The 928999-nt window shown below is 40.9% G+C and overlaps 352 non-coding genes across 352 annotated transcripts; 351 read left to right on the top strand and 1 right to left on the bottom strand.

Moving 5' to 3' along the window:
• The first annotated feature begins 888 nt into the window (after positions 1-888).
• On the top strand, positions 889-960 carry TRNAE-CUC (transfer RNA glutamic acid (anticodon CUC)). The gene has a single exon. It is a non-coding gene; the product is annotated as a tRNA-Glu (tRNA).
• A 527-nt stretch (positions 961-1487) lies between these two features.
• On the top strand, positions 1488-1559 carry TRNAE-CUC (transfer RNA glutamic acid (anticodon CUC)). The gene has a single exon. It is a non-coding gene; the product is annotated as a tRNA-Glu (tRNA).
• A 3277-nt stretch (positions 1560-4836) lies between these two features.
• TRNAE-CUC (transfer RNA glutamic acid (anticodon CUC)) lies at positions 4837-4909 on the top strand. The gene has a single exon. It is a non-coding gene; the product is annotated as a tRNA-Glu (tRNA).
• Positions 4910-5753: 844 nt separating this feature from the next.
• Positions 5754-5825, top strand: TRNAE-CUC (transfer RNA glutamic acid (anticodon CUC)). The gene has a single exon. It is a non-coding gene; the product is annotated as a tRNA-Glu (tRNA).
• Positions 5826-6352: 527 nt separating this feature from the next.
• TRNAE-CUC (transfer RNA glutamic acid (anticodon CUC)) lies at positions 6353-6424 on the top strand. The gene has a single exon. It is a non-coding gene; the product is annotated as a tRNA-Glu (tRNA).
• An 8138-nt stretch (positions 6425-14562) lies between these two features.
• On the top strand, positions 14563-14634 carry TRNAE-CUC (transfer RNA glutamic acid (anticodon CUC)). Its single transcript has one exon. It is a non-coding gene; the product is annotated as a tRNA-Glu (tRNA).
• Positions 14635-15159: 525 nt separating this feature from the next.
• Positions 15160-15231, top strand: TRNAE-CUC (transfer RNA glutamic acid (anticodon CUC)). Its single transcript has one exon. It is a non-coding gene; the product is annotated as a tRNA-Glu (tRNA).
• Positions 15232-16672: 1441 nt separating this feature from the next.
• TRNAE-CUC (transfer RNA glutamic acid (anticodon CUC)) lies at positions 16673-16744 on the top strand. Its single transcript has one exon. It is a non-coding gene; the product is annotated as a tRNA-Glu (tRNA).
• Positions 16745-18187: 1443 nt separating this feature from the next.
• TRNAE-CUC (transfer RNA glutamic acid (anticodon CUC)) lies at positions 18188-18259 on the top strand. Its single transcript has one exon. It is a non-coding gene; the product is annotated as a tRNA-Glu (tRNA).
• A 3592-nt stretch (positions 18260-21851) lies between these two features.
• TRNAE-CUC (transfer RNA glutamic acid (anticodon CUC)) lies at positions 21852-21923 on the top strand. Its single transcript has one exon. It is a non-coding gene; the product is annotated as a tRNA-Glu (tRNA).
• A 1443-nt stretch (positions 21924-23366) lies between these two features.
• On the top strand, positions 23367-23438 carry TRNAE-CUC (transfer RNA glutamic acid (anticodon CUC)). The gene has a single exon. It is a non-coding gene; the product is annotated as a tRNA-Glu (tRNA).
• Positions 23439-25479: 2041 nt separating this feature from the next.
• Positions 25480-25551, top strand: TRNAE-CUC (transfer RNA glutamic acid (anticodon CUC)). The gene has a single exon. It is a non-coding gene; the product is annotated as a tRNA-Glu (tRNA).
• A 2359-nt stretch (positions 25552-27910) lies between these two features.
• Positions 27911-27982, top strand: TRNAE-CUC (transfer RNA glutamic acid (anticodon CUC)). Its single transcript has one exon. It is a non-coding gene; the product is annotated as a tRNA-Glu (tRNA).
• A 3275-nt stretch (positions 27983-31257) lies between these two features.
• TRNAE-CUC (transfer RNA glutamic acid (anticodon CUC)) lies at positions 31258-31329 on the top strand. Its single transcript has one exon. It is a non-coding gene; the product is annotated as a tRNA-Glu (tRNA).
• Positions 31330-35795: 4466 nt separating this feature from the next.
• On the top strand, positions 35796-35867 carry TRNAE-CUC (transfer RNA glutamic acid (anticodon CUC)). Its single transcript has one exon. It is a non-coding gene; the product is annotated as a tRNA-Glu (tRNA).
• Positions 35868-39142: 3275 nt separating this feature from the next.
• TRNAE-CUC (transfer RNA glutamic acid (anticodon CUC)) lies at positions 39143-39214 on the top strand. The gene has a single exon. It is a non-coding gene; the product is annotated as a tRNA-Glu (tRNA).
• Positions 39215-41570: 2356 nt separating this feature from the next.
• Positions 41571-41642, top strand: TRNAE-CUC (transfer RNA glutamic acid (anticodon CUC)). Its single transcript has one exon. It is a non-coding gene; the product is annotated as a tRNA-Glu (tRNA).
• An 844-nt stretch (positions 41643-42486) lies between these two features.
• Positions 42487-42558, top strand: TRNAE-CUC (transfer RNA glutamic acid (anticodon CUC)). The gene has a single exon. It is a non-coding gene; the product is annotated as a tRNA-Glu (tRNA).
• A 2040-nt stretch (positions 42559-44598) lies between these two features.
• TRNAE-CUC (transfer RNA glutamic acid (anticodon CUC)) lies at positions 44599-44670 on the top strand. The gene has a single exon. It is a non-coding gene; the product is annotated as a tRNA-Glu (tRNA).
• A 5068-nt stretch (positions 44671-49738) lies between these two features.
• Positions 49739-49810, top strand: TRNAE-CUC (transfer RNA glutamic acid (anticodon CUC)). The gene has a single exon. It is a non-coding gene; the product is annotated as a tRNA-Glu (tRNA).
• A 2041-nt stretch (positions 49811-51851) lies between these two features.
• TRNAE-CUC (transfer RNA glutamic acid (anticodon CUC)) lies at positions 51852-51923 on the top strand. Its single transcript has one exon. It is a non-coding gene; the product is annotated as a tRNA-Glu (tRNA).
• Positions 51924-54281: 2358 nt separating this feature from the next.
• On the top strand, positions 54282-54353 carry TRNAE-CUC (transfer RNA glutamic acid (anticodon CUC)). Its single transcript has one exon. It is a non-coding gene; the product is annotated as a tRNA-Glu (tRNA).
• Positions 54354-55796: 1443 nt separating this feature from the next.
• Positions 55797-55868, top strand: TRNAE-CUC (transfer RNA glutamic acid (anticodon CUC)). The gene has a single exon. It is a non-coding gene; the product is annotated as a tRNA-Glu (tRNA).
• A 3908-nt stretch (positions 55869-59776) lies between these two features.
• Positions 59777-59848, top strand: TRNAE-CUC (transfer RNA glutamic acid (anticodon CUC)). The gene has a single exon. It is a non-coding gene; the product is annotated as a tRNA-Glu (tRNA).
• A 10884-nt stretch (positions 59849-70732) lies between these two features.
• TRNAE-CUC (transfer RNA glutamic acid (anticodon CUC)) lies at positions 70733-70804 on the top strand. Its single transcript has one exon. It is a non-coding gene; the product is annotated as a tRNA-Glu (tRNA).
• Positions 70805-86015: 15211 nt separating this feature from the next.
• On the top strand, positions 86016-86087 carry TRNAE-CUC (transfer RNA glutamic acid (anticodon CUC)). The gene has a single exon. It is a non-coding gene; the product is annotated as a tRNA-Glu (tRNA).
• Positions 86088-86614: 527 nt separating this feature from the next.
• Positions 86615-86686, top strand: TRNAE-CUC (transfer RNA glutamic acid (anticodon CUC)). The gene has a single exon. It is a non-coding gene; the product is annotated as a tRNA-Glu (tRNA).
• Positions 86687-92427: 5741 nt separating this feature from the next.
• Positions 92428-92499, top strand: TRNAE-UUC (transfer RNA glutamic acid (anticodon UUC)). The gene has a single exon. It is a non-coding gene; the product is annotated as a tRNA-Glu (tRNA).
• Positions 92500-107682: 15183 nt separating this feature from the next.
• Positions 107683-107754, top strand: TRNAE-CUC (transfer RNA glutamic acid (anticodon CUC)). Its single transcript has one exon. It is a non-coding gene; the product is annotated as a tRNA-Glu (tRNA).
• An 844-nt stretch (positions 107755-108598) lies between these two features.
• Positions 108599-108670, top strand: TRNAE-CUC (transfer RNA glutamic acid (anticodon CUC)). Its single transcript has one exon. It is a non-coding gene; the product is annotated as a tRNA-Glu (tRNA).
• Positions 108671-109830: 1160 nt separating this feature from the next.
• Positions 109831-109902, top strand: TRNAE-CUC (transfer RNA glutamic acid (anticodon CUC)). The gene has a single exon. It is a non-coding gene; the product is annotated as a tRNA-Glu (tRNA).
• Positions 109903-112260: 2358 nt separating this feature from the next.
• Positions 112261-112332, top strand: TRNAE-CUC (transfer RNA glutamic acid (anticodon CUC)). The gene has a single exon. It is a non-coding gene; the product is annotated as a tRNA-Glu (tRNA).
• A 1160-nt stretch (positions 112333-113492) lies between these two features.
• On the top strand, positions 113493-113564 carry TRNAE-CUC (transfer RNA glutamic acid (anticodon CUC)). Its single transcript has one exon. It is a non-coding gene; the product is annotated as a tRNA-Glu (tRNA).
• Positions 113565-114408: 844 nt separating this feature from the next.
• TRNAE-CUC (transfer RNA glutamic acid (anticodon CUC)) lies at positions 114409-114480 on the top strand. The gene has a single exon. It is a non-coding gene; the product is annotated as a tRNA-Glu (tRNA).
• An 844-nt stretch (positions 114481-115324) lies between these two features.
• On the top strand, positions 115325-115396 carry TRNAE-CUC (transfer RNA glutamic acid (anticodon CUC)). Its single transcript has one exon. It is a non-coding gene; the product is annotated as a tRNA-Glu (tRNA).
• A 1160-nt stretch (positions 115397-116556) lies between these two features.
• On the top strand, positions 116557-116628 carry TRNAE-CUC (transfer RNA glutamic acid (anticodon CUC)). Its single transcript has one exon. It is a non-coding gene; the product is annotated as a tRNA-Glu (tRNA).
• An 844-nt stretch (positions 116629-117472) lies between these two features.
• On the top strand, positions 117473-117544 carry TRNAE-CUC (transfer RNA glutamic acid (anticodon CUC)). The gene has a single exon. It is a non-coding gene; the product is annotated as a tRNA-Glu (tRNA).
• Positions 117545-118704: 1160 nt separating this feature from the next.
• Positions 118705-118776, top strand: TRNAE-CUC (transfer RNA glutamic acid (anticodon CUC)). Its single transcript has one exon. It is a non-coding gene; the product is annotated as a tRNA-Glu (tRNA).
• Positions 118777-121452: 2676 nt separating this feature from the next.
• TRNAE-CUC (transfer RNA glutamic acid (anticodon CUC)) lies at positions 121453-121524 on the top strand. Its single transcript has one exon. It is a non-coding gene; the product is annotated as a tRNA-Glu (tRNA).
• A 4542-nt stretch (positions 121525-126066) lies between these two features.
• Positions 126067-126138, top strand: TRNAE-CUC (transfer RNA glutamic acid (anticodon CUC)). The gene has a single exon. It is a non-coding gene; the product is annotated as a tRNA-Glu (tRNA).
• Positions 126139-133427: 7289 nt separating this feature from the next.
• Positions 133428-133499, top strand: TRNAE-CUC (transfer RNA glutamic acid (anticodon CUC)). Its single transcript has one exon. It is a non-coding gene; the product is annotated as a tRNA-Glu (tRNA).
• A 2676-nt stretch (positions 133500-136175) lies between these two features.
• TRNAE-CUC (transfer RNA glutamic acid (anticodon CUC)) lies at positions 136176-136247 on the top strand. The gene has a single exon. It is a non-coding gene; the product is annotated as a tRNA-Glu (tRNA).
• A 527-nt stretch (positions 136248-136774) lies between these two features.
• TRNAE-CUC (transfer RNA glutamic acid (anticodon CUC)) lies at positions 136775-136846 on the top strand. Its single transcript has one exon. It is a non-coding gene; the product is annotated as a tRNA-Glu (tRNA).
• Positions 136847-137690: 844 nt separating this feature from the next.
• Positions 137691-137762, top strand: TRNAE-CUC (transfer RNA glutamic acid (anticodon CUC)). The gene has a single exon. It is a non-coding gene; the product is annotated as a tRNA-Glu (tRNA).
• A 3909-nt stretch (positions 137763-141671) lies between these two features.
• TRNAE-CUC (transfer RNA glutamic acid (anticodon CUC)) lies at positions 141672-141743 on the top strand. Its single transcript has one exon. It is a non-coding gene; the product is annotated as a tRNA-Glu (tRNA).
• Positions 141744-142587: 844 nt separating this feature from the next.
• TRNAE-CUC (transfer RNA glutamic acid (anticodon CUC)) lies at positions 142588-142659 on the top strand. Its single transcript has one exon. It is a non-coding gene; the product is annotated as a tRNA-Glu (tRNA).
• A 6938-nt stretch (positions 142660-149597) lies between these two features.
• TRNAE-CUC (transfer RNA glutamic acid (anticodon CUC)) lies at positions 149598-149669 on the top strand. Its single transcript has one exon. It is a non-coding gene; the product is annotated as a tRNA-Glu (tRNA).
• Positions 149670-150196: 527 nt separating this feature from the next.
• On the top strand, positions 150197-150268 carry TRNAE-CUC (transfer RNA glutamic acid (anticodon CUC)). The gene has a single exon. It is a non-coding gene; the product is annotated as a tRNA-Glu (tRNA).
• Positions 150269-152945: 2677 nt separating this feature from the next.
• TRNAE-CUC (transfer RNA glutamic acid (anticodon CUC)) lies at positions 152946-153017 on the top strand. The gene has a single exon. It is a non-coding gene; the product is annotated as a tRNA-Glu (tRNA).
• Positions 153018-153544: 527 nt separating this feature from the next.
• Positions 153545-153616, top strand: TRNAE-CUC (transfer RNA glutamic acid (anticodon CUC)). Its single transcript has one exon. It is a non-coding gene; the product is annotated as a tRNA-Glu (tRNA).
• An 844-nt stretch (positions 153617-154460) lies between these two features.
• TRNAE-CUC (transfer RNA glutamic acid (anticodon CUC)) lies at positions 154461-154532 on the top strand. The gene has a single exon. It is a non-coding gene; the product is annotated as a tRNA-Glu (tRNA).
• A 5425-nt stretch (positions 154533-159957) lies between these two features.
• On the top strand, positions 159958-160029 carry TRNAE-CUC (transfer RNA glutamic acid (anticodon CUC)). Its single transcript has one exon. It is a non-coding gene; the product is annotated as a tRNA-Glu (tRNA).
• Positions 160030-160556: 527 nt separating this feature from the next.
• On the top strand, positions 160557-160628 carry TRNAE-CUC (transfer RNA glutamic acid (anticodon CUC)). Its single transcript has one exon. It is a non-coding gene; the product is annotated as a tRNA-Glu (tRNA).
• An 844-nt stretch (positions 160629-161472) lies between these two features.
• Positions 161473-161544, top strand: TRNAE-CUC (transfer RNA glutamic acid (anticodon CUC)). Its single transcript has one exon. It is a non-coding gene; the product is annotated as a tRNA-Glu (tRNA).
• An 8489-nt stretch (positions 161545-170033) lies between these two features.
• On the top strand, positions 170034-170105 carry TRNAE-CUC (transfer RNA glutamic acid (anticodon CUC)). Its single transcript has one exon. It is a non-coding gene; the product is annotated as a tRNA-Glu (tRNA).
• Positions 170106-174896: 4791 nt separating this feature from the next.
• On the top strand, positions 174897-174968 carry TRNAE-CUC (transfer RNA glutamic acid (anticodon CUC)). The gene has a single exon. It is a non-coding gene; the product is annotated as a tRNA-Glu (tRNA).
• Positions 174969-184021: 9053 nt separating this feature from the next.
• TRNAE-CUC (transfer RNA glutamic acid (anticodon CUC)) lies at positions 184022-184093 on the top strand. Its single transcript has one exon. It is a non-coding gene; the product is annotated as a tRNA-Glu (tRNA).
• Positions 184094-187403: 3310 nt separating this feature from the next.
• On the top strand, positions 187404-187475 carry TRNAE-CUC (transfer RNA glutamic acid (anticodon CUC)). Its single transcript has one exon. It is a non-coding gene; the product is annotated as a tRNA-Glu (tRNA).
• A 7291-nt stretch (positions 187476-194766) lies between these two features.
• TRNAE-CUC (transfer RNA glutamic acid (anticodon CUC)) lies at positions 194767-194838 on the top strand. Its single transcript has one exon. It is a non-coding gene; the product is annotated as a tRNA-Glu (tRNA).
• Positions 194839-195682: 844 nt separating this feature from the next.
• On the top strand, positions 195683-195754 carry TRNAE-CUC (transfer RNA glutamic acid (anticodon CUC)). Its single transcript has one exon. It is a non-coding gene; the product is annotated as a tRNA-Glu (tRNA).
• Positions 195755-196281: 527 nt separating this feature from the next.
• TRNAE-CUC (transfer RNA glutamic acid (anticodon CUC)) lies at positions 196282-196353 on the top strand. The gene has a single exon. It is a non-coding gene; the product is annotated as a tRNA-Glu (tRNA).
• A 2675-nt stretch (positions 196354-199028) lies between these two features.
• TRNAE-CUC (transfer RNA glutamic acid (anticodon CUC)) lies at positions 199029-199100 on the top strand. Its single transcript has one exon. It is a non-coding gene; the product is annotated as a tRNA-Glu (tRNA).
• A 6303-nt stretch (positions 199101-205403) lies between these two features.
• Positions 205404-205475, top strand: TRNAE-CUC (transfer RNA glutamic acid (anticodon CUC)). The gene has a single exon. It is a non-coding gene; the product is annotated as a tRNA-Glu (tRNA).
• A 10320-nt stretch (positions 205476-215795) lies between these two features.
• On the top strand, positions 215796-215867 carry TRNAE-CUC (transfer RNA glutamic acid (anticodon CUC)). The gene has a single exon. It is a non-coding gene; the product is annotated as a tRNA-Glu (tRNA).
• Positions 215868-216394: 527 nt separating this feature from the next.
• TRNAE-CUC (transfer RNA glutamic acid (anticodon CUC)) lies at positions 216395-216466 on the top strand. The gene has a single exon. It is a non-coding gene; the product is annotated as a tRNA-Glu (tRNA).
• A 6058-nt stretch (positions 216467-222524) lies between these two features.
• Positions 222525-222596, top strand: TRNAE-CUC (transfer RNA glutamic acid (anticodon CUC)). Its single transcript has one exon. It is a non-coding gene; the product is annotated as a tRNA-Glu (tRNA).
• A 2359-nt stretch (positions 222597-224955) lies between these two features.
• TRNAE-CUC (transfer RNA glutamic acid (anticodon CUC)) lies at positions 224956-225027 on the top strand. The gene has a single exon. It is a non-coding gene; the product is annotated as a tRNA-Glu (tRNA).
• Positions 225028-225871: 844 nt separating this feature from the next.
• On the top strand, positions 225872-225943 carry TRNAE-CUC (transfer RNA glutamic acid (anticodon CUC)). Its single transcript has one exon. It is a non-coding gene; the product is annotated as a tRNA-Glu (tRNA).
• Positions 225944-227103: 1160 nt separating this feature from the next.
• On the top strand, positions 227104-227175 carry TRNAE-CUC (transfer RNA glutamic acid (anticodon CUC)). Its single transcript has one exon. It is a non-coding gene; the product is annotated as a tRNA-Glu (tRNA).
• A 16481-nt stretch (positions 227176-243656) lies between these two features.
• TRNAE-CUC (transfer RNA glutamic acid (anticodon CUC)) lies at positions 243657-243728 on the top strand. Its single transcript has one exon. It is a non-coding gene; the product is annotated as a tRNA-Glu (tRNA).
• Positions 243729-244255: 527 nt separating this feature from the next.
• TRNAE-CUC (transfer RNA glutamic acid (anticodon CUC)) lies at positions 244256-244327 on the top strand. Its single transcript has one exon. It is a non-coding gene; the product is annotated as a tRNA-Glu (tRNA).
• A 2994-nt stretch (positions 244328-247321) lies between these two features.
• TRNAE-CUC (transfer RNA glutamic acid (anticodon CUC)) lies at positions 247322-247393 on the top strand. The gene has a single exon. It is a non-coding gene; the product is annotated as a tRNA-Glu (tRNA).
• A 527-nt stretch (positions 247394-247920) lies between these two features.
• Positions 247921-247992, top strand: TRNAE-CUC (transfer RNA glutamic acid (anticodon CUC)). Its single transcript has one exon. It is a non-coding gene; the product is annotated as a tRNA-Glu (tRNA).
• Positions 247993-248836: 844 nt separating this feature from the next.
• Positions 248837-248908, top strand: TRNAE-CUC (transfer RNA glutamic acid (anticodon CUC)). Its single transcript has one exon. It is a non-coding gene; the product is annotated as a tRNA-Glu (tRNA).
• A 6974-nt stretch (positions 248909-255882) lies between these two features.
• Positions 255883-255954, top strand: TRNAE-CUC (transfer RNA glutamic acid (anticodon CUC)). Its single transcript has one exon. It is a non-coding gene; the product is annotated as a tRNA-Glu (tRNA).
• A 527-nt stretch (positions 255955-256481) lies between these two features.
• On the top strand, positions 256482-256553 carry TRNAE-CUC (transfer RNA glutamic acid (anticodon CUC)). Its single transcript has one exon. It is a non-coding gene; the product is annotated as a tRNA-Glu (tRNA).
• Positions 256554-260744: 4191 nt separating this feature from the next.
• TRNAE-CUC (transfer RNA glutamic acid (anticodon CUC)) lies at positions 260745-260816 on the top strand. The gene has a single exon. It is a non-coding gene; the product is annotated as a tRNA-Glu (tRNA).
• A 3908-nt stretch (positions 260817-264724) lies between these two features.
• Positions 264725-264796, top strand: TRNAE-CUC (transfer RNA glutamic acid (anticodon CUC)). Its single transcript has one exon. It is a non-coding gene; the product is annotated as a tRNA-Glu (tRNA).
• A 2393-nt stretch (positions 264797-267189) lies between these two features.
• TRNAE-CUC (transfer RNA glutamic acid (anticodon CUC)) lies at positions 267190-267261 on the top strand. The gene has a single exon. It is a non-coding gene; the product is annotated as a tRNA-Glu (tRNA).
• Positions 267262-269936: 2675 nt separating this feature from the next.
• On the top strand, positions 269937-270008 carry TRNAE-CUC (transfer RNA glutamic acid (anticodon CUC)). The gene has a single exon. It is a non-coding gene; the product is annotated as a tRNA-Glu (tRNA).
• A 2394-nt stretch (positions 270009-272402) lies between these two features.
• TRNAE-CUC (transfer RNA glutamic acid (anticodon CUC)) lies at positions 272403-272474 on the top strand. The gene has a single exon. It is a non-coding gene; the product is annotated as a tRNA-Glu (tRNA).
• A 527-nt stretch (positions 272475-273001) lies between these two features.
• On the top strand, positions 273002-273073 carry TRNAE-CUC (transfer RNA glutamic acid (anticodon CUC)). The gene has a single exon. It is a non-coding gene; the product is annotated as a tRNA-Glu (tRNA).
• A 4202-nt stretch (positions 273074-277275) lies between these two features.
• On the top strand, positions 277276-277347 carry TRNAE-CUC (transfer RNA glutamic acid (anticodon CUC)). Its single transcript has one exon. It is a non-coding gene; the product is annotated as a tRNA-Glu (tRNA).
• A 527-nt stretch (positions 277348-277874) lies between these two features.
• On the top strand, positions 277875-277946 carry TRNAE-CUC (transfer RNA glutamic acid (anticodon CUC)). Its single transcript has one exon. It is a non-coding gene; the product is annotated as a tRNA-Glu (tRNA).
• A 2393-nt stretch (positions 277947-280339) lies between these two features.
• On the top strand, positions 280340-280411 carry TRNAE-CUC (transfer RNA glutamic acid (anticodon CUC)). The gene has a single exon. It is a non-coding gene; the product is annotated as a tRNA-Glu (tRNA).
• Positions 280412-280938: 527 nt separating this feature from the next.
• TRNAE-CUC (transfer RNA glutamic acid (anticodon CUC)) lies at positions 280939-281010 on the top strand. The gene has a single exon. It is a non-coding gene; the product is annotated as a tRNA-Glu (tRNA).
• A 2394-nt stretch (positions 281011-283404) lies between these two features.
• TRNAE-CUC (transfer RNA glutamic acid (anticodon CUC)) lies at positions 283405-283476 on the top strand. The gene has a single exon. It is a non-coding gene; the product is annotated as a tRNA-Glu (tRNA).
• Positions 283477-284003: 527 nt separating this feature from the next.
• TRNAE-CUC (transfer RNA glutamic acid (anticodon CUC)) lies at positions 284004-284075 on the top strand. Its single transcript has one exon. It is a non-coding gene; the product is annotated as a tRNA-Glu (tRNA).
• A 7481-nt stretch (positions 284076-291556) lies between these two features.
• TRNAE-CUC (transfer RNA glutamic acid (anticodon CUC)) lies at positions 291557-291628 on the top strand. Its single transcript has one exon. It is a non-coding gene; the product is annotated as a tRNA-Glu (tRNA).
• A 527-nt stretch (positions 291629-292155) lies between these two features.
• TRNAE-CUC (transfer RNA glutamic acid (anticodon CUC)) lies at positions 292156-292227 on the top strand. Its single transcript has one exon. It is a non-coding gene; the product is annotated as a tRNA-Glu (tRNA).
• Positions 292228-297886: 5659 nt separating this feature from the next.
• On the top strand, positions 297887-297958 carry TRNAE-CUC (transfer RNA glutamic acid (anticodon CUC)). The gene has a single exon. It is a non-coding gene; the product is annotated as a tRNA-Glu (tRNA).
• A 2922-nt stretch (positions 297959-300880) lies between these two features.
• TRNAE-CUC (transfer RNA glutamic acid (anticodon CUC)) lies at positions 300881-300952 on the top strand. Its single transcript has one exon. It is a non-coding gene; the product is annotated as a tRNA-Glu (tRNA).
• Positions 300953-305742: 4790 nt separating this feature from the next.
• On the top strand, positions 305743-305814 carry TRNAE-CUC (transfer RNA glutamic acid (anticodon CUC)). Its single transcript has one exon. It is a non-coding gene; the product is annotated as a tRNA-Glu (tRNA).
• A 3240-nt stretch (positions 305815-309054) lies between these two features.
• On the top strand, positions 309055-309126 carry TRNAE-CUC (transfer RNA glutamic acid (anticodon CUC)). The gene has a single exon. It is a non-coding gene; the product is annotated as a tRNA-Glu (tRNA).
• Positions 309127-309653: 527 nt separating this feature from the next.
• TRNAE-CUC (transfer RNA glutamic acid (anticodon CUC)) lies at positions 309654-309725 on the top strand. The gene has a single exon. It is a non-coding gene; the product is annotated as a tRNA-Glu (tRNA).
• A 1725-nt stretch (positions 309726-311450) lies between these two features.
• Positions 311451-311522, top strand: TRNAE-CUC (transfer RNA glutamic acid (anticodon CUC)). Its single transcript has one exon. It is a non-coding gene; the product is annotated as a tRNA-Glu (tRNA).
• A 3839-nt stretch (positions 311523-315361) lies between these two features.
• Positions 315362-315433, top strand: TRNAE-CUC (transfer RNA glutamic acid (anticodon CUC)). The gene has a single exon. It is a non-coding gene; the product is annotated as a tRNA-Glu (tRNA).
• A 13563-nt stretch (positions 315434-328996) lies between these two features.
• Positions 328997-329068, top strand: TRNAE-CUC (transfer RNA glutamic acid (anticodon CUC)). Its single transcript has one exon. It is a non-coding gene; the product is annotated as a tRNA-Glu (tRNA).
• Positions 329069-329595: 527 nt separating this feature from the next.
• Positions 329596-329667, top strand: TRNAE-CUC (transfer RNA glutamic acid (anticodon CUC)). The gene has a single exon. It is a non-coding gene; the product is annotated as a tRNA-Glu (tRNA).
• Positions 329668-332308: 2641 nt separating this feature from the next.
• TRNAE-CUC (transfer RNA glutamic acid (anticodon CUC)) lies at positions 332309-332380 on the top strand. The gene has a single exon. It is a non-coding gene; the product is annotated as a tRNA-Glu (tRNA).
• Positions 332381-339883: 7503 nt separating this feature from the next.
• TRNAE-CUC (transfer RNA glutamic acid (anticodon CUC)) lies at positions 339884-339955 on the top strand. The gene has a single exon. It is a non-coding gene; the product is annotated as a tRNA-Glu (tRNA).
• A 1443-nt stretch (positions 339956-341398) lies between these two features.
• On the top strand, positions 341399-341470 carry TRNAE-CUC (transfer RNA glutamic acid (anticodon CUC)). Its single transcript has one exon. It is a non-coding gene; the product is annotated as a tRNA-Glu (tRNA).
• Positions 341471-342596: 1126 nt separating this feature from the next.
• TRNAE-CUC (transfer RNA glutamic acid (anticodon CUC)) lies at positions 342597-342668 on the top strand. Its single transcript has one exon. It is a non-coding gene; the product is annotated as a tRNA-Glu (tRNA).
• Positions 342669-344393: 1725 nt separating this feature from the next.
• TRNAE-CUC (transfer RNA glutamic acid (anticodon CUC)) lies at positions 344394-344465 on the top strand. Its single transcript has one exon. It is a non-coding gene; the product is annotated as a tRNA-Glu (tRNA).
• Positions 344466-345908: 1443 nt separating this feature from the next.
• Positions 345909-345980, top strand: TRNAE-CUC (transfer RNA glutamic acid (anticodon CUC)). Its single transcript has one exon. It is a non-coding gene; the product is annotated as a tRNA-Glu (tRNA).
• Positions 345981-348022: 2042 nt separating this feature from the next.
• Positions 348023-348094, top strand: TRNAE-CUC (transfer RNA glutamic acid (anticodon CUC)). The gene has a single exon. It is a non-coding gene; the product is annotated as a tRNA-Glu (tRNA).
• A 2042-nt stretch (positions 348095-350136) lies between these two features.
• Positions 350137-350208, top strand: TRNAE-CUC (transfer RNA glutamic acid (anticodon CUC)). The gene has a single exon. It is a non-coding gene; the product is annotated as a tRNA-Glu (tRNA).
• Positions 350209-351651: 1443 nt separating this feature from the next.
• TRNAE-CUC (transfer RNA glutamic acid (anticodon CUC)) lies at positions 351652-351723 on the top strand. The gene has a single exon. It is a non-coding gene; the product is annotated as a tRNA-Glu (tRNA).
• Positions 351724-352849: 1126 nt separating this feature from the next.
• Positions 352850-352921, top strand: TRNAE-CUC (transfer RNA glutamic acid (anticodon CUC)). Its single transcript has one exon. It is a non-coding gene; the product is annotated as a tRNA-Glu (tRNA).
• Positions 352922-354047: 1126 nt separating this feature from the next.
• TRNAE-CUC (transfer RNA glutamic acid (anticodon CUC)) lies at positions 354048-354119 on the top strand. The gene has a single exon. It is a non-coding gene; the product is annotated as a tRNA-Glu (tRNA).
• Positions 354120-357042: 2923 nt separating this feature from the next.
• TRNAE-CUC (transfer RNA glutamic acid (anticodon CUC)) lies at positions 357043-357114 on the top strand. Its single transcript has one exon. It is a non-coding gene; the product is annotated as a tRNA-Glu (tRNA).
• Positions 357115-360988: 3874 nt separating this feature from the next.
• TRNAE-CUC (transfer RNA glutamic acid (anticodon CUC)) lies at positions 360989-361060 on the top strand. Its single transcript has one exon. It is a non-coding gene; the product is annotated as a tRNA-Glu (tRNA).
• Positions 361061-362785: 1725 nt separating this feature from the next.
• Positions 362786-362857, top strand: TRNAE-CUC (transfer RNA glutamic acid (anticodon CUC)). Its single transcript has one exon. It is a non-coding gene; the product is annotated as a tRNA-Glu (tRNA).
• Positions 362858-364582: 1725 nt separating this feature from the next.
• TRNAE-CUC (transfer RNA glutamic acid (anticodon CUC)) lies at positions 364583-364654 on the top strand. The gene has a single exon. It is a non-coding gene; the product is annotated as a tRNA-Glu (tRNA).
• A 4121-nt stretch (positions 364655-368775) lies between these two features.
• Positions 368776-368847, top strand: TRNAE-CUC (transfer RNA glutamic acid (anticodon CUC)). Its single transcript has one exon. It is a non-coding gene; the product is annotated as a tRNA-Glu (tRNA).
• Positions 368848-370572: 1725 nt separating this feature from the next.
• TRNAE-CUC (transfer RNA glutamic acid (anticodon CUC)) lies at positions 370573-370644 on the top strand. Its single transcript has one exon. It is a non-coding gene; the product is annotated as a tRNA-Glu (tRNA).
• Positions 370645-374765: 4121 nt separating this feature from the next.
• TRNAE-CUC (transfer RNA glutamic acid (anticodon CUC)) lies at positions 374766-374837 on the top strand. The gene has a single exon. It is a non-coding gene; the product is annotated as a tRNA-Glu (tRNA).
• A 2324-nt stretch (positions 374838-377161) lies between these two features.
• On the top strand, positions 377162-377233 carry TRNAE-CUC (transfer RNA glutamic acid (anticodon CUC)). Its single transcript has one exon. It is a non-coding gene; the product is annotated as a tRNA-Glu (tRNA).
• Positions 377234-377760: 527 nt separating this feature from the next.
• On the top strand, positions 377761-377832 carry TRNAE-CUC (transfer RNA glutamic acid (anticodon CUC)). The gene has a single exon. It is a non-coding gene; the product is annotated as a tRNA-Glu (tRNA).
• Positions 377833-379874: 2042 nt separating this feature from the next.
• On the top strand, positions 379875-379946 carry TRNAE-CUC (transfer RNA glutamic acid (anticodon CUC)). Its single transcript has one exon. It is a non-coding gene; the product is annotated as a tRNA-Glu (tRNA).
• A 2042-nt stretch (positions 379947-381988) lies between these two features.
• Positions 381989-382060, top strand: TRNAE-CUC (transfer RNA glutamic acid (anticodon CUC)). Its single transcript has one exon. It is a non-coding gene; the product is annotated as a tRNA-Glu (tRNA).
• Positions 382061-391958: 9898 nt separating this feature from the next.
• On the top strand, positions 391959-392030 carry TRNAE-CUC (transfer RNA glutamic acid (anticodon CUC)). Its single transcript has one exon. It is a non-coding gene; the product is annotated as a tRNA-Glu (tRNA).
• Positions 392031-398618: 6588 nt separating this feature from the next.
• TRNAE-CUC (transfer RNA glutamic acid (anticodon CUC)) lies at positions 398619-398690 on the top strand. The gene has a single exon. It is a non-coding gene; the product is annotated as a tRNA-Glu (tRNA).
• Positions 398691-400133: 1443 nt separating this feature from the next.
• TRNAE-CUC (transfer RNA glutamic acid (anticodon CUC)) lies at positions 400134-400205 on the top strand. Its single transcript has one exon. It is a non-coding gene; the product is annotated as a tRNA-Glu (tRNA).
• Positions 400206-403762: 3557 nt separating this feature from the next.
• TRNAE-CUC (transfer RNA glutamic acid (anticodon CUC)) lies at positions 403763-403834 on the top strand. The gene has a single exon. It is a non-coding gene; the product is annotated as a tRNA-Glu (tRNA).
• Positions 403835-408025: 4191 nt separating this feature from the next.
• Positions 408026-408097, top strand: TRNAE-CUC (transfer RNA glutamic acid (anticodon CUC)). Its single transcript has one exon. It is a non-coding gene; the product is annotated as a tRNA-Glu (tRNA).
• A 1760-nt stretch (positions 408098-409857) lies between these two features.
• TRNAE-CUC (transfer RNA glutamic acid (anticodon CUC)) lies at positions 409858-409929 on the top strand. Its single transcript has one exon. It is a non-coding gene; the product is annotated as a tRNA-Glu (tRNA).
• Positions 409930-410773: 844 nt separating this feature from the next.
• Positions 410774-410845, top strand: TRNAE-CUC (transfer RNA glutamic acid (anticodon CUC)). The gene has a single exon. It is a non-coding gene; the product is annotated as a tRNA-Glu (tRNA).
• Positions 410846-411971: 1126 nt separating this feature from the next.
• Positions 411972-412043, top strand: TRNAE-CUC (transfer RNA glutamic acid (anticodon CUC)). The gene has a single exon. It is a non-coding gene; the product is annotated as a tRNA-Glu (tRNA).
• Positions 412044-416833: 4790 nt separating this feature from the next.
• Positions 416834-416905, top strand: TRNAE-CUC (transfer RNA glutamic acid (anticodon CUC)). Its single transcript has one exon. It is a non-coding gene; the product is annotated as a tRNA-Glu (tRNA).
• A 527-nt stretch (positions 416906-417432) lies between these two features.
• Positions 417433-417504, top strand: TRNAE-CUC (transfer RNA glutamic acid (anticodon CUC)). Its single transcript has one exon. It is a non-coding gene; the product is annotated as a tRNA-Glu (tRNA).
• A 245-nt stretch (positions 417505-417749) lies between these two features.
• TRNAE-CUC (transfer RNA glutamic acid (anticodon CUC)) lies at positions 417750-417821 on the top strand. Its single transcript has one exon. It is a non-coding gene; the product is annotated as a tRNA-Glu (tRNA).
• A 527-nt stretch (positions 417822-418348) lies between these two features.
• TRNAE-CUC (transfer RNA glutamic acid (anticodon CUC)) lies at positions 418349-418420 on the top strand. Its single transcript has one exon. It is a non-coding gene; the product is annotated as a tRNA-Glu (tRNA).
• A 245-nt stretch (positions 418421-418665) lies between these two features.
• On the top strand, positions 418666-418737 carry TRNAE-CUC (transfer RNA glutamic acid (anticodon CUC)). Its single transcript has one exon. It is a non-coding gene; the product is annotated as a tRNA-Glu (tRNA).
• Positions 418738-420180: 1443 nt separating this feature from the next.
• TRNAE-CUC (transfer RNA glutamic acid (anticodon CUC)) lies at positions 420181-420252 on the top strand. The gene has a single exon. It is a non-coding gene; the product is annotated as a tRNA-Glu (tRNA).
• Positions 420253-423492: 3240 nt separating this feature from the next.
• TRNAE-CUC (transfer RNA glutamic acid (anticodon CUC)) lies at positions 423493-423564 on the top strand. The gene has a single exon. It is a non-coding gene; the product is annotated as a tRNA-Glu (tRNA).
• A 5359-nt stretch (positions 423565-428923) lies between these two features.
• TRNAE-CUC (transfer RNA glutamic acid (anticodon CUC)) lies at positions 428924-428995 on the top strand. Its single transcript has one exon. It is a non-coding gene; the product is annotated as a tRNA-Glu (tRNA).
• Positions 428996-431957: 2962 nt separating this feature from the next.
• On the top strand, positions 431958-432029 carry TRNAE-CUC (transfer RNA glutamic acid (anticodon CUC)). Its single transcript has one exon. It is a non-coding gene; the product is annotated as a tRNA-Glu (tRNA).
• A 2962-nt stretch (positions 432030-434991) lies between these two features.
• TRNAE-CUC (transfer RNA glutamic acid (anticodon CUC)) lies at positions 434992-435063 on the top strand. Its single transcript has one exon. It is a non-coding gene; the product is annotated as a tRNA-Glu (tRNA).
• Positions 435064-435907: 844 nt separating this feature from the next.
• On the top strand, positions 435908-435979 carry TRNAE-CUC (transfer RNA glutamic acid (anticodon CUC)). The gene has a single exon. It is a non-coding gene; the product is annotated as a tRNA-Glu (tRNA).
• Positions 435980-438942: 2963 nt separating this feature from the next.
• On the top strand, positions 438943-439014 carry TRNAE-CUC (transfer RNA glutamic acid (anticodon CUC)). Its single transcript has one exon. It is a non-coding gene; the product is annotated as a tRNA-Glu (tRNA).
• A 4478-nt stretch (positions 439015-443492) lies between these two features.
• TRNAE-CUC (transfer RNA glutamic acid (anticodon CUC)) lies at positions 443493-443564 on the top strand. The gene has a single exon. It is a non-coding gene; the product is annotated as a tRNA-Glu (tRNA).
• A 1162-nt stretch (positions 443565-444726) lies between these two features.
• Positions 444727-444798, top strand: TRNAE-CUC (transfer RNA glutamic acid (anticodon CUC)). Its single transcript has one exon. It is a non-coding gene; the product is annotated as a tRNA-Glu (tRNA).
• A 5072-nt stretch (positions 444799-449870) lies between these two features.
• TRNAE-CUC (transfer RNA glutamic acid (anticodon CUC)) lies at positions 449871-449942 on the top strand. Its single transcript has one exon. It is a non-coding gene; the product is annotated as a tRNA-Glu (tRNA).
• An 844-nt stretch (positions 449943-450786) lies between these two features.
• On the top strand, positions 450787-450858 carry TRNAE-CUC (transfer RNA glutamic acid (anticodon CUC)). Its single transcript has one exon. It is a non-coding gene; the product is annotated as a tRNA-Glu (tRNA).
• Positions 450859-451385: 527 nt separating this feature from the next.
• Positions 451386-451457, top strand: TRNAE-CUC (transfer RNA glutamic acid (anticodon CUC)). The gene has a single exon. It is a non-coding gene; the product is annotated as a tRNA-Glu (tRNA).
• Positions 451458-453422: 1965 nt separating this feature from the next.
• TRNAE-CUC (transfer RNA glutamic acid (anticodon CUC)) lies at positions 453423-453494 on the top strand. The gene has a single exon. It is a non-coding gene; the product is annotated as a tRNA-Glu (tRNA).
• Positions 453495-456573: 3079 nt separating this feature from the next.
• On the top strand, positions 456574-456645 carry TRNAE-CUC (transfer RNA glutamic acid (anticodon CUC)). The gene has a single exon. It is a non-coding gene; the product is annotated as a tRNA-Glu (tRNA).
• A 5475-nt stretch (positions 456646-462120) lies between these two features.
• On the top strand, positions 462121-462192 carry TRNAE-CUC (transfer RNA glutamic acid (anticodon CUC)). Its single transcript has one exon. It is a non-coding gene; the product is annotated as a tRNA-Glu (tRNA).
• Positions 462193-462719: 527 nt separating this feature from the next.
• TRNAE-CUC (transfer RNA glutamic acid (anticodon CUC)) lies at positions 462720-462791 on the top strand. Its single transcript has one exon. It is a non-coding gene; the product is annotated as a tRNA-Glu (tRNA).
• A 1049-nt stretch (positions 462792-463840) lies between these two features.
• Positions 463841-463912, top strand: TRNAE-CUC (transfer RNA glutamic acid (anticodon CUC)). The gene has a single exon. It is a non-coding gene; the product is annotated as a tRNA-Glu (tRNA).
• A 3685-nt stretch (positions 463913-467597) lies between these two features.
• TRNAE-CUC (transfer RNA glutamic acid (anticodon CUC)) lies at positions 467598-467669 on the top strand. The gene has a single exon. It is a non-coding gene; the product is annotated as a tRNA-Glu (tRNA).
• A 527-nt stretch (positions 467670-468196) lies between these two features.
• Positions 468197-468268, top strand: TRNAE-CUC (transfer RNA glutamic acid (anticodon CUC)). The gene has a single exon. It is a non-coding gene; the product is annotated as a tRNA-Glu (tRNA).
• Positions 468269-469394: 1126 nt separating this feature from the next.
• Positions 469395-469466, top strand: TRNAE-CUC (transfer RNA glutamic acid (anticodon CUC)). Its single transcript has one exon. It is a non-coding gene; the product is annotated as a tRNA-Glu (tRNA).
• Positions 469467-469993: 527 nt separating this feature from the next.
• TRNAE-CUC (transfer RNA glutamic acid (anticodon CUC)) lies at positions 469994-470065 on the top strand. The gene has a single exon. It is a non-coding gene; the product is annotated as a tRNA-Glu (tRNA).
• Positions 470066-473228: 3163 nt separating this feature from the next.
• On the top strand, positions 473229-473300 carry TRNAE-CUC (transfer RNA glutamic acid (anticodon CUC)). Its single transcript has one exon. It is a non-coding gene; the product is annotated as a tRNA-Glu (tRNA).
• Positions 473301-475659: 2359 nt separating this feature from the next.
• On the top strand, positions 475660-475731 carry TRNAE-CUC (transfer RNA glutamic acid (anticodon CUC)). The gene has a single exon. It is a non-coding gene; the product is annotated as a tRNA-Glu (tRNA).
• A 1126-nt stretch (positions 475732-476857) lies between these two features.
• Positions 476858-476929, top strand: TRNAE-CUC (transfer RNA glutamic acid (anticodon CUC)). The gene has a single exon. It is a non-coding gene; the product is annotated as a tRNA-Glu (tRNA).
• Positions 476930-477456: 527 nt separating this feature from the next.
• On the top strand, positions 477457-477528 carry TRNAE-CUC (transfer RNA glutamic acid (anticodon CUC)). The gene has a single exon. It is a non-coding gene; the product is annotated as a tRNA-Glu (tRNA).
• Positions 477529-478971: 1443 nt separating this feature from the next.
• Positions 478972-479043, top strand: TRNAE-CUC (transfer RNA glutamic acid (anticodon CUC)). The gene has a single exon. It is a non-coding gene; the product is annotated as a tRNA-Glu (tRNA).
• A 1126-nt stretch (positions 479044-480169) lies between these two features.
• On the top strand, positions 480170-480241 carry TRNAE-CUC (transfer RNA glutamic acid (anticodon CUC)). The gene has a single exon. It is a non-coding gene; the product is annotated as a tRNA-Glu (tRNA).
• Positions 480242-481966: 1725 nt separating this feature from the next.
• On the top strand, positions 481967-482038 carry TRNAE-CUC (transfer RNA glutamic acid (anticodon CUC)). The gene has a single exon. It is a non-coding gene; the product is annotated as a tRNA-Glu (tRNA).
• Positions 482039-485278: 3240 nt separating this feature from the next.
• TRNAE-CUC (transfer RNA glutamic acid (anticodon CUC)) lies at positions 485279-485350 on the top strand. The gene has a single exon. It is a non-coding gene; the product is annotated as a tRNA-Glu (tRNA).
• A 1126-nt stretch (positions 485351-486476) lies between these two features.
• Positions 486477-486548, top strand: TRNAE-CUC (transfer RNA glutamic acid (anticodon CUC)). The gene has a single exon. It is a non-coding gene; the product is annotated as a tRNA-Glu (tRNA).
• A 1124-nt stretch (positions 486549-487672) lies between these two features.
• On the top strand, positions 487673-487744 carry TRNAE-CUC (transfer RNA glutamic acid (anticodon CUC)). The gene has a single exon. It is a non-coding gene; the product is annotated as a tRNA-Glu (tRNA).
• A 1126-nt stretch (positions 487745-488870) lies between these two features.
• Positions 488871-488942, top strand: TRNAE-CUC (transfer RNA glutamic acid (anticodon CUC)). The gene has a single exon. It is a non-coding gene; the product is annotated as a tRNA-Glu (tRNA).
• Positions 488943-490068: 1126 nt separating this feature from the next.
• On the top strand, positions 490069-490140 carry TRNAE-CUC (transfer RNA glutamic acid (anticodon CUC)). The gene has a single exon. It is a non-coding gene; the product is annotated as a tRNA-Glu (tRNA).
• A 1725-nt stretch (positions 490141-491865) lies between these two features.
• On the top strand, positions 491866-491937 carry TRNAE-CUC (transfer RNA glutamic acid (anticodon CUC)). The gene has a single exon. It is a non-coding gene; the product is annotated as a tRNA-Glu (tRNA).
• A 1126-nt stretch (positions 491938-493063) lies between these two features.
• On the top strand, positions 493064-493135 carry TRNAE-CUC (transfer RNA glutamic acid (anticodon CUC)). The gene has a single exon. It is a non-coding gene; the product is annotated as a tRNA-Glu (tRNA).
• A 1126-nt stretch (positions 493136-494261) lies between these two features.
• On the top strand, positions 494262-494333 carry TRNAE-CUC (transfer RNA glutamic acid (anticodon CUC)). Its single transcript has one exon. It is a non-coding gene; the product is annotated as a tRNA-Glu (tRNA).
• A 1126-nt stretch (positions 494334-495459) lies between these two features.
• Positions 495460-495531, top strand: TRNAE-CUC (transfer RNA glutamic acid (anticodon CUC)). The gene has a single exon. It is a non-coding gene; the product is annotated as a tRNA-Glu (tRNA).
• Positions 495532-496657: 1126 nt separating this feature from the next.
• Positions 496658-496729, top strand: TRNAE-CUC (transfer RNA glutamic acid (anticodon CUC)). The gene has a single exon. It is a non-coding gene; the product is annotated as a tRNA-Glu (tRNA).
• Positions 496730-497256: 527 nt separating this feature from the next.
• Positions 497257-497328, top strand: TRNAE-CUC (transfer RNA glutamic acid (anticodon CUC)). The gene has a single exon. It is a non-coding gene; the product is annotated as a tRNA-Glu (tRNA).
• Positions 497329-501449: 4121 nt separating this feature from the next.
• Positions 501450-501521, top strand: TRNAE-CUC (transfer RNA glutamic acid (anticodon CUC)). The gene has a single exon. It is a non-coding gene; the product is annotated as a tRNA-Glu (tRNA).
• Positions 501522-502048: 527 nt separating this feature from the next.
• TRNAE-CUC (transfer RNA glutamic acid (anticodon CUC)) lies at positions 502049-502120 on the top strand. The gene has a single exon. It is a non-coding gene; the product is annotated as a tRNA-Glu (tRNA).
• Positions 502121-504444: 2324 nt separating this feature from the next.
• Positions 504445-504516, top strand: TRNAE-CUC (transfer RNA glutamic acid (anticodon CUC)). The gene has a single exon. It is a non-coding gene; the product is annotated as a tRNA-Glu (tRNA).
• Positions 504517-506241: 1725 nt separating this feature from the next.
• Positions 506242-506313, top strand: TRNAE-CUC (transfer RNA glutamic acid (anticodon CUC)). The gene has a single exon. It is a non-coding gene; the product is annotated as a tRNA-Glu (tRNA).
• Positions 506314-506840: 527 nt separating this feature from the next.
• TRNAE-CUC (transfer RNA glutamic acid (anticodon CUC)) lies at positions 506841-506912 on the top strand. The gene has a single exon. It is a non-coding gene; the product is annotated as a tRNA-Glu (tRNA).
• Positions 506913-508637: 1725 nt separating this feature from the next.
• Positions 508638-508709, top strand: TRNAE-CUC (transfer RNA glutamic acid (anticodon CUC)). The gene has a single exon. It is a non-coding gene; the product is annotated as a tRNA-Glu (tRNA).
• Positions 508710-509236: 527 nt separating this feature from the next.
• TRNAE-CUC (transfer RNA glutamic acid (anticodon CUC)) lies at positions 509237-509308 on the top strand. Its single transcript has one exon. It is a non-coding gene; the product is annotated as a tRNA-Glu (tRNA).
• A 527-nt stretch (positions 509309-509835) lies between these two features.
• On the top strand, positions 509836-509907 carry TRNAE-CUC (transfer RNA glutamic acid (anticodon CUC)). The gene has a single exon. It is a non-coding gene; the product is annotated as a tRNA-Glu (tRNA).
• A 3522-nt stretch (positions 509908-513429) lies between these two features.
• On the top strand, positions 513430-513501 carry TRNAE-CUC (transfer RNA glutamic acid (anticodon CUC)). The gene has a single exon. It is a non-coding gene; the product is annotated as a tRNA-Glu (tRNA).
• A 527-nt stretch (positions 513502-514028) lies between these two features.
• TRNAE-CUC (transfer RNA glutamic acid (anticodon CUC)) lies at positions 514029-514100 on the top strand. The gene has a single exon. It is a non-coding gene; the product is annotated as a tRNA-Glu (tRNA).
• A 1126-nt stretch (positions 514101-515226) lies between these two features.
• Positions 515227-515298, top strand: TRNAE-CUC (transfer RNA glutamic acid (anticodon CUC)). Its single transcript has one exon. It is a non-coding gene; the product is annotated as a tRNA-Glu (tRNA).
• Positions 515299-515825: 527 nt separating this feature from the next.
• On the top strand, positions 515826-515897 carry TRNAE-CUC (transfer RNA glutamic acid (anticodon CUC)). The gene has a single exon. It is a non-coding gene; the product is annotated as a tRNA-Glu (tRNA).
• Positions 515898-520617: 4720 nt separating this feature from the next.
• TRNAE-CUC (transfer RNA glutamic acid (anticodon CUC)) lies at positions 520618-520689 on the top strand. The gene has a single exon. It is a non-coding gene; the product is annotated as a tRNA-Glu (tRNA).
• Positions 520690-521216: 527 nt separating this feature from the next.
• TRNAE-CUC (transfer RNA glutamic acid (anticodon CUC)) lies at positions 521217-521288 on the top strand. The gene has a single exon. It is a non-coding gene; the product is annotated as a tRNA-Glu (tRNA).
• Positions 521289-522132: 844 nt separating this feature from the next.
• TRNAE-CUC (transfer RNA glutamic acid (anticodon CUC)) lies at positions 522133-522204 on the top strand. Its single transcript has one exon. It is a non-coding gene; the product is annotated as a tRNA-Glu (tRNA).
• Positions 522205-522448: 244 nt separating this feature from the next.
• TRNAE-CUC (transfer RNA glutamic acid (anticodon CUC)) lies at positions 522449-522520 on the top strand. Its single transcript has one exon. It is a non-coding gene; the product is annotated as a tRNA-Glu (tRNA).
• Positions 522521-525760: 3240 nt separating this feature from the next.
• Positions 525761-525832, top strand: TRNAE-CUC (transfer RNA glutamic acid (anticodon CUC)). The gene has a single exon. It is a non-coding gene; the product is annotated as a tRNA-Glu (tRNA).
• A 7794-nt stretch (positions 525833-533626) lies between these two features.
• TRNAE-CUC (transfer RNA glutamic acid (anticodon CUC)) lies at positions 533627-533698 on the top strand. The gene has a single exon. It is a non-coding gene; the product is annotated as a tRNA-Glu (tRNA).
• Positions 533699-536660: 2962 nt separating this feature from the next.
• Positions 536661-536732, top strand: TRNAE-CUC (transfer RNA glutamic acid (anticodon CUC)). The gene has a single exon. It is a non-coding gene; the product is annotated as a tRNA-Glu (tRNA).
• An 844-nt stretch (positions 536733-537576) lies between these two features.
• Positions 537577-537648, top strand: TRNAE-CUC (transfer RNA glutamic acid (anticodon CUC)). Its single transcript has one exon. It is a non-coding gene; the product is annotated as a tRNA-Glu (tRNA).
• A 2963-nt stretch (positions 537649-540611) lies between these two features.
• TRNAE-CUC (transfer RNA glutamic acid (anticodon CUC)) lies at positions 540612-540683 on the top strand. The gene has a single exon. It is a non-coding gene; the product is annotated as a tRNA-Glu (tRNA).
• Positions 540684-542126: 1443 nt separating this feature from the next.
• Positions 542127-542198, top strand: TRNAE-CUC (transfer RNA glutamic acid (anticodon CUC)). The gene has a single exon. It is a non-coding gene; the product is annotated as a tRNA-Glu (tRNA).
• A 2999-nt stretch (positions 542199-545197) lies between these two features.
• On the top strand, positions 545198-545269 carry TRNAE-CUC (transfer RNA glutamic acid (anticodon CUC)). Its single transcript has one exon. It is a non-coding gene; the product is annotated as a tRNA-Glu (tRNA).
• Positions 545270-551228: 5959 nt separating this feature from the next.
• Positions 551229-551300, top strand: TRNAE-CUC (transfer RNA glutamic acid (anticodon CUC)). Its single transcript has one exon. It is a non-coding gene; the product is annotated as a tRNA-Glu (tRNA).
• A 1161-nt stretch (positions 551301-552461) lies between these two features.
• TRNAE-CUC (transfer RNA glutamic acid (anticodon CUC)) lies at positions 552462-552533 on the top strand. The gene has a single exon. It is a non-coding gene; the product is annotated as a tRNA-Glu (tRNA).
• Positions 552534-561519: 8986 nt separating this feature from the next.
• TRNAE-CUC (transfer RNA glutamic acid (anticodon CUC)) lies at positions 561520-561591 on the top strand. Its single transcript has one exon. It is a non-coding gene; the product is annotated as a tRNA-Glu (tRNA).
• Positions 561592-564390: 2799 nt separating this feature from the next.
• On the top strand, positions 564391-564462 carry TRNAE-CUC (transfer RNA glutamic acid (anticodon CUC)). Its single transcript has one exon. It is a non-coding gene; the product is annotated as a tRNA-Glu (tRNA).
• Positions 564463-572567: 8105 nt separating this feature from the next.
• TRNAE-CUC (transfer RNA glutamic acid (anticodon CUC)) lies at positions 572568-572639 on the top strand. The gene has a single exon. It is a non-coding gene; the product is annotated as a tRNA-Glu (tRNA).
• A 527-nt stretch (positions 572640-573166) lies between these two features.
• Positions 573167-573238, top strand: TRNAE-CUC (transfer RNA glutamic acid (anticodon CUC)). Its single transcript has one exon. It is a non-coding gene; the product is annotated as a tRNA-Glu (tRNA).
• A 3556-nt stretch (positions 573239-576794) lies between these two features.
• TRNAE-CUC (transfer RNA glutamic acid (anticodon CUC)) lies at positions 576795-576866 on the top strand. Its single transcript has one exon. It is a non-coding gene; the product is annotated as a tRNA-Glu (tRNA).
• A 2958-nt stretch (positions 576867-579824) lies between these two features.
• Positions 579825-579896, top strand: TRNAE-CUC (transfer RNA glutamic acid (anticodon CUC)). The gene has a single exon. It is a non-coding gene; the product is annotated as a tRNA-Glu (tRNA).
• Positions 579897-581338: 1442 nt separating this feature from the next.
• Positions 581339-581410, top strand: TRNAE-CUC (transfer RNA glutamic acid (anticodon CUC)). The gene has a single exon. It is a non-coding gene; the product is annotated as a tRNA-Glu (tRNA).
• Positions 581411-583170: 1760 nt separating this feature from the next.
• Positions 583171-583242, top strand: TRNAE-CUC (transfer RNA glutamic acid (anticodon CUC)). The gene has a single exon. It is a non-coding gene; the product is annotated as a tRNA-Glu (tRNA).
• Positions 583243-583769: 527 nt separating this feature from the next.
• On the top strand, positions 583770-583841 carry TRNAE-CUC (transfer RNA glutamic acid (anticodon CUC)). Its single transcript has one exon. It is a non-coding gene; the product is annotated as a tRNA-Glu (tRNA).
• A 1725-nt stretch (positions 583842-585566) lies between these two features.
• TRNAE-CUC (transfer RNA glutamic acid (anticodon CUC)) lies at positions 585567-585638 on the top strand. Its single transcript has one exon. It is a non-coding gene; the product is annotated as a tRNA-Glu (tRNA).
• Positions 585639-586165: 527 nt separating this feature from the next.
• Positions 586166-586237, top strand: TRNAE-CUC (transfer RNA glutamic acid (anticodon CUC)). Its single transcript has one exon. It is a non-coding gene; the product is annotated as a tRNA-Glu (tRNA).
• Positions 586238-589477: 3240 nt separating this feature from the next.
• On the top strand, positions 589478-589549 carry TRNAE-CUC (transfer RNA glutamic acid (anticodon CUC)). The gene has a single exon. It is a non-coding gene; the product is annotated as a tRNA-Glu (tRNA).
• Positions 589550-590992: 1443 nt separating this feature from the next.
• Positions 590993-591064, top strand: TRNAE-CUC (transfer RNA glutamic acid (anticodon CUC)). The gene has a single exon. It is a non-coding gene; the product is annotated as a tRNA-Glu (tRNA).
• A 527-nt stretch (positions 591065-591591) lies between these two features.
• On the top strand, positions 591592-591663 carry TRNAE-CUC (transfer RNA glutamic acid (anticodon CUC)). The gene has a single exon. It is a non-coding gene; the product is annotated as a tRNA-Glu (tRNA).
• Positions 591664-592507: 844 nt separating this feature from the next.
• Positions 592508-592579, top strand: TRNAE-CUC (transfer RNA glutamic acid (anticodon CUC)). Its single transcript has one exon. It is a non-coding gene; the product is annotated as a tRNA-Glu (tRNA).
• Positions 592580-602522: 9943 nt separating this feature from the next.
• TRNAE-CUC (transfer RNA glutamic acid (anticodon CUC)) lies at positions 602523-602594 on the top strand. The gene has a single exon. It is a non-coding gene; the product is annotated as a tRNA-Glu (tRNA).
• A 3163-nt stretch (positions 602595-605757) lies between these two features.
• On the top strand, positions 605758-605829 carry TRNAE-CUC (transfer RNA glutamic acid (anticodon CUC)). The gene has a single exon. It is a non-coding gene; the product is annotated as a tRNA-Glu (tRNA).
• Positions 605830-608171: 2342 nt separating this feature from the next.
• On the top strand, positions 608172-608243 carry TRNAE-CUC (transfer RNA glutamic acid (anticodon CUC)). The gene has a single exon. It is a non-coding gene; the product is annotated as a tRNA-Glu (tRNA).
• Positions 608244-613443: 5200 nt separating this feature from the next.
• TRNAE-CUC (transfer RNA glutamic acid (anticodon CUC)) lies at positions 613444-613515 on the top strand. Its single transcript has one exon. It is a non-coding gene; the product is annotated as a tRNA-Glu (tRNA).
• Positions 613516-615874: 2359 nt separating this feature from the next.
• TRNAE-CUC (transfer RNA glutamic acid (anticodon CUC)) lies at positions 615875-615946 on the top strand. Its single transcript has one exon. It is a non-coding gene; the product is annotated as a tRNA-Glu (tRNA).
• Positions 615947-617985: 2039 nt separating this feature from the next.
• TRNAE-CUC (transfer RNA glutamic acid (anticodon CUC)) lies at positions 617986-618057 on the top strand. Its single transcript has one exon. It is a non-coding gene; the product is annotated as a tRNA-Glu (tRNA).
• A 527-nt stretch (positions 618058-618584) lies between these two features.
• TRNAE-CUC (transfer RNA glutamic acid (anticodon CUC)) lies at positions 618585-618656 on the top strand. Its single transcript has one exon. It is a non-coding gene; the product is annotated as a tRNA-Glu (tRNA).
• Positions 618657-619782: 1126 nt separating this feature from the next.
• Positions 619783-619854, top strand: TRNAE-CUC (transfer RNA glutamic acid (anticodon CUC)). The gene has a single exon. It is a non-coding gene; the product is annotated as a tRNA-Glu (tRNA).
• A 527-nt stretch (positions 619855-620381) lies between these two features.
• On the top strand, positions 620382-620453 carry TRNAE-CUC (transfer RNA glutamic acid (anticodon CUC)). The gene has a single exon. It is a non-coding gene; the product is annotated as a tRNA-Glu (tRNA).
• Positions 620454-621896: 1443 nt separating this feature from the next.
• Positions 621897-621968, top strand: TRNAE-CUC (transfer RNA glutamic acid (anticodon CUC)). The gene has a single exon. It is a non-coding gene; the product is annotated as a tRNA-Glu (tRNA).
• A 1126-nt stretch (positions 621969-623094) lies between these two features.
• Positions 623095-623166, top strand: TRNAE-CUC (transfer RNA glutamic acid (anticodon CUC)). Its single transcript has one exon. It is a non-coding gene; the product is annotated as a tRNA-Glu (tRNA).
• Positions 623167-625208: 2042 nt separating this feature from the next.
• Positions 625209-625280, top strand: TRNAE-CUC (transfer RNA glutamic acid (anticodon CUC)). Its single transcript has one exon. It is a non-coding gene; the product is annotated as a tRNA-Glu (tRNA).
• Positions 625281-626404: 1124 nt separating this feature from the next.
• Positions 626405-626476, top strand: TRNAE-CUC (transfer RNA glutamic acid (anticodon CUC)). The gene has a single exon. It is a non-coding gene; the product is annotated as a tRNA-Glu (tRNA).
• Positions 626477-627003: 527 nt separating this feature from the next.
• On the top strand, positions 627004-627075 carry TRNAE-CUC (transfer RNA glutamic acid (anticodon CUC)). The gene has a single exon. It is a non-coding gene; the product is annotated as a tRNA-Glu (tRNA).
• A 520-nt stretch (positions 627076-627595) lies between these two features.
• TRNAE-CUC (transfer RNA glutamic acid (anticodon CUC)) lies at positions 627596-627667 on the top strand. The gene has a single exon. It is a non-coding gene; the product is annotated as a tRNA-Glu (tRNA).
• A 520-nt stretch (positions 627668-628187) lies between these two features.
• TRNAE-CUC (transfer RNA glutamic acid (anticodon CUC)) lies at positions 628188-628259 on the top strand. Its single transcript has one exon. It is a non-coding gene; the product is annotated as a tRNA-Glu (tRNA).
• Positions 628260-629385: 1126 nt separating this feature from the next.
• On the top strand, positions 629386-629457 carry TRNAE-CUC (transfer RNA glutamic acid (anticodon CUC)). The gene has a single exon. It is a non-coding gene; the product is annotated as a tRNA-Glu (tRNA).
• A 1725-nt stretch (positions 629458-631182) lies between these two features.
• Positions 631183-631254, top strand: TRNAE-CUC (transfer RNA glutamic acid (anticodon CUC)). Its single transcript has one exon. It is a non-coding gene; the product is annotated as a tRNA-Glu (tRNA).
• A 1725-nt stretch (positions 631255-632979) lies between these two features.
• Positions 632980-633051, top strand: TRNAE-CUC (transfer RNA glutamic acid (anticodon CUC)). The gene has a single exon. It is a non-coding gene; the product is annotated as a tRNA-Glu (tRNA).
• Positions 633052-634776: 1725 nt separating this feature from the next.
• Positions 634777-634848, top strand: TRNAE-CUC (transfer RNA glutamic acid (anticodon CUC)). The gene has a single exon. It is a non-coding gene; the product is annotated as a tRNA-Glu (tRNA).
• Positions 634849-636573: 1725 nt separating this feature from the next.
• Positions 636574-636645, top strand: TRNAE-CUC (transfer RNA glutamic acid (anticodon CUC)). The gene has a single exon. It is a non-coding gene; the product is annotated as a tRNA-Glu (tRNA).
• A 2923-nt stretch (positions 636646-639568) lies between these two features.
• Positions 639569-639640, top strand: TRNAE-CUC (transfer RNA glutamic acid (anticodon CUC)). The gene has a single exon. It is a non-coding gene; the product is annotated as a tRNA-Glu (tRNA).
• Positions 639641-641964: 2324 nt separating this feature from the next.
• On the top strand, positions 641965-642036 carry TRNAE-CUC (transfer RNA glutamic acid (anticodon CUC)). Its single transcript has one exon. It is a non-coding gene; the product is annotated as a tRNA-Glu (tRNA).
• Positions 642037-642563: 527 nt separating this feature from the next.
• TRNAE-CUC (transfer RNA glutamic acid (anticodon CUC)) lies at positions 642564-642635 on the top strand. The gene has a single exon. It is a non-coding gene; the product is annotated as a tRNA-Glu (tRNA).
• Positions 642636-644360: 1725 nt separating this feature from the next.
• Positions 644361-644432, top strand: TRNAE-CUC (transfer RNA glutamic acid (anticodon CUC)). Its single transcript has one exon. It is a non-coding gene; the product is annotated as a tRNA-Glu (tRNA).
• Positions 644433-645558: 1126 nt separating this feature from the next.
• TRNAE-CUC (transfer RNA glutamic acid (anticodon CUC)) lies at positions 645559-645630 on the top strand. The gene has a single exon. It is a non-coding gene; the product is annotated as a tRNA-Glu (tRNA).
• Positions 645631-646157: 527 nt separating this feature from the next.
• Positions 646158-646229, top strand: TRNAE-CUC (transfer RNA glutamic acid (anticodon CUC)). Its single transcript has one exon. It is a non-coding gene; the product is annotated as a tRNA-Glu (tRNA).
• Positions 646230-646756: 527 nt separating this feature from the next.
• Positions 646757-646828, top strand: TRNAE-CUC (transfer RNA glutamic acid (anticodon CUC)). The gene has a single exon. It is a non-coding gene; the product is annotated as a tRNA-Glu (tRNA).
• Positions 646829-647355: 527 nt separating this feature from the next.
• TRNAE-CUC (transfer RNA glutamic acid (anticodon CUC)) lies at positions 647356-647427 on the top strand. Its single transcript has one exon. It is a non-coding gene; the product is annotated as a tRNA-Glu (tRNA).
• A 1126-nt stretch (positions 647428-648553) lies between these two features.
• TRNAE-CUC (transfer RNA glutamic acid (anticodon CUC)) lies at positions 648554-648625 on the top strand. The gene has a single exon. It is a non-coding gene; the product is annotated as a tRNA-Glu (tRNA).
• Positions 648626-649152: 527 nt separating this feature from the next.
• On the top strand, positions 649153-649224 carry TRNAE-CUC (transfer RNA glutamic acid (anticodon CUC)). The gene has a single exon. It is a non-coding gene; the product is annotated as a tRNA-Glu (tRNA).
• Positions 649225-650667: 1443 nt separating this feature from the next.
• Positions 650668-650739, top strand: TRNAE-CUC (transfer RNA glutamic acid (anticodon CUC)). Its single transcript has one exon. It is a non-coding gene; the product is annotated as a tRNA-Glu (tRNA).
• Positions 650740-652464: 1725 nt separating this feature from the next.
• Positions 652465-652536, top strand: TRNAE-CUC (transfer RNA glutamic acid (anticodon CUC)). Its single transcript has one exon. It is a non-coding gene; the product is annotated as a tRNA-Glu (tRNA).
• Positions 652537-653662: 1126 nt separating this feature from the next.
• On the top strand, positions 653663-653734 carry TRNAE-CUC (transfer RNA glutamic acid (anticodon CUC)). Its single transcript has one exon. It is a non-coding gene; the product is annotated as a tRNA-Glu (tRNA).
• A 527-nt stretch (positions 653735-654261) lies between these two features.
• Positions 654262-654333, top strand: TRNAE-CUC (transfer RNA glutamic acid (anticodon CUC)). Its single transcript has one exon. It is a non-coding gene; the product is annotated as a tRNA-Glu (tRNA).
• Positions 654334-654860: 527 nt separating this feature from the next.
• On the top strand, positions 654861-654932 carry TRNAE-CUC (transfer RNA glutamic acid (anticodon CUC)). The gene has a single exon. It is a non-coding gene; the product is annotated as a tRNA-Glu (tRNA).
• A 1126-nt stretch (positions 654933-656058) lies between these two features.
• On the top strand, positions 656059-656130 carry TRNAE-CUC (transfer RNA glutamic acid (anticodon CUC)). Its single transcript has one exon. It is a non-coding gene; the product is annotated as a tRNA-Glu (tRNA).
• A 1126-nt stretch (positions 656131-657256) lies between these two features.
• On the top strand, positions 657257-657328 carry TRNAE-CUC (transfer RNA glutamic acid (anticodon CUC)). Its single transcript has one exon. It is a non-coding gene; the product is annotated as a tRNA-Glu (tRNA).
• Positions 657329-659053: 1725 nt separating this feature from the next.
• On the top strand, positions 659054-659125 carry TRNAE-CUC (transfer RNA glutamic acid (anticodon CUC)). The gene has a single exon. It is a non-coding gene; the product is annotated as a tRNA-Glu (tRNA).
• Positions 659126-660251: 1126 nt separating this feature from the next.
• Positions 660252-660323, top strand: TRNAE-CUC (transfer RNA glutamic acid (anticodon CUC)). The gene has a single exon. It is a non-coding gene; the product is annotated as a tRNA-Glu (tRNA).
• Positions 660324-660850: 527 nt separating this feature from the next.
• TRNAE-CUC (transfer RNA glutamic acid (anticodon CUC)) lies at positions 660851-660922 on the top strand. The gene has a single exon. It is a non-coding gene; the product is annotated as a tRNA-Glu (tRNA).
• Positions 660923-661449: 527 nt separating this feature from the next.
• TRNAE-CUC (transfer RNA glutamic acid (anticodon CUC)) lies at positions 661450-661521 on the top strand. Its single transcript has one exon. It is a non-coding gene; the product is annotated as a tRNA-Glu (tRNA).
• A 3240-nt stretch (positions 661522-664761) lies between these two features.
• Positions 664762-664833, top strand: TRNAE-CUC (transfer RNA glutamic acid (anticodon CUC)). Its single transcript has one exon. It is a non-coding gene; the product is annotated as a tRNA-Glu (tRNA).
• A 527-nt stretch (positions 664834-665360) lies between these two features.
• Positions 665361-665432, top strand: TRNAE-CUC (transfer RNA glutamic acid (anticodon CUC)). The gene has a single exon. It is a non-coding gene; the product is annotated as a tRNA-Glu (tRNA).
• A 1125-nt stretch (positions 665433-666557) lies between these two features.
• TRNAE-CUC (transfer RNA glutamic acid (anticodon CUC)) lies at positions 666558-666629 on the top strand. Its single transcript has one exon. It is a non-coding gene; the product is annotated as a tRNA-Glu (tRNA).
• A 1125-nt stretch (positions 666630-667754) lies between these two features.
• Positions 667755-667826, top strand: TRNAE-CUC (transfer RNA glutamic acid (anticodon CUC)). Its single transcript has one exon. It is a non-coding gene; the product is annotated as a tRNA-Glu (tRNA).
• Positions 667827-668353: 527 nt separating this feature from the next.
• On the top strand, positions 668354-668425 carry TRNAE-CUC (transfer RNA glutamic acid (anticodon CUC)). The gene has a single exon. It is a non-coding gene; the product is annotated as a tRNA-Glu (tRNA).
• A 767-nt stretch (positions 668426-669192) lies between these two features.
• TRNAE-CUC (transfer RNA glutamic acid (anticodon CUC)) lies at positions 669193-669264 on the top strand. Its single transcript has one exon. It is a non-coding gene; the product is annotated as a tRNA-Glu (tRNA).
• Positions 669265-670630: 1366 nt separating this feature from the next.
• On the top strand, positions 670631-670702 carry TRNAE-CUC (transfer RNA glutamic acid (anticodon CUC)). Its single transcript has one exon. It is a non-coding gene; the product is annotated as a tRNA-Glu (tRNA).
• A 527-nt stretch (positions 670703-671229) lies between these two features.
• On the top strand, positions 671230-671301 carry TRNAE-CUC (transfer RNA glutamic acid (anticodon CUC)). Its single transcript has one exon. It is a non-coding gene; the product is annotated as a tRNA-Glu (tRNA).
• Positions 671302-671828: 527 nt separating this feature from the next.
• TRNAE-CUC (transfer RNA glutamic acid (anticodon CUC)) lies at positions 671829-671900 on the top strand. Its single transcript has one exon. It is a non-coding gene; the product is annotated as a tRNA-Glu (tRNA).
• Positions 671901-672667: 767 nt separating this feature from the next.
• Positions 672668-672739, top strand: TRNAE-CUC (transfer RNA glutamic acid (anticodon CUC)). Its single transcript has one exon. It is a non-coding gene; the product is annotated as a tRNA-Glu (tRNA).
• Positions 672740-674105: 1366 nt separating this feature from the next.
• TRNAE-CUC (transfer RNA glutamic acid (anticodon CUC)) lies at positions 674106-674177 on the top strand. The gene has a single exon. It is a non-coding gene; the product is annotated as a tRNA-Glu (tRNA).
• A 527-nt stretch (positions 674178-674704) lies between these two features.
• On the top strand, positions 674705-674776 carry TRNAE-CUC (transfer RNA glutamic acid (anticodon CUC)). Its single transcript has one exon. It is a non-coding gene; the product is annotated as a tRNA-Glu (tRNA).
• A 1366-nt stretch (positions 674777-676142) lies between these two features.
• TRNAE-CUC (transfer RNA glutamic acid (anticodon CUC)) lies at positions 676143-676214 on the top strand. Its single transcript has one exon. It is a non-coding gene; the product is annotated as a tRNA-Glu (tRNA).
• Positions 676215-676741: 527 nt separating this feature from the next.
• Positions 676742-676813, top strand: TRNAE-CUC (transfer RNA glutamic acid (anticodon CUC)). Its single transcript has one exon. It is a non-coding gene; the product is annotated as a tRNA-Glu (tRNA).
• A 1126-nt stretch (positions 676814-677939) lies between these two features.
• TRNAE-CUC (transfer RNA glutamic acid (anticodon CUC)) lies at positions 677940-678011 on the top strand. The gene has a single exon. It is a non-coding gene; the product is annotated as a tRNA-Glu (tRNA).
• A 1366-nt stretch (positions 678012-679377) lies between these two features.
• TRNAE-CUC (transfer RNA glutamic acid (anticodon CUC)) lies at positions 679378-679449 on the top strand. The gene has a single exon. It is a non-coding gene; the product is annotated as a tRNA-Glu (tRNA).
• A 1366-nt stretch (positions 679450-680815) lies between these two features.
• On the top strand, positions 680816-680887 carry TRNAE-CUC (transfer RNA glutamic acid (anticodon CUC)). Its single transcript has one exon. It is a non-coding gene; the product is annotated as a tRNA-Glu (tRNA).
• A 1366-nt stretch (positions 680888-682253) lies between these two features.
• On the top strand, positions 682254-682325 carry TRNAE-CUC (transfer RNA glutamic acid (anticodon CUC)). The gene has a single exon. It is a non-coding gene; the product is annotated as a tRNA-Glu (tRNA).
• A 527-nt stretch (positions 682326-682852) lies between these two features.
• TRNAE-CUC (transfer RNA glutamic acid (anticodon CUC)) lies at positions 682853-682924 on the top strand. The gene has a single exon. It is a non-coding gene; the product is annotated as a tRNA-Glu (tRNA).
• Positions 682925-684050: 1126 nt separating this feature from the next.
• On the top strand, positions 684051-684122 carry TRNAE-CUC (transfer RNA glutamic acid (anticodon CUC)). Its single transcript has one exon. It is a non-coding gene; the product is annotated as a tRNA-Glu (tRNA).
• Positions 684123-684649: 527 nt separating this feature from the next.
• TRNAE-CUC (transfer RNA glutamic acid (anticodon CUC)) lies at positions 684650-684721 on the top strand. Its single transcript has one exon. It is a non-coding gene; the product is annotated as a tRNA-Glu (tRNA).
• A 1366-nt stretch (positions 684722-686087) lies between these two features.
• On the top strand, positions 686088-686159 carry TRNAE-CUC (transfer RNA glutamic acid (anticodon CUC)). Its single transcript has one exon. It is a non-coding gene; the product is annotated as a tRNA-Glu (tRNA).
• A 527-nt stretch (positions 686160-686686) lies between these two features.
• TRNAE-CUC (transfer RNA glutamic acid (anticodon CUC)) lies at positions 686687-686758 on the top strand. Its single transcript has one exon. It is a non-coding gene; the product is annotated as a tRNA-Glu (tRNA).
• Positions 686759-688124: 1366 nt separating this feature from the next.
• On the top strand, positions 688125-688196 carry TRNAE-CUC (transfer RNA glutamic acid (anticodon CUC)). The gene has a single exon. It is a non-coding gene; the product is annotated as a tRNA-Glu (tRNA).
• A 527-nt stretch (positions 688197-688723) lies between these two features.
• Positions 688724-688795, top strand: TRNAE-CUC (transfer RNA glutamic acid (anticodon CUC)). Its single transcript has one exon. It is a non-coding gene; the product is annotated as a tRNA-Glu (tRNA).
• A 1725-nt stretch (positions 688796-690520) lies between these two features.
• TRNAE-CUC (transfer RNA glutamic acid (anticodon CUC)) lies at positions 690521-690592 on the top strand. The gene has a single exon. It is a non-coding gene; the product is annotated as a tRNA-Glu (tRNA).
• A 1126-nt stretch (positions 690593-691718) lies between these two features.
• TRNAE-CUC (transfer RNA glutamic acid (anticodon CUC)) lies at positions 691719-691790 on the top strand. The gene has a single exon. It is a non-coding gene; the product is annotated as a tRNA-Glu (tRNA).
• Positions 691791-694114: 2324 nt separating this feature from the next.
• On the top strand, positions 694115-694186 carry TRNAE-CUC (transfer RNA glutamic acid (anticodon CUC)). Its single transcript has one exon. It is a non-coding gene; the product is annotated as a tRNA-Glu (tRNA).
• Positions 694187-695911: 1725 nt separating this feature from the next.
• Positions 695912-695983, top strand: TRNAE-CUC (transfer RNA glutamic acid (anticodon CUC)). Its single transcript has one exon. It is a non-coding gene; the product is annotated as a tRNA-Glu (tRNA).
• Positions 695984-697109: 1126 nt separating this feature from the next.
• Positions 697110-697181, top strand: TRNAE-CUC (transfer RNA glutamic acid (anticodon CUC)). The gene has a single exon. It is a non-coding gene; the product is annotated as a tRNA-Glu (tRNA).
• A 1725-nt stretch (positions 697182-698906) lies between these two features.
• TRNAE-CUC (transfer RNA glutamic acid (anticodon CUC)) lies at positions 698907-698978 on the top strand. The gene has a single exon. It is a non-coding gene; the product is annotated as a tRNA-Glu (tRNA).
• Positions 698979-712683: 13705 nt separating this feature from the next.
• TRNAE-CUC (transfer RNA glutamic acid (anticodon CUC)) lies at positions 712684-712755 on the top strand. The gene has a single exon. It is a non-coding gene; the product is annotated as a tRNA-Glu (tRNA).
• A 527-nt stretch (positions 712756-713282) lies between these two features.
• On the top strand, positions 713283-713354 carry TRNAE-CUC (transfer RNA glutamic acid (anticodon CUC)). Its single transcript has one exon. It is a non-coding gene; the product is annotated as a tRNA-Glu (tRNA).
• A 527-nt stretch (positions 713355-713881) lies between these two features.
• On the top strand, positions 713882-713953 carry TRNAE-CUC (transfer RNA glutamic acid (anticodon CUC)). Its single transcript has one exon. It is a non-coding gene; the product is annotated as a tRNA-Glu (tRNA).
• Positions 713954-719023: 5070 nt separating this feature from the next.
• TRNAE-CUC (transfer RNA glutamic acid (anticodon CUC)) lies at positions 719024-719095 on the top strand. Its single transcript has one exon. It is a non-coding gene; the product is annotated as a tRNA-Glu (tRNA).
• Positions 719096-723568: 4473 nt separating this feature from the next.
• On the top strand, positions 723569-723640 carry TRNAE-CUC (transfer RNA glutamic acid (anticodon CUC)). Its single transcript has one exon. It is a non-coding gene; the product is annotated as a tRNA-Glu (tRNA).
• A 1161-nt stretch (positions 723641-724801) lies between these two features.
• TRNAE-CUC (transfer RNA glutamic acid (anticodon CUC)) lies at positions 724802-724873 on the top strand. Its single transcript has one exon. It is a non-coding gene; the product is annotated as a tRNA-Glu (tRNA).
• Positions 724874-725400: 527 nt separating this feature from the next.
• Positions 725401-725472, top strand: TRNAE-CUC (transfer RNA glutamic acid (anticodon CUC)). The gene has a single exon. It is a non-coding gene; the product is annotated as a tRNA-Glu (tRNA).
• Positions 725473-727796: 2324 nt separating this feature from the next.
• On the top strand, positions 727797-727868 carry TRNAE-CUC (transfer RNA glutamic acid (anticodon CUC)). The gene has a single exon. It is a non-coding gene; the product is annotated as a tRNA-Glu (tRNA).
• A 2324-nt stretch (positions 727869-730192) lies between these two features.
• On the top strand, positions 730193-730264 carry TRNAE-CUC (transfer RNA glutamic acid (anticodon CUC)). The gene has a single exon. It is a non-coding gene; the product is annotated as a tRNA-Glu (tRNA).
• Positions 730265-731379: 1115 nt separating this feature from the next.
• Positions 731380-731451, top strand: TRNAE-CUC (transfer RNA glutamic acid (anticodon CUC)). The gene has a single exon. It is a non-coding gene; the product is annotated as a tRNA-Glu (tRNA).
• Positions 731452-733211: 1760 nt separating this feature from the next.
• TRNAE-CUC (transfer RNA glutamic acid (anticodon CUC)) lies at positions 733212-733283 on the top strand. The gene has a single exon. It is a non-coding gene; the product is annotated as a tRNA-Glu (tRNA).
• A 1161-nt stretch (positions 733284-734444) lies between these two features.
• TRNAE-CUC (transfer RNA glutamic acid (anticodon CUC)) lies at positions 734445-734516 on the top strand. The gene has a single exon. It is a non-coding gene; the product is annotated as a tRNA-Glu (tRNA).
• A 527-nt stretch (positions 734517-735043) lies between these two features.
• Positions 735044-735115, top strand: TRNAE-CUC (transfer RNA glutamic acid (anticodon CUC)). The gene has a single exon. It is a non-coding gene; the product is annotated as a tRNA-Glu (tRNA).
• Positions 735116-735642: 527 nt separating this feature from the next.
• On the top strand, positions 735643-735714 carry TRNAE-CUC (transfer RNA glutamic acid (anticodon CUC)). The gene has a single exon. It is a non-coding gene; the product is annotated as a tRNA-Glu (tRNA).
• Positions 735715-736241: 527 nt separating this feature from the next.
• Positions 736242-736313, top strand: TRNAE-CUC (transfer RNA glutamic acid (anticodon CUC)). The gene has a single exon. It is a non-coding gene; the product is annotated as a tRNA-Glu (tRNA).
• Positions 736314-742829: 6516 nt separating this feature from the next.
• TRNAE-CUC (transfer RNA glutamic acid (anticodon CUC)) lies at positions 742830-742901 on the top strand. The gene has a single exon. It is a non-coding gene; the product is annotated as a tRNA-Glu (tRNA).
• A 6518-nt stretch (positions 742902-749419) lies between these two features.
• Positions 749420-749491, top strand: TRNAE-CUC (transfer RNA glutamic acid (anticodon CUC)). Its single transcript has one exon. It is a non-coding gene; the product is annotated as a tRNA-Glu (tRNA).
• Positions 749492-750018: 527 nt separating this feature from the next.
• Positions 750019-750090, top strand: TRNAE-CUC (transfer RNA glutamic acid (anticodon CUC)). The gene has a single exon. It is a non-coding gene; the product is annotated as a tRNA-Glu (tRNA).
• A 2173-nt stretch (positions 750091-752263) lies between these two features.
• TRNAE-CUC (transfer RNA glutamic acid (anticodon CUC)) lies at positions 752264-752335 on the top strand. The gene has a single exon. It is a non-coding gene; the product is annotated as a tRNA-Glu (tRNA).
• A 2173-nt stretch (positions 752336-754508) lies between these two features.
• TRNAE-CUC (transfer RNA glutamic acid (anticodon CUC)) lies at positions 754509-754580 on the top strand. The gene has a single exon. It is a non-coding gene; the product is annotated as a tRNA-Glu (tRNA).
• Positions 754581-756753: 2173 nt separating this feature from the next.
• Positions 756754-756825, top strand: TRNAE-CUC (transfer RNA glutamic acid (anticodon CUC)). Its single transcript has one exon. It is a non-coding gene; the product is annotated as a tRNA-Glu (tRNA).
• A 2324-nt stretch (positions 756826-759149) lies between these two features.
• On the top strand, positions 759150-759221 carry TRNAE-CUC (transfer RNA glutamic acid (anticodon CUC)). The gene has a single exon. It is a non-coding gene; the product is annotated as a tRNA-Glu (tRNA).
• Positions 759222-759748: 527 nt separating this feature from the next.
• On the top strand, positions 759749-759820 carry TRNAE-CUC (transfer RNA glutamic acid (anticodon CUC)). Its single transcript has one exon. It is a non-coding gene; the product is annotated as a tRNA-Glu (tRNA).
• A 1725-nt stretch (positions 759821-761545) lies between these two features.
• TRNAE-CUC (transfer RNA glutamic acid (anticodon CUC)) lies at positions 761546-761617 on the top strand. The gene has a single exon. It is a non-coding gene; the product is annotated as a tRNA-Glu (tRNA).
• A 975-nt stretch (positions 761618-762592) lies between these two features.
• Positions 762593-762664, top strand: TRNAE-CUC (transfer RNA glutamic acid (anticodon CUC)). Its single transcript has one exon. It is a non-coding gene; the product is annotated as a tRNA-Glu (tRNA).
• A 527-nt stretch (positions 762665-763191) lies between these two features.
• On the top strand, positions 763192-763263 carry TRNAE-CUC (transfer RNA glutamic acid (anticodon CUC)). The gene has a single exon. It is a non-coding gene; the product is annotated as a tRNA-Glu (tRNA).
• A 3431-nt stretch (positions 763264-766694) lies between these two features.
• TRNAE-CUC (transfer RNA glutamic acid (anticodon CUC)) lies at positions 766695-766766 on the top strand. The gene has a single exon. It is a non-coding gene; the product is annotated as a tRNA-Glu (tRNA).
• A 1156-nt stretch (positions 766767-767922) lies between these two features.
• Positions 767923-767994, top strand: TRNAE-CUC (transfer RNA glutamic acid (anticodon CUC)). The gene has a single exon. It is a non-coding gene; the product is annotated as a tRNA-Glu (tRNA).
• A 1126-nt stretch (positions 767995-769120) lies between these two features.
• On the top strand, positions 769121-769192 carry TRNAE-CUC (transfer RNA glutamic acid (anticodon CUC)). The gene has a single exon. It is a non-coding gene; the product is annotated as a tRNA-Glu (tRNA).
• A 527-nt stretch (positions 769193-769719) lies between these two features.
• On the top strand, positions 769720-769791 carry TRNAE-CUC (transfer RNA glutamic acid (anticodon CUC)). The gene has a single exon. It is a non-coding gene; the product is annotated as a tRNA-Glu (tRNA).
• A 1126-nt stretch (positions 769792-770917) lies between these two features.
• TRNAE-CUC (transfer RNA glutamic acid (anticodon CUC)) lies at positions 770918-770989 on the top strand. Its single transcript has one exon. It is a non-coding gene; the product is annotated as a tRNA-Glu (tRNA).
• A 4720-nt stretch (positions 770990-775709) lies between these two features.
• On the top strand, positions 775710-775781 carry TRNAE-CUC (transfer RNA glutamic acid (anticodon CUC)). Its single transcript has one exon. It is a non-coding gene; the product is annotated as a tRNA-Glu (tRNA).
• Positions 775782-778105: 2324 nt separating this feature from the next.
• Positions 778106-778177, top strand: TRNAE-CUC (transfer RNA glutamic acid (anticodon CUC)). Its single transcript has one exon. It is a non-coding gene; the product is annotated as a tRNA-Glu (tRNA).
• A 527-nt stretch (positions 778178-778704) lies between these two features.
• Positions 778705-778776, top strand: TRNAE-CUC (transfer RNA glutamic acid (anticodon CUC)). The gene has a single exon. It is a non-coding gene; the product is annotated as a tRNA-Glu (tRNA).
• Positions 778777-782297: 3521 nt separating this feature from the next.
• TRNAE-CUC (transfer RNA glutamic acid (anticodon CUC)) lies at positions 782298-782369 on the top strand. The gene has a single exon. It is a non-coding gene; the product is annotated as a tRNA-Glu (tRNA).
• Positions 782370-787080: 4711 nt separating this feature from the next.
• Positions 787081-787152, top strand: TRNAE-CUC (transfer RNA glutamic acid (anticodon CUC)). Its single transcript has one exon. It is a non-coding gene; the product is annotated as a tRNA-Glu (tRNA).
• Positions 787153-789511: 2359 nt separating this feature from the next.
• On the top strand, positions 789512-789583 carry TRNAE-CUC (transfer RNA glutamic acid (anticodon CUC)). Its single transcript has one exon. It is a non-coding gene; the product is annotated as a tRNA-Glu (tRNA).
• Positions 789584-793448: 3865 nt separating this feature from the next.
• TRNAE-CUC (transfer RNA glutamic acid (anticodon CUC)) lies at positions 793449-793520 on the top strand. The gene has a single exon. It is a non-coding gene; the product is annotated as a tRNA-Glu (tRNA).
• Positions 793521-797033: 3513 nt separating this feature from the next.
• TRNAE-CUC (transfer RNA glutamic acid (anticodon CUC)) lies at positions 797034-797105 on the top strand. Its single transcript has one exon. It is a non-coding gene; the product is annotated as a tRNA-Glu (tRNA).
• Positions 797106-800063: 2958 nt separating this feature from the next.
• TRNAE-CUC (transfer RNA glutamic acid (anticodon CUC)) lies at positions 800064-800135 on the top strand. Its single transcript has one exon. It is a non-coding gene; the product is annotated as a tRNA-Glu (tRNA).
• Positions 800136-802494: 2359 nt separating this feature from the next.
• On the top strand, positions 802495-802566 carry TRNAE-CUC (transfer RNA glutamic acid (anticodon CUC)). Its single transcript has one exon. It is a non-coding gene; the product is annotated as a tRNA-Glu (tRNA).
• A 2624-nt stretch (positions 802567-805190) lies between these two features.
• Positions 805191-805262, top strand: TRNAE-CUC (transfer RNA glutamic acid (anticodon CUC)). The gene has a single exon. It is a non-coding gene; the product is annotated as a tRNA-Glu (tRNA).
• Positions 805263-806106: 844 nt separating this feature from the next.
• TRNAE-CUC (transfer RNA glutamic acid (anticodon CUC)) lies at positions 806107-806178 on the top strand. The gene has a single exon. It is a non-coding gene; the product is annotated as a tRNA-Glu (tRNA).
• A 1760-nt stretch (positions 806179-807938) lies between these two features.
• On the top strand, positions 807939-808010 carry TRNAE-CUC (transfer RNA glutamic acid (anticodon CUC)). Its single transcript has one exon. It is a non-coding gene; the product is annotated as a tRNA-Glu (tRNA).
• A 527-nt stretch (positions 808011-808537) lies between these two features.
• TRNAE-CUC (transfer RNA glutamic acid (anticodon CUC)) lies at positions 808538-808609 on the top strand. The gene has a single exon. It is a non-coding gene; the product is annotated as a tRNA-Glu (tRNA).
• Positions 808610-809453: 844 nt separating this feature from the next.
• TRNAE-CUC (transfer RNA glutamic acid (anticodon CUC)) lies at positions 809454-809525 on the top strand. The gene has a single exon. It is a non-coding gene; the product is annotated as a tRNA-Glu (tRNA).
• Positions 809526-810968: 1443 nt separating this feature from the next.
• On the top strand, positions 810969-811040 carry TRNAE-CUC (transfer RNA glutamic acid (anticodon CUC)). Its single transcript has one exon. It is a non-coding gene; the product is annotated as a tRNA-Glu (tRNA).
• A 1439-nt stretch (positions 811041-812479) lies between these two features.
• TRNAE-CUC (transfer RNA glutamic acid (anticodon CUC)) lies at positions 812480-812555 on the top strand. The gene has a single exon. It is a non-coding gene; the product is annotated as a tRNA-Glu (tRNA).
• Positions 812556-813997: 1442 nt separating this feature from the next.
• TRNAE-CUC (transfer RNA glutamic acid (anticodon CUC)) lies at positions 813998-814069 on the top strand. The gene has a single exon. It is a non-coding gene; the product is annotated as a tRNA-Glu (tRNA).
• A 2042-nt stretch (positions 814070-816111) lies between these two features.
• TRNAE-CUC (transfer RNA glutamic acid (anticodon CUC)) lies at positions 816112-816183 on the top strand. The gene has a single exon. It is a non-coding gene; the product is annotated as a tRNA-Glu (tRNA).
• A 1478-nt stretch (positions 816184-817661) lies between these two features.
• Positions 817662-817733, top strand: TRNAE-CUC (transfer RNA glutamic acid (anticodon CUC)). Its single transcript has one exon. It is a non-coding gene; the product is annotated as a tRNA-Glu (tRNA).
• A 527-nt stretch (positions 817734-818260) lies between these two features.
• TRNAE-CUC (transfer RNA glutamic acid (anticodon CUC)) lies at positions 818261-818332 on the top strand. The gene has a single exon. It is a non-coding gene; the product is annotated as a tRNA-Glu (tRNA).
• An 844-nt stretch (positions 818333-819176) lies between these two features.
• TRNAE-CUC (transfer RNA glutamic acid (anticodon CUC)) lies at positions 819177-819248 on the top strand. The gene has a single exon. It is a non-coding gene; the product is annotated as a tRNA-Glu (tRNA).
• Positions 819249-820691: 1443 nt separating this feature from the next.
• TRNAE-CUC (transfer RNA glutamic acid (anticodon CUC)) lies at positions 820692-820763 on the top strand. Its single transcript has one exon. It is a non-coding gene; the product is annotated as a tRNA-Glu (tRNA).
• A 1439-nt stretch (positions 820764-822202) lies between these two features.
• TRNAE-CUC (transfer RNA glutamic acid (anticodon CUC)) lies at positions 822203-822278 on the top strand. Its single transcript has one exon. It is a non-coding gene; the product is annotated as a tRNA-Glu (tRNA).
• A 1442-nt stretch (positions 822279-823720) lies between these two features.
• Positions 823721-823792, top strand: TRNAE-CUC (transfer RNA glutamic acid (anticodon CUC)). Its single transcript has one exon. It is a non-coding gene; the product is annotated as a tRNA-Glu (tRNA).
• Positions 823793-824917: 1125 nt separating this feature from the next.
• TRNAE-CUC (transfer RNA glutamic acid (anticodon CUC)) lies at positions 824918-824989 on the top strand. The gene has a single exon. It is a non-coding gene; the product is annotated as a tRNA-Glu (tRNA).
• A 2042-nt stretch (positions 824990-827031) lies between these two features.
• On the top strand, positions 827032-827103 carry TRNAE-CUC (transfer RNA glutamic acid (anticodon CUC)). Its single transcript has one exon. It is a non-coding gene; the product is annotated as a tRNA-Glu (tRNA).
• Positions 827104-828862: 1759 nt separating this feature from the next.
• Positions 828863-828934, top strand: TRNAE-CUC (transfer RNA glutamic acid (anticodon CUC)). The gene has a single exon. It is a non-coding gene; the product is annotated as a tRNA-Glu (tRNA).
• Positions 828935-839147: 10213 nt separating this feature from the next.
• TRNAE-CUC (transfer RNA glutamic acid (anticodon CUC)) lies at positions 839148-839219 on the top strand. The gene has a single exon. It is a non-coding gene; the product is annotated as a tRNA-Glu (tRNA).
• Positions 839220-843409: 4190 nt separating this feature from the next.
• Positions 843410-843481, top strand: TRNAE-CUC (transfer RNA glutamic acid (anticodon CUC)). The gene has a single exon. It is a non-coding gene; the product is annotated as a tRNA-Glu (tRNA).
• Positions 843482-846157: 2676 nt separating this feature from the next.
• TRNAE-CUC (transfer RNA glutamic acid (anticodon CUC)) lies at positions 846158-846229 on the top strand. Its single transcript has one exon. It is a non-coding gene; the product is annotated as a tRNA-Glu (tRNA).
• Positions 846230-849601: 3372 nt separating this feature from the next.
• On the top strand, positions 849602-849673 carry TRNAE-CUC (transfer RNA glutamic acid (anticodon CUC)). Its single transcript has one exon. It is a non-coding gene; the product is annotated as a tRNA-Glu (tRNA).
• Positions 849674-876728: 27055 nt separating this feature from the next.
• On the top strand, positions 876729-876811 carry TRNAL-UAA (transfer RNA leucine (anticodon UAA)). The gene has a single exon. It is a non-coding gene; the product is annotated as a tRNA-Leu (tRNA).
• Positions 876812-905606: 28795 nt separating this feature from the next.
• On the top strand, positions 905607-905678 carry TRNAG-UCC (transfer RNA glycine (anticodon UCC)). The gene has a single exon. It is a non-coding gene; the product is annotated as a tRNA-Gly (tRNA).
• Positions 905679-906112: 434 nt separating this feature from the next.
• Positions 906113-906184, bottom strand: TRNAE-CUC (transfer RNA glutamic acid (anticodon CUC)). Its single transcript has one exon. It is a non-coding gene; the product is annotated as a tRNA-Glu (tRNA).
• Positions 906185-928999: the final 22815 nt, after the last annotated feature.

Here is a 928999-nt window from a genome sequence, read left to right as displayed (position 1 = left end):
CGGCGCTCTCACCGCCGCGGCCCGGGTTCGATTCCTGGTCAGGGAAAGTGAGGTCCTCGGAATATTTTTGCCAAAAACACCAACCTTTCAAAGAAATGATGCACTTCAGTTCAGCGCATCATTTCTAATACTTGAGCAACAGTGAGTTGTCAAAACAGACAATGGAAATTGATAACAAAGAGTCAGCTATCTTCCTTTCTTAGTGAATATTTTTCAGTTAGCTACTAAAAGACTTGTGCTCTTGTACAAAAGTATTTTTTTGACATGGAGTGTCAAACTAAACCATCCCTCCCTGGTGGTCTACTGGCTAGGATTCGGCGCTCTCACCGCCGCGGCCCGGGTTCGATTCCCGGGCTGGGAAAGTGAGGTCCTTGGAATATTTTTGCCAAAAACACCAACCTTTCAAAGAAATGATGCACTTTCAGTTCAGCGCATCATTTCTAATACTTGAGCAACAGTGAGATGTCAAAACAGACAATGGAAATTGATAACAGAGAGTCAGCTATCTTCCTTTCTTAGTGAATATTTTTCAGTTAGCTACTAAAAGACTTGTGCTCTTGTACAAAAGTATTTTTTTCATCAGAACCAATTAGACCATATTTGATATCTGAGTCATTAATGTCTTCTTTCTTTAGCACCAGAACAATTTATCATGGAGCCAGGGACTCTCAACGTCTAGCTCCTCAAAATTATTTTTTCGTGCCAGTACTATACATCCATCAGGTAAAGCTGCTGTGTGGTGTAATTTAAGACTGCTATGCACAACCATTTTTACTCTCCTTCCTTCTAAAACTGATTCCTAGTAGCCCACTCCCTCACATTCCATTGCTTTGGACTTCATTCAGGAAACTTCCTTTTCTTTCATGGAGTGTCAAACTAAACCATCCCTCCCTGGTGGTCTAGTGGCTAGGATTCGGCGCTCTCACCGCCGCGGCCCGGGTTCGATTCCCGGTCAGGGAAAGTGAGGTCCTCGGAATATTTTTGCCAAAAACACCAACCTTTCAAAGAAATGATGCACTTTCAGTTCAGCGCATCATTTCTAATACTTGAGCAACAGTGAGTTGTCAAAACAGACAATGGAAATTGATAACAAAGAGTCAGCTATCTTCCTTCTTAGTGAATATTTTTCAGTTAGCTACTAAAAGACTTGTGCTCTTGTACAAAAGTATTTTTTTCATCAGAACCAATTAGACCATATTTGATATCTGAGTCATTAATGTCTTCTTTCTTTAGCACCAGAACAATTTATCATGGAGCCAGGGACTCTCAACGTCTAGCTCCTCAAAATAATTTTTTCGTGCCAGTACTATACATCCATCAGGTAAAGCTGCTGTGTGGTGTAATTTAAGACTGCTATGCACAACCATTTTTACTCTCCTTCATTCTAAAACTGATTCCTAGTAGCCCACTCCCTCACATTCCATTGCTTTGGACTTCATTCAGGAAACTTCCTTTTTCTTTCATGGAGTGTCAAACAAAACCATCCCTCCCTGGTGGTCTAGTGGCTAGGATTCGGCGCTCTCACCGCCGCGGCCCGGGTTCGATTCCTGGTCAGGGAAAGTGAGGTCCTCGGAATATTTTTGCCAAAAACACCAACCTTTCAAAGAAATGATGCACTTTCAGTTCAGCGCATCATTTCTAATACTTGAGCAACAGTGAGTTGTCAAAACAGACAATGGAAATTGATAACAAAGAGTCAGCTATCTTCCTTTCTTAGTGAATATTTTTCAGTTAGCTACTAAAAGACTTGTGCTCTTGTACAAAAGTATTTTTTTTGACATGGAGTGTCAAACTAAACCATCCCTCCCTGGTGGTCTACTGGCTAGGATTCAGCGCTCTCACCGCCGCGGCCCGGGTTCGATTCCCGGTCAGGGAAAGTGAGGTCCTTGGAATATTTTTGCTAAAAACACCAACCTTTCAAAGAAATGATGCACTTTCAGTTCAGCGCATCATTCTAATACTTGAGCAACAGTGAGTTGTCAAAACAGACAATGGAAATTGATAACAAAGAGTCAGCTATCTTCCTTTCTTAGTGAATATTTTTCAGTTAGCTACTAAAAGACTTGTGCTCTTGTACAAAAGTATTTTTTTCATCAGAACCAATTAGACCTTATTTGATATCTGAATCATTAATGTCTTCTTTCTTTAGCACCAGAACAATTTATCATGGAGCCAGGGACTCTCAACGTCTAGCTCCTCAAAATAATTTTTTCGTGCCATTACTATACATCCATCAGGTAAAGCTGCTGTGTGGTGTAATTTAAGTCTGCTATGCACAACCATTTTTACTCTCCTTCCGTCTAAAACTGATTCCTAGTAGCCCACTCCCTCACATTCCATTGCTTTGGACTTCATTCAGGAAACTTCCTTTTCTTTCATGGAGTGTCAAACTAAACCATCCCTCCCTGGTGGTCTAGTGGCTAGGATTCGGCGCTCTCACCGCCGCGGCACAGGTTCGGTTCCCGGTCAGGGAAAGTGAGGTCCTCGGAATATTTTTGCCAAAAACACCAACCTTTCAAAGAAATAATGCGCTTTCAGTTCAGCGCATCATTTCTAATACTTGAGCAACAGTGAGTTGTCAAAACAGACAATGGAAATTGATACAAAGAGTCAGCTATCTTCCTTTCTTAGTGAATATTTTTTCAGTTAGCTACTAAAAGACTTGTGTTCTTGTACAAAAGTATTTGTTTTGACATGGAGTGTCAAGCTAAACCATCCCTCCCTGGTGGTCTACTGGCTAGGATTCAGCGCTCTCACCGCCGCGGCCCCGGGTTCGATTCCCGGTCAGGGAAAGTGAGGTCCTTGGAATATTTTTGCTAAAAACACCAACCTTTCAAAGAAATGATGCACTTTCAGTTCAGCGCATCATTTCTAATACTTGAGCAACAGTGAGTTGTCAAAACAGACAATGGAAATTGATAACAAAGAGTCAGCTATCTTCCTTTCTTAGTGAATATTTTTCAGTTAGCTACTAAAAGACTTGTGCTCTTGTACAAAAGTATTTTTTTCATCAGAACCAATTAAACCTTATTTGATATCTGAATCATTAATGTCTTCTTTCTTTAGCACCAGAACAATTTATCATGGAGCCAGGGACTCTCAACGTCTAGCTCCTCAAAATAATTTTTTCGTGCCATTACTATACATCCATCAGGTAAAGCTGCTGTGTGGTGTAATTTAAGACTGCTATGCACAACCATTTTACTCTCCTTCCTTCTAAAACTGATTCCTAGTAGCCCACTCCCTCACATTCCATTGCTTTGGACTTCATTCAGGAAACTTCCTTTTCTTTCATGGAGTGTCAAACTAAACCATCCATCCCTGGTGGTCTACTGGCTAGGATTCGGCGCTCTCACCGCCGCTGCCTGGGTTTCGATTCCCGGGGCTGGGAAAGTGAGGTCCTTGGAATATTTTTGCCAAAAACACCAACCTTTCAAAGTAAATGATAGCACTTTCAGTTCAGCGCATCATTTCTAATACTTGAGCAACAGTGAGTTGTCAAAACAGACAATGGAAATTGATAACAAAGAGTCAGCTATCTTCCTTTCTTAGTGAATATTTTTCAGTTAGCTACTAAAAGACTTGTGCTCTTGTACAAAAGTATTTTTTTCATCAGAACCAATTAGACCATATTTGATATCTGAATCATTAATGTCTTCTTTCTTTAGCACGAGAACAATTTATCATGGAGCCAGGGACTCTCAACGTCTAGCTCCTCAAAATAATTTTTCGTGCCAGTACTATACATCCATCAGGTAAAGCTGCTGTGTGGTGTAATTTAAGACTGCTATGCACAACCATTTTTACTCTCCTTCCTTCTAAAACTGATTCCTAGTAGCCCACTCCCTCACATTCCATTGCTTTGGAATTCATTCAGGAACTTCCTTTTCTTTCATGGAGTGTCAAAGTAAACCATCCCTCCCTGGTGGTCTAGTGGCTAGGGTTCGGCGCTCTCACCGCCGCGGCCCGGGTTCGATTCCCTGTCAGGGAAAGTGAGGTCCTCGGAATATTTTTGCCAAAACACCAACCTTTCAAAGAAATGATGCACTTTCAGTTCAGCGCATCATTTCTAATACTGAGCAACAGTGAGTTGTCAAAACAGACAATGGAAATTGATAACAAAGAGTCAGCTATCTTCCTTTCTTAGTGAATATTTTTCAGTTAGCTACTAAAAGACTTGTGTTCTGTACAAAAGTATTTTTTTTGACATGGAGTGTCAAACTAAACCATCCCTCCCTGGTGGTCTACTGGCTAGGATTCAGCGCTCTCACCGCCGCGGGCCGGGTTCGATTCCCGGTCAGGGAAAGTGAGGTCCTTGGAATATTTTTGCTAAAAACACCAACCTTTCAAAGAAATGATGCACTTTCAGGTCAGCGCATCATTTCTAATACTTGAGCAACAGTGAGTTGTCAAAACAGACAATGGAAATGATAACAAAGAGTCAGCTATCTTCCTTTCTTAGTGAATATTTTTCAGTTAGCTTACTAAAAGACTTGTGCTCTTGTACAAAAGTATTTTTTTCATCAGAACCAATTAAACCTTATTTGATATCTGAATCATTAATGTCTTCTTTCTTTAGCACCAGAACAATTTATCATGGAGCCAGGGACTCTCAACGTCTAGCTCCTCAAAATAATTTTTTCGTGCCATTACTATACATCCATCAGGTAAAGCTGCTGTGTGGTGTAATTTAAGACTGCTATGCACAACCCATTTTTACTCTCCTTCCTTCTAAAACTGATTTCCTAGTAGCCCACTCCCTCACATTCCATTGCTTTGGACTTCATCAGCAGGAAACTTCCTTTTCTTTCATGGAGTGTCAAACTAAACCATCCATCCCCTGGTGGTCTAGTGGCTAGGATTCGGCGCTCTCACCGCCGCGGCCCGGGTTCGATTCCCGGTCAGGGAAAGTGTGGTCCTCGGAATATTTTTGCCAAAAACACCAACCTTTCAAAGAAATGATGCACTTTCAGTTCAGCGCATCATTTCTAATACTTGAGCAACAGTGAGTTGTCAAAACAGACAATGGAAATTGATAACAAAGAGTCAGCTATCTTCCTTTCTTAGTGAATATTTTTCAGTTAGCTACTAAAAGACTTGTGCTCTTGTACAAAAGTATTTTTTTTGACATGGAGTGTCAAACTAAACCATCCCTCCCTGGTGGTCTACTGGCTAGGATTCGGCGCTCTCACCGCCGCGGCCCGGGTTCGATTCCCGGGCTGGGAAAGTGAGGTCCTTGGAATATTTTTGCCAAAAACACCAACCTTTCAAAGAAATGATGCACTTTCAGTTCAGCGCATCATTTCTAATACTTGAGCAACAGTGAGATGTCAAAACAGACAATGGAAATTGATAACAGAGAGTCAGCTATCTTCCTTTCTTAGTGAATATTTTTCAGTTAGCTACTAAAAGACTTGTGCTCTTGTACAAAAGTATTTTTTTCATCAGAACCAATTAGACCATATTTGATATCTGAGTCATTAATGTCTTCTTTCTTTAGCACCAGAACAATTTATCATGGAGCCAGGGACTCTCAACGTCTAGCTCCTCAAAATTATTTTTTCGTGCCAGTACTATACATCCATCAGGTAAAGCTGCTGTGTGGTGTAATTTAAGACTGCTATGCACAACCATTTTTACTCTCCTTCCTTCTAAAACTGATTCCTAGTAGCCCACTCCCTCACATTCCATTGCTTTGGACTTCATTCAGGAAACTTCCTTTTCTTTCATGGAGTGTCAAACTAAACCATCCCTCCCTGGTGGTCTAGTGGCTAGGATTCGGCGCTCTCACCGCCGCGGCCCGGGTTCGATTCCCGGTCAGGGAAAGTGAGGTCCTCGGAATATTTTTGCCAAAAACACCAACCTTTCAAAGAAATGATGCACTTTCAGTTCAGCGCATCATTTCTAATACTTGAGCAACAGTGAGTTGTCAAAACAGACAATGGAAATTGATAACAAAGAGTCAGCTATCTTCCTTTCTTAGTGAATATTTTTCAGTTAGCTACTAAAAGACTTGTGCTCTGGTACAAAAGTATTTTTTTCATCAGAACCAATTAGACCATATTTGATATCTGAGTCATTAATGTCTTCTTTCTTTAGCACCAGAACAATTTATCATGGAGCCAGGGACTCTCAACGTCTAGCTCCTCAAAATAATTTTTTCGTGCCAGTACTATACATCCATCAGGTAAAGCTGCTGTGTGGTGTAATTTAAGACTGCTATGCACAACCATTTTTACTCTCCTTCATTCTAAAACTGATTCCTAGTAGCCCACTCCCTCACATTCCATTGCTTTGGACTTCATTCAGGAAACTTCCTTTTCTTTCATGGAGTGTCAAACTAAACCATCCCTCCCTGGTGGTCTAGTGGCTAGGATTCGGCGCTCTCACCGCCGCGGCCCGGGTTCGATTCCTGGTCAGGGAAAGTGAGGTCCTCGGAATATTTTTGCCAAAAACACCAACCTTTCAAAGAAATGATGCACTTTCAGTTCAGCGCATCATTTCTAATACTTGAGCAACAGTGAGTTGTCAAAACAGACAATGGAAATTGATAACAAAGAGTCAGCTATCTTCCTTTCTTAGTGAATATTTTTCAGTTAGCTACTAAAAGACTTGTGCTCTTGTACAAAAGTATTTTTTTTGACATGGAGTGTCAAACTAAACCATCCCTCCCTGGTGGTCTACTGGCTAGGATTCAGCGCTCTCACCGCCGCGGCCCGGGTTCGATTCCCGGTCAGGGAAAGTGAGGTCCTTGGAATATTTTTGCTAAAAACACCAACCTTTCAAAGAAATGATGCACTTTCAGTTCAGCGCATCATTTCTAATACTTGAGCAACAGTGAGTTGTCAAAACAGACAATGGAAATTGATAACAAAGAGTCAGCTATCTTCCTTTCTTAGTGAATATTTTTCAGTTAGCTACTAAAAGACTTGTGCTCTTGTACAAAAGTATTTTTTTCATCAGAACCAATTAGACCTTATTTGATATCTGAATCATTAATGTCTTCTTTCTTTAGCACCAGAACAATTTATCATGGAGCCAGGGACTCTCAACGTCTAGCTCCTCAAAATAATTTTTTCGTGCCATTACTATACATCCATCAGGTAAAGCTGCTGTGTGGTGTAATTTAAGTCTGCTATGCACAACCATTTTTACTCTCCTTCCGTCTAAAACTGATTCCTAGTAGCCCACTCCCTCACATTCCTTTGCTTTGGACTTCATTCAGGAAACTTCCTTTTCTTTCATGGAGTGTCAAAGTAAACCATCCCTCCCTGGTGGTCTAGTGGCTAGGATTCGGTGCTCTCACCGCCGCGGTCCGGGTTCGATTCCCTGTCAGGGAAAGTGAGGTCCTCGGAATATTTTTGCCAAAAACACCAACCTTTCAAAGAAATGATGCACTTTCAGTTCAGCGCATCATTTCTAATACTTGAGCAACAGTGAGTTGTCAAAACAGACAATGGAAATTGATAACAAAGAGTCAGCTATCTTCCTTTCTTAGTGAATATTTTTCAGTTAGCTACTAAAAGACTTGTGCTCTTGTACAAAAGTATTTTTTTCATCAGAACCAATTAGACCATATTTGATATCTGAGTCATTAATGTCTTCTTTCTTTATCACCAGAACAGTTTATCATGGAGCCAGGGACTCTCAACGTCTAGCTCCTCAAAATAATTTTTTCGTGCCAGTACTATACATCCATCAGGTAAAGCTGCTGTGTGGTGTAATTTAAGACTGCTATGCACAACCATTTTTACTCTCCTTCCTTCTAAAACTGATTCCTTGTAGCCCACTCCCTCACATTCCATTGCTTTGGACTTCATTCAGGAAACTTCCTTTTCTTTCATGGAGTGTCAAAGTAAACCATCCCTCCCTGGTGGTCTAGTGGCTAGGATTCGGCGCTCTCACCGCCGCGGCCCGGGTTCGATTCCCTGTCAGGGAAAGTGAGGTCCTCGGAATATTTTTGCCAAAAACACCAACCTTTCAAAGAAATGATGCACTTTCAGTTCAGCGCATCATTTCTAATACTTGAGCAACAGTGAGTTGTCAAAACAGACAATGGAAATTGATAACAAAGAGTCAGCTATCTTCCTTTCTTAGTGAATATTTTTCAGTTAGCTACTAAAAGACTTGTGCTCTTGTACAAAAGTATTTTTTTCATCAGAACCAATTAGACCATATTTGATATCTGAGTCATTAATGTCTTCTTTCTTTAGCACCAGAACAATTTATCATGGAGCCAGGGACTCTCAACGTCTAGCTCCTCAAAATAATTTTTTCGTGCCAGTACTATACATCCATCAGGTAAAGCTGCTGTGTGGTGTAATTTAAGACTGCTATGCACAACCATTTTTACTCTCCTTCCTTCTAAAACTGATTCCTAGTAGCCCACTCCCTCACATTCCATTGCTTTGGACTTCATTCAGGAAACTTCCTTTTCTTTCATGGAGTGTCAAACTAAACCATCCCTCCCTGGTGGTCTAGTGGCTAGGATTCGGCGCTCTCACCGCCGCTGCACAGCTTCGATTCCCGGTCAGGGAAAGTGAGGTCCTCGGAATATTTTTGCCAAAAACACCAACCTTTCAAAGAAATAATGCGCTTTCAGTTCAGCGCATCATTTCTAATACTTGAGCAACAGTGAGTTGTCAAAACAGACAATGGAAATTGATAACAAAGAGTCAGCTATCTTCCTTTCTTAGTGAATATTTTTCAGTTAGCTACTAAAAGACTTGTGTTCTTGTACAAAAGTATTTTTTTTGACATGGAGTGTCAAACTAAACCATCCCTCCCTGGTGGTCTACTGGCTAGGATTCAGCGCTCTCACCGCCGCGGCCCGGGTTCGATTCCCGGTCAGGGAAAGTGAGGTCCTTGGAATATTTTTGCTAAAAACACCAACCTTTCAAAGAAATGATGCACTTTCAGTTCAGCGCATCATTTCTAATACTTGAGCAACAGTGAGTTGTCAAAACAGACTATGGAAATTGATAACAAAGAGTCAGCTATCTTCCTTTCTTAGTGAATATTTTTCAGTTAGCTACTAAAAGACTTGTGCTCTTGTACAAAAGTATTTTTTTCATCAGAACCAATTAAACCTTATTTGATATCTGAATCATTAATGTCTTCTTTCTTTAGCACCAGAACAATTTATCATGGAGCCAGGGACTCTCAACGTCTAGCTCCTCAAAATAATTTTTTCGTGCCATTACTATACATCCATCAGGTAAAGCTGCTGTGTGGTGTAATTTAAGACTGCTATGCACAACCATTTTTACTCTCCTTCCTTCTAAAACTGATTCCTAGTAGCCCACTCCCTCACATTCCATTGCTTTGGACTTCATTCAGGAAACTTCCTTTTCTTTCATGGAGTGTCAAACTAAACCATCCATCCCTGGTGGTCTAGTGGCTAGGATTCGGCGCTCTCACCGCCGCGGCCCGCGTTCGATTCCCGGTCAGGGAAAGTGTGGTCCTCGGAATATTTTTGCCAAAAACACCAACCTTTCAAAGAAATGATGCACTTTCAGTTCAGCGCATCATTTCTAATACTTGAGCAACAGTGAGTTGTCAAAACAGACAATGGAAATTGATAACAAAGAGTCAGCTATCTTCCTTTCTTAGTGAATATTTTTCAGTTAGCTACTAAAAGACTTGTGCTCTTGTACAAAAGTATTTTTTTTGACATGGAGTGTCAAACTAAACCATCCCTCCCTGGTGGTCTACTGGCTAGGATTCGGCGCTCTCACCGCCGCGGCCCGGGTTCGATTCCCGGGCTGGGAAAGTGAGGTCCTTGGAATATTTTTGCCAAAAACACCAACCTTTCAAAGAAATGATGCACTTTCAGTTCAGCGCATCATTTCTAATACTTGAGCAACAGTGAGATGTCAAAACAGACAATGGAAATTGATAACAGAGAGTCAGCTATCTTCCTTTCTTAGTGAATATTTTTCAGTTAGCTACTAAAAGACTTGTGCTCTTGTACAAAAGTATTTTTTTCATCAGAACCAATTAGACCATATTTGATATCTGAGTCATTAATGTCTTCTTTCTTTAGCACCAGAACAATTTATCATGGAGCCAGGGACTCTCAACGTCTAGCTCCTCAAAATTATTTTTTCGTGCCAGTACTATACATCCATCAGGTAAAGCTGCTGTGTGGTGTAATTTAAGACTGCTATGCACAACCATTTTTACTCTCCTTCCTTCTAAAACTGATTCCTAGTAGCCCACTCCCTCACATTCCATTGCTTTGGACTTCATTCAGGAAACTTCCTTTTCTTTCATGGAGTGTCAAACTAAACCATCCCTCCCTGGTGGTCTAGTGGCTAGGATTCGGCGCTCTCAGCGCCGCGGCCCGGGTTCGATTCCCGGTCAGCGAAAGTGAGGTCCTTGGAATATTTTTGCCAAAAACACCAACCTTTCAAAGAAATGATGCACTTTCAGTTCAGCGCATCATTTCTAATACTTGAGCAACAGTGAGTTGTCAAAACAGACAATGGAAATTGATAACAAAGAGTCAGCTATCTTCCTTTCTTAGTGAATATTTTTCAGTTAGCTACTAAAAGACTTGTGCTCTTGTACAAAAGTATTTTTTTCATCAGAACCAATTAGACCATATTTGATATCTGAGTCATTAATGTCTTCTTTCTTTAGCACCAGAACAATTTATCATGGAGCCAGGGACTCTCAACGTCTAGCTCCTCAAAATAATTTTTTCGTGCCAGTACTATACATCCATCAGGTAAAGCTCCTGTGTGGTGTAATTTAAGACTGCTATGCACAACCATTTTTACTCTCCTTCCTTCTAAATCTGATTCCTAGTAGCCCACTCCCTCACATTCCATTGCTTTGGACTTCATTCAGGAAACTTCCTTTTCTTTCATGGAGTGTCAAACTAAACCATCCCTCCCAGGTGGTCTAGTGGCTAGGATTCAGTGCTCTCATCGCCGCGGCCCGGGTTCGATTCCCGGTCAGGGAAAGTGAGGTCCTCTGAATATTTTTGCCAAAAACACCAACCTTTCAAAGAAATGATGCACTTTCAGTTCAGCGCATCATTTCTAATACTTGAGCAACAGTGAGTTGTTAAAACAGACAATGGAAATTGATAACAAAGAGTCAGCTATCTTCCTTTCTTAGTGAATATTTTTCAGTTAGCTACTAAAAGACTTGTGCTCTTGTACAAAAGTATTTTTTATTGACATGGAGTGTCAAACTAAACCATCCCTCCCTGGTGGTCTACTGGCTAGGATTCAGCGCTCTCACCGCCGCGGCCCGGGTTCGATTCCCGGTCAGGGAAAGTGAGGTCCTTGGAATATTTTTGCTAAAAACACCAACCTTTCAAAGAAATGATGCACTTTCAGTTCAGCGCATCATTTCTAATACTTGAGCAACAGTGAGTTGTCAAAACAGACAATGGAAATTGATAACAAAGAGTCAGCTATCTTCCTTTCTTAGTGAATATTTTTCAGTTAGCTACTAAAAGACTTGTGCTCTTGTACAAAAGTATTTTTTTCATCAGAACCAATTAGACCATATTTGATATCTGAGTCATTAATGTCTTCTTTCTTTAGCACCAGAACAGTTTATCATGGAGCCAGGGACTCTCAACGTCTAGCTCCTCAAAATAATTTTTTCGTGCCAGTACTATACATCCATCAGGTAAAGCTGCTGTGTGGTGTAATTTAAGACTGCTATGCACAACCATTTTTACTCTCCTTCCTTCTAAAACTGATTCCTAGTAGCCCACTCCCTCACATTCCATTGCTTTGGACTTCATTCAGGAAACTTCCTTTTCTTTCATGGAGTGTCAAACTAAACCGTCCCTCCCTGGTGGTCTACTGGCTAGGATTCAGCGCTCTCACCGCCGCGGCCCGGGTTCGATTCCCGGTCAGGGAAAGTGAGGTCCTTGGAATATTTTTGCTAAAAACACCAACCTTTCAAAGAAATGATGCACTTTCAGTTCAGCGCATCATTTCTAATACTTGAGCAACAGTGAGTTGTCAAAACAGACAATGGAAATTGATAACAAAGAGTCAGCTATCTTCCTTTCTTAGTGAATATTTTTCAGTTAGCTACTAAAAGACTTGTGCTCTTGTACAAAAGTATTTTTTTCATCAGAACCAATTAGACCATATTTGATATCTGAGTCATTAATGTCTTCTTTCTTTAGCACCAGAACAGTTTATCATGGAGCCAGGGACTCTCAACGTCTAGCTCCTCAAAATAATTTTTTCGTGCCAGTACTATACATCCATCAGGTAAAGCTGCTGTGTGGTGTAATTTAAGACTGCTATGCACAACCATTTTTACTCTCCTTCCTTCTAAAACTGATTCCTAGTAGCCCACTCCCTCACATTCCATTGCTTTGGACTTCATTCAGGAAACTTCCTTTTCTTTCATGGAGTGTCAAAGTAAACCATCCCTCCCTGGTGGTCTAGTGGCTAGGATTCGACGCTCTCACCGCCGCGGCCCGGGTTCGATTCCCTGTCAGGGAAAGTGAGGTCCTCGGAATATTTTTGCCAAAAACACCAACCTTTCAAAGAAATGATGCACTTTCAGTTCAGCGCATCATTTCTAATACTTGAGCAACAGTGAGTTGTCAAAACAGACAATGGAAATTGATAACAAAGAGTCAGCTATCTTCCTTTCTTAGTGAATATTTTTCAGTTAGCTACTAAAAGACTTGTGCTCTTGTACAAAAGTATTTTTTTCATCAGAACCAATTAGACCATATTTGATATCTGAGTCATTAATGTCTTCTTTCTTTAGCACCAGAACAATTTATCATGGAGCCAGGGACTCTCAACGTCTAGCTCCTCAAAATAATTTTTTCGTGCCAGTACTATACATCCATCAGGTAAAGCTGCTGTGTGGTGTAATTTAAGACTGCTATGCACAACCATTTTTACTCTCCTTCATTCTAAAACTGATTCCTAGTAGCTCACTCCCTCACATTCCATTGCTTTGGACTTCATTCAGGAAACTTCCTTTTCTTTCATGGAGTGTCAAACTAAACCATCCCTCCCTGGTGGTCTAGTGGCTAGGATTCGGCGCTCTCACCGCCGCGGCACGGGTTCGATTCCCGGTCAGGGAAAGTGAGGTCCTCGGAATATTTTTGCCAAAAACACCAACCTTTCAAAGAAATGATGCGCTTTCAGTTCAGCGCATCATTTCTAATACTTGAGCAACAGTGAGTTGTCAAAACAGACAATGGAAATTGATAACAAAGAGTCAGCTATCTTCCTTTCTTAGTGAATATTTTTCAGTTAGCTACTAAAAGACTTGTGCTCTTGTACAAAAGTATTTTTTTTGACATGTAGTGTCAAACTAAACCATCCCTCCCTGGTGGTCTACTGGCTAGGATTCAGCGCTCTCACCGCCGCGGCCCGGGTTCGATTCCCGGTCAGGGAAAGTGAGGTCCTTGGAATATTTTTGCTAAAAACACCAACCTTTCAAAGAAATGATGCACTTTCAGTTCAGCGCATCATTTCTAATACTTGAGCAACAGTGAGTTGTCAAAACAGACAATGGAAATTGATAACAAAGAGTCAGCTATCTTCCTTTCTTAGTGAATATTTTTCAGTTAGCTACTAAAAGACTTGTGCTCTTGTACAAAAGTATTTTTTTTGACATGGAGTGTCAAACTAAACCATCCCTCCCTGGTGGTCTACTGGCTAGGATTCAGCGCTCTCACGGCCGCGGCCCGGGTTCGATTCCTGGTCAGGGAAAGTGAGGTCCTTGGAATATTTTTGCTAAAAACACCAACCTTTCAAAGAAATGATGCACTTTCAGTTCAGCGCATCATTTCTAATACTTGAGCAACAGTGAGTTGTCAAACCAGACAATGGAAATTGATAACAAAGAGTCAGCTATCTTCCTTTCTTAGTGAATATTTTTAAGTTAGCTACTAAAAGACTTGTGCTCTTGTACAAAAGTATTTTTTTTGACATGGAGTGTCAAACTAAACCATCCCTCCCTGGTGGTCTACTGGCTAGGATTCAGCGCTCTCACGGCCGCTGCCCGGGTTCGATTCCCGGTCAGGGAAAGTGAGGTCCTTGGAATATTTTTGCTAAAAACACCAACCTTTCAAAGAAATGATGCACTTTCAGTTCAGCGCATCATTTCTAATACTTGAGCAACAGTGAGTTGTCAAAACAGACAATGGAAATTGATAACAAAGAGTCAGCTATCTTCCTTTCTTAGTGAATATTTTTCAGTTAGCTACTAAAAGACTTGTGCTCTTGTACAAAAGTATTTTTTTCATCAGAACCAATTAGACCATATTTGATATCTGAATCATTAATGTCTTCTTTCTTTAGCACCAGAACAATTTATCATGGAGCCAGGGACTCTCAACGTCTAGCTCCTCAAAATAATTTTTTCGTGCCAGTACTATACATCCATCAGGTAAAGCTGCTGTGTGGTGTAATTTAAGACTGCTATGCACAACCATTTTTACTCTCCTTCCTTCTAAAACTGATTCCTAGTAGCCCACTCCCTCACATTCCATTGCTTTGGACTTCATTCAGGAAACTTCCTTTTCTTTCATGGAGTGTCAAAATAAACCATCCCTCCCTGGTGGTCTAGTGGCTAGGATTCGGCGCTCTCACCGCCGCGGCCCGGGTTCGATTCCCGGTCAGGGAAAGAGGTCCTCAGAATATTTTTGCCAAAAACACCAACCTTTCAAAGAAATGATGCACTTTCAGTTCAGCGCATCATTTCTAATACTTGAGCAACAGTGAGATGTCAAAACAGACAATGGAAATTGATAACAAAGAGTCAGCTATCTTCCTTTCTTAGTGAATATTTTTCAGTTAGCTACTAAAAGACTTGTGCTCTTGTACAAAAGTATTTTTATCATCAGAACCAATTAGACCATATTTGATATCTGAATCATTAATGTCTTCTTTCTTTAGCACCAGAACAATTTATCATGGAGCCAGGGACTCTCAACGTCTAGCTCCTCAAAATAATTTTTTCGTGCCAGTACTATACATCCATCAGGTAAAGCTGCTGTGTGGTGTAATTTAAGACTGCTATGCACAACCATTTTTACTCTCCTTCCTTCTAAAACTGATTCCTAGTAGCCCACTCCCTCACATTCCATTGCTTTGGACTTCATTCAGGAATCTTCCTTTTCTTTCATGGAGTGTCAAAATAAACCATCCCTCCCTGGTGGTCTAGTGGCTAGGATTCGGCGCTCTCACCGCCGCGGCCCGGGTTCGATTCCCGGTCAGGGAAAGTGAGGTCCTTGGAATATTTTTGCTAAAAACACCAACCTTTCAAAGAAATGATGCACTTTCAGTTCAGCGCATCATTTCTAATACTTGAGCAACAGTGAGTTGTCAAACCAGACAATGGAAATTGATAACAAAGAGTCAGCTATCTTCCTTTCTTAGTGAATATTTTTAAGTTAGCTACTAAAAGACTTGTGCTCTTGTACAAAAGTATTTTTTTTGACATGGAGTGTCAAACTAAACCATCCCTCCCTGGTGGTCTACTGGCTAGGATTCAGCGCTCTCACGGCCGCTGCCCGGGTTCGATTCCCGGTCAGGGAAAGTGAGGTCCTTGGAATATTTTTGCTAAAAACACCAACCTTTCAAAGAAATGATGCACTTTCAGTTCAGCGCATCATTTCTAATACTTGAGCAACAGTGAGTTGTCAAAACAGACAATGGAAATTGATAACAAAGAGTCAGCTATCTTCCTTTCTTAGTGAATATTTTTCAGTTAGCTACTAAAAGACTTGTGCTCTTGTACAAAAGTATTTTTTTCATCAGAACCAATTAGACCATATTTGATATCTGAATCATTAATGTCTTCTTTCTTTAGCACCAGAACAATTTATCATGGAGCCAGGGACTCTCAACGTCTAGCTCCTCAAAATAATTTTTTCGTGCCAGTACTATACATCCATCAGGTAAAGCTGCTGTGTGGTGTAATTTAAGACTGCTATGCACAACCATTTTTACTCTCCTTCCTTCTAAAACTGATTCCTAGTAGCCCACTCCCTCACTTTCCATTGCTTTGGACTTCATTCAGGAAACTTCCTTTTCTTTCATGGAGTGTCAAAATAAACCATCCCTCCCTGGTGGTCTAGTGGCTAGGATTCGGCGCTCTCACCGCCGCGGCCCGGGTTCGATTCCCGGTAAGGGAAAGAGGTCCTCAGAATATTTTTGCCAAAAACACCAACCTTTCAAAGAAATGATGCACTTTCAGTTCAGCGCATCATTTCTAATACTTGAGCAACAGTGAGATGTCAAAACAGACAATGGAAATTGATAACAAAGAGTCAGCTATCTTCCTTTCTTAGTGAATATTTTTCAGTTAGCTACTAAAAGACTTGTGCTCTTGTACAAAAGTATTTTTATCATCAGAACCAATTAGACCATATTTGATATCTGAATCATTAATGTCTTCTTTCTTTAGCACCAGAACAATTTATCATGGAGCCAGGGACTCTCAACGTCTAGCTCCTCAAAATAATTTTTTCGTGCCAGTACTATACATCCATCAGGTAAAGCTGCTGTGTGGTGTAATTTAAGACTGCTATGCACAACCATTTTTACTCTCCTTCCTTCTAAAACTGATTCCTAGTAGCCCACTCCCTCACATTCCATTGCTTTGGACTTCATTCAGGAATCTTCCTTTTCTTTCATGGAGTGTCAAAATAAACCATCCCTCCCTGGTGGTCTAGTGGCTAGGATTCGGCGCTCTCACCGCCGCGGCCCGGGTTCGATTCCCGGTCAGGGAAAGTGAGGTCCTCAGAATATTTTTGCCAAAAACACCAACCTTTCAAAGAAATGATGCACTTTCAGTTCAGCGCATCATTTCTAATACTTGAGCAACAGTGAGATGTCAAAACAGACAATGGAAATTGATAACAAAGAGTCAGCTATCTTCCTTTCTTAGTGAATATTTTTCAGTTAGCTACTAAAAGACTTGTGCTCTTGTACAAAAGTATTTTTTTCATCAGAACCAATTAGACCATATTTGATATCTGAATCATTAATGTCTTCTTTCTATAGCACCAGAACAATTTATCATGGAGCCAGGGACTCTCAACGTCTAGCTCCTCAAAATAATTTTTTCGTGCCAGTACTATACATCCATCAGGTAAAGCTGCTGTGTGGTGTAATTTAAGACTGCTATGCACAACCATTTTTACTCCCCTTCCTTCTAAAACTGATTCCTAGTAGCCCACTCCCTCACATTCCATTGCTTTGGACTTCATTCAGGAAACTTCCTTTTCTTTCATGGAGTGTCAAAGTAAACCATCCCTCCCTGGTGGTCTACTGGCTAGGATTCAGCGCTTTCACCGCCGCGGCCCGGGTTCGATTCCCGGTCAGGGAAAGTAAGGTCCTTGGAATATTTTTGCTAAAAACACCAACCTTTCAAAGAAATGATGCACTTTCAGTTCAGCGCATCATTTCTAATACTTGAGCAACAGTGAGTTGTCAAAACAGACAATGGAAATTGATAACAAAGAGTCAGCTATCTTCCTTTCTTAGTGAATATTTTTCAGTTAGCTACTAAAAGACTTGTGCTCTTGTACAAAAGTATTTTTTTTGACATGGAGTGTCAAACTAAACCGTCCCTCCCTGGTGGTCTAGTGGCTAGGATTCGGCGCTCTCACCGCCGCTGCCCGGGTTCGATTCCCGGGCTGGGAAAGTGAGGTCCTTGGAATATTTTTGCCAAAAACACCAACCTTTCAAAGAAATGATGCACTTTCAGTTCAGCGCATCATTTCTAATACTTGAGCAACAGTGAGATGTCAAAACAGACAATGGAAATTGATAACAGAGAGTCAGCTATCTTCCTTTCTTAGTGAATATTTTTCAGTTAGCTACTAAAAGACTTGTGCTCTTGTACAAAAGTATTTTTTTCATCAGAACCAATTAGACCATATTTGATATCTGAGTCATTAATGTCTTCTTTCTTTAGCACCAGAACAATTTATCATGGAGCCAGGGACTCTCAACGTCTAGCTCCTCAAAATAATTTTTTCGTGCCAGTACTATACATCCATCAGGTAAAGCTGCTGTGTGGTGTAATTTAAGACTGCTATGCACAACCATTTTTACTCTCCTTCATTCTAAAACTGATTCCTAGTAGCCCACTCCCTCACATTCCATTGCTTTGGACTTCATTCAGGAAACTTCCTTTTCTTTCATGGAGTGTCAAACTAAACCATCCATCCCTGGTCGTCTAGTGGCTAGGATTCGGCGCTCTCACCGCCGCGGCCCGGGTTCGATTCCCGGTCAGGGAAAGTGTGGTCCTCGGAATATTTTTGCCAAAAACACCAACCTTTCAAAGAAATGATGCACTTTCAGTTCAGCGCATCATTTCTAATACTTGAGCAACAGTGAGTTGTCAAAACAGACAATGGAAATTGATAACAAAGAGTCAGCTATCTTCCTTTCTTAGTGAATATTTTTCAGTTAGCTACTAAAAGACTTGTGCTCTTGTACAAAAGTATTTTTTTTGACATGGAGTGTCAAACTAAACCATCCCTCCCTGGTGGTCTACTGGCTAGGATTCAGCGCTCTCACCGCCGCGGCCCGGGTTCGATTCCCAGTCAGGGAAAGTGAGGTCCTTGGAATATTTTTGCTAAAAACACCAACCTTTCAAAGAAATGATGCACTTTCAGTTCAGCGCATCATTTCTAATACTTGAGCAACAGTGAGTTGTCAAAACAGACAATGGAAATTGATAACAAAGAGTCAGCTATCTTCCTTTCTTAGTGAATATTTTTCAGTTAGCTACTAAAAGACTTGTGCTCTTGTACAAAAGTATTTTTTTCATCAGAACCAATTAGACCTTATTTGATATCTGAATCATTAATGTCTTCTTTCTTTAGCACCAGAACAATTTATCATGGAGCCAGGGACTCTCAACGTCTAGCTCCTCAAAATAATTTTTTCGTGCCCGTACTATACATCCATCAGGTAAAGCTGCTGTGTGGTGTAATTTAAGACTGCTATGCACAACCATTTTTACTCTCCTTCCTTCTAAAACTGATTCCTAGTAGCCCACTCCCTCACATTCCATTGCTTTGGACTTCATTCAGAAAACTTCCTTTTCTTTCATGGAGTGTCAAACTAAACCATCCCTCCCAGGTTGTCTAGTGGCTAGGATTCGGCGCTCTCACCGCTGCGGCCTGGGTTCGATTCCTGGACAGTCAAAGTGAGGTCCTCTGAATATTTTTGCCAAAAACACCAACCTTTCAAAGAAATGATGCACTTTCAGTTCAGCGCATCATTTCTAATACTTGAGCAACAGTGAGTTGTCAAAACAGACAATGGAAATTGATAACAAAGAGTCAGCTATCTTCCTTTCTTAGTGAATATTTTTCAGTTAGCTACTAAAAGACTTGTGCTCTTGTACAAAAGTATTTTTTTTGACATGGAGTGTCAAACTAAACCATCCCTCCCTGGTGGTCTACTGGCTAGGATTCGGCGCTCTCACCGCCGCTGCCCGGGTTCGATTCCCGGGCTGGGAAAGTGAAGTCCTTGGAATATTTTTGCCAAAAACACCAACCTTTCAAAGAAATGATGCACTTTCAGTTCAGCGCATCATTTCTAATACTTGAGCAACAGTGAGATGTCAAAACAGACAATGGAAATTGATAACAGAGAGTCAGCTATCTTCCTTTCTTAGTGAATATTTTTCAGTTAGCTACTAAAAGACTTGTGCTCTTGTACAAAAGTATTTTTTTCATCAGAACCAATTAGACCATATTTGATATCTGAGTCATTAATGTCTTCTTTCTTTAGCACCAGAACAATTTATCATGGAGCCAGGGACTCTCAACGTCTAGCTCCTCAAAATAATTTTTTCGTGCCAGTACTATACATCCATCAGGTAAAGCTGCTGTGTGGTGTAATTTAAGACTGCTATGCACAACCATTTTTACTCTCCTTCCTTCTAAAACTGATTCCTAGTAGCCCACTCCCTCACATTCCATTGCTTTGGACTTCATTCAGGAAACTTCCTTTTCTTTCATGGAGTGTCAAACTAAACCATCCCTTCCAGGTGGTCTAGTGGCTAGGATTCGGCGCTCTCACCGCTGCGGCCTGGGTTCGATTCCTGGTCAGGCAAAGTGAGGTCCTCGGAATATTTTTGCCAAAAACACCAACCTTTCAAAGAAATGATGCACTTTCAGTTCAGCGCATCATTTCTAATACTTGAGCAACAGTGAGTTGTCAAAACAGACAATGGAAATTGATAAGAAAGAGTCAGCTATCTTCCTTTCTTAGTGAATATTTTTCAGTTAGCTACTAAAAGACTTGTGCTCTTGTACAAAAGTATTTTTTTTGACATGGAGTGTCAAACTAAACCATCCCTCCCTGGTGGTCTACTGGCTAGGATTCGGCGCTCTCACCGCCGCTGCCCGGGTTCGATTCCCGGGCTGGGAAAGTGAGGTCCTTGGAATATTTTTGCCAAAAACACCAACCTTTCAAAGAAATGATGCACTTTCAGTTCAGCGCATCATTTCTAATACTTGAGCAACAGTGAGATGTCAAAACAGACAATGGAAATTGATAACAGAGAGTCAGCTATCTTCCTTTCTTAGTGAATATTTTTCAGTTAGCTACTAAAAGACTTGTGCTCTTGTACAAAAGTATTTTTTTCATCAGAACCAATTAGACCATATTTGATATCTGAGTCATTAATGTCTTCTTTCTTTAGCACCAGAACAATTTATCATGGAGCCAGGGACTCTCAACGTCTAGCTCCTCAAAATAATTTTTTCGTGCCAGTACTATACATCCATCAGGTAAAGCTGCTGTGTGGTGTAATTTAAGACTGCTATGCACAACCATTTTTACTCTCCTTCCTTCTAAAACTGATTCCTAGTAGCCCACCCCCTCACATTCCATTGCTTTGGACTTCATTCAGGAAACTTCCTTTTCTTTCATGGAGTGTCAAACTAAACCATCCATCCCTGGTGGTCTAGTGGCTAGGATTCGGCTCTCTCACCGCCACGGCCCGGGTTCGATTCCCTGTCAGGGAAAGTGAGGTCCTTGGAATATTTTTGCCAAAAACACCAACCTTTCAAAGAAATGATGCACTTTCAGTTCAGCGCATCATTTCTAATACTTGAGCAACAGTGAGATGTCAAAACAGACAATGGAAATTGATAACAGAGAGTCAGCTATCTTCCTTTCTTAGTGAATATTTTTCAGTTAGCTACTAAAAGACTTGTGCTCTTGTACAAAAGTATTTTTTTCATCAGAACCAATTAGACCATATTTGATATCTGAGTCATTAATGTCTTCTTTCTTTAGCACCAGAACAATTTATCATGGAGCCAGGGACTCTCAACGTCTAGCTCCTCAAAATAATTTTTTCGTGCCAGTACTATACATCCATCAGGTAAAGCTGCTGTGTGGTGTAATTTAAGACTGCTATGCACAACCATTTTTACTCTCCTTCATTCTAAAACTGATTCCTAGTAGCCCACTCCCTCACATTCCATTGCTTTGGACTTCATTCAGGAAACTTCCTTTTCTTTCATGGAGTGTCAAACTAAACCATCCATCCCTGGTCATCTAGTGGCTAGGATTCGGCGCTCTCACCGCCGCGGCCCGGGTTCGATTCCCGGTCAGGGAAAGTGTGGTCCTCGGAATATTTTTGCCAAAAACACCAACCTTTCAAAGAAATGATGCACTTTCAGTTCAGCGCATCATTTCTAATACTTGAGCAACAGTGAGTTGTCAAAACAGACAATGGAAATTGATAACAAAGAGTCAGCTATCTTCCTTTCTTAGTGAATATTTTTCAGTTAGCTACTAAAAGACTTGTGCTCTTGTACAAAAGTATTTTTTTTGACATGGAGTGTCAAACTAAACCATCCCTCCCTGGTGGTCTACTGGCTAGGATTCAGCGCTCTCACCGCTGAGGCCCGGGTTCGATTCCCGGTCAGGGAAAGTGAGGTCCTTGGAATATTTTTGCTAAAAACACCAACCTTTCAAAGAAATGATGCACTTTCAGTTCAGGGCATCATTTCTAATACTTGAGCAACAGTGAGTTGTCAAAACAGACAATGGAAATTGATAACAGAGAGTCAGCTATCTTCCTTTCTTAGTGAATATTTTTCAGTTAGCTACTATAAGACTTGTGCTCTTGTACAAAAGTATTTTTTTCATCAGAACCAATTAGACCATATTTGATATCTGAGTCATTAATGTCTTCTTTCTTTAGCACCAGAACAATTTATCATGGAGCCAGGGACTCTCAACGTCTAGCTCCTCAAAATAATTTTTTCGTGCCAGTACTATACATCCATCATTTAAAGCTGCTGTGTGGTGTAATTTAAGACTGCTATGCACAACCATTTTTACTCTCCTTCCTTCTAAAACTGATTCCTAGTAGCCCACTCCCTCACATTCCATTGCTTTGGACTTCATTCAGGAAACTTCCTTTTCTTTCATGGAGTGTCAAACTAAACCATCCCTCCCAGGTGGTCTAGTGGCTAGGATTCGGCGCTCTCACCGCTGCGGCCTGGGTTCGATTCCTGGTCAGGCAAAGTGAGGTCCTCGGAATATTTTTGCCAAAAACACCAACCTTTCAAAGAAATGATGCACTTTCAGTTCAGCGCATCATTTCTAATACTTGAGCAACAGTGAGTTGTCAAAACAGACAATGGAAATTGATAACAAAGAGTCAGCTATCTTCCTTTCTTAGTGAATATTTTTCAGTTAGCTACTAAAAGACTTGTGCTCTTGTACAAAAGTATTTTTTTTGACATGGAGTGTCAAACTAAACCATCCCTCCCTGGTGGTCTCCTGGCTAGGATTCGGTGCTCTCACCGCCGCTGCCCGGGTTCGATTCCCGGGCTGGGAAAGTGAGGTCCTTGGAATATTTTTGCCAAAAACACCAACCTTTCAAAGAAATGATGCACTTTCAGTTCAGCGCATCATTTCTAATACTTGAGCAACAGTGAGATGTCAAAACAGACAATGGAAATTGATAACAGAGAGTCAGCTATCTTCCTTTCTTAGTGAATATTTTTCAGTTAGCTACTAAAAGACTTGTGCTCTTGTACAAAAGTATTTTTTTCATCAGAACCAATTAGACCATATTTGATATCTGAGTCATTAATGTCTTCTTTCTTTAGCACCAGAACAATTTATCATGGAGCCAGGGACTCTCAACGTCTAGCTCCTCAAAATTATTTTTTCGTGCCAGTACTATACATCCATCAGGTAAAGCTGCTGTGTGGTGTAATTTAAGACTGCTATGCACAACCATTTTTACTCTCCTTCCTTCTAAAACTGATTCCTAGTAGCCCACTCCCTCACATTCCATTGCTTTGGACTTCATTCAGAAAACTTCCTTTTCTTTCATGGAGTGTCAAACTAAACCATTCCTCCCTGGTGGTCTAGTGGCTAGGATTCGGTGCTCTCACCGCCGCGGCCCGGGTTCGATTCCCGGTCAGGGAAAGTGAGGTCCTCGGAATATTTTTGCCAAAAACACCAACCTTTCAAAGAAATGATGCACTTTCAGTTCAGCGCATCATTTCTAATACTTGAGCAACAGTGAGTTGTCAAAACAGACAATGGAAATTGATAACAAAGAGTCAGCTATCTTCCTTTCTTAGTGAATATTTTTCAGTTAGCTACTAAAAGACTTGTGCTCTTGTACAAAAGTATTTTTTTCATCAGAACCAATTAGACCATATTTGATATCTGAGTCATTAATGTCTTCTTTCTTTAGCACCAGAACAATTTATCATGGAGCCAGGGACTCTCAACGTCTAGCTCCTCAAAATAATTTTTTCGTGCCAGTACTATACATCCATCAGGTAAAGCTGCTGTGTGGTGTAATTTAAGACTGCTATGCACAACCATTTTTACTCTCCTTCATTCTAAAACTGATTCCTAGTAGCCCACCCCCTCACATTCCATTGCTTTGGACTTCATTCAGGAAACTTCCTTTTCTTTCATGGAGTGTCAAACTAAACCATCCCTCCCTGGTGGTCTAGTGGCTAGGATTCGGCGCTCTCACTGCCGCGGCCCGGGTTCGATTCCCTGTCAGGGAAAGTGAGGTCCTCGGAATATTTTTGCCAAAAACACCAACCTTTCAAAGAAATGATGCACTTTCAGTTCAGCGCATCATTTCTAATACTTGAGCAACAGTGAGTTGTCAAAACAGACAATGGAAATTGATAACAAAGAGTCAGCTATCTTCCTTTCTTAGTGAATATTTTTCAGTTAGCTACTAAAAGACTTGTGCTCTTGTACAAAAGTATTTTTTTCATCAGAACCAATTAAACCTTATTTGATATCTGAATCATTAATGTCTTCTTTCTTTAGCACCAGAACAATTTATCATGGAGCCAGGGACTCTCAACGTCTAGCTCCTCAAAATAATTTTTTCGTGCCATTACTATACATCCATCAGGTAAAGCTGCTGTGTGATGTAATTTAAGACTGCTATGCACAACCATTTTTACTCTCCTTCCTTCTAAAACTGATTCCTAGTAGCCCACTCCCTCACATTCCATTGCTTTGGACTTCATTCAGGAAACTTCCTTTTCTTTCATGGAGTGTCAAACTAAACCATCCCTCCCAGGTGGTCTAGTGGCTAGGATTCGGCGCTCTCACCGCTGCGGCCTGGGTTCGATTCCTGGTCAGGCAAAGTGAGGTCCTCGGAATATTTTTGCCAAAAACACCAACCTTTCAAAGAAATGATGCACTTTCAGTTCAGCGCATCATTTCTAATACTTGAGCAACAGTGAGTTATCAAAACAGACAATGGAAATTGATAACAAAGAGTCAGCTATCTTCCTTTCTTAGTGAATATTTTTCAGTTAGCTACTAAAAGACTTGTGCTCTTGTACAAAAGTATTTTTTTGACATGGAGTGTCAACCTAAACCATCCCTCCCTGGTGGTCTACTGGCTAGGATTCGGCGCTCTCACCGCCGCTGCCTGGGTTCGATTCCCGGGCTGGGAAAGTGAGGTCCTTGGAATATTTTTGCCAAAAACACCAACCTTTCAAAGAAATGATGCACTTTCAGTTCAGCGCATCATTTCTAATACTTGAGCAACAGTGAGATGTCAAAACAGACAATGGAAATTGATAACAGAGAGTCAGCTATCTTCCTTTCTTAGTGAATATTTTTCAGTTAGCTACTAAAAGACTTGTGCTCTTGTACAAAAGTATTTTTTTCATCAGAACCAATTAGACCATATTTGATATCTGAGTCATTAATGTCTTCTTTCTTTAGCACCAGAACAATTTATCATGGAGCCAGGGACTCTCAACGTCTAGCTCCTCAAAATAATTTTTTCGTGCCAGTACTATACATCCATCAGGTAAAGCTGCTGTGTGGTGTAATTTAAGACTGCTATGCACAACCATTTTTACTCTCCTTCATTCTAAAACTGATTCCTAGTAGCCCACTCCCTCACATTCCATTGCTTTGGACTTCATTCAGGAAACTTCCTTTTCTTTCATGGAGTGTCAAACTAAACCATCCATCCCTGGTCGTCTAGTGGCTAGGATTCGGCGCTCTCACCGCCGCGGCCCGGGTTCGATTCCCGGTCAGGGAAAGTGTGGTCCTCGGAATATTTTTGCCAAAAACACCAACCTTTCAAAGAAATGATGCACTTTCAGTTCAGCGCATCATTTCTAATACTTGAGCAACAGTGAGTTGTCAAAACAGACAATGGAAATTGATAACAAAGAGTCAGCTATCTTCCTTTCTTAGTGAATATTTTTCAGTTAGCTACTAAAAGACTTGTGCTCTTGTACAAAAGTATTTTTTTTGACATGGGTGTCAAACTAAACCATCCCTCCCTGGTGGTCTACTGGCTAGGATTCAGCGCTCTCACCGCCGCGGCCCGGGTTCGATTCCCGGTCAGGGAAAGTGAGGTCCTTGGAATATTTTTGCCAAAAACACCAACCTTTCAAAGAAATGATGCACTTTCAGTTCAGCGCATCATTTCTAATACTTGAGCAACAGTGAGATGTCAAAACAGACAATGGAAATTGATAACAGAGAGTCAGCTATCTTCCTTTCTTAGTGAATATTTTTCAGTTAGCTACTAAAAGACTTGTGCTCTTGTACAAAAGTATTTTTTTCATCAGAACCAATTAGACCATATTTGATATCTGAGTCATTAATGTCTTCTTTCTTTAGCACCAGAACAATTTATCATGGAGCCAGGGACTCTCAACGTCTAGCTCCTCAAAATAATTTTTTCGTGCCAGTACTATACATCCATCATTTAAAGCTGCTGTGTGGTGTAATTTAAGACTGCTATGCACAACCATTTTTACTCTCCTTCCTTCTAAAACTGATTCCTAGTAGCCCACTCCCTCACATTCCATTGCTTTGGACTTCATTCAGGAAACTTCCTTTTCTTTCATGGAGTGTCAAACTAAACCATCCCTCCCAGGTGGTCTAGTGGCTAGGATTCGGCGCTCTCACCGCTGCGGCCTGGGTTCGATTCCTGGTCAGGCAAAGTGAGGTCCTCGGAATATTTTTGCCCAAAACACCAACCTTTCAAAGAAATGATGCACTTTCAGTTCAGCGCATCATTTCTAATACTTGAGCAACAGTGAGTTGTCAAAACAGACAATGGAAATTGATAACAAAGAGTCAGCTATCTTCCTTTCTTAGTGAATATTTTTCAGTTAGCTACTAAAAGACTTGTGCTCTTGTACAAAAGTATTTTTTTTGACATGGAGTGTCAAACTAAACCATCCCTCCCTGGTGGTCTACTGGCTAGGATTCGGTGCTCTCACCGCCGCTGCCCGGGTTCGATTCCCGGGCTGGGAAAGTGAGGTCCTTGGAATATTTTTTGCCAAAAACACCAACCTTTCAAAGAAATGATGCACTTTCAGTTCAGCGCATCATTTCTAATACTTGAGCAACAGTGAGATGTCAAAACAGACAATGGAAATTGATAACAGAGAGTCAGCTATCTTCCTTTCTTAGTGAATATTTTTCAGTTAGCTACTAAAAGACTTGTGCTCTTGTACAAAAGTATTTTTTTCATCAGAACCAATTAGACCATATTTGATATCTGAGTCATTAATGTCTTCTTTCTTTAGCACCAGAACAATTTATCATGGAGCCAGGGACTCTCAACGTCTAGCTCCTCAAAATTATTTTTTCGTGCCAGTACTATACATCCATCAGGTAAAGCTGCTGTGTGGTGTAATTTAAGACTGCTATGCACAACCATTTTTACTCTCCTTCCTTCTAAAACTGATTCCTAGTAGCCCACTCCCTCACATTCCATTGCTTTGGACTTCATTCAGAAAACTTCCTTTTCTTTCATGGAGTGTCAAACTAAACCATCCCTCCCTGGTGGTCTAGTGGCTAGGATTCGGCGCTCTCACCGCCGCGGCCCGGGCTCGATTCCCGGTCAGGGAAAGTGAGGTCCTCGGAATATTTTTGCCAAAAACACCAACCTTTCAAAGAAATGATGCACTTTCAGTTCAGCGCATCATTTCTAATACTTGAGCAACAGTGAGTTGTCAAAACAGACAATGGAAATTGATAACAAAGAGTCAGCTATCTTCCTTTCTTAGTGAATATTTTTCAGTTAGCTACTAAAAGACTTGTGCTCTTGTACAAAAGTATTTTTTTCATCAGAACCAATTAGACCATATTTGATATCTGAGTCATTAATGTCTTCTTTCTTTAGCACCAGAACAATTTATCATGGAGCCAGGGACTCTCAACGTCTAGCTCCTCAAAATAATTTTTTCGTGCCAGTACTATACATCCATCAGGTAAAGCTGCTGTGTGGTGTATTTTAAGACTGCTATGCACAACCATTTTTACTCTCCTTCATTCTAAAACTGATTCCTAGTAGCCCACTCCCTCACATTCCATTGCTTTGGACTTCATTCAGGAAACTTCCTTTTCTTTCATGGAGTGTCAAACTAAACCATCCATCCCTGGTGGTCTAGTGGCTAGGATTCGGCGCTCTCACCGCCGCGGCCCGGGTTCGATTCCCGGTCAGGGAAAGTGAGGTCCTCGGAATATTTTTGCCAAAAACACCAACCTTTCAAAGAAATGATGCACTTTCAGTTCAGCGCATCATTTCTAATACTTGAGCAACAGTGAGTTGTCAAAACAGACAATGGAAATTGATAACAAAGAATCAGCTATCTTCCATTCTTAGTGAATATTTTTCAGTTAGCTACTAAAAGACTTGTGCTCTTGTACAAAAGTATTTTTTTCATCAGAACCAATTAGACCATATTTGATATCTGAGTCATTAATGTCTTCTTTCTTTAGCACCAGAACAATTTATCATGGAGCCAGGGACTCTCAACGTCTAGCTCCTCAAAATAATTTTTTCGTGCCAGTACTATACATCCATCAGGTAAAGCTGCTGTGTGGTGTAATTTAAGACTGCTATGCACAACCATTTTTACTCTCCTTCATTCTAAAACTGATTCCTAGTAGCCCACTCCCTCACATTCCATTGCTTTGGACTTCATTCAGGAAACTTCCTTTTCTTTCATGGAGTGTCAAACTAAACCATCCATCCCTGGTCGTCTAGTGGCTAGGATTCAGCGCTCTCACCGCCGCGGCCCGGGTTCGATTCCCGGTCAGGGAAAGTGAGGTCCTCGGAATATTTTTGCCAAAAACACCAACCTTTCAAAGAAATGATGCACTTTCAGTTCAGCGCATCATTTCTAATACTTGAGCAACAGTGAGTTGTCAAAACAGACAATGGAAATTGATAACAAAGAATCAGCTATCTTCCTTTCTTAGTGAATATTTTTCAGTTAGCTACTAAAAGACTTGTGCTCTTGTACAAAAGTATTTTTTTTGACATGGAGTGTCAAACCAAACCATCCCTCCCTGGTGGTCTACTGGCTAGGATTCAGCGCTCTCACCGCCGCGGCCCGGGTTCGATTCCCGGTCAGGGAAAGTGAGGTCCTTGGAATATTTTTGCTAAAAACACCAACCTTTCAAAGAAATGATGCACTTTCAGTTCAGCGCATCATTTCTAATACTTGAGCAACAGTGAGTTGTCAAAACAGACAATGGAAATTGATAACAAAGAGTCAGCTATCTTCCTTTCTTAGTGAATATTTTTCAGTTAGCTACTAAAAGACTTGTGCTCTTGTACAAAAGTATTTTTTTCATCAGAACCAATTAGACCTTATTTGATATCTGAATCATTAATGTCTTCTTTCTTTAGCACCAGAACAATTTATCATGGAGCCAGGGACTCTCAACGTCTAGCTCCTCAAAATAATTTTTTCGTGCCCGTACTATACATCCATCAGGTAAAGCTGCTGTGTGGTGTAATTTAAGACTGCTATGCACAACCATTTTTACTCTCCTTCCTTCTAAAACTGATTCCTAGTAGCCCACTCCCTCACATTCCATTGCTTTGGACTTCATTCAGAAAACTTCCTTTTCTTTCATGGAGTGTCAAACTAAACCATCCCTCCCAGGTGGTCTAGTGGCTAGGATTCGGCGCTCTCACCGCTGTGGCCTGGGTTCGATTCCTGGACAGGCAAAGTGAGGTCCTCGGAATATTTTTGCCAAAAACACCAACCTTTCAAAGAAATGATGCACTTTCAGTTCAGCGCATCATTTCTAATACTTGAGCAACAGTGAGTTGTCAAAACAGACAATGGAAATTGATAACAAAGAGTCAGCTATCTTCCTTTCTTAGTGAATATTTTTCAGTTAGCTACTAAAAGACTTGTGCTCTTGTACAAAAGTATTTTTTTTGACATGGAGTGTCAAACTAAACCATCCCTCCCTGGTGGTCTACTGGCTAGGATTCGGCGCTCTCACCGCCGCTGCCCGGGTTCGATTCCCGGGCTGGGAAAGTGAGGTCCTTGGAATATTTTTGCCAAAAACACCAACCTTTCAAAGAAATGATGCACTTTCAGTTCAGCGCATCATTTCTAATACTTGAGCAACAGTGAGATGTCAAAACAGACAATGGAAATTGATAACAGAGAGTCAGCTATCTTCCTTTCTTAGTGAATATTTTTCAGTTAGCTACTAAAAGACTTGTGCTCTTGTACAAAAGTTTTTTTTTCATCAGAACCAATTAGACCATATTTGATATCTGAGTCATTAATGTCTTCTTTCTTTAGCACCAGAACAATTTATCATGGAGCCAGGGACTCTCAACGTCTAGCTCCTCAAAATAATTTTTTCGTGCCAGTACTATACATCCATCAGGTAAAGCTGCTGTGTGGTGTAATTTAAGACTGCTATGCACAACCATTTTTACTCTCCTTCCTTCTAAAACTGATTCCTAGTAGCCCACTCCCTCACATTCCATTGCTTTGGACTTCATTCAGGAAACTTCCTTTTCTTTCATGGAGTGTCAAACTAAACCATCCCTTCCAGGTGGTCTAGTGGCTAGGATTCGGCGCTCTCACCGCTGCGGCCTGGGTTCGATTCCTGGTCAGGCAAAGTGAGGTCCTCTGAATATTTTTGCCAAAAACACCAACCTTTCAAAGAAATGATGCACTTTCAGTTCAGCGCATCATTTCTAATACTTGAGCAACAGTGAGTTGTCAAAACAGACAATGGAAATTGATAACAAAGAGTCAGCTATCTTCCTTTCTTAGTGAATATTTTTCAGTTAGCTACTAAAAGACTTGTGCTCTTGTACAAAAGTATTTTTTTTGACATGGAGTGTCAAACTAAACCATCCCTCCCTGGTGGTCTACTGGCTAGGATTCGGCGCTCTCACCGCCGCTGCCCGGGTTCGATTCCCGGGCTGGGAAAGTGAGGTCCTTGGAATATTTTTGCCAAAAACACCAACCTTTCAAAGAAATGATGCACTTTCAGTTCAGCGCATCATTTCTAATACTTGAGCAACAGTGAGATGTCAAAACAGACAATGGAAATTGATAACAGAGAGTCAGCTATCTTCCTTTCTTAGTGAATATTTTTCAGTTAGCTACTAAAAGACTTGTGCTCTTGTACAAAAGTATTTTTTTCATCAGAACCAATTAGACCATATTTGATATCTGAGTCATTAATGTCTTCTTTCTTTAGCACCAGAACAATTTATCATGGAGCCAGGGACTCTCAACGTCTAGCTCCTCAAAATTATTTTTTCGTGCCAGTACTATACATCCATCAGGTAAAGCTGCTGTGTGGTGTAATTTAAGACTGCTATGCACAACCATTTTTACTCTCCTTCCTTCTAAAACTGATTCCTAGTAGCCCACTCCCTCACATTCCATTGCTTTGGACTTCATTCAGAAAACTTCCTTTTCTTTCATGGAGTGTCAAACTAAACCATCCCTCCCTGGTGGTCTAGTGGCTAGGATTCGGTGCTCTCACCGCCGCGGCCCGGGTTCGATTCCCGGTCAGGGAAAGTGAGGTCCTCGGAATATTTTTGCCAAAAACACCAACCTTTCAAAGAAATGATGCACTTTCAGTTCAGCGCATCATTTCTAATACTTGAGCAACAGTGAGTTGTCAAAACAGACAATGGAAATTGATAACAAAGAGTCAGCTATCTTCCTTTCTTAGTGAATATTTTTCAGTTAGCTACTAAAAGACTTGTGCTCTTGTACAAAAGTATTTTTTTCATCAGAACCAATTAGACCATATTTGATATCTGAGTCATTAATGTCTTCTTTCTTTAGCACCAGAACAATTTATCATGGAGCCAGGGACTCTCAACGTCTAGCTCCTCAATATAATTTTTTCGTGCCAGTACTATACATCCATCAGGTAAAGCTGCTGTGTGGTGTAATTTAAGACTGCTATGCACAACCATTTTTACTCTCCTTCATTCTAAAACTGATTCCTAGTAGCCCACTCCCTCACATTCCATTGCTTTGGACTTCATTCAGGAAACTTCCTTTTCTTTCATGGAGTGTCAAACTAAACCATCCATCCCTGGTGGTCTAGTGGCTAGGATTCGGCGCTCTCACCGCCGCGGCCCGGGTTCGATTCCCTGTCAGGGAAAGTGAGGTCCTCGGAATATTTTTGCCAAAAACACCAACCTTTCAAAGAAATGATGCACTTTCAGTTCAGCGCATCATTTCTAATACTTGAGCAACAGTGAGTTGTCAAAACAGACAATGGAAATTGATAACAAAGAGTCAGCTATCTTCCTTTCTTAGTGAATATTTTTCAGTTAGCTACTAAAAGACTTGTGCTCTTGTACAAAAGTTTTTTTTGACATGGAGTGTCAAACTAAACTATCCCTCCCTGGTGGTCTACTGGCTAGGATTCAGCGCTCTCACCGCCGCGGCCCGGGTTCGATTCCCGGTCAGGGAAAGTGAGGTCCTCGGAATATTTTTGCCAAAAACACCAACCTTTCAAAGAAATGATGCACTTTCAGTTCAGCGCATCATTTCTAATACTTGAGCAACAGTGAGTTGTCAAAACAGACAATGGAAATTGATAACAAAGAGTCAGCTATCTTCCTTTCTTAGTGAATATTTTTCAGTTAGCTACTAAAAGACTTGTGCTCTTGTACAAAAGTATTTTTTTCATCAGAACCAATTAGACCATATTTGATATCTGAGTCATTAATGTCTTCTTTCTTTAGCACCAGAACAATTTATCATGGAGCCAGGGACTCTCAACGTCTAGCTCCTCAAAATAATTTTTTCGTGCCAGTACTATACATCCATCAGGTAAAGCTGCTGTGTGGTGTAATTTAAGACTGCTATGCACAACCATTTTTACTCTCCTTCATTCTAAAACTGATTCCTAGTAGCCCACTCCCTCACATTCCATTGCTTTGGACTTCATTCAGGAAACTTCCTTTTCTTTCATGGAGTGTCAAACTAAACCATCCATCCCTGGTGGTCTAGTGGCTAGGATTCGGCGCTCTCACCGCCGCGGCCTGATTCGATTCCCGGTCAGGGAAAGTGAGGTCCTCGGAATATTTTTGCCAAAAACACCAACCTTTCAAAGAAATGATGCACTTTCAGTTCAGCGCATCATTTCTAATACTTGAGCAACAGTGAGTTGTCAAAACAGACAATGGAAATTGATAACAAAGAGTCAGCTATCTTCCTTTCTTAGTGAATATTTTTCAGTTAGCTACTAAAAGACTTGTGCTCTTGTACAAAAGTATTTTTTTCATCAGAACCAATTAAACCTTATTTGATATCTGAATCATTAATGTCTTCTTTCTTTAGCACCAGAACAATTTATCATGGAGCCAGGGACTCTCAACGTCTAGCTCCTCAAAATAATTTTTTCGTGCCATTACTATACATCCATCAGGTAAAGCTGCTGTGTGATGTAATTTAAGACTGCTATGCACAACCATTTTTACTCTCCTTCCTTCTAAAACTGATTCCTAGTAGCCCACTCCCTCACATTCCATTGCTTTGGACTTCATTCAGGAAACTTCCTTTTCTTTCATGGAGTGTCAAACTAAACCATCCCTCCCAGGTGGTCTAGTGGCTAGAATTCGGTGCTCTCACCGCTGCGGCCTGGGTTCGATTCCTGGTCAGGCAAAGTGAGGTTCTCGGAATATTTTTGCCAAAAACACCAACCTTTCAAAGAAATGATGCACTTTCAGTTCAGCGCATCATTTCTAATACTTGAGCAACAGTGAGTTGTCAAAACAGACAATGGAAATTGATAACAAAGAGTCAGCTATCTTCCTTTCTTAGTGAATATTTTTCAGTTAGCTACTAAAAGACTTGTGCTCTTGTACAAAAGTTTTTTTTGACATGGAGTGTCAAACTAAACTATCCCTCCCTGGTGGTCTACTGGCTAGGATTCAGCGCTCTCACCGCCGCGGCCCGGGTTCGATTCCCGGTCAGGGAAAGTGAGGTCCTCGGAATATTTTTGCCAAAAACACCAACCTTTCAAAGAAATGATGCACTTTCAGTTCAGCGCATCATTTCTAATACTTGAGCAACAGTGAGTTGTCAAAACAGACAATGGAAATTGATAACAAAGAGTCAGCTATCTTCCTTTCTTAGTGAATATTTTTCAGTTAGCTACTAAAAGACTTGTGCTCTTGTACAAAAGTATTTTTTTCATCAGAACCAATTAGACCATATTTGATATCTGAGTCATTAATGTCTTCTTTCTTTAGCACCAGAACAATTTATCATGGAGCCAGGGACTCTCAACGTCTAGCTCCTCAAAATAATTTTTTCGTGCCAGTACTATACATCCATCAGGTAAAGCTGCTGTGTGGTGTAATTTAAGACTGCTATGCACAACCATTTTTACTCTCCTTCATTCTAAAACTGATTCCTAGTAGCCCACTCCCTCACATTCCATTGCTTTGGACTTCATTCAGGAAACTTCCTTTTCTTTCATGGAGTGTCAAACTAAACCATCCATCCCTGGTGGTCTAGTGGCTAGGATTCGGCGCTCTCACCGCCGCGGCCTGATTCGATTCCCGGTCAGGGAAAGTGAGGTCCTCGGAATATTTTTGCCAAAAACACCAACCTTTCAAAGAAATGATGCACTTTCAGTTCAGCGCATCATTTCTAATACTTGAGCAACAGTGAGTTGTCAAAACAGACAATGGAAATTGATAACAAAGAGTCAGCTATCTTCCTTTCTTAGTGAATATTTTTCAGTTAGCTACTAAAAGACTTGTGCTCTTGTACAAAAGTATTTTTTTCATCAGAACCAATTAAACCTTATTTGATATCTGAATCATTAATGTCTTCTTTCTTTAGCACCAGAACAATTTATCATGGAGCCAGGGACTCTCAACGTCTAGCTCCTCAAAATAATTTTTTCGTGCCATTACTATACATCCATCAGGTAAAGCTGCTGTGTGATGTAATTTAAGACTGCTATGCACAACCATTTTTACTCTCCTTCCTTCTAAAACTGATTCCTAGTAGCCCACTCCCTCACATTCCATTGCTTTGGACTTCATTCAGGAAACTTCCTTTTCTTTCATGGAGTGTCAAACTAAACCATCCCTCCCAGGTGGTCTAGTGGCTAGAATTCGGTGCTCTCACCGCTGCGGCCTGGGTTCGATTCCTGGTCAGGCAAAGTGAGGTTCTCGGAATATTTTTGCCAAAAACACCAACCTTTCAAAGAAATGATGCACTTTCAGTTCAGCGCATCATTTCTAATACTTGAGCAACAGTGAGTTGTCAAAACAGACAATGGAAATTGATAACAAAGAGTCAGCTATCTTCCTTTCTTAGTGAATATTTTTCAGTTAGCTACTAAAAGACTTGTGCTCTTGTACAAAAGTATTTTTTTGACATGGAGTGTCAAACTAAACCATCCCTCCCTGGTGGTCTACTGGCTAGGATTCGGCGCTCTCACCGCCGCTGCCTGGGTTCGATTCCCGGGCTGGGAAAGTGAGGTCCTTGGAATATTTTTGCCAAAAACACCAACCTTTCAAAGAAATGATGCACTTTCAGTTCAGCGCATCATTTCTAATACTTGAGCAACAGTGAGATGTCAAAACAGACAATGGAAATTGATAACAGAGAGTCAGCTATCTTCCTTTCTTAGTGAATATTTTTCAGTTAGCTACTAAAAGACTTGTGCTCTTGTACAAAAGTATTTTTTTCATCAGAACCAATTAGACCATATTTGATATCTGAGTCATTAATGTCTTCTTTCTTTAGCACCAGAACAATTTATCATGGAGCCAGGGACTCTCAACGTCTAGCTCCTCAAAATAATTTTTTCGTGCCAGTACTATACATCCATCAGGTAAAGCTGCTGTGTGGTGTAATTTAAGACTGCTATGCACAACCATTTTTACTCTCCTTCATTCTAAAACTGATTCCTAGTAGCCCACTCCCTCACATTCCATTGCTTTGGACTTCATTCAGGAAACTTCCTTTTCTTTCATGGAGTGTCAAACTAAACCATCCATCCCTGGTCGTCTAGTGGCTAGGATTCGGCGCTCTCACCGCCGCGGCCCGGGTTCGATTCCCGGTCAGGGAAAGTGTGGTCCTCGGAATATTTTTGCCAAAAACACCAACCTTTCAAAGAAATGATGCACTTTCAGTTCAGCGCATCATTTCTAATACTTGAGCAACAGTGAGTTGTCAAAACAGACAATGGAAATTGATAACAAAGAGTCAGCTATCTTCCTTTCTTAGTGAATATTTTTCAGTTAGCTACTAAAAGACTTGTGCTCTTGTACAAAAGTATTTTTTTCATCAGAACCAATTAGACCATATTTGATATCTGAGTCATTAATGTCTTCTTTCTTTAGCACCAGAACAATTTATCATGGAGCCAGGGACTCTCAACGTCTAGCTCCTCAAAATAATTTTTTCGTGCCAGTACTATACATCCATCAGGTAAAGCTGCTGTGTGGTGTAATTTAAGACTGCTATGCACAACCATTTTTACTCTCCTTCATTCTAAAACTGATTCCTAGTAGCCCACTCCCTCACATTCCATTGCTTTGGACTTCATTCAGGAAACTTCCTTTTCTTTCATGGAGTGTCAAACTAAACCATCCATCCCTGGTCGTCTAGTGGCTAGGATTCAGCGCTCTCACCGCCGCGGCCCGGGTTCGATTCCCGGTCAGGGAAAGTGAGGTCCTCGGAATATTTTTGCCAAAAACACCAACCTTTCAAAGAAATGATGCACTTTCAGTTCAGCGCATCATTTCTAATACTTGAGCAACAGTGAGTTGTCAAAACAGACAATGGAAATTGATAACAAAGAATCAGCTATCTTCCTTTCTTAGTGAATATTTTTCAGTTAGCTACTAAAAGACTTGTGCTCTTGTACAAAAGTATTTTTTTTGACATGGAGTGTCAAACCAAACCATCCCTCCCTGGTGGTCTACTGGCTAGGATTCAGCGCTCTCACCGCCGCGGCCCGGGTTCGATTCCCGGTCAGGGAAAGTGAGGTCCTTGGAATATTTTTGCTAAAAACACCAACCTTTCAAAGAAATGATGCACTTTCAGTTCAGCGCATCATTTCTAATACTTGAGCAACAGTGAGTTGTCAAAACAGACAATGGAAATTGATAACAAAGAGTCAGCTATCTTCCTTTCTTAGTGAATATTTTTCAGTTAGCTACTAAAAGACTTGTGCTCTTGTACAAAAGTATTTTTTTCATCAGAACCAATTAGACCTTATTTGATATCTGAATCATTAATGTCTTCTTTCTTTAGCACCAGAACAATTTATCATGGAGCCAGGGACTCTCAACGTCTAGCTCCTCAAAATAATTTTTTCGTGCCCGTACTATACATCCATCAGGTAAAGCTGCTGTGTGGTGTAATTTAAGACTGCTATGCACAACCATTTTTACTCTCCTTCCTTCTAAAACTGATTCCTAGTAGCCCACTCCCTCACATTCCATTGCTTTGGACTTCATTCAGAAAACTTCCTTTTCTTTCATGGAGTGTCAAACTAAACCATCCCTCCCAGGTGGTCTAGTGGCTAGGATTCGGCGCTCTCACCGCTGCGGCCTGGGTTCGATTCCTGGACAGGCAAAGTGAGGTCCTCGGAATATTTTTGCCAAAAACACCAACCTTTCAAAGAAATGATGCACTTTCAGTTCAGCGCATCATTTCTAATACTTGAGCAACAGTGAGTTGTCAAAACAGACAATGGAAATTGATAACAAAGAGTCAGCTATCTTCCTTTCTTAGTGAATATTTTTCAGTTAGCTACTAAAAGACTTGTGCTCTTGTACAAAAGTATTTTTTTTGACATGGAGTGTCAAACTAAACCATCCCTCCCTGGTGGTCTACTGGCTAGGATTCGGCGCTCTCACCGCCGCTGCCCGGGTTCGATTCCCGGGCTGGGAAAGTGAGGTCCTTGGAATATTTTTGCCAAAAACACCAACCTTTCAAAGAAATGATGCACTTTCAGTTCAGCGCATCATTTCTAATACTTGAGCAACAGTGAGATGTCAAAACAGACAATGGAAATTGATAACAGAGAGTCAGCTATCTTCCTTTCTTAGTGAATATTTTTCAGTTAGCTACTAAAAGACTTGTGCTCTTGTACAAAAGTTTTTTTTTCATCAGAACCAATTAGACCATATTTGATATCTGAGTCATTAATGTCTTCTTTCTTTAGCACCAGAACAATTTATCATGGAGCCAGGGACTCTCAACGTCTAGCTCCTCAAAATAATTTTTTCGTGCCAGTACTATACATCCATCAGGTAAAGCTGCTGTGTGGTGTAATTTAAGACTGCTATGCACAACCATTTTTACTCTCCTTCCTTCTAAAACTGATTCCTAGTAGCCCACTCCCTCACATTCCATTGCTTTGGACTTCATTCAGGAAACTTCCTTTTCTTTCATGGAGTGTCAAACTAAACCATCCCTTCCAGGTGGTCTAGTGGCTAGGATTCGGCGCTCTCACCGCTGCGGCCTGGGTTCGATTCCTGGTCAGGCAAAGTGAGGTCCTCTGAATATTTTTGCCAAAAACACCAACCTTTCAAAGAAATGATGCACTTTCAGTTCAGCGCATCATTTCTAATACTTGAGCAACAGTGAGTTGTCAAAACAGACAATGGAAATTGATAACAAAGAGTCAGCTATCTTCCTTTCTTAGTGAATATTTTTCAGTTAGCTACTAAAAGACTTGTGCTCTTGTACAAAAGTATTTTTTTTGACATGGAGTGTCAAACTAAACCATCCCTCCCTGGTGGTCTACTGGCTAGGATTCGGCGCTCTCACCGCCGCTGCCCGGGTTCGATTCCCGGGCTGGGAAAGTGAGGTCCTTGGAATATTTTTGCCAAAAACACCAACCTTTCAAAGAAATGATGCACTTTCAGTTCAGCGCATCATTTCTAATACTTGAGCAACAGTGAGATGTCAAAACAGACAATGGAAATTGATAACAGAGAGTCAGCTATCTTCCTTTCTTAGTGAATATTTTTCAGTTAGCTACTAAAAGACTTGTGCTCTTGTACAAAAGTATTTTTTTCATCAGAACCAATTAGACCATATTTGATATCTGAGTCATTAATGTCTTCTTTCTTTAGCACCAGAACAATTTATCATGGAGCCAGGGACTCTCAACGTCTAGCTCCTCAAAATTATTTTTTCGTGCCAGTACTATACATCCATCAGGTAAAGCTGCTGTGTGGTGTAATTTAAGACTGCTATGCACAACCATTTTTACTCTCCTTCCTTCTAAAACTGATTCCTAGTAGCCCACTCCCTCACATTCCATTGCTTTGGACTTCATTCAGAAAACTTCCTTTTCTTTCATGGAGTGTCAAACTAAACCATCCCTCCCTGGTGGTCTAGTGGCTAGGATTCGGTGCTCTCACCGCCGCGGCCCGGGTTCGATTCCCGGTCAGGGAAAGTGAGGTCCTCGGAATATTTTTGCCAAAAACACCAACCTTTCAAAGAAATGATGCACTTTCAGTTCAGCGCATCATTTCTAATACTTGAGCAACAGTGAGTTGTCAAAACAGACAATGGAAATTGATAACAAAGAGTCAGCTATCTTCCTTTCTTAGTGAATATTTTTCAGTTAGCTACTAAAAGACTTGTGCTCTTGTACAAAAGTATTTTTTTCATCAGAACCAATTAGACCATATTTGATATCTGAGTCATTAATGTCTTCTTTCTTTAGCACCAGAACAATTTATCATGGAGCCAGGGACTCTCAACGTCTAGCTCCTCAATATAATTTTTTCGTGCCAGTACTATACATCCATCAGGTAAAGCTGCTGTGTGGTGTAATTTAAGACTGCTATGCACAACCATTTTTACTCTCCTTCATTCTAAAACTGATTCCTAGTAGCCCACTCCCTCACATTCCATTGCTTTGGACTTCATTCAGGAAACTTCCTTTTCTTTCATGGAGTGTCAAACTAAACCATCCATCCCTGGTGGTCTAGTGGCTAGGATTCGGCGCTCTCACCGCCGCGGCCCGGGTTCGATTCCCTGTCAGGGAAAGTGAGGTCCTCGGAATATTTTTGCCAAAAACACCAACCTTTCAAAGAAATGATGCACTTTCAGTTCAGCGCATCATTTCTAATACTTGAGCAACAGTGAGTTGTCAAAACAGACAATGGAAATTGATAACAAAGAGTCAGCTATCTTCCTTTCTTAGTGAATATTTTTCAGTTAGCTACTAAAAGACTTGTGCTCTTGTACAAAAGTTTTTTTTGACATGGAGTGTCAAACTAAACTATCCCTCCCTGGTGGTCTACTGGCTAGGATTCAGCGCTCTCACCGCCGCGGCCCGGGTTCGATTCCCGGTCAGGGAAAGTGAGGTCCTCGGAATATTTTTGCCAAAAACACCAACCTTTCAAAGAAATGATGCACTTTCAGTTCAGCGCATCATTTCTAATACTTGAGCAACAGTGAGTTGTCAAAACAGACAATGGAAATTGATAACAAAGAGTCAGCTATCTTCCTTTCTTAGTGAATATTTTTCAGTTAGCTACTAAAAGACTTGTGCTCTTGTACAAAAGTATTTTTTTCATCAGAACCAATTAGACCATATTTGATATCTGAGTCATTAATGTCTTCTTTCTTTAGCACCAGAACAATTTATCATGGAGCCAGGGACTCTCAACGTCTAGCTCCTCAAAATAATTTTTTCGTGCCAGTACTATACATCCATCAGGTAAAGCTGCTGTGTGGTGTAATTTAAGACTGCTATGCACAACCATTTTTACTCTCCTTCATTCTAAAACTGATTCCTAGTAGCCCACTCCCTCACATTCCATTGCTTTGGACTTCATTCAGGAAACTTCCTTTTCTTTCATGGAGTGTCAAACTAAACCATCCCTCCCAGGTGGTCTAGTGGCTAGAATTCGGTGCTCTCACCGCTGCGGCCTGGGTTCGATTCCTGGTCAGGCAAAGTGAGGTTCTCGGAATATTTTTGCCAAAAACACCAACCTTTCAAAGAAATGATGCACTTTCAGTTCAGCGCATCATTTCTAATACTTGAGCAACAGTGAGTTGTCAAAACAGACAATGGAAATTGATAACAAAGAGTCAGCTATCTTCCTTTCTTAGTGAATATTTTTCAGTTAGCTACTAAAAGACTTGTGCTCTTGTACAAAAGTATTTTTTTGACATGGAGTGTCAAACTAAACCATCCCTCCCTGGTGGTCTACTGGCTAGGATTCGGCGCTCTCACCGCCGCTGCCTGGGTTCGATTCCCGGGCTGGGAAAGTGAGGTCCTTGGAATATTTTTGCCAAAAACACCAACCTTTCAAAGAAATGATGCACTTTCAGTTCAGCGCATCATTTCTAATACTTGAGCAACAGTGAGATGTCAAAACAGACAATGGAAATTGATAACAGAGAGTCAGCTATCTTCCTTTCTTAGTGAATATTTTTCAGTTAGCTACTAAAAGACTTGTGCTCTTGTACAAAAGTATTTTTTTCATCAGAACCAATTAGACCATATTTGATATCTGAGTCATTAATGTCTTCTTTCTTTAGCACCAGAACAATTTATCATGGAGCCAGGGACTCTCAACGTCTAGCTCCTCAAAATAATTTTTTCGTGCCAGTACTATACATCCATCAGGTAAAGCTGCTGTGTGGTGTAATTTAAGACTGCTATGCACAACCATTTTTACTCTCCTTCATTCTAAAACTGATTCCTAGTAGCCCACTCCCTCACATTCCATTGCTTTGGACTTCATTCAGGAAACTTCCTTTTCTTTCATGGAGTGTCAAACTAAACCATCCATCCCTGGTCGTCTAGTGGCTATGATTCGGCGCTCTCACCGCCGCGGCCCGGGTTCGATTCCCGGTCAGGGAAAGTGTGGTCCTCGGAATATTTTTGCCAAAAACACCAACCTTTCAAAGAAATGATGCACTTTCAGTTCAGCGCATCATTTCTAATACTTGAGCAACAGTGAGTTGTCAAAACAGACAATGGAAATTGATAACAAAGAGTCAGCTATCTTCCTTTCTTAGTGAATATTTTTCAGTTAGCTACTAAAAGACTTGTGCTCTTGTACAAAAGTATTTTTTTTGACATGGAGTGTCAAACTAAACCATCCCTCCCTGGTGGTCTACTGGCTAGGATTCAGCGCTCTCACCGCCGCGGCCCGGGTTCGATTCCCGGTCAGGGAAAGTGAGGTCCTTGGAATATTTTTGCTAAAAACACCAACCTTTCAAAGAAATGATGCACTTTCAGTTCAGCGCATCATTTCTAATACTTGAGCAACAGTGAGTTGTCAAAACAGACAATGGAAATTGATAACAAAGAGTCAGCTATTTTCCTTTCTTAGTGAATATTTTTCAGTTAGCTACTAAAAGACTTGTGCTCTTGTACAAAAGTATTTTTTTCATCAGAACCAATTAGACCATATTTGATATCTGAGTCATTAATGTCTTCTTTCTTTAGCACCAGAACAATTTATCATGGAGCCAGGGACTCTCAACGTCTAGCTCCTCAAAATTATTTTTTCGTGCCAGTACTATACATCCATCAGGTAAAGCTGCTGTGTGGTGTAATTTAAGACTGCTATGCACAACCATTTTTACTCTCCTTCCTTCTAAAACTGATTCCTAGTAGCCCACTCCCTCACATTCCATTGCTTTGGACTTCATTCAGAAAACTTCCTTTTCTTTCATGGAGTGTCAAACTAAACCATCCCTCCCTGGTGGTCTAGTGGCTAGGATTCGGCGCTCTCACCGCCGCGGCCAGGGTTCGATTCCCGGTCAGGGAAAGTGAGGTCCTCAGAATATTTTTGCCAAAAACACCAACCTTTCAAAGAAATGATGCACTTTCAGTTCAGCGCATCATTTCTAATACTTGAGCAACAGTGAGTTGTCAAAACAGACAATGGAAATTGATAACAAAGAGTCAGCTATCTTCCTTTCTTAGTGAATATTTTTCAGTTAGCTACTAAAAGACTTGTGCTCTTGTACAAAAGTATTTTTTTCATCAGAACCAATTAGACCATATTTGATATCTGAGTCATTAATGTCTTCTTTCTTTAGCACCAGAACAATTTATCATGGAGCCAGGGACTCTCAACGTCTAGCTCCTCAAAATAATTTTTTCGTGCCAGTACTATACATCCATCAGGTAAAGCTGCTGTGTGGTGTAATTTAAGACTGCTATGCACAACCATTTTTACTCTCCTTCATTCTAAAACTGATTCCTAGTAGCCCACTCCCTCACATTCCATTGCTTTGGACTTCATTCAGGAAACTTCCTTTTCTTTCATGGAGTGTCAAACTAAACCATCCATCCCTGGTGGTCTAGTGGCTAGGATTCGGCGCTCTCACCGCCGCGGCCCGATTCGATTCCTGGTCAGGGAAAGTGAGGTCCTCGGAATATTTTTGCCAAAAACACCAACCTTTCAAAGAAATGATGCACTTTCAGTTCAGCGCATCATTTCTAATACTTGAGCAACAGTGAGTTGTCAAAACAGACAATGGAAATTGATAACAAAGAGTCAGCTATCTTCCTTTCTTAGTGAATATTTTTCAGTTAGCTACTAAAAGACTTGTGCTCTTGTACAAAAGTATTTTTTTCATCAGAACCAATTAAACCTTATTTTATATCTGAATCATTAATGTCTTCTTTCTTTAGCACCAGAACAATTTATCATGGAGCCAGGGACTCTCAACGTCTAGCTCCTCAAAATAATTTTTTCGTGCCATTACTATACATCCATCAGGTAAAGCTGCTGTGTGATGTAATTTAAGACTGCTATGCACAACCATTTTTACTCTCCTTCCTTCTAAAACTGATTCCTAGTAGCCCACTCCCTCACATTCCATTGCTTTGGACTTCATTCAGGAAACTTCCTTTTCTTTCATGGAGTGTCAAACTAAACCATCCCTCCCAGGTGGTCTAGTGGCTAGAATTCGGTGCTCTCACCGCTGCGGCCTGGGTTCGATTCCTGGTCAGGCAAAGTGAGGTCCTCGGAATATTTTTGCCAAAAACACCAACCTTTCAAAGAAATGATGCACTTTCAGTTCAGCGCATCATTTCTAATACTTGAGCAACAGTGAGTTGTCAAAACAGACAATGGAAATTGATAACAAAGAGTCAGCTATCTTCCTTTCTTAGTGAATATTTTTCAGTTAGCTACTAAAAGACTTGTGCTCTTGTACAAAAGTATTTTTTTGACATGGAGTGTCAAACTAAACCATCCCTCCCTGGTGGTCTACTGGCTAGGATTCGGCGCTCTCACCGCCGCTGCCTGGGTTCGATTCCCGGGCTGGGAAAGTGAGGTCCTTGGAATATTTTTGCCAAAAACACCAACCTTTCAAAGAAATGATGCACTTTCAGTTCAGCGCATCATTTCTAATACTTGAGCAACAGTGAGATGTCAAAACAGACAATGGAAATTGATAACAAAGAGTCAGCTATCTTCCTTTCTTAGTGAATATTTTTCAGTTAGCTACTAAAAGACTTGTGCTCTTGTACAAAAGTATTTTTTTCATCAGAACCAATTAGACCATATTTGATATCTGAGTCATTAATGTCTTCTTTCTTTAGCACCAGAACAATTTATCATGGAGCCAGGGACTCTCAACGTCTAGCTCCTCAAAATTATTTTTTCGTGCCAGTACTATACATCCATCAGGTAAAGCTGCTGTGTGGTGTAATTTAAGACTGCTATGCACAACCATTTTTACTCTCCTTCCTTCTAAAACTGATTCCTAGTAGCCCACTCCCTCACATTCCATTGCTTTGGACTTCATTCAGAAAACTTCCTTTTCTTTCATGGAGTGTCAAACTAAACCATCCCTCCCTGGTGGTCTAGTGGCTAGGATTCGGCGCTCTCACCGCCGCGGCCCGGGTTCGATTCCCGGTCAGGGAAAGTGAGGTCCCCAGAATATTTTTGCCAAAAACACCAACCTTTCAAAGAAATGATGCACTTTCAGTTCAGCGCATCATTTCTAATACTTGAGCAACAGTGAGTTGTCAAAACAGACAATGGAAATTGATAACAAAGAGTCAGCTATCTTCCTTTCTTAGTGAATATTTTTCAGTTAGCTACTAAAAGACTTGTGCTCTTGTACAAAAGTATTTTTTTCATCAGAACCAATTAGACCATATTTGATATCTGAGTCATTAATGTCTTCTTTCTTTAGCACCAGAACAATTTATCATGGAGCCAGGGACTCTCAACGTCTAGCTCCTCAAAATAATTTTTTCGTGCCAGTACTATACATCCATCAGGTAAAGCTGCTGTGTGGTGTAATTTAAGACTGCTATGCACAACCATTTTTACTCTCCTTCATTCTAAAACTGATTCCTAGTAGCCCACTCCCTCACATTCCATTGCTTTGGACTTCATTCAGGAAACTTCCTTTTCTTTCATGGAGTGTCAAACTAAACCATCCATCCCTGGTGGTCTAGTGGCTAGGATTCGGCGCTCTCACCGCCGCGGCCCGATTCGATTCCCGGTCAGGGAAAGTGAGGTCCTCGGAATATTTTTGCCAAAAACACCAACCTTTCAAAGAAATGATGCACTTTCAGTTCAGCGCATCATTTCTAATACTTGAGCAACAGTGAGTTGTCAAAACAGACAATGGAAATTGATAACAAAGAGTCAGCTATCTTCCTTTCTTAGTGAATATTTTTCAGTTAGCTACTAAAAGACTTGTGCTCTTGTACAAAAGTATTTTTTTCATCAGAACCAATTAAACCTTATTTGATATCTGAATCATTAATGTCTTCTTTCTTTAGCACCAGAACAATTTATCATGGAGCCAGGGACTCTCAACGTCTAGCTCCTCAAAATAATTTTTTCGTGCCATTACTATACATCCATCAGGTAAAGCTGCTGTGTGATGTAATTTAAGACTGCTATGCACAACCATTTTTACTCTCCTTCCTTCTAAAACTGATTCCTAGTAGCCCACTCCCTCACATTCCATTGCTTTGGACTTCATTCAGGAAACTTCCTTTTCTTTCATGGAGTGTCAAACTAAACCATCCCTCCCAGGTGGTCTAGTGGCTAGAATTCGGTGCTCTCACCGCTGCGGCCTGGGTTCGATTCCTGGTCAGGCAAAGTGAGGTCCTCGGAATATTTTTGCCAAAAACACCAACCTTTCAAAGAAATGATGCACTTTCAGTTCAGCGCATCATTTCTAATACTTGAGCAACAGTGAGTTGTCAAAACAGACAATGGAAATTGATAACAAAGAGTCAGCTATCTTCCTTTCTTAGTGAATATTTTTCAGTTAGCTACTAAAAGACTTGTGCTCTTGTACAAAAGTATTTTTTTGACATGGAGTGTCAAACTAAACCATCCCTCCCTGGTGGTCTACTGGCTAGGATTCGGCGCTCTCACCGCCGCTGCCTGGGTTCGATTCCCGGGCTGGGAAAGTGAGGTCCTTGGAATATTTTTGCCAAAAACACCAACCTTTCAAAGAAATGATGCACTTTCAGTTCAGCGCATCATTTCTAATACTTGAGCAACAGTGAGATGTCAAAACAGACAATGGAAATTGATAACAGAGAGTCAGCTATCATCCTTTCTTAGTGAATATTTTTCAGTTAGCTACTAAAAGACTTGTGCTCTTGTACAAAAGTATTTTTTTCATCAGAACCAATTAGACCATATTTGATATCTGAGTCATTAATGTCTTCTTTCTTTAGCACCAGAACAATTTATCATGGAGCCAGGGACTCTCAACGTCTAGCTCCTCAAAATAATTTTTTCGTGCCAGTACTATACATCCATCAGGTAAAGCTGCTGTGTGGTGTAATTTAAGACTGCTATGCACAACCATTTTTACTCTCCTTCCTTCTAAAACTGATTCCTAGTAGCCCACTCCCTCACATTCCATTGCTTTGGACTTCATTCAGGAAACTTCCTTTTCTTTCATGGAGTGTCAAACTAAACCATCCCTCCCAGGTGGTCTAGTGGCTAGGATTCGGCGCTCTCACCGCTGCGGCCTGGGTTCGATTCCTGGTCAGGCAAAGTGAGGTCCTCGGAATATTTTTGCCAAAAACACCAACCTTTCAAAGAAATGATGCACTTTCAGTTCAGCGCATCATTTCTAATACTTGAGCAACAGTGAGTTGTCAAAACAGACAATGGAAATTGATAACAAAGAGTCAGCTATCTTCCTTTCTTAGTGAATATTTTTCAGTTAGCTACTAAAAGACTTGTGCTCTTGTACAAAAGTATTTTTTTCATCAGAACCAATTAGACCATATTTGATATCTGAGTCATTAATGTCTTCTTTCTTTAGCACCAGAACAATTTATCATGGAGCCAGGGACTCTCAACGTCTAGCTCCTCAAAATAATTTTTTCGTGCCAGTACTATACATCCATCAGGTAAAGCTGCTGTGTGGTGTAATTTAAGACTGCTATGCACAACCATTTTTACTCTCCTTCATTCTAAAACTGATTCCTAGTAGCCCACTCCCTCACATTCCATTGCTTTGGACTTCATTCAGGAAACTTCCTTTTCTTTCATGGAGTGTCAAACTAAACCATCCATCCCTGGTGGTCTAGTGGCTAGGATTCGGCGCTCTCACCGCCGCGGCCCGATTCGATTCCCGGTCAGGGAAAGTGAGGTCCTCGGAATATTTTTGCCAAAAACACCAACCTTTCAAAGAAATGATGCACTTTCAGTTCAGCGCATCATTTCTAATACTTGAGCAACAGTGAGTTGTCAAAACAGACAATGGAAATTGATAACAAAGAGTCAGCTATCTTCCTTTCTTAGTGAATATTTTTCAGTTAGCTACTAAAAGACTTGTGCTCTTGTACAAAAGTATTTTTTTCATCAGAACCAATTAAACCTTATTTGATATCTGAATCATTAATGTCTTCTTTCTTTAGCACCAGAACAATTTATCATGGAGCCAGGGACTCTCAACGTCTAGCTCCTCAAAATAATTTTTTCGTGCCATTACTATACATCCATCAGGTAAAGCTGCTGTGTGATGTAATTTAAGACTGCTATGCACAACCATTTTTACTCTCCTTCCTTCTAAAACTGATTCCTAGTAGCCCACTCCCTCACATTCCATTGCTTTGGACTTCATTCAGGAAACTTCCTTTTCTTTCATGGAGTGTCAAACTAAACCATCCCTCCCAGGTGGTCTAGTGGCTAGAATTCGGTGCTCTCACCGCTGCGGCCTGGGTTCGATTCCTGGTCAGGCAAAGTGAGGTCCTCGGAATATTTTTGCCAAAAACACCAACCTTTCAAAGAAATGATGCACTTTCAGTTCAGCGCATCATTTCTAATACTTGAGCAACAGTGAGTTGTCAAAACAGACAATGGAAATTGATAACAAAGAGTCAGCTATCTTCCTTTCTTAGTGAATATTTTTCAGTTAGCTACTAAAAGACTTGTGCTCTTGTACAAAAGTATTTTTTTGACATGGAGTGTCAAACTAAACCATCCCTCCCTGGTGGTCTACTGGCTAGGATTCGGCGCTCTCACCGCCGCTGCCTGGGTTCGATTCCCGGGCTGGGAAAGTGAGGTCCTTGGAATATTTTTGCCAAAAACACCAACCTTTCAAAGAAATGATGCACTTTCAGTTCAGCGCATCATTTCTAATACTTGAGCAACAGTGAGATGTCAAAACAGACAATGGAAATTGATAACAGAGAGTCAGCTATCTTCCTTTCTTAGTGAATATTTTTCAGTTAGCTACTAAAAGACTTGTGCTCTTGTACAAAAGTATTTTTTTCATCAGAACCAATTAGACCATATTTGATATCTGAGTCATTAATGTCTTCTTTCTTTAGCACCAGAACAATTTATCATGGAGCCAGGGACTCTCAACGTCTAGCTCCTCAAAATAATTTTTTCGTGCCAGTACTATACATCCATCAGGTAAAGCTGCTGTGTGGTGTAATTTAAGACTGCTATGCACAACCATTTTTACTCTCCTTCCTTCTAAAACTGATTCCTATTAGCCCACTCCCTCACATTCCATTGCTTTGGACTTCATTCAGGAAACTTCCTTTTCTTTCATGGAGTGTCAAACTAAACCATCCCTCCCAGGTGGTCTAGTGGCTAGGATTCGGCGCTCTCACCGCTGCGGCCTGGGTTCGATTCCTGGTCAGGCAAAGTGAGGTCCTCGGAATATTTTTGCCAAAAACACCAACCTTTCAAAGAAATGATGCACTTTCAGTTCAGCGCATCATTTCTAATACTTGAGCAACAGTGAGTTGTCAAAACAGAAAATGGAAATTGATAACAAAGAGTCAGCTATCTTCCTTTCTTAGTGAATATTTTTCAGTTAGCTACTAAAAGACTTGTGCTCTTGTACAAAAGTATTTTTTTTGACATGGAGTGTCAAACTAAACCATCCCTCCCTGGTGGTCTACTGGCTAGGATTCGGCGCTCTCACCGCCGCTGCCCGGGTTCGATTCCCGGGCTGGGAAAGTGAGGTCCTTGGAATATTTTTGCCAAAAACTCCAACCTTTCAAAGAAATGATGCACTTTCAGTTCAGCGCATCATTTCTAATACTTGAGCAACAGTGAGATGTCAAAACAGACAATGGAAATTGATAACAAAGAGTCAGCTATCTTCCTTTCTTAGTGAATATTTTTCAGTTAGCTACTAAAAGACTTGTGCTCTTGTACAAAAGTATTTTTTTCATCAGAACCAATTAGACCATATTTGATATCTGAGTCATTAATGTCTTCTTTCTTTAGCACCAGAACAATTTATCATGGAGCCAGGGACTCTCAACGTCTAGCTCCTCAAAATAATTTTTTCGTGCCAGTACTATACATCCATCAGGTAAAGCTGCTGTGTGGTGTAATTTAAGACTGCTATGCACAACCATTTTTACTCTCCTTCATTCTAAAACTGATTCCTAGTAGCCCACTCCCTCACATTCCATTGCTTTGGACTTCATTCAGGAAACTTCCTTTTCTTTCATGGAGTGTCAAACTAAACCATCCATCCCTGGTGGTCTAGTGGCTAGGATTCGGCGCTCTCACCGCCGCGGCCCGGGTTCGATTCCCGGTCAGGGAAAGTGAGGTCCTCGGAATATTTTTGCCAAAAACACCAACCTTTCAAAGAAATGATGCACTTTCAGTTCAGCGCATCATTTCTAATACTTGAGCAACAGTGAGTTGTCAAAACAGACAATGGAAATTGATAACAAAGAGTCAGCTATCTTCCTTTCTTAGTGAATATTTTTCAGTTAGCTACTAAAAGACTTGTGCTCTTGTACAAAAGTATTTTTTTCATCAGAACCAATTAAACCTTATTTGATATCTGAATCATTAATGTCTTCTTTCTTTAGCACCAGAACAATTTATCATGGAGCCAGGGACTCTCAACGTCTAGCTCCTCAAAATAATTTTTTCGTGCCATTACTATACATCCATCAGGTAAAGCTGCTGTGTGATGTAATTTAAGACTGCTATGCACAACCATTTTTACTCTCCTTCCTTCTAAAACTGATTCATAGTAGCCCACTCCCTCACATTCCATTGCTTTGGACTTCATTCAGGAAACTTCCTTTTCTTTCATGGAGTGTCAAACTAAACCATCCCTCCCAGGTGGTCTAGTGGCTAGAATTCAGCGCTCTCACCGCTGCGGCCTGGGTTCGATTCCTCGTCAGGCAAAGTGAGGTCCTCGGAATATTTTTGCCAAAAACACCAACCTTTCAAAGAAATGATGCACTTTCAGTTCAGCGCATCATTTCTAATACTTGAGCAACAGTGAGTTGTCAAAACAGACAATGGAAATTGATAACAAAGAGTCAGCTATCTTCCTTTCTTAGTGAATATTTTTCAGTTAGCTACTAAAAGACTTGTGCTCTTGTACAAAAGTATTTTTTTGACATGGAGTGTCAAACTAAACCATCCCTCCCTGGTGGTCTACTGGTTAGGATTCGGCGCTCTCACCGCCGCTGCCTGGGTTCGATTCCCGGGCTGGGAAAGTGAGGTCCTTGGAATATTTTTGCCAAAAACACCAACCTTTCAAAGAAATGATGCACTTTCAGTTCAGCGCATCATTTCTAATACTTGAGCAACAGTGAGATGTCAAAACAGACAATGGAAATTGATAACAGAGAGTCAGCTATCTTCCTTTCTTAGTGAATATTTTTCAGTTAGCTACTAAAAGACTTGTGCTCTTGTACAAAAGTATTTTTTTCATCAGAACCAATTAGACCATATTTGATATCTGAGTCATTAATGTCTTCTTTCTTTAGCACCAGAACAATTTATCATGGAGCCAGGGACTCTCAACGTCTAGCTCCTCAAAATTATTTTTTCGTGCCAGTACTATACATCCATCAGGTAAAGCTGCTGTGTGGTGTAATTTAAGACTGCTATGCACAACCATTTTTACTCTCCTTCCTTCTAAAACTGATTCCTAGTAGCCCACTCCCTCACATTCCATTGCTTTGGACTTCATTCAGAAAACTTCCTTTTCTTTCATGGAGTGTCAAACTAAACCATCCCTCCCTGGTGGTCTAGTGGCTAGGATTCGGCGCTCTCACCGCCGCGGCCTGGGTTCGATTCCCTGTCAGGGAAAGTGAGGTCCTCGGAATATTTTTGCCAAAAACACCAACCTTTCAAAGAAATGATGCACTTTCAGTTCAGCGCATCATTTCTAATACTTGAGCAACAGTGAGTTGTCAAAACAGACAATGGAAATTGATAACAAAGAGTCAGCTATCTTCCTTTCTTAGTGAATATTTTTCAGTTAGCTACTAAAAGACTTGTGCTCTTGTACAAAAGTATTTTTTTCATCAGAACCAATTAGACCATATTTGATATCTGAGTCATTAATGTCTTCTTTCTTTAGCACCAGAACAATTTATCATGGAGCCAGGGACTCTCAACGTCTAGCTCCTCAAAATAATTTTTTCGTGCCAGTACTATACATCCATCAGGTAAAGCTGCTGTGTGGTGTAATTTAAGACTGCTATGCACAACCATTTTTACTCTCCTTCATTCTAAAACTGATTCCTAGTAGCCCACTCCCTCACATTCCATTGCTTTGGACTTCATTCAGGAAACTTCCTTTTCTTTCATGGTGTGTCAAACTAAACCATCCATCCCTGGTGGTCTAGTGGCTAGGATTCGGCGCTCTCACCGCCGCGGCCCGGGTTCGATTCCCGGTCAGGGAAAGTGTGGTCCTCGGAATATTTTTGCCAAAAACACCAACCTTTCAAAGAAATGATGCACTTTCAGTTCAGCGCATCATTTCTAATACTTGAGCAACAGTGAGTTGTCAAAACAGACAATGGAAATTGATAACAAAGAGTCAGCTATCTTCCTTTCTTAGTGAATATTTTTCAGTTAGCTACTAAAAGACTTGTGCTCTTGTACAAAAGTATTTTTTTGACATGGAGTGTCAAACTAAACCATCCCTCCCTGGTGGTCTACTGGCTAGGATTCGGCGCTCTCACCGCCGCTGCCTGGGTTCGATTCCCGGGCTGGGAAAGTGAGGTCCTTGGAATATTTTTGCCAAAAACACCAACCTTTCAAAGAAATGATGCACTTTCAGTTCAGCGCATCATTTCTAATACTTGAGCAACAGTGAGATGTCAAAACAGACAATGGAAATTGATAACAGAGAGTCAGCTATCTTCCTTTCTTAGTGAATATTTTTCAGTTAGCTACTAAAAGACTTGTGCTCTTGTACAAAAGTATTTTTTTCATCAGAACCAATTAGACCATATTTGATATCTGAGTCATTAATGTCTTCTTTCTTTAGCACCAGAACAATTTATCATGGAGCCAGGGACTCTCAACGTCTAGCTCCTCAAAATAATTTTTTCGTGCCAGTACTATACATCCATCAGGTAAAGCTGCTGTGTGGTGTAATTTAAGACTGCTATGCACAACCATTTTTACTCTCCTTCCTTCTAAAACTGATTCCTATTAGCCCACTCCCTCACATTCCATTGCTTTGGACTTCATTCAGGAAACTTCCTTTTCTTTCATGGAGTGTCAAACTAAACCATCCCTCCCAGGTGGTCTAGTGGCTAGGATTCGGCGCTCTCACCGCTGCGGCCTGGGTTCGATTCCTGGTCAGGCAAAGTGAGGTCCTCAGAATATTTTTGCCAAAAACACCAACCTTTCAAAGAAATGATGCACTTTCAGTTCAGCGCATCATTTCTAATACTTGAGCAACAGTGAGTTGTCAAAACAGACAATGGAAATTGATAACAAAGAGTCAGCTATCTTCCTTTCTTAGTGAATATTTTTCAGTTAGCTACTAAAAGACTTGTGCTCTTGTACAAAAGTATTTTTTTTGACATGGAGTGTCAAACTAAACCATCCCTCCCTGGTGGTCTACTGGCTAGGATTCGGCGCTCTCACCACCGCTGCCCGGGTTCGATTCCCGGGCTGGGAAAGTGAGGTCCTTGGAATATTTTTGCCAAAAACTCCAACCTTTCAAAGAAATGATGCACTTTCAGTTCAGCGCATCATTTCTAATACTTGAGCAACAGTGAGATGTCAAAACAGACAATGGAAATTGATAACAGAGAGTCAGCTATCTTCCTTTCTTAGTGAATATTTTTCAGTTAGCTACTAAAAGACTTGTGAACTTGTACAAAAGTATTTTTTTCATCAGAACCAATTAGACCATATTTGATATCTGAGTCATTAATGTCTTCTTTCTTTAGCACCAGAACAATTTATCATGGAGCCAGGGACTCTCAATGTCTAGCTCCTCAAAATTATTTTTTCGTGCCAGTACTATACATCCATCAGGTAAAGCTGCTGTGTGGTGTAATTTAAGACTGCTATGCACAACCATTTTTACTCTCCTTCCTTCTAAAACTGATTCCTAGTAGCCCACTCCCTCACATTCCATTGCTTTGGACTTCATTCAGAAAACTTCCTTTTCTTTCATGGAGTGTCAAACTAAACCATCCCTCCCTGGTGGTCTAGTGGCTAGGATTCGGCGCTCTCACCGCCGCGGCCTGGGTTCGATTCCCTGTCAGGGAAAGTGAGGTCCTCGGAATATTTTTGCCAAAAACACCAACCTTTCAAAGAAATGATGCACTTTCAGTTCAGCGCATCATTTCTAATACTTGAGCAACAGTGAGTTGTCAAAACAGACAATGGAAATTGATAACAAAGAGTCAGCTATCTTCCTTTCTTAGTGAATATTTTTCAGTTAGCTACTAAAAGACTTGTGCTCTTGTACAAAAGTATTTTTTTCATCAGAACCAATTAGACCATATTTGATATCTGAGTCATTAATGTCTTCTTTCTTTAGCACCAGAACAATTTATCATGGAGCCAGGGACTCTCAACGTCTAGCTCCTCAAAATAATTTTTTCGTGCCAGTACTATACATCCATCAGGTAAAGCTGCTGTGTGGTGTAATTTAAGACTGCTATGCACAACCATTTTTACTCTCCTTCATTCTAAAACTGATTCCTAGTAGCCCACTCCCTCACATTCCATTGCTTTGGACTTCATTCAGGAAACTTCCTTTTCTTTCATGGTGTGTCAAACTAAACCATCCATCCCTGGTGGTCTAGTGGCTAGGATTCGGCGCTCTCACCGCCGCGGCCCGGGTTCGATTCCCGGTCAGGGAAAGTGTGGTCCTCGGAATATTTTTGCCAAAAACACCAACCTTTCAAAGAAATGATGCACTTTCAGTTCAGCGCATCATTTCTAATACTTGAGCAACAGTGAGTTGTCAAAACAGACAATGGAAATTGATAACAAAGAGTCAGCTATCTTCCTTTCTTAGTGAATATTTTTCAGTTAGCTACTAAAAGACTTGTGCTCTTGTACAAAAGTATTTTTTTTGACATGGAGTGTCAAACTAAACCATCCCTCCCTGGTGGTCTACTGGCTAGGATTCAGCGCTCTCACCGCCGCGGCCCGGGTTCGATTCCCGGTCAGGGAAAGTGAGGTCCTTGGAATATTTTTGCAAAAAACACCAACCTTTCAAAGAAATGATGCACTTTCAGTTCAGCGCATCATTTCTAATACTTGAGCAACAGTGAGTTGTCAAAACAGACAATGGAAATTGATAACAAAGAGTCAGCTATCTTCCTTTCTTAGTGAATATTTTTCAGTTAGCTACTAAAAGACTTGTGCTCTTGTACAAAAGTATTTTTTTCATCAGAACCAATTAGACCTTATTTGATATCTGAATCATTAATGTCTTCTTTCTTTAGCACCAGAACAATTTATCATGGAGCCAGGGACTCTCAACGTCTAGCTCCTCAAAATAATTTTTTCGTGCCCGTACTATACATCCATCAGGTAAAGCTGCTGTGTGGTGTAATTTAAGACTGCTATGCACAACCATTTTTACTCTCCTTCCTTCTAAAACTGATTCCTAGTAGCCCACTCCCTCACATTCCATTGCTTTGGACTTCATTCAGGAAACTTCCTTTTCTTTCATGGAGTGTCAAACTAAACCATCCCTCCCAGGTGGTCTAGTGGCTAGGATTCGGCGCTCTCACCGCTGCGGCCTGGGTTCGATTCCTGGTCAGGGAAAGTGAGGTCCTCGGAATATTTTTGCCAAAAACACCAACCTTTCAAAGAAATGATGCACTTTCAGTTCAGCGCATCATTTCTAATACTTGAGCAAGAGTGAGTTGTCAAAACAGACAATGGAAATTGATAACAAAGAGTCAGCTATCTTCCTTTCTTAGTGAATATTTTTCAGTTAGCTACTAAAAGACTTGTGCTCTTGTACAAAAGTATTTTTTTCATCAGAACCAATTAGACCATATTTGATATCTGAGTCATTAATGTCTTCTTTCTTTAGCACCAGAACAATTTATCATGGAGCCAGGGACTCTCAACGTCTAGCTCCTCAAAATAATTTTTTCGTGCCAGTACTATACATCCATCAGGTAAAGCTGCTGTGTGGTGTAATTTAAGACTGCTATGCACAACCATTTTTACTCTCCTTCATTCTAAAACTGATTCCTAGTAGCCCACTCCCTCACATTCCATTGCTTTGGACTTCATTCAGGAAACTTCCTTTTCTTTCATGGAGTGTCAAACTAAACCATCCATCCCTGGTCGTCTAGTGGCTAGGATTCGGCGCTCTCACCGCCGCGGCCCGGGTTCGATTCCCGGTCAGGGAAAGTGTGGTCCTCGGAATATTTTTGCCAAAAACACCAACCTTTCAAAGAAATGATGCACTTTCAGTTCAGCGCATCATTTCTAATACTTGAGCAACAGTGAGTTGTCAAAACAGACAATGGAAATTGATAACAAAGAGTCAGCTATCTTCCTTTCTTAGTGAATATTTTTCAGTTAGCTACTAAAAGACTTGTGCTCTTGTACAAAAGTATTTTTTTTGACATGGAGTGTCAAACTAAACCATCCCTCCCTGGTGGTCTACTGGCTAGGATTCAGCGCTCTCACCGCCGCAGCCCGGGTTCGATTCCCGGTCAGGGAAAGTGAGGTCCTTGGAATATTTTTGCTAAAAACACCAACCTTTCAAAGAAATGATGCACTTTCAGTTCAGCGCATCATTTCTAATACTTGAGCAACAGTGAGTTGTCAAAACAGACAATGGAAATTGATAACAAAGAGTCAGCTATCTTCCTTTCTTAGTGAATATTTTTCAGTTAGCTACTAAAAGACTTGTGCTCTTGTACAAAAGTATTTTTTTCATCAGAACCAATTAGACCTTATTTGATATCTGAATCATTAATGTCTTCTTTCTTTAGCACCAGAACAATTTATCATGGAGCCAGGGACTCTCAACGTCTAGCTCCTCAAAATAATTTTTTCGTGCCCGTACTATACATCCATCAGGTAAAGCTGCTGTGTGGTGTAATTTAAGACTGCTATGCACAACCATTTTTACTCTCCTTCCTTCTAAAACTGATTCCTAGTAGCCCACTCCCTCACATTCCATTGCTTTGGACTTCATTCAGGAAACTTCCTTTTCTTTCATGGAATGTCAAACTAAACCATCCCTCCCAGGTGGTCTAGTGGCTAGGATTCGGCGCTCTCACCGCTGCGGCCTGGGTTCGATTCCTGGTCAGGGAAAGTGAGGTCCTCGGAATATTTTTGCCAAAAACACCAACCTTTCAAAGAAATGATGCACTTTCAGTTCAGCGCATCATTTCTAATACTTGAGCAAGAGTGAGTTGTCAAAACAGACAATGGAAATTGATAACAAAGAGTCAGCTATCTTCCTTTCTTAGTGAATATTTTTCAGTTAGCTACTAAAAGACTTGTGCTCTTGTACAAAAGTTTTTTTTTTGACATGGAGTGTCAAACTAAACCATCCCTCCCTGGTGGTCTACTGGCTAGGATTCGGCGCTCTCACCGCCGCGGCTCGGGTTCGATTCCCGGTCAGGGAAAGTGAGGTCCTCGGAATATTTTTGCCAAAAACACCAACCTTTCAAAGAAATGATGCACTTTCAGTTCAGCGCATCATTTCTAATACTTGAGCAACAGTGAGTTGTCAAAACAGACAATGGAAATTGATAACAAAGAGTCAGCTATCTTCCTTTCTTAGTGAATATTTTTCAGTTAGCTACTAAAAGACTTGTGCTCTTGTACAAAAGTATTTTTTTTTACATGGAGTGTCAAACTAAACCATCCCTCCCTGGTGATCTACTGGCTAGGATTCAGCGCTCTCACGGCCGCGGCCCGGGTTCGATTCCCGGTCAGGGAAAGTGAGGTCCTTGGAATATTTTTGCTAAAAACACCAACCTTTCAAAGAAATGATGCACTTTCAGTTCAGCGCATCATTTCTAATACTTGAGCAACAGTGAGTTGTCAAAACAGACAATGGAAATTGATAACAAAGAGTCAGCTATCTTCCTTTCTTAGTGAATATTTTTCAGTTAGCTACTAAAAGACTTGTGCTCTTGTACAAAAGTATTTTTTTGACATGGAGTGTCAAACTAAACCATCCCTCCCTGGTGGTCTACTGGCTAGGATTCGGCGCTCTCACCGCCGCTGCCTGGGTTCGATTCCCGGGCTGGGAAAGTGAGGTCCTTGGAATATTTTTGCCAAAAACACCAACCTTTCAAAGAAATGATGCACTTTCAGTTCAGCGCATCATTTCTAATACTTGAGCAACAGTGAGATGTCAAAACAGACAATGGAAATTGATAACAGAGAGTCAGCTATCTTCCTTTCTTAGTGAATATTTTTCAGTTAGCTACTAAAAGACTTGTGCTCTTGTACAAAAGTATTTTTTTCATCAGAACCAATTAGACCATATTTGATATCTGAGTCATTAATGTCTTCTTTCTTTAGCACCAGAACAATTTATCATGGAGCCAGGGACTCTCAACGTCTAGCTCCTCAAAATAATTTTTTCGTGCCAGTACTATACATCCATCAGGTAAAGCTGCTGTGTGGTGTAATTTAAGACTGCTATGCACAACCATTTTTACTCTCCTTCCTTCTAAAACTGATTCCTATTAGCCCACTCCCTCACATTCCATTGCTTTGGACTTCATTCAGGAAACTTCCTTTTCTTTCATGGAGTGTCAAACTAAACCATCCCTCCCAGGTGGTCTAGTGGCTAGGATTCGGCGCTCTCACCGCTGCGGCCTGGGTTCGATTCCGGGTCAGGCAAAGTGAGGTCCTCGGAATATTTTTGCCAAAAACACCAACCTTTCAAAGAAATGATGCACTTTCAGTTCAGCGCATCATTTCTAATACTTGAGCAACAGTGAGTTGTCAAAACAGACAATGGAAATTGATAACAAAGAGTCAGCTATCTTCCTTTCTTAGTGAATATTTTTCAGTTAGCTACTAAAAGACTTGTGCTCTTGTACAAAAGTATTTTTTTTGACATGGAGTGTCAAACTAAACCATCCCTCCCTGGTGGTCTACTGGCTAGGATTCGGCGCTCTCACCACCGCTGCCCGGGTTCGATTCCCGGGCTGGGAAAGTGAGGTCCTTGGAATATTTTTGCCAAAAACTCCAACCTTTCAAAGAAATGATGCACTTTCAGTTCAGCGCATCATTTCTAATACTTGAGCAACAGTGAGATGTCAAAACAGACAATGGAAATTGATAACAGAGAGTCAGCTATCTTCCTTTCTTAGTGAATATTTTTCAGTTAGCTACTAAAAGACTTGTGAACTTGTACAAAAGTATTTTTTTCATCAGAACCAATTAGACCATATTTGATATCTGAGTCATTAATGTCTTCTTTCTTTAGCACCAGAACAATTTATCATGGAGCCAGGGACTCTCAATGTCTAGCTCCTCAAAATTATTTTTTCGTGCCAGTACTATACATCCATCAGGTAAAGCTGCTGTGTGGTGTAATTTAAGACTGCTATGCACAACCATTTTTACTCTCCTTCCTTCTAAAACTGATTCCTAGTAGCCCACTCCCTCACATTCCATTGCTTTGGACTTCATTCAGAAAACTTCCTTTTCTTTCATGGAGTGTCAAACTAAACCATCCCTCCCTGGTGGTCTAGTGGCTAGGATTCGGCGCTCTCACCGCCGCGGCCTGGGTTCGATTCCCTGTCAGGGAAAGTGAGGTCCTCGGAATATTTTTGCCAAAAACACCAACCTTTCAAAGAAATGATGCACTTTCAGTTCAGCGCATCATTTCTAATACTTGAGCAACAGTGAGTTGTCAAAACAGACAATGGAAATTGATAACAAAGAGTCAGCTATCTTCCTTTCTTAGTGAATATTTTTCAGTTAGCTACTAAAAGACTTGTGCTCTTGTACAAAAGTATTTTTTTCATCAGAACCAATTAGACCATATTTGATATCTGAGTCATTAATGTCTTCTTTCTTTAGCACCAGAACAATTTATCATGGAGCCAGGGACTCTCAACGTCTAGCTCCTCAAAATAATTTTTTCGTGCCAGTACTATACATCCATCAGGTAAAGCTGCTGTGTGGTGTAATTTAAGACTGCTATGCACAACCATTTTTACTCTCCTTCATTCTAAAACTGATTCCTAGTAGCCCACTCCCTCACATTCCATTGCTTTGGACTTCATTCAGGAAACTTCCTTTTCTTTCATGGTGTGTCAAACTAAACCATCCATCCCTGGTGGTCTAGTGGCTAGGATTCGGCGCTCTCAACGCCGCGGCCCGGGTTCGATTCCCGGTCAGGGAAAGTGTGGTCCTCGGAATATTTTTGCCAAAAACACCAACCTTTCAAAGAAATGATGCACTTTCAGTTCAGCGCATCATTTCTAATACTTGAGCAACAGTGAGTTGTCAAAACAGACAATGGAAATTGATAACAAAGAGTCAGCTATCTTCCTTTCTTAGTGAATATTTTTCAGTTAGCTACTAAAAGACTTGTGCTCTTGTACAAAAGTATTTTTTTTGACATGGAGTGTCAAACTAAACCATCCCTCCCTGGTGGTCTACTGGCTAGGATTCAGCGCTCTCACCGCCGCGGCCCGGGTTCGATTCCCGGTCAGGGAAAGTGAGGTCCTTGGAATATTTTTGCTAAAAACACCAACCTTTCAAAGAAATGATGCACTTTCAGTTCAGCGCATCATTTCTAATACTTGAGCAACAGTGAGTTGTCAAAACAGACAATGGAAATTGATAACAAAGAGTCAGCTATCTTCCTTTCTTAGTGAATATTTTTCAGTTAGCTACTAAAAGACTTGTGCTCTTGTACAAAAGTATTTTTTTCATCAGAACCAATTAGACCTTATTTGATATCTGAATCATTAATGTCTTCTTTCTTTAGCACCAGAACAATTTATCATGGAGCCAGGGACTCTCAACGTCTAGCTCCTCAAAATAATTTTTTCGTGCCCGTACTATACATCCATCAGGTAAAGCTGCTGTGTGGTGTAATTTAAGACTGCTATGCACAACCATTTTTACTCTCCTTCCTTCTAAAACTGATTCCTAGTAGCCCACTCCCTCACATTCCATTGCTTTGGACTTCATTCAGGAAACTTCCTTTTCTTTCATGGAGTGTCAAACTAAACCATCCCTCCCAGGTGGTCTAGTGGCTAGGATTCGGCGCTCTCACCGCTGCGGCCTGGGTTCGATTCCTGGTCAGGGAAAGTGAGGTCCTCGGAATATTTTTGCCAAAAACACCAACCTTTCAAAGAAATGATGCACTTTCAGTTCAGCGCATCATTTCTAATACTTGAGCAAGAGTGAGTTGTCAAAACAGACAATGGAAATTGATAACAAAGAGTCAGCTATCTTCCTTTCTTAGTGAATATTTTTCAGTTAGCTACTAAAAGACTTGTGCTCTTGTACAAAAGTATTTTTTTCATCAGAACCAATTAGACCATATTTGATATCTGAGTCATTAATGTCTTCTTTCTTTAGCACCAGAACAATTTATCATGGAGCCAGGGACTCTCAACGTCTAGCTCCTCAAAATAATTTTTTCGTGCCAGTACTATACATCCATCAGGTAAAGCTGCTGTGTGGTGTAATTTAAGACTGCTATGCACAACCATTTTTACTCTCCTTCATTCTAAAACTGATTCCTAGTAGCCCACTCCCTCACATTCCATTGCTTTGGACTTCATTCAGGAAACTTCCTTTTCTTTCATGGAGTGTCAAACTAAACCATCCATCCCTGGTCGTCTAGTGGCTAGGATTCGGCGCTCTCACCGCCGCGGCCCGGGTTCGATTCCCGGTCAGGCAAAGTGTGGTCCTCGGAATATTTTTGCCAAAAACACCAACCTTTCAAAGAAATGATGCACTTTCAGTTCAGCGCATCATTTCTAATACTTGAGCAACAGTGAGTTGTCAAAACAGACAATGGAAATTGATAACAAAGAGTCAGCTATCTTCCTTTCTTAGTGAATATTTTTCAGTTAGCTACTAAAAGACTTGTGCTCTTGTACAAAAGTATTTTTTTTGACATGGAGTGTCAAACTAAACCATCCCTCCCTGGTGGTCTACTGGCTAGGATTCAGCGCTCTCACCGCCGCGGCCCGGGTTCGATTCCCGGTCAGGGAAAGTGAGGTCCTTGGAATATTTTTGCTAAAAACACCAACCTTTCAAAGAAATGATGCACTTTCAGTTCAGCGCATCATTTCTAATACTTGAGCAACAGTGAGTTGTCAAAACAGACAATGGAAATTGATAACAAAGAGTCAGCTATCTTCCTTTCTTAGTGAATATTTTTCAGTTAGCTACTAAAAGACTTGTGCTCTTGTACAAAAGTATTTTTTTCATCAGAACCAATTAGACCTTATTTGATATCTGAATCATTAATGTCTTCTTTCTTTAGCACCAGAACAATTTATCATGGAGCCAGGGACTCTCAACGTCTAGCTCCTCAAAATAATTTTTTCGTGCCCGTACTATACATCCATCAGGTAAAGCTGCTGTGTGGTGTAATTTAAGACTGCTATGCACAACCATTTTTACTCTCCTTCCTTCTAAAACTGATTCCTAGTAGCCCACTCCCTCACATTCCATTGCTTTGGACTTCATTCAGGAAACTTCCTTTTCTTTCATGGAGTGTCAAACTAAACCATCTCTCCCAGGTGGTCTAGTGGCTAGGATTCGGCGCTCTCACCGCTGCGGCCTGGGTTCGATTCCTGGTCAGGGAAAGTGAGGTCCTCGGAATATTTTTGCCAAAAACACCAACCTTTCAAAGAAATGATGCACTTTCAGTTCAGCGCATCATTTCTAATACTTGAGCAAGAGTGAGTTGTCAAAACAGACAATGGAAATTGATAACAAAGAGTCAGCTATCTTCCTTTCTTAGTGAATATTTTTCAGTTAGCTACTAAAAGACTTGTGCTCTTGTACAAAAGTTTTTTTTTTGACATGGAGTGTCAAACTAAACCATCCCTCCCTGGTGGTCTACTGGCTAGGATTCGGCGCTCTCACCGCCGCGGCTCGGGTTCGATTCCCGGTCAGGGAAAGTGAGGTCCTCGGAATATTTTTGCCAAAAACACCAACCTTTCAAAGAAATGATGCACTTTCAGTTCAGCGCATCATTTCTAATACTTGAGCAACAGTGAGTTGTCAAAACAGACAATGGAAATTGATAACAAAGAGTCAGCTATCTTCCTTTCTTAGTGAATATTTTTCAGTTAGCTACTAAAAGACTTGTGCTCTTGTACAAAAGTATTTTTTTTTACATGGAGTGTCAAACTAAACCATCCCTCCCTGGTGGTCTACTGGCTAGGATTCAGCGCTCTCACGGCCGCGGCCCGGGTTCGATTCCCGGTCAGGGAAAGTGAGGTCCTTGGAATATTTTTGCTAAAAACACCAACCTTTCAAAGAAATGATGCACTTTCAGTTCAGCGCATCATTTCTAATACTTGAGCAACAGTGAGTTGTCAAAACAGACAATGGAAATTGATAACAAAGAGTCAGCTATCTTCCTTTCTTAGTGAATATTTTTCAGTTAGCTACTAAAAGACTTGTGCTCTTGTACAAAAGTATTTTTTTCATCAGAACCAATTAGACCATATTTGATATCTGAATCATTAATGTCTTCTTTCTTTAGCACCAGAACAATTTATCATGGAGCCAGGGACTCTCAACGTCTAGCTCCTCAAAATAATTTTTTCGTGCCAGTACTATACATCCATCAGGTAAAGCTGCTGTGTGGTGTAATTTAAGACTGCTATGCACAACCATTTTTACTCTCCTTCCTTCTAAAACTGATTCCTAGTAGCCCACTCCCTCACATTCCATTGCTTTGGACTTCATTCAGGAAACTTCCTTTTCTTTCATGGAGTGTCAAACTAAACCATCCCTCCCTGGTGGTCTAGTGGCTAGGATTCGGCGCTCTCACCGCCGCGGCCCGGGTTCGATTCCCTGTCAGGGAAAGTGAGGTCCTCGGAATATTTTTGCCAAAAACACCAACCTTTCAAAGAAATGATGCGCTTTCAGTTCAGCGCATCATTTCTAATACTTGAGCAACAGTGAGTTGTCAAAACAGACAATGGAAATTGATAACAAAGAGTCAGCTATCTTCCTTTCTTAGTGAATATTTTTCAGTTAGCTACTAAAAGACTTGTGCTCTTGTACAAAAGTATTTTTTTCATCAGAACCAATTAGACCATATTTGATATCTGAATCATTAATGTCTTCTTTCTTTAGCACCAGAACAATTTATCATGGAGCCAGGGACTCTCAACGTCTAGCTCCTCAAAATAATTTTTTCGTGCCAGTACTATACATCCATCAGGTAAAGCTGCTGTGTGGTGTAATTTAAGACTGCTATGCACAACCATTTTTACTCTCCTTCCTTCTAAAACTGATTCCTAGTAGCCCACTCCCTCACATTCCATTGCTTTGGACTTCATTCAGGAAACTTCCTTTTCTTTCATGGAGTGTCAAAGTAAACCATCCCTCCCTGGTGGTCTAGTGGCTAGGATTCGGCGCTCTCACCACCGCGGCCTGGGTTCGATTCCCTGTCAGGGAAAGTTAGGTCATCGGAATATTTTTGCCAAAAACACCAACCTTTCAAAGAAATGATGCGCTTTCAGTTCAGCGCATCATTTCTAATACTTGAGCAACAGTGAGTTGTCAAAACAGACAATGGAAATTGATAACAAAGAGTCAGCTATCTTCCTTTCTTAGTGAATATTTTTCAGTTAGCTACTAAAAGACTTGTGCTCTTGTACAAAAGTATTTTTTTTGACATGGAGTGTCAAACTAAACCATCCCTCCCTGGTGGTCTACTGGCTAGGATTCAGCGCTCTCACCGCCGCGGCCCGGGTTCGATTCCCGGTCAGGGAAAGTGAGGTCCTTGGAATATTTTTGCTAAAAACACCAACCTTTCAAAGAAATGATGCACTTTCAGTTCAGCGCATCATTTCTAATACTTGAGCAACAGTGAGTTGTCAAAACAGACAATGGAAATTGATAACAAAGAGTCAGCTATCTTCCTTTCTTAGTGAATATTTTTCAGTTAGCTACTAAAAGACTTGTGCTCTTGTACAAAAGTATTTTTTTCATCAGAACCAATTAAACCTTATTTGATATCTGAATCATTAATGTCTTCTTTCTTTAGCACCAGAACAATTTATCATGGAGCCAGGGACTCTCAACGTCTAGCTCCTCAAAATAATTTTTTCGTGCCATTAGTATACATCCATCAGGTAAAGCTGCTGTGTGGTGTAATTTAAGACTGCTATGCACAACCGTTTTTACTCTCCTTCCTTCTAAAACTGATTCCTAGTAGCCCACTCCCTCACATTCCATTGCTTTGGACTTCATTCAGGAAACTTCCTTTTCTTTCATGGAGTGTCAAACTAAACCATCCCTCCCAGGTGGTCTAGTGGCTAGGATTCGGTGCTCTCACCGCTGCGACCTGGGTTCGATTCCTGGTCAGGCAAAGTGAGGTCCTCGGAATATTTTTGCCAAAAACACCAACCTTTCAAAGAAATGATGCACTTTCAGTTCAGCGCATCATTTCTAATACTTGAGCAACAGTGAGTTGTCAAAACAGACAATGGAAATTGATAACAAAGAGTCAGCTATCTTCCTTTCTTAGTGAATATTTTTCAGTTAGCTACTAAAAGACTTGTGCTCTTGTACAAAAGTATTTTTTTTGACATGGAGTGTCAAACTAAACCATCCCTCCCTGGTGGTCTACTGGCTAGGATTCGGCGCTCTCACCGCCACTGCCCGGGTTCGATTCCCGGGCTGGGAAAGTGAGGTCCTTGGAATATTTTTGCCAAAAACACCAACCTTTCAAAGAAATTATGCACTTTCAGTTCAGCGCATCATTTCTAATACTTGAGCAACAGTGAGATGTCAAAACAGACAATGGAAATTGATAACAGAGAGTCAGCTATCTTCCTTTCTTAGTGAATATTTTTCAGTTAGCTACTAAAAGACTTGTGCTCTTGTACAAAAGTATTTTTTTCATCAGAACCAATTAGACCATATTTGATATCTGAGTCATTAATGTCTTCTTTCTTTAGCACCAGAACAATTTATCATGGAGCCAGGGACTCTCAACGTCTAGCTCCTCAAAATAATTTTTTCGTGCCAGTACTATACATCCATCAGGTAAAGCTGCTGTGTGGTGTAATTTAAGACTGCTATGCACAACCATTTTTACTCTCCTTCCTTCTAAAACTGATTCCTAGTAGCCCACTCCCTCACATTCCATTGCTTTGGACTTCATTCAGGAAACTTCCTTTTCTTTCATGGAGTGTCAAACTAAACCATCCCTCCCAGGTGGTCTAGTGGCTAGGATTCGGCGCTCTCACTGCTGCGGCCTGGGTTCGATTCCTGGTCAGGCAAAGTGAGGTCCTCGGAATTTTTTTGCCAAAAACACCAACCTTTCAAAGAAATGATGCACTTTCAGTTCAGCGCATCATTTCTAATACTTGAGCAACAGTGAGTTGTCAAAACAGACAATGGAAATTGATAACAAAGAGTCAGCTATCTTCCTTTCTTAGTGAATATTTTTCAGTTAGCTACTAAAAGACTTGTGCTCTTGTACAAAAGTATTTTTTTTGACATGGAGTGTCAAACTAAACCATCCCTCCCTGGTGGTCTTCTGGCTAGGATTCGGCGCTCTCACCGCCGCTGCCCGGGTTCGATTCCCGGGCTGGGAAAGTGAGGTCCTTGGAATATTTTTGCCAAAAACACCAACCTTTCAAAGAAATGATGCACTTTCAGTTCAGCGCATCATTTCTAATACTTGAGCAACAGTGAGATGTCAAAACAGACAATGGAAATTGATAACAGAGAGTCAGCTATCTTCCTTTCTTAGTGAATATTTTTCAGTTAGCTACTAAAAGACTTGTGCTCTTGTACAAAAGTATTTTTTTCATCAGAACCAATTAGACCATATTTGATATCTGAGTCATTAATGTCTTCTTTCTTTAGCACCAGAACAATTTATCATGGAGCCAGGGACTCTCAACGTCTAGCTCCTCAAAATTATTTTTTCGTGCCAGTACTATACATCCATCAGGTAAAGCTGCTGTGTGGTGTAATTTAAGACTGCTATGCACAACCATTTTTACTCTCCTTCCTTCTAAAACTGATTCCTAGTAGCCCACTCCCTCACATTCCATTGCTTTGGACTTCATTCAGAAAACTTCCTTTTCTTTCATGGAGTGTCAAACTAAACCATCCCTCCTTGGTGGTCTAGTGGCTAGGATTCGGCGCTCTCACCACCGCGGCCCGTGTTCGATTCCCGGTCAGGGAAAGTGAGGTCCTCGGAATATTTTTGCCAAAAACACCAACCTTTCAAAGAAATGATGCACTTTCAGTTCAGCGCATCATTTCTAATACTTGAGCAACAGTGAGTTGTCAAAACAGACAATGGAAATTGATAACAAAGAGTCAGCTATCTTCCTTTCTTAGTGAATATTTTTCAGTTAGCTACTAAAAGACTTGTGCTCTTGTACAAAAGTATTTTTTTTTACATGGAGTGTCAAACTAAACCATCCCTCCCTGGTGGTCTACTGGCTAGGATTCGGCGCTCTCACCGCCACTGCCCGGGTTCGATTCCCGGGCTGGGAAAGTGAGGTCCTTGGAATATTTTTGCCAAAAACACCAACCTTTCAAAGAAATGATGCACTTTCAGTTCAGCGCATCATTTCTAATACTTGAGCAACAGTGAGATGTCAAAACAGACAATGGAAATTGATAACAGAGAGTCAGCTATCTTCCTTTCTTAGTGAATATTTTTCAGTTAGCTACTAAAAGACTTGTGCTCTTGTACAAAAGTATTTTTTTCATCAGAACCAATTAGACCATATTTGATATCTGAGTCATTAATGTCTTCTTTCTTTAGCACCAGAACAATTTATCATGGAGCCAGGGACTCTCAACGTCTAGCTCCTCAAAATAATTTTTTCGTGCCAGTACTATACATCCATCAGGTAAAGCTGCTGTGTGGTGTAATTTAAGACTGCTATGCACAACCATTTTTACTCTCCTTCCTTCTAAAACTGATTCCTAGTAGCCCACTCCCTCACATTCCATTGCTTTGGACTTCATTCAGGAAACTTCCTTTTCTTTCATGGAGTGTCAAACTAAACCATCCCTCCCAGGTGGTCTAGTGGCTAGGATTCGGCGCTCTCACCACTGCAGCCTGGGTTCGATTCCTGGTCAGGCAAAGTGAGGTCCTCGGAATATTTTTGCCAAAAACACCAACCTTTCAAAGAAATGATGCACTTTCAGTTCAGCGCATCATTTCTAATACTTGAGCAACAGTGAGTTGTCAAAACAGACAATGGAAATTGATAACAAAGAGTCAGCTATCTTCCTTTCTTAGTGAATATTTTTCAGTTAGCTACTAAAAGACTTGTGCTCTTGTACAAAAGTATTTTTTTTGACATGGAGTGTCAAACTAAACCATCCCTCCCTGGTGGTCTACTGGCTAGGATTCGGCGCTCTCACCGCCGCTGCCCGGGTTCGATTCCCGGGCTGGGAAAGTGAGGTCCTTGGAATATTTTTGCCAAAAACACCAACCTTTCAAAGAAATGATGCACTTTCAGTTCAGCGCATCATTTCTAATACTTGAGCAACAGTGAGATGTCAAAACAGACAATGGAAATTGATAACAGAGAGTCAGCTATCTTCCTTTCTTAGTGAATATTTTTCAGTTAGCTACTAAAAGACTTGTGCTCTTGTACAAAAGTATTTTTTTCATCAGAACCAATTAGACCATATTTGATATCTGAGTCATTAATGTCTTCTTTCTTTAGCACCAGAACAATTTATCATGGAGCCAGGGACTCTCAACGTCTAGCTCCTCAAAATTATTTTTTCGTGCCAGTACTATACATCCATCAGGTAAAGCTGCTGTGTGGTGTAATTTAAGACTGCTATGCACAACCATTTTTACTCTCCTTCCTTCTAAAACTGATTCCTAGTAGCCCACTCCCTCACATTCCATTGCTTTGGACTTCATTCAGAAAACTTCCTTTTCTTTCATGGAGTGTCAAACTAAACCATCCCTCCCTGGTGGTCTAGTGGCTAGGATTCGGCGCTCTCTCCGCCGCGGCCCAGGTTCGATTCCCGGTCAGGGAAAGTGAGGTCCTCGGAATATTTTTGCCAAAAACACCAACCTTTCAAAGAAATGATGCACTTTCAGTTCAGCGCATCATTTCTAATACTTGAGCAACAGTGAGTTGTCAAAACAGACAATGGAAATTGATAACAAAGAGTCAGCTATCTTCCTTTCTTAGTGAATATTTTTCAGTTAGCTACTAAAAGACTTGTGCTCTTGTACAAAAGTATTTTTTTCATCAGAACCAATTAGACCATATTTGATATCTGAGTCATTAATGTCTTCTTTCTTTAGCACCAGAACAATTTATCATGGAGCCAGGGACTCTCAACGTCTAGCTCCTCAAAATAATTTTTTCGTGCCAGTACTATACATCCATCAGGTAAAGCTGCTGTGTGGTGTAATTTAAGACTGCTATGCACAACCATTTTTACTCTCCTTCATTCTAAAACTGATTCCTAGTAGCCCACTCCCTCACTTTCCATTGCTTTGGACTTCATTCAGGAAACTTCCTTTTCTTTCATGGAGTGTCAAACTAAACCATTCATCCCTGGTGGTCTAGTGGCTAGGATTCGGCGCTCTCACCGCCGCGGCCCGGGTTCGATTCCCTGTCAGGGAAAGTGAGGTCCTCGGAATATTTTTGCCAAAAACACCAACCTTTCAAAGAAATGATGCACTTTCAGTTCAGCGCATCATTTCTAATACTTGAGCAACAGTGAGTTGTCAAAACAGACAATGGAAATTGATAACAAAGAGTCAGCTATCTTCCTTTCTTAGTGAATATTTTTCAGTTAGCTACTAAAAGACTTGTGCTCTTGTACAAAAGTATTTTTTTCATCAGAACCAATTAAACCTTATTTGATATCTGAATCATTAATGTCTTCTTTCTTTAGCACCAGAACAATTTATCATGGAGCCAGGGACTCTCAACGTCTAGCTCCTCAAAATAATTTTTTCGTGCCATTACTATACATCCATCAGGTAAAGCTGCTGTGTGATGTAATTTAAGACTGCTATGCACAACCATTTTTACTCTCCTTCCTTCTAAAACTGATTCCTAGTAGCCCACTCCCTCACATTCCATTGCTTTGGACTTCATTCAGGAAACTTCCTTTTCTTTCATGGCGTGTCAAACTAAACCATCCCTCCCAGGTGGTCTAGTGGCTAGGATTCGGCGCTCTCACCGCTGCGGCCTGGGTTCGATTCCTGGTCAGGCAAAGTGAGGTCCTCGGAATATTTTTGCCAAAAACACCAACCTTTCAAAGAAATGATGCACTTTCAGTTCAGCGCATCATTTCTAATACTTGAGCAACAGTGAGTTGTCAAAACAGACAATGGAAATTGATAACAAAGAGTCAGCTATCTTCCTTTCTTAGTGAATATTTTTCAGTTAGCTACTAAAAGACTTGTGCTCTTGTACAAAAGTATTTTTTTGACATGGAGTGTCAAACTAAACCATCCCTCCCTGGTGGTCTACTGGCTAGGATTCGGCGCTCTCACCGCCGCTGCCTCGGTTCGATTCCCGGGCTGGGAAAGTGAGGTCCTTGGAATATTTTTGCCAAAAACACCAACCTTTCAAAGAAATGATGCACTTTCAGTTCAGCGCATCATTTCTAATACTTGAGCAACAGTGAGATGTCAAAACAGACAATGGAAATTGATAACAGAGAGTCAGCTATCTTCCTTTCTTAGTGAATATTTTTCAGTTAGCTACTAAAAGACTTGTGCTCTTGTACAAAAGTATTTTTTTCATCAGAACCAATTAGACCATATTTGATATCTGAGTCATTAATGTCTTCTTTCTTTAGCACCAGAACAATTTATCATGGAGCCAGGGACTCTCAACGTCTAGCTCCTCAAAATAATTTTTTCGTGCCAGTACTATACATCCATCAGGTAAAGCTGCTGTGTGGTGTAATTTAAGACTGCTATGCACAACCATTTTTACTCTCCTTCATTCTAAAACTGATTCCTATTAGCCCACTCCCTCACATTCCATTGCTTTGGACTTCATTCAGGAAACTTCCTTTTCTTTCATGGAGTGTCAAACTAAACCATCCATCCCTGGTCGTCTAGTGGCTAGGATTCGGCGCTCTCACCGCCGCGGCCCGGGTTCGATTCCCGGTCAGGGAAAGTGTGGTCCTCGGAATATTTTTGCCAAAAACACCAACCTTTCAAAGAAATGATGCACTTTCAGTTCAGCGCATCATTTCTAATACTTGAGCAACAGTGAGTTGTCAAAACAGACAATGGAAATTGATAACAAAGAGTCAGCTATCTTCCTTTCTTAGTGAATATTTTTCGGTTAGCTACTAAAAGACTTGTGCTCTTGTACAAAAGTATTTTTTTTGACATGGAGTGTCAAACTAAACCATCCCTCCCTGGTGGTCTACTGGCTAGGATTCAGCGCTCTCACCGCCGCGGCCCGGGTTCAATTCCCGGTCAGGGAAAGTGAGGTCCTTGGAATATTTTTGCCAAAAACACCAACCTTTCAAAGAAATGATGCACTTTCAGTTCAGCGCATCATTTCTAATACTTGAGCAACAGTGAGATGTCAAAACAGACAATGGAAATTGATAACAGAGAGTCAGCTATCTTCCTTTCTTAGTGAATATTTTTCAGTTAGCTACTAAAAGACTTGTGCTCTTGTACAAAAGTATTTTTTTCATCAGAACCAATTAGACCATATTTGATATCTGAGTCATTAATGTCTTCTTTCTTTAGCACCAGAACAATTTATCATGGAGCCAGGGACTCTCAACGTCTAGCTCCTCAAAATAATTTTTTCGTGCCAGTACTATACATCCATCAGGTAAAGCTGCTGTGTGGTGTAATTTAAGACTGCTATGCACAACCATTTTTACTCTCCTTCCTTCTAAAACTGATTCCTAGTAGCCCACTCCCTCACATTCCATTGCTTTGGACTTCATTCAGGAAACTTCCTTTTCTTTCATGGAGTGTCAAACTAAACCAACCCTCCCAGGTGGTCTAGTGGCTAGGATTCGGCGCTCTCACCGCTGCGGCCTTGGTTCGATTCCTGGTCAGGCAAAGTGAGGTCCTCTGAATATTTTTGCCAAAAACACCAACCTTTCAAAGAAATGATGCACTTTCAGTTCAGCGCATCATTTCTAATACTTGAGCAACAGTGAGTTGTCAAAACAGACAATGGAAATTGATAACAAAGAGTCAGCTATCTTCCTTTCTTAGTGAATATTTTTCAGTTAGCTACTAAAAGACTTGTGCTCTTGTACAAAAGTATTTTTTTTGACATGGAGTGTCAAACTAAACCATCCCTCCCTGGTGGTCTACTGGCTAGGATTCGGCGCTCTCACCGCCGCTGCCCGGGTTCGATTCCCGGGCTGGGAAAGTGAGGTCCTTGGAATATTTTTGCCAAAAACACCAACCTTTCAAAGAAATGATGCACTTTCAGTTCAGCGCATCATTTCTAATACTTGAGCAACAGTGAGATGTCAAAACAGACAATGGAAATTGATAACAGAGAGTCAGCTATCTTCCTTTCTTAGTGAATATTTTTCAGTTAGCTACTAAAAGACTTGTGCTCTTGTACAAAAGTATTTTTTTCATCAGAACCAATTAGACCATATTTGATATCTGAGTCATTAATGTCTTCTTTCCTTAGCACCAGAACAATTTATCATGGAGCCAGGGACTCTCAACGTCTAGCTCCTCAAAATTATTTTTTCGTGCCAGTACTATACATCCATCAGGTAAAGCTGCTGTGTGGTGTAATTTAAGACTGCTATGCACAACCATTTTTACTCTCCTTCCTTCTAAAACTGATTCCTAGTAGCCCACTCCCTCACATTCCATTGCTTTGGACTTCATTCAGGAAACTTCCTTTTCTTTCATGGAGTGTCAAACTAAACCATCCCTCCCAGGTGGTCTAGTGGCTAGGATTCGGCGCTCTCACCGCTGCGGCCTGGGTTCGATTCCTGGTCAGGCAAAGTGAGGTCCTCGGAATATTTTTGCCAAAAACACCAACCTTTCAAAGAAATGATGCACTTTCAGTTCAGCGCATCATTTCTAATACTTGAGCAACAGTGAGTTGTCAAAACAGACAATGGAAATTGATAACAAAGAGTCAGCTATCTTCCTTTCTTAGTGAATATTTTTCAGTTAGCTACTAAAAGACTTGTGCTCTTGTACAAAAGTATTTTTTTGACATGGAGTGTCAAACTAAACCATCCCTCCCTGGTGGTCTACTGGCTAGGATTCGGCGCTCTCACCGCCGCTGCCTGGGTTCGATTCCCGGGCTGGGAAAGTGAGGTCCTTGGAATATTTTTGCCCAAAACACCAACCTTTCAAAGAAATGATGCACTTTCAGTTCAGCGCATCATTTCTAATACTTGAGCAACAGTGAGATGTCAAAACAGACAATGGAAATTGATAACAGAGAGTCAGCTATCTTCCTTTCTTAGTGAATATTTTTCAGTTAGCTACTAAAAGACTTGTGCTCTTGTACAAAAGTATTTTTTTCATCAGAACCAATTAGACCATATTTGATATCTGAGTCATTAATGTCTTCTTTCTTTAGCACCAGAACAATTTATCATGGAGCCAGGGACTCTCAACGTCTAGCTCCTCAAAATAATTTTTTCGTGCCAGTACTATACATCCATCAGGTAAAGCTGCTGTGTGGTGTAATTTAAGACTGCTATGCACAACCATTTTTACTCTCCTTCCTTCTAAAACTGATTCCTAGTAGCCCACTCCCTCACATTCCATTGCTTTGGACTTCATTCAGGAAACTTCCTTTTCTTTCATGGAGTGTCAAACTAAACCAACCCTCCCAGGTGGTCTAGTGGCTAGGATTCGGCGCTCTCACCGCTGCGGCCTTGGTTCGATTCCTGGTCAGGCAAAGTGAGGTCCTCTGAATATTTTTGCCAAAAACACCAACCTTTCAAAGAAATGATGCACTTTCAGTTCAGCGCATCATTTCTAATACTTGAGCAACAGTGAGTTGTCAAAACAGACAATGGAAATTGATAACAAAGAGTCAGCTATCTTCCTTTCTTAGTGAATATTTTTCAGTTAGCTACTAAAAGACTTGTGCTCTTGTACAAAAGTATTTTTTTTGACATGGAGTGTCAAACTAAACCATCCCTCCCTGGTGGTCTACTGGCTAGGATTCGGCGCTCTCACCGCCGCTGCCCGGGTTCGATTCCCGGGCTGGGAAAGTGAGGTCCTTGGAATATTTTTGCCAAAAACACCAACCTTTCAAAGAAATGATGCACTTTCAGTTCAGCGCATCATTTCTAATACTTGAGCAACAGTGAGATGTCAAAACAGACAATGGAAATTGATAACAGAGAGTCAGCTATCTTCCTTTCTTAGTGAATATTTTTCAGTTAGCTACTAAAAGACTTGTGCTCTTGTACAAAAGTATTTTTTTCATCAGAACCAATTAGACCATATTTGATATCTGAGTCATTAATGTCTTCTTTCCTTAGCACCAGAACAATTTATCATGGAGCCAGGGACTCTCAACGTCTAGCTCCTCAAAATTATTTTTTCGTGCCAGTACTATACATCCATCAGGTAAAGCTGCTGTGTGGTGTAATTTAAGACTGCTATGCACAACCATTTTTACTCTCCTTCCTTCTAAAACTGATTCCTAGTAGCCCACTCCCTCACATTCCATTGCTTTGGACTTCATTCAGGAAACTTCCTTTTCTTTCATGGAGTGTCAAACTAAACCATCCCTCCCAGGTGGTCTAGTGGCTAGGATTCGGCGCTCTCACCGCTGCGGCCTGGGTTCGATTCCTGGTCAGGCAAAGTGAGGTCCTCGGAATATTTTTGCCAAAAACACCAACCTTTCAAAGAAATGATGCACTTTCAGTTCAGCGCATCATTTCTAATACTTGAGCAACAGTGAGTTGTCAAAACAGACAATGGAAATTGATAACAAAGAGTCAGCTATCTTCCTTTCTTAGTGAATATTTTTCAGTTAGCTACTAAAAGACTTGTGCTCTTGTACAAAAGTATTTTTTTGACATGGAGTGTCAAACTAAACCATCCCTCCCTGGTGGTCTACTGGCTAGGATTCGGCGCTCTCACCGCCGCTGCCTGGGTTCGATTCCCGGGCTGGGAAAGTGAGGTCCTTGGAATATTTTTGCCCAAAACACCAACCTTTCAAAGAAATGATGCACTTTCAGTTCAGCGCATCATTTCTAATACTTGAGCAACAGTGAGATGTCAAAACAGACAATGGAAATTGATAACAAAGAGTCAGCTATCTTCCTTTCTTAGTGAATATTTTTCAGTTAGCTACTAAAAGACTTGTGCTCTTGTACAAAAGTATTTTTTTCATCAGAACCAATTAAACCTTATTTGATATCTGAATCATTAATGTCTTCTTTCTTTAGCACCAGAACAATTTATCATGGAGCCAGGGACTCTCAACGTCTAGCTCCTCAAAATAATTTTTTCGTGCCATTACTATACATCCATCAGGTAAAGCTGCTGTGTGATGTAATTTTAGACTGCTATGCACAACCATTTTTACTCTCCTTCCTTCTAAAACTGATTCCTAGTAGCCCACTCCCTCACATTCCATTGCTTTGGACTTCATTCAGGAAACTTCCTTTTCTTTCATGGAGTGTCAAACTAAACCATCCCTCCCAGGTGGTCTAGTGGCTAGGATTCGGCGCTCTCACCGCTGCGGCCTGGGTTCGATTCCTGGTCAGGCAAAGTGAGGTCCTCGGAATATTTTTGCCAAAAACACCAACCTTTCAAAGAAATGATGCACTTTCAGTTCAGCGCATCATTTCTAATACTTGAGCAACAGTGAGTTGTCAAAACAGACAATGGAAATTGATAACAAAGAGTCAGCTATCTTCCTTTCTTAGTGAATATTTTTCAGTTAGCTACTAAAAGACTTGTGCTCTTGTACAAAAGTATTTTTTTGACATGGAGTGTCAAACTAAACCATCCCTCCCTGGTGGTCTACTGGCTAGGATTCGGCGCTCTCACCGCCGCTGCCTGGGTTTGATTCCCGGGCTGGGAAAGTGAGGTCCTTGGAATATTTTTGCCAAAAACACCAACCTTTCAAAGAAATGATGCACTTTCAGTTCAGCGCATCATTTCTAATACTTGAGCAACAGTGAGTTGTCAAAACAGACAATGGAAATTGATAACAAAGAGTCAGCTATCTTCCTTTCTTAGTGAATATTTTTCAGTTAGCTACTAAAAGACTTGTGCTCTTGTACAAAAGTATTTTTTTGACATGGAGTGTCAAACTAAACCATCCCTCCCTGGTGGTCTACTGGCTAGGATTCGGCGCTCTCACCGCCGCTGCCTGGGTTCGATTCCCGGGCTGGGAAAGTGAGGTCCTTGGAATATTTTTGCCAAAAACACCAACCTTTCAAAGAAATGATGCACTTTCAGTTCAGCGCATCATTTCTAATACTTGAGCAACAGTGAGATGTCAAAACAGACAATGGAAATTGATAACAGAGAGTCAGCTATCTTCCTTTCTTAGTGAATATTTTTCAGTTAGCTACTAAAAGACTTGTGCTCTTGTACAAAAGTATTTTTTTCATCAGAACCAATTAGACCATATTTGATATCTGAGTCATTAATGTCTTCTTTCTTTAGCACCAGAACAATTTATCATGGAGCCAGGGACTCTCAACGTCTAGCTCCTCAAAATAATTTTTTCGTGCCAGTACTATACATCCATCAGGTAAAGCTGCTGTGTGGTGTAATTTAAGACTGCTATGCACAACCATTTTTACTCTCCTTCCTTCTAAAACTGATTCCTATTAGCCCACTCCCTCACATTCCATTGCTTTGGACTTCATTCAGGAAACTTCCTTTTCTTTCATGGAGTGTCAAACTAAACCATCCCTCCCAGGTGGTCTAGTGGCTAGGATTTGGCGCTCTCACCGCTGCGGCCTGGGTTCGATTCCTGGTCAGGCAAAGTGAGGTCCTCGGAATATTTTTGCCAAAAACACCAACCTTTCAAAGAAATGATGCACTTTCAGTTCAGCGCATCATTTCTAATACTTGAGCAACAGTGAGTTGTCAAAACAGACAATGGAAATTGATAACAAAGAGTCAGCTATCTTCCTTTCTTAGTGAATATTTTTCAGTTAGCTACTAAAAGACTTGTGCTCTTGTACAAAAGTATTTTTTTTGACATGGAGTGTCAAACTAAACCATCCCTCCCTGGTGGTCTACTGGCTAGGATTCGGCGCTCTCACCGCCGCTGCCCGGGTTCGATTCCCGGGCTAGGAAAGTGAGGTCCTTGGAATATTTTTGCCAAAAACTCCAACCTTTCAAAGAAATGATGCACTTTCAGTTCAGCGCATCATTTCTAATACTTGAGCAACAGTGAGATGTCAAAACAGACAATGGAAATTGATAACAGAGAGTCAGCTATCTTCCTTTCTTAGTGAATATTTTTCAGTTAGCTACTAAAAGACTTGTGCTCTTGTACAAAAGTATTTTTTTCATCAGAACCAATTAGACCATATTTGATATCTGAGTCATTAATGTCTTCTTTCTTTAGCACCAGAACAATTTATCATGGAGCCAGGGACTCTCAACGTCTAGCTCCTCAAAATAATTTTTTCGTGCCAGTACTATACATCCATCAGGTAAAGCTGCTGTGTGGTGTAATTTAAGACTGCTATGCACAACCATTTTTACTCTCCTTCCTTCTAAAACTGATTCCTATTAGCCCACTCCCTCACATTCCATTGCTTTGGACTTCATTCAGGAAACTTCCTTTTCTTTCATGGAGTGTCAAACTAAACCATCCCTCCCAGGTGGTCTAGTGGCTAGGATTCGGCGCTCTCACCGCTGCGGCCTGGGTTCGATTCCTGGTCAGGCAAAGTGAGGTCCTCGGAATATTTTTGCCAAAAACACCAACCTTTCAAAGAAATGATGCACTTTCAGTTCAGCGCATCATTTCTAATACTTGAGCAACAGTGAGTTGTCAAAACAGACAATGGAAATTGATAACAAAGAGTCAGCTATCTGCCTTTCTTAGTGAATATTTTTCAGTTAGCTACTAAAAGACTTGTGCTCTTGTACAAAAGTATTTTTTTTGACATGGAGTGTCAAACTAAACCATCCCTCCCTGGTGGTCTACTGGCTAGGATTCGGCGCTCTCACCGCCGCTGCCCGGGTTCGATTCCCGGGCTGGGAAAGTGAGGTCCTTGGAATATTTTTGCCAAAAACACCAACCTTTCAAAGAAATGATGCACTTTCAGTTCAGCGCATCATTTCTAATACTTGAGCAACAGTGAGATGTCAAAACAGACAATGGAAATTGATAACAGAGAGTCAGCTATCTTCCTTTCTTAGTGAATATTTTTCAGTTAGCTACTAAAAGACTTGTGCTCTTGTACAAAAGTATTTTTTTCATCAGAACCAATTAGACCATATTTGATATCTGAGTCATTAATGTCTTCTTTCCTTAGCACCAGAACAATTTATCATGGAGCCAGGGACTCTCAACGTCTAGCTCCTCAAAATTATTTTTTCGTGCCAGTACTATACATCCATCAGGTAAAGCTGCTGTGTGGTGTAATTTAAGACTGCTATGCACAACCATTTTTACTCTCCTTCCTTCTAAAACTGATTCCTAGTAGCCCACTCCCTCACATTCCATTGCTTTGGACTTCATTCAGGAAACTTCCTTTTCTTTCATGGAGTGTCAAACTAAACCATCCCTCCCAGGTGGTCTAGTGGCTAGGATTCGGCGCTCTCACCGCTGCGGCCTGGGTTCGATTCCTGGTCAGGCAAAGTGAGGTCCTCGGAATATTTTTGCCAAAAACACCAACCTTTCAAAGAAATGATGCACTTTCAGTTCAGCGCATCATTTCTAATACTTGAGCAACAGTGAGTTGTCAAAACAGACAATGGAAATTGATAACAAAGAGTCAGCTATCTTCCTTTCTTAGTGAATATTTTTCAGTTAGCTACTAAAAGACTTGTGCTCTTGTACAAAAGTATTTTTTTGACATGGAGTGTCAAACTAAACCATCCCTCCCTGGTGGTCTACTGGCTAGGATTCGGCGCTCTCACCGCCGCTGCCTGGGTTCGATTCCCGGGCTGGGAAAGTGAGGTCCTTGGAATATTTTTGCCCAAAACACCAACCTTTCAAAGAAATGATGCACTTTCAGTTCAGCGCATCATTTCTAATACTTGAGCAACAGTGAGATGTCAAAACAGACAATGGAAATTGATAACAGAGAGTCAGCTATCTTCCTTTCTTAGTGAATATTTTTCAGTTAGCTACTAAAAGACTTGTGCTCTTGTACAAAAGTATTTTTTTCATCAGAACCAATTAGACCATATTTGATATCTGAGTCATTAATGTCTTCTTTCTTTAGCACCAGAACAATTTATCATGGAGCCAGGGACTCTCAACGTCTAGCTCCTCAAAATAATTTTTTCGTGCCAGTACTATACATCCATCAGGTAAAGCTGCTGTGTGGTGTAATTTAAGACTGCTATGCACAACCATTTTTACTCTCCTTCCTTCTAAAACTGATTCCTAGTAGCCCACTCCCTCACATTCCATTGCTTTGGACTTCATTCAGGAAACTTCCTTTTCTTTCATGGAGTGTCAAACTAAACCAACCCTCCCAGGTGGTCTAGTGGCTAGGATTCGGCGCTCTCACCGCTGCGGCCTTGGTTCGATTCCTGGTCAGGCAAAGTGAGGTCCTCTGAATATTTTTGCCAAAAACACCAACCTTTCAAAGAAATGATGCACTTTCAGTTCAGCGCATCATTTCTAATACTTGAGCAACAGTGAGTTGTCAAAACAGACAATGGAAATTGATAACAAAGAGTCAGCTATCTTCCTTTCTTAGTGAATATTTTTCAGTTAGCTACTAAAAGACTTGTGCTCTTGTACAAAAGTATTTTTTTTGACATGGAGTGTCAAACTAAACCATCCCTCCCTGGTGGTCTACTGGCTAGGATTCGGCGCTCTCACCGCCGCTGCCCGGGTTCGATTCCCGGGCTGGGAAAGTGAGGTCCTTGGAATATTTTTGCCAAAAACACCAACCTTTCAAAGAAATGATGCACTTTCAGTTCAGCGCATCATTTCTAATACTTGAGCAACAGTGAGATGTCAAAACAGACAATGGAAATTGATAACAGAGAGTCAGCTATCTTCCTTTCTTAGTGAATATTTTTCAGTTAGCTACTAAAAGACTTGTGCTCTTGTACAAAAGTATTTTTTTCATCAGAACCAATTAGACCATATTTGATATCTGAGTCATTAATGTCTTCTTTCCTTAGCACCAGAACAATTTATCATGGAGCCAGGGACTCTCAACGTCTAGCTCCTCAAAATTATTTTTTCGTGCCAGTACTATACATCCATCAGGTAAAGCTGCTGTGTGGTGTAATTTAAGACTGCTATGCACAACCATTTTTACTCTCCTTCCTTCTAAAACTGATTCCTAGTAGCCCACTCCCTCACATTCCATTGCTTTGGACTTCATTCAGGAAACTTCCTTTTCTTTCATGGAGTGTCAAACTAAACCATCCCTCCCAGGTGGTCTAGTGGCTAGGATTCGGCGCTCTCACCGCTGCGGCCTGGGTTCGATTCCTGGTCAGGCAAAGTGAGGTCCTCGGAATATTTTTGCCAAAAACACCAACCTTTCAAAGAAATGATGCACTTTCAGTTCAGCGCATCATTTCTAATACTTGAGCAACAGTGAGTTGTCAAAACAGACAATGGAAATTGATAACAAAGAGTCAGCTATCTTCCTTTCTTAGTGAATATTTTTCAGTTAGCTACTAAAAGACTTGTGCTCTTGTACAAAAGTATTTTTTTGACATGGAGTGTCAAACTAAACCATCCCTCCCTGGTGGTCTACTGGCTAGGATTCGGCGCTCTCACCGCCGCTGCCTGGGTTCGATTCCCGGGCTGGGAAAGTGAGGTCCTTGGAATATTTTTGCCCAAAACACCAACCTTTCAAAGAAATGATGCACTTTCAGTTCAGCGCATCATTTCTAATACTTGAGCAACAGTGAGATGTCAAAACAGACAATGGAAATTGATAACAAAGAGTCAGCTATCTTCCTTTCTTAGTGAATATTTTTCAGTTAGCTACTAAAAGACTTGTGCTCTTGTACAAAAGTATTTTTTTCATCAGAACCAATTAAACCTTATTTGATATCTGAATCATTAATGTCTTCTTTCTTTAGCACCAGAACAATTTATCATGGAGCCAGGGACTCTCAACGTCTAGCTCCTCAAAATAATTTTTTCGTGCCATTACTATACATCCATCAGGTAAAGCTGCTGTGTGATGTAATTTTAGACTGCTATGCACAACCATTTTTACTCTCCTTCCTTCTAAAACTGATTCCTAGTAGCCCACTCCCTCACATTCCATTGCTTTGGACTTCATTCAGGAAACTTCCTTTTCTTTCATGGAGTGTCAAACTAAACCATCCCTCCCAGGTGGTCTAGTGGCTAGGATTCGGCGCTCTCACCGCTGCGGCCTGGGTTCGATTCCTGGTCAGGCAAAGTGAGGTCCTCGGAATATTTTTGCCAAAAACACCAACCTTTCAAAGAAATGATGCACTTTCAGTTCAGCGCATCATTTCTAATACTTGAGCAACAGTGAGTTGTCAAAACAGACAATGGAAATTGATAACAAAGAGTCAGCTATCTTCCTTTCTTAGTGAATATTTTTCAGTTAGCTACTAAAAGACTTGTGCTCTTGTACAAAAGTATTTTTTTGACATGGAGTGTCAAACTAAACCATCCCTCCCTGGTGGTCTACTGGCTAGGATTCGGCGCTCTCACCGCCGCTGCCTGGGTTTGATTCCCGGGCTGGGAAAGTGAGGTCCTTGGAATATTTTTGCCAAAAACACCAACCTTTCAAAGAAATGATGCACTTTCAGTTCAGCGCATCATTTCTAATACTTGAGCAACAGTGAGTTGTCAAAACAGACAATGGAAATTGATAACAAAGAGTCAGCTATCTTCCTTTCTTAGTGAATATTTTTCAGTTAGCTACTAAAAGACTTGTGCTCTTGTACAAAAGTATTTTTTTGACATGGAGTGTCAAACTAAACCATCCCTCCCTGGTGGTCTACTGGCTAGGATTCGGCGCTCTCACCGCCGCTGCCTGGGTTCGATTCCCGGGCTGGGAAAGTGAGGTCCTTGGAATATTTTTGCCAAAAACACCAACCTTTCAAAGAAATGATGCACTTTCAGTTCAGCGCATCATTTCTAATACTTGAGCAACAGTGAGATGTCAAAACAGACAATGGAAATTGATAACAGAGAGTCAGCTATCTTCCTTTCTTAGTGAATATTTTTCAGTTAGCTACTAAAAGACTTGTGCTCTTGTACAAAAGTATTTTTTTCATCAGAACCAATTAGACCATATTTGATATCTGAGTCATTAATGTCTTCTTTCTTTAGCACCAGAACAATTTATCATGGAGCCAGGGACTCTCAACGTCTAGCTCCTCAAAATAATTTTTTCGTGCCAGTACTATACATCCATCAGGTAAAGCTGCTGTGTGGTGTAATTTAAGACTGCTATGCACAACCATTTTTACTCTCCTTCCTTCTAAAACTGATTCCTATTAGCCCACTCCCTCACATTCCATTGCTTTGGACTTCATTCAGGAAACTTCCTTTTCTTTCATGGAGTGTCAAACTAAACCATCCCTCCCAGGTGGTCTAGTGGCTAGGATTTGGCGCTCTCACCGCTGCGGCCTGGGTTCGATTCCTGGTCAGGCAAAGTGAGGTCCTCGGAATATTTTTGCCAAAAACACCAACCTTTCAAAGAAATGATGCACTTTCAGTTCAGCGCATCATTTCTAATACTTGAGCAACAGTGAGTTGTCAAAACAGACAATGGAAATTGATAACAAAGAGTCAGCTATCTTCCTTTCTTAGTGAATATTTTTCAGTTAGCTACTAAAAGACTTGTGCTCTTGTACAAAAGTATTTTTTTTGACATGGAGTGTCAAACTAAACCATCCCTCCCTGGTGGTCTACTGGCTAGGATTCGGCGCTCTCACCGCCGCTGCCCGGGTTCGATTCCCGGGCTAGGAAAGTGAGGTCCTTGGAATATTTTTGCCAAAAACTCCAACCTTTCAAAGAAATGATGCACTTTCAGTTCAGCGCATCATTTCTAATACTTGAGCAACAGTGAGATGTCAAAACAGACAATGGAAATTGATAACAGAGAGTCAGCTATCTTCCTTTCTTAGTGAATATTTTTCAGTTAGCTACTAAAAGACTTGTGCTCTTGTACAAAAGTATTTTTTTCATCAGAACCAATTAGACCATATTTGATATCTGAGTCATTAATGTCTTCTTTCTTTAGCACCAGAACAATTTATCATGGAGCCAGGGACTCTCAACGTCTAGCTCCTCAAAATAATTTTTTCGTGCCAGTACTATACATCCATCAGGTAAAGCTGCTGTGTGGTGTAATTTAAGACTGCTATGCACAACCATTTTTACTCTCCTTCCTTCTAAAACTGATTCCTATTAGCCCACTCCCTCACATTCCATTGCTTTGGACTTCATTCAGGAAACTTCCTTTTCTTTCATGGAGTGTCAAACTAAACCATCCCTCCCAGGTGGTCTAGTGGCTAGGATTCGGCGCTCTCACCGCTGCGGCCTGGGTTCGATTCCTGGTCAGGCAAAGTGAGGTCCTCGGAATATTTTTGCCAAAAACACCAACCTTTCAAAGAAATGATGCACTTTCAGTTCAGCGCATCATTTCTAATACTTGAGCAACAGTGAGTTGTCAAAACAGACAATGGAAATTGATAACAAAGAGTCAGCTATCTGCCTTTCTTAGTGAATATTTTTCAGTTAGCTACTAAAAGACTTGTGCTCTTGTACAAAAGTATTTTTTTTGACATGGAGTGTCAAACTAAACCATCCCTCCCTGGTGGTCTACTGGCTAGGATTCGGCGCTCTCACCGCCGCTGCCCGGGTTCGATTCCCGGGCTGGGAAAGTGAGGTCCTTGGAATATTTTTGCCAAAAACTCCAACCTTTCAAAGAAATGATGCACTTTCAGTTCAGCGCATCATTTCTAATACTTGAGCAACAGTGAGATGTCAAAACAGACAATGGAAATTGATAACAGAGAGTCAGCTATCTTCCTTTCTTAGTGAATATTTTTCAGTTAGCTACTAAAAGACTTGTGCTCTTGTACAAAAGTATTTTTTTCATCAGAACCAATTAGACCATATTTGATATCTGAGTCATTAATGTCTTCTTTCTTTAGCACCAGAACAATTTATCATGGAGCCAGGGACTCTCAACGTCTAGCTCCTCAAAATAATTTTTTCGTGCCAGTACTATACATCCATCAGGTAAAGCTGCTGTGTGGTGTAATTTAAGACTGCTATGCACAACCATTTTTACTCTCCTTCCTTCTAAAACTGATTCCTATTAGCCCACTCCCTCACATTCCATTGCTTTGGACTTCATTCAGGAAACTTCCTTTTCTTTCATGGAGTGTCAAACTAAACCATCCCTCCCAGGTGGTCTAGTGGCTAGGATTCGGCGCTCTCACCGCTGCGGCCTGGGTTCGATTCCTGGTCAGGCAAAGTGAGGTCCTCGGAATATTTTTGCCAAAAACACCAACCTTTCAAAGAAATGATGCACTTTCAGTTCAGCGCATCATTTCTAATACTTGAGCAACAGTGAGTTGTCAAAACAGACAATGGAAATTGATAACAAAGAGTCAGCTATCTTCCTTTCTTAGTGAATATTTTTCAGTTAGCTACTAAAAGACTTGTGCTCTTGTACAAAAGTATTTTTTTTGACATGGAGTGTCAAACTAAACCATCCCTCCCTGGTGGTCTACTGGCTAGGATTCGGCGCTCTCACCGCCGCTGCCCGGGTTCGATTCCCGGTCAGGGAAAGTGAGGTCCTTGGAATATTTTTGCCAAAAACTCCAACCTTTCAAAGAAATGATGCACTTTCAGTTCAGCGCATCATTTCTAATACTTGAGCAACAGTGAGATGTCAAAACAGACAATGGAAATTGATAACAGAGAGTCAGCTATCTTCCTTTCTTAGTGAATATTTTTCAGTTAGCTACTAAAAGACTTGTGCTCTTGTACAAAAGTATTTTTTTCATCAGAACCAATTAGACCATATTTGATATCTGAGTCATTAATGTCTTCTTTCTTTAGCACCAGAACAATTTATCATGGAGCCAGGGACTCTCAACGTCTAGCTCCTCAAAATTATTTTTTCGTGCCAGTACTATACATCCATCAGGTAAAGCTGCTGTGTGGTGTAATTTAAGACTGCTATGCACAACCATTTTTACTCTCCTTCCTTCTAAAACTGATTCCTATTAGCCCACTCCCTCACATTCCATTGCTTTGGACTTCATTCAGGAAACTTCCTTTTCTTTCATGGAGTGTCAAACTAAACCATCCCTCCCAGGTGGTCTAGTGGCTAGGATTCGGCGCTCTCACCGCTGCGGCCTGGGTTCGATTCCTGGTCAGGCAAAGTGAGGTCCTCGGAATATTTTTGCCAAAAACACCAACCTTTCAAAGAAATGATGCACTTTCAGTTCAGCGCATCATTTCTAATACTTGAGCAACAGTGAGTTGTCAAAACAGACAATGGAAATTGATAACAAAGAGTCAGCTATCTTCCTTTCTTAGTGAATATTTTTCAGTTAGCTACTAAAAGACTTGTGCTCTTGTACAAAAGTATTTTTTTTGACATGGAGTGTCAAACTAAACCATCCCTCCCTGGTGGTCTACTGGCTAGGATTCGGCGCTCTCACCGCCGCTGCCCGGGTTCGATTCCCGGGCTGGGAAAGTGAGGTCCTTGGAATATTTTTGCCAAAAACTCCAACCTTTCAAAGAAATGATGCACTTTCAGTTCAGCGCATCATTTCTAATACTTGAGCAACAGTGAGATGTCAAAACAGACAATGGAAATTGATAACAGAGAGTCAGCTATCTTCCTTTCTTAGTGAATATTTTTCAGTTAGCTACTAAAAGACTTGTGCTCTTGTACAAAAGTATTTTTTTCATCAGAACCAATTAGACCATATTTGATATCTGAGTCATTAATGTCTTCTTTCTTTAGCACCAGAACAATTTATCATGGAGCCAGGGACTCTCAACGTCTAGCTCCTCAAAATTATTTTTTCGTGCCAGTACTATACATCCATCAGGTAAAGCTGCTGTGTGGTGTAATTTAAGACTGCTATGCACAACCATTTTTACTCTCCTTCCTTCTAAAACTGATTCCTAGTAGCAACACTCCCTCACATTCCATTGCTTTGGACTTCATTCAGAAAACTTCCTTTTCTTTCATGGAGTGTCAAACTAAACCATCCCTCCCTGGTGGTCTAGTGGCTAGGATTCGGCGCTCTCACCGCCGCGGCCCGGGTTCGATTCCCGGTCAGGGAAAGTGAGGTCCTCGGAATATTTTTGCCAAAAACACCAACCTTTCAAAGAAATGATGCACTTTCAGTTCAGCGCATCATTTCTAATACTTGAGCAACAGTGAGTTGTCAAAACAGACAATGGAAATTGATAACAAAGAGTCAGCTATCTTCCTTTCTTAGTGAATATTTTTCAGTTAGCTACTAAAAGACTTGTGCTCTTGTACAAAAGTATTTTTTTCATCAGAACCAATTAGACCATATTTGATATCTGAGTCATTAATGTCTTCTTTCTTTAGCACCAGAACAATTTATCATGGAGCCAGGGACTCTCAACGTCTAGCTCCTCAAAATAATTTTTTCGTGCCAGTACTATACATCCATCAGGTAAAGCTGCTGTGTGGTGTAATTTAAGACTGCTATGCACAACCATTTTTACTCTCCTTCATTCTAAAACTGATTCCTAGTAGCCCACTCCCTCACATTCCATTGCTTTGGACTTCATTCAGGAAACTTCCTTTTCTTTCATGGAGTGTCAAACTAAACCATCCATCCCTGGTGGTCTAGTGGCTAGGATTCGGCGCTCTCACCGCCACGGCCCGGGTTCGATTCCCGGTCAGGGAAAGTGTGGTCCTCGGAATATTTTTGCCAAAAACACCAACCTTTCAAAGAAATGATGCACTTTCAGTTCAGCGCATCATTTCTAATACTTGAGCAACAGTGAGTTGTCAAAACAGACAATGGAAATTGATAACAAAGAGTCAGCTATCTTCCTTTCTTAGTGAATATTTTTCAGTTAGCTACTAAAAGACTTGTGCTCTTGTACAAAAGTATTTTTTTTGACATGGAGTGTCAAACTAAACCATCCCTCCCTGGTGGTCTACTGGCTAGGATTCAGCGCTCTCACCGCCGCGGCCCGGGTTCGATTCCTGGTCAGGGAAAGTGAGGTCCTTGGAATATTTTTGCTAAAAACACCAACCTTTCAAAGAAATGATGCACTTTCAGTTCAGCGCATCATTTCTAATACTTGAGCAACAGTGAGTTGTCAAAACAGACAATGGAAATTGATAACAAAGAGTCAGCTATCTTCCTTTCTTAGTGAATATTTTTCAGTTAGCTACTAAAAGACTTGTGCTCTTGTACAAAAGTATTTTTTTCATCAGAACCAATTAGACCTTATTTGATATCTGAATCATTAATGTCTTCTTTCTTTAGCACCAGAACAATTTATCATGGAGCCAGGGACTCTCAACGTCTAGCTCCTCATAATAATTTTTTCGTGCCCGTACTATACATCCATCAGGTAAAGCTGCTGTGTGGTGTAATTTAAGACTGCTATGCACAACCATTTTTACTCTCCTTCCTTCTAAAACTGATTCCTAGTAGACCACTCCCTCACATTCCATTGCTTTGGACTTCATTCAGGAAACTTCCTTTTCTTTCATGGAGTGTCAAACTAAACCATCCCTCCCAGGTGGTCTAGTGGCTAGGATTCGGCGCTCTCACCGCTGCGGCCTGGGTTCGATTCCTGGTCAGGGAAAGTGAGGTCCTCTGAATATTTTTGCCAAAAACACCAACCTTTCAAAGAAATGATGCACTTTCAGTTCAGCGCATCATTTCTAATACTTGAGCAAGAGTGAGTTGTCAAAACAGACAATGGAAATTGATAACAAAGAGTCAGCTATCTTCCTTTCTTAGTGAATATTTTTCAGTTAGCTACTAAAAGACTTGTGCTCTTGTACAAAAGTATTTTTTTTGACATGGAGTGTCAAACTAAACCATCCCTCCCTGGTGGTCTACTGGCTAGGATTCAGCGCTCTCACCGCCGCGGCCCGGGTTCGATTCCCGGTCAGGGAAAGTGAGGTCCTTGGAATATTTTTGCTAAAAACACCAACCTTTCAAAGAAATGATGCACTTTCAGTTCAGCGCATCATTTCTAATACTTGAGCAACAGTGAGTTGTCAAAACAGACAATGGAAATTGATAACAAAGAGTCAGCTATCTTCCTTTCTTAGTGAATATTTTTCAGTTAGCTACTAAAAGACTTGTGCTCTTGTACAAAAGTATTTTTTTCATCAGAACCAATTAGACCTTATTTGATATCTGAATCATTAATGTCTTCTTTCTTTAGCACCAGAACAATTTATCATGGAGCCAGGGACTCTCAACGTCTAGCTCCTCATAATAATTTTTTCGTGCCCGTACTATACATCCATCAGGTAAAGCTGCTGTGTGGTGTAATTTAAGACTGCTATGCACAACCATTTTTACTCTCCTTCCTTCTAAAACTGATTCCTAGTAGACCACTCCCTCACATTCCATTGCTTTGGACTTCATTCAGGAAACTTCCTTTTCTTTCATGGAGTGTCAAACTAAACCATCCCTCCCAGGTGGTCTAGTGGCTAGGATTCGGCGCTCTCACCGCTGCGGCCTGGGTTCGATTCCTGGTCAGGGAAAGTGAGGTCCTCTGAATATTTTTGCCAAAAACACCAACCTTTCAAAGAAATGATGCACTTTCAGTTCAGCGCATCATTTCTAATACTTGAGCAAGAGTGAGTTGTCAAAACAGACAATGGAAATTGATAACAAAGAGTCAGCTATCTTCCTTTCTTAGTGAATATTTTTCAGTTAGCTACTAAAAGACTTGTGCTCTTGTACAAAAGTATTTTTTTTGACATGGAGTGTCAAACTAAACCATCCCTCCCTGGTGGTCTACTGGCTAGGATTCGGCGCTCTCACCGCCGCGGCTCGGGTTCGATTCCCGGTCAGGGAAAGTGAGGTCCTCGGAATATTTTTGCCAAAAACACCAACCTTTCAAAGAAATGATGCACTTTCAGTTCAGCGCATCATTTCTAATACTTGAGCAGCAGTGAGTTGTCAAAACAGACAATGGAAATTGATAACAAAGAGTCAGCTATCTTCCTTTCTTAGTGAATATTTTTCAGTTAGCTACTAAAAGACTTGTGCTCTTGTACAAAAGTATTTTTTTCATCAGAACCAATTAGACCATATTTGATATCTGAATCATTAATGTCTTCTTTCTTTAGCACCAGAACAATTTATCATGGAGCCAGGGACTCTCAACGTCTAGCTCCTCAAAATAATTTTTTCGTGCCAGTACTATACATCCATCAGGTAAAGCTGCTGTGTGGTGTAATTTAAGACTGCTATGCACAACCATTTTTACTCTCCTTCCTTCTAAAACTGATTCCTAGTAGCCCACTCCCTCACATTCCATTGCTTTGGACTTCATTCAGGAAACTTCCTTTTCTTTCATGGAGTGTCAAACTAAACCATCCCTCCCAGGTGGTCTAGTGGCTAGGATTCGGCGCTCTCACCGCTGCGGCCTGGGTTCGATTCCTGGTCAGGGAAAGTGAGGTCATCTGAATATTTTTGCCAAAAACACCAACCTTTCAAAGAAATGATGCACTTTCAGTTCAGCGCATCATTTCTAATACTTGAGCAGCAGTGAGTTGTCAAAACAGACAATGGAAATTGATAACAAAGAGTCAGCTATCTTCCTTTCTTAGTGAATATTTTTCAGTTAGCTACTAAAAGACTTGTGCTCTTGTACAAAAGTATTTTTTTCATCAGAACCAATTAGACCATATTTGATATCTGAATCATTAATGTCTTCTTTCTTTAGCACCAGAACAATTTATCATGGAGCCAGGGACTCTCAACGTCTAGCTCCTCAAAATAATTTTTTCGTGCCAGTACTATACATCCATCAGGTAAAGCTGCTGTGTGGTGTAATTTAAGACTGCTATGCACAACCATTTTTACTCTCCTTCCTTCTAAAACTGATTCCTAGTAGCCCACTCCCTCACATTCCATTGCTTTGGACTTCATTCAGGAAACTTCCTTTTCTTTCATGGAGTGTCAAACTAAACCATCCCTCCCAGGTGGTCTAGTGGCTAGGATTCGGCGCTCTCACCGCTGCGGCCTGGGTTCGATTCCTGGTCAGGGAAAGTGAGGTCATCTGAATATTTTTGCCAAAAACACCAACCTTTCAAAGAAATGATGCACTTTCAGTTCAGCGCATCATTTCTAATACTTGAGCAAGAGTGAGTTGTCAAAACAGACAATGGAAATTGATAACAAAGAGTCAGCTATCTTCCTTTCTTAGTGAATATTTTTCAGTTAGCTACTAAAAGACTTGTGCTCTTGTACAAAAGTATTTTTTTTGACATGGAGTGTCAAACTAAACCACCCCTCCCTGGTGGTCTACTGGCTAGGATTCGGCGCTCTCACCGCCGCGGCTCGGGTTCGATTCCCGGTCAGGGAAAGTGAGGTCCTCGGAATATTTTTGCCAAAAACACCAACCTTTCAAAGAAATGATGCACTTTCAGTTCAGCGCATCATTTCTAATACTTGAGCAACAGTGAGTTGTCAAAACAGACAATGGAAATTGATAACAAAGAGTCAGCTATCTTCCTTTCTTAGTGAATATTTTTCAGTTAGCTACTAAAAGACTTGTGCTCTTGTACAAAAGTATTTTTTTTGACATGGAGTGTCAAACTAAACCATCCCTCCCTGGTGGTCTACTGGCTAGGATTCAGCACTCTCACGGCCGCGGCCCGGGTTCGATTCCCGGTAAGGGAAAGTGAGGTCCTTGGAATATTTTTGCAAAAAACACCAACCTTTCAAAGAAATGATGCACTTTCAGTTCAGCGCATCATTTCTAATACTTGAGCAGCAGTGAGTTGTCAAAACAGACAATGGAAATTGATAACAAAGAGTCAGCTATCTTCCTTTCTTAGTGAATATTTTTCAGTTAGCTACTAAAAGACTTGTGCTCTTGTACAAAAGTATTTTTTTCATCAGAACCAATTAGACCATATTTGATATCTGAATCATTAATGTCTTCTTTCTTTAGCACCAGAACAATTTATCATGGAGCCGGGGACTCTCAACGTCTAGCTCCTCAAAATAATTTTTTCGTGCCAGTACTATACATCCATCAGGTAAAGCTGCTGTGTGGTGTAATTTAAGACTGCTATGCACAACCATTTTTACTCTCCTTCCTTCTAAAACTGATTCCTAGTAGCCCACTCCCTCACATTCCATTGCTTTGGACTTCATTCAGGAAACTTCCTTTTCTTTCATGGAGTGTCAAACTAAACCATCCCTCCCAGGTGGTCTAGTGGCTAGGATTCGGCGCTCTCACCGCTGCGGCCTGGGTTCGATTCCTGGTCAGGGAAAGTGAGGTCATCTGAATATTTTTGCCAAAAACACCAACCTTTCAAAGAAATGATGCACTTTCAGTTCAGCGCATCATTTCTAATACTTGAGCAAGAGTGAGTTGTCAAAACAGACAATGGAAATTGATAACAAAGAGTCAGCTATCTTCCTTTCTTAGTGAATATTTTTCAGTTAGCTACTAAAAGACTTGTGCTCTTGTACAAAAGTATTTTTTTTGACATGGAGTGTCAAACTAAACCATCCCTCCCTGGTGGTCTACTGGCTAGGATTCGGCGCTCTCACCGCCGCGGCTCGGGTTCGATTCCCGGTCAGGGAAAGTGAGGTCCTCGGAATATTTTTGCCAAAAACACCAACCTTTCAAAGAAATGATGCACTTTCAGTTCAGCGCATCATTTCTAATACTTGAGCAACAGTGAGTTGTCAAAACAGACAATGGAAATTGATAACAAAGAGTCAGCTATCTTCCTTTCTTAGTGAATATTTTTCAGTTAGCTACTAAAAGACTTGTGCTCTTGTACAAAAGTATTTTTTTTGACATGGAGTGTCAAACTAAACCATCCCTCCCTGGTGGTCTACTGGCTAGGATTCAGCACTCTCACGGCCGCGGCCCGGGTTCGATTCCCGGTAAGGGAAAGTGAGGTCCTTGGAATATTTTTGCAAAAAACACCAACCTTTCAAAGAAATGATGCACTTTCAGTTCAGCGCATCATTTCTAATACTTGAGCAGCAGTGAGTTGTCAAAACAGACAATGGAAATTGATAACAAAGAGTCAGCTATCTTCCTTTCTTAGTGAATATTTTTCAGTTAGCTACTAAAAGACTTGTGCTCTTGTACAAAAGTATTTTTTTCATCAGAACCAATTAGACCATATTTGATATCTGAATCATTAATGTCTTCTTTCTTTAGCACCAGAACAATTTATCATGGAGCCGGGGACTCTCAACGTCTAGCTCCTCAAAATAATTTTTTCGTGCCAGTACTATACATCCATCAGGTAAAGCTGCTGTGTGGTGTAATTTAAGACTGCTATGCACAACCATTTTTACTCTCCTTCCTTCTAAAACTGATTCCTAGTAGCCCACTCCCTCACATTCCATTGCTTTGGACTTCATTCAGGAAACTTCCTTTTCTTTCATGGAGTGTCAAAGTAAACCATCCCTCCCTGGTGGTCTAGTGGCTAGGATTCGGCGCTTTCACCGCCGCGGCCTGGGTTCGATTCCCTGTCAGGGAAAGTGAGGTCCTCGGAATATTTTTGCCAAAAACACCAACCTTTCAAAGAAATGATGCGCTTTCAGTTCAGCGCATCATTTCTAATACTTGAGCTACAGTGAGTTGTCAAAACAGACAATGGAAATTGATAACAAAGAGTCAGCTATCTTCCTTTCTTAGTGAATATTTTTCAGTTAGCTACTAAAAGACTTGTGCTCTTGTACAAAAGTATTTTTTTTGACATGGAGTGTCAAACTAAACCATCCCTCCCTGGTGGTCTACTGGCTAGGATTCAGCGCTCTCACCGCCGCGGCCCGGGTTCGATTCCCGGTCAGGGAAAGTGAGGTCCTTGGAATTTTTTTGCTAAAAACACCAACCTTTCAAAGAAATGATGCACTTTCAGTTCAGCGCATCATTTCTAATACTTGAGCAACAGTGAGTTGTCAAAACAGACAATGGAAATTGATAACAAAGAGTCAGCTATCTTCCTTTCTTAGTGAATATTTTTCAGTTAGCTACTAAAAGACTTGTGCTCTTGTACAAAAGTATTTTTTTCATCAGAACCAATTAAACCTTATTTGATATCTGAATCATTAATGTCTTCTTTCTTTAGCACCAGAACAATTTATCATGGAGCCAGGGACTCTCAACGTCTAGCTCCTCAAAATAATTTTTTCGTGCCATTAGTATACATCCATCAGGTAAAGCTGCTGTGTGGTGTAATTTAAGACTGCTATGCACAACCATTTTTACTCTCCTTCCTTCTAAAACTGATTCCTAGTAGCCCACTCCCTCACATTCCATTGCTTTGGACTTCATTCAGGAAACTTCCTTTTCTTTCATGGAGTGTCAAACTAAACCATCCCTCCCAGGTGGTCTAGTGGCTAGGATTCGGCGCTCTCACCGCTGCGACCTGGGTTCGATTCCTGGTCAGGCAAAGTGAGGTCCTCGGAATATTTTTGCCAAAAACACCAACCTTTCAAAGAAATGATGCACTTTCAGTTCAGCGCATCATTTCTAATACTTGAGCAACAGTGAGTTGTCAAAACAGACAATGGAAATTGATAACAAAGAGTCAGCTATCTTCCTTTCTTAGTGAATATTTTTCAGTTAGCTACTAAAAGACTTGTGCTCTTGTACAAAAGTATTTTTTTTGACATGGAGTGTCAAACTAAACCATCCCTCCCTGGTGGTCTACTGGCTAGGATTCAGCGCTCTCACCGCCACTGCCCGGGTTCGATTCCCGGGCTGGGAAAGTGAGGTCCTTGGAATATTTTTGCCAAAAACACCAACCTTTCAAAGAAATGATGCACTTTCAGTTCAGCGCATCATTTCTAATACTTGAGCAACAGTGAGATGTCAAAACAGACAATGGAAATTGATAACAGAGAGTCAGCTATCTTCCTTTCTTAGTGAATATTTTTCAGTTAGCTACTAAAAGACTTGTGCTCTTGTACAAAAGTATTTTTTTCATCAGAACCAATTAGACCATATTTGATATCTGAGTCATTAATGTCTTCTTTCTTTAGCACCAGAACAATTTATCATGGAGCCAGGGACTCTCAACGTCTAGCTCCTCAAAATAATTTTTTCGTGCCAGTACTATACATCCATCAGGTAAAGCTGCTGTGTGGTGTAATTTAAGACTGCTATGCACAACCATTTTTACTCTCCTTCCTTCTAAAACTGATTCCTAGTAGCCCACTCCCTCACATTCCATTGCTTTGGACTTCATTCAGGAAACTTCCTTTTCTTTCATGGAGTGTCAAACTAAACCATCCCTCCCAGGTGGTCTAGTGGCTAGGATTCGGCGCTCTCACTGCTGCGGCCTGGGTTCGATTCCTGGTCAGGCAAAGTGAGGTCCTCGGAATATTTTTGCCAAAAACACCAACCTTTCAAAGAAATGATGCACTTTCAGTTCAGCGCATCATTTCTAATACTTGAGCAACAGTGAGTTGTCAAAACAGACAATGGAAATTGATAACAAAGAGTCAGCTATCTTCCTTTCTTAGTGAATATTTTTCAGTTAGCTACTAAAAGACTTGTGCTCTTGTACAAAAGTATTTTTTTTGACATGGAGTGTCAAACTAAACCATCCCTCCCTGGTGGTCTACTGGCTAGGATTCAGCGCTCTCACCGCCGCGGCCCGGGTTCGATTCCCGGTCAGGGAAAGTGAGGTCCTTGGAATATTTTTGCTAAAAACACCAACCTTTCAAAGAAATGATGCACTTTCAGTTCAGCGCATCATTTCTAATACTTGAGCAACAGTGAGTTGTCAAAACAGACAATGGAAATTGATAACAAAGAGTCAGCTATCTTCCTTTCTTAGTGAATATTTTTCAGTTAGCTACTAAAAGACTTGTGCTCTTGTACAAAAGTATTTTTTTCATCAGAACCAATTAGACCTTATTTGATATCTGAATCATTAATGTCTTCTTTCTTTAGCACCAGAACAATTTATCATGGAGCCAGGGACTCTCAACGTCTAGCTCCTCATAATAATTTTTTCGTGCCCGTACTATACATCCATCAGGTAAAGCTGCTGTGTGGTGTAATTTAAGACTGCTATGCACAACCATTTTTACTCTCCTTCCTTCTAAAACTGATTCCTAGTAGACCACTCCCTCACATTCCATTGCTTTGGACTTCATTCAGGAAACTTCCTTTTCTTTCATGGAGTGTCAAACTAAACCATCCCTCCCAGGTGGTCTAGTGGCTAGGATTCGGCGCTCTCACCGCTGCGACCTGGGTTCGATTCCTGGTCAGGCAAAGTGAGGTCCTCGGAATATTTTTGCCAAAAACACCAACCTTTCAAAGAAATGATGCACTTTCAGTTCAGCGCATCATTTCTAATACTTGAGCAACAGTGAGTTGTCAAAACAGACAATGGAAATTGATAACAAAGAGTCAGCTATCTTCCTTTCTTAGTGAATATTTTTCAGTTAGCTACTAAAAGACTTGTGCTCTTGTACAAAAGTATTTTTTTTGACATGGAGTGTCAAACTAAACCATCCCTCCCAGGTGGTCTACTGGCTAGGATTCAGCGCTCTCACCGCCACTGCCCGGGTTCGATTCCCGGGCTGGGAAAGTGAGGTCCTTGGAATATTTTTGCCAAAAACACCAACCTTTCAAAGAAATGATGCACTTTCAGTTCAGCGCATCATTTCTAATACTTGAGCAACAGTGAGATGTCAAAACAGACAATGGAAATTGATAACAGAGAGTCAGCTATCTTCCTTTCTTAGTGAATATTTTTCAGTTAGCTACTAAAAGACTTGTGCTCTTGTACAAAAGTATTTTTTTCATCAGAACCAATTAGACCATATTTGATATCTGAGTCATTAATGTCTTCTTTCTTTAGCACCAGAACAATTTATCATGGAGCCAGGGACTCTCAACGTCTAGCTCCTCAAAATAATTTTTTCGTGCCAGTACTATACATCCATCAGGTAAAGCTGCTGTGTGGTGTAATTTAAGACTGCTATGCACAACCATTTTTACTCTCCTTCCTTCTAAAACTGATTCCTAGTAGCCCACTCCCTCACATTCCATTGCTTTGGACTTCATTCAGGAAACTTCCTTTTCTTTCATGGAGTGTCAAACTAAACCATCCCTCCCAGGTGGTCTAGTGGCTAGGATTCGGCGCTCTCACTGCTGCGGCCTGGGTTCGATTCCTGGTCAGGCAAAGTGAGGTCCTCGGAATATTTTTGCCAAAAACACCAACCTTTCAAAGAAATGATGCACTTTCAGTTCAGCGCATCATTTCTAATACTTGAGCAACAGTGAGTTGTCAAAACAGACAATGGAAATTGATAACAAAGAGTCAGCTATCTTCCTTTCTTAGTGAATATTTTTCAGTTAGCTACTAAAAGACTTGTGCTCTTGTACAAAAGTATTTTTTTTGACATGGAGTGTCAAACTAAACCATCCCTCCCTGGTGGTCTACTGGCTAGGATTCAGCGCTCTCACCGCCGCGGCCCGGGTTCGATTCCCGGTCAGGGAAAGTGAGGTCCTTGGAATATTTTTGCTAAAAACACCAACCTTTCAAAGAAATGATGCACTTTCAGTTCAGCGCATCATTTCTAATACTTGAGCAACAGTGAGTTGTCAAAACAGACAATGGAAATTGATAACAAAGAGTCAGCTATCTTCCTTTCTTAGTGAATATTTTTCAGTTAGCTACTAAAAGACTTGTGCTCTTGTACAAAAGTATTTTTTTCATCAGAACCAATTAGACCTTATTTGATATCTGAATCATTAATGTCTTCTTTCTTTAGCACCAGAACAATTTATCATGGAGCCAGGGACTCTCAACGTCTAGCTCCTCATAATAATTTTTTCGTGCCCGTACTATACATCCATCAGGTAAAGCTGCTGTGTGGTGTAATTTAAGACTGCTATGCACAACCATTTTTACTCTCCTTCCTTCTAAAACTGATTCCTAGTAGACCACTCCCTCACATTCCATTGCTTTGGACTTCATTCAGGAAACTTCCTTTTCTTTCATGGAGTGTCAAACTAAACCATCCCTCCCAGGTGGTCTAGTGGCTAGGATTCGGCGCTCTCACCGCTGCGGCCTGGGTTCGATTCCTGGTCAGGGAAAGTGAGGTCCTCTGAATATTTTTGCCAAAAACACCAACCTTTCAAAGAAATGATGCACTTTCAGTTCAGCGCATCATTTCTAATACTTGAGCAAGAGTGAGTTGTCAAAACAGACAATGGAAATTGATAACAAAGAGTCAGCTATCTTCCTTTCTTAGTGAATATTTTTCAGTTAGCTACTAAAAGACTTGTGCTCTTGTACAAAAGTATTTTTTTTGACATGGAGTGTCAAACTAAACCATCCCTCCCAGGTGGTCTAGTGGCTAGGATTCGGCGCTCTCACCGCTGCGACCTGGGTTCGATTCCTGGTCAGGCAAAGTGAGGTCCTCGGAATATTTTTGCCAAAAACACCAACCTTTCAAAGAAATGATGCACTTTCAGTTCAGCGCATCATTTCTAATACTTGAGCAACAGTGAGTTGTCAAAACAGACAATGGAAATTGATAACAAAGAGTCAGCTATCTTCCTTTCTTAGTGAATATTTTTCAGTTAGCTACTAAAAGACTTGTGCTCTTGTACAAAAGTATTTTTTTTGACATGGAGTGTCAAACTAAACCATCCCTCCCAGGTGGTCTACTGGCTAGGATTCAGCGCTCTCACCGCCACTGCCCGGGTTCGATTCCCGGGCTGGGAAAGTGAGGTCCTTGGAATATTTTTGCCAAAAACACCAACCTTTCAAAGAAATGATGCACTTTCAGTTCAGCGCATCATTTCTAATACTTGAGCAACAGTGAGATGTCAAAACAGACAATGGAAATTGATAACAGAGAGTCAGCTATCTTCCTTTCTTAGTGAATATTTTTCAGTTAGCTACTAAAAGACTTGTGCTCTTGTACAAAAGTATTTTTTTCATCAGAACCAATTAGACCATATTTGATATCTGAGTCATTAATGTCTTCTTTCTTTAGCACCAGAACAATTTATCATGGAGCCAGGGACTCTCAACGTCTAGCTCCTCAAAATAATTTTTTCGTGCCAGTACTATACATCCATCAGGTAAAGCTGCTGTGTGGTGTAATTTAAGACTGCTATGCACAACCATTTTTACTCTCCTTCCTTCTAAAACTGATTCCTAGTAGCCCACTCCCTCACATTCCATTGCTTTGGACTTCATTCAGGAAACTTCCTTTTCTTTCATGGAGTGTCAAACTAAACCATCCCTCCCAGGTGGTCTAGTGGCTAGGATTCGGCGCTCTCACTGCTGCGGCCTGGGTTCGATTCCTGGTCAGGCAAAGTGAGGTCCTCGGAATATTTTTGCCAAAAACACCAACCTTTCAAAGAAATGATGCACTTTCAGTTCAGCGCATCATTTCTAATACTTGAGCAACAGTGAGTTGTCAAAACAGACAATGGAAATTGATAACAAAGAGTCAGCTATCTTCCTTTCTTAGTGAATATTTTTCAGTTAGCTACTAAAAGACTTGTGCTCTTGTACAAAAGTATTTTTTTTGACATGGAGTGTCAAACTAAACCATCCCTCCCTGGTGGTCTACTGGCTAGGATTCAGCGCTCTCACCGCCGCGGCCCGGGTTCGATTCCCGGTCAGGGAAAGTGAGGTCCTTGGAATATTTTTGCTAAAAACACCAACCTTTCAAAGAAATGATGCACTTTCAGTTCAGCGCATCATTTCTAATACTTGAGCAACAGTGAGTTGTCAAAACAGACAATGGAAATTGATAACAAAGAGTCAGCTATCTTCCTTTCTTAGTGAATATTTTTCAGTTAGCTACTAAAAGACTTGTGCTCTTGTACAAAAGTATTTTTTTCATCAGAACCAATTAGACCTTATTTGATATCTGAATCATTAATGTCTTCTTTCTTTAGCACCAGAACAATTTATCATGGAGCCAGGGACTCTCAACGTCTAGCTCCTCATAATAATTTTTTCGTGCCCGTACTATACATCCATCAGGTAAAGCTGCTGTGTGGTGTAATTTAAGACTGCTATGCACAACCATTTTTACTCTCCTTCCTTCTAAAACTGATTCCTAGTAGACCACTCCCTCACATTCCATTGCTTTGGACTTCATTCAGGAAACTTCCTTTTCTTTCATGGAGTGTCAAACTAAACCATCCCTCCCAGGTGGTCTAGTGGCTAGGATTCGGCGCTCTCACCGCTGCGGCCTGGGTTCGATTCCTGGTCAGGGAAAGTGAGGTCCTCTGAATATTTTTGCCAAAAACACCAACCTTTCAAAGAAATGATGCACTTTCAGTTCAGCGCATCATTTCTAATACTTGAGCAAGAGTGAGTTGTCAAAACAGACAATGGAAATTGATAACAAAGAGTCAGCTATCTTCCTTTCTTAGTGAATATTTTTCAGTTAGCTACTAAAAGACTTGTGCTCTTGTACAAAAGTATTTTTTTTGACATGGAGTGTCAAACTAAACCATCCCTCCCTGGTGGTCTACTGGCTAGGATTCAGCGCTCTCACCGCCGCGGCCCGGGTTCGATTCCCGGTCAGGGAAAGTGAGGTCCTTGGAATATTTTTGCTAAAAACACCAACCTTTCAAAGAAATGATGCACTTTCAGTTCAGCGCATCATTTCTAATACTTGAGCAACAGTGAGTTGTCAAAACAGACAATGGAAATTGATAACAAAGAGTCAGCTATCTTCCTTTCTTAGTGAATATTTTTCAGTTAGCTACTAAAAGACTTGTGCTCTTGTACAAAAGTATTTTTTTCATCAGAACCAATTAGACCTTATTTGATATCTGAATCATTAATGTCTTCTTTCTTTAGCACCAGAACAATTTATCATGGAGCCAGGGACTCTCAACGTCTAGCTCCTCATAATAATTTTTTCGTGCCCGTACTATACATCCATCAGGTAAAGCTGCTGTGTGGTGTAATTTAAGACTGCTATGCACAACCATTTTTACTCTCCTTCCTTCTAAAACTGATTCCTAGTAGACCACTCCCTCACATTCCATTGCTTTGGACTTCATTCAGGAAACTTCCTTTTCTTTCATGGAGTGTCAAACTAAACCATCCCTCCCAGGTGGTCTAGTGGCTAGGATTCGGCGCTCTCACCGCTGCGGCCTGGGTTCGATTCCTGGTCAGGGAAAGTGAGGTCCTCTGAATATTTTTGCCAAAAAAACCAACCTTTCAAAGAAATGATGCACTTTCAGTTCAGCGCATCATTTCTAATACTTGAGCAAGAGTGAGTTGTCAAAACAGACAATGGAAATTGATAACAAAGAGTCAGCTATCTTCCTTTCTTAGTGAATATTTTTCAGTTAGCTACTAAAAGACTTGTGCTCTTGTACAAAAGTATTTTTTTTGACATGGAGTGTCAAACTAAACCATCCCTCCCTGGTGGTCTACTGGCTAGGATTCGGCGCTCTCACCGCCGCGGCTCGGGTTCGATTCCCGGTCAGGGAAAGTGAGGTCCTCGGAATATTTTTGCCAAAAACACCAACCTTTCAAAGAAATGATGCACTTTCAGTTCAGCGCATCATTTCTAATACTTGAGCAGCAGTGAGTTGTCAAAACAGACAATGGAAATTGATAACAAAGAGTCAGCTATCTTCCTTTCTTAGTGAATATTTTTCAGTTAGCTACTAAAAGACTTGTGCTCTTGTACAAAAGTATTTTTTTTGACATGGAGTGTCAAACTAAACCATCCCTCCCTGGTGGTCTACTGGCTAGGATTCAGCACTCTCACGGCCGCGGCCCGGGTTCGATTCCCGGTAAGGGAAAGTGAGGTCCTTGGAATATTTTTGCAAAAAACACCAACCTTTCAAAGAAATGATGCACTTTCAGTTCAGCGCATCATTTCTAATACTTGAGCAGCAGTGAGTTGTCAAAACAGACAATGGAAATTGATAACAAAGAGTCAGCTATCTTCCTTTCTTAGTGAATATTTTTCAGTTAGCTACTAAAAGACTTGTGCTCTTGTACAAAAGTATTTTTTTCATCAGAACCAATTAGACCATATTTGATATCTGAATCATTAATGTCTTCTTTCTTTAGCACCAGAACAATTTATCATGGAGCCGGGGACTCTCAACGTCTAGCTCCTCAAAATAATTTTTTCGTGCCAGTACTATACATCCATCAGGTAAAGCTGCTGTGTGGTGTAATTTAAGACTGCTATGCACAACCATTTTTACTCTCCTTCCTTCTAAAACTGATTCCTAGTAGCCCACTCCCTCACATTCCATTGCTTTGGACTTCATTCAGGAAACTTCCTTTTCTTTCATGGAGTGTCAAAGTAAACCATCCCTCCCTGGTGGTCTAGTGGCTAGGATTCGGCGCTCTCACCGCCGCGGCCTGGGTTCGATTCCCTGTCAGGGAAAGTGAGGTCCTCGGAATATTTTTGCCAAAAACACCAACCTTTCAAAGAAATGATGCGCTTTCAGTTCAGCGCATCATTTCTAATACTTGAGCTACAGTGAGTTGTCAAAACAGACAATGGAAATTGATAACAAAGAGTCAGCTATCTTCCTTTCTTAGTGAATATTTTTCAGTTAGCTACTAAAAGACTTGTGCTCTTGTACAAAAGTATTTTTTTCATCAGAACCAATTAGACCTTATTTGATATCTGAATCATTAATGTCTTCTTTCTTTAGCACCAGAACAATTTATCATGGAGCCAGGGACTCTCAACGTCTAGCTCCTCATAATAATTTTTTCGTGCCCGTACTATACATCCATCAGGTAAAGCTGCTGTGTGGTGTAATTTAAGACTGCTATGCACAACCATTTTTACTCTCCTTCCTTCTAAAACTGATTCCTAGTAGACCACTCCCTCACATTCCATTGCTTTGGACTTCATTCAGGAAACTTCCTTTTCTTTCATGGAGTGTCAAACTAAACCATCCCTCCCAGGTGGTCTAGTGGCTAGGATTCGGCGCTCTCACCGCTGCGGCCTGGGTTCGATTCCTGGTCAGGGAAAGTGAGGTCCTCTGAATATTTTTGCCAAAAACACCAACCTTTCAAAGAAATGATGCACTTTCAGTTCAGCGCATCATTTCTAATACTTGAGCAAGAGTGAGTTGTCAAAACAGACAATGGAAATTGATAACAAAGAGTCAGCTATCTTCCTTTCTTAGTGAATATTTTTCAGTTAGCTACTAAAAGACTTGTGCTCTTGTACAAAAGTATTTTTTTTGACATGGAGTGTCAAACTAAACCATCCCTCCCTGGTGGTCTACTGGCTAGGATTCGGCGCTCTCACCGCCGCGGCTCGGGTTCGATTCCCGGTCAGGGAAAGTGAGGTCCTCGGAATATTTTTGCCAAAAACACCAACCTTTCAAAGAAATGATGCACTTTCAGTTCAGCGCATCATTTCTAATACTTGAGCAGCAGTGAGTTGTCAAAACAGACAATGGAAATTGATAACAAAGAGTCAGCTATCTTCCTTTCTTAGTGAATATTTTTCAGTTAGCTACTAAAAGACTTGTGCTCTTGTACAAAAGTATTTTTTTCATCAGAACCAATTAGACCATATTTGATATCTGAATCATTAATGTCTTCTTTCTTTAGCACCAGAACAATTTATCATGGAGCCAGGGACTCTCAACGTCTAGCTCCTCAAAATAATTTTTTCGTGCCAGTACTATACATCCATCAGGTAAAGCTGCTGTGTGGTGTAATTTAAGACTGCTATGCACAACCATTTTTACTCTCCTTCCTTCTAAAACTGATTCCTAGTAGCCCACTCCCTCACATTCCATTGCTTTGGACTTCATTCAGGAAACTTCCTTTTCTTTCATGGAGTGTCAAACTAAACCATCCCTCCCAGGTGGTCTAGTGGCTAGGATTCGGCGCTCTCACCGCTGCGGCCTGGGTTCGATTCCTGGTCAGGGAAAGTGAGGTCATCTGAATATTTTTGCCAAAAACACCAACCTTTCAAAGAAATGATGCACTTTCAGTTCAGCGCATCATTTCTAATACTTGAGCAGCAGTGAGTTGTCAAAACAGACAATGGAAATTGATAACAAAGAGTCAGCTATCTTCCTTTCTTAGTGAATATTTTTCAGTTAGCTACTAAAAGACTTGTGCTCTTGTACAAAAGTATTTTTTTCATCAGAACCAATTAGACCATATTTGATATCTGAATCATTAATGTCTTCTTTCTTTAGCACCAGAACAATTTATCATGGAGCCAGGGACTCTCAACGTCTAGCTCCTCAAAATAATTTTTTCGTGCCAGTACTATACATCCATCAGGTAAAGCTGCTGTGTGGTGTAATTTAAGACTGCTATGCACAACCATTTTTACTCTCCTTCCTTCTAAAACTGATTCCTAGTAGCCCACTCCCTCACATTCCATTGCTTTGGACTTCATTCAGGAAACTTCCTTTTCTTTCATGGAGTGTCAAACTAAACCATCCCTCCCAGGTGGTCTAGTGGCTAGGATTCGGCGCTCTCACCGCTGCGGCCTGGGTTCGATTCCTGGTCAGGGAAAGTGAGGTCATCTGAATATTTTTGCCAAAAACACCAACCTTTCAAAGAAATGATGCACTTTCAGTTCAGCGCATCATTTCTAATACTTGAGCAAGAGTGAGTTGTCAAAACAGACAATGGAAATTGATAACAAAGAGTCAGCTATCTTCCTTTCTTAGTGAATATTTTTCAGTTAGCTACTAAAAGACTTGTGCTCTTGTACAAAAGTATTTTTTTTGACATGGAGTGTCAAACTAAACCATCCCTCCCTGGTGGTCTACTGGCTAGGATTCGGCGCTCTCACCGCCGCGGCTCGGGTTCGATTCCCGGTCAGGGAAAGTGAGGTCCTCGGAATATTTTTGCCAAAAACACCAACCTTTCAAAGAAATGATGCACTTTCAGTTCAGCGCATCATTTCTAATACTTGAGCAACAGTGAGTTGTCAAAACAGACAATGGAAATTGATAACAAAGAGTCAGCTATCTTCCTTTCTTAGTGAATATTTTTCAGTTAGCTACTAAAAGACTTGTGCTCTTGTACAAAAGTATTTTTTTTGACATGGAGTGTCAAACTAAACCATCCCTCCCTGGTGGTCTACTGGCTAGGATTCAGCACTCTCACGGCCGCGGCCCGTGTTCGATTCCCGGTAAGGGAAAGTGAGGTCCTTGGAATATTTTTGCAAAAAACACCAACCTTTCAAAGAAATGATGCACTTTCAGTTCAGCGCATCATTTCTAATACTTGAGCAGCAGTGAGTTGTCAAAACAGACAATGGAAATTGATAACAAAGAGTCAGCTATCTTCCTTTCTTAGTGAATATTTTTCAGTTAGCTACTAAAAGACTTGTGCTCTTGTACAAAAGTATTTTTTTCATCAGAAAAAATTAGACCATATTTGATATCTGAATCATTAATGTCTTCTTTCTTTAGCACCAGAACAATTTATCATGGAGCCGGGGACTCTCAACGTCTAGCTCCTCAAAATAATTTTTTCGTGCCAGTACTATACATCCATCAGGTAAAGCTGCTGTGTGGTGTAATTTAAGACTGCTATGCACAACCATTTTTACTCTCCTTCCTTCTAAAACTGATTCCTAGTAGCCCACTCCCTCACATTCCATTGCTTTGGACTTCATTCAGGAAACTTCCTTTTCTTTCATGGAGTGTCAAAGTAAACCATCCCTCCCTGGTGGTCTAGTGGCTAGGATTCGGCGCTCTCACCGCCGCGGCCTGGGTTCGATTCCCTGTCAGGGAAAGTGAGGTCCTCGGAATATTTTTGCCAAAAACACCAACCTTTCAAAGAAATGATGCGCTTTCAGTTCAGCGCATCATTTCTAATACTTGAGCTACAGTGAGTTGTCAAAACAGACAATGGAAATTGATAACAAAGAGTCAGCTATCTTCCTTTCTTAGTGAATATTTTTCAGTTAGCTACTAAAAGACTTGTGCTCTTGTACAAAAGTATTTTTTTTGACATGGAGTGTCAAACTAAAACATCCCTCCCTGGTGGTCTACTGGCTAGGATTCAGCGCTCTCACCGCCGCGGCCCGGGTTCGATTCCCGGTCAGGGAAAGTGAGGTCCTTGGAATTTTTTTGCTAAAAACACCAACCTTTCAAAGAAATGATGCACTTTCAGTTCAGCGCATCATTTCTAATACTTGAGCAACAGTGAGTTGTCAAAACAGACAATGGAAATTGATAACAAAGAGTCAGCTATCTTCCTTTCTTAGTGAATATTTTTCAGTTAGCTACTAAAAGACTTGTGCTCTTGTACAAAAGTATTTTTTTCATCAGAACCAATTAAACCTTATTTGATATCTGAATCATTAATGTCTTCTTTCTTTAGCACCAGAACAATTTATCATGGAGCCAGGGACTCTCAACGTCTAGCTCCTCAAAATAATTTTTTCGTGCCATTAGTATACATCCATCAGGTAAAGCTGCTGTGTGGTGTAATTTAAGACTGCTATGCACAACCATTTTTACTCTCCTTCCTTCTAAAACTGATTCCTAGTAGCCCACTCCCTCACATTCCATTGCTTTGGACTTCATTCAGGAAACTTCCTTTTCTTTCATGGAGTGTCAAACTAAACCATCCCTCCCAGGTGGTCTAGTGGCTAGGATTCGGCGCTCTCACCGCTGCGACCTGGGTTCGATTCCTGGTCAGGCAAAGTGAGGTCCTCGGAATATTTTTGCCAAAAACACCAACCTTTCAAAGAAATGATGCACTTTCAGTTCAGCGCATCATTTCTAATACTTGAGCAACAGTGAGTTGTCAAAACAGACAATGGAAATTGATAACAAAGAGTCAGCTATCTTCCTTTCTTAGTGAATATTTTTCAGTTAGCTACTAAAAGACTTGTGCTCTTGTACAAAAGTATTTTTTTTGACATGGAGTGTCAAACTAAACCATCCCTCCCTGGTGGTCTACTGGCTAGGATTCAGCGCTCTCACCGCCACTGCCCGGGTTCGATTCCCGGGCTGGGAAAGTGAGGTCCTTGGAATATTTTTGCCAAAAACACCAACCTTTCAAAGAAATGATGCACTTTCAGTTCAGCGCATCATTTCTAATACTTGAGCAACAGTGAGATGTCAAAACAGACAATGGAAATTGATAACAGAGAGTCAGCTATCTTCCTTTCTTAGTGAATATTTTTCAGTTAGCTACTAAAAGACTTGTGCTCTTGTACAAAAGTATTTTTTTCATCAGAACCAATTAGACCATATTTGATATCTGAGTCATTAATGTCTTCTTTCTTTAGCACCAGAACAATTTATCATGGAGCCAGGGACTCTCAACGTCTAGCTCCTCAAAATAATTTTTTCGTGCCAGTACTATACATCCATCAGGTAAAGCTGCTGTGTGGTGTAATTTAAGACTGCTATGCACAACCATTTTTACTCTCCTTCCTTCTAAAACTGATTCCTAGTAGCCCACTCCCTCACATTCCATTGCTTTGGACTTCATTCAGGAAACTTCCTTTTCTTTCATGGAGTGTCAAACTAAACCATCCCTCCCAGGTGGTCTAGTGGCTAGGATTCGGCGCTCTCACTGCTGCGGCCTGGGTTCGATTCCTGGTCAGGCAAAGTGAGGTCCTCGGAATATTTTTGCCAAAAACACCAACCTTTCAAAGAAATGATGCACTTTCAGTTCAGCGCATCATTTCTAATACTTGAGCAACAGTGAGTTGTCAAAACAGACAATGGAAATTGATAACAAAGAGTCAGCTATCTTCCTTTCTTAGTGAATATTTTTCAGTTAGCTACTAAAAGACTTGTGCTCTTGTACAAAAGTATTTTTTTCATCAGAACCAATTAGACCATATTTGATATCTGAGTCATTAATGTCTTCTTTCTTTAGCACCAGAACAATTTATCATGGAGCCAGGGACTCTCAACGTCTAGCTCCTCAAAATAATTTTTTCGTGCCAGTACTATACATCCATCAGGTAAAGCTGCTGTGTTGTGTAATTTAAGACTGCTATGCACAACCATTTTTACTCTCCTTCCTTCTAAAACTGATTCCTAGTAGCCCACTCCCTCACATTCCATTGCTTTGGACTTCATTCAGGAAACTTCCTTTTCTTTCATGGAGTGTCAAACTAAACCATCCCTACCAGGTGGTCTACTGGCTAGGATTCGGCGCTCTCACCGCCGCTGCCCGGGTTCGATTCCCGGGCTGGGAAAGTGAGGTCCTTGGAATATTTTTGCCAAAAACACCAACCTTTCAAAGAAATGATGCACTTTCAGTTCAGCGCATCATTTCTAATACTTGAGCAACAGTGAGATGTCAAAACATACAATGGAAATTGATAACAGAGAGTCAGCTATCTTCCTTTCTTAGTGAATATTTTTCAGTTAGCTACTAAAAGACTTGTGCTCTTGTACAAAAGTATTTTTTTCATCAGAACCAATTAGACCATATTTGATATCTGAGTCATTAATGTCTTCTTTCTTTAGCACCAGAACAATTTATCATGGAGCCAGGGACTCTCAACGTCTAGCTCCTCAAAATTATTTTTTCGTGCCAGTACTATACATCCATCAGGTAAAGCTGCTGTGTGGTGTAATTTAAGACTGCTATGCACAACCATTTTTACTCTCCTTCCTTCTAAAACTGATTCCTAGTAGCCCACTCCCTCACATTCCATTGCTTTGGACTTCATTCAGAAAACTTCCTTTTCTTTCATGGAGTGTCAAACTAAACCATCCCTCCCTGGTGGTCTAGTGGCTAGGATTCGGCGCTCTCACCACCGCGGCCCGGGTTCGATTCCCGGTCAGGGAAAGTGAGGTCCTCGGAATATTTTTGCCAAAAACACCAACCTTTCAAAGAAATGATGCACTTTCAGTTCAGCGCATCATTTCTAATACTTGAGCAACAGTGAGTTGTCAAAACAGACAATGGAAATTGATAACAAAGAGTCAGCTATCTTCCTTTCTTAGTGAATATTTTTCAGTTAGCTACTAAAAGACTTGTGCTCTTGTACAAAAGTATTTTTTTTGACATGGAGTGTCAAACTAAACCATCCCTCCCTGGTGGTCTACTGGCTAGGATTCGGCGCTCTCACCGCCGCTGCCCGGGTTCGATTCCCGGGCTGGGAAAGTGAGGTCCTTGGAATATTTTTGCCAAAAACACCAACCTTTCAAAGAAATGATGCACTTTCAGTTCAGCGCATCATTTCTAATACTTGAGCAACAGTGAGATGTCAAAACAGACAATGGAAATTGATAACAGAGAGTCAGCTATCTTCCTTTCTTAGTGAATATTTCTCAGTTAGCTACTAAAAGACTTGTGCTCTTGTACAAAAGTATTTTTTTCATCAGAACCAATTAGACCATATTTGATATCTGAGTCATTAATGTCTTCTTTCTTTAGCACCAGAACAATTTATCATGGAGCCAGGGACTCTCAACGTCTAGCTCCTCAAAATTATTTTTTCGTGCCAGTACTATACATCCATCAGGTAAAGCTGCTGTGTGGTGTAATTTAAGACTGCTATGCACAACCATTTTTACTCTCCTTCCTTCTAAAACTGATTCCTAGTAGCCCACTCCCTCACATTCCATTGCTTTAGACTTCATTCAGAAAACTTCCTTTTCTTTCATGGATTGTCAAACTAAACCATCCATCCCTGGTGGTCTAGTGGCTAGGATTCGGCGCTCTCACCACCGCGGCCCGGGTTCGATTCCCGGTCAGGGAAAGTGAGGTCCTCGGAATATTTTTGCCAAAAACACCAACCTTTCAAAGAAATGATGCACTTTCAGTTCAGCGCATCAATTCTAATACTTGAGCAACAGTGAGTTGTCAAAACAGACAATGGAAATTGATAACAAAGAGTCAGCTATCTTCCTTTCTTAGTGAATATTTTTCAGTTAGCTACTAAAAGACTTGTGCTCTTGTACAAAAGTATTTTTTTGACATGGAGTGTCAAACTAAACCATCCCTCCCTGGTGGTCTACTGGCTAGGATTCGGCGCTCTCACCGCCGCTGCCTGGGTTTGATTCCCGGGCTGGGAAAGTGAGGTCCTTGGAATATTTTTGCCAAAAACACCAACCTTTCAAAGAAATGATGCACTTTCAGTTCAGCGCATCATTTCTAATACTTGAGCAACAGTGAGTTGTCAAAACAGACAATGGAAATTGATAACAAAGAGTCAGCTATCTTCCTTTCTTAGTGAATATTTTTCAGTTAGCTACTAAAAGACTTGTGCTCTTGTACAAAAGTATTTTTTTTGACATGGAGTGTCAAACTAAACCATCCCTCCCTGGTGGTCTACTGGCTAGGATTCGGCGCTCTCACCGCCGCTGCCCGGGTTCGATTCCCGGGCTGGGAAAGTGAGGTCCTTGGAATATTTTTGCCAAAAACACCAACCTTTCAAAGAAATGATGCACTTTCAGTTCAGCGCATCATTTCTAATACTTGAGCAACAGTGAGATGTCAAAACAGACAATGGAAATTGATAACAGAGAGTCAGCTATCTTCCTTTCTTAGTGAATATTTCTCAGTTAGCTACTAAAAGACTTGTGCTCTTGTACAAAAGTATTTTTTTCATCAGAACCAATTAGACCATATTTGATATCTGAGTCATTAATGTCTTCTTTCTTTAGCACCAGAACAATTTATCATGGAGCCAGGGACTCTCAACGTCTAGCTCCTCAAAATTATTTTTTCGTGCCAGTACTATACATCCATCAGGTAAAGCTGCTGTGTGGTGTAATTTAAGACTGCTATGCACAACCATTTTTACTCTCCTTCCTTCTAAAACTGATTCCTAGTAGCCCACTCCCTCACATTCCATTGCTTTAGACTTCATTCAGAAAACTTCCTTTTCTTTCATGGATTGTCAAACTAAACCATCCATCCCTGGTGGTCTAGTGGCTAGGATTCGGCGCTCTCACCACCGCGGCCCGGGTTCGATTCCCGGTCAGGGAAAGTGAGGTCCTCGGAATATTTTTGCCAAAAACACCAACCTTTCAAAGAAATGATGCACTTTCAGTTCAGCGCATCATTTCTAATACTTGAGCAACAGTGAGTTGTCAAAACAGACAATGGAAATTGATAACAAAGAGTCAGCTATCTTCCTTTCTTAGTGAATATTTTTCAGTTAGCTACTAAAAGACTTGTGCTCTTGTACAAAAGTATTTTTTTTGACATGGAGTGTCAAACTAAACCATCCCTCCCTGGTGGTCTACTGGCTAGGATTCAGCGCTCTCACCGCCGCGGCCCGGGTTCGATTCCCGGTCAGGCAAAGTGAGGTCCTTAGAATATTTTTGCTAAAAACACCAACCTTTCAAAGAAATGATGCACTTTCAGTTCAGCGCATCATTTCTAATACTTGAGCAACAGTGAGTTGTCAAAACAGACAATGGAAATTGATAACAGAGAGTCAGCTATCTTCCTTTCTTAGTGAATATTTTTCAGTTAGCTACTAAAAGACTTGTGCTCTTGTACAAAAGTATTTTTTTCATCAGAACCAATTAGACCATATTTGATATCTGAGTCATTAATGTCTTCTTTCTTTAGCACCAGAACAATTTATCATGGAGCCAGGGACTCTCAACGTCTAGCTCCTCAAAATTATTTTTTCGTGCCAGTACTATACATCCATCAGGTAAAGCTGCTGTGTGGTGTAATTTAAGACTGCTATGCACAACCATTTTTACTCTCCTTCCTTCTAAAACTGATTCCTAGTAGCCCACTCCCTCACATTCCATTGCTTTGGACTTCATTCAGGAAACTTCCTTTTCTTTCATGGAGTGTCAAACTAAACCATCCCTACCAGGTGGTCTACTGGCTAGGATTCGGCGCTCTCACCGCCGCTGCCCGGGTTCGATTCCCGGGCTGGGAAAGTGAGGTCCTTGGAATATTTTTGCCAAAAACACCAACCTTTCAAAGAAATGATGCACTTTCAGTTCAGCGCATCATTTCTAATACTTGAGCAACAGTGAGATGTCAAAACAGACAATGGAAATTGATAACAGAGAGTCAGCTATCTTCCTTTCTTAGTGAATATTTTTCAGTTAGCTACTAAAAGACTTGTGCTCTTGTACAAAAGTATTTTTTTCATCAGAACCAATTAGACCATATTTGATATCTGAGTCATTAATGTCTTCTTTCTTTAGCACCAGAACAATTTATCATGGAGCCAGGGACTCTCAACGTCTAGCTCCTCAAAATTATTTTTTCGTGCCAGTACTATACATCCATCAGGTAAAGCTGCTGTGTGGTGTAATTTAAGACTGCTATGCACAACCATTTTTACTCTCCTTCCTTCTAAAACTGATTCCTAGTAGCCCACTCCCTCACATTCCATTGCTTTGGACTTCATTCAGAAAACTTCCTTTTCTTTCATGGAGTGTCAAACTAAACCATCCCTCCCTGGTGGTCTAGTGGCTAGGATTCGGCGCTCTCACCACCGCGGCCCGGGTTCGATTCCGGTCAGGGAAAGTGAGGTCCTCGGAATATTTTTGCCAAAAACACCAACCTTTCAAAGAAATGATGCACTTTCAGTTCAGCGCATCATTTCTAATACTTGAGCAACAGTGAGTTGTCAAAACAGACAATGGAAATTGATAACAAAGAGTCAGCTATCTTCCTTTCTTAGTGAATATTTTTCAGTTAGCTACTAAAAGACTTGTGCTCTTGTACAAAAGTATTTTTTTTGACATGGAGTGTCAAACTAAACCATCCCTCCCTGGTGGTCTACTGGCTAGGATTCGGCGCTCTCACCGCCGCTGCCCGGGTTCGATTCCCGGGCTGGGAAAGTGAGGTCCTTGGAATATTTTTGCCAAAAACACCAACCTTTCAAAGAAATGATGCACTTTCAGTTCAGCGCATCATTTCTAATACTTGAGCAACAGTGAGATGTCAAAACAGACAATGGAAATTGATAACAGAGAGTCAGCTATCTTCCTTTCTTAGTGAATATTTCTCAGTTAGCTACTAAAAGACTTGTGCTCTTGTACAAAAGTATTTTTTTCATCAGAACCAATTAGACCATATTTGATATCTGAGTCATTAATGTCTTCTTTCTTTAGCACCAGAACAATTTATCATGGAGCCAGGGACTCTCAACGTCTAGCTCCTCAAAATTATTTTTTCGTGCCAGTACTATACATCCATCAGGTAAAGCTGCTGTGTGGTGTAATTTAAGACTGCTATGCACAACCATTTTTACTCTCCTTCCTTCTAAAACTGATTCCTAGTAGCCCACTCCCTCACATTCCATTGCTTTAGACTTCATTCAGAAAACTTCCTTTTCTTTCATGGATTGTCAAACTAAACCATCCATCCCTGGTGGTCTAGTGGCTAGGATTCGGCGCTCTCACCACCGCGGCCCGGGTTCGATTCCCGGTCAGGGAAAGTGAGGTCCTCGGAATATTTTTGCCAAAAACACCAACCTTTCAAAGAAATGATGCACTTTCAGTTCAGCGCATCAATTCTAATACTTGAGCAACAGTGAGTTGTCAAAACAGACAATGGAAATTGATAACAAAGAGTCAGCTATCTTCCTTTCTTAGTGAATATTTTTCAGTTAGCTACTAAAAGACTTGTGCTCTTGTACAAAAGTATTTTTTTGACATGGAGTGTCAAACTAAACCATCCCTCCCTGGTGGTCTACTGGCTAGGATTCGGCGCTCTCACCGCCGCTGCCTGGGTTTGATTCCCGGGCTGGGAAAGTGAGGTCCTTGGAATATTTTTGCCAAAAACACCAACCTTTCAAAGAAATGATGCACTTTCAGTTCAGCGCATCATTTCTAATACTTGAGCAACAGTGAGTTGTCAAAACAGACAATGGAAATTGATAACAAAGAGTCAGCTATCTTCCTTTCTTAGTGAATATTTTTCAGTTAGCTACTAAAAGACTTGTGCTCTTGTACAAAAGTATTTTTTTTGACATGGAGTGTCAAACTAAACCATCCCTCCCTGGTGGTCTACTGGCTAGGATTCGGCGCTCTCACCGCCGCTGCCCGGGTTCGATTCCCGGGCTGGGAAAGTGAGGTCCTTGGAATATTTTTGCCAAAAACACCAACCTTTCAAAGAAATGATGCACTTTCAGTTCAGCGCATCATTTCTAATACTTGAGCAACAGTGAGATGTCAAAACAGACAATGGAAATTGATAACAGAGAGTCAGCTATCTTCCTTTCTTAGTGAATATTTCTCAGTTAGCTACTAAAAGACTTGTGCTCTTGTACAAAAGTATTTTTTTCATCAGAACCAATTAGACCATATTTGATATCTGAGTCATTAATGTCTTCTTTCTTTAGCACCAGAACAATTTATCATGGAGCCAGGGACTCTCAACGTCTAGCTCCTCAAAATTATTTTTTCGTGCCAGTACTATACATCCATCAGGTAAAGCTGCTGTGTGGTGTAATTTAAGACTGCTATGCACAACCATTTTTACTCTCCTTCCTTCTAAAACTGATTCCTAGTAGCCCACTCCCTCACATTCCATTGCTTTAGACTTCATTCAGAAAACTTCCTTTTCTTTCATGGATTGTCAAACTAAACCATCCATCCCTGGTGGTCTAGTGGCTAGGATTCGGCGCTCTCACCACCGCGGCCCGGGTTCGATTCCCGGTCAGGGAAAGTGAGGTCCTCGGAATATTTTTGCCAAAAACACCAACCTTTCAAAGAAATGATGCACTTTCAGTTCAGCGCATCATTTCTAATACTTGAGCAACAGTGAGTTGTCAAAACAGACAATGGAAATTGATAACAAAGAGTCAGCTATCTTCCTTTCTTAGTGAATATTTTTCAGTTAGCTACTAAAAGACTTGTGCTCTTGTACAAAAGTATTTTTTTTGACATGGAGTGTCAAACTAAACCATCCCTCCCTGGTGGTCTACTGGCTAGGATTCAGCGCTCTCACCGCCGCGGCCCGGGTTCGATTCCCGGTCAGGCAAAGTGAGGTCCTTAGAATATTTTTGCTAAAAACACCAACCTTTCAAAGAAATGATGCACTTTCAGTTCAGCGCATCATTTCTAATACTTGAGCAACAGTGAGTTGTCAAAACAGACAATGGAAATTGATAACAGAGAGTCAGCTATCTTCCTTTCTTAGTGAATATTTTTCAGTTAGCTACTAAAAGACTTGTGCTCTTGTACAAAAGTATTTTTTTCATCAGAACCAATTAGACCATATTTGATATCTGAGTCATTAATGTCTTCTTTCTTTAGCACCAGAACAATTTATCATGGAGCCAGGGACTCTCAACGTCTAGCTCCTCAAAATTATTTTTTCGTGCCAGTACTATACATCCATCAGGTAAAGCTGCTGTGTGGTGTAATTTAAGACTGCTATGCACAACCATTTTTACTCTCCTTCCTTCTAAAACTGATTCCTAGTAGCCCACTCCCTCACATTCCATTGCTTTGGACTTCATTCAGAAAACTTCCTTTTCTTTCATGGAGTGTCAAACTAAACCATCCCTCCCTGGTGGTCTAGTGGCTAGGATTCGGCGCTCTCACCACCGCGGCCCGGGTTCGATTCCCGGTCAGGGAAAGTGAGGTCCTCGGAATATTTTTGCCAAAAACACCAACCTTTCAAAGAAATGATGCACTTTCAGTTCAGCGCATCATTTCTAATACTTGAGCAACAGTGAGTTGTCAAAACAGACAATGGAAATTGATAACAAAGAGTCAGCTATCTTCCTTTCTTAGTGAATATTTTTCAGTTAGCTACTAAAAGACTTGTGCTCTTGTACAAAAGTATTTTTTTTGACATGGAGTGTCAAACTAAACCATCCCTCCCTGGTGGTCTACTGGCTAGGATTCGGCGCTCTCACCGCCGCTGCCCGGGTTCGATTCCCGGGCTGGGAAAGTGAGGTCCTTGGAATATTTTTGCCAAAAACACCAACCTTTCAAAGAAATGATGCACTTTCAGTTCAGCGCATCATTTCTAATACTTGAGCAACAGTGAGATGTCAAAACAGACAATGGAAATTGATAACAGAGAGTCAGCTATCTTCCTTTCTTAGTGAATATTTCTCAGTTAGCTACTAAAAGACTTGTGCTCTTGTACAAAAGTATTTTTTTCATCAGAACCAATTAGACCATATTTGATATCTGAGTCATTAATGTCTTCTTTCTTTAGCACCAGAACAATTTATCATGGAGCCAGGGACTCTCAACGTCTAGCTCCTCAAAATTATTTTTTCGTGCCAGTACTATACATCCATCAGGTAAAGCTGCTGTGTGGTGTAATTTAAGACTGCTATGCACAACCATTTTTACTCTCCTTCCTTCTAAAACTGATTCCTAGTAGCCCACTCCCTCACATTCCATTGCTTTAGACTTCATTCAGAAAACTTCCTTTTCTTTCATGGATTGTCAAACTAAACCATCCATCCCTGGTGGTCTAGTGGCTAGGATTCGGCGCTCTCACCACCGCGGCCCGGGTTCGATTCCCGGTCAGGGAAAGTGAGGTCCTCGGAATATTTTTGCCAAAAACACCAACCTTTCAAAGAAATGATGCACTTTCAGTTCAGCGCATCAATTCTAATACTTGAGCAACAGTGAGTTGTCAAAACAGACAATGGAAATTGATAACAAAGAGTCAGCTATCTTCCTTTCTTAGTGAATATTTTTCAGTTAGCTACTAAAAGACTTGTGCTCTTGTACAAAAGTATTTTTTTGACATGGAGTGTCAAACTAAACCATCCCTCCCTGGTGGTCTGCTGGCTAGGATTCGGCGCTCTCACCGCCGCTGCCTGGGTTTGATTCCCGGGCTGGGAAAGTGAGGTCCTTGGAATATTTTTGCCAAAAACACCAACCTTTCAAAGAAATGATGCACTTTCAGTTCAGCGCATCATTTCTAATACTTGAGCAACAGTGAGTTGTCAAAACAGACAATGGAAATTGATAACAAAGAGTCAGCTATCTTCCTTTCTTAGTGAATATTTTTCAGTTAGCTACTAAAAGACTTGTGCTCTTGTACAAAAGTATTTTTTTTGACATGGAGTGTCAAACTAAACCATCCCTCCCTGGTGGTCTACTGGCTAGGATTCGGCGCTCTCACCGCCGCTGCCCGGGTTCGATTCCCGTGCTGGGAAAGTGAGGTCCTTGGAATATTTTTGCCAAAAACACCAACCTTTCAAAGAAATGATGCACTTTCAGTTCAGCGCATCATTTCTAATACTTGAGCAACAGTGAGATGTCAAAACAGACAATGGAAATTGATAACAGAGAGTCAGCTATCTTCCTTTCTTAGTGAATATTTCTCAGTTAGCTACTAAAAGACTTGTGCTCTTGTACAAAAGTATTTTTTTCATCAGAACCAATTAGACCATATTTGATATCTGAGTCATTAATGTCTTCTTTCTTTAGCACCAGAACAATTTATCATGGAGCCAGGGACTCTCAACGTCTAGCTCCTCAAAATTATTTTTTCGTGCCAGTACTATACATCCATCAGGTAAAGCTGCTGTGTGGTGTAATTTAAGACTGCTATGCACAACCATTTTTACTCTCCTTCCTTCTAAAACTGATTCCTAGTAGCCCACTCCCTCACATTCCATTGCTTTAGACTTCATTCAGAAAACTTCCTTTTCTTTCATGGATTGTCAAACTAAACCATCCATCCCTGGTGGTCTAGTGGCTAGGATTCGGCGCTCTCACCACCGCGGCCCGGGTTCGATTCCCGGTCAGGGAAAGTGAGGTCCTCGGAATATTTTTGCCAAAAACACCAACCTTTCAAAGAAATGATGCACTTTCAGTTCAGCGCATCATTTCTAATACTTGAGCAACAGTGAGTTGTCAAAACAGACAATGGAAATTGATAACAAAGAGTCAGCTATCTTCCTTTCTTAGTGAATATTTTTCAGTTAGCTACTAAAAGACTTGTGCTCTTGTACAAAAGTATTTTTTTTGACATGGAGTGTCAAACTAAACCATCCCTCCCTGGTGGTCTACTGGCTAGGATTCGGCGCTCTCACCGCCGCTGCCCGGGTTCGATTCCCGGGCTGGGAAAGTGAGGTCCTTGGAATATTTTTGCCAAAAACACCAACCTTTCAAAGAAATGATGCACTTTCAGTTCAGCGCATCATTTCTAATACTTGAGCAACAGTGAGATGTCAAAACAGACAATGGAAATTGATAACAGAGAGTCAGCTATCTTCCTTTCTTAGTGAATATTTCTCAGTTAGCTACTAAAAGACTTGTGCTCTTGTACAAAAGTATTTTTTTCATCAGAACCAATTAGACCATATTTGATATCTGAGTCATTAATGTCTTCTTTCTTTAGCACCAGAACAATTTATCATGGAGCCAGGGACTCTCAACGTCTAGCTCCTCAAAATTATTTTTTCGTGCCAGTACTATACATCCATCAGGTAAAGCTGCTGTGTGGTGTAATTTAAGACTGCTATGCACAACCATTTTTACTCTCCTTCCTTCTAAAACTGATTCCTAGTAGCCCACTCCCTCACATTCCATTGCTTTAGACTTCATTCAGAAAACTTCCTTTTCTTTCATGGATTGTCAAACTAAACCATCCATCCCTGGTGGTCTAGTGGCTAGGATTCGGCGCTCTCACCACCGCGGCCCGGGTTCGATTCCCGGTCAGGGAAAGTGAGGTCCTCGGAATATTTTTGCCAAAAACACCAACCTTTCAAAGAAATGATGCACTTTCAGTTCAGCGCATCAATTCTAATACTTGAGCAACAGTGAGTTGTCAAAACAGACAATGGAAATTGATAACAAAGAGTCAGCTATCTTCCTTTCTTAGTGAATATTTTTCAGTTAGCTACTAAAAGACTTGTGCTCTTGTACAAAAGTATTTTTTTGACATGGAGTGTCAAACTAAACCATCCCTCCCTGGTGGTCTACTGGCTAGGATTCGGCGCTCTCACCGCCGCTGCCTGGGTTTGATTCCCGGGCTGGGAAAGTGAGGTCCTTGGAATATTTTTGCCAAAAACACCAACCTTTCAAAGAAATGATGCACTTTCAGTTCAGCGCATCATTTCTAATACTTGAGCAACAGTGAGTTGTCAAAACAGACAATGGAAATTGATAACAAAGAGTCAGCTATCTTCCTTTCTTAGTGAATATTTTTCAGTTAGCTACTAAAAGACTTGTGCTCTTGTACAAAAGTATTTTTTTTGACATGGAGTGTCAAACTAAACCATCCCTCCCTGGTGGTCTACTGGCTAGGATTCGGCGCTCTCACCGCCGCTGCCCGGGTTCGATTCCCGTGCTGGGAAAGTGAGGTCCTTGGAATATTTTTGCCAAAAACACCAACCTTTCAAAGAAATGATGCACTTTCAGTTCAGCGCATCATTTCTAATACTTGAGCAACAGTGAGATGTCAAAACAGACAATGGAAATTGATAACAGAGAGTCAGCTATCTTCCTTTCTTAGTGAATATTTCTCAGTTAGCTACTAAAAGACTTGTGCTCTTGTACAAAAGTATTTTTTTCATCAGAACCAATTAGACCATATTTGATATCTGAGTCATTAATGTCTTCTTTCTTTAGCACCAGAACAATTTATCATGGAGCCAGGGACTCTCAACGTCTAGCTCCTCAAAATTATTTTTTCGTGCCAGTACTATACATCCATCAGGTAAAGCTGCTGTGTGGTGTAATTTAAGACTGCTATGCACAACCATTTTTACTCTCCTTCCTTCTAAAACTGATTCCTAGTAGCCCACTCCCTCACATTCCATTGCTTTAGACTTCATTCAGAAAACTTCCTTTTCTTTCATGGATTGTCAAACTAAACCATCCATCCCTGGTGGTCTAGTGGCTAGGATTCGGCGCTCTCACCACCGCGGCCCGGGTTCGATTCCCGGTCAGGGAAAGTGAGGTCCTCGGAATATTTTTGCCAAAAACACCAACCTTTCAAAGAAATGATGCACTTTCAGTTCAGCGCATCATTTCTAATACTTGAGCAACAGTGAGTTGTCAAAACAGACAATGGAAATTGATAACAAAGAGTCAGCTATCTTCCTTTCTTAGTGAATATTTTTCAGTTAGCTACTAAAAGACTTGTGCTCTTGTACAAAAGTATTTTTTTTGACATGGAGTGTCAAACTAAACCATCCCTCCCTGGTGGTCTACTGGCTAGGATTCAGCGCTCTCACCGCCGCGGCCCGGGTTCGATTCCCGGTCAGGCAAAGTGAGGTCCTTAGAATATTTTTGCTAAAAACACCAACCTTTCAAAGAAATGATGCACTTTCAGTTCAGCGCATCATTTCTAATACTTGAGCAACAGTGAGTTGTCAAAACAGACAATGGAAATTGATAACAAAGAGTCAGCTATCTTCCTTTCTTAGTGAATATTTTTCAGTTAGCTACTAAAAGACTTGTGCTCTTGTACAAAAGTATTTTTTTCATCAGAACCAATTAAACCTTATTTGATATCTGAATCATTAATGTCTTCTTTCTTTAGCACCAGAACAATTTATCATGGAGCCAGGGACTCTCAACGTCTAGCTCCTCAAAATAATTTTTTCGTGCCATTACTATACATCCATCAGGTAAAGCTGCTGTGTGGTGTAATTTAAGACTGCTATGCACAACCATTTTTACTCTCCTTCCTTCTAAAACTGATTCCTAGTAGCCCACTCCCTCACATTCCATTGCTTTGGACTTCATTCAGGAAACTTCCTTTTCTTTCATGGAGTGTCAAACTAAACCATCCCTCCCAGGTGGTCTAGTGGCTAGGATTCGGCGCTCTCACCGCTGCGGCCTGGGTTCGATTCCTGGTCAGGCAAAGTGAGGTCCTCGGAATATTTTTGCCAAAAACACCAACCTTTCAAAGAAATGATGCACTTTCAGTTCAGCGCATCATTTCTAATACTTGAGCAACAGTGAGTTGTCAAAACAGACAATGGAAATTGATAACAAAGAGTCAGCTATCTTCCTTTCTTAGTGAATATTTTTCAGTTAGCTACTAAAAGACTTGTGCTCTTGTACAAAAGTATTTTTTTTGACATGGAGTGTCAAACTAAACCATCCCTCCCTGGTGGTCTACTGGCTAGGATTCGGCGCTCTCACCGCCGCTGCCCGGGTTCGATTCCCGGGCTGGGAAAGTGAGGTCCTTGGAATATTTTTGCCAAAAACACCAACCTTTCAAAGAAATGATGCACTTTCAGTTCAGCGCATCATTTCTAATACTTGAGCAACAGTGAGTTGTCAAAACAGACAATGGAAATTGATAACAAAGAGTCAGCTATCTTCCTTTCTTAGTGAATATTTTTCAGTTAGCTACTAAAAGACTTGTGCTCTTGTACAAAAGTATTTTTTTTGACATGGAGTGTCAAACTAAACCATCCCTACCAGGTGGTCTACTGGCTAGGATTCGGCGCTCTCACCGCCGCTGCCCGGGTTCGATTCCCGGGCTGGGAAAGTGAGGTCCTTGGAATATTTTTGCCAAAAACACCAACCTTTCAAAGAAATGATGCACTTTCAGTTCAGCGCATCATTTCTAATACTTGAGCAACAGTGAGATGTCAAAACAGACAATGGAAATTGATAACAGAGAGTCAGCTATCTTCCTTTCTTAGTGAATATTTTTCAGTTAGCTACTAAAAGACTTGTGCTCTTGTACAAAAGTATTTTTTTCATCAGAACCAATTAGACCATATTTGATATCTGAGTCATTAATGTCTTCTTTCTTTAGCACCAGAACAATTTATCATGGAGCCAGGGACTCTCAACGTCTAGCTCCTCAAAATTATTTTTTCGTGCCAGTACTATACATCCATCAGGTAAAGCTGCTGTGTGGTGTAATTTAAGACTGCTATGCACAACCATTTTTACTCTCCTTCCTTCTAAAACTGATTCCTAGTAGCCCACTCCCTCACATTCCATTGCTTTGGACTTCATTCAGAAAACTTCCTTTTCTTTCATGGAGTGTCAAACTAAACCATCCCTCCCTGGTGGTCTAGTGGCTAGGATTCGGCGCTCTCACCACCGCGGCCCAGGTTCAATTCCCGGTCAGGGAAAGTGAGGTCCTCGGAATATTTTTGCCAAAATCACCAACCTTTCAAAGAAATGATGCACTTTCAGTTCAGCGCATCATTTCTAATACTTGAGCAACAGTGAGTTGTCAAAACAGACAATGGAAATTGATAACAGAGAGTCAGCTATCTTCCTTTCTTAGTGAATATTTTTCAGTTAGCTACTAAAAGACTTGTGCTCTTGTACAAAAGTATTTTTTTCATCAGAACCAATTAGACCATATTTGATATCTGAGTCATTAATGTCTTCTTTCTTTAGCACCAGAACAATTTATCATGGAGCCAGGGTCTCTCAACGTCTAGCTCCTCAAAATTATTTTTTCGTGCCAGTACTATACATCCATCAGGTAAAGCTGCTGTGTGGTGTAATTTAAGACTGCTATGCACAACCATTTTTACTCTCCTTCCTTCTAAAACTGATTCCTAGTAGCCCACTCCCTCACATTCCATTGCTTTAGACTTCATTCAGAAAACTTCCTTTTCTTTCATGGAGTGTCAAACTAAACCATCCATCCCTGGTGGTCTAGTGGCTAGGATTCGGCGCTCTCACCACCGCGGCCCGGGTTCGATTCCCGGTCAGGGAAAGTGAGGTCCTCGGAATATTTTTGCCAAAAACACCAACCTTTCAAAGAAATGATGCACTTTCAGTTCAGCGCATCATTTCTAATACTTGAGCAACAGTGAGTTGTCAAAACAGACAATGGAAATTGATAACAAAGAGTCAGCTATCTTCCTTTCTTAGTGAATATTTTTCAGTTAGCTACTAAAAGACTTGTGCTCTTGTACAAAAGTATTTTTTTTGACATGGAGTGTCAAACTAAACCATCCCTCCCTGGTGGTCTACTGGCTAGGATTCAGCGCTCTCACCGCCGCGGCCCGGGTTCGATTCCCGGTCAGGCAAAGTGAGGTCCTTAGAATATTTTTGCTAAAAACACCAACCTTTCAAAGAAATGATGCACTTTCAGTTCAGCGCATCATTTCTAATACTTGAGCAACAGTGAGTTGTCAAAACAGACAATGGAAATTGATAACAAAGAGTCAGCTATCTTCCTTTCTTAGTGAATATTTTTCAGTTAGCTACTAAAAGACTTGTGCTCTTGTACAAAAGTATTTTTTTCATCAGAACCAATTAAACCTTATTTGATATCTGAATCATTAATGTCTTCTTTCTTTAGCACCAGAACAATTTATCATGGAGCCAGGGACTCTCAACGTCTAGCTCCTCAAAATAATTTTTTCGTGCCATTACTATACATCCATCAGGTAAAGCTGCTGTGTGGTGTAATTTAAGACTGCTATGCACAACCATTTTTACTCTCCTTCCTTCTAAAACTGATTCCTAGTAGCCCACTCCCTCACATTCCATTGCTTTGGACTTCATTCAGGAAACTTCCTTTTCTTTCATGGAGTGTCAAACTAAACCATCCCTCCCAGGTGGTCTAGTGGCTAGGATTCGGCGCTCTCACCGCTGCGGCCTGGGTTCGATTCCTGGTCAGGCAAAGTGAGGTCCTCGGAATATTTTTGCCAAAAACACCAACCTTTCAAAGAAATGATGCACTTTCAGTTCAGCGCATCATTTCTAATACTTGAGCAACAGTGAGTTGTCAAAACAGACAATGGAAATTGATAACAAAGAGTCAGCTATCTTCCTTTCTTAGTGAATATTTTTCAGTTAGCTACTAAAAGACTTGTGCTCTTGTACAAAAGTATTTTTTTTGACATGGAGTGTCAAACTAAACCATCCCTCCCTGGTGGTCTACTGGCTAGGATTCGGCGCTCTCACCGCCGCTGCCCGGGTTCGATTCCCGGGCTGGGAAAGTGAGGTCATTGGAATATTTTTGCCAAAAACACCAACCTTTCAAAGAAATGATGCACTTTCAGTTCAGCGCATCATTTCTAATACTTGAGCAACAGTGAGTTGTCAAAACAGACAATGGAAATTGATAACAAAGAGTCAGCTATCTTCCTTTCTTAGTGAATATTTTTCAGTTAGCTACTAAAAGACTTGTGCTCTTGTACAAAAGTATTTTTTTTGACATGGAGTGTCAAACTAAACCATCCCTACCAGGTGGTCTACTGGCTAGGATTCGGCGCTCTCACCGCCGCTGCCCGGGTTCGATTCCCGGGCTGGGAAAGTGAGGTCCTTGGAATATTTTTGCCAAAAACACCAACCTTTCAAAGAAATGATGCACTTTCAGTTCAGCGCATCATTTCTAATACTTGAGCAACAGTGAGATGTCAAAACAGACAATGGAAATTGATAACAGAGAGTCAGCTATCTTCCTTTCTTAGTGAATATTTTTCAGTTAGCTACTAAAAGACTTGTGCTCTTGTACAAAAGTATTTTTTTCATCAGAACCAATTAGACCATATTTGATATCTGAGTCATTAATGTCTTCTTTCTTTAGCACCAGAACAATTTATCATGGAGCCAGGGACTCTCAACGTCTAGCTCCTCAAAATTATTTTTTCGTGCCAGTACTATACATCCATCAGGTAAAGCTGCTGTGTGGTGTAATTTAAGACTGCTATGCACAACCATTTTTACTCTCCTTCCTTCTAAAACTGATTCCTAGTAGCCCACTCCCTCACATTCCATTGCTTTGGACTTCATTCAGAAAACTTCCTTTTCTTTCATGGAGTGTCAAACTAAACCATCCCTCCCTGGTGGTCTAGTGGCTAGGATTCGGCGCTCTCACCTCCGCGGCCCAGGTTCAATTCCCGGTCAGGGAAAGTGAGGTCCTCGGAATATTTTTGCCAAAAACACCAACCTTTCAAAGAAATGATGCACTTTCAGTTCAGCGCATCATTTCTAATACTTGAGCAACAGTGAGTTGTCAAAACAGACAATGGAAATTGATAACAAAGAGTCAGCTATCTTCCTTTCTTAGTGAATATTTTTCAGTTAGCTACTAAAAGACTTGTGCTCTTGTACAAAAGTATTTTTTTGACATGGAGTGTCAAACTAAACCATCCCTCCCTGGTGGTCTACTGGCTAGGATTCGGCGCTCTCACCGCCACTGCCCGGGTTCGATTCCTGGGCTGGGAAAGTTAGGTCCTTGGAATATTTTTGCCAAAAACACCAACCTTTCAAAGAAATGATGCACTTTCAGTTCAGCGCATCATTTCTAATACTTGAGCAACAGTGAGATGTCAAAACAGACAATGGAAATTGATAACAGAGAGTCAGCTATCTTCCTTTCTTAGTGAATATTTTTCAGTTAGCTACTAAAAGACTTGTGCTCTTGTACAAAAGTATTTTTTTCATCAGAACCAATTAGACCATATTTGATATCTGAGTCATTAATGTCTTCTTTCTTTAGCACCAGAACAATTTATCATGGAGCCAGGGACACTCAACGTCTAGCTCCTCAAAATAATTTTTTCGTGCCAGTACTATACATCCATCAGGTAAAGCTGCTGTGTGGTGTAATTTAAGACTGCTATGCACAACCATTTTTACTCTCCTTCCTTCTAAAACTGATTCCTAGTAGCCCACTCCCTCACATTCCATTGCTTTGGACTTCATTCAGGAAACTTCCTTTTCTTTCATGGAGTGTCAAACTAAACCATCCCTCCCAGGTGGTCTAGTGGCTAGGATTTGGCGCTCTCACTGCTGCGGCCTGGGTTCGATTCCTGGTCAGGCAAAGTGAGGTCCTCGGAATATTTTTGCCAAAAACACCAACCTTTCAAAGAAATGATGCACTTTCAGTTCAGCGCATCATTTCTAATACTTGAGCAACAGTGAGTTGTCAAAACAGACAATGGAAATTGATAACAAAGAGTCAGCTATCTTCCTTTCTTAGTGAATATTTTTCAGTTAGCTACTAAAAGACTTGTGCTCTTGTACAAAAGTATTTTTTTTGACATGGAGTGTCAAACTAAACCATCCCTCCCTGGTGGTCTACTGGCTAGGATTCGGCGCTCTCACCGCCGCTGCCCGGGTTCGATTCCCGGGCTGGGAAAGTGAGGTCCTTGGAATATTTTTGCCAAAAACACCAACCTTTCAAAGAAATGATGCACTTTCAGTTCAGCGCATCATTTCTAATACTTGAGCAACAGTGAGTTGTCAAAACAGACAATGGAAATTGATAACAAAGAGTCAGCTATCTTCCTTTCTTAGTGAATATTTTTCAGTTAGCTACTAAAAGACTTGTGCTCTTGTACAAAAGTATTTTTTTTGACATGGAGTGTCAAACTAAACCATCCCTCCCTGGTGGTCTACTGGCTAGGATTCGGCGCTCTCACCGCCGCTGCCCGGGTTCGATTCCCGGGCTGGGAAAGTGAGGTCCTTGGAATATTTTTGCCAAAAACACCAACCTTTCAAAGAAATGATGCACTTTCAGTTCAGCGCATCATTTCTAATACTTGAGCAACAGTGAGTTGTCAAAACAGACAATGGAAATTGATAACAAAGAGTCAGCTATCTTCCTTTCTTAGTGAATATTTTTCAGTTAGCTACTAAAAGACTTGTGCTCTTGTACAAAAGTATTTTTTTTGACATGGAGTGTCAAACTAAACCATCCCTACCAGGTGGTCTACTGGCTAGGATTCGGCGCTCTCACCGCCGCTGCCCGGGTTCGATTCCCGGGCTGGGAAAGTGAGGTCCTTGGAATATTTTTGCCAAAAACTCCAACCTTTCAAAGAAATGATGCACTTTCAGTTCAGCGCATCATTTCTAATACTTGAGCAACAGTGAGATGTCAAAACAGACAATGGAAATTGATAACAGAGAGTCAGCTATCTTCCTTTCTTAGTGAATATTTTTCAGTTAGCTACTAAAAGACTTGTGCTCTTGTACAAAAGTATTTTTTTCATCAGAACCAATTAGACCATATTTGATATCTGAGTCATTAATGTCTTCTTTCTTTAGCACCAGAACAATTTATCATGGAGCCAGGGACTCTCAACGTCTAGCTCCTCAAAATTATTTTTTCGTGCCAGTACTATACATCCATCAGGTAAAGCTGCTGTGTGGTGTAATTTAAGACTGCTATGCACAACCATTTTTACTCTCCTTCCTTCTAAAACTGATTCCTAGTAGCCCACTCCCTCACATTCCATTGCTTTAGACTTCATTCAGAAAACTTCCTTTTCTTTCATGGAGTGTCAAACTAAACCATCCATCCCTGGTGGTCTAGTGGCTAGGATTCGGCGCTCTCACCACCGCGGCCCGGGTTCGATTCCCGGTCAGGGAAAGTGAGGTCCTCGGAATATTTTTGCCAAAAACACCAACCTTTCAAAGAAATGATGCACTTTCAGTTCAGCGCATCATTTCTAATACTTGAGCAACAGTGAGTTGTCAAAACAGACAATGGAAATTGATAACAAAGAGTCAGCTATCTTCCTTTCTTAGTGAATATTTTTCAGTTAGCTACTAAAAGACTTGTGCTCTTGTACAAAAGTATTTTTTTTGACATGGAGTGTCAAACTAAACCATCCCTCCCTGGTGGTCTACTGGCTAGGATTCAGCGCTCTCACCGCCGCGGCCCGGGTTCGATTCCCGATCAGGCAAAGTGAGGTCCTTAGAATAATTTTGCTAAAAACACCAACCTTTCAAAGAAATGATGCACTTTCAGTTCAGCGCATCATTTCTAATACTTGAGCAACAGTGAGTTGTCAAAACAGACAATGGAAATTGATAACAAAGAGTCAGCTATCTTCCTTTCTTAGTGAATATTTTTCAGTTAGCTACTAAAAGACTTGTGCTCTTGTACAAAAGTATTTTTTTCATCAGAACCAATTAAACCTTATTTGATATCTGAATCATTAATGTCTTCTTTCTTTAGCACCAGAACAATTTATCATGGAGCCAGGGACTCTCAACGTCTAGCTCCTCAAAATAATTTTTTCGTGCCATTACTATACATCCATCAGGTAAAGCTGCTGTGTGGTGTAATTTAAGACTGCTATGCACAACCATTTTTACTCTCCTTCCTTCTAAAACTGATTCCTAGTAGCCCACTCCCTCACATTCCATTGCTTTGGACTTCATTCAGGAAACTTCCTTTTCTTTCATGGAGTGTCAAACTAAACCATCCCTCCCAGGTGGTCTAGTGGCTAGGATTCGGCGCTCTCACCGCTGCGGCCTGGGTTCGATTCCTGGTCAGGCAAAGTGAGGTCCTCGGAATATTTTTGCCAAAAACACCAACCTTTCAAAGAAATGATGCACTTTCAGTTCAGCGCATCATTTCTAATACTTGAGCAACAGTGAGTTGTCAAAACAGACAATGGAAATTGATAACAAAGAGTCAGCTATCTTCCTTTCTTAGTGAATATTTTTCAGTTAGCTACTAAAAGACTTGTGCTCTTGTACAAAAGTATTTTTTTGACATGGAGTGTCAAACTAAACCATCCCTCCCTGGTGGTCTACTGGCTAGGATTCGGCGCTCTCACCGCCGCTGCCCGGGTTCGATTCCCGGGCTGGGAAAGTGAGGTCCTTGGAATATTTTTGCCAAAAACACCAACCTTTCAAAGAAATGATGCACTTTCAGTTCAGCGCATCATTTCTAATACTTGAGCAACAGTGAGTTGTCAAAACAGACAATGGAAATTGATAACAAAGAGTCAGCTATCTTCCTTTCTTAGTGAATATTTTTCAGTTAGCTACTAAAAGACTTGTGCTCTTGTACAAAAGTATTTTTTTTGACATGGAGTGTCAAACTAAACCATCCCTACCAGGTGGTCTACTGGCTAGGATTCGGCGCTCTCACCGCCGCTGCCCGGGTTCGATTCCCGGGCTGGGAAAGTGAGGTCCTTGGAATATTTTTGCCAAAAACACCAACCTTTCAAAGAAATGATGCACTTTCAGTTCAGCGCATCATTTCTAATACTTGAGCAACAGTGAGATGTCAAAACAGACAATGGAAATTGATAACAGAGAGTCAGCTATCTTCCTTTCTTAGTGAATATTTTTCAGTTAGCTACTAAAAGACTTGTGCTCTTGTACAAAAGTATTTTTTTCATCAGAACCAATTAGACCATATTTGATATCTGAGTCATTAATGTCTTCTTTCTTTAGCACCAGAACAATTTATCATGGAGCCAGGGACTCTCAACGTCTAGCTCCTCAAAATTATTTTTTCGTGCCAGTACTATACATCCATCAGGTAAAGCTGCTGTGTGGTGTAATTTAAGACTGCTATGCACAACCATTTTTACTCTCCTTCCTTCTAAAACTGATTCCTAGTAGCCCACTCCCTCACATTCCATTGCTTTGGACTTCATTCAGAAAACTTCCTTTTCTTTCATGGAGTGTCAAACTAAACCATCCCTCCCTGGTGGTCTAGTGGCTAGGATTCGGCGCTCTCACCTCCGCGGCCCAGGTTCAATTCCCGGTCAGGGAAAGTGAGGTCCTCGGAATATTTTTGCCAAAAACACCAACCTTTCAAAGAAATGATGCACTTTCAGTTCAGCGCATCATTTCTAATACTTGAGCAACAGTGAGTTGTCAAAACAGACAATGGAAATTGATAACAAAGAGTCAGCTATCTTCCTTTCTTAGTGAATATTTTTCAGTTAGCTACTAAAAGACTTGTGCTCTTGTACAAAAGTATTTTTTTGACATGGAGTGTCAAACTAAACCATCCCTCCCTGGTGGTCTACTGGCTAGGATTCGGCGCTCTCACCGCCACTGCCCGGGTTCGATTCCTGGGCTGGGAAAGTGAGGTCCTTGGAATATTTTTGCCAAAAACACCAACCTTTCAAAGAAATGATGCACTTTCAGTTCAGCGCATCATTTCTAATACTTGAGCAACAGTGAGATGTCAAAACAGACAATGGAAATTGATAACAGAGAGTCAGCTATCTTCCTTTCTTAGTGAATATTTTTCAGTTAGCTACTAAAAGACTTGTGCTCTTGTACAAAAGTATTTTTTTCATCAGAACCAATTAGACCATATTTGATATCTGAGTCATTAATGTCTTCTTTCTTTAGCACCAGAACAATTTATCATGGAGCCAGGGACACTCAACGTCTAGCTCCTCAAAATAATTTTTTCGTGCCAGTACTATACATCCATCAGGTAAAGCTGCTGTGTGGTGTAATTTAAGACTGCTATGCACAACCATTTTTACTCTCCTTCCTTCTAAAACTGATTCCTAGTAGCCCACTCCCTCACATTCCATTGCTTTGGACTTCATTCAGGAAACTTCCTTTTCTTTCATGGAGTGTCAAACTAAACCATCCCTCCCAGGTGGTCTAGTGGCTAGGATTCGGCGCTCTCACTGCTGCGGCCTGGGTTCGATTCCTGGTCAGGCAAAGTGAGGTCCTCGGAATATTTTTGCCAAAAACACCAACCTTTCAAAGAAATGATGCACTTTCAGTTCAGCGCATCATTTCTAATACTTGAGCAACAGTGAGTTGTCAAAACAGACAATGGAAATTGATAACAAAGAGTCAGCTATCTTCCTTTCTTAGTGAATATTTTTCAGTTAGCTACTAAAAGACTTGTGCTCTTGTACAAAAGTATTTTTTTTGACATGGAGTGTCAAACTAAACCATCCCTCCCTGGTGGTCTACTGGCTAGGATTCGGCGCTCTCACCGCCGCTGCCCGGGTTCGATTCCCGGGCTGGGAAAGTGAGGTCCTTGGAATATTTTTGCCAAAAACACCAACCTTTCAAAGAAATGATGCACTTTCAGTTCAGCGCATCATTTCTAATACTTGAGCAACAGTGAGTTGTCAAAACAGACAATGGAAATTGATAACAAAGAGTCAGCTATCTTCCTTTCTTAGTGAATATTTTTCAGTTAGCTACTAAAAGACTTGTGCTCTTGTACAAAAGTATTTTTTTTGACATGGAGTGTCAAACTAAACCATCCCTACCAGGTGGTCTACTGGCTAGGATTCGGCGCTCTCACCGCCGCTGCCCGGGTTCGATTCCCGGGCTGGGAAAGTGAGGTCCTTGGAATATTTTTGCCAAAAACTCCAACCTTTCAAAGAAATGATGCACTTTCAGTTCAGCGCATCATTTCTAATACTTGAGCAACAGTGAGATGTCAAAACAGACAATGGAAATTGATAACAGAGAGTCAGCTATCTTCCTTTCTTAGTGAATATTTTTCAGTTAGCTACTAAAAGACTTGTGCTCTTGTACAAAAGTATTTTTTTCATCAGAACCAATTAGACCATATTTGATATCTGAGTCATTAATGTCTTCTTTCTTTAGCACCAGAACAATTTATCATGGAGCCAGGGACTCTCAACGTCTAGCTCCTCAAAATTATTTTTTCGTGCCAGTACTATACATCCATCAGGTAAAGCTGCTGTGTGGTGTAATTTAAGACTGCTATGCACAACCATTTTTACTCTCCTTCCTTCTAAAACTGATTCCTAGTAGCCCACTCCCTCACATTCCATTGCTTTGGACTTCATTCAGAAAACTTCCTTTTCTTTCATGGAGTGTCAAACTAAACCATCCCTCCCTGGTGGTCTAGTGGCTAGGATTCGGCGCTCTCACCACCGCGGCCCAGGTTCGATTCCCGGTCAGGGAAAGTGAGGTCCTCTGAATATTTTTGCCAAAAACACCAACCTTTCAAAGAAATGATGCACTTTCAGTTCAGCGCATCATTTCTAATACTTGAGCAACAGTGAGTTGTCAAAACAGACAATGGAAATTGATAACAAAGAGTCAGCTATCTTCCTTTCTTAGTGAATATTTTTCAGTTAGCTACTAAAAGACTTGTGCTCTTGTACAAAAGTATTTTTTTTGACATGGAGTGTCAAACTAAACCATCCCTCCCTGGTGGTCTACTGGCTAGGATTCGGCGCTCTCACCGCCACTGCCCGGGTTCGATTCCCGGGCTGGGAAAGTGAGGTCCTTGGAATATTTTTGCCAAAAACACCAACCTTTCAAAGAAATGATGCACTTTCAGTTCAGCGCATCATTTCTAATACTTGAGCAACAGTGAGATGTCAAAACAGACAATGGAAATTGATAACAGAGAGTCAGCTATCTTCCTTTCTTAGTGAATATTTTTCAGTTAGCTACTAAAAGACTTGTGCTCTTGTACAAAAGTATTTTTTTCATCAGAACCAATTAGACCATATTTGATATCTGAGTCATTAATGTCTTCTTTCTTTAGCACCAGAACAATTTATCATGGAGCCAGGGACACTCAACGTCTAGCTCCTCAAAATAATTTTTTCGTGCCAGTACTATACATCCATCAGGTAAAGCTGCTGTGTGGTGTAATTTAAGACTGCTATGCACAACCATTTTTACTCTCCTTCCTTCTAAAACTGATTCCTAGTAGCCCACTCCCTCACATTCCATTTTTTTGGACTTCATTCAGGAAACTTCCTTTTCTTTCATGGAGTGTCAAACTAAACCATCCCTCCCAGGTGGTCTAGTGGCTAGGATTCGGCGCTCTCACTGCTGCGGCCTGGGTTAGATTCCTGGTCAGGCAAAGTGAGGTCCTCGGAATATTTTTGCCAAAAACACCAACCTTTCAAAGAAATGATGCACTTTCAGTTCAGCGCATCATTTCTAATACTTGAGCAACAGTGAGTTGTCAAAACAGACAATGGAAATTGATAACAAAGAGTCAGCTATCTTCCTTTCTTAGTGAATATTTTTCAGTTAGCTACTAAAAGACTTGTGCTCTTGTACAAAAGTATTTTTTTTGACATGGAGTGTCAAACTAAACCATCCCTCCCTGGTGGTCTACTGGCTAGGATTCGGCGCTCTCACCGCCGCTGCCCGGGTTCGATTCCCGGGCTGGGAAAGTGAGGTCCTTGGAATATTTTTGCCAAAAACACCAACCTTTCAAAGAAATGATGCACTTTCAGTTCAGCGCATCATTTCTAATACTTGAGCAACAGTGAGTTGTCAAAACAGACAATGGAAATTGATAACAAAGAGTCAGCTATCTTCCTTTCTTAGTGAATATTTTTCAGTTAGCTACTAAAAGACTTGTGCTCTTGTACAAAAGTATTTTTTTGACATGGAGTGTCAAACTAAACCATCCCTCCCTGGTGGTCTACTGGCTAGGATTCGGCGCTCTCACCGCCGCTGCCTGGGTTCGATTCCCGGGCTGGGAAAGTGAGGTCCTTGGAATATTTTTGCCAAAAACACCAACCTTTCAAAGAAATGATGCACTTTCAGTTCAGCGCATCATTTCTAATACTTGAGCAACAGTGAGATGTCAAAACAGACAATGGAAATTGATAACAGAGAGTCAGCTATCTTCCTTTCTTAGTGAATATTTTTCAGTTAGCTACTAAAAGACTTTTGCTCTTGTACAAAAGTATTTTTTTCATCAGAACCAATTAGACCATATTTGATATCTGAGTCATTAATGTCTTCTTTCTTTAGCACCAGAACAATTTATCATGGAGCCAGGGACTCTCAACGTCTAGCTCCTCAAAATAATTTTTTCGTGCCAGTACTATACATCCATCAGGTAAAGCTGCTGTGCGGTGTAATTTAAGACTGCTATGCACAACCATTTTTACTCTCCTTCCTTCTAAAACTGATTCCTATTAGCCCACTCCCTCACATTCCATTGCTTTGGACTTCATTCAGGAAACTTCCTTTTCTTTCATGGAGTGTCAAACTAAACCATCCCTCCCAGGTGGTCTAGTGGCTAGGATTCGGCGCTCTCACCGCTGCGGCCTGGGTTCGATTCCTGGTCAGGCAAAGTGAGGTCCTCGGAATATTTTTGCCAAAAACACCAACCTTTCAAAGAAATGATGCACTTTCAGTTCAGCGCATCATTTCTAATACTTGAGCAACAGTGAGTTGTCAAAACAGACAATGGAAATTGATAACAAAGAGTCAGCTATCTTCCTTTCTTAGTGAATATTTTTCAGTTAGCTACTAAAAGACTTGTGCTCTTGTACAAAAGTATTTTTTTTGACATGGAGTGTCAAACTAAACCATCCCTCCCTGGTGGTCTACTGGCTAGGATTCGGCGCTCTCACCGCCGCTGCCCGGGTTCGATTCCCGGGCTGGGAAAGTGAGGTCCTTGGAATATTTTTGCCAAAAACTCCAACCTTTCAAAGAAATGATGCACTTTCAGTTCAGCGCATCATTTCTAATACTTGAGCAACAGTGAGATGTCAAAACAGACAATGGAAATTGATAACAGAGAGTCAGCTATCTTCCTTTCTTAGTGAATATTTTTCAGTTAGCTACTAAAAGACTTGTGCTCTTGTACAAAAGTATTTTTTTCATCAGAACCAATTAGACCATATTTGATATCTGAGTCATTAATGTCTTCTTTCTTTAGCACCAGAACAATTTATCATGGAGCCAGGGACTCTCAACGTCTAGCTCCTCAAAATTATTTTTTCGTGCCAGTACTATACATCCATCAGGTAAAGCTGCTGTGTGGTGTAATTTAAGACTGCTATGCACAACCATTTTTACTCTCCTTCCTTCTAAAACTGATTCCTAGTAGCAACACTCCCTCACATTCCATTGCTTTGGACTTCATTCAGAAAACTTCCTTTTCTTTCATGGAGTGTCAAACTAAACCATCCCTCCCTGGTGGTCTAGTGGCTAGGATTCGGCGCTCTCACCGCCGCGGCCCGGGTTCGATTCCCGGTCAGGGAAAGTGAGGTCCTCGGAATATTTTTGCCAAAAACACCAACCTTTCAAAGAAATGATGCACTTTCAGTTCAGCGCATCATTTCTAATACTTGAGCAACAGTGAGTTGTCAAAACAGACAATGGAAATTGATAACAAAGAGTCAGCTATCTTCCTTTCTTAGTGAATATTTTTCAGTTAGCTACTAAAAGACTTGTGCTCTTGTACAAAAGTATTTTTTTCATCAGAACCAATTAGACCATATTTGATATCTGAGTCATTAATGTCTTCTTTCTTTAGCACCAGAACAATTTATCATGGAGCCAGGGACTCTCAACGTCTAGCTCCTCAAAATAATTTTTTCGTGCCAGTACTATACATCCATCAGGTAAAGCTGCTGTGTGGTGTAATTTAAGACTGCTATGCACAACCATTTTTACTCTCCTTCATTCTAAAACTGATTCCTAGTAGCCCACTCCCTCACATTCCATTGCTTTGGACTTCATTCAGGAAACTTTCTTTTCTTTCATGGAGTGTCAAACTAAACCATCCCTCCCAGGTGGTCTAGTGGCTAGGATTCGGCGCTCTCACTGCTGCGGCCTGGGTTCGATTCCTGGTCAGGCAAAGTGAGGTCCTCGGAATATTTTTGCCCAAAACACCAACCTTTCAAAGAAATGATGCACTTTCAGTTCAGCGCATCATTTCTAATACTTGAGCAACAGTGAGTTGTCAAAACAGACAATGGAAATTGATAACAAAGAGTCAGCTATCTTCCTTTCTTAGTGAATATTTTTCAGTTAGCTACTAAAAGACTTGTGCTCTTGTACAAAAGTATTTTTTTTGACATGGAGTGTCAAACTAAACCATCCCTCCCTGGTGGTCTACTGGCTAGGATTCGGCGCTCTCACCGCCGCTGCCCGGGTTCGATTCCCGGGCTGGGAAAGTGAGGTCCTTGGAATATTTTTGCCAAAAACACCAACCTTTCAAAGAAATGATGCACTTTCAGTTCAGCGCATCATTTCTAATACTTGAGCAACAGTGAGTTGTCAAAACAGACAATGGAAATTGATAACAAAGAGTCAGCTATCTTCCTTTCTTAGTGAATATTTTTCAGTTAGCTACTAAAAGACTTGTGCTCTTGTACAAAAGTATTTTTTTGACATGGAGTGTCAAACTAAACCATCCCTCCCTGGTGGTCTACTGGCTAGGATTCGGCGCTCTCACCGCCGCTGCCTGGGTTCGATTCCCGGGCTGGGAAAGTGAGGTCCTTGGAATATTTTTGCCAAAAACACCAACCTTTCAAAGAAATGATGCACTTTCAGTTCAGCGCATCATTTCTAATACTTGAGCAACAGTGAGATGTCAAAACAGACAATGGAAATTGATAACAGAGAGTCAGCTATCTTCCTTTCTTAGTGAATATTTTTCAGTTAGCTACTAAAAGACTTTTGCTCTTGTACAAAAGTATTTTTTTCATCAGAACCAATTAGACCATATTTGATATCTGAGTCATTAATGTCTTCTTTCTTTAGCACCAGAACAATTTATCATGGAGCCAGGGACTCTCAACGTCTAGCTCCTCAAAATAATTTTTTCGTGCCAGTACTATACATCCATCAGGTAAAGCTGCTGTGCGGTGTAATTTAAGACTGCTATGCACAACCATTTTTACTCTCCTTCCTTCTAAAACTGATTCCTATTAGCCCACTCCCTCACATTCCATTGCTTTGGACTTCATTCAGGAAACTTCCTTTTCTTTCATGGAGTGTCAAACTAAACCATCCCTCCCAGGTGGTCTAGTGGCTAGGATTCGGCGCTCTCACCGCTGCGGCCTGGGTTCGATTCCTGGTCAGGCAAAGTGAGGTCCTCGGAATATTTTTGCCAAAAACACCAACCTTTCAAAGAAATGATGCACTTTCAGTTCAGCGCATCATTTCTAATACTTGAGCAACAGTGAGTTGTCAAAACAGACAATGGAAATTGATAACAAAGAGTCAGCTATCTTCCTTTCTTAGTGAATATTTTTCAGTTAGCTACTAAAAGACTTGTGCTCTTGTACAAAAGTATTTTTTTTGACATGGAGTGTCAAACTAAACCATCCCTCCCTGGTGGTCTACTGGCTAGGATTCGGCGCTCTCACCGCCGCTGCCCGGGTTCGATTCCCGGGCTGGGAAAGTGAGGTCCTTGGAATATTTTTGCCAAAAACTCCAACCTTTCAAAGAAATGATGCACTTTCAGTTCAGCGCATCATTTCTAATACTTGAGCAACAGTGAGATGTCAAAACAGACAATGGAAATTGATAACAGAGAGTCAGCTATCTTCCTTTCTTAGTGAATATTTTTCAGTTAGCTACTAAAAGACTTGTGCTCTTGTACAAAAGTATTTTTTTCATCAGAACCAATTAGACCATATTTGATATCTGAGTCATTAATGTCTTCTTTCTTTAGCACCAGAACAATTTATCATGGAGCCAGGGACTCTCAACGTCTAGCTCCTCAAAATTATTTTTTCGTGCCAGTACTATACATCCATCAGGTAAAGCTGCTGTGTGGTGTAATTTAAGACTGCTATGCACAACCATTTTTACTCTCCTTCCTTCTAAAACTGATTCCTAGTAGCAACACTCCCTCACATTCCATTGCTTTGGACTTCATTCAGAAAACTTCCTTTTCTTTCATGGAGTGTCAAACTAAACCATCCCTCCCTGGTGGTCTAGTGGCTAGGATTCGGCGCTCTCACCGCCGCGGCCCGGGTTCGATTCCCGGTCAGGGAAAGTGAGGTCCTCGGAATATTTTTGCCAAAAACACCAACCTTTCAAAGAAATGATGCACTTTCAGTTCAGCGCATCATTTCTAATACTTGAGCAACAGTGAGTTGTCAAAACAGACAATGGAAATTGATAACAAAGAGTCAGCTATCTTCCTTTCTTAGTGAATATTTTTCAGTTAGCTACTAAAAGACTTGTGCTCTTGTACAAAAGTATTTTTTTCATCAGAACCAATTAGACCATATTTGATATCTGAGTCATTAATGTCTTCTTTCTTTAGCACCAGAACAATTTATCATGGAGCCAGGGACTCTCAACGTCTAGCTCCTCAAAATAATTTTTTCGTGCCAGTACTATACATCCATCAGGTAAAGCTGCTGTGTGGTGTAATTTAAGACTGCTATGCACAACCATTTTTACTCTCCTTCATTCTAAAACTGATTCCTAGTAGCCCACTCCCTCACATTCCATTGCTTTGGACTTCATTCAGGAAACTTTCTTTTCTTTCATGGAGTGTCAAACTAAACCATCCATCCCTGGTGGTCTAGTGGCTAGGATTCGGCGCTCTCACCGCCGCGGCCCGGGTTCGATTCCCGGTCAGGGAAAGTGTGGTCCTCGGAATATTTTTGCCAAAAACACCAACCTTTCAAAGAAATGATGCACTTTCAGTTCAGCGCATCATTTCTAATACTTGAGCAACAGTGAGTTGTCAAAACAGACAATGGAAATTGATAACAAAGAGTCAGCTATCTTCCTTTCTTAGTGAATATTTTTCAGTTAGCTACTAAAAGACTTGTGCTCTTGTACAAAAGTATTTTTTTTTACATGGAGTGTCAAACTAAACCATCCCTCCCTGGTGGTCTACTGGCTAGGATTCAGCGCTCTCACCGCCGCGGCCCGGGTTCGATTCCCGGTCAGGGAAAGTGAGGTCCTTGGAATATTTTTGCTAAAAACACCAACCTTTCAAAGAAATGATGCACTTTCAGTTCAGCGCATCATTTCTAATACTTGAGCAACAGTGAGTTGTCAAAACAGACAATGGAAATTGATAACAAAGAGTCAGCTATCTTCCTTTCTTAGTGAATATTTTTCAGTTAGCTACTAAAAGACTTGTGCTCTTGTACAAAAGTATTTTTTTCATCAGAACCAATTAGACCTTATTTGATATCTGAATCATTAATGTCTTCTTTCTTTAGCACCAGAACAATTTATCATGGAGCCAGGGACTCTCAACGTCTAGCTCCTCAAAATAATTTTTTCGTGCCCGTACTATACATCCATCAGGTAAAGCTGCTGTGTGGTGTAATTTAAGACTGCTATGCACAACCATTTTTACTCTCCTTCCTTCTAAAACTGATTCCTAGTAGCCCACTCCCTCACATTCCATTGCTTTGGACTTCATTCAGGAAACTTCCTTTTCTTTCATGGAGTGTCAAACTAAACCATCCATCCCTGGTGGTCTAGTGGCTAGGATTCGGCGCTCTCACCGCCGTGGCCCGGGTTCGATTCCCGGTCAGGAAAAGTGTGGTCCTCGGAATATTTTTGCCAAAAACACCAACCTTTCAAAGAAATGATGCACTTTCAGTTCAGCGCATCATTTCTAATACTTGAGCAACAGTGAGTTGTCAAAACAGACAATGGAAATTGATAACAAAGAGTCAGCTATCTTCCTTTCTTAGTGAATATTTTTCAGTTAGCTACTAAAAGACTTGTGCTCTTGTACAAAAGTATTTTTTTTGACATGGAGTGTCAAACTAAACCATCCCTCCCTGGTGGTCTACTGGCTAGGATTCAGCGCTCTCACCGCCGCGGCCCGGGTTCGATTCCTGGTCAGGGAAAGTGAGGTCCTTGGAATATTTTTGCTAAAAACACCAACCTTTCAAAGAAATGATGCACTTTCAGTTCAGCGCATCATTTCTAATACTTGAGCAACAGTGAGTTGTCAAAACAGACAATGGAAATTGATAACAAAGAGTCAGCTATCTTCCTTTCTTAGTGAATATTTTTCAGTTAGCTACTAAAAGACTTGTGCTCTTGTACAAAAGTATTTTTTTCATCAGAACCAATTAGACCTTATTTGATATCTGAATCATTAATGTCTTCTTTCTTTAGCACCAGAACAATTTATCATGGAGCCAGGGACTCTCAACGTCTAGCTCCTCATAATAATTTTTTCGTGCCCGTACTATACATCCATCAGGTAAAGCTGCTGTGTGGTGTAATTTAAGACTGCTATGCACAACCATTTTTACTCTCCTTCCTTCTAAAACTGATTCCTAGTAGCCCACTCCCTCACATTCCATTGCTTTGGACTTCATTCAGGAAACTTCCTTTTCTTTCATGGAGTGTCAAACTAAACCATCCCTCCCAGGTGGTCTAGTGGCTAGGATTCGGCGCTCTCACCGCTGCGACCTGGGTTCGATTCCTGGTCAGGCAAAGTGAGGTCCTCGGAATATTTTTGCCAAAAACACCAACCTTTCAAAGAAATGATGCACTTTCAGTTCAGCGCATCATTTCTAATACTTGAGCAACAGTGAGTTGTCAAAACAGACAATGGAAATTGATAACAAAGAGTCAGCTATCTTCCTTTCTTAGTGAATATTTTTCAGTTAGCTACTAAAAGACTTGTGCTCTTGTACAAAAGTATTTTTTTTGACATGGAGTGTCAAACTAAACCATCCCTCCCTGGTGGTCTACTGGCTAGGATTCGGCGCTCTCACCGCCACTGCCCGGGTTCGATTCCCGGGCTGGGAAAGTGAGGTCCTTGGAATATTTTTGCCAAAAACACCAACCTTTCAAAGAAATGATGCACTTTCAGTTCAGCGCATCATTTCTAATACTTGAGCAACAGTGAGTTGTCAAAACAGACAATGGAAATTGATAACAAAGAGTCAGCTATCTTCCTTTCTTAGTGAATATTTTTCAGTTAGCTACTAAAAGACTTGTGCTCTTGTACAAAAGTATTTTTTTCATCAGAACCAATTAGACCATATTTGATATCTGAGTCATTAATGTCTTCTTTCTTTAGCACCAGAACAATTTATCATGGAGCCAGGGACTCTCAACGTCTAGCTCCTCAAAATAATTTTTTCGTGCCAGTACTATACATCCATCAGGTAAAGCTGCTGTGTGGTGTAATTTAAGACTGCTATGCACAACCATTTTTACTCTCCTTCATTCTAAAACTGATTCCTAGTAGCCCACTCCCTCACATTCCATTGCTTTGGACTTCATTCAGGAAACTTTCTTTTCTTTCATGGAGTGTCAAACTAAACCATCCCTCCCAGGTGGTCTAGTGGCTAGGATTCGGCGCTCTCACTGCTGCGGCCTGGGTTCGATTCCTGGTCAGGCAAAGTGAGGTCCTCGGAATATTTTTGCCCAAAACACCAACCTTTCAAAGAAATGATGCACTTTCAGTTCAGCGCATCATTTCTAATACTTGAGCAACAGTGAGTTGTCAAAACAGACAATGGAAATTGATAACAAAGAGTCAGCTATCTTCCTTTCTTAGTGAATATTTTTCAGTTAGCTACTAAAAGACTTGTGCTCTTGTACAAAAGTATTTTTTTTGACATGGAGTGTCAAACTAAACCATCCCTCCCTGGTGGTCTACTGGCTAGGATTCGGCGCTCTCACCGCCGCTGCCCGGGTTCGATTCCCGGGCTGGGAAAGTGAGGTCCTTGGAATATTTTTGCCAAAAACACCAACCTTTCAAAGAAATGATGCACTTTCAGTTCAGCGCATCATTTCTAATACTTGAGCAACAGTGAGTTGTCAAAACAGACAATGGAAATTGATAACAAAGAGTCAGCTATCTTCCTTTCTTAGTGAATATTTTTCAGTTAGCTACTAAAAGACTTGTGCTCTTGTACAAAAGTATTTTTTTGACATGGAGTGTCAAACTAAACCATCCCTCCCTGGTGGTCTACTGGCTAGGATTCGGCGCTCTCACCGCCGCTGCCTGGGTTCGATTCCCGGGCTGGGAAAGTGAGGTCCTTGGAATATTTTTGCCAAAAACACCAACCTTTCAAAGAAATGATGCACTTTCAGTTCAGCGCATCATTTCTAATACTTGAGCAACAGTGAGATGTCAAAACAGACAATGGAAATTGATAACAGAGAGTCAGCTATCTTCCTTTCTTAGTGAATATTTTTCAGTTAGCTACTAAAAGACTTTTGCTCTTGTACAAAAGTATTTTTTTCATCAGAACCAATTAGACCATATTTGATATCTGAGTCATTAATGTCTTCTTTCTTTAGCACCAGAACAATTTATCATGGAGCCAGGGACTCTCAACGTCTAGCTCCTCAAAATAATTTTTTCGTGCCAGTACTATACATCCATCAGGTAAAGCTGCTGTGCGGTGTAATTTAAGACTGCTATGCACAACCATTTTTACTCTCCTTCCTTCTAAAACTGATTCCTATTAGCCCACTCCCTCACATTCCATTGCTTTGGACTTCATTCAGGAAACTTCCTTTTCTTTCATGGAGTGTCAAACTAAACCATCCCTCCCAGGTGGTCTAGTGGCTAGGATTCGGCGCTCTCACCGCTGCGGCCTGGGTTCGATTCCTGGTCAGGCAAAGTGAGGTCCTCGGAATATTTTTGCCAAAAACACCAACCTTTCAAAGAAATGATGCACTTTCAGTTCAGCGCATCATTTCTAATACTTGAGCAACAGTGAGTTGTCAAAACAGACAATGGAAATTGATAACAAAGAGTCAGCTATCTTCCTTTCTTAGTGAATATTTTTCAGTTAGCTACTAAAAGACTTGTGCTCTTGTACAAAAGTATTTTTTTTGACATGGAGTGTCAAACTAAACCATCCCTCCCTGGTGGTCTACTGGCTAGGATTCGGCGCTCTCACCGCCGCTGCCCGGGTTCGATTCCCGGGCTGGGAAAGTGAGGTCCTTGGAATATTTTTGCCAAAAACTCCAACCTTTCAAAGAAATGATGCACTTTCAGTTCAGCGCATCATTTCTAATACTTGAGCAACAGTGAGATGTCAAAACAGACAATGGAAATTGATAACAGAGAGTCAGCTATCTTCCTTTCTTAGTGAATATTTTTCAGTTAGCTACTAAAAGACTTGTGCTCTTGTACAAAAGTATTTTTTTCATCAGAACCAATTAGACCATATTTGATATCTGAGTCATTAATGTCTTCTTTCTTTAGCACCAGAACAATTTATCATGGAGCCAGGGACTCTCAACGTCTAGCTCCTCAAAATTATTTTTTCGTGCCAGTACTATACATCCATCAGGTAAAGCTGCTGTGTGGTGTAATTTAAGACTGCTATGCACAACCATTTTTACTCTCCTTCCTTCTAAAACTGATTCCTAGTAGCAACACTCCCTCACATTCCATTGCTTTGGACTTCATTCAGAAAACTTCCTTTTCTTTCATGGAGTGTCAAACTAAACCATCCCTCCCTGGTGGTCTAGTGGCTAGGATTCGGCGCTCTCACCGCCGCGGCCCGGGTTCGATTCCCGGTCAGGGAAAGTGTGGTCCTCGGAATATTTTTGCCAAAAACACCAACCTTTCAAAGAAATGATGCACTTTCAGTTCAGCGCATCATTTCTAATACTTGAGCAACAGTGAGTTGTCAAAACAGACAATGGAAATTGATAACAAAGAGTCAGCTATCTTCCTTTCTTAGTGAATATTTTTCAGTTAGCTACTAAAAGACTTGTGCTCTTGTACAAAAGTATTTTTTTTTACATGGAGTGTCAAACTAAACCATCCCTCCCTGGTGGTCTACTGGCTAGGATTCAGCGCTCTCACCGCCGCGGCCCGGGTTCGATTCCCGGTCAGGGAAAGTGAGGTCCTTGGAATATTTTTGCTAAAAACACCAACCTTTCAAAGAAATGATGCACTTTCAGTTCAGCGCATCATTTCTAATACTTGAGCAACAGTGAGTTGTCAAAACAGACAATGGAAATTGATAACAAAGAGTCAGCTATCTTCCTTTCTTAGTGAATATTTTTCAGTTAGCTACTAAAAGACTTGTGCTCTTGTACAAAAGTATTTTTTTCATCAGAACCAATTAGACCTTATTTGATATCTGAATCATTAATGTCTTCTTTCTTTAGCACCAGAACAATTTATCATGGAGCCAGGGACTCTCAACGTCTAGCTCCTCAAAATAATTTTTTCGTGCCCGTACTATACATCCATCAGGTAAAGCTGCTGTGTGGTGTAATTTAAGACTGCTATGCACAACCATTTTTACTCTCCTTCCTTCTAAAACTGATTCCTAGTAGCCCACTCCCTCACATTCCATTGCTTTGGACTTCATTCAGGAAACTTCCTTTTCTTTCATGGAGTGTCAAACTAAACCATCCATCCCTGGTGGTCTAGTGGCTAGGATTCGGCGCTCTCACCGCCGTGGCCCGGGTTCGATTCCCGGTCAGGAAAAGTGTGGTCCTCGGAATATTTTTGCCAAAAACACCAACCTTTCAAAGAAATGATGCACTTTCAGTTCAGCGCATCATTTCTAATACTTGAGCAACAGTGAGTTGTCAAAACAGACAATGGAAATTGATAACAAAGAGTCAGCTATCTTCCTTTCTTAGTGAATATTTTTCAGTTAGCTACTAAAAGACTTGTGCTCTTGTACAAAAGTATTTTTTTTGACATGGAGTGTCAAACTAAACCATCCCTCCCTGGTGGTCTACTGGCTAGGATTCAGCGCTCTCACCGCCGCGGCCCGGGTTCGATTCCTGGTCAGGGAAAGTGAGGTCCTTGGAATATTTTTGCTAAAAACACCAACCTTTCAAAGAAATGATGCACTTTCAGTTCAGCGCATCATTTCTAATACTTGAGCAACAGTGAGTTGTCAAAACAGACAATGGAAATTGATAACAAAGAGTCAGCTATCTTCCTTTCTTAGTGAATATTTTTCAGTTAGCTACTAAAAGACTTGTGCTCTTGTACAAAAGTATTTTTTTCATCAGAACCAATTAGACCTTATTTGATATCTGAATCATTAATGTCTTCTTTCTTTAGCACCAGAACAATTTATCATGGAGCCAGGGACTCTCAACGTCTAGCTCCTCATAATAATTTTTTCGTGCCCGTACTATACATCCATCAGGTAAAGCTGCTGTGTGGTGTAATTTAAGACTGCTATGCACAACCATTTTTACTCTCCTTCCTTCTAAAACTGATTCCTAGTAGCCCACTCCCTCACATTCCATTGCTTTGGACTTCATTCAGGAAACTTCCTTTTCTTTCATGGAGTGTCAAACTAAACCATCCCTCCCAGGTGGTCTAGTGGCTAGGATTCGGCGCTCTCACCGCTGCGACCTGGGTTCGATTCCTGGTCAGGCAAAGTGAGGTCCTCGGAATATTTTTGCCAAAAACACCAACCTTTCAAAGAAATGATGCACTTTCAGTTCAGCGCATCATTTCTAATACTTGAGCAACAGTGAGTTGTCAAAACAGACAATGGAAATTGATAACAAAGAGTCAGCTATCTTCCTTTCTTAGTGAATATTTTTCAGTTAGCTACTAAAAGACTTGTGCTCTTGTACAAAAGTATTTTTTTTGACATGGAGTGTCAAACTAAACCATCCCTCCCTGGTGGTCTACTGGCTAGGATTCGGCGCTCTCACCGCCACTGCCCGGGTTCGATTCCCGGGCTGGGAAAGTGAGGTCCTTGGAATATTTTTGCCAAAAACACCAACCTTTCAAAGAAATGATGCACTTTCAGTTCAGCGCATCATTTCTAATACTTGAGCAACAGTGAGTTGTCAAAACAGACAATGGAAATTGATAACAAAGAGTCAGCTATCTTCCTTTCTTAGTGAATATTTTTCAGTTAGCTACTAAAAGACTTGTGCTCTTGTACAAAAGTATTTTTTTCATCAGAACCAATTAAACCTTATTTGATATCTGAATCATTAATGTCTTCTTTCTTTAGCACCAGAACAATTTATCATGGAGCCAGGGACTCTCAACGTCTAGCTCCTCAAAATAATTTTTTCGTGCCATTACTATACATCCATCAGGTAAAGCTGCTGTGTGGTGTAATTTAAGACTGCTATGCACAACCATTTTTACTCTCCTTCCTTCTAAAACTGATTCCTAGTAGCCCACTCCCTCACATTCCATTGCTTTGGACTTCATTCAGGAAACTTCCTTTTCTTTCATGGAGTGTCAAACTAAACCATCCCTCCCAGGTGGTCTAGTGGCTAGGATTCGGCGCTCTCACCGCTGCGGCCTGGGTTCGATTCCTGGTCAGGCAAAGTGAGGTCCTCGGAATATTTTTGCCAAAAACACCAACCTTTCAAAGAAATGATGCACTTTCAGTTCAGCGCATCATTTCTAATACTTGAGCAACAGTGAGTTGTCAAAACAGACAATGGAAATTGATAACAAAGAGTCAGCTATCTTCCTTTCTTAGTGAATATTTTTCAGTTAGCTACTAAAAGACTTGTGCTCTTGTACAAAAGTATTTTTTTTGACATGGAGTGTCAAACTAAACCATCCCTCCCTGGTGGTCTACTGGCTAGGATTCGGCGCTCTCACCGCCGCTGCCCGGGTTCGATTCCCGGGCTGGGAAAGTGAGGTCCTTGGAATATTTTTGCCAAAAACACTAACCTTTCAAAGAAATGATGCACTTTCAGTTCAGCGCATCATTTCTAATACTTGAGCAACAGTGAGATGTCAAAACAGACAATGGAAATTGATAACAGAGAGTCAGCTATCTTCCTTTCTTAGTGAATATTTTTCAGTTAGCTACTAAAAGACTTGTGCTCTTGTACAAAAGTATTTTTTTCATCAGAACCAATTAGACCATATTTGATATCTGAGTCATTAATGTCTTCTTTCTTTAGCACCAGAACAATTTATCATGGAGCCAGGGACTCTCAACGTCTAGCTCCTCAAAATTATTTTTTCGTGCCAGTACTATACATCCATCAGGTAAAGCTGCTGTGTGGTGTAATTTAAGACTGCTATGCACAACCATTTTTACTCTCCTTCCTTCTAAAACTGATTCCTAGTAGCCCACTCCCTCACATTCCATTGCTTTGGACTTCATTCAGAAAACTTCCTTTTCTTTCATGGAGTGTCAAACTAAACCATCCCTCCCTGGTGGTCTAGTGGCTAGGATTCGGCGCTCTCACCACCGCGGCCCAGGTTCAATTCCCGGTCAGGGAAAGTGAGGTCCTCGGAATATTTTTGCCAAAAACACCAACCTTTCAAAGAAATGATGCACTTTCAGTTCAGCGCATCATTTCTAATACTTGAGCAACAGTGAGTTGTCAAAACAGACAATGGAAATTGATAACAAAGAGTCAGCTATCTTCCTTTCTTAGTGAATATTTTTCAGTTAGCTACTAAAAGACTTGTGCTCTTGTACAAAAGTATTTTTTTTGACATGGAGTGTCAAACTAAACCATCCCTCCCTGGTGGTCTACTGGCTAGGATTCGGCGCTCTCACCGCCACTGCCCGGGTTCGATTCCCGGGCTGGGAAAGTGAGGTCCTTGGAATATTTTTGCCAAAAACACCAACCTTTCAAAGAAATGATGCACTTTCAGTTCAGCGCATCATTTCTAATACTTGAGCAACAGTGAGATGTCAAAACAGACAATGGAAATTGATAACAGAGAGTCAGCTATCTTCCTTTCTTAGTGAATATTTTTCAGTTAGCTACTAAAAGACTTGTGCTCTTGTACAAAAGTATTTTTTTCATCAGAACCAATTAGACCATATTTGATATCTGAGTCATTAATGTCTTCTTTCTTTAGCACCAGAACAATTTATCATGGAGCCAGGGACACTCAACGTCTAGCTCCTCAAAATAATTTTTTCGTGCCAGTACTATACATCCATCAGGTAAAGCTGCTGTGTGGTGTAATTTAAGACTGCTATGCACAACCATTTTTACTCTCCTTCCTTCTAAAACTGATTCCTAGTAGCCCACTCCCTCACATTCCATTGCTTTGGACTTCATTCAGGAAACTTCCTTTTCTTTCATGGAGTGTCAAACTAAACCATCCCTCCCAGGTGGTCTAGTGGCTAGGATTCGGCGCTCTCACTGCTGCGGCCTGGGTTCGATTCCTGGTCAGGCAAAGTGAGGTCCTCGGAATATTTTTGCCAAAAACACCAACCTTTCAAAGAAATGATGCACTTTCAGTTCAGCGCATCATTTCAAATACTTGAGCAACAGTGAGTTGTCAAAACAGACAATGGAAATTGATAACAAAGAGTCAGCTATCTTCCTTTCTTAGTGAATATTTTTCAGTTAGCTACTAAAAGACTTGTGCTCTTGTACAAAAGTATTTTTTTCATCAGAACCAATTAGACCATATTTGATATCTGAGTCATTAATGTCTTCTTTCTTTAGCACCAGAACAATTTATCATGGAGCCAGGGACACTCAACGTCTAGCTCCTCAAAATAATTTTTTCGTGCCAGTACTATACATCCATCAGGTAAAGCTGCTGTGTGGTGTAATTTAAGACTGCTATGCACAACCATTTTTACTCTCCTTCCTTCTAAAACTGATTCCTAGTAGCCCACTCCCTCACATTCCATTGCTTTGGACTTCATTCAGGAAACTTCCTTTTCTTTCATGGAGTGTCAAACTAAACCATCCCTCCCAGGTGGTCTAGTGGCTAGGATTCGGCGCTCTCACTGCTGCGGCCTGGGTTCGATTCCTGGTCAGGCAAAGTGAGGTCCTCGGAATATTTTTGCCAAAAACACCAACCTTTCAAAGAAATGATGCACTTTCAGTTCAGCGCATCATTTCTAATACTTGAGCAACAGTGAGTTGTCAAAACAGACAATGGAAATTGATAACAAAGAGTCAGCTATCTTCCTTTCTTAGTGAATATTTTTCAGTTAGCTACTAAAAGACTTGTGCTCTTGTACAAAAGTATTTTTTTGACATGGAGTGTCAAACTAAACCATCCCTCCCTGGTGGTCTACTGGCTAGGATTCGGCGCTCTCACCGCCGCTGCCTGGGTTCGATTCCCGGGCTGGGAAAGTGAGGTCCTTGGAATATTTTTGCCAAAAACACCAACCTTTCAAAGAAATGATGCACTTTCAGTTCAGCGCATCATTTCTAATACTTGAGCAACAGTGAGATGTCAAAACAGACAATGGAAATTGATAACAGAGAGTCAGCTATCTTCCTTTCTTAGTGAATATTTTTCAGTTAGCTACTAAAAGACTTTTGCTCTTGTACAAAAGTATTTTTTTCATCAGAACCAATTAGACCATATTTGATATCTGAGTCATTAATGTCTTCTTTCTTTAGCACCAGAACAATTTATCATGGAGCCAGGGACTCTCAACGTCTAGCTCCTCAAAATAATTTTTTCGTGCCAGTACTATACATCCATCAGGTAAAGCTGCTGTGTGGTGTAATTTAAGACTGCTATGCACAACCATTTTTACTCTCCTTCCTTCTAAAACTGATTCCTATTAGCCCACTCCCTCACATTCCATTGCTTTGGACTTCATTCAGGAAACTTCCTTTTCTTTCATGGAGTGTCAAACTAAACCATCCCTCCCAGGTGGTCTAGTGGCTAGGATTCGGCGCTCTCACCGCTGCGGCCTGGGTTCGATTCCTGGTCAGGCAAAGTGAGGTCCTCGGAATATTTTTGCCAAAAACACCAACCTTTCAAAGAAATGATGCACTTTCAGTTCAGCGCATCATTTCTAATACTTGAGCAACAGTGAGTTGTCAAAACAGACAATGGAAATTGATAACAAAGAGTCAGCTATCTTCCTTTCTTAGTGAATATTTTTCAGTTAGCTACTAAAAGACTTGTGCTCTTGTACAAAAGTATTTTTTTGACATGGAGTGTCAAACTAAACCATCCCTCCCTGGTGGTCTACTGGCTAGGATTCGGCGCTCTCACCGCCGCTGCCTGGGTTCGATTCCCGGGCTGGGAAAGTGAGGTCCTTGGAATATTTTTGCCAAAAACACCAACCTTTCAAAGAAATGATGCACTTTCAGTTCAGCGCATCATTTCTAATACTTGAGCAACAGTGAGATGTCAAAACAGACAATGGAAATTGATAACAGAGAGTCAGCTATCTTCCTTTCTTAGTGAATATTTTTCAGTTAGCTACTAAAAGACTTTTGCTCTTGTACAAAAGTATTTTTTTCATCAGAACCAATTAGACCATATTTGATATCTGAGTCATTAATGTCTTCTTTCTTTAGCACCAGAACAATTTATCATGGAGCCAGGGACTCTCAACGTCTAGCTCCTCAAAATAATTTTTTCGTGCCAGTACTATACATCCATCAGGTAAAGCTGCTGTGTGGTGTAATTTAAGACTGCTATGCACAACCATTTTTACTCTCCTTCCTTCTAAAACTGATTCCTATTAGCCCACTCCCTCACATTCCATTGCTTTGGACTTCATTCAGGAAACTTCCTTTTCTTTCATGGAGTGTCAAACTAAACCATCCCTCCCAGGTGGTCTAGTGGCTAGGATTCGGCGCTCTCACCGCTGCGGCCTGGGTTCGATTCCTGGTCAGGCAAAGTGAGGTCCTCGGAATATTTTTGCCAAAAACACCAACCTTTCAAAGAAATGATGCACTTTCAGTTCAGCGCATCATTTCTAATACTTGAGCAACAGTGAGTTGTCAAAACAGACAATGGAAATTGATAACAAAGAGTCAGCTATCTTCCTTTCTTAGTGAATATTTTTCAGTTAGCTACTAAAAGACTTGTGCTCTTGTACAAAAGTATTTTTTTTTACATGGAGTGTCAAACTAAACCATCCCTCCCTGGTGGTCTACTGGCTAGGATTCGGCGCTCTCACCGCCGCTGCCCGGGTTCGATTCCCGGGCTGGGAAAGTGAGGTCCTTGGAATATTTTTGCCAAAAACTCCAACCTTTCAAAGAAATGATGCACTTTCAGTTCAGCGCATCATTTCTAATACTTGAGCAACAGTGAGATGTCAAAACAGACAATGGAAATTGATAACAGAGAGTCAGCTATCTTCCTTTCTTAGTGAATATTTTTCAGTTAGCTACTAAAAGACTTGTGCTCTTGTACAAAAGTATTTTTTTCATCAGAACCAATTAGACCATATTTGATATCTGAGTCATTAATGTCTTCTTTCTTTAGCACCAGAACAATTTATCATGGAGCCAGGGACTCTCAATGTCTAGCTCCTCAAAATTATTTTTTCGTGCCAGTACTATACATCCATCAGGTAAAGCTGCTGTGTGGTGTAATTTAAGACTGCTATGCACAACCATTTTTACTCTCCTTCCTTCTAAAACTGATTCCTAGTAGCAACACTCCCTCACATTCCATTGCTTTGGACTTCATTCAGAAAACTTCCTTTTCTTTCATGGAGTGTCAAACTAAACCATCCCTCCCTGGTGGTCTAGTGGCTAGGATTCGGCACTCTCACCGCCGCGGCCCGGGTTCGATTCCCGGTCAGGGAAAGTGAGGTCCTCGGAATATTTTTGCCAAAAACACCAACCTTTCAAAGAAATGATGCACTTTCAGTTCAGCGCATCATTTCTAATACTTGAGCAACAGTGAGTTGTCAAAACAGACAATGGAAATTGATAACAAAGAGTCAGCTATCTTCCTTTCTTAGTGAATATTTTTCAGTTAGCTACTAAAAGACTTGTGCTCTTGTACAAAAGTATTTTTTTCATCAGAACCAATTAGACCATATTTGATATCTGAGTCATTAATGTCTTCTTTCTTTAGCACCAGAACAATTTATCATGGAGCCAGGGACTCTCAACGTCTAGCTCCTCAAAATAATTTTTTCGTGCCAGTACTATACATCCATCAGGTAAAGCTGCTGTGTGGTGTAATTTAAGACTGCTATGCACAACCATTTTTACTCTCCTTCATTCTAAAACTGATTCCTAGTAGCCCACTCCCTCACATTCCATTGCTTTGGACTTCATTCAGGAAACTTCCTTTTCTTTCATGGAGTGTCAAACTAAACCATCCATCCCTGGTGGTCTAGTGGCTAGGATTCGGCGCTCTCACCGCCGCGGCCCGGGTTCGATTCCCGGTCAGGGAAAGTGTGGTCCTCGGAATATTTTTGCCAAAAACACCAACCTTTCAAAGAAATGATGCACTTTCAGTTCAGCGCATCATTTCTAATACTTGAGCAACAGTGAGTTGTCAAAACAGACAATGGAAATTGATAACAAAGAGTCAGCTATCTTCCTTTCTTAGTGAATATTTTTCAGTTAGCTACTAAAAGACTTGTGCTCTTGTACAAAAGTATTTTTTTTTACATGGAGTGTCAAACTAAACCATCCCTCCCTGGTGGTCTACTGGCTAGGATTCAGCGCTCTCACCGCCGCGGCCCGGGTTCGATTCCCGGTCAGGGAAAGTGAGGTCCTTGGAATATTTTTGCTAAAAACACCAACCTTTCAAAGAAATGATGCACTTTCAGTTCAGCGCATCATTTCTAATACTTGAGCAACAGTGAGTTGTCAAAACAGACAATGGAAATTGATAACAAAGAGTCAGCTATCTTCCTTTCTTAGTGAATATTTTTCAGTTAGCTACTAAAAGACTTGTGCTCTTGTACAAAAGTATTTTTTTTGACATGGAGTGTCAAACTAAACCATCCCTCCCTGGTGGTCTACTGGCTAGGATTCGGCGCTCTCACCGCCACTGCCCGGGTTCGATTCCCGGGCTGGGAAAGTGAGGTCCTTGGAATATTTTTGCCAAAAACACCAACCTTTCAAAGAAATGATGCACTTTCAGTTCAGCGCATCATTTCTAATACTTGAGCAACAGTGAGATGTCAAAACAGACAATGGAAATTGATAACAGAGAGTCAGCTATCTTCCTTTCTTAGTGAATATTTTTCAGTTAGCTACTAAAAGACTTGTGCTCTTGTACAAAAGTATTTTTTTCATCAGAACCAATTAGACCATATTTGATATCTGAGTCATTAATGTCTTCTTTCTTTAGCACCAGAACAATTTATCATGGAGCCAGGGACTCTCAACGTCTAGCTCCTCAAAATAATTTTTTCGTGCCAGTACTATACATCCATCAGGTAAAGCTGCTGTGTGGTGTAATTTAAGACTGCTATGCACAACCATTTTTACTCTCCTTCCTTCTAAAACTGATTCCTAGTAGCCCACTCCCTCACATTCCATTGCTTTGGACTTCATTCAGGAAACTTCCTTTTCTTTCATGGAGTGTCAAACTAAACCATCCCTCCCAGGTGGTCTAGTGGCTAGGATTCGGCGCTCTCACTGCTGCGGCCTGGGTTCGATTCCTGGTCAGGCAAAGTGAGGTCCTCGGAATATTTTTGCCAAAAACACCAACCTTTCAAAGAAATGATGCACTTTCAGTTCAGCGCATCATTTCTAATACTTGAGCAACAGTGAGATGTCAAAACAGACAATGGAAATTGATAACAGAGAGTCAGCTATCTTCCTTTCTTAGTGAATATTTTTCAGTTAGCTACTAAAAGACTTTTGCTCTTGTACAAAAGTATTTTTTTCATCAGAACCAATTAGACCATATTTGATATCTGAGTCATTAATGTCTTCTTTCTTTAGCACCAGAACAATTTATCATGGAGCCAGGGACTCTCAACGTCTAGCTCCTCAAAATAATTTTTTCGTGCCAGTACTATACATCCATCAGGTAAAGCTGCTGTGCGGTGTAATTTAAGACTGCTATGCACAACCATTTTTACTCTCCTTCCTTCTAAAACTGATTCCTATTAGCCCACTCCCTCACATTCCATTGCTTTGGACTTCATTCAGGAAACTTCCTTTTCTTTCATGGAGTGTCAAACTAAACCATCCCTCCCAGGTGGTCTAGTGGCTAGGATTCGGCGCTCTCACCGCTGCGGCCTGGGTTCGATTCCTGGTCAGGCAAAGTGAGGTCCTCGGAATATTTTTGCCAAAAACACCAACCTTTCAAAGAAATGATGCACTTTCAGTTCAGCGCATCATTTCTAATACTTGAGCAACAGTGAGTTGTCAAAACAGACAATGGAAATTGATAACAAAGAGTCAGCTATCTTCCTTTCTTAGTGAATATTTTTCAGTTAGCTACTAAAAGACTTGTGCTCTTGTACAAAAGTATTTTTTTTGACATGGAGTGTCAAACTAAACCATCCCTCCCTGGTGGTTTACTGGCTAGGATTCGGCGCTCTCACCGCCGCTGCCCGGGTTCGATTCCCGGGCTGGGAAAGTGAGGTCCTTGGAATATTTTTGCCAAAAACTCCAACCTTTCAAAGAAATGATGCACTTTCAGTTCAGCGCATCATTTCTAATACTTGAGCAACAGTGAGATGTCAAAACAGACAATGGAAATTGATAACAGAGAGTCAGCTATCTTCCTTTCTTAGTGAATATTTTTCAGTTAGCTACTAAAAGACTTGTGCTCTTGTACAAAAGTATTTTTTTCATCAGAACCAATTAGACCATATTTGATATCTGAGTCATTAATGTCTTCTTTCTTTAGCACCAGAACAATTTATCATGGAGCCAGGGACTCTCAACGTCTAGCTCCTCAAAATTATTTTTTCGTGCCAGTACTATACATCCATCAGGTAAAGCTGCTGTGTGGTGTAATTTAAGACTGCTATGCACAACCATTTTTACTCTCCTTCCTTCTAAAACTGATTCCTAGTAGCAACACTCCCTCACATTCCATTGCTTTGGACTTCATTCAGAAAACTTCCTTTTCTTTCATGGAGTGTCAAACTAAACCATCCCTCCCTGGTGGTCTAGTGGCTAGGATTCGGCGCTCTCACCGCCGCGGCCCGGGTTCGATTCCCGGTCAGGGAAAGTGAGGTCCTCGGAATATTTTTGCCAAAAACACCAACCTTTCAAAGAAATGATGCACTTTCAGTTCAGCGCATCATTTCTAATACTTGAGCAACAGTGAGTTGTCAAAACAGACAATGGAAATTGATAACAAAGAGTCAGCTATCTTCCTTTCTTAGTGAATATTTTTCAGTTAGCTACTAAAAGACTTGTGCTCTTGTACAAAAGTATTTTTTTCATCAGAACCAATTAGACCATATTTGATATCTGAGTCATTAATGTCTTCTTTCTTTAGCACCAGAACAATTTATCATGGAGCCAGGGACTCTCAACGTCTAGCTCCTCAAAATAATTTTTTCGTGCCAGTACTATACATCCATCAGGTAAAGCTGCTGTGTGGTGTAATTTAAGACTGCTATGCACAACCATTTTTACTCTCCTTCATTCTAAAACTGATTCCTAGTAGCCCACTCCCTCACATTCCATTGCTTTGGACTTCATTCAGGAAACTTTCTTTTCTTTCATGGAGTGTCAAACTAAACCATCCATCCCTGGTGGTCTAGTGGCTAGGATTCGGCGCTCTCACCGCCGCGGCCCGGGTTCGATTCCCGGTCAGGGAAAGTGTGGTCCTCGGAATATTTTTGCCAAAAACACCAACCTTTCAAAGAAATGATGCACTTTCAGTTCAGCGCATCATTTCTAATACTTGAGCAACAGTGAGTTGTCAAAACAGACAATGGAAATTGATAACAAAGAGTCAGCTATCTTCCTTTCTTAGTGAATATTTTTCAGTTAGCTACTAAAAGACTTGTGCTCTTGTACAAAAGTATTTTTTTTTACATGGAGTGTCAAACTAAACCATCCCTCCCTGGTGGTCTACTGGCTAGGATTCAGCGCTCTCACCGCCGCGGCCCGGGTTCGATTCCCGGTCAGGGAAAGTGAGGTCCTTGGAATATTTTTGCTAAAAACACCAACCTTTCAAAGAAATGATGCACTTTCAGTTCAGCGCATCATTTCTAATACTTGAGCAACAGTGAGTTGTCAAAACAGACAATGGAAATTGATAACAAAGAGTCAGCTATCTTCCTTTCTTAGTGAATATTTTTCAGTTAGCTACTAAAAGACTTGTGCTCTTGTACAAAAGTATTTTTTTCATCAGAACCAATTAGACCTTATTTGATATCTGAATCATTAATGTCTTCTTTCTTTAGCACCAGAACAATTTATCATGGAGCCAGGGACTCTCAACGTCTAGCTCCTCAAAATAATTTTTTCGTGCCCGTACTATACATCCATCAGGTAAAGCTGCTGTGTGGTGTAATTTAAGACTGCTATGCACAACCATTTTTACTCTCCTTCCTTCTAAAACTGATTCCTAGTAGCCCACTCCCTCACATTCCATTGCTTTGGACTTCATTCAGGAAACTTCCTTTTCTTTCATGGAGTGTCAAACTAAACCATCCATCCCTGGTGGTCTAGTGGCTAGGATTCGGCGCTCTCACCGCCGTGGCCCGGGTTCGATTCCCGGTCAGGAAAAGTGTGGTCCTCGGAATATTTTTGCCAAAAACACCAACCTTTCAAAGAAATGATGCACTTTCAGTTCAGCGCATCATTTCTAATACTTGAGCAACAGTGAGTTGTCAAAACAGACAATGGAAATTGATAACAAAGAGTCAGCTATCTTCCTTTCTTAGTGAATATTTTTCAGTTAGCTACTAAAAGACTTGTGCTCTTGTACAAAAGTATTTTTTTTGACATGGAGTGTCAAACTAAACCATCCCTCCCTGGTGGTCTACTGGCTAGGATTCAGCGCTCTCACCGCCGCGGCCCGGGTTCGATTCCTGGTCAGGGAAAGTGAGGTCCTTGGAATATTTTTGCTAAAAACACCAACCTTTCAAAGAAATGATGCACTTTCAGTTCAGCGCATCATTTCTAATACTTGAGCAACAGTGAGTTGTCAAAACAGACAATGGAAATTGATAACAAAGAGTCAGCTATCTTCCTTTCTTAGTGAATATTTTTCAGTTAGCTACTAAAAGACTTGTGCTCTTGTACAAAAGTATTTTTTTCATCAGAACCAATTAGACCTTATTTGATATCTGAATCATTAATGTCTTCTTTCTTTAGCACCAGAACAATTTATCATGGAGCCAGGGACTCTCAACGTCTAGCTCCTCATAATAATTTTTTCGTGCCCGTACTATACATCCATCAGGTAAAGCTGCTGTGTGGTGTAATTTAAGACTGCTATGCACAACCATTTTTACTCTCCTTCCTTCTAAAACTGATTCCTAGTAGCCCACTCCCTCACATTCCATTGCTTTGGACTTCATTCAGGAAACTTCCTTTTCTTTCATGGAGTGTCAAACTAAACCATCCCTCCCAGGTGGTCTAGTGGCTAGGATTCGGCGCTCTCACCGCTGCGACCTGGGTTCGATTCCTGGTCAGGCAAAGTGAGGTCCTCGGAATATTTTTGCCAAAAACACCAACCTTTCAAAGAAATGATGCACTTTCAGTTCAGCGCATCATTTCTAATACTTGAGCAACAGTGAGTTGTCAAAACAGACAATGGAAATTGATAACAAAGAGTCAGCTATCTTCCTTTCTTAGTGAATATTTTTCAGTTAGCTACTAAAAGACTTGTGCTCTTGTACAAAAGTATTTTTTTTGACATGGAGTGTCAAACTAAACCATCCCTCCCTGGTGGTCTACTGGCTAGGATTCGGCGCTCTCACCGCCACTGCCCGGGTTCGATTCCCGGGCTGGGAAAGTGAGGTCCTTGGAATATTTTTGCCAAAAACACCAACCTTTCAAAGAAATGATGCACTTTCAGTTCAGCGCATCATTTCTAATACTTGAGCAACAGTGAGTTGTCAAAACAGACAATGGAAATTGATAACAAAGAGTCAGCTATCTTCCTTTCTTAGTGAATATTTTTCAGTTAGCTACTAAAAGACTTGTGCTCTTGTACAAAAGTATTTTTTTCATCAGAACCAATTAAACCTTATTTGATATCTGAATCATTAATGTCTTCTTTCTTTAGCACCAGAACAATTTATCATGGAGCCAGGGACTCTCAACGTCTAGCTCCTCAAAATAATTTTTTCGTGCCATTACTATACATCCATCAGGTAAAGCTGCTGTGTGGTGTAATTTAAGACTGCTATGCACAACCATTTTTACTCTCCTTCCTTCTAAAACTGATTCCTAGTAGCCCACTCCCTCACATTCCATTGCTTTGGACTTCATTCAGGAAACTTCCTTTTCTTTCATGGAGTGTCAAACTAAACCATCCCTCCCAGGTGGTCTAGTGGCTAGGATTCGGCGCTCTCACCGCTGCGGCCTCGGTTCGATTCCTGGTCAGGCAAAGTGAGGTCCTCGGAATATTTTTGCCAAAAACACCAACCTTTCAAAGAAATGATGCACTTTCAGTTCAGCGCATCATTTCTAATACTTGAGCAACAGTGAGTTGTCAAAACAGACAATGGAAATTGATAACAAAGAGTCAGCTATCTTCCTTTCTTAGTGAATATTTTTCAGTTAGCTACTAAAAGACTTGTGCTCTTGTACAAAAGTATTTTTTTTGACATGGAGTGTCAAACTAAACCATCCCTCCCTGGTGGTCTACTGGCTAGGATTCGGCGCTCTCACCGCCGCTGCCCGGGTTCGATTCCCGGGCTGGGAAAGTGAGGTCCTTGGAATATTTTTGCCAAAAACACCAACCTTTCAAAGAAATGATGCACTTTCAGTTCAGCGCATCATTTCTAATACTTGAGCAACAGTGAGATGTCAAAACAGACAATGGAAATTGATAACAGAGAGTCAGCTATCTTCCTTTCTTAGTGAATATTTTTCAGTTAGCTACTAAAAGACTTGTGCTCTTGTACAAAAGTATTTTTTTCATCAGAACCAATTAGACCATATTTGATATCTGAGTCATTAATGTCTTCTTTCTTTAGCACCAGAACAATTTATCATGGAGCCAGGGACTCTCAACGTCTAGCTCCTCAAAATTATTTTTTCGTGCCAGTACTATACATCCATCAGGTAAAGCTGCTGTGTGGTGTAATTTAAGACTGCTATGCACAACCATTTTTACTCTCCTTCCTTCTAAAACTGATTCCTAGTAGCCCACTCCCTCACATTCCATTGCTTTGGACTTCATTCAGAAAACTTCCTTTTCTTTCATGGAGTGTCAAACTAAACCATCCCTCCCTGGTGGTCTAGTGGCTAGGATTCGGCGCTCTCACCACCGCGGCCCAGGTTCAATTCCCGGTCAGGGAAAGTGAGGTCCTCGGAATATTTTTGCCAAAAACACCAACCTTTCAAAGAAATGATGCACTTTCAGTTCAGCGCATCATTTCTAATACTTGAGCAACAGTGAGTTGTCAAAACAGACAATGGAAATTGATAACAAAGAGTCAGCTATCTTCCTTTCTTAGTGAATATTTTTCAGTTAGCTACTAAAAGACTTGTGCTCTTGTACAAAAGTATTTTTTTTTACATGGAGTGTCAAACTAAACCATCCCTCCCTGGTGGTCTACTGGCTAGGATTCAGCGCTCTCACCGCCGCGGCCCGGGTTCGATTCCCGGTCAGGGAAAGTGAGGTCCTTGGAATATTTTTGCTAAAAACACCAACCTTTCAAAGAAATGATGCACTTTCAGTTCAGCGCATCATTTCTAATACTTGAGCAACAGTGAGTTGTCAAAACAGACAATGGAAATTGATAACAAAGAGTCAGCTATCTTCCTTTCTTAGTGAATATTTTTCAGTTAGCTACTAAAAGACTTGTGCTCTTGTACAAAAGTATTTTTTTTGACATGGAGTGTCAAACTAAACCATCCCTCCCTGGTGGTCTACTGGCTAGGATTCGGCGCTCTCACCGCCACTGCCCGGGTTCGATTCCCGGGCTGGGAAAGTGAGGTCCTTGGAATATTTTTGCCAAAAACACCAACCTTTCAAAGAAATGATGCACTTTCAGTTCAGCGCATCATTTCTAATACTTGAGCAACAGTGAGATGTCAAAACAGACAATGGAAATTGATAACAGAGAGTCAGCTATCTTCCTTTCTTAGTGAATATTTTTCAGTTAGCTACTAAAAGACTTGTGCTCTTGTACAAAAGTATTTTTTTCATCAGAACCAATTAGACCATATTTGATATCTGAGTCATTAATGTCTTCTTTCTTTAGCACCAGAACAATTTATCATGGAGCCAGGGACTCTCAACGTCTAGCTCCTCAAAATAATTTTTTCGTGCCAGTACTATACATCCATCAGGTAAAGCTGCTGTGTGGTGTAATTTAAGACTGCTATGCACAACCATTTTTACTCTCCTTCCTTCTAAAACTGATTCCTAGTAGCCCACTCCCTCACATTCCATTGCTTTGGACTTCATTCAGGAAACTTCCTTTTCTTTCATGGAGTGTCAAACTAAACCATCCCTCCCAGGTGGTCTAGTGGCTAGGATTCGGCGCTCTCACTGCTGCGGCCTGGGTTCGATTCCTGGTCAGGCAAAGTGAGGTCCTCGGAATATTTTTGCCAAAAACACCAACCTTTCAAAGAAATGATGCACTTTCAGTTCAGCGCATCATTTCTAATACTTGAGCAACAGTGAGATGTCAAAACAGACAATGGAAATTGATAACAGAGAGTCAGCTATCTTCCTTTCTTAGTGAATATTTTTCAGTTAGCTACTAAAAGACTTTTGCTCTTGTACAAAAGTATTTTTTTCATCAGAACCAATTAGACCATATTTGATATCTGAGTCATTAATGTCTTCTTTCTTTAGCACCAGAACAATTTATCATGGAGCCAGGGACTCTCAACGTCTAGCTCCTCAAAATAATTTTTTCGTGCCAGTACTATACATCCATCAGGTAAAGCTGCTGTGCGGTGTAATTTAAGACTGCTATGCACAACCATTTTTACTCTCCTTCCTTCTAAAACTGATTCCTATTAGCCCACTCCCTCACATTCCATTGCTTTGGACTTCATTCAGGAAACTTCCTTTTCTTTCATGGAGTGTCAAACTAAACCATCCCTCCCAGGTGGTCTAGTGGCTAGGATTCGGCGCTCTCACCGCTGCGGCCTGGGTTCGATTCCTGGTCAGGCAAAGTGAGGTCCTCGGAATATTTTTGCCAAAAACACCAACCTTTCAAAGAAATGATGCACTTTCAGTTCAGCGCATCATTTCTAATACTTGAGCAACAGTGAGTTGTCAAAACAGACAATGGAAATTGATAACAAAGAGTCAGCTATCTTCCTTTCTTAGTGAATATTTTTCAGTTAGCTACTAAAAGACTTGTGCTCTTGTACAAAAGTATTTTTTTTGACATGGAGTGTCAAACTAAACCATCCCTCCCTGGTGGTTTACTGGCTAGGATTCGGCGCTCTCACCGCCGCTGCCCGGGTTCGATTCCCGGGCTGGGAAAGTGAGGTCCTTGGAATATTTTTGCCAAAAACTCCAACCTTTCAAAGAAATGATGCACTTTCAGTTCAGCGCATCATTTCTAATACTTGAGCAACAGTGAGATGTCAAAACAGACAATGGAAATTGATAACAGAGAGTCAGCTATCTTCCTTTCTTAGTGAATATTTTTCAGTTAGCTACTAAAAGACTTGTGCTCTTGTACAAAAGTATTTTTTTCATCAGAACCAATTAGACCATATTTGATATCTGAGTCATTAATGTCTTCTTTCTTTAGCACCAGAACAATTTATCATGGAGCCAGGGACTCTCAACGTCTAGCTCCTCAAAATTATTTTTTCGTGCCAGTACTATACATCCATCAGGTAAAGCTGCTGTGTGGTGTAATTTAAGACTGCTATGCACAACCATTTTTACTCTCCTTCCTTCTAAAACTGATTCCTAGTAGCAACACTCCCTCACATTCCATTGCTTTGGACTTCATTCAGAAAACTTCCTTTTCTTTCATGGAGTGTCAAACTAAACCATCCCTCCCTGGTGGTCTAGTGGCTAGGATTCGGCGCTCTCACCGCCGCGGCCCGGGTTCGATTCCCGGTCAGGGAAAGTGAGGTCCTCGGAATATTTTTGCCAAAAACACCAACCTTTCAAAGAAATGATGCACTTTCAGTTCAGCGCATCATTTCTAATACTTGAGCAACAGTGAGTTGTCAAAACAGACAATGGAAATTGATAACAAAGAGTCAGCTATCTTCCTTTCTTAGTGAATATTTTTCAGTTAGCTACTAAAAGACTTGTGCTCTTGTACAAAAGTATTTTTTTCATCAGAACCAATTAGACCATATTTGATATCTGAGTCATTAATGTCTTCTTTCTTTAGCACCAGAACAATTTATCATGGAGCCAGGGACTCTCAACGTCTAGCTCCTCAAAATAATTTTTTCGTGCCAGTACTATACATCCATCAGGTAAAGCTGCTGTGTGGTGTAATTTAAGACTGCTATGCACAACCATTTTTACTCTCCTTCATTCTAAAACTGATTCCTAGTAGCCCACTCCCTCACATTCCATTGCTTTGGACTTCATTCAGGAAACTTTCTTTTCTTTCATGGAGTGTCAAACTAAACCATCCATCCCTGGTGGTCTAGTGGCTAGGATTCGGCGCTCTCACCGCCGCGGCCCGGGTTCGATTCCCGGTCAGGGAAAGTGTGGTCCTCGGAATATTTTTGCCAAAAACACCAACCTTTCAAAGAAATGATGCACTTTCAGTTCAGCGCATCATTTCTAATACTTGAGCAACAGTGAGTTGTCAAAACAGACAATGGAAATTGATAACAAAGAGTCAGCTATCTTCCTTTCTTAGTGAATATTTTTCAGTTAGCTACTAAAAGACTTGTGCTCTTGTACAAAAGTATTTTTTTTTACATGGAGTGTCAAACTAAACCATCCCTCCCTGGTGGTCTACTGGCTAGGATTCAGCGCTCTCACCGCCGCGGCCCGGGTTCGATTCCCGGTCAGGGAAAGTGAGGTCCTTGGAATATTTTTGCTAAAAACACCAACCTTTCAAAGAAATGATGCACTTTCAGTTCAGCGCATCATTTCTAATACTTGAGCAACAGTGAGTTGTCAAAACAGACAATGGAAATTGATAACAAAGAGTCAGCTATCTTCCTTTCTTAGTGAATATTTTTCAGTTAGCTACTAAAAGACTTGTGCTCTTGTACAAAAGTATTTTTTTCATCAGAACCAATTAGACCTTATTTGATATCTGAATCATTAATGTCTTCTTTCTTTAGCACCAGAACAATTTATCATGGAGCCAGGGACTCTCAACGTCTAGCTCCTCAAAATAATTTTTTCGTGCCCGTACTATACATCCATCAGGTAAAGCTGCTGTGTGGTGTAATTTAAGACTGCTATGCACAACCATTTTTACTCTCCTTCCTTCTAAAACTGATTCCTAGTAGCCCACTCCCTCACATTCCATTGCTTTGGACTTCATTCAGGAAACTTCCTTTTCTTTCATGGAGTGTCAAACTAAACCATCCATCCCTGGTGGTCTAGTGGCTAGGATTCGGCGCTCTCACCGCCGTGGCCCGGGTTCGATTCCCGGTCAGGAAAAGTGTGGTCCTCGGAATATTTTTGCCAAAAACACCAACCTTTCAAAGAAATGATGCACTTTCAGTTCAGCGCATCATTTCTAATACTTGAGCAACAGTGAGTTGTCAAAACAGACAATGGAAATTGATAACAAAGAGTCAGCTATCTTCCTTTCTTAGTGAATATTTTTCAGTTAGCTACTAAAAGACTTGTGCTCTTGTACAAAAGTATTTTTTTTGACATGGAGTGTCAAACTAAACCATCCCTCCCTGGTGGTCTACTGGCTAGGATTCAGCGCTCTCACCGCCGCGGCCCGGGTTCGATTCCTGGTCAGGGAAAGTGAGGTCCTTGGAATATTTTTGCTAAAAACACCAACCTTTCAAAGAAATGATGCACTTTCAGTTCAGCGCATCATTTCTAATACTTGAGCAACAGTGAGTTGTCAAAACAGACAATGGAAATTGATAACAAAGAGTCAGCTATCTTCCTTTCTTAGTGAATATTTTTCAGTTAGCTACTAAAAGACTTGTGCTCTTGTACAAAAGTATTTTTTTCATCAGAACCAATTAGACCTTATTTGATATCTGAATCATTAATGTCTTCTTTCTTTAGCACCAGAACAATTTATCATGGAGCCAGGGACTCTCAACGTCTAGCTCCTCATAATAATTTTTTCGTGCCCGTACTATACATCCATCAGGTAAAGCTGCTGTGTGGTGTAATTTAAGACTGCTATGCACAACCATTTTTACTCTCCTTCCTTCTAAAACTGATTCCTAGTAGCCCACTCCCTCACATTCCATTGCTTTGGACTTCATTCAGGAAACTTCCTTTTCTTTCATGGAGTGTCAAACTAAACCATCCCTCCCAGGTGGTCTAGTGGCTAGGATTCGGCGCTCTCACCGCTGCGACCTGGGTTCGATTCCTGGTCAGGCAAAGTGAGGTCCTCGGAATATTTTTGCCAAAAACACCAACCTTTCAAAGAAATGATGCACTTTCAGTTCAGCGCATCATTTCTAATACTTGAGCAACAGTGAGTTGTCAAAACAGACAATGGAAATTGATAACAAAGAGTCAGCTATCTTCCTTTCTTAGTGAATATTTTTCAGTTAGCTACTAAAAGACTTGTGCTCTTGTACAAAAGTATTTTTTTTGACATGGAGTGTCAAACTAAACCATCCCTCCCTGGTGGTCTACTGGCTAGGATTCGGCGCTCTCACCGCCACTGCCCGGGTTCGATTCCCGGGCTGGGAAAGTGAGGTCCTTGGAATATTTTTGCCAAAAACACCAACCTTTCAAAGAAATGATGCACTTTCAGTTCAGCGCATCATTTCTAATACTTGAGCAACAGTGAGTTGTCAAAACAGACAATGGAAATTGATAACAAAGAGTCAGCTATCTTCCTTTCTTAGTGAATATTTTTCAGTTAGCTACTAAAAGACTTGTGCTCTTGTACAAAAGTATTTTTTTCATCAGAACCAATTAAACCTTATTTGATATCTGAATCATTAATGTCTTCTTTCTTTAGCACCAGAACAATTTATCATGGAGCCAGGGACTCTCAACGTCTAGCTCCTCAAAATAATTTTTTCGTGCCATTACTATACATCCATCAGGTAAAGCTGCTGTGTGGTGTAATTTAAGACTGCTATGCACAACCATTTTTACTCTCCTTCCTTCTAAAACTGATTCCTAGTAGCCCACTCCCTCACATTCCATTGCTTTGGACTTCATTCAGGAAACTTCCTTTTCTTTCATGGAGTGTCAAACTAAACCATCCCTCCCAGGTGGTCTAGTGGCTAGGATTCGGCGCTCTCACCGCTGCGGCCTCGGTTCGATTCCTGGTCAGGCAAAGTGAGGTCCTCGGAATATTTTTGCCAAAAACACCAACCTTTCAAAGAAATGATGCACTTTCAGTTCAGCGCATCATTTCTAATACTTGAGCAACAGTGAGTTGTCAAAACAGACAATGGAAATTGATAACAAAGAGTCAGCTATCTTCCTTTCTTAGTGAATATTTTTCAGTTAGCTACTAAAAGACTTGTGCTCTTGTACAAAAGTATTTTTTTTGACATGGAGTGTCAAACTAAACCATCCCTCCCTGGTGGTCTACTGGCTAGGATTCGGCGCTCTCACCGCCGCTGCCCGGGTTCGATTCCCGGGCTGGGAAAGTGAGGTCCTTGGAATATTTTTGCCAAAAACACCAACCTTTCAAAGAAATGATGCACTTTCAGTTCAGCGCATCATTTCTAATACTTGAGCAACAGTGAGATGTCAAAACAGACAATGGAAATTGATAACAGAGAGTCAGCTATCTTCCTTTCTTAGTGAATATTTTTCAGTTAGCTACTAAAAGACTTGTGCTCTTGTACAAAAGTATTTTTTTCATCAGAACCAATTAGACCATATTTGATATCTGAGTCATTAATGTCTTCTTTCTTTAGCACCAGAACAATTTATCATGGAGCCAGGGACTCTCAACGTCTAGCTCCTCAAAATTATTTTTTCGTGCCAGTACTATACATCCATCAGGTAAAGCTGCTGTGTGGTGTAATTTAAGACTGCTATGCACAACCATTTTTACTCTCCTTCCTTCTAAAACTGATTCCTAGTAGCCCACTCCCTCACATTCCATTGCTTTGGACTTCATTCAGAAAACTTCCTTTTCTTTCATGGAGTGTCAAACTAAACCATCCCTCCCTGGTGGTCTAGTGGCTAGGATTCGGCGCTCTCACCACCGCGGCCCAGGTTCAATTCCCGGTCAGGGAAAGTGAGGTCCTCGGAATATTTTTGCCAAAAACACCAACCTTTCAAAGAAATGATGCACTTTCAGTTCAGCGCATCATTTCTAATACTTGAGCAACAGTGAGTTGTCAAAACAGACAATGGAAATTGATAACAAAGAGTCAGCTATCTTCCTTTCTTAGTGAATATTTTTCAGTTAGCTACTAAAAGACTTGTGCTCTTGTACAAAAGTATTTTTTTTGACATGGAGTGTCAAACTAAACCATCCCTCCCTGGTGGTCTACTGGCTAGGATTCGGCGCTCTCACCGCCACTGCCCGGGTTCGATTCCCGGGCTGGGAAAGTGAGGTCCTTGGAATATTTTTGCCAAAAACACCAACCTTTCAAAGAAATGATGCACTTTCAGTTCAGCGCATCATTTCTAATACTTGAGCAACAGTGAGATGTCAAAACAGACAATGGAAATTGATAACAGAGAGTCAGCTATCTTCCTTTCTTAGTGAATATTTTTCAGTTAGCTACTAAAAGACTTGTGCTCTTGTACAAAAGTATTTTTTTCATCAGAACCAATTAGACCATATTTGATATCTGAGTCATTAATGTCTTCTTTCTTTAGCACCAGAACAATTTATCATGGAGCCAGGGACACTCAACGTCTAGCTCCTCAAAATAATTTTTTCGTGCCAGTACTATACATCCATCAGGTAAAGCTGCTGTGTGGTGTAATTTAAGACTGCTATGCACAACCATTTTTACTCTCCTTCCTTCTAAAACTGATTCCTAGTAGCCCACTCCCTCACATTCCATTGCTTTGGACTTCATTCAGGAAACTTCCTTTTCTTTCATGGAGTGTCAAACTAAACCATCCCTCCCAGGTGGTCTAGTGGCTAGGATTCGGCGCTCTCACTGCTGCGGCCTGGGTTCGATTCCTGGTCAGGCAAAGTGAGGTCCTCGGAATATTTTTGCCAAAAACACCAACCTTTCAAAGAAATGATGCACTTTCAGTTCAGCGCATCATTTCTAATACTTGAGCAACAGTGAGTTGTCAAAACAGACAATGGAAATTGATAACAAAGAGTCAGCTATCTTCCTTTCTTAGTGAATATTTTTCAGTTAGCTACTAAAAGACTTGTGCTCTTGTACAAAAGTATTTTTTTTGACATGGAGTGTCAAACTAAACCATCCCTCCCTGGTGGTCTACTGGCTAGGATTCGGCGCTCTCACCGCCGCTGCCCGGGTTCGATTCCCGGGCTGGGAAAGTGAGGTCCTTGGAATATTTTTGCCAAAAACACCAACCTTTCAAAGAAATGATGCACTTTCAGTTCAGCGCATCATTTCTAATACTTGAGCAACAGTGAGTTGTCAAAACAGACAATGGAAATTGATAACAAAGAGTCAGCTATCTTCCTTTCTTAGTGAATATTTTTCAGTTAGCTACTAAAAGACTTGTGCTCTTGTACAAAAGTATTTTTTTTGACATGGAGTGTCAAACTAAACCATCCCTCCCTGGTGGTCTACTGGCTAGGATTCGGCGCTCTCACCGCCGCTGCCCGGGTTCGATTCCCGGGCTGGGAAAGTGAGGTCCTTGGAATATTTTTGCCAAAAACACCAACCTTTCAAAGAAATGATGCACTTTCAGTTCAGCGCATCATTTCTAATACTTGAGCAACAGTGAGTTGTCAAAACAGACAATGGAAATTGATAACAAAGAGTCAGCTATCTTCCTTTCTTAGTGAATATTTTTCAGTTAGCTACTAAAAGACTTGTGCTCTTGTACAAAAGTATTTTTTTTGACATGGAGTGTCAAACTAAACCATCCCTACCAGGTGGTCTACTGGCTAGGATTCGGCGCTCTCACCGCCGCTGCCCGGGTTCGATTCCCGGGCTGGGAAAGTGAGGTCCTTGGAATATTTTTGCCAAAAACACCAACCTTTCAAAGAAATGATGCACTTTCAGTTCAGCGCATCATTTCTAATACTTGAGCAACAGTGAGATGTCAAAACAGACAATGGAAATTGATAACAGAGAGTCAGCTATCTTCCTTTCTTAGTGAATATTTTTCAGTTAGCTACTAAAAGACTTGTGCTCTTGTACAAAAGTATTTTTTTCATCAGAACCAATTAGACCATATTTGATATCTGAGTCATTAATGTCTTCTTTCTTTAGCACCAGAACAATTTATCATGGAGCCAGGGACTCTCAACGTCTAGCTCCTCAAAATTATTTTTTCGTGCCAGTACTATACATCCATCAGGTAAAGCTGCTGTGTGGTGTAATTTAAGACTGCTATGCACAACCATTTTTACTCTCCTTCCTTCTAAAACTGATTCCTAGTAGCCCACTCCCTCACATTCCATTGCTTTGGACTTCATTCAGAAAACTTCCTTTTCTTTCATGGAGTGTCAAACTAAACCATCCCTCCCTGGTGGTCTAGTGGCTAGGATTCGGCGCTCTCACCACCGCGGCCCAGGTTCGATTCCCGGTCAGGGAAAGTGAGGTCCTCGGAATATTTTTGCCAAAAACACCAACCTTTCAAAGAAATGATGCACTTTCAGTTCAGCGCATCATTTCTAATACTTGAGCAACAGTGAGTTGTCAAAACAGACAATGGAAATTGATAACAAAGAGTCAGCTATCTTCCTTTCTTAGTGAATATTTTTCAGTTAGCTACTAAAAGACTTGTGCTCTTGTACAAAAGTATTTTTTTTGACATGGAGTGTCAAACTAAACCATCCCTCCCTGGTGGTCTACTGGCTAGGATTCGGCGCTCTCACCGCCACTGCCCGGGTTCGATTCCCGGGCTGGGAAAGTGAGGTCCTTGGAATATTTTTGCCAAAAACACCAACCTTTCAAAGAAATGATGCACTTTCAGTTCAGCGCATCATTTCTAATACTTGAGCAACAGTGAGATGTCAAAACAGACAATGGAAATTGATAACAGAGAGTCAGCTATCTTCCTTTCTTAGTGAATATTTTTCAGTTAGCTACTAAAAGACTTGTGCTCTTGTACAAAAGTATTTTTTTCATCAGAACCAATTAGACCATATTTGATATCTGAGTCATTAATGTCTTCTTTCTTTAGCACCAGAACAATTTATCATGGAGCCAGGGACACTCAACGTCTAGCTCCTCAAAATAATTTTTTCGTGCCAGTACTATACATCCATCAGGTAAAGCTGCTGTGTGGTGTAATTTAAGACTGCTATGCACAACCATTTTTACTCTCCTTCCTTCTAAAACTGATTCCTAGTAGCCCACTCCCTCACATTCCATTGCTTTGGACTTCATTCAGGAAACTTCCTTTTCTTTCATGGAGTGTCAAACTAAACCATCCCTCCCAGGTGGTCTAGTGGCTAGGATTCGGCGCTCTCACTGCTGCGGCCTGGGTTCGATTCCTGGTCAGGCAAAGTGAGGTCCTCGGAATATTTTTGCCAAAAACACCAACCTTTCAAAGAAATGATGCACTTTCAGTTCAGCGCATCATTTCTAATACTTGAGCAACAGTGAGTTGTCAAAACAGACAATGGAAATTGATAACAAAGAGTCAGCTATCTTCCTTTCTTAGTGAATATTTTTCAGTTAGCTACTAAAAGACTTGTGCTCTTGTACAAAAGTATTTTTTTGACATGGAGTGTCAAACTAAACCATCCCTCCCTGGTGGTCTACTGGCTAGGATTCGGCGCTCTCACCGCCGCTGCCTGGGTTCGATTCCCGGGCTGGGAAAGTGAGGTCCTTGGAATATTTTTGCCAAAAACACCAACCTTTCAAAGAAATGATGCACTTTCAGTTCAGCGCATCATTTCTAATACTTGAGCAACAGTGAGATGTCAAAACAGACAATGGAAATTGATAACAGAGAGTCAGCTATCTTCCTTTCTTAGTGAATATTTTTCAGTTAGCTACTAAAAGACTTTTGCTCTTGTACAAAAGTATTTTTTTCATCAGAACCAATTAGACCATATTTGATATCTGAGTCATTAATGTCTTCTTTCTTTAGCACCAGAACAATTTATCATGGAGCCAGGGACTCTCAACGTCTAGCTCCTCAAAATAATTTTTTCGTGCCAGTACTATACATCCATCAGGTAAAGCTGCTGTGTGGTGTAATTTAAGACTGCTATGCACAACCATTTTTACTCTCCTTCCTTCTAAAACTGATTCCTATTAGCCCACTCCCTCACATTCCATTGCTTTGGACTTCATTCAGGAAACTTCCTTTTCTTTCATGGAGTGTCAAACTAAACCATCCCTCCCAGGTGGTCTAGTGGCTAGGATTCGGCGCTCTCACCGCTGCGGCCTGGGTTCGATTCCTGGTCAGGCAAAGTGAGGTCCTCGGAATATTTTTGCCAAAAACACCAACCTTTCAAAGAAATGATGCACTTTCAGTTCAGCGCATCATTTCTAATACTTGAGCAACAGTGAGTTGTCAAAACAGACAATGGAAATTGATAACAAAGAGTCAGCTATCTTCCTTTCTTAGTGAATATTTTTCAGTTAGCTACTAAAAGACTTGTGCTCTTGTACAAAAGTATTTTTTTTGACATGGAGTGTCAAACTAAACCATCCCTCCCTGGTGGTCTACTGGCTAGGATTCGGCGCTCTCACCGCCGCTGCCCGGGTTCGATTCCCGGGCTGGGAAAGTGAGGTCCTTGGAATATTTTTGCCAAAAACTCCAACCTTTCAAAGAAATGATGCACTTTCAGTTCAGCGCATCATTTCTAATACTTGAGCAACAGTGAGATGTCAAAACAGACAATGGAAATTGATAACAGAGAGTCAGCTATCTTCCTTTCTTAGTGAATATTTTTCAGTTAGCTACTAAAAGACTTGTGCTCTTGTACAAAAGTATTTTTTTCATCAGAACCAATTAGACCATATTTGATATCTGAGTCATTAATGTCTTCTTTCTTTAGCACCAGAACAATTTATCATGGAGCCAGGGACTCTCAACGTCTAGCTCCTCAAAATTATTTTTTCGTGCCAGTACTATACATCCATCAGGTAAAGCTGCTGTGTGGTGTAATTTAAGACTGCTATGCACAACCATTTTTACTCTCCTTCCTTCTAAAACTGATTCCTAGTAGCAACACTCCCTCACATTCCATTGCTTTGGACTTCATTCAGAAAACTTCCTTTTCTTTCATGGAGTGTCAAACTAAACCATCCCTCCCTGGTGGTCTAGTGGCTAGGATTCGGCACTCTCACCGCCGCGGCCAGGGTTCGATTCCCGGTCAGGGAAAGTGAGGTCCTCGGAATATTTTTGCCAAAAACACCAACCTTTCAAAGAAATGATGCACTTTCAGTTCAGCGCATCATTTCTAATACTTGAGCAACAGTGAGTTGTCAAAACAGACAATGGAAATTGATAACAAAGAGTCAGCTATCTTCCTTTCTTAGTGAATATTTTTCAGTTAGCTACTAAAAGACTTGTGCTCTTGTACAAAAGTATTTTTTTCATCAGAACCAATTAGACCATATTTGATATCTGAGTCATTAATGTCTTCTTTCTTTAGCACCAGAACAATTTATCATGGAGCCAGGGACTCTCAACGTCTAGCTCCTCAAAATAATTTTTTCGTGCCAGTACTATACATCCATCAGGTAAAGCTGCTGTGTGGTGTAATTTAAGACTGCTATGCACAACCATTTTTACTCTCCTTCATTCTAAAACTGATTCCTAGTAGCCCACTCCCTCACATTCCATTGCTTTGGACTTCATTCAGGAAACTTTCTTTTCTTTCATGGAGTGTCAAACTAAACCATCCATCCCTGGTGGTCTAGTGGCTAGGATTCGGCGCTCTCACCGCCGCGGCCCGGGTTCGATTCCCGGTCAGGGAAAGTGTGGTCCTCGGAATATTTTTGCCAAAAACACCAACCTTTCAAAGAAATGATGCACTTTCAGTTCAGCGCATCATTTCTAATACTTGAGCAACAGTGAGTTGTCAAAACAGACAATGGAAATTGATAACAAAGAGTCAGCTATCTTCCTTTCTTAGTGAATATTTTTCAGTTAGCTACTAAAAGACTTGTGCTCTTGTACAAAAGTATTTTTTTTTACATGGAGTGTCAAACTAAACCATCCCTCCCTGGTGGTCTACTGGCTAGGATTCAGCGCTCTCACCGCCGCGGCCCGGGTTCGATTCCCGGTCAGGGAAAGTGAGGTCCTTGGAATATTTTTGCTAAAAACACCAACCTTTCAAAGAAATGATGCACTTTCAGTTCAGCGCATCATTTCTAATACTTGAGCAACAGTGAGTTGTCAAAACAGACAATGGAAATTGATAACAAAGAGTCAGCTATCTTCCTTTCTTAGTGAATATTTTTCAGTTAGCTACTAAAAGACTTGTGCTCTTGTACAAAAGTATTTTTTTTGACATGGAGTGTCAAACTAAACCATCCCTCCCTGGTGGTCTACTGGCTAGGATTCGGAGCTCTCACCGCCACTGCCCGGGTTCGATTCCCGGGCTGGGAAAGTGAGGTCCTTGGAATATTTTTGCCAAAAACACCAACCTTTCAAAGAAATGATGCACTTTCAGTTCAGCGCATCATTTCTAATACTTGAGCAACAGTGAGATGTCAAAACAGACAATGGAAATTGATAACAGAGAGTCAGCTATCTTCCTTTCTTAGTGAATATTTTTCAGTTAGCTACTAAAAGACTTGTGCTCTTGTACAAAAGTATTTTTTTCATCAGAACCAATTAGACCATATTTGATATCTGAGTCATTAATGTCTTCTTTCTTTAGCACCAGAACAATTTATCATGGAGCCAGGGACTCTCAACGTCTAGCTCCTCAAAATAATTTTTTCGTGCCAGTACTATACATCCATCAGGTAAAGCTGCTGTGTGGTGTAATTTAAGACTGCTATGCACAACCATTTTTACTCTCCTTCCTTCTAAAACTGATTCCTAGTAGCCCACTCCCTCACATTCCATTGCTTTGGACTTCATTCAGGAAACTTCCTTTTCTTTCATGGAGTGTCAAACTAAACCATCCCTCCCAGGTGGTCTAGTGGCTAGGATTCGGCGCTCTCACTGCTGCGGCCTGGGTTCGATTCCTGGTCAGGCAAAGTGAGGTCCTCGGAATATTTTTGCCAAAAACACCAACCTTTCAAAGAAATGATGCACTTTCAGTTCATCGCATCATTTCTAATACTTGAGCAACAGTGAGTTGTCAAAACAGACAATGGAAATTGATAACAAAGAGTCAGCTATCTTCCTTTCTTAGTGAATATTTTTCAGTTAGCTACTAAAAGACTTGTGCTCTTGTACAAAAGTATTTTTTTCATCAGAACCAATTAGACCATATTTGATATCTGAGTCATTAATGTCTTCTTTCTTTAGCACCAGAACAATTTATCATGGAGCCAGGGACTCTCAACGTCTAGCTCCTCAAAATAATTTTTTCGTGCCAGTATTATACATCCATCAGGTAAAGCTGCTGTGTGGTGTAATTTAAGACTGCTATGCACAACCATTTTTACTCTCCTTCCTTCTAAAACTGATTCCTAGTAGCCCACTCCCTCAGATTCCATTGCTTTGGACTTCATTCAGGAAACTTCCTTTTCTTTCATGGAGTGTCAAACTAAATCATCCCTCCCAGGTGGTCTAGTGGCTAGGATTCGGCGCTCTCACCGCTGCGGCCTGGGTTCGATTCCTGGTCAGGCAAAGTGAGGTCCTCGGAATATTTTTGCCAAAAACACCAACCTTTCAAAGAAATGATGCACTTTCAGTTCAGCGCATCATTTCTAATACTTGAGCAACAGTGAGTTGTCAAAACAGACAATGGAAATTGATAACAAAGAGTCAGCTATCTTCCTTTCTTAGTGAATATTTTTCAGTTAGCTACTAAAAGACTTGTGCTCTTGTACAAAAGTATTTTTTTTGACATGGAGTGTCAAACTAAACCATCCCTCCCTGGTGGTCTACTGGCTAGGATTCGGCGCTCTCACCGCCACTGCCAGGGTTCGATTCCCGGGCTGGGAAAGTGAGGTCCTTGGAATATTTTTGCCAAAAACACCAACCTTTCAAAGAAATGATGCACTTTCAGTTCAGCGCATCATTTCTAATACTTGAGCAACAGTGAGATGTCAAAACAGACAATGGAAATTGATAACAGAGAGTCAGCTATCTTCCTTTCTTAGTGAATATTTTTCAGTTAGCTACTAAAAGACTTGTGCTCTTGTACAAAAGTATTTTTTTCATCAGAACCAATTAGACCATATTTGATATCTGAGTCATTAATGTCTTCTTTCTTTAGCACCAGAACAATTTATCATGGAGCCAGGGACTCTCAACGTCTAGCTCCTCAAAATAATTTTTTCGTGCCAGTACTATACATCCATCAGGTAAAGCTGCTGTGTGGTGTAATTTAAGACTGCTATGCACAACCATTTTTACTCTCCTTCCTTCTAAAACTGATTCCTAGTAGCCCACTCCCTCACATTCCATTGCTTTGGACTTCATTCAGGAAACTTCCTTTTCTTTCATGGAGTGTCAAACTAAACCATCCCTCCCAGGTGGTCTAGTGGCTAGGATTCGGCGCTCTCACTGCTGCGGCCTGGGTTCGATTCCTGGTCAGGCAAAGTGAGGTCCTCGGAATATTTTTGCCAAAAACACCAACCTTTCAAAGAAATGATGCACTTTCAGTTCAGCGCATCATTTCTAATACTTGAGCAACAGTGAGTTGTCAAAACAGACAATGGAAATTGATAACAAAGAGTCAGCTATCTTCCTTTCTTAGTGAATATTTTTCAGTTAGCTACTAAAAGACTTGTGCTCTTGTACAAAAGTATTTTTTTCATCAGAACCAATTAGACCATATTTGATATCTGAGTCATTAATGTCTTCTTTCTTTAGCACCAGAACAATTTATCATGGAGCCAGGGACTCTCAACGTCTAGCTCCTCAAAATAATTTTTTCGTGCCAGTACTATACATCCATCAGGTAAAGCTGCTGTGTGGTGTAATTTAAGACTGCTATGCACAACCATTTTTACTCTCCTTCCTTCTAAAACTGATTCCTAGTAGCCCACTCCCTCAGATTCCATTGCTTTGGACTTCATTCAGGAAACTTCCTTTTCTTTCATGGAGTGTCAAACTAAACCATCCCTCCCAGGTGGTCTAGTGGCTAGGATTCGGCGCTCTCACCGCTGCGGCCTGGGTTCGATTCCTGGTCAGGCAAAGTGAGGTCCTCGGAATATTTTTGCCAAAAACACCAACCTTTCAAAGAAATGATGCACTTTCAGTTCAGCGCATCATTTCTAATACTTGAGCAACAGTGAGTTGTCAAAACAGACAATGGAAATTGATAACAAAGAGTCAGCTATCTTCCTTTCTTAGTGAATATTTTTCAGTTAGCTACTAAAAGACTTGTGCTCTTGTACAAAAGTATTTTTTTTGACATGGAGTGTCAAACTAAACCATCCCTACCAGGTGGTCTACTGGCTAGGATTCGGCGCTCTCACCGCCGCTGCCCGGGTTCGATTCCCGGGCTGGGAAAGTGAGGTCCTTGGAATATTTTTGCCAAAAACACCAACCTTTCAAAGAAATGATGCACTTTCAGTTCAGCGCATCATTTCTAATACTTGAGCAACAGTGAGATGTCAAAACAGACAATGGAAATTGATAACAGAGAGTCAGCTATCTTCCTTTCTTAGTGAATATTTTTCAGTTAGCTACTAAAAGACTTGTGCTCTTGTACAAAAGTATTTTTTTCATCAGAACCAATTAGACCATATTTGATATCTGAGTCATTAATGTCTTCTTTCTTTAGCACCAGAACAATTTATCATGGAGCCAGGGACTCTCAACGTCTAGCTCCTCAAAATTATTTTTTCGTGCCAGTACTATACATCCATCAGGTAAAGCTGCTGTGTGGTGTAATTTAAGACTGCTATGCACAACCATTTTTACTCTCCTTCCTTCTAAAACTGATTCCTAGTAGCAACACTCCCTCACATTCCATTGCTTTGGACTTCATTCAGAAAACTTCCTTTTCTTTCATGGAGTGTCAAACTAAACCATCCCTCCCTGGTGGTCTAGTGGCTAGGATTCGGCACTCTCACCGCCGCGGCCAGGGTTCGATTCCCGGTCAGGGAAAGTGAGGTCCTCGGAATATTTTTGCCAAAAACACCAACCTTTCAAAGAAATGATGCACTTTCAGTTCAGCGCATCATTTCTAATACTTGAGCAACAGTGAGTTGTCAAAACAGACAATGGAAATTGATAACAAAGAGTCAGCTATCTTCCTTTCTTAGTGAATATTTTTCAGTTAGCTACTAAAAGACTTGTGCTCTTGTACAAAAGTATTTTTTTCATCAGAACCAATTAGACCATATTTGATATCTGAGTCATTAATGTCTTCTTTCTTTAGCACCAGAACAATTTATCATGGAGCCAGGGACTCTCAACGTCTAGCTCCTCAAAATAATTTTTTCGTGCCAGTACTATACATCCATCAGGTAAAGCTGCTGTGTGGTGTAATTTAAGACTGCTATGCACAACCATTTTTACTCTCCTTCATTCTAAAACTGATTCCTAGTAGCCCACTCCCTCACATTCCATTGCTTTGGACTTCATTCAGGAAACTTTCTTTTCTTTCATGGAGTGTCAAACTAAACCATCCATCCCTGGTGGTCTAGTGGCTAGGATTCGGCGCTCTCACCGCCGCGGCCCGGGTTCGATTCCCGGTCAGGGAAAGTGTGGTCCTCGGAATATTTTTGCCAAAAACACCAACCTTTCAAAGAAATGATGCACTTTCAGTTCAGCGCATCATTTCTAATACTTGAGCAACAGTGAGTTGTCAAAACAGACAATGGAAATTGATAACAAAGAGTCAGCTATCTTCCTTTCTTAGTGAATATTTTTCAGTTAGCTACTAAAAGACTTGTGCTCTTGTACAAAAGTATTTTTTTTTACATGGAGTGTCAAACTAAACCATCCCTCCCTGGTGGTCTACTGGCTAGGATTCAGCGCTCTCACCGCCGCGGCCCGGGTTCGATTCCCGGTCAGGGAAAGTGAGGTCCTTGGAATATTTTTGCTAAAAACACCAACCTTTCAAAGAAATGATGCACTTTCAGTTCAGCGCATCATTTCTAATACTTGAGCAACAGTGAGTTGTCAAAACAGACAATGGAAATTGATAACAAAGAGTCAGCTATCTTCCTTTCTTAGTGAATATTTTTCAGTTAGCTACTAAAAGACTTGTGCTCTTGTACAAAAGTATTTTTTTTGACATGGAGTGTCAAACTAAACCATCCCTCCCTGGTGGTCTACTGGCTAGGATTCGGAGCTCTCACCGCCACTGCCCGGGTTCGATTCCCGGGCTGGGAAAGTGAGGTCCTTGGAATATTTTTGCCAAAAACACCAACCTTTCAAAGAAATGATGCACTTTCAGTTCAGCGCATCATTTCTAATACTTGAGCAACAGTGAGATGTCAAAACAGACAATGGAAATTGATAACAGAGAGTCAGCTATCTTCCTTTCTTAGTGAATATTTTTCAGTTAGCTACTAAAAGACTTGTGCTCTTGTACAAAAGTATTTTTTTCATCAGAACCAATTAGACCATATTTGATATCTGAGTCATTAATGTCTTCTTTCTTTAGCACCAGAACAATTTATCATGGAGCCAGGGACTCTCAACGTCTAGCTCCTCAAAATAATTTTTTCGTGCCAGTACTATACATCCATCAGGTAAAGCTGCTGTGTGGTGTAATTTAAGACTGCTATGCACAACCATTTTTACTCTCCTTCCTTCTAAAACTGATTCCTAGTAGCCCACTCCCTCACATTCCATTGCTTTGGACTTCATTCAGGAAACTTCCTTTTCTTTCATGGAGTGTCAAACTAAACCATCCCTCCCAGGTGGTCTAGTGGCTAGGATTCGGCGCTCTCACTGCTGCGGCCTGGGTTCGATTCCTGGTCAGGCAAAGTGAGGTCCTCGGAATATTTTTGCCAAAAACACCAACCTTTCAAAGAAATGATGCACTTTCAGTTCAGCGCATCATTTCTAATACTTGAGCAACAGTGAGTTGTCAAAACAGACAATGGAAATTGATAGCAAAGAGTCAGCTATCTTCCTTTCTTAGTGAATATTTTTCAGTTAGCTACTAAAAGACTTGTGCTCTTGTACAAAAGTATTTTTTTCATCAGAACCAATTAGACCATATTTGATATCTGAGTCATTAATGTCTTCTTTCTTTAGCACCAGAACAATTTATCATGGAGCCAGGGACTCTCAACGTCTAGCTCCTCAAAATAATTTTTTCGTGCCAGTATTATACATCCATCAGGTAAAGCTGCTGTGTGGTGTAATTTAAGACTGCTATGCACAACCATTTTTACTCTCCTTCCTTCTAAAACTGATTCCTAGTAGCCCACTCCCTCAGATTCCATTGCTTTGGACTTCATTCAGGAAACTTCCTTTTCTTTCATGGAGTGTCAAACTAAACCATCCCTCCCAGGTGGTCTAGTGGCTAGGATTCGGCGCTCTCACCGCTGCGGCCTGGGTTCGATTCCTGGTCAGGCAAAGTGAGGTCCTCGGAATATTTTTGCCAAAAACACCAACCTTTCAAAGAAATGATGCACTTTCAGTTCAGCGCATCATTTCTAATACTTGAGCAACAGTGAGTTGTCAAAACAGACAATGGAAATTGATAACAAAGAGTCAGCTATCTTCCTTTCTTAGTGAATATTTTTCAGTTAGCTACTAAAAGACTTGTGCTCTTGTACAAAAGTATTTTTTTTGACATGGAGTGTCAAACTAAACCATCCCTCCCTGGTGGTCTACTGGCTAGGATTCGGCGCTCTCACCGCCACTGCCCGGGTTCGATTCCCGGGCTGGGAAAGTGAGGTCCTTGGAATATTTTTGCCAAAAACACCAACCTTTCAAAGAAATGATGCACTTTCAGTTCAGCGCATCATTTCTAATACTTGAGCAACAGTGAGATGTCAAAACAGACAATGGAAATTGATAACAGAGAGTCAGCTATCTTCCTTTCTTAGTGAATATTTTTCAGTTAGCTACTAAAAGACTTGTGCTCTTGTACAAAAGTATTTTTTTCATCAGAACCAATTAGACCATATTTGATATCTGAGTCATTAATGTCTTCTTTCTTTAGCACCAGAACAATTTATCATGGAGCCAGGGACTCTCAACGTCTAGCTCCTCAAAATAATTTTTTCGTGCCAGTACTATACATCCATCAGGTAAAGCTGCTGTGTGGTGTAATTTAAGACTGCTATGCACAACCATTTTTACTCTCCTTCCTTCTAAAACTGATTCCTAGTAGCCCACTCCCTCACATTCCATTGCTTTGGACTTCATTCAGGAAACTTCCTTTTCTTTCATGGAGTGTCAAACTAAACCATCCCTCCCAGGTGGTCTAGTGGCTAGGATTCGGCGCTCTCACTGCTGCGGCCTGGGTTCGATTCCTGGTCAGGCAAAGTGAGGTCCTCGGAATATTTTTGCCAAAAACACCAACCTTTCAAAGAAATGATGCACTTTCAGTTCAGCGCATCATTTCTAATACTTGAGCAACAGTGAGTTGTCAAAACAGACAATGGAAATTGATAACAAAGAGTCAGCTATCTTCCTTTCTTAGTGAATATTTTTCAGTTAGCTACTAAAAGACTTGTGCTCTTGTACAAAAGTATTTTTTTCATCAAAACCAATTAGACCATATTTGATATCTGAGTCATTAATGTCTTCTTTCTTTAGCACCAGAACAATTTATCATGGAGCCAGGGACTCTCAACGTCTAGCTCCTCAAAATAATTTTTTCGTGCCAGTACTATACATCCATCAGGTAAAGCTGCTGTGTGGTGTAATTTAAGACTGCTATGCACAACCATTTTTACTCTCCTTCCTTCTAAAACTGATTCCTAGTAGCCCACTCCCTCAGATTCCATTGCTTTGGACTTCATTCAGGAAACTTCCTTTTCTTTCATGGAGTGTCAAACTAAACCATCCCTCCCAGGTGGTCTAGTGGCTAGGATTCGGCGCTCTCACCGCTGCGGCCTGGGTTCGATTCCTGGTCAGGCAAAGTGAGGTCCTCGGAATATTTTTGCCAAAAACACCAACCTTTCAAAGAAATGATGCACTTTCAGTTCAGCGCATCATTTCTAATACTTGAGCAACAGTGAGTTGTCAAAACAGACAATGGAAATTGATAACAAAGAGTCAGCTATCTTCCTTTCTTAGTGAATATTTTTCAGTTAGCTACTAAAAGACTTGTGCTCTTGTACAAAAGTATTTTTTTTGACATGGAGTGTCAAACTAAACCATCCCTACCAGGTGGTCTACTGGCTAGGATTCGGCGCTCTCACCGCCGCTGCCCGGGTTCGATTCCCGGGCTGGGAAAGTGAGGTCCTTGGAATATTTTTGCCAAAAACACCAACCTTTCAAAGAAATGATGCACTTTCAGTTCAGCGCATCATTTCTAATACTTGAGCAACAGTGAGTTGTCAAAACAGACAATGGAAATTGATAGCAAAGAGTCAGCTATCTTCCTTTCTTAGTGAATATTTTTCAGTTAGCTACTAAAAGACTTGTGCTCTTGTACAAAAGTATTTTTTTCATCAGAACCAATTAGACCATATTTGATATCTGAGTCATTAATGTCTTCTTTCTTTAGCACCAGAACAATTTATCATGGAGCCAGGGACTCTCAACGTCTAGCTCCTCAAAATAATTTTTTCGTGCCAGTATTATACATCCATCAGGTAAAGCTGCTGTGTGGTGTAATTTAAGACTGCTATGCACAACCATTTTTACTCTCCTTCCTTCTAAAACTGATTCCTAGTAGCCCACTCCCTCAGATTCCATTGCTTTGGACTTCATTCAGGAAACTTCCTTTTCTTTCATGGAGTGTCAAACTAAACCATCCCTCCCAGGTGGTCTAGTGGCTAGGATTCGGCGCTCTCACCGCTGCGGCCTGGGTTCGATTCCTGGTCAGGCAAAGTGAGGTCCTCGGAATATTTTTGCCAAAAACACCAACCTTTCAAAGAAATGATGCACTTTCAGTTCAGCGCATCATTTCTAATACTTGAGCAACAGTGAGTTGTCAAAACAGACAATGGAAATTGATAACAAAGAGTCAGCTATCTTCCTTTCTTAGTGAATATTTTTCAGTTAGCTACTAAAAGACTTGTGCTCTTGTACAAAAGTATTTTTTTTGACATGGAGTGTCAAACTAAACCATCCCTCCCTGGTGGTCTACTGGCTAGGATTCGGCGCTCTCACCGCCACTGCCCGGGTTCGATTCCCGGGCTGGGAAAGTGAGGTCCTTGGAATATTTTTGCCAAAAACACCAACCTTTCAAAGAAATGATGCACTTTCAGTTCAGCGCATCATTTCTAATACTTGAGCAACAGTGAGATGTCAAAACAGACAATGGAAATTGATAACAGAGAGTCAGCTATCTTCCTTTCTTAGTGAATATTTTTCAGTTAGCTACTAAAAGACTTGTGCTCTTGTACAAAAGTATTTTTTTCATCAGAACCAATTAGACCATATTTGATATCTGAGTCATTAATGTCTTCTTTCTTTAGCACCAGAACAATTTATCATGGAGCCAGGGACTCTCAACGTCTAGCTCCTCAAAATAATTTTTTCGTGCCAGTACTATACATCCATCAGGTAAAGCTGCTGTGTGGTGTAATTTAAGACTGCTATGCACAACCATTTTTACTCTCCTTCCTTCTAAAACTGATTCCTAGTAGCCCACTCCCTCACATTCCATTGCTTTGGACTTCATTCAGGAAACTTCCTTTTCTTTCATGGAGTGTCAAACTAAACCATCCCTCCCAGGTGGTCTAGTGGCTAGGATTCGGCGCTCTCACTGCTGCGGCCTGGGTTCGATTCCTGGTCAGGCAAAGTGAGGTCCTCGGAATATTTTTGCCAAAAACACCAACCTTTCAAAGAAATGATGCACTTTCAGTTCAGCGCATCATTTCTAATACTTGAGCAACAGTGAGTTGTCAAAACAGACAATGGAAATTGATAACAAAGAGTCAGCTATCTTCCTTTCTTAGTGAATATTTTTCAGTTAGCTACTAAAAGACTTGTGCTCTTGTACAAAAGTATTTTTTTCATCAAAACCAATTAGACCATATTTGATATCTGAGTCATTAATGTCTTCTTTCTTTAGCACCAGAACAATTTATCATGGAGCCAGGGACTCTCAACGTCTAGCTCCTCAAAATAATTTTTTCGTGCCAGTACTATACATCCATCAGGTAAAGCTGCTGTGTGGTGTAATTTAAGACTGCTATGCACAACCATTTTTACTCTCCTTCCTTCTAAAACTGATTCCTAGTAGCCCACTCCCTCAGATTCCATTGCTTTGGACTTCATTCAGGAAACTTCCTTTTCTTTCATGGAGTGTCAAACTAAACCATCCCTCCCAGGTGGTCTAGTGGCTAGGATTCGGCGCTCTCACCGCTGCGGCCTGGGTTCGATTCCTGGTCAGGCAAAGTGAGGTCCTCGGAATATTTTTGCCAAAAACACCAACCTTTCAAAGAAATGATGCACTTTCAGTTCAGCGCATCATTTCTAATACTTGAGCAACAGTGAGTTGTCAAAACAGACAATGGAAATTGATAACAAAGAGTCAGCTATCTTCCTTTCTTAGTGAATATTTTTCAGTTAGCTACTAAAAGACTTGTGCTCTTGTACAAAAGTATTTTTTTTGACATGGAGTGTCAAACTAAACCATCCCTACCAGGTGGTCTACTGGCTAGGATTCGGCGCTCTCACCGCCGCTGCCCGGGTTCGATTCCCGGGCTGGGAAAGTGAGGTCCTTGGAATATTTTTGCCAAAAACACCAACCTTTCAAAGAAATGATGCACTTTCAGTTCAGCGCATCATTTCTAATACTTGAGCAACAGTGAGTTGTCAAAACAGACAATGGAAATTGATAGCAAAGAGTCAGCTATCTTCCTTTCTTAGTGAATATTTTTCAGTTAGCTACTAAAAGACTTGTGCTCTTGTACAAAAGTATTTTTTTCATCAGAACCAATTAGACCATATTTGATATCTGAGTCATTAATGTCTTCTTTCTTTAGCACCAGAACAATTTATCATGGAGCCAGGGACTCTCAACGTCTAGCTCCTCAAAATAATTTTTTCGTGCCAGTATTATACATCCATCAGGTAAAGCTGCTGTGTGGTGTAATTTAAGACTGCTATGCACAACCATTTTTACTCTCCTTCCTTCTAAAACTGATTCCTAGTAGCCCACTCCCTCAGATTCCATTGCTTTGGACTTCATTCAGGAAACTTCCTTTTCTTTCATGGAGTGTCAAACTAAACCATCCCTCCCAGGTGGTCTAGTGGCTAGGATTCGGCGCTCTCACCGCTGCGGCCTGGGTTCGATTCCTGGTCAGGCAAAGTGAGGTCCTCGGAATATTTTTGCCAAAAACACCAACCTTTCAAAGAAATGATGCACTTTCAGTTCAGCGCATCATTTCTAATACTTGAGCAACAGTGAGTTGTCAAAACAGACAATGGAAATTGATAACAAAGAGTCAGCTATCTTCCTTTCTTAGTGAATATTTTTCAGTTAGCTACTAAAAGACTTGTGCTCTTGTACAAAAGTATTTTTTTTGACATGGAGTGTCAAACTAAACCATCCCTCCCTGGTGGTCTACTGGCTAGGATTCGGCGCTCTCACCGCCACTGCCCGGGTTCGATTCCCGGGCTGGGAAAGTGAGGTCCTTGGAATATTTTTGCCAAAAACACCAACCTTTCAAAGAAATGATGCACTTTCAGTTCAGCGCATCATTTCTAATACTTGAGCAACAGTGAGATGTCAAAACAGACAATGGAAATTGATAACAGAGAGTCAGCTATCTTCCTTTCTTAGTGAATATTTTTCAGTTAGCTACTAAAAGACTTGTGCTCTTGTACAAAAGTATTTTTTTCATCAGAACCAATTAGACCATATTTGATATCTGAGTCATTAATGTCTTCTTTCTTTAGCACCAGAACAATTTATCATGGAGCCAGGGACTCTCAACGTCTAGCTCCTCAAAATAATTTTTTCGTGCCAGTACTATACATCCATCAGGTAAAGCTGCTGTGTGGTGTAATTTAAGACTGCTATGCACAACCATTTTTACTCTCCTTCCTTCTAAAACTGATTCCTAGTAGCCCACTCCCTCACATTCCATTGCTTTGGACTTCATTCAGGAAACTTCCTTTTCTTTCATGGAGTGTCAAACTAAACCATCCCTCCCAGGTGGTCTAGTGGCTAGGATTCGGCGCTCTCACTGCTGCGGCCTGGGTTCGATTCCTGGTCAGGCAAAGTGAGGTCCTCGGAATATTTTTGCCAAAAACACCAACCTTTCAAAGAAATGATGCACTTTCAGTTCAGCGCATCATTTCTAATACTTGAGCAACAGTGAGTTGTCAAAACAGACAATGGAAATTGATAACAAAGAGTCAGCTATCTTCCTTTCTTAGTGAATATTTTTCAGTTAGCTACTAAAAGACTTGTGCTCTTGTACAAAAGTATTTTTTTCATCAAAACCAATTAGACCATATTTGATATCTGAGTCATTAATGTCTTCTTTCTTTAGCACCAGAACAATTTATCATGGAGCCAGGGACTCTCAACGTCTAGCTCCTCAAAATAATTTTTTCGTGCCAGTACTATACATCCATCAGGTAAAGCTGCTGTGTGGTGTAATTTAAGACTGCTATGCACAACCATTTTTACTCTCCTTCCTTCTAAAACTGATTCCTAGTAGCCCACTCCCTCAGATTCCATTGCTTTGGACTTCATTCAGGAAACTTCCTTTTCTTTCATGGAGTGTCAAACTAAACCATCCCTCCCAGGTGGTCTAGTGGCTAGGATTCGGCGCTCTCACCGCTGCGGCCTGGGTTCGATTCCTGGTCAGGCAAAGTGAGGTCCTCGGAATATTTTTGCCAAAAACACCAACCTTTCAAAGAAATGATGCACTTTCAGTTCAGCGCATCATTTCTAATACTTGAGCAACAGTGAGTTGTCAAAACAGACAATGGAAATTGATAACAAAGAGTCAGCTATCTTCCTTTCTTAGTGAATATTTTTCAGTTAGCTACTAAAAGACTTGTGCTCTTGTACAAAAGTATTTTTTTTGACATGGAGTGTCAAACTAAACCATCCCTACCAGGTGGTCTACTGGCTAGGATTCGGCGCTCTCACCGCCGCTGCCCGGGTTCGATTCCCGGGCTGGGAAAGTGAGGTCCTTGGAATATTTTTGCCAAAAACACCAACCTTTCAAAGAAATGATGCACTTTCAGTTCAGCGCATCATTTCTAATACTTGAGCAACAGTGAGATGTCAAAACAGACAATGGAAATTGATAACAGAGAGTCAGCTATCTTCCTTTCTTAGTGAATATTTTTCAGTTAGCTACTAAAAGACTTGTGCTCTTGTACAAAAGTATTTTTTTCATCAGAACCAATTAGACCATATTTGATATCTGAGTCATTAATGTCTTCTTTCTTTAGCACCAGAACAATTTATCATGGAGCCAGGGACTCTCAACGTCTAGCTCCTCAAAATTATTTTTTCGTGCCAGTACTATACATCCATCAGGTAAAGCTGCTGTGTGGTGTAATTTAAGACTGCTATGCACAACCATTTTTACTTTCCTTCCTTCTAAAACTGATTCCTAGTAGCCCACTCCCTCACATTCCATTGCTTTGGACTTCATTCAGAAAACTTCCTTTTCTTTCATGGAGTGTCAAACTAAACCATCCCTCCCTGGTGGTCTAGTGGCTAGGATTCGGCGCTCTCACCACCGCGGCCCGGGTTCGATTCCCGGTCAGGGAAAGTGAGGTCCTCGGAATATTTTTGCCAAAAACACCAACCTTTCAAAGAAATGATGCACTTTCAGTTCAGCGCATCATTTCTAATACTTGAGCAACAGTGAGTTGTCAAAACAGACAATGGAAATTGATAACAAAGAGTCAGCTATCTTCCTTTCTTAGTGAATATTTTTCAGTTAGCTACTAAAAGACTTGTGCTCTTGTACAAAAGTATTTTTTTTGACATGGAGTGTCAAACTAAACCATCCCTCCCTGGTGGTCTACTGGCTAGGATTCGGCGCTCTCACCGCCGCTGCCCGGGTTCGATTCCCGGGCTGGGAAAGTGAGGTCCTTGGAATATTTTTGCCAAAAACACCAACCTTTCAAAGAAATGATGCACTTTCAGTTCAGCGCATCATTTCTAATACTTGAGCAACAGTGAGATGTCAAAACAGACAATGGAAATTGATAACAAAGAGTCAGCTATCTTCCTTTCTTAGTGAATATTTTTCAGTTAGCTACTAAAAGACTTGTGCTCTTGTACAAAAGTATTTTTTTCATCAGAACCAATTAGACCATATTTGATATCTGAGTCATTAATGTCTTCTTTCTTTAGCACCAGAACAATTTATCATGGAGCCAGGGACTCTCAACGTCTAGCTCCTCAAAATAATTTTTTCGTGCCAGTACTATACATCCATCAGGTAAAGCTGCTGTGTGGTGTAATTTAAGACTGCTATGCACAACCATTTTTACTCTCCTTCATTCTAAAACTGATTCCTAGTAGCCCACTCCCTCACATTCCATTGCTTTGGACTTCATTCAGGAAACTTCCTTTTCTTTCATGGAGTGTCAAACTAAACCATCCATCCCTGTTGGTCTAGTGGCTAGGATTCGGTGCTCTCACCGCCGCGGCCCGGGTTCGATTCCCGGTCAGGGAAAGTGAGGTCCTCGGAATATTTTTGCCAAAAACACCAACCTTTCAAAGAAATGATGCACTTTCAGTTCAGCGCATCATTTCTAATACTTGAGCAACAGTGAGTTGTCAAAACAGACAATGGAAATTGATAACAAAGAGTCAGCTATCTTCCTTTCTTAGTGAATATTTTTCAGTTAGCTACTAAAAGACTTGTGCTCTTGTACAAAAGTATTTTTTTTGACATGGAGTGTCAAACTAAACCATCCCTCCCTGGTGGTCTACTGGCTAGGATTCAGCGCTCTCACCGCCGCGGCCCGGGTTCGATTCCCGGTCAGGGAAAGTGAGGTCCTTGGAATATTTTTGCTAAAAACACCAACCTTTCAAAGAAATGATGCACTTTCAGTTCAGCGCATCATTTCTAATACTTGAGCAACAGTGAGTTGTCAAAACAGACAATGGAAATTGATAACAAAGAGTCAGCTATCTTCCTTTCTTAGTGAATATTTTTCAGTTAGCTACTAAAAGACTTGTGCTCTTGTACAAAAGTATTTTTTTTGACATGGAGTGTCAAACTAAACCATCCCTCCCTGGTGGTCTACTGGCTAGGATTCGGCGCTCTCACCGCCGCGGCCCGGGTTCGATTCCCGGGCTGGGAAAGTGAGGTACTTGGAATATTTTTGCCAAAAACACCAACCTTTCAAAGAAATGATGCACTTTCAGTTCAGCGCATCATTTCTAATACTTGAGCAACAGTGAGTTGTCAAAACAGACAATGGAAATTGATAACAAAGAGTCAGCTATCTTCCTTTCTTAGTGAATATTTTTCAGTTAGCTACTAAAAGACTTGTGCTCTTGTACAAAAGTATTTTTTTTGACATGGAGTGTCAAACTAAACCATCCCTCCCTGGTGGTCTACTGGCTAGGATTCGGCGCTCTCACCGCCGCGGCCCGGGTTCGATTCCCGGGCTGGGAAAGTGAGGTCCTTGGAATATTTTTGCCAAAAACACCAACCTTTCAAAGAAATGATGCACTTTCAGTTCAGCGCATCATTTCTAATACTTGAGCAACAGTGAGATGTCAAAACAGACAATGGAAATTGATAACAGAGAGTCAGCTATCTTCCTTTCTTAGTGAATATTTTTCAGTTAGCTACTAAAAGACTTGTGCTCTTGTACAAAAGTATTTTTTTCATCAGAACCAATTAAACCTTATTTGATATCTGAATCATTAATGTCTTCTTTCTTTAGCACCAGAACAATTTATCATGGAGCCAGGGACTCTCAACGTCTAGCTCCTCAAAATAATTTTTTCGTGCCATTACTATACATCCATCAGGTAAAGCTGCTGTGTGGTGTAATTTAAGACTGCTATGCACAACCATTTTTACTCTCCTTCCTTCTAAAACTGATTCCTAGTAGCCCACTCCCTCACATTCCATTGCTTTGGACTTCATTCAGGAAACTTCCTTTTCTTTCATGGAGTGTCAAACTAAACCATCCCTCCCAGGTGGTCTAGTGGCTAGTATTCGGCGCTCTCACCGCTGCGGCCTGGGTTCGATTCCTGGTCAGGCAAAGTGAGGTCCTCGGAATATTTTTGCCAAAAACACCAACCTTTCAAAGAAATGATGCACTTTCAGTTCAGCGCATCATTTCTAATACTTGAGCAACAGTGAGTTGTCAAAACAGACAATGGAAATTGATAACAAAGAGTCAGCTATCTTCCTTTCTTAGTGAATATTTTTCAGTTAGCTACTAAAAGACTTGTGCTCTTGTACAAAAGTATTTTTTTTGACATGGAGTGTCAAACTAAACCATCCCTCCCTGGTGGTCTACTGGCTAGGATTCGGCGCTCTCATCGCCGCGGCCCGGGTTCGATTCCCGGGCTGGGAAAGTGAGGTCCTTGGAATATTTTTGCCAAAAACACCAACCTTTCAAAGAAATGATGCACTTTCAGTTCAGCGCATCATTTCTAATACTTGAGCAACAGTGAGATGTCAAAACAGACAATGGAAATTGATAACAGAGAGTCAGCTATCTTCCTTTCTTAGTGAATATTTTTCAGTTAGCTACTAAAAGACTTGTGCTCTTGTACAAAAGTATTTTTTTCATCAGAACCAATTAGACCATATTTGATATCTGAGTCATTAATGTCATCTTTCTTTAGCACCAGAACAATTTATCATGGAGCCAGGGACTCTCAACGTCTAGCTCCTCAAAATTATTTTTTCGTGCCAGTACTATACATCCATCAGGTAAAGCTGCTGTGTGGTGTAATTTAAGACTGCTATGCACAACCATTTTTACTCTCCTTCCTTCTAAAACTGATTCCTAGTAGCCCACTCCCTCACATTCCATTGCTTTGGACTTCATTCAGGAAACTTCCTTTTCTTTCATGGAGTGTCAAACTAAACCATCCCTCCCTGGTGGTCTAGTGGCTAGGATTCGGCGCTCTCACCGCTGCGGCCCGGGTTCGATTCCCGGTCAGGGAAAGTGAGGTCCTCGGAATATTTTTGCCAAAAACACCAACCTTTCAAAGAAATGATGCACTTTCAGTTCAGCGCATCATTTCTAATACTTGAGCAACAGTGAGTTGTCAAAACAGACAATGGAAATTGATAACAAAGAGTCAGCTATCTTCCTTTCTTAGTGAATATTTTTCAGTTAGCTACTAAAAGACTTGTGCTCTTGTACAAAAGTATTTTTTTCATCAGAACCAATTAGACCATATTTGATATCTGAGTCATTAATGTCTTCTTTCTTTAGCACCAGAACAATTTATCATGGAGCCAGGGACTCTCAACGTCTAGCTCCTCAAAATAATTTTTTCGTGCCAGTACTATACATCCATCAGGTAAAGCTGCTGTGTGGTGTAATTTAAGACTGCTATGCACAACCATTTTTACTCTCCTTCATTCTAAAACTGATTCCTAGTAGCCCACTCCCTCACATTCCATTGCTTTGGACTTCATTCAGGAAACTTCCTTTTCTTTCATGGAGTGTCAAACTAAACCATCCATCCCTGTTGGTCTAGTGGCTAGGATTCGGTGCTCTCACCGCCGCGGCCCGGGTTCGATTCCCGGTCAGGGAAAGTGAGGTCCTCGGAATATTTTTGCCAAAAACACCAACCTTTCAAAGAAATGATGCACTTTCAGTTCAGCGCATCATTTCTAATACTTGAGCAACAGTGAGTTGTCAAAACAGACAATGGAAATTGATAACAAAGAGTCAGCTATCTTCCTTTCTTAGTGAATATTTTTCAGTTAGCTACTAAAAGACTTGTGCTCTTGTACAAAAGTATTTTTTTTGACATGGAGTGTCAAACTAAACCATCCCTCCCTGGTGGTCTACTGGCTAGGATTCAGCGCTCTCACCGCCGTGGCCCGGGTTCGATTCCCGGTCAGGGAAAGTGAGGTCCTTGGAATATTTTTGCCAAAAACACCAACCTTTCAAAGAAATGATGCACTTTCAGTTCAGCGCATCATTTCTAATACTTGAGCAACAGTGAGTTGTCAAAACAGACAATGGAAATTGATAACAAAGAGTCAGCTATCTTCCTTTCTTAGTGAATATTTTTCAGTTAGCTACTAAAAGACTTGTGCTCTTGTACAAAAGTATTTTTTTCATCAGAACCAATTAAACCTTATTTGATATCTGAATCATTAATGTCTTCTTTCTTTAGCACCAGAACAATTTATCATGGAGCCAGGGACTCTCAACGTCTAGCTCCTCAAAATAATTTTTTCGTGCCATTACTATACATCCATCAGGTAAAGCTGCTGTGTGGTGTAATTTAAGACTGCTATGCACAACCATTTTTACTCTGCTTCCTTCTAAAACTGATTCCTAGTAGCCCACTCCCTCACATTCCATTGCTTTGGACTTCATTCAGGAAACTTCCTTTTCTTTCATGGAGTGTCAAACTAAACCATCCCTCCCAGGTGGTCTAGTGGCTAGGATTCGGCGCTCTCACCGCTGCGGCCTGGGTTCGATTCCTGGTCAGGCAAAGTGAGGTCCTCGGAATATTTTTGCCAAAAACTCCAACCTTTCAAAGAAATGATGCACTTTCAGTTCAGCGCATCATTTCTAATACTTGAGCAACAGTGAGTTGTCAAAACAGACAATGGAAATTGATAACAAAGAGTCAGCTATCTTCCTTTCTTAGTGAATATTTTTCAGTTAGCTACTAAAAGACTTGTGCTCTTGTACAAAAGTATTTTTTTTGACATGGAGTGTCAAACTAAACCATCCCTCCCTGGTGGTCTACTGGCTAGGATTCGGCGCTCTCACCGCCGCTGCCCGGGTTCGATTCCCGGGCTGGGAAAGTGAGGTCCTTGGAATATTTTTGCCAAAAACACCAACCTTTCAAAGAAATGATGCACTTTCAGTTCAGCGCATCATTTCTAATACTTGAGCAACAGTGAGTTGTCAAAACAGACAATGGAAATTGATAACAAAGAGTCAGCTATCTTCCTTTCTTAGTGAATATTTTTCAGTTAGCTACTAAAAGACTTGTGCTCTTGTACAAAAGTATTTTTTTTGACATGGAGTGTCAAACTAAACCATCCCTCCCTGGTGGTCTACTGGCTAGGATTCGGCGCTCTCACCGCCGCGGCCCGGGTTCGATTCCCGGGCTGGGAAAGTGAGGTCCTTGGAATATTTTTGCCAAAAACACCAACCTTTCAAAGAAATGATGCACTTTCAGTTCAGCGCATCATTTCTAATACTTGAGCAACAGTGAGATGTCAAAACAGACAATGGAAATTGATAACAGAGAGTCAGCTATCTTCCTTTCTTAGTGAATATTTTTCAGTTAGCTACTAAAAGACTTGTGCTCTTGTACAAAAGTATTTTTTTCATCAGAACCAATTAAACCTTATTTGATATCTGAATCATTAATGTCTTCTTTCTTTAGCACCAGAACAATTTATCATGGAGCCAGGGACTCTCAACGTCTAGCTCCTCAAAATAATTTTTTCGTGCCATTACTATACATCCATCAGGTAAAGCTGCTGTGTGGTGTAATTTAAGACTGCTATGCACAACCATTTTTACTCTCCTTCCTTCTAAAACTGATTCCTAGTAGCCCACTCCCTCACATTCCATTGCTTTGGACTTCATTCAGGAAACTTCCTTTTCTTTCATGGAGTGTCAAACTAAACCATCCCTCCCAGGTGGTCTAGTGGCTAGGATTCGGCGCTCTCACCGCTGCGGCCTGGGTTCGATTCCTGGTCAGGCAAAGTGAGGTCCTCGGAATATTTTTGCCAAAAACACCAACCTTTCAAAGAAATGATGCACTTTCAGTTCAGCGCATCATTTCTAATACTTGAGCAACAGTGAGTTGTCAAAACAGACAATGGAAATTGATAACAAAGAGTCAGCTATCTTCCTTTCTTAGTGAATATTTTTCAGTTAGCTACTAAAAGACTTGTGCTCTTGTACAAAAGTATTTTTTTTGACATGGAGTGTCAAACTAAACCATCCCTCCCTGGTGGTCTACTGGCTAGGATTCGGCGCTCTCACCGCCGCTGCCCGGGTTCGATTCCCGGGATGGGAAAGTGAGGTCCTTGGAATATTTTTGCCAAAAACACCAACCTTTCAAAGAAATGATGCACTTTCAGTTCAGCGCATCATTTCTAATACTTGAGCAACAGTGAGTTGTCAAAACAGACAATGGAAATTGATAACAAAGAGTCAGCTATCTTCCTTTCTTAGTGAATATTTTTCAGTTAGCTACTAAAAGACTTGTGCTCTTGTACAAAAGTATTTTTTTTGACATGGAGTGTCAAACTAAACCATCCCTCCCTGGTGGTCTACTGGCTAGGATTCGGCGCTCTCACCGCCGCGGCCCGGGTTCGATTCCCGGGCTGGGAAAGTGAGGTCCTTGGAATATTTTTGCCAAAAACACCAACCTTTCAAAGAAATGATGCACTTTCAGTTCAGCGCATCATTTCTAATACTTGAGCAACAGTGAGATGTCAAAACAGACAATGGAAATTGATAACAGAGAGTCAGCTATCTTCCTTTCTTAGTGAATATTTTTCAGTTAGCTACTAAAAGACTTGTGCTCTTGTACAAAAGTATTTTTTTCATCAGAACCAATTAGACCATATTTGATATCTGAGTCATTAATGTCTTCTTTCTTTAGCACCAGAACAATTTATCATGGAGCCAGGGACTCTCAACGTCTAGCTCCTCAAAATAATTTTTTCGTGCCAGTACTATACATCCATCAGGTAAAGCTGCTGTGTGGTGTAATTTAAGACTGCTATGCACAACCATTTTTACTCTCCTTCATTCTAAAACTGATTCCTAGTAGCCCACTCCCTCACATTCCATTGCTTTGGACTTCATTCAGGAAACTTCCTTTTCTTTCATGGAGTGTCAAACTAAACCATCCATCCCTGTTGGTCTAGTGGCTAGGATTCGGTGCTCTCACCGCCGCGGCCCGGGTTCGATTCCCGGTCAGGGAAAGTGAGGTCCTCGGAATATTTTTGCCAAAAACACCAACCTTTCAAAGAAATGATGCACTTTCAGTTCAGCGCATCATTTCTAATACTTGAGCAACAGTGAGTTGTCAAAACAGACAATGGAAATTGATAACAAAGAGTCAGCTATCTTCCTTTCTTAGTGAATATTTTTCAGTTAGCTACTAAAAGACTTGTGCTCTTGTACAAAAGTATTTTTTTTGACATGGAGTGTCAAACTAAACCATCCCTCCCTGGTGGTCTACTGGCTAGGATTCAGCGCTCTCACCGCCGTGGCCCGGGTTCGATTCCCGGTCAGGGAAAGTGAGGTCCTTGGAATATTTTTGCCAAAAACACCAACCTTTCAAAGAAATGATGCACTTTCAGTTCAGCGCATCATTTCTAATACTTGAGCAACAGTGAGTTGTCAAAACAGACAATGGAAATTGATAACAAAGAGTCAGCTATCTTCCTTTCTTAGTGAATATTTTTCAGTTAGCTACTAAAAGACTTGTGCTCTTGTACAAAAGTATTTTTTTCATCAGAACCAATTAAACCTTATTTGATATCTGAATCATTAATGTCTTCTTTCTTTAGCACCAGAACAATTTATCATGGAGCCAGGGACTCTCAACGTCTAGCTCCTCAAAATAATTTTTTCGTGCCATTACTATACATCCATCAGGTAAAGCTGCTGTGTGGTGTAATTTAAGACTGCTATGCACAACCATTTTTACTCTGCTTCCTTCTAAAACTGATTCCTAGTAGCCCACTCCCTCACATTCCATTGCTTTGGACTTCATTCAGGAAACTTCCTTTTCTTTCATGGAGTGTCAAACTAAACCATCCCTCCCAGGTGGTCTAGTGGCTAGGATTCGGCGCTCTCACCGCTGCGGCCTGGGTTCGATTCCTGGTCAGGCAAAGTGAGGTCCTCGGAATATTTTTGCCAAAAACTCCAACCTTTCAAAGAAATGATGCACTTTCAGTTCAGCGCATCATTTCTAATACTTGAGCAACAGTGAGTTGTCAAAACAGACAATGGAAATTGATAACAAAGAGTCAGCTATCTTCCTTTCTTAGTGAATATTTTTCAGTTAGCTACTAAAAGACTTGTGCTCTTGTACAAAAGTATTTTTTTTGACATGGAGTGTCAAACTAAACCATCCCTCCCTGGTGGTCTACTGGCTAGGATTCGGCGCTCTCACCGCCGCTGCCCGGGTTCGATTCCCGGGCTGGGAAAGTGAGGTCCTTGGAATATTTTTGCCAAAAACACCAACCTTTCAAAGAAATGATGCACTTTCAGTTCAGCGCATCATTTCTAATACTTGAGCAACAGTGAGTTGTCAAAACAGACAATGGAAATTGATAACAAAGAGTCAGCTATCTTCCTTTCTTAGTGAATATTTTTCAGTTAGCTACTAAAAGACTTGTGCTCTTGTACAAAAGTATTTTTTTTGACATGGAGTGTCAAACTAAACCATCCCTCCCTGGTGGTCTACTGGCTAGGATTCGGCGCTCTCACCGCCGCGGCCCGGGTTCGATTCCCGGGCTGGGAAAGTGAGGTCCTTGGAATATTTTTGCCAAAAACACCAACCTTTCAAAGAAATGATGCACTTTCAGTTCAGCGCATCATTTCTAATACTTGAGCAACAGTGAGATGTCAAAACAGACAATGGAAATTGATAACAGAGAGTCAGCTATCTTCCTTTCTTAGTGAATATTTTTCAGTTAGCTACTAAAAGACTTGTGCTCTTGTACAAAAGTATTTTTTTCATCAGAACCAATTAAACCTTATTTGATATCTGAATCATTAATGTCTTCTTTCTTTAGCACCAGAACAATTTATCATGGAGCCAGGGACTCTCAACGTCTAGCTCCTCAAAATAATTTTTTCGTGCCATTACTATACATCCATCAGGTAAAGCTGCTGTGTGGTGTAATTTAAGACTGCTATGCACAACCATTTTTACTCTCCTTCCTTCTAAAACTGATTCCTAGTAGCCCACTCCCTCACATTCCATTGCTTTGGACTTCATTCAGGAAACTTCCTTTTCTTTCATGGAGTGTCAAACTAAACCATCCCTCCCAGGTGGTCTAGTGGCTAGGATTCGGCGCTCTCACCGCTGCGGCCTGGGTTCGATTCCTGGTCAGGCAAAGTGAGGTCCTCGGAATATTTTTGCCAAAAACACCAACCTTTCAAAGAAATGATGCACTTTCAGTTCAGCGCATCATTTCTAATACTTGAGCAACAGTGAGTTGTCAAAACAGACAATGGAAATTGATAACAAAGAGTCAGCTATCTTCCTTTCTTAGTGAATATTTTTCAGTTAGCTACTAAAAGACTTGTGCTCTTGTACAAAAGTATTTTTTTTGACATGGAGTGTCAAACTAAACCATCCCTCCCTGGTGGTCTACTGGCTAGGATTCGGCGCTCTCACCGCCGCTGCCCGGGTTCGATTCCCGGGATGGGAAAGTGAGGTCCTTGGAATATTTTTGCCAAAAACACCAACCTTTCAAAGAAATGATGCACTTTCAGTTCAGCGCATCATTTCTAATACTTGAGCAACAGTGAGTTGTCAAAACAGACAATGGAAATTGATAACAAAGAGTCAGCTATCTTCCTTTCTTAGTGAATATTTTTCAGTTAGCTACTAAAAGACTTGTGCTCTTGTACAAAAGTATTTTTTTTGACATGGAGTGTCAAACTAAACCATCCCTCCCTGGTGGTCTACTGGCTAGGATTCGGCGCTCTCACCGCCGCGGCCCGGGTTCGATTCCCGGGCTGGGAAAGTGAGGTCCTTGGAATATTTTTGCCAAAAACACCAACCTTTCAAAGAAATGATGCACTTTCAGTTCAGCGCATCATTTCTAATACTTGAGCAACAGTGAGATGTCAAAACAGACAATGGAAATTGATAACAGAGAGTCAGCTATCTTCCTTTCTTAGTGAATATTTTTCAGTTAGCTACTAAAAGACTTGTGCTCTTGTACAAAAGTATTTTTTTCATCAGAACCAATTAGACCATATTTGATATCTGAGTCATTAATGTCTTCTTTCTTTAGCACCAGAACAATTTATCATGGAGCCAGGGACTCTCAACGTCTAGCTCCTCAAAATTATTTTTTCGTGCCAGTACTATACATCCATCAGGTAAAGCTGCTGTGTGGTGTAATTTAAGACTGCTATGCACAACCATTTTTACTCTCCTTCATTCTAAAACTGATTCCTAGTAGCCCACTCCCTCACATTCCATTGCTTTGGACTTCATTCAGGAAACTTCCTTTTCTTTCATGGAGTGTCAAACTAAACCATCCCTCCCTGGTCGTCTAGTGGCTAGGATTCGGCGCTCTCACCGCCGCGGCCTGGGTTCGATTCCCAGTCAGGGAAAGTGAGGTCCTCGGAATATTTTTGCCAAAAACACCAACCTTTCAAAGAAATGATGCACTTTCAGTTCAGCGCATCATTTCTAATACTTGAGCAACAGTGAGTTGTCAAAACAGACAATGGAAATTGATAACAAAGAGTCAGCTATCTTCCTTTCTTAGTGAATATTTTTCAGTTAGCTACTAAAAGACTTGTGCTCTTGTACAAAAGTATTTTTTTTGACATGGAGTGTCAAACTAAACCATCCCTCCCTGGTGGTCTACTGGCTAGGATTCGGCGCTCTCACCGCCGCGGCCCGGGTTCGATTCCCGGGCTGGGAAAGTGAGGTCCTTGGAATATTTTTGCCAAAAACACCAACCTTTCAAAGAAATGATGCACTTTCAGTTCAGCGCATCATTTCTAATACTTGAGCAACAGTGAGATGTCAAAACAGACAATGGAAATTGATAACAGAGAGTCAGCTATCTTCCTTTCTTAGTGAATATTTTTCAGTTAGCTACTAAAAGACTTGTGCTCTTGTACAAAAGTATTTTTTTCATCAGAACCAATTAGACCATATTTGATATCTGAGTCATTAATGTCATCTTTCTTTAGCACCAGAACAATTTATCATGGAGCCAGGGACTCTCAACGTCTAGCTCCTCAAAATTATTTTTTCGTGCCAGTACTATACATCCATCAGGTAAAGCTGCTGTGTGGTGTAATTTAAGACTGCTATGCACAACCATTTTTACTCTCCTTCCTTCTAAAACTGATTCCTAGTAGCCCACTCCCTCACATTCCATTGCTTTGGACTTCATTCAGGAAACTTCCTTTTCTTTCATGGAGTGTCAAACTAAACCATCCCTCCCTGGTGGTCTAGTGGCTAGGATTCGGCGCTCTCACCGCCGCCGCCCGGGTTCGATTCCCGGTCAGGGAAAGTGAGGTCCTCGGAATATTTTTGCCAAAAACACCAACCTTTCAAAGAAATGATGCACTTTCAGTTCAGCGCATCATTTCTAATACTTGAGCAACAGTGAGTTGTCAAAACAGACAATGGAAATTGATAACAAAGAGTCAGCTATCTTCCTTTCTTAGTGAATATTTTTCAGTTAGCTACTAAAAGACTTGTGCTCTTGTACAAAAGTATTTTTTTCATCAGAACCAATTAGACCATATTTGATATCTGAGTCATTAATGTCTTCTTTCTTTAGCACCAGAACAATTTATCATGGAGCCAGGGACTCTCAACGTCTAGCTCCTCAAAATAATTTTTTCGTGCCAGTACTATACATCCATCAGGTAAAGCTGCTGCGTGGTGTAATTTAAGACTGCTATGCACAACCATTTTTACTCTCCTTCATTCTAAAACTGATTCCTAGTAGCCCACTCCCTCACATTCCATTGCTTTGGACTTCATTCAGGAAACTTCCTTTTCTTTCATGGAGTGTCAAACTAAACCATCCATCCCTGGTGGTCTAGTGGCTAGGATTCGGTGCTCTCACCGCCGCGGCCCGGGTTCGATTCCCGGTCAGGGAAAGTGAGGTCCTCGGAATATTTTTGCCAAAAACACCAACCTTTCAAAGAAATGATGCACTTTCAGTTCAGCGCATCATTTCTAATACTTGAGCAACAGTGAGTTGTCAAAACAGACAATGGAAATTGATAACAAAGAGTCAGCTATCTTCCTTTCTTAGTGAATATTTTTCAGTTAGCTACTAAAAGACTTGTGCTCTTGTACAAAATAATTTTTTTTGACATGGAGTGTCAAACTAAACCATCCCTCCCTGGTGGTCTACTGGCTAGGATTCAGCGCTCTCACCGCCGCGGCCCGGGTTCGATTCCCGGTCAGGGAAAGTGAGGTCCTTGGAATATTTTTGCTAAAAACACCAACCTTTCAAAGAAATGATGCACTTTCAGTTCAGCGCATCATTTCTAATACTTGAGCAACAGTGAGTTGTCAAAACAGACAATGGAAATTGATAACAAAGAGTCAGCTATCTTCCTTTCTTAGTGAATATTTTTCAGTTAGCTACTAAAAGACTTGTGCTCTTGTACAAAAGTATTTTTTTCATCAGAACCAATTAAACCTTATTTGATATCTGAATCATTAATGTCTTCTTTCTTTAGCACGAGAACAATTTATCATGGAGCCAGGGACTCTCAACGTCTAGCTCCTCAAAATAATTTTTTCGTGCCATTACTATACATCCATCAGGTAAAGCTGCTGTGTGGTGTAATTTAAGACTGCTATGCACAACCATTTTTACTCTCCTTCCTTCTAAAACTGATTCCTAGTAGCGCACTCCCTCACATTCCATTGCTTTGGACTTCATTCAGGAAACTTCCTTTTCTTTCATGGAGTGTCAAACTAAACCATCCCTCCCAGGTGGTCTAGTGGCTAGGATTCAGCGCTCTCACCGCTGCGGCCTGGGTTCGATTCCTGGTCAGGCAAAGTGAGGTCCTTGGAATATTTTTGCCAAAAACACCAACCTTTCAAAGAAATGATGCACTTTCAGTTCAGCGCATCATTTCTAATACTTGAGCAACAGTGAGTTGTCAAAACAGACAATGGAAATTGATAACAAAGAGTCAGCTATCTTCCTTTCTTAGTGAATATTTTTCAGTTAGCTACTAAAAGACTTGTGCTCTTGTACAAAAGTATTTTTTTTGACATGGAGTGTCAAACTAAACCATCCCTCCCTGGTGGTCTACTGGCTAGGATTCGGCGCTCTCACCGCCGCGGCCCGGGTTCGATTCCCGGGCTGGGAAAGTGAGGTCCTTGGAATATTTTTGCCAAAAACACCAACCTTTCAAAGAAATGATGCACTTTCAGTTCAGCGCATCATTTCTAATACTTGAGCAACAGTGAGATGTCAAAACAGACAATGGAAATTGATAACAGAGAGTCAGCTATCTTCCTTTCTTAGTGAATATTTTTCAGTTAGCTACTAAAATACTTGTGCTCTTGTACAAAAGTATTTTTTTCATCAGAACCAATTAGACCATATTTGATATCTGAGTCATTAATGTCTTCTTTCTTTAGCACCAGAACAATTTATCATGGAGCCAGGGACTCTCAACGTCTAGCTCCTCAAAATAATTTTTTCGTGCCAGTACTATACATCCATCAGGTAAAGCTGCTGTGTGGTGTAATTTAAGACTGCTATGCACAACCATTTTTACTCTCCTTCATTCTAAAACTGATTCCTAGTAGCCCACTCCCTCACATTCCATTGCTTTGGACTTCATTCAGGAAACTTCCTTTTCTTTCATGGAGTGTCAAACTAAACCATCCCTCCCTGGTGGTCTAGTGGCTAGGATTCGGCGCTCTCACGCCGCGGCCCGGGTTCGATTCCCAGTCAGGGAAAGTGAGGTCCTCGGAATATTTTTGCCAAAAACACCAACCTTTCAAAGAAATGATGCACTTTCAGTTCAGCGCATCATTTCTAATACTTGAGCAACAGTGAGTTGTCAAAACAGACAATGGAAATTGATAACAAAGAGTCAGCTATCTTCCTTTCTTAGTGAATATTTTTCAGTTAGCTACTAAAAGACTTGTGCTCTTGTACAAAAGTATTTTTTTTGACATGGAGTGTCAAACTAAACCATCCCTCCCTGGTGGTCTACTGGCTAGGATTCGGCGCTCTCACCGCCGCGGCCCGGGTTCGATTCCCGGGCTGGGAAAGTGAGGTCCTTGGAATATTTTTGCCAAAAACACCAACCTTTCAAAGAAATGATGCACTTTCAGTTCAGCGCATCATTTCTAATACTTGAGCAACAGTGAGATGTCAAAACAGACAATGGAAATTGATAACAGAGAGTCAGCTATCTTCCTTTCTTAGTGAATATTTTTCAGTTAGCTACTAAAAGACTTGTGCTCTTGTACAAAAGTATTTTTTTCATCAGAACCAATTAGACCATATTTGATATCTGAGTCATTAATGTCATCTTTCTTTAGCACCAGAACAATTTATCATGGAGCCAGGGACTCTCAACGTCTAGCTCCTCAAAATTATTTTTTCGTGCCAGTACTATACATCCATCAGGTAAAGCTGCTGTGTGGTGTAATTTAAGACTGCTATGCACAACCATTTTTACTCTCCTTCCTTCTAAAACTGATTCCTAGTAGCCCACTCCCTCACATTCCATTGCTTTGGACTTCATTCAGGAAACTTCCTTTTCTTTCATGGAGTGTCAAACTAAACCATCCCTCCCTGGTGGTCTAGTGGCTAGGATTCGGCGCTCTCACCGCCGCGGCCCGGGTTCGATTCCCGGTCAGGGAAAGTGAGGTCCTCGGAATATTTTTGCCAAAAACACCAACCTTTCAAAGAAATGATGCACTTTCAGTTCAGCGCATCATTTCTAATACTTGAGCAACAGTGAGTTGTCAAAACAGACAATGGAAATTGATAACAAAGAGTCAGCTATCTTCCTTTCTTAGTGAATATTTTTCAGTTAGCTACTAAAAGACTTGTGCTCTTGTACAAAAGTATTTTTTTCATCAGAACCAATTAAACCTTATTTGATATCTGAATCATTAATGTCTTCTTTCTTTAGCACCAGAACAATTTATCATGGAGCCAGGGACTCTCAACGTCTAGCTCCTCAAAATAATTTTTTCGTGCCATTACTATACATCCATCAGGTAAAGCTGCTGTGTGGTGTAATTTAAGACTGCTATGCACAACCATTTTTACTCTCCTTCCTTCTAAAACTGATTCCTAGTAGCCCACTCCCTCACATTCCATTGCTTTGGACTTCATTCAGGAAACTTCCTTTTCTTTCATGGAGTGTCAAACTAAACCATCCCTCCCAGGTGGTCTAGTGGCTAGGATTCGGCGCTCTCACCGCTGCGGCCTGGGTTCGATTCCTGGTCAGGCAAAGTGAGGTCCTCGGAATATTTTTGCCAAAAACACCAACCTTTCAAAGAAATGATGCACTTTCAGTTCAGCGCATCATTTCTAATACTTGAGCAACAGTGAGTTGTCAAAACAGACAATGGAAATTGATAACAAAGAGTCAGCTATCTTCCTTTCTTAGTGAATATTTTTCAGTTAGCTACTAAAAGACTTGTGCTCTTGTACAAAAGTATTTTTTTTGACATGGAGTGTCAAACTAAACCATCCCTCCCTGGTGGTCTACTGGCTAGGATTCGGCGCTCTCACCGCCGCTGCCCGGGTTCGATTCCCGGGCTGGGAAAGTGAGGTCCTTGGAATATTTTTGCCAAAAACACCAACCTTTCAAAGAAATGATGCACTTTCAGTTCAGCGCATCATTTCTAATACTTGAGCAACAGTGAGTTGTCAAAACAGACAATGGAAATTGATAACAAAGAGTCAGCTATCTTCCTTTCTTAGTGAATATTTTTCAGTTAGCTACTAAAAGACTTGTGCTCTTGTACAAAAGTATTTTTTTTGACATGGAGTGTCAAACTAAACCATCCCTCCCTGGTGGTCTACTGGCTAGGATTCGGCGCTCTCACCGCCGCGGCCCGGGTTCGATTCCCGGGCTGGGAAAGTGAGGTCCTTGGAATATTTTTGCCAAAAACACCAACCTTTCAAAGAAATGATGCACTTTCAGTTCAGCGCATCATTTCTAATACTTGAGCAACAGTGAGATGTCAAAACAGACAATGGAAATTGATAACAGAGAGTCAGCTATCTTCCTTTCTTAGTGAATATTTTTCAGTTAGCTACTAAAATACTTGTGCTCTTGTACAAAAGTATTTTTTTCATCAGAACCAATTAGACCATATTTGATATCTGAGTCATTAATGTCTTCTTTCTTTAGCACCAGAACAATTTATCATGGAGCCAGGGACTCTCAACGTCTAGCTCCTCAAAATTATTTTTTCGTGCCAGTACTATACATCCATCAGGTAAAGCTGCTGTGTGGTGTAATTTAAGACTGCTATGCACAACCATTTTTACTCTCCTTCATTCTAAAACTGATTCCTAGTAGCCCACTCCCTCACATTCCATTGCTTTGGACTTCATTCAGGAAACTTCCTTTTCTTTCATGGAGTGTCAAACTAAACCATCCCTCCCTGGTGGTCTAGTGGCTAGGATTCGGCGCTCTCACGCCGCGGCCCGGGTTCGATTCCCAGTCAGGGAAAGTGAGGTCCTCGGAATATTTTTGCCAAAAACACCAACCTTTCAAAGAAATGATGCACTTTCAGTTCAGCGCATCATTTCTAATACTTGAGCAACAGTGAGTTGTCAAAACAGACAATGGAAATTGATAACAAAGAGTCAGCTATCTTCCTTTCTTAGTGAATATTTTTCAGTTAGCTACTAAAAGACTTGTGCTCTTGTACAAAAGTATTTTTTTTGACATGGAGTGTCAAACTAAACCATCCCTCCCTGGTGGTCTACTGGCTAGGATTCGGCGCTCTCACCGCCGCGGCCCGGGTTCGATTCCCGGGCTGGGAAAGTGAGGTCCTTGGAATATTTTTGCCAAAAACACCAACCTTTCAAAGAAATGATGCACTTTCAGTTCAGCGCATCATTTCTAATACTTGAGCAACAGTGAGATGTCAAAACAGACAATGGAAATTGATAACAGAGAGTCAGCTATCTTCCTTTCTTAGTGAATATTTTTCAGTTAGCTACTAAAAGACTTGTGCTCTTGTACAAAAGTATTTTTTTCATCAGAACCAATTAGACCATATTTGATATCTGAGTCATTAATGTCATCTTTCTTTAGCACCAGAACAATTTATCATGGAGCCAGGGACTCTCAACGTCTAGCTCCTCAAAATTATTTTTTCGTGCCAGTACTATACATCCATCAGGTAAAGCTGCTGTGTGGTGTAATTTAAGACTGCTATGCACAACCATTTTTACTCTCCTTCCTTCTAAAACTGATTCCTAGTAGCCCACTCCCTCACATTCCATTGCTTTGGACTTCATTCAGGAAACTTCCTTTTCTTTCATGGAGTGTCAAACTAAACCATCCCTCCCTGGTGGTCTAGTGGCTAGGATTCGGCGCTCTCACCGCCGCTGCCCGGGTTCGATTCCCGGGCTGGGAAAGTGAGGTCCTTGGAATATTTTTGCCAAAAACACCAACCTTTCAAAGAAATGATGCACTTTCAGTTCAGCGCATCATTTCTAATACTTGAGCAACAGTGAGATGTCAAAACAGACAATGGAAATTGATAACAGAGAGTCAGCTATCTTCCTTTCTTAGTGAATATTTTTCAGTTAGCTACTAAAAGACTTGTGCTCTTGTACAAAAGTATTTTTTTCATCAGAACCAATTAGACCATATTTGATATCTGAGTCATTAATGTCTTCTTTCTTTAGCACCAGAACAATTTATCATGGAGCCAGGGACTCTCAACGTCTAGCTCCTCAAAATAATTTTTTCGTGCCAGTACTATACATCCATCAGGTAAAGCTGCTGTGTGGTGTAATTTAAGACTGCTATGCACAACCATTTTTACTCTCCTTCCTTCTAAAACTGATTCCTAGTAGCCCACTCCCTCACATTCCATTGCTTTGGACTTCATTCAGGAAACTTCCTTTTCTTTCATGGAGTGTCAAACTAAACCATCCCTCCCAGGTGGTCTAGTGGCTAGGATTCGGTGCTCTCACCGCCGCGGCCTGGGTTCGATTCCTGGTCAGGCAAAGTGAGGTCCTCGGAATATTTTTGCCAAAAACACCAACCTTTCAAAGAAATGATGCACTTTCAGTTCAGCGCATCATTTCTAATACTTGAGCAACAGTGAGTTGTCAAAACAGACAATGGAAATTGATAACAAAGAGTCAGCTATCTTCCTTTCTTAGTGAATATTTTTCAGTTAGCTACTAAAAGACTTGTGCTCTTGTACAAAAGTATTTTTTTTGACATGGAGTGTCAAACTAAACCATCCCTCCCTGGTGGTCTACTGGCTAGGATTCGGCGCTCTCACCGCCGCTGCCCGGGTTCGATTCCCGGGCTGGGAAAGTGAGGTCCTTGGAATATTTTTGCCAAAAACACCAACCTTTCAAAGAAATGATGCACTTTCAGTTCAGCGCATCATTTCTAATACTTGAGCAACAGTGAGATGTCAAAACAGACAATGGAAATTGATAACAGAGAGTCAGCTATCTTCCTTTCTTAGTGAATATTTTTCAGTTAGCTACTAAAAGACTTGTGCTCTTGTACAAAAGTATTTCTTTCATCAGAACCAATTAGACCATATTTGATATCTGAGTCATTAATGTCTTCTTTCTTTAGCACCAGAACAATTTATCATGGAGCCAGGGACTCTCAACGTCTAGCTCCTCAAAATTATTTTTTCGTGCCAGTACTATACATCCATCAGGTAAAGCTGCTGTGTGGTGTAATTTAAGACTGCTATGCACAACCATTTTTACTCTCCTTCCTTCTAAAACTGATTCCTAGTAGCCCACTCCCTCACATTCCATTGCTTTGGACTTCATTCAGAAAACTTCCTTTTTTTTCATGGAGTGTCAAACTAAACCATCCCTCCCTGGTGGTCTAGTGGCTAGGATTCGGCGCTCTCTCCGCCGCGGCCCAGGTTCGATTCCCGGTCAGGGAAAGTGAGGTCCTCGGAATATTTTTGATAAAAACACCAACCTTTCAAAGAAATGATGCACTTTCAGTTCAGCGCATCATTTCTAATACTTGAGCAACAGTGAGTTGTCAAAACAGACAATGGAAATTGATAACAAAGAGTCAGCTATCTTCCTTTCTTAGTGAATATTTTTCAGTTAGCTACTAAAAGACTTGTGCTCTTGTACAAAAGTATTTTTTTCATCAGAACCAATTAGACCATATTTGATATCTGAGTCATTAATGTCTTCTTTCTTTAGCACCAGAACAATTTATCATGGAGCCAGGGACTCTCAACGTCTAGCTCCTCAAAATAATTTTTTCGTGCCAGTACTATACATCCATCAGGTAAAGCTGCTGTGTGGTGTAATTTAAGACTGCTATGCACAACCATTTTTACTCTCCTTCATTCTAAAACTGATTCCTAGTAGCCCACTCCCTCACTTTCCATTGCTTTGGACTTCATTCAGGAAACTTCCTTTTCTTTCATGGAGTGTCAAACTAAACCATCCATCCCTGGTGGTCTAGTGGCTAGGATTCGGCGCTCTCACCGCCGCGGCCCGGGTTCGATTCCCTGTCAGGGAAAGTGAGGTCCTCGGAATATTTTTGCCAAAAACACCAACCTTTCAAAGAAATGATGCACTTTCAGTTCAGCGCATCATTTCTAATACTTGAGCAACAGTGAGTTGTCAAAACAGACAATGGAAATTGATAACAAAGAGTCAGCTATCTTCCTTTCTTAGTGAATATTTTTCAGTTAGCTACTAAAAGACTTGTGCTCTTGTACAAAAGTATTTTTTTCATCAGAACCAATTAAACCTTATTTGATATCTGAATCATTAATGTCTTCTTTCTTTAGCACCAGAACAATTTATCATGGAGCCAGGGACTCTCAACGTCTAGCTCCTCAAAATAATTTTTTCGTGCCATTACTATACATCCATCAGGTAAAGCTGCTGTGTGATGTAATTTAAGACTGCTATGCACAACCATTTTTACTCTCCTTCCTTCTAAAACTGATTCCTAGTAGCCCACTCCCTCACATTCCATTGCTTTGGACTTCATTCAGGAAACTTCCTTTTCTTTCATGGCGTGTCAAACTAAACCATCCCTCCCAGGTGGTCTAGTGGCTAGGATTCGGCGCTCTCACCGCTGCGGCCTGGGTTCGATTCCTGGTCAGGCAAAGTGAGGTCCTCGGAATATTTTTGCCAAAAACACCAACCTTTCAAAGAAATGATGCACTTTCAGTTCAGCGCATCATTTCTAATACTTGAGCAACAGTGAGTTGTCAAAACAGACAATGGAAATTGATAACAAAGAGTCAGCTATCTTCCTTTCTTAGTGAATATTTTTCAGTTAGCTACTAAAAGACTTGTGCTCTTGTACAAAAGTATTTTTTTGACATGGAGTGTCAAACTAAACCATCCCTCCCTGGTGGTCTACTGGCTAGGATTCGGCGCTCTCACCGCCGCTGCCTCGGTTCGATTCCCGGGCTGGGAAAGTGAGGTCCTTGGAATATTTTTGCCAAAAACACCAACCTTTCAAAGAAATGATGCACTTTCAGTTCAGCGCATCATTTCTAATACTTGAGCAACAGTGAGATGTCAAAACAGACAATGGAAATTGATAACAGAGAGTCAGCTATCTTCCTTTCTTAGTGAATATTTTTCAGTTAGCTACTAAAAGACTTGTGCTCTTGTACAAAAGTATTTTTTTCATCAGAACCAATTAGACCATATTTGATATCTGAGTCATTAATGTCTTCTTTCTTTAGCACCAGAACAATTTATCATGGAGCCAGGGACTCTCAACGTCTAGCTCCTCAAAATAATTTTTTCGTGCCAGTACTATACATCCATCAGGTAAAGCTGCTGTGTGGTGTAATTTAAGACTGCTATGCACAACCATTTTTACTCTCCTTCATTCTAAAACTGATTCCTATTAGCCCACTCCCTCACATTCCATTGCTTTGGACTTCATTCAGGAAACTTCCTTTTCTTTCATGGAGTGTCAAACTAAACCATCCATCCCTGGTCGTCTAGTGGCTAGGATTCGGCGCTCTCACCGCCGCGGCCCGGGTTCGATTCCCGGTCAGGGAAAGTGTGGTCCTCGGAATATTTTTGCCAAAAACACCAACCTTTCAAAGAAATGATGCACTTTCAGTTCAGCGCATCATTTCTAATACTTGAGCAACAGTGAGTTGTCAAAACAGACAATGGAAATTGATAACAAAGAGTCAGCTATCTTCCTTTCTTAGTGAATATTTTTCGGTTAGCTACTAAAAGACTTGTGCTCTTGTACAAAAGTATTTTTTTTGACATGGAGTGTCAAACTAAACCATCCCTCCCTGGTGGTCTACTGGCTAGGATTCAGCGCTCTCACCGCCGCGGCCCGGGTTCAATTCCCGGTCAGGGAAAGCGAGGTCCTTGGAATATTTTTGCTAAAAACACCAACCTTTCAAAGAAATGATGCACTTTCAGTTCAGCGCATCATTTCTAATACTTGAGCAACAGTGAGTTGTCAAAACAGACAATGGAAATTGATAACAAAGAGTCAGCTATCTTCCTTTCTTAGTGAATATTTTTCAGTTAGCTACTAAAAGACTTGTGCTCTTGTACAAAAGTATTTTTTTCATCAGAACCAATTAGACCTTATTTGATATCTGAATCATTAATGTCTTCTTTCTTTAGCACCAGAACAATTTATCATGGAGCCAGGGACTCTCAACGTCTAGCTCCTCAAAATAATTTTTGCGTGCCCGTACTATACATCCATCAGGTAAAGCTGCTGTGTGGTGTAATTTAAGACTGCTATGCACAACCATTTTTACTCTCCTTCCTTCTAAAACTGATTCCTAGTAGCCCACTCCCTCACATTCCATTGCTTTGGACTTCATTCAGAAAACTTCCTTTTCTTTCATGGAGTGTCAAACTAAACCATCCCTCCCAGGTGGTCTAGTGGCTAGGATTCGGCGCTCTCACCGCTGCGGCCTGGGTTCGATTCCTGGTCAGGGAAAGTGAGGTCCTCGGAATATTTTTGCCAAAAACACCAACCTTTCAAAGAAATGATGCACTTTCAGTTCAGCGCATCATTTCTAATACTTGAGCAACAGTGAGTTGTCAAAACAGACAATGGAAATTGATAACAAAGAGTCAGCTATCTTCCTTTCTTAGTGAATATTTTTCAGTTAGCTACTAAAAGACTTGTGCTCTTGTACAAAAGTATTTTTTTTGACATGGAGTGTCAAACTAAACCATCCCTCCCTGGTGGTCTACTGGCTAGGATTCGGCGCTCTCACCGCCGCTGCCCGGGTTCGATTCCCGGGCTGGGAAAGTGAGGTCCTTGGAATATTTTTGCCAAAAACACCAACCTTTCAAAGAAATGATGCACTTTCAGTTCAGCGCATCATTTCTAATACTTGAGCAACAGTGAGATGTCAAAACAGACAATGGAAATTGATAACAGAGAGTCAGCTATCTTCCTTTCTTAGTGAATATTTTTCAGTTAGCTACTAAAAGACTTGTGCTCTTGTACAAAAGTATTTTTTTCATCAGAACCAATTAGACCATATTTGATATCTGAGTCATTAATGTCTTCTTTCTTTAGCACCAGAACAATTTATCATGGAGCCAGGGACTCTCAACGTCTAGCTCCTCAAAATAATTTTTTCGTGCCAGTACTATACATCCATCAGGTAAAGCTGCTGTGTGGTGTAATTTAAGACTGCTATGCACAACCATTTTTACTCTCCTTCCTTCTAAAACTGATTCCTAGTAGCCCACTCCCTCACATTCCATTGCTTTGGACTTCATTCAGGAAACTTCCTTTTCTTTCATGGAGTGTCAAACTAAACCAACCCTCCCAGGTGGTCTAGTGGCTAGGATTCGGCGCTCTCACCGCTGCGGCCTTGGTTCGATTCCTGGTCAGGCAAAGTGAGGTCCTCTGAATATTTTTGCCAAAAACACCAACCTTTCAAAGAAATGATGCACTTTCAGTTCAGCGCATCATTTCTAATACTTGAGCAACAGTGAGTTGTCAAAACAGACAATGGAAATTGATAACAAAGAGTCAGCTATCTTCCTTTCTTAGTGAATATTTTTCAGTTAGCTACTAAAAGACTTGTGCTCTTGTACAAAAGTATTTTTTTTGACATGGAGTGTCAAACTAAACCATCCCTCCCTGGTGGTCTACTGGCTAGGATTCGGCGCTCTCACCGCCGCTGCCCGGGTTCGATTCCCGGGCTGGGAAAGTGAGGTCCTTGGAATATTTTTGCCAAAAACACCAACCTTTCAAAGAAATGATGCACTTTCAGTTCAGCGCATCATTTCTAATACTTGAGCAACAGTGAGATGTCAAAACAGACAATGGAAATTGATAACAGAGAGTCAGCTATCTTCCTTTCTTAGTGAATATTTTTCAGTTAGCTACTAAAAGACTTGTGCTCTTGTACAAAAGTATTTTTTTCATCAGAACCAATTAGACCATATTTGATATCTGAGTCATTAATGTCTTCTTTCCTTAGCACCAGAACAATTTATCATGGAGCCAGGGACTCTCAACGTCTAGCTCCTCAAAATTATTTTTTCGTGCCAGTACTATACATCCATCAGGTAAAGCTGCTGTGTGGTGTAATTTAAGACTGCTATGCACAACCATTTTTACTCTCCTTCCTTCTAAAACTGATTCCTAGTAGCCCACTCCCTCACATTCCATTGCTTTGGACTTCATTCAGGAAACTTCCTTTTCTTTCATGGAGTGTCAAACTAAACCATCCCTCCCAGGTGGTCTAGTGGCTAGGATTCAGCGCTCTCACCGCTGCGGCCTGGGTTCGATTCCTGGTCAGGCAAAGTGAGGTCCTCGGAATATTTTTGCCAAAAACACCAACCTTTCAAAGAAATGATGCACTTTCAGTTCAGCGCATCATTTCTAATACTTGAGCAACAGTGAGTTGTCAAAACAGACAATGGAAATTGATAACAAAGAGTCAGCTATCTTCCTTTCTTAGTGAATATTTTTCAGTTAGCTACTAAAAGACTTGTGCTCTTGTACAAAAGTATTTTTTTGACATGGAGTGTCAAACTAAACCATCCCTCCCTGGTGGTCTACTGGCTAGGATTCGGCGCTCTCACCGCCGCTGCCTGGGTTCGATTCCCGGGCTGGGAAAGTGAGGTCCTTGGAATATTTTTGCCCAAAACACCAACCTTTCAAAGAAATGATGCACTTTCAGTTCAGCGCATCATTTCTAATACTTGAGCAACAGTGAGATGTCAAAACAGACAATGGAAATTGATAACAGAGAGTCAGCTATCTTCCTTTCTTAGTGAATATTTTTCAGTTAGCTACTAAAAGACTTGTGCTCTTGTACAAAAGTATTTTTTTCATCAGAACCAATTAGACCATATTTGATATCTGAGTCATTAATGTCTTCTTTCTTTAGCACCAGAACAATTTATCATGGAGCCAGGGACTCTCAACGTCTAGCTCCTCAAAATAATTTTTTCGTGCCAGTACTATACATCCATCAGGTAAAGCTGCTGTGTGGTGTAATTTAAGACTGCTATGCACAACCATTTTTACTCTCCTTCCTTCTAAAACTGATTCCTAGTAGCCCACTCCCTCACATTCCATTGCTTTGGACTTCATTCAGGAAACTTCCTTTTCTTTCATGGAGTGTCAAACTAAACCAACCCTCCCAGGTGGTCTAGTGGCTAGGATTCGGCGCTCTCACCGCTGCGGCCTTGGTTCGATTCCTGGTCAGGCAAAGTGAGGTCCTCTGAATATTTTTGCCAAAAACACCAACCTTTCAAAGAAATGATGCACTTTCAGTTCAGCGCATCATTTCTAATACTTGAGCAACAGTGAGTTGTCAAAACAGACAATGGAAATTGATAACAAAGAGTCAGCTATCTTCCTTTCTTAGTGAATATTTTTCAGTTAGCTACTAAAAGACTTGTGCTCTTGTACAAAAGTATTTTTTTTTGACATGGAGTGTCAAACTAAACCATCCCTCCCTGGTGGTCTACTGGCTAGGATTCGGCGCTCTCACCGCCGCTGCCCGGGTTCGATTCCCGGGCTGGGAAAGTGAGGTCCTTGGAATATTTTTGCCAAAAACACCAACCTTTCAAAGAAATGATGCACTTTCAGTTCAGCGCATCATTTCTAATACTTGAGCAACAGTGAGATGTCAAAACAGACAATGGAAATTGATAACAGAGAGTCAGCTATCTTCCTTTCTTAGTGAATATTTTTCAGTTAGCTACTAAAAGACTTGTGCTCTTGTACAAAAGTATTTTTTTCATCAGAACCAATTAGACCATATTTGATATCTGAGTCATTAATGTCTTCTTTCCTTAGCACCAGAACAATTTATCATGGAGCCAGGGACTCTCAACGTCTAGCTCCTCAAAATTATTTTTTCGTGCCAGTACTATACATCCATCAGGTAAAGCTGCTGTGTGGTGTAATTTAAGACTGCTATGCACAACCATTTTTACTCTCCTTCCTTCTAAAACTGATTCCTAGTAGCCCACTCCCTCACATTCCATTGCTTTTGGACTTCATTCAGGAAACTTCCTTTTCTTTCATGGAGTGTCAAACTAAACCATCCCTCCCAGGTGGTCTAGTGGCTAGGATTCGGCGCTCTCACCGCTGCGGCCTGGGTTCGATTCCTGGTCAGGCAAAGTGAGGTCCTCGGAATATTTTTGCCAAAAACACCAACCTTTCAAAGAAATGATGCACTTTCAGTTCAGCGCATCATTTCTAATACTTGAGCAACAGTGAGTTGTCAAAACAGACAATGGAAATTGATAACAAAGAGTCAGCTATCTTCCTTTCTTAGTGAATATTTTTCAGTTAGCTACTAAAAGACTTGTGCTCTTGTACAAAAGTATTTTTTTGACATGGAGTGTCAAACTAAACCATCCCTCCCTGGTGGTCTACTGGCTAGGATTCGGCGCTCTCACCGCCGCTGCCTGGGTTCGATTCCCGGGCTGGGAAAGTGAGGTCCTTGGAATATTTTTGCCCAAAACACCAACCTTTCAAAGAAATGATGCACTTTCAGTTCAGCGCATCATTTCTAATACTTGAGCAACAGTGAGATGTCAAAACAGACAATGGAAATTGATAACAAAGAGTCAGCTATCTTCCTTTCTTAGTGAATATTTTTCAGTTAGCTACTAAAAGACTTGTGCTCTTGTACAAAAGTATTTTTTTCATCAGAACCAATTAAACCTTATTTGATATCTGAATCATTAATGTCTTCTTTCTTTAGCACCAGAACAATTTATCATGGAGCCAGGGACTCTCAACGTCTAGCTCCTCAAAATAATTTTTTCGTGCCATTACTATACATCCATCAGGTAAAGCTGCTGTGTGATGTAATTTAAGACTGCTATGCACAACCATTTTTACTCTCCTTCCTTCTAAAACTGATTCCTAGTAGCCCACTCCCTCACATTCCATTGCTTTGGACTTCATTCAGGAAACTTCCTTTTCTTTCATGGAGTGTCAAACTAAACCATCCCTCCCAGGTGGTCTAGTGGCTAGGATTCGGCGCTCTCACCGCTGCGGCCTGGGTTCGATTCCTGGTCAGGCAAAGTGAGGTCCTCGGAATATTTTTGCCAAAAACACCAACCTTTCAAAGAAATGATGCACTTTCAGTTCAGCGCATCATTTCTAATACTTGAGCAACAGTGAGTTGTCAAAACAGACAATGGAAATTGATAACAAAGAGTCAGCTATCTTCCTTTCTTAGTGAATATTTTTCAGTTAGCTACTAAAAGACTTGTGCTCTTGTACAAAAGTATTTTTTTGACATGGAGTGTCAAACTAAACCATCCCTCCCTGGTGGTCTACTGGCTAGGATTCGGCGCTCTCACCGCCGCTGCCTGGGTTTGATTCCCGGGCTGGGAAAGTGAGGTCCTTGGAATATTTTTGCCAAAAACACCAACCTTTCAAAGAAATGATGCACTTTCAGTTCAGCGCATCATTTCTAATACTTGAGCAACAGTGAGTTGTCAAAACAGACAATGGAAATTGATAACAAAGAGTCAGCTATCTTCCTTTCTTAGTGAATATTTTTCAGTTAGCTACTAAAAGACTTGTGCTCTTGTACAAAAGTATTTTTTTGACATGGAGTGTCAAACTAAACCATCCCTCCCTGGTGGTCTACTGGCTAGGATTCGGCGCTCTCACCGCCGCTGCCTGGGTTCGATTCCCGGGCTGGGAAAGTGAGGTCCTTGGAATATTTTTGCCAAAAACACCAACCTTTCAAAGAAATGATGCACTTTCAGTTCAGCGCATCATTTCTAATACTTGAGCAACAGTGAGATGTCAAAACAGACAATGGAAATTGATAACAGAGAGTCAGCTATCTTCCTTTCTTAGTGAATATTTTTCAGTTAGCTACTAAAAGACTTGTGCTCTTGTACAAAAGTATTTTTTTCATCAGAACCAATTAGACCATATTTGATATCTGAGTCATTAATGTCTTCTTTCTTTAGCACCAGAACAATTTATCATGGAGCCAGGGACTCTCAACGTCTAGCTCCTCAAAATAATTTTTTCGTGCCAGTACTATACATCCATCAGGTAAAGCTGCTGTGTGGTGTAATTTAAGACTGCTATGCACAACCATTTTTACTCTCCTTCCTTCTAAAACTGATTCCTATTAGCCCACTCCCTCACATTCCATTGCTTTGGACTTCATTCAGGAAACTTCCTTTTCTTTCATGGAGTGTCAAACTAAACCATCCCTCCCAGGTGGTCTAGTGGCTAGGATTCGGCGCTCTCACCGCTGCGGCCTGGGTTCGATTCCTGGTCAGGCAAAGTGAGGTCCTCGGAATATTTTTGCCAAAAACACCAACCTTTCAAAGAAATGATGCACTTTCAGTTCAGCGCATCATTTCTAATACTTGAGCAACAGTGAGTTGTCAAAACAGACAATGGAAATTGATAACAAAGAGTCAGCTATCTTCCTTTCTTAGTGAATATTTTTCAGTTAGCTACTAAAAGACTTGTGCTCTTGTACAAAAGTATTTTTTTTGACATGGAGTGTCAAACTAAACCATCCCTCCCTGGTGGTCTACTGGCTAGGATTCGGCGCTCTCACCGCCGCTGCCCGGGTTCGATTCCCGGGCTGGGAAAGTGAGGTCCTTGGAATATTTTTGCCAAAAACTCCAACCTTTCAAAGAAATGATGCACTTTCAGTTCAGCGCATCATTTCTAATACTTGAGCAACAGTGAGATGTCAAAACAGACAATGGAAATTGATAACAGAGAGTCAGCTATCTTCCTTTCTTAGTGAATATTTTTCAGTTAGCTACTAAAAGACTTGTGCTCTTGTACAAAAGTATTTTTTTCATCAGAACCAATTAGACCATATTTGATATCTGAGTCATTAATGTCTTCTTTCTTTAGCACCAGAACAATTTATCATGGAGCCAGGGACTCTCAACGTCTAGCTCCTCAAAATAATTTTTTCGTGCCAGTACTATACATCCATCAGGTAAAGCTGCTGTGTGGTGTAATTTAAGACTGCTATGCACAACCATTTTTACTCTCCTTCCTTCTAAAACTGATTCCTATTAGCCCACTCCCTCACATTCCATTGCTTTGGACTTCATTCAGGAAACTTCCTTTTCTTTCATGGAGTGTCAAACTAAACCATCCCTCCCAGGTGGTCTAGTGGCTAGGATTCGGCGCTCTCACCGCTGCGGCCTGGGTTCGATTCCTGGTCAGGCAAAGTGAGGTCCTCGGAATATTTTTGCCAAAAACACCAACCTTTCAAAGAAATGATGCACTTTCAGTTCAGCGCATCATTTCTAATACTTGAGCAACAGTGAGTTGTCAAAACAGACAATGGAAATTGATAACAAAGAGTCAGCTATCTGCCTTTCTTAGTGAATATTTTTCAGTTAGCTACTAAAAGACTTGTGCTCTTGTACAAAAGTATTTTTTTTGACATGGAGTGTCAAACTAAACCATCCCTCCCTGGTGGTCTACTGGCTAGGATTCGGCGCTCTCACCGCCGCTGCCCGGGTTCGATTCCCGGGCTGGGAAAGTGAGGTCCTTGGAATATTTTTGCCAAAAACTCCAACCTTTCAAAGAAATGATGCACTTTCAGTTCAGCGCATCATTTCTAATACTTGAGCAACAGTGAGATGTCAAAACAGACAATGGAAATTGATAACAGAGAGTCAGCTATCTTCCTTTCTTAGTGAATATTTTTCAGTTAGCTACTAAAAGACTTGTGCTCTTGTACAAAAGTATTTTTTTCATCAGAACCAATTAGACCATATTTGATATCTGAGTCATTAATGTCTTCTTTCTTTAGCACCAGAACAATTTATCATGGAGCCAGGGACTCTCAACGTCTAGCTCCTCAAAATAATTTTTTCGTGCCAGTACTATACATCCATCAGGTAAAGCTGCTGTGTGGTGTAATTTCAGACTGCTATGCACAACCATTTTTACTCTCCTTCCTTCTAAAACTGATTCCTATTAGCCCACTCCCTCACATTCCATTGCTTTGGACTTCATTCAGGAAACTTCCTTTTCTTTCATGGAGTGTCAAACTAAACCATCCCTCCCAGGTGGTCTAGTGGCTAGGATTCGGCGCTCTCACCGCTGCGGCCTGGGTTCGATTCCTGGTCAGGCAAAGTGAGGTCCTCGGAATATTTTTGCCAAAAACACCAACCTTTCAAAGAAATGATGCACTTTCAGTTCAGCGCATCATTTCTAATACTTGAGCAACAGTGAGTTGTCAAAACAGACAATGGAAATTGATAACAAAGAGTCAGCTATCTTCCTTTCTTAGTGAATATTTTTCAGTTAGCTACTAAAAGACTTGTGCTCTTGTACAAAAGTATTTTTTTTGACATGGAGTGTCAAACTAAACCATCCCTCCCTGGTGGTCTACTGGCTAGGATTCGGCGCTCTCACCGCCGCTGCCCGGGTTCGATTCCCGGGCTGGGAAAGTGAGGTCCTTGGAATATTTTTGCCAAAAACTCCAACCTTTCAAAGAAATGATGCACTTTCAGTTCAGCGCATCATTTCTAATACTTGAGCAACAGTGAGATGTCAAAACAGACAATGGAAATTGATAACAGAGAGTCAGCTATCTTCCTTTCTTAGTGAATATTTTTCAGTTAGCTACTAAAAGACTTGTGCTCTTGTACAAAAGTATTTTTTTCATCAGAACCAATTAGACCATATTTGATATCTGAGTCATTAATGTCTTCTTTCTTTAGCACCAGAACAATTTATCATGGAGCCAGGGACTCTCAACGTCTAGCTCCTCAAAATTATTTTTTCGTGCCAGTACTATACATCCATCAGGTAAAGCTGCTGTGTGGTGTAATTTAAGACTGCTATGCACAACCATTTTTACTCTCCTTCCTTCTAAAACTGATTCCTATTAGCCCACTCCCTCACATTCCATTGCTTTGGACTTCATTCAGGAAACTTCCTTTTCTTTCATGGAGTGTCAAACTAAACCATCCCTCCCAGGTGGTCTAGTGGCTAGGATTCGGCGCTCTCACCGCTGCGGCCTGGGTTCGATTCCTGGTCAGGCAAAGTGAGGTCCTCGGAATATTTTTGCCAAAAACACCAACCTTTCAAAGAAATGATGCACTTTCAGTTCAGCGCATCATTTCTAATACTTGAGCAACAGTGAGTTGTCAAAACAGACAATGGAAATTGATAACAAAGAGTCAGCTATCTTCCTTTCTTAGTGAATATTTTTCAGTTAGCTACTAAAAGACTTGTGCTCTTGTACAAAAGTATTTTTTTTGACATGGAGTGTCAAACTAAACCATCCCTCCCTGGTGGTCTACTGGCTAGGATTCGGCGCTCTCACCGCCGCTGCCCGGGTTCGATTCCCGGGCTGGGAAAGTGAGGTCCTTGGAATATTTTTGCCAAAAACTCCAACCTTTCAAAGAAATGATGCACTTTCAGTTCAGCGCATCATTTCTAATACTTGAGCAACAGTGAGATGTCAAAACAGACAATGGAAATTGATAACAGAGAGTCAGCTATCTTCCTTTCTTAGTGAATATTTTTCAGTTAGCTACTAAAAGACTTGTGCTCTTGTACAAAAGTATTTTTTTCATCAGAACCAATTAGACCATATTTGATATCTGAGTCATTAATGTCTTCTTTCTTTAGCACCAGAACAATTTATCATGGAGCCAGGGACTCTCAACGTCTAGCTCCTCAAAATTATTTTTTCGTGCCAGTACTATACATCCATCAGGTAAAGCTGCTGTGTGGTGTAATTTAAGACTGCTATGCACAACCATTTTTACTCTCCTTCCTTCTAAAACTGATTCCTAGTAGCAACACTCCCTCACATTCCATTGCTTTGGACTTCATTCAGAAAACTTCCTTTTCTTTCATGGAGTGTCAAACTAAACCATCCCTCCCTGGTGGTCTAGTGGCTAGGATTCGGCGCTCTCACCGCCGCGGCCCGGGTTCGATTCCCGGTCAGGGAAAGTGAGGTCCTCGGAATATTTTTGCCAAAAACACCAACCTTTCAAAGAAATGATGCACTTTCAGTTCAGCGCATCATTTCTAATACTTGAGCAACAGTGAGTTGTCAAAACAGACAATGGAAATTGATAACAAAGAGTCAGCTATCTTCCTTTCTTAGTGAATATTTTTCAGTTAGCTACTAAAAGACTTGTGCTCTTGTACAAAAGTATTTTTTTCATCAGAACCAATTAGACCATATTTGATATCTGAGTCATTAATGTCTTCTTTCTTTAGCACCAGAACAATTTATCATGGAGCCAGGGACTCTCAACGTCTAGCTCCTCAAAATAATTTTTTCGTGCCAGTACTATACATCCATCAGGTAAAGCTGCTGTGTGGTGTAATTTAAGACTGCTATGCACAACCATTTTTACTCTCCTTCATTCTAAAACTGATTCCTAGTAGCCCACTCCCTCACATTCCATTGCTTTGGACTTCATTCAGGAAACTTCCTTTTCTTTCATGGAGTGTCAAACTAAACCATCCATCCCTGGTGGTCTAGTGGCTAGGATTCGGCGCTCTCACCGCCGCGGCCCGGGTTCGATTCCCGGTCAGGGAAAGTGTGGTCCTCGGAATATTTTTGCCAAAAACACCAACCTTTCAAAGAAATGATGCACTTTCAGTTCAGCGCATCATTTCTAATACTTGAGCAACAGTGAGTTGTCAAAACAGACAATGGAAATTGATAACAAAGAGTCAGCTATCTTCCTTTCTTAGTGAATATTTTTCAGTTAGCTACTAAAAGACTTGTGCTCTTGTACAAAAGTATTTTTTTTGACATGGAGTGTCAAACTAAACCATCCCTCCCTGGTGGTCTACTGGCTAGGATTCAGCGCTCTCACCGCCGCGGCCCGGGTTCGATTCCCGGTCAGGGAAAGTGAGGTCCTTGGAATATTTTTGCTAAAAACACCAACCTTTCAAAGAAATGATGCACTTTCAGTTCAGCGCATCATTTCTAATACTTGAGCAACAGTGAGTTGTCAAAACAGACAATGGAAATTGATAACAAAGAGTCAGCTATCTTCCTTTCTTAGTGAATATTTTTCAGTTAGCTACTAAAAGACTTGTGCTCTTGTACAAAAGTATTTTTTTCATCAGAACCAATTAGACCTTATTTGATATCTGAATCATTAATGTCTTCTTTCTTTAGCACCAGAACAATTTATCATGGAGCCAGGGACTCTCAACGTCTAGCTCCTCATAATAATTTTTTCGTGCCCGTACTATACATCCATCAGGTAAAGCTGCTGTGTGGTGTAATTTAAGACTGCTATGCACAACCATTTTTACTCTCCTTCCTTCTAAAACTGATTCCTAGTAGACCACTCCCTCACATTCCATTGCTTTGGACTTCATTCAGGAAACTTCCTTTTCTTTCATGGAGTGTCAAACTAAACCATCCCTCCCAGGTGGTCTAGTGGCTAGGATTCGGCGCTCTCACCGCTGCGGCCTGGGTTCGATTCCTGGTCAGGGAAAGTGAGGTCCTCTGAATATTTTTGCCAAAAACACCAACCTTTCAAAGAAATGATGCACTTTCAGTTCAGCGCATCATTTCTAATACTTGAGCAAGAGTGAGTTGTCAAAACAGACAATGGAAATTGATAACAAAGAGTCAGCTATCTTCCTTTCTTAGTGAATATTTTTCAGTTAGCTACTAAAAGACTTGTGCTCTTGTACAAAAGTATTTTTTTTGACATGGAGTGTCAAACTAAACCATCCCTCCCTGGTGGTCTACTGGCTAGGATTCAGCGCTCTCACCGCCGCGGCCCGGGTTCGATTCCCGGTCAGGGAAAGTGAGGTCCTTGGAATATTTTTGCTAAAAACACCAACCTTTCAAAGAAATGATGCACTTTCAGTTCAGCGCATCATTTCTAATACTTGAGCAACAGTGAGTTGTCAAAACAGACAATGGAAATTGATAACAAAGAGTCAGCTATCTTCCTTTCTTAGTGAATATTTTTCAGTTAGCTACTAAAAGACTTGTGCTCTTGTACAAAAGTATTTTTTTCATCAGAACCAATTAGACCTTATTTGATATCTGAATCATTAATGTCTTCTTTCTTTAGCACCAGAACAATTTATCATGGAGCCAGGGACTCTCAACGTCTAGCTCCTCATAATAATTTTTTCGTGCCCGTACTATACATCCATCAGGTAAAGCTGCTGTGTGGTGTAATTTAAGACTGCTATGCACAACCATTTTTACTCTCCTTCCTTCTAAAACTGATTCCTAGTAGACCACTCCCTCACATTCCATTGCTTTGGACTTCATTCAGGAAACTTCCTTTTCTTTCATGGAGTGTCAAACTAAACCATCCCTCCCAGGTGGTCTAGTGGCTAGGATTCGGCGCTCTCACCGCTGCGGCCTGGGTTCGATTCCTGGTCAGGGAAAGTGAGGTCCTCTGAATATTTTTGCCAAAAACACCAACCTTTCAAAGAAATGATGCACTTTCAGTTCAGCGCATCATTTCTAATACTTGAGCAAGAGTGAGTTGTCAAAACAGACAATGGAAATTGATAACAAAGAGTCAGCTATCTTCCTTTCTTAGTGAATATTTTTCAGTTAGCTACTAAAAGACTTGTGCTCTTGTACAAAAGTATTTTTTTTGACATGGAGTGTCAAACTAAACCATCCCTCCCTGGTGGTCTACTGGATAGGATTCGGCGCTCTCACCGCCGCGGCTCGGGTTCGATTCCCGGTCAGGGAAAGTGAGGTCCTCGGAATATTTTTGCCAAAAACACCAACCTTTCAAAGAAATGATGCACTTTCAGTTCAGCGCATCATTTCTAATACTTGAGCAGCAGTGAGTTGTCAAAACAGACAATGGAAATTGATAACAAAGAGTCAGCTATCTTCCTTTCTTAGTGAATATTTTTCAGTTAGCTACTAAAAGACTTGTGCTCTTGTACAAAAGTATTTTTTTCATCAGAACCAATTAGACCATATTTGATATCTGAATCATTAATGTCTTCTTTCTTTAGCACCAGAACAATTTATCATGGAGCCAGGGACTCTCAACGTCTAGCTCCTCAAAATAATTTTTTCGTGCCATTAGTATACATCCATCAGGTAAAGCTGCTGTGTGGTGTAATTTAAGACTGCTATGCACAACCATTTTTACTCTCCTTCCTTCTAAAACTGATTCCTAGTAGCCCACTCCCTCACATTCCATTGCTTTGGACTTCATTCAGGAAACTTCCTTTTCTTTCATGGAGTGTCAAACTAAACCATCCCTCCCAGGTGGTCTAGTGGCTAGGATTCGGCGCTCTCACCGCTGCGACCTGGGTTCGATTCCTGGTCAGGCAAAGTGAGGTCCTCGGAATATTTTTGCCAAAAACACCAACCTTTCAAAGAAATGATGCACTTTCAGTTCAGCGCATCATTTCTAATACTTGAGCAACAGTGAGTTGTCAAAACAGACAATGGAAATTGATAACAAAGAGTCAGCTATCTTCCTTTCTTAGTGAATATTTTTCAGTTAGCTACTAAAAGACTTGTGCTCTTGTACAAAAGTATTTTTTTTGACATGGAGTGTCAAACTAAACCATCCCTCCCTGGTGGTCTACTGGCTAGGATTCGGCGCTCTCACCGCCGCGGCTCGGGTTCGATTCCCGGTCAGGGAAAGTGAGGTCCTCGGAATATTTTTGCCAAAAACACCAACCTTTCAAAGAAATGATGCACTTTCAGTTCAGCGCATCATTTCTAATACTTGAGCAACAGTGAGTTGTCAAAACAGACAATGGAAATTGATAACAAAGAGTCAGCTATCTTCCTTTCTTAGTGAATATTTTTCAGTTAGCTACTAAAAGACTTGTGCTCTTGTACAAAAGTATTTTTTTTGACATGGAGTGTCAAACTAAACCATCCCTCCCTGGTGGTCTACTGGCTAGGATTCAGCACTCTCACGGCCGCGGCCCGGGTTCGATTCCCGGTAAGGGAAAGTGAGGTCCTTGGAATATTTTTGCAAAAAACACCAACCTTTCAAAGAAATGATGCACTTTCAGTTCAGCGCATCATTTCTAATACTTGAGCAGCAGTGAGTTGTCAAAACAGACAATGGAAATTGATAACAAAGAGTCAGCTATCTTCCTTTCTTAGTGAATATTTTTCAGTTAGCTACTAAAAGACTTGTGCTCTTGTACAAAAGTATTTTTTTCATCAGAACCAATTAGACCATATTTGATATCTGAATCATTAATGTCTTCTTTCTTTAGCACCAGAACAATTTATCATGGAGCCGGGGACTCTCAACGTCTAGCTCCTCAAAATAATTTTTTCGTGCCAGTACTATACATCCATCAGGTAAAGCTGCTGTGTGGTGTAATTTAAGACTGCTATGCACAACCATTTTTACTCTCCTTCCTTCTAAAACTGATTCCTAGTAGCCCACTCCCTCACATTCCATTGCTTTGGACTTCATTCAGGAAACTTCCTTTTCTTTCATGGAGTGTCAAAGTAAACCATCCCTCCCTGGTGGTCTAGTGGCTAGGATTCGGCGCTCTCACCGCCGCGGCCTGGGTTCGATTCCCTGTCAGGGAAAGTGAGGTCCTCGGAATATTTTTGCCAAAAACACCAACCTTTCAAAGAAATGATGCGCTTTCAGTTCAGCGCATCATTTCTAATACTTGAGCTACAGTGAGTTGTCAAAACAGACAATGGAAATTGATAACAAAGAGTCAGCTATCTTCCTTTCTTAGTGAATATTTTTCAGTTAGCTACTAAAAGACTTGTGCTCTTGTACAAAAGTATTTTTTTTGACATGGAGTGTCAAACTAAACCATCCCTCCCTGGTGGTCTACTGGATAGGATTCGGCGCTCTCACCGCCGCGGCTCGGGTTCGATTCCCGGTCAGGGAAAGTGAGGTCCTCGGAATATTTTTGCCAAAAACACCAACCTTTCAAAGAAATGATGCACTTTCAGTTCAGCGCATCATTTCTAATACTTGAGCAGCAGTGAGTTGTCAAAACAGACAATGGAAATTGATAACAAAGAGTCAGCTATCTTCCTTTCTTAGTGAATATTTTTCAGTTAGCTACTAAAAGACTTGTGCTCTTGTACAAAAGTATTTTTTTCATCAGAACCAATTAGACCATATTTGATATCTGAATCATTAATGTCTTCTTTCTTTAGCACCAGAACAATTTATCATGGAGCCAGGGACTCTCAACGTCTAGCTCCTCAAAATAATTTTTTCGTGCCATTAGTATACATCCATCAGGTAAAGCTGCTGTGTGGTGTAATTTAAGACTGCTATGCACAACCATTTTTACTCTCCTTCCTTCTAAAACTGATTCCTAGTAGCCCACTCCCTCACATTCCATTGCTTTGGACTTCATTCAGGAAACTTCCTTTTCTTTCATGGAGTGTCAAACTAAACCATCCCTCCCAGGTGGTCTAGTGGCTAGGATTCGGCGCTCTCACCGCTGCGACCTGGGTTCGATTCCTGGTCAGGCAAAGTGAGGTCCTCGGAATATTTTTGCCAAAAACACCAACCTTTCAAAGAAATGATGCACTTTCAGTTCAGCGCATCATTTCTAATACTTGAGCAACAGTGAGTTGTCAAAACAGACAATGGAAATTGATAACAAAGAGTCAGCTATCTTCCTTTCTTAGTGAATATTTTTCAGTTAGCTACTAAAAGACTTGTGCTCTTGTACAAAAGTATTTTTTTTGACATGGAGTGTCAAACTAAACCATCCCTCCCTGGTGGTCTACTGGCTAGGATTCGGCGCTCTCACCGCCGCGGCTCGGGTTCGATTCCCGGTCAGGGAAAGTGAGGTCCTCGGAATATTTTTGCCAAAAACACCAACCTTTCAAAGAAATGATGCACTTTCAGTTCAGCGCATCATTTCTAATACTTGAGCAACAGTGAGTTGTCAAAACAGACAATGGAAATTGATAACAAAGAGTCAGCTATCTTCCTTTCTTAGTGAATATTTTTCAGTTAGCTACTAAAAGACTTGTGCTCTTGTACAAAAGTATTTTTTTTGACATGGAGTGTCAAACTAAACCATCCCTCCCTGGTGGTCTACTGGCTAGGATTCAGCACTCTCACGGCCGCGGCCCGGGTTCGATTCCCGGTAAGGGAAAGTGAGGTCCTTGGAATATTTTTGCAAAAAACACCAACCTTTCAAAGAAATGATGCACTTTCAGTTCAGCGCATCATTTCTAATACTTGAGCAGCAGTGAGTTGTCAAAACAGACAATGGAAATTGATAACAAAGAGTCAGCTATCTTCCTTTCTTAGTGAATATTTTTCAGTTAGCTACTAAAAGACTTGTGCTCTTGTACAAAAGTATTTTTTTCATCAGAACCAATTAGACCATATTTGATATCTGAATCATTAATGTCTTCTTTCTTTAGCACCAGAACAATTTATCATGGAGCCGGGGACTCTCAACGTCTAGCTCCTCAAAATAATTTTTTCGTGCCAGTACTATACATCCATCAGGTAAAGCTGCTGTGTGGTGTAATTTAAGACTGCTATGCACAACCATTTTTACTCTCCTTCCTTCTAAAACTGATTCCTAGTAGCCCACTCCCTCACATTCCATTGCTTTGGACTTCATTCAGGAAACTTCCTTTTCTTTCATGGAGTGTCAAAGTAAACCATCCCTCCCTGGTGGTCTAGTGGCTAGGATTCGGCGCTCTCACCGCCGCGGCCTGGGTTCGATTCCCTGTCAGGGAAAGTGAGGTCCTCGGAATATTTTTGCCAAAAACACCAACCTTTCAAAGAAATGATGCGCTTTCAGTTCAGCGCATCATTTCTAATACTTGAGCTACAGTGAGTTGTCAAAACAGACAATGGAAATTGATAACAAAGAGTCAGCTATCTTCCTTTCTTAGTGAATATTTTTCAGTTAGCTACTAAAAGACTTGTGCTCTTGTACAAAAGTATTTTTTTTGACATGGAGTGTCAAACTAAACCATCCCTCCCTGGTGGTCTACTGGCTAGGATTCAGCGCTCTCACCGCCGCGGCCCGGGTTCGATTCCCGGTCAGGGAAAGTGAGGTCCTTGGAATTTTTTTGCTAAAAACACCAACCTTTCAAAGAAATGATGCACTTTCAGTTCAGCGCATCATTTCTAATACTTGAGCAACAGTGAGTTGTCAAAACAGACAATGGAAATTGATAACAAAGAGTCAGCTATCTTCCTTTCTTAGTGAATATTTTTCAGTTAGCTACTAAAAGACTTGTGCTCTTGTACAAAAGTATTTTTTTCATCAGAACCAATTAAACCTTATTTGATATCTGAATCATTAATGTCTTCTTTCTTTAGCACCAGAACAATTTATCATGGAGCCAGGGACTCTCAACGTCTAGCTCCTCAAAATAATTTTTTCGTGCCATTAGTATACATCCATCAGGTAAAGCTGCTGTGTGGTGTAATTTAAGACTGCTATGCACAACCATTTTTACTCTCCTTCCTTCTAAAACTGATTCCTAGTAGCCCACTCCCTCACATTCCATTGCTTTGGACTTCATTCAGGAAACTTCCTTTTCTTTCATGGAGTGTCAAACTAAACCATCCCTCCCAGGTGGTCTAGTGGCTAGGATTCGGCGCTCTCACCGCTGCGACCTGGGTTCGATTCCTGGTCAGGCAAAGTGAGGTCCTCGGAATATTTTTGCCAAAAACACCAACCTTTCAAAGAAATGATGCACTTTCAGTTCAGCGCATCATTTCTAATACTTGAGCAACAGTGAGTTGTCAAAACAGACAATGGAAATTGATAACAAAGAGTCAGCTATCTTCCTTTCTTAGTGAATATTTTTCAGTTAGCTACTAAAAGACTTGTGCTCTTGTACAAAAGTATTTTTTTTGACATGGAGTGTCAAACTAAACCATCCCTCCCTGGTGGTCTACTGGCTAGGATTCAGCGCTCTCACCGCCACTGCCCGGGTTCGATTCCCGGGCTGGGAAAGTGAGGTCCTTGGAATATTTTTGCCAAAAACACCAACCTTTCAAAGAAATGATGCACTTTCAGTTCAGCGCATCATTTCTAATACTTGAGCAACAGTGAGTTGTCAAAACAGACAATGGAAATTGATAACAAAGAGTCAGCTATCTTCCTTTCTTAGTGAATATTTTTCAGTTAGCTACTAAAAGACTTGTGCTCTTGTACAAAAGTATTTTTTTCATCAGAACCAATTAGACCATATTTGATATCTGAGTCATTAATGTCTTCTTTCTTTAGCACCAGAACAATTTATCATGGAGCCAGGGACTCTCAACGTCTAGCTCCTCAAAATAATTTTTTCGTGCCAGTACTATACATCCATCAGGTAAAGCTGCTGTGTTGTGTAATTTAAGACTGCTATGCACAACCATTTTTACTCTCCTTCCTTCTAAAACTGATTCCTAGTAGCCCACTCCCTCACATTCCATTGCTTTGGACTTCATTCAGGAAACTTCCTTTTCTTTCATGGAGTGTCAAACTAAACCATCCCTACCAGGTGGTCTACTGGCTAGGATTCGGCGCTCTCACCGCCGCTGCCCGGGTTCGATTCCCGGGCTGGGAAAGTGAGGTCCTTGGAATATTTTTGCCAAAAACACCAACCTTTCAAAGAAATGATGCACTTTCAGTTCAGCGCATCATTTCTAATACTTGAGCAACAGTGAGATGTCAAAACAGACAATGGAAATTGATAACAGAGAGTCAGCTATCTTCCTTTCTTAGTGAATATTTTTCAGTTAGCTACTAAAAGACTTGTGCTCTTGTACAAAAGTATTTTTTTCATCAGAACCAATTAGACCATATTTGATATCTGAGTCATTAATGTCTTCTTTCTTTAGCACCAGAACAATTTATCATGGAGCCAGGGACTCTCAACGTCTAGCTCCTCAAAATTATTTTTTCGTGCCAGTACTATACATCCATCAGGTAAAGCTGCTGTGTGGTGTAATTTAAGACTGCTATGCACAACCATTTTTACTCTCCTTCCTTCTAAAACTGATTCCTAGTAGCCCACTCCCTCACATTCCATTGCTTTGGACTTCATTCAGAAAACTTCCTTTTCTTTCATGGAGTGTCAAACTAAACCATCCCTCCCTGGTGGTCTAGTGGCTAGGATTCGGCGCTCTCACCACCGCGGCCCGGGTTCGATTCCCGGTCAGGGAAAGTGAGGTCCTCGGAATATTTTTGCCAAAAACACCAACCTTTCAAAGAAATGATGCACTTTCAGTTCAGCGCATCATTTCTAATACTTGAGCAACAGTGAGTTGTCAAAACAGACAATGGAAATTGATAACAAAGAGTCAGCTATCTTCCTTTCTTAGTGAATATTTTTCAGTTAGCTACTAAAAGACTTGTGCTCTTGTACAAAAGTATTTTTTTTGACATGGAGTGTCAAACTAAACCATCCCTCCCTGGTGGTCTACTGGCTAGGATTCGGCGCTCTCACCGCCGCTGCCCGGGTTCGATTCCCGGGCTGGGAAAGTGAGGTCCTTGGAATATTTTTGCCAAAAACACCAACCTTTCAAAGAAATGATGCACTTTCAGTTCAGCGCATCATTTCTAATACTTGAGCAACAGTGAGATGTCAAAACAGACAATGGAAATTGATAACAGAGAGTCAGCTATCTTCCTTTCTTAGTGAATATTTCTCAGTTAGCTACTAAAAGACTTGTGCTCTTGTACAAAAGTATTTTTTTCATCAGAACCAATTAGACCATATTTGATATCTGAGTCATTAATGTCTTCTTTCTTTAGCACCAGAACAATTTATCATGGAGCCAGGGACTCTCAACGTCTAGCTCCTCAAAATTATTTTTTCGTGCCAGTACTATACATCCATCAGGTAAAGCTGCTGTGTGGTGTAATTTAAGACTGCTATGCACAACCATTTTTACTCTCCTTCCTTCTAAAACTGATTCCTAGTAGCCCACTCCCTCACATTCCATTGCTTTAGACTTCATTCAGAAAACTTCCTTTTCTTTCATGGATTGTCAAACTAAACCATCCATCCCTGGTGGTCTAGTGGCTAGGATTCGGCGCTCTCACCACCGCGGCCCGGGTTCGATTCCCGGTCAGGGAAAGTGAGGTCCTCGGAATATTTTTGCCAAAAACACCAACCTTTCAAAGAAATGATGCACTTTCAGTTCAGCGCATCAATTCTAATACTTGAGCAACAGTGAGTTGTCAAAACAGACAATGGAAATTGATAACAAAGAGTCAGCTATCTTCCTTTCTTAGTGAATATTTTTCAGTTAGCTACTAAAAGACTTGTGCTCTTGTACAAAAGTATTTTTTTGACATGGAGTGTCAAACTAAACCATCCCTCCCTGGTGGTCTACTGGCTAGGATTCGGCGCTCTCACCGCCGCTGCCTGGGTTTGATTCCCGGGCTGGGAAAGTGAGGTCCTTGGAATATTTTTGCCAAAAACACCAACCTTTCAAAGAAATGATGCACTTTCAGTTCAGCGCATCATTTCTAATACTTGAGCAACAGTGAGTTGTCAAAACAGACAATGGAAATTGATAACAAAGAGTCAGCTATCTTCCTTTCTTAGTGAATATTTTTCAGTTAGCTACTAAAAGACTTGTGCTCTTGTACAAAAGTATTTTTTTTGACATGGAGTGTCAAACTAAACCATCCCTCCCTGGTGGTCTACTGGCTAGGATTCGGCGCTCTCACCGCCGCTGCCCGGGTTCGATTCCCGGGCTGGGAAAGTGAGGTCCTTGGAATATTTTTGCCAAAAACACCAACCTTTCAAAGAAATGATGCACTTTCAGTTCAGCGCATCATTTCTAATACTTGAGCAACAGTGAGATGTCAAAACAGACAATGGAAATTGATAACAGAGAGTCAGCTATCTTCCTTTCTTAGTGAATATTTCTCAGTTAGCTACTAAAAGACTTGTGCTCTTGTACAAAAGTATTTTTTTCATCAGAACCAATTAGACCATATTTGATATCTGAGTCATTAATGTCTTCTTTCTTTAGCACCAGAACAATTTATCATGGAGCCAGGGACTCTCAACGTCTAGCTCCTCAAAATTATTTTTTCGTGCCAGTACTATACATCCATCAGGTAAAGCTGCTGTGTGGTGTAATTTAAGACTGCTATGCACAACCATTTTTACTCTCCTTCCTTCTAAAACTGATTCCTAGTAGCCCACTCCCTCACATTCCATTGCTTTAGACTTCATTCAGAAAACTTCCTTTTCTTTCATGGATTGTCAAACTAAACCATCCATCCCTGGTGGTCTAGTGGCTAGGATTCGGCGCTCTCACCACCGCGGCCCGGGTTCGATTCCCGGTCAGGGAAAGTGAGGTCCTCGGAATATTTTTGCCAAAAACACCAACCTTTCAAAGAAATGATGCACTTTCAGTTCAGCGCATCATTTCTAATACTTGAGCAACAGTGAGTTGTCAAAACAGACAATGGAAATTGATAACAAAGAGTCAGCTATCTTCCTTTCTTAGTGAATATTTTTCAGTTAGCTACTAAAAGACTTGTGCTCTTGTACAAAAGTATTTTTTTTGACATGAAGTGTCAAACTAAACCATCCCTCCCTGGTGGTCTACTGGCTAGGATTCAGCGCTCTCACCGCCGCGGCCCGGGTTCGATTCCCGGTCAGGCAAAGTGAGGTCCTTAGAATATTTTTGCTAAAAACACCAACCTTTCAAAGAAATGATGCACTTTCAGTTCAGCGCATCATTTCTAATACTTGAGCAACAGTGAGTTGTCAAAACAGACAATGGAAATTGATAACAAAGAGTCAGCTATCTTCCTTTCTTAGTGAATATTTTTCAGTTAGCTACTAAAAGACTTGTGCTCTTGTACAAAAGTATTTTTTTCATCAGAACCAATTAAACCTTATTTGATATCTGAATCATTAATGTCTTCTTTCTTTAGCACCAGAACAATTTATCATGGAGCCAGGGACTCTCAACGTCTAGCTCCTCAAAATAATTTTTTCGTGCCATTACTATACATCCATCAGGTAAAGCTGCTGTGTGGTGTAATTTAAGACTGCTATGCACAACCATTTTTACTCTCCTTCCTTCTAAAACTGATTCCTAGTAGCCCACTCCCTCACATTCCATTGCTTTGGACTTCATTCAGGAAACTTCCTTTTCTTTCATGGAGTGTCAAACTAAACCATCCCTCCCAGGTGGTCTAGTGGCTAGGATTCGGCGCTCTCACCGCTGCGGCCTGGGTTCGATTCCTGGTCAGGCAAAGTGAGGTCCTCTGAATATTTTTGCCAAAAACACCAACCTTTCAAAGAAATGATGCACTTTCAGTTCAGCGCATCATTTCTAATACTTGAGCAACAGTGAGTTGTCAAAACAGACAATGGAAATTGATAACAAAGAGTCAGCTATCTTCCTTTCTTAGTGAATATTTTTCAGTTAGCTACTAAAAGACTTGTGCTCTTGTACAAAAGTATTTTTTTTGACATGGAGTGTCAAACTAAACCATCCCTCCCTGGTGGTCTACTGGCTAGGATTCGGCGCTCTCACCGCCGCTGCCCGGGTTCGATTCCCGGGCTGGGAAAGTGAGGTCCTTGGAATATTTTTGCCAAAAACACCAACCTTTCAAAGAAATGATGCACTTTCAGTTCAGCGCATCATTTCTAATACTTGAGCAACAGTGAGTTGTCAAAACAGACAATGGAAATTGATAACAAAGAGTCAGCTATCTTCCTTTCTTAGTGAATATTTTTCAGTTAGCTACTAAAAGACTTGTGCTCTTGTACAAAAGTATTTTTTTTGACATGGAGTGTCAAACTAAACCATCCCTACCAGGTGGTCTACTGGCTAGGATTCGGCGCTCTCACCGCCGCTGCCCGGGTTCGATTCCCGGGCTGGGAAAGTGAGGTCCTTGGAATATTTTTGCCAAAAACACCAACCTTTCAAAGAAATGATGCACTTTCAGTTCAGCGCATCATTTCTAATACTTGAGCAACAGTGAGATGTCAAAACAGACAATGGAAATTGATAACAGAGAGTCAGCTATCTTCCTTTCTTAGTGAATATTTTTCAGTTAGCTACTAAAAGACTTGTGCTCTTGTACAAAAGTATTTTTTTCATCAGAACCAATTAGACCATATTTGATATCTGAGTCATTAATGTCTTCTTTCTTTAGCACCAGAACAATTTATCATGGAGCCAGGGACTCTCAACGTCTAGCTCCTCAAAATTATTTTTTCGTGCCAGTACTATACATCCATCAGGTAAAGCTGCTGTGTGGTGTAATTTAAGACTGCTATGCACAACCATTTTTACTCTCCTTCCTTCTAAAACTGATTCCTAGTAGCCCACTCCCTCACATTCCATTGCTTTGGACTTCATTCAGAAAACTTCCTTTTCTTTCATGGAGTGTCAAACTAAACCATCCCTCCCTGGTGGTCTAGTGGCTAGGATTCGGCGCTCTCACCACCGCGGCCCAGGTTCAATTCCCGGTCAGGGAAAGTGAGGTCCTCGGAATATTTTTGCCAAAAACACCAACCTTTCAAAGAAATGATGCACTTTCAGTTCAGCGCATCATTTCTAATACTTGAGCAACAGTGAGTTGTCAAAACAGACAATGGAAATTGATAACAAAGAGTCAGCTATCTTCCTTTCTTAGTGAATATTTTTCAGTTAGCTACTAAAAGACTTGTGCTCTTGTACAAAAGTATTTTTTTGACATGGAGTGTCAAACTAAACCATCCCTCCCTGGTGGTCTACTGGCTAGGATTCGGCGCTCTCACCGCCACTGCCCGGGTTCGATTCCCGGGCTGGGAAAGTGAGGTCCTTGGAATATTTTTGCCAAAAACACCAACCTTTCAAAGAAATGATGCACTTTCAGTTCAGCGCATCATTTCTAATACTTGAGCAACAGTGAGATGTCAAAACAGACAATGGAAATTGATAACAGAGAGTCAGCTATCTTCCTTTCTTAGTGAATATTTTTCAGTTAGCTACTAAAAGACTTGTGCTCTTGTACAAAAGTATTTTTTTCATCAGAACCAATTAGACCATATTTGATATCTGAGTCATTAATGTCTTCTTTCTTTAGCACCAGAACAATTTATCATGGAGCCAGGGACACTCAACGTCTAGCTCCTCAAAATAATTTTTTCGTGCCAGTACTATACATCCATCAGGTAAAGCTGCTGTGTGGTGTAATTTAAGACTGCTATGCACAACCATTTTTACTCTCCTTCCTTCTAAAACTGATTCCTAGTAGCCCACTCCCTCACATTCCATTGCTTTGGACTTCATTCAGGAAACTTCCTTTTCTTTCATGGAGTGTCAAACTAAACCATCCCTCCCAGGTGGTCTAGTGGCTAGGATTCGGCGCTCTCACTGCTGCGGCCTGAGTTCGATTCCTGGTCAGGCAAAGTGAGGTCCTCGGAATATTTTTGCCAAAAACACCAACCTTTCAAAGAAATGATGCACTTTCAGTTCAGCGCATCATTTCTAATACTTGAGCAACAGTGAGTTGTCAAAACAGACAATGGAAATTGATAACAAAGAGTCAGCTATCTTCCTTTCTTAGTGAATATTTTTCAGTTAGCTACTAAAAGACTTGTGCTCTTGTACAAAAGTATTTTTTTTGACATGGAGTGTCAAACTAAACCATCCCTCCCTGGTGGTCTACTGGCTAGGATTCGGCGCTCTCACCGCCGCTGCCCGGGTTCGATTCCCGGGCTGGGAAAGTGAGGTCCTTGGAATATTTTTGCCAAAAACACCAACCTTTCAAAGAAATGATGCACTTTCAGTTCAGCGCATCATTTCTAATACTTGAGCAACAGTGAGTTGTCAAAACAGACAATGGAAATTGATAACAAAGAGTCAGCTATCTTCCTTTCTTAGTGAATATTTTTCAGTTAGCTACTAAAAGACTTGTGCTCTTGTACAAAAGTATTTTTTTTGACATGGAGTGTCAAACTAAACCATCCCTCCCTGGTGGTCTACTGGCTAGGATTCAGCGCTCTCACCGCCGCTGCCCGGGTTCGATTCCCGGGCTGGGAAAGTGAGGTCCTTGGAATATTTTTGCCAAAAACACCAACCTTTCAAAGAAATGATGCACTTTCAGTTCAGCGCATCATTTCTAATACTTGAGCAACAGTGAGTTGTCAAAACAGACAATGGAAATTGATAACAAAGAGTCAGCTATCTTCCTTTCTTAGTGAATATTTTTCAGTTAGCTACTAAAAGACTTGTGCTCTTGTACAAAAGTATTTTTTTTGACATGGAGTGTCAAACTAAACCATCCCTACCAGGTGGTCTACTGGCTAGGATTCGGCGCTCTCACCGCCGCTGCCCGGGTTCGATTCCCGGGCTGGGAAAGTGAGGTCCTTGGAATATTTTTGCCAAAAACTCCAACCTTTCAAAGAAATGATGCACTTTCAGTTCAGCGCATCATTTCTAATACTTGAGCAACAGTGAGATGTCAAAACAGACAATGGAAATTGATAACAGAGAGTCAGCTATCTTCCTTTCTTAGTGAATATTTTTCAGTTAGCTACTAAAAGACTTGTGCTCTTGTACAAAAGTATTTTTTTCATCAGAACCAATTAGACCATATTTGATATCTGAGTCATTAATGTCTTCTTTCTTTAGCACCAGAACAATTTATCATGGAGCCAGGGACTCTCAACGTCTAGCTCCTCAAAATTATTTTTTCGTGCCAGTACTATACATCCATCAGGTAAAGCTGCTGTGTGGTGTAATTTAAGACTGCTATGCACAACCATTTTTACTCTCCTTCCTTCTAAAACTGATTCCTAGTAGCCCACTCCCTCACATTCCATTGCTTTGGACTTCATTCAGAAAACTTCCTTTTCTTTCATGGAGTGTCAAACTAAACCATCCCTCCCTGGTGGTCTAGTGGCTAGGATTCGGCGCTCTCACCACCGCGGCCCAGGTTCGATTCCCGGTCAGGGAAAGTGAGGTCCTCTGAATATTTTTGCCAAAAACACCAACCTTTCAAAGAAATGATGCACTTTCAGTTCAGCGCATCATTTCTAATACTTGAGCAACAGTGAGTTGTCAAAACAGACAATGGAAATTGATAACAAAGAGTCAGCTATCTTCCTTTCTTAGTGAATATTTTTCAGTTAGCTACTAAAAGACTTGTGCTCTTGTACAAAAGTATTTTTTTTGACATGGAGTGTCAAACTAAACCATCCCTCCCTGGTGGTCTACTGGCTAGGATTCGGCGCTCTCACCGCCACTGCCCGGGTTCGATTCCCGGGCTGGGAAAGTGAGGTCCTTGGAATATTTTTGCCAAAAACACCAACCTTTCAAAGAAATGATGCACTTTCAGTTCAGCGCATCATTTCTAATACTTGAGCAACAGTGAGATGTCAAAACAGACAATGGAAATTGATAACAGAGAGTCAGCTATCTTCCTTTCTTAGTGAATATTTTTCAGTTAGCTACTAAAAGACTTGTGCTCTTGTACAAAAGTATTTTTTTCATCAGAACCAATTAGACCATATTTGATATCTGAGTCATTAATGTCTTCTTTCTTTAGCACCAGAACAATTTATCATGGAGCCAGGGACACTCAACGTCTAGCTCCTCAAAATAATTTTTTCGTGCCAGTACTATACATCCATCAGGTAAAGCTGCTGTGTGGTGTAATTTAAGACTGCTATGCACAACCATTTTTACTCTCCTTCCTTCTAAAACTGATTCCTAGTAGCCCACTCCCTCACATTCCATTGCTTTGGACTTCATTCAGGAAACTTCCTTTTCTTTCATGGAGTGTCAAACTAAACCATCCCTCCCAGGTGGTCTAGTGGCTAGGATTCGGCGCTCTCACTGCTGCGGCCTGGGTTCGATTCCTGGTCAGGCAAAGTGAGGTCCTCGGAATATTTTTGCCAAAAACACCAACCTTTCAAAGAAATGATGCACTTTCAGTTCAGCGCATCATTTCTAATACTTGAGCAACAGTGAGTTGTCAAAACAGACAATGGAAATTGATAACAAAGAGTCAGCTATCTTCCTTTCTTAGTGAATATTTTTCAGTTAGCTACTAAAAGACTTGTGCTCTTGTACAAAAGTATTTTTTTTGACATGGAGTGTCAAACTAAACCATCCCTCCCTGGTGGTCTACTGGCTAGGATTCGGCGCTCTCACCGCCGCTGCCCGGGTTCGATTCCCGGGCTGGGAAAGTGAGGTCCTTGGAATATTTTTGCCAAAAACACCAACCTTTCAAAGAAATGATGCACTTTCAGTTCAGCGCATCATTTCTAATACTTGAGCAACAGTGAGTTGTCAAAACAGACAATGGAAATTGATAACAAAGAGTCAGCTATCTTCCTTTCTTAGTGAATATTTTTCAGTTAGCTACTAAAAGACTTGTGCTCTTGTACAAAAGTATTTTTTTGACATGGAGTGTCAAACTAAACCATCCCTCCCTGGTGGTCTACTGGCTAGGATTCGGCGCTCTCACCGCCGCTGCCTGGGTTCGATTCCCGGGCTGGGAAAGTGAGGTCCTTGGAATATTTTTGCCAAAAACACCAACCTTTCAAAGAAATGATGCACTTTCAGTTCAGCGCATCATTTCTAATACTTGAGCAACAGTGAGATGTCAAAACAGACAATGGAAATTGATAACAGAGAGTCAGCTATCTTCCTTTCTTAGTGAATATTTTTCAGTTAGCTACTAAAAGACTTGTGCTCTTGTACAAAAGTATTTTTTTCATCAGAACCAATTAGACCATATTTGATATCTGAGTCATTAATGTCTTCTTTCTTTAGCACCAGAACAATTTATCATGGAGCCAGGGACACTCAACGTCTAGCTCCTCAAAATAATTTTTTCGTGCCAGTACTATACATCCATCAGGTAAAGCTGCTGTGTGGTGTAATTTAAGACTGCTATGCACAACCATTTTTACTCTCCTTCCTTCTAAAACTGATTCCTAGTAGCCCACTCCCTCACATTCCATTGCTTTGGACTTCATTCAGGAAACTTCCTTTTCTTTCATGGAGTGTCAAACTAAACCATCCCTCCCAGGTGGTCTAGTGGCTAGGATTCGGCGCTCTCACTGCTGCGGCCTGGGTTCGATTCCTGGTCAGGCAAAGTGAGGTCCTCGGAATATTTTTGCCAAAAACACCAACCTTTCAAAGAAATGATGCACTTTCAGTTCAGCGCATCATTTCTAATACTTGAGCAACAGTGAGTTGTCAAAACAGACAATGGAAATTGATAACAAAGAGTCAGCTATCTTCCTTTCTTAGTGAATATTTTTCAGTTAGCTACTAAAAGACTTGTGCTCTTGTACAAAAGTATTTTTTTTGACATGGAGTGTCAAACTAAACCATCCCTCCCTGGTGGTCTACTGGCTAGGATTCGGCGCTCTCACCGCCGCTGCCCGGGTTCGATTCCCGGGCTGGGAAAGTGAGGTCCTTGGAATATTTTTGCCAAAAACACCAACCTTTCAAAGAAATGATGCACTTTCAGTTCAGCGCATCATTTCTAATACTTGAGCAACAGTGAGTTGTCAAAACAGACAATGGAAATTGATAACAAAGAGTCAGCTATCTTCCTTTCTTAGTGAATATTTTTCAGTTAGCTACTAAAAGACTTGTGCTCTTGTACAAAAGTATTTTTTTGACATGGAGTGTCAAACTAAACCATCCCTCCCTGGTGGTCTACTGGCTAGGATTCGGCGCTCTCACCGCCGCTGCCTGGGTTCGATTCCCGGGCTGGGAAAGTGAGGTCCTTGGAATATTTTTGCCAAAAACACCAACCTTTCAAAGAAATGATGCACTTTCAGTTCAGCGCATCATTTCTAATACTTGAGCAACAGTGAGATGTCAAAACAGACAATGGAAATTGATAACAGAGAGTCAGCTATCTTCCTTTCTTAGTGAATATTTTTCAGTTAGCTACTAAAAGACTTTTGCTCTTGTACAAAAGTATTTTTTTCATCAGAACCAATTAGACCATATTTGATATCTGAGTCATTAATGTCTTCTTTCTTTAGCACCAGAACAATTTATCATGGAGCCAGGGACTCTCAACGTCTAGCTCCTCAAAATAATTTTTTCGTGCCAGTACTATACATCCATCAGGTAAAGCTGCTGTGCGGTGTAATTTAAGACTGCTATGCACAACCATTTTTACTCTCCTTCCTTCTAAAACTGATTCCTATTAGCCCACTCCCTCACATTCCATTGCTTTGGACTTCATTCAGGAAACTTCCTTTTCTTTCATGGAGTGTCAAACTAAACCATCCCTCCCAGGTGGTCTAGTGGCTAGGATTCGGCGCTCTCACCGCTGCGGCCTGGGTTCGATTCCTGGTCAGGCAAAGTGAGGTCCTCGGAATATTTTTGCCAAAAACACCAACCTTTCAAAGAAATGATGCACTTTCAGTTCAGCGCATCATTTCTAATACTTGAGCAACAGTGAGTTGTCAAAACAGACAATGGAAATTGATAACAAAGAGTCAGCTATCTTCCTTTCTTAGTGAATATTTTTCAGTTAGCTACTAAAAGACTTGTGCTCTTGTACAAAAGTATTTTTTTTGACATGGAGTGTCAAACTAAACCATCCCTCCCTGGTGGTCTACTGGCTAGGATTCGGCGCTCTCACCGCCGCTGCCCGGGTTCGATTCCCGGGCTGGGAAAGTGAGGTCCTTGGAATATTTTTGCCAAAAACTCCAACCTTTCAAAGAAATGATGCACTTTCAGTTCAGCGCATCATTTCTAATACTTGAGCAACAGTGAGATGTCAAAACAGACAATGGAAATTGATAACAGAGAGTCAGCTATCTTCCTTTCTTAGTGAATATTTTTCAGTTAGCTACTAAAAGACTTGTGCTCTTGTACAAAAGTATTTTTTTCATCAGAACCAATTAGACCATATTTGATATCTGAGTCATTAATGTCTTCTTTCTTTAGCACCAGAACAATTTATCATGGAGCCAGGGACTCTCAACGTCTAGCTCCTCAAAATTATTTTTTCGTGCCAGTACTATACATCCATCAGGTAAAGCTGCTGTGTGGTGTAATTTAAGACTGCTATGCACAACCATTTTTACTCTCCTTCCTTCTAAAACTGATTCCTAGTAGCCCACTCCCTCACATTCCATTGCTTTGGACTTCATTCAGAAAACTTCCTTTTCTTTCATGGAGTGTCAAACTAAACCATCCCTCCCTGGTGGTCTAGTGGCTAGGATTCGGCGCTCTCACCACCGCGGCCCAGGTTCAATTCCCGGTCAGGGAAAGTGAGGTCCTCGGAATATTTTTGCCAAAAACACCAACCTTTCAAAGAAATGATGCACTTTCAGTTCAGCGCATCATTTCTAATACTTGAGCAACAGTGAGTTGTCAAAACAGACAATGGAAATTGATAACAAAGAGTCAGCTATCTTCCTTTCTTAGTGAATATTTTTCAGTTAGCTACTAAAAGACTTGTGCTCTTGTACAAAAGTATTTTTTTTGACATGGAGTGTCAAACTAAACCATCCCTCCCTGGTGGTCTACTGGCTAGGATTCGGCGCTCTCACCGCCACTGCCCGGGTTCGATTCCCGGGCTGGGAAAGTGAGGTCCTTGGAATATTTTTGCCAAAAACACCAACCTTTCAAAGAAATGATGCACTTTCAGTTCAGCGCATCATTTCTAATACTTGAGCAACAGTGAGATGTCAAAACAGACAATGGAAATTGATAACAGAGAGTCAGCTATCTTCCTTTCTTAGTGAATATTTTTCAGTTAGCTACTAAAAGACTTGTGCTCTTGTACAAAAGTATTTTTTTCATCAGAACCAATTAGACCATATTTGATATCTGAGTCATTAATGTCTTCTTTCTTTAGCACCAGAACAATTTATCATGGAGCCAGGGACACTCAACGTCTAGCTCCTCAAAATAATTTTTTCGTGCCAGTACTATACATCCATCAGGTAAAGCTGCTGTGTGGTGTAATTTAAGACTGCTATGCACAACCATTTTTACTCTCCTTCCTTCTAAAACTGATTCCTAGTAGCCCACTCCCTCACATTCCATTGCTTTGGACTTCATTCAGGAAACTTCCTTTTCTTTCATGGAGTGTCAAACTAAACCATCCCTCCCAGGTGGTCTAGTGGCTAGGATTCGGCGCTCTCACTGCTGCGGCCTGGGTTCGATTCCTGGTCAGGCAAAGTGAGGTCCTCGGAATATTTTTGCCAAAAACACCAACCTTTCAAAGAAATGATGCACTTTCAGTTCAGCGCATCATTTCTAATACTTGAGCAACAGTGAGTTGTCAAAACAGACAATGGAAATTGATAACAAAGAGTCAGCTATCTTCCTTTCTTAGTGAATATTTTTCAGTTAGCTACTAAAAGACTTGTGCTCTTGTACAAAAGTATTTTTTTTGACATGGAGTGTCAAACTAAACCATCCCTCCCTGGTGGTCTACTGGCTAGGATTCGGCGCTCTCACCGCCGCTGCCCGGGTTCGATTCCCGGGCTGGGAAAGTGAGGTCCTTGGAATATTTTTGCCAAAAACACCAACCTTTCAAAGAAATGATGCACTTTCAGTTCAGCGCATCATTTCTAATACTTGAGCAACAGTGAGTTGTCAAAACAGACAATGGAAATTGATAACAAAGAGTCAGCTATCTTCCTTTCTTAGTGAATATTTTTCAGTTAGCTACTAAAAGACTTGTGCTCTTGTACAAAAGTATTTTTTTGACATGGAGTGTCAAACTAAACCATCCCTCCCTGGTGGTCTACTGGCTAGGATTCGGCGCTCTCACCGCCGCTGCCTGGGTTCGATTCCCGGGCTGGGAAAGTGAGGTCCTTGGAATATTTTTGCCAAAAACACCAACCTTTCAAAGAAATGATGCACTTTCAGTTCAGCGCATCATTTCTAATACTTGAGCAACAGTGAGATGTCAAAACAGACAATGGAAATTGATAACAGAGAGTCAGCTATCTTCCTTTCTTAGTGAATATTTTTCAGTTAGCTACTAAAAGACTTGTGCTCTTGTACAAAAGTATTTTTTTCATCAGAACCAATTAGACCATATTTGATATCTGAGTCATTAATGTCTTCTTTCTTTAGCACCAGAACAATTTATCATGGAGCCAGGGACACTCAACGTCTAGCTCCTCAAAATAATTTTTTCGTGCCAGTACTATACATCCATCAGGTAAAGCTGCTGTGTGGTGTAATTTAAGACTGCTATGCACAACCATTTTTACTCTCCTTCCTTCTAAAACTGATTCCTAGTAGCCCACTCCCTCACATTCCATTGCTTTGGACTTCATTCAGGAAACTTCCTTTTCTTTCATGGAGTGTCAAACTAAACCATCCCTCCCAGGTGGTCTAGTGGCTAGGATTCGGCGCTCTCACTGCTGCGGCCTGGGTTCGATTCCTGGTCAGGCAAAGTGAGGTCCTCGGAATATTTTTGCCAAAAACACCAACCTTTCAAAGAAATGATGCACTTTCAGTTCAGCGCATCATTTCTAATACTTGAGCAACAGTGAGTTGTCAAAACAGACAATGGAAATTGATAACAAAGAGTCAGCTATCTTCCTTTCTTAGTGAATATTTTTCAGTTAGCTACTAAAAGACTTGTGCTCTTGTACAAAAGTATTTTTTTTGACATGGAGTGTCAAACTAAACCATCCCTCCCTGGTGGTCTACTGGCTAGGATTCGGCGCTCTCACCGCCGCTGCCCGGGTTCGATTCCCGGGCTGGGAAAGTGAGGTCCTTGGAATATTTTTGCCAAAAACACCAACCTTTCAAAGAAATGATGCACTTTCAGTTCAGCGCATCATTTCTAATACTTGAGCAACAGTGAGTTGTCAAAACAGACAATGGAAATTGATAACAAAGAGTCAGCTATCTTCCTTTCTTAGTGAATATTTTTCAGTTAGCTACTAAAAGACTTGTGCTCTTGTACAAAAGTATTTTTTTGACATGGAGTGTCAAACTAAACCATCCCTCCCTGGTGGTCTACTGGCTAGGATTCGGCGCTCTCACCGCCGCTGCCTGGGTTCGATTCCCGGGCTGGGAAAGTGAGGTCCTTGGAATATTTTTGCCAAAAACACCAACCTTTCAAAGAAATGATGCACTTTCAGTTCAGCGCATCATTTCTAATACTTGAGCAACAGTGAGATGTCAAAACAGACAATGGAAATTGATAACAGAGAGTCAGCTATCTTCCTTTCTTAGTGAATATTTTTCAGTTAGCTACTAAAAGACTTTTGCTCTTGTACAAAAGTATTTTTTTCATCAGAACCAATTAGACCATATTTGATATCTGAGTCATTAATGTCTTCTTTCTTTAGCACCAGAACAATTTATCATGGAGCCAGGGACTCTCAACGTCTAGCTCCTCAAAATAATTTTTTCGTGCCAGTACTATACATCCATCAGGTAAAGCTGCTGTGCGGTGTAATTTAAGACTGCTATGCACAACCATTTTTACTCTCCTTCCTTCTAAAACTGATTCCTATTAGCCCACTCCCTCACATTCCATTGCTTTGGACTTCATTCAGGAAACTTCCTTTTCTTTCATGGAGTGTCAAACTAAACCATCCCTCCCAGGTGGTCTAGTGGCTAGGATTCGGCGCTCTCACCGCTGCGGCCTGGGTTCGATTCCTGGTCAGGCAAAGTGAGGTCCTCGGAATATTTTTGCCAAAAACACCAACCTTTCAAAGAAATGATGCACTTTCAGTTCAGCGCATCATTTCTAATACTTGAGCAACAGTGAGTTGTCAAAACAGACAATGGAAATTGATAACAAAGAGTCAGCTATCTTCCTTTCTTAGTGAATATTTTTCAGTTAGCTACTAAAAGACTTGTGCTCTTGTACAAAAGTATTTTTTTTGACATGGAGTGTCAAACTAAACCATCCCTCCCTGGTGGTCTACTGGCTAGGATTCGGCGCTCTCACCGCCGCTGCCCGGGTTCGATTCCCGGGCTGGGAAAGTGAGGTCCTTGGAATATTTTTGCCAAAAACTCCAACCTTTCAAAGAAATGATGCACTTTCAGTTCAGCGCATCATTTCTAATACTTGAGCAACAGTGAGATGTCAAAACAGACAATGGAAATTGATAACAGAGAGTCAGCTATCTTCCTTTCTTAGTGAATATTTTTCAGTTAGCTACTAAAAGACTTGTGCTCTTGTACAAAAGTATTTTTTTCATCAGAACCAATTAGACCATATTTGATATCTGAGTCATTAATGTCTTCTTTCTTTAGCACCAGAACAATTTATCATGGAGCCAGGGACTCTCAACGTCTAGCTCCTCAAAATTATTTTTTCGTGCCAGTACTATACATCCATCAGGTAAAGCTGCTGTGTGGTGTAATTTAAGACTGCTATGCACAACCATTTTTACTCTCCTTCCTTCTAAAACTGATTCCTAGTAGCCCACTCCCTCACATTCCATTGCTTTGGACTTCATTCAGAAAACTTCCTTTTCTTTCATGGAGTGTCAAACTAAACCATCCCTCCCTGGTGGTCTAGTGGCTAGGATTCGGCGCTCTCACCACCGCGGCCCAGGTTCAATTCCCGGTCAGGGAAAGTGAGGTCCTCGGAATATTTTTGCCAAAAACACCAACCTTTCAAAGAAATGATGCACTTTCAGTTCAGCGCATCATTTCTAATACTTGAGCAACAGTGAGTTGTCAAAACAGACAATGGAAATTGATAACAAAGAGTCAGCTATCTTCCTTTCTTAGTGAATATTTTTCAGTTAGCTACTAAAAGACTTGTGCTCTTGTACAAAAGTATTTTTTTTGACATGGAGTGTCAAACTAAACCATCCCTCCCTGGTGGTCTACTGGCTAGGATTCGGCGCTCTCACCGCCACTGCCCGGGTTCGATTCCCGGGCTGGGAAAGTGAGGTCCTTGGAATATTTTTGCCAAAAACACCAACCTTTCAAAGAAATGATGCACTTTCAGTTCAGCGCATCATTTCTAATACTTGAGCAACAGTGAGATGTCAAAACAGACAATGGAAATTGATAACAGAGAGTCAGCTATCTTCCTTTCTTAGTGAATATTTTTCAGTTAGCTACTAAAAGACTTGTGCTCTTGTACAAAAGTATTTTTTTCATCAGAACCAATTAGACCATATTTGATATCTGAGTCATTAATGTCTTCTTTCTTTAGCACCAGAACAATTTATCATGGAGCCAGGGACACTCAACGTCTAGCTCCTCAAAATAATTTTTTCGTGCCAGTACTATACATCCATCAGGTAAAGCTGCTGTGTGGTGTAATTTAAGACTGCTATGCACAACCATTTTTACTCTCCTTCCTTCTAAAACTGATTCCTAGTAGCCCACTCCCTCACATTCCATTGCTTTGGACTTCATTCAGGAAACTTCCTTTTCTTTCATGGAGTGTCAAACTAAACCATCCCTCCCAGGTGGTCTAGTGGCTAGGATTCGGCGCTCTCACTGCTGCGGCCTGGGTTCGATTCCTGGTCAGGCAAAGTGAGGTCCTCGGAATATTTTTGCCAAAAACACCAACCTTTCAAAGAAATGATGCACTTTCAGTTCAGCGCATCATTTCTAATACTTGAGCAACAGTGAGTTGTCAAAACAGACAATGGAAATTGATAACAAAGAGTCAGCTATCTTCCTTTCTTAGTGAATATTTTTCAGTTAGCTACTAAAAGACTTGTGCTCTTGTACAAAAGTATTTTTTTCATCAGAACCAATTAGACCATATTTGATATCTGAGTCATTAATGTCTTCTTTCTTTAGCACCAGAACAATTTATCATGGAGCCAGGGACACTCAACGTCTAGCTCCTCAAAATAATTTTTTCGTGCCAGTACTATACATCCATCAGGTAAAGCTGCTGTGTGGTGTAATTTAAGACTGCTATGCACAACCATTTTTACTCTCCTTCCTTCTAAAACTGATTCCTAGTAGCCCACTCCCTCACATTCCATTGCTTTGGACTTCATTCAGGAAACTTCCTTTTCTTTCATGGAGTGTCAAACTAAACCATCCCTCCCAGGTGGTCTAGTGGCTAGGATTCGGCGCTCTCACTGCTGCGGCCTGGGTTCGATTCCTGGTCAGGCAAAGTGAGGTCCTCGGAATATTTTTGCCAAAAACACCAACCTTTCAAAGAAATGATGCACTTTCAGTTCAGCGCATCATTTCTAATACTTGAGCAACAGTGAGTTGTCAAAACAGACAATGGAAATTGATAACAAAGAGTCAGCTATCTTCCTTTCTTAGTGAATATTTTTCAGTTAGCTACTAAAAGACTTGTGCTCTTGTACAAAAGTATTTTTTTGACATGGAGTGTCAAACTAAACCATCCCTCCCTGGTGGTCTACTGGCTAGGATTCGGCGCTCTCACCGCCGCTGCCTGGGTTCGATTCCCGGGCTGGGAAAGTGAGGTCCTTGGAATATTTTTGCCAAAAACACCAACCTTTCAAAGAAATGATGCACTTTCAGTTCAGCGCATCATTTCTAATACTTGAGCAACAGTGAGATGTCAAAACAGACAATGGAAATTGATAACAGAGAGTCAGCTATCTTCCTTTCTTAGTGAATATTTTTCAGTTAGCTACTAAAAGACTTTTGCTCTTGTACAAAAGTATTTTTTTCATCAGAACCAATTAGACCATATTTGATATCTGAGTCATTAATGTCTTCTTTCTTTAGCACCAGAACAATTTATCATGGAGCCAGGGACTCTCAACGTCTAGCTTCTCAAAATAATTTTTTCGTGCCAGTACTATACATCCATCAGGTAAAGCTGCTGTGTGGTGTAATTTAAGACTGCTATGCACAACCATTTTTACTCTCCTTCCTTCTAAAACTGATTCCTATTAGCCCACTCCCTCACATTCCATTGCTTTGGACTTCATTCAGGAAACTTCCTTTTCTTTCATGGAGTGTCAAACTAAACCATCCCTCCCAGGTGGTCTAGTGGCTAGGATTCGGCGCTCTCACCGCTGCGGCCTGGGTTCGAATCCTGGTCAGGCAAAGTGAGGTCCTCGGAATATTTTTGCCAAAAACACCAACCTTTCAAAGAAATGATGCACTTTCAGTTCAGCGCATCATTTCTAATACTTGAGCAACAGTGAGTTGTCAAAACAGACAATGGAAATTGATAACAAAGAGTCAGCTATCTTCCTTTCTTAGTGAATATTTTTCAGTTAGCTACTAAAAGACTTGTGCTCTTGTACAAAAGTATTTTTTTTGACATGGAGTGTCAAACTAAACCATCCCTCCCTGGTGGTCTACTGGCTAGGATTCGGCGCTCTCACCGCCGCTGCCCGGGTTCGATTCCCGGGCTGGGAAAGTGAGGTCCTTGGAATATTTTTGCCAAAAACTCCAACCTTTCAAAGAAATGATGCACTTTCAGTTCAGCGCATCATTTCTAATACTTGAGCAACAGTGAGATGTCAAAACAGACAATGGAAATTGATAACAGAGAGTCAGCTATCTTCCTTTCTTAGTGAATATTTTTCAGTTAGCTACTAAAAGACTTGTGCTCTTGTACAAAAGTATTTTTTTCATCAGAACCAATTAGACCATATTTGATATCTGAGTCATTAATGTCTTCTTTCTTTAGCACCAGAACAATTTATCATGGAGCCAGGGACTCTCAACGTCTAGCTCCTCAAAATTATTTTTTCGTGCCAGTACTATACATCCATCAGGTAAAGCTGCTGTGTGGTGTAATTTAAGACTGCTATGCACAACCATTTTTACTCTCCTTCCTTCTAAAACTGATTCCTAGTAGCAACACTCCCTCACATTCCATTGCTTTGGACTTCATTCAGAAAACTTCCTTTTCTTTCATGGAGTGTCAAACTAAACCATCCCTCCCTGGTGGTCTAGTGGCTAGGATTCGGCACTCTCACCGCCGCGGCCCGGGTTCGATTCCCGGTCAGGGAAAGTGAGGTCCTCGGAATATTTTTGCCAAAAACACCAACCTTTCAAAGAAATGATGCACTTTCAGTTCAGCGCATCATTTCTAATACTTGAGCAACAGTGAGTTGTCAAAACAGACAATGGAAATTGATAACAAAGAGTCAGCTATCTTCCTTTCTTAGTGAATATTTTTCAGTTAGCTACTAAAAGACTTGTGCTCTTGTACAAAAGTATTTTTTTCATCAGAACCAATTAGACCATATTTGATATCTGAGTCATTAATGTCTTCTTTCTTTAGCACCAGAACAATTTATCATGGAGCCAGGGACTCTCAACGTCTAGCTCCTCAAAATAATTTTTTCGTGCCAGTACTATACATCCATCAGGTAAAGCTGCTGTGTGGTGTAATTTAAGACTGCTATGCACAACCATTTTTACTCTCCTTCATTCTAAAACTGATTCCTAGTAGCCCACTCCCTCACATTCCATTGCTTTGGACTTCATTCAGGAAACTTTCTTTTCTTTCATGGAGTGTCAAACTAAACCATCCATCCCTGGTGGTCTAGTGGCTAGGATTCGGCGCTCTCACCGCCGCGGCCCGGGTTCGATTCCCGGTCAGGGAAAGTGTGGTCCTCGGAATATTTTTGCCAAAAACACCAACCTTTCAAAGAAATGATGCACTTTCAGTTCAGCGCATCATTTCTAATACTTGAGCAACAGTGAGTTGTCAAAACAGACAATGGAAATTGATAACAAAGAGTCAGCTATCTTCCTTTCTTAGTGAATATTTTTCAGTTAGCTACTAAAAGACTTGTGCTCTTGTACAAAAGTATTTTTTTTTACATGGAGTGTCAAACTAAACCATCCCTCCCTGGTGGTCTACTGGCTAGGATTCAGCGCTCTCACCGCCGCGGCCCGGGTTCGATTCCCGGTCAGGGAAAGTGAGGTCCTTGGAATATTTTTGCTAAAAACACCAACCTTTCAAAGAAATGATGCACTTTCAGTTCAGCGCATCATTTCTAATACTTGAGCAACAGTGAGTTGTCAAAACAGACAATGGAAATTGATAACAAAGAGTCAGCTATCTTCCTTTCTTAGTGAATATTTTTCAGTTAGCTACTAAAAGACTTGTGCTCTTGTACAAAAGTATTTTTTTTTACATGGAGTGTCAAACTAAACCATCCCTCCCTGGTGGTCTACTGGCTAGGATTCAGCGCTCTCACCGCCGCGGCCCGGGTTCGATTCCCGGTCAGGGAAAGTGAGGTCCTTGGAATATTTTTGCTAAAAACACCAACCTTTCAAAGAAATGATGCACTTTCAGTTCAGCGCATCATTTCTAATACTTGAGCAACAGTGAGTTGTCAAAACAGACAATGGAAATTGATAACAAAGAGTCAGCTATCTTCCTTTCTTAGTGAATATTTTTCAGTTAGCTACTAAAAGACTTGTGCTCTTGTACAAAAGTATTTTTTTTGACATGGAGTGTCAAACTAAACCATCCCTCCCTGGTGGTCTACTGGCTAGGATTCGGCGCTCTCACCGCCACTGCCCGGGTTCGATTCCCGGGCTGGGAAAGTGAGGTCCTTGGAATATTTTTGCCAAAAACACCAACCTTTCAAAGAAATGATGCACTTTCAGTTCAGCGCATCATTTCTAATACTTGAGCAACAGTGAGATGTCAAAACAGACAATGGAAATTGATAACAGAGAGTCAGCTATCTTCCTTTCTTAGTGAATATTTTTCAGTTAGCTACTAAAAGACTTGTGCTCTTGTACAAAAGTATTTTTTTCATCAGAACCAATTAGACCATATTTGATATCTGAGTCATTAATGTCTTCTTTCTTTAGCACCAGAACAATTTATCATGGAGCCAGGGACTCTCAACGTCTAGCTCCTCAAAATAATTTTTTCGTGCCAGTACTATACATCCATCAGGTAAAGCTGCTGTGTGGTGTAATTTAAGACTGCTATGCACAACCATTTTTACTCTCCTTCCTTCTAAAACTGATTCCTAGTAGCCCACTCCCTCACATTCCATTGCTTTGGACTTCATTCAGGAAACTTCCTTTTCTTTCATGGAGTGTCAAACTAAACCATCCCTCCCAGGTGGTCTAGTGGCTAGGATTCGGCGCTCTCACTGCTGCGGCCTGGGTTCGATTCCTGGTCAGGCAAAGTGAGGTCCTCGGAATATTTTTGCCAAAAACACCAACCTTTCAAAGAAATGATGCACTTTCAGTTCAGCGCATCATTTCTAATACTTGAGCAACAGTGAGATGTCAAAACAGACAATGGAAATTGATAACAGAGAGTCAGCTATCTTCCTTTCTTAGTGAATATTTTTCAGTTAGCTACTAAAAGACTTTTGCTCTTGTACAAAAGTATTTTTTTCATCAGAACCAATTAGACCATATTTGATATCTGAGTCATTAATGTCTTCTTTCTTTAGCACCAGAACAATTTATCATGGAGCCAGGGACTCTCAACGTCTAGCTCCTCAAAATAATTTTTTCGTGCCAGTACTATACATCCATCAGGTAAAGCTGCTGTGCGGTGTAATTTAAGACTGCTATGCACAACCATTTTTACTCTCCTTCCTTCTAAAACTGATTCCTATTAGCCCACTCCCTCACATTCCATTGCTTTGGACTTCATTCAGGAAACTTCCTTTTCTTTCATGGAGTGTCAAACTAAACCATCCCTCCCAGGTGGTCTAGTGGCTAGGATTCGGCGCTCTCACCGCTGCGGCCTGGGTTCGATTCCTGGTCAGGCAAAGTGAGGTCCTCGGAATATTTTTGCCAAAAACACCAACCTTTCAAAGAAATGATGCACTTTCAGTTCAGCGCATCATTTCTAATACTTGAGCAACAGTGAGTTGTCAAAACAGACAATGGAAATTGATAACAAAGAGTCAGCTATCTTCCTTTCTTAGTGAATATTTTTCAGTTAGCTACTAAAAGACTTGTGCTCTTGTACAAAAGTATTTTTTTTGACATGGAGTGTCAAACTAAACCATCCCTCCCTGGTGGTCTACTGGCTAGGATTCGGCGCTCTCACCGCCGCTGCCCGGGTTCGATTCCCGGGCTGGGAAAGTGAGGTCCTTGGAATATTTTTGCCAAAAACTCCAACCTTTCAAAGAAATGATGCACTTTCAGTTCAGCGCATCATTTCTAATACTTGAGCAACAGTGAGATGTCAAAACAGACAATGGAAATTGATAACAGAGAGTCAGCTATCTTCCTTTCTTAGTGAATATTTTTCAGTTAGCTACTAAAAGACTTGTGCTCTTGTACAAAAGTATTTTTTTCATCAGAACCAATTAGACCATATTTGATATCTGAGTCATTAATGTCTTCTTTCTTTAGCACCAGAACAATTTATCATGGAGCCAGGGACTCTCAACGTCTAGCTCCTCAAAATTATTTTTTCGTGCCAGTACTATACATCCATCAGGTAAAGCTGCTGTGTGGTGTAATTTAAGACTGCTATGCACAACCATTTTTACTCTCCTTCCTTCTAAAACTGATTCCTAGTAGCAACACTCCCTCACATTCCATTGCTTTGGACTTCATTCAGAAAACTTCCTTTTCTTTCATGGAGTGTCAAACTAAACCATCCCTCCCTGGTGGTCTAGTGGCTAGGATTCGGCGCTCTCACCGCCGCGGCCCGGGTTCGATTCCCGGTCAGGGAAAGTGAGGTCCTCGGAATATTTTTGCCAAAAACACCAACCTTTCAAAGAAATGATGCACTTTCAGTTCAGCGCATCATTTCTAATACTTGAGCAACAGTGAGTTGTCAAAACAGACAATGGAAATTGATAACAAAGAGTCAGCTATCTTCCTTTCTTAGTGAATATTTTTCAGTTAGCTACTAAAAGACTTGTGCTCTTGTACAAAAGTATTTTTTTCATCAGAACCAATTAGACCATATTTGATATCTGAGTCATTAATGTCTTCTTTCTTTAGCACCAGAACAATTTATCATGGAGCCAGGGACTCTCAACGTCTAGCTCCTCAAAATAATTTTTTCGTGCCAGTACTATACATCCATCAGGTAAAGCTGCTGTGTGGTGTAATTTAAGACTGCTATGCACAACCATTTTTACTCTCCTTCATTCTAAAACTGATTCCTAGTAGCCCACTCCCTCACATTCCATTGCTTTGGACTTCATTCAGGAAACTTTCTTTTCTTTCATGGAGTGTCAAACTAAACCATCCATCCCTGGTGGTCTAGTGGCTAGGATTCGGCGCTCTCACCGCCGCGGCCCGGGTTCGATTCCCGGTCAGGGAAAGTGTGGTCCTCGGAATATTTTTGCCAAAAACACCAACCTTTCAAAGAAATGATGCACTTTCAGTTCAGCGCATCATTTCTAATACTTGAGCAACAGTGAGTTGTCAAAACAGACAATGGAAATTGATAACAAAGAGTCAGCTATCTTCCTTTCTTAGTGAATATTTTTCAGTTAGCTACTAAAAGACTTGTGCTCTTGTACAAAAGTATTTTTTTTTACATGGAGTGTCAAACTAAACCATCCCTCCCTGGTGGTCTACTGGCTAGGATTCAGCGCTCTCACCGCCGCGGCCCGGGTTCGATTCCCGGTCAGGGAAAGTGAGGTCCTTGGAATATTTTTGCTAAAAACACCAACCTTTCAAAGAAATGATGCACTTTCAGTTCAGCGCATCATTTCTAATACTTGAGCAACAGTGAGTTGTCAAAACAGACAATGGAAATTGATAACAAAGAGTCAGCTATCTTCCTTTCTTAGTGAATATTTTTCAGTTAGCTACTAAAAGACTTGTGCTCTTGTACAAAAGTATTTTTTTCATCAGAACCAATTAGACCTTATTTGATATCTGAATCATTAATGTCTTCTTTCTTTAGCACCAGAACAATTTATCATGGAGCCAGGGACTCTCAACGTCTAGCTCCTCAAAATAATTTTTTCGTGCCCGTACTATACATCCATCAGGTAAAGCTGCTGTGTGGTGTAATTTAAGACTGCTATGCACAACCATTTTTACTCTCCTTCCTTCTAAAACTGATTCCTAGTAGCCCACTCCCTCACATTCCATTGCTTTGGACTTCATTCAGGAAACTTCCTTTTCTTTCATGGAGTGTCAAACTAAACCATCCATCCCTGGTGGTCTAGTGGCTAGGATTCGGCGCTCTCACCGCCGTGGCCCGGGTTCGATTCCCGGTCAGGAAAAGTGTGGTCCTCGGAATATTTTTGCCAAAAACACCAACCTTTCAAAGAAATGATGCACTTTCAGTTCAGCGCATCATTTCTAATACTTGAGCAACAGTGAGTTGTCAAAACAGACAATGGAAATTGATAACAAAGAGTCAGCTATCTTCCTTTCTTAGTGAATATTTTTCAGTTAGCTACTAAAAGACTTGTGCTCTTGTACAAAAGTATTTTTTTTGACATGGAGTGTCAAACTAAACCATCCCTCCCTGGTGGTCTACTGGCTAGGATTCGGCGCTCTCACCGCCACTGCCCGGGTTCGATTCCCGGGCTGGGAAAGTGAGGTCCTTGGAATATTTTTGCCAAAAACACCAACCTTTCAAAGAAATGATGCACTTTCAGTTCAGCGCATCATTTCTAATACTTGAGCAACAGTGAGTTGTCAAAACAGACAATGGAAATTGATAACAAAGAGTCAGCTATCTTCCTTTCTTAGTGAATATTTTTCAGTTAGCTACTAAAAGACTTGTGCTCTTGTACAAAAGTATTTTTTTCATCAGAACCAATTAAACCTTATTTGATATCTGAATCATTAATGTCTTCTTTCTTTAGCACCAGAACAATTTATCATGGAGCCAGGGACTCTCAACGTCTAGCTCCTCAAAATAATTTTTTCGTGCCATTACTATACATCCATCAGGTAAAGCTGCTGTGTGGTGTAATTTAAGACTGCTATGCACAACCATTTTTACTCTCCTTCCTTCTAAAACTGATTCCTAGTAGCCCACTCCCTCACATTCCATTGCTTTGGACTTCATTCAGGAAACTTCCTTTTCTTTCATGGAGTGTCAAACTAAACCATCCCTCCCAGGTGGTCTAGTGGCTAGGATTCGGCGCTCTCACCGCTGCGGCCTGGGTTCGATTCCTGGTCAGGCAAAGTGAGGTCCTCGGAATATTTTTGCCAAAAACACCAACCTTTCAAAGAAATGATGCACTTTCAGTTCAGCGCATCATTTCTAATACTTGAGCAACAGTGAGTTGTCAAAACAGACAATGGAAATTGATAACAAAGAGTCAGCTATCTTCCTTTCTTAGTGAATATTTTTCAGTTAGCTACTAAAAGACTTGTGCTCTTGTACAAAAGTATTTTTTTTGACATGGAGTGTCAAACTAAACCATCCCTCCCTGGTGGTCTACTGGCTAGGATTCGGCGCTCTCACCGCCGCTGCCCGGGTTCGATTCCCGGGCTGGGAAAGTGAGGTCCTTGGAATATTTTTGCCAAAAACACCAACCTTTCAAAGAAATGATGCACTTTCAGTTCAGCGCATCATTTCTAATACTTGAGCAACAGTGAGATGTCAAAACAGACAATGGAAATTGATAACAGAGAGTCAGCTATCTTCCTTTCTTAGTGAATATTTTTCAGTTAGCTACTAAAAGACTTGTGCTCTTGTACAAAAGTATTTTTTTCATCAGAACCAATTAGACCATATTTGATATCTGAGTCATTAATGTCTTCTTTCTTTAGCACCAGAACAATTTATCATGGAGCCAGGGACTCTCAACGTCTAGCTCCTCAAAATTATTTTTTCGTGCCAGTACTATACATCCATCAGGTAAAGCTGCTGTGTGGTGTAATTTAAGACTGCTATGCACAACCATTTTTACTCTCCTTCCTTCTAAAACTGATTCCTAGTAGCCCACTCCCTCACATTCCATTGCTTTGGACTTCATTCAGAAAACTTCCTTTTCTTTCATGGAGTGTCAAACTAAACCATCCCTCCCTGGTGGTCTAGTGGCTAGGATTCGGCGCTCTCACCACCGCGGCCCAGGTTCAATTCCCGGTCAGGGAAAGTGAGGTCCTCGGAATATTTTTGCCAAAAACACCAACCTTTCAAAGAAATGATGCACTTTCAGTTCAGCGCATCATTTCTAATACTTGAGCAACAGTGAGTTGTCAAAACAGACAATGGAAATTGATAACAAAGAGTCAGCTATCTTCCTTTCTTAGTGAATATTTTTCAGTTAGCTACTAAAAGACTTGTGCTCTTGTACAAAAGTATTTTTTTTGACATGGAGTGTCAAACTAAACCATCCCTCCCTGGTGGTCTACTGGCTAGGATTCGGCGCTCTCACCGCCACTGCCCGGGTTCGATTCCCGGGCTGGGAAAGTGAGGTCCTTGGAATATTTTTGCCAAAAACACCAACCTTTCAAAGAAATGATGCACTTTCAGTTCAGCGCATCATTTCTAATACTTGAGCAACAGTGAGATGTCAAAACAGACAATGGAAATTGATAACAGAGAGTCAGCTATCTTCCTTTCTTAGTGAATATTTTTCAGTTAGCTACTAAAAGACTTGTGCTCTTGTACAAAAGTATTTTTTTCATCAGAACCAATTAGACCATATTTGATATCTGAGTCATTAATGTCTTCTTTCTTTAGCACCAGAACAATTTATCATGGAGCCAGGGACACTCAACGTCTAGCTCCTCAAAATAATTTTTTCGTGCCAGTACTATACATCCATCAGGTAAAGCTGCTGTGTGGTGTAATTTAAGACTGCTATGCACAACCATTTTTACTCTCCTTCCTTCTAAAACTGATTCCTAGTAGCCCACTCCCTCACATTCCATTGCTTTGGACTTCATTCAGGAAACTTCCTTTTCTTTCATGGAGTGTCAAACTAAACCATCCCTCCCAGGTGGTCTAGTGGCTAGGATTCGGCGCTCTCACTGCTGCGGCCTGGGTTCGATTCCTGGTCAGGCAAAGTGAGGTCCTCGGAATATTTTTGCCAAAAACACCAACCTTTCAAAGAAATGATGCACTTTCAGTTCAGCGCATCATTTCTAATACTTGAGCAACAGTGAGTTGTCAAAACAGACAATGGAAATTGATAACAAAGAGTCAGCTATCTTCCTTTCTTAGTGAATATTTTTCAGTTAGCTACTAAAAGACTTGTGCTCTTGTACAAAAGTATTTTTTTTGACATGGAGTGTCAAACTAAACCATCCCTCCCTGGTGGTCTACTGGCTAGGATTCGGCGCTCTCACCGCCGCTGCCCGGGTTCGATTCCCGGGCTGGGAAAGTGAGGTCCTTGGAATATTTTTGCCAAAAACACCAACCTTTCAAAGAAATGATGCACTTTCAGTTCAGCGCATCATTTCTAATACTTGAGCAACAGTGAGTTGTCAAAACAGACAATGGAAATTGATAACAAAGAGTCAGCTATCTTCCTTTCTTAGTGAATATTTTTCAGTTAGCTACTAAAAGACTTGTGCTCTTGTACAAAAGTATTTTTTTTGACATGGAGTGTCAAACTAAACCATCCCTCCCTGGTGGTCTACTGGCTAGGATTCGGCGCTCTCACCGCCGCTGCCCGGGTTCGATTCCTGGGCTGGGAAAGTGAGGTCCTTGGAATATTTTTGCCAAAAACACCAACCTTTCAAAGAAATGATGCACTTTCAGTTCAGCGCATCATTTCTAATACTTGAGCAACAGTGAGTTGTCAAAACAGACAATGGAAATTGATAACAAAGAGTCAGCTATCTTCCTTTCTTAGTGAATATTTTTCAGTTAGCTACTAAAAGACTTGTGCTCTTGTACAAAAGTATTTTTTTTGACATGGAGTGTCAAACTAAAATATCCCTACCAGGTGGTCTACTGGCTAGGATTCGGCGCTCTCACCGCCGCTGCCCGGGTTCGATTCCCGGGCTGGGAAAGTGAGGTCCTTGGAATATTTTTGCCAAAAACACCAACCTTTCAAAGAAATGATGCACTTTCAGTTCAGCGCATCATTTCTAATACTTGAGCAACAGTGAGATGTCAAAACAGACAATGGAAATTGATAACAGAGAGTCAGCTATCTTCCTTTCTTAGTGAATATTTTTCAGTTAGCTACTAAAAGACTTGTGCTCTTGTACAAAAGTATTTTTTTCATCAGAACCAATTAGACCATATTTGATATCTGAGTCATTAATGTCTTCTTTCTTTAGCACCAGAACAATTTATCATGGAGCCAGGGACTCTCAACGTCTAGCTCCTCAAAATTATTTTTTCGTGCCAGTACTATACATCCATCAGGTAAAGCTGCTGTGTGGTGTAATTTAAGACTGCTATGCACAACCATTTTTACTCTCCTTCCTTCTAAAACTGATTCCTAGTAGCCCACTCCCTCACATTCCATTGCTTTGGACTTCATTCAGAAAACTTCCTTTTCTTTCATGGAGTGTCAAACTAAACCATCCCTCCCTGGTGGTCTAGTGGCTAGGATTCGGCGCTCTCACCACCGCGGCCCAGGTTCGATTCCCGGTCAGGGAAAGTGAGGTCCTCGGAATATTTTTGCCAAAAACACCAACCTTTCAAAGAAATGATGCACTTTCAGTTCAGCGCATCATTTCTAATACTTGAGCAACAGTGAGTTGTCAAAACAGACAATGGAAATTGATAACAAAGAGTCAGCTATCTTCCTTTCTTAGTGAATATTTTTCAGTTAGCTACTAAAAGACTTGTGCTCTTGTACAAAAGTATTTTTTTTGACATGGAGTGTCAAACTAAACCATCCCTCCCTGGTGGTCTACTGGCTAGGATTCGGCGCTCTCACCGCCACTGCCCGGGTTCGATTCCCGGGCTGGGAAAGTGAGGTCCTTGGAATATTTTTGCCAAAAACACCAACCTTTCAAAGAAATGATGCACTTTCAGTTCAGCGCATCATTTCTAATACTTGAGCAACAGTGAGATGTCAAAACAGACAATGGAAATTGATAACAGAGAGTCAGCTATCTTCCTTTCTTAGTGAATATTTTTCAGTTAGCTACTAAAAGACTTGTGCTCTTGTACAAAAGTATTTTTTTCATCAGAACCAATTAGACCATATTTGATATCTGAGTCATTAATGTCTTCTTTCTTTAGCACCAGAACAATTTATCATGGAGCCAGGGACACTCAACGTCTAGCTCCTCAAAATAATTTTTTCGTGCCAGTACTATACATCCATCAGGTAAAGCTGCTGTGTGGTGTAATTTAAGACTGCTATGCACAACCATTTTTACTCTCCTTCCTTCTAAAACTGATTCCTAGTAGCCCACTCCCTCACATTCCATTGCTTTGGACTTCATTCAGGAAACTTCCTTTTCTTTCATGGAGTGTCAAACTAAACCATCCCTCCCAGGTGGTCTAGTGGCTAGGATTCGGCGCTCTCACTGCTGCGGCCTGGGTTCGATTCCTGGTCAGGCAAAGTGAGGTCCTCGGAATATTTTTGCCAAAAACACCAACCTTTCAAAGAAATGATGCACTTTCAGTTCAGCGCATCATTTCTAATACTTGAGCAACAGTGAGTTGTCAAAACAGACAATGGAAATTGATAACAAAGAGTCAGCTATCTTCCTTTCTTAGTGAATATTTTTCAGTTAGCTACTAAAAGACTTGTGCTCTTGTACAAAAGTATTTTTTTGACATGGAGTGTCAAACTAAACCATCCCTCCCTGGTGGTCTACTGGCTAGGATTCGGCGCTCTCACCGCCGCTGCCTGGGTTCGATTCCCGGGCTGGGAAAGTGAGGTCCTTGGAATATTTTTGCCAAAAACACCAACCTTTCAAAGAAATGATGCACTTTCAGTTCAGCGCATCATTTCTAATACTTGAGCAACAGTGAGATGTCAAAACAGACAATGGAAATTGATAACAGAGAGTCAGCTATCTTCCTTTCTTAGTGAATATTTTTCAGTTAGCTACTAAAAGACTTTTGCTCTTGTACAAAAGTATTTTTTTCATCAGAACCAATTAGACCATATTTGATATCTGAGTCATTAATGTCTTCTTTCTTTAGCACCAGAACAATTTATCATGGAGCCAGGGACTCTCAACGTCTAGCTCCTCAAAATAATTTTTTCGTGCCAGTACTATACATCCATCAGGTAAAGCTGCTGTGTGGTGTAATTTAAGACTGCTATGCACAACCATTTTTACTCTCCTTCCTTCTAAAACTGATTCCTATTAGCCCACTCCCTCACATTCCATTGCTTTGGACTTCATTCAGGAAACTTCCTTTTCTTTCATGGAGTGTCAAACTAAACCATCCCTCCCAGGTGGTCTAGTGGCTAGGATTCGGCGCTCTCACCGCTGCGGCCTGGGTTCGATTCCTGGTCAGGCAAAGTGAGGTCCTCGGAATATTTTTGCCAAAAACACCAACCTTTCAAAGAAATGATGCACTTTCAGTTCAGCGCATCATTTCTAATACTTGAGCAACAGTGAGTTGTCAAAACAGACAATGGAAATTGATAACAAAGAGTCAGCTATCTTCCTTTCTTAGTGAATATTTTTCAGTTAGCTACTAAAAGACTTGTGCTCTTGTACAAAAGTATTTTTTTTGACATGGAGTGTCAAACTAAACCATCCCTCCCTGGTGGTCTACTGGCTAGGATTCGGCGCTCTCACCGCCGCTGCCCGGGTTCGATTCCCGGGCTGGGAAAGTGAGGTCCTTGGAATATTTTTGCCAAAAACTCCAACCTTTCAAAGAAATGATGCACTTTCAGTTCAGCGCATCATTTCTAATACTTGAGCAACAGTGAGATGTCAAAACAGACAATGGAAATTGATAACAGAGAGTCAGCTATCTTCCTTTCTTAGTGAATATTTTTCAGTTAGCTACTAAAAGACTTGTGCTCTTGTACAAAAGTATTTTTTTCATCAGAACCAATTAGACCATATTTGATATCTGAGTCATTAATGTCTTCTTTCTTTAGCACCAGAACAATTTATCATGGAGCCAGGGACTCTCAACGTCTAGCTCCTCAAAATTATTTTTTCGTGCCAGTACTATACATCCATCAGGTAAAGCTGCTGTGTGGTGTAATTTAAGACTGCTATGCACAACCATTTTTACTCTCCTTCCTTCTAAAACTGATTCCTAGTAGCAACACTCCCTCACATTCCATTGCTTTGGACTTCATTCAGAAAACTTCCTTTTCTTTCATGGAGTGTCAAACTAAACCATCTCTCCCTGGTGGTCTAGTGGCTAGGATTCGGCACTCTCACCGCCGCGGCCCGGGTTCGATTCCCGGTCAGGGAAAGTGAGGTCCTCGGAATATTTTTGCCAAAAACACCAACCTTTCAAAGAAATGATGCACTTTCAGTTCAGCGCATCATTTCTAATACTTGAGCAACAGTGAGTTGTCAAAACAGACAATGGAAATTGATAACAAAGAGTCAGCTATCTTCCTTTCTTAGTGAATATTTTTCAGTTAGCTACTAAAAGACTTGTGCTCTTGTACAAAAGTATTTTTTTCATCAGAACCAATTAGACCATATTTGATATCTGAGTCATTAATGTCTTCTTTCTTTAGCACCAGAACAATTTATCATGGAGCCAGGGACTCTCAACGTCTAGCTCCTCAAAATAATTTTTTCGTGCCAGTACTATACATCCATCAGGTAAAGCTGCTGTGTGGTGTAATTTAAGACTGCTATGCACAACCATTTTTACTCTCCTTCATTCTAAAACTGATTCCTAGTAGCCCACTCCCTCACATTCCATTGCTTTGGACTTCATTCAGGAAACTTTCTTTTCTTTCATGGAGTGTCAAACTAAACCATCCATCCCTGGTGGTCTAGTGGCTAGGATTCGGCGCTCTCACCGCCGCGGCCCGGGTTCGATTCCCGGTCAGGGAAAGTGTGGTCCTCGGAATATTTTTGCCAAAAACACCAACCTTTCAAAGAAATGATGCACTTTCAGTTCAGCGCATCATTTCTAATACTTGAGCAACAGTGAGTTGTCAAAACAGACAATGGAAATTGATAACAAAGAGTCAGCTATCTTCCTTTCTTAGTGAATATTTTTCAGTTAGCTACTAAAAGACTTGTGCTCTTGTACAAAAGTATTTTTTTTTACATGGAGTGTCAAACTAAACCATCCCTCCCTGGTGGTCTACTGGCTAGGATTCAGCGCTCTCACCGCCGCGGCCCGGGTTCGATTCCCGGTCAGGGAAAGTGAGGTCCTTGGAATATTTTTGCTAAAAACACCAACCTTTCAAAGAAATGATGCACTTTCAGTTCAGCGCATCATTTCTAATACTTGAGCAACAGTGAGTTGTCAAAACAGACAATGGAAATTGATAACAAAGAGTCAGCTATCTTCCTTTCTTAGTGAATATTTTTCAGTTAGCTACTAAAAGACTTGTGCTCTTGTACAAAAGTATTTTTTTTGACATGGAGTGTCAAACTAAACCATCCCTCCCTGGTGGTCTACTGGCTAGGATTCGGCGCTCTCACCGCCACTGCCCGGGTTCGATTCCCGGGCTGGGAAAGTGAGGTCCTTGGAATATTTTTGCCAAAAACACCAACCTTTCAAAGAAATGATGCACTTTCAGTTCAGCGCATCATTTCTAATACTTGAGCAACAGTGAGATGTCAAAACAGACAATGGAAATTGATAACAGAGAGTCAGCTATCTTCCTTTCTTAGTGAATATTTTTCAGTTAGCTACTAAAAGACTTGTGCTCTTGTACAAAAGTATTTTTTTCATCAGAACCAATTAGACCATATTTGATATCTGAGTCATTAATGTCTTCTTTCTTTAGCACCAGAACAATTTATCATGGAGCCAGGGACTCTCAACGTCTAGCTCCTCAAAATAATTTTTTCGTGCCAGTACTATACATCCATCAGGTAAAGCTGCTGTGTGGTGTAATTTAAGACTGCTATGCACAACCATTTTTACTCTCCTTCCTTCTAAAACTGATTCCTAGTAGCCCACTCCCTCACATTCCATTGCTTTGGACTTCATTCAGGAAACTTCCTTTTCTTTCATGGAGTGTCAAACTAAACCATCCCTCCCAGGTGGTCTAGTGGCTAGGATTCGGCGCTCTCACTGCTGCGGCCTGGGTTCGATTCCTGGTCAGGCAAAGTGAGGTCCTCGGAATATTTTTGCCAAAAACACCAACCTTTCAAAGAAATGATGCACTTTCAGTTCAGCGCATCATTTCTAATACTTGAGCAACAGTGAGTTGTCAAAACAGACAATGGAAATTGATAACAAAGAGTCAGCTATCTTCCTTTCTTAGTGAATATTTTTCAGTTAGCTACTAAAAGACTTGTGCTCTTGTACAAAAGTATTTTTTTCATCAGAACCAATTAGACCATATTTGATATCTGAGTCATTAATGTCTTCTTTCTTTAGCACCAGAACAATTTATCATGGAGCCAGGGACTCTCAACGTCTAGCTCCTCAAAATAATTTTTTCGTGCCAGTATTATACATCCATCAGGTAAAGCTGCTGTGTGGTGTAATTTAAGACTGCTATGCACAACCATTTTTACTCTCCTTCCTTCTAAAACTGATTCCTAGTAGCCCACTCCCTCAGATTCCATTGCTTTGGACTTCATTCAGGAAACTTCCTTTTCTTTCATGGAGTGTCAAACTAAACCATCCCTCCCAGGTGGTCTAGTGGCTAGGATTCGGCGCTCTCACCGCTGCGGCCTGGGTTCGATTCCTGGTCAGGCAAAGTGAGGTCCTCGGAATATTTTTGCCAAAAACACCAACCTTTCAAAGAAATGATGCACTTTCAGTTCAGCGCATCATTTCTAATACTTGAGCAACAGTGAGTTGTCAAAACAGACAATGGAAATTGATAACAAAGAGTCAGCTATCTTCCTTTCTTAGTGAATATTTTTCAGTTAGCTACTAAAAGACTTGTGCTCTTGTACAAAAGTATTTTTTTTGACATGGAGTGTCAAACTAAACCATCCCTCCCTGGTGGTCTACTGGCTAGGATTCGGCGCTCTCACCGCCACTGCCTGGGTTCGATTCCCGGGCTGGGAAAGTGAGGTCCTTGGAATATTTTTGCCAAAAACACCAACCTTTCAAAGAAATGATGCACTTTCAGTTCAGCGCATCATTTCTAATACTTGAGCAACAGTGAGATGTCAAAACAGACAATGGAAATTGATAACAGAGAGTCAGCTATCTTCCTTTCTTAGTGAATATTTTTCAGTTAGCTACTAAAAGACTTGTGCTCTTGTACAAAAGTATTTTTTTCATCAGAACCAATTAGACCATATTTGATATCTGAGTCATTAATGTCTTCTTTCTTTAGCACCAGAACAATTTATCATGGAGCCAGGGACTCTCAACGTCTAGCTCCTCAAAATTATTTTTTCGTGCCAGTACTATACATCCATCAGGTAAAGCTGCTGTGTGGTGTAATTTAAGACTGCTATGCACAACCATTTTTACTCTCCTTCCTTCTAAAACTGATTCCTAGTAGCCCACTCCCTCACATTCCATTGCTTTGGACTTCATTCAGGAAACTTCCTTTTCTTTCATGGAGTGTCAAACTAAACCATCCCTCCCAGGTGGTCTAGTGGCTAGGATTCGGCGCTCTCACTGCTGCGGCCTGGGTTCGATTCCTGGTCAGGCAAAGTGAGGTCCTCGGAATATTTTTGCCAAAAACACCAACCTTTCAAAGAAATGATGCACTTTCAGTTCAGCGCATCATTTCTAATACTTGAGCAACAGTGAGTTGTCAAAACAGACAATGGAAATTGATAACAAAGAGTCAGCTATCTTCCTTTCTTAGTGAATATTTTTCAGTTAGCTACTAAAAGACTTGTGCTCTTGTACAAAAGTATTTTTTTCATCAGAACCAATTAGACCATATTTGATATCTGAGTCATTAATGTCTTCTTTCTTTAGCACCAGAACAATTTATCATGGAGCCAGGGACTCTCAACGTCTAGCTCCTCAAAATAATTTTTTCGTGCCAGTACTATACATCCATCAGGTAAAGCTGCTGTGTGGTGTAATTTAAGACTGCTATGCACAACCATTTTTACTCTCCTTCCTTCTAAAACTGATTCCTAGTAGCCCACTCCCTCAGATTCCATTGCTTTGGACTTCATTCAGGAAACTTCCTTTTCTTTCATGGAGTGTCAAACTAAACCATCCCTCCCAGGTGGTCTAGTGGCTAGGATTCGGCGCTCTCACCGCTGCGGCCTGGGTTCGATTCCTGGTCAGGCAAAGTGAGGTCCTCGGAATATTTTTGCCAAAAACACCAACCTTTCAAAGAAATGATGCACTTTCAGTTCAGCGCATCATTTCTAATACTTGAGCAACAGTGAGTTGTCAAAACAGACAATGGAAATTGATAACAAAGAGTCAGCTATCTTCCTTTCTTAGTGAATATTTTTCAGTTAGCTACTAAAAGACTTGTGCTCTTGTACAAAAGTATTTTTTTTGACATGGAGTGTCAAACTAAACCATCCCTACCAGGTGGTCTACTGGCTAGGATTCGGCGCTCTCACCGCCGCTGCCCGGGTTCGATTCCCGGGCTGGGAAAGTGAGGTCCTTGGAATATTTTTGCCAAAAACACCAACCTTTCAAAGAAATGATGCACTTTCAGTTCAGCGCATCATTTCTAATACTTGAGCAACAGTGAGATGTCAAAACAGACAATGGAAATTGATAACAGAGAGTCAGCTATCTTCCTTTCTTAGTGAATATTTTTCAGTTAGCTACTAAAAGACTTGTGCTCTTGTACAAAAGTATTTTTTTCATCAGAACCAATTAGACCATATTTGATATCTGAGTCATTAATGTCTTCTTTCTTTAGCACCAGAACAATTTATCATGGAGCCAGGGACTCTCAACGTCTAGCTCCTCAAAATTATTTTTTCGTGCCAGTACTATACATCCATCAGGTAAAGCTGCTGTGTGGTGTAATTTAAGACTGCTATGCACAACCATTTTTACTTTCCTTCCTTCTAAAACTGATTCCTAGTAGCCCACTCCCTCACATTCCATTGCTTTGGACTTCATTCAGAAAACTTCCTTTTCTTTCATGGAGTGTCAAACTAAACCATCCCTCCCTGGTGGTCTAGTGGCTAGGATTCGGCGCTCTCACCACCGCGGCCCGGGTTCGATTCCCGGTCAGGGAAAGTGAGGTCCTCGGAATATTTTTGCCAAAAACACCAACCTTTCAAAGAAATGATGCACTTTCAGTTCAGCGCATCATTTCTAATACTTGAGCAACAGTGAGTTGTCAAAACAGACAATGGAAATTGATAACAAAGAGTCAGCTATCTTCCTTTCTTAGTGAATATTTTTCAGTTAGCTACTAAAAGACTTGTGCTCTTGTACAAAAGTATTTTTTTTGACATGGAGTGTCAAACTAAACCATCCCTCCCTGGTGGTCTACTGGCTAGGATTCGGCGCTCTCACCGCCGCTGCCCGGGTTCGATTCCCGGGCTGGGAAAGTGAGGTCCTTGGAATATTTTTGCCAAAAACACCAACCTTTCAAAGAAATGATGCACTTTCAGTTCAGCGCATCATTTCTAATACTTGAGCAACAGTGAGATGTCAAAACAGACAATGGAAATTGATAACAGAGAGTCAGCTATCTTCCTTTCTTAGTGAATATTTTTCAGTTAGCTACTAAAAGACTTGTGCTCTTGTACAAAAGTATTTTTTTCATCAGAACCAATTAGACCATATTTGATATCTGAGTCATTAATGTCTTCTTTCTTTAGCACCAGAACAATTTATCATGGAGCCAGGGACTCTCAACGTCTAGCTCCTCAAAATTATTTTTTCGTGCCAGTACTATACATCCATCAGGTAAAGCTGCTGTGTGGTGTAATTTAAGACTGCTATGCACAACCATTTTTACTCACCTTCCTTCTAAAACTGATTCCTAGTAGCCCACTCCCTCACATTCCATTGCTTTAGACGTCATTCAGAAAACTTCCTTTTCTTTCATGGAGTGTCGAACTAAACCATCCATCCCTGGTGGTCTAGTGGCTAGGATTCGGCGCTCTCACCACCGCGGCCCGGGTTCGATTCCCTGTCAGGGAAAGTGAGGTCCTCGGAATATTTTTGCCAAAAACACCAACCTTTCAAAGAAATGATGCACTTTCAGTTCAGCGCATCATTTCTAATACTTGAGCAACAGTGAGTTGTCAAAACAGACAATGGAAATTGATAACAAAGAGTCAGCTATCTTCCTTTCTTAGTGAATATTTTTCAGTTAGCTACTAAAAGACTTGTGCTCTTGTACAAAAGTATTTTTTTGACATGGAGTGTCAAACTAAACCATCCCTCCCTGGTGGTCTACTGGCTAGGATTCAGCGCTCTCACCGCCGCGGCCCGGGTTCGATTCCCGGTCAGGGAAAGTGAGGTCCTTGGAATATTTTTGCCAAAAACACCAACCTTTCAAAGAAATGATGCACTTTCAGTTCAGCGCATCATTTCTAATACTTGAGCAAGAGTGAGTTGTCAAAACAGACAATGGAAATTGATAACAAAGAGTCAGCTATCTTCCTTTCTTAGTGAATATTTTTCAGTTAGCTACTAAAAGACTTGTGCTCTTGTACAAAAGTATTTTTTTCATCAGAACCAATTAGACCATATTTGATATCTGAGTCATTAATGTCTTCTTTCTTTAGCACCAGAACAATTTATCATGGAGCCAGGGACTCTCAACGTCTAGCTCCTCAAAATAATTTTTTCGTGCCAGTACTATACATCCATCAGGTAAAGCTGCTGTGTGGTGTAATTTAAGACTGCTATGCACAACCATTTTTACTCTCCTTCATTCTAAAACTGATTCCTAGTAGCCCACTCCCTCACATTCCATTGCTTTGGACTTCATTCAGGAAACTTCCTTTTCTTTCATGGAGTGTCAAACTAAACCATCCATCCCTGTTGGTCTAGTGGCTAGGATTCGGTGCTCTCACCGCCGCGGCCCGGGTTCGATTCCCGGTCAGGGAAAGTGAGGTCCTCGGAATATTTTTGCCAAAAACACCAACCTTTCAAAGAAATGATGCACTTTCAGTTCAGCGCATCATTTCTAATACTTGAGCAACAGTGAGTTGTCAAAACAGACAATGGAAATTGATAACAAAGAGTCAGCTATCTTCCTTTCTTAGTGAATATTTTTCAGTTAGCTACTAAAAGACTTGTGCTCTTGTACAAAAGTATTTTTTTTGACATGGAGTGTCAAACTAAACCATCCCTCCCTGGTGGTCTACTGGCTAGGATTCAGCGCTCTCACCGCCGCGGCCCGGGTTCGATTCCCGGTCAGGGAAAGTGAGGTCCTTGGAATATTTTTGCTAAAAACACCAACCTTTCAAAGAAATGATGCACTTTCAGTTCAGCGCATCATTTCTAATACTTGAGCAACAGTGAGTTGTCAAAACAGACAATGGAAATTGATAACAAAGAGTCAGCTATCTTCCTTTCTTAGTGAATATTTTTCAGTTAGCTACTAAAAGACTTGTGCTCTTGTACAAAAGTTTTTTTTTTGACATGGAGTGTCAAACTAAACCATCCCTCCCTGGTGGTCTACTGGCTAGGATTCGGCGCTCTCACCGCCGCGGCCCGGGTTCGATTCCCGGGCTGGGAAAGTGAGGTCCTTGGAATATTTTTGCCAAAAACACCAACCTTTCAAAGAAATGATGCACTTTCAGTTCAGCGCATCATTTCTAATACTTGAGCAACAGTGAGTTGTCAAAACAGACAATGGAAATTGATAACAAAGAGTCAGCTATCTTCCTTTCTTAGTGAATATTTTTCAGTTAGCTACTAAAAGACTTGTGCTCTTGTACAAAAGTATTTTTTTTGACATGGAGTGTCAAACTAAACCATCCCTCCCTGGTGGTCTACTGGCTAGGATTCGGCGCTCTCACCGCCGCGGCCCGGGTTCGATTCCCGGGCTGGGAAAGTGAGGTCCTTGGAATATTTTTGCCAAAAACACCAACCTTTCAAAGAAATGATGCACTTTCAGTTCAGCGCATCATTTCTAATACTTGAGCAACAGTGAGATGTCAAAACAGACAATGGAAATTGATAACAGAGAGTCAGCTATCTTCCTTTCTTAGTGAATATTTTTCAGTTAGCTACTAAAAGACTTGTGCTCTTGTACAAAAGTATTTTTTTCATCAGAACCAATTAAACCTTATTTGATATCTGAATCATTAATGTCTTCTTTCTTTAGCACCAGAACAATTTATCATGGAGCCAGGGACTCTCAACGTCTAGCTCCTCAAAATAATTTTTTCGTGCCATTACTATACATCCATCAGGTAAAGCTGCTGTGTGGTGTAATTTAAGACTGCTATGCACAACCATTTTTACTCTCCTTCCTTCTAAAACTGATTCCTAGTAGCCCACTCCCTCACATTCCATTGCTTTGGACTTCATTCAGGAAACTTCCTTTTCTTTCATGGAGTGTCAAACTAAACCATCCCTCCCAGGTGGTCTAGTGGCTAGGATTCGGCGCTCTCACCGCTGCGGCCTGGGTTCGATTCCTGGTCAGGCAAAGTGAGGTCCTCGGAATATTTTTGCCAAAAACACCAACCTTTCAAAGAAATGATGCACTTTCAGTTCAGCGCATCATTTCTAATACTTGAGCAACAGTGAGTTGTCAAAACAGACAATGGAAATTGATAACAAAGAGTCAGCTATCTTCCTTTCTTAGTGAATATTTTTCAGTTAGCTACTAAAAGACTTGTGCTCTTGTACAAAAGTATTTTTTTCATCAGAACCAATTAGACCATATTTGATATCTGAGTCATTAATGTCTTCTTTCTTTAGCACCAGAACAATTTATCATGGAGCCAGGGACTCTCAACGTCTAGCTCCTCAAAATAATTTTTTCGTGCCAGTACTATACATCCATCAGGTAAAGCTGCTGCGTGGTGTAATTTAAGACTGCTATGCACAACCATTTTTACTCTCCTTCATTCTAAAACTGATTCCTAGTAGCCCACTCCCTCACATTCCATTGCTTTGGACTTCATTCAGGAAACTTCCTTTTCTTTCATGGAGTGTCAAACTAAACCATCCATCCCTGGTGGTCTAGTGGCTAGGATTCGGTGCTCTCACCGCCGCGGCCCGGGTTCGATTCCCGGTCAGGGAAAGTGAGGTCCTCGGAATATTTTTGCCAAAAACACCAACCTTTCAAAGAAATGATGCACTTTCAGTTCAGCGCATCATTTCTAATACTTGAGCAACAGTGAGTTGTCAAAACAGACAATGGAAATTGATAACAAAGAGTCAGCTATCTTCCTTTCTTAGTGAATATTTTTCAGTTAGCTACTAAAAGACTTGTGCTCTTGTACAAAATAATTTTTTTTGACATGGAGTGTCAAACTAAACCATCCCTCCCTGGTGGTCTACTGGCTAGGATTCAGCGCTCTCACCGCCGCGGCCCGGGTTCGATTCCCGGTCAGGGAAAGTGAGGTCCTTGGAATATTTTTGCTAAAAACACCAACCTTTCAAAGAAATGATGCACTTTCAGTTCAGCGCATCATTTCTAATACTTGAGCAACAGTGAGTTGTCAAAACAGACAATGGAAATTGATAACAAAGAGTCAGCTATCTTCCTTTCTTAGTGAATATTTTTCAGTTAGCTACTAAAAGACTTGTGCTCTTGTACAAAAGTATTTTTTTTGACATGGAGTGTCAAACTAAACCATCCCTCCCTGGTGGTCTACTGGCTAGGATTCGGCGCTCTCACCGCCGCTGCCCGGGTTCGATTCCCGGGCTGGGAAAGTGAGGTCCTTGGAATATTTTTGCCAAAAACACCAACCTTTCAAAGAAATGATGCACTTTCAGTTCAGCGCATCATTTCTAATACTTGAGCAACAGTGAGTTGTCAAAACAGACAATGGAAATTGATAACAAAGAGTCAGCTATCTTCCTTTCTTAGTGAATATTTTTCAGTTAGCTACTAAAAGACTTGTGCTCTTGTACAAAAGTATTTTTTTTGACATGGAGTGTCAAACTAAACCATCCCTCCCTGGTGGTCTACTGGCTAGGATTCGGCGCTCTCACCGCCGCGGCCCGGGTTCGATTCCCGGGCTGGGAAAGTGAGGTCCTTGGAATATTTTTGCCAAAAACACCAACCTTTCAAAGAAATGATGCACTTTCAGTTCAGCGCATCATTTCTAATACTTGAGCAACAGTGAGATGTCAAAACAGACAATGGAAATTGATAACAGAGAGTCAGCTATCTTCCTTTCTTAGTGAATATTTTTCAGTTAGCTACTAAAATACTTGTGCTCTTGTACAAAAGTATTTTTTTCATCAGAACCAATTAGACCATATTTGATATCTGAGTCATTAATGTCTTCTTTCTTTAGCACCAGAACAATTTATCATGGAGCCAGGGACTCTCAACGTCTAGCTCCTCAAAATTATTTTTTCGTGCCAGTACTATACATCCATCAGGTAAAGCTGCTGTGTGGTGTAATTTAAGACTGCTATGCACAACCATTTTTACTCTCCTTCATTCTAAAACTGATTCCTAGTAGCCCACTCCCTCACATTCCATTGCTTTGGACTTCATTCAGGAAACTTCCTTTTCTTTCATGGAGTGTCAAACTAAACCATCCCTCCCTGGTGGTCTAGTGGCTAGGATTCGGCGCTCTCACGCCGCGGCCCGGGTTCGATTCCCAGTCAGGGAAAGTGAGGTCCTCGGAATATTTTTGCCAAAAACACCAACCTTTCAAAGAAATGATGCACTTTCAGTTCAGCGCATCATTTCTAATACTTGAGCAACAGTGAGTTGTCAAAACAGACAATGGAAATTGATAACAAAGAGTCAGCTATCTTCCTTTCTTAGTGAATATTTTTCAGTTAGCTACTAAAAGACTTGTGCTCTTGTACAAAAGTATTTTTTTTGACATGGAGTGTCAAACTAAACCATCCCTCCCTGGTGGTCTACTGGCTAGGATTCGGCGCTCTCACCGCCGCGGCCCGGGTTCGATTCCCGGGCTGGGAAAGTGAGGTCCTTGGAATATTTTTGCCAAAAACACCAACCTTTCAAAGAAATGATGCACTTTCAGTTCAGCGCATCATTTCTAATACTTGAGCAACAGTGAGATGTCAAAACAGACAATGGAAATTGATAACAGAGAGTCAGCTATCTTCCTTTCTTAGTGAATATTTTTCAGTTAGCTACTAAAAGACTTGTGCTCTTGTACAAAAGTATTTTTTTCATCAGAACCAATTAGACCATATTTGATATCTGAGTCATTAATGTCATCTTTCTTTAGCACCAGAACAATTTATCATGGAGCCAGGGACTCTCAACGTCTAGCTCCTCAAAATTATTTTTTCGTGCCAGTACTATACATCCATCAGGTAAAGCTGCTGTGTGGTGTAATTTAAGACTGCTATGCACAACCATTTTTACTCTCCTTCCTTCTAAAACTGATTCCTAGTAGCCCACTCCCTCACATTCCATTGCTTTGGACTTCATTCAGGAAACTTCCTTTTCTTTCATGGAGTGTCAAACTAAACCATCCCTCCCTGGTGGTCTAGTGGCTAGGATTCGGCGCTCTCACCGCCGCGGCCCGGGTTCGATTCCCGGTCAGGGAAAGTGAGGTCCTCGGAATATTTTTGCCAAAAACACCAACCTTTCAAAGAAATGATGCACTTTCAGTTCAGCGCATCATTTCTAATACTTGAGCAACAGTGAGTTGTCAAAACAGACAATGGAAATTGATAACAAAGAGTCAGCTATCTTCCTTTCTTAGTGAATATTTTTCAGTTAGCTACTAAAAGACTTGTGCTCTTGTACAAAAGTATTTTTTTCATCAGAACCAATTAAACCTTATTTGATATCTGAATCATTAATGTCTTCTTTCTTTAGCACCAGAACAATTTATCATGGAGCCAGGGACTCTCAACGTCTAGCTCCTCAAAATAATTTTTTCGTGCCATTACTATACATCCATCAGGTAAAGCTGCTGTGTGGTGTAATTTAAGACTGCTATGCACAACCATTTTTACTCTCCTTCCTTCTAAAACTGATTCCTAGTAGCCCACTCCCTCACATTCCATTGCTTTGGACTTCATTCAGGAAACTTCCTTTTCTTTCATGGAGTGTCAAACTAAACCATCCCACCCAGGTGGTCTAGTGGTAAGGATTCGGCACTCTCACCGCTGCGGCCTGGGTTCGATTCCTGGTCAGGCAAAGTGAGGTCCTCGGAATATTTTTGCCAAAAACACCAACCTTTCAAAGAAATGATGCACTTTCAGTTCAGCGCATCATTTCTAATACTTGAGCAACAGTGAGTTGTCAAAACAGACAATGGAAATTGATAACAAAGAGTCAGCTATCTTCCTTTCTTAGTGAATATTTTTCAGTTAGCTACTAAAAGACTTGTGCTCTTGTACAAAAGTATTTTTTTTGACATGGAGTGTCAAACTAAACCATCCCTCCCTGGTGGTCTACTGGCTAGGATTCGGCGCTCTCACCGCCGCTGCCCGGGTTCGATTCCCGGGCTGGGAAAGTGAGGTCCTTGGAATATTTTTGCCAAAAACACCAACCTTTCAAAGAAATGATGCACTTTCAGTTCAGCGCATCATTTCTAATACTTGAGCAACAGTGAGTTGTCAAAACAGACAATGGAAATTGATAACAAAGAGTCAGCTATCTTCCTTTCTTAGTGAATATTTTTCAGTTAGCTACTAAAAGACTTGTGCTCTTGTACAAAAGTATTTTTTTTGACATGGAGTGTCAAACTAAACCATCCCTCCCTGGTGGTCTACTGGCTAGGATTCGGCGCTCTCACCGCCGCGGCCCGGGTTCGATTCCCGGGCTGGGAAAGTGAGGTCCTTGGAATATTTTTGCCAAAAACACCAACCTTTCAAAGAAATGATGCACTTTCAGTTCAGCGCATCATTTCTAATACTTGAGCAACTGTGAGATGTCAAAACAGACAATGGAAATTGATAACAGAGAGTCAGCTATCTTCCTTTCTTAGTGAATATTTTTCAGTTAGCTACTAAAATACTTGTGCTCTTGTACAAAAGTATTTTTTTCATCAGAACCAATTAGACCATATTTGATATCTGAGTCATTAATGTCTTCTTTCTTTAGCACCAGAACAATTTATCATGGAGCCAGGGACTCTCAACGTCTAGCTCCTCAAAATTATTTTTTCGTGCCAGTACTATACATCCATCAGGTAAAGCTGCTGTGTGGTGTAATTTAAGACTGCTATGCACAACCATTTTTACTCTCCTTCATTCTAAAACTGATTCCTAGTAGCCCACTCCCTCACATTCCATTGCTTTGGACTTCATTCAGGAAACTTCCTTTTCTTTCATGGAGTGTCAAACTAAACCATCCCTCCCTGGTGGTCTAGTGGCTAGGATTCGGCGCTCTCACGCCGCGGCCCGGGTTCGATTCCCAGTCAGGGAAAGTGAGGTCCTCGGAATATTTTTGCCAAAAACACCAACCTTTCAAAGAAATGATGCACTTTCAGTTCAGCGCATCATTTCTAATACTTGAGCAACAGTGAGTTGTCAAAACAGACAATGGAAATTGATAACAAAGAGTCAGCTATCTTCCTTTCTTAGTGAATATTTTTCAGTTAGCTACTAAAAGACTTGTGCTCTTGTACAAAAGTATTTTTTTTGACATGGAGTGTCAAACTAAACCATCCCTCCCTGGTGGTCTACTGGCTAGGATTCGGCGCTCTCACCGCCGCGGCCCGGGTTCGATTCCCGGGCTGGGAAAGTGAGGTCCTTGGAATATTTTTGCCAAAAACACCAACCTTTCAAAGAAATGATGCACTTTCAGTTCAGCGCATCATTTCTAATACTTGAGCAACAGTGAGATGTCAAAACAGACAATGGAAATTGATAACAGAGAGTCAGCTATCTTCCTTTCTTAGTGAATATTTTTCAGTTAGCTACTAAAAGACTTGTGCTCTTGTACAAAAGTATTTTTTTCATCAGAACCAATTAGACCATATTTGATATCTGAGTCATTAATGTCATCTTTCTTTAGCACCAGAACAATTTATCATGGAGCCAGGGACTCTCAACGTCTAGCTCCTCAAAATTATTTTTTCGTGCCAGTACTATACATCCATCAGGTAAAGCTGCTGTGTGGTGTAATTTAAGACTGCTATGCACAACCATTTTTACTCTCCTTCCTTCTAAAACTGATTCCTAGTAGCCCACTCCCTCACATTCCATTGCTTTGGACTTCATTCAGGAAACTTCCTTTTCTTTCATGGAGTGTCAAACTAAACCATCCATCCCTGGTGGTCTAGTGGCTAGGATTCGGTGCTCTCACCGCCGCGGCCAGGGTTCGATTCCCGGTCAGGGAAAGTGAGGTCCTCGGAATATTTTTGCCAAAAACACCAACCTTTCAAAGAAATGATGCACTTTCAGTTCAGCGCATCATTTCTAATACTTGAGCAACAGTGAGTTGTCAAAACAGACAATGGAAATTGATAACAAAGAGTCAGCTATCTTCCTTTCTTAGTGAATATTTTTCAGTTAGCTACTAAAAGACTTGTGCTCTTGTACAAAAGTATTTTTTTTGACATGGAGTGTCAAACTAAACCATCCCTCCCTGGTGGTCTACTGGCTAGGATTCAGCGCTCTCACCGCCGCGGCCCGGGTTCGATTCCCGGTCAGGGAAAGTGAGGTCCTTGGAATATTTTTGCTAAAAACACCAACCTTTCAAAGAAATGATGCACTTTCAGTTCAGCGCATCATTTCTAATACTTGAGCAAGAGTGAGTTGTCAAAACAGACAATGGAAATTGATAACAAAGAGTCAGCTATCTTCCTTTCTTAGTGAATATTTTTCAGTTAGCTACTAAAAGACTTGTGCTCTTGTACAAAAGTATTTTTTTCATCAGAACCAATTAAACCTTATTTGATATCTGAATCATTAATGTCTTCTTTCTTTAGCACCAGAACAATTTATCATGGAGCCAGGGACTCTCAACGTCTAGCTCCTCAAAATAATTTTTTCGTGCCATTACTATACATCCATCAGGTAAAGCTGCTGTGTGGTGTAATTTAAGACTGCTATGCACAACCATTTTTACTCTCCTTCCTTCTAAAACTGATTCCTAGTAGCCCACTCCCTCACATTCCATTGCTTTGGACTTCATTCAGGAAACTTCCTTTTCTTTCATGGAGTGTCAAACTAAACCATCCCTCCCAGGTGGTCTAGTGGCTAGGATTTGGCGCTCTCACCGCTGCGGCCTGGGTTCGATTCCTGGTCAGGGAAAGTGAGGTCCTCGGAATATTTTTGCCAAAAACACCAACCTTTCAAAGAAATGATGCACTTTCAGTTCAGCGCATCATTTCTAATACTTGAGCAACAGTGAGTTGTCAAAACAGACAATGGAAATTGATAACAAAGAGTCAGCTATCTTCCTTTCTTAGTGAATATTTTTCAGTTAGCTACTAAAAGACTTGTGCTCTTGTACAAAAGTATATTTTTTGACATGGAGTGTCAAACTAAACCATCCCTCCCTGGTGGTCTACTGGCTAGGATTCGGCGCTCTCACCGCCGTGGCCCGGGTTCGATTCCCGGGCTGGGAAAGTGAGGTCCTTGGAATATTTTTGCCAAAAACACCAACCTTTCAAAGAAATGATGCACTTTCAGTTCAGCGCATCATTTCTAATACTTGAGCAACAGTGAGATGTCAAAACAGACAATGGAAATTGATAACAGAGAGTCAGCTATCTTCCTTTCTTAGTGAATATTTTTCAGTTAGCTACTAAAAGACTTGTGCTCTTGTACAAAAGTATTTTTTTTGACATGGAGTGTCAAACTAAACCATCCCTCCCTGGTGGTCTACTGGCTAGGATTCAGCGCTCTCACCGCCGCGGGCTGGGTTCGATTCCCGGTCAGGGAAAGTGAGGTCCTTGGAATATTTTTGCTAAAAACACCAACCTTTCAAAGAAATGATGCACTTTCAGTTCAGCGCATCATTTCTAATACTTGAGCAACAGTGAGTTGTCAAAACAGACAATGGAAATTGATAACAAAGAGTCAGCTATCTTCCTTTCTTAGTGAATATTTTTCAGTTAGCTACTAAAAGACTTGTGCTCTTGTACAAAAGTATTTTTTTTGACATGGAGTGTCAAACTAAACCATCCCTCCCTGGTGGTCTACTGGCTAGGATTCAGCGCTCTCACCGCCGCGGCCCGGGTTCGATTCCCGGTCAGGGAAAGTGAGGTCCTTGGAATATTTTTGCTAAAAACACCAACCTTTCAAAGAAATGATGCACTTTCAGTTCAGCGCATCATTTCTAATACTTGAGCAACAGTGAGTTGTCAAAACAGACAATGGAAATTGATAACAAAGAGTCAGCTATCTTCCTTTCTTAGTGAATATTTTTCAGTTAGCTACTAAAAGACTTGTGCTCTTGTACAAAAGTATTTTTTTCATCTGAACCAATTAGACCTTATTTGATATCTGAATCATTAATGTCTTCTTTCTTTCGCACCAGAACAATTTATCATGGAGCCAGGGACTCTCAACGTCTAGCTCCTCAAAATAATTTTTTCGTGCCCGTACTATACATCCATCAGGTAAAGCTGCTGTGTGGTGTAATTTAAGACTGCTATGCACAACCATTTTTACTCTCCTTCCTTCAAAAACTGATTCCTAGTAGCCCACTCCCTCACATTCCATTGCTTTGGACTTCATTCAGGAAACTTCCTTTTCTTTCATGGAGTGTCAAACTAAACCATCCCTCCCTGGTGGTCTAGTGGCTAGGATTCGGCGCTCTCACCGCCGCGGCCCGGGTTCGATTCCCGGTCAGGGAAAGTGAGGTCCTCGGAATATTTTTGCCAAAAACACCAACCTTTCAAAGAAATGATGCACTTTCAGTTCAGCGCATCATTTCTAATACTTGAGCAACAGTGAGTTGTCAAAACAGACAATGGAAATTGATAACAAAGAGTCAGCTATCTTCCTTTCTTAGTGAATATTTTTCAGTTAGCTACTAAAAGACTTGTGCTCTTGTACAAAAGTATTTTTTTCATCAGAACCAATTAGACCATATTTGATATCTGAGTCATTAATGTCTTCTTTCTTTAGCACCAGAACAATTTATCATGGAGCCAGGGACTCTCAACGTCTAGCTCCTCAAAATAATTTTTTCGTGCCAGTACTATACATCCATCAGGTAAAGCTGCTGTGTGGTGTAATTTAAGACTGCTATGCACAACCATTTTTACTCTCCTTCATTCTAAAACTGATTCCTAGTAGCCCACTCCCTCACATTCCATTGCTTTGGACTTCATTCAGGAAACTTCCTTTTCTTTCATGGAGTGTCAAACTAAACCATTCATCCCTGGTGGTCTAGTGGCTAGGATTCGGTGCTCTCACCGCCGCGGCCCGGGTTCGATTCCCGGTCAGGGAAAGTGAGGTCCTCGGAATATTTTTGCCAAAAAAACCAACCTTTCAAAGAAATGATGCACTTTCAGTTCAGCGCATCATTTCTAATACTTGAGCAACAGTGAGTTGTCAAAACAGACAATGGAAATTGATAACAAAGAGTCAGCTATCTTCCTTTCTTAGTGAATATTTTTCAGTTAGCTACTAAAAGACTTGTGCTCTTGTACAAAAGTATTTTTTTTGACATGGAGTGTCAAACTAAACCATCCCTCCCTGGTGGTCTACTGGCTAGGATTCAGCGCTCTCACCGCCGCGGGCTGGGTTCGATTCCCGGTCAGGGAAAGTGAGGTCCTTGGAATATTTTTGCTAAAAACACCAACCTTTCAAAGAAATGATGCACTTTCAGTTCAGCGCATCATTTCTAATACTTGAGCAACAGTGAGTTGTCAAAACAGACAATGGAAATTGATAACAAAGAGTCAGCTATCTTCCTTTCTTAGTGAATATTTTTCAGTTAGCTACTAAAAGACTTGTGCTCTTGTACAAAAGTATTTTTTTTGACATGGAGTGTCAAACTCAACCATCCCTCCCTGGTGGTCTACTGGCTAGGATTCAGCGCTCTCACCGCCGCGGCCCGGGTTCGATTCCCGGTCAGGGAAAGTGAGGTCCTTGGAATATTTTTGCTAAAAACACCAACCTTTCAAAGAAATGATGCACTTTCAGTTCAGCGCATCATTTCTAATACTTGAGCAACAGTGAGTTGTCAAAACAGACAATGGAAATTGATAACAAAGAGTCAGCTATCTTCCTTTCTTAGTGAATATTTTTCAGTTAGCTACTAAAAGACTTGTGCTCTTGTACAAAAGTATTTTTTTCATCTGAACCAATTAGACCTTATTTGATATCTGAATCATTAATGTCTTCTTTCTTTCGCACCAGAACAATTTATCATGGAGCCAGGGACTCTCAACGTCTAGCTCCTCAAAATAATTTTTTCGTGCCCGTACTATACATCCATCAGGTAAAGCTGCTGTGTGGTGTAATTTAAGACTGCTATGCACAACCATTTTTACTCTCCTTCCTTCAAAAACTGATTCCTAGTAGCCCACTCCCTCACATTCCATTGCTTTGGACTTCATTCAGGAAACTTCCTTTTCTTTCATGGAGTGTCAAACTAAACCATCCCTCCCAGGTGGTCTAATGGCTAGGATTCGGCGCTCTCACCGCTGTGGCCTGGGTTCGATTCCTGGTCAGGGAAAGTGAGGTCCTCGGAATATTTTTGCCAAAAACACCAACCTCTCAAAGAAATGATGCACTTTCAGTTCAGCGCATCATTTCTAATACTTGAGCAAGAGTGAGTTGTCAAAACAGACAATGGAAATTGATAACAAAGAGTCAGCTATCTTCCTTTCTTAGTGAATATTTTTCAGTTAGCTACTAAAAGACTTGTGCTCTTGTACAAAAGTATTTTTTTTTACATGGAGTGTCAAACTAAACCATCCCTCCCTGGTGGTCTACTGGCTAGGATTCGGCGCTCTCACCGCCGCGGCCCGGGTTCGATTCCCGGTCAGGGAAAGTGAGGTCCTCGGAATATTTTTGCCAAAAACACCAACCTTTCAAAGAAATGATGCACTTTCAGTTCAGCGCATCATTTCTAATACTTGAGCAACAGTGAGATGTCAAAACAGACAATGGAAATTGATAACAGAGAGTCAGCTATGTTCCTTTCTTAGTGAATATTTGTGCTCTTGTACAAAAGTATTTTTTTCATCAGAACCAATTAGACCATATTTGATATCTGAGTCATTAATGTCTTCTTTCTTTAGCACCAGAACAATTTATCATGGAGCCAGGGACTCTCAACGTCTAGCTCCTCAAAATAATTTTTTTGTGCCAGTACTATACATCCATCAGGTAAAGCTGCTGTGTGGTGTAATTTAAGACTGCTATGCACAACCATTTTTACTCTCCTTCCTTCTAAAACTGATTCCTAGTAGCCCACTCCCTCACATTCCATTGCTTTGGACTTCATTCAGGAAACTTCCTTTTCTTTCATGGAGTGTCAAACAAAACCATCCCTCCCTGGTGGTCTAGTGGCTAGGATTCGGCGCTCTCACCGCCGCGGCCCGGAGTCGATTCCCGTTCAGGGAAAGTGAGGTCCTCGGAATATTTTTGCCAAAAACACCAACCTTTCAAAGAAATGATGCACTTTCAGTTCAGCGCATCATTTCTAATACTTGAGCAACAGTGAGTTGTCAAAACAGACAATGGAAATTGATAACAAAGAGTCAGCTATCTTCCTTTCTTAGTGAATATTTTTCAGTTAGCTACTAAAAGACTTGTGCTCTTGTACAAAAGTATTTTTTTTGACATGGAGTGTCAAACTAAACCATCCCTCCCTGGTGGTCTACTGGCTAGGATTCGGCGCTCTCACCGCCGCTGCCCGGGTTCGATTCCCGGGCTGGGAAAGTGAGGTCCTTGGAATATTTTTGCCAAAAACACCAACCTTTCAAAGAAATGATGCACTTTCAGTTCAGCGCATCATTTCTAATACTTGAGCAACAGTGAGTTGTCAAAACAGACAATGGAAATTGATAACAAAGAGTCAGCTATCTTCCTTTCTTAGTGAATATTTTTCAGTTAGCTACTAAAAGACTTGTGCTCTTGTACAAAAGTATTTTTTTTGACATGGAGTGTCAAACTAAACCATCCCTCCCTGGTGGTCTACTGGCTAGGATTCGGCGCTCTCACCGCCGCGGCCCGGGTTCGATTCCCGGGCTGGGAAAGTGAGGTCCTTGGAATATTTTTGCCAAAAACACCAACCTTTCAAAGAAATGATGCACTTTCAGTTCAGCGCATCATTTCTAATACTTGAGCAACAGTGAGATGTCAAAACAGACAATGGAAATTGATAACAGAGAGTCAGCTATCTTCCTTTCTTAGTGAATATTTTTCAGTTAGCTACTAAAATACTTGTGCTCTTGTACAAAAGTATTTTTTTCATCAGAACCAATTAGACCATATTTGATATCTGAGTCATTAATGTCTTCTTTCTTTAGCACCAGAACAATTTATCATGGAGCCAGGGACTCTCAACGTCTAGCTCCTCAAAATTATTTTTTCGTGCCAGTACTATACATCCATCAGGTAAAGCTGCTGTGTGGTGTAATTTAAGACTGCTATGCACAACCATTTTTACTCTCCTTCATTCTAAAACTGATTCCTAGTAGCCCACTCCCTCACATTCCATTGCTTTGGACTTCATTCAGGAAACTTCCTTTTCTTTCATGGAGTGTCAAACTAAACCATCCCTCCCTGGTGGTCTAGTGGCTAGGATTCGGCGCTCTCACGCCGCGGCCCGGGTTCGATTCCCAGTCAGGGAAAGTGAGGTCCTCGGAATATTTTTGCCAAAAACACCAACCTTTCAAAGAAATGATGCACTTTCAGTTCAGCGCATCATTTCTAATACTTGAGCAACAGTGAGTTGTCAAAACAGACAATGGAAATTGATAACAAAGAGTCAGCTATCTTCCTTTCTTAGTGAATATTTTTCAGTTAGCTACTAAAAGACTTGTGCTCTTGTACAAAAGTATTTTTTTTGACATGGAGTGTCAAACTAAACCATCCCTCCCTGGTGGTCTACTGGCTAGGATTCGGCGCTCTCACCGCCGCGGCCCGGGTTCGATTCCCGGGCTGGGAAAGTGAGGTCCTTGGAATATTTTTGCCAAAAACACCAACCTTTCAAAGAAATGATGCACTTTCAGTTCAGCGCATCATTTCTAATACTTGAGCAACAGTGAGATGTCAAAACAGACAATGGAAATTGATAACAGAGAGTCAGCTATCTTCCTTTCTTAGTGAATATTTTTCAGTTAGCTACTAAAAGACTTGTGCTCTTGTACAAAAGTATTTTTTTCATCAGAACCAATTAGACCATATTTGATATCTGAGTCATTAATGTCATCTTTCTTTAGCACCAGAACAATTTATCATGGAGCCAGGGACTCTCAACGTCTAGCTCCTCAAAATTATTTTTTCGTGCCAGTACTATACATCCATCAGGTAAAGCTGCTGTGTGGTGTAATTTAAGACTGCTATGCACAACCATTTTTACTCTCCTTCCTTCTAAAACTGATTCCTAGTAGCCCACTCCCTCACATTCCATTGCTTTGGACTTCATTCAGGAAACTTCCTTTTCTTTCATGGAGTGTCAAACTAAACCATCCCTCCCTGGTGGTCTAGTGGCTAGGATTCGGCGCTCTCACCGCCGCGGCCCGGGTTCGATTCCCGGTCAGGGAAAGTGAGGTCCTCGGAATATTTTTGCCAAAAACACCAACCTTTCAAAGAAATGATGCACTTTCAGTTCAGCGCATCATTTCTAATACTTGAGCAACAGTGAGTTGTCAAAACAGACAATGGAAATTGATAACAAAGAGTCAGCTATCTTCCTTTCTTAGTGAATATTTTTCAGTTAGCTACTAAAAGACTTGTGCTCTTGTACAAAAGTATTTTTTTCATCAGAACCAATTAGACCATATTTGATATCTGAGTCATTAATGTCTTCTTTCTTTAGCACCAGAACAATTTATCATGGAGCCAGGGACTCTCAACGTCTAGCTCCTCAAAATAATTTTTTCGTGCCAGTACTATACATCCATCAGGTAAAGCTGCTGTGTGGTGTAATTTAAGACTGCTATGCACAACCATTTTTACTCTCCTTCATTCTAAAACTGATTCCTAGTAGCCCACTCCCTCACATTCCATTGCTTTGGACTTCATTCAGGAAACTTCCTTTTCTTTCATGGAGTGTCAAACTAAACCATCCATCCCTGGTGGTCTAGTGGCTAGGATTCGGTGCTCTCACCGCCGCGGCCAGGGTTCGATTCCCGGTCAGGGAAAGTGAGGTCCTCGGAATATTTTTGCCAAAAACACCAACCTTTCAAAGAAATGATGCACTTTCAGTTCAGCGCATCATTTCTAATACTTGAGCAACAGTGAGTTGTCAAAACAGACAATGGAAATTGATAACAAAGAGTCAGCTATCTTCCTTTCTTAGTGAATATTTTTCAGTTAGCTACTAAAAGACTTGTGCTCTTGTACAAAAGTATTTTTTTTGACATGGAGTGTCAAACTAAACCATCCCTCCCTGGTGGTCTACTGGCTAGGATTCAGCGCTCTCACCGCCGCGGCCCGGGTTCGATTCCCGGTCAGGGAAAGTGAGGTCCTTGGAATATTTTTGCTAAAAACACCAACCTTTCAAAGAAATGATGCACTTTCAGTTCAGCGCATCATTTCTAATACTTGAGCAACAGTGAGTTGTCAAAACAGACAATGGAAATTGATAACAAAGAGTCAGCTATCTTCCTTTCTTAGTGAATATTTTTCAGTTAGCTACTAAAAGACTTGTGCTCTTGTACAAAAGTATTTTTTTTGACATGGAGTGTCAAACTAAACCATCCCTCCCTGGTGGTCTACTGGCTAGGATTCGGCGCTCTCACCGCCGCTGCCCGGGTTCGATTCCCGGGCTGGGAAAGTGAGGTCCTTGGAATATTTTTGCCAAAAACACCAACCTTTCAAAGAAATGATGCACTTTCAGTTCAGCGCATCATTTCTAATACTTGAGCAACAGTGAGTTCTCAAAACAGACAATGGAAATTGATAACAAAGAGTCAGCTATCTTCCTTTCTTAGTGAATATTTTTCAGTTAGCTACTAAAAGACTTGTGCTCTTGTACAAAAGTATTTTTTTTGACATGGAGTGTCAAACTAAACCATCCCTCCCTGGTGGTCTACTGGCTAGGATTCGGCGCTCTCACCGCCGCGGCCCGGGTTCGATTCCCGGGCTGGGAAAGTGAGGTCCTTGGAATATTTTTGCCAAAAACACCAACCTTTCAAAGAAATGATGCACTTTCAGTTCAGCGCATCATTTCTAATACTTGAGCAACAGTGAGATGTCAAAACAGACAATGGAAATTGATAACAGAGAGTCAGCTATCTTCCTTTCTTAGTGAATATTTTTCAGTTAGCTACTAAAATACTTGTGCTCTTGTACAAAAGTATTTTTTTCATCAGAACCAATTAGACCATATTTGATATCTGAGTCATTAATGTCTTCTTTCTTTAGCACCAGAACAATTTATCATGGAGCCAGGGACTCTCAACGTCTAGCTCCTCAAAATTATTTTTTCGTGCCAGTACTATACATCCATCAGGTAAAGCTGCTGTGTGGTGTAATTTAAGACTGCTATGCACAACCATTTTTACTCTCCTTCATTCTAAAACTGATTCCTAGTAGCCCACTCCCTCACATTCCATTGCTTTGGACTTCATTCAGGAAACTTCCTTTTCTTTCATGGAGTGTCAAACTAAACCATCCCTCCCTTGTGGTCTAGTGGCTAGGATTCGGCGCTCTCACGCCGCGGCCCGGGTTCGATTCCCAGTCAGGGAAAGTGAGGTCCTCGGAATATTTTTGCCAAAAACACCAACCTTTCAAAGAAATGATGCACTTTCAGTTCAGCGCATCATTTCTAATACTTGAGCAACAGTGAGTTGTCAAAACAGACAATGGAAATTGATAACAAAGAGTCAGCTATCTTCCTTTCTTAGTGAATATTTTTCAGTTAGCTACTAAAAGACTTGTGCTCTTGTACAAAAGTATTTTTTTTGACATGGAGTGTCAAACTAAACCATCCCTCCCTGGTGGTCTACTGGCTAGGATTCGGCGCTCTCACCGCCGCGGCCCGGGTTCGATTCCCGGGCTGGGAAAGTGAGGTCCTTGGAATATTTTTGCCAAAAACACCAACCTTTCAAAGAAATGATGCACTTTCAGTTCAGCGCATCATTTCTAATACTTGAGCAACAGTGAGATGTCAAAACAGACAATGGAAATTGATAACAGAGAGTCAGCTATCTTCCTTTCTTAGTGAATATTTTTCAGTTAGCTACTAAAAGACTTGTGCTCTTGTACAAAAGTATTTTTTTCATCAGAACCAATTAGACCATATTTGATATCTGAGTCATTAATGTCATCTTTCTTTAGCACCAGAACAATTTATCATGGAGCCAGGGACTCTCAACGTCTAGCTCCTCAAAATTATTTTTTCGTGCCAGTACTATACATCCATCAGGTAAAGCTGCTGTGTGGTGTAATTTAAGACTGCTATGCACAACCATTTTTACTCTCCTTCCTTCTAAAACTGATTCCTAGTAGCCCACTCCCTCACATTCCATTGCTTTGGACTTCATTCAGGAAACTTCCTTTTCTTTCATGGAGTGTCAAACTAAACCATCCCTCCCTGGTGGTCTAGTGGCTAGGAATCGGCGCTCTCACCGCCGCGGCCCGGGTTCGATTCCCGGTCAGGGAAAGTGAGGTCCTCGGAATATTTTTGCCAAAAACACCAACCTTTCAAAGAAATGATGCACTTTCAGTTCAGCGCATCATTTCTAATACTTGAGCAACAGTGAGTTGTCAAAACAGACAATGGAAATTGATAACAAAGAGTCAGCTATCTTCCTTTCTTAGTGAATATTTTTCAGTTAGCTACTAAAAGACTTGTGCTCTTGTACAAAAGTATTTTTTTCATCAGAACCAATTAGACCATATTTGATATCTGAGTCATTAATGTCTTCTTTCTTTAGCACCAGAACAATTTATCATGGAGCCAGGGACTCTCAACGTCTAGCTCCTCAAAATAATTTTTTCGTGCCAGTACTATACATCCATTAGGTAAAGCTGCTGTGTGGTGTAATTTAAGACTGCTATGCACAACCATTTTTACTCTCCTTCATTCTAAAACTGATTCCTAGTAGCCCACTCCCTCACATTCCATTGCTTTGGACTTCATTCAGGAAACTTCCTTTTCTTTCATGGAGTGTCAAATTAAACCATCCATCCCTGGTGGTCTAGTGGCTAGGATTCGGTGCTCTCACCGCCGCGGCCAGGGTTCGATTCCCGGTCAGGGAAAGTGAAGTCCTCGGAATATTTTTGCCAAAAACACCAACCTTTCAAAGAAATGATGCACTTTCAGTTCAGCGCATCATTTCTAATACTTGAGCAACAGTGAGTTGTCAAAACAGACAATGGAAATTGATAACAAAGAGTCAGCTATCTTCCTTTCTTAGTGAATATTTTTCAGTTAGCTACTAAAAGACTTGTGCTCTTGTACAAAAGTATTTTTTTTGACATGGAGTGTCAAACTAAACCATCCCTCCCTGGTTGTCTACTGGCTAGGATTCAGCGCTCTCACCGCCGCGGCCCGGGTTCGATTCCCGGTCAGGGAAAGTGAGGTCCTTGGAATATTTTTGCTAAAAACACCAACCTTTCAAAGAAATGATGCACTTTCAGTTCAGCGCATCATTTCTAATACTTGAGCAACAGTGAGTTGTCAAAACAGACAATGGAAATTGATAATAAAGAGTCAGCTATCTTCCTTTCTTAGTGAATATTTTTCAGTTAGCTACTAAAAGACTTGTGCTCTTGTACAAAAGTATTTTTTTCATCAGAACCAATTAAACCTTATTTGATATCTGAATCATTAATGTCTTCTTTCTTTAGCACCAGAACAATTTATCATGGAGCCAGGGACTCTCAACGTCTAGCTCCTCAAAATAATTTTTTCGTGCCATTACTATACATCCATCAGGTAAAGCTGCTGTGTGGTGTAATTTAAGACTGCTATGCACAACCATTTTTACTCTCCTTCCTTCTAAAACTGATTCCTAGTAGCCCACTCCCTCACATTCCATTGCTTTGGACTTCATTCAGGAAACTTCCTTTTCTTTCATGGAGTGTCAAACTAAACCATCCCTCCCAGGTGGTCTAGTGGCTAGGATTCGGCGCTCTCACCGCTGCGGCCTGGGTTCGATTCCTGGTCAGGGAAAGTGAGGTCCTCGGAATATTTTTGCCAAAAACACCAACCTTTCAAAGAAATGATGCACTTTCAGTTCAGCGCATCATTTCTAATACTTGAGCAACAGTGAGTTGTCAAAACAGACAATGGAAATTGATAACAAAGAGTCAGCTATCTTCCTTTCTTAGTGAATATTTTTCAGTTAGCTACTAAAAGACTTGTGCTCTTGTACAAAAGTATTTTTTTTGACATGGAGTGTCAAACTAAACCATCCCTCCCTGGTGGTCTACTGGCTAGGATTCGGCGCTCTCACCGCCGTGGCCCGGGTTCGATTCCCGGGCTGGGAAAGTGAGGTCCTTGGAATATTTTTGCCAAAAACACCAACCTTTCAAAGAAATGATGCACTTTCAGTTCAGCGCATCATTTCTAATACTTGAGCAACAGTGAGATGTCAAAACAGACAATGGAAATTGATAACAGAGAGTCAGCTATCTTCCTTTCTTAGTGAATATTTTTCAGTTAGCTACTAAAAGACTTGTGCTCTTGTACAAAAGTATTTTTTTTGACATGGAGTGTCAAACTAAACCATCCCTCCCTGGTGGTCTACTGGCTAGGATTCAGCGCTCTCACCGCCGCGGGCTGGGTTCGATTCCCGGTCAGGGAAAGTGAGGTCCTTGGAATATTTTTGCTAAAAACACCAACCTTTCAAAGAAATGATGCACTTTCAGTTCAGCGCATCATTTCTAATACTTGAGCAACAGTGAGTTGTCAAAACAGACAATGGAAATTGATAACAAAGAGTCAGCTATCTTCCTTTCTTAGTGAATATTTTTCAGTTAGCTACTAAAAGACTTGTGCTCTTGTACAAAAGTATTTTTTTTGACATGGAGTGTCAAACTAAACCATCCCTCCCTGGTGGTCTACTGGCTAGGATTCAGCGCTCTCACCGCCGCGGCCCGGGTTCGATTCCCGGTCAGGGAAAGTGAGGTCCTTGGAATATTTTTGCTAAAAACACCAACCTTTCAAAGAAATGATGCACTTTCAGTTCAGCGCATCATTTCTAATACTTGAGCAACAGTGAGTTGTCAAAACAGACAATGGAAATTGATAACAAAGAGTCAGCTATCTTCCTTTCTTAGTGAATATTTTTCAGTTAGCTACTAAAAGACTTGTGCTCTTGTACAAAAGTATTTTTTTCATCTGAACCAATTAGACCTTATTTGATATCTGAATCATTAATGTCTTCTTTCTTTCGCACCAGAACAATTTATCATGGAGCCAGGGACTCTCAACGTCTAGCTCCTCAAAATAATTTTTTCGTGCCCGTACTATACATCCATCAGGTAAAGCTGCTGTGTGGTGTAATTTAAGACTGCTATGCACAACCATTTTTACTCTCCTTCCTTCAAAAACTGATTCCTAGTAGCCCACTCCCTCACATTCCATTGCTTTGGACTTCATTCAGGAAACTTCCTTTTCTTTCATGGAGTGTCAAACTAAACCATCCCTCCCTGGTGGTCTAGTGGCTAGGATTCGGCGCTCTCACCGCCGCGGCCCGGGTTCGATTCCCGGTCAGGGAAAGTGAGGTCCTCGGAATATTTTTGCCAAAAACACCAACCTTTCAAAGAAATGATGCACTTTCAGTTCAGCGCATCATTTCTAATACTTGAGCAACAGTGAGTTGTCAAAACAGACAATGGAAATTGATAACAAAGAGTCAGCTATCTTCCTTTCTTAGTGAATATTTTTCAGTTAGCTACTAAAAGACTTGTGCTCTTGTACAAAAGTATTTTTTTCATCAGAACCAATTAGACCATATTTGATATCTGAGTCATTAATGTCTTCTTTCTTTAGCACCAGAACAATTTATCATGGAGCCAGGGACTCTCAACGTCTAGCTCCTCAAAATAATTTTTTCGTGCCAGTACTATACATCCATCAGGTAAAGCTGCTGTGTGGTGTAATTTAAGACTGCTATGCACAACCATTTTTACTCTCCTTCATTCTAAAACTGATTCCTAGTAGCCCACTCCCTCACATTCCATTGCTTTGGACTTCATTCAGGAAACTTCCTTTTCTTTCATGGAGTGTCAAACTAAACCATTCATCCCTGGTGGTCTAGTGGCTAGGATTCGGTGCTCTCACCGCCGCGGCCCGGGTTCGATTCCCGGTCAGGGAAAGTGAGGTCCTCGGAATATTTTTGCCAAAAAAACCAACCTTTCAAAGAAATGATGCACTTTCAGTTCAGCGCATCATTTCTAATACTTGAGCAACAGTGAGTTGTCAAAACAGACAATGGAAATTGATAACAAAGAATCAGCTATCTTCCTTTCTTAGTGAATATTTTTCAGTTAGCTACTAAAAGACTTGTGCTCTTGTACAAAAGTATTTTTTTTGACATGGAGTGTCAAACTAAACCATCCCTCCCTGGTGGTCTACTGGCTAGGATTCAGCGCTCTCACCGCCGCGGGCTGGGTTCGATTCCCGGTCAGGGAAAGTGAGGTCCTTGGAATATTTTTGCTAAAAACACCAACCTTTCAAAGAAATGATGCACTTTCAGTTCAGCGCATCATTTCTAATACTTGAGCAACAGTGAGTTGTCAAAACAGACAATGGAAATTGATAACAAAGAGTCAGCTATCTTCCTTTCTTAGTGAATATTTTTCAGTTAGCTACTAAAAGACTTGTGCTCTTGTACAAAAGTATTTTTTTTGACATGGAGTGTCAAACTCAACCATCCCTCCCTGGTGGTCTACTGGCTAGGATTCAGCGCTCTCACCGCCGCGGCCCGGGTTCGATTCCCGGTCAGGGAAAGTGAGGTCCTTGGAATATTTTTGCTAAAAACACCAACCTTTCAAAGAAATGATGCACTTTCAGTTCAGCGCATCATTTCTAATACTTGAGCAACAGTGAGTTGTCAAAACAGACAATGGAAATTGATAACAAAGAGTCAGCTATCTTCCTTTCTTAGTGAATATTTTTCAGTTAGCTACTAAAAGACTTGTGCTCTTGTACAAAAGTATTTTTTTCATCTGAACCAATTAGACCTTATTTGATATCTGAATCATTAATGTCTTCTTTCTTTCGCACCAGAACAATTTATCATGGAGCCAGGGACTCTCAACGTCTAGCTCCTCAAAATAATTTTTTCGTGCCCGTACTATACATCCATCAGGTAAAGCTGCTGTGTGGTGTAATTTAAGACTGCTATGCACAACCATTTTTACTCTCCTTCCTTCAAAAACTGATTCCTAGTAGCCCACTCCCTCACATTCCATTGCTTTGGACTTCATTCAGGAAACTTCCTTTTCTTTCATGGAGTGTCAAACTAAACCATCCCTCCCAGGTGGTCTAATGGCTAGGATTCGGCGCTCTCACCGCTGTGGCCTGGGTTCGATTCCTGGTCAGGGAAAGTGAGGTCCTCGGAATATTTTTGCCAAAAACACCAACCTCTCAAAGAAATGATGCACTTTCAGTTCAGCGCATCATTTCTAATACTTGAGCAAGAGTGAGTTGTCAAAACAGACAATGGAAATTGATAACAAAGAGTCAGCTATCTTCCTTTCTTAGTGAATATTTTTCAGTTAGCTACTAAAAGACTTGTGCTCTTGTACAAAAGTATTTTTTTTTACATGGAGTGTCAAACTAAACCATCCCTCCCTGGTGGTCTACTGGCTAGGATTCGGCGCTCTCACCGCCGCGGCCCGGGTTTGATTCCCGGTCAGGGAAAGTGAGGTCCTCGGAATATTTTTGCCAAAAACACCAACCTTTCAAAGAAATGATGCACTTTCAGTTCAGCGCATCATTTCTAATACTTGAGCAACAGTGAGATGTCAAAACAGACAATGGAAATTGATAACAGAGAGTCAGCTATGTTCCTTTCTTAGTGAATATTTGTGCTCTTGTACAAAAGTATTTTTTTCATCAGAACCAATTAGACCATATTTGATATCTGAGTCATTAATGTCTTCTTTCTTTAGCACCAGAACAATTTATCATGGAGCCAGGGACTCTCAACGTCTAGCTCCTCAAAATAATTTTTTTGTGCCAGTACTATACATCCATCAGGTAAAGCTGCTGTGTGGTGTAATTTAAGACTGCTATGCACAACCATTTTTACTCTCCTTCCTTCTAAAACTGATTCCTAGTAGCCCACTCCCTCACATTCCATTGCTTTGGACTTCATTCAGGAAACTTCCTTTTCTTTCATGGAGTGTCAAACAAAACCATCCCTCCCTGGTGGTCTAGTGGCTAGGATTCGGCGCTCTCACCGCCGCGGCCCGGAGTCGATTCCCGTTCAGGGAAAGTGAGGTCCTCGGAATATTTTTGCCAAAAACACCAACCTTTCAAAGAAATGATGCACTTTCAGTTCAGCGCATCATTTCTAATACTTGAGCAACAGTGAGTTGTCAAAACAGACAATGGAAATTGATAACAAAGAGTCAGCTATCTTCCTTTCTTAGTGAATATTTTTCAGTTAGCTACTAAAAGACTTGTGCTCTTGTACAAAAGTATTTTTTTTGACATGGAGTGTCAAACTAAACCATCCCTCCCTGGTGGTCTACTGGCTAGGATTCGGCGCTCTCACCGCCGCGGCCCGGGTTCGATTCCCGGTCAGGGAAAGTGAGGTCCTCGGAATATTTTTGCCAAAAACACCAACCTTTCAAAGAAATGATGCACTTTCAGTTCAGCGCATCATTTCTAATACTTGAGCAACAGTGAGATGTCAAAACAGACAATGGAAATTGATAACAGAGAGTCAGCTATGTTCCTTTCTTAGTGAATATTTGTGCTCTTGTACAAAAGTATTTTTTTCATCAGAACCAATTAGACCATATTTGATATCTGAGTCATTAATGTCTTCTTTCTTTAGCACCAGAACAATTTATCATGGAGCCAGGGACTCTCAACGTCTAGCTCCTCAAAATAATTTTTTTGTGCCAGTACTATACATCCATCAGGTAAAGCTGCTGTGTGGTGTAATTTAAGACTGCTATGCACAACCATTTTTACTCTCCTTCCTTCTAAAACTGATTCCTAGTAGCCCACTCCCTCACATTCCATTGCTTTGGACTTCATTCAGGAAACTTCCTTTTCTTTCATGGAGTGTCAAACAAAACCATCCCTCCCTGGTGGTCTAGTGGCTAGGATTCGGCGCTCTCACCGCCGCGGCCCGGGGTCGATTCCAGTTCAGGGAAAGTGAGGTCCTCGGAATATTTTTGCCAAAAACACCAACCTTTCAAAGAAATGATGCACTTTCAGTTCAGCGCATCATTTCTAATACTTGAGCAACAGTGAGTTGTCAAAACAGACAATGGAAATTGATAACAAAGAGTCAGCTATCTTCCTTTCTTAGTGAATATTTTTCAGTTAGCTACTAAAAGACTTGTGCTCTTGTACAAAAGTATTTTTTTTGACATGGAGTGTCAAACTAAACCATCCCTCCCTGGTGGTCTACTGGCTAGGATTCAGCGCTCTCACCGCCGCGGGCTGGGTTCGATTCCCGGTCAGGGAAAGTGAGGTCCTTGGAATATTTTTGCTAAAAACACCAACCTTTCAAAGAAATGATGCACTTTCAGTTCAGCGCATCATTTCTAATACTTGAGCAACAGTGAGTTGTCAAAACAGACAATGGAAATTGATAACAAAGAGTCAGCTATCTTCCTTTCTTAGTGAATATTTTTCAGTTAGCTACTAAAAGACTTGTGCTCTTGTACAAAAGTATTTTTTTTGACATGGAGTGTCAAACTCAACCATCCCTCCCTGGTGGTCTACTGGCTAGGATTCAGCGCTCTCACCGCCGCGGCCCGGGTTCGATTCCCGGTCAGGGAAAGTGAGGTCCTTGGAATATTTTTGCTAAAAACACCAACCTTTCAAAGAAATGATGCACTTTCAGTTCAGCGCATCATTTCTAATACTTGAGCAACAGTGAGTTGTCAAAACAGACAATGGAAATTGATAACAAAGAGTCAGCTATCTTCCTTTCTTAGTGAATATTTTTCAGTTAGCTACTAAAAGACTTGTGCTCTTGTACAAAAGTATTTTTTTCATCTGAACCAATTAGACCTTATTTGATATCTGAATCATTAATGTCTTCTTTCTTTCGCACCAGAACAATTTATCATGGAGCCAGGGACTCTCAACGTCTAGCTCCTCAAAATAATTTTTTCGTGCCCGTACTATACATCCATCAGGTAAAGCTGCTGTGTGGTGTAATTTAAGACTGCTATGCACAACCATTTTTACTCTCCTTCCTTCAAAAACTGATTCCTAGTAGCCCACTCCCTCACATTCCATTGCTTTGGACTTCATTCAGGAAACTTCCTTTTCTTTCATGGAGTGTCAAACTAAACCATCCCTCCCAGGTGGTCTAGTGGCTAGGATTCGGCGCTCTCACCGCTGCGGCCTGGGTTCGATTCCTGGTCAGGGAAAGTGAGGTCCTCGGAATATTTTTGCCAAAAACACCAACCTCTCAAAGAAATGATGCACTTTCAGTTCAGCGCATCATTTCTAATACTTGAGCAAGAGTGAGTTGTCAAAACAGACAATGGAAATTGATAACAAAGAGTCAGCTATCTTCCTTTCTTAGTGAATATTTTTCAGTTAGCTACTAAAAGACTTGTGCTCTTGTACAAAAGTATTTTTTTTGACATGGAGTGTCAAACTAAACCATCCCTCCCTGGTGGTCTACTGGCTAGGATTCGGCGCTCTCACCGCCGCGGCCCGGGTTCGATTCCCGGTCAGGGAAAGTGAGGTCCTCGGAATATTTTTGCCAAAAACACCAACCTTTCAAAGAAATGATGCACTTTCAGTTCAGCGCATCATTTCTAATACTTGAGCAACAGTGAGATGTCAAAACAGACAATGGAAATTGATAACAGAGAGTCAGCTATGTTCCTTTCTTAGTGAATATTTGTGCTCTTGTACAAAAGTATTTTTTTCATCAGAACCAATTAGACCATATTTGATATCTGAGTCATTAATGTCTTCTTTCTTTAGCACCAGAACAATTTATCATGGAGCCAGGGACTCTCAACGTCTAGCTCCTCAAAATAATTTTTTTGTGCCAGTACTATACATCCATCAGGTAAAGCTGCTGTGTGGTGTAATTTAAGACTGCTATGCACAACCATTTTTACTCTCCTTCCTTCTAAAACTGATTCCTAGTAGCCCACTCCCTCACATTCCATTGCTTTGGACTTCATTCAGGAAACTTCCTTTTCTTTCATGGAGTGTCAAACAAAACCATCCCTCCCTGGTGGTCTAGTGGCTAGGATTCGGCGCTCTCACCGCCGCGGCCCGGAGTCGATTCCCGTTCAGGGAAAGTGAGGTCCTCGGAATATTTTTGCCAAAAACACCAACCTTTCAAAGAAATGATGCACTTTCAGTTCAGCGCATCATTTCTAATACTTGAGCAACAGTGAGTTGTCAAAACAGACAATGGAAATTGATAACAAAGAGTCAGCTATCTTCCTTTCTTAGTGAATATTTTTCAGTTAGCTACTAAAAGACTTGTGCTCTTGTACAAAAGTATTTTTTTTGACATGGAGTGTCAAACTAAACCATCCCTCCCTGGTGGTCTACTGGCTAGGATTCGGCGCTCTCACCGCCGCGGCCCGGGTTCGATTCCCGGTCAGGGAAAGTGAGGTCCTCGGAATATTTTTGCCAAAAACACCAACCTTTCAAAGAAATGATGCACTTTCAGTTCAGCGCATCATTTCTAATACTTGAGCAACAGTGAGATGTCAAAACAGACAATGGAAATTGATAACAGAGAGTCAGCTATGTTCCTTTCTTAGTGAATATTTGTGCTCTTGTACAAAAGTATTTTTTTCATCAGAACCAATTAGACCATATTTGATATCTGAGTCATTAATGTCTTCTTTCTTTAGCACCAGAACAATTTATCATGGAGCCAGGGACTCTCAACGTCTAGCTCCTCAAAATAATTTTTTTGTGCCAGTACTATACATCCATCAGGTAAAGCTGCTGTGTGGTGTAATTTAAGACTGCTATGCACAACCATTTTTACTCTCCTTCCTTCTAAAACTGATTCCTAGTAGCACACTCCCTCACATTCCATTGCTTTGGACTTCATTCAGGAAACTTCCTTTTCTTTCATGGAGTGTCAAACAAAACCATCCCTCCCTGGTGGTCTAGTGGCTAGGATTCGGCGCTCTCACCGCCGCGGCCCGGGGTCGATTCCAGTTCAGGGAAAGTGAGGTCCTCGGAATATTTTTGCCAAAAACACCAACCTTTCAAAGAAATGATGCACTTTCAGTTCAGCGCATCATTTCTAATACTTGAGCAACAGTGAGTTGTCAAAACAGACAATGGAAATTGATAACAAAGAGTCAGCTATCTTCCTTTCTTAGTGAATATTTTTCAGTTAGCTACTAAAAGACTTGTGCTCTTGTACAAAAGTATTTTTTTTGACATGGAATGTCAAACTAAACCATCCCTCCCTGGTGGTCTACTGGCTAGGATTCGGCGCTCTCACCGCCGCTGCCAGGGTTCGATTCCCGTGCTGGGAAAGTGAGGTCCTTGGAATATTTTTGCCAAAAACACCAACCTTTCAAAGAAATGAAGCACTTTCAGTTCAGCGCATCATTTCTAATACTTGAGCAACAGTGAGATGTCAAAACAGTCAATGGAAATTGATAACAGAGAGTCAGCTATCTTCCTTTCTTAGTGAATATTTTTCAGTTAGCTACTAAAAGACTTGTGCTCTTGTACAAAAGTATTTTTTTCATCAGAACCAATTAGACCATATTTGATATCTGAGTCATTAATGTCTTCTTTCTTTAGCACCAGAACAATTTATCATGGAGCCAGGGACTCTCAACGTCTAGCTCCTCAAAATAATTTTTTTGTGCCAGTACTATACATCCATCAGGTAAAGCTGCTGTGTGGTGTAATTTAAGACTGCTATGCACAACCATTTTTACTCTCCTTCCTTCTAAAACTGATTCCTAGTAGCCCACTCCCTCACATTCCATTGCTTTGGACTTCATTCAGGAAACTTCCTTTTCTTTCATGGAGTGTCAAACTAAACCATCCCTCCCTGGTGGTATAGTGGCTAGGATTCGGCGCTCTCGCCGCCGCGGCCCGGATTCGATTCCCGGTCAGGGAAAGTGAGGTCCTCGGAATATTTTTGCCAAAAACACCAACCTTTCAAAGAAATGATGCACTTTCAGTTCAGCGCATCATTTCTAATACTTGAGCAACAGTGAGTTTTCAAAACAGACAATGGAAATTGATAACAAAGAGTCAGCTATCTTCCTTTCTTAGTGAATATTTTTCAGTTAGCTACTAAAAGACTTGTGCTCTTGTACAAAAGTATTTTTTTCATCAGAACCAATTAGACCATATTTGATATCTGAGTCATTAATGTCTTCTTTCTTTAGCACCAGAACAATTTATCATGGAGCCAGGGACTCTCAACGTCTAGCTCCTCAAAATAATTTTTTCGTGCCAGTACTATACATCCATCAGGTAAAGCTGCTGTGTGGAGTAATTTAAGACTGCTATGCACAACCATTTTTACTCTCCTTCATTCTAAAACTGATTCCTAGTAGCCCACTCCCTCACATTCCATTGCTTTGGACTTCATTCAGGAAACTTCCTTTTCTTTCATGGAGTGTGAAGCTAAACCATCCCTCCCTGGTGGTCTAGTGGCTAGGATTCGGCGCTCTCACCGCCGCGGCCCGGGTTCGATTCCCGGTCAGGGAAAGTGAGGTCCTCGGAATATTTTTGCCAAAAACACCAACCTTTCAAAGAAATGATGCACTTTCAGTTCAGCGCATCATTTCTAATACTTGAGCAACAGTGAGTTGTCAAAACAGACAATGGAAATTGATAACAAAGAGTCAGCTATCTTCCTTTCTTAGTGAATATTTTTCAGTTAGCTACTAAAAGACTTGTGCTCTTGTACAAAAGTATTTTTTTCATCAGAACCAATTAGACCATATTTGATATCTGAGTCATTAATGTCTTCTTTCTTTAGCACCAGAACAATTTATCATGGAGCCTGGGACTCTCAACGTCTAGCTCCTCAAAATAATTTTTTCGTGCCAGTACTATACATCCATCAGGTAAAGCTGCTGTGTGGTGTAATTTAAGACTGCTATGCACAACCATTTTTACTCTCCTTCTTTCTAAAACTGATTCCTAGTAGCCCACTCCCTCACATTCCATTGCTTTGGACTTCATTCAGGAAACTTCCTTTTCTTTCATGGAGTGTCAAACTAAACCATCCCTCCCTGGTGGTATAGTGGCTAGGATTCGGCGCTCTCACCGCCGCGGCCCGGGTTCGATTCCCGGTCAGGGAAAGTGAGGTCCTCGGAATATTTTTGCCAAAAACACCAACCTTTCAAAGAAATGATGCACTTTCAGTTCAGTGCATCATTTCTAATATTTGAGCAACAGTGAGTTGTCAAAACAGACAATGGAAATTGATAACAAAGAGTCAGCTATCTTCCTTTCTTAGTGAATATTTTTCAGTTAGCTACTAAAAGACTTGTGCTCTTGTACAAAAGTATTTTTTTTGACATGGAGTGTCAAACTAAACCATCCCTTCCTGGTGGTCTACTGGCTAGGATTCAGCGCTCTCACCGCCGCGGCCCGGGTTCGATTCCCGGTCAGGGAAAGTGAGGTCCTTGGAATATTTTTGCTAAAAACACCAACCTTTCAAAGAAATGATGCACTTTCAGTTCAGCGCATCATTTCTAATACTTGAGCAACAGTGAGTTGTCAAAACAGACAATGGAAATTGATAACAAAGAGTCAGCTATCTTCCTTTCTTAGTGAATATTTTTCAGTTAGCTACTAAAAGACTTGTGCTCTTGTACAAAAGTATTTTTTTCATCAGAACCAATTAGACCATATTTGATATCTGAATCATTAATGTCTTCTTTCTTTAGCACCAGAACAATTTATCATGGAGCCAGGGACTCTCAACGTCTAGCTCCTCAAAATAATTTTTTCGTGCCAGTACTATACATCCATCAGGTAAAGCTGCTGTGTGGTGTAATTTAAGACTGCTATGCACAACCATTTTTACTCTCCTTCCTTCTAAAACTGATTCCTAGTAGCCCACTCCCTCACATTCCATTGCTTTGGACTTCATTCAGGAAACTTCCTTTTCTTTCATGGAGTGTCAAACTAAACCATCCCTCCCAGGTGGTCTAGTGGCTAGGATTCGGTGCTTTCACCGCTGCAGCTTGGGTTCGATTCCTGGTCAGGGAAAGTGAGGTCCTCGGAATATTTTTGCCAAAAACACCAACCTTTCAAAGAAATGATGCACTTTCAGTTCAGCGCATCATTTCTAATACTTGAGCAACAGTGAGTTGTCAAAACAGACAATGGAAATTGATAAGAAAGAGTCAGCTATCTGCCTTTCTTAGTGAATATTTTTCAGTTAGCTACTAAAAGACTTGTGCTCTTGTACAAAAGTATTTTTTTCATCAGAACCAATTAGACCATATTTGATATCTGAATCATTAATGTCTTCTTTCTTTAGCACCAGAACAGTTTATCATGGAGCCAGGGACTCTCAACGTCTAGCTCCTCAAAATAATTTTTTCGTGCCAGTACTATACATCCATCAGGTAAAGCTGCTGTGTGGTGTAATTTAAGACTGCTATGCACAACCATTTTTACTCTCCTTCCTTCTAAAACTGATTCCTAGTTGCCCACTCCCTCACATTCCATTGCTTTGGACTTCATTCAGGAAACTTCCTTTTCTTTCATGGAGTGTCAAACTAAACCATCCCTCCCAGGTGGTCTAGTGGCTAGGATTCGGTGCATTCACCGTTGCAGCCTGGGTTCGATTCCTGGTCAGGGAAAGTGAGGTCCTCGGAATATTTTTGCCAAAAACACCAACCTTTCAAAGAAATGATGCACTTTCAGTTCAGCGCATCATTTCTAATACTTGAGCAACAGTGAGTTGTCAAAACAGACAATGGAAATTGATAACAAAGAGTCAGCTATCTTCCTTTCTTAGTGAATATTTTTCAGTTAGCTACTAAAAGACTTGTGCTCTTGTATAAAAGTATTTTTTTCATCAAAACCAATTAGACCATATTTGATATCTGAATCATTAATGTCTTCTTTCTTTAGCACCAGAATAATTTATCATGGAGCCAGGGACTCTCAACGTCTAGCTCCTCAAAATAATTTTTTCGTGCCAGTACTATACATCCATCAGGTAAAGCTGCTGTGTGGTGTAATTTAAGACTGCTATGCACAACCATTTGTACTCTCCTTCCTTCTAAAACTGATTCCTAGTAGCCCACTCCCTCACATTCCATTGCTTTGGACTTCATTCAGGAAACTTCCTTTTCTTTCATGGAGTGTCAAACTAAACCATCCCTCCCAGGTGGTCTAGTGGCTAGGATTCGGTGCTTTCACCGCTGCAGCCTGGGTTCGATTCCTGGTCAGGGAAAGTGAGGTCCTCGGAATATTTTTGCCAAAAACACCAACCTTTCAAAGAAATGATGCACTTTCAGTTCAGCGCATCATTTCTAATACTTGAGCAACAGTGAGTTGTCAAAACAGACAATGGAAATTGATAACAAAGAGTCAGCTATCTTCCTTTCTTAGTGAATATTTTTCAGTTAGCTACTAAAAGACTTGTGCTCTTGTACAAAAGTATTTTTTTTGACATGGAGTGTCAAACTAAACCATCCCTTCCTGGTGGTCTACTGGCTAGGATTCAGCGCTCTCACCGCCGCGGCCCGGGTTCGATTCCCGGTCAGGGAAAGTGAGGTCCTTGGAATATTTTTGCTAAAAACACCAACCTTTCAAAGAAATGATGCACTTTCAGTTCAGCGCATCATTTCTAATACTTGAGCAACAGTGAGTTGTCAAAACAGACAATGGAAATTGATAACAAAGAGTCAGCTATCTTCCTTTCTTAGTGAATATTTTTCAGTTAGCTACTAAAAGACTTGTGCTCTTGTACAAAAGTATTTTTTTCATCAGAACCAATTAGACCATATTTGATATCTGAATCATTAATGTCTTCTTTCTTTAGCACTAGAACAATTTATCATGGAGCCAGGGACTCTCAACGTCTAGCTCCTCAAAATAATTTTTTCGTGCCAGTACTATACATCCATCAGGTAAAGCTGCTGTGTGGTGTAATTTAAGACTGCTATGCACAACCATTTTTACTCTCCTTCCTTCTAAAACTGATTCCTAGTAGCCCACTCCCTCACATTCCATTGCTTTGGACTTCATTCAGGAAACTTCCTTTTCTTTCATGGAGTGTCAAACTAAACCATCCCTCCCAGGTGGTCTAGTGGCTAGGATTCGGTGCTTTCACCGCTGCAGCCTGGGTTAGATTCCTGGTCAGGGAAAGTGAGGTCCTCGGAATATTTTTGCCAAAAACACCAACCTTTCAAAGAAATGATGCACTTTCAGTTCAGCACATCATTTCTAATACTTGAGCAACAGTGAGTTGTCAAAACAGACAATGGAAATTGATAACAAAGAGTCAGCTATCTTCCTTTCTTAGTGAATATTTTTCAGTTAGCTACTAAAAGACTTGTGCTCTTGTACAAAAGTATTTTTTTCATCAGAACCAATTAGACCATATTTGATATCTGAATCATTAATGTCTTCTTTCTTTAGCACCAGAACAATTTATCATGGAGCCAGGGACTCTCAACGTCTAGCTCCTCAAAATAATTTTTTCGTGCCAGTACTATACATCCATCAGGTAAAGCTGCTGTGTGGTGTAATTTAAGACTGCTATGCACAACCATTTTTACTCTCCTTCCTTCTAAAACTGATTCCTAGTAGCCCACTCCCTCACATTCCATTGCTTTGGACTTCATTCAGGAAACTTCCTTTTCTTTCATGGAGTGTCAAACTAAACCATCCCTCCCAGGTGGTCTAGTGGCTAGGATTCGGCGCTCTCACCGCCGCGGCCCGGGTTCGATTCCCGGTCAGGGAAAGTGAGGTCCTCGGAATATTTTTGCCAAAAACACCAACCTTTCAAAGAAATGATGCACTTTCAGTTCAGCGCATCATTTCTAATACTTGAGCAACAGTGAGTTGTCAAAACAGACAATGGAAATTGATAACAAAGAGTCAGCTATCTTCCTTTCTTAGTGAATATTTTTCAGTTAGCTACTAAAAGACTTGTGCTCTTGTACAAAAGTATTTTTTTCATCAGAACCAATTAGACCATATTTGATATCTGAGTCATTAATGTCTTCTTTCTTTAGCACCAGAACAATTTATCATGGAGCCAGGGACTCTCAACGTCTAGCTCCTCAAAATAATTTTTTCGTGCCAGTACTATACATCCATCAGGTAAAGCTGCTGTGTGGTGTAATTTAAGACTGCTATGCACAACCATTTTTACTCTCCTTCTTTCTAAAACTGATTCCTAGTAGCCCACTCCCTCACATTCCATTGCTTTGGACTTCATTCAGGAAACTTCCTTTTCTTTCATGGAGTGTCAAACTAAACCATCCCTCCCTGGTGGTCTAGTGGCTAGGATTCGGCGCTCTCGCCGCCGCCGCCCGGGTTCGATTCCTGGTCAGGGTAAGTGAGGTCCTCTGAATATTTTTGCCAAAAACACCAACCTTTCAAAGAAATGATGCACTTTCAGTTCAGCGCATCATTTCTAATACTTGAGCAACAGTGAGATGTCAAAACAGGCAATGGAAATTGAAAACAAAGAGTCAGCTATCTTCCTTTCTTAGTGAATATTTTTCAGTTAGCTACTAAAAGACTTGTGCTCTTGTACAAAAGTATTTTTTTCATCAGAACCAATTAGACCATATTTGATATCTGAGTCATTAATGTCTTCTTTCTTTAGCACCAGAACAATTTATCATGGAGCCAGGGACTCTCAACGTCTAGCTCCTCAAAATAATTTTTTCGTGACAGTACTATACATCCATCAGGTAAAGCTGCTGTGTGGTGTAATTTAAGACTGCTATGCACATCCATTTTTACTCTCCTTCCTTCTAAAACTGATTCCTAGTAGCCCACTCCCTCACATTCCATTGATTTGGACTTCATTCAGGAAACTTCCTTTTCTTTCATGGAGTGTCAAACTAAACCATCCCTAGTGGCTAGGATTCGGCGCTCTCACCGCCGCCGCCCGGGTTCGATTCCTGGTCAGGGAAAGTGAGGTCCTCTGAATATTTTTGCCAAAAACACCAACCTTTCAAAGAAATGATGCACTTTCAGTTCAGCGCATCATTTCTAATACTTGAGCAACAGTGAGATGTCAAAACAGGCAATGGAAATTGAAAACAAAGAGTCAGCTATCTTCCTTTCTTAGTGAATATTTTTCAGTTAGCTACTAAAAGACTTGTGCTCTTGTACAAAAGTATTTTTTTTGACATGGAGTGTCAAACTAAACCATCCCTCCCAGGTGGTCTAGTGGCTAGGATTCGGTGCTTTCACCGCTGCAGCCTGGGTTCGATTCCTGGTCAGGGAAAGTGAGGTCCTCGGAATATTTTTGCCAAAAACACCAACCTTTCAAAGAAATGATGCACTTTCAGTTCAGCGCATCATTTCTAATACTTGAGCAACAGTGAGTTGTCAAAACAGACAATGGAAATTGATAACAAAGAGTCAGCTATCTTCCTTTCTTAGTGAATATTTTTCAGTTAGCTACTAAAAGACTTGTGCTCTTGTACAAAAGTATTTTTTTCATCAGAACCAATTAGACCATATTTGATATCTGAGTCATTAATGTCTTCTTTCTTTAGCACCAGAACAATTTATCATGGAGCCAGGGACTCTCAACGTCTAGCTCCTCAAAATAATTTTTTTGTGCCAGTACTATACATCCATCAGGTAAAGCTGCTGTGTGGTGTAATTTAAGACTGCTATGCACAACCATTTTTACTCTCCTTCCTTCTAAAACTGATTCCTAGTAGCCCACTCCCTCACATTCCATTGCTTTGGACTTCATTCAGGAAACTTCCTTTTCTTTCATGGAGTGTCAAACTAAACCATCCCTCCCTGGTGGTATAGTGGCTAGGATTCGGCGCTCTCGCCGCCGCGGCCCGGGTTCGATTCCCGGTCAGGGAAAGTGAGGTCCTCTGAATATTTTTGCCAAAAACACCAACCTTTCAAAGAAATGATGCACTTTCAGTTCAGCGCATCATTTCTAATACTTGAGCAACAGTGAGTTGTCAAAACAGACAATGGAAATTGATAACAAAGAGTCAGCTATCTTCCTTTCTTAGTGAATATTTTTCAGTTAGCTACTAAAAGACTTGTGCTCTTGTACAAAAGTATTTTTTTCATCAGAACCAATTAGACCATATTTGATATCTGAGTCATTAATGTCTTCTTTCTTTAGCACCAGAACAATTTATCATGGAGCCAGGGACTCTCAACGTCTAGCTCCTCAAAATAATTTTTTCGTGCCAGTACTATACATCCATCAGGTAAAGCTGCTGTGTGGAGTAATTTAAGACTGCTATGCACAACCATTTTTACTCTCCTTCATTCTAAAACTGATTCCTAGTAGCCCACTCCCTCACATTCCATTGCTTTGGACTTCATTCAGGAAACTTCCTTTTCTTTCATGGAGTGTCAAACTAAACCATCCCTCCCTGGTGGTCTAGTGGCTAGGATTCGGCGCTCTCACCACCCCAGCCTGGGTTCGATTCCTGGTTAGGGAAAGTGAGGTCCTCGGAATATTTTTGCCAAAAACACCAACCTTTCAAAGAAATGATGCACTTTCAGTTCAGCGCATCATTTCTAATACTTGAGCAACAGTGAGTTGTCAAAACAGACAATGGAAATTGATAACAAAGAGTCAGCTATCTTCCTTTCTTAGTGAATATTTTTCAGTTAGCTACTAAAAGACTTGTGCTCTTGTACAAAAGTATTTTTTTCATCAGAACCAATTAGACCATATTTGATATCTGAGTCATTAATGTCTTCTTTCTTTAGCACCAGAACAATTTATCATGGAGCCAGGGACTCTCAACGTCTAGCTCCTCAAAATAATTTTTTGTGCCAGTACTATACATCCATAAGGTAAAGCTGCTGTGTGGTGTAATTTAAGACTGCTATGCACAACCATTTTTACTCTCCTTCCTTCTAAAACTGATTCCTAGTAGCCCACTCCCTCACATTCCATTGCTTTGGACTTCATTCAGGAAACTTCCTTTTCTTTCATGGAGTGTCAAACTAAACCATCCCTCCCTGGTGGTATAGTGGCTAGGATTCGGCGCTCTCGCCGCCGTGGCCCGGGTTCGATTCCCGGTCAGGGTAAGTGAGGTCCTCGGAATATTTTTGCCAAAAACACCAACCTTTCAAAGAAATGATGCACTTTCAGTTCAGCGCATCATTTCTAATACTTGAGCAACAGTGAGTTGTCAAAACAGACAATGGAAATTGATAACAAAGAGTCAGCTATCTTCCTTTCTTAGTGAATATTTTTCAGTTAGCTACTAAAAGACTTGTGCTCTTGTACAAAAGTATTTTTTTCATCAGAACCAATTAGACCATATTTGATATCTGAGTCATTAATGTCTTCTTTCTTTAGCACCAGAACAATTTACCATGGAGCCAGGGACTCTCAACGTCTAGCTCCTCAAAATAATTTTTTCGTGCCAGTACTATACATCCATCAGGTAAAGCTGCTGTGTGGTGTAATTTAAGACTGCTATGCACAACCATTTTTACTCTCCTTCTTTCTAAAACTGATTCCTAGTAGCCCACTCCCTCACATTCCATTGCTTTGGACTTCATTCAGGAAACTTCCTTTTCTTTCATGGAGTGTCAAACTAAACCATCCCTCCCTGGTGGTCTAGTGGCTAGGATTCAGCACTCTCGCCGCCGCCGCCCGGGTTCGATTCCTGGTCAGGGTAAGTGAGGTCCTCTGAATATTTTTGCCAAAAACACCAACCTTTCAAAGAAATGATGCACTTTCAGTTCAGCGCATCATTTCTAATACTTGAGCAACAGTGAGATGTCAAAACAGGCAATGGAAATTGAAAACAAAGAGTCAGCTATCTTCCTTTCTTAGTGAATATTTTTCAGTTAGCTACTAAAAAACTTGTGCTCTTGTACAAAAGTATTTTTTTCATCAGAACCAATTAGACCATATTTGATATCTGAGTCATTAATGTCTTCTTTCTTTAGCACCAGAACAATTTATCATGGAGCCAGGGACTCTCAACGTCTAGCTCCTCAAAATAATTTTTTCGTGACAGTACTATACATCCATCAGGTAAAGCTGCTGTGTGGTGTAATTTAAGACTGCTATGCACAACCATTTTTACTCTCCTTCCTTCTAAAACTGATTCCTAGTAGCCCACTCCCTCACATTCCATTGCTTTGGACTTCATTCAGGAAACTTCCTTTTCTTTCATGGAGTGTCAAACTAAACCATCCCTCCCTGGTGGTCTAGTGGCTAGGATTCGGCGCTCTCACCACCCCAGCCTGGGTTCGATTCCTGGTTAGGGAAAGTGAGGTCCTCGGAATATTTTTGCCAAAAACACCAACCTTTCAAAGAAATGATGCACTTTCAGTTCAGCGCATCATTTCTAATACTTGAGCAACAGTGAGTTGTCAAAACAGACAATGGAAATTGATAACAAAGAGTCAGCTATCTTCCTTTCTTAGTGAATATTTTTCAGTTAGCTACTAAAAGACTTGTGCTCTTGTACAAAAGTATTTTTTTCATCAGAACCAATTAGACCATATTTGATATCTGAGTCATTAATGTCTTCTTTCTTTAGCACCAGAACAATTTATCATGGAGCCAGGGACTCTCAACGTCTAGCTCCTCAAAATAATTTTTTTGTGCCAGTACTATACATCCATAAGGTAAAGCTGCTGTGTGGTGTAATTTAAGACTGCTATGCACAACCATTTTTACTCTCCTTCCTTCTAAAACTGATTCCTAGTAGCCCACTCCCTCACATTCCATTGCTTTGGACTTCATTCAGGAAACTTCCTTTTCTTTCATGGAGTGTCAAACTAAACCATCCCTCCCTGGTGGTATAGTGGCTAGGATTCGGCGCTCTCGCCGCCGTGGCCCGGGTTCGATTCCCGGTCAGGGAAAGTGAGGTCCTCGGAATATTTTTGCCAAAAACACCAACCTTTCAAAGAAATGATGCACTTTCAGTTCAGCGCATCATTTCTAATACTTGAGCAACAGTGAGTTGTCAAAACAGACAATGGAAATTGATAACAAAGAGTCAGCTATCTTCCTTTCTTAGTGAATATTTTTCAGTTAGCTACTAAAAGACTTGTGCTCTTGTACAAAAGTATTTTTTTTGACATGGAGTGTCAAACTAAACCATCCCTCCCAGGTGGTCTAGTGGCTAGGATTCGGTGCTTTCACCGCTGCAGCCTGGGTTCGATTCCTGGTCAGGGAAAGTGAGGTCCTCGGAATATTTTTGCCAAAAACACCAACCTTTCAAAGAAATGATGCACTTTCAGTTCAGCGCATCATTTCTAATACTTGAGCAACAGTGAGTTGTCAAAACAGACAATGGAAATTGATAACAAAGAGTCAGCTATCTTCCTTTCTTAGTGAATATTTTTCAGTTAGCTACTAAAAGACTTGTGCTCTTGTACAAAAGTATTTTTTTCATCAGAACCAATTAGACCATATTTGATATCTGAGTCATTAATGTCTACTTTCTTTAGCACCAGAACAATTTATCATGGAGCCAGGGACTCTCAACGTCTAGCTCCTCAAAATAATTTTTTTGTGCCAGTACTATACATCCATCAGGTAAAGCTGCTGTGTGGTGTAATTTAAGACTGCTATGCACAACCATTTTTACTCTCCTTCCTTCTAAAACTGATTCCTAGTAGCCCACTCCCTCACATTCCATTGCTTTGGACTTCATTCAGGAAACTTCCTTTTCTTTCATGGAGTGTCAAACTCAACCATCCCTCCCTGGTGGTCTAGTGGCTAGGATTCGGCGCTCTCACCGCCGCCGCCCGGGTTCGATTCCTGGTCAGGGAAAGTGAGGTCCTCTGAATATTTTTGCCAAAAACACCAACCTTTCAAAGAAATGATGCACTTTCAGTTCAGCGCATCATTTCTAATACTTGAGCAACAGTGAGATGTCAAAACAGGCAATGGCAATTGAAAACAAAGAGTCAGCTATCTTCCTTTCTTAGTGAATATTTTTCAGTTAGCTACTAAAAGACTTGTGCTCTTGTACAAAAGTATTTTTTTTGACATGGAGTGTCAAACTAAACCATCCCTCCCAGGTGGTCTAGTGGCTAGGATTCGGTGCTTTCACCGCTGCAGCCTGGGTTCGATTCCTGGTCAGGGAAAGTGAGGTCCTCGGAATATTTTTGCCAAAAACACCAACCTTTCAAAGAAATGATGCACTTTCAGTTCAGCGCATCATTTCTAATACTTGAGCAACAGTGAGTTGTCAAAACAGACAATGGAAATTGATAACAAAGAGTCAGCTATCTTCCTTTCTTAGTGAATATTTTTCAGTTAGCTACTAAAAGACTTGTGCTCTTGTACAAAAGTATTTTTTTCATCAGAACCAATTAGACCATATTTGATATCTGAGTCATTAATGTCTTCTTTCTTTAGCACCAGAACAATTTATCATGGAGCCAGGGACTCTCAACGTCTAGCTCCTCAAAATAATTTTTTCGTGACAGTACTATACATCCATCAGGTAAAGCTGCTGTGTGGTGTAATTTAAGACTGCTATGCACAACCATTTTTACTCTCCTTCCTTCTAAAACTGATTCCTAGTAGCCCACTCCCTCACATTCCATTGCTTTGGACTTCATTCAGGAAACTTCCTTTTCTTTCATGGAGTGTCAAACTCAACCATCCCTCCCTGGTGGTCTAGTGGCTAGGATTCGGCGCTCTCACCGCCGCCGCCCGGGTTCGATTCCTGGTCAGGGAAAGTGAGGTCCTCTGAATATTTTTGCCAAAAACACCAACCTTTCAAAGAAATGATGCACTTTCAGTTCAGCGCATCATTTCTAATACTTGAGCAACAGTGAGATGTCAAAACAGGCAATGGCAATTGAAAACAAAGAGTCAGCTATCTTCCTTTCTTAGTGAATATTTTTCAGTTAGCTACTAAAAGACTTGTGCTCTTGTACAAAAGTATTTTTTTTGACATGGAGTGTCAAACTAAACCATCCCTCCCAGGTGGTCTAGTGGCTAGGATTCGGTGCTTTCACCGCTGCAGCCTGGGTTCGATTCCTGGTCAGGGAAAGTGAGGTCCTCGGAATATTTTTGCCAAAAACACCAACCTTTCAAAGAAATGATGCACTTTCAGTTCAGCGCATCATTTCTAATACTTGAGCAACAGTGAGTTGTCAAAACAGACAATGGAAATTGATAACAAAGAGTCAGCTATCTTCCTTTCTTAGTGAATATTTTTCAGTTAGCTACTAAAAGACTTGTGCTCTTGTACAAAAGTATTTTTTTCATCAGAACCAATTAGACCATATTTGATATCTGAGTCATTAATGTCTACTTTCTTTAGCACCAGAACAATTTATCATGGAGCCAGGGACTCTCAACGTCTAGCTCCTCAAAATAATTTTTTTGTGCCAGTACTATACATCCATCAGGTAAAGCTGCTGTGTGGTGTAATTTAAGACTGCTATGCACAACCATTTTTACTCTCCTTCCTTCTAAAACTGATTCCTAGTAGCCCACTCCCTCACATTCCATTGCTTTGGACTTCATTCAGGAAACTTCCTTTTCTTTCATGGAGTGTCAAACTCAACCATCCCTCCCTGGTGGTCTAGTGGCTAGGATTCGGCGCTCTCACCGCCGCCGCCCGGGTTCGATTCCTGGTCAGGGAAAGTGAGGTCCTCTGAATATTTTTGCCAAAAACACCAACCTTTCAAAGAAATGATGCACTTTCAGTTCAGCGCATCATTTCTAATACTTGAGCAACAGTGAGATGTCAAAACAGGCAATGGCAATTGAAAACAAAGAGTCAGCTATCTTCCTTTCTTAGTGAATATTTTTCAGTTAGCTACTAAAAGACTTGTGCTCTTGTACAAAAGTATTTTTTTTGACATGGAGTGTCAAACTAAACCATCCCTCCCAGGTGGTCTAGTGGCTAGGATTCGGTGCTTTCACCGCTGCAGCCTGGGTTCGATTCCTGGTCAGGGAAAGTGAGGTCCTCGGAATATTTTTGCCAAAAACACCAACCTTTCAAAGAAATGATGCACTTTCAGTTCAGCGCATCATTTCTAATACTTGAGCAACAGTGAGTTGTCAAAACAGACAATGGAAATTGATAACAAAGAGTCAGCTATCTTCCTTTCTTAGTGAATATTTTTCAGTTAGCTACTAAAAGACTTGTGCTCTTGTACAAAAGTATTTTTTTCATCAGAACCAATTAGACCATATTTGATATCTGAGTCATTAATGTCTACTTTCTTTAGCACCAGAACAATTTATCATGGAGCCAGGGACTCTCAACGTCTAGCTCCTCAAAATAATTTTTTTGTGCCAGTACTATACATCCATCAGGTAAAGCTGCTGTGTGGTGTAATTTAAGACTGCTATGCACAACCATTTTTACTCTCCTTCCTTCTAAAACTGATTCCTAGTAGCCCACTCCCTCACATTCCATTGCTTTGGACTTCATTCAGGAAACTTCCTTTTCTTTCATGGAGTGTCAAACTAAACCATCCCTCCCTGGTGGTATAGTGGCTAGGATTCGGCGCTCTCGCCGCCGCGGCCAGGGTTCGATTCCCGGTCAGGGAAAGTGAGGTCCTCTGAATATTTTTGCCAAAAACACCAACCTTTCAAAGAAATGATGCACTTTCAGTTCAGCGCATCATTTCTAATACTTGAGCAACAGTGAGTTGTCAAAACAGACAATGGAAATTGATAACAAAGAGTCAGCTATCTTCCTTTCTTAGTGAATATTTTTCAGTTAGCTACTAAAAGACTTGTGCTCTTGTACAAAAGTATTTTTTTCATCAGAACCAATTAGACCATATTTGATATCTGAGTCATTAATGTCTTCTTTCTTTAGCACCAGAACAATTTATCATGGAGCCAGGGACTCTCAACGTCTAGCTCCTCAAAATAATTTTTTCGTGCCAGTACTATACATCCATCAGGTAAAGCTGCTGTGTGGAGTAATTTAAGACTGCTATGCACAACCATTTTTACTCTCCTTCCTTCTAAAACTGATTCCTAGTAGCCCACTCCCTCACATTCCATTGCTTTGGACTTCATTCAGGAAACTTCCTTTTCTTTCATGGAGTGTCAAACTAAACCATCCCTACCTGGTGGTCTAGTGGCTAGGATTTGGCGCTCTCACCACCCCAGCCTGGGTTCGATTCCTGGTTAGGGAAAGTGAGGTCCTCGGAATATTTTTGCCAAAAACACCAACCTTTCAAAGAAATGATGCACTTTCAGTTCAGCGCATCATTTCTAATACTTGAGCAACAGTGAGTTGTCAAAACAGACAATGGAAATTGATAACAAAGAGTCAGCTATCTTCCTTTCTTAGTGAATATTTTTCAGTTAGCTACTAAAAGACTTGTGCTCTTGTACAAAAGTATTTTTTTCATCAGAACCAATTAGACCATATTTGATATCTGAGTCATTAATGTCTTCTTTCTTTAGCACCAGAACAATTTATCATGGAGCCAGGGACTCTCAACGTCTAGCTCCTCAAAATAATTTTTTTGTGCCAGTACTATACATCCATAAGGTAAAGCTGCTGTGTGGTGTAATTTAAGACTGCTATGCACAACCATTTTTACTCTCCTTCCTTCTAAAACTGATTCCTAGTAGCCCACTCCCTCACATTCCATTGCTTTGGACTTCATTCAGGAAACTTCCTTTTCTTTCATGGAGTGTCAAACTAAACCATCCCTCCCTGGTGGTATAGTGGCTAGGATTCGGCGCTCTCGCCGCCGTGGCCCGGGTTCGATTCCCGGTCAGGGAAAGTGAGGTCCTCGGAATATTTTTGCCAAAAACACCAACCTTTCAAAGAAATGATGCACTTTCAGTTCAGCGCATCATTTCTAATACTTGAGCAACAGTGAGTTGTCAAAACAGACAATGGAAATTGATAACAAAGAGTCAGCTATCTTCCTTTCTTAGTGAATATTTTTCAGTTAGCTACTAAAAGACTTGTGCTCTTGTACAAAAGTATTTTTTTCATCAGAACCAATTAGACCATATTTGATATCTGAGTCATTAATGTCTTCTTTCTTTAGCACCAGAACAATTTACCATGGAGCCAGGGACTCTCAACGTCTAGCTCCTCAAAATAATTTTTTCGTGCCAGTACTATACATCCATCAGGTAAAGCTGCTGTGTGGTGTAATTTAAGACTGCTATGCACAACCATTTTTACTCTCCTTCTTTCTAAAACTGATTCCTAGTAGCCCACTCCCTCACATTCCATTGCTTTGGACTTCATTCAGGAAACTTCCTTTTCTTTCATGGAGTGTCAAACTAAACCATCCCTCCCTGGTGGTCTAGTGGCTAGGATTCGGCGCTCTCGCCGCCGCCGCCCGGGTTCGATTCCTGGTCAGGGTAAGTGAGGTCCTCTGAATATTTTTGCCAAAAACACCAACCTTTCAAAGAAATGATGCACTTTCAGTTCAGCGCATCATTTCTAATACTTGAGCAACAGTGAGATGTCAAAACAGGCAATGGAAATTGAAAACAAAGAGTCAGCTATCTTCCTTTCTTAGCGAATATTTTTCAGTTAGCTACTAAAAAACTTGTGCTCTTGTACAAAAGTATTTTTTTCATCAGAACCAATTAGACCATATTTGATATCTGAGTCATTAATGTCTTCTTTCTTTAGCACCAGAACAATTTATCATGGAGCCAGGGACTCTCAACGTCTAGCTCCTCAAAATAATTTTTTCGTGACAGTACTATACATCCATCAGGTAAAGCTGCTGTGTGGTGTAATTTAAGACTGCTATGCACAACCATTTTTACTCTCCTTCCTTCTAAAACTGATTCCTAGTAGCCCACTCCCTCACATTCCATTGCTTTGGACTTCATTCAGGAAACTTCCTTTTCTTTCATGGAGTGTCAAACTCAACCATCCCTCCCTGGTGGTCTAGTGGCTAGGATTCGGCGCTCTCACCGCCGCCGCCCGGGTTCGATTCCTGGTCAGGGAAAGTGAGGTCCTCTGAATATTTTTGCCAAAAACACCAACCTTTCAAAGAAATGATGCACTTTCAGTTCAGCGCATCATTTCTAATACTTGAGCAACAGTGAGATGTCAAAACAGGCAATGGCAATTGAAAACAAAGAGTCAGCTATCTTCCTTTCTTAGTGAATATTTTTCAGTTAGCTACTAAAAGACTTGTGCTCTTGTACAAAAGTATTTTTTTTGACATGGAGTGTCAAACTAAACCATCCCTCCCAGGTGGTCTAGTGGCTAGGATTCGGTGCTTTCACCGCTGCAGCCTGGGTTCGATTCCTGGTCAGGGAAAGTGAGGTCCTCGGAATATTTTTGCCAAAAACACCAACCTTTCAAAGAAATGATGCACTTTCAGTTCAGCGCATCATTTCTAATACTTGAGCAACAGTGAGTTGTCAAAACAGACAATGGAAATTGATAACAAAGAGTCAGCTATCTTCCTTTCTTAGTGAATATTTTTCAGTTAGCTACTAAAAGACTTGTGCTCTTGTACAAAAGTATTTTTTTCATCAGAACCAATTAGACCATATTTGATATCTGAGTCATTAATGTCTACTTTCTTTAGCACCAGAACAATTTATCATGGAGCCAGGGACTCTCAACGTCTAGCTCCTCAAAATAATTTTTTTGTGCCAGTACTATACATCCATCAGGTAAAGCTGCTGTGTGGTGTAATTTAAGACTGCTATGCACAACCATTTTTACTCTCCTTCCTTCTAAAACTGATTCCTAGTAGCCCACTCCCTCACATTCCATTGCTTTGGACTTCATTCAGGAAACTTCCTTTTCTTTCATGGAGTGTCAAACTAAACCATCCCTCCCTGGTGGTATAGTGGCTAGGATTCGGCGCTCTCGCCGCCGCGGCCAGGGTTCGATTCCCGGTCAGGGAAAGTGAGGTCCTCTGAATATTTTTGCCAAAAACACCAACCTTTCAAAGAAATGATGCACTTTCAGTTCAGCGCATCATTTCTAATACTTGAGCAACAGTGAGTTGTCAAAACAGACAATGGAAATTGATAACAAAGAGTCAGCTATCTTCCTTTCTTAGTGAATATTTTTCAGTTAGCTACTAAAAGACTTGTGCTCTTGTACAAAAGTATTTTTTTCATCAGAACCAATTAGACCATATTTGATATCTGAGTCATTAATGTCTTCTTTCTTTAGCACCAGAACAATTTATCATGGAGCCAGGGACTCTCAACGTCTAGCTCCTCAAAATAATTTTTTCGTGCCAGTACTATACATCCATCAGGTAAAGCTGCTGTGTGGAGTAATTTAAGACTGCTATGCACAACCATTTTTACTCTCCTTCATTCTAAAACTGATTCCTAGTAGCCCACTCCCTCACATTCCATTGCTTTGGACTTCATTCAGGAAACTTCCTTTTCTTTCATGGAGTGTCAAACTAAACCATCCCTACCTGGTGGTCTAGTGGCTAGGATTCGGCGCTCTCACCACCCCAGCCTGGGTTCGATTCCTGGTTAGGGAAAGTGAGGTCCTCGGAATATTTTTGCCAAAAACACCAACCTTTCAAAGAAATGATGCACTTTCAGTTCAGCGCATCATTTCTAATACTTGAGCAACAGTGAGTTGTCAAAACAGACAATGGAAATTGATAACAAAGAGTCAGCTATCTTCCTTTCTTAGTGAATATTTTTCAGTTAGCTACTAAAAGACTTGTGCTCTTGTACAAAAGTATTTTTTTCATCAGAACCAATTAGACCATATTTGATATCTGAGTCATTAATGTCTTCTTTCTTTAGCACCAGAACAATTTATCATGGAGCCAGGGACTCTCAACGTCTAGCTCCTCAAAATAATTTTTTTGTGCCAGTACTATACATCCATAAGGTAAAGCTGCTGTGTGGTGTAATTTAAGACTGCTATGCACAACCATTTTTACTCTCCTTCCTTCTAAAACTGATTCCTAGTAGCCCACTCCCTCACATTCCATTGCTTTGGACTTCATTCAGGAAACTTCCTTTTCTTTCATGGAGTGTCAAACTAAACCATCCCTCCCTGGTGGTATAGTGGCTAGGATTCGGCGCTCTCGCCGCCGCGGCCCGGGTTCGATTCCCGGTCAGGGAAAGTGAGGTCCTCTGAATATTTTTGCCAAAAACACCAACCTTTCAAAGAAATGATGCACTTTCAGTTCAGCGCATCATTTCTAATACTTGAGCAACAGTGAGTTGTCAAAACAGACAATGGAAATTGATAACAAAGAGTCAGCTATCTTCCTTTCTTAGTGAATATTTTTCAGTTAGCTACTAAAAGACTTGTGCTCTTGTACAAAAGTATTTTTTTCATCAGAACCAATTAGACCATATTTGATATCTGAGTCATTAATGTCTTCTTTCTTTAGCACCAGAACAATTTATCATGGAGCCAGGGACTCTCAACGTCTAGCTCCTCAAAATAATTTTTTCGTGCCAGTACTATACAACCATCAGGTAAAGCTGCTGTGTGGAGTAATTTAAGACTGCTATGCACAACCATTTTTACTCTCCTTCATTCTAAAACTGATTCCTAGTAGCCCACTCCCTCACATTCCATTGCTTTGGACTTCATTCAGGAAACTTCCTTTTCTTTCATGGAGTGTCAAACTAAACCATCCCTCCCTGGTGGTCTAGTGGCTAGGATTCGGCGCTCTCACCGCCGTGGCCCGGGTTCGATTCCCGGTCAGGGAAAGTGAGGTCCTCGGAATATTTTTGCCAAAAACACCAACCTTTCAAAGAAATGATGCACTTTCAGTTCAGCGCATCATTTCTAATACTTGAGCAACAGTGAGTTGTCAAAACAGACAATGGAAATTGATAACAAAGAGTCAGCTATCTTCCTTTCTTAGTGAATATTTTTCAGTTAGCTACTAAAAGACTTGTGCTCTTCTACAAAAGTATTTTTTTCATCAGAACCAATTAGACCATATTTGATATCTGAGTCATTAATGTCTTCTTTCTTTAGCACCAGAACAATTTATCATGGAGCCAGGGACTCTCAACGTCTAGCTCCTCAAAATAATTTTTTCGTGCCAGTACTATACATCCATCAGGTAAAGCTGCTGTGTGGTGTAATTTAAGACTGCTATGCACAACCATTTTTACTCTCCTTCTTTCTAAAACTGATTCCTAGTAGCCCACTCCCTCACATTCCATTGCTTTGGACTTCATTCAGGAAACTTCCTTTTCTTTCATGGAGTGTCAAACTAAACCATCCCTCCCTGGTGGTCTAGTGGCTAGGATTCGGCGCTCTCGCCGCCGCCGCCCTGGTTCGATTCCTGGTCAGGGTAAGTGAGGTCCTCTGAATATTTTTGCCAAAAACACCAACCTTTCAAAGAAATGATGCACTTTCAGTTCAGCGCATCATTTCTAATACTTGAGCAACAGTGAGATGTCAAAACAGGCAATGGAAATTGAAAACAAAGAGTCAGCTATCTTCCTTTCTTAGTGAATATTTTTCAGTTAGCTACTAAAAGACTTGTGCTCTTGTACAAAAGTATTTTTTTCATCAGAACCAATTAGACCATATTTGATATCTGAGTCATTAATGTCTTCTTTCTTTAGCACCAGAACAATTTATCATGGAGCCAGGGACTCTCAACATCTAGCTCCTCAAAATAATTTTTTCGTGCCAGTACTATACATCCATCAGGTAAAGCTGCTGTGTGGAGTAATTTAAGACTGCTATGCACAACCATTTTTACTCTCCTTCATTCTAAAACTGATTCCTAGTAGCCCACTCCCTCACATTCCATTGCTTTGGACTTCATTCAGGAAACTTCCTTTTCTTTCATGGAGTGTCAAACTAAACCATCCCTCCCTGTTGGTCTAGTGGCTAGGATTCGGCGCTCTCACCACCCCAGCCTGGGTTCGATTCCTGGTTAGGGAAAGTGAGGTCCTCGGAATATTTTTGCCAAAAACACCAACCTTTCAAAGAAATGATGCACTTTCAGTTCAGCGCATCATTTCTAATACTTGAGCAACAGTGAGTTGTCAAAACAGACAATGGAAATTGATAACAAAGAGTCAGCTATCTTCCTTTCTTAGTGAATATTTTTCAGTTAGCTACTAAAAGACTTGTGCTCTTGTACAAAAGTATTTTTTTCATCAGAACCAATTAGACCATATTTGATATCTGAGTCATTAATGTCTTCTTTCTTTAGCACCAGAACAATTTATCATGGAGCCAGGGACTCTCAACGTCTAGCTCCTCAAAATAATTTTTTTGTGCCAGTACTATACATCCATAAGGTAAAGCTGCTGTGTGGTGTAATTTAAGACTGCCATGCACAACCATTTTTACTCTCCTTCCTTCTAAAACTGATTCCTAGTAGCCCACTCCCTCACATTCCATTGCTTTGGACTTCATTCAGGAAACTTCCTTTTCTTTCATGGAGTGTCAAACTAAACCATCCCTCCCTGGTGGTATAGTGGCTAGGATTCGGCGCTCTCGCCGCCGCGGCCCGGGTTCGATTCCCGGTCAGGGAAAGTGAGGTCCTCGGAATATTTTTGCCAAAAACACCAACCTTTCAAAGAAATGATGCACTTTCAGTTCAGCGCATCATTTCTAATACTTGAGCAACAGTGAGTTGTCAAAACAGACAATGGAAATTGATAACAAAGAGTCAGCTATCTTCCTTTCTTAGTGAATATTTTTCAGTTAGCTACTAAAAGACTTGTGCTCTTGTACAAAAGTATTTTTTTCATCAGAACCAATTAGACCATATTTGATATCTGAGTCATTAATGTCTTCTTTCTTTAGCACCAGAACAATTTACCATGGAGCCAGGGACTCTCAACGTCTAGCTCCTCAAAATAATTTTTTCGTGCCAGTACTATACATCCATCAGGTAAAGCTGCTGTGTGGTGTAATTTAAGACTGCTATGCACAACCATTTTTACTCTCCTTCTTTCTAAAACTGATTCCTAGTAGCCCACTCCCTCACATTCCATTGCTTTGGACTTCATTCAGGAAACTTCCTTTTCTTTCATGGAGTGTCAAACTAAACCATCCCTCCCTGGTGGTCTAGTGGCTAGGATTCGGCGCTCTCGCCGCCGCCGCCCGGGTTCGATTCCTGGTCAGGGTAAGTGAGGTCCTCTGAATATTTTTGCCAAAAACACCAACCTTTCAAAGAAATGATGCACTTTCAGTTCAGCGCATCATTTCTAATACTTGAGCAACAGTGAGATGTCAAAACAGGCAATGGAAATTGAAAACAAAGAGTCAGCTATCTTCCTTTCTTAGTGAATATTTTTCAGTTAGCTACTAAAAAACTTGTGCTCTTGTACAAAAGTATTTTTTTCATCAGAACCAATTAGACCATATTTGATATCTGAGTCATTAATGTCTTCTTTCTTTAGCACCAGAACAATTTATCATGGAGCCAGGGACTCTCAACGTCTAGCTCCTCAAAATAATTTTTTCGTGACAGTACTATACATCCATCAGGTAAAGCTGCTGTGTGGTGTAATTTAAGACTGCTATGCACAACCATTTTTACTCTCCTTCCTTCTAAAACTGATTCCTAGTAGCCCACTCCCTCACATTCCATTGCTTTGGACTTCATTCAGGAAACTTCCTTTTCTTTCATGGAGTGTCAAACTCAACCATCCCTCCCTGGTGGTCTAGTGGCTAGGATTCGGCGCTCTCACCGCGGCCGCCCGGGTTCGATTCCCTGTCAGGGAAAGTGAGGTCCTCTGAATATTTTTGCCAAAAACACCAACCTTTCAAAGAAATGATGCACTTTCAGTTCAGCGCATCATTTCTAATACTTGAGCAACAGTGAGATGTCAAAACAGGCAATGGAAATTGAAAACAAAGAGTCAGCTATCTTCCTTTCTTAGTGAATATTTTTCAGTTAGCTACTAAAAGACTTGTGCTCTTGTACAAAAGTATTTTTTTTGACATGGAGTGTCAAACTAAACCATCCCTCCCAGGTGGTCTAGTGGCTAGGATTCGGTGCTTTCACCGCTGCAGCCTGGGTTCAATTCCTGGTCAGGGAAAGTGAGGTCCTCGGAATATTTTTGCCAAAAACACCAACCTTTCAAAGAAATGTTGCACTTTCAGTTCAGCGCATCATTTCTAATACTTGAGCAACAGTGAGTTGTCAAAACAGACAATGGAAATTGATAACAAAGAGTCAGCTATCTTCCTTTCTTAGTGAATATTTTTCAGTTAGCTACTAAAAGACTTGTGCTCTTGTACAAAAGTATTTTTTTCATCAGAACCAATTAGACCATATTTGATATCTGAGTCATTAATGTCTTCTTTCTTTAGCACCAGAACAATTTATCATGGAGCCAGGGACTCTCAACGTCTAGCTCCTCAAAATAATTTTTTTGTGCCAGTACTATACATCCATCAGGTAAAGCTGCTGTGTGGTGTAATTTAAGACTGCTATGCACAACCATTTTTACTCTCCTTCCTTCTAAAACTGATTCCTAGTAGCCCACTCCCTCACATTCCATTGCTTTGGACTTCATTCAGGAAACTTCCTTTTCTTTCATGGAGTGTCAAACTAAACCATCCCTCCCTGGTGGTATAGTGGCTAGGATTCGGCGCTCTCGCCGCCGCTGCCCGGGTTCGATTCCCGGTCAGGGAAAGTGAGGTCCTCGGAATATTTTTGCCAAAAACACCAACCTTTCAAAGAAATGATGCACTTTCAGTTCAGCGCATCATTTCTAATACTTGAGCAACAGTGAGTTGTCAAAACAGACAATGGAAATTGATAACAAAGAGTCAGCTATCTTCCTTTCTTAGTGAATATTTTTCAGTTAGCTACTAAAAGACTTGTGCTCTTGTACAAAAGTATTTTTTTCATCAGAACCAATTAGACCATATTTGATATCTGAGTCATTAATGTCTTCTTTCTTTAGCACCAGAACAATTTATCATGGAGCCAGGGACTCTCAACGTCTAGCTCCTCAAAATAATTTTTTCGTGCCAGTACTATACATCCATCAGGTAAAGCTGCTGTGTGGAGTAATTTAAGACTGCTATGCACAACCATTTTTACTCTCCTTCATTCTAAAACTGATTCCTAGTAGCCCACTCCCTCACATTCCATTGCTTTGGACTTCATTCAGGAAACTTCCTTTTCTTTCATGGAGTGTCAAACTAAACCATCCCTCCCTGGTGGTCTAGTGCCTAGGATTCGGCGCTCTCACCACCCCAGCCTGGGTTCGATTCCTGGTTAGGGAAAGTGAGGTCCTCGGAATATTTTTGCCAAAAACACCAACCTTTCAAAGAAATGATGCACTTTCAGTTCAGCGCATCATTTCTAATACTTGAGCAACAGTGAGTTGTCAAAACAGACAATGGAAATTGATAACAAAGAGTCAGCTATCTTCCTTTCTTAGTGAATATTTTTCAGTTAGCTACTAAAAGACTTGTGCTCTTGTACAAAAGTATTTTTTTCATCAGAACCAATTAGACCATATTTGATATCTGAGTCATTAATGTCTTCTTTCTTTAGCACCAGAACAATTTATCATGGAGCCAGGGACTCTCAACGTCTAGCTCCTCAAAATAATTTTTTTGTGCCAGTACTATACATCCATAAGGTAAAGCTGCTGTGTGGTGTAATTTAAGACTGCTATGCACAACCATTTTTACTCTCCTTCCTTCTAAAACTGATTCCTAGTAGCCCACTCCCTCACATTCCATTGCTTTGGACTTCATTCAGGAAACTTCCTTTTCTTTCATGGAGTGTCAAACTAAACCATCCCTCCCTGGTGGTATAGTGGCTAGGATTCGGCGCTCTCGCCGCCGCGGCCCGGATTCGATTCCCGGTCAGGGAAAGTAAGGTCCTCTGAATATTTTTGCCAAAAACACCAACCTTTCAAAGAAATGATGCACTTTCAGTTCAGCGCATCATTTCTAATACTTGAGCAACAGTGAGTTGTCAAAACAGACAATGGAAATTGATAACAAAGAGTCAGCTATCTTCCTTTCTTAGTGAATATTTTTCAGTTAGCTACTAAAAGACTTGTGCTCTTGTACAAAAGTATTTTTTTCATCAGAACCAATTAGACCATATTTGATATCTGAGTCATTAATGTCTTCTTTCTTTAGCACCAGAACAATTTATCATGGAGCCAGGGACTCTCAACGTCTAGCTCCTCAAAATAATTTTTTCGTGCCAGTACTATACAACCATCAGGTAAAGCTGCTGTGTGGAGTAATTTAAGACTGCTATGCACAACCATTTTTACTCTCCTTCATTCTAAAACTGATTCCTAGTAGCCCACTCCCTCACATTCCATTGCTTTGGACTTCATTCAGGAAACTTCCTTTTCTTTCATGGAGTGTCAAACTAAACCATCCCTCCCTGGTGGTCTAGTGGCTAGGATTCGGCGCTCTCACCGCCGCGGCCCGGGTTCGATTCCCGGTCAGGGAAAGTGAGGTCCTCGGAATATTTTTGCCAAAAACACCAACCTTTCAAAGAAATGATGCACTTTCAGTTCAGCGCATCATTTCTAATACTTGAGCAACAGTGAGTTGTCAAAACAGACAATGGAAATTGATAACAAAGAGTCAGCTATCTTCCTTTCTTAGTGAATATTTTTCAGTTAGCTACTAAAAGACTTGTGCTCTTGTACAAAAGTATTTTTTTCATCAGAACCAATTAGACCATATTTGATATCTGAGTCATTAATGTCTTCTTTCTTTAGCACCAGAACAATTTATCATGGAGCCAGGGACTCTCAACGTCTAGCTCCTCAAAATAATTTTTTCGTGCCAGTACTATACATCCATCAGGTAAAGCTGCTGTGTGGTGTAATTTAAGACTGCTATGCACAACCATTTTTACTCTCCTTCTTTCTAAAACTGATTCCTAGTAGCCCACTCCCTCACATTCCATTGCTTTGGACTTCATTCAGGAAACTTCCTTTTCTTTCATGGAGTGTCAAACTAAACCATCCCTCCCTGGTGGTCTAGTGGCTAGGATTCGGCGCTCTCGCCGCCGCCGCCCGGGTTCGATTCCTGGTCAGGGTAAGTGAGGTCCTCTGAATATTTTTGCCAAAAACACCAACCTTTCAAAGAAATGATGCACTTTCAGTTCAGCGCATCATTTCTAATACTTGAGCAACAGTGAGATGTCAAAACAGGCAATGGAAATTGAAAACAAAGAGTCAGCTATCTTCCTTTCTTAGTGAATATTTTTCAGTTAGCTACTAAAAAACTTGTGCTCTTGTACAAAAGTATTTTTTTCATCAGAACCAATTAGACCATATTTGATATCTGAGTCATTAATGTCTTCTTTCTTTAGCACCAGAACAATTTATCATGGAGCCAGGGACTCTCAACGTCTAGCTCCTCAAAATAATTTTTTCGTGACAGTACTATACATCCATCAGGTAAAGCTGCTGTGTGGTGTAATTTAAGACTGCTATGCACAACCATTTTTACTCTCCTTCCTTCTAAAACTGATTCCTAGTAGCCCACTCCCTCACATTCCATTGCTTTGGACTTCATTCAGGAAACTTCCTTTTCTTTCATGGAGTGTCAAACTAAACCATCCCTCCCTGGTGGTCTAGTGGCTAGGATTCGGCGCTCTCACCGCCGCCGCCCGGGTTCGATTCCTGGTCAGGGAATGTGAGGTCCTCTGAATATTTTTGCCAAAAACACCAACCTTTCAAAGAAATGATGCACTTTCAGTTCAGCGCATCATTTCTAATACTTGAGCAACAGTGAGATGTCAAAACAGGCAATGGAAATTGAAAACAAAGAGTCAGCTATCTTCCTTTCTTAGTGAATATTTTTCACTTAGATACTAAAAGACTTGTGCTCTTGTACAAAAGTATTTTTTTTGACATGGAGTGTCAAACTAAACCATCCCTCCCTGGTGGTCTACTGGCTAGGATTCGGCGCTCTCACCGCCGCGGCCCGGGTTCGATTCCCGGTCAGGGAAAGTGAGGTCCTTGGAATATTTTTGCCAAAAACACCAACCTTTCAAAGAAATGATGCACTTTCAGTTCAGCGCATTATTTCTAATACTTGAGCAACAGTGAGTTGTCAAAACAGACAATGGAAATTGATAACAAAGAGTCAGCTATCTTCCTTTCTTAGTGAATATTTTTCAGTTAGCTACTAAAAGACTTGTGCTCTTGTACAAAAGTATTTTTTTCATCAGAACCAATTAGACCATATTTGATATCTGAGTCATTAATGTCTTCTTTCTTTAGCACCAGAACAATTTATCATGGAGCCAGGGACTCTCAACGTCTAGCTCCTCAAAATAATTTTTTCGTGCCAGTACTATACATCCATCAGGTAAAGCTGCTGTGTGGTGTAATTTAAGACTGCTATGCACAACCATTTTTACTCTCCTTCTTTCTAAAACTGATTCCTAGTAGCCCACTCCCTCACATTCCATTGCTTTGGACTTCATTCAGGAAACTTCCTTTTCTTTCATGGAGTGTCAAACTAAACCATCCCTCCCTGGTGGTCTAGTGGCTAGGATTCGGCGCTCTCGCCGCCGCCGCCCGGGTTCGATTCCTGGTCAGGGTAAGTGAGGTCCTCTGAATATTTTTGCCAAAAACACCAACCTTTCAAAGAAATGATGCACTTTCAGTTCAGCGCATCATTTCTAATACTTGAGCAACAGTGAGATGTCAAAACAGGCAATGGAAATTGAAAACAAAGAGTCAGCTATCTTCCTTTCTTAGTGAATATTTTTCAGTTAGCTACTAAAAAACTTGTGCTCTTGTACAAAAGTATTTTTTTCATCAGAACCAATTAGACCATATTTGATATCTGAGTCATTAATGTCTTCTTTCTTTAGCACCAGAACAATTTATCATGGAGCCAGGGACTCTCAACGTCTAGCTCCTCAAAATAATTTTTTCGTGCCAGTACTATACATCCATCAGGTAAAGCTGCTGTGTGGTGTAATTTAAGACTGCTATGCACAACCATTTTTACTCTCCTTCCTTCTAAAACTGATTCCTAGTAGCCCACTCCCTCACATTCCATTGCTTTGGACTTCATTCAGGAAACTTCCTTTTCTTTCATGGAGTGTCAAACTAAACCATCCCTCCCTGGTGGTCTAGTGGCTAGGATTCGGCGCTCTCACCGCCGCCGCCCGGGTTCGATTCCTGGTCAGGGAAAGTGAGGTCCTCTGAATATTTTTGCCAAAAACACCAACCTTTCAAAGAAATGATGCACTTTCAGTTCAGCGCATCATTTCTAATACTTGAGCAACAGTGAGATGTCAAAACAGGCAATGGAAATTGAAAACAAAGAGTCAGCTATCTTCCTTTCTTAGTGAATATTTTTCAGTTAGCTACTAAAAGACTTGTGCTCTTGTACAAAAGTATTTTTTTTGACATGGAGTGTCAAACTAAACCATCCCTCCCTGGTGGTCTACTGGCTAGGATTCGGCGCTCTCACCGCCGCGGCCCGGGTTCGATTCCCGGTCAGGGAAAGTGAGGTCCTTGGAATATTTTTGCCAAAAACACCAACCTTTCAAAGAAATGATGCACTTTCAGTTCAGCGCATTATTTCTAATACTTGAGCAACAGTGAGTTGTCAAAACAGACAATGGAAATTGATAACAAAGAGTCAGCTATCTTCCTTTCTTAGTGAATATTTTTCAGTTAGCTACTAAAAGACTTGTGCTCTTGTACAAAAGTATTTTTTTCATCAGAACCAATTAAACCTTATTTGATATCTGAGTCATTAATGTCTTCTTTCTTTAGCACCAGAACAATTTATCATGGAGCCAGGGACTCTCAACGTCTAGCTCCTCAAAATAATTTTTTCGTGACAGTACTATACATCCATCAGGTAAAGCTGCTGTGTGGTGTAATTTAAGACTGCTATGCACAACCATTTTTACTCTCCTTCCTTCTAAAACTGATTCCTAGTAGCCCACTCCCTCACATTCCATTGCTTTGGACTTCATTCAGGAAACTTCCTTTTCTTTCATGGAGTGTCAAACTAAACCATCCCTCCCTGGTGGTCTAGTGGCTAGGATTCGGCGCTCTCACCGCCGCCGCCCGGGTTCGATTCCTGGTCAGGGAATGTGAGGTCCTCTGAATATTTTTGCCAAAAACACCAACCTTTCAAAGAAATGATGCACTTTCAGTTCAGCGCATCATTTCTAATACTTGAGCAACAGTGAGATGTCAAAACAGGCAATGGAAATTGAAAACAAAGAGTCAGCTATCTTCCTTTCTTAGTGAATATTTTTCACTTAGCTACTAAAAGACTTGTGCTCTTGTACAAAAGTATTTTTTTTGACATGGAGTGTCAAACTAAACCATCCCTCCCTGGTGGTCTACTGGCTAGGATTCGGCGCTCTCACCGCCGCGGCCCGGGTTCGATTCCCGGTCAGGGAAAGTGAGGTCCTTGGAATATTTTTGCCAAAAACACCAACCTTTCAAAGAAATGATGCACTTTCAGTTCAGCGCATTATTTCTAATACTTGAGCAACAGTGAGTTGTCAAAACAGACAATGGAAATTGATAACAAAGAGTCAGCTATCTTCCTTTCTTAGTGAATATTTTTCAGTTAGCTACTAAAAGACTTGTGCTCTTGTACAAAAGTATTTTTTTCATCAGAACCAATTAGACCATATTTGATATCTGAGTCATTAATGTCTTCTTTCTTTAGCACCAGAACAATTTATCATGGAGCCAGGGACTCTCAACGTCTAGCTCCTCAAAATAATTTTTTCGTGCCAGTACTATACATCCATCAGGTAAAGCTGCTGTGTGGTGTAATTTAAGACTGCTATGCACAACCATTTTTACTCTCCTTCTTTCTAAAACTGATTCCTAGTAGCCCACTCCCTCACATTCCATTGCTTTGGACTTCATTCAGGAAACTTCCTTTTCTTTCATGGAGTGTCAAACTAAACCATCCCTCCCTGGTGGTCTAGTGGCTAGGATTCGGCGCTCTCGCCGCCGCCGCCCGGGTTCGATTCCTGGTCAGGGTAAGTGAGGTCCTCTGAATATTTTTGCCAAAAACACCAACCTTTCAAAGAAATGATGCACTTTCAGTTCAGCGCATCATTTCTAATACTTGAGCAACAGTGAGATGTCAAAACAGGCAATGGAAATTGAAAACAAAGAGTCAGCTATCTTCCTTTCTTAGTGAATATTTTTCAGTTAGCTACTAAAAAACTTGTGCTCTTGTACAAAAGTATTTTTTTCATCAGAACCAATTAGACCATATTTGATATCTGAGTCATTAATGTCTTCTTTCTTTAGCACCAGAACAATTTATCATGGAGCCAGGGACTCTCAACGTCTAGCTCCTCAAAATAATTTTTTCGTGCCAGTACTATACATCCATCAGGTAAAGCTGCTGTGTGGTGTAATTTAAGACTGCTATGCACAACCATTTTTACTCTCCTTCCTTCTAAAACTGATTCCTAGTAGCCCACTCCCTCACATTCCATTGCTTTGGACTTCATTCAGGAAACTTCCTTTTCTTTCATGGAGTGTCAAACTAAACCATCCCTCCCTGGTGGTCTAGTGGCTAGGATTCGGCGCTCTCACCGCCGCCGCCCGGGTTCGATTCCTGGTCAGGGAAAGTGAGGTCCTCTGAATATTTTTGCCAAAAACACCAACCTTTCAAAGAAATGATGCACTTTCAGTTCAGCGCATCATTTCTAATACTTGAGCAACAGTGAGATGTCAAAACAGGCAATGGAAATTGAAAACAAAGAGTCAGCTATCTTCCTTTCTTAGTGAATATTTTTCAGTTAGCTACTAAAAGACTTGTGCTCTTGTACAAAAGTATTTTTTTTGACATGGAGTGTCAAACTAAACCATCCCTCCCTGGTGGTCTACTCGCTAGGATTCGGCGCTCTCACCGCAGCGGCCCGGGTTCGATTCCCGGTCAGGGAAAGTGAGGTCCTTGGAATATTTTTGCCAAAAACACCAACCTTTCAAAGAAATGATGCACTTTCAGTTCAGCGCATTATTTCTAATACTTGAGCAACAGTGAGTTGTCAAAACAGACAATGGAAATTGATAACAAAGAGTCAGCTATCTTCCTTTCTTAGTGAATATTTTTCAGTTAGCTACTAAAAGACTTGTGCTCTTGTACAAAAGTATTTTTTTCATCAGAACCAATTAAACCTTATTTGATATCTGAATCATTAATGTCTTCTTTCTTTAGCACCAGAACAATTTATCATGGAGCCAGGGACTCTCAACGTCTAGCTCCTCAAAATAATTTTTTCGTGCCATTACTATACATCCATCAGGTAAAGCTGCTGTGTGGTGTAATTTAAGACTGCTATGCACAACCATTTTTACTCTCCTTCCTTCTAAAACTGATTCCTAGTAGCCCACTCCCTCACATTCCATTGCTTTGGACTTCATTCAGGAAACTTCCTTTTCTTTCATGGAGTGTCAAACTAAACCATCCCTCCCAGGTGGTCTAGTGGCTAGGATTCGGCGCTCTCACCGCTGCGGCCTGGGTTCGATTCCTGGTCAGGCAAAGTGAGGTCCTCGGAATATTTTTGCCAAAAACACCAACCTTTCAAAGAAATGATGCACTTTCAGTTCAGCGCATCATTTCTAATACTTGAGCAACAGTGAGTTGTCAAAACAGACAATGGAAATTGATAACAAAGAGTCAGCTATCTTCCTTTCTTAGTGAATATTTTTCAGTTAGCTACTAAAAGACTTGTGCTCTTGTACAAAAGTATTTTTTTTGACATGGAGTGTCAAACTAAACCATCCCTCCCTGGTGGTCTACTGGCTAGGATTCGGCGCTCTCACCCCCGCTGCCCGGGTTCGATTCCCGGTCAGGGAAAGTGAGGTCCTTGGAATATTTTTGCCAAAAACACCAACCTTTCAAAGAAATGATGCACTTTCAGTTCAGCGCATTATTTCTAATACTTGAGCAACAGTGAGTTGTCAAAACAGACAATGGAAATTGATAACAAAGAGTCAGCTATCTTCCTTTCTTAGTGAATATTTTTCAGTTAGCTACTAAAAGACTTGTGCTCTTGTACAAAAGTATTTTTTTCATCAGAACCAATTAAACCTTATTTGATATCTGAATCATTAATGTCTTCTTTCTTTAGCACCAGAACAATTTATCATGGAGCCAGGGACTCTCAACGTCTAGCTCCTCAAAATAATTTTTTCGTGCCATTACTATACATCCATCAGGTAAAGCTGCTGTGTGGTGTAATTTAAGACTGCTATGCACAACCATTTTTACTCTCCTTCCTTCTAAAACTGATTCCTAGTAGCCCACTCCCTCACATTCCATTGCTTTGGACTTCATTCAGGAAACTTCCTTTTCTTTCATGGAGTGTCAAACTAAACCATCCCTCCCAGGTGGTCTAGTGGCTAGGATTCGGCGCTCTCACCGCTGCGGCCTGGGTTCGATTCCTGGTCAGGCAAAGTGAGGTCCTCGGAATATTTTTGCCAAAAACACCAACCTTTCAAAGAAATGATGCACTTTCAGTTCAGCGCATCATTTCTAATACTTGAGCAACAGTGAGTTGTCAAAACAGACAATGGAAATTGATAACAAAGAGTCAGCTATCTTCCTTTCTTAGTGAATATTTTTCAGTTAGCTACTAAAAGACTTGTGCTCTTGTACAAAAGTATTTTTTTCATCAGAACCAATTAGACCATATTTGATATCTGAGTCATTAATGTCTTCTTTCTTTAGCACCAGAACAATTTATCATGGAGCCAGGGACTCTCAACGTCTAGCTCCTCAAAATAATTTTTTCGTGCCAGTACTATACATCCATCAGGTAAAGCTGCTGTGTGGTGTAATTTAAGACTGCTATGCACAACCATTTTTACTCTCCTTCTTTCTAAAACTGATTCCTAGTAGCCCACTCCCTCACATTCCATTGCTTTGGACTTCATTCAGGAAACTTCCTTTTCTTTCATGGAGTGTCAAACTAAACCATCCCTCCCTGGTGGTCTAGTGGCTAGGATTCGGCGCTCTCGCCGCCGCCGCCCGGGTTCGATTCCTGGTCAGGGTAAGTGAGGTCCTCTGAATATTTTTGCCAAAAACACCAACCTTTCAAAGAAATGATGCACTTTCAGTTCAGCGCATCATTTCTAATACTTGAGCAACAGTGAGATGTCAAAACAGGCAATGGAAATTGAAAACAAAGAGTCAGCTATCTTCCTTTCTTAGTGAATATTTTTCAGTTAGCTACTAAAAAACTTGTGCTCTTGTACAAAAGTATTTTTTTCATCAGAACCAATTAGACCATATTTGATATCTGAGTCATTAATGTCTTCTTTCTTTAGCACCAGAACAATTTATCATGGAGCCAGGGACTCTCAACGTCTAGCTCCTCAAAATAATTTTTTCGTGCCAGTACTATACATCCATCAGGTAAAGCTGCTGTGTGGTGTAATTTAAGACTGCTATGCACAACCATTTTTACTCTCCTTCCTTCTAAAACTGATTCCTAGTAGCCCACTCCCTCACATTCCATTGCTTTGGACTTCATTCAGGAAACTTCCTTTTCTTTCATGGAGTGTCAAACTAAACCATCCCTCCCTGGTGGTCTAGTGGCTAGGATTCGGCGCTCTCACCGCCGCCGCCCGGGTTCGATTCCTGGTCAGGGAAAGTGAGGTCCTCTGAATATTTTTGCCAAAAACACCAACCTTTCAAAGAAATGATGCACTTTCAGTTCAGCGCATCATTTCTAATACTTGAGCAACAGTGAGATGTCAAAACAGGCAATGGAAATTGAAAACAAAGAGTCAGCTATCTTCCTTTCTTAGTGAATATTTTTCAGTTAGCTACTAAAAGACTTGTGCTCTTGTACAAAAGTATTTTTTTTGACATGGAGTGTCAAACTAAACCATCCCTCCCTGGTGGTCTACTGGCTAGGATTCGGCGCTCTCACCGCCGCGGCCCGGGTTCGATTCCCGGTCAGGGAAAGTGAGGTCCTTGGAATATTTTTGCCAAAAACACCAACCTTTCAAAGAAATGATGCACTTTCAGTTCAGCGCATTATTTCTAATACTTGAGCAACAGTGAGTTGTCAAAACAGACAATGGAAATTGATAACAAAGAGTCAGCTATCTTCCTTTCTTAGTGAATATTTTTCAGTTAGCTACTAAAAGACTTGTGCTCTTGTACAAAAGTATTTTTTTCATCAGAACCAATTAAACCTTATTTGATATCTGAGTCATTAATGTCTTCTTTCTTTAGCACCAGAACAATTTATCATGGAGCCAGGGACTCTCAACGTCTAGCTCCTCAAAATAATTTTTTCGTGACAGTACTATACATCCATCAGGTAAAGCTGCTGTGTGGTGTAATTTAAGACTGCTATGCACAACCATTTTTACTCTCCTTCCTTCTAAAACTGATTCCTAGTAGCCCACTCCCTCACATTCCATTGCTTTGGACTTCATTCAGGAAACTTCCTTTTCTTTCATGGAGTGTCAAACTAAACCATCCCTCCCTGGTGGTCTAGTGGCTAGGATTCGGCGCTCTCACCGCCGCCGCCCGGGTTCGATTCCTGGTCAGGGAATGTGAGGTCCTCTGAATATTTTTGCCAAAAACACCAACCTTTCAAAGAAATGATGCACTTTCAGTTCAGCGCATCATTTCTAATACTTGAGCAACAGTGAGATGTCAAAACAGGCAATGGAAATTGAAAACAAAGAGTCAGCTATCTTCCTTTCTTAGTGAATATTTTTCACTTAGCTACTAAAAGACTTGTGCTCTTGTACAAAAGTATTTTTTTTGACATGGAGTGTCAAACTAAACCATCCCTCCCTGGTGGTCTACTGGCTAGGATTCGGCGCTCTCACCGCCGCGGCCCGGGTTCGATTCCCGGTCAGGGAAAGTGAGGTCCTTGGAATATTTTTGCCAAAAACACCAACCTTTCAAAGAAATGATGCACTTTCAGTTCAGCGCATTATTTCTAATACTTGAGCAACAGTGAGTTGTCAAAACAGACAATGGAAATTGATAACAAAGAGTCAGCTATCTTCCTTTCTTAGTGAATATTTTTCAGTTAGCTACTAAAAGACTTGTGCTCTTGTACAAAAGTATTTTTTTCATCAGAACCAATTAGACCATATTTGATATCTGAGTCATTAATGTCTTCTTTCTTTAGCACCAGAACAATTTATCATGGAGCCAGGGACTCTCAACGTCTAGCTCCTCAAAATAATTTTTTCGTGCCAGTACTATACATCCATCAGGTAAAGCTGCTGTGTGGTGTAATTTAAGACTGCTATGCACAACCATTTTTACTCTCCTTCTTTCTAAAACTGATTCCTAGTAGCCCACTCCCTCACATTCCATTGCTTTGGACTTCATTCAGGAAACTTCCTTTTCTTTCATGGAGTGTCAAACTAAACCATCCCTCCCTGGTGGTCTAGTGGCTAGGATTCGGCGCTCTCGCCGCCGCCGCCCGGGTTCGATTCCTGGTCAGGGTAAGTGAGGTCCTCTGAATATTTTTGCCAAAAACACCAACCTTTCAAAGAAATGATGCACTTTCAGTTCAGCGCATCATTTCTAATACTTGAGCAACAGTGAGATGTCAAAACAGGCAATGGAAATTGAAAACAAAGAGTCAGCTATCTTCCTTTCTTAGTGAATATTTTTCAGTTAGCTACTAAAAAACTTGTGCTCTTGTACAAAAGTATTTTTTTCATCAGAACCAATTAGACCATATTTGATATCTGAGTCATTAATGTCTTCTTTCTTTAGCACCAGAACAATTTATCATGGAGCCAGGGACTCTCAACGTCTAGCTCCTCAAAATAATTTTTTCGTGCCAGTACTATACATCCATCAGGTAAAGCTGCTGTGTGGTGTAATTTAAGACTGCTATGCACAACCATTTTTACTCTCCTTCCTTCTAAAACTGATTCCTAGTAGCCCACTCCCTCACATTCCATTGCTTTGGACTTCATTCAGGAAACTTCCTTTTCTTTCATGGAGTGTCAAACTAAACCATCCCTCCCTGGTGGTCTAGTGGCTAGGATTCGGCGCTCTCACCGCCGCCGCCCGGGTTCGATTCCTGGTCAGGGAAAGTGAGGTCCTCTGAATATTTTTGCCAAAAACACCAACCTTTCGAAGAAATGATGCACTTTCAGTTCAGCGCATCATTTCTAATACTTGAGCAACAGTGAGATGTCAAAACAGGCAATGGAAATTGAAAACAAAGAGTCAGCTATCTTCCTTTCTTAGTGAATATTTTTCAGTTAGCTACTAAAAGACTTGTGCTCTTGTACAAAAGTATTTTTTTTGACATGGAGTGTCAAACTAAACCATCCCTCCCTGGTGGTCTACTCGCTAGGATTCGGCGCTCTCACCGCAGCGGCCCGGGTTCGATTCCCGGTCAGGGAAAGTGAGGTCCTTGGAATATTTTTGCCAAAAACACCAACCTTTCAAAGAAATGATGCACTTTCAGTTCAGCGCATTATTTCTAATACTTGAGCAACAGTGAGTTGTCAAAACAGACAATGGAAATTGATAACAAAGAGTCAGCTATCTTCCTTTCTTAGTGAATATTTTTCAGTTAGCTACTAAAAGACTTGTGCTCTTGTACAAAAGTATTTTTTTCATCAGAACCAATTAAACCTTATTTGATATCTGAATCATTAATGTCTTCTTTCTTTAGCACCAGAACAATTTATCATGGAGCCAGGGACTCTCAACGTCTAGCTCCTCAAAATAATTTTTTCGTGCCATTACTATACATCCATCAGGTAAAGCTGCTGTGTGGTGTAATTTAAGACTGCTATGCACAACCATTTTTACTCTCCTTCCTTCTAAAACTGATTCCTAGTAGCCCACTCCCTCACATTCCATTGCTTTGGACTTCATTCAGGAAACTTCCTTTTCTTTCATGGAGTGTCAAACTAAACCATCCCTCCCAGGTGGTCTAGTGGCTAGGATTCGGCGCTCTCACCGCTGCGGCCTGGGTTCGATTCCTGGTCAGGCAAAGTGAGGTCCTCGGAATATTTTTGCCAAAAACACCAACCTTTCAAAGAAATGATGCACTTTCAGTTCAGCGCATCATTTCTAATACTTGAGCAACAGTGAGTTGTCAAAACAGACAATGGAAATTGATAACAAAGAGTCAGCTATCTTCCTTTCTTAGTGAATATTTTTCAGTTAGCTACTAAAAGACTTGTGCTCTTGTACAAAAGTATTTTTTTTGACATGGAGTGTCAAACTAAACCATCCCTCCCTGGTGGTCTACTGGCTAGGATTCGGCGCTCTCACCGCCGCTGCCCGGGTTCGATTCCCGGTCAGGGAAAGTGAGGTCCTTGGAATATTTTTGCCAAAAACACCAACCTTTCAAAGAAATGATGCACTTTCAGTTCAGCGCATTATTTCTAATACTTGAGCAACAGTGAGTTGTCAAAACAGACAATGGAAATTGATAACAAAGAGTCAGCTATCTTCCTTTCTTAGTGAATATTTTTCAGTTAGCTACTAAAAGACTTGTGCTCTTGTACAAAAGTATTTTTTTCATCAGAACCAATTAAACCTTATTTGATATCTGAATCATTAATGTCTTCTTTCTTTAGCACCAGAACAATTTATCATGGAGCCAGGGACTCTCAACGTCTAGCTCCTCAAAATAATTTTTTCGTGCCATTACTATACATCCATCAGGTAAAGCTGCTGTGTGGTGTAATTTAAGACTGCTATGCACAACCATTTTTACTCTCCTTCCTTCTAAAACTGATTCCTAGTAGCCCACTCCCTCACATTCCATTGCTTTGGACTTCATTCAGGAAACTTCCTTTTCTTTCATGGAGTGTCAAACTAAACCATCCCTCCCAGGTGGTCTAGTGGCTAGGATTCGGCGCTCTCACCGCTGCGGCCTGGGTTCGATTCCTGGTCAGGCAAAGTGAGGTCCTCGGAATATTTTTGCCAAAAACACCAACCTTTCAAAGAAATGATGCACTTTCAGTTCAGCGCATCATTTCTAATACTTGAGCAACAGTGAGTTGTCAAAACAGACAATGGAAATTGATAACAAAGAGTCAGCTATCTTCCTTTCTTAGTGAATATTTTTCAGTTAGCTACTAAAAGACTTGTGCTCTTGTACAAAAGTATTTTTTTCATCAGAACCAATTAGACCATATTTGATATCTGAGTCATTAATGTCTTCTTTCTTTAGCACCAGAACAATTTATCATGGAGCCAGGGACTCTCAACGTCTAGCTCCTCAAAATAATTTTTTCGTGCCAGTACTATACATCCATCAGGTAAAGCTGCTGTGTGGAGTAATTTAAGACTGCTATGCACAACCATTTTTACTCTCCTTCATTCTAAAACTGATTCCTAGTAGCCCACTCCCTCACATTCCATTGCTTTGGACTTCATTCAGGAAACTTCCTTTTCTTTCATGGAGTGTCAAACTAAACCATCCCTCCCTGGTGGTCTAGTGGCTAGGATTCGGCGCTCTCACCACCCCAGCCTGGGTTCGATTCCTGGTTAGGGAAAGTGAGGTCCTTGGAATATTTTTGCCAAAAACACCAACCTTTCAAAGAAATGATGCACTTTCAGTTCAGCGCATCATTTCTAATACTTGAGCAACAGTGAGTTGTCAAAACAGACAATGGAAATTGATAACAAAGAGTCAGCTATCTTCCTTTCTTAGTGAATATTTTTCAGTTAGCTACTAAAAGACTTGTGCTCTTGTACAAAAGTATTTTTTTCATCAGAACCAATTAGACCATATTTGATATCTGAGTCATTAATGTCTTCTTTCTTTAGCACCAGAACAATTTATCATGGAGCCAGGGACTCTCAAAGTCTAGCTCCTCAAAATAATTTTTTTGTGCCAGTACTATACATCCATAAGGTAAAGCTGCTGTGTGGTGTAATTTAAGACTGCTATGCACAACCATTTTTACTCTCCTTCCTTCTAAAACTGATTCCTAGTAGCCCACTCCCTCACATTCCATTGCTTTGGACTTCATTCAGGAAACTTCCTTTTCTTTCATGGAGTGTCAAACTAAACCATCCCTCCCTGGTGGTATAGTGGCTAGGATTCGGCGCTCTCGCCGCCGCGGCCCGGGTTCGATTCCCGGTCAGGGAAAGTGAGGTCCTCTGAATATTTTTGCCAAAAACACCAACCTTTCAAAGAAATGATGCACTTTCAGTTCAGCGCATCATTTCTAATACTTGAGCAACAGTGAGTTGTCAAAACAGACAATGGAAATTGATAACAAAGAGTCAGCTATCTTCCTTTCTTAGTGAATATTTTTCAGTTAGCTACTAAAAGACTTGTGCTCTTGTACAAAAGTATTTTTTTCATCAGAACCAATTAGACCATATTTGATATCTGAGTCATTAATGTCTTCTTTCTTTAGCACCAGAACAATTTATCATGGAGCCAGGGACTCTCAACGTCTAGCTCCTCAAAATAATTTTTTCGTGCCAGTACTATACAACCATCAGGTAAAGCTGCTGTGTGGAGTAATTTAAGACTGCTATGCACAACCATTTTTACTCTCCTTCATTCTAAAACTGATTCCTAGTAGCCCACTCCCTCACATTCCATTGCTTTGGACTTCATTCAGGAAACTTCCTTTTCTTTCATGGAGTGTCAAACTAAACCATCCCTCCCTGGTGGTCTAGTGGCTAGGATTCGGCGCTCTCACCGCCGTGGCCCGGGTTCGATTCCCGGTCAGGGAAAGTGAGGTCCTCGGAATATTTTTGCCAAAAACACCAACCTTTCAAAGAAATGATGCACTTTCAGTTCAGCGCATCATTTCTAATACTTGAGCAACAGTGAGTTGTCAAAACAGACAATGGAAATTGATAACAAAGAGTCAGCTATCTTCCTTTCTTAGTGAATATTTTTCAGTTAGCTACTAAAAGACTTGTGCTCTTGTACAAAAGTATTTTTTTCATCAGAACCAATTAGACCATATTTGATATCTGAGTCATTAATGTCTTCTTTCTTTAGCACCAGAACAATTTATCATGGAGCCAGGGACTCTCAACGTCTAGCTCCTCAAAATAATTTTTTTGTGCCAGTACTATACATCCATAAGGTAAAGCTGCTGTGTGGTGTAATTTAAGACTGCCATGCACAACCATTTTTACTCTCCTTCCTTCTAAAACTGATTCCTAGTAGCCCACTCCCTCACATTCCATTGCTTTGGACTTCATTCAGGAAACTTCCTTTTCTTTCATGGAGTGTCAAACTAAACCATCCCTCCCTGGTGGTATAGTGGCTAGGATTCGGTGCTCTCGCCGCCGCGGCCCGGGTTCGATTCCCGGTCAGGGAAAGTGAGGTCCTCGGAATATTTTTGCCAAAAACACCAACCTTTCAAAGAAATGATGCACTTTCAGTTCAGCGCATCATTTCTAATACTTGAGCAACAGTGAGTTGTCAAAACAGACAATGGAAATTGATAACAAAGAGTCAGCTATCTTCCTTTCTTAGTGAATATTTTTCAGTTAGCTACTAAAAGACTTGTGCTCTTGTACAAAAGTATTTTTTTCATCAGAACCAATTAGACCATATTTGATATCTGAGTCATTAATGTCTTCTTTCTTTAGCACCAGAACAATTTACCATGGAGCCAGGGACTCTCAACGTCTAGCTCCTCAAAATAATTTTTTCGTGCCAGTACTATACATCCATCAGGTAAAGCTGCTGTGTGGTGTAATTTAAGACTGCTATGCACAACCATTTTTACTCTCCTTCTTTCTAAAACTGATTCCTAGTAGCCCACTCCCTCACATTCCATTGCTTTGGACTTCATTCAGGAAACTTCCTTTTCTTTCATGGAGTGTCAAACTAAACCATCCCTCCCTGGTGGTCTAGTGGCTAGGATTCGGCGCTCTCGCCGCCGCCGCCCGGGTTCGATTCCTGGTCAGGGTAAGTGAGGTCCTCTGAATATTTTTGCCAAAAACACCAACCTTTCAAAGAAATGATGCACTTTCAGTTCAGCGCATCATTTCTAATACTTGAGCAACAGTGAGATGTCAAAACAGGCAATGGAAATTGAAAACAAAGAGTCAGCTATCTTCCTTTCTTAGTGAATATTTTTCAGTTAGCTACTAAAAAACTTGTGCTCTTGTACAAAAGTATTTTTTTCATCAGAACCAATTAGACCATATTTGATATCTGAGTCATTAATGTCTTCTTTCTTTAGCACCAGAACAATTTATCATGGAGCCAGGGACTCTCAACGTCTAGCTCCTCAAAATAATTTTTTCGTGACAGTACTATACATCCATCAGGTAAAGCTGCTGTGTGGTGTAATTTAAGACTGCTATGCACAACCATTTTTACTCTCCTTCCTTCTAAAACTGATTCCTAGTAGCCCACTCCCTCACATTCCATTGCTTTGGACTTCATTCAGGAAACTTCCTTTTCTTTCATGGAGTGTCAAACTCAACCATCCCTCCCTGGTGGTCTAGTGGCTAGGATTCGGCGCTCTCACCGCCGCCGCCCGGGTTCGATTCCTGGTCCGGGAAAGTGAGGTCCTCTGAATATTTTTGCCAAAAACACCAACCTTTCAAAGAAATGATGCACTTTCAGTTCAGCGCATCATTTCTAATACTTGAGCAACAGTGAGATGTCAAAACAGGCAATGGAAATTGAAAACAAAGAGTCAGCTATCTTCCTTTCTTAGTGAATATTTTTCAGTTAGCTACTAAAAGACTTGTGCTCTTGTACAAAAGTATTTTTTTTGACATGGAGTGTCAAACTAAACCATCCCTCCCAGGTGGTCTAGTGGCTAGGATTCGGTGCTTTCACCGCTGCAGCCTGGGTTCAATTCCTGGTCAGGGAAAGTGAGGTCCTCGGAATATTTTTGCCAAAAACACCAACCTTTCAAAGAAATGATGCACTTTCAGTTCAGCGCATCATTTCTAATACTTGAGCAACAGTGAGTTGTCAAAACAGACAATGGAAATTGATAACAAAGAGTCAGCTATCTTCCTTTCTTAGTGAATATTTTTCAGTTAGCTACTAAAAGACTTGTGCTCTTGTACAAAAGTATTTTTTTCATCAGAACCAATTAGACCATATTTGATATCTGAGTCATTAATGTCTTCTTTCTTTAGCACCAGAACAATTTATCATGGAGCCAGGGACTCTCAACGTCTAGCTCCTCAAAATAATTTTTTTGTGCCAGTACTATACATCCATCAGGTAAAGCTGCTGTGTGGTGTAATTTAAGACTGCTATGCACAACCATTTTTACTCTCCTTCCTTCTAAAACTGATTCCTAGTAGCCCACTCCCTCACATTCCATTGCTTTGGACTTCATTCAGGAAACTTCCTTTTCTTTCATGGAGTGTCAAACTAAACCATCCCTCCCTGGTGGTATAGTGGCTAGGATTCGGCGCTCTCGCCGCCGCGGCCCGGGTTCGATTCCCGGTCAGGGAAAGTGAGGTCCTCTGAATATTTTTGCCAAAAACACCAACCTTTCAAAGAAATGATGCACTTTCAGTTCAGCGCATCATTTCTAATACTTGAGCAACAGTGAGTTGTCAAAACAGACAATGGAAATTGATAACAAAGAGTCAGCTATCTTCCTTTCTTAGTGAATATTTTTCAGTTAGCTACTAAAAGACTTGTGCTCTTGTACAAAAGTATTTTTTTCATCAGAACCAATTAGACCATATTTGATATCTGAGTCATTAATGTCTTCTTTCTTTAGCACCAGAACAATTTATCATGGAGCCAGGGACTCTCAACGTCTAGCTCCTCAAAATAATTTTTTCGTGCCAGTACTATACATCCATCAGGTAAAGCTGCTGTGTGGAGTAATTTAAGACTGCTATGCACAACCATTTTTACTCTCCTTCATTCTAAAACTGATTCCTAGTAGCCCACTCCCTCACATTCCATTGCTTTGGACTTCATTCAGGAAACTTCCTTTTCTTTCATGGAGTGTCAAACTAAACCATCCCTCCCTGGTGGTCTAGTGCCTAGGATTCGGCGCTCTCACCACCCCAGCCTGGGTTCGATTCCTGGTTAGGGAAAGTGAGGTCCTCGGAATATTTTTGCCAAAAACACCAACCTTTCAAAGAAATGATGCACTTTCAGTTCAGCGCATCATTTCTAATACTTGAGCAACAGTGAGTTGTCAAAACAGACAATGGAAATTGATAACAAAGAGTCAGCTATCTTCCTTTCTTAGTGAATATTTTTCAGTTAGCTACTAAAAGACTTGTGCTCTTGTACAAAAGTATTTTTTTCATCAGAACCAATTAGACCATATTTGATATCTGAGTCATTAATGTCTTCTTTCTTTAGCACCAGAACAATTTATCATGGAGCCAGGGACTCTCAACGTCTAGCTCCTCAAAATAATTTTTTTGTGCCAGTACTATACATCCATAAGGTAAAGCTGCTGTGTGGTGTAATTTAAGACTGCTATGCACAACCATTTTTACTCTCCTTCCTTCTAAAACTGATTCCTAGTAGCCCACTCCCTCACATTCCATTGCTTTGGACTTCATTCAGGAAACTTCCTTTTCTTTCATGGAGTGTCAAACTAAACCATCCCTCCCTGGTGGTATAGTGGCTAGGATTCGGCGCTCTCGCCGCCGCGGCCCGGATTCGATTCCCGGTCAGGGAAAGTGAGGTCCTCTGAATATTTTTGCCAAAAACACCAACCTTTCAAAGAAATGATGCACTTTCAGTTCAGCGCATCATTTCTAATACTTGAGCAACAGTGAGTTGTCAAAACAGACAATGGAAATTGATAACAAAGAGTCAGCTATCTTCCTTTCTTAGTGAATATTTTTCAGTTAGCTACTAAAAGACTTGTGCTCTTGTACAAAAGTATTTTTTTCATCAGAACCAATTAGACCATATTTGATATCTGAGTCATTAATGTCTTCTTTCTTTAGCACCAGAACAATTTATCATGGAGCCAGGGACTCTCAACGTCTAGCTCCTCAAAATAATTTTTTCGTGCCAGTACTATACATCCATCAGGTAAAGCTGCTGTGTGGTGTAATTTAAGACTGCTATGCACAACCATTTTTACTCTCCTTCTTTCTAAAACTGATTCCTAGTAGCCCACTCCCTCACATTCCATTGCTTTGGACTTCATTCAGGAAACTTCCTTTTCTTTCATGGAGTGTCAAACTAAACCATCCCTCCCTGGTGGTCTAGTGGCTAGGATTCGGCGCTCTCGCCGCCGCCGCCCGGGTTTGATTCCTGGTCAGGGTAAGTGAGGTCCTCTGAATATTTTTGCCAAAAACACCAACCTTTCAAAGAAATGATGCACTTTCAGTTCAGCGCATCATTTCTAATACTTGAGCAACAGTGAGATGTCAAAACAGGCAATGGAAATTGAAAACAAAGAGTCAGCTATCTTCCTTTCTTAGTGAATATTTTTCAGTTAGCTACTAAAAAACTTGTGCTCTTGTACAAAAGTATTTTTTTCATCAGAACCAATTAGACCATATTTGATATCTGAGTCATTAATGTCTTCTTTCTTTAGCACCAGAACAATTTATCATGGAGCCAGGGACTCTCAACGTCTAGCTCCTCAAAATAATTTTTTCGTGACAGTACTATACATCCATCAGGTAAAGCTGCTGTGTGGTGTAATTTAAGACTGCTATGCACAACCATTTTTACTCTCCTTCCTTCTAAAACTGATTCCTAGTAGCCCACTCCCTCACATTCCATTGCTTTGGACTTCATTCAGGAAACTTCCTTTTCTTTCATGGAGTGTCAAACTAAACCATCCCTCCCTGGTGGTCTAGTGGCTAGGATTCGGCGCTCTCACCGCCGCCGCCAGGGTTCGATTCCTGGTCAGGGAAAGTGAGGTCCTCTGAATATTTTTGCCAAAAACACCAACCTTTCAAAGAAATGATGCACTTTCAGTTCAGCGCATCATTTCTAATACTTGAGCAACAGTGAGATGTCAAAACAGGCAATGGAAATTGAAAACAAAGAGTCAGCTATCTTCCTTTCTTAGTGAATATTTTTCAGTTAGCTACTAAAAGACTTGTGCTCTTGTACAAAAGTATTTTTTTTGACATGGAGTGTCAAACTAAACCATCCCTCCCTGGTGGTCTACTGGCTAGGATTCGGTGCTCTCACCGCCGCGGCCCGGGTTCGATTCCCGGTCAGGGAAAGTGAGGTCCTTGGAATATTTTTGCCAAAAACACCAACCTTTCAAAGAAATGATGCACTTTCAGTTCAGCGCATTATTTCTAATACTTGAGCAACAGTGAGTTGTCAAAACAGACAATGGAAATTGATAACAAAGAGTCAGCTATCTTCCTTTCTTAGTGAATATTTTTCAGTTAGCTACTAAAAGACTTGTGCTCTTGTACAAAAGTATTTTTTTCATCAGAACCAATTAGACCATATTTGATATCTGAGTCATTAATGTCTTCTTTCTTTAGCACCAGAACAATTTATCATGGAGCCAGGGACTCTCAACGTCTAGCTCCTCAAAATAATTTTTTCGTGCCAGTACTATACATCCATCAGGTAAAGCTGCTGTGTGGTGTAATTTAAGACTGCTATGCACAACCATTTTTACTCTCCTTCTTTCTAAAACTGATTCCTAGTAGCCCACTCCCTCACATTCCATTGCTTTGGACTTCATTCAGGAAACTTCCTTTTCTTTCATGGAGTGTCAAACTAAACCATCCCTCCCTGGTGGTCTAGTGGCTAGGATTCGGCGCTCTCGCCGCCGCCGCCCGGGTTCGATTCCTGGTCAGGGTAAGTGAGGTCCTCTGAATATTTTTGCCAAAAACACCAACCTTTCAAAGAAATGATGCACTTTCAGTTCAGCGCATCATTTCTAATACTTTAGCAACAGTGAGATGTCAAAACAGGCAATGGAAATTGAAAACAAAGAGTCAGCTATCTTCCTTTCTTAGTGAATATTTTTCAGTTAGCTACTAAAAAACTTGTGCTCTTGTACAAAAGTATTTTTTTCATCAGAACCAATTAGACTATATTTGATATCTGAGTCATTAATGTCTTCTTTCTTTAGCACCAGAACAATTTATCATGGAGCCAGGGACTCTCAACGTCTAGCTCCTCAAAATAATTTTTTCGTGCCAGTACTATACATCCATCAGGTAAAGCTGCTGTGTGGTGTAATTTAAGACTGCTATGCACAACCATTTTTACTCTCCTTCCTTCTAAAACTGATTCCTAGTAGCCCACTCCCTCACATTCCATTGCTTTGGACTTCATTCAGGAAACTTCCTTTTCTTTCATGGAGTGTCAAACTAAACCATCCCTCCCTGGTGGTCTAGTGGCTAGGATTCGGCGCTCTCACCGCCGCCGCCCGGGTTCGATTCCTGGTCAGGGAAAGTGAGGTCCTCTGAATATTTTTGCCAAAAACACCAACCTTTCAAAGAAATGATGCACTTTCAGTTCAGCGCATCATTTCTAATACTTGAGCAACAGTGAGATGTCAAAACAGGCAATGGAAATTGAAAACAAAGAGTCAGCTATCTGCCTTTCTTAGTGAATATTTTTCAGTTAGCTACTAAAAGACTTGTGCTCTTGTACAAAAGTATTTTTTTTGACATGGAGTGTCAAACTAAACCATCCCTCCCTGGTGGTCTACTGGCTAGGATTCGGCGCTCTCACCGCCGCGGCCCGGGTTCGATTCCCGGTCAGGGAAAGTGAGGTCCTTGGAATATTTTTGCCAAAAACACCAACCTTTCAAAGAAATGATGCACTTTCAGTTCAGCGCATTATTTCTAATACTTGAGCAACAGTGAGTTGTCAAAACAGACAATGGAAATTGATAACAAAGAGTCAGCTATCTTCCTTTCTTAGTGAATATTTTTCAGTTAGCTACTAAAAGACTTGTGCTCTTGTACAAAAGTATTTTTTTTGACATGGAGTGTCAAACTAAACCATCCCTCCCTGGTGGTCTACTGGCTAGGATTCGGCGCTCTCACCGCCGCGGCCCGGGTTCGATTCCCGGTCAGGGAAAGTGAGGTCCTTGGAATATTTTTGCCAAAAACACCAACCTTTCAAAGAAATGATGCACTTTCAGTTCAGCGCATTATTTCTAATACTTGAGCAACAGTGAGTTGTCAAAACAGACAATGGAAATTGATAACAAAGAGTCAGCTATCTTCCTTTCTTAGTGAATATTTTTCAGTTAGCTACTAAAAGACTTGTGCTCTTGTACAAAAGTATTTTTTTCATCAGAACCAATTAAACCTTATTTGATATCTGAATCATTAATGTCTTCTTTCTTTAGCACCAGAACAATTTATCATGGAGCCAGGGACTCTCAACGTCTAGCTCCTCAAAATAATTTTTTCGTGCCATTACTATACATCCATCAGGTAAAGCTGCTGTGTGGTGTAATTTAAGACTGCTATGCACAACCATTTTTACTCTCCTTCCTTCTAAAACTGATTCCTAGTAGCCCACTCCCTCACATTCCATTGCTTTGGACTTCATTCAGGAAACTTCCTTTTCTTTCATGGAGTGTCAAACTAAACCATCCCTCCCAGGTGGTCTAGTGGCTAGGATTCGGCGCTCTCACCGCTGCGGCCTGGGTTCGATTCCTGGTCAGGCAAAGTGAGGTCCTCGGAATATTTTTGCCAAAAACACCAACCTTTCAAAGAAATGATGCACTTTCAGTTCAGCGCATCATTTCTAATACTTGAGCAACAGTGAGTTGTCAAAACAGACAATGGAAATTGATAACAAAGAGTCAGCTATCTTCCTTTCTTAGTGAATATTTTTCAGTTAGCTACTAAAAGACTTGTGCTCTTGTACAAAAGTATTTTTTTTGACATGGAGTGTCAAACTAAACCATCCCTCCCTGGTGGTCTACTGGCTAGGATTCGGCGCTCTCACCGCCGCTGCCCGGGTTCGATTCCCGGTCAGGGAAAGTGAGGTCCTTGGAATATTTTTGCCAAAAACACCAACCTTTCAAAGAAATGATGCACTTTCAGTTCAGCGCATTATTTCTAATACTTGAGCAACAGTGAGTTGTCAAAACAGACAATGGAAATTGATAACAAAGAGTCAGCTATCTTCCTTTCTTAGTGAATATTTTTCAGTTAGCTACTAAAAGACTTGTGCTCTTGTACAAAAGTATTTTTTTCATCAGAACCAATTAAACCTTATTTGATATCTGAATCATTAATGTCTTCTTTCTTTAGCACCAGAACAATTTATCATGGAGCCAGGGACTCTCAACGTCTAGCTCCTCAAAATAATTTTTTCGTGCCATTACTATACATCCATCAGGTAAAGCTGCTGTGTGGTGTAATTTAAGACTGCTATGCACAACCATTTTTACTCTCCTTCCTTCTAAAACTGATTCCTAGTAGCCCACTCCCTCACATTCCATTGCTTTGGACTTCATTCAGGAAACTTCCTTTTCTTTCATGGAGTGTCAAACTAAACCATCCCTCCCAGGTGGTCTAGTGGCTAGGATTCGGCGCTCTCACCGCTGCGGCCTGGGTTCGATTCCTGGTCAGGCAAAGTGAGGTCCTCGGAATATTTTTGCCAAAAACACCAACCTTTCAAAGAAATGATGCACTTTCAGTTCAGCGCATCATTTCTAATACTTGAGCAACAGTGAGTTGTCAAAACAGACAATGGAAATTGATAACAAAGAGTCAGCTATCTTCCTTTCTTAGTGAATATTTTTCAGTTAGCTACTAAAAGACTTGTGCTCTTGTACAAAAGTATTTTTTTTGACATGGAGTGTCAAACTAAACCATCCCTCCCTGGTGGTCTACTGGCTAGGATTCGGCGCTCTCACCGCCGCTGCCCGGGTTCGATTCCCGGGCTGGGAAAGTGAGGTCCTTGGAATATTTTTGCCAAAAACACCAACCTTTCAAAGAAATGATGCACTTTCAGTTCAGCGCATCATTTCTAATACTTGAGCAACAGTGAGATGTCAAAACAGTCAATGGAAATTGATAACAGAGAGTCAGCTATCTTCCTTTCTTAGTGAATATTTTTCAGTTAGCTACTAAAAGACTTGTGCTCTTGTACAAAAGTATTTTTTTCATCAGAACCAATTAGACCATATTTGATATCTGAGTCATTAATGTCTTCTTTCTTTAGCACCAGAACAATTTATCATGGAGCCAGGGACTCTCAACGTCTAGCTCCTCAAAATTATTTTTTCGTGCCAGTACTATACATCCATCAGGTAAAGCTGCTGTGTGGTGTAATTTAAGACTGCTATGCACAACCATTTTTACTCTCCTTCCTTCTAAAACTGATTCCTAGTAGCCCACTCCCTCACATTCCATTGCTTTGGACTTCATTCAGAAAACTTCCTTTTCTTTCATGGAGTGTCAAACTAAACCATCCCTCCCTGGTGGTCTAGTGGCTAGGATTCGGCGCACTCACCGCCGCGGCCCGGGTTCGATTCCCGGTCAGGGAAAGTGAGGTCCTCAGAATATTTTTGCCAAAAACACCAACCTTTCAAAGAAATGATGCACTTTCAGTTCAGCGCATCATTTCTAATACTTGAGCAACAGTGAGTTGTCAAAACAGACAATGGAAATTGATAACAAAGAGTCAGCTATCTTCCTTTCTTAGTGAATATTTTTCAGTTAGCTACTAAAAGACTTGTGCTCTTGTACAAAAGTATTTTTTTCATCAGAACCAATTAGACCATATTTGATATCTGAGTCATTAATGTCTTCTTTCTTTAGCACCAGAACAATTTATCATGGAGCCAGGGACTCTCAACGTCTAGCTCCTCAAAATAATTTTTTTGTGCCAGTACTATACATCCATCAGGTAAAGCTGCTGTGTGGTGTAATTTAAGACTGCTATGCACAACCATTTTTACTCTCCTTCCTTCTAAAACTGATTCCTAGTAGCCCACTCCCTCACATTCCATTGCTTTGGACTTCATTCAGGAAACTTCCTTTTCTTTCATGGAGTGTCAAACTAAACCATCCCTCCCTGGTGGTATAGTGGCTAGGATTCGGCGCTCTCGCCGCCGCGGCCCGGGTTCGATTCCCGGTCAGGGAAAGTGAGGTCCTCTGAATATTTTTGCCAAAAACACCAACCTTTCAAAGAAATGATGCACTTTCAGTTCAGCGCATCATTTCTAATACTTGAGCAACAGTGAGTTGTCAAAACAGACAATGGAAATTGATAACAAAGAGTCAGCTATCTTCCTTTCTTAGTGAATATTTTTCAGTTAGCTACTAAAAGACTTGTGCTCTTGTACAAAAGTATTTTTTTCATCAGAACCAATTAGACCATATTTGATATCTGAGTCATTAATGTCTTCTTTCTTTAGCACCAGAACAATTTATCATGGAGCCAGGGACTCTCAACGTCTAGCTCCTCAAAATAATTTTTTCGTGCCAGTACTATACATCCATCAGGTAAAGCTGCTGTGTGGTGTAATTTAAGACTGCTATGCACAACCATTTTTACTCTCCTTCCTTCTAAAACTGATTCCTAGTAGCCCACTCCCTCACATTCCATTGCTTTGGACTTCATTCAGGAAACTTCCTTTTCTTTCATGGAGTGTCAAACTAAACCATCCCTCCCAGGTGGTCTAGTGGCTAGGATTCGGTGCTTTCACCGCTGCAGCCTGGGTTCGATTCCTGGTCAGGGAAAGTGAGGTCCTTGGAATATTTTTGCCAAAAACACCAACCTTTCAAAGAAATGATGCACTTTCAGTTCAGCGCATCATTTCTAATACTTGAGCAACAGTGAGTTGTCAAAACAGACAATGGAAATTGATAACAAAGAGTCAGCTATCTTCCTTTCTTAGTGAATATTTTTCAGTTAGCTACTAAAAGACTTGTGCTCTTGTACAAAAGTATTTTTTTTGACATGGAGTGTCAAACTAAACCATCCCTCCCTGGTGGTCTACTGGCTAGGATTCGGCACTCTCACTGCCGCGGCCTGGGTTCGATTCCCGGGCTGGGAAAGTGAGGTCCTTGGAATATTTTTGCCAAAAAAACCAACCTTTCAAAGAAATGATGCACTTTCAGTTCAGCGCATCATTTCTAATACTTGAGCAACAGTGAGATGTCAAAACAGACAATGGAAATTGATAACAGAGAGTCAGCTATCTTCCTTTCTTAGTGAATATTTTTCAGTTAGCTACTAAAAGACTTGTGCTCTTGTACAAAAGTATTTTTTTCATCAGAACCAATTAGACCATATTTGATATCTGAATCATTAATGTCTTCTTTCTTTAGCACCAGAACAATTTATCATGGAGCCAGGGACTCTCAACGTCTAGCTCCTCAAAATAATTTTTTCGTGCCAGTACTATACATCCATCAGGTAAAGCTGCTGTGTGGTGTAATTTAAGACTGCTATGCACAACCATTTTTACTCTCCTTCATTCTAAAACTGATTCCTAGTAGCCCACTCCCTCACATTCCATTGCTTTGGACTTCATTCAGGAAACTTCCTTTTCTTTCATGGAGTGTCAAACTAAACCATCCCTCCCTGGTGGTCTAGTGGCTAGGATTCGGCGCTCTCACTGCCGCGGCCCGGGTTCGATTCCCGGTCAGGGAAAGTGAGGTCCTCGGAATATTTTTGCCAAAAACACCAACCTTTCAAAGAAATGATGCACTTTCAGTTCAGCGCATCATTTCTAATACTTGAGCAACAGTGAGTTGTCAAAACAGACAATGGAAATTGATAACAAAGAGTCAGCTATCTTCCTTTCTTAGTGAATATTTTTCAGTTAGCTACTAAAAGACTTGTGCTCTTGTACAAAAGTATTTTTTTCATCAGAACCAATTAGACCATATTTGATATCTGAGTCATTAATGTCTTCTTTCTTTAGCACCAGAACAATTTATCATGGAGCCAGGGACTCTCAACGTCTAGCTCCTCAAAATAATTTTTTCGTGCCAGTACTATACATCCATCAGGTAAAGCTGCTGTGTGGTGTAATTTAAGACTGCTATGCACAACCATTTTTACTCTCCTTCCTTCTAAAACTGATTCCTAGTAGCCCACTCCCTCACATTCCATTGCTTTGGACTTCATTCAGGAAATTTCCTTTTCTTTCATGGAGTGTCAAACAAAACCATCCCTCCCTGGTGGTCTAGTGGCTAGGATTCGGCGCTCTCACCGCCGCGGCCCGGGGTCAATTCCCGGTCAGGGAAAGTGAGGTCCTCGGAATATTTTTGCCAAAAACACCAACCTTTCAAAGAAATGATGCACTTTCAGTTCAGCGCATCATTTCTAATACTTGAGCAACAGTGAGTTGTCAAAACAGACAATGGAAATTGATAACAAAGAGTCAGCTATCTTCCTTTCTTAGTGAATATTTTTCAGTTAGCTACTAAAAGACTTGTGCTCTTGTACAAAAGTATTTTTTTCATCAGAACCAATTAGACCATATTTGATATCTGAGTCATTAATGTCTTCTTTCTTTAGCACCAGAACAATTTATCATGGAGCCAGGGACTCTCAACGTCTAGCTCCTCAAAATAATTTTTTCGTGCCAGTACTATACATCCATCAGGTAAAGCTGCTGTGTGGTGTAATTTAAGACTGCTATGCACAACCATTTTTACTCTCCTTCCTTCTAAAACTGATTCCTAGTAGCCCACTCCCTCACATTCCATTGCTTTGGACTTCATTCAGGAAACTTCCTTTTCTTTCATGGAGTGTCAAACTAAAACATCCCTCCCTGGTGGTCTAGTGGCTAGGATTCGGCGCTCTCACCGCCGCGGCCCGGGTTTGATTCCCGGTCAGGGAAAGTGAGGTCCTCTGAATATTTTTGCCAAAAACACCAACCTTTCAAAGAAATGATGCACTTTCAGTTCAGCGCATCATTTCTAATACTTGAGCAACAGTGAGTTGTCAAAACAGACAATGGAAATTGATAACAAAGAGTCAGCTATCTTCCTTTCTTAGTGAATATTTTTCAGTTAGCTACTAAAAGACTTGTGCTCTTGTACAAAAGTATTTTTTTCATCAGAACCAATTAGACCATATTTGATATCTGAGTCATTAATGTCTTCTTTCTTTAGCACCAGAACAATTTATCATGGAGCCAGGGACTCTCAACGTCTAGCTCCTCAAAATAATTTTTTCGTGCCAGTACTATACATCCATCAGGTAAAGCTGCTGTGTGGTGTAATTTAAGACTGCTATGCACAACCATTTTTACTCTCCTTCCTTCTAAAACTGATTCCTAGTAGCCCACTCCCTCACATTCCATTGCTTTGGACTTCATTCAGGAAACTTCCTTTTCTTTCATGGAGTGTCAAACTAAACCATCCCTCCCTGGTTGTCTAGAGGCTAGGATTCGGCGCTCTCACCGCCGCGGCCCGGGTTCGATTCCCGGTCAGTGAAAGTGAGGTCCTAGGAATGTTTTTGCCAAAAACACCAACCTTTCAAAGAAATTATGCACTTTCAGTTCAGCGCATCATTTCTAATACTTGAGCAACAGTGAGATGTCAAAACAGACAATGGAAATTGATAACAAAGAGTCAGCTATCTTCCTTTCTTAGTGAATATTTTTCAGTTAGCTACTAAAAGACTTGTGCTCTTGTACAAAAGTATTTTTTTCATCAGAACCAATTAGACCATATTTGATATCTGAGTCATTAATGTCTTCTTTCTTTAGCACCAGAACAATTTATCATGGAGCCAGGGACTCTCAACGTCTAGCTCCTCAAAATAATTTTTTCGTGCCAGTACTATACATCCATCAGGTAAAGCTGCTGTGTGGTGTAATTTAAGACTGCTATGCACAACCATTTTTACTCTCCTTCCTTCTAAAACTGATTCCTAGTAGCCCACTCCCTCACATTCCATTGCTTTGGACTTCATTCAGGAAACTTCCTTTTCTTTCATGGAGTGTCAAACTAAACCATCCCTCCCTGGTGGCCTAGAGGCTAGGATTCGGCGCTCTCACCGCCGCGGCCCGGGTTCGATTCCCGGTCAGTGAAAGTGAGGTCCTAGGAATGTTTTTGCCAAAAACACCAACCTTTCAAAGAAATTATGCACTTTCAGTTCAGCGCATCATTTCTAATACTTGAGCAACAGTGAGATGTCAAAACAGACAATGGAAATTGATAACAAAGAGTCAGCTATCTTCCTTTCTTAGTGAATATTTTTCAGTTAGCTACTAAAAGACTTGTGCTCTTGTACAAAAGTATTTTTTTCATCAGAACCAATTAGACCATATTTGATATCTGAGTCATTAATGTCTTCTTTCTTTAGCACCAGAACAATTTATCATGGAGCCAGGGACTCTCAACGTCTAGCTCCTCAAAATAATTTTTTTGTGCCAGTACTATACATCCATCAGGTAAAGCTGCTGTGTGGTGTAATTTAAGACTGCTATGCACAACCATTTTTACTCTCCTTCCTTCTAAAACTGATTCCTAGTAGCCCACTCCCTCACATTCCATTGCTTTGGACTTCATTCAGGAAACTTCCTTTTCTTTCATGGAGTGTCAAACTAAACCATCCCTCCCTGGTGGTATAGTGGCTAGGATTCGGCGCTCTCGCCGCCGCGGCCCGGGTTCGATTCCCGGTCAGGGAAAGTGAGGTCCTCTGAATATTTTTGCCAAAAACACCAACCTTTCAAAGAAATGATGCACTTTCAGTTCAGCGCATCATTTCTAATACTTGAGCAACAGTGAGTTGTCAAAACAGACAATGGAAATTGATAACAAAGAGTCAGCTATCTTCCTTTCTTAGTGAATATTTTTCAGTTAGCTACTAAAAGACTTGTGCTCTTGTACAAAAGTATTTTTTTCATCAGAACCAATTAGACCATATTTGATATCTGAGTCATTAATGTCTTCTTTCTTTAGAACCAGAACAATTTATCATGGAGCCAGGGACTCTCAACGTCTAGCTCCTCAAAATAATTTTTTCGTGCCAGTACTATACATCCATCAGGTAAAGCTGCTGTGTGGTGTAATTTAAGACTGCTATGCACAACCATTTTTACTCTCCTTCCTTCTAAAACTGATTCCTAGTAGCCCACTCCCTCACATTCCATTGCTTTGGACTTCATTCAGGAAACTTCCTTTTCTTTCATGGAGTGTCAAACTAAACCATCCCTCCCAGGTGGTCTAGTGGCTAGGATTCGGTGCTTTCACCGCTGCAGCCTGGGTTCGATTCCTGGTCAGGGAAAGTGAGGTCCTCGGAATATTTTTGCCAAAAACACCAACCTTTCAAAGAAATGATGCACTTTCAGTTCAGCGCATCATTTCTAATACTTGAGCAACAGTGAGTTGTCAAAACAGACAATGGAAATTGATAACAAAGAGTCAGCTATCTTCCTTTCTAAGTGAATATTTTTCAGTTAGCTACTAAAAGACTTGTGCTCTTGAACAAAAGTATTTTTTTTGACATGGAGTGTCAAACTAAACCATCCCTCCCTGGTGGTCTACTGGCTAGGATTCGGCGCTCTCACCGCCGCGGCCTGGGTTCGATTCCCGGGCTGGGAAAGTGAGGTCCTTGGAATATTTTTGCCAAAAAAACCAACCTTTCAAAGAAATGATGCACTTTCAGTTCAGCGCATCATTTCTAATACTTGAGCAACAGTGAGATGTCAAAACAGACAATGGAAATTGATAACAGAGAGTCAGCTATCTTCCTTTCTTAGTGAATATTTTTCAGTTAGCTACTAAAAGACTTGTGCTCTTGTACAAAAGTATTTTTTTCATCAGAACCAATTAGACCATATTTGATATCTGAATCATTAATGTCTTCTTTCTTTAGCACCAGAACAATTTATCATGGAGCCAGGGACTCTCAACGTCTAGCTCCTCAAAATAATTTTTTCGTGCCAGTACTATACATCCATCAGGTAAAGCTGCTGTGTGGTGTAATTTAAGACTGCTATGCACAACCATTTTTACTCTCCTTCATTCTAAAACTGATTCCTAGTAGCCCACTCCCTCACATTCCATTGCTTTGGACTTCATTCAGGAAACTTCCTTTTCTTTCATGGAGTGTCAAACTAAACCATCCCTCCCTGGTGGTCTAGTGGCTAGGATTCGGCGCTCTCACTGCCGCGGCCCGGGTTCGATTCCCGGTCAGGGAAAGTGAGGTCCTCGGAATATTTTTGCCAAAAACACCAACCTTTCAAAGAAATGATGCACTTTCAGTTCAGCGCATCATTTCTAATACTTGAGCAACAGTGAGTTGTCAAAACAGACAATGGAAATTGATAACAAAGAGTCAGCTATCTTCCTTTCTTAGTGAATATTTTTCAGTTAGCTACTAAAAGACTTGTGCTCTTGTACAAAAGTATTTTTTTCATCAGAACCAATTAGACCATATTTGATATCTGAGTCATTAATGTCTTCTTTCTTTAGCACCAGAACAATTTATCATGGAGCCAGGGACTCTCAACGTCTAGCTCCTCAAAATAATTTTTTCGTGCCAGTACTATACATCCATCAGGTAAAGCTGCTGTGTGGTGTAATTTAAGACTGCTATGCACAACCATTTTTACTCTCCTTCCTTCTAAAACTGATTCCTAGTAGCCCACTCCCTCACATTCCATTGCTTTGGACTTCATTCAGGAAACTTCCTTTTCTTTCATGGAGTGTCAAACAAAACCATCCCTCCCTGGTGGTCTAGTGGCTAGGATTCGGCGCTCTCACCGCCGCGGCCCGGGGTCAATTCCCGGTCAGGGAAAGTGAGGTCCTCGGAATATTTTTGCCAAAAACACCAACCTTTCAAAGAAATGATGCACTTTCAGTTCAGCGCATCATTTCTAATACTTGAGCAACAGTGAGTTGTCAAAACAGACAATGGAAATTGATAACAAAGAGTCAGCTATCTTCCTTTCTTAGTGAATATTTTTCAGTTAGCTACTAAAAGACTTGTGCTCTTGAACAAAAGTATTTTTTTCATCAGAACCAATTAGACCATATTTGATATCTGAGTCATTAATGTCTTCTTTCTTTAGCACCAGAACAATTTATCATGGAGCCAGGGACTCTCAACGTCTAGCTCCTCAAAATAATTTTTTCGTGCCAGTACTATACATCCATCAGGTAAAGCTGCTGTGTGGTGTAATTTAAGACTGCTATGCACAACCATTTTTACTCTCCTTCCTTCTAAAACTGATTCCTAGTAGCCCACTCCCTCACATTCCATTGCTTTGGACTTCATTCAGGAAACTTCCTTTTCTTTCATGGAGTGTCAAACTAAACCATCCCTCCCAGGTGGTCTAGTGGCTAGGATTCGGTGCTTTCACCGCTGCAGCCTGGGTTCGATTCCCGGTCAGTGAAAGTGAGGTCCTCGGAATGTTTTTGCCAAAAACACCAACCTTTCAAAGAAATTATGCACTTTCAGTTCAGCGCATCATTTCTAATACTTGAGCAACAGTGAGTTGTCAAAACAGACAATGGAAATTGATAACAAAGAGTCAGCTATCTTCCTTTCTTAGTGAATATTTTTCAGTTACCTACTAAAAGACTTGTGCTCTTGTACAAAAGTATTTTTTTTGACATGGAGTGTCAAACTAAACCATCCCTCCCTGGTGGTCTACTGGCTAGGATTCGGCGCTCTCACCGCCGCGGCCTGGGTTCGATTCCCGGGCTGGGAAAGTGAGGTCCTTGGAATATTTTTGCCAAAAAAACCAACCTTTCAAAGAAATGATGCACTTTCAGTTCAGCGCATCATTTCTAATACTTGAGCAACAGTGAGATGTCAAAACAGACAATGGAAATTGATAACAGAGAGTCAGCTATCTTCCTTTCTTAGTGAATATTTTTCAGTTAGCTACTAAAAGACTTGTGCTCTTGTACAAAAGTATTTTTTTCATCAGAACCAATTAGACCATATTTGATATCTGAATCATTAATGTCTTCTTTCTTTAGCACCAGAACAATTTATCATGGAGCCAGGGACTCTCAACGTCTAGCTCCTCAAAATAATTTTTTCGTGCCAGTACTATACATCCATCAGGTAAAGCTGCTGTGTGGTGTAATTTAAGACTGCTATGCACAACCATTTTTACTCTCCTTCATTCTAAAACTGATTCCTAGTAGCCCACTCCCTCACATTCCATTGCTTTGGACTTCATTCAGGAAACTTCCTTTTCTTTCATGGAGTGTCAAACTAAACCATCCCTCCCTGGTGGTCTAGTGGCTAGGATTCGGCGCTCTCACTGCCGCGGCCCGGGTTCGATTCCCGGTCAGGGAAAGTGAGGTCCTCGGAATATTTTTGCCAAAAACACCAACCTTTCAAAGAAATGATGCACTTTCAGTTCAGCGCATTATTTCTAATACTTGAGCAACAGTGAGTTGTCAAAACAGACAATGGAAATTGATAACAAAGAGTCAGCTATCTTCCTTTCTTAGTGAATATTTTTCAGTTAGCTACTAAAAGACTTGTGCTCTTGTACAAAAGTATTTTTTTCATCAGAACCAATTAAACCTTATTTGATATCTGAATCATTAATGTCTTCTTTCTTTAGCACCAGAACAATTTATCATGGAGCCAGGGACTCTCAACGTCTAGCTCCTCAAAATAATTTTTTCGTGCCATTACTATACATCCATCAGGTAAAGCTGCTGTGTGGTGTAATTTAAGACTGCTATGCACAACCATTTTTACTCTCCTTCCTTCTAAAACTGATTCCTAGTAGCCCACTCCCTCACATTCCATTGCTTTGGACTTCATTCAGGAAACTTCCTTTTCTTTCATGGAGTGTCAAACTAAACCATCCCTCCCAGGTGGTCTAGTGGCTAGGATTCGGCGCTCTCACCGCTGCGGCCTGGGTTCGATTCCAGGTCATGCAAAGTGAGGTCCTCGGAATATTTTTGCCAAAAACACCAACCTTTCAAAGAAATGATGCACTTTCAGTTCAGCGCATCATTTCTAATACTTGAGCAACAGTGAGTTGTCAAAACAGACAATGGAAATTGATAACAAAGAGTCAGCTATCTTCCTTTCTTAGTGAATATTTTTCAGTTAGCTACTAAAAGACTTGTGCTCTTGTACAAAAGTATTTTTTTTGACATGGAGTGTCAAACTAAACCATCCCTCCCTGGTGGTCTACTGGCTAGGATTCGGCGCTCTCACCGCCGCTGCCCGGGTTCGATTCCCGGGCTGGGAAAGTGAGGTCCTTGGAATATTTTTGCCAAAAACACCAACCTTTCAAAGAAATGATGCACTTTCAGTTCAGCGCATCATTTCTAATACTTGAGCAACAGTGAGATGTCAAAACAGTCAATGGAAATTGATAACAGAGAGTCAGCTATCTTCCTTTCTTAGTGAATATTTTTCAGTTAGCTACTAAAAGACTTGTGCTCTTGTACAAAAGTATTTTTTTCATCAGAACCAATTAGACCATATTTGATATCTGAGTCATTAATGTCTTCTTTCTTTAGCACCAGAACAATTTATCATGGAGCCAGGGACTCTCAACGTCTAGCTCCTCAAAATTATTTTTTCGTGCCAGTACTATACATCCATCAGGTAAAGCTGCTGTGTGGTGTAATTTAAGACTGCTATGCACAACCATTTTTACTCTCCTTCCTTCTAAAACTGATTCCTAGTAGCCCACTCCCTCACATTCCATTGCTTTGGACTTCATTCAGAAAACTTCCTTTTCTTTCATGGAGTGTCAAACTAAACCATCCCTCCCTGGTGGTCTAGTGGCTAGGATTCGGCGCACTCACCGCCGCGGCCCGGGTTCGATTCCCGGTCAGGGAAAGTGAGGTCCTCAGAATATTTTTGCCAAAAACACCAACCTTTCAAAGAAATGATGCACTTTCAGTTCAGCGCATCATTTCTAATACTTGAGCAACAGTGAGTTGTCAAAACAGACAATGGAAATTGATAACAAAGAGTCAGCTATCTTCCTTTCTTAGTGAATATTTTTCAGTTAGCTACTAAAAGACTTGTGCTCTTGTACAAAAGTATTTTTTTCATCAGAACCAATTAGACCATATTTGATATCTGAGTCATTAATGTCTTCTTTCTTTAGCACCAGAACAATTTATCATGGAGCCAGGGACTCTCAACGTCTAGCTCCTCAAAATAATTTTTTTGTGCCAGTACTATACATCCATCAGGTAAAGCTGCTGTGTGGTGTAATTTAAGACTGCTATGCACAACCATTTTTACTCTCCTTCCTTCTAAAACTGATTCCTAGTAGCCCACTCCCTCACATTCCATTGCTTTGGACTTCATTCAGGAAACTTCCTTTTCTTTCATGGAGTGTCAAACTAAACCATCCCTCCCTGGTGGTATAGTGGCTAGGATTCGGCGCTCTCGCCGCCGCGGCCCGGGTTCGATTCCCGGTCAGGGAAAGTGAGGTCCTCTGAATATTTTTGCCAAAAACACCAACCTTTCAAAGAAATGATGCACTTTCAGTTCAGCGCATCATTTCTAATACTTGAGCAACAGTGAGTTGTCAAAACAGACAATGGAAATTGATAACAAAGAGTCAGCTATCTTCCTTTCTTAGTGAATATTTTTCAGTTAGCTACTAAAAGACTTGTGCTCTTGTACAAAAGTATTTTTTTCATCAGAACCAATTAGACCATATTTGATATCTGAGTCATTAATGTCTTCTTTCTTTAGCACCAGAACAATTTATCATGGAGCCAGGGACTCTCAACGTCTAGCTCCTCAAAATAATTTTTTCGTGCCAGTACTATACATCCATCAGGTAAAGCTGCTGTGTGGAGTAATTTAAGACTGCTATGCACAACCATTTTTACTCTCCTTCATTCTAAAACTGATTCCTAGTAGCCCACTCCCTCACATTCCATTGCTTTGGACTTCATTCAGGAAACTTCCTTTTCTTTCATGGAGTGTCAAACTAAACCATCCCTCCCAGGTGGTCTAGTGGCTAGGATTCGGTGCTTTCACCGCTGCAGCCTGGGTTCGATTCCTGGTCAGGGAAAGTGAGGTCCTCGGAATATTTTTGCCAAAAACACCAACCTTTCAAAGAAATGATGCACTTTCAGTTCAGCGCATCATTTCTAATACTTGAGCAACAGTGAGTTGTCAAAACAGACAATGGAAATTGATAACAAAGAGTCAGCTATCTTCCTTTCTTAGTGAATATTTTTCAGTTAGCTACTAAAAGACTTGTGCTCTTGTACAAAAGTATTTTTTTTGACATGGAGTGTCAAACTAAACCATCCCTCCCTGGTGGTCTACTGGCTAGGATTCGGCGCTCTCACCGCCGCGGCCTGGGTTCGATTCCCGGGCTGGGAAAGTGAGGTCCTTGGAATATTTTTGCCAAAAAAACCAACCTTTCAAAGAAATGATGCACTTTCAGTTCAGCGCATCATTTCTAATACTTGAGCAACAGTGAGATGTCAAAACAGACAATGGAAATTGATAACAGAGAGTCAGCTATCTTCCTTTCTTAGTGAATATTTTTCAGTTAGCTACTAAAAGACTTGTGCTCTTGTACAAAAGTATTTTTTTCATCAGAACCAATTAGACCATATTTGATATCTGAATCATTAATGTCTTCTTTCTTTAGCACCAGAACAATTTATCATGGAGCCAGGGACTCTCAACGTCTAGCTCCTCAAAATAATTTTTTCGTGCCAGTACTATACATCCATCAGGTAAAGCTGCTGTGTGGTGTAATTTAAGACTGCTATGCACAACCATTTTTACTCTCCTTCATTCTAAAACTGATTCCTAGTAGCCCACTCCCTCACATTCCATTGCTTTGGACTTCATTCAGGAAACTTCCTTTTCTTTCATGGAGTGTCAAACTAAACCATCCCTCCCTGGTGGTCTAGTGGCTAGGATTCGGCGCTCTCACTGCCGCGGCCCGGGTTCGATTCCCGGTCAGGGAAAGTGAGGTCCTCGGAATATTTTTGCCAAAAACACCAACCTTTCAAAGAAATGATGCACTTTCAGTTCAGCGCATCATTTCTAATACTTGAGCAACAGTGAGTTGTCAAAACAGACAATGGAAATTGATAACAAAGAGTCAGCTATCTTCCTTTCTTAGTGAATATTTTTCAGTTAGCTACTAAAAGACTTGTGCTCTTGTACAAAAGTATTTTTTTCATCAGAACCAATTAGACCATATTTGATATCTGAGTCATTAATGTCTTCTTTCTTTAGCACCAGAACAATTTATCATGGAGCCAGGGACTCTCAACGTCTAGCTCCTCAAAATAATTTTTTCGTGCCAGTACTATACATCCATCAGGTAAAGCTGCTGTGTGGTGTAATTTAAGACTGCTATGCACAACCATTTTTACTCTCCTTCCTTCTAAAACTGATTCCTAGTAGCCCACTCCCTCACATTCCATTGCTTTGGACTTCATTCAGGAAATTTCCTTTTCTTTCATGGAGTGTCAAACAAAACCATCCCTCCCTGGTGGTCTAGTGGCTAGGATTCGGCGCTCTCACCGCCGCGGCCCGGGGTCAATTCCCGGTCAGGGAAAGTGAGGTCCTCGGAATATTTTTGCCAAAAACACCAACCTTTCAAAGAAATGATGCACTTTCAGTTCAGCGCATCATTTCTAATACTTGAGCAACAGTGAGTTGTCAAAACAGACAATGGAAATTGATAACAAAGAGTCAGCTATCTTCCTTTCTTAGTGAATATTTTTCAGTTAGCTACTAAAAGACTTGTGCTCTTGTACAAAAGTATTTTTTTCATCAGAACCAATTAGACCATATTTGATATCTGAGTCATTAATGTCTTCTTTCTTTAGCACCAGAACAATTTATCATGGAGCCAGGGACTCTCAACGTCTAGCTCCTCAAAATAATTTTTTCGTGCCAGTACTATACATCCATCAGGTAAAGCTGCTGTGTGGTGTAATTTAAGACTGCTATGCACAACCATTTTTACTCTCCTTCCTTCTAAAACTGATTCCTAGTAGCCCACTCCCTCACATTCCATTGCTTTGGACTTCATTCAGGAAACTTCCTTTTCTTTCATGGAGTGTCAAACTAAAACATCCCTCCCTGGTGGTCTAGTGGCTAGGATTCGGCGCTCTCACCGCCGCGGCCCGGGTTTGATTCCCGGTCAGGGAAAGTGAGGTCCTCTGAATATTTTTGCCAAAAACACCAACCTTTCAAAGAAATGATGCACTTTCAGTTCAGCGCATCATTTCTAATACTTGAGCAACAGTGAGTTGTCAAAACAGACAATGGAAATTGATAACAAAGAGTCAGCTATCTTCCTTTCTTAGTGAATATTTTTCAGTTAGCTACTAAAAGACTTGTGCTCTTGTACAAAAGTATTTTTTTCATCAGAACCAATTAGACCATATTTGATATCTGAGTCATTAATGTCTTCTTTCTTTAGCACCAGAACAATTTATCATGGAGCCAGGGACTCTCAACGTCTAGCTCCTCAAAATAATTTTTTCGTGCCAGTACTATACATCCATCAGGTAAAGCTGCTGTGTGGTGTAATTTAAGACTGCTATGCACAACCATTTTTACTCTCCTTCCTTCTAAAACTGATTCCTAGTAGCCCACTCCCTCACATTCCATTGCTTTGGACTTCATTCAGGAAACTTCCTTTTCTTTCATGGAGTGTCAAACTAAACCATCCCTCCCTGGTGGTCTAGAGGCTAGGATTCGGCGCTCTCACCGCCGCGGCCCGGGTTCGATTCCCGGTCAGTGAAAGTGAGGTCCTAGGAATGTTTTTGCCAAAAACACCAACCTTTCAAAGAAATTATGCACTTTCAGTTCAGCGCATCATTTCTAATACTTGAGCAACAGTGAGATGTCAAAACAGACAATGGAAATTGATAACAAAGAGTCAGCTATCTTCCTTTCTTAGTGAATATTTTTCAGTTAGCTACTAAAAGACTTGTGCTCTTGTACAAAAGTATTTTTTTCATCAGAACCAATTAGACCATATTTGATATCTGAGTCATTAATGTCTTCTTTCTTTAGCACCAGAACAATTTATCATGGAGCCAGGGACTCTCAACGTCTAGCTCCTCAAAATAATTTTTTTGTGCCAGTACTATACATCCATCAGGTAAAGCTGCTGTGTGGTGTAATTTAAGACTGCTATGCACAACCATTTTTACTCTCCTTCATTCTAAAACTGATTCCTAGTAGCCCACTCCCTCACATTCCATTGCTTTGGACTTCATTCAGGAAACTTCCTTTTCTTTCATGGAGTGTCAAACTAAACCATCCCTCCCTGGTGGTCTAGTGGCTAGGATTCGGCGCTCTCACTGCCGCGGCCCGGGTTCGATTCCCGGTCAGGGAAAGTGAGGTCCTCGGAATATTTTTGCCAAAAACACCAACCTTTCAAAGAAATGATGCACTTTCAGTTCAGCGCATCATTTCTAATACTTGAGCAACAGTGAGTTGTCAAAACAGACAATGGAAATTGATAACAAAGAGTCAGCTATCTTCCTTTCTTAGTGAATATTTTTCAGTTAGCTACTAAAAGACTTGTGCTCTTGTACAAAAGTATTTTTTTCATCAGAACCAATTAGACCATATTTGATATCTGAGTCATTAATGTCTTCTTTCTTTAGCACCAGAACAATTTATCATGGAGCCAGGGACTCTCAACGTCTAGCTCCTCAAAATAATTTTTTCGTGCCAGTACTATACATCCATCAGGTAAAGCTGCTGTGTGGTGTAATTTAAGACTGCTATGCACAACCATTTTTACTCTCCTTCCTTCTAAAACTGATTCCTAGTAGCCCACTCCCTCACATTCCATTGCTTTGGACTTCATTCAGGAAATTTCCTTTTCTTTCATGGAGTGTCAAACAAAACCATCCCTCCCTGGTGGTCTAGTGGCTAGGATTCGGCGCTCTCACCGCCGCGGCCCGGGGTCAATTCCCGGTCAGGGAAAGTGAGGTCCTCGGAATATTTTTGCCAAAAACACCAACCTTTCAAAGAAATGATGCACTTTCAGTTCAGCGCATCATTTCTAATACTTGAGCAACAGTGAGTTGTCAAAACAGACAATGGAAATTGATAACAAAGAGTCAGCTATCTTCCTTTCTTAGTGAATATTTTTCAGTTAGCTACTAAAAGACTTGTGCTCTTGTACAAAAGTATTTTTTTCATCAGAACCAATTAGACCATATTTGATATCTGAGTCATTAATGTCTTCTTTCTTTAGCACCAGAACAATTTATCATGGAGCCAGGGACTCTCAACGTCTAGCTCCTCAAAATAATTTTTTCGTGCCAGTACTATACATCCATCAGGTAAAGCTGCTGTGTGGTGTAATTTAAGACTGCTATGCACATCCATTTTTACTCTCCTTCCTTCTAAAACTGATTCCTAGTAGCCCACTCCCTCACATTCCATTGCTTTGGACTTCATTCAGGAAACTTCCTTTTCTTTCATGGAGTGTCAAACTAAAACATCCCTCCCTGGTGGTCTAGTGGCTAGGATTCAGCGCTCTCACCGCCGCGGCCCGGGTTTGATTCCCGGTCAGGGAAAGTGAGGTCCTCTGAATATTTTTGCCAAAAACACCAACCTTTCAAAGAAATGATGCACTTTCAGTTCAGCGCATCATTTCTAATACTTGAGCAACAGTGAGTTGTCAAAACAGACAATGGAAATTGATAACAAAGAGTCAGCTATCTTCCTTTCTTAGTGAATATTTTTCAGTTAGCTACTAAAAGACTTGTGCTCTTGTACAAAAGTATTTTTTTCATCAGAACCAATTAGACCATATTTGATATCTGAGTCATTAATGTCTTCTTTCTTTAGCACCAGAACAATTTATCATGGAGCCAGGGACTCTCAACGTCTAGCTCCTCAAAATAATTTTTTCGTGCCAGTACTATACATCCATCAGGTAAAGCTGCTGTGTGGTGTAATTTAAGACTGCTATGCACAACCATTTTTACTCTCCTTCCTTCTAAAACTGATTCCTAGTAGCCCACTCCCTCACATTCCATTGCTTTGGACTTCATTCAGGAAACTTCCTTTTCTTTCATGGAGTGTCAAACTAAACCATCCCTCCCTGGTGGTCTAGAGGCTAGGATTCGGCGCTCTCACCGCCGCGGCCCGGGTTCGATTCCCGGTCAGTGAAAGTGAGGTCCTAGGAATGTTTTTGCCAAAAACACCAACCTTTCAAAGAAATTATGCACTTTCAGTTCAGCGCATCATTTCTAATACTTGAGCAACAGTGAGATGTCAAAACAGACAATGGAAATTGATAACAAAGAGTCAGCTATCTTCCTTTCTTAGTGAATATTTTTCAGTTAGCTACTAAAAGACTTGTGCTCTTGTACAAAAGTATTTTTTTCATCAGAACCAATTAGACCATATTTGATATCTGAGTCATTAATGTCTTCTTTCTTTAGCACCAGAACAATTTATCATGGAGCCAGGGACTCTCAACGTCTAGCTCCTCAAAATAATTTTTTTGTGCCAGTACTATACATCCATCAGGTAAAGCTGCTGTGTGGTGTAATTTAAGACTGCTATGCACAACCATTTTTACTCTCCTTCCTTCTAAAACTGATTCCTAGTAGCCCACTCCCTCACATTCCATTGCTTTGGACTTCATTCAGGAAACTTCCTTTTCTTTCATGGAGTGTCAAACTAAACCATCCCTCCCTGGTGGTCTAGAGGCTAGTATTCGGCGCTCTCACCGCTGTGGCCCGGGTTCGATTCCCGGTCAGTGAAAGTGAGGTCCTCGGAATGTTTTTGCCAAAAACACCAACCTTTCAAAGAAATGATGCACTTTCAGTTCAGCGCATCATTTCTAATACTTGAGCAACAGTGAGATGTCAAAACAGACAATGGAAATTGATAACAAAGAGTCAGCTATCTTCCTTTCTTAGTGAATATTTTTCAATTAGCTACTAAAAGACTTGTGCTCTTGTACAAAAGTATTTTTTTCATCAGAACCAATTAGACCATATTTGATATCTGAATCATTAATGTCTTCTTTCTTTAGCACGAGAACAATTTATCATGGAGCCAGGGACTCTCAACGTCTAGCTCCTCAAAATAATTTTTTCATGCCAGTACTATACATCCATCAGGTAAAGCTGCTGTGTGGTGTAATTTAAGACTGCTATGCACAACCATTTTTACTCTCCTTCCTTCTAAAACTGATTCCTAGTAGCCCACTCCCTCACATTCCATTGCTTTGGACTTCATTCAGAAAACTTCCTTTTCTTTCATGGAGTGTCAAACTAAACCATCCCTCCCTGGTGGTCTAGTGGGTAGGATTCGGCGCTCTCACCGCCGCGGCCCGGGTTCGATTCCCGGTCAGGGAAAGTGAGGTACTCAGAATATTTTTGCCAAAAACACCAACCTTTCAAAGAAATGATGCACTTTCAGTTCAGCGCATCATTTCTAATACTTGAGCAACAGTGAGTTGTCAAAACAGACAATGGAAATTGATAACAAAGAGTCAGCTATCTTCCTTTCTTAGTGAATATTTTTCAGTTAGCTACTAAAAGACTTGTGCTCTTGTACAAAAGTATTTTTTTCATCAGAACCAATTAGACCATATTTGATATCTGAGTCATTAATGTCTTCTTTCTTTAGCACCAGAACAATTTATCATGGAGCCAGGGACTCTCAACGTCTAGCTCCTCAAAATAATTTTTTTGTGCCAGTACTATACATCCATCAGGTAAAGCTGCTGTGTGGTGTAATTTAAGACTGCTATGCACAACCATTTTTACTCTCCTTCCTTCTAAAACTGATTCCTAGTAGCCCACTCCCTCACATTCCATTGCTTTGGACTTCATTCAGGAAACTTCCTTTTCTTTCATGGAGTGTCAAACTAAACCATCCCTCCCTGGTGGTATAGTGGCTAGGATTCGGCGCTCTCGCCACCGCGGCCCGGGTTCGATTCCCGGTCAGGGAAAGTGAGGTCCTCTGAATATTTTTGCCAAAAACACCAACCTTTCAAAGAAATGATGCACTTTCAGTTCAGCGCATCATTTCTAATACTTGAGCAACAGTGAGTTGTCAAAACAGACAATGGAAATTGATAACAAAGAGTCAGCTATCTTCCTTTCTTAGTGAATATTTTTCAGTTAGCTACTAAAAGACTTGTGCTCTTGTACAAAAGTATTTTTTTCATCAGAACCAATTAGACCATATTTGATATCTGAGTAATTAATGTCTTCTTTCTTTAGCACCAGAACAATTTATCATGGAGCCAGGGACTCTCAACGTCTAGCTCCTCAAAATAATTTTTTCGTGCCAGTACTATACATCCATCAGGTAAAGCTGCTGTGTGGTGTAATTTAAGACTGCTATGCACAACCATTTTTACTCTCCTTCCTTCTAAAACTGATTCCTAGTAGCCCACTCCCTCACATTCCATTGCTTTGGACTTCATTCAGGAAACTTCCTTTTCTTTCATGGAGTGTCAAACTAAACCATCCCTCCCAGGTGGTCTAGTGGCTAGGATTCGGTGCTTTCACCGCTGCAGCCTGGGTTCGATTCCTGGTCAGGGAAAGTGAGGTCCTCGGAATATTTTTGCCAAAAACACCAACCTTTCAAAGAAATGATGCACTTTCAGTTCAGCGCATCATTTCTAATACTTGAGCAACAGTGAGTTGTCAAAACAGACAATGGAAATTGATAACAAAGAGTCAGCTATCTTCCTTTCTTAGTGAATATTTTTCAGTTAGCTACTAAAAGACTTGTGCTCTTGTACAAAAGTATTTTTTTTGACATGGAGTGTCAAACTAAACCATCCCTCCCTGGTGGTCTACTGGCTAGGATTCGGCGCTCTCACCGCCGCGGCCTGGGTTCGATTCCCGGGCTGGGAAAGTGAGGTCCTTGGAATATTTTTGCCAAAAAAACCAACCTTTCAAAGAAATGATGCACTTTCAGTTCAGCGCATCATTTCTAATACTTGAGCAACAGTGAGATGTCAAAACAGACAATGGAAATTGATAACAGAGAGTCAGCTATCTTCCTTTCTTAGTGAATATTTTTCAGTTAGCTACTAAAAGACTTGTGCTCTTCTACAAAAGTATTTTTTTCATCAGAACCAATTAGACCATATTTGATATCTGAATCATTAATGTCTTCTTTCTTTAGCACCAGAACAATTTATCATGGAGCCAGGGACTCTCAACGTCTAGCTCCTCAAAATAATTTTTTCGTGCCAGTACTATACATCCATCAGGTAAAGCTGCTGTGTGGTGTAATTTAAGACTGCTATGCACAACCATTTTTACTCTCCTTCCTTCTAAAACTGATTCCTAGTAGCCCACTCCCTCACATTCCATTGCTTTGGACTTCATTCAGGAAACTTCCTTTTCTTTCATGGAGTGTCAAACTAAACCATCCCTCCCAGGTGGTCTAGTGGCTAGGATTCGGTGCTTTCACCGCTGCAGCCTGGGTTCGATTCCTGGTCAGGGAAAGTGAGGTCCTCGGAATATTTTTGCCAAAAACACCAACCTTTCAAAGAAATGATGCACTTTCAGTTCAGCGCATCATTTCTAATACTTGAGCAACAGTGAGTTGTCAAAACAGACAATGGAAATTGATAACAAAGAGTCAGCTATCTTCCTTTCTTAGTGAATATTTTTCAGTTAGCTACTAAAAGACTTGTGCTCTTGTACAAAAGTATTTTTTTTGACATGGAGTGTCAAACTAAACCATCCCTCCCTGGTGGTCTACTGGCTAGGATTCGGCGCTCTCACCGCCGCGGCCTGGGTTCGATTCCCGGGCTGGGAAAGTGAGGTCCTTGGAATATTTTTGCCAAAAAAACCAACCTTTCAAAGAAATGATGCACTTTCAGTTCAGCGCATCATTTCTAATACTTGAGCAACAGTGAGATGTCAAAACAGACAATGGAAATTGATAACAGAGAGTCAGCTATCTTCCTTTCTTAGTGAATATTTTTCAGTTAGCTACTAAAAGACTTGTGCTCTTGTACAAAAGTATTTTTTTCATCAGAACCAATTAGACCATATTTGATATCTGAATCATTAATGTCTTCTTTCTTTAGCACCAGAACAATTTATCATGGAGCCAGGGACTCTCAACGTCTAGCTCCTCAAAATAATTTTTTCGTGCCAGTACTATACATCCATCAGGTAAAGCTGCTGTGTGGTGTAATTTAAGACTGCTATGCACAACCATTTTTACTCTCCTTCCTTCTAAAACTGATTCCTAGTAGCCCACTCCCTCACATTCCATTGCTTTGGACTTCATTCAGGAAACTTCCTTTTCTTTCATGGAGTGTCAAACTAAACCATCCCTCCCAGGTGGTCTAGTGGCTAGGATTCGGTGCTTTCACCGCTGCAGCCTGGGTTCGATTCCTGGTCAGGGAAAGTGAGGTCCTCGGAATATTTTTGCCAAAAACACCAACCTTTCAAAGAAATGATGCACTTTCAGTTCAGCGCATCATTTCTAATACTTGAGCAACAGTGAGTTGTCAAAACAGACAATGGAAATTGATAACAAAGAGTCAGCTATCTTCCTTTCTTAGTGAATATTTTTCAGTTAGCTACTAAAAGACTTGTGCTCTTGTACAAAAGTATTTTTTTTGACATGGAGTGTCAAACTAAACCATCCCTCCCTGGTGGTCTACTGGCTAGGATTCGGCGCTCTCACCGCCGCGGCCTGGGTTCGATTCCCGGGCTGGGAAAGTGAGGTCCTTGGAATATTTTTGCCAAAAAAACCAACCTTTCAAAGAAATGATGCACTTTCAGTTCAGCGCATCATTTCTAATACTTGAGCAACAGTGAGATGTCAAAACAGACAATGGAAATTGATAACAGAGAGTCAGCTATCTTCCTTTCTTAGTGAATATTTTTCAGTTAGCTACTAAAAGACTTGTGCTCTTGTACAAAAGTATTTTTTTCATCAGAACCAATTAGACCATATTTGATATCTGAATCATTAATGTCTTCTTTCTTTAGCACCAGAACAATTTATCATGGAGCCAGGGACTCTCAACGTCTAGCTCCTCAAAATAATTTTTTCGTGCCAGTACTATACATCCATCAGGTAAAGCTGCTGTGTGGTGTAATTTAAGACTGCTATGCACAACCATTTTTACTCTCCTTCATTCTAAAACTGATTCCTAGTAGCCCACTCCCTCACATTCCATTGCTTTGGACTTCATTCAGGAAACTTCCTTTTCTTTCATGGAGTGTCAAACTAAACCATCCCTCCCTGGTGGTCTAGTGGCTAGGATTCGGCGCTCTCACTGCCGCGGCCCGGGTTCGATTCCCGGTCAGGGAAAGTGAGGTCCTCGGAATATTTTTGCCAAAAACACCAACCTTTCAAAGAAATGATGCACTTTCAGTTCAGCGCATCATTTCTAATACTTGAGCAACAGTGAGTTGTCAAAACAGACAATGGAAATTGATAACAAAGAGTCAGCTATCTTCCTTTCTTAGTGAATATTTTTCAGTTAGCTACTAAAAGACTTGTGCTCTTGTACAAAAGTATTTTTTTCATTAGAACCAATTAGACCATATTTGATATCTGAGTCATTAATGTCTTCTTTCTTTAGCACCAGAACAATTTATCATGGAGCCAGGGACTCTCAACGTCTAGCTCCTCAAAATAATTTTTTCGTGCCAGTACTATACATCCATCAGGTAAAGCTGCTGTGTGGTGTAATTTAAGACTGCTATGCACAACCATTTTTACTCTCCTTCCTTCTAAAACTGATTCCTAGTAGCCCACTCCCTCACATTCCATTGCTTTGGACTTCATTCAGGAAATTTCCTTTTCTTTCATGGAGTGTCAAACAAAACCATCCCTCCCTGGTGGTCTAGTGGCTAGGATTCGGCGCTCTCACCGCCGCAGCCCGGGGTCAATTCCCGGTCAGGGAAAGTGAGGTCCTCGGAATATTTTTGCCAAAAACACCAACCTTTCAAAGAAATGATGCACTTTCAGTTCAGCGCATCATTTCTAATACTTGAGCAACAGTGAGTTGTCAAAACAGACAATGGAAATTGATAACAAAGAGTCAGCTATCTTCCTTTCTTAGTGAATATTTTTCAGTTAGCTACTAAAAGACTTGTGCTCTTGTACAAAAGTATTTTTTTCATCAGAACCAATTAGACCATATTTGATATCTGAGTCATTAATGTCTTCTTTCTTTAGCACCAGAACAATTTATCATGGAGCCAGGGACTCTCAACGTCTAGCTCCTCAAAATAATTTTTTCGTGCCAGTACTATACATCCATCAGGTAAAGCTGCTGTGTGGTGTAATTTAAGACTGCTATGCACAACCATTTTTACTCTCCTTCCTTCTAAAACTGATTCCTAGTAGCCCACTCCCTCACATTCCATTGCTTTGGACTTCATTCAGGAAACTTCCTTTTCTTTCATGGAGTGTCAAACTAAACCATCCCTCCCTGGTGGTCTAGAGGCTAGGATTCGGCGCTCTCACCGCCGCGGCCCGGGTTCGATTCCCGGTCAGTGAAAGTGAGGTCCTCGGAATGTTTTTGCCAAAAATACCAACCTTTCAAAGAAATTATGCACTTTCAGTTCAGCGCATCATTTCTAATACTTGAGCAACAGTGAGATGTCAAAACAGACAATGGAAATTGATAACAAAGAGTCAGCTATCTTCCTTTCTTAGTGAATATTTTTCAGTTACCTACTAAAAGACTTGTGCTCTTGTACAAAAGTATTTTTTTCATCAGAACCAATTAGACCATATTTGATATCTGAATCATTAATGTCTTCTTTCTTTAGCACGAGAACAATTTATCATGGAGCCAGGGACACTCAACGTCTAGCTCCTCAAAATAATTTTTTCGTGCCAGTACTATACATCCATCAGGTAAAGCTGCTGTGTGGTGTAATTTAAGACTGCTATGCACAACCATTTTTACTCTCCTTCATTCTAAAACTGATTCCTAGTAGCCCACTCCCTCACATTCCATTGCTTTGGACTTCATTCAGGAAACTTCCTTTTCTTTCATGGAGTGTCAAACTAAACCATCCCTCCCTGGTGGTCTAGTGGCTAGGATTCGGCGCTCTCACTGCCGCGGCCCGGGTTCGATTCCCGGTCAGGGAAAGTGAGGTCCTCGGAATATTTTTGCCAAAAACACCAACCTTTCAAAGAAATGATGCACTTTCAGTTCAGCGCATCATTTCTAATACTTGAGCAACAGTGAGTTGTCAAAACAGACAATGGAAATTGATAACAAAGAGTCAGCTATCTTCCTTTCTTAGTGAATATTTTTCAGTTAGCTACTAAAAGACTTGTGCTCTTGTACAAAAGTATTTTTTTCATTAGAACCAATTAGACCATATTTGATATCTGAGTCATTAATGTCTTCTTTCTTTAGCACCAGAACAATTTATCATGGAGCCAGGGACTCTCAACGTCTAGCTCCTCAAAATAATTTTTTCGTGCCAGTACTATACATCCATCAGGTAAAGCTGCTGTGTGGTGTAATTTAAGACTGCTATGCACAACCATTTTTACTCTCCTTCCTTCTAAAACTGATTCCTAGTAGCCCACTCCCTCACATTCCATTGCTTTGGACTTCATTCAGGAAATTTCCTTTTCTTTCATGGAGTGTCAAACAAAACCATCCCTCCCTGGTGGTCTAGTGGCTAGGATTCGGCGCTCTCACCGCCGCGGCCCGGGGTCAATTCCCGGTCAGGGAAAGTGAGGTCCTCGGAATATTTTTGCCAAAAACACCAACCTTTCAAAGAAATGATGCACTTTCAGTTCAGCGCATCATTTCTAATACTTGAGCAACAGTGAGTTGTCAAAACAGACAATGGAAATTGATAACAAAGAGTCAGCTATCTTCCTTTCTTAGTGAATATTTTTCAGTTAGCTACTAAAAGACTTGTGCTCTTGTACAAAAGTATTTTTTTCATCAGAACCAATTAGACCATATTTGATATCTGAGTCATTAATGTCTTCTTTCTTTAGCACCAGAACAATTTATCATGGAGCCAGGGACTCTCAACGTCTAGCTCCTCAAAATAATTTTTTCGTGCCAGTACTATACATCCATCAGGTAAAGCTGCTGTGTGGTGTAATTTAAGACTGCTATGCACAACCATTTTTACTCTCCTTCCTTCTAAAACTGATTCCTAGTAGCCCACTCCCTCACATTCCATTGCTTTGGACTTCATTCAGGAAACTTCCTTTTCTTTCATGGAGTGTCAAACTAAACCATCCCTCCCTGGTGGTCTAGAGGCTAGGATTCGGCGCTCTCACCGCCGCGGCCCGGGTTCGATTCCCGGTCAGTGAAAGTGAGGTCCTCGGAATGTTTTTGCCAAAAATACCAACCTTTCAAAGAAATTATGCACTTTCAGTTCAGCGCATCATTTCTAATACTTGAGCAACAGTGAGATGTCAAAACAGACAATGGAAATTGATAACAAAGAGTCAGCTATCTTCCTTTCTTAGTGAATATTTTTCAGTTACCTACTAAAAGACTTGTGCTCTTGTACAAAAGTATTTTTTTCATCAGAACCAATTAGACCATATTTGATATCTGAATCATTAATGTCTTCTTTCTTTAGCACGAGAACAATTTATCATGGAGCCAGGGACACTCAACGTCTAGCTCCTCAAAATAATTTTTTCGTGCCAGTACTATACATCCATCAGGTAAAGCTGCTGTGTGGTGTAATTTAAGACTGCTATGCACAACCATTTTTACTCTCCTTCATTCTAAAACTGATTCCTAGTAGCCCACTCCCTCACATTCCATTGCTTTGGACTTCATTCAGGAAACTTCCTTTTCTTTCATGGAGTGTCAAACTAAACCATCCCTCCCTGGTGGTCTAGTGGCTAGGATTCGGCGCTCTCACTGCCGTGGCCCGGGTTCGATTCCCGGTCAGGGAAAGTGAGGTCCTCGGAATATTTTTGCCAAAAACACCAACCTTTCAAAGAAATGATGCACTTTCAGTTCAGCGCATCATTTCTAATACTTGAGCAACAGTGAGTTGTCAAAACAGACAATGGAAATTGATAACAAAGAGTCAGCTATCTTCCTTTCTTAGTGAATATTTTTCAGTTAGCTACTAAAAGACTTGTGCTCTTGTACAAAAGTATTTTTTTCATTAGAACCAATTAGACCATATTTGATATCTGAGTCATTAATGTCTTCTTTCTTTAGCACCAGAACAATTTATCATGGAGCCAGGGACTCTCAACGTCTAGCTCCTCAAAATAATTTTTTCGTGCCAGTACTATACATCCATCAGGTAAAGCTGCTGTGTGGTGTAATTTAAGACTGCTATGCACAACCATTTTTACTCTCCTTCCTTCTAAAACTGATTCCTAGTAGCCCACTCCCTCACATTCCATTGCTTTGGACTTCATTCAGGAAATTTCCTTTTCTTTCATGGAGTGTCAAACAAAACCATCCCTCCCTGGTGGTCTAGTGGCTAGGATTCGGCGCTCTCACCGCCGCGGCCCGGGGTCAATTCCCGGTCAGGGAAAGTGAGGTCCTCGGAATATTTTTGCCAAAAACACCAACCTTTCAAAGAAATGATGCACTTTCAGTTCAGCGCATCATTTCTAATACTTGAGCAACAGTGAGTTGTCAAAACAGACAATGGAAATTGATAACAAAGAGTCAGCTATCTTCCTTTCTTAGTGAATATTTTTCAGTTAGCTACTAAAAGACTTGTGCTCTTGTACAAAAGTATTTTTTTCATCAGAACCAATTAGACCATATTTGATATCTGAGTCATTAATGTCTTCTTTCTTTAGCACCAGAACAATTTATCATGGAGCCAGGGACTCTCAACGTCTAGCTCCTCAAAATAATTTTTTCGTGCCAGTACTATACATCCATCAGGTAAAGCTGCTGTGTGGTGTAATTTAAGACTGCTATGCACAACCATTTTTACTCTCCTTCCTTCTAAAACTGATTCCTAGTAGCCCACTCCCTCACATTCCATTGCTTTGGACTTCATTCAGGAAACTTCCTTTTCTTTCATGGAGTGTCAAACTAAACCATCCCTCCCTGGTGGTCTAGAGGCTAGGATTCGGCGCTCTCACCGCCGCGGCCCGGGTTCGATTCCCGGTCAGTGAAAGTGAGGTCCTCGGAATGTTTTTGCCAAAAATACCAACCTTTCAAAGAAATGATGCACTTTCAGTTCAGCGCATCATTTCTAATACTTGAGCAACAGTGAGATGTCAAAACAGACAATGGAAATTGATAACAAAGAGTCAGCTATCTTCCTTTCTTAGTGAATATTTTTCAGTTACCTACTAAAAGACTTGTGCTCTTGTACAAAAGTATTTTTTTCATCAGAACCAATTAGACCATATTTGATATCTGAATCATTAATGTCTTCTTTCTTTAGCACGAGAACAATTTATCATGGAGCCAGGGACACTCAACGTCTAGCTCCTCAAAATAATTTTTTCGTGCCAGTACTATACATCCATCAGGTAAAGCTGCTGTGTGGTGTAATTTAAGACTGCTATGCACAACCATTTTTACTCTCCTTCATTCTAAAACTGATTCCTAGTAGCCCACTCCCTCACATTCCATTGCTTTGGACTTCATTCAGGAAATTTCCTTTTCTTTCATGGAGTGTCAAACAAAACCATCCCTCCTAGGTGGTCTAGTGGCTAGGATTCGGCGCTCTCACCGCCGCGGCACGGGGTCAATTCCCGGTCAGGGAAAGTGAGGTCCTCGGAATATTTTTGCCAAAAACACCAACCTTTCAAAGAAATGATGCACTTTCAGTTCAGCGCATCATTTCTAATACTTGAGCAACAGTGAGTTGTCAAAACAGACAATGGAAATTGATAACAAAGAGTCAGCTATCTTCCTTTCTTAGTGAATATTTTTCAGTTAGCTACTAAAAGACTTGTGCTCTTGTACAAAAGTATTTTTTTCATCAGAACCAATTAGACCATATTTGATATCTGAGTCATTAATGTCTTCTTTCTTTAGCACCAGAACAATTTATCATGGAGCCAGGGACTCTCAACGTCTAGCTCCTCAAAATAATTTTTTCGTGCCAGTACTATACATCCATCAGGTAAAGCTGCTGTGTGGTGTAATTTAAGACTGCTATGCACAACCATTTTTACTCTCCTTCCTTCTAAAACTGATTCCTAGTAGCCCACTCCCTCACATTCCATTGCTTTGGACTTCATTCAGGAAACTTCCTTTTCTTTCATGGAGTGTCAAACTAAACCATCCCTCCCTGGTGGTCTAGAGGCTAGGATTCGGCGCTCTCACCGCCGCGGCCCGGGTTCGATTCCCGGTCAGTGAAAGTGAGGTCCTCGGAATGTTTTTGCCAAAAATACCAACCTTTCAAAGAAATTATGCACTTTCAGTTCAGCGCATCATTTCTAATACTTGAGCAACAGTGAGATGTCAAAACAGACAATGGAAATTGATAACAAAGAGTCAGCTATCTTCCTTTCTTAGTGAATATTTTTCAGTTACCTACTAAAAGACTTGTGCTCTTGTACAAAAGTATTTTTTTCATCAGAAACAATTAGACCATATTTGATATCTGAATCATTAATGTCTTCTTTCTTTAGCACGAGAACAATTTATCATGGAGCCAGGGACACTCAACGTCTAGCTCCTCAAAATAATTTTTTCGTGCCAGTACTATACATCCATCAGGTAAAGCTGCTGTGTGGTGTAATTTAAGACTGCTATGCACAACCATTTTTACTCTCCTTCCTTCTAAAACTGATTCCTAGTAGCCCACTCCCTCACATTCCATTGCTTTGGACTTCATTCAGGAAACTTCCTTTTCTTTCATGGAGTGTCAAACTAAACCATCCCTCCCTGGTGGTCTAGAGGCTAGGATTCGGCACTCTCACCGCCGCGGCCCGGGTTCGATTCCCGGTCAGGGAAAGTGAGGTCCTCGGAATGTTTTTGCCAAAAACTCCAACCTTTCAAAGAAATGATGCACTTTCAGTTCAGCGCATCATTTCTAATACTTGAGCAACAGTGAGTTGTCAAAACAGACAATGGAAATTGATAACAAAGAGTCAGCTATCTTCCTTTCTTAGTGAATATTTTTCAGTTAGCTACTAAAAGACTTGTGCTCTTGTACAAAAGTATTTTTTTCATCAGAACCAATTAGACCATATTTGATATCTGAGTCATTAATGTCTTCTTTCTTTAGCACCAGAACAATTTATCATGGAGCCAGGGACTCTCAACGTCTAGCTCCTCAAAATAATTTTTTCGTGCCAGTACTATACATCCATCAGGTAAAGCTGCTGTGTGGTGTAATTTAAGACTGCTATGCACAACCATTTTTACTCTCCTTCCTTCTAAAACTGATTCCTAGTAGCCCACTCCCTCACATTTCATTGCTTTGGACTTCATTCAGGAAATTTCCTTTTCTTTCATGGAGTGTCAAACAAAACCATCCCTCCCTGGTGGTCTAGTGGCTAGGATTCGGCGCTCTCACCGCCGCGGCCCGGGGTCAATTCCCGGTCAGGGAAAGTGAGGTCCTCGGAATATTTTTGCCAAAAACACCAACCTTTCAAAGAAATGATGCACTTTCAGTTCAGCGCATCATTTCTAATACTTGAGCAACAGTGAGTTGTCAAAACAGACAATGGAAATTGATAACAAAGAGTCAGCTATCTTCCTTTCTTAGTGAATATTTTTCAGTTAGCTACTAAAAGACTTGTGCTCTTGTACAAAAGTATTTTTTTCATCAGAACCAATTAGACCATATTTGATATCTGAGTCATTAATGTCTTCTTTCTTTAGCACCAGAACAATTTATCATGGAGCCAGGGACTCTCAACGTCTAGCTCCTCAAAATAATTTTTTCGTGCCAGTACTATACATCCATCAGGTAAAGCTGCTGTGTGGTGTAATTTAAGACTGCTATGCACAACCATTTTTACTCTCCTTCCTTCTAAAACTGATTCCTAGTAGCCCACTCCCTCACATTCCATTGCTTTGGACTTCATTCAGGAAACGTCCTTTTCTTTCATGGAGTGTCAAACTAAAACATCCCTCCCTGGTGGTCTAGTGGCTAGGATTCGGCGCTCTCACCGCCGCGGCCCGGGTTTGATTCCCGGTCAGGGAAAGTGAGGTCCTCTGAATATTTTTGCCAAAAACACCAACCTTTCAAAGAAATGATGCACTTTCAGTTCAGCGCATCATTTCTAATACTTGAGCAACAGTGAGTTGTCAAAACAGACAATGGAAATTGATAACAAAGAGTCAGCTATCTTCCTTTCTTAGTGAATATTTTTCAGTTAGCTACTAAAAGACTTGTGCTCTTGTACAAAAGTATTTTTTTCATCAGAACCAATTAGACCATATTTGATATCTGAGTCATTAATGTCTTCTTTCTTTAGCACCAGAACAATTTATCATGGAGCCAGGGACTCTCAACGTCTAGCTCCTCAAAATAATTTTTTCGTGCCAGTACTATACATCCATCAGGTAAAGCTGCTGTGTGGTGTAATTTAAGACTGCTATGCACAACCATTTTTACTCTCCTTCCTTCTAAAACTGATTCCTAGTAGCCCACTCCCTCACATTCCATTGCTTTGGACTTCATTCAGGAAACTTCCTTTTCTTTCATGGAGTGTCAAACTAAACCATCCCTCCCTGGTGGTCTAGAGGCTAGGATTCGGCGCTCTCACCGCCGCGGCCCGGGTTCGATTCCCGGTCAGTGAAAGTGAGGTCCTCGGAATGTTTTTGCCAAAAACACCAACCTTTCAAAGAAATTATGCACTTTCAGTTCAGCGCATCATTTCTAATACTTGAGCAACAGTGAGATGTCAAAACAGACAATGGAAATTGATAACAAAGAGTCAGCTATCTTCCTTTCTTAGTGAATATTTTTCAGTTACCTACTAAAAGACTTGTGCTCTTGTACAAAAGTATTTTTTTCATCAGAACCAATTAGACCATATTTGATATCTGAATCATTAATGTCTTCTTTCTTTAGCACGAGAACAATTTATCATGGAGCCAGGGACACTCAACGTCTAGCTCCTCAAAATAATTTTTTTGTGCCAGTACTATACATCCATCAGGTAAAGCTGCTGTGTGGTGTAATTTAAGACTGCTATGCACAACCATTTTTACTCTCCTTCCTTCTAAAACTGATTCCTAGTAGCCCACTCCCTCACATTCCATTGCTTTGGACTTCATTCAGGAAACTTCCTTTTCTTTCATGGAGTGTCAAACTAAACCATCCCTCCCTGGTGGTCTAGAGGCTAGGATTCGGCACTCTCACCGCCGCGGCCCGGGTTCGATTCCCGGTCAGTGAAAGTGAGGTCCTCGGAATGTTTTTGCCAAAAACACCAACCTTTCAAAGAAATGATGCACTTTCAGTTCAGCGCATCATTTCTAATACTTGAGCAACAGTGAGTTGTCAAAACAGACAATGGAAATTGATAACAAAGAGTCAGCTATCTTCCTTTCTTAGTGAATATTTTTCAGTTAGCTACTAAAAGACTTGTGCTCTTGTACAAAAGTATTTTTTTCATCAGAACCAATTAGACCATATTTGATATCTGAGTCATTAATGTCTTCTTTCTTTAGCACCAGAACAATTTATCATGGAGCCAGGGACTCTCAACGTCTAGCTCCTCAAAATAATTTTTTCGTGCCAGTACTATACATCCATCAGGTAAAGCTGCTGTGTGGTGTAATTTAAGACTGCTATGCACAACCATTTTTACTCTCCTTCCTTCTAAAACTGATTCCTAGTAGCCCACTCCCTCACATTCCATTGCTTTGGACTTCATTCAGGAAACTTCCTTTTCTTTCATGGAGGGTCAAACTAAAACATCCCTCCCTGGTGGTCTAGTGGCTAGGATTCGGCGCTCTCACCGCCGCGGCCCGGGTTTGATTCCCGGTCAGGGAAAGTGAGGTCCTCTGAATATTTTTGCCAAAAACACCAACCTTTCAAAGAAATGATGCACTTTCAGTTCAGCGCATCATTTCTAATACTTGAGCAACAGTGAGTTGTCAAAACAGACAATGGAAATTGATAACAAAGAGTCAGCTATCTTCCTTTCTTAGTGAATATTTTTCAGTTAGCTACTAAAAGACTTGTGCTCTTGTACAAAAGTAGTTTTTTCATCAGAACCAATTAGACCATATTTGATATCTGAGTCATTAATGTCTTCTTTCTTTAGCACCAGAACAATTTATCATGGAGCCAGGGACTCTCAACGTCTAGCTCCTCAAAATAATTTTTTCGTGCCAGTACTATACATCCATCAGGTAAAGCTGCTGTGTGGTGTAATTTAAGACTGCTATGCACAACCATTTTTACTCTCCTTCCTTCTAAAACTGATTCCTAGTAGCCCACTCCCTCACATTCCATTGCTTTGGACTTCATTCAGGAAACTTCCTTTTCTTTCATGGAGTGTCAAACTAAACCATCCCTCCCTGGTGGTCTAGAAGCTAGGATTCGGCGCTCTCACCGCCGCGGCCCGGGTTCGATTCCCGGTCAGTGAAAGTGAGGTCCTCGGAATGTTTTTGCCAAAAACACCAACCTTTCAAAGAAATTATGCACTTTCAGTTCAGCGCATCATTTCTAATACTTGAGCAACAGTGAGATGTCAAAACAGACAATGGAAATTGATAACAAAGAGTCAGCTATCTTCCTTTCTTAGTGAATATTTTTCCGTTAGCTACTAAAAGACTTGTGCTCTTGTACAAAAGTATTTTTTTCATCAGAACCAATTAGACCATATTTGATATCTGAATCATTAATGTCTTCTTTCTTTAGCACGAGAACAATTTATCATGGAGCCAGGGACACTCAACGTCTAGCTCCTCAAAATAATTTTTTTGTGCCAGTACTATACATCCATCAGGTAAAGCTGCTGTGTGGTGTAATTTAAGACTGCTATGCACAACCATTTTTACTCTCCTTCCTTCTAAAACTGATTCCTAGTAGCCCACTCCCTCACATTCCATTGCTTTGGACTTCATTCAGGAAACTTCCTTTTCTTTCATGGAGTGTCAAACTAAACCATCCCTCCCTGGTTGTCTAGAGGCTAGGATTCGGTGCTCTCACCGCCGCGGCCCGGGTTCGATTCCCGGTCAGTGAAAGTGAGGTCCTCGGAATGTTTTTGCCAAAAACACCAACCTTTCAAAGAAATGATGCACTTTCAGTTCAGCGCATCATTTCTAATACTTGAGCAACAGTGAGATGTCAAAACAGACAATGGAAATTGATAACAAAGAGTCAGCTATCTTCCTTTCTTAGTGAATATTTTTCAATTAGCTACTAAAAGACTTGTGCTCTTGTACAAAAGTATTTTTTTCATCAGAACCAATTAGACCATATTTGATATCTGAATCATTAATGTCTTCTTTCTTTAGCACGAGAACAATTTATCATGGAGCCAGGGACTCTCAACGTCTAGCTCCTCAAAATAATTTTTTCGTGCCAGTACTATACATCCATCAGGTAAAGCTGCTGTGTGGTGTAATTTAAGACTGCTATGCACAACCATTTTTATTCTCCTTCCGTCTAAAACTGATTCCTAGTAGCCCACTCCCTCACATTCCATTGCTTTGGACTTCATTCAGGAAACTTCCTTTTCTTTCATGGAGTGTCAAACTAAACCATCCCTCCCGGGTGGTCTAGTGGCTAGGATTCGGTGCTCTCACTGCCGCGGTCCGGGTTCGATTCCCTGTCAGGGAAAGTGAGGTCCTCGGAATACTTTTGCCAAAAACACCAACCTTTCAAAGAAATGATGCACTTTCAGTTCAGCGCATCATTTCTAATACTTGAGCAACAGTGAGTTGTCAAAACAGACAATGGAAATTGATAACAAAGAGTCAGCTATCTTCCTTTCTTAGTGAATATTTTTCAGTTAGCTACTAAAAGACTTGTGCTCTTGTACAAAAGTATTTTTTTCATCAGAACCAATTAGACCATATTTGATATCTGAGTCATTAATGTCTTCTTTCTTTAGCACCAGAACAATTTATCATGGAGCCAGGGACTCTCAACGTCTAGCTCCTCAAAATAATTTTTTCGTGCCAGTACTATACATCCATCAGGTAAAGCTGCTGTGTGGTGTAATTTAAGACTGCTATGCACAACCATTTTTACTCTCCTTCCTTCTAAAACTGATTCCTAGTAGCCCACTCCCTCACATTCCATTGCTTTGGACTTCATTCAGGAAACTTCCTTTTCTTTCATGGAGTGTCAAACTAAACCATCCCTCCCTGGTGGTCTAGAGGCTAGGATTCGGCGCTCTCACCGCCGCGGCCCGGGTTCGATTCCCGGTCAGTGAAAGTGAGGTCCTCGGAATGTTTTTGCCAAAAACACCAACCTTTCAAAGAAATGATGCACTTTCAGTTCAGCGCATCATTTCTAATACTTGAGCAACAGTGAGATGTCAAAACAGACAATGGAAATTGATAACAAAGAGTCAGCTATCTTCCTTTCTTAGTGAATATTTTTCAGTTAGCTACTAAAAGACTTGTGCTCTTGTACAAAAGTATTTTTTTCATCAGAACCAATTAGACCATATTTGATATCTGAGTCATTAATGTCTTCTTTCTTTAGCACCAGAACAATTTATCATGGAGCCAGGGACTCTCAACGTCTAGCTCCTCAAAATAATTTTTTCGTGCCAGAACTATACATCCATCAGGTAAAGCTGCTGTGTGGTGTAATTTAAGACTGCTATGCACAACCATTTTTACTATCCTTCCTTCTAATACTGATTCCTAGTAGCCCACTCCCTCACATTCCATTGCTTTGGACTTCATTCAGGAAACTTCCTTTTCTTTCATGGAGTGTCAAACTAAACCATCCCTCACTGGTGGTCTAGAGGCTAGGATTCGGCGCTCTCACCGCCGCTGCCCGGGTTCGATTCCCGGTCAGTGAAAGTGAGGTCCTCGGAATGTTTTTGCCAAAAACACCAACCTTTCAAAGAAATGATGCACTTTCAGTTCAGCGCATCATTTCTAATACTTGAGCAACAGTGAGTTGTCAAAACAGACAATGGAAATTGATAACAAAGAGTCAGCTATCTTCCTTTCTTAGTGAATATTTTTCAGTTAGCTACTAAAAGACTTGTGCTCTTGTACAAAAGTATTTTTTTCATCAGAACCAATTAGACCATATTTGATATCTGAGTCATTAATGTCTTCTTTCTTTAGCACCAGAACAATTTATCATGGAGCCAGGGACTCTCAACGTCTAGCTCCTCAAAATAATTTTTTCGTGCCAGTACTATACATCCATCAGGTAAAGCTGCTGTGTGGTGTAATTTAAGACTGCTATGCACAACCATTTTTACTCTCCTTCCTTCTAATACTGATTCCTAGTAGCCCACTCCCTCACATTCCATTGCTTTGGACTTCATTCAGGAAACTTCCTTTTCTTTCATGGAGTGTCAAACTAAACCATCCCTCACTGGTGGTCTAGAGGCTAGGATTCGGCGCTCTCACCGCCGCTGCCCGGGTTCGATTCCCGGTCAGTGAAAGTGAGGTCCTCGGAATGTTTTTGCCAAAAACACCAACCTTTCAAAGAAATGATGCACTTTCAGTTCAGCGCATCATTTCTAATACTTGAGCAACAGTGAGTTGTCAAAACAGACAATGGAAATTGATAACAAAGAGTCAGCTATCTTCCTTTCTTAGTGAATATTTTTCAGTTAGCTACTAAAAGACTTGTGCTCTTGTACAAAAGTATTTTTTTCATCAGAACCAATTAGACCATATTTGATATCTGAGTCATTAATGTCTTCTTTCTTTAGCACCAGAACAATTTATCATGGAGCCAGGGACTCTCAACGTCTAGCTCCTCAAAATAATTTTTTCGTGCCAGTACTATACATCCATCAGGTAAAGCTGCTGTGTGGTGTAATTTAAGACTGCTATGCACAACCATTTTTACTCTCCTTCCCTCTAAAACTGATTCCTAGTAGCCCACTCTCTCACATTCCTTTGCTTTGGACTTCATTCAGGAAACTTCCTTTTCTTTCATGGAGTGTCAAACTAAACCATCCCTCCCTGGTGGTCTAGTGGCTAGGATTCGGCGCTCTCACCGCCGCGGCCCGGGTTCGATTCCCGGTCAGGGAAAGTGAGGTCCTCGGAATATTTTTGCCAAAAACACCAACCTTTCAAAGAAATGATGCACTTTCAGTTCAGCGCATCATTTCTAATACTTGAGCAACAGTGAGTTGTCAAAACAGACAATGGAAATTGATAACAAAGAGTCAGCTATCTTCCTTTCTTAGTGAATATTTTTCAGTTAGCTACTAAAAGACTTGTGCTCTTGTACAAAAGTATTTTTTTCATCAGAACCAATTAGACCATATTTGATATCTGAGTCATTAATGTCTTCTTTCTTTAGCACCAGAACAATTTATCATGGAGCCAGGGACTCTCAACGTCTAGCTCCTCAAAATAATTTTTTCGTGCCAGTACTATACATCCATCAGGTAAAGCTGCTGTGTGGTGTAATTTAAGACTGCTATGCACAACCATTTTTACTCTCCTTCCTTCTAAAACTGATTCCTAGTAGCCCACTCCCTCACATTCCATTGCTTTGGACTTCATTCAGGAAACTTCCTTTTCTTTCATGGAGTGTCAAACAAAACCATCCCTCCCTGGTGGTCTAGTGGCTAGGATTCGGCGCTCTCACCGCCGCGGCCCGGGGTCGATTCCCGGTCAGGGAAAGTGAGGTCCTCGGAATATTTTTGCCAAAAACACCAACCTTTCAAAGAAATGATGCACTTTCAGTTCAGCGCATCATTTCTAATACTTGAGCAACAGTGAGTTGTCAAAACAGACAATGGAAATTGATAACAAAGAGTCAGCTATCTTCCTTTCTTAGTGAATATTTTTCAGTTAGCTACTAAAAGACTTGTGCTCTTGTACAAAAGTATTTTTTTCATCAGAACCAATTAGACCATATTTGATATCTGAGTCATTAATGTATTCTTTCTTTAGCACCAGAACAATTTATCATGGAGCCAGGGACTCTCAACGTCTAGCTCCTCAAAATAATTTTTTCGTGCCAGTACTATACATCCATCAGGTAAAGCTGCTGTGTGGTGTAATTTAAGACTGCTATGCACAACCATTTTTACTCTCCTTCCTTCTAAAACTGATTCCTAGTAGCTCACTCCCTCACATTCCATTGCTTTGGACTTCATTCAGGAAACTTCCTTTTCTTTCATGGAGTGTCAAACAAAACCATCCCTCCCTGGTGGTCTAGTGGCTAGGATTCGGCGCTCTCACCGCCGCGGCCCGGGGTCGATTCCCGGTCAGGGAAAGTGAGGTCCTCGGAATATTTTTGCCAAAAACACCAACCTTTCAAAGAAATGATGCACTTTCAGTTCAGCGCATCATTTCTAATACTTGAGCAACAGTTAGATGTCAAAACAGACAATGGAAATTGATAACAAAGAGTCAGCTATCTTCCTTTCTAAGTGAATATTTTTCAGTTACCTACTAAAAGACTTGTGCTCTTGTACAAAAGTATTTTTTTCATCAGAACCAATTAGACCATATTTGATATCTGAATCATTAATGTCTTCTTTCTTTAGCACGAGAACAATTTATCATGGAGCCAGGGACACTCAACGTCTAGCTCCTCAAAATAATTTTTTTGTGCCAGTACTATACATCCATCAGGTAAAGCTGCTGTGTGGTGTAATTTAAGACTGCTATGCACAACCATTTTTACTCTCCTTCCTTCTAAAACTGATTCCTAGTAGCCCACTCCCTCACATTCCATTGCTTTGGACTTCATTCAGGAAACTTCCTTTTCTTTCATGGAGTGTCAAACAAAACCATCCCTCCCTGGTGGTCTAGTGGCTAGGATTCGGCGCTCTCACCGCCGCGGCCCGGGGTCGATTCCCGGTCAGGGAAAGTGAGGTCCTCGGAATATTTTTGCCAAAAACACCAACCTTTCAAAGAAATGATGCACTTTCAGTTCAGCGCATCATTTCTAATACTTGAGCAACAGTTAGATGTCAAAACAGACAATGGAAATTGATAACAAAGAGTCAGCTATCTTCCTTTCTAAGTGAATATTTTTCAGTTACCTACTAAAAGACTTGTGCTCTTGTACAAAAGTATTTTTTTCATCAGAACCAATTAGACCATATTTGATATCTGAATCATTAATGTCTTCTTTCTTTAGCACGAGAACAATTTATCATGGAGCCAGGGACACTCAACGTCTAGCTCCTCAAAATAATTTTTTTGTGCCAGTACTATACATCCATCAGGTAAAGCTGCTGTGTGGTGTAATTTAAGACTGCTATGCACAACCATTTTTACTCTCCTTCCTTCTAAAACTGATTCCTAGTAGCCCACTCCCTCACATTCCATTGCTTTGGACTTCATTCAGGAAACTTCCTTTTCTTTCATGGAGTGTCAAACTAAACCATCCCTCCCTGGTGGTCTAGTGGCTAGGATTCGGCGCTCTCACCGCCGCGTCCCGGGTTCGATTCCCGGTCAGGGAAAGTGAGTTCCTCGGAAAATTTTGGCCAAAAACTCCAACCTTTCAAAGAAATGATGCACTTTCAGTTCAGCGCATCATTTCTAATACTTGAGCAACAGTTAGATGTCAAAACAGACAATGGAAATTGATAACAAAGAGTCAGCTATCTTCCTTTCTTAGTGAATATTTTTCAGTTACCTACTAAAAGACTTGTGCTCTTGTACAAAAGTATTTTTTTCATCAGAACCAATTAGACCATATTTGATATCTGAATCATTAATGTCTTCTTTCTTTAGCACGAGAACAATTTATCATGGAGCCAGGGACACTCAACGTCTAGCTCCTCAAAATAATTTTTTTGTGCCAGTACTATACATCCATCAGGTAAAGCTGCTGTGTGGTGTAATTTAAGACTGCTATGCACAACCATTTTTACTCTCCTTCCTTCTAAAACTGATTCCTAGTAGCCCACTCCCTCACATTCCATTGCTTTGGACTTCATTCAGGAAACTTCCTTTTCTTTCATGGAGTGTCAAACTAAACCATCCCTCCCTGGTGGTCTAGTGGCTAGGATTCGGCGCTCTCACCGCCGCGTCCCGGGTTCGATTCCCGGTCAGGGAAAGTGAGTTCCTCGGAAAATTTTGGCCAAAAACTCCAACCTTTCAAAGAAATGATGCACTTTCAGTTCAGCGCATCATTTCTAATACTTGAGCAACAGTGAGATGTCAAAACAGGCAATGGAAATTTAAAACAAAGAGTAAGCTATCTTCCTTTCTTAGTGAATATTTTTCAGTTAGCTACTAAAAGACTTGTGCTCTTGTACAAAAGTATTTTTTTTGACAAGGAGTGTCAAACTAAACCATCCTTCCCTCGTGGTCTACTGGCTAGGATTCGGCGCTCTCACTGCCGCGGCCCGGGTTCGATTCCCGGTCAGGGAAAGTGAGGTCCTTGGAATATTTTTGCCAAAAACACCAACCTTTCAAAGAAATGATGCACTTTCAGTTCAGCGCATTATTTCTAATACTTGAGCAACAGTGAGTTGTCAAAACAGACAATGGAAATTGATAACAAAGAGTCAGCTATCTTCCTTTCTTAGTGAATTTTTTTCAGTTAGCTACTAAAAGACTTGTGCTCTTGTACAAAAGTATTTTTTTCATCAGAACCAATTAGACCTTATTTGATATCTGAATCATTAATGTCTTCTTTCTTTAGCACCAGAACAATTTATCATGGAGCCAGGGACTCTCAACGTCTAGCTCCTCAAAATAATTTTTTCGTGCCAGTACTATACATCCATCAGGTAAAGCTGCTGTGTGATGTAATTTAAGACTGCTATGCACAACCATTTTTACTCTCCTTCCTTCTAAAACTGATTCCTAGTAGCCCACTCCCTCACATTCCATTGCTTTGGACTTCATTCAGGAAACTTCCTTTTCTTTCATGGAGTGTCAAACAAAACCATCCCTCCCTGGTGGTCTAGTGGCTAGGATTCGGCGCTCTCACCGCCGCGGCCCGGGGTCGATTCCCGGTCAGGGAAAGTGAGGTCCTCGGAATATTTTTGCCAAAAACACCAACCTTTCAAAGAAATGATGCACTTTCAGTTCAGCGCATCATTTCTAATACTTGAGCAACAGTGAGTTGTCAAAACAGACAATGGAAATTGATAACAAAGAGTCAGCTATCTTCCTTTCTTAGTGAATATTTTTCAGTTAGCTACTAAAAGACTTGTGCTCTTGTACAAAAGTATTTTTTTCATCAGAACCAATTAGACCATATTTGATATCTGAGTCATTAATGTATTCTTTCTTTAGCACCAGAACAATTTATCATGGAGCCAGGGACTCTCAACGTCTAGCTCCTCAAAATAATTTTTTCGTGCCAGTACTATACATCCATCAGGTAAAGCTGCTGTGTGGTGTAATTTAAGACTGCTATGCACAACCATTTTTACTCTCCTTCCTTCTAAAACTGATTCCTAGTAGCCCACTCCCTCACATTCCATTGCTTTGGACTTCATTCAGGAAACTTCCTTTTCTTTCATGGAGTGTCAAACAAAACCATCCCTCCCTGGTGGTCTAGTGGCTAGGATTCGGCGCTCTCACCGCCGCGGCCCGGGGTCGATTCCCGGTCAGGGAAAGTGAGGTCCTCGGAATATTTTTGCCAAAAACACCAACCTTTCAAAGAAATGATGCACTTTCAGTTCAGCGCATCATTTCTAATACTTGAGCAACAGTTAGATGTCAAAACAGACAATGGAAATTGATAACAAAGAGTCAGCTATCTTCCTTTCTTAGTGAATATTTTTCAGTTACCTACTAAAAGACTTGTGCTCTTGTACAAAAGTATTTTTTTCATCAGAACCAATTAGACCATATTTGATATCTGAATCATTAATGTCTTCTTTCTTTAGCACGAGAACAATTTATCATGGAGCCAGGGACACTCAACGTCTAGCTCCTCAAAATAATTTTTTTGTGCCAGTACTATACATCCATCAGGTAAAGCTGCTGTGTGGTGTAATTTAAGACTGCTATGCACAACCATTTTTACTCTCCTTCCTTCTAAAACTGATTCCTAGTAGCCCACTCCCTCACATTCCATTGCTTTGGACTTCATTCAGGAAACTTCCTTTTCTTTCATGGAGTGTCAAACTAAACCATCCCTCCCTGGTGGTCTAGTGGCTAGGATTCGGCGCTCTCACCGCCGCGTCCCGGGTTCGATTCCCGGTCAGGGAAAGTGAGTTCCTCGGAAAATTTTGGCCAAAAACTCCAACCTTTCAAAGAAATGATGCACTTTCAGTTCAGCGCATCATTTCTAATACTTGAGCAACAGTGAGATGTCAAAACAGGCAATGGAAATTTAAAACAAAGAGTAAGCTATCTTCCTTTCTTAGTGAATATTTTTCAGTTAGCTACTAAAAGACTTGTGCTCTTGTACAAAAGTATTTTTTTTGACATGGAGTGTCAAACTAAACCATCCTTCCCTCGTGGTCTACTGGCTAGGATTCGGCGCTCTCACTGCCGCGGCCCGGGTTCGATTCCCGGTCAGGGAAAGTGAGGTCCTTGGAATATTTTTGCCAAAAACACCAACCTTTCAAAGAAATGATGCACTTTCAGTTCAGCGCATTATTTCTAATACTTGAGCAACAGTGAGTTGTCAAAACAGACAATGGAAATTGATAACAAAGAGTCAGCTATCTTCCTTTCTTAGTGAATTTTTTTCAGTTAGCTACTAAAAGACTTGTGCTCTTGTACAAAAGTATTTTTTTCATCAGAACCAATTAGACCTTATTTGATATCTGAATCATTAATGTCTTCTTTCTTTAGCACCAGAACAATTTATCATGGAGCCAGGGACTCTCAACGTCTAGCTCCTCAAAATAATTTTTTCGTGCCAGTACTATACATCCATCAGGTAAAGCTGCTGTGTGGTGTAATTTAAGACTGCTGTGCACAACCATTTTTACTCTCCTTCCTTCTAAAACTGATTCCTAGTAGCCCACTCCCTCACATTCCATTGCTTTGGACTTCATTCAGGAAACTTCCTTTTCTTTCATGGAGTGTCAAACTAAACCATCCCTCCCTGGTGGTCTAGTGGCTAGGATTCGGCGCTCTCACCACCGCCGCCCGAGTTCGATTCCTGGTCAGGGCAAGTGAGGTCCTCTGAATATTTTTGCCAAAAACACCAACCTTTCAAAGAAATGATGCACTTTCAGTTCAGCACATCATTTTTAATACTTGAGCAACAGTGAGATGTCAAAACAGGCAATGGAAATTGAAAACAAAGAGTCAGCTATCTTCCTTTCTTAGTGAATATTTTTCAGTTAGCTACTAAAAGACTTGTGCTCTTGTACAAAAGTATTTTTTTCATCAGAACCAATTAGACCATATTTGATATCTGAGTCATTAATGTCTTCTTTCTTTAGCACCAGAACAATTTATCATGGAGCCAGGGACTCTCAACGTCTAGCTCCTCAAAATAATTTTTTCGTGCCAGTACTATACATCCATCAGGTAAAGCTGCTGTGTGGTGTAATTTAAGACTGCTGTGCACAACCATTTTTACTCTCCTTCCTTCTAAAACTGATTCCTAGTAGCCCACTCCCTCACATTCCATTGCTTTGGACTTCATTCAGGAAACTTCCTTTTCTTTCATGGAGTGTCAAACTAAACCATCCCTCCCTGGTGGTCTAGTGGCTAGGATTCGGCGCTCTCACCACCGCCGCCCGGGTTCGATTCCTGGTCAGGGCAAGTGAGGTCCTCTGAATATTTTTGCCAAAAACACCAACCTTTCAAAGAAATGATGCACTTTCAGTTCAGCACATCATTTTTAATACTTGAGCAACAGTGAGATGTCAAAACAGGCAATGGAAATTGAAAACAAAGAGTCAGCTATCTTCCTTTCTTAGTGAATATTTTTCAGTTAGCTACTAAAAGACTTGTGCTCTTGTACAAAAGTATTTTTTTCATCAGAACCAATTAGACCATATTTGATATCTGAGTCATTAATGTCTTCTTTCTTTAGCACCAGAACAATTTATCATGGAGACAGGGACTCTCAACGTCTAGCTCCTCAAAATAATTTTTTTGTGCCAGTACTATACATCCATCAGGTAAAGCTGCTGTGTGGTGTAATTTAAGACTGCTGTGCACAACCATTTTTACTCTCCTTCCTTCTAAAACTGATTCCTAGTAGCCCACTCCCTCACATTCCATTGCTTTGGACTTCATTCAGGAAACTTCCTTTTCTTTCATTGAGTGTCAAACTAAACCATCCCTCCCTGGTGGTATAGTGGCTAGGATTCGGCGCTCTCACCGCCGCGGCCCGGGTTCAATTCCCGGTCAGGGAAAGTGAGGTCCTCATAATGTTTTTGCCAAAAACACCAACCTTTCAAAGAAATGATGCACTTTCAGTTCAGCGCATCATTTCTAATACTTGAGCAACAGTGAGATGTCAAAACAGACAATGGAAATTGATAACAAAGAGTCAGCTATCTTCCTTTCTTAGTGAATATTTTTCAGTTAGCTACTAAAAGACTTGTGCTCTTGTACAAAAGTATTTTTTTCATCAGAACCAATTAGACCATATTTGATATCTGAATCATTAATGTCTTCTTTCTTTAGCACGAGAACAATTTATCATGGAGCCAGGGACACTCAACGTCTAGCTCCTCAAAATAATTTTTTTGTGCCAGTACTATACATCCATCAGGTAAAGCTGCTGTGTGGTGTAATTTAAGACTGCTATGCACAGCCATTTTTACTCTCCTTCCTTCTAAAACTGATTCCTAGTAGCCCACTCCCTCACATTCCATTGCTTTGGACTTCATTCAGGAAACTTCCTTTTCTTTCATGGAGTGTCAAACTAAACCATCCCTCCCTGGTGGTCTAGTGGCTAGGATTCGGCGCTCTCACCGCCGCCGCCCGGGTTCGATTCCTGGTCAGGGCAAGTGAGGTCCTCTGAATATTTTTGCCAAAAACACCAACCTTTCAAAGAAATGATGCACTTTCAGTTCAGCGCATCATTTCTAATACTTGAGCAACAGTGAGATGTCAAAACAGGCAATGGAAATTGAAAACAAAGAGTCAGCTATCTTCCTTTCTTAGTGAATATTTTTCAGTTAGCTACTAAAAGACTTGTGCTCTTGTACAAAAGTATTTTTTTTGACATGGAGTGTCAAACTAAACCATCCCTCCCTGGTGGTCTACTGGCTAGGATTTGGCGCTCTCACCTCCGCGGCCCGGGTTCGATTCCCAGTCAGGGAAAGTGAGGTCCTTTGAATATTTTTGCCAAAAACACCAACCTTTCAAAGAAATGATGCACTTTCAGTTCAGCGCTAATTTCTAATACTTGAGCAACAGTGAGTTGTCAAAACAGACAATGGAAATTGATAACAAAGAGTCAGCTATCTTCCTTTCTTAGTGAATATTTTTCAGTTAGCTACTAAATGACTTGTGCTCTTGTACAAAAGTATTTTTTTCATCAGAACCAATTAGACCTTATTTGATATCTGAATCATTAATGTCTTCTTTCTTTAGCACCAGAACAATTTATCATGGAGCCAGGGACTCTCAACGTCTAGCTCCTCAAAATAATTTTTTTGTGCCAGTACTATACATCCATCAGGTAAAGCTGCTGTGTGGTGTAATTTAAGACTGCTGTGCACAACCATTTTTACTCTCCTTCCTTCTAAAACTGATTCCTAGTAGCCCACTCCCTCACATTCCATTGCTTTGGACTTCATTCAGGAAACTTCCTTTTCTTTCATGGAGTGTCAAACTAAACCATCCCTCCCTGGTGGTCTAGTGGCTAGGATTCGGCGCTCTCACCGCCGCCACCCGGGTTCGATTCCTGGTCAGGGCAAGTGAGGTCCTCTGAATATTTTTGCCAAAAACACCAACCTTTCAAAGAAATGATGCACTTTCAGTTCAGCGCATCATTTCTAATACTTGAGCAACAGTGAGTTGTCAAAACAGACAATGGAAATTGATAACAAAGAGTCAGCTATCTTCCTTTCTTAGTGAATATTTTTCAGTTAGCTACTAAAAGACTTGTGCTCTTGTACAAAAGTATTTTTTTCATCAGAACCAATTAGACCTTATTTGATATCTGAATCATTAATGTCTTCTTTCTTTAGCACCAGAACAATTTATCATGGAGCCAGGGACTCTCAACGTCTAGCTCCTCAAAATAATTTTTTCGTGCCAGTACTATACATCCATCAGGTAAAGCTGCTGTGTGGTGTAATTTAAGACTGCTGTGCACAACCATTTTTACTCTCCTTCCTTCTAAAACTGATTCCTAGTAGCCCACTCCCTCACATTCCATTGCTTTGGACTTCATTCAGGAAACTTCCTTTTCTTTCATGGAGTGTCAAACTAAACCATCCCTCCCTGGTGGTCTAGTGGCTAGGATTTGGCGCTCTCACCGCCGCCGCCCGGGCTCGATTCCTGGTCAGGGCAAGTGAGGTCCTCTGAATATTTTTGCCAAAAACACCAACCTTTCAAAGAAATGATGCACTTTCAGTTCAGCGCATCATTTTTAATACTTGAGCAACAGTGAGATGTCAAAACAGGCAATGGAAATTGAAAACAAAGAGTCAGCTATCTTCCTTTCTTAGTGAATATTTTTCAGTTAGCTACTAAAAGACTTGTGCTCTTGTACAAAAGTATTTTTTTCATCAGAACCAATTAGACCATATTTGATATCTGAGTCATTAATGTCTTCTTTCTTTAGCACCAGAACAATTTATCATGGAGCCAGGGACTCTCAACGTCTAGCTCCTCAAAATAATTTTTTCGTGCCAGTACTATACATCCATCAGGTAAAGCTGCTGTGTGGTGTAATTTAAGACTGCTGTGCACAACCATTTTTACTCTCCTTCCTTCTAAAACTGATTCCTAGTAGCCCACTCCCTCACATTCCATTGCTTTGGACTTCATTCAGGAAACTTCCTTTTCTTTCATGGAGTGTCAAACTAAACCATCCCTCCCTGGTGGTCTAGTGGCTAGGATTCGGCGTTCTCACCGCCGCGGCCCGGGTTCAATTCCCGATCAGGGAAAGTGAGGTCCTCAGAATGTTTTTGCCAAAAACACCAACCTTTCAAAGAAATGATGCACTTTCAGTTCAGCGCATCATTTCTAATACTTGAGCAACAGTGAGATGTCAAAACAGACAATGGAAATTGATAACAAAGAGTCAGCTATCTTCCTTTCTTAGTGAATATTTTTCAGTTAGCTACTAAAAGACTTGTGCTCTTGTACAAAAGTATTTTTTTCATCAGAACCAATTAGACCATATTTGATATCTGAATCATTAATGTCTTCTTTCTTTAGCACGAGTACAATTTATCATGGAGCCAGGGACACTCAACGTCTAGCTCCTCAAAATAATTTTTTTGTGCCAGTACTATACATCCATCAGGTAAAGCTGCTGTGTGGTGTAATTTAAGACTGCTATGCACAACCATTTTTACTCTCCTTCCTTCTAAAACTGATTCCTAGTAGCCCACTCCCTCACATTCCATTGCTTTGGACTTCATTCAGGAAACTTCCTTTTCTTTCATGGAGTGTCAAACTAAACCATCCCTCCCTGGTGGTCTAGTGGCTAGGATTCGGCGCTCTCACCGCCGCCGCCCGGGTTCGATTCCTGGTCAGGGAAAGTGAGGTCCTCTGAATATTTTTGCCAAAAACACCAACCTTTCAAAGAAAAGATGCACTTTCAGTTCAGCGCATCATTTCTAATACTTGAGCAACAGTGAGATGTCAAAACAGGCAATGGAAATTGAAAACAAAGAGTCAGCTATCTTCCTTTCTTAGTGAATATTTTTCAGTTAGCTACTAAAAGACTTGTGCTCTTGTACAAAAGTATTTTTTTTGACATGGAGTGTCAAACTAAACCATCCCTCCCTGGTGGTCTACTGGCTAGGATTCGGCGCTCTCACCTCCGCGGCCCGGGTTCGATTCCCAGTCAGGGAAAGTGAGGTCCTTGGAATATTTTTGCCAAAAACACCAACCTTTCAAAGAAATGATGCACTTTCAGTTCAGCGCATTATTTCTAATTCTTGAGCAACAGTGAGTTGTCAAAACAGACAATGGAAATTGATAACAAAGAGTCAGCTATCTTCCTTTCTTAGTGAATATTTTTCAGTTAGCTACTAAATGACTTGTGCTCTTGTACAAAAGTATTTTTTTCATCAGAACCAATTAGACCTTATTTGATATCTGAATCATTAATGTCTTCTTTCTTTAGCACCAGAACAATTTATCATGGAGCCAGGGACTCTCAACGTCTAGCTCCTCAAAATAATTTTTTTGTGCCTGTACTATACATCCATCAGGTAAAGCTGCTGTGTGGTGTAATTTAAGACTGCTGTGCACAACCATTTTTACTCTCCTTCCTTCTAAAACTGATTCCTAGTAGCCCACTCCCTCACATTCCATTGCTTTGGACTTCATTCAGGAAACTTCCTTTTCTTTCATGGAGTGTCAAACTAAACCATCCCTCCCTGGTGGTCTAGTGGCTAGGATTCGGCGCTCTCACCGCCGCCGCCCGGGTTCGATTCCTGGTCAGGGCAAGTGAGGTCCTCTGAATATTTTTGCCAAAAACACCAACCTTTCAAAGAAATGATGCACTTTCAGTTCAGCGCATCATTTCTAATACTTGAGCAACAGTGAGATGTCAAAACAGGCAATGGAAATTGAAAACAAAGAGTCAACTATCTTCCTTTCTTAGTGAATATTTTTCAGTTAGCTACTAAAAGACTTGTGCTCTTGTACAAAAGTATTTTTTTCATCAGAACCAATTAGACCATATTTGATATCTGAGTCATTAATGTCTTCTTTCTTTAGCACCAGAACAATTTATCATGGAGCCAGGGACTCTCAACGTCTAGCTCCTCAAAATAATTTTTTCGTGCCAGTACTATACATCCATCAGGTAAAGCTGCTGTGTGGTGTAATTTAAGACTGCTGTGCACAACCATTTTTACTCTCCTTCCTTCTAAAACTGATTCCTAGTAGCCCACTCCCTCACATTCCATTGCTTTGGACTTCATTCAGGAAACTTCCTTTTCTTTCATGGAGTGTCAAACTAAACCATCCCTCCCTGGTGGTCTAGCGGCTAGGATTCGGCGCTCTCACCGCCGCGGCCCGGGTTTGATTCCCGGTCAGGGAAAGTGAGGTCCTCGGAATGTTTTTGCCAAAAACACCAACCTTTCAAAGAAATGATGCACTTTCAGTTCAGCGCATCATTTCTAATACTTGAGCAACAGTTAGATGTCAAAACAGGCAATGGAAATTGAAAACAAAGAGTAAGCTATCTTCCTTTCTTAGTGAATATTTTTCAGTTAGCTACTAAAAGACTTGTGCTCTTGTACAAAAGTATTTTTTTTGACATGGAGTGTCAAACTAAACCATCCCTCCCTGGTGGTCTACTGGCTAGGATTCGGCGCTCTCACCGCCGCGGCCCGGGTTCGATTCCCGGTCAGGGAAAGTGAGGTCCTTGGAATATTTTTGCCAAAAACACCAACCTTTCAAAGAAATGATGCACTTTCAGTTCAGCGCATTATTTCTAATACTTGAGCAACAGTGAGTTGTCAAAACAGACAATGGAAATTGATAACAAAGAGTCAGCTATCTTCCTTTCTTAGTGAATATTTTTCAGTTAGCTACTAAAAGACTTGTGCTCTTGTACAAAAGTATTTTTTTCATCAGAACCAATTAGACCTTATTTGATATCTGAATCATTAATGTCTTCTTTCTTTAGCACCAGAACAATTTATCATGGAGCCAGGGACTCTCAACGTCTAGCTCCTCAAAATAATTTTTTCGTGCCAGTACTATACATCCATCAGGTAAAGCTGCTGTGTGGTGTAATTTAAGACTGCTGTGCACAACCATTTTTACTCTCCTTCCTTCTAAAACTGATTCCTAGTAGCCCACTCCCTCACATTCCATTGCTTTGGACTTCATTCAGGAAACTTCCTTTTCTTTCATGGAGTGTCAAACTAAACCATCCCTCCCTGGTGGTCTAGTGGCTAGGATTCGGCGCTCTCACCACCGCGGTCCGGGTTCGATTCCCGGTCAGGGAAAGTGAGGTCCTCGGAATGTTTTTGCCAAAAACACCAACCTTTCAAAGAAATGATGCACTTTCAGTTCAGCACATCATTTCTAATACTTGAGCAACAGTGAGATGTCAAAACAGACAATGGAAATTGATAACAAAGAGTCAGCTATATTCCTTTCTTAGTGAATATTTTTCAGTTACCTACTAAAAGACTTGTGCTCTTGTACAAAAGTATTTTTTTCATCAGAACCAATTAGACCATATTTGATATCTGAATAATTAATGTCTTCTTTCTTTAGCACGAGAACAATTTATCATGGAGCCAGGGACACTCAACGTCTAGCTCCTCAAAATAATTTTTTTGTGCCAGTACTATACATCCATCAGGTAAAGCTGCTGTGTGGTGTAATTTAAGACTGCTATGCACAACCATTTTTACTCTCCTTCCTTCTAAAACTGATTCCTAGTAGCCCACTCCCTCACATTCCATTGCTTTGGACTTCATTCAGGAAACTTCCTTTTCTTTCATGGAGTGTCAAACTAAACCATCCCTCCCTGGTGGTCTAGTGGCTAGGATTCGGCACTCTCGCCGCCGCCGCCCGGGTTCGATTCCTGGTCAGGGCAAGTGAGGTCCTCTGAATATTTTTGCCAAAAACACCAACCTTTCAAAGAAATGATGCACTTTCAGTTCAGCGCATCATTTCTAATACTTGAGCAACAGTGAGATGTCAAAACAGGCAATGGAAATTGAAAACAAAGAGTCAGCTATCTTCCTTTCTTAGTGAATATTTTTCAGTTAGCTACTAAAAGACTTGTGCTCTTGTACAAAAGTATTTTTTTTGACATGGAGTGTCAAACTAAACCATCCCTCCCTGGTGGTCTACTGGCTAGGATTCGGCGCTCTCACCACCGCGGCCCGGGTTCGATTCCCGGTCAGGGAAAGTGAGGTCCTTGGAATATTTTTGCCAAAAACACCAACCTTTCAAAGAAATGATGCACTTTCAGTTCAGCGCATTATTTCTAATACTTGAGCAACAGTGAGTTGTCAAAACAGACAATGGAAATTGATAACAAAGAGTCAGCTATCTTCCTTTCTTAGTGAATATTTTTCAGTTAGCTACTAAAAGACTTGTGCTCTTGTACAAAAGTATTTTTTTCATCAGAACCAATTAGACCTTATTTGATATCTGAATCATTAATGTCTTCTTTCTTTAGCACCAGAACAATTTATCATGGAGCCAGGGACTCTCAACGTCTAGCTCCTCAAAATAATTTTTTCGTGCCAGTACTATACATCCATCAGGTAAAGCTGCTGTGTGGTGTAATTTAAGACTGCTGTGCACAACCATTTTTACTCTCCTTCCTTCTAAAACTGATTCCTAGTAGCCCACTCCCTCACATTCCATTGCTTTGGACTTCATTCAGGAAACTTCCTTTTCTTTCATGGAGTGTCAAACTAAACCATCCCTCCCTGGTGGTCTAGTGGCTAGGATTCAGCGCTCTCACCGCCGCCGCCCGGGTTCGATTCCTGGTCAGGGCAAGTGAGGTCCTCTGAATATTTTTGCCAAAAACACCAACCTTTCAAAGAAATGATGCACTTTCAGTTCAGCGCATCATTTTTAATACTTGAGCAACAGTGAGATGTCAAAACAGGCAATGGAAATTGAAAACAAAGAGTCAGCTATCTTCCTTTCTTAGTGAATATTTTTCAGTTAGCTACTAAAAGACTTGTGCTCTTGTACAAAAGTATTTTTTTCATCAGAACCAATTAGACCATATTTGATATCTGAGTCATTAATGTCTTCTTTCTTTAGCACCAGAACAATTTATCATGGAGCCAGGGACTCTCAACGTCTAGCTCCTCAAAATAATTTTTTTGTGCCAGTACTATACATCCATCAGGTAAAGCTGCTGTGTGGTGTAATTTAAGACTGCTGTGCACAACCATTTTTACTCTCCTTCCTTCTAAAACTGATTCCTAGTAGCCCACTCCCTCACATTCCATTGCTTTGGACTTCATTCAGGAAACTTCCTTTTCTTTCATGGAGTGTCAAACTAAACCATCCCTCCCTGGTGGTCTAGTGGCTAGGATTCGGTGCTCTCACCTCCGCGGCCCGGGTTCAATTCCCGGTCAGGGAAAGTGAGGTCCTCAGAATGTTTTTGCCAAAAACACCAACCTTTCAAAGAAATGATGCACTTTCAGTTCAGCGCATCATTTCTAATACTTGAGCAACAGTGAGATGTCAAAACAGACAATGGAAATTGATAACAAAGAGTCAGCTATCTTCCTTTCTTAATGAATATTTTTCAGTTAGCTACTAAAAGACTTGTGCTCTTGTACAAAAGTATTTTTTTCATCAGAACCAATTAGACCATATTTGATATCTGAATCATTAATGTCTTCTTTCTTTAGCACGAGTACAATTTATCATGGAGCCAGGGACACTCAACGTCTAGCTCCTCAAAATAATTTTTTTGTGCCAGTACTATACATCCATCAGGTAAAGCTGCTGTGTGGTGTAATTTAAGACTGCTATGCACAACCATTTTTACTCTCCTTCCTTCTAAAACTGATTCCTAGTAGCCCACTCCCTCACATTCCATTGCTTTGGACTTCATTCAGGAAACTTCCTTTTCTTTCATGGAGTGTCAAACTAAACCATCCCTCCCTGGTGGTCTAGTGGCTAGAATTCGGCGCTCTCACCGCCGCCGCCCGGGTTCGATTCCTGGTCAGGGAAAGTGAGGTCCTCTGAATATTTTTGCCAAAAACACCAACCTTTCAAAGAAATGATGCACTTTCAGTTCAGCGCATCATTTCTAATACTTGAGCAACAGTGAGATGTCAAAACAGGCAATGGAAATTGAAAACAAAGAGTCAGCTATCTTCCTTTCTTAGTGAATATTTTTCAGTTAGCTACTAAAAGACTTGTGCTCTTGTACAAAAGTATTTTTTTTGACATGGAGTGTCAAACTAAACCATCCCTCCCTGGTGGTCTACTGGCTAGGATTCGGCGCTCTCACCTCCGCGGCCCAGGTTCGATTCCCAGTCAGGGAAAGTGAGGTCCTTGGAATATTTTTGCCAAAAACACCAACCTTTCAAAGAAATGATGCACTTTCAGTTCAGCGCATTATTTCTAATACTTGAGCAACAGTGAGTTGTCAAAACAGACAATGGAAATTGATAACAAAGAGTCAGCTATCTTCCTTTCTTAGTGAATATTTTTCAGTTAGCTACTAAATGACTTGTGCTCTTGTACAAAAGTATTTTTTTCATCAGAACCAATTAGACCTTATTTGATATCTGAATCATTAATGTCTTCTTTCTTTAGCACCAGAACAATTTATCATGGAGCCAGGGACTCTCAACGTCTAGCTCCTCAAAATAATTTTTTTATGCCAGTACTATACATCCATCAGGTAAAGCTGCTGTGTGGTGTAATTTAAGACTGCTGTGCACAACCATTTTTACTCTCCTTCCTTCTAAAACTGATTCCTAGTAGCCCACTCCCTCACATTCCATTGCTTTGGACTTCATTCAGGAAACTTCCTTTTCTTTCATGGAGTGTCAAACTAAACCATCCCTCCCTGGTGGTCTAGTGGCTAGGATTCGGCGCTCTCACCGCCGCCGCCCGGGTTCGATTCCTGGTCAGGGCAAGTGAGGTCCTCTGAATATTTTTGCCAAAAACACCAACCTTTCAAAGAAATGATGCACTTTCAGTTCAGCGCATCATTTCTAATACTTGAGCAACAGTGAGATGTCAAAACAGGCAATGGAAATTGAAAACAAAGAGTCAGCTATCTTCCTTTCTTAGTGAATATTTTTCAGTTAGCTACTAAAAGACTTGTGCTCTTGTACAAAAGTATTTTTTTCATCAGAACCAATTAGACCATATTTGATATCTGAGTCATTAATGTCTTCTTTCTTTAGCACCAGAACAATTTATCATGGAGCCAGGGACTCTCAACGTCTAGCTCCTCAAAATAATTTTTTCGTGCCAGTACTATACATCCATCAGGTAAAGCTGCTGTGTGGTGTAATTTAAGACTGCTGTGCACAACCATTTTTACTCTCCTTCCTTCTAAAACTGATTCCTAGTAGCCCACTCCCTCACATTCCATTGCTTTGGACTTCATTCAGGAAACTTCCTTTTCTTTCATGGAGTGTCAAACTAAACCATCCCTCCCTGGTGGTATAGTGGCTAGGATTCGGCGCTCTCGCCGCCGCGGCCCGGGTTCGATTCCCGGTCAGGGAAAGTGAGGTCCTCTGAATATTTTTGCCAAAAACACCAACCTTTCAAAGAAATGATGCACTTTCAGTTCAGCGCATCATTTCTAATACTTGAGCAACAGTTAGATGTCAAAACAGGCAATGGAAATTGAAAACAAAGAGTAAGCTATCTTCCTTTCTTAGTGAATATTTTTCAGTTAGCTACTAAAAGACTTGTGCTCTTGTACAAAAGTATTTTTTTTGACATGGAGTGTCAAACTAAACCATCTTTCCCTGGTGGTCTACTGGCTAGGATTCGGCGCTCTCACCACCGCGGACCGGGTTCGATTCCCGGTCAGGGAAAGTGAGGTCCTTGGAATATTTTTGCCAAAAACACCAACCTTTCAAAGAAATGATGCACTTTCAGTTCAGCGCATTATTTCTAATACTTGAGCAACAGTGAGTTGTCAAAACAGACAATGGAAATTGATAACAAAGAGTCAGCTATCTTCCTTTCTTAGTGAATATTTTTCAGTTAGCTACTAAAAGACTTGTGCTCTTGTACAAAAGTATTTTTTTCATCAGAACCAATTAGACCTTATTTGATATCTGAATCATTAATGTCTTCTTTCTTTAGCACCAGAACAATTTATCATGGAGCCAGGGACTCTCAACGTCTAGCTCCTCAAAATAATTTTTTCGTGCCAGTACTATACATCCATCAGGTAAAGCTGCTGTGTGGTGTAATTTAAGACTGCTGTGCACAACCATTTTTACTCTCCTTCCTTCTAAAACTGATTCCTAGTAGCCCACTCCCTCACATTCCATTGCTTTGGACTTCATTCAGGAAACTTCCTTTTCTTTCATGGAGTGTCAAACTAAACCATCCCTCCCTGGTGGTCTAGTGGCTAGGATTCGGCGCTCTCACCACCGCCGCCCGGGTTCGATTCCTGGTCAGGGCAAGTGAGGTCCTCTGAATATTTTTGCCAAAAACACCAACCTTTCAAAGAAATGATGCACTTTCAGTTCAGCGCATCATTTTTAATACTTGAGCAACAGTGAGATGTCAAAACAGGCAATGGAAATTGAAAACAAAGAGTCAGCTATCTTCCTTTCTTAGTGAATATTTTTCAGTTAGCTACTAAAAGACTTGTGCTCTTGTACAAAAGTATTTTTTTCATCAGAACCAATTAGACCATATTTGATATCTGAGTCATTAATGTCTTCTTTCTTTAGCACCAGAACAATTTATCATGGAGCCAGGGACTCTCAACGTCTAGCTCCTCAAAATAATTTTTTTCGTGCCAGTACTATACATCCATCAGGTAAAGCTGCTGTGTGGTGTAATTTAAGACTGCTGTGCACAACCATTTTTACTCTCCTTCCTTCTAAAACTGATTCCTAGTAGCCCACTCCCTCACATTCCATTGCTTTGGACTTCATTCAGGAAACTTCCTTTTCTTTCATGGAGTGTCAAACTAAACCATCCCTCCCTGGTGGTCTAGTGGCTAGGATTCGGTGCTCTCACCTCCGCGGCCCGGGTTCAATTCCCGGTCAGGGAAAGTGAGGTCCTCAGAATGTTTTTGCCAAAAACACCAACCTTTCAAAGAAATGATGCACTTTCAGTTCAGCGCATCATTTCTAATACTTGAGCAACAGTGAGATGTCAAAACAGACAATGGAAATTGATAACAAAGAGTCAGCTATCTTCCTTTCTTAATGAATATTTTTCAGTTAGCTACTAAAAGACTTGTGCTCTTGTACAAAAGTATTTTTTTCATCAGAACCAATTAGACCATATTTGATATCTGAATCATTAATGTCTTCTTTCTTTAGCACGAGAACAATTTATCATGGAGCCAGGGACACTCAACGTCTAGCTCCTCAAAATAATTTTTTTGTGCCAGTACTATACATCCATCAGGTAAAGCTGCTGTGTGGTGTAATTTAAGACTGCTATGCACAACCATTTTTACTCTCCTTCCTTCTAAAACTGATTCCTAGTAGCCCACTCCCTCACATTCCATTGCTTTGGACTTCATTCAGGAAACTTCCTTTTCTTTCATGGAGTGTCAAACTAAACCATCCCTCCCTGGTGGTCTAGTGGCTAGAATTCGGCGCTCTCACCGCCGCCGCCCGGGTTCGATTCCTGGTCAGGGAAAGTGAGGTCCTCTGAATATTTTTGCCAAAAACACCAACCTTTCAAAGAAATGATGCACTTTCAGTTCAGCGCATCATTTCTAATACTTGAGCAACAGTGAGATGTCAAAACAGGCAATGGAAATTGAAAACAAAGAGTCAGCTATCTTCCTTTCTTAGTGAATATTTTTCAGTTAGCTACTAAAAGACTTGTGCTCTTGTACAAAAGTATTTTTTTTGACATGGAGTGTCAAACTAAACCATCCCTCCCTGGTGGTCTACTGGCTAGGATTCGGCGCTCTCACCTCCGCGGCCCAGGTTCGATTCCCAGTCAGGGAAAGTGAGGTCCTTGGAATATTTTTGCCAAAAACACCAACCTTTCAAAGAAATTATGCACTTTCAGTTCAGCGCATTATTTCTAATACTTGAGCAACAGTGAGTTGTCAAAACAGACAATGGAAATTGATAACAAAGAGTCAGCTATCTTCCTTTCTTAGTGAATATTTTTCAGTTAGCTACTAAATGACTTGTGCTCTTGTACAAAAGTATTTTTTTCATCAGAACCAATTAGACCTTATTTGATATCTGAATCATTAATGTCTTCTTTCTTTAGCACCAGAACAATTTATCATGGAGCCAGGGACTCTCAACGTCTAGCTCCTCAAAATAATTTTTTTGTGCCAGTACTATACATCCATCAGGTAAAGCTGCTGTGTGGTGTAATTTAAGACTGCTGTGCACAACCATTTTTACTCTCCTTCCTTCTAAAACTGATTCCTAGTAGCCCACTCCCTCACATTCCATTGCTTTGGACTACATTCAGGAAACTTCCTTTTCTTTCATGGAGTGTCAAACTAAACCATCCCTCCCTGGTGGTCTAGTGGCTAGGATTCGGCACTCTCGCCGCCGCCGCCCGGGTTCGATTCCTGGTCAGGGCAAGTGAGGTCCTCTGAATATTTTTGCCAAAAACACCAACCTTTCAAAGAAATGATGCACTTTCAGTTCAGCGCATCATTTCTAATACTTGAGCAACAGTGAGATGTCAAAACAGGCAATGGAAATTGAAAACAAAGAGTCAGCTATCTTCCTTTCTTAGTGAATATTTTTCAGTTAGCTACTAAAAGACTTGTGCTCTTGTACAAAAGTATTTTTTTTGACATGGAGTGTCAAACTAAACCATCCCTCCCTGGTGGTCTACTGGCTAGGATTCGGCGCTCTCACCACCGCGGCCCGGGTTCGATTCCCGGTCAGGGAAAGTGAGGTCCTTGGAATATTTTTGCCAAAAACACCAACCTTTCAAAGAAATGATGCACTTTCAGTTCAGCGCATTATTTCTAATACTTGAGCAACAGTGAGTTGTCAAAACAGACAATGGAAATTGATAACAAAGAGTCAGCTATCTTCCTTTCTTAGTGAATATTTTTCAGTTAGCTACTAAAAGACTTGTGCTCTTGTACAAAAGTATTTTTTTCATCAGAACCAATTAGACCTTATTTGATATCTGAATCATTAATGTCTTCTTTCTTTAGCACCAGAACAATTTATCATGGAGCCAGGGACTCTCAACGTCTAGCTCCTCAAAATAATTTTTTCGTGCCAGTACTATACATCCATCAGGTAAAGCTGCTGTGTGGTGTAATTTAAGACTGCTGTGCACAACCATTTTTACTCTCCTTCCTTCTAAAACTGATTCCTAGTAGCCCACTCCCTCACATTCCATTGCTTTGGACTTCATTCAGGAAACTTCCTTTTCTTTCATGGAGTGTCAAACTAAACCATCCCTCCCTGGTGGTCTAGTGGCTAGGATTCGGCGCTCTCACCGCCGCCGCCCGGGTTCGATTCCTGGTCAGGGCAAGTGAGGTCCTCTGAATATTTTTGCCAAAAACACCAACCTTTCAAAGAAATGATGCACTTTCAGTTCAGCGCATCATTTTTAATACTTGAGCAACAGTGAGATGTCAAAACAGGCAATGGAAATTGAAAACAAAGAGTCAGCTATCTTCCTTTCTTAGTGAATATTTTTCAGTTAGCTACTAAAAGACTTGTGCTCTTGTACAAAAGTATTTTTTTCATCAGAACCAATTAGACCATATTTGATATCTGAGTCATTAATGTCTTCTTTCTTTAGCACCAGAACAATTTATCATGGAGCCAGGGACTCTCAACGTCTAGCTCCTCAAAATAATTTTTTTGTGCCAGTACTATACATCCATCAGGTAAAGCTGCTGTGTGGTGTAATTTAAGACTGCTGTGCACAACCATTTTTACTCTCCTTCCTTCTAAAACTGATTCCTAGTAGCCCACTCCCTCACATTCCATTGCTTTGGACTTCATTCAGGAAACTTCCTTTTCTTTCATGGAGTGTCAAACTAAACCATCCCTCCCTGGTGGTCTAGTGGCTAGGATTCGGTGCTCTCACCTCCGCGGCCCGGGTTCAATTCCCGGTCAGGGAAAGTGAGGTCCTCAGAATGTTTTTGCCAAAAACACCAACCTTTCAAAGAAATGATGCACTTTCAGTTCAGCGCATCATTTCTAATACTTGAGCAACAGTGAGATGTCAAAACAGACAATGGAAATTGATAACAAAGAGTCAGCTATCTTCCTTTCTTAATGAATATTTTTCAGTTAGCTACTAAAAGACTTGTGCTCTTGTACAAAAGTATTTTTTTCATCAGAACCAATTAGACCATATTTGATATCTGAATCATTAATGTCTTCTTTCTTTAGCACGAGTACAATTTATCATGGAGCCAGGGACACTCAACGTCTAGCTCCTCAAAATAATTTTTTTGTGCCAGTACTATACATCCATCAGGTAAAGCTGCTGTGTGGTGTAATTTAAGACTGCTATGCACAACCATTTTTACTCTCCTTCCTTCTAAAACTGATTCCTAGTAGCCCACTCCCTCACATTCCATTGCTTTGGACTTCATTCAGGAAACTTCCTTTTCTTTCATGGAGTGTCAAACTAAACCATCCCTCCCTGGTGGTCTAGTGGCTAGAATTCGGCGCTCTCACCGCCGCCGCCCGGGTTCGATTCCTGGTCAGGGAAAGTGAGGTCCTCTGAATATTTTTGCCAAAAACACCAACCTTTCAAAGAAATGATGCACTTTCAGTTCAGCGCATCATTTCTAATACTTGAGCAACAGTGAGATGTCAAAACAGGCAATGGAAATTGAAAACAAAGAGTCAGCTATCTTCCTTTCTTAGTGAATATTTTTCAGTTAGCTACTAAAAGACTTGTGCTCTTGTACAAAAGTATTTTTTTTGACATGGAGTGTCAAACTAAACCATCCCTCCCTGGTGGTCTACTGGCTAGGATTCGGCGCTCTCACCTCCGCGGCCCAGGTTCGATTCCCAGTCAGGGAAAGTGAGGTCCTTGGAATATTTTTGCCAAAAACACCAACCTTTCAAAGAAATGATGCACTTTCAGTTCAGCGCATTATTTCTAATACTTGAGCAACAGTGAGTTGTCAAAACAGACAATGGAAATTGATAACAAAGAGTCAGCTATCTTCCTTTCTTAGTGAATATTTTTCAGTTAGCTACTAAATGACTTGTGCTCTTGTACAAAAGTATTTTTTTCATCAGAACCAATTAGACCTTATTTGATATCTGAATCATTAATGTCTTCTTTCTTTAGCACCAGAACAATTTATCATGGAGCCAGGGACTCTCAACGTCTAGCTCCTCAAAATAATTTTTTTATGCCAGTACTATACATCCATCAGGTAAAGCTGCTGTGTGGTGTAATTTAAGACTGCTGTGCACAACCATTTTTACTCTCCTTCCTTCTAAAACTGATTCCTAGTAGCCCACTCCCTCACATTCCATTGCTTTGGACTTCATTCAGGAAACTTCCTTTTCTTTCATGGAGTGTCAAACTAAACCATCCCTCCCTGGTGGTCTAGTGGCTAGGATTCGGCGCTCTCACCGCCGCCGCCCGGGTTCGATTCCTGGTCAGGGCAAGTGAGGTCCTCTGAATATTTTTGCCAAAAACACCAACCTTTCAAAGAAATGATGCACTTTCAGTTCAGCGCATCATTTCTAATACTTGAGCAACAGTGAGATGTCAAAACAGGCAATGGAAATTGAAAACAAAGAGTCAGCTATCTTCCTTTCTTAGTGAATATTTTTCAGTTAGCTACTAAAAGACTTGTGCTCTTGTACAAAAGTATTTTTTTCATCAGAACCAATTAGACCATATTTGATATCTGAGTCATTAATGTCTTCTTTCTTTAGCACCAGAACAATTTATCATGGAGCCAGGGACTCTCAACGTCTAGCTCCTCAAAATAATTTTTTCGTGCCAGTACTATACATCCATCAGGTAAAGCTGCTGTGTGGTGTAATTTAAGACTGCTGTGCACAACCATTTTTACTCTCCTTCCTTCTAAAACTGATTCCTAGTAGCCCACTCCCTCACATTCCATTGCTTTGGACTTCATTCAGGAAACTTCCTTTTCTTTCATGGAGTGTCAAACTAAACCATCCCTCCCTGGTGGTATAGTGGCTAGGATTCGGCGCTCTCGCCGCCGCGGCCCGGGTTCGATTCCCGGTCAGGGAAAGTGAGGTCCTCTGAATATTTTTGCCAAAAACACCAACCTTTCAAAGAAATGATGCACTTTCAGTTCAGCGCATCATTTCTAATACTTGAGCAACAGTTAGATGTCAAAACAGGCAATGGAAATTGAAAACAAAGAGTAAGCTATCTTCCTTTCTTAGTGAATATTTTTCAGTTAGCTACTAAAAGACTTGTGCTCTTGTACAAAAGTATTTTTTTTGACATGGAGTGTCAAACTAAACCATCTTTCCCTGGTGGTCTACTGGCTAGGATTCGGCGCTCTCACCACCGCGGACCGGGTTCGATTCCCGGTCAGGGAAAGTGAGGTCCTTGGAATATTTTTGCCAAAAACACCAACCTTTCAAAGAAATGATGCACTTTCAGTTCAGCGCATTATTTCTAATACTTGAGCAACAGTGAGTTGTCAAAACAGACAATGGAAATTGATAACAAAGAGTCAGCTATCTTCCTTTCTTAGTGAATATTTTTCAGTTAGCTACTAAATGACTTGTGCTCTTGTACAAAAGTATTTTTTTCATCAGAACCAATTAGACCTTATTTGATATCTGAATCATTAATGTCTTCTTTCTTTAGCACCAGAACAATTTATCATGGAGCCAGGGACTCTCAACGTCTAGCTCCTCAAAATAATTTTTTTATGCCAGTACTATACATCCATCAGGTAAAGCTGCTGTGTGGTGTAATTTAAGACTGCTGTGCACAACCATTTTTACTCTCCTTCCTTCTAAAACTGATTCCTAGTAGCCCACTCCCTCACATTCCATTGCTTTGGACTTCATTCAGGAAACTTCCTTTTCTTTCATGGAGTGTCAAACTAAACCATCCCTCCCTGGTGGTCTAGTGGCTAGGATTCGGCGCTCTCACCGCCGCCGCCCGGGTTCGATTCCTGGTCAGGGCAAGTGAGGTCCTCTGAATATTTTTGCCAAAAACACCAACCTTTCAAAGAAATGATGCACTTTCAGTTCAGCGCATCATTTCTAATACTTGAGCAACAGTGAGATGTCAAAACAGGCAATGGAAATTGAAAACAAAGAGTCAGCTATCTTCCTTTCTTAGTGAATATTTTTCAGTTAGCTACTAAAAGACTTGTGCTCTTGTACAAAAGTATTTTTTTCATCAGAACCAATTAGACCATATTTGATATCTGAGTCATTAATGTCTTCTTTCTTTAGCACCAGAACAATTTATCATGGAGCCAGGGACTCTCAACGTCTAGCTCCTCAAAATAATTTTTTCGTGCCAGTACTATACATCCATCAGGTAAAGCTGCTGTGTGGTGTAATTTAAGACTGCTGTGCACAACCATTTTTACTCTCCTTCCTTCTAAAACTGATTCCTAGTAGCCCACTCCCTCACATTCCATTGCTTTGGACTTCATTCAGGAAACTTCCTTTTCTTTCATGGAGTGTCAAACTAAACCATCCCTCCCTGGTGGTATAGTGGCTAGGATTCGGCGCTCTCGCCGCCGCGGCCCGGGTTCGATTCCCGGTCAGGGAAAGTGAGGTCCTCTGAATATTTTTGCCAAAAACACCAACCTTTCAAAGAAATGATGCACTTTCAGTTCAGCGCATCATTTCTAATACTTGAGCAACAGTTAGATGTCAAAACAGGCAATGGAAATTGAAAACAAAGAGTAAGCTATCTTCCTTTCTTAGTGAATATTTTTCAGTTAGCTACTAAAAGACTTGTGCTCTTGTACAAAAGTATTTTTTTTGACATGGAGTGTCAAACTAAACCATCTTTCCCTGGTGGTCTACTGGCTAGGATTCGGCGCTCTCACCACCGCGGACCGGGTTCGATTCCCGGTCAGGGAAAGTGAGGTCCTTGGAATATTTTTGCCAAAAACACCAACCTTTCAAAGAAATGATGCACTTTCAGTTCAGCGCATTATTTCTAATACTTGAGCAACAGTGAGTTGTCAAAACAGACAATGGAAATTGATAACAAAGAGTCAGCTATCTTCCTTTCTTAGTGAATATTTTTCAGTTAGCTACTAAAAGACTTGTGCTCTTGTACAAAAGTATTTTTTTCATCAGAACCAATTAGACCTTATTTGATATCTGAATCATTAATGTCTTCTTTCTTTAGCACCAGAACAATTTATCATGGAGCCAGGGACTCTCAACGTCTAGCTCCTCAAAATAATTTTTTCGTGCCAGTACTATACATCCATCAGGTAAAGCTGCTGTGTGGTGTAATTTAAGACTGCTGTGCACAACCATTTTTACTCTCCTTCCTTCTAAAACTGATTCCTAGTAGCCCACTCCCTCACATTCCATTGCTTTGGACTTCATTCAGGAAACTTCCTTTTCTTTCATGGAGTGTCAAACTAAACCATCCCTCCCTGGTGGTCTAGTGGCTAGGATTCGGCGCTCTCACCACCGCCGCCCGGGTTCGATTCCTGGTCAGGGCAAGTGAGGTCCTCTGAATATTTTTGCCAAAAACACCAACCTTTCAAAGAAATGATGCACTTTCAGTTCAGCGCATCATTTTTAATACTTGAGCAACAGTGAGATGTCAAAACAGGCAATGGAAATTGAAAACAAAGAGTCAGCTATCTTCCTTTCTTAGTGAATATTTTTCAGTTAGCTACTAAAAGACTTGTGCTCTTGTACAAAAGTATTTTTTTCATCAGAACCAATTAGACCATATTTGATATCTGAGTCATTAATGTCTTCTTTCTTTAGCACCAGAACAATTTATCATGGAGCCAGGGACTCTCAACGTCTAGCTCCTCAAAATAATTTTTTTGTGCCAGTACTATACATCCATCAGGTAAAGCTGCTGTGTGGTGTAATTTAAGACTGCTGTGCACAACCATTTTTACTCTCCTTCCTTCTAAAACTGATTCCTAGTAGCCCACTCCCTCACATTCCATTGCTTTGGACTTCATTCAGGAAACTTCCTTTTCTTTCATGGAGTGTCAAACTAAACCATCCCTCCCTGGTGGTCTAGTGGCTAGGATTCGGTGCTCTCACCTCCGCGGCCCGGGTTCAATTCCCGGTCAGGGAAAGTGAGGTCCTCAGAATGTTTTTGCCAAAAACACCAACCTTTCAAAGAAATGATGCACTTTCAGTTCAGCGCATCATTTCTAATACTTGAGCAACAGTGAGATGTCAAAACAGACAATGGAAATTGATAACAAAGAGTCAGCTATCTTCCTTTCTTAATGAATATTTTTCAGTTAGCTACTAAAAGACTTGTGCTCTTGTACAAAAGTATTTTTTTCATCAGAACCAATTAGACCATATTTGATATCTGAATCATTAATGTCTTCTTTCTTTAGCACGAGAACAATTTATCATGGAGCCAGGGACACTCAACGTCTAGCTCCTCAAAATAATTTTTTTGTGCCAGTACTATACATCCATCAGGTAAAGCTGCTGTGTGGTGTAATTTAAGACTGCTATGCACAACCATTTTTACTCTCCTTCCTTCTAAAACTGATTCCTAGTAGCCCACTCCCTCACATTCCATTGCTTTGGACTTCATTCAGGAAACTTCCTTTTCTTTCATGGAGTGTCAAACTAAACCATCCCTCCCTGGTGGTCTAGTGGCTAGAATTCGGCGCTCTCACCGCCGCCGCCCGGGTTCGATTCCTGGTCAGGGAAAGTGAGGTCCTCTGAATATTTTTGCCAAAAACACCAACCTTTCAAAGAAATGATGCACTTTCAGTTCAGCGCATCATTTCTAATACTTGAGCAACAGTGAGATGTCAAAACAGGCAATGGAAATTGAAAACAAAGAGTCAGCTATCTTCCTTTCTTAGTGAATATTTTTCAGTTAGCTACTAAAAGACTTGTGCTCTTGTACAAAAGTATTTTTTTTGACATGGAGTGTCAAACTAAACCATCCCTCCCTGGTGGTCTACTGGCTAGGATTCGGCGCTCTCACCTCCGCGGCCCAGGTTCGATTCCCAGTCAGGGAAAGTGAGGTCCTTGGAATATTTTTGCCAAAAACACCAACCTTTCAAAGAAATTATGCACTTTCAGTTCAGCGCATTATTTCTAATACTTGAGCAACAGTGAGTTGTCAAAACAGACAATGGAAATTGATAACAAAGAGTCAGCTATCTTCCTTTCTTAGTGAATATTTTTCAGTTAGCTACTAAATGACTTGTGCTCTTGTACAAAAGTATTTTTTTCATCAGAACCAATTAGACCTTATTTGATATCTGAATCATTAATGTCTTCTTTCTTTAGCACCAGAACAATTTATCATGGAGCCAGGGACTCTCAACGTCTAGCTCCTCAAAATAATTTTTTTGTGCCAGTACTATACATCCATCAGGTAAAGCTGCTGTGTGGTGTAATTTAAGACTGCTGTGCACAACCATTTTTACTCTCCTTCCTTCTAAAACTGATTCCTAGTAGCCCACTCCCTCACATTCCATTGCTTTGGACTACATTCAGGAAACTTCCTTTTCTTTCATGGAGTGTCAAACTAAACCATCCCTCCCTGGTGGTCTAGTGGCTAGGATTCGGCGCTCTCACCGCCGCCGCCCGGGTTCGATTCCTGGTCAGGGCAAGTGAGGTCCTCTGAATATTTTTGCCAAAAACACCAACCTTTCAAAGAAATGATGCACTTTCAGTTCAGCGCATCATTTCTAATACTTGAGCAACAGTGAGATGTCAAAACAGGCAATGGAAATTGAAAACAAAGAGTCAGCTATCTTCCTTTCTTAGTGAATATTTTTCAGTTAGCTACTAAAAGACTTGTGCTCTTGTACAAAAGTATTTTTTTCATCAGAACCAATTAGACCATATTTGATATCTGAGTCATTAATGTCTTCTTTCTTTAGCACCAGAACAATTTATCATGGAGCCAGGGACTCTCAACGTCTAGCTCCTCAAAATAATTTTTTCGTGCCAGTACTATACATCCATCAGGTAAAGCTGCTGTGTGGTGTAATTTAAGACTGCTGTGCACAACCATTTTTACTCTCCTTCCTTCTAAAACTGATTCCTAGTAGCCCACTCCCTCACATTCCATTGCTTTGGACTTCATTCAGGAAACTTCCTTTTCTTTCATGGAGTGTCAAACTAAACCATCCCTCCCTGGTGGTCTAGTGGCTAGGATTCGGCGCTCTCATCGCCGCGGCCCGGGTTCGATTCCCGGTCAGGGAAAGTGAGGTCCTCGGAATGTTTTTGCCAAAAACACCAACCTTTCAAAGAAATGATGCACTTTCAGTTCAGCGCATCATTTCTAATACTTGAGCAACAGTTAGATGTCAAAACAGGCAATGGAAATTGAAAACAAAGAGTAAGCTATCTTCCTTTCTTAGTGAATATTTTTCAGTTAGCTACTAAAAGACTTGTGCTCTTGTACAAAAGTATTTTTTTTGACATGGAGTGTCAAACTAAACCATCCCTCCCTGGTGGTCTACTGGCTAGGATTCGGCGCTCTCACCGCCGCGACCCGGGTTCGATTCCCGGTCAGGGAAAGTGAGGTCCTTGGAATATTTTTGCCAAAAACACCAACCTTTCAAAGAAATTATGCACTTTCAGTTCAGCGCATCATTTCTAATACTTGAGCAACAGTGAGATGTCAAAACAGGCAATGGAAATTGAAAACAAAGAGTCAGCTATCTTCCTTTCTTAGTGAATATTTTTCAGTTAGCTACTAAAAGACTTGTGCTCTTGTACAAAAGTATTTTTTTTGACATGGAGTGTCAAACTAAACCATCCCTCCCTGGTGGTCTACTGGCTAGGATTCGGCGCTCTCACCGCCGCGGCCCGGGTTCGATTCCCGGTCAGGGAAAGTGAGGTCCTCTGAATATTTTTGCCAAAAACACCAACCTTTCAAAGAAATGATGCACTTTCAGTTCAGCGCATCATTTCTAATACTTGAGCAACAGTTAGATGTCAAAACAGGCAATGGAAATTGAAAACAAAGAGTAAGCTATCTTCCTTTCTTAGTGAATATTTTTCAGTTAGCTACTAAAAGACTTGTGCTCTTGTACAAAAGTATTTTTTTTGACATGGAGTGTCAAACTAAACCATCTTTCCCTGGTGGTCTACTGGCTAGGATTCGGCGCTCTCACCACCGCGGACCGGGTTCGATTCCCGGTCAGGGAAAGTGAGGTCCTTGGAATATTTTTGCCAAAAACACCAACCTTTCAAAGAAATGATGCACTTTCAGTTCAGCGCATTATTTCTAATACTTGAGCAACAGTGATTTGTCAAAACAGACAATGGAAATTGATAACAAAGAGTCAGCTATCTTCCTTTCTTAGTGAATATTTTTCAGTTAGCTACTAAAAGACTTGTGCTCTTGTACAAAAGTATTTTTTTCATCAGAACCAATTAGACCTTATTTGATATCTGAATCATTAATGTCTTCTTTCTTTAGCACCAGAACAATTTATCATGGAGCCAGGGACTCTCAACGTCTAGCTCCTCAAAATAATTTTTTCGTGCCAGTACTATACATCCATCAGGTAAAGCTGCTGTGTGGTGTAATTTAAGACTGCTGTGCACAACCATTTTTACTCTCCTTCCTTCTAAAACTGATTCCTAGTAGCCCACTCCCTCACATTCCATTGCTTTGGACTTCATTCAGGAAACTTCCTTTTCTTTCATGGAGTGTCAAACTAAACCATCCCTCCCTGGTGGTCTAGTGGCTAGGATTCGGCGCTCTCACCACCGCCGCCCGGGTTCGATTCCTGGTCAGGGCAAGTGAGGTCCTCTGAATATTTTTGCCAAAAACACCAACCTTTCAAAGAAATGATGCACTTTCAGTTCAGCGCATCATTTTTAATACTTGAGCAACAGTGAGATGTCAAAACAGGCAATGGAAATTGAAAACAAAGAGTCAGCTATCTTCCTTTCTTAGTGAATATTTTTCAGTTAGCTACTAAAAGACTTGTGCTCTTGTACAAAAGTATTTTTTTCATCAGAACCAATTAGACCATATTTGATATCTGAGTCATTAATGTCTTCTTTCTTTAGCACCAGAACAATTTATCATGGAGCCAGGGACTCTCAACGTCTAGCTCCTCAAAATAATTTTTTTGTGCCAGTACTATACATCCATCAGGTAAAGCTGCTGTGTGGTGTAATTTAAGACTGCTGTGCACAACCATTTTTACTCTCCTTCCTTCTAAAACTGATTCCTAGTAGCCCACTCCCTCACATTCCATTGCTTTGGACTTCATTCAGGAAACTTCCTTTTCTTTCATGGAGTGTCAAACTAAACCATCCCTCCCTGGTGGTCTAGTGGCTAGGATTCGGTGCTCTCACCTCCGCGGCCCGGGTTCAATTCCCGGTCAGGGAAAGTGAGGTCCTCAGAATGTTTTTGCCAAAAACACCAACCTTTCAAAGAAATGATGCACTTTCAGTTCAGCGCATCATTTCTAATACTTGAGCAACAGTGAGATGTCAAAACAGACAATGGAAATTGATAACAAAGAGTCAGCTATCTTCCTTTCTTAATGAATATTTTTCAGTTAGCTACTAAAAGACTTGTGCTCTTGTACAAAAGTATTTTTTTCATCAGAACCAATTAGACCATATTTGATATCTGAATCATTAATGTCTTCTTTCTTTAGCACGAGAACAATTTATCATGGAGCCAGGGACACTCAACGTCTAGCTCCTCAAAATAATTTTTTTGTGCCAGTACTATACATCCATCAGGTAAAGCTGCTGTGTGGTGTAATTTAAGACTGCTATGCACAACCATTTTTACTCTCCTTCCTTCTAAAACTGATTCCTAGTAGCCCACTCCCTCACATTCCATTGCTTTGGACTTCATTCAGGAAACTTCCTTTTCTTTCATGGAGTGTCAAACTAAACCATCCCTCCCTGGTGGTCTAGTGGCTAGAATTCGGCGCTCTCACCGCCGCCGCCCGGGTTCGATTCCTGGTCAGGGAAAGTGAGGTCCTCTGAATATTTTTGCCAAAAACACCAACCTTTCAAAGAAATGATGCACTTTCAGTTCAGCGCATCATTTCTAATACTTGAGCAACAGTGAGATGTCAAAACAGGCAATGGAAATTGAAAACAAAGAGTCAGCTATCTTCCTTTCTTAGTGAATATTTTTCAGTTAGCTACTAAAAGACTTGTGCTCTTGTACAAAAGTATTTTTTTTGACATGGAGTGTCAAACTAAACCATCCCTCCCTGGTGGTCTACTGGCTAGGATTCGGCGCTCTCACCTCCGCGGCCCAGGTTCGATTCCCAGTCAGGGAAAGTGAGGTCCTTGGAATATTTTTGCCAAAAACACCAACCTTTCAAAGAAATTATGCACTTTCAGTTCAGCGCATTATTTCTAATACTTGAGCAACAGTGAGTTGTCAAAACAGACAATGGAAATTGATAACAAAGAGTCAGCTATCTTCCTTTCTTAGTGAATATTTTTCAGTTAGCTACTAAATGACTTGTGCTCTTGTACAAAAGTATTTTTTTCATCAGAACCAATTAGACCTTATTTGATATCTGAATCATTAATGTCTTCTTTCTTTAGCACCAGAACAATTTATCATGGAGCCAGGGACTCTCAACGTCTAGCTCCTCAAAATAATTTTTTTGTGCCAGTACTATACATCCATCAGGTAAAGCTGCTGTGTGGTGTAATTTAAGACTGCTGTGCACAACCATTTTTACTCTCCTTCCTTCTAAAACTGATTCCTAGTAGCCCACTCCCTCACATTCCATTGCTTTGGACTACATTCAGGAAACTTCCTTTTCTTTCATGGAGTGTCAAACTAAACCATCCCTCCCTGGTGGTCTAGTGGCTAGGATTCGGCGCTCTCACCGCCGCCGCCCGGGTTCGATTCCTGGTCAGGGCAAGTGAGGTCCTCTGAATATTTTTGCCAAAAACACCAACCTTTCAAAGAAATGATGCACTTTCAGTTCAGCGCATCATTTCTAATACTTGAGCAACAGTGAGATGTCAAAACAGGCAATGGAAATTGAAAACAAAGAGTCAGCTATCTTCCTTTCTTAGTGAATATTTTTCAGTTAGCTACTAAAAGACTTGTGCTCTTGTACAAAAGTATTTTTTTCATCAGAACCAATTAGACCATATTTGATATCTGAGTCATTAATGTCTTCTTTCTTTAGCACCAGAACAATTTATCATGGAGCCAGGGACTCTCAACGTCTAGCTCCTCAAAATAATTTTTTCGTGCCAGTACTATACATCCATCAGGTAAAGCTGCTGTGTGGTGTAATTTAAGACTGCTGTGCACAACCATTTTTACTCTCCTTCCTTCTAAAACTGATTCCTAGTAGCCCACTCCCTCACATTCCATTGCTTTGGACTTCATTCAGGAAACTTCCTTTTCTTTCATGGAGTGTCAAACTAAACCATCCCTCCCTGGTGGTCTAGTGGCTAGGATTCGGCGCTCTCATCGCCGCGGCCCGGGTTCGATTCCCGGTCAGGGAAAGTGAGGTCCTCGGAATGTTTTTGCCAAAAACACCAACCTTTCAAAGAAATGATGCACTTTCAGTTCAGCGCATCATTTCTAATACTTGAGCAACAGTTAGATGTCAAAACAGGCAATGGAAATTGAAAACAAAGAGTAAGCTATCTTCCTTTCTTAGTGAATATTTTTCAGTTAGCTACTAAAAGACTTGTGCTCTTGTACAAAAGTATTTTTTTTGACATGGAGTGTCAAACTAAACCATCCCTCCCTGGTGGTCTACTGGCTAGGATTCGGCGCTCTCACCGCCGCGACCCGGGTTCGATTCCCGGTCAGGGAAAGTGAGGTCCTTGGAATATTTTTGCCAAAAACACCAACCTTTCAAAGAAATTATGCACTTTCAGTTCAGCGCATCATTTCTAATACTTGAGCAACAGTGAGATGTCAAAACAGGCAATGGAAATTGAAAACAAAGAGTCAGCTATCTTCCTTTCTTAGTGAATATTTTTCAGTTAGCTACTAAAAGACTTGTGCTCTTGTACAAAAGTATTTTTTTTGACATGGAGTGTCAAACTAAACCATCCCTCCCTGGTGGTCTACTGGCTAGGATTCGGCGCTCTCACCTCCGCGGCCCAGGTTCGATTCCCAGTCAGGGAAAGTGAGGTCCTTGGAATATTTTTGCCAAAAACACCAACCTTTCAAAGAAATGATGCACTTTCAGTTCAGCGCATTATTTCTAATACTTGAGCAACAGTGAGTTGTCAAAACAGACAATGGAAATTGATAACAAAGAGTCAGCTATCTTCCTTTCTTAGTGAATATTTTTCAGTTAGCTACTAAATGACTTGTGCTCTTGTACAAAAGTATTTTTTTCATCAGAACCAATTAGACCTTATTTGATATCTGAATCATTAATGTCTTCTTTCTTTAGCACCAGAACAATTTATCATGGAGCCAGGGACTCTCAACGTCTAGCTCCTCAAAATAATTTTTTTGTGCCAGTACTATACATCCATCAGGTAAAGCTGCTGTGTGGTGTAATTTAAGACTGCTGTGCACAACCATTTTTACTCTCCTTCCTTCTAAAACTGATTCCTAGTAGCCCACTCCCTCACATTCCATTGCTTTGGACTTCATTCAGGAAACTTCCTTTTCTTTCATGGAGTGTCAAACTAAACCATCCCTCCCTGGTGGTCTAGTGGCTAGGATTCGGCGCTCTCACCGCCGCCGCCCGGGTTCGATTCCTGGTCAGGGCAAGTGAGGTCCTCTGAATATTTTTGCCAAAAACACCAACCTTTCAAAGAAATGATGCACTTTCAGTTCAGCGCATCATTTCTAATACTTGAGCAACAGTGAGATGTCAAAACAGGCAATGGAAATTGAAAACAAAGAGTCAGCTATCTTCCTTTCTTAGTGAATATTTTTCAGTTAGCTACTAAAAGACTTGTGCTCTTGTACAAAAGTATTTTTTTCATCAGAACCAATTAGACCATATTTGATATCTGAGTCATTAATGTCTTCTTTCTTTAGCACCAGAATAATTTATCATGGAGCCAGGGACTCTCAACGTCTAGCTCCTCAAAATAATTTTTTCGTGCCAGTACTATACATCCATCAGGTAAAGCTGCTGTGTGGTGTAATTTAAGACTGCTGTGCACAACCATTTTTACTCTCCTTCCTTCTAAAACTGATTCCTAGTAGCCCACTCCCTCACATTCCATTGCTTTGGACTTCATTCAGGAAACTTCCTTTTCTTTCATGGAGTGTCAAACTAAACCATCCCTCCCTGGTGGTCTAGTGGCTAGGATTCGGCGCTCTCATCGCCGCGGCCCGGGTTCGATTCCCGGTCAGGGAAAGTGAGGTCCTCGGAATGTTTTTGCCAAAAACACCAACCTTTCAAAGAAATGATGCACTTTCAGTTCAGCGCATCATTTCTAATACTTGAGCAACAGTTAGATGTCAAAACAGGCAATGGAAATTGAAAACAAAGAGTAAGCTATCTTCCTTTCTTAGTGAATATTTTTCAGTTAGCTACTAAAAGACTTGTGCTCTTGTACAAAAGTATTTTTTTTGACATGGAGTGTCAAACTAAACCATCCCTCCCTGGTGGTCTACTGGCTAGGATTCGGCGCTCTCACCGCCGCGGCCCGGGTTCGATTCCCGGTCAGGGAAAGTGAGGTCCTTGGAATATTTTTGCCAAAAACACCAACCTTTCAAAGAAATGATGCACTTTCAGTTCAGCGCATTATTTCTAATACTTGAGCAACAGTGAGTTGTCAAAACAGACAATGGAAATTGATAACAAAGAGTCAGCTATCTTCCTTTCTTAGTGAATATTTTTCAGTTAGCTACTAAAAGACTTGTGCTCTTGTACAAAAGTATTTTTTTCATCAGAACCAATTAGACCTTATTTGATATCTGAATCATTAATGTCTTCTTTCTTTAGCACCAGAACAATTTATCATGGAGCCAGGGACTCTCAACGTCTAGCTCCTCAAAATAATTTTTTCGTGCCAGTACTATACATCCATCAGGTAAAGCTGCTGTGTGGTGTAATTTAAGACTGCTGTGCACAACCATTTTTACTCTCCTTCCTTCTAAAACTGATTCCTAGTAGCCCACTCCCTCACATTCCATTGCTTTGGACTTCATTCAGGAAACTTCCTTTTCTTTCATGGAGTGTCAAACTAAACCATCCCTCCCTGGTAGTCTAGTGGCTAGGATTCGGCGCTCTCACCGCCGCGGTCCGGGTTCGATTCCCGGTCAGGGAAAGTGAGGTCCTCGGAATGTTTTTGCCAAAAACACCAACCTTTCAAAGAAATGATGCACTTTCAGTTCAGCGCATCATTTCTAATACTTGAGCAACAGTGAGATGTCAAAACAGACAATGGAAATTGATAACAAAGAGTCAGCTATCTTCCTTTCTTAGTGAATATTTTTCAGTTACCTACTAAAAGACTTGTGCTCTTGTACAAAAGTATTTTTTTCATCAGAACCAATTAGACCATATTTGATATCTGAATCATTAATGTCTTCTTTCTTTAGCACGAGAACAATTTATCATGGAGCCAGGGACACTCAACGTCTAGCTCCTCAAAATAATTTTTTTGTGCCAGTACTATACATCCATCAGGTAAAGCTGCTGTGTGGTGTAATTTAAGACTGCTATGCACAACCATTTTTACTCTCCTTCCTTCTAAAACTGATTCCTAGTAGCCCACTCCCTCACATTCCATTGCTTTGGACTTCATTCAGGAAACTTCCTTTTCTTTCATGGAGTGTCAAACTAAACCATCCCTCCCTGGTGGTCTAGTGGCTAGGATTCGGCGCTCTCACCGCCGCCGCCCGGGTTCGATTCCTGGTCAGAGCAAGTGAGGTCCTCTGAATATTTTTGCCAAAAACACCAACCTTTCAAAGAAATGATGCACTTTCAGTTCAGCGCATCATTTCTAATACTTGAGCAACAGTGAGATGTCAAAACAGGCAATGGAAATTGAAAACAAAGAGTCAGCTATCTTCCTTTCTTAGTGAATATTTTTCAGTTAGCTACTAAAAGACTTGTGCTCTTGTACAAAAGTATTTTTTTCATCAGAACCAATTAGACCATATTTGATATCTGAGTCATTAATGTCTTCTTTCTTTAGCACCAGAACAATTTATCATGGAGCCAGGGACTCTCAACGTCTAGCTCCTCAAAATAATTTTTTCGTGCCAGTACTATACATCCATCAGGTAAAGCTGCTGTGTGGTGTAATTTAAGACTGCTGTGCACAACCATTTTTACTCTCCTTCCTTCTAAAACTGATTCCTAGTAGCCCACTCCCTCACATTCCATTGCTTTGGACTTCATTCAGGAAACTTCCTTTTCTTTCATGGAGTGTCAAACTAAACCATCCCTCCCTGGTGGTCTAGTGGCTAGGATTCGGCGCTCTCACCGCCGCGGCCCGGGTTCAATTCCCGGTCAGGGAAAGTGAGGTCCTCGGAATGTTTTTGCCAAAAACACCAACCTTTCAAAGAAATTATGCACTTTCAGTTCAGCGCATCATTTCTAATACTTGAGCAACAGTGAGATGTCAAAACAGACAATGGAAATTGATAACAAAGAGTCAGCTATCTTCCTTTCTAAGTGAATATTTTTCAGTTACCTACTAAAAGACTTGTGCTCTTGTACAAAAGTATTTTTTTCATCAGAACCAATTAGACCATATTTGATATCTGAATCATTAATGTCTTCTTTCTTTAGCACGAGAACAATTTATCATGGAGCCAGGGACACTCAACGTCTAGCTCCTCAAAATAATTTTTTTGTGCCAGTACTATACATCCATCAGGTAAAGCTGCTGTGTGGTGTAATTTAAGACTGCTATGCACAACCATTTTTACTCTCCTTCCTTCTAAAACTGATTCCTAGTAGCCCACTCCCTCACATTCCATTGCTTTGGACTTCATTCAGGAAACTTCCTTTTCTTTCATGGAGTGTCAAACTAAACCATCCCTCCCTGGTAGTCTAGTGGCTAGGATTCGGCGCTCTCACCGCCGCCGCCCGGGTTCGATTCCTGGTCAGGGAAAGTGAGGTCCTCTGAATATTTTTGCCAAAAACACCAACCTTTCAAAGAAATGATGCACTTTCAGTTCAGCGCATCATTTCTAATACTTGAGCAACAGTGAGATGTCAAAACAGGCAATGGAAATTGAAAACAAAGAGTCAGCTATCTTCCTTTCTTAGTGAATATTTTTCAGTTAGCTACTAAAAGACTTGTGCTCTTGTACAAAAGTATTTTTTTTGACATGGAGTGTCAAACTAAACCATCCCTCCCTGGTGGTCTACTGGCTAGGATTCGGCGCTCTCACCGCCGCGGCCCGGGTTCGATTCCCGGTCAGGGAAAGTGAGGTCCTTGGAATATTTTTGCCAAAAACACCAACCTTTCAAAGAAATGATGCACTTTCAGTTCAGCGCATTATTTCTAATACTTGAGCAACAGTGAGTTGTCAAAACAGACAATGGAAATTGATAACAAAGAGTCAGCTATCTTCCTTTCTTAGTGAATATTTTTCAGTTAGCTACTAAAAGACTTGTGCTCTTGTACAAAAGTATTTTTTTCATCAGAACCAATTAGACCTTATTTGATATCTGAATCATTAATGTCTTCTTTCTTTAGCACCAGAACAATTTATCATGGAGCCAGGGACTCTCAAAGTCTAGCTCCTCAAAATAATTTTTTCGTGCCAGTACTATACATCCATCAGGTAAAGCTGCTGTGTGGTGTAATTTAAGACTGCTGTGCACAACCATTTTTACTCTCCTTCCTTCTAAAACTGATTCCTAGTAGCCCACTCCCTCACATTCCATTGCTTTGGACTTCATTCAGGAAACTTCCTTTTCTTTCATGGAGTGTCAAACTAAACCATCCCTCCCTGGTAGTCTAGTGGCTAGGATTCGGCGCTCTCACCGCCGCCGCCCGGGTTCGATTCCTGGTCAGGGAAAGTGAGGTCCTCTGAATATTTTTGCCAAAAACACCAACCTTTCAAAGAAATGATGCACTTTCAGTTCAGCGCATCATTTCTAATACTTGAGCAACAGTGAGATGTCAAAACAGGCAATGGAAATTGAAAACAAAGAGTCAGCTATCTTCCTTTCTTAGTGAATATTTTTCAGTTAGCTACTAAAAGACTTGTGCTCTTGTACAAAAGTATTTTTTTTGACATGGAGTGTCAAACTAAACCATCCCTCCCTGGTGGTCTACTGGCTAGGATTCGGCGCTCTCACCGCCGCGGCCCGGGTTCGATTCCCGGTCAGGGAAAGTGAGGTCCTCTGAATATTTTTGCCAAAAACACCAACCTTTCAAAGAAATGATGCACTTTCAGTTCAGCGCATCATTTCTAATACTTGAGCAACAGTGAGATGTCAAAACAGGCAATGGAAATTGAAAACAAAGAGTCAGCTATCTTCCTTTCTTAGTGAATATTTTTCAGTTAGCTACTAAAAGACTTGTGCTCTTGTACAAAAGTATTTTTTTTGACATGGAGTGTCAAACTAAACCATCCCTCCCTGGTGGTCTACTGGCTAGGATTCGGCGCTCTCACCGCCGCGGCCCGGGTTCGATTCCCGGTCAGGGAAAGTGAGGTCCTTGGAATATTTTTGCCAAAAACACCAACCTTTCAAAGAAATGATGCACTTTCAGTTCAGCGCATTATTTCTAATACTTGAGCAACAGTGAGTTGTCAAAACAGACAATGGAAATTGATAACAAAGAGTCAGCTATCTTCCTTTCTTAGTGAATATTTTTCAGTTAGCTACTAAAAGACTTGTGCTCTTGTACAAAAGTATTTTTTTCATCAGAACCAATTAGACCATATTTGATATCTGAGTCATTAATGTCTTCTTTCTTTAGCACCAGAACAATTTATCATGGAGCCAGGGACTCTCAAAGTCTAGCTCCTCAAAATAATTTTTTCGTGCCAGTACTATACATCAATCAGGTAAAGCTGCTGTGTGGTGTAATTTAAGACTGCTGTGCACAACCATTTTTACTCTCCTTCCTTCTAAAACTGATTCCTAGTAGCCCACTCCCTCACATTCCATTGCTTTGGACTTCATTCAGGAAACTTCCTTTTCTTTCATGGAGTGTCAAACTAAGCCATCCCTCCCTGGTGGTCTAGTGGCTAGGATACGGTGCTCTCACCACCGCCACCCGGGTTTGATTCCTGGTCAGGGCAAGTGAGGTCCTCTGAATATTTTTGCCAAAAACACCAACCTTTCAAAGAAATGATGCACTTTCAGTTCAGCGCATCATTTCTAATACTTGAGCAACAGTGAGATGTCAAAACAGGCAATGGAAATTGAAAACAAAGAGTCAGCTATCTTCCTTTCTTAGTGAATATTTTTCAGTTAGCTACTAAAAGACTTGTGCTCTTGTACAAAAGTATTTTTTTCATCAGAACCAATTAGACCATATTTGATATCTGAGTCATTAATGTCTTCTTTCTTTAGCACCAGAACAATTTATCATGGAGCCAGGGACTCTCAACGTCTAGCTCCTCAAAATAATTTTTTCGTGCCAGTACTATACATCCATCAGGTAAAGCTGCTGTGTGGTGTAATTTAAGACTGCTGTGCACAACCATTTTTACTCTCCTTCCTTCTAAAACTGATTCCTAGTAGCCCACTCCCTCACATTCCATTGCTTTGGACTTCATTCAGGAAACTTCCTTTTCTTTCATGGAGTGTCAAACTAAACCATCCCTCCCTGGTGGTCTAGTGGCTAGGATTCGGCGCTCTCACTGCCGCAGCCCGGGTTCGATTCCCGGTCAGGGAAAGTGAGGTACTCGGAATGTTTTTGCCAAAAACACCAACCTTTCAAAGAAATGATGCACTTTCAGTTCAGCGCATCATTTCTAATACTTGAGCAACAGTTAGATGTCAAAACAGACAATGGAAATTGATAACAAAGAGTCAGCTATCTTCCTTTCTAAGTGAATATTTTTCAGTTACCTACTAAAAGACTTGTGCTATTTTACAAAAGTATTTTTTTCATCAGAACCAATTAGACCATATTTGATATCTGAATCATTAATGTCTTCTTTCTTTAGCACGAGAACAATTTATCATGGAGCCAGGGACACTCAACGTCTAGCTCCTCAAAATAATTTTTTTGTGCCAGTACTATACATCCATCAGCTAAAGCTGCTGTGTGGTGTAATTTAAGACTGCTATGCACAACCATTTTTACTCTCCTTCCTTCTAAAACTGATTACTAGTAGCCCACTCCCTCACATTCCATTGCTTTGGACTTCATTCAGGAAACTTCCTTTTCTTTCATGGAGTGTCAAACTAAACCATCCCTCCCTGGTAGTCTAGTGGCTAGGATTCGGCGCTCTCACCGCCGCAGCCCGGGTTCGATTCCTGGTCAGGGAAAGTGAGGTCCTCCGAATATTTTTGCCAAAAACACCAACCTTTCAAAGAAATGATGCACTTTCAGTTCAGCGCATCATTTCTAATACTTGAGCAACAGTGAGATGTCAAAACAGGCAATGGAAATTGAAAACAAAGAGTCAGCTATCTTCCTTTCTTAGTGAATATTTTTCAGTTAGCTACTAAAAGACTTGTGCTCTTGTACAAAAGTATTTTTTTTGACATGGAGTGTCAAACTAAACCATCCCTCCCTGGTGGTCTACTGGCTAGGATTCGGCGCTCTCACCGCCGCGGCCCGGGTTCGATTCCCGGTCAGGGAAAGTGAGGTCCTTGGAATATTTTTGCCAAAAACACCAACCTTTCAAAGAAATGATGCACTTTCAGTTCAGCGCATTATTTCTAATACTTGAGCAACAGTGAGTTGTCAAAACAGACAATGGAAATTGATAACAAAGAGTCAGCTATCTTCCTTTCTTAGTGAATATTTTTCAGTTAGCTACTAAAAGACTTGTGCTCTTGTACAAAAGTATTTTTTTCATCAGAACCAATTAGACCTTATTTGATATCTGAATCATTAATGTCTTCTTTCTTTAGCACCAGAACAATTTATCATGGAGCCAGGGACTCTCAAAGTCTAGCTCCTCAAAATAATTTTTTCGTGCCAGTACTATACATCCATCAGGTAAAGCTGCTGTGTGGTGTAATTTAAGACTGCTGTGCACAACCATTTTTACTCTCCTTCCTTCTAAAACTGATTCCTAGTAGCCCACTCCCTCACATTCCATTGCTTTGGACTTCATTCAGGAAACTTCCTTTTCTTTCATGGAGTGTCAAACTAAACCATCCCTCCCTGGTGGTCTAGTGGCTAGGATTCGGCGCTCTCACCGGCGCGGCCCGGGTTCGATTCCCGGTCAGGGAAAGTGAGGTCCTCGGAATGTTTTTGCCAAAAACACCAACCTTTCAAAGAAATGATGCACTTTCAGTTCAGCGCATCATTTCTAATACTTGAGCAACAGTTAGATGTCAAAACAGACAATGGAAATTGATAACAAAGAGTCAGCTATCTTCCTTTCTTAGTGAATATTTTTCAGTTACCTACTAAAAGACTTGTGCTCTTGTACAAAAGTATTTTTTTCATCAGAACCAATTAGACCATATTTGATATCTGAATCATTAATGTCTTCTTTCTTTAGCACGAGAACAATTTATCATGGAGCCAGGGACACTCAACGTCTAGCTCCTCAAAATAATTTTTTTGTGCCAGTACTATACATCCATCAGGTAAAGCTGCTGTGTGGTGTAATTTAAGACTGCTATGCACAACCATTTTTACTCTCCTTCCTTCTAAAACTGATTCCTAGTAGCCCACTCCCTCACATTCCATTGCTTTGGACTTCATTCAGGAAACTTCCTTTTCTTTCATGGAGTGTCAAACTAAACCATCCCTCCCTGGTGGTCTAGTGGCTAGGATTCGGCGCTCTCACCGCCGCGGCCCGGGTTCGATTCCTGGTCAGGGAAAGTGAGTTCCTCGGAATATTTTGGCCAAAAACTCCAACCTTTCAAAGAAATGATGCACTTTCAGTTCAGCGCATCATTTCTAATTCTTGAGCAACAGTGAGATGTCAAAACAGGCAATGGAAATTGAAAACAAAGAGTAAGCTATCTTCCTTTCTTAGTGAATATTTTTCAGTTAGCTACTAAAAGACTTGTGCTCTTGTACAAAAGTATTTTTTTTGACATGGAGTGTCAAACTAAACCATCCCTCCCTGGTGGTCTAGTGGCTAGGATTTGGCGCTCTCACCGCCGCGGTCCGGGTTCGATTCCCGGTCAGGGAAAGTGAGGTCCTCGGAATGTTTTTGCCAAAAACACCAACCTTTCAAAGAAATGATGCACTTTCAGTTCAGCGCATCATTTCTAATACTTGAGCAACAGTGAGATGTCAAAACAGACAATGGAAATTGATAACAAAGAGTCAGCTATCTTCCTTTCTTAGTGAATATTTTTCAGTTACCTACTAAAAGACTTGTGCTCTTGTACAAAAGTATTTTTTTCATCAGAACCAATTAGACCATATTTGATATCTGAATCATTAATGTCTTCTTTCTTTAGCACGAGAACAATTTATCATGGAGCCAGGGACACTCAACGTCTAGCTCCTCAAAATAATTTTTTTGTGCCAGTACTATACATCCATCAGGTAAAGCTGCTGTGTGGTGTAATTTAAGACTGCTATGCACAGCCATTTTTACTCTCCTTCCTTCTAAAACTGATTCCTAGTAGCCCACTCCCTCACATTCCATTGCTTTGGACTTCATTCAGGAAACTTCCTTTTCTTTCATGGAGTGTCAAACTAAACCATCCCTCCCTGGTGGTCTAGTGGCTAGGATTCGGCGCTCTCACCGCCGCGGCCCGGGTTCGATTCCTGGTCAGGGAAAGTGAGTTCCTCGGAAAATTTTGGCCCAAAACACCAACCTTTCAAAGAAATGATGCACTTTCAGTTCAGCGCATCATTTCTAATTCTTGAGCAACAGTGAGATGTCAAAACAGGCAATGGAAATTGAAAACAAAGAGTAAGCTATCTTCCTTTCTTAGTGAATATTTTTCAGTTAGCTACTAAAAGACTTGTGCTCTTGTACAAAAGTATTTTTTTTGACATGGAGTGTCAAACTAAACCATCCCTCCCTGGTGGTCTAGTGGCTAGGATTTGGCGCTCTCACCGCCGCGGTCCGGGTTCGATTCCCGGTCAGGGAAAGTGAGGTCCTCGGAATGTTTTTGCCAAAAACACCAACCTTTCAAAGAAATGATGCACTTTCAGTTCAGCGCATCATTTCTAATACTTGAGCAACAGTGAGATGTCAAAACAGACAATGGAAATTGATAACAAAGAGTCAGCTATCTTCCTTTCTTAGTGAATATTTTTCAGTTACCTACTAAAAGACTTGTGCTCTTGTACAAAAGTATTTTTTTCATCAGAACCAATTAGACCATATTTGATATCTGAATCATTAGTGTCTTCTTTCTTTAGCACGAGAACAATTTATCATGGAGCCAGGGACACTCAACGTCTAGCTCCTCAAAATAATTTTTTTGTGCCAGTACTATACATCCATCAGGTAAAGCTGCTGTGTGGTGTAATTTAAGACTGCTATGCACAGCCATTTTTACTCTCCTTCCTTCTAAAACTGATTCCTAGTAGCCCACTCCCTCACATTCCATTGCTTTGGACTTCATTCAGGAAACTTCCTTTTCTTTCATGGAGTGTCAAACTAAACCATCCCTCCCTGGTGGTCTAGTGGCTAGGATTCGGCGCTCTCGCCGCCGCCGCCCGGGTTCGATTCCTGGTCAGGGCAAGTGAGGTCCTCTGAATATTTTTGCCAAAAACACCAACCTTTCAAAGAAATGATGCACTTTCAGTTCAGCGCATCATTTCTAATACTTGAGCAACAGTGAGATGTCAAAACAGGCAATGGAAATTGAAAACAAAGAGTCAGCTATCTTCCTTTCTTAGTGAATATTTTTCAGTTAGCTACTAAAAGACTTGTGCTCTTGTACAAAAGTATTTTTTTCATCAGAACCAATTAGACCTTATTTGATATCTGAATCATTAATGTCTTCTTTCTTTAGCACCAGAACAATTTATCATGGAGCCAGGGACTCTCAACGTCTAGCTCCTCAAAATAATTTTTTCGTGCCAGTACTATACATCCATCAGGTAAAGCTGCTGTGTGGTGTAATTTAAGACTGCTGTGCACAACCATTTTTACTCTCCTTCCTTCTAAAACTGATTCCTAGTAGCCCACTCCCTCACATTCCATTGCTTTGGACTTTATTCAGGAAACTTCCTTTTCTTTCATGGAGTGTCAAACTAAACCATCCCTCCCTGGTGGTCTAGTGGCTAGGATTCGGCGCTCTCACCGCCGCGGTCCAGGTTCGATTCCCGGTCATGGAAAGTGAGGTCCTCAGAATGTTTTTGCCAAAAACACCAACCTTTCAAAGAAATGATGCACTTTCAGTTCAGCGCATCATTTCTAATACTTGAGCAACAGTGAGATGTCAAAACAGACAATGGAAATTGATAACAAAGAGTCAGCTATCTTCCTTTCTTAGTGAATATTTTTCAGTTAGCTACTAAAAGACTTGTGCTCTTGTACAAAAGTATTTTTTTTGACATGGAGTGTCAAACTAAACCATCCCTCCCTGGTGGTCTAGTGGCTAGGATTTGGCGCTCTCACCGCCGCGGTCCGGGTTCGATTCCCGGTCAGGGAAAGTGAGGTCCTCGGAATGTTTTTGCCAAAAACACCAACCTTTCAAAGAAATGATGCACTTTCAGTTCAGCGCATCATTTCTAATACTTGAGCAACAGTGAGATGTCAAAACAGACAATGGAAATTGATAACAAAGAGTCAGCTATCTTCCTTTCTTAGTGAATATTTTTCAGTTACCTACTAAAAGACTTGTGCTCTTGTACAAAAGTATTTTTTTCATCAGAACCAATTAGACCATATTTGATATCTGAATCATTAGTGTCTTCTTTCTTTAGCACGAGAACAATTTATCATGGAGCCAGGGACACTCAACGTCTAGCTCCTCAAAATAATTTTTTTGTGCCAGTACTATACATCCATCAGGTAAAGCTGCTGTGTGGTGTAATTTAAGACTGCTATGCACAGCCATTTTTACTCTCCTTCCTTCTAAAACTGATTCCTAGTAGCCCACTCCCTCACATTCCATTGCTTTGGACTTCATTCAGGAAACTTCCTTTTCTTTCATGGAGTGTCAAACTAAACCATCCCTCCCTGGTGGTCTAGTGGCTAGGATTCGGCGCTCTCGCCGCCGCCGCCCGGGTTCGATTCCTGGTCAGGGCAAGTGAGGTCCTCTGAATATTTTTGCCAAAAACACCAACCTTTCAAAGAAATGATGCACTTTCAGTTCAGCGCATCATTTCTAATACTTGAGCAACAGTGAGATGTCAAAACAGGCAATGGAAATTGAAAACAAAGAGTCAGCTATCTTCCTTTCTTAGTGAATATTTTTCAGTTAGCTACTAAAAGACTTGTGCTCTTGTACAAAAGTATTTTTTTCATCAGAACCAATTAGACCTTATTTGATATCTGAATCATTAATGTCTTCTTTCTTTAGCACCAGAACAATTTATCATGGAGCCAGGGACTCTCAACGTCTAGCTCCTCAAAATAATTTTTTCGTGCCAGTACTATACATCCATCAGGTAAAGCTGCTGTGTGGTGTAATTTAAGACTGCTGTGCACAACCATTTTTACTCTCCTTCCTTCTAAAACTGATTCCTAGTAGCCCACTCCCTCACATTCCATTGCTTTGGACTTTATTCAGGAAACTTCCTTTTCTTTCATGGAGTGTCAAACTAAACCATCCCTCCCTGGTGGTCTAGTGGCTAGGATTCGGCGCTCTCACCGCCGCGGTCCAGGTTCGATTCCCGGTCATGGAAAGTGAGGTCCTCAGAATGTTTTTGCCAAAAACACCAACCTTTCAAAGAAATGATGCACTTTCAGTTCAGCGCATCATTTCTAATACTTGAGCAACAGTGAGATGTCAAAACAGACAATGGAAATTGATAACAAAGAGTCAGCTATCTTCCTTTCTTAGTGAATATTTTTCAGTTACCTACTAAAAGACTTGTGCTCTTGTACAAAAGTATTTTTTTCATCAGAACCAATTAGACCATATTTGATATCTGAATCATTAATGTCTTCTTTCTTTAGCACGAGAACAATTTATCATGGAGCCAGGGACACTCAACGTCTAGCTCCTCAAAATAATTTTTTTGTGCCAGTACTATACATCCATCAGGTAAAGCTGCTGTGTGGTGTAATTTAAGACTGCTATGCACAGCCATTTTTACTCTCCTTCCTTCTAAAACTGATTCCTAGTAGCCCACTCCCTCACATTCCATTGCTTTGGACTTCATTCAGGAAACTTCCTTTTCTTTCATGGAGTGTCAAACTAAACCATCCCTCCCTGGTGGTCTAGTGGCTAGGATTCGGCGCTCTCACCGCCGCCGCACGGGTTTGATTCCTGGTCAGGGCAAGTGAGGTCCTCTGAATATTTTTGCCAAAAACACCAACCTTTCAAAGAAATGATGCACTTTCAGTTCAGCGCATCATTTCTAATACTTGAGCAACAGTGAGATGTCAAAACAGGCAATGGAAATTGAAAACAAAGAGTCAGCTATCTTCCTTTCTTAGTGAATATTTTTCAGTTAGCTACTAAAAGACTTGTGCTCTTGTACAAAAGTATTTTTTTCATCAGAACCAATTAGACCATATTTGATATCTGAGTCATTAATGTCTTCTTTCTTTAGCACCAGAACAATTTATCATGGAGCCAGGGACTCTCAACGTCTAGCTCCTCAAAATAATTTTTTCGTGCCAGTACTATACATCCATCAGGTAAAGCTGCTGTGTGGTGTAATTTAAGACTGCTGTGCACAACCATTTTTACTCTCCTTCCTTCTAAAACTGATTCCTAGTAGCCCACTCCCTCACATTCCATTGCTTTGGACTTCATTCAGGAAACTTCCTTTTCTTTCATGGAGTGTCAAACTAAACCATCCCTCCCTGGTGGTCTAGTGGCTAGGATTCGGCGCTCTCACTGCCGCCGCCCGGGTTCGATTCCTGGTCAGGGAAAGTGAGGTCCTCTGAATATTTTTGCCAAAAACACCAACCTTTCAAAGAAATGATGCACTTTCAGTTCAGCGCATCATTTCTAATACTTGAGCAACAGTGAGATGTCAAAACAGGCAATGGAAATTGAAAACAAAGAGTCAGCTATCTTCCTTTCTTAGTGAATATTTTTCAGTTAGCTACTAAAAGACTTGTGCTCTTGTACAAAAGTATTTTTTTTGACATGGAGTGTCAAACTAAACCATCCCTCCCTGGTGGTCTACTGGCTAGGATTCGGCGCTCTCACCGCCGCGGCCCGGGTTCGATTCCCGGTCAGGGAAAGTGAGGTCCTTGGAATATTTTTGCCAAAAACACCAACCTTTCAAAGAAATGATGCACTTTCAGTTCAGCGCATTATTTCTAATACTTGAGCAACAGTGAGTTGTCAAAACAGACAATGGAAATTGATAACAAAGAGTCAGCTAACTTCCTTTCTTAGTGAATATTTTTCAGTTAGCTACTAAAAGACTTGTGCTCTTGTACAAAAGTATTTTTTTCATCAGAACCAATTAGACCTTATTTGATATCTGAGTCATTAATGTCTTCTTTCTTTAGCACCAGAACAATTTATCATGGAGCCAGGGACTCTCAACGTCTAGCTCCTCAAAATAATTTTTTCGTGCCAGTACTATACATCCATCAGGTAAAGCTGCTGTGTGGTGTAATTTAAGACTGCTGTGCACAACCATTTTTACTCTCCTTCCTTCTAAAACTGATTCCTAGTAGCCCACTCCCTCACATTCCATTGCTTTGGACTTCATTCAGGAAACTTCCTTTTCTTTCATGGAGTGTCAAACTAAACCATCCCTCCCTGGTGGTCTAGTGGCTAGGATTCGGCGCTCTCACCGGCGCGGCCCGGGTTCGATTCCCGGTCAGGGAAAGTGAGTTCCTCGGAAAATTTTGGCCAAAAACTCCAACCTTTCAAAGAAATGATGCACTTTCAGTTCAGCGCATCATTTCTAATACTTGAGCAACAGTGAGATGTCAAAACAGGCAATGGAAATTGAAAACAAAGAGTAAGCTATCTTCCTTTCTTAGTGAATATTTTTCAGTTAGCTACTAAAAGACTTGTGCTCTTGTACAAAAGTATTTTTTTTGACATGGAGTGTCAAACTAAACCATCCCTCCCTGGTGGTCTAGTGGCTAGGATTCGGCGCTCTCACCGCCGCGGTCCGGGTTCGATTCCCGGTCATGGAAAGTGAGGTCCTCGGAATGTTTTTGCCAAAAACACCAACCTTTCAAAGAAATGATGCACTTTCAGTTCAGCGCATCATTTCTAATACTTGAGCAACAGTGAGATGTCAAAACAGACAATGGAAATTGATAACAAAGAGTCACCTATCTTCCTTTCTTAGTGAATATTTTTCAGTTACCTACTAAAAGACTTGTGCTCTTGTACAAAAGTATTTTTTTCATCAGAACCAATTAGACCATATTTGATATCTGAATCATTAATGTCTTCTTTCTTTAGCACGAGAACAATTTATCATGGAGCCAGGGACACTCAACGTCTAGCTCCTCAAAATAATTTTTTTGTGCCAGTACTATACATCCATCAGGTAAAGTTGCTGTGTGGTGTAATTTAAGACTGCTATGCACAGCCATTTTTACTCTCCTTCCTTCTAAAACTGATTCCTAGTAGCCCACTCCCTCACATTCCATTGCTTTGGACTTCATTCAGGAAACTTCCTTTTCTTTCATGGAGTGTCAAACTAAACCATCCCTCCCTGGTTGTCTAGTGGCTAGGATTCGGCGCTCTCACCGCCGCCGCCCGGGTTCGATTCCTGGTCAGGGCAAGTGAGGTCCTCTGAATATTTTTGCCAAAAACACCAACCTTTCAAAGAAATGATGCACTTTCAGTTCAGCGCATCATTTCTAATACTTGAGCAACAGTGAGATGTCAAAACAGGCAATGGAAATTGAAAACAAAGAGTCAGCTATCTTCCTTTCTTAGTGAATATTTTTCAGTTAGCTACTAAAAGACTTGTGCTCTTGTACAAAAGTATTTTTTTCATCAGAACCAATTAGACCATATTTGATATCTGAGTCATTAATGTCTTCTTTCTATAGCACCAGAACAATTTATCATGGAGCCAGGGACTCTCAACGTCTAGCTCCTCAAAATAATTTTTTCGTGCCAGTACTATACATCCATCAGGTAAAGCTGCTGTGTGGTGTAATTTAAGACTGCTGTGCACAACCATTTTTACTCTCCTTCCTTCTAAAACTGATTCCTAGTAGCCCACTCCCTCACATTCCATTGCTTTGGACTTCATTCAGGAAACTTCCTTTTCTTTCATGGAGTGTCAAACTAAACCATCCCTCCCTGTTGGTCTAGTGGCTAGGATTCGGCGCTCTCACCGCCGCGGCCCGGGTTCAATTCCCGGTCAGGGAAAGTGAGGTCCTCGGAATGTTTTTGCCAAAAACACCAACCTTTCAAAGAAATGATGCACTTTCAGTTCAGCGCATCATTTCTAATACTTGAGCAACAGTGAGATGTCAAAACAGACAATGGAAATTGATAACAAAGAGTCAGCTATCTTCCTTTCTTAGTGAATATTTTTCAGTTAGCTACTAAAAGACTTGTGCTCTTGTACAAAAGTATTTTTTTCATCAGAACCAATTAGACCATATTTCATATCTGAATCATTAATGTCTTCTTTCTTTAGCACGAGAACAATTTATCATGGAGCCAGGGACTCTCAACGTCTAGCTCCTCAAAATAATTTTTTCGTGCCAGTACTATACATCCATCAGGTAAAGCTGCTGTGTGGTGTAATTTAAGACTGCTGTGCACAACCATTTTTACTCTCCTTCCTTCTAAAACTGATTCCTAGTAGCCCACTCCCTCACATTCCATTGCTTTGGACTTCATTCAGGAAACTTCCTTTTCTTTCATGGAGTGTCAAACTAAACCATCCCTCCCTGGTGGTCTAGTGGCTAGGATTCGGCGCTCTCACCGCCGCGGTCCGGGTTCGATTCCCGGTCATGGAAAGTGAGGTCCTCGGAATGTTTTTGCCAAAAACACCAACCTTTCAAAGAAATGATGCACTTTCAGTTCAGCGCATCATTTCTAATACTTGAGCAACAGTGAGATGTCAAAACAGACAATGGAAATTGATAACAAAGAGTCAGCTATCTTCCTTTCTTAGTGAATATTTTTCAGCTACCTACTAAAAGACTTGTGCTCTTGTACAAAAGTATTTTTTTCATCAGAACCAATTAGACCATATTTGATATCTGAATCATTAATGTCTTCTTTCTTTAGCACGAGAACAATTTATCATGGAGCCAGGGACACTCAACGTCTAGCTCCTCAAAATAATTTTTTTGTGCCAGTACTATACATCCATCAGGTAAAGCTGCTGTGTGGTGTAATTTAAGACTGCTATGCACAGCCATTTTTACTCTCCTTCCTTCTAAAACTGATTCCTAGTAGCCCACTCCCTCACATTCCATTGCTTTGGACTTCATTCAGGAAACTTCCTTTTCTTTCATGGAGTGTCAAACTAAACCATCCCTCCCTGGTGGTCTAGTGGCTAGGATTCGGCGCTCTCACCGCCGCCGCCCGGGTTCGATTCCTGGTCAGGGCAAGTGAGGTCCTCTGAATATTTTTGCCAAAAACACCAACCTTTCAAAGAAATGATGCACTTTCAGTTCAGCGCATCATTTCTAATACTTGAGCAACAGTGAGATGTCAAAACAGGCAATGGAAATTGAAAACAAAGAGTCAGCTATCTTCCTTTCTTAGTGAATATTTTTCAGTTAGCTACTAAAAGACTTGTGCTCTTGTACAAAAGTATTTTTTTCATCAGAACCAATTAGACCATATTTGATATCTGAGTCATTAATGTCTTCTTTCTTTAGCACCAGAACAATTTATCATGGAGCCAGGGACTCTCAACGTCTAGCTCCTCAAAATAATTTTTTCGTGCCAGTACTATACATCCATCAGGTAAAGCTGATGTGTGGTGTAATTTAAGACTGCTGTGCACAACCATTTTTACTCTCCTTCCTTCTAAAACTGATTCCTAGTAGCCCACTCCCTCACATTCCATTGCTTTGGACTTCATTCAGGAAACTTCCTTTTCTTTCATGGAGTGTCAAACTAAACCATCCCTCCCTGTTGGTCTAGTGGCTAGGATCCGGCGCTCTCACCGCCGCGGCCCGTGTTCAATTCCCGGTCAGGGAAAGTGAGGTCCTCGGAATGTTTTTGCCAAAAACACCAACCTTTCAAAGAAATGATGCACTTTCAGTTCAGCGCATCATTTCTAATACTTGAGCAACAGTGAGATGTCAAAACAGACAATGGAAATTGATAACAAAGAGTCAGCTATCTTCCTTTCTTAGTGAATATTTTTCAGTTAGCTACTAAAAGACTTGTGCTCTTGTACAAAAGTATTTTTTTCATCAGAACCAATTAGACCATATTTCATATCTGAATCATTAATGTCTTCTTTCTTTAGCACGAGAACAATTTATCATGGAGCCAGGGACACTCAACGTCTAGCTCCTCAAAATAATTTTTTTGTGCCAGTACTATACATCCATCAGGTAAAGCTGCTGTGTGGTGTAATTTAAGACTGCTATGCACAACCATTTTTACTCTCCTTCCTTCTAAAACTGATTCCTACTAGCCCACTCCCTCACATTCCATTGCTTTGGACTTCATTCAGGAAACTTCCTTTTCTTTCATGGAGTGTCAAACTAAACCATCCCTCCCTGGTGGTCTAGTGGCTAGGATTCGGCGCTCTCACCGCCGCCGCCTGGGTTCGATTCCTGGTCAGGGAAAGTGAGGTCCTCTGAATATTTTTGCCAAAAACACCAACCTTTCAAAGAAATGATGCACTTTCAGTTCAGCGCATCATTTCTAATACTTGAGCAACAGTGAGATGTCAAAACAGGCAATGGAAATTGAAAACAAAGAGTCAGCTATCTTCCTTTCTTAGTGAATATTTTTCAGTTAGCTACTAAAAGACTTGTGCTCTTGTACAAAAGTATTTTTTTTGACATGGAGTGTCAAACTAAACCATCCCTCCCTGGTGGTCTACTGGCTAGGATTTGGCGCTCTCACCGCCGCGGCCCAGGTTCGATTCCCGGTCAGGGAAAGTGAGGTCCTTGGAATATTTTTGCCAAAAACACCAACCTTTCAAAGAAATGATGCACTTTCAGTTCAGCGCATTATTTCTAATACTTGAGCAACAGTGAGTTGTCAAAACAGACAATGGAAATTGATAACAAAGAGTCAGCTATCTTCCTTTCTTAGTGAATATTTTTCAGTTAGCTACTAAAAGACTTGTGCTCTTGTACAAAAGTATTTTTTTCATCAGAACCAATTAGACCTTATTTGATATCTGAATCATTAATGTCTTCTTTCCTTAGCACCAGAACAATTTATCATGGAGCCAGGGACTCTCAACGTCTAGCTCCTCAAAATAATTTTTTTGTGCCAGTACTATACATCCATCAGGTAAAGCTGCTGTGTGGTGTAATTTAAGACTGCTGTGCACAACCATTTTTACTCTCCTTCCTTCTAAAACTGATTCCTAGTAGCCCACTCCCTCACATTCCATTGCTTTGGACTTCATTCAGGAAACTTCCTTTTCTTTCATGGAGTGTCAAACTAAACCATCCCTCCCTGGTGGTCTAGTGGCTAGGATTCGGTGCTCTCACCGCCGCGGCCCGGGTTCGGTTCGATTCCTGGTCAGGGAAAGTGAGGTCCTTGGAATATTTTTGCCAAAAACACCAACCTTTCAAAGAAATGATGCACTTTCAGTTCAGCGCATTATTTCTAATACTTGAGCAACAGTGAGTTGTCAAAACAGACAATGGAAATTGATAACAAAGAGTCAGCTATCTTCCTTTCTTAGTGAATATTTTTCAGTTAGCTACTAAAAGACTTGTGCTCTTGTACAAAAGTATTTTTTTCATCAGAACCAATTAGACCTTATTTGATATCTGAATCATTAATGTCTTCTTTCTTTAGCACCAGAACAATTTATCATGGAGCCAGGGACTCTCAACGTCTAGCTCCTCAAAATAATTTTTTTGTGCCAGTACTATACATCCATCAGGTAAAGCTGCTGTGTGGTGTAATTTAAGACTGCTGTGCACAACCATTTTTACTCTCCTTCCTTCTAAAACTGATTCCTAGTAGCCCACTCCCTCACATTCCATTGCTTTGGACTTCATTCAGGAAACTTCCTTTTCTTTCATGGAGTGTCAAACTAAGCCATCCCTCCCTGGTGGTCTAGTGGCTAGGATTCGGCGCTCTCACCGCCGCGGCCCGGGTTCGATTCCCGGTCAGGGAAAGTGAGGTCCTCGGAATATTTTTGCCAAAAACACCAACCTTTCAAAGAAATGATGCACTTTCAGTTCAGCGCATCATTTCTAATACTTGAGCAACAGTGAGTTGTCAAAACAGACAATGGAAATTGATAACAAAGAGTCAGCTATCTTCCTTTCTTAGTGAATATTTTTCAGTTAGCTACTAAAAGACTTGTGCTCTTGTACAAAAGTATTTTTTTTTACATGGAGTGTCAAACTAAACCATCCCTCCCTGGTGGTCTACTGGCTAGGATTCAGCGCTCTCACCGCCGCGGCCCAGGTTCTATTCCCGGTCAGGGAAAGTGAGGTCCTTGGAATATTTTTGCCAAAAACACCAACCTTTCAAAGAAATGATGCACTTTCAGTTCAGCGCATCATTTCTAATACTTGAGCAACAGTGAGTTGTCAAAACAGACAATGGAAATTGATAACAAAGAGTCAGCTATCTTCCTTTCTTAGTGAATATTTTTCAGTTAGCTACTAAAAGACTTGTGCTCTTGTACAAAAGTATTTTTTTCATCAGAACCAATTAGACTTTATTTGATATCTGAATCATTAATGTCTTCTTTCTTTAGCACCAGAACAATTTATCATGGAGCCAGGGACTCTCAACGTCTAGCTCCTCAAAATAATTTTTTCGTGCCAGTACTATACATCCATCAGGTAAAGCTACTGTGTGGTGTAATTTAAGACTGCTATGCACAACCATTTTTACTCTCCTTCCTTCTAAAACTGATTCCTAGTAGCCCACTCCCTCACATTCCATTGCTTTGGACTTCATTCAGGAAACTTCCTTTTCTTTCATGGAGTGTCAAACTAAACCATCCCTCCCTGGTGGTCTAGTGGCTAGGATTCAGCGCTCTCACCGCTGCGGCCTGGGTTCGATTCCTGGTCAGGGAAAGTGAGGTCCTCTGAATATTTTTGCCAAAAACACCAACCTTTCAAAGAAATGATGCACTTTCAGTTCAGCGCATCATTTCTAATACTTGAGCAACAGTGAGTTGTCAAAACAGACAATGGAAATTGATAACAAAGAGTCAGCTATCTTCCTTTCTTAGTGAATATTTTTCAGTTAGCTACTAAAAGACTTGTGCTCTTGTACAAAAGTATTTTTTTCATCAGAACCAATTAGACCATATTTGATATCTGAGTCATTAATGTCTTCTTTCTTTAGCACGAGAACAATTTATCATGGAGCCAGGGACACTCAACGTCTAGCTCCTCAAAATAATTTTTTTGTGCCAGTACTATACATCCATCAGGTAAAGCTGCTGTGTGGTGTAATTTAAGACTGCTATGCACAACCATTTTTACTCTCCTTCCTTCTAAAACTGATTCCTAGTAGCCCACTCCCTCACATTCCATTGCTTTGGACTTCATTCAGGAAACTTCCTTTTCTTTCATGGAGTGTCAAACTAAACCATCCCTCCCTGGTGGTCTAGTGGCTAGGATTCGGCGCTCTCACCGCCGCCGCCCGGGTTCGATTCCTGGTCAGGGAAAGTGAGGTCCTCTGAATATTTTTGCCAAAAACACCAACCTTTCAAAGAAATGATGCACTTTCAGTTCAGCGCATCATTTCTAATACTTGAGCAACAGTGAGATGTCAAAACAGGCAATGGAAATTGAAAACAAAGAGTCAGCTATCTTCCTTTCTTAGTGAATATTTTTCAGTTAGCTACTAAAAGACTTGTGCTCTTGTACAAAAGTATTTTTTTGACATGGAGTGTCAAACTAAACCATCCCTCCCTGGTGGTCTACTGGCTAGGATTCGGCGCTCTCACCGCCGCGGCCCGGGTTCGATTCCCGGTCAGGGAAAGTGAGGTCCTTGGAATATTTTTGCCAAAAACACCAACCTTTCAAAGAAATGATGCACTTTCAGTTCAGCGCATTATTTCTAATACTTGAGCAACAGTGAGTTGTCAAAACAGACAATGGAAATTGATAACAAAGAGTCAGCTATCTTCCTTTCTTAGTGAATATTTTTCAGTTAGCTACTAAAAGACTTGTGCTCTTGTACAAAAGTATTTTTTTCATCAGAACCAATTAGACCTTATTTGATATCTGAATCATTAATGTCTTCTTTCTTTAGCACCAGAACAATTTATCATGGAGCCAGGGACTCTCAACGTCTAGCTCCTCAAAATAATTTTTTTGTGCCAGTACTATACATCCATCAGGTAAAGCTGCTGTGTGGTGTAATTTAAGACTGCTGTGCACAACCATTTTTACTCTCCTTCCTTCTAAAACTGATTCCTAGTAGCCCACTCCCTCACATTCCATTGCTTTGGACTTCATTCAGGAAACTTCCTTTTCTTTCATGGAGTGTCAAACTAAACCATCCCTCCCTGGTGGTCTAGTGGCTAGGATTCGGCGCTCTCACCGCCGCGGCCCGGGTTCGGTTCGATTCCCAGTCAGGGAAAGTGAGGTCCTTGGAATATTTTTGCCAAAAACACCAACCTTTCAAAGAAATGATGCACTTTCAGTTCAGCGCATTATTTCTAATACTTGAGCAACAGTGAGTTGTCAAAACAGACAATGGAAATTGATAACAAAGAGTCAGCTATCTTCCTTTCTTAGTGAATATTTTTCAGTTAGCTACTAAAAGACTTGTGCTCTTGTACAAAAGTATTTTTTTCATCAGAACCAATTAGACCTTATTTGATATCTGAATCATTAATGTCTTCTTTCTTTAGCACCAGAACAATTTATCATGGAGCCAGGGACTCTCAACGTCTAGCTCCTCAAAATAATTTTTTTGTGCCAGTACTATACATCCATCAGGTAAAGCTGCTGTGTGGTGTAATTTAAGACTGCTGTGCACAACCATTTTTACTCTCCTTCCTTCTAAAACTGATTCCTAGTAGCCCACTCCCTCACATTCCATTGCTTTGGACTTCATTCAGGAAACTTCCTTTTCTTTCATGGAGTGTCAAACTAAGCCATCCCTCCCTGGTGGTCTAGTGGCTAGGATTCGGCGCTCTCACCGCCGCGGCCAGGGTTCGATTCCCGGTCAGGGAAAGTGAGGTCCTCGGAATATTTTTGCCAAAAACACCAACCTTTCAAAGAAATGATGCACTTTCAGTTCAGCGCATCATTTCTAATACTTGAGCAACAGTGAGTTGTCAAAACAGACAATGGAAATTGATAACAAAGAGTCAGCTATCTTCCTTTCTTAGTGAATATTTTTCAGTTAGCTACTAAAAGACTTGTGCTCTTGTACAAAAGTATTTTTTTTTACATGGAGTGTCAAACTAAACCATCCCTCCCTGGTGGTCTACTGGCTAGGATTCAGCGCTCTCACCGCCGCGGCCCAGGTTCTATTCCCGGTCAGGGAAAGTGAGGTCCTTGGAATATTTTTGCCAAAAACACCAACCTTTCAAAGAAATGATGCACTTTCAGTTCAGCGCATCATTTCTAATACTTGAGCAACAGTGAGTTGTCAAAACAGACAATGGAAATTGATAACAAAGAGTCAGCTATCTTCCTTTCTTAGTGAATATTTTTCAGTTAGCTACTAAAAGACTTGTGCTCTTGTACAAAAGTATTTTTTTCATCAGAACCAATTAGACTTTATTTGATATCTGAATCATTAATGTCTTCTTTCTTTAGCACCAGAACAATTTATCATGGAGCCAGGGACTCTCAACGTCTAGCTCCTCAAAATAATTTTTTCGTGCCAGTACTATACATCCATCAGGTAAAGCTACTGTGTGGTGTAATTTAAGACTGCTATGCACAACCATTTTTACTCTCCTTCCTTCTAAAACTGATTCCTAGTAGCCCACTCCCTCACATTCCATTGCTTTGGACTTCATTCAGGAAACTTCCTTTTCTTTCATGGAGTGTCAAACTAAACCATCCCTCCCTGGTGGTCTAGTGGCTAGGATTCAGCGCTCTCACCGCTGCAGCCTGGGTTCGATTCCTGGTCAGGGAAAGTGAGGTCCTCTGAATATTTTTGCCAAAAACACCAACCTTTCAAAGAAATGATGCACTTTCAGTTCAGCGCATCATTTCTAATACTTGAGCAACAGTGAGTTGTCAAAACAGACAATGGAAATTGATAACAAAGAGTCAGCTATCTTCCTTTCTTAGTGAATATTTTTCAGTTAGCTACTAAAAGACTTGTGCTCTTGTACAAAAGTATTTTTTTCATCAGAACCAATTAGACCATATTTGATATCTGAGTCATTAATGTCTTCTTTCTTTAGCACGAGAACAATTTATCATGGAGCCAGGGACACTCAACGTCTAGCTCCTCAAAATAATTTTTTTGTGCCAGTACTATACATCCATCAGGTAAAGCTGCTGTGTGGTGTAATTTAAGACTGCTATGCACAACCATTTTTACTCTCCTTCCTTCTAAAACTGATTCCTAGTAGCCCACTCCCTCACATTCCATTGCTTTGGACTTCATTCAGGAAACTTCCTTTTCTTTCATGGAGTGTCAAACTAAACCATCCCTCCCTGGTGGTCTAGTGGCTAGGATTCGGCGCTCTCACCGCCACCGCCCGGGTTCGATTCCTGGTCAGGGAAAGTGAGGTCCTCTGAATATTTTTGCCAAAAACACCAACCTTTCAAAGAAATGATGCACTTTCAGTTCAGCGCATCATTTCTAATACTTGAGCAACAGTGAGATGTCAAAACAGGCAATGGAAATTGAAAACAAAGAGTCAGCTATCTTCCTTTCTTAGTGAATATTTTTCAGTTAGCTACTAAAAGACTTGTGCTCTTGTACAAAAGTATTTTTTTGACATGGAGTGTCAAACTAAACCATCCCTCCCTGGTGGTCTACTGGCTAGAATTCGGAGCTCTCACCGCCGCGGCCCGGGTTCGATTCCCGGTCAGGGAAAGTGAGGTCCTTGGAATATTTTTGCCAAAAACACCAACCTTTCAAAGAAATGATGCACTTTCAGTTCAGCGCATTATTTCTAATACTTGAGCAACAGTGAGTTGTCAAAACAGACAATGGAAATTGATAACAAAGAGTCAGCTATCTTCCTTTCTTAGTGAATATTTTTCAGTTAGCTACTAAAAGACTTGTGCTCTTGTACAAAAGTATTTTTTTCATCAGAACCAATTAGACCTTATTTGATATCTGAATCATTAATGTCTTCTTTCTTTAGCACCAGAAGAATTTATCATGGAGCCAGGGACTCTCAACGTCTAGCTCCTCAAAATAATTTTTTTGTGCCAGTACTATACATCCATCAGGTAAAGCTGCTGTGTGGTGTAATTTAAGACTGCTGTGCACAACCATTTTTACTCTCCTTCCTTCTAAAACTGATTCCTAGTAGCCCACTCCCTCACATTCCATTGCTTTGGACTTCATTCAGGAAACTTCCTTTTCTTTCATGGAGTGTCAAACTAAACCATCCCTCCCTGGTGGTCTAGTGGCTAGGATTCGGCGCTCTCACCGCCGCGGCCCGGGTTCGGTTCGATTCCCGGTCAGGGAAAGTGAGGTCCTTGGAATATTTTTGCCAAAAACACCAACCTTTCAAAGAAATGATGCACTTTCAGTTCAGCGCATTATTTCTAATACTTGAGCAACAGTGAGTTGTCAAAACAGACAATGGAAATTGATAACAAAGAGTCAGCTATCTTCCTTTCTTAGTGAATATTTTTCAGTTAGCTACTAAAAGACTTGTGCTCTTGTACAAAAGTATTTTTTTCATCAGAACCAATTAGACCTTATTTGATATCTGAATCATTAATGTCTTCTTTCTTTAGCACCAGAACAATTTATCATGGAGCCAGGGACTCTCAACGTCTAGCTCCTCAAAATAATTTTTTTGTGCCAGTACTATACATCCATCAGGTAAAGCTGCTGTGTGGTGTAATTTAAGACTGCTGTGCACAACCATTTTTACTCTCCTTCCTTCTAAAACTGATTCCTAGTAGCCCACTCCCTCACATTCCATTGCTTTGGACTTCATTCAGGAAACTTCCTTTTCTTTCATGGAGTGTCAAACTAAACCATCCCTCCCTGGTGGTCTAGTGGCTAGGATTCGGCGCTCTCACCGCCGCGGCCCGGGTTCGATTCCCGGTCAGGGAAAGTGAGGTCCTCGGAATATTTTTGCCAAAAACACCAACCTTTCAAAGAAATGATGCACTTTCAGTTCAGCGCATCATTTCTAATACTTGAGCAACAGTGAGTTGTCAAAACAGACAATGGAAATTGATAACAAAGAGTCAGCTATCTTCCTTTCTTAGTGAATATTTTTCAGTTAGCTACTAAAAGACTTGTGCTCTTGTACAAAAGTATTTTTTTTTACATGGAGTGTCAAACTAAACCATCCCTCCCTGGTGGTCTACTGACTAGGATTCAGCGCTCTCACCGCCGCGGCCCAGGTTCTATTCCCGGTCAGGGAAAGTGAGGTCCTTGGAATATTTTTGCCAAAAACACCAACCTTTCAAAGAAATGATGCACTTTCAGTTCAGCGCATCATTTCTAATACTTGAGCAACAGTGAGTTGTCAAAACAGACAATGGAAATTGATAACAAAGAGTCAGCTATCTTCCTTTCTTAGTGAATATTTTTCAGTTAGCTACTAAAAGACTTGTGCTCTTGTACAAAAGTATTTTTTTCATCAGAACCAATTAGACTTTATTTGATATCTGAATCATTAATGTCTTCTTTCTTTAGCACCAGAACAATTTATCATGGAGCCAGGGACTCTCAACGTCTAGCTCCTCAAAATAATTTTTTCGTGCCAGTACTATACATCCATCAGGTAAAGCTGCTGTGTGGTGTAATTTAAGACTGCTGTGCACAACCATTTTTACTCTCCTTCCTTCTAAAACTGATTCCTAGTAGCCCACTCCCTCACATTCCATTGCTTTGGACTTCATTCAGGAAACTTCCTTTTCTTTCATGGAGTGTCAAACTAAACCATCCCTCCCTGGTGGTCTAGTGGCTAGGATTCGGCGCTCTCACCGCCGCGGCCCGGGTTCGATTCCCGGTCAGGGAAAGTGAGGTCCTCGGAATATTTTTGCCAAAAACACCAACCTTTCAAAGAAATGATGCACTTTCAGTTCAGCGCATCATTTCTAATACTTGAGCAACAGTGAGTTGTCAAAACAGACAATGGAAATTGATAACAAAGAGTCAGCTATCTTCCTTTCTTAGTGAATATTTTTCAGTTAGCTACTAAAAGACTTGTGCTCTTGTACAAAAGTATTTTTTTTTACATGGAGTGTCAAACTAAACCATCCCTCCCTGGTGGTCTACTGGCTAGGATTCAGCGCTCTCACCGCCGCGGCCCAGGTTCTATTCCCGGTCAGGGAAAGTGAGGTCCTTGGAATATTTTTGCCAAAAACACCAACCTTTCAAAGAAATGATGCACTTTCAGTTCAGCGCATCATTTCTAATACTTGAGCAACAGTGAGTTGTCAAAACAGACAATGGAAATTGATAACAAAGAGTCAGCTATCTTCCTTTCTTAGTGAATATTTTTCAGTTAGCTACTAAAAGACTTGTGCTCTTGTACAAAAGTATTTTTTTCATCAGAACCAATTAGACTTTATTTGATATCTGAATCATTAATGTCTTCTTTCTTTAGCACCAGAACAATTTATCATGGAGCCAGGGACTCTCAACGTCTAGCTCCTCAAAATAATTTTTTCGTGCCAGTACTATACATCCATCAGGTAAAGCTACTGTGTGGTGTAATTTAAGACTGCTATGCACAACCATTTTTACTCTCCTTCCTTCTAAAACTGATTCCTAGTAGCCCACTCCCTCACATTCCATTGCTTTGGACTTCATTCAGGAAACTTCCTTTTCTTTCATGGAGTGTCAAACTAAACCATCCCTCCCTGGTGGTCTAGTGGCTAGGATTCAGCGCTCTCACCGCTGCGGCCTGGGTTCGATTCCTGGTCAGGGAAAGTGAGGTCCTCTGAATATTTTTGCCAAAAACACCAACCTTTCAAAGAAATGATGCACTTTCAGTTCAGCGCATCATTTCTAATACTTGAGCAACAGTGAGTTGTCAAAACAGACAATGGAAATTGATAACAAAGAGTCAGCTATCTTCCTTTCTTAGTGAATATTTTTCAGTTAGCTACTAAAAGACTTGTGCTCTTGTACAAAAGTATTTTTTTCATCAGAACCAATTAGACCATATTTGATATCTGAGTCATTAATGTCTTCTTTCTTTAGCACGAGAACAATTTATCATGGAGCCAGGGACACTCAACGTCTAGCTCCTCAAAATAATTTTTTTGTGCCAGTACTATACATCCATCAGGTAAAGCTGCTGTGTGGTGTAATTTAAGACTGCTATGCACAACCATTTTTACTCTCCTTCCTTCTAAAACTGATTCCTAGTAGCCCACTCCCTCACATTCCATTGCTTTGGACTTCATTCAGGAAACTTCCTTTTCTTTCATGGAGTGTCAAACTAAACCATCCCTCCCTGGTGGTCTAGTGGCTAGGATTCGGCGCTCTCACCGCCGCCGCCCGGGTTCGATTCCTGGTCAGGGAAAGTGAGGTCCTCTGAATATTTTTGCCAAAAACACCAACCTTTCAAAGAAATGATGCACTTTCAGTTCAGCGCATCATTTCTAATACTTGAGCAACAGTGAGTTGTCAAAACAGACAATGGAAATTGAGAACAAAGAGTCAGCTATCTTCCTTTCTTAGTGAATATTTTTCAGTTAGCTACTAAAAGACTTGTGCTCTTGTACAAAAGTATTTTTTTTGACATGGAGTGTCAAACTAAACCATCCCTCCCTGGTGGTCTACTGGCTAGGATTCGGCGCTCTCACCGCCGCGGCCCGGGTTCTATTCCCGGTCAGGGAAAGTGAGGTCCTTGGAATATTTTTGCCAAAAACACCAACCTTTCAAAGAAATGATGCACTTTCAGTTCAGCGCATTATTTCTAATACTTGAGCAACAGTGAGTTGTCAAAACAGACAATGGAAATTGATAACAAAGAGTCAGCTATCTTCCTTTCTTAGTGAATATTTTTCAGTTAGCTACTAAAAGACTTGTGCTCTTGTACAAAAGTATTTTTTTCATCAGAACCAATTAGACCTTATTTGATATCTGAATCATTAATGTCTTCTTTCTTTAGCACCAGAACAATTTATCATGGAGCCAGGGACTCTCAACGTCTAGCTCCTCAAAATAATTTTTTTGTGCCAGTACTATACATCCATCAGGTAAAGCTGCTGTGTGGTGTAATTTAAGACTGCTGTGCACAACCATTTTTACTCTCCTTCCTTCTAAAACTGATTCCTAGTAGCCCACTCCCTCACATTCCATTGCTTTGGACTTCATTCAGGAAACTTCCTTTTCTTTCATGGAGTGTCAAACTAAACCATCCCTCCCTGGTGGTCTAGTGGCTAGGATTCGGCGCTCTCACCGCCGCGGCCCGGGTTCGGTTTGATTCCCGGTCAGGGAAAGTGAGGTCCTTGGAATATTTTTGCCAAAAACACCAACCTTTCAAAGAAATGATGCACTTTCAGTTCAGCGCATTATTTCTAATACTTGAGCAACAGTGAGTTGTCAAAACAGACAATGGAAATTGATAACAAAGAGTCAGCTATCTTCCTTTCTTAGTGAATATTTTTCAGTTAGCTACTAAAAGACTTGTGCTCTTGTACAAAAGTATTTTTTTCATCAGAACCAATTAGACCTTATTTGATATCTGAATCATTAATGTCTTCTTTCTTTAGCACCAGAACAATTTATCATGGAGCCAGGGACTCTCAACGTCTAGCTCCTCAAAATAATTTTTTTGTGCCAGTACTATACATCCATCAGGTAAAGCTGCTGTGTGGTGTAATTTAAGACTGCTGTGCACAACCATTTTTACTCTCCTTCCTTCTAAAACTGATTCCTAGTAGCCCACTCCCTCACATTCCATTGCTTTGGACTTCATTCAGGAAACTTCCTTTTCTTTCATGGAGTGTCAAACTAAACCATCCCTCCCTGGTGGTCTAGTGGCTAGGATTCGGCGCTCTCACCGCCGCGGCCCGGGTTCGATTCCCGGTCAGGGAAAGTGAGGTCCTCGGAATATTTTTGCCAAAAACACCAACCTTTCAAAGAAATGATGCACTTTCAGTTCAGCGCATCATTTCTAATACTTGAGTAACAGTGAGTTGTCAAAACAGACAATGGAAATTGATAACAAAGAGTCAGCTATCTTCCTTTCTTAGTGAATATTTTTCAGTTAGCTACTAAAAGACTTGTGCTCTTGTACAAAAGTATTTTTTTTTACATGGAGTGTCAAACTAAACCATCTCTCCCTGGTGGTCTACTGGCTAGGATTCAGCGCTCTCACCGCCGCGGCCCAGGTTCTATTCCCGGTCAGGGAAAGTGAGGTCCTTGGAATATTTTTGCCAAAAACACCAACCTTTCAAAGAAATGATGCACTTTCAGTTCAGCGCATCATTTCTAATACTTGAGCAACAGTGAGTTGTCAAAACAGACAATGGAAATTGATAACAAAGAGTCAGCTATCTTCCTTTCTTAGTGAATATTTTTCAGTTAGCTACTAAAAGACTTGTGCTCTTGTACAAAAGTATTTTTTTCATCAGAACCAATTAGACCATATTTCATATCTGAATCATTAATGTCTTCTTTCTTTAGCACGAGAACAATTTATCATGGAGCCAGGGACACTCAACGTCTAGCTCCTCAAAATAATTTTTTTGTGCCAGTACTATACATCCATCAGGTAAAGCTGCTGTGTGGTGTAATTTAAGACTGCTATGCACAACCATTTTTACTCTCCTTCCTTCTAAAACTGATTCCTAGTAGCCCACTCCCTCACATTCCATTGCTTTGGACTTCATTCAGGAAACTTCCTTTTCTTTCATGGAGTGTCAAACTAAACCATCCCTCCCTGGTGGTCTAGTGGCTAGGATTCGGCGCTCTCACCGCCGCCGCCCGGGTTCGATTCCTGGTCAGGGAAAGTGAGGTCCTCTGAATATTTTTGCCAAAAACACCAACCTTTCAAAGAAATGATGCACTTTCAGTTCAGCGCATCATTTCTAATACTTGAGCAACAGTGAGTTGTCAAAACAGACAATGGAAATTGATAACAAAGAGTCAGCTATCTTCCTTTCTTAGTGAATATTTTTCAGTTAGCTACTAAAAGACTTGTGCTCTTGTACAAAAGTATTTTTTTCATCAGAACCAATTAGACCATATTTGATATCTGAGTCATTAATGTCTTCTTTCTTTAGCACGAGAACAATTTATCATGGAGCCAGGGACACTCAACGTCTAGCTCCTCAAAATAATTTTTTTGTGCCAGTACTATACATCCATCAGGTAAAGCTGCTGTGTGGTGTAATTTAAGACTGCTATGCACAACCATTTTTACTCTCCTTCCTTCTAAAACTGATTCCTAGTAGCCCACTCCCTCACATTCCATTGCTTTGGACTTCATTCAGGAAACTTCCTTTTCTTTCATGGAGTGTCAAACTAAACCATCCCTCCCTGGTGGTCTAGTGGCTAGGATTCGGCGCTCTCACCTCCGCGGCCCGGGTTCGATTCCCGGTCAGGGAAAGTGAGGTCCTCGGAATATTTTTGCCAAAAACACCAACCTTTCAAAGAAATGATGCACTTTCAGTTCAGCGCATCATTTCTAATACTTGAGTAACAGTGAGTTGTCAAAACAGACAATGGAAATTGATAACAAAGAGTCAGCTATCTTCCTTTCTTAGTGAATATTTTTCAGTTAGCTACTAAAAGACTTGTGCTCTTGTACAAAAGTATTTTTTTTTACATGGAGTGTCAAACTAAACCATCTCTCCCTGGTGGTCTACTGGCTAGGATTCAGCGCTCTCACCGCCGCGGCCCAGGTTCTATTCCCGGTCAGGGAAAGTGAGGTCCTTGGAATATTTTTGCCAAAAACACCAACCTTTCAAAGAAATGATGCACTTTCAGTTCAGCGCATCATTTCTAATACTTGAGCAACAGTGAGTTGTCAAAACAGACAATGGAAATTGATAACAAAGAGTCAGCTATCTTCCTTTCTTAGTGAATATTTTTCAGTTAGCTACTAAAAGACTTGTGCTCTTGTACAAAAGTATTTTTTTCATCAGAACCAATTAGACCATATTTCATATCTGAATCATTAATGTCTTCTTTCTTTAGCACGAGAACAATTTATCATGGAGCCAGGGACACTCAACGTCTAGCTCCTCAAAATAATTTTTTTGTGCCAGTACTATACATCCATCAGGTAAAGCTGCTGTGTGGTGTAATTTAAGACTGCTATGCACAACCATTTTTACTCTCCTTCCTTCTAAAACTGATTCCTAGTAGCCCACTCCCTCACATTCCATTGCTTTGGACTTCATTCAGGAAACTTCCTTTTCTTTCATGGAGTGTCAAACTAAACCATCCCTCCCTGGTGGTCTAGTGGCTAGGATTCGGCGCTCTCACCGCCGCCGCCCGGGTTCGATTCCTGGTCAGGGAAAGTGAGGTCCTCTGAATATTTTTGCCAAAAACACCAACCTTTCAAAGAAATGATGCACTTTCAGTTCAGCGCATCATTTCTAATACTTGAGCAACAGTGAGTTGTCAAAACAGACAATGGAAATTGATAACAAAGAGTCAGCTATCTTCCTTTCTTAGTGAATATTTTTCAGTTAGCTACTAAAAGACTTGTGCTCTTGTACAAAAGTATTTTTTTCATCAGAACCAATTAGACCATATTTGATATCTGAGTCATTAATGTCTTCTTTCTTTAGCACGAGAACAATTTATCATGGAGCCAGGGACACTCAACGTCTAGCTCCTCAAAATAATTTTTTTGTGCCAGTACTATACATCCATCAGGTAAAGCTGCTGTGTGGTGTAATTTAAGACTGCTATGCACAACCATTTTTACTCTCCTTCCTTCTAAAACTGATTCCTAGTAGCCCACTCCCTCACATTCCATTGCTTTGGACTTCATTCAGGAAACTTCCTTTTCTTTCATGGAGTGTCAAACTAAACCATCCCTCCCTGGTGGTCTAGTGGCTAGGATTCGGCGCTCTCACCGCCGCCGCCCGGGTTCGATTCCTGGTCAGGGAAAGTGAGGTCCTCTGAATATTTTTGCCAAAAACACCAACCTTTCAAAGAAATGATGCACTTTCAGTTCAGCGCATCATTTCTAATACTTGAGCAACAGTGAGATGTCAAAACAGGCAATGGAAATTGAAAACAAAGAGTCAGCTATCTTCCTTTCTTAGTGAATATTTTTCAGTTAGCTACTAAAAGACTTGTGCTCTTGTACAAAAGTATTTTTTTTGACATGGAGTGTCAAACTAAACCATCCCTCCCTGGTGGTCTACTGGCTAGGATTCGGCGCTCTCACCGCCGCGGCCCGGGTTCGATTCCCGGTCAGGGAAAGTGAGGTCCTTGGAATATTTTTGCCAAAAACACCAACCTTTCAAAGAAATGATGCACTTTCAGTTCAGCGCATTATTTCTAATACTTGAGCAACAGTGAGTTGTCAAAACAGACAATGGAAATTGATAACAAAGAGTCAGCTATCTTCCTTTCTTAGTGAATATTTTTCAGTTAGCTACTAAAAGACTTGTGCTCTTGTACAAAAGTATTTTTTTCATCAGAACCAATTAGACCTTATTTGATATCTGAATCATTAATGTCTTCTTTCTTTAGCACCAGAACAATTTATCATGGAGCCAGGGACTCTCAACGTCTAGCTCCTCAAAATAATTTTTTTGTGCCAGTACTATACATCCATCAGGTAAAGCTGCTGTGTGGTGTAATTTAAGACTGCTGTGCACAACCATTTTTACTCTCCTTCCTTCTAAAACTGATTCCTAGTAGCCCACTCCCTCACATTCCATTGCTTTGGACTTCATTCAGGAAACTTCCTTTTCTTTCATGGAGTGTCAAACTAAACCATCCCTCCCTGGTGGTCTAGTGGCTAGGATTCGGCGCTCTCACCGCCGCGGCCCGGGTTCGGTTCGATTCCCAGTCAGGGAAAGTGAGGTCCTTGGAATATTTTTGCCAAAAACACCAACCTTTCAAAGAAATGATGCACTTTCAGTTCAGCGCATTATTTCTAATACTTGAGCAACAGTGAGTTGTCAAAACAGACAATGGAAATTGATAACAAAGAGTCAGCTATCTTCCTTTCTTAGTGAATATTTTTCAGTTAGCTACTAAAAGACTTGTGCTCTTGTACAAAAGTATTTTTTTCATCAGAACCAATTAGACCTTATTTGATATCTGAATCATTAATGTCTTCTTTCTTTAGCACCAGAACAATTTATCATGGAGCCAGGGACTCTCAACGTCTAGCTCCTCAAAATAATTTTTTTGTGCCAGTACTATACATCCATCAGGTAAAGCTGCTGTGTGGTGTAATTTAAGACTGCTGTGCACAACCATTTTTACTCTCCTTCCTTCTAAAACTGATTCCTAGTAGCCCACTCCCTCACATTCCATTGCTTTGGACTTCATTCAGGAAACTTCCTTTTCTTTCATGGAGTGTCAAACTAAACCATCCCTCCCTGGTGGTCTAGTGGCTAGGATTCGGCGCTCTCACCGCCGCGGCCCGGGTTCGATTCCCGGTCAGGGAAAGTGAGGTCCTCGGCAAATATTTTTGCCAAAAACACCAACCTTTCAAAGAAATGATGCACTTTCAGTTCAGCGCATCATTTCTAATACTTGAGTAACAGTGAGTTGTCAAAACAGACAATGGAAATTGATAACAAAGAGTCAGCTATCTTCCTTTCTTAGTGAATATTTTTCAGTTAGCTACTAAAAGACTTGTGCTCTTGTACAAAAGTATTTTTTTTTACATGGAGTGTCAAACTAAACCATCTCTCCCTGGTGGTCTACTGGCTAGGATTCAGCGCTCTCACCGCCGCGGCCCAGGTTCTATTCCCGGTCAGGGAAAGTGAGGTCCTTGGAATATTTTTGCCAAAAACACCAACCTTTCAAAGAAATGATGCACTTTCAGTTCAGCGCATCATTTCTAATACTTGAGCAACAGTGAGTTGTCAAAACAGACAATGGAAATTGATAACAAAGAGTCAGCTATCTTCCTTTCTTAGTGAATATTTTTCAGTTAGCTACAAAAGACTTGTGCTCTTGTACAAAAGTATTTTTTTCATCAGAACCAATTAGACTTTATTTGATATCTGAATCATTAATGTCTTCTTTCTTTAGCACCAGAACAATTTATCATGGAGCCAGGGACTCTCAACGTCTAGCTCCTCAAAATAATTTTTTCGTGCCAGTACTATACATCCATCAGGTAAAGCTACTGTGTGGTGTAATTTAAGACTGCTATGCACAACCATTTTTACTCTCCTTCCTTCTAAAACTGATTCCTAGTAGCCCACTCCCTCACATTCCATTGCTTTGGACTTCATTCAGGAAACTTCCTTTTCTTTCATGGAGTGTCAAACTAAACCATCCCTCCCTGGTGGTCTAGTGGCTAGGATTCGGCGCTCTCACCGCTGCGGCCTGGGTTCGATTCCTTGTCAGGGAAAGTGAGGTCCTCTGAATATTTTTGCCAAAAACACCAACCTTTCAAAGAAATGATGCACTTTCAGTTCAGCGCATCATTTCTAATACTTGAGCAACAGTGAGTTGTCAAAACAGACAATGGAAATTGATAACAAAGAGTCAGCTATCTTCCTTTCTTAGTGAATATTTTTCAGTTAGCTACTAAAAGACTTGTGCTCTTGTACAAAAGTATTTTTTTTGACATGGAGTGTCAAACTAAACCCTCCCTCCCTGGTGGTCTAGTGGCTAGGATTCGGCGCTCTCACCGCCGCGGTCCGGGTTCGATTCCCGGTCAGGGAAAGTGAGGTCCTCGGAATGTTTTTGCCAAAAACACCAACCTTTCAAAGAAATGATGCACTTTCAGTTCAGCGCATCATTTCTAATACTTGAGCAACAGTGAGATGTCAAAACAGACAATGGAAATTGATAACAAAGAGTCAGCTATCTTCCTTTCTTAGTGAATATTTTTCAGTTACCTACTAAAAGACTTGTGCTCTTGTACAAAAGTATTTTTTTCATCAGAACCAATTAGACCATATTTGATATCTGAATCATTAATGTCTTCTTTCTTTAGCACGAGAACAATTTATCATGGAGCCAGGGACACTCAACGTCTAGCTCCTCAAAATAATTTTTTTGTGCCAGTACTATACATCCATCAGGTAAAGCTGCTGTGTGGTGTAATTTAAGACTGCTAAGCACAGCCATTTTTACTCTCCTTCCTTCTAAAACTGATTCCTAGTAGCCCACTCCCTCACATTCCATTGCTTTGGACTTCATTCAGGAAACTTCCTTTTCTTTCATGGAGTGTCAAACTAAACCATCCCTCCCTGGTGGTCTAGTGGCTAGGATTCGGCGCTCTCACCGCCGCCGCCCGGGTTCGATTCCTGGTCAGGGCAAGTGAGGTCCTCTGAATATTTTTCCCAAAAACACCAACCTTTCAAAGAAATGATGCACTTTCAGTTCAGCGCATCATTTCTAATACTTGAGCAACAGTGAGATGTCAAAACAGGCAATGGAAATTGAAAACAAAGAGTCAGCTATCTTCCTTTCTTAGTGAATATTTTTCAGTTAGCTACTAAAAGACTTGTGCTCTTGTACAAAAGTATTTTTTTCATCAGAACCAATTAGACCATATTTGATATCTGAGTCATTAATGTCTTCTTTCTTTAGCACCAGAACAATTTATCATGGAGCCAGGGACTCTCAACGTCTAGCTCCTCAAAATAATTTTTTCGTGCCAGTACTATACATCCATCAGGTAAAGCTGCTGTGTGGTGTAATTTAAGACTGCTGTGCACAACCATTTTTACTCTCCTTCCTTCTAAAACTGATTCCTAGTAGCCCACTCCCTCACATTCCATTGCTTTGGACTTCATTCAGGAAACTTCCTTTTCTTTCATGGAGTGTCAAACTAAACCATCCCTCCCTGGTTGTCTAGTGGCTTGGATTCGGCGCTCTCACCGCCGCGGCCCGGGTTCAATTCCCGGTCAGGGAAAGTGAGGTCCTCGGAATGTTTTTGCCAAAAACACCAACCTTTCAAAGAAATGATGCACTTTCAGTTCAGCGCATCATTTCTAATACTTGAGCAACAGTGAGATGTCAAAACAGACAATGGAAATTGATAACAAAGAGTCAGCTATCTTCCTTTCTTAGTGAATATTTTTCAGTTAGCTACTAAAAGACTTGTGCTCTTGTACAAAAGTATTTTTTTCATCAGAACCAATTAGACCATATTTGATATCTGAATCATTAATGTCTTCTTTCTTTAGCACGAGAACAATTTATCATGGAGCCAGGGACACTCAACGTCTAGCTCCTCAAAATAATTTTTTTGTGCCAGTTCTATACATCCATCAGGTAAAGCTGCTGTGTGGTGTAATTTAAGACTGCTATGCACAACCATTTTTACTCTCCTTCCTTCTAAAACTGATTCCTAGTAGCCCACTCCCTCACATTCCATTGCTTTGGACTTCATTCAGGAAACTTCCTTTTCTTTCATGGAGTGTCAAACTAAACCATCCCTCCCTGGTGGTCTAGTGGCTAGGATTCGGCGCTCTCACCGCCGCGGCACGGGTTTGATTCCCGGTCAGGGAAAGTGAGTTCCTCGGAAAATTTTGGCCAAAAACTCCAACCTTTCAAAGAAATGATGCACTTTCAGTTCAGCGCATCATTTCTAATACTTGAGCAACAGTGAGATGTCAAAACAGGCAATGGAAATTGAAAACAAAGAGTAAGCTATCTTCCTTTCTTAGTGAATATTTTTCAGTTAGCTACTAAAAGACTTGTGCTCTTGTACAAAAGTATTTTTTTTGACATGGAGTGTCAAACTAAACCATCCCTCCCTGGTGGTCTACTGGCTAGGATTCGGCGCTCTCACCGCCGCGGCCCGGGTTCGATTCCCGGTCAGGAAAAGTGAGGTCCTTGGAATATTTTTGCCAAAAACACCAACCTTTCAAAGAAATTATGCACTTTCAGTTCAGCGCATTATTTCTAATACTTGAGCAACAGTGAGTTGTCAAAACAGACAATGGAAATTGATAACAAAGAGTCAGCTATCTTCCTTTCTTAGTGAATATTTTTCAGTTAGCTACTAAAAGACTTGTGCTCTTGTACAAAAGTATTTTTTTCATCAGAACCAATTAGACCTTATTTGATATCTGAATCATTAATGTCTTCTTTCTTTAGCACCAGAACAATTTATCATGGAGCCAGGGACTCTCAACGTCTAGCTCCTCAAAATAATTTTTTCGTGCCAGTACTATACATCCATCAGGTAAAGCTGCTGTGTGGTGTAATTTAAGACTGCTGTGCACAACCATTTTTACTCTCCTTCCTTCTAAAACTGATTCCTAGTAGCCCACTCCCTCACATTCCATTGCTTTGGACTTCATTCAGGAAACTTCCTTTTCTTTCATGGAGTGTCAAACTAAACCATCCCTCCCTGGTGGTCTACTGGCTAGGATTCGGCGCTCTCACCGCCGCGGTCCGGGTTCGATTCCCGGTCATGGAAAGTGAGGTCCTCGGAATGTTTTTGCCAAAAACACCAACCTTTCAAAGAAATGATGCACTTTCAGTTCAGCGCATCATTTCTAATACTTGAGCAACAGTGAGATGTCAAAACAGGCAATGGAAATTGAAAACAAAGAGTCAGCTATCTTCCTTTCTTAGTGAATATTTTTCAGTTAGCTACTAAAAGACTTGTGCTCTTGTACAAAAGTATTTTTTTTGTCATGGAGTGTCAAACTAAACCATCCCTCCCTGGTGGTCTACTGGCTAGGATTCGACGCTCTCACCGCCGCGGCCCGGGTTCGATTCCCGGTCAGGGAAAGTGAGGTCCTTGGAATATTTTTGCCAAAAACACCAACCTTTCAAAGAAATGATGCACTTTCAGTTCAGCGCATTATTTCTAATACTTGAGCAATAGTGAGTTGTCAAAACAGACAATGGAAATTGATAACAAAGAGTCAGCTATCTTCCTTTCTTAGTGAATATTTTTCAGTTAGCTACTAAAAGACTTGTGCTCTTGTACAAAAGTATTTTTTTCATCAGAACCAATTAGACCATATTTGATATCTGAATCATTAATGTCTTCTTTCTTTAGCACGAGAACAATTTATCATGGAGCCAGGGACTCTCAACGTCTAGCTCCTCAAAATAATTTTTTCGTGCCAGTACTATACATCCATCAGGTAAAGCTGCTGTGTGGTGTAATTTAAGACTGCTATACACAACCATTTTTACTCTCCTTCCGTCTAAAACTGATTCCTAGTAGCCCACTCCCTCACATTCCATTGCTTTGGACTTCATTCAGGAAACTTCCTTTTCTTTCATGGAGTGTCAAAGTAAACCATCTCTCCCTGGTGGTCTAGTGGCTAGGATTTGGTGCTCTCACCGCCGCGGTCCGGGTTCGATTCCCTGTCAGGGAAAGTGAGGTCCTCAGAATATTTTTGCCAAAAACACCAACCTTTCAAAGAAATGATGCACTTTCAGTTCAGCGCATCATTTCTAATACTTGAGCAACAGTGAGTTGTCAAAACAGACAATGGAAATTGATAACAAAGAGTCAGCTATCTTCCTTTCTTAGTGAATATTTTTCAGTTAGCTACTAAAAGACTTGTGCTCTTGTACAAAAGTATTTTTTTCATCAGAACCAATTAGACCATATTTGATATCTGAGTCATTAATGTCTTCTTTCTTTAGCACCAGAACAGTTTATCATGGAGCCAGGGACTCTCAACGTCTAGCTCCTCAAAATAATTTTTTCGTGCCAGTACTATACATCCATCAGGTAAAGCTGCTGTGTGGTGTAATTTAAGACTGCTATGCACAACCATTTTTACTCTCCTTCCTTCTAAAACTGATTCCTAGTAGCCCACTCCCTCACATTCCATTGCTTTGGACTTCATTCAGGAAACTTCCTTTTCTTTCATGGAGTGTCAAAGTAAACCATCCCTCCCTGGTGGTCTAGTGGCTAGGATTCGGCGCTCTCACCGCCGCGGCACGGGTTCGATTCCCTGTCAGGGAAAGTGAGGTCCTCGGAATATTTTTGCCAAAAACACCAACCTTTCAAAGAAATGATGCACTTTCAGTTCAGCGCATCATTTCTAATACTTGAGCAACAGTGAGTTGTCAAAACAGACAATGGAAATTGATAACAATGAGTCAGCTATCTTCCTTTCTTAGTGAATATTTTTCAGTTAGCTACTAAAAGACTTGTGCTTTTGTACAAAAGTATTTTTTTTGACATGGAGTGTCAAACTAAACCATCCCTCCCTGGTGGTCTACTGGCTAGGATTCAGCGCTTTCACCGCCGCGGCCCGGGTTCGATTCCCGGTCAGGGAAAGTGAGGTCCTTGGAATATTTTTGCCAAAAACACCAACCTTTCAAAGAAATGATGCACTTTCAGTTCAGCGCATTATTTCTAATACTTGAGCAACAGTGAGTTGTCAAAACAGACAATGGAAATTGATAACAAAGAGTCAGCTATCTTCCTTTCTTAGTGAATATTTTTCAGTTAGCTACTAAAAGACTTGTGCTCTTGTACAAAAGTAATTTTTTCATCAGAACCAATTAGACCATATTTGATATCTGAGTCATTAATGTCTTCTTTCTTTAGCACCAGAACAATTTTTCATGGAGCCAGGGACTCTCAACGTCTAGCTCCTCAAAATAATTTTTTCGTGCCAGTACTATACATCAATCAGGTAAAGCTGCTGTGTGGTGTAATTTAAGACTGCTATGCACAACCATTTTTACTCTCCTTCATTCTAAAACTGATTCCTAGTAGCCCACTCCCTCACATTCCATTGCTTTGGACTTCATTCAGGAAACTTCCTTTTCTTTCATGGAGGGTCAAACTAAACCATCCCTCCCTGGTGGTCTAGTGGCTAGGATTCGGCGCTCTCACCGCCGCGGCCCGGGTTCGATTCCTGGTCAGGGAAAGTGAGGTCCTCGGAATATTTTTGCCAAAAACACCAACCTTTCAAAGAAATGATGCACTTTCAGTTCAGCGCATCATTTCTAATACTTGAGCAACAGTGAGTTGTCAAAACAGACAATGGAAATTGATAACAATGAGTCAGCTATCTTCCTTTCTTAGTGAATATTTTTCAGTTAGCTACTAAAAGACTTGTGCTTTTGTACAAAAGTATTTTTTTTGACATGGAGTGTCAAACTAAACCATCCCTCCCTGGTGGTCTACTGGCTAGGATTCAGCGCTTTCACCGCCGCGGCCCGGGTTCGATTCCCGGTCAGGGAAAGTGAGGTCCTTGGAATATTTTTGCCAAAAACACCAACCTTTCAAAGAAATGATGCACTTTCAGTTCAGCGCATTATTTCTAATACTTGAGCAACAGTGAGTTGTCAAAACAGACAATGGAAATTGATAACAAAGAGTCAGCTATCTTCCTTTCTTAGTGAATATTTTTCAGTTAGCTACTAAAAGACTTGTGCTCTTGTACAAAAGTAATTTTTTCATCAGAACCAATTAGACCATATTTGATATCTGAGTCATTAATGTCTTCTTTCTTTAGCACCAGAACAATTTTTCATGGAGCCAGGGACTCTCAACGTCTAGCTCCTCAAAATAATTTTTTCGTGCCAGTACTATACATCAATCAGGTAAAGCTGCTGTGTGGTGTAATTTAAGACTGCTATGCACAACCATTTTTACTCTCCTTCATTCTAAAACTGATTCCTAGTAGCCCACTCCCTCACATTCCATTGCTTTGGACTTCATTCAGGAAACTTCCTTTTCTTTCATGGAGGGTCAAACTAAACCATCCCTCCCTGGTGGTCTAGTGGCTAGGATTCGGCGCTCTCACCGCCGCGGCCCGGGTTCGATTCCTGGTCAGGGAAAGTGAGGTCCTCGGAATATTTTTGCCAAAAACACCAACCTTTCAAAGAAATGATGCACTTTCAGTTCAGCGCATCATTTCTAATACTTGAGCAACAGTGAGTTGTCAAAACAGACAATGGAAATTGATAACAAAGAGTCAGCTATCTTCCTTTCTTAGTGAATATTTTTCAGTTAGCTACTAAAAGACTTGTGCTCTTGTACAAAAGTATTTTTTTCATCAGAACCAATTAGACCATATTTGATATCTGAGTCATTAATGTCTTCTTTCTTTAGCACCAGAACAATTTATCATGGAGCCAGGGACTCTCAATGTCTAGCTCCTCAAAATAATTTTTTCGTGCCAGTACTATACATCCATCAGGTAAAGCTGCTGTGTGGTGTAATTTAAGACTGCTATGCACAACCATTTTTACTCTCCTTCCTTCTAAAACTGATTCCTAGTAGCCCACTCCCTCACATTCCATTGCTTTGGACTTCATTCAGGAAACTTCCTTTTCTTTCATGGAGTGTCAAACTAAACCATCCCTCCCTGGTGGTCTAGTGGCTAGGATTCGGCGCTCTCACCGCCGCGGCCCGGGTTCGATTCCCGGTCAGGGAAAGTGAGGTCCTCTGAATATTTTTGCCAAAAACACCAACCTTTCAAAGAAATGATGCACTTTCAGTTCAGCGCATCATTTCTAATACTTGAGCAACAGTGAGTTGTCAAAACAGACAATGGAAATTGATAACAAAGAGTCAGCTATCTTCCTTTCTTAGTGAATATTTTTCAGTTAGCTACTAAAAGACTTGTGCTCTTGTACAAAAGTATTTTTTTCATCAGAACCAATTAGACCATATTTGATATCTGAGTCATTAATGTCTTCTTTCTTTAGCACCAGAACAATTTATCATGGAGCCAGGGACTCTCAACGTCTAGCTCCTCAAAATAATTTTTTCGTGCCAGTACTATACATCCATCAGGTAAAGCTGCTGTGTGGTGTAATTTAAGACTGCTATGCACAACCATTTTTACTCTCCTTCCTTCTAAATCTGATTCCTAGTAGCCCACTCCCTCACATTCCATTGCTTTGGACTTCATTCAGGAAACTTCCTTTTCTTTCATGGAGTGTCAAACTAAACCATCCCTCCCTGGTGGTCTAGTGGCTAGGATTCGGCGCTCTCACAGCCGCGGCCCGGGTTCGATTCCCGTTCAGGGAAAGTGAGGTCCTCGGAATATTTTTGCCAAAAACACCAACCTTTCAAAGAAATGATGCACTTTCAGTGCAGCGCATCATTTCTAATACTTGAGCAACAGTGAGTTGTCAAAACAGACAATGGAAATTGATAACAAAGAGTCAGCTATCTTCCTTTCTTAGTGAATATTTTTCAGTTAGCTACTAAAAGACTTGTGCTCTTGTACAAAAGTATTTTTTTCATCAGAACCAATTAGACCATATTTGATATCTGAATCATTAATGTCTTCTTTCTTTAGCACCAGAACAATTTATCATGGAGCCAGGGACTCTCAACGTCTAGCTCCTCAAAATAATTTTTTCGTGCCAGTACTATACATCCATCAGGTAAAGCTGCTGTGTGGTGTAATTTAAGACTGCTATGCACAACCATTTTTACTCTCCTTCCTTCTAAAACTGATTCCTAGTAGCCCACTCCCTCACATTCCATTGCTTTGGACTTCATTCAGGAAACTTCCTTTTCTTTCATGGATTCCCGTTCAGGGAAAGTGAGGTCCTCGGAATATTTTTGCCAAAAACACCAACCTTTCAAAGAAATGATGCACTTTCAGTTCAGCGCATCATTTCTAATACTTGAGCAACAGTGAGATGTCAAAACAGACAATGGAAATTGATAACAAAGAGTCAGCTATCTTCCTTTCTTAGTGAATATTTTTCAGTTAGCTACTAAAAGACTTGTGCTCTTGTACAAAAGTATTTTTTTTGACATGGAGTGTCAAACTAAACCGTCCCTTCCTGGTGGTCTACTGGCTAGGATTCAGCGCTCTCACCGCCGCGGCCCGGGTTCGATTCCCGGTCAGGGAAAGTGAGGTCCTTGGAATATTTTTGCTAAAAACACCAACCTTTCAAAGAAATGATGCACTTTCAGTTCAGCGCATCATTTCTAATACTTGAGCAACAGTGAGTTGTCAAAACAGACAATGGAAATTGATAACAAAGAGTCAGCTATCTTACTTTCTTAGTGAATATTTTTCAGTTAGCTACTAAAAGACTTGTGCTCTTGTACAAAAGTATTTTTTTCATCAGAACCAATTAGACCATATTTGATATCTGAGTCATTAATGTCTTCTTTCTTTAGCACCAGAACAATTTATCATGGAGCCAGGGACTCTCAACGTCTAGCTCCTCAAAATTATTTTTTCGTGCCAGTACTATACATCCATCAGGTAAAGCTGCTGTGTGGTGTAATTTAAGACTGCTATGCACAACCATTTTTACTCTCCTTCCTTCTAAAACTGATTCCTAGTAGCCCACTCCATCACATTCCATTGCTTTGGACTTCATTCAGAAAACTTCCTTTTCTTTCATGGAGTGTCAAACTAAACCATCCCTCCCTGGTGGTCTAGTGGCTAGGATTCGGCGCTCTCACCGCCGCGGCCCGGGTTCGATTCCCGGTCAGGGAAAGTGAGGTCCTCGGAATATTTTTGCCAAAAACACCAACCTTTCAAAGAAATGATGCACTTTCAGTTCAGCGCATCATTTCTAATACTTGAGCAACAGTGAGTTGTCAAAACAGACAATGGAAATTGATAACAAAGAGTCAGCTATCTTCCTTTCTTAGTGAATATTTTTCAGTTAGCTACTAAAAGACTTGTGCTCTTGTACAAAAGTATTTTTTTCATCAGAACCAATTAGACCATATTTGATATCTGAGTCATTAATGTCTTCTTTCTTTAGCACCAGAACAATTTATCATGGAGCCAGGGACTCTCAACGTCTAGCTCCTCAAAATAATTTTTTCGTGCCAGTACTATACATCCATCAGGTAAAGCTGCTGTGTGGTGTAATTTAAGACTGCTATGCACAACCATTTTTACTCTCCTTCATTCTAAAACTGATTCCTAGTAGCCCACTCCCTCACATTCCATTGCTTTGGACTTCATTCAGGAAACTTCCTTTTCTTTCATGGAGTGTCAAACTAAACCATCCCTCCCTGGTGGTCTAGTGGCTAGGATTCGGCGCTCTCACCGCCGCGGCCCGGGTTCGATTCCCGGTCAGGTAAAGTGAGGTCCTCGGAATATTTTTGCCAAAAACACCAACCTTTCAAAGAAATGATGCACTTTCAGTTCAGCGCATCATTTCTAATACTTGAGCAACAGTGAGTTGTCAAAACAGACAATGGAAATTGATAACAAAGAGTCAGCTATCTTCCTTTCTTAGTGAATATTTTTCAGTTAGCTACTAAAAGACTTGTGCTCTTGTACAAAAGTATTTTTTTCATCAGAACCAATTAGACCATATTTGATATCTGAGTCATTAATGTCTTCTTTCTTTAGCACCAGAACAATTTATCATGGAGCCAGGGACTCTCAACGTCTAGCTCCTCAAAATAATTTTTTCGTGCCAGTACTATACATCCATCAGGTAAAGTTGCTGTGTGGTGTAATTTAAGACTGCTATGCACAACCATTTTTACTCTCCTTCCTTCTAAAACTGATTCCTAGTAGCCCACTCCCTCACATTCCATTGCTTTGGACTTCATTCAGGAAACTTCCTTTTCTTTCATGGAGTGTCAAACAAAACCATCCCTCCCTGGTGGTCTAGTGGCTAGGATTCGGCGCTCTCACGCCCGGGGTCGATTCCCGGTCAGGGAAAGTGAGGTCCTCGGAATGTTTTTGCCAAAAACACCAACCTTTCAAAGAAATGATGCACTTTCAGTTCAGCGCATCATTTCTAATACTTGAGCAACAGTGAGTTGTCAAAACAGACAATGGAAATTGATAACAAAGAGTCAGCTATCTTCCTTTCTTAGTGAATATTTTTCAGTTAGCTACTAAAAGACTTGTGCTCTTGTACAAAATTATTTTTTTCATCAGAACCAATTAGACCATATTTGATATCTGAGTCATTAATGTCTTCTTTCTTTAGCACCAGAACAATTTATCATGGAGCCAGGGACTCTCAACGTCTAGCTCCTCAAAATAATTTTTTCGTGCCAGTACTATACATCCATCAGGTAAAGCTGCTGTGTGGTGTAATTTAAGACTGCTATGCACAACCATTTTTACTCTCCTTCCTTCTAAAACTGATTCCTAGTAGCCCACTCCCTCACATTCCATTGCTTTGGACTTCATTCAGGAAACTTCCTTTTCTTTCATGGATTCCCGGTCAGGGAAAGTGAGGTCCTCGGAATATTTTTGCCAAAAACACCAACCTTTCAAAGAAATGATGCACTTTCAGTTCAGCGCATCATTTCTAATACTTGAGCAACAGTGAGTTGTCAAAACAGACAATGGAAATTGATAACAAAGAGTCAGCTATCTTCCTTTCTTAGTGAATATTTTTCAGTTAGCTACTAAAAGACTTGTGCTCTTGTACAAAAGTATTTTTTTCATCAGAACCAATTAGACCATATTTAATATCTGAGTTATTAATGTCTTCTTTCTTTAGCACCAGAACAATTTATCATGGAGCCAGGGACTCTCAACGTCTAGCTCCTCAAAATAATTTTTTCGTGCCAGTACTATACATCCATCAGGTAAAGCTGCTGTGTGGTGTAATTTAAGACTGCTATGCACAACCATTTTTACTCTCCTTCCTTCTAAAACTGATTCCTAGTAGCCCACTCCCTCACATTCCATTGCTTTGGACTTCATTCAGGAAACTTCCTTTTCTTTCATGGATTCCCGTTCAGGGAAAGTGAGGTCCTCGGAATATTTTTGCCAAAAACACCAACCTTTCAAAGAAATGATGCACTTTCAGTTCAGCGCATCATTTCTAATACTTGAGCAACAGTGAGATGTCAAAACAGACAATGGAAATTGATAACAAAGAGTCAGCTATCTTCCTTTCTTAGTGAATATTTTTCAGTTAGCTACTAAAAGACTTGTGCTCTTGTACAAAAGTATTTTTTTTGACATGGAGTGTCAAACTAAACCGTCCCTTCCTGGTGGTCTACTGGCTAGGATTCAGCGCTCTCACCGCCGCGGCCCGGGTTCGATTCCCGGTCAGGGAAAGTGAGGTCCTTGGAATATTTTTGCTAAAAACACCAACCTTTCAAAGAAATGATGCACTTTCAGTTCAGCGCATCATTTCTAATACTTGAGCAACAGTGAGTTGTCAAAACAGACAATGGAAATTGATAACAAAGAGTCAGCTATCTTACTTTCTTAGTGAATATTTTTCAGTTAGCTACTAAAAGACTTGTGCTCTTGTACAAAAGTATTTTTTTCATCAGAACCAATTAGACCATATTTGATATCTGAGTCATTAATGTCTTCTTTCTTTAGCACCAGAACAATTTATCATGGAGCCAGGGACTCTCAACGTCTAGCTCCTCAAAATTATTTTTTCGTGCCAGTACTATACATCCATCAGGTAAAGCTGCTGTGTGGTGTAATTTAAGACTGCTATGCACAACCATTTTTACTCTCCTTCCTTCTAAAACTGATTCCTAGTAGCCCACTCCATCACATTCCATTGCTTTGGACTTCATTCAGAAAACTTCCTTTTCTTTCATGGAGTGTCAAACTAAACCATCCCTCCCTGGTGGTCTAGTGGCTAGGATTCGGCGCTCTCACCGCCGCGGCCCGGGTTCGATTCCCGGTCAGGGAAAGTGAGGTCCTCGGAATATTTTTGCCAAAAACACCAACCTTTCAAAGAAATGATGCACTTTCAGTTCAGCGCATCATTTCTAATACTTGAGCAACAGTGAGTTGTCAAAACAGACAATGGAAATTGATAACAAAGAGTCAGCTATCTTCCTTTCTTAGTGAATATTTTTCAGTTAGCTACTAAAAGACTTGTGCTCTTGTACAAAAGTATTTTTTTCATCAGAACCAATTAGACCATATTTGATATCTGAGTCATTAATGTCTTCTTTCTTTAGCACCAGAACAATTTATCATGGAGCCAGGGACTCTCAACGTCTAGCTCCTCAAAATAATTTTTTCGTGCCAGTACTATACATCCATCAGGTAAAGCTGCTGTGTGGTGTAATTTAAGACTGCTATGCACAACCATTTTTACTCTCCTTCATTCTAAAACTGATTCCTAGTAGCCCACTCCCTCACATTCCATTGCTTTGGACTTCATTCAGGAAACTTCCTTTTCTTTCATGGAGTGTCAAACTAAACCATCCCTCCCTGGTGGTCTAGTGGCTAGGATTCGGCGCTCTCACCGCCGCGGCCCGGGTTCGATTCCCGGTCAGGTAAAGTGAGGTCCTCGGAATATTTTTGCCAAAAACACCAACCTTTCAAAGAAATGATGCACTTTCAGTTCAGCGCATCATTTCTAATACTTGAGCAACAGTGAGTTGTCAAAACAGACAATGGAAATTGATAACAAAGAGTCAGCTATCTTCCTTTCTTAGTGAATATTTTTCAGTTAGCTACTAAAAGACTTGTGCTCTTGTACAAAAGTATTTTTTTCATCAGAACCAATTAGACCATATTTGATATCTGAGTCATTAATGTCTTCTTTCTTTAGCACCAGAACAATTTATCATGGAGCCAGGGACTCTCAACGTCTAGCTCCTCAAAATAATTTTTTCGTGCCAGTACTATACATCCATCAGGTAAAGCTGCTGTGTGGTGTAATTTAAGACTGCTATGCACAACCATTTTTACTCTCCTTCCTTCTAAAACTGATTCCTAGTAGCCCACTCCCTCACATTCCATTGCTTTGGACTTCATTCAGGAAACTTCCTTTTCTTTCATGGAGTGTCAAACAAAACCATCCCTCCCTGGTGGTCTAGTGGCTAGGATTCGGCGCTCTCACGCCCGGGGTCGATTCCCGGTCAGGGAAAGTGAGGTCCTCGGAATGTTTTTGCCAAAAACACCAACCTTTCAAAGAAATGATGCACTTTCAGTTCAGCGCATCATTTCTAATACTTGAGCAACAGTGAGTTGTCAAAACAGACAATGGAAATTGATAACAAAGAGTCAGCTATCTTCCTTTCTTAGTGAATATTTTTCAGTTAGCTACTAAAAGACTTGTGCTCTTGTACAAAATTATTTTTTTCATCAGAACCAATTAGACCATATTTGATATCTGAGTCATTAATGTCTTCTTTCTTTAGCACCAGAACAATTTATCATGGAGCCAGGGACTCTCAACGTCTAGCTCCTCAAAATAATTTTTTCGTGCCAGTACTATACATCCATCAGGTAAAGCTGCTGTGTGGTGTAATTTAAGACTGCTATGCACAACCATTTTTACTCTCCTTCCTTCTAAAACTGATTCCTAGTAGCCCACTCCCTCACATTCCATTGCTTTGGACTTCATTCAGGAAACTTCCTTTTCTTTCATGGATTCCCGGTCAGGGAAAGTGAGGTCCTCGGAATATTTTTGCCAAAAACACCAACCTTTCAAAGAAATGATGCACTTTCAGTTCAGCGCATCATTTCTAATACTTGAGCAACAGTGAGTTGTCAAAACAGACAATGGAAATTGATAACAAAGAGTCAGCTATCTTCCTTTCTTAGTGAATATTTTTCAGTTAGCTACTAAAAGACTTGTGCTCTTGTACAAAAGTATTTTTTTCATCAGAACCAATTAGACCATATTTAATATCTGAGTTATTAATGTCTTCTTTCTTTAGCACCAGAACAATTTATCATGGAGCCAGGGACTCTCAACGTCTAGCTCCTCAAAATAATTTTTTCGTGCCAGTACTATACATCCATCAGGTAAAGCTGCTGTGTGGTGTAATTTAAGACTGCTATGCACAACCATTTTTACTCTCCTTCATTCTAAAACTGATTCCTAGTAGCCCACTCCCTCACATTCCATTGCTTTGGACTTCATTCAGGAAACTTCCTTTTCTTTCATGGAGTGTCAAACTAAACCATCCCTCCCTGGTGGTCTAGTGGCTAGGATTCGGCGCTCTCACCGCCGCGGCCCGGGTTCGATTCCCGGTCAGGTAAAGTGAGGTCCTCGGAATATTTTTGCCAAAAACACCAACCTTTCAAAGAAATGATGCACTTTCAGTTCAGCGCATCATTTCTAATACTTGAGCAACAGTGAGTTGTCAAAACAGACAATGGAATTTAATAACAAAGAGTCAGCTATCTTCCTTTCTTAGTGAATATTTTTCAGTTAGCTACTAAAAGACTTGTGCTCTTGTACAAAAGTATTTTTTTCATCAGAACCAATTAGACCATATTTGATATCTGAGTCATTAATGTCTTCTTTCTTTAGCACCAGAACAATTTATCATGGAGCCAGGGACTCTCAACGTCTAGCTCCTCAAAATAATTTTTTCGTGCCAGTACTATACATCCATCAGGTAAAGCTGCTGTGTGGTGTAATTTAAGACTGCTATGCACAACCATTTTTACTCTCCTTCCTTCTAAAACTGATTCCTAGTAGCCCACTCCCTCACATTCCATTGCTTTGGACTTCATTCAGGAAACTTCCTTTTCTTTCATGGAGTGTCAAACAAAACCATCCCTCCCTGGTGGTCTAGTGGCTAGGATTCGGCGCTCTCACCGCCGCGGCCCGGGGTCGATTCCCGGTCAGGGAAAGTGAGGTCCTCGGAATGTTTTTGCCAAAAACACCAACCTTTCAAAGAAATGATGCACTTTCAGTTCAGCGCATCATTTCTAATACTTGAGCAACAGTGAGTTGTCAAAACAGACAATGGAAATTGATAACAAAGAGTCAGCTATCTTCCTTTCTTAGTGAATATTTTTCAGTTAGCTACTAAAAGACTTGTGCTCTTGTACAAAAGTATTTTTTTCATCAGAACCAATTAGACCATATTTGATATCTGAGTCATTAATGTCTTCTTTCTTTAGCACCAGAACAATTTATCATGGAGCCAGGGACTCTCAACGTCTAGCTCCTCAAAATAATTTTTTCGTGCCAGTACTATACATCCATCAGGTAAAGCTGCTGTGTGGTGTAATTTAAGACTGCTATGCACAACCATTTTTACTCTCCTTCATTCTAAAACTGATTCCTAGTAGCCCACTCCCTCACATTCCATTGCTTTGGACTTCATTCAGGAAACTTCCTTTTCTTTCATGGAGTGTCAAACTAAACCATCCCTCCCTGGTGGTCTAGTGGCTAGGATTCGGCGCTCTCACCGCCGCGGCCCGGGTTCGATTCCCGGTCAGGTAAAGTGAGGTCCTCGGAATATTTTTGCCAAAAACACCAACCTTTCAAAGAAATGATGCACTTTCAGTTCAGCGCATCATTTCTAATACTTGAGCAACAGTGAGTTGTCAAAACAGACAATGGAAATTGATAACAAAGAGTCAGCTATCTTCCTTTCTTAGTGAATATTTTTCAGTTAGCTACTAAAAGACTTGTGCTCTTGTACAAAAGTATTTTTTTCATCAGAACCAATTAGACCATATTTGATATCTGAGTCATTAATGTCTTCTTTCTTTAGCACCAGAACAATTTATCATGGAGCCAGGGACTCTCAACGTCTAGCTCCTCAAAATAATTTTTTCGTGCCAGTACTATACATCCATCAGGTAAAGCTGCTGTGTGGTGTAATTTAAGACTGCTATGCACAACCATTTTTACTCTCCTTCCTTCTAAAACTGATTCCTAGTAGCCCACTCCCTCACATTCCATTGCTTTGGACTTCATTCAGGAAACTTCCTTTTCTTTCATGGAGTGTCAAACAAAACCATCCCTCCCTGGTGGTCTAGTGGCTAGGATTCGGCGCTCTCACCGCCGCGGCCCGGGGTCGATTCCCGGTCAGGGAAAGTGAGGTCCTCGGAATGTTTTTGCCAAAAACACCAACCTTTCAAAGAAATGATGCACTTTCAGTTCAGCGCATCATTTCTAATACTTGAGCAACAGTGAGTTGTCAAAACAGACAATGGAAATTGATAACAAAGAGTCAGCTATCTTCCTTTCTTAGTGAATATTTTTCAGTTAGCTACTAAAAGACTTGTGCTCTTGTACAAAAGTATTTTTTTCATCAGAACCAATTAGACCATATTTGATATCTGAGTCATTAATGTCTTCTTTCTTTAGCACCAGAACAATTTATCATGGAGCCAGGGACTCTCAACGTCTAGCTCCTCAAAATAATTTTTTCGTGCCAGTACTATACATCCATCAGGTAAAGCTGCTGTGTGGTGTAATTTAAGACTGCTATGCACAACCATTTTTACTCTCCTTCCTTCTAAAACTGATTCCTAGTAGCCCACTCCCTCACATTCCATTGCTTTGGACTTCATTCAGGAAACTTCCTTTTCTTTCATGGATTCCCGTTCAGGGAAAGTGAGGTCCTCGGAATATTTTTGCCAAAAACACCAACCTTTCAAAGAAATGATGCACTTTCAGTTCAGCACATCATTTCTAATACTTGAGCAACAGTGAGATGTCAAAACAGACAATGGAAATTGATAACAAAGAGTCAGCTATCTTCCTTTCTTAGTGAATATTTTTCAGTTAGCTACTAAAAGACTTGTGCTCTTGTACAAAAGTATTTTTTTTGACATGGAGTGTCAAACTAAACCATCCCTCCCTGGTGGTGTACTGGCTAGGATTCAGCGCTCTCACCGCCGCGGCCCGGGTTCGATTCCCGGTCAGGGAAAGTGAGGTCCTTGGAATATTTTTGCTAAAAACACCAACCTTTCAAAGAAATGATGCACTTTCAGTTCAGCGCATCATTTCTAATACTTGAGCAACAGTGAGTTGTCAAAACAGACAATGGAAATTGATAACAAAGAGTCAGCTATCTTCCTTTCTTAGTGAATATTTTTCAGTTAGCTACTAAAAGACTTGTGCTCTTGTACAAAAGTATTTTTTTCATCAGAACCAATTAGACCATATTTGATATCTGAGTCATTAATGTCTTCTTTCTTTAGCACCAGAACAATTTATCATGGAGCCAGGGACTCTCAACGTCTAGCTCCTCAAAATTATTTTTTCGTGCCAGTACTATACATCCATCAGGTAAAGCTGCTGTGTGGTGTAATTTAAGACTGCTATGCACAACCATTTTTACTCTCCTTCCTTCTAAAACTGATTCCTAGTAGCCCACTCCATCACATTCCATTGCTTTGGACTTCATTCAGAAAACTTCCTTTTCTTTCATGGAGTGTCAAACTAAACCATCCCTCCCTGGTGGTCTAGTGGCTAGGATTCGGCGCTCTCACCGCCGCTGCCCGGGTTCGATTCCCGGTCAGGGAAAGTGAGGTCCTCGGAATATTTTTGCCAAAAACACCAACCTTTCAAAGAAATGATGCACTTTCAGTTCAGCGCATCATTTCTAATACTTGAGCAACAGTGAGTTGTCAAAACAGACAATGGAAATTGATAACAAAGAGTCAGCTATCTTCCTTTCTTAGTGAATATTTTTCAGTTAGCTACTAAAAGACTTGTGCTCTTGTACAAAAGTATTTTTTTCATCAGAACCAATTAGACCATATTTGATATCTGAGTCATTAATGTCTTCTTTCTTTAGCACCAGAACAATTTATCATAGAGCCAGGGACTCTCAACGTCTAGCTCCTCAAAATAATTTTTTCGTGCCAGTACTATACATCCATCAGGTAAAGCTGCTGTGTGGTGTAATTTAAGACTGCTATGCACAACCATTTTTACTCTCCTTCATTCTAAAACTGATTCCTAGTAGCCCACTCCCTCACATTCCATTGCTTTGGACTTCATTCAGGAAACTTCCTTTTCTTTCATGGAGTGTCAAACTAAACCATCCCTCCCTGGTGGTCTAGTGGCTAGGATTCGGCGCTCTCACCACCGCGGCCCGGGTTCGATTCCCGGTCAGGGAAAGTGAGGTCCTCGGAATATTTTTGCCAAAAACACCAACCTTTCAAAGAAATGATGCACTTTCAGTTCAGCGCATCATTTCTAATACTTGAGCAACAGTGAGTTGTCAAAACAGACAATGGAAATTGATAACAAAGAGTCAGCTATCTTCCTTTCTTAGTGAATATTTTCCAGTTAGCTACTAAAAGACTTGTGCTCTTGTACAAAAGTATTTTTTTCATCAGAACCAATTAGACCATATTTGATATCTGAGTCATTAATGTCTTCTTTCTTTAGCACCAGAACAATTTATCATGGAGCCAGGGACTCTCAACGTCTAGCTCCTCAAAATAATTTTTTCGTGCCAGTACTATACATCCATCAGGTAAAGCTGCTGTGTGGTGTAATTTAAGACTGCTATGCACAACCATTTTTACTCTCCTTCCTTCTAAAACTGATTCCTAGTAGCCCACTCCCTCACATTCCATTGCTTTGGACTTCATTCAGGAAACTTCCTTTTCTTTCATGGATTCCCGGTCAGGGAAAGTGAGGTCCTCGGAATATCTTTGCCAAAAACACCAACCTTTCAAAGAAATGATGCACTTTCAGTTCAGCGCATCATTTCTAATACTTGAGCAACAGTGAGTTGTCAAAACAGACAATGGAAATTGATAACAAAGAGTCAGCTATCTTCCTTTCTTAGTGAATATTTTTCAGTTAGCTACTAAAAGACTTGTGCTCTTGTACAAAAGTATTTTTTTCATCAGAACCAATTAGACCATATTTAATATCTGAGTTATTAATGTCTTCTTTCTTTAGCACCAGAACAATTTATCATGGAGCCAGGGACTCTCAACGTCTAGCTCCTCAAAATAATTTTTTCGTGCCAGTACTATACATCCATCAGGTAAAGCTGCTGTGTGGTGTAATTTAAGACTGCTATGCACAACCATTTTTACTCTCCTTCATTCTAAAACTGATTCCTAGTAGCCCACTCCCTCACATTCCATTGCTTTGGACTTCATTCAGGAAACTTCCTTTTCTTTCATGGAGTGTCAAACTAAACCATCCCTCCCTGGTGGTCTAGTGGCTAGGATTCGGCGCTCTCACCACCGCGGCCCGGGTTCGATTCCCGGTCAGGGAAAGTGAGGTCCTCGGAATATTTTTGCCAAAAACACCAACCTTTCAAAGAAATGATGCACTTTCAGTTCAGCGCATCATTTCTAATACTTGAGCAACAGTGAGTTGTCAAAACAGACAATGGAAATTGATAACAAAGAGTCAGCTATCTTCCTTTCTTAGTGAATATTTTCCAGTTAGCTACTAAAAGACTTGTGCTCTTGTACAAAAGTATTTTTTTCATCAGAACCAATTAGACCATATTTGATATCTGAGTCATTAATGTCTTCTTTCTTTAGCACCAGAACAATTTATCATGGAGCCAGGGACTCTCAACGTCTAGCTCCTCAAAATAATTTTTTCGTGCCAGTACTATACATCCATCAGGTAAAGCTGCTGTGTGGTGTAATTTAAGACTGCTATGCACAACCATTTTTACTCTCCTTCCTTCTAAAACTGATTCCTAGTAGCCCACTCCCTCACATTCCATTGCTTTGGACTTCATTCAGGAAACTTCCTTTTCTTTCATGGATTCCCGGTCAGGGAAAGTGAGGTCCTCGGAATATCTTTGCCAAAAACACCAACCTTTCAAAGAAATGATGCACTTTCAGTTCAGCGCATCATTTCTAATACTTGAGCAACAGTGAGTTGTCAAAACAGACAATGGAAATTGATAACAAAGAGTCAGCTATCTTCCTTTCTTAGTGAATATTTTTCAGTTAGCTACTAAAAGACTTGTGCTCTTGTACAAAAGTATTTTTTTCATCAGAACCAATTAGACCATATTTAATATCTGAGTTATTAATGTCTTCTTTCTTTAGCACCAGAACAATTTATCATGGAGCCAGGGACTCTCAACGTCTAGCTCCTCAAAATAATTTTTTCGTGCCAGTACTATACATCCATCAGGTAAAGCTGCTGTGTGGTGTAATTTAAGACTGCTATGCACAACCATTTTTACTCTCCTTCATTCTAAAACTGATTCCTAGTAGCCCACTCCCTCACATTCCATTGCTTTGGACTTCATTCAGGAAACTTCCTTTTCTTTCATGGAGTGTCAAACTAAACCATCCCTCCCTGGTGGTCTAGTGGCTAGGATTCGGCGCTCTCACCGCCGCGGCCCGGGTTCGATTCCCGGTCAGGTAAAGTGAGGTCCTCGGAATATTTTTGCCAAAAACACCAACCTTTCAAAGAAATGATGCACTTTCAGTTCAGCGCATCATTTCTAATACTTGAGCAACAGTGAGTTGTCAAAACAGACAATGGAAATTGATAACAAAGAGTCAGCTATCTTCCTTTCTTAGTGAATATTTTTCAGTTAGCTACTAAAAGACTTGTGCTCTTGTACAAAAGTATTTTTTTCATCAGAACCAATTAGACCATATTTGATATCTGAGTCATTAATGTCTTCTTTCTTTAGCACCAGAACAATTTATCATGGAGCCAGGGACTCTCAACGTCTAGCTCCTCAAAATAATTTTTTCGTGCCAGTACTATACATCCATCAGGTAAAGCTGCTGTGTGGTGTAATTTAAGACTGCTATGCACAACCATTTTTACTCTCCTTCATTCTAAAACTGATTCCTAGTAGCCCACTCCCTCACATTCCATTGCTTTGGACTTCATTCAGGAAACTTCCTTTTCTTTCATGGAGTGTCAAACTAAACCATCCCTCCCTGGTGGTCTAGTGGCTAGGATTCGGCGCTCTCACCGCCGCGGCCCGGGTTCGATTCCCGGTCAGGTAAAGTGAGGTCCTCGGAATATTTTTGCCAAAAACACCAACCTTTCAAAGAAATGATGCACTTTCAGTTCAGCGCATCATTTCTAATACTTGAGCAACAGTGAGTTGTCAAAACAGACAATGGAAATTGATAACAAAGAGTCAGCTATCTTCCTTTCTTAGTGAATATTTTTCAGTTAGCTACTAAAAGACTTGTGCTCTTGTACTAAAGTATTTTTTTCATCAGAACCAATTAGACCATATTTGATATCTGAGTCATTAATGTCTTCTTTCTTTAGCACCAGAACAATTTATCATGGAGCCAGGGACTCTCAACGTCTAGCTCCTCAAAATAATTTTTTCGTGCCAGTACTATACATCCATCAGGTAAAGCTGCTGTGTGGTGTAATTTAAGACTGCTATGCACAACCATTTTTACTCTCCTTCCTTCTAAAACTGATTCCTAGTAGCCCACTCCCTCACATTCCATTGCTTTGGACTTCATTCAGGAAACTTCCTTTTCTTTCATGGAGTGTCAAACAAAACCATCCCTCCCTGGTGGTCTAGTGGCTAGGATTCGGCGCTCTCACCGCCGCGGCCCGGGGTCGATTCCCGGTCAGGGAAAGTGAGGTCCTCGGAATGTTTTTGCCAAAAACACCAACCTTTCAAAGAAATGATGCACTTTCAGTTCAGCGCATCATTTCTAATACTTGAGCAACAGTGAGTTGTCAAAACAGACAATGGAAATTGATAACAAAGAGTCAGCTATCTTCCTTTCTTAGTGAATATTTTTCAGTTAGCTACTAAAAGACTTGTGCTCTTGTACAAAAGTATTTTTTTCATCAGAACCAATTAGACCATATTTGATATCTGAGTCATTAATGTCTTCTTTCTTTAGCACCAGAACAATTTATCATGGAGCCAGGGACTCTCAACGTCTAGCTCCTCAAAATAATTTTTTCGTGCCAGTACTATACATCCATCAGGTAAAGCTGCTGTGTGGTGTAATTTAAGACTGCTATGCACAACCATTTTTACTCTCCTTCCTTCTAAAACTGATTCCTAGTAGCCCACTCCCTCACATTCCATTGCTTTGGACTTCATTCAGGAAACTTCCTTTTCTTTCATGGATTCCCGTTCAGGGAAAGTGAGGTCCTCGGAATATTTTTGCCAAAAACACCAACCTTTCAAAGAAATGATGCACTTTCAGTTCAGCACATCATTTCTAATACTTGAGCAACAGTGAGATGTCAAAACAGACAATGGAAATTGATAACAAAGAGTCAGCTATCTTCCTTTCTTAGTGAATATTTTTCAGTTAGCTACTAAAAGACTTGTGCTCTTGTACAAAAGTATTTTTTTTGACATGGAGTGTCAAACTAAACCATCCCTCCCTGGTGGTGTACTGGCTAGGATTCAGCGCTCTCACCGCCGCGGCCCGGGTTCGATTCCCGGTCAGGGAAAGTGAGGTCCTTGGAATATTTTTGCTAAAAACACCAACCTTTCAAAGAAATGATGCACTTTCAGTTCAGCGCATCATTTCTAATACTTGAGCAACAGTGAGTTGTCAAAACAGACAATGGAAATTGATAACAAAGAGTCAGCTATCTTCCTTTCTTAGTGAATATTTTTCAGTTAGCTACTAAAAGACTTGTGCTCTTGTACAAAAGTATTTTTTTCATCAGAACCAATTAGACCATATTTGATATCTGAGTCATTAATGTCTTCTTTCTTTAGCACCAGAACAATTTATCATGGAGCCAGGGACTCTCAACGTCTAGCTCCTCAAAATTATTTTTTCGTGCCAGTACTATACATCCATCAGGTAAAGCTGCTGTGTGGTGTAATTTAAGACTGCTATGCACAACCATTTTTACTCTCCTTCCTTCTAAAACTGATTCCTAGTAGCCCACTCCATCACATTCCATTGCTTTGGACTTCATTCAGAAAACTTCCTTTTCTTTCATGGAGTGTCAAACTAAACCATCCCTCCCTGGTGGTCTAGTGGCTAGGATTCGGCGCTCTCACCGCCGCTGCCCGGGTTCGATTCCCGGTCAGGGAAAGTGAGGTCCTCGGAATATTTTTGCCAAAAACACCAACCTTTCAAAGAAATGATGCACTTTCAGTTCAGCGCATCATTTCTAATACTTGAGCAACAGTGAGTTGTCAAAACAGACAATGGAAATTGATAACAAAGAGTCAGCTATCTTCCTTTCTTAGTGAATATTTTTCAGTTAGCTACTAAAAGACTTGTGCTCTTGTACAAAAGTATTTTTTTCATCAGAACCAATTAGACCATATTTGATATCTGAGTCATTAATGTCTTCTTTCTTTAGCACCAGAACAATTTATCATAGAGCCAGGGACTCTCAACGTCTAGCTCCTCAAAATAATTTTTTCGTGCCAGTACTATACATCCATCAGGTAAAGCTGCTGTGTGGTGTAATTTAAGACTGCTATGCACAACCATTTTTACTCTCCTTCATTCTAAAACTGATTCCTAGTAGCCCACTCCCTCACATTCCATTGCTTTGGACTTCATTCAGGAAACTTCCTTTTCTTTCATGGAGTGTCAAACTAAACCATCCCTCCCTGGTGGTCTAGTGGCTAGGATTCGGCGCTCTCACCACCGCGGCCCGGGTTCGATTCCCGGTCAGGGAAAGTGAGGTCCTCAGAATATTTTTGCCAAAAACACCAACCTTTCAAAGAAATGATGCACTTTCAGTTCAGCGCATCATTTCTAATACTTGAGCAACAGTGAGTTGTCAAAACAGACAATGGAAATTGATAACAAAGAGTCAGCTATCTTCCTTTCTTAGTGAATATTTTCCAGTTAGCTACTAAAAGACTTGTGCTCTTGTACAAAAGTATTTTTTTCATCAGAACCAATTAGACCATATTTGATATCTGAGTCATTAATGTCTTCTTTCTTTAGCACCAGAACAATTTATCATGGAGCCAGGGACTCTCAACGTCTAGCTCCTCAAAATAATTTTTTCGTGCCAGTACTATACATCCATCAGGTAAAGCTGCTGTGTGGTGTAATTTAAGACTGCTATGCACAACCATTTTTACTCTCCTTCCTTCTAAAACTGATTCCTAGTAGCCCACTCCCTCACATTCCATTGCTTTGGACTTCATTCAGGAAACTTCCTTTTCTTTCATGGAGTGTCAAACAAAACCATCCCTCCCTGGTGGTCTAGTGGCTAGGATTCGGCGCTCTCACCGCCGCGGCCAGGGGTCGATTCCCGGTCAGGGAAAGTGAGGTCCTCGGAATGTTTTTGCCAAAAACACCAACCTTTCAAAGAAATGATGCACTTTCAGTTCAGCGCATCATTTCTAATACTTGAGCAACAGTGAGATGTCAAAACAGACAATGGAAATTGATAACAAAGAGTCAGCTATCTTCCTTTCTTAGTGAATATTTTTCAGTTAGCTACTAAAAGACTTGTGCTCTTGTACAAAAGTATTTTTTTCATCAGAACCAATTAGACCATATTTGATATCTGAATCATTAATGTCTTCTTTCTTTAGCACCAGAACAATTTATCATGGAGCCAGGGACTCTCAACGTCTAGCTCCTCAAAATAATTTTTTCGTGCCAGTACTATACATCCATCAGGTAAAGCTGCTGTGTGGTGTAATTTAAGACTGCTATGCACAACCATTTTTACTCTCCTTCCTTCTAAAACTGATTCCTAGTAGCCCACTCCATCACATTCCATTGCTTTGGACTTCATTCAGAAAACTTCCTTTTCTTTCATGGAGTGTCAAACTAAACCATCCCTCCCTGGTGGTCTAGTGGCTAGGATTCGGCGCTCTCACCGCCGCTGCCCGGGTTCGATTCCCGGTCAGGGAAAGTGAGGTCCTCGGAATATTTTTGCCAAAAACACCAACCTTTCAAAGAAATGATGCACTTTCAGTTCAGCGCATCATTTCTAATACTTGAGCAACAGTGAGTTGTCAAAACAGACAATGGAAATTGATAACAAAGAGTCAGCTATCTTCCTTTCTTAGTGAATATTTTTCAGTTAGCTACTAAAAGACTTGTGCTCTTGTACAAAAGTTTTTTTTTCATCAGAACCAATTAGACCATATTTGATATCTGAGTCATTAATGTCTTCTTTCTTTAGCACCAGAACAATTTATCATAGAGCCAGGGACTCTCAACGTCTAGCTCCTCAAAATAATTTTTTCGTGCCAGTACTATACATCCATCAGGTAAAGCTGCTGTGTGGTGTAATTTAAGACTGCTATGCACAACCATTTTTACTCTCCTTCATTCTAAAACTGATTCCTAGTAGCCCACTCCCTCACATTCCATTGCTTTGGACTTCATTCAGGAAACTTCCTTTTCTTTCATGGAGTGTCAAACTAAACCATCCCTCCCTGGTGGTCTAGTGGCTAGGATTCGGCGCTCTCACCACCGCGGCCCGGGTTCGATTCCCGGTCAGGGAAAGTGAGGTCCTCGGAATATTTTTGCCAAAAACACCAACCTTTCAAAGAAATGATGCACTTTCAGTTCAGCGCATCATTTCTAATACTTGAGCAACAGTGAGTTGTCAAAACAGACAATGGAAATTGATAACAAAGAGTCAGCTATCTTCCTTTCTTAGTGAATATTTTCCAGTTAGCTACTAAAAGACTTGTGCTCTTGTACAAAAGTATTTTTTTCATCAGAACCAATTAGACCATATTTGATATCTGAGTCATTAATGTCTTCTTTCTTTAGCACCAGAACAATTTATCATGGAGCCAGGGACTCTCAACGTCTAGCTCCTCAAAATAATTTTTTCGTGCCAGTACTATACATCCATCAGGTAAAGCTGCTGTGTGGTGTAATTTAAGACTGCTATGCACAACCATTTTTACTCTCCTTCCTTCTAAAACTGATTCCTAGTAGCCCACTCCCTCACATTCCATTGCTTTGGACTTCATTCAGGAAACTTCCTTTTCTTTCATGGAGTGTCAAACAAAACCATCCCTCCCTGGTGGTCTAGTGGCTAGGATTCGGCGCTCTCACCGCCGCGGCCAGGGGTCGATTCCCGGTCAGGGAAAGTGAGGTCCTCGGAATGTTTTTGCCAAAAACACCAACCTTTCAAAGAAATGATGCACTTTCAGTTCAGCGCATCATTTCTAATACTTGAGCAACAGTGAGATGTCAAAACAGACAATGGAAATTGATAACAAAGAGTCAGCTATCTTCCTTTCTTAGTGAATATTTTTCAGTTAGCTACTAAAAGACTTGTGCTCTTGTACAAAAGTATTTTTTTCATCAGAACCAATTAGACCATATTTGATATCTGAATCATTAATGTCTTCTTTCTTTAGCACCAGAACAATTTATCATGGAGCCAGGGACTCTCAACGTCTAGCTCCTCAAAATAATTTTTTCGTGCCAGTACTATACATCCATCAGGTAAAGCTGCTGTGTGGTGTAATTTAAGACTGCTATGCACAACCATTTTTACTCTCCTTCCTTCTAAAACTGATTCCTAGTAGCCCACTCCCTCACATTCCATTGCTTTGGACTTCATTCAGGAAACTTCCTTTTCTTTCATGGAGTGTCAAACAAAACCATCCCTCCCTGGTGGTCTAGTGGCTAGGATTCGGCGCTCTCACCGCCGCGGCCCGGGGTCGATTCCCGGTCAGGGAAAGTGAGGTCCTCAGAATGTTTTTGCCAAAAACACCAACCTTTCAAAGAAATGATGCACTTTCAGTTCAGCGCATCATTTCTAATACTTGAGCAACAGTGAGTTGTCAAAACAGACAATGGAAATTGATAACAAAGAGTCAGCTATCTTCCTTTCTTAGTGAATATTTTTCAGTTAGCTACTAAAAGACTTGTGCTCTTGTACAAAAGTATTTTTTTCATCAGAACCAATTAGACCATATTTGATATCTGAGTCATTAATGTCTTCTTTCTTTAGCACCAGAACAATTTATCATGGAACCAGGGACTCTCAACGTCTAGCTCCTCAAAATAATTTTTTCGTGCCAGTACTATACATCCATCAGGTAAAGCTGCTGTGTGGTGTAATTTAAGACTGCTATGCACAACCATTTTTACTCTCCTTCCTTCTAAAACTGATTCCTAGTAGCCCACTCCCTCACATTCCATTGCTTTGGACTTCATTCAGGAAACTTCCTTTTCTTTCATGGATTCCCGTTCAGGGAAAGTGAGGTCCTCGGAATATTTTTGCCAAAAACACCAACCTTTCAAAGAAATGATGCACTTTCAGTTCAGCACATCATTTCTAATACTTGAGCAACAGTGAGATGTCAAAACAGACAATGGAAATTGATAACAAAGAGTCAGCTATCTTCCTTTCTTAGTGAATATTTTTCAGTTAGCTACTAAAAGACTTGTGCTCTTGTACAAAAGTATTTTTTTTGACATGGAGTGTCAAACTAAACCATCCCTCCCTGGTGGTCTACTGGCTAGGATTCAGCGCTCTCACCGCCGCGGCCCGGGTTCGATTCCCGGTCAGGGAAAGTGAGGTCCTTGGAATATTTTTGCTAAAAACACCAACCTTTCAAAGAAATGATGCACTTTCAGTTCAGCGCATCATTTCTAATACTTGAGCAACAGTGAGTTGTCAAAACAGACAATGGAAATTGATAACAAAGAGTCAGCTATCTTCCTTTCTTAGTGAATATTTTTCAGTTAGCTACTAAAAGACTTGTGCTCTTGTACAAAAGTATTTTTTTCATCAGAACCAATTAGACCATATTTGATATCTGAGTCATTAATGTCTTCTTTCTTTAGCACCAGAACAATTTATCATGGAGCCAGGGACTCTCAACGTCTAGCTCCTCAAAATTATTTTTTCGTGCCAGTACTATACATCCATCAGGTAAAGCTGCTGTGTGGTGTAATTTAAGACTGCTATGCACAACCATTTTTACTCTCCTTCCTTCTAAAACTGATTCCTAGTAGCCCACTCCATCACATTCCATTGCTTTGGACTTCATTCAGAAAACTTCCTTTTCTTTCATGGAGTGTCAAACTAAACCATCCCTCCCTGGTGGTCTAGTGGCTAGGATTCGGCACTCTCACCGCCGCTGCCCGGGTTCGATTCCCGGTCAGGGAAAGTGAGGTCCTCGGAATATTTTTGCCAAAAACACCAACCTTTCAAAGAAATGATGCACTTTCAGTTCAGCGCATCATTTCTAATACTTGAGCAACAGTGAGTTGTCAAAACAGACAATGGAAATTGATAACAAAGAGTCAGCTATCTTCCTTTCTTAGTGAATATTTTTCAGTTAGCTACTAAAAGACTTGTGCTCTTGTACAAAAGTATTTTTTTCATCAGAACCAATTAGACCATATTTGATATCTGAGTCATTAATGTCTTCTTTCTTTAGCACCAGAACAATTTATCATAGAGCCAGGGACTCTCAACGTCTAGCTCCTCAAAATAATTTTTTCGTGCCAGTACTATACATCCATCAGGTAAAGCTGCTGTGTGGTGTAATTTAAGACTGCTATGCACAACCATTTTTACTCTCCTTCATTCTAAAACTGATTCCTAGTAGCCCACTCCCTCACATTCCATTGCTTTGGACTTCATTCAGGAAACTTCCTTTTCTTTCATGGAGTGTCAAACTAAACCATCCCTCCCTGGTGGTCTAGTGGCTAGGATTCGGCGCTCTCACCACCGCGGCCCGGGTTCGATTCCCGGTCAGGGAAAGTGAGGTCCTCGGAATATTTTTGCCAAAAACACCAACCTTTCAAAGAAATGATGCACTTTCAGTTCAGCGCATCATTTCTAATACTTGAGCAACAGTGAGTTGTCAAAACAGACAATGGAAATTGATAACAAAGAGTCAGCTATCTTCCTTTCTTAGTGAATATTTTTCAGTTAGCTACTAAAAGACTTGTGCTCTTGTACAAAAGTATTTTTTTCATCAGAACCAATTAGACCATATTTGATATCTGAGTCATTAATGTCTTCTTTCTTTAGCACCAGAACAATTTATCATGGAGCCAGGGACTCTCAACGTCTAGCTCCTCAAAATAATTTTTTCGTGCCAGTACTATACATCCATCAGGTAAAGCTGCTGTGTGGTGTAATTTAAGACTGCTATGCACAACCATTTTTACTCTCCTTCCTTCTAAAACTGATTCCTAGTAGCCCACTCCCTCACATTCCATTGCTTTGGACTTCATTCAGGAAACTTCCTTTTCTTTCATGGAGTGTCAAACAAAACCATCCCTCCCTGGTGGTCTAGTGGCTAGGATTCGGCGCTCTCACCGCCGCGGCCCGGGGTCGATTCCCGGTCAGGGAAAGTGAGGTCCTCGGAATGTTTTTGCCAAAAACACCAACCTTTCAAAGAAATGATGCACTTTCAGTTCAGCGCATCATTTCTAATACTTGAGCAACAGTGAGATGTCAAAACAGACAATGGAAATTGATAACAAAGAGTCAGCTATCTTCCTTTCTTAGTGAATATTTTTCAGTTAGCTACTAAAAGACTTGTGCTCTTGTACAAAAGTATTTTTTTTGACATGGAGTGTCAAACTAAACCATCCCTCCCTGGTGGTCTACTGGCTAGGATTCAGCGCTCTCACCACCGTGGCCCGGGATCGATTCCCGGTCAGGGAAAGTGAGGTCCTTGGAATATTTTTGCTAAAAACACCAACCTTTCAAAGAAATGATGCACTTTCAGTTCAGCGCATCATTTCTAATACTTGAGCAACAGTGAGTTGTCAAAACAGACAATGGAAATTGATAACAAAGAGTCAGCTATCTTCCTTTCTTAGTGAATATTTTTCAGTTAGCTACTAAAAGACTTGTGCTCTTGTACAAAAGTATTTTTTTCATCAGAACCAATTAGACCATATTTGATATCTGAGTCATTAATGTCTTCTTTCTTTAGCACCAGAACAATTTATCATGGAGCCAGGGACTCTCAACGTCTAGCTCCTCAAAATAATTTTTTCGTGCCAGTACTATACATCCATCAGGTAAAGCTGCTGTGTGGTGTAATTTAAGACTGCTATGCACAACCATTTTTACTCTCCTTCCTTCTAAAACTGATTCCTAGTAGCCCACTCCCTCACATTCCATTGCTTTGGACTTCATTCAGGAAACTTCCTTTTCTTTCATGGAGTGTCAAACTAAACCATCCCTCCCAGGTGGTCTAGTGGCTAGGATTCGGTGCTCTCACCGCTGCAGCCTGGATTCGATTCCTGGTCAGGGAAAGTGAGGTCCTCGGAATATTTTTGCCAAAAACACCAACCTTTCAAAGAAATGATGCACTTTCAGTTCAGCGCATCATTTCTAATACTTGAGCAACAGTGAGTTGTCAAAACAGACAATGGAAATTGATAACAAAGAGTCAGCTTTCTTCCTTTCTTAGTGAATATTTTTCAGTTAGCTACTAAAAGACTTGTGCTCTTGTACAAAAGTATTTTTTTTGACATGGAGTGTCAAACTAAACCATCCCTCCCTGGTGGTCTACTGGCTAGGATTCGGCGCTCTCACCGCCGCGGCCTGGGTTCGATTCCCGGGCTGGGAAAGTGAGGTCCTTGGAATATTTTTGCCAAAAAAACCAAACTTTCAAAGAAATGATGCACTTTCAGTTCAGCGCATCATTTCTAATACTTGAGCAACAGTGAGATGTCAAAACAGACAATGGAAATTGATAACAGAGAGTCAGCTATCTTCCTTTCTTAGTGAATATTTTTCAGTTAGCTACTAAAAGACTTGTGCTCTTGTACAAAAGTATTTTTTTCATCAGAACCAATTAGACCATATTTGATATCTGAATCATTAATGTCTTCTTTCTTTAGCACCAGAACAATTTATCATGGAGCCAGGGACTCTCAACGTCTAGCTCCTCAAAATAATTTTTTTGTGCCAGTACTATACATCCATCAGGTAAAGCTGCTGTGTGGTGTAATTTAAGACTGCTATGCACAACCATTTTTACTCTCCTTCATTCTAAAACTGATTCCTAGTAGCCCACTCCCTCACATTCCATTGCTTTGGACTTCATTCAGGAAACTTCCTTTTCTTTCATGGAGTGTCAAACTAAACCATCCCTCCCTGGTGGTCTAGTGGCTAGGATTCGGCGCTCTCACCGCCGCGGCCCGGGTTCGATTCCCGGTCAGGGAAACTGAGGTCCTCTGAATATTTTTGCCAAAAACACCAACCTTTCAAAGAAATGATGCACTTTCAGTTCAGCGCATCATTTCTAATACTTGAGCAACAGTGAGTTGTCAAAACAGACAATGGAAATTGAAAACAAAGAGTCAGCTATCTTCCTTTCTTAGTGAATATTTTTCAGTTAGCTACTAAAAGACTTGTGCTCTTGTACAAAAGTATTTTTTTCATCAGAACCAATTAGACCATATTTGATATCTGAGTCATTAATGTCTTCTTTCTTTAGCACCAGAACAATTTATCATGGAGCCAGGGACTCTCAACGTCTAGCTCCTCAAAATAATTTTTTCGTGCCAGTACTATACATCCATCAGGTAAAGCTGCTGTGTGGTGTAATTTAAGACTGCTATGCACAACCATTTTTACTCTCCTTCCTTCTAAAACTGATTCCTAGTAGCCCACTCCCTCACATTCCATTGCTTTGGACTTCATTCAGGAAACTTCCTTTTCTTTCATGGAGTGTCAAACTAAACCATCCCTCCCAGGTGGTCTAGTGGCTAGGATTCGGTGCTCTCACCGCTGCAGCCTGGATTCGATTCCTGGTCAGGGAAAGTGAGGTCCTCTGAATATTTTTGCCAAAAACACCAACCTTTCAAAGAAATGATGCACTTTCAGTTCAGCGCATCATTTCTAATACTTGAGCAACAGTGAGTTGTCAAAACAGACAATGGAAATTGATAACAAAGAGTCAGCTATCTTCCTTTCTTAGTGAATATTTTTCAGTTAGCTACTAAAAGACTTGTGCTCTTGTACAAAAGTATTTTTTTCATCAGAACCAATTAGACCATATTTGATATCTGAGTCATTAATGTCTTCTTTCTTTAGCACCAGAACAATTTATCATGGAGCCAGGGACTCTCAACGTCTAGCTCCTCAAAATAATTTTTTCGTACCAGTACTATACATCCATCAGGTAAAGCTGCTGTGTGGTGTAATTTAAGACTGCTATGCACAACCATTTTTACTCTCCTTCCTTCTAAAACTGATTCCTAGTAGCCCACTCCCTCACATTCCATTGCTTTGGACTTCATTCAGGAAACTTCCTTTTCTTTCATGGAGTGTCAAACTAAACCGTCCCTCCCTGGTGGTCTAGTGGCTAGGATTTGGCGCTCTCACCGCCGCAGCCCGGGTTCGATTCCCGGTCAGGGAAAGTGAGGTCCTCTGAATATTTTTGCCAAAAACACCAACCTTTCAAAGAAATGATGCACTTTCAGTTCAGCGCATCATTTCTAATACTTGAGCAACAGTGAGTTGTCAAAACAGACAATGGAAATTGATAACAAAGAGTCAGCTATCTTCCTTTCTTAGTGAATATTTTTCAGTTAGCTACTAAAAGACTTGTGCTCTTGTACAAAAGTATTTTTTTCATCAGAACCAATTAGACCATATTTGATATCTGAGTCATTAATGTCTTCTTTCTTTAGCACCAGAACAATTTATCATGGAGCCAGGGACTCTCAACGTCTAGCTCCTCAAAATAATTTTTTCGTGCCAGTACTATACATCCATCAGGTAAAGCTGCTGTGTGGTGTAATTTAAGACTGCTATGCACAACCATTTTTACTCTCCTTCCTTCTAAAACTGATTCCTAGTAGCCGACTCCCTCACATTCCATTGCTTTGGACTTCATTCAGGAAACTTCCTTTTCTTTCATGGAGTGTCAAACTAAACCGTCCCTCCCTGGTGGTCTAGTGGCTAGGATTTGGCGCTCTCACCGCCGCGGCCCGGGTTCGATTCCCGGTCAGGGAAAGTGAGGTCCTCTGAATATTTTTGCCAAAAACACCAACCTTTCAAAGAAATGATGCACTTTCAGTTCAGCGCATCATTTCTAATACTTGAGCAACAGTGAGTTGTCAAAACAGACAATGGAAATTGATAACAAAGAGTCAGCTATCTTCCTTTCTTAGTGAATATTTTTCAGTTAGCTACTAAAAGACTTGTGCTCTTGTACAAAAGTATTTTTTTCATCAGAACCAATTAGACCATATTTGATATCTGAGTCATTAATGTCTTCTTTCTTTAGCACCAGAACAATTTATCATGGAGCCAGGGACTCTCAACGTCTAGCTCCTCAAAATAATTTTTTCGTGCCAGTACTATACATCCATCAGGTAAAGCTGCTGTGTGGTGTAATTTAAGACTGCTATGCACAACCATTTTTACTCTCCTTCCTTCTAAAACTGATTCCTAGTAGCCCACTCCCTCACATTCCATTGCTTTGGACTTCATTCAGGAAACTTCCTTTTCTTTCATGGAGTGTCAAACTAAACCATCCCTCCCTGTTGGTCTAGAGGCTAGGATTCGGCGCTCTCACCGCCGCGGCCCGGGTTCGATTCCCGGTCAGTGAAAGTGAGGTCCTCTGAATATTTTTGCCAAAAACACCAACCTTTCAAAGAAATGATGCACTTTCAGTTCAGCGCATCATTTCTAATAATTGAGCAACAGTGAGATGTCAAAACAGGCAATGGAAATTGAAAACAAAGAGTCAGCTATCTTCCTTTCTTAGTGAATATTTTTCAGTTAGCTACTAAAAGACTTGTGCTCTTGTACAAAAGTATTTTTTTTGACATGGAGTGTCAAACTAAACCATCCCTCCCTGGTGGTCTACTGGCTAGGATTCGGCGCTCTCACCGCCGCGGCCCGGGTTCGATTCCCGGTCAGGGAAAGTGAGGTCCTTGGAATATTTTTGCCAAAAACACCAACCTTTCAAAGAAATGATGCACTTTCAGTTCAGCGCATTATTTCTAATACTTGAGCAACAGTGAGTTGTCAAAACAGACAATGGAAATTGATAACAAAGAGTCAGCTATCTTCCTTTCTTAGTGAATATTTTTCAGTTAGCTACTAAAAGACTTGTGCTCTTGTACAAAAGTATTTTTTTCATCAGAACCAATTAGACCTTATTTGATATCTGAATCATTAATGTCTTCTTTCTTTAGCACCAGAATAATTTATCATGGAGCCAGGTACTCTCAACGTCTAGCTCCTCAAAATAATTTTTTCGTGCCAGTACTATACATCCATCAGGTAAAGCTGCTGTGTGGTGTAATTTAAGACTGCTGTGCATAACCATTTTTACTCTCCTTCCTTCTAAAACTGATTCCTAGTAGCCCACTCCCTCACATTCCATTGCTTTGGACTTCATTCAGGAAACTTCCTTTTCTTTCATGGAGTGTCAAACTAAACCATCCCTCCCTGGTGGTCTAGTGGCTAGGATTCGGCGCTCTCACCGCCGCGGCCCGGGTTCGATTCCCGGTCAGGGAAAGTGAGGTCCTCGGAATGTTTTTGCCAAAAACACCAACCTTTCAAAGAAATGATGCACTTTCAGTTCAGCGCATCATTTCTAATACTTGAGCAACAGTGAGTTGTCAAAACAGACAATGGAAATTGATAACAAAGAGTCAGCTATCTTCCTTTCTTAGTGAATATTTTTCAGTTAGCTACTAAAAGACTTGTGCTCTTGTACAAAAGTATTTTTTTCATCAGAACCAATTAGACCATATTTGATATCTGAGTCATTAATGTCTTCTTTCTTTAGCACCAGAACAATTTATCATGGAGCCAGGGACTCTCAACGTCTAGCTCCTCAAAATAATTTTTTCGTGCCAGTACTATACATCCATCAGGTAAAGCTGCTGTGTGGTGTAATTTAAGACTGCTATGCACAACCATTTTTACTCTCCTTCCTTCTAAAACTGATTCCTAGTAGCCCACTCTCTCACATTCCTTTGCTTTGGACTTCATTCAGGAAACTTCCTTTTCTTTCATGGAGTGTCAAACTAAACCATCCCTCCCTGGTGGTCTAGTGGCTAGGATTCGGCGCTCTCACCGCCGCGGCCCGGTTTCGATTCCTGGTCAGGGAAAGTGAGGTCCTCGGAATATTTTTGCCAAAAACACCAACCTTTCAAAGAAATGATGCACTTTCAGTTCAGCGCATCATTTCTAATACTTGAGCAACAGTGAGTTGTCAAAACAGACAATGGAAATTGATAACAAAGAGTCAGCTATCTTCCTTTCTTAGTGAATATTTTTCAGTTAGCTACTAAAAGACTTGTGCTCTTGTACAAAAGTATTTTTTTCATCAGAACCAATTAGACCATATTTGATATCTGAGTCATTAATGTCTTCTTTCTTTAGCACCAGAACAATTTATCATGGAGCCAGGGACTCTCAACATCTAGCTCCTCAAAATAATTTTTTCGTGCCAGTACTATACATCCATCAGGTAAAGCTGCTGTGTGGTGTAATTTAAGACTGCTATGCACAACCATTTTTACTCTCCTTCATTCTAAATCTGATTCCTAGTAGCCCACTCCCTCACATTCCATTGCTTTGGACTTCATTCAGGAAACTTCCTTTTCTTTCATGGAGTGTCAAACTAAACCATCCCTCCCTGGTGGTCTAGTGGCTAGGATTCGGCGCTCTCACCGCCGCGGCCCGGGTTCGATTCCCGGTCAGGGAAAGTGAGGTCCTCGGAATATTTTTGCCAAAAACACCAACCTTTCAAAGAAATGATGCACTTTCAGTTCAGCGCATCATTTCTAATACTTGAGCAACAGTGAGTTGTCAAAACAGACAATGGAAATTGATAACAAAGAGTCAGCTATCTTCCTTTCTTAGTGAATATTTTTCAGTTAGCTACTAAAAGACTTGTGCTCTTGTACAAAAGTATTTTTTTCATCAGAACCAATTAGACCATATTTGATATCTGAGTCATTAATGTCTTCTTTCTTTAGCACCAGAACAATTTATCATGGAGCCAGGGACTCTCAACGTCTAGCTCCTCAAAATAATTTTTTCGTGCCAGTACTATACATCCATCAGGTAAAGCTGCTGTGTGGTGTAATTTAAGACTGCTATGCACAACCATTTTTACTCTCCTTCCTTCTAAAACTGATTCCTAGTAGCCCACTCCCTCACATTCCATTGCTTTGGACTTCATTCAGGAAACTTCCTTTTCTTTCATGGAGTGTCAAACAAAACCATCCCTCCCTGGTGGTCTAGTGGCTAGGATTCGGCGCTCTCACCGCCGCGGCCCGGGGTCGATTCCCGGTCAGGGAAAGTGAGGTCCTTGGAATATTTTTGCCAAAAACACCAACCTTTCAAAGAAATGATGCACTTTCAGTTCAGCGCATCATTTCTAATAGTTGAGCAACAGTGAGTTGTCAAAACAGACAATGGAAATTGATAACAAAGAGTCAGCTATCTTCCTTTCTTAGTGAATATTTTTCAGTTAGCTACTAAAAGACTTGTGCTCTTGTACAAAAGTATTTTTTTCATCAGAACCAATTAGACCATATTTGATATCTGAGTCATTAATGTCTTCTTTCTTTAGCACCAGAACAATTTATCATGGAGCCAGGGACTCTCAACGTCTAGCTCCTCAAAATAATTTTTTCGTGCCAGTACTATACATCCATCAGGTAAAGCTGCTGTGTGGTGTAATTTAAGACTGCTATGCACAACCATTTTTACTCTCCTTCCTTCTAAAACTGATTCCTAGTAGCCCACTCTCTCACATTCCTTTGCTTTGGACTTCATTCAGGAAACTTCCTTTTCTTTCATGGAGTGTCAAACTAAACCATCCCTCCCTGGTGGTCTAGTGGCTAGGATTCGGCGCTCTCACCGCCGCGGCCCGGTTTCGATTCCCAGTCAGGGAAAGTGAGGTCCTCGGAATATTTTTGCCAAAAACACCAACCTTTCAAAGAAATGATGCACTTTCAGTTCAGCGCATCATTTCTAATACTTGAGCAACAGTGAGTTGTCAAAACAGACAATGGAAATTGATAACAAAGAGTCAGCTATCTTCCTTTCTTAGTGAATATTTTTCAGTTAGCTACTAAAAGACTTGTGCTCTTGTACAAAAGTATTTTTTTCATCAGAACCAATTAGACCATATTTGATATCTGAGTCATTAATGTCTTCTTTCTTTAGCACCAGAACAATTTATCATGGAGCCAGGGACTCTCAACATCTAGCTCCTCAAAATAATTTTTTCGTGCCAGTACTATACATCCATCAGGTAAAGCTGCTGTGTGGTGTAATTTAAGACTGCTATGCACAACCATTTTTACTCTCCTTCATTCTAAATCTGATTCCTAGTAGCCCACTCCCTCACATTCCATTGCTTTGGACTTCATTCAGGAAACTTCCTTTTCTTTCATGGAGTGTCAAACTAAACCATCCCTCCCTGGTGGTCTAGTGGCTAGGATTCGGCGCTCTCACCGCCGCGGCCCGGGTTCGATTCCCGGTCAGGGAAAGTGAGGTCCTCGGAATATTTTTGCCAAAAACACCAACCTTTCAAAGAAATGATGCACTTTCAGTTCAGCGCATCATTTCTAATACTTGAGCAACAGTGAGTTGTCAAAACAGACAATGGAAATTGATAACAAAGAGTCAGCTATCTTCCTTTCTTAGTGAATATTTTTCAGTTAGCTACTAAAAGTCTTGTGCTCTTGTACAAAAGTATTTTTTTCATCAGAACCAATTAGACCATATTTGATATCTGAGTCATTAATGTCTTCTTTCTTTAGCACCAGAACAATTTATCATGGAGCCAGGGACTCTCAACGTCTAGCTCCTCAAAATAATTTTTTCGTGCCAGTACTATACATCCATCAGGTAAAGCTGCTGTGTGGTGTAATTTAAGACTGCTATGCACAACCATTTTTACTCTCCTTCCTTCTAAAACTGATTCCTAGTAGCCCACTCCCTCACATTCCATTGCTTTGGACTTCATTCAGGAAACTTCCTTTTCTTTCATGGAGTGTCAAACAAAACCATCCCTCCCTGGTGGTCTAGTGGCTAGGATTCGGCGCTCTCACCGCCGCGGCCCGGGGTCGATTCCCGGTCAGGGAAAGTGAGGTCCTTGGAATATTTTTGCCAAAAACACCAACCTTTCAAAGAAATGATGCACTTTCAGTTCAGCGCATCATTTCTAATAGTTGAGCAACAGTGAGTTGTCAAAACAGACAATGGAAATTGATAACAAAGAGTCAGCTATCTTCCTTTCTTAGTGAATATTTTTCAGTTAGCTACTAAAAGACTTGTGCTCTTGTACAAAAGTATTTTTTTCATCAGAACCAATTAGACCATATTTGATATCTGAGTCATTAATGTCTTCTTTCTTTAGCACCAGAACAATTTATCATGGAGCCAGGGACTCTCAACGTCTAGCTCCTCAAAATAATTTTTTCGTGCCAGTACTATACATCCATCAGGTAAAGCTGCTGTGTGGTGTAATTTAAGACTGCTATGCACAACCATTTTTACTCTCCTTCCTTCTAAAACTGATTCCTAGTAGCCCACTCCCTCACATTCCATTGCTTTGGACTTCATTCAGGAAACTTCCTTTTCTTTCATGGAGTGTCAAACTAAACCATCCCTCCCAGGTGGTCTAGTGGCTAGGATTCGGTGCTCTCACCGCTGCAGCCTGGGTTCGATTCCTGGTCAGGGAAAGTGAGGTCCTCGGAATATTTTTGCCAAAAACACCAACCTTTCAAAGAAATGATGCACTTTCAGTTCAGCGCATCATTTCTAATACTTGAGCAACAGTGAGTTGTCAAAACAGACAATGGAAATTGATAACAAAGAGTCAGCTATCTTCCTTTCTTAGTGAATATTTTTCAGTTAGCTACTAAAAGACTTGTGCTCTTGTACAAAAGTATTTTTTTTGACATGGAGTGTCAAATTAAACCATCCCTCCCTGGTGGTCTACTGGCTAGGATTCGGCGCTCTCACCGCCGCGGCCTGGGTTCGATTCCCTGGCTGGGAAAGTGAGGTCCTTGGAATATTTTTGCCAAAAAAACAAACCTTTCAAAGAAATGATGCACTTTCAGTTCAGCGCATCATTTCTAATACTTGAGCAACAGTGAGATGTCAAAACAGACAATGGAAATTGATAACAGAGAGTCAGCTATCTTTCTTTCTTAGTGAATATTTTTCAGTTAGCTACTAAAAGACTTGTGCTCTTGTACAAAAGTATTTTTTTCATCAGAACCAATTAGACCATATTTGATATCTGAATCATTAATGTCTTCTTTCTTTAGCACCAGAACAATTTATCATGGAGCCAGGGACTCTCAACGTCTAGCTCCTCAAAATAATTTTTTTGTGCCAGTACTATACATCCATCAGGTAAAGCTGCTGTGTGGTGTAATTTAAGACTGCTATGCACAACCATTTTTACTCTCCTTCATTCTAAAACTGATTCCTAGTAGCCCACTCCCTCACATTCCATTGCTTTGGACTTCATTCAGGAAACTTCCTTTTCTTTCATGGAGTGTCAAACTAAACCATCCCTCCCTGGTGGTCTAGTGGCTAGGATTCGGCGCTCTCACCGCCGCGGCCCGGGCTTGATTCCCGGTCAGGGAAACTGAGGTCCTCGGAATATTTTTGCCAAAAACACCAACCTTTCAAAGAAATGATGCACTTTCAGTTCAGCGCATCATTTCTAATACTTGAGCAACAGTGAGTTGTCAAAACAGACAATGGAAATTGATAACAAAGAGTCAGCTATCTTCCTTTCTTAGTGAATATTTTTCAGTTAGCTACTAAAAGACTTGTGCTCTTGTACAAAAGTATTTTTTTCATCAGAACCAATTAGACCATATTTGATATCTGAGTCATTAATGTCTTCTTTCTTTAGCACCAGAACAATTTATCATGGAGCCAGGGACTCTCAACGTCTAGCTCCTCAAAATAATTTTTTCGTGCCAGTACTATACATCCATCAGGTAAAGCTGCTGTGTGGTGTAATTTAAGACTGCTATGCACAACCATTTTTACTCTCCTTCCTTCTAAAACTGATTCCTAGTAGCCCACTCTCTCACATTCCTTTGCTTTGGACTTCATTCAGGAAACTTCCTTTTCTTTCATGGAGTGTCAAACTAAACCATCCCTCCCTGGTGGTCTAGTGGCTAGGATTCGGCGCTCTCACCGCCGCGGCCCGGTTTCGATTCCCAGTCAGGGAAAGTGAGGTCCTCGGAATATTTTTGCCAAAAACACCAACCTTTCAAAGAAATGATGCACTTTCAGTTCAGCGCATCATTTCTAATACTTGAGCAACAGTGAGTTGTCAAAACAGACAATGGAAATTGATAACAAAGAGTCAGCTATCTTCCTTTCTTAGTGAATATTTTTCAGTTAGCTACTAAAAGACTTGTGCTCTTGTACAAAAGTATTTTTTTCATCAGAACCAATTAGACCATATTTGATATCTGAGTCATTAATGTCTTCTTTCTTTAGCACCAGAACAATTTATCATGGAGCCAGGGACTCTCAACGTCTAGCTCCTCAAAATAATTTTTTCGTGCCAGTACTATACATCCATCAGGTAAAGCTGCTGTGTGGTGTAATTTAAGACTGCTATGCACAACCATTTTTACTCTCCTTCATTCTAAATCTGATTCCTAGTAGCCCACTCCCTCACATTCCATTGCTTTGGACTTCATTCAGGAAACTTCCTTTTCTTTCATGGAGTGTCAAACTAAACCATCCCTCCCTGGTGGTCTAGTGGCTAGGATTCGGCGCTCTCACCGCCGCGGCCCGGGTTCGATTCCCGGTCAGGGAAAGTGAGGTCCTCGGAATATTTTTGCCAAAAACACCAACCTTTCAAAGAAATGATGCACTTTCAGTTCAGCGCATCATTTCTAATACTTGAGCAACAGTGAGTTGTCAAAACAGACAATGGAAATTGATAACAAAGAGTCAGCTATCTTCCTTTCTTAGTGAATATTTTTCAGTTAGCTACTAAAAGACTTGTGCTCTTGTACAAAAGTATTTTTTTCATCAGAACCAATTAGACCATATTTGATATCTGAGTCATTAATGTCTTCTTTCTTTAGCACCAGAACAATTTATCATGGAGCCAGGGACTCTCAACGTCTAGCTCCTCAAAATAATTTTTTCGTGCCAGTACTATACATCCATCAGGTAAAGCTGCTGTGTGGTGTAATTTAAGACTGCTATGCACAACCATTTTTACTCTCCTTCCTTCTAAAACTGATTCCTAGTAGCCCACTCCCTCACATTCCATTGCTTTGGACTTCATTCAGGAAACTTCCTTTTCTTTCATGGAGTGTCAAACAAAACCATCCCTCCCTGGTGGTCTAGTGGCTAGGATTCGGCGCTCTCACCGCCGCGGCCCGGGGTCGATTCCCGGTCAGGGAAAGTGAGGTCCTCGGAATATTTTTGCCAAAAACACCAACCTTTCAAAGAAATGATGCACTTTCAGTTCAGCGCATCATTTCTAATACTTGAGCAACAGTGAGTTGTCAAAACAGACAATGGAAATTGATAACAAAGAGTCAGCTATCTTCCTTTCTTAGTGAATATTTTTCAGTTAGCTACTAAAAGACTTGTGCTCTTGTACAAAAGTATTTTTTTCATCAGAACCAATTAGACCATATTTGATATCTGAATCATTAATGTCTTCTTTCTTTAGCACCAGAACAATTTATCATGGAGCCAGGGACTCTCAACGTCTAGCTCCTCAAAATAATTTTTTTGTGCCAGTACTATACATCCATCAGGTAAAGCTGCTGTGTGGTGTAATTTAAGACTGCTATGCACAACCATTTTTACTCTCCTTCATTCTAAAACTGATTCCTAGTAGCCCACTCCCTCACATTCCATTGCTTTGGACTTCATTCAGGAAACTTCCTTTTCTTTCATGGAGTGTCAAACTAAACCATCCCTCCCTGGTGGTCTAGTGGCTAGGATTCGGCGCTCTCACCGCCGCGGCCCGGGTTTGATTCCCGGTCAGGGAAACTGAGGTCCTCGGAATATTTTTGCCAAAAACACCAACCTTTCAAAGAAATGATGCACTTTCAGTTCAGCGCATCATTTCTAATACTTGAGCAACAGTGAGTTGTCAAAACAGACAATGGAAATTGATAACAAAGAGTCAGCTATCTTCCTTTCTTAGTGAATATTTTTCAGTTAGCTACTAAAAGACTTGTGCTCTTGTACAAAAGTATTTTTTTCATCAGAACCAATTAGACCATATTTGATATCTGAGTCATTAATGTCTTCTTTCTTTAGCACCAGAACAATTTATCATGGAGCCAGGGACTCTCAACGTCTAGCTCCTCAAAATAATTTTTTCGTGCCAGTACTATACATCCATCAGGTAAAGCTGCTGTGTGGTGTAATTTAAGACTGCTATGCACAACCATTTTTACTCTCCTTCCTTCTAAAACTGATTCCTAGTAGCCCACTCCCTCACATTCCATTGCTTTGGACTTCATTCAGGAAACTTCCTTTTCTTTCATGGAGTGTCAAACAAAACCATCCCTCCCTGGTGGTCTAGTGGCTAGGATTCGGCGCTCTCACCGCCGCGGCCCGGGGTCTATTCCCGGTCAGGGAAAGTGAGGTCCTCGGAATATTTTTGCCAAAAACACCAACCTTTCAAAGAAATGATGCACTTTCAGTTCAGCGCATCATTTCTAATACTTGAGCAACAGTGAGTTGTCAAAACAGACAATGGAAATTGATAACAAAGAGTCAGCTATCTTCCTTTCTTAGTGAATATTTTTCAGTTAGCTACTAAAAGACGTGCTCTTGTACAAAAGTATTTTTTTCATCAGAACCAATTAGACCATATTTGATATCTGAGTCATTAATGTCTTCTTTCTTTAGCACCAGAACAATTTATCATGGAGCCAGGGACTCTCAACGTCTAGCTCCTCAAAATAATTTTTTCGTGCCAGTACTATACATCCATCAGGTAAAGCTGCTGTGTGGTGTAATTTAAGACTGCTATGCACAACCATTTTTACTCTCCTTCCTTCTAAAACTGATTCCTAGTAGCGCACTCCCTCACATTCCATTGCTTTGGACTTCATTCAGGAAACTTCCTTTTCTTTCATGGAGTGTCAAACTAAACCATCCCTCCCTGGTGGTCTAGTGGCTAGGATTCGGCGCTCTCACCGCCGCGGCCCGGGTTCGATTCCCGGTCAGGGAAAGTGAGGTCCTCTGAATATTTTTGCCAAAAACACCAACCTTTCAAAGAAATGATGCACTTTCAGTTCAGCGCATCATTTCTAATACTTGAGCAACAGTGAGTTGTCAAAACAGACAATGGAAATTGATAACAAAGAGTCAGCTATCTTCCTTTCTTAGTGAATATTTTTCAGTTAGCTACTAAAAGACTTGTGCTCTTGTACAAAAGTATTTTTTTCATCAGAACCAATTAGACCATATTTGATATCTGAGTCATTAATGTCTTCTTTCTTTAGCACCAGAACAATTTATCATGGAGCCAGGGACTCTCAACGTCTAGCTCCTCAAAATAATTTTTTCGTGCCAGTACTATACATCCATCAGGTAAAGCTGCTGTGTGGTGTAATTTAAGACTGCTTTGCACAACCATTTTTACTCTCCTTCCTTCTAAAACTGATTCCTAGTAGCCCACTCCCTCACATTCCATTGCTTTGGACTTCATTCAGGAAACTTCCTTTTCTTTCATGGAGTGTCAAACAAAACCATCCCTCCCTGGTGGTCTAGAGGCTAGGATTCGGCGCTCTCACCGCCGCGGCCCAGGTTCGATTCCCGGTCAGGGAAAGTGAGGTCCTCGGAATGTTTTTGCCAAAAACACCAACCTTTCAAAGAAATGATGCACTTTCAGTTCAGCGCATCATTTCTAATACTTGAGCAACAGTGAGTTGTCAAAACAGACAATGGAAATTGATAACAAAGAGTCAGCTATCTTCCTTTCTTAGTGAATATTTTTCAGTTAGCTACTAAAAGACTTGTGCTCTTGTACAAAAGTATTTTTTTCATCAGAACCAATTAGACCATATTTGATATCTGAGTCATTAATGTCTTCTTTCTTTAGCACCAGAACAATTTATCATGGAGCCAGGGACTCTCAACGTCTAGCTCCTCAAAATAATTTTTTCGTGCCAGTACTATACATCCATCAGGTAAAGCTGCTGTGTGGTGTAATTTAAGACTGCTATGCACAACCATTTTTACTATCCTTCCTTCTAAAACTGATTCCTAGTAGCCCACTCCCTCACATTCCATTGCTTTGGACTTCATTCAGGAAACTTCCTTTTCTTTCATGGAGTGTCAAACTAAACAATCCCTCCCTGGTGGTCTAGTGGCTAGGATTCGGCGCTCTCACCGCCGCGACCCGGGTTCGATTCCCGGTCAGGGAAAGTGAGGTCCTCTGAATATTTTTGCCAAAAACACCAACCTTTCAAAGAAATGATGCACTTTCAGTTCAGCGCATCACTTCTAATACTTGAGCAACAGTGAGTTGTCAAAACAGACAATGGAAATTGATAACAAAGAGTCAGCTATCTTCCTTTCTTAGTGAATATTTTTCAGTTAGCTACTAAAAGACTTGTGCTCTTGTACAAAAGTATTTTTTTCATCACAACCAATTAGACCATATTTGATATCTAAGTCATTAATGTCTTCTTTCTTTAGCACCAGAACAATTTATCATGGAGCCAGGGACTCTCAACGTCTAGCTCCTCAAAATAATTTTTTCGTGCCAGTACTATACATCCATCAGGTAAAGCTGCTGTGTGGTGTAATTTAAGACTGCTATGCACAACCATTTTTACTCTCCTTCCTTCTAAAACTGATTCCTAGTAGCCCACTCCCTCACATTCCATTGCTTTGGACTTCATTCAGGAAACTTCCTTTTCTTTCATGGAGTGTCAAACTAAACCATCCCTCCCTGGTGGTCTAGAGGCTAGGATTCGGCACTCTCACCGCCGCGGCCCGGGTTCGATTCCCGGTCAGTGAAAGTGAGGTCCTCGGAATGTTTTTGCCAAAAACACCAACCTTTCAAAGAAATGATGCACTTTCAGTTCAGCGCATCATTTCTAATACTTGAGCAACAGTGAGTTGTCAAAACAGACAATGGAAATTGATAACAAAGAGTCAGCTATCTTCCTTTCTTAGTGAATATTTTTCAGTTAGCTACTAAAAGACTTGTGCTCTTGTACAAAAGTATTTTTTTCATCAGAACCAATTAGACCATATTTGATATCTGAGTCATTAATGTCTTCTTTCTTTAGCACCAGAACAATTTATCATGGAGCCAGGGACTCTCAACGTCTAGCTCCTCAAAATAATTTTTTCGTGCCAGTACTATACATCCATCAGGTAAAGCTGCTGTGTGGTGTAATTTAAGACTGCTATGCACAACCATTTTTACTCTCCTTCCTTCTAAAACTGATTCCTAGTAGCCCACTCCCTCACATTCCATTGCTTTGGACTTCATTCAGGAAACTTCCTTTTCTTTCATGGAGGGTCAAACTAAAACATCCCTCCCTGGTGGTCTAGTGGCTAGGATTCGGCGCTCTCACCGCCGCGGCCCGGGTTTGATTCCCGGTCAGGGAAAGTGAGGTCCTCTGAATATTTTTGCCAAAAACACCAACCTTTCAAAGAAATGATGCACTTTCAGTTCAGCGCATCATTTCTAATACTTGAGCAACAGTGAGTTGTCAAAACAGACAATGGAAATTGATAACAAAGAGTCAGCTATCTTCCTTTCTTAGTGAATATTTTTCAGTTAGCTACTAAAAGACTTGTGCTCTTGTACAAAAGTAGTTTTTTCATCAGAACCAATTAGACCATATTTGATATCTGAGTCATTAATGTCTTCTTTCTTTAGCACCAGAACAATTTATCATGGAGCCAGGGACTCTCAACGTCTAGCTCCTCAAAATAATTTTTTCGTGCCAGTACTATACATCCATCAGGTAAAGCTGCTGTGTGGTGTAATTTAAGACTGCTATGCACAACCATTTTTACTATCCTTCCTTCTAAAACTGATTCCTAGTAGCCCACTCCCTCACATTCCATTGCTTTGGACTTCATTCAGGAAACTTCCTTTTCTTTCATGGAGTGTCAAACTAAACAATCCCTCCCTGGTGGTCTAGTGGCTAGGATTCGGCGCTCTCACCGCCGCGACCCGGGTTCGATTCCCGGTCAGTGAAAGTGAGGTCCTCGGAATGTTTTTGCCAAAAACACCAACCTTTCAAAGAAATGATGCACTTTCAGTTCAGCGCATCATTTCTAATACTTGAGCAACAGTGAGTTGTCAAAACAGACAATGGAAATTGATAACAAAGAGTCAGCTATCTTCCTTTCTTAGTGAATATTTTTCAGTTAGCTACTAAAAGACTTGTGCTCTTGTACAAAAGTAGTTTTTTCATCAGAACCAATTAGACCATATTTGATATCTGAGTCATTAATGTCTTCTTTCTTTAGCACCAGAACAATTTATCATGGAGCCAGGGACTCTCAACGTCTAGCTCCTCAAAATAATTTTTTCGTGCCAGTACTATACATCCATCAGGTAAAGCTGCTGTGTGGTGTAATTTAAGACTGCTATGCACAACCATTTTTACTATCCTTCCTTCTAAAACTGATTCCTAGTAGCCCACTCCCTCACATTCCATTGCTTTGGACTTCATTCAGGAAACTTCCTTTTCTTTCATGGAGTGTCAAACTAAACAATCCCTCCCTGGTGGTCTAGTGGCTAGGATTCGGCGCTCTCACCGCCGCGACCCGGGTTCGATTCCCGGTCAGTGAAAGTGAGGTCCTCGGAATGTTTTTGCCAAAAACACCAACCTTTCAAAGAAATGATGCACTTTCAGTTCAGCGCATCATTTCTAATACTTGAGCAACAGTGAGTTGTCAAAACAGACAATGGAAATTGATAACAAAGAGTCAGCTATCTTCCTTTCTTAGTGAATATTTTTCAGTTAGCTACTAAAAGACTTGTGCTCTTGTACAAAAGTAGTTTTTTCATCAGAACCAATTAGACCATATTTGATATCTGAGTCATTAATGTCTTCTTTCTTTAGCACCAGAACAATTTATCATGGAGCCAGGGACTCTCAACGTCTAGCTCCTCAAAATAATTTTTTCGTGCCAGTACTATACATCCATCAGGTAAAGCTGCTGTGTGGTGTAATTTAAGACTGCTATGCACAACCATTTTTACTATCCTTCCTTCTAAAACTGATTCCTAGTAGCCCACTCCCTCACATTCCATTGCTTTGGACTTCATTCAGGAAACTTCCTTTTCTTTCATGGAGTGTCAAACTAAACAATCCCTCCCTGGTGGTCTAGTGGCTAGGATTCGGCGCTCTCACCGCCGCGACCCGGGTTCGATTCCCGGTCAGGGAAAGTGAGGTCCTCTGAATATTTTTGCCAAAAACACCAACCTTTCAAAGAAATGATGCACTTTCAGTTCAGCGCATCACTTCTAATACTTGAGCAACAGTGAGTTGTCAAAACAGACAATGGAAATTGATAACAAAGAGTCAGCTATCTTCCTTTCTTAGTGAATATTTTTCAGTTAGCTACTAAAAGACTTGTGCTCTTGTACAAAAGTATTTTTTTCATCAGAACCAATTAGACCATATTTGATATCTGAGTCATTAATGTCTTCTTTCTTTAGCACCAGAACAATTTATCATGGAGCCAGGGACTCTCAACGTCTAGCTCCTCAAAATAGTTTTTTCGTGCCAGTACTATACATCCATCAGGTAAAGCTGCTGTGTGGTGTAATTTAAGACTGCTATGCACAACCATTTTTACTCTCCTTCCTTCTAAAACTGATTCCTAGTAGCCCACTCCCTCACATTCCATTGCTTTGGACTTCATTCAGGAAACTTCCTTTTCTTTCATGGAGTGTCAAACTAAACCATCCCTCCCTGGTGGTCTAGAGGCTAGGATTCGGCGCTCTCACCGCCGCGGCCCAGGTTCGATTCCCGGTCAGGGAAAGTGAGGTCCTCGGAATGTTTTTGCCAAAAACACCAACCTTTCAAAGAAATGATGCACTTTCAGTTCAGCGCATCATTTCTAATACTTGAGCAACAGTGAGTTGTCAAAACAGACAATGGAAATTGATAACAAAGAGTCAGCTATCTTCCTTTCTTAGTGAATATTTTTCAGTTAGCTACTAAAAGACTTGTGCTCTTGTACAAAAGTATTTTTTTCATCAGAACCAATTAGACCATATTTGATATCTGAGTCATTAATGTCTTCTTTCTTTAGCACCAGAACAATTTATCATGGAGCCAGGGACTCTCAACGTCTAGCTCCTCAAAATAATTTTTTCGTGCCAGTACTATACATCCATCAGGTAAAGCTGCTGTGTGGTGTAATTTAAGACTGCTATGCACAACCATTTTTACTATCCTTCCTTCTAAAACTGATTCCTAGTAGCCCACTCCCTCACATTCCATTGCTTTGGACTTCATTCAGGAAACTTCCTTTTCTTTCATGGAGTGTCAAACTAAACAATCCCTCCCTGGTGGTCTAGTGGCTAGGATTCGGCGCTCTCACCGCCGCGACCCGGGTTCGATTCCCGGTCAGGGAAAGTGAGGTCCTCTGAATATTTTTGCCAAAAACACCAACCTTTCAAAGAAATGATGCACTTTCAGTTCAGCGCATCACTTCTAATACTTGAGCAACAGTGAGTTGTCAAAACAGACAATGGAAATTGATAACAAAGAGTCAGCTATCTTCCTTTCTTAGTGAATATTTTTCAGTTAGCTACTAAAAGACTTGTGCTCTTGTACAAAAGTATTTTTTTCATCACAACCAATTAGACCATATTTGATATCTAAGTCATTAATGTCTTCTTTCTTTAGCACCAGAACAATTTATCATGGAGCCAGGGACTCTCAACGTCTAGCTCCTCAAAATAATTTTTTCGTGCCAGTACTATACATCCATCAGGTAAAGCTGCTGTGTGGTGTAATTTAAGACTGCTATGCACAACCATTTTTACTCTCCTTCCTTCTAAAACTGATTCCTAGTAGCCCACTCCCTCACATTCCATTGCTTTGGACTTCATTCAGGAAACTTCCTTTTCTTTCATGGAGTGTCAAACTAAACCATCCCTCCCTGGTGGTCTAGAGGCTAGGATTCGGCACTCTCACCGCCGCGGCCCGGGTTCGATTCCCGGTCAGTGAAAGTGAGGTCCTCGGAATGTTTTTGCCAAAAACACCAACCTTTCAAAGAAATGATGCACTTTCAGTTCAGCGCATCATTTCTAATACTTGAGCAACAGTGAGTTGTCAAAACAGACAATGGAAATTGATAACAAAGAGTCAGCTATCTTCCTTTCTTAGTGAATATTTTTCAGTTAGCTACTAAAAGACTTGTGCTCTTGTACAAAAGTATTTTTTTCATCAGAACCAATTAGACCATATTTGATATCTGAGTCATTAATGTCTTCTTTCTTTAGCACCAGAACAATTTATCATGGAGCCAGGGACTCTCAACGTCTAGCTCCTCAAAATAATTTTTTCGTGCCAGTACTATACATCCATCAGGTAAAGCTGCTGTGTGGTGTAATTTAAGACTGCTATGCACAACCATTTTTACTCTCCTTCCTTCTAAAACTGATTCCTAGTAGCCCACTCCCTCACATTCCATTGCTTTGGACTTCATTCAGGAAACTTCCTTTTCTTTCATGGAGGGTCAAACTAAAACATCCCTCCCTGGTGGTCTAGTGGCTAGGATTCGGCGCTCTCACCGCCGCGGCCCGGGTTTGATTCCCGGTCAGGGAAAGTGAGGTCCTCTGAATATTTTTGCCAAAAACACCAACCTTTCAAAGAAATGATGCACTTTCAGTTCAGCGCATCATTTCTAATACTTGAGCAACAGTGAGTTGTCAAAACAGACAATGGAAATTGATAACAAAGAGTCAGCTATCTTCCTTTCTTAGTGAATATTTTTCAGTTAGCTACTAAAAGACTTGTGCTCTTGTACAAAAGTAGTTTTTTCATCAGAACCAATTAGACCATATTTGATATCTGAGTCATTAATGTCTTCTTTCTTTAGCACCAGAACAATTTATCATGGAGCCAGGGACTCTCAACGTCTAGCTCCTCAAAATAATTTTTTCGTGCCAGTACTATACATCCATCAGGTAAAGCTGCTGTGTGGTGTAATTTAAGACTGCTATGCACAACCATTTTTACTATCCTTCCTTCTAAAACTGATTCCTAGTAGCCCACTCCCTCACATTCCATTGCTTTGGACTTCATTCAGGAAACTTCCTTTTCTTTCATGGAGTGTCAAACTAAACAATCCCTCCCTGGTGGTCTAGTGGCTAGGATTCGGCGCTCTCACCGCCGCGACCCGGGTTCGATTCCCGGTCAGTGAAAGTGAGGTCCTCGGAATGTTTTTGCCAAAAACACCAACCTTTCAAAGAAATGATGCACTTTCAGTTCAGCGCATCATTTCTAATACTTGAGCAACAGTGAGTTGTCAAAACAGACAATGGAAATTGATAACAAAGAGTCAGCTATCTTCCTTTCTTAGTGAATATTTTTCAGTTAGCTACTAAAAGACTTGTGCTCTTGTACAAAAGTAGTTTTTTCATCAGAACCAATTAGACCATATTTGATATCTGAGTCATTAATGTCTTCTTTCTTTAGCACCAGAACAATTTATCATGGAGCCAGGGACTCTCAACGTCTAGCTCCTCAAAATAATTTTTTCGTGCCAGTACTATACATCCATCAGGTAAAGCTGCTGTGTGGTGTAATTTAAGACTGCTATGCACAACCATTTTTACTATCCTTCCTTCTAAAACTGATTCCTAGTAGCCCACTCCCTCACATTCCATTGCTTTGGACTTCATTCAGGAAACTTCCTTTTCTTTCATGGAGTGTCAAACTAAACAATCCCTCCCTGGTGGTCTAGTGGCTAGGATTCGGCGCTCTCACCGCCGCGACCCGGGTTCGATTCCCGGTCAGGGAAAGTGAGGTCCTCTGAATATTTTTGCCAAAAACACCAACCTTTCAAAGAAATGATGCACTTTCAGTTCAGCGCATCACTTCTAATACTTGAGCAACAGTGAGTTGTCAAAACAGACAATGGAAATTGATAACAAAGAGTCAGCTATCTTCCTTTCTTAGTGAATATTTTTCAGTTAGCTACTAAAAGACTTGTGCTCTTGTACAAAAGTATTTTTTTCATCAGAACCAATTAGACCATATTTGATATCTGAGTCATTAATGTCTTCTTTCTTTAGCACCAGAACAATTTATCATGGAGCCAGGGACTCTCAACGTCTAGCTCCTCAAAATAGTTTTTTCGTGCCAGTACTATACATCCATCAGGTAAAGCTGCTGTGTGGTGTAATTTAAGACTGCTATGCACAACCATTTTTACTCTCCTTCCTTCTAAAACTGATTCCTAGTAGCCCACTCCCTCACATTCCATTGCTTTGGACTTCATTCAGGAAACTTCCTTTTCTTTCATGGAGTGTCAAACTAAACCATCCCTCCCTGGTGGTATAGTGGCTAGGATTCGGCGCTCTCACCGCCGCGGCCTGGGTTCGATTCCCGGTCAGGGAAAGTGAGGTCCTCTGAATATTTTTGCCAAAAACACCAACCTTTCAAAGAAATGATGCACTTTCAGTTCAGCGCATCATTTCTAATACTTGAGCAACAGTGAGTTGTCAAAACAGACAATGGAAATTGATAACAAAGAGTCAGCTATCTTCCTTTCTTAGTGAATATTTTTCAGTTAGCTACTAAAAGACTTGTGCTCTTGTACAAAAGTATTTTTTTCATCAGAACCAATTAGACCATATTTGATATCTGAGTCATTAATGTCTTCTTTCTTTAGCACCAGAACAATTTATCATGGAGCCAGGGACTCTCAACGTCTAGCTCCTCAAAATAATTTTTTCGTGCCAGTACTATACATCCATCAGGTAAAGCTGCTGTGTGGTGTAATTTAAGACTGCTATGCACAACCATTTTTACTCTCCTTCATTCTAAAACTGATTCCTAGTAGCCCACTCCCTCACATTCCATTGCTTTGGACTTCATTCAGGAAACTTCCTTTTCTTTCATGGAGTGTCAAACTAAACCATCCCTCCCTGGTGGTCTAGTGGCTAGGATTCGGCGCTCTCACCGCCGCGGCCCGGGTTCGATTCCCGGTCAGGGAAAGTGAGGTCCTCGGAATATTTTTGCCAAAAACACCAACCTTTCAAAGAAATGATGCACTTTCAGTTCAGCGCATCATTTCTAATACTTGAGCAACAGTGAGTTGTCAAAACAGACAATGGAAATTGATAACAAAGAGTCAGCTATCTTCCTTTCTTAGTGAATATTTTTCAGTTAGCTACTAAAAGACTTGTGCTCTTGTACCAAAGTATTTTTTTCATCAGAACCAATTAGACCATATTTTATATCTGAGTCATTAATGTCTTCTTTCTTTAGCACCAGAACAATTTATCATGGAGCCAGGGACTCTCAACGTCTAGCTCCTCAAAATAATTTTTTCGTGCCAGTACTATACATCCATCAGGTAAAGCTGCTGTGTGGTGTAATTTAAGACTGCTATGCACAACCATTTTTACTCTCCTTCCTTCTAAAACTGATTCCTAGTAGCCCACTCCCTCACATTCCATTGCTTTGGACTTCATTCAGGAAACTTCCTTTTCTTTCATGGAGTGTCAAACTAAACCATCCCTCCCTGGTGGTCTAGTGGCTAGGATTCGGCGCTCTCACCGCCGCGGCCCGGGTTCGATTCCCGGTCAGGGAAAGTGAGGTCCTCGGAATATTTTTGCCAAAAACACCAAACTTTCAAAGAAATGATGCACTTTCAGTTCAGCGCATCATTTCTAATACTTGAGCAACAGTGAGTTGTCAAAACAGACAATGGAAATTGATAACAAAGAGTCAGCTATCTTCCTTTCTTAGTGAATATTTTTCAGTTAGCTACTAAAAGACTTGTGCTCTTGTACAAAAGTATTTTTTTCATCAGAACCAATTAGACCATATTTGATATCTGAGTCATTAATGTCTTCTTTCTTTAGCACCAGAACAATTTATCATGGAGCCAGGGACTCTCAACGTCTAGCTCCTCAAAATAATTTTTTCATGCCAGTACTATACATCCATCAGGTAAAGCTGCTGTGTGGTGTAATTTAAGACTGCTATGCACAACCATTTTTACTCTCCTTCCTTCTAAAACTGATTCCTAGTAGCCCACTCCCTCACATTCCATTGCTTTGGACTTCATTCAGGAAACTTCCTTTTCTTTCATGGAGTGTCAAACAAAACCATCCCTCCCTGGTGGTCTAGTGGCTAGGATTCGGCGCTCTCACCGCCGCGGCCCGGGGTCGATTCTCGGTCAGGGAAAGTGAGGTCCTCAGAATATTTTTGCCAAAAACACCAACCTTTCAAAGAAATGATGCACTTTCAGTTCAGCGCATCATTTCTAATAGTTGAGCAACAGTGAGTTGTCAAAACAGACAATGGAAATTGATAACAAAGAGTCAGCTATCTTCCTTTCTTAGTGAATATTTTTCAGTTAGCTACTAAAAGACTTGTGCTCTTGTACAAAAGTATTTTTTTCATCAGAACCAATTAGACCATATTTGATATCTGAGTCATTAATGTCTTCTTTCTTTAGCACCAGAACAATTTATCATGGAGCCAGGGACTCTCAACGTCTAGCTCCTCAAAATAATTTTTTCGTGCCAGTACTATACATCCATCAGGTAAAGCTGCTGTGTGGTGTAATTTAAGACTGCTATGCACAACCATTTTTACTCTCCTTCCTTCTAAAACTGATTCCTAGTAGCCCACTCCCTCACATTCCATTGCTTTGGACTTCATTCAGGAAACTTCCTTTTCTTTCATGGAGTGTCAAACTAAACCATCCCTCCCTGGTGGTCTAGTGGCTAGGATTCGGCGCTCTCACCGCCGCGGCCCGGGGTCGATTCCCGGTCAGGGAAAGTGAGGTCCTCGGAATATTTTTGCCAAAAACACCAACCTTTCAAAGAAATGATGCACTTTCAGTTCAGCGCATCATTTCTAATAGTTGAGCAACAGTGAGTTGTCAAAACAGACAATGGAAATTGATAACAAAGAGTCAGCTATCTTCCTTTCTTAGTGAATATTTTTCAGTTAGCTACTAAAAGACTTGTGCTCTTGTACAAAAGTATTTTTTTCATCAGAACCAATTAGACCATATTTGATATCTGAGTCATTAATGTCTTCTTTCTTTAGCACCAGAACAATTTATCATGGAGCCAGGGACTCTCAACGTCTAGCTCCTCAAAATAATTTTTTCGTGCCAGTACTATACATCCATCAGGTAAAGCTGCTGTGTGGTGTAATTTAAGACTGCTATGCACAACCATTTTTACTCTCCTTCCTTCTAAAACTGATTCCTAGTAGCCCACTTCCTCACATTCCATAGCTTTGGACTTCATTCAGGAAACTTCCTTTTCTTTCATGGAGTGTCAAACAAAACCATCCCTCCCTGGTGGTCTAGTGGCTAGGATTCGGCGCTCTCACCGCCGCGGCCCGGGGTCGATTCTCGGTCAGGGAAAGTGAGGTCCTCAGAATATTTTTGCCAAAAACACCAACCTTTCAAAGAAATGATGCACTTTCAGTTCAGCGCATCATTTCTAATAGTTGAGCAACAGTGAGTTGTCAAAACAGACAATGGAAATTGATAACAAAGAGTCAGCTATCTTCCTTTCTTAGTGAATATTTTTCAGTTAGCTACTAAAAGACTTGTGCTCTTGTACAAAAGTATTTTTTTCATCAGAACCAATTAGACCATATTTGATATCTGAGTCATTAATGTCTTCTTTCTTTAGCACCAGAACAATTTATCATGGAGCCAGGGACTCTCAACGTCTAGCTCCTCAAAATAATTTTTTCGTGCCAGTACTATACATCCATCAGGTAAAGCTGCTGTGTGGTGTAATTTAAGACTGCTATGCACAACCATTTTTACTCTCCTTCCTTCTAAAACTGATTCCTAGTAGCCCACTCCCTCACATTCCATTGCTTTGGACTTCATTCAGGAAACTTCCTTTTCTTTCATGGAGTGTCAAACTAAACCATCCCTCCCTGGTGGTCTAGTGGCTAGGATTCGGCGCTCTCACCGCCGCGGCCCGGGGTCGATTCCCGGTCAGGGAAAGTGAGGTCCTCGGAATATTTTTGCCAAAAACACCAACCTTTCAAAGAAATGATGCACTTTCAGTTCAGCGCATCATTTCTAATAGTTGAGCAACAGTGAGTTGTCAAAACAGACAATGGAAATTGATAACAAAGAGTCAGCTATCTTCCTTTCTTAGTGAATATTTTTCAGTTAGCTACTAAAAGACTTGTGCTCTTGTACAAAAGTATTTTTTTCATCAGAACCAATTAGACCATATTTGATATCTGAGTCATTAATGTCTTCTTTCTTTAGCACCAGAACAATTTATCATGGAGCCAGGGACTCTCAATGTCTAGCTCCTCAAAATAATTTTTTCGTGCCAGTACTATACATCCATCAGGTAAAGCTGCTGTGTGGTGTAATTTAAGACTGCTATGCACAACCATTTTTACTCTCCTTCCTTCTAAAACTGATTCCTAGTAGCCCACTCCCTCACATTCCATTGCTTTGGACTTCATTCAGGAAACTTCCTTTTCTTTCATGGAGTGTCAAACTAAACCATCCCTCCCTGGTGGTCTAGTGGCTAGGATTCGGCGCTCTCACCGCCGCGGCCCGGGGTCGATTCCCGGTCAGGGAAAGTGAGGTCCTCGGAATATTTTTGCCAAAAACACCAACCTTTCAAAGAAATGATGCACTTTCAGTTCAGCGCATCATTTCTAATAGTTGAGCAACAGTGAGTTGTCAAAACAGACAATGGAAATTGATAACAAAGAGTCAGCTATCTTCCTTTCTTAGTGAATATTTTTCAGTTAGCTACTAAAAGACTTGTGCTCTTGTACAAAAGTATTTTTTTCATCAGAACCAATTAGACCATATTTGATATCTGAGTCATTAATGTCTTCTTTCTTTAGCACCAGAACAATTTATCATGGAGCCAGGGACTCTCAACGTCTAGCTCCTCAAAATAATTTTTTCGTGCCAGTACTATACATCCATCAGGTAAAGCTGCTGTGTGGTGTAATTTAAGACTGCTATGCACAACCATTTTTACTCTCCTTCCTTCTAAAACTGATTCCTAGTAGCCCACTTCCTCACATTCCATAGCTTTGGACTTCATTCAGGAAACTTCCTTTTCTTTCATGGAGTGTCAAACAAAACCATCCCTCCCTGGTGGTCTAGTGGCTAGGATTCGGCGCTCTCACCGCCGCGGCCCGGGGTCGATTCCCAGTCAGGGAAAGTGAGGTCCTCGGAATGTTTTTGCCAAAAACACCAACCTTTCAAAGAAATGATGCACTTTCAGTTCAGCACATCATTTCTAATACTTGAGCAACAGTGAGTTGTCAAAACAGACAATGGAAATTGATAACAAAGAGTCAGCTATCTTCCTTTCTTAGTGAATATTTTTCAGTTAGCTACTAAAAGACTTGTGCTCTTGTACAAAAGTATTTTTTTCATCAGAACCAATTAGACCATATTTGATATCTGAGTCATTAATGTCTTCTTTCTTTAGCACCAGAACAATTTATCATGGAGCCAGGGACTCTCAATGTCTAGCTCCTCAAAATAATTTTTTCGTGCCAGTACTATACATCCATCAGGTAAAGCTGCTGTGTGGTGTAATTTAAGACTGCTATGCACAACCATTTTTACTCTCCTTCATTCTAAAACTGATTCCTAGTAGCCCACTCCCTCACATTCCATTGCTTTGGACTTCATTCAGGAAACTTCCTTTTCTTTCATGGAGTGTCAAACTAAACCATCCCTCCCTGGTGGTATAGTGGCTAGGATTCGGCGCTCTCACCGCCGCGGCCCGGGTTCGATTCCCGGTCAGGGAAAGTGAGGTCCTCGGAATATTTTTGCCAAAAACACCAACCTTTCAAAGAAATGATGCACTTTCAGTTCAGCGCATCATTTCTAATACTTGAGCAACAGTGAGTTGTCAAAACAGACAATGGAAATTGATAACAAAGAGTCAGCTATCTTCCTTTCTTAGTGAATATTTTTCAGTTAGCTACTAAAAGACTTGTGCTCTTGTACCAAAGTATTTTTTTCATCAGAACCAATTAGACCATATTTGATATCTGAGTCATTAATGTCTTCTTTCTTTAGCACCAGAACAATTTATCATGGAGCCAGGGACTCTCAACGTCTAGCTCCTCAAAATAATTTTTTCGTGCCAGTACTATACATCCATCAGGTAAAGCTGCTGTGTGGTGTAATTTAAGACTGCTATGCACAACCATTTTTACTCTCCTTCCTTCTAAAACTGATTCCTAGTAGCCCACTCCCTCACATTCCATTGCTTTGGACTTCATTCAGGAAACTTCCTTTTCTTTCATGGAGTGTCAAACTAAACCATCCCTCCCTGGTGGTCTAGTGGCTAGGATTCGGCGCTCTCACCACCGCGGCCCGGGTTCGATTCCCGGTCAGGGAAAGTGAGGTCCTCAGAATATTTTTGCCAAAAACACCAAACTTTCAAAGAAATGATGCACTTTCAGTTCAGCGCATCATTTCTAATACTTGAGCAACAGTGAGTTGTCAAAACAGACAATGGAAATTGATAACAAAGAGTCAGCTATCTTCCTTTCTTAGTGAATATTTTTCAGTTAGCTACTAAAAGACTTGTGCTCTTGTACAAAAGTATTTTTTTCATCAGAACCAATTAGACCATATTTGATATCTGAGTCATTAATGTCTTCTTTCTTTAGCACCAGAACAATTTATCATGGAGCCAGGGACTCTCAACGTCTAGCTCCTCAAAATAATTTTTTCATGCCAGTACTATACATCCATCAGGTAAAGCTGCTGTGTGGTGTAATTTAAGACTGCTATGCACAACCATTTTTACTCTCCTTCCTTCTAAAACTGATTCCTAGTAGCCCACTCCCTCACATTCCATTGCTTTGGACTTCATTCAGGAAACTTCCTTTTCTTTCATGGAGTGTCAAACAAAACCATCCCTCCCTTGTGGTCTAGTGGCTAGGATTCGGCGCTCTCACCGCCGCGGCCCGGGGTCGATTCTCGGTCAGGGAAAGTGAGGTCCTCGGAATATTTTTGCCAAAAACACCAACCTTTCAAAGAAATGATGCACTTTCAGTTCAGCGCATCATTTCTAATAGTTGAGCAACAGTGAGTTGTCAAAACAGACAATGGAAATTGATAACAAAGAGTCAGCTATCTTCCTTTCTTAGTGAATATTTTTCAGTTAGCTACTAAAAGACTTGTGCTCTTGTACAAAAGTATTTTTTTCATCAGAACCAATTAGACCATATTTGATATCTGAGTCATTAATGTCTTCTTTCTTTAGCACCAGAACAATTTATCATGGAGCCAGGGACTCTCAACGTCTAGCTCCTCAAAATAATTTTTTCGTGCCAGTACTATACATCCATCAGGTAAAGCTGCTGTGTGGTGTAATTTAAGACTGCTATGCACAACCATTTTTACTCTCCTTCCTTCTAAAACTGATTCCTAGTAGCCCACTCCCTCACATTCCATTGCTTTGGACTTCATTCAGGAAACTTCCTTTTCTTTCATGGAGTGTCAAACAAAACCATCCCTCCCTGGTGGTCTAGTGGCTAGGATTCGGCGCTCTCACCGCCGCGGCCCGGGGTCGATTCCCGGTCAGGGAAAGTGAGGTCCTCGGAATATTTTTGCCAAAAACACCAACCTTTCAAAGAAATGATGCACTTTCAGTTCAGCGCATCATTTCTAATAGTTGAGCAACAGTGAGTTGTCAAAACAGACAATGGAAATTGATAACAAAGAGTCAGCTATCTTCCTTTCTTAGTGAATATTTTTCAGTTAGCTACTAAAAGACTTGTGCTCTTGTACAAAAGTATTTTTTTCATCAGAACCAATTAGACCATATTTGATATCTGAATCATTAATGTCTTCTTTCTTTAGCACGAGAACAATTTATCATGGAGCCAGGGACACTCAACGTCTAGCTCCTCAAAATAATTTTTTTGTGCCAGTACTATACATCCATCAGGTAAAGCTGCTGTGTGGTGTAATTTAAGACTGCTATGCACAACCATTTTTACTCTCCTTCCTTCTAAAACTGATTCCTAGTAGCCCACTCCCTCACATTCCATTGCTTTGGACTTCATTCAGGAAACTTCCTTTTCTTTCATGGAGTGTCAAACTAAACCATCCCTCCCTGGTGGTCTAGTGGCTAGGATTCGGCGCTCTCACCGCCGCCGCCCGGGTTCGATTCCTGGTCAGGGCAAGTGAGGTCCTCTGAAAATTTTTGCCAAAAACACCAACCTTTCAAAGAAATGATGCACTTTCAGTTCAGCGCATCATTTCTAATACTTGAGCAACAGTGAGTTGTCAAAACAGACAATGGAAATTGATAACAAAGAGTCAGCTATCTTCCTTTCTTAGTGAATATTTTTCAGTTAGCTACTAAAAGACTTGTGCTCTTGTACAAAAGTATTTTTTTCATCAGAACCAATTAGACCATATTTGATATCTGAGTCATTAATGTCTTCTTTCTTTAGCACCAGAACAATTTATCATGGAGCCAGGGACTCTCAATGTCTAGCTCCTCAAAATAATTTTTTCGTGCCAGTACTATACATCCATCAGGTAAAGCTGCTGTGTGGTGTAATTTAAGACTGCTATGCACAACCATTTTTACTCTCCTTCCTTCTAAAACTGATTCCTAGTAGCCCACTCCCTCACATTCCATTGCTTTGGACTTCATTCAGGAAACTTCCTTTTCTTTCATGGAGTGTCAAACTAAACCATCCCTCCCTGGTGGTCTAGTGGCTAGGATTCGGCGCTCTCACCGCCGCGGCCCGGGTTCGATTCCCGGTCAGGGAAAGTGAGGTCCTCGGAATATTTTTGCCAAAAACACCAACCTTTCAAAGAAATGATGCACTTTCAGTTCAGCGCATCATTTCTAATACTTGAGCAACAGTGAGTTGTCAAAACAGACAATGGAAATTGATAACAAAGAGTCAGCTATCTTCCTTTCTTAGTGAATATTTTTCAGTTAGCTACTAAAAGACTTGTGCTCTTGTACAAAAGTATTTTTTTCATCCGAACCAATTAGACCATATTTGATATCTGAGTCATTAATGTCTTCTTTCTTTAGCACCAGAACAATTTATCATGGAGCCAGGGACTCTCAACGTCTAGCTCCTCAAAATAATTTTTTCGTGCCAGTACTATACATCCATCAGGTAAAGCTACTGTGTGGTGTAATTTAAGACTGCTATGCACAACCATTTTTACTCTCCTTCCTTCTAAAACTGATTCCTAGTAGCCCACTCCCTCACATTCCATTGCTTTGGACTTCATTCAGGAAACTTCCTTTTCTTTCATGGAGTGTCAAACAAAACCATCCCTCCCTGGTGGTCTAGTGGCTAGGATTCGGCGCTCTCACCGCCGCGGCCCGGGGTCGATTCCCAGTCAGGGAAAGTGAGGTCCTCGGAATGTTTTTGCCAAAAACACCAACCTTTCAAAGAAATGATGCACTTTCAGTTCAGCACATCATTTCTAATACTTGAGCAACAGTGAGTTGTCAAAACAGACAATGGAAATTGATAACAAAGAGTCAGCTATCTTCCTTTCTTAGTGAATATTTTTCAGTTAGCTACTAAAAGACTTGTGCTCTTGTACAAAAGTATTTTTTTCATCAGAACCAATTAGACCATATTTGATATCTGAGTCATTAATGTCTTCTTTCTTTAGCACCAGAACAATTTATCATGGAGCCAGGGACTCTCAACGTCTAGCTCCTCAAAATAATTTTTTTGTGCCAGTACTATACATCCATCAGGTAAAGCTGCTGTGTGGTGTAATTTAAGACTGCTATGCACAACCATTTTTACTCTCCTTCCTTCTAAAACTGATTCCTAGTAGCCCACTCCCTCACATTCCATTGCTTTGGACTTCATTCAGGAAACTTCCTTTTCTTTCATGGAGTGTCAAACTAAACCATCCCTCCCTGGTGGTCTAGTGGCTAGGATTCGGCGCTCTCACCGCCGCCGCCCGGGTTCGATTCCTGGTCAGGGCAAGTGAGGTCCTCTGAAAATTTTTGCCAAAAACACCAACCTTTCAAAGAAATTATGCACTTTCAGTTCAGCGCATCATTTCTAATACTTGAGCAACAGTGAGATGTCAAAACAGGCAATGGAAATTGAAAACAAAGAGTCAGCTATCTTCCTTTCTTAGTGAATATTTTTCAGTTAGCTACTAAAAGACTTGTGCTCTTGTACAAAAGTATTTTTTTCATCAGAACCAATTAGACCATATTTGATATCTGAGTCATTAATGTCTTCTTTCTTTAGCACCAGAACAATTTATCATGGAGCCAGGGACTCTCAACGTCTAGCTCCTCAAAATAATTTTTTCGTGCCAGTACTATACATCCATCAGGTAAAGCTGCTGTGTGGTGTAATTTAAGACTGCTGTGCACAACCATTTTTACTCTCCTTCCTTCTAAAACTGATTCCTAGTAGCCCACTCCCTCACATTCCATTGCTTTGGACTTCATTCAGGAAACTTCCTTTTCTTTCATGGAGTGTCAAACTAAACCATCCCTCCCTGGTGGTCTAGTGGCTAGGATTCGGCGCTCTCACCGCCGCCGCCCGGGTTCGATTCCCGGTCAGGGAAAGTGAGGTCCTCGGAATATTTTTGCCAAAAACACCAACCTTTCAAAGAAATGATGCACTTTCAGTTCAGCGCATCATTTCTAATACTTGAGCAACAGTGAGTTGTCAAAACAGACAATGGAAATTGATAACAAAGAGTCAGCTATCTTCCTTTCTTAGTGAATATTTTTCAGTTAGCTACTAAAAGACTTGTGCTCTTGTACAAAAGTATTTTTTTCATCAGAACCAATTAGACCATATTTGATATCTGAGTCATTAATGTCTTCTTTCTTTAGCACCAGAACAATTTATCATGGAGCCAGGGACTCTCAATGTCTAGCTCCTCAAAATAATTTTTTCGTGCCAGTACTATACATCCATCAGGTAAAGCTGCTGTGTGGTGTAATTTAAGACTGCTATGCACAACCATTTTTACTCTCCTTCCTTCTAAAACTGATTCCTAGTAGCCCACTCCCTCACATTCCATTGCTTTGGACTTCATTCAGGAAACTTCCTTTTCTTTCATGGAGTGTCAAACTAAACCATCCCTCCCTGGTGGTCTAGTGGCTAGGATTCGGCGCTCTCACCGCCGCGGCCCGGGTTCGATTCCCGGTCAGGGAAAGTGAGGTCCTCGGAATATTTTTGCCAAAAACACCAACCTTTCAAAGAAATGATGCACTTTCAGTTCAGCGCATCATTTCTAATACTTGAGCAACAGTGAGTTGTCAAAACAGACAATGGAAATTGATAACAAAGAGTCAGCTATCTTCCTTTCTTAGTGAATATTTTTCAGTTAGCTACTAAAAGACTTGTGCTCTTGTACAAAAGTATTTTTTTCATCCGAACCAATTAGACCATATTTGATATCTGAGTCATTAATGTCTTCTTTCTTTAGCACCAGAACAATTTATCATGGAGCCAGGGACTCTCAACGTCTAGCTCCTCAAAATAATTTTTTCGTGCCAGTACTATACATCCATCAGGTAAAGCTACTGTGTGGTGTAATTTAAGACTGCTATGCACAACCATTTTTACTCTCCTTCCTTCTAAAACTGATTCCTAGTAGCCCACTCCCTCACATTCCATTGCTTTGGACTTCATTCAGGAAACTTCCTTTTCTTTCATGGAGTGTCAAACAAAACCATCCCTCCCTGGTGGTCTAGTGGCTAGGATTCGGCGCTCTCACCGCCGCGGCCCGGGGTCGATTCCCAGTCAGGGAAAGTGAGGTCCTCGGAATGTTTTTGCCAAAAACACCAACCTTTCAAAGAAATGATGCACTTTCAGTTCAGCACATCATTTCTAATACTTGAGCAACAGTGAGTTGTCAAAACAGACAATGGAAATTGATAACAAAGAGTCAGCTATCTTCCTTTCTTAGTGAATATTTTTCAGTTAGCTACTAAAAGACTTGTGCTCTTGTACAAAAGTATTTTTTTCATCAGAACCAATTAGACCATATTTGATATCTGAGTCATTAATGTCTTCTTTCTTTAGCACCAGAACAATTTATCATGGAGCCAGGGACTCTCAACGTCTAGCTCCTCAAAATAATTTTTTTGTGCCAGTACTATACATCCATCAGGTAAAGCTGCTGTGTGGTGTAATTTAAGACTGCTATGCACAACCATTTTTACTCTCCTTCCTTCTAAAACTGATTCCTAGTAGCCCACTCCCTCACATTCCATTGCTTTGGACTTCATTCAGGAAACTTCCTTTTCTTTCATGGAGTGTCAAACTAAACCATCCCTCCCTGGTGGTCTAGTGGCTAGGATTCGGCGCTCTCACCGCCGCCGCCCGGGTTCGATTCCTGGTCAGGGCAAGTGAGGTCCTCTGAAAATTTTTGCCAAAAACACCAACCTTTCAAAGAAATTATGCACTTTCAGTTCAGCGCATCATTTCTAATACTTGAGCAACAGTGAGATGTCAAAACAGGCAATGGAAATTGAAAACAAAGAGTCAGCTATCTTCCTTTCTTAGTGAATATTTTTCAGTTAGCTACTAAAAGACTTGTGCTCTTGTACAAAAGTATTTTTTTCATCAGAACCAATTAGACCATATTTGATATCTGAGTCATTAATGTCTTCTTTCTTTAGCACCAGAACAATTTATCATGGAGCCAGGGACTCTCAACGTCTAGCTCCTCAAAATAATTTTTTCGTGCCAGTACTATACATCCATCAGGTAAAGCTGCTGTGTGGTGTAATTTAAGACTGCTGTGCACAACCATTTTTACTCTCCTTCCTTCTAAAACTGATTCCTAGTAGCCCACTCCCTCACATTCCATTGCTTTGGACTTCATTCAGGAAACTTCCTTTTCTTTCATGGAGTGTCAAACTAAACCATCCCTCCCTGGTGGTCTAGTGGCTAGGATTCGGCGCTCTCACCGCCGCGGCCCGGGTTCGATTCCCGGTCAGGGAAAGTGAGGTCCTCGGAATATTTTTGCCAAAAACACCAACCTTTCAAAGAAATGATGCACTTTCAGTTCAGCGCATCATTTCTAATACTTGAGCAACAGTGAGTTGTCAAAACAGACAATGGAAATTGATAACAAAGAGTCAGCTATCTTCCTTTCTTAGTGAATATTTTTCAGTTAGCTACTAAAAGACTTGTGCTCTTGTACAAAAGTATTTTTTTCATCAGAACCAATTAGACCATATTTGATATCTGAGTCATTAATGTCTTCTTTCTTTAGCACCAGAACAATTTATCATGGAGCCAGGGACTCTCAATGTCTAGCTCCTCAAAATAATTTTTTCGTGCCAGTACTATACATCCATCAGGTAAAGCTGCTGTGTGGTGTAATTTAAGACTGCTATGCACAACCATTTTTACTCTCCTTCCTTCTAAAACTGATTCCTAGTAGCCCACTCCCTCACATTCCATTGCTTTGGACTTCATTCAGGAAACTTCCTTTTCTTTCATGGAGTGTCAAACTAAACCATCCCTCCCTGGTGGTCTAGTGGCTAGGATTCGGCGCTCTCACCGCCGCGGCCCGGGTTCGATTCCCGGTCAGGGAAAGTGAGGTCCTCGGAATATTTTTGCCAAAAACACCAACCTTTCAAAGAAATGATGCACTTTCAGTTCAGCGCATCATTTCTAATACTTGAGCAACAGTGAGTTGTCAAAACAGACAATGGAAATTGATAACAAAGAGTCAGCTATCTTCCTTTCTTAGTGAATATTTTTCAGTTAGCTACTAAAAGACTTGTGCTCTTGTACAAAAGTATTTTTTTCATCAGAACCAATTAGACCTTATTTGATATCTGAGTCATTAATGTCTTCTTTCTTTAGCACCAGAACAATTTATCATGGAGCCAGGGACTCTCAACGTCTAGCTCCTCAAAATAATTTTTTCGTGCCAGTACTATACATCCATCAGGTAAAGCTGCTGTGTGGTGTAATTTAAGACTGCTATGCACAACCATTTTTACTCTCCTTCCTTCTAAAACTGATTCCTAGTAGCCCACTCCCTCACATTCCATTGCTTTGGACTTCATTCAGGAAACTTCCTTTTCTTTCATGGAGTGTCAAACTAAACCATCCCTCCCTGGTGGTCTAGTGGCTAGGATTCGGCGCTCTCACCGCCGCGGCCCGGGTTCGATTCCCGGTCAGGGAAAGTGAGGTCCTCGGAATATTTTTGCCAAAAACACCAACCTTTCAAAGAAATGATGCACTTTCAGTTCAGCGCATCATTTCTAATACTTGAGCAACAGTGAGTTGTCAAAACAGACAATGGAAATTGATAACAAAGAGTCAGCTATCTTCCTTTCTTAGTGAATATTTTTCAGTTAGCTACTAAAAGACTTGTGCTCTTGTACAAAAGTATTTTTTTCATCCGAACCAATTAGACCATATTTGATATCTGAGTCATTAATGTCTTCTTTCTTTAGCACCAGAACAATTTATCATGGAGCCAGGGACTCTCAACGTCTAGCTCCTCAAAATAATTTTTTCGTGCCAGTACTATACATCCATCAGGTAAAGCTACTGTGTGGTGTAATTTAAGACTGCTATGCACAACCATTTTTACTCTCCTTCCTTCTAAAACTGATTCCTAGTAGCCCACTCCCTCACATTCCATTGCTTTGGACTTCATTCAGGAAACTTCCTTTTCTTTCATGGAGTGTCAAACAAAACCATCCCTCCCTGGTGGTCTAGTGGCTAGGATTCGGCGCTCTCACCGCCGCGGCCCGGGGTCGATTCCCAGTCAGGGAAAGTGAGGTCCTCGGAATGTTTTTGCCAAAAACACCAACCTTTCAAAGAAATGATGCACTTTCAGTTCAGCACATCATTTCTAATACTTGAGCAACAGTGAGTTGTCAAAACAGACAATGGAAATTGATAACAAAGAGTCAGCTATCTTCCTTTCTTAGTGAATATTTTTCAGTTAGCTACTAAAAGACTTGTGCTCTTGTACAAAAGTATTTTTTTCATCAGAACCAATTAGACCATATTTGATATCTGAGTCATTAATGTCTTCTTTCTTTAGCACCAGAACAATTTATCATGGAGCCAGGGACTCTCAACGTCTAGCTCCTCAAAATAATTTTTTCGTGCCAGTACTATACATCCATCAGGTAAAGCTGCTGTGTGGTGTAATTTAAGACTGCTATGCACAACCATTTTTACTCTCCGTCATTCTAAAACTGATTCCTAGTAGCCCACTCCCTCACATTCCATTGCTTTGGACTTCATTCAGGAAACTTCCTTTTCTTTCATGGAGTGTCAAACAAAACCATCCCTCCCTGGTGGTCTAGTGGCTAGGATTCGGCGCTCTCACCGCCGCGGCCCGGGGTCGATTCTCGGTCAGGGAAAGTGAGGTCCTCGGAATATTTTTGCCAAAAACACCAACCTTTCAAAGAAATGATGCACTTTCAGTTCAGCGCATCATTTCTAATAGTTGAGCAACAGTGAGTTGTCAAAATAGACAATGGAAATTGATAACAAAGAGTCAGCTATCTTCCTTTCTTAGTGAATATTTTTCAGTTAGCTACTAAAAGACTTGTGCTCTTGTACAAAAGTATTTTTTTCATCAGAACCAATTAGACCATATTTGATATCTGAGTCATTAATGTCTTCTTTCTTTAGCACCAGAACAATTTATCATGGAGCCAGGGACTCTCAACGTCTAGCTCCTCAAAATAATTTTTTCGTGCCAGTACTATACATCCATCAGGTAAAGCTGCTGTGTGGTGTAATTTAAGACTGCTATGCACAACCATTTTTACTCTCCTTCCTTCTAAAACTGATTCCTAGTAGCCCACTCCCTCACATTCCATTGCTTTGGACTTCATTCAGGAAACTTCCGTTTCTTTCATGGAGTGTCAAACTAAACCATCCCTCCCTGGTGGTCTAGTGGCTAGGATTCGGCGCTCTCACCGCCGCCGCCCGGGTTCGATTCCTGGTCAGGGCAAGTGAGGTCCTCTGAAAATTTTTGCCAAAAACACCAACCTTTCAAAGAAATGATGCACTTTCAGTTCAGCGCATCATTTCTAATACTTGAGCAACAGTGAGTTGTCAAAACAGACAATGGAAATTGATAACAAAGAGTCAGCTATCTTCCTTTCTTAGTGAATATTTTTCAGTTAGCTACTAAAAGACTTGTGCTCTTGTACAAAAGTATTTTTTTCATCAGAACCAATTAGACCATATTTGATATCTGAGTCATTAATGTCTTCTTTCTTTAGCACCAGAACAATTTATCATGGAGCCAGGGACTCTCAACGTCTAGCTCCTCAAAATAATTTTTTCGTGCCAGTACTATACATCCATCAGGTAAAGCTGCTGTGTGGTGTAATTTAAGACTGCTGTGCACAACCATTTTTACTCTCCTTCCTTCTAAAACTGATTCCTAGTAGCCCACTCCCTCACATTCCATTGCTTTGGACTTCATTCAGGAAACTTCCTTTTCTTTCATGGAGTGTCAAACAAAACCATCCCTCCCTGGTGGTCTAGTGGCTAGGATTCGGCGCTCTCACCGCCGCGGCCCGGGGTCGATTCCCGGTCAGGGAAAGTGAGGTCCTCGGAATATTTTTGCCAAAAACACCAACCTTTCAAAGAAATGATGCACTTTCAGTTCAGCGCATCATTTCTAATAGTTGAGCAACAGTGAGTTGTCAAAACAGACAATGGAAATTGATAACAAAGAGTCAGCTATCTTCCTTTCTTAGTGAATATTTTTCAGTTAGCTACTAAAAGACTTGTGCTCTTGTACAAAAGTATTTTTTTCATCAGAACCAATTAGACCATATTTGATATCTGAATCATTAATGTCTTCTTTCTTTAGCACGAGAACAATTTATCATGGAGCCAGGGACACTCAACGTCTAGCTCCTCAAAATAATTTTTTTGTGCCAGTACTATACATCCATCAGGTAAAGCTGCTGTGTGGTGTAATTTAAGACTGCTATGCACAACCATTTTTACTCTCCTTCCTTCTAAAACTGATTCCTAGTAGCCCACTCCCTCACATTCCATTGCTTTGGACTTCATTCAGGAAACTTCCTTTTCTTTCATGGAGTGTCAAACTAAACCATCCCTCCCTGGTGGTCTAGTGGCTAGGATTCGGCGCTCTCACCGCCGCCGCCCAGGTTCGATTCCTGGTCAGGGCAAGTGAGGTCCTCTGAAAATTTTTGCCAAAAACACCAACCTTTCAAAGAAATGATGCACTTTCAGTTCAGCGCATCATTTCTAATACTTGAGCAACAGTGAGATGTCAAAACAGGCAATGGAAATTGAAAACAAAGAGTCAGCTATCTTCCTTTCTTAGTGAATATTTTTCAGTTAGCTACTAAAAGACTTGTGCTCTTGTACAAAAGTATTTTTTTCATCAGAACCAATTAGACCATATTTGATATCTGAGTCATTAATGTCTTCTTTCTTTAGCACCAGAACAATTTATCATGGAGCCAGGGACTCTCAACGTCTAGCTCCTCAAAATAATTTTTTCGTGCCAGTACTATACATCCATCAGGTAAAGCTGCTGTGTGGTGTAATTTAAGACTGCTGTGCACAACCATTTTTACTCTCCTTCCTTCTAAAACTGATTCCTAGTAGCCCACTCCCTCACATTCCATTGCTTTGGACTTCATTCAGGAAACTTCCTTTTCTTTCATGGAGTGTCAAACTAAACCATCCCTCCCTGGTGGTCTAGTGGCTAGGATTCGGCGCTCTCACCGCCGCCGCCCGGGTTCGATTCCCGGTCAGGGAAAGTGAGGTCCTCGGAATATTTTTGCCAAAAACACCAACCTTTCAAAGAAATGATGCACTTTCAGTTCAGCGCATCATTTCTAATACTTGAGCAACAGTGAGTTGTCAAAACAGACAATGGAAATTGATAACAAAGAGTCAGCTATCTTCCTTTCTTAGTGAATATTTTTCAGTTAGCTACTAAAAGACTTGTGCTCTTGTACCAAAGTATTTTTTTCATCAGAACCAATTAGACCATATTTGATATCTGAGTCATTAATGTCTTCTTTCTTTAGCACCAGAACAATTTATCATGGAGCCAGGGACTCTCAATGTCTAGCTCCTCAAAATAATTTTTTCGTGCCAGTACTATACATCCATCAGGTAAAGCTGCTGTGTGGTGTAATTTAAGACTGCTATGCACAACCATTTTTACTCTCCTTCCTTCTAAAACTGATTCCTAGTAGCCCACTCCCTCACATTCCATTGCTTTGGACTTCATTCAGGAAACTTCCTTTTCTTTCATGGAGTGTCAAACTAAACCATCCCTCCCTGGTGGTCTAGTGGCTAGGATTCGGCGCTCTCACCGCCGCGGCCCGGGTTCGATTCCCGGTCAGGGAAAGTGAGGTCCTCGGAATATTTTTGCCAAAAACACCAACCTTTCAAAGAAATGATGCACTTTCAGTTCAGCGCATCATTTCTAATACTTGAGCAACAGTGAGTTGTCAAAACAGACAATGGAAATTGATAACAAAGAGTCAGCTATCTTCCTTTCTTAGTGAATATTTTTCAGTTAGCTACTAAAAGACTTGTGCTCTTGTACAAAAGTATTTTTTTCATCAGAACCAATTAGACCATATTTGATATCTGAGTCATTAATGTCTTCTTTCTTTAGCACCAGAACAATTTATCATGGAGCCAGGGACTCTCAACGTCTAGCTCCTCAAAATAATTTTTTCGTGCCAGTACTATACATCCATCAGGTAAAGCTGCTGTGTGGTGTAATTTAAGACTGCTATGCACAACCATTTTTACTCTCCTTCCTTCTAAAACTGATTCCTAGTAGCCCACTCCCTCACATTCCATTGCTTTGGACTTCATTCAGGAAACTTCCTTTTCTTTCATGGAGTGTCAAACAAAACCATCCCTCCCTGGTGGTCTAGTGGCTAGGATTCGGCGCTCTCACCGCCGCGGCCCGGGGTCGATTCCCAGTCAGGGAAAGTGAGGTCCTCGGAATGTTTTTGCCAAAAACACCAACCTTTCAAAGAAATCATGCACTTTCAGTTCAGCACATCATTTCTAATACTTGAGCAACAGTGAGTTGTCAAAACAGACAATGGAAATTGATAACAAAGAGTCAGCTATCTTCCTTTCTTAGTGAATATTTTTCAGTTAGCTACTAAAAGACTTGTGCTCTTGTACAAAAGTATTTTTTTCATCAGAACCAATTAGACCATATTTGATATCTGAGTCATTAATGTCTTCTTTCTTTAGCACCAGAACAATTTATCATGGAGCCAGGGACTCTCAACGTCTAGCTCCTCAAAATAATTTTTTCGTGCCAGTACTATACATCCATCAGGTAAAGCTGCTGTGTGGTGTAATTTAAGACTGCTATGCACAACCATTTTTACTCTCCTTCATTCTAAAACTGATTCCTAGTAGCCCACTCCCTCACATTCCATTGCTTTGGACTTCATTCAGGAAACTTCCTTTTCTTTCATGGAGTGTCAAACTAAACCATCCCTCCCTGGTGGTCTAGTGGCTAGGATTCGGCGCTCTCACCACCGCGGCCCGGGTTCGATTCCCGGTCAGGGAAAGTGAGGTCCTCGGAATATTTTTGCCAAAAACACCAACCTTTCAAAGAAATGATGCACTTTCAGTTCAGCGCATCATTTCTAATACTTGAGCAACAGTGAGTTGTCAAAACAGACAATGGAAATTGATAACAAAGAGTCAGCTATCTTCCTTTCTTAGTGAATATTTTTCAGTTAGCTACTAAAAGACTTGTGCTCTTGTACCAAAGTATTTTTTTCATCAGAACCAATTAGACCATATTTGATATCTGAGTCATTAATGTCTTCTTTCTTTAGCACCAGAACAATTTATCATGGAGCCAGGGACTCTCAACGTCTAGCTCCTCAAAATAATTTTTTCGTGCCAGTACTATATATCCATCAGGTAAAGCTGCTGTGTGGTGTAATTTAAGACTGCTATGCACAACCATTTTTACTCTCCTTCCTTCTAAAACTGATTCCTAGTAGCCCACTCCCTCACATTCCATTGCTTTGGACTTCATTCAGGAAACTTCCTTTTCTTTCATGGAGTGTCAAACTAAACCATCCCTCCCTGGTGGTCTAGTGGCTAGGATTCGGCGCTCTCACCGCCGCGGCCCGGGTTCGATTCCCGGTCAGGGAAAGTGAGGTCCTCGGAATATTTTTGCCAAAAACACCAAACTTTCAAAGAAATGATGCACTTTCAGTTCAGCGCATCATTTCTAATACTTGAGCAACAGTGAGTTGTCAAAACAGACAATGGAAATTGATAACAAAGAGTCAGCTATCTTCCTTTCTTAGTGAATATTTTTCAGTTAGCTACTAAAAGACTTGTGCTCTTGTACAAAAGTATTTTTTTCATCAGAACCAATTAGACCATATTTGATATCTGAGTCATTAATGTCTTCTTTCTTTAGCACCAGAACAATTTATCATGGAGCCAGGGACTCTCAACGTCTAGCTCCTCAAAATAATTTTTTCATGCCAGTACTATACATCCATCAGGTAAAGCTGCTGTGTGGTGTAATTTAAGACTGCTATGCACAACCATTTTTACTCTCCTTCCTTCTAAAACTGATTCCTAGTAGCCCACTCCCTCACATTCCATTGCTTTGGACTTCATTCAGGAAACTTCCTTTTCTTTCATGGAGTGTCAAACAAAACCATCCCTCCCTGGTGGTCTAGTGGCTAGGATTCGGCGCTCTCACCGCCGCGGCCCGGGGTCGATTCTCGGTCAGGGAAAGTGAGGTCCTCGGAATATTTTTGCCAAAAACACCAACCTTTCAAAGAAATGATGCACTTTCAGTTCAGCGCATCATTTCTAATAGTTGAGCAACAGTGAGTTGTCAAAATAGACAATGGAAATTGATAACAAAGAGTCAGCTATCTTCCTTTCTTAGTGAATATTTTTCAGTTAGCTACGAAAAGACTTGTGCTCTTGTACAAAAGTATTTTTTTCATCAGAACCAATTAGACCATATTTGATATCTGAGTCATTAATGTCTTCTTTCTTTAGCACCAGAACAATTTATCATGGAGCCAGGGACTCTCAACGTCTAGCTCCTCAAAATAATTTTTTCGTGCCAGTACTATACATCCATCAGGTAAAGCTGCTGTGTGGTGTAATTTAAGACTGCTATGCACAACCATTTTTACTCTCCTTCCTTCTAAAACTGATTCCTAGTAGCCCACTCCCTCACATTCCATTGCTTTGGACTTCATTCAGGAAACTTCCTTTTCTTTCATGGAGTGTCAAACAAAACCATCCCTCCCTGGTGGTCTAGTGGCTAGGATTCGGCGCTCTCACCGCCGCGGCCCGGGGTCGATTCCCGGTCAGGGAAAGTGAGGTCCTCGGAATATTTTTGCCAAAAACACCAACCTTTCAAAGAAATGATGCACTTTCAGTTCAGCGCATCATTTCTAATAGTTGAGCAACAGTGAGTTGTCAAAACAGACAATGGAAATTGATAACAAAGAGTCAGCTATCTTCCTTTCTTAGTGAATATTTTTCAGTTAGCTACTAAAAGACTTGTGCTCTTGTACAAAAGTATTTTTTTCATCAGAACCAATTAGACCATATTTGATATCTGAATCATTAATGTCTTCTTTCTTTAGCACGAGAACAATTTATCATGGAGCCAGGGACACTCAACGTCTAGCTCCTCAAAATAATTTTTTTGTGCCAGTACTATACATCCATCAGGTAAAGCTGCTGTGTGGTGTAATTTAAGACTGCTATGCACAACCATTTTTACTCTCCTTCCTTCTAAAACTGATTCCTAGTAGCCCACTCCCTCACATTCCATTGCTTTGGACTTCATTCAGGAAACTTCCTTTTCTTTCATGGAGTGTCAAACTAAACCATCCCTCCCTGGTCGTCTAGTGGCTAGGATTCGGCGCTCTCACCGCCGCCGCCCGGGTTCGATTCCTGGTCAGGGCAAGTGAGGTCCTCGGAATATTTTTGCCAAAAACACCAACCTTTCAAAGAAATGATGCACTTTCAGTTCAGCGCATCATTTCTAATACTTGAGCAACAGTGAGATGTCAAAACAGGCAATGGAAATTGAAAACAAAGAGTCAGCTATCTTCCTTTCTTAGTGAATATTTTTCAGTTAGCTACTAAAAGACTTGTGCTCTTGTACAAAAGTATTTTTTTCATCAGAACCAATTAGACCTTATTTGATATCTGAATCATTAATGTCTTCTTTCTTTAGCACCAGAACAATTTATCATGGAGCCAGGGACTCTCAAAGTCTAGCTCCTCAAAATAATTTTTTCGTGCCAGTACTATACATCCATCAGGTAAAGCTGCTGTGTGGTGTAATTTAAGACTGCTGTGCACAACCATTTTTACTCTCCTTCCTTCTAAAACTGATTCCTAGTAGCCCACTCCCTCACATTCCATTGCTTTGGACTTCATTCAGGAAACTTCCTTTTCTTTCATGGAGTGTCAAACTAAACCATCCCTCCCTGGTGGTCTAGTGGCTAGGATTCGGCGCTCTCACCGCCGCCGCCTGGGTTCGATTCCTGGTCAGGGAAAGTGAGGTCCTCTGAATATTTTTGCCAAAAACACCAACCTTTCAAAGAAATGATGCACTTTCAGTTCAGCGCATCATTTCTAATACTTGAGCAACAGTGAGATGTCAAAACAGGCAATGGAAATTGAAAACAAAGAGTCAGCTATCTTCCTTTCTTAGTGAATATTTTTCAGTTAGCTACTAAAAGACTTGTGCTCTTGTACAAAAGTATTTTTTTCATCAGAACCAATTAGACCATATTTGATATCTGAGTCATTAATGTCTTCTTTCTTTAGCACCAGAACAATTTATCATGGAGCCAGGGACTCTCAACGTCTAGCTCCTCAAAATAATTTTTTCATGCCAGTACTATACATCCATCAGGTAAAGCTGCTGTGTGGTGTAATTTAAGACTGCTATGCACAACCATTTTTACTCTCCTTCCTTCTAAAACTGATTCCTAGTAGCCCACTCCCTCACATTCCATTGCTTTGGACTTCATTCAGGAAACTTCCTTTTCTTTCATGGAGTGTCAAACAAAACCATCCCTCCCTGGTGGTCTAGTGGCTAGGATTCGGCGCTCTCACCGCCGCGGCCCGGGGTCGATTCTCGGTCAGGGAAAGTGAGGTCCTCGGAATATTTTTGCCAAAAACACCAACCTTTCAAAGAAATGATGCACTTTCAGTTCAGCGCATCATTTCTAATAGTTGAGCAACAGTGAGTTGTCAAAATAGACAATGGAAATTGATAACAAAGAGTCAGCTATCTTCCTTTCTTAGTGAATATTTTTCAGTTAGCTACGAAAAGACTTGTGCTCTTGTACAAAAGTATTTTTTTCATCAGAACCAATTAGACCATATTTGATATCTGAGTCATTAATGTCTTCTTTCTTTAGCACCAGAACAATTTATCATGGAGCCAGGGACTCTCAACGTCTAGCTCCTCAAAATAATTTTTTCGTGCCAGTACTATACATCCATCAGGTAAAGCTGCTGTGTGGTGTAATTTAAGACTGCTATGCACAACCATTTTTACTCTCCTTCCTTCTAAAACTGATTCCTAGTAGCCCACTCCCTCACATTCCATTGCTTTGGACTTCATTCAGGAAACTTCCTTTTCTTTCATGGAGTGTCAAACAAAACCATCCCTCCCTGGTGGTCTAGTGGCTAGGATTCGGCGCTCTCACCGCCGCGGCCCGGGGTCGATTCCCGGTCAGGGAAAGTGAGGTCCTCGGAATATTTTTGCCAAAAACACCAACCTTTCAAAGAAATGATGCACTTTCAGTTCAGCGCATCATTTCTAATAGTTGAGCAACAGTGAGTTGTCAAAACAGACAATGGAAATTGATAACAAAGAGTCAGCTATCTTCCTTTCTTAGTGAATATTTTTCAGTTAGCTACTAAAAGACTTGTGCTCTTGTACAAAAGTATTTTTTTCATCAGAACCAATTAGACCATATTTGATATCTGAATCATTAATGTCTTCTTTCTTTAGCACGAGAACAATTTATCATGGAGCCAGGGACACTCAACGTCTAGCTCCTCAAAATAATTTTTTTGTGCCAGTACTATACATCCATCAGGTAAAGCTGCTGTGTGGTGTAATTTAAGACTGCTATGCACAACCATTTTTACTCTCCTTCCTTCTAAAACTGATTCCTAGTAGCCCACTCCCTCACATTCCATTGCTTTGGACTTCATTCAGGAAACTTCCTTTTCTTTCATGGAGTGTCAAACTAAACCATCCCTCCCTGGTCGTCTAGTGGCTAGGATTCGGCGCTCTCACCGCCGCCGCCCGGGTTCGATTCCTGGTCAGGGCAAGTGAGGTCCTCGGAATATTTTTGCCAAAAACACCAACCTTTCAAAGAAATGATGCACTTTCAGTTCAGCGCATCATTTCTAATACTTGAGCAACAGTGAGATGTCAAAACAGGCAATGGAAATTGAAAACAAAGAGTCAGCTATCTTCCTTTCTTAGTGAATATTTTTCAGTTAGCTACTAAAAGACTTGTGCTCTTGTACAAAAGTATTTTTTTCATCAGAACCAATTAGACCTTATTTGATATCTGAATCATTAATGTCTTCTTTCTTTAGCACCAGAACAATTTATCATGGAGCCAGGGACTCTCAAAGTCTAGCTCCTCAAAATAATTTTTTCGTGCCAGTACTATACATCCATCAGGTAAAGCTGCTGTGTGGTGTAATTTAAGACTGCTGTGCACAACCATTTTTACTCTCCTTCCTTCTAAAACTGATTCCTAGTAGCCCACTCCCTCACATTCCATTGCTTTGGACTTCATTCAGGAAACTTCCTTTTCTTTCATGGAGTGTCAAACTAAACCATCCCTCCCTGGTGGTCTAGTGGCTAGGATTCGGCGCTCTCACCGGCGCGGCCCGGGTTCGATTCCCGGTCAGGGAAAGTGAGGTCCTCGGAATGTTTTTGCCAAAAACACCAACCTTTCAAAGAAATGATGCACTTTCAGTTCAGCGCATCATTTCTAATACTTGAGCAACAGTTAGATGTCAAAACAGACAATGGAAATTGATAACAAAGAGTCAGCTATCTTCCTTTCTTAGTGAATATTTTTCAGTTACCTACTAAAAGACTTGTGCTCTTGTACAAAAGTATTTTTTTCATCAGAACCAATTAGACCATATTTGATATCTGAATCATTAATGTCTTCTTTCTTTAGCACGAGAACAATTTATCATGGAGCCAGGGACACTCAACGTCTAGCTCCTCAAAATAATTTTTTTGTGCCAGTACTATACATCCATCAGGTAAAGCTGCTGTGTGGTGTAATTTAAGACTGCTATGCACAACCATTTTTACTCTCCTTCCTTCTAAAACTGATTCCTAGTAGCCCACTCCCTCACATTCCATTGCTTTGGACTTCATTCAGGAAACTTCCTTTTCTTTCATGGAGTGTCAAACTAAACCATCCCTCCCTGGTGGTCTAGTGGCTAGGATTCGGCGCTCTCACCGCCGCGGCCCGGGTTCGATTCCTGGTCAGGGAAAGTGAGTTCCTCGGAATATTTTGGCCAAAAACTCCAACCTTTCAAAGAAATGATGCACTTTCAGTTCAGCGCATCATTTCTAATTCTTGAGCAACAGTGAGATGTCAAAACAGGCAATGGAAATTGAAAACAAACAGTAAGCTATCTTCCTTTCTTAGTGAATATTTTTCAGTTAGCTACTAAAAGACTTGTGCTCTTGTACAAAAGTATTTTTTTTGACATGGAGTGTCAAACTAAACCATCCCTCCCTGGTGGTCTAGTGGCTAGGATTTGGCGCTCTCACCGCCGCAGTCCGGGTTCGATTCCCGGTCAGGGAAAGTGAGGTCCTCGGAATGTTTTTGCCAAAAACACCAACCTTTCAAAGAAATGATGCACTTTCAGTTCAGCGCATCATTTCTAATACTTGAGCAACAGTGAGATGTCAAAACAGACAATGGAAATTGATAACAAAGAGTCAGCTATCTTCCTTTCTTAGTGAATATTTTTCAGTTACCTACTAAAAGACTTGTGCTCTTGTACAAAAGTATTTTTTTCATCAGAACCAATTAGACCATATTTGATATCTGAATCATTAATGTCTTCTTTCTTTAGCACGAGAACAATTTATCATGGAGCCAGGGACACTCAACGTCTAGCTCCTCAAAATAATTTTTTTGTGCCAGTACTATACATCCATCAGGTAAAGCTGCTGTGTGGTGTAATTTAAGACTGCTATGCACAGCCATTTTTACTCTCCTTCCTTCTAAAACTGATTCCTAGTAGCCCACTCCCTCACATTCCATTGCTTTGGACTTCATTCAGGAAACTTCCTTTTCTTTCATGGAGTGTCAAACTAAACCATCCCTCCCTGGTGGTCTAGTGGCTAGGATTCGGCGCTCTCACCGCCGCGGCCCGGGTTCGATTCCCGGTCAGGGAAAGTGAGTTCCTCAGAAAATTTTGGCCAAAACACCAACCTTTCAAAGAAATGATGCACTTTCAGTTCAGCGCATCATTTCTAATTCTTGAGCAACAGTGAGATGTCAAAACAGGCAATGGAAATTGAAAACAAAGAGTAAGCTATCTTCCTTTCTTAGTGAATATTTTTCAGTTAGCTACTAAAAGACTTGTGCTCTTGTACAAAAGTATTTTTTTTGACATGGAGTGTCAAACTAAACCATCCCTCCCTGGTGGTCTAGTGGCTAGGATTTGGCGCTCTCACCGCCGCGGTCCGGGTTCGATTCCCGGTCAGGGAAAGTGAGGTCCTCGGAATGTTTTTGCCAAAAACACCAACCTTTCAAAGAAATGATGCACTTTCAGTTCAGCGCATCATTTCTAATACTTGAGCAACAGTGAGATGTCAAAACAGACAATGGAAATTGATAACAAAGAGTCAGCTATCTTCCTTTCTTAGTGAATATTTTTCAGTTACCTACTAAAAGACTTGTGCTCTTGTACAAAAGTATTTTTTTCATCAGAACCAATTAGACCATATTTGATATCTGAATCATTAGTGTCTTCTTTCTTTAGCACGAGAACAATTTATCATGGAGCCAGGGACACTCAACGTCTAGCTCCTCAAAATAATTTTTTTGTGCCAGTACTATACATCCATCAGGTAAAGCTGCTGTGTGGTGTAATTTAAGACTGCTATGCACAGCCATTTTTACTCTCCTTCCTTCTAAAACTGATTCCTAGTAGCCCACTCCCTCACATTCCATTGCTTTGGACTTCATTCAGGAAACTTCCTTTTCTTTCATGGAGTGTCAAACTAAACCATCCCTCCCTGGTGGTCTAGTGGCTAGGATTCGGCGCTCTCACCGCCGCCACCCGGGTTCGATTCCTGGTCAGGGCAAGTGAGGTCCTCTGAATATTTTTGCCAAAAACACCAACCTTTCAAAGAAATGATGCACTTTCAGTTCAGCGCATCATTTCTAATACTTGAGCAACAGTGAGATGTCAAAACAGGCAATGGAAATTGAAAACAAAGAGTCAGCTATCTTCCTTTCTTAGTGAATATTTTTCAGTTAGCTACTAAAAGACTTGTGCTCTTGTACAAAAGTATTTTTTTCATCAGAACCAATTAGACCTTATTTGATATCTGAATCATTAATGTCTTCTTTCTTTAGCACCAGAACAATTTATCATGGAGCCAGGGACTCTCAACGTCTAGCTCCTCAAAATAATTTTTTCGTGCCAGTACTATACATCCATCAGGTAAAGCTGCTGTGTGGTGTAATTTAAGACTGCTGTGCACAACCATTTTTACTCTCCTTCCTTCTAAAACTGATTCCTAGTAGCCCACTCCCTCACATTTCATTGCTTTGGACTTCATTCAGGAAACTTCCTTTTCTTTCATGGAGTGTCAAACTAAACCATCCCTCCCTGGTGGTCTAGTGGCTAGGATTCGGCGCTCTCACCGCCGCGGTCCGGGTTCGATTCCCGGTCATGGAAAGTGAGGTCCTCAGAATGTTTTTGCCAAAAACACCAACCTTTCAAAGAAATGATGCACTTTCAGTTCAGCGCATCATTTCTAATACTTGAGCAACAGTGAGATGTCAAAACAGACAATGGAAATTGATAACAAAGAGTCAGCTATCTTCCTTTCTTAGTGAATATTTTTCAGTTACCTACTAAAAGACTTGTGCTCTTGTACAAAAGTATTTTTTTCATCAGAACCAATTAGACCATATTTGATATCTGAATCATTAATGTCTTCTTTCTTTAGCACGAGAACAATTTATCATGGAGCCAGGGACACTCAACGTCTAGCTCCTCAAAATAATTTTTTTGTGCCAGTACTATACATCCATCAGATAAAGCTGCTGTGTGGTGTAATTTAAGACTGATATGCACAGCCATTTTTACTCTCCTTCCTTCTAAAACTGATTCCTAGTAGCCCACTCCCTCACATTCCATTGCTTTGGACTTCATTCAGGAAACTTCCTTTTCTTTCATGGAGTGTCAAACTAAACCATCCCTCCCTGGTGGTCTAGTGGCTAGGATTCGGCGCTCTCACCGCCGCCGCACGGGTTTGATTCCTGGTCAGGGCAAGTGAGGTCCTCTGAATATTTTTGCCAAAAACACCAACCTTTCAAAGAAATGATGCACTTTCAGTTCAGCGCATCATTTCTAATACTTGAGCAACAGTGAGATGTCAAAACAGGCAATGGAAATTGAAAACAAAGAGTCAGCTATCTTCCTTTCTTAGTGAATATTTTTCAGTTAGCTACTAAAAGACTTGTGCTCTTGTACAAAAGTATTTTTTTCATCAGAACCAATTAGACCATATTTGATATCTGAGTCATTAATGTCTTCTTTCTTTAGCACCAGAACAATTTATCATGGAGCCAGGGACTCTCAACGTCTAGCTCCTCAAAATAATTTTTTCGTGCCAGTACTATACATCCATCAGGTAAAGCTGCTGTGTGGTGTAATTTAAGACTGCTGTGCACAACCATTTTTACTCTCCTTCCTTCTAAAACTGATTCCTAGTAGCCCACTCCCTCACATTCCATTGCTTTGGACTTCATTCAGGAAACTTCCTTTTCTTTCATGGAGTGTCAAACTAAACCATCCCTCCCTGGTGGTCTAGTGGCTAGGATTCGGCGCTCTCACCGCCGCCGCCCGGGTTCGATTCCTGGTCAGGGAAAGTGAGGTCCTCTGAATATTTTTGCCAAAAACACCAACCTTTCAAAGAAATGATGCACTTTCAGTTCAGCGCATCATTTCTAATACTTGAGCAACAGTGAGATGTCAAAACAGGCAATGGAAATTGAAAACAAAGAGTCAGCTATCTTCCTTTCTTAGTGAATATTTTTCAGTTAGCTACTAAAAGACTTGTGCTCTTGTACAAAAGTATTTTTTTTGACATGGAGTGTCAAACTAAACCATCCCTCCCTGGTGGTCTACTGGCTAGGATTCGGCGCTCTCACCGCCGCGGCCCGGGTTCGATTCCCGGTCAGGGAAAGTGAGGTCCTTGGAATATTTTTGCCAAAAACACCAACCTTTCAAAGAAATGATGCACTTTCAGTTCAGCGCATTATTTCTAATACTTGAGCAACAGTGAGTTGTCAAAACAGACAATGGAAATTGATAACAAAGAGTCAGCTATCTTCCTTTCTTAGTGAATATTTTTCAGTTAGCTACTAAAAGACTTGTGCTCTTGTACAAAAGTATTTTTTTCATCAGAACCAATTAGACCTTATTTGATATCTGAGTCATTAATGTCTTCTTTCTTTAGCACCAGAACAATTTATCATGGAGCCAGGGACTCTCAACGTCTAGCTCCTCAAAATAATTTTTTCGTGCCAGTACTATACATCCATCAGGTAAAGCTGCTGTGTGGTGTAATTTAAGACTGCTGTGCACAACCATTTTTACTCTCCTTCCTTCTAAAACTGATTCCTAGTAGCCCACTCCCTCACATTCCATTGCTTTGGACTTCATTCAGGAAACTTCCTTTTCTTTCATGGAGTGTCAAACTAAACCATCCCTCCCTGGTGGTCTAGTGGCTAGGATTCGGCGCTCTCACCGGCGCGGCCCGGGTTCGATTCCCGGTCAGGGAAAGTGAGTTCCTCGGAAAATTTTGGCCAAAAACTCCAACCTTTCAAAGAAATGATGCACTTTCAGTTCAGCGCATCATTTCTAATACTTGAGCAACAGTGAGATGTCAAAACAGGCAATGGAAATTGAAAACAAAGAGTAAGCTATCTTCCTTTCTTAGTGAATATTTTTCAGTTAGCTACTAAAAGACTTGTGCTCTTGTACAAAAGTATTTTTTTTGACATGGAGTGTCAAACTAAACCATCCCTCCCTGGTGGTCTAGTGGCTAGGATTCGGCGCTCTCACCGCCGCGGTCCGGGTTCGATTCCCGGTCATGGAAAGTGAGGTCCTCGGAATGTTTTTGCCAAAAACACCAACCTTTCAAAGAAATGATGCACTTTCAGTTCAGCGCATCATTTCTAATACTTGAGCAACAGTGAGATGTCAAAACAGACAATGGAAATTGATAACAAAGAGTCACCTATCTTCCTTTCTTAGTGAATATTTTTCAGTTACCTACTAAAAGACTTGTGCTCTTGTACAAAAGTATTTTTTTCATCAGAACCAATTAGACCATATTTGATATCTGAATCATTAATGTCTTCTTTCTTTAGCACGAGAACAATTTATCATGGAGCCAGGGACACTCAACGTCTAGCTCCTCAAAATAATTTTTTTGTGCCAGTACTATACATCCATCAGGTAAAGTTGCTGTGTGGTGTAATTTAAGACTGCTATGCACAGCCATTTTTACTCTCCTTCCTTCTAAAACTGATTCCTAGTAGCCCACTCCCTCACATTCCATTGCTTTGGACTTCATTCAGGAAACTTCCTTTTCTTTCATGGAGTGTCAAACTAAACCATCCCTCCCTGGTTGTCTAGTGGCTAGGATTCGGCGCTCTCACCGCCGCCGCCCGGGTTCGATTCCTGGTCAGGGCAAGTGAGGTCCTCTGAATATTTTTGCCAAAAACACCAACCTTTCAAAGAAATGATGCACTTTCAGTTCAGCGCATCATTTCTAATACTTGAGCAACAGTGAGATGTCAAAACAGGCAATGGAAATTGAAAACAAAGAGTCAGCTATCTTCCTTTCTTAGTGAATATTTTTCAGTTAGCTACTAAAAGACTTGTGCTCTTGTACAAAAGTATTTTTTTCATCAGAACCAATTAGACCATATTTGATATCTGAGTCATTAATGTCTTCTTTCTATAGCACCAGAACAATTTATCATGGAGCCAGGGACTCTCAACGTCTAGCTCCTCAAAATAATTTTTTCGTGCCAGTACTATACATCCATCAGGTAAAGCTGCTGTGTGGTGTAATTTAAGACTGCTGTGCACAACCATTTTTACTCTCCTTCCTTCTAAAACTGATTCCTAGTAGCCCACTCCCTCACATTCCATTGCTTTGGACTTCATTCAGGAAACTTCCTTTTCTTTCATGGAGTGTCAAACTAAACCATCCCTCCCTGTTGGTCTAGTGGCTAGAATTCGGCGCTCTCACCGCCGCGGCCCGGGTTCAATTCCCGGTCAGGGAAAGTGAGGTCCTCGGAATGTTTTTGCCAAAAACACCAACCTTTCAAAGAAATGATGCACTTTCAGTTCAGCGCATCATTTCTAATACTTGAGCAACAGTGAGATGTCAAAACAGACAATGGAAATTGATAACAAAGAGTCAGCTATCTTCCTTTCTTAGTGAATATTTTTCAGTTAGCTACTAAAAGACTTGTGCTCTTGTACAAAAGTATTTTTTTCATCAGAACCAATTAGACCATATTTCATATCTGAATCATTAATGTCTTCTTTCTTTAGCACGAGAACAATTTATCATGGAGCCAGGGACTCTCAACGTCTAGCTCCTCAAAATAATTTTTTCGTGCCAGTACTATACATCCATCAGGTAAAGCTGCTGTGTGGTGTAATTTAAGACTGCTGTGCACAACCATTTTTACTCTCCTTCCTTCTAAAACTGATTCCTAGTAGCCCACTCCCTCACATTCCATTGCTTTGGACTTCATTCAGGAAACTTCCTTTTCTTTCATGGAGTGTCAAACTAAACCATCCCTCCCTGGTGGTCTAGTGGCTAGGATTCGGCGCTCTCACCGCCGCGGTCCGGGTTCGATTCCCGGTCATGGAAAGTGAGGTCCTCAGAATGTTTTTGCCAAAAACACCAACCTTTCAAAGAAATGATGCACTTTCAGTTCAGCGCATCATTTCTAATACTTGAGCAACAGTGAGATGTCAAAACAGACAATGGAAATTGATAACAAAGAGTCAGCTATCTTCCTTTCTTAGTGAATATTTTTCAGCTACCTACTAAAAGACTTGTGCTCTTGTACAAAAGTATTTTTTTCATCAGAACCAATTAGACCATATTTGATATCTGAATCATTAATGTCTTCTTTCTTTAGCACGAGAACAATTTATCATGGAGCCAGGGACACTCAACGTCTAGCTCCTCAAAATAATTTTTTTGTGCCAGTACTATACATCCATCAGGTAAAGCTGCTGTGTGGTGTAATTTAAGACTGCTATGCACAGCCATTTTTACTCTCCTTCCTTCTAAAACTGATTCCTAGTAGCCCACTCCCTCACATTCCATTGCTTTGGACTTCATTCAGGAAACTTCCTTTTCTTTCATGGAGTGTCAAACTAAACCATCCCTCCCTGGTGGTCTAGTGGCTAGGATTCGGCGCTCTCACCGCCGCCGCCCGGGTTCGATTCCTGGTCAGGGCAAGTGAGGTCCTCTGAATATTTTTGCCAAAAACACCAACCTTTCAAAGAAATGATGCACTTTCAGTTCAGCGCATCATTTCTAATACTTGAGCAACAGTGAGATGTCAAAACAGGCAATGGAAATTGAAAACAAAGAGTCAGCTATCTTCCTTTCTTAGTGAATATTTTTCAGTTAGCTACTAAAAGACTTGTGCTCTTGTACAAAAGTATTTTTTTCATCAGAACCAATTAGACCATATTTGATATCTGAGTCATTAATGTCTTCTTTCTTTAGCACCAGAACAATTTATCATGGAGCCAGGGACTCTCAACGTCTAGCTCCTCAAAATAATTTTTTCGTGCCAGTACTATACATCCATCAGGTAAAGCTGATGTGTGGTGTAATTTAAGACTGCTGTGCACAACCATTTTTACTCTCCTTCCTTCTAAAACTGATTCCTAGTAGCCCACTCCCTCACATTCCATTGCTTTGGACTTCATTCAGGAAACTTCCTTTTCTTTCATGGAGTGTCAAACTAAACCATCCCTCCCTGTTGGTCTAGTGGCTAGGATCCGGCGCTCTCACCGCCGCGGCCCGTGTTCAATTCCCGGTCAGGGAAAGTGAGGTCCTCGGAATGTTTTTGCCAAAAACACCAACCTTTCAAAGAAATGATGCACTTTCAGTTCAGCGCATCATTTCTAATACTTGAGCAACAGTGAGATGTCAAAACAGACAATGGAAATTGATAACAAAGAGTCAGCTATCTTCCTTTCTTAGTGAATATTTTTCAGTTAGCTACTAAAAGACTTGTGCTCTTGTACAAAAGTATTTTTTTCATCAGAACCAATTAGACCATATTTCATATCTGAATCATTAATGTCTTCTTTCTTTAGCACGAGAACAATTTATCATGGAGCCAGGGACACTCAACGTCTAGCTCCTCAAAATAATTTTTTTGTGCCAGTACTATACATCCATCAGGTAAAGCTGCTGTGTGGTGTAATTTAAGACTGCTATGCACAACCATTTTTACTCTCCTTCCTTCTAAAACTGATTCCTAGTAGCCCACTCCCTCACATTCCATTGCTTTGGACTTCATTCAGGAAACTTCCTTTTCTTTCATGGAGTGTCAAACTAAACCATCCCTCCCTGGTGGTCTAGTGGCTAGGATTCGGCGCTCTCACCGCCGCCGCCTGGGTTCGATTCCTGGTCAGGGAAAGTGAGGTCCTCTGAATATTTTTGCCAAAAACACCAACCTTTCAAAGAAATGATGCACTTTCAGTTCAGCGCATCATTTCTAATACTTGAGCAACAGTGAGATGTCAAAACAGGCAATGGAAATTGAAAACAAAGAGTCAGCTATCTTCCTTTCTTAGTGAATATTTTTCAGTTAGCTACTAAAAGACTTGTGCTCTTGTACAAAAGTATTTTTTTTGACATGGAGTGTCAAACTAAACCATCCCTCCCTGGTGGTCTACTGGCTAGGATTTGGCGCTCTCACCGCCGCGGCCCAGGTTCGATTCCCGGTCAGGGAAAGTGAGGTCCTTGGAATATTTTTGCCAAAAACACCAACCTTTCAAAGAAATGATGCACTTTCAGTTCAGCGCATTATTTCTAATACTTGAGCAACAGTGAGTTGTCAAAACAGACAATGGAAATTGATAACAAAGAGTCAGCTATCTTCCTTTCTTAGTGAATATTTTTCAGTTAGCTACTAAAAGACTTGTGCTCTTGTACAAAAGTATTTTTTTCATCAGAACCAATTAGACCTTATTTGATATCTGAATCATTAATGTCTTCTTTCCTTAGCACCAGAACAATTTATCATGGAGCCAGGGACTCTCAACGTCTAGCTCCTCAAAATAATTTTTTTGTGCCAGTACTATACATCCATCAGGTAAAGCTGCTGTGTGGTGTAATTTAAGACTGCTGTGCACAACCATTTTTACTCTCCTTCCTTCTAAAACTGATTCCTAGTAGCCCACTCCCTCACATTCCATTGCTTTGGACTTCATTCAGGAAACTTCCTTTTCTTTCATGGAGTGTCAAACTAAACCATCCCTCCCTGGTGGTCTAGTGGCTAGGATTCGGTGCTCTCACCGCCGCGGCCCGGGTTCGGTTCGATTCCCGGTCAGGGAAAGTGAGGTCCTTGGAATATTTTTGCCAAAAACACCAACCTTTCAAAGAAATGATGCACTTTCAGTTCAGCGCATTATTTCTAATACTTGAGCAACAGTGAGTTGTCAAAACAGACAATGGAAATTGATAACAAAGAGTCAGCTATCTTCCTTTCTTAGTGAATATTTTTCAGTTAGCTACTAAAAGACTTGTGCTCTTGTACAAAAGTATTTTTTTTTACATGGAGTGTCAAACTAAACCATCCCTCCCTGGTGGTCTACTGGCTAGGATTCAGCGCTCTCACCGCCGCGGCCCAGGTTCTATTCCCGGTCAGGGAAAGTGAGGTCCTTGGAATATTTTTGCCAAAAACACCAACCTTTCAAAGAAATGATGCACTTTCAGTTCAGCGCATCATTTCTAATACTTGAGCAACAGTGAGTTGTCAAAACAGACAATGGAAATTGATAACAAAGAGTCAGCTATCTTCCTTTCTTAGTGAATATTTTTCAGTTAGCTACTAAAAGACTTGTGCTCTTGTACAAAAGTATTTTTTTCATCAGAACCAATTAGACTTTATTTGATATCTGAATCATTAATGTCTTCTTTCTTTAGCACCAGAACAATTTATCATGGAGCCAGGGACTCTCAACGTCTAGCTCCTCAAAATAATTTTTTCGTGCCAGTACTATACATCCATCAGGTAAAGCTACTGTGTGGTGTAATTTAAGACTGCTATGCACAACCATTTTTACTCTCCTTCCTTCTAAAACTGATTCCTAGTAGCCCACTCCCTCACATTCCATTGCTTTGGACTTCATTCAGGAAACTTCCTTTTCTTTCATGGAGTGTCAAACTAAACCATCCCTCCCTGGTGGTCTAGTGGCTAGGATTCAGCGCTCTCACCGCTGCGGCCTGGGTTCGATTCCTGGTCAGGGAAAGTGAGGTCCTCTGAATATTTTTGCCAAAAACACCAACCTTTCAAAGAAATGATGCACTTTCAGTTCAGCGCATCATTTCTAATACTTGAGCAACAGTGAGTTGTCAAAACAGACAATGGAAATTGATAACAAAGAGTCAGCTATCTTCCTTTCTTAGTGAATATTTTTCAGTTAGCTACTAAAAGACTTGTGCTCTTGTACAAAAGTATTTTTTTCATCAGAACCAATTAGACCATATTTGATATCTGAGTCATTAATGTCTTCTTTCTTTAGCACGAGAACAATTTATCATGGAGCCAGGGACACTCAACGTCTAGCTCCTCAAAATAATTTTTTTGTGCCAGTACTATACATCCATCAGGTAAAGCTGCTGTGTGGTGTAATTTAAGACTGCTATGCACAACCATTTTTACTCTCCTTCCTTCTAAAACTGATTCCTAGTAGCCCACTCCCTCACATTCCATTGCTTTGGACTTCATTCAGGAAACTTCCTTTTCTTTCATGGAGTGTCAAACTAAACCATCCCTCCCTGGTGGTCTAGTGGCTAGGATTCGGCGCTCTCACCGCCGCCGCCCGGGTTCGATTCCTGGTCAGGGAAAGTGAGGTCCTCTGAATATTTTTGCCAAAAACACCAACCTTTCAAAGAAATGATGCACTTTCAGTTCAGCGCATCATTTCTAATACTTGAGCAACAGTGAGATGTCAAAACAGGCAATGGAAATTGAAAACAAAGAGTCAGCTATCTTCCTTTCTTAGTGAATATTTTTCAGTTAGCTACTAAAAGACTTGTGCTCTTGTACAAAAGTATTTTTTTGACATGGAGTGTCAAACTAAACCATCCCTCCCTGGTGGTCTACTGGCTAGGATTCGGCGCTCTCACCGCCGCGGCCCGGGTTCGATTCCCGGTCAGGGAAAGTGAGGTCCTTGGAATATTTTTGCCAAAAACACCAACCTTTCAAAGAAATGATGCACTTTCAGTTCAGCGCATTATTTCTAATACTTGAGCAACAGTGAGTTGTCAAAACAGACAATGGAAATTGATAACAAAGAGTCAGCTATCTTCCTTTCTTAGTGAATATTTTTCAGTTAGCTACTAAAAGACTTGTGCTCTTGTACAAAAGTATTTTTTTCATCAGAACCAATTAGACCTTATTTGATATCTGAATCATTAATGTCTTCTTTCTTTAGCACCAGAACAATTTATCATGGAGCCAGGGACTCTCAACGTCTAGCTCCTCAAAATAATTTTTTTGTGCCAGTACTATACATCCATCAGGTAAAGCTGCTGTGTGGTGTAATTTAAGACTGCTGTGCACAACCATTTTTACTCTCCTTCCTTCTAAAACTGATTCCTAGTAGCCCACTCCCTCACATTCCATTGCTTTGGACTTCATTCAGGAAACTTCCTTTTCTTTCATGGAGTGTCAAACTAAACCATCCCTCCCTGGTGGTCTAGTGGCTAGGATTCGGCGCTCTCACCGCCGCGGCCCGGGTTCGGTTCGATTCCCAGTCAGGGAAAGTGAGGTCCTTGGAATATTTTTGCCAAAAACACCAACCTTTCAAAGAAATGATGCACTTTCAGTTCAGCGCATTATTTCTAATACTTGAGCAACAGTGAGTTGTCAAAACAGACAATGGAAATTGATAACAAAGAGTCAGCTATCTTCCTTTCTTAGTGAATATTTTTCAGTTAGCTACTAAAAGACTTGTGCTCTTGTACAAAAGTATTTTTTTCATCAGAACCAATTAGACCTTATTTGATATCTGAATCATTAATGTCTTCTTTCTTTAGCACCAGAACAATTTATCATGGAGCCAGGGACTCTCAACGTCTAGCTCCTCAAAATAATTTTTTTGTGCCAGTACTATACATCCATCAGGTAAAGCTGCTGTGTGGTGTAATTTAAGACTGCTGTGCACAACCATTTTTACTCTCCTTCCTTCTAAAACTGATTCCTAGTAGCCCACTCCCTCACATTCCATTGCTTTGGACTTCATTCAGGAAACTTCCTTTTCTTTCATGGAGTGTCAAACTAAGCCATCCCTCCCTGGTGGTCTAGTGGCTAGGATTCGGCGCTCTCACCGCCGCGGCCAGGGTTCGATTCCCGGTCAGGGAAAGTGAGGTCCTCGGAATATTTTTGCCAAAAACACCAACCTTTCAAAGAAATGATGCACTTTCAGTTCAGCGCATCATTTCTAATACTTGAGCAACAGTGAGTTGTCAAAACAGACAATGGAAATTGATAACAAAGAGTCAGCTATCTTCCTTTCTTAGTGAATATTTTTCAGTTAGCTACTAAAAGACTTGTGCTCTTGTACAAAAGTATTTTTTTTTACATGGAGTGTCAAACTAAACCATCCCTCCCTGGTGGTCTACTGGCTAGGATTCAGCGCTCTCACCGCCGCGGCCCAGGTTCTATTCCCGGTCAGGGAAAGTGAGGTCCTTGGAATATTTTTGCCAAAAACACCAACCTTTCAAAGAAATGATGCACTTTCAGTTCAGCGCATCATTTCTAATACTTGAGCAACAGTGAGTTGTCAAAACAGACAATGGAAATTGATAACAAAGAGTCAGCTATCTTCCTTTCTTAGTGAATATTTTTCAGTTAGCTACTAAAAGACTTGTGCTCTTGTACAAAAGTATTTTTTTCATCAGAACCAATTAGACTTTATTTGATATCTGAATCATTAATGTCTTCTTTCTTTAGCACCAGAACAATTTATCATGGAGCCAGGGACTCTCAACGTCTAGCTCCTCAAAATAATTTTTTCGTGCCAGTACTATACATCCATCAGGTAAAGCTACTGTGTGGTGTAATTTAAGACTGCTATGCACAACCATTTTTACTCTCCTTCCTTCTAAAACTGATTCCTAGTAGCCCACTCCCTCACATTCCATTGCTTTGGACTTCATTCAGGAAACTTCCTTTTCTTTCATGGAGTGTCAAACTAAACCATCCCTCCCTGGTGGTCTAGTGGCTAGGATTCAGCGCTCTCACCGCTGCAGCCTGGGTTCGATTCCTGGTCAGGGAAAGTGAGGTCCTCTGAATATTTTTGCCAAAAACACCAACCTTTCAAAGAAATGATGCACTTTCAGTTCAGCGCATCATTTCTAATACTTGAGCAACAGTGAGTTGTCAAAACAGACAATGGAAATTGATAACAAAGAGTCAGCTATCTTCCTTTCTTAGTGAATATTTTTCAGTTAGCTACTAAAAGACTTGTGCTCTTGTACAAAAGTATTTTTTTCATCAGAACCAATTAGACCATATTTGATATCTGAGTCATTAATGTCTTCTTTCTTTAGCACGAGAACAATTTATCATGGAGCCAGGGACACTCAACGTCTAGCTCCTCAAAATAATTTTTTTGTGCCAGTACTATACATCCATCAGGTAAAGCTGCTGTGTGGTGTAATTTAAGACTGCTATGCACAACCATTTTTACTCTCCTTCCTTCTAAAACTGATTCCTAGTAGCCCACTCCCTCACATTCCATTGCTTTGGACTTCATTCAGGAAACTTCCTTTTCTTTCATGGAGTGTCAAACTAAACCATCCCTCCCTGGTGGTCTAGTGGCTAGGATTCGGCGCTCTCACCGCCACCGCCCGGGTTCGATTCCTGGTCAGGGAAAGTGAGGTCCTCTGAATATTTTTGCCAAAAACACCAACCTTTCAAAGAAATGATGCACTTTCAGTTCAGCGCATCATTTCTAATACTTGAGCAACAGTGAGATGTCAAAACAGGCAATGGAAATTGAAAACAAAGAGTCAGCTATCTTCCTTTCTTAGTGAATATTTTTCAGTTAGCTACTAAAAGACTTGTGCTCTTGTACAAAAGTATTTTTTTGACATGGAGTGTCAAACTAAACCATCCCTCCCTGGTGGTCTACTGGCTAGGATTCGGAGCTCTCACCGCCGCGGCCCGGGTTCGATTCCCGGTCAGGGAAAGTGAGGTCCTTGGAATATTTTTGCCAAAAACACCAACCTTTCAAAGAAATGATGCACTTTCAGTTCAGCGCATTATTTCTAATACTTGAGCAACAGTGAGTTGTCAAAACAGACAATGGAAATTGATAACAAAGAGTCAGCTATCTTCCTTTCTTAGTGAATATTTTTCAGTTAGCTACTAAAAGACTTGTGCTCTTGTACAAAAGTATTTTTTTCATCAGAACCAATTAGACCTTATTTGATATCTGAATCATTAATGTCTTCTTTCTTTAGCACCAGAAGAATTTATCATGGAGCCAGGGACTCTCAACGTCTAGCTCCTCAAAATAATTTTTTTGTGCCAGTACTATACATCCATCAGGTAAAGCTGCTGTGTGGTGTAATTTAAGACTGCTGTGCACAACCATTTTTACTCTCCTTCCTTCTAAAACTGATTCCTAGTAGCCCACTCCCTCACATTCCATTGCTTTGGACTTCATTCAGGAAACTTCCTTTTCTTTCATGGAGTGTCAAACTAAACCATCCCTCCCTGGTGGTCTAGTGGCTAGGATTCGGCGCTCTCACCGCCGCGGCCCGGGTTCGGTTCGATTCCCGGTCAGGGAAAGTGAGGTCCTTGGAATATTTTTGCCAAAAACACCAACCTTTCAAAGAAATGATGCACTTTCAGTTCAGCGCATTATTTCTAATACTTGAGCAACAGTGAGTTGTCAAAACAGACAATGGAAATTGATAACAAAGAGTCAGCTATCTTCCTTTCTTAGTGAATATTTTTCAGTTAGCTACTAAAAGACTTGTGCTCTTGTACAAAAGTATTTTTTTCATCAGAACCAATTAGACCTTATTTGATATCTGAATCATTAATGTCTTCTTTCTTTAGCACCAGAACAATTTATCATGGAGCCAGGGACTCTCAACGTCTAGCTCCTCAAAATAATTTTTTTGTGCCAGTACTATACATCCATCAGGTAAAGCTGCTGTGTGGTGTAATTTAAGACTGCTGTGCACAACCATTTTTACTCTCCTTCCTTCTAAAACTGATTCCTAGTAGCCCACTCCCTCACATTCCATTGCTTTGGACTTCATTCAGGAAACTTCCTTTTCTTTCATGGAGTGTCAAACTAAACCATCCCTCCCTGGTGGTCTAGTGGCTAGGATTCGGCGCTCTCACCGCCGCGGCCCGGGTTCGATTCCCGGTCAGGGAAAGTGAGGTCCTCGGAATATTTTTGCCAAAAACACCAACCTTTCAAAGAAATGATGCACTTTCAGTTCAGCGCATCATTTCTAATACTTGAGCAACAGTGAGTTGTCAAAACAGACAATGGAAATTGATAACAAAGAGTCAGCTATCTTCCTTTCTTAGTGAATATTTTTCAGTTAGCTACTAAAAGACTTGTGCTCTTGTACAAAAGTATTTTTTTTTACATGGAGTGTCAAACTAAACCATCCCTCCCTGGTGGTCTACTGACTAGGATTCAGCGCTCTCACCGCCGCGGCCCAGGTTCTATTCCCGGTCAGGGAAAGTGAGGTCCTTGGAATATTTTTGCCAAAAACACCAACCTTTCAAAGAAATGATGCACTTTCAGTTCAGCGCATCATTTCTAATACTTGAGCAACAGTGAGTTGTCAAAACAGACAATGGAAATTGATAACAAAGAGTCAGCTATCTTCCTTTCTTAGTGAATATTTTTCAGTTAGCTACTAAAAGACTTGTGCTCTTGTACAAAAGTATTTTTTTCATCAGAACCAATTAGACTTTATTTGATATCTGAATCATTAATGTCTTCTTTCTTTAGCACCAGAACAATTTATCATGGAGCCAGGGACTCTCAACGTCTAGCTCCTCAAAATAATTTTTTCGTGCCAGTACTATACATCCATCAGGTAAAGCTGCTGTGTGGTGTAATTTAAGACTGCTGTGCACAACCATTTTTACTCTCCTTCCTTCTAAAACTGATTCCTAGTAGCCCACTCCCTCACATTCCATTGCTTTGGACTTCATTCAGGAAACTTCCTTTTCTTTCATGGAGTGTCAAACTAAACCATCCCTCCCTGGTGGTCTAGTGGCTAGGATTCGGCGCTCTCACCGCCGCGGCCCGGGTTCGATTCCCGGTCAGGGAAAGTGAGGTCCTCGGAATATTTTTGCCAAAAACACCAACCTTTCAAAGAAATGATGCACTTTCAGTTCAGCGCATCATTTCTAATACTTGAGCAACAGTGAGTTGTCAAAACAGACAATGGAAATTGATAACAAAGAGTCAGCTATCTTCCTTTCTTAGTGAATATTTTTCAGTTAGCTACTAAAAGACTTGTGCTCTTGTACAAAAGTATTTTTTTTTACATGGAGTGTCAAACTAAACCATCCCTCCCTGGTGGTCTACTGGCTAGGATTCAGCGCTCTCACCGCCGCGGCCCAGGTTCTATTCCCGGTCAGGGAAAGTGAGGTCCTTGGAATATTTTTGCCAAAAACACCAACCTTTCAAAGAAATGATGCACTTTCAGTTCAGCGCATCATTTCTAATACTTGAGCAACAGTGAGTTGTCAAAACAGACAATGGAAATTGATAACAAAGAGTCAGCTATCTTCCTTTCTTAGTGAATATTTTTCAGTTAGCTACTAAAAGACTTGTGCTCTTGTACAAAAGTATTTTTTTCATCAGAACCAATTAGACTTTATTTGATATCTGAATCATTAATGTCTTCTTTCTTTAGCACCAGAACAATTTATCATGGAGCCAGGGACTCTCAACGTCTAGCTCCTCAAAATAATTTTTTCGTGCCAGTACTATACATCCATCAGGTAAAGCTACTGTGTGGTGTAATTTAAGACTGCTATGCACAACCATTTTTACTCTCCTTCCTTCTAAAACTGATTCCTAGTAGCCCACTCCCTCACATTCCATTGCTTTGGACTTCATTCAGGAAACTTCCTTTTCTTTCATGGAGTGTCAAACTAAACCATCCCTCCCTGGTGGTCTAGTGGCTAGGATTCAGCGCTCTCACCGCTGCGGCCTGGGTTCGATTCCTGGTCAGGGAAAGTGAGGTCCTCTGAATATTTTTGCCAAAAACACCAACCTTTCAAAGAAATGATGCACTTTCAGTTCAGCGCATCATTTCTAATACTTGAGCAACAGTGAGTTGTCAAAACAGACAATGGAAATTGATAACAAAGAGTCAGCTATCTTCCTTTCTTAGTGAATATTTTTCAGTTAGCTACTAAAAGACTTGTGCTCTTGTACAAAAGTATTTTTTTCATCAGAACCAATTAGACCATATTTGATATCTGAGTCATTAATGTCTTCTTTCTTTAGCACGAGAACAATTTATCATGGAGCCAGGGACACTCAACGTCTAGCTCCTCAAAATAATTTTTTTGTGCCAGTACTATACATCCATCAGGTAAAGCTGCTGTGTGGTGTAATTTAAGACTGCTATGCACAACCATTTTTACTCTCCTTCCTTCTAAAACTGATTCCTAGTAGCCCACTCCCTCACATTCCATTGCTTTGGACTTCATTCAGGAAACTTCCTTTTCTTTCATGGAGTGTCAAACTAAACCATCCCTCCCTGGTGGTCTAGTGGCTAGGATTCGGCGCTCTCACCGCCGCCGCCCGGGTTCGATTCCTGGTCAGGGAAAGTGAGGTCCTCTGAATATTTTTGCCAAAAACACCAACCTTTCAAAGAAATGATGCACTTTCAGTTCAGCGCATCATTTCTAATACTTGAGCAACAGTGAGTTGTCAAAACAGACAATGGAAATTGATAACAAAGAGTCAGCTATCTTCCTTTCTTAGTGAATATTTTTCAGTTAGCTACTAAAAGACTTGTGCTCTTGTACAAAAGTATTTTTTTTGACATGGAGTGTCAAACTAAACCATCCCTCCCTGGTGGTCTACTGGCTAGGATTCGGCGCTCTCACCGCCGCGGCCCGGGTTCTATTCCCGGTCAGGGAAAGTGAGGTCCTTGGAATATTTTTGCCAAAAACACCAACCTTTCAAAGAAATGATGCACTTTCAGTTCAGCGCATTATTTCTAATACTTGAGCAACAGTGAGTTGTCAAAACAGACAATGGAAATTGATAACAAAGAGTCAGCTATCTTCCTTTCTTAGTGAATATTTTTCAGTTAGCTACTAAAAGACTTGTGCTCTTGTACAAAAGTATTTTTTTCATCAGAACCAATTAGACCTTATTTGATATCTGAATCATTAATGTCTTCTTTCTTTAGCACCAGAACAATTTATCATGGAGCCAGGGACTCTCAACGTCTAGCTCCTCAAAATAATTTTTTTGTGCCAGTACTATACATCCATCAGGTAAAGCTGCTGTGTGGTGTAATTTAAGACTGCTGTGCACAACCATTTTTACTCTCCTTCCTTCTAAAACTGATTCCTAGTAGCCCACTCCCTCACATTCCATTGCTTTGGACTTCATTCAGGAAACTTCCTTTTCTTTCATGGAGTGTCAAACTAAACCATCCCTCCCTGGTGGTCTAGTGGCTAGGATTCGGCGCTCTCACCGCCGCGGCCCGGGTTCGGTTTGATTCCCGGTCAGGGAAAGTGAGGTCCTTGGAATATTTTTGCCAAAAACACCAACCTTTCAAAGAAATGATGCACTTTCAGTTCAGCGCATTATTTCTAATACTTGAGCAACAGTGAGTTGTCAAAACAGACAATGGAAATTGATAACAAAGAGTCAGCTATCTTCCTTTCTTAGTGAATATTTTTCAGTTAGCTACTAAAAGACTTGTGCTCTTGTACAAAAGTATTTTTTTCATCAGAACCAATTAGACCTTATTTGATATCTGAATCATTAATGTCTTCTTTCTTTAGCACCAGAACAATTTATCATGGAGCCAGGGACTCTCAACGTCTAGCTCCTCAAAATAATTTTTTTGTGCCAGTACTATACATCCATCAGGTAAAGCTGCTGTGTGGTGTAATTTAAGACTGCTGTGCACAACCATTTTTACTCTCCTTCCTTCTAAAACTGATTCCTAGTAGCCCACTCCCTCACATTCCATTGCTTTGGACTTCATTCAGGAAACTTCCTTTTCTTTCATGGAGTGTCAAACTAAACCATCCCTCCCTGGTGGTCTAGTGGCTAGGATTCGGCGCTCTCACCGCCGCGGCCCGGGTTCGATTCCCGGTCAGGGAAAGTGAGGTCCTCGGAATATTTTTGCCAAAAACACCAACCTTTCAAAGAAATGATGCACTTTCAGTTCAGCGCATCATTTCTAATACTTGAGTAACAGTGAGTTGTCAAAACAGACAATGGAAATTGATAACAAAGAGTCAGCTATCTTCCTTTCTTAGTGAATATTTTTCAGTTAGCTACTAAAAGACTTGTGCTCTTGTACAAAAGTATTTTTTTTTACATGGAGTGTCAAACTAAACCATCTCTCCCTGGTGGTCTACTGGCTAGGATTCAGCGCTCTCACCGCCGCGGCCCAGGTTCTATTCCCGGTCAGGGAAAGTGAGGTCCTTGGAATATTTTTGCCAAAAACACCAACCTTTCAAAGAAATGATGCACTTTCAGTTCAGCGCATCATTTCTAATACTTGAGCAACAGTGAGTTGTCAAAACAGACAATGGAAATTGATAACAAAGAGTCAGCTATCTTCCTTTCTTAGTGAATATTTTTCAGTTAGCTACTAAAAGACTTGTGCTCTTGTACAAAAGTATTTTTTTCATCAGAACCAATTAGACCATATTTCATATCTGAATCATTAATGTCTTCTTTCTTTAGCACGAGAACAATTTATCATGGAGCCAGGGACACTCAACGTCTAGCTCCTCAAAATAATTTTTTTGTGCCAGTACTATACATCCATCAGGTAAAGCTGCTGTGTGGTGTAATTTAAGACTGCTATGCACAACCATTTTTACTCTCCTTCCTTCTAAAACTGATTCCTAGTAGCCCACTCCCTCACATTCCATTGCTTTGGACTTCATTCAGGAAACTTCCTTTTCTTTCATGGAGTGTCAAACTAAACCATCCCTCCCTGGTGGTCTAGTGGCTAGGATTCGGCGCTCTCACCGCCACCGCCCGGGTTCGATTCCTGGTCAGGGAAAGTGAGGTCCTCTGAATATTTTTGCCAAAAACACCAACCTTTCAAAGAAATGATGCACTTTCAGTTCAGCGCATCATTTCTAATACTTGAGCAACAGTGAGTTGTCAAAACAGACAATGGAAATTGATAACAAAGAGTCAGCTATCTTCCTTTCTTAGTGAATATTTTTCAGTTAGCTACTAAAAGACTTGTGCTCTTGTACAAAAGTATTTTTTTCATCAGAACCAATTAGACCATATTTGATATCTGAGTCATTAATGTCTTCTTTCTTTAGCACGAGAACAATTTATCATGGAGCCAGGGACACTCAACGTCTAGCTCCTCAAAATAATTTTTTTGTGCCAGTACTATACATCCATCAGGTAAAGCTGCTGTGTGGTGTAATTTAAGACTGCTATGCACAACCATTTTTACTCTCCTTCCTTCTAAAACTGATTCCTAGTAGCCCACTCCCTCACATTCCATTGCTTTGGACTTCATTCAGGAAACTTCCTTTTCTTTCATGGAGTGTCAAACTAAACCATCCCTCCCTGGTGGTCTAGTGGCTAGGATTCGGCGCTCTCACCGCCGCGGCCCGGGTTCGATTCCCGGTCAGGGAAAGTGAGGTCCTCGGAATATTTTTGCCAAAAACACCAACCTTTCAAAGAAATGATGCACTTTCAGTTCAGCGCATCATTTCTAATACTTGAGTAACAGTGAGTTGTCAAAACAGACAATGGAAATTGATAACAAAGAGTCAGCTATCTTCCTTTCTTAGTGAATATTTTTCAGTTAGCTACTAAAAGACTTGTGCTCTTGTACAAAAGTATTTTTTTTTACATGGAGTGTCAAACTAAACCATCTCTCCCTGGTGGTCTACTGGCTAGGATTCAGCGCTCTCACCGCCGCGGCCCAGGTTCTATTCCCGGTCAGGGAAAGTGAGGTCCTTGGAATATTTTTGCCAAAAACACCAACCTTTCAAAGAAATGATGCACTTTCAGTTCAGCGCATCATTTCTAATACTTGAGCAACAGTGAGTTGTCAAAACAGACAATGGAAATTGATAACAAAGAGTCAGCTATCTTCCTTTCTTAGTGAATATTTTTCAGTTAGCTACTAAAAGACTTGTGCTCTTGTACAAAAGTATTTTTTTCATCAGAACCAATTAGACCATATTTCATATCTGAATCATTAATGTCTTCTTTCTTTAGCACGAGAACAATTTATCATGGAGCCAGGGACACTCAACGTCTAGCTCCTCAAAATAATTTTTTTGTGCCAGTACTATACATCCATCAGGTAAAGCTGCTGTGTGGTGTAATTTAAGACTGCTATGCACAACCATTTTTACTCTCCTTCCTTCTAAAACTGATTCCTAGTAGCCCACTCCCTCACATTCCATTGCTTTGGACTTCATTCAGGAAACTTCCTTTTCTTTCATGGAGTGTCAAACTAAACCATCCCTCCCTGGTGGTCTAGTGGCTAGGATTCGGCGCTCTCACCGCCGCCGCCCGGGTTCGATTCCTGGTCAGGGAAAGTGAGGTCCTCTGAATATTTTTGCCAAAAACACCAACCTTTCAAAGAAATGATGCACTTTCAGTTCAGCGCATCATTTCTAATACTTGAGCAACAGTGAGATGTCAAAACAGGCAATGGAAATTGAAAACAAAGAGTCAGCTATCTTCCTTTCTTAGTGAATATTTTTCAGTTAGCTACTAAAAGACTTGTGCTCTTGTACAAAAGTATTTTTTTTGACATGGAGTGTCAAACTAAACCATCCCTCCCTGGTGGTCTACTGGCTAGGATTCGGCGCTCTCACCGCCGCGGCCCGGGTTCGATTCCCGGTCAGGGAAAGTGAGGTCCTTGGAATATTTTTGCCAAAAACACCAACCTTTCAAAGAAATGATGCACTTTCAGTTCAGCGCATTATTTCTAATACTTGAGCAACAGTGAGTTGTCAAAACAGACAATGGAAATTGATAACAAAGAGTCAGCTATCTTCCTTTCTTAGTGAATATTTTTCAGTTAGCTACTAAAAGACTTGTGCTCTTGTACAAAAGTATTTTTTTCATCAGAACCAATTAGACCTTATTTGATATCTGAATCATTAATGTCTTCTTTCTTTAGCACCAGAACAATTTATCATGGAGCCAGGGACTCTCAACGTCTAGCTCCTCAAAATAATTTTTTTGTGCCAGTACTATACATCCATCAGGTAAAGCTGCTGTGTGGTGTAATTTAAGACTGCTGTGCACAACCATTTTTACTCTCCTTCCTTCTAAAACTGATTCCTAGTAGCCCACTCCCTCACATTCCATTGCTTTGGACTTCATTCAGGAAACTTCCTTTTCTTTCATGGAGTGTCAAACTAAACCATCCCTCCCTGGTGGTCTAGTGGCTAGGATTCGGCGCTCTCACCGCCGCGGCCCGGGTTCGGTTCGATTCCCGGTCAGGGAAAGTGAGGTCCTCGGCAAATATTTTTGCCAAAAACACCAACCTTTCAAAGAAATGATGCACTTTCAGTTCAGCGCATCATTTCTAATACTTGAGTAACAGTGAGTTGTCAAAACAGACAATGGAAATTGATAACAAAGAGTCAGCTATCTTCCTTTCTTAGTGAATATTTTTCAGTTAGCTACTAAAAGACTTGTGCTCTTGTACAAAAGTATTTTTTTTTACATGGAGTGTCAAACTAAACCATCTCTCCCTGGTGGTCTACTGGCTAGGATTCAGCGCTCTCACCGCCGCGGCCCAGGTTCTATTCCCGGTCAGGGAAAGTGAGGTCCTTGGAATATTTTTGCCAAAAACACCAACCTTTCAAAGAAATGATGCACTTTCAGTTCAGCGCATCATTTCTAATACTTGAGCAACAGTGAGTTGTCAAAACAGACAATGGAAATTGATAACAAAGAGTCAGCTATCTTCCTTTCTTAGTGAATATTTTTCAGTTAGCTACAAAAGACTTGTGCTCTTGTACAAAAGTATTTTTTTCATCAGAACCAATTAGACTTTATTTGATATCTGAATCATTAATGTCTTCTTTCTTTAGCACCAGAACAATTTATCATGGAGCCAGGGACTCTCAACGTCTAGCTCCTCAAAATAATTTTTTCGTGCCAGTACTATACATCCATCAGGTAAAGCTACTGTGTGGTGTAATTTAAGACTGCTATGCACAACCATTTTTACTCTCCTTCCTTCTAAAACTGATTCCTAGTAGCCCACTCCCTCACATTCCATTGCTTTGGACTTCATTCAGGAAACTTCCTTTTCTTTCATGGAGTGTCAAACTAAACCATCCCTCCCTGGTGGTCTAGTGGCTAGGATTCGGCGCTCTCACCGCTGCGGCCTGGGTTCGATTCCTTGTCAGGGAAAGTGAGGTCCTCTGAATATTTTTGCCAAAAACACCAACCTTTCAAAGAAATGATGCACTTTCAGTTCAGCGCATCATTTCTAATACTTGAGCAACAGTGAGTTGTCAAAACAGACAATGGAAATTGATAACAAAGAGTCAGCTATCTTCCTTTCTTAGTGAATATTTTTCAGTTAGCTACTAAAAGACTTGTGCTCTTGTACAAAAGTATTTTTTTTGACATGGAGTGTCAAACTAAACCCTCCCTCCCTGGTGGTCTAGTGGCTAGGATTCGGCGCTCTCACCGCCGCGGTCCGGGTTCGATTCCCGGTCAGGGAAAGTGAGGTCCTCGGAATGTTTTTGCCAAAAACACCAACCTTTCAAAGAAATGATGCACTTTCAGTTCAGCGCATCATTTCTAATACTTGAGCAACAGTGAGATGTCAAAACAGACAATGGAAATTGATAACAAAGAGTCAGCTATCTTCCTTTCTTAGTGAATATTTTTCAGTTACCTACTAAAAGACTTGTGCTCTTGTACAAAAGTATTTTTTTCATCAGAACCAATTAGACCATATTTGATATCTGAATCATTAATGTCTTCTTTCTTTAGCACGAGAACAATTTATCATGGAGCCAGGGACACTCAACGTCTAGCTCCTCAAAATAATTTTTTTGTGCCAGTACTATACATCCATCAGGTAAAGCTGCTGTGTGGTGTAATTTAAGACTGCTAAGCACAGCCATTTTTACTCTCCTTCCTTCTAAAACTGATTCCTAGTAGCCCACTCCCTCACATTCCATTGCTTTGGACTTCATTCAGGAAACTTCCTTTTCTTTCATGGAGTGTCAAACTAAACCATCCCTCCCTGGTGGTCTAGTGGCTAGGATTCGGCGCTCTCGCCGCCGCCGCCCGGGTTCGATTCCTGGTCAGGGCAAGTGAGGTCCTCTGAATATTTTTCCCAAAAACACCAACCTTTCAAAGAAATGATGCACTTTCAGTTCAGCGCATCATTTCTAATACTTGAGCAACAGTGAGATGTCAAAACAGGCAATGGAAATTGAAAACAAAGAGTCAGCTATCTTCCTTTCTTAGTGAATATTTTTCAATTAGCTACTAAAAGACTTGTGCTCTTGTACAAAAGTATTTTTTTCATCAGAACCAATTAGACCATATTTGATATCTGAGTCATTAATGTCTTCTTTCTTTAGCACCAGAACAATTTATCATGGAGCCAGGGACTCTCAACGTCTAGCTCCTCAAAATAATTTTTTCGTGCCAGTACTATACATCCATCAGGTAAAGCTGCTGTGTGGTGTAATTTAAGACTGCTGTGCACAACCATTTTTACTCTCCTTCCTTCTAAAACTGATTCCTAGTAGCCCACTCCCTCACATTCCATTGCTTTGGACTTCATTCAGGAAACTTCCTTTTCTTTCATGGAGTGTCAAACTAAACCATCCCTCCCTGGTTGTCTAGTGGCTTGGATTCGGCGCTCTCACCGCCGCGGCCCTGGTTCAATTCCCGGTCAGGGAAAGTGAGGTCCTCGGAATGTTTTTGCCAAAAACACCAACCTTTCAAAGAAATGATGCACTTTCAGTTCAGCGCATCATTTCTAATACTTGAGCAACAGTGAGATGTCAAAACAGACAATGGAAATTGATAACAAAGAGTCAGCTATCTTCCTTTCTTAGTGAATATTTTTCAGTTAGCTACTAAAAGACTTGTGCTCTTGTACAAAAGTATTTTTTTCATCAGAACCAATTAGACCATATTTGATATCTGAATCATTAATGTCTTCTTTCTTTAGCACGAGAACAATTTATCATGGAGCCAGGGACACTCAACGTCTAGCTCCTCAAAATAATTTTTTTGTGCCAGTTCTATACATCCATCAGGTAAAGCTGCTGTGTGGTGTAATTTAAGACTGCTATGCACAACCATTTTTACTCTCCTTCCTTCTAAAACTGATTCCTAGTAGCCCACTCCCTCACATTCCATTGCTTTGGACTTCATTCAGGAAACTTCCTTTTCTTTCATGGAGTGTCAAACTAAACCATCCCTCCCTGGTGGTCTAGTGGCTAGGATTCGGCGCTCTCACCGCCGCGGCACGGGTTTGATTCCCGGTCAGGGAAAGTGAGTTCCTCGGAAAATTTTGGCCAAAAACTCCAACCTTTCAAAGAAATGATGCACTTTCAGTTCAGCGCATCATTTCTAATACTTGAGCAACAGTGAGATGTCAAAACAGGCAATGGAAATTGAAAACAAAGAGTAAGCTATCTTCCTTTCTTAGTGAATATTTTTCAGTTAGCTACTAAAAGACTTGTGCTCTTGTACAAAAGTATTTTTTTTGACATGGAGTGTCAAACTAAACCATCCCTCCCTGGTGGTCTACTGGCTAGGATTCGGCGCTCTCACCGCCGCGGCCCGGGTTCGATTCCCGGTCAGGAAAAGTGAGGTCCTTGGAATATTTTTTGCCAAAAACACCAACCTTTCAAAGAAATGATGCACTTTCAGTTCAGCGCATTATTTCTAATACTTGAGCAACAGTGAGTTGTCAAAACAGACAATGGAAATTGATAACAAAGAGTCAGCTATCTTCCTTTCTTAGTGAATATTTTTCAGTTAGCTACTAAAAGACTTGTGCTCTTGTACAAAAGTATTTTTTTCATCAGAACCAATTAGACCTTATTTGATATCTGAATCATTAATGTCTTCTTTCTTTAGCACCAGAACAATTTATCATGGAGCCAGGGACTCTCAACGTCTAGCTCCTCAAAATAATTTTTTCGTGCCAGTACTATACATCCATCAGGTAAAGCTGCTGTGTGGTGTAATTTAAGACTGCTGTGCACAACCATTTTTACTCTCCTTCCTTCTAAAACTGATTCCTAGTAGCCCACTCCCTCACATTCCATTGCTTTGGACTTCATTCAGGAAACTTCCTTTTCTTTCATGGAGTGTCAAACTAAACCATCCCTCCCTGGTGGTCTACTGGCTAGGATTCGGCGCTCTCACCGCCGCGGTCCGGGTTCGATTCCCGGTCATGGAAAGTGAGGTCCTCGGAATGTTTTTGCCAAAAACACCAACCTTTCAAAGAAATGATGCACTTTCAGTTCAGCGCATCATTTCTAATACTTGAGCAACAGTGAGATGTCAAAACAGACAATGGAAATTGATAACAAAGAGTCAGCTATCTTCCTTTCTTAGTGAATATTTTTCAGTTACCTACTAAAAGACTTGTGCTCTTGTACAAAAGTATTTTTTTCATCAGAACCAATTAGACCATATTTGATATCTGAATCATTAATGTCTTCTTTCTTTAGCACGAGAACAATTTATCATGGAGCCAGGGAAACTCAACGTCTAGCTCCTCAAAATAATTTTTTTGTGCCAGTACTATACATCCATCAGGTAAAGCTGCTGTGTGGTGTAATTTAAGACTGCTATGCACAGCCATTTTTACTCTCCTTCCTTCTAAAACTGATTCCTAGTAGCCCACTCCCTCACATTCCATTGCTTTGGACTTCATTCAGGAAACTTCCTTTTCTTTCATGGAGGGTCAAACTAAACCATCCCTCCCTGGTGGTCTAGTGGCTAGGATTCGGCGCTCTCACCACCGCCGCCCGGGTTCGATTCCTGGTCAGGGCAAGTGAGGTCCTCTGAATATTTTTGCCAAAAACACCAACCTTTCAAAGAAATGATGCACTTTCAGTTCAGCGCATCATTTCTAATACTTGAGCAACAGTGAGATGTCAAAACAGGCAATGGAAATTGAAAACAAAGAGTCAGCTATCTTTCTTTCTTAGTGAATATTTTTCAGTTAGCTACTAAAAGACTTGTGCTCTTGTACAAAAGTTTTTTTTTCATCAGAACCAATTAGACCATTTTTGATATCTGAGTCATTAATGTCTTCTTTCTTTAGCACCAGAACAATTTATCATGGAGCCAGGGACTCTCAACGTCTAGCTCCTCAAAATAATTTTTTCGTGCCAGTACTATACATCCATCAGGTAAAGCTGCTGTGTGGTGTAATTTAAGACTGCTGTGCACAACCATTTTTACTCTCCTTCCTTCTAAAACTGATTCCTAGTAGCCCACTCCCTCACATTCCATTGCTTTGGACTTCATTCAGGAAACTTCCTTTTCTTTCATGGAGTGTCAAACTAAACCATCCCTCCCTGTTGGTCTAGTGGCTAGGATTCGGCGCTCTCACCGCCGCGGCCCGGGTTCAATTCCCGGTCAGGGAAAGTGAGGTCCTCGGAATGTTTTTGCCAAAAACACCAACCTTTCAAAGAAATGATGCACTTTCAGTTCAGCACATCATTTCTAATACTTGAGCAACAGTGAGATGTCAAAACAGACAATGGAAATTGATAACAAAGAGTCAGCTATCTTCCTTTCTTAGTGAATATTTTTCAGTTAGCTACTAAAAGACTTGTGCTCTTGTACAAAAGTATTTTTTTCATCAGAACCAATTAGACCATATTTGATATCTGAGTCATTAATGTCTTCTTTCTTTAGCACGAGAACAATTTATCATGGAGCCAGGGACACTCAACGTCTAGCTCCTCAAAATAATTTTTTTGTGCCAGTACTATACATCCATCAGGTAAAGCTGCTGTGTGGTGTAATTTAAGACTGCTATGCACAACCATTTTTACTCTCCTTCCTTCTAAAACTGATTCCTAGTAGCCCACTCCCTCACATTCCATTGCTTTGGACTTCATTCAGGAAACTTCCTTTTCTTTCATGGAGTGTCAAACTAAACCATCCCTCCCTGGTGGTCTAGTGGCTAGGATTCGGCGCTCTCACCGCCGCCGCCCGGGTTCGATTCCTGGTCAGGGAAAGTGAGGTCCTCTGAATATTTTTGCCAAAAACACCAACCTTTCAAAGAAATGATGCACTTTCAGTTCAGCGCATCATTTCTAATACTTGAGCAACAGTGAGTTGTCAAAACAGACAATGGAAATTGATAACAAAGAGTCAGCTATCTTCCTTTCTTAGTGAATATTTTTCAGTTAGCTACTAAAAGACTTGTGCTCTTGTACAAAAGTATTTTTTTTGACATGGAGTGTCAAACTAAACCATCCCTCCCTGGTGGTCTACTGGCTAGGATTCGGCGCTCTCACCGCCGCGGCCCGGGTTCTATTCCCGGTCAGGGAAAGTGAGGTCCTTGGAATATTTTTGCCAAAAACACCAACCTTTCAAAGAAATGATGCACTTTCAGTTCAGCGCATTATTTCTAATACTTGAGCAACAGTGAGTTGTCAAAACAGACAATGGAAATTGATAACAAAGAGTCAGCTATCTTCCTTTCTTAGTGAATATTTTTCAGTTAGCTACTAAAAGACTTGTGCTCTTGTACAAAAGTATTTTTTTCATCAGAACCAATTAGACCTTATTTGATATCTGAATCATTAATGTCTTCTTTCTTTAGCACCAGAACAATTTATCATGGAGCCAGGGACTCTCAACGTCTAGCTCCTCAAAATAATTTTTTTGTGCCAGTACTATACATCCATCAGGTAAAGCTGCTGTGTGGTGTAATTTAAGACTGCTGTGCACAACCATTTTTACTCTCCTTCCTTCTAAAACTGATTCCTAGTAGCCCACTCCCTCACATTCCATTGCTTTGGACTTCATTCAGGAAACTTCCTTTTCTTTCATGGAGTGTCAAACTAAACCATCCCTCCCTGGTGGTCTAGTGGCTAGGATTCGGCGCTCTCACCGCCGCGGCCCGGGTTCGGTTTGATTCCCGGTCAGGGAAAGTGAGGTCCTTGGAATATTTTTGCCAAAAACACCAACCTTTCAAAGAAATGATGCACTTTCAGTTCAGCGCATTATTTCTAATACTTGAGCAACAGTGAGTTGTCAAAACAGACAATGGAAATTGATAACAAAGAGTCAGCTATCTTCCTTTCTTAGTGAATATTTTTCAGTTAGCTACTAAAAGACTTGTGCTCTTGTACAAAAGTATTTTTTTCATCAGAACCAATTAGACCTTATTTGATATCTGAATCATTAATGTCTTCTTTCTTTAGCACCAGAACAATTTATCATGGAGCCAGGGACTCTCAACGTCTAGCTCCTCAAAATAATTTTTTTGTGCCAGTACTATACATCCATCAGGTAAAGCTGCTGTGTGGTGTAATTTAAGACTGCTGTGCACAACCATTTTTACTCTCCTTCCTTCTAAAACTGATTCCTAGTAGCCCACTCCCTCACATTCCATTGCTTTGGACTTCATTCAGGAAACTTCCTTTTCTTTCATGGAGTGTCAAACTAAACCATCCCTCCCTGGTGGTCTAGTGGCTAGGATTCGGTGCTCTCACCGCCGCGGCCCGGGTTCGATTCCCGGTCAGGGAAAGTGAGGTCCTCGGAATATTTTTGCCAAAAACACCAACCTTTCAAAGAAATGATGCACTTTCAGTTCAGCGCATCATTTCTAATACTTGAGTAACAGTGAGTTGTCAAAACAGACAATGGAAATTGATAACAAAGAGTCAGCTATCTTCCTTTCTTAGTGAATATTTTTCAGTTAGCTACTAAAAGACTTGTGCTCTTGTACAAAAGTATTTTTTTTTACATGGAGTGTCAAACTAAACCATCTCTCCCTGGTGGTCTACTGGCTAGGATTCAGCGCTCTCACCGCCGCGGCCCAGGTTCTATTCCCGGTCAGGGAAAGTGAGGTCCTTGGAATATTTTTGCCAAAAACACCAACCTTTCAAAGAAATGATGCACTTTCAGTTCAGCGCATCATTTCTAATACTTGAGCAACAGTGAGTTGTCAAAACAGACAATGGAAATTGATAACAAAGAGTCAGCTATCTTCCTTTCTTAGTGAATATTTTTCAGTTAGCTACTAAAAGACTTGTGCTCTTGTACAAAAGTATTTTTTTCATCAGAACCAATTAGACCATATTTCATATCTGAATCATTAATGTCTTCTTTCTTTAGCACGAGAACAATTTATCATGGAGCCAGGGACTCTCAACGTCTAGCTCCTCAAAATAATTTTTTCGTGCCAGTACTATACATCCATCAGGTAAAGCTACTGTGTGGTGTAATTTAAGACTGCTATGCACAACCATTTTTACTCTCCTTCCTTCTAAAACTGATTCCTAGTAGCCCACTCCCTCACATTCCATTGCTTTGGACTTCATTCAGGAAACTTCCTTTTCTTTCATGGAGTGTCAAACTAAACCATCCCTCCCTGGTGGTCTAGTGGCTAGGATTCGGCGCTCTCACCGCTGCGGCCTGGGTTCGATTCCTTGTCAGGGAAAGTGAGGTCCTCTGAATATTTTTGCCAAAAACACCAACCTTTCAAAGAAATGATGCACTTTCAGTTCAGCGCATCATTTCTAATACTTGAGCAACAGTGAGTTGTCAAAACAGACAATGGAAATTGATAACAAAGAGTCAGCTATCTTCCTTTCTTAGTGAATATTTTTCAGTTAGCTACTAAAAGACTTGTGCTCTTGTACAAAAGTATTTTTTTTGACATGGAGTGTCAAACTAAACCCTCCCTCCCTGGTGGTCTAGTGGCTAGGATTCGGCGCTCTCACCGCCGCGGTCCGGGTTCGATTCCCGGTCAGGGAAAGTGAGGTCCTCGGAATGTTTTTGCCAAAAACACCAACCTTTCAAAGAAATGATGCACTTTCAGTTCAGCGCATCATTTCTAATACTTGAGCAACAGTGAGATGTCAAAACAGACAATGGAAATTGATAACAAAGAGTCAGCTATCTTCCTTTCTTAGTGAATATTTTTCAGTTACCTACTAAAAGACTTGTGCTCTTGTACAAAAGTATTTTTTTCATCAGAACCAATTAGACCATATTTGATATCTGAATCATTAATGTCTTCTTTCTTTAGCACGAGAACAATTTATCATGGAGCCAGGGACACTCAACGTCTAGCTCCTCAAAATAATTTTTTTGTGCCAGTACTATACATCCATCAGGTAAAGCTGCTGTGTGGTGTAATTTAAGACTGCTGTGCACAACCATTTTTACTCTCCTTCCTTCTAAAACTGATTCCTAGTAGCCCACTCCCTCACATTCCATTGCTTTGGACTTCATTCAGGAAACTTCCTTTTCTTTCATGGAGTGTCAAACTAAACCATCCCTCCCTGGTTGTCTAGTGGCTTGGATTCGGCGCTCTCACCGCCGCGGCCCGGGTTCAATTCCCGGTCAGGGAAAGTGAGGTCCTCGGAATGTTTTTGCCAAAAACACCAACCTTTCAAAGAAATGATGCACTTTCAGTTCAGCGCATCATTTCTAATACTTGAGCAACAGTGAGATGTCAAAACAGACAATGGAAATTGATAACAAAGAGTCAGCTATCTTCCTTTCTTAGTGAATATTTTTCAGTTAGCTACTAAAAGACTTGTGCTCTTGTACAAAAGTATTTTTTTCATCAGAACCAATTAGACCATATTTGATATCTGAATCATTAATGTCTTCTTTCTTTAGCACGAGAACAATTTATCATGGAGCCAGGGACACTCAACGTCTAGCTCCTCAAAATAATTTTTTTGTGCCAGTTCTATACATCCATCAGGTAAAGCTGCTGTGTGGTGTAATTTAAGACTGCTATGCACAACCATTTTTACTCTCCTTCCTTCTAAAACTGATTCCTAGTAGCCCACTCCCTCACATTCCATTGCTTTGGACTTCATTCAGGAAACTTCCTTTTCTTTCATGGAGTGTCAAACTAAACCATCCCTCCCTGGTGGTCTAGTGGCTAGGATTCGGCGCTCTCACCGCCGCGGCACGGGTTTGATTCCCGGTCAGGGAAAGTGAGTTCCTCGGAAAATTTTGGCCAAAAACTCCAACCTTTCAAAGAAATGATGCACTTTCAGTTCAGCGCATCATTTCTAATACTTGAGCAACAGTGAGATGTCAAAACAGGCAATGGAAATTGAAAACAAAGAGTAAGCTATCTTCCTTTCTTAGTGAATATTTTTCAGTTAGCTACTAAAAGACTTGTGCTCTTGTACAAAAGTATTTTTTTTGACATGGAGTGTCAAACTAAACCATCCCTCCCTGGTGGTCTACTGGCTAGGATTCGGCGCTCTCACCGCCGCGGCCCGGGTTCGATTCCCGGTCAGGAAAAGTGAGGTCCTTGGAATATTTTTGCCAAAAACACCAACCTTTCAAAGAAATGATGCACTTTCAGTTCAGCGCATTATTTCTAATACTTGAGCAACAGTGAGTTGTCAAAACAGACAATGGAAATTGATAACAAAGAGTCAGCTATCTTCCTTTCTTAGTGAATATTTTTCAGTTAGCTACTAAAAGACTTGTGCTCTTGTACAAAAGTATTTTTTTCATCAGAACCAATTAGACCTTATTTGATATCTGAATCATTAATGTCTTCTTTCTTTAGCACCAGAACAATTTATCATGGAGCCAGGGACTCTCAACGTCTAGCTCCTCAAAATAATTTTTTCGTGCCAGTACTATACATCCATCAGGTAAAGCTGCTGTGTGGTGTAATTTAAGACTGCTGTGCACAACCATTTTTACTCTCCTTCCTTCTAAAACTGATTCCTAGTAGCCCACTCCCTCACATTCCATTGCTTTGGACTTCATTCAGGAAACTTCCTTTTCTTTCATGGAGTGTCAAACTAAACCATCCCTCCCTGGTGGTCTACTGGCTAGGATTCGGCGCTCTCACCGCCGCGGTCCGGGTTCGATTCCCGGTCATGGAAAGTGAGGTCCTCGGAATGTTTTTGCCAAAAACACCAACCTTTCAAAGAAATGATGCACTTTCAGTTCAGCGCATCATTTCTAATACTTGAGCAACAGTGAGATGTCAAAACAGACAATGGAAATTGATAACAAAGAGTCAGCTATCTTCCTTTCTTAGTGAATATTTTTCAGTTACCTACTAAAAGACTTGTGCTCTTGTACAAAAGTATTTTTTTCATCAGAACCAATTAGACCATATTTGATATCTGAATCATTAATGTCTTCTTTCTTTAGCACGAGAACAATTTATCATGGAGCCAGGGAAACTCAACGTCTAGCTCCTCAAAATAATTTTTTTGTGCCAGTACTATACATCCATCAGGTAAAGCTGCTGTGTGGTGTAATTTAAGACTGCTATGCACAGCCATTTTTACTCTCCTTCCTTCTAAAACTGATTCCTAGTAGCCCACTCCCTCACATTCCATTGCTTTGGACTTCATTCAGGAAACTTCCTTTTCTTTCATGGAGGGTCAAACTAAACCATCCCTCCCTGGTGGTCTAGTGGCTAGGATTCGGCGCTCTCACCACCGCCGCCCGGGTTCGATTCCTGGTCAGGGCAAGTGAGGTCCTCTGAATATTTTTGCCAAAAACACCAACCTTTCAAAGAAATGATGCACTTTCAGTTCAGCGCATCATTTCTAATACTTGAGCAACAGTGAGATGTCAAAACAGGCAATGGAAATTGAAAACAAAGAGTCAGCTATCTTTCTTTCTTAGTGAATATTTTTCAGTTAGCTACTAAAAGACTTGTGCTCTTGTACAAAAGTATTTTTTTCATCAGAACCAATTAGACCATTTTTGATATCTGAGTCATTAATGTCTTCTTTCTTTAGCACCAGAACAATTTATCATGGAGCCAGGGACTCTCAACGTCTAGCTCCTCAAAATAATTTTTTCGTGCCAGTACTATACATCCATCAGGTAAAGCTGCTGTGTGGTGTAATTTAAGACTGCTGTGCACAACCATTTTTACTCTCCTTCCTTCTAAAACTGATTCCTAGTAGCCCACTCCCTCACATTCCATTGCTTTGGACTTCATTCAGGAAACTTCCTTTTCTTTCATGGAGTGTCAAACTAAACCATCCCTCCCTGTTGGTCTAGTGGCTAGGATTCGGCGCTCTCACCGCCGCGGCCCGGGTTCAATTCCCGGTCAGGGAAAGTGAGGTCCTCGGAATGTTTTTGCCAAAAACACCAACCTTTCAAAGAAATGATGCACTTTCAGTTCAGCACATCATTTCTAATACTTGAGCAACAGTGAGATGTCAAAACAGACAATGGAAATTGATAACAAAGAGTCAGCTATCTTCCTTTCTTAGTGAATATTTTTCAGTTAGCTACTAAAAGACTTGTGCTCTTGTACAAAAGTATTTTTTTCATCAGAACCAATTAGACCATATTTCATATCTGAATCATTAATGTCTTCTTTCTTTAGCACGAGAACAATTTATCATGGAGCCAGGGACACTCAACGTCTAGCTCCTCAAAATAATTTTTTTGTGCCAGTACTATACATCCATCAGGTAAAGCTGCTGTGTGGTGTAATTTAAGACTGCTATGCACAACCATTTTTACTCTCCTTCCTTCTAAAACTGATTCCTAGTAGCCCACTCCCTCACATTCCATTGCTTTGGACTTCATTCAGGAAACTTCCTTTTCTTTCATGGAGTGTCAAACTAAACCATCCCTCCCTGGTGGTCTAGTGGCTAGGATTCGGCGCTCTCACCGCCGCCGCCCGGGTTCGATTCCTGGTCAGGGAAAGTGAGGTCCTCTGAATATTTTTGCCAAAAACACCAACCTTTCAAAGAAATGATGCACTTTCAGTTCAGCGCATCATTTCTAATACTTGAGCAACAGTGAGTTGTCAAAACAGACAATGGAAATTGATAACAAAGAGTCAGCTATCTTCCTTTCTTAGTGAATATTTTTCAGTTAGCTACTAAAAGACTTGTGCTCTTGTACAAAAGTATTTTTTTTTACATGGAGTGTCAAACTAAACCATCCCTCCCTGGTGGTCTACTGGCTAGGATTCGGCGCTCTCACCGCCGCGGCCCGGGTTCAATTCCCGGTCAGGGAAAGTGAGGTCCTTGGAATATTTTTGCCAAAAACACCAACCTTTCAAAGAAATGATGCACTTTCAGTTCAGCGCATTATTTCTAATACTTGAGCAACAGTGAGTTGTCAAAACAGACAATGGAAATTGATAACAAAGAGTCAGCTATCTTCCTTTCTTAGTGAATATTTTTCAGTTAGCTACTAAAAGACTTGTGCTCTTGTACAAAAGTATTTTTTTCATCAGAACCAATTAGACCTTATTTGATATCTGAATCATTAATGTCTTCTTTCTTTAGCACCAGAACAATTTATCATGGAACCAGGGACTCTCAACGTCTAGCTCCTCAAAATAATTTTTTCGTGCCAGTACTATACATCCATCAGGTAAAGCTGCTGTGTGGTGTAATTTAAGACTGCTGTGCAGAACCATTTTTACTCTCCTTCCTTCTAAAACTGATTCCTAGTAGCCCACTCCCTCACATTCCATTGCTTTGGACTTCATTCAGGAAACTTCCTTTTCTTTCATGGAGTGTCAAACTAAACCATCCCTCCCTGGTGGTCTACTGGCTAGGATTCGGCGCTCTCACCGCCGCGGTCCGGGTTCGATTCCCGGTCATGGAAAGTGAGGTCCTCGGAATGTTTTTGCCAAAAACACCAACCTTTCAAAGAAATGATGCACTTTCAGTTCAGCGCATCATTTCTAATACTTGAGCAACAGTGAGATGTCAAAACAGACAATGGAAATTGATAACAAAGAGTCAGCTATCTTCCTTTCTTAGTGAATATTTTTCAGTTACCTACTAAAAGACTTGTGCTCTTGTACAAAAGTATTTTTTTCATCAGAACCAATTAGACCATATTTGATATCTGAATCATTAATGTCTTCTTTCTTTAGCACGAGAACAATTTATCATGGAGCCAGGGACACTCAACGTCTAGCTCCTCAAAATAATTTTTTTGTGCCAGTACTATACATCCATCAGGTAAAGCTGCTGTGTGGTGTAATTTAAGACTGCTATGCACAGCCATTTTTACTCTCCTTCCTTCTAAAACTGATTCCTAGTAGCCCACTCCCTCACATTCCATTGCTTTGGACTTCATTCAGGAAACTTCCTTTTCTTTCATGGAGGGTCAAACTAAACCATCCCTCCCTGGTGGTCTAGTGGCTAGGATTCGGCGCTCTCACCACCGCCGCCCGGGTTCGATTCCTGGTCAGGGCAAGTGAGGTCCTCTGAATATTTTTGCCAAAAACACCAACCTTTCAAAGAAATGATGCACTTTCAGTTCAGCGCATCATTTCTAATACTTGAGCAACAGTGAGATGTCAAAACAGGCAATGGAAATTGAAAACAAAGAGTCAGCTATCTTCCTTTCTTAGTGAATATTTTTCAGTTAGCTACTAAAAGACTTGTGCTCTTGTACAAAAGTATTTTTTTCATCAGAACCAATTAGACCATATTTGATATCTGAGTCATTAATGTCTTCTTTCTTTAGCACCAGAACAATTTATCATGGAGCCAGGGACTCTCAACGTCTAGCTCCTCAAAATAATTTTTTCGTGCCAGTACTATACATCCATCAGGTAAAGCTGCTGTGTGGTGTAATTTAAGACTGCTGTGCACAACCATTTTTACTCTCCTTCCTTCTAAAACTGATTCTTAGTAGCCCACTCCCTCACATTCCATTGCTTTGGACTTCATTCAGGAAACTTCCTTTTCTTTCATGGAGTGTCAAACTAAACCATCCCTCCCTGTTGGTCTAGTGGCTAGGATTCGGCGCTCTCACCGCCGCGGCCCGGGTTCAATTCCCGGTCAGGGAAAGTGAGGTCCTCGGAATGTTTTTGCCAAAAACACCAACCTTTCAAAGAAATGATGCACTTTCAGTTCAGCACATCATTTCTAATACTTGAGCAACAGTGAGATGTCAAAACAGACAATGGAAATTGATAACAAAGAGTCAGCTATCTTCCTTTCTTAGTGAATATTTTTCAGTTAGCTACTAAAAGACTTGTGCTCTTGTACAAAAGTATTTTTTTCATCAGAACCAATTAGACCATATTTCATATCTGAATCATTAATGTCTTCTTTCTTTAGCACGAGAACAATTTATCATGGAGCCAGGGACACTCAACGTCTAGCTCCTCAAAATAATTTTTTTGTGCCAGTACTATACATCCATCAGGTAAAGCTGCTGTGTGGTGTAATTTAAGACTGCTATGCACAACCATTTTTACTCTCCTTCCTTCTAAAACTGATTCCTAGTAGCCCACTCCCTCACATTCCATTGCTTTGGACTTCATTCAGGAAACTTCCTTTTCTTTCATGGAGTGTCAAACTAAACCATCCCTCCCTGGTGGTCTAGTGGCTAGGATTCGGCGCTCTCACCGCCGCCGCCCGGGTTCGATTCCTGGTCAGGGAAAGTGAGGTCCTCTGAATATTTTTGCCAAAAACACCAACCTTTCAAAGAAATGATGCACTTTCAGTTCAGCGCATCATTTCTAATACTTGAGCAACAGTGAGATGTCAAAACAGGCAATGGAAATTGAAAACAAAGAGTCAGCTATCTTCCTTTCTTAGTGAATATTTTTCAGTTAGCTACTAAAAGACTTGTGCTCTTGTACAAAAGTATTTTTTTTGACATGGAGTGTCAAACTAAACCATCCCTCCCTGGTGGTCTACTGGCTAGGATTCGGCGCTCTCACCGCCGCGGCCCGGGTTCGATTCCCGGTCAGGGAAAGTGAGGTCCTTGGAATATTTTTGCCAAAAACACCAACCTTTCAAAGAAATGATGCACTTTCAGTTCAGCGCATTATTTCTAATACTTGAGCAACAGTGAGTTGTCAAAACAGACAATGGAAATTGATAACAAAGAGTCAGCTATCTTCCTTTCTTAGTGAATATTTTTCAGTTAGCTACTAAAAGACTTGTGCTCTTGTACAAAAGTATTTTTTTCATCAGAACCAATTAGAACTTATTTGATATCTGAATCATTAATGTCTTCTTTCTTTAGCACCAGAACAATTTATCATGGAGCCAGGGACTCTCAACGTCTAGCTCCTCAAAATAATTTTTTTGTGCCAGTACTATACATCCATCAGGTAAAGCTGCTGTGTGGTGTAATTTAAGACTGCTGTGCACAACCATTTTTACTCTCCTTCCTTCTAAAACTGATTCCTAGTAGCCCACTCCCTCACATTCCATTGCTTTGGACTTCATTCAGGAAACTTCCTTTTCTTTCATGGAGTGTCAAACTAAACCATCCCTCCCTGGTGGTCTAGTGGCTAGGATTCGGCGCTCTCACCGCCGCGGCCCGGGTTCGGTTCGATTCCCGGTCAGGGAAAGTGAGGTCCTTGGAATATTTTTGCCAAAAACACCAACCTTTCAAAGAAATGATGCACTTTCAGTTCAGCGCATTATTTCTATTACTTGAGCAACAGTGAGTTGTCAAAGCAGACAATGGAAATTGATAACAAAGAGTCAGCTATCTTCCTTTCTTAGTGAATATTTTTAGTTAGCTACTAAAAGACTTGTGCTCTTGTACAAAAGTATTTTTTTTTACATGGAGTGTCAAACTAAACCATCCCTCCCTGGTGGTCTACTGGCTAGGATTCAGCGCTCTCACCGCCGCGGCCCAGGTTCTATTCCCGGTCAGGGAAAGTGAGGTCATTGGAATATTTTTGCCAAAAACACCAACCTTTCAAAAAAATGAGGCACTTTCAGTTCAGCGCATCATTTCTAATACTTGAGCAACAGTGAGTTGTCAAAACAGACAATGGAAATTGATAACAAAGAGTCAGCTATCTTCCTTTCTTAGTGAATATTTTTCAGTTAGCTACTAAAAGACTTGTGCTCTTGTACAAAAGTATTTTTTTCATCAGAACCAATTAGACTTTATTTGATATCTGAATCATTAATGTCTTCTTTCTTTAGCACCAGAACAATTTATCATGGAGCCAGGGACTCTCAACGTCTAGCTCCTCAAAATAATTTTTTCGTGCCAGTACTATACATCCATCAGGTAAAGCTACTGTGTGGTGTAATTTAAGACTGCTATGCACAACCATTTTTACTCTCCTTCCTTCTAAAACTGATTCCTAGTAGCCCACTCCCTCACATTCCATTGCTTTGGACTTCATTCAGGAAACTTCCTTTTCTTTCATGGAGTGTCAAACTAAACCATCCCTCCCTGGTGGTCTAGTGGCTAGGATTCGGCGCTCTCACCGCTGCGGCCTGGGTTCGATTCCTGGTCAGGGAAAGTGAGGTCCTCTGAATATTTTTGCCAAAAACACCAACCTTTCAAAGAAATGATGCACTTTCAGTTCAGCGCATCATTTCTAATACTTGAGCAACAGTGAGTTGTCAAAACAGACAATGGAAATTGATAACAAAGAGTCAGCTATCTTCCTTTCTTAGTGAATATTTTTCAGTTAGCTACTAAAAGACTTGTGCACTTGTACAAAAGTATTTTTTTCATCAGAACCAATTAGACCATATTTGATATCTGAGTCATTAATGTCTTCTTTCTTTAGCACCAGAACAATTTATCATGGAGCCAGGGACACTCAACGTCTAGCTCCTCAAAATAATTTTTCGTGCCAGTACTATACATCCATCAGGTAAAGCTGCTGTGTGGTGTAATTTAAGACTGCTATGCACAACCATTTTTACTCTCCTTCCTTCTAAAACTGATTCCTAGTAGCCCACTCCCTCACATTCCATTGCTTTGGACTTCATTCAGGAAACTTCCTTTTCTTTCATGGAGTGTCAAACTAAACCATCCCTCCCTGGTGGTCTAGTGGCTAGGATTCGGCGCTCTCACCGCCGCGGCCCGGGTTCGATTCCCGATCAGGGAAAGTGAGGTCCTTGGAATATTTTTGCCAAAAACACCAACCTTTCAAAGAAATGATGCACTTTCAGTTCAGCGCATCATTTCTAATACTTGAGCAACAGTGAGTTGTCAAAACAGACAATGGAAATTGATAACAAAGAGTCAGCTATCTTCCTTTCTTAGTGAATATTTTTCAGTTACCTACTAAAAGACTTGTGCTCTTGTACAAAAGTTTTTTTTTCATCAGAACCAATTAGACCATATTTGATAACTGAATCATTAATGTCTTCTTTCTTTAGCACGAGAACAATTTATCATGGAGCCAGGGACACTCAACGTCTAGCTCCTCAAAATAATTTTTTTGTGCCAGTACTATACATCCATCAGGTAAAGCTGCTGTGTGGTGTAATTTAAGACTGCTATGCACAACCATTTTTACTCTCCTTCCTTCTAAAACTGATTCCTAGTAGCCCACTCCCTCACATTCCATTGCTTTGGACTTCATTCAGGAAACTTCCTTTTCTTTCATGGAGTGTCAAACTAAACCATTCCTCCCTGGTGGTCTAGTGGCTAGGATTCGGCGCTCTCATCGCTGCGGCCTGGGTTCGATTCCTGGTCAGGGAAAGTGAGGTCCTCTGAATATTTTTGCCAAAAACACCAACCTTTCAAAGAAATGATGCACTTTCAGTTCAGCGCATCATTTCTAATACTTGAGCAACAGTGAGTTGTCAAAACAGACAATGGAAATTGATAACAAAGAGTCAGCTATCTTCCTTTCTTAGTGAATATTTTTCAGTTAGCTACTAAAAGACTTGTGCTCTTGTACAAAAGTATTTTTTTCATCAGAACCAATTAGACCATATTTGATATCTGAGTCATTAATGTCTTCTTTCTTTAGCACCAGAACAATTTATCATGGAGCCAGGGACACTCAACGTCTAGCTCCTCAAAATAATTTTTCGTGCCAGTACTATACATCCATCAGGTAAAGCTGCTGTGTGGTGTAATTTAAGACTGCTATGCACAACCATTTTTACTCTCCTTCCTTCTAAAACTGATTCCTAGTAGCCCACTCCCTCACATTCCATTGCTTTGGACTTCATTCAGGAAACTTCCTTTTCTTTCATGGAGTGTCAAACTAAACCATCCCTCCCTGGTGGTCTAGTGGCTAGGATTCGGCGCTCTCACCGCTGCGGCCTGGGTTCGCTTCCTGGTCAGGGAAAGTGAGGTCCTCTGAATATTTTTGCCAAAAACACCAACCTTTCAAAGAAATGATGCACTTTCAGTTCAGCGCATCATTTCTAATACTTGAGCAACAGTGAGTTGTCAAAACAGACAATGGAAATTGATAACAAAGAGTCAGCTATCTTCCTTTCTTAGTGAATATTTTTCAGTTAGCTACTAAAAGACTTGTGCTCTTGTACAAAAGTATTTTTTTCATCAGAACCAATTAGACCATATTTGATATCTGAGTCATTAATGTCTTCTTTCTTTAGCACCAGAACAATTTATCATGGAGCCAGGGACACTCAACGTCTAGCTCCTCAAAATAATTTTTCGTGCCAGTACTATACATCCATCAGGTAAAGCTGCTGTGTGGTGTAATTTAAGACTGCTATGCACAACCATTTTTACTCTCCTTCCTTCTAATTCGACGCTCTCACCGCTGCGGTCTGGGTTCGATTCCTGGTCAGGGAAATTGAGGTCCTCGGAATATTTTTGCCAAAAACACCAACCTTTCAAAGAAATGATGCACTTTCAGTTCAGCGCATCACTTCTATTACTTGAGCAACAGTGAGTTGTCAAAACAGACAATGGAAATTGATAACAAAGAGTCAGCTATCTTCCTTTCTTAGTGAATATTTTTCAGTTAGCTACTAAAAGACTTGTGCTCTTGTACAAAAGTATTTTTTTCATCAGAACCAATTAGACCATATTTGATATCTGAGTCATTAATGTCTTCTTTCTTTAGCACCAGAACAATTTATCATGGAGCCAGGGACTCTCAACGTCTAGCTCCTCAAAATAATTTTTTCGTGCCAGTACTATACATCCATCAGGTAAAGCTGCTGTGTGGTGTAATTTAAGACTGCTATGCACAACCATTTTTACTCTCCTTCATTCTAAAACTGATTCCTAGTAGCCCACTCCCTCACATTCCATTGCTTTGGACTTCATTAAGGAAACTTCCTTTTCTTTCATGGAGTGTCAAACTAAACCATCCCTCCCTGGTGGTCTACTGGCTAGGATTCGGCGCTCTCACCGCCGCAGCCCCGGTTCGATTCCCGGTCAGGGAAAGTGAGGTCCTTGGAATATTTTTGCCAAAAACACCAACCTTTCAAAGAAATGATGCACTTTCAGTTCAGCGCATTATTTCTAATACTTGAGCAACAGTGAGTTGTCAAAACAGACAATGGAAATTGATAACAAAGAGTCAGCTATCTTCCTTTCTTAGTGAATATTTTTCAGTTACCTACTAAAAGACTTGTGCTCTTGTACAAAAGTATTTTTTTCATCAGAACCAATTAGACCATATTTGATATCTGAATCATTAATGTCTTCTTTCTTTAGCACGAGAACAATTTATCATGGAGCCAGGGACACTCAACGTCTAGCTCCTCAAAATAATTTTTTTGTGCCAGTACTATACATCCATCAGGTAAAGCTGCTGTGTGGTGTAATTTAAGACTGCTATGCACAACCATTTTTACTCTCCTTCCTTCTAAAACTGATTCCTAGTAGCCCACTCCCTCACATTCCATTGCTTTGGACTTCATTCAGGAAACTTCCTTTTCTTTCATGGAGTGTCAAACTAAACCATCCCTCCCTGGTGGTCTAGTGGCTAGGATTTGGCGCTCTCACCGCCGCGGCCCGGGTTCGATTCCCGGTCAGGGAAAGTGAGGTCCTCGGAATATTTTTGCCAAAAACACCAACCTTTCAAAGAAATGATGCACTTTCAGTTCAGCGCATCATTTCTAATACTTGAGCAACAGTGAGTTGTCAAAACAGACAATGGAAATTGATAACAAAGAGTCAGCTATCTTCCTTTCTTAGTGAATATTTTTCAGTTAGCTACTAAAAGACTTGTGCTCTTGTACAAAAGTATTTTTTTTGACATGGAGTGTCAAACTAAACCATCCCTCCCTGGTGGTCTACTGGCTAGGATTCAGCGCTCTCACCGCCGCGGCCCAGGTTCTATTCCCGGTCAGGGAAAGTGAGGTCCTTGGAATATTTTTGCCAAAAACACCAACCTTTCAAAGAAATGATGCACTTTCAGTTCAGCGCATCATTTCTAATACTTGAGCAACAGTGAGTTGTCAAAACAGACAATGGAAATTGATAACAAAGAGTCAGCTATCTTCCTTTCTTAGTGAATATTTTTCAGTTAGCTACAAAAGACTTGTGCTCTTGTACAAAAGTATTTTTTTCATCAGAACCAATTAGACTTTATTTGATATCTGAATCATTAATGTCTTCTTTCTTTAGCACCAGAACAATTTATCATGGAGCCAGGGACTCTCAACGTCTAGCTCCTCAAAATAATTTTTTCGTGCCAGTACTATACATCCATCAGGTAAAGCTACTGTGTGGTGTAATTTAAGACTGCTATGCACAACCATTTTTACTCTCCTTCCTTCTAAAACTGATTCCTAGTAGCCCACTCCCTCACATTCCATTGCTTTGGACTTCATTCAGGAAACTTCCTTTTCTTTCATGGAGTGTCAAACTAAACCATCCCTCCCTGGTGGTCTAGTGGCTAGGATTCGGCGCTCTCACCGCTGCGGCCTGGGTTCGATTCCTGGTCAGGGAAAGTGAGATCCTCTGAATATTTTTGCCAAAAACACCAACCTTTCAAAGAAATGATGCACTTTCAGTTCAGCGCATCATTTCTAATACTTGAGCAACAGTGAGTTGTCAAAACAGACAATGGAAATTGATAACAAAGAGTCAGCTATCTTCCTTTCTTAGTGAATATTTTTCAGTTAGCTACTAAAAGACTTGTGCTCTTGTACAAAAGTATTTTTTTTGACATGGAGTGTCAAACTAAACCATCCCTCCCTGGTGGTCTAGTGGCTAGGATTCGGCGCTCTCACCGCCGCGGTCCAGGTTCGATTCCCGGTCAGGGAAAGTGAGGTCCTCGGAATGTTTTTGCCAAAAACACCAACCTTTCAAAGAAATGATGCACTTTCAGTTCAGCGCATCATTTCTAATACTTGAGCAACAGTGAGATGTCAAAACAGACAATGGAAATTGATAACAAAGAGTCAGCTATCTTCCTTTCTTAGTGAATATTTTTCAGTTACCTACTAAAAGACTTGTGCTCTTGTACAAAAGTATTTTTTTCATCAGAACCAATTAGACCATATTTGATATCTGAATCATTAATGTCTTCTTTCTTTAGCACGAGAACAATTTATCATGGAGCCAGGGACACTCAACGTCTAGCTCCTCAAAATAATTTTTTTGTGCCAGTACTATACATCCATCAGGTAAAGCTGCTGTGTGGTGTAATTTAAGACTGCTATGCACAGCCATTTTTACTCTCCTTCCTTCTAAAACTGATTCCTAGTAGCCCACTCCCTCACATTCCATTGCTTTGGACTTCATTCAGGAAACTTCCTTTTCTTTCATGGAGTGTCAAACTAAACCATCCCTCCCTGGTGGTCTAGTGGCTAGGATTCGGCGCTCTCACCGCCGCCGCCCGGGTTCGATTCCTGGTCAGGGCAAGTGAGGTCCTCTGAATATTTTTCCCAAAAACACCAACCTTTCAAAGAAATGATGCACTTTCAGTTCAGCGCATCATTTCTAATACTTGAGCAACAGTGAGATGTCAAAACAGGCAATGGAAATTGAAAACAAAGAGTCAGCTATCTTCCTTTCTTAGTGAATATTTTTCAGTTAGCTACTAAAAGACTTGTGCTCTTGTACAAAAGTATTTTTTTCATCAGAACCAATTAGACCATATTTGATATCTGAGTCATTAATGTCTTCTTTCTTTAGCACCAGAACAATTTATCATGGAGCCAGGGACTCTCAACGTCTAGCTCCTCAAAATAATTTTTTCGTGCCAGTACTATACATCCATCAGGTAAAGCTGCTGTGTGGTGTAATTTAAGACTGCTGTGCACAACCATTTTTACTCTCCTTCCTTCTAAAACTGATTCCTAGTAGCCCACTCCCTCACATTCCATTGCTTTGGACTTCATTCAGGAAACTTCCTTTTCTTTCATGGAGTGTCAAACTAAACCATCCCTCCCTGGTTGTCTAGTGGCTTGGATTCGGCGCTCTCACCGCCGCGGCCCGGGTTCAATTCCCGGTCAGGGAAAGTGAGGTCCTCGGAATGTTTTTGCCAAAAACACCAACCTTTCAAAGAAATGATGCACTTTCAGTTCAGCGCATCATTTCTAATACTTGAGCAACAGTGAGATGTCAAAACAGACAATGGAAATTGATAACAAAGAGTCAGCTATCTTCCTTTCTTAGTGAATATTTTTCAGTTAGCTACTAAAAGACTTGTGCTCTTGTACAAAAGTATTTTTTTCATCAGAACCAATTAGACCATATTTGATATCTGAATCATTAATGTCTTCTTTCTTTAGCACGAGAACAATTTATCATGGAGCCAGGGACACTCAACGTCTAGCTCCTCAAAATAATTTTTTTGTGCCAGTTCTATACATCCATCAGGTAAAGCTGCTGTGTGGTGTAATTTAAGACTGCTATGCACAACCATTTTTACTCTCCTTCCTTCTAAAACTGATTCCTAGTAGCCCACTCCCTCACATTCCATTGCTTTGGACTTCATTCAGGAAACTTCCTTTTCTTTCATGGAGTGTCAAACTAAACCATCCCTCCCTGGTGGTCTAGTGGCTAGGATTCGGCGCTCTCACCGCCGCGGCACGGGTTTGATTCCCGGTCAGGGAAAGTGAGTTCCTCGGAAAATTTTGGCCAAAAACTCCAACCTTTCAAAGAAATGATGCACTTTCAGTTCAGCGCATCATTTCTAATACTTGAGCAACAGTGAGATGTCAAAACAGGCAATGGAAATTGAAAACAAAGAGTAAGCTATCTTCCTTTCTTAGTGAATATTTTTCAGTTAGCTACTAAAAGACTTGTGCTCTTGTACAAAAGTATTTTTTTTGACATGGAGTGTCAAACTAAACCATCCCTCCCTGGTGGTCTACTGGCTAGGATTCGGCGCTCTCACCGCCGCGGCCCGGGTTCGATTCCCGGTCAGGGAAAGTGAGGTCCTTGGAATATTTTTGCCAAAAACACCAACCTTTCAAAGAAATGATGCACTTTCAGTTCAGCGCATTATTTCTAATACTTGAGCAACAGTGAGTTGTCAAAACAGACAATGGAAATTGATAACAAAGAGTCAGCTATCTTCCTTTCTTAGTGAATATTTTTCAGTTAGCTACTAAAAGACTTGTGCTCTTGTACAAAAGTATTTTTTTCATCAGAACCAATTAGACCTTATTTGATATCTGAATCATTAATGTCTTCTTTCTTTAGCACCAGAACAATTTATCATGGAGCCAGGGACTCTCAACGTCTAGCTCCTCAAAATAATTTTTTCGTGCCAGTACTATACATCCATCAGGTAAAGCTGCTGTGTGGTGTAATTTAAGACTGCTGTGCACAACCATTTTTACTCTCCTTCCTTCTAAAACTGATTCCTAGTAGCCCACTCCCTCACATTCCATTGCTTTGGACTTCATTCAGGAAACTTCCTTTTCTTTCATGGAGTGTCAAACTAAACCATCCCTCCCTGGTGGTCTACTGGCTAGGATTCAGCGCTCTCACCGCCGCGGTCCGGGTTCGATTCCCGGTCATGGAAAGTGAGGTCCTCGGAATGTTTTTGCCAAAAACACCAACCTTTCAAAGAAATGATGCACTTTCAGTTCAGCGCATCATTTCTAATACTTGAGCAACAGTGAGATGTCAAAACAGACAATGGAAATTGATAACAAAGAGTCAGCTATCTTCCTTTCTTAGTGAATATTTTTCAGTTACCTACTAAAAGACTTGTGCTCTTGTACAAAAGTATTTTTTTCATCAGAACCAATTAGACCATATTTGATATCTGAATCATTAATGTCTTCTTTCTTTAGCACGAGAACAATTTATCATGGAGCCAGGGACACTCAACGTCTAGCTCCTCAAAATAATTTTTTTGTGCCAGTACTATACATCCATCAGGTAAAGCTGCTGCGTGGTGTAATTTAAGACTGCTATGCACAGCCATTTTTACTCTCCTTCCTTCTAAAACTGATTCCTAGTAGCCCACTCCCTCACATTCCATTGCTTTGGACTTCATTCAGGAAACTTCCTTTTCTTTCATGGAGGGTCAAACTAAACCATCCCTCCCTGGTGGTCTAGTGGCTAGGATTCGGCGCTCTCACCACCGCCGCCCGGGTTCGATTCCTGGTCAGGGCAAGTGAGGTCCTCTGAATATTTTTGCCAAAAACACCAACCTTTCAAAGAAATGATGCACTTTCAGTTCAGCGCATCATTTCTAATACTTGAGCAACAGTGAGATGTCAAAACAGGCAATGGAAATTGAAAACAAAGAGTCAGCTATCTTCCTTTCTTAGTGAATATTTTTCAGTTAGCTACTAAAAGACTTGTGCTCTTGTACAAAAGTATTTTTTTCATCAGAACCAATTAGACCATATTTGATATCTGAGTCATTAATGTCTTCTTTCTTTAGCACCAGAACAATTTATCATGGAGCCAGGGACTCTCAACGTCTAGCTCCTCAAAATAATTTTTTCGTGCCAGTACTATACATCCATCAGGTAAAGCTGCTGTGTGGTGTAATTTAAGACTGCTGTGCACAACCATTTTTACTCTCCTTCCTTCTAAAACTGATTCCTAGTAGCCCACTCCCTCACATTCCATTGCTTTGGACTTCATTCAGGAAACTTCCTTTTCTTTCATGGAGTGTCAAACTAAACCATCCCTCCCTGTTGGTCTAGTGGCTAGGATTCGGCGCTCTCACCGCCGCAGCCCGGGTTCAATTCCCGGTCAGGGAAAGTGAGGTCCTCGGAATGTTTTTGCCAAAAACACCAACCTTTCAAAGAAATGATGCACTTTCAGTTCAGCACATCATTTCTAATACTTGAGCAACAGTGAGATGTCAAAACAGACAATGGAAATTGATAACAAAGAGTCAGCTATCTTCCTTTCTTAGTGAATATTTTTCAGTTAGCTACTAAAAGACTTGTGCTCTTGTACAAAAGTATTTTTTTCATCAGAACCAATTAGACCATATTTCATATCTGAATCATTAATGTCTTCTTTCTTTAGCACGAGAACAATTTATCATGGAGCCAGGGACACTCAACGTCTAGCTCCTCAAAATAATTTTTTTGTGCCAGTACTATACATCCATCAGGTAAAGCTGCTGTGTGGTGTAATTTAAGACTGCTATGCACAACCATTTTTACTCTCCTTCCTTCTAAAACTGATTCCTAGTAGCCCACTCCCTCACATTCCATTGCTTTGGACTTCATTCAGGAAACTTCCTTTTCTTTCATGGAGTGTCAAACTAAACCATCCCTCCCTGGTGGTCTAGTGGCTAGGATTCGGCGCTCTCACCGCCGCCGCCCGGGTTCGATTCCTGGTCAGGGAAAGTGAGGTCCTCTGAATATTTTTGCCAAAAACACCAACCTTTCAAAGAAATGATGCACTTTCAGTTCAGCGCATCATTTCTAATACTTGAGCAACAGTGAGATGTCAAAACAGGCAATGGAATTTGAAAACAAAGAGTCAGCTATCTTCCTTTCTTAGTGAATATTTTTCAGTTAGCTACTAAAAGACTTGTGCTCTTGTACAAAAGTATTTTTTTTGACATGGAGTGTCAAACTAAACCATCCCTCCCTGGTGGTCTACTGGCTAGGATTCGGCGCTCTCACCGCCGCGGCCCGGGTTCGATTCCCGGTCAGGGAAAGTGAGGTCCTTGGAATATTTTTGCCAAAAACACCAACCTTTCAAAGAAATGATGCACTTTCAGTTCAGCGCATTATTTCTAATACTTGAGCAACAGTGAGTTGTCAAAACAGACAATGGAAATTGATAACAAAGAGTCAGCTATCTTCCTTTCTTAGTGAATATTTTTCAGTTAGCTACTAAAAGACTTGTGCTCTTGTACAAAAGTATTTTTTTCATCAGAACCAATTAGAACTTATTTGATATCTGAATCATTAATGTCTTCTTTCTTTAGCACCAGAACAATTTATCATGGAGCCAGGGACTCTCAACGTCTAGCTCCTCAAAATAATTTTTTTGTGCCAGTACTATACATCCATCAGGTAAAGCTGCTGTGTGGTGTAATTTAAGACTGCTGTGCACAACCATTTTTACTCTCCTTCCTTCTAAAACTGATTCCTAGTAGCCCACTCCCTCACATTCCATTGCTTTGGACTTCATTCAGGAAACTTCCTTTTCTTTCATGGAGTGTCAAACTAAACCATCCCTCCCTGGTGGTCTAGTGGCTAGGATTCGGCGCTCTCACCGCCGCGGCCCGGGTTCGGTTCGATTCCCGGTCAGGGAAAGTGAGGTCCTTGGAATATTTTTGCCAAAAACACCAACCTTTCAAAGAAATGATGCACTTTCAGTTCAGCGCATTATTTCTATTACTTGAGCAACAGTGAGTTGTCAAAACAGACAATGGAAATTGATAACAAAGAGTCAGCTATCTTCCTTTCTTAGTGAATATTTTTAGTTAGCTACTAAAAGACTTGTGCTCTTGTACAAAAGTATTTTTTTTTACATGGAGTGTCAAACTAAACCATCCCTCCCTGGTGGTCTACTGGCTAGGATTCAGCGCTCTCACCGCCGCGGCCCAGGTTCTATTCCCGGTCAGGGAAAGTGAGGTCATTGGAATATTTTTGCCAAAAACACCAACCTTTCAAAAAAATGAGGCACTTTCAGTTCAGCGCATCATTTCTAATACTTGAGCAACAGTGAGTTGTCAAAACAGACAATGGAAATTGATAACAAAGAGTCAGCTATCTTCCTTTCTTAGTGAATATTTTTCAGTTAGCTACTAAAAGACTTGTGCTCTTGTACAAAAGTATTTTTTTCATCAGAACCAATTAGACTTTATTTGATATCTGAATCATTAATGTCTTCTTTCTTTAGCACCAGAACAATTTATCATGGAGCCAGGGACTCTCAACGTCTAGCTCCTCAAAATAATTTTTTCGTGCCAGTACTATACATCCATCAGGTAAAGCTACTGTGTGGTGTAATTTAAGACTGCTATGCACAACCATTTTTACGCTCCTTCCTTCTAAAACTGATTCCTAGTAGCCCACTCCCTCACATTCCATTGCTTTGGACTTCATTCAGGAAACTTCCTTTTCTTTCATGGAGTGTCAAACTAAACCATCCCTCCCTGGTGGTCTAGTGGCTAGGATTCGGCGCTCTCACCGCTGCGGCCTGGGTTCGATTCCTGGTCAGGGAAAGTGAGGTCCTCTGAATATTTTTGCCAAAAACACCAACCTTTCAAAGAAATGATGCACTTTCAGTTCAGCGCATCATTTCTAATACTTGAGCAACAGTGACTTGTCAAAACAGACAATGGAAATTGATAACAAAGAGTCAGCTATCTTCCTTTCTTAGTGAATATTTTTCAGTTACCTACTAAAAGACTTGTGCTCTTGTACAAAAGTTTTTTTTTCATCAGAACCAATTAGACCATATTTGATAACTGAATCATTAATGTCTTCTTTCTTTAGCACGAGAACAATTTATCATGGAGCCAGGGACACTCAACGTCTAGCTCCTCAAAATAATTTTTTTGTGCCAGTACTATACATCCATCAGGTAAAGCTGCTGTGTGGTGTAATTTAAGACTGCTATGCACAACCATTTTTACTCTCCTTCCTTCTAAAACTGATTCCTAGTAGCCCACTCCCTCACATTCCATTGCTTTGGACTTCATTCAGGAAACTTCCTTTTCTTTCATGGAGTGTCAACCTAAACCATCCCTCCCTGGTGGTCTAGTGGCTAGGATTCGGCGCTCTCACCGCCGCGGCCCGGGTTCGATTCCCGATCAGGGAAAGTGAGGTCCTCGGAATATTTTTGCCAAAAACACCAACCTTTCAAAGAAATGATGCACTTTCAGTTCAGCGCATCATTTCTAATACTTGAGCAACAGTGAGTTGTCAAAACAGACAATGGAAATTGATAACAAAGAGTCAGATATCTTCCTTTCTTAGTGAATATTTTTCAGTTAGCTACTAAAAGACTTGTGCTCTTGTACAAAAGTATTTTTTTCATCAGAACCAATTAGACCATATTTGATATCTGAGTCATTAATGTCTTCTTTCTTTAGCACCAGAACAATTTATCATGGAGCCAGGGACTCTCAATGTCTAGCTCCTCAAAATAATTTTTTCGTGCCAGTACTATACATCCATCAGGTAAAGCTGCTGTGTGGTGTAATTTAAGACTGCTATGCACAACCATTTTTACTCTCCTTCATTCTAAAACTGATTCCTAGTAGCCCACTCCCTCACATTCCATTGCTTTGGACTTCATTCAGGAAACTTCCTTTTCTTTCATGGAGTGTCAAACAAAACCATCCCTCCCTGGTGGTCTAGTGGCTAGGATTCGGCGCTCTCACCGCCGCGGCCCGGGTTCGATTCCTGGTCAGGGAAAGTGAGGTCCTCGGAATATTTTTGCCCAAAACACCAACCTTTCAAAGAAATGATGCACTTTCAGTTCAGCGCATCATTTCTAATACTTGAGCAACAGTGAGTTGTCAAAACAGACAATGGAAATTGATAACAAAGAGTCAGCTATCTTCCTTTCTTAGTGAATATTTTTCAGTTAGCTACTAAAAGACTTGTGCTCTTGTACAAAAGTATTTTTTTTGACATGGAGTGTCAAACTAAACTATCCCTCCCTGGTGGTCTACTGGCTAGGATTCAGCGCTCTCACCGCCGCAGCCCGGGTTCGATTCCCGGTCAGGGAAAGTGAGGTCCTTGGAATATTTTTGCCAAAAACACCAACCTTTCAAAGAAATGATGCACTTTCAGTTCAGCGCATCATTTCTAATACTTGAGCAACAGTGAGTTGTCAAAACAGACAATGGAAATTGATAACAAAGAGTCAGCTATCTTCCTTTCTTAGTGAATATTTTTCAGTTAGCTACTAAAAGACTTGTGCTCTTGTACAAAAGTATTTTTTTCATCAGAACCAATTAGACCATATTTGATATCTGAATCATTAATGTCTTCTTTCTTTAGCACCAGAACAATTCATCATGGAGCCAGGGACTCTCAACGTCTAGCTCCTCAAAATAATTTTTTCGTGCCAGTACTATACATCCATCAGGTAAAGCTGCTGTGTGGTGTAATTTAAGACTGCTATGCACAACCATTTTAACTCTCCTTCCTTCTAAAACTGATTCCTAGTAGCCCACTCCCTCACATTCCATTGCTTTGGACTTCATTCAGGAAACTTCCTTTTCTTTCATGGAGTGTCAAACTAAACCATCCCTCCCTGGGGGTCTACTGGCTAGGATTCGGCGCTCTCACCGCCGCGGCCCGGGTTCGATTCCCGGTCAGGGAAAGTGAGGTCCTCAGAATATTTTTGCCAAAAACACCAACCTTTCAAAGAAATGATGCACCTTCAGTTCAGCGCATCATTTCTAATACTTGAGCAACAGTGAGTTGTCAAAACAGACAATGGAAATTGATAACAAAGAGTCAGCTATCTTCCTTTCTTAGTGAATATTTTTCAGTTAGCTACTAAAAGACTTGTGCTCTTGTACAAAAGTATTTTTTTCATCAGAACCAATTAGACCATATTTGATATCTGAATCATTAATGTCTTCTTTCTTTAGCACCAGAACAATTCATCATGGAGCCAGGGACTCTCAATGTCTAGCTCCTCAAAATAATTTTTTCGTGCCAGTACTATACATCCATCAGGTAAAGCTGCTGTGTGGTGTAATTTAAGACTGCTATGAACAACCATTTTTACTCTCCTTCCTTCTAAAACTGATTACTAGTAGCCCACTCCCTCACATTCCATTGCTTTGGACTTCATTCAGGAAACTTCCTTTTCTTTCATGGAGTGTCAAACTAAACCATCCCTACTTGGTGGTCTACTGGCTAGGATTCGGCGCTCTCACAGCCGCGGCCCGGGTTCGATTCCCGGTCAGGGAAAGTGAGGTCCTCGGAATATTTTTGCCAAAAACACCAACCTTTCAAAGAAATGATGCACCTTCAGTTCAGCGCATCATTTCTAATACTTGAGCAACAGTGAGTTGTCAAAACAGACAATGGAAATTGATAACAAAGAGTCAGCTATCTTCCTTTCTTAGTGAATATTTTTCAGTTAGCTACTAAAAGACTTGTGCTCTTGTACAAAAGTATTTTTTTCATCAGAACCAATTAGACCATATTTGATATCTGAGTCATTAATGTCTTCTTTCTTTAGCACCAGAACAATTTATCATGGAGCCAGGGACTCTCAACGTCTAGCTCCTCAAAATAATTTTTTCGTGCCAGTACTATACATCCATCAGGTAAAGCTGCTGTGTGGTGTAATTTAAGTTTGCTATGCACAACCATTTTTACTCTCCTTCATTCTAAAACTGATTCCTAGTAGCCCACTCCCACACATTCCATTGCTTTGGACTTCATTCAGGAAACTTCCTTTTCTTTCATGGAGTGTCAAACTAAACCATCCCTCCCTGGTGGTCTATTGGCTAGGATTCGGCGCTCTCACAGCCGCGGCCTGAGTTCGATTCCCGGTCAGGGAAAGTGAGGTCCTTGGAATATTTTTGCCAAAAACACCAACCTTTCAAAGAAATGATGCACTTTCAGTTCAGCGCATTATTTCTAATACTTGAGCAACAGTGAGTTGTCAAAACAGACAATGGAAATTGATAACAAAGAGTCAGCTATCTTCCTTTCTTAGTGAATATTTTTCAGTTAGCTACTAAAAGACTTGTGCTCTTGTACAAAAGTATTTTTTTCATCAGAACCAATTAGACCATATTTGATATCTGAGTCATTAATGTCTTCTTTCTTTAGCACCAGAACAATTTATCATGGAGCCAGGGACTCTCAACGTCTAGCTCCTCAAAATAATTTTTTCGTGCCAGTACTATACATCCATCAGGTAAAGCTGCTGTGTGGTGTAATTTAAGTTTGCTATGCACAACCATTTTACTCTCCTTCATTCTAAAACTGATTCCTAGTAGCCCACTCCCTCACATTCCATTGCTTTGGACTTCATTCAGGAAACTTCCTTTTCTTTCATGGAGTGTCAAACTAAACCATCCCTCCCTGGTGGTCTAGTGGCTAGGATTCGGCGCTCTCACCGCCGCGGCCTGAGTTCGATTCCCGGTCAGGGAAAGTGAGGTCCTCGGAATATATTTGCCAAAAACACCAACCTTTCAAAGAAATGATGCACTTTCAGTTCAGCGCATCATTTCTAATACTTGAGCAACAGTGAGTTGTCAAAACAGACAATGGAAATTGATAACAAAGAGTCAGCTATCTTCCTTTCTTAGTGAATATTTTTCAGTTAGCTACTAAAAGACTTGTGCTCTTGTACAAAAGTATTTTTTTTGACATGGAGTGTCAAACTAAACTATCCCTCCCTGGTGGTCTACTGGCTAGGATTCAGCGCTCTCACCGCCGCGGCCCGGGTTCAGTTCCCGGTCAGGGAAAGTGAGGTCCTTGGAATATTTTTGCCAAAAACACCAACCTTTCAAAGAAATGATGCACTTTCAGTTCAGCGCATCATTTCTAATACTTGAGCAACAGTGAGTTGTCAAAACAGACAATGGAAATTGATAACAAAGAGTCAGCTATCTTCCTTTCTTAGTGAATATTTTTCAGTTAGCTACTAAAAGACTTGTGCTCTTGTACAAAAGTATTTTTTTCATCAGAACCAATTAGACCATATTTGATATCTGAATCATTAATGTCTTCTTTCTTTAGCACCAGAACAATTCATCATGGAGCCAGGGACTCTCAACGTCTAGCTCCTCAAAATAATTTTTTCGTGCCAGTACTATACATCCATCAGGTAAAGCTGCTGTGTGGTGTAATTTAAGACTGCTATGCACAACCATTTTTACTCTCCTTCATTCTAAAACTGATTCCTAGTAGCCCACTCCCTCACATTCCATTGCTTTGGACTTCATTCAGGAAACTTCCTTTTCTTTCATGGAGTGTCAAACAAAACCATCCCTCCCTGGTGGTCTAGTGGCTAGGATTCGGCGCTCTCACCGCCGCGGCCCGGGTTCGATTCCTGGTCAGGGAAAGTGAGGTCCTCGGAATATTTTTGCCCAAAACACCAACCTTTCAAAGAAATGATGCACTTTCAGTTCAGCGCATCATTTCTAATACTTGAGCAACAGTGAGTTGTCAAAACAGACAATGGAAATTGATAACAAAGAGTCAGCTATCTTCCTTTCTTAGTGAATATTTTTCAGTTAGCTACTAAAAGACTTGTGCTCTTGTACAAAAGTATTTTTTTTGACATGGAGTGTCAAACTAAACTATCCCTCCCTGGTGGTCTACTGGCTAGGATTCAGCGCTCTCACCGCCGCAGCCCGGGTTCGATTCCCGGTCAGGGAAAGTGAGGTCCTTGGAATATTTTTGCCAAAAACACCAACCTTTCAAAGAAATGATGCACTTTCAGTTCAGCGCATCATTTCTAATACTTGAGCAACAGTGAGTTGTCAAAACAGACAATGGAAATTGATAACAAAGAGTCAGCTATCTTCCTTTCTTAGTGAATATTTTTCAGTTAGCTACTAAAAGACTTGTGCTCTTGTACAAAAGTATTTTTTTCATCAGAACCAATTAGACCATATTTGATATCTGAATCATTAATGTCTTCTTTCTTTAGCACCAGAACAATTCATCATGGAGCCAGGGACTCTCAACGTCTAGCTCCTCAAAATAATTTTTTCGTGCCAGTACTATACATCCATCAGGTAAAGCTGCTGTGTGGTGTAATTTAAGACTGCTATGCACAACCATTTTAACTCTCCTTCCTTCTAAAACTGATTCCTAGTAGCCCACTCCCTCACATTCCATTGCTTTGGACTTCATTCAGGAAACTTCCTTTTCTTTCATGGAGTGTCAAACTAAACCATCCCTCCCTGGGGGTCTACTGGCTAGGATTCGGCGCTCTCACCGCCGCGGCCCGGGTTCGATTCCCGGTCAGGGAAAGTGAGGTCCTCAGAATATTTTTGCCAAAAACACCAACCTTTCAAAGAAATGATGCACCTTCAGTTCAGCGCATCATTTCTAATACTTGAGCAACAGTGAGTTGTCAAAACAGACAATGGAAATTGATAACAAAGAGTCAGCTATCTTCCTTTCTTAGTGAATATTTTTCAGTTAGCTACTAAAAGACTTGTGCTCTTGTACAAAAGTATTTTTTTCATCAGAACCAATTAGACCATATTTGATATCTGAATCATTAATGTCTTCTTTCTTTAGCACCAGAACAATTCATCATGGAGCCAGGGACTCTCAATGTCTAGCTCCTCAAAATAATTTTTTCGTGCCAGTACTATACATCCATCAGGTAAAGCTGCTGTGTGGTGTAATTTAAGACTGCTATGAACAACCATTTTTACTCTCCTTCCTTCTAAAACTGATTACTAGTAGCCCACTCCCTCACATTCCATTGCTTTGGACTTCATTCAGGAAACTTCCTTTTCTTTCATGGAGTGTCAAACTAAACCATCCCTACTTGGTGGTCTACTGGCTAGGATTCGGCGCTCTCACAGCCGCGGCCCGGGTTCGATTCCCGGTCAGGGAAAGTGAGGTCCTCGGAATATTTTTGCCAAAAACACCAACCTTTCAAAGAAATGATGCACCTTCAGTTCAGCGCATCATTTCTAATACTTGAGCAACAGTGAGTTGTCAAAACAGACAATGGAAATTGATAACAAAGAGTCAGCTATCTTCCTTTCTTAGTGAATATTTTTCAGTTAGCTACTAAAAGACTTGTGCTCTTGTACAAAAGTATTTTTTTCATCAGAACCAATTAGACCATATTTGATATCTGAGTCATTAATGTCTTCTTTCTTTAGCACCAGAACAATTTATCATGGAGCCAGGGACTCTCAACGTCTAGCTCCTCAAAATAATTTTTTCGTGCCAGTACTATACATCCATCAGGTAAAGCTGCTGTGTGGTGTAATTTAAGTTTGCTATGCACAACCATTTTTACTCTCCTTCATTCTAAAACTGATTCCTAGTAGCCCACTCCCACACATTCCATTGCTTTGGACTTCATTCAGGAAACTTCCTTTTCTTTCATGGAGTGTCAAACTAAACCATCCCTCCCTGGTGGTCTATTGGCTAGGATTCGGCGCTCTCACCGCCGCGGCCTGAGTTCGATTCCCGGTCAGGGAAAGTGAGGTCCTCGGAATATATTTGCCAAAAACACCAACCTTTCAAAGAAATGATGCACTTTCAGTTCAGCGCATCATTTCTAATACTTGAGCAACAGTGAGTTGTCAAAACAGACAATGGAAATTGATAACAAAGAGTCAGCTATCTTCCTTTCTTAGTGAATATTTTTCAGTTAGCTACTAAAAGACTTGTGCTCTTGTACAAAAGTATTTTTTTTGACATGGAGTGTCAAACTAAACTATCCCTCCCTGGTGGTCTACTGGCTAGGATTCAGCGCTCTCACCGCCGCGGCCCGGGTTCGATTCCCGGTCAGGGAAAGTGAGGTCCTTGGAATATTTTTGCCAAAAATACCAACCTTTCAAAGAAATGATGCACTTTCAGTTCAGCGCATCATTTCTAATACTTGAGCAACAGTGAGTTGTCAAAACAGACAATGGAAATTGATAACAAAGAGTCAGCTATCTTCCTTTCTTAGTGAATATTTTTCAGTTAGCTACTAAAAGACTTGTGCTCTTGTACAAAAGTATTTTTTTCATCAGAACCAATTAGACCATATTTGATATCTGAATCATTAATGTCTTCTTTCTTTAGCACCAGAACAATTCATCATGGAGCCAGGGACTCTCAACGTCTAGCTCCTCAAAATAATTTTTTCGTGCCAGTACTATACATCCATCAGGTAAAGCTGCTGTGTGGTGTAATTTAAGACTGCTATGCACAACCATTTTTACTCTCCTTCCTTCTAAAACTGATTCCTAGTAGCCCACTCCCTCACATTCCATTGCTTTGGACTTCATTCAGGAAACTTCCTTTTCTTTCATGGAGTGTCAAACTAAACCATCCCTCCCTGGTGGTCTAGTGGCTAGGATTCGGCGCTCTCACCGCCGCAGCCCGGGTTCGATTCCCGGTCAGGGAAAGTGAGGTCCTTGGAATATTTTTGCCAAAAACACCAACCTTTCAAAGAAATGATGCACTTTCAGTTCAGCGCATTATTTCTAATACTTGAGCAACAGTGAGTTGTCAAAACAGACAATGGAAATTGATAACAAAGAGTCAGCTATCTTCCTTTCTTAGTGAATATTTTTCAGTTAGCTACTAAAAGACTTGTGCTCTTGTACAAAAGTATTTTTTTCATCAGAACCAATTAGACCATATTTGATATCTGAGTCATTAATGTCTTCTTTCTTTAGCACCAGAACAATTTATCATGGAGCCAGGGACTCTCAACGTCTAGCTCCTCAAAATAATTTTTTCGTGCCAGTACTATACATCCATCAGGTAAAACTGCTGTGTGGTGTAATTTAAGTTTGCTATGCACAACCATTTTACTCTCCTTCATTCTAAAACTGATTCCTAGTAGCCCACTCCCTCACATTCCATTGCTTTGGACTTCATTCAGGAAACTTCCTTTTCTTTCATGGAGTGTCAAACTAAACCATCCCTCCCTGGTGGTCTAGTGGCTAGGATTCGGCGCTCTCACCGCCGCGGCCTGAGTTCGATTCCCGGTCAGGGAAAGTGAGGTCCTCGGAATATATTTGCCAAAAACACCAACCTTTCAAAGAAATGATGCACTTTCAGTTCAGCGCATCATTTCTAATACTTGAGCAACAGTGAGTTGTCAAAACAGACAATGGAAATTGATAACAAAGAGTCAGCTATCTTCCTTTCTTAGTGAATATTTTTCAGTTAGCTACTAAAAGACTTGTGCTCTTGTACAAAAGTATTTTTTTTGACATGGAGTGTCAAACTAAACTATCCCTCCCTGGTGGTCTACTGGCTAGGATTCAGCGCTCTCACCGCCGCGGCCCGGGTTCAGTTCCCGGTCAGGGAAAGTGAGGTCCTTGGAATATTTTTGCCAAAAACACCAACCTTTCAAAGAAATGATGCACTTTCAGTTCAGCGCATCATTTCTAATACTTGAGCAACAGTGAGTTGTCAAAACAGACAATGGAAATTGATAACAAAGAGTCAGCTATCTTCCTTTCTTAGTGAATATTTTTCAGTTAGCTACTAAAAGACTTGTGCTCTTGTACAAAAGTATTTTTTTCATCAGAACCAATTAGACCATATTTGATATCTGAATCATTAATGTCTTCTTTCTTTAGCACCAGAACAATTCATCATGGAGCCAGGGACTCTCAACGTCTAGCTCCTCAAAATAATTTTTTCGTGCCAGTACTATACATCCATCAGGTAAAGCTGCTGTGTGGTGTAATTTAAGACTGCTATGCACAACCATTTTTACTCTCCTTCCTTCTAAAACTGATTCCTAGTAGCCCACTCCCTCACATTCCATTGCTTTGGACTTCATTCAGGAAACTTCCTTTTCTTTCATGGAGTGTCAAACTAAACCATCCCTCCCTGGTGGTCTAGTGGCTAGGATTCGGCGCTCTCACCGCCGCGGCCCGGGTTCGATTCCCGGTCAGGGAAAGTGAGGTCCTCGGAATGTTTTTGCCAAAAACACCAACCTTTCAAAGAAATGATGCACTTTCAGTTCAGCGCATCATTTCTAATACTTGAGCAACAGTGAGTTGTCAAAACAGACAATGGAAATTGATAACAAAGAGTCAGCTATCTTCCTTTCTTAGTGAATATTTTTCAGTTAGCTACTAAAAGACTTGTGCTCTTGTACAAAAGTATTTTTTTTGACATGGAGTGTCAAACTAAACTATCCCTCCCTGGTGGTCTACTGGCTAGGATTCAGCGCTCTCACCGCCGCGGCCTGGGTTCGATTCCCGGTCAGGGAAAGTGAGGTCCTTGGAATATTTTTGCCAAAAACACCAACCTTTCAAAGAAATGATGCACTTTCAGTTCAGCGCATCATTTCTAATACTTGAGCAACAGTGAGTTGTCAAAACAGACAATGGAAATTGATAACAAAGAGTCAGCTATCTTCCTTTCTTAGTGAATATTTTTCAGTTAGCTACTAAAAGACTTGTGCTCTTGTACAAAAGTATTTTTTTCATCAGAACCAATTAGACCATATTTGATATCTGAATCATTAATGTCTTCTTTCTTTAGCACGAGAACAATTTATCATGGAGCCAGGGACACTCAACGTCTAGCTCCTCAAAATAATTTTTTTGTGCCAGTACTATACATCCATCAGGTAAAGCTGCTGTGTGGTGTAATTTAAGACTGCTATGCACAACCATTTTTACTCTCCTTCCTTCTAAAACTGATTCCTAGTAGCCCACTCCCTCACATTCCATTGCTTTGGACTTCATTCAGGAAACTTCCTTTTCTTTCATGGAGTGTCAAACTAAACCATCCCTCCCTGGTGGTCTAGTGGCTAGGATTCGGCGCTCTCACTGCCGCCGCCCGGGTTCGGTTCCTGGTCAGGGAAAGTGAGGTCCTCTGAATATTTTTGCCAAAAACACCAACCTTTCAAAGAAATGATGCACTTTCAGTTCAGCGCATCATTTCTAATACTTGAGCAACAGTGAGATGTCAAAACAGGCAATGGAAATTGAAAACAAAGAGTCAGCTATCTTCCTTTCTTAGTGAATATTTTTCAGTTAGCTACTAAAAGACTTGTGCTCTTGTACAAAAGTATTTTTTTTGACATGGAGTGTCAAACTAAACCATCCCTCCCTGGTGGTCTACTGGCTAGGATTCGGCGCTCTCACCACCGCGGCCCGGGTTCGATTCCCGGTCAGGGAAAGTGAGGTCCTTGGAATATTTTTGCCAAAAACACCAACCTTTCAAAGAAATGATGCACTTTCAGTTCAGCGCATCATTTCTAATACTTGAGCAACAGTGAGTTGTCAAAACAGACAATGGAAATTGATAACAAAGAGTCAGCTATCTTCCTTTCTTAGTGAATATTTTTCAGTTAGCTACTAAAAGACTTGTGCTCTTGTACAAAAGTATTTTTTTCATCAGAACCAATTAGACCATATTTGATATCTGAATCATTAATGTCTTCTTTCTTTAGCACCAGAACAATTCATCATGGAGCCAGGGACTCTCAACGTCTAGCTCCTCAAAATAATTTTTTCGTGCCAGTACTATACATCCATCAGGTAAAGCTGCTGTGTGGTGTAATTTAAGACTGCTATGCACAACCATTTTTACTCTCCTTCATTCTAAAACTGATTCCTAGTAGCCCACTCCCTCACATTCCATTGCTTTGGACTTCATTCAGGAAACTTCCTTTTCTTTCATGGAGGGTCAAACTAAACCATCCCTCCCTGGTGGTCTAGTGGCTAGGATTCGGCGCTCTCACCGCCGCGGCCCGGGTTCGATTCCTGGTCAGGGAAAGTGAGGTCCTCGGAATATTTTTGCCAAAAACACCAACCTTTCAAAGAAATGATGCACTTTCAGTTCAGCGCATCATTTCTAATACTTGAGCAACAGTGAGATGTCAAAACAGACAATGGAAATTGATAACAAAGAGTCAGCTATCTTCCTTTCTTAGTGAATATTTTTCAGTTAGCTACTAAAAGACTTGTGCTCTTGTACAAAAGTATTTTTTTCATCAGAACCAATTAGACCATATTTGATATCTGAGTCATTAATGTCTTCTTTCTTTAGCACCAGAACAATTTTTCATGGAGCCAGGGACTCTCAACGTCTAGCTCCTCAAAATAATTTTTTCGTGCCAGTACTATACATCCATCAGGTAAAGCTGCTGTGTGGTGTAATTTAAGACTGCTATGCACAACCATTTTTACTCTCCTTCCGTCTAAAACTGATTCCTAGTAGCCCACTCCCTCACATTCCATTGCTTTGGACTTCATTCAGGAAACTTCCTTTTCTTTCATGGAGTGTCAAAGTAAACCATCTCTCCCTGGTGGTCTAGTGGCTAGGATTTGGTGCTCTCACCGCCGCGGTCCGGGTTCGATTCCCGGTCAGGGAAAGTGAGGTCCTCAGAATATTTTTGCCAAAAACACCAACCTTTCAAAGAAATGATGCACTTTCAGTTCAGCGCATCATTTCTAATACTTGAGCAACAGTGAGTTGTCAAAACAGACAATGGAAATTGATAACAAAGAGTCAGCTATCTTCCTTTCTTAGTGAATATTTTTCAGTTAGCTACTAAAAGACTTGTGCTATTGTACAAAAGTAGTTTTTTCATCAGAAACAATTAGACCATATTTGATATCTGAGTCATTAATGTCTTCTTTCTTTAGCACCAGAACAATTTATCATGGAGCCAGGGACTCTCAACGTCTAGCTCCTCAAAATAATTTTTTCGTGCCAGTACTATACATCCATCAGGTAAAGCTGCTGTGTGGTGTAATTTAAGACTGCTATGCACAACCATTTTTACTCTCCTTCCTTCTAAAACTGATTCCTAGTAGCCCACTCCCTCACATTCCATTGCTTTGGACTTCATTCAGGAAACTTCCTTTTCTTTCATGGAGTGTCAAACTAAACCATCCCTCCCTGGTGGTCTACTGGCTAGGATTCGGCGCTCTCACCGCCGCGGCCCGGGTTCGATTCCCGGTCAGGGAAAGTGAGGTCCTCGGAATATTTTTGCCAAAAACACCAACCTTTCAAAGAAATGATGCACCTTCAGTTCAGCGCATCATTTCTAATACTTGAGCAACAGTGAGTTGTCAAAACAGACAATGGAAATTGATAACAAAGAGTCAGCTATCTTCCTTTCTTAGTGAATATTTTTCAGTTAGCTACTAAAAGACTTGTGCTCTTGTACAAAAGTATTTTTTTCATCAGAACCAATTAGACCATATTTGATATCTGAGTCATTAATGTCTTCTTTCTTTAGCACCAGAACAATTTTTCATGGAGCCAGGGACTCTCAACGTCTAGCTCCTCAAAATAATTTTTTCGTGCCAGTACTATACATCCATCAGGTAAAGCTGCTGTGTGGTGTAATTTAAGACTGCTATGCACAACCATTTTTACTCTCCTTCCGTCTAAAACTGATTCCTAGTAGCCCACTCCCTCACATTCCATTGCTTTGGACTTCATTCAGGAAACTTCCTTTTCTTTCATGGAGTGTCAAAGTAAACCATCTCTCCCTGGTGGTCTAGTGGCTAGGATTTGGTGCTCTCACCGCCGCGGTCCGGGTTCGATTCCCTGTCAGGGAAAGTGAGGTCCTCAGAATATTTTTGCCAAAAACACCAACCTTTCAAAGAAATGATGCACTTTCAGTTCAGCGCATCATTTCTAATACTTGAGCAACAGTGAGTTGTCAAAACAGACAATGGAAATTGATAACAAAGAGTCAGCTATCTTCCTTTCTTAGTGAATATTTTTCAGTTAGCTACTAAAAGACTTGTGCTCTTGTACAAAAGTATTTTTTTCATCAGAACCAATTAGACCATATTTGATATCTGAGTCATTAATGTCTTCTTTCTTTAGCACCAGAACAATTTTTCATGGAGCCAGGGACTCTCAACGTCTAGCTCCTCAAAATAATTTTTTCGTGCCAGTACTATACATCCATCAGGTAAAGCTGCTGTGTGGTGTAATTTAAGACTGCTATGCACAACCATTTTTACTCTCCTTCCGTCTAAAACTGATTCCTAGTAGCCCACTCCCTCACATTCCATTGCTTTGGACTTCATTCAGGAAACTTCCTTTTCTTTCATGGAGTGTCAAAGTAAACCATCTCTCCCTGGTGGTCTAGTGGCTAGGATTTGGTGCTCTCACCGCCGCGGTCCGGGTTCGATTCCCGGTCAGGGAAAGTGAGGTCCTCAGAATATTTTTGCCAAAAACACCAACCTTTCAAAGAAATGATGCACTTTCAGTTCAGCGCATCATTTCTAATACTTGAGCAACAGTGAGTTGTCAAAACAGACAATGGAAATTGATAACAAAGAGTCAGCTATCTTCCTTTCTTAGTGAATATTTTTCAGTTAGCTACTAAAAGACTTGTGCTCTTGTACAAAAGTAGTTTTTTCATCAGAACCAATTAGACCATATTTGATATCTGAGTCATTAATGTCTTCTTTCTTTAGCACCAGAACAATTTTTCATGGAGCCAGGGACTCTCAACGTCTAGCTCCTCAAAATAATTTTTTCGTGCCAGTACTATACATCCATCAGGTAAAGCTGCTGTGTGGTGTAATTTAAGACTGCTATGCACAACCATTTTTACTCTCCTTCCGTCTAAAACTGATTCCTAGTAGCCCACTCCCTCACATTCCATTGCTTTGGACTTCATTCAGGAAACTTCCTTTTCTTTCATGGAGTGTCAAAGTAAACCATCTCTCCCTGGTGGTCTAGTGGCTAGGATTTGGTGCTCTCACCGCCGCGGTCCGGGTTCGATTCCCGGTCAGGGAAAGTGAGGTCCTCAGAATATTTTTGCCAAAAACACCAACCTTTCAAAGAAATGATGCACTTTCAGTTCAGCGCATCATTTCTAATACTTGAGCAACAGTGAGTTGTCAAAACAGACAATGGAAATTGATAACAAAGAGTCAGCTATCTTCCTTTCTTAGTGAATATTTTTCAGTTAGCTACTAAAAGACTTGTGCTCTTGTACAAAAGTAGTTTTTTCATCAGAAACAATTAGACCATATTTGATATCTGAGTCATTAATGTCTTCTTTCTTTAGCACCAGAACAATTTATCATGGAGCCAGGGACTCTCAATGTCTAGCTCCTCAAAATAATTTTTTCGTGCCAGTACTATACATCCATCAGGTAAAGCTGCTGTGTGGTGTAATTTAAGACTGCTATGCACAACCATTTTTACTCTCCTTCCTTCTAAAACTGATTCCTAGTAGCCCACTCCCTCACATTCCATTGCTTTGGACTTCATTCAGGAAACTTCCTTTTCTTTCATGGAGTGTCAAACTAAACCATCCCTCCCTGGTGGTCTACTGGCTAGGATTCGGCGCTCTCACCGCCGCGGCCCGGGTTCGATTCCCGGTCAGGGAAAGTGAGGTCCTCGGAATATTTTTGCCAAAAACACCAACCTTTCAAAGAAATGATGCACCTTCAGTTCAGCGCATCATTTCTAATACTTGAGCAACAGTGAGTTGTCAAAACAGACAATGGAAATTGATAACAAAGAGTCAGCTATCTTCCTTTCTTAGTGAATATTTTTCAGTTAGCTACTAAAAGACTTGTGCTCTTGTACAAAAGTATTTTTTTCATCAGAACCAATTAGACCATATTTGATATCTGAGTCATTAATGTCTTCTTTCTTTAGCACCAGAACAATTTTTCATGGAGCCAGGGACTCTCAACGTCTAGCTCCTCAAAATAATTTTTTCGTGCCAGTACTATAGATCCATCAGGTAAAGCTGCTGTGTGGTGTAATTTAAGACTGCTATGCACAACCATTTTTACTCTCCTTCCGTCTAAAACTGATTCCTAGTAGCCCACTCCCTCACATTCCATTGCTTTGGACTTCATTCAGGAAACTTCCTTTTCTTTCATGGAGTGTCAAAGTAAACCATCTCTCCCTGGTGGTCTAGTGGCTAGGATTTGGTGCTCTCACCGCCGCGGTCCGGGTTCGATTCCCTGTCAGGGAAAGTGAGGTCCTCAGAATATTTTTGCCAAAAACACCAACCTTTCAAAGAAATGATGCACTTTCAGTTCAGCGCATCATTTCTAATACTTGAGCAACAGTGAGTTGTCAAAACAGACAATGGAAATTGATAACAAAGAGTCAGCTATCTTCCTTTCTTAGTGAATATTTTTCAGTTAGCTACTAAAAGACTTGTGCTCTTGTACAAAAGTATTTTTTTCATCAGAACCAATTAGACCATATTTGATATCTGAGTCATTAATGTCTTCTTTCTTTAGCACCAGAACAATTTTTCATGGAGCCAGGGACTCTCAACGTCTAGCTCCTCAAAATAATTTTTTCGTGCCAGTACTATACATCCATCAGGTAAAGCTGCTGTGTGGTGTAATTTAAGACTGCTATGCACAACCATTTTTACTCTCCTTCCGTCTAAAACTGATTCCTAGTAGCCCACTCCCTCACATTCCATTGCTTTGGACTTCATTCAGGAAACTTCCTTTTCTTTCATGGAGTGTCAAAGTAAACCATCTCTCCCTGGTGGTCTAGTGGCTAGGATTTGGTGCTCTCACCGCCGCGGTCCGGGTTCGATTCCCTGTCAGGGAAAGTGAGGTCCTCAGAATATTTTTGCCAAAAACACCAACCTTTCAAAGAAATGATGCACTTTCAGTTCAGCGCATCATTTCTAATACTTGAGCAACAGTGAGTTGTCAAAACAGACAATGGAAATTGATAACAAAGAGTCAGCTATCTTCCTTTCTTAGTGAATATTTTTCAGTTAGCTACTAAAAGACTTGTGCTCTTGTACAAAAGTATTTTTTTCATCAGAACCAATTAGACCATATTTGATATCTGAGTCATTAATGTCTTCTTTCTTTAGCACCAGAACAGTTTATCATGGAGCCAGGGACTCTCAACGTCTAGCTCCTCAAAATAATTTTTTCGTGCCAGTACTATACATCCATCAGGTAAAGCTGCTGTGTGGTGTAATTTAAGACTGCTATGCACAACCATTTTTACTCTCCTTCCTTCTAAAACTGATTCCTAGTAGCCCACTCCCTCACATTCCATTGCTTTGGACTTCATTCAGGAAACTTCCTTTTCTTTCATGGAGTGTCAAAGTAAACCATCCCTCCCTGGTGGTCTAGTGGCTAGGATTCGGCGCTCTCACCGCCGCGGCCCGGGTTCGATTCCCTGTCAGGGAAAGTGAGGTCCTCAGAATATTTTTGCCATAAACACCAACCTTTCAAAGAAATGATGCACTTTCAGTTCAGCGCATCATTTCTAATACTTGAGCAACAGTGAGTTGTCAAAACAGACAATGGAAATTGATAACAAAGAGTCAGCTATCTTCCTTTCTTAGTGAATATTTTTCAGTTAGCTACTAAAAGACTTGTGCTCTTGTACAAAAGTATTTTTTTTGACATGGAGTGTCAAACTAAACTATCCCTCCCTGGTGGTCTACTGGCTAGGATTCAGCGCTCTCACCGCCGCGGCCCGGGTTCGATTCCCGGTCAAGGAAAGTGAGGTCCTTGGAATATTTTTGCCAAAAACACCAACCTTTCAAAGAAATGATGCACTTTCAGTTCAGCGCATCATTTCTAATACTTGAGCAACAGTGAGTTGTCAAAACAGACAATGGAAATTGATAACAAAGAGTCAGCTATCTTCTTTTCTTAGTGAATATTTTTCAGTTAGCTACTAAAAGACTTGTGCTCTTGTACAAAAGTATTTTTTTCATCAGAACCAATTAGACCATATTTGATATCTGAATCATTAATGTCTTCTTTCTTTAGCACCAGAACAATTCATCATGGAGCCAGGGACTCTCAACGTCTAGCTCCTCAAAATAATTTTTTCGTGCCAGTACTATACATCCATCAGGTAAAGCTGCTGTGTGGTGTAATTTAAGACTGCTATGCACAACCATTTTTACTCTCCTTCCTTCTAAAACTGATTCCTAGTAGCCCACTCCCTCACATTCCATTGCTTTGGACTTCATTCAGGAAACTTCCTTTTCTTTCATGGAGTGTCAAACTAAACCATCCCTCCCTGGTGGTCTAGTGGCTAGGATTCGGCGCTCTCACCGCCGCGGCCCGGGTTCGATTCCCGGTCAGGGAAAGTGAGGTCCTCAGAATATTTTTGCCAAAAACACCAACCTTTCAAAGAAATGATGCACTTTCAGTTCAGCGCATCATTTCTAATACTTGAGCAACAGTGAGTTGTCAAAACAGACAATGGAAACTGATAACAAAGAGTCAGCTATCTTCCTTTCTTAGTGAATATTTTTCAGTTAGCTACTAAAAGACTTGTGCTCTTGTACAAAAGTATTTTTTTCATCAGAAACAATTAGACCATATTTGATATCTGAGTCATTAATGTCTTCTTTCTTTAGCACCAGAACAATTTATCATGGAGCCAGGGACTCTCAACGTCTAGCTCCTCAAAATAATTTTTTCGTGCCAGTACTATACATCCATCAGGTAAAGCTGCTGTGTGGTGTAATTTAAGACTGCTATGCACAACCATTTTTACTCTCCTTCCTTCTAAAACTGATTCCTAGTAGCCCACTCCCTCACATTCCATTGCTTTGGACTTCATTCAGGAAACTTCCTTTTCTTTCATGGAGTGTCAAACTAAACCATCCGTCCCTGGTGGTCTAGTGGCTAGGATTCGGCGCTCTCACCGCCGCGGCCCGAGTTCGATTCCCGGTCAGGGAAAGTGAGGTCCTCGGAATATATTTGCCAAAAACACCAACCTTTCAAAGAAATGATGCACTTTCAGTTCAGCGCATCATTTCTAATACTTGAGCAACAGTGAGTTGTCAAAACAGACAATGGAAATTGATAACAAAGAGTCAGCTATCTTCCTTTCTTAGTGAATATTTTTCAGTTAGCTACTAAAAGACTTGTGCTCTTGTACAAAAGTATTTTTTTTGACATGGAGTGTCAAACTAAACTATCCCTCCCTGGTGGTCTACTGGCTAGGATTCAGCGCTCTCACCGCCGCGGCCCGGGTTCGATTCCCGGTCAGGGAAAGTGAGGTCCTTGGAATATTTTTGCCAAAAACACCAACCTTTCAAAGAAATGATGCACTTTCAGTTCAGCGCATCATTTCTAATACTTGAGCAACAGTGAGTTGTCAAAACAGACAATGGAAATTGATAACAAAGAGTCAGCTATCTTCCTTTCTTAGTGAATATTTTTCAGTTAGCTACTAATAGACTTGTGCTCTTGTACAAAAGTATTTTTTTCATCAGAACCAATTAGACCATATTTGATATCTGAATCATTAATGTCTTCTTTCTTTAGCACCAGAACAATTCATCATGGAGCCAGGGACTCTCAACGTCTAGCTCCTCAAAATAATTTTTTCGTGCCAGTACTATACATCCATCAGGTAAAGCTGCTGTGTGGTGTAATTTAAGACTGCTATGCACAACCATTTTTACTCTCCTTCCTTCTAAAACTGATTCCTAGTAGCCCACTCCCTCACATTCCATTGCTTTGGACTTCATTCAGGAAACTTCCTTTTCTTTCATGGAGTGTCAAACTAAACCATCCCTCCCTGGTGGTCTAGTGGCTAGGATTCGGCGCTCTCACCGCCGCGGCCCGGGTTCGATTCCCGGTCAGGGAAAGTGAGGTCCTCTGAATATTTTTGCCAAAAACACCAACCTTTCAAAGAAATGATGCACTTTCAGTTCAGCGCATCATTTCTAATACTTGAGCAACAGTGAGTTGTCAAAACAGACAATGGAAATTGATAACAAAGAGTCAGCTATCTTCCTTTCTTAGTGAATATTTTTCAGTTAGCTACTAAAAGACTTGTGCTCTTGTACAAAAGTAGTTTTTTCATCAGAAACAATTAGACCATATTTGATATCTGAGTCATTAATGTCTTCTTTCTTTAGCACCAGAACAATTTATCATGGAGCCAGGGACTCTCAACGTCTAGCTCCTCAAAATAATTTTTTCGTGCCAGTACTATACATCCATCAGGTAAAGCTGCTGTGTGGTGTAATTTAAGACTGCTATGCACAACCATTTTTACTCTCCTTCCTTCTAAAACTGATTCCTAGTAGCCCACTCCCTCACATTCCATTGCTTTGGACTTCATTCAGGAAACTTCCTTTTATTTCATGGAGTGTCAAACTAAACCATCCCTCCCTGGTGGTCTAGTGGCTAGGATTCGGCGCTCTCACCGCCGCGGCCCGGGTTCGATTCCCGGTCAGGGAAAGTGAGGTCCTCGGAATGTTTTTGCCAAAAACACCAACCTTTCAAAGAAATGATGCACTTTCAGTTCAGCGCATCATTTCTAATACTTGAGCAACAGTGAGTTGTCAAAACAGACAATGGAAATTGATAACAAAGAGTCAGCTATCTTCCTTTCTTAGTGAATATTTTTCAGTTAGCTACTAAAAGACTTGTGCTCTTGTACAAAAGTATTTTTTTTGACATGGAGTGTCAAACTAAACTATCCCTCCCTGGTGGTCTACTGGCTAGGATTCAGCGCTCTCACCGCCGCGGCCCGGGTTCGATTCCCGGTCAGGGAAAGTGAGGTCCTCAGAATATTTTTGCCAAAAACACCAACCTTTCAAAGAAATGATGCACTTTCAGTTCAGCGCATCATTTCTAATACTTGAGCAACAGTGAGTTGTCAAAACAGACAATGGAAATTGATAACAAAGAGTCAGCTATCTTCCTTTCTTAGTGAATATTTTTCAGTTAGCTACTAAAAGACTTGTGCTCTTGTACAAAAGTAGTTTTTTCATCAGAAACAATTAGACCATATTTGATATCTGAGTCATTAATGTCTTCTTTCTTTAGCACCAGAACAATTTATCATGGAGCCAGGGACTCTCAACGTCTAGCTCCTCAAAATAATTTTTTCGTGCCAGTACTATACATCCATCAGGTAAAGCTGCTGTGTGGTGTAATTTAAGACTGCTATGCACAACCATTTTTACTCTCCTTCCTTCTAAAACTGATTCCTAGTAGCCCACTCCCTCACATTCCATTGCTTTGGACTTCATTCAGGAAACTTCCTTTTCTTTCATGGAGTGTCAAACTAAACCATCCCTCCCTGGTGGTCTAGTGGCTAGGATTCGGCGCTCTCACCGCCGCGGCCCGGGTTCGATTCCCGGTCAGGGAAAGTGAGGTCCTCTGAATATTTTTGCCCAAAACACCAACCTTTCAAAGAAATGATGCACTTTCAGTTCAGCGCATCATTTCTAATACTTGAGCAACAGTGAGATGTCAAAACAGACAATGGAAATTGATAACAAAGAGTCAGCTATCTTCCTTTCTTAGTGAATATTTTTCAGTTAGCTACTAAAAGACTTGTGCTCTTGTACAAAAGTATTTTTTTCATCAGAACCAATTAGACCATATTTGATATCTGAATCATTAATGTCTTCTTTCTTTAGCACGAGAACAATTTATCATGGAGCCAGGGACACTCAACGTCTAGCTCCTCAAAATAATTTTTTTGTGCCAGTACTATACATCCATCAGGTAAAGCTGCTGTGTGGTGTAATTTAAGACTGCTATGCACAACCATTTTTACTCTCCTTCCTTCTAAAACTGATTCCTAGTAGCCCACTCCCTCACATTCCATTGCTTTGGACTTCATTCAGGAAACTTCCTTTTCTTTCATGGAGTGTCAAACTAAACCATCCCTCCCTGGTGGTCTAGTGGCTAGGATTCGGCGCTCTCACTGCCGCCGCCCGGGTTCGATTCCTGGTCAGGGAAAGTGAGGTCCTCTGAATATTTTTGCCAAAAACACCAACCTTTCAAAGAAATGATGCACTTTCAGTTCAGCGCATCATTTCTAATACTTGAGCAACAGTGAGATGTCAAAACAGGCAATGGAAATTGAAAACAAAGAGTCAGCTATCTTTCTTTCTTAGTGAATATTTTTCAGTTAGCTACTAAAAGACTTGTGCTCTTGTACAAAAGTATTTTTTTTGTCATGGAGTGTCAAACTAAACCATCCCTCCCTGGTGGTCTACTGGCTAGGATTCAACGCTCTCACCGCCGCGGCCCGGGTTCGATTCCCGGTCAGGGAAAGTGAGGTCCTTGGAATATTTTTGCCAAAAACACCAACCTTTCAAAGAAATGATGCACTTTCAGTTCAGCGCATTATTTCTAATACTTGAGCAACAGTGAGTTGTCAAAACAGACAATGGAAATTGATAACAAAGAGTCAGCTATCTTCCTTTCTTAGTGAATATTTTTCAGTTAGCTACTAAAAGACTTGTGCTCTTGTACAAAAGTATTTTTTTCATCAGAACCAATTAGACCATATTTGATATCTGAATCATTAATGTCTTCTTTCTTTAGCACGAGAACAATTTATCATGGAGCCAGGGACTCTCAACGTCTAGCTCCTCAAAATAATTTTTTCGTGCCAGTACTATACATCCATCAGGTAAAGCTGCTGTGTGGTGTAATTTAAGACTGCTATACACAACCATTTTTACTCTCCTTCCGTCTAAAACTGATTCCTAGTAGCCCACTCCCTCACATTCCATTGCTTTGGACTTCATTCAGGAAACTTCCTTTTCTTTCATGGAGTGTCAAAGTAAACCATCTCTCCCTGGTGGTCTAGTGGCTAGGATTTGGTGCTCTCACCGCCGCGGTCCGGGTTCGATTCCCTGTCAGGGAAAGTGAGGTCCTCAGAATATTTTTGCCAAAAACACCAACCTTTCAAAGAAATGATGCACTTTCAGTTCAGCGCATCATTTCTAATACTTGAGCAACAGTGAGTTGTCAAAACAGACAATGGAAATTGATAACAAAGAGTCAGCTATCTTCCTTTCTTAGTGAATATTTTTCAGTTAGCTACTAAAAGACTTGTGCTCTTGTACAAAAGTATTTTTTTCATCAGAACCAATTAGACCATATTTGATATCTGAGTCATTAATGTCTTCTTTCTTTAGCACCAGAACAGTTTATCATGGAGCCAGGGACTCTCAACGTCTAGCTCCTCAAAATAATTTTTTCGTGCCAGTACTATACATCCATCAGGTAAAGCTGCTGTGTGGTGTAATTTAAGACTGCTATGCACAACCATTTTTACTCTCCTTCCTTCTAAAACTGATTCCTAGTAGCCCACTCCCTCACATTCCATTGCTTTGGACTTCATTCAGGAAACTTCCTTTTCTTTCATGGAGTGTCAAAGTAAACCATCCCTCCCTGGTGGTCTAGTGGCTAGGATTCGGCGCTCTCACCGCCGCGGCACGGGTTCGATTCCCTGTCAGGGAAAGTGAGGTCCTCGGAATATTTTTGCCAAAAACACCAACCTTTCAAAGAAATGATGCACTTTCAGTTCAGCGCATCATTTCTAATACTTGAGCAACAGTGAGTTGTCAAAACAGACAATGGAAATTGATAACAATGAGTCAGCTATCTTCCTTTCTTAGTGAATATTTTTCAGTTAGCTACTAAAAGACTTGTGCTTTTGTACAAAAGTATTTTTTTTGACATGGAGTGTCAAACTAAACCATCCCTCCCTGGTGGTCTACTGGCTAGGATTCAGCGCTCTCACCGCCGCGGCCCGGGTTCGATTCCCGGTCAGGGAAAGTGAGGTCCTTGGAATATTTTTGCCAAAAACACCAACCTTTCAAAGAAATGATGCACTTTCAGTTCAGCGCATTATTTCTAATACTTGAGCAACAGTGAGTTGTCAAAACAGACAATGGAAATTGATAACAAAGAGTCAGCTATCTTCCTTTCTTAGTGAATATTTTTCAGTTAGCTACTAAAAGACTTGTGCTCTTGTACAAAAGTAATTTTTTCATCAGAACCAATTAGACCATATTTGATATCTGAGTCATTAATGTCTTCTTTCTTTAGCACCAGAACAATTTTTCATGGAGCCAGGGACTCTCAACGTCTAGCTCCTCAAAATAATTTTTTCGTGCCAGTACTATACATCAATCAGGTAAAGCTGCTGTGTGGTGTAATTTAAGACTGCTATGCACAACCATTTTTACTCTCCTTCATTCTAAAACTGATTCCTAGTAGCCCACTCCCTCACATTCCATTGCTTTGGACTTCATTCAGGAAACTTCCTTTTCTTTCATGGAGTGTCAAACTAAACCATCCCTCCCTGGTGGTCTAGTGGCTAGGATTCGGCGCTCTCACAGCCGCGGCCCGGGTTCGATTCCCGTTCAGGGAAAGTGAGGTCCTCGGAATATTTTTGCCAAAAACACCAACCTTTCAAAGAAATGATGCACTTTCAGTTCAGCGCATCATTTCTAATACTTGAGCAACAGTGAGTTGTCAAAACAGACAATGGAAATTGATAACAAAGAGTCAGCTATCTTCCTTTCTTAGTGAATATTTTTCAGTTAGCTACTAAAAGACTTGTGCTCTTGTACAAAAGTATTTTTTTCATCAGAACCAATTAGACCATATTTGATATCTGAATCATTAATGTCTTCTTTCTTTAGCACCAGAACAATTTATCATGGAGCCAGGGACTCTCAACGTCTAGCTCCTCAAAATAATTTTTTCGTGCCAGTACTATACATCCATCAGGTAAAGCTGCTGTGTGGTGTAATTTAAGACTGCTATGCACAACCATTTTTACTCTCCTTCCTTCTAAAACTGATTCCTAGTAGCCCACTCCCTCACATTCCATTGCTTTGGACTTCATTCAGGAAACTTCCTTTTCTTTCATGGATTCCCGTTCAGGGAAAGTGAGGTCCTCGGAATATTTTTGCCAAAAACACCAACCTTTCAAAGAAATGATGCACTTTCAGTTCAGCGCATCATTTCTAATACTTGAGCAACAGTGAGATGTCAAAACAGACAATGGAAATTGATAACAAAGAGTCAGCTATCTTCCTTTCTTAGTGAATATTTTTCAGTTAGCTACTAAAAGACTTGTGCTCTTGTACAAAAGTATTTTTTTTGACATGGAGTGTCAAACTAAACCGTCCCTTCCTGGTGGTCTACTGGCTAGGATTCAGCGCTCTCACCGCCGCGGCCCGGGTTCGATTCCCGGTCAGGGAAAGTGAGGTCCTTGGAATATTTTTGCTAAAAACACCAACCTTTCAAAGAAATGATGCACTTTCAGTTCAGCGCATCATTTCTAATACTTGAGCAACAGTGAGTTGTCAAAACAGACAATGGAAATTGATAACAAAGAGTCAGCTATCTTACTTTCTTAGTGAATATTTTTCAGTTAGCTACTAAAAGACTTGTGCTCTTGTACAAAAGTATTTTTTTCATCAGAACCAATTAGACCATATTTGATATCTGAGTCATTAATGTCTTCTTTCTTTAGCACCAGAACAATTTATCATGGAGCCAGGGACTCTCAACGTCTAGCTCCTCAAAATTATTTTTTCGTGCCAGTACTATACATCCATCAGGTAAAGCTGCTGTGTGGTGTAATTTAAGACTGCTATGCACAACCATTTTTACTCTCCTTCATTCTAAAACTGATTCCTAGTAGCCCACTCCCTCACATTCCATTGCTTTGGACTTCATTCAGGAAACTTCCTTTTCTTTCATGGAGTGTCAAACTAAACCATCCCTCCCTGGTGGTCTAGTGGCTAGGATTCGGCGCTCTCACCGCCGCGGCCCGGGTTCGATTCCCGGTCAGGTAAAGTGAGGTCCTCGGAATATTTTTGCCAAAAACACCAACCTTTCAAAGAAATGATGCACTTTCAGTTCAGCGCATCATTTCTAATACTTGAGCAACAGTGAGTTGTCAAAACAGACAATGGAAATTGATAACAAAGAGTCAGCTATCTTCCTTTCTTAGTGAATATTTTTCAGTTAGCTACTAAAAGACTTGTGCTCTTGTACAAAAGTATTTTTTTCATCAGAACCAATTAGACCATATTTGATATCTGAGTCATTAATGTCTTCTTTCTTTAGCACCAGAACAATTTATCATGGAGCCAGGGACTCTCAACGTCTAGCTCCTCAAAATAATTTTTTCGTGCCAGTACTATACATCCATCAGGTAAAGCTGCTGTGTGGTGTAATTTAAGACTGCTATGCACAACCATTTTTACTCTCCTTCCTTCTAAAACTGATTCCTAGTAGCCCACTCCCTCACATTCCATTGCTTTGGACTTCATTCAGGAAACTTCCTTTTCTTTCATGGAGTGTCAAACAAAACCATCCCTCCCTGGTGGTCTAGTGGCTAGGATTCGGCGCTCTCACGCCCGGGGTCGATTCCCGGTCAGGGAAAGTGAGGTCCTCGGAATGTTTTTGCCAAAAACACCAACCTTTCAAAGAAATGATGCACTTTCAGTTCAGCGCATCATTTCTAATACTTGAGCAACAGTGAGTTGTCAAAACAGACAATGGAAATTGATAACAAAGAGTCAGCTATCTTCCTTTCTTAGTGAATATTTTTCAGTTAGCTACTAAAAGACTTGTGCTCTTGTACAAAATTATTTTTTTCATCAGAACCAATTAGACCATATTTGATATCTGAGTCATTAATGTCTTCTTTCTTTAGCACCAGAACAATTTATCATGGAGCCAGGGACTCTCAACGTCTAGCTCCTCAAAATAATTTTTTCGTGCCAGTACTATACATCCATCAGGTAAAGCTGCTGTGTGGTGTAATTTAAGACTGCTATGCACAACCATTTTTACTCTCCTTCCTTCTAAAACTGATTCCTAGTAGCCCACTCCCTCACATTCCATTGCTTTGGACTTCATTCAGGAAACTTCCTTTTCTTTCATGGATTCCCGGTCAGGGAAAGTGAGGTCCTCGGAATATTTTTGCCAAAAACACCAACCTTTCAAAGAAATGATGCACTTTCAGTTCAGCGCATCATTTCTAATACTTGAGCAACAGTGAGTTGTCAAAACAGACAATGGAAATTGATAACAAAGAGTCAGCTATCTTCCTTTCTTAGTGAATATTTTTCAGTTAGCTACTAAAAGACTTGTGCTCTTGTACAAAAGTATTTTTTTCATCAGAACCAATTAGACCATATTTAATATCTGAGTTATTAATGTCTTCTTTCTTTAGCACCAGAACAATTTATCATGGAGCCAGGGACTCTCAACGTCTAGCTCCTCAAAATAATTTTTTCGTGCCAGTACTATACATCCATCAGGTAAAGCTGCTGTGTGGTGTAATTTAAGACTGCTATGCACAACCATTTTTACTCTCCTTCATTCTAAAACTGATTCCTAGTAGCCCACTCCCTCACATTCCATTGCTTTGGACTTCATTCAGGAAACTTCCTTTTCTTTCATGGAGTGTCAAACTAAACCATCCCTCCCTGGTGGTCTAGTGGCTAGGATTCGGCGCTCTCACCGCCGCGGCCCGGGTTCGATTCCCGGTCAGGTAAAGTGAGGTCCTCGGAATATTTTTGCCAAAAACACCAACCTTTCAAAGAAATGATGCACTTTCAGTTCAGCGCATCATTTCTAATACTTGAGCAACAGTGAGTTGTCAAAACAGACAATGGAAATTGATAACAAAGAGTCAGCTATCTTCCTTTCTTAGTGAATATTTTTCAGTTAGCTACTAAAAGACTTGTGCTCTTGTACAAAAGTATTTTTTTCATCAGAACCAATTAGACCATATTTGATATCTGAGTCATTAATGTCTTCTTTCTTTAGCACCAGAACAATTTATCATGGAGCCAGGGACTCTCAACGTCTAGCTCCTCAAAATAATTTTTTCGTGCCAGTACTATACATCCATCAGGTAAAGCTGCTGTGTGGTGTAATTTAAGACTGCTATGCACAACCATTTTTACTCTCCTTCCTTCTAAAACTGATTCCTAGTAGCCCACTCCCTCACATTCCATTGCTTTGGACTTCATTCAGGAAACTTCCTTTTCTTTCATGGAGTGTCAAACAAAACCATCCCTCCCTGGTGGTCTAGTGGCTAGGATTCGGCGCTCTCACCGCCGCGGCCCGGGGTCGATTCCCGGTCAGGGAAAGTGAGGTCCTCGGAATGTTTTTGCCAAAAACACCAACCTTTCAAAGAAATTATGCACTTTCAGTTCAGCGCATCATTTCTAATACTTGAGCAACAGTGAGTTGTCAAAACAGACAATGGAAATTGATAACAAAGAGTCAGCTATCTTCCTTTCTTAGTGAATATTTTTCAGTTAGCTACTAAAAGACTTGTGCTCTTGTACAAAAGTATTTTTTTCATCAGAACCAATTAGACCATATTTGATATCTGAGTCATTAATGTCTTCTTTCTTTAGCACCAGAACAATTTATCATGGAGCCAGGGACTCTCAACGTCTAGCTCCTCAAAATAATTTTTTCGTGCCAGTACTATACATCCATCAGGTAAAGCTGCTGTGTGGTGTAATTTAAGACTGCTATGCACAACCATTTTTACTCTCCTTCATTCTAAAACTGATTCCTAGTAGCCCACTCCCTCACATTCCATTGCTTTGGACTTCATTCAGGAAACTTCCTTTTCTTTCATGGAGTGTCAAACTAAACCATCCCTCCCTGGTGGTCTAGTGGCTAGGATTCGGCGCTCTCACCGCCGCGGCCCGGGTTCGATTCCCGGTCAGGTAAAGTGAGGTCCTCGGAATATTTTTGCCAAAAACACCAACCTTTCAAAGAAATGATGCACTTTCAGTTCAGCGCATCATTTCTAATACTTGAGCAACAGTGAGTTGTCAAAACAGACAATGGAAATTGATAACAAAGAGTCAGCTATCTTCCTTTCTTAGTGAATATTTTTCAGTTAGCTACTAAAAGACTTGTGCTCTTGTACAAAAGTATTTTTTTCATCAGAACCAATTAGACCATATTTGATATCTGAGTCATTAATGTCTTCTTTCTTTAGCACCAGAACAATTTATCATGGAGCCAGGGACTCTCAACGTCTAGCTCCTCAAAATAATTTTTTCGTGCCAGTACTATACATCCATCAGGTAAAGCTGCTGTGTGGTGTAATTTAAGACTGCTATGCACAACCATTTTTACTCTCCTTCCTTCTAAAACTGATTCCTAGTAGCCCACTCCCTCACATTCCATTGCTTTGGACTTCATTCAGGAAACTTCCTTTTCTTTCATGGAGTGTCAAACAAAACCATCCCTCCCTGGTGGTCTAGTGGCTAGGATTCGGCGCTCTCACCGCCGCGGCCCGGGGTCGATTCCCGGTCAGGGAAAGTGAGGTCCTCGGAATGTTTTTGCCAAAAACACCAACCTTTCAAAGAAATGATGCACTTTCAGTTCAGCGCATCATTTCTAATACTTGAGCAACAGTGAGTTGTCAAAACAGACAATGGAAATTGATAACAAAGAGTCAGCTATCTTCCTTTCTTAGTGAATATTTTTCAGTTAGCTACTAAAAGACTTGTGCTCTTGTACAAAAGTATTTTTTTCATCAGAACCAATTAGACCATATTTGATATCTGAGTCATTAATGTCTTCTTTCTTTAGCACCAGAACAATTTATCATGGAGCCAGGGACTCTCAACGTCTAGCTCCTCAAAATAATTTTTTCGTGCCAGTACTATACATCCATCAGGTAAAGCTGCTGTGTGGTGTAATTTAAGACTGCTATGCACAACCATTTTTACTCTCCTTCCTTCTAAAACTGATTCCTAGTAGCCCACTCCCTCACATTCCATTGCTTTGGACTTCATTCAGGAAACTTCCTTTTCTTTCATGGATTCCCGTTCAGGGAAAGTGAGGTCCTCGGAATATTTTTGCCAAAAACACCAACCTTTCAAAGAAATGATGCACTTTCAGTTCAGCACATCATTTCTAATACTTGAGCAACAGTGAGATGTCAAAACAGACAATGGAAATTGATAACAAAGAGTCAGCTATCTTCCTTTCTTAGTGAATATTTTTCAGTTAGCTACTAAAAGACTTGTGCTCTTGTACAAAAGTATTTTTTTTGACATGGAGTGTCAAACTAAACCATCCCTCCCTGGTGGTGTACTGGCTAGGATTCAGCGCTCTCACCGCCGCGGCCCGGGTTTGATTCCCGGTCAGGGAAAGTGAGGTCCTTGGAATATTTTTGCTAAAAACACCAACCTTTCAAAGAAATGATGCACTTTCAGTTCAGCGCATCATTTCTAATACTTGAGCAACAGTGAGTTGTCAAAACAGACAATGGAAATTGATAACAAAGAGTCAGCTATCTTCCTTTCTTAGTGAATATTTTTCAGTTAGCTACTAAAAGACTTGTGCTCTTGTACAAAAGTATTTTTTTCATCAGAACCAATTAGACCATATTTGATATCTGAGTCATTAATGTCTTCTTTCTTTAGCACCAGAACAATTTATCATGGAGCCAGGGACTCTCAACGTCTAGCTCCTCAAAATTATTTTTTCGTGCCAGTACTATACATCCATCAGGTAAAGCTGCTGTGTGGTGTAATTTAAGACTGCTATGCACAACCATTTTTACTCTCCTTCCTTCTAAAACTGATTCCTAGTAGCCCACTCCATCACATTCCATTGCTTTGGACTTCATTCAGAAAACTTCCTTTTCTTTCATGGAGTGTCAAACTAAACCATCCCTCCCTGGTGGTCTAGTGGCTAGGATTCGGCACTCTCACCGCCGCTGCCCGGGTTCGATTCCCGGTCAGGGAAAGTGAGGTCCTCGGAATATTTTTGCCAAAAACACCAACCTTTCAAAGAAATGATGCACTTTCAGTTCAGCGCATCATTTCTAATACTTGAGCAACAGTGAGTTGTCAAAACAGACAATGGAAATTGATAACAAAGAGTCAGCTATCTTCCTTTCTTAGTGAATATTTTTCAGTTAGCTACTAAAAGACTTGTGCTCTTGTACAAAAGTATTTTTTTCATCAGAACCAATTAGACCATATTTGATATCTGAGTCATTAATGTCTTCTTTCTTTAGCACCAGAACAATTTATCATAGAGCCAGGGACTCTCAACGTCTAGCTCCTCAAAATAATTTTTTCGTGCCAGTACTATACATCCATCAGGTAAAGCTGCTGTGTGGTGTAATTTAAGACTGCTATGCACAACCATTTTTACTCTCCTTCATTCTAAAACTGATTCCTAGTAGCCCACTCCCTCACATTCCATTGCTTTGGACTTCATTCAGGAAACTTCCTTTTCTTTCATGGAGTGTCAAACTAAACCATCCCTCCCTGGTGGTCTAGTGGCTAGGATTCGGCGCTCTCACCACCGCGGCCCGGGTTCGATTCCCGGTCAGGGAAAGTGAGGTCCTCGGAATATTTTTGCCAAAAACACCAACCTTTCAAAGAAATGATGCACTTTCAGTTCAGCGCATCATTTCTAATACTTGAGCAACAGTGAGTTGTCAAAACAGACAATGGAAATTGATAACAAAGAGTCAGCTATCTTCCTTTCTTAGTGAATATTTTCCAGTTAGCTACTAAAAGACTTGTGCTCTTGTACAAAAGTATTTTTTTCATCAGAACCAATTAGACCATATTTGATATCTGAGTCATTAATGTCTTCTTTCTTTAGCACCAGAACAATTTATCATGGAGCCAGGGACTCTCAACGTCTAGCTCCTCAAAATAATTTTTTCGTGCCAGTACTATACATCCATCAGGTAAAGCTGCTGTGTGGTGTAATTTAAGACTGCTATGCACAACCATTTTTACTCTCCTTCCTTCTAAAACTGATTCCTAGTAGCCCACTCCCTCACATTCCATTGCTTTGGACTTCATTCAGGAAACTTCCTTTTCTTTCATGGAGTGTCAAACAAAACCATCCCTCCCTGGTGGTCTAGTGGCTAGGATTCGGCGCTCTCACCGCCGCGGCCAGGGGTCGATTCCCGGTCAGGGAAAGTGAGGTCCTCGGAATGTTTTTGCCAAAAACACCAACCTTTCAAAGAAATGATGCACTTTCAGTTCAGCGCATCATTTCTAATACTTGAGCAACAGTGAGATGTCAAAACAGACAATGGAAATTGATAACAAAGAGTCAGCTATCTTCCTTTCTTAGTGAATATTTTTCAGTTAGCTACTAAAAGACTTGTGCTCTTGTACAAAAGTATTTTTTTCATCAGAACCAATTAGACCATATTTGATATCTGAATCATTAATGTCTTCTTTCTTTAGCACCAGAACAATTTATCATGGAGCCAGGGACTCTCAACGTCTAGCTCCTCAAAATAATTTTTTCGTGCCAGTACTATACATCCATCAGGTAAAGCTGCTGTGTGGTGTAATTTAAGACTGCTATGCACAACCATTTTTACTCTCCTTCCTTCTAAAACTGATTCCTAGTAGCCCACTCCCTCACATTCCATTGCTTTGGACTTCATTCAGGAAACTTCCTTTTCTTTCATGGAGTGTCAAACAAAACCATCCCTCCCTGGTGGTCTAGTGGCTAGGATTCGGCGCTCTCACCGCCGCGGCCCGGGGTCGATTCCCGGTCAGGGAAAGTGAGGTCCTCAGAATGTTTTTGCCAAAAACACCAACCTTTCAAAGAAATGATGCACTTTCAGTTCAGCGCATCATTTCTAATACTTGAGCAACAGTGAGTTGTCAAAACAGACAATGGAAATTGATAACAAAGAGTCAGCTATCTTCCTTTCTTAGTGAATATTTTTCAGTTAGCTACTAAAAGACTTGTGCTCTTGTACAAAAGTATTTTTTTCATCAGAACCAATTAGACCATATTTGATATCTGAGTCATTAATGTCTTCTTTCTTTAGCACCAGAACAATTTATCATGGAGCCAGGGACTCTCAACGTCTAGCTCCTCAAAATAATTTTTTCGTGCCAGTACTATACATCCATCAGGTAAAGCTGCTGTGTGGTGTAATTTAAGACTGCTATGCACAACCATTTTTACTCTCCTTCCTTCTAAAACTGATTCCTAGTAGCCCACTCCCTCACATTCCATTGCTTTGGACTTCATTCAGGAAACTTCCTTTTCTTTCATGGATTCCCGTTCAGGGAAAGTGAGGTCCTCGGAATATTTTTGCCAAAAACACCAACCTTTCAAAGAAATGATGCACTTTCAGTTCAGCACATCATTTCTAATACTTGAGCAACAGTGAGATGTCAAAACAGACAATGGAAATTGATAACAAAGAGTCAGCTATCTTCCTTTCTTAGTGAATATTTTTCAGTTAGCTACTAAAAGACTTGTGCTCTTGTACAAAAGTATTTTTTTTGACATGGAGTGTCAAACTAAACCATCCCTCCCTGGTGGTCTACTGGCTAGGATTCAGCGCTCTCACCGCCGCGGCCCGGGTTCGATTCCCGGTCAGGGAAAGTGAGGTCCTTGGAATATTTTTGCTAAAAACACCAACCTTTCAAAGAAATGATGCACTTTCAGTTCAGCGCATCATTTCTAATACTTGAGCAACAGTGAGTTGTCAAAACAGACAATGGAAATTGATAACAAAGAGTCAGCTATCTTCCTTTCTTAGTGAATATTTTTCAGTTAGCTACTAAAAGACTTGTGCTCTTGTACAAAAGTATTTTTTTCATCAGAACCAATTAGACCATATTTGATATCTGAGTCATTAATGTCTTCTTTCTTTAGCACCAGAACAATTTATCATGGAGCCAGGGACTCTCAACGTCTAGCTCCTCAAAATTATTTTTTCGTGCCAGTACTATACATCCATCAGGTAAAGCTGCTGTGTGGTGTAATTTAAGACTGCTATGCACAACCATTTTTACTCTCCTTCCTTCTAAAACTGATTCCTAGTAGCCCACTCCATCACATTCCATTGCTTTGGACTTCATTCAGAAAACTTCCTTTTCTTTCATGGAGTGTCAAACTAAACCATCCCTCCCTGGTGGTCTAGTGGCTAGGATTCGGCACTCTCACCGCCGCTGCCCGGGTTCGATTCCCGGTCAGGGAAAGTGAGGTCCTCGGAATATTTTTGCCAAAAACACCAACCTTTCAAAGAAATGATGCACTTTCAGTTCAGCGCATCATTTCTAATACTTGAGCAACAGTGAGTTGTCAAAACAGACAATGGAAATTGATAACAAAGAGTCAGCTATCTTCCTTTCTTAGTGAATATTTTTCAGTTAGCTACTAAAAGACTTGTGCTCTTGTACAAAAGTATTTTTTTCATCAGAACCAATTAGACCATATTTGATATCTGAGTCATTAATGTCTTCTTTCTTTAGCACCAGAACAATTTATCATAGAGCCAGGGACTCTCAACGTCTAGCTCCTCAAAATAATTTTTTCGTGCCAGTACTATACATCCATCAGGTAAAGCTGCTGTGTGGTGTAATTTAAGACTGCTATGCACAACCATTTTTACTCTCCTTCATTCTAAAACTGATTCCTAGTAGCCCACTCCCTCACATTCCATTGCTTTGGACTTCATTCAGGAAACTTCCTTTTCTTTCATGGAGTGTCAAACTAAACCATCCCTCCCTGGTGGTCTAGTGGCTAGGATTCGGCGCTCTCACCACCGCGGCCCGGGTTCGATTCCCGGTCAGGGAAAGTGAGGTCCTCGGAATATTTTTGCCAAAAACACCAACCTTTCAAAGAAATGATGCACTTTCAGTTCAGCGCATCATTTCTAATACTTGAGCAACAGTGAGTTGTCAAAACAGACAATGGAAATTGATAACAAAGAGTCAGCTATCTTCCTTTCTTAGTGAATATTTTTCAGTTAGCTACTAAAAGACTTGTGCTCTTGTACAAAAGTATTTTTTTCATCAGAACCAATTAGACCATATTTGATATCTGAGTCATTAATGTCTTCTTTCTTTAGCACCAGAACAATTTATCATGGAGCCAGTGACTCTCAACGTCTAGCTCCTCAAAATAATTTTTTCGTGCCAGTACTATACATCCATCAGGTAAAGCTGCTGTGTGGTGTAATTTAAGACTGCTATGCACAACCATTTTTACTCTCCTTCCTTCTAAAACTGATTCCTAGTAGCCCACTCCCTCACATTCCATTGCTTTGGACTTCATTCAGGAAACTTCCTTTTCTTTCATGGAGTGTCAAACAAAACCATCCCTCCCTGGTGGTCTAGTGGCTAGGATTCGGCGCTCTCACCGCCGCGGCCCGGGGTCGATTCCCGGTCAGGAATGTTTTTGCCAAAAACACCAACCTTTCAAAGAAATGATGCACTTTCAGTTCAGCGCATCATTTCTAATACTTGAGCAACAGTGAGATGTCAAAACAGACAATGGAAATTGATAACAAAGAGTCAGCTATCTTCCTTTCTTAGTGAATATTTTTCAGTTAGCTACTAAAAGACTTGTGCTCTTGTACAAAAGTATTTTTTTTGACATGGAGTGTCAAACTAAACCATCCCTCCCTGGTGGTCTACTGGCTAGGATTCAGCGCTCTCACCACCGTGGCCCGGGATCGATTCCCGGTCAGGGAAAGTGAGGTCCTTGGAATATTTTTGCTAAAAACACCAACCTTTCAAAGAAATGATGCACTTTCAGTTCAGCGCATCATTTCTAATACTTGAGCAACAGTGAGTTGTCAAAACAGACAATGGAAATTGATAACAAAGAGTCAGCTATCTTCCTTTCTTAGTGAATATTTTTCAGTTAGCTACTAAAAGACTTGTGCTCTTGTACAAAAGTATTTTTTTCATCAGAACCAATTAGACCATATTTGATATCTGAGTCATTAATGTCTTCTTTCTTTAGCACCAGAACAATTTATCATGGAGCCAGGGACTCTCAACGTCTAGCTCCTCAAAATAATTTTTTCGTGCCAGTACTATACATCCATCAGGTAAAGCTGCTGTGTGGTGTAATTTAAGACTGCTATGCACAACCATTTTTACTCTCCTTCCTTCTAAAACTGATTCCTAGTAGCCCACTCCCTCACATTCCATTGCTTTGGACTTCATTCAGGAAACTTCCTTTTCTTTCATGGAGTGTCAAACTAAACCATCCCTCCCAGGTGGTCTAGTGGCTAGGATTCGGTGCTCTCACCGCTGCAGCCTGGATTCAATTCCTGGTCAGGGAAAGTGAGGTCCTCGGAATATTTTTGCCAAAAACACCAACCTTTCAAAGAAATGATGCACTTTCAGTTCAGCACATCATTTCTAATACTTGAGCAACAGTGAGTTGTCAAAACAGACAATGGAAATTGATAACAAAGAGTCAGCTTTCTTCCTTTCTTAGTGAATATTTTTCAGTTAGCTACTAAAAGACTTGTGCTCTTGTACAAAAGTATTTTTTTTGACATGGAGTGTCAAACTAAACCATCCCTCCCTGGTGGTCTACTGGCTAGGATTCGGCGCTCTCACCGCCGCTGCCCGGGTTCGATTCCCGGTCAGGGAAAGTGAGGTCCTCGGAATATTTTTGCCAAAAACACCAACCTTTCAAAGAAATGATGCACTTTCAGTTCAGCGCATCATTTCTAATACTTGAGCAACAGTGAGTTGTCAAAACAGACAATGGAAATTGATAACAAAGAGTCAGCTATCTTCCTTTCTTAGTGAATATTTTTCAGTTAGCTACTAAAAGACTTGTGCTCTTGTACAAAAGTATTTTTTTCATCAGAACCAATTAGACCATATTTGATATCTGAGTCATTAATGTCTTCTTTCTTTAGCACCAGAACAATTTATCATAGAGCCAGGGACTCTCAACGTCTAGCTCCTCAAAATAATTTTTTCGTGCCAGTACTATACATCCATCAGGTAAAGCTGCTGTGTGGTGTAATTTAAGACTGCTATGCACAACCATTTTTACTCTCCTTCATTCTAAAACTGATTCCTAGTAGCCCACTCCCTCACATTCCATTGCTTTGGACTTCATTCAGGAAACTTCCTTTTCTTTCATGGAGTGTCAAACTAAACCATCCCTCCCTGGTGGTCTAGTGGCTAGGATTCGGCGCTCTCACCACCGCGGCCCGGGTTCGATTCCCGGTCAGGGAAAGTGAGGTCCTCGGAATATTTTTGCCAAAAACACCAACCTTTCAAAGAAATGATGCACTTTCAGTTCAGCGCATCATTTCTAATACTTGAGCAACAGTGAGTTGTCAAAACAGACAATGGAAATTGATAACAAAGAGTCAGCTATCTTCCTTTCTTAGTGAATATTTTCCAGTTAGCTACTAAAAGACTTGTGCTCTTGTACAAAAGTATTTTTTTCATCAGAACCAATTAGACCATATTTGATATCTGAGTCATTAATGTCTTCTTTCTTTAGCACCAGAACAATTTATCATGGAGCCAGGGACTCTCAACGTCTAGCTCCTCAAAATAATTTTTTCGTGCCAGTACTATACATCCATCAGGTAAAGCTGCTGTGTGGTGTAATTTAAGACTGCTATGCACAACCATTTTTACTCTCCTTCCTTCTAAAACTGATTCCTAGTAGCCCACTCCCTCACATTCCATTGCTTTGGACTTCATTCAGGAAACTTCCTTTTCTTTCATGGAGTGTCAAACAAAACCATCCCTCCCTGGTGGTCTAGTGGCTAGGATTCGGCGCTCTCACCGCCGCGGCCAGGGGTCGATTCCCGGTCAGGGAAAGTGAGGTCCTCGGAATGTTTTTGCCAAAAACACCAACCTTTCAAAGAAATGATGCACTTTCAGTTCAGCGCATCATTTCTAATACTTGAGCAACAGTGAGATGTCAAAACAGACAATGGAAATTGATAACAAAGAGTCAGCTATCTTCCTTTCTTAGTGAATATTTTTCAGTTAGCTACTAAAAGACTTGTGCTCTTGTACAAAAGTATTTTTTTCATCAGAACCAATTAGACCATATTTGATATCTGAATCATTAATGTCTTCTTTCTTTAGCACCAGAACAATTTATCATGGAGCCAGGGACTCTCAACGTCTAGCTCCTCAAAATAATTTTTTCGTGCCAGTACTATACATCCATCAGGTAAAGCTGCTGTGTGGTGTAATTTAAGACTGCTATGCACAACCATTTTTACTCTCCTTCCTTCTAAAACTGATTCCTAGTAGCCCACTCCCTCACATTCCATTGCTTTGGACTTCATTCAGGAAACTTCCTTTTCTTTCATGGAGTGTCAAACAAAACCATCCCTCCCTGGTGGTCTAGTGGCTAGGATTCGGCGCTCTCACCGCCGCGGCCCGGGGTCGATTCCCGGTCAGGGAAAGTGAGGTCCTCAGAATGTTTTTGCCAAAAACACCAACCTTTCAAAGAAATGATGCACTTTCAGTTCAGCGCATCATTTCTAATACTTGAGCAACAGTGAGTTGTCAAAACAGACAATGGAAATTGATAACAAAGAGTCAGCTATCTTCCTTTCTTAGTGAATATTTTTCAGTTAGCTACTAAAAGACTTGTGCTCTTGTACAAAAGTATTTTTTTCATCAGAACCAATTAGACCATATTTGATATCTGAGTCATTAATGTCTTCTTTCTTTAGCACCAGAACAATTTATCATGGAGCCAGGGACTCTCAACGTCTAGCTCCTCAAAATAATTTTTTCGTGCCAGTACTATACATCCATCAGGTAAAGCTGCTGTGTGGTGTAATTTAAGACTGCTATGCACAACCATTTTTACTCTCCTTCCTTCTAAAACTGATTCCTAGTAGCCCACTCCCTCACATTCCATTGCTTTGGACTTCATTCAGGAAACTTCCTTTTCTTTCATGGATTCCCGTTCAGGGAAAGTGAGGTCCTCGGAATATTTTTGCCAAAAACACCAACCTTTCAAAGAAATGATGCACTTTCAGTTCAGCACATCATTTCTAATACTTGAGCAACAGTGAGATGTCAAAACAGACAATGGAAATTGATAACAAAGAGTCAGCTATCTTCCTTTCTTAGTGAATATTTTTCAGTTAGCTACTAAAAGACTTGTGCTCTTGTACAAAAGTATTTTTTTTGACATGGAGTGTCAAACTAAACCATCCCTCCCTGGTGGTCTACTGGCTAGGATTCAGCGCTCTCACCGCCGCGGCCCGGGTTCGATTCCCGGTCAGGGAAAGTGAGGTCCTTGGAATATTTTTGCTAAAAACACCAACCTTTCAAAGAAATGATGCACTTTCAGTTCAGCGCATCATTTCTAATACTTGAGCAACAGTGAGTTGTCAAAACAGACAATGGAAATTGATAACAAAGAGTCAGCTATCTTCCTTTCTTAGTGAATATTTTTCAGTTAGCTACTAAAAGACTTGTGCTCTTGTACAAAAGTATTTTTTTCATCAGAACCAATTAGACCATATTTGATATCTGAGTCATTAATGTCTTCTTTCTTTAGCACCAGAACAATTTATCATGGAGCCAGGGACTCTCAACGTCTAGCTCCTCAAAATTATTTTTTCGTGCCAGTACTATACATCCATCAGGTAAAGCTGCTGTGTGGTGTAATTTAAGACTGCTATGCACAACCATTTTTACTCTCCTTCCTTCTAAAACTGATTCCTAGTAGCCCACTCCATCACATTCCATTGCTTTGGACTTCATTCAGAAAACTTCCTTTTCTTTCATGGAGTGTCAAACTAAACCATCCCTCCCTGGTGGTCTAGTGGCTAGGATTCGGCACTCTCACCGCCGCTGCCCGGGTTCGATTCCCGGTCAGGGAAAGTGAGGTCCTCGGAATATTTTTGCCAAAAACACCAACCTTTCAAAGAAATGATGCACTTTCAGTTCAGCGCATCATTTCTAATACTTGAGCAACAGTGAGTTGTCAAAACAGACAATGGAAATTGATAACAAAGAGTCAGCTATCTTCCTTTCTTAGTGAATATTTTTCAGTTAGCTACTAAAAGACTTGTGCTCTTGTACAAAAGTATTTTTTTCATCAGAACCAATTAGACCATATTTGATATCTGAATCATTAATGTCTTCTTTCTTTAGCACCAGAACAATTTATCATGGAGCCAGGGACTCTCAACGTCTAGCTCCTCAAAATAATTTTTTCGTGCCAGTACTATACATCCATCAGGTAAAGCTGCTGTGTGGTGTAATTTAAGACTGCTATGCACAACCATTTTTACTCTCCTTCCTTCTAAAACTGATTCCTAGTAGCCCACTCCCTCACATTCCATTGCTTTGGACTTCATTCAGGAAACTTCCTTTTCTTTCATGGAGTGTCAAACAAAACCATCCCTCCCTGGTGGTCTAGTGGCTAGGATTCGGCGCTCTCACCGCCGCGGCCCGGGGTCGATTCCCGGTCAGGGAAAGTGAGGTCCTCAGAATGTTTTTGCCAAAAACACCAACCTTTCAAAGAAATGATGCACTTTCAGTTCAGCGCATCATTTCTAATACTTGAGCAACAGTGAGTTGTCAAAACAGACAATGGAAATTGATAACAAAGAGTCAGCTATCTTCCTTTCTTAGTGAATATTTTTCAGTTAGCTACTAAAAGACTTGTGCTCTTGTACAAAAGTATTTTTTTCATCAGAACCAATTAGACCATATTTGATATCTGAGTCATTAATGTCTTCTTTCTTTAGCACCAGAACAATTTATCATGGAGCCAGGGACTCTCAACGTCTAGCTCCTCAAAATAATTTTTTCGTGCCAGTACTATACATCCATCAGGTAAAGCTGCTGTGTGGTGTAATTTAAGACTGCTATGCACAACCATTTTTACTCTCCTTCCTTCTAAAACTGATTCCTAGTAGCCCACTACCTCACATTCCATTGCTTTGGACTTCATTCAGGAAACTTCCTTTTCTTTCATGGATTCCCGTTCAGGGAAAGTGAGGTCCTCGGAATATTTTTGCCAAAAACACCAACCTTTCAAAGAAATGATGCACTTTCAGTTCAGCACATCATTTCTAATACTTGAGCAACAGTGAGATGTCAAAACAGACAATGGAAATTGATAACAAAGAGTCAGCTATCTTCCTTTCTTAGTGAATATTTTTCAGTTAGCTACTAAAAGACTTGTGCTCTTGTACAAAAGTATTTTTTTGGACATGGAGTGTCAAACTAAACCATCCCTCCCTGGTGGTCTACTGGCTAGGATTCAGCGCTCTCACCGCCGCGGCCCGGGTTCGATTCCCGGTCAGGGAAAGTGAGGTCCTTGGAATATTTTTGCTAAAAACACCAACCTTTCAAAGAAATGATGCACTTTCAGTTCAGCGCATCATTTCTAATACTTGAGCAACAGTGAGTTGTCAAAACAGACAATGGAAATTGATAACAAAGAGTCAGCTATCTTCCTTTCTTAGTGAATATTTTTCAGTTAGCTACTAAAAGACTTGTGCTCTTGTACAAAAGTATTTTTTTCATCAGAACCAATTAGACCATATTTGATATCTGAGTCATTAATGTCTTCTTTCTTTAGCACCAGAACAATTTATCATGGAGCCAGGGACTCTCAACGTCTAGCTCCTCAAAATTATTTTTTCGTGCCAGTACTATACATCCATCAGGTAAAGCTGCTGTGTGGTGTAATTTAAGACTGCTATGCACAACCATTTTTACTCTCCTTCCTTCTAAAACTGATTCCTAGTAGCCCACTCCATCACATTCCATTGCTTTGGACTTCATTCAGAAAACTTCCTTTTCTTTCATGGAGTGTCAAACTAAACCATCCCTCCCTGGTGGTCTAGTGGCTAGGATTCGGCACTCTCACCGCCGCTGCCCGGGTTCGATTCCCGGTCAGGGAAAGTGAGGTCCTCGGAATATTTTTGCCAAAAACACCAACCTTTCAAAGAAATGATGCACTTTCAGTTCAGCGCATCATTTCTAATACTTGAGCAACAGTGAGTTGTCAAAACAGACAATGGAAATTGATAACAAAGAGTCAGCTATCTTCCTTTCTTAGTGAATATTTTTCAGTTAGCTACTAAAAGACTTGTGCTCTTGTACAAAAGTATTTTTTTCATCAGAACCAATTAGACCATATTTGATATCTGAGTCATTAATGTCTTCTTTCTTTAGCACCAGAACAATTTATCATAGAGCCAGGGACTCTCAACGTCTAGCTCCTCAAAATAATTTTTTCGTGCCAGTACTATACATCCATCAGGTAAAGCTGCTGTGTGGTGTAATTTAAGACTGCTATGCACAACCATTTTTACTCTCCTTCATTCTAAAACTGATTCCTAGTAGCCCACTCCCTCACATTCCATTGCTTTGGACTTCATTCAGGAAACTTCCTTTTCTTTCATGGAGTGTCAAACTAAACCATCCCTCCCTGGTGGTCTAGTGGCTAGGATTCGGCGCTCTCACCACCGCGGCCCGGGTTCGATTCCCGGTCAGGGAAAGTGAGGTCCTCGGAATATTTTTGCCAAAAACACCAACCTTTCAAAGAAATGATGCACTTTCAGTTCAGCGCATCATTTCTAATACTTGAGCAACAGTGAGTTGTCAAAACAGACAATGGAAATTGATAACAAAGAGTCAGCTATCTTCCTTTCTTAGTGAATATTTTTCAGTTAGCTACTAAAAGACTTGTGCTCTTGTACAAAAGTATTTTTTTCATCAGAACCAATTAGACCATATTTGATATCTGAGTCATTAATGTCTTCTTTCTTTAGCACCAGAACAATTTATCATGGAGCCAGGGACTCTCAACGTCTAGCTCCTCAAAATAATTTTTTCGTGCCAGTACTATACATCCATCAGGTAAAGCTGCTGTGTGGTGTAATTTAAGACTGCTATGCACAACCATTTTTACTCTCCTTCCTTCTAAAACTGATTCCTAGTAGCCCACTCCCTCACATTCCATTGCTTTGGACTTCATTCAGGAAACTTCCTTTTCTTTCATGGAGTGTCAAACAAAACCATCCCTCCCTGGTGGTCTAGTGGCTAGGATTCGGCGCTCTCACCGCCGCGGCCCGGGGTCGATTCCCGGTCAGGGAAAGTGAGGTCCTCGGAATGTTTTTGCCAAAAACACCAACCTTTCAAAGAAATGATGCACTTTCAGTTCAGCGCATCATTTCTAATACTTGAGCAACAGTGAGATGTCAAAACAGACAATGGAAATTGATAACAAAGAGTCAGCTATCTTCCTTTCTTAGTGAATATTTTTCAGTTAGCTACTAAAAGACTTGTGCTCTTGTACAAAAGTATTTTTTTTGACATGGAGTGTCAAACTAAACCATCCCTCCCTGGTGGTCTACTGGCTAGGATTCAGCGCTCTCACCACCGTGGCCCGGGATCGATTCCCGGTCAGGGAAAGTGAGGTCCTTGGAATATTTTTGCTAAAAACACCAACCTTTCAAAGAAATGATGCACTTTCAGTTCAGCGCATCATTTCTAATACTTGAGCAACAGTGAGTTGTCAAAACAGACAATGGAAATTGATAACAAAGAGTCAGCTATCTTCCTTTCTTAGTGAATATTTTTCAGTTAGCTACTAAAAGACTTGTGCTCTTGTACAAAAGTATTTTTTTCATCAGAACCAATTAGACCATATTTGATATCTGAGTCATTAATGTCTTCTTTCTTTAGCACCAGAACAATTTATCATGGAGCCAGGGACTCTCAACGTCTAGCTCCTCAAAATAATTTTTTCGTGCCAGTACTATACATCCATCAGGTAAAGCTGCTGTGTGGTGTAATTTAAGACTGCTATGCACAACCATTTTTACTCTCCTTCCTTCTAAAACTGATTCCTAGTAGCCCACTCCCTCACATTCCATTGCTTTGGACTTCATTCAGGAAACTTCCTTTTCTTTCATGGAGTGTCAAACTAAACCATCCCTCCCAGGTGGTCTAGTGGCTAGGATTCGGTGCTCTCACCGCTGCAGCCTGGATTCGATTCCTGGTCAGGGAAAGTGAGGTCCTCGGAATATTTTTGCCAAAAACACCAACCTTTCAAAGAAATGATGCACTTTCAGTTCAGCGCATCATTTCTAATACTTGAGCAACAGTGAGTTGTCAAAACAGACAATGGAAATTGATAACAAAGAGTCAGCTTTCTTCCTTTCTTAGTGAATATTTTTCAGTTAGCTACTAAAAGACTTGTGCTCTTGTACAAAAGTATTTTTTTTGACATGGAGTGTCAAACTAAACCATCCCTCCCTGGTGGTCTACTGGCTAGGATTCGGCGCTCTCACCGCCGCGGCCTGGGTTCGATTCCCGGGCTGGGAAAGTGAGGTCCTTGGAATATTTTTGCCAAAAAAACCAAACTTTCAAAGAAATGATGCACTTTCAGTTCAGCGCATCATTTCTAATACTTGAGCAACAGTGAGATGTCAAAACAGACAATGGAAATTGATAACAGAGAGTCAGCTATCTTCCTTTCTTAGTGAATATTTTTCAGTTAGCTACTAAAAGACTTGTGCTCTTGTACAAAAGTATTTTTTTCATCAGAACCAATTAGACCATATTTGATATCTGAATCATTAATGTCTTCTTTCTTTAGCACCAGAACAATTTATCATGGAGCCAGGGACTCTCAACGTCTAGCTCCTCAAAATAATTTTTTTGTGCCAGTACTATACATCCATCAGGTAAAGCTGCTGTGTGGTGTAATTTAAGACTGCTATGCACAACCATTTTTACTCTCCTTCATTCTAAAACTGATTCCTAGTAGCCCACTCCCTCACATTCCATTGCTTTGGACTTCATTCAGGAAACTTCCTTTTCTTTCATGGAGTGTCAAACTAAACCATCCCTCCCTGGTGGTCTAGTGGCTAGGATTCGGCGCTCTCACCGCCACGGCCCGGGTTCGATTCCCGGTCAGGGAAACTGAGGTCCTCTGAATATTTTTGCCAAAAACACCAACCTTTCAAAGAAATGATGCACTTTCAGTTCAGCGCATCATTTCTAATACTTGAGCAACAGTGAGTTGTCAAAACAGACAATGGAAATTGAAAACAAAGAGTCAGCTATCTTCCTTTCTTAGTGAATATTTTTCAGTTAGCTACTAAAAGACTTGTGCTCTTGTACAAAAGTATTTTTTTCATCAGAACCAATTAGACCATATTTGATATCTGAGTCATTAATGTCTTCTTTCTTTAGCACCAGAACAATTTATCATGGAGCCAGGGACTCTCAACGTCTAGCTCCTCAAAATAATTTTTTCGTGCCAGTACTATACATCCATCAGGTAAAGCTGCTGTGTGGTGTAATTTAAGACTGCTATGCACAACCATTTTTACTCTCCTTCCTTCTAAAACTGATTCCTAGTAGCCCACTCCCTCACATTCCATTGCTTTGGACTTCATTCAGGAAACTTCCTTTTCTTTCATGGAGTGTCAAACTAAACCATCCCTCCCTGGTGGTCTAGAGGCTAGGATTCGGCGCTCTCGCCGCGGCCCGGGTTCGATTCCCGGTCAGTGAAAGTGAGGTCCTCGGAATGTTTTTGCCAAAAACACCAACCTTTCAAAGAAATTATGCACTTTCAGTTCAGCGCATCATTTCTAATACTTGAGCAACAGTGAGATGTCAAAACAGACAATGGAAATTGATAATAAAGAGTCAGCTATCTTCCTTTCTTAGTGAATATTTTTCAGTTAGCTACTAAAAGACTTGTGCTCTTGTACAAAAGTATTTTTTTTGACATGGAGTGTCAAACTAAACCATCCCTCCCTGGTGGTCTACTGGCTAGGATTCAGCGCTCTCACCGCCGCGGCCCGGGTTCGATTCCCGGTCAGGGAAAGTGAGGTCCTTGGAATATTTTTGCTAAAAACACCAACCTTTCAAAGAAATGATGCACTTTCAGTTCAGCGCATCATTTCTAATACTTGAGCAACAGTGAGTTGTCAAAACAGACAATGGAAATTGATAACAAAGAGTCAGCTATCTTCCTTTCTTAGTGAATATTTTTCAGTTAGCTACTAAAAGACTTGTGCTCTTGTACAAAAGTATTTTTTTCATCAGAACCAATTAGACCATATTTGATATCTGAATCATTAATGTCTTCTTTCTTTAGCACCAGAACAATTTATCATGGAGCCAGGGACTCTCAACGTCTAGCTCCTCAAAATAATTTTTTCGTGCCAGTACTATACATCCATCAGGTAAAGCTGCTGTGTGGTGTAATTTAAGACTGCTATGCACAACCATTTTTACTCTCCTTCCTTCTAAAACTGATTCCTAGTAGCCCACTCCCTCACATTCCATTGCTTTGGACTTCATTCAGGAAACTTCCTTTTCTTTCATGGAGTGTCAAACTAAACCATCCCTCCCAGGTGGTCTAGTGGCTAGGATTCGGTGCTCTCACCGCTGCAGCCTGGATTCGATTCCTGGTCAGGGAAAGTGAGGTCCTCGGAATATTTTTGCCAAAAACACCAACCTTTCAAAGAAATGATGCACTTTCAGTTCAGCGCATCATTTCTAATACTTGAGCAACAGTGAGTTGTCAAAACAGACAATGGAAATTGATAACAAAGAGTCAGCTATCTTCCTTTCTTAGTGAATATTTTTCAGTTAGCTACTAAAAGACTTGTGCTCTTGTACAAAAGTATTTTTTTCATCAGAACCAATTAGACCATATTTGATATCAGAGTCATTAATGTCTTCTTTCTTTAGCACCAGAACAATTTATCATGGAGCCAGGGACTCTCAACGTCTAGCTCCTCAAAATAATTTTTTCGTACCAGTACTATACATCCATCAGGTAAAGCTGCTGTGTGGTGTAATTTAAGACTGCTATGCACAACCATTTTTACTCTCCTTCCTTCTAAAACTGATTCCTAGTAGCCCACTCCCTCACATTCCATTGCTTTGGACTTCATTCAGGAAACTTCCTTTTCTTTCATGGAGTGTCAAACTAAACCGTCCCTCCCTGGTGGTCTAGTGGCTAGGATTTGGCGCTCTCACCGCCGCAGCCCGGGTTCGATTCCCGGTCAGGGAAAGTGAGGTCCTCTGAATATTTTTGCCAAAAACACCAACCTTTCAAAGAAATGATGCACTTTCAGTTCAGCGCATCATTTCTAATACTTGAGCAACAGTGAGTTGTCAAAACAGACAATGGAAATTGATAACAAAGAGTCAGCTATCTTCCTTTCTTAGTGAATATTTTTCAGTTAGCTACTAAAAGACTTGTGCTCTTGTACAAAAGTATTTTTTTCATCAGAACCAATTAGACCATATTTGATATCTGAGTCATTAATGTCTTCTTTCTTTAGCACCAGAACAATTTATCATGGAGCCAGGGACTCTCAACGTCTAGCTCCTCAAAATAATTTTTTCGTGCCAGTACTATACATCCATCAGGTAAAGCTGCTGTGTGGTGTAATTTAAGACTGCTATGCACAACCATTTTTACTCTCCTTCCTTCTAAAACTGATTCCTAGTAGCCGACTCCCTCACATTCCATTGCTTTGGACTTCATTCAGGAAACTTCCTTTTCTTTCATGGAGTGTCAAACTAAACCGTCCCTCCCTGGTGGTCTAGTGGCTAGGATTTGGCGCTCTCACCGCCGCGGCCCGGGTTCGATTCCCGGTCAGGGAAAGTGAGGTCCTCTGAATATTTTTGCCAAAAACACCAACCTTTCAAAGAAATGATGCACTTTCAGTTCAGCGCATCATTTCTAATACTTGAGCAACAGTGAGTTGTCAAAACAGACAATGGAAATTGATAACAAAGAGTCAGCTATCTTCCTTTCTTAGTGAATATTTTTCAGTTAGCTACTAAAAGACTTGTGCTCTTGTACAAAAGTATTTTTTTCATCAGAACCAATTAGACCATATTTGATATCTGAGTCATTAATGTCTTCTTTCTTTAGCACCAGAACAATTTATCATGGAGCCAGGGACTCTCAACGTCTAGCTCCTCAAAATAATTTTTTCGTGCCAGTACTATACATCCATCAGGTAAAGCTGCTGTGTGGTGTAATTTAAGACTGCTATGCACAACCATTTTTACTCTCCTTCCTTCTAAAACTGATTCCTAGTAGCCCACTCCCTCACATTCCATTGCTTTGGACTTCATTCAGGAAACTTCCTTTTCTTTCATGGAGTGTCAAACTAAACCATCCCTCCCAGGTGGTCTAGTGGCTAGGATTCGGTGCTCTCACCGCTGCAGCCTGGATTCGATTCCTGGTCAGGGAAAGTGAGGTCCTCGGAATATTTTTGCCAAAAACACCAACCTTTCAAAGAAATGATGCACTTTCAGTTCAGCGCATCATTTCTAATACTTGAGCAACAGTGAGTTGTCAAAACAGACAATGGAAATTGATAACAAAGAGTCAGCTATCTTCCTTTCTTAGTGAATATTTTTCAGTTAGCTACTAAAAGACTTGTGCTCTTGTACAAAAGTATTTTTTTCATCAGAACCAATTAGACCATATTTGATATCAGAGTCATTAATGTCTTCTTTCTTTAGCACCAGAACAATTTATCATGGAGCCAGGGACTCTCAACGTCTAGCTCCTCAAAATAATTTTTTCGTACCAGTACTATACATCCATCAGGTAAAGCTGCTGTGTGGTGTAATTTAAGACTGCTATGCACAACCATTTTTACTCTCCTTCCTTCTAAAACTGATTCCTAGTAGCCCACTCCCTCACATTCCATTGCTTTGGACTTCATTCAGGAAACTTCCTTTTCTTTCATGGAGTGTCAAACTAAACCGTCCCTCCCTGGTGGTCTAGTGGCTAGGATTTGGCGCTCTCACCGCCGCAGCCCGGGTTCGATTCCCGGTCAGGGAAAGTGAGGTCCTCTGAATATTTTTGCCAAAAACACCAACCTTTCAAAGAAATGATGCACTTTCAGTTCAGCGCATCATTTCTAATACTTGAGCAACAGTGAGTTGTCAAAACAGACAATGGAAATTGATAACAAAGAGTCAGCTATCTTCCTTTCTTAGTGAATATTTTTCAGTTAGCTACTAAAAGACTTGTGCTCTTGTACAAAAGTATTTTTTTCATCAGAACCAATTAGACCATATTTGATATCTGAGTCATTAATGTCTTCTTTCTTTAGCACCAGAACAATTTATCATGGAGCCAGGGACTCTCAACGTCTAGCTCCTCAAAATAATTTTTTCGTGCCAGTACTATACATCCATCAGGTAAAGCTGCTGTGTGGTGTAATTTAAGACTGCTATGCACAACCATTTTTACTCTCCTTCCTTCTAAAACTGATTCCTAGTAGCCGACTCCCTCACATTCCATTGCTTTGGACTTCATTCAGGAAACTTCCTTTTCTTTCATGGAGTGTCAAACTAAACCGTCCCTCCCTGGTGGTCTAGTGGCTAGGATTTGGCGCTCTCACCGCCGCGGCCCGGGTTCGATTCCCGGTCAGGGAAAGTGAGGTCCTCTGAATATTTTTGCCAAAAACACCAACCTTTCAAAGAAATGATGCACTTTCAGTTCAGCGCATCATTTCTAATACTTGAGCAACAGTGAGTTGTCAAAACAGACAATGGAAATTGATAACAAAGAGTCAGCTATCTTCCTTTCTTAGTGAATATTTTTCAGTTAGCTACTAAAAGACTTGTGCTCTTGTACAAAAGTATTTTTTTCATCAGAACCAATTAGACCATATTTGATATCTGAGTCATTAATGTCTTCTTTCTTTAGCACCAGAACAATTTATCATGGAGCCAGGGACTCTCAACGTCTAGCTCCTCAAAATAATTTTTTCGTGCCAGTACTATACATCCATCAGGTAAAGCTGCTGTGTGGTGTAATTTAAGACTGCTATGCACAACCATTTTTACTCTCCTTCCTTCTAAAACTGATTCCTAGTAGCCCACTCCCTCACATTCCATTGCTTTGGACTTCATTCAGGAAACTTCCTTTTCTTTCATGGAGTGTCAAACTAAACCATCCCTCCCTGTTGGTCTAGAGGCTAGGATTCGGCGCTCTCACCGCCGCGGCCCGGGTTCGATTCCCGGTCAGTGAAAGTGAGGTCCTCTGAATATTTTTGCCAAAAACACCAACCTTTCAAAGAAATGATGCACTTTCAGTTCAGCGCATCATTTCTAATAATTGAGCAACAGTGAGATGTCAAAACAGGCAATGGAAATTGAAAACAAAGAGTCAGCTATCTTCCTTTCTTAGTGAATATTTTTCAGTTAGCTACTAAAAGACTTGTGCTCTTGTACAAAAGTATTTTTTTTGACATGGAGTGTCAAACTAAACCATCCCTCCCTGGTGGTCTACTGGCTAGGATTCGGCGCTCTCACCGCCGCGGCTCGGGTTCGATTCCCGGTCAGGGAAAGTGAGGTCCTTGGAATACTTTTGCCAAAAACACCAACCTTTCAAAGAAATGATGCACTTTCAGTTCAGCGCATTATTTCTAATACTTGAGCAACAGTGAGTTGTCAAAACAGACAATGGAAATTGATAACAAAGAGTCAGCTATCTTCCTTTCTTAGTGAATATTTTTCAGTTAGCTACTAAAAGACTTGTGCTCTTGTACAAAAGTATTTTTTTCATCAGAACCAATTAGACCTTATTTGATATCTGAATCATTAATGTCTTCTTTCTTTAGCACCAGAATAATTTATCATGGAGCCAGGTACTCTCAACGTCTAGCTCCTCAAAATAATTTTTTCGTGCCAGTACTATACATCCATCAGGTAAAGCTGCTGTGTGGTGTAATTTAAGACTGCTGTGCATAACCATTTTTACTCTCCTTCCTTCTAAAACTGATTCCTAGTAGCCCACTCCCTCACATTCCATTGCTTTGGACTTCATTCAGGAAACTTCCTTTTCTTTCATGGAGTGTCAAACTAAACCATCCCTCCCTGGTGGTCTAGTGGCTAGGATTCGGCGCTCTCACCGCCGCGGCCCGGGTTCGATTCCCGGTCAGGGAAAGTGAGGTCCTCGGAATGTTTTTGCCAAAAACACCAACCTTTCAAAGAAATGATGCACTTTCAGTTCAGCGCATCATTTCTAATACTTGAGCAACAGTGAGTTGTCAAAACAGACAATGGAAATTGATAACAAAGAGTCAGCTATCTTCCTTTCTTAGTGAATATTTTTCAGTTAGCTACTAAAAGACTTGTGCTCTTGTACAAAAGTATTTTTTTCATCAGAACCAATTAGACCATAATTGATATCTGAGTCATTAATGTCTTCTTTCTTTAGCACCAGAACAATTTATCATGGAGCCAGGGACTCTCAACGTCTAGCTCCTCAAAATAATTTTTTCGTGCCAGTACTATACATCCATCAGGTAAAGCTGCTGTGTGGTGTAATTTAAGACTGCTATGCACAACCATTTTTACTCTCCTTCCTTCTAAAACTGATTCCTAGTAGCCCACTCTCTCACATTCCTTTGCTTTGGACTTCATTCAGGAAACTTCCTTTTCTTTCATGGAGTGTCAAACTAAACCATCCCTCCCTGGTGGTCTAGTGGCTAGGATTCGGCGCTCTCACCGCCGCGGCCCGGTTTCGATTCCCAGTCAGGGAAAGTGAGGTCCTCGGAATATTTTTGCCAAAAACACCAACCTTTCAAAGAAATGATGCACTTTCAGTTCAGCGCATCATTTCTAATACTTGAGCAACAGTGAGTTGTCAAAACAGACAATGGAAATTGATAACAAAGAGTCAGCTATCTTCCTTTCTTAGTGAATATTTTTCAGTTAGCTACTAAAAGACTTGTGCTCTTGTACAAAAGTATTTTTTTCATCAGAACCAATTAGACCATATTTGATATCTGAGTCATTAATGTCTTCTTTCTTTAGCACCAGAACAATTTATCATGGAGCCAGGGACTCTCAACATCTAGCTCCTCAAAATAATTTTTTCGTGCCAGTACTATACATCCATCAGGTAAAGCTGCTGTGTGGTGTAATTTAAGACTGCTATGCACAACCATTTTTACTCTCCTTCATTCTAAATCTGATTCCTAGTAGCCCACTCCCTCACATTCCATTGCTTTGGACTTCATTCAGGAAACTTCCTTTTCTTTCATGGAGTGTCAAACTAAACCATCCCTCCCTGGTGGTCTAGTGGCTAGGATTCGGCGCTCTCACCGCCGCGGCCCGGGTTCGATTCCCGGTCAGGGAAAGTGAGGTCCTCGGAATATTTTTGCCAAAAACACCAACCTTTCAAAGAAATGATGCACTTTCAGTTCAGCGCATCATTTCTAATACTTGAGCAACAGTGAGTTGTCAAAACAGACAATGGAAATTGATAACAAAGAGTCAGCTATCTTCCTTTCTTAGTGAATATTTTTCAGTTAGCTACTAAAAGACTTGTGCTCTTGTACAAAAGTATTTTTTTCATCAGAACCAATTAGACCATATTTGATATCTGAGTCATTAATGTCTTCTTTCTTTAGCACCAGAACAATTTATCATGGAGCCAGGGACTCTCAACGTCTAGCTCCTCAAAATAATTTTTTCGTGCCAGTACTATACATCCATCAGGTAAAGCTGCTGTGTGGTGTAATTTAAGACTGCTATGCACAACCATTTTTACTCTCCTTCCTTCTAAAACTGATTCCTAGTAGCCCACTCCCTCACATTCCATTGCTTTGGACTTCATTCAGGAAACTTCCTTTTCTTTCATGGAGTGTCAAACAAAACCATCCCTCCCTGGTGGTCTAGTGGCTAGGATTCGGCGCTCTCACCGCCGCGGCCCGGGGTCGATTCCCGGTCAGGGAAAGTGAGGTCCTTGGAATATTTTTGCCAAAAACACCAACCTTTCAAAGAAATGATGCACTTTCAGTTCAGCGCATCATTTCTAATAGTTGAGCAACAGTGAGTTGTCAAAACAGACAATGGAAATTGATAACAAAGAGTCAGCTATCTTCCTTTCTTAGTGAATATTTTTCAGTTAGCTACTAAAAGACTTGTGCTCTTGTACAAAAGTATTTTTTTCATCAGAACCAATTAGACCATATTTGATATCTGAGTCATTAATGTCTTCTTTCTTTAGCACCAGAACAATTTATCATGGAGCCAGGGACTCTCAACGTCTAGCTCCTCAAAATAATTTTTTCGTGCCAGTACTATACATCCATCAGGTAAAGCTGCTGTGTGGTGTAATTTAAGACTGCTATGCACAACCATTTTTACTCTCCTTCCTTCTAAAACTGATTCCTAGTAGCCCACTCCCTCACATTCCATTGCTTTGGACTTCATTCAGGAAACTTCCTTTTCTTTCATGGAGTGTCAAACTAAACCATCCCTCCCAGGTGGTCTAGTGGCTAGGATTCGGTGCTCTCACCGCTGCAGCCTGGGTTCGATTCCTGGTCAGGGAAAGTGAGGTCCTCGGAATATTTTTGCCAAAAACACCAACCTTTCAAAGAAATGATGCACTTTCAGTTCAGCGCATCATTTCTAATACTTGAGCAACAGTGAGTTGTCAAAACAGACAATGGAAATTGATAACAAAGAGTCAGCTATCTTCCTTTCTTAGTGAATATTTTTCAGTTAGCTACTAAAAGACTTGTGCTCTTGTACAAAAGTATTTTTTTTGACATGGAGTGTCAAATTAAACCATCCCTCCCTGGTGGTCTACTGGCTAGGATTCGGCGCTCTCACCGCCGCGGCCTGGGTTCGATTCCCTGGCTGGGAAAGTGAGGTCCTTGGAATATTTTTGCCAAAAAAACAAACCTTTCAAAGAAATGATGCACTTTCAGTTCAGCGCATCATTTCTAATACTTGAGCAACAGTGAGATGTCAAAACAGACAATGGAAATTGATAACAGAGAGTCAGCTATCTTCCTTTCTTAGTGAATATTTTTCAGTTAGCTACTAAAAGACTTGTGCTCTTGTACAAAAGTATTTTTTTCATCAGAACCAATTAGACCATATTTGATATCTGAATCATTAATGTCTTCTTTCTTTAGCACCAGAACAATTTATCATGGAGCCAGGGACTCTCAACGTCTAGCTCCTCAAAATAATTTTTTTGTGCCAGTACTATACATCCATCAGGTAAAGCTGCTGTGTGGTGTAATTTAAGACTGCTATGCACAACCATTTTTACTCTCCTTCATTCTAAAACTGATTCCTAGTAGCCCACTCCCTCACATTCCATTGCTTTGGACTTCATTCAGGAAACTTCCTTTTCTTTCATGGAGTGTCAAACTAAACCATCCCTCCCTGGTGGTCTAGTGGCTAGGATTCGGCGCTCTCACCGCCGCGGCCCGGGTTTGATTCCCGGTCAGGGAAACTGAGGTCCTCGGAATATTTTTGCCAAAAACACCAACCTTTCAAAGAAATGATGCACTTTCAGTTCAGCGCATCATTTCTAATACTTGAGCAACAGTGAGTTGTCAAAACAGACAATGGAAATTGATAACAAAGAGTCAGCTATCTTCCTTTCTTAGTGAATATTTTTCAGTTAGCTACTAAAAGACTTGTGCTCTTGTACAAAAGTATTTTTTTCATCAGAACCAATTAGACCATATTTGATATCTGAGTCATTAATGTCTTCTTTCTTTAGCACCAGAACAATTTATCATGGAGCCAGGGACTCTCAACGTCTAGCTCCTCAAAATAATTTTTTCGTGCCAGTACTATACATCCATCAGGTAAAGCTGCTGTGTGGTGTAATTTAAGACTGCTATGCACAACCATTTTTACTCTCCTTCCTTCTAAAACTGATTCCTAGTAGCCCACTCCCTCACATTCCATTGCTTTGGACTTCATTCAGGAAACTTCCTTTTCTTTCATGGAGTGTCAAACAAAACCATCCCTCCCTGGTGGTCTAGTGGCTAGGATTCGGCGCTCTCACCGCCGCGGCCCGGGGTCTATTCCCGGTCAGGGAAAGTGAGGTCCTCGGAATATTTTTGCCAAAAACACCAACCTTTCAAAGAAATGATGCACTTTCAGTTCAGCGCATCATTTCTAATACTTGAGCAACAGTGAGTTGTCAAAACAGACAATGGAAATTGATAACAAAGAGTCAGCTATCTTCCTTTCTTAGTGAATATTTTTCAGTTAGCTACTAAAAGACGTGCTCTTGTACAAAAGTATTTTTTTCATCAGAACCAATTAGACCATATTTGATATCTGAGTCATTAATGTCTTCTTTCTTTAGCACCAGAACAATTTATCATGGAGCCAGGGACTCTCAACGTCTAGCTCCTCAAAATAATTTTTTCGTGCCAGTACTATACATCCATCAGGTAAAGCTGCTGTGTGGTGTAATTTAAGACTGCTATGCACAACCATTTTTACTCTCCTTCCTTCTAAAACTGATTCCTAGTAGCGCACTCCCTCACATTCCATTGCTTTGGACTTCATTCAGGAAACTTCCTTTTCTTTCATGGAGTGTCAAACTAAACCATCCCTCCCTGGTGGTCTAGTGGCTAGGATTCGGTGCTCTCACCGCCGCGGCCCGGGTTCGATTCCCGGTCAGGGAAAGTGAGGTCCTCTGAATATTTTTGCCAAAAACACCAACCTTTCAAAGAAATGATGCACTTTCAGTTCAGCGCATCATTTCTAATACTTGAGCAACAGTGAGTTGTCAAAACAGACAATGGAAATTGATAACAAAGAGTCAGCTATCTTCCTTTCTTAGTGAATATTTTTCAGTTAGCTACTAAAAGACTTGTGCTCTTGTACAAAAGTATTTTTTTCATCAGAACCAATTAGACCATATTTGATATCTGAGTCATTAATGTCTTCTTTCTTTAGCACCAGAACAATTTATCATGGAGCCAGGGACTCTCAACGTCTAGCTCCTCAAAATAATTTTTTCGTGCCAGTACTATACATCCATCAGGTAAAGCTGCTGTGTGGTGTAATTTAAGACTGCTATGCACAACCATTTTTACTCTCCTTCCTTCTAAAACTGATTCCTAGTAGCCCACTCCCTCACATTCCATTGCTTTGGACTTCATTCAGGAAACTTCCTTTTCTTTCATGGAGTGTCAAACTAAACCATCCCTCCCTGGTGGTCTAGAGGCTAGGATTCGGCGCTCTCACCGCCGCGGCCCGGGTTCGATTCCCGGTCAGGGAAAGTGAGGTCCTCGGAATGTTTTTGCCAAAAACACCAACCTTTCAAAGAAATGATGCACTTTCAGCGCATCATTTCTAATACTTGAGCAACAGTGAGTTGTCAAAACAGACAATGGAAATTGATAACAAAGAGTCAGCTATCTTCCTTTCTTAGTGAATATTTTTCAGTTAGCTACTAAAAGACGTGCTCTTGTACAAAAGTATTTTTTTCATCAGAACCAATTAGACCATATTTGATATCTGAGTCATTAATGTCTTCTTTCTTTAGCACCAGAACAATTTATCATGGAGCCAGGGACTCTCAACGTCTAGCTCCTCAAAATAATTTTTTCGTGCCAGTACTATACATCCATCAGGTAAAGCTGCTGTGTGGTGTAATTTAAGACTGCTATGCACAACCATTTTTACTCTCCTTCCTTCTAAAACTGATTCCTAGTAGCGCACTCCCTCACATTCCATTGCTTTGGACTTCATTCAGGAAACTTCCTTTTCTTTCATGGAGTGTCAAACTAAACCATCCCTCCCTGGTGGTCTAGTGGCTAGGATTCGGCGCTCTCACCGCCGCGGCCCGGGTTCGATTCCCGGTCAGGGAAAGTGAGGTCCTCGGAATGTTTTTGCCAAAAACACCAACCTTTCAAAGAAATGATGCACTTTCAGCGCATCATTTCTAATACTTGAGCAACAGTGAGTTGTCAAAACAGACAATGGAAATTGATAACAAAGAGTCAGCTATCTTCCTTTCTTAGTGAATATTTTTCAGTTAGCTACTAAAAGACGTGCTCTTGTACAAAAGTATTTTTTTCATCAGAACCAATTAGACCATATTTGATATCTGAGTCATTAATGTCTTCTTTCTTTAGCACCAGAACAATTTATCATGGAGCCAGGGACTCTCAACGTCTAGCTCCTCAAAATAATTTTTTCGTGCCAGTACTATACATCCATCAGGTAAAGCTGCTGTGTGGTGTAATTTAAGACTGCTATGCACAACCATTTTTACTCTCCTTCCTTCTAAAACTGATTCCTAGTAGCGCACTCCCTCACATTCCATTGCTTTGGACTTCATTCAGGAAACTTCCTTTTCTTTCATGGAGTGTCAAACTAAACCATCCCTCCCTGGTGGTCTAGTGGCTAGGATTCGGCGCTCTCACCGCCGCGGCCCGGGTTCGATTCCCGGTCAGGGAAAGTGAGGTCCTCGGAATGTTTTTGCCAAAAACACCAACCTTTCAAAGAAATGATGCACTTTCAGTTCAGCGCATCATTTCTAATACTTGAGCAACAGTGAGTTGTCAAAACAGACAATGGAAATTGATAACAAAGAGTCAGCTATCTTCCTTTCTTAGTGAATATTTTTCAGTTAGCTACTAAAAGACTTGTGCTCTTGTACAAAAGTATTTTTTTCATCAGAACCAATTAGACCATATTTGATATCTGAGTCATTAATGTCTTCTTTCTTTAGCACCAGAACAATTTATCATGGAGCCAGGGACTCTCAACGTCTAGCTCCTCAAAATAATTTTTTCGTGCCAGTACTATACATCCATCAGGTAAAGCTGCTGTGTGGTGTAATTTAAGACTGCTATGCACAACCATTTTTACTCTCCTTCCTTCTAAAACTGATTCCTAGTAGCCCACTCTCTCACATTCCTTTGCTTTGGACTTCATTCAGGAAACTTCCTTTTCTTTCATGGAGTGTCAAACTAAACCATCCCTCCCTGGTGGTCTAGTGGCTAGGATTCGGCGCTCTCACCGCCGCGGCCCGGTTTCGATTCCCGGTCAGGGAAAGTGAGGTCCTCGGAATATTTTTGCCAAAAACACCAACCTTTCAAAGAAATGATGCACTTTCAGTTCAGCGCATCATTTCTAATACTTGAGCAACAGTGAGTTGTCAAAACAGACAATGGAAATTGATAACAAAGAGTCAGCTATCTTCCTTTCTTAGTGAATATTTTTCAGTTAGCTACTAAAAGACTTGTGCTCTTGTACAAAAGTATTTTTTTCATCAGAACCAATTAGACCATATTTGATATCTGAGTCATTAGTGTCTTCTTTCTTTAGCACCAGAACAATTTATCATGGAGCCAGGGACTCTCAACGTCTAGCTCCTCAAAATAATTTTTTCGTGCCAGTACTATACATCCATCAGGTAAAGCTGCTGTGTGGTGTAATTTAAGACTGCTATGCACAACCATTTTTACTCTCCTTCATTCTAAATCTGATTCCTAGTAGCCCACTCCCTCACATTCCATTGCTTTGGACTTCATTCAGGAAACTTCCTTTTCTTTCATGGAGTGTCAAACTAAACCGTCCCTCCCTGGTGGTCTAGTGGCTAGGATTCGGCGCTCTCACCGCCGCGGCCCGGGTTCGATTCCCGGTCAGGGAAAGTGAGGTCCTCGGAATATTTTTGCCAAAAACACCAACCTTTCAAAGAAATGATGCACTTTCAGTTCAGCGCATCATTTCTAATACTTGAGCAACAGTGAGTTGTCAAAACAGACAATGGAAATTGATAACAAAGAGTCAGCTATCTTCCTTTCTTAGTGAATATTTTTCAGTTAGCTACTAAAAGACTTGTGCTCTTGTACAAAAGTATTTTTTTCATCAGAACCAATTAGACCATATTTGATATCTGAGTCATTAATGTCTTCTTTCTTTAGCACCAGAACAATTTATCATGGAGCCAGGGACTCTCAACGTCTAGCTCCTCAAAATAATTTTTTCGTGCCAGTACTATACATCCATCAGGTAAAGCTGCTGTGTGGTGTAATTTAAGACTGCTATGCACAACCATTTTTACTCTCCTTCCTTCTAAAACTGATTCCTAGTAGCCCACTCCCTCACATTCCATTGCTTTGGACTTCATTCAGGAAACTTCCTTTTCTTTCATGGAGTGTCAAACAAAACCATCCCTCCCTGGTGGTATAGTGGCTAGGATTCGGCGCTCTCACCGCCGCGGCCTGGGTTCGATTCCCGGTCAGGGAAAGTGAGGTCCTCTGAATATTTTTGTCAAAAACACCAACCTTTCAAAGAAATGATGCACTTTCAGTTCAGCGCATCATTTCTAATACTTGAGCAACAGTGAGTTGTCAAAACAGACAATGGAAATTGATAACAAAGAGTCAGCTATCTTCCTTTCTTAGTGAATATTTTTCAGTTAGCTACTAAAAGACTTGTGCTCTTGTACAAAAGTATTTTTTTCATCAGAACCAATTAGACCATATTTGATATCTGAGTCATTAATGTCTTCTTTCTTTAGCACCAGAACAATTTATCATGGAGCCAGGGACTCTCAACGTCTAGCTCCTCAAAATAATTTTTTCGTGCCAGTACTATACATCCATCAGGTAAAGCTGCTGTGTGGTGTAATTTAAGACTGCTATGCACAACCATTTTTACTCTCCTTCATTCTAAAACTGATTCCTAGTAGCCCACTCCCTCACATTCCATTGCTTTGGACTTCATTCAGGAAACTTCCTTTTCTTTCATGGAGTGTCAAACTAAACCATCCCTCCCTGGTGGTCTAGTGGCTAGGATTCGGCGCTCTCACCGCCGCGGACCGGGTTCGATTCCCGGTGAGGGAAAGTGAGGTCCTCGGAATATTTTTGCCAAAAACACCAACCTTTCAAAGAAATGATGCACTTTCAGTTCAGCGCATCATTTCTAATACTTGAGCAACAGTGAGTTGTCAAAACAGACAATGGAAATTGATAACAAAGAGTCAGCTATCTTCCTTTCTTAGTGAATATTTTTCAGTTAGCTACTAAAAGACTTGTGCTCTTGTACAAAAGTATTTTTTTCATCAGAACCAATTAGACCATATTTGATATCTGAGTCATTAATGTCTTCTTTCTTTAGCACCAGAACAATTTATCATGGAGCCAGGGACTCTCAACGTCTAGCTCCTCAAAATAATTTTTTCGTGCCAGTACTATACATCCATCAGGTAAAGCTGCTGTGTGGTGTAATTTAAGACTGCTATGCACAACCATTTTTACTATCCTTCCTTCTAAAACTGATTCTTAGTAGCCCACTCCCTCACATTCCATTGCTTTGGACTTCATTCAGGAAACTTCCTTTTCTTTCATGGAGTGTCAAACTAAACCATCCCTCCCTGGTGGTCTAGTGGCTAGGATTCGGCGCTCTCACCGCCGCGGCCCGGGTTCGATTCCCGGTCAGGGAAAGTGAGGTCCTCTGAATATTTTTGCCAAAAACACCAACCTTTCAAAGAAATGATGCACTTTCAGTTCAGCGCATCACTTCTAATACTTGAGCAACAGTGAGTTGTCAAAACAGACAATGGAAATTGATAACAAAGAGTCAGCTATCTTCCTTTCTTAGTGAATATTTTTCAGTTAGCTACTAAAAGACTTGTGCTCTTGTACAAAAGTATTTTTTTCATCAGAACCAATTAGACCATATTTGATATCTGAGTCATTAATGTCTTCTTTCTTTAGCACCAGAACAATTTATCATGGAGCCAGGGACTCTCAACGTCTAGCTCCTCAAAATAATTTTTTCGTGCCAGTACTATACATCCATCAGGTAAACCTGCTGTGTGGTGTAATTTAAGACTGCTATGCACAACCATTTTTACTCTCCTTCCTTCTAAAACTGATTCCTAGTAGCCCACTCCCTCACATTCCATTGCTTTGGACTTCATTCAGGAAACTTCCTTTTCTTTCATGGAGTGTCAAACTAAACCATCCCTCCCTGGTGGTATAGTGGCTAGGATTCGGCGCTCTCACCGCCGCGGCCTGGGTTCGATTCCCGGTCAGGGAAAGTGAGGTCCTCTGAATATTTTTGCCAAAAACACCAACCTTTCAAAGAAATGATGCACTTTCAGTTCAGCGCATCATTTCTAATACTTGAGCAACAGTGAGTTGTCAAAACAGACAATGGAAATTGATAACAAAGAGTCAGCTATCTTCCTTTCTTAGTGAATATTTTTCAGTTAGCTACTAAAAGACTTGTGCTCTTGTACAAAAGTATTTTTTTCATCAGAACCAATTAGACCATATTTGATATCTGAGTCATTAATGTCTTCTTTCTTTAGCACCAGAACAATTTATCATGGAGCCAGGGACTCTCAACGTCTAGCTCCTCAAAATAATTTTTTTGTGCCAGTACTATACATCCATCAGGTAAAGCTGCTGTGTGGTGTAATTTAAGACTGCTGTGCACAACCATTTTTACTCTCCTTCCTTCTAAAACTGATTCCTAGTAGCCCACTCCCTCACATTCCATTGCTTTGGACTTCATTCAGGAAACTTCCTTTTCTTTCATGGAGTGTCAAACTAAACCATCCCTCCCTGGTGGTCTAGTGGCTAGGATTCGGCGCTCTCGCCGCCGCCGCCCGGGTTCGATTCCTGGTCAGGGCAAGTGAGGTCCTCTGAATATTTTTGCCAAAAACACCAACCTTTCAAAGAAATGATGCACTTTCAGTTCAGCGCATCATTTCTAATACTTGAGCAACAGTGAGATGTCAAAACAGGCAATGGAAATTGAAAACAAAGAGTCAGCTATCTTCCTTTCTTAGTGAATATTTTTCAGTTAGCTACTAAAAGACTTGTGCTCTTGTACAAAAGTATTTTTTTCATCAGAACCAATTAGACCATATTTGATATCTGAGTCATTAATGTCTTCTTTCTTTAGCACCAGAACAATTTATCATGGAGCCAGGGACTCTCAACGTCTAGCTCCTCAAAATAATTTTTTCGTGCCAGTACTATACATCCATCAGGTAAAGCTGCTGTGTGGTGTAATTTAAGACTGCTGTGCACAACCATTTTTACTCTCCTTCCTTCTAAAACTGATTCCTAGTAGCCCACTCCCTCACATTCCATTGCTTTGGACTTCATTCAGGAAACTTCCTTTTCTTTCATGGAGTGTCAAACTAAACCATCCCTCCCTGGTGGTCTAGTGGCTAGGATTCGGCGCTCTCACCGCCGCGGCCCGGGTTCGATTCCCGGTCAGGGAAAGTGAGGTCCTCGGAATATTTTTGCCAAAAACACCAACCTTTCAAAGAAATGATGCACTTTCAGTTCAGCGCATCATTTCTAATACTTGAGCAACAGTGAGTTGTCAAAACAGACAATGGAAATTGATAACAAAGAGTCAGCTATCTTCCTTTCTTAGTGAATATTTTTCAGTTAGCTACTAAAAGACTTGTGCTCTTGTACCAAAGTATTTTTTTCATCAGAACCAATTAGACCATATTTGATATCTGAGTCATTAATGTCTTCTTTCTTTAGCACCAGAACAATTTATCATGGAGCCAGGGACTCTCAACGTCTAGCTCCTCAAAATAATTTTTTCGTGCCAGTACTATACATCCATCAGGTAAAGCTGCTGTGTGGTGTAATTTAAGACTGCTATGCACAACCATTTTTACTCTCCTTCATTCTAAAACTGATTCCTAGTAGCCCACTCCCTCACATTCCATTGCTTTGGACTTCATTCAGGAAACTTCCTTTTCTTTCAAGGAGTGTCAAACAAAACCATCCCTCCCTGGTGGTCTAGTGGCTAGGATTCGGCGCTCTCACCGCCGCGGCCCGGGGTTGATTCCCGGTCAGGGAAAGTGAGGTCCTCGGAATATTTTTGCCAAAAACACCAACCTTTCAAAGAAATGATGCACTTTCAGGTCAGCGCATCATTTCTAATACTTGAGCAACAGTGAGTTGTCAAAACAGACAATGGAAATTGATAACAAAGAGTCAGCTATCTTCCTTTCTTAGTGAATATTTTTCAGTTAGCTACTAAAAGACTTGTGCTCTTGTACAAAAGTATTTTTTTCATCAGAACCAATTAGACCATATTTGATATCTGAGTCATTAATGTCTTCTTTCTTTAGCACCAGAACAATTTATCATGGAGCCAGGGACTCTCAACGTCTAGCTCCTCAAAATAATTTTTTTGTGCCAGTACTATACATCCATCAGGTAAAGCTGCTGTGTGGTGTAATTTAAGACTGCTGTGCACAACCATTTTTACTCTCCTTCCTTCTAAAACTGATTCCTAGTAGCCCACTCCCTCACATTCCATTGCTTTGGACTTCATTCAGGAAACTTCCTTTTCTTTCATGGAGTGTCAAACTAAACCATCCCTCCCTGGTGGTCTAGTGGCTAGGATTCGGCGCTCTCGCCGCCGCCGCCCGGGTTCGATTCCTGGTCAGGGCAAGTGAGGTCCTCTGAATATTTTTGCCAAAAACACCAACCTTTCAAAGAAATGATGCACTTTCAGTTCAGCGCATCATTTCTAATACTTGAGCAACAGTGAGATGTCAAAACAGGCAATGGAAATTGAAAACAAAGAGTCAGCTATCTTCCTTTCTTAGTGAATATTTTTCAGTTAGCTACTAAAAGACTTGTGCTCTTGTACAAAAGTATTTTTTTCATCAGAACCAATTAGACCATATTTGATATCTGAGTCATTAATGTCTTCTTTCTTTAGCACCAGAACAATTTATCATGGAGCCAGGGACTCTCAACGTCTAGCTCCTCAAAATAATTTTTTCGTGCCAGTACTATACATCCATCAGGTAAAGCTGCTGTGTGGTGTAATTTAAGACTGCTGTGCACAACCATTTTTACTCTCCTTCCTTCTAAAACTGATTCCTAGTAGCCCACTCCCTCACATTCCATTGCTTTGGACTTCATTCAGGAAACTTCCTTTTCTTTCATGGAGTGTCAAACTAAACCATCCCTCCCTGGTGGTCTAGTGGCTAGGATTCGGCGCTCTCACCGCCGCGGCCCGGGTTCGATTCCCGGTCAGGGAAAGTGAGGTCCTCGGAATATTTTTGCCAAAAACACCAACCTTTCAAAGAAATGATGCACTTTCAGTTCAGCGCATCATTTCTAATACTTGAGCAACAGTGAGTTGTCAAAACAGACAATGGAAATTGATAACAAAGAGTCAGCTATCTTCCTTTCTTAGTGAATATTTTTCAGTTAGCTACTAAAAGACTTGTGCTCTTGTACCAAAGTATTTTTTTCATCAGAACCAATTAGACCATATTTGATATCTGAGTCATTAATGTCTTCTTTCTTTAGCACCAGAACAATTTATCATGGAGCCAGGGACTCTCAACGTCTAGCTCCTCAAAATAATTTTTTCGTGCCAGTACTATACATCCATCAGGTAAAGCTGCTGTGTGGTGTAATTTAAGACTGCTATGCACAACCATTTTTACTCTCCTTCATTCTAAAACTGATTCCTAGTAGCCCACTCCCTCACATTCCATTGCTTTGGACTTCATTCAGGAAACTTCCTTTTCTTTCAAGGAGTGTCAAACAAAACCATCCCTCCCTGGTGGTCTAGTGGCTAGGATTCGGCGCTCTCACCGCCGCGGCCCGGGGTTGATTCCCGGTCAGGGAAAGTGAGGTCCTCGGAATATTTTTGCCAAAAACACCAACCTTTCAAAGAAATGATGCACTTTCAGGTCAGCGCATCATTTCTAATAGTTGAGCAACAGTGAGTTGTCAAAACAGACAATGGAAATTGATAACAAAGAGTCAGCTATCTTCCTTTCTTAGTGAATATTTTTCAGTTAGCTACTAAAAGACTTGTGCTCTTGTACAAAAGTATTTTTTTCATCAGAACCAATTAGACCATATTTGATATCTGAATCATTAATGTCTTCTTTCTTTAGCACGAGAACAATTTATCATGGAGCCAGGGACACTCAACGTCTAGCTCCTCAAAATAATTTTTTTGTGCCAGTACTATACATCCATCAGGTAAAGCTGCTGTGTGGTGTAATTTAAGACTGCTATGCACAACCATTTTTACTCTCCTTCCTTCTAAAACTGATTCCTAGTAGCCCACTCCCTCACATTCCATTGCTTTGGACTTCATTCAGGAAACTTCCTTTTCTTTCATGGAGTGTCAAACTAAACCATCCCTCCCTGGTGGTCTAGTGGCTAGGATTCGGCGCTCTCATCGCCGCCGCCCGGGTTCGATTCCTGGTCAGGGAAAGTGAGGTCCTCTGAATATTTTTGCCAAAAACACCAACCTTTCAAAGAAATGATGCACTTTCAGTTCAGCGCATCATTTCTAATACTTGAGCAACAGTGAGATGTCAAAACAGGCAATGGAAATTGAAAACAAAGAGTCAGCTATCTTCCTTTCTTAGTGAATATTTTTCAGTTAGCTACTAAAAGACTTGTGCTCTTGTACAAAAGTATTTTTTTCATCAGAACCAATTAGACCATATTTGATATCTGAGTCATTAATGTCTTCTTTCTTTAGCACCAGAACAATTTATCATGGAGCCAGGGACTCTCAACGTCTAGCTCCTCAAAATAATTTTTTCGTGCCAGTACTATACATCCATCAGGTAAAGCTGCTGTGTGGTGTAATTTAAGACTGCTATGCACAACCATTTTTACTCTCCTTCCTTCTAAAACTGATTCCTAGTAGCCCACTCCCTCACATTCCATTGCTTTGGACTTCATTCAGGAAACTTCCTTTTCTTTCATGGAGTGTCAAACAAAACCATCCCTCCCTGGTGGTCTAGTGGCTAGGATTCGGCGCTCTCACCGCCGTGGCCCGGGGTCGATTCCCGGTCAGGGAAAGTGAGGTCCTCGGAATGTTTTTGCCAAAAACACCAACCTTTCAAAGAAATGATGCACTTTCAGTTCAGCGCATCATTTCTAATACTTGAGCAACAGTGAGTTGTCAAAACAGACAATGGAAATTGATAACAAAGAGTCAGCTATCTTCCTTTCTTAGTGAATATTTTTCAGTTAGCTACTAAAAGACTTGTGCTCTTGTACAAAAGTATTTTTTTCATCAGAACCAATTAGACCATATTTGATATCTGAGTCATTAATGTCTTCTTTCTTTAGCACCAGAACAATTTATCATGGAGCCAGGGACTCTCAACGTCTAGCTCCTCAAAATAATTTTTTCGTGCCAGTACTATACATCCATCAGGTAAAGCTGCTGTGTGGTGTAATTTAAGACTGCTATGCACAACCATTTTTACTCTCCTTCCTTCTAAAACTGATTCCTAGTAGCCCACTCCCTCACATTCCATTGCTTTGGACTTCATTCAGGAAACTTCCTTTTCTTTCATGGAGTGTCAAACTAAACCATCCCTCCCTGGTGGTCTAGTGGCTAGGATTCGGCGCTCTCACCGCCGCCGCCCGGGTTCGATTCCTGGTCAGGGAAAGTGAGGTCCTCTGAATATTTTTGCCAAAAACACCAACCTTTCAAAGAAATGATGCACTTTCAGTTCAGCGCATCATTTCTAATACTTGAGCAACAGTGAGATGTCAAAACAGGCAATGGAAATTGAAAACAAAGAGTCAGCTATCTTCCTTTCTTAGTGAATATTTTTCAGTTAGCTACTAAAAGACTTGTGCTCTTGTACAAAAGTATTTTTTTCATCAGAACCAATTAGACCATATTTGATATCTGAGTCATTAATGTCTTCTTTCTTTAGCACCAGAACAATTTATCATGGAGCCAGGGACTCTCAACGTCTAGCTCCTCAAAATAATTTTTTCGTGCCAGTACTATACATCCATCAGGTAAAGCTGCTGTGTGGTGTAATTTAAGACTGCTATGCACAACCATTTTTACTCTCTTTCCTTCTAAAACTGATTCCTAGTAGCCCACTCCCTCACATTCCATTGCTTTGGACTTCATTCAGGAAACTTCCTTTTCTTTCATGGAGTGTCAAACAAAACCATCCCTCCCTGGTGGTCTAGTGGCTAGGATTCGGCGCTCTCACCGCCGCGGCCCGGGGTCGATTCCCGGTCAGGGAAAGTGAGGTCCTCGGAATGTTTTTGCCAAAAACACCAACCTTTCAAAGAAATGATGCACTTTCAGTTCAGCGCATCATTTCTAATACTTGAGCAACAGTGAGTTGTCAAAACAGACAATGGAAATTGATAACAAAGAGTCAGCTATCTTCCTTTCTTAGTGAATATTTTTCAGTTAGCTACTAAAAGACTTGTGCTCTTGTACAAAAGTATTTTTTTCATCAGAACCAATTAGACCATATTTGATATCTGAGTCATTAATGTCTTCTTTCTTTAGCACCAGAACAATTTATCATGGAGCCAGGGACTCTCAACGTCTAGCTCCTCAAAATAATTTTTTCGTGCCAGTACTATACATCCATCAGGTAAAGCTGCTGTGTGGTGTAATTTAAGACTGCTATGCACAACCATTTTTACTCTCCTTCCTTCTAAAACTGATTCCTAGTAGCCCACTCCCTCACATTCCATTGCTTTGGACTTCATTCAGGAAACTTCCTTTTCTTTCATGGAGTGTCAAACTAAACCATCCCTCCCTGGTGGTCTAGTGGCTAGGATTCGGCGCTCTCACCGCCGCGGCCCGGGGTCGATTCCCGGTCAGGGAAAGTGAGGTCCTCGGATTGTTTTTGCCAAAAACACCAACCTTTCAAAGAAATGATGCACTTTCAGTTCAGCGCATCATTTCTAATACTTGAGCAACAGTGAGTTGTCAAAACAGACAATGGAAATTGATAACAAAGAGTCAGCTATCTTCCTTTCTTAGTGAATATTTTTCAGTTAGCTACTAAAAGACTTGTGCTCTTGTACAAAAGTATTTTTTTCATCAGAACCAATTAGACCATATTTGATATCTGAGTCATTAATGTCTTCTTTCTTTAGCACCAGAACAATTTATCATGGAGCCAGGGACTCTCAACGTCTAGCTCCTCAAAATAATTTTTTCGTGCCAGTACTATACATCCATCAGGTAAAGCTGCTGTGTGGTGTAATTTAAGACTGCTATGCACAACCATTTTTACTATCCTTCCTTCTAAAACTGATTCCTAGTAGCCCACTCCCTCACATTCCATTGCTTTGGACTTCATTCAGGAAACTTCCTTTTCTTTCATGGAGTGTCAAACTAAACCATCCCTCCCTGGTGGTCTAGTGGCTAGGATTCGGCGCTCTCACCGCCGCGGCCCGGGGTCGATTCCCGGTCAGGGAAAGTGAGGTCCTCGGATTGTTTTTGCCAAAAACACCAACCTTTCAAAGAAATGATGCACTTTCAGTTCAGCGCATCATTTCTAATACTTGAGCAACAGTGAGTTGTCAAAACAGACAATGGAAATTGATAACAAAGAGTCAGCTATCTTCCTTTCTTAGTGAATATTTTTCAGTTAGCTACTAAAAGACTTGTGCTCTTGTACAAAAGTATTTTTTTCATCAGAACCAATTAGACCATATTTGATATCTGAGTCATTAATGTCTTCTTTCTTTAGCACCAGAACAATTTATCATGGAGCCAGGGACTCTCAACGTCTAGCTCCTCAAAATAATTTTTTCGTGCCAGTACTATACATCCATCAGGTAAAGCTGCTGTGTGGTGTAATTTAAGACTGCTATGCACAACCATTTTTACTATCCTTCCTTCTAAAACTGATTCCTAGTAGCCCACTCCCTCACATTCCATTGCTTTGGACTTCATTCAGGAAACTTCCTTTTCTTTCATGGAGTGTCAAACTAAACCATCCCTCCCTGGTGGTCTAGTGGCTAGGATTCGGCGCTCTCACCGCCGCGGCCCGGGTTCGATTCCCGGTCAGGGAAAGTGAGGTCTTCTGAATATTTTTGCCAAAAACACCAACCTTTCAAAGAAATGATGCACTTTCAGTTCAGCGCATCACTTCTAATACTTGAGCAACAGTGAGTTGTCAAAACAGACAATGGAAATTGATAACAAAGAGTCAGCTATCTTCCTTTCTTAGTGAATATTTTTCAGTTAGCTACTAAAAGACTTGTGCTCTTGTACAAAAGTATTTTTTTCATCAGAACCAATTAGACCATATTTGATATCTGAGTCATTAATGTCTTCTTTCTTTAGCACCAGAACAATTTATCATGGAGCCAGGGACTCTCAACGTCTAGCTCCTCAAAATAATTTTTTCGTGCCAGTACTATACATCCATCAGGTAAAGCTGCTGTGTGGTGTAATTTAAGACTGCTATGCACAACCATTTTTACTCTCCTTCCTTCTAAAACTGATTCCTAGTAGCCCACTCCCTCACATTCCATTGCTTTGGACTTCATTCAGGAAACTTCCTTTTCTTTCATGGAGTGTCAAACTAAACCATCCCTCCCTGGTGGTATAGTGGCTAGGATTCGGCGCTCTCACCGCCGCGGCCTGGGTTCGATTCCCGGTCAGGGAAAGTGAGGTCCTCTGAATATTTTTGCCAAAAACACCAACCTTTCAAAGAAATGATGCACTTTCAGTTCAGCGCATCATTTCTAATACTTGAGCAACAGTGAGTTGTCAAAACAGACAATGGAAATTGATAACAAAGAGTCAGCTATCTTCCTTTCTTAGTGAATATTTTTCAGTTAGCTACTAAAAGACTTGTGCTCTTGTACAAAAGTATTTTTTTCATCAGAACCAATTAGACCATATTTGATATCTGAGTCATTAATGTCTTCTTTCTTTAGCACCAGAACAATTTATCATGGAGCCAGGGACTCTCAACGTCTAGCTCCTCAAAATAATTTTTTCGTGCCAGTACTATACATCCATCAGGTAAAGCTGCTGTGTGGTGTAATTTAAGACTGCTATGCACAACCATTTTTACTCTCCTTCCTTCTAAAACTGATTCCTAGTAGCCCACTCCCTCACATTCCATTGCTTTGGACTTCATTCAGGAAACTTCCTTTTCTTTCATGGAGTGTCAAACTAAACCATCCCTCCCTGGTGGTATAGTGGCTAGGATTCGGCGCTCTCACCGCCGCGGCCTGGGTTCGATTCCCGGTCAGGGAAAGTGAGGTCCTCTGAATATTTTTGCCAAAAACACCAACCTTTCAAAGAAATGATGCACTTTCAGTTCAGCGCATCATTTCTAATACTTGAGCAACAGTGAGTTGTCAAAACAGACAATGGAAATTGATAACAAAGAGTCAGCTATCTTCCTTTCTTAGTGAATATTTTTCAGTTAGCTACTAAAAGACTTGTGCTCTTGTACAAAAGTATTTTTTTCATCAGAACCAATTAGACCATATTTGATATCTGAGTCATTAATGTCTTCTTTCTTTAGCACCAGAACAATTTATCATGGAGCCAGGGACTCTCAACGTCTAGCTCCTCAAAATAATTTTTTCGTGCCAGTACTATACATCCATCAGGTAAAGCTGCTGTGTGGTGTAATTTAAGACTGCTATGCACAACCATTTTTACTATCCTTCATTCTAAAACTGATTCCTAGTAGCCCACTCCCTCACATTCCATTGCTTTGGACTTCATTCAGGAAACTTCCTTTTCTTTCATGGAGTGTCAAACTAAACCATCCCTCCCTGGTGGTCTAGTGGCTAGGATTCGGCGCTCTCACCGCCGCGGCCTGGGTTCGATTCCCGGTGAGGGAAAGTGAAGTCCTCGGAATATTTTTGCCAAAAACACCAACCTTTCAAAGAAATGATGCACTTTCAGTTCAGCGCATCATTTCTAATACTTGAGCAACAGTGAGTTGTCAAAACAGACAATGGAAATTGATAACAAAGAGTCAGCTATCTTCCTTTCTTAGTGAATATTTTTCAGTTAGCTACTAAAAGACTTGTGCTCTTGTACAAAAGTATTTTTTTCATCAGAACCAATTAGACCATATTTGATATCTGAGTCATTAATGTCTTCTTTCTTTAGCACCAGAACAATTTATCATGGAGCCAGGGACTCTCAACGTCTAGCTCCTCAAAATAATTTTTTCGTGCCAGTACTATACATCCATCAGGTAAAGCTGCTGTGTGGTGTAATTTAAGACTGCTATGCACAACCATTTTTACTATCCTTCATTCTAAAACTGATTCCTAGTAGCCCACTCCCTCACATTCCATTGCTTTGGACTTCATTCAGGAAACTTCCTTTTCTTTCATGGAGTGTCAAACTAAACCATCCCTCCCTGGTGGTCTAGTGGCTAGGATTCGGCGCTCTCACCGCCGCGGCCCGGGTTCGATTCCCGGTCAGGGAAAGTGAGGTCTTCTGAATATTTTTGCCAAAAACACCAACCTTTCAAAGAAATGATGCACTTTCAGTTCAGCGCATCACTTCTAATACTTGAGCAACAGTGAGTTGTCAAAACAGACAATGGAAATTGATAACAAAGAGTCAGCTATCTTCCTTTCTTAGTGAATATTTTTCAGTTAGCTACTAAAAGACTTGTGCTCTTGTACAAAAGTATTTTTTTCATCAGAACCAATTAGACCATATTTGATATCTGAGTCATTAATGTCTTCTTTCTTTAGCACCAGAACAATTTATCATGGAGCCAGGGACTCTCAACGTCTAGCTCCTCAAAATAATTTTTTCGTGCCAGTACTATACATCCATCAGGTAAAGCTGCTGTGTGGTGTAATTTAAGACTGCTATGCACAACCATTTTTACTATCCTTCATTCTAAAACTGATTCCTAGTAGCCCACTCCCTCACATTCCATTGCTTTGGACTTCATTCAGGAAACTTCCTTTTCTTTCATGGAGTGTCAAACTAAACCATCCCTCCCTGGTGGTCTAGTGGCTAGGATTCGGCGCTCTCACCGCCGCGGCCCGGGTTCGATTCCCGGTCAGGGAAAGTGAGGTCTTCTGAATATTTTTGCCAAAAACACCAACCTTTCAAAGAAATGATGCACTTTCAGTTCAGCGCATCACTTCTAATACTTGAGCAACAGTGAGTTGTCAAAACAGACAATGGAAATTGATAACAAAGAGTCAGCTATCTTCCTTTCTTAGTGAATATTTTTCAGTTAGCTACTAAAAGACTTGTGCTCTTGTACAAAAGTATTTTTTTCATCAGAACCAATTAGACCATATTTGATATCTGAGTCATTAATGTCTTCTTTCTTTAGCACCAGAACAATTTATCATGGAGCCAGGGACTCTCAACGTCTAGCTCCTCAAAATAATTTTTTCGTGCCAGTACTATACATCCATCAGGTAAAGCTGCTGTGTGGTGTAATTTAAGACTGCTATGCACAACCATTTTTACTCTCCTTCCTTCTAAAACTGATTCCTAGTAGCCCACTCCCTCACATTCCATTGCTTTGGACTTCATTCAGGAAACTTCCTTTTCTTTCATGGAGTGTCAAACTAAACCATCCCTCCCTGGTGGTATAGTGGCTAGGATTCGGCGCTCTCACCGCCGCGGCCTGGGTTCGATTCCCGGTCAGGGAAAGTGAGGTCCTCTGAATATTTTTGCCAAAAACACCAACCTTTCAAAGAAATGATGCACTTTCAGTTCAGCGCATCATTTCTAATACTTGAGCAACAGTGAGTTGTCAAAACAGACAATGGAAATTGATAACAAAGAGTCAGCTATCTTCCTTTCTTAGTGAATATTTTTCAGTTAGCTACTAAAAGACTTGTGCTCTTGTACAAAAGTATTTTTTTCATCAGAACCAATTAGACCATATTTGATATCTGAGTCATTAATGTCTTCTTTCTTTAGCACCAGAACAATTTATCATGGAGCCAGGGACTCTCAACGTCTAGCTCCTCAAAATAATTTTTTCGTGCCAGTACTATACATCCATCAGGTAAAGCTGCTGTGTGGTGTAATTTAAGACTGCTATGCACAACCATTTTTACTATCCTTCATTCTAAAACTGATTCCTAGTAGCCCACTCCCTCACATTCCATTGCTTTGGACTTCATTCAGGAAACTTCCTTTTCTTTCATGGAGTGTCAAACTAAACCATCCCTCCCTGGTGGTCTAGTGGCTAGGATTCGGCGCTCTCACCGCCGCGGCCTGGGTTCGATTCCCGGTGAGGGAAAGTGAAGTCCTCGGAATATTTTTGCCAAAAACACCAACCTTTCAAAGAAATGATGCACTTTCAGTTCAGCGCATCATTTCTAATACTTGAGCAACAGTGAGTTGTCAAAACAGACAATGGAAATTGATAACAAAGAGTCAGCTATCTTCCTTTCTTAGTGAATATTTTTCAGTTAGCTACTAAAAGACTTGTGCTCTTGTACAAAAGTATTTTTTTCATCAGAACCAATTAGACCATATTTGATATCTGAGTCATTAATGTCTTCTTTCTTTAGCACCAGAACAATTTATCATGGAGCCAGGGACTCTCAACGTCTAGCTCCTCAAAATAATTTTTTCGTGCCAGTACTATACATCCATCAGGTAAAGCTGCTGTGTGGTGTAATTTAAGACTGCTATGCACAACCATTTTTACTATCCTTCATTCTAAAACTGATTCCTAGTAGCCCACTCCCTCACATTCCATTGCTTTGGACTTCATTCAGGAAACTTCCTTTTCTTTCATGGAGTGTCAAACTAAACCATCCCTCCCTGGTGGTCTAGTGGCTAGGATTCGGCGCTCTCACCGCCGCGGCCCGGGTTCGATTCCCGGTCAGGGAAAGTGAGGTCTTCTGAATATTTTTGCCAAAAACACCAACCTTTCAAAGAAATGATGCACTTTCAGTTCAGCGCATCACTTCTAATACTTGAGCAACAGTGAGTTGTCAAAACAGACAATGGAAATTGATAACAAAGAGTCAGCTATCTTCCTTTCTTAGTGAATATTTTTCAGTTAGCTACTAAAAGACTTGTGCTCTTGTACAAAAGTATTTTTTTCATCAGAACCAATTAGACCATATTTGATATCTGAGTCATTAATGTCTTCTTTCTTTAGCACCAGAACAATTTATCATGGAGCCAGGGACTCTCAACGTCTAGCTCCTCAAAATAATTTTTTCGTGCCAGTACTATACATCCATCAGGTAAAGCTGCTGTGTGGTGTAATTTAAGACTGCTATGCACAACCATTTTTACTCTCCTTCCTTCTAAAACTGATTCCTAGTAGCCCACTCCCTCACATTCCATTGCTTTGGACTTCATTCAGGAAACTTCCTTTTCTTTCATGGAGTGTCAAACTAAACCATCCCTCCCTGGTGGTATAGTGGCTAGGATTCGGCGCTCTCACCGCCGCGGCCTGGGTTCGATTCCCGGTCAGGGAAAGTGAGGTCCTCTGAATATTTTTGCCAAAAACACCAACCTTTCAAAGAAATGATGCACTTTCAGTTCAGCGCATCATTTCTAATACTTGAGCAACAGTGAGTTGTCAAAACAGACAATGGAAATTGATAACAAAGAGTCAGCTATCTTCCTTTCTTAGTGAATATTTTTCAGTTAGCTACTAAAAGACTTGTGCTCTTGTACAAAAGTATTTTTTTCATCAGAACCAATTAGACCATATTTGATATCTGAGTCATTAATGTCTTCTTTCTTTAGCACCAGAACAATTTATCATGGAGCCAGGGACTCTCAACGTCTAGCTCCTCAAAATAATTTTTTCGTGCCAGTACTATACATCCATCAGGTAAAGCTGCTGTGTGGTGTAATTTAAGACTGCTATGCACAACCATTTTTACTATCCTTCATTCTAAAACTGATTCCTAGTAGCCCACTCCCTCACATTCCATTGCTTTGGACTTCATTCAGGAAACTTCCTTTTCTTTCATGGAGTGTCAAACTAAACCATCCCTCCCTGGTGGTCTAGTGGCTAGGATTCGGCGCTCTCACCGCCGCGGCCCGGGTTCGATTCCCGGTGAGGGAAAGTGAAGTCCTCGGAATATTTTTGCCAAAAACACCAACCTTTCAAAGAAATGATGCACTTTCAGTTCAGCGCATCATTTCTAATACTTGAGCAACAGTGAGTTGTCAAAACAGACAATGGAAATTGATAACAAAGAGTCAGCTATCTTCCTTTCTTAGTGAATATTTTTCAGTTAGCTACTAAAAGACTTGTGCTCTTGTACAAAAGTATTTTTTTCATCAGAACCAATTAGACCATATTTGATATCTGAGTCATTAATGTCTTCTTTCTTTAGCACCAGAACAATTTATCATGGAGCCAGGGACTCTCAACGTCTAGCTCCTCAAAATAATTTTTTCGTGCCAGTACTATACATCCATCAGGTAAAGCTGCTGTGTGGTGTAATTTAAGACTGCTATGCACAACCATTTTTACTATCCTTCCTTCTAAAACTGATTCCTAGTAGCCCACTCCCTCACATTCCATTGCTTTGGACTTCATTCAGGAAACTTCCTTTTCTTTCATGGAGTGTCAAACTAAACCATCCCTCCCTGGTTGTCTAGTGGCTAGGATTCGGCGCTCTCACCGCCGCGGCCCGGGTTCGATTCCCGGTCAGGGAAAGTGAGGTCCTCTGAATATTTTTGCCAAAAACACCAACCTTTCAAAGAAATGATGCACTTTCAGTTCAGCGCATCACTTCTAATACTTGAGCAACAGTGAGTTGTCAAAACAGACAATGGAAATTGATAACAAAGAGTCAGCTATCTTCCTTTCTTAGTGAATATTTTTCAGTTAGCTACTAAAAGACTTGTGCTCTTGTACAAAAGTATTTTTTTCATCAGAACCAATTAGACCATATTTGATATCTGAGTCATTAATGTCTTCTTTCTTTAGCACCAGAACAATTTATCATGGAGCCAGGGACTCTCAACGTCTAGCTCCTCAAAATAATTTTTTCGTGCCAGTACTATACATCCATCAGGTAAAGCTGCTGTGTGGTGTAATTTAAGACTGCTATGCACAACCATTTTTACTATCCTTCATTCTAAAACTGATTCCTAGTAGCCCACTCCCTCACATTCCATTGCTTTGGACTTCATTCAGGAAACTTCCTTTTCTTTCATGGAGTGTCAAACTAAACCATCCCTCCCTGGTGGTCTAGTGGCTAGGATTCGGCGCTCTCACCGCCGCGGCCCGGGTTCGATTCCCGGTGAGGGAAAGTGAAGTCCTCGGAATATTTTTGCCAAAAACACCAACCTTTCAAAGAAATGATGCACTTTCAGTTCAGCGCATCATTTCTAATACTTGAGCAACAGTGAGTTGTCAAAACAGACAATGGAAATTGATAACAAAGAGTCAGCTATCTTCCTTTCTTAGTGAATATTTTTCAGTTAGCTACTAAAAGACTTGTGCTCTTGTACAAAAGTATTTTTTTCATCAGAACCAATTAGACCATATTTGATATCTGAGTCATTAATGTCTTCTTTCTTTAGCACCAGAACAATTTATCATGGAGCCAGGGACTCTCAACGTCTAGCTCCTCAAAATAATTTTTTCGTGCCAGTACTATACATCCATCAGGTAAAGCTGCTGTGTGGTGTAATTTAAGACTGCTATGCACAACCATTTTTACTATCCTTCCTTCTAAAACTGATTCCTAGTAGCCCACTCCCTCACATTCCATTGCTTTGGACTTCATTCAGGAAACTTCCTTTTCTTTCATGGAGTGTCAAACTAAACCATCCCTCCCTGGTGGTCTAGTGGCTAGGATTCGGCGCTCTCACCGCCGCGGCCCGGGTTCGATTCCCGGTCAGGGAAAGTGAGGTCCTCTGAATATTTTTGCCAAAAACACCAACCTTTCAAAGAAATGATGCACTTTCAGTTCAGCGCATCACTTCTAATACTTGAGCAACAGTGAGTTGTCAAAACAGACAATGGAAATTGATAACAAAGAGTCAGCTATCTTCCTTTCTTAGTGAATATTTTTCAGTTAGCTACTAAAAGACTTGTGCTCTTGTACAAAAGTATTTTTTTCATCAGAACCAATTAGACCATATTTGATATCTGAGTCATTAATGTCTTCTTTCTTTAGCACCAGAACAATTTATCATGGAGCCAGGGACTCTCAACGTCTAGCTCCTCAAAATAATTTTTTCGTGCCAGTACTATACATCCATCAGGTAAAGCTGCTGTGTGGTGTAATTTAAGACTGCTATGCACAACCATTTTTACTCTCCTTCCTTCTAAAACTGATTCCTAGTAGCCCACTCCCTCACATTCCATTGCTTTGGACTTCATTCAGGAAACTTCCTTTTCTTTCATGAAGTGTCAAACTAAACCATCCCTCCCTGGTGGTATAGTGGCTAGGATTCGGCGCTCTCACCGCCGCGGCCTGGGTTCGATTCCCGGTCAGGGAAAGTGAGGTCCTCTGAATATTTTTGCCAAAAACACCAACCTTTCAAAGAAATGATGCACTTTCAGTTCAGCGCATCATTTCTAATACTTGAGCAACAGTGAGTTGTCAAAACAGACAATGGAAATTGATAACAAAGAGTCAGCTATCTTCCTTTCTTAGTGAATATTTTTCAGTTAGCTACTAAAAGACTTGTGCTCTTGTACAAAAGTATTTTTTTCATCAGAACCAATTAGACCATATTTGATATCTGAGTCATTAATGTCTTCTTTCTTTAGCACCAGAACAATTTATCATGGAGCCAGGGACTCTCAACGTCTAGCTCCTCAAAATAATTTTTTCGTGCCAGTACTATACATCCATCAGGTAAAGCTGCTGTGTGGTGTAATTTAAGACTGCTATGCACAACCATTTTTACTATCCTTCCTTCTAAAACTGATTCCTAGTAGCCCACTCCCTCACATTCCATTGCTTTGGACTTCATTCAGGAAACTTCCTTTTCTTTCATGGAGTGTCAAACTAAACCATCCCTCCCTGGTGGTCTAGTGGCTAGGATTTGGCGCTCTCACCGCCGCGGCCCGGGTTCGATTCCCGGTCAGGGAAAGTGAGGTCCTCTGAATATTTTTGCCAAAAACACCAACCTTTCAAAGAAATGATGCACTTTCAGTTCAGCGCATCACTTCTAATACTTGAGCAACAGTGAGTTGTCAAAACAGACAATGGAAATTGATAACAAAGAGTCAGCTATCTTCCTTTCTTAGTGAATATTTTTCAGTTAGCTACTAAAAGACTTGTGCTCTTGTACAAAAGTATTTTTTTCATCAGAACCAATTAGACCATATTTGATATCTGAGTCATTAATGTCTTCTTTCTTTAGCACCAGAACAATTTATCATGGAGCCAGGGACTCTCAACGTCTAGCTCCTCAAAATAATTTTTTCGTGCCAGTACTATACATCCATCAGGTAAAGCTGCTGTGTGGTGTAATTTAAGACTGCTATGCACAACCATTTTTACTATCCTTCCTTCTAAAACTGATTCCTAGTAGCCCACTCCCTCACATTCCATTGCTTTGGACTTCATTCAGGAAACTTCCTTTTCTTTCATGGAGTGTCAAACTAAACCATCCCTCCCTGGTGGTCTAGTGGCTAGGATTCGGCGCTCTCACCGCCGCGGCCCGGGTTCGATTCCCGGTCAGGGAAAGTGAGGTCCTCTGAATATTTTTGCCAAAAACACCAACCTTTCAAAGAAATGATGCACTTTCAGTTCAGCGCATCACTTCTAATACTTGAGCAACAGTGAGTTGTCAAAACAGACAATGGAAATTGATAACAAAGAGTCAGCTATCTTCCTTTCTTAGTGAATATTTTTCAGTTAGCTACTAAAAGACTTGTGCTCTTGTACAAAAGTATTTTTTTTGACATGGAGTGTCAAACTAAACCATCCCTCCCTGGTGGTCTACTAGCTAGGATTCGGCGCTCTCACCGCCGCGGCCCGGGTTCGATTCCCGGTCAGGGAAAGTGAGGTCCTTGGAATATTTTTGCCAAAAACACCAACCTTTCAAAGAAATGATGCACTTTCAGTTCAGCGCATTATTTCTAATACTTGAGCAACAGTGAGTTGTCAAAACAGACAATGGAAATTGATAACAAAGAGTCAGCTATCTTCCTTTCTTAGTGAATATTTTTCAGTTAGCTACTAAAAGACTTGTGCTCTTGTACAAAAGTATTTTTTTCATCAGAACCAATTAGACCATATTTGATATCTGAGTCATTAATGTCTTCTTTCTTTAGCACCAGAACAATTTATCATGGAGCCAGGGACTCTCAACGTCTAGCTCCTCAAAATAATTTTTTCGTGCCAGTACTATACATCCATCAGGTAAAGCTGCTGTGTGGTGTAATTTAAGACTGCTATGCACAACCATTTTTACTCTCCTTCCTTCTAAAACTGATTCCTAGTAGCCCACTCTCTCACATTCCTTTGCTTTGGACTTCATTCAGGAAACTTCCTTTTCTTTCATGGAGTGTCAAACTAAACCATCCCTCCCTGGTGGTCTAGTGGCTAGGATTCGGCGCTCTCACCGCCGCGGCCCGGTTTCGATTCCCAGTCAGGGAAAGTGAGCTCCTCGGAATATTTTTGCCAAAAACACCAACCTTTCAAAGAAATGATGCACTTTCAGTTCAGCGCATCATTTCTAATACTTGAGCAACAGTGAGTTGTCAAAACAGACAATGGAAATTGATAACAAAGAGTCAGCTATCTTCCTTTCTTAGTGAATATTTTTCAGTTAGCTACTAAAAGACTTGTGCTCTTGTACAAAAGTATTTTTTTCATCAGAACCAATTAGACCATATTTGATATCTGAGTCATTAATGTCTTCTTTCTTTAGCACCAGAACAATTTATCATGGAGCCAGGGACTCTCAATGTCTAGCTCCTCAAAATAATTTTTTCGTGCCAGTACTATACATCCATCAGGTAAAGCTGCTGTGTGGTGTAATTTAAGACTGCTATGCACAACCATTTTTACTCTCCTTCATTCTAAAACTGATTCCTAGTAGCCCACTCCCTCACATTCCATTGCTTTGGACTTCATTCAGGAAACTTCCTTTTCTTTCATGGAGTGTCAAACTAAGCCATCCCTCCCTGGTGGTCTAGTGGCTAGGATTCGGCGCTCTCACCGCCGCGGCCCGGGTTCGATTCCCGGTCAGGGAAAGTGAGGTCCTCGGAATATTTTTGCCAAAAACACCAACCTTTCAAAGAAATGATGCACTTTCAGTTCAGCGCATCATTTCTAATACTTGAGCAACAGTGAGTTGTCAAAACAGACAATGGAAATTGATAACAAAGAGTCAGCTATCTTCCTTTCTTAGTGAATATTTTTCAGTTAGCTACTAAAAGACTTGTGCTCTTGTACAAAAGTATTTTTTTCATCAGAACCAATTAGACCATATTTGATATCTGAGTCATTAATGTCTTCTTTCTTTAGCACCAGAACAATTTATCATGGAGCCAGGGACTCTCAACGTCTAGCTCCTCAAAATAATTTTTTCGTGCCAGTACTATACATCCATCAGGTAAAGCTGCTGTGTGGTGTAATTTAAGACTGCTATGCACAACCATTTTTACTCTCCTTCATTCTAAAACTGATTCCTAGTAGCCCACTCCCTCACATTCCATTGCTTTGGTCTTCATTCAGGAAACTTCCTTTTCTTTCATGGAGTGTCAAACAAAACCATCCCTCCCTGGTGGTCTAGTGGCTAGGATTCGGCGCTCTCACCGCCGCGGCCCGGGTTCGATTCCTGGTCGGGGAAAGTGAGGTCCTCGGAATATTTTTGCCAAAAACACCAACCTTTCAAAGAAATGATGCACTTTCAGTTCAGCGCATCATTTCTAATACTTGAGCAACAGTGAGTTGTCAAAACAGACAATGGAAATTGATAACAAAGAGTCAGCTATCTTCCTTTCTTAGTGAATATTTTTCAGTTAGCTACTAAAAGACTTGTGCTCTTGTACAAAAGTATTTTTTTCATCAGAACCAATTAGACCATATTTGATATCTGAGTCATTAATGTCTTCTTTCTTTAGCACCAGAACAATTTATCATGGAGCCAGGGACTCTCAACGTCTAGCTCCTCAAAATAATTTTTTCGTGCCAGTACTATACATCCATCAGGTAAAGCTGCTGTGTGGTGTAATTTAAGACTGCTATGCACAACCATTTTTACTCTCCTTCCTTCTAAAACTGATTCCTAGTAGCCCACTCTCTCACATTCCTTTGCTTTGGACTTCATTCAGGAAACTTCCTTTTCTTTCATGGAGTGTCAAACTAAACCATCCCTCCCTGGTGGTCTAGTGGCTAGGATTCGGCGCTCTCACCGCCGCGGCCCGGTTTCGATTCCCAGTCAGGGAAAGTGAGGTCCTCGGAATATTTTTGCCAAAAACACCAACCTTTCAAAGAAATGATGCACTTTCAGTTCAGCGCATCATTTCTAATACTTGAGCAACAGTGAGTTGTCAAAACAGACAATGGAAATTGATAACAAAGAGTCAGCTATCTTCCTTTCTTAGTGAATATTTTTCAGTTAGCTACTAAAAGACTTGTGCTCTTGTACAAAAGTATTTTTTTCATCAGAACCAATTAGACCATATTTGATATCTGAGTCATTAATGTCTTCTTTCTTTAGCACCAGAACAATTTATCATGGAGCCAGGGACTCTCAACGTCTAGCTCCTCAAAATAATTTTTTCGTGCCAGTACTATACATCCATCAGGTAAAGCTGCTGTGTGGTGTAATTTAAGACTGCTATGCACAACCATTTTTACTCTCCTTCATTCTAAAACTGATTCCTAGTAGCCCACTCCCTCACATTCCATTGCTTTGAACTTCATTCAGGAAACTTCCTTTTCTTTCATGGAGTGTCAAACTAAGCCATCCCTCCCTGGTGGTCTAGTGGCTAGGATTCGGCGCTCTCACCGCCGCGGCCTGGGTTCGATTCCCGGTCAGGGAAAGTGAGGTCCTCGGAATATTTTTGCCAAAAACACCAACCTTTCAAAGAAATGATGCACTTTCAGTTCAGCGCATCATTTCTAATACTTGAGCAACAGTGAGTTGTCAAAACAGACAATGGAAATTGATAACAAAGAGTCAGCTATCTTCCTTTCTTAGTGAATATTTTTCAGTTAGCTACTAAAAGACTTGTGCTCTTGTACCAAAGTATTTTTTTCATCGGAACCAATTAGACCATATTTGATATCTGAGTCATTAATGTCTTCTTTCTTTAGCACCAGAACAATTTATCATGGAGCCAGGGACTCTCAACGTCTAGCTCCTCAAAATAATTTTTTCGTGCCAGTACTATACATCCATCAGGTAAAGCTGCTGTGTGGTGTAATTTAAGACTGCTATGCACAACCATTTTTACTCTCCTTCCTTCTAAAACTGATTCCTAGTAGCCCACTCTCTCACATTCCTTTGCTTTGGACTTCATTCAGGAAACTTCCTTTTCTTTCATGGAGTGTCAAACTAAACCATCCCTCCCTGGTGGTCTAGTGGCTAGGATTCGGCGCTCTCACCGCCGCGGCCCGGTTTCGATTCCCAGTCAGGGAAAGTGAGGTCCTCGGAATATTTTTGCCAAAAACACCAACCTTTCAAAGAAATGATGCACTTTCAGTTCAGCGCATCATTTCTAATACTTGAGCAACAGTGAGTTGTCAAAACAGACAATGGAAATTGATAACAAAGAGTCAGCTATCTTCCTTTCTTAGTGAATATTTTTCAGTTAGCTACTAAAAGACTTGTGCTCTTGTACAAAAGTATTTTTTTCATCAGAACCAATTAGACCATATTTGATATCTGAGTCATTAATGTCTTCTTTCTTTAGCACCAGAACAATTTATCATGGAGCCAGGGACTCTCAACGTCTAGCTCCTCAAAATAATTTTTTCGTGCCAGTACTATACATCCATCAGGTAAAGCTGCTGTGTGGTGTAATTTAAGACTGCTATGCACAACCATTTTTACTCTCCTTCATTCTAAAACTGATTCCTAGTAGCCCACTCCCTCACATTCCATTGCTTTGGACTTCATTCAGGAAACTTCCTTTTCTTTCATGGAGTGTCAAACTAAGCCATCCCTCCCTGGTGGTCTAGTGGCTAGGATTCGGCGCTCTCACCGCCGCGGCCTGGGTTCGATTCCCGGTCAGGGAAAGTGAGGTCCTCGGAATATTTTTGCCAAAAACACCAACCTTTCAAAGAAATGATGCACTTTCAGTTCAGCGCATCATTTCTAATACTTGAGCAACAGTGAGTTGTCAAAACAGACAATGGAAATTGATAACAAAGAGTCAGCTATCTTCCTTTCTTAGTGAATATTTTTCAGTTAGCTACTAAAAGACTTGTGCTCTTGTACCAAAGTATTTTTTTCATCGGAACCAATTAGACCATATTTGATATCTGAGTCATTAATGTCTTCTTTCTTTAGCACCAGAACAATTTATCATGGAGCCAGGGACTCTCAACGTCTAGCTCCTCAAAATAATTTTTTCGTGCCAGTACTATACATCCATCAGGTAAAGCTGCTGTGTGGTGTAATTTAAGACTGCTATGCACAACCATTTTTACTCTCCTTCCTTCTAAAACTGATTCCTAGTAGCCCACTCCCTCACATTCCATTGCTTTGGACTTCATTCAGGAAACTTCCTTTTCTTTCATGGAGTGTCAAACTAAGCCATCCCTCCCTGGTGGTCTAGTGGCTAGGATTCGGCGCTCTCACCGCCGCGGCCTGGGTTCGATTCCCGGTCAGGGAAAGTGAGGTCCTCGGAATATTTTTGCCAAAAACACCAACCTTTCAAAGAAATGATGCACTTTCAGTTCAGCGCATCATTTCTAATACTTGAGCAACAGTGAGTTGTCAAAACAGACAATGGAAATTGATAACAAAGAGTCAGCTATCTTCCTTTCTTAGTGAATATTTTTCAGTTAGCTACTAAAAGACTTGTGCTCTTGTACAAAAGTATTTTTTTCATCAGAACCAATTAGACCATATTTGATATCTGAGTCATTAATGTCTTCTTTCTTTAGCACCAGAACAATTTATCATGGAGCCAGGGACTCTCAACGTCTAGCTCCTCAAAATAATTTTTTCGTGCCAGTACTATACATCCATCAGGTAAAGCTGCTGTGTGGTGTAATTTAAGACTGCTGTGCACAACCATTTTTACTCTCCTTCCTTCTAAAACTGATTCCTAGTAGCCCACTCCCTCACATTCCATTGCTTTGGACTTCATTCAGGAAACTTCCTTTTCTTTCATGGAGTTTCAAACTAAACCATCCCTCCCTGGTGGTCTAGTGGCTAGGATTCGGCGCTCTCACCGCCGCGGCCCGGGTTCGATTCCCGGTCAGGGAAAGTGAGGTCCTCGGAATATTTTTGCCAAAAACACCAACCTTTCAAAGAAATGATGCACTTTCAGTTCAGCGCATCATTTCTAATACTTGAGCAACAGTGAGTTGTCAAAACAGACAATGGAAATTGATAACAAAGAGTCAGCTATCTTCCTTTCTTAGTGAATATTTTTCAGTTAGCTACTAAAAGACTTGTGCTCTTGTACCAAAGTATTTTTTTCATCAGAACCAATTAGACCATATTTGATATCTGAGTCATTAATGTCTTCTTTCTTTAGCACCAGAACAATTTATCATGGAGCCAGGGACTTTCAACGTCTAGCTCCTCAAAATAATTTTTTCGTGCCAGTACTATACATCCATCAGGTAAAGCTGCTGTGTGGTGTAATTTAAGACTGCTATGCACAACCATTTTTACTCTCCTTCATTCTAAAACTGATTCCTAGTAGCCCACTCCCTCACATTCCATTGCTTTGGACTTCATTCAGGAAACTTCCTTTTCTTTCATGGAGTGTCAAACAAAACCATCCCTCCCTGGTGGTCTAGTGGCTAGGATTCGGCGCTCTCACCGCCGCGGCCCAGGGTCGATTCTCGGTCAGGGAAAGTGAGGTCCTCGGAATATTTTTGCCAAAAACACCAACCTTTCAAAGAAATGATGCACTTTCAGTTCAGCGCATCATTTCTAATAGTTGAGCAACAGTGAGTTGTCAAAACAGACAATGGAAATTGATAACAAAGAGTCAGCTATCTTCCTTTCTTAGTGAATATTTTTCAGTTAGCTACTAAAAGACTTGTGCTCTTGTACAAAAGTATTTTTTTCATCAGAACCAATTAGACCATATTTGATATCTGAGTCATTAATGTCTTCTTTCTTTAGCACCAGAACAATTTATCATGGAGCCAGGGACTCTCAACGTCTAGCTCCTCAAAATAATTTTTTCGTGCCAGTACTATACATCCATCAGGTAAAGCTGCTGTGTGGTGTAATTTAAGACTGCTATGCACAACCATTTTTACTCTCCTTCATTCTAAAACTGATTCCTAGTAGCCCACTCCCTCACATTCCATTGCTTTGGACTTCATTCAGGAAACTTCCTTTTCTTTCATGGAGTGTCAAACTAAGCCATCCCTCCCTGGTGGTCTAGTGGCTAGGATTCGGCGCTCTCACCGCCGCGGCCCGGGTTCGATTCCCGGTCAGGGAAAGTGAGGTCCTCGGAATATTTTTGCCAAAAACACCAACCTTTCAAAGAAATGATGCACTTTCAGTTCAGCGCATCATTTCTAATACTTGAGCAACAGTGAGTTGTCAAAACAGACAATGGAAATTGATAACAAAGAGTCAGCTATCTTCCTTTCTTAGTGAATATTTTTCAGTTAGCTACTAAAAGACTTGTGCTCTTGTACAAAAGTATTTTTTTCATCAGAACCAATTAGACCATATTTGATATCTGAGTCATTAATGTCTTCTTTCTTTAGCACCAGAACAATTTATCATGGAGCCAGGGACTTTCAACGTCTAGCTCCTCAAAATAATTTTTTCGTGCCAGTACTATACATCCATCAGGTAAAGCTGCTGTGTGGTGTAATTTAAGACTGCTATGCACAACCATTTTTACTCTCCTTCATTCTAAAACTGATTCCTAGTAGCCCACTCCCTCACATTCCATTGCTTTGGACTTCATTCAGGAAACTTCCTTTTCTTTCATGGAGTGTCAAACAAAATCATCCCTCCCTGGTGGTCTAGTGGCTAGGATTCGGCGCTCTCACCGCCGCGGCCCGGGGTCGATTCTCGGTCAGGGAAAGTGAGGTCCTCGGAATATTTTTGCCAAAAACACCAACCTTTCAAAGAAATGATGCACTTTCAGTTCAGCGCATCATTTCTAATAGTTGAGCAACAGTGAGTTGTCAAAACAGACAATGGAAATTGATAACAAAGAGTCAGCTATCTTCCTTTCTTAGTGAATATTTTTCAGTTAGCTACTAAAAGACTTGTGCTCTTGTACAAAAGTATTTTTTTCATCAGAACCAATTAGACCATATTTGATATCTGAGTCATTAATGTCTTCTTTCTTTAGCACCAGAACAATTTATCATGGAGCCAGGGACTCTCAACGTCTAGCTCCTCAAAATAATTTTTTCGTGCCAGTACTATACATCCATCAGGTAAAGCTGCTGTGTGGTGTAATTTAAGACTGCTATGCACAACCATTTTTACTCTCCTTCATTCTAAAACTGATTCCTAGTAGCCCACTCCCTCACATTCCATTGCTTTGGACTTCATTCAGGAAACTTCCTTTTCTTTCATGGAGTGTCAAACTAAGCCATCCCTCCCTGGTGGTCTAGTGGCTAGGATTCGGCGCTCTCACCGCCGCGGCCCGGGTTCGATTCCCGGTCAGGGAAAGTGAGGTCCTCGGAATATTTTTGCCAAAAACACCAACCTTTCAAAGAAATGATGCACTTTCAGTTCAGCGCATCATTTCTAATACTTGAGCAACAGTGAGTTGTCAAAACAGACAATGGAAATTGATAACAAAGAGTCAGCTATCTTCCTTTCTTAGTGAATATTTTTCAGTTAGCTACTAAAAGACTTGTGCTCTTGTACAAAAGTATTTTTTTCATCAGAACCAATTAGACCATATTTGATATCTGAGTCATTAATGTCTTCTTTCTTTAGCACCAGAACAATTTATCATGGAGCCAGGGACTCTCAACGTCTAGCTCCTCAAAATAATTTTTTCGTGCCAGTACTATACATCCATCAGGTAAAGCTGCTGTGTGGTGTAATTTAAGACTGCTATGCACAACCATTTTTACTCTCCTTCATTCTAAAACTGATTCCTAGTAGCCCACTCCCTCACATTCCATTGCTTTGGACTTCATTCAGGAAACTTCCTTTTCTTTCATGGAGTGTCAAACAAAACCATCCCTCCCTGGTGGTCTAGTGGCTAGGATTCGGCGCTCTCACCGCCGCGGCCCGGGTTCGATTCCTGGTCGGGGAAAGTGAGGTCCTCGGAATATTTTTGCCAAAAACACCAACCTTTCAAAGAAATGATGCACTTTCAGTTCAGCGCATCATTTCTAATACTTGAGCAACAGTGAGTTGTCAAAACAGACAATGGAAATTGATAACAAAGAGTCAGCTATCTTCCTTTCTTAGTGAATATTTTTCAGTTAGCTACTAAAAGACTTGTGCTCTTGTACAAAAGTATTTTTTTCATCAGAACCAATTAGACCATATTTGATATCTGAGTCATTAATGTCTTCTTTCTTTAGCACCAGAACAATTTATCATGGAGCCAGGGACTCTCAACGTCTAGCTCCTCAAAATAATTTTTTCGTGCCAGTACTATACATCCATCAGGTAAAGCTGCTGTGTGGTGTAATTTAAGACTGCTATGCACAACCATTTTTACTCTCCTTCCTTCTAAAACTGATTCCTAGTAGCCCACTCTCTCACATTCCTTTGCTTTGGACTTCATTCAGGAAACTTCCTTTTCTTTCATGGAGTGTCAAACTAAACCATCCCTCCCTGGTGGTCTAGTGGCTAGGATTCGGCGCTCTCACCGCCGCGGCCCGGTTTCGATTCCCAGTCAGGGAAAGTGAGGTCCTCGGAATATTTTTGCCAAAAACACCAACCTTTCAAAGAAATGATGCACTTTCAGTTCAGCGCATCATTTCTAATACTTGAGCAACAGTGAGTTGTCAAAACAGACAATGGAAATTGATAACAAAGAGTCAGCTATCTTCCTTTCTTAGTGAATATTTTTCAGTTAGCTACTAAAAGACTTGTGCTCTTGTACAAAAGTATTTTTTTCATCAGAACCAATTAGACCATATTTGATATCTGAGTCATTAATGTCTTCTTTCTTTAGCACCAGAACAATTTATCATGGAGCCAGGGACTCTCAACGTCTAGCTCCTCAAAATAATTTTTTCGTGCCAGTACTATACATCCATCAGGTAAAGCTGCTGTGTGGTGTAATTTAAGACTGCTATGCACAACCATTTTTACTCTCCTTCATTCTAAAACTGATTCCTAGTAGCCCACTCCCTCACATTCCATTGCTTTGGACTTCATTCAGGAAACTTCCTTTTCTTTCATGGAGTGTCAAACTAAGCCATCCCTCCCTGGTGGTCTAGTGGCTAGGATTCGGCGCTCTCACCGCCGCGGCCTGGGTTCGATTCCCGGTCAGGGAAAGTGAGGTCCTCGGAATATTTTTGCCAAAAACACCAACCTTTCAAAGAAATGATGCACTTTCAGTTCAGCGCATCATTTCTAATACTTGAGCAACAGTGAGTTGTCAAAACAGACAATGGAAATTGATAACAAAGAGTCAGCTATCTTCCTTTCTTAGTGAATATTTTTCAGTTAGCTACTAAAAGACTTGTGCTCTTGTACCAAAGTATTTTTTTCATCGGAACCAATTAGACCATATTTGATATCTGAGTCATTAATGTCTTCTTTCTTTAGCACCAGAACAATTTATCATGGAGCCAGGGACTCTCAACGTCTAGCTCCTCAAAATAATTTTTTCGTGCCAGTACTATACATCCATCAGGTAAAGCTGCTGTGTGGTGTAATTTAAGACTGCTATGCACAACCATTTTTACTCTCCTTCCTTCTAAAACTGATTCCTAGTAGCCCACTCTCTCACATTCCTTTGCTTTGGACTTCATTCAGGAAACTTCCTTTTCTTTCATGGAGTGTCAAACTAAACCATCCCTCCCTGGTGGTCTAGTGGCTAGGATTCGGCGCTCTCACCGCCGCGGCCCGGTTTCGATTCCCAGTCAGGGAAAGTGAGGTCCTCGGAATATTTTTGCCAAAAACACCAACCTTTCAAAGAAATGATGCACTTTCAGTTCAGCGCATCATTTCTAATACTTGAGCAACAGTGAGTTGTCAAAACAGACAATGGAAATTGATAACAAAGAGTCAGCTATCTTCCTTTCTTAGTGAATATTTTTCAGTTAGCTACTAAAAGACTTGTGCTCTTGTACAAAAGTATTTTTTTCATCAGAACCAATTAGACCATATTTGATATCTGAGTCATTAATGTCTTCTTTCTTTAGCACCAGAACAATTTATCATGGAGCCAGGGACTCTCAACGTCTAGCTCCTCAAAATAATTTTTTCGTGCCAGTACTATACATCCATCAGGTAAAGCTGCTGTGTGGTGTAATTTAAGACTGCTATGCACAACCATTTTTACTCTCCTTCATTCTAAAACTGATTCCTAGTAGCCCACTCCCTCACATTCCATTGCTTTGGACTTCATTCAGGAAACTTCCTTTTCTTTCATGGAGTGTCAAACTAAGCCATCCCTCCCTGGTGGTCTAGTGGCTAGGATTCGGCGCTCTCACCGCCGCGGCCTGGGTTCGATTCCCGGTCAGGGAAAGTGAGGTCCTCGGAATATTTTTGCCAAAAACACCAACCTTTCAAAGAAATGATGCACTTTCAGTTCAGCGCATCATTTCTAATACTTGAGCAACAGTGAGTTGTCAAAACAGACAATGGAAATTGATAACAAAGAGTCAGCTATCTTCCTTTCTTAGTGAATATTTTTCAGTTAGCTACTAAAAGACTTGTGCTCTTGTACCAAAGTATTTTTTTCATCGGAACCAATTAGACCATATTTGATATCTGAGTCATTAATGTCTTCTTTCTTTAGCACCAGAACAATTTATCATGGAGCCAGGGACTCTCAACGTCTAGCTCCTCAAAATAATTTTTTCGTGCCAGTACTATACATCCATCAGGTAAAGCTGCTGTGTGGTGTAATTTAAGACTGCTATGCACAACCATTTTTACTCTCCTTCCTTCTAAAACTGATTCCTAGTAGCCCACTCCCTCACATTCCATTGCTTTGGACTTCATTCAGGAAACTTCCTTTTCTTTCATGGAGTGTCAAACTAAGCCATCCCTCCCTGGTGGTCTAGTGGCTAGGATTAGGCGCTCTCACCGCCGCGGCCTGGGTTCGATTCCCGGTCAGGGAAAGTGAGGTCCTCGGAATATTTTTGCCAAAAACACCAACCTTTCAAAGAAATGATGCACTTTCAGTTCAGCGCATCATTTCTAATACTTGAGCAACAGTGAGTTGTCAAAACAGACAATGGAAATTGATAACAAAGAGTCAGCTATCTTCCTTTCTTAGTGAATATTTTTCAGTTAGCTACTAAAAGACTTGTGCTCTTGTACAAAAGTATTTTTTTCATCAGAACCAATTAGACCATATTTGATATCTGAGTCATTAATGTCTTCTTTCTTTAGCACCAGAACAATTTATCATGGAGCCAGGGACTCTCAACGTCTAGCTCCTCAAAATAATTTTTTCGTGCCAGTACTATACATCCATCAGGTAAAGCTGCTGTGTGGTGTAATTTAAGACTGCTGTGCACAACCATTTTTACTCTCCTTCCTTCTAAAACTGATTCCTAGTAGCCCACTCCCTCACATTCCATTGCTTTGGACTTCATTCAGGAAACTTCCTTTTCTTTCATGGAGTTTCAAACTAAACCATCCCTCCCTGGTGGTCTAGTGGCTAGGATTCGGCGCTCTCACCGCCGCGGCCCGGGTTCGATTCCCGGTCAGGGAAAGTGAGGTCCTCGGAATATTTTTGCCAAAAACACCAACCTTTCAAAGAAATGATGCACTTTCAGTTCAGCGCATCATTTCTAATACTTGAGCAACAGTGAGTTGTCAAAACAGACAATGGAAATTGATAACAAAGAGTCAGCTATCTTCCTTTCTTAGTGAATATTTTTCAGTTAGCTACTAAAAGACTTGTGCTCTTGTACCAAAGTATTTTTTTCATCAGAACCAATTAGACCATATTTGATATCTGAGTCATTAATGTCTTCTTTCTTTAGCACCAGAACAATTTATCATGGAGCCAGGGACTTTCAACGTCTAGCTCCTCAAAATAATTTTTTCGTGCCAGTACTATACATCCATCAGGTAAAGCTGCTGTGTGGTGTAATTTAAGACTGCTATGCACAACCATTTTTACTCTCCTTCATTCTAAAACTGATTCCTAGTAGCCCACTCCCTCACATTCCATTGCTTTGGACTTCATTCAGGAAACTTCCTTTTCTTTCATGGAGTGTCAAACAAAACCATCCCTCCCTGGTGGTCTAGTGGCTAGGATTCGGCGCTCTCACTGCCGCGGCCCGGGGTCGATTCTCGGTCAGGGAAAGTGAGGTCCTCGGAATATTTTTGCCAAAAACACCAACCTTTCAAAGAAATGATGCACTTTCAGTTCAGCGCATCATTTCTAATAGTTGAGCAACAGTGAGTTGTCAAAACAGACAATGGAAATTGATAACAAAGAGTCAGCTATCTTCCTTTCTTAGTGAATATTTTTCAGTTAGCTACTAAAAGACTTGTGCTCTTGTACAAAAGTATTTTTTTCATCAGAACCAATTAGACCATATTTGATATCTGAGTCATTAATGTCTTCTTTCTTTAGCACCAGAACAATTTATCATGGAGCCAGGGACTCTCAACGTCTAGCTCCTCAAAATAATTTTTTCGTGCCAGTACTATACATCCATCAGGTAAAGCTGCTGTGTGGTGTAATTTAAGACTGCTATGCACAACCATTTTTACTCTCCTTCCTTCTAAAACTGATTCCTAGTAGCCCACTCCCTCACATTCCATTGCTTTGGACTTCATTCAGGAAACTTCCTTTTCTTTCAAGGAGTGTCAAACAAAACCATCCCTCCCTGGTGGTCTAGTGGCTAGGATTCGGCGCTCTCACCGCCGCGGCCCGGGGTTGATTCCCGGTCAGGGAAAGTGAGGTCCTCGGAATATTTTTGCCAAAAACACCAACCTTTCAAAGAAATGATGCACTTTCAGTTCAGCGCATCATTTCTAATAGTTGAGCAACAGTGAGTTGTCAAAACAGACAATGGAAATTGATAACAAAGAGTCAGCTATCTTCCTTTCTTAGTGAATATTTTTCAGTTAGCTACTAAAAGACTTGTGCTCTTGTACAAAAGTATTTTTTTCATCAGAACCAATTAGACCATATTTGATATCTGAATCATTAATGTCTTCTTTCTTTAGCACGAGAACAATTTATCATGGAGCCAGGGACACTCAACGTCTAGCTCCTCAAAATAATTTTTTTGTGCCAGTACTATACATCCATCAGGTAAAGCTGCTGTGTGGTGTAATTTAAGACTGCTATGCACAAGCATTTTTACTCTCCTTCCTTCTAAAACTGATTCCTAGTAGCCCACTCCCTCACATTCCATTGCTTTGGACTTCATTCAGGAAACTTCCTTTTCTTTCATGGAGTGTCAAACTAAACCATCCCTCCCTGGTGGTCTAGTGGCTAGGATTCGGCGCTCTCACCGCTGACGCCCGGGTTCGATTCCTGGTCAGGGCAAGTGAGGTCCTCTGAATATTTTTGCCTAAAACACCAACCTTTCAAAGAAATGATGCACTTTCAGTTCAGCGCATCATTTCTAATACTTGAGCAACAGTGAGTTGTCAAAACAGACAATGGAAATTGATAACAAAGAGTCAGCTATCTTCCTTTCTTAGTGAATATTTTTCAGTTAGCTACTAAAAGACTTGTGCTCTTGTACAAAAGTATTTTTTTTGACATGGAGTGTCAAACTAAACCATCCCTCCCTGGTGGTCTACTAGCTAGGATTCGGCGCTCTCACCGCCGCGGCCCGGGTTCGATTCCCGGTCAGGGAAAGTGAGGTCCTTGGAATATTTTTGCCAAAAACACCAACCTTTCAAAGAAATGATGCACTTTCAGTTCAGCGCATTATTTCTAATACTTGAGCAACAGTGAGTTGTCAAAACAGACAATGGAAATTGATAACAAAGAGTCAGCTATCTTCCTTTCTTAGTGAATATTTTTCAGTTAGCTACTAAAAGACTTGTGCTCTTGTACAAAAGTATTTTTTTCATCAGAACCAATTAGACCATATTTGATATCTGAGTCATTAATGTCTTCTTTCTTTAGCACCAGAACAATTTATCATGGAGCCAGGGACTCTCAACGTCTAGCTCCTCAAAATTATTTTTTCGTGCCAGTACTATACATCCATCAGGTAAAGCTGCTGTGTGGTGTAATTTAAGACTGCTATGCACAACCATTTTTACTCTCCTTCCTTCTAAAACTGATTCCTAGTAGCCCACTCTCTCACATTCCTTTGCTTTGGACTTCATTCAGGAAACTTCCTTTTCTTTCATGGAGTGTCAAACTAAACCATCCCTCCCTGGTGGTCTAGTGGCTAGGATTCGGCGCTCTCACCGCCGCGGCCCGGTTTCGATTCCCAGTCAGGGAAAGTGAGGTCCTCGGAATATTTTTGCCAAAAACACCAACCTTTCAAAGAAATGATGCACTTTCAGTTCAGCGCATCATTTCTAATACTTGAGCAACAGTGAGTTGTCAAAACAGACAATGGAAATTGATAACAAAGAGTCAGCTATCTTCCTTTCTTAGTGAATATTTTTCAGTTAGCTACTAAAAGACTTGTGCTCTTGTACAAAAGTATTTTTTTCATCAGAACCAATTAGACCATATTTGATATCTGAGTCATTAATGTCTTCTTTCTTTAGCACCAGAACAATTTATCATGGAGCCAGGGACTCTCAACGTCTAGCTCCTCAAAATAATTTTTTCGTGCCAGTACTATACATCCATCAGGTAAAGCTGCTGTGTGGTGTAATTTAAGACTGCTATGCACAACCATTTTTACTCTCCTTCATTCTAAAACTGATTCCTAGTAGCCCACTCCCTCACATTCCATTGCTTTGGACTTCATTCAGGAAACTTCCTTTTCTTTCATGGAGTGTCAAACTAAGCCATCCCTCCCTGGTGGTCTAGTGGCTAGGATTCGGCGCTCTCACCGCCGCGGCCCGGGTTCGATTCCCGGTCAGGGAAAGTGAGGTCCTCGGAATATTTTTGCCAAAAACACCAACCTTTCAAAGAAATGATGCACTTTCAGTTCAGCGCATCATTTCTAATACTTGAGCAACAGTGAGTTGTCAAAACAGACAATGGAAATTGATAACAAAGAGTCAGCTATCTTCCTTTCTTAGTGAATATTTTTCAGTTAGCTACTAAAAGACTTGTGCTCTTGTACAAAAGTATTTTTTTCATCAGAACCAATTAGACCATATTTGATATCTGAGTCATTAATGTCTTCTTTCTTTAGCACCAGAACAATTTATCATGGAGCCAGGGACTCTCAACGTCTAGCTCCTCAAAATAATTTTTTCGTGCCAGTACTACACATCCATCAGGTAAAGCTGCTGTGTGGTGTAATTTAAGACTGCTATGCACAACCATTTTTACTCTCCTTCATTCTAAAACTGATTCCTAGTAGCCCACTCCCTCACATTCCATTGCTTTGGACTTCATTCAGGAAACTTCCTTTTCTTTCATGGAGTGTCAAACAAAACCATCCCTCCCTGGTGGTCTAGTGGCTAGGATTCGGCGCTCTCACCGCCGCGGCCCGGGTTCGATTCCTGGTCAGGGAAAGTGAGGTCTTCGGAATATTTTTGCCAAAAACACCAACCTTTCAAAGAAATGATGCACTTTCAGTTCAGCGCATCATTTCTAATACTTGAGCAACAGTGAGTTGTCAAAACAGACAATGGAAATTGATAACAAAGAGTCAGCTATCTTCCTTTCTTAGTGAATATTTTTCAGTTAGCTACTAAAAGACTTGTGCTCTTGTACAAAAGTATTTTTTTCATCAGAACCAATTAGACCATATTTGATATCTGAGTCATTAATGTCTTCTTTCTTTAGCACCAGAACAATTTATCATGGAGCCAGGGACTCTCAACGTCTAGCTCCTCAAAATAATTTTTTCGTGCCAGTACTATACATCCATCAGGTAAAGCTGCTGTGTGGTGTAATTTAAGACTGCTATGCACAACCATTTTTACTCTCCTTCCTTCTAAAACTGATTCCTAGTAGCCCACTCTCTCACATTCCTTTGCTTTGGACTTCATTCAGGAAACTTCCTTTTCTTTCATGGAGTGTCAACTAAACCATCCCTCCCTGGTGGTCTAGTGGCTAGGATTCGGCGCTCTCACCGCCGCGGCCCGGTTTCGATTCCCGGTCAGGGAAAGTGAGGTCCTCGGAATATTTTTGCCAAAAACACCAACCTTTCAAAGAAATGATGCACTTTCAGTTCAGCGCATCATTTCTAATACTTGAGCAACAGTGAGTTGTCAAAACAGACAATGGAAATTGATAACAAAGAGTCAGCTATCTTCCTTTCTTAGTGAATATTTTTCAGTTAGCTACTAAAAGACTTGTGCTCTTGTACAAAAGTATTTTTTTCATCAGAACCAATTAGACCATATTTGATATCTGAGTCATTAATGTCTTCTTTCTTTAGCACCAGAACAATTTATCATGGAGCCAGGGACTCTCAACGTCTAGCTCCTCAAAATAATTTTTTCGTGCCAGTACTATACATCCATCAGGTAAAGCTGCTGTGTGGTGTAATTTAAGACTGCTATGCACAACCATTTTTACTCTCCTTCATTCTAAAACTGATTCCTAGTAGCCCACTCCCTCACATTCCATTGCTTTGGACTTCATTCAGGAAACTTCCTTTTCTTTCATGGAGTGTCAAACTAAACCATCCCTCCCTGGTGGTCTAGTGGCTAGGATTCAGCGCTCTCACCGCCGCGGCCCGGGTTCGATTCCCGGTCAGGGAAAGTGAGGTCTTCGGAATATTTTTGCCAAAAACACCAACCTTTCAAAGAAATGATGCACTTTCAGTTCAGCGCATCATTTCTAATACTTGAGCAACAGTGAGTTGTCAAAACAGACAATGGAAATTGATAACAAAGAGTCAGCTATCTTCCTTTCTTAGTGAATATTTTTCAGTTAGCTACTAAAAGACTTGTGCTCTTGTACAAAAGTATTTTTTTCATCAGAACCAATTAGACCATATTTGATATCTGAGTCATTAATGTCTTCTTTCTTTAGCACCAGAACAATTTATCATGGAGCCAGGGACTCTCAACGTCTAGCTCCTCAAAATAATTTTTTCGTGCCAGTACTATACATCCATCAGGTAAAGCTGCTGTGTGGTGTAATTTAAGACTGCTATGCACAACCATTTTTACTCTCCTTCCTTCTAAAACTGATTCCTAGTAGCCCACTCTCTCACATTCCTTTGCTTTGGACTTCATTCAGGAAACTTCCTTTTCTTTCATGGAGTGTCAACTAAACCATCCCTCCCTGGTGGTCTAGTGGCTAGGATTCGGCGCTCTCACCGCCGCGGCCCGGTTTCAATTCCCGGTCAGGGAAAGTGAGGTCCTCGGAATATTTTTGCCAAAAACACCAACCTTTCAAAGAAATGATGCACTTTCAGTTCAGCGCATCATTTCTAATACTTGAGCAACAGTGAGTTGTCAAAACAGACAATGGAAATTGATAACAAAGAGTCAGCTATCTTCCTTTCTTAGTGAATATTTTTCAGTTAGCTACTAAAAGACTTGTGCTCTTGTACAAAAGTATTTTTTTCATCAGAACCAATTAGACCATATTTGATATCTGAGTCATTAATGTCTTCTTTCTTTAGCACCAGAACAATTTATCATGGAGCCAGGGACTCTCAACATCTAGCTCCTCAAAATAATTTTTTCGTGCCAGTACTATACATCCATCAGGTAAAGCTGCTGTGTGGTGTAATTTAAGACTGCTATGCACAACCATTTTTACTCTCCTTCATTCTAAAACTGATTCCTAGTAGCCCACTCCCTCACATTCCATTGCTTTGGACTTCAATCAGGAAACTTCCTTTTCTTTCATGGAGTGTCAAACTAAGCCATCCCTCCCTGGTGGTCTAGTGGCTAGGATTCGGCGCTCTCACCGCCGCGGCCCGGGTTCGATTCCCGGTCAGGGAAAGTGAGGTCCTCGGAATATTTTTGCCAAAAACACCAACCTTTCAAAGAAATGATGCACTTTCAGTTCAGCGCATCATTTCTAATACTTGAGCAACAGTGAGTTGTCAAAACAGACAATGGAAATTGATAACAAAGAGTCAGCTATCTTCCTTTCTTAGTGAATATTTTTCAGTTAGCTACTAAAAGACTTGTGCTCTTGTACAAAAGTATTTTTTTCATCAGAACCAATTAGACCATATTTGATATCTGAGTCATTAATGTCTTCTTTCTTTAGCACCAGAACAATTTATCATGGAGCCAGGGACTCTCAACGTCTAGCTCCTCAAAATAATTTTTTCGTGCCAGTACTATACATCCATCAGGTAAAGCTGCTGTGTGGTGTAATTTAAGACTGCTATGCACAACCATTTTTACTCTCCTTCATTCTAAAACTGATTCCTAGTAGCCCACTCCCTCACATTCCATTGCTTTGGACTTCATTCAGGAAACTTCCTTTTCTTTCATGGAGTGTCAAACTAAACCATCCCTCCCTGGTGGTCTAGTGGCTAGGATTCGGCGCTCTCACCGCCGCGGCCCGGGTTCGATTCCCGGTCAGGGAAAGTGAGGTCCTCGGAATATTTTTGCCAAAAACACCAACCTTTCAAAGAAATGATGCACTTTCAGTTCAGCGCATCATTTCTAATACTTGAGCAACAGTGAGTTGTCAAAACAGACAATGGAAATTGATAACAAAGAGTCAGCTATCTTCCTTTCTTAGTGAATATTTTTCAGTTAGCTACTAAAAGACTTGTGCTCTTGTACAAAAGTATTTTTTTCATCAGAACCAATTAGACCATATTTGATATCTGAGTCATTAATGTCTTCTTTCTTTAGCACCAGAACAATTTATCATGGAGCCAGGGACTCTCAATGTCTAGCTCCTCAAAATAATTTTTTCGTGCCAGTACTATACATCCATCAGGTAAAGCTGCTGTGTGGTGTAATTTAAGACTGCTATGCACAACCATTTTTACTCTCCTTCCTTCTAAAACTGATTCCTAGTAGCCCACTCCCTCACATTCCATTGCTTTGGACTTCATTCAGGAAACTTCCTTTTCTTTCATGGATTCCCGTTCAGGCAAAGTGAGGTCCTCGGAATATTTTTGCCAAAAACACCAACCTTTCAAAGAAATGATGCACTTTCAGTTCAGCGCATCATTTCTAATACTTGAGCAACAGTGAGATGTCAAAACAGACAATGGAAATTGATAACAAAGAGTCAGCTATCTTCCTTTCTTAGTGAATATTTTTCAGTTAGCTACTAAAAGACTTGTGCTCTTGTACAAAAGTATTTTTTTTGACATGGAGTGTCAAACTAAACCATCCCTCCCTGGTGGTCTAGTGGCTAGGATTCAGCGCTCTCACCGCCGCGGCCCGGGTTCGATTCCCGGTCAGGGAAAGTGAGGTCCTTGGAATATTTTTGCTAAAAACACCAACCTTTCAAAGAAATGATGCACTTTCAGTTCAGCGCATCATTTCTAATACTTGAGCAACAGTGAGTTGTCAAAACAGACAATGGAAATTGATAACAAAGAGTCAGCTATCTTCCTTTCTTAGTGAATATTTTTCAGTTAGCTACTAAAAGACTTGTGCTCTTGTACAAAAGTATTTTTTTCATCAGAACCAATTAGACTATATTTGATATCTGAGTCATTAATGTCTTCTTTCTTTAGCACCAGAACAATTTATCATGGAGCCAGGGACTCTCAACGTCTAGCTCCTCAAAATAATTTTTTCGTGCCAGTACTATACATCCATCAGGTAAAGCTGCTGTGTGGTGTAATTTAAGACTGCTATGCACAACCATTTTTACTCTCCTTCCTTCTAAAACTGATTCCTAGTAGCCCACTCCCTCACATTCCATTGCTTTGGACTTCATTCAGGAAACTTCCTTTTCTTTCATGGATTCCCGTTCAGGGAAAGTGAGGTCCTCGGAATATTTTTGCCAAAAACACCAACCTTTCAAAGAAATGATGCACTTTCAGTTCAGCGCATCATTTCTAATACTTGAGCAACAGTGAGATGTCAAAACAGACAATGGAAATTGATAACAAAGAGTCAGCTATCTTCCTTTCTTAGTGAATATTTTTCAGTTAGCTACTAAAAGACTTGTGCTCTTGTACAAAAGTATTTTTTTTGACATGGAGTGTCAAACTAAACCATCCCTCCCTGGTGGTCTACTGGCTAGGATTCAGCGCTCTCACCGCCGCGGCCCGGGTTCGATTCCCGGTCAGGGAAAGTGAGGTCCTTGGAATATTTTTGCTAAAAACACCAACCTTTCAAAGAAATGATGCACTTTCAGTTCAGCGCATCATTTCTAATACTTGAGCAACAGTGAGTTGTCAAAACAGACAATGGAAATTGATAACAAAGAGTCAGCTATCTTCCTTTCTTAGTGAATATTTTTCAGTTAGCTACTAAAAGACTTGTGCTCTTGTACAAAAGTATTTTTTTCATCAGAACCAATTAGACCATATTTGATATCTGAGTCATTAATGTCTTCTTTCTTTAGCACCAGAACAATTTATCATGGAGCCAGGGACTCTCAACGTCTAGCTCCTCAAAATTATTTTTTCGTGCCAGTACTATACATCCATCAGGTAAAGCTGCTGTGTGGTGTAATTTAAGACTGCTATGCACAACCATTTTTACTCTCCTTCCTTCTAAAACTGATTCCTAGTAGCCCACTCCATCACATTCCATTGCTTTGGACTTCATTCAGAAAACTTCCTTTTCTTTCATGGAGTGTCAAACTAAACCATCCCTCCCTGGTTGTCTAGTGGCTAGGATTCGGCGCTCTCACCGCCGCGGCCCGGGTTCGATTCCCGGTCAGGGAAAGTGAGGTCCTCGGAATATTTTTGCCAAAAACACCAACCTTTCAAAGAAATGATGCACTTTCAGTTCAGCGCATCATTTCTAATACTTGAGCAACAGTGAGTTGTCAAAACAGACAATGGAAATTGATAACAAAGAGTCAGCTATCTTCCTTTCTTAGTGAATATTTTTCAGTTAGCTACTAAAAGACTTGTGCTCTTGTACAAAAGTATTTTTTTCATCAGAACCAATTAGACCATATTTGATATCTGAGTCATTAATGTCTTCTTTCTTTAGCACCAGAACAATTTATCATGGAGCCAGGGACTCTCAACATCTAGCTCCTCAAAATAATTTTTTCGTGCCAGTACTATACATCCATCAGGTAAAGCTGCTGTGTGGTGTAATTTAAGACTGCTATGCACAACCATTTTTACTCTCCTTCATTCTAAAACTGATTCCTAGTAGCCCACTCCCTCACATTCCATTGCTTTGGACTTCAATCAGGAAACTTCCTTTTCTTTCATGGAGTGTCAAACTAAGCCATCCCTCCCTGGTGGTCTAGTGGCTAGGATTCGGCGCTCTCACCGCCGCGGCCCGGGTTCGATTCCCGGTCAGGGAAAGTGAGGTCCTCGGAATATTTTTGCCAAAAACACCAACCTTTCAAAGAAATGATGCACTTTCAGTTCAGCGCATCATTTCTAATACTTGAGCAACAGTGAGTTGTCAAAACAGACAATGGAAATTGATAACAAAGAGTCAGCTATCTTCCTTTCTTAGTGAATATTTTTCAGTTAGCTACTAAAAGACTTGTGCTCTTGTACAAAAGTATTTTTTTCATCAGAACCAATTAGACCATATTTGATATCTGAGTCATTAATGTCTTCTTTCTTTAGCACCAGAACAATTTATCATGGAGCCAGGGACTCTCAACGTCTAGCTCCTCAAAATAATTTTTTCGTGCCAGTACTATACATCCATCAGGTAAAGCTGCTGTGTGGTGTAATTTAAGACTGCTATGCACAACCATTTTTACTCTCCTTCATTCTAAAACTGATTCCTAGTAGCCCACTCCCTCACATTCCATTGCTTTGGACTTCATTCAGGAAACTTCCTTTTCTTTCATGGAGTGTCAAACTAAACCATCCCTCCCTGGTGGTCTAGTGGCTAGGATTCGGCGCTCTCACCGCCGCGGCCCGGGTTCGATTCCCGGTCAGGGAAAGTGAGGTCCTCGGAATATTTTTGCCAAAAACACCAACCTTTCAAAGAAATGATGCACTTTCAGTTCAGCGCATCATTTCTAATACTTGAGCAACAGTGAGTTGTCAAAACAGACAATGGAAATTGATAACAAAGAGTCAGCTATCTTCCTTTCTTAGTGAATATTTTTCAGTTAGCTACTAAAAGACTTGTGCTCTTGTACAAAAGTATTTTTTTCATCAGAACCAATTAGACCATATTTGATATCTGAGTCATTAATGTCTTCTTTCTTTAGCACCAGAACAATTTATCATGGAGCCAGGGACTCTCAATGTCTAGCTCCTCAAAATAATTTTTTCGTGCCAGTACTATACATCCATCAGGTAAAGCTGCTGTGTGGTGTAATTTAAGACTGCTATGCACAACCATTTTTACTCTCCTTCCTTCTAAAACTGATTCCTAGTAGCCCACTCCCTCACATTCCATTGCTTTGGACTTCATTCAGGAAACTTCCTTTTCTTTCATGGATTCCCGTTCAGGCAAAGTGAGGTCCTCGGAATATTTTTGCCAAAAACACCAACCTTTCAAAGAAATGATGCACTTTCAGTTCAGCGCATCATTTCTAATACTTGAGCAACAGTGAGATGTCAAAACAGACAATGGAAATTGATAACAAAGAGTCAGCTATCTTCCTTTCTTAGTGAATATTTTTCAGTTAGCTACTAAAAGACTTGTGCTCTTGTACAAAAGTATTTTTTTTGACATGGAGTGTCAAACTAAACCATCCCTCCCTGGTGGTCTAGTGGCTAGGATTCAGCGCTCTCACCGCCGCGGCCCGGGTTCGATTCCCGGTCAGGGAAAGTGAGGTCCTTGGAATATTTTTGCTAAAAACACCAACCTTTCAAAGAAATGATGCACTTTCAGTTCAGCGCATCATTTCTAATACTTGAGCAACAGTGAGTTGTCAAAACAGACAATGGAAATTGATAACAAAGAGTCAGCTATCTTCCTTTCTTAGTGAATATTTTTCAGTTAGCTACTAAAAGACTTGTGCTCTTGTACAAAAGTATTTTTTTCATCAGAACCAATTAGACTATATTTGATATCTGAGTCATTAATGTCTTCTTTCTTTAGCACCAGAACAATTTATCATGGAGCCAGGGACTCTCAACGTCTAGCTCCTCAAAATAATTTTTTCGTGCCAGTACTATACATCCATCAGGTAAAGCTGCTGTGTGGTGTAATTTAAGACTGCTATGCACAACCATTTTTACTCTCCTTCCTTCTAAAACTGATTCCTAGTAGCCCACTCCCTCACATTCCATTGCTTTGGACTTCATTCAGGAAACTTCCTTTTCTTTCATGGATTCCCGTTCAGGGAAAGTGAGGTCCTCGGAATATTTTTGCCAAAAACACCAACCTTTCAAAGAAATGATGCACTTTCAGTTCAGCGCATCATTTCTAATACTTGAGCAACAGTGAGATGTCAAAACAGACAATGGAAATTGATAACAAAGAGTCAGCTATCTTCCTTTCTTAGTGAATATTTTTCAGTTAGCTACTAAAAGACTTGTGCTCTTGTACAAAAGTATTTTTTTTGACATGGAGTGTCAAACTAAACCATCCCTCCCTGGTGGTCTACTGGCTAGGATTCAGCGCTCTCACCGCCGCGGCCTGGGTTCGATTCCCGGTCAGGGAAAGTGAGGTCCTTGGAATATTTTTGCTAAAAACACCAACCTTTCAAAGAAATGATGCACTTTCAGTTCAGCGCATCATTTCTAATACTTGAGCAACAGTGAGTTGTCAAAACAGACAATGGAAATTGATAACAAAGAGTCAGCTATCTTCCTTTCTTAGTGAATATTTTTCAGTTAGCTACTAAAAGACTTGTGCTCTTGTACAAAAGTATTTTTTTCATCAGAACCAATTAGACCATATTTGATATCTGAGTCATTAATGTCTTCTTTCTTTAGCACCAGAACAATTTATCATGGAGCCAGGGACTCTCAACGTCTAGCTCCTCAAAATTATTTTTTCGTGCCAGTACTATACATCCATCAGGTAAAGCTGCTGTGTGGTGTAATTTAAGACTGCTATGCACAACCATTTTTACTCTCCTTCCTTCTAAAACTGATTCCTAGTAGCCCACTCCATCACATTCCATTGCTTTGGACTTCATTCAGAAAACTTCCTTTTCTTTCATGGAGTGTCAAACTAAACCATCCCTCCCTGGTTGTCTAGTGGCTAGGATTCGGCGCTCTCACCGCCGCGGCCCGGGTTCGATTCCCGGTCAGGGAAAGTGAGGTCCTCGGAATATTTTTGCCAAAAACACCAACCTTTCAAAGAAATGATGCACTTTCAGTTCAGCGCATCATTTCTAATACTTGAGCAACAGTGAGTTGTCAAAACAGACAATGGAAATTGATAACAAAGAGTCAGCTATCTTCCTTTCTTAGTGAATATTTTTCAGTTAGCTACTAAAAGACTTGTGCTCTTGTACAAAAGTATTTTTTTCATCAGAACCAATTAGACCATATTTGATATCTGAGTCATTAATGTCTTCTTTCTTTAGCACCAGAACAATTTATCATGGAGCCAGGGACTCTCAACGTCTAGCTCCTCAAAATAATTTTTTCGTGCCAGTACTATACATCCATCAGGTAAAGCTGCTGTGTGGTGTAATTTAAGACTGCTATGCACAACCATTTTTACTCTCCTTCATTCTAAAACTGATTCCTAGTAGCCCACTCCCTCACATTCCATTGCTTTGGACTTCATTCAGGAAACTTCCTTTTCTTTCATGGAGTGTCAAACTAAACCATCCCTCCCTGGTGGTCTAGTGGCTAGGATTCGGCGCTCTCACCGCCGCGGCCCGGGTTCGATTCCCGGTCAGGGAAAGTGAGGTCCTCGGAATATTTTTGCCAAAAACACCAACCTTTCAAAGAAATGATGCACTTTCAGTTCAGCGCATCATTTCTAATACTTGAGCAACAGTGAGTTGTCAAAACAGACAATGGAAATTGATAACAAAGAGTCAGCTATCTTCCTTTCTTAGTGAATATTTTTCAGTTAGCTACTAAAAGACTTGTGCTCTTGTACAAAAGTATTTTTTTCATCAGAACCAATTAGACTATATTTGATATCTGAGTCATTAATGTCTTCTTTCTTTAGCACCAGAACAATTTATCATGGAGCCAGGGACTCTCAACGTCTAGCTCCTCAAAATAATTTTTTCGTGCCAGTACTATACATCCATCAGGTAAAGCTGCTGTGTGGTGTAATTTAAGACTGCTATGCACAACCATTTTTACTCTCCTTCCTTCTAAAACTGATTCCTAGTAGCCCACTCCCTCACATTCCATTGCTTTGGACTTCATTCAGGAAACTTCCTTTTCTTTCATGGATTCCCGTTCAGGGAAAGTGAGGTCCTCGGAATATTTTTGCCAAAAACACCAACCTTTCAAAGAAATGATGCACTTTCAGTTCAGCGCATCATTTCTAATACTTGAGCAACAGTGAGATGTCAAAACAGACAATGGAAATTGATAACAAAGAGTCAGCTATCTTCCTTTCTTAGTGAATATTTTTCAGTTAGCTACTAAAAGACTTGTGCTCTTGTACAAAAGTATTTTTTTTGACATGGAGTGTCAAACTAAACCATCCCTCCCTGGTGGTCTACTGGCTAGGATTCAGCGCTCTCACCGCCGCGGCCTGGGTTCGATTCCCGGTCAGGGAAAGTGAGGTCCTTGGAATATTTTTGCTAAAAACACCAACCTTTCAAAGAAATGATGCACTTTCAGTTCAGCGCATCATTTCTAATACTTGAGCAACAGTGAGTTGTCAAAACAGACAATGGAAATTGATAACAAAGAGTCAGCTATCTTCCTTTCTTAGTGAATATTTTTCAGTTAGCTACTAAAAGACTTGTGCTCTTGTACAAAAGTATTTTTTTCATCAGAACCAATTAGACCATATTTGATATCTGAGTCATTAATGTCTTCTTTCTTTAGCACCAGAACAATTTATCATGGAGCCAGGGACTCTCAACGTCTAGCTCCTCAAAATTATTTTTTCGTGCCAGTACTATACATCCATCAGGTAAAGCTGCTGTGTGGTGTAATTTAAGACTGCTATGCACAACCATTTTTACTCTCCTTCCTTCTAAAACTGATTCCTAGTAGCCCACTCCATCACATTCCATTGCTTTGGACTTCATTCAGAAAACTTCCTTTTCTTTCATGGAGTGTCAAACTAAACCATCCCTCCCTGGTGGTCTAGTGGCTAGGATTCGGCGCTCTCACCGCCGCGGCCCGGGTTCGATTCCCGGTCAGGGAAAGTGAGGTCCTCGGAATATTTTTGCCAAAAACACCAACCTTTCAAAGAAATGATGCACTTTCAGTTCAGCGCATCATTTCTAATACTTGAGCAACAGTGAGTTGTCAAAACAGACAATGGAAATTGATAACAAAGAGTCAGCTATCTTCCTTTCTTAGTGAATATTTTTCAGTTAGCTACTAAAAGACTTGTGCTCTTGTACAAAAGTATTTTTTTCATCAGAACCAATTAGACCATATTTGATATCTGAGTCATTAATGTCTTCTTTCTTTAGCACCAGAACAATTTATCATGGAGCCAGGGACTCTCAACGTCTAGCTCCTCAAAATAATTTTTTCGTGCCAGTACTATACATCCATCAGGTAAAGCTGCTGTGTGGTGTAATTTAAGACTGCTATGCACAACCATTTTTACTCTCCTTCCTTCTAAAACTGATTCCTAGTAGCCCACTCCCTCACATTCCATTGCTTTGGACTTCATTCAGGAAACTTCCTTTTCTTTCATGGAGTGTCAAACTAAACCATCCCTCCCTGGTGGTCTAGTGGCTAGGATTCGGCGCTCTCACCGCCGCGGCCTGGGTTCGATTCCCGGTCAGGGAAAGTGAGGTCCTCTGAATATTTTTGCCAAAAACACCAACCTTTCAAAGAAATGATGCACTTTCAGTTCAGCGCATCACTTCTAATACTTGAGCAACAGTGAGTTGTCAAAACAGACAATGGAAATTGATAACAAAGAGTCAGCTATCTTCCTTTCTTAGTGAATATTTTTCAGTTAGCTACTAAAAGACTTGTGCTCTTGTACAAAAGTATTTTTTTCATCAGAACCAATTAGACCATATTTGATATCTGAGTCATTAATGTCTTCTTTCTTTAGCACCAGAACAATTTATCATGGAGCCAGGGACTCTCAACGTCTAGCTCCTCAAAATAATTTTTTCGTGCCAGTACTATACATCCATCAGGTAAAGCTGCTGTGTGGTGTAATTTAAGACTGCTATGCACAACCATTTTTACTCTCCTTCCTTCTAAAACTGATTCCTAGTAGCCCACTCCCTCACATTCCATTGCTTTGGACTTCATTCAGGAAACTTCCTTTTCTTTCATGGAGTGTCAAACCAAACCATCCCTCCCTGGTGGTCTAGAGGCTAGGATTCGGCGCTCTCACCGCCGCGGCCTGGGTTCGATTCCCGGTCAGTGAAAGTGAGGTCCTCGGAATGTTTTTGCCAAAAACACCAACCTTTCAAAGAAATTATGCACTTTCAGTTCAGCGCATCATTTCTAATACTTGAGCAACAGTGAGATGTCAAAACAGACAATGGAAATTGATAACAAAGAGTCAGCTATCTTCCTTTCTTAGTGAATATTTTTCAGTTACCTACTAAAAGACTTGTGCTCTTGTACAAAAGTATTTTTTTCATCAGAACCAATTAGACCATATTTGATATCTGAGTCATTAATGTCTTCTTTCTTTAGCACCAGAACAATTTATCATGGAGCCAGGGACTCTCAACGTCTAGCTCCTCAAAATAATTTTTTCGTGCCAGTACTATACATCCATCAGGTAAAGCTGCTGTGTGGTGTAATTTAAGACTGCTATGCACAACCATTTTTACTCTCCTTCCTTCTAAAACTGATTCCTAGTAGCCCACTCTCTCACATTCCTTTGCTTTGGACTTCATTCAGGAAACTTCCTTTTCTTTCATGGAGTGTCAAACTAAACCATCCCTCCCTGGTGGTCTAGTGGCTAGGATTCGGCGCTCTCACCGCCGCGGCCCGGGTTCGATTCCCGGTCAGGGAAAGAGAGGTCCTCAGAATATTTTTGCCAAAAACACCAACCTTTCAAAGAAATGATGCACTTTCAGTTCAGCGCATCATTTCTAATACTTGAGCAACAGTGAGTTGTCAAAACAGACAATGGAAATTGATAACAAAGAGTCAGCTATCTTCCTTTCTTAGTGAATATTTTTCAGTTAGCTACTAAAAGACTTGTGCTCTTGTACAAAAGTATTTTTTTCATCAGAACCAATTAGACCATATTTGATATCTGAGTCATTAATGTCTTCTTTCTTTAGCACCAGAACAATTTATCATGGAGCCAGGGACTCTCAACGTCTAGCTCCTCAAAATAATTTTTTCGTGCCAGTACTATACATCCATCAGGTAAAGCTGCTGTGTGGTGTAATTTAAGACTGCTATGCACAACCATTTTTACTCTCCTTCCTTCTAAAACTGATTCCTAGTAGCCCACTCCCTCACATTCCATTGCTTTGGACTTCATTCAGGAAACTTCCTTTTCTTTCATGGATTCCCGTTCAGGGAAAGTGAGGTCCTCGGAATATTTTTGCCAAAAACACCAACCTTTCAAAGAAATGATGCACTTTCAGTTCAGCGCATCATTTCTAATACTTGAGCAACAGTGAGATGTCAAAACAGACAATGGAAATTGATAACAAAGAGTCAGCTATCTTCCTTTCTTAGTGAATATTTTTCAGTTAGCTACTAAAAGACTTCTGCTCTTGTACAAAAGTATTTTTTTTGACATGGAGTGTCAAACTAAACCATCCCTCCCTGGTGGTCTACTGGCTAGGATTCAGCGCTCTCACCGCCGCGGCCCGGGTTCGATTCCCGGTCAGGGAAAGTGAGGTCCTTGGAATATTTTTGCTAAAAACACCAACCTTTCAAAGAAATGATGCACTTTCAGTTCAGCGCATCATTTCTAATACTTGAGCAACAGTGAGTTGTCAAAACAGACAATGGAAATTGATAACAAAGAGTCAGCTATCTTCCTTTCTTAGTGAATATTTTTCAGTTAGCTACTAAAAGACTTGTGCTCTTGTACAAAAGTATTTTTTTCATCAGAACCAATTAGACCATATTTGATATCTGAGTCATTAATGTCTTCTTTCTTTAGCACCAGAACAATTTATCATGGAGCCAGGGACTCTCAACGTCTAGCTCCTCAAAATAATTTTTTCGTGCCAGTACTATACATCCATCAGGTAAAGCTGCTGTGTGGTGTAATTTAAGACTGCTATGCACAACCATTTTTACTCTCCTTCATTCTAAAACTGATTCCTAGTAGCCCACTCCCTCACATTCCATTGCTTTGGACTTCATTCAGGAAACTTCCTTTTCTTTCATGGAGTGTCAAACTAAACCATCCCTCCCTGGTGGTCTAGTGGCTAGGATTCGGCGCTCTCACCGCCGCGGCCCGGGTTCGATTCCCGGTCAGGGAAAGTGAGGTCCTCAGAATATTTTTGCCAAAAACACCAACCTTTCAAAGAAATGATGCACTTTCAGTTCAGCGCATCATTTCTAATACTTGAGCAACAGTGAGTTGTCAAAACAGACAATGGAAATTGATAACAAAGAGTCAGCTATCTTCCTTTCTTAGTGAATATTTTTCAGTTAGCTACTAAAAGACTTGTGCTCTTGTACAAAAGTATTTTTTTCATCAGAACCAATTAGACCATATTTGATATCTGAGTCATTAATGTCTTCTTTCTTTAGCACCAGAACAATTTATCATGGAGCCAGGGACTCTCAACGTCTAGCTCCTCAAAATAATTTTTTCGTGCCAGTACTATACATCCATCAGGTAAAGCTGCTGTGTGGTGTAATTTAAGACTGCTATGCACAACCATTTTTACTCTCCTTCCTTCTAAAACTGATTCCTAGTAGCCCACTCCCTCACATTCCATTGCTTTGGACTTCATTCAGGAAACTTCCTTTTCTTTCATGGATTCCCGTTCAGGGAAAGTGAGGTCCTCGGAATATTTTTGCCAAAAACACCAACCTTTCAAAGAAATGATGCACTTTCAGTTCAGCGCATCATTTCTAATACTTGAGCAACAGTGAGATGTCAAAACAGACAATGGAAATTGATAACAAAGAGTCAGCTATCTTCCTTTCTTAGTGAATATTTTTCAGTTAGCTACTAAAAGACTTCTGCTCTTGTACAAAAGTATTTTTTTTGACATGGAGTGTCAAACTAAACCATCCCTCCCTGGTGGTCTACTGGCTAGGATTCAGCGCTCTCACCGCCGCGGCCCGGGTTCGATTCCCGGTCAGGGAAAGTGAGGTCCTTGGAATATTTTTGCTAAAAACACCAACCTTTCAAAGAAATGATGCACTTTCAGTTCAGCGCATCATTTCTAATACTTGAGCAACAGTGAGTTGTCAAAACAGACAATGGAAATTGATAACAAAGAGTCAGCTATCTTCCTTTCTTAGTGAATATTTTTCAGTTAGCTACTAAAAGACTTGTGCTCTTGTACAAAAGTATTTTTTTCATCAGAACCAATTAGACCATATTTGATATCTGAGTCATTAATGTCTTCTTTCTTTAGCACCAGAACAATTTATCATGGAGCCAGGGACTCTCAACGTCTAGCTCCTCAAAATAATTTTTTCGTGCCAGTACTATACATCCATCAGGTAAAGCTGCTGTGTGGTGTAATTTAAGACTGCTATGCACAACCATTTTTACTCTCCTTCATTCTAAAACTGATTCCTAGTAGCCCACTCCCTCACATTCCATTGCTTTGGACTTCATTCAGGAAACTTCCTTTTCTTTCATGGAGTGTCAAACTAAACCATCCCTCCCTGGTGGTCTAGTGGCTAGGATTCGGCGCTCTCACCGCCGCGGCCCGGGTTCGATTCCCGGTCAGGGAAAGTGAGGTCCTCAGAATATTTTTGCCAAAAACACCAACCTTTCAAAGAAATGATGCACTTTCAGTTCAGCGCATCATTTCTAATACTTGAGCAACAGTGAGTTGTCAAAACAGACAATGGAAATTGATAACAAAGAGTCAGCTATCTTCCTTTCTTAGTGAATATTTTTCAGTTAGCTACTAAAAGACTTGTGCTCTTGTACAAAAGTATTTTTTTCATCAGAACCAATTAGACCATATTTGATATCTGAGTCATTAATGTCTTCTTTCTTTAGCACCAGAACAATTTATCATGGAGCCAGGGACTCTCAACGTCTAGCTCCTCAAAATAATTTTTTCGTGCCAGTACTATACATCCATCAGGTAAAGCTGCTGTGTGGTGTAATTTAAGACTGCTATGCACAACCATTTTTACTCTCCTTCCTTCTAAAACTGATTCCTAGTAGCCCACTCCCTCACATTCCATTGCTTTGGACTTCATTCAGGAAACTTCCTTTTCTTTCATGGATTCCCGTTCAGGGAAAGTGAGGTCCTCGGAATATTTTTGCCAAAAACACCAACCTTTCAAAGAAATGATGCACTTTCAGTTCAGCGCATCATTTCTAATACTTGAGCAACAGTGAGATGTCAAAACAGACAATGGAAATTGATAACAAAGAGTCAGCTATCTTCCTTTCTTAGTGAATATTTTTCAGTTAGCTACTAAAAGACTTCTGCTCTTGTACAAAAGTATTTTTTTTGACATGGAGTGTCAAACTAAACCATCCCTCCCTGGTGGTCTACTGGCTAGGATTCAGCGCTCTCACCGCCGCGGCCCGGGTTCGATTCCCGGTCAGGGAAAGTGAGGTCCTTGGAATATTTTTGCTAAAAACACCAACCTTTCAAAGAAATGATGCACTTTCAGTTCAGCGCATCATTTCTAATACTTGAGCAACAGTGAGTTGTCAAAACAGACAATGGAAATTGATAACAAAGAGTCAGCTATCTTCCTTTCTTAGTGAATATTTTTCAGTTAGCTACTAAAAGACTTGTGCTCTTGTACAAAAGTATTTTTTTCATCAGAACCAATTAGACCATATTTGATATCTGAGTCATTAATGTCTTCTTTCTTTAGCACCAGAACAATTTATCATGGAGCCAGGGACTCTCAACGTCTAGCTCCTCAAAATTATTTTTTCGTGCCAGTACTATACATCCATCAGGTAAAGCTGCTGTGTGGTGTAATTTAAGACTGCTATGCACAACCATTTGTACTCTCCTTCCTTCTAAAACTGATTCCTAGTAGCCCACTCCATCACATTCCATTGCTTTGGACTTCATTCAGAAAACTTCCTTTTCTTTCATGGAGTGTCAAACTAAACCATCCCTCCCTGGTTGTCTAGTGGCTAGGATTCGGCGCTCTCACCGCCGCGGCCCGGGTTCGATTCCCGGTCAGGGAAAGTGAGGTCCTCGGAATATTTTTGCCAAAAACACCAACCTTTCAAAGAAATGATGCACTTTCAGTTCAGCGCATCATTTCTAATACTTGAGCAACAGTGAGTTGTCAAAACAGACAATGGAAATTGATAACAAAGAGTCAGCTATCTTCCTTTCTTAGTGAATATTTTTCAGTTAGCTACTAAAAGACTTGTGCTCTTGTACAAAAGTATTTTTTTCATCAGAACCAATTAGACCATATTTGATATCTGAGTCATTAATGTCTTCTTTCTTTAGCACCAGAACAATTTATCATGGAGCCAGGGACTCTCAACGTCTAGCTCCTCAAAATAATTTTTTCGTGCCAGTACTATACATCCATCAGGTAAAGCTGCTGTGTGGTGTAATTTAAGACTGCTATGCACAACCATTTTTACTCTCCTTCATTCTAAAACTGATTCCTAGAAGCCCACTCCCTCACATTCCATTGCTTTGGACTTCATTCAGGAAACTTCCTTTTCTTTCATGGAGTGTCAAACTAAACCATCCCTCCCTGGTGGTCTAGTGGCTAGGATTCGGCGCTCTCACCGCCGCGGCCCGGGTTCGATTCCCGGTCAGGGAAAGTGAGGTCCTCGGAATATTTTTGCCAAAAACACCAACCTTTCAAAGAAATGATGCACTTTCAGTTCAGCGCATCATTTCTAATACTTGAGCAACAGTGAGTTGTCAAAACAGACAATGGAAATTGATAACAAAGAGTCAGCTATCTTCCTTTCTTAGTGAATATTTTTCAGTTAGCTACTAAAAGACTTGTGCTCTTGTACAAAAGTATTTTTTTCATCAGAACCAATTAGACCATATTTGATATCTGAGTCATTAATGTCTTCTTTCTTTAGCACCAGAACAATTTATCATGGAGCCAGGGACTCTCAACGTCTAGCTCCTCAAAATAATTTTTTCGTGCCAGTACTATACATCCATCAGGTAAAGCTGCTGTGTGGTGTAATTTAAGACTGCTATGCACAACCATTTTTACTCTCCTTCCTTCTAAAACTGATTCCTAGTAGCCCACTCCCTCACATTCCATTGCTTTGGACTTCATTCAGGAAACTTCCTTTTCTTTCATGGAGTGTCAAACTAAACCATCCCTCCCTGGTGGTCGAGAGGCTAGGATTCGGCGCTCTCACCGCCGCGGCCTGGGTTCGATTCCCGGTCAGTGAAAGTGAGGTCCTCGGAATGTTTTTGCCAAAAACACCAACCTTTCAAAGAAATTATGCACTTTCAGTTCAGCGCATCATTTCTAATACTTGAGCAACAGTGAGATGTCAAAACAGACAATGGAAATTGATAACAAAGAGTCAGCTATCTTCCTTTCTTAGTGAATATTTTTCAGTTACCTACTAAAAGACTTGTGCTCTTGTACAAAAGTATTTTTTTCATCAGAACCAATTAGACCATATTTGATATCTGAGTCATTAATGTCTTCTTTCTTTAGCACGAGAACAATTTATCATGGAGCCAGGGACTCTCAACGTCTAGCTCCTCAAAATAATTTTTTCGTGCCAGTACTATACATCCATCAGGTAAAGCTGCTGTGTGGTGTAATTTAAGACTGCTATGCACAACCATTTTTACTCTCCTTCCTTCTAAAACTGATTCCTAGTAGCCCACTCTCTCACATTCCTTTGCTTTGGACTTCATTCAGGAAACTTCCTTTTCTTTCATGGAGTGTCAAACTAAACCATCCCTCCCTGGTGGTCTAGTGGCTAGGATTCGGCGCTCTCACCGCCGCGGCCCGGGTTCGATTCCCGGTCAGGGAAAGAGAGGTCCTCAGAATATTTTTGCCAAAAACACCAACCTTTCAAAGAAATGATGCACTTTCAGTTCAGCGCATCATTTCTAATACTTGAGCAACAGTGAGTTGTCAAAACAGACAATGGAAATTGATAACAAAGAGTCAGCTATCTTCCTTTCTTAGTGAATATTTTTCAGTTAGCTACTAAAAGACTTGTGCTCTTGTACAAAAGTATTTTTTTCATCAGAACCAATTAGACCATATTTGATATCTGAGTCATTAATGTCTTCTTTCTTTAGCACCAGAACAATTTATCATGGAGCCAGGGACTCTCAACGTCTAGCTCCTCAAAATAATTTTTTCGTGCCAGTACTATACATCCATCAGGTAAAGCTGCTGTGTGGTGTAATTTAAGACTGCTATGCACAACCATTTTTACTCTCCTTCATTCTAAAACTGATTCCTAGTAGCCCACTCCCTCACATTCCATTGCTTTGGACTTCATTCAGGAAACTTCCTTTTCTTTCATGGAGTGTCAAACTAAACCATCCCTCCCTGGTGGTCTAGTGGCTAGGATTCGGCGCTCTCACCGCCGCGGCCCGGGTTCGATTCCCGGTCAGGGAAAGTGAGGTCCTCAGAATATTTTTGCCAAAAACACCAACCTTTCAAAGAAATGATGCACTTTCAGTTCAGCGCATCATTTCTAATACTTGAGCAACAGTGAGTTGTCAAAACAGACAATGGAAATTGATAACAAAGAGTCAGCTATCTTCCTTTCTTAGTGAATATTTTTCAGTTAGCTACTAAAAGACTTGTGCTCTTGTACAAAAGTATTTTTTTCATCAGAACCAATTAGACCATATTTGATATCTGAGTCATTAATGTCTTCTTTCTTTAGCACCAGAACAATTTATCATGGAGCCAGGGACTCTCAACGTCTAGCTCCTCAAAATAATTTTTTCGTGCCAGTACTATACATCCATCAGGTAAAGCTGCTGTGTGGTGTAATTTAAGACTGCTATGCACAACCATTTTTACTCTCCTTCCTTCTAAAACTGATTCCTAGTAGCCCACTCCCTCACATTCCATTGCTTTGGACTTCATTCAGGAAACTTCCTTTTCTTTCATGGATTCCCGTTCAGGGAAAGTGAGGTCCTCGGAATATTTTTGCCAAAAACACCAACCTTTCAAAGAAATGATGCACTTTCAGTTCAGCGCATCATTTCTAATACTTGAGCAACAGTGAGATGTCAAAACAGACAATGGAAATTGATAACAAAGAGTCAGCTATCTTCCTTTCTTAGTGAATATTTTTCAGTTAGCTACTAAAAGACTTGTGCTCTTGTACAAAAGTATTTTTTTTGACATGGAGTGTCAAACTAAACCATCCCTCCCTGGTGGTCTACTGGCTAGGATTCAGCGCTCTCACCGCCGCGGCCCGGGTTCGATTCCCGGTCAGGGAAAGTGAGGTCCTTGGAATATTTTTGCTAAAAACACCAACCTTTCAAAGAAATGATGCACTTTCAGTTCAGCGCATCATTTCTAATACTTGAGCAACAGTGAGTTGTCAAAACAGACAATGGAAATTGATAACAAAGAGTCAGCTATCTTCCTTTCTTAGTGAATATTTTTCAGTTAGCTACTAAAAGACTTGTGCTCTTGTACAAAAGTATTTTTTTCATCAGAACCAATTAGACCATATTTGATATCTGAGTCATTAATGTCTTCTTTCTTTAGCACCAGAACAATTTATCATGGAGCCAGGGACTCTCAACGTCTAGCTCCTCAAAATTATTTTTTCGTGCCAGTACTATACATCCATCAGGTAAAGCTGCTGTGTGGTGTAATTTAAGACTGCTATGCACAACCATTTTTACTCTCCTTCCTTCTAAAACTGATTCCTAGTAGCCCACTCCCTCACATTCCATTGCTTTGGACTTCATTCAGAAAACTTCCTTTTCTTTCATGGAGTGTCAAACTAAACCATCCCTCCCTGGTTGTCTAGTGGCTAGGATTCGGCGCTCTCACCGCCGCGGCCCGGGTTCGATTCCCGGTCAGGGAAAGTGAGGTCCTCGGAATATTTTTGCCAAAAACACCAACCTTTCAAAGAAATGATGCACTTTCAGTTCAGCGCATCATTTCTAATACTTGAGCAACAGTGAGTTGTCAAAACAGACAATGGAAATTGATAACAAAGAGTCAGCTATCTTCCTTTCTTAGTGAATATTTTTCAGTTAGCTACTAAAAGACTTGTGCTCTTGTACAAAAGTATTTTTTTCATCAGAACCAATTAGACCATATTTGATATCTGAGTCATTAATGTCTTCTTTCTTTAGCACCAGAACAATTTATCATGGAGCCAGGGACTCTCAACGTCTAGCTCCTCAAAATAATTTTTTCGTGCCAGTACTATACATCCATCAGGTAAAGCTGCTGTGTGGTGTAATTTAAGACTGCTATGCACAACCATTTTTACTCTCCTTCATTCTAAAACTGATTCCTAGTAGCCCACTCCCTCACATTCCATTGCTTTGGACTTCATTCAGGAAACTTCCTTTTCTTTCATGGAGTGTCAAACTAAACCATCCCTCCCTGGTGGTCTAGTGGCTAGGATTCGGCGCTCTCACCGCCGCGGCCCGGGTTCGATTCCCGGTCAGGGAAAGTGAGGTCCTAGGAATATTTTTGCCAAAAACACCAACCTTTCAAAGAAATGATGCACTTTCAGTTCAGCGCATCATTTCTAATACTTGAGCAACAGTGAGTTGTCAAAACAGACAATGGAAATTGATAACAAAGAGTCAGCTATCTTCCTTTCTTAGTGAATATTTTTCAGTTAGCTACTAAAAGACTTGTGCTCTTGTACAAAAGTATTTTTTTCATCAGAACCAATTAGACCATATTTGATATCTGAGTCATTAATGTCTTCTTTCTTTAGCACCAGAACAATTTATCATGGAGCCAGGGACTCTCAACGTCTAGCTCCTCAAAATAATTTTTTCGTGCCAGTACTATACATCCATCAGGTAAAGCTGCTGTGTGGTGTAATTTAAGACTGCTATGCACAACCATTTTTACTCTCCTTCCTTCTAAAACTGATTCCTAGTAGCCCACTCCCTCACATTCCATTGCTTTGGACTTCATTCAGGAAACTTCCTTTTCTTTCATGGATTCCCGTTCAGGGAAAGTGAGGTCCTCGGAATATTTTTGCCAAAAACACCAACCTTTCAAAGAAATGATGCACTTTCAGTTCAGCGCATCATTTCTAATACTTGAGCAACAGTGAGATGTCAAAACAGACAATGGAAATTGATAACAAAGAGTCAGCTATCTTCCTTTCTTAGTGAATATTTTTCAGTTAGCTACTAAAAGACTTGTGCTCTTGTACAAAAGTATTTTTTTTGACATGGAGTGTCAAACTAAACCATCCCTCCCTGGTGGTCTACTGGCTAGGATTCAGCGCTCTCACCGCCGCGGCCCGGGTTCGATTCCCGGTCAGGGAAAGTGAGGTCCTTGGAATATTTTTGCTAAAAACACCAACCTTTCAAAGAAATGATGCACTTTCAGTTCAGCGCATCATTTCTAATACTTGAGCAACAGTGAGTTGTCAAAACAGACAATGGAAATTGATAACAAAGAGTCAGCTATCTTCCTTTCTTAGTGAATATTTTTCAGTTAGCTACTAAAAGACTTGTGCTCTTGTACAAAAGTATTTTTTTCATCAGAACCAATTAGACCATATTTGATATCTGAGTCATTAATGTCTTCTTTCTTTAGCACCAGAACAATTTATCATGGAGCCAGGGACTCTCAACGTCTAGCTCCTCAAAATTATTTTTTCGTGCCAGTACTATACATCCATCAGCTAAAGCTGCTGTGTGGTGTAATTTAAGACTGCTATGCACAACCATTTTTACTCTCCTTCCTTCTAAAACTGATTCCTAGTAGCCCACTCCCTCACATTCCATTGCTTTGGACTTCATTCAGAAAACTTCCTTTTCTTTCATGGAGTGTCAAACTAAACCATCCCTCCCTGGTGGTCTAGTGGCTAGGATTCGGCGCTCTCACCGCCGCGGCCCGGGTTCGATTCCCGGTCAGGGAAAGTGAGGTCCTCGGAATATTTTTGCCAAAAACACCAACCTTTCAAAGAAATGATGCACTTTCAGTTCAGCGCATCATTTCTAATACTTGAGCAACAGTGAGTTGTCAAAACAGACAATGGAAATTGATAACAAAGAGTCAGCTATCTTCCTTTCTTAGTGAATATTTTTCAGTTAGCTACTAAAAGACTTGTGCTCTTGTACAAAAGTATTTTTTTCATCAGAACCAATTAGACCATATTTGATATCTGAGTCATTAATGTCTTCTTTCTTTAGCACCAGAACAATTTATCATGGAGCCAGGGACTCTCAACGTCTAGCTCCTCAAAATAATTTTTTCGTGCCAGTACTATACATCCATCAGGTAAAGCTGCTGTGTGGTGTAATTTAAGACTGCTATGCACAACCATTTTTACTCTCCTTCATTCTAAAACTGATTCCTAGTAGCCCACTCCCTCACATTCCATTGCTTTGGACTTCATTCAGGAAACTTCCTTTTCTTTCATGGAGTGTCAAACTAAACCATCCCTCCCTGGTGGTCTAGTGGCTAGGATTCGGCGCTCTCACCGCCGCGGCCCGGGTTCGATTCCCGGTCAGGGAAAGTGAGTTCCTCGGAAAATTTTGGCCAAAAACTCCAACCTTTCAAAGAAATGATGCACTTTCAGTTCAGCGCATCATTTCTAATACTTGAGCAACAGTGAGTTGTCAAAACAGACAATGGAAATTGATAACAAAGAGTCAGCTATCTTCCTTTCTTAGTGAATATTTTTCAGTTAGCTACTAAAAGACTTGTGCTCTTGTACAAAAGTATTTTTTTCATCAGAACCAATTAGACCATATTTGATATCTGAGTCATTAATGTCTTCTTTCTTTAGCACCAGAACAATTTATCATGGAGCCAGGGACTCTCAACGTCTAGCTCCTCAAAATAATTTTTTCGTGCAAGTACTATACTTCCATCATGTAAAGCTGCTGTGTGGTGTAATTTAAGACTGCTATGCACAACCATTTTTACTCTCCTTCCTTCTAAAACTGATTCCTAGTAGCCCACTCCCTCACATTCCATTGCTTTGGACTTCATTCAGGAAACTTCCTTTTCTTTCATGGAGTGTCAAACTAAACCATCCCTCCCTGGTGGTCTAGAGGCTAGGATTCGGCGCTCTCACTGCTGCGGCCCGGGTTCGATTCCCGGTCAGTGAAAGTGAGGTCCTCGGAATGTTTTTGCCAAAAACACCAACCTTTCAAAGAAATGATGCACTTTCAGTTCAGCGCATCATTTCTAATACTTGAGCAACAGTGAGATGTCAAAACAGACAATGGAAATTGATAACAAAGAGTCAGCTATCTTCCTTTCTTAGTGAATATTTTTCAGTTACCTACTAAAAGACTTGTGCTCTTGTACAAAAGTATTTTTTTCATCAGAACCAATTAGACCATATTTGATATCTGAGTCATTAATGTCTTCTTTCTTTAGCACCAGAACAATTTATCATGGAGCCAGGGACTCTCAACGTCTAGCTCCTCAAAATAATTTTTTCGTGCCAGTACTTTACATCCATCAGGTAAAGCTGCTGTGTGGTGTAATTTAAGACTGCTATGCACAACCATTTTTACTCTCCTTCCTTCTAAAACTGATTCCTAGTAGCCCACTCTCTCACATTCCTTTGCTTTGGACTTCATTCAGGAAACTTCCTTTTCTTTCATGGAGTGTCAAACTAAACCATCCCTCCCTGGTGGTCTAGTGGCTAGGATTCGGCGCTCTCACCGCCGCGGCCCGGTTTCGATTCCCAGTCAGGGAAAGTGAGGTCCTCGGAATATTTTTGCCAAAAACACCAACCTTTCAAAGAAATGATGCACTTTCAGTTCAGCGCATCATTTCTAATACTTGAGCAACAGTGAGTTGTCAAAACAGACAATGGAAATTGATAACAAAGAGTCAGCTATCTTCCTTTCTTAGTGAATATTTTTCAGTTAGCTACTAAAAGACTTGTGCTCTTGTACAAAAGTATTTTTTTCATCAGAACCAATTAGACCATATTTGATATCTGAGTCATTAATGTCTTCTTTCTTTAGCACCAGAACAATTTATCATGGAGCCAGGGACTCTCAACGTCTAGCTCCTCAAAATAATTTTTTCGTGCCAGTACTATACATCCATCAGGTAAAGCTGCTGTGTGGTGTAATTTAAGACTGCTATGCACAACCATTTTTACTCTCCTTCATTCTAAAACTGATTCCTAGTAGCCCACTCCCTCACATTCCATTGCTTTGGACTTCATTCAGGAAACTTCCTTTTCTTTCATGGAGTGTCAAACTAAACCATCCCTCCCTGGTGGTCTAGTGGCTAGGATTCGGCGCTCTCACCGCCGCGGCCCGGGTTCGATTCCCGGTCAGGGAAAGTGAGGTCCTCGGAATATTTTTGCCAAAAACACCAACCTTTCAAAGAAATGATGCACTTTCAGTTCAGCGCATCATTTCTAAAACTTGAGCAACAGTGAGTTGTCAAAACAGACAATGGAAATTGATAACAAAGAGTCAGCTATCTTCCTTTCTTAGTGAATATTTTTCAGTTAGCTACTAAAAGACTTGTGCTCTTGTACAAAAGTATTTTTTTCATCAGAACCAATTAGACCATATTTGATATCTGAGTCATTAATGTCTTCTTTCTTTAGCACCAGAACAATTTATCATGGAGCCAGGGACTCTCAACGTCTAGCTCCTCAAAATAATTTTTTCGTGCCAGTACTATACATCCATCAGGTAAAGCTGCTGTGTGGTGTAATTTAAGACTGCTATGCACAACCATTTTTACTCTCCTTCCTTCTAAAACTGATTCCTAGTAGCCCACTCCCTCACATTCCATTGCTTTGGACTTCATTCAGGAAACTTCCTTTTCTTTCATGGAGTGTCAAACTAAACCATCCCTCCCTGGTGGTCTAGAGGCTAGGATTCGGCGCTCTCACTGCCGCGGCCCGGGTTCGATTCCCAGTCAGTGAAAGTGAGGTCCTCGGAATGTTTTTGCCAAAAACACCAACCTTTCAAAGAAATGATGCACTTTCAGTTCAGCGCATCATTTCTAATACTTGAGCAACAGTGAGATGTCAAAACAGACAATGGAAATTGATAACAAAGAGTCAGCTATCTTCCTTTCTTAGTGAATATTTTTCAGTTACCTACTAAAAGACTTGTGCTCTTGTACAAAAGTATTTTTTTCATCAGAACCAATTAGACCATATTTAATATCTGAGTCATTAATGTCTTCTTTCTTTAGCACCAGAACAATTTATCATGGAGCCAGGGACTCTCAACGTCTAGCTCCTCAAAATAATTTTTTCGTGCCAGTACTATACATCCATCAGGTAAAGCTGCTGTGTGGTGTAATTTAAGACTGCTATGCACAACCATTTTTACTCTCCTTCATTCTAAAACTGATTCCTAGTAGCCCACTCCCTCACATTCCATTGCTTTGGACTTCATTCAGGAAACTTCCTTTTCTTTCATGGAGTGTCAAACTAGACCATCCCTCCCTGGTGGTCTAGTGGCTAGGATTCGGCGCTCTCACCGCCGCGGCCCGGGTTCGATTCCCGGTCAGGGAAAGTGAGGTCCTCGGAATATTTTTGCCAAAAACACCAACCTTTCAAAGAAATGATGCACTTTCAGTTCAGCGCATCATTTCTAATACTTGAGCAACAGTGAGTTGTCAAAACAGACAATGGAAATTGATAACAAAGAGTCAGCTATCTTCCTTTCTTAGTGAATATTTTTCAGTTAGCTACTAAAAGACTTGTGCTCTTGTACAAAAGTATTTTTTTCATCAGAACCAATTAGACCATATTTGATATCTGAGTCATTAATGTCTTCTTTCTTTAGCACCAGAACAATTTATCATGGAGCCAGGGACTCTCAACGTCTAGCTCCTCAAAATAATTTTTTCGTGCAAGTACTATACTTCCATCATGTAAAGCTGCTGTGTGGTGTAATTTAAGACTGCTATGCACAACCATTTTTACTCTCCTTCCTTCTAAAACTGATTCCTAGTAGCCCACTCCCTCACATTCCATTGCTTTGGACTTCATTCAGGAAACTTCCTTTTCTTTCATGGAGTGTCAAACTAAACCATCCCTCCCTGGTGGTCTAGAGGCTAGGATTCGGCGCTCTCACTGCTGCGGCCCGGGTTCGATTCCCGGTCAGGGAAAGTGAGGTCCTCGGAATATTTTTGCCAAAAACACCAACCTTTCAAAGAAATGATGCACTTTCAGTTCAGCGCATCATTTCTAATACTTGAGCAACAGTGAGTTGTCAAAACAGACAATGGAAATTGATAACAAAGAGTCAGCTATCTTCCTTTCTTAGTGAATATTTTTCAGTTAGCTACTAAAAGACTTGTGCTCTTGTACAAAAGTATTTTTTTCATCAGAACCAATTAGACCATATTTGATATCTGAGTCATTAATGTCTTCTTTCTTTAGCACCAGAACAATTTATCATGGAGCCAGGGACTCTCAACGTCTAGCTCCTCAAAATAATTTTTTCGTGCCAGTACTATACATCCATCAGGTAAAGCTGCTGTGTGGTGTAATTTAAGACTGCTATGCACAACCATTTTTACTCTCCTTCCTTCTAAAACTGATTCCTAGTAGCCCACTCCCTCACATTCCATTGCTTTGGACTTCATTCAGGAAACTTCCTTTTCTTTCATGGAGTGTCAAACTAAACCATCCCTCCCTGGTGGTCTAGAGGCTAGGATTCGGCGCTCTCACTGCCGCGGCCCGGGTTCGATTCCCGGTCAGTGAAAGTGAGGTCCTCGGAATGTTTTTGCCAAAAACACCAACCTTTCAAAGAAATGATGCACTTTCAGTTCAGCGCATCATTTCTAATACTTGAGCAACAGTGAGATGTCAAAACAGACAATGGAAATTGATAACAAAGAGTCAGCTATCTTCCTTTCTTAGTGAATATTTTTCAGTTAGCTACTAAAAGACTTGTGCTCTTGTACAAAAGTATTTTTTTCATCAGAACCAATTAGACCATATTTGATATCTGAGTCATTAATGTCTTCTTTCTTTAGCACCAGAACAATTTATCATGGAGCCAGGGACTCTCAACGTCTAGCTCCTCAAAATAATTTTTTCGTGCCAGTACTATACATCCATCAGGTAAAGCTGCTGTGTGGTGTAATTTAAGACTGCTATGCACAACCATTTTTACTCTCCTTCCTTCTAAAACTGATTCCTAGTAGCCCACTCCCTCACATTCCATTGCTTTGGACTTCATTCAGGAAACTTCCTTTTCTTTCATGGAGTGTCAAACTAAACCATCCCTCCCTGGTGGTCTAGAGGCTAGGATTCGGCGCTCTCACTGCCGCGGCCCGGGTTCGATTCCCGGTCAGTGAAAGTGAGGTCCTCGGAATGTTTTTGCCAAAAACACCAACCTTTCAAAGAAATGATGCACTTTCAGTTCAGCGCATCATTTCTAATACTTGAGCAACAGTGAGATGTCAAAACAGACAATGGAAATTGATAACAAAGAGTCAGCTATCTTCCTTTCTTAGTGAATATTTTTCAGTTACCTACTAAAAGACTTGTGCTCTTGTACAAAAGTATTTTTTTCATCAGAACCAATTAGACCATATTTGATATCTGAGTCATTAATGTCTTCTTTCTTTAGCACCAGAACAATTTATCATGGAGCCAGGGACTCTCAACGTCTAGCTCCTCAAAATAATTTTTTCGTGCCAGTACTATACATCCATCAGGTAAAGCTGCTGTGTGGTGTAATTTAAGACTGCTATGCACAACCATTTTTACTCTCCTTCATTCTAAAACTGATTCCTAGTAGCCCACTCCCTCACATTCCATTGCTTTGGACTTCATTCAGGAAACTTCCTTTTCTTTCATGGAGTGTCAAACTAAACCATCCCTCCCTGGTGGTCTAGTGGCTAGGATTCGGCGCTCTCACCGCCGCGGCCCGGGTTCGATTCCCGGTCAGGGAAAGTGAGGTCCTCGGAATATTTTTGACAAAAACACCAACCTTTCAAAGAAATGATGCACTTTCAGTTCAGCGCATCATTTCTAATACTTGAGCAACAGTGAGTTGTCAAAACAGACAATGGAAATTGATAACAAAGAGTCAGCTATCTTCCTTTCTTAGTGAATATTTTTCAGTTAGCTACTAAAAGACTTGTGCTCTTGTACAAAAGTATTTTTTTCATCAGAACCAATTAGACCATATTTGATATCTGAGTCATTAATGTCTTCTTTCTTTAGCACCAGAACAATTTATCATGGAGCCAGGGACTCTCAACGTCTAGCTCCTCAAAATAATTTTTTCGTGCCAGTACTATACATCCATCAGGTAAAGCTGCTGTGTGGTGTAATTTAAGACTGCTATGCACAACCATTTTTACTCTCCTTCCTTCTAAAACTGATTCCTAGTAGCCCACTCCCTCACATTCCATTGCTTTGGACTTCATTCAGGAAACTTCCTTTTCTTTCATGGAGTGTCAAACTAAACCATCCCTCCCTGGTGGTCTAGAGGCTAGGATTCGGCGCTCTCACTGCCGCGGCCCGGGTTCGATTCCCGGTCAGTGAAAGTGAGGTCCTCGGAATGTTTTTGCCAAAAACACCAACCTTTCAAAGAAATGATGCACTTTCAGTTCAGCGCATCATTTCTAATACTTGAGCAACAGTGAGATGTCAAAACAGACAATGGAAATTGATAACAAAGAGTCAGCTATCTTCCTTTCTTAGTGAATATTTTTCAGTTACCTACTAAAAGACTTGTGCTCTTGTACAAAAGTATTTTTTTCATCAGAACCAATTAGACCATATTTGATATCTGAATCATTAATGTCTTCTTTCTTTAGCACGAGAACAATTTATCATGGAGCCAGGGACACTCAACGTCTAGCTCCTCAAAATAATTTTTTTGTGCCAGTACTATACATCCATCAGGTAAAGCTGCTGTGTGGTGTAATTTAAGACTGCTATGCACAACCATTTTTACTCTCCTTCCTTCTAAAACTGATTCCTAGTAGCCCACTCTCTCACATTCCTTTGCTTTGGACTTCATTCAGGAAACTTCCTTTTCTTTCATGGAGTGTCAAACTAAACCATCCCTCCCTGGTGGTCTAGTGGCTAGGATTCGGCGCTCTCACCGCCGCGGCCCGGTTTCGATTCCCAGTCAGGGAAAGTGAGGTCCTCGGAATATTTTTGCCAAAAACACCAACCTTTCAAAGAAATGATGCACTTTCAGTTCAGCGCATCATTTCTAATACTTGAGCAACAGTGAGTTGTCAAAACAGACAATGGAAATTGATAACAAAGAGTCAGCTATCTTCCTTTCTTAGTGAATATTTTTCAGTTAGCTACTAAAAGACTTGTGCTCTTGTACAAAAGTATTTTTTTCATCAGAACCAATTAGACCATATTTGATATCTGAGTCATTAATGTCTTCTTTCTTTAGCACCAGAACAATTTATCATGGAGCCAGGGACTCTCAACGTCTAGCTCCTCAAAATAATTTTTTCGTGCCAGTACTATACATCCATCAGGTAAAGCTGCTGTGTGGTGTAATTTAAGACTGCTATGCACAACCATTTTTACTCTCCTTCATTCTAAAACTGATTCCTAGTAGCCCACTCCCTCACATTCCATTGCTTTGGACTTCATTCAGGAAACTTCCTTTTCTTTCATGGAGTGTCAAACTAAACCATCCCTCCCTGGTGGTCTAGTGGCTAGGATTCGGCGCTCTCACCGCCGCGGCCCGGGTTCGATTCCCGGTCAGGGAAAGTGAGGTCCTCAGAATATTTTTGCCAAAAACACCAACCTTTCAAAGAAATGATGCACTTTCAGTTCAGCGCATCATTTCTAATACTTGAGCAACAGTGAGTTGTCAAAACAGACAATGGAAATTGATAACAAAGAGTCAGCTATCTTCCTTTCTTAGTGAATATTTTTCAGTTAGCTACTAAAAGACTTGTGCTCTTGTACAAAAGTATTTTTTTCATCAGAACCAATTAGACCATATTTGATATCTGAGTCATTAATGTCTTCTTTCTTTAGCACCAGAACAATTTATCATGGAGCCAGGGACTCTCAACGTCTAGCTCCTCAAAATAATTTTTTCGTGCCAGTACTATACATCCATCAGGTAAAGCTGCTGTGTGGTGTAATTTAAGACTGCTATGCACAACCATTTTTACTCTCCTTCCTTCTAAAACTGATTCCTAGTAGCCCACTCCCTCACATTCCATTGCTTTGGACTTCATTCAGGAAACTTCCTTTTCTTTCATGGAGTGTCAAACTAAACCATCCCTCCCTGGTGGTCTAGAGGCTAGGATTCGGCGCTCTCACTGCCGCGGCCCGGGTTCGATTCCTGGTCAGTGAAAGTGAGGTCCTCGGAATGTTTTTGCCAAAAACACCAACCTTTCAAAGAAATGATGCACTTTCAGTTCAGCGCATCATTTCTAATACTTGAGCAACAGTGAGATGTCAAAACAGACAATGGAAATTGATAACAAAGAGTCAGCTATCTTCCTTTCTTAGTGAATATTTTTCAGTTACCTACTAAAAGACTTGTGCTCTTGTACAAAAGTATTTTTTTCATCAGAACCAATTAGACCATATTTGATATCTGAGTCATTAATGTCTTCTTTCTTTAGCACCAGAACAATTTATCATGGAGCCAGGGACTCTCAACGTCTAGCTCCTCAAAATAATTTTTTCGTGCCAGTACTATACATCCATCAGGTAAAGCTGCTGTGTGGTGTAATTTAAGACTGCTATGCACAACCATTTTTACTCTCCTTCATTCTAAAACTGATTCCTAGTAGCCCACTCCCTCACATTCCATTGCTTTGGACTTCATTCAGGAAACTTCCTTTTCTTTCATGGAGTGTCAAACTAAACCATCCCTCCCTGGTGGTCTAGTGGCTAGGATTCGGCGCTCTCACCGCCGCGGCCCGGGTTCGATTCCCGGTCAGGGAAAGTGAGGTCCTCGGAATATTTTTGCCAAAAACACCAACCTTTCAAAGAAATGATGCACTTTCAGTTCAGCGCATCATTTCTAATACTTGAGCAACAGTGAGTTGTCAAAACAGACAATGGAAATTGATAACAAAGAGTCAGCTATCTTCCTTTCTTAGTGAATATTTTTCAGTTAGCTACTAAAAGACTTGTGCTCTTGTACAAAAGTATTTTTTTCATCAGAACCAATTAGACCATATTTGATATCTGAGTCATTAATGTCTTCTTTCTTTAGCACCAGAACAATTTATCATGGAGCCAGGGACTCTCAACGTCTAGCTCCTCAAAATAATTTTTTCGTGCCAGTACTATACATCCATCAGGTAAAGCTGCTGTGTGGTGTAATTTAAGACTGCTATGCACAACCATTTTTACTCTCCTTCCTTCTAAAACTGATTCCTAGTAGCCCACTCCCTCACATTCCATTGCTTTGGACTTCATTCAGGAAACTTCCTTTTCTTTCATGGAGTGTCAAACTAAACCATCCCTCCCTGGTGGTCTAGAGGCTAGGATTCGGCGCTCTCACTGCCGCGGCCCGGGTTCGATTCCCGGTCAGTGAAAGTGAGGTCCTCGGAATGTTTTTGCCAAAAACACCAACCTTTCAAAGAAATGATGCACTTTCAGTTCAGCGCATCATTTCTAATACTTGAGCAACAGTGAGATGTCAAAACAGACAATGGAAATTGATAACAAAGAGTCAGCTATCTTCCTTTCTTAGTGAATATTTTTCAGTTAGCTACTAAAAGACTTGTGCTCTTGTACAAAAGTATTTTTTTCATCAGAACCAATTAGACCATATTTGATATCTGAGTCATTAATGTCTTCTTTCTTTAGCACCAGAACAATTTATCATGGAGCCAGGGACTCTCAACGTCTAGCTCCTCAAAATAATTTTTTCGTGCCAGTACTATACATCCATCAGGTAAAGCTGCTGTGTGGTGTAATTTAAGACTGCTATGCACAACCATTTTTACTCTCCTTCCTTCTAAAACTGATTCCTAGTAGCCCACTCCCTCACATTCCATTGCTTTGGACTTCATTCAGGAAACTTCCTTTTCTTTCATGGAGTGTCAAACTAAACCATCCCTCCCTGGTGGTCTAGAGGCTAGGATTCGGCGCTCTCACTGCCGCGGCCCGGGTTCGATTCCCGGTCAGTGAAAGTGAGGTCCTCGGAATGTTTTTGCCAAAAACACCAACCTTTCAAAGAAATGATGCACTTTCAGTTCAGCGCATCATTTCTAATACTTGAGCAACAGTGAGATGTCAAAACAGACAATGGAAATTGATAACAAAGAGTCAGCTATCTTCCTTTCTTAGTGAATATTTTTCAGTTACCTACTAAAAGACTTGTGCTCTTGTACAAAAGTATTTTTTTCATCAGAACCAATTAGACCATATTTGATATCTGAGTCATTAATGTCTTCTTTCTTTAGCACCAGAACAATTTATCATGGAGCCAGGGACTCTCAACGTCTAGCTCCTCAAAATAATTTTTTCGTGCCAGTACTATACATCCATCAGGTAAAGCTGCTGTGTGGTGTAATTTAAGACTGCTATGCACAACCATTTTTACTCTCCTTCATTCTAAAACTGATTCCTAGTAGCCCACTCCCTCACATTCCATTGCTTTGGACTTCATTCAGGAAACTTCCTTTTCTTTCATGGAGTGTCAAACTAAACCATCCCTCCCTGGTGGTCTAGTGGCTAGGATTCGGCGCTCTCACCGCCGCGGCCCGGGTTCGATTCCCGGTCAGGGAAAATGAGGTCCTCGGAATATTTTTGACAAAAACACCAACCTTTCAAAGAAATGATGCACTTTCAGTTCAGCGCATCATTTCTAATACTTGAGCAACAGTGAGTTGTCAAAACAGACAATGGAAATTGATAACAAAGAGTCAGCTATCTTCCTTTCTTAGTGAATATTTTTCAGTTAGCTACTAAAAGACTTGTGCTCTTGTACAAAAGTATTTTTTTCATCAGAACCAATTAGACCATATTTGATATCTGAGTCATTAATGTCTTCTTTCTTTAGCACCAGAACAATTTATCATGGAGCCAGGGACTCTCAACGTCTAGCTCCTCAAAATAATTTTTTCGTGCCAGTACTATACATCCATCAGGTAAAGCTGCTGTGTGGTGTAATTTAAGACTGCTATGCACAACCATTTTTACTCTCCTTCCTTCTAAAACTGATTCCTAGTAGCCCACTCCCTCACATTCCATTGCTTTGGACTTCATTCAGGAAACTTCCTTTTCTTTCATGGAGTGTCAAACTAAACCATCCCTCCCTGGTGGTCTAGAGGCTAGGATTCGGCGCTCTCACTGCCGCGGCCCGGGTTCGATTCCCGGTCAGTGAAAGTGAGGTCCTCGGAATGTTTTTGCCAAAAACACCAACCTTTCAAAGAAATGATGCACTTTCAGTTCAGCGCATCATTTCTAATACTTGAGCAACAGTGAGATGTCAAAACAGACAATGGAAATTGATAACAAAGAGTCAGCTATCTTCCTTTCTTAGTGAATATATTTCAGTTACCTACTAAAAGACTTGTGCTCTTGTACAAAAGTATTTTTTTCATCAGAACCAATTAGACCATATTTGATATCTGAATCATTAATGTCTTCTTTCTTTAGCACGAGAACAATTTATCATGGAGCCAGGGACACTCAACGTCTAGCTCCTCAAAATAATTTTTTTGTGCCAGTACTATACATCCATCAGGTAAAGCTGCTGTGTGGTGTAATTTAAGACTGCTATGCACAACCATTTTTACTCTCCTTCCTTCTAAAACTGATTCCTAGTAGCCCACTCCCTCACATTCCATTGCTTTGGACTTCATTCAGGAAATTTCCTTTTCTTTCATGGAGTGTCAAACTAAACCATCCCTCCCTGGTGGTATAGTGGCTAGGGTTCGGCGCTCTCACCGCCGCGGCCTGGGTTCGATTCCCGGTCAGGGAAAGTGAGGTCCTCTGAATATTTTTGCCAAAAACACCAACCTTTCAAAGAAATGATGCACTTTCAGTTCAGCGCATCATTTCTAATACTTGAGCAACAGTGAGTTGTCAAAACAGACAATGGAAATTGATAACAAAGAGTCAGCTATCTTCCTTTCTTAGTGAATATTTTTCAGTTAGCTACTAAAAGACTTGTGCTCTTGTACAAAAGTATTTTTTTCATCAGAACCAATTAGACCATATTTGATATCTGAGTCATTAATGTCTTCTTTCTTTAGCACCAGAACAATTTATCATGGAGCCAGGGACTCTCAACGTCTAGCTCCTCAAAATAATTTTTTCGTGCCAGTACTATACATCCATCAGGTAAAGCTGCTGTGTGGTGTAATTTAAGACTGCTATGCACAACCATTTTTACTCTCCTTCCTTCTAAAACTGATTCCTAGTAGCCCACTCTCTCACATTCCTTTGCTTTGGACTTCATTCAGGAAACTTCCTTTTCTTTCATGGAGTGTCAAACTAAACCATCCCTCCCTGGTGGTCTAGTGGCTAGGATTCGGCGCTCTCACCGCCGCGGCCCGGTTTCGATTCCCAGTCAGGGAAAGTGAGGTCCTCGGAAAGTTTTTGCCAAAAACACCAACCTTTCAAAGAAATGATGCACTTTCAGTTCAGCGCATCATTTCTAATACTTGAGCAACAGTGAGTTGTCAAAACAGACAATGGAAATTGATAACAAAGAGTCAGCTATCTTCCTTTCTTAGTGAATATTTTTCAGTTAGCTACTAAAAGACTTGTGCTCTTGTACAAAAGTATTTTTTTCATCAGAACCAATTAGACCATATTTGATATCTGAGTCATTAATGTCTTCTTTCTTTAGCACCAGAACAATTTATCATGGAGCCAGGGACTCTCAACGTCTAGCTCCTCAAAATAATTTTTTCGTGCCAGTACTTTACATCCATCAGGTAAAGCTGCTGTGTGGTGTAATTTAAGACTGCTATGCACAACCATTTTTACTCTCCTTCCTTCTAAAACTGATTCCTAGTAGCCCACTCTCTCACATTCCTTTGCTTTGGACTTCATTCAGGAAACTTCCTTTTCTTTCATGGAGTGTCAAACTAAACCATCCCTCCCTGGTGGTCTAGTGGCTAGGATTCGGCGCTCTCACCGCCGCGGCCCGGTTTCGATTCCCAGTCAGGGAAAGTGAGGTCCTCGGAATATTTTTGCCAAAAACACCAACCTTTCAAAGAAATGATGCACTTTCAGTTCAGCGCATCATTTCTAATACTTGAGCAACAGTGAGTTGTCAAAACAGACAATGGAAATTGATAACAAAGAGTCAGCTATCTTCCTTTCTTAGTGAATATTTTTCAGTTAGCTACTAAAAGACTTGTGCTCTTGTACAAAAGTATTTTTTTCATCAGAACCAATTAGACCATATTTGATATCTGAGTCATTAATGTCTTCTTTCTTTAGCACCAGAACAATTTATCATGGAGCCAGGGACTCTCAACGTCTAGCTCCTCAAAATAATTTTTTCGTGCCAGTACTATACATCCATCAGGTAAAGCTGCTGTGTGGTGTAATTTAAGACTGCTATGCACAACCATTTTTACTCTCCTTCCTTCTAAAACTGATTCCTAGTAGCCCACTCCCTCACATTCCATTGCTTTGGACTTCATTCAGGAAACTTCCTTTTCTTTCATGGAGTGTCAAACTAAACCATCCCTCCCTGGTGGTCTAGAGGCTAGGATTCGGCGCTCTCACTGCCGCGGCCCGGGTTCGATTCCCGGTCAGTGAAAGTGAGGTCCTCGGAATGTTTTTGCCAAAAACACCAACCTTTCAAAGAAATGATGCACTTTCAGTTCAGCGCATCATTTCTAATACTTGAGCAACAGTGAGATGTCAAAACAGACAATGGAAATTGATAACAAAGAGTCAGCTATCTTCCTTTCTTAGTGAATATTTTTCAGTTAGCTACTAAAAGACTTGTGCTCTTGTACAAAAGTATTTTTTTCATCAGAACCAATTAGACCATATTTGATATCTGAGTCATTAATGTCTTCTTTCTTTAGCACCAGAACAATTTATCATGGAGCCAGGGACTCTCAACGTCTAGCTCCTCAAAATAATTTTTTCGTGCCAGTACTATACATCCATCAGGTAAAGCTGCTGTGTGGTGTAATTTAAGACTGCTATGCACAACCATTTTTACTCTCCTTCCTTCTAAAACTGATTCCTAGTAGCCCACTCTCTCACATTCCTTTGCTTTGGACTTCATTCAGGAAACTTCCTTTTCTTTCATGGAGTGTCAAACTAAACCATCCCTCCCTGGTGGTCTAGTGGCTAGGATTCGGCGCTCTCACCGCCGCGGCCCGGTTTCGATTCCCAGTCAGGGAAAGTGAGGTCCTCGGAAAGTTTTTGCCAAAAACACCAACCTTTCAAAGAAATGATGCACTTTCAGTTCAGCGCATCATTTCTAATACTTGAGCAACAGTGAGTTGTCAAAACAGACAATGGAAATTGATAACAAAGAGTCAGCTATCTTCCTTTCTTAGTGAATATTTTTCAGTTAGCTACTAAAAGACTTGTGCTCTTGTACAAAAGTATTTTTTTCATCAGAACCAATTAGACCATATTTGATATCTGAGTCATTAATGTCTTCTTTCTTTAGCACCAGAACAATTTATCATGGAGCCAGGGACTCTCAACGTCTAGCTCCTCAAAATAATTTTTTCGTGCCAGTACTTTACATCCATCAGGTAAAGCTGCTGTGTGGTGTAATTTAAGACTGCTATGCACAACCATTTTTACTCTCCTTCCTTCTAAAACTGATTCCTAGTAGCCCACTCTCTCACATTCCTTTGCTTTGGACTTCATTCAGGAAACTTCCTTTTCTTTCATGGAGTGTCAAACTAAACCATCCCTCCCTGGTGGTCTAGTGGCTAGGATTCGGCGCTCTCACCGCCGCGGCCCGGTTTCGATTCCCAGTCAGGGAAAGTGAGGTCCTCGGAATATTTTTGCCAAAAACACCAACCTTTCAAAGAAATGATGCACTTTCAGTTCAGCGCATCATTTCTAATACTTGAGCAACAGTGAGTTGTCAAAACAGACAATGGAAATTGATAACAAAGAGTCAGCTATCTTCCTTTCTTAGTGAATATTTTTCAGTTAGCTACTAAAAGACTTGTGCTCTTGTACAAAAGTATTTTTTTCATCAGAACCAATTAGACCATATTTGATATCTGAGTCATTAATGTCTTCTTTCTTTAGCACCAGAACAATTTATCATGGAGCCAGGGACTCTCAACGTCTAGCTCCTCAAAATAATTTTTTCGTGCCAGTACTATACATCCATCAGGTAAAGCTGCTGTGTGGTGTAATTTAAGACTGCTATGCACAACCATTTTTACTCTCCTTCCTTCTAAAACTGATTCCTAGTAGCCCACTCCCTCACATTCCATTGCTTTGGACTTCATTCAGGAAACTTCCTTTTCTTTCATGGAGTGTCAAACTAAACCATCCCTCCCTGGTGGTCTAGAGGCTAGGATTCGGCGCTCTCACTGCCGCGGCCCGGGTTCGATTCCCGGTCAGTGAAAGTGAGGTCCTCGGAATGTTTTTGCCAAAAACACCAACCTTTCAAAGAAATGATGCACTTTCAGTTCAGCGCATCATTTCTAATACTTGAGCAACAGTGAGATGTCAAAACAGACAATGGAAATTGATAACAAAGAGTCAGCTATCTTCCTTTCTTAGTGAATATTTTTCAGTTACCTACTAAAAGACTTGTGCTCTTGTACAAAAGTATTTTTTTCATCAGAACCAATTAGACCATATTTGATATCTGAATCATTAATGTCTTCTTTCTTTAGCACGAGAACAATTTATCATGGAGCCAGGGACACTCAACGTCTAGCTCCTCAAAATAATTTTTTTGTGCCAGTACTATACATCCATCAGGTAAAGCTGCTGTGTGGTGTAATTTAAGACTGCTATGCACAACCATTTTTACTCTCCTTCCTTCTAAAACTGATTCCTAGTAGCCCACTCCCTCACATTCCATTGCTTTGGACTTCATTCAGGAAATTTCCTTTTCTTTCATGGAGTGTCAAACTAAACCATCCCTCCCTGGTGGTATAGTGGCTAGGGTTCGGCGCTCTCACCGCCGCGGCCTGGGTTCGATTCCCGGTCAGGGAAAGTGAGGTCCTCTGAATATTTTTGCCAAAAACACCAACCTTTCAAAGAAATGATGCACTTTCAGTTCAGCGCATCATTTCTAATACTTGAGCAACAGTGAGTTGTCAAAACAGACAATGGAAATTGATAACAAAGAGTCAGCTATCTTCCTTTCTTAGTGAATATTTTTCAGTTAGCTACTAAAAGACTTGTGCTCTTGTACAAAAGTATTTTTTTCATCAGAACCAATTAGACCATATTTGATATCTGAGTCATTAATGTCTTCTTTCTTTAGCACCAGAACAATTTATCATGGAGCCAGGGACTCTCAACGTCTAGCTCCTCAAAATAATTTTTTCGTGCCAGTACTATACATCCATCAGGTAAAGCTGCTGTGTGGTGTAATTTAAGACTGCTATGCACAACCATTTTTACTCTCCTTCCTTCTAAAACTGATTCCTAGTAGCCCACTCTCTCACATTCCTTTGCTTTGGACTTCATTCAGGAAACTTCCTTTTCTTTCATGGAGTGTCAAACTAAACCATCCCTCCCTGGTGGTCTAGTGGCTAGGATTCGGCGCTCTCACCGCCGCGGCCCGGTTTCGATTCCCAGTCAGGGAAAGTGAGGTCCTCGGAAAGTTTTTGCCAAAAACACCAACCTTTCAAAGAAATGATGCACTTTCAGTTCAGCGCATCATTTCTAATACTTGAGCAACAGTGAGTTGTCAAAACAGACAATGGAAATTGATAACAAAGAGTCAGCTATCTTCCTTTCTTAGTGAATATTTTTCAGTTAGCTACTAAAAGACTTGTGCTCTTGTACAAAAGTATTTTTTTCATCAGAACCAATTAGACCATATTTGATATCTGAGTCATTAATGTCTTCTTTCTTTAGCACCAGAACAATTTATCATGGAGCCAGGGACTCTCAACGTCTAGCTCCTCAAAATAATTTTTTCGTGCCAGTACTTTACATCCATCAGGTAAAGCTGCTGTGTGGTGTAATTTAAGACTGCTATGCACAACCATTTTTACTCTCCTTCCTTCTAAAACTGATTCCTAGTAGCCCACTCTCTCACATTCCTTTGCTTTGGACTTCATTCAGGAAACTTCCTTTTCTTTCATGGAGTGTCAAACTAAACCATCCCTCCCTGGTGGTCTAGTGGCTAGGATTCGGCGCTCTCACCGCCGCGGCCCGGTTTCGATTCCCAGTCAGGGAAAGTGAGGTCCTCGGAATATTTTTGCCAAAAACACCAACCTTTCAAAGAAATGATGCACTTTCAGTTCAGCGCATCATTTCTAATACTTGAGCAACAGTGAGTTGTCAAAACAGACAATGGAAATTGATAACAAAGAGTCAGCTATCTTCCTTTCTTAGTGAATATTTTTCAGTTAGCTACTAAAAGACTTGTGCTCTTGTACAAAAGTATTTTTTTCATCAGAACCAATTAGACCATATTTGATATCTGAGTCATTAATGTCTTCTTTCTTTAGCACCAGAACAATTTATCATGGAGCCAGGGACTCTCAACGTCTAGCTCCTCAAAATAATTTTTTCGTGCCAGTACTATACATCCATCAGGTAAAGCTGCTGTGTGGTGTAATTTAAGACTGCTATGCACAACCATTTTTACTCTCCTTCCTTCTAAAACTGATTCCTAGTAGCCCACTCCCTCACATTCCATTGCTTTGGACTTCATTCAGGAAACTTCCTTTTCTTTCATGGAGTGTCAAACTAAACCATCCCTCCCTGGTGGTCTAGAGGCTAGGATTCGGCGCTCTCACTGCCGCGGCCCGGGTTCGATTCCCGGTCAGTGAAAGTGAGGTCCTCGGAATGTTTTTGCCAAAAACACCAACCTTTCAAAGAAATGATGCACTTTCAGTTCAGCGCATCATTTCTAATACTTGAGCAACAGTGAGATGTCAAAACAGACAATGGAAATTGATAACAAAGAGTCAGCTATCTTCCTTTCTTAGTGAATATTTTTCAGTTACCTACTAAAAGACTTGTGCTCTTGTACAAAAGTATTTTTTTCATCAGAACCAATTAGACCATATTTGATATCTGAATCATTAATGTCTTCTTTCTTTAGCACGAGAACAATTTATCATGGAGCCAGGGACACTCAACGTCTAGCTCCTCAAAATAATTTTTTTGTGCCAGTACTATACATCCATCAGGTAAAGCTGCTGTGTGGTGTAATTTAAGACTGCTATGCACAACCATTTTTACTCTCCTTCCTTCTAAAACTGATTCCTAGTAGCCCACTCCCTCACATTCCATTGCTTTGGACTTCATTCAGGAAATTTCCTTTTCTTTCATGGAGTGTCAAACTAAACCATCCCTCCCTGGTGGTATAGTGGCTAGGGTTCGGCGCTCTCACCGCCGCGGCCTGGGTTCGATTCCCGGTCAGGGAAAGTGAGGTCCTCTGAATATTTTTGCCAAAAACACCAACCTTTCAAAGAAATGATGCACTTTCAGTTCAGCGCATCATTTCTAATACTTGAGCAACAGTGAGTTGTCAAAACAGACAATGGAAATTGATAACAAAGAGTCAGCTATCTTCCTTTCTTAGTGAATATTTTTCAGTTAGCTACTAAAAGACTTGTGCTCTTGTACAAAAGTATTTTTTTCATCAGAACCAATTAGACCATATTTGATATCTGAGTCATTAATGTCTTCTTTCTTTAGCACCAGAACAATTTATCATGGAGCCAGGGACTCTCAACGTCTAGCTCCTCAAAATAATTTTTTCGTGCCAGTACTATACATCCATCAGGTAAAGCTGCTGTGTGGTGTAATTTAAGACTGCTATGCACAACCATTTTTACTCTCCTTCCTTCTAAAACTGATTCCTAGTAGCCCACTCTCTCACATTCCTTTGCTTTGGACTTCATTCAGGAAACTTCCTTTTCTTTCATGGAGTGTCAAACTAAACCATCCCTCCCTGGTGGTCTAGTGGCTAGGATTCGGCGCTCTCACCGCCGCGGCCCGGTTTCGATTCCCAGTCAGGGAAAGTGAGGTCCTCGGAAAGTTTTTGCCAAAAACACCAACCTTTCAAAGAAATGATGCACTTTCAGTTCAGCGCATCATTTCTAATACTTGAGCAACAGTGAGTTGTCAAAACAGACAATGGAAATTGATAACAAAGAGTCAGCTATCTTCCTTTCTTAGTGAATATTTTTCAGTTAGCTACTAAAAGACTTGTGCTCTTGTACAAAAGTATTTTTTTCATCAGAACCAATTAGACCATATTTGATATCTGAGTCATTAATGTCTTCTTTCTTTAGCACCAGAACAATTTATCATGGAGCCAGGGACTCTCAACGTCTAGCTCCTCAAAATAATTTTTTCGTGCCAGTACTTTACATCCATCAGGTAAAGCTGCTGTGTGGTGTAATTTAAGACTGCTATGCACAACCATTTTTACTCTCCTTCCTTCTAAAACTGATTCCTAGTAGCCCACTCTCTCACATTCCTTTGCTTTGGACTTCATTCAGGAAACTTCCTTTTCTTTCATGGAGTGTCAAACTAAACCATCCCTCCCTGGTGGTCTAGTGGCTAGGATTCGGCGCTCTCACCGCCGCGGCCCGGTTTCGATTCCCAGTCAGGGAAAGTGAGGTCCTCGGAATATTTTTGCCAAAAACACCAACCTTTCAAAGAAATGATGCACTTTCAGTTCAGCGCATCATTTCTAATACTTGAGCAACAGTGAGTTGTCAAAACAGACAATGGAAATTGATAACAAAGAGTCAGCTATCTTCCTTTCTTAGTGAATATTTTTCAGTTAGCTACTAAAAGACTTGTGCTCTTGTACAAAAGTATTTTTTTCATCAGAACCAATTAGACCATATTTGATATCTGAGTCATTAATGTCTTCTTTCTTTAGCACCAGAACAATTTATCATGGAGCCAGGGACTCTCAACGTCTAGCTCCTCAAAATAATTTTTTCGTGCCAGTACTATACATCCATCAGGTAAAGCTGCTGTGTGGTGTAATTTAAGACTGCTATGCACAACCATTTTTACTCTCCTTCCTTCTAAAACTGATTCCTAGTAGCCCACTCCCTCACATTCCATTGCTTTGGACTTCATTCAGGAAACTTCCTTTTCTTTCATGGAGTGTCAAACTAAACCATCCCTCCCTGGTGGTCTAGAGGCTAGGATTCAGCGCTCTCACTGCCGCGGCCCGGGTTCGATTCCCGGTCAGTGAAAGTGAGGTCCTCGGAATGTTTTTGCCAAAAACACCAACCTTTCAAAGAAATGATGCACTTTCAGTTCAGCGCATCATTTCTAATACTTGAGCAACAGTGAGATGTCAAAACAGACAATGGAAATTGATAACAAAGAGTCAGCTATCTTCCTTTCTTAGTGAATATTTTTCAGTTACCTACTAAAAGACTTGTGCTCTTGTACAAAAGTATTTTTTTCATCAGAACCAATTAGACCATATTTGATATCTGAATCATTAATGTCTTCTTTCTTTAGCACGAGAACAATTTATCATGGAGCCAGGGACACTCAACGTCTAGCTCCTCAAAATAATTTTTTTGTGCCAGTACTATACATCCATCAGGTAAAGCTGCTGTGTGGTGTAATTTAAGACTGCTATGCACAACCATTTTTACTCTCCTTCCTTCTAAAACTGATTCCTAGTAGCCCACTCCCTCACATTCCATTGCTTTGGACTTCATTCAGGAAATTTCCTTTTCTTTCATGGAGTGTCAAACTAAACCATCCCTCCCTGGTGGTATAGTGGCTAGGGTTCGGCGCTCTCACCGCCGCGGCCTGGGTTCGATTCCCGGTCAGGGAAAGTGAGGTCCTCTGAATATTTTTGCCAAAAACACCAACCTTTCAAAGAAATGATGCACTTTCAGTTCAGCGCATCATTTCTAATACTTGAGCAACAGTGAGTTGTCAAAACAGACAATGGAAATTGATAACAAAGAGTCAGCTATCTTCCTTTCTTAGTGAATATTTTTCAGTTAGCTACTAAAAGACTTGTGCTCTTGTACAAAAGTATTTTTTTCATCAGAACCAATTAGACCATATTTGATATCTGAGTCATTAATGTCTTCTTTCTTTAGCACCAGAACAATTTATCATGGAGCCAGGGACTCTCAACGTCTAGCTCCTCAAAATAATTTTTTCGTGCCAGTACTATACATCCATCAGGTAAAGCTGCTGTGTGGTGTAATTTAAGACTGCTATGCACAACCATTTTTACTCTCCTTCCTTCTAAAACTGATTCCTAGTAGCCCACTCTCTCACATTCCTTTGCTTTGGACTTCATTCAGGAAACTTCCTTTTCTTTCATGGAGTGTCAAACTAAACCATCCCTCCCTGGTGGTCTAGTGGCTAGGATTCGGCGCTCTCACCGCCGCGGCCCGGTTTCGATTCCCAGTCAGGGAAAGTGAGGTCCTCGGAAAGTTTTTGCCAAAAACACCAACCTTTCAAAGAAATGATGCACTTTCAGTTCAGCGCATCATTTCTAATACTTGAGCAACAGTGAGTTGTCAAAACAGACAATGGAAATTGATAACAAAGAGTCAGCTATCTTCCTTTCTTAGTGAATATTTTTCAGTTAGCTACTAAAAGACTTGTGCTCTTGTACAAAAGTATTTTTTTCATCAGAACCAATTAGACCATATTTGATATCTGAGTCATTAATGTCTTCTTTCTTTAGCACCAGAACAATTTATCATGGAGCCAGGGACTCTCAACGTCTAGCTCCTCAAAATAATTTTTTCGTGCCAGTACTTTACATCCATCAGGTAAAGCTGCTGTGTGGTGTAATTTAAGACTGCTATGCACAACCATTTTTACTCTCCTTCCTTCTAAAACTGATTCCTAGTAGCCCACTCTCTCACATTCCTTTGCTTTGGACTTCATTCAGGAAACTTCCTTTTCTTTCATGGAGTGTCAAACTAAACCATCCCTCCCTGGTGGTCTAGTGGCTAGGATTCGGCGCTCTCACCGCCGCGGCCCGGTTTCGATTCCCAGTCAGGGAAAGTGAGGTCCTCGGAATATTTTTGCCAAAAACACCAACCTTTCAAAGAAATGATGCACTTTCAGTTCAGCGCATCATTTCTAATACTTGAGCAACAGTGAGTTGTCAAAACAGACAATGGAAATTGATAACAAAGAGTCAGCTATCTTCCTTTCTTAGTGAATATTTTTCAGTTAGCTACTAAAAGACTTGTGCTCTTGTACAAAAGTATTTTTTTCATCAGAACCAATTAGACCATATTTGATATCTGAGTCATTAATGTCTTCTTTCTTTAGCACCAGAACAATTTATCATGGAGCCAGGGACTCTCAACGTCTAGCTCCTCAAAATAATTTTTTCGTGCCAGTACTATACATCCATCAGGTAAAGCTGCTGTGTGGTGTAATTTAAGACTGCTATGCACAACCATTTTTACTCTCCTTCCTTCTAAAACTGATTCCTAGTAGCCCACTCCCTCACATTCCATTGCTTTGGACTTCATTCAGGAAACTTCCTTTTCTTTCATGGAGTGTCAAACAAAACCATCCCTCCCTGGTGGTCTAGTGGCTAGGATTCGGCGCTCTCACCGCCGCGGCCCGGGGTTGATTCTCGGTCAGGGAAAGTGAGGTCCTCGGAATATTTTTGCCAAAAACACCAACCTTTCAAAGAAATGATGCACTTTCAGTTCAGCGCATCATTTCTAATAGTTGAGCAACAGTGAGTTGTCAAAACAGACAATGGAAATTGATAACAAAGAGTCAGCTATCTTCCTTTCTTAGTGAATATTTTTGAGTTAGCTACTAAAAGACTTGTGCTCTTGTACAAAAGTATTTTTTTCATCAGAACCAATTAGACCATATTTGATATCTGAGTCATTAATGTCTTCTTTCTTTAGCACCAGAACAATTTATCATGGAGCCAGGGACTCTCAACGTCTAGCTCCTCAAAATAATTTTTTCGTGCCAGTACTATACATCCATCAGGTAAAGCTGCTGTGTGGTGTAATTTAAGACTGCTATGCACAACCATTTTTACTCTCCTTCCTTCTAAAACTGATTCCTAGTAGCCCACTCCCTCACATTCCATTGCTTTGGACTTCATTCAGGAAACTTCCTTTTCTTTCATGGAGTGTCAAACAAATCCATCCCTCCCTGGTGGTCTAGTGGCTAGGATTCGGCGCTCTCACCGCCGCGGCCCGGGGTCGATTCCCGGTCAGGGAAAGTGAGGTCCTCGGAATATTTTTGCCAAAAACACCAACCTTTCAAAGAAATGATGCACTTTCAGTTCAGCGCATCATTTCTAATAGTTGAGCAACAGTGAGTTGTCAAAACAGACAATGGAAATTGATAACAAAGAGTCAGCTATCTTCCTTTCTTAGTGAATATTTTTCAGTTAGCTACTAAAAGACTTGTGCTCTTGTACAAAAGTATTTTTTTCATCAGAACCAATTAGACCATATTTGATATCTGAATCATTAATGTCTTCTTTCTTTAGCACGAGAACAATTTATCATGGAGCCAGGGACACTCAACGTCTAGCTCCTCAAAATAATTTTTTTGTGCCAGTACTATACATCCATCAGGTAAAGCTGCTGTGTGGTGTAATTTAAGACTGCTATGCACAACCATTTTTACTCTCCTTCCTTCTAAAACTGATTCCTAGTAGCCCACTCCCTCACATTCCATTGCTTTGGACTTCATTCAGGAAACTTCCTTTTCTTTCATGGAGTGTCAAACTAAACCATCCCTCCCTGGTGGTCTAGTGGCTAGGATTCGGCGCTCTCGCCGCCGCCGCCCGGGTTCGATTCCTGGTCAGGGCAAGTGAGGTCCTCTGAATATTTTTGCCAAAAACACCAACCTTTCAAAGAAATGATGCACTTTCAGTTCAGCGCATCATTTCTAATACTTGAGCAACAGTGAGTTGTCAAAACAGACAATGGAAATTGATAACAAAGAGTCAGCTATCTTCCTTTCTTAGTGAATATTTTTCAGTTAGCTACTAAAAGACTTGTGCTCTTGTACAAAAGTATTTTTTTCATCAGAACCAATTAGACCATATTTGATATCTGAGTCATTAATGTCTTCTTTCTTTAGCACCAGAACAATTTATCATGGAGCCAGGGACTCTCAACGTCTAGCTCCTCAAAATAATTTTTTCGTGCCAGTACTATACATCCATCAGGTAAAGCTGCTGTGTGGTGTAATTTAAGACTGCTATGCACAACCATTTTTACTCTCCTTCATTCTAAAACTGATTCCTAGTAGCCCACTCCCTCACATTCCATTGCTTTGGACTTCATTCAGGAAACTTCCTTTTCTTTCATGGAGTGTCAAACTAAACCATCCCTCCCTGGTGGTCTAGTGGCTAGGATTCGGCGCTCTCACCGCCGCGGCCCGGGTTCGATTCCCGGTCAGGGAAAGTGAGGTCCTCGGAATATTTTTGCCAAAAACACCAACCTTTCAAAGAAATGATGCACTTTCAGTTCAGCGCATCATTTCTAATACTTGAGCAACAGTGAGTTGTCAAAACAGACAATGGAAATTGATAACAAAGAGTCAGCTATCTTCCTTTCTTAGTGAATATTTTTCAGTTAGCTACTAAAAGACTTGTGCTCTTGTACCAAAGTATTTTTTTCATCAGAACCAATTAGACCATATTTGATATCTGAGTCATTAATGTCTTCTTTCATTAGCACCAGAACAATTTATCATGGAGCCAGGGACTCTCAACGTCTAGCTCCTCAAAATAATTTTTTCGTGCCAGTACTATACATCCATCAGGTAAAGCTGCTGTGTGGTGTAATTTAAGACTGCTATGCACAACCATTTTTACTCTCCTTCCTTCTAAAACTGATTCCTAGTAGCCCACTCCCTCACATTCCATTGCTTTGGACTTCATTCAGGAAACTTCCTTTTCTTTCATGGAGTGTCAAACTAAACCATCCCTCCCTGGTGGTCTAGTGGCTAGGATTCGGTGCTCTCACCGCCGCGGCCCGGGTTCGATTCCCGGTCAGGGAAAGTGAGGTCCTCGGAATATTTTTGCCAAAAACACCAACCTTTCAAAGAAATGATGCACTTTCAGTTCAGCGCATCATTTCTAATACTTGAGCAACAGTGAGTTGTCAAAACAGACAATGGAAATTGATAACAAAGAGTCAGCTATCTTCCTTTCTTAGTGAATATTTTTCAGTTAGCTACTAAAAGACTTGTGCTCTTGTACCAAAGTATTTTTTTCATCAGAACCAATTAGACCATATTTGATATCTGAGTCATTAATGTCTTCTTTCTTTAGCACCAGAACAATTTATCATGGAGCCAGGGACTCTCAACGTCTAGCTCCTCAAAATAATTTTTTCGTGCCAGTACTATACATCCATCAGGTAAAGCTGCTGTGTGGTGTAATTTAAGACTGCTATGCACAACCATTTTTACTCTCCTTCATTCTAAAACTGATTCCTAGTAGCCCACTCCCTCACATTCCATTGCTTTGGACTTCATTCAGGAAACTTCCTTTTCTTTCATGGAGTGTCAAACTAAACCATCCCTCCCTGGTGGTCTAGTGGCTAGGATTCGGCGCTCTCACCGCTGCGGCCCGGGTTCGATTCCCGGTCAGGGAAAGTGAGGTCCTTGGAATATTGTTGCCAAAAACACCAACCTTTCAAAGAAATGATGCACTTTCAGTTCAGCGCATTATTTCTAATACTTGAGCAACAGTGAGTTGTCAAAACAGACAATGGAAATTGATAACAAAGAGTCAGCTATCTTCCTTTCTTAGTGAATATTTTTCAGTTAGCTACTAAAAGACTTGTGCTCTTGTACAAAAGTATTTTTTTTGACATGGAGTGTCAAACTAAACCATCCCTCCCTGGTGGTCTACTGGCTAGGATTCAGCGCTCTCACCGCCGCGGCCCAGGTTCTATTCCCGGTCAGGGAAAGTGAGGTCCTTGGAATATTTTTGCCAAAAACACCAACCTTTCAAAGAAATGATGCACTTTCAGTTCAGCGCATCATTTCTAATACTTGAGCAACAGTGAGTTGTCAAAACAGACAATGGAAATTGATAACAAAGAGTCAGCTATCTTCCTTTCTTAGTGAATATTTTTCAGTTAGCTACTAAAAGACTTGTGCTCTTGTACAAAAGTATTTTTTTCATCAGAACCAATTAGACCATATTTGATATCTGAGTCATTAATGTCTTCTTTCTTTAGCACCAGAACAATTTATCATGGAGCCAGGGACTCTCAACGTCTAGCTCCTCAAAATAATTTTTTCGTGCCAGTACTATACATCCATCAGGTAAAGCTGCTGTGTGGTGTAATTTAAGACTGCTATGCACAACCATTTTTACTCTCCTTCCTTCTAAAACTGATTCCTAGTAGCCCACTCCCTCACATTCCATTGCTTTGGACTTCATTCAGGAAACTTCCTTTTCTTTCATGGAGTGTCAAACTAAACCATCCCTCCCTGGTGGTCTAGTGGCTAGGATTCGGCGATCTCACCGCCGCGGCCCGGGTTCGATTCCCGGTCAGGGAAAGTGAGGTCCTTGGAATATTTTTGCCAAAAACACCAACCTTTCAAAGAAATGATGCACTTTCAGTTCAGCGCATCATTTCTAATACTTGAGCAACAGTGAGTTGTCAAAACAGACAATGGAAATTGATAACAAAGAGTCAGCTATCTTCCTTTCTTAGTGAATATTTTTCAGTTAGCTACTAAAAGACTTGTGCTCTTGTACCAAAGTATTTTTTTCATCAGAACCAATTAGACCATATTTGATATCTGAGTCATTAATGTCTTCTTTCTTTAGCACCAGAACAATTTATCATGGAGCCAGGGACTCTCAACGTCTAGCTCCTCAAAATAATTTTTTCGTGCCAGTACTATACATCCATCAGGTAAAGCTGCTGTGTGGTGTAATTTAAGACTGCTATGCACAACCATTTTTACTCTCCTTCATTCTAAAACTGATTCCTAGTAGCCCACTCCCTCACATTCCATTGCTTTGGACTTCATTCAGGAAACTTCCTTTTCTTTCATGGAGTGTCAAACTAAACCATTTCTCCCTGGTGGTCTAGTGGCTAGGATTCGGCGCTCTCACTGCCGCGGCCCAGGTTCGATTCCCGGTCAGGGAAAGTGAGGTCCTTGGAATATTTTTGCCAAAAACACCAACCTTTCAAAGAAATGATGCTCTTTCAGTTCAGCGCATTATTTCTAATACTTGAGCAACAGTGAGTTGTCAAAACAGACAATGGAAATTGATAACAAAGAGTCAGCTATCTTCCTTTCTTAGTGAATATTTTTCAGTTAGCTACTAAAAGACTTGTGCTCTTGTACAAAAGTATTTTTTTTGACATGGAGTATCAAACTAAACCATCCCTCCCTGGTGGTCTACTGGCTAGGATTCAGCGCTCTCACCGCCGCGGCCCAGGTTCTATTCCCGGTCAGGGAAAGTGAGGTCCTTGGAATATTTTTGCCAAAAACACCAACCTTTCAAAGAAATGATGCACTTTCAGTTCAGCGCATCATTTCTAATACTTGAGCAACAGTGAGTTGTCAAAACAGACAATGGAAATTGATAACAAAGAGTCAGCTATCTTCCTTTCTTAGTGAATATTTTTCAGTTAGCTACTAAAAGACTTGTGCTCTTGTACAAAAGTATTTTTTTCATCAGAACCAATTAGACCATATTTGATATCTGAGTCATTAATGTCTTCTTTCTTTAGCACCAGAACAATTTATCATGGAGCCAGGGACACTCAACGTCTAGCTCCTCAAAATAATTTTTCGTGCCAGTACTATACATCCATCAGGTAAAGCTGCTGTGTGGTGTAATTTAAGACTGCTATGCACAACCATTTTTACTCTCCTTCCTTCTAAAACTGATTCCTAGTAGCCCACTCCCTCACATTCCATTGCTTTGGACTTCATTCAGGAAACTTCCTTTTCTTTCATGGAGTGTCAAACTAAACCATCCCTCCCTGGTGGTCTAGTGGCTAGGATTCGGCGCTCTCACCGCCGCGGCCCGGGGTTGATTCTCGGTCAGGGAAAGTGAGGTCCTCGGAATATTTTTGCCAAAAACACCAACCTTTCAAAGAAATGATGCACTTTCAGTTCAGCGCATTATTTCTAATACTTGAGCAACAGTGAGTTGTCAAAACAGACAATGGAAATTGATAACAAAGAGTCAGCTATCTTCCTTTCTTAGTGAATATTTTTCAGTTAGCTACTAAAAGACTTGTGCTCTTGTACAAAAGTATTTTTTTTGACATGGAGTATCAAACTAAACCATCCCTCCCTGGTGGTCTACTGGCTAGGATTCAGCGCTCTCACCGCCGCGGCCCAGGTTCTATTCCCGGTCAGGGAAAGTGAGGTCCTTGGAATATTTTTGCCAAAAACACCAACCTTTCAAAGAAATGATGCACTTTCAGTTCAGCGCATCATTTCTAATACTTGAGCAACAGTGAGTTGTCAAAACAGACAATGGAAATTGATAACAAAGAGTCAGCTATCTTCCTTTCTTAGTGAATATTTTTCAGTTAGCTACTAAAAGACTTGTGCTCTTGTACAAAAGTATTTTTTTCATCAGAACCAATTAGACCATATTTGATATCTGAGTCATTAATGTCTTCTTTCTTTAGCACCAGAACAATTTATCATGGAGCCAGGGACACTCAACGTCTAGCTCCTCAAAATAATTTTTCGTGCCAGTACTATACATCCATCAGGTAAAGCTGCTGTGTGGTGTAATTTAAGACTGCTATGCACAACCATTTTTACTCTCCTTCCTTCTAAAACTGATTCCTAGTAGCCCACTCCCTCACATTCCATTGCTTTGGACTTCATTCAGGAAACTTCCTTTTCTTTCATGGAGTGTCAAACTAAACCATCCCTCCCTGGTGGTCTAGTGGCTAGGATTCGGCGCTCTCACCGCCGCGGCCCGGGGTTGATTCTCGGTCAGGGAAAGTGAGGTCCTCGGAATATTTTTGCCAAAAACACCAACCTTTCAAAGAAATGATGCACTTTCAGTTCAGCGCATCATTTCTAATAGTTGAGCAACAGTGAGTTGTCAAAACAGACAATGGAAATTGATAACAAAGAGTCAGCTATCTTCCTTTCTTAGTGAATATTTTTGAGTTAGCTACTAAAAGACTTGTGCTCTTGTACAAAAGTATTTTTTTCATCAGAACCAATTAGACCATATTTGATATCTGAGTCATTAATGTCTTCTTTCTTTAGCACCAGAACAATTTATCATGGAGCCAGGGACTCTCAACGTCTAGCTCCTCAAAATAATTTTTTCGTGCCAGTACTATACATCCATCAGGTAAAGCTGCTGTGTGGTGTAATTTAAGACTGCTATGCACAACCATTTTTACTCTCCTTCCTTCTAAAACTGATTCCTAGTAGCCCACTCCCTCACATTCCATTGCTTTGGACTTCATTCAGGAAACTTCCTTTTCTTTCATGGAGTGTCAAACAAATCCATCCCTCCCTGGTGGTCTAGTGGCTAGGATTCGGCGCTCTCACCGCCGCGGCCCGGGGTCGATTCCCGGTCAGGGAAAGTGAGGTCCTCGGAATATTTTTGCCAAAAACACCAACCTTTCAAAGAAATGATGCACTTTCAGTTCAGCGCATCATTTCTAATAGTTGAGCAACAGTGAGTTGTCAAAACAGACAATGGAAATTGATAACAAAGAGTCAGCTATCTTCCTTTCTTAGTGAATATTTTTCAGTTAGCTACTAAAAGACTTGTGCTCTTGTACAAAAGTATTTTTTTCATCAGAACCAATTAGACCATATTTGATATCTGAATCATTAATGTCTTCTTTCTTTAGCACGAGAACAATTTATCATGGAGCCAGGGACACTCAACGTCTAGCTCCTCAAAATAATTTTTTTGTGCCAGTACTATACATCCATCAGGTAAAGCTGCTGTGTGGTGTAATTTAAGACTGCTATGCACAACCATTTTTACTCTCCTTCCTTCTAAAACTGATTCCTAGTAGCCCACTCCCTCACATTCCATTGCTTTGGACTTCATTCAGGAAACTTCCTTTTCTTTCATGGAGTGTCAAACTAAACCATCCCTCCCTGGTGGTCTAGTGGCTAGGATTCGGCGCTCTCGCCGCCGCCGCCCGGGTTCGATTCCTGGTCAGGGCAAGTGAGGTCCTCTGAATATTTTTGCCAAAAACACCAACCTTTCAAAGAAATGATGCACTTTCAGTTCAGCGCATCATTTCTAATACTTGAGCAACAGTGAGTTGTCAAAACAGACAATGGAAATTGATAACAAAGAGTCAGCTATCTTCCTTTCTTAGTGAATATTTTTCAGTTAGCTACTAAAAGACTTGTGCTCTTGTACAAAAGTATTTTTTTCATCAGAACCAATTAGACCATATTTGATATCTGAGTCATTAATGTCTTCTTTCTTTAGCACCAGAACAATTTATCATGGAGCCAGGGACTCTCAACGTCTAGCTCCTCAAAATAATTTTTTCGTGCCAGTACTATACATCCATCAGGTAAAGCTGCTGTGTGGTGTAATTTAAGACTGCTATGCACAACCATTTTTACTCTCCTTCATTCTAAAACTGATTCCTAGTAGCCCACTCCCTCACATTCCATTGCTTTGGACTTCATTCAGGAAACTTCCTTTTCTTTCATGGAGTGTCAAACTAAACCATCCCTCCCTGGTGGTCTAGTGGCTAGGATTCGGCGCTCTCACCGCCGCGGCCCGGGTTCGATTCCCGGTCAGGGAAAGTGAGGTCCTCGGAATATTTTTGCCAAAAACACCAACCTTTCAAAGAAATGATGCACTTTCAGTTCAGCGCATCATTTCTAATACTTGAGCAACAGTGAGTTGTCAAAACAGACAATGGAAATTGATAACAAAGAGTCAGCTAGCTTCCTTTCTTAGTGAATATTTTTCAGTTAGCTACTAAAAGACTTGTGCTCTTGTACCAAAGTATTTTTTTCATCAGAACCAATTAGACCATATTTGATATCTGAGTCATTAATGTCTTCTTTCATTAGCACCAGAACAATTTATCATGGAGCCAGGGACTCTCAACGTCTAGCTCCTCAAAATAATTTTTTCGTGCCAGTACTATACATCCATCAGGTAAAGCTGCTGTGTGGTGTAATTTAAGACTGCTATGCACAACCATTTTTACTCTCCTTCCTTCTAAAACTGATTCCTAGTAGCCCACTCCCTCACATTCCATTGCTTTGGACTTCATTCAGGAAACTTCCTTTTCTTTCATGGAGTGTCAAACTAAACCATCCCTCCCTGGTGGTCTAGTGGCTAGGATTCGGTGCTCTCACCGCCGCGGCCCGGGTTCGATTCTCGGTCAGGGAAAGTAAGGTCCTCGGAATGTTTTTGCCAAAAACACCAACCTTTCAAAGAAATTATGCACTTTCAGTTCAGCGCATCATTTCTAATACTTGAGCAACAGTGAGATGTCAAAACAGGCAATGGAAATTGAAAACAAAGAGTCAGCTATCTTCCTTTCTTAGTGAATATTTTTCAGTTAGCTACTAAAAGACTTGTTTTCTTGTACAAAAGTATTTTTTTTGACATGGAGTGTCAAACTAAACCATCCCTCCCTGGTGGTCTACTGGCTAGGATTCAGCGCTCTCACCGCCGCGGCCCAGGTTCTATTCCCGGTCAGGGAAAGTGAGGTCCTTGGAATATTTTTGCCAAAAACACCAACCTTTCAAAGAAATGATGCACTTTCAGTTCAGCGCATCTTTTCTAATACTTGAGCAACAGTGAGATGTCAAAACAGACAATGGAAATTGATAACAAAGAGTCAGCTATCTTCCTTTCTTAGTGAATATTTTTCAGTTAGCTACTAAAAGACTTGTGCTCTTGTACAAAAGTATGTTTTTCATCAGAACCAATTAGACCATATTTGATATCTGAATCATTAATGTCTTCTTTCTTTAGCACCAGAACAATTTATCATGGAGTCAGGGACTCTCAACGTCTAGCTCCTCAAAATAATTTTTTCGTGCCAGTACTATACATCCATCAGGTAAAACTGCTGTGTGGTGTAATTTAAGACTGCTATGCACAACCGTTTTTACTCTCCTTCCTTCTAAAACTGATTCCTAGTAGCCCACTCCCTCACATTCCATTGCTTTGGACTTCATTCAGGAAACTTCCTTTTCTTTCATGGAGTGTCAAACTAAACCATCCCTCCCTGGTGGTCTAGTGGCTAGGATTCGGCGCTCTCACCACCATGTCCCGGGTTCAATTCCTGCTCAGGGAAAGTGAGGTCGTCAGAATATTTTCGCCAAAAACACCAACCTTTCAAAGAAATGATGCACTTTCAGTTCAGCGCATCTTTTCTAATACTTGAGCAACAGTGAGATGTCAAAACAGACAATGGAAATTGATAACAAAGAGTCAGCTATCTTCCTTTCTTAGTGAATATTTTTCAGTTAGCTACTAAAAGACTTGTGCTCTTGTACAAAAGTATGTTTTTCATCAGAACCAATTAGACCATATTTGATATCTGAATCATTAATGTCTTCTTTCTTTAGCACCAGAACAATTTATCATGGAGCCAGGGACTCTCAACGTCTAGCTCCTCAAAATAATTTTTTCGTGCCAGTACTATACATCCATCAGGTAAAACTGCTGTGTGGTGTAATTTAAGACTGCTATGCACAACCGTTTTTACTCTCCTTCCTTCTAAAACTGATTCCTAGTAGCCCACTCCCTCACATTCCATTGCTTTGGACTTCATTCAGGAAACTTCCTTTTCTTTCATGGAGTGTCAAACTAAACCATCCCTCCCTGGTGGTCTAGTGGCTAGGATTCGGTGCTCTCACCACCATGTCCCGGGTTCAATTCCTGCTCAGGGAAAGTGAGGTCGTCGGAATATTTTCGCCAAAAACACCAACCTTTCAAAGAAATGATGCACTTTCAGTTCAGCGCATCATTTCTAATACTTGAGCAACAGTGAGTTGTCAAAACAGACAATGGAAATTGATAACAAAGAGTCAGCTATCTTCCTTTCTTAGTGAATATTTTTCAGTTAGCTACTAAAAGACTTGTGCTCTTGTACAAAAGTTGTTTTTTCATCAGAACCAATTAGACCATATTTGATATCTGAATCATTAATGTCTTCTTTCTTTAGCACCAGAACAATTTATCATGGAGCCAGGGACTCTCAACGTCTAGCTCCTCAAAATAATTTTTTCGTGCCAGTACTATACATCCATCAGGTAAAGCTGCTGTGTGGTGTAATTTAAGACTGCTATGCACAACCATTATTACTCTCCTTCCTTCTAAAACTGATTCCTAGTAGCCCACTCCCTCACATTCCATTGCTTTGGACTTCATTCAGGAAACTTCCTATTCTTTCATGGAGTGTCAAACTAAACCATCCCTCCTTGGTGGTCTAGTGGCTAGGATTCAGTGCTCTCACCGCCGCGGCCCGGGTTTGATTCCCGGGCAGGGAAAGTGAGGTCCTCGGAATATTTTTGCCAAAAACACCAACCTTTCAAAGAAATGATGCACTTTCAGTTCAGCGCATCATTTCTAATACTTGAGCAACAGTGAGATGTCAAAACAGACAATGGAAATTGATAACAAAGAGTTAGCTATCTTCCTTTCTTAGTGAATATTTTTCAGTTAGCTACTAAAAGACTTGTGCTCTTGTACAAAAGTATTTTTTTTGACATGGAGTGTCAAATTAAACCATCCCTCCCTGGTGGTCTACTGGCTAGGATTCAGTGCTCTCACCGCCGCGGCCCAGGTTCTATTCCCGGTCAGGGAAAGTGAGGTCCTTGGAATATTTTTGATAAAAACACCAACCTTTCAAAGAAATGATGCACTTTCAGTTCAGCGCATCAATTCTAATACTTGAGCAACAGTGAGTTGTCAAAACAGACAATGGAAATTGATAACAAAGAGTCAGCTATCTTCCTTTCTTAGTGAATATTTTTCAGTTACCTACTAAAAGACTTGTGCTCTTGTACAAAAGTATTTTTTTCATCAGAACCAATTAGACCATATTTGATATCTGAATCATTTATGTCTTCTTTCTTTAGCAAGAGAACAATTTATCATGGAGCCAGGGACACTCAACGTCTAGCTCCTCAAAATAATTTTTTTGTGCCAGTACTATACATCCATCAGGTAAAGCTGCTGTGTGGTGTAATTTAAGACTGCTATGCACAACCATTTTTACTCTCCTTCCTTCTAAAACTGATTCCTAGTAGCCCACTCCCTCACATTCCATTGCTTTGGACTTCATTCAGGAAACTTCCTATTCTTTCATGGAGTGTCAAACTAAACCATCCCTCCTTGGTGGTCTAGTGGCTAGGATTCAGTGCTCTCACCGCCGCGGCCCGGGTTTGATTCCCGGGCAGGGAAAGTGAGGTCCTCGGAATATTTTTGCCAAAAACACCAACCTTTCAAAGAAATGATGCACTTTCAGTTCAGCGCATCATTTCTAATACTTGAGCAACAGTGAGATGTCAAAACAGACAATGGAAATTGATAACAAAGAGTCAGCTATCTTCCTTTCTTAGTGAATATTTTTCAGTTAGCTACTAAAAGACTTGTGCTCTTGTACAAAAGTATTTTTTTTGACATGGAGTGTCAAATTAAACCATCCCTCCCTGGTGGTCTACTGGCTAGGATTCAGTGCTCTCACCGCCGCGGCCCAGGTTCTATTCCCGGTCAGGGAAAGTGAGGTCCTTGGAATATTTTTGATAAAAACACCAACCTTTCAAAGAAATGATGCACTTTCAGTTCAGCGCATCAATTCTAATACTTGAGCAACAGTGAGTTGTCAAAACAGACAATGGAAATTGATAACAAAGAGTCAGCTATCTTCCTTTCTTAGTGAATATTTTTCAGTTACCTACTAAAAGACTTGTGCTCTTGTACAAAAGTATTTTTTTCATCAGAACCAATTAGACCATATTTGATATCTGAATCATTTATGTCTTCTTTCTTTAGCAAGAGAACAATTTATCATGGAGCCAGGGACACTCAACGTCTAGCTCCTCAAAATAATTTTTTTGTGCCAGTACTATACATCCATCAGGTAAAGCTGCTGTGTGGTGTAATTTAAGACTGCTATGCACAACCATTTTTACTCTCCTTCCTTCTAAAACTGATTCCTAGTAGCCCACTCCCTCACATTCCATTGCTTTGGACTTCATTCAGGAAACTTCCTTTTCTTTCATGGAGTGTCAAACTAAACCATCCCTCCCTGGTGGTCTAGTGGCTAGGATTCGGCGCTCTCACCGCCGCGGCCCGGGTTCGATTCCCGGTCAGGGAAAGTGAGGTCCTCGGAATATTTTTGCCAAAAACACCAACCTTTCAAAGAAATGATGCACTTTCAGTTCAGCGCATCATTTCTAATACTTGAGCAACAGTGAGATGTCAAAACAGGCAATGGAAATTGAAAACAAAGAGTCAGCTATCTTCCTTTCTTAGTGAATATTTTTCAGTTAGCTACTAAAAGACTTGTTTTCTTGTACAAAAGTATTTTTTTTGACATGGAGTGTCAAACTAAACCATCCCTCCCTGGTGGTCTACTGGCTAGGATTCGGCGCTCTCACCGCCGCGGCCCGGGTTCGATTCCCGGTCAGGGAAAGTGAGGTCCTTGGAATATTTTTGCCAAAAACACCAGCCTTTCAAAGAAATGATGCACTTTCAGTTCAGCGCATTATTTCTAATACTTGAGCAACAGTGAGTTGTCAAAACAGACAATGGAAATTGATAACAAAGAGTCAGCTATCTTCCTTTCTTAGTGAATATTTTTCAGTTATCTACTAAAAGACTTGTGCTCTTGTACAAAAGTATTTTTTTTGACATGGAGTGTCAAACTAAACCATCCCTCCCTGGTGGTCTACTGGCTAGGATTCAGCGCTCTCACCGCCGCGGCCCAGGTTCTATTCCCGGTCAGGGAAAGTGAGGTCCTTGGAATATTTTTGCCAAAAACACCAACCTTTCAAAGAAATGATGCACTTTCAGTTCAGCGCATCATTTCTAATACTTGAGCAACAGTGAGTTGTCAAAACAGACAATGGAAATTGATAACAAAGAGTCAACTATCTTCCTTTCTTAGTGAATATTTTTCAGTTACCTACTAAAAGACTTGTGCTCTTGTACAAAAGTATTTTTTTCATCAGAACCAATTAGACCATATTTGATATCTGAATCATTAATGTCTTCTTTCTTTAGCACCAGAACAATTTATCATGGAGCCAGGGACACTCAACGTCTAGCTCCTCAAAATAATTTTTTCGTGCCAGTACTATACATCCATCAGGTAAAGCTGCTGTGTGGTGTAATTTAAGACTGCTATGCACAACCATTTTTGCTCTCCTTCCTTCTAAAACTGATTCCTAGTAGCCCACTCCCTCACATTCCATTGCTTTGGACTTCATTCAGGAAACTTCCTTTTCTTTCATGGAGTGTCAAACTAAACCATCCCTCCCTGGTGGTCTAGTGGCTAGGATTCGGTGCTCTCACCGCCGCGGCCCGGGTTCGATTCCCGGTCAGGGAAAGTGAGGTCCTCGGAATATTTTTGCCAAAAACACCAACCTTTCAAAGAAATGATGCACTTTCAGTTCAGCGCATCATTACTAATACTTGAGCAACAGTGAGTTGTCAAAACAGACAATGGAAATTGATAACAAAGAGTCAGCTATCTTCCTTTCTTAGTGAATATTTTTCAGTTAGCTACTAAAAGACTTTTGCTCTTGTACAAAGGTATTTTTTTCATCTGAACCAATTAGACCATATTTGATATCTGAATCATTAATGTCTTCTTTCTTTAGCACCAGAACAATTTATCATGGAGCCAGGGACTCTCAACGTCTAGCTCCACAAAATAATTTTTTCGTGCCAGTACTATACATCCATCAGGTAAAGCTGCTGTGTGGTGTAATTTAAGACTGCTATGCACAACCATTTTTTCTCTTCTTCCTTCTAAAACTGATTGCTAGTAGCCCACTCCCTCACATTCCATTGCTTTGGACTTCATTCAGGAAACTTCCTTTTCTTTCATGGAGTGTCAAACTAAACCATCCCTCCCTGGTGGTCTAGTGGCTAGGATTCGGCGCTCTCACCGCCGCGGCCCGGGTTCGATTCCCGGTCAGGGAAAGTGAGGTCCTCGGATTATTTTTGCCAAAAACACCAACCTTTCAAAGAAATGATGCACTTTCAGTTCAGCGCATCATTACTAATACTTGAGCAACAGTGAGTTGTCAAAACAGACAATGGAAATTGATAACAAAGAGTCAGCTATCTTCCTTTCTTAGTGAATATTTTTCAGTTAGCTACTAAAAGACTTGTGCTCTTGTACAAAGGTATTTTTTTCATCTGAACCAATAAGACCATATTTGATATCTGAATCATTAATGTCTTCTTTCTTTAGCACCAGAACAATTTATCATGGAGCCAGGGACTCTCAACGTCTAGCTCCACAAAATAATTTTTTCGTGCCAGTACTATACATCCATCAGGTAAAGCTGCTGTGTGGTGTAATTTAAGACTGCTATGCACAACCATTTTTACTCTCCTTCCTTCTAAAACTGATTCCTAGTAGCCCACTCCCTCACATTCCATTGATTTGGACTTCATTCAGGAAACTTCCTTTTCTTTCATGGAGTGTCAAACTAAACCATCCCTCCCTGGTGGTCTAGTGGCTAGGATTCGGCGCTCTCACCGCCGCGGCCCGTGTTCTATTCCCGGTCAGGGAAAGTGAGGTCCTCGGAATATTTTTGCCAAAAACACCAACCTTTCAAAGAAATGATGCACTTTCAGTTCAGCGCATCTTTTCTAATACTTGAGCAACAGTGAGATGTCAAAACAGACAATGGAAATTGATAACAAAGAGTCAGCTATCTTCCTTTCTTAGTGAATATTTTTCAGTTAGCTACTAAAAGACTTGTGCTCTTGTACAAAAGTATGTTTTTCATCAGAACCAATTAGACCATATTTGATATCTGAATCATTAATGTCTTCTTTCTTTAGCACCAGAACAATTTATCATGGAGCCAGGGACTCTCAACGTCTAGCTCCTCAAAATAATTTTTTCGTGCCAGTACTATACATCCATCAGGTAAAACTGCTGTGTGGTGTAATTTAAGACTGCTATGCACAACCGTTTTTACTCTCCTTCCTTCTAAAACTGATTCCTAGTAGCCCACTCCCTCACATTCCATTGCTTTGGACTTCATTCAGGAAACTTCCTTTTCTTTCATGGAGTGTCAAACTAAACCATCCCTCCCTGGTGGTCTAGTGGCTAGGATTCGGCGCTCTCACCACCGTGTCCCGGGTTCAATTCCTGCTCAGGGAAAGTGAGGCCGTCGGAATATTTTTGCCAAAAACACCAACCTTTCAAAGAAATGATGCACTTTCAGTTCAGCGCATCATTTCTAATACTTGAGCAACAGTGAGTTGTCAAAACAGACAATGGAAATTGATAACAAAGAGTCAGCTATCTTCCTTTCTTAGTGAATATTTTTCAGTTAGCTACTAAAAGACTTGTGCTCTTGTACAAAAGTTGTTTTTTCATCAGAACCAATTAGACCATATTTGATATCTGAATCATTAATGTCTTCTTTCTTTAGCACCAGAACAATTTATCATGGAGCCAGGGACTCTCAACGTCTAGCTCCTCAAAATAATTTTTTCGTGCCAGTACTATACATCCATCAGGTAAAGCTGCTGTGTGGTGTAATTTAAGACTGCTATGCACAACCATTATTACTCTCCTTCCTTCTAAAACTGATTCCTAGTAGCCCACTCCCTCACATTCCATTGCTTTGGACTTCATTCAGGAAACTTCCTATTCTTTCATGGAGTGTCAAACTAAACCATCCCTCCTTGGTGGTCTAGTGGCTAGGATTCAGTGCTCTCACCGCCGCGGCCCGGGGTGGATTCCCGGGCAGGGAAAGTGAGGTCCTCGGAATATTTTTGCCAAAAACACCAACCTTTCAAAGAAATGATGCACTTTCAGTTCAGCGCATCATTTCTAATACTTGAGCAACATTGAGATGTCAAAACAGACAATGGAAATTGATAACAAAGAGTCAGCTATCTTCCTTTCTTAGTGAATATTTTTCAGTTACCTACTAAAAGAGTTGTGCTCTTGTACAAAAGTATTTTTTTCATCAGAACCAATTAGACCATATTTGATATCTGAATCATTAAGGTCTTCTTTCTTTAGCACCGGAACAATTTATCATGGAGCCAGGGACACTCAACGTCTAGCTCCTCAAAATAATTTTTTCGTGCCAGTACTATACATCCATCAGGTAAAGCTGCTGTGTGGTGTAATTTAAGACTGCTATGCACAACCATTTTTGCTCTCCTTCCTTCTAAAACTGATTCCTAGTAGCCAACTCCCTCACATTCCATTGCTTTGGACTTCATTCAGGAAACTTCCTTTTCTTTCATGGAGTGTCAAACTAAACCTTCCCTCCCTGGTGGTCTAGTGGCTAGGATTCGGCGCTCTCACCGCCGCGGCCCGGGTTCGATTCCCGGTCAGGGAAAGTGAGGTCCTCCGAATATTTTTGCCAAAAACACCAACCTTTCAAAGAAATGATGCGCTTACAGTTCAGCGCATCATTACTAATACTTGAGCAACAGTGAGTTGTCAAAACAGACAACGGAAATTGATAACAAAGAGTCAGCTATCTTCCTTTCTTAGTGAATATTTTTCAGTTAGCTACTAAAAGACTTGTGCTCTTGTACAAAAGTATTTTTTTCATCAGAACCAATTAGACCATATTTGATATCTGAATCATTAATGTCTTCTTTCTTTAGCACCAGAACAATTTATCATGGAGCCAGGGACTCTCAACGTCTAGCTCCTCAAAATAATTTTTTCGTGCCAGTACTATACATCCATCAGGTAAAGCTGCTGTGTGGTGTAATTTAAGACTGCTATGCACAACCATTTTTACTCTCCTTCCTTCTAAAACTGATTCCTAGTAGCCCACTCCCTCACATTCCATTGCTTTGGACTTCATTCAGGAATCTTCTTTTTCTTTCATGGAGTGTCAAACTAAACCATCCCTCCCTGGTGGTCTAGTGGCTAGGATTCGGCGCTCTCACCTCCGCGGCCTGGTTTCGATTCCCGGTCAGGGAAAGTGAGGTCCTCGGAATATTTTTGCCAAAAACACCAACCTTTCAAAGAAATGATGCACTTTCAGTTCAGCGCATCTTTTCTAATACTTGAGCAACAGTGAGATGTCAAAACAGACAATGGAAATTGATAACAAAGAGTCAGCTATCTTCCTTTCTTAGTGAATATTTTTCAGTTAGCTACTAAAAGACTTGTGCTCTTGTACAAAAGTATGTTTTTCATCAGAACCAATTAGACCATATTTGATATCTGAATCATTAATGTCTTCTTTCTTTAGCACCAGAACAATTTATCATGGAGCCAGGGACTCTCAACGTCTAGCTCCTCAAAATAATTTTTTCGTGCCAGTACTATACATCCATCAGGTAAAACTGCTGTGTGGTGTAATTTAAGACTGCTATGCACAACCGTTTTTACTCTCATTCCTTCTAAAACTGATTCCTAGTAGCCCACTCCCTCACATTCCATTGCTTTGGACTTCATTCAGGAAACTTCCTTTTCTTTCATGGAGTGTCAAACTAAACCATCCCTCCCTGGTGGTCTAGTGGCTAGGATTCGGCGCTCTCACCACCGTGTCCCGGGTTCAATTCCTGCTCAGGGAAAGTGAGGTCGTCGGAATATTTTTGCCAAAAACACCAACCTTTCAAAGAAATGATGCACTTTCAGTTCAGCGCATCATTTCTAATACTTGAGCAACAGTGAGTTGTCAAAACAGACAATGGAAATTGATAACAAAGAGTCAGCTATCTTCCTTTCTTAGTGAATATTTTTCAGTTAGCTACTAAAAGACTTGTGCTCTTGTACAAAAGTTGTTTTTTCATCAGAACCAATTAGACCATATTTGATATCTGAATCATTAATGTCTTCTTTCTTTAGCACCAGAACAATTTATCATGGAGCCAGGGACTCTCAACGTCTAGCTCCTCAAAATAATTTTTTCGTGCCAGTACTATACATCCATCAGGTAAAGCTGCTGTGTGGTGTAATTTAAGACTGCTATGCACAACCATTATTACTCTCCTTCCTTCTAAAACTGATTCCTAGTAGCCCACTCCCTCACATTCCATTGCTTTGGACTTCATTCAGGAAACTTCCTATTCTTTCATGGAGGGTCAAACTAAACCATCCCTCCTTGGTGGTCTAGTGGCTAGGATTCAGTGCTCTCACCGCCGCGGCCCGGGTTTGATTCCCGGGCAGGGAAAGTGAGGTCCTCGGAATATTTTTGCCAAAAACACCAACCTTTCAAAGAAATGATGCACTTTCAGTTCAGCGCATCATTTCTAATACTTGAGCAACAGTGAGATGTCAAAACAGACAATGGAAATTGATAACAAAGAGTCAGCTATCTTCCTTTCTTAGTGAATATTTTTCAGTTACCTACTAAAAGAGTTGTGCTCTTGTACAAAAGTATTTTTTTCATCAGAACCAATTAGACCATATTTGATATCTGAATCATTAAGGTCTTCTTTCTTTAGCACCGGAACAATTTATCATGGAGCCAGGGACACTCAACGTCTAGCTCCTCAAAATAATTTTTTCGTGCCAGTACTATACATCCATCAGGTAAAGCTGCTGTGTGGTGTAATTTAAGACTGCTATGCACAACCATTTTTGCTCTCCTTCCTTCTAAAACTGATTCCTAGTAGCCCACTCCCTCACATTCCATTGCTTTGGACTTCATTCAGGAAACTTCCTTTTCTTTCATGGAGTGTCAAACTAAACCTTCCCTCCCTGGTGGTCTAGTGGCTAGGATTCGGCGCTCTCACCGCCGCGGCCCGGGTTCGATTCCCGGTCAGGGAAAGTGAGGTCCTCCGAATATTTTTGCCAAAAACACCAACCTTTCAAAGAAATGATGCGCTTACAGTTCAGCGCATCATTACTAATACTTGAGCAACAGTGAGTTGTCAAAACAGACAACGGAAATTGATAACAAAGAGTCAGCTATCTTCCTTTCTTAGTGAATATTTTTCAGTTAGCTACTAAAAGACTTGTGCTCTTGTACAAAAGTATTTTTTTCATCAGAACCAATTAGACCATATTTGATATCTGAATCATTAATGTCTTCTTTCTTTAGCACCAGAACAATTTATCATGGAGCCAGGGACTCTCAACGTCTAGCTCCTCAAAATAATTTTTTCGTGCCAGTACTATACATCCATCAGGTAAAGCTGCTGTGTGGTGTAATTTAAGACTGCTATGCACAACCATTTTTACTCTCCTTCCTTCTAAAACTGATTCCTAGTAGCCCACTCCCTCACATTCCATTGCTTTGGACTTCATTCAGGAATCTTCTTTTTCTTTCATGGAGTGTCAAACTAAACCATCCCTCCCTGGTGGTCTAGTGGCTAGGATTCGGCGCTCTCACCTCCGCGGCCTGGTTTCGATTCCCGGTCAGGGAAAGTGAGGTCCTCGGAATATTTTTGCCAAAAACACCAACCTTTCAAAGAAATGATGCGCTTACAGTTCAACGCATCATTACTAATACTTGAGCAACAGTACAGACAACGGAAATTGATAACAAAGAGTCAGCTATCTTCCTTTCTTAGTGAATATTTTTCAGTTAGCTACTAAAAGACTTGTGCTCTTGTACAAAAGTATTTTTTTCATCAGAACCAATTAGACCATATTTGATATCTGAATCATTAATGTCTTCTTTCTTTAGCACCAGAACAATTTATCATGGAGGCCGGGACACTCAACGTCTAGCTCCTCAAAATAATTTTTTCGTGCCAGTACTATACATCCATCAGGTAAAGCTGCTGTGTGGTGTAATTTAAGACTGCTATGCACAACCATTTTTACTCTCCTTCCTTCTAAAACTGATTCCTAGTAGCCCACTCCCTCACATTCCATTGCTTTGGACTTCATTCAGGAAACTTCCTTTTCTTTCATGGAGTGTCAAACTAAACCATCCCTCCCTGATGGTCTAGTGGCTAGGATTCGGCGCTCTCACCGCCGTGGCCCGGGTTCGATTCCCGGTCAGGGAAAGTGAGGTCCTCGGATTATTTTTGCCAAAAACACCAACCTTTCAAAGAAATGATGCACTTTCAGTTCAGCGCATCATTTCTAATACTTGAGCAACAGTGAGATGTCAAAACAGACAATGGAAATTGATAACAAAGAGTCAGCTATCTTCCTTTCTTAGTGAATATTTTTCAGTTACCTACTAAAAGAGTTGTGCTCTTGTACAAAAGTATTTTTTTCATCAGAACCAATTAGACCATATTTGATATCTGAATCATTAAGGTCTTCTTTCTTTAGCACCGGAACAATTTATCATGGAGCCAGGGACACTCAACGTCTAGCTCCTCAAAATAATTTTTTCGTGCCAGTACTATACATCCATCAGGTAAAGCTGCTGTGTGGTGTAATTTAAGACTGCTATGCACAACCATTTTTGCTCTCCTTCCTTCTAAAACTGATTCCTAGTAGCCCACTCCCTCACATTCCATTGCTTTGGACTTCATTCAGGAAACTTCCTTTTCTTTCATGGAGTGTCAAACTAAACCATCCCTCCCTGTTGGTCTAGTGGCTAGGATTCGGCGCTCTCACCGCCGCGGCCCGGGTTCAATTCCCGGTCAGGGAAAGTGAGGTCCTCGGAATGTTTTTGCCAAAAACACCAACCTTTCAAAGAAATGATGCACTTTCAGTTCAGCGCATCATTTCTAATACTTGAGCAACAGTGAGATGTCAAAACAGGCAATGGAAATTGAAAACAAAGAGTCAGCTATCTTCCTTTCTTAGTGAATATTTTTCAGTTAGCTACTAAAAGACTTGTTTTCTTGTACAAAAGTATTTTTTTTGACATGGAGTGTCAAACTAAACCATCCCTCCCTGGTGGTCTACTGGCTAGGATTCGGCGCTCTCACCGCCGCGGCCCGGGTTCGATTCCCGGTCAGGGAAAGTGAGGTCCTTGGAATATTTTTGCCAAAAACACCAGCCTTTCAAAGAAATGATGCACTTTCAGTTCAGCGCATTATTTCTAATACTTGAGCAACAGTGAGTTGTCAAAACAGACAATGGAAATTGATAACAAAGAGTCAGCTATCTTCCTTTCTTAGTGAATATTTTTCAGTTATCTACTAAAAGACTTGTGCTCTTGTACAAAAGTATTTTTTTTGACATGGAGTGTCAAACTAAACCATCCCTCCCTGGTGGTCTACTGGCTAGGATTCAGCGCTCTCACCGCCGCGGCCCAGGTTCTATTCCCGGTCAGGGAAAGTGAGGTCCTTGGAATATTTTTGCCAAAAACACCAACCTTTCAAAGAAATGATGCACTTTCAGTTCAGCGCATCATTTCTAATACTTGAGCAACAGTGAGTTGTCAAAACAGACAATGGAAATTGATAACAAAGAGTCAGCTATCTTCCTTTCTTAGTGAATATTTTTCAGTTAGCTACTAAAAGACTTGTGCTCTTGTACAAAAGTATTTTTTTCATCAGAACCAATTAGACCATATTTGATATCTGAATCATTAATGTCTTCTTTCTTTAGCACCAGAACAATTTATCATGGAGCCAGGGACACTCAACGTCTAGCTCCTCAAAATAATTTTTTCGTGCCAGTACTATACATCCATCAGGTAAACCTGCTGTGTGGTGTAATTTAAGACTGCTATGCACAACCATTTTTGCTCTCCTTCCTTCTAAAACTGATTCCTAGTAGCCCACTCCCTCACATTCCATTGCTTTGGACTTCATTCAGGAAACTTCCTTTTCTTTCATGGAGTGTCAAACTAAACCATCCCTCCCTGGTGGTCTAGTGGCTAGGATTCGGTGCTCTCACCGCCGCGGCCCGGGTTCAATTCCCGGTCAGGGAAAGTGAGGTCCTCGGAATGTTTTTGCCAAAAACACCAACCTTTCAAAGAAATGATGCACTTTCAGTTCAGCGCATCATTTCTAATACTTGAGCAACAGTGAGATGTCAAAACAGGCAATGGAAATTGAAAACAAAGAGTCAGCTATCTTCCTTTCTTAGTGAATATTTTTCAGTTAGCTACTAAAAGACTTGTTTTCTTGTACAAAAGTATTTTTTTTGACATGGAGTGTCAAACTAAACCATCCCTCCCTGGTGGTCTACTGGCTAGGATTCGGCGCTCTCACCGCCGCGGCCCGGGTTCGATTCCCGGTCAGGGAAAGTGAGGTCCTTGGAATATTTTTGCCAAAAACACCAGCCTTTCAAAGAAATGATGCACTTTCAGTTCAGCGCATTATTTCTAATACTTGAGCAACAGTGAGTTGTCAAAACAGACAATGGAAATTGATAACAAAGAGTCAGCTATCTTCCTTTCTTAGTGAATATTTTTCAGTTATCTACTAAAAGACTTGTGCTCTTGTACAAAAGTATTTTTTTTGACATGGAGTGTCAAACTAAACCATCCCTCCCTGGTGGTCTACTGGCTAGGATTCAGCGCTCTCACCGCCGCGGCCCAGGTTCTATTCCCGGTCAGGGAAAGTGAGGTCCTTGGAATATTTTTGCCAAAAACACCAACCTTTCAAAGAAATGATGCACTTTCAGTTCAGCGCATCATTTCTAATACTTGAGCAACAGTGAGTTGTCAAAACAGACAATGGAAATTGATAACAAAGAGTCAGCTATCTTCCTTTCTTAGTGAATATTTTTCAGTTAGCTACTAAAAGACTTGTGCTCTTGTACAAAAGTATTTTTTTCATCAGAACCAATTAGACCATATTTGATATCTGAATCATTAATGTCTTCTTTCTTTAGCACCAGAACAATTTATCATGGAGCCAGGGACACTCAACGTCTAGCTCCTCAAAATAATTTTTTCGTGCCAGTACTATACATCCATCAGGTAAACCTGCTGTGTGGTGTAATTTAAGACTGCTATGCACAACCATTTTTGCTCTCCTTCCTTCTAAAACTGATTCCTAGTAGCCCACTCCCTCACATTCCATTGCTTTGGACTTCATTCAGGAAACTTCCTTTTCTTTCATGGAGTGTCAAACTAAACCATCCCTCCCTGGTGGTCTAGTGGCTAGGATTCGGTGCTCTCACCGCCGCGGCCCGGGTTCGATTCCCGGTCAGGGAAAGTGAGGTCCTCTGAATATTTTTGCCAAAAACACCAACCTTTCAAAGAAATGATGCACTTTCAGTTCAGCGCATCATTACTAATACTTGAGCAACAGTGAGTTGTCAAAACAGACAATGGAAATTGATAACAAAGAGTCAGCTATCTTCCTTTCTTAGTGAATATTTTTCAGTTAGCTACTAAAAGACTTGTGCTCTTGTACAAAGGTATTTTTTTCATCTGAACCAATTAGACCATATTTGATATCTGAATCATTAATGTCTTCTTTCTTTAGCACCAGAACAATTTATCATGGAGCCAGGGACTCTCAACGTCTAGCTCCACAAAATAATTTTTTCGTGCCAGTACTATACATCCATCAGGTAAAGCTGCTGTGTGGTGTAATTTAAGACTGCTATGCACAACCATTTTTTCTCTTCTTCCTTCTAAAACTGATTGCTAGTAGCCCACTCCCTCACATTCCATTGCTTTGGACTTCATTCAGGAAACTTCCTTTTCTTTCATGGAGTGTCAAACTAAACCATCCCTCCCTGGTGGTCTAGTGGCTAGGATTCGGCGCTCTCACCGCCGCGGCCCGGGTTCGATTCCCGGTCAGGGAAAGTGAGGTCCTCGGATTATTTTTGCCAAAAACACCAACCTTTCAAAGAAATGATGCACTTTCAGTTCAGCGCATCATTACTAATACTTGAGCAACAGTGAGTTGTCAAAACAGACAATGGAAATTGATAACAAAGAGTCAGCTATCTTCCTTTCTTAGTGAATATTTTTCAGTTAGCTACTAAAAGACTTGTGCTCTTGTACAAAGGTATTTTTTTCATCTGAACCAATTAGACCATATTTGATATCTGAATCATTAATGTCTTCTTTCTTTAGCACCAGAACAATTTATCATGGAGCCAGGGACTCTCAACGTCTAGCTCCACAAAATAATTTTTTCGTGCCAGTACTATACATCCATCAGGTAAAGCTGCTGTGTGGTGTAATTTAAGACTGCTATGCACAACCATTTTTACTCTCCTTCCTTCTAAAACTGATTCCTAGTAGCCCACTCCCTCACATTCCATTGCTTTGGACTTCATTCAGGAAACTTCCTTTTCTTTCATGGAGTGTCAAACTAAACCTTCCCTCCCTGGTGGTCTAGTGGCTAGGATTCGGCGCTCTCACCGCCGCGTCCCGGGTTCGATTCCCGGTCAGGGAAAGTGAGGTCCTCCGAATATTTTTGCCAAAAACACCAACCTTTCAAAGAAATGATGCGCTTACAGTTCAGTGCATCATTACTAATGCTTGAGCAACAGTGAGTTGTCAAAACAGACAACGGAAATTGATAACAAAGAGTCAGCTATCTTCCTTTCTTAGTGAATATTTTTCAGTTAGCTACTAAAAGACTTGTGCTCTTGTACAAAAGTATTTTTTTCATCAGAACCAATTAGACCATATTTGATATCTGAATCATTAATGTCTTCTTTCTTTAGCACCAGAACAATTTATCATGGAGCCAGGGACTCTCAACGTCTAGCTCCTCAAAATAATTTTTTTGTGCCAGTACTATACATCCATCAGGTAAAGCTGCTGTGTGGTGTAATTTAAGACTGCTATGCACAACCATTTTTACTGTCCTTCCTTCTAAAACTGATTCCTAGTAGCCCACTCCCTCACATTCCATTGCTTTGGACTTCATTCAGGAAACTTCCTTTTCTTTCATGGAGTGTCAAACTAAACCATCCCTCCTTGGTGGTCTAGTGGCTAGGATTCGGCGCTCTCACCGCCGTGTCCCGGGTTCGATTCCTGGTCAGGGAAAGTGAGGTCGTCGGAATATTTTTGCCAAAAACACCAACCTTTCAAAGAAATGATGCACTTTCAGTTCAGCGCATCATTTCTAATACTTGAGCAACAGTGAGTTGTCAAAACAGACAATGGAAATTGATAACAAAGAGTCAGCTATATTCCTTTCTTAGTGAATATTTTTCAGTTAGCTACTTAAAGACTTGTGCTCTTGTACAAAAGTATTTTTTTCATCAGAACCAATTAGACCATATTTGATATCTGAATCATTAAGGTCTTCTTTCTTTAGCACCAGAACAATTTATCCTGGAGCCAGGGACTCTCAACGTCTAGCTCCTCAAAATAATTTTTTCGTGCCAGTACTATACATCCATCAGGTAAAGCTGCTGTGTGGTGTAATTTAAGACTGCTATGCACAACCATTTTTACTCTCCTTCCTTCTAAAACTGATTCCTAGTAGCCCACTCCCTCACATTCCATTGCTTTGGACTTCATTCAGGAAACTTCCTTTTCTTTCATGGAGTGTCAAACTAAACCATCCCTCCCTGGTGGTCTAGTGGCTAGGATTCAGCGCTCTCACCGCCGCGGCCCGGGTTTGATTCCCAGGCAGGGAAAGTGAGGTCCTCGGAGTATTTTTGCCAAAAACACCAACCTTTCAAAGAAATGATGCACTTTCAGTTCCGCGCATCATTTCTAATACTTGAGCAACAGTGAGATGTCAAAACAGACAATGGAAATTGATAACAAAGAGTCAGCTATCTTCCTTTCTTAGTGAATATTTTTCAGTTACCTACTAAAAGACTTGTGCTCTAGTACAAAAGTATTTTTTTCATCAGAACCAATTAGACCATATTTGATATCTGAATCATTAAGGTCTTCTTTCTTTAGCACCGGAACAATTTATCATGGAGCCAGGGACACTCAACGTCTAGCTCCTCAAAATAATTTTTTCGTGCCAGTACTATACATCCATCAGGTAAAGCTGCTGTGTGGTGTAATTTAAGACTGCTATGCACAACCATTTTTGCTCTCCTTCCTTCTAAAACTGATTCCTAGTAGCCCACTCCCTCACATTCCATTGCTTTGGACTTCATTCAGGAAACTTCCTTTTCTTTCATGGAGTGTCAAACTAAACCTTCCCTCCCTGGTGGTCTAGTGGCTAGGATTCGGCGCTCTCACCGCCGCGGCCTGGTTTCGATTCCCGGTCAGGGAAAGTGAGGTCCTCGGAATATTTTTGCCAAAAACACCAACCTTTCAAAGAAATGATGCGCTTACAGTTCAGCGCATCATTACTAATACTTGAGCAACAGTGAGTTGTCAAAACAGACAACGGAAATTGATAACAAAGAGTCAGCTATCTTCCTTTCTTAGTGAATATTTTTCAGTTAGCTACTAAAAGACTTGTGCTCTTGTACAAAAGTATTTTTTTCATCAGAACCAATTAGACCATATTTGATATCTGAATCATTAATGTCTTCTTTCTTTAGCACCAGAACAATTTATCATGGAGCCAGGGACTCTCAACGTCTAGCTCCTCAAAATAATTTTTTCGTGCCAGTACTATACATCCATCAGGTAAAGCTGCTGTGTGGTGTAATTTAAGACTGCTATGCACAACCATTTTTACTCTCCTTCCTTCTAAAACTGATTCCTAGTAGCCCACTCCCTCACATTCCATCGCTTTGGACTTCATTCAGGAAACTTCTTTTTCTTTCATGGAGTGTCAAACTAAACCATCCCTCCCTGGTGGTCTAGTGGCTAGGATTCGGCGCTCTCACCGCCGCGGCCTGGTTTCGATTCCCGGTCAGGGAAAGTGAGGTCCTCGGAATATTTTTGCCAAAAACACCAACCTTTCAAAGAAATGATGCGCTTACAGTTCAGCGCATCATTACTAATACTTGAGCAACAGTGAGTTGTCAAAACAGACAACGGAAATTGATAACAAAGAGTCAGCTATCTTCCTTTCTTAGTGAATATTTTTCAGTTAGCTACTAAAAGACTTGTGCTCTTGTACAAAAGTATTTTTTTCATCAGAACCAGTTAGACCATATTTGATATCTGAATCATTAATGTCTTCTTTCTTTAGCACCAGAACAATTTATGATGGAGGCCGGGACACTCAACGTCTAGCTCCTCAAAATAATTTTTTCGTGCCAGTACTATACATCCATCAGGTAAAGCTGCTGTGTGGTGTAATTTAAGACTGCTATGCACAACCATTTTTACTCTCCTTCCTTCTAAAACTGATTCCTAGTAGCCCACTCCCTCACATTCCATTGCTTTGGACTTCATTCAGGAAACTTCCTTTTCTTTCATGGAGTGTCAAACTAAACCATCCCTCCCTGGTGGTCTAGTGGCTAGGATTCAGCGCTCTCACCGCCGCGGCCCGGGTTTGATTCCCGGGCAGGGAAAGTGAGGTCCTCTGAATATTTTTGCCAAAAACACCAACCTTTCAAAGAAATGATGCACTTTCAGTTCAGCGCATCATTTCTAATACTTGAGCAACAGTGAGATGTCAAAACAGACAATGGCAATTGATAACAAAGAGTCAACTATCTTCCTTTCTTAGTGAATATTTTTCAGTTAGCTACTAAAAGACTTGTGCTCTTGTACAAAAGTATTTTTTTCATCAGAACCAATTAGACCATATTTGATATCTGAATCATTAATGTCTTCTTTCTTTAGCACCAGAACAATTTATCATGGAGCCAGGGACACTCAACGTCTAGCTCCTCAAAATAATTTTTTTGTGCCAGTACTATACATCCATCAGGTAAAGCTGCTGTGTGGTGTAATTTAAGACTGCTATGCACAACCATTTTTACTCTCCTTCCTTCTAAAACTGATTCCTAGTAGCCCACTCCCTCACATTCCATTGCTTTGGACTTCATTCAGGAAACTTCCTTTTCTTTCATGGAGTGTCAAACTAAACCATCCCTCCTTGGTGGTCTAGTGGCTAGGATTCGGCGCTCTCACCACCGCGTCCCGGGTTCGATTCCTGGTCAGGGAAAGTGAGGTCCTCGGAATATTTTTGCCAAAAACACCAACCTTTCAAAGAAATGATGCACTTTCAGTTCAGCGCATCATTTCTAATACTTGAGCAACAGTGAGTTGTCAAAACAGACAATGGAAATTGATAACAAAGAGTCAGCTATATTCCTTTCTTAGTGAATATTTTTCAGTTAGCTACTTAAAGACTTGTGCTCTTGTACAAAAGTATTTTTTTCATCAGAACCAATTAGACCATATTTGATATCTGAATCATTAATGTCTTCTTTCTTTAGCACCAGAACAATTTATCATGGAGCCAGGGACACTCAACGTCTAGCTCCTCAAAATAATTTTTTTGTGCCAGTACTATACATCCATCAGGTAAAGCTGCTGTGTGGTGTAATTTAAGACTGCTATGCACAACCATTTTTACTCTCCTTCCTTCTAAAACTGATTCCTAGTAGCCCACTCCCTCACATTCCATTGCTTTGGACTTCATTCAGGAAACTTCCTTTTCTTTCATGGAGTGTCAAACTAAACCATCCCTCCTTGGTGGTCTAGTGGCTAGGATTCGGCGCTCTCACCACCACGTTCCGGGTTCGATTCCTGGTCAGGGAAAGTGAGGTCCTCGGAATATTTTTGCCAAAAACACCAACCTTTCAAAGAAATGATGCACTTTCAGTTCAGCGCATCATTTCTAATACTTGAGCAACAGTGAGTTGTCAAAACAGACAATGGAAATTGATAACAAAGAGTCAGCTATATTCCTTTCTTAGTGAATATTTTTCAGTTAGCTACTTAAAGACTTGTGCTCTTGTACAAAAGTATTTTTTTCATCAGAACCAATTAGACCATATTTGATATCTGAATCATTAATGTCTTCTTTCTTTAGCACCAGAACAATTTATTCTGGAGCCAGGGACTCTCAACGTCTAGCTCCTCAAAATAATTTTTTCGTGCCAGTACTATACATCCATCAAGTAAAGCTGCTGTGTGGTGTAATTTAAGACTGCTATGCACAACCATTTTTACTCTCCTTCCTTCTAAAACTGATTCCTAGTAGCCCACTCCCTCACATTCCATTGCTTTGGACTTCATTCAGGAAACTTCCTTTTCTTTCATGGAGTGTCAAACTAAACCATCCCTCCCTGGTGGTCTAGTGGCTAGGATTCAGCGTTTTCACCGCCGCGGCCCGGGTTTGATTCCCGGGCAGGGAAAGTGAGGTCCTCGGAATATTTTTGCCAAAAACACCAACCTTTCAAAGAAATGATGCACTTTCAGTTCAGCGCATCATTTCTAATACTTGAGCAACAGTGAGATGTCAAAACAGACAATGGAAATTGATAACAAAGAGTCAGCTATCTTCCTTTCTTAGTGAATATTTTTCAGTTAGCTACTAAAAGACTTGTGCTCTTGTACAAAAGTATTTTTTTCATCAGAACCAATTAGACCATATTTGATATCTGAATCGTTAAGGTCTTCTTTCTTTAGCACCGGAACAATTTATCATGGAGCCAGGGACACTCAACGTCTAGCTCCTCAAAATAATTTTTTCGTGCCAGTACTATACATCCATCAGGTAAAGCTGCTGTGTGGTGTAATTTAAGACTGCTATGCACAACCATTTTTACTCTCCTTCCTTCTAAAACTGATTCCTAGTAGCCCACTCCCTCAGATTCCATTGCTTTGGACTTCATTCAGGAAACTTCCTTTTCTTTCATGGAGTGTCAAACTAAACCATCCCTCCCTGATGGTCTAGTGGCTAGGATTCGGCGCTCTCACCGCCGCGGCTCGGGTTCGATTCCTGGTCAGGGAAAGTGAGGTCCTCGGAGTATTTTTGCCAAAAACACCAACCTTTCAAAGAAATGATGCACTTTCAGTTCAGCGCATCATTTCTAATACTTGAGCAACAGTGAGTTGTCAAAACAGACAACAGAAATTGATAACAAAGAGTCAGCTATCTTCCTTTCTTAGTGAATATTTTTCAGTTAGCTACTAAAAGACTTGTGCTCTTGTACAAAAGTATTTTTTTCATCAGAACCAATTAGACCATATTTGATATCTGAATCATTTAGGTCTTCTTTCTTTAGCACCAGAACAATTTATCATGGAGCCAGGGACTCTCAACGTCTAGCTCCTCAAAATAATTTTTTCGTGCCAGTACTATACATCCATCAGGTAAAGCTGCTGTGTGGTGTAATTTAAGACTGCTATGCACAACCATTTTTACTCTCCTTCCTTCTAAAACTGATTCCTAGTAGCCCACTCCCTCACATTCCATTGCTTTGGACTTCATTCAGGAAACTTCTTTTTCTTTCATGGAGTGTCAAACTAAACCATCCCTCCCTGGTGGTCTAGTGGCTAGGATTCGGCGCTCTCACCGCCGCGGCCTGGATCCGATTCCCGGTCAGGGAAAGTGAGGTACTCGGAATATTTTTGCCAAAAACACCAACCTTTCAAAGAATGATGCGCTTACAGTTCAGCGCATCATTACTAATACTTGAGCAACAGTGAGTTGTCAAAACAGACAACGGAAATTGATAACAAAGAGTCAGCTATCTTCCTTTCTTAGTGAATATTTTTCAGTTAGCTACTAAAAGACTTGTGCTCTTGTACAAAAGTATTTTTTTCATCAGAACCAATTAGACCATATTTGATATCTGAATCATTAATGTCTTCTTTCTTTAGCACCAGAACAATTTATGATGGAGGCCGGGACACTCAACGTCTAGCTCCTCAAAATAATTTTTTCGTGCCAGTACTATACATCCATCAGGTAAAGCTGCTGTGTGGTGTAATTTAAGACTGCTATGCACAACCATTTTTACTCTCCTTCCTTCTAAAACTGATTCCTAGTAGCCCACTCCCTCACATTCCATTGCTTTGGACTTCATTCAGGAAACTTCCTTTTCTTTCATGGAGTGTCAAACTAAACCATCCCTCCCTGATGGTCTAGTGGCTAGGATTCGGCGCTCTCACCGCCGCGGCTCGGGTTCGATTCCTGGTCAGGGAAAGTGAGGTCCTCGGAGTATTTTTGCCAAAAACACCAACCTTTCAAAGAAATGATGCACTTTCAGTTCAGCGCATCATTTCTAATACTTGAGCAACAGTGAGTTGTCAAAACAGACAATGGCAATTGATAACAAAGAGTCAACTATCTTCCTTTCTTAGTGAATATTTTTCAGTTAGCTACTAAAAGACTTGTGCTCTTGTACAAAAGTATTTTTTTCATCAGAACCAATTAGACCATATTTGATATCTGAATCATTAATGTCTTCTTTCTTTAGCACCAGAACAATTTATCATGGAGCCAGGGACTCTCAACGTCTAGCTCCTCAAAATAATTTTTTCGTGCCAGTACTATACATCCATCAGGTAAAGCTGCTGTGTGGTGTAATTTAAGACTGCTATGCACAACCATTTTTACTCTCCTTCCTTCTAAAACTGATTCCTAGTAGCCCACTCCCTCACATTCCTTTGCTTTGGACTTCATTCAGGAAACTTCCTTTTCTTTCATGGAGTGTCAAACTAAACCATCCCTCCCTGATGGTCTAGTGGCTAGGATTCGGCGCTCTCACCGCCGCGGCCCGGGTTCAATTCCTGGTCAGGGAAAGTGAGGTCCTCGGAGTATTTTTGCCCAAAACACCAACCTTTCAAAGAAATGATGCACTTTCAGTTCAGCGCATCATTTCTAATACTTGAGCAACAGTGAGATGTCAAAACAGACAATGGAAATTGATAACAAAGAGTCAGCTATCTTCCTTTCTTAGTGAATATTTTTCAGTTACCTACTAAAAGACTTGTGCTCTTGTACAAAAGTATTTTTTTCATCAGAACCAATTAGACCATATTTGATATCTGAATCATTAAGGTCTTCTTTCTTTAGCACCGGAACAATTTATCATGGAGCCAGGGACACTCAACGTCTAGCTCCTCAAAATAATTTTTTCGTGCCAGTACTATACATCCATCAGGTAAAGCTGCTGTGTGGTGTAATTTAAGACTGCTATGCACAACCATTTTTACTCTCCTTCCTTCTAAAACTGATTCCTAGTAGCCCACTCCCTCACATTCCATTGCTTTGGACTTCATTCAGGAAACTTCCTTTTCTTTCATGGAGTGTCAAACTAAACCATCCCTCCCTGATGGTCTAGTGGCTAGGATTCGGCGCTCTCACCGCCGCGGCTCGGGTTCGATTCCTGGTCAGGGAAAGTGAGGTCCTCGGAGTATTTTTGCCAAAAACACCAACCTTTCAAAGAAATGATGCACTTTCAGTTCCGCGCATCATTTCTAATACTTGAGCAACAGTGAGATGTCAAAACAGACAATGGAAATTGATAACAAAGAGTCAGCTATCTTCCTTTCTTAGTGAATATTTTTCAGTTACCTACTAAAAGACTTGTGCTCTTGTACAAAAGTATTTTTTTCATCAGAACCAATTAGACCATATTTGATATCTGAATCATTAAGGTCTTCTTTCTTTAGCACCAGAACAATTTATCATGGAGCCAGGGACACTCAACGTCTAGCTCCTCAAAATAATTTTTTCGTGCCAGTACTATACATCCATCGGTTAAAGCTGCTGTGTGGTGTAATTTAAGACTGCTATGCACAACCATTTTTGCTCTCCTTCCTTCTAAAACTGATTCCTAGTAGCCCACTCCGTCACATTCCATTGCTTTGGACTTCATTCAGGAAACTTCCTTTTCTTTCATGGAGTGTCAAACTAAACCTTCCCTCCCTGGTGGTCTAGTGGCTAGGATTCGGCGCTCTCACCGCCGCGGCCTGGTTTCGATTCCCGGTCAGGAAAAGTGAGGTCCTCGGAATATTTTTGCCAAAAACACCAACCTTTCAAAGAAATGATGCGCTTACAGTTCAGCGCATCATTACTAATACTTGAGCAACAGTGAGTTGTCAAAACAGACAACGGAAATTGATAACAAAGAGTCAGCTATCTTCCTTTCTTAGTGAATATTTTTCAGTTAGCTACTAAAAGACTTGTGCTCTTGTACAAAAGTATTTTTTTCATCAGAACCAATTAGACCATATTTGATATCTGAATCATTAATGTCTTCTTTCTTTAGCACCAGAACAATTTATCATGGAGCCAGGGACTCTCAACGTCTAGCTCCTCAAAATAATTTTTTCGTGCCAGTACTATACATCCATCAGGTAAAGCTGCTGTGTGGTGTAATTTAAGACTGCTATGCACAACCATTTTTACTCTCCTTCCTTCTAAAACTGATTCCTAGTAGCCCACTCCCTCACATTCCATTGCTTTGGACTTCATTCAGGAAACTTCTTTTTCTTTCATGGAGTGTCAAACTAAACCATCCCTCCCTGGTGGTCTAGTGGCTAGGATTCGGCGCTCTCGCCGCCGCGGCCTGGTTTCGATTCCCGGTCAGGGAAAGTGAGGTCCTCGGAATATTTTTGCCAAAAACACCAACCTTTCAAAGAAATGATGCGCTTACAGTTCAGCGCATCATTACTAATACTTGAGCAACAGTGAGTTGTCAAAACAGACAACGGAAATTGATAACAAAGAGTCAGCTATCTTCCTTTCTTAGTGAATATTTTTCAGTTAGCTACTAAAAGACTTGTGCTCTTGTACAAAAGTATTTTTTTCATCAGAACCAGTTAGACCATATTTGATATCTGAATCATTAATGTCTTCTTTCTTTAGCACCAGAACAATTTATGATGGAGGCCGGGACACTCAACGTCTAGCTCCTCAAAATAATTTTTTCGTGCCAGTACTATACATCCATCAGGTAAAGCTGCTGTGTGGTGTAATTTAAGACTGCTATGCACAACCATTTTTACTCTCCTTCCTTCTAAAACTGATTCCTAGTAGCCCACTCCCTCACATTCCATTGCTTTGGACTTCATTCAGGAAACTTCCTTTTCTTTCATGGAGTGTCAAACTAAACCATCCCTCCCTGATGGTCTAGTGGCTAGGATTCGGCGCTCTCACCGCCGCGGCTCGGGTTCGATTCCTGATCAGGGAAAGTGAGGTCCTCGGAGTATTTTTGCCAAAAACACCAACCTTTCAAAGAAATGATGCACTTTCAGTTCAGCGCATCATTTCTAATACTTGAGCAACAGTGAGTTGTCAAAACAGACAATGGCAATTGATAACAAAGAGTCAACTATCTTCCTTTCTTAGTGAATATTTTTCAGTTAGCTACTAAAAGACTTGTGCTCTTGTACAAAAGTATTTTTTTCATCAGAACCAATTAGACCATATTTGATATCTGAATCATTAATGTCTTCTTTCTTTAGCACCAGAACAATTTATCATGGAGCCAGGGACACTCAACGTCTAGCTCCTCAAAATAATTTTTTTGTGCCAGTACTATACATCCATCAGGTAAAGCTGCTGTGTGGTGTAATTTAAGACTGCTATGCACAACCATTTTTACTCTCCTTCCTTCTAAAACTGATTCCTAGTAGCCCACTCCCTCACATTCCATTGCTTTGGACTTCATTCAGGAAACTTCCTTTTCTTTCATGGAGTGTCAAACTAAACCATCCCTCCCTGATGGTCTAGTGGCTAGGATTCGGCGCTCTCACCGCCGCAGCTCGGGTTCGATTCCTGATCAGGGAAAGTGAGGTCCTCGGAGTATTTTTGCCAAAAACACCAACCTTTCAAAGAAATGATGCACTTTCAGTTCAGCGCATCATTTCTAATACTTGAGCAACAGTGAGTTGTCAAAACAGACAATGGCAATTGATAACAAAGAGTCAACTATCTTCCTTTCTTAGTGAATATTTTTCAGTTAGCTACTAAAAGACTTGTGCTCTTGTACAAAAGTATTTTTTTCATCAGAACCAATTAGACCATATTTGATATCTGAATCATTAATGTCTTCTTTCTTTAGCACCAGAACAATTTATCATGGAGCCAGGGACACTCAACGTCTAGCTCCTCAAAATAATTTTTTTGTGCCAGTACTATACATCCATCAGGTAAAGCTGCTGTGTGGTGTAATTTAAGACTGCTATGCACAACCATTTTTACTCTCCTTCCTTCTAAAACTGATTCCTAGTAGCCCACTCCCTCACATTCCATTGCTTTGGACTTCATTCAGGAAACTTCCTTTTCTTTCATGGAGTGTCAAACTAAACCATCCCTCCTTGGTGGTCTAGTGGCTAGGATTCGGCGCTCTCACCGCCGCGTCCCGGGTTCGATTCCTGGTCAGGGAAAGTGAGGTCCTCGGAATATTTTTGCCAAAAACACCAACCTTTCAAAGAAATGATGCACTTTCAGTTCAGCGCATCATTTCTAATACTTGAGCAACAGTGAGTTGTCAAAACAGACAATGGAAATTGATAACAAAGAGTCAGCTATATTCCTTTCTTAGTGAATATTTTTCAGTTAGCTACTTAAAGACTTGTGCTCTTGTACAAAAGTATTTTTTTCATCAGAACCAATTAGACCATATTTGATATCTGAATCATTAATGTCTTCTTTCTTTAGCACCAGAACAATTTATTCTGGAGCCAGGGACTCTCAACGTCTAGCTCCTCAAAATAATTTTTTCGTGCCAGTACTATACATCCATCAGGTAAAGCTGCTGTGTGGTGTAATTTAAGACTGCTATGCACAACCATTTTTACTCTCCTTCCTTCTAAAACTGATTCCTAGTAGCCCACTCCCTCACATTCCATTGCTTTGGACTTCATTCAGGAAACTTCCTTTTCTTTCATGGAGTGTCAAACTAAACCATCCCTCCCTGGTGGTCTAGTGGCTAGGATTCAGCGTTCTCACCGCCGCGGCCCGGGTTTGATTCCCGGGCAGGGAAAGTGAGGTCCTCGGAATATTTTTGCCAAAAACACCAACCTTTCAAAGAAATGATGCACTTTCAGTTCAGCGCATCATTTCTAATACTTGAGCAACAGTGAGATGTCAAAACAGACAATGGAAATTGATAACAAAGAGTCAGCTATCTTCCTTTCTTAGTGAATATTTTTCAGTTACCTACTAAAAGACTTGTGCTCTTGTACAAAAGTATTTTTTTCATCAGAACCAATTAGACCATATTTGATATCTGAATCATTAAGGTCTTCTTTCTTTAGCACCGGAACAATTTATCATGGAGCCAGGGACACTCAACGTCTAGCTCCTCAAAATAATTTTTTCGTGCCAGTACTATACATCCATCAGGTAAAGCTGCTGTGTGGTGTAATTTAAGACTGCTATGCACAACCATTTTTACTCTCCTTCCTTCTAAAACTGATTCCTAGTAGCCCACTCCCTCACATTCCATTGCTTTGGACTTCATTCAGGAAACTTCCTTTTCTTTCATGGAGTGTCAAACTAAACCATCCCTCCCTGATGGTCTAGTGGCTAGGATTCGGCGCTCTCACCGCCGCGGCTCGGGTTCGATTCCTGGTCAGGGAAAGTGAGGTCCTCGGAGTATTTTTGCCAAAAACACCAACCTTTCAAAGAAATGATGCACTTTCAGTTCAGCGCATCATTTCTAATACTTGAGCAACAGTGAGTTGTCAAAACAGACAACAGAAATTGATAACAAAGAGTCAGCTATCTTCCTTTCTTAGTGAATATTTTTCAGTTAGCTACTAAAAGACTTGTGCTCTTGTACAAAAGTATTTTTTTCATCAGAACCAATTAGACCATATTTGATATCTGAATCATTTAGGTCTTCTTTCTTTAGCACCAGAACAATTTATCATGGAGCCAGGGACTCTCAACGTCTAGCTCCTCAAAATAATTTTTTCGTGCCAGTACTATACATCCATCAGGTAAAGCTGCTGTGTGGTGTAATTTAAGACTGCTATGCACAACCATTTTTACTCTCCTTCCTTCTAAAACTGATTCCTAGTAGCCCACTCCCTCACATTCCATTGCTTTGGACTTCATTCAGGAAACTTCTTTTTCTTTCATGGAGTGTCAAACTAAACCATCCCTCCCTGGTGGTCTAGTGGCTAGGATTCGGCGCTCTCCCCGCCGCGGCCTGGTTTCGATTCCCGGTCAGGGAAAGTGAGGTACTCGGAATATTTTTGCCAAAAACACCAACCTTTCAAAGAAATGATGCGCTTACAGTTCAGCGCATCATTACTAATACTTGAGCAACAGTGAGTTGTCAAAACAGACAACGGAAATTGATAACAAAGAGTCAGCTATCTTCCTTTCTTAGTGAATATTTTTCAGTTAGCTACTAAAAGACTTGTGCTCTTGTACAAAAGTATTTTTTTCATCAGAACCAATTAGACCATATTTGATATCTGAATCATTAATGTCTTCTTTCTTTAGCACCAGAACAATTTATGATGGAGGCCGGGACACTCAACGTCTAGCTCCTCAAAATAATTTTTTCGTGCCAGTACTATACATCCATCAGGTAAAGCTGCTGTGTGGTGTAATTTAAGACTGCTATGCACAACCATTTTTACTCTCCTTCCTTCTAAAACTGATTCCTAGTAGCCCACTCCCTCACATTCCATTGCTTTGGACTTCATTCAGGAAACTTCCTTTTCTTTCATGGAGTGTCAAACTAAACCATCCCTCCCTGATGGTCTAGTGGCTAGGATTCGGTGCTCTCACCGCCGTGGCTCGGGTTCGATTCCTGGTCAGGGAAAGTGAGGTCCTCGGAGTATTTTTGCCAAAAACACCAACCTTTCAAAGAAATGATGCACTTTCAGTTCAGCGCATCATTTCTAATACTTGAGCAACAGTGAGTTGTCAAAACAGACAATGGCAATTGATAACAAAGAGTCAACTATCTTCCTTTCTTAGTGAATATTTTTCAGTTAGCTACTAAAAGACTTGTGCTCTTGTACAAAAGTATTTTTTTCATCAGAACCAATTAGACCATATTTGATATCTGAATCATTAATGTCTTCTTTCTTTAGCACCAGAACAATTTATCATGGAGCCAGGGACTCTCAACGTCTAGCTCCTCAAAATAATTTTTTTCGTGCCAGTACTATACATCCATCAGGTAAAGCTGCTGTGTGGTGTAATTTAAGACTGCTATGCACAACCATTTTTACTCTCCTTCCTTCTAAAACTGATTCCTAGTAGCCCACTCCCTCACATTCCTTTGCTTTGGACTTCATTCAGGAAACTTCCTTTTCTTTCATGGAGTGTCAAACTAAACCATCCCTCCCTGATGGTCTAGTGGCTAGGATTCGGCGCTCTCACCGCCGCGGCCCGGGTTCAATTCCTGGTCAGGGAAAGTGAGGTCCTCGGAGTATTTTTGCCCAAAACACCAACCTTTCAAAGAAATGATGCACTTTCAGTTCAGCGCATCATTTCTAATACTTGAGCAACAGTGAGATGTCAAAACAGACAATGGAAATTGATAACAAAGAGTCAGCTATCTTCCTTTCTTAGTGAATATTTTTCAGTTACCTACTAAAAGACTTGTGCTCTTGTACAAAAGTATTTTTTTCATCAGAACCAATTAGACCATATTTGATATCTGAATCATTAAGGTCTTCTTTCTTTAGCACCGGAACAATTTATCATGGAGCCAGGGACACTCAACGTCTAGCTCCTCAAAATAATTTTTTCGTGCCAGTACTATACATCCATCAGGTAAAGCTGCTGTGTGGTGTAATTTAAGACTGCTATGCACAACCATTTTTGCTCTCCTTCCTTCTAAAACTGATTCCTAGTAGCCCACTCCCTCACATTCCATTGCTTTGGACTTCATTCAGGAAACTTCCTTTTCTTTCATGGAGTGTCAAACTAAACCTTCCCTCCCTGGTGGTCTAGTGGCTAGGATTCGGCGCTCTCACCGCTGCGGCCCGGGTTCGATTCCCGGTCAGGGAAAGTGAGGTCCTCCGAATATTTTTGCCAAAAACACCAACCTTTCAAAGAAATGATGCGCTTACAGTTCAGCGCATCATTACTAATACTTGAGCAACAGTGAGTTGTCAAAACAGACAACAGAAATTGATAACAAAGAGTCAGCTATCTTCCTTTCTTAGTGAATATTTTTCAGTTAGCTACTAAAAGACTTGTGCTCTTGTACAAAAGTATTTTTTTCATCAGAACCAATTAGACCATATTTGATATCTGAATCATTTAGGTCTTCTTTCTTTAGCACCAGAACAATTTATCATGGAGCCAGGGACTCTCAACGTCTAGCTCCTCAAAATAATTTTTTCGTGCCAGTACTATACATCCATCAGGTAAAGCTGCTGTGTGGTGTAATTTAAGACTGCTAGGATTCGGCGCTCTCACCGCTGCGGCCCGGGTTCGATTCCCGGTCAGGGAAAGTGAGGTCCTCGGAATATTTTTGCCAAAAACACCAACCTTTCAAAGAAATGATGCGCTTACAGTTCAGCGCATCATTACTAATACTTGAGCAACAGTGAGTTGTCAAAACAGACAACGGAAATTGATAACGAAGAGTCAGCTATCTTCCTTTCTTAGTGAATATTTTTCAGTTAGCTACTAAAAGACTTGTGCTTTTGTACAAAAGTATTTTTTTCATCAGAACCAATTAGACCATATTTGATATCTGAATCATTAAGGTCTTCTTTCTTTAGCACCAGAACAATTTATCATGGAGCCAGGGACTCTCAACGTCTAGCTCCTCAAAATAATTTTTTTGTGCCAGTACTATACATCCATCAGGTAAAGCTGCTCTCTGGTGTAATTTAAGACTGCTATGCACAACCATTTTTACTCTCCTTCCTTCTAAAACTGATTCCTAGTAGCCCACTCCCTCACATTCCATTGCTTTGGACTTCACTCAGGAAACTTACTTTTCTTTCATGGAGTGTCAAACTAAACCATCCCTCCCTGGTGGTCTAGTGGCTAGGATTCGGCGCTCTCACCGCCGCGGCCCGGGTTCGATTCCTGCTCAGGGAAAGTGAGGTCCTCGGAATATTTTTGCCAAAAACACCAACCTTTCAAAGAAATGATGCACTTTCAGTTCAGCGCATCATTTCTAATACTTGAGCAACAGTGAGTTGTCAAAACAGACAACAGAAATTGATAACAAAGAGTCAGCTATCTTCCTTTCTTAGTGAATATTTTTCAGTTAGCTACTAAAAGACTTGTGCTCTTGTACAAAAGTATTTTTTTCATCAGAACCAATTAGACCATATTTGATATCTGAATCATTTAGGTCTTCTTTCTTTAGCACCAGAACAATTTATCATGGAGCCAGGGACTCTCAACGTCTAGCTCCTCAAAATAATTTTTTCGTGCCAGTACTATACATCCATCAGGTAAAGCTGCTGTGTGGTGTAATTTAAGACTGCTATGCACAACCATTTTTACTATCCTTCCTTCTAAAACTGATTCCTAGTAGCCCACTCCCTCACATTCCATTGCTTTGGACTTCATTCAGGAAACTTCCTTTTCTTTCATGGAGTGTCAAACTAAACCATCCCTCCCTGATGGTCTAGTGGCTAGGATTCGGCGCTCTCACCGCCGTGGCTCGGGTTCGATTCCTGGTCAGGGAAAGTGAGGTCCTCGCAGTATTTTTGCCAAAAACACCAACCTTTCAAAGAAATGATGCACTTTCAGTTCAGCGCATCATTTCTAATACTTGAGCAACAGTGAGTTGTCAAAACAGACAATGGCAATTGATAACAAAGAGTCAACTATCTTCCTTTCTTAGTGAATATTTTTCAGTTAGCTACTAAAAGACTTGTGCTCTTGTACAAAAGTATTTTTTTCATCAGAACCAATTAGACCATATTTGATATCTGAATCATTAATGTCTTCTTTCTTTAGCACCAGAACAATTTATCATGGAGCCAGGGACTCTCAACGTCTAGCTCCTCAAAATAATTTTTTCGTGCCAGTACTATACATCCATCAGGTAAAGCTGCTGTGTGGTGTAATTTAAGACTGCTATGCACAACCATTTTTACTCTCCTTCCTTCTAAAACTGATTCCTAGTAGCCCACTCCCTCACATTCCTTTGCTTTGGACTTCATTCAGGAAACTTCCTTTTCTTTCATGGAGTGTCAAACTAAACCATCCCTCCCTGATGGTCTAGTGGCTAGGATTCGGCGCTCTCACCGCCGCGGCCCGGGTTCAATTCCTGGTCAGGGAAAGTGAGGTCCTCGGAGTATTTTTGCCCAAAACACCAACCTTTCAAAGAAATGATGCACTTTCAGTTCAGCGCATCATTTCTAATACTTGAGCAACAGTGAGATGTCAAAACAGACAATGGAAATTGATAACAAAGAGTCAGCTATCTTCCTTTCTTAGTGAATATTTTTCAGTTACCTACTAAAAGACTTGTGCTCTTGTACAAAAGTATTTTTTTCATCAGAACCAATTAGACCATATTTGATATCTGAATCATTAAGGTCTTCTTTCTTTAGCACCGGAACAATTTATCATGGAGCCAGGGACACTCAACGTCTAGCTCCTCAAAATAATTTTTTCGTGCCAGTACTATACATCCATCAGGTAAAGCTGCTGTGTGGTGTAATTTAAGACTGCTATGCACAACCATTTTTGCTCTCCTTCCTTCTAAAACTGATTCCTAGTAGCCCACTCCCTCACATTCCATTGCTTTGGACTTCATTCAGGAAACTTCCTTTTCTTTCATGGAGTGTCAAACTAAACCTTCCCTCCCTGGTGGTCTAGTGGCTAGGATTCGGCGCTCTCACCGCTCCGGCCCGGGTTCGATTCCCGGTCAGGGAAAGTGAGGTCCTCCGAATATTTTTGCCAAAAACACCAACCTTTCAAAGAAATGATGCGCTTACAGTTCAGCGCATCATTACTAATACTTGAGCAACAGTGAGTTGTCAAAACAGACAACAGAAATTGATAACAAAGAGTCAGCTATCTTCCTTTCTTAGTGAATATTTTTCAGTTAGCTACTAAAAGACTTGTGCTCTTGTACAAAAGTATTTTTTTCATCAGAACCAATTAGACCATATTTGATATCTGAATCATTTAGGTCTTCTTTCTTTAGCACCAGAACAATTTATCATGGAGCCAGGGACTCTCAACGTCTAGCTCCTCAAAATAATTTTTTCGTGCCAGTACTATACATCCATCAGGTAAAGCTGCTGTGTGGTGTAATTTAAGACTGCTAGGATTCGGCGCTCTCACCGCTGCGGCCCGGGTTCGATTCCCGGTCAGGGAAAGTGAGGTCCTCGGAATATTTTTGCCAAAAACACCAACCTTTCAAAGAAATGATGCGCTTACAGTTCAGCGCATCATTACTAATACTTGAGCAACAGTGAGTTGTCAAAACAGACAACGGAAATTGATAACGAAGAGTCAGCTATCTTCCTTTCTTAGTGAATATTTTTCAGTTAGCTACTAAAAAACTTGTGCTTTTGTACAAAAGTATTTTTTTCATCAGAACCAATTAGACCATATTTGATATCTGAATCATTAATGTCTTCTTTCTTTAGCACCAGAACAATTTATGATGGAGGCCGGGACACTCAACGTCTAGCTCCTCAAAATAATTTTTTCGTGCCAGTACTATACATCCATCAGGTAAAGCTGCTGTGTGGTGTAATTTAAGACTGCTATGCACAACCATTTTTACTCTCCTTCCTTCTAAAACTGATTCCTAGTAGCCCACTCCCTCACATTCCATTGCTTTGGACTTCATTCAGGAAACTTCCTTTTCTTTCATGGAGTGTCAAACTAAACCATCCCTCCCTGATGGTCTAGTGGCTAGGATTCAGCGCTCTCACCGCCGTGGCTCGGGTTCGATTCCTGGTCAGGGAAAGTGAGGTCCTCGGAGTATTTTTGCCAAAAACACCAACCTTTCAAAGAAATGATGCACTTTCAGTTCAGCGCATCATTTCTAATACTTGAGCAACAGTGAGTTGTCAAAACAGACAATGGCAATTGATAACAAAGAGTCAACTATCTTCCTTTCTTAGTGAATATTTTTCAGTTAGCTACTAAAAGACTTGTGCTCTTGTACAAAAGTATTTTTTTCATCAGAACCAATTAGACCATATTTGATATCTGAATCATTAATGTCTTCTTTCTTTAGCACCAGAACAATTTATCATGGAGCCAGGGACTCTCAACGTCTAGCTCCTCAAAATAATTTTTTCGTGCCAGTACTATACATCCATCAGGTAAAGCTGCTGTGTGGTGTAATTTAAGACTGCTATGCACAACCATTTTTGCTCTCCTTCCTTCTAAAACTGATTCCTAGTAGCCCACTCCCTCACATTCCATTGCTTTGGACTTCATTCAGGAAACTTCCTTTTCTTTCATGGAGTGTCAAACTAAACCTTCCCTCCCTGGTGGTCTAGTGGCTAGGATTCGGCGCTCTCACCGCTGCGGCCCGGGTTCGATTCCCGGTCAGGGAAAGTGAGGTCCTCCGAATATTTTTGCCAAAAACACCAACCTTTCAAAGAAATGATGCGCTTACAGTTCAGCGCATCATTACTAATACTTGAGCAACAGTGAGTTGTCAAAACAGACAACAGAAATTGATAACAAAGAGTCAGCTATCTTCCTTTCTTAGTGAATATTTTTCAGTTAGCTACTAAAAGACTTGTGCTCTTGTACAAAAGTATTTTTTTCATCAGAACCAATTAGACCATATTTGATATCTGAATCATTTAGGTCTTCTTTCTTTAGCACCAGAACAATTTATCATGGAGCCAGGGACTCTCAACGTCTAGCTCCTCAAAATAATTTTTTCGTGCCAGTACTATACATCCATCAGGTAAAGCTGCTGTGTGGTGTAATTTAAGACTGCTAGGATTCGGCGCTCTCACCGCTGCGGCCCGGGTTCGATTCCCGGTCAGGGAAAGTGAGGTCCTCGGAATATTTTTGCCAAAAACACCAACCTTTCAAAGAAATGATGCGCTTACAGTTCAGCGCATCATTACTAATACTTGAGCAACAGTGAGTTGTCAAAACAGACAACGGAAATTGATAACGAAGAGTCAGCTATCTTCCTTTCTTAGTGAATATTTTTCAGTTAGCTACTAAAAGACTTGTGCTTTTGTACAAAAGTATTTTTTTCATCAGAACCAATTAGACCATATTTGATATCTGAATCATTAAGGTCTTCTTTCTTTAGCACCAGAACAATTTATCATGGAGCCAGGGACTCTCAACGTCTAGCTCCTCAAAATAATTTTTTTGTGCCAGTACTATACATCCATCAGGTAAAGCTGCTGTCTGGTGTAATTTAAGACTGCTATGCACAACCATTTTTACTCTCCTTCCTTCTAAAACTGATTCCTAGTAGCCCACTCCCTCACATTCCATTGCTTTGGACTTCACTCAGGAAACTTACTTTTCTTTCATGGAGTGTCAAACTAAACCATCCCTCCCTGGTGGTCTAGTGGCTAGGATTCGGCGCTCTCACCGCCGCGGCCCGGGTTCGATTCCTGCTCAGGGAAAGTGAGGTCCTCGGAATATTTTTGCCAAAAACACCAACCTTTCAAAGAAATGATGCACTTTCAGTTCAGCGCATCATTTCTAATACTTGAGCAACAGTGAGTTGTCAAAACAGACAACAGAAATTGATAACAAAGAGTCAGCTATCTTCCTTTCTTAGTGAATATTTTTCAGTTAGCTACTAAAAGACTTGTGCTCTTGTACAAAAGTATTTTTTTCATCAGAACCAATTAGACCATATTTGATATCTGAATCATTTAGGTCTTCTTTCTTTAGCACCAGAACAATTTATCATGGAGCCAGGGACTCTCAACGTCTAGCTCCTCAAAATAATTTTTTCGTGCCAGTACTATACATCCATCAGGTAAAGCTGCTGTGTGGTGTAATTTAAGACTGCTATGCACAACCATTTTTACTCTCCTTCCTTCTAAAACTGATTCCTAGTAGCCCACTCCCTCACATTCCATTGCTTTGGACTTCATTCAGGAAACTTCCTTTTCTTTCATGGAGTGTCAAACTAAACCATCCCTCCCTGATGGTCTAGTGGCTAGGATTCGGCGCTCTCACCGCCGTGGCTCGGGTTCGATTCCTGGTCAGGGAAAGTGAGGTCCTCGGAGTATTTTTGCCAAAAACACCAACCTTTCAAAGAAATGATGCACTTTCAGTTCAGCGCATCATTTCTAATACTTGAGCAACAGTGAGTTGTCAAAACAGACAATGGCAATTGATAACAAAGAGTCAACTATCTTCCTTTCTTAGTGAATATTTTTCAGTTAGCTACTAAAAGACTTGTGCTCTTGTACAAAAGTATTTTTTTCATCAGAACCAATTAGACCATATTTGATATCTGAATCATTAATGTCTTCTTTCTTTAGCACCAGAACAATTTATCATGGAGCCAGGGACTCTCAACGTCTAGCTCCTCAAAATAATTTTTTCGTGCCAGTACTATACATCCATCAGGTAAAGCTGCTGTGTGGTGTAATTTAAGACTGCTATGCACAACCATTTTTACTCTCCTTCCTTCTAAAACTGATTCCTAGTAGCCCACTCCCTCACATTCCTTTGCTTTGGACTTCATTCAGGAAACTTCCTTTTCTTTCATGGAGTGTCAAACTAAACCATCCCTCCCTGATGGTCTAGTGGCTAGGATTCGGCGCTCTCACCGCCGCGGCCCGGGTTCAATTCCTGGTCAGGGAAAGTGAGGTCCTCGGAGTATTTTTGCCCAAAACACCAACCTTTCAAAGAAATGATGCACTTTCAGTTCAGCGCATCATTTCTAATACTTGAGCAACAGTGAGATGTCAAAACAGACAATGGAAATTGATAACAAAGAGTCAGCTATCTTCCTTTCTTAGTGAATATTTTTCAGTTACCTACTAAAAGACTTGTGCTCTTGTACAAAAGTATTTTTTTCATCAGAACCAATTAGACCATATTTGATATCTGAATCATTAAGGTCTTCTTTCTTTAGCACCGGAACAATTTATCATGGAGCCAGGGACACTCAACGTCTAGCTCCTCAAAATAATTTTTTCGTGCCAGTACTATACATCCATCAGGTAAAGCTGCTGTGTGGTGTAATTTAAGACTGCTATGCACAACCATTTTTGCTCTCCTTCCTTCTAAAACTGATTCCTAGTAGCCCACTCCCTCACATTCCATTGCTTTGGACTTCATTCAGGAAACTTCCTTTTCTTTCATGGAGTGTCAAACTAAACCTTCTCTCCCTGGTGGTCTAGTGGCTAGGATTCGGCGCTCTCACCGCTGCGGCCCGAGTTCGATTCCTGCTCAGGGAAAGTGAGGTCCTCGGAATATTTTTGCCAAAAACACCAACCTTTCAAAGAAATGATGCACTTTCAGTTCAGCGCATCATTTCTAATACTTGAGCAACAGTGAGTTGTCAAAACAGACAACAGAAATTGATAACAAAGAGTCAGCTATCTTCCTTTCTTAGTGAATATTTTTCAGTTAGCTACTAAAAGACTTGTGCTCTTGTACAAAAGTATTTTTTTCATCAGAACCAATTAGACCATATTTGATATCTGAATCATTTAGGTCTTCTTTCTTTAGCACCAGAACAATTTATCATGGAGCCAGGGACTCTCAACGTCTAGCTCCTCAAAATAATTTTTTCGTGCCAGTACTATACATCCATCAGGTAAAGCTGCTGTGTGGTGTAATTTAAGACTGCTATGCACAACCATTTTTACTCTCCTTCCTTCTAAAACTGATTCCTAGTAGCCCACTCCCTCACATTCCATTGCTTTGGACTTCATTCAGGAAACTTCTTTTTCTTTCATGGAGTGTCAAACTAAACCATCCCTCCCTGGTGGTCTAGTGGCTAGGATTCGGCGCTCTCCCCGCCGCGGCCTGGTTTCGATTCCCGGTCAGGGAAAGTGAGGTACTCGGAATATTTTTGCCAAAAACACCAACCTTTCAAAGAAATGATGCGCTTACAGTTCAGCGCATCATTACTAATACTTGAGCAACAGTGAGTTGTCAAAACAGACAACGGAAATTGATAACAAAGAGTCAGCTATCTTCCTTTCTTAGTGAATATTTTTCAGTTAGCTACTAAAAGACTTGTGCTCTTGTACAAAAGTATTTTTTTCATCAGAACCAATTAGACCATATTTGATATCTGAATCATTAATGTCTTCTTTCTTTAGCACCAGAACAATTTATGATGGAGGCCGGGACACTCAACGTCTAGCTCCTCAAAATAATTTTTTCGTGCCAGTACTATACATCCATCAGGTAAAGCTGCTGTGTGGTGTAATTTAAGACTGCTATGCACAACCATTTTTACTCTCCTTCCTTCTAAAACTGATTCCTAGTAGCCCACTCCCTCACATTCCATTGCTTTGGACTTCATTCAGGAAACTTCCTTTTCTTTCATGGAGTGTCAAACTAAACCATCCCTCCCTGATGGTCTAGTGGCTAGGATTCGGCGCTCTCACCGCCGTGGCTCGGGTTCGATTCCTGGTCAGGGAAAGTGAGGTCCTCGGAGTATTTTTGCCAAAAACACCAACCTTTCAAAGAAATGATGCACTTTCAGTTCAGCGCATCATTTCTAATACTTGAGCAACAGTGAGTTGTCAAAACAGACAATGGCAATTGATAACAAAGAGTCAACTATCTTCCTTTCTTAGTGAATATTTTTCAGTTAGCTACTAAAAGACTTGTGCTCTTGTACAAAAGTATTTTTTTCATCAGAACCAATTAGACCATATTTGATATCTGAATCATTAATGTCTTCTTTCTTTAGCACCAGAACAATTTATCATGGAGCCAGGGACTCTCAACGTCTAGCTCCTCAAAATAATTTTTTCGTGCCAGTACTATACATCCATCAGGTAAAGCTGCTGTGTGGTGTAATTTAAGACTGCTATGCACAACCATTTTTACTCTCCTTCCTTCTAAAACTGATTCCTAGTAGCCCACTCCCTCACATTCCTTTGCTTTGGACTTCATTCAGGAAACTTCCTTTTCTTTCATGGAGTGTCAAACTAAACCATCCCTCCCTGATGGTCTAGTGGCTAGGATTCGGCGCTCTCACCGCCGCGGCCCGGGTTCAATTCCTGGTCAGGGAAAGTGAGGTCCTCGGAGTATTTTTGCCCAAAACACCAACCTTTCAAAGAAATGATGCACTTTCAGTTCAGCGCATCATTTCTAATACTTGAGCAACAGTGAGATGTCAAAACAGACAATGGAAATTGATAACAAAGAGTCAGCTATCTTCCTTTCTTAGTGAATATTTTTCAGTTAGCTACTAAAAGACTTGTGCTCTTGTACAAAAGTATTTTTTTCATCAGAACCAATTAGACCATATTTGATATCTGAATCATTAATGTCTTCTTTCTTTAGCACCAGAACAATTTATCATGGAGCCAGGGACACTCAACGTCTAGCTCCTCAAAATAATTTTTTTGTGCCAGTACTATACATCCATCAGGTAAAGCTGCTGTGTGGTGTAATTTAAGACTGCTATGCACAACCATTTTTACTCTCCTTCCTTCTAAAACTGATTCCTAGTAGCCCACTCCCTCACATTCCATTGCTTTGGACTTCATTCAGGAAACTTCCTTTTCTTTCATGGAGTGTCAAACTAAACCATCCCTCCCTGATGGTCTAGTGGCTAGGATTCGGCGCTCTCACCGCCGCGTCCCGGGTTCGATTCCTGGTCAGGGAAAGTGAGGTCCTCGGAGTATTTTTGCCCAAAACACCAACCTTTCAAAGAAATGATGCACTTTCAGTTCAGCGCATCATTTCTAATACTTGAGCAACAGTGAGATGTCAAAACAGACAATGGAAATTGATAACAAAGAGTCAGCTATCTTCCTTTCTTAGTGAATATTTTTCAGTTAGCTACTAAAAGACTTGTGCTCTTGTACAAAAGTATTTTTTTCATCAGAACCAATTAGACCATATTTGATATCTGAATCATTAATGTCTTCTTTCTTTAGCACCAGAACAATTTATCATGGAGCCAGGGACACTCAACGTCTAGCTCCTCAAAATAATTTTTTTGTGCCAGTACTATACATCCATCAGGTAAAGCTGCTGTGTGGTGTAATTTAAGACTGCTATGCACAACCATTTTTACTCTCCTTCCTTCTAAAACTGATTCCTAGTAGCCCACTCCCTCACATTCCATTGCTTTGGACTTCATTCAGGAAACTTCCTTTTCTTTCATGGAGTGTCAAACTAAACCATCCCTCCTTGGTGGTCTAGTGGCTAGGATTCGGCGCTCTCACCGCCGCGTCCCGGGGTCGATTCCTTGTCAGGGAAAGTGAGGTCCTCGGAATATTTTTGCCAAAAACACCAACCTTTCAAAGAAATGATGCACTTTCAGTTCAGCGCATCATTTCTAATACTTGAGCAACAGTGAGTTGTCAAAACAGACAATGGAAATTGATAACAAAGAGTCAGCTATATTCCTTTCTTAGTGAATATTTTTCAGTTAGCTACTTAAAGACTTGTGCTCTTGTACAAAAGTATTTTTTTCATCAGAACCAATTAGACCATATTTGATATCTGAATCATTAATGTCTTCTTTCTTTAGCACCAGAACAATTTATCATGGAGCCAGCGACTCTCAACGTCTAGCTCCTCAAAATAATTTTTTCGTGCCAGTACTATACATCCATCAGGTAAAGCTGCTGTGTGGTGTAATTTAAGACTGCTATGCACAACCATTTTTACTCTCCTTCCTTCTAAAACTGATTCCTAGTAGCCCACTCCCTCACATTCCATTGCTTTGGACTTCATTCAGGAAACTTCCTTTTCTTTCATGGAGTGTCAAACTAAACCATCCCTCCCTGGTGGTCTAGTGGCTAGGATTCAGCGCTCTCACCGCCGCGGCCCGGCTTTGATTCCCGGGCAGGGAAAGTGAGGTCCTCGGAATATGTTTGCCAAAAACACCAACCTTTCAAAGAAATGATGCACTTTCAGTTCAGCGCATCATTTCTAATACTTGAGCAACAGTGAGATGTCAAAACAGACAATGGAAATTGATAACAAAGAGTCAGCTATCTTCCTTTCTTAGTGAATATTTTTCAGTTACCTACTAAAAGACTTGTGCTCTTGTACAAAAGTATTTTTTTCATCAGAACCAATTAGACCATATTTGATATCTGAATCATTAAGGTCTTCTTTCTTTAGCACCGGAACAATTTATCATGGAGCCAGGGACACTCAACGTCTAGCTCCTCAAAATAATTTTTTCGTGCCAGTACTATACATCCATCAGGTAAAGCTGCTGTGTGGTGTAATTTAAGACTGCTATGCACAACCATTTTTGCTCTCCTTCCTTCTAAAACTGATTCCTAGTAGCCCACTCCCTCACATTCCATTGCTTTGGACTTCATTCAGGAAACTTCCTTTTCTTTCATGGAGTGTCAAACTAAACCTTCCCTCCCTGGTGGTCTAGTGGCTAGGATTCGGCGCTCTCACCGCTGCGGCCCGGGTTCGATTCCCGGTCAGGGAAAGTGAGGTCCTCCGAATATTTTTGCCAAAAACACCAACCTTTCAAAGAAATGATGCGCTTACAGTTCAGCGCATCATTACTAATACTTGAGCAACAGTGAGTTGTCAAAACAGACAACAGAAATTGATAACAAAGAGTCAGCTATCTTCCTTTCTTAGTGAATATTTTTCAGTTAGCTACTAAAAGACTTGTGCTCTTGTACAAAAGTATTTTTTTCATCAGAACCAATTAGACCATATTTGATATCTGAATCATTTAGGTCTTCTTTCTTTAGCACCAGAACAATTTATCATGGAGCCAGGGACTCTCAACGTCTAGCTCCTCAAAATAATTTTTTCGTGCCAGTACTATACATCCATCAGGTAAAGCTGCTGTGTGGTGTAATTTTAGACTGCTAGGATTCGGCGCTCTCACCGCTGCGGCCCGGGTTCGATTCCCGGTCAGGGAAAGTGAGGTCCTCGGAATATTTTTGCCAAAAACACCAACCTTTCAAAGAAATGATGCGCTTACAGTTCAGCGCATCATTACTAATACTTGAGCAACAGTGAGTTGTCAAAACAGACAACGGAAATTGATAACGAAGAGTCAGCTATCTTCCTTTCTTAGTGAATATTTTTCAGTTAGCTACTAAAAGACTTGTGCTTTTGTACAAAAGTATTTTTTTCATCAGAACCAATTAGACCATATTTGATATCTGAATCATTAAGGTCTTCTTTCTTTAGCACCAGAACAATTTATCATGGAGCCAGGGACTCTCAACGTCTAGCTCCTCAAAATAATTTTTTTGTGCCAGTACTATACATCCATCAGGTAAAGCTGCTGTCTGGTGTAATTTAAGACTGCTATGCACAACCATTTTTACTCTCCTTCCTTCTAAAACTGATTCCTAGTAGCCCACTCCCTCACATTCCTTTGCTTTGGACTTCATTCAGGAAACTTCCTTTTCTTTCATTGAGTGTCAAACTAAACCATCCCTCCCTGATGGTCTAGTGGCTAGGATTCGGCGCTCTCACCGCCGCGGCCCGGGTTCAATTCCTGGTCAGGGAAAGTGAGGTCCTCGGAGTATTTTTGCCCAAAACACCAACCTTTCAAAGAAATGATGCACTTTCAGTTCAGCGCATCATTTCTAATACTTGAGCAACAGTGAGATGTCAAAACAGACAATGGAAATTGATAACAAAGAGTCAGCTATCTTCCTTTCTTAGTGAATATTTTTCAGTTACCTACTAAAAGACTTGTGCTCTTGTACAAAAGTATTTTTTTCATCAGAACCAATTAGACCATATTTGATATCTGAATCATTAAGGTCTTCTTTCTTTAGCACCGGAACAATTTATCATGGAGCCAGGGACACTCAACGTCTAGCTCCTCAAAATAATTTTTTCGTGCCAGTACTATACATCCATCAGGTAAAGCTGCTGTGTGGTGTAATTTAAGACTGCTATGCACAACCATTTTTGCTCTCCTTCCTTCTAAAACTGATTCCTAGTAGCCCACTCCCTCACATTCCATTGCTTTGGACTTCATTCAGGAAACTTCCTTTTCTTTCATGGAGTGTCAAACTAAACCTTCCCTCCCTGGTGGTCTAGTGGCTAGGATTCGGCGCTCTCACCGCTGCGGCCCGGGTTCGATTCCCGGTCAGGGAAAGTGAGGTCCTCCGAATATTTTTGCCAAAAACACCAACCTTTCAAAGAAATGATGCGCTTACAGTTCAGCGCATCATTACTAATACTTGAGCAACAGTGAGTTGTCAAAACAGACAACAGAAATTGATAACAAAGAGTCAGCTATCTTCCTTTCTTAGTGAATATTTTTCAGTTAGCTACTAAAAGACTTGTGCTCTTGTACAAAAGTATTTTTTTCATCAGAACCAATTAGACCATATTTGATATCTGAATCATTTAGGTCTTCTTTCTTTAGCACCAGAACAATTTATCATGGAGCCAGGGACTCTCAACGTCTAGCTCCTCAAAATAATTTTTTCGTGCCAGTACTATACATCCATCAGGTAAAGCTGCTGTGTGGTGTACTTTAAGACTGCTAGGATTCGGCGCTCTCACCGCTGCGGCCCGGGTTCGATTCCCGGTCAGGGAAAGTGAGGTCCTCGGAGTATTTTTGCCCAAAACACCAACCTTTCAAAGAAATGATGCACTTTCAGTTCAGCGCATCATTTCTAATACTTGAGCAACAGTGAGATGTCAAAACAGACAATGGAAATTGATAACAAAGAGTCAGCTATCTTCCTTTCTTAGTGAATATTTTTCAGTTACCTACTAAAAGACTTGTGCTCTTGTACAAAAGTATTTTTTTCATCAGAACCAATTAGACCATATTTGATATCTGAATCATTAAGGTCTTCTTTCTTTAGCACCGGAACAATTTATCATGGAGCCAGGGACACTCAACGTCTAGCTCCTCAAAATAATTTTTTCGTGCCAGTACTATACATCCATCAGGTAAAGCTGCTGTGTGGTGTAATTTAAGACTGCTATGCACAACCATTTTTGCTCTCCTTCCTTCTAAAACTGATTCCTAGTAGCCCACTCCCTCACATTCCATTGCTTTGGACTTCATTCAGGAAACTTCCTTTTCTTTCATGGAGTGTCAAACTAAACCTTCCCTCCCTGGTGGTCTAGTGGCTAGGATTCGGCGCTCTCACCGCTGCGGCCCGGCTTTGATTCCCGGGCAGGGAAAGTGAGGTCCTCGGAATATGTTTGCCAAAAACACCAACCTTTCAAAGAAATGATGCACTTTCAGTTCAGCGCATCATTTCTAATACTTGAGCAACAGTGAGTTGTCAAAACAGACAATGGAAATTGATAACAAAGAGTCAGCTATCTTCCTTTCTTAGTGAATATTTTTCAGTTAGCTACTAAAAGACTTGTGCTCTTGTACAAAAGTATTTTTTTCATCAGAACCAATTAGACCATATTTGATATCTGAATCATTAAGGTCTTCTTTCTTTAGCACCGGAACAATTTATCATGGAGCCAGGGACACTCAACGTCTAGCTCCTCAAAATAATTTTTTCGTGCCAGTACTATACATCCATCAGGTAAAGCTGCTGTGTGGTGTAATTTAAGACTGCTATGCACAACCATTTTTACTCTCCTTCCTTCTAAAACTGATTCCTAGTAGCCCACTCCCTCACATTCCATTGCTTTGGACTTCATTCAGGAAACTTCCTTTTCTTTCATGGAGTGTCAAACTAAACCATCCCTCCCTGGTGGTCTAGTGGCTAGGATTCGGCACTCTCACCGCCGCGGCCCGGGTTTGATTCCTAGTCAGGGAAAGTGAGGTCCTCGGAATATTTTTGCCAAAAACACCAACCTTTCAAAGAAATGATGCGCTGAACTGAAAGTGCATCATTTCTTTGGCACTTTCAGTTCAGCGCATCATTTCTAATACTTGATCAACAGTGAGTTGTCAAAACAGACAATGGAAATTGATAACAAAGAGTCAGCTATCTTCCTTTCTTAGTGAATATTTTTCAGTTACCTACTAAAAGACTTGTGCTCTTGTACAAAAGTATTTTTTTCATCAGAACCAATTAGACCATATTTGATATCTGAATCATTAAGGTCTTCTTTCTTTAGCACCGGAACAATTTATCATGGAGCCAGGGACACTCAACGTCTAGCTCCTCAAAATAATTTTTTCGTGCCAGTACTATACATCCATCAGGTAAAGCTGCTGTGTGGTGTAATTTAAGACTGCTATGCACAACCATTTTTGCTCTCCTTCCTTCTAAAACTGATTCCTAGTAGCCCACTCCCTCACATTCCATTGCTTTGGACTTCATTCAGGAAACTTCCTTTTCTTTCATGGAGTGTCAAACTAAACCTTCCCTCCCTGGTGGTCTAGTGGCTAGGATTCGGCGCTCTCACCGCCGCGTCCCGGGTTTGATTCCTAGTCAGGGAAAGTGAGGTCCTCGGAATATTTTTGCCAAAAACACCAACCTTTCAAAGAAATGATGCACTTTCAGTTCAGCGCATCATTTCTAATACTTGATCAACAGTGAGTTGTCAAAACAGACAATGGAAATTGATAACAAAGAGTCAGCTATCTTCCTTTCTTAGTGAATATTTTTCAGTTAGCTACTAAAAGACTTGTGCTCTTGTACAAAGGTATTTTTTTCATCAGAACCAATTAGACCATATTTGATATCTGAATCATTAATGTCTTCTTTCTTTAGCACCAGAACAATTTATCATGGAGCCAGGGACTCTCAACGTCTAGCTCCTCAAAATAATTTTTTCGTGCCAGTACTATACATCCATCAGGTAAATCTGCTGTGTGGTGTAATTTAAGACTGCTATGCACAACCATTTTTACTCTCCTTCCTTCTAAAACTGATTCCTAGTAGCCCACTCCCTCACATTCCATTGCTTTGGACTTCATTCAGGAAACTTCCTTTTCTTTCATGGAGTGTCAAACTAAACCATCCCTCCCTGGTGGTCTAGTGGCTAGGATTCGGCGCTCTCACCGCCGCGTCCCGGGTTCGATTCCTAGTCAGGGAAAGTGAGGTCCTCGGAATATTTTTGCCAAAAACACCAACCTTTCAAAGAAATGATGCGCTGAACTGAAAGTGCATCATTTCTTTGGCACTTTCAGTTCAGCGCATCATTTCTAATACTTGATCAACAGTGAGTTGTCAAAACAGACAATGGAAATTGATAACAAAGAGTCAGCTATCTTCCTTTCTTAGTGAATATTTTTCAGTTACCTACTAAAAGACTTGTGCTCTTGTACAAAAGTATTTTTTTCATCAGAACCAATTAGACCATATTTGATATCTGAATCATTAAGGTCTTCTTTCTTTAGCACCGGAACAATTTATCATGGAGCCAGGGACACTCAACGTCTAGCTCCTCAAAATAATTTTTTCGTGCCAGTACTATACATCCATCAGGTAAAGCTGCTGTGTGGTGTAATTTAAGACTGCTATGCACAACCATTTTTGCTCTCCTTCCTTCTAAAACTGATTCCTAGTAGCCCACTCCCTCACATTCCATTGCTTTGGACTTCATTCAGGAAACTTCCTTTTCTTTCATGGAGTGTCAAACTAAACCTTCCCTCCCTGGTGGTCTAGTGGCTAGGATTCGGCGCTCTCACCGCCGCGGCCCGGGTTCGATTCCCGGTGAGGGAAAGTGAGGTCCTCCGAATATTTTTGCCAAAAACACCAACCTTTCAAAGAAATGATGCGCTTACAGTTCAGCGCATCATTACTAATACTTGAGCAACAGTGAGTTGTCAAAACAGACAACGGAAATTGATAACAAAGAGTCAGCTATCTTCCTTTCTTAGTGAATATTTTTCAGTTAGCTACTAAAAGACTTGTGCTCTTGTACAAAAGTATTTTTTTCATCAGAACCAATTAGACCATATTTGATATCTGAATCATTAATGTCTTCTTTCTTTAGCACCAGAACAATTTATCATGGAGCCAGGGACTCTCAACGTCTAGCTCCTCAAAATAATTTTTTCGTGCCAGTACTATACATCCATCAGGTAAATCTGCTGTGTGGTGTAATTTAAGACTGCTATGCACAACCATTTTTACTCTCCTTCCTTCTAAAACTGATTCCTAGTAGCCCACTCCCTCACATTCCATTGCTTTGGACTTCATTCAGGAAACTTCCTTTTCTTTCATGGAGTGTCAAACTAAACCATCCCTCCCTGGTGGTCTAGTGGCTAGGATTCGGCGCTCTCACCGCCGCGTCCCGGGTTCGATTCCTAGTCAGGGAAAGTGAGGTCCTCGGAATATTTTTGCCAAAATCACCAACCTTTCAAAGAAATGATGCGCTGAACTGAAAGTGCATCATTTCTTTGGCACTTTCAGTTCAGCGCATCATTTCTAATACTTGATCAACAGTGAGTTGTCAAAACAGACAATGGAAATTGATAACAAAGAGTCAGCTATCTTCCTTTCTTAGTGAATATTTTTCAGTTACCTACTAAAAGACTTGTGCTCTTGTACAAAAGTATTTTTTTCATCAGAACCAATTAGACCATATTTGATATCTGAATCATTAAGGTCTTCTTTCTTTAGCACCGGAACAATTTATCATGGAGCCAGGGACACTCAACGTCTAGCTCCTCAAAATAATTTTTTCGTGCCAGTACTATACATCCATCAGGTAAAGCTGCTGTGTGGTGTAATTTAAGACTGCTATGCACAACCATTTTTGCTCTCCTTCCTTCTAAAACTGATTCCTAGTAGCCCACTCCCTCACATTCCATTGCTTTGGACTTCATTCAGGAAACTTCCTTTTCTTTCATGGAGTGTCAAACTAAACCTTCCCTCCCTGGTGGTCTAGTGGCTAGGATTCGGCGCTCTCACCGCCGCGGCCCGGGTTCGATTCCCGGTGAGGGAAAGTGAGGTCCTCCGAATATTTTTGCCAAAAACACCAACCTTTCAAAGAAATGATGCGCTTACAGTTCAGCGCATCATTACTAATACTTGAGCAACAGTGAGTTGTCAAAACAGACAACGGAAATTGATAACAAAGAGTCAGCTATCTTCCTTTCTTAGTAAATATTTTTCAGTTAGCTACTAAAAGACTTGTGCTCTTGTACAAAAGTATTTTTTTCATCAGAACCAATTAGACCATATTTGATATCTGAATCATTAATGTCTTCTTTCTTTAGCACCAGAACAATTTATCATGGAGCCAGGGACTCTCAACGTCTAGCTCCTCAAAATAATTTTTTCGTGCCAGTACTATACATCCATCAGGTAAATCTGCTGTGTGGTGTAATTTAAGACTGCTATGCACAACCATTTTTACTCTCCTTCCTTCTAAAACTGATTCCTAGTAGCCCACTCCCTCACATTCCATTGCTTTGGACTTCATTCAGGAAACTTCCTTTTCTTTCATGGAGTGTCAAACTAAACCATCCCTCCCTGGTGGTCTAGTGGCTAGGATTCGGCGCTCTCACCGCCGCGTCCCGGGTTCGATTCCTAGTCAGGGAAAGTGAGGTCCTCGGAATATTTTTGCCAAAAACACCAACCTTTCAAAGAAATGATGCACTTTCAGTTCAGCGCATCATTTCTAATACTTGAGCAACAGTGAGTTGTCAAAACAGACAATGGAAATTGATAACAAAGAGTCAGCTATCTTCCTTTCTTAGTGAATATTTTTCAGTTACCTACTAAAAGACTTGTGCTCTTGTACAAAAGTATTTTTTTCATCAGAACCAATTAGACCATATTTGATATCTGAATCATTAAGGTCTTCTTTCTTTAGCACCGGAACAATTTATCATGGAGCCAGGGACACTCAACGTCTAGCTCCTCAAAATAATTTTTTCGTGCCAGTACTATACATCCATCAGGTAAAGCTGCTGTGTGGTGTAATTTAAGACTGCTATGCACAACCATTTTTGCTCTCCTTCCTTCTAAAACTGATTCCTAGTAGCCCACTCCCTCACATTCCATTGCTTTGGACTTCATTCAGGAAACTTCCTTTTCTTTCATGGAGTGTCAAACTGAACCTTCCCTCCCTGGTGGTCTAGTGGCTAGGATTCGGCGCTCTCACCGCCGCGGCCCGGGTTCGATTCCCGGTGAGGGAAAGTGAGGTCCTCCGAATATTTTTGCCAAAAACACCAACCTTTCAAAGAAATGATGCACTTTCAGTTCAGCGCATCATTACTAATACTTGAGCAACAGTGAGTTGTCAAAACAGACAATGGAAATTGATAACAAAGAGTCAGCTATCTTCCTTTCTTAGTGAATATTTTTCAGTTACCTACTAAAAGACTTGTGCTCTTGTACAAAAGTATTTTTTTCATCAGAACCAATTAGACCATATTTGATATCTGAATCATTAAGGTCTTCTTTCTTTAGCACCGGAACAATTTATCATGGAGCCAGGGACACTCAACGTCTAGCTCCTCAAAATAATTTTTTCGTGCCAGTACTATACATCCATCAGGTAAAGCTGCTGTGTGGTGTAATTTAAGACTGCTATGCACAACCATTTTTGCTCTCCTTCCTTCTAAAACTGATTCCTAGTAGCCCACTCCCTCACATTCCATTGCTTTGGACTTCATTCAGGAAACTTCCTTTTCTTTCATGGAGTGTCAAACTAAACCTTCCCTCCCTGGTGGTCTAGTGGCTAGGATTCGGCGCTCTCACCGCCGCGGCCCGGGTTCGATTCCCGGTGAGGGAAAGTGAGGTCCTCCGAATATTTTTGCCAAAAACACCAACCTTTCAAAGAAATGATGCGCTTACAGTTCAGCGCATCATTACTAATACTTGAGCAACAGTGAGTTGTCAAAACAGACAACGGAAATTGATAACAAAGAGTCAGCTATCTTCCTTTCTTAGTGAATATTTTTCAGTTAGCTACTAAAAGACTTGTGCTCTTGTACAAAAGTATTTTTTTAATCAGAACCAATTAGACCATATTTGATATCTGAATCATTAATGTCTTCTTTCTTTAGCACCAGAACAATTTATCATGGAGCCAGGGACTCTCAACGTCTAGCTCCTCAAAATAATTTTTTCGTGCCAGTACTATACATCCATCAGGTAAATCTGCTGTGTGGTGTAATTTAAGACTGCTATGCACAACCATTTTTACTCTCATTCCTTCTAAAACTGATTCCTAGTAGCCCACTCCCTCACATTCCATTGCTTTGGACTTCATTCAGGAAACTTCCTTTTCTTTCATGGAGTGTCAAACTAAACCATCCCTCCCTGGTGGTCTAGTGGCTAGGATTCGGCGCTCTCACCGCCGCGTCCCGGGTTCGATTCCTAGTCAGGGAAAGTGAGGTCCTCGGAATATTTTTGCCAAAAACACCAACCTTTCAAAGAAATGATGCACTTTCAGTTCAGCGCATCATTTCTAATACTTGAGCAACAGTGAGTTGTCAAAACAGACAATGGAAATTGATAACAAAGAGTCAGCTATCTTCCTTTCTTAGTGAATATTTTTCAGTTAGCTACTAAAAGACTTGTGCTCTTGTACAAAAGTATTTTTTTCATCAGAACCAATTAGACCATATTTGATATCTGAATCATTAAGGTCTTCTTTCTTTAGCACCGGAACAATTTATCATGGAGCCAGGGACACTCAACGTCTAGCTCCTCAAAATAATTTTTTCGTGCCAGTACTATACATCCATCAGGTAAAGCTGCTGTGTGGTGTAATTTAAGACTGCTATGCACAACCATTTTTGCTCTCCTTCCTTCTAAAACTGATTCCTAGTAGCCCACTCCCTCACATTCCATTGCTTTGGACTTCATTCAGGAAACTTCCTTTTCTTTCATGGAGTGTCAAACTAAACCTTCCCTCCCTGGTGGTCTAGTGGCTAGGATTCGGCGCTCTCACCGCCGCGGCCCGGGTTCGATTCCCGGTGAGGGAAAGTGAGGTCCTCCGAATATTTTTGCCAAAAACACCAACCTTTCAAAGAAATGATGCGCTTACAGTTCAGCGCATCATTACTAATACTTGAGCAACAGTGAGTTGTCAAAACAGACAACGGAAATTGATAACAAAGAGTCAGCTATCTTCCTTTCTTAGTGAATATTTTTCAGTTAGCTACTAAAAGACTTGTGCTCTTGTACAAAGGTATTTTTTTCATCAGAACCAATTAGACCATATTTGATATCTGAATCATTAATGTCTTCTTTCTTTAGCACCAGAACAATTTATCATGGAGCCAGGGACTCTCAACGTCTAGCTCCTCAAAATAATTTTTTCATGCCAGTACTATACATCCATCAGGTAAATCTGCTGTGTGGTGTAATTTAAGACTGCTATGCACAACCATTTTTACTCTCCTTCCTTCTAAAACTGATTCCTAGTAGCCCACTCCCTCACATTCCATTGCTTTGGACTTCATTCAGGAAACTTCCTTTTCTTTCATGGAGTGTCAAACTAAACCATCCCTCCCTGGTGGTCTAGTGGCTAGGATTCGGCGCTCTCACCGCCGCGGCCCGGGTTCGATTTTCGGTCAGGGAAAGTGAGGTCCTCGGAATATTTTTGCCAAAAACACCAACCTTTCAAAGAAATGATGCGCTTACAGTTCAGCGCATCATTACTAATACTTGAGCAACAGTGAGTTGTCAAAACAGACAACGGAAATTGATAACAAAGAGTCAGCTATCTTCCTTTCTTAGTGAATATTTTTCAGTTAGCTACTAAAAGACTTGTGCTCTTGTACAAAAGTATTTTTTTCATCAGAACCAATTAGACCATATTTGATATCTGAATCATTAATGTCTTCTTTCTTTAGCACCAGAACAATTTATCATGGAGCCAGGGACTCTCAACGTCTAGCTCCTCAAAATAATTTTTTCGTGCCAGTACTATACATCCATCAGGTAAAGCTGCTGTGTGGTGTAATTTAAGACTGCTATGCACAACCATTTTTACTCTCCTTCCTTCTAAAACTGATTCCTAGTAGCCCACTCCCTCACATTCCATTGCTTTGGACTTCATTCAGGAAACTTCCTTTTCTTTCATGGAGTGTCAAACTAAACCATCCCTCCCTGGTGGTCTAGTGGCTAGGATTCGGCGCTCTCACCGCCGCGTCCCGGGTTCGATTCCTAGTCAGGGAAAGTGAGGTCCTCGGAATATTTTTGCCAAAAACACCAACCTTTCAAAGAAATGATGCACTTTCAGTTCAGCGCATCATTTCTAATACTTGAGCAACAGTGAGTTGTCAAAACAGACAATGGAAATTGATAACAAAGAGTCAGCTATCTTCCTTTCTTAGTGAATATTTTTCAGTTACCTACTAAAAGACTTGTGCTCTTGTACAAAAGTATTTTTTTCATCAGAACCAATTAGACCATATTTGATATCTGAATCATTAAGGTCTTCTTTCTTTAGCACCAGAACAATTTATCATGGAGCCAGGGACACTCAACGTCTAGCTCCTCAAAATAATTTTTTCGTGCCAGTACTATACATCCATCAGGTAAAGCTGCTGTGTGGTGTAATTTAAGACTGCTATGCACAACCATTTTTGCTCTCCTTCCTTCTAAAACTGATTCCTAGTAGCCCACTCCCTCACATTCCATTGCTTTGGACTTCATTCAGGAAACTTCCTTTTCTTTCATGGAGTGTCAAACTAAACCATCCCTCCCTGGTGGTCTAGTGGCTAGGATTCGGCACTCTCACCGCCGCGTCCCGGGTTTGATTCCTAGTCAGGGAAAGTGAGGTCCTCGGAATATTTTTGCCAAAAACACCAACCTTTCAAAGAAATGATGCACTTTCAGTTCAGCGCATCATTTCTAATACTTGATCAACAGTGAGTTGTCAAAACAGACAATGGAAATTGATAACAAAGAGTCAGCTATCTTCCTTTCTTAGTGAATATTTTTCAGTTACCTACTAAAAGACTTGTGCTCTTGTACAAAAGTATTTTTTTCATCAGAACCAATTAGACCATATTTGATATCTGAATCATTAAGGTCTTCTTTCTTTAGCACCGGAACAATTTATCATGGAGCCAGGGACACTCAACGTCTAGCTCCTCAAAATAATTTTTTCGTGCCAGTACTATACATCCATCAGGTAAAGCTGCTGTGTGGTGTAATTTAAGACTGCTATGCACAACCATTTTTGCTCTCCTTCCTTCTAAAACTGATTCCTAGTAGCCCACTCCCTCACATTCCATTGCTTTGGACTTCATTCAGGAAACTTCCTTTTCTTTCATGGAGTGTCAAACTAAACCTTCCCTCCCTGGTGGTCTAGTGGCTAGGATTCTGCACTCTCACCGCCGCGGCCCGGGTTCGATTCCCGGTGAGGGAAAGTGAGGTCCTCCGAATATTTTTGCCAAAAACACCAACCTTTCAAAGAAATGATGCGCTTACAGTTCAGCGCATCATTACTAATACTTGAGCAACAGTGAGTTGTCAAAACAGACAACGGAAATTGATAACAAAGAGTCAGCTATCTTCCTTTCTTAGTGAATATTTTTCAGTTAGCTACTAAAAGACTTGTGCTCTTGTACAAAAGTATTTTTTTCATCAGAACCAATTAGACCATATTTGATATCTGAATCATTAATGTCTTCTTTCTTTAGCACCAGAACAATTTATCATGGAGCCAGGGACTCTCAACGTCTAGCTCCTCAAAATAATTTTTTCGTGCCAGTACTATACATCCATCAGGTAAATCTGCTGTGTGGTGTAATTTAAGACTGCTATGCACAACCATTTTTACTCTCCTTCCTTCTAAAACTGATTCCTAGTAGCCCACTCCCTCACATTCCATTGCTTTGGACTTCATTCAGGAAACTTCCTTTTCTTTCATGGAGTGTCAAACTAAACCATCCCTCCCTGGTGGTCTAGTGGCTAGGATTCGGCGCTCTCACCGCCACGTCCCGGGTTTGATTCCTAGTCAGGGAAAGTGAGGTCCTCGGAATATTTTTGCCAAAAACACCAACCTTTCAAAGAAATGATGCACTTTCAGTTCAGCGCATCATTTCTAATACTTGAGCAACAGTGAGTTGTCAAAACAGACAATGGAAATTGATAACAAAGAGTCAGCTATCTTCCTTTCTTAGTGAATATTTTTCAGTTACCTACTAAAAGACTTGTGCTCTTGTACAAAAGTATTTTTTTCATCAGAACCAATTAGACCATATTTGATATCTGAATCATTAAGGTCTTCTTTCTTTAGCACCGGAACAATTTATCATGGAGCCAGGGACACTCAACGTCTAGCTCCTCAAAATAATTTTTTCGTGCCAGTACTATACATCCATCAGGTAAAGCTGCTGTGTGGTGTAATTTAAGACTGCTATGCACAACCATTTTTGCTCTCCTTCCTTCTAAAACTGATTCCTAGTAGCCCACTCCCTCACATTCCATTGCTTTGGACTTCATTCAGGAAACTTCCTTTTCTTTCATGGAGTGTCAAACTAAACCTTCCCTCCCTGGTGGTCTAGTGGCTAGGATTCGGCGCTCTCACCGCCGTGGCCCGGGTTCGATTTTCGGTCAGGGAAAGTGAGGTCCTCCGAATATTTTTGCCAAAAACACCAACCTTTCAAAGAAATGATGCGCTTACAGTTCAGCGCATCATTACTAATACTTGAGCAACAGTGAGTTGTCAAAACAGACAACGGAAATTGATAACAAAGAGTCAGCTATCTTCCTTTCTTAGTGAATATTTTTCAGTTAGCTACTAAAAGACTTGTGCTCTTGTACAAAAGTATTTTTTTCATCAGAACCAATTAGACCATATTTGATATCTGAATCATTAATGTCTTCTTTCTTTAGCACCAGAACAATTTATCATGGAGCCAGGGACTCTCAACGTCTAGCTCCTCAAAATAATTTTTTCGTGCCAGTACTATACATCCATCAGGTAAAGCTGCTGTGTGGTGTAATTTAAGACTGCTATGCACAACCATTTATACTCTCCTTCCTTCTAAAACTGATTCCTAGTAGCCCACTCCCTCACATTCCATTGCTTTGGACTTCATTCAGGAAACTTCCTTTTCTTTCATGGAGTGTCAAACTAAACCATCCCTCCCTGGTGGTCTAGTGGCTAGGATTCGGCACTCTCACCGCCGCGTCCCGGGTTTGATTCCTAGTCAGGGAAAGTGAGGTCCTCGCAATATTTTTGCCAAAAACACCAACCTTTCAAAGAAATGATGCACTTTCAGTTCAGCGCATCATTTCTAATACTTGATCAACAGTGAGTTGTCAAAACAGACAATGGAAATTGATAACAAAGAGTCAGCTATCTTCCTTTCTTAGTGAATATTTTTCAGTTACCTACTAAAAGACTTGTGCTCTTGTACAAAAGTATTTTTTTCATCAGAACCAATTAGACCATATTTGATATCTGAATCATTAAGGTCTTCTTTCTTTAGCACCGGAACAATTTATCATGGAGCCAGGGACACTCAACGTCTAGCTCCTCAAAATAATTTTTTCGTGCCAGTACTATACATCCATCAGGTAAAGCTGCTGTGTGGTGTAATTTAAGACTGCTATGCACAACCATTTTTGCTCTCCTTCCTTCTAAAACTGATTCCTAGTAGCCCACTCCCTCACATTCCATTGCTTTGGACTTCATTCAGGAAACTTCCTTTTCTTTCATGGAGTGTCAAACTAAACCTTCCCTCCCTGGTGGTCTAGTGGCTAGGATTCGGCGCTCTCACCGCCGCGGCCCGGGTTCGATTCCCGGTGAGGGAAAGTGAGGTCCTCCGAATATTTTTGCCAAAAACACCAACCTTTCAAAGAAATGATGCGCTTACAGTTCAGCGCATCATTACTAATACTTGAGCAACAGTGAGTTGTCAAAACAGACAACGGAAATTGATAACAAAGAGTCAGCTATCTTCCTTTCTTAGTGAATATTTTTCATTTAGCTACTAAAAGACTTGTGCTCTTGTACAAAAGTATTTTTTTCATCAGAACCAATTAGACCATATTTGATATCTGAATCATTAATGTCTTCTTTCTTTAGCACCAGAACAATTTATCATGGAGCCAGGGACTCTCAACGTCTAGCTCCTCAAAATAATTTTTTCGTGCCAGTACTATACATCCATCAGGTAAATCTGCTGTGTGGTGTAATTTAAGACTGCTATGCACAACCATTTTTACTCTCCTTCCTTCTAAAACTGATTCCTAGTAGCCCACTCCCTCACATTCCATTGCTTTGGACTTCATTCAGGAAACTTCCTTTTCTTTCATGGAGTGTCAAACTAAACCTTCCCTCCCTGGTGGTCTAGTGGCTAGGATTCGGCGCTCTCACCGCCGCGTCCCGGGTTCGATTCCTAGTCAGGGAAAGTGAGGTCCTCGGAATATTTTTGCCAAAAACACCAACCTTTCAAAGAAATGATGCACTTTCAGTTCAGCGCATCATTTCTAATACTTGAGCAACAGTGAGTTGTCAAAACAGACAATGGAAATTGATAACAAAGAGTCAGCTATCTTCCTTTCTTAGTGAATATTTTTCAGTTAGCTACTAAAAGACTTGTGCTCTTGTACAAAAGTATTTTTTTCATCAGAACCAATTAGACCATATTTGATATCTGAATCATTAAGGTCTTCTTTCTTTAGCACCAGAACAATTTATCATGGAGCCAGGGACACTCAACGTCTAGCTCCTCAAAATAATTTTTTCGTGCCAGTACTATACATCCATCAGGTAAAGCTGCTGTGTGGTGTAATTTAAGACTGCTATGCACAACCATTTTTGCTCTCCTTCCTTCTAAAACTGATTCCTAGTAGCCCACTCCCTCACATTCCATTGCTTTGGACTTCATTCAGGAAACTTCCTTTTCTTTCATGGAGTGTCAAACTAAACCATCCCTCCCTGGTGGTCTAGTGGCTAGGATTCGGCACTCTCACCGCCGCGTCCCGGGTTTGATTCCTAGTCAGGGAAAGTGAGGTCCTCGGAATATTTTTGCCAAAAACACCAACCTTTCAAAGAAATGATGCACTTTCAGTTCAGCGCATCATTTCTAATACTTGAGCAACAGTGAGTTGTCAAAACAGACAATGGAAATTGATAACAAAGAGTCAGCTATCTTCCTTTCTTAGTGAATATTTTTCAGTTAGCTACTAAAAGACTTGTGCTCTTGTACAAAAGTATTTTTTTCATCAGAACCAATTAGACCATATTTGATATCTGAATCATTAAGGTCTTCTTTCTTTAGCACCGTAACAATTTATCATGGAGCCAGGGACACTCAACGTCTAGCTCCTCAAAATAATTTTTTCGTGCCAGTACTATACATCCATCAGGTAAAGCTGCTGTGTGGTGTAATTTAAGACTGCTATGCACAACCATTTATACTCTCCTTCCTTCTAAAACTGATTCCTAGTAGCCCACTCCCTCACATTCCATTGCTTTGGACTTCATTCAGGAAACTTCCTTTTCTTTCATGGAGTGTCAAACTAAACCATCCCTCCCTGGTGGTCTAGTGGCTAGGATTCGGCACTCTCACCGCCGCGTCCCGGGTTTGATTCCTAGTCAGGGAAAGTGAGGTCCTCGGAATATTTTTGCCAAAAACACCAACCTTTCAAAGAAATGATGCACTTTCAGTTCAGCGCATCATTTCTAATACTTGATCAACAGTGAGTTGTCAAAACAGACAATGGAAATTGATAACAAAGAGTCAGCTATCTTCCTTTCTTAGTGAATATTTTTCAGTTACCTACTAAAAGACTTGTGCTCTTGTACAAAAGTATTTTTTTCATCAGAACCAATTAGACCATATTTGATATCTGAATCATTAAGGTCTTCTTTCTTTAGCACCGGAACAATTTATCATGGAGCCAGGGACACTCAACGTCTAGCTCCTCAAAATAATTTTTTCGTGCCAGTACTATACATCCATCAGGTAAAGCTGCTGTGTGGTGTAATTTAAGACTGCTATGCACAACCATTTTTGCTCTCCTTCCTTCTAAAACTGATTCCTAGTAGCCCACTCCCTCACATTCCATTGCTTTGGACTTCATTCAGGAAACTTCCTTTTCTTTCATGGAGTGTCAAACTAAACCTTCCCTCCCTGGTGGTCTAGTGGCTAGGATTCGGCGCTCTCACCGCCGCGGCCCGGGTTCGATTCCCGGTGAGGGAAAGTGAGGTCCTCCGAATATTTTTGCCAAAAACACCAACCTTTCAAAGAAATGATGCGCTTACAGTTCAGCGCATCATTACTAATACTTGAGCAACAGTGAGTTGTCAAAACAGACAACGGAAATTGATAACAAAGAGTCAGCTATCTTCCTTTCTTAGTGAATATTTTTCAGTTAGCTACTAAAAGACTTGTGCTCTTGTACAAAGGTATTTTTTTCATCAGAACCAATTAGACCATATTTGATATCTGAATCATTAATGTCTTCTTTCTTTAGCACCAGAACAATTTATCATGGAGCCAGGGACTCTCAACGTCTAGCTCCTCAAAATAATTTTTTCGTGCCAGTACTATACATCCATCAGGTAAATCTGCTGTGTGGTGTAATTTAAGACTGCTATGCACAACCATTTTTACTCTCCTTCCTTCTAAAACTGATTCCTAGTAGCCCACTCCCTCACATTCCATTGCTTTGGACTTCATTCAGGAAACTTCCTTTTCTTTCATGGAGTGTCAAACTAAACCATCCCTCCCTGGTGGTCTAGTGGCTAGGATTCGGCGCTCTCACCGCCGCGGCCCGGGTTCGATTCCCGGTGAGGGAAAGTGAGGTCCTCCGAATATTTTTGCCAAAAACACCAACCTTTCAAAGAAATGATGCGCTTACAGTTCAGCGCATCATTACTAATACTTGAGCAACAGTGAGTTGTCAAAACAGACAACGGAAATTGATAACAAAGAGTCAGCTATCTTCCTTTCTTAGTGAATATTTTTCAGTTAGCTACTAAAAGACTTGTGCTCTTGTACAAAGGTATTTTTTTCATCAGAACCAATTAGACCATATTTGATATCTGAATCATTAATGTCTTCTTTCTTTAGCACCAGAACAATTTATCATGGAGCCAGGGACTCTCAACGTCTAGCTCCTCAAAATAATTTTTTCGTGCCAGTACTATACATCCATCAGGTAAATCTGCTGTGTGGTGTAATTTAAGACTGCTATGCACAACCATTTTTGCTCTCCTTCCTTCTAAAACTGATTCCTAGTAGCCCACTCCCTCACATTCCATTGCTTTGGACTTCATTCAGGAAACTTCCTTTTCTTTCATGGAGTGTCAAACTAAACCTTCCCTCCCTGGTGGTCTAGTGGCTAGGATTCGGCGCTCTCACCACCGCGGCCCGGGTTCGATTCCCGGTGAGGGAAAGTGAGGTCCTCCGAATATTTTTGCCAAAAACACCAACCTTTCAAAGAAATGATGCGCTTACAGTTCAGCGCATCATTACTAATACTTGAGCAACAGTGAGTTGTCAAAACAGACAACGGAAATTGATAACAAAGAGTCAGCTATCTTCCTTTCTTAGTGAATATTTTTCAGTTACCTACTAAAAGACTTGTGCTCTTGTACAAAAGTATTTTTTTCATCAGAACCAATTAGACCATATTTGATATCTGAATCATTAAGGTCTTCTTTCTTTAGCACCGGAACAATTTATCATGGAGCCAGGGACACTCAACGTCTAGCTCCTCAAAATAATTTTTTCGTGCCAGTACTATACATCCATCAGGTAAAGCTGCTGTGTGGTGTAATTTAAGACTGCTATGCACAACCATTTTTGCTCTCCTTCCTTCTAAAACTGATTCCTAGTAGCCCACTCCCTCACATTCCATTGCTTTGGACTTCATTCAGGAAACTTCCTTTTCTTTCATGGAGTGTCAAACTAGACCTTCCCTCCCTGGTGGTCTAGTGGCTAGGATTCGGCGCTCTCACCGCCGCGGCCCGGGTTCGGTTCCCGGTGAGGGAAAGTGAGGTCCTCCGAATATTTTTGCCAAAAACACCAACCTTTCAAAGAAATGATGCGCTTACAGTTCAGCGCATCATTACTAATACTTGAGCAACAGTGAGTTGTCAAAACAGACAACGGAAATTGATAACAAAGAGTCAGCTATCTTCCTTTCTTAGTGAATATTTTTCAGTTAGCTACTAAAAGACTTGTGCTCTTGTACAAAGGTATTTTTTTCATCAGAACCAATTAGACCATATTTGATATCTGAATCATTAATGTCTTCTTTCTTTAGCACCAGAACAATTTATCATGGAGCCAGGGACTCTCAACGTCTAGCTCCTCAAAATAATTTTTCGTGCCAGTACTATACATCCATCAGGTAAATCTGCTGTGTGGTGTAATTTAAGACTGCTATGCACAACCATTTTTACTCTCCTTCCTTCTAAAACTGATTCCTAGTAGCCCACTCCCTCACATTCCATTGCTTTGGACTTCATTCAGGAAACTTCCTTTTCTTTCATGGAGTGTCAAACTAAACCATCCCTCCCTGGTGGTCTAGTGGCTAGGATTCGGCGCTCTCACCGCCGCGGCCCGGGTTCGATTTTCGGTCAGGGAAAGTGAGGTCCTCAGAATATTTTTGCCAAAAACACCAACCTTTCAAAGAAATGATGCGCTTACAGTTCAGCGCATCATTACTAATACTTGAGCAACAGTGAGTTGTCAAAACAGACAATGGAAATTGATAACAAAGAGTCAGCTATCTTCCTTTCTTAGTGAATATTTTTCAGTTAGCTACTAAAAGACTTGTGCTCTTGTACAAAAGTATTTTTTTCATCAGAACCAATTAGACCATATTTGATATCTGAATCATTAATGTCTTCTTTCTTTAGCACCAGAACAATTTATCATGGAGCCAGGGACTCTCAACGTCTAGCTCCTCAAAATAATTTTTTCGTGCCAGTACTATACATCCATCAGGTAAAGCTGCTGTGTGGTGTAATTTAAGACTGCTATGCACAACCATTTTTACTCTCCTTCCTTCTAAAACTGATTCCTAGTAGCCCACTCCCTCACATTCCATTGCTTTGGACTTCATTCAGGAAACTTCCTTTTCTTTCATGGAGTGTCAAACTAAACCATCCCTCCCTGGTGGTCTAGTGGCTAGGATTCGGCGCTCTCACCGCCGCGGCCCGGGTTCGATTTTCGGTCAGGGAAAGTGAGGTCCTCGGAATATTTTTGCCAAAAACACCAACCTTTCAAAGAAATGATGCGCTTACAGTTCAGCGCATCATTACTAATACTTGAGCAACAGTGAGTTGTCAAAACAGACAACGGAAATTGATAACAAAGAGTCAGCTATCTTCCTTTCTTAGTGAATATTTTTCAGTTAGCTACTAAAAGACTTGTGCTCTTGTACAAAAGTATTTTTTTCATCAGAACCAATTAGACCATATTTGATATCTGAATCATTAATGTCTTCTTTCTTTAGCACCAGAACAATTTATCATGGAGCCAGGGACTCTCAACGTCTAGCTTCTCAAAATAATTTTTTTGTGCCAGTACTATACATCCATCAGGTAAAGCTGCTGTGTGGTGTAATTTAAGACAGCTATGCACAACCATTTTTACTCTCCTTCCTTCTAAAACTGATTCCTAGTAGCCCACTCCCTCACATTCCATTGCTTTGGACTTCATTCAGGAAACTTCCTTTTCTTTCATGGAGTGTCAAACTAAACCATCCCTCCCTGGTAGTCTAGTGGTTAGGATTCAGCGCTCTCACCGCAGCTACCCGAGTTCGATTCCCGGTCAGGGAAAGTGAGGTCCTCGGAATATTTTTGCCAAAAACACCAACCTTTCAAAGAAATGATGCACTTTCAGTTCAGAACATCATTTCTAATACTTGAGCAACAGTGAGTTGTCAAAACAGACAATGGAAATTGATAACAAAGAGTCAGCTATCTTCCTTTCTTAGTGAATATTTTTCAGTTAGCTACTAAAAGACTTGTGCTCTTGTACAAAAGTATTTTTTTCATCAGAACCAATTAGACCATATTTGATATCTGAGTCATTAATGTCTTCTTTCTTTAGCACCAGAACAATTTATCATGGAGCCAGGGACTCTCAACGTCTAGCTCCTCAAAATAATTTTTTCGTGCCAGTACTATACATCCATCAGGTAAAGCTGCTGTGTGGTGTAATTTAAGACTGCTATGCACAACCATTTTTACTCTCCTTCATTCTAAAACTGATTCCTAGTAGCCCACTCCCTCACATTCCATTGCTTTGGACTTCATTCAGGAAACTTCCTTTTCTTTCATGGAGTGTCAAACTAAACCTTCACTCCCTGGTGGTCTAGTGGCTAGGATTCGGCGCTCTCACCGCCGCGGCCCGGGTTCGATTCCCGGTCAAGGAAAGTGAGGTCCTCAGAATATTTTGGCCAAAAACTCCAACCTTTCAAAGAAATGATGCACTTTCAGTTCAGCGCATCATTTCTAATACTTGAGCAACAGTGAGTTGTCAAAACAGACAATGGAAATTGATTCAGCTATCTTCCTTTCTTAGTGAATATTTTTCAGTTAGCTACTAAAAGACTTGTGCTCTTGTACAAAAGTATTTTTTTCATCAGAACCAATTAGACCTTATTTGATATCTGAATCATTAATGTCTTCTTTCTTTAGCACCAGAACAATTTATCATGGAGCCAGGGACTCTCAACGTCTAGCTCCTCAAAATAATTTTTTCGTGCCAGTACTATACATCCATCAGGTAAAGCTGCTGTGTGGTGTAATTTAAGACTGCTATGCACAACCATTTTTACTCTCCTTCCTTCTAAAACTGATTCCTAGTAGCCCACTCCCTCACATTCCATTGCTTTGGACTTCATTCAGGAAACTTCCTTTTCTTTCATGGAGTGTCAAACTAAACCATCCCTCCCAGGTGGTCTAGTGGCTAGGATTCGGCGCTCTCACCGCTGCGGCCGGGGTTCGATTCCTGGTCACGGAAAGTGAGGTCCTCGGAATATTTTTGCCAAAAACACCAACCTTTCAAAGAAATGATGCACTTTCAGTTCAGCGTATCATTTCTAATACTTGAGCAACAGTGAGTTGTCAAAACAGACAATGGAAATTGATAACAAAGAGTCAGCTATCTTCCTTTCTTAGTGAATATTTTTCAGTTAGCTACTAAAAGACTTGTGCTCTTGTACAAAAGTATTTTTTTCATCAGAACCAATTAGACCATATTTGATATCTGAATCATTAATGTCTTCTTTCTTTAGCACCAGAACAATTTATCATGGAGCCAGGGACACTCAACGTCTAGCTCCTCAAAATAATTTTTTTGTGCCAGTACTATACATCCATCAGGTAAAGCTGCTGTGTGGTGTAATTTAAGACTGCTATGCACAACCATTTTTACTCTCCTTCCTTCTAAAACTGATTCCTAGTAGCCCACTCCCTCACATTCCATTGCTTTGGACTTCATTCAGGAAACTTCCTTTTCTTTCATGGAGTGTCAAACTAAACCATCCCTCCCTGGTGGTCTAGTGGCTAGGATTTGGCGCTCTCACCGCCGCGGCCCGGGTTCGATTCCCGTTCGGGGAAAGTGAGGTCCTCGGAATATTTTTGCCAAAAACACCAACCTTTCAAAGAAATTATGCACTTTCAGTTCAGCGCATCATTTCTAATACTTGAGCAACAGTGAGTTGTCAAAACAGACAATGGAAATTGATAACAAAGAGTCAGCTATCTTCCTTTCTTAGTGAATATTTTTCAGTTAGCTACTAAAAGACTTGTGCTCTTGTACAAAAGTATTTTTTTCATCAGAACCAATTAGACCATATTTGATATCTGAATCATTAATGTCTTCTTTCTTTAGCACCAGAACAATTTATCATGGAGCCAGGGACTCTCAACGTCTAGCTCCTCAAAATAATTTTTTTGTGCCAGTACTATACATCCATCAGGTAAAGCTGCTGTGTGGTGTAATTTAAGACTGCTATGCACAACCATTTTTACTCTCCTTCCTTCTAAAACTGATTCCTAGTAGCCCACTCCCTCACATTCCATTGCTTTGGACTTCATTCAGGAAACTTCCTTTTCTTTCATGGAGTGTCAAACTAAACCATCCCTCTCTGGTTGTCTAGTGGCTAGGATTCGGCGCTCTCACCGCCGCGGCCCGGGTTCGATTCCCGGTCAGGGAAAGTGAGTTCCTCGGAAAATTTTGGCCAAAAACTCCAACCTTTCAAAGAAATGATGCACTTTCAGTTCAGCGCATCATTTCTAATACTTGAGCAACAGTGAGTTGTCAAAACAGACAATGGAAATTGATAACAAAGAGTCAGCTATCTTCCTTTCTTTGTGAATATTTTTCAGTTAGCTACTAAAAGACTTGTGCTCTTGTACAAAGGTATTTTTTTCATCAGAACCAATTAGACCATATTTGATATCTGAATCATTAATGTCTTCTTTCTTTAGCACCAGAACAATTTATCATGGAGCCAGGGACTCTCAACGTCTAGCTCCTCAAAATAATTTTTTCGTGCCAGTACTATACATCCATCAGGTAAAGCTGCTGTGTGGTGTAATTTAAGACTGCTATGCACAACCATTTTTACTCTCCTTCCTTCTAAAACTGATTCCTAGTAGCCCACTCCCTCACATTCCATTGCTTTGGACTTCATTCAGGAAACTTCCTTTTCTTTCATGGAGTGTCAAACTAAACCATCCCTCCCTGGTGGTCTAGTGGCTAGGATTTGGCGCTCTCACCGCCGCGGCCCGGGTTCGATTCCCGTTCGGGGAAAGTGAGGTCCTCGGAATATTTTTGCCAAAAACACCAACCTTTCAAAGAAATTATGCACTTTCAGTTCAGCGCATCATTTCTAATACTTGAGCAACAGTGAGTTGTCAAAACAGACAATGGAAATTGATAACAAAGAGTCAGCTATCTTCCTTTCTTAGTGAATATTTTTCAGTTAGCTACTAAAAGACTTGTGCTCTTGTACAAAAGTATTTTTTTCATCAGAACCAATTAGACCATATTTGATATCTGAATCATTAATGTCTTCTTTCTTTAGCACCAGAACAATTTATCATGGAGCCAGGGACTCTCAACGTCTAGCTCCTCAAAATAATTTTTTTGTGCCAGTACTATACATCCATCAGGTAAAGCTGCTGTGTGGTGTAATTTAAGACTGCTATGCACAACCATTTTTACTCTCCTTCCTTCTAAAACTGATTCCTAGTAGCCCACTCCCTCACATTCCATTGCTTTGGACTTCATTCAGGAAACTTCCTTTTCTTTCATGGAGTGTCAAACTAAACCATCCCTCTCTGGTTGTCTAGTGGCTAGGATTCGGCGCTCTCACCGCCGCGGCCCGGGTTCGATTCCCGGTCAGGGAAAGTGAGTTCCTCGGAAAATTTTGGCCAAAAACTCCAACCTTTCAAAGAAATGATGCACTTTCAGTTCAGCGCATCATTTCTAATACTTGAGCAACAGTGAGTTGTCAAAACAGACAATGGAAATTGATAACAAAGAGTCAGCTATCTTCCTTTCTTTGTGAATATTTTTCAGTTAGCTACTAAAAGACTTGTGCTCTTGTACAAAGGTATTTTTTTCATCAGAACCAATTAGACCATATTTGATATCTGAATCATTAATGTCTTCTTTCTTTAGCACCAGAACAATTTATCATGGAGCCAGGGACTCTCAACGTCTAGCTCCTCAAAATAATTTTTTCGTGCCAGTACTATACATCCATCAGGTAAAGCTGCTGTGTGGTGTAATTTAAGACTGCTATGCACAACCATTTTTACTCTCCTTCCTTCTAAAACTGATTCCTAGTAGCCCACTCCCTCACATTCCATTGCTTTGGACTTCATTCAGGAAACTTCCTTTTCTTTCATGGAGTGTCAAACTAAACCATCCCTCCCAGGTGGTCTAGTGGCTAGGATTCGGCGCTCTCACCGCTGCGGCCGGTGTTCGATTCCTGGTCAGGGAAAGTGAGGTCCTCGGAATATTTTTGCCAAAAACACCAACCTTTCAAAGAAATGATGCACTTTCAGTTCAGCGTATCATTTCTAATACTTGAGCAACAGTGAGTTGTCAAAACAGACAATGGAAATTGATAACAAAGAGTCAGCTATCTTCCTTTCTTAGTGAATATTTTTCAGTTAGCTACTAAAAGACTTGTGCTCTTGTACAAAAGTATTTTTTTCATCAGAACCAATTAGACCATATTTGATATCTGAATCATTAATGTCTTCTTTCTTTAGCACCAGAACAATTTATCATGGAGCCAGGGACACTCAACGTCTAGCTCCTCAAAATAATTTTTTTGTGCCAGTACTATACATCCATCAGGTAAAGCTGCTGTGTGGTGTAATTTAAGACTGCTATGCACAACCATTTTTACTCTCCTTCCTTCTAAAACTGATTCCTAGTAGCCCACTCCCTCACATTCCATTGCTTTGGACTTCATTCAGGAAACTTCCTTTTCTTTCATGGAGTGTCAAACTAAACCATCCCTCCCTGGTGGTCTAGTGGCTAGGATTCGGTGCTCTCACCGCCGCGGCCCGGGTTCGATTCCCGTTCGGGGAAAGTGAGGTCCTCGGAATATTTTTGCCAAAAACACCAACCTTTCAAAGAAATTATGCACTTTCAGTTCAGCGCATCATTTCTAATACTTGAGCAACAGTGAGTTGTCAAAACAGACAATGGAAATTGATAACAAAGAGTCAGCTATCTTCCTTTCTTAGTGAATATTTTTCAGTTATCTACTAAAAGACTTGTGCTCTTGTACAAAGGTATTTTTTTCATCAGAACCAATTAGACCATATTTGATATCTGAATCATTAATGTCTTCTTTCTTTAGCACCAGAACAATTTATCATGGAGCCAGGGACTCTCAACGTCTAGCTCCTCAAAATAATTTTTTCGTGCCAGTACTATACATCCATCAGGTAAAGCTGCTGTGTGGTGTAATTTAAGACTGCTATGCACAACCATTTTTACTCTCCTTCCTTCTAAAACTGATTCCTAGTAGCCCACTCCCTCACATTCCATTGCTTTGGACTTCATTCAGGAAACTTCCTTTTCTTTCATGGAGTGTCAAACTAAACCATCCCTCCCTGGTGGTCTAGTGGCTAGGATTCGGCGCTCTCACCGCCGCGGCCCGGGTTCAATTCCTGGTCAGGGAAAGTGAGGTCCTCGGAATATTTTTGCCAAAAACACCAACCTTTCAAAGAAATTATGCACTTTCAGTTCAGCGCATCATTTCTAATACTTGAGCAACAGTGAGTTGTCAAAACAGACAATGGAAATTGATAACAAAGAGTCAGCTATCTTCCTTTCTTAGTGAATATTTTTCAGTTAGCTACTAAAAGACTTGTGCTCTTGTACAAAAGTATTTTTTTCATCAGAACCAATTAGACCATATTTGATATCTGAATCATTAATGTCTTCTTTCTTTAGCACCAGAACAATTTATCATGGAGCCAGGGACTCTCAACGTCTAGCTCCTCAAAATAATTTTTTTGTGCCAGTACTATACATCCATCAGGTAAAGCTGCTGTGTGGTGTAATTTAAGACTGCTATGCACAACCATTTTTACTCTCCTTCCTTCTAAAACTGATTCCTAGTAGCCCACTCCCTCACATTCCATTGCTTTGGACTTCATTCAGGAAACTTCCTTTTCTTTCATGGAGTGTCAAACTAAACCATCCCTTCCAGGTGGTCTAGTGGCTAAGATTCGGCGCTCTCACTGCTGCGGCCTGGGTTCGATTCCTGGTCAGGGAAAGTGAGGTCCTCGGAATATTTTTGCCAAAAACACCAACCTTTCAAAGAAATGATGCACTTTCAGTTCAGCGCATCATTTCTAATACTTGAGCAACAGTGAGTTGTCAAAACAGACAATGGAAATTGATAACAAAGAGTCAGCTATCTTCCTTTCTTAGTGAATATTTTTCAGTTAGCTACTAAAAGACTTGTGCTCTTGTACAAAAGTATTTTTTTTGACATGGAGTGTCAAACTAAACCATCCCTCCCTGGTGGTCTACTGGCTAGGATTCGGCGCTCTCACCGCCGCGGCCCGGGTTCGATTCCCGGGCTGGGAAAATTAGGTCCTTGGAATATTTTTGCCAAAAACACCAACCTTTCAAAGAAATGATGCACTTTCAGTTCAGCGCATCATTTCTAATACTTGAGCAACAGTGAGATGTCAAAACAGACAATGGAAATTGATAACAAAGAGTCAGCTATCTTCCTTTCTTAGTGAATATTTTTCAGTTATCTACTAAAAGACTTGTGCTCTTGTACAAAGGTATTTTTTTCATCAGAACCAATTAGACCATATTTGATATCTGAATCATTAATGTCTTCTTTCTTTAGCACGAGAACAATTTATCATGGAGCCAGGGACTCTCAACGTCTAGCTCCTCAAAATAATTTTTTCGTGCCAGTACTATACATCCATCAGGTAAAGCTGCTGTGTGGTGTAATTTAAGACTGCTATGCACAACCATTTTTACTCTCCTTCCGTCTAAAACTGATTCCTAGTAGCCCACTCCCTCACATTCCATTGCTTTGGACTTCATTCAGGAAACTTCCTTTTCTTTCATGGAGTGTCAAACTAAACCATCCCTCCCAGGTGGTCTAGTGGCTAGGATTCGGCGCTCTCACCGCTGCGGCCTGGGTTCGATTCCTGGTCAGGCAAAGTGAGGTCCTCGGAATATTTTTGCCAAAAACACCAACCTTTCAAAGAAATGATGCACTTTCAGTTCAGCGCATCATTTCTAATACTTGAGCAACAGTGAGTTGTCAAAACAGACAATGGAAATTGATAACAAAGAGTCAGCTATCTTCCTTTCTTAGTGAATATTTTTCAGTTAGCTACTAAAAGACTTGTGCTCTTGTACAAAAGTATTTTTTTTGACATGGAGTGTCAAACTAAACCATCCCTCCCTGGTGGTCTACTGGCTAGGATTCGGCGCTCTCACCGCCGCTGCCCGGGTTCGATTCCCGGGCTGGGAAAGTGAGGTCCTTGGAATATTTTTGCCAAAAACACCAACCTTTCAAAGAAATGATGCACTTTCAGTTCAGCGCATCATTTCTAATACTTGAGCAACAGTGAGATGTCAAAACAGACAATGGAAATTGATAACAGAGAGTCAGCTATCTTCCTTTCTTAGTGAATATTTTTCAGTTAGCTACTAAAAGACTTGTGCTCTTGTACAAAAGTATTTTTTTCATCAGAACCAATTAGACCATATTTGATATCTGAGTCATTAATGTCTTCTTTCTTTAGCACCAGAACAATTTATCATGGAGCCAGGGACTCTCAACGTCTAGCTCCTCAAAATAATTTTTTCGTGCCAGTACTATACATCCATCAGGTAAAGCTGCTGTGTGGTGTAATTTAAGACTGCTATGCACAACCATTTTTACTCTCCTTCCTTCTAAAACTGATTCCTAGTAGCCCACTCCCTCACATTCCATTGCTTTGGACTTCATTCAGGAAACTTCCTTTTCTTTCATGGAGTGTCAAACTAAACCATCCCTCCCTGGTGGTCTAGTGGCTAGGATTCGGCGCTCTCACCGCCGCGGCCCGGGTTCAATTCCTGGTCAGGGAAAGTGAGGTCCTCGGAATATTTTTGCCAAAAACACCAACCTTTCAAAGAAATTATGCACTTTCAGTTCAGCGCATCATTTCTAATACTTGAGCAACAGTGAGTTGTCAAAACAGACAATGGAAATTGATAACAAAGAGTCAGCTATCTTCCTTTCTTAGTGAATATTTTTCAGTTAGCTACTAAAAGACTTGTGCTCTTGTACAAAAGTATTTTTTTCATCAGAACCAATTAGACCATATTTGATATCTGAATCATTAATGTCTTCTTTCTTTAGCACCAGAACAATTTATCATGGAGCCAGGGACTCTCAACGTCTAGCTCCTCAAAATAATTTTTTTGTGCCAGTACTATACATCCATCAGGTAAAGCTGCTGTGTGGTGTAATTTAAGACTGCTATGCACAACCATTTTTACTCTCCTTCCTTCTAAAACTGATTCCTAGTAGCCCACTCCCTCACATTCCATTGCTTTGGACTTCATTCAGGAAACTTCCTTTTCTTTCATGGAGTGTCAAACTAAACCATCCCTTCCAGGTGGTCTAGTGGCTAGGATTCGGCGCTCTCACTGCTGCGGCCTGGGTTCGATTCCTGGTCAGGGAAAGTGAGGTCCTCGGAATATTTTTGCCAAAAACACCAACCTTTCAAAGAAATGATGCACTTTCAGTTCAGCGCATCATTTCTAATACTTGAGGAACAGTGAGTTGTCAAAACAGACAATGGAAATTGATAACAAAGAGTCAGCTATCTTCCTTTCTTAGTGAATATTTTTCAGTTAGCTACTAAAAGACTTGTGCTCTTGTACAAAAGTATTTTTTTTGACATGGAGTGTCAAACTAAACCATCCCTCCCTGGTGGTCTACTGGCTAGGATTCGGCGCTCTCACCGCCGCGGCCCGGGTTCGATTCCCGGGCTGGGAAAATGAGGTCCTTGGAATATTTTTGCCAAAAACACCAACCTTTCAAAGAAATGATGCACTTTCAGTTCAGCGCATCATTTCTAATACTTGAGCAACAGTGAGATGTCAAAACAGACAATGGAAATTGATAACAAAGAGTCAGCTATCTTCCTTTCTTAGTGAATATTTTTCAGTTATCTACTAAAAGACTTGTGCTCTTGTACAAAGGTATTTTTTTCATCAGAACCAATTAGACCATATTTGATATCTGAATCATTAATGTCTTCTTTCTTTAGCACGAGAACAATTTATCATGGAGCCAGGGACTCTCAACGTCTAGCTCCTCAAAATAATTTTTTCGTGCCAGTACTATACATCCATCAGGTAAAGCTGCTGTGTGGTGTAATTTAAGACTGCTATGCACAACCATTTTTACTCTCCTTCCGTCTAAAACTGATTCCTAGTAGCCCACTCCCTCACATTCCATTGCTTTGGACTTCATTCAGGAAACTTCCTTTTCTTTCATGGAGTGTCAAACTAAACCATCCCTCCCAGGTGGTCTAGTGGCTAGGATTCGGCGCTCTCACCGCTGCGGCCTGGGTTCGATTCCTGGTCAGGCAAAGTGAGGTCCTCGGAATATTTTTGCCAAAAACACCAACCTTTCAAAGAAATGATGCACTTTCAGTTCAGCGCATCATTTCTAATACTTGAGCAACAGTGAGTTGTCAAAACAGACAATGGAAATTGATAACAAAGAGTCAGCTATCTTCCTTTCTTAGTGAATATTTTTCAGTTAGCTACTAAAAGACTTGTGCTCTTGTACAAAAGTATTTTTTTTGACATGGAGTGTCAAACTAAACCATCCCTCCCTGGTGGTCTACTGGCTAGGATTCGGCGCTCTCACCGCCGCTGCCCAGGTTCGATTCCCGGGCTGGGAAAGTGAGGTCCTTGGAATATTTTTGCCAAAAACACCAACCTTTCAAAGAAATGATGCACTTTCAGTTCAGCGCATCATTTCTAATACTTGAGCAACAGTGAGATGTCAAAACAGACAATGGAAATTGATAACAGAGAGTCAGCTATCTTCCTTTCTTAGTGAATATTTTTCAGTTAGCTACTAAAAGACTTGTGCTCTTGTACAAAAGTATTTTTTTCATCAGAACCAATTAGACCATATTTGATATCTGAGTCATTAATGTCTTCTTTCTTTAGCACCAGAACAATTTATCATGGAGCCAGGGACTCTCAACGTCTAGCTCCTCAAAATAATTTTTTCGTGCCAGTACTATACATCCATCAGGTAAAGCTGCTGTGTGGTGTAATTTAAGACTGCTATGCACAACCATTTTTACTCTCCTTCCTTCTAAAACTGATTCCTAGTAGCCCACTCCCTCACATTCCATTGCTTTGGACTTCATTCAGGAAACTTCCTTTTCTTTCATGGAGTGTCAAACTAAACCTTCACTCCCTTGTGGTCTAGTGGCTAGGATTCGGCGCTCTCACCGCCGCGGCCCGGGTTCGATTCCCGGTCAAGGAAAGTGAGGTCCTCAGAATATTTTGGCCAAAAACTCCAACCTTTCAAAGAAATGATGCACTTTCAGTTCAGCGCATCATTTCTAATACTTGAGCAACAGTGAGTTGTCAAAACAGACAATGGAAATTGATTCAGCTATCTTCCTTTCTTAGTGAATATTTTTCAGTTAGCTACTAAAAGACTTGTGCTCTTGTACAAAAGTATTTTTTTCATCAGAACCAATTAGACCTTATTTGATATCTGAATCATTAATGTCTTCTTTCTTTAGCACCAGAACAATTTATCATGGAGCCAGGGACTCTCAACGTCTAGCTCCTCAAAATAATTTTTTCGTGCCAGTACTATACATCCATCAGGTAAAGCTGCTGTGTGGTGTAATTTAAGACTGCTATGCACAACCATTTTTACTCTCCTTCCGTCTAAAACTGATTCCTAGTAGCCCACTCCCTCACATTCCATTGCTTTGGACTTCATTCAGGAAACTTCCTTTTCTTTCATGGAGTGTCAAACTAAACCATCCCTCCCAGGTGGTCTAGTGGCTAGGATTCGGCGCTCTCACCGCTGCGGCCGGGGTTCGATTCCTGGTCAGGGAAAGTGAGGTCCTCGGAAAATTTTTGCCAAAAACACCAACCTTTCAAAGAAATGATGCACTTTCAGTTCAGCGCATCATTTCTAATACTTGAGCAACAGTGAGTTGTCAAAACAGACAATGGAAATTGATAACAAAGAGTCAGCTATCTTCCTTTCTTAGTGAATATTTTTCAGTTAGCTACTAAAAGACTTGTGCTCTTGTACAAAAGTATTTTTTTTGACATGGAGTGTCAAACTAAACCATCCCTCCCTGGTGGTCTACTGGCTAGGATTCGGCGCTCTCACCGCCGCTGCCCGGGTTCGATTCCCGGGCTGGGAAAGTGAGGTCCTTGGAATATTTTTGCCAAAAACACCAACCTTTCAAAGAAATGATGCACTTTCAGTTCAGCGCATCATTTCTAATACTTGAGCAACAGTGAGATGTCAAAACAGACAATGGAAATTGATAACAGAGAGTCAGCTATCTTCCTTTCTTAGTGAATATTTTTCAGTTAGCTACTAAAAGACTTGTGCTCTTGTACAAAAGTATTTTTTTCATCAGAACCAATTAGACCATATTTGATATCTGAGTCATTAATGTCTTCTTTCTTTAGCACCAGAACAATTTATCATGGAGCCAGGGACTCTCAACGTCTAGCTCCTCAAAATAATTTTTTCGTGCCAGTACTATACATCCATCAGGTAAAGCTGCTGTGTGGTGTAATTTAAGACTGCTATGCACAACCATTTTTACTCTCCTTCCTTCTAAAACTGATTCCTAGTAGCCCACTCCCTCACATTCCATTGCTTTGGACTTCATTCAGGAAACTTCCTTTTCTTTCATGGAGTGTCAAACTAAACCTTCACTCCCTGGTGGTCTAGTGGCTAGGATTCGGCGCTCTCACCGCCGCGGCCCGGGTTCGATTCCCGGTCAAGGAAAGTGAGGTCCTCAGAATATTTTGGCCAAAAACTCCAACCTTTCAAAGAAATGATGCACTTTCAGTTCAGCGCATCATTTCTAATACTTGAGCAACAGTGAGTTGTCAAAACAGACAATGGAAATTGATTCAGCTATCTTCCTTTCTTAGTGAATATTTTTCAGTTAGCTACTAAAAGACTTGTGCTCTTGTACAAAAGTATTTTTTTCATCAGAACCAATTAGACCTTATTTGATATCTGAATCATTAATGTCTTCTTTCTTTAGCACCAGAACAATTTATCATGGAGCCAGGGACTCTCAACGTCTAGCTCCTCAAAATAATTTTTTCGTGCCAGTACTATACATCCATCAGGTAAAGCTGCTGTGTGGTGTAATTTAAGACTGCTATGCACAACCATTTTTACTCTCCTTCCTTCTAAAACTGATTCCTAGTAGCCCACTCCCTCACATTCCATTGCTTTGGACTTCATTCAGGAAACTTCCTTTTCTTTCATGGAGTGTCAAACTAAACCATCCCTCCCAGGTGGTCTAGTGGCTAGGATTCGGCGCTCTCACCGCTGCGGCCGGGGTTCGATTCCTGGTCAGGGAAAGTGAGGTCCTCGGAATATTTTTGCCAAAAACACCAACCTTTCAAAGAAATGATGCACTTTCAGTTCAGCGTATCATGTCTAATACTTGAGCAACAGTGAGTTGTCAAAACAGACAATGGAAATTGATAACAAAGAGTCAGCTATCTTCCTTTCTTAGTGAATATTTTTCAGTTAGCTACTAAAAGACTTGTGCTCTTGTACAAAAGTATTTTTTTCATCAGAACCAATTAGACCATATTTGATATCTGAATCATTAATGTCTTCTTTCTTTAGCACCAGAACAATTTATCATGGAGCCAGGGACACTCAACGTCTAGCTCCTCAAAATAATTTTTTTGTGCCAGTACTATACATCCATCAGGTAAAGCTGCTGTGTGGTGTAATTTAAGACTGCTATGCACAACCATTTTTACTCTCCTTCCTTCTAAAACTGATTCCTAGTAGCCCACTCCCTCACATTCCATTGCTTTGGACTTCATTCAGGAAACTTCCTTTTCTTTCATGGAGTGTCAAACTAAACCATCCCTCCCTGGTGGTCTAGTGGCTAGGATTTGGCGCTCTCACCGCCGCGGCCCGGGTTCGATTCCCGTTCGGGGAAAGTGAGGTCCTCGGAATATTTTTGCCAAAAACACCAACCTTTCAAAGAAATTATGCACTTTCAGTTCAGCGCATCATTTCTAATACTTGAGCAACAGTGAGTTGTCAAAACAGACAATGGAAATTGATAACAAAGAGTCAGCTATCTTCCTTTCTTAGTGAATATTTTTCAGTTAGCTACTAAAAGACTTGTGCTCTTGTACAAAAGTATTTTTTTCATCAGAACCAATTAGACCATATTTGATATCTGAATCATTAATGTCTTCTTTCTTTAGCACCAGAACAATTTATCATGGAGCCAGGGACTCTCAACGTCTAGCTCCTCAAAATAATTTTTTTGTGCCAGTACTATACATCCATCAGGTAAAGCTGCTGTGTGGTGTAATTTAAGACTGCTATGCACAACCATTTTTACTCTCCTTCCTTCTAAAACTGATTCCTAGTAGCCCACTCCCTCACATTCCATTGCTTTGGACTTCATTCAGGAAACTTCCTTTTCTTTCATGGAGTGTCAAACTAAACCATCCCTCTCTGGTTGTCTAGTGGCTAGGATTCGGCGCTCTCACCGCCGCGGCCCGGGTTCGATTCCCGGTCAGGGAAAGTGAGTTCCTCGGAAAATTTTGGCCAAAAACTCCAACCTTTCAAAGAAATGATGCACTTTCAGTTCAGCGCATCATTTCTAATACTTGAGCAACAGTGAGTTGTCAAAACAGACAATGGAAATTGATAACAAAGAGTCAGCTATCTTCCTTTCTTTGTGAATATTTTTCAGTTAGCTACTAAAAGACTTGTGCTCTTGTACAAAGGTATTTTTTTCATCAGAACCAATTAGACCATATTTGATATCTGAATCATTAATGTCTTCTTTCTTTAGCACCAGAACAATTTATCATGGAGCCAGGGACTCTCAACGTCTAGCTCCTCAAAATAATTTTTTCGTGCCAGTACTATACATCCATCAGGTAAAGCTGCTGTGTGGTGTAATTTAAGACTGCTATGCACAACCATTTTTACTCTCCTTCCTTCTAAAACTGATTCCTAGTAGCCCACTCCCTCACATTCCATTGCTTTGGACTTCATTCAGGAAACTTCCTTTTCTTTCATGGAGTGTCAAACTAAACCATCCCTCCCAGGTGGTCTAGTGGCTAGGATTCGGCGCTCTCACCGCTGCGGCCGGGGTTCGATTCCTGGTCAGGGAAAGTGAGGTCCTCGGAATATTTTTGCCAAAAACACCAACCTTTCAAAGAAATGATGCACTTTCAGTTCAGCGTATCATTTCTAATACTTGAGCAACAGTGAGTTGTCAAAACAGACAATGGAAATTGATAACAAAGAGTCAGCTATCTTCCTTTCTTAGTGAATATTTTTCAGTTAGCTACTAAAAGACTTGTGCTCTTGTACAAAAGTATTTTTTTCATCAGAACCAATTAGACCATATTTGATATCTGAATCATTAATGTCTTCTTTCTTTAGCACCAGAACAATTTATCATGGAGCCAGGGACACTCAACGTCTAGCTCCTCAAAATAATTTTTTTGTGCCAGTACTATACATCCATCAGGTAAAGCTGCTGTGTGGTGTAATTTAAGACTGCTATGCACAACCATTTTTACTCTCCTTCCTTCTAAAACTGATTCCTAGTAGCCCACTCCCTCACATTCCATTGCTTTGGACTTCATTCAGGAAACTTCCTTTTCTTTCATGGAGTGTCAAACTAAACCATCCCTCCCTGGTGGTCTAGTGGCTAGGATTCGGTGCTCTCACCGCCGCGGCCCGGGTTCGATTCCCGTTCGGGGAAAGTGAGGTCCTCGGAATATTTTTGCCAAAAACACCAACCTTTCAAAGAAATTATGCACTTTCAGTTCAGCGCATCATTTCTAATACTTGAGCAACAGTGAGTTGTCAAAACAGACAATGGAAATTGATAACAAAGAGTCAGCTATCTTCCTTTCTTAGTGAATATTTTTCAGTTATCTACTAAAAGACTTGTGCTCTTGTACAAAGGTATTTTTTTCATCAGAACCAATTAGACCATATTTGATATCTGAATCATTAATGTCTTCTTTCTTTAGCACCAGAACAATTTATCATGGAGCCAGGGACTCTCAACGTCTAGCTCCTCAAAATAATTTTTTCGTGCCAGTACTATACATCCATCAGGTAAAGCTGCTGTGTGGTGTAATTTAAGACTGCTATGCACAACCATTTTTACTCTCCTTCCTTCTAAAACTGATTCCTAGTAGCCCACTCCCTCACATTCCATTGCTTTGGACTTCATTCAGGAAACTTCCTTTTCTTTCATGGAGTGTCAAACTAAACCATCCCTCCCTGGTGGTCTAGTGGCTAGGATTCGGCGCTCTCACCGCCGCGGCCCGGGTTCAATTCCTGGTCAGGGAAAGTGAGGTCCTCGGAATATTTTTGCCAAAAACACCAACCTTTCAAAGAAATTATGCACTTTCAGTTCAGCGCATCATTTCTAATACTTGAGCAACAGTGAGTTGTCAAAACAGACAATGGAAATTGATAACAAAGAGTCAGCTATCTTCCTTTCTTAGTGAATATTTTTCAGTTAGCTACTAAAAGACTTGTGCTCTTGTACAAAAGTATTTTTTTCATCAGAACCAATTAGACCATATTTGATATCTGAATCATTAATGTCTTCTTTCTTTAGCACCAGAACAATTTATCATGGAGCCAGGGACTCTCAACGTCTAGCTCCTCAAAATAATTTTTTTGTGCCAGTACTATACATCCATCAGGTAAAGCTGCTGTGTGGTGTAATTTAAGACTGCTATGCACAACCATTTTTACTCTCCTTCCTTCTAAAACTGATTCCTAGTAGCCCACTCCCTCACATTCCATTGCTTTGGACTTCATTCAGGAAACTTCCTTTTCTTTCATGGAGTGTCAAACTAAACCATCCCTTCCAGGTGGTCTAGTGGCTAGGATTCGGCGCTCTCACTGCTGCGGCCTGGGTTCGATTCCTGGTCAGGGAAAGTGAGGTCCTCGGAATATTTTTGCCAAAAACACCAACCTTTCAAAGAAATGATGCACTTTCAGTTCAGCGCATCATTTCTAATACTTGAGCAACAGTGAGTTGTCAAAACAGACAATGGAAATTGATAACAAAGAGTCAGCTATCTTCCTTTCTTAGTGAATATTTTTCAGTTAGCTACTAAAAGACTTGTGCTCTTGTACAAAAGTATTTTTTTTGACATGGAGTGTCAAACTAAACCATCCCTCCCTGGTGGTCTACTGGCTAGGATTCGGCGCTCTCACCGCCGCGGCCCGGGTTCGATTCCCGGGCTGGGAAAATGAGGTCCTTGGAATATTTTTGCCAAAAACACCAACCTTTCAAAGAAATGATGCACTTTCAGTTCAGCGCATCATTTCTAATACTTGAGCAACAGTGAGATGTCAAAACAGACAATGGAAATTGATAACAAAGAGTCAGCTATCTTCCTTTCTTAGTGAATATTTTTCAGTTATCTACTAAAAGACTTGTGCTCTTGTACAAAGGTATTTTTTTCATCAGAACCAATTAGACCATATTTGATATCTGAATCATTAATGTCTTCTTTCTTTAGCACGAGAACAATTTATCATGGAGCCAGGGACTCTCAACGTCTAGCTCCTCAAAATAATTTTTTCGTGCCAGTACTATACATCCATCAGGTAAAGCTGCTGTGTGGTGTAATTTAAGACTGCTATGCACAACCATTTTTACTCTCCTTCCGTCTAAAACTGATTCCTAGTAGCCCACTCCCTCACATTCCATTGCTTTGGACTTCATTCAGGAAACTTCCTTTTCTTTCATGGAGTGTCAAACTAAACCATCCCTCCCAGGTGGTCTAGTGGCTAGGATTCGGCGCTCTCACCGCTGCGGCCTGGGTTCGATTCCTGGTCAGGCAAAGTGAGGTCCTCGGAATATTTTTGCCAAAAACACCAACCTTTCAAAGAAATGATGCACTTTCAGTTCAGCGCATCATTTCTAATACTTGAGCAACAGTGAGTTGTCAAAACAGACAATGGAAATTGATAACAAAGAGTCAGCTATCTTCCTTTCTTAGTGAATATTTTTCAGTTAGCTACTAAAAGACTTGTGCTCTTGTACAAAAGTATTTTTTTTGACATGGAGTGTCAAACTAAACCATCCCTCCCTGGTGGTCTACTGGCTAGGATTCGGCGCTCTCACCGCCGCTGCCCGGGTTCGATTCCCGGGCTGGGAAAGTGAGGTCCTTGGAATATTTTTGCCAAAAACACCAACCTTTCAAAGAAATGATGCACTTTCAGTTCAGCGCATCATTTCTAATACTTGAGCAACAGTGAGATGTCAAAACAGACAATGGAAATTGATAACAGAGAGTCAGCTATCTTCCTTTCTTAGTGAATATTTTTCAGTTAGCTACTAAAAGACTTGTGCTCTTGTACAAAAGTATTTTTTTCATCAGAACCAATTAGACCATATTTGATATCTGAGTCATTAATGTCTTCTTTCTTTAGCACCAGAACAATTTATCATGGAGCCAGGGACTCTCAACGTCTAGCTCCTCAAAATAATTTTTTCGTGCCAGTACTATACATCCATCAGGTAAAGCTGCTGTGTGGTGTAATTTAAGACTGCTATGCACAACCATTTTTACTCTCCTTCCTTCTAAAACTGATTCCTAGTAGCCCACTCCCTCACATTCCATTGCTTTGGACTTCATTCAGGAAACTTCCTTTTCTTTCATGGAGTGTCAAACTAAACCATCCCTCCCTGGTGGTCTAGTGGCTAGGATTCGGTGCTCTCACCGCCGCGGCCCGGGTTCGATTCCCGTTCGGGGAAAGTGAGGTCCTCGGAATATTTTTGCCAAAAACACCAACCTTTCAAAGAAATTATGCACTTTCAGTTCAGCGCATCATTTCTAATACTTGAGCAACAGTGAGTTGTCAAAACAGACAATGGAAATTGATAACAAAGAGTCAGCTATCTTCCTTTCTTAGTGAATATTTTTCAGTTATCTACTAAAAGACTTGTGCTCTTGTACAAAGGTATTTTTTTCATCAGAACCAATTAGACCATATTTGATATCTGAATCATTAATGTCTTCTTTCTTTAGCACCAGAACAATTTATCATGGAGCCAGGGACTCTCAACGTCTAGCTCCTCAAAATAATTTTTTCGTGCCAGTACTATACATCCATCAGGTAAAGCTGCTGTGTGGTGTAATTTAAGACTGCTATGCACAACCATTTTTACTCTCCTTCCTTCTAAAACTGATTCCTAGTAGCCCACTCCCTCACATTCCATTGCTTTGGACTTCATTCAGGAAACTTCCTTTTCTTTCATGGAGTGTCAAACTAAACCATCCCTCCCTGGTGGTCTAGTGGCTAGGATTCGGCGCTCTCACCGCCGCGGCCCGGGTTCGATTCCTGGTCAGGGAAAGTGAGGTCCTCGGAATATTTTTGCCAAAAACACCAACCTTTCAAAGAAATTATGCACTTTCACTTCAGCGCATCATTTCTAATACTTGAGCAACAGTGAGTTGTCAAAACAGACAATGGAAATTGATAACAAAGAGTCAGCTATCTTCCTTTCTTAGTGAATATTTTTCAGTTAGCTACTAAAAGACTTGTGCTCTTGTACAAAAGTATTTTTTTTGACATGGAGTGTCAAACTAAACCATCCCTCCCTGGTGGTCTACTGGCTAGGATTCGGCGCTCTCACCGCCGCGGCCCGGGTTCGATTCCCGGGCTGGGAAAATGAGGTCCTTGGAATATTTTTGCCAAAAACACCAACCTTTCAAAGAAATGATGCACTTTCAGTTCAGCGCATCATTTCTAATACTTGAGCAACAGTGAGATGTCAAAACAGACAATGGAAATTGATAACAAAGAGTCAGCTATCTTCCTTTCTTAGTGAATATTTTTCAGTTATCTACTAAAAGACTTGTGCTCTTGTACAAAGGTATTTTTTTCATCAGAACCAATTAGACCATATTTGATATCTGAATCATTAATGTCTTCTTTCTTTAGCACGAGAACAATTTATCATGGAGCCAGGGACTCTCAACGTCTAGCTCCTCAAAATAATTTTTTCGTGCCAGTACTATACATCCATCAGGTAAAGCTGCTGTGTGGTGTAATTTAAGACTGCTATGCACAACCATTTTTACTCTCCTTCCGTCTAAAACTGATTCCTAGTAGCCCACTCCCTCACATTCCATTGCTTTGGACTTCATTCAGGAAACTTCCTTTTCTTTCATGGAGTGTCAAACTAAACCATCCCTCCCAGGTGGTCTAGTGGCTAGGATTCGGCGCTCTCACCGCTGCGGCCTGGGTTCGATTCCTGGTCAGGCAAAGTGAGGTCCTCGGAATATTTTTGCCAAAAACACCAACCTTTCAAAGAAATGATGCACTTTCAGTTCAGCGCATCATTTCTAATACTTGAGCAACAGTGAGTTGTCAAAACAGACAATGGAAATTGATAACAAAGAGTCAGCTATCTTCCTTTCTTAGTGAATATTTTTCAGTTAGCTACTAAAAGACTTGTGCTCTTGTACAAAAGTATTTTTTTTGACATGGAGTGTCAAACTAAACCATCCCTCCCTGGTGGTCTACTGGCTAGGATTCGGCGCTCTCACCGCCGCTGCCCGGGTTCGATTCCCGGGCTGGGAAAGTGAGGTCCTTGGAATATTTTTGCCAAAAACACCAACCTTTCAAAGAAATGATGCACTTTCAGTTCAGCGCATCATTTCTAATACTTGAGCAACAGTGAGATGTCAAAACAGACAATGGAAATTGATAACAGAGAGTCAGCTATCTTCCTTTCTTAGTGAATATTTTTCAGTTAGCTACTAAAAGACTTGTGCTCTTGTACAAAAGTATTTTTTTCATCAGAACCAATTAGACCATATTTGATATCTGAGTCATTAATGTCTTCTTTCTTTAGCACCAGAACAATTTATCATGGAGCCAGGGACTCTCAACGTCTAGCTCCTCAAAATAATTTTTTCGTGCCAGTACTATACATCCATCAGGTAAAGCTGCTGTGTGGTGTAATTTAAGACTGCTATGCACAACCATTTTTACTCTCCTTCCTTCTAAAACTGATTCCTAGTAGCCCACTCCCTCACATTCCATTGCTTTGGACTTCATTCAGGAAACTTCCTTTTCTTTCATGGAGTGTCAAACTAAACCATCCCTCCCTGGTGGTCTAGTGGCTAGGATTCGGTGCTCTCACCGCCGCGGCCCGGGTTCGATTCCCGTTCGGGGAAAGTGAGGTCCTCGGAATATTTTTGCCAAAAACACCAACCTTTCAAAGAAATTATGCACTTTCAGTTCAGCGCATCATTTCTAATACTTGAGCAACAGTGAGTTGTCAAAACAGACAATGGAAATTGATAACAAAGAGTCAGCTATCTTCCTTTCTTAGTGAATATTTTTCAGTTATCTACTAAAAGACTTGTGCTCTTGTACAAAGGTATTTTTTTCATCAGAACCAATTAGACCATATTTGATATCTGAATCATTAATGTCTTCTTTCTTTAGCACCAGAACAATTTATCATGGAGCCAGGGACTCTCAACGTCTAGCTCCTCAAAATAATTTTTTCGTGCCAGTACTATACATCCATCAGGTAAAGCTGCTGTGTGGTGTAATTTAAGACTGCTATGCACAACCATTTTTACTCTCCTTCCTTCTAAAACTGATTCCTAGTAGCCCACTCCCTCACATTCCATTGCTTTGGACTTCATTCAGGAAACTTCCTTTTCTTTCATGGAGTGTCAAACTAAACCATCCCTCCCTGGTGGTCTAGTGGCTAGGATTCGGCGCTCTCACCGCCGCGGCCCGGGTTCGATTCCTGGTCAGGGAAAGTGAGGTCCTCGGAATATTTTTGCCAAAAACACCAACCTTTCAAAGAAATTATGCACTTTCACTTCAGCGCATCATTTCTAATACTTGAGCAACAGTGAGTTGTCAAAACAGACAATGGAAATTGATAACAAAGAGTCAGCTATCTTCCTTTCTTAGTGAATATTTTTCAGTTAGCTACTAAAAGACTTGTGCTCTTGTACAAAAGAATTTTTTTCATCAGAACCAATTAGACCATATTTGATATCTGAATCATTAATGTCTTCTTTCTTTAGCACCAGAACAATTTATCATGGAGCCAGGGACTCTCAACGTCTAGCTCCTCAAAATAATTTTTTTGTGCCAGTACTATACATCCATCAGGTAAAGCTGCTGTGTGGTGTAATTTAAGACTGCTATGCACAACCATTTTTACTCTCCTTCCTTCTAAAACTGATTCCTAGTAGCCCACTCCTTCACATTCCATACAAAAGTATTTTTTTTGACATGGAGTGTCAAACTAAACCATCCCTCCCTGGTTGTCTACAGGCTAGGATTCAGCGCTCTCACCGCCGCGGCCCGGGTTCGATTCCCGGTCAGGGAAAGTGAGGTCCTTGGAAAATTTTTGCTAAAAACACCAACCTTTCAAAGAAATGATGCACTTTCAGTTCAGCGCATCATTTCTAATACTTGAGCAACAGTAAGTTGTCAAAACAAACAATGGAAATTGATAACAAAGAGTCAGCTATCTTCCTTTCTTAGTGAATATTTTTCAGTTAGCTACTAAAAGACTTGTGCTCTTGTACAAAAGTATTTTTTTCATCAGAACCAATTAAACCTTATTTGATATCTGAATCATTAATGTCTTCTTTCTTTTGCACCAGAACAATTTATCATGGAGCCAGGGACTCTCAACGTCTAGCTCCTCAAAATAATTTTTTCGTGCCATTACTATACATCCATCAGGTAAAGCTGCTGTGTGATGTAATTTAAGACTGCTATGTACAACCATTTTTACTCTCCTTCCTTCTAAAACTGATTCCTAGTAGCCCACTCCCTCACATTCCATTGCTTTGGACTTCATTCAGGAAACTTCCTTTTCTTTCATGGAGTGTCAAACTAAACCATCCCTTCCAGGTGGTCTAGTGGCTAGGATTCGGCGCTCTCACTGCTGCGGCCTGGGTTCGATTCCTGGTCAGGGAAAGTGAGGTCCTCGGAATATTTTTGCCAAAAACACCAACCTTTCAAAGAAATGATGCACTTTCAGTTCAGCGCATCATTTCTAATACTTGAGCAACAGTGAGTTGTCAAAACAGACAATGGAAATTGATAACAAAGAGTCAGCTATCTTCCTTTCTTAGTGAATATTTTTCAGTTAGCTACTAAAAGACTTGTGCTCTTGTACAAAAGTATTTTTTTTGACATGGAGTGTCAAACTAAACCATCCCTCCCTGGTGGTCTACTGGCTAGGATTCGGCGCTCTCACCGCCGCGGCCCGGGTTCGATTCCCGCTCAGGGAAAGTGAGGTCCTTGGAATATTTTTGCCAAAAACACCAACCTTTCAAAGAAATGATGCACTTTCAGTTCAGCGCATTATTTCTAATACTTGAGCAACAGTGAGTTGTCAAAACAGACAATGGAAATTGATAACAAAGAGTCAGCTATCTTCCTTTCTTAGTGAATATTTTTCAGTTAGCTACTAAAAGACTTGTGCTCTTGTACAAAAGTATTTTTTTCATCAGAACCAATTAGACCTTATTTGATATCTGAATCATTAATGTCTTCTTTCTTTAGCACCAGAACAATTTATCATGGAGCCAGGGACTCTCAACGTCTAGCTCCTCAAAATAATTTTTTTGTGCCAGTACTATACATCCATCAGGTAAAGCTGCTGTGTGGTGTAATTTAAGACTGCTGTGCACAACCATTTTTACTCTCCTTCCTTCTAAAACTGATTCCTAGTAGCCCACTCCCTCACATTCCATTGCTTTGGACTTCATTCAGGAAACTTCCTTTTCTTTCATGGAGTGTCAAACTAAACCATCCCTCCCTGGTGGTCTAGTGGCTAGGATTCGGCGCTCTCACCGCCGCAGCCCGGGTTCGATTCCCGATCAGGGAAAGTGAGGTCCTTGGAATATTTTTGATAAAAACACCAACCTTTCAAAGAAATGATGCACTTTCAGTTCAGCGCATCATTTCTAATACTTGAGCAACAGTGAGTTGTCAAAACAGACAATGGAAATTGATAACAAAGAGTCAGCTATCTTCCTTTCTTAGTGAATATTTTTCAGTTACCTACTAAAAGACTTGTGCTCTTGTACAAAAGTATTTTTTTCATCAGAACCAATTAGACCATATTTGATATCTGAATCATTAATGTCTTCTTTCTTTAGCAAGAGAACAATTTATCATGGAGCCAGGGACACTCAACGTCTAGCTCCTCAAAATAATTTTTTTGTGCCAGTACTATACATCCATCAGGTAAAGCTGCTGTGTGGTGTAATTTAAGACTGATATGCACAACCATTTTTACTCTCCTTCCTTCTAAAACTGATTCCTAGTAGCCCACTCCCTCACATTCCATTGCTTTGGACTTCATTCAGGAAACTTCCTTTTCTTTCATGGAGTGTCAAACTAAACCATCCCTCCCTGGTGGTCTAGTGGCTAGGATTCGGCGCTCTCACCGCCGCGGCCCGGGTTCGATTCCCGGTCAGGGAAAGTGAGTTCCTCGGAAAATTTTGGCCAAAAACTCCAACCTTTCAAAGAAATGATGCACTTTCAGTTCAGCGCATCATTTCTAATACTTGAGCAACAGTGAGATGTCAAAACAGGCAATGGAAATTGAAAACAAAGAGTAAGCTATCTTCCTTTCTTAGTGAATATTTTTCAGTTAGCTACTAAAAGACTTGTGCTCTTGTACAAAAGTATTTTTTTTGACATGGAGTGTCAAACTAAACCATCCCTCCCTGGTGGTCTACTGGCTAGGATTCGGCGCTCTCACCGCCGCGGCCCGGGTTCGATTCCCGGTCAGGGAAAGTGAGGTCCTTGGAATATTTTTGCCAAAAACACCAACCTTTCAAAGAAATGATGCACTTTCAGTTCAGCGCATTATTTCTAATACTTGAGCAACAGTGAGTTGTCAAAACAGACAATGGAAATTGATAACAAAGAGTCAGCTATCTTCCTTTCTTAGTGAATATTTTTCAGTTAGCTACTAAAAGACTTGTGCTCTTGTACAAAAGTATTTTTTTCATCAGAACCAATTAGACCTTATTTGATATCTGAATCATTAATGTCTTCTTTCTTTAGCAAGAGAACAATTTATCATGGAGCCAGGGACACTCAACGTCTAGCTCCTCAAAATAATTTTTTTGTGCCAGTACTATACATCCATCAGGTAAAGCTGCTGTGTGGTGTAATTTAAGACTGCTATGCACAACCATTTTTACTCTCCTTCCTTCTAAAACTGATTCCTAGTAGCCCACTCCCTCACATTCCATTGCTTTGGACTTCATTCAGGAAACTTCCTTTTCTTTCATGGAGTGTCAAACTAAACCATCCCTCCCTGGTGGTCTAGTGGCTAGGATTCGGCGCTCTCACCGCCGCGGCCCGGGTTCGATTCCCGGTCAGGGAAAGTGAGGTCCTCGGAATATTTTTGACAAAAACACCAACCTTTCAAAGAAATGATGCACTTTCAGTTCAGCGCATCATTTCTAATACTTGAGCAACAGTGAGATGTCAAAACAGGCAATGGAAATTGAAAACAAAGAGTCAGCTATCTTCCTTTCTTAGTGAATATTTTTCAGTTAGCTACTAAAAGACTTGTGCTCTTGTACGAAAGTATTTTTTTCATCAGAACCAATTAGACCATATTTGATATCTGAGTCATTAATGTCTTCTTTCTTTAGCACCAGAACAATTTATCATGGAGCCAGGGACTCTCAACGTCTAGCTCCTCAAAATAATTTTTTCGTGCCAGTACTATACATCCATCAGGTAAAGCTGCTGTGTGGTGTAATTTAAGACTGCTGTGCACAACCATTTTTACTCTCCTTCCTTCTAAAACTGATTCCTAGTAGCCCACTCCCTCACATTCCATTGCTTTGGACTTCATTCAGGAAACTTCCTTTTCTTTCATGGAGTGTCAAACTAAACCATCCCTCCCTGTTGGTCTAGAGGCTAGGATTCGGCGCTCTCACCGCCGCGGCCCGGGTTCAATTCCCGGTCAGGGAAAGTGAGGTCCTCGGAATGTTTTTGCCAAAAACACCAACCTTTCGAAGAAATGATGCACTTTCAGTTCAGCGCATCATTTCTAATACTTGAGCAACAGTGAGATGTCAAAACAGGCAATGGAAATTGAAAACAAAGAGTCAACTATCTTCCTTTCTTAGTGAATATTTTTCAGTTAGCTACTAAAAGACTTGTGCTCTTGTACAAAAGTATTTTTTTTGACATGGAGTGTCAAACTAAACCATCCCTCCCTGGTGGTCTACTGGCTAGGATTCGGCGCTCTCACCGCCGCGGCCCGGGTTCGATTCCCGGTCAGGGAAAGTGAGGTCCTTGGAATATTTTTGCCAAAAACACCAACCTTTCAAAGAAATGATGCACTTTCAGTTCAGCGCATTATTTCTAATACTTGAGCAACAGTGAGTTGTCAAAACAGACAATGGAAATTGATAACAAAGAGTCAGCTATCTTCCTTTCTTAGTGAATATTTTTCAGTTAGCTACTAAAAGACTTGTGCTCTTGTACAAAAGTATTTTTTTCATCAGAACCAATTAGACCTTATTTGATATCTGAATCATTAATGTCTTCTTTCTTTAGCACCAGAACAATTTATCATGGAGCCAGGGACTCTCAACGTCTAGCTCCTCAAAATAATTTTTTTGTGCCAGTACTATACATCCATCAGGTAAAGCTGCTGTGTGGTGTAATTTAAGACTGCTGTGCACAACCATTTTTACTCTCCTTCCTTCTAAAACTGATTCCTAGTAGCCCACTCCCTCACATTCCATTGCTTTGGACTTCATTCAGGAAACTTCCTTTTCTTTCATGGAGTGTCAAACTAAACCATCCCTCCCTGTTGGTCTAGTGGCTAGGATTCGGCGCTCTCACCGCCGCGGCCCGGGTTCAATTCCCGGTCAGGGAAAGTGAGGTCCTCGGAATGTTTTTGCCAAAAACACCAACCTTTCGAAGAAATGATGCACTTTCAGTTCAGCGCATCATTTCTAATACTTGAGCAACAGTGAGATGTCAAAACAGGCAATGGAAATTGAAAACAAAGAGTCAACTATCTTCCTTTCTTAGTGAATATTTTTCAGTTAGCTACTAAAAGACTTGTGCTCTTGTACAAAAGTATTTTTTTTGACATGGAGTGTCAAACTAAACCATCCCTCCCTGGTGGTCTAGTGGCTAGGATTCGGCGCTCTCACCGCCGCGGCCCGGGTTCGATTCCCGGTCAGGGAAAGTGAGGTCCTTGGAATATTTTTGCCAAAAACACCAACCTTTCAAAGAAATGATGCACTTTCAGTTCAGCGCATTATTTCTAATACTTGAGCAACAGTGAGTTGTCAAAACAGACAATGGAAATTGATAACAAAGAGTCAGCTATCTTCCTTTCTTAGTGAATATTTTTCAGTTAGCTACTAAAAGACTTGTGCTCTTGTACAAAAGTATTTTTTTCATCAGAACCAATTAGACCTTATTTGATATCTGAATCATTAATGTCTTCTTTCTTTAGCACCAAAACAATTTATCATGGAGCCAGGGACTCTCAACGTCTAGCTCCTCAAAATAATTTTTTTGTGCCAGTACTATACATCCATCAGGTAAAGCTGCTGTGTGGTGTAATTTAAGACTGCTGTGCACAACCATTTTTACTCTCCTTCCTTCTAAAACTGATTCCTAGTAGCCCACTCCCTCACATTCCATTGCTTTGGACTTCATTCAGGAAACTTCCTTTTCTTTCATGGAGTGTCAAACTAAACCATCCCTCCCTGGTGGTCTAGTGGCTAGGATTCGGCGCTCTCACCGCCGCGGCCCGGGTTCGATTCCCGGTCAGGGAAAGTGAGGTCCTTGGAATATTTTTGCCAAAAACACCAACCTTTCAAAGAAATGATGCACTTTCAGTTCAGCGCATCATTTCTAATACTTGAGCAACAGTGAGATGTCAAAACAGGCAATGGAAATTGAAAACAAAGAGTCAGCTATCTTCCTTTCTTAGTGAATATTTTTCAGTTAGCTACTAAAAGACTTGTGCTCTTGTACAAAAGTATTTTTTTTGACATGGAGTGTCAAACTAAACCATCCCTCCCTGGTGGTCTACTGGCTAGGATTCGGCGCTCTCACCGCCGCGGCCCGGGTTCGATTCCCGGTCAGGGAAAGTGAGGTCCTTGGAATATTTTTGCCAAAAACACCAACCTTTCAAAGAAATGATGCACTTTCAGTTCAGCGCATTATTTCTAATACTTGAGCAACAGTGAGTTGTCAAAACAGACAATGGAAATTGATAACAAAGAGTCAGCTATCTTCCTTTCTTAGTGAATATTTTTCAGTTAGCTACTAAAAGACTTGTGCTCTTGTACAAAAGTATTTTTTTCATCAGAACCAATTAGACCTTATTTGATATCTGAATCATTAATGTCTTCTTTTTTTAGCACCAGAACAATTTATCATGGAGCCAGGGACTCTCAACGTCTAGCTCCTCAAAATAATTTTTTTGTGCCAGTACTATACATCCATCAGGTAAAGCTGCTGTGTGGTGTAATTTAAGACTGCTGTGCACAACCATTTTTACTCTCCTTCCTTCTAAAACTGATTCCTAGTAGCCCACTCCCTCACATTCCATTGCTTTGGACTTCATTCAGGAAACTTCCTTTTCTTTCATGGAGTGTCAAACTAAACCATCCCTCCCTGGTGGTCTAGTGGCTAGGATTCGGCGCTCTCACCGCCGCGGCCCGGGTTCGATTCCCGGTCAGGGAAAGTGAGGTCCTTGGAATATTTTTGCCAAAAACACCAACCTTTCAAAGAAATGATGCACTTTCAGTTCAGCGCATTATTTCTAATACTTGAGCAACAGTGAGTTGTCAAAACAGACAATGGAAATTGATAACAAAGAGTCAGCTATCTTCCTTTCTTAGTGAATATTTTTCAGTTAGCTACTAAAAGACTTGTGCTCTTGTACAAAAGTATTTTTTTTGACATGGAGTGTCAAACTAAACCATCCCTCCCTGGTGGTCTACTGGCTAGGATTCGGCGCTCTCACCGCCGCGGCCCGGGTTCGATTCCCGCTCAGGGAAAGTGAGGTCCTTGGAATATTTTTGCCAAAAACACCAACCTTTCAAAGAAATGATGCACTTTCAGTTCAGCGCATTATTTCTAATACTTGAGCAACAGTGAGTTGTCAAAACAGACAATGGAAATTGATAACAAAGAGTCAGCTATCTTCCTTTCTTAGTGAATATTTTTCAGTTAGCTACTAAAAGACTTGTGCTCTTGTACAAAAGTATTTTTTTCATCAGAACCAATTAGACCTTATTTGATATCTGAATCATTAATGTCTTCTTTCTTTAGCACCAGAACAATTTATCATGGAGCCAGGGACTCTCAACGTCTAGCTCCTCAAAATAATTTTTTTGTGCCAGTACTATACATCCATCAGGTAAAGCTGCTGTGTGGTGTAATTTAAGACTGCTGTGCACAACCATTTTTACTCTCCTTCCTTCTAAAACTGATTCCTAGTAGCCCACTCCCTCACATTCCATTGCTTTGGACTTCATTCAGGAAACTTCCTTTTCTTTCATGGAGTGTCAAACTAAACCATCCCTCCCTGGTGGTCTAGTGGCTAGGATTCGGCGCTCTCACCGCCGCAGCCCGGGTTCGATTCCCGATCAGGGAAAGTGAGGTCCTTGGAATATTTTTGATAAAAACACCAACCTTTCAAAGAAATGATGCACTTTCAGTTCAGCGCATCATTTCTAATACTTGAGCAACAGTGAGTTGTCAAAACAGACAATGGAAATTGATAACAAAGAGTCAGCTATCTTCCTTTCTTAGTGAATATTTTTCAGTTACCTACTAAAAGACTTGTGCTCTTGTACAAAAGTATTTTTTTCATCAGAACCAATTAGACCATATTTGATATCTGAATCATTAATGTCTTCTTTCTTTAGCAAGAGAACAATTTATCATGGAGCCAGGGACACTCAACGTCTAGCTCCTCAAAATAATTTTTTTGTGCCAGTACTATACATCCATCAGGTAAAGCTGCTGTGTGGTGTAATTTAAGACTGCTATGCACAACCATTTTTACTCTCCTTCCTTCTAAAACTGATTCCTAGTAGCCCACTCCCTCACATTCCATTGCTTTGGACTTCATTCAGGAAACTTCCTTTTCTTTCATGGAGTGTCAAACTAAACCATCCCTCCCTGGTGGTCTAGTGGCTAGGATTCGGCGCTCTCACCGCCGCGGCCCGGGTTCGATTCCCGGTCAGGGAAAGTGAGGTCCTTGGAATATTTTTGCCAAAAACATCAACCTTTCAAAGAAATGATGCACTTTCAGTTCAGCGCATTATTTCTAATACTTGAGCAACAGTGAGTTGTCAAAACAGACAATGGAAATTGATAACAAAGAGTCAGCTATCTTCCTTTCTTAGTGAATATTTTTCAGTTAGCTACTAAAAGACTTGTGCTCTTGTACAAAAGTATTTTTTTTGACATGGAGTGTCAAACTAAACCATCCCTCCCTGGTGGTCTACTGGCTAGGATTCGGCGCTCTCACCGCCGCGGCCCGGGTTCGATTCCCGCTCAGGGAAAGTGAGGTCCTTGGAATATTTTTGCCAAAAACACCAACCTTTCAAAGAAATGATGCACTTTCAGTTCAGCGCATTATTTCTAATACTTGAGCAACAGTGAGTTGTCAAAACAGACAATGGAAATTGATAACAAAGAGTCAGCTATCTTCCTTTCTTAGTGAATATTTTTCAGTTAGCTACTAAAAGACTTGTGCTCTTGTACAAAAGTATTTTTTTCATCAGAACCAATTAGACCTTATTTGATATCTGAATCATTAATGTCTTCTTTCTTTAGCACCAGAACAATTTATCATGGAGCCAGGGACTCTCAACGTCTAGCTCCTCAAAATAATTTTTTTGTGCCAGTACTATACATCCATCAGGTAAAGCTGCTGTGTGGTGTAATTTAAGACTGCTGTGCACAACCATTTTTACTCTCCTTCCTTCTAAAACTGATTCCTAGTAGCCCACTCCCTCACATTCCATTGCTTTGGACTTCATTCAGGAAACTTCCTTTTCTTTCATGGAGTGTCAAACTAAACCATCCCTCCCTGGTGGTCTAGTGGCTAGGATTCGGCGCTCTCACCGCCGCAGCCCGGGTTCGATTCCCGATCAGGGAAAGTGAGGTCCTTGGAATATTTTTGATAAAAACACCAACCTTTCAAAGAAATGATGCACTTTCAGTTCAGCGCATCATTTCTAATACTTGAGCAACAGTGAGTTGTCAAAACAGACAATGGAAATTGATAACAAAGAGTCAGCTATCTTCCTTTCTTAGTGAATATTTTTCAGTTACCTACTAAAAGACTTGTGCTCTTGTACAAAAGTATTTTTTTCATCAGAACCAATTAGACCATATTTGATATCTGAATCATTAATGTCTTCTTTCTTTAGCAAGAGAACAATTTATCATGGAGCCAGGGACACTCAACGTCTAGCTCCTCAAAATAATTTTTTTGTGCCAGTACTATACATCCATCAGGTAAAGCTGCTGTGTGGTGTAATTTAAGACTGCTATGCACAACCATTTTTACTCTCCTTCCTTCTAAAACTGATTCCTAGTAGCCCACTCCCTCACATTCCATTGCTTTGGACTTCATTCAGGAAACTTCCTTTTCTTTCATGGAGTGTCAAACTAAACCATCCCTACCTGGTGGTCTAGTGGCTAGGATTCGGCGCTCTCACCGCCGTGGCCCGGGTTCGATTCCCGGTCAGGGAAAGTGAGGTCCTTGGAATATTTTTGCCAAAAACACCAACCTTTCAAAGAAATGATGCACTTTCAGTTCAGCGCATTATTTCTAATACTTGAGCAACAGTGAGTTGTCAAAACAGACAATGGAAATTGATAACAAAGAGTCAGCTATCTTCCTTTCTTAGTGAATATTTTTCAGTTACCTACTAAAAGACTTGTGCTCTTGTACAAAAGTATTTTTTTTGACATGGAGTGTCAAACTAAACCATCCCTCCCTGGTGGTCTACTGGCTAGGATTCAGCGCTCTCACCGCCGCGGCCCAGGTTTTATTCCCGGTCAGGGAAAGTGAGGTCCTTGGAATATTTTTGCCAAAAACACCAACCTTTCAAAGAAATGATGCACTTTCAGTTCAGCGCATCATTTCTAATACTTGAGCAACAGTGAGTTGTCAAAACAGACAATGGAAATTGATAACAAAGAGTCAGCTATCTTCCTTTCTTAGTGAATATTTTTCAGTTAGCTACTAAAAGACTTGTGCTCTTGTACAAAAGTATTTTTTTCATCAGAACCAATTAGACCTTATTTGATATCTGAATCATTAATGTCTTCTTTCTTTAGCACCAGAACAATTTATCATGGAGCCAGGGACTCTCAACGTCTAGCTCCTCAAAATAATTTTTTCGTGCCAGTACTATACATCCATCAGGTAAAGCTGCTGTGTGGTGTAATTTAAGACTGCTATGCACAACCATTTTTACTCTCCTTCCTTCTAAAACTGATTCCTAGTAGCCCACTCCCTCACATTCCATTGCTTTGGACTTCATTCAGGAAACTTCCTTTTCTTTCATGGAGTGTCAAACTAAACCATCCCTCCCTGGTGGTCTAGTGGCTAGGATTCGGCGCTCTCACCGCTGCGGCCTGGGTTCGATTCCTGGTCAGGGAAAGTGAGGTCCTCTGAATATTTTTGCCAAAAACACCAACCTTTCAAAGAAATGATGCACTTTCAGTTCAGCGCATCATTTCTAATACTTGAGCAACAGTGAGTTGTCAAAACAGACAATGGAAATTGATAACAAAGAGTCAGCTATCTTCCTTTCTTAGTGAATATTTTTCAGTTAGCTACTAAAAGACTTGTGCTCTTGTACAAAAGTATTTTTTTCATCAGAACCAATTAGACCATATTTGATATCTGAGTCATTAATGTCTTCTTTCTTTAGCACCAGAACAATTTATCATGGAGCCAGGGACACTCAACGTCTAGCTCCTCAAAATAATTTTTCGTGCCAGTACTATACATCCATCAGGTAAAGCTGCTGTGTGGTGTAATTTAAGACTGCTATGCACAACCATTTTTACTCTCCTTCCTTCTAAAACTAATTCCTAGTAGCCCACTCCCTCACATTCCATTGCTTTGGACTTCATTCAGGAAACTTCCTTTTCTTTCATGGAGTGTCAAACTAAACCATCCCTCCCTGGTGGTCTAGTGGCTAGGATTCGGCGCTCTCACCGCCGCGGCCCGGGTTCGATTCCCGATCAGGGAAAGTGAGGTCCTTGGAATATTTTTGCCAAAAACACCAACCTTTCAAAGAAATGATGCACTTTCAGTTCAGCGCATCATTTCTAATACTTGAGCAACAGTGAGTTGTCAAAACAGACAATGGAAATTGATAACAAAGAGTCAGCTATCTTCCTTTCTTAGTGAATATTTTTCAGTTACCTACTAAAAGACTTGTGCTCTTGTACAAAAGTATTTTTTTCATCAGAACCAATTAGACCATATTTGATATCTGAATCATTAATGTCTTCTTTCTTTAGCACGAGAACAAATTATCATGGAGCCAGGGACACTCAACGTCTAGCTCCTCAAAATAATTTTTTTGTGCCAGTACTATACATCCATCAGGTAAAGCTGCTGTGTGGTGTAATTTAAGACTGCTATGCACAACCATTTTTACTCTCCTTCCTTCTAAAACTGATTCCTAGTAGCCCACTCCCTCACATTCCATTGCTTTGGACTTCATTCAGGAAACTTCCTTTTCTTTCATGGAGTGTCAAACTAAACCATCCCTTCCTAGTGGTCTACTGGCTAGGATTCGGCGCTCTCACCGCCGCGGCCCGGGTTCGATTCCCGGTCAGAGAAAGTGAGGTCCTCGGAATATTTTTGCCAAAAACACCAACCTTTCAAAGAAATGATGCACTTTCAGTTCAGCGCATCATTTCTAATACTTGAGCAACAGTGAGTTGTCAAAACAGACAATGGAAATTGATAACAAAGAGTCAGCTATCTTCCTTTCTTAGTGAATATTTTTCAGTTAGCTACTAAAAGACTTGTGCTCTTGTACAAAAGTATTTTTTTTGACATGGAGTGTCAAACTAAACCATCCCTCACTGGTGGTCTACTGGCTAGGATTCAGCGCTCTCACCGCCGCGGCCCGGGTTCGATTCCCGGTCAGGGAAAGTGAGTTCCTTGGAATATTTTTGCCAAAAACACCAACCTTTCAAAGAAATGATGCACTTTCAGTTCAGCGCATCATTTCTAATACTTGAGCAACAGTGAGTTGTCAAAACAGACAATGGAAATTGATAACAAAGAGTCAGCTATCTTCCTTTCTTAGTGAATATTTTTCAGTTAGCTACTATAAGACTTGTGCTCTTGTACAAAAGTATTTTTTTCATCAGAACCAATTAGACCTTATTTGATATCTGAATCATTAATGTCTTCTTTCTTTAGCACCAGAACAATTTATCATGGAGCCAGGGACTCTCAACGTCTAGCTCCTCAAAATAATTTTTTCGTGCCAGTACTATACATCCATCAGGTAAAGCTGCTGTGTGGTGTAATTTAAGACTGCTATGCACAACCATTTTTACTCTCCTTCCTTCTAAAACTGATTCCTAGTAGCCCACTCCCTCACATTCCATTGCTTTGGACTTCATTCAGGAAACTTCCTTTTCTTTCATGGAGTGTCAAACTAAACCATCCCTCCCTGGTGGTCTAGTGGCTAGGATTCGGCGCTCTCACCGCCGCGGCCCGGATTCGATTCCCGGTCAGGGAAAGTGAGGTCCTCGGAATATTTTTGCCAAAAACACCAACCTTTCAAAGAAATGATGCACTTTCAGTTCAGCGCATCATTTCTAATACTTGAGCAACAGTGAGATGTCAAAACAGGCAATGGAAATTGAAAACAAAGAGTCAGCTATCTTCCTTTCTTAGTGAATATTTTTCATTTAGCTACTAAAAGACTTGTGCTCTTGTACGAAAGTATTTTTTTCATCAGAACCAATTAGGCCATATTTGATATCTGAGTCATTAATGTCTTCTTTCTTTAGCACCAGAACAATTTATCATGGAGCCAGGGACTCTCAACGTCTAGCTCCTCAAAATAATTTTTTCGTGCCAGTACTATACATCCATCAGGTAAAGCTGCTGTGTGGTGTAATTTAAGACTGCTGTGCACAACCATTTTTACTCTCCTTCCTTCTAAAACTGATTCCTAGTAGCCCACTCCCTCACATTCCATTGCTTTGGACTTCATTCAGGAAACTTCCTTTTCTTTCATGGAGTGTCAAACTAAACCATCCCTCCCTGTTGGTCTAGTGGCTAGGATACGGCGCTCTCACCGCCGCGGCCCGGGTTCAATTCCCGGTCAGGGAAAGTGAGGTCCTCGGAATGTTTTTGCCAAAAACACCAACCTTTCGAAGAAATGATGCACTTTCAGTTCAGCGCATCATTTCTAATACTTGAGCAACAGTGAGATGTCAAAACAGGCAATGGAAATTGAAAACAAAGAGTCAGCTATCTTCCTTTCTTAGTGAATATTTTTCAGTTAGCTACTAAAAGACTTGTGCTCTTGTACAAAAGTATTTTTTTTGACATGGAGTGTCAAACTAAACCATCCCTCCCTGGTGGTCTACTGGCTAGGATTCGGCGCTCTCACCGCCGCGGCCCGGGTTCGATTCCCGGTCAGGGAAAGTGAGGTCCTTGGAATATTTTTGCCAAAAACACCAACCTTTCAAAGAAATGATGCACTTTCAGTTCAGCGCATTATTTCTAATACTTGAGCAACAGTGAGTTGTCAAAACAGACAATGGAAATTGATAACAAAGAGTCAGCTATCTTCCTTTCTTAGTGAATATTTTTCAGTTAGCTACTAAAAGACTTGTGCTCTTGTACAAAAGTATTTTTTTTGACATGGAGTGTCAAACTAAACCATCCCTCCCTGGTGGTCTACTGGCTAGGATTCAGCGCTCTCACCGCCGCGGCCCAGGTTCTATTCCCGGTCAGGGAAAGTGAGGTCCTTGGAATATTTTTGCCAAAAACACCAACCTTTCAAAGAAATGATGCACTTTCAGTTCAGCGCATCATTTCTAATACTTGAGCAACAGTGAGTTGTCAAAACAGACAATGGAAATTGATAACAAAGAGTCAGCTATCTTCCTTTCTTAGTGAATATTTTTCAGTTAGCTACTAAAAGACTTGTGCTCTTGTACAAAAGTATTTTTTTCATCAGAACCAATTAGACCTTATTTGATATCTGAATCATTAATGTCTTCTTTCTTTAGCACCAGAACAATTTATCATGGAGCCAGGGACTCTCAACGTCTAGCTCCTCAAAATAATTTTTTTGTGCCAGTACTATACATCCATCAGGTAAAGCTGCTGTGTGGTGTAATTTAAGACTGCTGTGCACAACCATTTTTACTCTCCTTCCTTCTAAAACTGATTCCTAGTAGCCCACTCCCTCACATTCCATTGCTTTGGACTTCATTCAGGAAACTTCCTTTTCTTTCATGGAGTGTCAAACTAAACCATCCCTCCCTGTTGGTCTAGTGGCTAGGATTCGGCGCTCTCACCGCCGCGGCCCGGGTTCAATTCCCGGTCAGGGAAAGTGAGGTCCTCGGAATGTTTTTGCCAAAAACACCAACCTTTCGAAGAAATGATGCACTTTCAGTTCAGCGCATCATTTCTAATACTTGAGCAACAGTGAGATGTCAAAACAGGCAATGGAAATTGAAAACAAAGAGTCAACTATCTTCCTTTCTTAGTGAATATTTTTCAGTTAGCTACTAAAAGACTTGTGCTCTTGTACAAAAGTATTTTTTTTGACATGGAGTGTCAAACTAAACCATCCCTCCCTGGTGGTCTAGTGGCTAGGATTCGGCGCTCTCACCGCCGCGGCCCGGGTTCGATTCCCGGTCAGGGAAAGTGAGGTCCTTGGAATATTTTTGCCAAAAACACCAACCTTTCAAAGAAATGATGCACTTTCAGTTCAGCGCATTATTTCTAATACTTGAGCAACAGTGAGTTGTCAAAACAGACAATGGAAATTGATAACAAAGAGTCAGCTATCTTCCTTTCTTAGTGAATATTTTTCAGTTAGCTACTAAAAGACTTGTGCTCTTGTACAAAAGTATTTTTTTCATCAGAACCAATTAGACCTTATTTGATATCTGAATCATTAATGTCTTCTTTCTTTAGCACCAAAACAATTTATCATGGAGCCAGGGACTCTCAACGTCTAGCTCCTCAAAATAATTTTTTTGTGCCAGTACTATACATCCATCAGGTAAAGCTGCTGTGTGGTGTAATTTAAGACTGCTGTGCACAACCATTTTTACTCTCCTTCCTTCTAAAACTGATTCCTAGTAGCCCACTCCCTCACATTCCATTGCTTTGGACTTCATTCAGGAAACTTCCTTTTCTTTCATGGAGTGTCAAACTAAACCATCCCTCCCTGGTGGTCTAGTGGCTAGGATTCGGCGCTCTCACCGCCGCGGCCCGGGTTCGATTCCCGGTCAGGGAAAGTGAGGTCCTTGGAATATTTTTGCCAAAAACACCAACCTTTCAAAGAAATGATGCACTTTCAGTTCAGCGCATCATTTCTAATACTTGAGCAACAGTGAGATGTCAAAACAGGCAATGGAAATTGAAAACAAAGAGTCAGCTATCTTCCTTTCTTAGTGAATATTTTTCAGTTAGCTACTAAAAGACTTGTGCTCTTGTACAAAAGTATTTTTTTTGACATGGAGTGTCAAACTAAACCATCCCTCCCTGGTGGTCTACTGGCTAGGATTCGGCGCTCTCACCGCCGCGGCCCGGGTTCGATTCCCGGTCAGGGAAAGTGAGGTCCTTGGAATATTTTTGCCAAAAACACCAACCTTTCAAAGAAATGATGCACTTTCAGTTCAGCGCATTATTTCTAATACTTGAGCAACAGTGAGTTGTCAAAACAGACAATGGAAATTGATAACAAAGAGTCAGCTATCTTCCTTTCTTAGTGAATATTTTTCAGTTAGCTACTAAAAGACTTGTGCTCTTGTACAAAAGTATTTTTTTCATCAGAACCAATTAGACCTTATTTGATATCTGAATCATTAATGTCTTCTTTTTTTAGCACCAGAACAATTTATCATGGAGCCAGGGACTCTCAACGTCTAGCTCCTCAAAATAATTTTTTTGTGCCAGTACTATACATCCATCAGGTAAAGCTGCTGTGTGGTGTAATTTAAGACTGCTGTGCACAACCATTTTTACTCTCCTTCCTTCTAAAACTGATTCCTAGTAGCCCACTCCCTCACATTCCATTGCTTTGGACTTCATTCAGGAAACTTCCTTTTCTTTCATGGAGTGTCAAACTAAACCATCCCTCCCTGGTGGTCTAGTGGCTAGGATTCGGCGCTCTCACCGCCGCGGCCCGGGTTCGATTCCCGGTCAGGGAAAGTGAGGTCCTTGGAATATTTTTGCCAAAAACACCAACCTTTCAAAGAAATGATGCACTTTCAGTTCAGCGCATTATTTCTAATACTTGAGCAACAGTGAGTTGTCAAAACAGACAATGGAAATTGATAACAAAGAGTCAGCTATCTTCCTTTCTTAGTGAATATTTTTCAGTTAGCTACTAAAAGACTTGTGCTCTTGTACAAAAGTATTTTTTTTGACATGGAGTGTCAAACTAAACCATCCCTCCCTGGTGGTCTACTGGCTAGGATTCGGCGCTCTCACCGCCGCGGCCCGGGTTCGATTCCCGCTCAGGGAAAGTGAGGTCCTTGGAATATTTTTGCCAAAAACACCAACCTTTCAAAGAAATGATGCACTTTCAGTTCAGCGCATTATTTCTAATACTTGAGCAACAGTGAGTTGTCAAAACAGACAATGGAAATTGATAACAAAGAGTCAGCTATCTTCCTTTCTTAGTGAATATTTTTCAGTTAGCTACTAAAAGACTTGTGCTCTTGTACAAAAGTATTTTTTTCATCAGAACCAATTAGACCTTATTTGATATCTGAATCATTAATGTCTTCTTTCTTTAGCACCAGAACAATTTATCATGGAGCCAGGGACTCTCAACGTCTAGCTCCTCAAAATAATTTTTTTGTGCCAGTACTATACATCCATCAGGTAAAGCTGCTGTGTGGTGTAATTTAAGACTGCTGTGCACAACCATTTTTACTCTCCTTCCTTCTAAAACTGATTCCTAGTAGCCCACTCCCTCACATTCCATTGCTTTGGACTTCATTCAGGAAACTTCCTTTTCTTTCATGGAGTGTCAAACTAAACCATCCCTCCCTGGTGGTCTAGTGGCTAGGATTCGGCGCTCTCACCGCCGCAGCCCGGGTTCGATTCCCGATCAGGGAAAGTGAGGTCCTTGGAATATTTTTGATAAAAACACCAACCTTTCAAAGAAATGATGCACTTTCAGTTCAGCGCATCATTTCTAATACTTGAGCAACAGTGAGTTGTCAAAACAGACAATGGAAATTGATAACAAAGAGTCAGCTATCTTCCTTTCTTAGTGAATATTTTTCAGTTACCTACTAAAAGACTTGTGCTCTTGTACAAAAGTATTTTTTTCATCAGAACCAATTAGACCATATTTGATATCTGAATCATTAATGTCTTCTTTCTTTAGCAAGAGAACAATTTATCATGGAGCCAGGGACACTCAACGTCTAGCTCCTCAAAATAATTTTTTTGTGCCAGTACTATACATCCATCAGGTAAAGCTGCTGTGTGGTGTAATTTAAGACTGCTATGCACAACCATTTTTACTCTCCTTCCTTCTAAAACTGATTCCTAGTAGCCCACTCCCTCACATTCCATTGCTTTGGACTTCATTCAGGAAACTTCCTTTTCTTTCATGGAGTGTCAAACTAAACCATCCCTCCCTGGTGGTCTAGTGGCTAGGATTCGGCGCTCTCACCGCCGCGGCCCGGGTTCGATTCCCGGTCAGGGAAAGTGAGGTCCTTGGAATATTTTTGCCAAAAACACCAACCTTTCAAAGAAATGATGCACTTTCAGTTCAGCGCATTATTTCTAATACTTGAGCAACAGTGAGTTGTCAAAACAGACAATGGAAATTGATAACAAAGAGTCAGCTATCTTCCTTTCTTAGTGAATATTTTTCAGTTAGCTACTAAAAGACTTGTGCTCTTGTACAAAAGTATTTTTTTTGACATGGAGTGTCAAACTAAACCATCCCTCCCTGGTGGTCTACTGGCTAGGATTCGGCGCTCTCACCGCCGCGGCCCGGGTTCGATTCCCGCTCAGGGAAAGTGAGGTCCTTGGAATATTTTTGCCAAAAACACCAACCTTTCAAAGAAATGATGCACTTTCAGTTCAGCGCATTATTTCTAATACTTGAGCAACAGTGAGTTGTCAAAACAGACAATGGAAATTGATAACAAAGAGTCAGCTATCTTCCTTTCTTAGTGAATATTTTTCAGTTAGCTACTAAAAGACTTGTGCTCTTGTACAAAAGTATTTTTTTCATCAGAACCAATTAGACCTTATTTGATATCTGAATCATTAATGTCTTCTTTCTTTAGCACCAGAACAATTTATCATGGAGCCAGGGACTCTCAACGTCTAGCTCCTCAAAATAATTTTTTTGTGCCAGTACTATACATCCATCAGGTAAAGCTGCTGTGTGGTGTAATTTAAGACTGCTGTGCACAACCATTTTTACTCTCCTTCCTTCTAAAACTGATTCCTAGTAGCCCACTCCCTCACATTCCATTGCTTTGGACTTCATTCAGGAAACTTCCTTTTCTTTCATGGAGTGTCAAACTAAACCATCCCTCCCTGGTGGTCTAGTGGCTAGGATTCGGCGCTCTCACCGCCGCAGCCCGGGTTCGATTCCCGATCAGGGAAAGTGAGGTCCTTGGAATATTTTTGATAAAAACACCAACCTTTCAAAGAAATGATGCACTTTCAGTTCAGCGCATCATTTCTAATACTTGAGCAACAGTGAGTTGTCAAAACAGACAATGGAAATTGATAACAAAGAGTCAGCTATCTTCCTTTCTTAGTGAATATTTTTCAGTTACCTACTAAAAGACTTGTGCTCTTGTACAAAAGTATTTTTTTCATCAGAACCAATTAGACCATATTTGATATCTGAATCATTAATGTCTTCTTTCTTTAGCAAGAGAACAATTTATCATGGAGCCAGGGACACTCAACGTCTAGCTCCTCAAAATAATTTTTTTGTGCCAGTACTATACATCCATCAGGTAAAGCTGCTGTGTGGTGTAATTTAAGACTGCTATGCACAACCATTTTTACTCTCCTTCCTTCTAAAACTGATTCCTAGTAGCCCACTCCCTCACATTCCATTGCTTTGGACTTCATTCAGGAAACTTCCTTTTCTTTCATGGAGTGTCAAACTAAACCATCCCTACCTGGTGGTCTAGTGGCTAGGATTCGGCGCTCTCACCGCCGTGGCCCGGGTTCGATTCCCGGTCAGGGAAAGTGAGGTCCTTGGAATATTTTTGCCAAAAACACCAACCTTTCAAAGAAATGATGCACTTTCAGTTCAGCGCATTATTTCTAATACTTGAGCAACAGTGAGTTGTCAAAACAGACAATGGAAATTGATAACAAAGAGTCAGCTATCTTCCTTTCTTAGTGAATATTTTTCAGTTACCTACTAAAAGACTTGTGCTCTTGTACAAAAGTATTTTTTTTGACATGGAGTGTCAAACTAAACCATCCCTCCCTGGTGGTCTACTGGCTAGGATTCAGCGCTCTCACCGCCGCGGCCCAGGTTTTATTCCCGGTCAGGGAAAGTGAGGTCCTTGGAATATTTTTGCCAAAAACACCAACCTTTCAAAGAAATGATGCACTTTCAGTTCAGCGCATCATTTCTAATACTTGAGCAACAGTGAGTTGTCAAAACAGACAATGGAAATTGATAACAAAGAGTCAGCTATCTTCCTTTCTTAGTGAATATTTTTCAGTTAGCTACTAAAAGACTTGTGCTCTTGTACAAAAGTATTTTTTTCATCAGAACCAATTAGACCTTATTTGATATCTGAATCATTAATGTCTTCTTTCTTTAGCACCAGAACAATTTATCATGGAGCCAGGGACTCTCAACGTCTAGCTCCTCAAAATAATTTTTTCGTGCCAGTACTATACATCCATCAGGTAAAGCTGCTGTGTGGTGTAATTTAAGACTGCTATGCACAACCATTTTTACTCTCCTTCCTTCTAAAACTGATTCCTAGTAGCCCACTCCCTCACATTCCATTGCTTTGGACTTCATTCAGGAAACTTCCTTTTCTTTCATGGAGTGTCAAACTAAACCATCCCTCCCTGGTGGTCTAGTGGCTAGGATTCGGCGCTCTCACCGCTGCGGCCTGGGTTCGATTCCTGGTCAGGGAAAGTGAGGTCCTCTGAATATTTTTGCCAAAAACACCAACCTTTCAAAGAAATGATGCACTTTCAGTTCAGCGCATCATTTCTAATACTTGAGCAACAGTGAGTTGTCAAAACAGACAATGGAAATTGATAACAAAGAGTCAGCTATCTTCCTTTCTTAGTGAATATTTTTCAGTTAGCTACTAAAAGACTTGTGCTCTTGTACAAAAGTATTTTTTTCATCAGAACCAATTAGACCATATTTGATATCTGAGTCATTAATGTCTTCTTTCTTTAGCACCAGAACAATTTATCATGGAGCCAGGGACACTCAACGTCTAGCTCCTCAAAATAATTTTTCGTGCCAGTACTATACATCCATCAGGTAAAGCTGCTGTGTGGTGTAATTTAAGACTGCTATGCACAACCATTTTTACTCTCCTTCCTTCTAAAACTAATTCCTAGTAGCCCACTCCCTCACATTCCATTGCTTTGGACTTCATTCAGGAAACTTCCTTTTCTTTCATGGAGTGTCAAACTAAACCATCCCTCCCTGGTGGTCTAGTGGCTAGGATTCGGCGCTCTCACCGCCGCGGCCCGGGTTCGATTCCCGATCAGGGAAAGTGAGGTCCTTGGAATATTTTTGCCAAAAACACCAACCTTTCAAAGAAATGATGCACTTTCAGTTCAGCGCATCATTTCTAATACTTGAGCAACAGTGAGTTGTCAAAACAGACAATGGAAATTGATAACAAAGAGTCAGCTATCTTCCTTTCTTAGTGAATATTTTTCAGTTACCTACTAAAAGACTTGTGCTCTTGTACAAAAGTATTTTTTTCATCAGAACCAATTAGACCATATTTGATATCTGAATCATTAATGTCTTCTTTCTTTAGCACGAGAACAAATTATCATGGAGCCAGGGACACTCAACGTCTAGCTCCTCAAAATAATTTTTTTGTGCCAGTACTATACATCCATCAGGTAAAGCTGCTGTGTGGTGTAATTTAAGACTGCTATGCACAACCATTTTTACTCTCCTTCCTTCTAAAACTGATTCCTAGTAGCCCACTCCCTCACATTCCATTGCTTTGGACTTCATTCAGGAAACTTCCTTTTCTTTCATGGAGTGTCAAACTAAACCATCCCTTCCTAGTGGTCTACTGGCTAGGATTCGGCGCTCTCACCGCCGCGGCCCGGGTTCGATTCCCGGTCAGAGAAAGTGAGGTCCTCGGAATATTTTTGCCAAAAACACCAACCTTTCAAAGAAATGATGCACTTTCAGTTCAGCGCATCATTTCTAATACTTGAGCAACAGTGAGTTGTCAAAACAGACAATGGAAATTGATAACAAAGAGTCAGCTATCTTCCTTTCTTAGTGAATATTTTTCAGTTAGCTACTAAAAGACTTGTGCTCTTGTACAAAAGTATTTTTTTCATCAGAACCAATTAGACCATATTTGATATCTGAGTCATTAATGTCTTCTTTCTTTAGCACCAGAACAATTTATCATGGAGCCAGGGACACTCAACGTCTAGCTCCTCAAAATAATTTTTCGTGCCAGTACTATACATCCATCAGGTAAAGCTGCTGTGTGGTGTAATTTAAGACTGCTATGCACAACCATTTTTACTCTCCTTCCTTCTAAAACTAATTCCTAGTAGCCCACTCCCTCACATTCCATTGCTTTGGACTTCATTCAGGAAACTTCCTTTTCTTTCATGGAGTGTCAAACTAAACCATCCCTCCCTGGTGGTCTAGTGGCTAGGATTCGGCGCTCTCACCGCCGCGGCCCGGGTTCGATTCCCGATCAGGGAAAGTGAGGTCCTTGGAATATTTTTGCCAAAAACACCAACCTTTCAAAGAAATGATGCACTTTCAGTTCAGCGCATCATTTCTAATACTTGAGCAACAGTGAGTTGTCAAAACAGACAATGGAAATTGATAACAAAGAGTCAGCTATCTTCCTTTCTTAGTGAATATTTTTCAGTTACCTACTAAAAGACTTGTGCTCTTGTACAAAAGTATTTTTTTCATCAGAACCAATTAGACCATATTTGATATCTGAATCATTAATGTCTTCTTTCTTTAGCACGAGAACAAATTATCATGGAGCCAGGGACACTCAACGTCTAGCTCCTCAAAATAATTTTTTTGTGCCAGTACTATACATCCATCAGGTAAAGCTGCTGTGTGGTGTAATTTAAGACTGCTATGCACAACCATTTTTACTCTCCTTCCTTCTAAAACTGATTCCTAGTAGCCCACTCCCTCACATTCCATTGCTTTGGACTTCATTCAGGAAACTTCCTTTTCTTTCATGGAGTGTCAAACTAAACCATCCCTTCCTAGTGGTCTACTGGCTAGGATTCGGCGCTCTCACCGCCGCGGCCCGGGTTCGATTCCCGGTCAGAGAAAGTGAGGTCCTCGGAATATTTTTGCCAAAAACACCAACCTTTCAAAGAAATGATGCACTTTCAGTTCAGCGCATCATTTCTAATACTTGAGCAACAGTGAGTTGTCAAAACAGACAATGGAAATTGATAACAAAGAGTCAGCTATCTTCCTTTCTTAGTGAATATTTTTCAGTTAGCTACTAAAAGACTTGTGCTCTTGTACAAAAGTATTTTTTTTGACATGGAGTGTCAAACTAAACCATCCCTCACTGGTGGTCTACTGGCTAGGATTCAGCGCTCTCACCGCCGCGGCCCGGGTTCGATTCCCGGTCAGGGAAAGTGAGTTCCTTGGAATATTTTTGCCAAAAACACCAACCTTTCAAAGAAATGATGCACTTTCAGTTCAGCGCATCATTTCTAATACTTGAGCAACAGTGAGTTGTCAAAACAGACAATGGAAATTGATAACAAAGAGTCAGCTATCTTCCTTTCTTAGTGAATATTTTTCAGTTAGCTACTATAAGACTTGTGCTCTTGTACAAAAGTATTTTTTTCATCAGAACCAATTAGACCTTATTTGATATCTGAATCATTAATGTCTTCTTTCTTTAGCACCAGAACAATTTATCATGGAGCCAGGGACTCTCAACGTCTAGCTCCTCAAAATAATTTTTTCGTGCCAGTACTATACATCCATCAGGTAAAGCTGCTGTGTGGTGTAATTTAAGACTGCTATGCACAACCATTTTTACTCTCCTTCCTTCTAAAACTGATTCCTAGTAGCCCACTCCCTCACATTCCATTGCTTTGGACTTCATTCAGGAAACTTCCTTTTCTTTCATGGAGTGTCAAACTAAACCATCCCTCCCTGGTGGTCTAGTGGCTAGGATTCGGCGCTCTCACCGCCGCGGCCCGGATTCGATTCCCGGTCAGGGAAAGTGAGGTCCTCGGAATATTTTTGCCAAAAACACCAACCTTTCAAAGAAATGATGCACTTTCAGTTCAGCGCATCATTTCTAATACTTGAGCAACAGTGAGATGTCAAAACAGGCAATGGAAATTGAAAACAAAGAGTCAGCTATCTTCCTTTCTTAGTGAATATTTTTCATTTAGCTACTAAAAGACTTGTGCTCTTGTACGAAAGTATTTTTTTCATCAGAACCAATTAGGCCATATTTGATATCTGAGTCATTAATGTCTTCTTTCTTTAGCACCAGAACAATTTATCATGGAGCCAGGGACTCTCAACGTCTAGCTCCTCAAAATAATTTTTTCGTGCCAGTACTATACATCCATCAGGTAAAGCTGCTGTGTGGTGTAATTTAAGACTGCTGTGCACAACCATTTTTACTCTCCTTCCTTCTAAAACTGATTCCTAGTAGCCCACTCCCTCACATTCCATTGCTTTGGACTTCATTCAGGAAACTTCCTTTTCTTTCATGGAGTGTCAAACTAAACCATCCCTCCCTGTTGGTCTAGTGGCTAGGATACGGCGCTCTCACCGCCGCGGCCCGGGTTCAATTCCCGGTCAGGGAAAGTGAGGTCCTCGGAATGTTTTTGCCAAAAACACCAACCTTTCGAAGAAATGATGCACTTTCAGTTCAGCGCATCATTTCTAATACTTGAGCAACAGTGAGATGTCAAAACAGGCAATGGAAATTGAAAACAAAGAGTCAGCTATCTTCCTTTCTTAGTGAATATTTTTCAGTTAGCTACTAAAAGACTTGTGCTCTTGTACAAAAGTATTTTTTTTGACATGGAGTGTCAAACTAAACCATCCCTCCCTGGTGGTCTACTGGCTAGGATTCGGCGCTCTCACCGCCGCGGCCCGGGTTCGATTCCCGGTCAGGGAAAGTGAGGTCCTTGGAATATTTTTGCCAAAAACACCAACCTTTCAAAGAAATGATGCACTTTCAGTTCAGCGCATTATTTCTAATACTTGAGCAACAGTGAGTTGTCAAAACAGACAATGGAAATTGATAACAAAGAGTCAGCTATCTTCCTTTCTTAGTGAATATTTTTCAGTTAGCTACTAAAAGACTTGTGCTCTTGTACAAAAGTATTTTTTTTGACATGGAGTGTCAAACTAAACCATCCCTCCCTGGTGGTCTACTGGCTAGGATTCAGCGCTCTCACCGCCGCGGCCCAGGTTCTATTCCCGGTCAGGGAAAGTGAGGTCCTTGGAATATTTTTGCCAAAAACACCAACCTTTCAAAGAAATGATGCACTTTCAGTTCAGCGCATCATTTCTAATACTTGAGCAACAGTGAGTTGTCAAAACAGACAATGGAAATTGATAACAAAGAGTCAGCTATCTTCCTTTCTTAGTGAATATTTTTCAGTTAGCTACTAAAAGACTTGTGCTCTTGTACAAAAGTATTTTTTTCATCAGAACCAATTAGACCTTATTTGATATCTGAATCATTAATGTCTTCTTTCTTTAGCACCAGAACAATTTATCATGGAGCCAGGGACTCTCAACGTCTAGCTCCTCAAAATAATTTTTTCGTGCCAGTACTATACATCCATCAGGTAAAGCTGCTGTGTGGTGTAATTTAAGACTGCTATGCACAACCATTTTTACTCTCCTTCCTTCTAAAACTGATTCCTAGTAGCCCACTCCCTCACATTCCATTGCTTTGGACTTCATTCAGGAAACTTCCTTTTCTTTCATGGAGTGTCAAACTAAACCATCCCTCCCTGGTGGTCTAGTGGCTAGGATTCGGCGCTCTCACCGCTGCGGCCTGGGTTCGATTCCTGGTCAGGGAAAGTGAGGTCATCTGAATATTTTTGCCAAAAACACCAACCTTTCAAAGAAATGATGCACTTTCAGTTCAGCGCATCATTTCTAATACTTGAGCAACAGTGAGTTGTCAAAACAGACAATGGAAATTGATAACAAAGAGTCAGCTATCTTCCTTTCTTAGTGAATATTTTTCAGTTAGCTACTAAAAGACTTGTGCTCTTGTACAAAAGTATTTTTTTCATCAGAACCAATTAGACCATATTTGATATCTGAGTCATTAATGTCTTCTTTCTTTAGCACCAGAACAATTTATCATGGAGCCAGGGACACTCAACGTCTAGCTCCTCAAAATAATTTTTCGTGCCAGTACTATACATCCATCAGGTAAAGCTGCTGTGTGGTGTAATTTAAGACTGCTATGCACAACCATTTTTACTCTCCTTCCTTCTAAAACTGATTCCTAGTAGCCCACTCCCTCACATTCCATTGCTTTGGACTTCATTCAGGAAACTTCCTTTTCTTTCATGGAGTGTCAAACTAAACCATCCCTCCCTGGTGGTCTAGTGGCTAGGATTCGGCGCTCTCACCGCCGCGGCCCGGGTTCGATTCCCGATCAGGGAAAGTGAGGTCCTTGGAATATTTTTGCCAAAAACACCAACCTTTCAAAGAAATGATGCACTTTCAGTTCAGCGCATCATTTCTAATACTTGAGCAACAGTGAGTTGTCAAAACAGACAATGGAAATTGATAACAAAGAGTCAGCTATCTTCCTTTCTTAGTGAATATTTTTCAGTTACCTACTAAAAGACTTGTGCTCTTGTACAAAAGTATTTTTTTCATCAGAACCAATTAGACCATATTTGATATCTGAATCATTAATGTCTTCTTTCTTTAGCACGAGAACAAATTATCATGGAGCCAGGGACACTCAACGTCTAGCTCCTCAAAATAATTTTTTTGTGCCAGTACTATACATCCATCAGGTAAAGCTGCTGTGTGGTGTAATTTAAGACTGCTATGCACAACCATTTTTACTCTCCTTCCTTCTAAAACTGATTCCTAGTAGCCCACTCCCTCACATTCCATTGCTTTGGACTTCATTCAGGAAACTTCCTTTTCTTTCATGGAGTGTCAAACTAAACCATCCCTTCCTAGTGGTCTACTGGCTAGGATTCGGCGCTCTCACCGCCGCGGCCCGGGTTCGATTCCCGGTCAGGGAAAGTGATGTCCTCGGAATATTTTTGCCAAAAACACCAACCTTTCAAAGAAATGATGCACTTTCAGTTCAGCGCATCATTTCTAATACTTGAGCAACAGTGAGTTGTCAAAACAGACAATGGAAATTGATAACAAAGAGTCAGCTATCTTCCTTTCTTAGTGAATATTTTTCAGTTAGCTACTAAAAGACTTGTGCTCTTGTACAAAAGTATTTTTTTTGACATGGAGTGTCAAACTAAACCATCCCTCACTGGTGGTCTACTGGCTAGGATTCAGCGCTCTCACCGCCGCGGCCCGGGTTCGATTCCCGGTCAGGGAAAGTGAGGTCCTTGGAATATTTTTGCCAAAAACACCAACCTTTCAAAGAAATGATGCACTTTCAGTTCAGCGCATCATTTCTAATACTTGAGCAACAGTGAGTTGTCAAAACAGACAATGGAAATTGATAACAAAGAGTCAGCTATCTTCCTTTCTTAGTGAATATTTTTCAGTTAGCTACTAAAAGACTTGTGCTCTTGTACAAAAGTATTTTTTTCATCAGAACCAATTAGACCTTATTTGATATCTGAATCATTAATGTCTTCTTTCTTTAGCACCAGAACAATTTATCATGGAGCCAGGGACTCTCAACGTCTAGCTCCTCAAAATAATTTTTTCGTGCCAGTACTATACATCCATCAGGTAAAGCTGCTGTGTGGTGTAATTTAAGACTGCTATGCACAACCATTTTTACTCTCCTTCCTTCTAAAACTGATTCCTAGTAGCCCACTCCCTCACATTCCATTGCTTTGGACTTCATTCAGGAAACTTCCTTTTCTTTCATGGAGTGTCAAACTAAACCATCCCTCCCTGGTGGTTTAGTGGCTAGGATTCGGCGCTCTCACCGCTGCGGCCTGCGTTCGATTCCTGGTCAGGGAAAGTGAGGTCCTCTGAATATTTTTGCCAAAAACACCAACCTTTCAAAGAAATGATGCACTTTCAGTTCAGCGCATCATTTCTAATACTTGAGCAACAGTGAGTTGTCAAAACAGACAATGGAAATTGATAACAAAGAGTCAGCTATCTTCCTTTCTTAGTGAATATTTTTCAGTTAGCTACTAAAAGACTTGTGCTCTTGTACAAAAGTATTTTTTTCATCAGAACCAATTAGACCATATTTGATATCTGAGTCATTAATGTCTTCTTTCTTTAGCACCAGAACAATTTATCATGGAGCCAGGGACACTCAACGTCTAGCTCCTCAAAATAATTTTTCGTGCCAGTACTATACATCCATCAGGTAAAGCTGCTGTGTGGTGTAATTTAAGACTGCTATGCACAACCATTTTTACTCTCCTTCCTTCTAAAACTGATTCCTAGTAGCCCACTCCCTCACATTCCATTGCTTTGGACTTCATTCAGGAAACTTCCTTTTCTTTCATGGAGTGTCAAACTAAACCATCCCTCCCTGGTGGTCTACTGGCTAGGATTCAGCGCTCTCACCGCCGCGGCCCGGGTTCGATTCCCGGTCAGGGAAAGTGAGGTCCTTGGAATATTTTTGCCAAAAACACCAACCTTTCAAAGAAATGATGCACTTTCAGTTCAGCGCATCATTTCTAATACTTGAGCAACAGTGAGTTGTCAAAACAGACAATGGAAATTGATAACAAAGAGTCAGCTATCTTCCTTTCTTAGTGAATATTTTTCAGTTAGCTACTAAAAGACTTGTGCTCTTATACAAAAGTATTTTTTTCATCAGAACCAATTAGACCTTATTTGATATCTGAATCATTAATGTCTTCTTTCTTTAGCACCAGAACAATTTATCATGGAGCCAGGGACTCTCAACGTCTAGCTCCTCAAAATAATTTTTTCGTGCCAGTACTATACATCCATCAGGTAAAGCTGCTGTGTGGTGTAATTTAAGACTGCTATGCACAACCATTTTTACTCTCCTTCCTTCTAAAACTGATTCCTAGTAGCCCACTCCCTCACATTCCATTGCTTTGGACTTCATTCAGGAAACTTCCTTTTCTTTCATGGAGTGTCAAACTAAACCATCCCTCCCTGGTGGTCTAGTGGCTAGGATTCGGCGCTCTCACCGCTGCGGCCTGGGTTCGATTCCTGGTCAGGGAAAGTGAGGTCCTCTGAATATTTTTGCCAAAAACACCAACCTTTCAAAGAAATGATGCACTTTCAGTTCAGCGCATCATTTCTAATACTTGAGCAACAGTGAGTTGTCAAAACAGACAATGGAAATTGATAACAAAGAGTCAGCTATCTTCCTTTCTTAGTGAATATTTTTCAGTTAGCTACTAAAAGACTTGTGCTCTTGTACAAAAGTATTTTTTTTGACATGGAGTGTCAAACTAAACCATCCCTCCCTGGTGGTCTACTGGCTAGGATTCGGCGCTCTCACCGCCGCGGCCCGGGTTCGATTCCCGGTCAGGGAAAGTGAGGTCCTTGGAATATTTTTGCCAAAAACACCAACCTTTCAAAGAAATGATGCACTTTCAGTTCAGCGCATTATTTCTAATACTTGAGCAACAGTGAGTTGTCAAAACAGACAATGGAAATTGATAACAAAGAGTCAGCTATCTTCCTTTCTTAGTGAATATTTTTCAGTTAGCTACTAAAAGACTTGTGCACTTGTACAAAAGTATTTTTTTCATCAGAACCAATTAGACCTTATTTGATATCTGAATCATTAATGTCTTCTTTCTTTAGCACCAGAACAATTTATCATGGAGCCAGGGACTCTCAACGTCTAGCTCCTCAAAATAATTTTTTCGTGCCAGTACTATACATCCATCAGGTAAAGCTGCTGTGTGGTGTAATTTAAGACTGCTATGCACAACCATTTTTACTCTCCTTCCTTCTAAAACTGATTCCTAGTAGCCCACTCCCTCACATTCCATTGCTTTAGACTTCATTCAGGAAACTTCCTTTTCTTTCATGGAGTGTCAAACTAAACCATCCCTCCCTGGTGGTCTAGTGGCTAGGATTCGGCGCTCTCACCGCTGCGGCCTGGGTTCGATTCCTGGTCAGGGAAAGTGAGGTCCTCTGAATATTTTTGCCAAAAACACCAACCTTTCAAAGAAATGATGCACTTTCAGTTCAGCGCATCATTTCTAATACTTGAGCAACAGTGAGTTGTCAAAACAGACAATGGAAATTGATAACAAAGAGTCAGCTATCTTCCTTTCTTAGTGAATATTTTTCAGTTAGCTACTAAAAGACTTGTGCTCTTGTACAAAAGTATTTTTTTCATCAGAACCAATTAGACCATATTTGATATCTGAGTCATTAATGTCTTCTTTCTTTAGCACCAGAACAATTTATCATGGAGCCAGGGACACTCAACGTCTAGCTCCTCAAAATAATTTTTCGTGCCAGTACTATACATCCATCAGGTAAAGCTGCTGTGTGGTGTAATTTAAGACTGCTATGCACAACCATTTTTACTCTCCTTCCTTCTAAAACTGATTCCTAGTAGCCCACTCCCTCACATTCCATTGCTTTGGACTTCATTCAGGAAACTTCCTTTTCTTTCATGGAGTGTCAAACTAAACCATCCCTCCCTGGTGGTCTAGTGGCTAGGGTTCGGCGCTCTCTCCGCCGCTGCCCGGGTTCGATTCCCGATCAGGGAAAGTGAGGTCCTTGGAATATTTTTGCCAAAAACACCAACCTTTCAAAGAAATGATGCACTTTCAGTTCAGCGCATCATTTCTAATACTTGAGCAACAGTGAGTTGTCAAAACAGACAATGGAAATTGATAACAAAGAGTCAGCTATCTTCCTTTCTTAGTGAATATTTTTCAGTTACCTACTAAAAGACTTGTGCTCTTGTACAAAAGTATTTTTTTCATCAGAACCAATTAGACCATATTTGATATCTGAATCATTAATGTCTTCTTTCTTTAGCACGAGAACAAATTATCATGGAGCCAGGGACACTCAACGTCTAGCTCCTCAAAATAATTTTTTTGTGCCAGTACTATACATCCATCAGGTAAAGCTGCTGTGTGGTGTAATTTAAGACTGCTATGCACAACCATTTTTACTCTCCTTCCTTCTAAAACTGATTCCTAGTAGCCCACTCCCTCACATTCCATTGCTTTGGACTTCATTCAGGAAACTTCCTTTTCTTTCATGGAGTGTCAGACTAAACCATCCCTTCCTAGTGGTCTACTGGCTAGGATTCGGCGCTCTCACCGCCGCGGCCCGGGTTCGATTCCCGGTCAGGGAAAGTGAGGTCCTCGGAATATTTTTGCCAAAAACACCAACCTTTCAAAGAAATGATGCACTTTCAGTTCAGCGCATCATTTCTAATACTTGAGCAACAGTGAGTTGTCAAAACAGACAATGGAAATTGATAACAAAGAGTCAGCTATCTTCCTTTCTTAGTGAATATTTTTCAGTTAGCTACTAAAAGACTTGTGCTCTTGTACAAAAGTATTTTTTTTGACATGGAGTGTCAAACTAAACCATCCCTCACTGGTGGTCTACTGGCTAGGATTCAGCGCTCTCACCGCCGCGGCCCGGGTTCGATTCCCGGTCAGGGAAAGTGAGGTCCTTGGAATATTTTTGCCAAAAACACCAACCTTTCAAAGAAATGATGCACTTTCAGTTCAGCGCATCATTTCTAATACTTGAGCAACAGTGAGTTGTCAAAACAGACAATGGAAATTGATAACAAAGAGTCAGCTATCTTCCTTTCTTAGTGAATATTTTTCAGTTAGCTACTAAAAGACTTGTGCTCTTGTACAAAAGTATTTTTTTCATCAGAACCAATTAGACCTTATTTGATATCTGAATCATTAATGTCTTCTTTCTTTAGCACCAGAACAATTTATCATGGAGCCAGGGACTCTCAACGTCTAGCTCCTCAAAATAATTTTTTCGTGCCAGTACTATACATCCATCAGGTAAAGCTGCTGTGTGGTGTAATTTAAGACTGCTATGCACAACCATTTTTACTCTCCTTCCTTCTAAAACTGATTCCTAGTAGCCCACTCCCTCACATTCCATTGCTTTGGACTTCATTCAGGAAACTTCCTTTTCTTTCATGGAGTGTCAAACTAAACCATCCCTCCCTGGTGGTTTAGTGGCTAGGATTCGGCGCTCTCACCGCTGCGGCCTGCGTTCGATTCCTGGTCAGGGAAAGTGAGGTCCTCTGAATATTTTTGCCAAAAACACCAACCTTTCAAAGAAATGATGCACTTTCAGTTCAGCGCATCATTTCTAATACTTGAGCAACAGTGAGTTGTCAAAACAGACAATGGAAATTGATAACAAAGAGTCAGCTATCTTCCTTTCTTAGTGAATATTTTTCAGTTAGCTACTAAAAGACTTGTGCTCTTGTACAAAAGTATTTTTTTCATCAGAACCAATTAGACCATATTTGATATCTGAGTCATTAATGTCTTCTTTCTTTAGCACCAGAACAATTTATCATGGAGCCAGGGACACTCAACGTCTAGCTCCTCAAAATAATTTTTCGTGCCAGTACTATACATCCATCAGGTAAAGCTGCTGTGTGGTGTAATTTAAGACTGCTATGCACAACCATTTTTACTCTCCTTCCTTCTAAAACTGATTCCTAGTAGCCCACTCCCTCACATTCCATTGCTTTGGACTTCATTCAGGAAACTTCCTTTTCTTTCATGGAGTGTCAAACTAAACCATCCCTCCCTGGTGGTCTACTGGCTAGGATTCAGCGCTCTCACCGCCGCGGCCCGGGTTCGATTCCCGGTCAGGGAAAGTGAGGTCCTTGGAATATTTTTGCCAAAAACACCAACCTTTCAAAGAAATGATGCACTTTCAGTTCAGCGCATCATTTCTAATACTTGAGCAACAGTGAGTTGTCAAAACAGACAATGGAAATTGATAACAAAGAGTCAGCTATCTTCCTTTCTTAGTGAATATTTTTCAGTTAGCTACTAAAAGACTTGTGCTCTTGTACAAAAGTATTTTTTTCATCAGAACCAATTAGACCTTATTTGATATCTGAATCATTAATGTCTTCTTTCTTTAGCACCAGAACAATTTATCATGGAGCCAGGGACTCTCAACGTCTAGCTCCTCAAAATAATTTTTTCGTGCCAGTACTATACATCCATCAGGTAAAGCTGCTGTGTGGTGTAATTTAAGACTGCTATGCACAACCATTTTTACTCTCCTTCCTTCTAAAACTGATTCCTAGTAGCCCACTCCCTCACATTCCATTGCTTTGGACTTCATTCAGGAAACTTCCTTTTCTTTCATGGAGTGTCAAACTAAACCATCCCTCCCTGGTGGTCTAGTGGCTAGGATTCGGCGCTCTCACCGCTGCGGCCTGGGTTCGATTCTTGGTCAGGGAAAGTGAGGTCCTCTGAATATTTTTGCCAAAAACACCAACCTTTCAAAGAAATGATGCACTTTCAGTTCAGCGCATCATTTCTAATACTTGAGCAACAGTGAGTTGTCAAAACAGACAATGGAAATTGATAACAAAGAGTCAGCTATCTTCCTTTCTTAGTGAATATTTTTCAGTTAGCTACTAAAAGACTTGTGCTCTTGTACAAAAGTATTTTTTTTGACATGGAGTGTCAAACTAAACCATCCCTCCCTGGTGGTCTACTGGCTAGGATTCGGCGCTCTCACCGCCGCGGCCCGGGTTCGATTCCCGGTCAGGGAAAGTGAGGTCCTTGGAATATTTTTGCCAAAAACACCAACCTTTCAAAGAAATGATGCACTTTCAGTTCAGCGCATTATTTCTAATACTTGAGCAACAGTGAGTTGTCAAAACAGACAATGGAAATTGATAACAAAGAGTCAGCTATCTTCCTTTCTTAGTGAATATTTTTCAGTTAGCTACTAAAAGACTTGTGCACTTGTACAAAAGTATTTTTTTCATCAGAACCAATTAGACCTTATTTGATATCTGAATCATTAATGTCTTCTTTCTTTAGCACCAGAACAATTTATCATGGAGCCAGGGACTCTCAACGTCTAGCTCCTCAAAATAATTTTTTCGTGCCAGTACTATACATCCATCAGGTAAAGCTGCTGTGTGGTGTAATTTAAGACTGCTATGCACAACCATTTTTACTCTCCTTCCTTCTAAAACTGATTCCTAGTAGCCCACTCCCTCACATTCCATTGCTTTGGACTTCATTCAGGAAACTTCCTTTTCTTTCATGGAGTGTCAAACTAAACCATCCCTCCCTGGTGGTCTAGTGGCTAGGGTTCGGCGCTCTCACCGCCGCGGCCCGGGTTTGATTCCCGATCAGGGAAAGTGAGGTCCTTGGAATATTTTTGCCAAAAACACCAACCTTTCAAAGAAATGATGCACTTTCAGTTCAGCGCATCATTTCTAATACTTGAGCAACAGTGAGTTGTCAAAACAGACAATGGAAATTGATAACAAAGAGTCAGCTATCTTCCTTTCTTAGTGAATATTTTTCAGTTACCTACTAAAAGACTTGTGCTCTTGTACAAAAGTATTTTTTTCATCAGAACCAATTAGACCATATTTGATATCTGAATCATTAATGTCTTCTTTCTTTAGCACGAGAACAAATTATCATGGAGCCAGGGACACTCAACGTCTAGCTCCTCAAAATAATTTTTTTGTGCCAGTACTATACATCCATCAGGTAAAGCTGCTGTGTGGTGTAATTTAAGACTGCTATGCACAACCATTTTTACTCTCCTTCCTTCTAAAACTGATTCCTAGTAGCCCACTCCCTCACATTCCATTGCTTTGGACTTCATTCAGGAAACTTCCTTTTCTTTCATGGAGTGTCAGACTAAACCATCCCTTCCTAGTGGTCTACTGGCTAGGATTCGGCGCTCTCACCGCCGCGGCCCGGGTTCGATTCCCGGTCAGGGAAAGTGAGGTCCTCGGAATATTTTTGCCAAAAACACCAACCTTTCAAAGAAATGATGCACTTTCAGTTCAGCGCATCATTTCTAATACTTGAGCAACAGTGAGTTGTCAAAACAGACAATGGAAATTGATAACAAAGAGTCAGCTATCTTCCTTTCTTAGTGAATATTTTTCAGTTAGCTACTAAAAGACTTGTGCTCTTGTACAAAAGTATTTTATTTGACATGGAGTGTCAAACTAAACCATCCCTCACTGGTGGTCTACTGGCTAGGATTCAGCGCTCTCACCGCCGCGGCCCGGGTTCGATTCCTGGTCAGGGAAAGTGAGGTCCTTGGAATATTTTTGCCAAAAACACCAACCTTTCAAAGAAATTATGCACTTTCAGTTCAGCGCATCATTTCTAATACTTGAGCAACAGTGAGTTGTCAAAACAGACAATGGAAATTGATAACAAAGAGTCAGCTATCTTCCTTTCTTAGTGAATATTTTTCAGTTAGCTACTAAAAGACTTGTGCTCTTGTACAAAAGTATTTTTTTCATCAGAACCAATTAGACCTTATTTGATATCTGAATCATTAATGTCTTCTTTCTTTAGCACCAGAACAATTTATCATGGAGCCAGGGACTCTCAACGTCTAGCTCCTCAAAATAATTTTTTCGTGCCAGTACTATACATCCATCAGGTAAAGCTGCTGTGTGGTGTAATTTAAGACTGCTATGCACAACCATTTTTACTCTCCTTCCTTCTAAAACTGATTCCTAGTAGCCCACTCCCTCACATTCCATTGCTTTGGACTTCATTCAGGAAACTTCCTTTTCTTTCATGGAGTGTCAAACTAAACCATCCCTCCCTGGTGGTCTAGTGGCTAGGATTCGGCGCTCTCACCGCTGCGGCCTGCGTTCGATTCCTGGTCAGGGAAAGTGAGGTCCTCTGAATATTTTTGCCAAAAACACCAACCTTTCAAAGAAATGATGCACTTTCAGTTCAGCGCATCATTTCTAATACTTGAGCAACAGTGAGTTGTCAAAACAGACAATGGAAATTGATAACAAAGAGTCAGCTATCTTCCTTTCTTAGTGAATATTTTTCAGTTAGCTACTAAAAGACTTGTGCTCTTGTACAAAAGTATTTTTTTTGACATGGAGTGTCAAACTAAACCATCCCTCCCTGGTGGTCTACTGGCTAGGATTCAGCGCTCTCACCGCCGCGGCCCGGGTTCGATTCCCGGTCAGGGAAAGTGAGGTCCTTGGAATATTTTTGCCAAAAACACCAACCTTTCAAAGAAATGATGCACTTTCAGTTCAGCGCATTATTTCTAATACTTGAGCAACAGTGAGTTGTCAAAACAGACAATGGAAATTGATAACAAAGAGTCAGCTATCTTCCTTTCTTAGTGAATATTTTTCAGTTAGCTACTAAAAGACTTGTGCTCTTGTACAAAAGTATTTTTTTCATCAGAACCAATTAGACCTTATTTGATATCTGAATCATTAATGTCTTCTTTCTTTAGCACCAGAACAATTTATCATGGAGCCAGGGACTCTCAACGTCTAGCTCCTCAAAATAATTTTTTTCTGCCAGTACTATACATCCATCAGGTAAAGCTGCTGTGTGGTGTAATTTAAGACTGCTGTGCACAACCATTTTTACTCTCCTTCCTTCTAAAACTGATTCCTAGTAGCCCACTCCCTCACATTCCATTGCTTTGGACTTCATTCAGGAAACTTCCTTTTCTTTCATGGAGTGTCAAACTAAACCATCCCTCCCTGGTGGTCTAGCGGCTAGGATTCGGCGCTCTCACCGCCGCGGCCCGGGTTCGATTCCCGGTCAGGGAAAGTGAGGTCCTTGGAATATTTTTGCCAAAAACACCAACCTTTCAAAGAAATGATGCACTTTCAGTTCAGCGCATTATTTCTAATACTTGAGCAACAGTGAGTTGTCAAAACAGACAATGGAAATTGATAACAAAGAGTCAGCTATCTTCCTTTCTTAGTGAATATTTTTCAGTTAGCTACTAAAAGACTTGTGCTCTTGTACAAAAGTATTTTTTTTGACATGGAGTGTCAAACTAAACCATCCCTCCCTGGTGGTCTACTGGCTAGGATTCAGCGCTCTCACCACCGCGGCCCAGGTTCTATTCCCGGTCAGGGAAAGTGAGGTCCTTGGAATATTTTTGCCAAAAACACCAACCTTTCAAAGAAATGATGCACTTTCAGTTCAGCGCATCATTTCTAATACTTGAGCAACAGTGAGTTGTCAAAACAGACAATGGAAATTGATAACAAAGAGTCAGCTATCTTCCTTTCTTAGTGAATATTTTTCAGTTACCTACTAAAAGACTTGTGCTCTTGTACAAAAGTATTTTTTTTGACATGGAGTGTCAAACTAAACCATCCCTCCCTGGTGGTCTACTGGCTAGGATTCGGCGCTCTCACCGCCGCGGCCCGGGTTCGATTCCCGGTCAGGGAAAGTGAGGTCCTTGGAATATTTTTGCCAAAAACACCAACCTTTCAAAGAAATGATGCACTTTCAGTTCAGCGCATTATTTCTAATACTTGAGCAACAGTGAGTTGTCAAAACAGACAATGGAAATTGATAACAAAGAGTCAGCTATCTTCCTTTCTTAGTGAATATTTTTCAGTTAGCTACTAAAAGACTTGTGCACTTGTACAAAAGTATTTTTTTCATCAGAACCAATTAGACCTTATTTGATATCTGAATCATTAATGTCTTCTTTCTTTAGCACCAGAACAATTTATCATGGAGCCAGGGACTCTCAACGTCTAGCTCCTCAAAATAATTTTTTCGTGCCAGTACTATACATCCATCAGGTAAAGCTGCTGTGTGGTGTAATTTAAGACTGCTATGCACAACCATTTTTACTCTCCTTCCTTCTAAAACTGATTCCTAGTAGCCCACTCCCTCACATTCCATTGCTTTGGACTTCATTCAGGAAACTTCCTTTTCTTTCATGGAGTGTCAAACTAAACCATCCCTCCCTGGTGGTCTAGTGGCTAGGATTCGGCGCTCTCACCGCTGCGGCCTGGGTTCGATTCCTGGTCAGGGAAAGTGAGGTCCTCTGAATATTTTTGCCAAAAACACCAACCTTTCAAAGAAATTATGCACTTTCAGTTCAGCGCATCATTTCTAATACTTGAGCAACAGTGAGTTGTCAAAACAGACAATGGAAATTGATAACAAAGAGTCAGCTATCTTCCTTTCTTAGTGAATATTTTTCAGTTAGCTACTAAAAGACTTGTGCTCTTGTACAAAAGTATTTTTTTCATCAGAACCAATTAGACCATATTTGATATCTGAGTCATTAATGTCTTCTTTCTTTAGCACCAGAACAATTTATCATGGAGCCAGGGACACTCAACGTCTAGCTCCTCAAAATAATTTTTCGTGCCAGTACTATACATCCATCAGGTAAAGCTGCTGTGTGGTGTAATTTAAGACTGCTATGCACAACCATTTTTACTCTCCTTCCTTCTAAAACTGATTCCTAGTAGCCCACTCCCTCACATTCCATTGCTTTGGACTTCATTCAGGAAACTTCCTTTTCTTTCATGGAGTGTCAAACTAAACCATCCCTCCCTGGTGGTCTAGTGGCTAGGGTTCGGCGCTCTCACCGCCGCGGCCCGGGTTTGATTCCCGATCAGGGAAAGTCAGGTCCTTGGAATATTTTTGCCAAAAACACCAACCTTTCAAAGAAATGATGCACTTTCAGTTCAGCGCATCATTTCTAATACTTGAGCAACAGTGAGTTGTCAAAACAGACAATGGAAATTGATAACAAAGAGTCAGCTATCTTCCTTTCTTAGTGAATATTTTTCAGTTACCTACTAAAAGACTTGTGCTCTTGTACAAAAGTATTTTTTTCATCAGAACCAATTAGACCATATTTGATATCTGAATCATTAATGTCTTCTTTCTTTAGCACGAGAACAAATTATCATGGAGCCAGGGACACTCAACGTCTAGCTCCTCAAAATAATTTTTTTGTGCCAGTACTATACATCCATCAGGTAAAGCTGCTGTGTGGTGTAATTTAAGACTGCTATGCACAACCATTTTTACTCTCCTTCCTTCTAAAACTGATTCCTAGTAGCCCACTCCCTCACATTCCATTGCTTTGGACTTCATTCAGGAAACTTCCTTTTCTTTCATGGAGTGTCAGACTAAACCATCCCTTCCTAGTGGTCTACTGGCTAGGATTCGGCGCTCTCACCGCCGCGGCCCGGGTTCGATTCCCGGTCAGGGAAAGTGAGGTCCTCGGAATATTTTTGCCAAAAACACCAACCTTTCAAAGAAATGATGCACTTTCAGTTCAGCGCATCATTTCTAATACTTGAGCAACAGTGAGTTGTCAAAACAGACAATGGAAATTGATAACAAAGAGTCAGCTATCTTCCTTTCTTAGTGAATATTTTTCAGTTAGCTACTAAAAGACTTGTGCTCTTGTACAAAAGTATTTTATTTGACATGGAGTGTCAAACTAAACCATCCCTCACTGGTGGTCTACTGGCTAGGATTCAGCGCTCTCACCGCCGCGGCCCGGGTTCGATTCCTGGTCAGGGAAAGTGAGGTCCTTGGAATATTTTTGCCAAAAACACCAACCTTTCAAAGAAATTATGCACTTTCAGTTCAGCGCATCATTTCTAATACTTGAGCAACAGTGAGTTGTCAAAACAGACAATGGAAATTGATAACAAAGAGTCAGCTATCTTCCTTTCTTAGTGAATATTTTTCAGTTAGCTACTAAAAGACTTGTGCTCTTGTACAAAAGTATTTTTTTCATCAGAACCAATTAGACCTTATTTGATATCTGAATCATTAATGTCTTCTTTCTTTAGCACCAGAACAATTTATCATGGAGCCAGGGACTCTCAACGTCTAGCTCCTCAAAATAATTTTTTCGTGCCAGTACTATACATCCATCAGGTAAAGCTGCTGTGTGGTGTAATTTAAGACTGCTATGCACAACCATTTTTACTCTCCTTCCTTCTAAAACTGATTCCTAGTAGCCCACTCCCTCACATTCCATTGCTTTGGACTTCATTCAGGAAACTTCCTTTTCTTTCATGGAGTGTCAAACTAAACCATCCCTCCCTGGTGGTCTAGTGGCTAGGATTCGGCGCTCTCACCGCTGCGGCCTGCGTTCGATTCCTGGTCAGGGAAAGTGAGGTCCTCTGAATATTTTTGCCAAAAACACCAACCTTTCAAAGAAATGATGCACTTTCAGTTCAGCGCATCATTTCTAATACTTGAGCAACAGTGAGTTGTCAAAACAGACAATGGAAATTGATAACAAAGAGTCAGCTATCTTCCTTTCTTAGTGAATATTTTTCAGTTAGCTACTAAAAGACTTGTGCTCTTGTACAAAAGTATTTTTTTTGACATGGAGTGTCAAACTAAACCATCCCTCCCTGGTGGTCTACTGGCTAGGATTCAGCGCTCTCACCGCCGCGGCCCGGGTTCGATTCCCGGTCAGGGAAAGTGAGGTCCTTGGAATATTTTTGCCAAAAACACCAACCTTTCAAAGAAATGATGCACTTTCAGTTCAGCGCATTATTTCTAATACTTGAGCAACAGTGAGTTGTCAAAACAGACAATGGAAATTGATAACAAAGAGTCAGCTATCTTCCTTTCTTAGTGAATATTTTTCAGTTAGCTACTAAAAGACTTGTGCTCTTGTACAAAAGTATTTTTTTCATCAGAACCAATTAGACCTTATTTGATATCTGAATCATTAATGTCTTCTTTCTTTAGCACCAGAACAATTTATCATGGAGCCAGGGACTCTCAACGTCTAGCTCCTCAAAATAATTTTTTTCTGCCAGTACTATACATCCATCAGGTAAAGCTGCTGTGTGGTGTAATTTAAGACTGCTGTGCACAACCATTTTTACTCTCCTTCCTTCTAAAACTGATTCCTAGTAGCCCACTCCCTCACATTCCATTGCTTTGGACTTCATTCAGGAAACTTCCTTTTCTTTCATGGAGTGTCAAACTAAACCATCCCTCCCTGGTGGTCTAGCGGCTAGGATTCGGCGCTCTCACCGCCGCGGCCCGGGTTCGATTCCCGGTCAGGGAAAGTGAGGTCCTTGGAATATTTTTGCCAAAAACACCAACCTTTCAAAGAAATGATGCACTTTCAGTTCAGCGCATTATTTCTAATACTTGAGCAACAGTGAGTTGTCAAAACAGACAATGGAAATTGATAACAAAGAGTCAGCTATCTTCCTTTCTTAGTGAATATTTTTCAGTTAGCTACTAAAAGACTTGTGCTCTTGTACAAAAGTATTTTTTTTGACATGGAGTGTCAAACTAAACCATCCCTCCCTGGTGGTCTACTGGCTAGGATTCAGCGCTCTCACCGCCGCGGCCCAGGTTCTATTCCCGGTCAGGGAAAGTGAGGTCCTTGGAATATTTTTGCCAAAAACACCAACCTTTCAAAGAAATGATGCACTTTCAGTTCAGCGCATCATTTCTAATACTTGAGCAACAGTGAGTTGTCAAAACAGACAATGGAAATTGATAACAAAGAGTCAGCTATCTTCCTTTCTTAGTGAATATTTTTCAGTTACCTACTAAAAGACTTGTGCTCTTGTACAAAAGTATTTTTTTCATCAGAACCAATTAGACCATATTTGATATCTGAATCATTAATGTCTTCTTTCTTTAGCACGAGAACAAATTATCATGGAGCCAGGGACACTCAACGTCTAGCTCCTCAAAATAATTTTTTTGTGCCAGTACTATACATCCATCAGGTAAAGCTGCTGTGTGGTGTAATTTAAGACTGCTATGCACAACCATTTTTACTCTCCTTCCTTCTAAAACTGATTCCTAGTAGCCCACTCCCTCACATTCCATTGCTTTGGACTTCATTCAGGAAACTTCCTTTTCTTTCATGGAGTGTCAGACTAAACCATCCCTTCCTAGTGGTCTACTGGCTAGGATTCGGCGCTCTCACCGCCGCGGCCCGGGTTCGATTCCCGGTCAGGGAAAGTGAGGTCCTCGGAATATTTTTGCCAAAAACACCAACCTTTCAAAGAAATGATGCACTTTCAGTTCAGCGCATCATTTCTAATACTTGAGCAACAGTGAGTTGTCAAAACAGACAATGGAAATTGATAACAAAGAGTCAGCTATCTTCCTTTCTTAGTGAATATTTTTCAGTTAGCTACTAAAAGACTTGTGCTCTTGTACAAAAGTATTTTATTTGACATGGAGTGTCAAACTAAACCATCCCTCACTGGTGGTCTACTGGCTAGGATTCAGCGCTCTCACCGCCGCGGCCCGGGTTCGATTCCTGGTCAGGGAAAGTGAGGTCCTTGGAATATTTTTGCCAAAAACACCAACCTTTCAAAGAAATGATGCACTTTCAGTTCAGCGCATCATTTCTAATACTTGAGCAACAGTGAGTTGTCAAAACAGACAATGGAAATTGATAACAAAGAGTCAGCTATCTTCCTTTCTTAGTGAATATTTTTCAGTTAGCTACTAAAAGACTTGTGCTCTTGTACAAAAGTATTTTTTTCATCAGAACCAATTAGACCTTATTTGATATCTGAATCATTAATGTCTTCTTTCTTTAGCACCAGAACAATTTATCATGGAGCCAGGGACTCTCAACGTCTAGCTCCTCAAAATAATTTTTTCGTGCCAGTACTATACATCCATCAGGTAAAGCTGCTGTGTGGTGTAATTTAAGACTGCTATGCACAACCATTTTTACTCTCCTTCCTTCTAAAACTGATTCCTAGTAGCCCACTCCCTCACATTCCATTGCTTTGGACTTCATTCAGGAAACTTCCTTTTCTTTCATGGAGTGTCAAACTAAACCATCCCTCCCTGGTGGTCTAGTGGCTAGGATTCGGCGCTCTCACCGCTGCGGCCTGCGTTCGATTCCTGGTCAGGGAAAGTGAGGTCCTCTGAATATTTTTGCCAAAAACACCAACCTTTCAAAGAAATGATGCACTTTCAGTTCAGCGCATCATTTCTAATACTTGAGCAACAGTGAGTTGTCAAAACAGACAATGGAAATTGATAACAAAGAGTCAGCTATCTTCCTTTCTTAGTGAATATTTTTCAGTTAGCTACTAAAAGACTTGTGCTCTTGTACAAAAGTATTTTTTTTGACATGGAGTGTCAAACTAAACCATCCCTCCCTGGTGGTCTACTGGCTAGGATTCAGCGCTCTCACCGCCGCGGCCCGGGTTCGATTCCCGGTCAGGGAAAGTGAGGTCCTTGGAATATTTTTGCCAAAAACACCAACCTTTCAAAGAAATGATGCACTTTCAGTTCAGCGCATTATTTCTAATACTTGAGCAACAGTGAGTTGTCAAAACAGACAATGGAAATTGATAACAAAGAGTCAGCTATCTTCCTTTCTTAGTGAATATTTTTCAGCTAGCTACTAAAAGACTTGTGCTCTTGTACAAAAGTATTTTTTTCATCAGAACCAATTAGACCTTATTTGATATCTGAATCATTAATGTCTTCTTTCTTTAGCACCAGAACAATTTATCATGGAGCCAGGGACTCTCAACGTCTAGCTCCTCAAAATAATTTTTTTCTGCCAGTACTATACATCCATCAGGTAAAGCTGCTGTGTGGTGTAATTTAAGACTGCTGTGCACAACCATTTTTACTCTCCTTCCTTCTAAAACTGATTCCTAGTAGCCCACTCCCTCACATTCCATTGCTTTGGACTTCATTCAGGAAACTTCCTTTTCTTTCATGGAGTGTCAAACTAAACCATCCCTCCCTGGTGGTCTAGTGGCTAGGATTCGGCGCTCTCACCGCCGCGGCCCGGGTTCGATTCCCGGTCAGGGAAAGTGAGGTCCTTGCAATATTTTTGCCAAAAACACCAAACTTTCAAAGAAATGATGCACTTTCAGTTCAGCGCATTATTTCTAATACTTGAGCAACAGTGAGTTGTCAAAACAGACAATGGAAATTGATAACAAAGAGTCAGCTATCTTCCTTTCTTAGTGAATATTTTTCAGTTAGCTACTAAAAGACTTGTGCTCTTGTACAAAAGTATTTTTTTTGACATGGAGTGTCAAACTAAACCATCCCTCCCTGGTGGTCTACTGGCTAGGATTCAGCGCTCTCACCGCCGCGGCCCAGGTTCTATTCCCGGTCAGGGAAAGTGAGGTCCTTGGAATATTTTTGCCAAAAACACCAACCTTTCAAAGAAATGATGCACTTTCAGTTCAGCGCATCATTTCTAATACTTGAGCAACAGTGAGTTGTCAAAACAGACAATGGAAATTGATAACAAAGAGTCAGCTATCTTCCTTTCTTAGTGAATATTTTTCAGTTAGCTACTAAAAGACTTGTGCTCTTGTACAAAAGTATTTTTTTCATCAGAACCAATTAGACCTTATTTGATATCTGAATCATTAATGTCTTCTTTCTTTAGCACCAGAACAATTTATCATGGAGCCAGGGACTCTCAACGTCTAGCTCCTCAAAATAATTTTTTCGTGCCAGTACTATACATCCATCAGGTAAAGCTGCTGTGTGGTGTAATTTAAGACTGCTATGCACAACCATTTTTACTCTCCTTCCTTCTAAAACTGATTCCTAGTAGCCCACTCCCTCACATTCCATTGCTTTGGACTTCATTCAGGAAACTTCCTTTTCTTTCATGGAGTGTCAAACTAAACCATCCCTCCCTGGTGGTCTAGTGGCTAGGATTCGGCGCTCTCACCGCTGCGGCCTGGGTTCGATTCCTGGTCAGGGAAAGTGAGGTCCTCTGAATATTTTTGCCAAAAACACCAACCTTTCAAAGAAATGATGCACTTTCAGTTCAGCGCATCATTTCTAATACTTGAGCAACAGTGAGTTGTCAAAACAGACAATGGAAATTGATAACAAAGAGTCAGCTATCTTCCTTTCTTAGTGAATATTTTTCAGTTAGCTACTAAAAGACTTGTGCTCTTGTACAAAAGTATTTTTTTCATCAGAACCAATTAGACCATATTTGATATCTGAGTCATTAATGTCTTCTTTCTTTAGCACCAGAACAATTTATCATGGAGCCAGGGACACTCAACGTCTAGCTCCTCAAAATAATTTTTCGTGCCAGTACTATACATCCATCAGGTAAAGCTGCTGTGTGGTGTAATTTAAGACTGCTATGCACAACCATTTTTACTCTCCGTCCTTCTAAAACTGATTCCTAGTAGCCCACTCCCTCACATTCCATTGCTTTGGACTTCATTCAGGAAACTTCCTTTTCTTTCATGGAGTGTCAAACTAAACCATCCCTCCCTAGTGGTCTACTGGCTAGGATTCGGCGCTCTCACCGCCGCGGCCCGGGTTCGATTCCCGGTCAGGGAAAGTGAGGTCCTCGGAATATTTTTGCCAAAAACACCAACCTTTCAAAGAAATGATGCACTTTCAGTTCAGCGCATCATTTCTAATACTTGAGCAACAGTGAGTTGTCAAAACAGACAATGGAAATTGATAACAAAGAGTCAGCTATCTTCCTTTCTTAGTGAATATTTTTCAGTTAGCTACTAAAAGACTTGTGCTCTTGTACAAAAGTATTTTTTTTGACATGGAGTGTCAAACTAAACCATCCCTCCCTGGTGGTCTACTGGCTAGGATTCAGCGCTCTCACCGCCGCGGCCCGGGTTCGATTCCCGGTCAGGGAAAGTTGGAATATTTTTGCCAAAAACACCAACCTTTCAAAGAAATGATGCACTTTCAGTTCAGCGCATCATTTCTAATACTTGAGCAACAGTGAGTTGTCAAAACAGACAATGGAAATTGATAACAAAGAGTCAGCTATCTTCCTTTCTTAGTGAATATTTTTCAGTTAGCTACTAAAAGACTTGTGCTCTTGTACAAAAGTATTTTTTTCATCAGAACCAATTAGACCATATTTGATATCTGAGTCATTAATGTCTTCTTTCTTTAGCACCAGAACAATTTATCATGGAGCCAGGGACACTCAACGTCTAGCTCCTCAAAATAATTTTTCGTGCCAGTACAATACATCCATCAGGTAAAGCTGCTGTGTGGTGTAATTTAAGACTGCTATGCACAACCATTTTTACTCTCCTTCCTTCTAAAACTGATTCCTAGTAGCCCACTCCCTCACATTCCATTGCTTTGGACTTCATTCAGGAAACTTCCTTTTCTTTCATGGAGTGTCAAACTAAACCATCCCTCCCTGGTGGTCTACTGGCTAGGATTCAGCGCTCTCACCGCCGCGGCCCGGGTTCGATTCCCGGTCAGGGAAAGTGAGGTCCTTGGAATATTTTTGCCAAAAACACCAACCTTTCAAAGAAATGATGCACTTTCAGTTCAGCGCATCATTTCTAATACTTGAGCAACAGTGAGTTGTCAAAACAGACAATGGAAATTGATAACAAAGAGTCAGCTATCTTCCTTTCTTAGTGAATATTTTTCAGTTAGCTACTAAAAGACTTGTGCTCTTGTACAAAAGTATTTTTTTCATCAGAACCAATTAGACCTTATTTGATATCTGAATCATTAATGTCTTCTTTCTTTAGCACCAGAACAATTTATCATGGAGCCAGGGACTCTCAACGTCTAGCTCCTCAAAATAATTTTTTCGTGCCAGTACTATACATCCATCAGGTAAAGCTGCTGTGTGGTGTAATTTAAGACTGCTATGCACAACCATTTTTACTCTCCTTCCTTCTAAAACTGATTCCTAGTAGCCCACTCCCTCACATTCCATTCAAAGAAATGATGCACTTTCAGTTCAGCGCATCATTTCTAATACTTGAGCAACAGTGAGTTGTCAAAACAGACAATGGAAATTGATAACAAAGAGTCAGCTATCTTCCTTTCTTAGTGAATATTTTTCAGTTAGCTACTAAAAGACTTGTGCTCTTGTACAAAAGTATTTTTTTCATCAGAACCAATTAGACCTTATTTGATATCTGAATCATTAATGTCTTCTTTCTTTAGCACCAGAACAATTTATCATGGAGCCAGGGACTCTCAACGTCTAGCTCCTCAAAATAATTTTTTCGTGCCAGTACTATACATCCATCAGGTAAAGCTGCTGTGTGGTGTAATTTAAGACTGCTATGCACAACCATTTTTACTCTCCTTCCTTCTAAAACTGATTCCTAGTAGCCCACTCCCTCACATTCCATTGCTTTGGACTTCATTCAGGAAACTTCCTTTTCTTTCATGGAGTGTCAAACTAAACCATCCCTCCCTGGTGGTCTAGTGGCTAGGATTCGGCGCTCTCACCGCCGCGGCCCGGGTTCGATTCCCGATCAGGGAAAGTGAGGTCCTCGGAATATTATTGCCAAAAACACCAACCTTTCAAAGAAATGATGCACTTTCAGTTCAGCGCATCACTTCTAATACTTGAGCAACAGTGAGTTGTCAAAACAGACAATGGAAATTGATAACAAAGAGTCAGCTATCTTCCTTTCTTAGTGAATATTTTTCAGTTAGCTACTAAAAGACTTGTGCTCTTGTACAAAAGTATTTTTTTCATCAGAACCAATTAGACCATATTTGATATCTGAGTCATTAATGTCTTCTTTCTTTAGCACCAGAACAATTTATCATGGAGCCAGGGACTCTCAACGTCTAGCTCCTCAAAATAATTTTTCGTGCCAGTACTATACATCCATCAGGTAAAGCTGCTGTGTGGTGTAATTTAAGACTGCTATGCACAACCATTTTTACTCTCCTTCCTTCTAAAACTGATTCCTAGTAGCCCACTCCCTCACATTCCATTGCTTTGGACTTCATTCAGGAAACTTCCTTTTCTTTCATGGAGTGTCAAACTAAACCATCCCTCCCTGGTGGTCTAGTGGCTAGGATTCGGCGCTCTCACCGCTGCGGCCTGGGTTCGATTCCTGGTCAGGGAAAGTGAGGTCCTCTGAATATTTTTGCCAAAAACACCAACCTTTCAAAGAAATGATGCACTTTCAGTTCAGCGCATCATTTCTAATACTTGAGCAACAGTGAGTTGTCAAAACAGACAATGGAAATTGATAACAAAGAGTCAGCTATCTTCCTTTCTTAGTGAATATTTTTCAGTTAGCTACTAAAAGACTTGTGCTCTTGTACAAAAGTATTTTTTTCATCAGAACCAATTAGACCATATTTGATATCTGAGTCATTAATGTCTTCTTTCTTTAGCACCAGAACAATTTATCATGGAGCCAGGGACACTCAACGTCTAGCTCCTCAAAATAATTTTTCGTGCCAGTACAATACATCCATCAGGTAAAGCTGCTGTGTGGTGTAATTTAAGACTGCTATGCACAACCATTTTTACTCTCCTTCCTTCTAAAACTGATTCCTAGTAGCCCACTCCCTCACATTCCATTGCTTTGGACTTCATTCAGGAAACTTCCTTTTCTTTCATGGAGTGTCAAACTAAACCATCCCTCCCTGGTGGTCTACTGGCTAGGATTCAGCGCTCTCACCGCCGCGGCCCGGGTTCGATTCCCGGTCAGGGAAAGTGAGGTCCTTGGAATATTTTTGCCAAAAACACCAACCTTTCAAAGAAATGATGCACTTTCAGTTCAGCGCATCATTTCTAATACTTGAGCAACAGTGAGTTGTCAAAACAGACAATGGAAATTGATAACAAAGAGTCAGCTATCTTCCTTTCTTAGTGAATATTTTTCAGTTAGCTACTAAAAGACTTGTGCTCTTGTACAAAAGCATTTTTTTCATCAGAACCAATTAGACCTTATTTGATATCTGAATCATTAATGTCTTCTTTCTTTAGCACCAGAACAATTTATCATGGAGCCAGGGACTCTCAACGTCTAGCTCCTCAAAATAATTTTTTCGTGCCAGTACTATACATCCATCAGGTAAAGCTGCTGTGTGGTGTAATTTAAGACTGCTATGCACAACCATTTTTACTCTCCTTCCTTCTAAAACTGATTCCTAGTAGCCCACTCCCTCACATTCCATTGCTTTGGACTTCATTCAGGAAACTTCCTTTTCTTTCATGGAGTGTCAAACTAAACCATCCCTCCCTGGTGGTCTAGTGGCTAGGATTCGGCGCTCTCACCGCCGCAGCCCGGGTTCGATTCCCGATCAGGAAAAGTGAGGTCCTCGGAATATTTTTGCCAAAAACACCAACCTTTCAAAGAAATGATGCACTTTCAGTTCAGCGCATCACTTCTAATACTTGAGCAACAGTGAGTTGTCAAAACAGACAATGGAAATTGATAACAAAGAGTCAGCTATCTTCCTTTCTTAGTGAATATTTTTCAGTTAGCTACTAAAAGACTTGTGCTCTTGTACAAAAGTATTTTTTTCATCATAACCAATTAGACCATATTTGATATCTGAGTCATTAATGTCTTCTTTCTTTAGCACCAGAACAATTTATCATGGAGCCAGGGACTCTCAACGTCTAGCTCCTCAAAATAATTTTTTCGTGCCAGTACTATACATCCATCAGGTAAAGCTGCTGTGTGGTGTAATTTAAGACTGCTATGCACAACCATTTTTACTCTCCTTCCTTCTAAAACTGATTCCTAGTAGCCCACTCCCTCACATTCCATTGCTTTGGACTTCATTCAGGAAACTTCCTTTTCTTTCATGGAGTGTCAAACTAAACCATCCCTCCCTGGTGGTCTACTGGCTAGGATTCGGCGCTCTCACCGCCGCGGCCTGGGTTCGATTCCCGGTCAGGGAAAGTGAGGTCCTTGGAATATTTTTGCCAAAAACACCAACCTTTCAAAGAAATGATGCACTTTCAGTTCAGCGCATTATTTCTAATACTTGAGCAACAGTGAGTTGTCAAAACAGACAATGGAAATTGATAACAAAGAGTCAGCTATCTTCCTTTCTTAGTGAATATTTTTCAGTTACCTACTAAAAGACTTGTGCTCTTGTACAAAAGTATTTTTTTCATCAGAACCAATTAGACCATATTTGATATCTGAATCATTAATGTCTTCTTTCTTTAGCACGAGAACAATTTATCATGGAGCCAGGGACACTCAACGTCTAGCTCCTCAAAATAATTTTTTTGTGCCAGTACTATACATCCATCAGGTAAAGCTGCTGTGTGGTGTAATTTAAGACTGCTATGCACAACCATTTTTACTCTCCTTCCTTCTAAAACTGATTCCTAGTAGCCCACTCCCTCACATTCCATTGCTTTGGACTTCATTCAGGAAACTTCCTTTTCTTTCATGGAGTGTTATACTAAAACTTCTCTCCCTGGTGGTCTAGTGGCTAGGATTTGGCGCTCTCACCGCTGCGTCCCGTGTTCGATTCCCGGTCAGAGAAGGTGAGGTCTTCTGAAAATTTTTGACAAAAACACCAACCATTCAAAGAAATGATGCACTTTCAGTTCAGCGCATCATTTCTAATACTTGAGCAACAGTGAGTGGTCAAAACAGAAAATGGAAATTGATAACAAAGAGTCAGCTATCTTCCTTTCTTAGAGAATATTTTTAATTTAGCTAATAAAAGACTTGTGCTCTTGTACAAAAGTATTTTTTTCATCAGAACCAATTAGACCATATTTGATATCTGAATCATTGTCTTCTTTCTTTAGCACTAGAACAATTTATCATGGAGCCAGGGACTCTCAATGTCTAGCTTCTCAAAATAATTTTTTCGTGCCAGTACTATACATCCATCAGGTAAAGCTGCTGTGTGGTGCAATTTAAGACTGCTATGCACAACCATTTTTACTCTCCTTCCTTCTAAAACTGATTCCTAGTAGCCCACTCCCTCACATTCCATTGCTTTGGACTTCATTCAGGAAACTTCCTTTTCTTTCATGGAGTGTCACACTAAGCCATCCCTCCCTGGTGGTCTAGTGGCTAGGATTCGGCGCCTTCACCGCCGCGGCCCGGGTTCGATTCCCGGTCAGCCAAAGTGAGGTCATCTGAATATTTTTGCCAAAAACACCAACCATTCAAAGAAATGATGCACTTTCAGTTCAGCGCATCATTTCTAATACTTGAGCAACAGTGAGATGTCAAAACAGACAATGGAAATTGATAACAAAGAGTCAGCTATCTTCCTTTCTTAGTGAATATTTTTCAGTTAGCTACTAAAAGACTTGTGCTCTTGAACAAAAGTATTTTTTTCATCAGAACCAATTAGACCATATTTGATATCTGAATCATTGTCTTCTTTCTTTAGCACCAGAACAATTTATCATGGAGCCAGGGACTCTCAACGTCTAGCTCCTCAAAATAATTTTTTCATGCCAGTACTATAAATCCATCAGGTAAAGCTGCTGTGTGGTGCAATTTAAGACTGCTATGCACAACCATTTTTACTCTCCTTCCTTCTAAAACTGATTCCTAGTAGCCCACTCCCTCACATTCCATTGCTTTGGACTTCATTCAGGAAACTTCCTTTTCTTTCATGGAGAGTCAATCCAAACCATCTCTGCTGGTGGTCTAGTGGTTAGGATTCGGTGCTCTCACTGCTGCGGCCTGGGTTCGATACCCGGTCAGGGAAAGAGAGGTCCTCAGAAATTTTTTGACAAAAACACCAACCTTTTAAAGAAATGATGCACTTTCAGTTCAGGGCATCGTTTCTGATACTTGAGCAACAGTGAGTGGTCAAGACAGACAATGGAAATTGATAACAAAGAGTCAGATATCTTCCTTTCTTAGAGAATATTTTTCAGTTAGCTACTAAAAGACTTGTGCTCTTATACAAAAGTATTTTTTTCATCAGAACCAATTAGACCATATTTGATATCTGAATCATTGTCTTCTTTCTTTAGCACTAGAACAATTTATCATGGAGCCAGGGACTCTCAATGTCTAGCTCCTCAAAATAATTTTTTCGTGCCAGTTCTATACATCCATCAGGTAAAGCTGCTGTGTGGTGCAATTTAAGACTGCTATGCACAACCATTTTTACACTCCTTCCTTCTAAAACTGATTCCTAGTAACCCACTGCCTCACATTCCATTGCTTTGGACTTCATTCAGAAAACTACCTTTTCTTTCATGGAATGTCAAACTAAAACTTCTCTCCCTGTTGGTCTAGTGGCTAGGATTCGGCGCTCTCACCGCTGCGTCCCGTGTTCGATTCCCGGTCAGGGAAAGTGAGGTCTTCTGAAAATTTTTGACAAAAACACCAACCATTCAAAGAAATGATGCACTTTCAGTTCAGCGCATCATATCTAATACTTGAGCAACAGTGAGTGGTCAAAACAGACAATGGAAATTGATAACAAAGAGTCAGCTATCTTCCTTTCTTAGAGAATATTATTAATTTAGCTACTAAAAGACTTGTGCTCTTGTACAAAAGTATTTTTTTCATCAGAACCAATTAGACCATATTTGATATCTGACTCATTGTCTTCTTTCTTTAGCACTAGAACAATTTATCAAGGAGCCAGGGACTCTCAATGTCTAGCTCCTCAAATTATTGTTTCGTGCCAGTACTATACATCCATCAGGTAAAGCTGTTGTGTGGTGCAATTTAAGACTGCTATGCACAACCATTTTTACTCTCCTTCCTTCTAAAACTGATTCCTAGTAGCCCACTCCCTCACATTCCATTGCTTTGGACTTCATTCAGGAAACTTCCTTTTCTTTCATGGAATGTTATACTAAAGCTTCTCTCCCTGGTGGTCTAGTGGATAGGATTCGGCTCTCTCACCGCTGCGTCCCGTGTTCGATTCCCGGTCAGGGAAAGTGAGGTCCTCTGAAAATTTTTGACAAAAACACCAACCTTTCAAATAATGATGCACTTTCAGTTCAGCGCATCATATCTAATACTTGAGCAACAGTGAGTGGTCAAAACAGACAATGGAAATTGATAACAAAGAGTCAGCTATCTTCCTTTCTTAGTGAATATTTTTCAGTTAGCTACTAAAAGACTTGTGCTCTTGTACAAAAGTATTTTTTTCATCAGACCCAATTAGACCATCTTTGATATCTGAATCATTAATGTCTTCTTTCTTTAGCACCAGAACAATTTATCATGGAGCCAGGGACTCTCAACGTCTAGCTCCTCAAAATAATTTTTTCGTGCCAGTATTATACATCCATCAGGTAAAGCTGCTGTGTGGTGCAATTTAAGACTGCTATGCACAACCATTTTTACTCTCCTTCCTTCTAAAACTGATTCCTAGTAGCCCACTCCCTCACATTCCGTTGCTTTGGACTTCATTCCGGAAACTTCCTTTTCTTTCATGGAGTGTCAAACTAAACCATCTCTTCCTGGTTGTCTAGTGGCTAGGATTCGGCGCTCTCACTGCTGCGGCCTGGGTTCGATTCCCGGACAGGGAAAGTGAGGTCTTCTGAAAATTTTTGACAAAAACACCAACCATTCAAAGAAATGATGCACTTTCAGTTCAGCGCATCATTTCTAATACTTGAGCAACAGTGAGTGGTCAAAACAGACAATGGAAATTGATAACAAAGAGTCAGCTATCTTCCTTTCTTAGTGAATATTTTTCAGTTAGCTACTAAAAGACTTGTGCTCTTGTACAAAAGTAATTGTTTCATCAGACCCAATTAGACCATCTTTGATATCTGAATCATTAATGTCTTCTTTCTTTAGCACCAGAACAATTTATTATGGAGCTAGGGACTCTCAACGTCTAGCTCATCAAAATAATTTTTTCGTGCCAGTACTATACATCCATCAGGTAAAGCTGCTGTGTGGTGCAATTTAAGACTGCTATGCACAACCATTTTCACTCTCCTTCCTTCTAAAACTGATTCCTAGTAGCCCACTCCCTCACATTCCATTGCTTTGGACTTCATTCAGGAAACTTCCTTTTCTTTCATGAAGTGTTATACTAAAACTTCTCTCCCTGGTGGTCTAGTGGCTAGGATTTGGCGCTCTCACCGCTGCGTCCTGTGTTCGATTCCCGGTCAGAGAAGGTGAGGTCCTCTGAAAATTTTTGACAAAAACACCAACCATTCAAAGAAATGATGCACTTTCAGTTCAGCGCATCATTTCTAATACTTGAGCAACAGTGAGTGGTCAAAACAGAAAATGGAAATTGATAACAAAGAGTCAGCTATCTTCCTTTCTTAGAGAATATTTTTAATTTAGCTAATAAAAGACTTGTGCTCTTGTACAAAAGTATTTTTTTCATCAGACCCAATTAGACCATCTTTGATATCTGAATCATTAATGTCTTCTTTCTTTAGCACCAGAACAATTTATCATGGAGCCAGGGACTCTCAACGTCTAGCTCCTCAAAATAATTTTTTCGTGCCAGTATTATACATCCATCAGGTAAAGCTGCTGTGTGGTGCAATTTAAGACTGCTATGCACAACCATTTTTACTCTCCTTCCTTCTAAAACTGATTCCTAGTAGCCCACTCCCTCACATTCCGTTGCTTTGGACTTCATTCCGGAAACTTCCTTTTCTTTCATGGAGTGTCAAACTAAACCATCTCTTCCTGGTTGTCTAGTGGCTAGGATTTGGCGCTCTCACTGCTGCGGCCTGGGTTCGATTCCCGGACAGGGAAAGTGAGGTCTTCTGAAAATTTTTGACAAAAACACCAACCATTCAAAGAAATGATGCACTTTCAGTTCAGCGCATCATTTCTAATACTTGAGCAACAGTGAGTGGTCAAAACAGACAATGGAAATTGATAACAAAGAGTCAGCTATCTTCCTTTCTTAGTGAATATTTTTCAGTTAGCTACTAAAAGACTTGTGCTCTTGTACAAAAGTAATTGTTTCATCAGACCCAATTAGACCATCTTTGATATCTGAATCATTAATGTCTTCTTTCTTTAGCACCAGAACAATTTATTATGGAGCTAGGGACTCTCAACGTCTAGCTCATCAAAATAATTTTTTCGTGCCAGTACTATACATCCATCAGGTAAAGCTGCTGTGTGGTGCAATTTAAGACTGCTATGCACAACCATTTTCACTCTCCTTCCTTCTAAAACTGATTCCTAGTAGCCCACTCCCTCACATTCCATTGCTTTGGACTTCATTCAGGAAACTTCCTTTTCTTTCATGAAGTGTTATACTAAAACTTCTCTCCCTGGTGGTCTAGTGGCTAGGATTTGGCGCTCTCACCGCTGCGTCCTGTGTTCGATTCCCGGTCAGAGAAGGTGAGGTCCTCTGAAAATTTTTGACAAAAACACCAACCATTCAAAGAAATGATGCACTTTCAGTTCAGCGCATCATTTCTAATACTTGAGCAACAGTGAGTGGTCAAAACAGAAAATGGAAATTGATAACAAAGAGTCAGCTATCTTCCTTTCTTAGAGAATATTTTTAATTTAGCTAATAAAAGACTTGTGCTCTTGTACAAAAGTATTTTTTTCATCAGAACCAATTAGACCATATTTGATATCTGAATCATTGTCTTCTTTCTTTAGCACTAGAACAATTTATCATGGAGCCAGGGACTCTCAATGTCTAGCTCCTCAAAATAATTTTTTCGTGCCAGTACTATACATCCATCAGGTAAAGCTGTTGTGTGGTGCAATTTAAGACTGCTATGCACAACCATTTTTACTCTCCTTCCTTCTAAAACTGATTCCTAGTAGCCCACTCCCTCACATTCCGTTGCTTTGGACTTCATTCCGGAAACTTCCTTTTCTTTCATGGAGTGTCAAACTAAACCATCTCTTTCTGGTGGTCTAGTGGCTAGGATTCGGCGCTCTCACTGCTGCGGCCTGGGTTCGATTCCCGGACAGGGAAAGTGAGGTCCTCTGAAAATTTTTGCCAGAAACACCAACCATTCAAAGAAATGATGCACTTTCAGTTCAGCGCATCATTTCTAATACTTGAGCAACAGTGAGTGGTCAAAACAGACAATGGAAATTGATAACAAAGAGTCAGCTATCTTCCTTTCTTAGAGAATATTTTTAATTTAGCTAATAAAAGACTTGTGCTCTTGTACAAAAGTATTTTTTTCATCAGACCCAATTAGACCATCTTTGATATCTGAATCATTAATGTCTTCTTTCTTTAGCACCAGAACAATTTATCATGGAGCCAGGGACTCTCAACGTCTAGCTCCTCAAAATAATTTTTTCGTGCCAGTATTATACATCCATCAGGTAAAGCTGCTGTGTGGTGCAATTTAAGACTGCTATGCACAACCATTTTTACTCTCCTTCCTTCTAAAACTGATTCCTAGTAGCCCACTCCCTCACATTCCGTTGCTTTGGACTTCATTCCGGAAACTTCCTTTTCTTTCATGGAGTGTCAAACTAAACCATCTCTTCCTGGTTGTCTAGTGGCTAGGATTTGGCGCTCTCACTGCTGCGGCCTGGGTTCGATTCCCGGACAGGGAAAGTGAGGTCTTCTGAAAATTTTTGACAAAAACACCAACCATTCAAAGAAATGATGCACTTTCAGTTCAGCGCATCATTTCTAATACTTGAGCAACAGTGAGTGGTCAAAACAGACAATGGAAATTGATAACAAAGAGTCAGCTATCTTCCTTTCTTAGTGAATATTTTTCAGTTAGCTACTAAAAGACTTGTGCTCTTGTACAAAAGTAATTGTTTCATCAGACCCAATTAGACCATCTTTGATATCTGAATCATTAATGTCTTCTTTCTTTAGCACCAGAACAATTTATTATGGAGCTAGGGACTCTCAACGTCTAGCTCATCAAAATAATTTTTTCGTGCCAGTACTATACATCCATCAGGTAAAGCTGCTGTGTGGTGCAATTTAAGACTGCTATGCACAACCATTTTCACTCTCCTTCCTTCTAAAACTGATTCCTAGTAGCCCACTCCCTCACATTCCATTGCTTTGGACTTCATTCAGGAAACTTCCTTTTCTTTCATGAAGTGTTATACTAAAACTTCTCTCCCTGGTGGTCTAGTGGCTAGGATTTGGCGCTCTCACCGCTGCGTCCTGTGTTCGATTCCCGGTCAGAGAAGGTGAGGTCCTCTGAAAATTTTTGACAAAAACACCAACCATTCAAAGAAATGATGCACTTTCAGTTCAGCGCATCATTTCTAATACTTGAGCAACAGTGAGTGGTCAAAACAGAAAATGGAAATTGATAACAAAGAGTCAGCTATCTTCCTTTCTTAGAGAATATTTTTAATTTAGCTAATAAAAGACTTGTGCTCTTGTACAAAAGTATTTTTTTCATCAGAACCAATTAGACCATATTTGATATCTGAATCATTGTCTTCTTTCTTTAGCACTAGAACAATTTATCATGGAGCCAGGGACTCTCAATGTCTAGCTCCTCAAAATAATTTTTTCGTGCCAGTACTATACATCCATCAGGTAAAGCTGTTGTGTGGTGCAATTTAAGACTGCTATGCACAACCATTTTTACTCTCCTTCCTTCTAAAACTGATTCCTAGTAGCCCACTCCCTCACATTCCGTTGCTTTGGACTTCATTCCGGAAACTTCCTTTTCTTTCATGGAGTGTCAAACTAAACCATCTCTTTCTGGTGGTCTAGTGGCTAGGATTCGGCGCTCTCATTGCTGCGGCCTGGGTTCGATTCCCGGACAGGGAAAGTGAGGTCCTCTGAAAATTTTTGCCAGAAACACCAACCATTCAAAGAAATGATGCACTTTCAGTTCAGCGCATCATTTCTAATACTTGAGCAACAGTGAGTGGTCAAAACAGACAATGGAAATTGATAACAAAGAGTCAGCTATCTTCCTTTCTTAGTGAATATTTTTCAGTTAGCTACTAAAAGACTTGTGCTCTTGTACAAAAGTATTTTTTTCATCAGACCCAATTAGACCATCTTTGATATCTGAATCATTAATGTCTTCTTTCTTTAGCACCAGAACAATTTATCATGGAGCCAGGGACTCTCAACGTCTAGCTCCTCAAAATAATTTTTTCGTGCCAGTACTATACATCCATCAGGTAAAGCTGCTGTGTGGTGCAATTTAAGACTGCTATGCACAACCATTTTTACTCTCCTTCCTTCTAAAACTGATTCCTAGTAGCCCACTCCCTCACATTCCATTGATTTGGACTTCATTCACGGAACTTCACTTTCTTTCATGGAGTGTCCAACTAAATCTTCACTTTCTGCTGGTCTAGTGGTTAGGATTCGGCGCTCTTGCTGCTGTGGCCCGGGTTTGATTCCCGGTCAGAGAAAGTGAGGTCCTCAGATTATTTTTGACAGAAACACCAACCTTATAAAGAAATGATGTGCTTACACTTCAGTGCATCATTTCTAATACTTGAGCAACAGTGAGTGTTTAAAACAGACAATGGAAATTGATAACAAAGGGTCAGCTATCTTCCTTTCTTAGTGAATATTCTTCAGTTTGCTACTAAAAGACTTGTGATCCTGTACAGAAGTAATTTTTTTATCCAAATCAATTAGACCATATTTGATAACTGAATAATTGACGTCTACTTTCTTTAGCACCAGCACAATTTATCACGGAACCAGGGACTCTCAACGTCTAGCTTCTCAAAATAATTTTTTCGTGCCAGTACTATACATCCAGCTGGTAAAGTTATATATGAAACTGGATGACTCCATTGTAAAATAAAAAGTGACAAACAGAATACCTACTGCAAAAATAGCTCAATGGGTTGTTCATCCTGCTCTTGAAAGTACCTGGCAAGTTAGCCACCTAGTGCATTATATAGGTGTACAGTGGGCTGGTTGAGCAATTCATAGAAGTGTAAAATGCAGTGGTAAATTATAGAAAATAAAAAAGTAAAGTCATTTGAAGTGTGCAGAGATACTGGGTAAGCGGGATTGGGAAGGGGGGCAGGGGAGGAATGGTATAGTAGGGAGTCCATGATGCTGGAATACGGAGACATTCAAAGCAGTGTATTGAACATACTGTATAAGTACAAGGTAAATAGATTGATAACTGAGATGCCATACTGCAAAATGTGTGAAGACAGAATGCAATAATATACAATGTTAAGCAATGATGTGTCAAATTACAAGGGAAGTTATAGGAGGTTGGTAGGGTTTGTAATGCTTGATATCTTTTGAAAGTAGAGAGTAGGTCAAACTCCAGTCCAAATCCAGTTTAAACTCAGGGAAAGATATCCTTAAGGTGCCCATACATGGTGCAATAAAGCAGCCGATCTAACGGATTGATACAATTTGTCTACCATATTGTACCATGTATGGGCATGATATCGGCCAGTGCACGCACCCATGGGGTCATACATCGCACCTCCAGATCTTACTGCATGTTCAGTTGATCTTGGGATGCGATGTTGATCCTATGCAGCGCTATGCTGTGGGAAGGGGGGTGCCGGCACCATGTGTGGGATGCGGCTCTCACCATTGACTTCAATGGTGGGAGCCGTTCATTGGCTGAAAGAGGCAGGGGCTGACCTCTCTTAGCCAAAGAACGCTCAGATACAGCCCTACAAAAGGAAAATCCATGTCTGAGCTCTTCATTCGGGAGGTAACAATCATCATGGTTGTTACCTGTTAGGTGGCTCAGATTTTCTCATTTTTTTTAGTTTACTAAGGCCACGGATGCCTACATGGAGAAGGGGACCAGTCCAGGTATTGTAGTTGAGTATGTGTGAGTGTGTATGTATGTATTAAAACTATACTGTCATGGTATGTGTTTATTTAATGCCCCGCATGCTGGTACTTGTGATTCTCCAAGTAGCAGCATGCGGGGGAGGCTTGCTGGGATCTGCAGTTCTACTTGTACACTTATCTTTTTTTTACACTACACAAACACTATTAACCCACTGCCCACGGGTGCCAGGGATAGCCCTGGGCTATCAGCCTAGGCATGGGGTGCCCTGGAGAGTGGGACCCCTTTATTGGATGGTCCAGAACTCCCCAGGTATCCCGGGCCTGGGCTGACTAGCAGTCAGGACTAATGTTTCAGCTGGGGAAAACGGTGATAGGGTTTCCCTAGCTGTGTCATTACAACCCTGCTAGAAAGGGTCCAGTGCTGGCTGTGGAAATTATAGGGGAACCCTACACATTTTTTCCCCTGTAATTCCAGAACCAGGAACAGATCTAAGCCTTGTGTGGGTAGTGCTAAGTCCCGGGGAAGCCTATGCAATTTTTTCCCTATACTTACACAACCAGGACTGGCTATGAAAAGTCTTGGGATGGTAGTGTATTTAAGGGGTGACCCAATGTCATTTTTTTTAACATTAACTCTTTACAAGCTTTTTACAGTAAGATACATGCATGCATCTCACTCTTCTATTCATTTGGGGATTTGCAGTTCAAGTTTGAGTCTGTTTTTCATTCAATTTACAAATCAAATGTCAGAAATTTGATTTCATTTCAAATTCCTTTTTCTGTTCGATTTGACATTCGATTTGGCCTTTAGTAAATCTCTTCATAAAAAATCAAACCAAAATTGAATGCAAAATCTAACAGAAATCAAAATCGAACCATAGTAAATATACCAAATCGGGAGGGTAGGCAAGCCTGATATATATATATGTATATATACTCACAAATATACAGGTCTCTAAGCAGATCAATATACTGCTACTATTTCACAATTACCTATTTGGAGGCTGCTGCTTTACACAAACCCACATTATACACACACATGAGAAGTGCAGCGCTTAGCAATGACACATCCATATGTGATGAGTGGCTCCCTGCCCCTCACAGCAGCCTGGTGATTAGTCCATCCCCATTGATCACATTCCCACCCACCAGATGTCCACCCTTCTCCATTTTCCCAGTGCTTTTTCTACTCTGCATGCACAAAACGCTGGGGGAAAGGCTGCAGAACCATTTGCTTGTTGATCTGTGCAGCACTGCCGCTGCACCTGTGGGACTGTAGAGAGATAAGCATTGAAGAAATGGGTGCATCTGCCATAGACACACCACTGGCCCCGTCATTGTGTATGTCCAGGGGAGTAGCTGGGGAATTGCACGTGGTGGGGGGTTGTGATTCTGTAGTGGATTTAAGGGGGGGGGGGTGATTTCAGGTTGATCAACCCCAGAAACACAACTTCTCCATAAGAACTTCAGACAGCAGTAACCTCCCTCTCCACAATGGTGCTTTATCATTTGCCCCAGGCTCTCACCAGGCTCTCTCCTCACTGCATACTGTACCAGACAGTCAGTGAGTGAGGAGATGGAGCCAGATGAGAGCTTGGTCCCAGGGAAGGGAAGAGAGCAAGGTCGTGGCCACCCAAAATGCCTATGGAGAAGGTGTGTGTGCAGAGCCGGATTTAGACCTCATGGGGCCCTAGGCAAGATACCAGTTTTGGGGCCCCCCTCCCTCTAACAATCCACATCACTATACTTTCATTCTTAATTCATGCCGCTGTACAGCACCCTAGTGCTCCACGGCCTGGAAACGTCAGCTATGTATGTATAAATACACTTGATTTTTACTAAGCTTTTCAGAGTTTGGCCCCACTGATTGTCCCCTCTATAGCTCTCACTGCCAGCCCATATCACACTGACTCACTGCTCTCTCACAGCGATCACTCACTCAGTACACTGACCCCATCATCCCAATTCACTTGTTTCCTCCCCATAGCACATCGACCCCACCATAGCACACACTGACCCAGTTACTGCCCACCTCACAGCACCACATACTACCCCTTCACTGCCCACCTCACAGCACCACATACTACCCCTTCACTGCCCCCTCACAGAACCATGTACTGCCCCCTTCACTGCCCCCTCACAGAACCACATTCTACCACCTTCACTGCCCCCTCACAGAACCACATTCTACCACCTTCACTGCCCCCTCACAGAACCACATTCTACTACCTTCACTGCCCCCTCACAGCACCACATACTACCACCTTCACTGCCCCCTCACAGAACCACATACTACCACCTTCACTGCCCCCTCACAGAACCACATTCTACCACCTTCACTGCCCCCTCACAGAACCACATTCTACTATATTCACTGCCCCCTCACAGAACCACATACTACCCCCTTCACTGCCCCCTCACATAACCACGTACTTCCCCCTCACAGAACCACATACTACCCCCTTCACTGCCCCCTCACAGCACCACGTACTGCCCCCTTCACTGCCCCCTCACAGCACCACGTACTGCCCCCTCACAGCACCATGTACTACCCCCTCACAGAACCACATACTACCCCTTCACTGCCCCCTCACAGCACCACATACTACCCCTTCACTGCCCCCTCACAGCACCACATACTACCCCTTCACTGCCCCCTCACAGCACCACATACTACCCCCTTCACTGCCCCCTCACAGAACCACGTACTACCCCCTTCACTGCCCCCTCACAGCACCACATACTACCCCTTCACTGCCCCCTCACAGCACCACATACTACCCCCTTCACTGCCCCCTCATAGAACCACGTACTACCCCCTTCACTGCCCCCTCACAGCACCACGTACTGCCCCCTCACAGAACCACATACTACCCCCTTCACTGCCCCCTCACAGCACCACGTACTGCCCCCTCACAGAACCACATACTACCCCCTTCACTGCCCCCTCACAGCACCACGTTCTACCCCCTTCACTGCCCCCTCACAGCACCACGTACTACCCCTTCACTGCCCCCTCACAGCACCACATACTACCCCCTTCACTGCCCCCTCACAGTACCACGTACTGCTCCCTCACAGAACCACATACTGCCCCTTCACTTCCTGTCTCACAACACAGAACCCCTCTCAGCACAAACCCTCTCCCCTCACAGCACAGAACCCCTCTCCCCTCTCAGCACAAACCCTCTCCCCTCACAGCACAGAACCTTTCTCCCCTCCCAGCACAAACCCTCTCCCCTCACAGCACAGAAGCCCTGTCACCACTTTATAATTTATTACATATTTACATCTATATTTATAAATATACATATATATATATATTTACACATATTTTAGTCACATAATTTATTATATTTATAATCAACGAGCCATTCACTCCATAGTCAACATCTATGTACCACTATTTATGCTGTTAGTAAATTCATCATTACTAACTACTTATTGACAGAGAGCTGATGCCTATATTTGTAAGGCTGAATTGCAGTTGATTTAGTTTTTACCCATATGGAAGTGAGAGGTATATTAATTATTGGCGCTTATCCCACTCATTGTCTATATATATAAATATATATATATACCGTATATATGGGGTCACTTAGAAATTTTCTTATTTTTGAAAGAAAAGCACTGATTTTTTTCAATGAAGATAACATTAAATGAATCAGAAATACACTCTATACATTGTTAATGTGGTAAATGACTATACTAGCTGCAAACGTCTGTTTTTTCAAGGAACATCTACATAGGTGTATAGAGGCCTATTTCCAGCAACCATCACTCCAGTGTTCTAATGGTACATTGTGTTTGCTAAGTGCATTAGAAGACTAATGGATGATTAGAAAACCCTTGTGCAATTATGTTAGCACAGCTGAAAATGGGTTTGCTCATTAGAGAAGCTATAAAACTGGCCTTCCTTTGAGCTAGTTGAGCATATGGAGCATCACATTTGTGGGTTCGATTATACTCTCCAATTGGCCAGAAAAAGAGAACTTTCATGTGAAACTTGACAGTCTATTCTTGTTCTTAGAAATGAAGGCTATTCCATGCAAGAAATTGCCAAGAAACTGAACATTTCCTACAACGCTGTGTACTACTCCCTTCAGAGAACAGCACAAACAGGCTCTAACCAGAGAAGAAAGAGAAGTGGGAGGCCCCGATGCACAACTGTGCAAGAAGACAAGTACATTAGAGTCTCTAGTTTGAGAAATAGACACCTCAGAAGTCCTCAACTGGCAACTTCATTAAATGGTACCCGCAAAAAATGCCAGTGTCAACATCTACAGTGAAGAGGCGACTCCGGGATGCTGGCCTTCTAGGCAGATTGGCAAAGAAAAAGCCATATCTGAGACTGGCCAATAAAAGGAAAAGATTAATATGGGCAAAAGAACACAGACATTGGACAGAGGAAGATTGGAAAAAGTGTTATGGACAGACAAATCGAAGTTGGGGTGTTTGGATCACACTGGAGAACATTTGTGAGACGCAGAACAAGTGAAAAGATGCTGGAAGAGTGCCTGACACCATCTGTCAAGCATGGTGGAGGTAATGTGATGGTCTGGGGCTGCTTTAGTGCTGGTAAAGTGGGAGATCTGTACAAGGTAAAATGGATTTTGAATAAGGAAAGCTATCACTCCATTTTGCAATGCCATGCCATACCCTGTGGACAGCGCTTGATTGGAGCCAATTTCCTCCTCCAACAGGACAATGACCCAAAGCACACCTCCAAATTATGCAAGAACAATTTAGGGAAGAAGCAGGCAGCTGGTATTCTGTCTGTAATGGAGTGGCCAGCGCAGTCACCTGATCTCAACCCCATTGAGCTGTTGTGGGAGCAGCTTGATTGTATGGTACGCAAGAAGTGCCCATCAAGCCAATCCAACTTGATGGAGGTGCTTCAGGCAGCGTGGGGTGAAATTTCTTCAGATTACCTCAACAAATTAACAGCTAGAATGCCAAAGGTCAGGGGCGTGGCCTGACTGCTGAGCCAAGTAGACGTACTCTCAGAGAGCTCCTACAAAAAGCCCCAATAAAAACATATACTGTGGCACTAGACATTACCCAAATGGAAAGAGGCATACAGCTCGACCATATCGGAGCCTGTCAAGGCACATGTGATCAGGGCAAAGAAACTCGCCAGGAAGCCGGGGGCTCGATTGGAGACAGGACCGGCTGGTCCTCTCCACTGCAAATCGCAGTCAGAGGTAGATCCCTCCCGCTGCCCCTGAAGGTCCTTAGCACACTGCCGCTACTCGATACCCACCCCGCTTACCAGACAGAGGATTAGTGAGGCTCCAGAGTCTAATGCCGGAGGAGACAGGCATCCTGCACCTGACTGTCTTCCGGCTTACAGCAGCTCTTCATTTCTACCCGCCGCTGCCCGCACAACCTCACAGAGACTTGGGGAGATCTCTCCCGATAGCCCCACAGCTCCCAAAGGGATACCAGGTGACCTCCGCTACTCATAACACCCCATCTTGGGGATCAGTAGAGCTCACTAATAAAAGCGCTGCCTTCCACCAGCTCCCTCAGCCAACTCACCACCTGACGCTGAGACTTCCACATCTGTGAAGTGTCAGGACTGTATCATCTGTGCCTCCTCGCTGTCACACACAGCCGGCTGGAACATATAATAGAGGACAGGTGGGGTCACCCCTCATTATACTGCTCACCCATACTCCCATGCCAGGGACTCTAACCTCATTCATCTCTGCTGAATCAATTTGAAAATGTGCTCACAGATCTCTAGATCAGCCTATTAAAACCTGTCATATTGCTACTCACAATCTATAAAAAGCACTTTGGTTATTGCTTATTACTATTACTAAAGCCCTACAACTATATATACTTGGCTTTGAGCCCCCTCCTATGGCCATTTGTGGATCTGCAACTAGCAAACTACAACTGGTTCAAGCTCTACTGCACATCAACTCTGCAACCTAATACCTGCTCTTATTAAAATGATCAACACATTTTAAATACCGTGGCCTTCATGTGACTCGGAGATCCTACCTAAACTCTGAGTTCTGTTCATTTAATCCCCTCATCTCTAACCCAGTGACTGGAACTTTACACTCTTGCTACTAGCATTTGACTCTTCTGGCCTAAAAAAAAAAATTTGCCTACTGAAACGCCATGTCACAAAGAAATCGCAAAAACTCTGCTACTCCTAAAACTAATATCTTACGGATGTGGGAGAAAACAGGATCACTCTCACGCCACTCACCAATTTCCAACCCTGTATCAGACCAGGACGATATCCCACAACCAGAATCTGCTGTCTCTTACACAGATATTGTCGCAACTGTTACTAAAACTATACAATCTGAAATGAGGTTAATACTGACGGAATTCAGATCTGAATTAGCGGACCTGGGCTCTCGCACAGACACCCTCGAACAAAAAATGGACGAGGTCTGCCAATATCAAAATGTCATGGAACAAGAGATCACGAATTTACACACAGAAATAGATACCTATAAGGACCAACTCGAAGACTTAGAAAATCGGAATCGACGAAACAATATCCGTATCCGCAATATTTCATTGAGTATAACAACAGACTCACTACCTGAATATCTAGAGAGTCTATTTCTCCATTTAATTCCGGACACACCCAAAGATCTACTCCACCTAGACAGGGCCCACAGGGCTCTGCGTCCGAAGCCACCTTCCACACAACCATCGCGAGATGTTATCTTACGCTTCCATTATTACACAACAAAGGAGCGGATAATGCTAGCGGTCCAAGGGATTAACACAATCTCATATTCAGAAGCTCAACTACAAATATTTCAGGATTTAGCCCCATCTACATTTAAGAAGCGACAAGACCTTCTCAATGTTACTAAGACTCTATGCAATCATTCCATCAAGTATACATGGGGATTCCCCTTTCAACTTCCAAGTCACAAGAAATGGAGGATTATATATAGTCAAGACCCCTGCACAAGGATATGAACTCCTTCAAACCTTTGGTCTCATAGAAGACCTACCTGAGTCAGTTCACAAACAGATCCCCTCGCAACAACAGAACCCAATCGCTCCGACTCCCGAGTGGTCAACTGCTTCACTGACTCTACTTCACCCAGTGACACCATACACGTGAATATTCTGTTTTGTTGTTTAATGATTATTTTCTCTAGATAGATATGATCTCTAAAGATTTCCAGGACACTGATATAACATCTCAGATGAGTCTATAAACTAATCCTTTACTAATCTTCAGATGCATTTGAATTTATCTCGATAGACTGAATGATATGTTCAGAATACAGTTAATTTTGATGTTCAAGTCCTTAAGTCTCTCTAGCTACATATTTCAGCATTTATTATCAAAGAAATATGGTATTACTGTATTAGGTTATATTATATTACTTATTAACATTTAAGTGTTTAATCTTAAATTTGTTACTTTTAAACCACTAGTTCACACAGGATCTCCAACCACATGGTCACAATTCCCCAAGTCACTCTCTCTTCTACCATATGTATTCTATACCTTTATAGATTGTGTATTATTTTTTATGGTTCGGCCCTCACCACCAAAAGGAGGACCTCTATGTCACTTCTCCTTTTCCATATTGTCCGTCTCCTTATGCAGGATTAGGTCTAATCTCCACTACTACTTCTGTAGTTTTTACCCTACTCTTTTCTACACCTATATCTCTATTTTCTCTCTCTGATTGCTGGTCAATATATTCACCATTTATGCTACTAACTTATTTTCATATTTACCCACCATGAAACTAAAAGTCCTTACACTTAATGTCAATGGGCTCAATTCCCCCACTAAATGAGCCATGGCCATTCAGTATTTTAGTCGTCTCAAACCTGCAATTATTATGTTGCAGGAAATCCACTTCCATGCTCCTCATTCCTCCATAGCATGTACACTTTACCCCCAAGTTTATTATTCCAATATGTCGTCTAAATGCAGGGGTACAGCCATCATGATTCATCGGGATCTTCTCATAGTGATTCAGGACACTGTTGTTGATGATCAGGGTCGCTTCCTCATATTAACAGGCCTCTATAATCAAACCCCGATCACTCTAGCCTCGGTGTACAAGCCAGCTATGCAGCAGGGTTCCCTTATTGCTACTTCTTTCAACCATATATCCCACCAACCAAAAGGTCTCACTATCATCGGAGGTGACCTTAACACTATGTTAAATCCTAATCTAGACAGATCTTGCCCTGGTTCGGTGGATCCCACCCAATCTAAACTCTCTAAAACCCTGCAATCACAAATGTCTCTATATGGTCTCTATGATGCTTGGTGAATGCTTTACCCAACTGCCAGGGGCTTCACACATAGAGTAATGTGCCATGACCTTTATACACGCATCGACAATTTTATAATCAACCAAAACTCTACACAGAGACTCCTTGGAGCTCAGGCTCTCCCGGTTTCTTGGTCAGGCCACATGGCCATTGAACTAGAGATTGACACACCTAGTACTCCCCTACACCGTAGTTGGAGACTTAATGAATCCCCTCTCCTCAAAAAAACACACATTACTGAAATTTCTATGGCCATAAAAGAATATCTTGAACACAATCTTACCACAGACATATCACCCTATATTCTATGGGAAGCACACAAATCTACTCTACGCGGCCTACTTACTAGTCTCGCCTCTGCCCAAAGGAAAACAGAAGCTAAACGCATATCAGAACTGGAATCAACATTATCCTCTTTAACCCATGTGCATCAGAAATATCCTAAAAAACACACCTACATGAAAATATTGGCGATAAAAGGTCAACTATTGCAAATACTTTCTAAAAAAGCGTCCAATGCCCTGCTATAGACCCGCCAAAAGTTTTATGAGAAATCGAATAAAGCTGATACACTATTGGCACGACAGCTTAGCATTAAGTGCATGCGCAATCATATTTTTTTGTTGAAGTGTTTAGATGGATCTCTCGTACACGATCCACAAATTATTGCTAAACAATTCCGCGAATATTAAACTTCCTTTTATAACCTTCCCTCTTCAATTACAAATTCCCCCAGGACACAATAAAAATTAGTCAATATTTGATGTCATGCTCCCTATCTAAATTGACTCACAAACACATTCTCACCCTAAATGCGCCCATCACCAATGTAGAAATTATAACTACCATAAAACAACTCCATAGATCGGCTGCTCCTGGTCCAGATGGCCTATCAGCTCTTTACTATAAAAAATTTAAAGAACCTCTACTTCCAATGCTACATCTTCTTTTAAACTATTTGTTGGAAGGTAAGACACTGGACGAGGCCACCACCAGGGCCAATATAATCGTTATCCCTAAACCAGATCGTGACCCCCTAGTAATAAAAAATTACAGGCCAATCTCCCTCTTAAATGTAGACCTGAAACTTTTGGCAAAAATTTTGTCCAACAGACTGGTCCCCATCATGCCGCACCTAGTCCATCCTGATCAGGTGGGCTTCATCCCCAATAGACAAGCTTCAGATAACACCAGACGACTAATTAATCTAATTCACCTCGCTCAAAACAGATCAGTATCAACCCTGGTGGTGGCCTTGGATGCAGAGTGGCCTGGCCTTTTATCCAACAAATTCTCATTGCTATGGGCTTCCAAGGGACCTTCTATAATGGTCTAATGTCACTATGCCATAATCCCTCAGCCTCAGTACTTGTAAATGGCCTCACCTCTGACCCATTCCTTATTTGAAATGGCACTAGACAGGGATGCCCTTTGTCCCCACTCCTTTTTGCGCTTGTAATGGAACCTCTAGCTGCCAGAATTAGATCTAACAATAATGTTTCTGGTATCACTGTTGGTAGCATAGATCATAAAATTGCTCTCTATGCAGATGACGTAATCCTGACACTAACCGACCCCCACTCTTCACTACCGCACCTATTTACTGAAATCAGGAAATATGGTCAACTCTCAAACTTTAAATTAATTCGGACAAAACTGAAATGTTGGATATTCGGATTCCCCCAGCCTCTCTGCGAATATTGCAATCTACTTTCCCCTCCAGATGTCAATCAGACTAATTAAAATATTTGGGTATCTATCTCACCAAGAATTACTCTACTCTTTACGCTGCTAACTTTCCAAGACTAGTAGCTGCTGTTACATCAGATCTCTCCACTTGGGGAAAATCATTGAATTTATGGATAGGCCGTATGGCAGCGGTTAAAATGAATATTCTACCCCGTCTTTTGTACTTATGGCAGACTTTACCGATACACATCCCCCTAAAAATTCTAAAAAACCTTCAAATTAAGATCACACATTTTATTTGGGCGGGTCGAAGGCCACGAGTTAGGATGCGTATATTGCAAAAACATAGTACGCAGGGAGGCTTGGGTGTCCCTGATCTGGTTAAATATTTCAGAGCGACCCAATTGTCGACGTGCATCCTATGGTATGCACCCCCTGACCGAAAAATATGGACAAGTATTGAAGCACAGGTACTTCAGACCTATTCCCATTATATTCTCCTGTGGTGTACCCCTACTAATCGCCCGAACAAAGTCTCAATACTTCCTACAGTCCGGTTTACTCTCTCTATATGAGACCTATGTACACGTCTATATCAACTTCGCTCTTTCCATCCGTTTTTAATTCCATTATGGAATAATCCAGACTTCGTCCCAGGTATGACCCATCAGTATTTCAGCACTGGACCAAATCGAACATTCTTTTTCCAATGGATATAGCTCCCATAAGTTACTTCCCAGAATTCTCTGAGATTCAGGACCTTATTCAGAGGCGGCCGTATGGTCTACGACTGCACGGCCGCCTCGATGTTTGGCCAGTGCGCATGCGCACGAGGGAGCCGGCTCCCTCCTGCGCATGCGTGAGACCCGCTACGACCGACAGCGCCGGTCGTAGCGGGTCTCTTTTCAAAGGGGGCGAGCTGTCGATGTTGATTGACAGCTCGCCCCGTTTGGAAGGCGGGCCAGGGGGGTGGCAGCCCAAATGGAGGCGTTCCCATGGGAACGCCTACCGTTTGGGGGAGGCCCCACTGACATCACAAGTGATGTCAGTGGGGAGCTTCTGGCTCTGACAGAGCCAGAAGCTCTCTGGGGCTTACGACAAGTGAGACCCTACCCTAGGGTCTCGTCGTAAGCCCCGATGGTTGCGATGGTCTCTGACCATCGCGACCATCACCCGAGCGGTCGTTAGAGCTGTGGGTGTAAACCCACAGCCTAACGACCGAAACAGAGGCGGGCGGTCAGGATGCAAGCGGCCGCCCAGTTTCTGAGCGACCGCTTGCATCCTCCGACCGTCTCTGAATGAGGCCCTCAGTCTCGATACTCCCTTCCACATAAAGTATTTTACCAGTTTTTACAAATCCGGCATTTTTATCATTCGCTCAAAAATTCAACCCTCTCAATAAATAAAACTCCTATGGAGTCATTATGTCAACTTCACCGCACCACCAAAGGCCTAATTCAACACTATACCAAATTCTTCTTTCCCATAACCAACCTTTAAAAGAGCCCCATGAATTGGCATGGGAAACTGATAGGAGAGACTCTGACCCCCGAAAAGTGGTCAGATATCAGAAATGAAATCCTAAAAGCTCTATTTCGGTCAGAATTAAGGAGAATTCATATAAACTCTACTACTGCTGGTATTTGGTCGCTTCCCACCTACATTCGATATACCCAACTGTCTCCTCAATGTGTTGGAGATTATGCGGGCAACGGGGAACCATGCTGCATATATGGTGGTCATGCCCTCATGTTCAACAATACTGGAAAGATGTCCATAAATTAATTAGGGATACTGTGAATGTTCAAATTTTGTTTACCCCATTATTTACCCTGCTATCTCGCCCTATTCCAAATACTACCTGACCTGCACAAAAACTCATCAAGAATATTCTGAACATGGCTAAGTGCCAAATAGCAGCTCACTGGAAATCTACTGCTCCCCCCCCACTAGCTACCATTAATGCAATATGGATAACATATAAAATGGAGCGGATATCCTCTATATTGCATGATACTCCAGATCAATTCATTAAAGTATGGTCTCCACGGACTTCCCACTTTAATGCTGAACCCCCACTGACAACAATCTAAAAATTATTTCTTGAAGATATACATACAGGTTGAGTCTCCCATATCCAAAATGCTTGGGACCAGGGGTATTTTGGATAACGGAATATTCCGTATTTTGAAATAATTGCATACCATAATGACATATCTTGGGAATAGGACCCAAATATACACACAGAATGCATTTATGTGTTATATACAGCTTATACACGCAGCCTGCAGGTCATTTTATACAATATATTCAATAATTTTGTGGCTCAAAGAAAGTTTGTGTACAGACATGAAATTCATTTATGTTTCATATACACCTTATACACACAGCCTGATGGTAATTTTATACAATATGTTTAATAATTTGTGCCTTAGACAAAGTTTGTGTACATTGAACCATCAAAAATCAACGGTTTCATTATCTGAGTCATGCCAAAATAATTCCGTATTTCGGAACATTTGGATATGAGAGACTCAACCTGTATAGCGTAATATTGAGCTACATTGGCTGGCACCCTCTCCACCTCCTATTTCCTATTCTCTTCTCCCAAGCTTAACTCTTGTGTCCCTCTTTTCCAATTTTTCCCTCCCCTCTCTCCTTATTTTCCTCTCCTTATTTCACAATATTTTAATTTTTTAGATTATTGTTGTTATAATACAAGGATATATTATAATTATAGTCACTAATCTATGTAACTGTTGGTAGCCAATTATTATGTTTTATATTACTGTCAAATTGTATTTGTTAAAAAAATTTCTGTAATAAACAGATTTAAAAAAAAAAGAATACCAAAGGTCTGCAATGCTGTAATTGCTGCAAAAGGAGCATTCTCTGACGAAAGCAAAGTTTGAAGGACAAAATTATTATTTCAAATAAAAATAATTATTTCTAACCTTGCCAATGTCTTGGCTATATGTTCTATTCACTTTGCAACTCATTTGATAAATAAGTCAGTTTTCATGTAAAACACGAAATTGTCTGGGTGACCCCAAACTTTTGAACTGTAGTGTATATGCACACATATGTACATATATATATACATACACACACACACACATACACACACATATATATATACATACACACACACACATATATATTATATACATACACACACATATATATATACATACACACACATACAATGCCATAGGACCCAGTGCCTTTAATTAATTACATTTTATTTGGTGACCAAAAAAAATGCTCTTCAATACTGTCTGTCTTCCTTTTATGATGCTGACAGACTGTGTGACACACTGGCTCAGCCACAGCTGCCTTCAGCTGCATCGCGGTATGTTACAACTTCCACCTTCTCTTCTCTTCCATATGTGGCTGTGTGCCCAGCGCCCGCCCCTCCTTTCCAAGACAGGCCCTCTTCTTCCCTGCAGCCTGCGCGCCAACCAGTCACTGGGAGTCGCAGGCTGCTACTCTGTATCTGATTGGTCCACCGCGGTCCCGGCAACCCAACACTGCTCTGCGGCGCCGGCAGGGACTGTGTGAAGGATGTTATGCTACTGGAGTGGTTGCGGGTCGCTGGATCGGATACGATCTGCGACGGGGGGCCCGGGAGGACTTGCCCCCAGTGACCCCCCCCTTCAATCCGGCCCTGATCAGACTGCTTCCTCTCCGGCTGGTGCGCTCAAAGCTCAGTGCAGCACTGCAGGTTCTCTCCAGGGCCGGATTACCGGGGGGGGGGGGGGGGGGCACGGCTACGGATGGTTAAATCAAATTGCCTGAGGTACTAATTAAGACAACTGTGATCAAGCGTGGATATCCTTAAAACCTGGACTGTTAGGGTGCCTCGAGGACCATGTTTGGGAACATCTGGTATAAGGTCTTCTTGTTTTATTTAACCTATTTTACGTATTTTACCCAACTTCATCCAAAACTCCAAAACTAAAGGAGACTCCCTGATATTCATCTTATGTATTAAACTGCACAATTTGTCTGAATGGTTAGACTCTGATTTAACGGCTCATCTTATAATTGAGGGTTTAGACACTAATGTCCATGGAAATTGAGTATTTTAAATGCAAAAGAACTATCAAACACAGTAAATATGAGCTAGTGGAGACTCTAGTGCAACTAGGTCCAACGTCACAGTATCGCAGAGTCAAATGTCTGCGACAATGGGGGATACTTCTCGGCAAACAATTTGCTGTTCCGGAACACAAGTTTTGCCTCATAGAGGTGGGCATGAAAACTTGTGATGCCAGCGTTACCGTAAATGACCGGTATGTCTGCGACGTTGCTGGCGACTTAACATCAGTAAGTAAAGTGTCTCATTTTCTCATTTATTTACGAAGTGTTTAACATTCAATATATATATTTTTTTTAATTTTGTATTGTGAACATATTTAGATTTTTTTGCAGCGTGCCATTGTGAATTCATCGTGAGTCACATGTGTAGATGCTTCTGTGTCATCTAGTTGTAAGACCTATGTAGCTATGTACATCATCAACTGTTTATGTTTTATGTCAGATGGTTTTGCCATCGATAGCCAAGAGCCTGCCATCGATGGATGAGCAGAAGTTTTTTTTTGCCTTAACGGGACAAGCTTAGCCCCATCCCTGGTGGCCGCTAAGCCCCATCTCCATATTTGACTGGTCTGTGGCCCGTCGTGCCGCCAGCAGCACTGGCCATCGAGGGGTGCAAACCATCGATGGTTCATCATAGATGGTTTTTGTACCATCGATAGTAATAATCACCGATGGACTCATCGATGGCTATCCCTAGACCTATGTGACCAAGATGATCACTCAGAAACTCCCTGCAAGACTGTTAATGTCTCTTTCATTTGTGCATTAGAACCTGGTCTCCTGTAGAGGGCGCTGTCATAGCACCCACCAGAAGAGATCAGGGGAGATTCCACCACTAGACAACAGTTACCAGGATGGCCGAGTGGTTAAGGCGTTGGACTTAAGATCCAATGGACATATGTCCGCGTGGGTTCGAACCCCACTTCTGGTATCATCTTTTTATAATAATATTATCTTTTTTATTTTTGTTTTTTTCAGATTTGATTGATGACAGCACATATCCCCCATGTCTCCGTGCAGTGCGGGCGAATTTTACCTCACAAAACACCGTTTTCCGCGCTCCGTTTGCGACAGAACTACAATTCCCGTGATGCTTCAGCCTCAGCTAAAGTAGGCGGCAACGCTTTGTGAACAGCGCAGGTCAGGGGGAGCCGCCGAGCGCACAGCTGTTACCCACAATGCAGCGGGCTCAGGAGAGTGTTGTGCGCATGCTCGGGGGGGGGGGGTTCTGGTCTTCGGTGCGGACTGCGCATGCGCGGTGCTCTGGCTGGCTGGTGGAGCAGCATGTTGTGATGCACAAGGGGCAGCATCCTGCTGCTGCTGGGGATCCTCGGGAGGGCAGGGAAAAGCAGAAGGTAATATGGATCCCTTATATCTCTCACTCTGAATTTGTTCTGCTTCCTATTCTGTCTAACCCATCTGGGACGAACTGAAGTCACTTCTGGAGGAACAAAATAAGCCACAAGTGTTATTTAGTGTGTAATAGTGTATATTATTATATATAGAGAGGGAGAGCCCTGTGGTATATTAACTGAAGGAGATTTGTGGAGACTGGAGAACAGGTAAATAATAATATTTCCCCTACTTTTAACACTCATCAACCTCCCCCCCCCTGCCCCTCCAGTACCCACCTCCTCTCCAAGTAACCTCCACCCTCCAGCACCCACCTCCTCTCCAATGAATCTCTGCCCCCCACATCCAGTACCTTCCTCTTCTCCAAGTAACCTGCCCCCCTGTACACATCCTCCACCCCCCAGTATACTCCCCCTCCAGTACCCTTCTCCCCCAGTACCCTTCCCCACACACCATCAGCTTCTCAACATTGGTTCTTCCTATAGGCAAATATTGTTCTAACCTGCCCTGGCAGCCAGGGGTGTGAGTAGAGGGACCAGACCTATACACCCCCTCCTTAATTTTTTGCTTAAGCTCCAGGATATAAGGCCAAGCTCCAGGAAAAATGCAGTATACCATAGGACCAGCTGGGAGGGGGGCAGATTAGTACATTCTAAGGGGTCTGTTCATTTACCTGCGATGTAGGGGCGGATGATGCCGACACTGTTCCATTGTGGCGGCATCTGAATGCACTACATGGCAGGTACATTGTGCATTTTACCCCGCAGCCCCTTAGGGGTGGGCAGGAGAATGCACTATGTAAGCCTACTGTGTACATGGGATTTGTACACACTCAGCGTCTCCCGTACATCGCACTAGAACATTTATGGTAAGATCGCATCTGATTGAATTGACCTCTAAGGGTAGTATTCAGTTAGCGGCGATGTGCAGCATTAGCTCTAATTACAGTAACACAATGTTGCAGGTTTTCCAGCGCAACTCTATGGAGTCCGAGGAAAAATCTGCAGCGTCAGTGGTTGCGAGAAGGTAGAGAAACGATCGGAATGCTCTCACCTCACGGCCATTGCTGCTACCTGAGTACCCCCTTATTACCAGATGTTAGTGCAGCGATCAGTGATGATGGAGCTTATCTGCCTTTTTAGATCAAAGAAGTTTTCTGTTTTTATGGGGCCCCCAATAATGCCAACCCTGGTTCTCTAGCCAGAGGCCTGGCTGCTCTGTGCCCCTGTTGCTGCACTCAGATGGTGATGCCCGGATAGGTAGCGGTGTAGAGGGACTTGTGGGATGAGTAGGGCTCATAGCGCTTGGCAGAATGGTTTACTGATTCCTCCCTTGTTGTTTTGGCCTCTTAGCCGTACAGGAATAGTTTATAAACAAATGTATATTTTCCGGTCGTGCGCACGCACGCACAGAGGGATGCCAGGGCTGTTATACAGGCACAGTCCGTCTCTGCACCCAATCAAATTGGTCTTTTAAACACAATAATTCCAGATTCATCATAGAGGAAACGAACAGGAACTTATAGGTGATGCGTAGAAGGACACCAGACTTATAGAGGAGGGAGTGCAGGATAAAGGGAGTGGGGTCTTACCTAAAGGGGACCGGAGTATAACTATGGCTACATATTACTAAAGATCATAATACCTTATACACTGGACTGTAAATGCAAACATACAAAATATTTCTAATTACATACCACACACAGCCAAAACAAACCACAGTAACACACAGGTGATCAAATATATTTACAAAAGACAAGACCAGGAATTCAACAATTAAAATGTCAGTTCTGCCATTTCCAGCAACCATCCTCGTTTCACTACAGAAGGTCCGATGCCGCTTCCACTACAGAAGGTCCGATGCCGCTTCCACTACAGAAGGTCCGATGCCGCTTCCACTACAGAAGGTCCGATGCCGCTTCCACTACAGAAGGTCCGATGCCGCTTCCACTACAAGAGGTGCGATGCCGCTTCCACTACAAGAGGTGCGATGCCGCTTCCACTACAAGAGGTGCGATGCCGCTTCCACTACAGGAGGTGCGATGCCGCTTCCACTACAGAAGGTCCGATGCCGCTTCCACTACAGGAGGTCCGATGCCGCTTCCACTACAGGAGGTCCGATGCCGCTTCCACTACAGGAGGTCCGATGCCGCTTCCACTACAGGAGGTCCGATGCCGCTTCCACTACAGGAGGTCCGATGCCGCTTCCACTACAGGAGGTCCGATGCCGCTTCCACTACAGGAGGTCCGATGCCGCTTCCACTACAGAAGGTCCGATGCCGCTTCCACTACAGGAGGTCCGATGCCGCTTCCACTACAGAAGGAATGATGCCGCTTCCACTACAGGAGGAATGATGCCGCTTCCACTACAGAAGGAATGATGCCACTTCCACTACAGGAGGTCTGATGCCGCTTCCACTACAGAAGGAATGATGCCACTTCCACTACAGAAGGTCTGATGCCGCTTCCACTACAAGAGGTCCGATGCCGCTTCCACTACAGGAGGTCCGATGCCGCTTCCACTACAGGTGGTCCGATGCCGCTTCCACTACAGAAGGAATGATGCCACTTCCACTACAGAAGGTCTGATGGCGCTTCCGCTACAGAAGGAATGATGCCACTTCCGAGGAAACCTGCTGCTTGTCCGACAGTCGCAAGTTGAGGATATTTATTTATTTTAAAATTTTAAATGAGCAGAGTCTATAAGTTTAAAGTGTATTTATTATTCATTATATGTTTCCATGCTACAGATATATAGGTGTACTGATTGTGCTCAGTACTGAAGACTTTTATCTTTACAGGGATATTGATAAATTGGAGAGGATCCAAGCAGGTTCCATAAAGAGTTATGCAACATATAATATGTGCGGTGGGGGGGTGAAGAGTGTGAGCGAAACATTTAAGGACAAAGGGACACTATAAAACAAGTGAGGGAAACCTGAGGGGTAACATTAGATGGTATTTTATGAGTAATATAAAATACTAAATAGTAACTATGTACTAATATACCTCCCTTGGGGGCCAGTGCAGCAGGACAGACTGGGCCTGTTCTGCACTGGCCCCAAGAATAGTAGTTTAAATTTATTCGAAGAAATATCCTGTCTGACCACAGGCCAATGATTTGTAAACGCAGGTCTGTCATTTACCTGCTAATACCAGAGGCACTATAGTTGTATACTGTGTAACCAGATGTCCTCTTATGTAATATAGTGTGTGCATCATGCAGTCACAGGAACCCACAGTAACTCTGGTGGTGATTCTCCTGCAGAAGACCAGACGCCTGGATCTCAGACCCCATGAACGCCTAACAGAAGAAAGGTATAGTACAGGGGTCTTCAACATGTGGCCCGAGGACCACGTATGGCCCGTGGAGCTGTTCCTCATGGCCCGCCGATGGTTAGTGTAGTGCGGACAGCTCTACTCAGAGTGTTTATTTTGGCAGCCAATGAGAGTAAGACAGACTCTCATTGGCTGCTGCACCCACGGCCAGAGCCGAGCTGGAGCTCACTCATCCACCTTCCGGCTCCCGCAGTGGGTGATGGGAATGACGTCTCTCCCATAGTGCAGAGCGGGCTGGGAGGACAAAGGAGCCACAGCAGCACGTGCGAGGATTCAGGTAAGTGTTGGGGTTTTTTTTGTTTAGTCTTTGTCCTATATATGTAAGGGGCAGTGCATAGGGGTGGGGGCACTGCATTAGGGGGGACCACTACTGGGGGCACTGCATAGGGTCGCCCACTACTGGGGACATTATATTAGGGGCATTGCATAGGGGGAACTACTACTGGGGGCACTGTATAAGGGGCGCTACTGGGGGTACTGCAGAGGGGGCAGTCATGAGACATAATTGTTTGAGGATGGGGGCAACTAATTGACATAATTAATGGAGGAGGAGGGACAGTTATGGGGCATAATTATAATTGTGGGAGGAGGGGGGCCTTTCTGGGATTTAATTAATATTGTAGTAAAGGGCAGTTATGGGACATAATTGTGTGAGGAGGGGGGCAGAGTCTAATTACCGCAGTATAGCTTAGTGACCCTCGGGCTTCGTTTAATTTTTTAATGTGCCCACACTGTCTTAAAGGTTGAAGACCCCTGGTATAGTACATGGCTCTGCCATCATTATCTGTGACATAGTTTCAGTGATACGCTGCGGGATCTGTGTGATACACACCTGATGTGTCTTCCTAGGTGACCCGTTCCTGAATCTATGCGCTTTTCCGGTGAGTGAAGATAAAGCGGACACAGTGCCCTCCTGTACAGACACCTATGGACAAGGCAATGGAAGAGACCTCCCTATAACAGGCGCTAGACATACATTGTCACTTTATATTATCCACACACGCAACACACGTGACGTATCCCAGGTCTGCCCTGCTGCTGTACCAGTAACATTGTAAAACTGAGCTCTATAGGGCCTCATTTATCAATGAGCTTTATCACTGCAACGAGTGATAAAACTCATTGCGTATGATAATGGTGCTCCAGCCAATCAGCTCCCAACTGTCGTCTGTTTGAAAAATGACAGATGGGAGCTGATTGGCTGGTGCACCATTTTCATACACAATGAGTTTTATCACTCATTGTGAGTGATAAAGCTCATTGATAAATGAGGTCCTATGTAACATGTTTAATGGGAATGCCCCCACCCTCTCCTTCTAAGAAGGGCAGCAGGGTCCCTTGTTACTGCTTTATAGATACCCCCAGTGGACAACGTCATTACCTCTAGGACTTATCGAGCACACACTATACTGAATGACACATAAAACCTGACACTGAATGTCAGAGCCGTAACTAGACTTTTTGGTGCCCTGTGCCAGAAAGAGCAATGGCACCCCCTCATTTTTCAAAGGGTCATAATGCACCCAAAAAAGGGGAATGGCCTCATGGGGAAGGGCCAGGGAAGAGATAGGAGAGGACATGAGATGCTGGGGATGAAATTAGAGAAAGCTACAAGTGAGAATGATAAACAGAAATTTGACAGGCCCAAACATCGCCCCCTGACCTGTGGTGCCCTGTGCGATGGCACCGGCCGCACTACCCTAGCTACGGCCCTGCTGAATGTTTTCCGACCACAGACTGGTCAGGTATGTAATCCTGTAGCATGGGCCCTATTAAAGCCCTGGGGGCCGGCCAGGACACAAAGTGTATGGTAATAGGTTTAGTGGCGGGGGCAGTTAGAGGGGGGGCATGATTCAATCAGATGAGATGACCGCAGTATTCTGTTCCGGAATGACAATATATCGCAACCTGCAACATCAATAGTCTTTCCTCATACTCCACAGAGATGTGAAGGAAAACTAGCGATGTTGCAGGTTCCATAACGGGCAGATATGTGCGCAGCTGAACATCGGCGACACTTCCCCCATAGCTGGATCGGACCCCGACCTGTCTACGACAAAGGGGGAGGGGAGGGGAGGGGTAATGCATCGTCCACTACTCTCTATAGGGAAATCCTCTTGGAAGAAAGCCGACATCAGCGATGAGTAAGAGGGATGAAGGAGGCTACTGATTGTCAGACACTCTGACCGATGTGACCTCGGGTCCTCTGTCTACTTCATAGGAGGAACAGAACACACAGGGCCTGATTCAGAGCCGCTCGTTCGCTCCAAGCGATGTTTGCCCAACTGCGCATGCGTACGGATCGTTATACGCATGCGCGAACCAGTCAGTGCGGTCGAAATTCATGTGCTCGCAAAATAGCAAATGCCTGATAATTTGAGTGACAGAATGAGGCGTATGTGGGTGGTAACAGGGGAAGGTGCTTGAAAACGGGGAGTGGAGATCCGAACGCAGGCGTGCTTAAAGATCAAAACGGGCGTTTTATGGGTGTGCATAATTAAAACAGCAGCGTCATTGACCACGTCACTGGGTTATTTTATAGCCAGAACTGCTCGCAAGATTGTGGTAGCAAAAACCAACCACAAGAATAGCGAGCAGTTCATTCCCTGGTCGATGTACTCGATTAATCTAATAAATAGCGGACATGACGTAGGATGCGAGCGGCCAGGGGGCGTATTGATCCAAAAAACGACCGCAAGTTTAGTTCGCTCTTTCAGACATAGAGGCGTGAACAGACCGCAAAGAGCGAACGGTTCATTTGAATAGCCACCCCTATTTTCTGAACGAGCGAGCGCAAATAGCGTCCGGCTCTGAATCAGGCCCACAGATCGCACCGAGGAAGCCGCTTTCTCCTCTTACTGCTTAAGATGCAAAGTGAAGTTGATTTGGAAAAAATGTTTTGAACCTCGGGGTCACCTGTAAAAGTAAAGAGATAAAAGTAATCCTTAGTTTCTGCGTCATTATGAATAGGCCAAGCAGGATATATGTTGCAGTGTACCCTCTATGTCCTGGGCAGGACGCCGGACCATAGAATAGGCACTCTACTGCGCCCCCCCGAAAAAGGGGTCTGGCCACAATAATAGGAGTCTCCCCCTTTTCATCACTCTTGGGACGTCCCCGGCACTTACAGACATGCAGGGCTGCCCCCGCTCTGTGAGTAGATGCTGTGCGTATTCACCGTTGGCCCGTGGGTGGGTACGGCACCTGGCATGTTTTAGCGGGACGCTGCCAAAAGAGCGGCGCACTTTCTGCCCTTTTGAAATTGGGCAAGGTGTGGAGCCCCGCTAAAACCAGCCTGGCGAGAACGCTATGTTGACCCAAAAGCAATGCAGACCCTTGCTGGCTGCAGAAGTGGCGTTGTCCGGTACATTAAGGATTGTTCTTAGTATAAACAAGGAATGGCACTGCCAAAACTATCCTTAAGGCAACAGCTAAGGTACATAGAGCTGCAATTTTTTTCGTTTTCTGAACGTCTTAACTAGCATTACAGGTGCAGTCAGAATGTATATATCTCTCTACATTTAGCCAGTATGGGTCCACATTCTACAAAAGCTTTGTTTTATTTATTGTTTTACTGGATCCTGTCCACTGTGTTTGATTGCACTTATGTCCCCTATGATGATGCAGGGGTTGTTTTCTTGGACCAATAAACAAAAGAAAAATAGGATGCACTGCTAGTCACACTCTGCAAATTTATTCAACTAACACATATAAAACACTTGGCCGTTGTATAACATAAAATGATAAAACAACATCCCTATATGGAGAAATAAAACAACAGTAGCCACAATATAACTCGGGAGTCTTGAGAAATACTGGTACTTAAATGGCTATCCAAATCAATGACTGTCCACATAGAGGTGATCATTATCATACAGATCAGTGTCTATTCTCAGTGGGGGAAGTAGTTAATAGACCGGCGGACGCAATGCCGCCGGTCTAAATTCCGACACTACCTGCCCGACACGGGACTTAAGATAGGCGTCGAATGCTGACGCCTATCTTAATCCTAGACGCCGGAAGACCGACCCCCGCCATCCCAATCATTGTGTGCCGGGTAAGTATAACACTTAGCCCGGGGATGGGGGTGGTTAGGTTTAGGGACCCCCGGGGGGACTTAGGGTTAGGCACCCCCTGGGGAAGGTTAGGGTTAGGCTAGGGAAAGGGGGGTTAGGGATAGACACCCCCCTGGAAGGGTTAGGTTTAGGGGGAGAGGAGGGGGGGTTAGGGATAGGCACTAGGGGGGAGGTTAGGGTTAGGCACCCCTAAGGGAATGGTTAGGGGGGAAGAGGGGAGGGTTAGAATACTTACCACCGGGCGTCAAGATCTACTACTGTCGGCCTGCCACTGTCGGGATTTCAATCCGATTCCCTCTGTGGTATTACCTCAATATCCCATATAGATCTCATGTAGTTTTTAGGTTTCTGTATAGCAATGAGGCATTCGTTGGTATATGGAGCTTAGCAGATAATGTTCCATTAGCAAGCCGGTGATAAGCAAGCAAACAGTATTGCAGAATATCCCAGCAAATGTATAATGACACTTCAGTACTTAGACATAACTAGTGTAGCAGAGAGCATCCATACAATCATTAGTTATCGCAAACAGCTCGTATAATAAGCCCAATACATGCATGGGAATCGGTATGAGATGACGACACTCGGGATCCTGGCTGTTAGAATCCCGATGCCGGCATCCCGAAAGGGTTAACATACCTCCCCCTCTACCTACCCTAACCCTAAGCCCCCCTCTTTGGTGCCTAACCCCCCCTCCTTGGTGCCTAACTCTAACCCTCCCCCTTAGTGCCTAAGTGTGAAAGGGTTAACAGTCCCCCCTAACACCCCAATACTTGCCTTCGGTATCCCAGTGGTCGTGAAGCCGGCACCAAGCTTCTGACCGGCGCCCGTAATAGGAACGTCAGCATCCAGACCGTCGGGATGCTGAACGCATACCCATGCATGCCTTACATGTCTCCATAGTCCCAAATATCTCAGCTTCTAGATATCCAATTATGCAGTTTCCAAGGTATATCGATATGGACATACAGCTAGGCAAAGTGATAGCCCGTCAGTATAACCAGGCCTCCAAGGATAGATTGAGATAGCATACATCAGACTGGCGAATTCCCGTAACTTGTTTCTCCGCCTTTATTCGTGCTCAGCGGTTTCTTGGATCATCATGTTTTTCTTTCCAGAGAGCTGAAATAACAGAACGCTCTCCGTGGGATTAGGGGTCATAACAGAGCGTGCTTTGAAATTGTGCGTAACGTAAAAGGCAGCGATTACTAGATCTTATTTTTAATTTTGTTTTTATTTGTGACAGAGCCAGGTATAGATGAGCCCCCCTTCCAGGAGAGACTTCTCAAACGTGGAGCAGCAGCGTCAGGTGAAGAGGCGGCCTAGATTTACCATTGCAAAATAATTTGTTTTAGTGACGGAACTGCTAGAATGCCTACGGCAGACTGTTTGGGGAAAGGGCCAGAATTACACCATCTGCACATAAAATATCTATATGGCAGAAGGTCTTTGATAACGTGAATTCCGTGGGTGTAGTGCAGAGTGGCATCAAGGAGGCTAAGAACCATTGCCATCTTTCTAAAGACTGGTTTTGTCCTCTATCCTGTACTGGGCACTTCCTGTTATGCTTTAGAGATTTTCTAATTGACCTTAGCCGATCGCTGTATACAGGAGGACGGTATGTGCGCTCCTGGGCTTCGCTCTTGTGTGAGACCTGTGATTTGTGCTTATTTTTTTTATTTACATTTTTTAATCTTCACAAAATAAAAAAAATAAAATTTCCCTCAGTCAGTGTAAACGGCCATTTGTTTTTGGGTTTTTTTCTATTCTGGAAAATTTGGGCCTGAAGCAGAGACCATTTTATGAAGAACATCCTCGTGATTTTTGGAGCGATTCATCATGTGAGTACTTTTATATTTAGGCTACAATGTATATATTTTGAAAAAACACTAATTCAACATATAAATGTAGGGCTCATCCTAATATACTTTCTCCTGGCCTTGCTGAGATTTGCTTACAGCGCCGATCGGGCACGTTTATGGTTGATAAGGTATTACAGGTTGAGTCTCCCATATCCAAATATTCCAAAATACAGAATATTCCGAAATACAGATTTTTTATGGCATGACTGAGATAATGAAACCTTTGATTTTTGATGGTTCAATGTACACAAACTTTGTCTAAGGCACAAATTATTAAAAATATTGTATAAAATTACCTGCAGGCTGTGTGTATAAGGTGTATATACAATAACACATAAATGCATTCTGTGTGTGTATTGGGGTCCTATTCCCAAGATATGTCATTATGGTATACAATTATTCCAAAATACGGAATATTCCGTTATCCAAAATACCCCTGATCCCTAGCATTTTGGATATGGGAGACTCAACCTGTATTTAAGTATTATATATGGTCGATTAGTGCCCAGATGTCTGGTGTTGGTGGCCTTTGGCACCTTACGTAGATCTTACTGGGACAAAGCACTAGCTTAGTATGTGAAGCTTATATGCTCGGTCCACTGTGATTGATGAGTATTGCCAATGCGCATGTAATATATCCAATGGTTATGCTCCTTCCGGTTTGTAATCCGCTGTGGAATGCACGCTAGCTGCGTGCTACACAAAGAGGAATCGCTAGGTCAGTGCGAATGCGTTCCAACGTATGGAAGTCCCTCGTATCCTTTGACTTCCTCCAGTCTGCGGTAACTGAGACTTGCTTGCAGCGCCAATCGGGCGCAACTATGATTGATAACGTCTATTTTACCATCTATAAGATGTTGATTAACTTGCACTATTGATCTATGGGGGCGATTCAGACCCGGTCGCTAGGCTGCGTTCGTTCGTAGCTGGCAGATTTTCGCATTCTGCGCATGAGTATAAGTCGCAGTGCGCAAGCCAGTCTTAATGATCGGGAAGTGGTCGTTCGAAGTACACACAGACTGCCTGCTACTTTGAGTGACAGGGCCGTTTGTGGGCGGTGACGGGAAGGTCTATGAAAACGGGGATGTGGATGTGTGAATGCAGGCGTGTCTGTGCGTTCTAACGGCGTTTTATGGGCGTGCATAATTAGCATGGAAGCGTCATTGTACACATCACCTGGTTGTATTTCAGACTGCAGTGCTTGCGGCGGGGTAGGGTCTACCTCAAGGGCTGCGTGCAGTTCCGATGGCTCTCGATGTTACTGATAAAGCATACACTTCCTGGAGGTGACGTGTGCTGCGAAGGAGAAGGGGGCGTCTTTAGACCGGCGTGCGATCGCTCTGCCGTCGCTCTCTAAGACATAGAGGGCGTGTTTAAGCCTTGCCATGTGATTGCCTGCCGTGCCGTCACATAGCTAAATTTGCATACTTGGAGAACGAACGTTCGGGTCTGAATCGGGCCCTATGTGTTTTTATATTTACTGGGGTGACTGATGGCGATATTTGAACTTTCTTATACAATCATGGGTTGGTATTCACTTCCTGTTTGGTGCTTTTTGGCACAAATTTACTTGTTGAGGGTGTGTTTCTAGAACATTACATTGGCATATACAGGGGGTTGTGTCACATATGTTGTTATCTTGACAAAGGTCCTTATTGATGTACTATATGGCGTCAATATGTATAAAATCCGGCTGCTTATTTAAGTCTGGTGAGTGCACCCCCTGATTTCAAATCTCTGTACCTTGGGTCTACTGACTCAATTTGGTACTTACCCCAGCATTTATAATTTTCGTGAGTGTAGACCTAGTCTCCAGGTTTGACCACTTTGATTGTCCTGAGATTTAGAGCAATTGCATCACATTTGGACTGTGTGTGTACAAGTCATCCAGGAAAAGATCTTTCAATGAAAACGAGTGGAATCGCTCTATGCACAAGCAGCTTACTTCTATTTTTACTTTAACTTTTAGTTAACCTGGGAGAAGAAGAGGAACAAGGAGATGGTCGTGAAGGTGGAACCCATCAATTACAGTGACTGATAATCCCTCATTTTCTACCCAGTCTATTTCCCATGTTGTCCAACCTGTGTCTATTGCCGCCCAGCTTTGTGTTTCCTCCCAGCTCCCTCCTGTGCCTCCCAAGCCTATTGTCTTACAGCCAAGCTTCCCGGTGTTTCTGCTAAACCTCCGCCAGTGGGCGCCAAGCCCTTTCCTGCCCTCACCAAGCCTCTCCCTCTTACTAACAAGCCACATTCAGTTGTTACCAAACCACCTCTGCTTCCCAACCAGCCCTCATCACTCACTGCCCCAACACACCAGCCAAACGCCGCCGATACAGGAAGGATCCATAACATTGTTGGTTCTAGTCGTACAGCGCAGAGTAACTACCTCCCCTCCCAAAAGCACCAGCTGCACGTGGTACACATGGCCTTGCTCCATTTGGGTGTAGGTGTCCAGAAGTTGAAAAAGAACAGTAATATGAGTAATTATGTTCAAGCAACTGCTAGGACCAGGGGATTTGGGCTGAAGCAAAGGGATATTGAGGAGCAGCAACACTTTCTGGCGGAGAAGTTACATTTGCTGAGGGCGTATTATGAGAAGCAGAGGATCAGGCAGGGACACTATGAGAAGCAGGAGAAACTCGTACATGAACACAACCGTGTGCTGCAGGGAATCTTACACCACTTGTCAGATCCTGCTACAGGTGAAAAGACTAAAGCTGGCCACACATCTAAAGTTTATCTGTCCAACCATCCAACTAGTTGATTGGTTGGAATGAAAATCTGGTAAGGTATGAAAGCAAATGACAATCAGCAATTTTCTCCCAAACGCCGGAAAATGGACTAAATACTGTTGTTTGAACAAATTGTTTAGATCAAACATGTAACAAACTTGTCTGACGTCCATTTTCATCTGTTTTCTGGCATTTAGGAGCAAATTGCTGATCATCATTTACACCCCTATGTTACCAGATTTTGATTCCAACCAATCAACTAGTTGAATGGTTGGACAGATAATCTTTAGATGTGTGGCCAGCTTTAGGGGTATATTAACTAAAGTGCGGTTTTATAGAAGTGGAGATGTTGCCCACAGCAACCAATCAGATTTTACTTATTTATCTAGCACCTTCTAGAAGATAATAGCTAGAATCTCATTGGCTGCTATGGGTAACATCTCTATTTCTAAAAAAAAAAAACACTTTAGTTAATATACCCCTTAGGGGGAGATGTATCAGTCCGTCGAGAAGTTACCCAAAGCAACCAACCACAGCTTCTGTCATTTCATAGACTGTGCTTGATAAATGACAGCTAGAAGCTGATTGGTTGCTTTGGGTAACTTGTCCACTTTATCTCTCTCATTGGCTGGATACATCGCCGCCTTAGTGCTGTGTAACTTCAGCACCCTCAACGTGTGATGAACTTTTCCCACTTCCTCAGATCTTCTGAGACAGCCTTCTCCCAAATAACGGGGAGGTAAATGTATAAAAGGAATGTAGTTCATATACAGTGGGGGGAGATGTATCAAACATTTTGAAGAGGCCAGGTGGAGAAGTTGCCCATATCAACCAATTAGCTTCTAGCTATCATTTTATAGACTGTACTAGATAACTGATGGCTAGAAACCAATTGGTTACTATGGGGAACTTCTCTTTAGAAGGTTTGATACATCTCCCCCTGTGTCCCTTATGTCATGTTCTAGCTAAACTCTATATATGGCAGCGTTCTTAATTATCTATCCAGACACAGCCTGTGAGGGGATAACCATGAAATCTGATGTATAGGCAACTGTATGAAAATGGCGGAAGACGTGGCCACCAATCAGATGTTCCGTTTCTAAATGGTCGTACAGAAAACAAAAGTCAGGTAGTTTGGTTTCTAAGTATTACAAAAACTTTGTTGCAGTGTTACCTGTACACGAGAAGCAATATCCCGAGCAGTGTTACCTGTACACGAGAAGCAATATCCTGAGCAGTGTTACCTGTACACGAGAAGCAATTTCCCGAGCAGTGTTACCTGTACACGAGAAGCAATTTCCCGAGCAGTGTTACCTGTACACGAGAAGCAATATCCCGAGCAGTGTTACCTGTACACGAGAAGCAATTTCCCGAGCAGTGTTACCTGTACACGAGAAGCAATATCCCGAGCAGTGTTACCTGTACACGAGAAGCAATATCCCGAGCAGTGTTACCTGTACACGAGAAGCAATATCCCGAGCAGTGTTACCTGTACACGAGAAGCAATATCCCGAGCAGTGTTACCTGTACACGAGAAGCAATATCCCGAGCAGTGTTACCTGTACACGAGAAGCAATTTCCCGAGCAGTGTTACCTGTACACGAGAAGCAATTTCCCGAGCAGTGTTACCTGTACACGAGAAGCAATATCCCGAGCAGTGTTACCTGTACACGAGAAGCAATTTCCCGAGCAGTGTTACCTGTACACGAGAAGCAATATCCCGAGCAGTGTTACCTGTACACGAGAAGCAATATCCCGAGCAGTGTTACCTGTACACGAGAAGCAATATCCCGAGCAGTGTTACCTGTACACGAGAAGCAATATCCCGAGCAGTGTTACCTGTACACGAGAAGCAATATCCCGAGCAGTGTTACCTGTACACGAGAAGCAATATCCCGAGCAGTGTTACCTGTACACGAGAAGCAATATCCCGAGCAGTGTTACCTGTACACGAGAAGCAATATCCCGAGCAGTGTTACCTGTACACGAGAAGCAATATCCTGAGCAGTGTTACCTGTACACGAGAAGCACTTTCCCGAGCAGTCGTTACGTAGACACCGCGGTCCCAGAGTCAAATTAACTTTTCAGACCTTTACTTATAAACATAAGCACAATGCTCCCAGGAGCAAGCGCACATTCCCTCCTCGGTCCTGCGGGTCACCCTAATATAATCTGATGAATAATACATTTGACATCATAGAAGCTTCGCTCTTGTTGGAAGACTGTCCCCTGTGCATCTGTTTTGCTCAATGGCCTCACTGAATATTAATACTCAGACAAAATGTTCCTCTGTCAGCTGTGTGTACTTAGTGTTGCTGAACGCTAAGAAGTATCCTATTCAGTGTAACGGGCAAGAGAGCTCTGCGTTACCACCAGGCCACCTATACGGGATACAAGCTCACGGACGTGGTGGTAATAGCATTGATGTTTACGTGTCACTGGCATTTGAACGTGTTGTTTAAATGGAATGGGATTGAGATGCCGGCGGCTAAATCCCGAGGGCAGGTAAGAATCCTAACCCTCCCTTAGTGATGCCTAACCCTAACTTCCTCCCCTGGTGCATTAGTGGTGCCTAAACCTAACCCCCCTCCCCGCAGCTTAAACCTAACCCCCCTCCCCGCAGCTTAAACCTAACCCCCCTCCCCGCAGTTTAAACCTAACCCTCCTGGGGGGGTGCCTAAACCTAACCTCCCTCTGGTGGTGCCTAACCCTAATCTCCAACCCCCCCAAACCTAACCCTGCTAGAGTCCCTAATTCTAACCCTTCCCGCCCCCCCCTACCGTGGCTAAGGGCGCCCCGGACTTACCTTCATTTAAGCTGGCGTCCTCTGTGTTCCGGCGTCGAGATTAACATAGGCGTTGGTATTTCAACGCCTATGTTAAATCCCTTGCAGGGAGGTCTTATATCTACATCCCATTTAAATGCCAGGGGGGGACCAGGCCTAAAGGATGAAAGTGGAGTAAGATGGAGATAAATTACCCTTAAGGGATAAATCCACTTTTGGAAACTTTTTGTTGCGTTGAATGTTCAAGAAAGTGTTTTGCAGGTATAACACCTGTCCCCGATCTAATCGCCTGTTAGGTACAATGTATCGGAGTATATCCAGCTAGTAGGTTTCCCAGCAGATTCTATGCAGAATGCTAAACACATGCAGTCTTCGGGATAGCGGCATCAGCATTATGCCGGGCGGCTGGATTCCGCCGTCGATATATCGACGCCTGGAGTCCCATCCGCTGGCATTTTCAACGTATATCCATTTCTACAGTGATCACGGGATAGGCCACAGATAGTAATATTGCTAAAGACACAACTGTGACCTCAGATCTATGGACATTTCACAAATTGTCTTACACTTCTAATAAGGGGTAGCAAAAACCGAGGGAGGGGGGGTCAGGGAATGATTCTGAGCACAGGATTAGTGAAATTAGATTAATTGTAATTTATGTTATTAAAACAGTCCACGTAAAATACAATTATGCCTCTATGTGGGTACTGTGAATCTTCGGTGTGGAGGTGCTCCCCTTGAGAGTATATATGTTAGTAAAGAGACAAAAGAAGGCAAAAAATTCTCTTTTTGGGGGCACTCTGTGTGATTATATTAGTTATGACAAGTAAATACTTAACTTTTAATGAATATGCATTAAAAAGATTTTTAGATCAACTCAGCCATGCAGTTCATGTGTGGCTTGATATCCAACATACATATATCGATGCGACAGTACATACAGTTAACATCAAAACACACAAACATATATAATAGATTTATTCTAGGAAAGCTAAGCGAAATATTCCAAGATAATAGCAGAGAACTATGTGAGGCCAAGACCCTCAATAAGCATACGATATTTAATGGTACAATGACCGATCAATATCAATGTTCTCTATATTCTTTAATTGTCAAAATGCCATCATTATCCTCGGCATTATTGTGGTATCATGACCAATCATAGTGTCAGCAGACATACAAAAATTAATTGATTAATTAATTGTTAAAAAGCATAGTAAGCTTTTTGTTCAGGTATTGGTGGGCTAATCACCAATCATATAACCATATATTTAGTGGGCTAATCAATTAAACAGATATTTGTAACTCATTATGCTCATATAGTAAAAAACATGCGTATTCAATTAAGTCACATGACATTTGACCATGTAGAAAGAGAGCATGCTAGTATGGATTCCTGAAGTGGCCAGATAATAGCATGAGGTACCATAAGAGAATATAGAGTGATATAGAAAGTAAATAGAATAGACTACACCCTTCTAATGGATATATAAACAGCGGCTGCTGCACGTCATCATGTGTGAAAATAGCGGATGGCGTGTGAGCGTACTCTTTAATACCACAGGGATAGGAATAAGTATATTGGGCATCTGCTATTAGAGCCAGTCAGAAATAGAAGGATCCTGATATTATATGGAGCAGGAACCTACTCCGACTGGACTACAATGAGAGTACCCATAGTGAAAAGGAGTAATACTGTGTTGTTATTTATAGGTGTAAATACCATAGTACGTGATCGGGGCTGGTGCTGCTGCCACTCACTTACCTCTAGGGCTGTGGTGAATGGTGAGAAGCCCAGCTCCGTATACAATGATTTAGGAGAAAGTTCCAGCTACACTTAGACGCTACTGGGTGAGCAGCGCTCTGTCTGCAGTCAGGTGTTGCAGAGCTGCCTGCTCTCGCCAAGTATAGTAGTCATATAGTGTACTTGGAGAAAGTAGGGGTGAAAGGTACCTGATTATGTATCAGTGGTGTAGATTGAAGGTAGTTGGATCGCATGCAGAGCCCGCTTGTGTGCTGCTGACACGTGTCCCACTTGTACTTCGCGGGAATCGGGATCAGACGTGCGTTTCGCTTTCGCTTCTTCCGTCAGATGCCGGTAATCAGGACACATGTGGTCCTTTAATCTTAATCTCAGCCTATGGGAAAGCCAGTTTCAGAATCTCAGAGTGTAAAACGCCATGTGATTGGTCTTACATACCTCTCTTCTTATTGGTTGATGTGGGGAAAATAGACAGAGGTAGATGTCACAGATTTAATGATCTATATGACATGAGATTGTGAGCTTCTACCAATAGACAGAAACATTAGGGTATTAACTAAAACTGGAATTAACCCATCCCTGTCCTTAAAGGCAAATAGAACTATTATAGCAAATAATTAGTTTAACCAAAATCTAATTTTTATTATGCCCGCAGGATGATTATGTCAAACTGTGGTTTTAGTAATAAAAATTATGGTGATAATTATAAGAAAAAGGGAAAATTAGAAATTAGAAAAAATAAGAAAAAAATATAGTGAAAGAATAATAGGTTGAGAATATCGATAAATGAATAAATACAAACTAAACTAATTATAGATATGTTGGACATTAATATAAGGAAAAGTTTTGTCAAAGTCAAAAATGTATAAAAAATTATAGAAGGGTATATATATATATGTGTATATAAGTGAAAATCAAAAATTATGTGAATTTTAATAAAAAATGATCATAGAGTAAAAGTAAAATAGTTAATAGTAAAGGGTGTAAGATGTGTATAAGATAGTGTCATAGTTTGTTAGTGAATTATAAAATGTTAATTAAATAAGGTAACAATTTTGTACATTTATTACGTAGTGAATAGTGGAAAGTGTAAGGAAAGTAATAATGTATAATATTCTATATTTCATAAATTTTGATCATTATAAAAAAGGGGTATAATTGATCATTTCATTCAGTCCATAAGGGCTGACCGTATTCAGTTTGAAAGTCCATTCGCATTCTCGCTTCAGTAACGTATTCGTAAGGTTACCTCCTCTAACTCCTAATCTAACATGTTCTTTATTATTTATTATTTTTTATATAATTTTTTACATTTTTTTTCACTTTTCCTTATATTAATGTCCAACATATCTATAATTAGTTTCGTTTGTATTTATTCATTTATTTATCGATATTCTCATCCTCTCTATTATTCTTTCACTATATTTTTTCTTATTTTTTCTAATTTCTAATTTTCCCCCTTTTTCTTACAATTATCACCATAATTTTTATTACTAAAACCACAGTTTGACATAATCATCCTGCGGGCATAATAAAAATTAGATTTTGGTTATACTAATTATTTGCTATAATAGTTCTATTTGCCTTTAAGGACAGGGATGGGTTAATTCCAGTTTTAGTTAATACCCTAATGTTTCTGTCTATTGGTAGAAACTCACAATCTCACGTCATATAGATCATTAAATCTGTGACATCTACCTCTGTCTATTTTCCCCACATCAACCAATAAGAAAAGAGGTATGTAAGAACAATCACATGGCGTTTTACACTCTGAGATTCTGAAACTGGCTTTCCCATAGGCTGAGATTAAGATTAAAGGACCACATGTGTCCTGATTACCGGCATCTGACGGAAGAAGCGAAACGCGCGCCTCAGATCCCGATTCCCGCCAAGTACAAGCGGGACACGTGTCAGCAGCACACAAGCGGGCTCTGCATGCGATCCAACTACCTTCAATCTACACCACTCTGATACATAATCAGGTACCTTTCACCCCTACTTTCTCCAAGCACACTATATGACCACTATACTTGGCGAGAGCAGGCAGCTCTGCAACACCTGATGGCAGACAGCGCTGCTCACCAAGTAGCGTCTAAGTGTAGCTGGAACTTACTTCTAAATCATTGTATACGGAGCTGGGCTTCTCACCATTCACCACAGCCCTAGAGGTAAGTGAGTGGCAGCAGCACCAGCCCCGATCATGTACTATGGTATTTACACCTATAAATAACAACACAGTATTACTCCTTTTCACTATGGGTACTCTCATTGTAGTCCAGTCGGAGTAGGTTCCTGCTCCATATAATATCAGGATCCTTCTATTTCTGACTGGCTCTAATAGCAGATGCCCAATATACTTATTCCTACCCCTGTGGTATTAAAGAGTACGCTCACACGCCATCCGCTATTTTCACACATGATGACGTGCAGCAGCTGCTGTTTATATATCCATTAGAAGGGTGTAGTCTATTCTATTTACTTTCTATATCACTCTATATTCTCTTATGGTACCTCATGCTATTATCTGGCCACTTCAGGAATCCATACTAGCATGCTCTCTTTCTACATGGTCAAATGTCATGTGACTTAATTGAATACGCATGTTTTTTACTACATGAGTATAATGAGTTACAAATCTCTGTTTAATTGATTAGCCCACTAAATATATGGCTATATGATTGGTGATTAGCCCACCAATACCTGAACAAAAAGCTTACTATGCTTTTTAACAATTAATTAATCAATTAATTTTTGTATGTCTGCTGACACTATGATTGGTCATGATACCACAATAATGCCGAGGATAATGATGGCATTTTGACAATTAAAGAATACAAAGAACATTGATATTGATCGGTCATTATACCGTTAAATATCGTATGCTTATTGAGGGTCTTGGCCTCACATAGTTCTCTGCTATTATCTTGGAATATTTCGCTTAGCTTTCCTAGAATAAATCTATTATATATGTTTGTGTGTTTTGATGTTAACTGTATGTACTGTCACATCGATATATGTATGTTGGATATCAAGCCACACATGAACTGTATGGCTGAGTTAATCTAAAAATCATTTTAATGCATATTCATTAAAAGTTAAGTATTTATTTGTCATAACTAATATAATCACACAGAGTGCCCCCAAAAAGAGAGTTTTTCCTTCTTTTGTCTCTTTACCTCTAATAAGGGGACACGCGTATCTGCAGGTCTTACACTTCTAATAAGGGGACGCGCGTATCTGCAGGTCTTACACTTCTAATAAGGGACACGCGTATCTGCAGGTCTTACACTTCTAATAAGGGACACGCGTATCTGCAGGTCTTACACTTCTAATAAGGGACACGCGTATCTGAGGTCTTACACTTCTAATAAGGGACACGCGTATCTGCAGGTCTTACACTTCTAATAAGGGGACGCGCGTATCTGCAGGTCTTACACTTCTAATAAGGGGACGCGCGTATCTGCAGGTCTTACACTTCTAATAAGGGGACGCGCGTATCTGCAGGTCTTACACTTCTAATAAGGGACGCGCGTATCTGCAGGTCTTAGACCTCTAATAAGGGACGCGCGTATCTGCAGGTCTTACACTTCTAATAAGGGGACGCGCGTATCTGCAGGTCTTACACTTCTAATAAGGGGACGCGCGTATCTGCAGGTCTTACACTTCTAATAAGGGACACGCGTATCTGCAGGTCTTACACTTCTAATAAGGGACACGCGTATCTGCAGGTCTTACACTTCTAATAAGGGACACGCGTATCTGCAGGTCTTGCACTTCTAATAAGGGACACGTAACTGCAGGTCTTGCACTTCTAATAAGGGACACGCGTATCTGCAGGTCTTACACTTCTAATAAGGGACACGCGTATCTGCAGGTCTTACACTTCTAATAAGGGGACGCGCGTATCTGCAGGTCTTACACTTCTAATAAGGGGACGCGCTTATCTGCAGGTCTTACACTTCTAATAAGGAGACGCGCGTATCTGCAGGTCTTACACTTCTAATAAGGGACGCGCGTATCTGCAGGTCTTACACTTCTAATAAGGGACGTGCGTATCTGCAGGTCTTACACCTCTAATAAGGGACGCGCGTCTCTACAGGTCTTACACCTCTAATAAGGGACGCGCGTCTCTGCAGGTCTTACACTTCTAATAAGGGACACGCGTCTCTGCAGGTCTTACACTTCTAATAAGGGGACACGCGTCTCTGCAGGTCTTACACTTCTAATAAGGGGACGCGCGTATCTGCAGGTCTTACACTTCTAATAAGGGACACGCGTATCTGCAGGTCTTACACTTCTAATAAGGGACACGCGTATCTGCAGGTCTCACACTTCTAATAAGGGACGCGCTTACCTGCAGGTCTCACACTTCTAATAAGGGACGCGCGTATCTGCAGGTCTCACACTTCTAATAAGGGGACACGCGTATCTGCAGGTCTCACACTTCTAATAAGGGACACGCGTATCTGCAGGTCTCACACTTCTAATAAGGGGACACGCGTATCTGCAGGTCTCACACTTCTAATAAGGGACACGCGTATCTGCAGGTCTCACACTTCTAATAAGGGACGCGCGTATCTGCAGGTCTCACACTTCTATTAAGGGACGCGCGTATCTGCAGGTCTCACACTTCTAATAAGGGACGCGCGTATCTGCAGGTCTCACACTTCTAATAAGGGACGCGCGTATCTGCAGGTCTCACACTTCTAATAAGGGACGCGCGTATCTGCAGGTATTAGACTTCTAATAAGGGACCCGCGTATCTGCAGGTATTAGACTTCTAATAAGGGACCCGCGTATCTGCAGGTCTTAGACTTCTAATAAGGGACGCGCGTATCTGCAGGTCTTAGACTTCTAATAAGGGACGCGCGTATCTGCAGGTCTTAGACTTCTAATAAGGGACGCGCGTATCTGCAGGTCTCAGACTTCTAATAAGGGACGCGCGTATCTGCAGGTCTCACACTTCTAATAAGGGGACGCGCGTATCTGCAGGTCTCACACTTCTAATAAGGGACGCGCTTATCTGCAGGTCTCACACTTCTAATAAGGGACACGCGTATCTGCAGGTCTCACACTTCTAATAAGGGGACACGCGTATCTGCAGGTCTCACACTTCTAATAAGGGACACGCGTATCTGCAGGTCTCACACTTCTAATAAGGGGACACGCGTATCTGCAGGTCTCACACTTCTAATAAGGGACGCGCGTATCTGCAGGTCTCACACTTCTAATAAGGGACGCGCGTATCTGCAGGTCTCACACTTCTATTAAGGGACGCGCGTATCTGCAGGTCTCACACTTCTAATAAGGGACGCGCGTATCTGCAGGTCTCACACTTCTAATAAGGGACGCGCGTATCTGCAGGTCTCACACTTCTAATAAGGGACGCGCGTATCTGCAGGTCTCACACTTCTAATAAGGGACCCGCGTATCTGCAGGTATTAGACTTCTAATAAGGGACCCGCGTATCTGCAGGTCTTAGACTTCTAATAAGGGACGCGCGTATCTGCAGGTCTTAGACTTCTAATAAGGGACGCGCGTATCTGCAGGTCTTACACTTCTAATAAGGGACGCGCGTATCTGCAGGTCTTACACTTCTAATAAGGGACGCGCGTATCTGCAGGTCTTACACTTCTAATAAGGGGACGCGCGTATCTGCAGGTCTTACACTTCTAATAAGGGACGCGCGTATCTGCAGGTCTTAGACTTCTAATAAGGGGACGCGCGTCTCTGCAGGTCTTACACTTCTAATAAGGGACGCGCGTATCTGCAGCTCTTACACTTCTAATAAGGGACGCGCGTATCTGCAGCTCTTACACTTCTAATAAGGGACGCGCGTATCTGCAGCTCTTACACCTCTAATAAGGGACACGTATCTGCAGCTCTTACGCCTCTAATAAGGGACACGTATCTGCAGGTCTTACGCCTCTAATAAGGGACGCGCGTATCTGCAGGTCTTACGCCTCTAATAAGGGACGCGCGTATCTGCAGGTCTTACGCCTCTAATAAGGGACGCGCGTATCTGAAGGTCTTACGCCTCTAATAAGGGACGCGCGTATCTGAGGGTCTTACGCCTCTAATAAGGGACGCGCGTATCTGCGGGTCTTACGCCTCTAATAAGGGACGCGCGTATCTGCGGGTCTTACGCCTCTAATAAGGGACGCGCGTATCTGCGGGTCTTACGCCTCTAATAAGGGACGCGCGTATCTGCGGGTCTTACGCCTCTAATAAGGGACGCGCGTATCTGCGGGTCTTACGCCTCTAATAAGGGACGCGCGTATCTGCGGGTCTTACTCTTCTAATAAGGGACGCGCGTATCTGCGGGTCTTACACCTAAGGGATGCGCGTATCTGTGGGTCTTACACTTCTAATAAGGGACGCGCGTATCTGTGGGTCTTACACATAAGGGACGCGCGTATCTGCGGGTCTTAGACTTCTAATAAGGGACGCGCGTATCTGCGGGTCTTACACTTCTAATAAGGGACGCGCGTATCTGCGGGTCTTACACTTCTAATAAGTGGACGCGCGTATCTGCGCGTCCCACGCTTCTAATAAGGGACGCGCGTCTCTGCGGGTCTTACGCTTCTAATAAGGGGACGCGCGTCTCTGCGGGTCTTACGCTTCTAATAAGGGACACGCGTATCTGAGGTCTTACGCTTCTAATAAGGGGACACGCGTATCTGAGGTCTTACGCTTCTAATAAGGGACACGCGTCTCTGCAGGTCTTACGCTTCTAATAAGGGGACACGCGTATCTGAGGTCTTACGCTTCTAATAAGGGGACACGCGTATCTGCAGGTCTTACGCTTCTAATAAGGGGACAAGCGTATCTGAGGTCTTACGCTTCTAATAAGGGGACACGCGTATCTGCAGGTCTTACGCTTCTAATAAGGGACACGCGTATCTGCAGGTCTTACACTTCTAATAAGGGACACGCGTATCTGCAGGTCTTACACTTCTAATAAGGGGACACGCGTATCTGCAGGTCTTACACTTCTAATAAGGGACACGCGTATCTGCAGGTCTTACACTTCTAATAAGGGATTCTAATAAGGGGACACGCTTATCTGCAGGTCTTACACTTCTAATAAGGGACACGCGTATCTGCAGGTCTTACACTTCTAATAAGGGGACACGCGTATCTGCAGGTCTTACACCTCTAATAAGGGACACGCGTATCTGCAGGTCTTACACCTCTAATAAGGGACACGTGTATCTGCAGGTCTTACACTTCTAATAAGGGGACACGCGTATCTGCAGGTCTTACACCTCTAATAAGGGACACGTGTATCTGCAGGTCTTACACTTCTAATAAGGGGACACGCGTCTCTGCAGGTCTTACACTTCTAATAAGGGACACGCGTCTCTGCAGGTCTTACACTTCTAATAAGGGACACGCGTCTCTGCAGGTCTTACACTTCTAATAAGGGGACGCGCGTCTCTGCAGGTCTTACACTTCTAATAAGGGGACGCGCGTATCTGCAGGTCTTACACTTCTAATAAGGGGACGCGCGTATCTGCAGGTCTTACACTTCTAATAAGGGACGCGCGTATCTGCAGGTCTTACACTTCTAATAAGGGACGCGCGTCTCTGCAGGTCTCACACTTCACGCTTATCTGCATGTCTCACACTTCTAATAAGGGACGCGCGTATCTGCAGGTCTCACACTTCTAATAAGGGACGCGCGTCTCTGCAGGTCTTACACTTCTAATAAGGGGACGCGCGTCTCTGCAGGTCTTACACCTCTAATAAGGGACGCGCGTATCTGCAGGTCTTACACCTCTAATAAGGGACGCGCGTATCTGCAGGTCTTACACCTCTAATAAGGGACGCGCGTATCTGCAGGTCTTACACCTCTAATAAGGGACGCGCGTATCTGCAGGTCTTACACCTCTAATAAGGGACGCGCGTATCTGCAGGTCTTACACCTCTAATAAGGGACGCGCGTCTCTGCAGGTCTTACACCTCTAATAAGGGACGCGCATCTCTGCAGGTCTTACACTTCTAATGAGGGACACGCGTCTCTGCAGGTCTTACACTTCTAATGAGGGACGCGCGTCTCTGCAGGTCTTACACTTCTAATAAGGGGACACGCTTATCTGCAGGTCTTACACTTCTAATAAGGGACACGCGTCTCTGCAGGTCTTACACTTCTAATAAGGGACACGCGTCTCTGCAGGTCTTACACTTCTAATAAGGGACGCGCGTCTCTGCAGGTCTTACACTTCTAATAAGGGACGCGCGTCTCTGCAGGTCTTACACTTCTAATAAGGGGACACGCTTATCTGCAGGTCTTACACTTCTAATAAGGGACGCGCGTATCTGCAGGTCTTACACTTCTAATAAGGGACACATCTCTGCAGGTCTTACACTTCTAATAAGGGGACACGCTTATCTGCAGGTCTTACACTTCTAATAAGGGACACGCGTATCTGCAGGTCTTACACTTCTAATAAGGGACACGTATCTGCAGGTCTTACACTTCTAATAAGGGGACACGCTTATCTGCAGGTCTTACACTTCTAATAAGGGACACGCGTATCTGCAGGTCTTACACTTCTAATAAGGGACACGCGTATCTGCAGGTCTTACACTTCTAATAAGGGACACGCGTATCTGCAGGTCTTACACTTCTAATAAGGGACACGCGTATCTGCAGGTCTATCGCTTCTAATAAGGGACACGCGTATCTGCAGGTCTTACACTTCTAATAAGGGATTCTAATAAGGGGACACGCTTATCTGCAGGTCTTACACTTCTAATAAGGGACACGCGTATCTGCAGGTCTTACACTTCTAATAAGGGACACGCGTATCTGCAGGTATTACACTTCTAATAAGGGGACACGCGTATCTGCAGGTCTTACACTTCTAATAAGGGACACGCGTATCTGCAGGTCTTACACTTCTAATAAGGGACACGCGTATCTGCAGGTCTTACACTTCTAATAAGGGACACGCGTATCTGCAGGTCTTACACTTCTAATAAGGGACACGTATCTGCAGGTCTTACACTTCTAATAAGGGACACGCGTATCTGAGGTCTTACACTTCTAATAAGGGACACGCGTATCTGCAGGTCTCACACTTCTAATAAGGGACACGCGTATCTGCAGGTCTTACACTTCTAATAAGGGACACGTATCTGCAGGTCTTACACTTCTAATAAGGGACACGCGTATCTGAGGTCTTACACTTCTAATAAGGGACACGCGTATCTGCAGGTCTCACACTTCTAATAAGGGACACGCGTATCTGAGGTCTTACACTTCTAATAAGGGACACGCGTATCTGAGGTCTTACACTTCTAATAAGGGACGCGCGTATCTGCAGGTGTTACTCTTCTAATAAGTGACACGCGTATCTGCAGGTCTTACACTTCTAATAAGGGACACGCGTATCTGCAGGTGTTACACTTCTAATAAGGGACACGCGTATCTGAGGTCTTACACTTCTAATAAGGGACGCGCGTATCTGCAGGTGTTACACTTCTAATAAGGGACGCGCGTATCTGAGGTCTTACACTTCTAATAAGGGACACGTATCTGCAGGTCTTACACTTCTAATAAGGGACACACGTATCTGAGGTCTTACACTTCTAATAAGGGACACGCGTATCTGCAGGTCTCACACTTCTAATAAGGGACACGCGTATCTGCAGGTCTCACACTTCTAATAAGGGACACGCGTATCTGAGGTCTTACACTTCTAATAAGGGACACGCGTATCTGCAGGTGTTACACTTCTAATAAGTGACACGCGTATCTGCAGGTCTTACACTTCTATTAAGGGACACGCGTATCTGCAGGTGTTACACTTCTAATAAGGGACACGCGTATCTGAGGTCTTACACTTCTAATAAGGGACGCGCGTATCTGCAGGTGTTACACTTCTAATAAGGGATACGCGTATCTGAGGTCTTACACTTCTAATAAGGGACACGCGTATCTGCAGGTCTTACACTTCTAATAAGGGACACGCGTATCTGCAAGTGTTACACTTCTAATAAGGGACACGCGTATCTGCAGGTGTTACACTTCTAATAAGGGACACGCGTATCTGAGGTCTTACACTTCTAATAAGGGACGCGTGTATCTGCAGGTCTTACACTTCTAATAAGGGACGCGCGTATCTGAGGTCTTACACTTCTAATAAGGGACGCGCGTATCTGCAGGTCTTACACTTCTAATAAGGGACGCGCGTATCTGAGGTCTTACACTTCTAATAAGGGGATACGCGTATCTGCAGGTCTTACACTTCTAATAAGGGGACACGCGTCTCTGCAGGTCTTACACTTCTAATAAGGGACGCGCGTATCTGCAGGTCTTACACTTCTAAGTGACAGTCCTATAATAATGACATGAGAGGATCAGTGCTGCAGGACACATGTACATACAGTATATTTTATATCAGTGACAGTCCTATAATAATGACATGAGAGGATCAGTGCTGCAGGACACATGTACATACAGTATATTATATATCAGTGACAGTCCTATAATAATGACATGAGAGGATCAGTGCTGCAGGACACATGGTACATACAGTATATTATATATCAGTGACAGTCCTATATAATTATGATATGAGAGGATCAGTGCTGCAGGACACATGGTTCATACAGTATATTATATATCAGTGACAGTCCTATAATAATGACATGAGTGGATCAGTGCTGCAAGACACATGGTACATACAGTATATTATATATCAGTGACAGTCCTATAATAATGACATGAGAGGATCAGTGCTGCAGGACACATGGTTCATACAGTATATTATATGTCAGTGACAGTCCTATAATAATGACATGAGAGTTTCAGTGCTTCAGGACACATGGAACATACAGTATATTATATATCAGTGACAGTCCTATAATAATGACATGAGAGGATCAGTGCTGCAGTACACATGGTACTTACAGTATATTATATATCAGTGACAGTCCTATAATAATGTCATGAGAGGATCAGTGCTGCAGTACACATGGTACATACAGTATATTATATATCAGTGACAGTCCTATAATAATGTCATGAGAGGGTCAATGTTGCAGGACACATGGGGTACATACGGTGTGTATTATATATCAGTGACAGTCCTATAATAGGTCAGTGCTGCAGGACACCACATACATAGAAATGACAGCTGTTACATATGTGATGCCTGGATTTTAGTCAGCAGTTTTGGATGCAGGCTGGGGAATCGCTTGTTGAGCTAATTGTCCCATTATGCTATGCCTGACGTGCTGCTGAGCTAACATTGAATGCAGGGTGCTCTGATTGTGCAGAGATGAGGATACTTGCTGCATCATTCACTGCTCTCTGCACTGCCCGCATGGCACAGACTTATAGGAGAGCTGCCAGAGTGAGCAGAGCAGGATAGCGGAGAGCACACAGAGTGAACTGATCAGGATGATGAGCAGGACTGGGGAGAGCACACAGTGTGATCAGAGTGGAATAGAGGAGACAGTGTGAGCTGATTATGATGATGAGCAGGATAAGGGAGGGTAGAGCACACAGTGTGAGCAGAGCAGGATAGAGACAGTGTGAGCTGCTCAGGATGATGAGCAGGATAGGGTAGAGCACACAGTGCGAGCAGAGCAGGATAGAGGAGACAGCTGATCAGGAGGATGGGGGTAGTAGGGGAGAGCACACCGTGTGATCAGAGTGGAATAGAGGAGACAGTGTGAGCTGATCAGGATGATGAGCACTGGACGGGGAGAGCACACAGTGTGATCACTGATCAACATGGAATAGAGAGAAGCAGGAAGTGACACCTCTGACATAAGCAGTACAGGACAGGGTTTCAAACAGCAGGCGTTGGTGGTATAGTGGTGAGCATAGCTGCCTTCCAAGCAGTTGACCCGGGTTCGATTCCCGGCCAACGCAGCTCTTTTTCCTCACTGCCACAATTGCTGTTATTTATTTTTCTCTACACAGTACACACCGTAGTGACATTGCAGGGAACATATTATATGTATATTTATTCATACATGCATTGAGGTAAAATCACTACTAATGCAAGGCAGGGGAGATGCTGAAATTATTACAATGTAATAGTGATACCATAATGACATTAGATGGAACACATTATAGTTATATGCATATTACTCATAAATCACCTCTGATAACTCAGGGGAGATGCTGAAATTATTATACAGTAAGAGCATAATGACATTACATGGAACACATTACAATTATATGCATATTACTCATAAATCACCTCTGATAGGGAGATGTTGAGTTTATTACATAGGTAAATCTCTCTCACAAGTAATAAGTTAACTCATGGAAAGAATAAATACAATTAAACAAAAGTCTTATTCCCTGACCGGGAATCGAACCCGGGCCGCGGCGGTGAGAGCGCCGAATCCTAACCACTAGACCACCAGGGAATGTGCTGCTTATAGTCTGTGCACATGCTGATAGCAGAAATTCATCTATGTTTTGTACATTAGTTTTCTAGCTTTATTCTGTGTTCATTGCCGGCTGATATAGAGACATTATACCCAGTCAGTGACCAGCCTCTGCCAGCTATGCCACGCAATCACTCAGTAGCTCAAAGGGGTAACTGTAGAAAGTAAAATAGCAGAAATAAATTCAGTCTCACTTGGCGCTCAATGGGTTAAATAAGTGCAGTTGCCGTTAAAGAGGATGGTTCAAAATGTTCTAGTAATACAAATAAAACAGAAATAAATGGCTGCGCAGTATACACTGGCTACAAATCCTGATGATAATATCACAAATTAATATAGTTCAAGTAGAAAACGTTCACATAGATATTATCCACCATGAAACACTTTATTCTGCATTATTTCTATTAAATGTAAAATATTGTATATAGCAGAAGGTAGCCGGCACCCAGCATGACATCTGTGTTGTTACAACAGAAGTTGGTTTATTTGCTTAGAACCAGGACCTGGTAACAGGACAGGCAATTTATGCTGCAATCTCCCTGTTTTATATTTGTGCTCTGCCCAGTACATGCTGATGACAATAGAGGTAATATAATGTAAGAGTACAGATTAAACCATCAGACCCTCATCAGCATTGTAAAGCTGTGCAGGGCCACCCAGGGATTGCCATCGACCACCGATGATTACCAGCCATCAATGGTTTGCCACCGATAGTCGATGATTCCACTCTCAGTGGCCGAGACCCAATTTTTCGCTACCATTGATGGCTGAGGGGCAGTGTTGGTTCCCATGCCTCTAAGCTCCATTCTCTTCCATGATTGTCATGCCACCCATGTGCAGCACAAGATGGGATGTCCATCGTTGGGTGAATCGATCGTTTCATGCTATCAATGCTAGGCAACAATGGTGCCATTTATTAGGACCATCAATGATCAACTCTCTAATGGCCACCCCTGGGGCCAACTGATATCATCCAACAGCCGCTAGTTTGGCCCCATGGCCTTCAAAAAGCCTGCAGTCACCTTAATCTCAGAATAAGAACTAGGGGCGCAGAATAAGCTGAACGGGGCATAAAGCAAAGAATAAGAACTGGGGACCTTGGGGCACAAATGACAGGATTGAGTTGACAAAGCACAAAGCAGGTATGACATGGTAATTATTCCTAATGCGCAAATGGGGATATCCAATCTCCTTGCCCGGCGTCATCAGCAACCCTCCCATTCCCCTCTCCCTGTGGGACCAATGTTGTACAGCTACTGTAGTTTCAAGTTATATTTATAAAGCAAGGACAAGCTGGGGGCCACAGGTGATGGGTTTGGAGGGCCACATGTAAAATAAAATGTTATACAAAATGGTAAATTATTCCCTGTGAATCGGGAAAATCACCAAAATGTGGCAATCGGCTGCTTCATAATGGGGCGTAAACAATCCAGTAATAAATAAAAGTAGTAAAGGATCAGGAATGACACAAGCAAACATCCAGAACTGAACTACTGAATTCTAGTAGAATCTACACTAGAGGTGCGTACACACACAACGACTTTGTGAACGATTTAACTATAACGGCGTCGTTATCGTTCAAAAAATCATTCAGTGTAAAACGATGAACGATTATCGTTCATGCGCATTCACGTTTGTCGATCGTAGTTTGCAGTTCAGTCAGACTGACCAACTGAACGATTTTCAATAGAAATTGCAACATTTTTCCTTCAGCCCACAGAAAATCGTGTATTAAGTAAAGTAAAACCAACTACTTTGTAAAACGATTTTCGTTCACTTTTTCAAGGGAAAAACTGAATGAAAATCGTTCAACGATAATCGTTCATTACTTATATCGTTGTGTGTGTACGCACCTTTATTGTTCATGTGTTCAAGTATTCTGGTAACAAATGACTGTGACTTGGCAGAAACATTCTCTGTAGTCTCAGGACTGATTACTGTACATTATCCAACACTAGCTGAGTCTGATGATTAATGATTGTATAAGGAACCAGGCAGGGGCGTAACTAGGTATTTGAAGGCGCCCTTAGCAAGAGTTTGTAAGGGCCCCTATGTACCACCGATAGCCGCTGCACCCCATGCACCTATGTTACTGTAGTTACGCCCATGGAACCACGAAACTCCAACATTTATGTTGTCAGATATGAACAGGACATTCAAGTATGTTGTTTATTTGTAACCTGTAAATACCACAGCAGCCCTGATAAGAAGTGTAGTACAATTCCCCCCAGTAATGGCGCAGGCTTTATAACGCTGTGTCAGATGGAGCACGGGACACTACACGTCTCCTCTCCTATCCCACATGACCTATGACCAGAGGCGGCTACTGTCTGTAATTATGTGCATGCACAGGATCAAGATCACGCACATGCGCACAAATTAGCGCGCTGGATGGCTTATAGGAACTACAATGGCTACAGCCCCTAGAAGCCAGATAGGCCTGCCATGATAACAGGGGAGTCAGCTCCCATGGGAAGCGCTTTCTCTGCTAATTGCAGTCCAGACTGGCAGTCCCTGGGGAGGGGGGGAGGGGGGTTTTCTCCCCCTGGGGAGATTATCAGAGGGCACTTTCAATGGGAAACCAGGTGGCAGATTTTACTGTGGGGAGGGGGCTTGTAGCCCCTAGGTAACATCCGCCACTGCATATGACAAATTTCCAAATGGCACCTTTATTTGGCGCAGGTGATGGCAAATGTAAATAAACTAAAATCTCACACGATACAGGGAAACTAGCGGTAATAGAGAAAGTGAAAGGAACTAGGAAGTAGGAATTCCCATACATGGGTGGGTGACAGAGGAATCAAATTTACGTTCTTTCCTTGATAAGGGAGATAACATAAATTGTTTTCAATCAACAGCCATCCATTCATTAACAAACACACTCTAGTTTTATTCATTCATTAACCTTTCCTTTAGATATCAGTAGGCCTATATTGTTTTCCCTAGTACTGTATACCTACCTCTATTTATATTGCAGTCAGTGTCTCCTTGTTTAGATAGAGTAGCACCTCAGTCCATAAGCTGGTACACCATACGTTGGCGTGACCCAGAGTCGGAACAACGGAATGTGTTGTACACACTGCACAATCAGGTGTACAATGGCGCAATGTATGGTTACATGCATCCCGAGTGACAGATCGGGTGTGCACTATATAATGTGTGTACAGTATATCGTTCCGATCCATGTCAGTATATGGCAGTGGTTCTCAAACTCAGGGCCGGATTCAGAGCCGGACGCTATTTGCGGACGCTCGTTCTGAAAAAAGGGGCCGGATATTTAAATTAAGCGCTCGCTCTTTGCGGTCTGTTAACGCCTCTATGTCTGAACGAGCGAAAGAAACTTGCGCTCGCTATTTTGAAAAAACGCCCCCCTGGCTGCTCGCATCATACATCATCTCCGCTATTTATTTGATTAATCGAGTACATCGAACAGCGTATGAACTGCTCGCTATTCTTGTGGTTGGATTTTCCTACCGCAATCATGCGAGCAGTTCAGGCTAAGAGACCAAGTGACATGGCCGATGACGCTGCTTTGTTAATTATGCACACCCTTAAAACTCCCGTTTTGACCGTTTGGCACGCCTGAGTTCGGATCTCCACTCCCCGTTTTCAAGCACCTTCCCCTGTTACCACCCACAAACGCCTCATCCTGTCACTCAAATTAGCAGGCATTCGCTATTTTGCGAGCACACGAATTTCGACCGCACTGACTGGTTCGCGCATGCGTATTACAACACGTACGCATGCGCAGATGTGCGAACATCGCTCGGAACGAACGAGCGGCCGCTTACGAGCGGCTCTGAATCAGGCCCTCAGTCCTTAGGACCCCACAAAGGTCACGTTTTCCAGGTCACCCAGCAGGTGCACAGGTGTATTCATTACTCACTGACCCATTTTAAAAGATTCACAGGTGGAGCTAATTATTTCTCTTGTGATTCTGTGAGGAGACCTGGAAAACATGCACTGTTTGGGGTCCTGAGGACCGTGTTTGAGAACCTATGGTATAGTGATACCCGGCTGCAGCAAAGTGACTGAGAGTGTGATGGACAAATTTTGTTATTATATTATTCCATGACATGATGTTTTGCAAAAGGTTTTCTATAAAACTGGTATTGTGAGTAAATATGTATTAAGGACTTCAGTTACTACAGGAATATAGCTGTAACACTCTAGTGTTGTGTGTGACTGTCCACCTCTAATAGGAACTCCTCCCCTTTTGTAGTCTTCGGGCTGTCACATGACACAGCAGAGCGACAGGTGACTCCCAACCCTTATACAGTAATTGTCACAATATATAATACAAGGCTTTTTATTACACTGGAACACTTCACATTTGCAGAATTCCTTGGAAACACAAGTTGGCATTCACATGTCACACGTTAATACAGAATCAAGCTAATAACCAATTACATAAAATAATATTACAACCAACACAGTAGAAATTATTTGGAAGTTAGAAAAATATGGTCATCAATATACTGAAGAATTATCATATGTGCAATAACACTATGCTATACTATGATTAGTTCACCTGAGCTACTTCTTAAATTCGGTTTAATATACAGTATAAATCTAAATGTTATTTATTTATTACCAGTTATTTATATAGCGCACATATACTGCAGCGCTTTACAGGAAATATTAGCCCAATCACATCAGTCCCTGCCCCAGTGGAGCTTAGAATCTCTGGAGCTCATTCAGACTCTCTCGCTAGATGCGTTCGCTCGCTCCCAGCGTATGCAAATCTAGCGCACACCCAGCAAGGCAGGCGATCGCACGGAAAGGCATTAGCATGCCCACAATGTCTTGGCGTGCGATCGCTTTGTGTATGCAGATGCCCACCAGCCATTCATAAGATGCCCACTAGCGCACGTCATCTCCAGGAAGTGTGTGTAACCATTGGTACATTGAGCACCATCGGATGTGATCGCAGCACTTAAGGTAGACCATACCCTGCCGCTAGCACTGCGATCACTTCAGTGTGTATTTCAACCAGGTGACGTGTCCAATGATGCTGCCTGTTAATTATGCACGCCTCTGAAACGGCATTAAGACGCTCAGGCACGCCTGCGTTCGCACCTCCACTCCCCCGTTACTAGTGGCCTGCCTCTGTAACCACACACAAACGGCCTCTCCTGTCACTCATTCTACTGGGCTGTCTATGCTGGGTGAGCGTACGCTTCCTGATCTCTCGCTGTGGCAGATCGCAACTATCGGTCAGCTACGAGATTTCGCATCATAGCGAGAGGGTCTCAATGGGCTCCTATGTTCCCTACCAAATGATCACACACATACACACTAGGGTTAGTTTTTGTTGGGGGTCAAGTAACCTACCAGTATATATTTGGAGTGTGGGAGAAAACCGGAGTACTTGGGGGAAAGCCACGCAAGCACAGAGAGAACATACAAACTCCACACAGTTAGGGCCGTAAATAACTTTCTCCCCACAGTCTATCCTGAGTCCTCCTTGGCCAATCTTTCAGTGGTGAACTTACAGAGAAGTATTAGTTGATTTTACTTTAACTAACAAAGTTAGTTTACTTTAGTTAAAGTCTATACTGCCGACATCTGTATTAATTCTGGCCTTTTATTCTGCAGAGTTTTAGTCTTTCCTGTGCCTGACGTAATTTAGATGCATCAGTTTCTACTGTCCGAGTGGACACCCCTGCCTGCGTTGGGTACAGACTATTTGATAATTTTGGTGCAGCAAAGAAGTACTTTTACCTTTAAACTTATTTCTTGCTAGGTAAATAACATTACCAATATGAGATGGCTGCAGGTTAACTTAGATAGATACGTCTTATCTGACGCCAGTCTCTCTGATCTATGCAAAACTGGCAGCGGAGGTATGTGTGCGGTAGAGGGGATACTAGTGCTCCCAGCTGGGTTGCAGATCTCTAGACCTGTCACTCACCGCCTTCAAGCCCGCCTCCGGACCGCCTACACCCACCGGGGTATAGAATCAATCATATTATCCAGGCATTTATCCAGGTTTTCCCCCAGTTCCCCGACTCGTGCTCTGCTCTAACAGGCAGAACAAAACGAGGAGCCGGGTCCCAGTGAACAGCTGTCTGATCACTGCAGAAAAAAACAACCATTTACCTGCATCCAGGGTGCTCGGTGACGTCCTCCGGGGCTCCGGACAGCTGGTCTCCCGGCTCCTGCACTGTGACCTTGGTCAGCTGCTGCATAGAACAGTGCAGGATGGGAGACCAGCTGACTGGAGCCTTGGAGGACATCACCAATCACCGGTGGTAAGTGAAAGTGCAAGGGGGGCATGCAATTGCAGGGGGATCAAGGGGGATATCATCGGGAGGGGGAGGTGATAGCATGGGGGGGGTTTAGGTGAGCCAATTGGCACATGCACGGCACCTTCTCACTGTATTTTTTGCAAAAAATACAGTGATAAGACTGCGGAGGGGATTCGCAGGGACAGAGCTTTATCGCAAGCTCTGTCCTTGAAAGGTATTTTTATAAATCCCTGTGATATTGCTTAAATTCACAATGCGAATTTAGGCGAAAATATATCACAATACAATCTGCATTTCAAAAGCAGATTGTAGTAGATAGAGCCCTAAGTCACTTCCGGGTTGGAAGTTCACAAAAAAAAAAACTATCTTCTAAATAAGGATCCAGTGAGCACCTTAAAGGGATCAGATGGAGCACATCCTACAGTATATAGAGGATTGGAATCGGACACTGGATATATATAACGGTGAACCGGAACAGATCGCTATGACAACGAATGTGAAAGGATTATGTGAAATATTTTATTATTATGTGTTTTCTATTCACAATCTATAATAAATAATTCTAATTATGTATTTGTTTGTTACTTAATATGTTTTGCTGAACTATATTGTATGATGTAAATTGTGGACCCTATACTGGTTGGTCCGGCCTAGCATAAATACTGCCACAGCTCAAACACTCTACATTGCCGTGAAAACGACCCCTGAGGTAAAAACACATTGGCAGGGAGCTGATGCGTTGAATCACCTACCTTGGTCTGGAAGTCGGGCTTCTGTGACTCCCGGGTTCAACATCTATGCAGCATTTTATACAGGGCCTGAATTCTGAAACTGGTAGGTTTGTTTCTTCAGCCATTTGTGGATTCTCATTCATATTATGGGGCCATATTCAATATGGCCCAGACATGGGGGATCACTATGGGTACCCGCTTTTTGCCTGATGAAGGAAGTCGGGGTTTGTAACAGCCGCGGCAGGTGCATAAATGCGGCTATTGAAGAAGTAGTGAAGAATAGAACTTAGTTTTTTTGGGGAAGGAAAATAACTTGTTACATCAAATTTGGGGTACATGAAAATGGGTGCAAGCATATTTTTAAGTCCCTAAAATGATTTTTACAAATTCTTCAAAAATGCACATGTCGCTACTCCCGCAATGAAGAAAACACCTGCTGCATATAAGGGAACCCCTCTGGATTTAATTAGGCTATTTTAGAAGTGTGTTCCCTATATTTTTTAACCCCACAAATAAATTACTTTTTTTGGGGTGTCACGATTATTTTTTTTTACTTTTTTTTATGCTGTATTTTTAAATGACACTCGAAGGGGTGCAGGCTATTTTTTTAAGCCTGCACCCCTAAACCTCAATTCTGCACTTTTTTTCACCACGTTAAACATGGTGAAAAGTTATCCTCATTTTTTTACAAAGACTTTTCGCACCGGCGAAAATTCTTTGATTTTGAATACGGGGATAATTAAAATAGGTGAAAATGACGTCATTGGCGATAAATTATCGCCGATTCTGACATTTCGCAGCCTAATTGAATATGGCCCTAAGTCTTTAGTTTTACTTGTCTGTTGAAATTAAAAAGCAATAATACACTATTGAGTGTCCTTCATGTTTTGCGTGTATCTGGGTGTGGTAATGACACATTGACATTACAAATGTGGATAACAAACAGTCAACATGGAATTTAACCAGTTTAATATGAAATCTTCATGCGTTGTTGCTGTAAGTGCAATACCTTTGGGGCGACAGCACTGGTTGAATCAGCCACTACACTGGAATTTGGCTATTTCCTATTTCTTCCTTTATCTTCCTGCCCATTAGTACAAACTCCACCTTGTAGTTCAACTGAGATACCATCATGTCAATATTTGGCTGATCCCATTTGTCCGCACACTGCCAGATGATACTTTCCGGGGTATAAATCATGACTGCTGGGAGAACCTGTTTACTATACCACTGAGATTGGTGGAACATTTGTTCCTTCCAATGCATTATCTTGCTGGTTTTCTTCTTTGAACGGGGTATTTATGCCAGCCTGTGGGTTGATGTAGGCCGTCGCTATGGTGTTATCTTATAAAATCTCTATGGACTTTCCCTTATAATAGTGACTGTCCCCTGAGTACAGTTTAACACCATGCTCTGATCTATTACCTTTATGCAGAGCTTTGGCTCTTCTTCAGTTCAAAGGCCATGAGGGTAAATCTGAAAGACAGGGGCTTCCATCCCTGAAGGCTGGCATCCATTGTCACCATTGCCCAGTCACAAATGGTGAAGCGGCAACCCTTGCTGACGCGGTCTACCTGTATCGACTACATGAGTTACTGATATATCCTTGGAAGACAGTCTGATGAATTGCCTGGTCAAATGATGGGGTGGCATGTACCATTGCGATATTAGTTTGATTTTGAACGACCTCAAATGTCGAGACCATCTTCCTAATACCTGCATGCTAACAAGCACCTCCCAGTTATGAGCCTCCGCCGTGGCTCATCTCCGCGATGGTTCTCGGTCTTTGCCGGGAAATCGGGACTTTGCGTCACTCCGCTGCACTGCCCGATGGTCGTTTTGGTTACTAGTCAAGCAGGACGCCGTGCAGCTGCATGGAGTGCTAGGCCGGCCCTTACTTTCAGCTGGGATGCTGGCTCTCCATGCAGCTCTGCAGCTGCAGGGATTTCGTTATCAGGGGGGCTGGTCTCTCTGGCTGGCTGATTGATACAGACTCTTATAAGGCAGCCAACCCTGTACACCAATGCCGGGTTATAGCTCATGTTAGTGTGTAAGACTCTGCTTTGTGTCCTGGAATCCTGCGTCCCGGTGTTCCTCCTCTGCAAGCCTTGCCTGGTCTGTGGACATGGAGTTCCCAGTCTGTTTGGGACCCAGACCCTGTCTCTACGCCCGTGAGCTATTGTATATTTATAGCCTCTGCATTTCTATCTGCAATCTATTTTGTATCCTGCTTTATAGTGTTCAACTGTTTTATATCATTGCAAGCTACCTTTGCTATTCACAGTGATTTTCCACCTCTGCTGTTTAACCCTCTGCTCTGTAGTTTACCTGATTCCTGCACTTATACCTCAGTCCTGCCTATTGTCTCGTTATACTACTCCAGTCAATCATCCTGCAATCACCAGTGTATTGTATAAGTCCTGAGTGTTTAGACCTGGCGGCATCCTAAGTACTGAAGAGAGTACTCTACTGTAAGGGAACAAAGGGCAGCTGTTATAGGCAGAAGATCTCAGTAGCATGGCTTTATACAAATACTCTGGTGTTTCATAACACTCCCTCATGTTCAGAAAACAAGAAATTGTTCTGCTTCATGCAGGTTATGACAGATCTCTGTCAATTCGTCTTGAGAATGTCCACCCAACAAGATCTGCCTGATTTTTGGACCTAGAAGACATCTGAATAGAATTCTAACCTCTTCTGCTCTGCCAGTTCTGGAATGATCACCCCTGAAAGAACTAACTACTGAGAGGCCTCTCAAAGAGCAAGTTGCTTTGTTTGGTCTATTGAAAGATCAGTGGTGAAAACCCAGTTGGCTGGGGACTTAACATCTGAGTAAACTGAAGCCTGTGATTCCTCTCATCCAGGTATCTGGAAAAGGAGGCAGGCGCCCACAATAGGTGCTCTAGGGTACTGTAGGCAGATTGCCGGTCATGCCAAAAACAGCAAACACATAGGAAAAAATAACTATATCTGGAAGTTTATGGGAAAAAAGAAAAAAGTGATTCAAATATTTTTTTCCTCTTAGCAGACTTTGTGTATGCCATCTCCTTATACAAGATTATGGGGAAATATTCCTGACATCGCTTTAATCAGTGATGTACTCATACGAATATGATTATTGTTTTACATGTACGGTCGCGTTATGCCTGCGTTTCAGGCGGCACACCCCGTAACCTCCTTTGCAGTCACTGAGAGTAAAGAGTCGCTGCTTGCGAGTATGATAATGGACTTTGACGCACGCACAGTGCGACGCAGACCCATGCGCTGATAGCCGATAATCGCTCAACTACGAAAACATTAGCATAGGTTACATCTCTGAATTAGACCCTGCAGCCTCTATAACTGATCACCAGGGAACGCTGTTCTGCTTTTTTAATACTTTGTATCTAAAGGGAGATATTATAATACTTGCCTCCTGTTATTGTTTATAGCGATGAATTAAAGTATATATTACTTTGGTGACTTTCCCACCTCAACATTGCATAAATTAAGGTGTATTGGTGCTGTTATTTAGCAATTCTCACCTTATCTATGAAGGAATATGTTCAGTCTATAAAACAATATACAATATTAGCTGTACTGTAGGTAAATACCCCCTACTACTTTAGCAAATTTACATATTTCCAGGGTCTTTAGGTTAAAGTGGATGGCGCACCGTGACAAGAGTCCAAAGTTCGGGACTTCCGGTGGGCGGACCAAACGACCTGGCCGCACTTTTAATGGGCTCCCAAGCCGGCTCCATATAGCCGAGACATAGCGCCGCCGGAGAGACTCACTGCCTCACCTAAAGCCACCCTGAGGTCTCTAGGATAACGCGGGTAAGAGCGGCGCATGCCCCGGCCCCCCGCACTGCCCCACAACACCGGAGTACAGCCGCATTGGAAAAGCGGCACTGCCCGCGGCCGCCATCTTGGATCGCGGCCGGGCATAATTTCTCCCCTCCACACTTTCAGCAACAGCCACCGGAGCTATCATTGGACCCATAGGAACAAGCGGGACGCCTGGACACCGTTTCAGGGACGCCCCTCAGTTACAAGCTCCCCGCTGGCCACACATCACCCGCGGCCGCCATTTTTTGAGACCTGACTAAGCTGCTGCAGCAAGCGCTTACCTCCTTTCACAATCCTCTCTGTTTGCTGCTCACACCAGGGAGCAGGGTGGTGTAGCTGGGTCCTCATACTGTGATCTTGTCTTGTCTGGTCCAAAGATAGTGCTCACAAGCCATACTATAAGTTTTAATTTACAGACCCAGTGTCATATATATCCTGAACACCTGGGGCTCCCCCTAGTGGCTCCTGATTAAATCGCACATCACATCCCTATACCATGGAGAAGTTTGTGGCCAGACCACAGCGTGCACCTAAAGGTCAAACTACTAAAGGGAAAGACAAAAATGTAGCTCCATCATCATCTCCTGACTCTCCTACTTCACCTCCAGCTGACAATATTCTGGACGGAACCTCTAAATCGACTCAATTTAGTACCGCCTCAATAGCTAAAGCCCAAGAAATATCTGAGCTTCTTTCTCCCTTGCTTGACAAAAAACTGTCCGGCCTCAAAGAAGCTATAGAATCAGCAGTTTCGCAACTTAAGGAACATGGTCGACGCTTTACGGAAGCAGAACAACGTATCTCCAATGTTGAAGATGAGCTAACAGAGGCACAAAGCGTAATACGTACACAGGAATCAGCGATCTCTGCTATGCAGGAAAAATTGGAAGACTTAGAGAATAGGAATCGCCGCAACAATTTAAGGTTAATAGGCCTACCGGAATCTGTTAAGCAAAGAGATCTCATGGATTTCGTCTCTAAATGGTTACCCTCTGAGCTCAATTGCTCGGCTTCTTCCAATACCCTCATCATAGAACGAGTTCACCGCATAGGCACTGACCGTGCTTCTGACCAGAGAAGACCTAGGCCTGTCATAATGAAAATGTTGAACTACCTAGACAAAACTCGCATACTGGACGCCTACCGCAAATCAGAAGGCCTCACCTATCAGGGACACAAATTGTTGTTGTTTCAGGACTTCTCGTATCAAGTAGCAATGAAAAGAAGGGAATACTCTACTATTTGTAAAGCATTATTTGATCTGGGACTGAGATTTGCATTAATGTACCCTGCAAAGCTGAAAGTCCTACATAACGGCAAACAACACTTTTTCGATTCTCCATCGTCTGCAAAGACTTTCCTGGACTCTCTAACTGACCAAATCACTCCTCAAAATGATATCGTAACTTAAGAAGATACATTTAATTGTACAAATCCGTCTCCTATCGCAAACATGGAGAGTTTGTTATTGGAAATGTATATCTTATGCTTGTTTTCAAGATTTCTGGTTATTTTAACAACTGCTAAACGTCAACGGCAGAATTGTCAAGATAATCTCTGGTTTGTTGTTTTCTCCCCTTCCTTTTACACATTTACCATTCCTCCTCTTTTATATCCCCTTTTTTATTTTCTTTTATTTCTTTTTTTCAATTATCGATACTTTTATACCTCACTGGGTTTAAATAGGCCCGTAGAGCCTTATTTTTTGGTTCTTAAAATTTTCAAAAATTGTAAGACTGCATTATGTTTGTTATATTCCATACATTATGGCAGGTCATGTTTTTGTTTTTGTTTTTGTGTTATGTGTATTTTTGTAATGGCACTTTCAAGGTTTTACTGCAGGCGCTCTCTGCATGCTGGGACTGAGAGCGTGATGGTCTATTTACGATGGTTCATTTTTTTGATCTACAGAACAGGTATAGGATAATACAATGTCTCACTCTATTGCTGATCTCACTAAAACACAAAAAAACATAAGATTTTTAACTTGGAACGTAGAGGGTTTAAACACCCCGATTAAACGGCGTAAAATACTACAACAACTTAAAAAATTTAAACCTGACATAGCAGTGCTACAGGAGACCCATTGGAGACAGGGTGACCCTAATACTCTTAGAGACTCATGGATAAAAGATTATACAGCTGCATCTTTCACATCTAAAAAAAGAGGGGTGCTGGTGATTTTCCATAAATCTTTAAAATACACAGTTGTAGACTCGATCCTGGACACCGAGGGCAGATTTCTTTTTCTTAAACTGAATTTAGAAGGTGAATTAATCACGCTTGTCACTTTGTACGCTCCCACAGGTCACAACAATGCATTCTTCTCCGATCTCTACGCCCGACTCCAGAATTGGGCAGAAGGCGCCCTCGTCATAGGAGGAGACTTCAACACTACTCTTTCTCCTAGTCTGGACAGAACGGGAGCATCCGGTGAGTGGCGGGGCAGCACATCTCCAACGCTACAACTACTAATTGAATCCCTCGCCCTAGTAGACCCATGGAGACACCTCCACCCCTTAGCACGTGATTACACGTTTTACTCCCACCCCCACCACTCCTCAGCTAGATTGGACTTCTGGCTGGTCTCAAGCTCATTAATTAATAGGATTCAAACATCTCATATAGAAAACATAGTCATCTCCGATCATGCGCCTACATGGTTCACGTTACAACTATCTACCCCCAAAACATCTTCCTTCAATTGGAGATTCCCCTCATACTTATTCACTTCTCCAGACTTCAAAAAATACTTAGAACAACAATTTCTTAATTATAATAATGATAATGCTTCTCATATTGGCGACATATCATTGTTCTGGGCCGCATCTAAACCAGTAGTGAGAGGGCATATTATGGGATATGTTTCCCATAAACGCCGTAAACTTAACACACGTTTCACGGAATTGAGTAACGCCCTATCACAATCGTATGCCATTATGCTGCAAAATAACAACACAGAGACACGGCGGAATTATTTGAATAACAAAAATTTATATGACACATTGTGCACTGAAAGAGCCCAATATTATCTAGATTTCCAGAAACATCGCTATTTCCGTTGGGGAAATAAAGCGGGCAAACTGCTAGCTAATATAGTGAGAAGTCAGAAAACATCCTCTCCCATTCTTTCTCTTAAAGGTCCCCTAGGATCATTACATACCAACGAGGACATTGCGGCCTCTTTCTTACAATATTACACAGACTTATACTCCGCACAGGATGATAACCCTGTTCTGGGGATGAACTTTTTGAAAGAGGCTAATCTACCTTCCCTCTCTGAAGAGGCCCGCGACTCCCTAACAACTCCTGTTTCGGAGTTGGAGGTTGCTCTAACTATCAAGTCCCTGGCCAACGGAAAGACACCCGGCCCAGATGGCCTTAGTGCCGAGTACTACAAAATATTAAATCCACTTGTAACCCCTCATTTAGTTTCCTTATTTAATTCAATATTGAAGGGAACCTCAACACCACCAGACTTTAACCAGGCCCGAATTATCCTTCTCTTGAAACCTGAGAAAGACCCTACGCTGACCCAATCATATAGGCCAATATCTCTGCTCAACCAGGACTTCAAAATCCTCACTGGTATTATCGCTCAACGTTTACAATTAGTATTGCCACATCTCATACACACCGCACAAACTGGGTTTATGAAAGGACGACACTCAGTGATCAACGTCCGACATTTGATTGCAGGATTAACTAAATCTCACCAAATGAGAAATAACCAAACGCTCCTTGTCAGCTGCGACGCTGACAAGGCCTTTGATAGGGTGTCGTGGAACCACCTACTGCGCATCTTCCAGCTACAAAATTTTGGTCCCGAATTTATTACATTATTCAAAACAATATACCACACCCCTATAGCATTCCTAACAGTTAACGGCCTGAATACTCCATCCCTTAGACTACATAGGGGAACCCGACAGGGTTGTCCCCTATCTCCTTTATTATTTAACCTGGCTATAGATCCTCTTATCCGCACCTTTTTGCTATGTCAACAATGGCAGGGAATAAATATCGGAAATAATACTTTGAAAGTCTCCGCGTATGCGGATGACTTATTACTGTATTTTGAGAACCCACATTCTGCCATACCTAAACTCCTTCATATCCTGAAAGACTTCCATATTATCTCTGGTTTTTTGATAAATTATAACAAAACAGAGGCCTTGGCCCTACACTCGGACGTCACAAAAAACTGGAAAAATTCTTTCCCATTTAAATGGGCCAAAACAACTCTAAAATACCTAGGCCTTAATATCCCGGCACATCCCTCCGCCCTATACTCAGACAATTTCCCTGCTTTAATACAACGTACACTTTTAGATTTTAAAAAATGGAAACATCTCCCACTCTCATATCTCGGTAGATGTCAATTAATTAAAATGATATCTTTTCCTAGGATTTTATATCTTTTTCAGATGCTCCCCTTGCTTCCTTTAGAATCTGATTTAAAATTGATTAACAAAGCGATCAGCAAGTTCATTTGGGCGAACAAAAAACCCAGGATTTCATTATTCAAACTCAGACAACCACCTGCTTTAGGCGGAATTAATCTCCCTTGCTTAAAATCTTATGCTATTGCGTCAAATTACCGATACGCAATTGACTGGATTAGAGGAACAAATGGATTTGCTGACACGCTAATAGAGCAATCTTTTAGTGTTGAAATGCCATTAGCTAGTTTGCTACACACACGACCCTTGTCCTTTCCACCTCACGTAGCACAAAATCTACTACTACATACTACATGCTTGGCTTGGCGCCGAGCCAGAACTCAAATGAGAGTCCCTCCCAATGTCTCCTTGTTCCTTCCTATCGGCCATAACCCAGGGTTTGATGCTGGTTTTCTAACACAAACTTTCAAAACCTGGAACACACAGGGATTGCGTTACATATATCAATTATTGGATCTCTCCACAATGACTATTTACTCTCATAACCAAATACAGGAAAAATTTCCCTGTATCCAAATCCCTTTATTTATATATTTCCAAATACGTAGTTATGTCAATACTTTACTCCCTAAAATTCCCATTATACCTGGGAAAAATGGTTTGGATGATGTGCTGTCTCGCTGCCTCTCTATGTCATTTTCCACTTCTATGCTATACACCTATATACGCCGGGAAATAAATTTGGAAGTGGAGACGGTGGGATTTGCCAAGTGGCATTCCACATTCCCTAACATACCCCTATCCACCATTTTGAAATCTTTTGTTAAGACTCAATAAGCAATTAATTTCGGCTTCATACGCGGAAATGCAGTATAAATTATTGCATCGTGCCTATTTCACCCCCAAATTAAGACTCATCACAGGTACTTCCACAGACTCAAATTGTTTTAAATGTGGTCAACCTGATGCAGATCTAATGCATTGTATGTGGCACTGTGCGGAGGTACAGAGGTTCTGGTCCTTGGTACACACCTATATTTCCACCAAGGTGGGAATTGCCTTTGAACTAACACCCGAGTGGGCTATGTGGGATATTGTACCATCATCTGGATCATCCTGTGCCCCTGGAGGTGCCCGTCTATTACTAGCAAAGATTGCAGCAGCTGCAAAAAAAACAATATTATCTCAATGGATATCCACTGACACTTTAACACTCAGTCTTTTACAACCTAGAATTACGCACCTATTTAATATGGATTGGTTAGAACTATCCCTTAATAAAGACAAGGAAGCAGAGAAGTTCTTTAATATTTGGCTCCCATATGTTCACACATTAACACCTCAGGTTAAAGACACGCTTCGAGCTGCAGTTCAACTTACAGCCTGGTATAATGAAGAAACCTTGTCTTCAGGTGAACCACCATTTTAATTCCTGTATTGTTACGTTCCTCATGGATACATTGTATTGCACATCACTGTTGTGGTCCTGTTGATGTCTTGCCATTTTCTGATCAATATGTTATATTGTTTATTGCGGTTTTACAATAAAAATATGTTTTAAAAAAGAGTCCAAAGTTCTCAGCCCAATACGTCCCGCATCATCCAGGTACTCAAATGCCTCACAGATGTGATTGTCTAATGTTAACAATTCACACCTCAGTTTAGCAGACTGCAGGATTCTGAAAGTCGCCCTGCTAACTCAAGGTAATACAAAGATGGATCTAAGAGAGGCCCCAGCCGCAATGTTTATGAACTTTAAAAAGGCCTCACATTTCCTATCTATTTTATCTTTAAGAGACGTCGCATTGACAGTTGTAGTTTTCAAGAAGCACATATTGGGGGCAACCATTTTGGAGAGCCTCCCATTTTTCAATTGGTAAAGGATAAAGGGGCCTATTCATCAACACTAAAATAACGTTTTTAAGGCCATTTTCCTTAAATAACGTTATTTTGGTATTCATGTAGCCACTTAGCACAGGAGATATCACAGATATCTCCTTGCTAAGTTCCCCTGCGTTAATTTCCACACTCCCCATACATTAGTACATTAGTATGGGGATGTGGAAATTATGGTATTCATCAAATTCCGAAAATTATCAATTTTCGGAATTTGATGCAGTTACTATTCGCCACTGTGAGGTGGCGAATAACAGGTGAAACTTACCTGTATCCGCGTGTGCAGGTCCCCCGACGAGTCCCTCCGGCGCTCTGCTCCGTCCTCAGGCTCCGGAGGCTGGTCTGTCATGTGTGCTCCCCAGCAGAGCACAAGAAAGTTTAGAAAAAGAAAAAAAATGATTATTATTTTTTTCTAATCTGTCATGTGGTCTGCTGGGAAACCACATGACAGACCAGCAGGACGGAGCCGGAGGCTGCTGCGCGGACAGGTAAGTCTGGGGGGGGGGAGGTGAGCGGAGGGGGTACACAAACTTAACGCATCTGTAGGCAGTGCTGCGCATGCGCTGGTTTTACAGATGTAACAGCGCATGCACAGCACTGTTTCCAGACGCGATAAGGTAGTGTAGGCAGGGAAAAGTATCTATTTCCCGAAAAGCTGTCATCGCAAAAATGACAGCTTTTCGGAATAGATACTTATGGAGAGGTGGAATGATGAATTCCACCTATAATCAGCTAGAACTGCATGAGAGTTCTAAAGCTAATTATCTCCAGAGATTTTTTACGTTTAATTAATAGGCCCCAAAAGGTCTGTTGTTTACATGAAACCTGGAACATCTTTTTAGGTTTGGTCTATGCCTCACAAGGCAAATCTAGCTGAGAAGTATAAGACGAGGAGACTGTTTATTCTTGTTGGACAAGGTCTGGAGTAACAGACACCTCACTATCCTGAATACTACGGGCCTGCTGTAAGACCTCCGCTCCACCAAGTCATCTCCACCCCACCTCCTGCAGTACTCCTCATCCAAGAGGAATCCTCAAGGTCTGACTCAACAGCCACTTCACCTTACTCATAAGAGTTTGATCCCTCCCAGGACTGAACTGCAGGGTTGTTACTTGTTCGGCCCAGTCTAGAGCCCTCTCCAAGCATTAGGTGGCTCTCACTAAACCCTGATCCTTGTCTGACATGACAGAAACAGTGACAACCTCTGTGAGGAAAAGCCCACCAAGGAGGAGGTTCACACAGACATGAGATTAGCGCCACTCCCCAGGGTCGAGCACTATCCTTGTAAGCATGGTCCATATGTGACAGGTAGTACCTAGTGAGGTCCTACCAAGTTGTACAGACCCCACCTGACTGTCTTCCCAGCACTACTCACCACTGTGTTAGCCTCGGCAGTTGGATGTGACTGCAGCTTAGAGCGGGGACAGAGCAGTTTCCCCAGTCACACAGTGACTTGTTGTAGTGACCACTGATGGTGGTAGCAGCACCTGGTTCCCCCTCCGTGGGCTTTACATGGAAAGAGACAGTAGTACATGGAGCAGTAGACACATGGTGCCGCACCTCCCCAGCCAGCATCTGGGGTCATACAGTCTCCAACTGTGATGGGCGCTGCGACGTTAGAATGTTAATTACATGGAATAACATATATAAGCCCAAAAGATATCGCACTGCTATTTACAACCAGGGGAAAAGCCCCTTTTCTGTGTACACTTAGTAACCATAAATATATAGAGGGAAGTGCTCTGTGGTAAATGGGATAAAGAATAAAGTAGTATAGCAAGCTTCAATACACTGGCAGGCTATTGGGTATATTTGAGAATATTGTATTAGTCAGATAAAGTTAATATGTCGACTTGGTGTCAGTTGGGCAAAAACTTGGGGCTGAATCTTGTTACTAGTGGTGAATATAAGTCTTAGAGGGAGGGAAGGAGTTTATATCCAGGTCTCCTGGGCAATAACTGTAGGCAGGGGCTTCAGTATATCCTCAGTATGCCAAAGGAATATAGATGTCAGTGTTGTAATCCATAATTATGAAACATAATTCTGGAACAGTAGGCAAAAACTTTAGGCTGGATGTTCTAATTAAATGGGTGCTTCTTCCTCATGATCCTGATGCAAACCTTCTCCTCACCACTCTCAATACCTCAGAGGACAGGAACGCAGTATCAGTGTGATGTGACACTATATTGCAGTATAAGTGATAAGTAAGTTTAATTCACTTACACAATCTGGTGCTGCTGGTCCGTCACCTGTCTGTGAGTCCTCTGATGATAACGTGCCTGTGAGTGGGAGTAGGCTATAGGGTCTGAGGGTGCACCTTCAATAATGTAGAGGCTCCAATATAAATGACTGTTTATTGGTCACTTTAAAAACTATGTACTACGAACCAAGGTAGCAGTTACAGCTTCATATACAAGGTTAGGAAATTAAACGTCTGTAATGCTCCCAACGCGTTTCCTCCCATAAAGGGACTTTATCAAGGGCAAATGTCTACAGCCAACTACTCACTTTGTTTATACTAATGCTCCTCATTAATCAAACCTCTGGTGTGTGGTAATCACCACACTTCCTGGTTCTGCTAATCGCACGTGCTCAGATGTGCGTTTGTGCATATAATCCACTCCCACATAGGTGGGTGAGGGACATACATTATTAATACTATGATGTGTTTCCCCCTATACTTCCCTATATAGACTTGCCTCCGCTTGTCCTACTGCTTCCTGGCACACTAGGAGATATAGAGGGTGTAGATTAAAGGCCAGTGTGTACCGTCCTCGTAAGTGATGGGACCCGGCGGGATGCCAGCATTGGCAAGTGTATACTCACTTGCCGATCCCGGCAGCGACAAAGTGACGGCAGGGGTCATGCTGCATTCAGCAGCATGGAGCTTACTAATAATGTCACCCGTTGGACCTGCAAGCAGGTTCCGACGTGCGATGTCGCTGATGACGGAAGGGAGCGAGCATCTTCAGCGACACAGCGGGTACACACTAGATGATGTGCCTATGTCATCCAATCCGGCTGGATCGGATGACATATCATCACTAGTGTGTACCTGGCTTAAGTAGTTTGGAAGGAGGGGGAGAGTAGCGAGGTTCCCCCTGACAATGCTGCTACCAGCACTAGGCTATAACAGGCTGGTGACACTATGGAAGGGAAACCGGCCACATAGCGTCTTTCCTGTCACCATGTGAATGAGCCCCGGCCTGTTCTGCACAGTGCTCAGGGCTTTGCTTCCTCTCCTTAACAAATTACATGGGGCAGGGAATAGCTGATAGGTCCGCAGCACATATCAATACTTTGCACAGATTGCCACCATTGCCTTATATAGACCAGCATATAATAGTCACATAACACAGAGCATGTTGGGGGAATCTCCCTGTACAGTGCTGGATCTAGAGCCATATAGCTGCCTGCACTATAGCGCAATAAGAATATACCCTGCCCTATAATATTACACAGCTAATAGTGACTGTAAGAGCAACAATTTCATGTTCTGTACATTATTGTCTATACAATATATATCTGATTGAGGTAACGGTGTAGAAAAAGGAGCTGTCGCCCATAGCAACTACAAGTTTATTTAATTTTTCAAACTGTGCTAGAAACATGACAGGTAGAATCTGATAGGTCGCTGTGTGTAACACGCCCGTTTCTATGGTTACCTGTGGAACGTTAGCGGTAATAATCACCTGTGCTGGAGACAAGATTGATCATAACACGGAACGGATAGAACTAAAAGGCGCCAACACATTTGTGTCTCACATTTATTTCATTGACAGCTTAAAGTCATAGACAAAGAAATAATTACATCTATTGGTATAAAGTCCCCACACAGCATGTGATATTATTAATCATTCTCCTGTGTAATCATGTGTGACTATGTACATTGTAGGTCTATACCAGTGATTACCTAGTGATTAGAACAAGGCGGCTCTCTCATTGCTGGCAAATAAATCAGTCACTAATTGCGTCACCTGTAGAGTCGTCTTTGGCAGAACGTTTCTGCAGCCACTAGTGCTATCTGTTTATGGACTGATGCTGCATATACAATACATAGGGGCATATCCAATCTCAGGCTGTGTTTTTCCCATTCAGTTACCTGGTAGAAAATCAGTCAGGATAATATCAGTAGGAATTATTGCAGCTATTTTCTTGCAGCCCCAGAGCAGGTATACATTTAAAAAAATAAATCTCTATTTTAAGCTACAAATGTTGGCGACCCCCCTTCAGAACCCCCCTTGGACATCCCCCCTACTGACTAATTAGGTAAATGGAAGTTTTCAATTAGCCTAATTGGTCCTATAATTACATGTCATTATTGTTTGTTAAAACCAATAATGGCCTCAAATTAAAATGTTAGTTAATTCGTGCACCCAAAATTTAATTAATGCATCTATTTAAATGACAAATAATAGTTTTGTTTTTTTTTAAATTGGCCTAAAATTACCCCAAAGCCACTTTTTTTTTTTCAATGGGATACTAATGACCATTATTACTGTTACCCAGTACAGGTATTTTGCTTTATTTGTTCAGAGTACAGGCTGTTCCCCATTATTTTTTTAACATCTCCCACTGGGTTTTGTCTGAAAAAATTTGGAAATCAATTTTTTCTACTGTATACCAGGGGTATCGGAAGTGCACATACCTGTGGTAATAGAACATTGGTTGCAATGTCCATGTAAGTTTCTGCAGGGAAAACCTTGCAGCCAGTTGGATATGACTAATAGACTATCACTATCGGATGTATCTCTGTGTTCCCATTCAGCAGTGTGGAAAATGGTTATTGTCAGAAGACGAATGCTCCTACCAGTTCCTGAGCAATGGTCCTACCCCTGCACCTCCCCAAATCTGTAAGCAGATGTGTATCACACACACAGCGGGGTTGTCAGGCCCCTCCCATGTGTATGACTAGGAAGGTCACAGAGAGGAGCAGTAACAGCATTGCAGCCGGCCTGATGTACTCATGCAGGAGTAATAGGGACCTAGCGGGTTTGGGGGGCAGGGTGGGTGCTGGGCCCCAGGTAAGTGGGACTATGCTCTGTAATATAACTCACTGGATGCAGTAGATGGGACTTTGCAGTAAGGACTGGATGGTGGTCAGAGAGTCTGAGTACAGCCAGCAGGACAGGATATCAGGATTCCATGTGCATGTTATTCCCCTCTGTAACTAGCACATCTATGTATCTGTACATGTATGTAAGGGCTTCTTATCACTGGGAGACTGTACAGCAGACACGGGTCTCCACACCTGGACGTGGCTGATTACTCACCTGATCTGTCACCAGCTCACACGCCAGTTCCTACATATGTGATGCACATTACATGTATGTGATTTAACAGTAGCCGACTTTCTCTCATCCTAAGCAACCTAAACACAATTCCATTATACACATATGTATTACACCCCTTCCATCATATCCTATTTCATCCAATGGTCACCTCCAGATTTATCATTCATTTCCTACATGTTCCTGTGTGACCGGACATATCACATGGGATATAAGCAGGAAGAGCAGCAGCAGCCATTGTGTCCCAGAGGAATAAGACTTATGGTGCATACACACGATCAGATTTTTCCTTCAGATATGAACGATAACGATTTAAAAATCGTTCAGTCGTTCATATCTGATGGAAAATCGTTCATATCTGACATGCCTGAACGATGGACGATCAACGATG

This window comes from Taudactylus pleione, unplaced genomic scaffold (genome assembly GCF_031769625.1).
Source record: "Taudactylus pleione unplaced genomic scaffold, aTauple2 ptg000174l, whole genome shotgun sequence".
Lineage (NCBI taxonomy): Eukaryota > Metazoa > Chordata > Amphibia > Anura > Myobatrachidae > Taudactylus > Taudactylus pleione.
Note: the sequence above shows the minus strand (reverse complement) of the source record. Positions and strands in the feature narration are given on the sequence as shown.